This window comes from Eupeodes corollae, chromosome 1 (genome assembly GCF_945859685.1).
Source record: "Eupeodes corollae chromosome 1, idEupCoro1.1, whole genome shotgun sequence".
Classification (NCBI taxonomy): domain Eukaryota; kingdom Metazoa; phylum Arthropoda; class Insecta; order Diptera; family Syrphidae; genus Eupeodes; species Eupeodes corollae.
Genome location: NC_079147.1, coordinates 75,097,062 through 76,149,164, shown reverse-complemented (window position 1 = coordinate 76,149,164; position 1,052,103 = coordinate 75,097,062). Strand labels below are relative to the sequence as shown.

Genomic DNA, 1,052,103 nt, shown 5'->3' with positions numbered 1-1,052,103 from the left:
AATTGCTGCTAGGTGCTTTGGATTTCTCCAACGGTGGTAGAAATTTTCCACCCCTTCTTATATGGCTGTAATTTACGAAGCCTTCATTCGTCCAAAACTTTAATATATCTCGCATATTTGGGCAGATGCCCCTTAAACAAGTTTAAGTATTTTTGACAGGATCCAAAAAAGGACTTTGGAAATGATAGGCGATAGAACTATAACCGTAACAATTACGTCACTTGAACACCGCCGCAATGTTTCATGCCTTTCGTTGTTCTACCGATATTTTTATAAACAGTGTTCTCGAATTAGCTAGTTGCATTCCCCCTCAAAACTATTCAGCCATAATACTCGTACTTCTAGGAATGCGCATCAGTTTAACCTTGAGCTCAATTTCGGACGTACTGTCAAGTATAGAGATTCTTTTTTAACAGCACATAGAGAATGTGGAATGTTTTACCCTGTTTTTCCCATCATTTTAATATTCAAAACTTTTAGACCAATGTGCATCGGTATCTCCTCTTTAATCATTAGCTATTTTCCTAAAGCTCGCACTGTGTTTAAACTTTAAACATATTAAGCGTATTAATAACCCCTTGAGTGCCCGTTTATAAAAAATATTACTTAACTATTTTAGAATTACAAAGTATGATTTAAGGAGATTTTTTTGAGCTATCAGCCCATTCTGGAATATAAAGTTTGTCTAGAATGAGCACCAGCTTCATGCACTCAAAGACAGGCTCCCCCTAGAGTATTTTCCATTACACCTGAATTTTATCACGAATTTTCCCCATTTTCTGCAGCATACTGGTGGATTTATTAACCTACACTTAACCTTTCAAATAATCTCACAGAAAGTCTTTTGTAGTCAAATCCAGCAGACGTGAAGATCAATTAAAAACTGAATGTTTAGAAAATATGCGGTTACGTGACACACCGAGTTGCCCACAGCGCCTAATGTTGATCTTTTTCGACTCTTGACAACACTTGCTAAAATGCACTCCGTATTTATTTTGCACATTAAATTACGCTGATAAGCTCTTTGGCTTAAAATAAATCATTTTCTTACTTCAAGAAAAATATGTGTTTTTATCAGGTTCAAAATTATCTCGAACTACTTAAACTTTAATACCATTGTGCAAAGTATACATATATGTCAGCTAGTTCATAACTAGGGCCAAGTGACTCTCAACCATTCCTGTGTGCGAGTACTGTTGTCAGGATTAGAGGGGACCTACAGTTTAAAGCCGAATCCGAACAGCTAATTTGAGAAAGCACTTTCAATGGCAGGAATTACTCTTGAAAAATGTTTCAATTCCTCAAAAGAGGCAGTACTAGTGAAAAAATTAAGATGGCGCAGGTAGGAATCAAACCCAAGACCTCTGGCATGACAGTCCAACGCACTAACCATGTGCAGGTCTTTAAGAAATCAAAATAGCTTTGTTCCCAAGCGAAACTGACAATTGTCAACAATTTTAAATCACTGTTCCACACTACACAAATTTGGTAGTATTAGACAGAAGAGTGTGCTCACGAGAAAGTTAAATTATTTCTCCTCCTGACAGATTTTGACAGCTCAAGAATTTCTTTTTTTTTTGCGGAAATTGTTGGTATATCAAATGTCATATTGTAGTACGATGTGGTATAAAAAAAGAATTTCATCTCCAGTCTTCAAAATTTGACAGACTTATATTTTTTGTTCAAAAATCTTGGAAACAAACCTAATATCAGACATAAACAATGGCTGTCCAAATGATTTCCAAGTATCAAGTATAATGAAAACATAACTAATGGTTTTTTAAAATGTCTAGTTCAGGGGAGTCATTCCGTAATTTTCAAAACGATAATCGTCAAAACGGTTATCAATAACGATATCGTCAATAATTTGCTTCATGTAACTTTGTCACTATCGTTTCGTCTATCGTTTTCAGTACAATATAACTGAAATGTCAAAATGAACTCAACGAAAAATAATGCTTGTTCCATAACTTGAAAATGTTATTTAACTTGGTTTTTGTTTATGAGAAATTGTGAAAATTTGCAACAAATTGCTTTTTACCAAAATTAACAATTGTTTTGTTGTGTTTCTTGTTATTGTTACTGTTTTTTTTTGCCGCCGATGATGTTATTTAAGGCCTTTTTTGAAAAGCTTTGAACAAAACTATAATGGTTTAGATTATTTTACAATTGAGAAAGAAAACACAAAAATACTTACATATAGGTTGGAAGAAATATAGGGTCTGATTTATCTCATAATTGTCTCCATAACCATTTTCATTTTATTTGTTTCCGAGTTTTCATTTTCACTTTGTAATAAAACTCAATTACGCTGAAACATTTCAATTTGAATTTGCTTAGTTAGTACTTAAAAATCAATGACAGATGATACCTATTTAGTTATCGTGCAAACGCTATCGTTTTGGCGATATCATTTTGACGATTATCGTCTTACGTGAAGTGAGACTATCGTCAAAACGCTATCGTTTTGAAGAAGCAATAAAACGTTTCATCAAACAGTTCAAACCGATTTTTAAATTTGTGTACGTTTGTGTACTTGAGATCAGGCCGATTACTCGTCATAGATAGTTCTGTCATGGAACATGCCATTTTTAAGTACACTGTCGGCTGTCAGGTTTATTAGTGGCGCTGGTGATTTTCTCCCAGTCTCAACTCTAAAAGAATAAGTTCCTTGACAGATGATTAGATGTCGCCTCGGTCGTTAATTTCAATGATTCTGAATTCAAATCCAGAAGCATTTGGCAGGTTAGTTTGAACTTCAGACGATATAAAGGACTTTAAAGTAAGGCACATTACTATTATCGGATTGGAAAGTTAGTCAAGAACATCCGTTACAATCAAGTCAAGTCTTATTACTTCAAAATATTAGCTGACATTTGACATTAAATTGAAAGCTGAATTTTATTACTCTTTGATTTTTGTATTTCTGTACAATTCCATTTGACGTTTTGTGTAAAGGGGTTTCTTGTCGAATTGGAAGAGAAATTTGACAAGGAACAATACAAAATACAATAAGTAATGGACTTTTTAGCTTGCTTGTGGATTGTTTTATAGACAATGTTATTTATTGAGTTTTTGAAGGTAAAAGTTAGTGAAGAAAAAATCTGTTTTTAAAATTTATGACACTTAAAGAACTAATTAGTTGACTTGGTAAAAATGTACGTTAAAAGATTGCAGTTGACTGCAATTGAGGTTCCTTATGTTGTCTAAACCTGCCCATTTGCTCTTCAATCTTGAGGAAGAACTGTCATTTTGTGGAATTTAGAAATCCATTAATAATGACAGCTGAAAACATAACCGACTTTTGACAATTGATGACTTTTGTTCATAGATTAGCTCTTAAATTATGCCTTTAAACTTAAAACTTTGTTGTAGAGAATATGATTTTTCTTACATTCAATCAACGTGGTACTTTGTCTTAAAAACGATTTGACAATTTAATGTTTAATAACTCATGTAAAACCTCCTCACACCTTCCTCTAGCTTTCAAAACTTAAACGTCTAGCTGTCTCTCTCTCAAAGTTGACTCTTTCCATTATTTTAGATATTTATTTAAAAACAAAAACCTACATTATTAGCTACACTATTATGGGCTAGTAGTAATTCAAAAAGTTCTAGTTAAATATAATTAACTATAAATATGGCCGTGAATTTTAAACCATAAATGTAACACCATATTAAATTAAAACAAAATTAGTGTACCAAAAAATAAATTTAAAAACTTAGAGAAATAAGTACCAAAAGAATTTAAATAAAATAATACGTTTTAAGTATAAAAATATAGATTTAGCTAGATGTATTTTTGCTTTAATTTTAATTTAAAAAAAATTAAATTTAGTTTTGTTTTATTTCAAATAACAACAAAAACAGAAGTGAGATATAGCTTCCGTCCAATTCTATTTAAGTTTCTTCCTGGTTTTTCTGTTTGTAAATTTCTAAAAAACTAAACTAGATTTTTGAATTGTATTTGAATTTTAAATGGTTTTACAAAATATTGTGGGCATTAAATATTTTAGAGATTTAAGTTTTTAACTTATTTTAATGGACGCGAGGGGCTAGTTATAGCTGTCGCTGGAACGAATTGGGAAACATTTTTGAACGGATGTTTGACTTTTTATTAGAAATGAAAATAATAGATAGGAAATCACACAAAAAATATTTGTTGACAAACAAAAAGGTTTAATGTAATATTGATATTATTATATTTATTATTTTTCGATTAGAATGTATTTTCTATTTTCCGGACGTAAATTCATTTTAATAAACAGCTGAATCTTTCCACTGATTTGTGTTCCCATTTCAGACAATTCCAAAAATGATTAAATGATTAAATGATTAACAACCAAAATTCAATGATTGGTTTCAATGATGAAACACAAAATTTTGATTCAAGTTTTCAAAAAGAGTCAAGTTTGTTATGTCATTTTCAAGCTGATGAGATGTAGATTTGCTATATCAAAAAACTACATTAAATAAGGCGCCAGGTACAGCTATCATTGAAATTGATTCGGAAAAATTTTTGAATCGATATTTGACAGTATTGATTAAAAATGAAAATTATATGCTGATCGAACAAAGAATTTTTTTGAGAAAAAAAGGTGTAATTACGCATTTATTTTTCTCTGAAAATGTATTTTTCTATTTTCCGGACGGAAATTCATTTTCCTGAACAGCTGATAGTTTTATGTTCAAAAGGGAAACCAATCGTTCCACTGATTTGTGTTCCAATTTTACACAATTCCAATGACAGATTTCTGTCAGTAAAAATTTTACAGTGGATTTTAATCATGAAATTATTTTCAATGGCAGACATTTTCAATGATCGCTATAAACAAGCTGTCAAAATTCAATGAAACTAAAAATTTTGATTTAAGTTTTGAAAGAGAGTTAAGTTTGTTATGTCATTTTGAAGCTGAAGAGATGTAGATTTGTTATATCAAAAAATACATTAAATAAGGCTCCAGTTATATTTTTGAATCAATATTTGACAGTATTTCCCTTTGATTAAAATTGAAAATTATATACTGATCGATCGGAAACCACACAAAAATTCTTTTTTAAGAAAAAAAAGAGTAATTACACTTTTATTTTTCTCTAAAAATATATTTTTCTATTTTCCGGACGGAAATTCATTTTCCTGAACAGCGAGTCGTTCCAATTTAACACAATTCCAATGACAGATTTCTGTCAGTAAAAATTTATCGGTGACTTTCAATTAGGAAATTTTTGTCAGTGACAGACATTTTTAATGATAGCTATAAACAATCTGTCAAAAAAATTCCAATGTTTGTTTTTAATGATGAAAACCAAATATAGCTATAACTGGCGCCTAACCCAGAACGTTTATTTTTAATTTCTGAATTAAGGATACGTTTTTTTGAACAGCTAATTGTTAATTTTACATTTCGGAACAGAATCGTTCCTCTAAAAACGTTTAACTTTCTTTCTATCCCTTACTGTGAGTTTTACTTCCAATGATCAACTTTTACATCAAATGCTTGATTTTTATGTGGAAGCGTTTACTTCCAATTAGGACAGACATTTTCAATGAAATCTATAATCAACCTGTCAAAAAAAATTTCCAATGATTAGTTTCAATTATGAAAACCAATTTTTCCTGTAACTGGCCATATAGCTTAATTTTAATTTCTTAGTAATGAAATTGTTTTCAATGACTTGTTGATTTAAAATTTCGGAATAAAGCCATTCCATTGAAAGCGTTTCATTTTCTTTGAAGTCCTATCTGTCAGTTTGATTTATAAAGATCAACTCTTATCTTAAAAACTTGATTCCAATCAGGAAATTTGTGTTCAATAAAAGACATTTCTAAAGAAACCTATAATCAGCCTGCCAAAAAATATTCTAATGATTGGTTCCGATAATGAAAACCAATGACAGATATAACTAGACCCTAATGACGACGTTTCAAAACAATCGTTCCAATTCTACCTATTCCCTTTAACTATATTCTTAATCGAAATTAAATCAAGTTAACGTGTTCTTAAATGTTTATAAATTTCCCTAAACTTACACAAACCTTTTTATTTTTAGGAGTCTAAAATAACCCTCCGTATGCTTTTCAGCTTCAGATTAGGCTATTTGATAGCACATTTATAGCTCAAAATGTTTGCTTTGTATAGTTGTCTATATTACAAATCAAACTTCCATTTTCTTTGTTCTGTACATTTTTTAAAAATCTAAAATTATTAAATCAATTCTACCTATGTATCTATAAATCAAAACAAACTAAATTATTTTATTTTTTCTTATAAATAAAAGAACTTAAACATATTTTTTATTAACCCACCCTGAAAACATGAGCTTAAAACGGTTAAGTTCTTAAAAGTAAAACAAATAAGAACCTTTTTTTATTTAACAAACAAAAAGAAATTAATATAAAAATATTAAAATTAAAATATAAAGTTTAAAAAGTGCAAAATAAATGTCAATAAATTTAAATATTTATGTAATTTTGATCAGTAACATTGTAACATTATATACACCATTTATGACGTTAAAAATGAATCAATTTATAATTCAAAAAACAGAAGAAACACAAAAAAGTCGATGTTGTTTGAATTTTTCTTTTGTAAGCGGATATATTATTGAAATATTATATACAATAAATTTAAAAAAAAAAATCATTTGTTTAAATAAGCAGAACATTGTTACACTAAAGTGCTAACTCGCAAAAACAAAAATAAAATAACCAAAGAAAATAAACTTAAATGTTCCATAAATATTCGAATGTGATATATTTAAAATGAAAAATAAATAATGTGGGTAAAATAAATAAAACTTTCTTGTTTTATTATATTTGTGTTTTATATGTTAACAGGGCTTTATAAAATGGTATTAAAGTTGTCATCGAGAGACGAGTGAAGATGCTATAATTTTGCAAATGGCAGCGTGTGTCATTTTAACTTTGACAATTTTTATAAATGCTCATTTACAAGACATTACACTGAGTGACAAGCATCTTGCCTGAAAACGAAGTAGCTTGACAAGAAACAGTGATAAAAACTCATGTATGAAAAAATGGAGGATGAAACTGCATTTTTGATCTACTCTCTTCTTTTAGTGCAGATTTAGAAGTACAGGTGTAAGTTCATAATAAGTCTTTGAATGTGCATTGGGCGGGTTCAAAAAAAATATACGGAACTTCATTTGTAGTCAACTGCATTCCTTGAACGCAAAACAAGCTAGCTAGTTAATTTTTTTGATGCCACTTGACGGTATTTTACTTAGAGGAAGTACCAACATTTGTATTTATACAAAAATTCTGCAGGTTACAAGTACATCATAAAGTTTTAATTGTTTTGTTACGAAAAAGTTCGTATTCCTTTTCCAATATGGAAATGAACCGTTTACCACTAACTTTGAATAAAATAGCGCAATAAAAAAATAAATCTTACTTACTTTCTTAAGGTAGCGCTACAGTCAGGGGTGGACTTTAGCCTCAACCAACAAGCGTCTCCAGCCAGCTCGGTCCCTCTCCAGTTTCGCACGCCAAGTTGATTGAGAACCCACCTGGGTGCGCCACCTGAGTCGCGGTCTTCCTTTACTGCGCCGTTCTTTGGGATTGGATTCGCAGACCTTCAGGGCTGAAGCGTTGATGTCCATCTCCTTTACATGACCTAGCCATCTAAGCCGTTGGACTTTAATTCTGCAAACTAGATCAGTGTCGCTGTACAGCCCGTACAGTTCGTCGTTATATCTTCTCCTCCATTCTCCATCTATGCGTACGGGGCCAAAAATCACCCGAAGAATTTTTCTCTCGAAGCATCCTAAGACGCTCTCATCTTTCTTTGACAGGGTCCAGGCCTCAGCGCCATAAATGAGAACCGGGATGATGAGTGTCTTATAGATGGTGATTTAAGATGCTCGAGAGAGGATTTCACTTCTCAATTGTCTTCTAAGTCCAAAGAAGCAGCGATTTGCAAGAGTTTTTCTTCGTTTGATTTCAGCGCTAGTGTCGTTGTCTGTATTAATAGCGGTGCCTAGGTAGACAAAGTCCTTAACTACCTCAAAGTTATAGCTGTCCATGGTGACGTTTTGTCCAAGACGTCGTCGTTCAGTGTCCTTTTTGATGACAGCATATACTTGGTCTTGCCCTCATTGACCACTAAACCCATCTTCTTCGCTTCCGTCGCAATGCTCAAAAACGCTCAACTAGCATCACGCTTGGATCTTCCATTTAAGTCAATATCATCTGCGAATCCAAGTAATTGGATGGACCTTTGTGAAGATTGTGCCTCTAGTGTTGGCGGTTGAGTTTTGCACAATACTTTCCAGAACGATGTTGAAGAAGTCGCATGACAGTGCATCGCCTTGTCTAAAACCTTTTTTGCCATCAAATTAATCGGTAAGATCTGTTCCGACCTTGATAGAGCAGCGTGCATTCTCCATCGTCATTCTGCACAAACGGATAAGTTTGACTGGGATGCCAAAACTAGACATTGCTCGGTAGAGCTCTTCCCTATAGATGCTGTCATATGCGGCTTTAAAATCGATAAAAAGATGGTATCGATTTAAAGCTCCTGGGTTTTTTCCAAGATCTGCCGTAGTGTGAATATTTGGTCGATAGTGGACTTTCCTGGTCTGAAGCCACACTGATAAGGACCAACCAGGTTGTTGACGAATGGCTTCAGACGTTCACATAATACGGCGGAGAGGATCTTATGCGCCATGTTAAGGAGACCGATGCCTCTGTAGTTGGTGCAGTTTAGAGGGTCTCCTTTCTACTACGATGTTCCCCTGATCGTCTTTACAGGCTTCGGTTCGTGGCTGGTACTCTTGGGAGGTTTTTTTTCCTTTTGGTAAAATTTACGAACCTCATTTCTGTTGTGACATCCCTCTATCTCCTCGATCGCGCGCTTCTCATGCTCTCTTTTTTTCCATCTAAGAAGCCGGTGTTCCTCTCTCCTCTTCTGCTCGTTGAGGTCGCGAGCAGCTCTGGTCCTTTTATGCAGCGCCGTTTTGTAGGCCTCTTGTTTCGCTGCGTGCGCTTGCCGGAATTCTTCGTCAATCCAGGGGTTTAGCTGTGGTCGTGTGAAACCTAGCACTTCAGAGGCGGCATCTCTGATGGCTGCAAGGCAATGTTGCCACTGGTTTTCAATGCTTAATGCAGGCAGCATAGGACTCCTTAAGAGGTTATTAGAGACTCGATCGGAAAAAGACATGGCAGTCTCTTGCGATTTTAGCCATCTAACGTCGAATTTTCTCACAGTACTTCCTTGTTTTGGCTTAGATCGGGATATTGGCGAATTTAGCCTTGATGCGGATTGGCGTGATGCACTCGCTCACACTGATGAAACTCAAGACTTTTTGCCTGAGCCAAGTTCCAACAACAAATCCACACCCAAATAGACGCTGTCTTTCTTCTCGGTAGCAGTCGCCGTAGTAGATGTCGCAGTCTTTTAGTTTGCGTTTGCCCGGTCCATCCCATCGCACTTCTTGGATGGCTGTAATATCTGCCTTGCAGCAGTTTAGGGCTTCCGCTAATTGTTCGGCTGCACGTGGTCTGTTAAGGGACCTAACATTCCACGTACATATCCGAAGTTCGTTGTCCTTATTTCGTTTGCAAATAAATCACAGAGTTATAAAGTTCATCTTTCAGTTGAACGAAATAAAATTATAAGATGGCTTTTTGACACAACTGGACGCCACTTGATAGTAAGGACAAATTTTCTTGGATAACTTTCTAGTCAACTTTTTAAAAAAGTTGCCTTAATAGAGGATAATTTTTTGGCAGATGAGATACTATAAACTTGCATTACCTTTAAGTTCTTTTTGTTGGCTGTTTTTTCTTACATCTGGTCGATGAATTTGAATATAATTTCTGGGTTACAGTAATGAACCCTGGCAGAAAGCAGTTTCTCAAAACTACTATTACATAAATATATATTGGGTGGCGGAATAGTCCGTTGAGAACTAGGGCCTAGTGACATACAACTCTCAACCATTAATGTGTGCGAGTACTATTGTCTGGGATGGAGGGGACCTATAGTTTTATGCAAAATCCGAACAGCTAATTTTGAGAAAGCACTTTTCATGACAAGAGTTACTCTTGGAGAATTTGTCAATTCCTCGCACGAGGCAGTACCCGTGAAAATGACAGTCCATCGCACTGACCATCATACCACGGGTACTTCACTACTATTACCACAGATTTAAAAAAAATAAAATGTGTTAATAGCTGCATGAAAAATTAAGATGGTCGTTGACAGTTGAGAATATGGAACTGTGTTGACATTTCTGTTCATTTAAGGTTTGGCAAATTCACCATAAATCTTTTAACTGGAAAACGCTTTCAAAGTGTGGAAATTTGCTTTGAAAGTTATAAAGTTCATAGTTCATTTTTACGGAAAGATTATATATAGCGATCAAGCTCATTTCTGAAATATGTAGCGAACAAAATTCCTTAGCCGACTTGAGTCTACAAACCATCAACTCTTGATACATTCGAAGCCAATATTTAGAAATACATATGTGTTGGAAAAAATAGTGAACATTTTACTGATAAAACCAAACATCTATACATGCATAATAAATCGAGACTAATATAAAAAAATCTATATTAATATCATGGTAGTACCCGTAGCGTGATGGTTAGTGCGTTGGACTTCGTTCGAGTGACATAGCTCCACCAAACAACAGAAACCTGACAAATACAGAAATTGACCAACATTTACAACTGATGGAAGAAACAATAATACGGACGATGGAACGTACAATACCAAAGTACAAAGAACGGGATCAAATGGACGTATACAGAAACGCGCCTATTGACGCACTACGTAAGCACAAGAGTGGCTTACTGACAAGACTCAACAATTTGTACAGACGACTTACAGACCCACACGACTTGGAGGTTAGGACACTGAAGTCGTCAATTTTAAAATTTTGATCTGTTGATTAAGGAGAACTACAGGTTATCAATTAAAACGTGCTGGACCGCAAGATCCGGTCAGTTAATTCCAGTGACCCTAGTATGTTCCCCAGAACCAACAAGATATTCAGGAAAAAAACGATAGTGACCTTCCGTGTCTGAAACTCCAAAGAACTGAAGACGAAGAGAACAGGGACGTATTCAGGACAGAGCAAATAGATCCCGAAGAAGCCATCTTTGACGATGACTTTTTTATAATCGAAGATCCGAAGGAAAAAGTGGAGAAGGTGGGAGCTGCTTTCCAACAAGTGTACAAGGTGAATGTTAGCATTCGCCCCCAACCACGACCTAGAAACAGAACCCTAATTCATCACTTTTACCTTCGAAATGATATGACACAATGAAGATCTGAGAACCGTATTTTCATTCAGTTCCTTCCTTGGCAAATGCCATAATCACCGAGCAAAGTCCCTTGTTAGTGCCGAAAGGTTGAGCTTTAGCTCATGTTAAATTCAATAAAAAACAAAACGTCAGCAGGTGTCGTTGGTATATCCAAAGTTGTATACTAAGACATTTACCGATGGAGGCAATCGACATTTACACCACACTCTTCAACAATGCACTGACCGCTGTGGTTCATCCTCTCCCGAAAAAGGGAAAGGACAACTCCAACCCGTCAAATCTTCGGTCGATAAGTCTTCTTCCGAGCATCAGCAAAGATTTCGAAAAGATAATCAATAAGGCTCTGATTGACTGGACAGCAAAATAATTCCGGTTTGGGTTGATGGCGGGTCATGCTCATGACAAAATTCATACTGCGTCTCAACTCGTTTCTGATATCCAATGGAGTAAATCAAAACAACAATGCACAGGTGCTGTTCTGGTTGTTTAGGAAAAGGCCTTTGACACCGTATGGTTAGAGGGTCTTTACCTAAAACTGAGCAGGCTTGGCATAAACAAGCCATTTCTGCATATACTTTATGATATGCTTAACGGTAGAAAGTTTGTTGACAAAAGTGGCAATGTCACTTCTACCACAACATTCTCAATTAAAAATGGTCTTCAACAGGGAGTGGTAAATTCGCCGATTCTCTTCAGCATTAACACCAGCGATCTGATAGGTAGGCCCGAAAGGTTGAGGTTATTAGAATTCTCTTGCAGCGTGATTTCGACAAGATTCAGCGATATTGCGACGACTGGAAACTGAAAATAAATGTCCAGAAGTCGGGGACAATTCTGTTCCGGACCCCGTTGGCTAAGCCACGAGGGATACGTGCAAAAATTGGAGCAAGATGGTCATCGTTGATCTTCACGGGCAGCCATTAGCTTGCAAAAGTGTAGTGAAGTACCTCGGTATCTGGTTAGATCAGTATTTATATTTCGACAGACATATAAATGCTGCTCTGACCAGGGCCAGAGGAGCCTTCGGTCTGACGAAACGGCTGTTTTACAGCAATCGGCTTGACTCCAGAGTGAAGGTAATTTGTTATATGGCCCCTTCCCAGATGGAGAGGTTTCGGGTGTTCGAGCGGCAGTGTTTACGACGCTGTACCGGCTTATATCGAACAGCCCAATTTTCTTACTTGCATTACTATTCCAACAAGGTAATTTACAACGGGGATCGATTCAACAGATTTGACAATTACGTGATAAAACTTGTTCGGGGTCACATTACAAGAGCTATGTCTCCGCCCAACAATTTAATTTTCGGGGCGTTCTATCCGAACGACGAGTATTTAGAGAGTGCACGCTTGACCGGCTTTATTCCACCAGAGGCATTTCTCTTTTTAGACAGATGCGGTCTGATAGAGGATAAATTGGCAGTTCCGCTAATCTACCACGTCAGACAACGAACCGTGAATAGGCGACTCCTGTACAATCGGAACGTCATGGCACAAGGCGGAGCAGAGCTCCTTTGGTTCAGTAGGGCTGTGTAAGAACGGGACCGAACTGATAGGGTGAAGCAAGAAAAAAAAGGAATAAGAAAAAAGGACAACAAAATATGAAAACAAAAAATGTTAGATAGTTAGATTTGCTTCTGTGGTTGTTCCAGTTTTAAGTAGTTTATAGTTATAGTACTTTGAATTCTTTATATTGTAAAAACGAATTAAAACCTGAAAATTATCCCACGAATGTAAGAAAAATATTGCAGTTAGTTGAATGAACCTCACAATTAAAAGAAAATTTAAATAAATTTCCTGAAAAATGTGTAAAAAAACGTAAAAAAGTAACATGGTAAATAAATTTTAAAATAAAGAAGAAATGTAAGGCTTTTGTTACACGTACAGCATTGTGACAGACGAAGATGACATAATAAAGATTGACATGTTTACTATAATCTTGACATTCTGCTCTATACAATTCCCAATCGAACCACTTTTTTCCGGTCCCAAGGGTTATTTAATTGTTCAGGTTTTGGTTTTTGTTATAGTTTCTCAATTTTCCATCACAGGAAAAATGTTTTTAATTAAAATGTCAGGCGAATTGCATTTAATAAGAATTTAAACATTACGCGAGAATAAAACAATGTTCGTTTAAATAAGTACACCATAATTTAATTATGTGCCCTCGGGATAACATAGAAACAATTTTAAGCAACTTACCAACATCGTGAGTAAGAAAACCATTTCCTTTTCCATTTAAATTGACATCGAACTGTCAAAAATTTGATTTGAAGCGGCGACCGTTTTCACTATCGCTATTTATTTGGCGGCTTGTTTTGTTTAGTTTTATTTTTTGCAATTTTTATTGCAACAAAAAAAGCCATATTAATATTTGTAGTCAGCGAATAAATCATTAACCATGAGCACCCGACCGACAAGACGTGCGGCCGCAAAAGTTGCAACCATCGTTTTGTCAGATAGTGAAGCTGATACTCCAGTAAAACCTCGACGAGGAAGAGCCAAGAAGGTAGTTGATCCCGATACTAGTTTTGAAGTCAAAAAATCACCCGTAAAAGCTGTGTAAGTAAATAAACTAACCATATGGACATATTTTGTATAAATATTCCTAAACATTGACCTACAGAAAACGTCGTGGAAGACCTCCAAAGAAAACTGCAACAGTGGCAGATGTTTGTGATGAAGATGACGATGTCGATGAAAAGCCTCCAGTCAAAAGAGTCAAAAAAGAAGAAGTTATCGATGAGGATGAAACATCAACAAAAGTTGTGTAAGGAAATATAATTCCATTAACTGGCAAAATATGTTCTTAAATTGTGTATGATTTTTTGTTTTCTGTAGCAAACCTAGAGCTAAAAAGGCTGCTGCTCCTAAGAAACCAGCTGCTCCAAGAAAGCCACGACAAACGAAGGCTTCACTTAAAACTGAGACAGTGAAATGTGAAAATCAAGACCCAAATAGTGATGAAGCATTCAATGATTTCCCAGATGGACAATGTTTGTCTGTGAAAAAGAAGAGATACTCTGGAAGGCCATCCATGTACAATGCACTAAATTCTTCTTTTATGGGTAAGTTAATATCTTTATCTATATTTCAACGTTATATTAGTTGTTATTATACTATTTAAACCTTACTTACTTTCTATAATTTGTTTTTCTAAGTTTTAAACGAATCAAAATAAAAAAAACATGTATGCTCCATTGTTCCAAAGGTTGTTTCTGAGTTTGTGTAAAAAATTTAACTCACTCAACAACCACTGCCTTGGGCTGATCCAGTTGTATATCCGAAATATTCTAGGTATTCTTGTCTACTCCAAAGAAGCCATAAAGCTACTATAAAACGGTCAACGCGTTCACTCTCTGACGTAGGTTAGGTTGGTTTAGGTTAAGGTTGTTGTTGACGGGAAAACTAACACAGTTATATGAATAGTTGATCTGTTGTGGTATCACATGGATCTTTAGATCTGCCTTACCCAGTAAACCAGTTAGATCTAGCTATGAAGCTTTTAAGGCAGTAGATGTCGGAATTTGTTAGATCAATAGGATCATTGTAGTAAAAGTCTCCAAAGTGAAGTCTTTTTTTTTATAATAAACGGGCACTAAAGGGGTTATTCATACCCTTAACATGTATAAAGTTTAAACACAGTGCGAGCTTTAGGAAAATAGGCAAGGATTTAAGAGGAGATACCGATGCACACTGTTCTTAAAAGTTTTGAAAAAACACAAAATATAAATTTAAAACCCTACAAATGCATGCACGTTTTGATTTATAACATAATATTGATATGAAAAAACAATTTCCCTAAGAACATGTTTGTAGTTTTTAGCATTATCAATAACATAATCACTTGTTTTCCGATGTTTTATTAAAAAAAAATACAAACAGTGTCCGACCGAACATAACCACCCGTATTTTCTCATTTTAAAAAGTTTTATTGGATTTCAAAACAAAGCATTCAATACATTTCTGCATGCAGTTCCACCAGTTCTGCAGTTCGTTGTAGCACAACAACTGAATTTGGACGAAATTTTCAAACTTTGTCACTAAGTCAAGGAGTTCAACGATTATCGAAGGTGGGGCTTCAACACAAACGTGTGCTAAGGCATAAGCCGGAATATCTTGACATCATCGGCATGGTTAGGTTATGTTATAGTGGCCGTCCAAGATGGAAACTGACACTCTTAGGCCAGTTTAATACCTTCATAACCCAGAAGCATTCAAAGTCGTACAAATCTTTTCATGAAAATTATGATACTTATATTTCTTCTTATAAAGTCAAAACATAAAGTTAAATAATCTGAGAATAGTAATTCTCAAAAATGACGAAGGCCTCAGCGGCGACGTCAAAATCACCTAGATGCCTGATCAAACGAAAAACTGGAACGTTTATTTTTGTTTTAAAATGTATAGGAAAATGATGTTTCGGTCTTTAATGTTTAATATTTTCTGATGAAAATATTATTTAATGGTTTGAACTTAAACATCTTATTCTGAATTTTAATTTATTTAGCTACGATTGCGATTTTTTCTAATCATCAGCGTACACTTCAAGAGTTTTGTATGCCTTCAATATAATACATACTCAATAGGAATATAATGGAAGAAGGGATTAGTCAGAAAAGAGTCGGTGTACATTGATTTTGAATGTTTGAATATTGTAACGACATCTTGTCAGTTGGGCTCAAGGAAAAAATCATGTTAAGAACTTAGGCTTAAATTAAACTATAAAGGGTAGACCTGAAGATTAGAATAGATCAAAAAACTTACGCATTGATTTTGCAAGGTTTTTCTGATCTGCAGTTGTTTATTTCATCAAACAGAGTAAAACTATTACAGACTACTTTAACAAAATATAATAATTAATTTAAATATAAGTATATGTACAAAAATAAAAATAAATAATAATAGTAGCAATATATACAGCTGCGGTCAAAATAATAGCAGTAAGAAGGGAATACTGAAAAAATTGAACCTAATAAATACCTAATGATTTTCAATCGTTATAAATATTTACATTTATTAAGCCACATTAATTTTAATCCAGGTTATGACAAGAAAAGTTTGGATTTTATCAAATAAATAAAAATACAAAAAAAAATACCTTCAAGGTAAAGATTTGCTCCAGTCAAAAAAATAGCAGTATTCACAAAAATTAAGGAAATTAACAAAATGTTGATAAAAATTTCAAGAAAATTTATTAAAATTTTGTTGTAGACCCCTTATTGCTTATAACGGCCTCACATCGTCGCTTCATAGAATCAACCAAAGCCTGACATCTCTCCAATAGGATACTTTTCCATGCAGTCTCAACTGTTATCCAAAGCTGATTATTGTTGGTCGGTTTTGATGCTGCAACCATTTTTTTAGCATCTGCCCAAAGGTTCTCTATTGGGTTGAGATCAGGTGATTGGGGAGGGAAATCTAAAACAGAAATACTATTGACCCGAAACCACTCCTTAAATTTTTTGCTGGTGTGCTTAGGGTCATTGTCTTGTTGAAAGACCCATCTGATTGGCATTTCCTCCTCTGCGTAAGGCAGCATGGTTCCCTGAAAAATGTCAACGTAAACATGCTGATCCATCACGCCATTTATTCGGTATACACCGTGGTATGAGAAGGAACCCCATACCATAATGCTAGAGCCACCATGTTTAACGGTTTTACGCGTATACCTAGGCACGTATTCAGCATTTGGTGGGCGTCGCACATATTCACGAGAACCAGGGCTGCCATACAAAACGATTTTGCTTTCATCCGTCCATAAGATATTTCGCCAATCCTGAAGGGGCCTATGAACATGGCGCACCCATAGAATGAAAGTGACCTAACTCAAAAAATGCAACTTGTGGGAAATGACCAAAAAGTCTTCAACAAAGTGTAGTTGTGAGTAATTTTAATTGTATTTCCCATTGGGTCTTGGCAAACTGAATTCTTTTGGCAAAGTGTTTTTTTGTCAAAAGTGGAACTTTTCTGGGGCTTCTAGTTGAGATTATTTCTTCTTAAATTCTTCTAAATGTTTCTACACTTGCATTTAAATTTAATTCTTTTTTATCTCAGTAGCAGGCAAGTGGGGTAAGACTTTCGAGCATCTTACAATTCTCCTTACCGATTTCGGAGATAAAACTTTTTTCCTGCCGCGGGTTTCAGGTTTTTCTTTATAATTTTTTGCATTCGAAATCATTTTTGCCGAGATTTGAAGAGAGTTTTGGATTTCCGTATAAGTTTTTCCTTCAGAAAGAAGTTGGCGAATGATTCGGCGTTTCTCCGGATTGCAGTGTTTACTACGGCCCATACTGTAAGTGTATCTGAGTATAAATATGATAATACAATGAGGTATTGAAAGCTTAACTTGAAACTTGAGATAATTATAATTTATATGTGCACAGGATCAAAAAACAATATACAAATACCATAAGCTTGCTAAAACTGCTATTATTTTGACCGCAGGCATCTAGATGGATAAGATGGTACTTCCATATTCCAATTTAATCTATAGAAAGCATACCTAGTAAAACTTTTTTGTATTTTTTCTATTCTAGAATAATGAGTAATAAAATAGGGGTTCCAAACTATGCTGCAATATTCCAGTACCGATCTAACTAGTGCAATATATAATGATTTGAGAGTGTAGGGATAGGAAAAATCCCTAGAGTTTCTTCTGATAAACCCTAGCATCCCATTAGCTTTACTGACTATGTAATCAATATGCTTATTAAACGAAAGCTTTTCATCCAATATAACTCCGAAATCCTTTTTTGCCGTAACCCTATCTAAACTCGTATTGTTGATAGTATAATCAAATATGATAGGTGTTTTTTTCTATGGCATGTAAGGCCAGTTTTTGGATATCCTCTTGTAGATACAGACAGTCTATAGAAGATTTTATGAGCCGGAAAATCTTGATATCATCGGCATACATAAGATACTTCGAGTATTTAAAATTTACCGGAATGTCATTTATAAAAAGGATAAATAACAAAGGGCCAATATGACTTCCTTGCGGAACACCTGAAGTTACATCAATCCTTTTGGATTAAAACTTTTCCAATTTTACAAATTGAACCCGATTATTTAAATAGGAAGAAATTCATTTTATGAAATTAGAATGGAGACCTAGTTTTGAAAGCTTAAAAATTAGTATACTATGATTAACTCTATCAAAAAAGCTTTTGCAAAATCTGTGAAGATAATATCGGTCTGTAAACTATTTTCGAACCCGAAAAGTACAGATTCGCATAGCAATGAAAGGTTTGTAGCAGTAGATCTTCCAGAAACAAAACCATGTTGGTATTCGGATATTAAATCCTTAACAAAAAATATAATTTTTTACAGACAAGCATTTCGAATGCAGATAGGCCTATAATTGGTCACATTTTGCTTCGAGCCAAACTTAAATATTGGAGTTATATAATAGATCTTCCAAAAGTCCAAAAACTGGTCACATTTTAAAGACTGATTGAAAATCAAGCTAAGCGGTAATGCCAAAGAAATAGCGCAGTTGTTTTAGTGCAACAGGGGCTATATTATGTTGCCCAGCACTTTTATTTACATCAAGACTAGCTAGAGCTTCAAAAACATCAGAAACAGTTAAGTCTATACTTCCAATATCATTAGCATAAGATGGCGAAAAATCAGCCGGTTCACAAGGAGCAGTAGGCAAATAAACAGATTTAAAATAATCGGCAAATAAATCGCATATAACGTTCATATTACTAGATACACAATTGGAGTACTTATACAGGTTCGAATCCCTAAAGACTTTCTTTTTTTCCAGAAATGTTTCGAATCTTTTCTAATTTTTGACTCAGCAGAGAGAATAAAATTATTACAAAGAAAGCTATTGAGACATTCATATTCAAGGTGGCACTGGATGTATTTCTGCTTAAGGGCCGGATTATCTATTGTTGTTTTATAAGCTTTATATGCTTTATTTTTTCTATTTTTCAAATTAGATAATCTTCTGTTAAACCAGGGTGGGTTTGAATTGGGTTTAACTATTTTTTTTAGGAATATACATATCAAAAATATAATTTTTATATCTCGTCTGGACCCAGTTACTACGCCAGAAGATATAACTTCCCACTTAGTATCTACTAAGAGCATACCTTCCAGCTCATCTATCAGGTGTACTAAGATCAGTAAACCAAAAAGCTTTGTTTCCTATTTTAAATTAATAACGAATCCCACTTACTTTGATTCTATTTGCAAACCAAATATATGGCCCGCAGAGACTTTAGTCAATGAATTTACTCAAAGTCAAAAACAGGGTGTTTCTTTAAAAAACAGATCAAAAAACTTAACAGGCTTGCGATCTTCTACCAAAACGTAAGAGGACTTCGTAGCAAGACTACTGACATTTTTCGTAACTCCCAATCATTTCCACACGACGTATTCGTTTTGACAGAAACGTGGCTTAATTCAAGCTTTTCCGACACAGAACTTTTTAGCCAGGAGTTCGAAGTTTACAGAAACGATCGTCATGTTGGTAATGCAAAGGATTTAGGTGGAGGTGTTCTCATAGCGGTAAAAATACATATTTCTCTTCTGTATCTTTTCCATTTGTATTATCAATTAAACTTGTATGTGTAAAGATAATGGTACAGACTAAGACTTCTTTCATTTTAAACGTTTACATTCCTCCAAAAAGTTTGGAGTCTGTTTATAACGATCTCTCCTTGACATTAGACTATCTTATAAATTTGTCCAGCTCTGGTGATTTTAATTTACCACACATTGACTGGATTCCACCCGAAGACGAATCCTGCCATGAAACCTCTCCTTCGTCTTCACAATTGGAACTATCTTTTCTCGACATAGTCCTTCTTACTGGCTTACAGCAAACAAGTTGTATTAAAAACTCAAAAAATCGAATTCTCGATTTAGTCCAATAGAGCCAATTTCCAGCAGTTGTCTGAAGATTTACAGTTTCTGGAATTGCTGATACACTATCATTTTCTAACATTGACGAAGCAGTTTCAACTTTTTATAGGATCCTTTATTATTGTTTTGAAAAAAATGTACCGATAAAGAAATCAAGAAATACAAACTTTAGCCATCCTTGGTACACGAAAGAATTGCGTTTACTGCGTAACAAAAGAAATAAGGCATGGAAATCGTATCTCAAAACACTGTCTCCAGTCAACTTCTCTTTTTATGTTGAACTCTTTAACCAATTTAAATCTCTTTCTAATTTTGTATATGCTTGTTATGTTACTGATATGGGCACCTCTTTGAAAGAGAATCCTAAAAAATTTTGGAATTTTGTAAACTCAAAGAAAAAATCAGATGGCTTTCCAGTTAACTTCACTTACAAGAACCTTTCGTTAGATAAAACTTTTGATATCTGTAACGCTTTCGCAACGAATTTCCGTGAGTCATTTGTTAATAGCCCTCAAGAAGTTGATGAAGTATATTTTCATAATCTTCACCTGTGCTACAGAGTACTGTCCTTGATCTTTTATCTGCGTTAAATGATGACTGCTCAGCCGGTCCTGATGGTATTCCCCCGACAGTACTAAAAAAGTGTAGTAATGTTTTAGTTGAACCCCTTACGTTTTTATTCAAACTTTCCCTAAAAACAGGCAAATTTCCCAGTATATGGAAGAAGTCATTTCTTACACCAATTTTCAAGAAAGGTAACAAGTCGGATATAAGCAACTACAGGCCCATTGCAAAGCTTTCTTGCATTCCTAAAGTATTTGAAAAAGTTGTTTGTGAAAGCGTAGCATATTTTAGTAAAAATATCATTTGCGAACAGCAACATGGTTTTGTGAAAAAAAGATCAACCGTTACTAATCTCCTCACATTCTCAAACATATGTTCAAACGCTTTAGAACAAGGTTATGAAGTTGACTGTGTATACACTGACTTTTCTAAAGCTTTTGACCAACTAAGCCACGAAATTATTTTATTGAAACTTAAGGCTCTTGGTTTTCCACCATTTTTCTTAGCTTGGATTAAGTCATACCTTGAAAACAGATCCTACGAGGTAAAATTTAGAAATTGTCATTCTGAACCTTTCGTTGCTCAATCTGGTGTTCCCCAGGGAAGCCATCTTGGCCCTTTTCTGTTCATCCTGTCTATTAACGACGTATCGTCATGTCTACGCTCAAGTGAACTTCTTATTTTTGCTGACGATATGAAGATTTTCAAAATAATAAAGTCAAACCATGATCGTATTCTTTTACAAGCCGACATTGATAGTTTCACATTTTGGTGTGGGAAAAATAGCCTCTTACTCAACCCTTTAAAATGCCAGACTATAACTTTCACTAAAAAACTAATCAGTAACGTATTTGACTACTGTATATCACAGCAAAAACTCTGTCGTGTCTCCACATTTAAAGATTTAGGTGTACATTTCTGTTCCAACTTAGAGTTTACACATCACATCAATGTTATTGTTAATAAGGCAAGTTCTATGCTTGGTTTTATAAAACGCTGGGCAAAGGAGTTCAATGATCCCTATGTTACCCTTTCTTTGTATAATTGCCATGTTCGTCCTCATCTTGAATATGCTTCGCAGGTATGGACTCCCTATTACGAAATTCATAGAAAACATATTGAATCAATTCAACATAATTTCATTCGCTTTGCCCTAAAAGGTCTTCCTTGGAAGATCCCTATGATCTGCCTCCCTATGAACATCGTATTCTACTTCTTCAAATGCAATCTCTCCATCAAAGGCGTGTTAATAATGACTTAGTATTTTTTCATCAACTCATTAATAGTAAAATTGATGCATCTTATTTGCTATCTTGTGTACATTTGAATAACCGAGGCGGAACTCATCACTTGCGTACATTTGATTCTATACATATTGACTTGTGTAGAACTAACCATGGAAAGAATGAAGCTTTAAGTCGAATGAGCATTTTGTATAACTTAAACTGTTAATCGATAGATTTAAATTTAAATAATGTGGGATTAAAATCATTGTTTAGAACCAGTGCTCCACTATCGTAAACGTTCTCATTTTATTTTTTGTTGTGTAATAGTTAAATGTTAATTATGTTTTGTATTTTGTGCGTGTGTTAGGCTATATTTGTATTATTTTTTACTAACAACTAACACATGCACTTATGATGAGCCTCTGATCGTAGTTTGACGCTTGCTATAAGCTTACTACTTTCTGAAATTCTGAAGTGTAAAAAAAAAAGTTTCATGTAGATACATTGCAAATTTTTCAAAATTTCATGCAAATTTTTCGTGCAATTTTTTCCCATGATCAAGGCTTAAATTATTCAAGGTACTATCCCAAGCAATTGACAACAAAAAGTTATTGGTTGCAACAAAGTTTGCACGTTTATAATCAAAATGAAATTCTGGTACATCAATTTTATCTTTTATATAAGTTAAAAACTTACACTCTACAGTAAGGCATATATGGCGAATTGAGTTTTTTAAAGCAGGAAAATCGACATAAGCTTCGAACTCTTTATCCACAAAAATTAAGTCTAATATACGATTTAGATTAATGTAACTTAAACCATATTTTGATTTTAATTGCAGTATGTGCTCAATCCAAGAGCGATTGATACTTTCGACTGGAAAGAGATTCTGCTTAAAATGTGCAATAAAAAAGTATTGACAACATTTTTGAACTATTTGGAGTATGTCCACAATTCAACAAGATCTACACCTCTTTAGAAAGTCCAATTCAAAGTAAGATTTGGCATGATACCAGGCTGGTTAGGTTAACGAAAGGGTTAAAGTGGCAGTCCGGGATGGAGTAAGACGCACTTAGGCCAGTTTATTGGCCTATTGAGATACCCCTGGAATCTCTAGAGCTTTGATTATGTTGAAATTGTTTACATCGTTATAGAAGAATTAATGTGAAGAACTGTTTCCTCATTCATGGAGCTTCTGTAAAAGTCATTTGAGGCTGCGTCTAGCCGTGTGGCGTGCTTTCCTTCTTCAAGACTTCTTTTATCACTCAAAGTTCCGTATATAAGTGGACTGAACCATCTTCCAGGAATGCCCTATCCTCCCAGATAGATCGGGAAGGTATAGCACTCTGGAAGTTCCTGTCGAACTGCAGTTGTGGGATGGGGTGCTCTGCGTGCATTGGAATTGATTCTAAATACTTAAGAATTACGGAGTGGCCAGTGTTGTTGTTAATCCACTGCGATGAAGCTTTAAGGCGAACAGCAGACCTTACAGCTTTTTGCTTTCTAAGAATATCAAGAGGTGTTAGGTAAACCAGATGGAGTTGTGCGAAGCGATCCGTTTATACAAAGGCAACTTCTGGGCAAGAACGTTGGATTTTATTTAGTTTTTCGAGGTTTATAGCTTTTATTTACATCTGATTACCGATGTGTGTTTTCAATGCGTAATTCTGGGTTGTAAGCCAAATTTATTTATTTATTTGTCTTAAAAGTTACACACTCTATTTAGACCAATAATTATGATACATTACAAAAAATAACATACAAAACTTACATATAGCATTATAACAATTTTACTATTTTATGTTTCAAAACATTTCTATTAATATTAAAATCAATTGCAAAATCATATTCATTAAAATCCATACAAGCTCTTCTGAAAGAAGTGATAATAACAGTTACGCGGACGCAAGGTTCGAGATATTAGTACTAATAGCTTTTCTGCAAGAAAGCAGAGCTAAAGTAGCTTTTTTGACTCTTTCTTGTATATTGCGTTTTTTGTCTAAAATAAGACAGATATCCTTAGGCTCGTCTGAGAACTTTAATTGAATACCTTTAATATAGGGAGGGTTAACATATGGAATTTTGTATTTCCTCGAAAATAGGACTAATTCGGTTTTGTGTGGGTTAACACCCAGTCCACATTGGTCAGCCCAAAGTAAAGTTTGTCTGAGGCATTTTATAAGATTGCTTTTTGGGTGTTAATATGCTTCCCTGAAACTGCTAAAGCAACGTCATACGGATAACCAATCTCTCTGAAACCCTCCGCATCTAGACCAGTTAAGATTTCATCTACCACAAGGTACCAGAGAAGAGGAGATAGAACACCACCTTGCAATATCCCTTTACTAAGGAATTTTCCAGGGAAAGGGATGCCCAGTTTAGAGTTAGTTATTCTTCTAGTCAGCATTAAATGAATTAACTGCCGAAGCGTATATGTGATTGCAGATGAACCATTCATTAAAGAAGCAGGGGGCATTTATTTATAACAGAAAAGAGTCATAAACCACTAAGTTTATTTTAAAAAAAAAATGATACTTATGTTTTGTCCGACACTGTATGTGTTCTACATTTTATGCGTTGTTTTGATATTTGAATGTAGATATTTTAAGTACATTCATCACTTAAAGTCACGATATTAACAAAAAACAAAGAACATAGGAACATTGTTAAATTTAATCACACTATAAAAAAAGTTTAAAAATACATCGCTTCGAACTCGAAAAACTTGTTGTGCAATCACTAACTCGCAATATTGAGGAATTAACAAATTAATAATATTTCCCTTACTGTTCCCACGATCGTCAGTCGACAAAAGTAAATTTGTGTTTGAAATGGGAAACTTCTTTGAAAGATATCTTTTGGATACAGTGAAGCAAATCTTAATACCCACTAAGGTTGATCATAATTGTTAGTTTTTTAATTAAATAATCATACGTTTATAGTATTTAAATTTGCATAGTCATGTATTTAGGAACTTAAAAATCTATTACAGCTCGTCGTAAGGTTTGGGACATCTATGAGCTTTTGGCGGAAACGGAGAATATTGATACACTCTCGGCAAAGAATATAGTCTACCTCTTCGAGAATGACAATACAATTCCTTTTATTTGTCGTTACCGTCGGGATCTCATTAGCTCAAATATTACTCCGGAAAGATTGCGGGACATCAAAAATTCCTATACGGAAATTTTGGCATTGCGTAAAAAAGCCGAAACAATTGTTAACCAACTGGAAAAGGAGACTGAAATCAATGAAGAGGTCCGTACGGAGATGATGTGTGCCAAGAGCGCCGAAGAATTGGAGTTTTTGGTAAGTTCGAACTAAAGTTTAATTTACACACTTTCAACACATTATTTTGTTCGTTTAGTATGCACCTTATAAGCCTGCCAGCAAGGGGTCTTTGGCTGATCGGGCTAAAGCATTAGGTCTAGAAGAACATGCTGATCGTTTGCTCTTTGGAGACCTACCACCAGTTAACCTGGATATGATTGTGGACCATAAAATTCCTGACTTGGATAGTTATGATAAAGCTTGTGAAGGGATATGTAACATTATATCCCATAACTTCGCCAAACACACAGGAGTTCTTGAAGAATTGCGACGATTGTAAGGAATACAAAAATCCCATCCAAAAGTTGTCTACTATTTTTTGTTTTGTTTGTGTATTTCAGACAAAAAGTTCATAACATCACACTCAAATGCACTAAAGCCAAAGTGGCTGAGCCAAAAAATGATGACTCAAAGAATAAAGCAGCAGCTTTCACTTCGTCACATGGCAATCGTAATGACCAGTCAAAGTATGAATCGTACTTTAATTTTGAAAATGCTATTCGTTACATAAAACCCCATCAGGTTCTTGCTATAAACCGTGGTGAGAAGTCCAAGTTTTTGACAGTGAAAGTAAACATTCCGGAATATTTTAAAACTGACATTAAACGATTTATTCGTGAAATTTTCACCTGTGAGCAGAATTATCCTCTCAGAAATGAGGTTTTAGAAAAGGCTTTCGAAGAATGTTACACCAAAAAACGTAAATTAAATTTATTTTTTGTAACTTAAATTTTATGTTAACCAATTTTGTTTTCAGTTGTTCCTTTGGTTTCACGACAAATTCGAGCTGATCTAAGTGAATTAGCTAAGAAAGCATCTATTGATGTGTTTGCTAAGAATCTAAAGCAACTTCTTCTGATGTCACCGCTTAAAGGCGAACGAATATTGGGTGTTGATCCAGGGTTTACAAATGGCTGCAAATTGGCATTGATTTCGGAAACTGCTGATGTCCTAGAAACAGGAGTTGTCTATCCACACAGTAAAAGGAGTGACCCCGATCAGTGTGGAGTAACATTGGCAAAAATGCTTATACGAAATCGGTGAGTGTGAAATTAGATTTTTATTAAACTTGATATGAATTCAAAAAGCACCTCATTGTTTACTTTATTCTCTATTTATTGTGTTCTTTCTGTCTGTTATTTTTTTCCTCTATCCTCCTGTCTTGTATTAATGTCTTGTGTTGTTATCACCTTATATAGTCTTAGTCGCTCAAGGTGCTGTGTCTCTACTCTGTACATGTATGTGCTTAGTATGTAATGTAATGTAATGGTTCCTTTTTTATTATAAGCGCGTAATATTATAAATGTAGAATGAGAAATTTTATCTCGAATAGGGTGAAATCTATCAAACCTAAAGAGAACTCATGGTTTGATTCGAGCTGTAAAGAGGTTATTAGGTTCAGAGATGTAAGTTTCCGTTGTTATAAAGTCAACCCGACTGTGGAAAACCGGAATAAGTTAAAACAAGCTAGAAAGACCTGTAATGGTCATATTCGACGAAACAAATTTTTGTATGATCAGAAATTAAGACAAAAAATACTAAGGTAGTAAAAATTTCTGGTCATTTGTAAAAAACGTACAAAACACCACTTCATCCTCGGTTCCAACGCTCGTCCACAATGGCACTCCCTATGTAAGCTCGATTGATAAAGCCAATTTGCTTGCAGCACATTTTGCTGTTAATTCGACGCTACCGGATAGTGTCATGAGCCCTCCTGTTCTTGAGAGCGTAAATGATTCTATGGGACGAATCTTCTTTCGCACTCGTGCAGTCGAAAGAGCACTGAAAGACCTTGACATACACAAATCCGCTGGCCCGGATAGTATCCCCGCTATTGTTTTGAAGGGGTGTTCTTGAACGCTGGCAAAACCACTGCGTAAGCTTTTCCATCTGTCCTATTCTACAGGTCTCTTCCCGAGTGGATGGAAAACTGCATTTGTCCAGCCTGTCCCTAAAAAAGGCGAATCCTCCTCTCCCTCAAACTATCGTCCAATTGCACTTACGTCCCTTCTTTCTTAGGTCATGGAAACGCTGATTAATTTTCAGCTTAAGAAATATCTTAAAGAACGGAAGCTTCTTAATGACCGACAGTTTGGCTTTCGTAGCAATAGGTCCACTGGTAATCTCATGGTTCATCTCACCGAACAGTGCAACAAATCTTTACTTCGTTTTGAAGAAAGTAAGATTATGCACTTGATATTTCAAAAGCATTTGATAGAGTTTGGCACCAAGCTCTCTTATCGGAAATCTAACCGTTCAATACAAGTTGTATTGGATGGTTTCAAGTCTGAAATTCATAAAATAAATGCTGGTGTCCCCCAGGGCTCCCTTTTGTCTCCAACTGTCTTCCTTATATTCATAAACGATCTTTTGTCTGTCACATCTAATCCATTAAATTGTTTGGCCGACGACAGTACCCTCAGCTTTTCATATTCGTTTCTAGATTGACATCCTTGTCCTTCGGATGTGAAATTTCAACGGCAGCGTATGATAAGCTCATTAAATTCTGATCTTGACAGCATTGTCCAATGGGGAATCAAAAACCGTGTAGAATTTAATGCTTCGAAAACTCAATGCTGTCTCCTGTCGTTAAAGCGTAACGCACCCCCGATGCCACTATATATGAGTGGCACTTGCATCCAGGAAATCAATCAACTATCAGTACTTGGTATGTGTATTACAGATCACCTCTTATGGAATGATCACATATTCGATATCGCCAAAAATGCTGCCAGGTGCTTAGGATTTCTCCAACGATGCAAGAAATTTTTCACCCCTTCTGATTTGGCTATAATCTACAAAGCTTTTATCCGTCCAAAGCTACAATATAATTCGCATATCTGGGCAGGTGCCCCCAAGACAAGTTTAAATCTCTTGGATAGAATTCAAAAAAAGGGCTTTAAAAATGATAGGCGACAAACTATAATCGAAACATTTACATCGCTAGAACACCGTCGAATTTTTCATGCCTTTCGTTGTTTTATAGATATTTTACAAACAATGTTCTGTCGAATTAGCCAGTTGCATTCTACTCCTTAAACAATTCAGCCGTAATACTCGCACTTCTAGGAATGCTCATGAGCTCAATTTCGGACGTACTGTCAAGTATAGAGATTCTTTCTTAAATCACACATCGAGAATGTAGAATGCTTTGGCGAACTCTGTTTTTCCCTCCCATTTTGATGCTCAGAACTTTAAGACCAATGTGAACCGGTATCTCCTTTTAAATCCTTTCCTATTTTCCTAACGCTCGCACTGTGTTTAAATATAAACATATAAAGGGTACTAATAACCCCTTGAGTGATTGTGAATTAAAAAAAAAAAATATTGCAATGAATGGGAAAGACAGAGTGTTGCATCTCTGTACTACAGTACGACTTAAGTTGGGCTCGAGGGTATACGGTTGAACTGTTTAAGGAGAGAACTGCAGTTAGCTATTTCTCTAGAGCATAAACCGATGAGACAAGAAACTTTACAACGATGTTCAAGTGACGCGATTAATCAGCGTTTTCATAAGCTTGGGAAGAAACGTCGTTAGTGCAATCGATCGGTAATAAGAGAAGGATTTGACTTTTTGGAGATGAGCTGCACAAATGCTGTTCTCCTGCTGAACAAGAGTAGAACAGATGAAAAAGCTTCCCAGCGGTTTTACCAGCGTTGAAGAAAACCTCTTCAGAGCAATAGCGGGTATACTATCTGGACCAGCGGATTATTGTGAGTTAAGATCTCTTAGGACTCGCCACAGTACAAATGCGAAAAAAGATTGGTGTTATAGGTAATCACTAACTCGCTCAAGTACAGGCGGAGTAATAACACTGACTGATAGCGTTGAATTGGCGGCGAAATGCTTAGTAAAGAGTTAAGCTTTCTCTAAATAGCTAATTAATGGAGTGTCATTGACAACGAGGAAGAGGAAGATTTCGTCATGTTTTTTTATTGCCTTCAGGACATTGCAGTATTTCCTATTTTATTTTTGGTCATGCATAAATTTGGTCGAATGGACGTTATAGGCCTTCCTGCTTGAACTTTTTCTGGCTTTCATCAGTAGGGTTTACAGCTCGAATCAAACCATTAGTTTTCCTTAGTTCTTATAAAAATTCTCATTCCCAAGAGAATCAAACTTCTGATCATATTAGCGCTGGCGTCAACGTCATTATTGAGGAAGCATAGTGCTCAGTTAAAGATCCTGATATGATTATTAAGAACGTCCCAGATGGCTTTCTCGTATTGCTAAACGGTTCTCTTTAGAGCTCTTTCTTTAACTAGAATATGTGGCAATAGAAATTTGGAAATATAACACGATGGTCAGGTTCAGATGTAAGAAACAAGTCAATAGTGTTTTTTTCTTGACCTTCCACGTCCGATATTTGAGTGTGCTCATTGTACAGCTGACTTAGATCTAATTGATTTTGCCAGCACTTCCAGTATGATTTTGCGTCACATTGGTCTTCCTGCTCTCGATATTACTCGCGGCTTTTCCAGTTTGGGCAGCCTTGAAACATATACTGCAATTTATGACAAAGTATTTTCAGAGAAGAGTCGGAACATCTGCAGAGCTAGACTCATTAGGAGTCCGCGGGCAGCCTTTCATCTGGTTAATAGACTAGAAGCTTTAATATTGGCATTTTCCACTTTCTCAAATTTCTAGATCAGAGAAAGGTATTCGCAATCTGTCAAATTTGAGGACGCCTCCCTAAATCATCCTGATTTTTGTGTGAATACCGAATTATCCTGGGATGGCAAGTACGAGAAGACTTCTCACAGGTCGTGGAAAGTATTTTCCTAGTATCGCCATTCTTCTTTTTAATAGGCTTAGACATTCGCAGAGATAGTTAAAGTGTCTTCTTCCGTCTCCTCGTCTTCGCACCCTCTACACAAATCAGATAAGCTAATACCCATTCTGCCCATGTGGGTACCAAATGACTTGTGACCCCTAAGAAAACCTACTAAAGGTTAATTGAGTCCTGGCCAGCCGCAAAAGATATTTTATTTTTCCTTTGGAAATGTTGACAATATATTCTTGCCGCCCACCTATTGTTTGCGATTTCAAGGAAACTTTGAGGGATTCGTCCATTCACTTGATCAATTGGCTTATATATCGAGCCCTTTCGCCAATTTAAATCAAACGACTAATCAAAAGCTCACTGCTGGTCCTTGAAACAATTTTTACCCATAGTCAATATTGGAAATTATTAATTATGCTTAAGTTTAGACATGACAATATCCTTCAAGGATCTATGTGTTGCTACCAAATTTTAATAATTAAGTTGTCTTTTTTATTGAAAATTTCGCTTACGATAGAATGGCGGGAAGGGCACGATATCATATCAACAATATGGGTCGGATGAAGCATTGATCTTGTTTTGGTCAATTTTTCTACTCGCTCATTTCCGTCAATGTCACGGCGTCCTAGGACTCAGAGTAGGGCAACCTTGTTGACCTCGCTGAGCGTATGTAGCTTCATTCTGCAGCTTTAACTTTGTGACAATAGCAGATATGACCTTGATTGACATGTCGAATTTGTTAGTTTGCCAAATTTTTGAAACAGAGGTCTTTAAACGCTTTCAAAAATGCGCATATTTCTGCTTGAAGGACACTGGTGTGACTCGGGAGCTATTGATCTTTCTATAGGAGGATTGTATCTTAAGACACAAAAGACTACCCCTTCCTCCATTTTGGACCCGTCCTTAAAAACCGATACATGATTTGTTTTAATGGTTCTATAGGATTTTCTGTAAGGCTACTGGGTAAAAATATGTGGGACTTCAAATAGTTAGGTCAATGTCGATAGTATTTATTATGTTTCCGAAGAAACCCTTTTCCAGTTATTACACTGTGTTAGTGCGCTTTTGGCGCTAATTCTTTCAAGAATATATCATGATAGGATAGCTAGAGGAATGTATCTAAGGCTGCAGTTGGTGTAGTCCTCATGGCACTGGTAGTATGCTGTGAATGTTTGCCACATTTTTAAGATTATTGACCTTTTCAATAGATGGCCACCATACCAAACATGCGCATGTCAATGTGGGCACTACAATGGCAGTGTACATGCCCAGAATTGATTTGTGCTTTGGTCCCATCTGCTTCCATTAATTCAGCTGCAGTTAAAAAAGACAACTGAGGCTTACCCTTCCCTTTCTTTTATGTTTTCTTTAATCTATGATGGTATGATGGTAAAACTAGGTTGAACATAAAGAAGTCTTTTTACATGTTCATCTGATACATCATTCATTGACATATAGGCTGCTACGAAATTTATACGGTGTTTCGAAATCTTCCGCATGGATTATTGTCCGAAGAATGGCTTCGTTTCTAATTGAATTTCGACACGAATATGTCAATGAAGTTGCTATACATGAAGTTCAAGTCAAATTGTATACAAATAATTGGGACCATAAATTGCACTCATATATTTTATATTTCTTTATAATTCGTTAAATATTAACGTTAACAATTCTTAATATATACTTAAAAGCGTAAAATTTATTATAGATTTCAATTAATTGATTTAAGTGGCTATGGTGATGAAAATTGTCCGTTTATTATTCCAACAATAAAACAGAACTGAAGAAGGAATAGGATTTAAGACAACACTCATGTCAGAAAATACATATACTCTACTTAAAGGACAAGAATCATATAACAAAAACATATAACTAAAAACGATTGGAACTATTTTGCGTGTAAAACTCATGGTTTTACATTTGTCAACATTTAAAACAAGACAATTATTACTGCACGATTCCCTGAATAATATTAAGTCTTCTTACAAGTGAAGACAGTAGAGTTAATTTTTTTTTAAATTTTAATGTCATCAGCATATATTAGGACAGACGAATTTTGTATATTCAAAACCAAATCATTTATAAATAAAACAAATAGAATAGGACCAAGGTGACTACCCTGGGGGACACCAGAATTCACAACAAACGAACTTGAACACTCATTACTAAATTTAACACTATAACGTCTATCTTGCAATTATGAGGAGATCCAGTTTATGAAACTGTCCTTAAAACCTTGCTGTGATAGTTTTAAAAGTAATGTTTTATGACACAATTTATAAAAGGCCTTGCTGAAATCAGTAAAGATACAATCTACTTGTTCACGTTTTTCACAAACATCTAAACAAAAGGACGTAAATTTAAACAGATTAGTAACAGTTGAACGCTTTTTAAAAAAACCATGCTGTTTATCACAGACAATTGAACTACAGTAAAAAAAAAGACGCTACATACGATTGACCCAAATAGTTTAGGTATCACAGATAGTTTAGCAATAGGTCGGTAGTTCATTATTTCGTTTTTAGGACCTTTTTTGTGTACTGGTATTATGAAGGAGCTCTTCTAGATAAAAGGAAAAAGCGAGTTACTTAAAGACGTGTTGAAAAGAACACATAACGGGTGTGCTAAATACGCAGCACATTTCTTTAAAATTGATGATGGTACACCGTGCGTCGGGACCAGGACTAAATCATTCGTCAAGTTGTAGGATACTATTAAGGACATTAATTCACTTTTAACGAAATTGATAGAATTTAAGTGTGAGAAATTTATAACAGTGGTAGATGTGTTAGGAAAACTAATAGTATTATAACCTACAAAAGCATCTTTGAAGTAGTTTGCCAACATGTTCGCAATTTTTCTCGGCTCATTACTATTTGATGTCGAATCAGTCATTAAGTTAGGGTACCCACATGTTTTCATCTTACGATTAACGAATTTCCAAAAACTATCAGGATTATTTTTAAGGTTTAATTCAATTTTCCGAATCAATTTTATTTATTTATGTAACATCTACAAGCAGTCTTACAGCTAACAGATTATGATAAAAATAGATATTAATATATGTATATAACATTATTAAAAAGTAAATATAAATAAAAGACTAGCCTTAAAAGAATCTCTCGAAGAACTTAAATCAATTAATTGACAAACTTCATTGAACTGTTTTTAAGCCCTAGAAATTGGCTCATTACCACCAAAGCAGGTCCGATGGTATCGGACAAAAGGCAAATGCCTTAAGCGAAGTAATTTTGATGGTGCATAGATTGGTATTAAATAAAGTAAAGGAGGGCATCTAATATGATAGCCTAACACGTCCCTCACAAGCATTATATTTATAATGAATGTTTCGTCTCGATTCCAGGGACTTAATTCCTAGCAATAGGCATCTGGCTTTATAATCGGGGACAAAACTCCATTTCATTTTGAAAAATATGAATTTTGTGAAACGCCTTTGGAATTTCAAAAATCAACGCAATTTCGTTTAGTAAAACCAACAAGAGAATTCGCTCTACCAACTATATAGTCAACATGACATTTAAAAGAAAAAGTAAAATCAAGAATTATACCAAGATCTTTGATATTTTCTACACGGGAGTGTGTGTTAGACTCCATCAAGTATTTAAAGTCAATATGAGTGTTTGATTTAAAAAAAGAGATAACATTACATTTTCCATTCAACCACGCGATTTATATCGGACTGAACACGATAGCAGTCATCAACACTTTTTATCTCAAGAAATAATTCTAGATCATCGGCATATAGGAGACACTGGGAGTGATTTATGGCTAACGTAATGTCATTGATAAAAATATTAAAGGACCCAAATGACTGCCCTGGGGGACAGAAGAGCATTCTATAGACCTCGATAGGAAAATATCAATGACAACTTTTTGAGACCTACCTATGAGGTATGACGAAATCCAACTGAGAAACTTAGAGTGGAATCCAAATATCTCAAGCTTACGTGGTTAAACTTTCTATAATCATCATCAGTTCTTGTTTGATTGTACTTTATCCACGCTTTGATGTTTTTGTTTTTTAAGTTTTTAACCATGGTGGAACACTCAAGTTATTTTGAGTCTTTTTAAATGGAATCGTTTTGTAGAAACAGTCAAGAAGAGTTACATAAAAAATGTTACACAATTGATCATACATAATAAGTTGAAAAGGTTTTCAAATTTGAATTCTAGTTTGTTGTTACTACATAGCATATGAGGTGAAGCCATGTTAAAATTAAGTGCTATGTATAATGCAGGATGATGGGGATCTTTGTCCACAATTTTTACAGCAGAAGAAATCACAGCCGCTTCATAGCATAGGGTTTCGGCGAAAAATACAAGATCGAGTGTTTTTTTCCAAAACGGTTCTTCACACATGAAGACATACTAGCTGTTAATAAAAACTCATTTGAAGATGACGCGTTTATTAGAACGTAGAAGTTATCGTCATTAATTTGAATCCAATTGAGATTGGGTAAATTAAAATCACTAACAACCAATACTTCGTCTTCAGTCTCAAAAAAGTATATAAATACTTTCTATACAGTTGTTTAGTTTTTCATAAACCTCGTTCTTGGAGCTTGGAGGTATATATGCTGATACAATTAATAAATTTCCTGTTGCAATTTTAATTTTTAAACATAGTATTTCGATGTCTGGTGATCGAAAGTCGTCAATTAGGTAACTAGTGAGAGTATTGTTGATAGCGACAAGAATTCCGCCACCAATGGCGTTTGAATCGTCTGAGTTATTACGATAACGTCTAAAGACTCACGTCGAAATAAATGTATAGTTCATACTTGGGGATTCTGTATATTCACCATCGAACTAGTGCCATTAAAAGATTATGTGAATTTGACGAAATCAAAACAGAATTTTAATAAGGATCCTTAATTGTTGTTTTGAAAAAAATGTACCGATAAAGAAATCAAGAAATACAAACTTTAGCCATCCTTGGTACACGAAAGAATTGCGTTTACTGCGTAACAAAAGAAATAAGGCATGGAAAACGTATCTCAAAACTCTGTCTCCAGTCAACTTCTCTTTTTATGTTGAACTCTTTAACCAATTTAAATCTCTTTCTAATTATTTATATGCTTGTTATGTTACTGATATGGGCACCTCTTTGAAAGAGAATCCTAAAAAATTTTGGAATTTTGTAAACTCAAAGAAAAAATCAGATGGCTTTCCAGTTATCTTCAATTACAAGAACCTTTCGTTAGATAAAACTTTTGATATCTGTAACGCTTTCGCGACGAATTTCCGTGAGTCATTTGTTAATAGCCCTCAAGAAGTTGATGAAGTATATTTTCATAATAATCACACTTTTTCGCAAACTAGCTGTAGCCACATACCTGTACTACAGAGTACGGTCCTTGATCTTTTATCTACGTTGAATGATGACTGCTCAGCCGGTCCTGATGGTATTCCCCCGACAGTACTAAAAAAGTGTAGTAATGTTTTAGTTGAACCCCTTACGTTTTTATTCAAACTTTCCCTAAAAACAGGCAAATTTCCCAGTATATGGAAGAAGTCATTTCTTACACCAATTTTCAAGAAAGGTAACAAGTCGGATATAAGCAACTACAGGCCCATTGCAAAGCTTTCTTGCATTCCTAAAGTATTTGAAAAAGTTGTTTGTGAAAGCGTAGCATATTTTAGTAAAAATATCATTTGCGAACAGCAACATGGTTTTGTGAAAAAAAGATCAACCGTTACTAATCTCCTCACATTCTCAAACATATGTTCAAACGCTTTAGAACAAGGTTATGAAGTTGACTGTGTATACACTGACTTTTCTAAAGCTTTTGACCAACTAAGCCACGAAATTATTTTATTGAAACTTAAGGCTCTTGGTTTTCCACCATTTTTCTTAGCTTGGATTAAGTCATACCTTGAAAACAGATCCTACGAGGTAAAATTTAGAAATTGTCATTCTGAACCTTTCGTTGCTCAATCTGGTGTTCCCCAGGGAAGCCATCTTGGCCCTTTTCTGTTCATCCTGTCTATTAACGACGTATCGTCATGTCTACGCTCAAGTGAACTTCTTATTTTTGCTGACGATATGAAGATTTTCAAAATAATAAAGTCAAACCATGATCGTATTCTTTTACAAGCCGACATTGATAGTTTCACATTTTGGTGTGGGAAAAATAGCCTCTTACTCAACCCTTTAAAATGCCAGACTATAACTTTCACTAAAAAACTAATCAGTAACGTATTTGACTACTGTATATCACAGCAAAAACTCTGTCGTGTCTCCACATTTAAAGATTTAGGTGTACATTTCTGTTCCAACTTAGAGTTTACACATCACATCAATGTTATTGTTAATAAGGCAAGTTCTATGCTTGGTTTTATAAAACGCTGGGCAAAGGAGTTCAATGATCCCTATGTTACCCTTTCTTTGTATAATTGCCATGTTCGTCCTCATCTTGAATATGCTTCGCAGGTATGGACTCCCTATTACGAAATTCATAGAAAACATATTGAATCAATTCAACATAATTTCATTCGCTTTGCCCTAAAAGGTCTTCCTTGGAAGATCCCTATGATCTGCCTCCCTATGAACATCGTATTCTACTTCTTCAAATGCAATCTCTCCATCAAAGGCGTGTTAATAATGACTTAGTATTTTTTCATCAACTCATTAATAGTAAAATTGATGCATCTTATTTGCTATCTTGTGTACATTTGAATAACCGAGGCGGAACTCATCACTTGCGTACATTTGATTCTATACATATTGACTTGTGTAGAACTAACCATGGAAAGAATGAAGCTTTAAGTCGAATGAGCATTTTGTATAACTTAAACTGTTAATCGATAGATTTAAATTTAAATAATGTGGGATTAAAATCATTGTTTAGAACCAGTGCTCCACTATCGTAAACGTTCTCATTTTATTTTTTGTTGTGTAATAGTTAAATGTTAATTATGTTTTGTATTTTGTGCGTGTGTTAGGCTATATTTGTATTATTTTTTACTAACAACTAACACATGCACTTATGATGAGCCTCTGATCGTAGTTTGACGCTTGCTATAAGCTTACTACTTTCTGAAATTCTGAAGTGTTAAAAAAGTTTCACTCTGGAATCAGAATCGTTGTGGAAAACGCGTTTTGTTTGCTAAAAGGATGCTTTAGAAGATTGCTAAAGTTTAAGAAGCAGTTACGAACTTTACCGTGAGTGCCTGCTTTTTGTATAACATTTGCGTTTGTCACCAAGACTTGTATAATGATCGATAATATTGTTTATGAAAATTCTGGACCGGATATAGAAGTATTTAATTCTAATAGATGACATTTAATACCATTCGAGACCTTCCGGACTGGAGTGTTGGTCTCCATTCGCTCTACATGTCCCAGCCATCTAGATCGTTGGATTTTAATTCTATTATCTAGGTCAGTGTTGCTGTACAGTTTGTCGTTGTATCTTCTCCTCCACTCTCCATCTGTGCAGACGGGACCAAAAATTACCAGAAGAATTGTTCTCTCGAAGCATCCTAAGATACATCTTTTTTTGATAGGGTTCAGGCCTCAGCGCCATTAATGAAAACCGGGATGATGAGTGTCTTATAGATCGTGACTTTAGATGCTCGAGAGAGGACTTTACTTCTCAATTGCCTTCTAAGTCCAAGGAAGCAGCTATTTGCAAGTTATTCTTAGTTTTTGTAAGAGCTTAAGAGTTTTCATTTCGCCTCTTATTGCATTGACCGTAATCTTGGGATCAAAAAATCATTTATTGAAACAACCAAATACATTTATGTAATTCCTACCGAAATGGCTGGAAACACCATAACTTGATGAACATGTTCATAAGCTAATTTTTTATTTCGGGAATGTTGGAATTGGAATTCTTTACAGGCTAAATTGTTATTATATTTTGCAAGGGAAGTTTTTCTAATATTGTGTAGATTAGGAAAACAAAAATCAAATTAAATATTATCACTTTGCTTTTTTAGATGTAAAATAATTGCCCTAGGAAATGGAACTGCCTGTCGTGAAACAGAATTTTGGTTAACAAAACTTTTTGAAAAAGGTATTCTTGATCCAGAATACGTACGATACAGTATAGTTTCAGAACAAGGTGCATCCATTTACTCATGCAGTGAAGTTGCTAAAAAAGAGTTCCCTGATCTTGATATGAATGTTATAAGTGCAGGTAAATTTATTCTTAGCAGAATTTCCTTATTTCCAATTACATATATTTAATTCGATTTTCACCTTTTCAGTTTCTATTGCACGTCGTTTGAATGATCCCCTAAGTGAATATGTAAAAATTGAACCACGACACATTGGAGTTGGAATGTATCAACATGATATAAATGAGAAAATTCTTTCGGAATCGCTAAATGAAGTTGTATCGGAATGTGTGAGTTATGTCGGAGTTGACATCAATACAGCCAGTTTAAGTGTTTTGAAGTAAGTTGTTTAAAATTCATTAAATGATTTACTTATTTTTTTATTTTGAAGGCATATTGCTGGCTTAACAGAAAAACGTGCTGAGAAGATAATCCAACATCGTCTTGATAATGGACCTTTTCGAACCAGAAAGGATCTTCTTCAAGTTAAGACAGTGGGAGAAAAGACATTTGTGCAATGTGCTGGGTAATTTGAAAGCATCACAATTAAAATAAAAAGAAAACTCATAAAATTATTTTTCTTGTAGATTTATTCGCATTGAACCAAAAAGCTTGGGAGGTGAAGTGGATAATTTGTTAGACTGTACTTGGGTACATCCAGAAAGTTACTCAGTTGCAAAAAAGTAATTTAAACTTGTTTTTTCTTTTCTTTTTATTATTATTATTGTTATCGAGTTATTGCACTTTCTCAGCTGGACAAACTTATTTGGTTATTATTTTAGTTATTTATTGAGGTTTTCTTAGGTTGTGAGATATTAATCCTTCAGCGGATATCACAATTGGATAGATTTTAACCCTTTCCAGTTTTCATATTTCGTTATCATTTCTACTTCGGTTATGTGGATGTTAGTGGTCAATGGAACTGCGATGTCTATCACCAGGATATCTGGCCGATTGAAGTCAACTGTTCGGTCCATCAGCATCACCCGATTCTACTGCTGCTACTGGTTGATATTTGTAGAATGGTACTTTATTTTCTATCAGTCCATATTTTTTCGCCGGTTGTTGGTGGATGATTTTGGCTAACTGGTTGTGTCTAGCTGGGTACGTGGAGTTAGCTAGCACAGGGCACCCGGCTATTATGTGTCCAATAGTTTCACCCGGCTTACCGCATTTTTTGCATCTATCTGTCACTTCTACTCCGAGGCAGTGCTTTTCGTAGTTTCTGGTTTTTATTATTGTCTTGTATTGCAATTGCACATCCTTCAGTTTATAGGAATAGGAAGCCATCTGTAAGCCATTTTAGGGACCTGGTCTTGTCAATGTGCTCCTCACATAGTGCTTTCGGGAACTTCCTTTGGAGACTCTTGCCAAGGTACGCTTCTTGTTCGGTTTGGTCGGGCTCTAATATTATTTCCTCCACTGTGTTTTTCAGGTTGAGGGGCGTGAACTTATCATCTAGAGCGCAGTCTCTCGCTCGATAATATTTCTTCAGGTGTGGAAAGTAGTTTTTTTCTCATTTTTTGCGTTCTGCACATTTTAAAGATGTAGAGTATGGCTCTACCACCTTCCTTTCTTAAGAGGTATACTCAATTGACCGACGTGTTGTGATGTAGGCTTCGCAATTTGGTAAGTAGTCTTTTCGTCATCCTACCCAGTTTATGCAGGTCAGTATTCGACCATTTAAGGATGCCGAATGAGTAGCTTAGCGTACGTATTGCCCAAGAATTAATACTTTCCATCAAATTCCTAGCTGACAGCTTGGTGTTCAGTACTTTGGTCAGCTTTTTTTCTGATTTTTCTATAAATTCGGCCTTTAATTGGGTGTTGTCTATATGTATGTTTAGCGATATTCCAAGATACTTATAGCCGTCTTCGTTTTTCATCACTTTTACTCCTTGATATGGTCCTTCTAATGAGGCTGCAATGCCTTTGTAAATTTTCAGTAGGGCGCATTTTTCATGGCCCAAGGCCATGTTTATGTCTTCGCTAAATATTTTAGTGGTTTGTATGATAGATTGGGGTTTGTATCGGCTTTCAGCACATAATTTCAGGTCGTCCATGAAAAGAAGGTGCGAGATTTTTTGGTTTTCTGATGGAGTAAGTTTGTAGCCAAGGTTTGAGCCTTTAAGCATTGTTGATAGTGGGTTGAGCGCAATAAAGAACCACAGCGACGAAAAGGAATCACCCTGGAATGTTCCTCTGACTATATCGATGGTAGTAATTTCCCTCTTTCCTAGCCGCAGGTTTACCTCCCAGTTTTTCATTATCTCACCGAGAACACAATTCTTGGGCGTACTTTATATATCCGTAGTATTTGTAGCAACCATTCATGTGGGATTGAATCAAAAGCCTTTTTGTAGTCTTATTCATTATTTTATCATTTTAATCTTTATTCACTCATTAATTCATTACAGGGGTATGTGCATAAATACTAGGAAACAAAAAGTTAATAATATAGTTACGTTTTTTAGTTTCTTTTAATATTAGAATGTTTAAGTATAAGCCACAAAAGATCTTCCATCTTTTTCATGAATCCCGAATATCATCTTTCCAGTGTTAAAGTTGTCCTCTTACATTTTTCCTTCCTTCTAGTGGTAACCATTCCGTAGCGGCTTCATCCAATGGTCATCAGAAAGACGCATGATGTTACCAGCCCATTACCATTTAAGTTTTCGAATTATACATATATCGAACATCTTCAAAACTAATTTGCATTCTTAAGGATGTATGATTGATTGGTTGGTAGAAGCGAACATTTAAAACTACTCTTTACATTGCTCTTTGACACGATCTGAGCTTGGTTTCAGCATTTTTATAAATCTGCCATGTTTGGCATCCGTAGGTTAAAACTGTAAAACTGGAAACATTATTGAATCGAATATATATTTTCTTGTTTTGTATAAATAATAAATATTTAAATCAAGAAGATGATCGACATTCTAGAATTGTTTCCATTTAATATCGTCATTTTTCCTTTTTTGTGTATCACAATTATCTCATATTCTGTCCACTGGGTTGTGAATTCCTGTGTGACCAAAACGTGGTTGAAAATATCTGCCAACCAGTTAGACAAATAAAACTATCCGAGCTTCAGAATTTATCATTTTTCAAACTATGTATCGCTTTTTCGATTTTACTTTTAAGAAGTTTTGAAATACTTCATTATTTCTTTGTTGTTGAATATTACTGTATATTCGCTATCACATGATTGTTTTGAATATAAATAGCTGTAAAAGCTCGTACCTATTTCGTTGATGTTTTTCCTTTCATATTTTTTAAGTCCTGGATTGTGTTTTTAGCTTCGGTTCCCATCGATCACTGAAATCAAGCATCAGTGAGCGTGGTTAGTAGACAGATGGTGGACAGTCTCAAAACCTACCGCGTGCTGTTGTCATGTGTTCTTTCTATCTGTTGTTCTTTCTTTTCTGTCCTTCTGTCTTGTATTAATGTCTTGTGTTGTTATCACCTTACATAGTCTAGTCGCTCAAGGTGCTGTATTCTCTGCTCTGTACATTTATGTGCTGAGTAATGTGTAATGTAATCTTCTTGCCATTATTTTTCAAAGGAACTTTAGGTCATATTTTTCTTGTTCATTTAAGTTTGTCTTCTTTCTGAGTTGCTCTGGAAGTGTTATAAGATTCAGATTCAGTACGCTAATTTTTAAAGGTTTTTGACACGTCGCAGTTAGAATGTATCTATCTGCTGAGTCCTTGATAATTCTTTCCATTTTATTATACGCTATTTGTGTAGATTGGCCTGCTGATGATATAATATGGTATCGTTGTTTCGGATCAGTCTTATAGGTTTTTAGAGTCTCTATACAAACTGATTTGCTTATTGTTTTTTGTGTGGATTTGTAAAGCTGTATGGTTTTATGGTTAATTGTTCATTCAGAGCGTATTATTCGGCAGTCTAACTCAAACTCGAATTTATTTAAAAGTGAGAAATCTTTAAAGATAGATTTTGTATTGCAAAGAATAAAATATATTTCATTTTTGTCTTTTTGACCTGAAGAAATCCAGGAGCATTAATTTTGTGGCTTTTTCTTTAGTAGAGAATTTCCAACTGTTATTTTTTGTTGCCAAATGAATTGAATAAGTCGACTTCCTCTTTCATTAAGGCGAAGGTCTGATGTAAAATGTGCAATAGCTGACTTTATTATGTATTAGTTGGTGCGTATATTTGTATTATGTACATATGCCAGGCAGGGATCGAACCCAAGACCTCTTGCATGACAGTCCGTCGCACTTTTTTTTTTAATTCATTTTTATTAATTCATTCTTAAACCTATCTTAAAGCTAAACAAAAATTCATAAAACTAGCCTAAGTATCCATAACTTACAACTAAATAAATGATCCCACACGGACACTCTAAGTTAAACTATAACACTAAAAATCTAAGATCTAACACTAAGATCTATTTTACTTCATTTAAATTTTATTTATTTTTGTTTTTACTAGAAACTTTGAAAAAAACTAATATCCTTTTTTATTTTTACTTACAAACTACTTAAAATTAGGTCCTTAAATAAAACTTAAAACTAACTTAAACTATCTATTCTACCTATAAACTACTTGAAACTAGAAGAACCACAGCAGCAAATCTAACTATCTAACATTTTTGTTTTTCATATTTTGTTGTCCCTTTTTTTAATTTTTTTTATTCCATGGTTTTTTTTTTATTTTTTTTTTATTTTTTTTGTTTTTTTTTGTATTTTTTTTTTCTATTTCTTGCCACCATGCCTATTCTACTTAAAACTAAACCCTAACACTATTAAACAAGTATGTAAGCCGACCAAGTCTTTGAACCCCATCCCGACTACCCACTATCAAGTGCCGATTGAAGCCACCAAAACTGGTTCTCCTGATTTACCCTATCAGTTCGGTCCCGTTCTGATACAGCCCTACTGAACCGAAGGAGCTCTGCTCCGCCTTGTGCCATGACGTCCCGATTGTACAGGAGTCGCCTATTCACGGTTCGTCGTCTGACTTGGTAGATTAGCGAAACTGCCAATCTATCATGTATCAAACCGCATCTGTCTAAAAAGAGGAATGCCTCTGGTGGAATAAAGCCGCTCAAGCGTGCACTTTCAAAATACTCGTCGTTCGGATAGAACGCCCCGAAAATTAAATTGTTGGTCAAAGACATAGCTCTTGCAATGTGACCTCGGACGAGTTTTATCACGAAATTGTCAATTCTGTTGATTCGAGCCCCGTTATATAGGACCTCGTTGGAATAGTAATGCACATAAGAAGATGTTCGGTATAAGCCAGTGCAGCTTCGTAAACACTGCCGCTCGAACACCCGAAACTTCTCCATCTGGGAAGGGGCAACGTTGAACCACACAGGACAACCATAAACGATCATCGGCCGTATGAGGGCCATGTAGCAAATTACCTTCACTCTGGGGTCAAGCCGACTGCTAAAAAACAGCCGTTTCGTTAGAGTGAAGGCTCCTCTGGCTCTGGTCAGAGCAGCATTTATATGTCTGTCTAAATATAAATACTGATCTAACCAGATACCGAGGTACTTCACTACACTTTTGCTCGCTATTCGCCAATTCTTACACGTATCCCTCGTGGCCCTAGCCAACGGAGTCCGGAACAGAATTGTCTCCGACTTCTGGACATTTATTTTCAGTTTCCAGTCGTCGCAATATCGCTGAATCTTGTCGAAATTACGCTGCAAATCACCATTTTTAATTGAGAATGTTGTGGTAGAAGTTACATTGCCACTTTTGACAACAAACTTTCTACCGTTAAGCATATCATAAAGTATATACAACAATGGCTTGCTTATGCCAAGCCTGCTCAGTTTTAGGTAAAAACCCTCTAACCATACGGTGTCAAAGGCCTTTTCCAAATCAACCAGAACAGCACCTGTGCATTGTTGTTTTTATTTATTCCATTGGATATCGGAAACAAGTTTAGACGCAGCATGAATTGTGTCATGACCCGCCTTGAACGCGAACTGTTTATCCGGAATTATTTTGTTGTCCACTTAATCAGAGACCTATTAATGATTTTTTAGAAAACTTTGCTGATGCTCGGAAGAAGACTTATCGACCGAAGATTTGACGGGTTAGAGTTGTCCTTTCCCTTTTTCGGGAGAGGATGAACCATACCGGTCTTCCAATGCATTGGATAATATGCATTATTCAGTCCATTGTTAAAAAGTGTGGTGTAAATGTCAATTGCCTCCATTGGTAAATGTCTTAGTACAACGTTGGATATACCATCGACACCTGCTGACTTTTTGTTTTTTATTGAATTGAAGATAAGCTGAAGCTCAACCTTCGTCACTAACAAGGGACTTGGTCCCAAGTCCATTACAGTCCATCGCACTACCATCATGCCACGGGTAATACTACTTACCTCAGCTAAGCCAACTTTATCCCAATTTATCTTATCAAGGGCATTTTATAATTCTATAAGTTTTTCAGTTGATAGAAGAGTTCTAGTGTTAAGTGTTGCTATGTATAATCTGTTTTTCTTTTCAATTTCTTTTTATACTAAAAGTTGAATTTTCTTGTTTTTAGAATCATTACAAAATGTGGACTTCATTTGAAAAACATTGGCGAGTCGGAGTTTATTTTTAAAATAAAAAGTTATTCCAATTCACAGTCTCACGAATCTTTGGCCAAAGATTTTGGCATTCCAATCGAGAGAGTAATATTTAAAATTGTATTCTTATTGAATTTGGGGAAAATATAAAGTTTATTTGGTTTTTAGTTACAAGTCGTGCTGGAGGCACTTCAAAGGCAACTTTTCCAAGATTATCGATCGGATTTCGATAAGAAGCCACTTTTCAAACAGGGTATAACTAGAATGGAAGATCTGTTTATTGGAGAAATAGTCACAGGTAATGACTTTCTTTTCAAATTTGTTTTCTATTTTCTTTGTTTACTGAATACTTGATGATTGTTTGTTTCTTTTTTTTCCAGGAGCTGTTACTAACATCACACATTTTGGTGCTTTCGTTGATATTGGCATTGAATGTGATGGATTAATTCATACCAGTAAAATGAATGGAATTGTCTTGAATCTTGGAGATCGTGTGAATACGTCTGTTATTGATATTGACAAAGGAAGAAGGAGAATCGCATTGAGACTGGATGAATTGATTTAATTGGGTTTTTATTTTAGAGTACTGTTAATGCTATCGACATGTGCTGTGCTAATAATAAGATTTTAATTTAAGACAAATGAAGCGACTTTGATATGAACTAAATTAAAAATCAAAAACCTATTTCGTTTTGTGTATTTCTACCACAGTTAAAGAAGTTCTAAATCTTATGAAAAAATGGCTAAAGATGCTGGAAAAACAGAATTTTGATATTCATTATTTTAACCGTTTTGAATTCAGGTTATTGTTAACATTTCTAATTTTTTCAATATTTTAAATTATAAAATAATACAAATTTCAAAAACAAGCGTAGAGCAATAGTTATACAATTTTTGTTCTAATATATTTGTATTTGGAAAATCATGGTGTTAAATAACAAACATTTCTATTTTCTTTTATTCTGTAATTTATGTCCACCTTTCGGTAGAAGTCTGTTATGTTCCATGTAGAAACATTATTTATGTAAAAATGGCATGTATGGAATTTATATTTAAAGGTTTTCTTTTTGTATTTCTACAAAAATATTAAGTTTAGATTTTTATAGTCTATAGATTTTATGTATTAATTTAATAAGTTAAATAAAATGTGCTTATTTAAAAAGCAATGTTTTTATAATTTCATTTGGGCATAACTTTGCTAAGAATTGTTTCAGACCATCCTTAATAAAGTTTTGATTAGTTAAGCTTTACTCACAAATTAAAACGGGTCATATAGGCGAAGGTGCTTTTAACAACGTGGACACATCTAACACACTAACATCTCTAAACGTAGAGAGTTCGCTTGGGGAGTTAATTCATTTAATGCTGACTAGGAGAATAATTTACTCAAAACTGAGAAACTCAAGGTGGTGTTCTATCCCCTCTCCTTTGGAACCTAGTGGTGAATGAAATTCTAACTAGTCTGGATGCGGACGGTTTCAGGGTGATCGCCTATGCGGAAGACGTTGATATAGAAGTTACTGGAAACCATCTTAACACCTTAAAAGAACTCTTACAAAATGCCTTAGACAGACTCATACTGATCAGTGTGTAGTGGGTGTTAAGCCCACAAACCGATTTAGTATCATTTTCGAGGAGATACAAATTCCATTTGTCAACCCTCCAATATTAAAGAAATCCAATCAAAATTCTCGGACGATGTTAAATACCTGGGGTGGAATCGGCTAAGGTGATTTTTGATTGTCACCTTTGTGATCATAAAAAGTGATCAAACTAATTTTTGCGTCTGTGTAAGGTGATCACGAAATTTTGTTTAGAATTTGGTATCACTTTAAAAGAAATTCACTGACGTTTGTTAGAATTGCAGTGGTAGTATTCAAAAACCGATCTGAAGCTATCCGGATTATTATGTAATTATAAGTTTTGATGTACCAAGTAGCTACGATGATGTTCTGCCTGGACAATAGTCAGCATTTAACTATTCTCGTTAATCACTCTGTCTCCATACAAAGCTGTCTTGAGCACTCCCGCACACTATGTCTTTCTTTTCTATTGATATACATATGCTCATTTTCCGAAGGGCGGAGAATCATAATATGACTCCCATCAATGCAGCCGATTACTAGGAAACAAATAATAAAATAAAAAACAAGTAATAAAATTAGTTTATTTTTACTAAGAAACAAAATCATGGCTCCAGGAATTTGATATTTTCGTAGAAGAACATTTTTGTTGCTTCTGAAGCCCATTGATTAAATTTGATTGTAAGTGGGCACAATTTCCTCTCCATTTGTTTTAAGGTCAAAGAAATAACCTCACAAACAGTAGGTACTTTGGCCCATTGGAGCTGACCAGTCAGCGCTGGTGACTGTCACCTATCACAAATCACCTTACCCGATTCCACCCCAGTTCTTCACCTTCTGTGTACACGCCCTGACTCAAACACGCATTCGAATTCTTCTTTAACGATCTAAACGATATTAATCATATCAGCATAATCAGTCTCTCACGTTTCGTAAGGGACTAAAACTGGTTCCATTGAGCTTAGGAGGAAGTCTCAAGATTCATGTAGTATCATATGGACCATTAAACTGAAATAAGTTTGACCGATTCCATTATGAACAGCCACTTTAACCTAAACAAACCATAAATGCGAACGTTGAGTCAATTTAGCTTATATGGTTAGAGATTTTAATGTTACCTAATTAAAAATTATATGTCTTGAATAGAGGGACAAAATCACTTAACATATAGGCTACATGAGGTTGGGACTTGAACTATAAGTACAGAGGACTTCGAAATGAAATTTATTGTTTAAAATTATTATATGGTAACTTAAAGTAAGAGAAAGAAAGACTTAAGTGTTGCGTTAGAAATTACCTTTCGGAACGTTCAATTCAAGTAGTATTGGACGAGTTCAAATCTGAAATCCACAGAATAAACGTTGGTGTGCCCCAGGGCTCCGTTTTGTCTCCAACAATCTTTATTATTTTTTAAATTGATCTTTTGTCTGAAATTTCTAATCTACTAAATTGTTTCACTGATGACAGTACCCTCAGGTTTTTATATTCGTTTTTAGATTTTCAACCTTCTTGTTCTTCGGATGTGGACTACCAGCGGCAGCTTATGATAAGCTTATTAAATTTGTATCTTGGCAATAGAGAATCAAAAATCCCCAATGCCACTTCCTATGGGTGGTACTTACATCAAGGAGACTGAACAGCTTTCAGTTTTAGGTATGTGCATCACAAGCCACTTGTTGTGGAGTGATCACATATTTGGACATCGCCAAAAATGCTGCTCAGTGTTTAGATTTTATCCAACGATATAAGAATTCTGTACCCCTTCCGATCTTGGTACAATTAACAAAGCTTTTATTCGTCTTAAACTCGAGTAAAATTGTCATATTTGGCAGATGCCCTAATAACGTACTTAAATCTTCTCGATAGAATTGAAAAGAGAGCTTGAAAAATGAGAGAACTACTGAGACATTTGCTTCTCTTGAACACTGCCGTAAAGTTTCAGGCCTATCATTCGTTTATCGATAGTTTCACAATTAATTCTCTAGTGTATTCCTCCCCTCAAACAATTCATACGTAATACCTACACTTCTAGGAATGCTCATCAGTTCACCCTTGAGCCCAATTTCAGACGTACTGTATACTGTATAAGTATAAGAATTCTTTCTGCAGCCGCACTACACGAATGTGGAACGCTTTACTAGGCTCAATATTTTCCGCTTATAACAATGTGCAGCCTGACAACATTACTCGCACACAGGAATGGTTGAGAGTTGTAAGTCACTAGGCCCTAGTTCGCAAAGGTCTGTTGCGCCACCCAATTTTTTAAATTTTTTTTAACAATATGAATTGGTATTTCCTCTCCATCCAATCCTTTCCTCCCATCCTAATTGCTTGCACTGTGTCTAATCATTATAAGGTTTTTCATAACACCATTAACTTACTTAAGTCTCTTGGACAATATTTAAAGAAGAGCGTTCAAAGTGATTGGTAGATTGAGCCATTAGGAATGTTCATCAGTACACTCTCAAGTCCAAATTCAATCGTACTACAACTCCAGGGCCTGATTACGAGTTTCGCAGCGGATCGGTTTCAATTCGACCTTTCAAATTCGACTAGCGTCGTATTTCCTTATTAACGAATTCGCGGCGAAGCGAAAATAGTTCTTCCTATATTCCAGTGATTTGACACTTTTGGTTTGACTTTTTCTTCCTTATTTTAAATTCGACTTCGAATTCGTTAATTGGTCGAATTCAAAACGAAGAAGACGAAATTGAAAGCAATAATTGAAAAATAGGGAATTCGCTACCAAAACTATTTGCCACGAATCCAATAATCAGGTCCCAGAGATTCGTTCTTTTGCCGTACTACGCGAATTTGTAATGCTTACCCACATTTCTGCAACGACATCCCTCCCATTTCTTATGATCACAGAGTGTCTTGGGCATAAAAAGTGGACTCAAAACAGCGTGTGCTCATTATAATTAAAAGGAAACTTCAATTAAGGATATACAAGGTGTGCCATCTGGATGTATTATATTTCAACATTGAATAACTCATCCACTTTCCAGTCGATTTTCAGAAATGTTAATGGTTCTTTCACCATTTTTAGAAAGCAAGTTCTATTAAATTACCACCCCTATTTCGTATACAAATAGCAGCTGTTTTGAGGACTTTCTGTATAACTTAGGTCTGCATTTCGAACTGTTTAGCAACTTTTTCAGATATCGTGCATCGTTAGATCGGAAAAATGCGGAGGATACAACAAATCACCATTTTTTGGGACAGAACGCTCTTGAAAATAGAAGATTTTTACACTATTTTTCTCCATTTTTGTGACCATTTTTGTGGATTCTCCATCTTTGAAAAAATAAGGCGATAATGGTTCTTGGAGCACAGCAAGGCTTAAATATTAGGTATGGTGTTTGATGAATAACTTGTGCATTGTGTGTCCCAAAATTCGAAACTTTTCTTCATTAACTTCGTTGAAGAGAGTGAAATGGGTTTCGGTACTCATCAAGAATTTGGTCCAAGAAATAAGGCTCTATTGATATTGAACATGATCATGCGACATGAATGATCGTTTTCAATGTGAAGTGTGATGATTTTAGAGAGTTTTTTTAGTGTGTATCGCCTCATAGCTAAAATGGCATCAAATGACGTTTCAGTATTGTGTCCATCTGTCAAAATGCAAAAGCAGCTAAAAAATTAAAGTTGTATTTTATTTAATGTTGAAATAGGAAACATCCAGATGGCACACCCTGTATTTTGCAAGCATATGTATTTCATATCATCAGATAAAAACGTTTATATTTAAAACTACATAAGAAGAAACTTATCAATATGGTAAATGAAACAGAAAGTGGCAACTCCGGTCGCAGGTATAATTACTTTGCTCTACTTGCACACAAACAAGACTTGCAATATTTGAACAGGCTTACCATACCTGATTATTTATTCGAAATTTGGATATTTTTTTTAAATTCTCGAAAACAATTTTAGTTTGAGATTCCAATCATAATTGAGATTTAAATCCTACTATGGGGGTTTTTTGTATTAATACAAAATCTTTCGAATTAATTAGAAGTCGGATATTTGCTGTACTTCATTATAGAATAATTTTAAAGATTGTATTTCAAAAATGCTACAAACAATAATATGTTGCAGAAACTGCACATTACTCGTAATTTGAAATGACGAGTGAATAAATCCAACAGCCAAATACCTTAAATGTAATATTATTTAGTGTTTTTCTTTTTTATCTCTTAGCTGATCACCGAATTGTCAAAAAAATACAAAATGTGTGCCTTTTTTTTTGCTTATATACTCGTTTTTGGAAGCACAAAGTCTTTTCACCTGAACTAATCATAGAATTTGATCAATTTGCTCAGGATAAATGACCGATCAAATCACTACGAAAATAATAGTCCGTGGTTCAAATGTATGTATTTCACATAAGGTTTCCGAGGATAAAATAAATCAATTTATATGTGATCTGATCTGTCAAAAAAAAAATAATAAATTGATTTATTTTTTATTTAAGATCAAATCTGCAGTTCTGAATCTTACGGCCGATTTGTCCCTCTTTGCACTATTAATAACTATCAGCTGTCAGATAAAAGTTTTTCTTCAGCTTATTCTGATAATTAATTTAATACAAAAGGTTTGTCTTATTTTATTTCTATTTTAAAAGAATTTCAAGAGAATTCTATTTCAAAAGAAAATTGCCGAAAATCAGCATTTCTTACTTCATTCATACTTATTTCTTATTTCAAATAAACAAAACCTAAGAATTGCTGCAATATTCATATGGGTTTTCTGGTAATGAAGAATCATATACATAGAAAAGTTTCAAATATGTTTCGTTTTTCTTTGTCAAGTTCATAAAACCTTTAGCTAGAAATTTGACAGCTCTACCTGACTGGTTAACGCGTACAAAGAGTTACACTAATGCAATGATAAAAAAATAATAAAAAACAATTCCGATCGTGTTCCATGTGCCAAGGAAAAACATCAATTTTTCACGAAAATCGGAATTTACCCATGAAAAATCCCAATGATTACATATGTATATCTAAGGGTTTTGAATGAGCGCATTCATTAATGTAGCTATTGCTTGGTTTCAACAAATTTATGTTTTGCGTTGTTTTTTTAAATAAAAGTACATTTTTATTTCAATTAGGATTGTTATTCCCAGTTTTTTAGTGCTGAGTTAACTTCGAGTTAAACCCTGTATTGATGTGTTTGTTTTCCTGTAAATTTGACTTTTCCCGAGCTAGTATATATTTTCTGTCTTCAATTCTATTGACTTTTGGACTTCGCTGGGGTTATTTCAGACGAACACATGTCCCCCGGACTGCTCGCGATCTGCTTGAAGTTTTCCGGTTTACATCTTTGCACTTCGGACTTTGCAATGACGAAAATAAAAGGAAACCCTGTTGATAAACCGCTTCTACATATTCTTCCTGGCTAGGTCACCTTCGAATTCTTTGGCGAACCGACTTGTAGACTCGGGAACTTCATTTTCCATCTATGCATACGGGAACAAAAAACACCCGAAGAATTTTTCGCAGCTTTCTTTGACAAGGTTCAGGCTTGAGCGCCATACATGAGAACCAGGATGATGAGTGTCTTATAGATGATGATTTTAGATGCTCGAGAAAGGACTTTATTACTCATTTGTCATCTAAGTGCAAAGAAGCAGTATTTAGGAGAGTTATTCTTCATTTGGTAGACAAAGTCCTTAACTACCTCAAAGTTATAGCTCTCCATGGTGACGTTTTGTCCAAGACGTCGTTGTTCAATGTCCTTTTTTGATGACGCCATATACTAGGTCTTGCCCTCATTGACAACTAAACCCATCTTCTTTGCTTCCGTCGCAATGCTCAAAAACGCTCAACTTACATAACGTTTTGATCTTCCAATTATGTCAATATCATCTGCTAATCCAAGTAAGTGGATGGACCTTTGGAAGATTGTGTGTGTTGGCGGTTGAGTTTTTCACAATTATTTAAAGGACAATATTGAAGAAGTCGCATGGCAGTGCATCGCCTTGTTTAAAATCTTTTTTTGACATCAAATGCACCGTTGAGATCTTTTCCGACCTTGATAGAGCAGCGTGCATTCTCCATCGTCATTCTGCACAAACGGATAAGTTTGACAGGGGCATATTCATAGATTTTTGCTTAACTCTTGCTAAGTTGTTACTAACCAAGTTCAGAGTTAAGGCTAATTGTAAATAAAATCAAACCTTAGTTAAGGACTTAACCTTTGGTTTAACTATAAATAGAGAAAATGCTGTAAGTATGTAGTTATTATCACAGCCAAACCTCATATTTGATTTTGCTTTTTTGAAAAGCTGAAAAAGTAAATCATATCCAATAAATCGTGCGTGAACTTGCTGTCCAGAAAAATATTGATTGATACCACAATTAAAGAAGGTATAGATATTTTAGAGGAGTTTGAGTTATTTGGTAATCTGCAAAATATGCGAGCAAGAAAAAAAATCATTCTAGTAAGATCCTAAACAAATACATTAGGTGGCGCAACAATCCATGTAGAACCAGGGCCTAGTGACTTACAGCTCTGAACCATTCCTGTGTGCGAGTAATGCTGTCAGAGATGCAGCCGAGGCGATGTCCCGCAAAAGATCAATAATGAATCTGGCAGTTGTCTTATCAAATCTTGAATGTATTTGTTTTATTTTTTCAAGTTTATGCCGGGAAAACAAAAATGTTTACTTGTAGTGCCGATAAAACTCTGTATCGTTATATTTTAAAAATGGTTCAATTTTGTCTTTATATACTTTTTGCCACATCTTCCAAGACTATATCTTCTATCATTAAATCGTCCGAATCCATTTCGAAAATTAATTTAAATCAAATATTTTTGTTTTGTTTATGTTTGCAAATTTTACTAATGTCAATTCAATGCTGTCTTTTTCACAGAGAATGTAGTAGATATTGTAATAGGAAGCTAATTAGTAAAAGACGTGTTTATTTTGGTTATTAGTATACACGCAAATTAACTTGCTGTTAAAATTTAACTAAACAAAACCTAAACGTGTGTTTAGCGATTTATTACCCGTGTTTTTTGAAAAATCTATTCATAGTATATAGTAGGATTTTACACGAATAATAAAAACAATATCCATAGTATGAACAACACCGATAAAAGATTGAGTAGATCCTTACTATGGATGCGTTTTTGACATTCATACGAGTCTCGAATGGATCTTAAATGATTTCGTCCACAAATGTTGGTACGATTGATATTGCATTTGTATCTCTATGGCTGTGTTCGTTGAGTAGTTGTGCATTTGCAATCATGTCTTTTTTCCATTAGGGAAAACAAATCAATATATTACTGTTGATATTATTCAATTTTGTTAATGATAATGAACTAACTGTGCTTATTTTGCAAGAGAAAACAACATAAAAGATATTTATGTTTTTCTATGTTTCCAATAAAGGTTTATTTCAGTTTAGATTAAATAAATCTTCATGGTGTTTCCACCGCACAATAAGATTCAAAAATGATGACACTTGATGACACTTTCTAAAATGCAAATGGTGTTTCGGTGGTTCTTATGAAGTACAAGTGAGATAGTTTGATTCGTGTTAAACAATGAATAACGGATCAGTTCAGCACCATATAAAAATATGCTACCTACTCCATATCCATTTTTAATTTGATTAAAACAAAACTATATTTTTTGTACACAAACATGCAAATAAACAGACCATAATGCATTATCTGTAAAACCCACTCCTCCTCACATGTTTTTCTTCGCAAATTTTGACTCGACTCCGATCCCCGACGGGAGTCAAATCAAGCTCACTTAAACTTAATTAAGGTATATAATGAATTGAGGTGATCTTCAAGCTCGCTTAAACACCACATGTTAATGTAGTGATCTACGAACAAACCCCTTCCTTGAAGCAATTGTTAAATTTCCTTTTTTTTTATAGAATCTCAATTTCCAGATCTTTTCTTACCATTTCTTCTTGAAAATTGTTAGTTTTAGTTAGTTTTTTTGGTAAGTTAATTTTAACATTTGATTTTCATAAAACTTTCTTCTATTTGTTAATAAAACAAAATATTATTATTATTCTGACAGATCTTCTTTCAGTTGTACTAATTTTAAATGCAAAAATCTGGTAACTGCGCATCGTTTTGTTGGCAATTTCTGACAGTACTATATATGGAATACCAAATAAAACGCACTTATTATGGGTAAGGACCTATGTATTAAAGCTGTGTTTATTTAACCAATAAGCCTTAAAGTATACAGTTAGGGACTTAAGTCTTCATACATGCCCAACATAATGAGAATAAGGAACAAAGTAATACAGCAAAAGTATTCAAATACATTTAAATTATTTTACGAAAACAACATTTTTCATTATTCTTTTAAGATTATAAAAAAAAACAAAAAAACAAATTAAAAGATTGGACAAAAGTGTTCATACATAACAAAAGATTCCTAAACATTAAATAAAATACATAATTTTTGAATTCAATTCCTTTTACATTAGTACTTTGTTGGTCCACCGTTAGCATTAATCACTGCCTGTAGACGTCTTAGCATAGATTCAACAAGATTTTGGGTCGAATCGGGGGTAATTTCCGAACAGCACCTTTGTAAAGCTTCTTTTAACGTTTGTTTGTTGGTAACATCGATATGAGCAATTTTTCGTTTTAAAATATCCCAAACGTGCTCAATAAGATTTAGGTCTGGCGATTGTAGAGGGGTATGTTTAGGATCGTTGTCCTGTTGGAAAATCCAACTCTGTCCAAGACCCAACATATCCACTGATGGCTGCAAATTATGTTCTAATAGTTGTTTATAATAGTATCGATCCATAATACCATCAATAAACACTAGTCGGCTAACTCCAGATGCTGCTATTGCGCCCCAAGCCATTACGTTGCCACCACCATGTTTCACTGTTGGCACAATATTATTTGGCTCAAGAGCCGCATTTTTTTCCGCCAAACCTTTCCTCGTCCATCATTTCCAAACAAGTTTAAATAAAACTCTTTTCTTAAAATCAATTCCTTTATTTAAATGTGTTTTTGCAAATTCGAGGCGAAGTTTTCGATTCTTTTCAAATATCAAAGGTTTTTTGCGGGGAACCCAGCTTGCATACCCTTGCATTACGAGAATGCCCTTTATATAGTTTTCGGGTGAACCTTTTTATTCGTAGAATTTTCGATTCTTTCCGCCAATTTTGGCCCTGGAATTCTTGGATTTTTCGCTACTTCCCTTACAAAAATAAGTTAAGAATCAAGTAGACTACTTCTATTGCAAAAAACTAACGGTATTTTAAATGCAACCATTTCCAAATTATGAATAAAGCAGAAGAGAATGCAATGTATGAAAAATTTTTTCGAATTTACCGTTATTATAAAAGCATAATAAAATTTTTTGCTTGGTATACAGTAATTAAAATGGATTTGAATAGGTACTTTTGATGTAAAACTTTTTCCCTGTTTCTCTGTGATTAACAAATATATGAAATTTTGGGTATGTATGAAGAGTTAAGTCCCTAACTGTAGATCAAGAAATCAAGATTTTAGTAATTCTATATGAATACGCCCCCATTTATTTTAACAATTGATACAAATCGAAGCTGTTTCTGAGGGCTTTAGTTTTAACTTGTCCAATTTACGAAATGGTAACCCTGTTTTTAAAAAGAAACACAACACCACTGTACTTAAATTACTCACATATCCGTTCATAAGTAAATTTGTGTGTGAGTATTCTGTGGATGTGTGCATAATGATACTCCGATTCAGCGTTACCACTCTACTTCGATTGAAGTAGATCTACTTCTTTTTTTTTCAAAATATTGAATTCTACTTCATTTTTAACATCTGTGTTTTTACCTTCTTCAGTTTTAATAAAAATAGACTGAATGTACCGTACCCGTGGCATGATGGTTAGTACGTGGGACTGTCATGCCAGAGATCTTGGGTTGGATCCCTGCCTACACCATCTAAAGTCTTTTCACGTGTACTGCCTCTTGCGAGGAATTGACAAATTCTCCAAGAGTAACTCTTGTCATGAAATAGTACTTTCTCAAATTAGCCGTTCGGATTCCGCATATTAACTGTAGGTCCCCACTCTTCATTCCTGACAACATTACTTGCACACAGGAATGGTTGAGAGTTATAGGTCACTAGACCCTAGTTCCCAACGGACTGTCGCGCCACCCAATTTATTTATTTTTAGACTGAATGTACTCTTTTTTTTCTCTTTATCACTCTTGTATGTAGTCTCAAAATTTTCTAGAGAATATAAAAATCTTTTGAGTATTTGCATTTGCGGTAAGGTTCCGTTTTATTTAATGTATTCTAGTTTAACCCTAGTTTGCATTCGTAAAAAAAATTCCAATTCGAGAATTTAATCAAACATGATATTACGATGATACAGGTCGAAAAAAGTGGGCCCCCGATTTTTTCGGTTTGTCTTTTCTTTTTAAACTAAAAATAAAAAGAGTCCCAATACAAATTTGTACGGTCAAAAATCGATGATTCGATTTTTTTTTTCAAAAACAAACTGGAAGCTTTGTTTTAAATTCTAGCTAAAATTTGTGTTCTTATATTCGAATTTTTTCAAAAACAAACTGAGAGCTTTTTGAATATAAAAAAATTGTTTGGTATTGCTTTAGAATGTTACCCCAGATTCTACCGTTCATTTGTTTTCAAGTTTTCTCAAGAACAATTTTTCATTCTGCCAAAAATGTAATTGTTTTATTTTTCATTTAAAAACAATTATTGTTTTTTTCGAAAATTTGATATTTTGAAAATGTCATCATTTTTTTACAAAATTGAAATGCAAGACGTCTAAGGATAAGCTAAAACTATATACATACCAAAAATATTTTAACTGAAATGCAAAAACGATTTTCAAACACAAATTTAAAAAAATTAAGGTTTTCTTGAGAAATCAAATGGAAATTACATTTTTGAAAACAAACTTTTTTGCAGGTACTTTTTAATTCTTTAACTACAAGCAATAGTTTTAAACAGGCTTTTTGGATGCATGAGCTAGGTCATGCGAGCCAGTCGTACATTTTATTTTTGTCTGTTTTTTAATGTTATTTGTGTTAAGTTGTGCTCCAGTGTTATTTTGGATTTGATTTTTTGTTTCCAATATGAAACGATATTTTCAAGTTGTCCAAAAACAAAGATAAAAGGTTTGTGATATTTTGAAATTATATTAAGATTACAATAACTATTTCTTGTAGAACTTGTCCTTTGCAATCAAAACATCCTAAAGTCATTTCATTTGATCAACACCAGCCCAATCTTTGCGTTTTCGTTGCTAACAACCAAGAATTAATTTAAGAAATGTTACATTAACATATTGAATTATATGATATAAAGGCTTTAATAATTCTAGTTTTTTTTTTATTTTTTAAATGGAAATAATGTAATATCAAAATTTATGTACATAGAATACCATGAAAAAGTTAACTTTTAAAATCTACTTTCACTTTTTTTTTGGGATGTGGTAACGCTGATTTGATTCCGATGTAAAAGTCGATGCGCTAAAGATAAGCGTAAGCGGTTTCGGATAACATAAACAATAACAAATAACAATACCCTACCCGAGATATAGCCGACCGGCGCAGCGGGCGGCGGCCGGCGTTGGCGACGGCTAGCGTGGCGATAAAGTTAAAGTGACAACAACAACAAAAACTGCTTCAACAAACACTTTTTTTCAAATTTTATTTATTAACTGTGTGCACTTGAGATCGTACGGATTAGGTTTTGACTGGGAGTTGAGACTTGGAATGGGAATTGCTAAAAGTAAAATTAATTTTACAGTCGATTTATAAATTTATTTGTGATTTTAAAATCATTTCCATTTCCATTCGATGAGAGTTATGTGTTGTGACAGTGACAGTACATACCCAATACTTATCTTAATGATAAAACATTTAAATGATTAAAATAATATAATTTAATTGCTCTTTGTCGTGTTATTATTGCATTTTGTTTTTATTTTGCAATTTATTGTCAGTTATCATTGGCTCTGATGTTCAGTTAGTAGGTGTACTTATTTTTATTGTATACCTGAGTAACTAACTGCTAACTAGTGATCGAAGGCGGATAGACCTCAACTTCTAGGTGGGATTTTTTGAAAATGGGTTGCTGTGAAAGTTTACTATCGGATCCTGAATCGGAGGATGAATATGTTCCAGAACGAAGAATATCACAAAGGCCGATAGGTAAGTCAATTCTGTTTTATTGTTTATATCTAATTTATCGATATATGTACTATGTAGGTATATTATTATCATCGAACTAAGATAAAACCTATGCCTACCGTAGCCTATTTACTACTTACTCAAACTAACCTAACTTAGCTGGTTTTATATAATCTTGCAATTTTACCTAGCTTAGCTATTAAATATTGAAGAATAGATTATCGGAAGCAGGTACTTTAATTAAAAAATAACCTTTAAATTGGGAGTTGTTTTGAGCGGTTCTATTGACAACGAAACATATTTATTTACTTATAATACAGATAAGTAGTACCTACAGTGATGGAAAAAATAATAGCAACAATCTACAACAAAATGGGGGAGAGTACGATAACTCAGGCAACAAAGTTTAATGACGGATTTGTATAGAAGAGTTAAAAACGAGCATTTTTTACTATAGGGGGTTGGGGTTGGTATATCTCCCCCGTTTAAGCAGGAGGGGCAATTTAAAAATAAGAAGTGGCTGGGATGCAACCAGGGCCGTCTTTACCCTTTTGGGGGCCCTGGGCACTTTTCGAAAATGGGGCCCCTGTATGATTATATAAGAATGTTATGTTATGTAATAAAGGTATACAGAAAAAATCACATAGCTTTGAATTGATATTTATTATTTTTGTTTTTGAAATAGGTAAATACAATTTTTTTAATTCATTAACAAGATAATTAGTTATTGCAGCATTTAAAACATAAACATAAACAAAGTAAAAATAAAAACAAAAAATAAATATTTCATATAAAAATTCAAAATAAAATAAACAAAATTTAATGAAGGGGTCTTTTTCTTGATTTAAGAATAGCAAAATCATTGATTAAATCTCTAAAATCTATGCCTCTGAGGATGTCGCTTTCTTGACATCAGCGACAAACATGTCAATCTTTCTTGAATCATTGTAGCTCTGAGTTCGTTTTTGATTCTTTTTAATTTAGAGAAGGAACGTTCCACACTGCAATTGGTCAACATCTTATTCTTAGCGTAATTTTAACATTTGAAAATTCATATTCAATTTCATTAGTTTTTAAAAAAAATTAAAGCTCTACAATGTTGTCAGTTTTTTCATTTTCGTGTCAACTAATTTTAAAGTAGTCTTTTAATTACAGGCACTCAGCATGTAGTTCATCATCAAGTCTTCTGAATTCAGATTTTTTAATGGAAAAAAAAAGTCAAAACGTTGGCCAATCTTCGTATACGAACCTAGTCGTTGTTTAAAATGAACGATTAGTGTGTCGACAATGGGAAGAAGGTTTTCAATTTTAAATCTTTCTTTCCCAGTCAGAATTACTGACGGTCCAGAGCCGTCAAAAAAAGTATGGCGTGAGCTTCTGCACCTCATCCTTTCAGAAAGGTCCTGATATTCGGAATCCGGGGTTTTTGTCTGGCTGATGAATCAAAGTTATCAAAATTGTCCTTGAGTCCAATTATAAATTCATCTTTTGCACTCAGCAAATTTATTGCAACATCCAGAGTAATATTTTGGTGTTGAAGTAAAGTACTTGTTTTATTAATTCTTTGCAATACAGAGTTCCAAAGTTCTGTAAGTATGGTAAATTCAAGCTTGGACATTTTTTTGCAAAGACTAAATGCTTCCTCTCTGGCCTCTCGTGCCTGTCCTAAATCGTTCGCTTTAGACATCAAAGCTTCTTCAATTTCTTGATGACCATTATATAAGGCGCTTAGTGCATCCACCCACTCGATCGAAGAGAAGATACCGAAAAGAAGTTATACAATTTTTGAATAATGTTGAAGAATTTGGTTGCTTCCAAGACACACCCAGCCGCATGCACTCCTACCAAGTTTAATAAGAGCCTTGAATATGCTACAAAAGTGGCAAATTTACATTTTACTTTTATTCTTGCCGTCAGACCAGAAAACCTTCCTGACATATTTGCTGCGTTGTCGTAGCTTTGGCCTCTGAAATCTGTTATCAATCTGTTATCAAAATGTCATGATCCTCCAAAAACTTCAGTATGGTTTCCGCTAAATAATCAGATCTATGTTCGTTAATTGGAATAAAGTTCAAAAACCAACAGGCTCGTTTTACGTAGCGAATAATAAATGTTAGTTGATCAACATAAACGCTAATTGAAAAATATGTTGCCATTTTGACTTCTTTTACAATAATTTTCAAAACCTGTCTTCCCATGAGATGAATAACTTCATTGCAGATATTTGCTGAAAAACGCATGACCACTTCCTTGATTTCCAAATTTGCTTAAATGATTTGCGAGAAACCGGTCAAACTCGCTAAGCAACTCAATGCATCCCAAAATTATTCCAGTTATTGGGAGTTTCGAGGATGGAAATGGAAGCCCTCTCGAAGCTAAAAACTTTACAACAGCTACAATCCGAGTTGTTGCAGTTTCATGATTAGGGCCCTGCCCCTGGCTTTTTAATACATCTCCGGAACTTTTAGCAGATGTGGCAAGCAAAATTTCTTCAACTTGGGAAGATGACGACTTATTGTCACACAGCTCGCCCTTTTTAAATAAAAATAAATGTATAAATATTTCTGAAGAAACTGACTAATCAATGTGTGTTTGAACATTTTTTTTTTACGAATGAAGCTAAGATTGGACACTAGGCATCAAATCGAATTGAAATTTCTGTGTAAAAACTGGACAATGAATAAGTAAAAATTAAGAGATCGTCACTATACGTTGCTTTGTTTTATTAAGAGCAACTCTGTTCTGAATTTCAATACATACTAACATCATAAATTGGTGTATCATTCGAAATTCCTAAATCATAATAGAATAGCTAATTCCGAATTAAATAATAACCCCTATTGCGAGCTTCACTTTTTTGGATTTCCGAAAAAATACAAATTTTATATTTTTTTTTATTATTTTATAATTTGACATACTCGTATTTTCTGGACGGAAATCTATAAAAGTGATACTCACAATAAGTCTGAACACATGCGAATAAAATGATGTTTGTTAATTATAAACAAAAATGTTCCTTGTACTTTATTGCTGGAAAATTAAATGGAAAGTCTATTTGTCTAGAATATGCGAATACTATGGGAAATTGTAATAAATTCTATGGTCATCGGTAATGCCGAATTTTATTCATGAAATCATAATGTGAAACCATTTTTTGAGTATGTAAGCCCCCTTTTCAGTAAGTTGTGGATAAGTGTAGAGATTAATGTATTGGTTATTATTGATTACTTGCAGACATTTCTCCTGCCATTGAAGTGAAATACGATGTCGGTTTTGGTAATTTCTCAATTAATTCCTTTTGTTGTTTAGATTTCTTCCTTTTTTCGGATACACATACATATAATTTCGCAGGGAATGTAATTTAAATTGTTCAGAAAAGGTTGTTATTGAGCAAGGAAAGTACAAATTCTGATCATTCATTATGCATCTAAAATTGTATCGAAATATTTTTTTCTTGAAAATAGACCAATAGAGGTTAAGTAATGTTTCAGCAATTTTCGGGCCCCTGGTGATTGCGGGGCGCTGGGCCTGGGCCCAGTGGTAAAGAGAGGTCTGGATGCAACCCACATTGATAACTTCCCATCCCGTCTGTCGATTGGTCTTGCTTAAAAGTTTGTAGGTTCAATTGAATAGTTTGAAAATCTAGTTTTGTTAAATAGATTTTTAGTCGAAAACAAATTTTTACCAATTTTAGTAGGATTTTATAAATTTTTAGAAATTGGATGAAAATTTTGATATTTCTCGACGTTTCAAGGTCCCTAGAGTCGAAATAAAAGATTTTTGGAAAGATGTATGTGCGTGCGTGTGTACGTACGTTCGTACGTCCGTACGTCCGTACGTTCGCGAGGTTTTTTTCGTCGTCCATGGCTCAAGAACCAGAAGAGATATCGATTTCAAATAAATTTTGTTATACAGATAATAAGGCAGAAAGATGCAAAAAGGGCTCTCAAGAAAATTGCGTGGGTGGTTTTTTTTACCATTGCAGTTTAAAAAAAAGGTGAAAATTGTGGTTAACCCTAAATATCTTACGAACCAAAAACACTAGAGACTTGAATCAAATTTTATATAATATATTGTAACGTGATATCAAAGAAGTATATTTTTTGAAAAAAATCCAACTAATATTTGTCACCTCCAAAATTTTACGACTAAAATACGATTTCATCTCCAAAACAATTTTGTGCAACGAAGAATAATGTTTTTGACATCTGATAAAATTTTGAGAAAAATCGAATTGACAGTTTTTTTTATAAAAAATAAAAATCTAAAAAAAACATTAATCAAAGTTGGTAAAAATATTGTTGTTAACATTCAGTAAAATTTTGAGAAAAATCAAATTGACAGTTTTTTTTACTAAAAATTAAAAACCTAAACAAAATTTAACAAAAGTTGGTAAAAATTTACTTTCGACTCAAATAGCTTTTCAAAAATTAAAAATATTGGCTTCAAACTTATTTTATTTCACAGAAAATATTGTTTTCGATATTCACTAATTTTATTATAAAAATCCGACAGTCCGTTTTTTCATAGAAAAAGAATCTACAAAAAATAGTACGCAAATTTGGTAAAAATTAATACGAGTACATATAGACAAACTTTTTAGCAAGACAAATCGACAGACGGGATGAGAAGTTATTAGTGTGGGTCGCATCCCAGCCTCTTTTTAATTTTTGAAACGCTATTTGAGTAGAAAGTAAATTTTTACCAAATTTTAGTATTGTTTTTTTGTTAGTTTTTAATTTTTTGTAAAAAAAACTGTCAATTCGATTTTCTCAAAATTTTACCAAATGTTAAAAACGTTTTTTTCTGAATGTTGACAACAATATTTTATAAAAGATAAATGTATTTTAAAGCCAACTCCTCAAATTTTTGAAAAGATATTTAAGTCCAAAATCAATTGTTACCAACTTTTGTTAATTCTTTTTTTAGGTTTTTAATTGTTTGTAAAAAAAACAGTCAAGTCGATTTTTTTTCAAACATTTTCGGAATGTTGACAACAATATTTTTTTAAAACATAAAATTAGTTCAAAGCCAATATCTCAAATTTTTGAAAAGATATTTAAGTGTAAAATCAATTTTTACCAACTTTTGTTAATTCTTTTTTTTAGGTTTTTAATTTTTTGTAAAAAAAACTGTCAATTCGATTTTTCTCAAAATTTTACCAAATGTTAAAAAGGTTTTTTTTTCTGAATTTTGACAATAATATTTTATAAAAGATAAAAGTATTTTAAAGCCAATATCTCAAAGTTTTGAAAAGATATTTCAATGGAAAATCAATGTTTACCAAATTTTATTAATGTTCTTGTTTAGGTTTTTATTTTTTGTAAAAAAAACTGTCAATTAGATTTTTCTCAAATCTAAGTCCAAATCTTGAAAACAATATTTCTTATAAGTTAAAATTAGTTGGAAGATATAATCTCAACTTTTTGAAAAGACATTTGAATCGAAAATCAATTTTTACCAAGTTTTGTTAAATTTTCTTGCAAGTTTTTATTTTTTGTAAAAAAAACCTTTCAGTTCGATTTTTCTCAAAATTTTACTAAATGTTGAGAACAATATTTTTAAATTTTTAAAAGATGAAAGTAGTTTAAAGCTAATATCTCAAGGGTTTGAAAAGTTATTAGAGTCGAAGATCTATTTTTACTAACTTTTATTAATTTGATTTTGGGGTTTTTATTTGTTGTACAAAATTGTCAATTCGATTTTTTTAAAAATGTTTCCGAGTGTTGAAAACAATATTTCTTATAAGATAAAATAAGTTGGAAGCCAAAACCTCAATTTTTTAAAAGATATTTAAGTGTAAAATCAATTTTTACCAACTTTTGTTAATTATTTTTTTAGGTTTTTAATTTTTTGTAAAAAAACTGTCAATTCGATTCTTTTTCAAAAATTTACTGAATGTTGACAACAATATTTTTTAAAACATAAAATTAGTTCAAAGCCAATATCTCAATGTTTTGAAAGTATATTCGAGTCAAAAATCAATTTTTATCAACTTTTATTATTTTTTTATGTTTTTATTTGTTGTAGACAAAATACTTATTTGATTTTTCTCAAAATTTTTCCTAATGTTGAGAACATTATTTTTATAAGTAAAAATTAGTTAGTTAGTATTTTCTTGAGAGCCTTTTCTGCATCTTTCTGCCTTATTATCTGTATAACACAATTTTTTTGAAGTTGATATCTTTACTGGTTCTTTAGCTTTGGACAACGAAAAAAACGTCGCGAACGTACGAACGTACAGACGCATGCACAGACATCTTTCTAAAAATCTTTTATTTCGACTCGAGGGACCTTGAAACGTCGATAAATGTCAACATTTTCAATTTAACAAATCGGACCCATTACATTAACTTCCTATGGGAAGTTAATATACGTTCAAGGAAAAAAATAGTTAAAAAGTAACGGTAATACTTTCAAATAAGTATTGTACATTTTTTTAAAACCAAGACTTTTGCCTGTTAGCTTGTTTTTAAATCAAGTAAAAATTATGCATAAAAAGCGGTAACAAAGCTAAAAAAATGATTGTTCTTAGCTGTTCTTTAAAAATCCATTGTCGTACCAGTTATCGTACTCTTGCCAAAAACTGTCAAAGGTATTAAATGGCTACACTTAAACTTAAACAAAAGCAAAAAAGAGGGTGGCCCTTCTGTCGATTTTTCTTAAACTTATCAACAATATTTCCATATCTATCTTTGTTATCATAGTATTTGAAGTTGAAAACCATTTCTTATCAAATTGTTGTTGTTTTTCTGTAGGTTCTGTGAAAAAAGTTGTCAATTGAATTTTTCTAAAAAATACGCTAAGTATACACGATTGGAAGATTTTCCAATATTGATTGCAAAACGTTGGCCAGGTTCAGCGCTATTACACGTTAACTCGTGCCCCATGCCTCAAATTTGACAATTATTGTTTGTTTTGAAAGTTCCTTCTCGTTGGCTTTAATTTTTCGATAGTTTTTGAAGTTAACTAAAATTTATAAAACAAAGTAAATAGGATTTGGACGCGGAAGAAGAAAAGGCTGTTGTTATAAAATTGCTGGGTTTGTGTAAGAAAACAGCTTTGGAATGTGAAAAAGCAAAGCATAAGAGGCTCTGGGTTAAGACTTGGAGAAAAAAAAGAAGTGAAAATAGTTCGTTCAGCTTTATTACAAGGGGGCTTCGAACAAACGACAAAACTTCATTTTTAATTATTTGATAATATCTGAAGAAACATTTCAGCTGCTATTGGGCATGGTCAGTAGTGACATAACTAAAAGCAGCATTTCAATGAGGAACTTACTTACTCACTTCACACAAAGAACTTTTCTCTCGAACCGACCCAAGCTTCTTTCATCGGCTTTTGTCATAGTCCATGCTTCTGCACCGTATAGCAGGACGGGGATGATAAGGGTCTTATATAGCAACATCTCTCGAGAGAGGACTTTACCACTCAATTCTTTTTTAGTCCAAAGAAACAGCGGTTAGCAAAAGTTATTCTGCGTTTGATCTCAACGATGGTGTTGTTTTCTGCGTTTGCAGCGGAGCCTAGGTAGACGAAGTCCTTGACTACCTCAAAGTTACGTCTGTCGATGGTGAAGTTTTGACCAAGACGTCGGTGTTGTATGTCCTTTCTTGACGACAGCATGTACTTTGTTTTGCCCTCATTAACCGTTAAACCCATTTTTGCCGCCTCTGCCTCAATACTCACAAAAGCCCCATTGACATCACGCTGATTTCTACCTATTATGTAAATGTCATCAGCATATGCTAGTAATTGAAAAGACTTTTGAAAGATAGTGCCTCTAGTGTGGACGTGTGAGCTCTGCAGTATTCTTTCAAGTACGATGTTAAAAATTGCATGACAGTGCATTAACTTGTCTTAAACCTTTTTTGACGTCAAAAGGTTCTGTTAAGTTGTTTCCAACCTCTATGGAGCAGCGTGAATTCTCCAGTATCATCCTGCACAAACGGACGAGTTTGGCAGGGATGCCAAAACTAGACATGGCTTTATACAACTCGTCCTTGTATATGCTTCATATGCGGCCTTGAAATCGATGAAAAGATGGTGGGTGTCGATTTGGTGTTCTTTGTTTTTTTTTGCAGGATCTGCCTGTGGACTTTCCTGGTCTAAAACCACACTCATAAGGGCCTATCAGGTTGTTGACGATGGGCTTAAGACGTTCACATATTACGGCAGAGAAGATTTTCTAAGCGATGTTAAGTAGACTGATTCCTCTATAGTTGGTGAGTTTAGGTGGTCTCCTTTTTTCAAGATCGGGCAAACAATACTGAGGTTCCATTTATCGGACATGCTTTCTTCGGACCATATCTCACAGATAAGTTAGTGCATTCTCCTAACCAACTTATCTCCAGCTACTTTAAAGAGTTCGGCATTCAAGCCATCCGCTCCAGCGGCTTTATTAGACTTCAGCTTAGATTTGGCAATCTTTACTTCGTCTAGTCGAGAGGACGGGCTTTCGTCGTCTACGTTGAATGGATCATCCTGCCTGACAGCGGAATTCAGTTCGTCTTCGCCGTTATACAGTCTGCAGAAGTGGTTCTTCCATATCCTCAGCATTGACTGCGGTTCCACTATGATGTTTCCACTTTCGCTTTTGCAGCCTTCGTTTCTAGGTTTATGTACCTGTTAATTTCGAACTTCTTTCCTGCTTTTAAACCTCTCATCATCTTCGACCGCACGCTCATGCTCTCTCTTTTTACTTCTGAGAAGTCGTTGTTCCTCCCGCCTCTTCTGCTTATAGCGCCGATTTGCGTGTCTGTTGTTTAGCTGCATTTGACTGCTGATATTCCTGAGCAAACCAGGGATTCCTTAATGGTTTTTGTTTGAAACCCAGCACCTCAGAGGCGGCTTCTCTGATTGTATCTTGGCAATGTTGCCGCTGGTTTTCGATACATAGTGTTGGCGGCAGAGAACTTCGAGAGAGATTACTTGTAACCCGGTCGGAAAAGGATTTGGCGATCTCTGGCGATTGTAGCCGTTCGACGTTGTGCCTTTTCCCAGCACCTCCCTGTTTTGCCTTGGGTCTGGAAACTCGAAGTGCAACCTTGGCTACAACGAGATAGTGGTCCGAGTCAATGTTAGCTCCTCGGAAAGTTCGGACATTCATGATGGTGGAAGCGTGTCTAGTGTCGATCGCAATATGGTCAATCTGGTTGACGTTAGATTGATGTGGAGAACTCCAAGTTCCTTTGTGAATGTTGAGGTGTGGAATACGCGTACTGGCTACTATGACATTTTGCCCCGCAGCAAAGTCGATGAGCCTGAATACGTTGTGTTGTAGTGCAGGCTTTTTTCCCGATTATTCCACTAAAGATGTCTTCTCTTCCTAGCTTGGCATTAAAATCGGCCAGGACAATTTTAATATCGTGGCAAGGTCACTGCTCATATGTTTTGTCTAAGAGCTCGAAGAACATATGTTTGGTGTTGTCATCTTTCTCTTCTGTGGGGGCGTGCGCATATCAGGCTAATGTTGCCGAATTTAGCCTTGATGCTAAATTCTGAATTTTTTTAATAACTCTATTGTCCAGCTAGACATGGTCTAACTATTTGATTTGGTCGAGTCGCTACACATTAAAGTATTCCAAGATTCCAACAGTTTTGATTCAATAGGTATTAATTTTGATCTGTCCTTGTATAAAATATAATTTACCATAAATTTGATTTATTAATAATATTCTTTGATAATTTATAAATTTCAGTACAAGAACATGTCATCAGAAGACAAATAGGTAAGTTTCCTCAGATCTCTTGATTGATCCTTAATCACCCGTGTGAATATTTCAATTTTCCAGAACAACGTCCAGCAAGGCCAAGATCAAAATCAAGATCAAGATCAAGAGGTATGTTTATAACATTCAGTATTCAACCAGCTTTTCTGTAAAAATTAAATTTGAAATTCTTTCATTTTTAGAGAACCATCAGCGAAGAAGAGGACCACCTCCACAAAGACGTAAGTTTAGTTCACCTAGACCTGTCCTTCTAATTATTCTACGTATGCTTTATTTCAGAAAAACCACCCAGCTCAATACGAGGTACTCTTTCCTTTTAGCAGTTCGAGTTGATATTACTTAAATAGTTCGTTATTTTTTGGTAGACCCTGCCCCAGCAGCAATAAACCATGATTGGAGTTGGACCATCCATGATCGACTTGCAGAAGTGGAACACATTGATTCCATGTCCGCTAGAAATATAGTAAAACTTTTCGAAGATGAAAACACTATTCCATTTATTTGTCGCTACCGTCAAGATATGATAAATCGAAATATCACTCCTAATAAGTTGCGTGCCATAAAAACCTCCTATACAAATATCATCGAACTGAGAAAGAGAGCCGAAAATATTATCAGGGAATTGGATAAAGTTATCGAAGTTGATAATGACATCCGCACTCAGATATTGGGTGCTAGAACCTTCAAAGATCTCGAATATTTGGTAGATTAAAGATTACCATAAACTTGCAAAGCATTTATTGTTTTTTTTTTTTTTTTTTAATTTCAGAATTCTGTGTACAAACCTTCGAAATTAAACCCACGGTCGCTGGGCATCGATACACATGCTTATAGGCTGCTATTGGGGCAAAGTCCTTTAGTCCAGTTGCTTGAAATTGTCGACAATCGAAATCCCTACTTGGACACAACAAATAAGGTGGAAATTGGATTAACTCAAGTCATATCAGATCTTCTCAGCAAACACAGGGGCATCCTCGCTGAATTGGTGGAGCTGTAAGTTTTGTTGTATTCAAATCATTAACACAAATGATCATAAACTTAAAATGTTTTAGTCAGAAAGATCATCAGATTGTCCTCAAATGCAGTCAAGCAGTTAAATCAGACAACGAGGCCGCTGACGAGGAAAAAAAAGAAAGAGATCGTTTGAAACAATCGAAATATGAAACGTATTTCAAGTTTGAAAATGATATTCGATGCGTTAGACCGCATCAGATTTTGGCCATTAATCGTGGAGAAAAAATGAAGTTCCTAAACGTCCAAGTAATCTTGCCGGATAGTTTTAAGAATGCCATCAGAGGTTATATTTATGCTCAATTTATGATCGGCGGTATTAAATATCCTCTGAGAAATTTAATTTTCGATATGGCCTTTGAAAATTGTTACAATGAAAAACGTAAAAAGAAAAACAAAATTCTGAAAAAGAAAAGTTTAATTTTTGCCTATTTATAATTTTCTTTCAGTTGTTACATATGTCAGCAAGCAAGTGCGAGCTGATCTGACTGAAATGGGTAAAAAAGACGCTATCGAATGCTTCGCCAAGAATCTGAAGCAATTGCTTTTGAAACCACCGCTTAAGGGAGAGCGTATCTTGGGCATTGATCCTGGATTTAAAAACGGCTGTAAATTAGCGCTGATTTCAGAAACTTCTGATTTACTGGACACTGGAGTTATGTATCCGCACAATAATAAACCAGATGACGATGACAAATGGGGTATTAAACTAGCAAATTTGCTTGCTAAACACAGGTTAGCTAAGTTCTGATTCACAGCTTGGACATGCATTTCACTTTTAAATTCGAAACGAAACCGATATTGAAAAATTATGATAAAATTGTACGACGTTACGTCACGTAAGAATTAGCATCTTTTAAGACTGATTTAAAAAAAAGATCCTATTAGACGAACTTGATCTGTTGAGCACATATCATTGCCGAATTATGTCTTCTTGTTTTGCAAACAGTTGGGTACTTTCCCACAAAACTGTTTTGAAAGGTCTTGTAGGTGCTGTCTGTAGTTTATATGCATCAGTTCATTAACCTTATCATCAAGGAAATCAATTCTAGGCTATTATTATCTCGAAAGTAGTTTGTCTGTCTACTGTACACTGATCTATAGAGAGAATCTCCTTCGTATTCATTTCTGGTGTTTATACCTGTTTCGGATTCGAATACGTTTGTCTGTAATTTTTAAGTTTTAGTAAACAACGGTGTTAAATGAGTCTCTAGGTTTAACGTATAGTTCGGTGTGATTGAAAGTATTCTGAATGTGCGTTTTAAATAAAAGCGTAACTATACGTACTTAGGTCCTCAGAACTGTTAAATCCGTTAGGGGCATACTTGTTCTCGGTCGTCCAGCTCTTCTTCCTTCTTGTGTGAGCAAATTCCACTGCCGATTTTGCTTTGCCGATGCGGCAGATGAAGTCATGTTCGGTTCCACCTTCGATGGAAACAATGCTTCCAAGGTATTGAAAGCACTCCACCTTTTCCACCGGTTGTGAGAAAATATTTATTTGAGAAGATGGTCGGGTTCCCAGGCTGATCATTTTTATTTTGCCGGAATTAATTTTTAGCTCCACAACTTCTGCATCTCTCTCCACACTTGTTGTCATTTGATGGAGATCCATGATCCTATGAGAGAGTAAGCAAATATCGTCCGCGTAATCCAAGTGCTTTAAATAGGATGTCAGAGTCCATTGGATCCCTCCGCTACCTACCTCCGATTATCACCAACAAAAACAATATTGGAAACAGAATGGAAACGCTTCGAATATCAAAATCATCTGATCCTAACATTGTGCAGAATATGACACTTGGATGCATCATATGCTGCTTTAATAATAGCAATTCGTTTTTCTGGGATGACTCTCTTCCTCAAAGCTAACCAGATATACTCCCTGTTAAAGCTATCAAAGGACTTATCGAAGTCGATGAACAGCAGGTGTAGTGGTGATCGATATTCAACGCAATGTTCAAAAATTATCCGCAGGGTGTTAATATGATCCATACAGGAGGATCCAGCGCGGAATCCTGCTTGTTCTCATTTCGTGTGACAGGTGACCCCCTAATTGTTGACGGGTCGTGGGATCCTGTAGTCTGGCGATGTTGAATTTGGGGGCTCGTGTTGTTCCGTTGGATCTTCGAACTATAGCTGTACGTAATCTTAGGTTAGCTATCATTAAGAGGTTGTCACGGGCCCCTTATTGTTACTGCCAACCTTAGCATTGAGGTCTCCCATAACCAAAATTAAATCTCCGTTGTTGTAGGCGGAGCCTAGTTAACTATAAAAGCATTCTATCTTTTCATCAGATGCAAGCTCCGTCGGTGCGTAACACTGTATAATGGTGACGGGTCGTACTCTACTATGAAACCTAGGTTTGAAAAGCCTTTCCCCAAGGGGCTCCCACGAAATAAGGCTTCTGCTTGCCGTTTTTGTAAGGAGTAACCCAACTCCAGCTTCTCGAGCGTTTCCTGGGTCATGACCAGAGTAGAGCAGTACACTGTTACGTGTCGGGTACTTGCATTTGGCCGATCCTAACCATCGCTCTTCGCTTAACCATAAGATATCTAGCCTGTACCGCATAAATTCTCTCTCTAATTGGAGGAATCTGGCATTGTGCTGACCTTAACTTCCAGAAGCGTCCTCACATTCCAGAAACCAATCTTTGCCCGGGTACAATAGCCAAAAGTCGTCATCGAGTTATTAATTATCCGAGGCGTAAATTTTCCACGAGAAGGTAAAGAAAAAACTTTCGACATGGCAAGAAAGTTGCATTGCTGGCTTAAACCAAGTTTTAGCCAATCGCCAACTACCCGATCTGCCATGCTGCAGGCACCCCAACTTTACTCTAGACCTCCCCGAATTTGCACTCCGTAAAGCGTAACTGATTCTGAAACGGACCCGTAAACTTTAAACCTACTACTGTGACTAATATTAGATATTTGTTTGAGAAATTCATCTTCCAGGTTGAGTTTATTGCAGGTTTTGACATTCAAATGGAGTGCCTTATATTGTCTGAACCTGCCCAATGTTTTTCCATTTATAAATTACTTGTGAAGATCAATCCTAAGTCCTTATACTTGCCGACAACTTCAAGACTTTTGTTATTATAGTGCCATATACGTTTGATCATCAGTTACAGCGTTCCCGGGTTTGAGCTAGGATCACTATGATATCTACAAATAGAAGTGCTTTAATGGCGATTCTGAATATTTCAATTCTGACAGGCAGTATTTCAGTTCAATTATTAGTGCAGAAAAGGACTTAGAGAACATACTTGTAACACTCCCTTCTTAGTTTCGAACCATTTAGCAGAACTTCATCAGATCGATGCCCACGTTTCTTCTAGGAGGTTTTTTTATAACTTTTCCAAATTTATAAAACATTACTTTGCAATATAACTTGTACAAGAATGACTTTTTATCCACAGTATCAAAAGCTACTTTAAAAAAATTCAAACTTTTAAATTTTCCAAAAAAACAAAACTAAAAAGAAGCTGAGATTTTTGTTTAAGAAAATACGAATCAAAATTTATAAAGATTGTTAAAGAATACCCTTCCGAAAGTTGACATTCTAAAACTGGTCAGGACAGAACACTAAAATTTAAAATGAATCACAGTTTACCTTTCATGTTGCACGATAGTAAATATTTAATGATTACGTCAAATGGTAGGAGGTTGTTAACCTGCAGTGCCAGCACTAGCTTTTTCTTGAACCATCTTTAGTTTGTCGATGTTGTATTCTTGCACCACACAATTTATCCATAGGGCAAAATATGTCGTAAACGGCTGTGTACGTCCACAAAATCATCTTCGATTGAAGACCCCACTTTTAACCAAAGGTAAAAGGCATGCCTTCTTAAGCCGTTCTTTAATTCTAACTTCCAGTTTAGTTTTGCACTTCGAATGACTCTGCTGCTGCTTTGATAAGAAAATTATATTTAATTGATGGACTAATGGATCAACATCAATATGTTGGCATTTTGAAAAGAAAAAAATTCAAAAAGCGTCTAAAAACTTGGAATTTAAAACACTTATCATTTCTATCAAGAGAACGATTCTAAGCACTCATCTAAAATATTGAAGAAATGGTTAGGACACAACTGTCCAAGGGTGATTTAAACCCGGATTTAAGAATTTTTAGAATTTATGTGTAACCGAATGGGCTGTGTTTTGAACAATTAAAAATTATTATTTTTATTACATGCAAGTAAAACAATATCAAAATAAAAGTAAACAAAACAAACAAAAAAAAAAAAAACACCACCAACTAGGACAAGACCGACGACGACGACTCAACTGCTTCTGCAGTTGTTTATACTTATAACGAAATAGTACAGCAATGCTAACTCGCTCCCCCTCTACAGGGATAAGCTGAGTGACAAAACTTCTCCTTCTGGGCAGTAAGAGTTATGGCTGACATACGAATCACAATTGAGTGATTGTCAGCAAGTTCCCATAATGTGAGAATGTTTAGAGGGAATGTTGCGAAGGTGGGAAAACTCACCTCTGTTGCGTGACACAATTAGGATGCGATCGGTGTCATGACATATATGAATCCGACTCGCATCCAAAAGACGTTTGCAACAAGTGCGTAAAACACACCCACCAATGTTCACACCCACATAAAAAGATTAATAATTGCGTTATAACATTAATGTAATAATGCGTAATCTAGTGGGTGTGAAACGAGACAAAGGCTGGAAAATCCTGGTTAGGTAGTGTTAGTGAGATGGGTAGAGCTAGGGTTCTTGAGTAAATGCCGTCGGCAAGTACCTTCTTTTTTCAAATTATCCACCCTCGAATAAAGAAGCCCAGAAGAATTTGAAGAAGATACCGCCAAACGACCGTTCAAGGAACCTAGTTCGAGAATAATCTCAATTCTTTTTTTTGTTAAGATATAACCGCCAGCGCTGATTTTGGTCAAATCGAGATAGGATGTACATTCTTATAATATAAAACTTTAAAGAAAGATATATTTTTATATGTATATACATATATATATATATACGTCTACAAATTGGTTACTGAGGCCGTAAAAAAATTCTCTTTTCACGGCCTCAAATCTGTGTTTTTAAAGGAAACAGAAACAGGAAATTAACGTGCGGGAAATCCCTAAAAACCCCTGAAATCGTCTCGCCAATTAACCGAAAAACAAAGAAAAACCTAATAGTCATCATACATACATATATACAATTATAAAAGTGTTTTTTTTTACTTTTTTTAAATTCAATCTTAACTTCAATCTTTTTATTGTTCAATTTAAATTTTTTTTTGTACAGTGATAATTTAACAATTTTTTTTAGTTTAACATTAAAATTGAAAAAGTAATTTTGATAAAATAAAAAAGTGGTGTATATACATACCTACCTTATGCATATATATATATATTCGTATACATATATATATATAAGTGTAGATTTACCTTAGTGCGAATTATATTTCTTTTGGATGAAGTGGTAATATTTATATATTATTTCAAATAAAAATACAAAAAATAAGGCGTACTAAAGATCGCCACATCGAACCACGATTCATCGAGGGAGTGGCCACTACATCGATATTTTGGGGTGAGTGATATTTTTGGTTAACTAGTCGTATTGAGACAATTTTAAATATAAATACTGCCCAGTACATCCGTAGGATATAATAGTGCTAGCCTATAAATATATATACCCTACATTTTTTTTACTTCAGCTTTCAATTTTACCTAAATATTTTTACTTTCAAATTTTAATTATTTTAAAAAGTTAATTTAAATGTGAGAAATTTTTTTATATAAAAATGAAATTGTTAATAAAATTTGTCAGACATTAGATAAAAAAATATGAATCTCTAGATTTTTTAATTAAAAAGGGGAAGATGAGGTGATGAGGAAACCGAGGTAGAAGGGCGGAGGAAGAGGAACGTTGTTTTTAAAGGGGTTGTTTAGCGAGGAAACAACCAGGTAGGGTGGGTAAAGATTATCTCGCGCATCATTGACAGCTAGATGCTAAGCCTGGCATATTTTTTTGATAACGAGGAGGTCAAAGAATCCACTTCTGAGCTAGCGAGGGATATTTTGTGTGCCAGCAATGACCTCAACAGAGAATAAACTCGTTACAAAAATGGCGCCCAACGTGTCGGTTTCACTATCGGAAGATGGTGAGACTAACAATGTTTCGTTTTGATTTATGAGTCGAAAATTCATTTTTTTTGTCAAAACATTTTAAATTTTTTTATTTTTTTTATATAATTTTTACTTAACAAAATTTGATTTCAACATCTTTGTGAGTCCCGGTTACTAAGGTCAGTTACCCGGTACCGCGTTGCAACAAAGAGGTTGAAATTGGTTTAAAAGTATTTATTTGTACAAAGGAATCATAAAAGCCTAGTCTTTGGGCGTCTAAAGAAAAGATACCCAAATTGCAGGTGGATATGGTATACCCTTTTCTATACAACCACAAATTAAAGAGACCCCTTGATGCTAGCGGTGTCTTGGATGGTCCTTTAAACATTTCAAATTTTCAATTTTTAGTTTTCTGAGAATCTCCAGAGTCCTCATTGATGATGCTCGTCATGTAGTGTCCTGGAAACTTAGAAGACGATATATTAATCTTCATACAAAAAAAAAAAACAATAGCAAACACTAGTTTATTTTATTTTATTTATATACATACGCATATTTTTGTCGACTCAAATAACGTTCCTTTTCAATCCTCGGTAATTGTACCTCGTTTCCGGATTCATACCTCGTCTTCCCTTTTTGACTTTTATGAAAATTTACAACTCAAACTAATTTTTATTTGAGATACTAAGGATTTCAATACTCCGATTATTTTTTTTAAAAAACACGATTTTATGAAATACAGTTTAAATTAGATATTTATACGCTTTTTATTTTCTTTATAATTTTTTTATTGAATTATATTTTTTTTAACAGTTTGTTTTACAAACATTTTCTTTTATTTTATTAAAACGTTTTTTTTATTACATTTTTTTTAACCTAATTTTGAATTGCAGTTTTAAATTTGTATATATTATTTGATTTGGTTTTTTTTTGGTTTTGTTCTTCAAGCTTTGGTTTTTCAAGTTGGCAAATCCCCACGTTTTTTTTAGTGGTACAGAAAATAATTTTTTGTTTTCCTATCGAAATTTGTCTTTTGAAGCTTACGGATAGGTGATAGAAATTAGTAGGTTGGTTCACTCGAACCAAGTATGAGCAGGAGTCGCCGAGTTTCTATTTACGACGACATAGAGGTTATAAACGCTCACAACGAAGCAACATTTGAAGAATTTTTCCAAAGGTTTCGTAACACGGTAGATAGGTTTAACTTGAACCATTCTTTTAGTTTTTCAGAAGAATTAGAATCAGTTATTTCCAATTCAACATCCAACATGGCGGATCAGGAAGATCTCCAAGGTGTGGAAAATGACCCAAGCTATATAGTTGAGGGCGGTGATAGAGAGCCAGCAGATCGCGCTGAAAATGATGTTGGTCGAAAAGAAGATTTACTTACTAGAATAGAGAGAAGCATGGTTCAGAACCAAGTAAGGATTTTCCAGCAAATGGACATTTTTATGGGAAATGTGCTGCAAAAATTGGAAGATTTGCGTTTGCCTTCGCAACAAACAATCAACCCTCCTCAAGTCGAAAGACATAGCTCTTCCATGACCCAAGCTATACCACCAAGAAGCTCAAGTGCTTCCACTACGTTCAGTGCTTCAGGTCCATGTAGATTGGATCGTTGGAACATCAAATATGATGGTTCCGAAAATGTATCTGACTTTCTTTTGAAGATAGGAAGAATGCAGTCATGTTCATCTTATAGCGAAGAACAAATTGCAGCAAACTTCCATATTTTGCTTGACGGTAGGGCAAATAAGTGGTTTTGGCGTTTTGTGAAGAAAACTCCGAACGCGGACTTATCTTTAATAAAGGAAGCAATGAAAAAGGAATTCGGCAAATTGGAGTCAGAAATTGATATTTATATGAGACTCATGTGTCGAAAGCAGGGACCGAAAGAATCTTTTGATGATTTTTATGTTTCGGTTTCAAGCTTAAACGATCGTCTAAAAGAACCATTTAGCGATAAAAAGTTGATCGAAATCATTAGGGGTAATACAAAGGAGAAGCTAGGAGAGATTTTGTTGTCGGCTGAGGTGAAGAACTTAGAGCAGCTTCGACAAAAAGCTCGCGAGGCTGAACGATTTTTGAATAAAAGAGCCGTCGGTCATCGAAACGTTAGTGAGATCGCGGTCGAAAACGATACTTCCGATACAGAATTAGAAAAACATGAAGTCGCAGCCATGTATTCTACCAGAAAGCCAGTTTCAACCGCAAATTATATATGTTGGAATTGTGATCAGAAAGGACATGCCTATCACTTTTGCCCATCGGCAATCAGAAATTTATTTTGTTTCCTTTGTGGTGCTAAGGGTGTCACCACGGTTCAATGTGGTAAACATCAAGCGGGAAACTTTCCGAGGGACGAAACGAGGAGTGGGGAGGTTCGTTCCTCAAGGAATCTGACGAACCACTCTCAAAACTAAAAACTAAAAACCTAACGCATTCCTCCGATGAAGCTGATAACAGTTCAATCCCGATACGAATTTTAAAAAGGGAAAAGTCCAACGTTGATGTTGATCAGTTTCATCCGATAGAATCACACAATCTTAAGTCTCTGCACGAGCGAAAACTTAATTACGAAAAAGTTCGATCTCGAATTTTCGGCAATAACAATAGAAAAACCAGTTTAAGAATGCAAAAAGCTCGTTGTCGTTTTCGAAATCGAAAAAAGTTTCGAAAACAAATAATCGAAACGATAATATCTTCGGATACGGATGGTCGTATGTATGCCAATGTATTTTTGAATAATGAGTCAGTGTTTGGACTGCTTGATAGTGGAGCATCTATTTCAGTCTTAGGTGATGGGTGTTGGGAGTTAGTCCGAAAACTAGGGGTTGAAATACTACCCTACAAAAATATAGTACGTACGGCTGATGGTAAATCTCATGATATAGTTGGATATTGCGAGATAGACACAAAATATAATGGCATTTCGAAAAAAATTACATTTTATATCATACCAAATTTGACACAAAAAGTATATCTTGGCATGAATTTTTGGCGTATCTTCCAATTGTTACCTCAAATAAGTGAGTTAAAAATAGATTTTGATAAAGAAGAAGATTTTAAAGATGACACTGAATTATTGAAACTTTCATCTGAAGAGTCTTTTCAATTAGAAAGTGTTAAAAGACAGTTTCCAAATTTTGTTGTCCTTGGATTAGGGAAAACGGACCTCGGTTGTCACATCGTCGATACAGGAAACGCCACCCCGATAAAATCTAGGCATTACCCGTTATCTCCGGTTCGTCAAGGCGAGGTCTATAAAGAGTTAGATCGCATGTTGGAGCTGGGAGTTATAGAAGTCAGTAACTCTCCATGGAGTTGTCCCGTTGTGCTGGTGAGAAAACCAGGTAAAGTCCGTCTTTGTTTAGACTTCCGAAAAGTCAACTCGGTCACGGTTAAAGATGCGTATCCGTTGCCTCATGTTGAAGGTCTGTTAAGTCGGATAAAGGACACTCACTTTATCTCGGGGATAGACTTAAAGGACGCGTATTGGCAAATTCCTTTGCACGAAAAATCGCGAGAGAAAACAGCCTTCACTGTACCTGGTAGACCACTCTATCAGTTTAAGGTAATGCCATTCGGTTTGAGTAATGCTGGACAAACGCTGTGTAGAGTAATGGATCAAGTTATTCCTAGTCATCTTCGAGATAACGTGTTTGTCTATTTAGATGACTTACTGATTTGCACTTCGGATTTCGAGTCACATTTACGAATCCTTAAAGAAGTGGCAGCCTGCCTTCGTCGAGCAAATTTAACAATTAATCTCGAGAAAAGCAAATTCTGCATGAAGGAAATAAAATTCCTAGGTTTTATTGTAGGCCAGGGAAACCTGAAAACCAATCCTGATAAAATAGAAGCAATGGTTGATTTTCCGGTTCCAACCACCGTTAGGCAAGTAAGAAGGTTTTTAGGGATGACAGGTTGGTACAGGAGATTTATTCGTAACTATGCCGATGTAGCTGCTCCTTTAACCAACTGCCTTCAAAAGAAGACTAAATTCGAATTCACCCCCGAAGCACTCGAAGCTTTTGAGAGACTTAAATCAGCCCTTTCTTCAGCTCCAGTATTAGCTGAACCTAACTTTTCAAAACCTTTTGTCATTCAATGCGATGCTTCGTCTGAAGGAGTAGGCGGCGTTCTCTTTCAAGTAGATGAGAACGGTAATGAGAAGCCTATTGCATTTATGTCGAAGAAACTCAACAAATCGCAGAAAAATTATACGGTCACGGAACAAGAATGCCTCGCAGCCGTACTAAGCGTGCGAAAATTTCGGCCTTATGTCGACGGATTGCCCTTTACAATCATTACGGATCATTCGAGCCTTAAATGGCTCATGTCAATGAAGGAGCTATCAGGTAGACTAGCCAGATGGAGCCTAGAACTCCAAGGGTACGACTTCTCGATTGAACATCGAAAAGGATCCTTGAACGTAGTGCCAGATTGTCTATCGAGGATGAACATGGAGGAAATCGCGACAGGTGATATTGATGTAGATAATGCGATTTGTGGAGGTTCTTCGATAACGATATGCGATGATATCGATTTAAATTCGACTGAGTTTGATTCGGAACAATATACTCGCTTGAGAGAGAACATTGTCCAAAACCAAGCAAATCTCCCAGACCTTGTCGTTTCCGAAAAATATATTTACCGAAGAGTTAGATTTAGAACCGGAAGCGTAGACGAGGAAGATTCCCTTTGGCGCTTATGGCTTCCCGATAGTCTAACACAAAAGTGTATCGAAATGTGTCACAATACCAAACTAAGTTGCCATAGTGGCTTTGACAAGACGTACGTCCGCGTACGATCCAGATATTACTGGCCAAAAATGATTAACGACATTAAGACTTACGTGAAAAACTGTGAAATTTGTAAAATGGTTAAGGCGCCAAACAAAATTCTTCGCCCACCAATAGTCAACCAAACAAAAACAGAAAGGCCCATGCAACGACTCTACGTTGATTTCCTTGGCCCGTATCCGCGTACAAAGCGAGGAAACATTTACGTTTTCATTGTGGTTGACCATTTTACAAAGTTCATGTTTTTCAAAGCCTTACCAAAAGCTACGTCAAACCGTGTGATTCAATATCTTGAATCAGAGATTTTCCATACTTTCGGGACCCCTGAACAAATCCACTCCGACAACGGTCGTCAATTCGTGTCCAAAGATTTCAAAATCTTTTTGGATAACTACGGCGTTAAGCATGTACGAACGGCAGTATATTCGCCTCAAGCCAACATTTCGGAGCGGGTCAATCGCAGTTTTCTTAGCAAGTTGAGAATTTTAATTTCAAAGCAGCAAAATGACTGGGACCTTCATTTGTCCAGTATAGCATGTGCGTTGCGATCCGACATGCACGACTCGCTAAATTGTCAACCTTATTTCGCCATGTTTGGACAAAACATGGTAAACCACGGTTCAACTTATGCTTTACTAAGAAAACTAAACGCATTGCACGATCCCGAAATGTTGGTCAAACCGCGCACACTTAATTTGACACTCGCAAGACATATGTTGTCGGAGAATTTGGACAGGGCATACGTTAAGTCGAGAAACACTTATAATAAAAGATCTAAAAATGTCTCTTACCGTGAAGGTCAAGAGGTATTCCATAGGAACTTCGCCCAGAGTAATTTCGCTCAAGGAATCAATGCCAAATTGCTTCCGAAATTTTTAAAATCCCGTGTAAAAAAGGTGGTGGGCAACTGCAGGTATGAGCTAGAATCCCGATCTGGTAAAACTCTAGGCATTTTCCATGCCAAAGATATTCGTCAATAACCGGACAACTGAAGCGAAAAGAAAAAAAAAAAAAAGAACACAAAGTATCGTTTCAAAAAAATAAATACATTTTTTTTAACTTATCTGACGTCATCCTATTGTTTTGATAAGTGGGTTCGCGCCCCACGTTTAACACAGCAGCTGACACACAAAAAAGCTCTAACCTTTTAAAAAAATTAATCCGAACCAATTTGAAAATTAATTTGTAAAATTAATTAACTTTAACACAATTACTGAAGAAAATTCGAATTTTAAAACCCCGTCGGCAAAACAACACGCATCGCGATTAACAACAACATTTTTTTTGCCACGAATAGCAACATATGTTTCAGGTGAACGACCTCTGTTTTCTTTGATTTTAGCAATATGTTTATGTTTCCTTAATGTAGCGGATGTTTTTTTTGGGCATCTCACTCGCGGCTAGTATGGTTGTCTTCGTCGCACAATATTAAAAACAACCGACAAGCAAATTGCGAATTCCTGATTTGTTTACCGTTAACACTTTTTTTATTTTGTTCACACTATTTATTTATTTTGGATTTTTTTCCTTCACAAAGGCTTTTTATCACAAAAAACACTTAGAATAAAAAAAGCTTCGCCTAAGCCGAATTTATTCCGGCAATTTTGAATTTCACTTCAATCACTTGTCACAATGCACTACCCGGCCGCGCGAAAAAGAATGGTGGGTTCAGTTCGCATATCCCATATTAGTTTTATATGGAAAACGCGAAGCCCTGTAACCGAATGGGCTGTGTTTTGAACAATTAAAAATTATTATTTTTATTACATGCAAGTAAAACAATATCAAAATAAAAGTAAACAAAACAAACAAAAAAAAAAAAAACACCACCAACTAGGACAAGACCGACGACGACGACTCAACTGCTTCTGCAGTTGTTTATACTTATAACGAAATAGTACAGCAATGCTAACTCGCTCCCCCTCTACAGGGATAAGCTGAGTGACAAAACTTCTCCTTCTGGGCAGTAAGAGTTATGGCTGACATACGAATCACAATTGAGTGATTGTCAGCAAGTTCCCATAATGTGAGAATGTTTAGAGGGAATGTTGCGAAGGTGGGAAAACTCACCTCTGTTGCGTGACACAATTAGGATGCGATCGGTGTCATGACATATATGAATCCGACTCGCATCCAAAAGACGTTTGCAACAAGTGCGTAAAACACACCCACCAATGTTCACACCCACATAAAAAGATTAATAATTGCGTTATAACATTAATGTAATAATGCGTAATCTAGTGGGTGTGAAACGAGACAAAGGCTGGAAAATCCTGGTTAGGTAGTGTTAGTGAGATGGGTAGAGCTAGGGTTCTTGAGTAAATGCCGTCGGCAAGTACCTTCTTTTTTCAAATTATCCACCCTCGAATAAAGAAGCCCAGAAGAATTTGAAGAAGATACCGCCAAACGACCGTTCAAGGAACCTAGTTCGAGAATAATCTCAATTCTTTTTTTTGTTAAGATATAACCGCCAGCGCTGATTTTGGTCAAATCGAGATAGGATGTACATTCTTATAATATAAAACTTTAAAGAAAGATATATTTTTATATGTATATACATATATATATATATACGTCTACAAATTGGTTACTGAGGCCGTAAAAAAATTCTCTTTTCACGGCCTCAAATCTGTGTTTTTAAAGGAAACAGAAACAGGAAATTAACGTGCGGGAAATCCCTAAAAACCCCTGAAATCGTCTCGCCAATTAACCGAAAAACAAAGAAAAACCTAATAGTCATCATACATACATATATACAATTATAAAAGTGTTTTTTTTTACTTTTTTTAAATTCAATCTTAACTTCAATCTTTTTATTGTTCAATTTAAATTTTTTTTTGTACAGTGATAATTTAACAATTTTTTTTAGTTTAACATTAAAATTGAAAAAGTAATTTTGATAAAATAAAAAAGTGGTGTATATACATACCTACCTTATGCATATATATATATATTCGTATACATATATATATATAAGTGTAGATTTACCTTAGTGCGAATTATATTTCTTTTGGATGAAGTGGTAATATTTATATATTATTTCAAATAAAAATACAAAAAATAAGGCGTACTAAAGATCGCCACATCGAACCACGATTCATCGAGGGAGTGGCCACTACATCGATATTTTGGGGTGAGTGATATTTTTGGTTAACTAGTCGTATTGAGACAATTTTAAATATAAATACTGCCCAGTACATCCGTAGGATATAATAGTGCTAGCCTATAAATATATATACCCTACATTTTTTTTACTTCAGCTTTCAATTTTACCTAAATATTTTTACTTTCAAATTTTAATTATTTTAAAAAGTTAATTTAAATGTGAGAAATTTTTTTATATAAAAATGAAATTGTTAATAAAATTTGTCAGACATTAGATAAAAAAATATGAATCTCTAGATTTTTTAATTAAAAAGGGGAAGATGAGGTGATGAGGAAACCGAGGTAGAAGGGCGGAGGAAGAGGAACGTTGTTTTTAAAGGGGTTGTTTAGCGAGGAAACAACCAGGTAGGGTGGGTAAAGATTATCTCGCGCATCATTGACAGCTAGATGCTAAGCCTGGCATATTTTTTTGATAACGAGGAGGTCAAAGAATCCACTTCTGAGCTAGCGAGGGATATTTTGTGTGCCAGCAATGACCTCAACAGAGAATAAACTCGTTACATATGGCAAAAATTAGAAATTGAAATTCGAAAATAGGGTATTTGCAGTGAAACTGACAACAACACAAGTCCTGATTTTCCATCCCAAACCGACTCGAATCAGAAATAAGACTACATAGGTTTGCTAAAAAGTTTTGAAGTTTACCGGAACTCGTTTGAACTGATCCATTTTCATTGTGACTTTGAATTGTTGGCATTTTTTTTAAATTTTAAATGAATACATCTAAAGAGTTTTGAAAAAAAAAAATAGCGGACCAGTGACATTATTTTATTTTGTTTCCAACTCAATACCGTTGCAACAACTAGCGACCCTTCTTTCATTGAGAAGATCAAGTTGCTGAGTTTAACAATCTTACTCAGCATTCATGAATCCACTGGTCGGGATGGTATCCCCGCTATTATTCTGAAGAGGTGTTCTTTCACACTAGCAAAACGACTGCGTAAGCTTTTACATCTATCCCATTCTTCTGGGCTCGCTCACGTTCCTTTTTTCTAAGGTCATGAAAACGCTGATTAATTATCAGCTTAAGTAATATCTTGAGCAACGGAAGCTTCTTAATGACCGTCAATACGGCTTTCGTAGCAATAGGTCCACTGGTGATCTCATGGTTCATCTCACCGAACAGTGGAAAAAAACATTTACATCGTTTTAAAGAAAGTAAGATTATTTCACTCGATATTTTAAAGGCATTTGATAAAGTCTGGCATCTTGCTCTCTTATTGAAAATGCGTATTTTTGGTATTGACGAATCTTCTTCGTTGTATTAGATATTTTCTTTCGAACCGTTCAATACAAGTTATTTTAGACGGGTTTAAGTCTGAAACTCATCCCTTTTCTTCATTTTTATAAATGATCTCCTGTCTGCTACTTCTAATCAAATACATTGTTTCGCTGACGATAGCACTCTCAGCTTTTCATATTCGTTTCCAGACACACAACCCTCCCCTTCAGATGTGGAACTGCAACGGCAAAATATGTTAAGCTCATTAAATTCCGACCTACACAGCATTGTACAATGGGGAATAAAAAACCGTGTAGAATTTAATGCTTCGAAAACTAAATGCTGTCTTGTATCATTAAAGCCAGATAAACCGTCTTTGCCACTATCTATGAGGAGAACTTGCATCAACGAAATTAAAAATCTCGACATCCTCAGAAACCACCTTTTGTGGAGCGATCGCATACGCGATATGTCGCCAAAAATGCCGCAAGATGTTTGGCTTTTTTTTAAAAAGATGCAAGAAATGTTTCTCTCAGCCTGATCTGGCTACAATCTACAAAACCTGTATACGTCCGAAACTTAATATAACTCTCATCTCTGGACTGGTGCTCCAGCAACTTATTTAAACCGCTTGGGCAGTATTCAAAGAAAAGCTTTTAAAATGGTTGGGGACATTAACATTATCAACTTGATTACGTGACACTCACTAGCCAGTTGCATTCCTCCCCTTAAACAATAATACTCCCGTTTCTAGGAATGTCTGTAAGTTTACCCTTGAGCCCAACTTCGGCAGTACTATGAAGTACAGAAATTCATTTTTTAGCCGTACTACGCGAATGTGGAATGCCTTGCAATACAATTTTAAGAAATATTGATCATTATTTTATTTTTAGTTGCAAAACAATTGCCCTGGGAGATGGAACAGCTTGTCGAGAAACTGAACTCTGGCTTACAAATCTTTTCGATAAAGGCATTCTCGATCGCAAAAATATTTGGTACGATATCGTTTCCGAACAAGGAACATCAGTTTACTCTTGCAGTGATCTGGCTAAGAAAGAGTTTCCAAATCTCGATGTAAAACTTATCAGTGCTGGTAAGTAACTTACATAATGATCTATATTTTCAGTTAAAGCTTATTCATTTCTTATTCTCAAGTTTCCATTGCACGTCGATTGATTGATCCTTTAAGTGAATACGTTAAAGTTGAACCTCGTCATTTGGGTATTGGCATGTATCAAATGGACATAAATGAAAAACTCTTGTCAAAATCACTAAATGAAGTCGTCTCGGAATGTGTAAGTTTTGTGGGAGTTGATATTAATACGGCTAGTTTAAATGTTCTCAAGTAAGTCGTGTTTAAATAATTTACTTGAAATTTAAAAAGACATTAAAGTTTTTTTCTCATTGAAGATACATTGCTGGACTTGATCATAAAAAGGCAGAACAGATAGTTCAATATCGACAAAATATCGGACCTTTCCTTAACAGAAACGACTTACTTCGGGTCAAGACCATTGAAAAAGCAACATTTGTGCAATGCGCTGGGTATTTACAATTATATATTTCTATATTCTTTTAATCTTGTAACTTTTTTTTTTTTTGTAAATTAAAGTTTTATCCGAATTGATCCGAAAAGTGCTGGTGGCAAATTGCAAAATATGCTAGACTGTACCTGGGTTCATCCAGAAAGTTATACAGTTGCAATTGAGTAAGTTTTATTCTTTATTGTAGATAAAAATCAATCTTAAATTTATTTTATTTTTTGTCTTAGCATCATTCAACTATGCAACCTCGAATTGAGAGACATTGGGAATTCAGGTTTTATATCGGCTATAAAATCTTTTGTTAATTCCAACAAAATTGATGTTCTTGCTAATCATTTTGAAATTCCTGCCGAACGAGTAAGATTTTTGTATATTAATAAATAAAATAGATGGCGCCACAGCTCGTAGAGAGCCGGGGCATAGTGACTTATAAGTCTCAACCGTTCCTGTGTGCGAGTAATGTTAAAAATGGGGAGAACCTACAGTTTTGTTTTTATAACATTATAATTTGTCAATTCCCTGCAAGAGGCAGAACTCGTGACCAAAAAACGTTAGGGGAATGTAATAATTTAAAGCTTTCAGATTTGAAATAATCATTTGTAGAGTCAATGAGCATAGACAATTTGTTGAACTTACTTACTGTTTATTTGACTAAGAGGGCTGTTATTCCACTTAAAGTGGAAAAGTTCTAAGGCATATAGTTCTTCTTAAGCTAAGCTGGCTTAGATTGAAATTAATCGTCAAGGAATAGTTGGACATGAAATCGTACCATTCGATATACTAGCTAAAAAGCAGAACTCTAAATATTCTATGTGACCTAAAGAAGATGGAGTAGTACTCGTGACGTGATGGTTACTGCGTAAGACTGTCATGCCAGAAGTTTTGGTTCGATACCTGTCTGTTGCATTTTAAGTTATTTTGCATGGGTACTGCCTCTTGTGAGGTATTGACAAATCCTCCAAGAGTAATTCTTGTCATGAACATTGCTTTCTCAAATCAGCCTTCCCTGTCAACATTACTCGCTCACAGGAATAGTTGAGAACACAAAATCTTAAAAATCTACGTTGAATACTTTCTATTATATCAATCAAAGAATAGTACTTCGCTCATACAAAGCAAACGTATTCAAGAATCGGTCTGATAAAAGAAAAATACATAATTTTCGGGCAAATATTTTCACGAAACTACGAGGTGTGTTCAAAAAGTACCCGGAATTTTCGTTTTTTTTTTTTAAATGTTTATTTATTCGTTTACATCAATGTAGTCCCCTTCAAAGGAGTCCCCCGCAGATATTATACACTTATGCCAGCGTTTTTTTCCAATCTTCGAAGCACTCTTGATATGTCCTTGGGCATTCTTAGCGATTCGGCCTTTATTTCTTCGATCGAGGAAAAACACCGTCATATTATGGGTCTCTTCAACTTTTGAAATAGAAAAAAGTTGCACAGAGACATGTTTGATGAATATGGAGATTGGGGTCATTACTACGGTATTGTTTTTGGCCAACAAATTACGAACAAGCAACGACGAGTGAGCAGGTGCGTTATCGTGGTGCAAAAACCATGAATTGTTTTTCTATAAATCTGAGCGTTTTTTTTGGATTACTCCACGCAAACGTCGCATAACTTCAAGTTAATATCCCTTATTAACCGTACGACCTTGTGGTAAGATCTCTTGATGCACTATGGCATTAGAATTGAAGAAAACAGTAAGCAAACCCTTAACACTTGATCGAACTTGACGTGCTTTTTTCGTTGTTGACGTTGGATGCTTCCAGATGGTCGATTGTGCTTTAGTTTCGATATCATAACCGTACACCCATGTTTCATCACCAGTTATGACCCTTTCAAGCAAACTTGGATCGTCGTTGACATCAGTTAACAGCTCCTGAGCGATCTTCATGCGATTATATTTTTGGTCATACATTGTTTAAACAAGCAATAATTGCCGAGCTCATTAAAAGACGTCGAACCTTGGCAACTACCACAGACAAAGTCTTTTTGAACACACTTCGTAGGTGCACATGACCAAAAATTAAGGCAAAAAATACTACAATGTTCCAAAGGCAGTAAAGATTGTTGGTCATTTGTAAAAAATGAAGAATTGTTCCTTTTTCTCGGTTCCTAGGCTCGTTGTCAATGACACTCCATTTGTGAGCTCTTTACAGAAAGCTTATCTCTTTGCAAAGCAGTCTTGAATGTGGCAAGAGTCCTAAGAGAACTTAATACACATAAATCCGCTGGTCCGGATAGTATCCTAGCTATTGTTCTGAAGAGGTGCTCTTCAACGCTGGCAAAACTACTGCGTAAAATTTTTCATCTATCCGATTTCCAAAAAAAGCGAATCTTCCTCACTCTCTAATTACTGATCTATTGCACTTACGTCTCATCTTTCCAAAGTCATGGAAATGCTGATTATTTATTAACTTAGGAAATATCTCATCATTATTTAAAATGCGTGCTTTCGGTTTTCATGAATCCATGCTTTATTGGATTAGGAACTTCTTTCTGATCGGTTTGGATGGGTTCTAGTCTGAAAACAAAAAAATAAATGCTGGTGTGCCACAGGGCTCTGTTCTATCTCAAACACTCTTTCTTATTTTTATTTATGATCTCCTGTTTGCAACTTCTAGTCCCTCTTATTCGCATGTGGAACTGAAATGAAAAAATATAATAAGTTCATTACATTAAATTCCGACCTAAATAGCATTGTACAATGGGGAAAACCTCGTAAAATAGCTTCGAAAACCCAATGGTGTCTTGTGTCGTTATAGCGAGATATACCCCATTTGCCATTATTCATTGCATCAATGAGACTGAACATCTCGACATTCTTGGAATGTGTGTGAACAACCACCACCAGCAAGATGTTTATATTTCTCAAGGCGATGCAATTTTGTCCCCCTTCTGATCTATCTGTTATCAACAAAATTTACATACGTTTAAGCTTGAGTATAACTCCCATCGCTGGTCTGGTACTACTGCAACTTACTTAAACGCCTTGAATCATCATTTGTTCATTCGCGTCGCTTGAACCTTGTTGTTTCTTATCTCATCCTTTCTTACCGTTATTTTAATGGTTTATGCTCTAGAGAAATAGCCAGTTGCATTCCTCACCTTAAACAGTTCAACCGTAATACTCGCGCTTCTAGGAATGCTCATCAGTAAAGCCCAACTTCGGTCGTACTGTCAAGTACAAAGATTCGTTCTTTTGCCATACTGCGCGCATGTGGAATGTCTTACTATAATCTTTTTTCCCGGTCATTGCAATATTGAGTAATTCAAAACCATCACCTCCTTTCAAAACCTCTCTCCCTGTGTCTCTGCATAATAATTGTCTTAACATCCCCACTATTTCCCCATTACAAATTCATAAAATTAAAGCGTAAATTGGAAACAAGCTCTGGAATTCCGCAATATCTAAATATTATCTAATTAAAAAGGGTATAAAGATACATGCAACATTTTAGAAAAAACGAAAAAAATATGAAATGTTTGTTTTTATGGTTTTATTACGTTCTTTTACGCTACTCTTGAAAATTACCCCTATAACAAGGTTTGGAGTAGAATCATTATCCTACAAAATTTGGGCTAAGGTATCTGAATAGCTTCGATTAAAGTGTTCTTTTCTTCGAATTTTCTGCCGCCTTCATAAACCTTACGAGATAGCAATGACCAATGGTTTTTAATTGTATTTAAGTCCGGTGAATATGGAAGCCATGCCAAAAGTTCGACGTCTTCGAATTGAATCCAATTTCTAACAACCGTGGAAGTGTGGAGTCTTGTCTTGTTAGAAAATTGAAAGAAGAGGTCTAGAAATGACAGCTCAAGCAAACTTAAATAGTTTTTCCCATGGATTGTTGTGGACAAAAACTGCAAGTCAATTGTGTCATAGTAGGTAATAGCTTCCCATACTATTAAATCTGATGTTTAGCTATGATACGAGTATCTTGCCAAAAATAAGATCATCTTGTCTCAGATCATGGAAACAAAACCATCATTCACTGCTCTAAGCAATAGATGAATACAGATTTTAAAATTTACATTATAAACGGTGATTTTTTAAGAGCTTGAGAACTTTTTAAAAAAAAAAAAAACGCATAAAATTTGCAAAATCTCATCGATTCTTCATTTGAAACGTTAGATTGGTCCATGACATTTACTTTTTGAAGATAATTTCATTTAAATGTTGACCGCGGCTGCGTCTTAGGTGGTCCATTCGGAAAGTCCAATTTTGGGTAACTTTTTCGAGCATTTCGGCCGGAATAGCCCGAATTTCTTCGGAAATGTTGTCTTCCAAAGCTGGAATAGTTGCTGGCTTATTTGTGTAGACTTTAGACTTGACGTAGCCCCACAAAAAATAGTCTAAAGGCGTCAAATCGCATGATCTTGGTGGCCAACTTACCGGTCCATTCCTTGAGATGAATTGTTCTACGAAGTTTTCCCTCAAAATGGCCATAGAATCGCGAGCTGTGTGGCATGTAGCGCCATCTTGTTGAAACCACATGTCAACCAAGTTCAGTTCTTCCATTTTTGGCAACAAAAAGTTTGTTAGCATTGAACGATAGCGATCGCCATTCACAGTAACGTTGCGTCCAACAGCATCTTTGAAAAAATACGGTCCAATGATTCCACCAGCGTACAAACCACACCAAACAGTGCATTTTTCGGGATGCATGGGCAGTTCTTGAACGGCTTCTGGTTGCTCTTCACTCCAAATGCGGCAATTTTGCTTATTTACGTAGCCATTCAACCAGAAATGAGCCTCATCGCTGAACAAAATTTGTCGATAAAAAAATCGGATTTTCTGCCAACTTTTCTAGGGCCCATTCACTGAGTACCCGTGGCATGATGGTTAGTGCGTTGGACTGTCATGCAAGGGGTCTTGGGTTCAATCCCTGCCTGTGCCACCTTAATTTAAAAAAAAATAATTTTCGCGGGTACTGCCTCTTGCGAGGAATTGACAAATCCTTCAAGAGTAATTCTTGTCATGAAAAAGTGCTTTCTCAAACTAGCCTTTCGGATTCGGCATAAAAATTGTAGGTCCCCTCCATTCCTGACAACATTACTCGCACACAGGAATGGTTGAGAGTTGTAAGTCACTAGGCCCTGGTTCACAACGGACTGTTGCGCCACCCCATTTTTATTCACTGAAAATTCGACGTTGTGGCAGATCGTTCGGCTTCAGTTCTTGCACGAGCTGTATTTTATACGGTTTTACACCAAGATCTTTGCGTAAAATCTTCCATGTGGTCGAATAACACAAACCCAATTGCTGCGAACGGCGACGAATCGACATTTCACGGTCTTCAGCAACACTCTCAGAAACAGACGCAATATTCTCTTCTGTACGCATTCGTGTGGTTGGTTTAATGTCCAATAAAGTAAACTGAGTGCAAAATTTGGTCACAATCGCATTAATTGTTTGCTCACTTGGTCGATTATGTAGACCATAAATCGGACGTAAAGCGCGAAACACATTTCGAACCGAACACTGATTTTGGTAATAAAATTCAATGATTTGCAAGCGTTGCTCGTTAGTAAGTCTATTCATGATAAAATGTCAAAGCATACTGAGCATCTTTCTCTTTGACACCATGTCTGAAATCCCGCGTGATCTGTCAAATACTAATGCATGAAAATCCTAACCTCAAAAAAATCACCCTTTACAACAAAAATGTTTACAAAAATCAATAAAACATGGCGATTGCTGTCTGTCAGATTGACAATTGACCACAATGGCTTCGTTCAATCTCGTGTTGGATACGGTATCTTAGATAGGTGGATTTGTAGATACCTTCTTGAACGAGTAAGATAGCTGTATTGAGATAGCTGTCACTTTTAACAGAAACGAGGACTATTATGGAGTGACAATACCTAGATGTAGTTTGGAAGAATTTCGATCCCATTTCCGAATGAGCAGAAGTTGCTTTTGCGGTAAGAAAAGCTGAAATCAATTTTCAAGTTTCTTGAAATTCAACCATCTGTTGAATCAGCTGTTCTGTCAGATACCTACATACCCCAGAAATTCTTGGATAACTTTTTTGACACCCCAGCTATTTTTGATCAGCTGTTATTTTACACGTAAAACTTTAACAAAAACGTATCCGGATACCCTATCTGTTCGAGATGGAACGCAGCCAATGAATGTAGAAAGCCCTCGAAATAATTTCTTTTCGATATTAAACAAGGGATTTATAATTTTCAACAATATAAAGTTCATGATAAATTAAAAAAAAATATTTTAAAAAGTGAATAGAAACACAATCAGAAATGTTCGTTCATTAAAGCAGTTCTATATCTTAGAGCAATTTTGCAAAATTCATAAACTTTGACAAAATTCATTTCAATTAATATAATTTGATCTTCGGATAAGCAGTCTTTTTTGAATATATTCCTTCAGATTTCTCTAAGGATATGGCATTTTCCAAAGAAGTGGACAATATCCTCTCTTTCCGATAGGTTACACATATTACACTCTAGGGGCAAATCAGGTCCGTGTTGAATGTAACTCAAATATATTAGTTCACTATGTAGTCTGACCATCATAGAAATCACACGGACATACTGGTAAACTCTGTTAATCATGAGCTGCAGAGTTTCCGGAGAATGCGCAAACATGACAATATCGTCTGCGAACAGAAGTGCCTTAATCCGCATCCATGCTAAATCCACTCAGCCCGACAGGTAGTCTAAAAGGTCGTCTATTAATAGTGCAAACAATGTAGGGCTTAATGTATGTACAACCTTGTCTCACTCCCGATGAGGTTTCAAACCAGTTAGAGACTTCTTCACCTATCCATACAGCCGCTCTTTACATCGGTACTCAAGAACGTGACGAAACTTCAATGATAATTCAAGACTATATAGCTTATAGAATAGTGCACCTCGATCGATTGTATCAAATGTTGCTTTAAAATCGATACAAAAAACATACAGCTTTTTCTTTTCTTTCAAAAAATTCTTTGCCAATCTCCTAAATATAAAAATATTATCTATTGCTGAATATCCTGGTCAAAATCCAGTCTGGAGCTCCCTCAGCAAGTTTCCAGTCTCAATCCAACTAGCAAGAAGATTATGCATCATCGTTGTAAATAGCTTGTAAGATGCATTTAAAAAGGAGATCCCTCGGTAGTCAGCTGGATCGAATAACGATCCTTTCTTGTGGATTGGAAATATAATAGCATCTCGAAATTCATCTGGAAACAGTTCTCCCTCTAAAACTCTATTAAAAAGTTTTAAAAGGTGATCTTTGAGCATGATGGCTGAAACACATGGCTGAAACACAAACACGCTTCAGCTTCGGCTTCGCCTGACGTTTACAAGTTCAGCCATAGGAATTCAATGCATGCTATCACAATAGAGCTTCGACCTCACGTTTCGTTTGACAATCGTAAGGAAAAGAACGTAATGTAACGTAATGTGACTCCAAACGGAAGCTCTAGTTCAATTATCTAAGCATTTGCTTTGTCTGACAGCTCATCGGCTGTAAAAAAATGTCAACAAACAAAATATTTGCTCTTTGGAGGGATGAAATAATAGAAATGTCATTCAAAGCAACCTCGAAGCAGGCCTAACGTAACGCAGACGAAGCCGAAGCTGAAGCGTGTATGTGTTTCAATCAACAAACACGCTTCAGCTTCGGCTTCGCCTGACGTTTACAAGTTCAGCCATAGGAATTCAATGCATGCTATCACAATGAAGCTTCGACCTCACGTTTCGTTTGACAATAGTAAGGAAAAGAACGTATTGTAACGTAATGTGACTCTAAACGGAAGCTCTAGTTCAATTATGTGAACATTTGCTTTGCCTGACAGCTCATCAGCTGTAAAAAAATATCAACAAACAAAATATTTGCTATTTGGAGGGATGAAATAATAGAAATATCATTCAAACCAACCTCGAAGCAGGGCTAACGTAACGCAGACGAAGCCGAAGCTGAAGCGTGTATGTGTTTCGGCCATGACAGTCCCATACTTAAAAAAAAAAAAATCCACTGGAATATCATTCGATACGGCTGCTTTTCCATTTTTAATGGCTGAAACACAAATGCGCTTCAGGTTAGGCTTCGCCTGACGTTTACGAGTTCAGCCATAGGAATTCAATACATGCTATTCCAATGAAGCTTCGACCTTACGTTTCATTTGACAATCGTAAGGAAATAATGTAATATTACGTAATGTGACTCCAAACGGAAGCTCTAGTTCAAATTTGCTAAATATTTGCTATGTCTGACAGCTCAACTGCTGTAAAAACGTCAACAAACAAAATACATTTGCTTTTGGAGGGATTCCCATTGGTTATTATTAGGCTGTGTAAGCAACTTCCGCGATAAATTGAATTTTTTCGATTTCAAAGCTAATATTTTTTACTTCACGAAAAATAAAAACAAACTTTTGAGAAAAACAACAGCTGCTAATGACAGAAGGCCATTTTAGAAATGTCTTATTGGAAATGTCATTCAAAGCAACCTCAAAGTATGCCCATCGTAATGCGGACGAAGCCGAAGCTGAACCGTGTTTGTGTGTCAGCCATAAGCGTCTCGAGCGTTTCTTCCAACTCGATAAAAGTAAATGCACAGTCCAGAGAGTCGACCACGAATCGAGGTGGTTCGAATTGCCACTTTGTCGGCGATGTTTCAGGATTTAAAAAAATCCTTGAAATGAGAATGCAATACATTTGAATACAGTTTTGTGTGGATAGTAAAACGTTTTCCATTCAGCTCCCTAGACAGTTTCCAAAAGTCAGCTAAGTTTTAACAAGATGCTAATCGGACTGCTTGCTTTTTAACGTTTCAGCTCTTTAAACTTCTTATTGGCCTTTATATAAGAACCCTTAAGAAATCCTTGGATGGAGTTACGGAAAACCCTCAACCACTCAAAAGATAATTTCCGAGCTTTTTTACATTTTCGTCAAACCAGAGTTATTTTCTTATATTTCCTTTGTTTTGGCTAAGTCCTTGTTCACAATTCGTTCTAAGTAGGAATAGTCCTCAATTTTGAGCAATATTCTATGTTGCGAGATTAATCCGATGCTGCTTTTGTACTTGGCCCAAAAACAGTTCTTTTGTTTAGTTTTCTTCGTTAGATAGTTTCACTTTTTTGTATTATCCTTCGAAACATGGCTATGCTAGCTGATATTCCACTTTTAATCCTTGTTTTAGTCGCTAGTAGTGTGGAATAGACTAGCCGTAGAATTAACCGTTTTTTTTTTCGATGTTGTTGCTTTTGCCTTGTCTCCTTTTTGGTTTTTCCCATATTTTTGTGGATCAGCAAAGTAATTGCTTACAACTGTCTTACTTCTGTTAAGTCTCTTCGTTATTGCAAGCCCTGTGAGTTCCAAGTCCTTGAAAGCCTTTAAAACCTTTCCGAAACCCATGTGTGTTTCAAAACAGTTTCTTTTCACGTTCTCTTAAATATGCTATACAAATGTTTTTTTTTTTTAAATCGCACATGTAAAACCCTGCATTGAAATATTCGCAATGGCCTCATTCTAGTGAAGCACCTTTTTATACTCTTATAAGTAGTACATTGTTTGGTCTTTTGGAAAATTACAACGCTCGTTCCTAATTTGACCTTTAATTTTATGAATTTGTAACCGTGTCCGGGTACAAAACCTCAACCAGAAATAAGAAGCGAAAATCAATTCCGTGTGTATTACGTTTGCGTGTCTTACATTTGTCAATATTTAAAATAAAACGAGTTTTATCACCACCTTTTCTATGGATCGAGTTATTTATTCGATAAATGTTAACATCATCTGCATAGATTAGAAGTATAGAGTTATTTAAAACAGAAGGCAAATTATTAATAAATAAAACAAACAGCAATGGACCAAGGTGACTTCCTTGAGGTACACGAGAATTGTCTTTAAATTATCATTTCATTCACATAACGAAACGTTCGTTAAGTCCAATTTAACTTAATTTATAAATAAAAATTGTATGGCTTAATTTGTCAAATGCCCTGAAGAATAGAAGAACAAATAAAAGATATTATGTCACAATCAAAGGATTCAAATAATTTAGGAAAAGCAGATAATTTCCCTATAAGACGATGATTAAACTTTCCTTTAAAGTACGTGTCTTTATATTCATAATTTTTTGTTTTTTATAATTTTAGTTGAGAATTGTATTAAATGCACTTCAAAGGGAGCTACTTCAAGACTATAGACCGGATTTCGACAGAAAAGTTTTCATTCAGGAGATTACAAAACTTGATGATTTATTCGTTGGTCAAATTGTTACAGGTAAAGTGTGAAGTAATTTCGACATTTTTTAAATTTAACTCATGTTAATTTTTTATTTTAACAGGAGAAGTAAGGAATATTGTTTCTTATGGAGCTTTTGTAAATATCGGACTTGGTATAGATGCGCTTATACACAGAACCAAAATGAATAAAGCCAAATTGAACCTGGGTGATAGAGTATCCGCATCAGTTATTGATCTCGACTTAGACCGCCAACGTATATCGCTAAGACTAGACGAAGTGATTTAATTTTTGTTTCGTTGTTTTTTTGAAAATTTTAAGTTTTCATCTCTGTGAGAAACATAAACACTTAAATGTTATTTTAAAGTTTAAGCAAAATATTTTAAAACAATGTTGTTTTAAATTCGTCAAGGTATTTCCATTTTGTACCTACTATTAAATATTCTTCTACGAAAATCAGTTTTTTATTTAAATAAGACGACACATGAGAGGAACCTCACCCAACTTGGAGCGCGAAACTGGAGACATCTAGCTAGGGACCGAGCTAGATGGAGAAGTTTGTTGGGTGAGGCCCTAGTTCACACAGGACTGTAGCGCCACCTTAAGTAAGTAAGTACGTGAGAGGAACACGCTTTTCGCGCGTGAGAATATATCAGAAAAATGTCAATCTGCTTAGAATTGATTAGACTATTTAATTTATGCCTACAAATATTATAAACTTAATGATCTTCAGGAGACATGCTTTTTATGAGATTTTCCCAAGCCTTGTTTCTTTTGCTTCGAAACATTTTGGACTCTTTCGTATACCAACCATGGATGACAAAGTCTGGAATATTGGGATATTTTAAAGGGACCGATATCTTGGATGCACAATTCCAATACATTGTAAAAGTCTGAAAATGCATCGTAAAAGTACGTTATTTGAAATTAGTATATTCTCAATACCACAAGCAAATAGATGTTCAGAAAGCTGCTGAAAAGTCAATAGAATAAGTCATGTGAATTATTATTTTTTAGTAAACGACCGTCCAAGTCAAGAAAAGTGTCAAGTATGGGATGGTATTTATGTTTATTTGATATAGCAGTGTATGATTGAACTACTGCCTTACTTATACCGTCATATAAAAAAAATTAATTTAAAGAATTCTCAGTACTGCGCGGCGCTAAGATAAGATCGTGTAATAAAAGAAGCTCCTGTTGAGGCGAACTCAATGGTGCTTCTAAAGAAGTCTAGTCTGCTGATGTTAATGAGGACAAACTAAAAGGGTAAAGTCACCTAAAACGAGAATATGGCTATCCAAACCAGCGATGTCTAAGAGCAAGAGAAAGTTCAATAAAAACTAACGCTGAGCTTTTTGAAGCAATGTATGTATACGTGTAGGAATTAAAAGGCTTCTTTCTTATTGATTAAGGTTTATTATAAGTAATTTATTCAAACAGTTTTAATTTAATATTTTAATTTAGTAATAGAGATTGCAAAAACAACTTATTAACAGCAGATTTAAGTTGAACGGCTTAAGACAAAAACAGCAATAATTCCTCGTCTGACTACGGCTTTTTATATCATTCGTTTATGGTAAACGATTAAGATGATAATGATGATGTTCGATGACTGTCGATTATATGTTGATATGATGCAGTGAGTGAGATATCCTACATCCGGCCATCCTGTAGTTCTTTCGACTCGGGCGAATCACTTATTGAACCATCAACTTCTGTTCTCCATGGTTTCATGAATTCACTGCTTGTTGTTGTTTTGTTTGGACCCTGAGAAGATTGCGAGCATTTTTGAACAGTGTATCGATTGTTTCTTCTTTTGCTAACAACTTTATATGGCCCTAAAAAGAGAGAAGAAAGTTTTCGACCTGTTAAAAATTGGGTTCTTTTAATGGCAACAATGTCACCAAGTTCAACATTTTTAGCAGCTTTGCGTTTTTTATTGAACGTGGTCTGATCTTCAGCTTGAACTTGCTCTTTTTAAAGTCTTGCTTCCAGTCGAATCTTATCCCATTTTTCGTCCAAATTTCGTAAAAGTTCCTGCTTTATCATGTCATTCAGCTCCATGTCTTCTTTTTTTCTGATAGGAAAACCAAACAATACCTCGAATGGAGTCCGCTGCAAAGACCTCTGCATAGTGCTGTTGATTGACATCTGGACCTTGGGAACAAATTTAAACCATTTCTCCGGTGATTCAGCAGAAAGTCTTCTCAAAACATCGTTAATAACTCGGTTGGTTTTCTCAGCTTGTCCGTTACTCCTTGGCATTCCTGTGGTGATAAGAACATGCTTAATATTTTCTTCTTCACAAAACTCACGAAATGTTTCTGAGATAAAAGCACCACCACGATCAGTAATGATTCGGAGAGGATTTCCAAATAGCTGCTGCTGTCCCTGAAGACGTCGTACAACTTCTTCAGCATTTAAAGTATATTTAGAAAAACCATCCACAGCAGTTAAGATATATTTGTATTGTTTTTGTGTCACGTCAATGGGGCCTATGTGGTCTAGATGCAACGTGTCAAGTGGTAGATCGCCTTTATCAAGTTGCTCAATGTATCCTTCCTGTTTGCCTCCTTTGCGATTCACTAAAATACATTTAATGCAATTAAGAAGACCATTTTTAATTGAGAATGTTGTGGTAGAAGTTACATTGCCACTTTTGACAACAAACTTTCTACCGTTAAGCATATCATAAAGTATATGCAGCAATGGCTTGTTTATGCCAAGCTTGCTCAGTTTTAGGTAAAGACCCTCTAACCATACGGTGTCAAAGGCCTTTTCCAAATCAACCAGAACAGCACCTGTGCATTGTTGTTTTGATTTATTCCATTGGATATCAGAAACGAGTTTAGACGCAGCATGAATTGTGTCATGACCCGCCTTAAACCCGAACCGTTTATCCGGAATTATTTTGTTGTCCGCAGCCCACTTAGTCAGAGCCCTATTAATGATTTTTTCGAAAACTTTGCTGATGCTCGGAAGAAGACTTATCGACCGAAGATTTGACGGGTTGGAGTTGTCCTTTCCCTTTTTCGGGAGAGGATGAACCACAGCGGTCTTCCAATGCACTGGATAATATGAATTATTCAGTGCATTGTTGAAGAGTGTGGTGTAAATGTCAATTGCTTCCATCGGTAAATGTCTTAGTACAACGTTGGATATACCATCGACACCTGCTGACTTTTTGTTTTTTATTGAATTAAAGATGAGCTGAAGCTCAACCTTAGTCACTAACAAAGGACTTGGTCCCGTTTGCTCGGCGATTATGGCATTTGCCAAGGAATCGTCATTGAACCGCATGAAACCGCGGTTCTCAGATCGCCAATGTGTGATATCATTTCGAAGGTAAAAGTGATTAAGTAGGGCTCTGTTTTCCAGGTCGTGGTTGGGGCGAATGCTAACATTCACCTTGTACACTTGCTGGAAAGCAGCTCCCACCGCCTCCACTTTTTCCTTCGGATCTTCAATTATATAAAAGTCATCGTCAAAGATGGCTCCTTCTGGATCTATTTGCGCTGTCATGAGTACGTCTCTGTTTTCTTCGGTTCTTTGGAGTTTCAGACTCGGAAGGTCATTGTCGTTCTTTTTTCTGAATATCTTGTTGATTTTAGGGAACATACTAGGGTCGCTCGAATTAACTGACCGGATCTTGCGGTCCCAGTACTTGTTAATTGATAGCCTGTAGTTCTCCTTAATCAACAGATTGACATTTTTTATTGACGACTTCAGTGTCCTAACCTCCAAGTCGTGTGGGTCTGTAAGTCGTCTGTACAAATTTTTGAGTCTTGTCAGTAAGCCACTCTTGTGCTTTCGCAGTGCGTCAATTGTCGAGTTTCTGTAAGCGTCCATTTGGTCCCGTTCTCTGTACTTTGGGATTGTCCGTTCCATCGTTCGTTTTATTGTTTCGTCCATCTGTTGTAAATGTTGGTCAATTTCTGTATTTGTCAGGTTTCTGTTGTTTGGTGGGGCTATGTCACTCGAACGAAGTTCTCTCGCTAGGGCATTGGTAAAACTAGGCCACCGCATCTTACTGTAATTGTAAGAATGCGTTGGAACGTATTCCTCCAACTCCACGCGTTCGTTCGGAATCTGCATTACAGCCGCCAGTCCGCAGTGATCACTGTCGTACTCGACTGTCTGTAAGCAGTTTCGCGGGTGATTACCCACTTTGTCTGTAACTGTCAGTCTGGTGTCGTACAGCAAAAGGTCCAGAAAGGAGCCGCTTCTTGGATACGATGGCCTTTCAGTAGCCAGCAGGTCGACGCCATATTCAACGCTGTAAAGATTCATCAAATTAAAAAGATGATTACCTCTGGGATTACTATGTTGATTTTCCCAATCTTCATGTTTTGCGTTCAAATCACCGGCCAAGATGAAATAGTTTTCTTCCAAGCTCAGTTTCAGTTCCCTAAAAAGAATCTCGAGTTCTGAAGCAAAGTAAGTAACCTGCGGAGCTCCAGCCGCATAAGCCGCAATCATATACATCCGCTTCCCTTGAGTGAGAGAGATGCATACAACGCAAACTTCTAGCGTCTTGAGCTTTCGCAATTCATTGTTGTATATGACTTTATAATTAATACCTTTTCGTATAAAGAGAGCGACACCGCCCCCTTGAGTGGAGTCAGGCCGGTCTCTTCTTACGATATTGTAATTTTTATGAGTCAATTTGTGTTTGTGGTTTAGCTTAGTTTCGCTAGCCATAAACACATCGGGACTGTAATCTTTCAACAATTGGAACATATTGGCTCTTCGTTCAATCCTAATCAGTGAATTTACATTCACAGCTAGGACTTTTAGGCGCGTCTCCGGCAGCGCGCCCATTATGGTCTAAATTGCGCCACGCCAGGCAACAAAGAGTAGAGATGATCTACCCTTTTGCCTTGCTCCTTTATCTGACTTTGCAGTCCTGTTAGTTGACCTTGAATGCTCAACAACAAGGCTACAATGTCAGGCTGCACCTCTGGTGCCTTAGGCACAGTGGCCTTGGGGGCAACCGTTGGTGGAGCCTGTCTCGTATTCCCATTCCCTGACACCATTTGGGCGTAAGAGAATTTGGGATCCACGAATTTTTGTGTTGGAGCCTGTCGAACTGTTCGACTTTTTTCGGCTTTTTGACTGGCCTGTTTTTGCTTCATTTGTTGGACCTTAGGGCAACCCCTATAGTTAGCCGGGTGCCCTTGGTTTCCACAGAGGACACACTTGAGCAGGGTCAAATCCTCAACCCGCTCATTCCCCAGCTTACATTCTCCTACTTTGTGGGTTTCTCCGCACCTGACACAACGCAACTGCATATTCCAGTTGGCATTGGCATGGCCAAACCACTGGCAGTTAGTACATTGTAAAATGCCGTCGTGCCTTTTTAATGTATCCCAGCGTGCAGTTTGATAGTCGAGAGATGTGATTTTCTTCACACTATCGAAACTGCTTTGGGGCGATAATGTTACCAGGAACATTGGCAGCCTATAACCCTCTCGCCTGGACTTCACCGTAGTGAACGGCTTGACCCCGATAAAATCGAGATCGTCCGTGGCTTTTTGACGGAGCTCAGCTAAGAGCTCCTCTGGTTCCGTGCAGGAACTTATGCCCTTCAGAAGGACCGTCTGGAATTTTTCGCTCTTAGGCGTATAGCTGAAGAACTCAGCGGTGGCCTGTTTGAGCACTTCTTTAAGTAGTTTGTATTCGGCCAGTGAGAAGCACTGTACCGTATACCGCTTTTCTTTTTCATTTAGAATATTAATTAAAAATTTGCCCTTAGTGGCCGACTTACATACCTGTTTCAAGTCTTGCAGGTCAACCCGGTAGGTTCTAATTGGTGGCACCTTCTCCTTCTTGGGCTGTGGTTGTTGCTGCTTCTGCTGCTGTTGTTGCTGCTTCTGCTGCTGTTGTTTCTGCTGCTGCTGTTTCTGCTGCTGTTGTTGCTGCTGCATTGCTTTAGTTGAGGTCGATGGGCCCTCAACATTTGGGCCTGTCACTGCTGATGGCGGTTTTTTCTTTTGCTCCGCTCCTGTGTTTTTGGGAGCGGGCTTATGTTGTGGTTGTTTTTGCTGCTGTAGTTGTTGTTGCTGTTGTTTTTGCGCTGCCTCTTCCTTTCGGCGCGCCTCTTGTTTCAGTCTAAGTGCAGTGAGGAGGGGCTCGATTTCCTCCTTCAGCTTGTTGAGGCTTTGCTCGAACTGGCTGATGGCTGCCTATTTGGTTTGCAGGGCCTGTACCAGTTCGGTTTCATCCTGGAGGTCCGCCATTACCTCCAAAGCCTCCGTTGGCGGCGGGACTGGCTCTGGCTCCGATAGGATTAAATCCATATTCGGAGACCTGAAGAGCCCCTCTCCACCTTTGGATACATATTCAATTTTATCCGACTCGGCGTAGTCGGAAAACTCACTCTCGGTGGTAATTCCTCCTTTACCACTCTCCATTTCCTTCCGCATGTCCCGCCGCTTAGCAGAGTTGGCCCTCTCCACTTTGTTTGGGCTATGCTTCTTTATCTTTCTTTTTTTGTTGTTTGTGGCCTTCATCCCTTTTCTCCTTCTCCATCTCCTTTTCTTCCCAACAGATAAAATCAACAATTTCTCTGTTGTGAAAAAAAGCTATTAAATTTTTTGTTGACTCCGGTTGGGAATCGAACCCACGACCCTTGGATCTGCTTCCTGACGCCACTTCCACTGGACTATCGAATTGATGTTTTTCCTGGTGGCAAACTGCCAACTTTACTTATAACTTTACTTGCACTGTTTTACTTTAAAATAAATATAAATAAAAACACTTCTTCACTGCTTGGAAGTCAAAGAACGACTTCGTTAGTAAGTCTATTCATGATGAAATGACAAAGCATACTGAGAGATATATTATCCATCTTTTTACAGCATTTTTTGTTCGGATAGGCTGTTCTTGCGGCTATAATAATAAATTGGATGACATTTTTTGTCATCACCTTGCTGCAGCATTATCGCTCCGATTCCTACTTGACTTGCATCCGTGTGAACTTCTGTGATCCCATTTTGTTTGTAAATAGCTAACACAGGGTTTTTTATTAGAGAATCTTTCAGATCGTGAAAAGCTTTGCGCTGCTGGAAATAAAATTGAAATTTAACATCTTTTTTAGTTAAATCAGAAAGAGATTTAGCTATCATCGAGTAGTTTTTAATATACTTCCTGAAAAAATCACTAAATCCAAGAAATGGTTGCACATTCTTAGGCTCTGGAAAATTTTGTACAGCATTTATTTTGGCAGGTGATGGGCTTATTTTGCCATCCTCAACGCCGTGTCCCAAAAATTCCACCTTACACTGCGAAAATCTGCATTTTGACCAGTTTATTTGTAGGTTATATTCGGCGGCTGTGTCCAACACCATTCTCAGTTTTTCCAAATTTTCATCTTCAGTTGCTGCCCATATGATTTAATCATCTACATAGATGTCAACGATGCCTTTTCTTACCAAAGCGCTACAGATCGATTTAATAAAGCATATGAATGCTGCAGGAGAATTCGACATCCCATTCGGAGCAAAGTTGAACTCATGGAGGCCTTCATCTGTCACAAATGCAGTATATTTTTTGCTAATTTCTGCAACTGGGACGTGAAAATACCCATTTTCAGGTCCAGTGTTGTGTAGACCTTTGCTCCCTGTAAATTATCAATTATGTTTTCAGCTAGGATGAGGAAATCTAACTTTAATAGTTTTTGAATTTAATCGGCGATAATCAATAAAAATTCTTGGGCTGCCGTTTTTTTTGCTTACAATAACCACTGGGCTGCTAAAAGTTGAAGACGATGGCCTTATAATTCCGTCTTCAAGCCATTTTTCAACTTGCTCCTTCACCACTTTTTTTCACTAATCGGAAAGCGGCGGGGTTGGCAATAAACAGGTGTTTCATCTTCCAGCATTACAGTCATCTCAGTCGGACATTTTCTTTTCCCATTCGGCTTATAGTTTTCGACGAGGCGTTTAACATCAGCTGCATATTTGATTTGTGCATCAACTTCGGCATTCTCATTAATATCGATCTGCATAACGAAATGAAGTTCATCCTGCTTTGTAAAAAATCGCACCATTTTTATCAAAAATAACACTGGCTTTGGAATGACTACTCTATGCTGACATCATCAATAACTAACATACCATAGAAGCTTCCAATAGTTCTGACTTTTGCCGGTGCCAATCCAACAAGACCTATATGTGTTGTGGCCAAACAGGTCATCTTAAGCTTACGAAAAGCATCTTCTCGCATCAGTGATACTTGAGCACCAGTGTCTATTAACGCCTGAAATGACAAATTATTAAAAATCACGATTTAAGAATTTAATATTGAGATTGTATTTGCTGCTTTTGGTTGAATTTTGTTTGGGCATGTGGGTGCCATGTGTCCAGCTCCATTGCATGAAAAACATTTTGTTTCAGATTTAAAATCTTTTCGTTGGTGCTCCGTTGACCCACAATTGACAATTGAAACAACGATACGGACGATGATTAGGATTCTTTTTATTCGCTCCACCACTGCTTCGAAATTTGTCGGCTCCCACGTTTCTGCTGCTGATGTTGTTGCCACCAAAATTACCAACACCACTTGAATTACCAGCTTTGCAAACCCTCTTATATACCTCATACTGCTCCTTCAGCTGCGCTATAATTTTACAGTTGTACAACAACATTTTACCTTCGCCAGAACCTGGAAAGGGAACTTTCGTCAATCTCTGCAAGTTGACCCAGCTCCTGCATCTTGTAGACGTACTCACGAAAACGCTCACTCTTGTTCATCTTTCTGATCTTTTCGAACTCTGTGCACAGCTTTGCCTTAAAATCAGCATACGAAGAGCATTTGCACGTGCGAATGAAAATGCGTGCAGATCCAGAAAGTTGTTTTTTTGCAAAAACATATTTCTCTATGTCGGACCAATTCAAAAGATCAGCAAGTTCCTCAACTTCTGCTAGCCACGTTTTGAATGAAACGTTTTCTTAGCCACTGAAAGGAGATAACAAATTTTCGATGTCTTTTACTCCGAGACGACTCATTGATTCTCCAGCCTTATAACTCTGAAGCGCCATCATCTGTTCGCTCTTCTGCTCCAGATCTACTTGATTATTATTGCTCTCAAACTCGGATTTACTTTTCTCCTCCAACGCCTTATCAAGTGTATCAACCAACACTGCTTTTACACCTGTAATATCTAAGCCAAGACTTTCAAGTTTTTCTTTTAATTGATCGACAGTGAGATTTTTCGACATTATAGAAAAATTATTATTATTTTTTTTTGTTGAGCCCCCAAATATGTAGGAATAAAAAGGCTTCTTTCTTATTAATTAAGTAATTCATTCAAACAGTTTTAAATTTAATATTTTAATTAAGTAATAGAGATTGCAAAAACATCTTTTTAACAGCAGATTTAAGTTGAACGGCTTAAGACAAAAACAGCAATAATTTCTCGTCTGACTTTACGGCTTTTTATATCATTCGTTTATGGTAAACGATTAAGATGATAATGATGATGTTCGATGTCAGTCGATTATATGTTGAGTTGATGCAGTGAGTCAATAATGATATCCTACATACGTTTAAATATTAGGGAAGTTAGACAAAAATTATTTCTAACAGCTAATAAGACTTCGTCATCTACTATTAGCTTTTTAAGAGTACTTGGTAAAAAAATCCCATGTCTAAGGCCGTAGCGTTTCTGTGGAAACGAATATAAAGTATGAAAAAGCCTGAGAATTATTGGGTACTGATTCAAACTGTCTAGGTACGAACTGATTGTTCATGTTGACTGGAATAATTATTGCTAAACTCGATTCTGAAAATTGAGGTGTGGGTTCTTATGAACCTTAATGGCAATGGCAGCTATTTCTTACAGGTTTAAACTGGCTTGGAAATGGAGGACAATATCATGGGATCGCAGTTATGCACGGTGTATCTAAATCTACAGTTTGAAAATCGGTACATCGTGTTTGTGCGGCTATTGTTGATGCTTTTTTTGAAAATAGTGTCATAGGAATACTAAAGCATTTGTGAAAGGCTCTTTAATATTGCAGGTTAATACAATCTTCCTTAAAAACGTATGTATTTATGTATGTTTACGGATGTATCGATGGGACTCTAATTAAAATTGATTCATCTAATGAGTTTGAATCAGCGTATGTCGATAGACACGGTAACCACTCGATTAATTGTATGTTGGTTTGCGGTCCGATTATACATTTTATAACGCATAAGTTAATTGCCCGGGAAGTGTTCATGATGCGCGAGTACCTACTCGAAAGAAGTCCGTTGTATTCAACTTTTGAAAACGGTGTTCGGCCTTTTCCTCATTGCACTTTACTTGGGGATACGAGATACCCGTTAAAACATTGGCTGATGAAACCCGTCGCGAGAACCTCATCTTCAGTGATTGAAAGTTATATAGAGCGCACAAATCAACTCGAAGGATAATAGGGAATTCGACTGGTATTTTAACAAAATAAAATTTCCTTGTCTTAATCATTTGATAGTGCAACCACGAAGGGCAACTCCAATTATAAAGTGCTGCATAATGTTGACCAACATTTGGCAAAAAGATGACACAAATAACAACTTTGAAGTGTGAACAGAACATTGACAACTAGGATGGCCAAAACGCATTCAAATATTACTTAAACTATTTTTCCAAAAATTAAAAACAAAAAACTGCTTCAAAACATAATTTTTGTTTTATTTTCCGTTTTTTTATTTTATTATTCTTATTTATTTACAAATTATGAAATTCAATAATGTTTTCGTAATCACTTTCTGTATCCCTCCACCTCCACTCGTTACTCTTTTCGTTGTTCGTGAGTAGTTTTGTTGTGAAGTGGCTTCTTGATGAGTCCAATTCCTTTTCTTTTTTAACTAACTGCAGATTGTACATCTCTAACTCTAACCTTTTTTTTAGAGAGAAGATAATGCCTGTATCTTCAGTTTGTTGTAGAGTGCGCTTCTTTCCAAATAAAATTATAAATTTCAATTATTTTTTATAAAGGCAGCACGTTTTTTAAACATGACAAAGCAAATAACTATTGAACAACGTGAAATTGTCCTAATTAATCACAGGAATGAACTTTCTCGGATTAAAATTGTCAATATTCCAGACGGCACGGTCAAGACCATAATCCACCGTTTTGTTTTTGAAAACCGTGTAGAAAATAAGGGAAGAAAAGCTTCGAACAAAATATTTACTGCGTCAGATGACAGATACATAGTGCGCAAAGTGAAGCTAAACACCAAGTTATCGGCACCAGAACTGACTAGTGAGGTGGAAAACGAGCTCGGAAAGTTTTGCTCTCCCGAAACTATGAGCCCCATTTTGAGGAATAACGAGTTTAATGGAAGAGTTGCTTGAAAAAAGTCTTTCATTAACAAGAAAAACCGAGATAGTCGTTTAAGGTTCGCAAAAGAACAAATTAAAAAGGATGCTAGCTTTTGGGACCAAGGTATATCTGCGGACGAGTCAAAGTTCAACATTTTCAGATCCGATAGGCGATCTTATGTCTGGCGCAAACCAAATACAGAGCTCCAGGATAAAAATCTTAGAGCAAATGTGAAGCATGGAGGTGGACATGTCATGGTTTGGGCCTGCATGTCAGCAGTCGGATTTGGGAAGCTGGAGTTCATCGAGAATACAATGGATAAAATGGTGTACCTCAATATTCTCAAAAAAAAAAAAATTTAAATATCTACCTATCTACGACTCCCGTAATTTAGGAGGTGCTTTATTATCTCAACAGGTTGCTTAAAATTTGACATTCGGTTCAGCTATACCTCATCTATGTATTACAGCCAGCTAAGTACCCATGTCATCCTTAAATGGCAACAAGCTTGGATTGAGGGAAATTGCTTCCTGCAATATGGTATGTTATTGGCAGTATCTAAAATGAAAACACAGACCATAAAATAAATCAATTTTTGTTGTACATCTTTCACTGCAATTTGACTTCCTTTTTATTCAATGAAGTGAACTTATATATACTCTCTACATTATAAAGGTTTTTGGCCTGAAAAATATCAATTTATGTTGAATATCAAAACAATTACTCTTAAAATCCGAAACCCATTGTTTTGTTTTGCAAAATTGATTGTCATTTTTGACAGGTCACAAAAATTCCATAAGTTGTTATTCACCAATAGCGAACTTGAAAAAGTTCACCTCAAATAAAATTTTAGGTTGTTTTAGGCAAGACCGGTACCGGTCGGTTCTCTTGGTAAGTATATTTCTCTAATGGTCACGCGGTTGCTGGTCTTGGATACCTTCGACAGTAGGCGAATCCTTACCAATAATATCGATAATGATATTATCCAGATCCGTCAGTTTTGCACGAGCACACCCACCGGTTTTCCTACTGTTGTCAATCTTGGTCTGAAAACAATATTCACAAATTTTTAATAAATGCATGCTGTCTAACTTATTGCAAAATGCTAGACATGTGCATTCAAGAGGACACAAGCGTCCACAGGTTTTTCTCAAAACCCACCTCTGTCTATCAACTCCTACTCTCACCTCCACGTCGGAACATCGGGTGCCTAGTACCTCAACTGGGGATTGGGTCCCAACCCCAGTGGAAAGTTGTTGGGGGTAGCAAACGAGAGAGGGGGAGAGGTGTTTCCACTAAGGCACCTCTCCTTATCCAGACGGTGGCGTCTACAGTTCCAGTAAGGTTGAACTACTTAGTGAACACATTATAAGGCTTCTTCGACATATTCGAACCCCAGGCCTGTAAGAAGCGGTTTATCCGGCTCCTCATCCTTGGAGTTATACTTAGGATCTGGCCCTCCAGGTTGGGGGTTGTGCTGTCGGAGTGACTTCCTGGCCACGTAAAAAATACCTTTAGTTGCGAAGCACCAACAAGCCTCGGATACGGACGGATTCACTGTTACCGTCATCGAAGAAGTGCGATGGGATGGACCGGGCAAACGCAAACTAAAAGACTGCGATATATACTACGGCGACTGCTACCGAGAACAAAGACACCGTCTATTTAGGTGTGGATTTGTTGTTAGAACTAGACACAGGCAAAAAATCTTGAGTTTCAGCAGTGTGAGCGAGCGCATCACGACAATCCGCATCACGGCTTAATTCGCCAACATAAGCCTCATATGCGCGCATGCCCCAACAGAGGAGAAAGATGAAGACACCAAAGACATATTCTTCGAGCTCTTGGAAAAGACATATGAGCAGTGCCCTGGCTATGACATTAAAATTGTCTTAGGAGATTTTAATGCCAAGCTAGAAAGAGAAGACATTTTTGGTGGCATAATCGGGAGATACAGCCAGCACGACACTACCTCCGACAACGGATTCAGGCTGGTCGATTTCGCTGCGGGGCGAGACGTTCTGGTAGCTAGTACGCAGTTCACGCATCTTAATATTCACAAGGGGACATGGAAATCTCCTGATCAATCAACCGTCAACCAGATTGACGCACGACACTTCTCCAGTATCCAGGATATCCGAACATTCCGAGAGGCCAACATTGACTCGGACCACTACCTCGTTGTAGCCAAGGTACGGCTACGGATATCCCGATCCAAGCCAAAACAAGAAAGTACTGTGAGAAGATTCGACGCTAGACGGTTACAATCGCAAGAGACTGTCCTTTTGCGATCGAGTCTCTAATAACCTCTTAAGGAGTCCTATGCTGCCTGCATTTAGAATTGGAAACCAAACCAACATTGCCTTGCAGCCATCAGAGATACCGCCTCTGAAGTGCTAGGTTTCACACGGCCACAACAGCGAAACCCCTGGTTTGACGAAGAATGCCGGCAAGCGCACGCAGGGAAACAAGAGGCATACAAAACGGTGCTGCACAAAAGGACCAAAGCTGCTTGCGACCTCTACGAGCAGAAGAGAAGAGAGGAACATCGGCTTCTTAGATGGAAAAAAGACAGCATGAGAAGCGCGCGATCGAGGAGATAGAGGAATGTCATAACAGGAATGAGGTTCGTAAATTTTACCCGAAGGTAAATAAAAAATCCCAATGGTACAAGTCACGAACCGAAGCCTGTAAGGACGATCAGGGAAACATCGTAGTGTAACCGATGTCAATGTGGAGTATATGGAAGGACCACTTCTCCAAATTATATAACGACAAGGACGTACCGAATTCCGCTGTAAGCGAGATAGAACCACTCAACCTAGGCGACCAACGCAAATCAACAATTCCGCCTACCCTACGAAGTGAAGATAGCTATATCTAAACTTAAGTCAAACAAAGCTGCTGGAGCTGACGGCATCGCTGCCGAACTATTCAAAGCAGCAGGCGATTACTTGGTACGGAGCATGCACCAACTCATCTGCAAAATATGGTCGGAAGAAAGCATGCCCGATGAGTGGAATCTCATGTATATGTATCTGCCCGATACATAAGAAAGGAGACCCTCTAAACTGCGCCAACTACAGAGGCATCAGTCTCCTTAACATTGCGTATAAGATCCTCTCTACCGTATTATGTGAACGTCTGAAGCCATTCGTCAACAACCTGATTGGTCCTTATCAGTGTGGCTTCAGACCAGGAAAGTCCACTATCGGCCAAATATTCACACTACGGCAGATCTTGAAAAAAACCCATCGATTTTAAAGCCGCGTATGAAAGCATCCACAGGGAAGAGCTCTACAGAGCAATGTCTAGTTTTGGCATACCTGTCAAACTTATCAAGCTCGGAAAAGATCTCACCGATGCATTTGATGTCAAAAAAGGTTTTAGACAAGGCGATGCACTGTCATGCGACTTCTTCAACATCGTTCTGGAAAGAATTGGGCAAAACTCAACCGTCAACACTAGGGGCACAGTCTTCCAAAGGTCCATCCAATTACTCGGATACGCAGTTGATATTGACATAGTTGTAAGATCAAAGCGTGATGTCAGTGGAGCGTTTTTGAGCATTGCGACGGAAGCGAAGAAGATGGGTTTAGTGGTCAATGAGGGCAAGACCAAGTATATGCTGTCATCAAGAAAGGACACTGAACAACGACGTTTTGGACAAAACGTCACCATGGACAGCTATAACTTTAAGGTAGTTATGGACTTTGTCTACCTAGGCACCGCTATAAACTCAGACAACGACACCAGCGCTGAAATCAAATAAAGAATAACTTGCAAATCGCTGCTTCTTTGGACTTAAAAGGCAATTGAGAAGTGAAGTCCTCTCTCGAGCATCTTAAATCACCATATATAAGGCAAAGGCACTCATCATCCCGGTTGTCATTTATGGAGCTTAGGCCTGAACCCTGTCAAAGAAAGATGAGAGCGTCTTAGGATGCTTCAAGAGAAAAATTCTTCGGGTGATTTTTGATCCCGTACGCATAGATGGAGAATGGAGGAGAAGATTATAACGACGAACTGTACGGGCTGTACAGCGACACTGACCTAGTTAGCAGAATTAAAGTCCAACGGCTTAGATGGCTAGGTCATGTAGAGCGGATGGACATCAACGCTCCAGCCCAGAAGGTATTCGAATCCAATCCCGAGGGATGGCGCATTAAACATTTTGTTTTTTCGACTTTTTTCCAATATCCAACACAATGTGGTCGGCTTGCTATTGGGATAGGTAGAAAGACTTGTTCAAGGTGGCCAGGAACGGACTTTCACCTCGAGGTTACCATAATTTAAGCTAAAAGAACAAATCATTCGGCGTGTTTATAATGTTCTATAAAAGAATAAACAATTATTTTCAAAGTTCAACTTTATTTTTGTACGAAAAAAAATATCATTTTGGAATTCTTTATGATTGCTTCATTAGATTTTGCCATTAATTTATATGTCATTTTAGTTATTTGTTACACATTCATATTATTATACTAAATACATTTTTATTTTATTTATTAAAAAGGCATTAATTTGTATTTAATACATTAAACTTTTATAATATAAAAATTATGCATCTTTTAATATACATATATAATAATAACTATTTTATTAAAAAACACATTTATTTCTTCATTTTGTATATGAAGTTAAAATTAAGAATATACATTATTAATATATTTATATATATATACGATTAAAGATCATTTAGGAATAAATAACATAAAAAAATATTCTAACTATACTTATGTGAATACATATTACATTTAATATTTTATTATTTTTCATAATATACGAAAGTATATAATGGATTTTATTAATAATATCTATAATATAAATACTAATTCTGCATATTATCATAAATTTGAAAACATGAAGCAAAGAGCAATTTAGGTATGCATTTGACTTGATTTCGAATATTATGTTTTTTAAAGCATAAGAATAGCTCTTAAGAGAGATTAAACAAATAAAAAAAATTAAACATTTATAAACAATTTTGCATGATAAATCCAATGAATATTGATCAACAATAAAAATAATAATTAATACGATTAAACTCAAATAATAATCAGCTCTCCTTTCACGAATGCCAATTCAATCGTAATCGGGATTTTTCGGGATTCGTAAAAGCCTCCGAGAACGATGTAATAATTCGTGACAGGGCAGGGTTTAATAATTGATTTTGAAAAACGAAAACGAGAAAAATTGAACAGATATCCAAGTAATAACACATCCACACATACAGTTAAAGAACACTCACACAACACGCACACAATACAAACAAAGAGTGTTATACAAGGTCAGTTTTTGAACAACTAAGAGATGCGAAGACGTTTTTGAAGTTTTGAAGTTTTGCATTTTTGCGAGCGCATCGTCATTTATGTTTCTCGAATGAAACAAAAATTTGAAACGAACAAACATCGAAGTTTTTTTTGTTTTTTGGTGTTTTTTGAAATCCTGAAAGAAAAGAAAAGTTTTAAATTCCAAAATTTCAACTTATGTTTTGATATTTCATTGAATTCTTACCCAAAATAAATAAGTCGTAGTAAATATCCAATATCCATGGCCATTGGCAAAAAGAATCTTATTTCTTTTCCTTTTTCCTGCAAATAATAATAACAATAATTTTAAATTTAATTTATAAGAAAAGTATTGTTTTTGTTTTGGAATATTTAACAAAATATATATACAAAATTTCTACATACTCTTAAAGTAATATATCAAAACTTAAAATCAAATACTAGTTAAAAATAAAACAAAAAAAAAGATGCAAAATCAAAACTTAGGAAGCTTTAGAAATTATATACATTGTTTTTAGAAGCTTACCTTTACCATCTTTTTTGCTTGGCTAAATAATGTTAGTATTCTGTTTTTTGATTTTGAAAACTTACTCATACCTAAAATTTTTGAAGGGGGTCCTTAAAGTTCCAATTATATTAGTTGAGATGGTTTTAAATTTGTAGGATTAATTTTTGTTTTGGGGGAACGTAGTCTAATCACGGTCAATGGGCAATGGCGGTCATTGCATTTTTGCCCTAACTAACGCGAAGTTAGTTGCGATTTTGATTGCATATGATGGAGAAGAATAAGGTAAATATTTTGACGTTCGAAAAGTTCGAATTCATGGCAAACTGTGATTAAAAATCGAAAATAACGAAATTCACTACTGCTGATCTTATTATTAGCCGAACAAAAATCAGTGTACATTTGTTATTATTAAAGAAACAAACATTTTAAGTAGGTTCACTAATATTTAAAAAAAATATCAATGCATTTTTCTGAAAAAAATTTGTTTGTGGTGACAAATGATAGGTATTGGAAAATAACGGTCAAGTGACCGTCATTAAAATTATAAATTTATTTTCAATTTCTTTATTTCAGTATGACAAGAAATCGCAAAACAACGTCCAATAAGGCTCTTTGGACAGATAACGATTTAAAGAATGACATCAGGGCCCATTCAAATGGCCTAAAAATGAGAGTTGCGGCAAAAAAATACAAAATTCCCTTCTCCAGTCTGCAACAACGCATTAAAAATGGCATTTTAAAGCCACCTTCTATGGGAAGAAACCCAATTTTTACACAGCAACAAGAAAAAGAAATTGTTGACCAGGTTGTTCTTCTTGGCAAGCTGTTTTACGGCGTTAGCGCTTTGCAGCTCCAAAAACATGTTTACGATTAGCTGGAGTAGAATGGATTAAAAATTTTTTGGGTCGAAACCCAATAGTAGCTATTCGCAAGGCTAAATCAACAAGTCTGAATCGCGTTTCAGCATTCAACAAGGTTGAGGTTTCCCTCTTTTATCAACAGCTTGAAAACTTGATGGAAAAACACAAGTTCACGCCAAACAACATTTACAATGCGGACGAACTTGGATAACAACGGTTGTTGATCCGGGGAAAATCTTAGGCCAAAAAGGACAAAGAAGAGTGAGTGCTGTAACGAGTGGTGAACGAGGAAAAAATCTACCCGTGATGTGTGCCATGAGTGCTTCAGGAACATATGTTCCTCCAATGTTTATTTTCCCGAGAGCAAGAGTGTCTCCTCTTTTGGAGAAAGGTGGTCCACCTGGTGCTCTCTACACCATCTCCAAAAACGGTTGGATAACTGAAGATATTTTCAACTACTGGCTGAAGCACTTCCGCTCATGCGCTATACCCACCGAAGAAAACAATGTTCTCTTAATAGTTGATAACCACAGCAGCCATATATCACTTGTATCCTATAATTTTTGCAGGAATAACTTCATTGTCATGCTACCGATTCCTCCCCACAATTCTCATCGACTTCAGCCTCTTGACGTGTCATTTTATGGTCCTCTTAAGGCTGCTTACAGGCAGGAAGTAAATTTCTATATGAAATCATATGAAGTAGCATCCCTATTTAAAAATGTAACATGGTAAGGTGACCAACATAAATAAAGGAATTGCGGGGTTCCGAGCAACAGGAATCTATCCGTTAGTGTTCAAAGAAGATGAGTTTTTTGCTGATGATTTAACAACATCTGAACCAATAGATGTTAAAAATTATATTAAAGTGTCGTCAAATGCTTCAGAACCTCAAGTTAATACATCAGCATTAATTACAGATCCATTAGAGATTCCGTCAACGTCAAAATCTGCTTTCGTTGATTCATTAAACCTCTCGAACGGTACCTATTGTCTTTTTTTTCTTTTTCAGCTGAGACTCCTCAAACCGTTTCTTGGACACCATTCTCGTCCGTGGCTTCAACACCAAAAACTGATGCGGGTCATGTAGTTTCAATGCCTAGGCGTCTTAAACAGCATTCATCTGTTTTGACAGCAACACCAATGAAAGAAATTTTAATCGAAAAAGAGAAGAGAAGTAAAAATTTCGAAACAAAAGCCAATGCAACCGAAAAAAGAGAAAACGCATATCCGTCAAATATTTACAGAAAGCTCTGACGAAGAAAGTAGTGAGATAGGCCAAAATAAATGTTTGGTGTGTGCGAATTTTGGGCAAAATAACGAATTATGGTTTCGTTGCACTTTGTGTGGGAGGTGGGCCCACGCAGAATGCTCAGGGTGGGAGTCCGCAAAGGGATATAAATGTGACATGTGTGTATATAATATTTTCCCATAATTATATGTATTTTTATCTTTAATTAAAGTAAAAATTGAATTATTTTGTAGACAATAATTGTCTGACTGTGATTACCCGTAATTTCCCACTATTTTGGGCAATGACGGTCAGATTGGACTTTTTTAAAACTTCGCTTTTTATGAAAGTGTATGTCATTGATGATTTGTTCCTTCTGAGAAACTTAAAGAATTGAATAATTTATGTTTTTTGATCAAAATAAAAAAATTGTGCGACATTTTAACGGAGTTTTCATAATTTCTCCTTAAGTGACCGTCATTCGACCACCTTCCAAAAAATCTCTGGTGGAGGCTAAGTCGCAGCGGGCTAGGAAAATTTTCGCCAAAACATTCCACAATGTGGAAATCGTTGTTCCAGTGAACGAACCACAACAGTGGGTTATCGCAACATGATGAACAGCGTTCCAACATCAAGAAAATCTTCAGAGCATTGCACAAACGAGGCGAGTCCTCAAAGGAAGAAGCCAAAGTGATAGTCATGGAGAAATTACGGCCCATCATAACAGCTTCAGTGATCGCTTTAGATGAGTGTGATTTTGGTACGAATTTGGAACTAGGAATTCAGCTTTTTTGCTCTGGCCATAAGGACCTACACGAAGTCGTTCAGAATCTTCTCAACCCCCCCCATAAGTTGCTAAGTCAGCCACAATATATGAGAATTCTGAAGGCACATTTGGCCAACAGAAGCAATAAGCTCAGTATTTAGGATTGAATTTGTTGTTAAAGAAGAAGTAAATGTTTTAAATAGAATTCATTTTTAATGTAACAATTTTGTTTGTTGTTGATTCTATGATATATTTTCTAGACAATTGGCTTCTCCTTAGTGAATTGTTCGGACCGGTTGAAGTGAACTAAGAGGATAGCTGCAGCCAAGCAAGCTTGTACTTCTCGTTGGTTCATGTCGTAAGTCCATTCAACCCGTCCCCAGAACTTCAGTTGAAGCTCTTAATCTAGACGAGCTAGTGTTACGTTTAAATCAATTTGAATTGGTTATTTTATTTTTACAAATAATTTTGCGAAGAACAAAACTTTTTACTCAAAAATGTTGTCATCAATACAAAATCTTACAGCCGGTGTTAAACAAATTTAAATGTCAAATGAAAACGTGTAAATGTTAGGTGTGAACGATTTTCGGGTTTTCGAAAACATTTGGCCGAAAACCCGGTTTTCGGTTTGGTGTGAAAAGGCTATAAGTTTCAAATTTTGTATGAAGAATGATTACATGGATTGTGTGGTAACCAAACGTCATTGTCAATGTTATAATCATAGAGGGTTTTCAACTTCCACTATTTTTGTATTCCATGGGGCAAAATAAATTGATTTTTGATTTAAGATCAAATCCACAGATTTGCCCCTCTTTGTAATAATGCTTATACAATATTTAAAAAATGTTAAGTTTTAAATTTGATAGCTCCACCGCGCTCGTTAATACGTATCAAAAGTTGCACTAATACAAAGACGAGAATAAAAAAAAATAATTCCAATCGCGTTCCATGAGCCACGAAAAAAATCAATTTTTAAAATTAATCTCAATTCACATGTTGCATCATGTCTTCTGTTTACCTATGGTTTAATAAAACTACAAGAATTTTTGTTAAAGAAAACAATACATAAATTTTATCGAATAGTTCTGAAAAAAGTTAATCAACTAAAGTGATTGGTTTTTAATTGAATACATTTTTTGATTTTTGGCACCTTTAAATATAATATGAAATAATTTTTGTGAACGTAAAAAACAATACCTGTGTTTTGTTGGAAAATCTATCAATTGTATAGGAGGATTTTACACGAATAACAAAAACAATATCCGCAGTATAAATACTGCCGATAAAAGTTAAAGTAGAATCTTACTATGGATGGGTTTTTGACATTAATACGAGTCTCGAATGGATCTTATGTGATTTCGTTCTCAAATTTTGGTACGATATTTGTATCTGGATTGCTGTGTTCGTTGAGTAGTTGTGCATTTGGAATCATGTGTGTTTTCCATTGGGGAAAAAGTAAATCTATTACTGTTGATATTATTTAGTTTTGTTAATGAAAATTGACTACTGGGCTTTTTTTGCAAGAGAAAACTATAGAAAAAACAATTAAGTTTAGCTATGTTTCCACCGAAGGTTTATCTTAGTTTAGATTAAATTAATATTTTTGGTGTTTCCACCGAACAAGAAGATTTAAAAATAATTAAGTTTGACAGCACTTCCTTAAATGAAAATGGTGTTTCGATGTTTCTTATGAAGTGCAAGTGAGATAGTTTGATTTGTTTTAAATATAGAGAACAGCACCATATAAGATAATGCTACCTACTACATTTTTTTGATTTGGTTAAAACCTAATTATATTTGTTGTACACAAACATGCATATAAACAGACCAAAATGCATGATCTGTAAAACCAACTTCTCCCACAGGTTTTTCTTCACAAATTTTGACTTGACTACGATCCCCGACCGGAATCGAGTCGAATCAATCTCATTTCAACTCGATTCTGGTATATAAAGAATTGAGGCGAGCTTCAAGCTCGCTTCAACACCACATGTTAATGTAGTAGTTTACGAACAAACCCCCTTCTTGAAGTTTTTATTTTATGTCAAAGCTGCAATTGTTAAATGTACTTTTTATAGAATCTCAATTTCCAGATGTTTTTTTACCATTTCTTCCTGAAAATTGTCCATTTTATTAGTTTTAGTATTTTTTTTTATTATTAGTGACAATATGAGGAATTTATGGCCAAAGAAAAATACAGTTTCGTTTGACGAAACTGGGACCAATTTCATAAACATTGACAATTGCGGTGACATGTGACAATTTGTGAATAAAAAACTTGACAGTTGTTGAGATCTGTTCCATAAACAATTTGGCAAACTTTGAAAGGAAATTTTCTGGAATTTCCGAAAAACTTGTCCTGACAGTTCTTAAAAATTATAATTTACATATTTGTCAGTATTTCATTGGCAATTGCCACAGGAAACTCATTTACTGTCAAGTGTTGACAATGAAAAGACCGAAAATAACTAACGATATATTTTTAAGTGAAGTATAAAAATGCCCAAAATTGTCATGCCGAATTTGTCAGCATCAATTTTAAGAAATAAAGATTTATCATAAACGTGTGACAAATTTTCAGAATTGTCATTTAAGTAGTCTTAAAATTGAGTTTGAGTGTGAAAATAGATTTGTTCTAAAAATCATTTGCGCTCTTAATCTCAAAGTGTCTGACACAGTAAATTGTGACAGCTTTCAAAAAGGTATTATTGGCTGTGTTCAATCTCAGAAAGATAGGGTTTCCGGATACCTTTTTGTTAGTGTTTTACGTGTAAAATAACAACCGATCAAAAACAGCTGAGATGTCATAAAAGGAATCTAAGGGTACCCAAGAATTTCTGGGGTATGTAGATATCTGACAGAACAGCTGATTCAACACATGGTTGAATTTCAAGAAACTTGAAAATTGATTTCATCTTTTTGTATTTGTTGGTAAACAAAAAGATACAAAATGTTAGTTGAAGTTATATTTGAGGATGTTTTGTGCATAATAGAATAGTAAACATTTAATCGTATAGAATTCTAATTGAGCTAAGAGGAAATTTAACATAGATTAATAAAGATTAAGGTTATCTCTTATTTATTAAATTGTTACGCACCTATTAATTCATCATAGTCCGACGAATTAGTTGTTTCTCTGTTTGTAGCGAACAGTAGAAAATAACTTTTATTTTTTGACAGCTATCTCAATACAGCTATCCAACTCGTTTAACAAGGTATCTAAAAATCCACCTATCCAAGATAACCTATCCAACACGAGATTGAACGCAGCCATTGAAGTTTTAGAACCGAAGAACGTGGTTCTACGTAAGTTTTTTTTGTCGTGATTTTTGGCATTCTAGATTCTTCAATGCAGAAGTCCATTATTTTTTTCGATTCACTTCGGTATTATCAACTTTAAAATACGAATCGAATTATATTTCCAAAATCTCCAGATAATTGACAGCTGATTGCCAGGCACTTTTTGTTTTACATAAGGCGTTTTTCTTTTAAATCTCAGCCCAGAGCAGTGATCAGATCCTGAGAAAGCCGAGTTTACGAGTTCAGCCATAGGAATTCAATGCATGCCATCACAATAAAGCTTTGACCTCACGTTTCGTTTGACAATCGTAAGGAAAAGAACGTTATGTTACGTAATGTGACTCTAAAGCTAAACGGAAGCTCTAGTTCAAATTTTGCTGAACATTTTCTTTGTCTGGATAGCTTAACAGATGTAAAAAAAGAGAACAAACAAAATACATCTGCCATTGCAAAGATAGCCATTGATTAATAGAAAAAGTTAAAAGATAAGTTACTGAAATATACATAGAACAACTATATAATTTTTTCATAAACACGTTTTATACATATTAGTAGAACACAAAATGAGCTTCGAAAAACTCCTCATAGATTGAGCTCCCGGACCCACCAACGTCTCTTAGTCAGCGCTTCTTCTTGCTCCATGAGGAATAAGTTCAATTTTTTCGATTTCGAAATTCATATCTTTTACTGCTCTTTTGAGAAAAATTAACAGCTACTAATGACAGAAGTGACATTTTAGAAATGACATATTAAAAATGTCAGACGAAGCCGAAACTGAAGCGTGTTTGTGCTTCAGCCATTAGAGACTTTTTCAATTGAATGTATCATGTTGCCAAACGGCTCAAAACTGGAGTTCCTTACAATAAAAATTTCACTGTAAGGATTATCATTAATTATGTAAGTCTTATCTAGTCATATAAATAGTTAATTTCGTCCATAAGGTTTGGACCAGGATGAGAATAAAAGCCAAAGGGTAAGTTCAGACAACATAAGAGACTTAGTTTTCAGTCAACTGCATTCTTTGAACGCACATTTTGACCAAGGCAACTAGTTAGCTTTTCAAGTGTCAAACTTGGGACTTCACTTCACTAATCTCTACCTTGAGTTTATTGTAAAAAAAACTATACAAAACATTGTCTACAAAACACACATCGGGCAAGTTACAAGAAATATTACTTATTTCATTTCAACATTAAAAACAATTGGGCAGTAAATAAATGAGTAATAAAGTTGAACTTTCAGTTGAATGAAAAAAACATTATCAACTGTCATTATGACATAAGTAGACTTGACTTGATAGTCAATCATATGCTAGAATGATTGGCCTTACCATCTAGTCCCTTATGTCACCTGAACCTGCCCAAAGAAAAAGATAACAAAGACGGGTAGTTTAAAATAAGCCCTGTTGGAAATCTCCAGGGAAATTTTTTTTCCCTTCCGACTAGCTCAATTTGGACAACGGAAAAAATACACAATTGAGCAATGCGTTAAAGTTATGAAGGTTTATTATAAAAATGAGCGTTCAAATCAAAATGCATCTTGCAAAATCGTATAAAAGTTTAAGCAAACCGGGTCGGGTATTGTCAGAATGGTAGCCCAAAATGGCAACAGTGGATGATCAATTTTTGAAGAAAAACATCTTCGGTGATGAGGCACATTTTTACCTCAGTAGATTCGTCAATAAGCAGAGTTGCCCTATTTGGGCATAATAAACCAAGAGTGATTGTCGAAAAACCAATGCACTCACAAAAAGTAACTGGTGCCGTTTATGGGCTGCCGTATTTTTTCCAAAATGAAGCTATCGTAAGGTAAGAAAGACCTTTTTACGGCCCGAATGAAAGGTATGGATGTGGGCGATATGTGGTTTCAACAGGACGGTGCCACTTGCCACGCAGCTCTTTTTCGGGACAAATTCAATAGCCGTGTTCTCTCACGTGGTGGAGATATAAATTGGCGGCCACGATCATGTGAGTTGATATCGTTGGACTTCTTTCTTTGGGGTTAATTGAAAGATTGTTGCGATAGGTATAGGTCGACAAGCCACCAATAATTCAACTGCTAAAGAAAGAGATAATTCGGCACATTAAGGGCATAGAACTTCAATTATGCCTCAGCGTTATTGAAACTTGGACCATCGGAAGGGGATGTGCCGCCGAGGTCAGTGCGACAATTTGTTCCACACATAATTGAACCATACCAATATTATCATAATAAAAGAAAAGTACATTAATTTCCTAAATACATTGAGCGGTTTTTTGACTGCTATTCTAACTTGGCTCAAGAGGATGGAAAAACGACGTTTCATCTGGCCAAAAACTAGTTCAATTATTACTCTTTGTCTTTCCTGAGCATGGGTCGAATTGTAATTCCGCTCACGAGCATATCTTGGTTCGTCAAAAAGAGTAATTCCATATCCGCTATCACCAATGAGACAAACATCACCATCATATCGGCCCTGGCCATTGAGCGTCCACACTTTTAATTTTTTCATTAGCGTCACAAGTCATCTGAATGTTTATTGTTGTTTTTCCTTTTCTGTTCACATACTCGTCACCGAATTCCGAAGATTTCATAATATGCACATGCAATCTAGCACCAATGACAGTCGGAAAGCGGTCTTGGCCTGATCCATATCAACACCACTTTGGAATCCTGGATCACTAACGTATCTAAGAAAAATGTTCATCTTTTTCCGTGCAATTAATCCTCCACCCCTTGAATCAGTGTTTTCAAGAAGTAATAGTCCCTTAGATAGATCGGGACTTATATCACGCCGGTCTCTTTAACGTTTCACACCACGCAGGTTCATAAATGTAGCCATCTTTAGTGTACAAGTACGACTGCAAGTCTAGGGTTGGGTTGACTTGCGAACAGACGAATATTTACTTGCTACAGAAGTATATACTTGCGTTTATTCACACCAAAATCGGCATTTTTCTGGGTTTTACTAGGCTCTCAAGTATTTACTCGTGAGTAAGAGTAAATACTTGTTGTATTCACTTCAATTTTAGCGTTTACTTGTTATTTTGATAAGTTCAAGTATTTACTTGTCCTACTCGTTTTTATTCACACCGCTCATTGTGTTTTATTCAAAATCAACATCGGCCCTTTTTAGTATCGTTGGATTCCCTGGAAATTAATTTCCTTTGAACAAAAAGCCAATGCAAAGAGACTTTCAAATTTCCCTGGACATTTTTATCCCGATACCAATTACTTCCAAGGGAATTTTTGGAATATGTGTGTTATAACACTCAGACTTTCTGTATGCTGCGTGTTTCGCATATTTCCTTTTGAACACCTATCCCGTCAATCTCGCATTATTACACTCGGATGTTTTTCGGTTGCTTGTTTTTGACACTTAAGCCATATAAATCTGCAGGTCCTAGTGGTATAATTCCAGCTGAACTGCAAGAAAATGCAAGTGTTCTAATACCCATCCTAGAAAATATCTTCAAGGGATGCCTTAAATTGGCATACATCCCGATGTCTTGGAGACAAGTTAAAGTCGTGTTTATTCCAAAAGCTAGAAAATCCAGACACGTTAACCCTAAAGACCTTAGACCTATCAGCTAATCATCATTCCTTCTCAAAACTTTTGAACGTTTGATCGATATCTACTTAAGGGCAAGTATTGATAGGTCCCTCCTTTCATAGTCTGAACACGCCTACAACAAAGTGAAATCAGTTGAAACGGCTCTACACAGTATAGTACGTACAATCGAATATTCCCTCCATCATAAAGAGTACACCTTAGTTGGCTTCTTAGATATAGAAAGTGCATTTAACAATGTCGACACATCTGCAATTGCACGTGTATTCACATCCACTTAAATTCTCTGAACAAGCAAAATACGTGGGTCTCATTTTGAATAAGAAATTAAGTTGGAAACATAATATTCAAGATGGAATAAACAAGGCCTGAGAGCCCTGTTCTCCAGTAAAAAGGCCATTGGTAATAAATGGGGCCTACAGCCCCGCATTACACACTGGCTATATATCTCGGTCAGAAGGCCGATCCTTACTTATGGAGTAGCTGAATGGTGGACGGCGCTAGATAGAGTGACCAATCGCGATAAACTCAGCAAAGTCCAACGAACAGCCTGCCTGTGTATGGGAGGAGCACTTCGCTCTACCCCCTCCTTCTCACTTGATGTTCTGTTTCATATCTAATGCCGCTGGACATTTTCAGCAAGCAAACGGCCGCTTATACAGCCATACGGCTTCAAGCCTCCTCTCTGTGGATCAATAATGAAATTCACCACACCACTATTTTGAACTCGTTCAGAACTATTTATAAACAGTAATATTGACTACACCATACCCCATCCTCAGTTTAATAACTATAGCTTCAAAGTGACTATACCTCCCAGGTCTTCTTGAGAGAATTCATCATTATTGAATGATGATCCTATAAACTTTTATACAGATAGATAAAAAACAGAGGATGGAGTTGGTGGGGGCTTATACTCAGATAGACTAAACTTAAGTCTCTCCTTTCGTCTAAACGATCATTGTAGCGTGTTTCAAGCTGAAATTCTGGCTATAAAAGAAGTCCTATTCTGGATTAGAGAAAAAGTTATATCAACTATCTTATCGGAAAGCCATGCTGCGTTAAGGTCCCTAGGCTCTATCTCCACTAACTTAATAACTATAGCTTCAAAGTGACTATACCTCCCAGGTCTTCTTGAGAGAATTCATCATTATTGAATGATGATCCTATAAACTTTTATACAGATAGATAAAAAACAGAGGATGGAGTTGGTGGGGGCTTATACTCAGATAGACTAAACTTAAGTCTCTCCTTTCGTCTAAACGATCATTGTAGCGTGTTTCAAGCTGAAATTCTGGCTATAAAAGAAGTCCTATTCTGGATTAGAGAAAAAGTTATATCAACTATCTTATCGGAAAGCCATGCTGCGTTAAGGTCCCTAGGCTCTATCTCCACTAACTCACTAACAGCCCTAAATTGTCGATCATCTCTTACGGAGATGGCTACACAGTTCAATATTCACCTTTTCTGGGTGGCAGGCCATAGAGACATTAGAGGAAATTGCAAAGCTGACGAACTTGCAAATAGCGGAACAACTTTAATTCTGCTGGTTCACAACGCTGGCATGGGTATCCCCTTAGCTACATGTAAACTCATGCTAAAGGAAGATACCATAGAGAACACAAACTTCAGGTGGAATAACACCACCACCTGTTTAGCAACAAAACTAATTTGTCTTAACCTTAGCGCCAGGCGCTCAAAACAATTAATCTCTATGAGTAGATTGCACTTTAGCTAGGTGTCCTGACTGGGCACTGCTTAATAGGAAGGCATGCTATTCGACTTGGAGCCCCTGCAAATGATTTTTGTACGAGTTGCATGGACGAGGAGGAGGAGACAATCTCTCATCTTCCGTGCACATGCCCTGCCTTATCACAAAGACGTAGAATCCACATTGGAGACTCCAACATTAACGATACCAGCGATCTAAAAAATTCTGACATTATTTGTCTTCTACGCTTTATTCGGAGCTCCAATAGGTTCGACGAGTTAAGCTGATCAACCGATCCATGTGGTATCACAACAGACCACACTTTGGTCTAAGTGTGTTGGACTTCCCAACCAACAGCCACTTTAACCTAACCTAACATAACCTATTTCGCCTGCTTTCCCTTTCGCACTTTTTTGCGTCTTTCTAAAAACTTCTCAGTGTAAGAACACACTAGCATTTACACTCACATATGGTCAGATTCAGAGAATATAAGGGACTTCCTTTGCCGTCAACTGCATTCTTTGAACGTACCAGTTAGTTTTTCAAGTGTCATAAACTTCAAACTCGGAACTTTACTTCACTAACATCTACTTTCAGTTGATCGTGCAGAACTACCAAACACATTATTGTCTACAAAACACTCCTCAGCTAAGATTTAAGTCCATCACGACTTATATTTTGTATTGTAAGGATATATTACTTAATTCTTTTCCAATTTGACAGGGAACCCTTTTACATAAAACATCAAATCAAATTGTGCATAAATTAAATTAATCATAGAGTGTAAAGTTGAACTTTCAGTTGAATTAAAAAACTTGATCAACTGTCAATGTGACATTAGTAGACTTCACTTGATAGTCAGGGAGATTTTTCTTGTTTAACTTTCCAGTCAACTTTCCAACAAAATTGGCTTAATCGAAAGGTAATTTTTTGGCAGCTGGCCAATTAGATAGTACAAACTTGCTTAACTTTCAAGTCTTCTGAACGTGACCAATGATCAAGAATAGAGGGAAAACTTTAATGACAAAGACCCCACTGACTTTTGCAAGAAATATTTCAATTTAAATTTAAGGAGGATTTCGCCAGTAAAATTCCCTAATCTATTGTAAAATAATAATCTCGATGAAATTACCACAAGACAAGATCGCGTCAATTTTAAAATAAAAATACAAACAATTGTATTTCGACAAACTAAACAAACACAAGTCATGATTATTATTGTTTAATGCCAACTCTTCGTAATGTGTATATTTAAGAATTCAATATATTTAATGTAAATTTTACAATAAATGCAAAGTCATTTTCTTATTCTTTGTTTTAATTTTACTTTTCTAACTTTCCCATTATAATGTATAAGATAATTTTCTTTCGTTTTCATTTGTTTTATTTTGTTTTATTTTTATTTTGTTTATGTTTTCATGTGTTTTTTTTTAATTAATTTTATTTTGGTTTTGTTTAATAAATCTATTGTTTGATGATTTTAAACTTAATATTTAACGTTTTATTTTTGTTTTTTGTTTGTTTTACTTTTGGAAAATATATAGAAACATACGAATATTTGAATTATTGAAATTTTATTTATAAACTTTCAGAATTGTTTATTTATTTATTTTGTATTTTATAACTATTCTAACTATTTTTGTTTTTGATCTACTGTTAATTCTAATACTTCTTTCTTAATTGTACAGTTGTTTTTTTTAATTTTTGTTTATAATTTTAATTAAAAGAATTCATTGCAAGTATGTAGTAGTTTTTTTTTTGTTAATTTCTACATAAAGTTATTTTGTGTTTTCTAAAATTATTATTATTATTAATTATTTTTTTATTTATGCAGTAATTGCATAAAACTTTATATAGTGTGTTTTTTTCTCTTGAATAGTCTCTTAACATAAAACGCTTAGATTAGTAATTATGTTCTCTTTTCACAGCCCTAACTATATATTTATAATAAAAATCTATTTTATTATTTTTGTTTATTAATTTTTAATAATTCTTGATCACCTATCGGAACGAAAAACGAAAACTAAAAAAACTAAAAAAAAAAAAAAAATAAAAAGGTGTGCTTAATGTTAACGTTCATATTCTAGAAAATTTTACTTTTATTTATTGCTTATAAAAGATATAAGTTCCTATAATTTCTTCTGTTTTATTTTTATAGGTACCTATTTAGCAAGAAACCAAACAAATGTTTTAATTAAAATCCGTTTTACATTGCTACTTTTTTTTATATTATTATTATTATTATTATTTTTTTCTTTTGTTAAATTTGTAATTTTAATAACAGATTGATTATAGCGTGGGTTCGTTTTGAAAACTATTTTTTTTAATGTATAACTAGTTTTGTTTTTTAGTTTAACAATTTTTATTTAATTTTTATGTTCGCCTTAAAAAATAACATCGTTATTTTATATAATTATTATCAGTGCTATAATTATTTGTTTGTTTTTGAAATTGTATTATTTTTGCTTATGGTGAGTTTGGCAATATTTCAATTCGGTTTCCAGATATGATTGTAGTGTTTTCGGGGTTGTTTTGGGAATTTTGTAGAATTTGGAAGATGATGTATCTAGAATAGATTTGAGTTGGTGTTGTGGTATTTTTTTCTTTGGTTTTTGTTATTGGTAAAAAAGGTTTTATAGAATTTTAATTAGAATTTTTTGTTTACTTTTTTTTTTTCAATTTGCCGATGATAGCACGATTCAATGAATACTTTTGGGGACTGTTTGTAGGGCTCAAGACCCATCAAAGCTAAAAAAAATAAATAATTTCGAATATGAAATTAAAAAAATTAAACAATTAGCATTTTTTTTTAAGGAATTGGTTAGATAATGAAGTTTTGTATCTTTTCAAAATTTAGTTTATTTTTGAACATAAATGTAGATTAGATACATTCTAATACTTGGTTGCCCCAAAAGATTTATGCTTTTTTATTTTGATTCATTAATTTTAGCGTAAAGCATTCTTAAGCGACGGGTTTTAATATGGAAGTTTTGTACAATAAAAAAACAAATAAAAATATGTGATCTTTATCTAATTTTGCTGTATAGTAAGAAATTGTGAATTAAATTGAAATAAATTATAATTTATGTAGAAAAAACACATTTCACTCGGTTAAATATATAAATAAGTTGTGTGCAGAGAGATATGTGCTACTAAAGTTCCAGATTTTAAAGGTTCTTGATAATGCATTGTGCATTCACTAAAGAAACGTTTTTGAAGTATTTTTAAACAAATTGGAATGCATTTGAGACATTTTTCTGATATTGGGGCTTATCGTGAATCTCCCAGGAAATTTTATTTCCCTTGAAATTTGTTTTAATCGGGAATTTTCTTCCAACAAACTTCTATGCGAGAACAGTTCAAAGCCCTGGGACATTTTCCCGATAGCAAGTAATTACCGGCCCTATTTCATAAATATTGACAGGTGCGATAGGTGACAATTTGTAAATGACAAACCTGACAATTATATAAATTCGGTCCCATAAAAAAATTGACAACTTTGTAAAATTCCCTGACAATCTTACAAAGATGTCAAGATTTCGGATCATAAAAAAATTGTCATGACAATGAATTGTCAGGGATTTTCTTAAAAACTGCCACAAATTCCCCGACAAATTTGTAGTGACAATTTTTTTATGAAACAGAAAAAATGGTACAAATTACAATTTTGTCAGTATATAGTTGACAATTGTGACAGGCAGTTGAGTTTCGGTCGTAAGGTGACAATTTTATTTCAAGTGAAAGTGACGACGAACGCGAGGTACGCCACCCTCGAGTTTTTAGACAAAGCATAAACAATGATTTCGCTTCATTAAGTGATTATCAATTTAAGGAAAAATTTCGCGTCTACAAAACAACAGCAGAATATATTTTGTAAAAAATCGGTCATCACCTTCAGCATCCCACAATTTTTTTATGTACATGCATACACAATTTGTAAATAAATAATACTGTAGATCAATTCACTTTCTTATATACGTTAAAAAATATTGCCAAAATATGAAAGTGACACATTTGTCATTTGTCACGACGAAATTGTCATACCTTGACAACGACAAAATTGTCACGACAAAATTGTCATACCTTGACAACGACAAAATTGTCACGACAAAATTGTCGTTGTATTTAACTGACAATTATGTCACCTGTCAATACGTTATGCAATGAAAACTTTTCACATAAGTGTGACAAATTTGTAGAATTGTCACCTGTCAATGTTTATGAAATAGGGCCCAGGGAAACCTTTAAGCATTCAGACCTATTCTACTATTCATGGGGGGGAATTTTACTTGAATTTTCTCTAATTATTATGCTGCTTTCATTCGCAGTGAACCTGTGTATGTCGGTAACGTCGGTAATACTGCGCGGTATTCTTTTATTCACGTTAAAGCATTCATTCTATACATTTACAGATCCGCATATAAAATGCAACGAATTCTTCTTTTGATGGTTGGTTTGTTAATTTTTGTAAGCAAAATGTAAGTGAAAACTAATTTATTGCTAAATTAAGAATATTTATTTTATAAATAAAGGAATATTAACATTTTAAGGGGAAGGAAGACACTTTTTAACATTTCTCCGAAGCTCTCTGTTTGAGGATTCTCTTATTCCTCTGCCATTTCAAAAATTACACAAAATATTCTGTTTATGTGGATTGATTAAACTTAATTTTTGTATGAATCAAAACGATTTATCCAACATTCTTAAGATATTTACATGAACAGCTGTTTATTTGAATGTCAAATTGGTTTGGGATAATGTAGTTCACGCGATGAATAGCAGAATGCAACGGCAGTGTGAAAGGGAATCGAATATACGATCCACGTGAATAGCAGAATAGGCCTGATTATTTACGTTCCCAATGTCCCCATTTTTTCACCTTTTTAAACAATTTATATTTTCGTTTTTAGACAACCCATATCGGCTTTTTTGATTATATTTTTTAAATTTTCATCAAGTGGATCATAGAAAACCTTTTTCGTTTCATAAATTTTGATCCATTGGATGACATCCTTGTTGCTTCAAAATTTTCACTACATTTGTATACAATATATGGACAACTTCTTGTAAATTCTTGGGACCGAAAGAAAGTTTTCTATTCAAAATATGAAATAGAGAAATATTTCAAAAATGTTTACCGTTCAAGGTAAACACATCCGAACCATTTAAGAAATATTTCAGAAATGTTTCTCGTTTTCAAATTTGTTTTTTAATTTTTCAAAAGAATTTCTTTAATGTGGTGATAATTAATTTTTAAAAAGGGACTATCGTAATGTAAATTTCCCTCAGATTTTTTTTGATTGATGAAGTTTGAGAACGTCAATACTTTTGTAGTGGTTACTTGTAAAATATTGGAATAAGAAAAACTGTTCATAGATGTACCCTTCCCCTAAAAACATAATTTTGATATTACTTTCCTAATCTTCGAAGGTGAGGAACATTTTGTGGGAAATTGTCTTCACAATAGCCTCAAGTTTCTCACATCCAAATAAATTTTTCGATCAATTCATACAAACTAAAAGCTTTCGAACTTCTGCAAGTCCTGTAGAATACAGATTTTTTAGACTTTTACAATCGTAATCGGCAGATCTTGGAAAAAACTAAGGCGCTTCAAATCGATACCCACCATCTCTTTATCGATATTATAGCCGCGTAGGACAGCATCCATAGGGAAGAGCTCTACAGAGCAATGTCTAGTTTTGGCATCCTTGTCAAACTTATCCGTTTGTGCAGAATGCCGATGGAGAATGCACGCTGCTCTATCAAGGTCGGAAAAGATCTTAACTATGCATTTATTGTCAAAAAAGGTTTTAGACAAGGCGATGCACTGTCATGCGACTTCTTCAACATCGTTCTGGAAAGAATTGTGCAGAACTCAACTGTCAACACTTGAAGCAAAATCTTCCAAAGGTCCATCGGATACGCAGATGATATTGACATAATTGGAAGATAAAAGCGTGATGTCAGTGGATCGTTTTTGAGCATTCGGACGGAAGCGAAGAAAATGGGTTTAGTGGTCAATAAGGGCAAGAAAAAGTATATGCTGTCATCAAAAAAGGACATTGAACAACGACGTCTTGGACAAAACGTCATCATGGACAGCTATAACTTCGAGGTAGCTAAGGACTTTGTCTACCTAGGCACCACTATAAACTCAGACAACGACACCAGCGCTGAAGTCAAACGAAGAATAACTCTTGCAAATCGATGCTTCTTTGTACAATTGAGAAGTAAAATCCTTTCTGGAGCATCTAAAATCACCATCTATAAGGCACTCATCATCCCGGTTGTCATTTTTTGGCGCTGAGGCCTGAACCCTGAAAGAAAGATGAGAGCGTCTTAGGATGCTTCAAGAGAAAAATTCTTCGGGTGATTTTTGATCCCGTACGCATAGATGGAGAATAGAGGAGAAGATATAACAACGAACTGTACGGGCTGTACAGCGACACTGACCTAGTTAGCAGAATTAAAGTCCAACGGCTAAATTGGCTGGATCATGTAGAGCGAATGGACATCCAATCCAGTTGGACGGACGGCGCAGTAGAGGAAGACCGCGACTCAGGTGACGCACGCAGGTGGGTGAAGACCTTAACCAACTTGGCGTGTGAAACTGGAGGCAGATAGCTAGGGACCGAGCTGGCTAGAGACGCATGTTGGTTGAGCCCCAGGTCCACCCGGACTCTACCTTAAGTAAGTAAGTAAGTAATCAGAAAGTTTTACGAATCCTGAAACAAACTATTACTAATCTCTACTAATACAATTTTGTACTACGAACGGATTTCGTGATACGGTTTTTTTTTGGAAGGCTTTAAAGCTTCGGATTATGATGGAATTCGTGAAAGGCCTGATTGTCGCTCCTAAACATCAAGATTGTTGGGCAGGTTCAACTAATATAAGGGAATTCATTTGGGGGAAACTGCATTCTTTGAACTTACATTGTGAACAAGGCAACTTTTTAGTTTTTAAAGTGTAATAAATTTCAAACACGGATCTTTACTTAACAAACCTCTATACCTAGTCCATCTTGCCTAAAACTATTATTGTCTTTAAAACACAAGCTACAAGTCATTCAAGATTTGTATTTTAGGAGAAATATTACTTATTCCTTTTCCAATTTGACAAGAAGCCCTTTCACACAATACCTTCAATGGAATTGTGCAGAAAACAAACAAATCATAGAGTAATAAAGTTCAGCTTTGAGTTGAATGAAAAAACATGATCAACTGTCATTCTAACAGAGTTGTCTTGATACTTGGGTTTTTTTTTTACTAAAATTCCAGTGAGCTTCCCAATAAAGAGTCCTTAATTGAAGGTTATTTTTTGGCAGCTCATATATTTAGGAAACTGCATATTAGAAATGTCATTCAAAGCAACCTCGCAGCAGGCCCATCGTAACGCAGACGAAGCCGAAGCTGAAGAGTGTTTGTGTTTCAGCTATAAGTCCTTTATATGATCTGAACCTGCCCAATTTCCAGGTTTCCCACTAATAATTGCCAGATTGTAATACATGAATTAAGGGACACACTGTGTTAGCTGAGTCTTTCCTTTCTAAGACGCAAAAACGACGGACAATATAAAGCAAAGAACTGTTAGCTTTTTGGCAGAAATTGATCAAATTGATTTGTTGTTGATATTTTGTGTGTTATAAATTTGATTTCAACATTATTCTATTTTATTGGACTCTGAAATTTGCTAACTCACTAACGATTTTCCACAATTTAAAAAATAAAAGTATCCAACCGTAAATGCGTAGTGTATCGAACTTAATTATTCTCACTTACCATCCATTATTTATGAGTATCCAATGTAAATCTTAGCTTAAAATGTTTTCACTATAAACTGTACACCCTTTACTTTAATATATGTACCACTTTAATTTTATTAAGGTGATGACGCAATTGGAATCAGTTAACATTTATTTGACTTATGTTTAAATTTTTTAAATCTATTTAACGTAAGCATTATTTTTTTATATCAATAATGAGGCCCTCGTTGTGACTAAAGAATCAAACATTCAACTTGAAGCAAAAATTTATTGAAATCACTTAATTAGCGACTTCCAACTTTGTGGTTTTTTAAGTTGTTTAATTTAAACGTCAAAGTCCAACTTTCTAAAAACACCGCCAACCACTAGGATGAGACTACAAATCTTGGAATGTATTTTCGCTTTTGATAATATGTGGGTGAAGTTTTTTAACCGAAAACGTTTACACTGTAAACAGGAACGTATTTTTGATTTACACATTTATAAAATTAAAAAAACTGCTTACAATAGGGTATTTAAAAGTCAGGGTCACATGCCACATGCAAGATATTTAAATTTTATGGGTTTACAACAAAATGCTTCTAAAGTTGTCCCCGTTCATTATTGTGGAAAAACATTTCAAGTCGATTGTTCCATTGTAGGATATACACAGCTCCCCACACCTTTAGACCTGATGTACGGATATGATGTCTTTTGAAAATAACCTCATCCTTTTTCAGTTCACATAAATAAAAGTTATAGACATCGGGAGTTCGGGACCGTCGCGTCAGGTTAAACTTTGCTTCATCCGAAAAGACAACGCGTTATTATTCACTGCTCTAAGCAACATCCGAAGCTCTTTGTGTACTTGCACTACAACAGGTTCCTTTATTAATTTTCTTCTCTGGATTCTTTCACTTTTTTGTATTATAAGCAAGATATTTGTCAGGTTTAGACAACATATAAGGGACTTCATTTGCAGTCAACTGCATTCTTTGAACGAACATTTTGACAAGTAGTGTCATAAAATCCCAACTCGGAGCCTTACTTCACTAACCTCTATCTTCAGTTGGTCGTGCAAAACTACCAAAAACATTATTGTTTACGAAACTCTCTTTAGACAAGCTACAAGTTCATCACGATTTATAATGTGAATTGTAAACAAATATTACTTGTTCCCTTGTCAAGGAACCGTTTTACACAAAACATAAAATGGAATTGTAAAAAAATAAATAATTTACAGAGTAATAAAGTTTAGCTTTCAATCAAATGAAAAACATTATCAGCTGTTATTTTGACATAAATGGAATTGACTTGATAGTAAGGGAGATTTTTCTTAACTAACTTTCCAGTCAACTTTCCATTACAGTTGCCTTAATTGTAATGTAAATTTTTGGCAGCTGTCCAATGCCGACTGAACCTGCCCAATTGCGTACAACTGTCTTGCTTTTGTTAAGCTGCTGCACAAAAATATTCACAATGGCCTCATCCAAGCGAAGCAACTTTTTTACGCTTTTTTAGTAGTTCATTTTTGATCTTGAAAAATTCTAACGCTTTGGCATAAATTTGTATGTATGTAGGTACAAATTGTACAAATGTACCCAGGAATAGGGTAATAAAAGTTTCCGAGTAGAAAACTTCCACCAGGGTTCTAAATTCATAAACTTTGACAATTGCGACCGATCAAAGGTCAAAATTTGTTGATTTACTTGATAGCTGTCAAAATCTGTTCCATAAACAATCGAAATGAATTCCCAAGCGTTTTTCCACCTTTTTCAGAAATTTTGAATCGTTAATTGGCTAACAATTTAAAAAAACATTTAAAAACACTGTTGTTGATTTTAAAACTTTCAACACGAATTAACAAATTTTGACATATTATATATATCCAATTTAAGAAGGAACCCTTTTATACAAAGCATTAAAAGAAATTGTGAAGAAATAAATTATTTATAGACTAATAATGTTCAGCTTTCAATTGAATGAAAAAACATGATCAACTGTCATTTTTTGATAGTAGCCTTAAATGCCCAACTTTAATAGGCATAAGCTAGTATATGCGCTCATAAGTAAACGTACGAATACAAAGAATCTCAATACGAGTGAACATATTGGATTCTCGCTCCGTTTCGTTCAATTTTTCTCAGTTTCGTTAACTTAATCAAACTTAAGCAAGAGCAATCCCAGTCGCTCGGCGCATAAGTAAAATCTGACATGTAGATATGTACGTGAGCAAAATTGCATTATGGCTATGCAGTAATTTCGCAAACTTAAGTGAATTTTCGTTGGGTTTTTGACATAAGCTTATGCCTATTATAGTTGGGCCTTCAGTTTGACATAAGTAGAGTTGACTTGATTGTTAGGGAGATTTTTTTGACCAACTTTCCATTGCAGTTACCTTAGTTGTCATGACATTTTTTGGCAGCTGGCCAATTAGTTAATAGAAACTTGACTTACTTTCAAATCCTTTACGTCGCCTGAACTGGACCAATGACGAAATTGTCATGACATTGAAATTGAGCCCAGGGGTGGAATCGGCTAAGGTGATTTTTGATTGTCACCTTTGTGATCATAAAAAGTGATCAAACTAATTTTTGCGTCTGTGTAAGGTGATCACCAAATTTTGGTAAGAATTTGGTATCACTTTAAAAGAAATTCACTGACGTTTGTTACAATTTCAGTGGTTGTATTCAAAAACCGATCTGAAGCTATCCGGATAAGTTTTGTGTTGTTGTAAATCTATATATTATATATATATATTTTCTATTGAAATATATACATATGCTCATTTTCCGAGGAGCGGAGAATCGTAATATGACTCCCTTCAATGCAGCCGATTACTAGGAAACAAATAATAGAATAAAAAACAAGTAATAAAATTAGTTTATTTTTACTAAGATACAAAATCCTACCTCAAGGAATTTGATATTTTTCGTAGAAGAACATTTTTGTTGCTTCTGAAGCCGATTGATTAAATTTGATTGTAAGTTAGCACAATTTTCTCTATATTTGTTTTAAGGTCAAAGAAATAACCTCACAAACAGTACTTTGGCCCATTGGAGCTGACCAGTCAGCGCCAACTTGCCTTTGGCAGCCACCACCTCCAAGAAAATTTAAAGTCACGGTTAATCGACCGCATTTGTGCTGACAAATCCAGAAGCGGTAGGATATGTAAAAATGTTTCCTTATTCAATCGAAAGTTTTTTAAGAATCTATTTAATTCAGAATATTAATTATAATAAAAAAAAAACAAGTTATAATAAATAGGTATTTATATGTGAACAAATATACATATAGCACATGCATATGCGTACCTACTTTGGACTTGGAAGATGAAGAATGTTTATTTTATTGCGGAGGTTAATCTTCAAGAGCCGGACATTTCTATTATGAATCATATTTTCATTTTCAGCATTTTCAGAAGGTAAAATCAAAGGCACAAACACATTCATATTGAACCATACCAATAATCAATTTAATAGTCAGCTTAACGCTAAACGTCACTCTAAAATTTAGAGTAGAGAAACGCGCGTTTAACTTCGTGATTAAGTGTAAACGTCATGTTTGTGCTGTCATTCCGACAGGTAGCAAAAGAAATTTTTCGTTTTACTTTTATCTGTTTCAAATTTATTTTTGGCCGTGACCGTGACCGTGGGTTCATAAAAATGAACAAAATTAAAAAAAGGTAATTAAAATAAACAAATAGATTAATTTCTTTATTTAAATATATGTATATGTAAGTAACATTTCAATTTATTTCAGAGTAAATTGTTATGGCAACGAAGCGAAGTCGGTCCGTTAACTGGACACCAGCAATGAAGGAGTTGCTGGTTGAAGCAGTAAAGCCCTTTTCAATAACAGTGGAGAGTAAAATGAATGATGGAAAGACATTTCTGGACACCAGCAATGAAGGAGCTACTGGTCGAAGCAGCTAGACCACTTGCGGATATTATTGATTCCAAACTAAATGATGGCAAATCATTAAAAGCCAAAGCTATAGCCTGGCAAAATATTGGCAAAATATGAGGCGCGGACCAATTTGAGTCAATTTAATCGATCTCAGAGGGAGACCGGTGGTGGAAAACCTCCTATTGTATCGTCCGAATCCATTTCAAACTTAATTTTAATCAAATGTTTTTGTTTATGTTTGCAAATTTTTCTTATGTCATGTCAATTCAAGGCTGTCTTGTTGACAGAGAACGTAGTAGATATTGTAATAGAAGGCTAATTAGTAAAAGACGTGTTTATTTTGGTTATTAGTATACACGAAAATTAACTCGCTGTTAAAATTTAACTCAACGTTACCTAAACGTGTGTTTAGCGATTTATTATTGGTAAGGCCCATTGTCTTGAAATTTCAGCAACTAAAAATAAAAATCAATTTCCAATGAAAGTGACAACTAAAGAGCTGTCACCAGAAAAAGTCACTAAATCGTGATTGTCACTGGTGACTATCACCTTACACAGACCGAATTTGTTGATTGTGACTGTCACCTACCACAAATCACCTTACCCGATTCCACCCCAGGTTTAAAAAGAGAAAATCGTTAACAAAATATGTCGCCTCATTCTAGTGGTTGGCAATGTACGACATGAACTTATTGATGGTTGATACAATTTTGGGCTATTGAGATTTTGAAAAAATGGTGTTTTTTAATTGAATCAAATCTTGTGATTCTTTTATAAACCGGAAAAATTACTTTTATCTACTGCGCAAATATAATTTTGATTTTACAAATTAATGAATTAAAAATTTTTAAGTTTCCCCATTTCATTTCTTTCAGGTTACATTCAAAGCTTCTTAAATGGTATGTTAAAAACGTGTACTTATCTTTCGTTTTTCCAGTAAGTGCATTGAGGTATATGATGAAGCAAATTAGTTAAGGAAAATGTACTCAAAAGCCTTCACTTAAAAATTTAAAAACAAAAGAAGAATTGCAAATAAAAAGATAGAAAAGATGTGCAACTGATAAATAAATAAATAAAGACCAAGCTCTCAGATAAGACCGCCAGATTATATATATATTTAAATTGGTTAAACAAAAATAAAGCAACAGTTTTATATTGTTTTTAGGCCTTTTTTAAAAAGTTAATCACAATGAATCTATAGATTTTTTGATCATTCACATACGAGTAGTTGATGCAACAGAAAATCAAAAGAACTTTAGCAAAATTTAAACATTTCGGCTTAACAAATTAATTTTACCTTTTATTTTTTTTTCAATTTTCGCTTGAACACAAAAATTTGGCATGGCTTATTGTAAGTTATGTCCTAGATTTTTATTTTAGGTTAGGTTTAAGAGTCTTTGGCATCAGTTGTATTCCTCACAACATGCGCAAAACCATCTGGAAAATTTAGAAGTTTTTGTTTGTTTTTGATTTTGGGTGTTTGGTTGTTTTAGAAATATGAATCCAATTGAAGTTGACACGAACATAGGACACATAACTTTACAACACAAGAGCTTTTATACAAACAAAATGTTTCATAGACATTCTCCTTTTTTTAAATAACTTATTTTATGATGAAAACATAATTTTTTAAAAATGCATCTGATAATAATGGTGTGAAAACAAAAAACAATGAAAAACGATAGTTTCGAAAGTTAATGAACATTCATTCGGGACATTATAGGTGACATCCGATATGAAATCTAAGCTTTAGAGTTTATTTATCTCTTTTGTAAATAGCATTTAAGGAAGATATTTTCGTCTTGTTAAAGTTTTAAGTGTGATACAAGATTTGGGATGCGAGTGTAGATAATATTATCACATATTTTTGATATTCTTAAAAATGCAAATGAATAATTAATAAATAATGTTTAGGTTTTAAATTTGTTCATAGTCATTGATAAACATAACCTATTGCTCTCAAATTTGAATAAATGACATTCTAAAATTATACTTTCTGAAATTATAAAAATTATTTAACGCCCTCATTTTGAGGAGCGAAGTGAGCTTAAAAAATTGCAAATTCGATGACTTTGTATTATGACTTATGAGTATCGATTCGCTTAAATTAAATTCGCGAATTTATCGACCTTGGTTATCGCTTATTTTACCATTAACGAGTGTTCGCTAATTTAACGGCTCAACCCGTCAAATTCTATCGAATCAAAATATTCAGTAATAACCCAGAGTTTATATTATTGGCCGAGTTTTGCAGAAGAATTAAACACTTGGGCCTCCGTGAAAGAAAAGATTGACATAAGGTTTGTTGATAGAAGATTTTAGTTTCCATTATAGGAGTTTTTATTTGCCAATAGGTTTGGTTGGACTTAAATGTAAAACTCAAACAAGAAATTCCTCAAAATAAGAAAAAATACCACAGCTACTCGTGGAGGACCGTACTACCAGGTGTCTTTGTAGATATCCTTTGGAGCAAGCTGTAGACAGACTTCTTAGCCTGAGCCAGGAAGGTTAATCCACAAGGCAATTGCTTTGGCATACATTCAGACGCTTTACTTTCAACCGATGTTACGACTAATTCTGAAGAACTTCAACAAGAGATGAGTATCAAACTTAAGGCATGTGAACAGTTTGAAGGATCTTTTCAACTAAACTCATTGATTCCAAGTGCGACGAAGGGCAATCATGGCCAAGAATCATATGCACAACATAGTTCCTTGCCAAGTCGGAACAGATCAATAGGAATTAACAATTCCAATGCAAGGGAATCTGAACGATCATGTTGTTGCAAAAACAGACTGGGACCCAGGCAAATGGTTTAGATGTATCGTCATCCTTTCTTCCCTAATTCTGTCATACTCGTTATCTTCAAAAACAAATCAATGGTGCTTCACATTATCATTGTTTTTTTAATAAATAAATTAAAAGATAAAAACATAACCTGAAAAATTCAATACTAATTGAAAGTCATTATTTGACTTTTCAAAAGTTTTTTTTTTAATGAAATGTTGACTCCATTGATAAAAGCGAAAGGCTAAGCTCGCTAACGATAATACTATCGAATAAGAAATTTACTTTGACTTTCGAGCTTAAGTAAACGTTCACTTCGCTAGTCGTAATGACTGTCCTCATTAAAACCCTAGAACCCAGCGATTTCTCTAAACATACTACTTGATGCAGACGCTTATTTCTAAGTATAAAATCTAAAGTCTGTATGCGGAAACGAGTCTTTAAATTGAGTATTATTGGTGATAACATTGCCATTAAAAGTTTGTCATTTTAGGGACGAGTAATATGTAACTTTCTGTCGCAGTACAGTCTTCTTCCGAAGCTGTGCAGCAAGACGTAGGGGGTCCCAGTGCTATCATCACCCTCCCATCCTTGGATGTGGGCCCCTCTTCTGTCGCAGCACAGTCTTCTCCCAAAAACGTCAAAGGTTTATCCCTAATGGAGACCGATGACTCAATCGACAAAGCTCTTCCCAGTGAGGAAGAAGATAAACTATTAGGTTCCTCTTCGTCTGATCTGGATGAGCTGGATTTAACAGTGGTGGAGGTTCATCTGCCTATTTGTAGCCAAAATGCTGCAAATACTACAGATTAACCTCCAACACTCTAAAACGGCTTCGGCCTCCCTTCTTCTCCGCCTGAAAAAAATTGGAGAAGATGTCGTTCTCATCCAAGAACCTTGGATTGTGAAATCCCTGGTTCGAGGATTGAGAACTCCTGGCTACTACGTACTATATGTAACAGGAAAAGGTAACCCAAGGTCCTGCATAATAGTAAAACGTAATCTAAATGTATTTTTACTCCCTCATTTCAGTGATAAAGACGTCACCACAGCCAGTATGGTAATAGACAACCATACCTAATGGCTGGTATCAGCATATTTGGGCCACGACCACCAGGGTCCACTGCCTGGTACCATTCTTGAGAAGACGGTCGCTGAATCAACAAGACAGAAAACAAACCTAATTATCGGTTGTGATGCCAATGCGCACCATACTACATGGGTGAGTCTCTTTTTGATTATATTCTAACAAGTAATCTGGTAGTAAGTAATGTAGGTAGTGAACCAACCTTCGTCACAAAAAATCGACAAGAAGTTTTAGATATGACTCTTGTCTCGTTAATTCTCTCAAATAATATATTGAATTGGAGAGTATCAAAGGAGAACTCGTTCTCCGATCATAGATACATCCAATTCTCACTTATTGAAGGGACCCCAAAACCGATCCAATTCCGGAATTATAGGAAAACAGATTGGCCAAAATATAGGGCGACTCTGAAAAATCTGATTAAACCAGAACTTTCGGATCCGCCCTTGTGCGCTCTTGAACTCAAAAGGTCGATGAACTTACAGCGGCCCTCAATAAAGCCATGGAAACTGCCTGCCCCCTCACCACAGTGCGGGGAAAGAAGAAACCATATTGGTGGGCTGCTGAACTAGATATACTCAGGAGATGTTGTAGAAGGCTTTTCAATCGAGCAAAAAAGACTAGACATCCCCAAGATTGGGATTCTTATAAAGAATCCCTCAAAAAGTATAAACTAGAATTGAGAATAGCCAAAAGATCCTCATGGAGATCCTTCTGTAACTCAATAGAAGAATCCGCGGAGGCATCAAGGATAAGGAAGATTCTCTCCACAAATCCAACCATGCCTAGTTGTCTTAAAAACTCAGATGGTACATGGACTAACTCTTGCGAAGAAACGCTAAACCTGCTATTAGACACCCCCTTCCCAGATAGCTCCCAATCCGTTAATACAACATACAGTCCTGGGTCGGATATTAACTTAATTTTTCCTCAAGGTCTGGTTACAAAAGAAAAATTGACATGGGCTCTGAATAGTTTCAAACCTTACAAATCTCCAGGTCCAGATCAAATCATACCAGCTGAGCTACAATATACCATTGATATAACTTCGCCCATCATTGAGAAGATCTTTAAAAGTTGTATAAATCTGGTCTATATACCTCAGCGCTGGAGAGATGTAAAGGTAGTTTTCAACCCTAAGGACCTAAGACCTATTAGCCTATCATCTTTCATTCTCAAAACTCTGGAACGATTGATCGATATCCATATACGTAACAACATTAAGAAGAGACTATCAATGTCTCAGCATGCTTACTGCAAAGGGAAATCGGTAGAAACAGCCTTGCACACTCTGGTAAGAACTATCGAATACTCCCTAGAGAAAAAGGAATACACTATGGTGGCCTTCTTGGATATTGAGGGCGCTTTCAACAACGTTGACACATCCGCTATCACTTCTGCTATGACGACCTTAAACGTCGAATACTCAATCTGTGAGTTGATTAATCTAATGCTAAAAAGCAGGATCATCAACTCTAGTCTGGGAGATTTTTGCACAAAAAGGTCTGTCAGTAGAGGCACTCCGCAAGGTGGTGTTCTGTCCCCTCTCCTGTGGAACATAGTGGTTAACCAACTACTAATATCCCTTGAGAGGGATGGCTACAAAGTGGTTGCGTATGCCGATGATGTTGCTATCGCTGTCACAGGGGAACATCCTAATACACTGAGAGACCTCCTCCAAAATGCACTCAATATGCTCACTAGATAGGCTGATAACTGCGGACTTAGTATTAATCCTCAAAAAACAGACCTCGTCCTTTTCACACGGAAATACAAGATCCCAGTAATTGTAACTCCTTCAATAAAAGGTATATCACTAATTTTTACCAATGAAGCCAAATACCTTGGTCTGATATTGGACAAAAAATTAAGTTGGAAATCCAATATACAGGAAAGAGTTAAAAAAGCTACAGTAGCTCTTTTCCTTTGCAAGAAAGCTATAGGAAGCAAATGGGGTTTTCAACCTCGCATAACCTACTGGCTATACACATCGGTAATCCGACCAATACTTATGTACGGGGTTGCAGTATGGTGGACTGCACTGGAGAAAGTCACATACTGCGACATACTCAGCAGAGTTCAGCGCACAGCATGTCTCTGCATAAGCGGGGCATTGAGAACCACACCTCAGCAGCGTTAGACACTCTCCTCCATCTGACACCCCCCGACATCTTCAGTAAACAAGTGGCAGCGAGTACAGCGATAAGACTCGACGCCTCATCTCAATGGACCAACAACAATGTGGGACACTCCATCATTTTGAACCTCTTTGGTTCTATACCAAAGTACATAGACTACACTATACCTAAGCCCCTATTTGGAAAAAACTTCCAGGTATCCATTCCATCCAGAGATGAATGGGAAGACAAAAAACTCCTGGATAACAAAAGTATTCATTTTTATACAGATGGATCTAAGACAAATGAGGGAGTTGGTAGTGGTGTGTACTCAGAAAAGCTTAATCTAAGCATCTCATTCCGCCTCCCTAATCATTGTAGCGTCTTTCAAGCGGAAAGCGGCCCTCGATTGTCGATCGTCTCTTATGGAGATGGCGCAGCAATTTAACATTCACCTCTGTTGGGTGCCGGGCCACACAGACATCACAGGTAATTGTAGAGCCGATGAACTCGCTAAAAATGGAACCGTCAAACCTATTTCACCTGAAAGGGAGAAGATAGGTATACCGATAGCTACATGTAAACTTATGCTAAAAGAAACAGCTTTTGCGATAGCAAATTCTAGGTGGCACAACTTACCAACATGCGCAGCCACAAAACTCATATGGCCTTCACTGGACCTAAAGCGCTCTAAAGACTTGTTATCTCAAAGCAGACTTCATATTAGCTCCCTAATAGGTGTCCTTACAGGACACTGTCTTATAGGCAGACACGCAATACGACTAGGCGTAGCCTCAAATGACTTCTGTAGGAGCTGCATGGACGAAGAAGAAGAGGAAACAATCTCTCATCTCTTATGCACCTGCCCTGCTCTTTCACTCAGACGCAAACTTCATCTGGGGGACTACTCTTTTGATAATCCCAGCGAACTAGCTAAAAAGGATATTAAATATCTTCTTCGCTTTATAAAAAGCTCAAAATGGTTCTACTAGTTAGAAGTAATTCTCTAGATTCATGTGGTATCACAATGGGCCTTTCTCTTGGCCTAAGTGTGTGGATTATAAATCCGCAGCCACGTTAACCTAACCTAACCTAACCTGGTTTAGCAGAATATCGAATGTAGAATATTCATTTCGAAACTCAGCTTGAAATTCTTTAAGAATGTTATATTCTTGAAACTTATATGAGTATTGGGCCAATATTTGGAGATAATTGGTATACAAACAATTGGCGACTAATTTAGATCTGATGTGTAATTTCTAGTACGGCTCATATTATGATTTACACTGCATAACCAAGGGAATTAAGCAAGTGTGACTTTTGGAACTAAGTTGAAACTCGATTATACGGGATTCGATTAACCGGGACGCTCTATTAACCGTGATGAAAATATTTAACATAAAAACTCTACTATCCGTAAAGGAAAAAAAAACCTTTTTTTATCGACAATAACGAAATTTTTTTTATTTATACTCTATTATCCGTAATAAACTCTACTATCCGTAACATGAGAACAAGAACGAACAAGTTTTTTCACATCTAAAAACCAACGGCATTTTGCCGTTGAATTCATGGATTGAAAGCGATAGGGGAAAAGGAATCTGCTGACTAAGAAGCTGCTACGCTTTTTATTGAAATTGTATGAACTCATTCAAACAGAGAATTTAAGCAATGATCAATGAGGTGCTACGCTTCTTGCAGAGGAACTGTCTGAACTCATTCAAACAGAGAATTAAAGCAGTCAGCAAATTTATAATGCCGATGAAACCAACCTTTTTCGGAAATGTTTGCCAAAAAACACTTTGGCATGCAACGACGAGCGTTAAGTTGAAGGACATAAGAAATCGAAGGAACAACTCACTACTGGTTTGTTCTAATGCTTCAGGAACTCATAAATGCAAGTTGATGGTTACTGGCAAAAGCGCTCCCCCAAAAGCTTTTAAAAATGCTGGAGAAGTTCCAGTTATTAACAAAGCCAACCAGCCGGCTTGGGTAATCCAAAAATTGTTCCTTCATTGGTTAATAAAAACTTTGTCTTAGAAGTTAAAGATCACCGGCAAAAAATAATTTTGACAACAACTCCATTGCTCTTGGATAATCGTCCAGCCTAGTGAGGTACTTTCCACCAAACTGCACTTCTCTGATTCCGCCATTATCGCAAAGAGATTATTCGAAAGCTAGTAAGCTTAGAAAAAAGGAACATTTTATTAAAAATGCTTTATGGGGTGTTTCTAGGTCCTGGAAGAGGCAGAAGGTAAGTTTTATCGAAATTAAAAAAATTTAGTTTTTATATCATCGACATTTCTAAACTTCTTCAGAACAAGATGCCATTGACGAGATTCTGATGAATTCGGTGATGCAGAAATTTCAAAAATTCCAATGATGCGATTAAGACAAGTTTTAAACTTTTAAGTTTTTTAGAAGAATCGAATTGTCCTGGAATAACACAACAGGATATAATGTAAGTTCAACGCATTAACGTTAATTTACTCAAAGAAAAACAACGAGTAGAATCACAACGGCAAACAACAATACAACAATTTGTTTAACTTTTCTAAAAAAGTTTTTCTTGAAGTTCCTAATAATCAATCTTGTGATTTTGTAATGTATGTGCAAACAAAAATATGTACTGATTGAATCGTTAAGTTTTATGTTTGTTATTGTTTTCTTTTTTAATAAAAATAAAAAATTTAAATATCAATTTCTGTTTTATTTTATTTGAGAAAAAAAAAGTTATACTATCCGGGATTTTCGATTATCCGTGATCAGCTCGGTTTCGACCATCCCGGTAAATCGAGTTTCAACCAGAAACATAAAAATTGCTAGTCTACATATTGAGAATGATTTTTTGAAATTTGTTATTACACGACACAAGTGATTTCTGCCTTGAGTCTCAAAAGTTCATTTCACCTCTATTCGTACTGTGCACACAATGCATATAACATATTACTAAAAAATATGAATCTTTTCTAACAGACCTTACAAAATTGTTAAATAAATGTTTATGGTTTGTATGAACTTGTAGAAATCGTGTTCGTCATTTCATAACATTCCATATCCGCATTGCGAATGAAATGAAGTTTTTGATTGAATTGTTTATCCTGGTTTATTTTTATTTTGTTATAAACAATTATGACTCGAATATATACTAACAATAAGTATATTCTACGAAGGCAAATCTAAGAAATTCTATCTATTTGTTGTTGTATGTAATGTATGTATTTTATGTGTAATAATAATTACAGATCAAATTCAACAGTTTTGTGTTGACTTTGATCAATTTGAACAGTTTATATGTTTGTTGTTTTGTTTTTGTTTACGAAAACCCAATAATTCTAACTACAAAATGTATTAAAGTTATGAAAATACAAACATTCAGACCCATTCACCATAGTTTTATGAAAATTTACAAATATTATTGTTTTCTACTTTTAGTATTTTTAATACTACTATTTTTTTTGTTCATTTATTTATTATTTGTTTGTTTGTTTTAAGTTATCCTATAAGTTTCTACGGTTTTGTTTTGTTTTTGTTTTATTTTTCAAAAATTTTGTTCGAATATTTATGATTTTGAGAGTCTTCACAGTTATTGTGGTCTACAAGTACAAATTCAGAGGATTTCCATTTTCCAATTTGATCTTTTTTGAAATATAAATATATACAAAAGCAACAAATAAACATTTGTTTAATATTTATTTAAGCAATTAAAAATATATATAATATAATGAGTATGTTGAATGAATGTATTACAATGTGGAGAAAGAAAATGTGAATGAAAGATTTGTTGAAAGCATAGAAGAAGAACAACTTATTTGTACAATGTTTGATCGAGTTGGTAGTGAAATAAAAAGTAAGTAATTAATAAAAGTTTGTTTTTCTTTGTGAGTAAATTATTTACAAAAAATCAATGATGAATTATTTCTTTTATTATTAAATTTCAAATATAATACATTTATAAATATTTTTGTTTCTTTTTTAAATTAGAATGTGGTGAAAAAATATACCAGTTAGATGATTCGATATCTTTAATATTAACTTTTTTATAATTTTGTTTTTGTTTATAAACTAAATATAGTGAGTGTTTTTTTCTCTTTTAATTTCGTTAAACGAATTAAAAAAAGAAAACAGTCTATAGACAATTTAAAAAAATATGTACTTAGTATTTTTTGTTTAGGTATAGATTAATTTTAATTGTGGAAAAATTTAAAACTAGGATTATCGAATAGGGGCGCATAAAACTCGCTTTAGTATTGCTTTTTATTTGATGAGTACATTTAACAAAAAAGCGATGTATGTTTTTTTGAACAGAATTATGTATATATAAAGCTCTAAGTGAATAAATAAATATATATATGAAGTCTAAGCACGAGTATTGTTTAAATTAAACAATTAAAAATAACAAAATAAAAATCAACAAACAAAAAAAAAGAAAACAATAATTTTTTACAAATCTAAAGTATAAACAAAAAGATATTAAATTAAAATTAAAAATTACAAAATAACGAACGAACACAAGAGGAAGAGAAACAAAATTAAAAAGAGTGAAAGAATTGCCATTAAAACCCAAAAAATTAAGTGTGTACGAACAATAATTTCCCCCAAAACTACAAAATTTACACCACACAAGCTGAGAAAACTCCCATTACCCGTCAGCCAAGATCTTGCTGTGCGTCAGAGCGATAGATAGCAGCGCGATAACTATACCTGTTAGCAGTAGTTGTTTGTTGTTGTTGTGCAGATTGTTGCGATTGTTGTTGCTGTTGTGGCTGCTGCTGTTGTTGTTGGCCAGATGATTGAAGAATAATGCTATTTGAGGGCTGTGCTGGATTTCCGATTCCAGTGATAATGGTGCGATTACCATTGTTCCCACCGAAAATACCTTCAGGATCGTCGGGATTTATTAGGCAATTGTTTTGCAACTCCATTTGCTGGTCGGCAAGAAGTTTAGCATTGAGGATTGACACGTAGGTTTTGTAGCGACGTAGCTGTGAAGAAGAGAGAAATTTGTGTGTGAGCTTTAACTTTGTATATTAATAATTATATATTTTGAATTCAAAAATATTAAAAAGAGTGGTAAGGCATTCTACATAAGTAAGGCTGGTGACTAAATCTTTATAATTGATTCGAATGAAGTAGTTTGAATTTGTAGATGGTAAGAAGGAGACCAATATTACCTCCAGTACGTCCTATATTTAAGTGCAAATTTGATTTCTGTAAGGCAATTATTTAAAAATGGCAAAACATTACGTTTTGAAAAAGAATTTGGTGCAATTTGAAATGAACGAATGAAGCACATTTGTGAACACAATTTAATGAAATTAAAGAATACAGTCACTGGAGTAGATATATATAATAATTTTAAAGATTAAACTATGGACTACCCGAGAGCCAATCTTTGTCGTCTTGGCTTTTTTGGCTCTTCAAATCCTGTAGAAGCATCCATCTATCTTCATTGAAAAGGGTATTTGATAAACCTTTTACCGAACCTATTACCACATCTCTATTGACAAACTTTTCACATTCGTTCCCAAAAATAGCGCTTTGGGGTGAGACTTTCAATCAAACCATTAATGAAGCGTAGTTACGTTTGAGCCTTAGAACAACAGTTTTAGTTTGATATAATGATGTCGAATAAATTGTGGCACTTAATTTGTTAAAAACTTCTTCAACGTCTTTTTAATGCTTATTTCTCACGTTCCACAGTAAAAGCCATTCAACTATTAACTCCTACTCTACCCTCCCCGTGGTGAACATCGGGTGCCTAGTACCTCAACTAGAGATTAAGTTCCAACCCCAGTGGAAAGTTGTTAGGGGCAGCAAACGAGAGAGGGGGGAGAGTTGTTTCCACTAAGGCACCTCTCCTTATCCAGATCACAGCGGAGGAATTCCCGAGATGGAATCAATGGTGGCGTCTACAGTACAAACGAATTAAGGACAACGAACTTCGGATATGCACGTGGAATGTTAGGTCCCTTAACAGACCACATGCGGACGAAGAATGAGCGGAGGCCCTAGACTGCTATAAAGCAGACATCACCGCCATCCAGGAAATACGATGGGATGGGCCGGGCAAAAATAGGATGAAAAACTGCGATATTTACTATGGTGACTGCTACAAAAATACAAAATAAATACAAAAATACAAAGACTGCTACCGAGAAAACCAACAGTGCTAATTTGGATGCGGCTTTGTCATTGGAGCCAGACTTAGGCAAGAAGGTTTGAGCTATTATTGCATCAATTAGCGCTTCATGACCAACCGCATCAAGGCTAAATTCGGCAACATTAGCCTGATATGTTCGCACACCCCCACAGAAGAGAAAGAAGACAACCCCGAAGATATGTTCTTCGAGCTCTTAGACAAAACATGTGATGAAGTGGTGATTTTAATGCCAAGCTAAGAAGGGAAGATATCTTTGGTGGAATTATCGGGAAAAACAGCCTGAACGACAACGGATTCAGGCTCATAGATTTTGTTGCGGGGCAAAACGTCATGGTAGCCAGTACGCGTTTTCCACACCTCAACATCCACATAGGAACTTGGACTTCTTCAGATCAATCTACCGTCAACCAGATTGACCATATTGCGATCGACGCCACACACGCTTCCAGCATCATGGATGTACGAACTTTTCGAGGAGCTAACATCGACTCGGACCACTACTTCGTTGTACCCAAAGTAGCACTTCGGATATCCAGGCCCAAGGCAAAACAGGGTGGTGTTGGGAAAAGGTAAAACGTCGAACGCCAAATCCTTTTCCGACCGAGTTACAAGTAACCTCTCTCGAAGTTCTCTGCCGCCAACACAATGTATCGAAAACCAGTGGCAACATTGCCAAGATGCAATCAGAGAAGACGCCTCTGATGTGCTGGGCTTCAAGCATCCACCAACTAGAAACCCCTGGTTTGATGAGGAATGTCGGCAGGCAAATGCAGCCAAACAACAGGCACGCAAAGCGGCGCTGCATAAAAGGACGGGAACTGCTCATGAGATCTATATGACCAGAAGAGGCGAGAGGGACACCGACCTCTCAGAAGGAAAAATAAAGGGCATGAGAAGCGTGCGGTTGAAGATGTTGAGATGTTTAAAAGCATGAATGAAGTTCGAAAGATTTATGAACAGGTGAAACGAAATTCACAGGTACATAAACCTAGAACCGAAGGCTGCAAAGACAAAAGTGGAAACTTCATAGTGGAACCGCAGTCAATGCTGAGGATATGGAAGGACCACTTCTAGAGACTGTATAATGGCGACGACGAAGTGAATTCCGCTGTCAGGCAGGATGAACCATACAACATAGACGACGAAAGCCAACAATCCCATCCTCCTGACTTAGAGGAAGTAAAGATTGCCATATCTAATCTGAAGTCTAACAAAGCCGCTGGAGCGGATGGCTTGAATGCCGAGCTCCTTTAAAGCAGTTGGAGCATGCACCAACTTATCTGTAAGATATGGTCGAAAGATAGTATGACCCTCTAAACTACACCAACTATAGAGGAATCAGTCTACTTAACATCGCCTATAAAATCTTCCTGCCGTAATATGTGAACGTCTAAAGCCCATCGTCAACAACCTGATAGGTCCTTATCAGTGTGGTTTTAGACCAGGAAAATCCACCTTGGGTCGATCAAATATTCATATTACGACAGATCCTGGAAAAAACCCAAGAACACCAAATCGACACCCACAATCTTTTCATCGATTTCAAGGCCGCATATGACAGCATCTAGAGGGACGAGCTGTATAGAGCCATTTCTAGTTTTGGCATCAATGCCAAACTCGTCCGTTTTTGGGCAGGATGACCATGGGGAATTCACGCTGCTCCATAAAGGTTGGAAATAGCTTAACAGAACCTTTCGATATCAAAAAAGGTTTAAGACAAGGTGATGTGCTGTCATGCTATTTTTTAACATCGTGCTTGAAAGAATAGTGCACAGCTCCCACGTCAACACTAGAGGCACTATCTTTCAAAAGTCTGCCAATTACTAGCATATGCTGATGACATTCACATAATCGGAAGAATTTAGCGTGATGTCAATAGGGCTTTTGTGAGTATTGAGGCAGAGGCGGCAAAAATGGGTTCAACGGTTAATGAGGGCAAAACAAAGTACATGCTGTCGTCAAGAAAGGACATACAACACGAAAGTCTTGGTCAAAACGTCACAATCGACAGACGTAACTTTGAGGTAGTCTAGGACTTCGTCTACCTAGGCTCCGCTGTAAACGCAGAAAACAACACCAACGCTGAGATCAAACGCAGAATAACTCTTGCTAAGCGCTGTTTCTTTGACTAAGAAAGCGATTGAGTGGTAAAGTTCTCTCTCGGGGGATCAAAGTGTCGCTATATAAGACCCTCATCATCCCCGTCCTGCTATGCGGTGCAGAAGCATAGACTATGGCAAAAGCAGATGAAAGCACCTTGGGTCGTTTCGAGAGAAAAGTTCTTCGTGTGATCTACGGTCCCATATTCATCGAAGGGGAGTGGATGAGAAGATAGAACGACGAACTTTACGGACTGTACAGCGACGTAGACTTAGCCAGAAGGGTAAAAGTCCAACGACTAGGATGGCTGTGTCACGTAGAGCGCACGGAAACCAATGCTCCGGCCCGGAAAGTTTTCGAATCCACACCCACAGGACAGCGTAATAGAGGAAGACAGCGGATCAGGTGGCGCGCACAAGTGGAAAGTGACCTCACCCAACTTGGAGCGCGAAACTAGGGACCGAGCTAGATGGAGAAGTTTGTTGGGTGAGGCCCCTTCTTCACTGGGCCTTGCATTAGCAATAGTTAACAAAGTAGCGATTTATATGCCAGCATTATTCAAATGTGGTAGAATGGGTTGTACTGTACCATTTTTGGCGAGTACATCTGCTTTACAATGCATGTCTATATGGCCTGACACCAGGAAAAGATGAATATTAAACTGTTGTGCCACGCCCATTAGAGATGGTCGTCAGTTATGGACTGTTATAGAGTTTGTAGGGACAGAGTCCAGAGATTTGATAGCGGCCTGACTATATGAAAAAATATAGATTTCAGATGTTGATAGTACGTTGTCTTGACAAGACTTCTTTTATCGTCAAAAGTTCCGCCTGGAACACGCTGCAATCATTGGGAAAGTGGAATGAAAAACTTAATTTCAGTCGTTCCACCAATCCCATCGATTGTCTTTGATCCATCTGTGTTAAAATGGATTGACTCGTCTTTCAGAAATCCCTTTCCTCCCAGAAAGATCTGTAAGGTATAGAAATCTGGAAGTTTCCGTCGAGTTGCAGTTGGGAGATGGTGTAGTCTGTGTGCTCTGGAATTGGTTCTAAATACTAAAAATACAATACGCATCGATAATTGATGTTGAAGCTACAAAAGATATGATACAAGAAAATGTTATGTATATCTGATCGATCTCCTAAGTCATATAAAAAACACCAGACATGTTTAATTGTCAAGTTTAAAGATTTAATGGGGTGGCGCAACAGTCCGTTGTGAACCAGGGCCTAGTGACTTACAACTCTCAACCATTCCTTTGTGCGAGTACTATTGTCAGAAATGGAAGGGACCTACAATTTAAGGCCGAATCCGAACGGCAAATTTTGAGAAAGCACTTTTTCATGACAAGGATTACTCTTGAAGGATTTGTCAATTCCTCGCAAGAGGCAGCACCCGCGAAAATTATTTTTTTTTTTTTTAATTAAGGTGGCACAGGCAGGGATTGAATCCAAGACCCCTTTCATGACAGTCCAACGCACTAACCATCATGCCACGGGTACTACCAAGTTTAAGTTTAAGTTTAAGTTTAAAGATAACGACCCGAAAACTTTCGGAGATGATTTTCACGTTGTGAAGCACCTACGTGACAAAAAAAAATGGAGATTGAGTTTGATTCTTTTCATTTGGATCATACATGGAAGTTGGAGATGTCATGGTAAGTGATAAAGATGGTAAATAGAAAGCATTGAGTTTTCGACGCATCAAATTCTACAAGATTTTGTTTGTTATTTAATGAACAATTCTTATTAAAAATTATTCTTCTTATTAATTATTATTAAAAATGAGAAAGAGTGTCTTTTCTGGTTTTCAGAGTTGAAACCATTTAATACTTCTTGTATTGAACGGTCCTAAAGCAGTTAATAATCAAATAGCATCAATATCCTTAGAAGAAGTACAGTAAGTTTTTTGGGACAGAAATCATGTTGATAGTTTAACTTACCTCGTACTGCAAATAGTTTTCTTTTTCTTTGTAATTTTGTAATGGTAATCCTTTACTTGGTATCGGACCTTTCTTATGTTCGGCTACTGTATTTTCCAACTGAATCACTTGGTGCTCGTGCGATGTTAATTGTTCCTTCTATAACATAGAAAAATAATAAGATAAGAAAAAAACAACACAGACAAAAAGGGAGTGTTTAAAAATCTTACCATAAGTAACTTTGTATGTGTGCTCGGTAATAGAGGTCGTTGGAAACGCTTTTGACTGCCTACACCACCCTCCAGAGGTGGTGCTGAAAATGAGGCACAAACATAATTAATTGTCTCCACCCAGGATTGTAATTCCTTCGAATCACTCGTTTGGAAGAGATATTCAGCTTGATCGGCAGTTTGTAACCGAAAAACGTGTTGTTTCTTTGTATAGTCTGTAGCTTTGGTTGCTAGCGCATGATGAATACGGATTGCATTATGTAAATTATCGGACATCTAGAACATTTAAAATAAAAAAATTAAATTAGAGAATCAAAATAACAACAAGAATAATATTGGCAATAATGTTGTGAAAGATGTTTTAAATATAGAAGCTGTTCTAATTTTGACGTTACTGAAATCAAAATAAAAATCCAAATTCTCAGGGGAGGTTTCCAATCCAACTTTCACTTTTAACCTATGAACCGACGGTGGCAGAATACACCAAAGGCTCATAGATGGATACTGGTGTTGGACTAGACAGCTAATTTACACTGCCTAAATTCAGCAGTGTTTTCCAAGTTGAGGTCTTGGCAGTGAAGAAAGCTGTTAGACAAATTTCAATGATGGCAATACAACAATCCACTACATTGACAGCAACACGACAATAAAAGTAATTTCTGGCATCGATATCTGATCGGAGGTAAGGGAACAACTTAAGACTTACAAGACTTGTGTCACTGACCTGCGGTATGCTATTTAAGAAACAGGTTTCTCGGAAGACATTTCTTCAATGACCTGATTGAACTCTGTAGAAACTTGTTACACTAAATCCCAATTCTATAAAATGGCTTGAAAACTCCTAACAGCTATCTATCCAATCTACCAACAGGCAGGAAATCGCTTCCTTAACCAGAAATCCAATAAAGCTTGGTATAGGACGAGTATGTAAGTAAGTAATGAGTTCATTTATTTCTAATTATCTCATTTTTATGTGTTACGATACAATTACGGACAAAATGTGTACACTGCGGTGGTAACAGCGAAAGGAGTATGAGCAACCAATTTTTGCTGTCTCTGCTTTGTACATTATTACAACACTAACAAGCCAACATGATTTGCATACACTACAAGTGGCTTAAAAATCAAACCCACCAGGACCTGCAAGGTTTCATTGCTCCTACAGATCTAGGGAGGAGAATGGTCGACCTTGTGGGGGTACATGCTCAAGAAACTTGTGCATTAACTTCTCTTCATCCAAGTCAATAAACCGAATGACATCTACAAACATTTTCAGGCTACAGATCATATAAACTACAACCACGAGACCATCCACCTAATGCAGGCTAGTGAATTAATCCTCTCTATACTGAAAGAATATATTGAATCTAAGATAAAAGTACAAGAACCTGGGAGCATATCTTACAAACCACGTTAAATATAGAGCTAAACCCTCATCAAATCTGTTAAATATTGTAAATATATGTTCAAACCAGAGAATAGTTTTATAAGGTAAGCAAGGCAAGTTACACGATTGAACAGCACGTACAAATGATAAAACTTTATTATCAAATTGAGTGTTCTTTAACACCCATTTAACGGTAATTGCAGTGGCCTTTCACAGTCGACTCTTCAACGTTTGGTTGCCAAATTTGAGACGACCGGTTCAGTAAACAATCAGGTAACATCCGTTCGTTCAAGGAACGCAAGATCAGTCGAGAATATCACCGCGGTCCGTGAAAGTTCACACCAGAACCCGAGGCAGTCTATTCTTCACCGTGCACAAGAACACGTTTGATGTATATGGGACGACACCAACCCACACGAGGTTCGCCAGGTGATAATGTATCCTCAAAAAGTTGCAGTTTGGTGTGGATTTTGGGCTGGTGGCATAATTTGTTCGTTCTTGTTTGAAAACGACGTTAGAGATGCGGTCACCGTCAACAGCGATCGCTACATAACGATGATAACTAATTTTGTATGGCCCAAATTGTAACATATGGATTTAGCCGACAAATTGGACCATTTGGATCCGTTCCTCCGTAAGAAGCGGAGGCGGGCATTTGAATGATGTCACATTCCACATTTAATGGCATACATGTACCTTTTAATAACACAGCTTGTTATATTCCATTTCAACATCTACCCGCCCTTATTGAAAAACCCTTTATATAAAATAAAATAAAATAAAATAAAATAAAATAAAATAAAATAAAATAAAGAGAATATAGTCTAAATGACAATCTTGTGGAATCTCTTTGAACTTGTTTGATTCCCAATTATTGAAAAGGACAGAGTATAATCCATCCAAAAAAAAGATTGAAGCCATTTCACGAAATGTTCACAAAAACTCAGCTTTCTTAATTTAACACTCAAAACTCGATGTAAGAATTTGTCAAAAGCTTTAATTAAAATCAGTAAAAATACGGTCCAATTGTTTTTTGCTTTAGAATGAGTCAATTGAGTTTTAAGCTTGTTCTATTAAAAAAAAACGTCTCTTAGTAAAATTGTGCTGATATGGAACTATCATAGATTGAAAATAAAAACATAGTGATTCACAAATAATAGACTCAAGGAGTTCAGTTATAACAGATAATCTAGCAATAGGACTGCGATGTACACTACGGCGACTGCTACCGAGAACAAAGACAACGTCTTTTTGGGTGTAGTTTCAACAGTGTGAGCGAGCGCATCACGACAATCCCCATCAAGGCTTAATTCGCCAACATAAACCTAATAGGCGCGCATGCCCCAACAGAGGAGAAAGATGAAGACACCAAAGACATAGACAAGTTCTGGTAGCTAGTACGCAGTTCACACAACTTAATATCCACAAGGGGACATGGAAATCTCCTGATCAATCAACTGTCAACCAGATTGACCACATTGCAATCGACGCACGACACTTCTTCAGTATACAGGATGTCCGACCATTCCGAGGGGCCAACATTGGCTCGGAACACTACTTCGTTGTAGCTAAGGTACAGGAGATTCGATGTTAGATGGCTACAATCGCAAGAGACTGCCATGTCCTTTTGCGATCGAGTCTCTAATAACCTCTTTAAAAGTCCTATGCTGCCTGCATTAAGCATTGGAAACCCGTGGCAACATTGCCTTGCAGCCATCAAAGATACCGCCTCTGAAGTACTAGAAGTACTTTCACACAACCACCACAGCTAAACCCCTGGTTTGACCACCAATGCCGACAAGCGCACGCAGCAAAACAAGATGCATACAAAACAGCGCTGCACAGAAAGACCAGAGCTGCTCGCGAGCTCTACGAGCAGAAGAGGAGAGAGGAACACCGACTTCTTAGATGAAAAAAAGGAAGCATGAGAAGCTCGCGATCGAGGAGATAATGGGAACCAAAAGATTCAAAAAACCTTCCAAGGGCACCAGCCACGAACCGAAGCCTGTAAGGACGATCAGGGGAACATTGTAGTAGAACCGAAGTCTATCTTGAGAATATGGAAAGACTACTTCTCTAAATTATATAACGGCGATGACGAACCGACCTCGACGAAGTGGAGATAGCTATATCTAAACTGAAGTCAAAGAAAGCTGCTGGGGCTGACGGCTTCGCTGCCGAACTATTCAAAGCGGCAGGCGATGACTGCAAAATATGCTCGGAAGAAAACATGACCGATGAATGGAATCTAAGAATAGTTTGCTCGATACATAAAAAAGGAGACCCTTTTAATTGCACCAACTACAGAGGCACCAGTCTCCTTAACATTGCATACAAGATCCTCTCTGCCGTATTATGGGAACGTCTGAAGCCGTTCGTCAACAACTTATCAGTGTGGCTTTAGACCAGGAAAGTCCACTATCGACCAAATATTCACACTACGGCAGATCTTGGAAAAAACCCAGGAGCTTCAAATCCGATCGATACCCACCACTTACGACAGCATCCATAATGAAGAGCTCTACAAAGCAATGTCTAGTTTTGGCATCCCTGTCAATCTTATCCGTTTGTGCAGAATGACGATGGAGAATGCACCTTGCTCTAATGTAATTAAGATACTTTACTTAGAATAAAATAGTTGAAGCTTCAAGAAAAAATTCGTTTTGAAACCTTTTAACTAATAACTGAATTTTCCTTAATTCCATTTAAAAAATGAACGCCAATAATATTATTTAAATTCCTAAATAAGCTAAGGGCAATTCCATAACTAAAAATTGTATAAATAAATGGGTGAAAAACAACTTACTTGACTTTTTCGGAATCCGTGTTCATCCTTGTGTAAATATAATACTAAATCCCGCAGAGTACAATAAAACATTTTCCAGGAACGCTTTCCAAAGGGTGCTGTAAATAATTTATAACAATGTAAGTTAGTTAGTTATAAACACACATTCATGGTTTCATTTAATTTGATCATAAGAATGGTCAAATGGTGACCGATCTAGACTTTATTTTCAGAGTGAACTTACTTTTTTTGTAATTAGATTCATAACAGCATTTTCGCATCACATAACCTTTTTTATATTCGATTGCAGCCGATGGCTCTGGAATATCTAGGAATGGATTTTGTCCAATTTGACCGGCTCCCATATTATTGTCATTTCGTTGTTTTTGCTGGTCAGGAGATTCGTCGTCACTTTTTAAACGAAAATATAAATAATTTCTTGAAAAAGAAAAACTTAAACTCAAAACTTACAGTGCCCATTCAAGTGGTTGACTTTTAATAGCTTGATACAAGTACTTTAATACATCTTTAGGGAAATTTTCTCCATCATTTAACTCAGCTAAATTATCAACAAATTCTGCACAAGTCATTTTACGACTTATATTAGCTCCATGAAGATCTGTGTTAAGCAGCATTATTGCACATGTTAAAGTATGAACAGCATCTAAAACAATAACAATAACAAAATTAACTATTTGAGTACAATTTGTGTTCCAATTTCAATTTACCTTGTGAGTTGAAAGTTCCAGCATTACAGTCCAAAAATCTTTTCGAAAAATGAACTAAAACTCTTTCCCTTTCTTGTGTTTCACCAGAAAGCGAAAATTGCTGCAAGAATTCTCTCAAAGCTTGGTCTAAAGTCTTTTTCTCGAATGTAAAATACTTCAAGTATTCGTCTGCAACTGCCCGGCTAAAGTCATTACTATAAGATTTAAGCAAATTTTAAGTATCAATCAATATTTTTGTACACAATGCATTGAAGATGCTGCAGTTAAGACTTGTTTGTAGCTAGAGAGCATACAAAGAAGTCGTACTTTCTCTCAATTAAAAAAGATCAGCCAAAAATTAACAATAAACAATGAATATTCTTTATTGACCATGGCTTACCGTGGTTTGATTAAATTAAGGAAACAGTTCAGTAAATTGTAATAAAGAAGTCAGAAGAGTATGCAAAATGCAAATAAAAGAAAATTTGCTCTTCGAGCCCGTGTATAATCATTTAAAGGAAAAACATTTAAATAAATTTACTTACTTTTTACTTAAGTGCCGAGATACGTCGCTCTTCTTAAAGCCATCCAATGAATACAGTCTTTTAGCCAATCGAATTGCCGATGGCATATCAACAGCTTTAGGTGAATAATGATACGAGTGCAATGATTCGACATCACTGCCATCGTCCGATACAGGAGGCGATGATTCTTTCGAATCTTGATGTTGCAGCTGGTATTGTTGATTACCATTACCATTGCCATTACCATTGCCATTTCCATTACCATTGCTACTATTGCTATTATTAGCAGTAACAACTGTCGGTGGTTCTTCGGTCAGTGTGGCCAGTTCATCTTCAGAGTCTTTCAACTCCGAATATGCCGATCGTGGTGATGTGGAATTACTATCCAATCCACGAACTTGTATAACTAGTTTATGTTCATTTTGTTGCTGCAACTGCTGTTGTTGTTGTTGTTGCTGCTGCTGCTGTTGTTGTTGTTGTAGTTTTTGTTGGTCTCTCTTTCTTTGTACTGCTTCCGAAACGAGTATCGTGGAATCTGAATCACTTGGATCGCTCAGGACCATTCCACCGATTAGATCGCGTGAACTCAATAAGTTATCATCGTCCTGGTAGTCAGGTGAAGAGATATTCGATATCGCTTCGGAAACACTTTGATCTCCATTCACTGGACAGTGAAGGAAACCAAGATTTTGATTTGTCTGACCCGTACTATTGCCAGCCATGCCACTACTACTGCCCGCTGCACCGCCAATGGCGCCTTTTGACCCCGACGACGACATTACCGAACTGGAAACCGATGTCGGTGATGCCGGACTATCTGTGTGCTGAGGTGATGAGCTTATTGAACTAGAATGTGAATTTGGTGATGTCGTTGTGGCATAGTGCTGGGGATAATGGTGGTTAGGATGTTGTTGGTTTGTTGGCAGAGGAGCGTTATACGTCCAAACAATACGATCACGATTTGATGCCTAATATGGGTTAGAGAAGTATTTAGAAAAAAACAAAATAAAACTATTAACAATATTTCAAATTAAAAAAATGTTTCTTATATTTTTGATTGTCTGTTTAAAAGGTGTTTTGAAATAACTTAATTCTTTTTATAGATCACAGCCAATAACCTAAACACTTAATAATAGTTAATTTTAAGTTGTGCGAATCATTAACAATATTTTAGGTCATAGTAACAATTTCTAGAATATCAATAACATGCGACGCAATTCAGACTCCGAAACAAAATATTATAATTCCCACCCGTAACATTATAGAACTTCTTTTCTTTAGTTTTTTTTTTTAAATTCATAATATTTTCATGATCATATTAAATAAAACTATAAAAGTAACCATTTTCTTACTTTTTTCCTCCTCTTCAAAATAATATCTCTAGGACTGAGGACAGTGGGTGTCGGGTCAGCCTTCTTTTTTTGGGTTGGCTAAAAGAAGTTTTGAAAAAGAAACAAAACATCGCACGGAAAAAAAAGAAGAGCATAAAACCAAATTGAAGAAACAAAAATAATAATCATAACGAAACAAAATATTCAAAATTAGTATCAACGATCATTCAATAAATTGACATTCAATAAAAATTGGCATTTCAAAATTTTAATGTTTTTTATTTCTCTTGGAATGGTGCAATTTCTTGTGGAAGCCAAACACTAGCCGAACTAATAATGTTCATATTTACACAAAAATAACTGATTTACATAGCAGAATAATTCAACTCGATGATTTGGTATTTACAGTATTGAAATGGCATTTTGCAGATGCTGGCTCAAAACTAGGATAATTTGTTTGAACTAAGCGCAATTAAAGCTACAATGTGTTTGGTCTGCAATGCGATCCATTTGAAATTAAAGTAAAGTCTACGAAAAATAAAAACCGTCACTGGCAAGAATGAAAAACTAAAAAATTAACTTAAAACGGAGGTAGATACAGTTATGGCCAAAATAAAAAGACATCTTGTAAGAGGCTCAGAGGTTCACAAAATAAACTTTTAGTACACAAAACCTCTAAAAGTATAGAATTACTTTAAAAAAACACTGTCTAGAGAGACTGGTTTCCTTCGATAGTGATCGTTAAAAATTGATATAACGAGGCTTTTGATGAGCCATGCTCCAGGTGCCCCGAAAACGGCTACCACAGTTGATAAAGTAACAAAAATCCACGAACTCGTATTGGTAGACCACTGATTGAAGGTACGCAATATAGACAGTGGGCATCTGAAAAGACCGCGTGGGTCATGTCCTACATGAAATTTTGCGTTTGAAAAAGCTGTCGGCGAGATGGGTCCCGCGTTTGCTCACTCCAAACAACAACTGCAACCGTGAGAACAGTTTATAGCATTGTTTGACATTGTTCAAGCGCAATCCGAAGGAGTTTCTGCCATTTGTCATTTTGTGACCGGCGACGAAACATTGATAAACGGTATACGCAAGAAGTCAAGGAACGGTCGAAAAAATGTCGAAAGTGCTCTGAAGAGGGCGAAACTGTTATATCAGCCGGAAAGCTGATGGGCACTGTTTTCTGGAATTCAAAAGGTGTGATCTACATAGAATACTTGGAGAACGGCAGAACGTTTACAGAGCCATACTATGCGGAAAACATACTTTTAACCATTGCCGAACTTTTTTTTTTTTTTTTTTTTTTGTAATGAAGATGTTACAGAACAACATTCAAAAACAAATCGCTTTTGTCTCTAGGAAATCAATGTGTGGATACAAAAATTGATACTTTTTTCTTCTATTCTGCACAAAAGGCTTGTTATTAATTTTATAAGACTAAAAAATGGGAGAGTTATACTAAGGATCTGGCCCTCCAGGTTGGGGGTTGTGCCGTCGGGGTGACTTCCCGGCCACGTAAAAACATCATAGTTTCGAAGCAACAACAAGCCTCGTATACGGACGGATTCGCTGTTGACAACCCACGCAAACGAAATAAGGACAACGAACTTCGGATATGTACGTAGAATGTTAGGTCCTTTAACAGACCACGTGCAGCCGAACAATTAGCGGAAGCCCTAAACTGCTGCAAGGCAGATATTACAGCCATCCAAGAAGTGCGATGGGATGGACCGGGCAAACGCAAACTAAAAGACTGCGATATCTACTACGGCGACTGCTACCGAGAACAAAGACAGCGTCTATTTGGGTGTGGATTTGTTGTTGGAACTAGGCTCAGGCAAAAAGTCTTGAGTTTCAACAGTGTGAGCGAGCGCATCACGACAATCCGCATCAAGGCTAAATTCGCCAACATAAGCCTAATATGCGCGCATGCCCCAACAGAGGAGAAAGATGAAGACACCAAAGATATGTTCTTCGAGCTCTTGGACAAGACAAATGAGCAGTGCCCTGGCTATGACATTAAAATTGTCTTAGGAGATTTTAATGCCAAGCTAGGAAGAGAAGACATCTTTGGTGGCATAATCGGGAGATACAGCCTGCACGACACCACCTCCAACAACGGATTCAGGGTGGTCGATTTCGCTGCGGGGCGAGACGTTCTGGTAGCTAGTACGCAGTTCACGCATCTCAATATCCACAAGGGGACATGGAAATCTCCTGATCAATCAACCGTCAACCAGATTGACGCACGACACTTCTCCAGTATCCAGGATATCCGAACATTCCGAGAGGCCAACATTGACTCGGACCACTACCTCGTTGTAGCCAAGGTACGGCTACGGATATCCCGATCCAAGCCAAAACAAGGAAGTACTGTGAGAAAATTCGACGTTAGACGGCTACAATCGCAAGAGACTGCCATGTCCTTTTCCGATCGAGTCTCTAATAACCTCCTAAGGAGTCCTATGCTTCCTGCATTAAGCGTTGAAAACCAGTGGCAACATTGCCTTGCAGCCATCAGAGATGCCGCCTCTGAAGTGCTAGGTTTCACACGGAAACCACAGCGAAACCCCTGGTTTGACGACGAATGCCGGCAAGCTCACGCAGCGAAACAAGAGGCACACAAAACGGTGCTGCACAAAAGGACTAGAGCTGCTCGCGAGCTCTACGAGCAGAAGTGGAGAGAGGAACACCGGCTTCTTAGATGAAAAAAAAGAGAGCATGAGAAGCGCGCGATCGAGGAGATAGAGGGATGTCACAACAGGAATGAGGTTCGTAAATTTTACCAAAAGGTAAAAAAAACCTCCCAAGGGTACCAGCCACGAACCGAAGCCTGTAAAGACGATCAAGGGAACATCGTAGTAGAACCACAGTCGATGCTGAGAATATGGAAAGATCACTTCTCCAAATTATATAACGGCGATGAAGAACCGAATTCCGCTGTAAGGGGGATAGAACCACTCAACCTCGGCGACGCAGATCAACAATTCCGCCTACCCGACCTCGACGAAGTGAAGATAGCTATATCTAAACTGAAGTCAAACAAAGCTGCTGGAGCTGACGGCATCAACGCCGAACTATTCAAAGCAGCAGGCGATGACTTGGTAGGGAGCATGCACCAACTCATCTGCAAAATATGGTCGGAAGAAAGCATGCCCGATGAGTGGAATCTCAGCATAGTGTGCCCGATACATAAGAAAGGAGACCCTCTAAACTGCGCCAACTACAGAGGCTTCAGTCTCCTTAACATTGCGAATAAGATCCTCTCTGCCGTATTATGTGAACGTCTGAAGCCATTCGTCAACAACCTGATTGGTCCTTATCAGTGTGGCTTCAGACCAGGAAAGTCCACTATCGACCAAATATTCACACTACGGCAGATCTTGGAAAAAACCCAGGAGCTTCAAATCGATACCCACCATCTCTTATCGATTTTAAAGCCGCGTATGACAGCATCTATAGGGAAGAGCTCTACCGAGCAATGTCTAGTTTTGGCATCCCTGTCAAACTTATCCGTTTGTGCAGAATGACGATGGAGAATGCCCGCTGCTCTATCAAGGTCGGAAAAGATCTTACCGATGCATTTGATGTCAAAAAAGGTTTTAGACAAGGCGATGCACTGTCATGCGACATCGTTTTGGAAAGAATTGTGCAAAACTCAGCCGTCAACACTAGAGGCACAATCTTCCAAAGATCCATCCAATTACTCGGATACGCAGATGATATTGATATAATTGGAAGATCAAAGCGTGATGTCAGTGGAGCGTTTTTGAGCATTGCGACGGAAGCAAAGAAGATGGGTTTAGTGGTCAATGAGGGCAAGATCAAGTATATGCTGTCATCAAAAAAGGACACTGAACGACGACGTATTGGACAAAACGTCACCATGGACAGCTATAACTTTGAGTAACTTGTAGTTAAGGACTTTGTCTACCTAGGCACCGCTATTAACACAGACAACGACACCAGCACTGAAATCAAACGAAGAATAACTCTTGCAAATCGCTGCTTCTTTAGACTTAGAAGGCAATTGAGAAGTAAAGTCCTCTCTCGAGCATGTAAAATCACCATCTATAAGACACTCATCATCCCGGTTCTCATTTATGGCGCTGAGGCCTGGACCCTGTCAAAGAAAGATGAGAGCGTCTTAGGGTGCTTCGAGAGAAAAATTCTTCGGGTGATTTTTGGTTCCGTACGCATAGATGGAGAATGGAGGAGAATATATAACGACGAACTGTACGGGCTGTACAGCTACACTGACCTAGTTAGCAGAATTAAAGTCCAACGGCTTAGATGGCTAGGTCATGTAGAGCGGATGGACATCAACGCTCCAGCCCGGAAGGTCTTCGAATCCAATCCCGAGGGACGGCGCAGTAGAGGAAGACCGCGACTCAGGTGGCGCACCCAGGTGGGAGAGGACCTCAATCAACTTGGCGTGCGAAACTGGAGACAGCTAGCTATGGACCGAGCTGGCTGGAGACGCTTGTTGGTTGAGGCCCAGGTCCGCCCCGGACTGTAGCGCCACCTTAAGTAAGTAAGTAAGATTACTTCTTGGGAACCAAACGTATAATTTTTGTTATGGAAGGAATAATTTTAAAAATAGTCGTATATGTTCAAGTAGTAAAAATATATGCAACAGAAATGGTGGTGTTTAACAAAATAACGATCTCAAGAATACAGATATGTTAACGAACCTTAGATATCAAAGTAAGAAATGTATGTTTTTGAGTAGTATTCTAAATTACTAATCCAGATTCTCATCAAAAACCATTCTATTGAGCGCTAGGCCTTCTAAAGGGCTATAAAACATCGAGTATAACTTCGGCTGTGTCTCACGTAGCTTCGTCCTGTAGAAACCAAATGCTCAAAATGGTGCGATAACGATCGCCATTGACTGTAATGGCCATTCCTTGCTTTTTTTCGAAGAAAAATGACCCAATTATGCCTCTGGACCAAACAGTGACCCGTTTTGGGTGTATCGGCTTTTCAAAGTATGCGTTCGGGTTTTTTGTGCGCCAAATGCGACAATTTTTCTTGTTTACATACCCGTCAAGATCAAAATGAGCTTCATCTGGAAGGATGATTTTTTTTTGGCCAAATTGGCAAATTCGTTGTTCCCAGCCTTGTTCAAGCGTAAACACAACCGTATCAGTTCAGCGGAAGGATAAAACTAATTATCTGTCCAATCAGACATAAGCTAAGTGCTATCATTCACGAAATAGGCACTATGAAAGGTGAGCATTCTCTTACTAAGAAATGTATTACTCTCGAACACCGTCGCAATGTCTCATGCCTATAATTGTTTCATCGCTATTTTCACAAGCAATGCTCTAAAGAAATAGCCAGTTAAATTCCTCCTCTCAATCAATTCAATCGTAATACTCGGAGTTATGGAATTGCTCATCTATTTACCCTTGAGGATGTACTGTTAAGTGCTCGAATTCTTTCTTTAGCTACATGAATGAGGAATACTCAATATTTGCCACTCATTACAATTCGTAGACATTCAAAGCTTATCCTCCTTTCCTCTCTTCTCTTCCCTGCGTTTAATCATCATAAGGGTATTTATAAAAAAGCCTATAGCATTATCAATAAGCATAAGCCACCACAGATCTTTGGATAAAATATCACCTTAACAGTTATCTCTTCATAGCTCCAGTATCAGCTCAAATTCAGAAACAAAATTTCCTAAGTGAACACTTTCTTAAGATTGCCAAGGACTTCCACATTGAAGAAGCTTGACGAAAATTTGAAGATGATGTCTCGTCAAGTTTTAGAACAGAGGAACTTAAAGGCTGGATGATGCAGAAAAGCGTACTTAAAGGAGGAGAGAAACATTTATTAAAGATAGGGTTCAATATTTAAGAGACTGAAACTCTAATATTTGCGAAAGCAATTTTAAATAAATATTACTGTGTATTTTGAATACATGACCTTGAACTGTTGACCAACTAGTATGGGGCATTAGCCACAGTAATAGCATTTTTATAAACAAATATTATCTCAATCTAATATAGCTGAGGCGTAAAGAATTTTGTTTTGCTCTATAAGCTGCTACTTCCTGATACTAGGAAGTCGTTTAAAATTATGATTTGTTAAAAGCTTTGAGAAATTTGGTTACGACTTAAACAGCATGCTTGAATTTTGAATTGGTTTATAAATTAGATCAAACTTTAAACAGAGCTGTAGTTCGGCAGCTAAATTTTGCATTTGGAGCGCCTCTTAAGAGTTTACGTTGATTTATTAAAACATTTCTAAAGCACTTTTAACTAAAGTAATGCACTTGCTTACCTTTTGTGGAGGTTTTATATTGAGAAAAGTTAACAATTTCATTCCTTATAACTAAACAATTGTTTTCTTTCTGCCATAGTAATTATTTATACACGCAGTATGGACTTCTGCTTATGACGTAAAAAATAAAACTAATCTTAAACATTTATACGATAAATAAATTATTATGAATGAAAGCAACATAAGAAAAAATAAGAGAAGATAATTTGTGGTTTTTTGCAAAAAAATAAAATAGAATTTTCTAATTTATATACGAAAAAAAAAAACAAAAGATACATTTCACTTGTGTGGAAAAATCTATATAAATAAACTAAAAGATAAAAAGAACACAGGCAATAATAAAGATTTTATGTTTTCTTTACAAACAACAAGACTTTCTACAAGCACACAAATTCTATATGTCTATAATATTGTACATAATGTATCTATGTACATACATTTGTATATATACAAACAAAATCAAAAGTTTAAATAAAACAAATATTTATACTTCTAAAATGCGCGAGTGATATTTTGTGTGTGGAGTGTGTAAAGATGTGATTTGGCGTGTGATGTTTACAAACAACAACGGTTATAGGATCTTTTTGGATTTTTTAAAAATATATAAACATTATTCTCTTGTCGTCTTCGCTCAGTCGTTTGGTTTGAAGTTTAAGCTGCTACTGTTAGCGAGTAACAGTGCAACAAACAACCAACTTGCAAACTCTGGACGTCTGAGATGAGAGAACACACCCACGAACAACAATAAATTACCTGAGAATCTTCAGAATCCTGTCTAGTATCTAGCAGCGTGTTAAGAGAGCTATTTACATCCTCATCAATATCGATCGGTATAACAGCGGCAATACCTTCGCGCTGCACTTGTTGCAAGTGATCTTCTGACTTGCTGGTTCGGAAACCAGCTGAATCACACTTGCGCACAACACCGTTGTGATGATGTTGCCGTCGGATCACGGCTGCTTCGTTGATGCCACTCGGTTCTGGACTAGTTGGCACTGAGTTGGCAGTCTCTTTAACGTCCAACAGCGGCGTGGAGAGCGATATCGGTGACGTAGGCACCGAAAAACTTGTCTCGTCCGGTGAGCTGTTCGCTTCGCTTTTCACAGTTGTTGACGAGGAGGATGATGACGAGTTATGATGTTGCTGTTGTTGTTGCTGATGCTGTTGCTGCTGCTGCTGTTGGTAGTGTTGTCGATGATGCGCGTGATGATGATGGTGGTGGTGATGGTGATGCTGATGATGATATTGTGATGATGGCCCAGTATAGTCTCTGGCCGAGGAGCTATCAACCAAATCGATGGTTGCAGTTGCGGCTGTTTGCTGTATGCGAACTCGGTCAGAGTTCCTCTGCTGTTGCTGCTGTAAAAGTTTTTGTTTGAATGAGGAGGAGGACGATGTAACACCGGCACTTAAATCGTCATTAAAGTCACTGCCTAAGCACTGTTGTGTTTGTTGTACATCGCCTCCTCCTCGCTGGCTATCGCTAGCATAGGGAGCGGGGCTTATCTCGTAATTGAACTCGTCGAGGCTTTCTTCGTCCAGTTTGTCCTGTTCGTCAGGATCTATTTCTTCAGCTTCTTCTTCTTCCTCTTCGATGTCGTCGTCTTCGTCGCCGTTGTTATCGTCTTCTTCTTCGTCCCTATCTAACTCCTCGCATAGCAACAATGTGTCATTGGTTAGAGAGTCCTTGCGGAATTGTCTATCACTACTGTTATTACTACTATATGTGTTGTTAATACTATGGTCTTTTCGATTGTTAGTCTTATCTTTCTTTTTTATTAAATTCACTGAATCAGAGCTTTCTGAATGTGATGGCGAGGCCGAAGACGATGATGGTGTGGATTCTCCAGAGGCTCGTGGTGCTAAGGCCCCATTGGCGCGGGCTGCAGCACGATTCGGAGAATCACGTAAGCTATCCACCTATACAAACAAAAACGTATATAAATGATCCTCATAATATTGAAATGATAAAAAAAAACGTTTATACCTTTTTAGCGTGAGCTGGAATCAAATTACTACTCTGGGGTGTTCGTGATAGATTGAGGATTAAATCTCCGGTCATCATGTACGCCTCAAAGCGTGCCTTTGTTGTTGGCGGAGCAGATGTTGGCTCTCTTATTTGAAGTTGATCACAATCTTTTGTATTATTCGTACCGCCAGGTTCTGATTGTTGAGTATAGAAACTATTGGTGAGTTGAAAATTCCCACCACCATTGGCATTGGCTTTTGGAATTTGCGATGGCCTTGGCCTTTTATGTTGTGGCGAATGTTGGACATTCTTCGGTGCTGGACACTTTAAAGCTAAAGCAGTTGGAATGCGAGAAGGACGACATGGTGATTCGACAATTATTTTCGTCGTCGACGATGACGGACTTAATTGAGTTGGTCGACGTATTGACGATGTTAAAGGATCTGATTTACGTGATGTTTTAATATCGAAAATATTCGGAGATTCTCGTGGTGAATCGGAATTATAATGAAGATTCTTTGTGCTGGCTAATTGTTCTTTAATGCGAGCTTTTATTTTTGGATCTGCAAACAAGTTAAACCATATTATATGTATGATTTTTTAAAAGTTATTTAAATATTTATAATTGAAAAAAGTAACTCACCTCTTTTAAGTTCTAGGGTGACGAGATCGTCGGATAATCGCAGACATTTTAAAACTGTAATCAAATTGTAGTGAATATTAAAGGCAACTAAGAGCAAGTTATCTTACCCTCTTTTGTTGTGTATCGATGAACATCTGTTCCGTTTACTTTAACAATTATATCTCCTGCTTCAACCTAGAATTAAAAGTAAAATCCAATTAAAACATTTATTTGGAAAGTATATATTCTATTTTGCTTTTGTTTTAAAATTTGAATCAAGACGAAAAGAAGACCAAAAGAGAGTGAGGGGTTATTCAGCAGCTCTAAGTATTAGATAGTTTAGGAATAGTCGATTGGATTATGATGAATGATAAATGGTATTTTTCAAAGGTATAGAACTTTGGAATAAGACAGATACGATTTTTTTTAAATTTAAATGTAATTTACTTCATTCGAAATATCTTTTGGTTTTATAATTTAAATATGATTTCTGGCATATGATGGCTACTACTGACTCGGACGAAGTATAATTTGGAGCATTAATTTTTCTCCAAGTGGTCAATCGTTTCGGATTTATCGACGTTGATTAGCGACTTCACATATACCCACAGAAAATAGTCAAGGGGCGTTAAAACGTACGATCTAAATGGCCAATTTAAGGGTCCGTGAAGTATAACCATGCGGTTATCAAAAGTTTCCTAAAATAAATAATTTCGTATACGAACTGTGTGAAATATTGTTTCGCCTTGTTGAAACCACAGCTCCTGCACATCTTGGTTTTTTACTATATGAACGAAATAGTCAATAATCATCACTCTATAGCGGTCGACTTAACGACGACGCAATAAGTGGTTCTGTTGAGTCAATTTTTAAAATGCCAAACTAAAGACCATAGAGGATACAAATATGTCCTGCTAAATTTCAGTTAAAATGAAAAAAGATTATTGGTTAAAAATTCTATCATATACAATCCTCCATTTGTCAATGTTGTCCAGTTTATTGTTACATACAAATAAATAAGGAAAAAGACATGAAGGGAGTTTAAGAAATCGAAATATTGGATTCTTCTAATTTTATGGCAAATTAAAAGTTGGAAACGCAAGCCGCTCTAAAATTTCAAAAGTTATTAACAATTCAAGCCATTTAAAGTTGTGCAAGTAGAGTTTTATAAACTCCATTCGAATAACAAATTGGCGGAATCACTTGTTTTTCTTTTTTTTCAAACGAAAAACGGTTTAATTTCGATGGCCTTGATACGTTCAAATTTTATTCTAACGATTTGGAAGATCTTAACGTGATGTCAGTGGAGCGTTTTTGAGCATTGCGACGGAAGCGAAGAAGATGGGTTTAGTGGTCAATGAGGGCAAGACCAAGTATATGCTGTCATCAAAAAAGGACACTGAAGAACGACGTCTTGGACAAAACGTCACCATGGACAGCTATAACTTTGAGGTAGTTGAGGACTTTGTCAAACAACGACACCAGCGCCAGCGCTGAAATCAAACGAAGAATAACTCTTGCAAATCGCTGCTTCTTTGGACTTAGAAGGCAATTGAGAAGTAAAGTCCTCTCTCGAGCATTTGAAATCACCATCTATAAGACACTCATCATCCCGGTTCTCATTTATGGCGCTGAGTCCTGGACCCTGTCAAAGAAAGATGAGAGCGTCTTAGGACACTTCTAAAGAAAAATTCTTCGGGTGATTTTTGATCCCGTCTGAATAGATGGAAAATGGAGGAGATGATATAACGACGAACTGTACGGGCTGTACAGCTACACTGACCTAGTTAACAGAATTAGAGTCCCACTGCTTAGATGGCTAGGTCATGTAGAGCGAATGGACATCAACGCTCCAGCCCGGGGGACGGCTCAGGTGGCGCACTCAGGTGGGTGACCTCACCTCAACCAACTTAGAGTGCGAAACTGGAGAAGGCTAGCTAGGGACCGAGCTGGCTGGAGACGCATGTTGGTTGAAGCACAGGTCTGCCCCGGATTGTAGCGCCACTTTAAGTAAGTAAGTAAAATTTGAGAAAAGAAACATTTTTTAAATAGTTTCTTAAAGGTCTTATGGTTTGGAGGAGCAGTCAGCTATTGAACAGTTGAGCTTCAGGTTATGAAATCAAAAATGACTGTAGCCAAATTTCTAACTTTCCTTATGATTTTGGACCCACTGAGCGAGCATAGTAAGAAAATTCGTAGAGGATCAAAATGCGCTGTTGCTTTAATGGCCGCAGTACTCAACTGATCTATGTAAATATCATTGAAAATGTTTGGTGATGATTAGAGTTTAGATCCTTAATGTCTGAAACGAAGTTAGATAGGTTAGAGGTTAGACAGTAGGCATTTCAAAAGATCGCGCATGGGTCATATCCCGTACTACATTTTTGTATTCTTACTTGGAACAACAAATGCAATTGTGCGACCACTTCAGCAATATTTAACGCTGTTTTGCCGTCGCCGAAACATGGACCCACTAGTACACGCTAGAGTACAAGGAACTGTCGGAAAATGGACTGTACCCGGCAAACATGCTCCGAAGAAGGCGAAGTCTGTCACATTGACCGCAAAGGTGATGGTCACTATTTTCTAGGATTCATAAAATGTGATATACATACATTGACTACCTAGAGAAGGGCAAAACGATCACAAGACTGTACTATGCCGAATTGTTGAGCAAAGAAAAAAGTGCTCTTCCAGTATGCCTATGCACCGGCTCACACATTTTCCCTTGTCACAGCCAAATTGGGCAACAAACTGTGTTTACAAATACATTTTTAAAATGTTTGTTTTTTATTTAATAAGGTGAAAACAATTAATAGCTCACGGTTGGGCAGCTTCGACTCAATTTTCTTTAAATTTTTCGTAATTGAAAGGAAATGGTTTTAAGGAAACAACATTTTGGACAAATTCTCCGAAAAAGTACAAATGCCTTTTGAATGGGAAAAAGGACGGTTTTAACTCAAACAATTCAGGAAAAACTCGAAACGCAATTTTGCATTTAATACACAACTATTATAAGGCAGTACCCGTGGCATGATGATTAGAGCGTTGGGCTGACATGCCAGAGGTCTTGGGTTCGATCCCTGTCTATGCCATCTTAAGTCTTTTCACGGGCACTGGGTCTTGCGAGGAATTTAAAAAGTCACTAATCTTTAAAAACACAAATTTGAGGACTTCACTAACTTTTGGATATATTCGTGAAAGAACTGGCAGCTAAAAGCATCCTATGTCTATTACAGAGTAATAACTGGAAAAAGATTGCTTTCGATCATAGAAATGTAAAAATATTATCAACATTGGGCTAGAAACTCACAGATTATTTAAAGCCTTACATAGATTTTAACCTAGTTGTCCTTACAGAAATTCATACTAGATAATAACTGATGGAAAACAGGGTCATAATAACAAATCGTTTATGGGTTTTAAGTACCGAAGGGAACTACGTTTTTCCAAAGCGCGTAATATGGGTACTCTTAATTGGGTTTTACGGCACTGTGACATTGACGGAAATGAAAGAGCAAACAAATTGGCAAAGAAGGGATCAATAAACTAATAAACCAAGTAAATGGACTGATCCATCAAAGTTTTCTTGAAACCGCAAACAACAGTTTTGCAACTCTCTAGACTTGCAGGGTTGCTAGGAGTACATATATCCTCATCAGCTCATTTCATCTAAGCAGAGGGTTCGAAGAGAATGAGACTAGAGAGACTACTTACCATTTCTTGTACAATTGATGGTCAGGAATCTTGAGTGAGATATTTTCCGGTCGATCACCGATGGCGAGTACTCTAGTGTTCTTATTAATATAACTGATAAACAAACTTGTCATCTAAATGGTAATTTTTGGATATAGGAATGTAACGTGGTTTTGGCCAAGATAGTTTAATTTTAGACTTTTTAACGAGTTTTAAACCAAAGATTTAAGATAAAGATTATTGGATGAAATCAACGAGCATTATACATGAAAATAGATCCCCCTTTCTTTCAAAGATCACCACTGCCAGGGAACTACTTTAATTAATATCGATATTAATCTTAAATGACTGTAGCTTTATATGCGTGTACTGCAAATTAATCTTTCATCATAACCCACAGATAAACCAATTAATGTATTTTTTTATTAGCTGTGGAAATTATTGTATTTAATTAATTTATCAAAGATTATAACATAAATTGAATATTTATGTCATGCAACGCATGAGCATGACAATGGATTCATTAACCTTCCTCCCTCATATCATCAATGCCAACTTCCCTCCATGATGACAACGAAGAAGATGATAACCACATCTCCATATAAATATTGTATGACATGAACTTTTCCAACAACAACAACGACAAAACATACTCAGCAGAGTGTCAAGGCATCAGCGTCAGGGTGTTAATCAAATTAAATTCTTGGGGAAGGTTTTTATTTTTATTACCTTTGACTGTTTGCTCTTAATGTGTCTACGTTGTCAATATAATCTCATTTGAAAAAAGGAACACGTACTGCTCCTGCTTGAACATCACTAAAAACAAACAACAACAACAACAGCAACTGGAGAAGTGCTTGAGATTTTTTGGGAAATCGGATACTTACGTCTCGGTGTCTTCGTTGACGTCGTCGCACGTTTATAGTCTTTGATATTACTCGTATATTGAATTATTGTTATAATTCAATTGTTTGTTTTATTTTTCAATTTTGTTTTTCATTATTTTATTGCAATTGAAAGTAAACGTGAAATTGTTTAATTGCTATCTAGAGGTTATATCGACATCGTTATCCCTAAGAGAAATTGGCCACTAATTCGACAACGTTTCAGTTATCGATATGTGTGCAGTAAATAGTGATTGGCTTCAGGCTGTTCATGATTTTGAAGTATTATTAGCAACTTTTACGTTTTATTTACCAATTCTGGTGAATGCAAAACTTTTTCCATTAAACACAGAGCCCAAGCTTAGAAAAAATGCCAAGACTTAAATAGATACTTCAGGAGGGAGAAAGATGAAACCTTCACGTTGGGTCGCTGCCACTCCCAAGCCCCTCTGTAATTGACCAATTAGGAGAACAAATAAGCGAAGTTGTTAGATCATCTGCTTCCCGTATTAGTAGTCCCAAGCATTACGAATGTATGAGGCTCAGAAAAAAATCTTTCGCTTTCCTTAAGTTATTTAGAAGATTTAATTTAGACTATTTTAAGTCTGCATATCTGAAAGCTAACAAAATATACAAACAGGTCTGCGAGGCGAAAAAGTTAAATTACATACTAAATTTAGCGACCAACTTAAAAAGGTGTAAGGATTCAAAAAAAATGTCGATATAATGTACGGGAGTTGAAGGTAACAATCGTACGTCTTCAAGTGCATTACAAGCTGAAGTTCTGGCATCCCATTTCCGATCCTTGTTGACATTTCAAGATGACTTGCACTCGTTTTAGGGAATTGATTTCTTAAAAACTCATCTTTAGAATACAAGCAATATCTTCTTTCTTTTTTTAACAACTTGTACGATTCCGCTTGCGTTCTCTCGAGTTTTAATAAAATTGTTAAATTTTTCATATTTAAGAAAGGTGATGGTAACTTACTTGAGAATTACAGAGGTATTTCAATATTAGAGAAGTATTTGCTAGAATCCTATACAGAAGACTTATCAGTTGTGTAGAATCAAAGAATCGCTTAAGTATGTTTCAAGCTGGTTTTCGTGAGGGCTTTTCAACGGTTGACCATATTTTTGCTTTATCGATAGTTGCTAACAAATTTATCCAAAAGAAGAAGAAGATGTATGCTTACTTTACCGTCATAAAAGCTGAATTTGATACCATCAATCGACAAAGTTCTCATTTACAAAATGGCCTCATTTGGTATATCTAGAAAATTTCTAAATACCTACGAAAAATTTCAGACGACTGCAGGTGTTCCCCAAGGATGTATCCTCAGCCCAATCTTGTTTGCCCTTTACATTGATGATATTTCAGATAATTTACCCGGTGGAGTTTGTTTTTTTGATATTCGTATAAAAGTACTTCTTTACGCAGATGACTTGGTTATGCTAGCGGATAACCTATCTTCTCTTCATCTACAAATCCATAGGCTCCAAACGTACTGCAATATCTGGGACCTTAAAATAAACTCAGAGAAATCAAAGATAATGCAGTTTGATGCAAGGAATTGTAGAAGGTTGAGAGAGAAAGGTGGTTCCTTAACAACGAACCTATTGAAATAGTACAGGAATTCAAATATCTAGGAGTCTGGGATGTCTGCTAACGGTAGCTTCAATAAACATGCTCAGCGTAAGAGTAAAGAAGCTAAAGTAGCTCTCAACATAATGTGGCCAACTTTCTTCTAAAACTAGAAGACGAACTTAGGATCTAAACACCGAGCTGTCCAAGCAACCATTAACACTTGCTTTTCTTACGGTATTCAAGTTTTTGGTCACACCTATTTTGAAGAATTTGAGTTAATACAACGCCTCTTTTTCAAAAGATGATTTCGGTTACCTAGTTCGATCGTCAACAAGAGAAATGTATAGAAATCTAAGCCACTCTTTAAAATATACACTGCCAATCACTAGGATGAGGCCACATATTTTTCAACCGATTTTCGGTCCGATACCTGTTGGAATTTGTTTAACCCGGAAAATTTTACAACATGAGAGTATTCACATATTTTCTTAAAACAAAGTGATACAATTATAGGGTTAATTAGAAAAGACCGTTGGAATTCCCCTACATTAATGAATGAGCTACCTAAAAAGGATATAAAAAAGTGAGTCACTAGGATGAGGCCATTGCGAATATTTCGTTGTAGAAGTTCAGATCAGCAATTTTTTTTCAAAATTTGGGTAACAATATTTAAGAACGTTTTACAAATAACTATTTTTATAAAATTTTAACTACAAATGGGTTCCGGAAAGACGTTGACAGTAGCAGAAAGAGGAAAAATCGATGCTTTCAAGGAAATGGGACTCTCAAGCCGAGAAATAGCAAGGAAGCTGAACAGAAGTAAGACAGTTGTAAACAACTATCTTGCTGATCCTCAAAACTATGAAAAAAACCAAAAAGGACGCACAGCCCAAGCAACAAAATCCCGAGAAAGCGGTTAATTTTACGTATTGCTTCAAATTCTACTCAATCAGCTACTAAAATAAGGTCCAAAAGCGGAGTATCAGCCAGTATTTCGACAGTCCGAAGGATAATAAGAAAAGATGGTACTATCAACAGAAGAAAACTCAAAAAGAAACCAGTTCTAAAGCAAGTACACAAGGAGCTGCGAATGAACTTTGCAACAGAACATGTCTCTTGGAGCAGTCAATGGAAACGCGTCGTCTTTTCGGATGAAAAAAAGTTTAGCCTTGACGGCCCCGATGGTTACAACTTTTATTTCCATGATTTAAGAAAAGAGGAACTAGTTTTGGGAAGACATCACAGCCGTAAATCAGGTGTTATGGTGTGGGGAGCTATCACCTACTATGGCAAAATCGAATTGGAGTTTCTTTCTCTAACAATGAACGGAAACAGCTACAAATACTTGTTGGAACGCTCATTTCCGAAGATGAAAAATATTTTTGGACCTCTGCCTTGGATTTTCCAACAAGACAATGTCCCCATCCACACTTCTAGGGTTGTCAAAAGCTGGATTTTATCAGAAAACGTAGAGCTTTTGCCATGGCCATCCTATTCACCGGACTTGAACATAATCGAAAACGTATGGGCATGACTATCTCGAAAAGTTTATGGAGGCGGTAGACAATTTGAAGACAAGGACTCCTTAATTGAAGCTATCCGTGATGCCTGGTACGAGATTTCACTTGACTATTTAAAAAAACTTTATGATCCCATTCCAAACCGTCTAATAGAGGTCATATCGAAAAATGGGGGGCATACTCATTATTAATTGAGAAAAACTTAATAAATAAATGTTTGAAAACCAAAAACTGTAAACATTTCTTTCATTTTTTTTGATATTTTATAAGATTTTTCATGTGGCCTCATCCAAGTGACGCACTTTTTCATACTGTTTTTAAGTAGCTCTTTAATTAATGTAGGGAAATTCCAACTGTTTTTTCTATTTAACCCCTTAATTTTATTACTTTTTTTAAAGAAAATATCTACCTTATCAAATGTAGTAAATTTTTATTGGTACGAAATTTCCAGCAGGTATAAAGAACGAAAATCGGTTGAAAAATATGTGGCCTCATCCTAGTAATTGGCAGTGCACTAATGCGACAAATTATTTCAATAAAAGACTTTCTGCGAGAGCTATAGGAGCAAGCGTTGAAATATTGAACTTGTTATATATTTCGCATCAGTAGCATCTACGTATCCTTTGCAATTATTGCAACCGAAATGTGCGTGACGACATTTACCATTTCATAGCTATTTGTCCAATACTACAAGAAATTCGAAGGCTCTATTTTCAACATAGTGTCCTCTCTAGAGAACTAATGTTTGGTGTACTAAACGGATTCGATGGGTGGACAAATCTCTTCATGTTCTCTGACCATGCTTTAAATTATTGAAGAAGCTTTTCAACCTTTTAATTTTTTTTTTAAGGATTAATTTCGATCTTTAAGTGTCCGGAGGAAAAAGTCTTTGACAGTTTCATTCGATTTTAATTTTGAAGGGGAATAGCACCTTCTGTGAAACATTGGCAAAATAGTCTTCAACAGGGAGCGATGAATTCGCCGATTCCCTTCAGCATTTACACCAACGATCTGATTGGTAGTCCTACAAAGGCAATTGTGTACGCCGACAATCTAATTGCATACAGAACGGCCCGAAATGTTGAGGTTATTAGAATTCTCTTGCAGTGTGATTTCGACTAGATTTACCGATATTGCGGAACTGAATATAAATATACAGAAGTCGGAGACAATTCTGTTCTAGACTCCGTTGGCTAAGGCCACGAAGGGTACGCGCAAGAATTGGCGCACGACAGTCATCGTTGATCTTCACGGACAGCGATTTGAGAGCAAAAGTGTAGTAAAGTACCTCAGTATTTGGTTAGATCAGTATTTATATTTCGACAGACATATAAATGCTGCTCAGGGCTAGAAAAGCCTTCGCTCTGACGAAACGGCTGTTTTACAGCAGTCGGCTTGACCCCAAGGTCAAGAAGAGATCTCACCGAAGCATTTGTTGTCAAAAAAGGTTTTAGACAAGGCGATGCACTGTCATGCGACTTCTTCAACATTGTTCTGGAAAGAATTGTGCAAAAATTCAACCGTCAACAATAGAGGCACAATCTTCCAAAGGTCCATCCAATTACTCGGATACGCAGATAATATTGACATAATTGGAAAATCAAAGCGTAATGTCAGTGGAGCAATTGAAAAGTAAAGTCCTCTTTCGAGCATCTAAAATCACCATCTTTAAGACACTCATCATCCCCGTTCTCATTTATTGCTTTGAGGCCTGGGATTCCATATTATGCAAAAATATTCAAGTGAAGTTCTTACAAAGGATACAAAAAAAGTTTTTAAAGTACATATAAGGATCTTCAAATGACTTAGAACTTTTTGAAATAAATACCAACATGGCGTTAGCTTTTGAAATAACATTATCAATTTGGAGAAAAAAAATCATTTTTTGATTTGTATACCTCATTAAGAGCTGATTCTCAATTTTGTAATCAAAACACATCGGATCCTTTATTTTAGAAAACGTAACAATACTACACTATTTTACATTAAAATTTAAACCATTTATAAACCATTTATTTTATCAATATCCAATTGAATTTTACTAGCGTCTGATAAAGAACTTATAGAACTAAAAATCTTGAGATCAACAACATATAAAAGACATCTAGAACTTTTAATACAATTTGGTAAATCGTTTATAAATATAACAAAAAGGAGTGGACCAAGATGACTACCTTGTGGTACGCTGGACAAATTTTGTATTTCATTGGAAAGAACATCACCAATTTTAACATATTGTCTTCTTCCGACCAAATAGCTTCTGATCTATTTTAGGAGATTTAATTGGAAACCAAGCAATTCTAGTTTTTTGAAGAGAATATTATGTTGTACCCGATCAAACGCCTTTTAAAATTCAGTGTAGATATCATCCACTTGAGTACGATCTTCTAAACAACCAAGACAGTAATTTGTAAAAATTGCTAAACTTGTTGCAGTAGACCTACCACTCATAAACCATGGTGATGCTTTTTTTTAACGATTTAACAATTGCTTCCAATAATTTGGGAATCAGCTGGAGCTTAGCAATGGGTCTATAATTTTCCACAGATGATTTAGATCCAGATTTATGCAAAGGAGTTATCAAAGAATGTTTCCATGTATCTAAAAATACTCCTTGTTTCAAAGACAAATTAAAAATAAAGCAAAGTGGGGTTTTAAGGTTATATTTACAAAATTAAAGGTGGAATATTGTCCGGTGCAGCAGAGAAAATGTTATCAAGCGACGATAAAGCATATAATACATCAACTGTCGATAAAGAAAGGTCACCAACATCTAAACCCAAATTAAAAAAGTTCGATTGGAAAAATAAAGCAAAGTAATAACCAATATCTTCTAAATTTTCAGAAAAAATACCATTGTAAGAAATACTGGAAGGAATGCCAACTGATTTTCTTTTAGTATTTAGAAATGACCAAAAACACTTCGAATTAGTTTTTATTTATTCGTACTCTTTCCTAAATCTAATAAATTGTTCTCGAAAAGAATTCGAAATCTTAATCTTTTTACGAAGTTAAGCTACGACACTTTTTAACCTAGACAAACTTTTATTAAACCTAATTGGTCTTTTTGAATTTTTGATTTTGTTTAAAGGAACAAAATTAACAATAGCAACATCTAAAATGTTCCGAAACAGCAAAAACCATCTCTAAATTAGTGCAACTATAAATAATTTGCCAATTTACACTTTCAAAATATCTAAAAAATAAATAAAACAATTTGTAGCTTTAAAATAAATTTGATTTCAAAGCCTCTGGTTCCCGAGAGGTATAATATTGTATGGATAAATTGTAGGATTGATGTTACGGAAGTGGCTAGCTGAATAGGGATCTGTCAGAAAAAAAAGAGAACGCGCTTCATTTAACGCGCGCTTTTATGCCTTCCAAAGTCTCAACGAAAATTCCCTTTTGAATCCTGTAGTGGTCTTCTTTGCAATAAACAGGTGTCTCTTTCTATCTCAACTAATCGGCCGTTTTTCTTCATCTGACACTTCGCAGCAACGTTGTTTCCGATAAGTTCAGAAAAAAAAGATCTGTTTGTGTGGTTTATTTTTATGGTGGACTGAGTCATTTTCGCAACAATATAAATAGTTTTTCCAGTTAAAATACATAAATCTACACAAATACACATTTGCTTAATATGTTTGTCGTATTGATATAGTTTTTACTTTAAAAATATCAAAAGCTGATGACAGCTTCAAAAGTGACAGGCGCTTGAAAAACTGCTTGCGTCAATTGGACTATCTTTGGCCGAGAAGGTGCTTCACACTTACCAAAAGTAAATTAAGTCGGCGAACTGTGATTGCAAAATGTTCAAAACTTTTGTTATTATTTTTTATAATTTCAATGCGTTGCCTTCAAAAGAAGACAGCTTCAAAAGTGAATGCTACCCATACTTAACCCTAGAAAGATAATCTACGTCTGCGGGACGTATGGCGCGGGGAAAAATTGTTATATCTTTTCAATTATAAGCCGTATTACATTAGTTTTTTATATTTGCTCAGGACTAGGTCAGAGCTTGCATGGTACATCTTAAAATTCACGCTGAAAATGCATTAGGGCCAGTAATGACTATGTTATACGTCTGGGAGACGTATCATTATCTTTTATGAAACTTTTGTGCACTGAACAAAAGTATATGGGGAAAAAACTTTTTTTCTCAAAAATTGCTAAACTATTTTTTATAGTTAGCTTACCCCTCAATAACCAAATTTACCAAATATTAAGACTCATAGTCAACTCAAAGGTTTCTTTAAAAAATAAAGAATTTTGTTCGTTCTGTTTTCAAAGGTGGTTCAGATTTTTTATTAATTTTGCTCAAATTTTACTTCTTTTGTACTTAATTATTGATTCATTTTACTTAAAATAACCCAAATAAAATGAATTAAAATACAAAATAATGATGAAAAATCAATTGTCATCTTTAAACGCGCTTAATAAGTGCCATACGTCTCTAAGACGTATGATTATCTTTCACGCAATAAAAAATATGATTACTTTTCTAGGGTTAATAAAACCTATTATTGGAAAACCCAAGTATGAGGACTATAGATATGAATGAGTTAATGGTTGCGTTCAATCTCAGACAAAGGGTATCCTGATAATTTTTTGTTAGTGTTTTAAGTGTGAAAATCAGCATAAACAAAACAGCTGAGATGTCAAAAAAGCAATTCAAAATTACCCAAGAATTTTGGTATATGACAGAAAAGCACATCGTTGAATTTGAAGGAACTAGAAAATTGATTTTAAATTTTGCACCCATTTTTGTAAAAAAAAAAAAACCGGGGGATATTTAAATCATACCTTGAAAATTAAGTTTAGCAATAGTTCGGGACATCTAAAATCTACTTGTTAAATATCAAAAGATGATAGCTTCAAAAGTCACAGCTACACAAACCTAATAAAACCGATTTTTGGAAAACCTTTTACATTTAAAGCCCATGCATATTTAATGATAATCGTTTGAAAATTTCACTAACAATAACAAATGTCAAGATTGACGTTTAAGTAGGGGAATAAATGAGTGAATGGTTACGTTCAACCTCAGACAGAGGCCATCCGGATAAATTTTTGTTGTTTTTTACGTTAAAAAATAGCTGATCCAAAACAGCTTAGATGTCAAAAAAAGGAAACCAAACGTATCCGCGAATTTTTTGTATATGTGGGTATCTGACAGAACTTAAAAATAGGTTCAAAAATTGTATGGTTTTTGGTAAAAATCCGGTGAATTATAAATTTAGAAGTTTAAACTTTTGTTATACTACAGTTTTGGCCGTCCAAAATCTAAATGTTTGTTTGCTTTCTGTTGTTTTTTTTTTTGTAAGATTTCTCAATTCTGCTCTCGAACTCGTTTAATAAGGTATTAAAAAATTCACCTATCTAAGATACGCTATCCAACACGAGATTAAACGCAGCCAATACTTTTAATATTTAATAGATATGATTTCAAATCCAGAAACGTTTTGGTTTCAGAACTGTCATTTTTGATGACTTGATGATTGACAAACAAAGCGCTCTTATTTTTCTTAAGTTGAATTTAGGTGAAATTCAAAACGTCAATTCAAACTAATTTCAAATCGAGGAAGATTAACATTGAGGTTAGGTCAGTAATTTGACATTTATATCAAAACTAAAACAAAAATATTATTTATGCTAATCTTTTGAATATTATATTTTGTTTTATTTCTGTCAACTATTGCAAACCAACAAAAACAAAACCCCTCCTTGACTGCGACATTCAACTCCATCAAGTCTACATTGTCCTCGAGTGTCAATAGAAATCCCAAAATAGAAATTTATTGTTTGCCTTTCGCAGTCGATTTCCTGCTCCCCAAAAACTGATCCAAAAACACAAATACGCAAAACACACACCCTGTGGTGTACCGTGACCGTATAAATATAGCTACGAGTACGAGTATATCCTCTTTCACTCTCGAAAATATGCACATTCGACGAATCAATATATGTTTGTGCAGAAGACTAAATTCGTGCTCCATATATTGCCTGATGTGCCGGTGTTTTTGAGCGTTTGTCGTAGTCGTCGTCGTGGTCGTCGAAGGACGTCGTCATCGTCGTCGTTGTTGTCGTCGCCATGCAAATAACTTGAAAAAGAAAGAAAAATAAGCACAACAAAAAGAGTCGACCTAAACTGCCATGACAATGTTTTATTTATATATCAACTTCTGTACAAACATTTTATGCATCACAATGTTATTTGTAAGTGCAGTAGTTTTATTTTCATGACACATGAGAATGAGATATTTTTGCTGCGGTGCGGTGTCAACGCGTTGAAGCATCTGTTTGTGGCGCGTGCAGAACTAAGTTTAGGTATCTAGTTTATGTTTTGCACACTTAATAATAATAACAATTTATTAATGTCAGACTTAATTTGAACTAATAACACTCAAATGTAATGAGGTTTTCCATGGGTAAAATAAATCAATTTATTTTTGATCTAGATCTGTCAAAACACAAATTTCCTTATAAGGCAAAGACTTAAGGTTGGACAGGAATCATCTCCTATAAGAAACAAATAACAAAACTGAAACTTAATTATGACGTGTTTTATAGATTAATTCAGATTTAATGGGTAATGATAAATCTAGATCTAAAAAATTGATCTCCGATCAAAAAAAATCAAAACTGCCAACTTCAGAATGATGCCAAATACAGAATTTACAGTAGAACACATAATTGTTGGTATTATTTGTCTATTAGGAATATCTAGAGAATTTTAGATCATAGCTGGATACTTTTCTTGGTTCACGAAAGTGACAGTTCTGCGCTCAATTGTGTTTCATAATTACAGAGAGCTCTGAAAATAAACTGCTTGGAGATTCCCTTATTCAAAAAAACGTCACATTGTAATACCATAATAATTGAATAATGAAAATTGACTCATGTAAAATAAAAATGTAAATGTCCTATTATTTTTCGTTTCGAGCTGTCAAACAGAACCCGAACTATTCAACCAATGAGATCGCTCGTTGAAAATTTAACAAGCTTTTTTGTAAATTAGATCTCACTTGAGCTGTTAAATAACTTCGCAAATTAAAAGAATTTAAAATCAAGGGAAAAAATGGGGATTAAAGAAAACGCGTGTTGAATGTGCGGAACTATCGTGTGGAATGGTTTTATTACATTTCATTTTCTTTTCCTTTTTCTTCTTAATTTTAAATAAAATATGGCCGGATGGGCGGGAAGTTTGAAATTTATACCAATACAGTTTACAATTCATACAATTCAGTTCACAATAGTGAAATTTTTTTTAACTGATATAAATGTATTTAAATTTTAATTTAAATTCAATATTTAAGATTTAAAATTAATTTTATAAAGTTTCGTACTAACGAAACACTCGTTCTATCTCCCAATAGGATAGCTCGTTGTAGTTGATTTAAACAAAAATGAAATAACTCTTAAAGTTGAAGTCGAAAAGAACAGTCAATTTTCATTCTTTCGAAATATTCTTCCCTATTGTATATAAAATAAAGAAAATACTAAACTTTTGAGAGTATTAAAACATATTTTTTTTAAATGTAGTTTGACATTTAGGTAGTGTCTGAATACTTCTAAATTGACTTAAAAATTCAAGTTCAGAAGCAAAATTCTCTTCTCTTTAAAATAAGAACTGTCAGTTTTTCCTAGGCAGCATAATGACATTTAGGATCGCCTCTATCAATATTTTAGTCAAACAAAGAGTAGAAACCGAAAGTGGCATTTAATGTTATTGACATAGTATAAACATAATGACATTCTCGAGTAATATCATTATACTGAATTCTATAAAGTTTATTATTATATCAAAATCAGTCAAAATTAATTTTAAATGTCATTTTATACTTTCAACGGACGGGTTCAAGTAACAACACTTAAGTTGTCATATGCATTACAATATTATTACACATTGAATTAAATTGAACTTGAAATCGATCTCGATCAACTGGAAATATTCATGTTTCATTGGTATCTATATGTATGTATGTGCTTACCGTTGCATTATTGCATCTTTAAATAGCACTTAAATTCTATCTTTGACATTTGAAGTTCTTGGATCTCTCAACTCGCACAAGCAAACTATTTACACACCTGACATTAGAACTATTTTTTGTGTAAAAATAGATAATTTTGTGAGTGTATTTGATTTTAGATGTATTTAAATTGTTTATACTTGATAGATAAAAGGCATTTTCTTAAAATACCGAGAATTTTAATCTAAATAACGTGTGTGCGATGTGAGTGGGATTTAAATGCGAACCGGACAGATACGATGCGTTGATTTAATTAAGACCTTGTACTTGCACTTGATTTCGTGGCAAAATAAATTAAGAATCTTTATTTTATAGTTTGTGGCATTGATTTAAGCTTTAATTGAAATATCTTTAAGGGTATTGCATTTTTTATTTTCTTGACGTAGAAAGTTGATCTTGAGATTTGATTAGAAAAGCCAGTTTAAAAATAACACGTGTAGAACACTTTGATGTTTGAAATTGTTTGTTTTAAGAAATTCGAATTTTAATTTTTTTGGGATACCGAAAGTGACAAATGTTTTAAGATGGCACTACTGTCACTTACATCTGTGTCAAATTATATCAGATATTCTAATAGGGTGTTGACATATTTGAATTTATTCGTGAACGCACCGAACTGTCATTGTAAATATATTCATAATACACAAACGCGCAATTTCTGCAAATTATAAAAAATGTCAAATGGAGGTGGAGCATGACAAAAGTCAACTTAAAGAATTGGTGATATTTTATCGTCGACTGACAATCCAAGACCTTACTGGATTTCTTGGAATACCGGAGGGATCAAACACAACTATTTTGAGTGACCATAAAGAAAAAGAAAGAAAAGAACAACACAGAAAGCATATAAGGTAAAATGAAAATAAACTTCTGTATCAAAAACAAAGCTGTCAGTTTTGGCAGTTTGGGTGTGCAGTAAACGAACAGATCTTTTTAAGCGTAGGATTATCTTATGTTAAAATTAGTTCTTTAAAAACAAGTTTAAATTGTGCTTCTTCTCTTCTATTGTTGATGTTAAAGCCTTTATAGAGCAGCACAAACGGACGAGTTTGACAGGAATGCCAAAAATAGACATGACTCTATATACAGTTCACCCCTGTTGATGCTATAATCTGCAGCTTTAAAACTTATGAAAATATGGTGGGTGTAGATTTGATATTCTTGGTTTTTTTCCCAGGATCTGCCGTAATGTGAATATTTGATCGACTGCGGACTTTTTCTGGTCTAAAGCCACACTGATTTTGAACTATTAGATTATTGACGATGGGTTTTTGACGTTCACATCTTAAGGCAGAGAAGATTTTGTAAGCGATGTTAAGGAGACTGATTCCTCTAAAGTTGTTACAATTTAGAGGATGGTGCATGCTCTTAACCAAGTTTTCTCTAGCTGCTTTAAAAAGCTCGGATAACAAGCCGTCTGTTCCGCGGCTTTGTTAGACTTCAGCTAAGATATGACAATCTTAACTTCGTTTGAGTCGGGAAGACGCGTTATATAAAGGGTGATTTTTTTGAGGTTAGGATTTTCATGCATTAGTATTTGACAGATCACGCGGGATTTCAGACATGGTGTCAAAGAGAAAGATGCTCAGTATGCTTTGACATTTCATCATAAATAGACTTACTAACGAGCAACGCTTGCAAATCATTGAATTTTATTACCAAAATCAGTGTTCGGTTCGAAATATGTTTCGCGCTTTACGTCCGATTTATGGTCTACATAATCGAGGCTCATTTCTGGTTGAATGGCTACGTAAATAAGCAAAATAGCCGCATTTGGAGTGAAGAACAACCAGAAGCCGTTCAAGAACTGCCCATGCATCCCTAAAAATGCACTGTTTGGTGTGGTTTGTACGCTGGTGGAATCATTGGACCGTATTTTTTCGAAGATGCTGTTGGACGCAACGTTACGGTGAATGGCGATCGCTATCGTTCAATGCTAACAAACTTTTTGTTGCCAAAAATTGAAGAACTGAACTTGGTTGACATGTGGTTTCAACAAGATGGCGCTACATGCCACACAGCTCGCGATTCTATGGCCATTTTGAGGGAAAACTTCGGAGAACAATTCATCTCAAGGAATGTACCGGTAAGTTGGCCACCAAGATCATGCGATTTGACGCCTTTAGACTATTTTTTGTGGGGCTACGTCAAGTCTAAAGTCTACACAAATAAGCCAGCAACTATTCCAGCTTTGGAAGACAACATTTCCGAAGAAATTCGGGCTATTCCGGCCGAAATGCTCGAAAAAGTTACTCAAAATTGGACTTTCCGAATGGACCACCTAAGACGCAGCCGCGGTCAACATTTAAACGAAATTATCTTCAAAAAGTAAATGTCACGGACCAATCTAACGTTTCAAATAAAGAATCGATGAGATTTTGCAAATTTTATGCGTTTTTTTTTTTTTTAAAGTTCTCAAGCTCTTAAAAAATCACCGTTTAGTTGGCTTTCGACGTCTATATTGAATAGAACATCTGCCTGACAGCGGAACTGGGTTCGTCATCATCGTTCCACAGCCTGCAAAAGTGGTCCTTCCATATTCTTAACATTGAGTTAAGGATATGCTATGATGACCTTATGTCAGAGAGACCTTAAGTTCATCAACTTCTTTAGATTAATTGTATGATATAAAGACCTTATGTCAGAGGGATCTTCCATCATCTTCCCTAGATTGATTGCATGAAAACTTCGAAGATGAGAAAAAGAGATTATAGTAATTTCCGGTTGAAAAAAAGGACAGCCATGTGGATAAGAAGAAAAAATAGATCGCTGTACATCGACTTTAAGAAAATAAACTTATTTTAAGAAAAGTGATTTTGTATTTTGACAATTTATAATAATTGTTATTCGTCTATTTTTATGGGAGAAATTGAACTATTCATTTGACCACTGTAGAAGATCCTTGGGCGGAAATTGCCAAAAGCAAGATATTTTATGCATTAAGCCCAAATAACTGGTTTGCGAGCCACACACCTATTAAAGTTTCTATTAAAACAATTTGTCAAAACACTAATTCTTAGTTTTTCTTTAGATATATTTTTTTAAATTCTTGTGTTTATGGCTTATCTGAATTCCTACACTCATTTTACTTCTTTAATTTGCATTTCGCAAATATAATTTTAAATACTCTTACAATTTCACGCTCTGATAAATCCTACAATGAAACGATGTATTATGTGGCTTATAAGACTCAAAAACAATATACAAAATAAAAAACAAAGTCAAAATACGAAAAATAAAACAAAATCTCTACTAAACTAACAAAATAAAACATAAAGCACTTTCCTATTAACCGCCGTGAATTGAAACCCTTCAAGCAAATTACAAAAAAGCGTCCAATAAAATTTGACAGCAAAAAAATAAATGTCAATATACCTGACCTACGACAATAATTTCCCCCATGAGTTCGCAGTCCCATATCCACGGGCTCTTTTCATACTAACAACGTCAACTTTAACGTTCACGTAACGTAGAATTCATATCCCCATCTGCTCGGCTGTCACTTTTGAAGCATGTCAACCAAACCATACTCATGCTACACATAATCTCTTGCTCTTCGTACACTTCACTCTCGTCATCGTCCTCGTGTGCTTAATGCTTATATTTTCGCATAAGCAAATAAATATAAACAAACAAGGTAGGTATGTAAATGAGAATAACCTACCAACAAAACAGAAACAAAATAAAAAAAAACAACAAACAAACAACGGGAACGGCAACACACAAATAAATGACTTTTTGTTGAAGCGAAAAACAGAAACGAAAAAAAAAAACAACTCACAAAGGGAAACAAATCGAAACACAAAGAAGAGAGAAACAAAGTGGAAACACACATAAGAGCACAAATTGCATTTTGAATATTTAGATCGAAAACAATAATTCCGGTTGGCTGACCATCACCGCCGCGGCCGGCCGGGTCGGGCCGCATCACGCATTGCTGTCAAATTCAATCCCAAATCCAACTTTAATTCAACTCAACCCAACCCAACTCTTCACGCGTGACATATAATCTCATTTCCACTGTGAACAGAAAACAGCAGCCAATCTGACGTCTCGATCTACTTATGCTCCAGAAATACAAGAGGGGTAGATTATTCGGGTGGTAAAAATATTATGCGTCAATAAACAATAATTAACCTCCCATTCTTCAAATCGCTCTTCCACGCTCGCCCAATCCACCTCATTCCACCATCCGCCTGAAGAAGCTGATTGCCTTCGGCTTCAAGAGCCAGGCAGAGCCACCTGTTTGTCTAGTTCTTAATCATTTTGATGTTGTTGTTTTCTTTTAAGGAGCGGCTTGTTGGGGTGAGATAAGATTGTTCAGAATATAACTGTTGTGCAATAAAGGTGAATTGCAGATGATAATAGTCAATTGAAAACGAATTAGGGGTGGAATTCATTTTCCTTTTTCGTTTTCTGAATGAACAATCAAAAAAAAAGGAAATCAACCAAAACAGAATCTTAATTGAGGGAAGACAAGAATGAAAAACGAAAAGGAAAAAAAAGTATACGCCCTACTGAACGATTGAATGAGGGGGAATGACATTTACTCTTTTTTCAAACTTGAGTGTGGTGAATGCTGATGCAAGGGAAAGCGGTATAAACATTACTCAATGTAAATAAACAAAATACTTGAATATAGAACTTTATCGTGTAAATAAAAGTTGCTAAAATTAGAATTCTGCCGATAGCTTGATTATAAAAAAGAATGCATCAAGTACACGCGAGTAATTAGCAAAATAAGGTCTTGAAATGAAAGAAAGCTTCTTTTTTGTTTTTGTTGTTGTGATCGGGCTTGATGATAGGTTTAAGTGAAGAAGCAGCAGTCAAGTCAGTTTCGGTTACGCAAAGGGAATTTCATTCACAAAATTTATAATAAGCTTTTGAAACAAATAAAAATGGTGAAAAATAAATCGTCAAAAAAAAAGGGTGTATTTTTCTGGAAGTTTCAAAAATAGTACATGCAGAAAAAAATAAATTATAGATTTCTTGGTTTAGTGCCAAGTTATTGCTCTAGTTATTGTTAAAAGATAAAATGGAACGCAAAAACTGAAAGGATTGAAGAAATGAACTTAATATTACTTTCTATATTTCCGGTATTGTTCCCAAGGGTCGGGTTTTTTCCCCATTTTTCATCCATTTAAACATTGAAACTGTTTATGGTGTTGCAACAAATATGAGTCATCATGAAATGTTAATAAGAATACAGGGATAGAAGTTTAAATGGATGTTTGGAGTTGCTGGTTATGCTTAAGAATTGAAACAATAGAACCAAGGGCCAGCAATAATTATAAAAACGATAAATCAAACAATTCTTATAAGAATGATTAGACATTTATAGAAATGCGGTCATTACATTTTCATGAGTTTTTACTTGCGACATATAGGAACTATGTACAAACAGTGGTGGACAAGAATTTAACACACTTGTTAAAGAAAATAAAAACCATTTAATTTTCAATTTGTTTTCGTATTATGAAATAACAGTCGACTCCCTCTAAGTCGAACTCCCTCTAACTCGAATTGTTTCGTAAAATTTTTGCATTCCCCTCAATTTAACTTTTGAAGGACTTCATTGTTAGGGTTGTAGGTAATGCATTCTTCATGAGAATGAGTTTCTTATTTCTTACAAATGATAACCAACTTTTCAGATAAATTATGGCAAAAAGAAAATTGCATACATTAGATCTTGCCACAAAGATTCGCTTGATTGAAGAAATTGGGAAGGGACATCAAAAAAAAATTGCTGAAGATTTTGGCATTCCCAACACTACACTATCAACGATATGGGCTAAAAGAGAAAAATTAAGGATTCGGCATGGTTGTGCTAATATCAAGGGTCAGGTTAAGTGGCACAAAGTTTGTGAGTATGAAAGTGTTAACAAAGCTGTTTTCAAATGGTTCGAAAGTATGCGGGGCAATTCATTACCAGTTAGCGGTCCAATCTTAAAAAAACAAGCGCTGGAATATGCAGGCAGCTTAGGTTTTCCTAATTTCAAGGCAAGCGATGGTTGGCTGACAAGATTTAAAAGCAGACATAGTATCCTTGGGAAAGTTTTATCTGGTGAAAGTGCTTCTGTTGATAAGACTAAGGTCGATGAATGGAAAAAACACATCCCAGAGGTTGCTAGAGGATTCAAACCGGATGACATTTTGAATATTGATGAAACGGGATTGTTTTTTAAATGTCTGCCGACACGTACCTTGGCTCTTAAAGGAGAAAAATGTTTTGGAGGGAAACACAGTAAAGAAAGAGTGACATGCCTTGTGGGATCCAACATGACTGGATCGGAAAAGCTTAAGCTTTTAATAATCGGAAAGAGCAAAAATCCTCGCTGTTTTAATAAAATTAAATCATTGCCGGTTGATTATGTAGCCAACCAACGTTCTTGGATGACGGCAGATCTTTTTACCAATTGGCTTTAGCAGCTAGATGCAAAGTTTGGAAGATCAAAGCGCTAGGTGTTGTTTACCATCGATAACTGCCCGGCTCACCCAAACTTGAGTATTTTCCACCTAACATGACCTCAATAGTGCAATCGATGGACATGGGTATAATCCAAAATTTAAAAGTTCACTATAAACGCCGTATTTTAACCACCATCTTAAAGGTTTGGGAAACTAAAAAAGAGGCCTATAAAATAAATCTGCTTGATTGTGTACGCGAAGTTTCGAGGGCGTGGATACAGGATGTATCTCCGTTAACAATAGAGAATTTTTTCAAAAAAGCCGGCTTCAAGGACGATACATGGGATGATGAAGATGATGTTCCACTTAACCAACTCATATGTGTAACCGACGATGCAAATCAAATCGAGAGGATCTGGAAAAGGCTAACTGAAGCTGATTACAATATTGAAGGCTTGAATTGGAGGTATTATGTGGATGTCGATGACGTTATTGTGGCCACAGAAATACCTGAACGCGAATCAATTCTGGAATCAGTAATCATAAATCATGCTGCTGCTGCTAACGATGATGATAGTGGAGCTGAAGATGAAGAATTCGAAACAATAAATATTGAAGTGCCAGAAAAGAATGAAATCGATAATGCAATTGGAACATTGCAATCTGCGATTGAAATGACAGAAAATGTACCGGATGAGGTTCAACACTGCCTTTTTTAAAATAGAGTCATTTTTTAAACTAGTGAACACTCCAGCCACTTTGATGCATCAATCAAAAATTACAATTTTTTTAATCAATTTTGTTGAAACAGTTATGATTACTTGACAAAATATAAAAATGAACTAATGTGCCATAAAAGCTAGACTCTTCAGTTTATTTATTTTATCTATCTATTTATTTTTTGTTATCTTTTTTTATATTCAATAAATGCTTTTAAGCAAAAAAATATTCTCTCTAACTCGATTTTTTTAAAAACTCCCTCCAACTCGAACTAATTTTGACATCCCGTGAAAATTCGACTTAGAGGGAGTCGACTGTAGTTATATTTTATTTACACTACCGATCAAAAGTTTGAGACCACCTTCAATGGGTTGCTTTATTTGTACCTCGCTCTTGGGTTTATGAATGGATATAGGATTTTTTTACCTGCATTGTTAACTTGACCATTCATAAAAGGTGCAAGTGAAAAAACCCTAGATATTAATCCTTCTCTGTAAATTATGAGGAATTTTGTGAAAAAAGGTAAAAAAAACAGTACTGGGTTTTTGGCATCTATTTGGATTTCAAATAGTTTTTATTTTTTATGGCTTTTTACATTCAATTTATTTATATTTATTTATTGTCTGTGATCAAAGTGCGCATTATGGGAAAAGTTAAGGAATTAACTATTGAAACTCGATCTGCGATTATGACCCATGTGGCTTGATGATAGGTTTAAGTGAAGAAGCAGCTGTCAAGTCAGTTTCGGTTACGCAAAAGGAATTTCATTCACAAAATTTATAATAAGCTTTTGAAACAAATACAAATATATTTAAGAGTTGTGGAAAATATATTGTCAATAAAAAAGGGTGTATTTTTTCTGGAAGTTTAAAACATAGTACATGCAGAAATTAACTTATAGATTCCTTGGTTCCAAGTTATTGCTCTAGTTTTTGATACAATCGATTTCATTTAATATTACATATTTTCTATACACTTTCGCGAATCATCGTTGCCAAAGGCTAGGTTTTCTCTAGAGTTTTCATTCGTTTTAACATAGAAAATGTTAATAGTTATAGTTGCAAGGAATATGAGTCATCATCAAACTTTAATGAGAGTACATGGATAAGATTTGTAATTGATGTTTGATGTTGGTTCTCAAGGAAATAAAACAATTCAAGCTATGTCCAGCAGTAATTATAAGAAAGTTAAAGTAAACAATTCGAGTTTTCAAGGAACGACCATAGCTAGTGCTGAAACAGTGTAAAATTATTATCGGGGATGAATGCACTATGGCAAGACAGGCTATTTGGCGGCACTCTGTTACTCTTTTCAAGTAGTTCAACATACGCTGATGAGATCAACTTACTTACTTACTTACTTAAGGTGGCGTTACAGTCCGAAACGGACCTGGGCCTCAACAAACATGAGTCTCCAGCCAGCTCGGTCCCTAGCTAGCTGTCTCCAGTTTCGCACGACAAGTTAGTTGAGGTCCTCTCCCACCTGGGTGCGCCACCTGAGTCACGGTCTTCCCCTACTGCGTGTGGGACTTTAATTCTGTTAAATAACTCAGTGTAGCTGTACAGCCCTTTAAGTTCGTCGTTATATCTTCTCCTCCATTCTCCATCTATGCGTACGGGACCAAAAATCACCCGAAGAATTTTTCTCTCGAAATATTCTTAGACGGTCTCATCTTTCTTTGACAGGGTCCAGGCCTCATATATGAGAACCGGGATGATGAGTGTCTTATAGATGGTGATTTGAGATGCACGAGAGAGGACTTTACTTCTAAATTGATAAATTCTAAGTCCAAAGAAGCAGCGATTGGCAAGAGTTATTCCTCGTTTGATTTCAGCACTAATGTCGTTGTCTGTGTTAATAGCGGTGCCTAGGTAGACAAAGTCCTAAACTACATCAAAGTTATAGCTGTCCATGGTGACTTTTTGTGCAAGACGTCGTTGTTCAGTGTCCTTTTTTGATGACAGCGTATACTTGGTCTTGCCCTCATTGACATCTTCTTCGCTTCCGTCGCAACGCTCAAAAACGCTCCACTCACATCACGCTTTGATCTTCCAATTATATCAATATCATCTAAGTATTCGAGTAATTGGATGGATCTTTGGAAGATTGTGCCTCTAGTGTTGACGGTTGAGTTTTGCACAATTCTTTCCAGAACGATGTTGAAGAAGTCGCATGACAGTGCATCGCCTTGTCGAAAACCTTTTTTGACATCAAATGCATCGGTGAGATCTTTTCCGACCTTGATAGAGCAGCGTGCATTCTCCATCGTCATTCTGCACAAACGGATAAGTTTGACAGGGATGCCAAAACTAGACATTGCTCGGTAGAGCTCTTCGCTATAGATGCTGTCATACGCGGCTTTAAAATCGATAAAGAGATGGTGGGTATCGATTTGAAGCTCCTGGGTTCTTTCTAAGATCTGCCGTAGTGTGAATATTTGGTCGATAGAGGACTTTCCTGGTCTGAAGCCACACTGATAAGGACTTATCAGGTTGTTGACCTACGGCTTCAGACGTTCAAATAATACGGCAAAGAGGATCTTATACGCAATGTTAAAGAGACTGATGCCTCTGTAGTTGGCGCAGTTTAGTAGGTTTTTGAATAGTTCGGCAGCGATGCCGTCAGCTCCAGCAGCTTTGTTTGACTTCAGTTTAGATGTAGCTATCTTCACTTCGTTAAGGTCGGGTAGGCGGAATTGTTGATCTGCGTCGCCGAGGTTCAGTGGTTCTACCTTCCTTACAGCGGAATTCGGTTCTTCATTGACGTTATATAATTTGGAGAAGTGATCTTTCCATATTCTCAGCATCGACTGCGGTTCTACTACGATGTTTCCCTGATCGTCTTTACAGGCTTCGGTTCGTGGCTGGTACCCTTGGGAGGTTTTTTTTACCTTTTGGTAAAATTTACGAACCTCATTCCTGTTGTGACATCCCTCTATCTCCTCGATCGCGCGCTTCTCATGCTCTCTTTTTTTCCATCTAAGAAGCCGGTGTTCCTCTCTCCCCTTCTGCTCGTAGAGCTCGCGAGCAGCTCTAGTCCTTTTGTGCAGCGCCGTTTTGCATGCCTCTAAAACCGAGCACTTCAGAGGCGGCATCTCTGATGGCTGCAAGGCAATGTTGTCTATCTAGGCTCCGCTGTAAATGCAGAAAACTACACCAGTGCAGCGCTGAGATCAAACGCAGAATTACTCTTTTTAACCGCTGTTTCTTTGGACTAAGAAAGCAATTGAGTGGTAAAGTCCTCTCTCGAGGGACCAAAGTGTTGCTATATAAGACCCTTTTCATCCCCGTCCTGCTATACGGTGCAGAAGCATCGACTATGAAAGAAGCGGATGAAAGCACCTTGGGTCGATTCGAGATAAAAGTTCTTCGTGCGATCTACGGTCCCGTATGCATCCAAGGGGAGTGGAGGAGAAGATGGAACGACGAGCTGTACGGGCTGTACAGCGACGTAGACTTAGTCAGAAGGATAAAAGTCCAACGACTAGGATGGCTGGGTCACGTAGAGCGCATGGAAACCAATGCTCCGGCCCGGAAAGTCCTCGAATCCCCACCCACAGGACAGCGCAGTAAAGGAAGACTTCACCCTCAACTTGGACCGCGAAACTGGAGAAATCTAGTTAGGGACCGAGCTAGATGGAGAAGTCTGTTGGGTGAGGCCCTAGTTAACACAGGACTGTAGCGCCACCTTAAGTAAGTAAGTAAGGGTAAACACTTGCCATAAGTTCAGAATTACTCTGTAATGAATTACAAAAATCTTCCGTTAGTGTTACAGAGGCCTCAGCATCGGTTTTTAACTTCCAATCTTCTCCTTTTAATAGGAAAGTAGGTAGGAAGGTAGTCTGGTACCCAACTCACCAAACAAAAAAAGAAAATCTTAATGATAGGCTCAAAAGCAGGAAGCATAACGATAAGTGGTCTAAAAAAGAATATATCGAATACTATCTAAATTTAAGTGTTACCGGAGCACGGGTTACTTGCTCGAATGAGCTTTGAACAAGATAATTTACTGCGGTTAAAAATAGCTTAAAACACTTACCGTGATTTTAACTACCTCCACGCAAAAAAAATCATTTCAAAATATTGTTCCGTTGCGACGTGAAGAACGGACAAACAAACAAACAAACAAACAAACAAACAAACAAACAAACAAACAAGCAAACAAACAAACAAACAAACAAACAAACAAACAAACAAACAAACAAACAAACAAACAAACAAACAAACAAACAAACAAACAATCAAACTAACTGACTTTCCCATTTAAAATACTGGTGTAGATTAAATCTTAATTTTAGGAGTTTAAGCAGATCAACTGTCCTTAAGAATCTTCAACTTGACTTTGAGACAAGTGAAAAATGAGTGAAAAAAACTTCCTTAAGATGATCCCAAAATGTTCGACACTCAATGTTCGTCCTTCGAACCCAATCTTGATCTTAAGTTTGGGAAAATAGCCCACAAAATTATAATTCTTAATTAATTTGACACACCCTATACAACTCTACAGCTTTATAAAAATGACGATTTTTATATTAGTCTTTTAATTGCAGAGGGTAAATCTTTTCAAGTCACAACATTGCCTATAAGAGGTTTAAAAAAAGAAACCAAAAACTTTAGAAAAACGATAATGAAAATAAAAAATAGAAATTTTGTGGTATACTACAGGACTACATCAGGACACCACACCCCCGTTTGTGGTGGTTGTTAGGTTAGGTTAGGTATAAGGCTAGGCTAGGATAGGCCAGGCCGCCTTTATAATAGGATAATGTCAAAAGTGAATGTTATACATATTTAAAGGTATTCGATTTCTCTATATGTTCGAGTACATACTAATTAAATTTTTTCTCTTTAGAACTCCTGCTTACCGATTTGCTATTGCCGCTTCAGCTACTCCAACGTTTTCTATAATTCGAAGACTGATGTTTCAGTAAACTATTATTCCATTTATCTTCGAAATATCAAACTGCATTTATATCGACGAAAGGAGAGGAGAAAATCAATCAAGAAGCAATTTTTCTAAAGTACAAATATTTTATTTTATTTGTTGTTCGGAGTACAAAAACCACAATGTCCTTCATCTACAAGAAACATCTGCACAGGTTCACATATTTCTTCGTTTATTTCTTTTTTTTTTGTAAGGACAATTCAATTAATTTGCAACGACCACCCCCCCGCAGAGAAACACGACACGATAAAATATAAATAAATAAAATAAAACAACACTCCTCACTTAATTTTCAAATGTGTCTTCTGCTTCTTTTTCTTCTTCTTATATTTTTCTTCCTTCACTTCTGGTTTTTAAATGTTTTTTCCAATTTTCTTCTTTTATTTTATTTTATTTTATTTTATTTTTTAAATCGAATCGAAAACAGGAAGAAAAAGCAACATTTTCTTCATTTTCGCTGTTAGTGTTGTTGTTGTTGTTTTTATGTCCTCACTCTCTTTTCAATGAGGTTTTTCCTACACGTACGAGTTTTCTATTGATTTTTCAACATTTCCACGAACAACAAAAACACTATGGGAGGACATTTAGCAGGACACACAAAACCGTTGCAGAATCAAGACAATCCATTGGCGAAAAACGCCAAAAACTATCACCACATGAAATAAATTAAAAGGCGCTTCATTTTGTATGCATCCCACTTCTGACACTGTGTAGAAAATAAAGAAAAACTTAGTTTTTCCAAAAGAAAATAGAAACAAAAAATATGTGTATCGACAAATAATGACGGTACACGGTAAGTATTGGATTTTCTTCTAAACTTGGCACCACTCTTGCATTCCAACGCAAGTACCACCACCACCACCAACAACAACAACAATAACACTTTTTAATCCAAACACGAAAACAAAACTTATGTAATTTGGCCTGGATTTATAAAAACTTAAAAAACTCGTATTCACATTTGTTATCCCGCCGCCCGTTGCGCTCGTGTAAATCAATGGGGGACCATCAATTTTCTTTCAACTTGACAAACGCATCTCGCTCGAATGAAACCACCGATAATGCACCGACCGCAGGAAGTACCTACAACGCGTATGATGATGGGAAACCGCTTTCCGAGGAAAGAATTTTCTTTTTTTATCATCTGCTACCTCAGCAGCAGCACAGAACTTGTAAGAAAAAATAAGGAAAACTTTGATACACGACGATTTTCGGCTACGGTGTGCAACTAACTGTAACTGAGCGAAACCTTTTCATCTCACGGTTCACGGATGTATCTCTGTGAGCTGTGAGTTTGGTTGTTGCTTAAAACGCTCGTAGATAGAGAGATACATTTTAAAATAGAGGGCGGTACGGTCGGCGGCGACAAGGCGGGCAGTTATTTCGGGTTCAGGTTTATGTGGTTTGGTTAGTTTAGTTATAACCTTAATACCTATCTACATATACTTTATACTTTGGTTGGTGATTTTGTTGCAAACAGAAGCGACACGCGGCGGCGCCAACCGAAACCAACAACGTCAAGTGCGATAAGGAATTTACAAAACATTAATAGTTACGCTCTCCGATATAATATTATGTACATATGAGAGCGGGAGGAAGTGAAGTTTTTTCTCTTTTCACTCTATTTTACTCTCTTTTCCCTATTTTAGTAATGTTTTTGTTTTTGTTTTGGGAAAAAAGTGAGAGTACATGTGATTAAAGTATTTGTTGTAGTTGAGTTGAATGGTTGACAGTTGAGTTAAGCTTTTGTGCATTGTTTTTCTTTTTTGTTTTATGAGAAAGCTTATGTTGGTGCACTGCTCTCTCATTGCAATAATAATGATAACACTGAGAGATGACATTGCCAGATGTAAATAAGATAAATAGATTTGTTTGCATTCATTTAGGATAGAGGAAGGGACAACACAAGTTTGACGTTTGATAGTCTTTTTATGATTTGTGTTTATATTCGGACAAAATGAATTACTAATTTTTGAATTATGTGCAGTAGAGGAGACATGTACAATGTCGGCAAGAGGACAATACAATGTAACAGGTGCTTTAACATTGAAATATTTTTGGAATGGTGATTGACAGCTGCTTATTCTCATGTGTAAGCCCAGTTTTTGTTGAATTTAATTTAAATGATGTAAATACTGGTGATCCAATTTTTAATTATTATACAGATGTGGACATTGAAATAGACACAGAGACAGTTGCTAATAGTAAATCAAAATTAAAACAACAACATGCATTAGAAGTGATGTTCAAATGGTAGACATGTGCATTCAAGAGGACACAAGCGTCCACAGGTTTTTCTCAAAACCCACCTCTGTCTATCAACTCCTACTCTCACCTCCCCGCGGTGAACATCGGGTGCCTAGTACCTCAACTGGAGATTGGGTTCCAACCCCAGTGGAAAGTTGTTGGGGGCAGCAAACGAGAGAGGGGGGGAGAGGTGTTTCCACTAAGGCACCTCTCCTTATCCAGGCGGCAGCGGACGAATTCTCGAGATAGAATCAACGGTGGCGTCTACAGTTCCAGTAAGGTCGAACTACTTAGTGAACACCTTATAGGGCTTCTTCGACATATTCGGAGCCCAGGCCTATAAGGAGCGGTTCATCCGGCTCCCCTTCCTTGGAGTTATACTAAGGATCTGGCCCTCCAGGTTGGGGGTTGTGCCGTCGGGGTGACTTCCTGGCCACGTAAAAACATCATAGTTTCGAAGCAACAACAAGCCTCGGATACGGACGGATTCACTGTTGACAACCCACGCAAACGAAATAAGGACAACGAACTTCGGATATGTACGTGGAATGTTAGGTCCCTTAACAGACCACGTGCAGCCGAACAATTAGCGGAAGCCCTAAACTGCTGCAAGGCAGATATTACAGCCATCCAAGAAGTGCGATGGGATGGACCGGGCAAACGCAAACTAAAAGACTGCGATATCTACTACCGCGACTGCTACCGAGAACAAAGACAGCGTCTATTTGGGTGTGGATTTGTTGTTGGAACTAGGCTCAGGCAAAAAGTCTTGAGTTTCAACAGTGTGAGCGAGCGCATCACGACAATCCGCATCAAGGCTAAATTCGCCAACATAAGCCTAATATGCGCGCATGCCCCAACAGAGGAGAAAGATGAAGACACCAAAGATATGTTCTTCGAGCTCTTGGACAAGACATATGAGCAGTGCCCTGGCTATGACATTAAAATTGTCTTAGGAGATTTTAATGCCAAGCTAGGAAGAGAAGACATCTTTGGTGGCATAATCGGGAGATACAGCCTGCACGACACTACCTCCGACAACGGATTCAGGCTGGTCGATTTCGCTGCGGGGCGAGACGTTCTGGTAGCTAGTACGCAGTTCACGCATCTTAATATCCACAAGGGGACATGGAAATCTCCTGATCAATCAACCGTCAACCAGATTGACCACATTGCGATCGACGCACGACACTTCTCCAATATCCAGGCTATCCGAACATTCCGAGAGGCCAACATTGACTCGGACCACTACCTCGTTGTAGCCAAGGTACGGCTACGGATATCCCGATCCAAGCCAAAACAAGGAAGTACTGTGAGAAGATTCGACGTTAGACGGCTACAATCGCAAGAGACTGCCATGTCCTTTTCCGATCGAGTCTCTAATAACCTCCTAAGGAGTCCTATGCTTCCTGCATTAAGCATTGAAAACCAGTGGCAACATTGCCTTGCAGCCATCAGAGATGCCGCCTCTGAAGTGCTAGGTTTCACACGGCCACCACAGTGAAACCCCTGGTTTGACGACGAATGCCGGCAAGCTCACGCAGCGAAACAAGAGGCATACAAAACGGCGCTGCACAAAAGGACTAGAGCATGAGAAGCGCGCGATCGAGGAGATAGAGGGATGTCACAACAGGAATGAGGTTCGTAAATTTTACCAAAAGGTAAAAAAAACCTCCCAAGGGTACCAGCCACGAACCGAAGCCTGTAAAGACGATCAGGGGAACATCGTAGTAGAACCGCAGTTTTTATAATTATATAACGGCGATGACGAACCGAATTCAGCTGAAAGGGAGATAGAACCACTCAACCTCGGCGACGCAGATCAACAATTCCGCCTACCCGACCTTGACGAAGTGTAGATAGCTATATCTAAATTTAAGTCAAACAAAGCTGCTGGAGCTGACGGCATCACCGCCGAACTATTCAAAGACCTACTAAACTGCACCAACTACAGAGGCATCAGTCTCTTTAACATTGCGTATAAGATCCTCTTTGCCGTATTATTTGAACGTCTGAAGCCGTAGGTCAACAACCTGATTGGTCTTTATCAGTGTGGCTTCAGGCCAGGAAAGTCCATTATTGACCAAATATTCACACTACGGCAGATCTTGGAAAAAACCCAGGAGCTTCAAATCGATACCCACCATCTCTTTATTGATTTTAAAGCCGCGTATGACAGCATCTATAGGGAAGAGCTCTACCGAGCAATGTCTAGTTTTGGCATCCCTGTCAAACTTATCCATTTGTGCAGAATGACAATGGAGAATGCACGCTGCTCTATCAAGGTCGGAAAAGATCTTACCGATGCATTTGATGTCAAAAAAGGTTTTCGACAAGGCGATGCACTGTCATGCGACTTCTTCAACATCTTTCTGGAAACAATTGTGCAAAACTCAACCGTTAACACTAGGGGCACAATCTTCCAAAGATCCATCCAATTACTCGGATACGCAGATGATATTGACATAATTGGAAGATCAAAGCGTGATGTCAGTGGAGCATTGTTGAGCATTGCGAAGAAGATGGGTTTAGTGGTCAATGAAGGCAAGACCAAGTATATGCTGTCATCAAAAAAGGACACTGAACAACGACGTCTTCGACAAAATGTCACCATGGACAGCTATAACTTTGAGGTAGTTAAGGACTTTGTCTACCTAGGCACCAGCACTGAAATCAAACGAAGAATAACTCTTGCAAATCGCTGTTTCTTTGGACTTAGAAGGCAATTGAGAAGTAAAGTCCTCTCTCGAGCATGTAAAATCACCATCTATAAGACACTCATCATCCCGGTTCTCATTTATGGCGCTGAGTCCTGGACCCTGTTTAAGAAAGATGAGAGCGTCTTAGGATGCTTCGAGAGAAAAATTCTTCGGGCGATTTTTGGTCCCGTGCGCATAGATGGAGAATGGAGGAGAAGATATAACGACGAGCTGTACGGGCTGTACAGCGACACTGACCTAGTTAGCAGAACTAAAGTCCAACGGCTTAGATTGATGGGTCATGTAGAGCGGATGGACATCAACGCTCCAGCCCGGAAGGTCTTCGAATCCAATCCCGAGGGACGGCGCAGTAGAGGAAGACCGCGACTCAGGTGGCGCACCCAGGTGGGAGAGGACCTCAACCAACTCTGCGTGCGAAACTGGAGACAGCTAGCTAGGGACCGAGCTGGCTGGAGACGCTTGTTGGTTGAGGCCCAGGTCCGCCCCGGACTGTAGCGCCACCTTAAGTAAGTAAGTAAGCATTAGAAGTAGTTTTAACCGTTATCAAAAAAAAAGTTAGACTTTCTTATGGGGTTTTATTTTTCTTTTTTGGTTGCTGATTGTTTGGAGATAAATCGTTCCTTAGGTAAGACTGCGTTTTTGGAGGACACTAAAATAGAAACACATTGGAACACAGACCTTAACATTTAACTAACATCAAAAATATTAGTTTTTAATATTTTTTTTTTACTTTTATAAAACAATAAGTTTACTTTAGGAATCATTTTGATTGGACTGGGCGAAAAGGAGGCAAAAAATAGAGGAATGGATGGACGAAACAAAGATAAATTTGATGGGAATTGATGGCAGACAATCGGTTAAAAGGCTACCTTCGAAAGAATTAAATCCCAAATACATCCAGAAAACGGCCAAGAATGGTGGCGGCAGTATCATACTTTGGGGTTTGTTTTCTTGGTATGGCATTGGACTAAAACGTTTGGTTGAGGGTAAAATGGATCAAAATGAAGGATCCGATGCTGCCTTATGCGGACGAGAACATGCCTCTCAAATTTGTTTTACAGCAGGACAACTACCATAAGCACATATTCAAATCCGCTCAAAAGTGTTTTAAAGACCGAAAAAACAGCATATTGGAGTGGCCATCCCAATCGCCTGTCTTAAATCCCATAGGACATTTTGGGGAAGATTTAAATTGCGCGATTGGGAAACATTTAACATAAAATAAAGCCGAACTGTGAAGGATTGTTAACACACTGTAATTAAAGCTAAGGGCCAGGCTACCAGCATTATCAAAGCGGTACTCGTTCTCCGATCATAGATTCATCCAATTCACACTTATTGTAGAATCCCCAAAACCGATCCAATTCTGGAATTAGAGGAAAACAAATTGGCCAAAAGATAGGGCGACTCTGAAAAGTCTAATCTGCCCTTGTGCGCTCTTGAACTCGATCAAAAAGTCGACGAGCTTACAGCAGCCCTCAATAAAGCCATGGAAACTGCCTGCCCCCTCACTACAGTGCGGGGAAAGAAGAAACCATATTGGTTAGTTGCTGAACTAGAAATACTCAGGAAAGAATCGCGCAAAAAAGACTAGACATCCCCAAGACTATAAGGAGTCCCTCAAAAAGTAAAAACAAGAACTGGAATAGCTAAGAGATCCTCATGGAGTTCCTTCTGAAGCTCAATAGAAGAATCCTCGGATGCATCAAGGATAAGGAAGACTCTCTCGACAAATCCAACCATGCCTAGCTGTCTTAAAAACTCAGATGGTACATGGACTAACTTTTGCGAAGAAACGCTAAACTTGCTACTAGACACCCACTTCCCAGAAAGCTCCAAATCCGTTAGTACAACAGACCGTCCAGGGTCGGGTATTAACTTAACTTTTTCTCAAGGTCTTGTTACAAAAGAAAAATTGACATGGGCTCTAAATAGTTTCAAACCTTATAAATCTCCAGGTCCAGATCAAATCGTACCAGCTGAGCTACAATTTACCATTGATATAACTTCGCCCATCATTGAGATGATCTTCAAAATGTTGTCTAGATCTGGTCTATATACCTCAGCGATGCAGATAAGTAAAAGTAGTTTTCATCCAGAACTCAGAGAAGCTTAATCTAAGCAGTCTTCCAAGCGGAAAATTTTAACGATCAAAGAGGATCATTCCTGGTTAAGAGAAAACGTGATATCAACTCCTGATATCCGCATCTACTCTGACAGTCAGGCTGCTATCAAATCCATTGACGGTGTCTCAACCAAATCTCTAACGACCCTCGTTGTCGATCGTCTCTTATGGAGATGGCGCAGCAATTTAACATTCACCTCTATTGGGTGCCGGGCCACAGAGACATCACAGGAAATTGTAGAGCCGATGAACTCGCTATAAATGGAACCGTCATACCTATAAGCTTCTGCTAAAGAAACAGTTTTTGCGATAGCAAACTTTAGGTGGCACAATTTACCAACATGCGCAGCCACAAAACGCATATGGCCTTTACTGGACCTGAAGCGCTCTAAAGACTTGTTACCTCAAAGCAGACTTCCTATTAGCTCCTTAATAGGTGTCCTTACGGGACACTGTTTTATAGGCAGACACGCAATACGACTTGGTGTAGCCCTAAATGACTTTTGCAGGAGCTGTAAGGACGAAGAAGAAGAGGAAACAATCTCTCACCTTCTATGCACTTGCTCTGCTCTTTCACTAAGACGCAAACTTCATCTGGGAGACTACTCTTTTGATAATCACAGTGAACTAGCTAAAAAGTTTATCAAATATCTTCTTCGCTTCATAAAATGCTCAAAATGGTTCGACTAGTAAGAAGTAATTCTCTAGCTCTCATGTGGTATCACAATAGGCAATTTCTTTTAGCCTAAGTGTGTGGATAATGATTCCGCAGCCAATTTAACCTAACCTAACCTTAGAAAGTAATGCCGGTTTTCAACGACCAGAATCTCTCTCTGTGGTAGGATGGGCTGCACTGTACCGTTCCTGGCGAGTTCATCTGCCTTACATTTACCTGGAATGTCTCTATGGCCCGGCACCCAGCAAAGGTGACTATTAAACTGCTGTGCCATCTCCATTAGAGATGATCGACAGTTATGGACTGTTATAAAGTTTGTAGGAGTCCAGACATTTGATAACGGCTTGACTATCTGATAAAATACAGATATGAGATGTTGATATCACGTTTTCTTTAAACCAGGATAAGACATCTTTTATCGCCAAAAGTTCCGCCTGGAACACTCAATAATTATTGGGAAGGCGGAATGAGAGACTTAATTTCAGTCGTTCAGAGTAAACACCTCCACTAACCCCTTCTTTTAATTACGAAGTGGCTGATGTTGTTGTTAGTAAACTTTGATGAAGCTTTGAGTCGAATAGCAGAGCTTGCAGCTATTTGTTTGCTAAATATGTCAAGAGGTGTAAGGTAGAGCAAGGTGTCCAGTGCCGCAGATGGGGTCGTGCGAAGCGATCCGCTTATACATAGGCAGGCTGAACGTTGGACTTTATTTAACTTATCCCTGTTTATACGTTTCTCTAAAGCAGTCCACCATACTGCCACACCGTACGTTAAAATCGGTCTGATTACAGATGTGTATAGCCAATGCGTGATTCTGGGTTGTAAACCCCATTTATTACCAATAGCTTTTTTGCAAGAAAAGAGAGCTACTGTAGCTTTTTTGACTCTTTTCTGTACGTTGCGGTTACAATTTAGTTTTTTGTCTAAGACAAGACCCAGGTATTTAGCCTCGTCTGAGAATTTTAATTGGATTCCTTTAATATAGGGAGGGTTGACAAATGGAATTTTGTATCTCCTCGAAAATAGGACTAAATGGGTTTTGTGTGGGTTAACACCCAGTCCACACCGATCAGCCCAAAGTATTAGTCTGTCTAAGGCATTTTGTAAGAGTTCTTTTAAGGTGTTAAGATGCTTTTCTGACACTTCTAAAGCAACGTGTCGTCCGCATAGGCTATTACTCTAAAGCCCTCCGCATCCAGACTAGCTAGGATTTCATTCACCACTAGGTTTCAGAGGAGATTTAAAAGGTTTGAAGCTGTTGAGAGCCCATTGTAGCTTGTCCCTTGAGATCAGACCTCTTGGATATGCTGTATGGGACTTAACGTATATAACTGTTGCAAGTTTCGGTAAGAGGACTACCAGGAAAGTGAGTGTCCAATAGAAAGTTAAGCGATTCATTACTTGAATTTGTCCAGGAGCCGTTTGCATTATTCAAGCAGCTTGACATCGCTGGATTTGTTGAAAGAATTTTCCGTAACCTAGATGCTTCAGAAGTTTCTTCTATCGTGCCACAAAAGGATCGCCAACAAGATTGCTAAGATTTCCCTAGTGCATTTTTGTAAATTCTTAGGGATTCTTTGTAAGAGTCCTAATGAGAGGTTAGTCTTGTGGCTTTGAAAAGTTGTCTGCATTCTTTCCTGAGCGATTCAAGTTCTGAGGCCCACCATTGTGGTTTCCTCTTTCCTCTTATGTGTATAAGTGGGCAACCAATTTCCAGCGATCTGTTCATAGCTGAGGTGAGGTTATTAACATAGGCACATAATTGCTGGTAAAAATGCATAGGAAATTTCAAATTACGGCAGTGTGAATAAAGGTGTGAGAACTTCTGATTTTGTATTTTTTCTTTCTTTCAGACACTGACTGTTATTTCTCATTGACTACTTTCAGAAGTGTCCAGATCCCATTCCGATTTGGAAGATTAATAATGTCGTTTGTAGTCTGTCAATATTTTAGTGATTTATAATTTGTAAAAAAAATTAAGACTAATTTAAAAATGACAATTTTTTTCTAGGATGACGATGGTAACAGTTCTTATGTCGCTTTTCGTTTTTACTATGGAAATCGGAATTGCAATAAAAGAACCAACTTTTTCCTCTTATAAATATACAAAACTTTATTTTACAACTTAATTTAGGTAGGAGTTGTTTGTCGCTCCTGCACAAATGGACGGTCTCTTGTTGCTATATTCCTAGCACCTACTCGGGTGAAAAGCACGATCAAAAATGGACGAGAGAAAAGCGGAAATGTAAGATGTCTGCATGTTTCTATATCGTTTTCTTTAAGTATGAGCTTTAAGTATGAATGCTTATTAAGGTGCGCGTCCACTACAAATCTATGAAAAAAGTTTTGGTAATTTTAGATTAATATGATTGTTTTTTGTATTATAAGGAACCAAAGAACAAAGACAAAAATAAATCAATGAAGAAACTTAAGGAGGATATTTTATTTTTAAGTTTTTTTTTTTTAGGTTTTATAATGAGCGATTTTATTTTGAATAACCTGCTATTTGAGCAGCTGTCACTTTTGAAGCTGTCATCTTTTGACATATGACAATAAAAAAAACTGCGCCACTGACTAGACAAATTCTGCAAATTTTGCAACAACATGTTTAGCAGGAAAAGCTGTCTGACCGTGTTATCGTCGAAAAAATGATCACAGTCAGCCCACTAGACCTTAAGATTGAACACATTTAGCTTTGGGCCTTGGCGCCACATGAACAATAAAAGGACTGTTTTAAAATCAATTCAAGATGTTATTGAATTAGTCATGAAGAATTTTATCTTCTTTACAACGAGTAGACTTTCAATTAATATCAAAATTAAAGCTTTCTGTATACAATATATGACGTGACGTTTTTAAAAAAAGTTGTTCGTTAAATGTAACGCAATGTATTGACTGTCACTACTGAAAACGGAGGGCAATGAACTCGTTCAGCTCACATGGTCGGAGGTTGTATAGTCGAATATGACTAAAAGGATGAGATACACTTTTGATCTTTGCCTGGAACCGTTTGTCAACAACCTGATGTGCGGCCGAATATCTGTCGGTTTTAGGAACTTACAGCTAAGCTTATTTTATTTATAAGAATTTATGTTCGTTAGAATATTAATGTTTATACTTACTAAAGTTAAAGTGCAATTCGTCACTTCTGCAGTAAACTTCTTTTCTGTCAACACCTCAAATATTCAAAATTAGTTTCTTGTGTCAGCGACAGCTGTAAAAGACATTTACTATCAAAACTCTACACATACACACAAAACCATCGTCATGATGATGATGATGATGATGATGATGATGAGGATAGTGTTAAAAACAGACAAGTTCCTTTCAAAAAGTTTTCAATTTCTATTATGTATCCATGTCCCTTTTCAAAAATGAAAAAAAAAAAAAAACATAGAACCGATAAGAAAGTATAAATCATTCAGATTTAAACTAAACTTCATGCTTCACTCCACACCAACAATACTCTTAGTGGATTATGTATGTGGACTATGTATCTACAAACCTACATAAGAGTAGCTAAGATCTATGCATATGCAATATTTTGTACGTTCTTAATAGGACAAAAGATAAAATGCATGCATTGTATCCGTATATCGATTTTTCGTGGTTGAGTGGTGCATCGTAGTTGTAGCATCGTGTCGTGTTTCTTCCTCACGCCACCATTTGAGCCACCCACAAGACCAGGCTTGCCAAATTGGGCTATTTTTAGAAAATTGGTCTATGTTTTTCCAAATTTGCTAACAAAAAAATAAGTATGACAGCTAAATCATAATTGGGTTCATAGTAGCCCAAATTTGGTCTTGAGCGATATTTTTGTTCGTACAAATAAGTGACATAAACGCAGAACATTTTAAGACAGTCAAACAATGTACAAATATTATTATAATCGGTACCAAGGCTGGTTTTTAACTGAGTTATAAACCTTAACTTGTTAATATTGATTGATATTATTCTTAATGAAATTGGGCTATTTTGGGCTACAAACTATATGTTTGGTTATATAATAACTAATTCTGTATATTTTTCAAAATTGCTGACAAAAAAGTAATTGACAGTCAAATCACTATTGGGATAGTAGTAGCCCAAATTCACCGATAATTTTGCTCGTACATATAAATGATATAAACTGAAAATTTTTAGACGTAGTTAAACAATGTGCAAATATTATTACCATCAGGACCAATACTACTTTTTCACTGAGCTATAAAACTTAAGTTGTTAATATTGATACTTAATCTATTTTCATGAATAAAAAATGTAAATGTCATTTATAAAATATATTTCTTACTTTTAATAAAATTGGGCTATTTTGGGCTATTAACAAACATTTTAACAGAACTTAAGACTTTAACTATGTAAATATCAATACTTGATCTATCTATCTTAATGCATACAAATGTAAATTTTATTCAAAAAATAAAGTTGTTATTCTTAATGAAATTGGGCTATTTTGGGCTACAAACTATATGTTGGGTTATATATCTATTTCATTATAATTTTTCAAAATTGCTGACAAAAAACAAAGTGACAAGTCAAATCATAATTGGGCTTATAGTAGCCCAAATTTACCCATATTTTTGCTCGTACATATAAATGACATAAACTGAATATTTTTAAACGTAGTTCAACAATGTGCAAACATTATTATAATCGGGGCCAAGCCTACTTTTTAACTGAGCTATAAACCTTAACTTTCATCAATAAAAAATGTAAATTTCATATATAAAATACATTTCTTACTTTTAATGAAATTGAGCTATTTTGGGCTATTAATACACATTTTAACAGAACTTTAAACCTTTAATGTGGTAATATGAGTACTTCATCTACTTTCATGAATAAAACATTCAAATTTTGTTTAAAAAGGATATGTATTTGTTATTCTTAATGAAATTGCAATTTTGGGCTACAAACTATATGTTGGGTTATATATTACATATCTAAGTCCGTATATTTTTCAAAATTGCTGACAAAATAAATAAGTGACAGCCAAATCACGATTGGGATAGTAGTAGCCAAAAATCACCCATATTTTTGTTCGCACAAATAAGTGACATAAACAGAACATTTTAAGGCGCAGCTGAATAATGTGCAAATATTATTACCGTCAGGACCAAAGCTACTTTTTAACTGAGCTATAAACATTAACTTGTTAATATTGATACTTCATTTATTTTCCTTAATAAAAAATGTAAATGTCATTTATAAAATATATTTCATACTTTTAATAAAATTGGGCTATTTTTGGCTACAAACTATATATTGGATTATATCTAATTCATTATGATTTTTCAAAATTGCTGACAAAAAAATAAGTGACAGCCAAATCACAATTGGGATAATAGTAGCCCAAATTCACCGATATTTTTGCTCGTACATATAAATGGCATAAACTGAATATTTTTAGGCGTAGTTAAAAAATTTGAAAATATTTTTACCATCAGGACCAAGGCTTCTGTTTAACTGAGCTATAAACATTAACTTGTTAATATTGATACTTCATTTATTTTCCTTAATAAAAAATGTAAATTTCATTCATAAAATATATTTCTTACTCTTAATGAAATTGGGCTATTTTGGGCTATTAATACACTTTTTAACAGAATTATAAACCTTTGATGTGGTAATGTTAGTACTTCATCTATTTTCAGTAATAAAACATTTAAATTTTGTTTAAAAAGTATACTTGTTATTCTTAGTGAAATTGGGCTATTTTTGGCTACAAATACATATTTTATCAGAACTAAAAACTTTAACTATATAAATTTTAACACCTCATCTATGTATTTTAATGCATACCAATGTAAATTTTATTCAACAAAATAAAGTTGTTATTCTTAATGAAATTGGGTTATTTTGGGCTATTTTTGGCTATAAATACACATTTTAACAGAACTAAAATCTTTAACTATTAAAATTTTAATTCTTCATCTATGTATGTATTTTTATGCAAACTAATGTAAATTTAATTCCAAAAAATAAAGTTGTTATTCTTAATGAAATTGGGCTATTTTGGGCTACAAGCTATTTATTTGGGTTATGGATCTAATTCCGTATATGGCAACCTTGTTATCCACACATAAAGTCTTATACAGTGTGAATAGAATTTAGCTTGCATCAAAACACAAAAACTAGAAGAAGAAAAAAAACGAAAAACTTAAGGCCACTTAAAAGTCAATAACCAGGAAGCTTATTTTCCTATACCACCTCGAATATAAAAGTACACCTCATACATCATCGCACCCAGGAGGAATAACAAAAAGAAGATCCTTTTCCTTAAAGTGAAGTGATGAAGTCTTCTTTTTCTTCTTCCTTATTTTTATTTTTTTTTTAGCTTTGCATTCTTTTATTTAAATGATATTCTGCATCCATCACACTATCATAAACGGCGGCGGCAAATTTACATTTTATCTCAACAAGTAATCACTTGGAAGTATCCTGCTAGCCAAAACATGTGTGGCTATTTGTGAAATCATGTTTCCTGTATAGGAAACACACTGCCACACATAGTTTACACAACATAGTAGAGATAGTATCCGTACGAAATACTACAAGAAAGGTCCTTTTTTGTATCACTGTTTATTTACTACACATTTCACTTTTACAAAGGCAAGCTGTAAATTATTAAAATACTTGTAAGTAGTCCTTTTTCACAAAGTAAAACTATAACTTAGATTTTGTGGTCTTTGCTTTTCTGTTCAAATCAAGCCAAATTTGAAGGCAATACTTCTAGTTCTTAGCGAAAAATTTCAGGGATGGAGGGGACCTACAATTTATATGACAAATCCGAAACGCTCATTTGAGGAGCACTTTTCTTGACAATAGTTACTCTAGGAGGATTTGTCAATTACTAACAAGATATAGTTCCCGTCAAAAGACACTTTTATTTGGCACAGGCAGGGATGAAAACTAGAACTCTGGAATGACAGTACTGCCCACAACCCATGACAGAAAGGGTGCTATAACGTTTTCTTTAACGATAATAAATATCGTGTCTTCTTACATTAAACAAAATAAGTACAGTAGCAAAAAAGTTTGAGACCTACCAAAATTTAATCAATTCAAATGTCAAAATTATGTGACTTTTGTGTGAACTTTTGTATGTTCAATCCCAATGTTGTCCCATTTAGACATTATTTTCAATTTTATTTCACACACTTTGAATGTCAAACATCAATTTGTTCTCTCCGTTAGATCGGATGAGTTTGACATTATCAGTCAATAATCATTTGAAGTTTCGTATGACAAGAAGTTTTTTAAAGCACTATTCACATGAGCACGACCAACGACTAACGAATGATCGTCGATTTTGACATTTCTTTCACATGAGAGTTTTTAAATCGTCGCGAATGAAGTGTGGCTTTGACAACTGACCAAAACAAAAATAATTTTGTAGGTTAAGTATGCGCGATTTTTTTATTCGTTGCGTGTGTGGATAATGTGGAACACGAATAAAGTTTGACAGTTCGTAGTTGATACTATCGTTTTGCTAAGAATTTGTGTGGAAATATGTCTTCAAACGTATATAAACTCACATTTTGTAATTCATTCGTTGTTCGTTGGTCGCGCTAATGTGAATACTGCTTAACCATATTTATGGATTGGGTCTCTATTTGTCACAACACGATTAAAGATTGTATAACGAATTGTCATAAACGTAAACGAATGATGTGACATTTTAGTGAGTTGAGGAATCTTGTTGACATAAGGTGGCGCTGTAGTCCTATAAACAACGACCTCATGCAGTCCTCAGTTGTGCAAACCACCTTATCCGCCACCTTATGATTGGCTTTCTTCTACTGCACTATCCTTTTGGGTGGTTCGAAAAGATTCCGGATCGGATCGGATCGGTCTGTCGGTCTGTCTCAATGCTCAAAAACGCTCCTTTGGCATCGAGCTGAGTTTTTCTGATTTTGAGGCTATTTTCACATTTCATAAATTTATCTCTCAATTTTGTACATATTCTGCCTCACTTTCTGATCTTACGTAAACGTAAAAGGAAATACAATTATGAGACGTCAAAATCACCTCCGTCTGAAGGGTCAGAGTATTTGGAGGTAAAACATTTCTGTATCATCAGCAATTATGACAAATATATGGATCGAAAGAAAATGGATTGCATACCGGAGTGTCAAATACGTAAATACAAAACTTCTATTTTATTGACATTTTTTAGCATACCGGAGCGTTTCTTTTGACATTATCAGAGTTTCTTATTTATTTTTAATTGAAATATTTCTAAAAAATAATGGATTATTTAAATCTGTCCTGTAGTTTTTTAGTTAAACATAAACAACAATATTGTTGCGACACTTTAGTCACAACAAAGACCGGTTTGTGAACACAAAAAGAAACTACAAATTTGACAGTTCTTATGGTTAAGTTCAGAAAATTAAATCTTAGATTTTGAATATAGTTTTTGTTTGTCGATTGAATGTTGGTATGAACAGATTATAGCTCCCTCTTACACTTGGTTGGAGTAACTACTGGCATTAAGGGTGTGTACACATCCAACAACAATACTTGTCACAAAATTCCAGTAATTTTTTCGGTGAGCAAATGTCAGTTTCATCAAAGTAGGCAGTTTGGAGTTTTGTGCGACCAAATCCTATCTTTTTTGTGTGCACTAAGCGAACAGCTGATTTAGTGTCTACAGCGGATCCAATAAATAATACTAAGTTTTTAATATGTTTTGAGTTCGTTTTAACCCTTAGTTACATTGTATCTATGCAGGTAACATTTTTAAATGTTCAAACTGCGAAATCTCTACATTCTAAATTACTTAAGTCATTATGAATTACGATTCGCACAATCAGATTAAATGAAATTTTTAGAAAATTTCATCAAAGTCGGTAAAGTGGTGCAGTTTATAATTACCAATGTATGCCGCTAGATGGCCCACTTGATATGACCCTTACTTGTGACTTAGGGTGGGCCACATTTGTATGGCAACATTTCTTTTTCATAGTTTTCGATTCTAATAGTGGTAAAAAGTTGCGAAATGATGTTTCGAAAGAACACAAACAATTGTATTGAGTTCAGACAACTCCTTTTGCCTCCAATTCTTAATTAAAAAAGACATTGAGTAATACATTTCTAAAGTAAGGTAAATCTCTTTCTTAATTCATTTGTTTTATCACATTCTATTTATTAAAAGGAACTTTTAAATATTTGTTTTTAAATTGACATCAATTTACACAAAAGTCTGGAATCAATTTACGAGAAACAATCTTAGATTGTATAAATCCTTCACGTGCTTGTTTTGAATATAAAGTATCTGATGCTTCTGTGACGGTCTTAACTGCCCTCTCAACGGCCTGGTGTGTCATGGTAGACGCAAAAATTCAATTTGATTGTGTTCTTCCTGAGCAATGAAGTATTGAAGTTCATCGTTTGAAATATGTTTTAATATATGTGGTTCAAAAATATCCTTTTGCCAATCGATGAGGTCATAGTACACTTTTTCATCCAATTTTATATTTGGGACTTCAAAAACTCTTAACCGAGTAGGTTTTTCGGTGCAAGCTTTTAAAGTACGGCGCAGAGCCAATTCTCTGATATGTTTTCTTAGATCAGTTAACATTGCTAGCAATACATTTTCTGAATGGGCAAAGAATACATACAGACGAAGAATACGATTAGCTTTAGTGAGCCACCAAGAATGGGACATATTTCCGGGGGACTTATCAGCTATGTCATCGGGACAACTTTCGGTCAAAACTGCTGAAACGATCCTGAATAAATAAAGTTGGTCAGAGCTAAGGTTCTTCGTGTCAATTATCGGCAGCGATACTCCTGGAATGCTCTTAAATTTAACAATAGACATTTTTTCGCAATTTTCCAGATCCTTTCCAATCACTCCTGAAAATGTTCTTGGTCGCGAAAGTTACGCCATCAATATGGGCAAATAAATGACGGAATGGCAGCTCATTCATATGCAACATGCAAACTATCCATTGTAATGAGCTTTTTAATCTTTTTTCCAACAGGGGCATGATTCCTCCAAATTTCCCAACATTGACATTGGTACCATCACATCCAATAGCTACTAAATTTTCCAATGAAATTTTGTCTGTCAGGAAATACTTAAACAACTCTTGCTCAACACATTTAGCAGTACCTGATTTTGGAGCAATGTAACCTTAGTATTTTGACTCTGGTTCGCTCATTAGTGAAATATGTTCTTCGATCACTTGTTCGCGGTAATACTTTCCATTTCTTTTCCGGTTGACTAAAGTTTTGTCCTTTCGACCGTCGAAATATAAAGCACTGATCTCAGAAACAGATTCTTTATTTCGAACACTTACTCTTGCCTTTTTTCGCTCCCTTCTTAGTTTATTTTTATCAATAATGGGTAATTTAGATTCCTGTAGGATTACAGAAGCAATGGCAGCTGCCGCTCTGTCGCAGGTTTGAGATAACGCGGAGTCGTCAACTGTAAAAATATCTTCGCTATCTAAATCTTCACATGAATCCGATGGTGCTTCTGGTGGACTATTGTTATGAACAGAAGCAGAAATAACAAGTACATCTGTGTTCCCAATTATCATTTTCCTTGTGGTTCTTTGATCATTTAGAAAACTTCTTTATTTCAGTGGTACCTTTCTTAGTTTTGGACAGTTTCATTTCGAAAAATCAGAGCATTTACATGATGAAATGTCAAATAAAACTTTGCTAGCAGAAACAAATTCCTCTAGCTTCTTTTTTGGAATGTTGGGATGGAACTTAAGGAGTTTTTTACACTTACCATGATAAGATTTTATCATTTGTAATGATCTCGTAGTTGAAACAACCGGTAGTGATGCCTGTTTCCAAACAAATTCGATTTTTTCACAAACTATATCACTTATTTCCTTGAACGTTGGTTCCTGTTTATTAATTTTAAAATTGTACCTGTTCCATTCATAACATTTCATTACCTCTTCGTAAGTGGCCAGTAAATTATTCTTAAAATCACAAGCCTCGCCAAATATAGGACATTTGAAAACCTTTCTAGTACGGTCCATTACAACAGATTTAAATCAAAGAAATTTTTAAAGCAATCACAAAAACAACTATAAATTTAAACTTAGCTTAAATTTTGCGACTACACTGAAGATGAAGAACCTTAAAATGAATGCCATGTTACTGTGTTTTTTTGTTTGTTTGTTTTGAATAAAGTTCAAATAACGAAATGAACTCAACAGAAAGTCAAAGGCACTCATTTAATAATTAAAACAATTGAAAACTAAAAAAATCAATCATGGTAAATAAGTTGAAAACGTTAACACTTTGGGCCTTACCAATAATCAATTTTAGTGACGACTTAAATATTTAAGTGCACTCTAAATAATGAACCATACCAATAATCAATTTAATATGTAGTCAGCTTAACGCTGAACGTCACTCTAAATATTAAAGTAGCGAAACGCGTGTTTAACTTCGTGATTAAGGTTTAACGTCATGTTTGTGCTGTCATTCTGACAGTTGGCAGGAAAAGAAATGTTTCGTATGTTTCTTTTATATGCTGCAAATTTATTTTTGGCTGTGACCGTGAGCTCATAAAAATTAGCAAAACTAAAAAATGGTAATCAGAATAAACAAATAGATTAATTTCCTTTTATTTAAATATAAACAGTGATTTTTTAAGAGCCTGAGAACTTAAAAAAAATGCATAAAATTTGTAAAATCTCATCGATTCTTTATTTGAAACGTTAGATTGGTCCATGACATTTACTTTTTGAAGATAATTTCATTTAAATGTTGACCGCGGCTGCGTCTTAGGTGGTCCATTCGGAAAGTCCAATTTTGGGTAACTTTTTCGAGCATTTCGACCGGAATAGCCCGAATTTCTTCGGAAATGTTGTCTTCCAAAGCTGGAATAGTTGCTGGCTTATTTGTGTAGACTTTAGACTTGACTTAGCCCCACAAAAAATAGTCTAAAGGCGTCAAATCGCATGATCTTGGTGGCCAACTTACCGGTCCATTCCTTGAGATGAATTGTTCTCCGAAGTTTTCCCTCAAAATGGCCATAGAAGCGCGAGCTGTGTGGCATGTAGCGCCATCTTGTTGAAACCACATGTCAACCAAGTTCAGTTCTTCCATTTTTGGCAACAAAAAGTTTGCTAGCATTGAACGATAGCGATCGCCATTCACCGTAACGTTGCGTCCAACAGCATCTTTGAAAAAATAGGGTCCAATGATTAAACCAGCGTACAAACCACACCAAACAGTGCATTTTTCGGGATGCATGGGCAGTTCTTGAACGGCTTCTGGTTGCTCTTCACTCCAAATGCGGCAATTTTGCTTATTTACGTAGCCATTCAACCAGAAATGAGCCTCATCGCTGAACAAAATTTGTCGATAAAAAAGCGGATTTTCTGCCAACTTTTCTAGGGCCCATTCACTGAAAATTCAACGTTGTGGCAGATCGTTCGGCTTCAGTTCTTGCACGAGCTGTATTTTATACGGTTTTACACCAAGATCTTTGCGTAAAATCTTCCATGTGGTCGAATAACACAAACCCAATTGCTGCGAACGGCGACGAATCGACATTTCACGGTCTTCAGCAACACTCTCAGAAACAGACGCAATATTCTCTTCTGTACGCACTGTACGCATTCGTGTGGTTGGTTTAATGTCCAATAAAGTAAACTGAGTGCGAAACTTGGTCACAATCGCATTAATTGTTTGCTCACTTGGTCGATTATGTAGACCATAAATCGGACGTAAAGCGCGAAACACATTTCGAACCGAACACTGATTTTGGTAATAAAATTCAATGATTTGCAAGCGTTGCTCGTTAGTAAGTCTATTCATGATGAAATGTCAAAGCATACTGAGCATCTTTCTCTTTGACACCATGTCTGAAATCCCGCGTGATTTGTCAAATACTAATGCATGAAAATCCTAACCTCAAAAAAATCACCCTTTATAAGTAACATTTAAATTTATTTCAGAGTAAATTGTTATTCCAATGGCAATAAAGCGAAGTCGGGTCCATTAACTGGACACCAGCAATGAAGGAGTTGCTGGTTGAAGCAGTAAAGCCGTTTTCTATGACAGTGGAGAGTAAACTTAAGGATGGAAAAACACTCAAAGCTAAATTTGAAGCTTGACAGAGCATTCAGGAAATGTTAAATGCCACTGGCTATTGCCTTAGCCAAACAATTAAGAGAGCAATGAAATCGGCTAAAAACGCAAGCCAGGAGCAAAATAAGTTCAGTCGGTCTCAGAAAGAAACTGGTGAACACCCCTCAAAGAACATTGAAATATCTGCAATGTTGTCAGTGGACTTCCAATTAGATAATGCAGAATTTGATACCGATGCAATTCACTCATATGTCTGTTTGGCAACAAATGTAGTAGATAATGTAATAGAGCAGAATTTAGTTAAAGACGTGTTTAATTTGGTTATTGGTTAACACACAAATAAACTCGTCTCTAAAGTTTAACGTGGCGTTTATCTAAACGCTTGTTTAGGCAATAATTATTGGTAAGGCCCTTTAAAGATAAATTGGAGGGAGAGTCAACCCATATGGCCAATTTTTAGTGCTATTAGAACTCTCAATTCTCAAAAATAATTGTTTGATCCACCCTAGTATCTCACTTCCCCAAACATACAATCTTTCATAAGTTACCATCATTAGTATCAGTTACTCCAAAGGAAGATAATTATTAAATCCCAAATGATTTGCAAGTTCTTTAAAAATTACCATTGCATCTAACAACAATAACACTAATTAAACATGTTGTATCTGCAACAGAATGGAAAATTGAACCATGCTAACGAAATAATTCAAACTAATTAACAATAATGTTTTCTTCTTGCATAAAAACCCAAAACAACCAAAACAAATAAATAAACACACAAATTTTCGCTTGGATAAATTTAATTTCCGTTCATGCATAAAACCATAAAACACAATCCGACTTCTCTCTAAAATGCAACTTGCAATCCCAATGTAAGCTCTATACTTTACTCGTACTGAATTATTCATAATTTTAAATCAACACTTCAACATTTAGCAGCAGCAAGGTCAGTACTTTAACTATTTTAACATTAGAACATAAAAATGGAAGAAATAACTACTTAACACCATGTTGATCGCAAGACCATTAATAAATTAGCGAATTAGTTAATTGGTAGAAACAAGAAGTTGACTCTTTTTTTCCTAAACATTTGCAGCTTATTTCGTTACTTTTTAACATTTCTTGGTAAGGACGTTGGTGTTTTGTATGTGTTAATTTTGTGTTGGTTTATTTTATAATAATGAACAACTATAAAACATTTATAAAATTCACAAGAGCGCAGAATCTTAACTTAAATCAAATTGAGAGTAAAAATAAAAAAGGTTAAATATGAAACATAGGAGTTGCCAACTTCTGTAGTTACGAAGGTATCTCGATTTGACGTCTGTTATGCATAACCCCTAGATCCGTACTATAAGTAGAATCACAAGAATACATGTAATAGGTTAAGTATGTAATTATGTTAAGATCAGTCTGGTAAGTCATCTTATAAAATACACATCATCTTAGCTCATAATATAACGTCTTTTATTAAGCAAGTACTGTGAATGTACATGACAACGTCTTTTTTAGTTCTTTTATCAATTCAAAAAGGTGTTTTTTAGTCGAGGAAAAAATACCGAAAATATCCCAAAAACCCAAAATCCCGACAAAATTCATGAAAGGATATCGCAAAAAATATATAAATTAAATATTTTCTTTCGACGAGGTACGAGGACACAAGGGTTCAGAGGTTTTTCCCAAAACCCACCCCTGTCTATCAACACCTACTCTCACCTCCCCGAGGTGAACATCGGGTACCTCAACTGGAGATTGGGTTCTGACCCCAGTGGAAAGTTGTTGTGGACAGCAAACGAGAGAGGAGGGGCATCTCTCCTTATCCAGACGGCAGCGGACGAATTCTCGAGATGGAATCAACGGTGGCGTCTACGGTTCCAGTAAGGTTGAACTACTTAGTAAACACCTTAAAGGGCTTCTACAACTTATTAGGAGCCCATGCCTATAAGGAGCGGTTGGGGGTTGTGCCGTCGGGGTGACTTCCTAACCACGTAAAAAATACCGTAGTTGCGAAGCACCAACAAGCCTCTGATACGGACGGATTCACTGTTGACAACTCACGAAAACGAAATAAGGTCAACGAACTTCGAATCTGTACGTGAATGTTAGGTCCCTTAACAGACCACGTCGGCCGAACAATTAGCGGAAGCCCTAAACTGCTGCAAGGCAGATATTACCGCCATCCAAAAAGTGCGATGGGATGGACCGGGTAAACGCAAACTTCAAGACTGCGATGTATACTACGGCGAATGCTACCGAGAAAAAAGGCAGCGTCTATTTGGGTGTGGATTTGTTGTTGGAACTAGACTCAGGCAAAAAGTCTTGAGTTTCAACAGTGTGAGCGAGAGCATCACGACAATCCGCATCAAGGCTAAACTCGCCACCATATAGGAGAAAGATGAAGACACCAAAGACATATTCTTCGAGCTCTTCGAGAAGACTTATGAGCAGTGCCCTGCCTATGACATTCAAATTACCTTAGGAGATTTTAACGCCAAGCTAGGAAGAGAAGATATTTTTGGTGGGACAATCTGGATATAGAGCCTGCACGGCACCACCTATGACAACGGATTCAGGCTGATCGATTTCGCTGCGGGGCGAGATGTTCTGGTAGCTAGTACGCAGTTCACACATCTTGATATCCACAAGGGGACATGGAACACGGCCACAACAGCGAAACCCCTGGTTTGACGACGAATGCCGGCAAGCGCACGCAGCGAAACAAGAGGCATACAAAACGGCGCTGCACAAAAGCACCAGAGCTGCTCGCGACCTCTACGAGCAGAAGAGGAGAGAGGAACACCGGCTTCTTAGATGGAAAAAAGAGAGCATGAGAAGCGCGCGATCGAGGAGATAGAGGGATGTCACAACAGGAATGAGGTTCGTAAATTTTACCAAAAGGTAAAAAAAAACCTCCCAAGGGTACCAGCCACGAACCGAAGCCTGTAAAGACGATCAGGGGAGCATCGTAGTAGAACCGCAGTCGATTCTGAGAATATGGAAAGATCACTTTTCCAAATTATATAACGGCGATGACGAACCGTATTCCGCTGTAAGGGAGATAGAACCACTCAACATAGGCGACCTACGCAGTTTAACAATTCCGCCTACCCGACTTCGACGAAGTGAAGATAGCTATACCTAAACTGAAGTCAAACAGAGCTGCTGGAGCTAACGGCATCGCTGCCGAACTATTCAAAGAAGCAGGCGATGACTTGGTAGGGAGCATGCACCAACTCATCTGCAAAATATGGGCTGAAGAAAACATGACCGATGAGTGGATTCTCAGCATAGTTTGCTCTTATGATTACAGTAAGATGCGTTGGCGTCGTTTCACCAACGACCTTGAGAGAACTTCGTTGAAGTAAATTAGTCTCACCAAACAACAGAAACAGAAATTGACCAATATTTACAACAGATGGACAAAACAATAAAACGAACGATGGAACGCACAATACCAAAGTACAAAGAACGGGACCAAATGGACACTTACAGAAACGCGACTATTGATGCACTACGTAGATACAAGAGAGGCTTACTGATAAGACTCAAAAACTTGAATAGACCCACATGACTTGGAGGTTAGGACACTGAAGTCGTCAATAAAGAATGTCAATTTGTTGATTAAGGACAACAACAGGTTATCAATTAACAGGTACTGGGACCGCAAGATCCGGTCAGTTAATTCCAGTGACCCTAGTTAGTTCCCTAGAATCAACAAGATATTCAGGAAAAAAAAACGATAATGACCTTCCGTGGCTGAAATTCCAAAGAACTGAAGAGAACAGGGACGATACTCAGGACAAAGCAAATAGATCCAGAAGAAGCCATCTTTGACGATGACTTTTATATAATTGAAGATCCGAAAGAAAAAGTGGAGGCAGTGGGAGTTGCTTTCCAGCAAGTGTACAAGTTGAATGTTAGCATTCGCCCCAACCACGACCTGGAAAACAGAGCCCTACTTAATCACTTTTACCTTCGAAATGATATGATACAATGGCGATGTGAGAACCGCGGTTTCATGCGGATCAAGGACGATTCCTTGGCAAATGCCAGAAACGCCGAGCAAAAGGGACCAAGTCCCTTGTTAGTGACGAAGGTTGAGCTACAGCTCATATTCAACTAAGACATTAACCGATGGAGGCAATTGACATTTACACCACACTCTTTAATAATGCACTGAATAATGCATATTGTCCCGTGCATTGGAAGACCGCTGTGGTTCATCCTCTTCCCAAAAAAGGGAAAGGACAACTCCAACCCGTCAAATCTTCGGTCGATAAGTCTTCTTCCGAGCATCAGCAAAGTTTTCGAAAAGATCATCAATAGGGCTCTGACTAAGTGGGCTGCGGACAACAAAATAATTCCGGACAAACAGTTCGGGTTCAAGGCGGGTCATGACACAATTCATGCTGCGTCTAAACTCGTTTCTGATATCTAATGGAATAAATCAAAACAACAATGCACAGGTGCTGTTCTGGTTGATTTGGAAGGCCTTTGACACCGTATGGTTAAAGGGTATTTACCTAAAACTGAGCAGGCTTGGCATAAGAAAGCCATATACTTAATGATATGCTTAACGGTAGAAAGTTTATTGTCAAAAGTGGCAATGTAACTTCTACCACAACATTCTCAATTAAAAATGGTCTGCAACAGGGAGCGGTGAATTCACCGATTCTGTTCAGCATTAACATCAGCGATCTGATAGATAGTCTTACAAAGGCCGACGATCTAATTGCGTACAGAACGGCCCGAAAGGTTGAGGTTATTAGAATTCTCTTGCAGCGTGATTTCGACAAGATTCAGCGATATTGCGACGACTGGAAACTGAAAATAAATGTCCAGAAATCAGAGACAATTCTGTTCCGGACTCCGTTGTTTAGGGCCACGAGGGATACGTGCAAGAATTGGCGCAAGATAGTCATCGTTGACCTTCCGGGCAACCATTAGCGAGCAAAAGTGTAGTGAAGTACCTCGGTATCTGGTTAGATCAGTATTTATATTTCGACAGACATATAAATGCTGCTCTGACCAGTTCCAGAGGAGCCTTTGCTATGACGAAACGGCTTTTTTTTAGCAGTCAGCTTGACCCCAGATTGAAGGTAATTTGCTACATGGCCCTCATACGGCCAATGATCGTTTATGGTTATCCTGTGTTGTTCAACGTTGCCCCTTCCCAGATAGAGAAGTTTCGGGTGCTAACGACTCTGTACCGGCTTATATCGAACAGCCGAATCTTCTTATTTGCATTACTATTCCAACGAGGTCCTATACAACGGGTCTTGAATCAACAGAATTGAAAATTAAGTGATAAAACTCGTTGTTTGAGAGTGCACGCTTGAGCGGCTTCATTCCACCAGAGGCATTCCTCTTTTTAGACAAATGCGGTCTGATACAGGATAGATTGGCAGTTCCGTTTATCTACCACGTCAGATGAAGAACCGTGGATATGCGACTCCCATACAATCGGGACGTCATGGCACAAGGCGGAGCGGAGCTCCTTCGATTCAGTAGGGCTGTGTCCGAACGGGACCGAACTGAAGCAGGAGAACCAGTTTTGGTGGCTTCAATCGGCACTTGATAGTGGGTAGTCGGGATGGGGTTTTAGCCTTGGCCGGCTAACATACTTGTTTTATCCATTTATTCTTTCTTTTCGAAATAGATAGGTAAAGTTTAGTTACGTATAATTATTCCGGTAGAGGGCATCTGGTAAATTTAAATTTGATTTTAAAATAGCAATATGGCAACTCTGAAACTTCCCATTACAATGCGCAAAATATATAAAAAGTAATAAACTCTATTTTAAATATTTTTCTCTTTACTCTCATTCTTATTTACGCTCCTCATTATATTATTGTTCTTCTATGGTTATCTCCTTAAAAGCTCAACACATGCTCATTTTTCTCAAGAGCTATGATATGATATAAACAAAAACACAGAAATAAGTTAAAAAAAAAATAAAGTTTTCCAGATTATTTCTAATTCCAGTAGTGTTGTGTATTTTTGTAAACATGAGTGTTTTGAAAGAGTTACATTAAATTGCATTTAAAAAGTTCTGCTCCACAGGGAGCTGCATTTTTATGTTTGCATGAAGAATTCTTTAAGCACCTAACTGCGTTGAGGAATAACAAGAACCTTGTCCATCTCCAGTGCGATGCGATGGTTTATCTGGAGTAAAATATAAATGTATGCAAATGCATCATCATCATTTGGATTAAAAGAGTTTTAAATTGTATTTCCTATGTTTTTGTATGAGGGTTTATTGTTTGTCATGTAGACTAAACGGTCTTTGATTGCAATGCAATGAAGATGCACCTAGAAAATATCTGGTTTTCCAATAGAAACTTGATGACTTTTAATTTAGTTAGTTTGTGAACGCAACCCTTTCACTTTGGTCATCGAACTGTCATTGTCAATTTATTGATAAAACTTAAAAGTCATGAAAAAATACATGAAGGATCAACGTTTGCAAATTATTAATATTCTCTTCAGAAATTTAAAGTCCTAGTATACACTACCGGTCAAAATGTTGACACCACCTTCAAAGGGTTGCTTTATTTGTACCTGGCGCTTGGGTTTATTAATGAATATAGGATTTTTTTACCTGCATTGTTAACTTAGACCATTCATATCCAAAGGAGCAGTTCCAAGGACCATACAGCGTTACTCTAGTACCGGCAGTTTTAAGGATAAACCTTCTACCAGAGTGACATATTATAATATGAATTCATAAAAAAAACCGAAATTATTAAAATTTGTTTTGTTTATTATTTTATATAATTAAAAATCTTCTTCAATAATAGCTTTTCTATAACGCAGTGCTGTGATAACATAGTTGTAAAGTCCATACCATCCCTGGTCGCCGTTGAGTTAGCTGAGCATTTCTCCTTCTTCCAAGTTGCGTTTGTTAAAGTATCTCAACCGAATTTCAATCAGAACAGGACATATTGCAAAAAAATGAAATGTATCTTCACGCGCTTTTAAGTTACATAGACTACACAGTAAAGGCAGATCTGGTCGGTGGGGTACAAAGTTGAGACTGAGCAATTCTCCTCATGCTTTGAAAATAATATTTATTTTATTTAATGAGTTCTTATTTAGAAGGTACGTGTTCTGTTGAAGGTGAAGCTGGCTTCCGATGCATATCTCTCAAACAAGATGCTTCCAAACTTTTCGAGGATTTCATTGAACTTTCTCCTTAGCATTGACGGTCGTTCCCTTGAGGACATGTTCATGGTTGTACCACATGTTTCGGCGAGGTTAGTCCATTCTTCGAACATTGAACCTTTTCCTTGGATAGCTGCTCTTAGAACTTTTTTTGGTATCCGATTACCATCTATTTCAAATACCTTTACATTATAGTTAGAGTGTATGGCGAGGGTGTCCATAATCAAAGGTGGTGTACCTGTTTCTAGGTAAAACATGTTGTTTGGGGTAGTTTTTGGTAGTCGAAGTATTCTTTTCACAAAATATCTTATGAATTTTTCCACAGATTCAAAAGAGGAATATCCCCAAACTTGCGTTCCGTAGAGCAGGATTGACAGGGTTGTAGAGCGGAACAACTTTTGTTTAGCATTGTGCTCAACATACCTGTTTCTGAAGCACCTTTCCCATAACGAAGAGATTGCGCGCTTGGCCTCCGCCAATTTTCCCTCCAGATGTTGTCTCATATTCAGGGTTGAGGTTACCAAAACTCCTAGGTATTTGTACTCGCGCGCAATATCGATTGTGTGTCCGTAATATTTCCACTGCTCATTTCTTGAATATCTGCCACCCCCACCTCTGAAAATCATCATCTTCGATTTTTGCAAATTACCTTCCAGATTCCATCGATTGCAATATATCGCAAGCCTGTTTATCATCAGCTGCATGCCATCTACTGTTTCGGAGAATAGCACGATGTCATCTGCATACATAAGGGCTAAAACAGTCAATCCTTCTACAGTGATTCCACCTCTCGCTTTATCAGTAATATCATTTATGAAAATTATAAATAGGAGGGCGCTAAGAATACAGCCTTGCTTAAGACCAGTTACTGTTGCAAACTCCTCGGATATAGACTCGCCATCCCAAACTTAAGCTAAGTTGTTGTCGTACATCGCTCTTAGCACGTTTATAACTTTACTTGACACACCTGATACAGAGAGCTTGTAAAAGAGAGCTTGACGGTCGACAGAGTCAAAAGTTGCAAGGAAGTCTATAAAGAAAGCGTATAATTTCTTCTGCTGCATATTGCACCAAAGGACCATTTGTTGAGCGATTGAGAAGGCTGATGAAGTAGTCTCTAAGATCAGATGCCTGCAAACCCAGAGCGATAGTATTTATTTTTCCATTAAGATGCTTAACAGCTTTCCAAAACTCTGAAGATGAGCGGGTGTTATTTATTACGGCAATATTTAAATTTTTTAAAGGAAACTCTCTTGGCATAACATAATCGTTTGAAGTTCCTTTTCGCATCCGTATATAATTTTCTAAAAATCTGTAGGTTATGGGTTCTTAAAAGATTGAGGTAATTAAACGACAATTTCCTTGCTTTCATGCATTCAACATCAAACCATTTTTGTTTAATTAATGCTTTATTTTTTTGCGGATTGTTTTTCGGGTTTGCTTTCTTAATCATTTCTAGAAAGGTGTTTATATCAGCACGAATATCCAAATTTCCAAAGCGTCTCCAGTTCTTTGTTTAAGTTTGTTTGGTAAACGTTTAGGTTCCTATCGTTCCAAATCAGTTTTGGAACAAGGTTAAGCTGTCTTGTATTGACTGGAGATTGTGATGCTGTACACGAAAGTGCTATTTCAAGCGGCATATGATCTGAAAACGTTTCGACTCCTACTTCAAAATTACTTATGACATCATTCCATTTTCCAGATATGAAGCAATAGTCAATCACAGAACAACTAGTTCCTCTAATGAAGGTATACTTCCCTTTAGCGTCTCCTTCACAACTTCCATTTAGAACATAACAGTTGAATTCATCTGCAAGTTCCAAGATTTTCGATCCCTTGCTATCGCACAAAGCGTCTTTCGAATTACGGTTCAGGTTGAAAAATGGGTAATGTGAACTGATGTAGTTATTTTGTGATTGGCCAATCCTGGCATTGAAATCTCCAATAAGCATTATATTCGTCGAACCATTGTCTTGCCAGCTGTCACACAGTTTTTCAAAGTTCAATTTACAATTGAGGTAAACTGGAACTAAGTGCATTTTTTCGCCAACAGCTTCGGCATCCAACACCTATGACTTATTCGCCCTTTCAAACTTCATGTTTAAATTGACAAGAATTCTGCGATAACCATGACCAAAGATTGATGTTTTAACAGCATTATGCCATCTTAATTCATACTCAAAAAATAATTTCTTGAATCTATCTTCATCTCCTTCGAACAAATGAGTTTCAAAAAGAACAAAAATATCAAAAGATTTAACATACTTAAAAAAATTCTAATTTTATAATAATAATTCTAATTTTATTAATATAAATACTGGCATTCTGGTAGACTGGTGAATCTCATGCCTCTTGTGAACGAACAACGCTTGTGCTTCCACCCAAATTATCTTCTGACTGTTGTGGTGTCACCCTGTTGTCTATTCTGTCATTTACGTTGACGTTTCCATTGTTTGGCATGTTTGACGTGAAATACAGATCTTTTTTGTTTGGTAAAAGTTCATTCATTAAATTTTGTAAGAAGTTAATGTCTCCAAAAATGGATTTCAAAGTGCTAGTGCCATCATTTTCACCACACCTTAGGCACAAGGCGGAATCCCAGATTAAAATGTTCCCATCGATGACCAGTTTGAAATCCCTTACTGCAATTTTCCTATGTGTATGTTCAGCATGGAGCGCTCTTCTAATGCGAATTAGTTTAGCTAGTCGTTGGCGGACATTCGGAGGAAGATCTTTATGTATGCAGATGTTTTTCCCTTTCAGCTTCAGCTTCTCGAAACTTCATCTTTACAATTATAGTTGCGGTTTAAGCATTACGATTGTGTACACTGTATGCGGATTCGACACTTGTGCTATTAAGGAGCCCTGCACAGATGGATTTTGCAGTATCACAGACATCGGAGATGCCGTCGCCAGGTAGGTGCACCACCAAGTTCGATTTTGTTTTGATTTTCTAATTGAACCACTCGCTGAGTCATGTCTTCATGACGGAACTGCAAGTTAGCAAACTCAGCATGAAGGTGCTGCAGGTCAGCTTTTGTTGGAAGTCGCTTGAAGAGTTCATCGTTGTTTTCTCTAAGTATTAGTCTCATAATTGATTCGACTTTTTGGGCAGATGGTGATCCCATATCGTTAGCTTTTGCAGTGGAGTAACGTTTTTCACTTTGAGAATGCTTAGGAGAGATTTCTATTAGATTTCTTTTGCTCATTGGTTGAAGTGAGCTTTTCGTTTGCTATTTTACAGCTCAGGGTAACTTATATTAATACTTACTCAGCAAATTTTGATTTTTTCTCTGTGTTTTCAACTATTTTTTAAATGTATTTAAGCAATAATTGCACTTTATTTTCTATTTTAATAAATTTTCTAAACAGGAGCTCTTTGATTTTAACAACCTCACTTGACCGCCGATAAATGTCATCCCATATCATCACCATAAGCAAGCGTTCTAGGAAGAAAACAGCACCAAATCCAGGAAGAACCATTATCTGTATCAACGATACAACGTAGGCTAAGGCATGCTGGACTTTTTGGGCGCGTTGCAGTGCGGAAACCACTTCTACGACCCCAAAACAAGATCAATCGGTTGAATGGGCCAAAACCCATAATGATTGGACAGATAAAGACTTCAAATCGAAGAGTGGCGCAAGAAGCGCAGTGCTGAACAGAAGATGCTACCAGACTGTAAAGCATGGAGGCAGTTCAGTAATGGTGTAGGGATGTTTTTCCTTCGATAGAGTAGGGGATCTAACACGAGTGATCGGAAGAATGGATAAAGAAGTCTATAAAACGATATTGGAAGACCACGTTTTTGTATCTGGACTCCGATTAATCGGTGAAGGTTTTGTATTCCAGCAAGACAATGACCAGAAACAAACTTCAAAACTTTGCCGGGGACACCTAAAACAAAAGGAAGATGAGGAAATTCTAAAAGTAATGGTATGGCCACCGCAGTCTCCAGGCAGGGCTCGACAGAAATGCCCGGAATCACCACAAAACATCGGAATCTGCTCTTTAGGAAACTCTACAAAATTGCTGAAATAATATTCCACAAGAAAAATACAAAACCTTGTAAGAAGATTGACCAAAATTGTAAAAAAAATTATTGAGGGTTTATTGATGAAAACTCGATTTATAGCTTTTATTGTTTTTTTTTAAATAAATAATGTATGTTTAGTACAAAACTAGTTTATATTTTTCTATCATATCATTTACAACTAGACATGCTCTTCACTTTTTTCACGTATTAACTTTTTTTCTAAAACTTCAGTTTATGTGTTAAAACTCGATATTTCTCAAATTTCAGAGGTGGTCTCAAACTTTTGACCGGTAGTGTAGTTTAGTTTAGTGAAAAATATTAGTCTATATATTTGTTGAGTAAAATGAAGTGTCAAAACATTGTTGTTGTTTCAAACGTCTATATATATCAAACGATCCAATTCAATCAATTCATCGGCTTTCTCAAGAATGAGGCATAGCTTAAGGGCCTTGCACATGAGAACGAACAACGAATGGACGAACAAAATTTATTTTACACATTTCAAACAAAAACACACTTATGTTAGGATAGTATAATTTTCATTTTATTCTCTAAGGAGAATCATTTTGTAAAAACAATTTGGTAGTAACGAATTGCAGTTTGGTTGCTACGAACTGTCAAACTCTATTCGCGTTCCACATACCATCCACAGTGTAACGAATAAATTGTTCGCACTCAACTTAACCTCAAAATTATACCACACTTGTTTTGTTTGTTGAAAAGGGTAATTTTAAATTGACAGTGCGTCGCTGTCTGCGAATAGAAATACAGCTCATGTGAAAGAAATGTCAAAATATGCGAACATCCACAGTTCTCAGTTTGTAATTCGTAGCTCATGTGTAAGATGCTTTAGACCAAATTATGGCATATTTTGCGTCCATACCAGATCAAGTTGACTCAAGAATTGTACGTTCTCTGATTGGGTTCTTCACGTTAGTGACAATGGTAAGCACCATGATTATCTATTATTGTTGGAAATGTGTGACTGTCATCGAAAATTGGATTCAACGAATCCAACGCTGCAAATGGGCCCACGGTGGCCATTTAAAAAAAAAGGAAGATTCCATTCGTAATGTCATGTCTTGATTATATGTATGTCATATAATCCTTCAAGCCTATAATAAAGTTAACCGAATATCTGAAATGACTTGAGTTTTGTTTGAAAAGAAAATTTGACAAAGGGTCAGAAATTTGTAATGCTATGTTCCTGTCCTCTATATTTTCTATTTAGTTTGACACTTCATAGCTTGACAACAATTACTTAATAATAACAAATCCAGAAAGTACTCACAATTATTTCGGACAGATAAAATGTCAAATTTTCAAAATGTAATAATTACAAATCCAGAAAGTATTCACAACGATTACTGACAGATAAAATGTCAAAACTTAACAATTCTTATACAGCTCCTTTTATGGCAGTTTGCAAATATAACCATGGGTTGAAATGAGTTTGGATTAACTTTCCTGGAGGGCACAAAGTTCACACGAAAAAAAGATGGAAAACTTAAGTCCATTTGACAGATCGATTTGAAATTGTGTTTGCTTGGATATTTTCGTTAAAGTATTGATTTCAATAATATTTGTTTCTTCTGCTAAAATGTCAAATCGATTTAAAATCCAATGAAGTGTCAAAAAACCTGAGTCGAAAGTCTAACCCTAGTCCAATTCAAACTTTCAATCGCACATATAAACGGGGTAGTAGAAAATTCTTATCAATCACCGTTAAGGATGCCCTACAACAGTCAACGAACACATCCAACCTTAGTATTAAAAAAATAATGACAATTTATTTGTCATCTTAGAAACTTGCTAAGCTACTTTTATTTATTACAGGTTATAAAATTTTGTCATTTTAATAGCTTTTTCCTTGTTGTCTACAAAAAGGAACAACTAACACGTGCGCTAAACATATAACAACTTAATAGCAGTTGGCTGGCCGGTTAAATGAGTTTAATTAATGTCACTGTTATTTTAAAAATAAAATAAAACATTGTTACCATCATCATCATCACCGGCATCGTCTTAGACATCGTTTCTATCATCTTCAGAAACTTAAACGACATACTCTGCAATGCAATCAAAGATAATTTGTCGCAGCCGGCCGTCAGGCCGCTCTGTTTAGAGAGCGGGCTCCAGACAGCAGATGTAATGGGGGGGAGGCATAATCATTTGATTTGTGAATGTTTTTCTCAATTTTAATTTTTCATGTTTTTTGATGCGGAAATTTTCACTTTCAATGAACAAAATTATCACATGTCAGGGAAATGTACAATTTTATAAGAAAGAAAAAAAAGAAATAATTTGAAACGTCAAAGAAAATGACAGTTTAAAATTTCTTTTAATTTAAAGTGTAGTTTACATTGTTCAAAGGTAAAAAATATATAAAATAAATTAGCTGGCGCATCAGTCCATGGAGAACCAAGGCCTAGTGACTCACAACTCTCAACAATTCCTGTGTGCGAGCAATGTTGTCAGAGATGGAAGGGACCTACAGTTTATATGTCGAATAAAGCTAATTTGAGAAAGAGACTTTTTCATGACAAGAATTACTTTTGGAAGATTTGTCAATTCCGCGCAAGGAGCAGTACCCGTGAAAAAAGTTAGGTGGCAGAGGCAGAGATTGAACCCAAGACCCCTTGCATGACAGTCCAACGCACTAACCATCACGCTACGGGTTCAAAGGTACGGTTTGATTTTGACAGTGAAACATTTACATGAAATTTCCACTTTCCATTTTCATCAACCTAAGCTGTCAGCTGTCAAATTGTTGTTTTTTTTAGCTTTCCCTTAAATGTTTTTATGGAAGAGAATTAAAACATATTTATTTTCGACACTTAATAATTTTCGTATTTAAATTTACTTTTTATTCTTTGGAAGACTTGGTTAGACGAAATTGTAGAAGTTAGTTTCATCCTTAATTTCGTTACATTCTTTGGTTTCAACTTAATAGCTAAACCACAGTCACGAGTTTGGTCGTACCAACTTTGACATACTGAACAGAAACAATGAACTTTTATGAGACTATCTGAAATGTTACCTCAAGCTTTGGTCTCGCTTTAGATTAGCTCGACGCCCAAATAGATCTATTTTTTATTTTTTCACCACACCTTGACAGCTGACACCTGAAATGTCATTTCAATTTTGTTTGTTTTATTTCAGAATCTGTGTATTGCAGATGTTTAAATGGTAGACATTTGCATTCAAGAGGACACAAGCATCCACAGGTTTTTCTCAAAACCCACCTCTGTATATCAACTCCTATTCTCACCTCCCCGTGGTGAACATGGGGTGCCTAGTACCTCAAATGGAGATTGGGTTCCAACCCCAGTGGAAAGTTGTTGGGGGCAGCGAACAAGATAGGGGGAGAGGTGTTTCCACTAACGCACACCCCCTTATCCAGACCGCAGCGGAAGAATTCCCGACATGGAATCAGCGATAGCGTCTATAATTCCAGTAAGGTTGAACTACTTAGGCGTTCAACCTTATAGGGCTTCTACGACTTATTCGGAGCCCAGGCCTATTAGAAAAGGTTTATCCGGCTCCCCGTCCTTGGAGTTATACTGAGGATCCGGCCCTCCAGGTTGGAGCTGGTGCCGTCCGGGTGACTTCCTGGCCACGTAAAAGCTTTCATAGCTGCAAAGCACCAACAAGCCTCGGATACGAACGGATCTACTGTTGAAAACCCAAGCAAACGAATTAAGGACAACGAACTTCGGATATCCATGTGGAATGTTAGGTCCCTTAACAGACCACGAGCGGCTGAAGAATTAGCTTAGGCCCTAGACTGCTATAAAGCAGACATCATCGCCTTCCGGGAAATACGATGGGATAGGCCGGGCAAAAAGAGGATGAAAACTGCGATGTTTACTATGGTGACTGCTACCGAGAAAACCAACAGCGCTTATTTCGATGAGGCTTCGTCATTGGAGCCAGACTTAAGCAAGAAGTCTTGAGCTATAGGCGCATCAACGAGCGCCTCAGGACCATACGCTTCAAGCCTAAATTCGGCAACATTAGCCTGATATGCGCACACGCCAGAAGAGAAAGATGACAACACCAAAGATATGTTCTTCGAGCTCTTAGACAAAACATATGAGCAGTGCCCTAGCTACGATATTAAAATTGTCCTGGGCGATTTTAATGCCAAGTTAGGAAGGGAAGACATCTTTGGTGGAATAATCGGGAAGAACAGCCTGCACGAAAACATTCAGACTCATAGATTTTGTTGCGGGGCGAAACGTCTTGGTAGCCAGTACACGTTTTCCACACCTCATCATCCAAAAAGGAACTTGTTCTCAAGCTCAATCTACCGTCAGCCAGATTGACCATATTGCGATCGACGCTAGACACGCTTCCAGCATCATGGATGTCCAAACTTTCCGAATCGGACAACTACCTCGTTCTTGCCAAGGTAGCACTTCGGGTTTCCAGACCCAATGCAAAACAGGGAGATGCTGCGAGAAGAAACAACGTCCAACGGATACAATCGCCAGAGATCGCCAAATCCTTTTCCGACCGACTTACAAGTAACCTCTCTCGAAGTTATCTGCCGCCAACACAATATATCGAAAACCAGTGGCAACATTGCCAAGATGCAATCGGAAAAGTCGCCTCTTACGTGCTGGGTGTCAAGCAACCATCAACAAGGAACCCCTGGTTTGATGAGGAATGTCGGCAGGCAAATGCAGCCAAACAAAAAGCACGCAAAGCGGCGCTGCATAAAAGGACGAGATCTGCTCATGAGCTCTATGAGCAAAAGAGGCGAGAGGAACACCTACTTCTCAGAAGGAAAAAGAGAGGGCATGAGAAGCGTGCGGTCGTAGATGTTGAGAGGTTTAAAAGCAGGAATAAAGTTCGAAAGTTTTATGAACAGGTGCAACGCAATTCACAGGGACATAAACCTAGAACCGAAGAATACAAAGACGAAAGTGGAAACATCATAGTGGATTCGCAGTCAATATAACGGCGCCGACTAACCGAATTCCGCTGTCAGGCAGGATGATCCATTCAACATAGACGACGAAAGCCAACAATCCCGTCTTCACGACATAGACGAAGTAAAGATTGCCATATCTATCAGGACCAGGAAAGTCCACAGTCGATCAAATATTCACATTACGGCCGACCCTGAAAAAATCCAGGAACACCAAATTGACACCCACCATCTTTTCATCGATTTCAAGGCCACATATGACAGCATCTAGAGGGACGAGCTGTATAGAGCCATGTCTAGTTTTGGCATCCCTGCCAAACTCGTCCGTTTGTGCAGGATGACCATGGAGAATTCAATCTGCTCCATAAAGGTTGGAAATAGCTTAACAGAACCTTTCGATATCATCTTACTTGAAAGAATAGTGCAGAGCTCACACGTCAACACTAGAGGCACTATCTTTCAAAAGTCTGCCAATTACTGGCATATGCTGATGAAATTGACATAATCGGAAGAACTCAGCGTGATGTCAATGAGTTTTGAGGCAGAGGCGGCAGAATGGGTTTAATGGTTAATGAGGGCAAAACAAAGTTCATGCTGTCGTAAAGAAAGGACATACAACACCGATGTCTTGGTCAAAACGTCACCATCGACAGACGTAACTTTGAGGTAGTCAAGGACTTCGTCTTCCTAAGCTCCGCTGTACACGCAGAAAACAACACCAACGCTGAGATCGCAGAATAACTCTTGCTTACCGCTGTTTCTTTGATTAAGAAAGCAATTGAGTGGAAAAGTCCTCTCTCGAGGGACCAAACTTTTGCTTTATAAGACTCTTATCATCCCCGTCCTGCTATACGGTGCAGAAGCATGGACTATGACAGAAGCGGATGAAAGCACCTTGGGTCGCTTTGCGAGAAAAGTTCTTCGTGTGATCTACGGTCCCGTATGCATCGAAGGGGAGTGGAGGAGAAGATGGAACGACGAGCTGTACGGGCTGTACAGCGACGTAGACTTAGCCAGAAGGGTAAAAGTCCAAAGACTAAGATGGCTGTGTCACGTAGAGCGCACAGAAACCAATGCTCCGGCCCGGAAAGTTTTCGAATCCACACCCACAGGACAGCGCAGTAGATAAAGACCGTGGATCAGGTGGCGCGCACAAGTGGAAAGTGACCTCACCCAACTTGGAGCGCGAAACTGGAGACATCTAGCTAGGGACCGAGCTAGATGGAGAAGTTTGTTGGGTAAGGCTCTAGTTCGAAGAGGACTGTAGCGCCACCTTAAGTTAGTAAGTAATTAAGTAAGTGTATAGCAGCAGTGGAGATTTGAAGCTAGACTGCGTTCTTCAAATTCTTAGGTCGCGCATTATGACACCTTATATCATAATATATCGTAAAGTCGGTAAGAGGCCTGTCAAAACCCCTTTTTTTAAATGACTTTTGAAACGCAAATCGTTAACAGAAGGTTTCCATTTGTGGTTTTAAATTTTTGATTAATGTTAAGCTCTTTATTCGTTAATTTGCTGAACGCTTTCATTTGTTGTGAATTGCGAAACAACGTTTGACAGTTTGAAGTCACTTTAATAATTGAACAGTAGCGTTGTTCATTGAAATGTTGACATTTGATCTAAAGATGGTTCAATTATTAATTTGGATAGTAATATGATAAGTGAAAATAGGTTTTTCGCTCTGGCATTTTTAGTTACTGAAGGTTTGACTTTCAAGTATACATTTCGGCTGCCTTCTATAAGAGTTGATTTTAAATATATGGTAAGATTCTCGGGTAACATCTATTTTCGCTTTGTCGTTTCTTTCATTGATAGAAGCTTTGCTTTTTATAAAGGGTCCGCCAAACAACTTTTTTTTTAAATACAAAATCAGCATCTTCTCTCAGCGTTGTTTCCAGCGTTTTTTAAGCGTATACACAACCACATTCGTTCAGCGGAAGGATAAACTAATTATCTGTCAAATCAGACATGAGCTAAGTGTTACCATTCACGAAATTTCACAAGGTTCGTTTACAAATTTGTAAACCATCCTTTGGAATTATATTCGACATTCAATACACCTAGGGACAGTTCTGAAAACCACCTCAAAATATAACAATATTTTTAAAAAATACCTCAAACGCTGCCATTACATGACATACCGTGAATAATTTTGTAATGAAGGGACTCCTCAACCCTTAGAGCAAGAAATGACACACTTACCTAAAAGAAAAAGAAAGAAAATGATTTAAATTTAGTTTTAATTTATTTCAGTTTTAAGTAAAACTAAGAATGTATACAAATATGTGTTTTAAAAAACATTATTTTTTTTTTTACACTAAAACATTTTTGACCACATCATACTGGGGGGCTATCGTGAATAAAATTTCAGATAGAATTTTTCCCATCTTTGACAGTCGAGAATTTGAGTAATGTCAAAAATTTACATTTATCAAAAACGTATTTCTTGGATGACCTGAGCTGTCATATTAATGTCTTAGAATTTTTCTTACTACAAGGAAAAGTAAAAAATAATGGGAAATTCAAAGTTTCATCGATGGTTAAAAATCCTAGGGAAATGCTATTCACGATAACTTAACATTTCCCATTTTACTAGACTCAACTTGACTTTATAATGAAATTCAATTAAAATCAACAAAATCTTCACATTTTCCAATGATTTCCATAAATCTTAAAAAGAATCTTTAGTTTCTTTTTTATATTTCAGTAGAAAAAAAAAGAAAAGGTGAAAGCCATTTTATTTCTCTTAAAATGCATTTCGTTTTTAATTTAATTGCCTTTTTTAATTTATGTTAAACCAAATAAAAATGTCTACACGGCGAGTTGTGTGCTTAGAAAAGAAATATATGAAATAATAATTTATTTTTCCATGCGAATATAATTTAAATATACGAGTACACTGAACAATTTACAAGTACCCACATATCGTGTCGTCGGCATCGTCTTTTTATTGGTTGTTTAATACAGTGGACCAATGAAAAGACTAGTTTTTTAAATAAAGCTTTCCGAGTATTGACAAACCTTAATTTTAATTTTAATTAAATTTATACATGACTTTTAAACAAATATTTTTTATTGAAAGAAATAACTTTGAATCATTCCATTTGAATGTCAAGCTTCATTCACACGATGAGACACATACATTTTATGGTATGTATGCATTTTGATTTGATAGAGTGATTATTTGAAGTAAAGGCTAAAGAAAAGAAAACATCACCGATTAAAGTTGAGTTCACACCACATCCATTAACAAAATTTATTATTTATAACATGTGGGTGTTTTTGTGTTTTTTTTAATCGACTTCGGTTAGGCATGACTTTAGTTTCTGTTGGATTGAAATTTTATAAAAATAATTGAATATGAATGCAAGTTGTATATCCATTGTGTTGACTTGCATAAATAAACAATGCTGTGTAAATCTTTAACAAAGTTAATCATCTTTTATTGACAATCGACAATAAATTTAAAAAAATCGCTAAAGTTCATAACATTTTGCTGATTGGTTTCTTTATATTCAAAGGGAAAGAAAAGTCATGAAAAGTTAATCGAATAGTTAAGGTCTATTTACAAGAGAGCGAATAGGGTATATTTTTGTGACATATAAAGATATGAAATTGAAAAAGTTATGTAAAAAGAGTTAAAACATTTTGCAACAGGTTAAAGTGGATATTATATTATTTAAATATATACAACTACCGAAAATGACGTGATTCCAACTTGGTAACACTGGCATTCGATATTATTGAGAAATGACAGCTGTCAATTGTTCCAATGGAAACAAAAAAATAAAATATGTGAAGAATGTTATAAGAATACATTTACATAAGTTGGTATACACTATTGTTTTGGAAATAGAAATATTGGATTGATGATTTTTACGACAAATTCTGCACATTATGACAGTTAAGGTCCTTTAGAAAGTAAATTCCTGATGTAGATACATTTTGAAGGATAGGTCACTTTTACTTTCCCAATTTTCGCAGATTACAGTCCAATCATAATTAGACTTTAAATTTTCCAAATATAATTCTGGGTGATGATTTGTTTGTACAAATCAATGGATAAAGAAAATAAAATATATTTCTTCCATTTAAATATATCCTTACGCCATTTTACACTTTCGCACCACTAATATTTGAGCTATTTGGGCTACTATTTTGGACTATTTGTTACCCGTGTTTTGTAGGAAAATCTATCCATAGTATAGTAGGATTTTACACGAATAACAAAAACTTGGTTTTTTGACATTTATACGAGTCTCGAATGGATTTTATGTGATTTCGTTCTCAAATGATGGTACGATTGATATTGCATATGTATCTCGATGGGTGTGTTCGTAAATTAGTTGTGCATCTGGAATCATGTGTTTTCGATTGGGGAAAAAAATCAATCTGTTACTTTTGAAATTATTTAGTTTTGTTAATGAAAATGGACTAACTGGGCCTATTTTGAACGAGAAAATAATAGAAAAGATAATTAAGTTTTGCTATGTTTTCACCTAAGGTTTATCTCAGTTTATATAAAGAATTGAGTCGAGCTCGCTTCAACACCACATGTTAATGTAGTAGTCTACGAACAAATCCCCTCCCTGAAGCAATTGTTAAATGAACTTTCAATTTCCAGATGTTTTATTACCATTTCTTCTTGAAAATTGTCCATTTTATAAGATTTTGTCTTTCACAAAACTTTCTTATATTTGTGTTTATTTCATATTATTATTTTGACAGATCTTCTTTCAGTTGTACCAATTTTTAAATACAAAAATTGTTTACTCGTAATCGCTACTGAGGATCGTTTTGTTGGAAATTGTACTATATATATGGAATACCAAAAAAACGCACTTGTTATTAATTTTCAAATTGAATTCTTTTCTTCTTATAAGATCAAATAAATTATCCGTAATTTTGATAGAAATCAGAATAATCCAGATTGATATTTTGACGTTTATGTTATAAAAGCAATATGTGGGAAATGTTAAATTCCAGGCTACCAACAATCTTTTTTCGAATTGCTTTGATCTGCTTTAATTACTTATGATGAAAAGAAACTGACATGATTGAGACCTCATTCGTTAATTTATTGGATGATGCGAGTGACAAACGTCTAACGAATGAACACATATTCGTCCACTATGACATTTCGTTCACTTGGCTTAGTTTCATTCGTTTAGATAACGTTGAGGCGCACATTTTGGAAAACAATCCAGTCGTTTAATCGCTGAATCGTAGATCGTATGTGAAACGCAAATTAAGTTTGACAGTTCGTTACAATTGGAATGATATTCGCGACTACTACTTTTTTGTTTACAATTGTAATAGAATTCAGGTTTATATTTAAATTGCTTAAATTCACATGGATTCATTCATTCGTCTGTTTTGTACGTCGCTCTCATGTGAATAGTCCTTAAAAACATTTTCGAAAACAATAAAGTCGTTTAATTCGCTGAATCGTAGATCGTATGTGAAACGAAAATTAAGTTTGACAATTCGTTACAATTGAATTGCTATTCGCGACTACTACTTTTTTGTTTACAATTTAGGTTTATATTTAAATTGCTTAAAATCTCATGGATTCATTCGTTTGTCGTTTTTGTAGTTTGCTCTCATGTGAATAGTCATTCACATGGATTCATTCATTCGTCGGTTTTGTACGTCGCTCTCATGTGAATAGTCCTTAAGAACATTTTCAAAAACAATCAAGTCGTTTAATTCGCTGAATCGTAGATCGTATGTGAAACGTAAATTAAGTTTGACAGTTCGTTACAATTGGATTGCTATTCGCTACTACTACTTTTTTGTTTACAATTTAGGTGTATATTTAAATTGCTTAAAATCTCATGGATTCATTCGTTTGTCGGTTTTGCAGTTTGCTCTCATGTGAATAGTCCCTAAAAACATTTTCGAAAACAATCAAGTCGTTTAATTCGCTGAATCATAGATCGTATGTGAAACGCAAATTAAGTTTGACAGTTCGTTACAATTGGATTGCTATTCGCTAAAATCACATGGACTCATTTGTTTGTCGGTTTTGTAGTTTGTTTTCATGTGAATAGTCCTTAAAAACATTTTTGGAAACAATCAAGTCGTTTAATTGGCTGAATCGTAGATCGTATGTGAAACGCAAATTAAGTTTGACAGTTCGTTACAATTGGATTGCTATTCACGGCTACTACATTTTTGTTTACAATTTGAATAGAATGTAGGTTTATATTTAAATTGTTTAAAATCACATGGATTCATTCATTCGTCGGTTTTGTTGGTCGGTCTCATGTGAATAGTCCTTTTAAAACATTTTCGAAAACAATCAAGTCGATCCACTGTTTGATGTCTGCCTTCTTTCGCCACAAAAATGCACCGCCATTAGACTACACTTTGCAACGTCATCATTTGAAAAGGAAAAAAAGTGCTCGTTTATAATAGATACGAGCATAGATAGAAAATTATTATGCCAAATTATTTTCAAAGCTATTATTTACGACGTATAGTCGTTGAATTTTATTTATCGTATCGTGTCTTTTACTGTATACCTATACCGTTAACAACACGCCTGGCGGGCGGGCGTTCGTTCGTTCGTTCAGGGAGCCGCACAACACCATCAGCACGACCGGCTCTTTTTAGTCCCTGACTTTCGCACACTCCCACGATATTTTCAAAATAAATAAGAAACAAAACAACAACAAAATGAAAATGAAAATAAAAAACAACGCATGTCTGCCTGCAACAGCGCCACCACCAACAGCGGTAGCGGAAAAACAGCTCTCAAGTGTTTTGTGTACATACGTCGCGTCTTTTGTGTTTAGAAAATAGAAAGAGAAGAAGAACAACAGAAAAGAATAGAAAAGAAGAATCAGACAATTTAGAATGCATGTTAGTGGACTAGGGCAAGGTATTAATCATTAGGATACAGAATTATCCCACACTCGCACTCGCATGTCACTTTTTTTTCACATAATCCACATTGACAACCTTTTGGCTTTTCTCTGAGTTGCGTTCTTCACCGAGCGACGCTCCTCTTTTTAAAAACACGAATCACGAGCACGATGCTAAACGAACAGAGCTTTTTCTTCTGTCTATTTTGTTGTTATTGTTGTTGCTTCTATTACATTTTCATTTTCGCTTTCTTTCAGCAGCCAGGTTAACCTGTTTGTTAACCTGCGTTCGTTATGAAGAATTCAGCAATTGAAAATGAAATATATGCGAGACTTTTCCCATTTCGAGCGATAATTGCACAGCACAGCATCGTTTGTAAATTTAGACGAGACGATAAAAATGAAGATGGAGATGCAATGGGTCAAATTGATTAACAAGGTGAGTTACACATAATTAACTAATAATAAAATTTCTTTATATGTACATATGTACATAATATATGAAAAATAGAAAAGAGAATGTAAAAGATGAACTGAAAGATTTGAAATACTTGCATAGTCTAATTGATGAAAAATGAAAAATATGTGATGGAGTGGATAATAACCTTGTGGAATGTCTATAGAGTGTTTGTTGAAAAATAAAGGGATTGGCAAAATTACTAACAATTTTATATTTAATAGGCTGATGGGAAAGCTGAAGAAAGCAGAAACATTGTAGAATGTAACTTAACAATTTTGAAAATGGCACATAACAATTAAATTTCATTAGAAAAAACATTATTTTTATTCGGATCTGTCATAAGGTCGTTTTCAAATTCACCACTTCAATTGAGAAGTTACTTGGGGCCTCCATTGGACAGGACTATCGGCCTGTCATCAGATAATCCAATAGAGACCAACATCCAGTCCATGATCGGGTTATCGCAGTTTGGATTTTTCAAACCGATCAAAATCTATCAAATTTGACGTTTGTGTTGTACGTAGTGGTGAGCGTCCATTTTCCATAGTCTTTTTGAAATTAAAATTTCATTTCGCTTGAATTGTCGTTGAGTGCCTAAATTCATTAACTCAACGTTATCTTTACTAGGCACAAAACAGCTTCAAATTTGTCGACTGACATCCTACAAAAATTCTTATAGTCTGCACCGTCCTCCCATAGTAAGTTCTTGAGTATGTGCGCCTCCAAATCATGAATTTCAATTACTTCGAGAAATGGATTCACCCAAAACCAGTAACTACCGACCCTAAAGCCTAGTACATACTTGTGAACCATCTCGTGAACCCATACAAATTTCAGTTTTTGGTTCACTCGTGAACTTGCTTGTGAAGCAGAGTGGAGAACAAAGTGGAGAGTTTTCGTTCACGGGCAATTCACGTGCAAAATGTACGGGAACTGTTGGTGAAGCTTTGACATTTGGTTTGTTCATGTTCACAACGTGTACTCACAAGTGTGTACCAGTGAGCAATGTCAAAAGTTCACTTTCTCCACTGGCGAACGTTCACTTCACGAGGAAGTATGTACTAGGCTTAAAGATAAATCAACAAAAAAGCAAACAACTTATTAACCATTACTAATTTCAAATGTGACATTTGAAGTTGCTCATGACATAATAAGCCCAGTCAAAAAAAAAAACAATGGTTAGCGGAAGAGAAGCTGGATTGGATTTTACTCAAGGTTACTATTTCGCGATTAGATTTAAATTCGATTCAACTTATGGGATTTTCCTTGGGTAAAATAAATCAATTTATTTTTGATCTAAATCCGTCAAAACACAAACGTTCCTTGTTTTTACATTCCATAGGGCGAAGTAAATGGATTAATTTTTGATTGCATATCTGGATTTTTCGACAGATTTAGTCCTCTTTGCACTGATACTTCTAAAATATTCCAGCTGTCACCAAATTCAACAAAATATAAAAGCAATTTTAAACGAATTAGAGGATTCATCAATCAACTTCATATTTTTATTCTGAAAAAACACTTGAGGATTCTTTTTCAAAAGGAAAGCACTTACACGAACTTACATTAATACAATGACAACAAAAACAATGCCACAAAAAATCAATTTTTTACAGAACTTGAAATTAACTAATGGAAAACCCCAATAAATAAGCACCATTTAGACCAACCCATTTTAAAGTGAGTTGACCTTTTGCGATTCTTTCAAGCGTCAAAAATTACATCCCTTAGGCGGTGTTCATATTAGAACTTTTTTATTCGGTTTAATTTGGTGTATTTTTATTTTTATCTGGGTCCATAATAAAAATGTCATTTGCATTATTTTTGTGTTGTCTTTAACCATCAAGTTGGAAAGAGATAGAATATTACAACGTCAAAATGAGTCGGCTTTAAGTAGTTCAATGTATTTCTTTTAAGGATTTTGACAGATGCAAAATTTATTTACTCTTTGATTTTTTTTAAATAAAATTCAAAAAGTTGCATCGATTACAAATGATTAAGAAACACAGCTCATTTAACATTGACAAATGTCAGTTTTGACAAAGTTTAAAGAGATTCCACAACCTTGGATGTCAATATGTGAGCATTGAATTTGTTGATTGATGTTCTAATGGTAGACATGAGCATTCAAGAGGACACAAGCGTCCACAGGTTTTTCTCAAAACCCACCTCTGTCTGTGGTAAAATGGGGTGCCTAGGACCTCAACTGCAGATTGGGTTCCAACCCCAGTTGAAAGTTGTTGGGGCAGCAAACGAGGGAGGGGGGAGAGGTGTTTCCACTAAGGCACTTCTCCTTATCCAGACGGCAGCGGAGGAATTCCCGAGATGGAATCAACGGTGTCGTCTACAGTACAAACGAACTAAGGACAACGAATTTCGGATATGCACGTGGAATGTTAGGTCCCTTAACAGACCACATGCGGCCGAAGAATAAGCGGATGCCCAAGACTGCTATAAAGCAGACATCACCGTCATCCAGGAAATACGATGGGATGGGCTGGGCAAAAAGAGGATGAAAAACTGCGATATTTACTATGGTAACCACTACCACTAAAACCAACAGCACTTATTTGGATGCGGCTTTGTCATTGGAGCCAGACTTAGGCAAGAAGTCTTGAGCTATAGGTGTATCAATGAGCGCCTCATGACCAACCGCATCAAGGATGAATTCGGCAACATAAGCCTGATATGCGCGCACGCCCCAATGAAGAGAAAGATGAGAACACCAAAGATATGTTCTTTAAGCTTTTAGACAAAACATATAAGCAGTGCCCTAGTTACGATATTAAAATTGTCCTGGTCGATTTTAATGCCAAGCTAGGAAGGGAAGACATCTTTGGTGGAATAATCGGGAAAAACAGCCTGCACGACAACACTTCCGAAAACGGATTCAGGCTTATAGATTTTGCTGCGGGGTAAAACGTCATGGTAGCCAGTACGCGTTTTCCACACCTCAACATCCACAAAGGAACTTGGACTTCTCCAGATCAATCTACCGTCAACCATATTGACCGTATTGCGATCGACGCCAGACACGCTTCCAGCATCATGGATGTCCAAACTTCCCGAGGAGCTACCATCGACTCGGACTACTATCTCGTTGTTGCCAAGGTAGCAATTCGGATTTCCAGACCCAAGGCAAAACAGGGAGCTGCTGGGAGAAGATACAAAGTCGAACGGCTACAATCGCCAGAGATCGCCAAATCCTTTTCCGACCGAGTTACAAGTAACCTCTCTCCAAGTTCTCTGCCGCCAACACAATGTATCGATACTAGTAGCAACATTGCCAAGATGCAATCGGAGAAGCCTCCTCAGATGTGCTGGGTTTCAAGGCAACCACCAACAAGGAACCCCTATTTTCCCAGGAATATCGGCAGACAAATGCAACCAAACAACAGGCACGCAAAGCGGCGCTGCATGAAAGGACGAGAGCTGCTCATGAGCTCTATGAGCAGAAGAGGCGAGACGAACGCCGACTTCTCAGAAGGAAAAAGAGAGTGCATGAGAAGCGTGCGGTCGAAATTGTTGAGAGGTTTAAAAGCAGGAATGGAGTTCGAAAATTTTATGAACAGGTAAAACGAAATTCACAGGTACATAAACCTAGAACCGAAGGCTGCAAAGACGAAAGTGGAAACATCATAGTGGAACCGCAGTCAATGCTGAGGATATGGAAGGACCACTTCTGCAGATATAAGGGCGACGACGAACTGAATTCCACTGTCAGGCAGGATGATCCATTCAACATAGACGAAGTAAGCCAACAAATCCGTCCTCCCGACTTAGACGAAGTAAAGATTGACATATCTAAGCTGAAGTCTAATAAAGTCGCTGGAGCGGTTGGCTTGAATGCCGAGCTCTTTTAGGCAGCTGGAGATAAGCTGGTTAGGAAAATGCACCAACTTATCTGTAAGATATGGTCGAAAGAAAGCATGCCCGATAAATGGAAGCTCAGTATTGTTTGCCCGATCCTCACGGGACGAGGATTTATTCGAGAAAATATGCGTCAAGACAAGGTATAATGGTCATCTTCTGATGAGCCCAACCATTACATCGGGGCGAAACGCATATATGAACATCTATGCTGGTTTATTTTTATTTTCATTTTCATGATTTTAAATCATATTTATCCGTTTAGTATGTTTTCTTTTATAATTTTTGACAATTGATAAATGTCAAAGTTATTTAATTTTTAAATATTGAAATAAAAGAGGACGTATGCGTGGTTTGTGATTTATATCACAACGAAACTAACAAATCCAACGAATAAACATTTTGGAAACAATAATATCTTTGCTTTTAAGAGATTTTATAATATATGTTTTTTCAATAAAAGTTTTGGTTTTGGTATTAATACAAAATAAATAGTTCTCAGAGAAGTCAATGGATGTCGATTTCACTGTAAGGAAAAGTATGCCATTAACAATGTCACAATGACAACATTGAAATTGTGTTCGACCAATTCCCACATTTGCGGCTTTGTGTTCCCGATAACTTCACGATTCTGGCATCCAAACGTGTCTAAATAGTGACAGTTCGTGAAACTTAAACGGACCTATAAACTGGAATTCCAAACTGTGGACTAGACTATTCCAACCGCCGCGCTGTTCTTATAAGCTTAATTGTATAGATGTCATACAAATGTCATACAGTTTTAGAAAATTGCTGAGGTTAAAGTAGCCATTCCGTGACTTTAACTTAGCAAATTGTTAAGAAATATTAAGACCAAGTTTTTCAGTGCGAAATCATCCTAGTTTTAAAATCAAACACGAGTTAACTCCTAAAATAAGTTTTTCAGTCCATGATAATCTTGTAGTTAACTTTGAGTTCACCCTTAAAATTTGGTGAGTTAACTCTGGTTTAAATATACAGATGTTTTTGACAGATATCGAAATTGTAATACAAAAGTTATATTTGTTCTAAATACATATTAAGTCTCCGAACTGAGCTTTTAAAGTTTAACACTTTTAAGAAGAAACAGACTTATCAGATCGCACCCCATTTTAAAAAAATTGATTTGAAATCGTGTTATTTTGAATAATTTAAAAAATAACAGCTGGTGGCTGTCAACCAAAATGTCACATATATCGATTTCAATATATTTTTTTTTATTATATCGATAACTTTTCAGTTATACCAAACTATAATACAACTCTGGAGGTCAACATTAAACCTCTGTTGTTCGTGAGTTAACTCTTAATTTAGGATAAACTAGCTCTGGGTTTAAATCAGGCCTAAGAAGATAAAATAGTTTAAAATTAGGTAAATCATCTTCTAAGCTTAGTACATTGTTTCAACATTTCATTTGTTTGAACATTTCACTAAATCGTTTAAACTTTTGCGCCATATTAACAAATGTTAAAAAATGACAGCTTCAAAAGTGACAGCTGTCCAAATAGAGGACTATTCAAAATGAAAACTCTTATGAACGGACAAGCCTATATAAGCAAGAGAAACAAATTATTTATAATATTAGCTTCACAAATTAGGTAGTTGTTATTTTTGCCAAAATTGTTGGCATCTGAACCAATGTCCGCTGTCAGTCTAGCCGATTCCAATGCTGTACATTGGTGTGGTGGGCGGCATACTTCAAAAATATAGTTTCTTTCAAGTTGCACTTAACAATTAATCATTTAATTTTTCATGTTTGTTTTTAAATCTTCATTCTGATTAATTATAATATTCTTCAACAACTCTAATGCTCACCAGCTGTCATAAATAAATTAAAATAAAATAAAAACAAACAAAACTAAATTACGGAACTTGAAATGCAAGTTCTATCGAATACGAGTATTAGCTAGGTGGATGGATACTTGCCTATAATGTTTTCTTAATTCTATCAGTCTTATTTCCAGAAATGACGTTTTCAAATTTTAAAATTTTGTATAAAACATAAGAATGGATATGCATACTTATTTGTATTTGTTTAGTAAAACACACTTTTGTTCAAATCTCTTTTTTTTTTTTGTTTAAATAATCAACTGAATATAGATAAATAATACTATACACTTCGTATATTTTCGTTTATTTTGCAATAAAAGAAACATGACGTATTTTCTGACATAAAAAGTTTAAAAAAAAACAACAAATTTGTCATGATATCTATAAATCAAAAGAAATTTTATGGATATGATTTTTTGTTTGTTATACAATAATTCTATATCACAAAATAAACAAATTTACATACGAAGATATTAAATATTCTACATATTCATTTTGTACTTGATTTAAAATAGAAAAATAAAAAGAAACAAATTGCCAATAGGATTTCCTTTGCAAAAATCGAAAATTTTTATTTTGTTGTCGTGAATTTAAATTGAACTGATGGATATTCAAAAACGAAAATCGAAAAACAATGTCAATTCACAATGGAAGTTTGCCAATTTTTAAGTTTTTTTTTTCTTTTTTGTTGCATAATTTCATTTGAAAAAATAAATAAATATAATAAATATAGTATGCTTGATTAAAGGGAAGTCAATTATTGAGAATTAGAAACGAATTTGTATATTCGAATAGTCCTTGAATTGAAGGGTACGATGTAGAATCGTGCTTTCGGAATATCAAAAAAAAAAAAAAAATAAGTAAAACTGACTTTTAAATTCACAAAGGCATATTCAAATTCAGATTGACAGGCAATTGATTACTTTTTCTAATGATTTAAAACTAACATAAACATTATAAGAATGTGATTTTAGAGGTGAAATTAATGAATTTAAAACTATAAAGTAATCATGGATACATTATTTTTCTTTTTTTTGTCAGAGTAATAATGATGATGGCTATCCAAATTAACTTTTTGTCAAAATTCCACAAATTTATAAATGACAACAAAATAGGAAATGTTTAGAAGATAGGAATTTCTTTTGACACACAAAATGCTTATACAAACATATGTTCAGGGAAAGTTATGACCTTTCTTTTTGACATTTGTCACTTAAGAACTTATTCAAAAGAAATGGACTCAATTTAAATAACTTATGCATATGTATTTAGAACTGTCATGTGCCATCTCTTATATCGGTTGGTATGCAAATGGGTGCGTTCAATGTTAGGGAGATAGGGTAAGCGGATAACTTTTTGTTATTATTTTACGCGTAAAATAAAATCAAAACAGCTGGGCTAGCAATTTGAAGGAACCTAAATGGCTATCAGTTCAATTTTGTATGTTTTGTATCCAAATAAATTGTATTTTACAAAAATTCTAAACCAAGAAGTGTAAATGTTTGCGTTCTTTTTTTGAAGAGCTGTATGTTGTTTAAATTTGTTGACAGCTTTCTCAATTAATTTTTATAACATATCAAAATATTCATCGATCAAGGGAAACATAGCCAGCAATATGTAGTAACTTTGACATTTATCAAGCAATTTTTTTGACATGTCATGTTCTTGAAACTTTAAAGTCAGTGTGCAATTTGAATAATAAGTTGCATTTAGTAATACATTTTTGTCGAATTTAGCTTAGCATAGGGCAGTGAAGTGTCATTCACATGTCACCATTTATCAATGACAAAAACAGTCTGGAAGTGTGTCTAAGAAGGTGTATCGTTATTGTATTGTCTTGAGCTCATTTTAATCTCTGATTCTGATTTGTTTCAGTATATAGTGAGTGCAATTGTTGACTTTCATATCAACTGACATTGACTAATCAACCATATTTTATTTCTCTCGACTTGTTTGTAATGTTATTTGAAATGTGCTGACCAGCTTATCTCCAGCTGCCTAAAAGAGCTCGGCATTCAAGCTATCCGCTCCAGCGGTTTTATTAGACTTCAGCTTCGATATGGCAATCTTTACTTTGTCTAAGTCGGGAGGACGGGATTGTTGGCTTACGTCGTCTATGTTGAATGGATCATCCAGCCTGACAGTGGAATTCAGTTCGTCGTCGCCGTTATACCGCCGTTATATCTGCAGAAGTTGCCCTTCCATATCCTCAGCATTGACTGTGGTTCCACTATGATGTTTCCACTTTCGTCTTTGCAGCCTTAGGTTCCAGATTTATATACATGTGAATTTCGTTTCACGTGTTCATAAAACTTTCGAACTTCATTCCTGCTTTTAAACCTCTCAACATCTTCGACCACACGCTTCTCATGCCCTTTCTTTTTGCTTCTGAGAAGTCGGTGTTCCTCTCGCCTCTTCTGCTCAAAGAGCTCATGAGCTGCTCTGGTACTTTTATGCAGCGGCGCTTTGCGTGCCTGTTGTTTGGCTGCATTTGCCTGTCGACATTCCTTATCAAACCAGAGGTTCCTTGTTTGTAGCTGCTTGAAACCCAGCACATCAGAGGCGGCTTTTTTGAATGCATCTTGGCAATGTCGCCACTGGTTTTCGATACATTGTGTTGGCGGCAGAGAACGTCGATAGAGATTACTTGTAAGTCGGTCGGAAAAGGATTTGGCGATCTCTGGCAATTGTAGCCGTTCGACGTTGTATCTTCTCCCAGCAGCTCCCTGTTTTGCCTTGGGTCTGGAAACCGAATTGCTACCTTGGCAACAACGAGGTAGTAGTCCGAGTCGATGGTAGCTCCTCGGGAAGTTCGGACATCCATAATGCTGGAAGCGTGTCTGGCGTCCATCGCAATATGGTCAATCTGGTTGGCGGTAGATTGATCTGCAGAACTCCAAGTTCCTTTTGTGGATGTTGAGGTATGGAAAACGCGTACTGGCTACCACGACGTTTCACCCCGCAGCTAAATCTATGAGCCTGAACCTGTTGTCGGAAGTGTTGTCGTGCAGGCTGTTTTTGCCGATTATTCCACCAAAGATGTCTTCCCTTCATTAAAAACGCCCAGGACAATTTTAATATCGTAGCTAGGACACTGCTCATATGTTTTGTCTAAGAGCTCGAAGAATTTGTTGCCGAATTTAGCCTTGATGATGGTTATGAGGCGCTCATTGATACACCTATAGCTCAAGGCTTCTTGCCTAAGTCTATAAGTACTGTTGGTTTTCGTGGTAGCAGTCACCATAGTAAATAACGCAGTTTTTCATCCTCTTTTTGCCCGGCCCATCCCATCGTATTTCCCGAATGGCGGTGATGTCAGCTTTATAGCAGTCTAAGGCCTCCGCTAATTCTTCGGCCGCACGTGGTCTGTCAACAGTAAATCCGTCCGTATCCGAGGCTTGTTGGTGCTTCGGAACTATGAGGTTTTAACGTTTCCAGGAAGTCACCCCGACGCCACAACCCCCAAACTGGGAGCCAGATCCTTAGTATAACTCCAAGGACGGGGAGCCGGATTAAACCGCTCCTCATAGGCCTGGGCTCCTAATAAGTCGTAGAAACCCTTTAAGGTGTTCACTAAGTAGTTCAACCTTACTGGAACTGTAGACGCCACCGTTGATTTCATCTCAGGAATTCCTCCACTGCCGTCTGGATAAGGAGAGGTGCCTTAGTGGAAACACCTCAACCCCCCTCTCTCGTTTGCTGCCCCCAACAACTTTCCACTGCGGTTGGAACCCAGTCTCCAGATAAGGTACTAGGCACCCGATGTTCATGACGGGGAGGTGAGAGTAAGAGTTGATAGACAGAGGTGGGTTTTGAGAAAAACCTGTGGAGGCAGTGTGCTCTTTAATGCACATTTCCACCATTTGGCCCACTTCACAATACACAAATAAGTAACGTTGACTCTCATCCATACAACACAGTTGCATAGCTTAAAAACTACTTTTTAACAGCCTTCCTGATAACTCCTTGTTGGCTTTGGCACTATTTGTCAAATTGTTATTACGTCACTTTTTGTTTTGGCATGTTTAATTTGAAAATGTCTACCAATATCAGCGTTGGCAGCACTGATGCACTTACTACTTTTATCAAATTCATCATTTCTTTCACTTTCGATTTTGACAGAAAAGTGTAAATTGGCTGCGTTCAACTTTCTATTGGATAAGTGAATTTTTAGATACCATATTGAACGAGTTAATACCCAAATTGAGATTGCATTTCAAGAAATAAAAACAACCTTCAGATGATTTTAATAATTTACTGAAATTAAACCAAAAAACATACAAATTTAAAATCGATTTAACTATAACGTTGAATCAGCTGTTCTGTCAGATACCTTCATATACGAGACATTTTTGAGTACTTTTGGATTCCTTTTTTGATATTCCTGCTGTTTTGGATCAGTTGTTCTTTTGCACTTAAAACACTTATAAAATATATCTGATTAACCTATCCTTTTGAGATTGAAAGCCATTATGGTGTTAATCAACTGTCAAAGTTAGTAGCATTGAAATTCACTGGAATTAATTGTATTTAATCTAATACCACACCTTATTTTCTTAGTTTCACAACTAAATCCGAAATTAACGTCTTCTTTCATGTTATATGTCAAAATTTGTTGTTTATTTAATTTAACAAATGCCCACTGTAGCGCTACACGTGTTTCACGTCTCACGCGTTTCAATTGTGAATCATTTAATTTATCAATGTGCAATGTGTGATCCATGCAGAATAATAATAATAATTATTGTTATTAGTTCACATTTCAAGCAGAAAACATAATTCACAATTAAAACAATAAAATTCTTCAAAAGAAAAGATAAAGTAATCAGAAAAATTAGCTTGTTGATGATGGAAACAACTGAATCGACATGGTGAGGCAATCAAAAAATTTCATTTCATTTCTTTTATTCGTATCTTTGTAATTTTGTCTAATGGTGGCGCTTCTTCAATTCCAAACCAACAACATGTATTTTTGCTTTGTTTTTTTTTTTTTTATTTTTGCTAAAGCACGCAAAAAATTGAGTTTAAGAATAGTATAACGTCACGCTCACACGGTTAACAAGTGATAGTGACCCCATTTTTTTGAAAACGAAACCAACTTGTACTCGAGTCATGTTTGCAAAACAAACAAACAAAAATAAAAACTAAAATCAAGCACACAAGAAAATAAATAGATGGAAGACGATTATTCTTTTTTCGTATATGAAAAAGGAAACTGGAGGAGAAAAACAAAAAACTAAATAAAATGTATAAGATACTCGGATAACTAAGAGCAGATGACGCAATTTCTAAAATGGTTATCCTCGAAACTTGTTTGAATTTAGAAAAGACCTAATCAAAAATGTATGAACAGTTGTGGACACATAATTACGTCACAAAAAAGGAACAAAACATTTGTTTCCAATATCATCAACTTAGATTTCTTTTTTTAACGAAAACACATTTCTATCGAAAAATAATGCTCATTTTTCAATATGTATTTGGAAATGATTTCAAGAACTCCAAAACATTTTTAAAATTTAAATCTTGAACAACTTATTGTTAAGGTATATAAATATAAACCAGCATAGAAGTGTTCATATATGCTTTTCGCCCCGATGTAATGGTTGGGCTCATCAGAAGATGACCATGCTCTATGTAGCTCGGATTGTATGGAATCACGATTTATTCGGGAAAATATGCTACAAGACAAGGTGTAATGGTCATCTTTGCTGGTTTATATTTATGTTCGTGATTTTAAAACAGATTTATTAAAATAAACGGTGTTCAGGAAAAAACAATTCTATTGTTAAGGGTTAAACTATTTACTAGTTAGCGATTTGCTAAATATTAATTGAAATTCCCAATTGTTGACTTGACCATTCCATCCATTGTTCTTATAAGAATAATTGTAGAGATGTCATATGGACTTAGCAAATTGCTTAAAGTTAAAGTAGCCATTCCGTGATTTTAACTTTAACAAATTGCTGAGAGATAGTAAGTTGTTAAATTCGTTTAATGTTAAGTAAATAATCTTTTAACCTTAGTTAATTGCTAGAAATGGCTTTAACATTTTACTTAATCGTTTAAAATGTTGGGCCTTAGATTCTCTCAAGGTTAAGCCAGGAATGCATTTCATATCCACCTTTATTGCGACTATCTACTATCAATTAGATGAAGAATGTGAATTGATGAAATATTATGCCATTGTGAATAATTACAATTTTAATATATTGTAAATGGAAAACTTATGGTGTGTACACACCTAAGAAACATTTTTGGAAACGTTATTTAAAAAAAAATTCTGAAATATTTTCCTTTTGTTTAAAAACTTTTCGGAAACATTGCAGAGAAGTTTCTGATTTGTTTTTTTTTTCTTGTGGACGTTTTGAGAAACATTTCTGAAAAAATTTCTTGTTTTCATTTTTCCAATTAAGTGCCTGATGTAAATGCTTGGGAAGCAAATATAGTTCCCCATTCAGAAAAGGAAAGAGAGAAACATTGTTTAAACTTTTCAGAAGTGTTTTACTACCGTCCAGACCAAAGAAAATTTTTCAGAAATGTTTCTTGAATGTTTCTGATATGTTTCTTTCTTTCTTTCTTTCTTTCTTAACTGATGTTTATTTTACGTGCAAAGAAAATTATTTACAAAATCAATAAAATTAAAAACAAAATGAGTTCAACTGATTTTTTTATGACGAAATGAAAAATTAAATGATCCTGTTTTTGTGAAAATTGCTAGATTGCTGAAATCGCTGAAATAATGAAGATTATTCTATTTTGTTCTGTGTTATCTTCGGTTTAATTTTTCATTCATAGATCGATCTCTATGCAAGTTTTGTGAACTCTTCTCTCTAATAGTCCTATAAGTTCTGAAGATTGTTCTTCAGGAATTAGGTTTAAGTTAGCTTCAGCTTTAGCAACAAAACACTTTGGTGAATTTAACCTTCCCGTCCAATAATCAACATAACCTTAGTTTGTTGCCTACTACTTCGTGATTTATTTAAACAAAATAATTAATAATTTTATAAATTAATTGATTGAAAAAACACACAATATTTAAAAATATTTCCAATGTTCAACTAAAAATTGACAGTAAATTTCCAACTGAAAGAAAAATTGACAGTTAACCACAAAATTGTTGTTCACAATATCGATTATTTTAATTGACCAGATTATTGGTAATTGACAGTCAGAATGACATTTGATAAAATTGATTGAAATATATCAGTTTTAAAGGCGCCAGTTATAGCTATCATTCATTGAAATGGATCCGGAAAAATATTTGAATCGATATTTGACGGTGTTTCCGTTTGATTATAAATTAAAATTATATACTGATTCATTTTGCTTAACAGCTGATACTTTTATGTTCAAAAGTGAAACGAATCGTTCCACTGATTTGTGTTCCAATTTCACACAATTCCAATAAGAGATTTCTGTCAGTTTAAGTTTTTTTTTGTGGATTTCAGTCAGGAAATTTTGTTCAATGCCAGAAACTTTTAATGACAGCTATAAACGACCTGAGAAAATTCCAATATTTGTTTTCAATGATGAAAACCAATGATAAATATATATAAATGGAGCCTTAGTTCACCATCGCAATTAAAGGATTAATAGATAACAAAACTTTTGAGGATTTATAACGAGGTAAGCTACATTGAACCAGAAAAGTCACCATCAATTCAAATGCAGAAATATCGTCAAAAATCATAGGAAGGTGATTCAAGAATAAGAACCTAAATGAAATCTTTGCTAGACGATAACTCAAAGTGTCGAAAAAAAATATTAATCGAAGAAATCGTTTGAGGAAAAACATATTTACAAAAGCTTGTTATTTCGGAGTTTAATTGTTGAAGTAACGAATCTAAGTTCAAAGTGCTTAGAAGTTATGGAAGACCGTACGTCAGCTTTCTGAACTCAAACAAAGCACACCGTCGGCCATTATCAAAAATTACTGGACAAATTTGGACTACAATTTAAACGTCAGTTATGTCGGTGATTAAGCTTCAATATTTCAAAAGGCTAGAGAACCTAAGCAGTGCTCTCTATGTGCAGTGTCTTGCACAAAGTTTTCATTTAAGTCAGTAAGTAAGTTTTTACAATAAAGTATGGGGTATTAAAAAAATGACAATTGCGCCGCGAAAGCTATGAAAAATACAATCTCAAAATATTTGAACCATGAGAGAAACCGATGCACATTGGTTTTGAATGTCTGCACATTGTAATGAGTGGAAAATATTGAGTCTGGTAAAGCATTCCACATTCGCGTTGTGCGGATAAAGAACAAATCTCTGTATTTAACAGTACGTCCAAAATTGGGCTCAAGGGTAAACTGATGGGCATTCCTAGCAGTACGGGTATTACGATTGAATTGTTTGGGGGTGGAATGCAACTGGCTATTTCAATAGAGCATTGTTTATAAAAATAACGATAAAACAATATTAGGTATGAGAATTTGCGGCGGTGTTCAAGAGAAGCGAAGATCTCAGTGAGAGAACGATCATTTTTAGAGCTCTTTTTTCAATTCTAACCAGAAGACTCAAGTACTTTATTTTGGCACCAGCCCAAAATCAAAATATGAGAATTATACTCGAGTTTTAGACGAATAAAAGCTTTCAAAATTATAACCAGATCAGAAGGGGTAAAAACTTCTTGCATCATCGGAGAAAACATAAACACTAAGCAGCATTTTTGGCGTTGTCCAATACATATGTGATCACTCCACAACAATTGGTGTGTGATGCACATACCTAGGACTGATAGTTGTTCAGTAGCCTCGATGCAAACACCACTCATGGATAGCGGCATCGGGGGTGGGTTAAGTTTTTGCGACAGTAGACAGCATTGAGTTTTCAAAACATTAAATTCTACACGGTTTTTGATTCCCCATTGAACAATGCTGTCAAAATCAGAATTTTGAGCTTATAATACGCTGCCGTCCTCAGCCGAAGAACAAGGATGAGAATCTAAAAACGAAAATGAAAAGGGTTAAAAGTTTCAGACAAAAGATCATTTAAAAAAATAAGGAAGAATGTCGGAGACAAAACGGAGCCCTGGGGCACACCAGCGTTTATTTTGTGTAATCAGATTTGAACGTGTCCAATACAACTTGAATTGAACGGTCCGAAAGGTAATTTCTAACCCAACAAAGAAGAGATTCGTCAATACCAAAAGCACGCATTTTCGATAAGAGAGCTTGATGCCACACTCTATCAAATGACTTTGAAATATCAAGTGCAATAATTTTACTTTCTCCAAAACGATGTAAAGATTTGTTCAACTGTTCGGTAATGAAAAACCATGAGATCACCAGTGGATCTATTGCAACGAAGCTTCCGTTCTTCAAGATATTTCTTAAGCTGAAAATTGATCAGCGTTTCCATGAACTTGGAAAGAAGGGACAGGCTGGACGAATGCAGTTTTCCATCCACTCGGAAAGAGACCAGTAGAATAGGACAGATGAAAAAGCTTACGCAGTGGTTTTGCCAACGTTGAAGAAGACCTCTTCAGAACAATAGGGAGAATACTATGCGGGCCAGCGGATTTGTGTATGCCAAGCTCTTTCAGTACTCTTGCGACTGCACGTCGTCGTCGTCCGGGAATTAGTGATGGTTTTCGGACATTTCACTTCAAATGGTTACGTATAATACAGATCGACACGAAAATGACTGAGAAGTCCATATACCTGTGATGAGAACTCAAGATTATGGGGTATACCAAGGTTAGGTTAGGTTAGGTTATAGTGGCTGTCCAAGATGGAAACGGACACACTTAGGCCAGTTTGATGACCCATTGTGATACCACATGACTCTTGAGGCTTCCTCCTAAGCTCAATGGAACCAGCTTGAGTCCCTTACGAAACGTGAGAGGCTGATTATACCGATATGATTTAGATCGTTTAAATCGTTAAAGAAGAATTCTCCTAGTTAATTCTTGTGTTTTCGAGCTAGAGCAGGGCATGTGCAGAGAAGATGAAAAACCGTTTCTTCCTCTTCCTCGTCCATACAGCTTCTGCAAAAGTCATTTGAGAATACGCCTAGTCTCGTGGCGTGCTTTCCTATTAGACAGTGTCCGGTTATGACAAATGCGAGCTGCTTAGAGAGAGTAAGCACCTTGAACGTTTTAAATCCAGTGTTGGCCAGATGGTTTTTGTGACTTGACACGTGGTGATGTTGTTCCACCTGGTGCCTGCCCTCCTCAAAGCGTCTTACATTAGCAGCAGTTAACAAGTAGCGATTGGTATACCAGTACTTGCCAAACGTGGTAGGATGGGCTGTACTGTACCGTTCCTGGTGAGTTCATCTTCCTTACAGTTACCGGAATGTCTCTATGGCCCGGCATCCAGCAAAGGTGAATATTAAACAGTTGCGCCATCTCCATTAGAGATGATCGTTATGGACTGTTATAGAGTTTGTAGAGACAGATACGGATGCGGATATCAGATGTTAATATCACGTTTTCTTTGAGCCAAGACAAGACTTCTTTTATCGCCAAAAGTTCCGCCTGGAACACGCTACAATGATTGGAAAGGCGGAATGAGAGACTTAATTTCAGTCGTTCACACCTCCACCAACCCCTTCTTTTGTTTTTGACCCATCTGTGTAAAAAGAGGTATACCAAAGTGATACGAGTATATAAAGCGAGAGTAACATAAGAATTCTGAAAACCTATAGAACAACTTTTAACAAATTTTTAAATAAAGTTGGTTTTATTAAGAAATAAATACTAAATGAAATCAAGATTAGAATTAAAAAGAACTCCAAGATCTTTAAAACTATGAACGCAATGTGAAAAGTGAAGCGATATTTTGTAATCAATCAGGATTAGGAGTACGTTTTTTACAGAAAGTCATTGCCTGACATTTAATTGGATTAAAGTTTAGGCCATTCTTTTTGTACCAAATAACAAAACAATTAATATCCTCTTAAAATGTAATTGATCGCTTAGGAAATGTATGCTTCTGAAGATTTTCATATAATCCACATGGATTAAAATGATACTCCACGAGTATTACACAAACTGTAACATCAATGAAGGCAAAGTTAAAGAGTAAAGGTCCTAAATAACTACCCTAGGGAACTCCTGATTTGATAATTAAATGAATGGAGAAAGAAATTCTAAATTAAACTTGAAAAACCTTTTTGTCAATATGAAAAGAAATCCATTGAATTAAGGTAGAAACCCAATTGCCTTTAGCTTAAATGTGATAAAAGCTTTTGGATAATCAGTGTAAATACAGTCGATCTTCTGGCCGAGTTCTATTGTATTATACACTTTAAATGCAAGTAGATTAGTAACTGTCGAAAGTTTTCGCTTAAAATAATGTTTTTGATTACATATAATATCCTCGCAGTTGAAATTTAAAGTATCACAAAAAACTTGTTCAAAAGGCTTGGGAATACAGGACAGTTTAGAGATAAGTCTGTAATAACCAATATCAAGCATTATTACCTTTTTAAAGACTGGTGTAATAAATGACTTCTTCCATATGGTTGGTTGAGCTTAGAGATAGTGCTATAATAAAAAGAATTGAAGATGCTAAAACTGATAAACACTTTTTAAGATCACTGGAAGAATTCCATGTGGTCCAAAAGAATAATAATCTTCAAGTAAGACCAAGTAATGTAAGGTTGTGTCGCATTATAACATCACTAAAGGTAGTTTGGGGACAGTCTCGCAAGTATAGGAAGAAATCATAATCTATTTTTAGGGAAGTGTAAATAAACGATAGTTGTTAGCAAATCCGTTAGAAATTTCTGGAGTAAAAACTAAGTTATCTTTGTTGTGAGCAAAATTTACTAGATAAGAATCAGATTGATATCCAAAAGCTTTTGGGGTCAAGTTTAATAGTACTTTCTATATTTATAAGATATTCGGCATATAAATTATTTGGGAGAGATTAAAACTCTTGGAAGAGGGTAACATATACTTCACAATTCTCAGGGAACATTGTTTTTATGAGATTTGTTTATGTCTTGTTTCGAAGCATTTCAAGCTCTTTCGTATAAAGGTTGACAAAAGCTTGAATGTTTAGATCATGTTAGGAGGAACGATACCTTTTATGCAGGATTCAAATACATTGTAAAAGTATGAATCTGCAACATCAATTTTATTTAAAATTGGTATATTTTAAATACCATAAGCAGATAGACAGATAGTTCAGAAGGCTGCTGAAAACTACCTTCCTGAAAGTCCATAGAGTATGTACAGTCGTATGAAGTCATATTTTTTAGTGTTTGTATTTACTTCACTTTATGAAATCTTAACAAGATTCTTCATAAACCACGTTTTAATACTAAATTGTGTTTAAAATAAATTAATTATGAATAAGAAATAAAAAAATAAATTACAAAAATAGTTAACAATAATTGTATAATAAATGCTTAACTTTTATCTTAAAAAAATTATTTTAATTTCAGTGGCTTTATAACATGACCAGAACTGTATTGATCTATGTATTATTCCAGTAAATGAACATACTCCTACTCTTGCCTATACATACATACAGTGACGGACAAAACAATAAGACCAGTAGGGATGCCTTAACAATGAGCTCTCTCACTCTCTTTAAGATGAAGACCGTTATATTTTTTTTTTGAGTAAATCATCGTTGATAAACGGTACACTTTTGATTCAAGCAAAAATAGTAAAGAATAAATAGCTTATAATTGTGAAAAACCAAACAAACATAAAAAAACATTCATTAGAAGTGGACGAAACAATAAGACCAGGTGACTTCTGTTTAATGTATGTTGATTAAAATATTTTACAGAACAGCATTCTTGGAATAAAATTCTTTCAATTACAAAGAAAATTCACAAGAAGAAAGAAAAAAATGGGTCGCGGAGTACATTGCACTCAAACCATGAGGGAAATTATCCTCAAACTGGTGCAGGACGGAAAGTCGCAGTGGGAAGTGGCCAAAATAATTGGGAGATCTAAGACATTTGTATATAATGCACTACAGCCCCAAAAAACCAACGCAAAAACAGGCAGACCAAGGAAAACATCCCAAAAGCTTGATGCTCAAATAAAACGTTTATGTAAGAAGGACCCGTTTAAGTCTTCTGGGGATATTAAAAAGGAGCTAGACTTGCCTATCTGTGAAAGAACAGTTAGGAGACGGCTTGAGGAGCAGCATCTCTTTGGAAGAAGTCCTAGGGAAGTACCACTTCTTACCAGAAGACACCGACAGAATAGAATAAAATTCGCCAAAGACCATTTAAATTGGGTAGGCCCAGATAATGGACAAAAATGGCGAAACATTCTATGGTCCGACGAAACAAAGGTGAATTTAGTTGGATCAGACGGTAAGAGATTGGTACGACGTCCAAAAAATGCTGCACTTCAACATCAATATACAACGAAAAAGGTAAAGCACGGAGGTGCAAACATCATGGTGTGGGGATGTTTTTCGTGGTATGGGGTAGGTCCAATTTATCGTATAGAAAAAAAAATGGGCCAGCATTTATACACAAAAATATTGGAGGAGGTTATGCTTCCGTATGCAAGACACCCGAAGCATACATCTCGAAAAGCCAAAAGCTGGATAGCAGAGAAAATGGTCGATGTAGTGGCCTGGCCTTCTCAATCTCCAGATTTGAACCCTTTGGAAAACTTATGGGCCATTGTTAAAAAAGCACTCGCTGGAAAAAAATCAAAAAATAAGGAAGATTTGTGGAACAATTTTCAAAAAGCTTGGTATGCAATACCACAAACTACCTGCAGCTAACTTGTGGAGTCAATGCCGAAAAGAGTACAAGATGTGGTGTAAAACAAGGGTTATAGCAGCAAATACTAAAAACCAAGTGTAGAAAGTTTCGAAAACACAATCAAAATAATTTATTTAATAAATGGTCCTATTGTTTTGTCCATTCAAACATAACCTTTTTTTCTTTATTTTCTGTTTTAATAAGTAAGTAGACATTTTGGAAAAAATTAATTAATTAATTTACTCTCTAGACTTATAATAAATATCAAATTTAAAAAAAAATGTTGTTTGAAAACAGAACAAACTATGAACATTAAAAATGGTCCTATTGTTTTGTCCATCACTATAGTATTTCTATTTCCCTTTTTTTTGTTCCAAAAAAAAGAGAAGAATTAAAAATCTGTTTTCATTGGGATGTAAAATTTCGTTTTTATTGTATGTATTTGTAAATTTTACTAAATCGAATTCGAATCGAATCTTTTTTGTTTTTAGTTTTATTTTTGCAAATGGAAACTTTTAGCCTTAAACTACGCTTTAGAAAATTAAAATAGCAAAAGAAATAAATTTGCTATTTAAAGGACGTGCGATTTAGTTGAAATTTATACAGTTATTTACATATATACGAGTATTATGACGTTATAAGTTCGGTTGGAGGTTATTTGTGACTTTTGTGTGGGGAATAAATGGATTATAAGATTCTAGAGAAAAGTTATCGTTTGCCAAATAAGTTTTACTTATTATTATATTCTTAAGATTGAGAGTAGGTGTAAGTATTTTAATCAAGATATTGATATTTCTACATGTTATTGTAAATGTCAAACATTTAACATCTGTCATTATTGTGAATTTAAAAAAATTGCTGTGAAATTCACAACATTTTAAATTAGAATCAAAAGAAAAAATGTGCACGCTCATGGTTAACAATATCTGTCAAACTTACGCCATTAGACTCAATCTATTTATAAAGGAGTTTTTTTTATAAAATGTTTTGTTTTGAATAGCTTGCTTTTTGGGTAGCTGTCATCTTTTGACATTTGTCAAGTAAAAACTATTGCATTACCCAAAATTGGACGCGTTTTTGGAAATACTTACGACGTATGAATTTAAACTTTTATGGGATTTTCCATGGGTAAATTAAGATGTTCGTAAAAATTGATTTTTTCCGTGGTGCTTGGAACACGATTTGAACTGTTTTTTTTGTCATTATATTAGTGCAAAGAGGTGTAAATCTGTAAACAAAAATTAAAATATGCAGACTTGTTCTTTAATCAAAAAAAAATCAATTTATTTTGCCCCATGAAATACATAAACGGGAAATTTCTGTTTTGACAGATCTAGATCAAAATTAATTTGATTTATTTTACCCATGGAAAGCCACATTAGATTCTTATGAGAGCACTTTTGTAAATTTCCCTCAATTTATATCGGAATGTTTTGTCCTGAAACGACCTTTTCCTCTTAATGTTATGCTTGATAAAGAATCATTCAATTCGTGCTTTCAAGTTGGTACCGCTGTCATTAAAAGTGTCATAAAAGATTAGATAAAAGTGATCGAGATGGAATCAACGGTGGCGTCTACAGTTCCAGTAAGGTTGAACTACTTAGTGAACACCTTATAGGGCTTCTTCGACACATTCGGAGCCCAGGCCTGTAAGGAGCGGTTTATCCGGCTCTTCTTTCTTGGAGTTATACTAAGGATCTGGCCTCCAGGTTGGGGGTTGTGCCGTCGGCGTCACTTCCTGGCCACGTACAAAATACCTTAGTTACGAAGCTCCAACAAGCCTCGGATACGGACGGATTCACTGTTGACAACCCAGGCAAACGACCACGTGCAGCCGAACAACTAGCGGAAGCCCTAAACTGCTGCAAGGCAGATATTACAGCCATCCAAGAAGTGCGATGGGATGGACCGGGCAAACGCAAACTAAAAGACTGCGATATCTACTACGGCGACTGCTACCGAGAACAAAGACAGCGTCTATTTAGGTGTGGATTTGTTGTTGGAACTAGAATCAGGAAAAAAGTATTGAGTTTCAGCAGTGTGAGCGAGCGCATCACGACAGAAGGGGACATGGAAATCTCCTGATCAATCAACCGTCAACAAGATTGACCACATTGCGATCGACGCACGACACTTCTAGAGTATACAGGATGTCCGAATATTCCGAAGGGTCAACATTGACTCGGGCCACTACCTCGTTGTAGCCAAGGTACGGCTACGGATATCCCGGACCAAGCCAAAACAAGGAACTGTGAGAACTTTTGACGTAAGACGGCTACAATCGCAAGAGACTGCCATGTCCTTTCCCGATCGAGTCTCTAATAACCAGAAGAAGTCCTATGCTGCCTGCATTAAGCATGGAAAAACAGTGGCAACATTGCCTTGAAGCCATCAAAGATGACGCCTCTGAAGTGGTAGGTTTCACACGGCCACCACAGCTAAACTCCTGGTTTGACGACGAATGCCAGCAAGCGCACGAAGCGAAACAAGAGGCATACAAAACGGCGCTGTACAGAAGGACTAGAGCTGCTCTCGAGCTCTACGAGCAGAAGAGGAGAGAGAAACACCGGCTTCTTAGACGGAAAAGAAGAGATTATGAGAAGCGCGCGATCGAGGAGATAGAGGGATGTCACAACAGGAATGAGGTTCGTAAATTTTACCAAAAGGTAAAAAAAACCTCCCAAGGGTACCAGCCACGAGCCTGTAAAGACGATCAGGGAAACATTGTAGTAGAACCGCAGTCGATGCTGAGAATATGGAAAGATCACTTCTCCAAATTATATAACGTCAATGACGAACCGAATTCCGCTGTAAGGGAGATAGAACCACTCAACCTCGGCGACGCAGATCAACAATTCCGCCTACCCGACCTTAATGAAGTGAAGATAGCTATATCTAAACTTAAGTGAAACAAAGCTGCTGGAGCTGACGGCATCGCTGCCGAACTATTCAAAGCAGCAGGCGATAACTTGGTACGGAGCATGCACCAACTCATCTGCAAAATATGGTCGGAAGAAAGCATGACCGATGAGTGGCATCTCAGCATAATGTTTCCGATACATAAGAAAGGAGACCCTCTAAACTGTGCCAACTACAGAGGCATCAGTCTCCTTAACATTGCGTATAAGATCCTCTCTGCCGTATTATGTGAACGTCTGAAGCCATTCGTCAACAACCTGATTGGTCCTTATCAGTGTGGCTTCAGACCAGGAAAGTCCACTATCGACCAAATATTCACACTACGGCAGATCTTGGAAAAAACCCAGGAGATTCAAATCGATACCCACCATCTCTTTATCGATTTTAAAGCCGCTTTTGACAGCATCCATAGGACATAGCTCTACCGAGCAATGTCTAGCTTTGGCATCCCTGTCAAACTTATCCGTTTGTGCAGAATGTCGAGGGGGAATACAAGCTGCTCTATCAAGGTCGGAAAAGATCTCAACGATGCATTTGATGTCAAAAAAGGTTTTAGACAAGGCGATGCACTGTCATGCGACTTCTTCAACATCGTTCTTGTAAGAATTGAGCAAAACTCAACCGTCAACACTAGAGGCACAATCTTCCAAAGGTCCATCCAATTACTGGGATACTCAAATGATATTGACATACTTGGAAGATCAAAGCGGTCAATGAGGGCAAGACCAAGTATACGCTGTCATCAAAAAAGGACATTGAACAACGACGTCTTGGACATAACGTCACTATGAATAACTTTGAGAAATTTGTGGACTTTGTTTATGTAGGCACAGCTTTAAAGTCAGACAACTACACCAGCGCCGAAATCAATTGAGAAGTAAAGTCCTCTATCGCAGGTGGGTGAAGAACTCAACCAACTTGGCCTGCGAAACTGGAGACAGCTAACTAGGGACCGAGCTGGCTAGAGACGCATGTTCCTTGAGGCCCAGGTCCACCCCGGACTGTAGCGCCACTTTAAGTAAGTAAGTAAGTAAGTACAACTTGTTGTAAAGTTGCCTTGCCATTAAAAATTAAAAAGGCACAAACGTCAAAAAATTTGACATTCGGCGTCATCTACAACTGCGTAGTGTAAGTTGAATATTTTGACAGCTATTGCGACTTCAGTTGCTGCTTCGTCCATATTGTGTTTTTGCTGATTGCATCACAACTTCTTTTCCTTGAATAAATTTCTAGAAGAACTTGCGTTATTTAAAAGTTTAATCAAATGTTACTTTTATTTATTTGTACGGAAATATTTGTAATGTTTTCTTTGAAACTCTTCAACGTAACCTTGATTGATTGACTAATTGTCTGAATTCGGATAAAAATATTTCTATATTTAACTTGTTCATTTTATCACCTGAATCGGAACTGAATCGCACTTTAAATTAACAGCATTGAAATCTGAGTCACACACGTGTTGTGTGTTGGTTGTTCTTTAATTAATTCTTATCACAGTTAAATTTAAAATTGTTTTCGTAAGCATTTTTGAGAGTGCGTTTTAACAAACAAAAAGAAAACATAAAAGGTTTATCTTTAAAAAGTTTATTTTTATTTAATCTATTTATAAATATTTAATACTTAAGATAAAAGAAATTTCACCTTTTTTTTGTTGATAAAGTCTTCACCCTCACCTTGCAGTCAAACCAGATTTGGCTTCACAGAAGTTTAAAAAATTTTTGTTTAATTTTTGTTGATTTAAGCTTCATAGGTCAGAGTTTGACTATGGAAATGGTTTTCAAAACTTAATTTATGCTCTGAATGAGTGTGGTACAAGTTTATATTTATATTTCACTCATTTAAGTAGACTCTATTAAATAAATAAATTAGGTAGCGCAACAGTCCATAAAGAACCAGGGCCTAGTGACTTACAACTCCAACCAACAACTTAACCATTCCTGTGTGCGAGTAATGTTGTTACAGTTTATATGCCGAATCCGAACGGCAAATTTGAAAAAAAAAACACTTTTTCATGACAAGAATTACTCTTGGAGAATTTGTCAATTCCTCGCAAGAGGTAGTACCCGTGAAAAAAGTTAGGTGGCACAGGCAGGGATTGAACCCAAGACCCCTTGCATGACAGTCCAACGCACAAACCATCACGCTACGGGTACTACAGTAAATCGCATAGAGTCAAATCTGGAGGGCGTGCCGGCCATTGGAGATCGCCTCTGAGAGAGATGAGGCGGTCGGGGAAATGTTGTCGCAACAAATTCATTGGGTCTCGTGCTGTGTGTGCTGTGGCTCCATCTTGCTGAAACCACACGTTCCTAACGTTCATTTCTTCGAGTCTTGGAAGAAAAAATTCCTCGATCATGTTCCTGTAACGAGCTCCATTCATTTTAACTGCGCGTTCGTTTTCTTCAAAAAAATAAGGACCAATTATTCCCATTACCGATATCGCACACCAGACAGTAACTCGCTCACAATTAAGTGGCTTCTGGTGAAGCTCACGCGGATTTACACCTCACCAATAACACATTTTTTGCTTGTTGACGCAGCCAGAAATGTGGAAGTGAGCTTCGTCACTAAAAAAACCACCGCGTCTTCAGGCAGGTTGTCAATCAGCATTTCACATGCATTTTAAAGGGCAACAAAATCGCGTTCAGTTAATTCTTGCACAACAGCCAATTTATAGAGATGAAATTGAAGGTCTTTATGAAGAATTCGTCGAACAATGGTGTCAGAAATTCCCATAGCAGCTGCGTGTTTGCGAGCCGAACGCCGGGAAGAGCCCACAACTGACTGCCTCACTATTTCCATATTTTTCGGAGTTCTGATGGTCTGTTGAAGTCCATTTCTGGATTTAACGACACTTCCACACTCCCGAAATGAGTTAACCCACGACAGAATCGAATTACGGCCAGCAACGAGTCTGTGAGGAGAAATTTCAAAGCGATCGCGGAAGGAACGTTGCGTAGCAACAAGTGAGCGACTCAACTCAACTGCGAAGGCCCGCTGCTGTGTAGAAACAAATTTGGGAACTTCCCCCTTCAGATGCGCCCCCTCTTGCCCCTCTACCCGCCCAACTCACCGCGCGGGAATTTTTTCAAATAAGTAAGTTTCTTTGGCGCACCTTGTATTTGAAATAAATGGAAGAACTATAGCTGACAGTGACGCTGTATAATTTCCCGCGAAAACCGCTACAGCTATTCCTTTTCTAATCAAATTCTACCAAAATTGTTATAGTCATTTAGAAACGACTATTGTCAGAATTTGTTGATATGTCAAACTACTAATATCAAAATAAAAAAAGAATAATAATTGTTAATGTAATTGTCATATAAAATGTAAGTTTCTTTAACTTTGAAAATTAAACACTTTTGTTTATATTCGTTTCTTTACTTGAAGAATTCATAAGTTTTCAACATTCAAACCAATCATTGGACATTTTTTCGAGGTTATAGCGTTCATTGAAAATATCCTGGATGAAATTAAGCATTTTAGGTTAGAGTTGATAATTGGCGGAAAAACTGACAAATGGGAACACAAAGAAAATGGAACGTTGTCAGTTGATTGATTTGTTCACATTTTAAAAGTTTTTTTTTGGCGTGTTGTTTTCAAGAACAAATAAAATATTTATATTTTAATGCTATGGCCAAGCATTAAGCTTTATTATAGAGACAAGGGTTTGCCATTATTTAAATTAATTTTTAATTAGAGCAAACATGAAGTGACACCTGTCAAAAATACGAATTCCGAAAATGATTTTCAGATTGAAAACGAAGCGTCTTAAAAACTCTTGTCAAAATAAAAAAAACCCTTGAAAACTATTTCTACATTAAAAAAGTATTATCACCGTCAACTCGGAGGCTTATGGTCGGTCATATACATACTAAGCTACTTTTTTTGCCTGCCATTGAAGAATACGACTTGGAGAATATGTAATTTCAATAAGACGGTGCCACACAACTCTAGCAAATATTGCACATATTTTATATGTGTTTTATTAACGTTTAGTTTTGGAACCGCGAAATGAAAAACCCTGTAAATACTATATTTATAATTATAATAGGACAATAATCTTCATCTCATAATAAATTAATTTAGTTTGATCCTTTTTAATTTAAATTATTAAAATCAACGGTAGCTCCTTGTCGTAATTTAAAAACAAAAAGTTGTTTGCCCTTACTTCTCGCATAGAGTGTATTTACACCCAGAACACACTCACTTTTCTCCGATTTATTTAAGTGCCATGACGTCAGCCTTATTGACATTAACTGTTGTATCGGTCATTTACATTTATATAAATCTTACATCAGTATGACAAATGTAGTAAATTAATGACTGGTTGTTCATTGAGTAGGTCTAGGTACGTATTTTCGTATTCTTCATTTTAAATAAAAAGAAAAATTGAATAAACAATTAATGACATTTTCTTTTAAACAAAAGAATTATCAAAACAGTGTGCTAGGGGTATACAACGAAACGGAAGCAACAAAAGGTGTCAATGAATTTACAGTTGTTGGAGTTGGATAATAATAAAATAAATAGGAAGAAAATAAAAACAAGCATGCGTATTGCCTATTTATTATTACCTTCTTCATTATTGAAAACAAAACGATCGCAGCGCACTAGCTGTCATGTGTTCTTACGATGAGTACATAGACAAATATAAATTGTGTATATAAAACTTATAGTAAAATTATGCAATTGTGAATAAAATATCAAGCATTGATTATTATTAGATAATAATGACAATGAGGGATATTGGTAGAATTTATATGCGTGGCGAGATACGGCAACTTAAAACCAATTTAAATGGGACATAGTACGGTATGACATTGTGTTGTGTTGTGTTGAAGTTGTGAAGCTTTGTTTATATAACAGCGAAATTCAACAAATCTTATACATATATGTACATATATATGTACATATTTATTTAGAAAAACTCTTTTATTTTTTTGAAAACATCCTTAAGATTTCTTCTTCCCTGTCTTACGTTAAATTCATATCAAATGTCAAATTTAATCAAACACACCAGAGTCGGAACTGTCAAAATCATAAAAATTTAAGTGTTGACCCCAGATCGTAGAGATTTCGTATTTCCCTATCAACACATTTTTTTTCCTTTTGTCATTTGTCATCTGTCAAATGTGACACATTTTTATTATTTAGTGAAATATCAAGTAAAGGGTGGTCCGATAACAATTCACAATTTTAAAAATCATTCACACCTTAACGTCAAGTAGTTGGATCTACTTTAATTGACATTTGTTTGTGTTATTTTTTGACAAGTTCAACAATGAAAAGGTATACATTTCAGCGGTGCGTTTAAATTGACAATTAACATTGTACGTTATGGTGGGACCACAGTTTAAAAATACCAACTGCAGAATGTAACTAGTGACATTTAACATTTATCCAAAGCAGACAGAAAGCAATCGAAGATGATGGGTGTTAATTTAGTGTGGGAACTATGTGCGAGTTGATTTTTCACTTCCGTGGGTTTGTTTAATTTCCAATTTTGTGGTATGACTAATCCTGTCATGTATCAAAAGTAGTTAGATGTTTATCAATTTTCAACTCAACACATTCCAACACCACAAATCACAAAAATATCAGTCGTTGGAAAACCGTTGCTAACCAAGTTTAAAGCTATTGATATAAGGTGTTAATTCGTTGACAAACCGTCTTATACTAACTGGTAAAAAGAATAGAAGTGTTTATTAACCGGTGGAAAGTCTTTGATTATTATTAGTTGACCAATTGATTTAATTTCGGTCATAGTAAGCAGAAGCCAAAAAAGTTGTTTTATATACGCCCCTTAAACCTTAAAAACCATAATACTCGTGCATCCATTAAATCTCATAAGTATGCTATGGAGCCTCACTTCGGTCGTACTGTCAAGTTCAGAGATTCTTTTTTTTCGCCATATTACGTGAATTTTAAATGCTTTATTCAAAAATTAAAAACCAATGCGTTTAGATCTCTTTTCCTTCTCTAATGTTAGCATTGTGTTTTTCGGATACAAATTTTACTAAAATACTCATGAAGTCTGGCTCTTTACAAAGCTTGTCGCCAGCGAATTGAATTTAAAAAAAAAAAACGAATTAATTTGTATGGACATTTACAGTGGTGGACACGAATTTAGCACATTGAAAAGAGTACAAGTAATTTTCAACTTTCAATTCTTCATTACGTGCAAGTAACGGTACATTTTTATGTTGTTACTATGACTACCTTATATGGTAATAAAAATGTGTAAATGATTGAGAAGTAAAATACCGTTTTGCGAAAAATGAAGATTGTTTGTGATTTACGTTGTTTTTAGCTAGGCATACATTTTACCCGTTTTAATTTTTGTGTTTTTTTGTAAAAAGAAAATAATAATTTTTGAGATAGTTAAATATTCTTTTAATGATCTATTTCTATATTAAATAAAAATAAAAAAATTATTGTGCATGGCAAAAGAAAAATGGTGCTCAAAGGAAAAAAGAAGTCAGATCTTGAAAATAAAGTCAAAAGGGCTCCAGAAAGCTGGTTTATAATACCCTTCGTCATTTCAAAAAGTTTGGAGTGATTAAAAACGTTTAACAAAACCCCCGGGATTTGTTTAAGACCTCCAGTGCCATTCAACGAACTATGGAGTAAATTCAAGGACCATAAGACGCCGATTAACTGAAAACAATCTACGTGGGTGCGTTGCTCTGAGAAAACTGCTTGTATCAAAAAAAAATCTGAAATCTAGATTACAGTTTGCCAAAGCTCACCTAGACAAACCAATTAGTTTTTGGAAAAACGTGTTCTGGAGCGATGAATCCAAATTCTACCGGTTCGGATCGGATGGGAAAAAATATGTATGGCGTCCAAAAAACAGGGAATATGATCCAAGGTATACCATTTTTCATGGCACGGCATTGGCCCCATCATACAAATTGACACCAAAATGTACCAGAACGTGTACAGAGCTATCCTGTTGGATCATATGATACACAACGCAGAAGACAATTTGTCGTTATTATGGCGCTTCATGCACGACAACGACCCTAAACACACTTCAAAGCTAGTAAAGTGTGCCCTAGTGAATAAAATCGAAGTTTTGAAGTGGCCAGCGTCAATCACCCGATCTTAACCCGATCGAGAATTTGTGGAATGATGTTGAACATCACATTGATAGAAAAAAAACAACCAATTTAACACAATTGTGGCAGGAGATTCAAAATGCTTGGTATGCAATTCTAAAGTCACAATGTGACTCTGTAGTTGAAAGTTTGCCAAGAAAAATTGCTTGTGTACTGCAAAATAAAGGGTTCGCTACAAATAAAGGGTGATTTTTTTTAGGTTAGGATTTTCATGCATTAGTATTTGACAGATCACGCGGGATTTCAGACATGGTGTCAAAGAGAAAGATGCTCAGTATGCTTTGACATTTCATCATGAATAGACTTACTAACGAGCAACGCTTGCAAATCATTGAATTTTATTACCAAAATCAGTGTTCGGTTTGAAATGTGTTTCGCGCTTTACGTCCGATTTATGGTCTACATAATCGCCAAGTGAGCAAACAATTAATGCGATTGTGACCAAGTTTCGCACTCAGTTTACTTTATTGGACATTAAACCAACCACACGAATGCGTACAGTGCGTACAGAAGAGAATATTGCGTCTGTTTCTGAGAGTGTTGCTGAAGACCGTGAAATGTCGATTCGTCGCCGTTCGCAGCAATTGGATTTGTGTTATTCGACCACATGGAAGATTTTACGCAAATATCTTGGTGTAAAACCGTATAAAATACAGCTCGTGCAAGAACTGAACAGTGAATGGGCCCTAGAAAAGTTGGCAGAAAATCCGCTTTTTTATCGACAAATTTTGTTCAGCGATGAGGCTCATTTCTGGTTGAATGGCTACGTAATTAAGCAAAATTGCCGCATTTGGAGTGAAGAGCAACCAGAAGCCGTTCAAGAACTGCCCATGCATCCCGAAAAATGCACTGTTTGGTGTGGTTTGTACGCTGGTGGAATCATTGGACCGTATTTTTTCGAAGATGCTGTTGGACGCAACGTTACGGTGAATGGCGATCGCTATCGTTCAATGCTAACAAACTTTTTGTTGCCAAAAATGGAAGAACTGAACTTGATTGACATGTGGTTTCAACAAGATGGCGCTACATGCCACACAGCTCGCGATTCTATGGCCATTTTGAGGGAAAACTTCGGAGAACAATTCATCTCAAGGAATGGACCGGTAAGTTGGCCACCAAGATCATGCGATTTGACGCCTTTAGACTATTTTTTGTGGGGCTACGTCAAGTCTAAAGTCTACACAAATAAGCCAGCAACTGTTCCAGCTTTGGAAGACAACATTTCCGAAGAAATTCGGGCTATTCCGTCCGAAATGCTCGAAAAAGTTACCCAAAATTGGACTTTCCGAATGGACCACCTAAGACGCAGCCGCGGTCAACATTTAAATGAAATTTTCTTCAAAAAGTAAATGTCATGGACCAATCTAACGTTTCAAATAAAGAATCGATGAGATTTTGCAAATTTTATGCGTTTTTTTTTTTTTTTTAAGTTCTTAAGCTCTTAAAAAATCACCGTTTACTACTTAAAATTACTTAAAGCTACTTCAAAACTATAGAAGAGATACAGTAAGCTTTTTTTTTTAATTGTTATTTTTTTTGGTGCCTCCCTGAATGTCCTAACCTAATCCTTAAACCTATGTAAGCCGGCCAAGACCAAACGCATTAGACAACTTTAAACGTCACTCTCAATTTGAAGCCACCAAAAGTGGTTCTTCTGCCTCACCCTATCTCTTCGGTCCCTATCGGAAACAGTCCTACTGAACCGAAGCTTGGCTCCGTTCAGTGCCAGGACGTCTTGACTCTAAAGGAGTCGCCTATCAACAGTTTTACGGCTGACGTGGTAGATTAGCGGAACCGCCTCCCTATTCTGTATCAACTCTCGATTTTCTAAATATAGAGGAAAGCTTCGGGCGGAATGTTGCCACTTAAACGTACACTTTCGTAGTACTCATTGTTGGACGACATCGCTCTCGCAATGTGACCCCTACCAAGCTACAGCAAGAAATTATCTATTCTGTTTATGTTGGATCTGTTGTATAGATCATGGTTGGAATAGTAAAGTTTGTACTCCGACTCCGAGATATCTCCAGCTGCTTTAAAGAGCTCGGCATCTGCTCCAGCGGCTTTGTTAGACTTCAGCTTAGATATGGCAATCTTTACTTCGTCTAAGTTAAGAGGACGGGATTTTTGTTGTTGTTGCTTTCGTCGTCTGTTTCGAATGAAATTCGGTTCGTCGTCGCCGTTATACAGTCTGCAGATCCTCAGCATTGACTGCGGTTCCACTATGATATTTCCACTTTCGTCTTTACAGCCTTCGTTTCTAGGTAAAACTTTCGAACTTCATTCCTGCTTTTAAACCTCTCAACATCTTCGACCGCACACTTCTCATGCTCTCTCTGTTTAGTTCTGAGAAGTCGGTGTTCCTTCCGCCTCTTTTGATCTCTCTCTCTCTCGTTCTTTTATGCAACGCCGCTTTGCGTGCCTGTTGTTTGCCTGCCGACATTCCTCAGCAAACCAGGGGCTCCTTGTTGGTGGTTGCTTAAAACCCAGCATGTCAGAGGCGGCTTCTCTGATTGCATCTTGGCAGTGTTGACACTTGTTTTCGATACATCGTGTTGGCGGCAGAGAACTTCGAGAGAGGTTACTTGTAACTCGGTCGGAAAAGGATTTGGCGATCTCTGGCGATTGTAGCCGTCCGACGATGTACCTTCTCCCAGCAGCTCCCTGTTTTGCCTTGGGTCTGGAAACCCGAAGTGCTACCTTGGCTACAACGAGGTAGTGGTCAGAGTCGATGTTAACTCTTCGGAAAGTTCGGAAATCCATGATGCTGGAAGCGTGTCTGGCGTCGATCGCAATATTTTCAATCTGGTTAACGGTAGATTGATCTGCAGAACTCCAAGTTTCTTTGTGGATGTTAAGGCGTGGAAAACGCGTACTGGCTACCATGACGTTTCGCCCCGCAGCAAAATCTATGAGCCTGAATCCGTTGTCGGAAGTGTTGTCGTGCAGGCTGTTTTTCCCGATTATTCTACCAAAGATGTCTTCCCTTGCTAGCTTGGCATTAAAATCGCCCAGGACAATTTTAATATCGTAGCTAGGACACTGCTCATATGTTTTTCTAAAAGCTCCAAGAACATATTCTTGGTGTTGTCATCTTTCTGTTCTGAGGGGCGTTTTTGCCGAATTTACCCTTGATGTGGATAGTCATGAGGCGCTCGTTGATGCACCTATAGCTCAAGATTTCTTGCCTAAGTCAAATAAGCACTGTTGGTTTTCTCAATTATAAAACAATATCAAAAAAAGTTTAGAAAACTAAAGAAAAATTGTACTGTTTGATTTCCTAAACAATTTTTTTTTTTAATGAAAAATGTTGGAGGTTCTAGTTGAAAATTTTTGCACAGTACTGTATATCCGGTGGCTATTGTGCTTCTAGCCTCAAAAACAAACATTGCAGATCTTTCACAACATCCCTGATTTCTTATTTGATAGAATATAGTTGTTTGGTACATAGAAAGGGAAATTTTGGTTGGATAACACTGCACCAAGTAGGCTACAAAATTTAGGTTCCTATTACTTAACACAAAAATTCCATTCATATTGATGGAAACATCATACCTCATGACTTTTGTGGTCCTATATACTTGTACATATATTCATTTCTATTTTGTAGGTACTTTTCCTTTTATGATGATTGATTTCGAATTACTTTACCATAGACTTAGTTTTCAAGCCAACGAACAACACAACAACGACAAAGACGAGAAGCTACTTGTACGCCTAAGTAAGTGCCTCATATCGATCCATTTAAATCTCACTGCCCAGTTCTTGGACTTGAATTTCGCACTACAAAATCTATTACAAAATCCCAACTGAGCACTTGTGGGTGTACTACATCAAGTTTACATTTACAAAATCTAATCCAACAAAAATGTAGGTAGCTATACGAGCTCGACTATAATGTACAATAGATACACTACAGTCAGGGCCGGCTCAAGCCAAACTTGCGCCCTGTGCACGATAGTAGAAAGCGCCCCTATTTCATATTTTCATACAAGCATAAGCCTTTCCCACGTTACACAGGAGGTAAATTTGCAGTGCGTTATTTTTATTATTGAGGGTTCACAAGTTACCCTAAACCATAAACTAAAATGCAGCGATGAAATGAGCAGAGGTGAAAGGTTTAAACTTTGAAACTTACTCCTCTGGCCTTATATTTTGGAAATGCAGAAATGAGATCATCAAAATCTAAAGAATTTAATAATTCCTTTTCAATGGACATTATAGATAAGCCTACCAATCTCTCTTGAGTCATGTTGTCCTAAGATAATTTTTAATAATTTTAAGTTTGGAAAAACTACGTTCTTTTGAAGCTCCCGTGACCGGTATTGTATTAAGGATTTGGAGATAGCAATTACTAAATTTGGAGCAAAATCTTCAAGGTTTGGACTAAAAATAAAATTTAACATATCTAAACTTGCGATTTGTGGTGTAACAAGCGGGGATATTACGGTTATTTCTTGAAACAATGCTTCTCCATCTAAACCTTTAAAACTACCTAATGTTAAAACATTCTGCAAATTTAGGCATGAAACACGTACATTTCTATTTTTTAAACATTCTCTTATGTTACTTAAAAATGAAAACTTGATACTATACGTAGCAAGCTGTTCAAACCTTTCTGTAATTGGTTGAATGGCTTGATCAAGTATTTAGAAAAAAAAAACTACTTCAAATCTTGGTTTAGTGTCTAATATAGTTTCAAGACATTCATCAGCAGAAAGTCTTTATCTCCGTTGAGATCGCAATGATGAAGCTTCAGAAAACTTATTTAGTATTTCTAATGAGCACCGAGCAACACTTTAACCACTTAATTTAAGGAATGCGAACAACATGGAACACAAAATGAGCTTTAGTTCCAGGGTTCGAATTCGATTCTGAACATCCGCTTCTTTTCCTTTCATATTCGAACCATTATCATAATTTTGGCTTCTACAGTCACTTATTAAAATTCCATGTAATTGTCTAAAATCAACTGAGTTAGTCATATTCCAGTCTTATCCCTCTACCACCTCCCACGTTGTAATGACGAAAAAGCTAGACAGCGCTCTTCTCTCCGATGTTCCTTCTCACTCTAGGTAACCTAGCTGAATTGCTGTTACCGAATCCTAATCTTTTCCTTACATATCAGAATGATGTCTTAACATCAACTGACTCCTCAACCTATCTATTCTTCTCCAACCACCTCTTATTTTTATTGGGCTGGATCTAAGGTGTTAAACGATCCGTGCCGATGATCAGCGTTGCTGGGGGCCCAATTCAAAAATAGCCCAGTCTCTAACGGAGTATCCGGATACCTGGCGACCTCCGGATTAACTAGCCTTAACTCTCAAAAAGGCTATATAGACAAAGGCGGCAAGCTGCGAAAATCCTAAAGAACACCGGATCAAACCGCTCTCGTCGAATGGGCTAACAGCGTTCTTGCTGCAACAGGGACCAATAAAGACTCTACGTCTAAACGTGGAAGGTCTCTCGAGGGGGGCATACCGACACCAAAACGGCCTCGTGTGCACAACACCAGCACTCTCCTAAATCCCATCAGAAAATAAGCCAATTTCAGTGACGTCACGAAGGGCAAAGCATAGTTGCGGTCATTGACAGGAGCGACGATGATGGCACAATATCGGCTGATCGTTGGCAGCTGGTCAAGGTTAAGCTCTCGGGTGGCTTTTTAAGCATTTTGAGAGAGCTTCCAGGACCACTTCCTTCCATAAGCGGTGGGCATCAGGGTCATGTCAAACTCATGGTTTGTGGCGACCAGACCTCTTGTGACTTATAAAACTCGCTGTCAGCCGGTTAGGTGAAGTTTGGCCAGGTGCGAAGCTCGAGGTTGTCGCTAAGGAAGACATTCCTGGCAGACAGAGGATATCAATCGAACCTTCTGGTATCGAGGACATTCTCGAGATGATCAGAGGTTGTAACCCGTCCCTTCCGACGCAAAACTGGAAGATAGCCAAGCTAGAGGAAGTGAAGGGTCTTTATAGGAGTGCCAATGTGGTACTCAATAAAGAATCATTGGCTCCTCTAGCCTTGACCAATGGCTTTAATCATTAAATACTAATATATATAAAAAAGATGAGGTTAACGCGGATAGCGGTCCTCCAACAACAACCGAAGATGATCTCGCTGTTGGTGGGCCTTTGACTTCGTCTTCTCTCTTTACAGAGGGTGACGATGAACCCTTGCCCTCTCCAATCACGATTCCACCCTCTAAAAAAATCGTAGACAGTTCATCCATAATGGAGACAGAGGACGACCTAAACATGATCCTTCTAAGCGAGGACGAACTCTTGGGTTCATCCTCAGACTCAGAGGATCAGAACAAAACCGTGGTGGAGGTTGATCTGCCTAATTGTAGCCAAAATGCTGCAGTTAGAACAGATTAATCTCCAACACTCCATAAAGGCATCGGCCTCACTTCTTCTCCGTCTGGCAAGAAACGGGGAAGACATTGTCCTGATCCAAGAGCCATGGATTGTGGGATCTGTTGTTCTAGGACTCAGGGTACTACATACCGTGTATGACAGATAAAGGTGAACCTAGATCTTGGATACTAGTGAAACGTAGCATTAATGTATTTTTACTCCATTATTTCAGTGACAAAGATACCACCGTAGCTAGGCTGGAAACAACCAAAGGAAGTTTCTGGCTAGTGTCGGCGTATCTTGGCCATGACCACCTTTGCCCTCTCCCTGGAAAACCCCTTGAGAGTATCCTGATAATGCGCCCCCAGAATGTTGCGCCCTGTGCATTTGCACATTTTGCACATAAGCTTTGTCTGGCCCTGACTACAGTACAACCTTCAATAAATAGGTACAACACCTTCCTATTCCTACCTATATTTTATTTTGTTTGTAGATTATGTACATTTATTTATAACAAAAAGAATGCCAATGTTAAACAAAAATAAAACACATACTTTTCAACACTGAAATCGAAATGGATTATGGCAAAGTTAGTCATAAACAAAACGACGAATGTAATCGTAGTTGTGAGTGAGTACCTCTACCAAGAGTTGTTGCAATAATAAAACAAAAAATAATCTGTTAGCCCCCACAAAAAGTCTCCCTTTTCCATGATCCAAATATAGACGAAACCAACCCGACCTAACCACCATCGCAGCAGTTGTGATTTCATTAAATTGGTTTGTCATTTAATTTTTCTCTATTTCCCTTTTTTTTCAAAGCCAGAAGGTGAGATTATAGGAATATGCGCGATGCGCTATAAAAACCATAGCCAATCCATAATAATATAGGCCAGGGCCTGGTTACACTTAAATTAAATCAGCAATGGTTTTGGCACGGAAGGAGACATGTAGACGAATGTGTGTACATTCGAATAGTTGAATGTTGGGGCATGGGGCATGAGATGTGGTGTTTGTGCATTCCACGATTACCGCAAACACCATATCACCGCATCACATACTCATCGTCATCATAAAGGTACCTACATACATATAGAGGAATCATTATTTTATTTGTCCAATGTTTAGCCATAAATGTGCATTGTTTACCTCCTCTAAACTTATTTCAATAAAGCCTATTTTGATATGATTAAAAGGGGTTGAGTATGAATATGTACATTTTGTTTTGTGTCTATAATAAGTTTAGAATGTCAAAACATTGATGGTACGTGGTACGGTCAAAGCGGATAGGAAAGCCATTAAAAATCACATTGACTAAGTCGCGTCCGCCATAAGCTGCACGCCGCCAAGCTAAAGCGAACGAGCCAAAGCGTAGTTGTATCGTATCTCATTATAGTGAAAACAAAATGCAAACATACACATTAGGAAATGGATAAATTATTATAATTATTATTGTTATTGTTAAGACTTAACCCAGGTGGCACAGGCACAAACTATATTGTCACACACTTTTGTTAAGTTATTAAATAAAATCAAAACATTTCATTTCACACGAAGTGAATAATTTCCTATGGAAAAAAGGGGAGTTTTTGACACTTTTGACACCTATCGCAAAGGTATGAACTTTTCGAATATCGATTATGGCAGCTTCACATTTTCGCAAATAACAACAAACAAACAATAAAGCTGATTGTCAACAAATTCTTTAATCATTTTTTTAGAACATACTTACTTACATACAAACTTGAAAGTGAAATTAAAATTTTATAATCTCGTTTGATTGCCAGTATTGATAAAATAAAATTTCGAACTTTGTTGTTTCTTTACATCCAATAGATGGCACTGAATCAATTTTTTTTTTAATGCACACACTCAAGGGGATTTTACTACCCTTATTATGCAGAGGCACAGTGGGAGAGAGGGATTAAAAGGAGATGTCGGTGCACATCGGTAATGAATTCCTGAATATTGCAATGATTAGGAAAGACAGAGTGTGGTAAGGCATTCCACATTCGCGTAGTACGGCTAAAAAACGAATCTCTGTATTTGACTGTACGACCGAAGTTGGACTTGAAGGTATACTGATGAGCATTCCTAGAAGCGCGAGTATTACGGTTGAACTGTTTAAGGGGAGAAATGCAACTGGCTATTTCACTAGAGCATAAGCCGTTAAAATAACGGTAAAAGAAGGTCAGAAAAGAGACCTTACGACGATGTTCAAACGAAGTAAATGAACTTATGATGATATTATCATCTATTAATTTAAATGCTCTACGTTCAATACTATCCAAGAGGCTTAAGTAAGTAGTAGAAACACAAGCCCAGAGATGGGAGTTATATTCAAGCTTTGGAGGCATGTAAGTCTTGTAGATAACAGAAAAATCAGAAGGGGTAAAAAAAATATTGCATCTCCTAAGGAAACCCAAACACTTTGAGGCATTTTTGGCGACATCGCGTATGTGACCGTTCAACAAAAGGTGGTTGGTGATACACATACCGAGAATATCGATGCAAGTGCCATCTATGGATAATGGCAAGGAGGTATATCTCGCTTTAACGATACAAGTCAGCATTGGGTTTTCGAAGCATTAAATTCCACTCGGTTTTTTATTCCCCATTATACAAACCTGCTTAAGTCGGAATTTAACGAGCTTATCATATTTTGTCGTTGCAGTTCCACATCCCAAGAAGAAGCATGTGAGTCTAAAAACGAATATGAAAAGCTAAGAGTACTCTCGTCAGCAAATCAATGTATTGGATTAGATGTTGCTGACAGGAGATCATTAATAAAAATGAGAAACAGTGTTGGAGATTGAAGAGAGCCCTGGGGCACACCAGCATTTATTTTGTGGTTTTCAGAATTAAATCCATCCAATACAACTTGTATTGAACGATTGGAAAGGTAATTACTAATCCAATGAAGGAGGGATTCATCCAAACCGATAGCACGCATTTTTGATAGGAGAGTCTGATAACAAACCCTATTTAATGCTTTTGAAATACTAAGAAAATAATCTTACTTTTTCCAAAGCGATGTAAAGATTTGCTCCACTGTTCGGTGAGATGAACCATGAGATCACCAGTGGACCTATTGCTACCAAAGCCGTATTGTCGGTCATTAAGAAGCTTCCGTTCTTCAAGATATTTCTTAAGCTGAAAATTTATCAGTGTTTCCATGACCTTGGAAAGAAAGGACGTAAGTGCAATCGGTCGGTAATTAGAGGGTGAAGAAGATTCGCCTTTTTTGGGGATGGGCTGAACAAATGCATTTTCCATCCTCTCGGAACGAGACTTGAGGAGTAGGACAGATGAAAAAGCTTACGCAGTGGTTTGAAATTTAACATTGAAGAACACCTCTTCAGAACAATAGCGGGGATACCATCCCAACCAGCAGATTTATGTATGTTAAGATCTTTTAGGACTCTCGCCAACAGTAAGAGTGCGAAAAAAGATTGGTCCCATAGAATCACTAACTCGCTCAAGTACAGGCGGAGTCATAACACTCACTGGCAGCGTAGAATTGGCGGCGAACTGACTAGCAAAGAGATTAGCTTTCTCTAAAGAGCTGACAAAAGGAGTGTCATTAACAACAAGCGATGAAGAGGAAGAATTCCGTTATTTTTGGTCATGTAAAAATTTGGTCCGTCGAATATGGGCGTTGCATGCCTTCCTGGCTTGTTTGAACTTTTTCCGGCTTTCCTCAGTACGGTTGGCTTTATAGCAACGGAAACTTACCTCTTTGGCCCTAATAACCTCTTTACAGCTCACACCAAACCGTGCGTTTTCCTTGGGTCTGATACTTTTAACCCTGTTCGGTATAAAAGTTCTCATTCCCAGAATAATTAAACTTGTGATCATATCAGCGCTGGCGTCAACGTCACTATCGAGGAAGCATAGTGACCAGTTAAAGATCCTGAAGTAGTTATTGAGACCAAAAATACTCCATTACCAAGATCGGAATCTTTCGTACGTTTCACTCTCCCAAACCCGTTTGTTTACATTGTTGTATTTGTAATTTTGACAATTAGTCCATGAATAGATGTGAAAACAAACAACAAAAAAAACGATGCCGTGCGCTAGCGGCACTTTGCAAAGCAAAAACAAGATGGGGTGGTTAATATGTTTTTTTCAGGTTTTTCTTTTTACTTTTTTCGATGAAAAAGTCAGTTTTAAGCTTTAATTTTGCAGTCATTTTGTTGATAGCGAACCAATGTACATTTTTCTCTTGAAAAAAACATGTTCAACATCATTTTATTGTAATTAATTCACTAATTTAGAATAATCACTACGAAATTCTTTAAATTTCATAATTAACCTCGGATTATTGTATCAAAGTTGCGTTCGAAGAACCATCAAATTAAGGGTGCAAGCGCAATTTATTGATACTACTAAATTTTCGTTAATGAACGGCCCAAATATTTATTTTGCAATTAAAATCTGTATTAAATTAATTAATCGAAGTATGTAAATAGTTTTCTCCAGAATTTAAGTTTGGGACTATTTTTCAATTTCATTTTGATTAATAAATATTAAATTTAAAAAAAAAAGAGTTAAAAGCGAAAAATACCTTCTATCTATGCATAACATTCTTGATTGATGGAAGCGTACGTGTATTTGCTATCAAACAAAACTATATAACACATCAAAGGAACATCAATGTTTAAAAAAAAATAATCAGAAGGGTTATAGCGAACACGTTTAATAAATGCAAAGCGAATAAAATGCAAATTTTGACATTTATCACAAAATTAAAATGTCAAAAACCGTTCTGAATTCATTCACAACTCATTGAAAAGATCATGTATTCGACTTGAATGTTTATTCTTGACGTACAGAAGTTTTTTTTAGTAAATTCCCACAGTTTAACGCATAATATAATTTTCATTGGTTCCTTAAAAATATTTAATTACCAAAGTTCAAGTTTACTTATTATTGTTTGAAGGGAATGTTTAGTAAAAATGCTGCTTATAATGAAAAAAATAATGAGAATTAATGAATAAAATTAATTTGAAGTCAATGTCTTCTATTATTCCCGAGACATCGAAAACCAAACATCAATTTTTACCAATTTTCCGTACTTTGTTTTTGTATATTTTAATTTGTATGAAAAAAAACGGATTTTTATTTAAAAAAAATGTGTGTCGAATGTCGAAAACAATATTTTCTGTGAGAATAAATTAGTTTGAAGCCTATTTTTTAATTTTTCTAAAGATATTTGAGTTGAAAATAAATTGTTAACAAGTTTTAATAATGTTCTTTTTAGGTTTTTATTTTTTGTAAAAAATCTACCAATTCGATTTGTCTCAAAATTTTACTGAATATAGAAAAGAATATTCCTTACAAGATAAAATTAGTTTAAAGCCATAATCTAAATTTTTTGAAGATATTAAAATCGAAGACCAATTTTTACCAACTTTTAATAATTTTTGTTTAGGTTTTTATTTTTTTGTAAACAAAACTGTCAATTAAATTTTTCTCAAAATTTTACTGAATTTTGAAAACAATAAGAGCATTTCTTAAAGATAAAATTAGTTTGAAGCCATAAACTCAAATTTTTATAAAGATATTTGAGTCGAAAATCAATTTTTACCAACTTTGAGATATATCATTTAGAGGTTTAAAAAAAACAGAAAATTCGATTTTTCTCAAAATTTTACGAGATGTCAAAAACGGTATTAATCGTTCCACAAAATTATTTTGGAGATAAAATCATTTTGTATTCTTCTTACATATATTACGTTCTACTCTTTGGTATCACGTTGCAATATATTCAAAATCAAATGGGGTGGCGCAACAGTCCGTTGTGAACCAGGGCCTAGTGACTTACAACTCGCAACCATTCCTGTGTGCGAGTACTGTTGTCAGGAATGGAAGGGACCTACAATTTAAGGCCGAACCCGAACGGCTAGTTTGAGAAAGCACTTTTTCATGACAAGAAATACTCTTGAAGGATTTGTCAATTCCTCGCAAGAGACAGTATCCGCGAAAATTATTTTTTTAAATTAAGGTGGCACCGGCAGGGATTGAACCCAAGACCTCTTGCATGACAGTCCAACGCACTAACCATCATGCTACGGGTACTACAATATGCAATATAGTATATAAAATTTAATTAAACTCTTTTGCATTTTTTTTAGCCAAACTTTAGCCAAAATGTTCACCTTTTTTTAAACTAGCATTTTTAATATTATTGCATTTTAATAATTTCATTCCATTTGAGTGCTATGCACAGACAAAAACATCTTGTTTACTTCTTTAAGCGTTAAAATGATTGGTACTCAAGATATTTTAATAAACTTTTTTATAAAATTGAATCAGTGGCAGTAAAATGTTTGAGGAAAACAAACGAATGTTCTATTAAAATGGTGATACAGTCTAGTTATTAAATATTATAAAAAATCAAATATATATTAAAGCATACCTAATGTTTGACAATATGAAAAAAAATATATATATTTCATATCTTTATTTTATAAAATATAAAATAACATTGGAGTATAGAAATAGAGTTCCAAAAATTAAAGGAAATTCATAAAATACACAAAAATTGCAATGATTTTTCTTTAGCATTTTTGGTTATTATGCAGAATTATTCAAAAGACTTGCTTATGTCTGTTTTGTTGTTCTACAAAGTATTGAGTTACATTTTTAAGCATTTCTAATTATACTTAACCAGTTGCAGCTCATATTGCGTTCGCAAATAATTTAAGTAAACGAAATACAGTACTAATAAATCATTAAATATGTATTTGGTCAGTTTTATTTTAAATAATATACATTTACAACATTTATTTGGATTGAAATTAAAAAGCTATACAAATCTTCCAATTTAAGACCATGTCAGCACTTCAGATTCTGTTGGTTAGGATTGTTTAGTTTTTGAACGAGGCCATAAAACATTCAAAATAAAGCATTTAGATGTGCCTGCAGACTATAATGAAGCATTTTGATGGGCCGGAACACTAAATGTGAGAATGTGTTTGATTTTTGCATCATTTCACGCACACTTTCTCACATTTAATGTGTCCTTAGCTTGTAGGCAAACCGAAATGTCAGTCTGAGATTCCGATCTTGGTAATGGAGTATTTTTGATTGAGACCGTCCCAGTTGGCTTTCTCGTATTGCCAAACGGTTCTCTTAGGAGCTGTTTCTTTAACTGAACAGTTTTGACACAAGAAATTTGCTGATATAACACAATGGTCAGATGTGCCTAGAGGAGATAGATATAAAGAAATAGTGAACTTATCAAGTTGAGAGATAAGAAACAAGACAATATGTTAAAAAAATATCAGGAACGATTTGTATTAAATTTATTTCTGTTTTTCATTTTGTAAATTGAAACTGAATAAAATAAGAACCGAAGGAAAGGGGTTCGTTTGTAGAATCACGTTCAGCAGATGGCGCTATATTTGTTGACACTAACTTTTTGAAAAATAAGAAACAAATATTACACCTTATACAGTGGCTCACAGTTTGTTTGATACAGTGCTTTTGAATTCAAATATATATTAGAATTGCATAGAAGCAAAGAACGATACCAACAAATTTTCAACTGTACTTGAGAGAAAACGAAATGCACTTCAACAAAGAACTATAATTTATTTAAGAACATTGGTATTTAAAAACATATCAACCAAAAAACTAAAACAAAACATATTTAATCCACAAAGAAACTTCATTTAAAAATTACAAGTTTAGAGCTTCTTGTACCAGTTTAATATTTAGTATGATAACCCTTGGACTTTTTAACCGCTTGCAGTCTTTTGGGCACAGAATCTACTAACTTACGGATTTCTTCCGATGTTATTTTTCTAAGATTATTTTTTTCAGTTCGTTCTTGTTCGAAATCTTGTGTTTTCGAATATTGTTGTGGAATAATGCCCATAAGTTTTCGATGACATTAGAGTCAGGTGACTGTGTCGGTGGCGTAATCATGTGGGGGAAATTCCAAATCAGCCAGGTCTGAACAATTCCTGATTTGTGTTTCGGGTCGTTGTCCTGGTAAAAACGAAAATTCGAAGGAATTCGCATTTTTTTAGCACTTGGAACCAAATTTGTTTTCAAGATATCGAGGTACATATTTTTGTTCATAGTTCCCTGAATAAATTCTAAATTTCCGACACCAGCTGCAGACATACAAGCCCAAACCAAGACACTTCCTCCTCCATGCTTTTCTGTAGCTTTCAGGTTCTCCTTTTTGAGTTCAGTATTTGGCTTCCACAAGACATAGGACAACCCATCAGAGCCAAAAATGTTTAATTCGGACTCATCTGCAAAGATAACTGAATCCCAGACTGTTGTTTTTTTATCTCTTTTATTGAAATCATGCTCGCGAAGCACACGGCGGATAGTTTTAGCGCTACAAGATTTTCCCAATTCTTCATGAACTTCAGCAGCAAAAACAAATTTTGGGTTGGTTTTAATTTTTCCCACGACCGTTGATGGGCTAAGGTCAACACATTCGGCAATGTTGCGGATAGATTTTTCGCTTTTATAATGCTGAATAACCAATTCGCGGGCTTCAAAAGTTGTTCAACGAACCATTTTAATAAAAAGACTAAAATTGATACAACGTTTCAGAATATCAAACAAAAAATTGTGAAAAACTCTTTCAAATAACCATAGCATCAATAATAATAAGAAAACGAAAACCAATTTTGGGTAAATAAAAAGTGAAGGTAGGACAAGGTGTATCAATTAAGCTGTGAGGTGTTTTTTTGATCAGAAGCTACTTTTTGTAGTAAAAAGATTAAGTATGTAGAATATTTTAGTACCAATTTGAGTATGAATCTATAAGTCTACGTGAAATTTGTGTATGTGCTGTAATAAACTTTGGTAAATCATTGCTTTTCATTTTGTTCTAACAACTGTATCAAATAAGCTGTGAGCCACTGTATGTATTTCCATATAGTTAAACAACTAATTCCAGTCAGTTTAAGAAACAAAACTATATTTATACTTAGTTTAAGAATTATTTAAAAAAGATTACAATGATTGGCAATGAACTCAAAGATCAATTGTATGCTAAGCGACGTTAAAAACCAGACAACTTTAATTTTCTTATTGTTTCGTTAATACGAAACTTTATAAAATAAATTTTAAAACCTTAAATATTGAATTTACCCTTAAATTAAAATACATTTATATCAATTAAAAAATTGCACTATTGTGAACTGAACTGTATGAATTGTGAACTTTATTGGTATAAATTTCAAACTTCCCGCCCATCCGGCCATATTTTATTTAAAATTAAAAAGAAAATGGAAAAGAAAATGAAATAAAACCATTCCACACGATAGTTCCGCACACTCAACATGCATTTTCTTTAATCCGCATTTTGTAGCTTAAGTTTAAATTCTCTTTAATTTGTGAAATTATTTAACAGCTCAAGTAAGAGCTAATTTACAAAAAAGCTTGTACAATTTTCACTTATTTTTACCTTTTTTTATGGACTTATCAAAATACTTTTTTTCTTTTTATTCGGAAAGTCGCTCTAAAATTGTTTAGTACTTAACAAAGTTCTACCAATCCGTCCCAGACACAGGAAATGAGATGGCACAACGTGCAGCAACTACAAAGGTGTCACGTTGTTGAGTACCGCCTATACTCTCCTCTATCTTACAAAATCAAAATTGCTACTTACTCTTAAACTATCATCAGACAATATGAGAGTAGCTTCATCTCAGGCAAATCAACAACCCATCAGTTTTATATGCTTTGAAAGGCGATGGAAAAATGTAAAGAACTAATCATTCCAACTTACCATCTGTTTATATACTTTAAGGCAGCCTACGATAGACTAAAAGGTAGGCAATTTTAACTTGGCTTGTTATATTGATGGTGGTCAACCTACATAGTCGTCTCAATTTATTGGACTCTGGGGCATGTTGAAGTCTTGGTCTATGAAGAAGCAGACTCTCTAGCCTAAATGGAAACAACATCAGTCTTAGAGAAGGTAGAGCCCTACCATGTAAAAAAGAAGAAACAAGATTTAAAAAAAGTAGCCCTAAAAGATTCAAACTCTTGAAGAGCTTCTAAGTTCATAGCTGAGAACTACAACAAAAACGGTTTTCATTTCTCATTAGTTAAAGTAGGAATAATCTTAAATTAATAACACACTCTTCAATGGTCACTATAAGTAGAATAAACACCTTCACATCAAAGCCACATGAGCTTTCACATTAAACAAAAAAGGGCTTTTTTGCTATCTGATAACCACGATATCCGGTCTGTAGAGCGCGGCGTCTGATAGTTGATGTGTCAATGGGTAACCTAAGTTCTATTTTTGCTTCCCTGAATGATGTTGTGGGGTTTCTTCGCAAGAAGATGATGATTTGATGATTCTACAAATAGTAAGTAATGTTGTTTATTTCACTTTATCCATACATTAAATTGTTTCTTAATCAATACAATTTTTTCTAAAAACTTTCCTAGATTTATAATTATTTTTAAGGCATAAAATAAAATTAAGATACGTTTCAAATTCTAGTTGTTAAATTCATTTATGAGTTGTTGGCGATAATTCAATGCTATTTGTAAGTATTTGATGATGCAGTTCCAATCCTTTATTCCATTTAAGAAATCTATTATAGTGTTCATATCAAGTGAACCACTTCCTAATGTCTCTCGGCGAATACTTCTTAAAAATGGGCAAGTTCCCACAAAATGTGCAAGGGTCTCTTCTTCGTTTGAATTGCAGAGAGTACAGTGTGGATTTTCAGTTTCTGTCCTTCGTGTTCCATTAAGCATAATGAGCCGCGCTCTTCCTTTAAGTATCCAGCGAATTTTGGAAACATTCCAGTCATCCGAGACGTAAACTTCACCAGCAGTATAATCAAGCAAATGGTATGAGCTGTGTGTTCTCGTTTGTTGTGCTCTTTGCAGATACTCTAAGTGCTCGCGCTCGATTATTTTAACTGCTACGCCATCCACAACCAGCTTAAACAGAGTTTTGTTGGTCACGATCTCATCCAACTGTTCTACATCTTCCCGATTGAGTCTAGTTTCCCAACTCCTAAGCCAGAAAATCTTCTTTTCAATTATTAGCTTGGCTAAAAAATTTAGTAACCTGTTATTTGCGTAAGCACTGAGAACTCTACCCACATAGTACATATGACATCTCATCGTGAATTCAAAGACGGCAACTGGCATTCAAGGTTCAAGACATAGTTAGGCGTCTCACTTGGCAGACCCAGTACTTTTTTGTAGAAGTATCTTTGCATCTTTTCAACTTCATCATGTTGTAAGTCCCCCCATACTTGTGCTCCAAAACCGAGAAAAGCATTCGTAACCGCGTTGAAGATATCGATCTTAGAAATTAATTTGACATCTTTATTAGTGATAAACCTATTCCACGTTAAATTTAAGCTCTGTCTAGCTTGTTTAGATCGTCCTTTGAAGTGCTCCGTTAGCCTTATTCCGGAAGTTAGCCATATACCAAGGTACTTGTATTTGCTAACAACTTCAATGGTTGCTCCGTTGAGCTTCGAATTTTCTTGTTGGCTAAGTCTACCACCTCTCTTTCTAAATACCATTGCTTTCGATTTCTCCAGGTTTATAACAAGATTCCACCGTTGACAGTACTCTGCCGACTTATTTATCATGCCTTGTAGTATCTCTGGCTTATCATCTATTAGCACAATGTCATCCGCATACATTAGCAATCGAATTTGCATTCCATTCAGCGAAATACGCCCTCCTATGAACTCATGGATATCATTTATAATAGTGGACTCAGCAAGCACCCTTGTTGAACACCCATCATTGCTTCAAACCAGTCTGACAATTGTTCCCCATCCCATGCCGCAGCTGTTGCACAAATAGTTTTGGGAATGGAATATTTCTTTAAAATTTCGAAAAGAGAAATGGTTACTAGTTGCAAATGTTTTGCACAGCTGAAATCATTATTGTTTTTGTAAAAGCATTGCATTCGTAGCATTTGCCTGTGGATCAGTGCTTTAAGATTATGAACAGTAAGATGATACATAAACGGTGATTTTTTAAGAGCTTGAGAACTTTTTTTAAAAAAAAAACGCATAAAATTTGCAAAATCTCATCAATTCTTTATTTGAAACGTTAGATGTCCATGACATTTACTTTTTGAAGATAATTTCATTTAAATGTTGACCGCGGCTGCGTCTTAGGTGGTCCATTCGGAAAGTCCAATTTTGGGTAACTTTTTCGAGCATTTCGGCCGGAATATCCCGAATTTCTTCGGAAATGTTGTCTTCCAAAGCTGAAATAGTTGCTGGCTTATTTGTGTAGACTTTAGACTTGACGTAGCCCCACAAAAAATAGTCTAAAGGCGTCAAATCGCATGATCTTGGTGGCCAACTTACCGGTCCATTCCTTGAGATGAATTGTTCTCCGAAGTTTTCCCTCAAAATGGCCATAGAATCGCTAGCTGTGTGGCATGTAGCGCCATCTTGTTGAAACCACATGTCAACCAAGTTCAGTTCTTCCATTTTTGGCAACAAAAAGTTTGTTAGCATTGAACGATAGCGATCGCCATTCACCGTAACGTTGCGTCCAACAGCATCTTTGAAAAATACGGTCCAATGATTCCACCAGCGTACAAACCACACCAAACAGTGCATTTTTCGGGATGCATGGGCAGTTCTTGAACGGCTTCTGGTTGCTCTTCACTCCAAATGCGGCAATTTTGCTTATTTACGTAGCCATTCAACCAGAAATGAGCCTCATCGCTGAACAAAATTTGTCGATAAAAAAGCGGATTTTCTGCCAACTTTTCTAGGGCCCATTCACTGAAAATTCGACGTTGTGGCAGATCGTTCGGCTTCAGTTCTTGCACGAGCTGTATTTTATACGGTTTTACACCAAGATCTTTGCGCAAAATCTTCCATGTGGTCGAATAACACAAACCCCCAATTGCTGCGAACGGCGACGAATCGACATTTCACGGTCTTCAGCAACACTCTCAGAAACAGACGCAATATTCTCTTCTGTACGCACTGTACGCATTCGTGTGGTTGGTTTAATGTCCAATAAAGTAAACTGAGTGCGAAACTTGGTCACAATCGCATTAATTTTTTGCTCACTTGGTCGATTATGTAGACCATAAATCGGACGTAAAGCGCGAAACACATTTCGAACCGAACACTGATTTTGGTAATAAAATCCAATGATTTGCAAGCGTTGCTCGTTAGTAAGTCTATTTATGATGAAATGTCAAAGCATACTGAGCATCTTTCTCTTTGACACCATGTCTGAAATCCCGCGTGATCTGTCAAATACTAATGCATGAAAATCCTAACCTCAAAAAATCGAGACTACTTTTATATATACGAATGTTCGTTTTTTTTTGCTAGGTGGTGATAGTTGCTAATATTTTGTACAGTACTGTATATGTATGTAGGACATTATCAAATTGATATTTAGTTCCTCAAAGGATCTAATTCAAAGAACGTATTCTAGCAGGAAAAATCTAATCCAGTTCCTTAGCCAATCAAATTTTTTTATTTGGGCAAGTGCTTCAACAACCCACAAATTCAAAAGAGAACTCTCAAAATAATCCCGACTGTGAGCACCAGCGTCACATTCTAGTAACAAAAATCTATAATCAATTAACCAATTGTAATTGTACTCTTTCAATTCTTCTAAAAATTCACATCAGTTTACTCTTAGCCTAATTTCGGACGTACTGTTAAGATTCTTTCTTTAGCCGCAGTACACGAATATGGACTCCTATCTAACCAAATCACTCTTTCTCGAACTGTGTATAGTCAGTATAAGGGTATTTTAACCCCTTAAATATAGGCACAATATGAAAAATGACTTCAGGAATCTATGCTCTTTCATTGAATTTATTTGAACTCTTTAAATGTAAAAGGTTTGAAATTAAGGAGATTATATTGTCCTTATGAAATTAAGTCCAAAATAAGGGACCTTTGAGGAAAAACTCTTAGTTTTTCAGAAAGCCAAAAGATTTTAAAACTTGGCTCACATCAAAAGGATTCCAAACTTCAGCCGAACCCCCACTCATTTTTGATATGAGTATTTTGACCCTGAACCATATTATTTTCCTTTGCTATTGACCAACTTGTAACAGTATATCCAAAGAAATGGAACTTTAAGCCTTTTCTTTTCTTATGCACTTAATACCTATGGCATGTTCCATTCCTTTCGCCAGGTACCAACTTCAAGTTATTGCGTTACTAATTTAAATTAACCGTTTGGTTTCAAAAAGAAAACTATACCAGTTGATGAAGCATGAAAATAATAACGTTACTTTTTAATAAGTTTTATGCGCGTACAATTTAATCGCTTTCAGAAATAAAAATTGTTCTAAAGTTAACTTTTTTTATTTATTTTTTACTCTTGCCACATTAAACGTCAACGATGTTACGAGAATAAAAATCAACCCACTAATCATAAACTTGAGCTTTAATGAAAGTAATAAACAACTTTATTTACTCACTTAACAAAAACAACAACAACAACAACGATAGCAAAATTCTTCTTCCATACAAAACTTATGTAATCAAAAAGGAAGCTATTTACCTGAATAAACTTATTCAAGAAACATAAATTACATTGCCTTAGGCAAATAGGTCATGTTATACCAACGGAATGGAATAGATGTCAATGCTCCATCTACATTTAAAAATTATAACCAACCACACCCTTGTAATAGGGTTGAGGTCTATATGACGAGAGTCGTGCAAGGAAAAAAAGAATGCACCAACCAGAGCCGAGCCAACGTAAACAAAAATAATACCTTATGTAGATTGTACGTATGACTAAGCAAACGTTCTAAATTGAGTTCAGCTCAGTTCATTTTGTACAAGCTTGAATAATAAAAGGATTCATAAAGATAAAAGCAATCTATATTCCGTTCTTTTGTCTCGCTATCTTTTTGAAACAATATAAAAATATAAAATATCAAAAAAACAAAACCAAAACCAAAGAACAAAAGCTCTGGGAATAGTGTTGACCTTTCTAAATAAATTTGATTTAATGTAGGACCACACCCGTGCCGTCTGTCTGCCTTCTGTCTACCCTCCTTCTTCACCGATTCCACCCCCTTTAACCACCTTCATCCTCCTGAAGTTATATCATTAATCAAAACAATCAGATAATAAATTTTTGAAAAATGTCACTTACACTTTCCTTCTCCTTAGAGTTTACATTATTTACACCAACAGCACATGTTCCCTTTTTTGAAATTACAAAAATAAGGGTTTCATTTCGTTTGGAGTAGTGGCAAGAGCTGGAAGAGTTGGTGGACATATTGGATACAACGTCTGACAACCGGCGACACATAAGTTCCACCTTCCACACACCCCATTCATGACATGCAATTACGTCATCCCTGCAATGCTTCAATTTGTTTTTCTCTGTAGGGTTTTTTTTTAGTTGTTTTTGTTATGGGTTCGAAGTTCGTACCGTAGCTGTAGCTGTAGCTGAAGTTCTGTAGACATAGATATACACATGTAGACATAAAGAAACATAACGAAAAATGAGAAAATGTAAATAAAGACGACAATGAAACGAGGAATAAGTAAAAGAACAAAAGGATTCCAATTGAAACCACCCAACCAACCAACCAGCAGTAGGGAATTATTACTCTCTTATGAGAATATGAGGAGAATCAACTTATTGCACATTCCGCAAGGATAAGCAATTAATAAAACCCAGGACTCTCAACTAGGAGAATTAAAAAGAACAAAGAAAAAAGCTGTTACAAAAAAACACAAAAAAAACTAAAAAAGAAGAAACATCCGTTAGAAAAATAGACAGACAACGAGAGCGATTACAAGACTTTATAGACTAACTAGTTAAAACTGATACAATTCGTACTCATACGACGACGTATACTCTACCCTACCCTACACGACATAACCAAAAGAACACTCATCTCATCTTTCATCAACATGCTAGGTATGAACATAATGGAACAGTTGTTGTTGTTATTGTCATCTTCGTCGCGTCAGTCAATGTTGGCAAATCGAATTGGCAAAGAAGGCGATCAGATGAACATCGTAATCATCTTCTCATAATCAACTTGCTCGTAGAAGTCGTCAGCTTCGTCATTTGTTAGAGTACCGCTTCAAGCGCCTCGACTAGTGGACTGGACTGGACTTGGACTGGCCTGGCCACTTGAACAATTCTCTCTTAGAAGTAAGCCCCTCACACTCTTGGCCTTCAATGGAACAACAACAACTATGCACATGTACGTAGTACAATAAGCAACACGATACATCAACGAGTTTAAAGCACTTTCAGTTTAAGGAAAAAAAAAGTAAAGTGCCGTCCGTCTACGCCATCGAATAAGTGAAGAATACCAGCCATCCCATCCTACAGTGAGTGTGCTGGATAAACAAGTGAAGGAGGATGCAGAGCTGGAATATGATATCCTATCGAATATATTGTTTATTTTTTTTCTTTTGTTTCTAGTTTCTAGAGATAGGTACTTTCTTTCGACTAATAAACAACAAGTTCATATATATTTTCTTTCAGTGCAAATATAAAGTTGATTAAGGTGTGTCTATTAAGGGGCGTAGTAGTAGGTTCGAGAACTAAGATTGAAAGAACTTAGTCCTCTGTGCATATCAAAGGCTTCATTTAGTATGAGTCAGCTCAATGCGAATAAACTTGTCACTTTATATTATTCTGTTTACTTTAAAGTATTCTTTAGCAAAAAGCCATGAACTAAATTATTGGAAATTTAATGGATTAGTTTTTATATTTTTGAAAATTTTCAAAGAAATGCCAAAAGTAGTAAACCGATAAGATTAATAAGTTGGAATATAATGCAAGGTAAATTGTAAAACTTCATTAAAGGATTTTTCAGAGACCGATATTCCAATACTTCGTGTTCATAAAACTTTATGCCTAAACCATATCCAATAATTACAATACAATATAGGGAATTTTAAAAATTAAATAATTGGCCACTTATCTGGTGAACACCTAAAATGCCGCTGTCCATGAGTGGTACTTGCACCAATCAAACTAATCAGCTTTTAGTAACTTAAATGGATTTGATAGGATTCCTCCGCCGACGGTGAGGGCATGCGAAATAGCAGATCTGGTAGTTGGTGATTGCCTTAAACTTGGTTTAGGCCACCAATGCAACTTTCTTGCCATGTCGAAGTTCTTGCTTTACCTCCTAGTGGTGGCCCCCCCCGATGTTGATGGTTGGGATCGGGCAAATAAAAGTCACCGACACGTAACACTGTCCTCGAGAAGCTGGAGTTGGGTTACTCCTTACAAAAAAGGCAATCAGAAGACTAATTCCCTTGGCGAAACGCTTATCAAAGCCATGTTTTATAGTAGAGTACGACCAGTCACCATTATACAGTGTTACGCACCGACGCGACTGAGTTCGCATCTGATGAAGAGAAAGAATGCTTTAACAGTCAACTAGGATCCGCCTACAACAACACTCCACGAGGAGATATTATTTTAGTTATGGGAGACCTCAATGCTTTAGAAGCAGTCTCTTGGATGTCCGAAACAGAAGAGTCGCCGACATGAGACTTGCCCGGGAACACCACTTAATGATAGCTACCCTGATGTTGCGTACAGCTATAGTTCGAAGATCCGACGGAATAATACTAGCTCCCAAATCCAACATCGCCAGACTAAAGATTCGGAAAAGACTCAATCTCTTAAAGCTAATATAATCCAAAAATTTACTGACACCAAGGTCTTGGAAAATTGGAGTGACAGAATACGCTGCTGCGAAGTCAGCCGAGGCAGCAGGTGAATGCCGTTTGGTTCCATAAATAATGGGAATGTTTGCTCTTACTAATAAGACGAAATTAAATTTTGTTCATTTAATCTGAACTAGAACCCGCTGCATTAATCACATTAATACCTTGCGGATTGTTTTCGAATAGTTCGTCCAATATCGATCACCACTTCACCTGCTGCTCATAACAGCATCAACAGGGTATCGCTGATAAGCTCATCTCTTTTAATTAAAGCGACTTATGATGGGTCTTAATGTCACGTCTTTCACGGGGGTAGACTGTCAGAGGAGTTTTAAGTCCAAAGTGAAGTCAAACAGGGCAGACACCAGTGGTTTGCTACGGGCTTGTTAGGAAACGGATTAATAAAATGTAATCTAATATCTAGATTACGCAAACGATGTATGCCTGCTACCTTATAGGATAATAGATCTCCATCAAATAGCAAAAAGGCAGAAGAGAGAATCAAACATGCTTCTAGCAAACACTAAGATGTTCAGCCTCGTTATCAGGAAACTGCAGACTTTCAATAAAAGGATCCTATGAAATATCGTACGGATTTTCGGGCCCATTCAAATATCCAATGAAAAACTATTAGGGTTACGGCTCAGGAAGCCATGAACATATTTTTCCTTACATATCGATCAACGACTAAAGTAGTTTTAATATTTGCTGGTTGATTATGGACAAGTAAACTTCTACATACTGTGTCTTTATCAACAACTGCTTAAAAGGCTGAAATAATGGCTGGAAGGGGCTAAAGAAGCCATGTGGCTAAAATGCTCTTTAGAATAACTTACAGAACAGAGTCGGAAAGTGGCTTTGGCAAAATAAGGGTAGCAAAATTATTTGGTATGCGCTTACTATACAAAAAAAAAGCAGAACAACAAAAGAAAGAAAAGAATGTCCTTTTGGCCTTAAGCTAGGAGCCTTAAGGGTAAAAGCATAGATTAAAACTCATAATACTTTAATAAACAACCCTTAGAGAACCAGGTCCTATTGAGAGTAATATCAGGGATGAAAAAGAACTACAGTTTTTATGTCGAATACGAACGCTAACTCAGAAAAAAAGAGAAAACACTTTTTCATTATATAAATTACTCTTGGAGAATTCGTTAATTCCTAACAAGGTACCCGTAAAAAAGTTGGCATAAGCAAGGATTGATTCCAAGATCTTTCAAACGACAGTCATATGCACTATCACACCAAGGGTACAAATCCATAATACTTTTTTGCTTTAAAAATAGTTATTTTATAGGTCTCTTCGGAAAAACTCTTATTTCGTAGGAATTGTCCAGTTTATATTTCTAAGATTTCTGAGAGTCTTTTCTGACGGATTGACATGAAATATAAACAAAATTTTTGAATTGTGCGATTGATACTCGTATGTATTTCTTGAGAAATAAAATCATACAAACTCTGTTCTCAGATTGCTCAAAGCTAAAGTGAGAAATTTGTTTGTTTATATTTTTAAGAATACAGAAAATCCATGGATCGCAGAAATATAAACTGGCCAAATTAACAATAAGTACGCCAGAGAAAAAATTAATTCCATCAAATATTTGACTATTACAATAACTAAACTTGACGGTAAGATTAACTAAAATGGAAGTCAATTTGTTTTTTTTTTTTTTAATTGATACTTGGGTCTTTACAAATAAATAATAAACAAATAAATTCATTTACAAGGTTGAAGATAGGGATGGGGTATGTTCTAGGAAAAGTTGCACCTATTCGAGATACGATTAGAGCAATGAACACGGCATAGATGTCCGCCGGCCGTATGGATGTACATATCTACATAGTTTTGAAGATGAAAAGCAGTAGGTCAAACAATCACAAATAATATAAAATAGTACGTTCCTTAAAATACCTTAGATCAATAGGAGCAGCCGATAATAACCTAGAGCTAAATAGAATATGCTTACCCTAACTAGATTGATTGATTAGGGAGATATGATATCCTTAGCTTAAAGATTTGTTTGCACTCTCAATTGTAGTATGATTAAAATGTAAACACCTTTTTTTCATTCTCAAAATTGAAGGTTTAAGAAATTATTACAAAATAATTATTGGTTTGGAAAATATTTGAAAATATTAAAAAAAAAAAACTATTGGTTTTTTGTGGGATCCAATCACAAAGTATAGCTGTTTCAAATATATTAGGTATGGATTGGTTTACTCCATCTATGTTATTGTTCTTCGTCAACAAATACACTACGGGCCCTATTATGACTCGCGAGTCGCAAGAAAAATTTAATAAATGTGAGTATTTGGCATTACAGTTTGCGAATCGCCTAAAATGTCAAAAAATAGCGAATTGAAATCTCGCTCTATTACCAATAGCGAAAGTTCGCTTTTATCTGTCAGAATCTGTCGAACTGTAATTCTTCGTGACTTGAAGAAATTTACTGTTAAATTTGAAATCGGTGGTTGTTTGTTTGTTTTATTTTGTTTTGAGAATAATTTTGGAAAATAAAGTAAAATGAGTGGCACTGGAAGTGGAAAAACGTAATGAATGCTTAACAATTGCAAAAATAATAAAGAATTTTATTTTTATACCTAGCATAAAAAGAACCAACACCAACCAATTTTCAAAACTGGTTGAAATTATGGAGGCAAACCCCGAAATTGCGAAAGGTATAGGATCTTTCGAATCTTCAAAAAAAAAACCAAGCAGAATATTGGGATAGGTTTGCCATTGATCTCAACTCCCTAGGGCCTCCTTTACGCGAGGGGAAAGAGTGGCATAAGGTATGTTAACAAAAAAAAAATCAGAAAAGCATTTAATAATATTTTTCATAAATGTAGTTTTGGCTTGACTACAAACTAAAATTAAAAAAGAAAATCGCAGACAACAAGAAGGATGTAGTTGCAACTGGTGGAGGACCTTATGGGCAGCTTTCTCTATCTCCTTTGGAGCACGCAGTGGACGATCTACTCACCCTTCAAAAGGCTGTGAATCCTTCAGGAAATACGTTTGGAATACGTGCTCTTGGAACTGAAGTATTTCAACATCTTGAAGAATCAGAAGTAGGACGTCTACTAAACTTCTTCGTAATCTATACACCAATACTTTCTCCGCTCTTTCGTTTTCATCTTCATCTTCAAAAAATAAATCAACACTGCTTATCATATTTTGTTTTATTTATTTTGCTTTTTTCCAAATTGTAAACAATATTTCATCAACAATAACTTTCAGTATTTCACGTTTCACTGAGTCATGACGTTACATATTTCACTTTTTAAATTTGGTTGTATTGTTTTCAAAAGCGAACGTCGAAATTTGCCTTTTATAATACCACGACTTAGGCAATTCGCCAAATCGTTCGGCTCACGAGTCATAATAGGGCCCTACATAAAGTTCAAAACACTTTTAACAAGCCCTAAAAGACTTCATGATCGGGTTGGGTTAGGTTAAGGTAGTAGGCTAGTTTAATGACCAATTGTGATACCACATAAACTTGAGGCTTTTTTTAAGCTCAATTAAACAATGAAACCAGTTCGAGTCCTTTACGAAACGTAAAAGACTGATTATGTTGATGTATTCCACTTGAGGTTTGCCTTCTTCATAACTTCTTTCATTAGCAATAGTTTATTTGTAACGATGCCAGCATTAACCAAATGTTCTAGAATGGGTTATACTGTACCACTTCTGGCGAGTTTATTAGCCTTACAATTTCTTGGAGTGTCTCTATCACCCTGCACACCCAGCAAAGGTGAATTTTAAACTGTTGTGCCATCTCCATTAGAGCTGAATCGACAGTTATGAACTGTAATAGAGTTTGTAAAGACAGAGTCCAGAGATTTAACTATTTGAAAAAATACAGATGTTGATATCAGTTTTTCTTTGAGCCAGGGCAAAACTTCTTTTATCGCCTAAATGATAGACTTAATTTCAGCCGTTCAAAGTACACTCCTTCATTTGTTTTTGATCCATCTGTATAAAAGTGTATTGACTCGTCGTCCAGGAATGCCTTATTCTCCCAGAAAGGTCTGGAAGGTATAGAAATCTGAAAGTTTCTGTCGAATTGCAGTTGGGGATGGTGTGAATTGAGTCTAAATACTTAAGAATTACGGAGTTATTAAAGCTTGCAGCCATTTATTTTGCTAACCCCCAATTTCACAGTGAAGGTTTAAACTACAGTTCAGCTGTACCTTAAACTGAGTTCAATTTTTTTAGTGTAACTAATCCGGTTTCACAGTGAAATCTGAACTTCGGCTAAGTAGAAACTTCGTTCAATTAGATTTTATGATAAGTAGCTGTGACGTAATGTGTCCGGATCGTCACTTTTATGAAGTTTTTCAACTGTCTTCCCTTGTCTTCTCTTTGTCCCTCTGAGCTAAAGAACTCAAGAAAAACAACAAATATTTTGTTTTGTTTACGAACTCGAGAAACTGGGGAAAGTATATCAAGAGGTGTTAGGAAGATTAGCCGCAGATGAGGTCGTGCTTAGTGATCCGCTTTTACATAGGCAAGCTGAACGTTGGACTTAATTGAGTTTGTCGCGGTATCTCTTGAAGACCAGGCGGGAGTTTGGCGTCAAAGCCTGTTGCCGTATCTCCTTCGGCCAACACAGAGAAGGGAGTAGTGGCAATCCAAGGACTCTCCTCTGCTGTTTGTAGCAACGAGAGTGGTAAGGTAGCACTAATTCCAGTAGTGGCAGGTTGTGAAAAATGGCCCTACCACTACTAATGAGAGTACATCCAGAAATGGAAAGGGAAAACTCTCAAAATGCCTATATAGACGAAGGCGGCAAGCTACGAAAATACTAAAGGCCTCTGGTGTAGCATTGGGGGCTAAAAGGACACCGCAGAAAACCGCTCGCGTCGAATGGGATAACAATGTTCTTGCTGCAGCAAGAACCAATTAAGACTTTACGTCTAAACGCGAAAGGTCTCTTGAAGGGGCCATACCGACACCAAAATGGCCTCGTGTGCACAACACCAGCACTCCCCTCAATCCCATCAGGAAACGAGACAATTTCAGTGACGGCAAGAAGGTCAAAGTAGTGGTTGTGGTCATTGACAGGAGCGATGATGATGGCACAATATCGGCTGATCGTTGGCAATTGGTCAAAGCTAAGCTCTCGGGTGACTTTTTAAGCAATTTGAGAGAGCTTCCAGGACCACTTCCTTCCATAAGCGGTGGGCATCAGGGTCAAGTCAAACTCATGGTTTGTTGCGACCAGAGGTCTTGTGACTTATACAAGCTCGCTGTCAATCGGTTAGGTGAAGTTTGACCAGATGAGAAGCTCGAGGTTGTCGCTAAGGACCACATTCCTAGCAGACCTAGAGCCCGCATTTGGATTCCAATCGAACCTCCTGGTATCGAGGACATTTTCGAGATGGTCAAAGTTTGTAACCCATCCCTTCCGAAGAATACCTGGAAGATAGCCAAGCTAGAGGAAGTGAAGGGTCTTTATAGTAGTGCCAGTGTGTTACACAATAAAGAATCCTTGGCTCCTCTAGCCTTGACCAATGGCTTCATAAACTATGGCTTCGAATCCATTAAAATTCAAATTTATAAAAAAGATGAAGTTAACGCGGATAGCAGGACTCCTACAACAACCGAAGGTGAACTCGCGGTTGGTGGGCCTGGGACGTTGTCTTCTCTCCTAACAGAGGGTGACGATGCACACTTGCCGTCTCCAATCGCGAGAATGGCGACTGAGGACGACCTTAACATGATTCTTCTGAGCGAAGACGAACTCTTGGGTTCATCCTCAGACTCAAAGGATCAGAGCGAAACCCTGGTGGAGGTTGATCTGCCTAATTGAAGCCAAAATGCTGCAGTTAGTACAGATTAATCTCCAACACTCCATAAAGGCCTCGGGCTCACTTCTTCTCCGCCTGGAAAGAAACGCGGAAGACATTGTCCTGATCCAAGAGCCATGGATTGTGGGATCTGTTGTTCTAGGACTCAGGACTCCTGGGTACTACATACTGTGTGTGACACATAAAAGTAAACCTAGAACTTGCATAGGTACTAGTGAAACGTAGCATTAATGTATTTTCACTCCATCATTTCAGTGACAAAGATAAGACCGTAGCTAGGCTGGAAACAACCAAAGGAAGTTTCGGGCTAGTGTCAGTGTATCTTGGCCCTCTCCCTGGAAAAACCTTCGAGATAATCGTCGCTGAAGGGGATAGGCAAACGATCCGCCCAATTATTGGGAGCGATGTTAACGCTCATCACACGGTATGGAGAAGTACGAATATCAACGACAGAGGTGAGTCTCTTTTTGATTATATTCTTGGTACTAACCTCTTAGTAAGTAATGTTGGAAACACACCCTGCCACCACACCGAACAGCCCAAAGAACCTATAAGATTTTTTTGAAGAAAGGGTTAGAGAAGATACAAATTTACTAGCTCCCTCTTCTTCACTTCATTATTTCTACTATGCTAACAGTTTTCTCAAGCAGCTTCACCCATAGGTTCGAGAATATGTTAATTTCTTGTGTGCACTTCAAAAATCAAGGCTCGTGTATCAAAGCTTATGTCAAACAAAGCAAATTAAAACAAAAAACACTCTTTAAAAATCTGAATACCTAATGTTCATGTTAAAAACGACATGACACTAGCGTAAGTTCCAATACTGAAAACAAAAAAAAATAGGAGCCACATGTTATACAATAAACTTTGCGCCATCAAGTCGAAGTCATTTTCATTCTTCCCGTCTCCCGTCTCCAGTCCAGACAATCTTTTGACAACACACAGAAAAAACATCAACAAAAAAAAAAACAACAACAAAACCAACAACTAGTTATAGATACTTCTATTACCACTTGCTTTAGCTTTGATGATGATGATGCATAAGTCTGCTGCTGCTGCCGAACCGAACCGAACACTGGGCGTGGGCCAATCCGATAAAAAAATAATAAAACAAGAAATTGAAAGGGAACAAAAAAACAAAAACAAAAACGAGCCGAAAGAAAAATAACTGCTGGGCCTGGGCCTGCACCTTGCCGTTGCCGTTGCCTTGCAAGCGGCAGTTGTCTTGTCGGTCTAAAATGATAGTCAGGCAGCCAAAAACACTACAAACATAAAAACAACAACACTCGTTAATATCCTCCTCGCGGAGCTTGCAGTATTTTCCAAATATGTATGTTAGAATGTTGGAGAAAGAAGGGGGTTGGTGGGTTGTGTCGAGGTTCTCATTTTCATTGTTGTCGTTGAAGGCTTTTAATTATTTTTATATGTCATTAGCTTGTTAACACTGGCAATTAATCGGAGAAGGTGATAGTTGGCTTGGGGAGTCAAGCCTTCCTTCCCTCCTTTGCCTTCCATCCTAATTGAATTAAAACAATTCAATTTGTCAACAAATTTAAGTAAGGAGAAAATATTTTCTTTTTACTTTGGTTTTCAATTTGAAAAATCAGGAAAAAACTGCCTTGAGCAAGAAACGGAGATGAGAAGAAAAGTACAACTCCATCGTCATCATCATCGTCATAGCCATCGCCACTGCAAACGACACACGATGAAGTTGGAGATGGAGCTGGAACTAAAGACGGAACCGGAGACGGAGACAGACGACGACGACGACAAGAACGCTGAGTTAGTGGTGTAGTTGCGAAACGAAACACTATTTCTTTAGCTGAGATTGGTTGGCTCCATGGTGTGTCTGTGTCTCGTGTGTAAATGGCAAGTTATAAATACCAAATACCAAATCTGGAAAACAGGAACCCAACCGCAGAACCAGCACCAGCAGCCAGTTGGTTGGAAAGATGCAAGTTGCATTGCACTCCCACTGCACCACACTGCAGCTGCTGCTTCCCGTTCCCTGCCTGGGAGCGAGCAAATTCTCAAAAAGTTCGCAGTTTTAAATGAGAATTTTTACATATTTCTTTATGTTGTTGTTTACTTAAAATCAAAAAACGAGTATAAGATTTTATTTCTAAAAACAAACTTACCGCTCCACATTCAGCAGCTGGCGAATTCTCAACGATGTCATAGATTACATGTGGCGGTCCTGTGGTGCCTAAAAGTGAAAAACCGAATCCAGAGTTTTCGCTGCGCTTCAAAACCACCATTAATTCTTCAGCCATGTTGATGGTGATGGGCAATGGCTGGAGGAGGCGTTAATTAATGTGTGTTTTCTTTTCTTTTCTTTGCTTTTATTTAATTTAATTAAATTTAAATTTTTATATTAATTCCACTATGAACTTGTTTAAAATTAAAACACTTCGACAACGAGAACAAGAACGACGACGACGACAATGACGATGATGATGACGGACGATGGAAACGAAGACAGACTCACGGAGGAGCCACGAAAGATTTTTTTTATTTTTTCTTTTTGAAACAATCACTAGAGATTCTTGGGGAGGAGTAACGAGTAAGTATAAAGTAGAGAAGTAGGTTTTGTGAAGCGAAGCAAAGCGGGGCGGAAATGGTTCGAGAGACGGGGTTTTCGTTTAATTACTGTGGAAATGGAAATATATTTTATTTCTTTCGCGTTTTCGGTTGTTTTATTTTTGTTGTTTGTTTCCTTCAATTTCAATTAACTAAACTCTATGAAACAACTTATTTTTTAAAACAAATTTTAAACATCGATCGAGTTTTGCTGATGATGATTTGCATTTGCTTTTGCTTTAATGCTTTTACACTTTAGCTTTTAGCTAGCTAGCTGGCTGGCTGTCGTTGAAGTTGAAGTCGAGTCGCTGCGGTATTCGTATTCGTTTCGGGTTTTTTTTCTTTGTGGTTCTTTTTCGTTGGTTTTTCTTTTTCAAGTGTTGTTCTTTTTTTTTGTTTTTTTTTTATTATTAAAGTTCTCAAGGTGACTGTTTGGTGTCGCTGGAAATGCATAGATAGAGAGAAAATGGCTGGAGTGGAAAAGTGATACCAAGTGTAACATACAATTATTCCTTATTGGACCATATTCACACTACTCATTTTTACCGTACAGTCTATTTATTTATTTATTTATTTAATCCGTTAATTATCTAACGTTAATATAAACTTATAGCTATTTACATAATTTTTAATTTAAAATTTTAATTAATATAGAAATAAATAAATACTATAACAAATTAAAAAATCTTTCTTTAAATTGTTTACTTTTAACATTGTCATTAACAGATGAAATTAAATTATAAAATTAATTGAAGACTGAAATCAATTGATTTAAAGGGCTATTTATACCATAGTTAGTTCTGCTAAAGATCGGACATAAAGGTATCTGGTATCAAATCTACAACTGGAAATGATGAAGAGGCTTATTATTTTAAATAAATGCAAAATACGCTCAATATTCCTTTAAGCTTGCCATGCAGGACGGTGTATTTTTATGCATGACAGAGACGAAGCCCCTTTGATGTTCAAATATTGATCAACACACATTATACTTTATTGAACAATAATATAATTACAAAATTCAATAAATATTTATCAGAGAATTATATAACAGGGCCCGTTCGTTTGGAGAAAACTTAAGTTAAATATGTTTATTAGGTCTTGTAATAATTTCGTTCACAAATTTTATATTACTTGGTAATATATCAGTTAAAAGTTCATTGAGAGATTTGTTTGCTATGGATAAGGATGTTGAGTTGATATGCGGACATTGAAGGATAGATATGGGAAGTGTTCAAAGTTGAGCACTTTTTTTATATTATACCCGCACTCAAGGGGATATGAATACCCTTATCATGATTAATCACAGTGCGAGCAATTAAGAAGGGAGGATAGGATTAGAAATTTTGAATGTCTGCACATTGTGATGAGTGGGAAACGTTGAGTCTGGTAAAGTATTCCACATTCGTGTGGTGCGACTGAAGAAAGAATCTCTGTATTTTACAGTACGTCCGAAATTGGGCTCAAGGGTAAACTGATGAGCATTTCTAGAGGAACGGGTATTACGGTTGAATTATTTGAGGGAAGGAATGCAACTGGCTATTTCATTAGAGCATTGTTTATGAAAGTAGCGATAAAATAATGACAGGCATGAAACCTTACGACGGTGCTCGAGAGATACAAAAGTTTCAGTTGGACAATGGTCACCTATCATCTGTAGAGCTCTTTTTTGAATTCTGTCTAGGAGACTCAAGTAGGTTATAGGAGCACCTGCCCAGATATGGGAATTGTACTCGAGTTTCGGACGAACATATGCTTTATAGATTATAGCCAGATCAGGAGGAGTAAAAAACTTCTTGCACCTTCGAAGAAAACCTAAACACTTACCCTATTTTTGGCGATGTCAAATGCATATCATGCACTTTGAATTTGTTCGGTTAGTTTTATCATCCAAATTTAAATTCCAAAAGAACTAAAGCCTCTTGACTATTTCAAGCGTCATCAATGGTCAAAATGGTGGCAAGAAATGGCAACAGTGAATGATCAATTTTCAAGAAATAACAATAATTTGTTAAATAATTTGTGTTTTATTCAAAATCAACATCGGAACTTAAAATGTATCCACGCTTCACAATATAAAAATATTTTATTTCTATAAATAGGACATTTTAATATGTGGTTCAACTCTTAGAAAAATTTAGTAAGCGGGTGAACTAAAGTTGTAATGAAGGCTTTTATTGTTGTAGCTGCTCCTGGTAGATAAAAATGTGATTAAAAAACTATTTATATGTACATATGTATATTCCATCCCTCGTCCTTTATATGATACTCTGTTTTTGTATGAATTTATGCTCCTAAGTGCTCGTAAGCTCGTCCCTGTGTTGATAGTTATTAGCCTGTAGAAAAAAACTTAAGGCTATAGAAGGTAAAGAAGAAGAACAAATGCTACTTAGCTTTGGCCTCGGGGATTCCTGCAACTCCTAGGTTGGGGCATTTGGGTTAATTTCTTTTCCTTCTTTCTTTACTGTTGATGTTTTGGTCCGCACTCGTTCTCGTTTTTATCCTTTTTTTGGTTAAGTTGAATTAAAATAATCACCCGGAGGCATTTGCATACGAAAAAAAATCGAAACAAAATTGCTATCTGACGTCTGTCATTGCTGGTTGACAAGTAAGCGACGGTCCGAACCCAAACTATGTCTAATGCTAACTTAAAGAGGGAGTAACTCGCTCTATCTTAATACACAGCCGACGTCGGTAACAGGAATCGTAGGTATATACAAAATTAGAAGCCGTTGAACCCAACAGCAGACGGTAATTAATTTGCAAAAGATGGATATGAATATGTATCGGATGACGTGATGGATTAAGTATAGGATGAGGCGATGTACACTCGGTCCGTACAGTAGTGCCTCGGATGACTGTCACCAACTCAACGAGCAATAGTGAATGGCGATCAGTTCGGAGACATCGCCGTGGAAATACGGCTAAGTAAAAAAAAAGGGAATTCGTGTTAACATAAAGTAATTAATAAAAAGGAAGTTACATTTCAAAATTTAACTGTTAAATATTATTGATATTATTGTGTTAAGGAACTGTAAACTGCGCGGGTGAGTTTTCTCGCTATTAATTGTAAAATCATTTAGAAAAGTGTTTTTTTCCTTATCAAAAAAGGTTGAATTGTTTGAGGGAAGGAATAGAAGCGGGGAAAACAATTTCAACCGCGGGATATACCCAGAAAGCAGAATGAAGGAATTCCGGAAAAAAGGCTGTAAAATTACCCGGGATACCAAGTACCAAATATATGGACCCTGTGCAATGTGCAGGACACCGCTGATCGACTGGTATATACATACATATTAAATACACTCCCTTAGTAACTAGGATTTGTCGCCCTAAATTTTTTTTTGCTTTTTTGGTTTTACGAGTAAATTATTATTTCGTTTCAATCGTATTATTTATTTCTTGTATATATAAAGTTCTTTATTTAAATTTTCCTTACCTTATTGTTTTTTTATTACATTTAATAATTTAAAATTGTTCGTTATTTTTTTTTGTTATTCACCTTTACATATGTATATTTAATTATTTAATTTCTATTGCGTATTTTTTTTTGTAATTTTATTTTGTTTTTTTCGTACGTTTTGATCAGGGAAGAAGTCGCCGACGTCGCCAGTGCGAGGAGGGGTTCCTCTTACGCCCCTCGCGACGCAATACTTTGCATCCCCCCTTTTTATCCACCCAGAACGAGCTCTTTGTAGGCAGGAAATTAGGATCCGATTAGAACAAAAAAAAAACTCGTATTGGAAACGATTGTGATACGGGACGCAGGAGAAGCAAAGACTCGCCACGTGGCTCTGGCGATTAAAGCTCCCGTTGTTGTTGTTTTTTTTTGTGTCGAAGAAGTTTCAAATTTAGTGGGAATGTAATTCCACGGCAGTGAACTTTCCTGATTCCGCTTTTGGGGAATCCGAAAACCAGGCCAAGTGGATTCCAGGAAGGGTGGGCGCAAAGGCCACGCCGTGACGTGCTGCCGAGAAAAGTGAATGATGTGGTGGTAGTGCACACCTAGTTTCACAATATCCGGCATGATTTATGTTTTTGTGAAGAGGTGAGTTCTGGTTACGGTAGCACGACCCCCCAAAATCCGACAAGCTCAGCTATGCACCGAAAGCATGCCGCAGCTACCGTAACGGACATTCCTTCCCCGGCCCAATCCCTATCCTAGTTCCCATCCTAGATTTACCTCCCTCTCCCGAACCTATCCTGCCCATTCTTCCCCATTTGCCTCACGACAGCTGACCCAAACCTCGCTATGAAATGGCACACTACATCCATAACAATGGCTCCCGATAACTTCTCCTCTTTCTTCCACCCTACATCGATACATTTATAATAATGAAACGTTGAGCTGAGTGCCCACAAATACTTTTAATGTGTAAACACCGTTTTTAGTTTAATGTCACGAAAGATTTAGTTTGTTTTAATTTTAAATTCGAGATTTCTTCATGGCTTCTTAATGTTGAAAAAACTTTTCGTAAGTGTCAAAGGGAACATGCATCTGCATAAAAAAGAAAATCGTTGCATTCAGATCACATTATCTGGGTACTTGATCAACCCAATAAGTTAAGTAGTATTCACATGAGCGCGACCAACGAACGACGAATGAAATACAAAATGTTAGTTTATATACATTTAAAGACATATTTCCACACAAATTCTTAACAAAACTATAGCAATAAAGTATCTATTTGATTTATGATACATATTTTTACTTTTCAATATCATATATCAATAAATTTAAGAAAACAAATTTATTCGTCGCGAAAAAAATTTAAGTTGATACGAACTGTCAAACTTCATTCGCGTTCCACATTATCCACACTCGCAACGAATAAAATAATTGCTCGTACTTAACCTAAAATAATCATTCTTGTTTTGGTTTCGATGGTGAATGGTGTTCGGCTGTGGCTTCTTGAAAAAAATATGGATAAAAAGGTAAAGAAAATATGATTGATAATAAAATTCAAATGAGTATAATAAATATATAAAATAATTGCAGGAGTTTGATGAAAGGTTAATTTTAGAAGTGGAGGCCAATCCAGTGCTTTACAGTAAAGCCGACCCTTTCTATTCCGATAGAAATAAGAAGGAACAAATTTGGAAATACATTGGATATGTTTTGAATGCAGATGGTAATTAAAAAAAATATTGCAGGGAATATTTCATGCGCTAAAGTAAACATTTTTTATTTCAGTAACAACGTGCAAAGATAGATGGAAGAATTTGAGAGATACATTCTCGAAATATTATAAAAAAGAAAAAAATGTGCCGAGTGGGTCGCAGGCATATGCGAAGAAACCATGGCCGTATTTTGAAATAATGAAGTTTTTAGTTCCGAACATCGTAGTGCCAAGGTTATTTTAAAATAGCTTTTGTTGAACGTTTATAGTTAATGTTTGTGTGTCTTTATTAAAAAAAAATAAATAATTAATAAAAAATAAAAAAAAGACAACAAGATATGAAAGACAAAAATGTAAGATAGTTAGATTTGCTGATGTGGTTGTTCTAGTTTTAAGTAGTTTATAGGTAGAATAGGTAGTTTAATTTAGTTTTAAGTTTTATTTAAGGACCTTATTTTAAGTAGTTTGTAAGTAAAAATAAATAAAAAAGGATAATGATATTAGTTTTTGTTAAAATTTTCTAATAAATACAAAAATAAATGAAATGAAATTTAATTGAAGTTAAAATAGATCTTAGGGCCGAAAGGCATTAGTAGTTAGTGCTATAGTTTAACTTAGAGTGTCCGTATGGTACCATTAAGTTGTAATTTATGGATAATTAGGCTAGTTTTATGAATTTTTGTCTAGCTTTAAGATAGGTTTAAGATTGAACTAATAAAAATGAATAAAAAAAAAAAATTTGTGTGTCTTTGTTTTCTAGAACTATCGGGAATATGGCACGAGGAAAAGAAAACTCTTTCCAATTGCAGGATGATACCGAGGACTCATTACCTACGGTTTCGTGCTGGACTGCGGGAACACCATCACCACCAGCAAGAAAGAGAAAAAGGGAGTCTGATACCGAAAAGGTTTTGGCGGCATTGACTCAAATCAATGAGCCAGAGTCAACTCCGCTGAAGAAATTTTTTTTGTCACTCGCACAACGTGGACCCGGCGGAAGCAATCAAAACTCGAGGCGCAGACATTGAATGTCTTTCATCAAATTGAATTTGACGACGACTAAAATTTTGAATGTGATATATTTTACTTTTGCTTGTTTTTTTTTATTAGTTTTTAGTTTTATGAAATGTACATTTTTTGTTAGTGCAGGAAGCATATTTTTATTTCTGTTTATTTTTATTTCAAATTAGTCCTAAGGTTTATTTAAATTATTAGTATATTTTTTATTTATGTTTTGTAAATATAGAAGGGGCACAAGTTAATTAAATTAAAATTAATTCTATTTGGTAAAATGAATAACGTCTTTTAACTAATATTGTTTCAATAGACCATATCGTATTGAAAGCTAACACTTCCTTCCTCCAAGCACCAGTTAGCAAACTTTCCTCGAACATCATATCCTGAAGCCAGTGTTGTAAAATCGAATCTTCTGAATCTTGGATAGGATTTTCTTGTTCAAACATATTTCTATGGGTTTTTGTCTGAGAAAATTGTGGAATATGCAACAGCTTAGAATTATTCGATGACCTGATTCTTTGCAAACTTCCAACCGTTTCAGGAGAATTCTCCAAGTATGGTCCATGATGCCAAACGCATTTTCAACCACTCTCCTAGCTCTGGATAATCTGTAAAAGAAAAAGGTTATTCAAATAAATACATACTATTTACAACTGTAAATATTTAAGTATTGCCTATAGTTAAAAATTCTTTCCCTATGTGAGAGATTTCGGCCAGGAAAAGGTCTCAAGATTGTTGACTTCAGTGCAAAGCCTTCATCTCCAATGATAACATAGGGTAATTTTGTGGTTGTTCCAGGAAGAGGTGAATCCTCTGGAATATTTAGTTCTGTAGGATTATTAAGCCAAGCGTTGCCAAAAGGAATGCAACTGAAAATCCGCGTTACTGCCATAAGCTCCTATGTCAACCATTAAAAATCGATATTTTGCATCCACAACTGTCATCAGGTTGTACAAAAATGTTTTTTTTTATAATTGAAATAAAAACTTCCACTTTTCTTTGGAGCAAACGTCAAAGCATGTTTGCGTCTACAGCACATAGTCAATTCGGAAAGTTCCGGCACTCAAAAAATTCTAATGAAATTTGTTTCCAATCGTCTTTTGAAAGTGAACTGGGTATGGCGATTTCTAAGCAATTGGCGTTGATAGCCTCAAGGGTAGCATCTATTACTTTTTTACGATGGACACTCCCATTCGAAATCTGTAGGCAAGGTCGAAAAAGCTTGCACCAGTAGCTAAGAATCTGGAAAAATTATAATCTTTAACAAATTTGAAACAACTTTATATTGTACAAGGACAATAGCTCTTACCTCAAAGTATTACTAACTTTTCCTTGGCGCAAATAATGTAGTTTCTAAAACTAGTTAGTTTCGCAACCAAGTTGTTTTTAAAACAAAATAATGATAAACACAAAAAAAACGAAAATCAAACTTCATTCGCGACGAATTAAAAACTCTCATGTGAAAGAAATGTCAAAATCGACGAATATTCGTTCATTCGTTGGTCGTTGGTCGTGCTCATGTGAATAATGCTTTATTTGACACATTATAACTTCTAATATTTTTACAACCACAGTTCTTTTTAGATATTTATTTTTTAAATGCAAATAAAATGAAATGCATTGGCTTCTCAGGAACAACGTAGGGGCTTATCGAGTGTAAGATGCTAATATTTCGTTTGTTGATGTAGCCACAGAGACAAAATTTATTACTGAATTAGTTGTACCTTTTAAATTAATAATCCCAACTCCTTGAGCAGAATTCGCAATATGCTACAGGATATTATAACTTTGTTACAAAGGTCAAACAAATCACTATATTTTTCTGTTTTTATAGACTTAGGTCCCGTAAAACATTGAGTCAATTTTGGTAACTCATCTTTCCTTGATTGCCACCGAATTATTTGTACAGCTTTGAACTTTTCCAGATCCTTTGCATACTTAAAAAAGATGTTATATGTATCAGTTTTTCTATGTTGCTGCCAAGATATTTTTAGCCAATTAACATTGTTCCCTTCAGTATCAACCTTATGATTTTTAATAAAAGTTGAACTTACTGCTTTGAAGCTAAAGATATCCTTGCGTCCCATTTCTACCACTGTATCTAGTCATTGTTTTGATGACATCCTAACAACAGTGTACCATCCAACGGGGTCAAATATATTAATGGTTTTTGAACATCGTTCAATATGCATGCACGGAATTACACTCCATCATAGAGTGCACTAAAGGCAACAACGTTACAATCTCATCTATTTTTTTCAATATTTCTCACAAATGTTTCAGAAACGTTGAATGTAGCAATAAAAAAAAACCTTGACAAACTTGAATTTTCACACCATTTTTAACAAGGAAACACATCTTCGTGTTTGAACATCGTGAATGTTGAGCTAGAGTTCTAACTGATTTTTCTGGTTTTCGGTACCCAGAAAGTTGTATGCAAATAATGCATAGCCTCTTCATCAAATGAGCTTTATTTTAAGAAAAGTGGGATCAAATCAAATCAAATGGGATGGCGCAACAGTCCGTTGTGAACCAGGGCCTAGTGACTTACAACTCGCAACCATTCCTGTGTGCGAGTACTATTGTCAGGAATGGAAGGGACCTACAATTTAAGGCCGAATCTGAACGGCTAATTTTGAGAAAGCACTTTTTCATGACAAGAATTACTCTTGAAGGATTTGTCAATTCCTCTCAAGAGGCAGTACTCGCGAATTTTTTTTTTGACTGGCATACCCAGTCCAAAATCGTAAAAATGTATTTACGTTCTTGTGTCTCTAAGGCGACGAAATGAAGACTCACACTATCGGTTACAGGAGCCATTTACTTGCTAGATATAGACAGCTAGTAGCCAACTTGGCCTTCGTGTCATCTTTTTTTTAACTCTCGTAGCCCTTCTGTAGGTTAAGCAGAAATATGAAGTAACTTTTAAACTTGAATATGAATAGACTAGAAATCAATATATAGTATGTCAATTGATGCATATAATAATACTTCGCAAACAATAAACAAGTTTAGTTTTATTGACTTCGAAATTTGAATACTTCACAATTTTCTCTGTAAGTAAGTTTTAAGTCTTTAAATGGTTTGGCCGATGGCCGTCTAATGGACTGACATTTACATTTTAATTTTATGATTCCCTCTATGGTTTTCTCTTCATAAATTCTCTAAAGCATATCTTGCGGAATTCTTTCAGAATCGGACAAACTCTCAAAAAATGGAGTCTTCACGATCTCTTCTATTTCATAGATCACACAATTTGAGGAGTTTACCTCTGACTTTAAAGATTGTACTGATTTTGCGTTTGTTTTGATCCGCTAAGAAGTAAATCTTTTTTAAAAAAAGTGGTTAACTTTAGTGTAGTAAGTTCTATATAACGATGATTTCGCTTTCTCTGTTGCCGATTTTCATAAACAAATCATTAAATTTCCTTCGCAATTTCATACCACTTACCTACGCATGTTCCTCTAGAATAATGTGACTTAGCACAAGCCTCGGAGTACCTGGAACTTTTCCGCTGGATCGAACGACCACTTGTGATCCGAGTTTTAGTTGCGGTTTCTCGAAAAACTTTGTATTTATCATTAGGTGAAACGTCATTTCTCAAATAATAGATTTTCTAAGCGGAGGTGTCTATCGAGATTCAGGTTAGAGGTAATCAATACACCCAGATACTTGTACTCCTTAACTATTTCTAAGACTTTTTCATGAAAAGTCCATTTTTTCATTCTAGAGTATCTTCCTCCACCGATTCTAAATATCATTGTTTTAGACTTTGATAAAAATGTATATATACATACAAAAAGTTTATATTGAAATATGAACTGGACAATCTATCAGATTCCCTTTTTAAATATCGAACCAATATTTTTAGTAAAAATGTGCATGGAACTTAAGAAGAGAATCCAACATCAAAAACACACCTAACATTGTTCTTCCATAAATCGCTTGCGACCTCTATACTTCAGAACTTATAAAAAGATCATATGCAACCACCATTTCAACAACGATGCACCACAAAACAGAATGTCAAAATAAGAACATCCAAAAAATAAAACAGGCAAACCACCAATTTATAAAACCGAACCGAAAACAGTCATTAAAAAAGAGTTGTCTACTCTACTTTAGTAAAAAAAAAAGTAATAGAAAGAATTAAATAATCCAAGTCAGTCCAAGTTGATTGTTACAAACCTCACGAAAATGGTTCTCGCAAGTTTGGTCAAAGAAACAATTCCCAACTATTTGTCGAATCTGCCAATTCCCGACACAATTGGAGGATGGTTTAAACTCAGTAGTAAGTACCTAGTCCATAAATCAACCCAAAGAAAAAAGAAACTTGTTTTCTTTTTGTCATTCTGCTGCTGGGCAAACAGAAAAGGCCCTGCCTGAGGCAGGCGGCAAAGCAAGACCACGAGAGGCAACAGGACAGCAATCCGTTAGTCCATCGACCCCACGTTATGAGTTGGCTGAGATTTAATATAAAATTACCCAATCCAAATTATTTAAGCAAGAAGGTTTTTTTATTAAATTAACTCAGTCTTCGAATTTCACAACGTTTCTTTGCCTTCATTGGTTATGTTCTTATTTAACTCAATCCATTTCTAACCCTCCAGTTTTTCTTTGCCTTGTATTTATGTGAGAAGGAGAACTGAAAAGTAAACTTGCAATTGCCTATTATGCAACATGAACACCTCATTTTAAAACACTTGATCTAGTCCAGACATCGCATATATTTTATACAGAATGGTCTTGGTACTAGGTACATATAGTCTACCCCATGAGATTATGAAATTTATTTTAATAAAGTTTAGGCATTTGCTTTCACTAATGCTTTAAATTCATTGAAGGTTATTAAAGGAGAAGGTGAAATATTATTCGAGAATAAATGTTATACCTATAGCTGACTAGCTACTTAGCGAGTCTTAAGAAAACTGTTGACTCATGGCGAATTTATGTTTTAAATTCCTTTTTTAGCAATTACATGTTTTTAAGATTCCTATTATTAGGTTATAATTAAATATCGAATTAAGAGGGAAATGTTATTTCAAATCAATCATAAAAGTAAAAGAATGGTCGATAGATGATAAGTTATGTATGTATGTACTTTTTTTGATGTTTATTTAAATTAATAAACAAATCTAACCATCGCCTGGCTATTAAAAATAGGATTTTATCTCTACTACTATTCACTTGCATATCTGTGAGTTCTTTAATTTTGCGTTACATAAACTACTCAAAACAAAATAAGGCCCACAAAGTTTTTTGGCTTTCGTCTGAAAAAAAATTAATGTTTAAATTTTTGTTTTTGGTTATTTATGTTTCAGCTAAGTATTTTATAATACTGTACACACTTTTAACACGGACAAAAACTGAAAAAAAAAATTTCACCTCCAAAATTTTACGACTTAAATATGATTTCATCTCCAAAATAATTTTGTGCAGCGAAGAATAATATTTTTTACATCTGATAAAATTTTGAGAAAAATCGAATGACAGTTTTTTTTTATAAAAAATACAAATCTAAAAAAAACATTACTAAAAGTTGTTAAAAATTAAATATCGATTCAAATATCTTTTCAAAAACTTTAAATTTAGGCTTCAAACTTATTTTATTTTATAAGAAATATTGTTTTCAACATTCTGAAAAAAGTTGAGAAAAATCGAATTGACAGTTTTTTTACAAAAAATAAAAACCTAAAAAAAAAATGTATAAAAGTTGGTAAAAATTGATTTTCGACTCAAATATCTTTTCAAAACTTTGAGATATTAGCTTTAATTTACTTTTATCTTTCAAAAAATATTGTTGTCAACATTCAGTAAAATTTTGAAAAAAAATCGAATTGACAGTTTTTGTACAAAAAATTAAAAACCGAAAAAAAATTAACAAAAGTTGGTCAAAATTGATTTTCGATTCAAATATCTTTTCAAAAAATTTAGGCTTCAAACTAATTTTATCTTATAAGAAATATTGTTTTCAACATTTGATAAAATTTTGAAAAAATCGAATTGACAGTTTTTTTTTATAAAAAAATTAAAATCTAAAAAAAACATTACTCAAAGTTGGTAAAAATTGAATATCGATTCAAATATCTTTTCAAAAACTTGAAATTTAGGCTTCAAACTAATTTCATCTTATAAGAAATATTGTTTTCAACATTTGATAAAATTTTGAAAAAATCGAATTGACAGTTTTTTTTTATAAAAAAATTAAAATCTAAAAAAAACATTACTCAAAGTTGGTAAAAATTGAATATCGATTCAAATATCTTTTCAAAAACTTGAAATTTAGGCTTCAAACTAATTTCATCTTATAAGAAATATTGTTTTCAACATTTGATAAAATTTTGAAAAAATCTAATTGACAGTTTTTTTTACAAAAAATAAAACTCTAAAAAAAAAACAATACTAAAACTTTGTAAAAATTTACTTTTGACTCAAATAGCTTTTCAAAAATTAAAAATAGTTGTTTCAAACTTATTTTATTTCACAGAAAATATTGTTTTCGATATTCAGTAATTTTTATATAAAAATCCAACAGTCTGTTTTTTCATACAAAATAAAATCTACAAAAAATGGTACGCAAATTTGGTAAACATTGATACGAGTACATAAAGACAAACTTTTAAGCAAGACAAATCGACAGATGGGATGGGACGTTATCAGTGTGGGTCGCATCCCAGCCCCTTTTTTTTATGATTTCTGGTTTATTTCTTTTGCTTAGTAGCAAGTAGATCCTATTTGCACTGTATAAGCCTATCTGGAACGCTATCAATCAGATGCCTTACATTTTGTTCGGGTATAAGCTCCCAACAGGCTTTTAACTCGCTTATGAGCTCCTGGGCAGTGTTGACACTATGGTGGCTTTCTTTAATGCTTCTTTTTAACTGGTTCTATCAATGCTCGGTCGGATTGAGGTATGGGCTCTTTGTTGCCCATGTTAAAAGTGTAGTATTGGCGTCAGAAAGAGCTGCTTGCGTGTTACGGGTCATATGTGGGCTTGTATTGTCTTGAATAACAACAAACCCATCGCCAACTCTTTGTAAAGATGGGATCACAATAGGTCATATTACCAATTTAATGTAACTGGCAGCGGTAACGGTGCTATCATCCAGGATAATCAGCTCTGTTTTGCTTAGCAAACTTATTCCCGCCCATAAGATAATACTGAAGCTCTCAAATCGGTCACTTTCGTGAATGCACGGGTTGCTATAACATTCACCTGCCCTTTGATTTTGCATTCGTCTGTAAAGAGTAGACATTTCCAGTTGTCCAAGGTTCAATTTAATTTCGCACCGGCGCCGTACCTTGAACGCGCTGCACGCGATTGCGAATGGTGTGATCACTGACTTGAGTGCCAGTCGAATGCCGCAGTTGAGTTTGTAAAGCCCGGGCGGTTAGGGTACGCTTCCGACCGGCAGTTATTCGAATGTACTGGTCTTCTTGCTGAGTTGTGGCCGGAATTCTTCCTGATCCTAGTCTCTTTGCTACACTCACGGTTTCCTGGACGCGTTCCTATACGTTTCGGATAGCTCACCGTGGCACAACAATTCGATTTACAATAGCCCTTTAAGACGCACCTTGCTCCATCATATTTACCGCTCTAATTGTGTTTTCAGTATCCAAATGGCGTCTAAAACCGGGGGTTTTAATTACGTTTAATCACGACTGAGAAAACATATGCAATAATTTTTGCAGTGAATGTTTTTCGAGCGATCGGTTTTTTTTTGCCTATTGGTAAAATTGTTATTCAAAGCATCGAAACTTTCCAATAAAATGCTCGGTTTCGACAATTTTCACCAATTAAGTATTTTTTAGAGTAAATACAAAATAAATTTTAGGTGGGCCCTATTTTGTTTTGAGTAGTTTAATTAATTATATATAATCAAGCTTTGAATATTCCTTTTATTACAGATTGTATATTTCTTCTGAGCAAATTATATTTAGCGACAAATAAACAAGGGCTCAGATTCAAATCCCAGCCATTGCTTGATAATGACAATGAGTAAAATAATAGGCAATTATGATTTTGGGTGTTATCATACTTAACCCAAATACCTTATGAAATTTGTCTTAATTATTATGAATACAGTCAGTCTCAATCGTATTTGTACAGAACAGCGAAATTACTATAAAAATGAACTATAGTTATTTGGTTTTGGTAATATAAGTTTTAGATGCATTTTTATATTAGGAAAGTCATTTTCTTAACATTTGCGTACCAAAAATTCAATCTTGACCATTAACGAAAAAGTACTGACCAAATAAGAGTATTAAGTTAAAAAAACAACACTCACTCATATTCGTACAGCAGGCATTCTTTTATGAATAACTGTGTTTATAGGCAGTTGTATTTTTCACTTTAAAAAAAACTTAACTCAGAAGCATTATCAATACGTTTAGTGAGTTGTGTGCACGGTTTTGTTTATAAATTTTGAAAAATGGGAAGAAAATCTAAAGTAACAAGTCTTTAGCTACGAAATTTGATAATAACCCACCATAAAAAGGGAACATCATTTATATCATCATCGTTTATAAAAGAAGTAAACCGAATTCAAAACAGGCCAAGGAACCAGAATCGAAAAATTTTAAGCAATGCTGATGAAAAATATATAATTCGCGAAATAAAGAAAGATTCTAAGTTAAGTGCACCAAAGTTGGTTGAAGTTGTTAATTGTGACCTCAACAAGCAAGTGAGTCCTGAAATCGTTTCACGAGTAATAAGAAAAAGTGGCTACAATAAAAGGGTTGCTAGGAAAAAGCCCTGGATATCAGAACTGAACCGAAAGAAGCGATAAGCTTTCGCGAAAAAGTATAAAAACGAAACCGTTGAGTTTTGGAAACAGGTAATTTTTACGGATGAGAGTAAATTAAACGTGTTTGGATCGAATGGCCGTCAGAGAGTTTGAACAAAAACCAAGTACAAAGCTTGATCCAAAGAATTCCAAAGAATTTAGTACCTATAGTGAAACACGGTGGAGGTTCCGTGATGGTGTGGGGGTGTTTTCCGGCAGCAGGACTGGGTAACCTTGAAATTATTAATGATATAATGAATCAGGATGTGTATTAAAATCCTGAAAAAAAATCTTATGGAAAGTGTCATTCGACTCGACAACTTTTTATTCTACTATGACAATAATCCCCAACACAATGCCTTGAAAGCACGTACCTGGTGTTAATACAACTGCCCAAAAGTAATGCAAACACAACCACAATCACCAGACATAAATTCCATAGAGAATATGTGGGATCACTTGGACAAATGAATGAGAAAACTACAAATTACTAACAAAAGTGAGCTGGAACAAAAACTAAATCAAGAATGGCATGCAATCGAGGCGAAATACACCCAAAAGTCATAAAGAGCAAAGGATATGCCATAAGTTATTAAAAACATGCATCTTATTGTATTTTTTTTTAAATAACTATTAAATGAAGAGTTGTACGAATACGAATGTGTTGCTTGTATTCGAATAAATTGTGTTTTTGTTATTACCATACAAAAAAAATGTTTGTTATGTTTTTTAAGAAGCTATATGTTAACTAAACCAATTAAATTTAATTTTTTAATTCAAGTTACTTATTGCACTTTTTGGACTACAATTTATTTAAAAAGGCGAGGTGTACGAATATGACTGAGACTGACAGTATATTGAACTAAAATGATCTGAGATGTTGTTTGTAAATCTCCTACAAAATTTTTGATAACATCATCTATAATATAAAGTTTCTCTTATGTTAACATACACAAAATATTCCCAAGATTAAATGTAGTATCGCCCAGAAATTCAAAAACCAAATAAGAAATTAAATACAAAATTGTGTGACTGTTAATAGAGGGGAAGAGTAAGGTAACTAAGGCTCCTGACATTGATAGTGGTATTTAGTAGAGGGGTCAAAAGCATGCGTTTTTTCCGGTGGGAATGTGGGTCTATTTTGCCTGGTTTAGAGGCTCCGAGAAAAAGAACTCTCGCCAAGAAATATTCTCCCAAAGTAAAAATGAAGTAACTTCCCACATTCGAAAATTACTTTATTTTTTTACAAAAGTGAAAAAGAGAGGAAAATGTTAGGTTCTTGAATTTATAAAAATAGATGCATTTAAGTTCATAATTTCTGTAAACAAATTACAAATTAAGGTAAGCAAATAAGTTGTGAAGAAACTGCGGCATTCACAAATAACACGTTTCAGAATCTCTTTTCTCTTCAAATCTGAAGAGATTCAAACGTAGATAATAGATATAAAACGTTCATTAAGTTTTCCAAAAAGCCATTAGTTAAACAAAAGGATCACTTTTGCTGTTTTTGGGACATTTATATTATTGAAATTCGTGTTTAAATCTCAGATTTAGAGTATCCAAAGCAAATTCACTTCAAAAAGTAGATTTTTTAAAGATTTTAAAAGTTTTTTTATTCAACTGGAAAACAATTTTGAAGGAAATAAAATGCACTACTGGGTCGCTAGAACTTGTAAATGTCTTCCAAATATTTATTATATTTTAACATAAGTTTTTCGGGGGCGGGTCGAAATGCTGTGTTTTAAAATACTGTATGGTCAAAATTCTGTATGATACGGTACGATACTGTATGGTCATAATACTGTATGGTTAATATTCTGTATTTCAAAATACTGTACATTTAAAATACTGTGTCTCAAAATGCTGTATTGTCAAAATACTGTATCTCATAATACTTTATAATACTGGAAGTTTTGACAGATCAACTACTTTGGTGCAATTGCATAAACAATTGGATGAATTTGTGCTGCTTTATTAGAAAAAGGCTAAATATCATTTTAACCTTTTAACTTTCCAAATTTGGGGATATATTTCATATTTTTTATGGGGGTTATTTTTTGGGAGTTATTTCATTAAGCGTCGTTTAAGGCATTGGGGAAATTGACACAAAAAAATATATTAAAATAGTACATCGGGTAGTAGGTTCTTTAATCTTAAACCCCCAATTTCTGATTGAAACAAAAAACTAAAAATGTTAGCTTAGACACAGTTTTTTGGAATGTTTTTATAAATACCCAAACAAATTTACAAAAATTTAGTTAATCTAACTCATTGAAATGTAACTTATTTGAATAAGTAAATACAATTAAAATTTCTCTTTTTTATTTTTTGCAAAAATCATATGTAAAAAGGATTAAGGTCCTCTGGAACCACTGCTTATATAATATAACCTATACAAAAATTTGCGACAAAAAACACTTAAATTTAAACTATGGCCACATATCGTCCCGAACCAATAACTGGCCGGAATAATAACGATTGGATACTAAACATAAGCTTATTTTGTATACTTTAGTCAATCTTCTATACCAACAAATTCATTATTAATTTAAATAAAACATGAGAGCGCAATAAGTTTATCATTGCATGTTTTAATATACGGCCACTCTAAAAGACTTAAAAGCACGCTTTCAACATATCGTTGATATTGTCAATTTTCTGATTTTTTCTGTTGACGTACATATCTGTCAAACTCTGAATTGCCAAATTTTACCAAACGGTAAAATGCGTGCGAACTAAATTAGACATTTTAATTTGATATAAATATATTGTATCCAAATTTTAATATAAAAAATAATTGTAAAAGCGTCACTATTTTATTATGTACTATTAATAGCCATTGTTGAAAGTTTCTACATTTTGGAGTCTATTCAGTCCATTGAAAATGGCCAATCCTAGAATTCCAGTTTAATACTTTTGCAATAATTGTTTGCTGCAATAGCAATCTTTCCTGCAAAATAAGGCAAAAACTCAATTTTTTGGTTGTGTTGTACTTACATAATGTACGTTTATTCCATTTGTGAGAAATAAAAAATAAATAAATTAGGTGGCGCAACAATCCATAAAGTTCTAAGGCCTAGTGACTCTCAAGCATTCTTTTGTGCTTTTGTTGGGAATTTGTGGGAAATAGACAAACAAAAAGGCACAATAGTTCTTATTCAAACATAATTTTTAATTCACTTAGGATCCTAACTAGCGAATTACTTGAATTGGTACTAAATTGACTGATTAACTCAAGGCCTACAAATCATATTTATAGTTGCTGTAAATTAAAGTTAGCAGCATACTTAGAGCTCAAATTATCATCTCTTTTTAAATGAGGTAAATTGTAATTTTAAATAAATACGATCGAGATATAAAGTTGTCAAACTGACTTCGTGTTAATTATTCACTTCCCTAATATAATAAAGTTTTCAAAAAATATTAAAATACAATTTTTACTTTTAATCCAAAAAGATGCACCAAATATTATTTCCACCGAATAATCACCACCTCAACATCACCAAATTCAGAGTTCATACATCAAAAATGGTCTAGAACATTAATTCAAAACTCATAAACATTTAATATGGATTTTATTTAAAAACCCAACAAAAAAAATCAGATAGTCTGGACTATATCAGAAATTTAAAAAGCATTTTCAAATTTTAATAGCATCATTTTTATTTTTGATTTTGCAATAAAAAAAATTTTATAGCCAAAAAGTATCCCAAGCAAACACTAGACTATAGACTTATCAGCTTAAGTTTATCATGCTCTATGTTTTTCTCTTATCTATGAAAAAGGTCACTGAACCTTTTTAAATTTAATGATGGAAAATTATTAATAGTGTTTTATACGAAATAAATAAAAAAATTGCAGTTTATAATAATTAGATACTGCACATAAGAATATTAAATAAACAACATATGAGACGAACAAACGTGTTTATATGAAATAGAACAAGTCTTATCGTGACTATTGATCATTTTAAATATTTTTAAGAAATTTTAAAAGTCCATTTTTAGGTTCTCTAACTCAAGTACAGAGGAAAAAATGTTAAAAGCGTCTTTGTAGTTTCGAGATATACATTTTCTATTTTCATAATCATGTAGTTCTTAACGGTAAAAAACTGAAATTAAATGTCAAAAAACTTAAACAAACATAAATATTCAGCGTGTCCTAGAATGAATGTACTAAACTAAATACAGTGAAAGGTCAGGTCAAAAACGAACTGGGGCCTTACTATGTAACTCGATTCTACAATGAAATTGCTCGAATTCGAAAAATTGGTACTATGTATCTATTTGACTCCTTACGAACCAACGAGAATCGAATAGTTCTAGTAGTGCCAACAATATTCTTATGAACTTTCGATTAAACGAAGAACTACGTGGATAGAGTAGATAGCCCAAACCTGGATAGAGTTTCAACTTCTCAGGAATTTGATGCTCTGTCTGACTCCATACAAAGAATTGTCTCCCTGTATCCTCACACTGAAATCGTTATTACGGGCGATTTCAATGTTCACAATTCTTCGTGGCTTCGCCATTCGGGCCAGACAACGCCCGAAGGAATGTGTGCTGAGATTTTTGCTGAGTTTAACCATCTTACTCAGCTTGTCAATGAGCCTACTCGAATATCAGACGTTAATGGCCGAGCAGAAAATACCCTTGACTTGTTTCTCACTTCTGATCCTGATAAGTACACAATCAGTGTATTGACGCCTCTAGGCACATCGGACCATAGTGTTATATCTGCTAATTTCTCGTGTCAAACAAATCCAGTTAAAGAAAGAGCTCCAAAGAGAACCGTTTGGCAGTACGAGAAAGCCAACTGGGACGGTCTCAATAATTTTTTCAGGATCTTTAACTGGTCGCTATGCTTCCTCGGTAGCGACGTAGACTCCAGTGCAGATATGATATCTAGTATGATTCATTTGGGAATGGAAACGTTTATCCCGAATAGGGTTTAAAGTATTAAACCCAAGGTTAAATCATGGTTCGATTCGAGCTGCAAAGAGGTTACCAAGGAGAAAGAGGTGAGCTTCCGGTGTTTTAAAGCCAACCCAACTGAGGAAAACCGGAAAAAGTTTAAGCAAGCCAGGAAGGCCTGCAACGCCTATATTCGAAGGACCAAATTTTTACATGACCAAAAATTACGGCGAAAAAAACTGCAATGTCCCAAAGGCAGTAAGAATTTTTGGTCATTTGTAAAAAACATGAGGAATTCTTCCTCCTCCTCGGTTCCTACGCTTGTTGTCAATGACACTCCTTTAGTTAGCTCTATTGATAAAGCCAACTTATTTGCAAGGCAGTTCGCCGAAAATTCCACCTTACCAGATAGTGTCATGACTCCTCCAGTTCTTGAACGCGTAAATGATTCTATGGGACCAATCTTTTTTCGTACTCGAACTGTGGCGAGAGTTCTTAAAGATCTCAACATTCATAAATCCGCTGGCCCAGATGGTATCCCCGCTATTATTCTGAAGAGGTGTTCTTCCACGCTAGCAAAACCACTGCGTAAGCTTTTCCATCTATCCTATTCTTCTGGGCTCGTTCCGAGTAGTTGGAAAACTGCATTTGTTCAGCCAATTCCTAAAAAAGGCGAATCTTCTTCTCCCACAAATTACCGACCGCCGATAGCACTAACGTCCCTTCTTTCTAAGGTCATGGAAACGCTGATTAATTATCAGCTTAAGAAATATCTTGAGGAAGGGAAGCTTCTTAATGACCGGCAATACGGCTTTCGTAGCAATAGGCCCACTGGTGATCTCATGGTTCATCTCACCGAACAGTGGAACAGATCTTTACATCGTTTTGGAGAAAGTAAGATTATTGCACTTGATATTTCAAAGGCATTTGATAAAGTTTGGCATCTTGCTCTCTTATCGAAAATGCGTGCTTTCGGTATCGACGAATCTCTTCTTCGTTGGATTAGAAATTTTCTTTCGAACCGTTCAATACAAGTTGTTTTGGACGGATTCAAGTCTGAAACTCATAAAATAAACTTCCTCATTTTTATAAATGATCTCCTGTCTGCTACTTCTAATCCAATACATTGTTTCGCTGACGATAGCACTCTTAGCTTTCCATATTCGTTTCCAGACTCACAACCCTCCTCTTCGGATGTGGGACTGCAACGGCAAAATATGATTAGCTCATTAAATTCAGACCTACACAGCATTGTACAATGGGGAATAAAAAATCGTGTGGAATTTAATGCTTCGAAAACGCAATGCTGTCTTGCATCGTTAAAGCGAGATAAACCGTCTTTGCCACTATCTATGAGTGGCACTTGCATCAACGAAACAGAAAATCTTGACATCCTCGGAATGTGCATCAGCAACCACCTTTTGTGGAGCGATCACATACGCGATGTTGCCAAAAATGCCGCAAGATGTCTAGGTTTTTTGAGACGTTGCAAGAAATTTTTTTCTCCGTCTGATCATCCGTCTACAATCTACAAAACCTATATACGTCCGAAACTTGAATATAACTCTCATCTCTGGGCTGGTGCTCCAGTAACTTATTTAAGCCTCTTGGACAGTATTCAAAAAAGAGCTTTTAAAATCATTGGTGACATTAACATCATCAACTCGTTTACATCACTCGAACATCGACGCAAGGTTTCTTGCCTCACCTTTTTTACCGTTATTTTAACGGACTATGCTCTAGTGAAATAGCCAGTTGCATTCCTCCCCTTAAACAATTTAACCGTAATACCCGCGCTTCTAGGAATGCCCATTAGTTTACCCTTGAGCCCAACTTCGGACGTACTATGAAGTACAGAGATTCTTTTTTTAGCCGTACTACGCAAATGTGGAACGCCTTGCCACAACTGTTTTTGAGTAGTGTAAGCCTCTGTTTCTTTTTAAAACTTTTAAATTAGAATTTAAACGTTATACAAATCCTCAGTAAGACATTATTGTCAAAAAAAGCAAAACCAAAATTTACTCAATTCCTTCTTTCTCTATGGACTTTAACTCATATATTTTGGGAAGTTTAGCTATATAGATACCAGAAATTAAAATTTAACAATACATGTTATTGAATACGCGAGTCTAAAGGTCTTATTCTAAAAATAGGCTTAAACTATTAAGAAAGGTTTCATATAAATTGAAAATTAATTACACATTACAAAAGTGATTAAGGAGCTGAGTATTTTAACTTTTGTATGTTGAGTATTAAAATTGTTCTGGAGTTGCTTCAAAGCGTTTAGGACGTTTGGGAAGGACCGGACCTTAAACGTTGTAGCCACCGACCTATAGTGGCACGCACGCTTCATTTAACTCTATCTAAAGTATTTAAACATTTCTGTGGAAAGTCTTCTAGACACGTTCTCATATTCTGACCACAAAAAATAATCTTAAGGATTAAAATAAGGAGTCCCCGAGATCTAATCTTAAGCTTCTCTAAGACCTGCGATGTTAACCCTAAGGCACTTTTTATGTTGTTGCTATGTTTGTTGCACCAAAATCTTCTAGTCGAATCCATCTATCTTCATTGAAAAGGGTATCTCTTAAACCCTTAACCAAAACTTTTACCACTTTTCAAAGTTCGTTCCAAAATAGGCGAGTTGGGACACTTTGGAGTGAGACTTCCAATCGCACCTTTACAGGAGCGTTGTAATTGTTACGTTACCCTTAGAACAACAGTTTTAGTTTTATATAATTATGTCGCATAAATTGTATCGTTTTCTTTGTTAAAAACTCCTTTAACAGTTAAAATGGTTTTCATTGGAAAATAAGAACTATTTTATGTCTATTTCCCACTTGCCACTTTAAAAGCCTTTTGACTGCTTTCACAATAACTTTTTAGAGTCGAGGTATTAGCAAATTACCTGTAGAGCATCAACAGCCCTTTATGTGTAGATGCTCCCTATCCAACATTGGAATGGATCGGGTGAATATATCCAATTCCCTGGACATTAATGTTTTCTTCCGAAGGGTTTTTAGTGGTATTCTTTACCTTTGTTAGCATTAGTTGCGTCCATGGTAATTGAAATTGATGTTTTGAGCAACAAGGCCTTGAAGTTTTGTAACAGATTTTATGGCACCATTAAGTGCTGCTCTTTATAATGTTATGGTTTTGTCTATTGTTTCACATTTTTAACTTTTATTTTAAACTTTCTTTCAGTCAAAGATTGGATCTGCTTAGTGCCTCCAACAGCTCTGGTTGCTGGCATTGGATATATGTCTTATTTGGCGTTTTGTCCAGAAGCCATCAAAAAACGTTCATCCGGCATCATTAATCCATCAATCAAGAAACATGAAGCCAAAGTGGTTGAAATGATCGATGTTGAAGATATTGCCGATAAGGCTGCATTCTGTCGTTGTTGGAAATCAAAGAATGTAAGTTTTTTTTTTTCAAAAAACATAATTTATCTACAAAATTATGTTAATTTATTTATTTTGCTTTTTTATTACAGTGGCCATATTGTGATGGTAGCCACGGTGACCACAACAAAACTACTGGAGATAATGTTGGACCTGTTGTTATCAAGAGGGGAAAGTAAAAATCTTTATTACATAAGTTTAAAGTTATCTTGTTTTGCTCGGTGCAAATGGCTTGGGCTATGAATTCTTTTATAGTTCATAGATATTACGAATTACTTAATTCAAAAGCATTTTATTTAAATTAATTTTCTGTTAAACAATTCAAAAAAATCCAAACAAATCATATACATAAATAGTTATGGAGCTCTCTTAGAACAAAACAATATGGAAAGTGATATTTCAAGGGCTTCGATTGGTTAAGGTACATTTGTTTTTCTTTTCTGTTATTGGCATGATAGTACTACATACAAATATGAAAAAAGTGAATACAATAAATATAAATAAATTGGTTACAAACAAATCAAAGTTTGTTTAATATAATTTTGTTAAGTGCTGCTGATTTATTTACTTATCAGAACTTAATAGACGTTTGAATCATTTTGAAGTTTTGGAAGAAGTATGAGTAGGAAGGTAGAGAAGTTTTAAAATAGCCAAAAAGAAAACTAACCAAATCAAACGTTTATACTCACAAACAGGTAAGTTCGTAAAGAAACTTTGGTTCCTGTAGATAATTTTGTAATGTGCATTCAAATATAAATCTAGTGTAGGCCTTCACACAGTTATAGACCATTGGGAGTTAGACTCCGCTTGAATAAGCACAAACATTTTTTAAGTTATGTTGTCTATTATTTGAATGCCTTTTGCGGTGATTAATGATTTGATAATTCTTAATAGTGACTTATGGTGTTGAGAGCATTTTCGCCAACAAATAGACACATTGAAACTGGAAATAAAAGCATACGGAATAAAAATAAAGATAAGTTCCTTACATTTACCTATAAACAACATGGAATGGGAGTTTCGACTAAATGCGTTAACTTATTAGAAGTTAATACGCAGTCTGCAATGTGGACCTGAAATTAATTTTCAATATATTTTGATATACTGTTTGGAGTCAAGTAAGAATGCTTACTACCGTCGTTGCTTTTGGGGCTGCCTTTAAGTTATTTACACGAATCTTTACAAGGAGGACACTATCTGGACTAACTTAACATAAGGCCGTATTATCACTCGCGAGTCGAAAATTCGCCTTAAGTCGAATGTTTTGGCGAATTAACAGTTTGGTGGTATTATGTTGATATTAATTATTTTACCATTTTATTTGTTATACTTTGAATTTTGAAACAAAACAAATTAGTTACTTCTGAATATTTTTAGTCATATGAAAACTTTTCTTATTTCATTATAAAATATTTTATCGAACTGGAAACTTGAATTTGAATTTTTGTATCATAACTACAAACGGCGTTTTTCTGTTAAATAAATTTTTCTTAAATAAATGTACTCTGATTAAATAAATTCATCAGGATCGTATCTGTACCCTGAAGCTTACAGCGCACAGGACGCCGCTGATATACATGTATATAAACTACTTACGCTACTAACAATACCTACGTTACCAGGGTTTATATTAGCTAAGCACTTTAAAGCTAACATCTATACCGTAGGCTCCCGATACCTTTCCCTCTACCAATACCTCGTTATATAGGACTCGAATATATAAACTTTTAAACCATTCAACCTACATTACGGAAGTATTCGAACTGAGCAAAATTACTTGAATTTGTTTACTTACTTACTTACTTAAGGTGGCGCTACAGTCCTGTGTGAACTAGGGCCTCACCCAACAAACTTCTCCATCTAGCTCGGTCCCTAGCTAGATGTCTCCAGTTTCGCGCTCCAAGTTGGGTGAGGTCACCTTCCACTTGTGCGCGCCACCTGATCCGCGGCCTTCCTCTACTGCGCTGTCCTGTGGGTGCGGATTCGAAGACTTTCCGGGCCGGAGCATTGGTTTCCATGCGCTCTACGTGACCCAGCCATCTTAATCGTTGGACTTTTACTCTTCTTGCTAAGTCTACGTCGCTGTACAGCCCGTACAGTTCGTCGTTCCATCTTCTCCTCCACTCCCCTTCGATGCATACGGGACCGTAGATCACACGAAGAACTTTTCTCTCGAAGCGACCCAAGGTGCTTTCATCCGCTTTTGTCATGGTCCATGCTTCTGCACCGTATAGCAGGACGGGGATGATAAGGGTCTTATATAGCAACACTTTGGTCCCTCGAGAGAGGACATTACTACTCAATTGCTTTCTTAGTCCAAAGAAACAGCGGTTAGCAAGAGTTATTCTGCGTTTGATCTCAGCGCTGGTGTTGTTTTCTGCGTTTACAGCGGAGCCTAGGTAGACGAAGTCCTTGACTACCTCAAAGGTACGTCTGTCGATTGTGACGTTTTGTCCAAAACGTCGGTGTTGTATGTCCTTTCTAGACGACAGCATGTACTTTGTTTTGCCCTCATTAACCGTTAAACCCATTTTTGCCGCCTCTGCCTCAATACTCACAAAAGCCCCATTGACATCACGCTGAGTTCTTCCGATTATGTCAATGTCATCAGCATATGCCAGTAATTGGACAGACTTTTGAAAGATAGTGCCTCTAGTGTTGACGTGTGAGCTCTGCACTATTCTTTCAAGCACGATGTTAAAAAAATCGCATGACAGCGCATCACCTTGTCTAAAACCTTTTTTGACATCAAAAGGTTCTGTTAAGTTGTTTCCAACCTTTATGGAGCAGCGTGAATTCTCCATGGTCATCCTGCACAAACGGACGAGTTTGGCAGGGATGCCAAAACTAGACATGGCTCTATACAGCTCGTCCCTGTAGATGCTGTCATATGCGGCCTTGAAATCGATGAAAAGATGGTGGGTGTCGATTTGGTGCTCTTGAGTTTTTTCCAGGATCTGCCGTAATGTGAATATTTGATCAACTGTGGACTTTCCTGGTCTAAAACCACACTGATAAGGACCTATCAGGTTGTTGACGATGGGCTTTAGACGTTCACATATTATGGCAGAGAAGATTTTATAGGCGATGTTAAGTAGACTTATTCCTCTATAGTTGGTGCAGTTTAGAGGGTCTCCTTTTTTCAGGATCGGGCAAACAATACTGAGGTTCCATTCATCGGGCATGTTTTCTTCCGACCATATCTTACAGATAAGATGGTGCATGCTCCTAACCAACTTATCTCCAGCTGCTTTAAAGAGCTCGGCATTCAAGCCATCTGCTCCAGCGGCTTTATTAGACTTCAACTTAGATATGGCAATCTTTACTTCGTCTAAGTCGGGAGGACGGGATTGTTGGCTTTCGTCGTCTATATCGAATGGGTCATCCTGCCTGACAGCGGGATTCAGTTCTTCGTCGCCGTTATACAGTCTGCAGAAGTGGTCCTTCCATATCCTCAGCATTGACTGCGGTTCCACTATGATGTTTCCACTTTCGTCTTTGCAGCCTTCGGTTCTAGGTTTATGTACCTGTGAATTTCGTTTCACCTGTTCATAAAACTTTCGAACCTCATTCCTGCTTTTATACCTCTCAACATCTTCGACCGCACGCTTCTCATGCCCTCTCTTTTTCCTTCTGAAAAGTCGGCGTTCTTCTCGCCTCTTCTGCTCATAGAGCTCACGAGCAGCTCTCGTCCTTTTATGCAGCGCCGCTTTGCGTGCCTGTTGTTTGGCTGCATTTGCCTGCCGACATTCCTCATCAAACCAGGGGTTCCTTGTTGGTGGCTGTTTGAAACCCAGCACATCAGAGGCGGCTTCTCTGATTGCATCTTGGCAATGTTGCCACTGGTTTTCGATACCTTGTGTTGGCGGCAGAGAACTTCGAGAGAGGTTACTTGTCACTCGGTCGGAAAAGGATTTGGCGATCTCTGGCGATTGTAGCCGTTCGACGTTGTATCTTCTCCCAGCACCTCCCTGTTTTGCCTTGGGTCTGGAAATCCGAAGTGCTACCCTGGCTACAACGAGGTAGTGGTCCGAGTCGATGTTAGCTCCTCGGAAAGTTCGTACATCCATAATGCTGGAAGCGTGTCTGGCGTCGATCGCAATATGGTCAATCTGGTTGACGGTAGATTGATCTGGAGAAGTCCAAGTTCCTTTGTGGATGTTGAGGTGTGGAAAACGCGTACTGGCTACCATGACGTTTCGCCCCGCAGCAAAATCTATGAGCCTGAATCCATTATCGGAAGTGTTGTCGTGCAGGCTGTTTTTCCCGATTATTCCACCAAAGATGTCTTCCCTTTCTAGCTTGGCATTAAAATCGCCCAGGACTATTTTAATATCGTAGCTAGGGCACTGCTCATATGTTTTGTCTAAGAGCTCGAAGAACATATCTTTGGTGTTGTCGTCTTTCTCTTCTGTGGGGGCGTGCGCGCATATCAGGCTAATGTTGCCGAATTTAGCCTTGATGCGTATGGTCATGAGGCGCTCATTGATGCACCTATAGCTCAAGACTTCTTGCCTAAGTCTGGCTCCAATGACGAATCCGCATCCAAATAAGCGCTGTTGGTTTTCGTGGTAGCAGTCACCATAGTAAATATCGCAGTTTTTCATCCTCTTTTTGCCCGGCCCATCCCATCGTATTTCCTGGATGGCGGTGATATCTGCTTTATATCGTTCTAGGGCCTCCGCTAATTCTTCGGCCGCACGTGGTCTGTTAAGGGACCTAACATTCCACGTGCATATCCGAAGTTCGTTGTCCTTTATTCGTTTGCGTTGGTTGTCAACAGTAAATCCGTCCGTATCCGAGGCTTGTTGGTGCTTCGCAACTTTGAAAGCTTTTACGTGGCCAGGAAGTCACCCCGACGCACAACCTCCAACCTGGAGGGCCAGATCCTAAGTATAACTCCAAGGATGGGGAGCCGGATAAAACCGCTCCTTACAGGCCTGGGCTCCGAATAAGTCGAAGAAGCCCTATAAGGTGTTCACTAAGTAGTTCATCCTTACTGGAACTGTAGACGCCACCGTTGATTCCATCTCGGGAATTCCTCCGCTGCCGTCTGGATAAGGAGAGGTGCCTTAGTGGAAACACCTCTCCCCACCTCTCTCGTTTGCTGCCCCCAACAACTTTCCACTGGGGTTGGAACCCAATCTCCAGTTGAGGTACTAGGAATTTGTTTAAGGCAAGGAATAAGTTTGGATAGAATAAAACTTGATTATGTACTGCATGTAACTTGAGGGAAGAAGAGAACATTAATTGCTTCTTAGGCAGATGTCTAGGCTAAGAGTCTTTGTGAGAACCAGCTTAACATATAGATGAAGGCATCTGTACTTAATAAAGAGAACAGCTAGGGTTTTGATGACCTAAGCAATTGCATCACTGTAACGTAACCTTACCATACCCAAATAAACTAGTAAGAGAATTTAACCAATAAAAGTTTTCTTAAAAAAAGCATCATACAACTAAATTGAATTTTGTTGAAACTACCTGAAATTTAACTACTCGACGAACGACTCTTTACATTGTAAGTTTTGTAGTTTGAGCATATATAATATTTAAATTCAAAATTAAAAACTTGTAAATTTTCCAACTACTACTTCGAATAGTTGGTACTGGCGTCTTAATTAATAATGAGTTCATATATTCGGTCCAGCATAGAATCGTAAAGCATCTTCAGGTAGATCAGCAAAACTACCTTCTATGTCAATTTATTAGGTGCATTACGGGGTACTACCTTATCAAACTGACGACCAACCCATTCCCATATATTTTGAAAAAAGTACATTTATGTACAGTTAGTGTCATTAATATTCGGTTTTTATCATGCAATTTCTTTTTTCATATTTTCCACTTATAAACATTATTATAAATCTTAGTATTTGTTTATTTTATTTATGAATGAATATATTCTTTACAATTGATCAACAATTATCCGCCATTTACCATCCTCCGCTAAGATTATTAGATGTAAACGCATAAAGGCTGAATGTAAACGCTCCATTAATATTCGGTTTTTTGTTTCTCTGCTTGTTTTGACATTTCTTAATACTAACGGTCTGTTTTTTTTTTTAATGTAAAATTAAACCAAACTAGTCTGTAGGTTTTCTGCGTACATTTGTAAAGTAATTAGAAATCAAACATTATAGAATTATTTAATAAATAAAACATGGGTCGTAAAGGACAAAATTCGAGTCTTGAAACAAGAAAACTTGTGATTATTTAACACGAAAAAGGTGAAACTTACAAGAAAATTGCAGAGTTATTAAATATGAATCCAAACACTGTCGGGGATATAGTCCGGAGATACAAAAATGAAGGTAGAATCAAGCCAAAGAAGCAGTTGGGCCAACCAAAAGAAGAATGGCTTATAGTACGATAGATCAAAGCTAATCCTCGTTTACGTGCCCCAAAAATAGTTGAAGTCAGAATTTAATGCAAAAAGCAAATATCTGCATCAACCATTCGTCGTACCATCAAAGTATATGGCTACAGTGGTCGTGTTGCCCGAAAGAAGCCCTTCATTAATATGAGCAATAGGAAAATTCGAGTCAACTTCGCGAAGGAGCATAAAAACAAGGATGCAAGTTGGTGGGACGACGTTATTTTTGCCGACGAGAGTAAGTTTAATCTCTTTGGTTCAGGTTGAAGGTTATGGTTTGGCGGAAACCTAACGAAGAGCTAAAGGGCAAAAATTTAAAACCAACTGTCAAACATGGCGACGGGCACGTCATGGTTTGGGGTTGCATATCTGCAAAAGGCATGCGGAATCTTGTTTTCATCGATGGCATTATGAAAAAAACCAATATTTGAGAATTTTGAGAGAAAATTTTAGACAAAGTGCTGAGAGAATGGGTGATTTGCGCAGTTTCAAGTTTTACCAGGACAACGATCCGAAACATAAGGCTCATGTTGTTAGAGAGTGGCTACTCTATAACTGTCCAAAAGTTATCCAAACGCCTGCGCAATCCCCAGACTTAAACCCCATTGAAAATTTGTAGGATGAATTGGATCGTAGAGTTCGTGAAAATCCCGTTACTGTGAGACGACATCGTGATTATTCCGTTTGCAACCTAAGTGTCAAACATAGATCTCATTCCTTTTAAACCAAAATTTTAAACTATCTTCCTCTTTTACATCTATTCCTTCATTCTTACATTCCCAAAACTATGTCTGCCATCATTCCTAAAACTATGTCTGCCATCATTCCCAAAACTATGTCTGCCTCTGCCTTCATTCCCAATTAGTATCTGATAGAATAAAGTTCATTTTTAATACACAAAAGACAATTCTTTATCTTTTCATTAATTCATTTGTGAATAATAAGATTACAGTTACTTCAATAGGTGGACTTAAAATTCGACAACAAGAAGAATGGAGCAAGATTAGTGTTGAACATCTTTCCAAAATTATAAAAAACATGCCTCAAAGACTTCAAGGAGTCATATCCAATCAAGGTTATCTTATACAAAATATTAAATCATTTCTTAAAAAATGAATTTCTTAACGATGCATTTGTGTTTTTAGAAAAAACCGAATATTAATGAACTATGTTTTTTTAAAGTTTTGTTCCTTTTCTATTTTCTCTTTGTTTAGCTTTTAGTTTGGTATAACCAAAAATTATACCATTTAATAATAAATTCTTTTTTTACAAGCAAGAAATAGTTGTATACATATATTTTGTTTTTAAACACCAAGTCGAAGTAAAACAAAAAATTAACAAAAAACCGAATATTAATGGCAGTCACTGTATGTAAATATATTGACGCAATTCCATATTACGGTGGCTTATCCATTTTTAGACACTTCAGATGAAAATAATCAGCCCTATAGTTATTTCTTGGGAAAATATTTTCCTTCTCGGGAACACGTTCCTACTAAAGGCGAATTCCCACGAAATGTTTTCCTTTGGGAAAAAAATAATCAAATTATTTATATATTCGAAGTATTTGACAAATGCTTGAAATAAAATTCACAACAAAATTCAAATTAGTTTGAGTGTTTCAATAAATTAATACATAATTATTATACGGAATAAGCAGAGAATAATAAGACGAAGTTTAAGGGATCATTCAAACCCCTTAGAGCTGCCATAACAACTGTAAGTAGAAATATTTTACGAAATAATTATTATTAATATGCTATTGTTCAAACATTTATTAGATTTCCATTTCAAGGTTCTGCTTTTTGGTTTCGTCGCAGGTATTTTTCTGGTGGTCTTGAAGTTTGTCAATGGATCTGAAATTTTTTAAATTATTGTTATTGTAATGTTTTTGAACTTGTAGTTGTAGTTTTATTTTCGATTCCTAACTGTTTCTGTTCAACGTTTAGTTTTTGCTGGGTGAATAAGTTATTATTTATTTGTATTAGACTATTTTGACCAAATGATGTGTCCTTTAAAACTTCTGCAGGTTGATTGCCTGTTGATGAAAATGATCAATTTTGTTTCTTTTGCCCGCGTTCTTATCTTCTTTTGTTTTTCTTGTATAAAGTCTTATTTCTTGAGCAAGATTACAGTCCTGTGTGAACTAGAGCCTCCCCCAACAAACTTCTCCATCTAGTCGGTCCCTAGCTAGATGTCTCCAGTTTCGCGTTCTAAGTTGGGTGAGGTCACTTTGCACTTGTGCGCGCCACCTGATCCGCGGTCTTCCGCTACTGCGCTATCCTGTGGGCGTGGATTCAAAGACTTCCCGGAGCATTTGTTTCCATGCGCTCTACGTAGCCCAGCCATCTTAGTCATTGGACTTTTACCCTTCTGGCTAAATCTATGTCGCTGTACAGCCCGTACAGCTCGTCGTTCCATTTTCTCCTTCACTCCCCTTCTATGCACATAGGACCGTAGATCAAACGAAGAACTTTTCTCTCGAAACGAATCAAGGTGTTTTCAACCGCTTTTGTCATAGTCGATGCACCGCATAGCAGGACAGGGATGATGAGGGCTATAGCGACACTTAGCCCAAAGAAACAGCGGTTAGCAAGAGTTATTCTTCGTTTGATCTCAGCGCTGGTGTTGTTTTCTGCGTTTACAGCGGAGCCTAGGTAGACGAAGTCCTTGACTACCTCAAAGTTACATCTGTCGATGGGGACGTTTTGACCAAGACGTCGGTGTTGTATGTCCTTTCTTGACGACAGCATGTAGGTACTTTGTTTTGTCGTCATTAACCGTTAAACCGAATCTGCCTAAATACTCAAAAAAGCACCACACTCTGAGTTCTTCCGATTATGTCAATGTCATCAGCGCATGCTAGTAATTGGACAGACTTTTGAAAGATAGTGCCTCTAGTGTTGGCGCGTGAGCTGTGCACTATTCTTTCAAATACGATGCTAAAAAAATCGCATGATAGCGCATCACCCTGTCTAAAACATTTTTTGACATCGAAAGATTCTGATAAGTTGTTTCCAACCTTTACGGAGCAGCGTGGATTCTCCATGGTCATCGTGCACTAACGGACGAGTTTGACAGGGATGCTAAAACTAGAAATGGCTCTATACAACTCGTTCCTGTAGATGCTGTCATATGCAGCCTTGAAATCGATGAAAAGATGATGGGTGTCGATTCGGTGTTCTTGGGTTTGTCCAGGATCTGCCGTAAAGTGAATATTTGATCGACTGTGGACCCTCCTGATCTAAAACCACACTCATAAAAACCTATCAGGTTGTTGATGATGAGCTTTAGACGTTCACATATCACAGCAGAGAAGATTTTGTAAGCGATGTTGAGTAGACTGATTCATCTATACCTAGTTGGTGCAGATTAGGGGGTCTCCTGTGGCCAGATTATACCACATTTAAATTTCGTTCAATTTGGTCAGCTTCAACTCACCTTGTTTACCTTCATTCTCTTAATAAGTTAGAGGTTTCGATCAACTTACCTTTCTTTAGTTTGTTAAAATATTTAATTTTACTTGAAACACTTCAACTCATAATAATCTTTAGTGTCAATCACCTCAAAACATTCATAAATAATCAAGACTATGACCTTAGTGATATTCTGTTTAGGTTTGCAAAAATATAAAAAATTATATTTTTTATTAGAATTAAATAAACTATAAACGTTTGTTTTGTTAAATTAATTTTATTCAGACTAAATTTACCCATAATCATTTATGATTTCTCTTCCTCCTCTAATTTATCCTTAATTGTATTCTTTATCCAATCCATGTACGGAGGATTACCATCTTGAATAGGCAAACTTATAACTTCAGCTACACTATAGGGATGGTTGTCACGTATGAATTTAGTAAGTTCCTTAATTCGACTAGTTCTTGTTTTGACCATTAGCAAACACTCGTTGTCTTCTTGAACTTTACCTTCCCACATATAAATCGATATGACTTTCGGGATGATATTAACACAAGCTGCTAGGTTCGATTCCACCACTGAACGGGCAAGTTTACTAGCGGTTGCTTCATCTGGTGTTGTAATGTATGCCACTGAACTTGATCCTGGTATATATTCCGATGGCGTTGATGACATGGTTGACATTGTGTTACTTGTTGCTGCACAAGTGGACGATGCCGATGAAATGCTGGCTAGAGCAAGGCGCAATAAACAAATATATGATGTTCCAAGAATTGTTCGTATTGCAATCTTCATATCACATGAAGTTTATTGATTGATTGCCAACTTTAAGAAACAATACAAAAATGTATTAATAAATAAAATAATCACAACCAAAACAAGGTCAAAAGTTTAGAGATTAAATCGTTCCTCTTTTATGAACATTGAACCTACAAATTATGGTTAAAAGCTAAAATGATACTACTACATTTTTTTGTTGTACCTTAATTGTGTGCATAATCTAAACAAATTTACTTACATTTTTCTAACTGGCTTGAGAAATTTAATTTTATTTAAAATAAAATTATTAGACAAACCTTGTTGTGGTTGGAAATTTGGACATTTTTAATAATCTGTCAAAATCAGCCGGACCGGCAAAACAACAGCGATGTGCAATTTCCAAAATGCATGTGCGGCGGCATCGAAATCTAGTACAAATTAATGTTTTTGTTTATAATTTAAATTTCGTTAAGCCCCTTTCACATGGAAGTGTTTGACAAGCGAAAAAATTTCGAGGGCGAATTTTCATAAGTGAAGCATTTAAGAGTATAATGTAGATTTTAAATATGGAGGAGACGAAACAGCGTTAAATCATAAAATGTTGTCTTTTCTAGGCTTTGATGCCTACTTTTTTGTAAAATTTGTTTTCACTAATTACAACGCTTAAATCACGTTAATTTTAAATGAGAGGGATTAATTTAATGGATTGGTGCAAGGGGGGGCATTGGAGCCTTCTAAAACAACCTTCATTCCACACCACTTGGAAGTCAATGGGCATGTTCAGACAACATACGGGACTACATTTGCAGTCAAATGTAATCTTTGAAGGCAAAATTGGACCAAAGTAGCTAGTTAGCCTTTCTAGTGTCATAAATTTTAAAGTCAGAACTTTTCTTTAATAATAGTACAAAAACTACCAAAAGTACAAGTCCATTACGATTTCAAATTGGACAAGGAAACCTTTTACACAAACGCGTTAAAGGTCATCCAGATTAATCTGAAGCATTTTAAGTGTGCTTCAGATAATCTGAGAGTTTTTCTTAGGGAGGAAAACTTCGACAATGGCGTTATCCAAGAACCGTGGATAAACGGCCTCAAGGTGCGAGGCCTCCAAGACAACCAATACGACCTCTTTTATAAAAGCGCAGATCAAGACCAAGGTAATCCCAGAACTTGTATTTTAGCTAAGAAACTTTTAAAAGGTTTTTTATGTCCAAATTTTAGCACTCCCGATATGACAGTTGTCAGATTTGAAGATAAGAATACACAGGGTTCGCTGTTGGCCTCTTTTTACTCTGCCCATAATGCACCATCACCTCGGAGGAGGTGTGCAAAATCATAACCGAAGCTAACATTAAAAAGGCAAACCCTCTGATCGGAGGCGACGCAAATGCTCGGCATACCCTTTGGGGAAGTTCTGAGATCAACGAACCAGGTGAGTCACTTTTTGATTTTATTATTGAAAATAATATGACCATTTGTAACAGAGGCAATACTCCCACTTTCGTCTTTCCGAGCTTGGAAAATTATGATGGATGGGAGGATGTGCTTGATGTTACTTTAGTAAACAACCGTAATTTATTAGTGGAGAATTGGAGAGTTTCCCCTTTGAATTCGTTTTCGGATCACTAGTGGATTCTTTTTCAAATTAATTTCGAGTCGAAAAACCCTCCGCCTTATAGAAATCCCAAAAGAACTGACTGGACGAAATTCAGTCAAATTGCTAATTCCTAACTAAACAACTTACCGAATCTCACTGAATCGATAGGAGACTTTGAATCAAAGTCGAACACCTTTGAAACTTCTATAAGTAAAGCTTTAAGAGTCTCTTGCCCAGTTAAATATAGCCGTAAAACCCTTCCTTCTTGGTGGAATTAAGAACTGTTCAGTCTTAGGAAAATGACGAGGACAATTTTCAATATCTGCCACAAACATAAGTTTTACCAACCGTATAAAGACTCTCTTAAAATTTACAAGCAAGCCCTGTCATCAGCTAAAAGACAAGGCTGGAGAGAATACTGTCAATCAATCGAAGACATAAAGGACTCCGCAAGGCTCAGCAAAGTTTTATCGAAGGAACATTGTAATCCTTCATTTCTAAAAAAGCCTGATGGAACCTGGACAGCCTCTTCAGCCGAATCTCTTGAGCTACTGATGAAGACGCACTTTCCGGGTTGCGAGAGTGATAACCCCGAATCGCTTGAAACCACAGAGCTAAACGTTGCTCATGTGGAGCAAGTCAATTCCGTTATAAGTAGAGAAAATATTTTGGGGGGCATCAATACTTTTTCTCCATATAAATCCCCAGGCATGGATGGCATACTGCCAGTTATGCTTCAAAAGTTGCATGATGAGGGAGCTCCATGGCTGGAACAAATTTTCAAAGGATGGCTTCTCCTCAAACATGTGCCCATGTCGTGGAGACAGGTCAAAGTACTTTTTATCCCGAAAGTGGGTAAGCGAGGTCACGAATCCGCGAAGGATTTCAGACCAATAAGCTTAAGACTTCATTCGAGAATGGATTATTTTCATGCTCAGTGGTAGGAAGATTCGAGCCACTCTAGGCAATACAATCGCACGAACACCCAAGGTGGTGTCCTTTCGCCTCTTCTATGGCTTCTGGGCATGGATACAATTCTCGTTAAATTAGAGAGATGTGGAGTGAAGGCGGTAGCCTACGCGGATGATTTGGTGCTATTGGTGTCAGGAAAGTACACCTCTGTGATTAGTGAAATCACGGAGTCAGCTTTAAAGAAAGTTAGCAACTGGGCCACGAGTTGTGGACTAGGAGTTAACCAAAGTAAAACTGAACTGTTGCTCTTTACCACCAAAAATAAAGTACCGCCTTTCACGCTACCTCGACTCAACGGTCAAATTCTATCATTGTCTTCCAGTGCAAAATATTTGGGAGTTATACTCAACCCTAAACTAAACTGGAAACTAAATATTGAAGTACGGGTTAAGAAGGTCTGTGTTGCCTTCTAAGCCTGCAGCAAAACTTTCAGCAAAAAGTGGCGACTTCAGTCGAAGATAATTTTATGGACGTACACAGCCGTAGTACGTCCAATCTTAACATATAGATCGATTGTGTGGTGGCTTGCTCTTGCAAAGCCTATAATATTGATAAGCTAAAGAAGGTTCAGAGAACAGCTTGCGTGGGCACCGGACGCCTTAAACGTTATTTTGGATCTTCTACCAATCGACCTTTTTATTAAATACACAGTTATCTGCAGCGCTATTAGGCTGAAGGAATCAAATAGCTGGTTGTCAAAACCTTATGGTCACAGCAACACTACGAAATTGATTCCCTCAGATATTATCTCGGTAGACACTGACTACTGCACTCCTTCTTTGAGCCTTAGTAAGTTTTAAAGTTATTTTCCCATCCAGAGAAGATTGGGAGAATGACATCGTGTCGATAGGTTTCGAAACCATCTTTACTGACGGTTCAAAGATAAAATGCGGAGTTGGTTCTAGGATCTTTTCTGAGTCCCTAAATGTAGCCAAATCCTTTAGGCTTCCTGACTTTGCTAGCGTTTTCAGGCTGAACTGCTGGCAATAAGGGGGGCATGTAGGATACTTAAACAAAACCAAAACCGAAATGCGGCTATCTGTACAGACAGTCAGGCAGCTGTCAAAGCCATTAACTCGGCCATATCCTCATCTAAATTGGTCCAGCAATGTCGCGATGAGCTTACAAACCTGAATATTAACCTCGGTGTCACCCTGATCTGGGTTCCGGGCCATAGTGGTATCGTGGGAAATGAACGGGCTGAAGAGCTAGCCATGGCAAGGATCGGCCCTTCATAGCTCACTTGCGGAAATGGTTAACATTCCTCTTGGTGATATGAAGGGTAAAATATTTTCTATCTACCAAACTTAATCAAACCGAAGGTGGAGCAATTTACCCAATTGCATTATATCTAGGAAGATATGGCCCACCTATAACAAAACCCGTACAAACGATCTTCTATGCAGGCCAAGGTAAGACATAGCCAGGATTGTTGCGGTTTGTACCGGACATTGGTCTATTGGAGTTCATGCAGAGAAGTTGGGTATCTCTTACAACACCTTTTGCCGTAGCTGTAGTGACCAAAGAGAAAGTGAAACCATAATCCATTTCCTCTGCAAATGTCCTGTTTTGGCAAACACCAGAATGAAATGCTTTGGTAAAGCATTCTTTCACGAACTTGATGAGATATCTGAGACAAAGATTAGGGATCTAATCTTTTTTCTCAATGCGAAAAAATGGCGTTAACATAATCGCTGTGACGCTTCTCTATAAATCTATCCCTTTCAATCACAGGTCAATCGAGTTTTTGGTATCAAAACGGCGCACTACAGCGATAATTGGATCTCAGGCTAGGTTGCCTTGAGATCGCCATTTCTAGCTACCTACCCTTTTACACAAAACATGAAATGGAATTGTGCAGCAAATAAATAAATCATACAGTAATAAATTTAAACTTGCAGTTAAATAACAAAACATGATCATTGATCAACAGTTATTTTGACATAAGCAGACATGACTTAATTGTAAAGCAATTTTTTGGCAGCTGACCAATTAGATTATAGAAGCAAGTCCCAATCAGATACTTTCAAGTCCCCTATGTCACCTGAACCTGCCCTATTAGTGTACTGACAATTGACCAAAGATTTTTCCTCGATTTGTCGTTAAATGTAGTTTTCCTAAGACATTTATAATTTTGAAATCATAATAGTATGTGTTTATTTCTAAATCAAGTGGAAAAGTATCAAAAACATAATTCAAAATGTGAAATTCGTACTCAAATGAAATTTGTTCTTGCTTTGTCTATGTTTTTGATGTTCTTTTCTTGCGATCTGCTTACACTTCACCTTACACCTCTCGTACATTACTTTAAACGAATAAGCTCCCTTGGAGGCCCAAAAACATTTTTTTTAATAAGTTTCCTTTTTTTTTTAAACAATTGTTTTACAGCAAATTAAGTTCGTTTAATATGCAAATATTCTCGAAATGTAAACGAAATTTTTCATACACCCAACCTCACACCTACCTTAAAGTCCTATAGTGTCGGTAAGTAGGGAGTTTGCAAGGTGACAGTATGTCCCTTATACATTGAATGGATTAAAATAATTCAAGGTAATGTGTGCAGCCTCCTGATTTCTAAATTACATCAAGAAACCGTTGGTGTATAGAGTCATAGAATGCTGTGCGAAATTTGTGCCATGTACTTCCAGGCAAGCTACAATTCCATCCCAACTAGGATTTTGTATTTTAAAGCAACATTACATATTGACAAGGAACCCTTTTATACAAGTCATAGAGTAATGAAGTTCAGCTTTCATGTGAATGAAGAAATATGATCAACTGTCATATTAGACATTAGTGGACTTGACTTGATAGTTTGGAAGATTTTCCTTTGCTAACTTTCCAGTCAACTTTCCAATAAAGTTTCCTGAATTTGGCAGCTGGCAAATCAAAAAATAGAAACTTTACTTTTAAGTCCCTTATGTCGGCTGAACCTGTCAAATGATACTTCAAACAACTTGGTTTGACAGATATCAAATGCCAGTGCAATTAAAAACCATGAACTTTTTATGTAAGCTCTGAACATGATCTAAATGCGTTGAACCAAATTTTCTTTGCACAGTCACTATGCAACGTTTAAAAATGACACAAATTGCGATTTTGAATAAGAAGATAAAGAATGAAAACTAAAAAGTATGAAATTAAAGAATTTTGTATTTTTAAAAAATAAATATTGATTTTATATAATTAATAAACCTTTTTGTGTTGCCTTTTCAAAATTTAAGTACAAATAGAATTTCGTTTTTTAATATAAAAATAGGTATAAAATAATCTATGCTTAGTAATTAAATCCTCTGGCATTAGACTTTCTTTTCATAGGTCTTAAGCTTTTCTGATAGCTTCCGGAAGTTCTTCGAACGCCATTGGGCATTGATTTCGATTTGTTCAAGAGAGCGGCTAACTGATTGTGAAGCCTTAGTTAATAGAGCCTTATTTGCATCAGCAAATTCCTTCATTGCAAGGAATTCTCCATCTGTGCTCATTTGTGAAGCCACTGGTCCAAACAATCTTCCTAATCTGTTTGTCTCTGGATTGTAACTGTAATGAGACAATATTTTTCGTTTAGATCAAAATTTTAACGTAAAAGACCAATTTTTAAAATACTCACTAATTATAAATCATATCGATGTTTTTAATAAGGAAGTCCCTGGCCAAAGGAAAACCAATTTCTCCACGTGCCACCGAACCAAATGCAACATACGAATCTTGTTTCTTAATATCGGAATCCTCATTGAAGGCTGTTTGTAGGTATTTCTCCAAGATTTTCGGTTCTCGAGAACATCCCAGAGAAGAGAGGATGGTCTGTTTTTCGGAAGCAACATTCGAGTTCTTGTATCGTTGCCACAGGAATTCCCATTCTTCTTCTTTGCCATTACGAATTGATGTACAATAAACCACTGAACGGAGATCTAATGGAACTGGGTTGTTTTCATCTGGGTTCTCGGTACTTTGCCATTTGGCGAAGTAATCCTGGGCACGAGGAATACAGTCGTTAACTTCAAACTTGCAAGCCCATGCCGCAATCAGTACTTTGTGCTTGATAGCATCCAGACGATCCGAAGACACGTCTGTAGTGTTTAGGCCATTCAAATGTTCGTAAATAGGTTCGAGGATTTTTTGCATGTATTTCTGAAAATGTTTTGAACGTTAATTTTGATACATTTTGTTTATATTTTCAAACTTACCTTGAAATATTCGTACTCTGGACTTTGACGGAGGATTTTGTTGACCCCACTAAGATTGTCCATTGCTGATTTCCATGGAATGTAGTCTCGTTCTTGGGCCAAGTACTCAACCAATCTCATAGCTATATCGTAGTCCTGGTCACCTGCCCAAGCCAGGTCAAGAGCATCATCGATCATTTGAGCTCGGTTCATGGCGTGGATTTTTTCAAAATCAGGGCTCATCAGGGTCTCAATGAGCATATCCCAGTTCTTGGCATCATACTTGACACGATACAGTCCAGCAAGTTGAATATTGAAAATCACCCAGTCATCGGGTCCAGGCATATTCTCGATGGTCTTGGGAATGGGTGCCTTATCCTCGCACTCTAACCATTCCTTAGGAGTTTTTGTTTCGAAATCTAGCTCCGACTGTGATGTATAACTAAGAGGAACCCACCAACAATTCTCATAGCTACTGCGTAACGTTTGAGTGTCCAGAAGATACCGTGTCTGTGAAATCGCTGCTGTTCCATTTTCATAATTCCTCGTGACAGTAATCACTGGATATCCAGTTTGGAGTGTCCATGAGTCCATGATCTTTTTGATACTAAAATCTTCGGGGATTGTTTTAGTCTTGTGAGCACTGTCAGTCAGAGCTGCCCAAAGATTATCCTGCTCAGCGTTTCCATAGGAATGCTCCTTCAAATAGTTCGATATTCCCCTACGGAAGGTATCGTCACCCATAAATAGATGCATCATTCGGATAACACAGGATCCCTTTTCATAGGAAATCGAATCAAAGATCTGGTAGATTTCACTTGCATCTCCAATGGTTGTTGATACCGGGTGACTGCTCTTGAGAGCATCAATTTTGAAAATGTGCAAAGTATTATCGACAGACTCCTCCGTCAATGAAGACCACTCTGGGTGTAAATGTTCAACTCCCAAACTGGCTACGTATGTTGCAAATCCCTCATTCAGCCACAAATCAGTCCACCATCTCATTGTGACCAAATTTCCAAACCACTGATGGGCCAGTTCGTGAGAAATCACAGATGCTATACGATGCTTGCTGCTTGCCGATGAAACATTTTTCTCATAGAGCAAAGCTGTTTCGCGATATGTAACTAAGCCCCAGTTTTCCATAGCTCCGGAAGAGAAATCCGGAATGGCTATTTCATCGATTTTTGGCAATGGGAATTTTATGTCGAAAATATCCTCATAGTACTCAAGTACTCGTGGTCCAACTTCGGCAGCGTAGCTTACCTGAGATATAGCGTCTTTTCGAGCCCATGTTCTGAAAAGAACATCGTTCTTCAGGTTCACCATAGATTCCTCGTATTTGAAATCATTTATGGAATAGGCCACCAAATAGGTGGACATTGGAACTGATTCTTGGAATTTGCTCCACACCCAACCAGGGTGATTTTTCCTGTAAACAAAATAAGAAAAGGTTAAGTTTAATTTTTGGAAGAAAACTCAATTTTGCTACAAAGTGATTTAGCGGTGTAAGAAAAATGTGCCAAGATATTTAAATCCTCAATCTAGAATAAAAAGTTATTTTCAATGCTGAGGAATGGAATTGAGGTTTCATTTGGTATACAAAGTTAATTCAAAACATTCAATTGAAGTACGACATAGTATCATAGGTTTTGGAATGATTTCGACCACTATCTATGGGTGCCAAGTACGGCTGCGTTTTTTCTGACCCTTTAAAAAACTGAGATTTTCCAATAGAATCGTTTCGTTTTTTAATTTCTTAAGAACCAACTTTTTCAAAAATTCAGGTGTTCAAAATCACTGCCCATATTGACATTTCGCTTCAGAGATGAAAGAAGTCAAGGAAAGGAAGGAGAAAATCAAGCATGATAAGCAAGTGGTCGAAGACCTAAGGGCTTAAACCGAAAAAACCAAGACGTGTAAGATTTAAAGCGTCTTTTTCTTTAAGCTCAAAACATAGCAGACAATGGAGAACTTTACTGTCATAGTATTTAAGATTTTCCATTTGTCTCTTTCATACCACCAAAAAACTTAAATTCATCCACGCTCAGTTTTTTGATCTGCGAAAAAACGCCTTAATTACCTGAAAAAGAAATCTTAAGGATTTATTAACAAAAGGTTTCCGTTATTCATTTGACATTTGGCAAGTATTGACTATACGTCAATTCTATAATTGGAACGATAAACGCTGCAACAATAATCCGCAATTATTATTGAATTATTAAATTATTATTAAAATTCACAGCAAAAGTTGTGAACAATTAGCAGTCACAGTGCTAAAATTAAAGCATTTTCAGGTCGTCGTGAAACTGGTGGAAACATTTGAGCTATTGGGACATGTTAGTGAGGAATCCAATCCGTGTGCATCGATCAAGAACAACTAAATAAATTGTTGAGTTGACGAGAACAAAGTTTTTTGATTCCTTGTCAATCTTTGGAATTAGGCATTTTTTGATCTTAAGATTTTTAAAGTACTATTAAATGGTGAGTTCTGGCTATTACTTACTTACTTACTTAAGGTGGCGCTACAGTCTGGGGCGGACCTGGGCCTCAACCAACAAGCGTCTATAGCCAGCTCGGTCCCTAGCTAGCTGTCTCCAGTTTCGCACACCAAGTTGTTGGAGGTCCTCTCCCACCTGCGTTCGCCACCTGAGTCGCGGTCTTCCTCTACTGCGCCGTCCCTCGGGATTGGATTCGAAGACCTTCCGGGCTGGATCGTTGATGTCCATCCGCTCTACATGACCTAGCCATCTAAGCCGTTGGACTTTGATTCTGCTAACTAGGTCAGTGTCGCTGTACAGCCCGTACAGCTCGTCGTTATATCTTCTCCTCCATTCTCCATCTATGCTTACGGGACCAAAAATCGCCCGAAGAATTTTTCTCTCGAAGCATCCTAAGACGCTCTCATCTTTCTTTGACAGGGTCCAGGCCTCAGCGCCATAAATGAGAACCGGGATGATGAGTGTTTTATAGATGGTGATTTTAGATGCTCGAGAGAGGACTTTACTTCTCAATTGCCTTCTAAGTCCAAGGAAGCAGCGATTTGCAAGAGTTATTCTTCGTTTGATTTTAGCGCTGGTGTCGTTGTCTGCATTAATAGCGGTGCCTAGTTAGACAAAGTCCTTAACTACCTCAAAGTTATAGCTGTCCATGGTGACGTTTTGTCCAAGACGTCGTCGTTCAGTGACCTTTTTTGATGACAGCATATACTTGGTCTTGCCCTCATTGACCACTAAACCCATCTTCTTCGCTTCCGTCGCAATGCTCAAAAAACGCTATACTGACATCACGCTTTGATCTTCCAATTATGTCAATATCATCTGCGTATCCGAGTAATTGGATGGATCTTTGGAAGATTGTGCCTCTAGTGTTGACGGTTGAGTTTTGCACAATTCTTTCCAGAACGATGTTGAAGAAGTCGCATGACAGTGCTTCGCCTTGTCGAAAACCTTTTTTGACATCAAATGCATCGGTAAGATCTTTTCCGACCTTGATAGAGCAGCGTGCATTCTCCATCGTCATTCTGCACAAACGGATAAGTTTGACAGGGATGCCAAAACTAGACATTGCTCGGTAGAGCTCTTCGCTATAGATGCTGTCATACGCGGCTTTAAAATCGATAAAGAGATGGTGGGTATCGTTTTGAAGCTGCTGGGTTTTTTCCAAGATCTGCCGTAGTGTGAATATTTGGTCGATAGTGGACTTTCCTGGTCTGAAGCCACACTGATAAGGACCAATCAGGTTGTTGACGAATGGCTTCAGACGTTCACATTCAATACGGCAGAGAGGATCTTATACGCAATGGTAAAGAGACTGATGCCTCTGTAGTTGGCGCAGTTTAGAGAGTCTCCTTTCTTGTGTATCGGGCACACTATGCTGAGATTCCACTCATCGGGCATGCTTTCTTCCGACCATATTTTGCAGATGAGTTGGTGCATGCTCCGTACCAAGTCATCGCCTGCTGCTTTGAATAGTTCGGCAGCGATGCCGTCAGCTCCAGCAGCTTTGTTTGACTTAAGTTTAGATATAGCTATCTTCACTTCGTCAAGGTCGGGTAGGCGGAATTGTTGATCTGCGTCGCCGAGGTTGAGTGGTTCTATCTCCCTTACAGCGGAATTCGGTTCGTCATCGCCGTTAAATAATTTTTAGAAGTGATCTTTCCATATTCTCAGTATCGACTGCGCTTCTACTACGATGTTCCCCTGATCGTCTTTACCTTCCAAGGGTTCCAGCCACGAACCGAAGCTGTTACCCTTGGGAGGTTTTTTTTACCTTTTGGTAAAATTTACGAACCTCATTTCTGTTGTGATATCCCTCTATCTCCTCGATCGCGCGCTTCTCATGCTCTCTTTTTTCTGTCTAAGAAGCCGGTGTTCCTCTCTCCTCTTCTGCTCGTAGAGCACGCGAGCAGCTCTAATCCTTTTGTGCAGCGCCGTTTCGTATGCCTCTTGTTTCGCTGCGTGCGCTTCCCGGCATTCGTCGTCAAACCAGGGGTTTCGCTGTGGTGGCCGTGTGAAACCTAGCACTTCAGATGCGGCATCTCTGATGGCTGCAAGGCAATGTTGCCACTGGTTTTCAATGCTTAATGCAGGAAGCATAGGACTCCTTAAGAGGTTATTAGAGACTCGATCGGAAAAGGACATGGCAGATTGTAGCCGTCTAACGTCGAATCTTCTCACAGTTCTTCCTTGTTTTGGCTTGGATCGGGATATCCGTAGCCTTACCTTGACTACAACGAGGTAGTGGTCCGAGTCAATGTTGGCCTCTCGGAATGTTCGGATATCCTGGATACTGGAGAAGTGTCGTGCGTCGATCGCAATGTGGTCAATCTGATTGACGGTTGATTGATCAGGAGATTTCCATGTCCCCTTGTGGATATTGAGATGCGTGAACTGCGTACTAGCTACCAGAACGTCTCGCCCCGCAGCGAAATCGACCAGCCTGAATCCGTTGTCGGAGGTGGTGTCGTGCAGGCTGTATCTCCCGATTATGCCACCAAAGATGTCTTCTCTTCCTAGCTTGGCATTAAAATCTCCTAAGACAATTTTAATGTCATAGCTAGGGCACTGCTCATATGTCTTGTCCAAGAGCTCGAAGAATATGTCTTTGGTGTCTTCATCTTTCTCCTCTGTTGGGGCATGGGCGCATATTAGGCTTATGTTGGCCTTGATACGGATTGTCGTGATGCGCTCGCTCACACTGTTGAAACTCGAGACTTTTTGCCTGATTCTAGTTCCAACCACAAATCCACACCCAAATAGACGCTGTCTTTGTTCTCGCCAGCAGTCGCCGTAGTAGATGTCGCAGTCTTTTAGTTTGCGTCTGCCCGGTCCATCCCATCGCACTTCTTGGATGGCTGTAATATCTGCCTTGCAGCAGTTTAGGGCTTCCGCTAATTGTTCGGCTGCACACGTGGTCTGTTAAGGGACCTAACATCCCACGTACATATCCAAAGTTCGTTGTCCTTATTTTGTTTGCGTGGGTTGTCAACAGTGAATCCGTCCGTATCCGAGGCTTGTTGGTGCTTCGAAACTTAAGGTATTTTTTACGTGGCCAGGAAGTCACCCCGACGGCACAACCCCCAACCTGGAGGGGCAGATACTTAGTATAACTCCAAGGAAGGGGAGCCGTATAAACCGCTCCTTACAGGCCTGGGCTCCGAATATGTCGAAGAAGCCCTATAAGGTGTTCACTAGGTAGTTCAACCTTACTGGAACTGTAGACGCCACCGTTGATTCTATCTCGAGAATTCGTCGTGTTTCTTAGTGGAAACACCTCTCCCCCTCTCTCGTTTGCTGCCCCCAACAACTTTCCACTGGGGTTGGAACCCAATCTCCAGTTGAGGTACTAGGCACGCGATGTTCACCGCGGGGAGGTGAGAGTAGGAGTTGATAGACAGAGGTGGGTTTTGAGAAAAACCTGTGGACGCTTGTGTCCTCTTGAATGCACGTGTCTACCATTTGAACTTCGAGTTCTGGCTATTATTGAAATCAAATCGAAAAAGATTTAAATGGATTTTGAACGTTATGTTTTAATTTTAAATAAAAACTATGAATATAGTCATCGATTAGAAATCAGTTAGGATTTTTCTTGAGTACAAAAAGTTTAATTTTTTTTTATATCGCTATAGAAGACATGTCAAAGAAGTTTCAATAATGAAAACTAATAATAACTTTAACTAGTTCTTAACACAAGCACCCATAATTCGTCACCGAAATGTAGTTTTTTAACAATTTTAGAATTGTTTTCTTTAGAACCACATGAAAGATAAGATGTATGCTATTGCTCCACTATCACTTCAAAACCTTAAAGATGGAAGTTATCGAAGACATAAAGCTGCAAAATGATATGGACCATTTGGCTAATATTGTTTCAAATTTTGAATGTTATAACGTCCTCTTTACAATGAAAATAAAACGACTCCTGATTTCTCTGTTGTATAACATGTTTACGTGGACTCTATGCAAGCTTTAAACAAGTTTATAGCTTAAAATGTCTCTATTTAACTTCAACGTTACATAATAGTTTAAGTGCCACCAGGAAATTTATTTGAATAAAAAGCTTCTATTTGCCGGCAATAAACTTCTTTCAAAACCAGCAGATAAAATGTTTGAGCATGATAGGCTTTTCACACCAAAAACCCCGGTTTTGGATAAATTATCGGTTTTGGCCGAAATCCTTCATCGAAAACTCAAGTTTTCCCATACATTTTTGGTAAACCACAAGTTTTATATAAAAACTCTCGAAAACTATTAGCAATTCAAAGTTGAACTAAACGAACAAACCTTTCGAAACATTCAGCGCTCAAATTAATGTAAACAAAACAGCTGATGGCTGCTGTCAAAACAAATATTTTATTTTGAAATAAATTTGGTCGTGGTGAGTTATATTATACAATTACAAAATAAGAACTATTGCTTTTTTTTATTTACAGAATATGGAAGAGAAAAAAAGGAAAGTTTGTGGGAGCTTCGTGGCAACAAAAAAACGTCGAGAATAAAAGCCCGGGCGTATTTGCTGCACTGGCGGTTCTTTTATGATCCTCCAGAGTTTCAAACGCTCTTTGTTAAGCGAGGAACGAGGAAGACTTGCTCATAGTTCGTAATAACGTTTCCAATGGATGCGTCTTTAAACTCGTCGCCACAAATATTCTAGAGGCTTTCGCTTACTACCTGGAGAAAGACATTAAGTTAATAAGTTAATTTGTGGAGGAAATTAAGTATAAAATACAATTTTTTGGTAGAGACTAAGTTGCAGCGGGCTAGGAAAATTTGCACGATTTCCATAACGTGGAAATCGTTGTTTCAGTGAATAAAACCACATCATTGGTCTATAGCCTCTTGATGGACAGCGATGCCAACATCAAGAAAATCGTCACTGCTTTGGAGATGAAAGTTTTCACAGTCACCAAGTTTCATGACATACTATCGATAGACACGAAAGATACTGGAAAGAGCGTTCCAATACACGAACGCACAAGCACCCTAGAGAAGGCAATCAATGTAGTTGGTTATGTCTTTCGTTTCATAAACACCGTCAAAGCGAAAATTAAAGAGTCGAGAGAAGAGGAAAGAAAATATGGAAAGAGGCAAAGACGCTCATCACGTCATGCCAAAAGAACGAAAAGAAAGTTAATACAACTTACTTCTCCGGAGAAAGAGAGCGCGGTTATATACCTGCTGCGGAAAGAACAGGAAAGATATTTTGGGAAAGAAATTGCGGCCATTGGAAAGAAGAAGAATCTACACGAGAAGAGCAATATAGAGTCACTGAAGCCTATACTGGACGATAAAAATGTTCTTGGGGTTGGTGGACGACTGCAAAGAGCAGAGATGGAATATGGAAAGAGTCATCCAGCCATTGTGCCCACTGGTTCTAAGCTAGCATGGCTGATAATGGACAGTGCATACAGAGCAACAAGGCATGGGGCCGTTCAAGTCATGATGCAACACATCCGCGAAAGATTTTGGATTCCAAGATTGAGGAATGAACTGAGAATGTTTCTGCACAAGTGCTTAGTTTGCGTTCGATACAATCATCGATACGAAACTCAGCTGATGGCAGATTTGCCAAAGGAAAGAATAACTCCTGGAAAGGCGTTTCTACACTCAGGTGTAGATTACGCAGGACCGTTTCAAATCAAAATGCTGGACAGAACTGGTGGACAGATAACGAGACAGATATGCTGGGTCTCTATATTTGTTTGTCTCAAGACAAGAGCGATACACATCGATGTGGTGACGAGTCTCACATCAACTGCATTCATCGCATGCTACGAAAGATTCATAGCCAGGCGTGGAAGGTGCGAAAGAATTTATAGCGACAATGGCACTGCGTTCGTTGGAGCTGCGAAAGAACTACAAAAAGCGAAAGAAGTATGGCAAAGGAAAGAAACACTAGACTTTCTCGGTGCGAAAGGAACGGAATGGAGGCTCATGGCTCCAGCTGCGCCACATCAGGGTGGCATCTATGAGGCTGCAGTAAAATCCATGAAATTCCATTTGAAGAGAGTGGTCGGTGCGAAGGTATTAACTCACGAACAGTTGTCAACATTGCTTGCTGGAATAGAAGCAATCTTGAACTCCAGACCTTTGCAAGCGTTGAGTGACGACCCGAACGACATGCAGGCGTTAACGCCGGGACATTTTCTGATCGGAGAGCCATTAGTGCTTCCACTTCCATTTATAACTGGAGAGTTACCAAACACAAGTGGTGTTCGGTTATGGAAAGAACGAAAGACAATGCTTAACCACGAGTATCTAGTAACATTACTAGAACGAAAGAAATGGAGAAGAGAGAAGCACAATGTGAAGGAAGGTCAACTGTGCATCATCAAGAATGAGAATTTCCCGCCCTCGGCCTGGGCCATGGGAAGAATTGTGAAGACGATACCAGGGAGAGATAATCTTGTCCGGAACGTGGTGATACAGACTGCAACCAATCAGGTTACCAGGCCGGTGTAGAAGATTTGTATCTTACCAATAGAGGAATAGAACAATAGAAGAAAGGGTAGAAAACCGTAGGTTTTCGCCGGGACTGTATCGAACGAAGAGTCTATTAACTCTCGTTCGATGTTTTGTGAATCGAACAGAGCCTTGTGGACTTCAGTTCGATGTTTTCTACATTACATTCTTCTCTCCTTCTTTCTGGAGAGAAATATTAAGTTTTAGTCTTTGACTGAACGTGGAAAGAGCTGGTCGGAAAGAATAAAGGAAGTAACAGTGGTTTTTTGAGCTAATGTGTCGGTATTTATGCTTTTCATTTTTATTTCAGCGGTAAGATATTTGGTGCTTGTCTCTGGACTTGTGCTAAAACAATTTCTTTATGATACGAAATAATACAATTCTACAAAACTGTCAAATCGTTTATGGAATAGATTTTGACAATTTTCAAGTTGTAAATTAACAAATTGTCACCTGTCATAATTGTCAATGTTTATGAAACATTCATATATTTTAATTATACCTTTATGACTGAAACACAAACACGCTTCAGCTTCGGCTTTGCCTGACGTTTACGAGTTAAGCCACAGGATTTCCATGCATGCTATCACAATGAAGATTTGACTTCATATTTCGTTTGACAGTTGTGAGGAAAAGAACGTGGTGTGACTTCAAACGGAAGCTCTATTTCAAATTTGCTGAACATTTGATTTGTCTGACAGCTCAACAGCTGTTAAGAAAAAATCAACAAACAAAATACATTTGCTTTTTGAGGCATTGCCATTGGTTATCATAGACTATGTAGTCTACTTCCGCGATAAATTAAATTTTTTTCGATTTCAAAACTCATATTTTTTACTGCACAAAAATTCAAAACAAACTTTTGAGAAAAATATCTGCTGCTAATGACAGAAATGTCATTTTAGAAATAACGTATTGGAAATGTCATTCAAAGCAACCTCGAAACAGGCCCATCGTAACGCAGACGAAGCCGAAGCGTGTTTGTGTTTCAGCCATTATAAAGTTAAAGGCTTTGGTGTCAAAGAGAGTGACTGCTAATGAGAAAAGCTATTAAAGCTTAAAATTCAATGTCTTACTTAAAGGATTCAAATTGCAGATGTTTGACAAATCATTTACTTCTCGATCGATTTTCTCGAAAGAACTTTTAAAAAATCAAGACCTGGTTCCAAACTTTAAATAAATTCGTCAAACGTTGGTTTTTCTGTAGCATATCGAAAGTAAGGCTTCTCTTGTGCAACTTACAAATGTGCACTTTAAAATGACTGAGGATAAACTTAGTATAGTTTAACCTGCATGGAAACAGTATTGTCCAAAAACCCCGCGATAGTGTAATAAAGACCGATCTTTTTTAAAAACCTTCGTTTCTTGCCTTTGTTAGTTTCCGACCACAGCGCCATCTTTTCCATAGTTTAAAGTAAGATTAAAATTCAAAGCATCAGTACACATGAACTATTGACAGTTTTTGTAATTGAAATGGTATGATTGACACTTACCACCTAACGAAATCTAATTTAAATAAAATTATAATGTTAACTTACATTTCCGCAGTTTCATTCAATGGCATATTACTAATGGCAGAGTATTTCTCTTCATGACCTAAACTAATTGAAAAATTAGCTTTCATTTCTGGCTCATCGAAGCATGGAAACGCCAACCGAGCTGAAGTCGGTTCAAATTGTGTAATTGATAGCCATCTGCAAACAAAAACACAAATAAAATTATAAAATAAAACCTGATGCTGATTCCAGTGAAAATGTCACCAACCTCTTTTCATTTGTGGCTTTGTCAATATAGCTACTCCTATAGTAACCATGGAGGTTTTTGTTTAAAATAGCACTAAATGGCATCACTATCATGTACTTGTTGCCCTTGGTCAGGGGCTCACACAAGTTCATTATGTAGTATTCCTGTTTGGTATTCACTTCGACGTCCTTAATGCAGTTTACGTTATTGCCATCTCTCGAGATCAGAATCCGACTCTGGTTTATGGTGAGGTTGCTTGCGTGCAAAGTTATGTTGGTTGTGTCCTCGAGGACGTTGAAGGTAATGGCAGATATTCCTTCGAATCGTAAATCTTCTGGGTTCTCCAGATGAGTAATGATCTCCAAGGTGTAGTGTTCTGGTCGAATGGATTCAGGCAATTTGTAGTGATTGTAAGTTGATCCTAGTACAACTTGTACTAGACAGGCTAAAGCTATAAACTTAGCCATGTTTTGCTTTTATCTATAGGAATGAATACAAAAAAAAGAACAATCAATTCACGGTCTGTTTAGTTTTTGATTAAAAAATTAATCTATGTTGACATTAAGAAAATGAAATAAAATCTTTAAGCAAAATACAAATTTGCTCAGTTCAAAGTTTTTGTTTCTATTTTTAAATTTGTATGCACGGCTTGTATTTTACTTTTTACTATGAACAATTTTCAACAACGTCTTTGATTTTTACATATATGATAAAGTGTTAATGTATGTTGACTTTTTGCATGCAAGACACGCTTTAAGGCCAAGATATGTTTTTGTTTTGAAAAGACACATTCATTATAATTTGAAGCCATTGACTTTATAGGTTTTATAAATAACAATCTGTCTGTTTGTTGTATGCTAAAGTCGTTATAGGAAAATAACTAAAAGGTCATTAATGCATTAAATTTTACAACTTATTTTTAGACAAGGTATATCAGTAGAAAAGTTGTATTTGACTTATCGGGCTTATAGTCGTACATGGTAATAGACTGAAGGTAAGACTATAATATGTTATAATTGTCGAATCAGAAGTTTAGAAGTCATATAGGGTAAAATAAATCAATTTATTTTTGATCTAGATCTGTCAAAACACAAACATTTGCCCTGTTTTTGCATTTTATGGGGTAAAGTACATAAGTTGATTAATTTTTGATATAAGATAAAATCTGTGAAGTCTAGATTTTTTCGTCAGTTTTACCCCTTCTTGCACCAATATTAATACAATTTTGACAGCTTACCGCACTCGTTAAAATGTACATAAAGTTCCACTCAAGGGCGGATCCAGACTTTTCATCAGGGGGGGGGGGGTGTCACACACTTAGATGAGTTTTTACTCTGCACTTGAAAATGTTCTTTAATGTTTTGTAAAGGAGGCTAACAAAATTTAAATGACATAATGTGTACGAGAATATTAACCTAACCAATTGACAATTTTAGTTATCAAATTATTTGAGAACACTGTTGTCCAGCAAGGTATGGTCTAACTATTTAATTTGGATGACTCCCTACATATGAAAGCATTCCTAGATTACAAAAGTTTTCTTAATATGCCATATTAAAGAGCTAAAACACAATAGTTTAGGTTGTTTTTGCTGTAATTCACGAAGAAATGTAAGAAATTATTTTGAAACGAAGATTTATTTCAAAAAATAAAATATACTTTTCTTGTATCCATTTCTATTTATGCTAAGAACGCTAAGAAAATTCAAAAATCCAGAAAATGAGAGCGGATCTGATATGAAGAAATGTCGGGCTTTTTTCGACGAAGTTTTTTCGAACTCAATTTTCAGGAGTCTATAATTACTATCGCTATCAGTCTGCTTATTCGTCGATCTTATAGGAGTCAACAAAACTTTAGTTCTTGAATATAAGGAAATAGGTGCTTTTAGTTACATAACTTCTCTAAAAAATTAAATTAAAACAATTTAAGGTAAAAAATTAATTTGGGATAAAACGTTTGTGTGGCACTCACAAATTACACGTTTCAGAATCTTTTTTCACTTCAAATCTGAAGAGATTTAAAGCTTGTATAACAATAGATAGGACCCGTTTATTATGTTTTTCAATTAGCCATTAGTTTAACAAAAGTGTCACTTTTGCTGTTTTGGGACATTTATATTATTGAAATTCGTATTTAAATATTAATTCTAGAGCATCCAAAGCAAATTTACTTGAAAAGTATGTATCGAACGAAGAGTTTATTAACTCTCGTTCGATGTTTTGTGAATCGAACAGAGCCTTGTGGACTTCTGTTCGATGTTTTCTACATTATCTTTCCTTCTTTCTGGAGAAAATATTATAAAGTCTTTAGTCTTTGACTGAATGTGAAAAGGGAAAGAATAAAAAGGTCACAGTGGTTTTTGAGCGAACGCTTTTTTCCACTTTAAAAAAGTTGTCTTGTGTCGGTCATTTTTATTTCTATTTTTTCAGCGCGGTAAGATTTTGGTACTTGTCTCTGGACTTGTGCTGAAACAAAGTAGATTCATTAAATTTTTTAAGATCATTTGTACTCAACAGAAAACCAATTTTGAAATAAATAAAATGCACGACTGGGTCGCTAGAAATTAATAATTTTTAATAATTCTGTTTAAAAATATTTCCTGTATTTTAAGATTTAAAAATGTACCTGCAAAATATGTTTTTCTCAAAAATTTAAATACCATTTTATTTGTCAAAAAATCTAGATAAACTCTTATTTTTTTTTTGAAAATCATTTTAAATTTGAAATTTTGTCTTAAAAATATTTTTGGTAAGCACTAAATAAAGAGCTTATAAATATATGTACATTTTACATTTAAATTTCGTCAACGATTGTTGACCTCTTTCTTAGATATCAAGTTTTGTAAACAAATTTAATGAAAAAATGCCTTACGCTAATCAGCTGAAAACCTTAATTTCAATCAACACAATTGTTTGGACTGTATGAGCCAGGAAAGACAGACATACGGACGGAATCGGGGTACCCACTTTTTTCGACTTCTCTACTGTCGTAATGTCATATTTGATTAAAAGCTCTAGTTCGAAATTGTTTACTAATGCAAAACATACCATATAGTTCCTATATGTCGCAAGTAAAAATCACTTCAATGTTCACTATTTTGTGTAAGTCAAACAATTTAAAAATAAAATTGAAGGCTTGTTTAAGGAATATAAAGGCAACTTAATATCAAATTGATGATCTTTTATTCAAGGTTTCTTCTTAAAACCTGAAAATTTGCTCTTACAAACAATTTTCATGAAAAAAAGAGGCTGGGATGCGACCCACACTGATAACTTCCCATCCCGTCTGTCGATTTGTCTTGCTTAAAAGTTTGTCTATATGTACTAGTATCAATTTTACCAAATTTGCGTACTATTTTTTATAGATTTTATTTTTTATTAATTTTCTAAAATTACTGAATATCGAAAACAATATTTTCTGTAAAATAAAATAAGTTTGAAGCCAATATTTTTAATTTTTGAAAAGCTATTTGAGTTGAAAGTAAATTTTTACCAAGTTTTAGTATTGTTTTTTTTAGAGTTTTATTTTTTGTAAGGAACCGTCAATTCGATTTTCTTCAAAATTCTACTGAATGTTGAAAACAATATTTCTTATAAGATAAAATTAGTTTGAAGCCAATATTTTATAGTTTTGAAAAGATATTTGAGTCGAAAATCAATTTTTACCAACTTTTGTTAATTTTTGTTCGGTTTTTAATTTTTAATAAAAAAACTGTCAATTTGATTTTGTTCAAAATTTTACTGAATATTGACAACAATATTTTTTGAAAGATAATAGTAAATTTAAGCCAATATTTCAAAGTTTTAAAAAGATATTTGAGTCGAAAATCAATTTTTACCAACTTTTATTAATTTTTTTAGGTTTTTATTTTTTGTAAAAAAAACTGTCAATTTGATTTTCTTCAAAAGTTTACTGAATGTTGAAGACAATATTTCTTATAAGATAAAATAAGTTCTAAGCCTAAATTTCAAGTTTTTGAAAAGATATTTGAATCGATATTTAATTTTTACGAACTTTGAGTAATGTTTTTTTTTGATTTTTATTTTTTATAAAAAAAACTGTGAATTCGATTTTTCTCAAAATTTTATCAGATTTCAAAAACATTATTCTCCGTTGCTCAAAATTGTTTTGGAGATGAAATCATATGTTAGTCGTTAAATTTAGGAGGTGACAAATTTTTTTTTCAGTTTTTTTGATTTATAAAAAAAACCGTTAGATAGTTTTTTACAAAAAATATATTTCTTTGAGATCACGTTACAGTTTATTATATAAAATTAAATTCAAGTCTCTAGCCTTTTTGGTTCGTAAGATATTTAGGGTTAACCAAAATTTTCACCTTTTTTTTAAACTGCTATGGTAAAAAAACCACCCACGCAATTTTCTTGAGAGCCCTTTCTGCATCATTCTGCTTTATTATCTGTATAACAAAATTTATTTAAAGTCGATATCTCTTCTGGTTCTTGAGCTATGGACGACGAAAAAAACGTCACGAACGTACGAACGTACGTACACACGCACGCACAGACATCTTTCTAAAAATCTTTTATTTCGACTCTAGGGACCTTGAAACGTCGAGAAATGTCAAAATTTTCAATTTGACAAATCGGAACCATTACAAAAACTTCCTATGGGAAGTTAATAATTTAAAGCATTACTAAAGTTTTTTTCAAATTCTAAATTGAGTGAAAACAAAACTTTTAGTCGTTTTAGACAGCAAACCACTTTCTGGTGAATATCGTTAAATTACTTATAAATTCGTAGATGAAATCTTTACTTATGCATACAACATAACTGTATAAGCTTTATGGCCCATATGACCCCCCCTGGATCGCCAGTTGGTCAAAAGTTGATAAATTATGCTGAATGTCCGATTCATATTATGTTCTTGGTCTAGTCCTCAGTTAAAAGTAGTACTTTTAGAAACAAAGTTTAAGGAACTAAAATACAAATGTTGTTTTGATATACAAAAAATTAATAATTTATAATATAATGGGGGTCATATCCATTAACGCAATACGATTAGTTTTGAATTGAAGGGAATTCCTACGAAAAAGCAAACAAATTATCTCCCATAGGGGGTCAAGACCCCTACGACCCCCCTCCCCTGGATCCGCCATTAGTTCCACTGTGTTCCATGGGCTATGGAAAAAAAATCAATTTTGAAGGAAATCTAAATTTAAACATGGAAACCCCATTTAAAAAACCAGTGAAGAACAGACATTTGAGCGTCAAATACAGAATCTGGTGATAGGCGGTGTGGTGTCGGCGGTAGGGAGAATCAAATGTCAATTTTGACATTTCTTTAATAGTGAAAGTTTCAAAAATGGCATAAATACTAGCATGTTACCAAAAGACCTTTTATAAACTATACGACTAGTACTTTTGGCATGAACAAGTAGTTCAAGATTGTATTTCCTACCAATTTAACAGATGACTCGTACATATCTGTGGCCCCGAGGCAGAACCGCTAAAGTCTGTTTTTAACATTTTTCAGGAGAGCAGTTTGAAGTTTTAAGAAAAAGTTCGCAATTACAAATTGACGTAGAAAATTATTGGACCGTCTGACAGTATTTAAACTAGCATGGATTTAAAGGTATTATACCATTCTTTTGATCCAAAATTTTAAAACAAATCTAACATTAAAATTAAAAGCGTGGGAAGCAAAAGAAGCAGTTCAGTTTTTTTGCCTCGGGAGAAATGTTCATACAAAGTAAAATGAATTTTTAATTTGCCAAAGTCGACTTAAGTTGTTTTTCCCTAATTTAATGAAACATTTTGCTCCGCGTAACTCGACTTTAGTTGTTATTCCATAATTATATTGAGTGAGATATGGCAACAAAATTTTGAGATAAGATTTTTACACGCTTGAAATCAAAGATACAATCTTGTTTTTGTATGAGGAAAGACACCAATTTATTAAAAAATATCTTACACAATATTGAATAATAAAAATAACTTTTACATCAAGATAAAACCATTGAAAAATATAAAATTAACAAAACAAAAAACAACAAAAAAGGTAAAATTCACACTTCGCAATTTTTTTAATTATTAAAAAAAAGTATCAATATGTATTTAACGTTTTATTAACGTACTAAAATTTAATTGAAAATCTTTACAAATATTGAGTTTTTCAAATAATAGCAATAGTAATAGTATGGAATAAGGTGAATATTGAAAAATGGCTTTAATTTTCATCATCTTCACTTTCTAAATCAGGATGTGTCTGTAGTGCACTTGAAGTTGTGCTAAGACTTCGGTAAAACTCATGAAATTCGGGATTAATATATTGCATCAATTCCATAAGATCCTTCTTTTTTCGGCAGATATATTTGGTACATCTTCAATAATTTTAAGGTCGCTTATTGAAAAAGTAGAAGATCCTCTTTTTGCCAATGATAATATTTTGAATGATTCTTCTGGATTCAAACCGGTTTTTTAAAATATTTTTTTTACTGTCAATGGTGTATCGAATCCACCTCACGGTGTTCTAAACAAATTTGTCTCCTTCTAAATTAGATCGTTTCCAATTAAAATTGGTTTTTGAGATTTCACAAAAATTGAAAAATTCAGACATTTTCCTTGTCTTTGTTGCTAGCTGTTGCCAAATATTGGTCTACAAGTGTAATAGTTAAATACTAAGAAATAGTAACTTTTGAATAAAAAAAAGAGGCTGGGATGCAACCCACACTGATAACTTCCCATCCCGTCTGTCGATTTGTCTTGCTTAAAAGTTTGTCTATATGTACTAGTATCAATTTTACCAAATTTGCGTACTATTTTTTATAGATTTTATTTTTTATGAAAACCGGACTGTTGGATTTTTATATAAAAATTACTGAATATCGAAAACAATATTTTCTGTGAAATAAAATAAGTTTGAAGATAATATTTTTAATTTTTGAAAAGCTATTTGAGCCGAAAGGAAATTTTTACCAAGTTTTAGTATTGATTTTTTTTATAGTTTTATTTTCTGTAAAAAAACTGTCAATTCGAATTTTTTAAAAATTTTACCAAATGTTGAAAACAATATTTCTTATATGATACAATTAGTTTGAAGCCAATATTTAAAATTTTTAAAGAGATATTCGAGTCGAAAATCAATTTTTACCAACTTATACATTTTTTTTAGGTTTTTATTTTTTGCAAAAAAACTGTCAATTCGATTTTTCTCAAAATTTTGTCAGATGTCAAAAACATTATTCTTCGTAGCACAAAATTGTTTTAGAGATGAAATCATATTTCAGTCGTAAAATATTGCAGGTGACAAATTTTCTTTTTTCAGTTTTATTGATTTATAAAAAAAACCGTTATATTGATTTTTTTTCAAAAAATATACCCATTTGGTATCACGTTACAATATATTATATAAAATTTAATTCAAGTCTCTAGCGTTTTTGGTTCGTAAGATATTTAGGGTTAACCAACATTTTCACCTTTCTTTCAAACTGCGATGGTAAAAAAAAACCACCCACGCAATTATGTTGAGAGCCCTTTCTGCATCTTTCTGCCTTATTATCTATATAACAAAATTTATTTGAAGTCGATATCTGTTCTGGTTCTTGAGCTATGGAGGACGAAAAAAACGTCGCGAACAAGGACGAGGACGTACGGACGTACAAACGTACGTACACACGCACGCACAGACATCTTTCTAAAAACCCTTTATTTCGACTCTAGGGACCTTGAAACGTCGAGAGATGTCAAAATTTTCAATTTGACAAATCGGACCCATTACAATAACTTCCTATGAGAAGTTAATAAATTACTTTTGTTCAATGGAATGCACAAAAAGGGGAACTTATGTTTAGCAAGATCTTGATCATAAATATATTGATTTATTTTACCCATAGAAAACCTTATTGGCAAATAATAAGGTTTGTTCGTTTAGCTCTCAACTCCCCACAAATTTGACTGTCATAACTCACGTAAGTTTTGAAGTTTTTCTTTAACTATTACATTTTCTCCCTGAAATTATTACAAACTCTCATATCGTCTTTTTACCATCGAATAAATTCTTTAAATCAAAAACCAAGTGCATTTGATTGTGTTCTAAATTTTCTAATCAAGGGTATAAAAAAGTCTAAAATTAGATTTGGTACTCTACAGTTCTTTTTGATATGCAAATCACGGGCATTGTTTTATCTACCCACAACTTTGTTCAGTCTTTATGTTATGCATTCACCCGGATAATTGTACAATTATCTATGTTTAAGTGTGCAATGAATATTGTGTCAAAATATCGGCTATTTAATGTGTTGACCTGAATTCAATTGGCATTTTAACAATCTGTAAACTTTTTATTGCTTCAATCGTAATTTTCACGTACACTTTACTTTTCTTTATGCGACAATAGCCAAATCTAACAGCAATATTCTGCTATTCACGTGGATCCTTTATTCGATTCACCTATTCAATTCACTTTCACACTGCCTTTGCATTCTGCTATCCATCAGGTAAACTACATTATCCCAAACCAATTTGACACTTAAATAAACAGCTGTTGTGATTCATACAAAAATTAAGTTTTATCAATCCACCTAAACAAAATAATTTGTATAATTTTTGGAATTTTGGAAATAAGCAGTATTGGACTCTTTATTCCAATTGGAGGCAGAGGAATAATAGAATCCTCAAACAGAGAGCTTCTAAGAAATGTTAAAAAGTGTCTTCCTTCCCCTTAAAATGTTAATATTCTTTTATTTATAAAACAGATATGCTAAATTTAGCAATAAATTAGTTTTCACTTAGATTTTTCTTACAAAAAATTAACAAACCAGAAATCACAAGAAAAATCCGCTGCATTTTATATGTGGATCTGAATTGTATAGAATGAATGCTTTTACGTGAATAGAAGAATACCGCACACTATTACCGACATTCACTTCGAATGAATAGCAGAATAATGATTAGTGAAAATTGAAGTAAAATTCCCCCCGATGAATAGTAAAATAGGCCTGTAAATTATTTATAGTAAAATCAAGAATTGCAATAATGGCATTTTTGGTTTCTAAATTCAGAAGAAGAAATACCTTTAAACAATCTGTTCTCAAGTTAAATTGTTTGTTGTTAGAGTTAACTAATACATGATTAAATGATATTTCAATATTGGCAGATTTAAACAATTAAACCAATTTTCTATCAACCATGTTAATACCCATTTTTATCTGTCAAAAGTGACAGAAAAAATTATCAGTCAATCGTCGGCTAATTTTCTATCAACAAATTGACCGATTTCTTCCATTCGTTTGTAAAAAAGATTAGACGCATAAGCAAATTTTACAAGATAGTCGTTATTGCCTGCTTCATAGCTGTTTCACTTTTTGAATATTTTATAATTTTGTTTGATGTTTTTGCACGACCTGTTGTTTCATATTCTTTGTTTTCCAAAGAGTCTATTTTTATTGTTTTCAACCGTGTAAACAGACAATTATTAAGTGGTAGATAAGAAATTGTCCGCAATAGCCGGCCAACTTTTTACCAAAAAAATGCATAATATTCGGATAAAATAAACCAACCAAACTGACAGTTTTCACTTGATATAAAACTAGCAATCGCAATCTAATTCGATGCTATTGGAAGGCTTTTGACAGTTCAGCCAATATTGGAAGATCTTCCAATTGGCTGCGTTCAATCTCAGACAGATAAGGTATCCGGATACCATTTTGTTTGTGTAAAATAACAGCTGATCAAAAACAGCTGATATGTCAAAAAATGAATCTAAAGGTATCCTAGAATTTCTGATGTATGTAGGTATCTGACAGAACAGCTGATTCAACACATGGTTGAATTTCAAGAAACTTGAAAATTGATTTCAGCTTTTTGTATTTGTTGGTAAACTTAGAATAGTTTTCTGTTAAACGTAAATCGTATAAAGCAGGATATTTTGCAAGTAAATTAATAATCGTATAGAATTCCAATTGAGCTAAGAGGAAATTTAACATCGATTGCGTTTAAGGTTATCTCTAATTTATTAAATTGTTACGCACCTATTAATTCATCATCGTCCGACTAATCAGTTGAATTATCCATTAAAAGTTTTATCTTACAACAATTTTTGACTTCGAACCTTAAATGTTTCTCTGCTTTTTGTGAACAGCTGGAAGTTGTTTTTATTTTTTGACAGCTATTGAACTCGTTCAACAAGGTACATATCTAAAAATTCACCTATCCAAGATACCATTGTGTATACTCAGCTTTAGATTTGGTTTATTTAACAAGTGACATTTGTGGAAGATCAATCAAAAATGTCATAAAATATTGAAAAATACATCCATGATCCCAACAGTGTTTTGGATTCTATTTTATTTCGTCCGATTGTCTGTACGTCAGATTCGTGATTTTGTCTATAATGTTAACTATTTCCAATGAATTATGTAAAAAAATTAATCCATTACGGTTATTGAACTTAGAAGCATTTAATTTGGTTTTTGTTTCTAATTCATGCAAAAACAAAATAATATGAAATTAATATGATAATTTCAGGTGAGAATTTATAATAATTTTATCAAAAATTCAATCCCAATACAAATCCACATAAGCACGTCAACAGTCAAATTTGCATTTAAAGAGTCTACAAATTTATAAATATTAACAAGGAATTCTTTCTTTCTTCTCTTACTCTGATCTTCATAAGGTGGTAAGATTAGATTATCAGACCAAGAAATGTAAATTGTAAAGCTTTGATTCTCTGAATATAGAGAATAGAATTTAATAACATTTCCTTGAATTAGAAGATGTTGTAACATAACGTTTTATACATCCAGGAGATAGGTTGACCCTTTTCAATAAAATGAGCTCCTTGGTTATAACATATTGAATATTATTTAATTGTTTACGGATTAACGTTGTGGATTCATATTTAAAACTAATAAGTTCAATGAGTCAAGAACACGTTGAAGATAGAATCAATGTGAGCTGAAATAATCTTTATTGTTTTTATTTAATCTGCGCAATAAGAGACATTTTAATTCTTGATAAATTAAAATCGTCATTAGTTTTTAGGACCAAAAGGAAAGGACCAAGGTTGCTCCCTTGAGGAACTGTCAAACTTTTCTTTTAAGGCACACACTCAAGGAGATATTATTTCTTTTATTATGCAGAGTCACAGTGTGAACGTTAAAAAAGGCAAAGATGATTTGAAAGGAGGTGTCGGTGCACATTGGGTTTGAATTCATGAATATTGCAATGACTGAATAATGGCTGAATCACAAATACGCTTCAGCTTCTGCTTCGTCTGCGTTATGGTGGGCCTGCTTCGAGGATACTTTGAATGACATTTATATTATTTCATAACTCAAAAGAGCAAATATTTTGTGTGTTGAAATTTTTACAGCTGTTGAACTGTCAGTACAAAGAAAATGTTCAGATAATTGAACTAGAGCTTCCGTTTGGAGTCACATTACGTTACATTACGTTCTTTTCCTTACGATTGTCAAACGAAACGTGAGGTCGAAATTCCATTGTGATACCATGCAATGAATTCCTGTGGCTGAACTCGTAAACGTCAGGTGAAGCCGAAGCTGAAGCGTGTTTGTGATTCAGGCATAAGGCATTCCAATTCGCGTAGTAAGACTAAAGAACAAATATCTGTTCTTGAAAGTACGGACGTAGTTAGTAGTAATGAGCTTTCCTAGGAGCGAGAATATTATTTATGTTTTAAGGGAGAGGAATAAAGCTGGCTGTTTCTAGAGCACCGTCCAAATCTTTAAGACGCTCTTCAAGCGACGAATGTAAATGAACCTATGATTTAAATGAACCTATGATGATTTATCGCTAATCAATTAAAGTGCTCTACTTCAATAATGTCCAAGAGGCTTAAGTAAGTTATAGAAGCACCAGCCCAGTGATGAGAGTTATAATTAAGTTTTGGACGTATATATGTAAGCCTTGTAGACAACAGCCAAATCAAAGGGAGAGAAAAACTTGTATTGCCTTTGAAAACCCAAGAAACATGATATCGCGTAGGTGATCTTTCCACAAAAGGGGAATGGTGATTGATGATACATATACCGAGAGTATAGAGATGTTCAGTCTCATTGGTGCTAGGACCATTAATGGATAATGGTAAGGGGGTACATTTATATCGGTTTAACGTTACAACACAGCAATGGGTTTTCAAAGCATTAAATTTAAAATCTCTATTACTTCTTGAACATCCAATCTATTTCTGCCAGACACGTCGAGTCGAATTTCTTGTAAAATTGGACATGATCCTAGAAGTGAGCAATATTTTCTTTTTCGTGTGTGTTTCGTGTCGTACGTGTTATATCTTGCAATCAAAATCAAACGCTTCACCCACAGAATCCGTTTATCCACGATTGTACGAAATTCAGCTTATTTGTAACTAAATACCTCAAAACTTATTTTTACCAGCCTTGACGCATCCATTTGAAGTATTTTGACAACATAATCAAAATGGGTCCTAATTGTTTCGATAAACATCGGTGAAATTGCAGTTTCAATATGCAGCATGCTGTTCGGCGTAGTTGAAGGAAGAGCAAAAATTCGTTTTAAAAAGAACCGGAGTAGTTTTTCGACATGCTCATACTCCTTATGGCCCCACACTTAGGCGCAGTACATTATAATAGACTTTGATACGACTTGAAATAATTTATATTTGTCGGAGTGGTGAATAGTTTTATTTGCAATACATTTTTTCCACGATGTGCATATGGCTGCCTTTGCCTCCTGGAGTTTTGCTTTCACTTGTTTTTATACACACAGGTTCCTCGATATTATCATCCCAAATACTTGATTTCTTTCATGACACTGACTTCTTCTCCTTTGTATTTCCACTCCTCGTTTCTAGCATATCTCCCCCTACCTTTTCTAAAAATCATATTTTTTTTGTTGAAATTGACTGCTAAATTCCAAGTATTACAGTATTCTTCCAAGCTAGAGATCATATCTTAGAGTTGATCAGGAGACTCGGATAATATGACGATGCCATCCGCATACAGTAAAACTGGAATGCTCTACTTAGCAAATTTCACTCCTGTTCCAAGGGACTCGACAATATCATCTATAAAAAGTTTGAATAGAAGGGTACATTCTTGCTTTAGACCCATTGAAGACCTGAATTCTTCAGATAGGGTTTCATAGTCCCAAACAGAAATAGCATCTTTTTCATACAACGCTTTCAAAATAAAAATAATTTTGGAATAGATACCATAATTGGCAAGCTTCTCTTTCAAAGCTGTCGAAGGCTGCTCTAAAGTCCACGAAGAAGGCATAGAGTTTTTTCCCACGATGAAGGTAAGTTTCAGCAATATTTAAAAGAACAAAAACCTGGTCCGTTGTAGAGTAGCAAGACGAAACCCTGCTTGAAATTCACTAAGCTTTGAATTAACATGTACCCAGGTGGTCAGTCTTCGGAATATAAAAAAAAAAAAAAAATTGGGTGGCGCGACAGTCCGTTGAGAACCAAGGCCTAGTGACTTACAACTCTCAACCATTCCTGTGTGCGAGTAATGTTGTCAGGAATGGAGGGGACCTACAGTTTATATGCCGACTCCGAACGGCTAATTTTGAGAAAGCACTTTTTCATGACAATAGTTACTCTTGGAGAATTTGTCAATTCCTCGCAAGAGGCAGTACCCGTGAAAAGACTTTAGATGGCATAGGCAGGGATCGAACCCAAGACCTCTACCATGACAGTCCAACGCACTAACCATCATGCCACGGGTACCACAATATATAATACTGACGAATAATTTCATGGACGCGTTTAAAAACGATATTCCGCGGTAGTTTTCTTCAAAGGATGGGTCTCCTTTTTTAAAAAGCAGAAAAATGATTGAGGACAGGAAATTCGCAGGAATAGAACAAGACCTAAAAATTCCATTGTAATACCAAGCTCGGATATAAAACTGGGAGAGGCATACTTCCTATGGGATTGAAGAAAACGAATATGAAAAGCTAAGAGTACTATCGTCAGCTAAACAGTGTTTTGGATAAGAGCGAGTAATAAAAGAATCATTAATTTAAAACCTGAAAAGGGTGGTAAACAAAGTTATTGAAGATTAATAATTCAGCGACTGGTCTTATCAGAAGCTTTACTTCAATCTGTGATTATCAAGGAAAAAAAATTATCACATCGAAAATTGTACGAGAACAAAGTGATTTCATCTTCCAAACAATTGTGTCCAACGAAAAATAATGTTTTTTTGACAATTGACAATTTTTTTTATAAAAAATAAAAACCAATTGAATTTCGAATCAAATATCTTTTCAAAAACTTAAGATTATGGCTTCAAACTAATTTTAACTTATAAGAATTATTGTTTTCAATATTCGGTAAAGTTTTGAGAAAAATCGAATTGACAGCTTTTTTACAAAAAATAAAAACTTAAAAGAAAATTTAACAAAAGTTGGTAAAAATTGATGTTCGACTCAAATATCTTTTCAAAACTTTGAAATATTGTTTTTAAACTACATTTATCTTTTAAAAAATATTGTTGTCAATATTCTGTAAAATTTTGAGAACAATCTAATTGACAGTTTTCTTACCAAAAATAAAAACCTAACAAAAAAACAATACTAAAACTTGGTAAATGTATTTACGACTCAAATAGCTTTTCAAAAATTAAAAATATTGTCTTCAAACTTTTTTTTTATTTTACAGAAAATAATGTTTTCGATATTCAGTAGTTTTTTTTTATAAAAATCCAACAGTCGGGTAGTGAGGCCGATCTTGGCGTTTCAGATCTAGGCGAGACATTACTGGAAGAATCCCAGGAGATAGGCTGGGAATTCAATTTTTTTTGACAGCTGACAGAACTCTCCACAAATATTTTTCCGCTGTGGTTTTCGTTTTCATTTAGCTCTGCACGTGGAGACCGTCGAAAAAATTCGTTTCACTTCAGCTGCGTACTAGGCTTGAAAAAAAAATGAAAAAAGAGCCTAACGCGAATCTGCTCAGAACCTTAACTTACAAGTTTGAACTCAATCGACCCAATGGTTTAGGCTGTAGGAGCGTGGACAGACAGACAAAACCAACCGGACGGAATCGCGGGACCCACTTTTTTCGACTTCTCTACCATCGTAATATCATGTTTGATTAAAATCTCGAGTTCGAAATTTTGCACGAATGCAAAACTTGCCATATAGCTCCTATATGTCGCAAGTAAAAACATTATCACGTTATTAAGGATCATTACTGTTCCAAAGGTAAGCAAATATCTATCCAATAACTTGCCTAATTTCCCTAATTTTCCGCCCATAAATTCTGCGACATTGGAATTAACTGACTATTTCTTGGCTAGATCTTCTCTTAAAATATTCTCTTAGATAAAAAGAGAAAAGAAAGAAGAGAATGGAGGAGTATAAGAAAAGAGAAGACTAAAAGTATGCGTAAAGGTAGAAGGTCTATTAGTTCGCACTAAGATAAAATTAACCTTGATCAATTTTTGATTGATCTTAACATATACAAAATTCCTTTCGACCCAGATTTTGTGTTGGTTTTCGGTGTGTCATAAAATTGCTTAACGTGCAGTAATTAAAATATTCCGACATTTTATGAATACTCTAATCATACTAATATTATAAATGCGAATGTAAGTTTGTTTGTTACGCTTTCACGCAAAAACTACTAAACCGATCACCATGAAACTTTGCACATACACTCTTAAAGGTATTAGAAGTAACATAGGATACTTTTTATTAAAACAAATAAAAAAATTAACAAAAATAAGAAAATTGTTTGTCAAAATATCGTCAAATTTAGCTACTTCAACGCCATCTAGCATCATAGTAATGAAGTTTCAACCCTAAATACTGTAATACCAACCCACTGTATTACCGACGGTGACTACAATATCTAATTCAATTGAATATAGTTTCAACTGTTTCTATTTTTTCTATATTTACCGTACATATTACGAATTTTGAATGCTTTTGTCTGCGCATGTTGTTGCATCATGTTAGAGGTCCAATTAGCTTTACAGAACTTAAAATTGTCAATGGTGAGGAATGTCAAACCAACCGAGAAGCATGTGAAGCTCGTCGACTGTTAGAAAATGACAATCATTGGGATGAAACTATGGAGGAAGCTGTACAATGCCGTTCGCCAGATAAAATCAGGGAACTTTACGCTACGCTTTTATCTTCTTGCGGTCTTTCTAACCCTCAAACTCTTTGGAATAAGTACAAAGAATACATGCCTGAAGATATTTTACATCAACTGCAGCAAGTACACACAGACATTACTTTCAATGAACATGTCTACAATAAAACGCTAATTATAATCGAAAACAATGTTTTTACGATATACTTACTTACTTAAGGTGGCGCTACAGTCCGGGGCGGACCTGGGCCTCAACCAACAAGAGTCTCCAGCCAGCTCAGTTCCTAGCTAGCTGTCTCCAGTTTCGCACGTCAAGTTGGTTGAGGTGCTCTCCCACCTGCGTGCGCCACCTGAGTCGCGGTCTTCCTCTACTGCGCCGTCCCTCGGGATTGGATTCGAAGACCTTCCGGGCTGGAGCGTTGATGTCCATCCGCTCTACGTGACCTAGCCATCTAAGCCGTTGGACTTTAATTCTGCTAACAAGGTCAGTGTCGCTGTACAGCCCGTACAGTTCGTCGTTAAATCTTCTCCTCCATTCTCCATCTATTCGTACGGGACCAAAAATCACCCGAAGAATTTTTCTCTCGAAGCATCCTAAGACGCTCTCATCTTTCTTTGACAGGGTCCAGGCCTCAGCGCCATAAATGAGAACCGGGATGATGAGTGTCTTATAGATGGTGATTTTAGATGCTCGAGAGAGGAGTTTACTTCTCAATCGCCTTAAAACCTTTTTTTACATCAAATGCATCGGTAAGATCTTTTCCGACCTTGACAGAGCAGCGTGCATTCTACATCGTCATTCTGCTCAAACGGATAAGTTTGACAGGGATGCCAAAACTAGACATTGTTCTGTAGAGCTCTTCCCCATGGATGCTGTCTTGCTCGGCTTTAAAATCGATAAAGAGGTGGTGGGTATCGATTTGAAGCTCCTGGGTTTTGTCCAAGATCTGCCGTAGTGTGAATATTTGGTCGATAGTGCACTTTCCTGGTCTGAAGCCACACTGATAAGGACCAATCAGGTTGTTGACGAATGGCTTCAGACACTCACATAATACGGCAGAGAGGATCTTATACGCAATGTTAAGGAGACTGATGCCTCTGTAGTTGGCGCAGTTAAGAGGGTCTCCTTTCTTATGTATCGGGTACACTATGCTGAGATTCCACTCATCGGGCATGCTTTCTTCCGACCATATTTTGCAGATGAGGTGGTGCATGCTCCGTACCAGGTCATCGCCTGCTGTTTTGAATAGTTCGGCAGCGATGCTGTCAGCTCCAGCAGCTTTGTTTGACTTAAGTTTTGGATATTGGAATTGTTGATCTGCGTCACCGAGGTTAAGTGGTTCTATCTCCCTTACAGCTGGTAAGTGGTACCCGTGGCATGATGGTTAGTGCGTTGGACTGTCATGCTAGAGGTCTTGGGTTCGATCCCTGCCTATGCCATCTAAAGCCTTTTCACGGGTACTGCCTCTTGCGAGGAATTGACAAATCCTTCAAGAGTAATTCTTTCCATGAAAAAGTGCTTTCTCAAAACTAGCCGTTCGGATTCGGCCCAAAATTGTAGGTCCCTTCCATTCCTGACAATAGTACTCGCACACAGGAATGGTTGAGAGTTGTAAGTCACTAGGCCCTGGTTCACAACGGACTGTTGCGCCACCCCATTTGATTTGATTTTGATCTCAGCCAAGCAATAAAATTTAGTTATTATATTGACTTATTTCTATTATTATACCCTTAGCCTTTATCTTTCATACTTATTTAATTTCTCCACTGCGGGCGAAGCCGCGGGTAAAAAGCTAGTATCTAATAAAAACAAAACAACTAAACTCATTACATTTGCATGAGAATAGTAAAAACAAATGTTTATAAAGAAAACTTAAAAAGTTATTGATGGCTGCAAAATTCTGTGGATAACCTATCAAACGAGCATTAAACCGAAGCCACTTATTAAGTTGCACTGCTATAATAAAATAGTTAAAAGTTTAGTAATAGGTTTATTATCTATGGATAGACTTGTTTGAGATCATGTAATGAATGAAACTTTATTATTTAAAGAAAAAACGTGAAGGCAAGGCTTTACCAAAACAATGAAACATGTGCCTATAGCCTATTGCCTATAGCCTATACTGGCAACTTGTATATGAATAAGAAATGGAAAAACTACCTGCAATGATTTATCAAGTTTTCATCTAAAAATTTATCAATTACATTGTAAGTATCATTACAGCAAATTGATAGATTAAAAAAGTAATCGCATGATCAAAAGTTAATTGCTGAATGTATACAATTCATGTGCCTTCATCTCAACGTGTGGTTTTGTTCAAATAAATAATTTCATTACCCGTGTTTTGTTGGAAAATCTTTTCATAGTATGAATAATACCGATAAAAGTAAGAGTAGAATCTTTCTACGGATGGGGTTTTGACATTTATACGAGTCTCGAATAGATCTTATGTGATTTCGTTCTCAAATGTTGGTACGATTGGTATTACATTTGTATCTCGATGGCTGTGTTCGTTGAGTAGTTGTGTATTTGGAATCATGTGTTTTCCATTGGGGACAACAATCAATGTGTTTCAGTTGATATTATTTAGTTTTGTTAATGAACATGGACTAACTGGGCTTATTTTGTAAGAGAACACAATAGAAAAGATAGTAAAGTTTTGCTATGTTACCACCAAAGGTTTATCTCAGTTTAGATTAAATAAATCCTTTTGGTGTTTCCACCAAACAATAAGATTCAAAAATGATTAAGTTTGACAGCTCATGTTTTTGACGTGTTAAGTGCAAGTGAGATAGTTTGATTCGTGTTAAGCTATGAAAAACTGATTAGTTCAGCACCATATAAGAATATGATATCTACTCCATGTACATTTTTTTTTTGTAATTTTTATTATTTATTTTTTGTGCACTAACAAGCAAATAAAAGACCTAAATCCATTTTCTATTAAACCAACTCCTCCACACAGGTTTTTCTGCTCAAATTTTGACTCGACTCCGATCTCCGACGGGAATCAAGTCAAATAAAGTTAATTTCAACTCGATTCAGGTATATAAATAATTGAGGCGATCTTCAAGCTCGCTTCAACATGTTAATGTAGTACTCTAGGAACAACCCCCTTCTTAAAGTCTTTATTATATGTCAAATTGTTTGGTTAAAACTTTGAAATCTCAATTCCAGAAATTTTTTTACCATTTCTTTTTGAAAATTGTACATTTTATTAGTTTTAGCTATTTTTTTGCTAAGTTACTTCTAAAATTTGATTTTCACAAAACTTTCTTCTATTTGTGTGTTTTTTTAAAATTATTATTCTGACAGAATCGTAGTACCCGTGGCATGATGGTTAGTGCGTTGGACTTAGTCGATCTTTGACTTCCAAAGCGATAGCAAGTGTTTTCAAGTGGTTAATAGTTAATTTTAAATTAAAAAGTGCATTTGTAGGGTTTTCCTTTTAAGAAGGCAGTAAGCCACATTTTCAACAACTAATCGGTAGCCTAGTAAAGGTTGCGTCCGAACGAACACGTCAAATCTTCGGTCGATAACTTTTCTTCCGAGCATCAGCAAAGTTTTCGAAAAAATCATTAATAGGGCTCTGACTAAGTGGGCTGCGGACAACAAAATAATTCCGGATAAACAGTTCGGGTTCAAGGCGGCTCATGACACAATTCATGCTGCGTCTAAACTCGTTTCTGATATCCAATGGAATAAATCAAAACAACAATGCACAGGTGCTGTTCTGGTTGATTTGGAAAAGGCCTTTGACACCGTATGGTTAGAGGGTCTTTACCTAAAATTGAGCAGGCTTGGCATAAGCAAGCCATTGTTGTAAAGGGTAATTTTTTTTGAGGTAAGGATTTCCATGCATTAGTATTTGACAGATCACGCGGGATTTCAGACATGGTGTCAAAGAGAAAGATGCTCAGTATGCTTTGACATTTCATCATGAATAGACTTACTAACGAGCAACGCTTGCAAATCATTGCATTTTATTACCAAAGAAAAGTTGGCAGAAAATCCGCTTTTTTATCGACAAATTTTGTTCAGCGATGAGGCTCATTTCTGGTTGAATGGCTACGTAAATAAGCAAAATTGCCGCATTTGGAGTGAAGAGCAACCAGAAGCCGTTCAAGAACTGCCCATTCATCCCGAAAAATGCAATGCATTGGACCGTATTTTTTCAAAGATGCTGTTGGACGCAACGTTACCGTGAATGGCGATCGCTATCGTTCAATGCTAACAAACTTTTTGTTGCCAAAAATGGAAGAACTGAACTTGGTTGACATGTGGTTTCAACAAGATGGCGCTACATGCCACACAGCTCGCGATTCTATGGCCATTTTGAGAGAAAACTTCGGAGAACAATTCATCTCAAGGAATGGACCGGTAAGTTGGCCACCAAGATCATGCGATTTGACGCCTTTAGACTATTTTTTGTGGGGCTACGTGAAGTCTAAAGTCTACACAAATAAGCCAGCAACTATTCCAGCTTTGGAAGACAACATTTCCGAAGAAATTCGGGCTATTCCGGCCGAAATGCTCGAAAAAGTTACCCAAAATTGGACTTTCCGAATGGACCACCTAAGACGCAGCCGCGGTATACATTTAAATGAAATTATCTTCAAAAAGTAAATGTCATGTCTTAATATCCTAAAAGAACTCTTACAAAATTCCTTGGACAGACTAATACTCTGGGCTGATCGGTGTGGACTCGGTGTTAACCCACACAAAACCGATCTGGTCTTATTTTCGAGGAGATACAAAATTCCATTTGTCAACACTCCTTACATTAAAGGAATCCAATTAAAATTCTCAGACGAGGCCAAATACCTAGGTCTTGTCTTAGACAAAAAACTAAATTGGAAACGCAACGTACAGGAAAGAGTCAAAAAAGCTACTGTAGCTCTCTTTTCTTGCAAAAAAGCTATTGGTAATAAATGGGGTTTACAACCCAGAATCACGCCTTGGCTATACACATCGGTAATCAGACCGATTTTAGCGTACGGTGTGGCAGTATGGTGGACTGCTTTAGAGAAAGGTATAAACAGGGATAAGTTAAATAAAGTTCAACGTTCAGCCTGCCTATGTATAAGCGGATCGCTTCGCACGACCCCGTCTGCGGCACTGGACACCCTGCTCTACCTTACACCTCTTGACATATTTAGTAAACAAATAGCTGCAAGCTCTGCTATTCGCCTCAATGCTTCGTCGCAGTGGACTAACAACAACATTGGCCACTCCGTAATTCTAAGGTACTTAGAATCAATTCCAAAGCACACAGACTACACCATCCCCCAACTACAATTCGACAGAAACTTCCAGATTTCTATACCTACCAGATCTTTTTGGGAGGATAGGACACTCTTGGAGGATGAGTCAATCCATTTTTACACAGATGGCTCAAAAACCAAAGAAGGGGTTGGTGGTGGTGTGTACTCTGAACGACTGAAATAAAGTCTCTCATTCCGCCTTCCCAATCATTGTAGCGTGTTCCAGGCGGAACTTTTGGCGATTAAGGAAGTCTTGTCTTGGCTCAAAGAAAACGTGATATCAACTTCTGATATCCGTATTTTCTCCGACAGCCAGGCCGCTATCAAATCTCTGGACTCATCTCTACAAACTCTATAACAGTCCATAACTGTCGATCATCTCTAATGGAGATGGCGCAACAGTTTAATATTCACCTTTGCTGGGTGCCGGGCCATAGAGACATTCCAGGTAACTGTAAGGCAGATGAACTCGCCAGGAACGGTACAGTACAACGCATCCTACCACGTTTGGCAAGTACTGGCATACCAATCGCTACTTGTAAACTGCTACTAATGCAAGACGCTGTGAGGAGGGCAAGCACCAGGTAGACCAACATCACCACGTGTCAAGCCACAAAAAATATCTGGCCAACACTGGATTTAAAACGTTCAAGATGCTTGCTCTCTCTAAGCAGATCGCATATAAGCTCGATAATAGGTGTCATAACCGGACACTGTCTAATAGAAAAGCACGCCACGAGACTAGGCGTATTCTCAAATGACTTTTGCAGAAGCTGTATGGTCGAGGAAGAGGAAGAAACGGTTCTTCATCTTCTCTGCACATGCCCTTCTCTAGCTCGAAAACGCAAGAATTACCTAGGAGAATTCTTCTTTAACGATCTAAATCATATCAGTATAATCAGCCTCTCACGTTTCGTAAGGGACTCTAGCTGGTTCCATTGAGCTTAGGAGGAAGCCTCAAGATTCATGTGGTATCACAATGGGCCATTAAACTGGCCTAAGTGTGTCCGTTCCATCTTGGACAGCCACTATAGCCTAACCTAAATGTCATGGACCAATCTAACGTTTCAAATAAAGAATTGATGAGATTTTGCAAATTTTATGCGTTTTTAAAAAAAAAAAAGTTCTCAAGCTCTTAAAAAATCACCGTTTAAATACTCGTACTTTATGATATGCTTAACGGTAGAAAGTTTGTTGTCAAAAGTGGCAATGTAACTTCTACCACAACATTCTCAATTAAAAATGGTCTTCAACAGGGAGCGGTGAATTCGCCGATTCTCTTCAGCATTTACACCAGCGATCTGATAGGTAGTCTTACAAAGGCAATTGCGTACGCCGACGATCTAATTGCGTACAGAACGGCTCGAAAGGTTGAGGTTATTTGAATTCTCTTGCAGCGTGATTTTGACAAGATTCAGCGATATTGCGACGACTGGAAACTGAAACTTATCCAGAAGTCGGAGACAATTCTGTTCCGGACTCCGTTGGCTAGGGTCACGAGGGATACGTGTAAGAATTGGGGCAAGATGGTCATCGTTGATCTTCACGGGCAGCCATTAGCGAGCAAAAGTGTAGTGAAGTACCTTGGTATCTGGTTAGATCAGTATTTATATTTCGACAGACATATATGTAAATGCTGCTCTGACCAGGGCCAGAGGAGCTTTTGCTCTGACGAAACGGCTGTTTTTTAGCAGTCGGCTTGACCCCAGAGTGAAGGTAATTTGCTACATGGCCCTCATACGGCCAATGATCGTTTATGGTTGTCCTGTGTGGTTTAACGTTGCTCCTTCCCAGATGGAGAAGTTTCGGGTGTTCGAGCGGCAGTGTTTACAACGCTGTACCGGCTTATATCAAACAGCCGAGTCTTCTTATGTGCATTATTTTTCCAACGAGGTCCTATGCAACGGGGCTCGAATCAACAGAATTGACAATTTCGTGATAAAACTCCTTCGAGGTCATATTGCAAGAGCTATGTCTTCGACCAACAATTTAATTTTCGGGGCGTTCTATCCAAACGACAAGTATTTTGAAAGTGCACGCTTGCGCGGCTTTATTCCACCAGAGGCATTCCTCTTTTTAGACAAATGCGGTCTGATACAGGAAAGATTGGCAGTTCCGTTTATCTACCACGTCAGACGAAGAACCGTGGATAGGCGACTCCCGTACAGTCGGGACGTCATGGCACAAGGCGGAGCGGAGCTCCTTCGGTTCAGTAGGGCTGTGTCCGAACGGGACCGAACTGATAGGGTGAAGCAGGAGAACCAGTTTTGGTGGCTTCAATCGGCACATGATAGTGTGTAGTCAGGTTGGGGTTTAAGCCTTGGCCGGCTTACATACTTGTTTTATAGTTTTAGGGTTTAGTTTTAAGTAGAATAGGCATGGTGGCACAAAAAAAATTTTAAAAAAACATGGAATTTAAAAATCAAACAAAATTAAAAAAAAAAACACACAAAAAAGACAGTAAAATATAAAAACAAAAAAAGTTAGATTTGCTGCTGTGGTTGTTCTAGTTTTAAGTAGTTTATAGGTAGAATAGGAAGTTTAAGTTAGTTTTAAGTTTTATTTAAGGACCTTATTTTAAGTAGTTTTTAAGTAAAAATAAAAAAGGATATTGATATTAGTTTTTTTTTTTTAATTTTCTAATAAATACAAAATAAATAAAATTTAAATGAAGTAAAATAGATCTTAGGGCCGAAAGGCATTAGTTTTAAGTGTTATAGATTAACTTAGAGTGTCCGTATGGGACCATTAAGTTAGTTGTAAGTTATGGATAATTAGTGTAGTTTTATGAATTTTTGTCTAGCTTTAAAATAGGTTTAAGATTGAATAAATAAAAATGAATTTGAAAAAAAGAAAAAAAAAAAGGCCGTTGGACTGTCATGCAAGGGGTCATGGGTTCAATCCCTGCCTGTGCCACCTTAATTTAAAAAAAAATAATTTGCGCGGGTACTGCCTCTTGCGAGGAATTGACAAATCCTTCAAGAGTAAATCTTGTCATGAAAAAGTGCTTCTCAAATTAGCCGTTAGATTCGGCCTTAAATTGTAGGTCCCTTCCATTCCTGAAAACAGTACTCGCACACAGGAATGGTTGAGAGTTGTAAGTCACTAGGCCCTGGTTCACAACGGGCTGTTGCGCTACCCAATTTAATTTTTAATTCTGACAGATCTTTTTTCAGTTGTACCAATTTTCAAATACCATAATCTGGCGACTACGGATCGTTGTGTTGGCAATTTATCACTGTACTATGCATGGAATACCAAAAAACGCACTTATTGATGTCAAAAAGAATTTAAGTTAGAATTATATCTAAGAATAAAAGTTTAAAAAGCTGATTTGTATGTTGATATTATGTTTAGTTCAGGCACTCTGTTACGAAGTATTATTTACCATTGGCCGGGATCTTACAACATATTAATAATAATTGAAAAAAAGTATTTTATTTAAATGCAAAAATGTATAAAACTGACATCTTAAAGTTCTAGACAGATAAAACTACGTTGGATTATTTTTATTAATATTCACTGCAGATCATGAGTTTTCATTTTTATGTTATATTAGATTTTATGTCAGAGAGTAGTAGTGGGTTGGGTACCCTAGCCCCAAAGAAAAATTCCCAAAACCAAATCCCCAAATCTAAAATCTCTGAAACCAAAATGCTCAAAACCAAAATCCCCAAATCCAGAATTCCCAAAATAAAAATCCTTAAGCACAGATTCACCATATTTTGAGTATATCTAAGAAATTATTTGACTATATCTAAGAAATTTAACAAACGTTGGTAAAAATAGATTTTCGACTCAAATATCTTTTCAAAATTTTTAAATATTGGCTTCAAACTAATTTTATCTTATAAGAAATATTGTTTTCAACATTCGATAAAATTTTGAAAAAAATCGAATTGACAATTTTATTACAAAAATAAAACTCTAAAAAAAAAAACAATACTAAAACTTGGTAAAAATTTACTTTCGACTCAAATAGCTTTTCAAAACTATAAAATATTGGCTTCAAACTTATTTAATTTCACAGAAAATATTGTTTTCGATATTCAGTAATTTTTATATAAAAATCCAACAGTCCGTTTTTAATACAAGAAATAGTACGCAAATTTGGTAAAAATTGATACGAGTACATATGGACAAACTTTTAAGCAAGACAAATCGACAGAAGGGATGGAAAGTTATCAGTATGGGTCGCATCCCAGCCTTTTTTCAGTTTTTTTGATTTAAAAAAAAAAACGTTGATTGGATTTTTTCCGAAAGTATACTGGTTTAGTATCACGTTACAATATATAATATAAAATTTAATTCAAGTCTCTAGCATCATTGGTTCGTGAGATAATTAGGGTTTACCAAAATGTTCATCTTTTTTTTAAACTGCTATAGTAAAAAAAAACCACAGATGCAATTTTCTTGAAAGCCCTTTCTGCATCTTTCTGCCTTATTATCTGTATAACAAAATTTATTTGAAATCGATATCTCTTCTGGTTCTTGAGCTATGGACGACGAAAAAACGTCAAGACAGTACGTACACACGCACGCACAGACATCTTTCTAAAAATCTTTTATTTCATCTCTAGGGACCTTGAAACGTCGAGAAATGTCAAAATTTTCAATTCGACAAATCGGACCCATTACAATAATTTTCTATGGGAAGTTAAAAATACTAAAACTTTGCAACAATATTTTGCATACAGTTAAATGAATTTAGTTCTATTTTCTGATTTTTTTCCGACTTTTTTAGTTGAAAACTAATTTTTATTACAAGCAGCATTTGAAAGTTTTTGTTTCTTATAAAAATACAAATTGGATTCATCTAAGAACATTATCTTAAGTTAAAAACAAAACTTTGCATAAAATGAAATAATTTTTAAATCAAAACATTCATTCATTTTTAAAATATTCGAATCGAATATCAGTTCTTACCAATTTTGTGTACACATTTTTGTAGATTCTTATTTTTAAAAACAATATTTTGTATAAGATTAAATAAGTTTGAAGACATTATCATTATTTTGTACCAGATATTCAAGTCGAAAATCAATTTTTACCAATTTTTAGTAGACATTTTTTTAGCTTTATGTTTTTATGTAAAAATAAACGTTTCTTTGATTTTTTCTTAAAAGTTTAAGATTTCGTTGTCCTGAAGATAACATCATTTCCTTATTCAGGGTTTCAAATATTTTTGTTCAGTTTTCTGTATTTATAATATAAACCGTTAATTGATTAAATCGAAAATGCATGCTTTTGATATAGAAGAATCCCTTCTTCGTTGGGTTAAAAATTACCTTTCGGACCGTTCAATTCAAGTAGTGTTGGACGGGTTCAAATTTGATATTCACAAAATAAACGCTGGTGTGCCCCAGGGCCCCGTTTTGTCTCCGACGCTCTTCCTTATTTTTATAAATGATCTTTTGTCTGAAACTTCTAACCCACTAAATTGTTACGCTGATGACAGTACCCTCAGCTTTTCATATTCGTTTTTAGATTCTCATCCTTGTCCTTCGGATGTGGAACCTCAACGGCAGCGTATAATAAGCTCATTAAATTCTGATCTCGACAGCATTGTACAATGGGGAATCAAAAACCGTGTAGAATTTAATGCTTCAAAAACTCAATGCTGTCTCCTGTCGTTAAAGCGTAACCCACTATCCATGAGCGGCGCTTGCATCCAGGAAACTAATCAACTTTCAGAACTCGGTATGAATATCACAGATCACCTCTTATGGAATGATCACATATTCGATATTGCAAAAAATGCTGCTAGGTGCTTAGGATTTCTCCGACGGTGCAAGAAGTTTTTCACCTCTTCTGATCTGGCTGTAATTTATAAAGCCTTCATTCGTCCAAAATTTGAATATAGCTCTATATATTTGAGCAGGTGCCCCTAAAACAAGTTTAAGTATCTTGGACAGGATCCAAAAAAGAGCTTTGAAATTGATAGGCGATAGAACTATAACCGTTTGAGCTCAAAGATGTAGCCAATACATCTACGGGATTTCGAAATCACCGGAATATTAACTGGGAGCGTTATAGGGAAGTACTAGCACAACTGCTTAATCACAACCTTCTTAAAAGCTCCTCGAGTAAAGATGAACTAGACCTTTCTGTAAATCATCTCACCCAAGCCTTAAATGAATCATTGAGATCTTCATGCCCTGTAACCATTTTAAAGGGTAAAAAGAAACCTCATTGGTGGCGTAAAGAACTAGAACCATTCAGAAAGAGCTGTCGCAAACTCTTCAACAGATCTAAGTACACTAGATCTCCTTCAGAAACCTTGGAAAGATTAATTGAAATTTACCTTAGACATAATTTAAAACCATGTCTCATTTCCACAGCTCAACATGCTTACTCTAAGGGAAAATCAGTAGAATCAGCTCTTCACTTGCTGGTACGTACTATTGAACATTCCCTCGAATACAAAGAATATAACCTGGTAGCGTACCTAGATATTGAAGGAGCTATCAACAACGTCAGTTACCAGGCGATCACAACAGCAATGATTAAGCTGAAATTAGAGAAGTCACTCATAGATCTTATAAGTCTTATGCTCAAAAGCAGGACAATAATTTCTAACGTGAGAAGTTTTCTTACCACCCGATCGGTGAATCGAGGCACTCCCCAAGGTAGAGTCCTTTCGCCTCTTTTATGGAATATGGTAGTAAACGACATACTTACAGCATTTGAAGCAGAGGGTTTTAAGGGGATTGCCTATGCTGACGACGTTGCGATATCCGTATCTGGGAAGCACCTCCAAGTTCTCTCGGAACTCCTACAAAATGCCCTAAACAGGCTAACTAAATTAATGATATTTTCGAGAAGATATAAAATTCCTCAGATTAGCCCACCCAAGATTAGAGGAATACCATTAAGCTTTTCCGATCAAGCTAAATATTTGGGCTTCATTTTAGACAAAAAACTAAATTGGAAAGCAAATATTGATGAAAGAGTCAAAAAGTCTACTGTAGCGCTTTTTACTTGTAAAAAGGCCATAGGATCAAAATGGGGCTTCTCCCCAAAAATAACCCACTGGCTATACACTTCGGTAATCAGGCCGATACTCATTTATGGAGCCGTCGTATGGTGGACCGCACTGGACAAGATAGTAAATCTAAATAAGCTCATCAAAGTCCAGCGGTCAGCAGGTATGTGCATCACACGAGCACTTCGCTCAACACCAACCGCAGCACTGGAAGTGCTTTCAAATCTAACACCACTTGACATCTTCTCTAAAAAGGTGGCTGCCAACTCATGTGTAAGGCTTAGAGCCACCTCTCAATGGACCAGTAACAATACTGGACATACTACTATTCTAGACAATTTCAGATCTATCCCAGATCGCTTAGACTATACCACCCCAAAAATGGTACTCGGTAAAAGCTTCCATGTGTCCATCCCTTCAAGATCCTCCTGGGAAGAAGAGAGACCCCTGGAAGACGATACGGTACACTTCTATACTGACGGTTCAAAGACCGATCACGGAGTTGGAAGTGGTATCTTTTCAGAACAACTGAATCTCAGTCTATCCTATAGACTTCCCCATCAATGCAGTGTATTCCAGGCCGAAGCAATGGCGATTAAGATTAGATTAGATTAGACAAAAACATAACATAACAAGTATTGACTTAAAACGGTCAAAAAGCTTGATATCACTGAGCAGACAAAGTATAAGCTCTACAATTGGAGTAAAAACGGGACACTGTCTCATAGGAAGACATGCTCTGAGGCTAGGGGTCTACACTATACAAATGACTTCTGTAGAAGCTGCATAAACGAGGAGGAAGAGGAAACAGTCCAACACCTTCTATGTACATGTCCAGCACTCTCCATTAGAAGGAATAACTTTCTCGGTAATCTCTTCTTCGATAACACCAGTGAACTGGCAACGATTGACACAAAACGTCTCTCTAACTTTATTAAAAGTACGAAATGGTTTGTTTAAGTCCATTACTCTCCCATGAGTAACCTCATTTGTGGTTTCACAATGGACCCTTGAGGTCTACGTGCGTCAATGACATCTGGACAACCACTCCAACCTAACCTAACTTAACTATAACCGAAACAATTACGTCACTTGAACACCGCCGTAATGTTTCATGCCTTTCGTTGTTCTACCGATATTTTTATAAACAGTGTTCTATCGAATTAGCCAGTTGCATCCCCCTCCTAAAACAATTCAGCCGTAATACTCGTTTTTCTAGGAATGCACATTAGTTTAACCTTGAGCCCAATTTCGGACGTCACGAATGCGGAATGCTTTACCAAGCTCTGTTTTTCCTTTCATTTTGATATTCAAAACTTTAAGACCAATGTGCATCGGCATCTCCTGTTTAATCCTTCCCTGTTTTCCTAAAGCTCGCACTGTGTTTGAACTTTAAACATGTTAAGGGTATTAGTAACCCCTTGAGTGCCCGTTTATTATAAAAAAAGAGGCTGGGATGCGACCCACACATATAACTTCCCATCCCGTCTGTCTATTTGTCTTGCTTAAAAATTTGTCTATATGTACTCGTATCAATTTTTACCAAATTTGAGTACTATTTTTTGTAGATTTTATTTTTTATGAAAAAACGGACTGTTGGATTTTTATAAACGGTGATTTTTTAAGAGCTTGAGAACTTTAAAAAAAAAAAAAAACGCATAAAATTTGCAAAATCTCATCGATTCTTTATTTAAAACGTTAGATTGGTCCATGACATTTACTTTTTGAAGATAATTTCATTTAAATGTTGACCGCGGAATAGCCCGAATTTCTTCGGAAATGGAAATTCCAAAGCTGGAATAGTTGCTGGCTTATTTGTGTAGACTTTAGACTTGACGTAGCCCCACAAAAAATAGTCTAAAGGCGTCAAATCGCATGATCTTGGTGGCCAACTTACCGGTCCATTCCTTGAGATGAATTGTTCTCCGAAGTTTTCCCTCAAAATGGCCATAGAATCGCGAGCTGTGTGGCATGTAGCGCCATCTTGTTGAAACCACATGTCAACCAAGTTCAGTTCTTCCATTTTTGGCAACAAAAAGTTTGTTACGATAGCGATCGCCATTCACCGTAACGTTGCGTCCAACAGCATCTTTGAAAAAATACGGTCCAATGATTCCACCAGCGTACAAACCACACCAAACAGTGCATTTTTCGGGATGCATGGGCAGTTCTTGAACGGCTTCTGGTTGCTCTTCACTCCAAATGCGGCAATTTTGCTTATTTACGTAGACATTCAACCAGAAATGAGCCTCATCGCTGAACAAAATTTGTCGATAAAAAGCGGATTTTCTGCCAACTTTTCTAGGGCCCATTCACTGAAAATTCGACGTTGTGGCAGATCGTTCGGCTTCAGTTCTTGCACGAGCTGTATTTTATACGGTTTTACACCAAGATCTTTGCGTAAAATCTTCCATGTGGTCGAATAACACAAACCCAATTGCTGCGAACGGCGACGAATCGACATTTCACGGTCTTCAGCAACACTCTCAGAAATAGACGCAATATTCTCTTCTGTACGCACTGTACGCATTCGTGTGGTTGGTTTAATGTCCAATAAAGTAAACTGAGTGCGAAACTTGGTCACAATCGCATTAATTGTTTGCTCACTTGGTCGATTATGTAGACCATAAATCGGACGTAAAGCGCGAAACACATTTCGAACCGAACACTGATTTTGGTAATAAAATTCAATAATTTGCAAGCGTTGCTCGTTAGTAAGTCTATTCATGATGAAATGTCAAAGCATACTGAGCATCTTTCTCTTTGACATCATGTCTGAAATCCCGCGTGATCTGTCAAATACTAATGCATGAAAATCCTAACCTCAAAAAAATCACCCTTTATAAAAATTACTGAATATTGAAAACAATATTTTCTGTGAAATAAAATAAGTTTGAAGACAATATTTTTAATTTTTGAAAAGCTATTTGAGCCGAAAGTAAATTTTTACCAAGTTTTAGTATTGTTTTTTTTTAGAGTTTTATTTTTTGTTAAAAAAAACTGTCAATTCGATTTTTAAAAATTTTACCAAATGTTGAAAACAATATTTCTTATGAGATAAAATTACTTTGAAGCCAATATTTAAAATTTTTGAAAAGATATTTGAGTCGAAAATCAATTTTTACCAACTTTTATAATTTTTTTTTTATGTTTTTATTTTTTGTAAAAAAACTGTCGATTCGATTTTTCTCAACATTTTTCAAAATGTTAAAAACAATATTTCTTATAAGATAAAATAAGCTTGAAGCCGAAATTTCAAGTTTTTGAAAAGATATTTGAATCGATATTCAATTTTTACGAACATTGAGTAATGTTTTTTTTAGATTTTTATTTTTTATAAAAAAAACTGTCAATTAGATTTTTCTCAAAATTTTATCAGATGTCAAAACCATTATTCTTCGTTGCACAAAATTGTTTTAGAGATGAAATCATATTTCAATCGTAAAATTTTGGAGGTGACAAATTTTTTTTTCAGTTTTATTGATTTAAAAAAAAACCGTTATATTGATTTTTTTCAAAAAATATACCTGTTTGGTATCATGTTACAATATATTATATAAAATTTAATTCAAGTCTCTAGCGTTTTTGGTTCGTAAGATATTTAGAGTTAACTAAAATTTTCACCTTTTTTTCAAACTGCTATGGTAAAAAAGCACCTACGCAATTTTGTTGAGAGCCTTTTCTGCATCTTTCTGCCTTATTATCTGTGTAGAAAAATTTATTTGAAGTCGATATCTCTCCTGGTTCTTGAGCTATGGAGGACGAAAAAAACGTCGCGAACGTACGGACGTACAAACGTACGTACACACGCATGCACAAACATCTTTCTAAAAATCTTTTATTTCGACTCTAGGGACCTTGAAACGTCGAGAAATGTCAAAATTTTCAATTCGACAAATTGGACCGATTACAATATTTTCTAAAGTTAAAAAGTTATTATTTTCCACTAACTTTAATACAAAATATTTGTAATTATTTTTTAACGAAAAAGAATTACAAATCAAAAAACTCTAGAAAACCAAAATTTTATTTGAATCTCACTTAATTTAAAGTTAAACCAATTATACACACGAGTATATGTAAAGTACTAAGCCGCCTTATTGAAAAACATTACAGAAAAATATCGTAAGGTTTAGCAATAAGTTTAATTCAAACCTCAAACGCAACTCTTTTATCAACACGAAGGTGGGTGGAAATTAGAACGCGTTATTTTGTTTATGCATTTTATGAAATTGTCTCCATCGTAGGTTTAAATTGTTTTTATTTTTTTTTTATTTTAAATAAAAAAAAGATTAAATTAAGTATGTAAATCCCCAATCAAAACAAAAACTTTATGTAATTCAATTTTCTTATCGAAGTAGATTAAAAAAAATCAATCTTAAACTGAAATGACATCCATTATAATTAAGTTAAGCAAAAATCGTCAATAAAAACAGAAATACGTAGAAACACATTAATCAATTCGCGCATTAATTAAAAAGCGATATGTTTATATCCTCCCCCTCTATACATTGACGAACCTTGTAAGTTGTAAACATCTAAGCTTAGTGTAAAAATAATAATGTATCTACTTTAACTATAAGTCGATAGTTGAATAGACAAGAATTTAAATGACACAGATTTTTGTTTTCATAGAAATGAACTCAATTAAAAACAAAACAAGTTTTTGCGAAAAAAAATAAGTTTTTTTGTTTTGTTTATAATTTATATAAATTGAATTTCACCAACCTTTTAATTAATTGACACTTTTTATGCTCCTAGAAAATTGATTTCACTTTGAATTCGAATAAAAAAAAGACGGAGGCGTTGAAGTTAACGCTTTTATGATGAGTCTATAGAAATAGAGACTCCACACGCGACCCAGAAGACGACGACTACGACGACGATGACTACGACCGATGTAATGCGACTGCCGGCAGTGGCAGGCAAGAAGTATCTAGTTCTTGAAATACAACAGCTGCCTATATTTATTAGGATAGGCGAGTAGGACCATGGTAACTATGGTTACTAGTTTCATGAAGCTGGAACTGTTGCTGTTTCTGTTTTTGTTTCTGTTGATGATGGCTTATGCTGGGCTTGACGTTGAAATGGTTGAGAGTGCATAAACCGAGTTGAGTTGACTACCCCCACCACCTGTTGTTGAATACGCACAACGTGTAATTTGTTGCTATTTTGTTTTTGTTTTTGTATGGTAAACGGTGATTTTTTAAGAGCTTGAGAACTTTAAAAAAAAACGCATAAAATTTGCAAAATCTCATCGATTCTTTATTTGAAACGTTAGATTGGTCCATGACATTTACTTTTTGTAGATAATTTCATTTAAATGTTGACCGCGGCTGTGTCTTAGGTGGTTCATTCGGAAAGTCCAATTTCGGGTAACTTTTTCGAGCATTTCGGCCGGAATAGCCCGAATTTCTTCGGAAATGTTGTCTTCCAAAGCTGGAATAGTTGCTGGCTTATTTGTGTAGACTTTAGACTTGACGTAGCCCCACAAAAAATAGTCTAAAGGCGTCAAATCGCATGATCTTGGTGGCCAACTTACCGGTCCATTCCTTGAGATGAATTGTTCTCCGAAGTTTTCCCTCAAAATGGCCATAGAATCGCGAGCTGTGTGGCATGTAGCGCCATCTTGTTGAAACCACATGATAACCAAGTTCAGTTCTTCCATTTTTGGCAACAAAAAGTTTGTTAGCATTGAACGATAGCGGTCGCCATTCACCGTAAAGCCTAGTACATACTTGTGAACCATCTCGTGAACCCATACAAATTTCAGTTTTTGGTTCACCCGTGAACTTGCTCGTGAAGCTGAGTGGAGAACAAAGTGGAGAGTTTTCGTTCACGGGCAATTCACGTGCAAAATGTACGGGAACTGTTGGTGAAGCTTTGACATTTGGTTTGTTCATGTTCACAACGTGTACTCACAAGTGTGTACCAGTGAGCAATGTCAAAAGTTCACTTTCTCCACTGGCGAACGTTCACTTCACGAGGAAGTATGTACTAGGCTTAACGTTGCACTGTACGCATTCGTGTGGTTGGTTTAATGTCCAATAAAGTAAACTGAGTGCGAAACTTGGTCACAATCGCATTAATTGTTTGCTCACTTGGTCGATTATGTAGACCATAAATCGGACGTAAAGCGCGAAACACATTTCGAACCGAACACTGATTTTGGTAATAAAATTCAATGATTTGCAAGCGTTGCTCGTTAGTAAGTCTATTCATGATGAAATGTCAAAGCATACTGAGCATCTTTCTCTTTGACACCATGTCTGAAATCCCGCGTGATCTGTCAAATACTAATGCATGAAAATCCTAACCTCAAAAAAATCACCCTTTAGGTATTTGTTGGATATCAAGTCCGAGACCGATACTGATACCGACCCTCAATCCTCATTCAGCAAAAACCCCCTTCTAGCACTCAGCATGATTGTGACTTGTGAGTTGCTTCGATGCATATTGATTAGGAAGCGACACTACCCGAGCCGAAGAAGTGTAGGTCCAGAGAGAGGTTATGTTTGAGGAAGGCGTAAGGACGGCACTCGTACGTATAGATCAAAATTAGCAGAACTGTTGATAGCATTTTGATGGTGATTACTATTAACAGTCTATAAACCCAGCATGGTTTTGAAATATGATAAAGAGTGGAGTCATACATCCTGAGGGCAGGCGAGGGGGGATTTATCTGACTGGAGAAAAAGAAAGAGCTAGCATTTATCTTAAACTCGCATAATTTATCTGCAAATTACTATTGACATTCTTCTTCTTCTTCTTTTTAATAGTAGGTTTATCTTTCAAGGTTTGTTTTGTAGTTCTTTTTATTTAATTTTAGTGTAATTTAATAAGAAAGTGTGTGGTGTGTTGTGTGGATACTTTAATGGAATCGAATTGATTTTTGAAATATAGATGTTGGTTTATGTGGATGATGTGTTGATTTATTTTTAAGTTAAAGTTCAACGAAAGTATCTATTAATCAAAATATTAAATTATTTTAGCTTTAGGATATGTTGTTCAACTTTTTAAGTGAAAGCTAAACATCATCGCAAAAAATGGTGTTTTCGTATCTACATATGTATGTTCATATTTGATTGATTGGGCTTTATCTCAGCTTCGCAATTATTAGAGTTGGTTAACACTAGAATAAATTTGAAATGTAGAATTAACTTAAAACCATGCAGAGTACACATGTGAAGGTCCAACAAAATGTACTAAATGGTGTTAACTTAACAAATTTATCAAATTAACTTAGTTTTAAATCATACCAGATTCTTAAAGCCAATTCCTGGCCCTCAGGACGTATGACAAACTTCTTCAATCGATTTGAAAGTAAATCTAATCACTATCGGTATGTTTTTAAATTTCCATAGGAAGTTATTGTAACGGGTCCGTACGTCCGTACGTCCATACGTTCGCGAAGTTTTTTTCGTCGTCCAAAGCTCAAGAACCGGAAGAGATATCAATTTCAAATAAATTTTGTTATACAGAAATAATGCAGAAAGATGCAGAAAGGGCTCTCAAGAAAATTGCGTGGGTGGTTTTTTTACCATAGCAGTTTGAAAAAAAGGTGAAACCTAAATATCTTACGAACCAAAAACGCTAGAGACTTGAATTAAATTTTATATAATATATTGTAACGTGATATCAAAGAAGTATATTTTTTGAAAAAAATCCATTTATCGTTTTTTTTATAAATCACAAAAACTGAAAAAAAAATGTGTCACCTCCAAAATTTTACGATTAAAATATTATTTCATCTCCAAAACAATTTTGTGCAACGAAGAATAATGTTTTTGACATCTGATAAAATTTTGAGAAAAATCGAATTGACAGTTTTTTTTATAAAAAATAAAAATCTAAAAGAAAACATTACTCAAAGTTGGTAAAAATTGAATATCGATTCAAATATCTTTTCAAAAACTTCAAATTTCGGCTTGAAACTTATTTTATCTTATAAGAAATATTGTTTTCAACATTTTGACAAATTTTGAGAAGAATCGAATTGACAGTTTTTTTTACAAAAAATAAAAACCTAAAAAAAATGTATAAAAGTTGGTAAAAATTGATTTTCGACTCAAATATCTTTTCAAAAATTTAAAATATTGTCTTCAATTTAATTTTATCTTATAAGAAATATTGTTTTCAATATTCGATAAAATTTTTAGAAAAATCGAATTGACAGTTTTTTTACAAAAAAAAAAAATAAAAAAAAAAATACTAAAACTAAAAATTTAGTTTCGACTCAAATAGCTTTTCAATAATTTTAAATATTGGCTTCAAACTAATTTTATCTTATTAGAAATATTGTTTTCAACATTTGGTAAATGTTTTAAAAAACTCCAATTGACAGTTTTTTTTACAAAAAATAAAACTCATTAAAAAAAAACAATACTAAAACTTGGTAAAAATTTACTTTCGGCTCTAATAGCTTTTCAAAAATTAAAAATATTGGCTTCAAACTTATTTTATTTCACAGAAAATATAGTTTTCGATATTCAGTACGAGCATGTAAGGATTGAGGATCAAACAAATGTACTCAAGGGCGGATCCAGACTTTTAATCAGGTTGAGGGGGTGTTCACACGCTTAACGAATTTTTACTCACTCCTTAAAAATGTTCTTTAATGTTACGTAAAGGAGGCTAACAAAATTGAGATAACATAATGTGTATCTTAACCTTAAATGTACACATTTCAAGGGCTTAATTGTTAACTTTAGTTATTGAATTTATTTAGAACGCTGGTGTCCAGCAAGGCATAGTCTAACTATTTAATTTGGTCTACACATGAAAGAATTCAAAGATTCCAACAGTTTTCTAAATATGCTATATTTAAGAACAAAAAACAATAGCTTAGAGGGTTTTGTTGTTTTCACGCATAAATGTAAAAAATTGTTTAAAAACTTAGCTTTTTCGAAAAGAATATAATTTCTTTTTTATTGCCATTTCTATTAATGCAAAAAACGCTAAAAAATTTCAAAAACCCAGACAATGATAAAGAATTGATGATATCAAGAATTTTCTGGTTTTTTGTTTAAGTAGTTTTTTCGGACTCAATTTTCGGGAGTCTATTATAACTTAAAAACTATTTGTATTTTGTATTTATTACATATTATTTAGCCTTGTACAGTAAGATACAATATCTTTTAAGGTAGTACAAGCCTCAGTTTTAGAATTGGTTTACATGAAATGAGTGAATACTAAATTTTAAACAAGATGACTTGAAAAACAAAATTTATATTAACAAAACTACTTTATACCATTAAATTAATGAAAAAAATATGATCCATGGACTTTATTATAAAACCTTATAAAACACCTTTAAAGTAAAAACAAAAAACAAAAGTTAAAATCATCGCAATGCCGCAAAATACTGCCTAAGTCTTATTCTAAACCGTGTAGTGCAGCCTATCATCCTTATAGTTTGAGGTAGGGAATTCCACAACTGAACTGCGTGAACGAAAAATTGACGGTTTGAAACAAGATAGGAGTAGCGTATAGGTATCAGATCGCTGCTTCGATTAGAGCGTGGAAAAAGGATTCTGTTGTAAAGGTTTCCATGATATTGTGGAGCATTATTAAGGTCCTAAACGAGAAAAGATTATCAAGAGAAAAACCATATATTGATTTTGCATATGAGGTTATATGAACATATTTCCGTAGCCCAAAAATATATCTTGTTACACTATTATAGACAACATTAAGTTTCCTTTTGTGCTTGGAATCACAATTACTAAATAGTTCACACCCAAATAATAAAAGTGGAATAAGCAGTGACTTAGCAAGTATCTTCCTTGTTTTTATTGGAGTGATTCTCTGGGTGGTCCATAACATACGTAAGCCTCCGTAAACTCTACCTGTGATGAGTTTTATATGATTTGTCCAAGTGAGTGTCGTATTGAATACTACTCCAAGATTCTTGGCTGAGTCAACAAACTGAATAGGGTTATCATTGAGTAATATTGGAGACTGTAGGGTCTTTTGAAATGTCTAAGCATTTTGACATAGTAGGATTTAAACAAAGTCCGTTTGATCGCGACCAGAGCAATATCTTATTAAGATCTTTGTTTATCTCCCAAATACCATTTTCAACCAACCCCAGTGGACAACTGTACCTAAGCTGTACATCGTCGGCATACATATGTATGGATGAGTTAAAGCTAAGAGACTGGAGCTCATTAACATACATGGTCAAAAGTAATGGGCCCAAAATAGACCCTTGGGGAACACCTCGTGTTAGCGGAAGAAAATTTGAAGTTTGGTTGTTAGCAACTACTGCTTGGTGTCTAGAACTAAGATATGAGAAAATGAGTCTCACTGATGATGACGTAAATTGAAACTCATCCCTAAATTTGATGGCTAAATTACGGTGGTTAACAGTGTCAAAGGCTTTTGAGAAAAGACACAAAATTCTTATCTATACTTTCTCTAATTTCCTCTACCACATTTATAAGGGCAGTAGTGCAACTGTGTTTGGGACGGAAACCGGATTGATTGGGACATAGCATGTCGTTACGTTTTAGATATTGAGCATTTGCGTGTTCATAATTTTTTCAAAAACTTTCGATAAATATGGCAATATGGCTATTGGCCGATACTCATTTCGGGTTTTTGGAATAGGAACAATTTATAACACGTTTCCAGACGGTAGGAAAAACCCCAGTCATGATAATAGTGTTGAAAAGATGTGTTATGTATCTCAATGTAATCGGTAGAGTTGCCTTGATGGATAAACAGGTTTTTAGAACGACTTCATCATCAATTGCAGAGAAGCTAAAGCCCCTTGTAGAGCTGATGTCGGTTTCTAAATGTCCAGAAAAGTCTGCGCTATCATTAAACTCAAATGATGATAGTCATGTGAAATTGGTATTCAACTCATCACAATCAATGATAGTAGAAACATTGTTAATGTGCTTACCAACACCAATTTCTTTTAAATTTTTCCAAAGTCTATGACCGGCTAATGAAGGGTTGAGTCGAGGAGCATAGAAACGTCTCTTAGCTTCCCTAATCTCAAGAACAACTTTATTTCTTAAGTCAGTGTAGACCTTATGAAGTTCGTCAATAAAAGAAACTTGGTCGTCGACAGACTCCATAAAGAAAACTCGAGACTATTCAACCGATCTTAAGTCATTTTCTAGTTGGTTATAATTAATGCTTCTAAAGTCTCTAAAGCAATAACTGCTGCTTGAAGCAAGAGGTTCGCACTGGTAAGTGAAGTGTAATAAGTCATGGTGTGAAAAACAGGATGCAGAAAGTTGGTTAAAGTGAAGAACTTTGCTCAATTCACTAACAGAAAAAGAGGCTGGGATGCGACCCACACTGATAACTTCCCATCCCGTCTGTCGATTTGTCTTGCTTTAAAGTTTTTCTATATGTACTCGTATCAATTTTTACCAAATTTGCGTACTATTTTTGTACATTTTATTTTTTATGAAAAAACAGACAGCTGGATTTTTATATATGTACAAATTACTGAATATCAGAAACAATATTTTCTGTGAAATAAAAAAAGTTTGAAGACAATATTTTTAATTTTTGAAAAGCTTTTTGAGTAGTAAGTAAATTTTTACTAAGTTTTAGTATTATTTTTTTTTTAGAGTTTTATATTTTGTAAAAAACTGTCAATTTGAATTTATAAAAAAATTTTACCAAATGTTGAAAACAATATTTCTTATAAGATAAAATTAGTTTGAAGCCAATATATAAAATTTTTGAAGAGATATTTGAGTCGAACATCAATTTTTACTAACTTTTATACATTTTTTTTTTTGGTTTTTATTTTTTGTAAAAAAACTGTTAATTCGATTTTGCTCAAAACTTGTTCTAATGTTGAAAACAACATTTTTTATAAGAAAAAATTAATTACAAGCAATTAGCTCAAAGTTTTTAAAAGATATTTGAGTCGAAAATAATTTTTTACCAACTTTTGTTAATTTTTTTTCGGTTTTTATTTTTTTATAAAAAAACTGTCAGTTCGATTTTTTTCAAACTTTAACTGAATCTTGACAACAAGATTTTTTGAAAGATAAAAGTAAATTAAAGCCAATATCTTCAACTTTTGAAAAGATATTTGAGTCGAAAATCAATTTTTACCAACTTTTATACATTTTTTTTTTTCTCAACATTTTTCAAAATGTTAAAAACAATATTTCTTATAAGATAAAATAAGATTGAACCCCAAATTTCTAGTTTTTGAAAAGATATTTGAATCGATATTCAATTTTTACCAACTTTGAGTAATGTTTTTTTTAGATTTTTATTTTTTATAAAAAAAACTGTCAATTCGATTTTTCTCAAAATTTTATCAGATGTCAAAACCATTATTCTTCGTTGCACAAAATTGTTTTAGAGATGAAATCATATTTCAGTCGTAAAATTTTAGAGGTGACAAAATTTTTTTCAGTTTTTTTGATTTATAAAAAAACCGTTATATTGATTTTTTTGCAAAAAATATGCATGTTTGGTATCACGCTACAATTTATTATATAAAATTTAATTCATGTCTTTAGCGTTTTTGGTTCGTAAGATATTTAGGGTTAACCAAAATTTTCACCTTTTTTTCAAACTGCTATGGTAAAAAAACCACCCACGAAATTTTCTTGAGAGCCCTTTCTGCATCTTTCTGCCTTATTATCTGTATAACAAAATTTATTTGAAATCGATATCTCTTCTGGTTCTTGTGTAATGCACTCGAGGCTCCTTGAAACGTCGAGAAATGTCAAAATTTTCAATTTGACAAATCGGACCCATTGCAATAACTTTCTATGGGAAGTTAAATAGTTTGTAGCGTACATAAATTGAAACCTTGGATGTTAGAAGAATAAGTTGCACTCTAAATGTAGAAAACAACCTAATAATCTTTGTCTTTGCAGAAAAAATATTCAGAGTTATCAAAAGAAGTTGCTGCTCAGTGCTCAGGCAAACCTTGTGTAAAGAACACTACTATTGTCAAAAATTTGAAATAGCTAAAGGCGATCTCAAAAAAGAGGGGGACATAATTTTTTCCAGCAATGTTTATGCTGGCTTCATAACCTTAAGCGAAAGTTTCTGTTACAGACATTGTTTTATGGCATTGTTAAATGGATCTCGACACAGCTTTTTATGTAAGCCTATCGATTCTTTTGAGCTTTATAAAATTATTAATTCCCTAGATAGCTCAAATTCTGCAAACCAAAACAGTTTATCTAACAATTTTTTAAAAAGTATCGCTTTTAATGTCGCTGATGTATTGGCCCATATATTTAATAATTGATATTATAGTGGGATTTTTCCAAACAGCTTAAATATATTTGAGGTTATACCAATTTTTAAGAAAGGTGATTCTAAAAATCTTAATAATTATAATCCAATATCTCTCCTTCCTGTTTTTTCTTAACTTTTTGAAAAAATGATGAAATTCAAAATTGTATCGTATTTGGATAAAATTAACTTTTTTAGTAGAAACCAGTTTGGATTGAGATCGGGCAGATCAACGAAAGACGCACTTCTTCAATTTTGCAGCCAGATCTATACCAGTCTTAACAGTCGCAAATTCACAGCTGCTATCTATATTGATAGCAGCATTTGATACTGTGGATTATGATCTGTTGCTAATTTAACTTGAAAAACTTTGGTTTAGAGGATTCATTATCAAATGGTTTTGTTCATATTTTTAGGGTAGAAGACAAAGAGTTAAAATAAGAGATTCGTTCAGTGGAACTTTAGATATAACTATTGGCGTTCCCCAAGGTTCGGTTCTAGGTCCCATTTTATTCTTAATATATATATAAATTCTATCTTCTACCTCGACTTGAAGGGTTCTGTAACAGGTTTCGGTGATGTTATTGGTTGAACATATTCGCTAATTTGAATTATGATTTAGAGGTTCTTAGGCATTGGTTCGGTATTCAAAAGCTTGTCATAAGTGATAAAACTAAGCTTATGTTCTTTAATGAATCTTATTTTTTGTAAAAAGTTTGGAGTTAACAAAAATGTATGCACTCTATCCAACAGTGACCTGAGTTTCAATGTAAGTCTTAACTGCTCTTCTAAATGCTTTACAATCGAACATATATCTGAGTATAAGTATCTCGGTTTATTGATTGATAATAAAATAAATTGGATTGCTCATACTTCAAAATTGAAAAACGCATACAAAATGCAATTAACTCAAGAATTAAAGCCTTCTGACATTTCAAGCGTCATCAATGTTAAGAATGGTGGAAAAGTGTTCTGGCGATTGCCGGGGTCTTGGCCGCCATTTGGTCGATATTATTTGACTTGCTTACTTAAGGTGGCGCTACAGTCCGGGGCGGATCTGGGCCTTAACCAACAAGCGTCTCCAGCTAGCTCGGTCCCTAGCTAGCTGTCTCCATTTTAGCACGCTAAGTTGGTTGAGGTCCTCTCCCACCTGGGTGCACCACCTGATTCGCGGTCTTCCTCTACTGCGCCGTCACTCGGGATTGGATTAGAAGATCTTTCGGGCTAGAGCGTTGATGTACATCCGCTCTACATGACCTAGCCATCTAAGCCGTTGGACTTTAATTCTGCTAACTAGGTCAGTGTCGCTGTACAGTTCGTACAGTTCGTCGTTATATCTTCTCCTCTGTTCTCCATCTATGCGTACGGGACCAAAAATCACCCGAAGAATTTTTCTCTCGAAGCATCCTAAGACGCTCTTATCTTTCTTTGACAGGGTCCAGGCCTCAGCGCCATAAATGAGAACCGGGATGATGAGTGTCTTATAGATGGTGATTTTAGATGCTCGAGAGAGGACTTTACTTCTCAATTGCCTTCTAAGTCCAAAGAAGCAGCGATTTGCAAGAGTTATTCTTCGTTTCATTTCAGCGCTGGTGTCGTTGTCTGAGTTAATAGCGGTGCCTAGGTAGACAAAGTCCTTAACTATCTCAAAGTTATAGCTGTCCTTGGTAAGGTTTTGTCCAAGACGTCTTCGTTCAGTGTCCTTTTTTGATGACGGCATATACTTGGTCTTGCCCTCATTGACCAACCCATCTTCTTCGCTTCCGTCACAATGCTCAAAAACGCTCCACTGACATCACGCTTTGATCTTCCAATTATGTCAATATCATCTGCGTATCCGAGTAATTGGATGGATCTTTGGAAGATTGTGCCTCTAGTGTTGACGGTTGAGTTTTGCACAATTCTTTACAGAACAATGTTGAAGAAGTCGCATGACAGTACATCGCCTTGTCTAAAACCTTTTTTGACATCAAATACATCGGTGAGATCTTTTCCGACCTTGATAGAGCAGCGTGCATTCTCCATCGTCATTCTGCACAAACGGATAAGTTTGACAGGGATTCCAAGACTAGACATTGCTCGGTAGAGCTCTTCTCTATAGATTCTGTCATACGCGGCTTTAAAATCGATAAAGAGATGGTGGGTATCGATTTGAAGCTCCTGGGTTTTTTCCAAGATCTGTGAGTATTTGATTATGGTGGACTTTCCTGGTCTGAAGCCACACTAATAAGGACCAATCAGGTTGTTGACGAATGGCTTCAGACGTTCACATAATACGGCAGAGAGGATCTTATACGCAATGTTAAGGAGACTGATGCCTCTGTAGTTGTCGCAGTTTAGAGGCTCTCCTTTCTTATGTATCGGGCACACTATGCTGAGATTCCACTCATCGGGCATGCTTTCTTCCAACCATATTTTGCAGATGAGTTGGTGCATGCTCCTTACCAGGTCATCGCCTGCTGCTTTGAATAGTTCGGCAGCGATGCCGTCAGCTCCAGCAGCTTTGTTTGACTTAAGTTTAGATATAGCTATCATCACTTCGTCAAGGTCGGGTAGGCGGAATTGTTGATCTGCGTCGCCGAGGTTGAGTGGTTCTATCTCCTTTACAGCGGAATTCGGTTCGTCATCGCCGTTATATAATTTGGAGAAGTGATCTTTCCATATTCTCAGCATCGACTGCGGTTCTACTACGATGTTCCCCTGATCGTCTTTACAGGCTTCGGTTCGTGGCTGGTACTCTTGGGAGGTTTTTTTTTACCTTTTGGTATAATTTACGAACCTCATTTCTGTTGTGACATCCCTCTATCTCCTCGACCGCGCGCTTCTCATGCTCTCTTTTTTTCCATCTAAAAAGCCGGTGTTCCTCTCTCCTCTTCTGCTCGTAGAGCTCGCGAGCAGCTCTAGTCCTTTTGTGCAGCGCCGTTTTGTATGCCTCTTGTTTCGCTGCGTGAGCTTGCCGGCATTCGTCGTCAAACCAGGGGTTTCGCTGTGGTGGCCGTGTGAAACCTAGCACTTCAGAGGCAGCATCTCTGATGGTTGCAAAGCAATGTTGCCACTGGTTTTCAATGCTTAATGCAGGAAGCATAGGACTCCTTAGGGTGTTATTAGAGACTCGATCGGAAAAACATGGCAGTCTCTTGCGATTGTAGCCGTCTAACGTCGAATCTTCTCACAGTACTTCCTTGTTTTGGCTTGGATCGGAATATCTGTAGCCGTTTACCTTGGCTACAACGAGGTAGTGGTCCGAGTCAATGTTGGCCTCTCGGAATGTTCGGATATCCTGGATACTGGAGAAGTGTCGTGCGTCGATCGCAATGTGGTCAATCTGGTTGACGGTTGATTGATCAGGAGATTTCCATGTCCCCTTGTGGATATTAAGATGCGTCAACTGCGTACTAGCTAATAGAACGTCTCGCCCCGCAGCGAAATCGACCAGCCTGAATCCGTTGTCGGAGGTGGTGTCGTGCAGGCTGTACCTCCCGATTATGCTACCAAAGATGTCTTCTCTTCCTAGCTTGGCATTAAAATCTCCTAAGACAAATTTAATGTCATAGCCAGAGCACTGCTCATATGTCTTGTCCAAGAGCTCGAAGAATATGTCTTTCGTGTCTTCATCTTTCTCCTCTGTTGGGGCATGCGCGCATATTAGGCTTATGTTGGCGAATTTAGCCTTGATACGCTCGCTCACACTGTTAAAACTCAAGACTTTTTGCCTGCGTCTAGTTCCAACAACAAATCCACACCCAAACAGACGCTGTCTTTGTTCTCGGTAGCAGTCGCCGTAGTATATATCGCAGTCTTTTAGTTTGCATTTGCCCAGTCCATCCAATCGCACTTCTTGGATGGCGCTAATATCTGCCTTGCCGCAGTTTACGGCTTCCGCTAATTGTTCGGCTGCACGTGGTCTGTTAAGGGACCTAACATTCCACGTACAGATCCGAAGTTCGTTGTCCTTATTTCGTTTGCGTGGGTTGTCAACAGTGAATCCGTCCGTATCCGAGGCTTGTTGGTGCTTCGCAACTAAAGGTATTTTTTACGTGGCCAGAAATTCAACCCGACGGCACAACCCCCAACTTGGAGGGCCAGATCCTTAGTATAACTCCAAGGAAGGGGAGCCGAATAAACTGATCCTTACAGGCCTTGGCTCCAAATATGTCGAAGAAGCCACATAAGGTGTTCACTAAGTAGTTCAACCTTATTGGAACTGTAGACGCCACGCCTAAGTGGAAACACTTCTCCCCCCCCCCCTCTCTCGTTTGCTGCCCCCAACAACTTTCCACTGGGGTTGGAACCCAATCTCCAGTTGAGGTACTAGGCACCCGATGTTCACCGCGGGGAGGTGAGAGTAGGAGTTGATAGACAGAGGTGGGTTTTGAGAAAAACCTGTGGACGCTTGTGTCCTCTTGAATGCACATATCTACCATTTGAACATCCGATATTATTTTACTTACATAATTAAACCATATTAATATTATGATAATAAAAAAGAAGTAACAATAATTTTCTAAATGATTTCTGTTTATTCAAAATCAATGTCGGCCTTTAAAATGTAACCACCCTCTATAAATGCTTTTTTTAATGTGAATATCCCACATATTTTTTACTATATTACTCTTTTAATACACTTAACTTTATTTGACACAGTATAATATTTTATAAAAACAAAATTATTTGAACTAATGACAAACTTACAATAAATAAACTTCTTAATTGGTAAAAGTTACATAAAAATGCACTTCAAATAATCTTCCTATAATTATGATAGAAATAATCCCCTCACATAATTTTATGATTGAATTAAAGATTGTAAGTCAACTATGACAAAAGAAAAACATAGGCCTACATTTTTACGTATGTTAATTTAATTATAATGTTTCAAAGCACCATCTAAATTATTATAAACAAAATTACCATCTTGTGATCATTTACATCATCATAATCATTTACCAAAAGTTTTAACATTGCACAATATGAAATATTTACATCAACCATAAGACAAACTAATCTTCTATTGCTTTCTTTCAACATTAAAAATAAGATACAAATCAATATCGAAACCAAACCCGAACTTGATAGTTTAGTTTTGTTGTTTAGATTTGAGCAGTCTTTTTCTATTAAGTTTTAATCCTATTAACACGCATGATTCATGAAGTTTATAAAATAGGTGTAAGAAAACTTATTTAGGGGAGTTGAGATGACATACTTTTATTTGTTAAAGCTTAATACCAACATATTTTGGACTTAAAGAAATGAAAAAAATTGACTTCGTCACTGTTACCTAAAAAAAACTTTGAATTAATTACACACAAATTGTAAATCAATACGTCAAATTAAGGTCACAGCCAAGTTTAATGTGTTTTATTAATTAAATGTATCAATAAACTGTTTCAATTAAAGGCCGTTGTGATGTTAATTGAACTCAAACCCATATATCCTTTTCGATGTGCCTTAATTCGATAAATTATCGAGTTCAAATGGTGCCGTGAATTTTACACTCAAGATCTCCAGACATTCGGGCCAGTCAACACCAGAAGGAGTGTGTGCTGAGATCTTCGCTGAGTTAAACCACCTAACTCAGCTGGTCAACGAGCCCACTCGAATATCGGACGTGGTAGGTCGAGCAGAAAACACTCTTGACTTGTTTCTTACCTCTGACCCTGGTAAGTACACTATTAGTGTCCTATCTCCTCTAGGCATATCTGACCATTGTGTCATATCAGCAAATTTCTCGTGTAAAAACTCTCCAGTTAAAGAAAGAGCTCCTAAGAGAACCGTTTGGCAATACGAGAAAGCCAACTGGGACGGTCTCAATAATTACTTCAGGATCTTTAACTGGTCACTATGCTTCCTCGATAGTGACGTTGACGCCAGCGCTGATATGATCACAAGTTTGATTCTCCTGGGAATGAGAACTTTTATCCCGAATAGGGTTAAAAGCATCAGACCTAAGGAAAACGCATGGTTCGATGCGAGCTGTAAAGAGGTTATTAGGGTTAAGAAGGTAAGTTTCCGTTGTTTTAAAGCCAATCCAACTGAGGAAAACCGGAATAAGTTCAAGCAAGCCAGGAAGGCCTGCAACGCCCATATTCGACGGACCAAATTTTTACATGACCAAAAATTACGGCAAAAAATACTGCAATGTCCCAAAGGCAGTAAAAATTTTTGGTCATTTGTAAAAAATATGAGGAATTCTTCCTCTTCCTCGGTTCCTACGCTCGTTGTGAATGACACTCCATTTGTTAGCTCCTTAGAGAAAGCAAATCTCTTTGCTAGGCAGTTCGCCGCCAATTCAACTCTGCCAGTGAGTGTTATGACTCCGCCTGTACTTGAGCGAGTTAATGATTCTATGGGGCAAATCTTTTTTCGCACTCGTACCGTAGCGAGGGTCCTAAAAGATCTTAACATACACAAATCTGCTGGTCCGGATGGTATCCCCGCTATTGTTCTGAAGAGGTGTTCTTCATCGCTGGCAAAACCACTGCGTAAGCTTTTTCATCTGTCCTACTCCTCAGGTCTCGTTCCGAGTGGATGGAAAACCGCATTTGTCCAGCCTATTTCCAAAAAAGGCGAATCTTCCTCACCGTCTAATTATCGACCGATTGCACTTACGTCCCTTCTTTCCAAGGTCATGGAAACGCTGATTAATTATCAGCTCAAGAAATATCTTGAAGAACGGAAGCTTCTTAATGACCGACAGTATGGCTTTCGTAGCAATAGGTCCACTGGTGATCTCATGGTTCATCTCACCGAACAGTGGAACAAATCTTTACATAGCTTTGGAGAAAGTAAGATTATTGCACTAGATATTTCAAAAGCATTTGATAGGGTTTGGCATCAGGCTCTCTTATCGAAAATGCGTGCTTTCGGTTTGCACGAATCCCTCCTTCATTGGATTAGTAATTACCTTTCGAATCGTTCAATACAAGTTGTATTGGATGGATTCAAGTCTGAAAACCACAAAATAAATGCTGGTGTGCCCCAGGGCTCTGTTCTATCTCCAACACTCTTTCTCATTTTTATTAATGATCTCCTGTCTGCAACATCTAATCCAATACATTGTTTCGCTGACGATAGTACTCTTAGCTTTTCATATTCGTTTTCAGATTCACACCCCTCTTCTTCGGATATGGAACTGCAACGACAAATTATGATAAGCTCATTAAATTCCGACCTAAACAGCATTGTACAATGGGGAAAAAGAAACCGCGTGGAATTTAATGCTTCGAAAACGCAATGCTGTCTTGTATCGTTAAAGCGAAATATACCCCCGCTGCCATTATCCATAAATGGCACTTGCATCGAGGAAACTGAACATCTCGATATTCTCGGTATGTGTATCACCAACCACCTTTTGTGGAACGAAAATGCCGCAAGATGTTTGGGTTTTCTAAGGCGATGCAAGAAGTTTTTCTCCCCCTCTGATCTGGCTGTTATTTACAAGTCTTATATACGTCCAAAGCTTGAGTATAACTCCCATATCTGGGCTGGTGCTCCTGCAACTTACTTAAGCCTCTTGGACAGTATTGAACGTAGAGCATTTAGACTGATTGGTGATATTACCATCACAAGATCATTTACGTCACTTGAACATCGTCGAAATGTTTCTTGTCTCACCCTGTTTTACCGTTATTTTAATGGTTTATGCTCTAGAGAAATAGCCAGCTGCATTCCTCCCCTTAAACAGTTCAACCGTAATACTCGCGCTTCTAGGAATGCTCATCAATATACTCTCGAGCCCATCTTCGGTCGTACTGTCAAGTATAGAGGTTCGTTCTTTAGCCGTACTATGCGAATGTGGAATGCCTTGCCACACTCTGTCTTTCCCAGCTATTGCAATATTCAGGTATTCAAAACCAATGTGCACCGACATCTCCTTTCAACCCCTCTCTCCCTTTCCTAGTGCTCACACTGTGTCTACATAATAAGGGTAATATATCCCCTTGAGTGTGCGCTTATTATAAAAAAAAAAAAAAAAAAAAAAGGACGACTAAAATTAAGTCTATCATTCCGACTTCCTAATCATTGTAGGGTGTTCCAGGAAAAAACTATAGGCGATAAAAGAAGTCTTATCCTAACTTAAAGAAAATGTGATATCAACATCTGATATCCTTATTTTCTTAGATAGTCAGGCCGCTATAAAATCTCTTAACTCTGTCTCAACAAACTCTATATAGTCCATAACTATCGATCATCTCTAATGAAGATGGGACAAAAGTTTAATATTCACATTTGCTGGGTGCCTGGACCGGTTATGACCAGGGCCGTCTTTACCCTTTTTTTGGCCCTGGGCACTTTTCGAAAATGGGGCCCCTTTATGATTATATAAAAATGTTATGTAATAAACGTATACAGAAAAAATCACATAGCTTTGAATTGATATTTATTCTTTTTGTTTTTGAAATAAATACATTTTTTTTAATTCATTAAAAAGATAATTAGTTATTGCAGTATTTAAAACATAAACATAAACAAAGTACAAATAAAAACAAAAAATAAATATTTCATATAAAAATTCAAAATAAAATAAACAAAATTTAATGAAGGGGTCTTTTTCTTGATTTGAAAATAGCAAAATCATTGATTACATCTCTAAAATCTATGCCTCTGAGGATGTCGCTTTCTTGACATCAGCGACAAACATGTCAATCTATTTTGGATCATTGTCGCTCAGAGTTCGTTTTTGATTCTTTTTTATTTAGAGAAGGAACGTTCCACACTGCAATTGGTCAACATCATACTTAAGGAAATTCTTAGTGTAATTTCAACATTTGAAAATTCATATTCAATTTCATTAGTTTTTAAAAAATTATAAAGCTCTACAATGTTGTCAGTTTTTTCATTTTCGTGTCAACTAATTTTCAAGTAGTCTTTTAAATACAGGCATTCAGCATGTAGTTCATCTCCGTTAACATCTTCGGTTTAAAATTTAACAAAAAATTTGCAGTTTTCTTTAAGTCTTCTGAATTCAGATTTTTCAAAACGTTGGTCAATCTTCGTCTGTTTCAAATGAACGCTTAGTGTGTCGACAATGGGAAGAAGGGTTTCAATTTTAAATATTTCTTTCGCAGTCAGAATTACTGAGGGTCCAGAGCCGTCAAAAAAAGTATGGCGTGAGCTTCTGCACCTCATCCTTTCAGAAAGGTCCTTATATTCGAAATCCGGGTTTTTTGTCTGGCTGATGAATCAAAGTAATAAAAATTGTCCCTGAGCCCAATTATAGATTCATCTATTGCACTCAGCAAATTTATTGCAACATCCAGGGTAATATTTCGGTTTTGAAGTACTTTACTTATTATTTGTTAATTCTTTGCAATACAGAGTTCCAAAGTTCTGTATGTATGGTAAATTCAAGTTTGAACATTTTTTTGCAAAGACTTAATGCTTCCTCTCTGGTCTCTCGTGCCTGTCCTAAATCGTTCGCTATAGACGTCAAAGCTTCTTCAATTTCTTGATGACCTTTATATGAGGCGCTTAGTGCATCAGCTCGCACCGACCATCTTGTTTAAGAAAGACTTTTTAAAACTTTTTTTGGACCTAAATAAGCAGTCAACACACTCCATCGATGAGAAGATACCGAAAAGAAGTTTTACAATTTTTTAAATCAAAACATTTTTTTGCTTCTAAGACACACCCAGCCACATGCAATGAGTGCCCTGCATATGCTACAAAAGTGGCAAATTTACATTTTACTTTTATTCTTGCCTGCAGACCAGAAAACCTTCCTGACATATTTGCCGCGTTGTCGTAGCTTTGGCCTCTGAAATCTGTTATCAAAATGTCATGATCCTCCAAAAACTTCAGTATGGTTTCCGCTAAATAATAATCTGATCTATATTCGTTAATTGGAATAAAGTCCAAAAACCAACAGGCTCGTTTTACGTAGCGAATATTAAATGTTAATTGATCAACATTAACGCTAATTAAAAAATATTTTGCCATTTTGACTTCTTTTACAATAATTTTCAAAACCTGTCTTCCCATAAGATGAATAAATTCATTACAGATATTTGACCACTTCCTGGATTTCCAAATTTGCTTAAATGATCTGCGAGAAACCGGTCAAACTCGCTAAGCAACTCAACGCATCCCAAACAATTCCCGTTATTGGGAGATCCGAGGATCTCATTATCACCGCGAAATAGAAGCCCTCTCGAAGCAAAAACCTTACAACAGCTACAATCCGAGTTGTTGCAGTTTCATGATTCGGGTCCTGCCCCTGGCTTTTTGATCCACCTCCGGAATTTTTAGAAGATGTGGCAGATGAAATTTCTTCAACTTGGGAAGATGACGACTTATTTTCATGCAGCTCGGCCTTTTTAAATAAAAATAAATGTATAAATATTTCTGAAGAAACTGACTAATGAAATAAAAATGTATGTTTGAACATTTTCAATTTCTTTTTACGAATGAAGCGAAATTTGGACATTAGACATCAAGTGAATTGAAATGTCTGTGTAAAAACTTGATTTTGAAAATAAACAATGAATAAGTAAAAATTAGGAGATCATAACTATACGTTGCTTTGTTTTATTAAGAGCCGTTCTGTTCCGAATTTCCATACAAACTTATGTCATAAATTCATAAATCTTAATAGAATAGCTAATTCCGAATTAAATAATAACCCCTATTGCGAGCTTCACTTTTTTGGACTTCCGAGAAAATAAAAACTTTATATGTAATTTGACATATTTTCTGGACGGAAATCTATAAAATTGAAACTCACAATAAGTCTGAACACATACGATTAAAATGATGTTTGTTAATCATAAACAAAAATGTTCCTTGTATTATAATTTCACATTGTAGCTGCATTAATTGAGATTATTTTATGTTTTTGTCCACAGTCCGTTAAATCAACTGCACTTTATTGCTGGAAAATTAAATGGAAAGTCTATTTGTCTATTTCGCATGAAATCATAATGTGAAACAATTTTTTGACTATGTAAGCCCCCTTTTCAGTAAGGTGTAGACAAGTGTAGGGATTAAAGTATTACTTGCAGACGTTTCTCCTGCAATTGAAGTGAAATACGACGTCAGTTTTGGTAATTTTTTCAATTAATTCTTTCTGTTGTTTAGATTTCTTCCTTTTCTCGGATGCACATACATATAATTTTTCAGGGAATGTGATTTAAATTGTTCAGCAATGGTTGTTTTTCAGCAAGGGAGGTACGAATTCTGATCGTTCATTATGCATCTCAAATTGTATCGAAATATTTTTTATTCTTGAAAATAAACCAATAGAGGTTAAGTAATGTTTCAGCAATGTGGGGGCCCCTGGTGATTGCGGGGCCCTGGGCCCAGTGGTAAAGAGGGATCTGGTTATGACACCGATTGTCTAATAGAAAAGCATGATACGCGGCTAGGCGTATTCTCAAATGAAAAACTCTTTCCTCCTCTTACCAGAAGCTGTATGGATGAGGAAGAGGAGAAAAGAGTTTTTCACCTTCTCTGTACATGCCCTGCTTGCCTCAAAAACGCAAGAATTACGATTTCTATAACGATCTAAACAATCTCAATCATATTAACATAATCAGCGTGTCACGTTTCGTAAACTGGTTTCCTTTAGCTTACCTTGAGAACTGGCCTAAGTTAACTTAGTTACATTTAAGTTTATCTTCCAGGTTGAATAAACATACATAGATATATGCTCAAGTAATATTTTTACAAATACTCAAATCGATAGGATTCGAGATTTTTTATTGACTAAATTTTGAATCAAAGTCAGTAGGACTTGTTTAAGGAGCACTGCTTACAAAATAGAACTTATATTTTTAAGTTTAATAATTTACCAATTAAATAAGTTGGCATAAAAAACATTTACTTACTTACTTAAGGTGGCGCTACAGTCCTGTGTAAACTAGGGCCTCACCCTCCAAACTTCTCCATCTAGCTCGGTCCCTAGCTAGATGTCTCCAGTTTCGCGCTCCAAATTGGGTGAGGTCACCTTCCACTTGTGCGCGCCACCTGATCCGCGGTCGTCCTCTACTGCGCTGTCCTGTGGGTGCGGATTCGAAGACTTTCCAGGCCGGAGCATTGGTTTCCATGCGCTCTACGTGACCCAGCTATCTTAGTCGTTGGACTTTTACCCTTCTGGCTAAGTCTACCTCGCTGTACAGCTCGTCGTTCCATCTTCTCCTCCACTCCCCTTCCATGCATACGGGACCGTAGATCACACGAAGAACTTTTCTCTCGAAGCGAATCACGGTGCTTTCATCCGCTTTTGTCATGGTCCATGCTTCTGCACCGTATAGCAGGACGGGGATAATAAGGGTTTTATATAGCAACACTTTGGTCCCTCGAGAGAGGACTTTAGCACTCAATTGCTTTCTTAGCCCAAAGAAACAGCGGTTAGCAACAGTTATTCTGCGTTTGATCTCAGCGTTGGTGTTGTTTTCTGCGTTTACAGCGGAGCCTAGGTAGACGAAGTCCTTGAATAGCTCAAAGTTACGTCTGTCGATTGTGACGTTTTGACCAAGACTTCGGTGTTCACGCTGAGTTCTTCCGATTATGTCAATGTCATCAGCATAATTGGATAGACTTTTGAAAGATAGTGCCTCTAGTGTTGACGTTTGAGCTCTGCACTATTCTTTCAAGCACGATGTTAAAAAAACATTTAATTAACCGAAAAAACTTGTTCTGTTAAATTTTTGTTTCCAAAATCGTTAGAGAGTTTTTTTTTAATTAATTTTTCATGTACAAATTTTTTTTAATTTTAGTTTGGAAATATTTTAAGTATGTATGTAGTTTTTTTTAGAATTTATTAATTTACGTTTTACATTTAATTTTTGTTCAAAATTATTGACTCGTTATTAAGAAATCGAACTTAAAAAAAATATTTCTTTAAAAATCCAAAAAGGAAAATTTGACATTTCTGGTCATCAAATTATTATTGAAATCATTAGTACTTGAGAAAACAAAAAAATTGAAAGAAAACTGGGGTGCCAGTACGTAATCGAGGTTTTTCGATCGTCGATTAACTCGAAACAGATTATTTTTGACAGCACGTAATTTGGACGTAAAATGGAACTCGTCTCCATTGTAACTTTTACTTAAAAAAATCATTGTGAACTATTAAATGAAATATCAAATGAGTTTTCTTTGAAATTATGTATTTCAGTATAGTTTCAATTTTAAGTTTTTTGTCGATATGTTTTTCTTTGATTCCGAGAGCGAAAGTGTAGGCGAAGAAGTTACGTGTGCTAAAATCAAAAAAGCTTTGTGCAGCAGTTTAGAGTTTGTTAGGAATGTTTTCACACGATACTCATCTCTTTAGATCTTCCAGAAGACAGAAGAATAACATCAGTTAAACCAGTTCTACAGCTTTTTGCAACATTAAATCTCCTAGCCAGTGGGAGTTACCAAACCAATGTTTGGAAAAAATGTGTTGCTAAGTATGGCACAGACAACAGTTTCCAAGTTCTTTCGCGGAAAGTTGAGTCTCCTGCAAAATAAGTTTTGTCCGCAATGGATTCAATTTGAAAGCTCTAAATTTGGAGACAGCAAGGAGTATTATTCCGAACATTCCGAAAGGCCAACATTGACTCGGACCACTACCTAGTTGTAGCCAAGGTACGGCTACGGATATCCCGATCCAAGCCAAAACAAGGAAGTACTGTGAGAAGATTCGACGTTAGACGGCTACAATCGCAAGAGACTGCCATGTCCTTTTCCGATCGAGTCTCTAATAACCTCTTAAGGAGTCCTATGCTTCCTGCATTAAGCATTGAAAACCAATGGCAACATTGCCTTGCAGCCATCAGAGATGCGGCCTCTGAAGTGCTGGGTTTCACACGGCCACCACAACGAAATCCCTGGTTTGACGACGAATGCCGGGAAGCGAACGCAGCGAAACAAGAGGCATACAAAACGGCACTGCACAAAAGGACTAGAGCTGCTCGCGAGCTCTACGAGCAGAAGAGGAGAGAATAACACCGGCTTCTTAGACAGAAAAAAGAGAGCATGAGAAGCGCGCGATCGAGGAGATAGAGGGATGTCACAACAGGAATGAGGTTCGTAAATTTTACCAAAAGGTAAAAAAAACCTCCCAAGGGTACCAGCCACGAACCGAAGCCTGTAAAGACGATCAGGGGAACATCGTAGTAGAACCGCAGTCGATGCTGAGAAAATGGAAAGATCACTTCTCCAAATTATATAACGGCGATGACGAACCGAATTCCGCTGTAAAGGAGATAGAACCACTCAACCTCGGCAACGCAGATCAACAATTCCGCCTACCCGACCTTGACGAAGTGAAGATAGCTATATCTAAACTTAAGTCAAACAAAGCTGCTGGAGCTGACGGCATCGCTGCCGAACTATTCAAAGCAGCAGGCGATGACTTGGTACGGAGCATGCACCAACTCATCTGCAAAATATGGTCGGAAGAAAGCATGCCCGATGAGTGGATTCTCAGCATAGTATGCCCGATACGTAAGAAAGGAGATACTCTAAATTACGCCAACTACAGAGGCATCAGGCTCCTTAACATTGCGTATAAGATCCTCTCTGCCGTATTATGTGAACGTCTGAAGCCATTCGTCAACAACCTGATTGGTCCTTATCAGTGTGGCTTCAGACCTGGAAAGTCCACTATCGACCAAATATTCACCCTACAGCAGATCTTGGAAAAAAACCAGGAGCTTAAAATCGATACCCACTATCTCTTTATCGATTTTAAAGCCGCGTATGACAGCATCTATAGGGAAGAGCTCTACCGAGCAATGTCTAGTTTTGGCATCCCTGTCAAACTTATCCATTTGTGCATAATGACGATGGAGAATGCGCACTGCTCTATCAAGGTGGGAAAAGATCTTACCGATGCATTTGATGTCAAAAAAGGTTTAAGACAAGGCGATGCACTGTCATGCGACTTCTTCAAGATCGTTCTGGAAAAAATTGTGCAAAACTCAACCGTCAACACTAGAGACACAATCTTCCAAAGATCCATCCAATTACTCGGATACGCATATGATATGGACATAATTGGAAGATCAAAGCGTGATGTCAGTGGAGCGTTTTTGAGCATTGTGACGGAAGCGAAGAAGATGGGTTGGTCAATGAGGGCAAGACCAAGTATATGCCGTCATCAAAAAAGGACACTGAACGAAGACGTCTTGGACAAAACCTTACCAAGGACAGCTATAACTTTGAGATAGTTAAGGACTTTGTCTACCTAGGCACCGCTATTAATGCAGACAACGACACCAGCGCTGAAATCAAACGAAGAATAACTCTTGCAAATCGCTGCTTCTTTGGACTTAGAAGGCAATTGAGAAGTAAAGTCCTCTCTCGAGCATGTAAAATCACCATCTATAAGACACTCATCATCCCAGTTCTCATTTATGGCGCTGAGGCCTGGACCCTGTCAAGGAAAGATGAGAGCGTCTTAGGATGCTTCGAGAGAAAAATTCTTCGGGTGATTTTTGGTCCCGTACGCATAGATGGAGAATGGAGGAGAAGATATAACGACGAACTGTACGGGCTGTACAGCGACACTGACCTAGTTAGCAGAATCAAAGTCCAACGGCTTAGATGGCTAGGTCATGTAGAGCGGATGGACATCAACACTCCAGCCCGGAATTTCTTCGAATCCAATCCCAAAGGACGGCGTAGTAGAGGAAGACCGCGACTCAGGTGGCGCACGCAGTTGGTAGAGGACCTCAACCAACTTGGCGTGCGAAACTGGAGACAGCTAGCCAGGGACCGAGCTGGCTGGAGACGCTTTTTGGTTGAGGCCCAGGTCCGCCCCGGACTGTAGCGCCACCTTAAGTAAGTAAGTAAGTAAGGAGTATTATTATAGGAAATTTAAACTACCGGGAATAGCGTTGATTATACTCATATTTTTCCTCCCTTGGGCAGTTTAAAGAATTCCCCTCGCTAAATCAACGTGAGAGCTCATAAAATTGGTCAAAATCTCACTCTGTTTTTTATTTATTGACATATTATTTTGTTTTTCCATTCCCATACAAAAATCACTGCCGACGATAACTAATTTCCGTCCAATGAAAACTTTTGTTTCAAAGGCTATACTGTTATTTTTACTCTTAAGAAAATTAAAAAACGGGTAACCCGAATCGGCTCAAAACCTTTATTTCCAAATTTAAAGCCAATGGACCCAACTCTTTGGGCTGTATGAACCAGGACAGACAGACGAACGGAATTGGGTGACCCACTGTTCTCGACTTCTTTACCATTTTATTGTCATATTTGGTTTAAATCTTGAGTTAAAATGTTTGTACAATTGCAAAACATGGCATATAGTTGAATATATATATATATATATAAATTACGTATACGCCCAAGTCACCCAAGTTGTTTTTCGTCGTTTTTTTTCAAAGCAATTGATAATATTTTCGATAGTTGTATTGATAAGGACTGTTTTGAAAAGTTATAATACTCAATGAAAGATGAAGGTAATCGCTGAGTTCGAGTCGGGAGAAATTGTTGCAGGTACATCCTACATTCTAGAGACGGAATTGAATTCTCAGAAACAGGAAAGAAAAAAGGCAATGCTGTCCCTAAGAATTAGAATTCTATCAAAAAGCAGGCTCCATAGAGTAAGGGTATTAAATGATAAGATGAGAATCAACGGCAAGTGGTTTGCAGAACAAAAACTTTGAATTAGTATGTGGTCAACAACTTCTACTCTGAACGTCGAACTTGTCGAGTTGTAGAAGTTGTAACGGAGTATCCGGATACCTGGCGACCTCCGGATTAACTAGCCTTATCTGTACATGCGAATCTCTGTGCAGATGGACCTTTTTTCTTCGCGTCTTGTGGGACCAAAAATGAACAAAACAAACAACAAAAACAAAAATAAAAACACATATGCGATCGGTATCTCTTCAGGACCGGGTGGCAGAAGGGAGTAGTGGCTAACCATGGACCCTCCTCTGCTGTTGGTAGCAACGAGAATAAAAAGGTAGCGATACCTAATTTCAGTAGTTGCAGGGTTGTGAAAAATGGCGAGAATACTTCCAGAAATGGAAAACTCTAAAAAGGCCTTTATAGACAAAGGCGGGCGAGCGGCGAAAACATAAAGGTCTCTAGTGCATCATCGGGGGCTGGTCAAAGTGTGCAACCCGTCCCTTCCGACGCATAACTGGAAAATAGCCAAGCTAGAGGAAGTGAAGGGTCTTTATAGGAGCGCCATTGTGGTACTCAATAAAGAATCCTTGGCTCCTCTAGCCCTAAACGAGGGCTCCATAAACTATGGCTTCGAATCCATTAAAATTCGAATTTATAAAAAAGATGAGGTTAACGCGGAAAGCGGACCTCCAAAAACTACCGAAGGTGATCTCGCGGTTGCTGGCCTGGGACGTCGTCTTCTCTCCTAACAGAGGGTGACGATGCACCCTTGTCCTCTCCAATCGCGACTGCACCCTTTACAAAAGTCGTAGACAGTCCATCCTTAATAGAGACTGAGGACGACCTTAACATGATCCTTCTGAGTGAGGACGAACTCTTGGGTTCATCCTCAGAATCAGGAGATCAGAACAAAACCGTGGTGGAGGTTGATCTGCCTAATTGTAGCGAAAATGCTGCAGTTAGTACAGATTAATCTCCAACACTCCATTAAGGCCTCGGCCTCACTTCTTCTCCGTCTGGCGAGTAACGGGGAAGACATTGTTCTGATCCAAGAACCATGGATTGAAGGATCCGTTGTTCGAGGACTCTACTACACACTTTGTGTGACAGATAAAGGTGAACCTAGATCTTGCATACTAGTGAAACGTAGCATTAATGTATTTTTACTCCATCGTTTCAGTGACAAAGATACCACCAAAGCTAGACTGGAAACAACCAAAGGAAGTTTCTGGCTGGTATCGGCGTATCTTGGGCATGACCACCTTGGCCCTCTCCCTGGAAAAACCTTGGAGAAAGTCGTCGTTGAAGCGGAAAGGCAAAGGATCCGCCTAATTATTGGGAGCGATGCTAACGCTCATCATACCGTATGGGGCAGTACGAATATCAACGACAGAGGTGAGTCTCTTTTTGATTATATTCTTGGTACTAACCTCTTAGTACGAGTAAGTAATGTCGGTAATGAACCAACCTTCATAACTAAAACTCGACAAGAAGTCTTAGATAGTAAACACCATATGATCTTGGAATGGAAAGTATCCAAAGAACACTCGTTCTCTGATCATAGATATATCCAGTTCAGTATAAATGTGGATGATAACCCGAGTCCATTGACTTTTCGAAACTATCGGAAAACTGACTGAGCTTCGTACAGGAACTCATTACAAAGTTTACTAGAACCTGGACTATCTAGTTCTTCCTCTAATTCTAACGAACTTGACAACAAAGTCAATGACCTTACCTCAGCTATGAACAGATCGCTAGAAATTGCTCATAAGAGGAAAGAGGAAACTACAATGGTGGGCCTCAGAGCTTGACTCGCTCATTAAGGAATGCAGGAAACTTTTCAACCGAGCAAAAGCTGCAAGACTAGCCTCTCATTGGGACTCCTACAAAGAATCCCTAAGCATCTACAAGAAGGCACTAAGGAAATCCAAGCGATCTTCTTGGCGATCCTTCTGTGGCATGATAGAAGAAACTTCTGAAGCCTCTAGGTTACGGAAAATTCTTTCAACTAATCCAGCTATGCCAAGCTGCTTGAAAAATACAGACGGCTCCTGGACAAATTCAAGTAATGAATCGCTGAACTTACTATTGGACACTCACTTTCCTGGTAGTTCTCTTACCGAAACTTGCAACAGTTTAATACGTTCAAGTTCAAATACAACATATCCACAAGGTCTGATCACAAAGGATAAGCTACAATGGGCTCTCAACAGCTTCAAACCATTTAAAGCTGCAGGACCAAATGGTATAATACCAGTCGAATTACAAAAGGCTTCTGATATAATTGCACCAATCCTTGAGGCAATTTTTACCAGCTGTCTTTACCTGGTCCATTTTCCCTCGGCATGGAGCGAAGTTAAAGTTGTTTTTATACCTAAAGCAGGTAAATGCTCCCAAGTCAATCCTAAAGATCTACGACCTATAAGTCTATCATCATTCCTTCTTAAGACCCTGGAAAGATTGATTGATATCCATTTAAGGGCACGTATCGATACAAGACTTCTGTCTTCGTCTCAACATGCATACTGTAAAGGTTAATATGTAGAACGTTACACACTTTAGTACTCACCATCGAATATTTCCTCCATCATAAAGAGTTCACTATGGTTGTTTTCCTTGACATCGAAGGTGCCTTTAACAACGTGGACACATCTGAAATCACATCTGCACTGACATCTCTAAATGTAGAGAGTTCGCTTCGGGAGTTGCTTAATGCTTACTAGCAGAATAATAAGCTCAAAACTGGGCAACTCTTCTAGCAGACGATTCGTTAGTAGAGGGACACCACAAGGTGGTGTTCTATCTCCTCTTTTAACGTACGGTGTGGCAGTATGGTGGACTGCTTTAGAGAAAGGTATAAACACCTTGCCTTGCTCTACCTTACTCCTCTTAACGTTTTCGTATTTAGCAAAAAAATAGCTGCAAGCTCTGCTATTCGCCTCAATGCTTCGTCGCAGTGGAATAACAACAACATTGGCCACTCCGTAATTCTAAGGTACTTAGAATCAATTCCAAAGCACACAGACTACACCATCCCCCAACTACAATTCGACAGAAACTTCCAGATTTCTATACCTACCAGATCTTTTTGGGACGATAGGACATTCTTGGGGGATGAGTCAACCCATTTTTACACAGATGGCTCAAAAACCAAAGAAGGGGTTGGTGGAGGTGTGTACTCTGAACGACTGAAATTAAGTCTCTCATTCCGCCTTCACAATCATTGTAGCGTGTTCCAGGCGGAACTTTTGGCGATTAAGAAAGTCTTGTCTTGGCTCAAAGAAAACGTGATATCAACATCTGATATCCGTATTTTCTCCGACAGCCAGGCCGCTATCAAGTCTCTGGACTCTGTCTCTATAAAACTCTATAACAGTCCATAACTGTCGATCATCTCTAATGGAGATGGCGCAACAGTTTAATATTCACCTTTGCTGGGTGGCGACCATAGAGACATTCCAGGTAACTGTAAGGCAGATGAACTCGCCAGGAACGGTTCAGTACAGCCCATCCTACCACGTTTGGCAAGTACTGGCATACCAATCGCTACTTGTAAACTGCTGCTAATGCAAGACGCTGCGAGGAGGGCATGCGCCAGGTGGAACAACATCTCCACGTGTCAAGCCACAAAAAACATCTGGCCAACACTGGATTTAAAACGTTCAAGGTGCTTGCTCTCTCTAAGCAGATCGGATATAAGCTCGATAATAGGTGTCATAACCGGATACTGTCTAATAGGAAAGCACGCCACGAGACTAGGCGTATTCTCAAATGACTTTGCTGTATGGACGAGGAAGAGGAAGAAACGGTTCTTCATCTTCCCTGCACATGCCCTGCTCTAGCTCGAAAACGCAAGAATTACCTAGGAGAATTCTTCTTTAACGATCTAAACGATCTAAATCATATCAGTATAATCAGCCTATCACGTTTCGTAAGGGACTCTAACTGGTTCCATTGAGCTTAGGAGGAAGCCTCAAGATTCATGTGGTATCACAATGGGCCATTAAACTGGCCTAAGTGTGTCCGTTTCCATCTTGGACAGCCACTATAACCTAACCTAACCTAACCTATGTGGTCAACAAAGAGGGGAAGGCATTCTTAAAGCCCTGTACAACGGTGAAGCAGATTCAATTACTTGCGCTTTTTATGAGTTTTTAGAACAAACTTCAAGTAATAATGAAAAAAACTAAGCAAAGTCTGTTGGCGTTAATTAAATAAATGCACTAACTTAGATTTAAGAAAAAATAATAATAACATACAAGATTGAGCAGTTCCACAAATACTTTCAGAAAGAGTTCTACACATATTGGAAAGCTGGTTCGCGAAACAGTAGTTTTGAAAGAGCGATTGAAGGATGTCTCTATGGAGTAAAAAGAATTTTTACACTTTAGAATTTCAGAAAGTAGTAAGCTTATAGCAAGCGTCCAACTACGATCAGAGGTCATCATAAGAGCATGTGTTAGTTGTTAGTAAAAAATAATACAAATATAGCCTAACACACGTAGTAGAATACGATGTTCATAGGGAGGCAGATCATAAGGATCATCCCAAGGAAGACCCTTTAGGGCAAAGCGAATGAAATTATGTTGAATTGATTAAATACGTTTTCTATGAATTTCGTAATAGGGAGCCCAAACCTGCGAAGCATATTCAAGATGAGGACGAACATGGCAATTATACAAAGAAAGAGTAACATAGGTATCATTGAACTCCTTTGTCCAGCGTTTTATAAAACCAAGCATAGAACTTGCCTCATTAACAATAGAAACAATGTGATGTGTAAAGTCTAAGTTGGAACAGAAATGTACACCTAAATCTTTAAATGTGGAGACACGATAGAGTTTTTGCTTTGATATACAGTAGTCAAATACGTTACTGATTAGTTTTATAGTGAAAGTTATCATCTGGCATTTTAAAGGGTTGAGTGAAAGGCTATTTTTCCCACACCAAAATGTGAAACTATCAATGTCGGCTTGTAAAAGAATACGAACATGGATGGACTTTATTATTTTGAAAATCTTCATATCGTCAGCAAAAATGAGAAGTTCACTTGAGCGTAGACATGACGATACATCGTTAATAGACAGGATGAACAGAAAAGGGCCAAGATGGCTTTCCTGGGGAATACCAGATTGAGCAAAAAAAGGTTCAGAATGACAATTTCTAAATTTTACCTCGTAGGATCTGTTTTTAAGGTATGACTTAATCCAAGCTCAGAAAAATGGTGGAAACCAAGAGCTTTAAGTTTAAATAAAATAATTCAGTGTCTTAGTTGGTCAAAAGCTTTAGAAAAGTCAGTCAACTTCATAACCTTCTTCTAAAGCGTTTGAACATATGTTTGAGAATGTGAGGAGATTAGTAACGGTTGATCTTTTTTTCACAAAACAATGTTGCTATTCGCAAATGATATTTTTACTGAAATATGCTACGCTTTCACAAACAACTTGTTCAAATACTTTAGGAATGCAAGAAAGCTTTGCAAAGGGCCTGTAGTTGCTTATATCCGACTTGTTATCTTTCTTGAGAATTGGTGTTAGAAATGACTTCTTCCATATACTGGGAAATTTGCCTGTTTTTAGAGAAAGTTTGAATAAAAACGTAAGGGGTTCAACTAAAGCATTACTACACTTTTTTAATACTATCGGGGGAATACCCTCAGGACCGGCTGAGCAGTCATTATTCAACGCAGATAAAATATCAAGGACCGTACTCTGTAGCACAGGTATGTGACTACAGCTAGTTTACGAAAAATTTGAAGATTTTGAAAATATATTTCATCAACTTCTTAAGGGCTATTAATAATGACTCATGGAAATTCGTTGCGAAAGCGTTACAGATATCAAAAGTTTTATCTAACGAAAGGTTCTTCTAAGTGAAGTTAACTGGAAAGCCATCCGATTTTTTCTTTGAGTTTACAAAATTCCAAATTTTTTTAGGATTCTCTTTCAAAGAGGTGCCCATATCAATAACATAACAAGCATATAAAAAATTAGAAAGAGATTTAAATTCTTTAAAGAGTTCAACATAAAAAGAGAAGTTGACTGGAGACAGAGTTTTTAGATACGTTTTCCATGCCTTATTTCTTTTGTTACGCAGGTGGAGAGTGGAATCCGGCATTAATACAACAACCTTGAGTGGAGAGTATAAAAATAATCACGAAGAGACATTAAATCAGTTTTTCATGCAGGGCTAGACAAAATCATTCAAAAGGAAAAGAGTTTCTGGAGATACCAAAATTGCAGTGGAATGATGGGAAAAAGACTGAGTACCAATATAATCTTAGTTTTAATTTGCAAAATCTTATACTTCAGAAGGAAAAAATTATGAGTGCGAAACAGCCAGGAAAAATGTTATAAAATACTCAATATTTTTCAGAAGATGGAAAACCACGAAGCGAAAGAGAACTATCTACGAGCTCAAAAAGAATATAAGACTATTTGCAAAAGGAGTAAGTCCACATAGAACAATCAGCTTGACCAGAAAATAAGCAGTGTAAAAGACAGTAAAGAGTGGTGGAAGTTGGCAAAGGAAATACGTAACCAACATCATCAAATTTTCTTTCAAATTTCCGCTCGTGAGTTTAGAACATATTATAGTTCACTTCTTAACACCAATCAAACGGCAAATCAAATTTATCCAGAGGACGGAGCGGCGCGGCGTCGGCTAACAGCTAGGAAAGGTTTACCGCGGTCCGGGTCGGTTCTCGGTTGTGGCAACGATGAAGAAGCAATCTTTGTTCGTTCTTAAAATATTTAAGTCCCAAAACAATGTTTGCAAATTTTTAATTGTACTTTTTTTTAAAGTTTTTATTCTTGTAAAAAAAAACTAGTAACTTTTATGATTGGTGGATAGGTGGTGAAACTGTTTATACAAAACATTTTGTCTTGTTTTCCAGTAATAAAAAAATGAATTAAATTAGTAAATTAAGAGGACACAAGCATCCACAGGTTTTTCTCAAAACCAACCTCTGTCTATCAACTCCTACTCTCACCTCCCCGCGGTGAACATCGGGTGCCTAGTACCTCAACTGGAGATTGGGTTCCAACTGCAGTGGAAAGTTGTTGGTGGCAGCAAACGAGAGATGTGGGGAGAGGTGTTTTCACTAAGGCACCTCTCGTCGGCAGCGGACGAATTCTCGAGATGGAATCAACGGTGGTGTCTACAGTTCCAGTAAGGTTGAACTACTTAGTGAACACCTTATAGGGCTTCTTCGACATATTCAGAGCCCAGGCCTGTAAGGAGCGGTTTGTGTGGCTCCCCTTCCTTGGAGTTATACTAAGCATCCTCCAGGTTGGGGGTTGTGCCGTCGGAGTGACTTCCTGGCCGTAAAAGCTGTCATAGTTGCGAAGCACCAACAAGATTCGGATACGGACGGATTTACTGTTGCCAACTTCGGATATGCACGCGGAATGTTGGGTCCCTTAACAGACCACGTGCGGACGAAGAATTAGCGGGGGCCCTAGACCGCTATAAAGCAGATATCACTGCCATCCAAGAAATACGATGGGATGGGCCGGGCAAAAAGAGGATGAAAAACTGCGATATGAGCAGTGCCCTAGCTACGATATTAAAATAGTCCTGGGCGATTTTAATGCCAAGCTAGGAAGGGAAGACATCTTTGGTGGAATAATCGGGAAGAACAGCCTGAACGACAACACTTCCGACAGTATATTCAGGCTCATAGATTTTGCTGCGGGGCGAAACGTCATGGTAGCCAGTACGCGTTTTCCACACCTCAACATCCACAAAGGAACTTGGACTTCTCCAGATCAATCTACCGTCAACCAGATTGACCATATTACAATCGACGCCAGACACGCTTCCAGCATTATGGATGTACGAACTTTCCGAGGAGCTAACATCGACTCGGACCACTACCTCGTTGTAGCCAAGGTAGCACTTCAGATTTCCAGACCCAAGGCAAAACAGGGAGGTGCTGGGAGAAGGTACAACGTCGAACGGCTACAATCGCCAGAGATCGCCAAATCCTTTTCCGACCGAGTTACAAGTAACCTCTCTCGAAGTTATCTGCCGCCAACACAATATATCGAAAACCAGTAGCAACATTGCCAAGATGAGCTCTATGAGCAGAAGAGACGAGAGGAACGCCGACTTCTCAGAAGAAAAAAGAGAGGGCATGAGAAGCATGCGGTCGAAGATGTTGAGAGGCTTAAAAGCAGGGATGAAGTTCAAAAGTTTAATGAACAGGTGAAACGAAATTTACAGGAACATAAACCTAGAACCGAACACTGCAAAGACGAAAGTGGAAACATCATAGTGGAACCGCAGTCAATGCTGAGGATATGGAAGGACCACTTCTGCAGACTGTATAACGGCGACGAAGAACTGAATTCCGCTGTCAGGCAGGATGATCCATAGCCAACAATCCCGTCCTCCCGACTTAGATTGCCATATCTAAGTTGAAGTCTAATAAAGCCGCTGGAGCAGATGGCTTGAATGCCGAGCTCTTTAAAGCAGCTGGAGATAAGTTGGTTAGGATCATGCACCAACTTATCTGTAAGATATGGTCGGAAGAAAGCATGCCCGATGAATGGAACCTCAGTATTGTTTGCCCGATCCTGAAAAAAGGAGACCCTCTAAACTGCAACAACTATAGAGGAATCAGTCTACTTAACATAGCCTATAAAATCTTCTCTGCCGTAATATGTGAACGTCTAAAGCCCATCGTCTACAACCTGATAGGTATTTATCCGTGTGGTTTTAGACCAGGAAAGTCCACAGTTGATCAAATATTCACATTACCGCAGATCCTGGAAAAAACTCAAGAACACCAAATCGACGCCCACCATCTTTTCATCGATTTCAAGGCCGCATATGACAGCATCTACAGGGACGAGCTGTATAGAGCCATGTCTAGTTTTGGCATCCCTGAAAAACTCGTCCGTTTGTGCAGGATGACCATGGAGAATTCACGCTGCTCCATAAAGGTTGGAAACAACTTAACAGAACCTTTTGATGTCAAAAAAGGTTTTAGACAAGGTGATGCGCTGTCATGCGATTTTTTTAACACCGTGCTTGAAAGAATAGTGCAGAGCTCACACGTCAACACTAGAGGCACTATCTTTCACAAGTCTGTCCAATTACTGGCATATGCTGATGACATTGACATAATCGGAAGAACTCAGCGTGATGTCAATGGGGCTTTTGTGAGTATTGAGGCAGAGGCGGCAAAAATGGGTTTAACGGTTAATGAGGGCAAAACAAAGTACATGCTGTCGTCTAGAAAGGACATACAACACCGACGTCTTGGTCAAAACGTCACCATCGACAGACGTAACTTTGAGGTAGTCAAGGACTTCGTCTACCTAGGCTCTGCTGTAAACGCAGAAAACAACACCAGCGCTGAGATCAAACGCAGAATAACTCTTGCTAACCGCTGTTTCTTTGGACTAAGAAAGCAATTGAGTGGTAAAGTCCTCTCTCGAGGGACCAAAGTGTTGCTATATAAGACCCTTATCATCCCCTTCCTGCTATATGGTGCAGAAGCATGGACCATGACAAAAGCGGATGAAAGCACCTTGGGTCGTTTCGAGAGAAAAGTTCTTCGTTTGATCTACGGTCCCGTATGCATCGAAGGGGAGTGGAGGTGAAGATGGAACGACGAGCTGTACGGGCTGTGCAGTGACGTAGACTAAGCCAGAAGGGTAAAAGTACAACGACCAAGATGGCTGGGTCACGTAGAGCGCATGGAAACCAATGCTCCGGCCTGGAAAGTCTTTGAATCCGCACCCACAGGACAGCGCAGTAGAGGACGACCGCAAATCAAGTGGCGCGCACAAGGTAGGTGACCTCACCCAACTTGGAGCGCGAAACTGGAGACATCTAGCTAGGGACCGAGCTAGATGGAGAAGTTTGTTGGGTGAGGACTGTACACAGGACTGTAGCGCCACCTTAAGTAAGTAAGTAAGTAAGTAAATTAAAACATTACAGTATTTAATAAATTATAAAAATAAATAACAATTCGAGCAACAAAATGTTAAGTAAGCACATCTTTAAAACAGTAGGGAAGATTTTTGGATTGCCTTGACAGTAAAAATAACAACGAAAATCCTGTCTTTTTTTAACTGTGTAAAGCCAGTCATAATATTTATAATAAATTTCTATATAAAAACATATCTCCCGAAGTTTTTGATCAATTGAAAATTGTCATACCCACCTTTTTACACTTAAAGTAAAAAGAGCTTAAAGAGCTTAACAGTCTTCAATAGTTAAACCGAAAGAAAAAAATAACACTTGCAAATATTTGTGTTAATGAATAAACATGATTATTTTTATTTCTGTAATTAAATAATTTATATTTTTTATATATATATATATGTAGTTATAAATAAATAATTATTTCTCATTCTCGTTCTTCATTTTTATATGATACTAAATTACAATTTTCATGGAAGTTAACTCACAAACAACTCACAAGCATTCTATTTTTTTTTTTTTCAATTTTATTTTTCTCATTAAATGTTTAATAATCTCATTCATAATTTTATTGATAAATATTTTTTCTTTTCTTTCTTATTTAAATGAATATTCATTCATATTTATATAGATACTTGTACATAAATAATATTAAAGTTATTTATGATGATTTAAATTTAAGAACTTGGTTCATTGATAAATTCTTAAAGTATTTGCTTTTTTCTTTTATTTATACTTTTTTTATTTTATAATTATATATTTTATGTTTATATATAGTTTAATATTAGTTATATATTATTTAATCCTTTTTTATAAATCAAGAATTTTTAAAACAAATCAATTACATTTATTTCAGTTTTAATATTTTGGTACACATTTACACTTTGCTTTTCAAATTTAAATATCTTCATACATTTTTAGCGTTAAAGAGTGATTAAAATGTACTCATTTGTTTATGAATTTAATTAAAGTTTAAACAAATTTAAATGTGAATTGTGCGAAAAAATGTAATTTTTATTCTAAGCATATCGAAAGGCTTCGATATATGTACTTTACATTTTGTAATGTTTTATGAGGCGAATTATGTTCATTGTGATTGGAAAATAAAAATATTTAAATATTATTTTAACATTTATCATTTAATGAAGTTTAATGTTTGGTTTAATGTTTGTTTTTGTGTTAGGTATAGACTTTACAATTTTATTTCATCTGATTCAAGGCATTAATTGTTGCTATTGGATTTTTATTTGAGTTTTTTATGAGATAAATAAAAATCAAGTTTGAAACAGTATAGAACACAGTTTACAAGATCAATTTGAATATTTACATTTTTATATTAAGGTTCTATTCTGGATAAGCATATCTATGTATAAGGGCTTAATGGAACTAGAAAACTCAGAATCTTATAAGCAGCTTTTGAATATTCAAAAGGAGACCTCGCCCATAATGCACTTTAGTGAATTCAATAATGTACACATACCTACATACATCTTTTTGTTTATACATAAAGGGTGATTTTTGATTTGAGGTTAGGATTTTCATGCATTAGTATTTGACAGATCACGCGGGATTCAGACATGTTGTCAAAGAGAAAGATGCTCAGTATGCTTTGACATTTCATCATGAATAGACTTACTAACGAGCAACGCTTGCAAATCATTGAATTATTATTATATTATTATTATTACCAAAATCAGTGTTCGGTTCGAAATGTGTTTCGCGCTTTACGTCCGATTTATGGTCTACAAAATCGACCAAGTGAGCAAACAATTAATGCGATTGTGACCAAGTTTCGCACTCAGTTTACTTTATTGGACATTAAACCAACCACACGAATGCGTACAGTGCGTACAGAAGAGAATATTGCGTCTGTTTCTGAGAGTGTTGCTGAAGACCGTGAAATGTCGATTCGTCACCGTTCGCAGCAATTGGGTTTGTGTTATTCGACCACATGGAAGATTTTACGCAGAGATCTTGGTGTAAAACCGTATAAAATACAGCTCGTGCAAGAACTGAAGCCGAACGATCTGCCACAACGTCGAATTTTCAGTGAATGGGCCCTAGAAAAGTTGACAGAAAATCCGCTTTTTTATGGACAAATTTTCAAAATTTTCAATTTGACAAATCGGACCCATTACTATAACTTCCTATGGGAAGTTATTTGTATTGCCAGCCCATTACAAATAATTGTCCTACTAGTCTTACACAAAAGCTTATAATTTCCTGAAAAATATTGCTAGAAACATCATTTTTAGACATACATACAACAAAGGACTGACGTTTAAAATTTGTCGTTTTAAGTGTGATTTTTTAGCTGATATCTTTTTGGCAACGTTGACGGACGTTTCGTGTTTTGTTTCACTGTCAAACACCTTTGGTCTATAATTTAACCATGAATAGTCTTACAAACCAGGGTTGTTCCTGATGTACAAACTTGGATTTTTTGAGAATCACATTCGCGGATGCGGATGCGTATGCGGATACGGATTTTAGAATGTATTACATAAAAAAATTGTAAGTCCGTAAATAAAGGAAAATTGTATTAATTATCTTTGCGTTTAATAATTAAATTTAAAAATGGGTGAGTTATATTTAATAAAAAGCAAGATTGCAGCCTTTTCAGACTGTTATCTGTTTCTTAGTTGTTCACTGGGAACACTGGCTTTTTGAAGTGATAAATACCTCAGTGCAACTTTGGAGAGCCTTTTAAAGTCTGTTTGATGGACCTTTCCACCAATCAAGTGCATTATTATCCAATTCTAATCTTTTTTTTATTTCGGTAACATGCTAACTCCCTTCGGAGAAGTGCTTCGTGACTAGAGTTAACAGATTCTCCTTCACCTTTGTCTACAGTTGATAAATCTAGCATCATTTCCATATCGCTTCTGAAGCAAGCCTTTGTTTTATGTTTAATAAAAAATAATATACTAAAGGTGAAAGGGTCGTTTTTATTGATGTATGCCGTGCTATTCCTATTTATCGAATTTAAAAAAAAAAGTGTCAAAAAACATCCGCATCCGCAACAAACTCCGCATCATTTTATACGGATGCTGATGTTGGAATTATTGCGAATAATCCGCAATTGCGGATGCGGATGCGGATGCGAATATTCGCAACATCGCTATTGCAAACGAATAACAATTGCAAATTATTGAATTTTATTATCAAAATGCGTTAGGTTAGGTTAACGTGGCTGCCGATTTAGAATCCACACACTTAGGCCAAGAGAAAGGCCCGTTGTGATACCACATGAATTTAGAGAATTACTTCTAACTAGTCGAACCATTTTGAGCTTTTTATAAAGCGAAGAAGATATTTGATATCTTTTTTAGCTAGTTCACTGGGATTATCAAAAGAGTAGTCTCCCAGATGAAGTTTGCGTCTGAGTGAACGATCAGGGCAAGTGCATAGGAGATTAGAGATTGTTTCCTCTTCTTCTTCGTCCATGCAGCTCCTACAGAAGTCATTTGAGGCTACGCCAAGTCGTATTGCGTGTCTGCCTATAAGATAGTGTCCCGTAAGGACACCTATTAGGGATCTAATATGAAGTCTGCTTTGAGATAACAAGTCTTTAGAGCGCTTTAGGTCCAGTGAAGGCCATATGAGTTTTGTGGCTGCACATGTTGGTAAGCTGTGCCACCTAGAATTTGCTATCGCAAAAGCTTTTTCTTTTAGCATAAGTTTACATGCAGCTATCGGTATACCTACATATCTTCTCCCTTTCAGGTGAAATAGGTATGACGGTTCCATTTTTAGCGAGTTCATCGGCTCTACAATTACCTGTGATGTCTCTGTGGCCCGGCACAAAACAGAGGTGAATGTTAACTTGCTGCGCCATCTCCATTAGAGACGATCGACAATCGAGGGTAGTTAAAGATTTGGTCGAGACACCGTCAAGGGATTTGATAGCAGCTTGACTGTCAGAAAAGATGCGAGAAGATATCAGAAGTTGATATCACGTTTTCTCTTAGCCAGGAGAGAACCTCTTTGATCACTAAAATTTTCGATTGAAAGACGCTACAATGATTAGGGAGGCGGAATGAGATGCTTATAGATTAAGCTTTTCTGAGTACACACCACTTCCAACTCCCTCATTTGTCTTGGATCCATCTGTATAAAAATGAATACTTTTGTTATCCAGGAGTTTTTTGTCTTCCCATTTATCTCTGGATGGAATGGATACCTGGAAGTTTTTTCCAAATAGGGGTTTAGGTATAGTGTAGTCTATGTACTTTGGTATAGAACCAAAGAGGTTCAAAATGATGGAGTGCCCCACATTGTTGTTGGTCCATTGAGATGAGGCGTCGAGTCTTATCGCTGTACTCGCTGCCACTTGTTAACTGAAGATGTCGAGGGGTGTCAAATGGAGGAGAGTGTCTAACGCTGCTGAGGGTGTGGTTCTCAATGCCCCGCTTATGCAGAAACATGCAACAACAACAAAAAAAAAAAACAACATGAAACATCGACCAAGTCTATCTATATCTAAACTTAAGTCAAACAAACCTGCTAGAGCTGACAGTATCGCCGCCGAAATATTCAAAGCAGCAGGCGATGACCGATGAGTGGAATCTTAGTATAGTGTGCCCGAAACGTAAAAAAGGAGAGCCTCTAAACTGCGCCAACTACAGAGGCATCAGTCTCCTTAACATTGCATATAAGATTCTCTCTGCATATTATATGAACGTCTGAAGCCGTTCGTTAACAACCTGATAGGTCCTTATCAGTCTGGCTTCAGACCAGGAAAGTCAACTATCGACCATATATTCACACTACGGCATCTCTTTATCGATTTTAAAGCCGCTTAGGACAGCATTAATAAGGAAGAGCTATACAGAGCAATGTCTAGTTTTAGCATCCCTGTCAAACTTATCCGTTTGTGCTGAATGACGATATAGAATGCACGCTGCTCTATCAAGGTCGGAAAAGATCTCACCGATGCATTTAATGTCAAAAAAGGTAAAACTCAACTGTCAACACTTGAGGCACAATCTTCCAAAGGTCCATTCAATTACTCATATACGCAGATGATATTGACATAATTGGAAGGCAAAAGCGTGATGTCAGTGGAACGTTTTTGAGCATTGCGACAGAAGTGAAAAAGATGGGCTTAGTGGTCAATGAGGGCAAGACCAAGTATATGCTGTCATCAAAAAAGGACACTGAACAACGACGTCTTGGACAAAACGTCACCATGGCCATACTAACTTTAAGGTAGTAAAGGACTTTGTCTACCTAGGCAATGCTATTAACACAGACAACGACACCAGGGCTGAATTCAAACGAAGAATAACTCTTGCTAATCGCTGCTTCTTTCGACTTAGAAGGCAATTGAGAAGTAAAGTCCTCTCTCGAGCATCTAAAATCACCATCTATAAGACACTCATCATCCCGGTTCTCATTTATGGCGCTGAGGCCTGGACCCTGTCAAAGAAAGATGAGAGCGTCTTAGGATGCTTCGAGAGAAAAATTCTTCGGGTAATTTTTGGTCCCGTATGCATAGATGAAGAATGGAGGAGAAGATATAACGACGAACTGTACAGCGACACTGACCTAGTTAGCAGAATTAAAGTTCAACGGCTTAGATGGCTAGGTCATGTAGAGCGAATGGACATCAACGCTTCAGCCCGGAAGAGGAAGACCACCACTGGCGACTACTAGCTAGGAACCAAGCTGGCTAGAGACGCATGTTGGTTGATCCCAGGGCCACCCGGACTGTAGCCCCACTTTAAGTAAGTAAGTAAGTTACACCTGGAATATCACCATATAATCTTCGATTGAAGATTGGTTCACCTATTATTCTCCTGCTAAATTTAAATCCACCTCAATTATACAACGGTACCCGTTTGGTCATCAAAAAGATCACCGGAAATATTTTCGAAGCAACCATTTTAACCGGAAATATTAAAGGAAAAGTGGGCCTGTTGCCATGCATTCCAATGATAACCTCAGATTCTACCATATTATTCAGAAAGTTATAGCGCTAAATTAAATTGAAATTAAAAGTATTTATAATTTAAAATAATGATTATTATTGTTGGAAGATTAAATTTTAAACTTTCCTCCCTACGAACCTCATTAATAAGTTTAACTGTCACATGTTATTTACTAATAACTTTGTATTTTACTAATTTGTTACAAACTTCAATAAAAGTAATATCTACATTTACAATTCAATTCTTTTGTTTTGATTTTTGATTAATTGTGTTCAAAGTTCTTTCCCTTTTAATCCCAAACCAGTAAATTCATATACCAGCTTTAAAGTTTCTGTCTTCGGTCATAAATAATAACTTCATTGTAATAAGGGGTAATGGTCGTAGAAAATCAGTGCTGAAGGTCGCCATGTTTTTTACCAAATGGCATCTATGTAAAAAATCATGATGGTGCCCATGTTTGATGTTTTCCTACCGTTGTCCTTAAATAGTTTACAACAATGTAATGTGACAAAAAACCTAAGCCACAGTAACACGTGGCTGGGTCATCTAGTTATGTTATAAGATGATGTTCAAGTTCTACTACTTCTATACATTTTCTTGGAGAAAATTGGAAATCGTGGGAGCCACTGTGCATGTATTTTTTTACCAACAGAAAAATTAATTTTATAATTGTTTTAAAAATTCGCCTGATTAAATATTCTTAAATATTTAAAACATACATATGACAGAGAGAATGCTTTCTTCTATTTGAAATGTGTTAAATTTTCAATATTATTTGTGTTCTTTCCATTTTTGTCTCGTAAGTTTAATGTATTTACTTTTTTTTACATTATTTGTTTTTGTTTTCAAAATTTTGTTATTTATGGATTAAATTTAAATAAGGACATTTTTACATAAGGTCTTGATGCATATATATTTGTGTATTATTATATTTTCTGCTTTTAGTCTATACAATAAAATATTAATCATATTATTTTATATTTGTTTTTACTGTACAAATGGAAGTTCCTTGTATAGTTTTCCAGAGGCCACAAATGTTTCTTTTTTCTTCAAGTGGAAAACATTGCCAATGAGTTTGCATTTAATGAAAATGTTAAAATAAATTGTATTTTTTTAATAAAAAAAAAACAACATCTGTATTTATTTACATAACCTATGTTTTGTTTTTTTTTTGGGAACCTATTTATGTGTGTTTTAATAAATTATCTATTATAATTTTATGTTATTTTATGAATGTAAGCACTTTTTAATTATTTGTTCTTTTTTTCATCACTAACGCATAAGACGTATACATTGCTTTAATTTTTCTAATTATCAAACAAAAATTTCATTTTTTGAATATTGATCATAAAGATCAAAAATATAATCTTAAATATTCATATGTTTAACGTCGGCTATTAACAACACAAAATAAAAATTGTTAAAATGCACAAACAGCTCAAACAAGCCCAATCGATACACTATTTAGCTGCGCATACACTAATTTGCTCATTTTTTCGATACGTGAATCTTAAATATTCATATGTTTAACGTCGGCTATTAACAACACAAAATAAAAATTGTTTAAATGCACAAACAGCTCAAACAAGCCTAATCGATAAACTATTTAGCTGCGCATACACTAATTTTTCGATAAGTGAATGGGTGGCCTAAGGTTCTTGATTAATTGTCAAAAATTAAAGGAAGAAACAGAATTTATTACAGGAAAAAAATGTATGTAGTTCTTACAACCATGGCAAATAAAAACAAAATGTTCCTGTTGGCGGTTATCGTGAACAAAATGTCCCTATGAACTTTTTCAATCGGCTTAAAGCTAATACTTTTGTAGGTTCAGACGACAGGAACTTAACAAGTGTGGCAAGTTTCTAGTATCCGATTGGTTAGCTGTCAAAAAATTATGTTCCAATCAAGGCAAATTTATTGGAAAGTTCACTGGAAAGTACGTCTCCTAACTATCAATTCAAGTCTACTGCTGTCAAAATGACGGATGATCATGTCTTTTCATTCAACTGAAAGCTAAACTTTATTACTTTATGATTTATTTATTTTCTGTATAACTTTATTTAATGTTTTCTGTAAAAGGGATCCTTGTAAAATTGGAAAAACAATAAATAATATGTCTTTACAATACAAAATACAAATCGTGATGGACTTGAAGCGCGTTTGAGGAGTGTTTTATATATAATCAATAATATTTTGGTAGTTTTGGTAAAGTTCTGAATTTTAAATTCATGACTGTTGAAAAACTAACTAGTTCCCTTCGTCAAAATTTACGTTCAAAGAATGAAGTTGATTGCAAATGAAGTCACTTATGTTGCCTGAACCTCTCTGGTAGCGCGAACGAGTGTTGACAAAGTTTTTTGTGAGAATAGAATTTTCTAGTGATCGATGGTGATAATCAACCTCCTCTATTGGGGCCAAAAGTGCCTCCAGATAAACGATCATTTTACGCGAAAATTAATCGTTCGTCCAGTTTATTAAGTGAAAAGCATAAAAAATCATAGGAACAGTTACCAACTAGTGGATTTCAGACGAGGACGCGCACTACTCCGGTTGCTCCAAAATCAAAATTCACTAGGCCCAGTGCAGTAAATAGAAACAAAATCCATCCTTTGCCGTTAAATAACTGTGCCATAATTGGGCACGCGCATAGTATTCCAACCATTGCAGGACAAATTAACACTTAACTAGTAAATGAAAATGTTCTTGAGAATTTACTCGAGGCCGACAAGAAAATGTTTTCGGCAGTTATTGCCAGAAAAAGACGTCAACACGCACCAATGCAGGAGCCAAAAAGATGGCAAGAGTAGTACTGAGCACCAACAACCGATTCCATCTTCTGGCTAAAAAGGATTAGGAAATGATTCCACCAAAAAACAGGGTTCCCAATCCAAGTTCCACAAGCGGCAGCAATATTATAAAAGCCTCAACTACGAAAAATGCAACAACGGCAGCAGCAACAAGATGTCGAGTTTCATAGCATTTTCATTAAAAAATTCAAAGATCTCGGTATAGATGCCTACTCTTTCATCCCTACACAATTAAAAAAATATAACACTATTTTAAAAGGTATTTCCAGCGTTTTTTCCCCTACGGAAAACAAAAAGGAATTACTAGCGCTAGACAACTCATTGAGGGTGACTGTAAAAACTTTTGAGACCAAATGGTCTAAATTAAATGACATACCTCTTGACTTATTTCTCTGTACAACGGAGTATAGGGGAAGCTTTATAAAACTTAAACAGTTCAAAACTCTGCTTAGACATAGGATCACTTGAGATTCAATTAAAAACTCCGATACAAAACAGTGTTATCGTTGCCAAAGATTTGGCCATATTCTTGCTCATAGAGCATGACCTTGGACCATGCGAACTCAGTCAAAAAACAGAAACATCTGCCGCATCTTGCGTCAACTGTCAATTAGAGGGCCACCCTGCGAGCTACAAAGGGTACCCAAACAGAGTTGCTTCTCTTAAGAAAAAAATAGGATGCCTTGGTGAAAGCTAAGGCTAAAAAACAATCTTTGGTCCTTTTGTGAACTTCACTAACAGCCATCAGGAAAATACTGTATCTTTTGCAGACGATGTAAGGGGTCACAAGAAATCTCCTAACCGACAAGAAATTCCCGCTTTCCATCCCGAACTTCAAAGAATGATATCTCGGATTTCATGACGAATCCAATAGACTTTTCAGCTTGCCGATCACCAGCTTTATTGCTAAAATCAGGGACTTCTGGCCTAATTATAAAAAAATTGATGATTCACAAAAACCAGGAACGCTCTACCACTTAAATGATATGACTGCTTAACACATACCCGAAGTAACACTAATACATTGAAAAATAAATACAAAATTCAAATCGTTTTCCATGCGCCACAAAAAAAATCAATCTTTGAAGGAAATCTGAATTTACCCATGGAAAATGGCTTAACCCCAAAACTTAAGTGTTTGAACCAAGCTTTTCAAAGCTATATGTTTCAATTATTGAAACGAAATGCATACTCAATTAATTCGCTAAATTAATCAAAAAAGTAGAATTTGTACAATGTTAAGCAAATTATTTACCAACTATTATTTTATTCCCAATTTAATTTGTATAAATTTCAATCATTTTTTAAATTTTATCATATAATGCCTTAATCTAATGGTTTAAAGCTATGTGTCCATGCAATAGAACCAAGCTTTCCAACGAAATTAAATGTTTGGCAATAGGTAGACCAAAATGCTTATTACCGTCTAAAGCTAGGTTCTGTGTTTCACTTGAACTCGAGATGAGTCGAAAACGAAAAATACTATTGACTTATAGAATTCTATGGCTGATAAAAGCTACAAAGGGTTTTAACTCGAATAATTGGAGAAGTTCTTTAAATCGATTTCCAAAACCAATCTAGACTGAAGAAATGGACTTATGTATACTAAAATTAAAGCATATTTTAGGCCTGGAAAAGCTGACGACAATTAACAGAGGTAAGGACTTAATTCTTACTGTTAGATATTATGACAAAATTTCGCTCCCATCGACTATATGTATTTGGAAGTTTCATTAACTATAATTATCCACTGATTCTGTTAAGGTGTTTCCGTAAACTTAGATCTGCTTAACATACGTTCAAAAACTCAGGTTTTGGAATCGAACAAACATAGATAAATTGCGGAAGATATGTTCGTCATATTTATAAAAACGTTGGACAGATTGTGCGGAGACATGTTATAATTTTTTGATATATTTCTTGTTTGAAATTAAATTTAACTATTTTTTTTTTTGAATGCGGGACGAAATGTAACAAAAATTAAACTTTTTTTTCGTTGTTAAAGACGGTATTCTTTAAAATTAGGAAAGTTGAACAATTTCCAAAATTATTCATTGATGAACAAAATCTCATTCGTCGTCCATTTCAAAATTTTGTCTGACCTTTCTAACCGTTTAGTGACTACGTAACAAAAATCTTAACCAAGCCTTCCCATGTGTTGTAGAATAAGGGTGTTTATTAATGCAACAGATAAGAAAGACCCTGACATGAAGGCTAAGGCCACACAAAAACTGAGTTCTGAATAGCTACTAATAAGTTCAAGGGCTACTTCCGATTTTAAATACTCACGATAACCCCCATTAAAAGCAAAATATAGAATTTCCCTTTATGTTATAGACTGCCCCACAACTGATTAGCGCCCCTCTAAGACTTCTAAGTCGTTTTAAAGATACGACTTCGAATAATTCGATTATTGTTAGAAAAGATAAAACAAATAAAGAAATCGAGGAAAAAGGACCAGGTAAGCTTACTGATAAAGTTATTCAGGAAATCTTTAATAAAGGTTTTGAAAGTAATGTCAGTTATGGGATGCCCTATAACCGCGAAGCCCATACTTATGTTGAGAAACTTATTGAAAAGCGAATCTCACGTTCTGAGCGGCCGGCGCGTTAGTGATGCCGTTAAACAAGCCAGAATTGATTCTAGTCCTGAACAATCTGCTTTGAAAGAGTTTCAAGAAGAAGAGGAAGGATATAGTTGATATTTACATAGTTAAGAGGACGTGGAACTTTAAACGAGTTTTTCTCAAAACTGTGTTTTTCAAACTTTCCCCCTTCTCAAAAATGGCTTGACCGAATGACTTGAAATTTGATGGGTTGGATTCGGCACATGTAAACGCATGGAATGACCTATCAACAAGCAAAAATTCCAAAACGCAAAATTAACTTTCATAATCTTCAAAAGGAAGAGCATACTTTAGATCGCCTGTACAGCCGTGCTAGTGATGTCATGGTATGCGAAGATATTAACTACTATGGCACTATAGAATTTCCATTTCTTATTTACTCGTCGTATGAATGCCAGATCATGCAATGGTGTTTTAAAAGAAGCTTTCCCTGGCAATCAAAGATATTTTTAGGCTCTTGGCATGGAAATTTCAGCAGGATAAGACTCTTATCCAAAACTCTTAGCTAGTAAAATCTTGGATTGAGCTTTAAAAGCGCCCTCATTAACATGGCCGCCTACTCGCCCGACATCAACAAAATAGAAAATGTTTGGGATGTTTCGCACGCAAGGTATATGAGTCTGAAACGCGATATCAAACTGAATCGCAGCCATATAAAAAAATGATGTGACTCCTTACCCAACAGGATGTAAAGGGTCCGCCAAATAACTTTTTTTTTTAAAATGCTATAAGAAATGTTGTTAATGCCCGCATCCTCCATTTTTGAGCAAAAATTAGTTCAACATGGCCCGATAACGATCGCCATTGACTGTAACGGCCACTCCTTACTCATTTTCGAAGAAAAATGGCCAATTACGCCTCTGGACTAAAACCCGTACCAAACAGTGACTCGTTTTGAGTGTATCGGCTTTTTAATGTATGAGTGCTGGTTTTCTGTGCCTCAAATGCGTCAATTTTGTTTTTTACATACCCGCTAAAGGTTGTCACAACAGGAATGAGGTGCGTAAATTTTACCAAAAGGTAAAAAAAATCTTCCAAGGGTACCAGCCAGGAACCGAAGCCTGTAAAGACGATCAGGGAAACATCGTAGTAGAACCGCAGAATGGAAAGACCACTTCTCCAAATTATATAACGGTGATGACAAACCGCATTGGGCTTCAAGGGAGATAGAACCACTCAACCTAGGCGACGCAGATCAACAATTCCACCTACTCGACCAAGTGAAGATAGCTATATCTAAACTGAAGCCAAAGCAAATCAGCTGAAGCTGACGGTATCGCTGCCGAACTCATCTGCAAAATATGGTCGGAAGAAAGCATGGCCGATGAGTGGAATCTCAGCATAGTTTTCCCGATACATAAGAAAGGAGAGCCCCTAAATTGCGGCAACTACAGAGGCATCAGTCTCCTTAAAATTGCATATAATATCCTCTCTGCCGTATAATGTAAACGTCTGCAGCCGTTCGTCAACAACCTGATAGGTCCTTATTAGCGTGGCTTCAGGCCAGGAAAGTCCACCATTGACCAAATACTTAGATCTTAAAAAAAAAACAGGAACTTAAAATCGATATCCACCATCTCTTTATCGATTTTAAAGCCGCGCAAGAAAGCATCCATGGGGAAGAGCTCTACAGAGCAATGTCTAGTTTTGTTTAAACCTATCAAACTTATCCGTTTGTGCAGACACTGGAGAATTCACGCTGCTCTATTAAGTTCGGAAAAGATCTCACCGATGCATTTAATGTCAAAAAAGGTTTTGACAAGACGACGCCCTGTCATGCGACTTCTTCAACATCGTTCTGGAAAGAATTGTGCAAAACTAACAGTCAACACTAGAGACACAATCTTCCAAAGGTCCATCCAATTATTCGGATACGCAGATGATATTGACATAATTGGAAGATCAGTGGAGCGTTTTTGAGCATTTTGACGGGAGCGAAGAAGATGGGTTTAGTGGTCAATGAGGGCAAGACCAAGTATATGCTGTCATCAAAAAAGGACATTGAACAACGGCGTCTTGAACAAAACGTCACTATGGCCAAGTAAGTAAGTACATACCCGCCAGGATCCAAATGAGCTTCACCTGAAAAGATGATTTTTTTGGCAAAATCGGCATCTTCTCTAAGCGTTGTTCAAGCGAATACACAACCATATTCGTTCAGCGGAAGCATACAACTAATATTTGTGAAATCAGACATGAGCTAAGTGTTACCATTCACGAAATAAGCACTAGTCTAGTGGTGGAACAACACATTATTCCTTCTTTTATCATTAAATGCATGGAATTAAAATACAACAAATATTTAGTGGTGTTCTCTGCCTATTTTCTTATTGGCTGATATTAACATCCAAAGACAAATAGCATCGTGAAGCTAATCGGTTATCGGGCAATGTATATGGCAATATTTTTCAATTCACTAGAACCGAAAAGTGTTCCTTTTTTATACCTTCTAAAACACTATAAGAACAAATATCACTAAAATATGAAAAAAAAAAATAACAAGGCGCAGCAAAGTCAACTAAAAGAATAAATAATAAAAACCAAAAACAAAAACGCATAGGTATACATTGTAAACGACGTTAAAATATAATATATTTAAGCAAAAAAGATGTTAACTATAACTTACAACTAATCGAATTATTGTTATACTGATTTTTAATTTTTGCAGTTTGTTAAAGATTATAAAATAAAAAGAGATAGTTTATATTTTGTTTGTTTGCTTGTTTTGTTTTTCTAATAATATATAATAATAATAATAATTATGTTTAAACATTACTTAATGAAAACTTACAATCGAAATGATATGTTAAACAAAAAAGTCTTCTAATGATTACATCAACAATTTACACAGAACAGAAAATAAGTCAGATTCAGTTAAAAAATTAAAACAAAACAAAAATCACTCACAGATCACAAAATAATTAAGTTCTGTGCACACCAAAATTATAACAGGCTCACTCATAATAAATCTATAAATCGAATGATTCTGTCTAAGACAAAATTCAAAAAAAAAAAACACAATATAATAAGATAATCTCAATGAATATGCATCGAATATTGGTAAAGCTTGTGAATAATAATAATTATTTTATAATTAAAAACTGGTCAACAATGATGGTTATTATTATATTATTATTAAATAGTTCCAGTGAACTCTCGACTCCTTCGCACTCACATACCACAATCGCTGGCCACTGACTGTTTTTGCAGATCGAAGCGTGCATAGAAGAGCAAGTAGGGTGTGATGGTGATTTTTCTAATTGGAGACAGCAGCTCCTCGAACTCACGTTGTGTCATTGCCTTGATCTTATCATCGTCACACATATACCAAATCGGTTCGGCATTACTGGAGGAATTTGATTTAGACCTGCCGGTGCTTCCATGGCCCAGCATGTAGCTGTAGCTGCTGTTGTTGTGGGCTCCATTTGTCTGGGGTTGGTTGCTGCTTTCATCGACTAGATCAGACCAGCCGCCATTTCTGGTCGGTCCATTGCTGTAGCTGTTCGAGGAGGAGGAGTAGCTTGAACTGCGGCTGTTGTTAGTTCGCAATCTTGAGGCACAGCAATCGACACTGTGGCAAGTAGTGTTCATGCTCAGCTTCTCTATGCCATTGGTTATAGACTTGCTCGTTTGGCCATTGAGATTTTTCGTATTGCTTTTAGACATATCGCCGCTGCTTGATGCCTTGTTGCGTCCGAACTTGATTTTTTTGATAAGACCAGTGCTCGTCGATAGGGAAGACGATGAGGAAGGTGGTGGCCGGGGAGGAGCAGCTGCCGAACTCGAACTATTTGGGGAACCATTGCAAGTTTGATGACGACGTTTGTCCTTCGGGCAATTAATGTAGTCACTTGCCCAGTCCAAGGAGCACGTGTAGGCGATATAATGGCCAACCGACATAGTCGCGCCGACATGAGTGATCACACTGTACAACTTGTAAGAGTGCAGTTTGTTATTCGAGTCCCTCTGTTCACACTTGGCGCAGAAGCACTGCATTGTGAAGGGCGTTGGTATAAAGCTGTTTATCTTCTCCATTCCACCAGAAAATCGACTTAGTTGGATGACCAGCAATCGGGGCAGGACCTCGTATGATATTGAACGAATTGCTTCCGTGTAACCAGTGCATTGCTCACAGCGATATTTATTCTTTTCACGGAAGTACTCGCGGGTAATACAAGAATTCTAATATTTAAAGAAGAAAACAATAAATTATGAATGTTTTTGTTGGGTAAAGAAAATTTAAAACCTCTCTCACCTGAATAAAAGAATTGGAAGTATCAGTGTAGCCCGATATCGGCACAGGTACAGCAATATCGATCATAGTCTCCTTCTGCTCGGTAACTGTTTCACAACTTAAGCACTTCGTTGTCGACACAGTCATGCCTTCAAAGTCCTCCGTAAAGAAATCCAAACCGAGTTTTTTTATCTTCTCAGCTAATCGCTCTTTATCCTTAATTGGCATCACTTCATCATCTCCGGAGGGAGACGCATTCTTCGAATCTATTTTATCACTTCCAGAATTTCCAAACACACTGCCTGAATTTATAGCCACACCATCACCAAACGATTGGGTGTATAGTTGTGGTAATTGCTGTTGTTGTTGTTGTACGTTATCTTTGAGAGGTGACTGTAGTCGTTGGTTTTTAGCATTTTTGGCTTCATCTTTTCGTTTGGGTTTTCTTGTGAAAAAAGATGTTTTTATGATGTTTGTTGCATTTTTACTAGAAGATGTACTATTACTGCTGCTATTGTTGTTATTGTTGTTGTTATTATTGTTGATAACACTGCTTGAATGATTTATGTGATTTTGTTCTGGAGGAGAGTCCGTTATATGTTCGGGAAGACTAACGCAACTACAAGAAAAAGTTACATATATTAGTTTTGGAAAATTATTAAAAGTTGTTTTGTATTTAAATAAGAGAATGTGGGTTTTAATAGTTTGAAGATTCAAGAAAAGAATTAAGATTGATTTTTATCACCAATGAAAACAAATTATATGTAGATCAAAATCTAATTCTAAAGTATAAGTATATATTGGTTGGCAACACTGATCTGAAAGAAATTGGTTCATTGTTAGTATCGCTAATACAAATATTCAAATTTGAATATATCTCCTTATAGTATCTCTTTGAGTCAGTCACCGACTAGCTCTCGCACAGGTTACATCGTTCTACCGATAGTGTTTGACTTTTCTTTTGAGTGATCCCGTTACCCATTAACTTCTTAAAATCAATAAATCAATAACAAGTTCAATCAAACTAAAATACTATGGCCTCTGGGCCACGTGGGCCTTCGGGCAATCGTTTTAGAGATCTGGAAGATCTGGATACAGATCCGCCTCCTTACATAAAAAATAAAAAAAGGAAAAAAAACAATAATCTCACTCCTTTACCATTGAATATGTTTTCAACACAATCCCCTCCCGACGACCCTAAATTTATTGTCATTTCATCGACTGATGAAAATAAACCTCTCAACTCATTTAGCGTATTTCTGCTTAAAAAAGCAATTGATGGAATAAGTTCTTACTATGACCAAATAACCCAACTCCGAGACGGAAGTATTCTCGTTCTATGCAGGTCAAAGAAAATTGCAGATCTATTCCTATCCAAGAAATCACTTTCGAATTTATGCCCAATCTCTGTGTCACTACACAATCCACTTAACGCCTCAAAAGGCACAGTACATGCTCCATATTTAAACAACGTTCCCGAAAGAGAAATACTTGAAGAAATGAAGTCACAAGGTGTAACAGAAGTTTTTAAATTTAAGAAAACCGAAAATGGAACCCAAAAGGCAACTGGCTTAGTCTTATTCACCTTCGACCTTTTCCGACCACCTTCAACTCTCAACATCGGATGGTATAATGTTCAAGTTAGGGAATACTTCCCTAACCCTATGCGTTGCCAGAATTGCCAACTTTTAGGACACACAGCCAAAAGATGTAGAAGTGACGCGACATGTGTTAATTGTAACCTCCCGACGCACAAACCTGATGACTGTATACGTACATCATGTGCTAACTGCAGTGAAAATCACCCGGCCTCCTCTAAGATATGTCAGAAATACCAACAAGCTAAAGAAACGCTTAAAATCAAAACTATTCACAAATGCAGCATGGCCGAAGCCAGGCAACACTTCCCATTTAACCATTCCAATGTCACCTCGAATATTCCTGGTGACACTCTTAATCAAAACAACAATAAAACACAATCACCAATATCAGTTTTCACACATTCATTAATAAAAAACAACTCATATTTTATTAAACCATCTGATTCTGATAATCATGACCTCGATCAATAAAAATAATAATTTCTCCTCAACCAACCCCGCTGATCCAGGAACGAACATTCCGAGTTCCTCTCGGAACTCGATTGTTCAGATCCCTAAGCCGAATAAAGATCCCTCTGTTATTTCAGGATACCGTCCTATTTCGCTCCTTCCCTGTACAGGGAAAGTCTTAGAAAAAATAATTTCCAGGCGATTGTTCTGGTTCCTTGAAAAAAATAAATGTATTGATTACCGCCAAGTGGCTTTTAAAAAAGAGCGTGGAACTATCGACGCACTTCTTCACCTAGATGAAATCATCACGTCTAGCCTGTCAACAAAAAATCACGTCTCAATCCTTCTGATTGATTTCGACAAAGCCTTTGACAGAATCGGCATCCACGTAATTATGAAACAATCAATAAAATGGAGAGTTGGGCCCAAAATGCTGAATTATATTAAATCATTCTTAAGCAATTGATATTTCCGAATTAAGGCGAATGGTACCTATTCGTCTACTCATAATTTGAAAAATGGCATTCCACAAGGATCGCCTTTATCAGTCGTCCTTTTTATAATTGCATTTAATGAAATCAGCTCCATAGTTGACAGTCACAGCACTGTAGGTCACACACTATATGCCGACGACTTGATTGTTTACTGAAAGTGCAAAGACTTAACGTCCCTAGCTTCAAAATTCACAAATATTCTTCAAAGCCTTTCAGAATGGGGGCAATACTCAGGTTCAAAAATTTCAATACAAAAATGTGAGCTTCTCCATATCTGTAAAAAATATAGTTGTAGTAAAAATATCTCAATACAATTAGATAATTTTAATATAATTAATGTTAACTTTGCTAAAATACTTGGTATCATTTTTGATTCTAATTTTACCTTTAAGAAACACTGTACAAATTTAAAAAAGAGCCTTACTACTAGAGTTAATTTGATAAAATATCTTTCCTCTAATTTTACCTTTAAGAAACACTGTACAAATTTAAAAAAGAGCCTTACTACTAGAGTTAATTTGATAAAATATCTTTCCTCTAAAAACAGCTATTCCAATGTAAATACTATAATTAATGTAATAAGATCTGTTATTTTGTCGAAGATCGACTATGGCTTAGCGATTTATGGTAAATGTTCGAAGTCATCCACCCAACTTATCACAACACCGTATCACGCAGCCATCAGGAGCGGTATGAGGGCTTTTCGTACAACTCCGATTCGGAACCTCTTGACAGATGCGGGTTTACCACAGCTTATTGAAAGAATCGAATATCTTACTACGGCTACGATACAAAAAATAAACTGCTCCAGAAGGTCACCTATTCACAACGATGCCAAAAAAATTATAAAACGAAAGAAAACCCCAAGACTTAAATCAACGTTAAACTCCGCTTTAACATCTGCAAAAGAACTTGACATACCTATTGCCAATGTAAACTCAACCACCTATCCGCCCTGGAACTTACCAAAAGAGTCTATTCTCACCAACCTTAGCAAATACACCATAACATCAACCAGTAAAGATGCTTTTAAAGCCATGTTTTTTGACATGGCAGAGAGCCACAAGAAACAAGGATGGCACTTATTGTTTACTGATACCTCAAAAACACAAGACGGTACATCATTTGATGTTATCGCAGAAAACTCAACAACCATCTGCAAAGGCATACTTCCAATTTTCACGGCGATATTCACAGCTGAAGCTTTTGCCATTCTTAGGGCAATTGAAAAATCCGAGGACAAAAAGACTATCATATTTACAGACAGTCTATCCTTTGTAAATGCCATCAACAACATTAATAATAATAGTGAAATTATCGAATCCATCCGCGATAAACTCATCTCGAGAAGTGGAAAACTAAAAATTGCATGGATCCCAGGGCACCAAGGTATCAATGGCAACGAAGTTGCAGATGCTGTAGCTAAATCTGCTCTAAATGAACCACTAACTACATTCTATGCCTACAATAAAAGAGACTTAAGAAACCATCTACTTAAGACATGGAAATACAAAAGGAAAACTAACTGGTTGAATTATCACCACACCTACACCAAATTTAACCCTAATGCTGAAAAAGCCAACTACCCCAAAAACATATCAAATAATAAGATTAAAATATACATACGATTGCGAATGGGTCACACTGACCAGACACATAAACACCTCATCACTAACGAGACCCCCCCGCTCTGCCACTTCTGCGACGAAAATCGAACGCTCACCATAAGTCATCTATTATCATGTTCTCAAATAAATTTAAAAAGTCAAACTCTAGTTCACAACAAATTATCCGATCTTTTGACAGAAACCACATATAGTAATGTTAATAATGTATATAAAGTAATGTCAGCACTTAAATTAGAAAAACTTTTATAAAATTTGTTACTAGCTGAAAGCCCTAGCAGCTCCAGCTTTATAGTTTAAGATATTATTAACAATGTAATTTATTTTATTGTTAATAAAGTTATAATAATAATAATAATAACTCTTTGAGTACTGCGTTCCCAAAGACATTCGCCAATCTCGCCACAAAGGACAGTGTACAAAAATTAAATATTAAATAAAAACAAAATGCACATTTGTTTCTAAAAGTTCAGCATTTTTAGACCATGTGAAAGGTATTAGAGGAGAAAATTGAACTTTAAAACCGAGAAATTCAAGGAAAAAAAAAAACATAATTCCACAATCCCGACCGCTAACGTTGGCCTCAAGAAAAGATCCAAGCAGCTAATATGAAAGAAAATTGATTGAAAAGAATTCAGTTATAAAGTTTAAAATTAACACATGCTCCAACAAAAACGCTTTAAATATTTTATGGAACTCTGAATTTAAAATAACAGTCATCTTCTTAATTCAAAAGAATGAAGCTTTGGACTAGAGCAGCGGTTCACTTTTTGCGTGAAAAATTTCACGCAGAGCACTTCGTTGCGCATATGCCATTTTTGCAGTTACATGTATCACGCAGTCCCTGAAGTGATACACTTGAATCATTTATTTTCTTAAATATATCTGACAGATAATCCAATTTCAATAACCAACGCTCATTACACAACATGTCCCCCAAAACAGAGTTGTGTTCAATGAAGAAGGTTATAAATTCAGCTCTCATTTCGAAAAGCCGCGTCAGGATTTTTTCCGTAGACTACCCATGTCATCATACAATACTTTAAAAAGCTTGTATTCTTTGCAGTGATTTAAGAAAGTTAATTATTTTCACGCTTTCGTCCATTCGTTGCGAAGGCATGACGGTGTAGAACGCAATAGCTACTGGTGCATCCTTTAACAATTTGCTTTATTCTTGCGACGGCACCGGACGTTATTCCAGTCATGGCCTTGGCACCGTCCGTGCATACATCCACGCAGTTAACCCACGGTATGTCATTTGCAATACAAAAAAAAATGTCAATCAAATTGAAAATGTCAGCACCAGTTGTAGTAGTTGGCAACGGCGGCTTGCAGAAGAACAGATTTTTTTGAAAGGATTGCAGATATTGGTAGCGCACAAATACTATTAAAATAGCCAACCCTGAAACATCCGTTGATTCATCCATTTGTATTTATTTGTATTTATTTATTATCATTAAGCATTTTAAAACATAGAGTCTTATTTTTAATACTTATTATGTTCAGATTTAAATTTTATCAAATTAAAAGAGGAATCAAATTAGTATGCTAAATTTACAATTTGCTTGAAGTTAAGAGAAAATTTGTTTTTAGATAAATGGTCATGATGAAAAATTAAATAACATACATTTTTAAATTCTAAGACAAAGTGATTTTTATTTTGGAAACATTTTCAGCATTTGTATAAGTTCTTTAAAGAGTTCTCAAAACGAGTGCTGCTGTGTATCCCTCTCAGGTTAGCAGGCAAGGAGTTCCATAGGGCAACAGCGTGTACAAAGAACTGTTGTTTTGAATTTCTGAATTTGAAGGAAGGGACAATTAGAACATTACTTCTTTGTGATACTGGGAACCTAAGCCTTTCGTATAGATATTCAGGAGATCTAGTAGGAATAAGTCTAAAAAGAAATGTCAAAGTTTGATAGTTTATGTAGTTGTTGAAGGTCATGTTGAAAACACTACTTGCTTGCATCGAAACATGATCGAACCGTCGCAAGTCATAAATAAAGCCAACAACATTATTAAACGCGACTTGAAGTTTTCGTTTATTAGCGCTGTCAAGGGCACAGAAAATGGGACTGCCATAGAAAAGTATTGGTAGGACAAGAGATTTTGCTATAGTCATTTTTGTTGAAACTGGAAGACAACTGGCAGATATATATAAAACCCGCAAAGCAGCATATATTCGACCAACGGCACAAGTCAAGTGATCGTCCCATGTAAGTTTCTGGTTAAAAACAATCCCAAGATTCTTAACTGTTCTAACGTAGCTTAACGTTTTCCCCTCAAGTTCAATACTAGGGAAATAAGAAGTATCTATTGCAGTGTTACTGATGACGATTGCCTGACATTTCTTAGGGTTAAGTTTAAGATGATTCTCCCTGGACCACTGGTTTATACACATCAAATCTTCATTTATTCTGGCAGTTGCGTCTTCAACCATGCCGATTTTGTAGCTCAAATGAATTGAACGTCGTCAGCATACATATGAATTTTGCAATGCCTGAGTACAGATGGAAGGTCATTATTGAAAAGTGTGAATAAGAGTGGTCCCAAAATCGATCCCTGGGGAACAACATTAGGGGTAGGGAGAAAATGCGACAGTCTAGAGTTAGCAAAAACAGCCTGAGTTCGATGGCTTAGATACTGTGCTATGAGGTTTAAGGCTGAGTTTTCAAAGAAGAAGAAAGAATTCAGTTTTTTCAGAAGAATTGTATGTGAAACAGTGTCGAACGCCTTAGAGAAATCAAGGAGAACCAGAATTGTGACTTTATTATTATCGATTTGTTGTCGTATGTCGTCGCTTATCTTAAGAAGCGCAGTCGTACAGCTGTGTCTAAAGCCAGCGTCGGTGTAATTAAATTCCGTGTTTCCAAGAATGCTGTTATCTGCTGACTAACGATCTTTTCGAACGCTTTTGAAATGAATAGTAGGATAGAAATTGGTCGGTATTCTTTTTATTGCGAATTTGACTTTTTAAGAATTGGCAATATTTTTGAAGCTTTCCATAGTGCCGGGTAACAGAACTTTGTTAATATTGAATTAAAGATATGTGTCAAGAAAGGAGATATAAAAGTAAGAATAATTTTTAAAAACTTAGGATGCATATTGTCTAGTCCAATAGCGTCCGATTTTATGTCTTTTACGGCCTTAAATACCTCAACTTCAAAAACTCTTTTAAAACTGAAACTTGAAAGAAGCTCATTACTTCTTTCAAAGTTTGTGTTAAACGCAACACCATTATTTGTGTCAGAAACAAAACTTACGAACTGTTTGTTTAGTTCATTTACATCACAGTCATCCTCAGCAATCTTTTGTTTCGTCGTAATACCAAGAGATTTTATGTTATTCCACAGTTTTTTGGAAGAAACATTGTTAAATCTCGACGCAAAAAATCTTCGCTTGGAATTTCTGATTTGAATATTCACTGCATTTCTTAACGTTTTGTACTGCATGAACAACATTGGTAACTTGAACCTTTTCCAACGTTTGTAATCTATATTTCTTTTCAGAATAAGTTTAACTAGTGTACCATCCTATTTCAGGGTTTTTGATTCGCACGTTTTTAATTGGCACAAAGGTGTCACAAAGGTTATTAATTTTGTTAGTAAAGAAATAAACTTGCTCATCTACGTCTGAGATGTAATATATATTTTCTAAATTAGAGTTATATATACTTGTTACCAATGATTGCATATCGATTGCATTGAAATTCCTAAATGAAATGCTTTCTGTTTCTGAGGTCGGAATAAAATCCAGCTAAAAAAAGTATACCACATAAAGCTAAATTAGCAACATTAAAACAAGAAGAAGTTAAAGGTATAAATATTCTTAATCCTCCTATTAAACGTAAATCTTGTGAATTATTTATATTATGAATAATAGCTCCTGCACATATAAATAATAAAGCTTTAAATAAAGCATGAGTTAAAAGATGAAAAAAAGCTAATTTATAATAACCTATTGATAAAATTATTATTATTAATCCTAACTGTTGATAAAGTAAAGTTGATAAGTTGATAAAGGAATAATTTTTTTTAAATCAAACTCAAAATTAGCTCCTAAACCAGATATAAATATTGTTAATAACCCATTGATAAAATTATTATTATTAATCCTAACTGTCTTAAAGTTGATAAAGCAATAATTTTTTTTAAATCAAACTCAAAATTGGCTCCTAAACCAGATATAAATATTGTTAATTAATAATGTTATAAAAAACGATAATTAAGTCATGCTTGGAAAATCCGGGAACATCAAGCTGCCCATAGAAGTTCACAAGATGTGGTTGATTGACCAGGAATGTATCAAGTAGAGTGGGGCTAGACGAAGTAAAATGCGTGGGTTGATCAGTGTTAACTGGAAAAAGGTTGATGGATAATAGATTTTCGTTGAAATTTTTGGTCCTACTGTTATGTTTATCGAATAGATCAATATTTACGTCTCCTGCAATAATTATGTGGTTAAAGTTAGGTGTTACTTCCTCTAGAATGTCTGTAATGACGTTTGTGTCTGTTATGTTAGGAGTTTTGTAGATAACACCAATCAGACATTTATTGGATGCACAAGTGACTTCTATAAATAGGTATTGCAATCCACTGTTATTGTCTGTACTCCTTATTAACTTGCTTTTGAAACATTTTTTTTATGAAAATAGCAACTCCCCCTCCCCTAGAAACAGTACGATCAGATCTGAAAACTTTAAAGTTACCGGTGCTCAATAAGCAGCTATCAACTTGTTCGGTCAACCATGTTTCAGATACGCAAATGACGTCCATTTTGGAATCATTGAAAGTACTTTTAAATTCATCCAAGTGTTTGAGCAGACTTTGAGCATTTATGTGACATACAGATAATCCATCGTATCTGTTTCGAAAAACTTTGAGCATAGTCCCTGTTTTGTTGAAATTTGTATTGCTGCTAACCTGTGGAACCCCTCTACCTCTAGCTTGACTCATAGGTCATGTTATATATAAAACACCACCTGAGAAGAACGAAACAGCGTAATGAAGAACTTTGTTTCATAAAGAAAGATGCCGGAAAAAGAAATTTCAATTTTTTGGGTAGAAAAAATGCTAAATAGATTTCCAAAAATAAAAATCGACTAGAAACAATTAAACAGTTAAAAAGAAGAAAATATTTAAAAGATATTAAAAAAGTGAAATAGAATTAGTTAAATGAAATATATAAAAAGAAAAAATACTAAAATTTGTTTGTGACTTATTCGTAGTAGCTTTCACATTCTCCGCTAAGTCTCCAATTCGTCTTGATATTGTGTTATTTGACAAAGGAACGGTGTCAAAAAATTTGTTGGCCTTTTAACCCGACAAACATTCAGCAATGAACACATGACTTTGTTAAGTTTTCAGCAATGGTATGTTCTTAACCAGTTTGTGCTATTCGGAAACTTAACAAGTAGGATGCCATCAACACATTTTCGTTCACTGCTTTTGTGTGATAAGTAATAATGGTTTGAGATTTAGTAAGTTTAGAATATTTTCTTTTGAAGAAATCAGTCAGTTTGCTTTTGCAATCTGGAGGAATCCCTGCAACGTAACGTTTGATTTTTGCTGTAAAACATTGCACTTTTCGATAACGCTTTGCCGAAAATTAGGCATTGAGGTTTGTTGCCACTTGTCCCAGAAAATTAAAAATTCAAATATGATTCGTGGTACATCCTTTTAACTGATATTTTTTCTGTAGCATTGAATTGGCACTAGTAGGTACTAGACAAACTATAAAACTCAAAACCTTCAGAAATCTCTAACGCCGCCGCCGATGTCTCTATTGCGTCATTTTTCTTCGAACTAAAATAAGTATTTGGAAAACCGAAATTGAACAAACAAAGTTAAATCATAAAAATCATTTTGTGCGGTTAAATGCTTAAAAAGCAGAAGTAGTTAACCAGGGATTACTATTTACGTAAATTATGATTTTTTTTTGGACATACACGTCAGTTGGAGATTCTTCGGCAGCTAAGGGGGTGTTTTTGCGGAGCATTCACTTGCTTTTTTGAATGATCCAGACCTAAGCCAGCGATTCATTCGAAAATTTAATGCATACAAACAAAATAAATTAAAACTCACGCACTAACTTCACCGTACTACGTTTAAAAGTTTGCGTGAATTGAAAATAACTGTTTCTATTTCAAACAGCACTCTCACCAGTCTTCGTGGCATTGTATGTAAATTTATTAATTTATCAATTATCAAAATTACAAGATCAGAAGCTTAAAATTAACTAGTTACTAGTCCGTCTTGGAATTTTTTACTTTTTCAAATATTTCCAATGAGCACTTGGATATTGTTTGCGCACACTTTTTGAAACCCGGGACTAGAGGAATCTCATTTTTGTAATGCCCTGTCGAAAGCCTTGCCTATTGATTGGAATCGAGGGTTGACGGCAAAAATATTTTCACTGAATTCCAAGCTGGCTTAAGGAAAAACTATTCAACCGTTGACCACATTTTCAACCTCACCTCAATTGTCAAAGCTTATTAGCTAGAAATAAGAAAGTTTTTGCAAAATAGAATTGGGTAAATCATTCCACATTCTCGATGTTTGGTTAAAAGAAAATCTCCATCCTTGACAGTACGTTCGAAAATGAGCTTATTGGTAAACTGATGAGCATTCCTAGAAGTCCGAGTGTTACGTTACGAATTTTGAATTGGATAATTCAATGTTCAAATGGTAGACATGTGCATTCAAGAGGACACAAGCGCCCACAGGTTTTTCTCAAAACCCACCTCTGTCTATCAACTCCTACTCTCACCTCCCCGCGGTGAACATCGGGTGCCTAGTACCTCAACTGAAGGTTGGGTTCTAACCCCAGTGGAAAGTTGTTGGGGCAGCAAGTGAGAGATGGGGGAGTGTTTCTACTAAGGCACCTCTCCTTACCCAGACGGCGGCGGACAAATTCTCGAGATGGAATGAACTACAGTTCCAGTAAGGTTGAACTACTTAGTGAACACCTTATAGGGCTTCTTCGACTTATTCAGAGCCCAGGCCTATAAGGAGCGGTTTTATCCGGCTCCCCATCCATGGAGTTATACATAGGATTCGGCCCTCTAGGTTGGGGGTTGTGCCGTCTTGGTGACTTCCTGGCCACGTAAAAACATCGTAGTTCCGAAGCACCAACAAGCCTCGGATACGGACGGATTTACTGGTGACAACCTACGCAAACGAATTAAGGACAACGAACTTCGGATATGCACGTGGAATTTTAGGTCCCTTAACAGACCACGTGCAGCCGAAGAATTAGCGGATTCCCTACGCAAACGAATTAAGGACAACGAACTTCGGATATGCACGTGGAATTTTAGGTCCCTTAACAGACCACGTGCAGCCGAAGAATTAGCGGATTAGACTGCTATAAAGCAGGCATCACCGCCACACAGGTAATACGATGGGATGGGCCGGGCAAAAAGAGGATGAAGATGTCATTGGAGCCAGACTTAGACAAGAAGTCTTGAGCTATAGGTGCATCAACGAGCGCCTTATGACCATCCGCATCAAGGCTAAATTCGGCAACATTAGCCTGATAGGCGTGCATGCCCCACAGAAGAGAAAGATGACAACACAAAAGATATGTTCTTCGAGCTCTCAGACAAAACATATGAGCGGTGTCCTAGCTACGATATTAAAATTGTCCTGGACGATTTTAATGCCAAGCTAGGAAGGGAAGACATCTTTGGTGGAATAATCGGGAAAAACAGCCTGCACGACAACACTTCCGACAACGGATTCAGGCTCATAGATTTTGCTGCGTGGCGAAACGTCGTGGTAGGCAGTACGCTTTTTCCACACCTTAACATCCACAAAGGAACTTGGACTTCTCCAGATCAATCTACCGTCAACCAGATTGACCATATTGCGATCCACGCCAGACACGCTTTCTGCATCATGGATGTCCGAACTTTCCGAGGAGCTAACATCGACTCGGACCACTACCCCTTTGTAGCCAAGGTAGCACTTCGGGTTGCCAGACCCAAGGCAAAACAGGGAGATGGTGAGAGAAGGTACAACGTCGAACGACTTACCGACTTACAAGTAACCTCTATTGACGTTCTCTGCCACCAACACAATGCATCGAGAACTAATGGAAACATTGCCAAGATGCAATCAGAGAAGCCGAATCTGATGTGCTGGGTTTCAAGAAACTACTATCAACGAACCCCTAGGTTGATGAGGAATGTCGGCAGGCAAATGCAACCAAACAACAGTCACGCAAAGCGGCGCTGTATAAAAGGACGAGAGCTGCTCATGAGCTTTATGACCAGAAGAGGCGAGAGGAACACCGACTTCTCAGAAGAAAAAGAGAGGGCATGAGAAAAATGCGGTCGAAGATGTTGAGATTTTTAAATACAGGAATGAAGTTCGAAAGTTTTATGAACAGTTGAGATAAGTTGGTTAGGAAGAAAGCATGCCCGATAAATGGAACCTTGGTATTCTTTTCCCGATTTTGAAAAAAGGAGACCCTCTAAACTGCACCAACTATGAGGAATCAGTCTACTTAACATCGCCTATAAAATCTATGCCATAATATATGAACGTGTTAAGTCTATCGTCAACAACCTGATAGGTTTTTATCAGTGTGGTTTTAGAGCAGGAAAGTCAACATTTGATCAAATATTCACATTATGGCAGATCCTGGACAAATCCAAATCCACACCCACCATCATTTCATCGATTTCAAGGCTGCATATGACAGCATCTACAGGGTCGAGCTGTATAGACCCATGTCTAGTTTTGGCATACCTGCCAAACTTGTCCGTTTGTGCTGGATGACCATGGATAATTCACGCTGCTCCATAAATGTGATGCGCTGTCATGCGATTTTTTTAACATCGTACTTGAAAGAATAGTGAAGAGCTCACACGTCCACACTAGAGGCACTATCTTTCAAAAGTCTGTCCAATTACTAGCATAGTAATTGTAATGACATAATCGGAAGAAGAATTTAGCGCGATGTCAATGGAGCTTTTGTGAGTAGTGAAGCAGCGGAGGCAAAAATGGGTTTAACGATTAATGAGGGCAAAACAAAGTACATGCTGTCGTCAAAAAAGGACCTACAACACCGACGTCTTGGTCAAAAAGTCACCATCGACAGACGTAACTATGACGTAGTCAAGGACTTCGTCTTCCTAGGCTCCGATGTTAACGCAGAAAACAACACCAGCGCTGAGGTCCAAAGCAGAATAACTCTTGCTAACCGCTGTTTCTTTGGGCTAAGAAAGTAATTGAGTAGCCAAGTCCTCTTTAGCTGTATAATACCCTCATCATCCCCGTCCTGATATACGGTGCAGAATATGGACTATGACGAAAGCGGATGAAAGCACCTTGGGTCATTTCGAGAGAAAAGTTCTTCCTTTGATCTACGGTCTCGTATGCTTCGAAGGGGAGAGGAGGAGAAGATAGAACGACGAGCTGTACAGCGACGTAGATTTAGCCAGAAGGGTAAAAGTCCAACGACTAAGTTGGCTGGGTCACGTAGAGCGCATGGAAACCAATGCTCCGCCCCGGAAAGTCTTCGAATCCACACCCACAGGACAGCGCAGTAGAAAAAGACTAAGGATCAGGTGGCGCGCACAAGTGGAAAGAGACCTCACCCTACTTGGATCGCGAAACTGGAGACATCTAGCTAGGGACCGAGCTAGATGGAGAAGTTTGTTGGGTAAGGCCCTAGTTCACACAGGACTGAAGCGGCACTTTGCGTAAGTAAGTAAGTAAAGGGTTTTGAAGACCTTTATTAAAGACACAGTGTAAGCATTAGAAAAGAGAGAAGGGTTGGAAAGGTGGTGTCGATTTACATTGATTTGGAATTCTTGGACATTGCAATCACAGGGAAAGATAGCGCCTGGCAATGCTTCCGAATTCGCGTAGAAGGGCTAAACAATTGTATATCCGTATTTCATAGTGCAGCCGAACTTGAACTCATGGGTAAATAGATGGGCATTCCTAAAAAAGCGAGTATTACGGTTAAGTTGTTTAAGGGCATGAATACAACTAGCTGTTTCACTAGAGCATATACCGTTAATACAACGTTAAAAAAAGGGTAAGACAAAAACTTTACGAAGATGTTTGATTGACGTAATCGAGTTGATGGTGTTTATGTCACTTATCATTCAAAAAGCTTTAAATACTGTCCAAGAGGCCTAAGTAAGCACTAGTCCAGAAATGGAAGTTATATTCAAGTTATGGAGCCAGATCGGTAATACACTGATTTCATGTTTATTAGGATCTGAGGTAAGAAAAAAGTCTATAGTATTGGCAGATTGGCCTGCAACGTCAGAATTTCGAGTTGGCTCATCGACAAGCTAAGTTAATAGATTTAACTAAGCAAAGACTTTAACACACCTTCCTTTGGATGATGTCTGGCCAGAAAAGCGAAGTCAAGAAGAATTGTGTTCATTAATGACGGTTTCAGTGTGAGGATAATGGGCAATATGTTTGGAAGATATGCTTGTTTAAATTCTTTATGTTAGAGCAGAAACTGAGCTGAAGGTGGTAGGCAACATAACTTCTTATATATAAGTCTAAATCCTCGTGGGGAAAGAATAATGGCACTAAGATATACCCATTTAGATAAAATTCAAAATGATCGGAATCTTAACCTATCTAACCTAAGCTTAGATTGGGACAAACGTTGGACGATAAATGAATTTAAAAAATAAAATAAAATAAAATAATAATCATCTTACCCATTTATTATCACATCTGGACAATCGGATATTGATTTAATCAACGTCTGGCACGTCTCTCGTATACTATCTAAAACACACATTAAAAACTCATGGGCATCCTGCTGTTGGTTGCCCTCGAATATTGCACTGACTTCTTGGATTGCGTGCAGAAATTTATCAGCATGGAATGGTTCAGTCGTTTCTGAGATCTCATTATGATGCAGACTCTTGTACAGATCATGTAGCTTCTCAGTGGCCACTTGTTGGCTAGATTTTTGCGTTTCACATTGCCCGTAATTCTCAAGCGAAGCTAAATCTTTGCTACTCCAACTGCGGGCATTTTCCATATGCATTCCACTTATATTTCTGCCCAATGAAGAGCTCTTTGCTCGATTTTTGCCAATATTCTGTTGTATATTGGCCAAATCAACCACCAAATGATGGAGATTGTGTAAGAAGAGAGGAGCAAATCGTAACGTATACACCACCGAATTCAAATAACAAGTATTACCAATGTTACATAACGAAGCCATCGATGGAGCATGAAGGATTGCATTGCTGCCACCATTCGCACCCGAGGATAGGGTCGCGGAAGACGAATAATAATTGTTTGCGTTGGTAAGGACATTATTGTCGTCATTGTGTCCAGCCGAGGAGTTTCTGGACGAGAGATACCCATTTGTGATGGGTCTATCGTCCGATGATGTATATTGTCTGTCATACATCGACATAGTGCGAAGTTTCTTCGGTTTGACTGCTTCACTGCTTGTCGAAGAGAGTGTTGTATCTGCAGGTCTTTTTACACCACTTACACTTCCTCCTCCTCCTCCTAATCCTCCAGCTAAAGGATTAAATGAAAGCGAAAGTTTTGATGCTGTTCTTGTGATTTTTGTTTCAATTGTATTTCTTATTGAGGATTTTTCAGATTTTTCAGAATGGTCATTTGAGCATGCACCAGGCACAAGACAATTCTCTTTGATGGTGTCGCTACTGCTATTGCCACCATATGTTTTTTTCCGTCTAAAAAACGATGGGATTTTATTCAGTGTCCGTAAGGCATATCGTTCTGCGGATGTTTTTGAAGTCGACAAGAGGGACGATGATGCAGTTTCTGTGACAATACTTATATCATCAATCAGCGTCGTCTGGGCATTATTTTCACTGGTTTCTTGGAATTTGTTCTTTTGATTTGTATTATTGCTTAGAGTTAGAATGTTTTTGCATTTAAATGTCGTTACTGTTTTTTTGGGTAGTTGTTTTTGTGATGCTTGCGTCACTGTTGAATGTTTTAGAGAAAGCAAAGCTTTCCGTTGTTTAAAGTCGCTCGAGATCAATTGAGTGTTTTGTTTTGGTTCTGTTTGTTGGGTTTTTAAATTTAACGAACTTGTGATGAGTTGCTCTGTGGGAAGGTGTTCCTCCTCATCCTTTGGTTTTGGTACAGTTATTGACATTTTTTGGGAACCTGTAATCACAAAAAAGATATTATATTAGTTCATACGATAAATGCAAAATAAATTAGGGAAATATAAGGTTTAAATAAATACAAATATAAATTCAATTCATTTTCGGCTAGATTAGGTTGAGGTTCGGGTGAAGTGTCTTTCAGGGATGGAATAAGACTCACTTGGGCCATTTTTTTCCCTACTAAGCTACCCCATGAACCTAGAGATTTTCGTCCACATTGCCCCAGGTTTCTTAAAAAGTCCGGACAAAAGCTAGACTCTGCAAATACTCATGTCCCAGGATGTGAAAGTACTACAACGCGTTAACTGAACATCACAGCGCAAAAAAAGTCTCAAACACAGTTGATTATATAATAGATTACATCATGTCAAAGCGATTGACTTCTTCTAAGCATACAAGTTTCTAGGCTTTAATGGAATCATTCCAATGATAATCCAATGCTCTGAAGACACAATTGTTCGAATTCTTGAAAATATAGTTAGGGGATGACTGAACATAACCTTTATTCCTAATAGCTGGAAATAAGTCAATGTTATCTTCATTTTGAAAGGAGGTAAGCCCTCTCACACTGAACCCAAAGATTTCAGGCCTATGAGCCTATCTTACTTAAAGACTCATTAAGACTAATAGGAACGTATATTCCACAAAAAATAAATGATACGGCTCTTTCACAGGTCCAACATGCTTACCCAAAAGGCAAATCTGTTGGTACAGCACTTCACAAAGTGATCTAAATTAAAAATTTAATTCACTTCAAAGAGTTCTCCTTAGGTACATTCTTAGACAAAGGAAGGGCTTTTAACGATCCACCTAGAAATTGGAGAGCTACGTTTACTCAACAAAGAGGAAGGGTAACGTAGGGCCCTAGGGCACTTTGACATTGACAGGGACACACAAATTGGCCGAAAGCGGAAAATATATGTGAAAATTGACCACAGTTTTCCCTAAATTGCAAACAGCAGAATGACGGTCCTTGAAGCTTGATGGATTTATAGGATTCTATGGGCGAACATTTTCAAAGAAAAACAAGAAATCTTTTTTTCAAGCTATTCTTATGAGTCACAACTAATTGCGTATCCACATGATCATAAAGGGTATTAGCTCATCTGCTCTATGTAAAGTCTGTGATGACGCAGAGAAGAAAAGGAATACCTTTCACTATCCTTGCGAATACTTAATTCCAGCCATTCGACGTCTTGCATTTCCCAGCTAACAACATTCTGGCAAAAATCAGGATGGTGATATTCCAACCTTCCAACAACTTACCCAATCCTTAAGATTTATTGCGGAGCACAATGGATCCCCATAGAGATGCAAAGTGACATTTTGTTCGGCTATTAAAGAAACCTACCTGTATAAGCCTAATGAAACCTATTGACACTCCTCTTGAAGCTTAAAAGACTTTCCCCAGATCGTTAAGGTCACTATAAAAAATCCTAGGTTCTGTACAAATCATTTAAGAACATGTCAAGTCAAGGAGATCATATTAGTCAGTGTTCAGTAAAGACACCAATTAACGAGCTTATATTGTAATCTGCATAAATATATCAAAAATTTGGATATGACACACATTGAATAGATATTAAACTGTTGTACCATTCCCATAAACGATGATCGAAAGTTATGGAGTATTTGAGAGTTTAATGAGATAGATATTAGTAGCTGATACCACGTTTTCTTTTAGCCAGGATAGGCTTCTTTTATCGCCAAAAATTTAGTCTAGAACGCCTTGCAATTAAAAAGAGGCTTTGTTCTGAGTACAAGCTTCCACTAACTGTTTTATTAGTTTTTAAGACACCCTCTACGTTTAAAGTTGTCAGTGCAGAAGTGTCCACGTTGTTAAAAGCAGCTTCTATATGAAAGAAAGAAACCATACAGGCCTATTCTGCTATTCATCGGGGGAATTTTACTTGAATTTTCACAAATGATTATTCTGATATTCATTCGAAGTGAATCTGTGTATGTCGGTAACATCGGTAATACTGCGCGGTATTCTTCTATTTCTCTTCTATTCATCCGCATATAAAATGCAGCGGATTTTTCCACACAAATTATTCTGTTAAGGTGCATTGATTAAACTTAATTTGTGTATGAATCAAAACAATGTATCCAACATTCCCAAGATTTTTACATGAATAGCTGCTTATTTGAATGTCAAACTGGTTTGGGATAATGTAGTTCACCCGATGGATAGCAGAATGCAAAGGCAGTGCGAAAGGGAATCGAATAGGTTAATCCAATATACGATCCACGTGAACAGCAGAATAGGGCTGATAGTGTACTCTTTATGATGGAAGGAGTAATTGATGTTGCGTAATAGCCGATGGCACCGATATGTCTTCACAGTGGGCATTTTTAGACGTAGACATAAGCCTAGTATAAATTTATATCAACTTATCTTTCCAGGGTTTTAAGAAATAATAAAGATAGATAGTAAGATCTGCAATCTTTGTGTTGATAGGAATATGAAGAGAATATATTACACGATTTATTTGTGAGGTTCTTGTTTTAAATCAATAGGTTTCGCTACTAACAGAAATTCTTATACATCAACTTTTTTAAAAAGTGTTTACATGTATCCCGAACGTGATTCAAAATCATCCATTGAGCATTGAGTGTCTAGGTCTATTCGAGAGATGACTTTTTAAGCCCTTTTATCTTCAATCATGCTATTTAACCCACCTCTCTATTTTTCTTGCACTGTAAAATTGTTTTTCTGGAAAAATCTTAGTCTTTGGTGTCTTAACACTAGTCAAATGCTTATAAAATGGAAGCAGCCTTCTTTTGCTTTCATTTTGCATAGGATATAGAATTGTTGGAAATTTCTCAGTTCAGGAGCTCACATCTGGATTGGAATATTAACGATATTTCTTTATAGCTGAGTGTGTTTTCAAAATAATTATTGTTTAAAAGGTTATGATTTAGTTGTGAGTAAATTATTCTGCTTTCAGACTGCTCAGCCTCTGCTTCTAATTTTTCTCGAAAAAGTCTTCGTGTTTTTTAATTATCTTGTAGAGCTGCTCATTTAGTTGAGCCAAGTTATTAAAATCAAATTGGATAACATCTCTTTACAGCTATCGCCAATATTTTGCCATTTTGCAACCCACCAATCCTTATTCTGCTTTTCATAAAGGAGCATTTTCTTCGTCAAACGAGCATCTAAATGTGAAGCAATTTGATAAATGTAGTCGGCCTGCATCTTAAGGATGTTGGTAAACAGTTTTGCAACCCCCGTTTTTAAATAAATTGCGTAGCAAATTGGCAGATTAAAAAGTTTTTTTTTGTGCCGTGTAACAAAGAGATGTTTTAACAACACATTCGAATATTTTGTATTTAACTGACAGCAATACAATTTGGATTGGTCAGCGAGGTTTTCGAAGACTTTGTCTTTTCAATTAGGTGATTTTTGAAGTTCATCGTTTTTTTCAACTTCACATTTTAGTTTGAGAAAATATTCCTTCATATTTCCATATTCAGCAAGCTTTGAGAAGACTTCGCCTTTTCAATTAGGTGATTTTTGAAATCCATCGTTTTGTTCAACTTTACTCCTACAAAATTGCGCGTAGTATTTGACGCATCTTGCCGAACATCGTCACAAATATCCTTGAATGGAATACTTATGGTCGGTCCTACGATACAGGACTAACTTGTTATAATTTTGCTTCGCTTTAGACTTTATCGATATGCTCTAACAGCCGACATTGTCAAGATGTATGTATGTATGCAGTTTATCTTATGGAGAGAAGATGCACACACTCCTATTAAAACATACCAGCTCAACACCATAACATATGCTACGTCATCAGCACCGTTTTTTGGCAATTCGTTGTCTCAAATCAAGAGCATTTAAGTCTAGGAGCTTCTGTTGTAAAGTCTGATTTTTACGAGGACGATATTTTGACTGGAGCAGACGACTTAGATACTCTAACCCAAAAACAAAACGAAGTAGTTTCCATTTTGGATTCAGCTGTATTAGAGCTTTCAAAATGGAATAGCAATCATTTTTCCTTAATCGAGGAAACAAAACAAAAAGAAATAATATTAACTGAATCCAATCTCACTAGCACGTTAGGTATAGCTTGGAATCCTGTGGCAGATGAATTCAGTTTTTCTTACAAGCCGAATCGATCGTATACAAAATACACTAAGAGATCCATTTTATCTCTTTCTTCGTCCCTTTTCGATCCAATGGGTTTGCTCAGCCCCATCATTATTTGAGCTAAGATCCTGCTACAACAGCTTTGGATTGATAAAGTTGACTGGGATGCATCAATTCCACAAAACATAGACATTGAGTGGCGTCAATTTATGATCGATCTTCACTCTATTCAAAATCTCTCAGTTCCTCGATTCGTGTTTGCAGAAAATAAAACAAGCTACCAAATACATGGCTTCGCCGACGCTTCTATGAAGGCATATGGTTGCTGTATATATCTAAGAAGTATAGATACTTTCGAGTCAGTAGAAGTGAAGCTTTTAGTCGCCAAATCTAGAGTTGCGCCAGCTAAGAAGAAACAACTTCCGCGCTTAGAGCTTTGTGCAGCACATCTTTTATCCAAACTCTGGTTACAAATTCAAAGAGTGATCGACAAAAACTTCTCGGAAGCATTCTTTTGGACTGATTCTGCAATTGGTTTGCACTGGATATCCACACACTCATCAAGACTCAACACATTTGTTGGAAATAGGGTAGCAGAAATTTAGGAGACAACCAAGCAGGTGGTTTGGAAACATGTACCAATAGCCCATAATCCTGCAGATGTCGTTTCCCGACGATTCTCCGTAGAAGAGCTACAAAACTCGATTTGGTTTAAGGGTCCAGCATTTTTGTTTGAACGGGAGGAAAATTGGCCATCCACGGTAGATATCTGTCCTTCTCCAGAGGACCTTTTGTTGCAAAAACGAAAAACAGCTTTAAATTGTCAACAACCTGACAATAATTATTATTTGGAAACAATAGAGAGAGTGAGTTCGTATACAAAGCTCATCAGAATCTTTGCGTTTGTTGCATGGTACCTTAATTTGCGTGTATGGAGAATCCCGTTTCCTAGTGAATTTCTGACAGCCAATGAACTGGAATATTCACTACAAATCATCGTTAACGTGATTCAAATGAAATACTTTGCTAAGGAAATTGAAGCTATACAATCAAACGCACCACTTAAAGGATTCATAAATTCTCTAAGTCCCTTTGTCGAGGATAAGAATGGGCTTCTTTTGTTGAAAGTGGGTGGGCGATTGAAGCATGCAAACATGCCTGAGGAAAGTAAGCATCCGTTGTTACTGCCCAAAGATTGCATCTTTAGCAAGACACTAGTCGAACATCTTCATTATTCGAACTACCATGCTGGTCCAAAAGCTCTTGTCGCATTGACCAGACAAAGATTTTGGGTAATAAATATTCGAGAGGTAGCACGAAGGGTAGTAAGAAAGTGTCCCCATTGTGCAAGGTATAGGCCAAAACTTTATGAGCAGGTTATGGGAAACTTGCCTGCCGAAAGATTGACACCATCACGTCCATTTGTTTGTTGTGGGGTGGACTTTTGTGGTCCGATATACACCTATTATAAAATTCGAGGCAAGTTCCGTATAAGACTTATTTTGCAGTTTTTGTCTGCTTCTCGTCGAAGGCAGTTCACTTGGAAGCTGTGTCAGACCTTTCAGCTGATGCTTTTATAGGAGCATTGAAAAGGATGATAGGTCGTAGAGGTCTCTAAAGAGACATTCACTGTGACAATGCGACAGTCAAAACTGAAGGAATTACGCGATATGTTGTTCAAAAACTCTAACCAGTAAAACATTGTTAATTTTTGTTCTAATTCCACCATACATTTCCATTTTATACCCCCCAGGGCACCCCACTTCGGTGGAATTTGGGTTGGGTTAAAGTTGCAAAGGGCCACCTCTATCGCAGCCTAGGAAGTGCCAAGCTATCATTCGAAGAACTGTCAACTGCGCTGGTGGAGATAGAGGCAATAATGAACTCCAGGCCAATAACTCCGATGTCCACAGATCCCAACGTCGAAGCCTTAACGCCAGCTCATCTGCTTATTGGGTCATCACTAAAAGCAGTTCCTAAGCCAATTGAAGACGTCTCTGACATCAGCTATCTACAACGATGGCGGGAATAAATGCCGTCAAAACTCACTTTAGGAAGCAATGGTCATCAGAGTACATCCAAGAACTCCATGGACGTGCAAAGTGGGCATCGTCCAGACCAAACATCACACTTGGTAGCCTCGTCATTATTCACGAGGACAACCTACCTCCTCAAAAGTGGTTCTCGGGGAGAGTCACGAAAATCATCGAAGGTCCAGATGGTCGAGTCAGAGTCGCCGATATAAAAACGTCAAGAGGAGAATTCAGCCGATCCATTCGCAAACTCGCAGCGATTCCATCTTGAAATGAAGTCCTTTCAAAGGAGGCGGAATGTTGAAGCAGAAAATAACATTACTGATCATCATAAAATTTTATTTTTAAAACTTGTAAATAATTCTTAAATATTGGATTTAAATTTCAATTCTTTTTATATTTATAAATTCGCCTTAAAAGTTTAACTGGAAATGTAACGTAATCTCTCTGTCGAAATTACATACATTTTTGTATAAATACCTTCTAACGAAATAAAATCTTTTGGACTCCTATTGTACAAACCTTAGGGGAAATCGTTGTATTTTTTTCTTAAACAAAATCTCGTCGTTTCATTTCGCTCGCTTTGATGGTCTTTATTCGAAAGCCATTCAAAGTCCTCGTTGTTTTTTCGCTACCGTTAATAATTCGATCAACGCATCAACCAGGATCTACCTATCCTTTCGATAAAGGGTTTAATAGAGATCTCCGGGTTGACGGTCAAGTCTTTTGATCGTTCAGCAATCTTTAGTAATTTCAAGTCGATGGCCATTGAAGAACCAACCTTCTCTAACCAAACTGTGAAAAGATCTTGTGAATACCATGATTTTGGATTTTTCAATTGCAAGTCCCCATGTGTTGCAGTATATTGACAACCGATTTATCATAAGCTGCAAATTTTGTGGTGACTCTAAGAGGATCACTAGATCATTTGCATACAGTAGGACGTTGATTGTAGTGCCAACTATCCGAATCCCACCAGGAAGACAGGAAAACACTCAGAGGGCATCCTTGTTTAACACCAGCATTAGTATCAAACCATTTTGAAAACGTCGATCCACCCTAAACCGCTTCTTCTGTATACATATTTCTTAATACATTTAAAAGTTTTGAGGAGATCTAGAGTTAAGAGAGTTTCTGTTCACAAGATCGAAAGCTGCCTTAAAATCGACAAAAAAAAGAGTAAATTTTTTTATTTCTGGATTGAAATGTTTTGACAATTGAGGTTAAAAAAAATCTGATCCACAGTAAACTAGTTTTTCCTGAAACTCACTTGGAAGTCAGTTAAAAAGCTGTTATATCAACACACTTTTCTATTCTGTTCAATAAAACACCGCAAAATATTTTGGCCATAACGTTCATAAATGATATTCCCCGATAATTTTCGACGATGTTTGGATTACCTTTCTTGAGAATAGAGAAAATGACAAATTTTTTAAACGAAGAGGAAATAAAGCCGGTTGAAAGAATGTTGTGGAAAAGCTGCTTTAGCTTATCAATGAAAGCTGGTGTTGCATTTTTGAATTGTTCATATGGAATTCCGTCTTCACCTGGTGCTTCTCCAGCTTTTGCTTTTTGAAGTACGATTTTTATTTCATTTACGTCTATTTAACAGTCCAAAGTTTCCTCAATATCCAGTGGTTCTGCATAAGCAAAGGAAAAATCAGATTGATTTGAGAGCACGTTTTTGAAGTGGTATGAAAGATGATCTGCAGACATTTTGTACCAATTGCATCCATTTATTTCTTTGGCTAAATTCCAAAAATGTTTCTAATTACTGGTTAGGTTAGGTTGGAGTGGCTGTCCAGATGTCATTGACATACGTGGACCTCAAGGGTCCATTGTGATACCACTAATGAGGTTACTCATGGGAGAGTAATGAATTTAAACAAACCATTTTGTACTTTAAATAAAGTTAGAGAGACGTTTTGTGTCAATCGTTGCCAGTTCACTGGTGTTATCGAAGAAGGGATTACCGAGAAAGTAATTCCTTCTAATGGTGAGTGCTGGACATGTACATAGAAGGTGTTGCACTGTTTCCTCTTCCTCCTAGTCCATGCAGCTTCTACAGAAGTCATTTGTGTAGACCCCTAGCCTAAGAGCATGTCTTCCTATGAGCCAGTGTCCTGTTACTACTCCAATTGTAAAGCTTATACTTTGTCTGCTCAGCAATATCAAGCCTTTTGACCATTTTAAGTCTATGCTTGGCCATATTTGCTTGGTTGCTAGGCAGGTGGTACACTGTGACCATCTAGCATTTGTTGTTCCTAGAGCATATTGCTTGAGAAGATATTTGCATGTAGCAAGTGGTGTTCCTATTTTATGTTTTTGTCTAACATTAGGCAGAAGTGTTCCGTTTTTGGCGAGCTCATCGGCTTTGCAATTTCCCGGAATGTCTCTGTGGCCCGGCACCCAAATGAGGTGAATGTTAAACTGTTCCGTCATCTCATTCAGAGATGATCGACAATCGTGAACTGTTTGAGAGAGATTTAAGAGCGGCTTGGCTGTCTGAGAAGATTCGTATATCCTTACGAGATATAACGTTTTCTTTGAGCCAGGATAGTGCTTCTTTAATCGCCATTGCTTCGGCCTGCAATACACTGCATTGATGGGGAAGTCTATAGGATAGACTGAGATTCAGTTGTTCTGAATAGGTACCACTTCCAACTCCGTGATCGGTCTTTGAACCGTCAGTATAGAAGTGTACCGCATCGTCTTCCAGGGGTCCCTCTTCTTCCCAGGAGGATCTTGAAGGGATGGACACATGGAATCTTTTACCAAATACCATTTTTGGGGTGGTATAGTCTAATCGATCTGGGATAGATCTGAAATTGTCTAGAATAGTTGTATGTCCAGTATTGTTACTGGTCCATTGAGAGGTGGCTCTAAGCCTGACACATGAGTTGGCAGCCACCTTTTTAGAGAAGATGTCAAGTGGTGTTAGGTTTAAAAGCACTTCCAGTGCTGCGGTTGGTGTTGTGCGAAGTTCTCCTGTGATGCACATACCTGCTGACCGCTGGACTTTAATGAGTTTATTTAGATTTACCATCTTATCCAGTGCGGTCCACCATACGACGGCTCCATAAATGAGTATCGGCCTGATTACCGAAGTGTATAGCCAGTGGGTTATTTTTGGGGAGAAGCCCCATTTTGATCCTATGGCCTTTTTACAAGTAAAAAGCGCTACAGTAGCCTTTTTGACTCTTTCATCAATATTTGCCTTCCAATTTAGTTTTTTGTCTAAAATGAGGCCCAAATATTTAGCTTGGTCGGAAAAGCTTAATGGTATTCCTTTAATCTTGGGTGGGCTAATCTGAGGAATTTTATATCTTCTCGAGAAGAGTATTAATTCTGTTTTGTGTGGGTTGACGTCCAATCCACATTGATTAGCCCATTTAGTTAGCCTGTTTAGGGCATTTTGTAGGAGTTCCGAGAGAACTTGGAGGTGCTTCCCAGATACGGATATCGCAACGTCGTCAGCATAGGCAATCACCTTAAAACCCTCTGCTTCCAATGCTGTAAGTATGTCGTTTACTACTATATTCCATAAAAGAGGCGAAAGGACTCCACCTTGGGGAGTGCCTCGATTCACCGATCTGGTGGTAATAAAACTTCTCATGTTAGAAATTATTGTCCTACTTTTGAGCATGAGACTTATAAGATCTATGAGTGACTTCTCTAATTTCAGCTTATCCATTGCTGTTGTGATCGCCTGGTAACTGACGTTGTTGAAAGCTCCTTCAATATCTAGGAACGCTACCAGGTTATATTCTTTGTATTCGAGGGAATGTTCAATAGTACGTACCAGCGAGTGAAGTGCTGATTCTACTGATTTTCCCTTAGAGTAAGCATGTTGAGCTGTGGAAATGAGACATGGTTTTAAATTATGTCCGATTTAAATTTCAATCAATCTTTCCAAGGTTTTAAGAAGGAAGGATGATAGGCTGATTGGTCGTAGATCTTTACTGGATTACTTAACAGACTTAAAGATTTTGCTTGAACATTTTCAAATTTAGCTTTTTTTGTACGACATAATTGCTTGTACTTGGAGTTTGATTCAACGTGCCATTTTCTCAGTTCCTCAGTTTTTTTTTTCAAAATAAACTACTATTTTACTTTTCTTTTATTCATTCAAATGTTAAGGCCACATTTCAATTTAATCTTTTCTGAAGTAAGTTTCCATTCAAGTTAAATTAATAAATAAATTGAAAAGAACTTCTATTGTCGACTTTTACCCACTATATGTGTATGTAGGTAGGCACACTCTCTGACCTAGAAGACTCCTAAGATGCTTGTTGCTTGCGAACTTATTACGATTGCATTTTATTGAATGAAGAGAACAAAATTAAACATCGACACATTCATGAAGACACATGAATAGAAGAATCGCAAATCAATAAAAAGAAAAAAAATAGAAACGTCGAATGGAAAACAAACAAATACTATAAAATAAGAGATGAAATAAGGACTTTAAATGTCTATTTTGTAGGATTTTAAATCTCATTTGAAAATTTAATTTGTATACATCTATGTACAGCGCTGCACTTAATTATTGGCATAGCACGCTTTTTTAACTTTGAAGCAACATTTTAAGCCTTGTAAACACGCTATTTTTTAAATTTGTATTGGTTTGGTATATGCATAAGTATATGTATATACTATTAAACGCAGTTAGTTTAATTTAAAATCAGTTGTCCTGATTTAAAGAAACAAAATAATGAATAACAAAACATCTAATTCTTCCAGCACAAAAATGTTGGCACCATATATTAAATCTTTAAACAGAGTAATTTACATAAATATAAGTTAGTATTAGAACTTGGTAGGCAGGCCCTTTTGCTTTATAACAGCTTTCAAACGCCTTAGCATAGAATGCCCCAAATTGTTGGTCGTTTCTTCTCGAATGTTTTGCCATTCCTCTATTAATGCTAGTTTGAGTTGAGCTTTATTAGATATCACAAGCTTTTTTACGCGTCTCTCCAAGTCTTTCCATAAATACTCAATTGGATTAAGATTCGGAGATTGTGGTGGGTGTGGAACCAAATGATACTATACGCACGTCGTATGAGCCGTATGTTTCTAGTCATTGCCGTGCTGAAACGTGAACGAGCCTGTAAGTTCAACTTTGCAGCACTTTTTTCAGGTGTTCTTTCAAAATGTACTTTTTTGTCCATAATTCCGTCAATAAAAACAAGCTCACGAACGCCGGCAGCAGACATGCACCCTCATACCATCACTCCTTCACAGCCGTGTTCTTTTGTAGGTGCCAAGTTATTTTTTTGGAGTGCTGTATTTGGTTTTCTACAGATTTTTGTATGACCATCACAACGGAAAACGTTTAACTTAATCTGGACAGAAAAGAGTACATCGTTTTGCTTACTTCCGTACTCAAAGAAATATTCCAAACGTCTTTTCTGGCTAACTGGCGAAATCATTGGCTTACCTGGCAGCATTTTTTGCGATGTCGAATATGTGATCATTCCATAAGAGGTGATCTGTGATATTCATACCGAGTACTGAAAGTTGATTAGTTTCCTGGATGCAAGTGCTGCTCATGGATAGCGGCATCGGAGGTGGGTTACGCTTTAACGACAGACGACAGCATTGAGTTTTCGATGCATTAAATTCTACACGGTTTTTGATTCCCAATTGGACAACGCTGTCAAGATCAGAATTTAATGAGCTTATCATACGCTGTCGTTTAAATTCCACATCCGAAGGACAAGGTTGTGAATCTAGAAACGAATATGAAAAGCTGAGGGTACTATCGTCGGCGAAACAGTTTAATGGATTAGAAGTGACAGACAAAAGATCGTTTATGAATATAAGGAAGAGATTCGGAAACAAAACGAAGCCCTGGGGTACACCAGCATTTATTTTATGAATTTCAGACTTGAAACCATCCAATACAACTTGTATTGAACGGTTAGAAAGGTAATTTCTAATCCAACGAAGAAGATAATCATCGATACCAAAAGCACGAATTTTCGATAAGAGAGCTTGGTGCCAAACTCTATCAAATGCTTTTGAAATATCAAGTGCAATAATCTTACTTTCTCCAAAACGATGTAAAGATTTGTTCCACTGTTCGGTGAGATGAACCATGAGATCACCAGTGGACCTATTGCTACGAAAACCATACTGACGGTCATTAAGAAGCTTCCGTTCTTCAAGATATTTCTTAAGCTGAAAATTAATCAGTGTTTCCATGACCTTAGAAAGAAGAGGCGTAAGTGCAATTGGACGATAGTTTGAGGGAGAGGAGGATTCGCCTTTTTTAGGGACAGGCTGGACAAACGCAGTTTTCCATCCACTCGGGAAGAGACCTGTAGAATAGGACAGATGGAAAAGCTTACGCAGTGGTTTTGCCAGCGTTGAAGAACACCTCTTCAGAACAATAGGGGGAATACTATCCGGGCCAGTGGATTTGTGTATGTCAAGGTCTTTCAGTACTCTTTCGACGGCACGAGTGCGAAAGAAGATTCGTCCCATAGAATCATTTACGCTCTCAAGAACAGGAGGACTCATGACACTATCCCCTAGCGTCGAATTAACAGCAAAATGTGCTGCAAGCAAATTGGCTTTATCAATCGAGCTTACATGTGCTATAACATCTGTACTAACATCTCTAAACGTAGAGTTCGCTTAGGGAGTAAGTTATAAAATGCTTACCAGCAGAATAATTAATTCAAACCGAGGGAACTCAGCTGACAGAAGAGTGTGGGGACACGCCCCATCTATAAAACCTGTTAGCCAATGAAATGCTGACTAGTCTGTTGCTATATTTAGATTTATATCACAGTGATCTTGGAGGAATGTCCGTTACGGTAGCTGAGGAATGCTTGCGGTGCACAGCTGAGCTCTTCAGATGTCGGGGGGTCTTGTTACCGTAAGCAGGACTCACCTCTTTACAAAAACATAAATCATGCCGGATATTTTGAAAAAAAAAAAATAGGTGTGCACTACCATCACTTCATTCACTTTTCTCGGCTGATGACGTCACGGCCTGGCCTTTGCTCCCAGCCTACCTCATTAAAAATGGCGCCAACGTGGGGCCTGGAGTTTTGTAACTTCGACATAGAGCATCGAAAAGGATCTCTAAATGTCGTTCCGGACACACTCTCTCGTGCACAGGCAGATACTCTGGAATAAGATCTAATTGCACCTCTCATCGATCTAGACTCCAAAGAATTCAAATTAAAAGAATATATAGATCTCTAAGAAACCTGTCGGAAGCACCCTGAATCACTTCCGGCCTTAAAAATAGAAGATAACTTCGTGTATAAGCGAACGATTCCTCTAACATTAGAGATACCTCCGTCCGAACACTCTAACAGAAGATCTGATCAAGAAGGCCCATGATCCACCACATTTCGGTCATGGTGGAGTAGCAAAACCTTTAGGCCGCATAAGACAACATTTTTACTGTCCAAATATTTCCGTTCAGGTTCGCCAGTATGTTGCAAAATGCTATGTTTGTAAAATGTCTAAAACGTCAAACTAAGTGTCCCGAGCACCTATCTGTCCCAGCTTTTTTATCAGAACGTCCTTTTCAAAAACTCTATGTTGATTTTTTAGGTCCGTATCCTAGATCCAAAAATAGTAACACCTGTGTTTTTGTTTTCGTTGATCATGTGTAAAAATTTTTATTTCTTAAAGCCCTACGAGTCGCGAAAACGGATAGCATTTTTAATACTTTCGGAGTTACGCAAGTCCTTCATTCAGACAATGGTCAGCAATTAATTTCCAAGGAATTCAAGAACTCTTTAAGGCAATTCGGTGTACGGCGCTTCAAGACAGCCAACTACGCGCCACAATCCAATGCTTCAGAACGAGTCAATAGGACTTAACTGGCAGCAATAAGGTCATACCTAAAAGAAGACCAACGTGACGGGGATGCCCACCTTCATGAGATAGTAGCGGCATTGCGTAGCTCAGTTCACACTTCTATAGGTGTTTCAGCTTATTTTGAGTTATTCGGAGTCAATATGTTGACCCATGCCAGCGGCTACGACTTGGCACGAAGACTTAACGTCCTTGAAGATGGTGAGATCGCAACTCCCTAGACATAACCGGTTACAACTTCTTCGTACCAAACTCAAAGAGTCGATCCAATAAGCAAATGAAAATAGTGCAAAAGTGTACAATACGCGTACTCGAAAAATTCAGTCTTGCCCGCTCAAGGGGTCTACAAACGAAACTTTATTTTAAAAGCCGCATAGAAAAGGATATCCGCGAAGTTGTGTCCTAAATACTTTAAATGCAGAATAGTACAAATTGGAAAACTTAGCAGGGAAAGCCATTGGAATCTTCCATGCCAAAGATTTAAAGCAATAATGAAATTAATCTGAAACTGTGAGACCGTAAGTATTCTGAAGCGAGGATTACAACTCTGGACAACTACCTACTACTTTTGGCTAAGAAGCTAGAAGGTAACTCATTCAACCACCCGAACCAACTTATTAAAAGGATGACAACCCAAGAGCGACTGCTAGAGCGTAGGTACCACAGCGTTATAGACATTATGGATGAAGACATAATACAAATCAGCAACGAAGATTCTCTCGCATTCTACACTGATCCTGGGTCATCCAAACGACGACGTGGTTAACTCCTTCATGTGAACAAAACATTTGTAGTTTTTATTTTTGGTTGTAAAAAAAGGAGTCAAGTGATTTTAAGGTCGCGAGCTCTACGAGCAGAAGAAGAAAGAGGAACACCGACTTCTAAGATGGAAAAAAAGAGCACGAGAAGCACGCGATTGAGGAGATAGAGGGATGTCACATCAGGAATGAGGTAAATTTTACCAAAAGTTAAAAAAAACTCCCAAGGGTACCAGCCACGAAGCCTGGCAAAAATCCTTGTTTCAAACCACCCCACAGTGGTTCCGCCCCATAGGCCAAAACCTCAAGTCGTAAAAGTATTTTTTTTTAATGCAGTTATTATCTATGATAACGGGGCAACTAAGTGGGACTAAATTTTTTTTTCTAAAATTAGTTGTTGACAGTCAGGCACGTGGCAAAGTTGAGTGTTTTTCGCAATTTAAATAAAAACGTTCATTTGAAAATCGGACATTGCATTTTAGCTATTTTGTGTGTGTTTTTAAGGTTTTTTTCTGAAAAAAAGTGGTAAACATAAAAGAACAATGTATAAATATGATTATTACATATATATATTTTTTTTTACATGCTATTATTTTATTATAACTGCTGTTGAAAGAAATTAATTTTAGTGATTTTTAAAATTTTGTGTTTTTTTGATAAGCCAGAACTTTTAGGGCACCCATTTGCACTCAATAATTTTAGTGGATTAACGTAGGCTTATCTTCCCTGTTTAAGGATATATACGGTTTGTTTTGCGGAAATTTGTGGAAATATTAAAATTTTGACTCTAAGTGAAACCATATTTTCCTTTTTTTTCTAAGTGAAACCATATTTTCCTTTTTTTGGTAGATTCAAGTAATATGATCAAACGCATTGATATTTTTCATTTGTGGCGGAAGGCGAAGAAAGGTCGCAATGCTGGAAAAATTGATGAGACATGGGTACTTTTTAAGGAAAAATATAACATTGAAAGCTTAGATGCACGAAAAAAGATTGTTTTGCTATGCAAGCTCTTCCTAAAAAAATGGAATTTATGTTCTCGAAGAGATGATGCCTTTCTATCAACATATAGTGCTTGGCTTGAAGAAGACTTCGGGCCTTACCAAGAAGAAGAAGAAGAATTAATTTTTTCACCAGATAATCTAGGAGGTAGGCCAAAGAAGTCATTTTCAGATAGCTCTTCTCGAACTAAGCGGAGACGAATTGCCACAATTGCTGCAATAGATGAAGACATTGCTTGTGCTTTGAAGCATTGGCAATCAACAGACAGCCTTAAAGCCAAGCAATTGAATTCAAACGATGCTTTGAAAATTTTGGTTGAGGCAAAGTTAACAAAACACCAGTACCAAGTCATTAGGAACTTGGTAAACGAAAAGACCGAAGTTGACATTTTTCCAAGCTATGCTAAGGTTATAAAAGCGAAAAAAGATTGTTACCCGGAGCCTGAAAAAATATCAATATCCGATACTTCGGCTGAAGTTTCCCTTCAAGGTCTTCTAAACCATACAGCCCAAAGAATCGTAGAATCCCAAAAAGAAGTTTTTGAAAATTTGGAGATTGATTTAGGTAATACCATCAAATAAAAATCTTTTGCCAACAAAGCTCTCTGTTTCATTGTAAGACTTGTCCTTTCTGTGATGTCTGTAGGTATGGTAATTGTGTATCGTATTCGTTTTAAAGTCGATAACCTTAATAATTTCAGTGTGACTTAAAATAATACATTTTTGATTTAGGTAATCTTACCCTTATTGGAAAATGGGGGTTTGATGGTAGCAGTGGACAAGGAGAATATAAACAGCAAATTTCTGAAGGAGTCAGTGATGCCGACATGTTTATTACTTCATATGTTCCAATCCAACTATTTTCACAAAAAAGTTCTGACTCTGAAAACCAAATTTTATGGCAAAATCCTCGTCCAGGATCGACTCGATACTGTCGCCCAATACAGTTTCAGTTCAAAAAAGAAACGGCAGAGTTGAGTAGAGCTGAGCAGAGCTACATTGAGAACCAGATTAATGATTTATCTGAAACATTAGTTAAAATAAATGACCATACTTTAAACATTAAACATGTCCTCAAGTTAACAATGGTTGACGGAAAGGTGTGCAACGCTTTGACACACACTGCTTCGCAACAGGTGTGCTACATTTGTGGAGCAAAGCCAACAAATATGAACGATATTCAAGGATCCTTACAAAAAAGTATTAACGAAGACTCTTTGGATTTTGGCATATCTCCACTGCATGCGTGGATAAGGTTTTTCGAATTCTTCATTCATCTAGCGTACCGACTAGATTTCAAAAAATGGCGCACTGGAAATAGTGAGAAACCTCTTCTTGCTGCACAAAAAAAAAAGAATTCAAGAAGAATTCAAAAAAACTGGACTGATAGTTGATAAACCAAAACAAGGAGGTGGAAATTCAAATGACGGGAATACTGCGCGTAGATTTTTTGCTAATCCTACTGTATCTTCCCAAATAACGGGTGTAAAAAAATCAATAATCGAAAGATGTGCAGTCATTTTAAAAACTTTGGCTAGTTGTTTTTCAATAAATCCGGACGTTTTCGAAAAGTATGCCCAAGATACTGCACGTGAAATTGTAGAAGAATATCCGTGATATCCACTGCCAGCTTCGGTACATAAAGTTCTCATTCATGGAGGACAAATTGTAAAACATGCATTTTGCCTATAGGCCAATTAACGGAAGAGGCAGCAGAGGCAAAAAACAAGGATGTCAAATTTTTCAGGTCCCACAATACACGAAAAACGTCTAGAGTCTTAACAAATACCGATTTGTTTAATAGATTGCTTTTAACGTCAGATCCGTTGCTTTCTAACGAAAGAAATTTAAAAAAAACTGAAAAATCAAAATTACCCACAGATGTTTTAAATGTATTGCAATAAACTTTGATTAAATTTGATAAAAATAAAAAATAAAGATTTTTAGTAGTGTTTTTCTTTTATTTTCAATCATTCTAAATGCAAATTTGAGTTTTTTTTTCTACACTTCAGATTCTATGTTGTAGAGAGTATGAAACAATATCAATAACTTCTTTTTCTGATAATTTTTTTCTTTACCTAATTCTTAATTAATATGTATAAAACTAATCTTAATCTGTGTGCCAAGTTTTATCAAAATTCGTTCAATAATACAGATTTCATTGAAAAAACTTCAAATATAAAAACCCAGAAAATTTTGAAAAATGTCAATAACTTTTTTTTTATCATGTTTTCTTAACCAAATTTTCAGCAAATATGTAAAAATACAATTTCAACATCTGTACCAAATTTCATTCAAATCCGTTTAGTAGTTCAGATTTTATAGGGTTTTGACCACCTCTCCCATACAAACGGAACCACTGTGCACCCCAGTGGGTGCCGGGCGGTAATGATCACCACACTTGTCTTGTACGTTTTCAAGATGGAGATCAGCTAAGGTCAGGTTGAATTGCTGAAGTTTCCTACTCCTTAATAGTAGCAAGCTTTAGCAATGCAATTTGACCATAGATACGGGGTCCCTAATTTCAGTGGTGGTGTGAGCGTCTTACATAATCCGTATCGAAGAATGAAAGGCTGGGGGGCAAACCAGTCGCTAACGAGCTCATTCAGATGCCTTGGCAGGGTCCGTCTTATCTTCTGCCTTACCCCGGTATATCGTCTCTGCCGGGGCTGACCTCTTTTTTCCGACCTACTCGTGGGACCAAAATACAATAAATTTAAACAAAATGGACGAAATAGACAAGACGAACGCAGAACCCTCCACAGACTTGGAGGATGAACTCTTGGCTTCCAGCTAGGAGACTTTGAAGGGGAGCTCATTTAGCGCTGGTAGTTCCATCACTTGTGAGCAACCCAAAACCACAGAAAGTATAGGCAGTGCTATTCATAGCACTCCTATACTTCCTAAACCGTATACAAAACCGAAACACTCGAGTAGCAGTGCAACTCGGGGAACCAAAAAACAATCAGAAGGCGCTCTTCTCAGAAACCGCTTCAAATCGGCCACTCACATTCTTGCCAAGATTGCCAAAAATGAAGAGACCGGAGTGATTCATTAGAGGGACGCCCAAGATAAAATAAAGTACCAGAAGGTTGTTGATGAATACAACAATCTTCTGGCCAGCCGAGAAAAGGCCGTTAAGCGAAACAGATCTCAGTTAGAGATCTGCACGTCTCAGAAAAAGAGCAAGCTTGACGACCGGACAAAGCCAGTGAAAGCACCATCTTCTAGAGCAGCGCAACTGCGTACTCTTAGTGAGGTTGTCAGGGATGACCTTCACGTAGCAGTTGTGGATGAGCTCTCCACAAACAGCAAAGGTCTGCTGAACGTGTGGAACTCTATCGAGGGCAAGCTTTCTGAGATGGTGTTTTCATACACTATAACAAACAGTGAGGGCCCCTACTCTAGTTTTGACTCTGTCGAGATGCTTAGGGGGCATAGGGTAATTAAGTGTGCGGACAGGTTTTCTAGGGATTTCCTTAGGGAAAGCATTGCTAAGGTTAGCAATGACTGGGAGGGCTTAAAGCTCAAGCTTATCCCAGCTAAGGACATCCCTAGACAACCGAAGGCTCGCATTTGGTTGCGTTCATGAGCATAAAGCCAAGCGGACAGGACCTGATCCACGGTCTCCGGAGGCAAAATCCGCTGGTCCCCATGCACGATTGGGCTTTAGTTAAAGCAGAAGAACCGCAGAAGACCAGCGCCTCCTTCTGAGGATTAGCGAGCAGAGTCTAGGGGCTCTCAAAAAGGCCGAATACAAACTCAGTTTTGGCAAAATTAAAATTCTGCAGAGTCAGGGAACAGACACCGACAAAGCTGATGACAACGTCGAGAATGACGATGTTATAAGCGGAGTCGAGATCCCCAGCGAGTTGGCGGGCCCAACTTTAAGGCTAAAAATAATTAAAAAACGCGCTGAAGGTCATCCAGATTAATCTGAAGCACTCTAAGTGCGCTTTAGATAATCTGAGAGTTTTCCTTAGAGAGGGAAACTTCGACGTTGGCGTTATCCAAGAACCGTGGATAAACGGCCTCAAGGTGCGAGGCCTCCAAGACAACCAATACGACATCTTTTATAAAACCGCAGATCAAGACTAAGGTAATCCCAGAACTTGTATTTTAGCTAAGAAACATTTAAAAGATTTTTATGTACAAATTTTAGCACTCCCGATCTGACAGTTGTCAGATTTGAAGACAAGAATACACAGGGTTTGCTGATGGCCTCTTTTTACTCTGCCCATAATGCACCATCACCTCCGGAAGAGGTGTGCAAAATCATAACCGAAGCGAACATCAAAAAGGCAAACCTTCTAATCGGAGGCGACGCAAATGCTCGGCATACCCTTTGGGGAAGTTCTGTGATCAATGATCGAGGTGAGTCACTTTTTGATTTTATTATTGAAAATAATATGACCATTTGTAACAGAGGCAATACTCCCACTTTCGTCTTTCCGAGCTCGGAAAATTATGATGGATGAGAGGATGTGCTTGATGTTACTTTAGTAAACAATCGCAATTTATTAGTGGAGAATTGGAGAGTTTTTGAATTTGTTTTCGGATCACAAGTGGATTCTTTTTCAAATTAATTTCGAGTCGAAAAACCCTCCGCCTTACAGAAATCCCAAAATAACTGACTGGACGAAATTCAGTCAAATTGCGAATCTCACTGAGTCGATAGGAGACCTTGAATCAACTGTGAAAACCTTTGAAACTTCTATAAATAAAGCTTTTAGAGTCTCTTGCCCATTTAAATATAGCCGTGAAACCCTTCCTTCGTGGTGGAATGAAGAACTGTCGAGTCTTAGGAAAATGACGAGGACAATTTTCAATATCTACCACAAACATAAGTTTTACCAACCGTATAAAGTCTCTCTTAAAATTTACAAGCAAGCCCTGTCATCAGCCAAAAGACAAGGCTGGAGAGAATACTGTCAATCAATCGAAGACATAAAGGACTCCGCAAGGCTCAGCAAAGTTTTATCGAAGGAACATTGTAATCCTTCATTTCTAAAAAAGCCTGATGGAACCTGGACAGCCTCTCCAGCCGAATCTCTTGAGCTACTGATGAAGACGCACTTTCCGAGTTGCGAGAGTGATAACCCCGAATCGCTTGAAACCACAGAGCTATCAATACTTTTTCTCCATATAAATCCCCAGGCATGGATGGCATAATGCCAGTTATGCTTTAAAAGTTGCATGATGTGGCAGCTCCATGGCTGGAATAAATTTTCAAAGGATGTCTCCTTCTCAAACATGTGCCCATGTCGTGGAGACAGGTCAAAGTAGGTTTTATCCCAAAAGTGGGTAGGCGAGGTCACGAATCCGCGAAGGATTGCAGACCAATAAGCTTAACATCTTTTGTGCTTAAAACCTTGATTACCATATTAGAGAAATCCTAGTTGGACGACCTCTCGAAAGCTCTCAGCATGCCCTCCATGAAGTATTGCGTACTGTAGAACAAACAATCCATTATAAAGAATTTACTCTTGCCACCTTCTTAGACATTGAAGGTGCTTTTAACAACGTCCTTACAGAATCCATAAAAGAATCGCTCGTTAAGTTCGGTGTAGAAGACTTCATTCGAGAATGGATTATTTCCATGCTCAGTGGTAGGAAGATTCGAGCCACTCTAGGCAATACAATCGCAACAAAACACGTGAGTAGGGGAACACCCCAGGGTGGTGTTCTTTCGCCTCTTCTACGGGTCTTCTATGCAGGCCAAGGCAAGACATAGCCAGGATTGTTGCGGTTTGTACCGGACATTGGCCTATAGGAGTTCATGAAGAGAAGTTGGGTATCTCCTACAACACCTTTTGCCGTAGCTGTAGGGACCAAAGAGAAAGTGAAACCATAATCCATTTCCTCTGCAAATGTCCTGCTTTGGCAAACACCATTCTTTCAAGAACTCGATGAGCTATCTGAGACAAAGATTAGGGACCTAATCTTTTTTCTCAATGCGACAAAATGGCTCTTACATAATCGCTATGAAGCTTCTCTATCAATCTATCCCTTTCAATCAAAGGTCAAACAAGTTTTAGTATCAAAACGGCGCTCTACAGAGCTAATTGGATCTCAGGCTAGGTTGCCTTGAGATCGCCATTTCTATCTACCTACCTACCTACCAGCCACGAACCGAAGCCTGTAAAGACGATCAGGGGAACATCGTAGTAGAACCGCAGTCTATGTTGAGAATATTGAAAGACCACTTTTATAAATTATATAACAACCTGATAGGTCCTTATCAGTGTGGCTTCAAACCAGGAAAGTCCACTATCGACCAAATATTTACACTACGGAGAATCATGGAAAAAAACCAGGAACTTCAAATCGATACCAACCATCTCTTTATCGATTTTAAAGCCGCGTATAAAGAGCAATGTCTAGTTTTGGCATCCCTGTCAAACTTATCCATTTGTGCAGAATGACGATTGAGAATTCATGCTGCTCTGTCAAGGTCGGAAAAGATCTCACCTATGCATTTGATGTCAAAAAAGTTTTTAGACAGGACGATGCACTGTCATGCGACTTCTTCAAAATCGTCCTGAAAAGAATTGTGCAAAACTCAACCATCAACACCACAGGCACAATCTTCCAAAAGGTCCATCCAATTACTCGAACACGCGGATGATATTGACATATTTGAAAGATCAAAGGGTGTTGCCAGTAGAGCATTGTGATGGAAGCGAAGAAGATGGGTTTAGTGGTCAATAAGGGCAAGACCAAGCATATGCCGTCATCAAAAAAGGACATTGAAGAACGTTTACCTAGGCTCCGCTGTAAACGCAGAAAACAACATCACTGAGATCAAACGAAGAATAACTAACCGCTGTTTCTTTGGGCTAAGAAAGCAATGGAGTGGCAAAGTGTCGCTATATAAGACCCTCATCATCCCGGTCCTCTATCTGAATCTCAAAACATGCGTGTTTAAATAGGAATGAGACACAAAGGATTAAAATCAATGCAAACCAAAACAAATGAATCATTTTAATGAAAAGATGTTCTTAATTTTGAAATGGCATCAACAGTGATGTAATGTAATGTACTCGACATTTAATTCTCAAATTAAAAACTTTAAATTCCTGATAAAACAATAAAACGAAGGCATATTTCATCCTTCTCAAAATTAATCAATAAAACAACTCGAACTTACTCTGTAAGAGAATTCTACATCTACGTTAGACCCCACTGACTGTTCCAAATTACACATTTACTACTCCAGTCCATTCCATTCATCATCCCTTACATACCTATTGGAATTTCAAAATCTTTAATGCAACAGAAGTTTGAGAGGGTAGGTTTAAAATATAGAAGCCTTCATACATAACATTCATAAAAGATTTCACAACTTATAGCCACTTGATCTAGAGCCGTAAAATTGCAAAATAAAATACTCAAAGAGATTATACGATGGAACGAAGGTAGATGCATCATTTTTTAAATCCATCACACTATTTACATAAATGATAACATCGAATCGATTGCAATAAAAATAATAATGAAATAATGCAACATAAGCACGAATCGAATCGACTCAAGTCGTCGAATGTGGCAAAACAAATTAAGCCCTTCATAAAACCCCACAACCAAAAATACCCAACACCAAAAATCTCAACCACAAAGCTCAGAAAAAAAAAAACAAGAAAACAAATATTCAAATAGTCGTAGGTCGTATGAAGTGGAAGTGAAGACAGTCAGGTAGGTATATGGACAAAAATAACAATAAAAACAAGAAGAAGACACCGAAGACCTTGTGCGATCAATTGAATTATCCAAATAAAAATCAAAGCAAAGCTTGGTGCTTAATTTGCCTGTTTTTTAATCATAGGTTGGTATCGTACAACAAAACAGCCAATGATAAATGTTACGGTATCTATACAAAAATGTATAATGTAGAATCCGAAGAGTTAGGTTGGTGACGGAGTGGGGTGGGGTGGTTTGGTGAGCTGGGATGGCATAGCATAAGATAGAAGGTAAAAATTAACACGAAGCAGGTTGAGGGAGGCCCAGACGTAGACGGTGACGGAGACAACAACGACTCGAGTACGACGATTGCAATCACCACCAGACAAGACAAGACGATAGTTCATTAGAAATGTCGCACAAATAGCAAAATAGCAAAATAGCAAGAACCAAGAGAAGGAGAAGGATAAAAAAAGAAGAAAAAATAAAACTATAAATACGGAGAATAAAAAATAAAACAGTTAAACTTTCTTTTATTGATGATGGTTCTTCTTGGTATTTTGGTTCATTTACAAAAACTCACATTATCTGTTCCAAATTCATTATTAATTCCAGAAGTGGTAATCCAAAATTGATGTGGAAGCAGGAAAAAATCAAAATGAAGAATTTTGTCCACTTTTCTTCTTTTTATTGTATTCCTCTTCTTCACTACGTCTCCCAATACGATGTCTTGATTTTAATTTGAAGTTTTCTTCTTTTTTTCTTTTTAAACACTAAAATTACAAACACTTTAGGGGGAACACTTTTATTATTTGCAATTGAATTATGAAGATTTTTGTGTTGAATTTTTGATAACGATTGAGAAATATTTCAATTATTTAGAATTGGATTTCTTTACAACCGGTCGGGAAAAAATTCTACGGACTTGGACTACCATTTTTTCCTTGACTTGACGAGATTTTCATTTTTATTTTTCGTTTGAAAGCGCAGATGACAAATGACAGCAGATTTATACTAGGGTGTGTGTGTGTTTTCGTTTTGTTTTTTTTTTTATATTTTGGATGTGCTCAGATTTTTTTGAATGCGCAACCGGTAGGAAGATTTGCTCAAATTTTACAAACTGTATTGCCGACGGAGTGATAACCAAACGGTTTGATGGAAGGTATGCACTTTAGTATATATGTCGCTTGAGTGCGGTACTAGCCTTAGTCAAAAAATTTGAATTATCGCTTTATTTGATGTGAAGAATTTGAGTTAAGTTGTATTCTACGCTTGCATGTGTCATGCCCATGTTCTTACGTGCACCTGCTGATTGTCAGTTAACATTTTATGTAAACATGGCATACAGCTAGGTTTGACAGTATTCGAAATGAATTGAAGTTGATTTAAACTTTGCATATATATATTTGAATAGTGAATCATAAAGAAGAACGTTCGGCATGACATCTTTTAATGGACTTCCTAAAGCAGTATTCACATAAATGCGACCAACGAATGACGAATGAATTACAAAAAGTGAGTTTATATACGTTGGAAGACGTATTTTCACACCTATTCTTAACAAAACGATAGCAATATAGTTGCTTGAAAAATACAGACTGGACAAATTCAAGATACAAGACTTCTGTCTTCGTCTCAACATGCCTACTGTAAAGGTAAATCGGTGGAAACAGCGTTACACACTTTAGTACGCACCATCGAACAATCTCTCCATCAAAAAGAGTTCACTATGGTTGCTTTCCTTGACATCGAAGGTGCCTTTAACAACGTGGACACATCTGCAATCACATTTACACTAACATCTCTAAATGTAGGGAGTTCGCTTCGGGAGTTTATTCATTAAATGTTTACTAGCAGAATAATTAACTCAAAACTGGGCAACTCTTCTAGCAGACGATTCGTTAGTACATGGACACAGCAAGGTGGTGTTCTATACCCTCTCCTCTGAAACCTAGTGGTGAATGAAATCCTAACTAGTCTGGATGCGGAGGGTTTCAGAGTGATAGCCTATGCGGACAACGTTGCTATTGCAGTTTCAGGAAAGCATCTTAACATCCTAAAAGAACTCTTACAAAATGCCTTGGACAGACCAATACTTTGGGCTGATCGGTGTGGACTGGGTGTTAACCCACACAAAACCGATCTGGTTTTATTTTCGAGGAGATACAAAATTCCATTTGTCAACCCCCCCTTATATTAAAGGAATCCAACGTACAGGAAAGAGTCAAAAAAGCTACTGTAGCTCTCTTTTCTTTCAAAAAAGCTATTGGTAATAAATGGGGTTTACAACCCAGAATCACGCATTGGCTTTACACATCGGTAATCAGACCGATTTCAACGTACGGTGTGGCAGTATGGTGGACTGCTTTAGAGAAAGGTATAAACAGGGATAAGTTAAATAAAGTCCAACGTTCAACCTGCCTATGTATAAGCGGATCGCTTGGCACGACCCCGTCTGCAGCACTGGACACCTTGCTCTACCTTACACCTCTTGACATATTTAGCAAACAAATAGCTGCAAGCTCTGCTATTCACCTCAATGCTTCGTCGCAGTGGACCAACAACAACATTGGCAACTCCGTAATTCTAAGGTACCTAGAATCAATTCCAAAGCACACAGACTACACCATCCCTCAACTACAATTCGACAGGAATTTCCAGATTTTTATACCTACCAGATCTTTTTGGGAGGATAGGACATTCTTGGAGGATGAGTCAATCCACTTTTACACATATGGCTCAAAAACCAAAGAAGGGGTTGGTGGTGGTGTGTACTCTGAACGACTGAAATTAAGTCTCTCATTCCGCCTTCCCAATCATTGTAGCGTGTTCCAGGCGGAACTTTTGGCGTTTAAGAAAGTCTTGTCTTGGCTCAAAGAAAACGATATCAACATCTGATATCCGTATTTTCTCCGACAGCCAGGCCGCTATCAAATCTCTGGGCTCTGCCTCTACAAACTCTATAACAGTCCATAACTGTCGATCATCTCTAATGGAGATGGCGCAACAGTTTAATATTCACCTTTGCTGGGTGCCGGGCCAACTGTAAGGCAGATGAACTTGCCAGGAACGGTACAGTACAGCCCATCCTACCACATTTGGCAAGTACTAGCATACCAATCGCTGCGAGGAGGGCAGGCACCATGTGGAACAACATCTCCACATGTCAAGCCACAAAAAACATCTGGCCAACACTGGATATAAAACGTTCAAGGTGCTTGCTCTCTCTAAGCAGATCGCATATAAGCTCGATAATAGGTGTCATAACCGGACACTGTCTAATAGGAAAGCACGCCACGAGACTAGGCGTATTCTTAAATGACTTTTGCAGAAGCTGTATGGACGAGGAAGAAACGGTTCTTCATCTTCTCTGCACATGCCCTGCTCTAGCTCGAAAACGCAAGAATTACCTAGGAGAATTCTTCTTAAATCATATCAGTATAATCAGCCTCTCACGTTTCGTAAGGGACTCTAGCTGGTTCCATTGAGCTTAGGAGGAAGCCTCAAGATTCATGTGGTATCACAATGGGCCATTAAACTGGCCTAAGTGTGTCCGTTTTCATCTTGGACAGCCAATATAACCTAACCCAACCTAACCTATGATGCATACTTTTACTTTTAATATCAGATATTAATAAATTTAAGAAAACAAATTTGTTTGGATGTGGCTCCTTGAAAATCTTTTTCTTGTTTTGTTTATTAACAAGGACACCAGTAACTTTTAAACAAATATAGCTTCGACCGCATTTTCTCAATCGATTGTTTTCAAAACAAAAAACAAAACAATGATAAACACAGAAAATAAAAACAAGTGTCAAAGTCAAACTTCATTCGCGACATATTAAAAACGCTCAAAATTCGTTGGTACTTGGTCGTACTCATGTGAATAGTGCTTAAATAGTTAGTTCCACATGTGGAATGTAATGTGCTTGGCGAGCATTCCAATATAAAATTATAAATTTCTAGATAATTTAAAAACAGAAGATAGAGAAAAATGTATACAAATTTAGTGAAAGTTCGAGGAAGACAATGAAAAGACATTTTTGTTATAATTTATTATTTATATTCTGTATAATGTGGTTTTTGATTGGCAGGGAATGAAGAAAATTAAAAAAATAGAAACAAGACAAAAAAGAATCAGAGTACAAACTTTTTGTGGTTCCCAATTTAAATGAATAAGGTTTACCTACCATTTCCGAATCATATACAAATCAAGCAAATATTTTTAAATAATGCGAACATTTTTGTTTAGTTTTCTTCAGAAAATTAAAAATGACAAGATTTTAAGATATATTTTGGCTCAACTTTCCATTACCGCAGCACGAATTTCGACTCGCGGTTTTTTTTATTCGATAGATATGTGCAAATAAATAATAACTATAGCAATTTTAGAGCGAGGAAACATTTATTTCTATTTTTAATTAATTTTTAAAGTTCACTTTTTTCCATACAAAACACTCAAAAATGGTTGATTTTGACATTTCTTCCCTGTTTTTTGTTCAGTGTTGCCATACTTGTTTTTTTTTCTTGGTAATTTCTTTTATTTTAGTGCTCAAATGGAAAAGTACTTTGCATATACCCAAACTCGCACCCACCCCAAATCCTATAGTGACCCCAAGCAGGGGGGTTGCAGGGGGGCAGCATGCCCCCCCTTACATACCTAGCTCTTAGTACGCCGTGCTATCAATTTAAAAAAAACTTGTTTTAGGCTCAAAAAATGCAATACAAAAAAGTAGGGTTAAGTCCGAAAAAGAAAATATTTTTTTTTATGACTTAAAGTTGTTTCCTCGCCCTAATATTTAAAACATGTTCTATTGAGAACCCTACCTAACTGTAAAAAAAAATCAGAAGGAAATTCGTGCTGCGGTAATGGAAAGTCGCCCCTATCTTTTTGTTTACTTAGAAATCAAAAAATTAATTAATTTTAATTTCAAGTTTGAAGTGTATTTATTCAATGTTATGGCTTTTGAGTTTAATTCCATTAAAAAGCTTTTGAAATTTTAATACACATAAGAATTTGATTTCATTTCATTTTGTTTGTAGGTATGTGAAAAATAAAATTTTATTTCAATTCACGTTCACATTGAAACACTAAAAAGTATTAGTATATGGTAAGAACATCATTAGTTTGAGAGAACTTAAGCTTTTTGCTAGGATGGCATTTCATTTAACTTGATAATTAAATTAATTAAAAATACCTGAAAAACATACAAATCCATTTCAAAAAAGGTGTGTTAACAATAATATTTCTTTCAATTAACATATTCTTTCATAAAAGTGCCATTTTAGCAGCTCAAACAAACATTGAAATTCATGTGAAAATAAATAGTATAAGTATAATAAAAAAATTAAAAAAAAGGCTGGGCTGCGACCCACACTGATAACTTCTCATCCCGTCTGTCTATTTGTTTTGCTTAAAAGATTTTAATAGTACGTTTCCACCAAAAAATAATCCGAGATTTAAGGCAAATGATTTAAAATAAATCATGAGGTGTTTCCACCAAAGAAAAGGAGATTAATTTGACGTTGTCATAACAACCAATCGTAATTAGTTTTATTTTATTCTTGTACCTATGTATTTATTATTTTTGTATACTTACATTTTATTTCGTTTTTGATTTCTTTCGTTTTCGTTTTTGAGTTGTTTATTGTTTATTGTCGGTTCAACAGTTATTCTCCGAAACAAAAGTTTGTTTGATTTGACAAACTAATGTTTCCAAGTAGATTTCAATGAGTTTTATTTGAAATCTTCATTTGAGGAGATTAAAATTTCTATTGTAAATCTGTGAGATTTCAAGGAGATTTGTGACAAATCTAGCTAAATCTCGGTTTAGTGCCCGGTGGAAACGTAGTATAAGATTCGTGTTTTGTTAATAAGTTGTCAGTTGAATTATTCTTAAAAAATTTTAAAATTCAAATCATGAAATAGTTTGATTTCAAAATCTATTTCTATTAACAAGATTTTTAGTCGACAATCAATTTTTACAAATATAAGTAGCATTTTTTAAAAGGTTTCATTTGTCTTAAGTACTATTTTTTGTAGATTTTAATTTTTTTATGAAAAAAATGACTGTTGGATTTGTATAACAAAATGACTGCATTTTTAAAACAATATTTTCTGTGAGATAAAATTAGTTTGGAGCTAATATCCTTAATTTTTGAAAAGATATTTGAGTCGAAAATGAATTTGTATCAAGTGTTTTGTTATGTTTTTATTTTTTGTAAAAAAAAAAACTGTCAATTCGATTTTTATCAATATATTATCAGATATCAAAAACGTTATTATTCGTTACATACAATTATTTTGGAGATAAAACCAATTTTTGTTCATAACATATTCGAGGTGACAATTACTTTTGTTTAGTTTTTTTATTTATACAAAAAAACAGTAATTGGATTTTTTCCAAAAATATAATTGTTTGGTATCACGTTACAATATGTACAATAACGCTAACGTTATTTGTTCTCGAAATATTTTAAAATAAACACAGAAACACACAAACATCTCTCTAAAAATCTTTTATTTAGACTCTAAGGACCTTGAAACGTAAAAGTCAAAATTTTCAATTTGACAAATAAGACCGATTACAATAACTTTCTATGATAAGATAATTAAATAAATCCTAAACTAATTTTGTATACTTTCTCGGTTTGGTAAATTATTTTAAGAAATTATTTCCTAGAAACTACCTTACCTTTTTACGTACGCATCAACCTGCCAACCTAAATAGATCCTATTGTACTTTTACATGTACCTATTTTAATTCTGGACTTATCTGCTTTCAAAAGAATAAGTATAGAAAAATATGTTTGCAAATAGTTATACATGCATACATTTTAAATTTTTTTCAATTTGAACACATAATTGTTACGCACTGCAAAATATTAAAGAAAAACTCTGAAGCTACCATTAGAACTTCAACGTAAACTCACTAACTCTTTGACATAAAAATGACATAATTTTTAGACCTTAAATTTAAAACTACCCAAAAACTATGTTACATGCTTATATTGTACGAATTTAAAATATTCTTTCCCGCCCTAATATGAACAAAATAAAAATAACGTTGGTTCAAATAAAAATTGTTTTGTCAAATCGTATCATAGTCAACGTTTTGAGTATACATGCTGTGAACATTGAAGGTGCGTTGACACATAAAGTTTAGATTTTGTTGTGAAGTCAGAGAGTCAACGCGTTGACTCTTTAAGTTGGCCGAGTAATTGTAGCTTGAAGCATGGCTTAACTGCAATCACAAAACGACTTAAGTTTCTACAATTCTGCTCCTACCTATCAACCTACCCTCCTTAATAAATTGTCTATACATACCTTACCTACCCAACCCCTCACTTTTGAGTTTAAAAAATACAAGTTTTAAAAAATACATATGTACATCGACTGTATTTGCTATGGAAATATTTAAAATATGGCAACAAAGCATTGTATTAAAACTTAAATTTGAAAACATTGCTTTTAAATTTTCAGATTTCACAAGAATATAAAATCCAAAAGCAAATGAATACAATTTTTGGACCAAAAATCTAAAACACGTTCAATAAAATCTATTGCAACTACTGAGTTTTGTTTATGTTCGAATAATTTATTTGTCAGTAAACAGCTAATTCAGCTAACTCCCTCACACATCTTAATATTTATGAGAACAAAAACAATACACTCATCTCATTCCCACTTTTCATTTCAATATTTTATATTTCCAGTCGCTCTTTGGTTTTACACTTAATTTGCATACAGGCAGCGCCCCCATGGCTCCGATTCCGTAATACAATTTTGTGTTTCATGATAGTACTATTCGGTGGTGCAAAATCATATCGTGGTGCCCGCTGGATGAACTAACTGCGAACGTTGGATCTTTTGGATTCAAAGCTGTGACACCTGAGTCACCTTCTCAGGAAGTTGTAGCAAAAGGTCAAAATTTGCTCTCTGAATATATGCAAAATTCAAAACACAAATTGAAGTTCTGAAATTAAATTTCAATTCGAATTTTATCAAATTCGATTTAATTTTTTCGAACATAAAACGAAATGAATTTCCGAGATCTAAATTTCGATTTTTGTGACTTTAAAGTGATTTGAACAGTAGCAGTTTCATTTAACGAAAAAAAACTTAAACTTTTTTAGGTAGGGAATGCATTTGATCGGTAAGAAGTTGCTGCTTTTACTTTGTATTTGAGGGAACGGACAAAGTATTTAAAATCATTTTGCAGCACGCCAAAAATCTTCTCCATAACATAACGCCTAAGACAATATCCTTTCAAAAACTTTCAAGACACATTCAAAAACTATTCTTCGATACAAGAGAGTCTTTCGAAACCAATATTTATTAATAAATCTGCAGTTAACTGCCATATGCATTTAGACAATGACTGTATACTGATTTGTCAGATGCTTTATTTTCATTTGAAGTGTTTGCGATAAGTATTCTAATTTATAAAACCGATCGAATGACAGAACCAAGATAACCATTGACATACTAGATACATCGACATACATCCAGTAAAAGGTTTAAAGTGGATTTAATTAGGTACAAAATGTGTTCCCCATTGACTTACCAGATATGGACTGCTAGTATAGCCAACTTCGCATAGGTGTCTTCCATTCCTTAACCCTAGTATAGGGGTAGGCCTTCTGTAGGTTCAACCTTTGTATATAAAATCTATAGTGTTATCATGGAGCAGGGATTTTTTACGTTGTCCATAGCCATAATTTATGTCGAAAATTCTTTATACAAAATGTGAAGTACAATAACTGCACGAGTTAATGTCGCCGTAGACGCGCTCTAAGTTCTACCCCCTATAATCTCGCTATAAAAATATGTACTGTAGATTTTGTATGCAAATTTTTCAACGGAAATATGAAGAAAATGTTGAACTTGAATAATAATAGAAATAAATGCTTCTTGAATCAAGGAAACAAGAGATGCCGCAAAAATAATTATTTTTTGCACCAAACATGCAAAAGTTCAAGCATAGCTTAAAAGGTGGAATTACTTTTGACATCACGCTGAGTTCTTCCGATTATGTCTATGTCATCAGCATATGCTAGTAATTAGACAGACTTTTGAAAGATAGTGCCTCTAGTGTGGACGTCTGAGCTCTGCACTATTCTTTCAAGTACGATGTTAAAAAAAATCGCATGACAGCGCATCACCTTGTCTAAAACCTTTTTTGACATCGAAAGGTTCTGTTAAGTTGTTTCCAACCTTTATGGAGCAGCGTGAATTCTTCATAATCTTCCTGCACAAGCTGACGAGTTTGGCAGGGATGCTAGAACTAGACATGGCTCGATACAGCTCGTCCCTGTAGATGCTGTCATATGCGGCCTTGAAATCAATGAAAAGATGGTGGGTGTCTATTTGGTTTTCTGGGGTTCTTTCCAGAATTTGCCGTAATATGAATATTTGATCGACTGTGGACTTTCCTGGTTAAAACCACATTGATAAGGATATTTTTCTTACAAATTCATTTCTGTATAAAGCTTGCTCGTATCAACATACAGGATTATTCATTAATTGGTCTCGAAAGTAAAATTAAATGAAATACACACACAGTGATACATTTTTAGATCAAAATTTTATATTATTACTTTGGATTTTGTCATAAAATGTCAATTAAGCTCAACTTTCCTTTCAGCAAAACGATTTTCTATTCAATAGATGTGTAAGTGAATAATATTGATTGCAATTTTCGAGTGAAAAAACACTTATTTTAAATCAAATTTCAAACTTTTACGCAAACAGGTTTGATTTGATATTTGTTAGATTATTCCTGGGAATTTATTCATGTTGTTTGGTTTGTTACCACATAATTTCGTCCAATAAATTCCAATTGCTGCGAAATCGATCAATTCGGATCAATAGCAACACTTGCATTTTCAAAATCAAAATCAAATGGGGTGGCGCAACAGTCCGTTGTGAACCAGGGCCTAGTGACTTACAACTCTCAACCATTCCTGTGTGCGAGTACTGTTGTCAGGAATGGAAGGACCTACAATTTAAGGCCGAATCCGAACGGCTAGTTTTTGAGAAAGCACTTTTTCATGACAAGGATTACTCTTGAAGGATTTGTCAATTCCTCGCAAGAGGCAGTACCCGCGAAAATTATTTTTTTTTTTAAATTAAGGTGGCACAGGCAGGGATCGAACCCAAGACTCCTTGCATGACAGTCCAACGCACTAACCATCATGCCACGGGTACTACTTGCATTTTACAGAATCAATATTTTTGACAGTAACTCATCAATATTTTGACAGTAACGCTTCCACTTTGTTTTTAATTATTCACAATTTTACCGATTGCTTGATGACCATGATCATCGTGTAATGCTCGAAAATAGTTAAGCTTAAATCACAGCTTTTGCAGTAGTCTGAAAAATTTAAAACATTTTGTTCTATATTGAACGATATGTAACATAAATGCAAAAATTCAACTAGCATTATGCCACTTCAAATTAAAACTAAGTTTGGCAGGTGTCAAAAGCCAATAGTATTAAATTTATACTATAGTCATGTAGATTATATAAGCCTAAACTAAGAATGAGATCAGATTCGAAATGATGTTTTAATATTTGTATCATTTTTTTAAAATGCCAGGATTGAAATTTCTTTTTGTGCCGGTATTCGTCGAATTCTATATTCAACGTATTTGGCTTACCCTGGGAGAGCATGAAGTATAGTTACCATCAGTGATTTACTTATCCAGATTCCAGCAGTGACCAGAGCAGATACTTCTTTGACAAGGATTAGTATAGGTAGTAGCAAACTCACTCTGGTTATATGCAACTATATTTAAAAAATTTGTTAAACAATGGACTTCCACCTGTAGCGTTGAAGTTCCTTTTAAATATTAAAGCTCTAGTTCTAACTGAAGAACAATGTTAATGGCAACAGAGTTGCCCGACAGGCAACTTCCGTAGACACTAATTAAAATTCTCTAATTTTTAATTTAAAATAATACATTCATAGCGGTATTAAGTCTTCCAAAAAAGCTTATAAAAATGGCACTTCCCTTTGTTATGGGTTATGTCATTGACCTACAAGATATGTACTACTAGTAGCCAACTTCGCCATGGTGTCATCTATTCCTTAAAGGAACTACTAGAGGCCCTTCTGTAGGTTGAGCGGAAATATGGAGAACATTTTTAACTTGATTTTTGTGTTCTGTTTATTTTATCTAACTTTTTAATAGTGATAGTGCAGCAAAGAAACAACAGATGGCGTATTAAATTAGTGTTTTGCGCTAAACAAACAAAGAGAGGAATCATTTTTAAGGAGGGTTTTGTATGAGAATTATTATCGACTAGCTGTCCATACCTAGTATGTCAATGACTTAAGAACTACTTGTGTAGATTTAGTTTAGGTTAGTTTAAGTTTATGTTTAATGACAAATATTTACATTTTCAATAAGTTATGTTTGTTTACATAATTGATTTTTTGTTTTGATTTAGTTAAATGTCAAAATTAAATTAGTGTCTTTTGTTGTATTTTACTTTGTTCTTTTATTTAATTAACAAATTCATTGATCTTACAACTTAATACCTTTTCCTGATTTTTTCCATAAAGTTAGTGACAAAGTTGCTAAATGTAAACTCTACTTCAACTACACACTTCAAACACATCCCAAATTACTGCGCTCAAATCGCAGTCACCCGGTATTTACTTTTTTTTGAACGTCATCGACACATCAGGTCCATGTGAACACACTCTCTGTCAAATTTCTTTCTCTCCGGCAAACGGCAACGATGGCGACAGGAGTGAGTAAAAAATCTAAAATTTAATTTTCAATTATCTAAGCCATCCGCATAGTTTTTTAAAAAATATTTATTTAATCCCCAAGTTAAATTATTGAACTAACTGATTTTAATATTTTCTCCACCAGACACTTTATACTTATCCAGATAACTTCCGTGCTTACAAAGCACTCATCGCCGCTCAGTATTCTGGGGCTAAAGTGAAAGTGGCCGAAGGTTTTGTTTTTGGCGAGACAAATAAAACTTCGGATTTCCTTAAGAAGTTCCCAACTGGCAAGGTAAGAATTTTGTTTGTTTAATTTTTAAGAAATAAAGTTTTTTAAAAAAAAATGTAACCGGTGCAAGATTTGCATTTTGCATACGTCATCTGAGACGGAGTGGAGTGTGGGGGGAAATTTAACTCCCTCCCTTCTCTTTACTACCGGCTTCTTCTCATCAATCCCAATTCTAAACCCAAACATTCATCACATTCCAGGTCCCTGCTTTTGAAACATCCGATGGCAAGGTCTTGAGCGAAAGCAATGCCATTGCTTACTTCCTGGCCAACCAACAATTGCGTGGCTCCAACGAATACCTCCAGGCCCTAGTCCAACAGTGGATCAACTTTGCTGACAATGAAATCGTTCCAGCCTCGTGCGCATGGGTGTTCCCTCTTTTGGGCATCATGCCAATGGCCAAAAACAGCACTGCCAAGGACGACGTTGCCGCCGCCTTGACTGTCCTCAACAACAAGCTGCTCGAGTCCACCTTCTTGGTGGGTGAGCGCATCACCTTGGCTGATATCGTTGTGTTCACCAGTTTGCTGCACTTGTACCAATACGTGTTGGAGCCATCCCTACGTGCTCCCTATGTCAACCTAAACAGATGGTTCAACACCATCCTCAATCAGCCACAGGTCCAAGCCGTTCTCAAGGGATTCGTCCTTTGCGAGAAGACCCTGGCATACGACCCCAAAAAATACGCCGAATTCTTGGGCAAATCTGGTGCTGGTGCATCCGGTGCTAAGGCCGAAAAGAAGAAGGAAGAGAAGAAACCACAGGAGAAGAAGTCCACCCCCAAGAAGGAGGAGGAGGCCGCAGAGTTAGACCTCGCTGACGAAGCCCTCGCCATGGAACCCAAGTCCAAGGATCCCTTCGATTCCATGCCCAAGGGAACCTTCAACTTCGATGACTTCAAGCGCGTCTACTCCAACGAAGAAGAAGCCAAGTCCATTCCATACTTCTTTGAGAAGTTCGATGCCGAGAACTACTCCATCTGGTTCGGCGAATACAAATACAATGATGAACTCGCCAAGGTCTTCATGAGCTGCAACCTCATCACTGGAATGTTCCAGCGTTTGGATAAGATGCGTAAGCAGGCCTTCGCCTCAGTGTGCCTCTTCGGTGAGGACAACAACAGTACCATCTCCGGTGTGTGGGTATGGCGCGGCCAGGAACTGGCTTTCCCCCTCTCTCCCGACTGGCAAATCGATTACGATTGCTACAACTGGAAGAAACTCGATGCCAAGTCTGACGAAACCAAGAAATTGGTAACACAGTACTTCTCATGGACTGGCACAGATAAGGATGGACGCAAGTTCAACCAAGGCAAGATCTTCAAATAAGCAAAATGCCATTTACAAAATAAAATACTTAGTGCTGTCCCAAACATGTTAAAGTCGTGACGTCAGCGACAGCGCCAGCGTCCTAACCAGCAACAACAACAACACACAACTCGTAATTTATAATCAATCTTTTTTTAAAAATGCTGTTTTATTGTTTTTGGTTGTAATGCCTTGTAATATGATAAATGATACAAAATAACAAAATAAGAAACATACAATCCAACACTCAAAAATCAAAGAAACAAACGTGTTTTTTTTATGTTTGCTTGTTGTGGGTGGAGGGAAGAGACACGTGTGGGAATGTGGTTGGTATTTGGGGGTTGGATCTTGGCCAACAATGTGGCCATTGCTCGTCATCGCTAGATTCAAGGGTACCTATTGGGTGTTCATCTTGTTATTGATTGTCTTTCTTTTGTTTAGATTCCCATAAACTAATTGGTGGCCATGAATCATGATGGCTTATGTTGTTCTTGTTTGTTTATTTGACTTGAAAGGAATTTTTAATTTGTTTAATCACCTGCTGCATCTGGACATCATTGATAAATGAAGGTTGCCGAAATACTCTTAAGCATTTTTCGAGCATCATTTTGTAGGAAAGTTGCTATCAGAAAACTCGCAAATATTAAAGTTTTATTTTTATAAACTCTTTCAAATATTTATGCATCTTTATATTGTGCGCGCTCTGAAATTGATATAATAAAATACATCACGTATCTTTCCCACCTGAGTACTTTTTGAACTGAATTGAAAGTATTTATTTAACGTAGATATGCCTTTTATAATTTACAATAAGAAATCTAAAGATATTTACAATGGCATAGGTATTTAAATATTTTATTCAACATAGTTAATAGTTAAAGCGCTTTGAATATGAAAGACTTAACCCTAGACCCGTGTACTATAAAATTTCTACTTATCGTGCACTTGGGGACTGTGTGCCCAAGTGTAATTTTCATACAAAATGTGAGACAGTTGTGCTGAAAAGCCGATTTTAATTTAAAAAAAAAACTAATTAATTGATAGTTTATTGAAAAATGAATTGAAATATATAATACAAATGGAATGAATAAGCATGATAATTAATATTTTACAAGTTGTTTTGATAAATTTAATTGATAAATGTGATAAACATATGTTACAAATGAACAGAATAATGAATAAGAATAATAATAATGTGTGTAATTGAAATGTGTATAATTAAGTTGGACTGTGTGTTCTAGAAGGTAGAAAAGTGCCTTCATCTTCGACACCATGGCCATTTTTAGCCACATAGCATTTTTCGCACACTCTTACATAGTGCTTTGTGCATGTAGCTGTATAGCATAAATCGCAAACTGCTGTAGTCTTGTTATCTTTTTTTATAACTTTACAAACTTCGCAGCGTTGTTTTAGAGTATTTGGTCTGGATGTGGGTAACATAGTTACTGTTTGAATCTCGTAACCTATGAGTTTCATGGCTGTCTTCACTTTTGTTTGAAGCGTTGTTTTGGCGATTCGATTTTGTAAATGCTTGTCCGCAAGCTCTAAGGCTAGTTCTTTCAAAAACCTTTTTCTCTTATCGGATCTTTTCTTGCTTACATACCATGTGGGTTGACAAATGTCAAACAACCTGTAAGCAGCAACACCGCACAGTCCAACAGATTATAGAATACCGTTACCGGCCAACGGTTAGTTTTTCGCTTACAGGTGTATACGGTCACCATTCGGTCCAAAGTATCAACCCCGCCCTTTGTTGAGTTGTAATCTATGATGACTTCTGGTTTTTGTGTTGCTTCATCTATTTTGTCCTCATGATGAGTTGTAGAAAGCATAAGTACATTTTTTTTTGTGTTGCTTGCATAACTACATAATTGAATGCACTGAGAGTAACAAAAAATTGAAGAAAATTTGTCCCTGGTCCTTTTGAAATCCTTATCGGCTGGTGTAAAGACCTTAGGTAGTTGCGGCTTATTGCTTTTTATTGTGCCGACTGTTGTTGTTTTTCTTGTCATCAAGTTCAAGGCTAATGGTACAGAGGTGAAATAATTATCCGTCGTTATGTTATAACCCTTGTCCATATACTTTTCCGCTAGTCGCATCACTAGTTGATGAGATATTCCCTCAGATCGATTTTCAACGGGTTGTTGGCCAACATATATTTCTCCTTGGAGAGGGTAGTTGGTTTTAGCATCCACAATCCAAAATATTTTTACTCCATATTTCCCAGGCTTATTGGGCATGTACATTTTGAATGGGCATCTTCCCCTTGTGCCAACGAGTTGTTCATCGATGGTAAGCTCTTTCGAAGGTTGATAACAACTAATGAGGTTACTTTGAAACAAATTCCACACATGCCTAAACGCAGCTAGCTTATCACTTTGGAGTCGAAAAGTTCGGGATCTTCCGTCATCGAATCGAATGAATCTGGGGGGTCATTCCGTAAAACGATAATCGTTCGACGATATCGTTTCGACGATAGTCTCACTTCACGTAAGACGATAATCGTCAAAGTGATATCGTCCAAACGATAGCGTTTGCACGATAGCTAAGTAGGTATCGTCTGCTATTAATTTACATTGACAAGTAAGCAAATTGAAGCAAAAAAGTTTGGGTGTAGTTTAGTTTTGTTACAAAATGAAAATAAAAACTCAAAAAAATACAATGAATTCGGTTACGCATTTTTATATATGTACAAAACATTAGTAATCTCTCTTAATTGTTGTTAAATAAATAAAACACTTGTAGTTTTGGAATTGCAAAAGAGGACTTTATAATGATATTATAAACAATAAATTTACCAGACGGTTGTCGTTCTACATACATAATGTACATTATATGCATTCAATATTCAAATTTGTTATAAATTTTGAAACTTTGGGGCGTAGGAACATTGGTATATTCGACAGGCAACAATTTTTGTATCGCTCTTGCACAAAGCAGTAATGCAAATTAGTTTTGGAAACATTAAATATTTTTGAAGCCAAGTTATGTTCCCTGTGGATAAAATGACGTCTTCACTTCCTTCCCTTTGACCAAATTGGGTTTATTATTGCAGCTGATTTACAAAAATATAAGACATTGAACAAACATTTTCACATTATTGTTTTATCTTCGGCAGCAACAAATGAAAACACAAAAAGTGACAATAACAACAAACATCACAAAATAATTGGTATGTTTATTAAAAATACGTTTTTTGCAAATTTTCAAAATTTCCCATAGAGAAAAACCAAGTTTAATAACATTTTCAAGCTATTGAACAAGCATTATCTTTCGTTGAGTTCATTTTGACATTTGGAATATACTCAACGAACTTATACTGAAAACGATTGAACGAGACGATAGTGATAAAGTTACGTGAACCAAATTATTGACGATATCGTTAATGATAATCGTTTTGACGATTATCGTTTCGGAAATTACGGAATGACACCCCTGCTTATTTGCTCAAACCTCTCTAAGGACATAACTGCACGGTAAAAGGCCATATTACTCTCATGGAAAAGATCCTTTGCCTCTACACCATAAGCTTTTTCAGCTCCAGCGTACAGCAGTATGGCAATGTAGGCAAAGATCTCATCCAAAAATACTCCATTACCAAGATCGGAATCTCAGACTGACATTTCGGTTTGCCTACAAGCTAAGTACACACTAAATGTGAGAAAGTGTGCGTGAAATGATGCAAAAACCAAACACATTCTCACATTTAGTGTTCCGGCCCATCAAAATGCTTCATTATAGTCTGCAGGCACATCTAAATGCTTTATTTAGAATATTTTATGGCCTCGTTCAAAAACTAAACAATGCTAATCAACAGAATCTGAAGTGCTGACATGGTTTTAAATTGGAAGATTTGTATAGCTTTTTAATTCCAATCCAAGTAAATGTTGTTAATGGATATGAAATAAGATTGACCAAATACATATTTAATGATTTATTAGTGCTGGTTTTTATTTACTTAAATTATTTGCGAACGCAATATGAGCTGCAACTGGTTAAGTATAATTGGAAATGGACAAAAGTGTAACACAATACTTTGTAAGACGACAAAACAGACAATTTTTTCAGGTGTAGTTGGCTTAGAACATTTTTTTGGTATGACGTTAGAAGTTCAGGTGGAAACAATAGGCGGATGCCTCAAAATTTCTTTGTACAGACAATGCTACTTGTGAAGTTCCATTGCCAACAATTAGCTAGTTTAGATTCCTCAATTAAATTATTATTTTCATCATTTAAGCAGTTCGATAATTTAACGACCAAATTTAAGTTTTGTTTGTTGCAGGAATATTTCTGAAAATTTCTTTTTGAGGGACTATGTTATAGTTAGAATTTTGTTTGTAGTTAGATATTGGATTACAAATTTGAGGGAACCATGTTTTAAAAATAAGTTGCTTTGTGTAAAGCATTTTTAAGGAAAAAATAGGCAATATGGTTAAACACAATACCAACTAAATGAGTGCAATAAATACCTTAAATATTATTATATTAAATACCTTAAATATTATTGGCTTTCTCAAAAATATTTTTCTAAGCTAACCTCTGCTTTATATTTGAAAACTATTGTTTATGTATACTTTCTTCTATGTTCTGCATTTTATAGAAAGTAATCTTCAATAATATTTATTATATTAAGAAAAACAAAAACATATACGTAAAAATCAGTAATTTGTTTTCATTATTAGCAGAGTTTTTATTAAACATACCCTTCAAACAATAATAAGTAAACTTGAACTTTGGTAACTTAACATTTTTAAGATATGAATGAAAATCGTATTTTGCGTTAAACTGTGGGAATTCACTAAAAGAAAGTTCTGTACGTCAACAATAAACATTCATGTCGATTACATGATCTATTGAATTCAGATCGATTTTTTGACGTTTTCGTTTTGTAATAAACGTCAAAATTTGCATTTTATTTGCTATGCATTTATTCAACAAGTTCGTTATAATCGTTCTGATTTTTTTTTTTAATATTGGTGTTCCTTTGAAGCATATTTTTTTTTTATAGCAAATACATGTATGCTTCCATCAATCAAGATTGTTATGGATGAGGTATTTTTCGATTATAACAATTTTTTTAAATTTAATATTTATTAATCAAAATGGAATTGAAAAATAGTTGCAAGCTTTAATCATCAAAAACAAACTATAAATATACTTGGATTAATTAAATTGATACAGATTTTAATTACTTGCAAAAAAATTTGAATTAAATAAATTGCGCTCGCACCCTTAACTTGATGGTTCTTCGAACGCATTTTTGATACAATAATCCGAAGTTAGTTATGAAATGTAAACAATTTCGTAGTTATTGCTGTAAATGAGTGAATAAATTATATTTAACTGGTGTTGAACATGCTTTTTTCAAGAACAAATTTACATTGGTTCGCTATCAACAAAATGAATGGAAAACTAAAGCTTAAAAATGAGTTTTTCATCGAAAAAAGTAAAAAGAAAAATCTGAAAACAAACTTATTAACCACCCCATTTTGTGTTTGCTTTGCAAAGTGCCGCTAGCCCACGGCATCGTTTTTTTTTGTTTGTTCTCACATCTATTCATGGACTAATTGTCAAAATTACAAATACAACAATGTAAACAAACGGGTTTGGGAGAGGGAAACGTACGAAAGATTCCGATCTTGGTAAATGGAGTATTTTTGATCTCATCTTCAGTTGTATCATACCACCGACGCATTACCTTAGGTTCGTTTGATAATCGATTTTCTTCATACACTCTTTTTGCTTTTCTATTTGTTTCCAAGACTATGTTTTCCACAATGGCTGGAGTCACCAATGACTTGAAACAATCAGCTTTAGAAGAAAATGTCTTCGAACATGTACCACTCAGTGCCCAGTACACGGGTCTAGGGTTAAGCGACATTTTGAAACATTTGAGTTAACAGCATTTAAAGTTTATAGTCTACAAATTTTCTTATAAAAATATTGTATTTTAAAGTAATAAAACTCAGGGAAGTATAGTTTAGGTATTAATTTTTATTCATCGCAAATATTTTTTGAGATTTTTACATTTTTTTGTGCATAACACCTTCATCCAGGAACTTTTTTGTATTTAATTGATTTTTTATTAAAAGAGTGTTAAGTGACATTTTGAAAGGCTGCAATGTATTTATTTTTTTGTTTTTTCTCTTTACCTTCTCGAGGACCTGCTGAAATTGCATGAGTATAAAACCATTGATGTTCTAGAGGAACAAATTTCATCTGTTCTTGTAAGTTTTGAGTTTTTTTCTGCAAAAAGTTGTTTCCATTATTCGGTGTCTTTTGGCATTAAAACTTGATTTTTATCAGACCATTTGCTACTTTTGGGTATGAAGACCATACTAAAAGAAACATTTTCTTCATAGCAAAAAGGTAGGAACCATACTCCTCTACTTGAAACCTTTGATCGAGTCAATAAATTGGACCTTGTCATAAGCGGAGTTTTTATAAACATGCTACTCCTGAGTTTTTGAAATATCTGTTAGAACTTTTCAATAGAATATTCATTAGTGTCTGAAAGTTTTCGTCTGTCTCGAATTACAGCCATTTTTTATGGACGGAGAAAAGCTATTCTAGTGCCAATTAAGAAAAAAAGTTCTTGCAATCAAGTTGAAAATTTCAGACCAATTTCCCTTCTTTCGAATCTCGTCAAAATACTTGAAGGATCAATTTTTAAACAAAAAGAAGTTCATTGTGAAGTTAATAATATCATACCTACCTTACACTCAATTCGGCTTTAAAAAATATCATTCTTCTGAACATGCCATCATGTGTCTTGAAAATATTATACATACTTGAAAATATGAGAAATAAGGAATGCACGGTAATGTGTTCCCTATACCTTAAAAGGGCATTTGATTCGGTTTGGTGCCGACGGTTTAATCTTTAAAATGATCACTCGGAACTTTTCATAAAATTGAAATAATTGACAGTTTTCTAACCAATAGATATTTTAAAGTCAAAATAGGTTCATCTTTTTTCGATCTGACACATATTTGCACGGGAATTCCACAAGGATCCTTCTTGGGCCCCTATCTATATAATAGCTTTACGCATAATATATATATCTTTATCAGGTACATCCAAGTCCATAAAATACGCAGATGACACTTTAATTTTTGCTGCTCATGAAAGGCCACATACCGCACTAAACTATTTTAACTACTGGGGTATCCACAATAAACTTCCAAAAGTCTGAGTTTATTTTCTTTAGAAATGCATCGCCACGAGGCCACCATATCATGGTCAGGGAGAGTTACCTTTATTATTAACTCAATCCCTCTCAAAAAACTGTTGAATTATCTGGGTATAAACCTTAACGAAAATTTAAGAATGAATCCTAATTCTCGTCTTTCGCTAAATGGAGCAAAAGCGGCAGCAACCCAGTTAAAATATTTATTAAGATCAGCATTTGTTGAGAAAAAATGAAAATCCTCATGTTAAAATCTCTAATTGGACTAGCGATTTCATATGGATTCTTGACATTATAATGAGGTGGAGAGGAAGAGAGAGGAAAAGGAAGAAGGAAGGAGGAAAAGGTATCGGGAGCCATTGGTATAGGAGTAGGGAACCATTTGCATTGAGGTAGGACACCCTCTACTGACGTTGGGTGTTATCTCATAACGAGGTTGGGTGCTAGTTTTCGTTAGGCAAATGGGAGAGGTATGGGTAGGATCGGGTCGTTCGAAGAAGGTAACTCTGGAATGGGGAACTAGGATGGGGATTGGGTGGAGGAAGGACTGTCCGTTACGGTAGCTGCGGCATGCTTGCGGTGCACAGCTGAGCTCGTCGGATGTTGGGGGGGTCTTGCTACCGTAACCGGGACTCACCTCTTTATAAAAACATAAATCATGCCGGATATTTTATATTAATTGTGTACTACCACCACTTCGTTCACTTTTCTCGGCGGCCGCTGATGACGTCACGGCCTGGCCTTTACCCACCCTTCCTGGAATCCACTCGGCCTGGTTTCTAACTACAAAAGTAGTTGAAATTTCCCCTCCGACTTAGTGTACAAAATTCGGCTACAAAGTTAGTGGAGAATAATTTTGACGTTTCACAATCAGATGCTCGGTAAACCGAACGAATTCAAAATTTAATAAATACTTATAAATCAATAAAATTGTGTCTTAAATTTGATTTTATTGAATTTAAAAACAAGAAAGATAAGTTAAAGTTAAATCAAAAATGTTTCTTATTTTATATATTTGCATTTGTCAATAATTTGACAGTTCCAGATTGACTAGCTTTGTAGTGTAGTTTTGCATTCACAAAGCTAGCTGAATTTTGACTACGTAGCCACTAGCTTTGTGAATGCCACCATTTTTACACTTAATCAGAGGGGAAATTTCAACTACTTTTGTAGTTAGGTTTAGCCAATCAGAATCCCTTGAATACGTAGCGACTAGCTTTCTGAATGCTACCAATGCTCTAGTGAAATAGCCGGTTGCATTTCTCCTCCTAAAAAACTCAACCGTAATACCCGTACTGCTAGGAATGCCCATCAGTTTATCGTTGAGTCCAATTTTCGGACGTACTGTTAAGGACAGGGATTCCTTCTTTAGTCGTACTACATGAATGTGGAATGCTTTACCAGGTTCAATATTTCCCACTCATTTCAATGTGCAGACATTCTAAACCAATGTGCATCGGTTTCTCTTTTCTTATCTTACCTCCTTTCCGAATTGCTCGCACTGTATCTGAACATTATAAGGGTATTCATAACCCCCCTTTAGTGAGCGCACAATATACAAAAAAAGAGGCTGGTATGCGACTCACACTGATAACTTCCCATCCCGTCTGTCGATTTGTCTTGCTTAAAAGTTTTGTGGTTTTCGTGTTGGGTTGAAAAAGTTATTTTTATAAATTATTCTTAAAAAATTTAAAATTACCAACAATATTTTTCACAAAAGGAAATAGTTTAGTTTGAAAATCTAGTTTCGTTAAATAGATTTTTAGTCGAAAACAAGTTTTTACCAATTTTAGTAGCATTTCTTCCATTTTTACAAATTGGATGAATGAAATTAATTTGAGAGCTATCAAGATCCGAATATAAATTTTTACCAAATTTTTTTTAGATTTTATTTTTTTATGAAAAAAAACTTACTGTTGGATTTTTATAAAAAAAAAACTACTGAATATCGAAAACAATATTTTCTGTGAAATAAAAAAAGTTCGAAGACAATATTTTTAATTTTTGAAAAGCTATTCGATTCAAAAGTTTATGTTTACCAAGTTTTAGTATTGTTTTTTTTTAAGCTTTTTATTTTTTGTAAAAATAACTGTCGATTCGATTTTTCTCAAAACTTTACCGAATATTGAAAACAATATTTTTTGAAAGATGAAATAAGTTTGAAGCCATTATCACAAGTTCTTGAAAAGATATTTTTAGGTTTTTATTTTTTATAAAAAAAGTGCCAATTTGATTTTTCTCAAAAATTTTACCAGATGTTGAAAACGTTATTTTTCGTTGCACAAAATTATTTTCGAGATGAAATCATTTTTTATTTGTAAAATTTTCGAGGTGACAATTTTTTTCAGTTTTTTTGATTTATAAAAAAACCGTTAATTGGATTTTTTCCAAAAATATGTTGGTTTGGTGTTACGTTACAATATATTATATAAAATTTAATTCAAGCCTCTAGCCTTATTGATTCGTGAGATATTTACGGTTAACCAACATTTTCACCTTTTTTTTAAACTGCTATCTAAAAATCTTTTTTTTTTCGACTCTAGGGACCTTGAAAGGTAGAGAAATGTCAAAATATTAAATTTGACAAATCGGACCCATTACAATACCTTCCTATGGGGAGGTCTCTTATTTGAGGACCCTTGCTTTTCAGCTGCTCAGCTATGGTACTCCATTGGGTATGTTTTTTTATTTTTGTTTGTCCATTTGCTTCAAAAAATTGTTCTTGTTTTATTTATCGTAAAACAAAGAATTAATAAATTCCATTTAATAATAATTCAAAAACAACAAACAACAAAGTGACAAAAAAAAGAACAGCAGTCTATGTTGAGATATGGAAAGACCACTTCTCCAAATTATATAACAGCCATGAAGGACCTAATTCCACTATAAGGGATATAGAACCACTCTAACCTAGGTGATGCAGATTAACAATTCCGCCTTCCTGACCTCGACGAAGTGAAGATAGCTATATCTAAACTGAAGTCAAACAAAGCTGCTGGAGCTGACGGCATCGCTGTCGAACTATTCAAAGCAGCAGGCGATGACTTGGTAGGGAGCATGTACCAACTCATCTGCAAAATATGGTCGGAAGAAAGCATGCCCGATGAGTGGAATATCAGCATAGTGTGCCCGATACATAAGAAAGGAGACCTCTAAACTGAGCCAACTACAGAGACATCAGTCTCCTTAACATTGCGTATAAGATCCTCTCTGCCGTATTATGTGAACGTCTGAAGCCATTCGTCAACAACCTGATTGGTCCTTATCAGTGTGGCTTTAGACCAGGAAAGTCCACTATCGACCAAATATTCACATTACGGCAGATCTTGGAAAAAACCAGGAACTTCAAAAGGATATCTATATAGGAAGAGCTCTACCGAGCAATGTCTAGTTTTGGCATCCCTATCAAACTTATCCGTTTGTGTAGAATGACGATGGAGAATGAACGCTGCTCTATTAAGGTTGGAAAAGATCTCACCGATGCATTTGATGTCAAAAAAGGTTTTAGACAAGGCGATGCACTGTCATGCGACTTCTTCAACATCGTTCTGGAAAGAATTGTGCAAAACTCAACCGCCAACACTAGAGGCACAATCTTCCAAAGGTCCATTCAATTACTCGGATACGCAGATGATATTGACATAATTGGAAGATCAAAGCGTGATGTCAGTGGAGCGTTTTTGAGCATTGCGACGGAAGCGAAGAAGATGGGTTTAGTAGTCAATGAGGGCAAGACCAAGTATATGCTGTCATCAAAAAAGGACACTGAACGACGACGTCTTGGACAAAACGTCACCATGGACAGCTATAATTTTCAGGCACCAATATTAACACAGACAACGACACCAGCGCTGAAATAAAACGAAGAATAACTCTTGCAAATCGCTGCTTCTTTGGACTTAGAAGGCAATTGAGAAGTAAATTCCTCTCTCGAGCTCATCATCCCGGTTCTCATTTATGGTGCTGAGGCCTGGCCCTGTCAAAGAAAGATGAGAGCTTCTTAGGTTGCTTCGAGATAAAAATTCTTCGGGTGATTTTTGGTCCAGTACGCATAGATGGAGGAGAAGATATAACGACGAACAGAATTAAAGTCCAACGGCTTAGATGGCTAGGTCATGTAGAGCGAATGGACATCAACGCTCCAGTCCGGAAAGTCTTCGAATACAATCCCGAGGGAAGGCGCAGTAGAGAAAGACCACGACTCAGATGGCGCACTCAGGTGGGTGAAGAACTCAACCAACTTGGCGTGCGAAACTGGAGACACCTAGCTAGGGAGCGAGCTGGCTGGAAGCGCATGTTGGTTGAGGCCCAGGTCCGTCCGCACTGTAGCGCCACCTTAAATAAGTAAGTAAGCACAAGAACACGTAAGTCTAAAACCAACTGACTTACAACTCTAATCCTTTTTTTTGAAATCTTGGAATTTTGTTGGTTAAATTATAAAATCTTATGCTCCAAATACAAAGACACTATAATACAAAATAAATAGAATTCTGAATATTTAGGTTTTCGAAAAACATGTTTTCTTTCAATTAAAAATTCAAACAAACTTATTTTATTTAAAGTCTTAACAACTTTTTTCATAATAAATAAATTAAAACAAAGAACTATGAACTTTTCAATTCAAAATTTAAAAAAAACTCCATATTTATATTATTCTACTTTTGTTGCTCACCGAGAAATTGTTGAAGCAGTCCTGAATCAATTGGAATTTGCAATTGTTCAGAGCCATCTAGTGTCCGTTTGCTCTTTACCAATTTGTGATCTAAAAATTCAGTTAATTGCGCCCTCAAGGCAAGATCTGAACTAACCAAAAACGCCTCTCTGCAACTCCAATAGAGATCCTTAAAAGGCATTCCTAAAGAAAGACAAACAAAATGTATGAAGACACTCGTTAAATAGATTTAAAAAAAAAAACTGTACCTTGATAATTGGGATTAGATTTATTCTTAAGTTGATACTTGACGACGATCATGTAGATTCCTCGGGCATTCTGTGTCAACGATGAGAACACACTGCGCATGGAAGACAAAGCCAGTTCGCCGGAATTCTGAACGAGCAAGGAGTTCTCGAAGGCAGTTTCGTCGGTGTAGGGCAGCATTGTGGTCACGTCCCACCACGAGAAGTTGTAGTTACTCAGCTTTGTATGATTCCATACTAAAAAAAGATCAAGAGAAGAGAGAGAAGATATTCTTTGAGAGGATTCAAAAGCGAGAAAACAAATCAATCCTACATAGAGGTGTGTTGATGTGATCAATTGAAGCCAAGAGATGAATATTCGGCACCGTAGCCAAACGGGAGAGTATCTCCTGGGCTTTGGAATTCCTCAACATGGTTCCATCGATATTGTGAACAATCAGGTACAAATGCGTCTCCGGTATGAGGCTGAATTCCTCTTCGATTATGTCGACCGCCTCGTGTGGGTTGGCAGGACTTGTACCCACATCCAGAATCTCGTTGGTGATGCTTTCAAGGATGTCTTTGATTGTGAGACTGGGAAAGAACCCATTGACAACCAGAACCGTTTGGTTGGGCAGAACTTCTCGATGGAAACGCTGCAAGAGATTCCTTTTGGACCCCAGGCCATAGAGCAGAATGTTGAAGCCCTCATTTAAAATGTACATCCATTTGGAGAAGTACGTCTTGTACTCGTCCATGATGCCAGATATTGCTTTCTCGTGCTCCTTGGAAATGGTCATGCTGGCCAGGAGGCTGAAGAGTTTATCAGCCGGGAGACGGGGATTCTTCAGGCGATCCAATGTGTGATCGGATGTGTGGATTTTGTTGCTGGAATGGGTCGTGAAGTAGCCATCGCTTTCGGGCACGTAGTCGGCGTTTGCCTTGCGAGCTGCCGTCCGGCGTACTCGAGAGACTGAAGGTGTTTTTGGGAGGACTGGGACGATGATGGGACGACGACCTTTCTTCGGTTCGTCATCCTCTTCCTCGTCGTCTTGAGGTTGACTTTCGTCGTCGTCCATTTCGGCGGAGGACGAAGACGACGAGCTGTCTGCCGATGGCTGAAAGTCACTGTCTTCCCCAGAGAAGTCCGAATTGGAGCTGTCTTCGAGAAGTTTGGCGATTTCTGGAAATTGCTTAAATCAAAGTAACTCAAAAAGGGAAAATGATTTCAATGCTTCACTTACGGGTTTTGACTTTATTTCTAACATGTCTTGGTGTTTTGGCTTCCAGGGTTGATTTGATCTTCTTATCTGGGGTTTTGGTGGCTGTTCTGGGGGTTTTTGGTGTCTTGGGCGTCTTGGGAGTAGCTGCTGCGGCCAGAGCCATGCCATCGCGCTTCTTTGGAGTATTGAAACCATAAATTCGCTTGCCCTCAACATCCAAATCATCCTCGAAGAATTGGGTCTCCTTTTCGGCTTGGTAATTGGTTTGACTTGGCATCGCATCATCTTCGTCGTCATCCGAATCACTGAAAACATACGATCGGTTCTTCTCGACGACCTCCCGATTCAGATTTTGCTTGCGCTTCTCTCCTCCCGGCGTGTCTAAGGCGAATTCTTTTTCGTTGTAGCGCTTCGATGGACTTATTTTTCTTGCAGATTTTCTTGTGGTTGGTGTGGCTGGTTGTTGATCCTGATCGGTTTCCTCTTCGGTGTTGGTGCTCAGGTTCTCGATTGATTCGAGGCGTTTGTGTCGCAATTGTTTTTTACTTGGCGTCTTGTACGTATCCGACGACATCCCTTGTTTTCGGGCAGATTTTTTGGGGGTGTCACACATGATGTGGCTTGAGTTCTTAAAATGATTTCAATATAAATTTCAAATACAAAACAATTTAAAAAAAGAAAAAACAAAACAAATTTTAAACAAAAGCCGCTCTATTTGGAGCGTTTTAAATTAAATTGACATATTGGACTGTCACTTTTTCGCGGTAAACAAAGATTTTATTTCTCAATGTTGTTTAAACTGGGGTGATTTTTGTAATAGAAATCATAAATTTAAGTCCTTAACAGAATGAGTAACGGTTGTTGGTCGAATTTAAAAGGTGCGCTAGCATCCGCTTTGCAGAATCGTATTTATAAGTTCATGATCGTGTTTTGTTTTACTAATTATATTTTTTAAATGGGTTTTAATTTATTTCTGTCTTGAAATCGGAATAAGCTATCTATTGTTGTAAAATTTCACCTTAAAATCCTAATGATTTCACTGAGTTTGTCAGATATTTTACTTGTTACATGAAATTAGTGAGATAAAGAATGCGTTTTATAATAAATAAACCATATGGGTTTTCTTTTATGCGTAATAAAAAAACAATGTGGAATTCTAGTTGACATAAAAGAGACAGAAAATGTTTGAAAATTAAACAAACATAAGAAAAAATGAGAAACCTGATAGTAGTACAAGTAGCACTACACATCTCGCGAGGAATGGACAAGTTCTTCAAGAGTAATTCTTGTCATGAAAAGTGATTTCTTATTATTAATTACCTTGATATTATATTCAAAATTTAAATTGAATTTTATTTTGTTTGGTATGATATGGAAGTGGGACCAAAAGTTGTTCACGTCAGTTTTCAAACAAAAAGACATCCCATATTGAAAAATTAAGGACTGTTCTGTGTTCCGGTTGTTTGGTGAGTTGTTTATAGTGTTCTCTATTCTCTCTCTCTGGTTTATTTACATTACTATTCACACGTTCAATTTTTCTAAGAAACGTAATTAAGTTAAATTTAAAATAGTTACAATTTAAAAAACCATCAAGTTGACCAACTTTATAGACCTAAAAAGCCTTATAGACCTTAAAATTAATTAGGATTTTCAGTAAGTAAGGTCAAGCCAACCAACCAAGGTTTGTATATTTTTAGCTTACTATGTAAGTAATAACTATCTATTTCAGTCTATCTTAGACAGTTATTTAAGGAAACAAATATTTCATTTTTATTTCCTTTTTTATTATTTCTACTGCTGCCAACTTCAAAACAGAAAAGTTGCCACAAAAAAATGGACTCCTGAAGCGCTTGTGAATTTGTGCCGGATGTAAACGGCAGTTACATTTTACGTTCAATTATTTATGGCAAGTGGCCTGTTGGAACTACATATTGTCCACATCTATATCTTCCAGTTCGGAGAGTACAAAGTCCGATACATCTCACGATAACGAATACCATTCATAAGTAACTGCGTAACCGGCCTCATTTAAAAAAAAATATGGCCCGATGATGTTGCCAGCCCATAATAAATAAATAAATTCAAATTTGTGTGGGTGCATTGGTTTTTCAACAATCACCCTTGGATAATCATTCGACCAATTTAAGCAATTACGCTAATTGACGAATCCACTATGGTGAGAGTGTGTTTCATTACTAAAGACGATTTTTTCGAAAATTTCTTGCCACCATTCTGACCATTGACGTCGTTTTGACGAGTGTGAGAGGTGCAATTGTTGGACACGACGAAGAATTGAGGTGTTTTCACATCTCTTACACACCTGGTACGCTCCAATTTTTCCTATTGGACGCACATTAAGACGATAAAATGGAAAAAATCACGATACTTATTTTTATTTGAACGCCAATTTGTATAATGAGCATACAAATTTTAAACGCGTCGATTTTTGTCTATCCGTTTATCACCGCAAGGTGTAGTTCTATCCCCTTTCCTCTGGAACCTAGTGGTGAATGAAATCCTAACTAGTCTTGCGGACGACGTTGCTATAGCAGTTTCAGGAAAGCATCTTAATATCCTAAAAGAACTCTTACAAAATGCCTCAGACAGACTAATACTTTGGGCTGATCGGTGTGGACTGGGTGTTAACCCACACAAAACCGATCTGGTCTTATTTTCGAGGAGATACAAAATTCCATTTGTCAACCATCCTTATATTAAAGGAATCCAATTAACGGGACGGGGCTAAATACCTAGGTCTTGTCTTAGACAAAAAACTAAAGAGTCAAAAAAGCTACAGTAGCTCTCTTTTCTTGCAAAAAAGCTATTGGTAATAAATGGGGTTTACAGCCCAGAATCACGCATTGGCTATACTCATCGGTAATCAGACCGATTTTAACGTACGGTGTGGTAGTATGGTGGACTGCTTTAGAGAAAGGTATAAACAGGGACAAGTTAAACAAAGTCCAACGTTCAGCCTGCCTATGTATAAGCGGATCGCTTCGCACGACCCCGTCTGCAGCACTGGACACTTTGCTCTACCTTACACCTCTCGACATATTTAGCAAACAAATAGCTGCAAGCTCTGTTATTCGCCTCAATGCTTCGTCGCAGTGGACTAACAACAACATTGGCCACTCCGTAATTCTAAGGTACTTGGAATCAATTCCAAAGCTCATAGACTACACCATCCCGCAACTACAATTCTACAGAAACTTCCAGATTTCCATACCTACCAGATCTTTTTGGGAGGATAGGACATTCTTGGAGGATGAGTCAATCCATTTTTACACAGATGGCTCAAAAACCAAAGAAGGAGTTGGTGGTGGTGTGTACTCTGAACGACTGAAATTAAGTCTCTCATTCCGCTTTCCCAATCATTGTAGCGTGTTCCAGGCGGAACTTTTGGCGATTAAGGAAGTCTTATCTTGGCTCAAAGAAAACGCGATATCAACATCTGATATCCGTATTTTCTCGGACAGCCAGGCCGCTATCAAATCTCTGGACTCTGTCTCTACAAACTCTATAACAGTCCATAACTGTCGATCATCTCTAATGGAGATGGCGCAATAGTTTAATATTCACCTTTGCTGGGTGCCGGGCCATAGAGACATTCCCGGTAACTGTAAGGCGGATGAACTCGCCAGGAACGGTAGAGTACAGCCCATCCTACCACGTTTGGCAAGTACTGGCATACCAATCGCTACTTGTAAACTATTGCTAATGCAAGACCCTGCGAGGAGGGCAGGCACCAGGTGGAACAACATCTCCACGTGTCAAGCCACAAAAACGTCTGGCCAACACTGTATATAAAACGTTCAAGGACACTGTTTAATAGGAAAGCACGCCACGAGACTAGGCGTATTCTCAAATGACTTTTGCAGAAGCTGTATGGACGAGGAAGAGGAAGAAACGGTTCTTCAGCTTCTCTGCACATGCCCTGCTCTAGCTGGAAAACGCAAGAATTACCTAGGAGAATTCTTTTTTAACGATCTAAATCATATCGGTATAATCAGCCTCTCACGTTTCGAAAGTGACTTAAGCTGGTTCCATTGAGCTTAGGAGGAAGCCTCAAGATTCATTTGGTATCACAATGGGCAATTAAACTGGCCTAAGTGTGTCCGTTTCCATTTTGGACAGCCACTATAACCTAACCTAACCTAAACTAAACTTCATAAAATGGACGGTTTGCATAATTATTTATACATATATGTTTATGAATTTTATTAAATAGAATTGAATATCTTTGATGCTTGAAAAAGATAAGAAGTTAATTAACATTTAACCCCAATCAAGTGGTCAATGAAAACGTAGTATTATCAAATGGGCATTTATCACACCAAACCAAATCAAACGCAGCTAAAAAAATTTCCCACCGAAATACTCAAACAGAACCACAACTAATGTCGACTGTCATAAAATTTCCTTCACTCGCTCCATCGCTGTCAGTTTTTCATATTTCATCTGCTGAACGAGAGAGAAATATATATCTTTGAAAAGTTTTTTTAATTCTCGATTATGTTTGTTTAGTTTTCTGAATTTTCCAATCGTATTATTGTAATTTTCCAATTGCAATTGAAAATCTCAAAGCTCAAAAACTAACTTAATCTCTGTGAATTGCAATTCGAAGACTTTTTACCACCGAAAAGTTCTTCATTCGGTAAAGAAAAATCCATTTCTATCTCAGTTTTGTCGTAATTTTGATTTTCGGTCGGTGCGCCACCATCTTTGTGACCCGTCTGTCTGTAATACGCATTGCGGTGCATTCTCATTTTATTTCACACAAAAATAAAACGTATTTGCTTTTGGGAAAAAGTGACTGGTCTGTGCAATTGACGAAGCAAATCTTCGTGTAATTTTTAATAAAAATTCTCTCACTTTTTACTCTCATTAATTTGTCCTTAAAATTGTCGTTTTCGCCGTCGTCGGAAGGTGGAAAAAATACAAAAGAAAATAATTGTGAAGCAAAACTTTAAAACTCCCATTTTGGCAAAGTTCAAATAAAACAAAAACATTATATAGTTATCTCGTTTCAACACATCTTTAACCTGCCATTACACCATTGAGGATTATATTGTGCTCTCGCTCGGCCTGCATAATCGGAGTCGGTCGTCGTCGTCGACGAAGAAGAAGACACAAGAGGCGGCATAAGGTCAGTAAAAGTTGGAAAATATGCCTTGGAAAATTTTCTCTTCTTCAAATTGATCTCGTTTTAAATAAATTTGTTTTTGTCTAAGTTTGCCTCTGCTTGCAACTTGCAAATCCAGTTCAATATGGGGAAAATCGAATTTGTGTTTTTCCCAATTTTTCAGATCTTTTAAACTTTTCCCCTTTGTTTGTGCTGCTCTCGTAGTGTTATTTTGTTGAAAAAATCAAAAATTCAATTCGATAAAACGATAATAATAAATTTGTGGTGCTGCGGTTCAATGGTTTGGTTGGTTAGTGACAAGGTCACTCGAAAGTAGTTTCTGTTTCTGATAAGCAGCACCCCCGGCGTTTAATAACAACAATCAACACGATCTCTGGCAGTGCGCTGCAGCGGTAGGTACTTTTATTTTATATTCTTGTTCGTTACCCCCCTTCCCAGTTCATTAAAATGAAATGAAAATGTTATAAATATAAATGTATATATTTTTCTCTTTGAATTTTCTTGATTTTCACACGTTAATGGAAGACAGACAAGAAGTCGAGATAATCTGCAGCAAGTTATTGATTTTTCTAGGAATTGTTGGTGTTTGGGGTGTAATAGGAAAGTCTCATGGAGTTTGAGTGTGTCTAGGGGGGGATAGAAAAGAAACTATTAATCGGACTTGTGCATTAAGAGGAAAGTATTGCAAGTAGGCTCATTTTGTAGTTTGAATGCAATACAATTCATTTCTTATCTTCATAAGTTGGGACATTTTAAGATAACAAAAGAATACATCTTCTTTCGATGAAAGGAGATATTAAGCAATTAAATCTATTCTATGCAAATATATAACTACTTAAGCTTAAGATAACGTTTTCTTAATTGTAAACAAATCAAGAAGGGTTGTACAGCACCCTATTTTATGGAGAAAATATTGGTTTGAGGGTTTAAAGAAGCATTCATTTAAACAAGAAAGCAAAGACTGTCATGAATGAACGGAAAACGTAAAATTCATAAATATGTATAAACCAATGAATATTGTTGGAAAAAACGTACTTGTCATTTAAGGGGTAACACTTTTGATTCGAAGTTATTAAAGCAAGATAAATCATATTAAGCAATACTTTGTATTATGATTGTTGAAGATGAATGGAAGTTTTCTTATCAATATACCTATTAGTACAGACAATGACCAATTAGGAGAACAAATAAGCGATTGTTAGATCATCTGCTTCCCGTATTAGTAGACACAAGCAGCTGCAACCCAGGAATACCTAAAAGGTTTGATTCCGAATGTATGAGGCTAAAAAAAAAAACCTTTTTTATGTTATTTAGAAGATTCAATTTAGACCACTTTAAGTCTGCATATCTGGAAGCTAAATTAGGTTATGTTAAAGTGGCTGCGGATTCAGAATCCACACGCTTAGGCTAAAAGAAAAGGACCATTGTGATACCACATGAATCTAGAGAATTACTTTTTACTAGTCGAACCATTTTGAGCTTTTTATAAAGCGTCGAAAATATTTAATATCATTATTAGCTAGTTCATTGGGATTATCAAAAAGGTAGTTTCTCAGTAGAAGTCTGCGCCTTAGTGAAAGAGCAGGGCAAATGCAGAGAAGGTGAGACATTGTTTCCTCTTCTTCCTCGTCCATACAGCTCATGCATAAGTCATTTGAGGCTACACCAAGTCGTATTGCGTGTCTGCCTATAACACAGTGTCCCGTAAAGACACCTATTAGGAGCTAATATGAAGTCTGCTTTAAGATAACAATTCTTTAGAGTGCTTCAGGTCCAGTGAGGCCATATGAGTTTTGTGGCTGCTCATGTTAGTAAATTGTGACACCTAAGGTTTGTTATCGCAAAAGCTGTTTCATTTAGCAGAATTTTACATGTAGCTATCGGTATCTTCTCCCTTTCAGGTGAAATAGGTTTGGCGGTTCCATGTGATGTCTCTGTGGCGCTGCACCCAACAGAGGTGAATGTTAAATTATTGAGACAGTCGAGGGCCGTTTGAGATTTGGTTGAGACACCGTCAAGAGATTTAATAGCAGCCTTTCAGAGAAGATGCGGATATCAGAAGTTGATATCACGTTTTCTCTTAGCCAGGAAATGACCTCTTTGGTCGCTAAAATGTCCGCTTGGAATGATTAGAGAGGCGGAATGAGATGCTTAGATCAAGCTTTTCTGAGTACACACCACTACAAACTCCCTCATTTGTTTTGGATCCATCTGTATAAAAATGAATGGTTTTTTCATCCAGGAGTTTTTTGTATTCCCATTTATCTCTAGATGGAATGGATACCTGGAAGTTTTTTCCAAATAGGGGATGGAGTGCCCACATTATTGTTGGACCATTGAGATAAGGCGTTGAGTCTTATAGCTGTACTCGCTGCCACTTGTTTGCTGAAGATGTCGAGGGATCCAGATGGACGAGAGCGTCTAACGCCGCTGAGGATGTGGTTCTCAATGCCCCGCTTATGCAGAGACATGCAGTGCGTTGGACCCTGCTGAGTTTGTCGTAGTATGTGACTTTCTCCAGTGCAGTCCACCATACTGCAACCCCGAACATAAGTTTTGGTCGGATGACCGATGTGTATAGCCAATAGGTTATGCGAGGTTGAAAACCCTATTTGCTTCCTATGGCTTTCTTGTACAGGAAAAGAGCTACTGTAGCTTTTTTAACTCTTTCCTGAATATTAGGTTTCCAACTTAATTTTTTGTCCAATATTAGACCAAGATATTTTGCTTCATTGGTAAAAATTAGTGGTACACCTTTTATTGAAGGAGGTACAATTACTGGTATCGTGTATTTCCGTGTAAAAAGGACGAGGTCTGTTTTTTGAAGATTAATACTAAGTCCGAAGTGATCAGCCCATCTAGTGAGAATATTAAGTGCGTTTTGGAGGAGGTCTCTCAGTGTATTAGGATGTTTTCCTATGACGGTGAGAGCAACATCATCGGTATACGCAACCACTCTGTAGCCTTCCCTCTCAAGGGATATTAGCAGTTCGTTAACCACTATCTTTCACAGGACAGGGGACAGAACACCACCTTGCGAAGTGCGTCTACCGACAGACCTTTTCGTACGAAAATCCTCCATCTTAGAGTTAATGATCGTGCTTTTTAGCATTAGATTAATCAACTCATAGAGTGAGTATTCGACGTTTAGGGTTGTCTTAGCAGAAGTGATAGCGGATGTGTCAACGTTGTTGAAAGCGCCCTCAATATCCAGGATAGTATATTCCTTTTGCTCTAGGGAGTATTCGATAGTCCTTACCAGAGTGTGCAAGACTGTTTCTAACGATTTCCCTTTGCAGTAAGCATGCTTAGACATCGATAGTCTCCTATCAATGCTATTACGTATATGAATATCGATCAATCGTTCCAGAGTTTTGAGAATGAAAGATGATAGGCTAATAGATCTTAGATCTTTAGGGTTGGCATGCGAGCATTTGCCCGCCTTGGGAATGAAAACTACCTTTACTTCTCTCCATCGCTGAGGTATATAGACCAGATCTAGACAACTTTTCAAGATCATCTCAATGATGGGCAAAGTTATATCCATGGTATCCATGGTAAGTTGTAGCTCAACTGGTATGATTTGATCTGGAAGCTAACAAAATATACAAACAGGTCTGCGAGGCTAAAAAGTTAAATTACACACTAAATTTAGCGACCAACTTCGAAAGGTGTAAGGATTCAAAATATTGTTGGTTGGGTGGACACAATCGTATCTCTTCAAGTGTATTACAAGCTGAAGTTTTGGAATCCCATTTCTGATCCTTGTTGACATGTCAAGATGACTTGCACTCGTTTCATTATGCTTGCCCAGTCACAGCTGATGATTTGTTTGATTCTGTAATAGTCCTTGATGAACTGGAATTTGCTCTTTTTAAAACCGAAGAAGAAAATTCCAAAACCCTTTGCGATAAGTGAAGCGATTAAAAAAAAAACACAACGAACGTTGGATTTTTAAATTAAATTTTTATTTTTTGGGAAACCGTGGGATTGAAGATCTCTAGCCCTGGACTAAAACGCAAAATGTTTTCAAAATAAAAGTAAACAAAATTCAAAGAATTGAAATAATAAAGAAAAGCAAACAATAAAAGAAAATGGACGCGTATATTTATATATATTCAAACAACTCCTCCTCCACCTGAGTCACCAGTATACTTCACACCCCACTTCCCTACACGTTCGGTGCATTTCTGTTGAATGACAATTTGTTCAACAGAAGTGTCAACCCAATTGGAACCCTAACTGATATATCACTGACTGAAGGATTACTGTATGTTTCAAACTGGTTTTCGTGAGGGCTTTTCAACGGTTGACCATATTTTTGCTTTACCGAGTATTGCTAACAAATGTATCCAAAAGAAAAAGAAGATGTATGTATCTACGAAAAATTTGTAAAAGTAAAGAAGCTAAAGAAGCTAAATTAGCTATCAACATAATGCGGCCAACTTTCTTCTCAAACAAAAACATAGACTTAGGATCTAAATATCGAGTTTTCCAAATAACCATTCACACTTGCCTGTCTTACGGTATTCAAGTTTTTGGACACACCTGTTTTGAAGAATTTGAGTTGATACAACGCCTCTTTTCGGTTACCTAATTCGACTCCAACCTATGAAATTAAAAATAAATAAATTGGGTGGCGCAACAGTCCGTTGAGAACTAGGGCCTAGTGACTTACAACTCTCAAACATTCCTGTGTGCTAGTAATGTTGTCAGGAATGGAGTGGACCTACAGTTTATATGCCGAATCCGAACGGCTAATTTGAGAAAGCACTTTTTCATGACAAGAGTTACTCTTGGAGAATTTGTCAATTCCTCGCAAGAGGCAGTACCCGTGAAAAGACTTTAGATGGCACAGGCAGGGATCGAACCCAAGACGTCTGGCATGACAGTCCAACGCACTAACCATCATGCCACGGGTACTACCTATGAAATTGATTTATGTTAAAAATTTGAAAGTGCATGCAGGTTTTCTAACAAGAGTGATAAGTAAACCAAGTTCAAATCTTCACACATCTATCATGAAGATTCATTTGCGAATGGAAGCATTGCCATTAAAGGAATGGACTCAACTTGCCCGCTTCCATAATGTTTCTTTTGAACTGAATGAGTTTAACATGATAACTGGCAAGATATCTTTTCGGATGGTATCGCAAAAGTTGATGAAAACATATATCTTCAACATCTAAATAGAGCATTATCATTGTCTAACTTAAAAAAGAGTATAAATAGGTCTCATTATTCTTTTTCAATGATTGCCTAGTTGTATATGTACCCAACGGTGTTGACTATTAGCTTCTAACACATCATAACTCCTTTACTAATATAATTACCATGATATTTTTGTTCGGGGCGTCCTTTAACAAGAATGGATCTATATCCATTGAAATTCGAGGCCGTTGCCATCCAGTTTCAAGCAAAAAATGGTCTTCCTTTCTGTTGCCTAAAATAGATTGTCTCCTTGTTACTAACTTACTTACTTTATTTAGGTCCTCAGACCTGTTAAGTCCGTTGGGAACCCCTTAAGGGGCATATGGCCTCTACTCCGCCTACACACCATCGTGTGCGGTTTCCGGAGATGTGTTTCAGCTCCCTCCAACTCTTGCCTAGTGACGCTGATTCCTCCTCGACTGTCCTGCGCCATGTGCTTCTTGGTCGTCCAGCTCTTCTTCCGTCTTTTGTGAGCAGATACCACTGCATTGCTTGGCCTGCAATGGAGTCGTTAACTATTCGAAGCGTATTTCCAATCTATTGCCACTTACGCCTTCATATAATAGACTCTACAGGTTCCTGACCTGTCCTTCTAAGAAGGACTTGATTGGATATTTGGTTTGGCCAGAAAATCCTTAGGATGTTGCGAAGACATCTATTCACGAAGTTTTGAAACTGCTTCCATAAAGAAGCACAAATTCGACACTTGCGTGAAACAGTTGTAGCTTTGTTCTTAAGATGATAGAGTTATTCCTCCAAATTTTTGACAGCATACCGAACGCCCCTTTTGCTTTGCCGATGCTTCAGATGACGTCTTGTTCGGTTCCGCCTTTGATGGAAACGATACTTCCAAGGTATTGGAAGCTCTCCTCTTTATCCAACGGTTGCTAGGAAATATTCATTTAAAAGGATGGTCGGATTCCGAGGCTGATCGTTTTTGTTTTGCCAGTATTAATTGTCAGCCTCACAACTTCTGCTACTCTCTCCACACTTGTTGTCATTTGATGGAGATCCATGATCCTATGAGAGAGTAAGCAAACTTCGTCCGCGAAATCCAAGTGCTTTAAATAGGATGTCAAGTCCTCCGGTACTTGACAAAGCTTCGCGCAGTACATCGCTTCTTTTATAAGCGGATGAAGCAGTTCGCTTGATAACGTTTAAGCTGCTAGTAAAAGCTCTGCGGGAATTTCATCAAGTCCTACCGCCTTGTTGTTCTTAAGTACTTTAATTGCGGCAACGATCTCATCAGGCGCTTCAGAAGGCATCGGCTGCACGTTGTTTGCAAACACTCGGTTTAAAATCGAGGAAAAGTTTTCTTTCCACCTTCTGACTTGCTAATCCACCGAGCTTATTTTAGTACCGTCTACTTCTTTTACCAGGTGTTGCTTTGAGCTGTGTGCACTGGTCAGCTCTTTGGTTATTATGTAAACGGTCCTGCTGTCGCACCTTTTTGCAGCATCTTCTGCTTCTTGCGCCAATGCGTTGATGTAACTACGCTTGTCACGGCGCACACTGCGGTGTACCTCCCCTTCCTCTTGTGCAGCAGTTATTCGCGCTGTTTGCGTTCGTTGATTCTTGCCTAAGATTCTTCTGAAAGCCAGGTGTTGTTGCTTCCTTATTTCTGATTGACTATTTTATCAGCACCTGAAATAGAAACATTTTCTACAGTATTCCAATGGTGTTCGGTGTCGTCATGTATTGTGCTGCTGATTGTTCTCATTTCGTTAGACAGGTGGTCCCTGAATTTTTTCGGGTCGTCGGATCCTTTAGTCTAGCGATGTTGAATTTGGTGTTATTCCGTTGGATCTTCAAACTGTAGCTGTACGCAATATAAGGGTAGCTATCATTAAGTGCTGGTCACGGGCAAGTCCCATATCGGCGCCTCTTTTATTAAGTACATCCAAGAGACTGCTTCTAAAGCGTCGACTAATCGCAAAGTGGTCAATTTGGTTGGCGCTTGCCTATCCGTCGACACCCAGCTAATTTTATGACAGACTTTGTGTTCAAACATAGCGCCACCTTGCTTACCCTTCCTGCAAATTTAAAAATCAAAGCAAGAAGTGGTTAAAAAAAATACAACTGTCGTATTACATTACATTATTCATCAATATTACAATTTTTATTCGAATTTAACTGTAAAATTAAGTGAAAAGTTTTATTTTCTTCATTCTTTGATTTTGAACAGATTAAAAATAGAATTCATAATACCTACTTATAGTCCTGATTTAAGTTATTTGTTAGTTTTTGCAAGTATAAAGCCAAAAAGAATCGAAACATGTTTGCAATTCCTTTGAAATAGCACACTGTCCGGTTGGATTATTCAGACGATTGTCTGTGGCAATTTTGCCCAAACTGACAGCAAATACTTGTATGAGCATTAAACCTACAAGAGTTATGCACTAGTTAACAAACCAGCAATCAACGCCCGCCCGAATTAACAAAAAAAAAACTAAAAAAAGAACTGATACAGTTTAAAAAGCCAAACAGCAGACATTAAGCCATAGCGGCACCTTGCCCCACCATGGAAACGAAAGCGCGCAAATTTCTGAATCCAAAATATATATTTTTTATTTGTTTTGTTGTTTGTTTGATTGTAGATTTCGCCTTTGGATTATGTAAGCAAAAGTCATGTAGCATGAACCATAAATTGTGCCACCACACACATAGGCGGCCTCAAATTGTACTCATATAAAACAACAATGATTGTACCAACCAACCTATCTCGATGCAACAATATTATGTACTTAAAGTATACTCTTGTAGTCTACATAAATGAAATCAGATTTATTGCAATGGAAAAGTGATCAACTGGGTGAGTCTGGCAGATAACCGATGATGAAGTGGGTGGTGTTGTAACTTTCTGAGATAAACTAGTTAAAAAGTGTTTTACCTCATTCGAAAGGGTTTTTTCTTAGGTAATATGTACTACTCAAATTGTTAAATCATCAGTTTAAATAAATGAAGGAAACAAGGGTGAGGCTTTGATTGTTTAAATACTTAAGAAAGCACAATATTGAACAATAACATTTGTAGTTAATTTCAGATTAAAAACATAATTTTCATGAACTAAAACATTAGTTTTTGTTGTCGTTTGCTATCAATGGGTACATGAAGGTCTTTTTGTTGCCACTTATGTTCTCATACTTACTTTACTTTAGTTGGCGCTACAGCGCATTGTGTGCCTGGGCCTCAAGTAATAACTTTCGCCAGCTTACTCGATCTCTAGCTCCAGTTTCGAATACCAAGATGACGAGCGTCGGCCTCAACTTGATTACTCCGCCGGAGATGAAGCGTGCCTCTCTTTCTTGTTCCCTCAGGCTTGGCGTTGAATACCTTACGAGTTGGAGCTTCGATGTTCATTCGCCCGACATGCCCTAGCCATCTTAAACATTGTACAAGCAGTTTATGACCAGTGGCAAGTCGCTGTACAGCTCGTATAACTCCTGATTAAATCTTCTTCGCCAGATGTTACTTTGCCTGTCGACACAAACCGGACCATAGATGGTACGCAGAACCTTCCTCTCGAAGATACCAAGAGATCCTTCATCCGCCTGGGAGAGGGTCCATGCTTCTGCACCATACAGCAAGACTGGGATGATTAAAGTTTTGTACAGTGCCTCTTTGGTACTTCGCGATAGAGCCTTATTCCTCAATTGCTTACTTAGGCCAAAGAAACAGCGACTAGCAAGGGTAATTCTGCGTTTGAACTCCGCGCTGATGTCATTTGCTGAATAAGTAGCAGTGCCCAGATAAACAAATTCGTTTACCACCTCGAAGTTATACCTGCCAATTGTCACGTTTTGACCAAGTCTATGGTGTGACTCTATTTGACGACAGTAAATACTTTGTTTTGTCCTCGTTAATGTCAAGACCAGTTCTCTTCGCCTCAGACTCGATATTAAAGAGGGTACCCGTCACCGCTCGTTTGGTTCTTCTATTAATGTCGATGTCATCTGCATATCCAAGATATTGTGTGGATTTTTAAAAACATGATGCCACTTGTACTGGCGTTGGTGTTCTGCACCACTCTTTCAAGAACAATATGGAAGCAGCTACATGATAGCGCATCGCCTTGTCGAAGTCCTCAGGGGGTTTTGAAGGTTTCGGTCGAGTCTCTTCCAATTTTGACGCAGCAACGAGCATTTTCCAGCGTCATCCTGATAAGTCGTATCAGTTTGGTAGGGATACCAAAACTCAACATGGTTCGTTCCTGTCTGTCATAAGCTGATTTAAAATCGATGAAAAGATGGTGGGTTTCTATGTTATGTTCTTGGGTCTTTTCCAGGATTTGGCTTACAGTGAAAATTTGGTCGATGGTAGATTGTCCAGGCCTGAAACCACACTGGTAAGGGCCAATTAGTGGTGCGTTAGTAAATGGCTTCAAGCGTTCACATAATACGCTGCACAAGATCTTGTACGCTAATGCCTTTGTAGGTGGCGCAGAGAAGACGTTCACCTTTTTTATGGATCGGGCAGATGGTGCTTAAGTTCCACTCGTCGGGCATGCTTTCTTCCGACCAAATTTCAGTAACTAGCTGGTGCATGCTCCTTACCAGATGTTATGTTCTCATAGTCAATTATTATTATCATCCGTTGAAAAGTGACACATTTGGGGACCGATTCATTCCAATATACTGCAAAATCTATCTACTTGGTGGTTCACATAGGGATCAAAACCAAAAAGACTATAACCAGTAGTTTATTCTAAGATAATTAATTACATTGGTAAATTGGACTTTGATGATAGTGTAATTAAAGCTTGCAATGTCTTTGGAATGCTTTATCTAATATGAAACTCATTGAAAATATCCCTTCGACCAAGTTGGACCAAGTTGGAGTTTCAAATTTTTGGTTTGAAATTGTATTTATATAAAACGGGAATAGGTGCTTAGTTGTTGAGCGCTTCCTCTCAATCTTTAGTAGGTGACACGTTTACATCTATAGACCTTTCCATTAAATGCTGATCGATTTTAAAAATGAATAAAATAAGTTTTATACGAGATGTCTCTAGTTTTTTATCTTAATTTGAGAGCTGTTTGCTGTCAAAAACAACTCAAATTTTTATTTTCACTCAATTTTGAATTTGCAAAAAACTTTAGTCATGTTTTAAATTATTTTAATAAATTTTGTTTGTAAGAAAAAGATCAAATAATATTAAGAAGAAACCTTGAATAAGAAATCGTCAATTTAAAAATATTCGATTTTTTGAAACTTTCTCCAAATTTTATATTCTTAGTTTGGCTTTTTTCTAAAAAACATATTTTGGTATTACTCCAAAAGTTTACACTTATAAAACACTTAGTTTTTGAAGGTTTCTCAAGAAATAATGGACCGATTTCAATAATCTTCTTTTACTGTGCAAGTTCTTGTCGATGATCAAAAATAACATATTTTTTTTGATTTTTTAGAATATATTAATTTTGTTTACAAAACTCGATAACGAAATTTAAATGTAAAATGCTTACCAAAAATATTTTTAAGACAAAATTTAAAATGATTTTCGAAAAAAAATAAGTTATTAATTATTTTTTTTTGAGAAATAAAATACCATTTACATTTTTTTAAAAAAAGGGTTGTTTATCAGGTAAGTTTTTGAATTAAATAAATTAATTTAAAATATAATATAGGAAATATTTTTAAACAGGCATTTTGGAAGACATTAGCAGGTTTTAGCGACCCAAACGTCCATTTTATTTCTTTCAAAATTTGTGTTAATACAAAAGATCTTAAGAAATTTAGTTAATCTACTTTTGAAGTGAATTTGCTTTGGATGCTCTGGAACTGAGATAAAAACACGAATTTCAATACTATAAATGTTCCAACAACAGTAAAAGTGATACTTCTGTTTAACTAATGGCTAATTGAAAAACATAATAAACGTTTCATGTTTATTGATATAAAAGCTTTGAATCTATTTCGATTTGAAGTGAAAAGAGATTCCAAAACGTGTAATTTTTGAGTGCCACACAGACGTTTCTTCCCAACTTATTTGTTTACCTTTATTTGTTTTAATTTAATTTTTTAGAGAAATAATGTACTTAAAGGCACCAATATAGTGCAAGAATCCTTCAAGAATCAAGCATTTTTCTCTCTATACAATTTTTAAGATTTGTTGACTCCTTTAAGGTAAAAATACTGGTAATAGTAACCAGACTGATAGCGATAGCAATAATGGACTCCCGAAAATTGAGTCCTAAAAAACTATGTTTTCCACTGTTTATTATCAACTGTGTAAAAGTGGTCAAGTGAGTTCCAGAGAGGCAGAGAGAGCATTGAGGACGATATTCGCTCCGGCGCCCGGCTACTGCTTGTAGGGGAGAAAGTATTAAAGAAGTCGAAAAACTTGTTCTTGAGGATGCCCGAATAAAGGTGAAAATGATGGCAGAGATCACCAAGCTTTCAACTGGTACCATTCACCCCATTCTTCATGACCATCTTAACCTTTCAAAGGTCAGTGGAAGGTGGGTGCCCCAAATGCTCACAGCGCCTCAGAAAAAAAGTGAGAATCGCAGGCTGTAGAGAGCTTTTGGAGATGTGTAGTGAGAAAGCGGACGGTGTTATGGATCGAATTGTTACTAGGGAAGAAACAGCTTCACCTCTATGACCCTGAAAGCAAACAAGAGTCCATGCAGTGGCATAAAAAGAAATTAAAAAGAAAAGACGGGGTAAACTCGCAGCAGGTGTGTTGCTTCTTCATGACAACGCTCCTGTTCACACGGTGCAAGTTTCCAAGGCTGTTGAGCGAGATTGTGTTTTCGAAGAAATCCAACATCCACCCTATAGTCCAGACCTTGTTCCTAGTGATTATTTCCTGTTTCCGGATTTGAAAAAATATCTTCGTGGAAAAAGATTTTCGGATGATGAAGAACTCAAGTCGGCAATAAATGGGTATTTTGCAGGGAAAGAGGAAACTTATTTTTTTTGAGGGTTTAAAAAAGCTTATATCAAGATGTAACAAATGCATTGATGTTAGAGGATTTTATATTGAAAAATAAAAACAATTTAAATTAAATTCGCATTTTCCTTCATATCGATACCGAAAATATATTGAACGCCCCTCCTACCTTGCTGGACAACAGTGTTCTAAAATAATTTGATTACTAAAGTTGCCACTTTAGCAATTAAAATCTGTTAATGCAAGGTTAAGATACACATTATGTTATTTAAAGAACATTTTTAAGCGGTGAGTAAAAACTCATCTAAGTGTGTGAATCGCCCCGATTTAAAGTCTGGATCCGCCCTTGCATTATGTGTACAGTTTTCGATGAATGGCGCATAAATCAAGCTGAATTTGACCGATGGTGTCGCTTATGCTGTTTTTGAGGGCCACGGCCCACGACTTAAGAAAACCCCACACGCAAAAGTCTTAAGGTGTCAAATCGCACGATCAGTGTCCCAGTCATCTAAATCAGCCCACAAGAAGTTGGTGATCATCGACCTATAGCAATCGGCATTGACGTTGAGTTAATTTATTGACCAATTTGTGTAATTATTGTGATTAGTGAAAATATAGTTTTCCTTCTACTTTTTTGGTCGCTGTAGTTTTTGCAATGAAACAATTAAGTTACATTGACGTTGATAACCTGGCCGGAACCGACCGAGGACGTTTTCAGCCCAAAATCCAACAAAACAGTAACTTTGTTTGGATGCGTTGGTACCTAGTGAATTTCGCGTGGATTGGTTTTGTCTCAAATTCGGTAATCTTGCCTATTCATGTACATACTTATCAAAAAATGGGCCTCATCGCCCAAAATTGGGATCAACTTCTAAATGCACTTATTGCTCGACACTGCAACTGGCCATGAAGATTTGTCTATAGTGATTGATTAGGAGAAGATATTTTAACAGAAAGTAAAAAAAAAGAATATGATATGAAGCCGCCCATTATTATTACTGTTATTAATAAATGATAAAGGAAATATGTATGCGTTGGATCAGTGTACAATATCGTCAAAGGTCTAATGTGTGGGCACTCCGGATAAACCAAATCCAAAAAAGTTGTTCGTTTTCGCAGCATTTAACTATTGTCGACTGCTTCTGTGTCATAACTGGACATGTGGTAACTGTACCAATGGTGGGACATAGAACTGTCAATTCGAGGTGGTATTCCTCCTCTGGAATACTGTTTTCCGTAAGACTTCTATCTTCAACGCGGGAAAAATGTTAGAGTGCCTTTAGTTGAACATCCAAGCCTTAGATCTATAAGTGAATGGTATTTGTCTTCTATCTATTTTATTATCGGCCTCTACTTTTAGCACAAGGTAGTTAAATAAAATAAGACCACTCAAAAATCTGTATAAGAATTTCGACTTTCGCCTTTAATTTATAGCATTGAAACCTATGATTGTAAAAGACAGCTGTGTTTTAGGTGACATTTCTTATTTATGTTATAATCTTTTTGCAATTCTGTTAAATTTTTCCTTATACGTATACTAGACATCGCCCAAATGCTGTCCATCTCGAACTTTGTAGAGAGTGTTTTAAATTCCGCGGAAAAATTCTTACATCGTTTAGTCGTTGTCGTCCATTCGGTTTCTTAGGTATGATGTTCTGTTAGTAGGACATTTTTTTTTCCTGAGAAGAGGCAACTATCCCTTATTCCAAACCTTAAAGGACTAACCTCACCATATTATTTAGGCTGAAGGAACCTACGGTGGTAGTTTTGATAACACTTTCGTTAGTCCGTGATACATATGTACAGGGTTTCATTCATCTATCCGCTTGAAAGTTGACTTCCTTAAATATTATGACGAACCATTAAGAGGAACCTTAGTATCCATCAACAAGAATTGAATTCATTCATTCATTCATTTTGTTGGTGGAGCGGTTTAAATGTCTCTAGTTGCCACCTAAACTAAAGTAAAATCTTACTTACTTACTAAAGGTGGCGCTGCAATCCGGGGCGGATTTGGGCCCCCACTAACATGCGTCTTCAGCCAGCTCGGTCGCTAGCTAGCTGTCTCCAGTTTCGCACGCCAAGTTGGTTGAGGTCTTCACCCACCTGCGTGCTCCACTTGAGCCGCGGTATTCCTCTACTGTGGCGTTCCTTTGGGATTTGATTCGAAGACCTTCCGGACTGGAGCGTTTATGTCCATTCGCTCTACATGTCCTAGCCATCTAAGTCGTTGGAATTTACATTACAGTACAGTTCGGTACCAAAAATCACCCGAAGAATTTTCCTCTCAGCATTATAGATAGTGATTTTAGATGCTCGAGAGAGGACTTTACTACTTAATTGTCTTCTTAGTCCAAAGAAGCAGCGATTTGCAAGAGTTATTTTTCGTTTCATTAATTAACGAACCTCATTCCTGCTGTGACATCCCTCTATCTCCTCGATCGCGCGCTTCTCATGCTCTCTTTTTTTCCATCTAAGAAGCCGGTGTTCCTCTTCTGCTCGTAGAGCTCGCGAGCAGCTCTGGTCCTTCTGTGCAGTGCCGTTTTGTATGCATCTTGTTTCGCTGAGTGCGCTTGCCTTAGTAGTCAAACCAGGGGTTTCGCTGTTGTGGCCGTATAAAACCTAGGACTTCAGAGGCGGTATCTCTGATGGCTGCAAAGCAATGTTGCCACTGGTTTTCAAGATTTAATGGAGGCAGCACTGGTCTCCTTAAGAGGTCGGAAAAGGACATGGCAGTCACTTGCGATGGTAGCCGTCTAACGTCGAACCTTCGTTAGTACCCGTGGCATGGTTAGTGCTTTGGACTGTCATGCAAGGAGTCTTGGGTTCAATTCCTGCCTGTGCCATCTTAATTTAAAAAAAAATTATTTTCGCGAGTACTGCCTCTTGCGAGGAATTGACAAATCCTTCAAGAGTAATTCTTGTCGTGAAAAAGTGCTTTCTCAAACTAGCCGTTCGGATTCGGCCTAAAATTGTAGGTCCCTTCCATTCTTGACAACAGTACTCGCAAAGGAATGGTTGAGAGTTATAAGTCACTAGGCCCTGGTTCACAACGGACTCTTGCGCCACCCAATTTTTATTTTACTAACGTCGAACTTTATCACAATACTTCCTTGTTTTGGCTTGGACCGGAATATCCCTAACCGTACCTGTATACTGGAGAAGTGTCGTGCGTCAATGGTCAATCTGGTTGACGATTGATCGGTCAGGAGATTTCCATGTCCCCTTGTGGATATTAAGATGCGTGAACTGTGTACTAGCTACCAGAACGTCTCGCCCGCAGCGAAATCAATCAGCCTGAATCCGTTGTCGGAGGTGGTGTTTCCGATTTTGCCTCTAAAGATGTCTTCTCTTCCTAGCTTGGCGTTAAAATCTCCTAAGATAATTTTAATGTCATAGCCAGGACACTGCTCATAAGTCTTGCCTAAGAGTTTGAAGAATATGTCTTCTTCATCTTCCTTCTCTGTTGGGGCATGCGCGCATATTAGGCTTATGTTGGTGAATTTAGACTTGATGCGGATTGTCGTGATGCGCGATCACACTATTGAAACTCAAGACTTTTTGCTGAGTCTTGTTCCAACAACAAATCCAAACCCAAATAGACGCTGTCTTTGTTCGCGGCAGCAGTCGCCGTAGTATAAATCTCAGTCTTTTGGTTCTTCTTGGATGGAGGTAATATCTGTCTTGCAGCAGTTATTGCTCGGATTCACGTGTCCTGTTAAGCGATCTAACATTCCACGTACAGATGCGAAGTTCGTTGTCCTTATTTCGTTTGCTTGGGTTGTCAACAGTAAATCCGTCCGTATCCGAGGCTTGTTGGTGCTTTGCAACTGATGTATTTTTTAAGTGGTCAGGAAGTCACCCCAACGGCGCAACCCGCAACGTGGAGGGCCAGATTCTTAGTATAATCCCAAGAACAGGGAGACAGATAAACCGCTCCTTATAGTCCTGGGCTCCGAATAAGTCGTAGAAGTCCTAAAAGGTGTCCACTAAGTAGTTCAACCTTACTGCAAGTGTAGACGCCACAATTGATTCCATCTCGAGAATTCGTCTGCTGCCCCCTATCTCGTTTGCTGCCCCCAACAACTTTCCACTGGGGTTGGAACCCAATCTCCAGTTGAGGTACTAGGCACCCGATGTTCAATGGGGGGAGATGAGAGTAGGAGTTGATAGACAGAGGTGGGTTCTGAGAAAAACCTGTGTCCTCTTGAATGCACATGTCTACCATTTGAACATCAAAAAAAGAAAAATCATCTTTCTCAAAAAATTGGCTTACAATTCATATGAAGGGTCTCATGCATAATTCCTCATAAACTTTAGCAATTACTTCAATTTTTAAAAAAGCATAATCTTCCATTATCAACAAATATTGTTTTAAAATTCAGTCAAACATAAAATAAGTACAGTATTTGCTTTCGAAAATCGATATCTACTCTATACCACCGATTACCGATTAACATTTCAAAACCACAGGTACTGTCTCTCTTTTAACATTCACACCAAAAAAAAAAAAAGAGCTTCGACATTTAATAAACACCATTCCGCCGCAGTAGGAGGTATTTTGAAAATAAAAAAATAAAAAACAAAAATAACAAAATTAAAGGTAAAAAGTGGTTTTTGCGAAATTCTTTGTATATTTACCGTTGACCTGGAAAAATCAACTACAACAATACTCTACTCACCGACCAAACCGACCGTCCCGTCCAACCGACCAACCTACCAACCGACCGACTGGCAGACCGCTTGCACTTTGTATTCTGCGCAATGTGTGCTCATTACCAAACGATGTATGTTAAATGCCAATACGAATCAATTGTGTGGTGGGTTTAAGTTTGCCACCAAATAACCGACTTGACTCTGTGATCTGGACCGCCATCATATTTAGCCAGTACCACCATCAGTCCAGTATAGTATAGGGTCTAGTATAAAAGCAATCAATTCACCTGGCCAGAATTCTGTGGCTGGCGTTTTTTTTTCTTATTTTTTAATATTCGCGCTACAATCTAACGAATTGTATGTTGGTCGCTGAAAAAAACAAAAACTATACGCAAACCATTTGTTTTAATGTTAATGTTTTTTTAGTTTTTTTTTTTTGATTTTTGAAATTATTTTAGTGACAAATTGAACACAATGCTTTAGCTGCGTTGCATTTTATTTATGAAGGAAAACAGAACGCGATAGGAGTCAAGAATTTTATATGGACATTGACATACTCGTGGTACAATGCAAGTTTAGTTATTTGGTTTTTTCGACTTTTAGATTTAGTATGTGTCAACGGAACACCACAGAACATAACAAGACGACCGAGCTAAATCAGTCTGTGGAAAAAGCCGTCATCGTTGGTTGGGTTGGTTTGGTTTGGTTTGGATTGGGCTGGCTTGAAGTGTGAGTGGTCGTTTGAGTTATGATTTTATGACATTTTGTCCAAATTGCCAAAGAGTTATTATTACTATTGGTTATGGGCAAACGAACAAAATGGAACTATGTACGCACGAAGCAGCCGGCGGCAAAGGCATCAGCATCGTTATAACCTTGTTCAAATTTATTTCATAATACAAAAACTAGGCTTGTTGGAGAGAATTAGCCATACTTGTATTTTGAATGAGTTCACAATTTTTTGAGTTAAGTTGAGTTTTCCAGTTCAGTTAATAAGTCGTTGATTTATTGTTCGTTTTCCATATTTGCTAACGTGTTTTTTTGGGTTTTCGTTTGTTGATTGTGGTGTTTAACGAGGGATCTAGTATTTATGAACTGATATTTGGTTTGCTTGTCACGTTCTAGGAGAAAAATGTTAAAGAAAAAGATTAATGGCCTTTTTTCGATGTATCTTCATTTGAGAGCATGACATAGAAGTAATTTTCTTTAACTGAAAATTAAAATAAACGATATTTTTGATATTTATAATACGAGGGTTGAATAACAATATAAACCAATAATATATATTATTTTAAAAGGTTTTATTGTTTTTCAAAATTTTCTGCAAGACAATCAATTAATTCTTCTATGAGTTTCCACTTATCACTCACTTTTGGGTAAATGGATACACGTCAATAAACAAAACTGCCGTACTTTAAACAATAATTGAATATTAGGTATTATGGGTTGAAAACGATGCTGGCCAGACAGTAAGGTTCTGTCTATGGTGACCGCTATAGAGCCATAATTACTGACTTTTTCGTTCATCAATTGAAGGTATGGTTTCAACAAGACGGTACGTCGCACAGTGGTTCGGTTTGTATGGGAGAGCGGAAACAAGTCTGTAAAATCTGAACGGTTCAACGGATTTAAATAAAATTTGGCATACATGTTAAGATTAGTCTTATACATATTTGGTCAAAATTTGGTTGAAAAAAAAAAATTATAAATAAAGTTATTGACATTTTTCTAAAATTTGAGGGTTTTTGATTTTTGTATGGGAGAGCGGAAAATTTTTTGTAAAATCTGAACTATTAAACGAATTTTAATGAAATTTTTAAATCATTTTAAGATTAGTCTTATACATGCTTGGTCAAAATTTGGTCAAGAAAAAATTATTAGAAAAAAAGTTATTGCCATTTTTCTAAAATTTGAGGCTTTTGATGTTATATTTAAATAAAAGTTTTTTTTTTAGTAAAATCTTAACTTTTTATTTTGAACAAAATATTATTACTAACTATGTATATTATAAAATTAAATAAATAAATAGATAAATACATACAAAAAATAAATAAAAAACAATTATGAAGTAGTAATTTTATGACGCTAAAATGAGATTTTTAGCGTCTGCGCTGATTGGAAGTATTTTCTTTTTTGCCTGTGGCCTTAAACCTGTTATTATTGGATCTGAGGATATGAGTATATGATGCATCACATCTTCATTCGTCGCAATTCGGCTGCATTTTCTCGAATGAAACCTGCGGTAGGCTTTATAATCCTTATTTCGGCATTCTTGGGCTTAATCGGAGAGCGATCCAACAGGAAATGCACAGCTTTTAATTATTTCTTCTCCATGGATCAAAATCTTATGTACGGTTGCTGGCATATTGTACCATTTATATTTCTCAACAAACAGGTCAGCAGTTTCCCACATGTAAGCTGCGCTTTTTTTTAAATCTAATTTTTCATTCGACGTTATTACTTCAAGGACAACAGCAAACCGCCGAATTAGGGATTCACTAACTCCAGTGATTTCTGAAGTCATGGTTGGATTTGCAAAAAATCTTCTGGAGGTGTTGCCGTCATTACTTGTCCCCGTACCTTGTTTTACAAGATCGACAATGATGCCCAGTTTTTCACGAAACTCCTGCTGAATTTTATTCTTCTGAGCATCTCTAATATGGCGGGTCTCATTGTTGGTTCTCCATGCTTTAAATGGCAAATTGTAGGCAACATGGAGGATACACTCCATAAATTTTATCCGAGCGTGAAGAGGAGACATTCCCATTTTCAAAGCTTCCCTGTTTACAGCTTTGGTTCTTATATTTGTCAATTTATTCATTCCAGAAGTTGTAGTTCCACATATGAAACAGAAAGAAGCTGCAGGAGTTTCTGTTATAGATTGAGCTGTCTTCCCGTCCAGCATTGTGAACATGAGTTCGTGTTTGATTGTAAACTGACGTTCGCCTATTTGAATTATCGTCTGAGTTAAATTACTGATTTCCGTATCTATTCTTTGTTTCTCGTTTCGTATGATTTCTGCAGTTTCTTTAACAAAAGAAAATTGGATGGCTCTGCAGTATCTTGTAGAGGATGGTCGATCGTTGTTCCACACAATAATATCCCTGTTATCCTCCATAGCCATTTGCATTGGTACCAAAGATGTCATAAACATATTAGCGTCCGAAGTTTCTTCATTGTCAAATGTTTGACTGTATTGTGGTTGTCCAGAGGCACCATCACATCCCCATTTAGTGTACAATGTTAAAGACTGTCCTTCAATTCTGGTTATCTCCTCTGATGTCTTTCCTTCTAATAACCTTGTTGCAGTGTGGTCTAACAATTTTTGTAGTGGCACACTTGCTGAGCTTTCCGTAATGCTTAAATCTAAAGGATAGCACTTTTTTTTTGCTTCCAGTAATTTAATATAAGGTGGAAAAACATCATGTCCTTCATCTTTTAGGGCATGTCTTAATACTTCATATTGGCGTTTCGACAATTCTGCTTGTATAAATAATGCAAGAGCCTTATCCGGATCAAATTGTGAGCAGGAAAAGCTCTCTGATGGTGCTGCATAGTTTATCTCTTCTTGAGGAAATATATTTCTAATTTCGTCCCTCTTATACCTTTTAGCTCGATCACAGCATTCGTCAAAACTCTTTCGTGGTCTTCCCATATTAGTTGACGTTTCGGGCAATACACTTTGGGTTGGTTCTACTTCGAAAACTCCTTCGAGCCAATGACTGTTTTTTCTATGAACTGCGTTCCATAAACTTAAAAAATGAGACATAAAACGTTTCTTTAATTCTGACAGCAAAGTTTCTATTTGTTCAGAAATTAAGTTGAGGGTTTTCCTTTCAAAATACAGTACGTTCTCGATTAACGCAACTCTCGATTCGCGCAACTCCTCGATTTTCGCAACAGCTCAATTTTTATCATTATTGACGCGGTAATCGCAACTCATCAAAAAAAATTGACTCGATAAGTGCAACTTTTGTTTTTATATGCATATCCCACAGGTTCTTTACTATTTTTGTTTTTGTCTGTTGCGTTACATTTTGTCTCGGTGCAATAAGAAAGATTGTTTCTAATGCTGATTGTGTACCAGGAAGGAGGATCATATTAAAAGGTGGCGAATACCCTAAATGGAAAAGGCTTTGTGCAAGTGGTTCCTAAATCAAAGAAAGCAAAATGTGCCAATTTCCACCGAGGTCCTGAAAACAAAAGCGTGCTCATTGATGCGAGCAATGGTTGGATAACAAATTTTAAGAAAAGACACGGAATTCGCCTGTTGAAAATTTGTGAAGAAAAACTTTCAAACAAACCGCAGCTTGTAGATGCATTCTTGATTGAATTTAAGGAAAAAGTCAGAGAGCTCGATTTGACTCCCAATCAAATTTATAACGCCGATGAGTCTGGGTTATTCTATTGACTTATGCCCATCAAAACCCTTGTAACTTTTAAGGAATCGACAGATCCTGGCCGAAAGACAAGCAAAGAAAGAATCAAGTTTCTCGCCTGCACGAACGCATCCAGTTTACACAAAGTGAAGCTATTCGACATCGGTAAATCTGTAAACCCAAGATCATTTAAAAAATTTGACCACATGCCCGTTGTATACAAGGCATCTCGAATTGAGCCTAACAAAATATTTACTCGGTTATTGCAACAACCTCGGTCATAGCAACCACCCTTGTTTTAATTAGTTGCAATAATCGAGAACGTACTGTATGGTAAAAGATTTTGAACATCATGACCATCACTAATAAGTTCACTACAAAAAACCGAAGAAGGAATTTCGATTGAATCAATTTTAATGTATTGAATTCACTATATGTATATGTTTGTTATTATATTTCACTTCTTGGTTGATCAAAGAGTAAACATTTTTTTAAACACCTTGCACAAATGCTTAATAACTCAATACTGATTTATTTTTTTCATTAATCCTTTATATATGTATATGTATAGATTTAAGTAAGAGATTTAATTTTAATTAGCCAGGTAATAAAAATTACGCAATCCACAATAAAAACAAAGCAATAAAACTTAAAAAAACAACACCTTTATATTTCTACCTTTCCCAATTTTAGCGAAAAATAAAAAAAAAGGACTCTCCTTAATCCTTTTTTTTATTTTGTATTAAGCTCTATCATATAATTTAAGATATCATAAAAAAATATTGTTTTCGCGTGTTTTTTTTCAAGAAAATTGAGTTCAAAGTTGAAAAATTTTCCAGGCAGAAATAAATGGTTTCGCAAAAATCGAAATTCTCAGATCTGGGTCAATGTATTAATTTTGTTTTATTTTTAAAATAAATTCTCACATTTTTTGGTAAGCATCAACAATAAGACGGGGATCTTGAAATCCAATTCAGGGAAACATTTTTGAGCATAACTTCCACATCTTCACGCATCTGCAGCTGATTTTTCCCGTGTTTTTTGGTATCTTTTGGCGCTTTTTTAAATCAAAAAGTTAAAAAAACGCATTTTTTTCCTAGTACTAAAGCTTCAGACTACTTATAGAAGGTATCTTTTATAAATATGTAATCAATATTTTTAGTTTTTTTTTAGATATTCAAAAATAGACCAATTAAATGATTTAAGAAGCTAGAAAATTTATTTAAAAGAACTTCGGAAAAAACATCTCAAAATTTGTTGAAAATACGGTTCGATGTTTGAGTAAAATTATTTTTCGACTTTGAGGGCTTGTTAATCAGAATGCCTTTAAATCATACGCTCGAGTTATCTAAGAGTACTTAAAAATAAAGGTTAAAAGGATAAATATGACTTTTTAAAAACTTTTTTTTGCTCTCGCACCACTGTGCGGCGCTGTGGCGCAGTATGTTTTACAGTTCGTGCCACAATTTATTAATTATAGAAAATATTTGGTAACGGCATAGCTTCAAGCTACGGACCTGTGAATTGATTTCCAGGATTGTGCGTTTTGAAGCCGATTAAATATGTTGGTTAAGGCCAGATTTGTCGATGAAGACAAAATGGGTGATTAATAAAACAATTTGGAATACATTTCAAAAATATTAAATTCCGTGATACTGATTTTAAAATCTTAGAAGTAAGATTTCTTCCGGTTAAGAACGAGGAACTAGTTAGATTTTTTCCATTCATTTCTTGCTTAAGTTTGGTATTCGTAAAACTAATAGGGAAGTATTGTTTTAATATTGTTTTTTTTTTTTTGTTTCCTGATGTTTGTAGGAATAATTTTAAACTGTTCATGTATCTAGGATCTGTCTACTAAAATCGTTGTTCAGTTAAAACACGCCATCAACAATGCAAAATGATATCAGCAAAATAGACGCAATTTCTACGGGACCAATCGTTTTCATGAAATTTTATATGACAAATTCTAATATTTGCGTCTGTACGTTTTGGAAATCTTCACGATTTAGATCTTGAAGGTATGAAAGAGATTTTGAACCACTTGCATAGACTTCATATTTCACATGAGCCCAAAGAAAAAGAAATTACAAGATCTCAACAAGCAATTTAATCCAATTCTTAGAGAAATAACACGGTCTGGATCTGGACACCTGAAAAACTGTGATTGTTTCGTTGCTTTTGTCGCACGTAGTTATTTGTTATGATATAGTTTGGTAGCAAAGCTGCTAAAGTTAAAAATATGCGATGTTTTGACTTAAATCACCTCACGACTTATAGCATTTTATGATTCAGAGTTTGAATCGATCCGATTTGTTGAATTGAAAATTTTGACATTTCTCGAAGTTTCAAGATGTCTCTGTGTGCGTGCATACGTACTTTCCTATGTCCGTACGTTCGGGAAGTTTTTTTTGCCGTCCATAGCTCAAGAACCATTGCAGATATCGACTTCAAATACATTTTGTTTTACAGATATTAATGCAGAAAGATTCAGAAAGGACTCTCAAAAGAATTGAGTGGGTGGTTTTTTACCATAGCAATTTAAAAAAAGGTGAACAGTTTGGTTAATTTAAAATATCTCACGAACCAATAACTTTAGCGATTAGAATTCAGTTTTGTTTGTAACGTAAATAAAACAAGTACATTTTTAAAAGAAAAAATCCAATTTACGGCTTTTTTTAAAATCAAAAAATGATTTTATATCCAAATTGCAACGAACAATAATTTTTTTGACTTCTGGTCATATTTTGAATAAAAATCGAATAGACAATTTTTTATAAAAAACTAAAAATAAAACATTACTAAAAATTGATAAAAATTGATTTTTCGACTCAAATATCTTTACCAAAATTAAAAATATCGGCTCCAAACTAATTTTATCTCACAAAAATTATTGTTTTCCACATTCTGTAATATTTTTTTATAAAAATCCAACAGTCAGTTGGATTTAAATTCTACAAAAAATAGTAAGCAAGACAAATCGACAGACGGGATCCCAGCCTCTTTTTTTAAATTTAAATGGAAGCTTTCTTCAAAATATTCCATATAATTTTTCCCATCTCCGAGAAAAAGTACGAAACTCGAGACATCTAGCTAGGGACCAAACTGGCAGAAGACGCATGTTAGTTGAGGCTCAGGTCAGGCCTGACTCTTCAAGAGTTGGAAAAGTCAATAATGTTGACTAAATATCCTCAAAGGGGTATGCTCATTTTCGGACCGGAGTGTACACCAATGAATTTGGTATCAAATCAAAGGTTGTTCTAAGCTGGATATATCTGCAAAAATATTTTGTCGATAACTCATGGGAGATCCGAGATATTTGAGATTGAAGTTCGAAATGTCCAACCATTAAAAATCAGCACTTTTTCGACATAAATGCTAATATCTTTGGATATAGAAAAGCTAGGAAAATCAAAAAGGTATTAAAATAAAGGTATCAAAAATATCTTTCAAATAAAACTAAAATTACATTTCTATGATTTATATATTTTGAGTTTTTTTTAATCAAACTTTTGAATAACAGCATTTTTTAGGCAAACTTTTGTACAATAATATCTTTTAAAATTGAATGATGATATTAATTTTTGTTGGCATCAATAAGTGGCTTTGTTCACAACCTTTATTTTCATATATAATTTTTTAGGGTTTTTTCAACAATTTATTTATTTTGCCAATAATAATTCAAAAATATGCTCCCAAATACAAAAAAAATCTTATACCTGACACTAAAATAAAAATAATTCTTATAGTAATAGTGGAAAAATTAAAACAAAAAATAAATAATTCTTATTAAAGTGGTGGAAATATTAGAATAAAAAAAGAAGTTGTTATCACAATATCGACAAAACAAAACTAAATTAATTCAAAGAAAAATAATAATTATAAACTAAATAATAATTCAAAGAAAAATAAATAATTTTAATGGCAATGGGTTTGGCAAAACATAATTCTTATCTGAATCATATGTCACTAAAAGGTTGTTTAAAAATTGAGAAGGGGTCTTAAATAACTCTCATATCTTGCCCAACTTAAAAACCATATTATGGTCATAACATGAGCGCAGCATCCAACCGTTCTTCGACCTACTAGGCAATTGCAATAATATTGTTCAATCGCTTCTCTGCCCTGTTGATTATTATTATATAAAATGTAAACACAATATACTCTCCGGCTTATATGCCTGCTCTGAATCCTACCACGTAATAATTAAGCATATCTTGTAGAGGGTAAACCTTCTGGGAGACTGCTGGTTGGTTCCATGTTTATTTCTATAAGATATGAGCCATCATTTCGGGTATGCTCCCCGTATAAGATCGCGCTTGTTTCAATTGATAGGTTCCACAATTAAACAAAATAAGTTCATTATAACTTAAGCGTGGAAAAGAAACATTATTTGTGTTTATATCTATCTTACTAAAATGAATTATATATAAAAATAAAGGTTGTGAACTAAGCTACTTATTGGTGCTTAAAAAAAATAAATATCATCATTGAATTTTAAAAGATATTATTGTACAAAATTTAATATTATTTTAATCGAATTGAATTATTTTGATAACACCCATATAATTCCCCATTCAATTCGTTTAACCCACGCCCAGCTGAGCTAGTCGGTGAGCTGCACAGGTGTTGCAGTTTTTGTTGTAGTGTGTTCTTTAGTCTATTATTCTCTTTGGTTTGTCTTCGTTCGATTGTGACAGCTGGGTCATAATCGAAAATATCTTCCGCGGTGACGCCGGTTGCACATTTTTAATTATTTTGTTTATTTATTAAATTTTAATAACAATTGGATTTGCAATATCCAGTCTTGTGAGTGAAAGGAAAGAACAACAAAAATAAAAAATAAAAAAAAAATACTACAACAAATGCTGTTATTCAAAGGTTTGATTAAAAGTAACTCAAAATATATAAATCATAGAAATGTAATTTTAGTTTCATTTGAAAGATATTTTTGACACCTTTATTTTAATATCTTTTTGATTTTCCTAGCTTTTCTATATCCAAAGATATCAGCATTTATGTCGAAAAAGTGCTGATTTTCAATGGTTGGACATTTCGAACTTCAATCTCAAATATCTCGGATCTCCCATGAGTTATCGACAAAATATTTTTGCAGATATATCCAGCTTAGAACAACCTTTGATTTGATACCAAATTCATTGGTGTTCACTCCGGGCCGGATGTCCCTTATAAAATGAGCAATCCCCTTTGTGTATATTGTAAAAGTTATAAATATATGTACAGTCAGTCTCAGTCATATTCGTACACCTCACCTTTTTAAATAAATTGTAGCCTAAAAAGTTCAATAATGACTTGAATTGAAAAATTAAATTTATTTGGTTTAATGAACATATTGTAACTTCTTAAAAAACATAAGAAACAAATTTTTGTTTATGGTAATAACAACAATAAAATTTATTTAACAGTTCATGTCGAATACAAGCAACACATTCGTATTCGTACAACTTCTCATTTTATAGTTTTTTTTTTTTAAATAATAATAACATGTATTTTTTAATAATTTATGGCATATCCTTTGCTCCTTATGACTTCATTAAGCCTTTTTTGCATTGATCCAACCAACTTCTGGGTGTATTCCGCCTCGATTGCATGCCATTCTTCAATAAGTTTTTGTTCCAGGTCTCTTTTGCAAGTAATTTGCAATTTTCTTACTTTTTTGTCTAAGTGATCCCACAGATTCTCTATGGGATTTAAGTCTGGTGATTGTGGTGGTGTTTCCATTACTTTTGGGCAGTTGTATAAACACCAGGTACGCGTTTTCAAGGCAGTGTGTTTGGGGTCACAATCAACAATTTCCACCAACTTTCGTGCACTTAACTTGGGATCTTTTCTTATTTCTCGGATTATATATTTTTCATCAGCATTGCTTAAAATTTTTCGATTTTGGTTCCTTGGCTTGTTTTCTATTCAGTTTTCTTCTTTATATCGTTTTATTATGTACTGAATAGTTGAACGGCTTTTATTAACGATTGCACCTATTTCCGCGTATGATTTTCCCTTTTTATGGTGGGTAATTACCAAATTCCGTAGCTCAACACTTGTTTCTTTAGATTTCCTTCCCATTTTTCAAAATTTATAAACAAAACCGTGCACACAAATCACTAAACGTATTGACAATGCTTCTGCGTTAAGTTTTTTTTTTCAAGTGAAAAACACAAGTGCCAAAAAACACAGTTATTCATAAAAGGATGCATGTTGTACGAATATGAGTGAGAGTGTTTTTTTTAACTTGATACTGTTATTTGGTCACAGCTTTTTCGTTAACATGAGTTGCTTAGTATAACAATAAATCTAAAAATTATATTACCCAAACCAAATAACTTTAAGTCACACTTACAGTAATTCCGCTGTTCTGTACGAATACGATTGAGACTGACTGTACGTGAATTTTCAAATTTAATTCGTTGGAAAAACTTCTCCATATAGTTCAGTGCCTAGCTAGATGTCCAGAGTTGCGCTGTCCAAGTTTGGTGAAGTCATTTTCCACTTGTGCACGCTACCTGATCCGCGCTCTGAGCCCTACATAAACCTGTCATCTTAGTCGTTTGACTTCTATCTTTCTGACTTAGGGAAGTTCATTAATGTAAAAATGCAGCAGTCATGCAAGATTTGCGTTTATAAATGTAAATACACTGCATTACTGCAGTCGGTAACTCAAATAAACAGTCTGACAGCTGAAATGCGATCAAACCTGCAGTCCAGTGATGGGACTTGGAAAAATCAAGGTCGTGGTGAATAGCCCAAAAAAATGGTGGTAAAAAAACAAAACAGAATTCTCTGGGGGATGAAAATGTTCCTGTTGCCTAAAATGTCTCTTGCAGCTAAAATGTTGAGTTCAGTTGTGTTCAATTTGTTTCTTTTTATCTTTATTGATAGTATTGAGTTGTGAAAATTAACGTTCAGCTGCTGAGCTACTATGTGGTAAAAAACAAAGTTGTAACATGTACAATGAAAGGTTTTCGAAAATTAGATCTCCCATACCGTCTTTCAAATTTTTAAGAAAAATCCGCTGTTGTACAATGTCATTATTCTTGAAACTTTCTATTATTTTAAACTCGCCTATGACTTTTCTCCACTCAACATTGAGCAGATCAATACTTGCAGCGTCTACCAGAAAATATGACTGTTGGAATTATTCCAGCAATTCCTTTTTTTCTGATCTAAATATTTAAATACATTAACTTTATCATTACAAAAAGTAGATCGTTGTTGAATTTGTACACATAACTCAACAGAATATCTGCACATAACTTTCCCTAGTTCCATGAATTAATTTTAATCAATTTCATTTTCTAGTATATATTCTTCAAAATGTAAACCAAAATACATTTGAGAGTATGGCAAATAGTTTTCAGTATTTTTAAAATCCGTATTTATGTCAATATTTTTTTTCCCCGTTTTATGGAATTTTTCATTATGTTCAACTTAATTAGATTTCATACATTCGACTAAGAGGTGGGTTTGTGTCGTCTCAGATTGAAATATTTTGTTCAAGCCGTTAATTTTTTTTAAATTTAAGGCAATAAAATTAAAAAATATATTATTTTGTATTTAAAAAAAAATTGAAAATACTGGTAGCCTAGAATTAGGCTCTTCAAATGAACTTAAAATGAAAAAAATCAAATAAGGGATTCTACCGCTATATATATCATTTCTAAAGAAAGCCACCGGTTTTGAAAAACTTTTAAAATTTGATGTTCATCCACACCAAGTGCCTTCTGAAAGTTTATGAAATCTTTTTGTTTTTTCATCTATGACAGAAGTAAAAATATAATGTTACTCGACGACTCGGATTCGGCCTAAAATTGTAGGTCCCTTCCATTCCTGACAACAGTACTCGCACACAGGAATGGTTGAGAGTTGTAAGTCATTAGGCCCTGGTTCACAACGGACTGTTGCGCCACCCCATTTGATTTAAAAAAATTACTAAAAAACCAAAACCCTTGTAACTCAAAGAACAAACTTAATTATTTCTGCCATAATTTTATATAGGCTTCTACTTTTATGACATTAATGAACTGGTTTTTATAAATGTATATTTGCCGCATTCTTGCAGTAGTTTTTCTGTTCATAAATGCATTGCATGAATTTGTCGGCATAGCTTGTGCAACTAGTTGCATTTTTGAACTCACCCTAAGTCTACGTCGCTATACAGCCCGTACAGCTCGTCGTTCCACACACCTTCGATTCATACGGAACCTTAGATTACGTGAAGAACTTTTCGAATGTGATTTATCTATTTTTTTTATAGTCCATGCTTCTGCACCGTATAGCAGGACGGGGATGATAAGGGTCTTATATAGCGGTACTTTGGTTGCTCGAGAAAGGGCTTTATTACTCAATTTCTTTCTAAGCCCAATGAAACATCAAGAATAATTCTTCAGTCGATCTCGGAGCTGCATTCATAGCGGAGCCCAGGCAGACAAAATACTTAACTAGCTCAAAGGCCTTATGTTGGTTTAGTTGTTTCCAAGCATTATGGATAAGCGTGAAGTCTCTATGGTCATTCTGCACAAACGGTCGAGTTTGGCAGGTATGCCAAAACTAGACATGGCTCGAACTATATAGAGCCCTATAGATACGTTCATATGCGGCCTTGAAATCAATGAAAAAATCATTTGTCGATTTGAGGTTCTTGTTTTTTTTTCGCGGAATTTGTCGAAATGTGAAATTGATTCACTGTGAACTTTCCTGGTCTAAAGCCACACTGATAACGATCTATCAGGTTGTTGACGATGGGCTTTAGACGTTTACGTATTACGGCAAAGAAGATTTTGTAAGCGATTCCTCTATAGTTGTTTTAATTTAGAGGTGCTTTTTTTCAGTATCGGGCAAACAATACTGAGGTTTCATTCCTCGAGCATGGTTTCCGGTTTCCTGCGACAGATAAGTTGGTGTATGCTCCTAACCAGATTACCTCAAGCTGCTTTGAAAAGCTTGCCATTCAAGCCATCTGCTCTAATCCTTATTTCGTCTAAGTCGAGAAGACGAAATTGTTGGCTTTCGTCGTCTATATTGATTGGATTCGGTTCATTGTCGTCGTTATACAGTCTGCCAAAGTAGTCCTTCCATAGCCATAAATGAATCTGAGCGAATTGAGGGTTGACTCAGCTCTGACGATAATAATTTTTTAGTATGCAGCTACAAATGGTAGCGTTGTATACTTCGAAAATTAAAACCGACCGGGCGGCGGCGTCTACAGCACTTCATTAGGTTCAGCGAGGCTTCGTGCAATAGATTTTTAGGTGAAAGAATCCAAGACTTATTTCGATTTTTAAAATATTTATTAATATTGTTATTTGACATATCCTTTTAAATTCCCTCGTTATAAAATTGATAGATGGCGTGGATACATAAATATAAACCACTCACCTTGAAAGAAATGTCTTTTTGACCTCAATTATAAATAAAAGTCCTTAATTTAAAACATAACATCATTATAGAGACTTCGTTATTCTCTCTGACATGACCCAATATTGTCAAGGGTCATCATTTTAGTAAACACTTTTTTGTGTTGTTGCTCCTTCCTTCTCTTCATTATCTGTACTATGCTAATAGCTCATGTTTATTAAATAAACCTCCCCTACAGCTGACCCTTTAAAGCTTGTTACAATTCAAGTCCGCTCAGCTCAACAAATGTACAAACATATATCTTTTCCACTTCGTATATTTGTAGAAAAAAAGCCTTCAAGAGTAAAAGATGTGTTAAAAATCTTAACCGCTTTTGTATACTCGTATATCCCTTAGAATGTTCCACATTAATTCATACTTAAAATTGCCTAATGTGGCAGTGAGTGACGCGCCAAACGACAAACGCCAAACGGCAAAAAACCGTAAAAGTAAAACTTCCTAAGCTTAAACTAACCCAGTTTCCAGGGTCCTCTAACCGAACCGAATATAGAAACCAACCGACTACGAAGGCTCGGCCTTACTTCTTTCAATTCTTTTCACAAGTTTGCTGATTTGATATTATGTTTTTTGGGGCTGCCACTCTGCCAGTGCATAAATATAAAGTTGACTCAATCCAACCGCACATGATAGAGAGAGAAGTATATAGGTCAGTAGATTGTTGTAGTTTACTATATTATGATGTTTGATGTTCCAACAACAATTCCAACAACAACACTTAGCGTGTGGGTGAAGATATAGTACCTTCATAATCTAGGATCTTCCATCCCTCACTCTTACTGTTTCAGACGCCCGTCGCGCCGCGCCGCGCTGCCACCGCTGGCATGATTCCCACAAATGCATCCATCCAAAGGAGTTTATTTTTCGGCTTCGAATCACACTTCGACCCAGTTTAGTTTTTTCTCACGCCGCGCCGATTAACGCTCTCATTTATGCTGCTTCAACAGTAGCAGCATCAGGACCAAGAGTTGCAGTAGCAGCATATAAAAGAAATACAAATTCTATCAAAAAAAAACAAGTAACATGTAAACTAAAACACTTTGGAAGTGTATTTATGTATCTAGGAGTCGCCTTTTCATGACGACGACGACTACGAACGTCGAAGAGGATGATGGCACGGTGGCGGCGCGCGGCGGCAATGACTGCCTTTGCCACTTTTTCCTTGTGTCCCAAGAGTTTGTCCCACATTACGGTGTATGAGGTGGCGATGAGGTGGTGGAACAAGTCTTACACTCCAGAGCCAGATCCAAAGCCGGAGGCAGAGGAATAGGCAGCTACCTTCAGCTTCAATGTATCAGCATCAGCGCTGCTCCGCGAATGTAATTGCACACTGAATCTAATGGTTCTCGTTCTGTTTTAAGACTAGCTAAATGTAGCGCCCTCATTTTACCCTCATCTGGTACTCGGATTGGGACATCCTCTTTTGCTTCTTCTACTTCGGTCTAGAAATTCAGTTTCTGTTTCTGTTTCTGCTGATGTTGGTTCTGATGATGTTGATGTTGATGATGATGCACATATAGTGCGGTTATGGTGCTGAAGAACATGCTCCCTCAGCGGCAGTATCTAAGAGTATGTATCCTCTATCTTGTGTGCCAAATGAACCTCATAAAATCACTTTGCATTTCATAATTTCTTTCTTTTTTTTTTGTTTTTTTGTTGTTGTTTGTTCTTGTCTGTTGTTGTTGTACCTGTTTGGAATTTCTAGAATTCGAAATCGAGGGCGTTCGCGTATTACACTATAACAACTAGTCCTCTTAAAAATTGTTTTCTTAACATATTTTTTGTTTGTATTATTATTATTTTCTTTTTATTACTCGGAAAATTGCTTTTTATTTTCGAAACAAGCGTGAATTGCATTTTCAAATAAACAAAATTCAGGTTAGTGTTACAAGAACTAGAACCCTCTCATCATCATCGTCGTCGTCGTCGTCATCGTCGGTCTTATCCCATCACTACCCTTCGGCCCCTATCCCATCCCGATCCCAACATTTTATTCAATGTTTTGAATGAGCAATAAATAAAAAGCAAAAACGATACTCGGCTAAAAAAAAAAGAAGAAAATACTCGTGGAGCATTTAAAAAGGCTGAAAGTTTAAATTTTGTTGTGTTTTGTTTTCTTTGGCTTTTAGAAGGTGGTTTGTTTTTGAAGAGAGAGGTGGTTTATTGACGTTGATTTTATTGGCTTTTACATTCTGAAAGTTTTTAATTAGTTTTTATTTTGTTTTCATTTAGTATTTTGTTATTTTTTTTTTCGTCGGCTTTTTGGATTCTGAATCAGAACACAAGGATTTTAGAAGAAATGGGTGGGCTCTTAACCTGTTGACCGATATTTAGGAATAATCTTGTATTCTCCTTTAAAGAAGTCTCCAAAGTTAATAAAACGATTTACAATAAACTTTTCCAAAAGTGCAGGATATTCTTCAAGTATTTATTGTCTGTTAACTATGAGAATATCTCTGAGAGTCACTTTGGGCTAGGTATTATGATTTCTTCAAAGCTAGTGAAAGGATACATACAGTGGCTCCCAGCCAAAATCTTTTCTTCAAAAGACACTTGGCAGTATTCGACACCAAGTAGTGTGGGACCACTAAAACCACCTTTTCATCAGGACCAATCTTGAAGGATCGACTACAGATTTTTCATTCTTAACTTTGAACAATCACTTTGGGGGAAGTTTAAACTTTTTCATGTTTTTTTAGACCATAAGGTCATGAGGCTTGGTTCTTCTTAATCTCCGAACATGGTTTCTTATATTCAAGACGGACTCTATTTCGGAATTAGAATGACTTTGCAGTCTTTGGTTGTGCGATTCAGGGTATTTTTTAACAACTTCTGTAACCATTTCTATTTGTAAGTCACTATGTAGAGCTGTATTTCTTATGTAACAAGGTGCATTAACTATTCCACAAAGGACTTTGTTTTGGAATTTTTGGATGATTTCGGTATTTGTTTTCTTTGTACAGCTCCATAATTGGATTCCATAGGTCCAAACAGGCTTTAGTTACTTGTTACCAAGTAACCATTACATTTTTCTATATTTCAAGTTTAGTTCTTCTCTTTTCTTTTTTAAGTGCTCTTTCCACTTTAGCTTTGCATCCAAAGTCATTCCAAGGCATTTGGCCTTATTGGCGTAAGGTTCAGCTTGATTATTAATAAATATTGGAATATTGATTATCTTTTTATTTGTAAAGTTTATATGTGAAGATTTTGTTTCATTGAGTTTGATACGCCATTTTTCGGTCCAAGCTTTCACTGCGTCGACGCCATTTTGTAGTTTTACTGCTGCCTTAAAGACACATTTGTATATAAATATCGATATTTTCTAGATCTAAAAAGATTTTATATGTTGTATAAGACCGTTTGCATTCCATGTAGCGATTTTAAGTGTTCTGTCTATCATTGTTTTTTAAGAGCGACTTTTTCGCTTAGCTGTTTGATATTTAAATTCTGTTTATCAATTCTTTGAAGAATAAGTGGTAGCATTTCTTTTATGGAAGTCGCTTTATTCTTCCGCACATTTTTAACAATCTGAAAATAGGCTTTATTTTCATCGCTCTTACTTTGAACAGTCTTTTTAGGCGGTTCCTTCTTAGTATTGTTTTCAGTAGTTAAATCGGTATTTACTGTGTTTCTGGGTTTGTCTCTAGCAGATGTATTTTAGCTTCTGAACTCTTGGAATTTGTTGGCAACTGGTCAGCTTGCCGGGTGATTACCCTGGCAGTTCAAACATTTTGCTCTCTGATCTTTGCTCATAGGACAATTTTTATTTGCATGTTTTCCTTCGCACTTTAAACAAGCAAACTCTCGGTTGCAGTATTTTTGAGTATGAACAAAAGCTTGGCAACGTTTTCACTGCGGATGAACTTTAGATTTTCGGAGTGGTTCGATTTTAACAGATATGCCCAAGATTGATCTTACTTTATAAATCTCCTCGAGACTTTGTTTATTGTTAAAAGTAAGCATTAATAAAGGTAGTAACCTCTTACTTGTCATCGATTCTCCAGAGGAGTTTTTAATTGTCTCATTTTTAAAAAGATTGACTGCATCAATCTAGTCTAATTATGGCAATGAACAAAACCATTGCCATAATTTTTTTTAATTAGTGTTCGTACCATAAATAGTTCAGTTACTTCTATCCATAGTTTATATTCAGCCGCCCCACAGGGTACAGACGCTGACCAGTGTGCCGCACAATATGTGTCAGACGTTCTTGGCTTTAATCGTGAGCTGGTGCATTCAGAGCGATATTTCTAGACTTTTGCTCCTAGTTCCTGAAAAGATAACTGAGGTGACTCAGCTCATGGATACAATGGATCTAACGCTCGTAGTTAGTTGGGTATCCAGCGGCCACCGCGAGAAGGTGACGATGCGATTTTGCCAGACAAAATCATGACTCAATTTCTTAACAAAAAAATTTAAATAAATAGGGAACCACTTCGAATTAAAAAGAAAACCATGCATTATGTTATTTATTAAGTTTATTCAATTGGTGGTTTTAACTAAAAATAAAGAGTTTATACAATTTTAATAGCTAATAGCCAGTTATAATTAATTATTTTTGTTTAGAAAAAATGTCTCAGCTAAAATGATGCAATGTGTTAAGTTCCTTACAAAAATCTGTTTTAACAGTGGAAAAAAATCGAAACATTTTCTTAGTATTTCTTCGGATATCCTTTTTGCTTAAGCATCGACTCTAGTCTCTTTGGCATTGATTTTACAAGCTTTGAGGTGTATTCCGACGATATGGTGCCCCATTCTTCCAAAAGTAGGTTTTTTAATTTTGGATGGCATTTAGGTCTGGCGACTGGGCAGGTGGTTGCCCAATTCCAGACTTGTGTTTAGGGTCGTTATCTTGATATAGTCGAAAACTATCCTTGATGTTGAGTTTTTCAGCACTTTGCAACAAGTTTTGCTTCAAAATATCTAGATACATGTTTTTGTCCATATTACCTTCGATAAAAACCAGGTTTCCTACGCCAGCAGAAGACATTAAGCCCCACGCCCCACGCCATAACATACATAGCTGCCTCCAAACATACCCCTTACCATCCGATCCGTGAAGATTAAATTTACATTCAACAGTAAATATTACGGTGTTCCAAAAAATTTCTTCCATATTATGATGCTCACGAGCAAATTTGATTCTTTCTATTTTGTCTTCACTTGCTGATGAAGGGCTTTTTTCGGGCACTCCGTCCATTAAAATCGGCATCCCTTAAGATCTGGCTTAATGTCGCCGCACTTTTTATGTAAATATTTGTCTGCTTCTTTTGCTAATTTTGGCAATCACTATCGGAAAATATTTTATTTGGAGCTTCTTTTGCCTTACTAACCCCTCGATTTTCACGGACATAACGTTCAACTATATGTTGCACTGTCGAAGAACTAATTTTTACCATTTCTGCAAGTTTTCGTTGGCTTTTTCCATCTTTGAAACGTTTAATTATTACTTCGCGGGTTTCAATACTCGTATGGCGTCCCATTTCGAAAACACAAATTCTTAATATTTATTTCCATTGAAACACGAATGAAATTGAAAAGGAGCTGCTATTTCAATTTCGTTATACAACAAAGTCAATACAGTATTCATTTTACCGTTAAAACTGAGTGCATCATTTTAGCTGAGACATTGTTTCTAAACAAAAGAATTATATGACTAAAGCTATTAATAATTTATAAATTCTTCATTTTTTGTTAAAACCATCATTGGAATAAACCTAATAAATAATATAACGTATGTTTTTTTTTTTCATTTTCAAGCGGTTCCGTTTTTATTTAAGTTTTTCAGGAAAGAAATTGAGTTCATAATTTTGGCTGGGAGCCACTGTATTCCTGGATGAAATCAGTCTTTTCCCTCGATTGAAAACTGTTATGGTTCTTATTTTCTTTCTTAGATATCGACATTTCAAGTTATCCAAAAAAATTACTCAAACTAAATCGAAAAAAGAGGTGTCGATTTTTACATTTGTTTTCAACATGACGGCGCTAGGTACCACACAGCCGAAGCTACACTCGATGTTTTGCGCCCTGTTTAAAAAAAAGTTATTTTTCGGACCCTATAAATATGTAAACATCCTTTAAATATGATTTATTGATGATGTTCTTCGTGAATTTTCCTTCCTTCTAAAATTTTGGAAACTGTACTTAAGACAATGTAAATTGAATTTCCCTTGGCTATTTAGTTTTTTTTTCTGGAAGTTCCCCAAAGTGAACGGATACATTTTTGTATTTATCAAGTCATGTTTCAAATCAAGGGAAAATGGCTTAGTTGTCACCATTTGGAGACGAAGCTGACCATATCAAAACTCTTGAGGTCAATTCAAAAACTCAGCTATCATTTGAAGTATAATAATAAAAGTTACATGTTTTGAAATTTACGATAATGTGAAGACAACCTAAAAAAAATTTAATAAAAGTTTAAGCCTCACTGATTTCCGAAGACTCGTAGTCAATAGAAAATTGTGCTTTTGCAATTTCAAATTTTTCTGATGATATGTATTAATGAATCTGCGGGCGCTCGCAACAATTACTTCCGCGTATTTCTCCTCTTATCTCTATTTTAGAAGAGGTTTCAATTTCGTACTCTAACATAATCCTAAGTGGTGATTTCAATTGCAATATCTTAGAGGAAAATAACGTGTATGACCAATTTCTGACGCTTAATCTATTTTCTGTAAACACATCTGAGCCTACACATTTCCCTAATAATGGTAATCCTTCTTTGTTGTATCTATTTTTAGTATGTGATCGAAATAAAGTTATTCACTACGATCAACTATCTGCTCCAGGTTTTTCAAAACACGATCTTATTTTCTTAGTTTATGATTTCCACGTTGAAAGACATAGGCAAAACCATACCATCGAATACAGGGATTTCCATAATTTGAACTACGCCGCCTTGGAACAAAATCTTAATACTATTAGTTGGAACTCTTTGTTAGATATATCTTCGCCCTTTATGCAGGTTGAATTTTGTACTGAAAAAATTAATGAACTTTATTATAGTCATGTGCCCCTAAGAACTAAAACTTTCAGTCCAAATAGCAAACCGTGGATAACGAGAAGTATTCTCTCTCTCATTAAAAAAAGAGATTTATTCTTCAAACGCTGGAAATTATTTCGCATTGACAGTTTTTATGTAAATTATTCCAAACTGCGGAACAAAATTGTTAGGGAGATACGCAAGGCCAAAGCTCAGACATATTCAACACGTTTCAATGCCGTATTGGGAAGCAAAGAGATTTGGAAGAATCTGAAAAACATAGGAATTGGTAAATTCGATAACAAATCTACAGATTTGCTTGACATAAATGCCCTAAACTTATCTTTCATCTCAAGCACGACAGGCACCTCGCATTTTCCAGACCGGGTTAATTCATCGGAGAATAATTTATCAAATGCTAGGCCTAATACACCCCTTTTCGACTTCTCTCCCATTACCCCGGAGGATGTAGTTGAGGCCCTTCTATCGATAAAATCTAACGCTGTAGGACTCGATATGATGCACCCTAAGTTTTTAAAAATTGTTCTCCCTACCTTGCTACCATTCATCACACTCATTTTTAACTCCATTTTAAGAACACGTGAGTTTCCTTCTCTATGGAAAAAAGCAAAGGTTATTCCTATAGCAAAAAATTCCAAAGGAGATGAGTTTAGACCTATATCTATATTGCCTTTCTTGTCGAAAGTTTTTGAGAGAATACTTCAAAAGCAAATAAATGAGTTTCGAACACGGTTTGACTTATTGACCTCAAGTCAATAAAGTCAAGACCTTGTTAAGTGTTTCTGAGGATATTAGAAAAGCAGTTGATACGGACAACGTTACTTTCCTAATTCTTCTCGATTTTTCTAAGGCCTTCGATATGGTAAATCACAACATTCTTTGCCTTAAGCTCTCAAATTATTTCAATTTTTCCTCCTCTGCAGTCGATCTATTGTTTTCTTATTTAACAGAACGTGAACAGACGGTTGAACATAATCAACAAAAATCGATCTTCTTACCTGTTGCGAATGGTGTTCCACAAGGATCAATACTAGGCGCCTTGTTCTTTTCAATGTATGTGAACGAGTTTCCTAGTATTGTAAAAAATTGTTCCATTCGCATGTATGCCGACGACACTCAGCTGTACCTAAGTTGTCCCTTAGGGATGATTGAACACTACGTTGCATGTATTAATGAAGATTTAAAAAGAATCGATCAATGGTCACTAGAAAATTGCTTGCTACTTAACCCGATAAAATCGAAATGCATCGTCATCGCTAAGAATAAGATGGGTGTGTCATGTTTTCTTCAAGTTGCTCTCAAAGAAAATGCCATCATGTATGTCGACAAAGCTGTAAACCTCGGTGTTTTGTTCAATATGACCCTGACTTGGGAGGACCATATCGATAGAACTGTGGGTAAGTGTTATAGTGTCCTTCGTATGCTTTGGCCATCTCAATATTTAATTCCAATAAAAATCAGAGTTCAGATAAGATTCCTAAACTCAAATCGTTCCGCTGAAGTTTTGGTCCCGCGTTTTTGTTGTGCTGCATCTGAACGCCAGTTTTTTGTAAACTCCTCACGAATGTGGAATTCGTTACCACGTGAAATAAGAAGTTTAAATTGCGCAAAGAAATTAAAAAATGAATTAAAACTGTACCTTAGCAATTAATTACAATTAAAACAATTAATAACACATTTTTTAAATTTATCTTTTTATAAAATTGTATAAGTACCTATTCTTACTCGTATTAATATTTTTGTTATTATTATTCTCTTTTTTTCTTTTTGTAATTTGATGTTTTAACATTTTAACTTATATTTATTGTGATACAAAATGCCGTAGCTGCTGTACACTTTAAAGCTATATTATAAATAAGAATTTATGTTCTTACAATATTAGCTAATCATGATTAATAAAATACTAAATACTAAATACAAATGTATTTTCCATTTGTATTTAAAACTTCATCCTTAAAAGTTAAAATTACGTAGCAATAAAACCGCGCCGAGCATTCACACTGCCATGCCACCGCCTTAGATACACTTCTTAAATGTTGGAGCAATATACTACGCAATTTTCACAAAAAAAGAGACATCAATAATGTGGACAATTATAGGGGCGTATCGTTTATGAATGTCATCTCAAAAGTGTTTTGTGGTGTACTTGCTAACAGGCTTGAGACATGGGTCGAAACCAATAATATCCTGACCCAATTCCAAGCTGGTTTCAGAGCAAAATTTTCCACCATCTACCATATATTTGTGCTGACTTCCATCGTTAGAGCTTTCCAAGCACGGAGTAAGAAAGTTTATGAATTTTTCGTTGACTTTAAGTCTGCTTTTGACCTGGTGAATAGGTATGCACTTTTCTCCAAACATTCCCAGCTAGGTATACCTAAGCTATTCATCCGAATTGTAAAGGAAATGTATTCCGAATAAAAGCAGCTGTCTGGTTCAACGTACTCGGTTTGAAACGGACTCTGGTGTAAAACAAGGATTTGCACTTCTTGTTAATGATGTAGAAGCTCATCTACCTGAAGGTCTCCACATTGCTGCCTTGAAAGTAAGTGTTCTTTTATATGCTGATGACCTGATATTACTTTCTGGGTTTCCTGAAAATCTCTAATCAATGATAAATCGCCTAGGTGATTATTGCGGTAAATGGGGACTTACCATTAATGTAGATAAATCAAAAATAATGGTATTCTCGAGATCTGCACGTAACCACACTGCATACAATTGGCACTTAAATGGAAACCCTCTACAGATTACTAATGAATTCAAGTACCTGGGAGTGGTTTTTAATAAAACAATAGATTTTAAAAATCACGTTAATATCAAAGCCAAGACTTCACAAAGTTTGTTAAATCTAGCCTTTAGGAACATATTTTCAAACCAGCGAATAGTATTATCTGCGAATTACAAGATATTTGATGCTGATAAAAAAAAGTTCCCTTCGAGATGCTGCCCAAGTATGGGGAATCAACGAATACGAGGAGATAGAAAAGTTTCACAGATGTTTTTTGAAGAAACTTTAATTTACAACTAAAAACACCTAATTATGCCTTGTATCCAGAAACAGGACTTTCAAAAATATTTACTAGCACGCTTAAATTACAAGAATACTATATTTCAAAGGTTTTATCCCATCATGATGACCGACTAACAAAATGAATTGCACTTTATGAGATAAGAAACGAGGACTGGTGGATGTCGATATGAAAAACTCTGGGATCAAATTTAAATCATGCTAAAGAGGTTTTCTACAAAATCATACAAAGCTATGAAAATTTGGAACGGGATGCTCTTATGCAGCAAGCTCGAAAATCACAAAGCAGAATTCTTTACTCACAACTGACCCCGAATCTTATGGAATCAAACTACTTTAATGATTCGCTGAATTACAGTCTTATATCCTTAATATTTAAAACAAGATGTTAAGTCATACAACGGCAGTTTTAATTAGTTTTGCACGCTATGTAATTTGAAAGCAAAAGAAGATTGCTTCCATTTCATGAGTATTTGCCTTGTTTTGTGTGCCTACAGAAATGCACCCTTTGAAAAAAAAACCTCTGACGCTACAAGAAACAGTAGAAGTGTTAAACAATTTTGAATAGAAGGAACTCTATTCCTTTTTGAATACCATTTATACATATAGAATGTTAATTGAAACCGAATTTGTTTAAATTTATTTAATTTTATCTTTTAACTTTTGTTCATCATTGTACCTAGAAAGTTATTTATTTTGATTTGCTAACTTAGCTGACGGCAATTCCATAGCTGCAAAATTCATAACAATTATAAACAATGTACCAAAAGCAAAACGAAACAAATTGAATTATTATATTAAATCATATTATATTATATTATTACTCCGATTTTACGAACACCGGTCCAAGTATTCCTTCGCCCATTCCACTCGTTTTTCAACGTGTTTTGCACTCAACATTGTGGTTTTTGCAAAGTACTGCGATATTTCAGTTTATTGGCAAGCAAGTGCCTGCGAATCGTACCGTAAGATATGTCAACACCTTTCGCTTTCAATTTCACAGCAGCTTCACGTAAAGTGAAAGTTTGATCTTTCGAGAACAATGCGAGAATCTTTTTTCGTCTTTTTTTGAGACTGCCTGCACTTCCGCGATCAGGAAAATCATCAACGTTACCGACCTTTTTATAGCGATTCATCCACTTGCTAACTAACTGCTTCGATTTTCCCTTATATTTCGCAGAAGCAGTTTGCGTTAATTTGGGTCTTTTTTCTTGCAAACAGAAAAATTGCCTCAAAGCGAGAGGCGTAAACGGCACTCATTTCGAAAAACCACTCAATTAAAGACTAAATTTGACAGACAGCTGACTTTTAATAACAGTGGCTACGCTCTTATGTAACAGACTGTAACATATTCTTTGTGGACGATTTCACGACTACCAAAAAGCGTTATAACTATCGATAGCACCCTCGACTTGTTTATGCGAGCTTTTTTCGAGCGGGGATCATGTGGAGACAACCATTGTAAGCTCAAGTATTTGCTTTACGGGTCGGATTGGAAAATCCAGCTCTCATCGCCTCTAATAACTCGATCTAAAAGCTAGATCGATGATTAATATATAAATGGAGAGGGGAAGGGCAAGGGAATTTCAAGGTCGCAGGTTTAAAATCAGTCTCATTATTTGTAACGCAAAAGACCGCGTTTATGTTAATAATTCGTCAACTCTAGATGCATTAAAAACAATATTACTCAAGTTATCGCATGCTGCGTGTATCGGAAAACACATTTTTAAACCTATGAATGAATAAATAAACCCATAGCTCCAGATACAACTTTTTAACTCGAATATTTTCTTTCCATTCGTTGAACCATTATTTCTCTACGGGGGAGGAGATTTTTGATATAGTTTGTTTAAGTTCTTAAAACCAATTTGTAAATTATAACTAAAAAAAACTCAAAGCTCACCGAAGTCATGAAAATAAATCGCGGAAAAAACTCCCCTTAAGTAGAATAAAAAGTAAGGATTTGCTGAAAGAATCAACTATTAAACGAGGTAGCAAAATAAAAACAACACAAAAGGAAAACGAATAAACCAAATACGACTCTTCCTGAAACCTTTAAAAATGAAACAGAGGTTTAAAGACGCCAGACTACTTGGACTAGTGTTTATAAAATTCGTTCTTCGTTCTTCGACAGAAAGCTGAGAACATTAGAATTGTCTTAAAAAGAATACGAGACTTAGCGAAAGTTGATTTCCACAGAGCTACGAGAAATGACGAATTTAAATTCAAGGTATTGGGCCCAGCATCGTGGCACAAATAATAATTTCTAATTATTTTAAATATTTCAAAAGTATAATCTGCAAATCTTATGATGGACTTGAAAGCGAATGTTTCTCTTTTAAATGGAGGAAATTATATTTTCTGGAAGACGAAAATTCAAGCCGTCCTTATAAGAGATAAACTTTGGGATGTTGTTAGCAAAACGAAACCAGCAGAAATCCATGACGAATGGACGAAAAAGAATAATAAAGCGAAAGCTTATTAAACGTTGAACGTAGAGGATGGTCAATTGATGCACATTGCCCATCTAGAAGATGCGTTTAGTATTTGAGAAGTTTTCTCTAAGAAATACGAGAGGTCAACTTTTGGAAGTAGCCTCTACTTAAGAAGAAAATTATATGGCATTCAATATACTAGTGGTAAGATGAGTGATGAGTGACCATATAGATGCTTTTCTTAAGGTTGTAGGTTTGTTGAGAGCTTCTGAAAAACCTTTAGAGGAAGATGAAGTTGTTGCAGTTTTGTTAGTGAGTCTACCAGAATCTTACTCTGGGCTTGTTATTGCACTCGAAGGTCGAGATGAGGCAGACTGGTAAGATGTTAGACGAATATCAAAGACGTTTTGAAAGCAATGATGACAAAAATGAAAATGAAGTTGCTATGTGGTCTAACCAAAGAAGAAATCAAAAGTCTACAAAACCGAAGAAGACGGATGTAAAAGAAGCAAGAACGTGCTTTTATTGAAACAAAATAGGACATGTTAAAGCGGACTGCTACAAATACAAGTCAACTTTGCATAAAGGGAAGCATGCCAAGTAATCTCTTGCATCAACATCACTTCTTTGATTCGATTCAAAATGATAACACAAAAATATATCTTGCTAATGGCGCTTCAGTGATGTCTTCAGGAATGGTATGTGGATGGTCAAATTGCCTCCTAATGGCAATAACCAGAAGATATTTCTCAAAGAAGTCTTATTTGTTCCTGACCTTGATGGGGGATTGCTTTCGGTGCAACGAATAGCAAATCAAGGTCATAGAGTCATTTTCTAACAAAATGTTTGTCAAATCTACAATGGATCCCGAATGATTGCTGTAGCAAAGCGAAATTACAGTCTTTACAAGCTGGAAACTGAACATTCTATTGAACTGTCCTGTAAAGCTGACAATTCATTGTGTATTCATCAGTGGCATCGTCGACTTGGACATAGAGATCCAGTAGCTATCGAGAGACTTGTGAAGGAAGATCTTGCAACTGGCATTCATTTGAGGAAGTGTACTGAGAAGATCATTTGAGAACATTGCATCAAAGGCAAGCTGGCACACTATAAGTTTCCTGTGAGACAAAATAGAGAAAAGCAATCATTACAGTTGATACGTTCTGATCTGTGTGCTCCTATGCAGACATCAACTCCAAGAAGTAACCGATATTTTTTAACACTGATTGTCGATTTTTCTGTTTACACAGTGATGCATTTGCTAAAATCGAAAGATGAAGTAGCTAGTGCTATAAAGGGTTATGTCGCAGCTATGTTCAACAAGTTTGGTAGAAAACCTTGCATTCTGCCATTTAACAATGGAAAGGAATACGTATCTAAAGACTTGGAAGAATTTCTGAAGAGGGAAGGAATAAATCATCAGTACGCGGTTCCATACACACCAAAGCAAAACGGTGTAGCAGAATGCAAGAACCGAACCCCAACTGAAGCAGCGAAGTGTATGTTACTTGATGCAAATCTGTTTGTCTGTTGTTGGATACGATCTCAACTCAAAAGGATATCTTATACTTGATCCAAAATTTAATATAGTTTGCATAACCAGATCTTTTGAAAAATATCAAAAATGAACCCAAGAATCAGAAACCCACAAAAAGCCAAGAATCCAGAACTGTGCACAATTATGAAACGGAAGATACTTCTCCGAAAGAAAATTCATAATATGTTTCAATAAGACTGGGAAGAGACGAAAGCATCTCATTTAATGACTCGCTTGTCATTGAAGAGGCGCAAGTATTTGAAGAATATGAGCCCCTCGTTATAGAAGAGTCAGTAGCCCAAGGCAGTGAAGACATTTAAGATGAAACAGAAAATCAAAAAATTAGAATTTCAAAGCGTTCAAAAAAAGGTATTCCACCAATACGTCTGTCGTACAAAGCCCTGGTTAGTACCTCGAAAGAACCAGAATCCTGGGATGAAGTATTGCGTTTACCACTTGCCAAGAAGCGCAAATGGACTGAAGCTGCACAAGAGGAAATCAAGTCTATGAACGAGCTTAAAGTTTGGACACTTACAGATCTGCCGCCTGGAAGAAGAACAGTAAGTTGTAAATGGGTATTTAAAACCAAACTAAATGTAGACGGAAGCATTAGTACTCATAAAGCCCGACTTGTTGCAAAATGATTTCCTCAAAAATTCGGTGAAGATTACGATGAGACCTTTGCGACAGTGGTTAAACACGAAACTATAAGAACTCTTCTAGTGGTTACACAATTGAGACGTTTGCATGTGCGGCATTTTGATGTGAAAAATGCTTACTTGAATGAAACACTGAGCGATGAAATTTTCATAGACCAATAGGATTCAAAATGTTGGGTCATGAGGAAAAGGTGCTTAGACTTAATAAAAGCATAAATGGTCTCAACTAATCAGCCCGGGAATGTAACAAGAGAGCAACAGAGATCTTACTTGGAATGAAATTCAAGGCATCGACAGCAGATGCGTGACTGTTTTTAAGGAAAGAAAGCAACGGCCAAACAACATTCATGTTGATTTATGTTGATGACATTCTGCTGGCTGGATTTTCTGAAGAACTTATAAACAGCGAAACATTATCTCGGTATAAAGATTCGACCGGGAAAAAGATGGATCGTTCAAACTAAGCCAAAAGTCAAAAATTAAACAACTGATAAAAACCTACAAACTTGAAGATTCAAAAGGAACTTTAACACCAATTGAAACAGGTTTTTTGAGTCCAAGTGAAGAAACAAGTCCGAAGTTACCAAATAATAACTTATACCGCAAAGCTATTGGCTCATTACTTTATATTGCAACCGTTTCAAGACCAGATGTATCATTAGCTTAGCTTTTGAGCAGAAGAATAGAATCTCCAACTGAAAGTGACTGGAAAGCTGTAAAAAGGGTTATGCGATACCTGGCGACAACTGTTGACTAATCTTTAAGACTTCAAACAAAAGAAGACAAAACTTTGGTGTGCTATGTAGATGCTGACTGGACTGGCAATTTAAAGGATGGAAAATCAACCAGTGGGTAAGTATTCCAATTCGCAGGAAGTAGCATAGCTTGGCCAAGTCGTAAACTGACATCAGTAGCTATGTCTTCAACTGAAGCGGAGTATGTAGCGGCATCACATGTAAGTCGAGAACTAATTTGGCTACGAAGACTCTTGACAGAAATGGAGGTAGATATTAATCAGCCCACAATTATCTCTGAAGATAATCAAGGATGCATTCGCCTAATTGAATCCCACAAGTGTGGAACTCGAACAAAACATATTGAAATTTTCCACCATCATATAAGAGACCTAAGAGAGAAGAACTAAGATACTGTCCATCAAATGAAATGAGAGCTGATATTTTGACGAAACCACTTTCAAAAGATGTTTTCCTTAACTTTACGAATCTTTTAGGAATTCGAAAGGATGATCAATCGAAACTAACTGGAGCGAGAAGGGGTGTTGAAACTGCGCTCTCAGACTGTTCAATACTTTGAATTAATTTATTTTTTGTTTTTATATATTATTTCAAGTAAATTTTCGTTAAATGTTTTTATGAAAATTAAATTAATATTATTAAACCATAATCATCGTTACTAGAAAGAAGTCCTTGTTTTTATTTCTAAAGGAAATATATATTGAAGAGGATACTTTCAATAAAAAGCTTCAGCGTTCGGATAGAATAATAGAAATATAAAAACTCTTTCAATTTAAATTTATTTTAAAATACATAAAATCATTGGTTTTTAAACCATCAACAAACTACCCGACAAATATTTACAATTCTTCTCATTGAAAACAAAAATAAGTTTTCTTTTGCTACTTAATATTCCAATAAACATCATCCTAGCTCAACCACATCAGACTCCAAACAATGACACAATAACATCATATTCAAAATCTCCAACAAGTCTACATATCTAAATCCCAGCGGCACTGTACGAACCCTAAACTTATTCAGAGGTCATCGTTCTATCATATTCAGTCAAATAATAAAATAAAATCTCTCAAGTCAACAATATTTAATTCCTTTAAAATAAACCAACAATTCTACATCTTCTACAATACACAGGAATGAAAAAGAAATCGATTTACCAAAGATGTCTGTCTGGGATGAAATTTTCAATTCAAGTAGGTACCTCTATAAATTTGCAAAGAAAAAAGAAAGTAAAATAAAATTTTAAATCTCAATTCCTTTCAGAAAAATAAAAAGGAGGTTATACTTTGCCAAAATACATAGAATCCTTTTCTTCTCGACTCGAGGATGCAATTATATTTTCAAATAAATCGATTTGATGATAGAAGAAGAAGAAGAAAAACGAAAAAGAGAATTATACACCAAAAGAAGAACGAACCGCTCCTCTGACATCCTGGATCGTCGTCCTCGCATTAATTTATTATATAAAGAACCAGCTGACCTGACCCCTTTTTTGGCAGAGGATATAGAACCACTTCGGAAGGATTATTAAAACTTAATTATCCCAGGACAAATTAAACTTATCGTTGGCGTTTTAATTCTCGTTGTAGTTGTCGACGTTTGCATTTGCATATAAAAGCTTTCATCCCATCATCATCATTATCCTTCGTTCAAGGATTTTATGTACGTACTGTACATGGATATTGATAGATCCAACCTCAACACGATTAATCATATCACATATCCATCAGCAATGGATTCACTATCGATTTCTATTTACTCATAAATATTTTCTACACATTTAATGCCCGTACATACATAGAAATAGGAATGGGGAGCTATTGCCGCGGCCTATATCCATCAGGAAACTGAAACTGACATTATCTTGTGTCCCAAGCGATTGCACGAAACCATTTACTTACCGCTGCCTCACTGCTTCGCATCCGTCTCTCTTACGCTTAACGCTCTAAGCCCTTCTCCGTCGGCCGCCATCACCATCGCCACCCAAAACAGAAAACAGTTTACAAAAACTTATAAATAATAGATTCCGAGTGAGTGTGTACAAAACACGAACGAATGTCGAATAGCCTCGACCTGAAGTCCCTTACCATTTAGCCTCCGCATGTTCACAAAACAACAACAAAAGGTATCCTTGAATGGTGTACAACATCTATATACATTATGCCCTACACATGTGTGCTCGTCCTGTACACTTTTAAGCTTCTATAGCTATGCTGGCTGATGCTTTGAGCCCTCATACTAGGAATGCCAAAAAAAGGTACAAAACAAAAAACCTTCTCAATCTCTGTGTCCTGCCATTGCCATCGGAGTCCTCATCTCTACGTAGTCATCGTCATCGTCATAGTCGTTCTTCGTCCTACACACAAAAAGTTTTTCGTGTGCAAACTTTTGCTTTTAGGATACCATTTTTGTAAGGTTAAAGCTGCTGATGGTGGGACGAAGCCGAAACGAGCGAGGGCGAGTGAAAATGTGGGTATCACTGGTGGTGGAGGTGGTGGTGGTGTTGGATTCTGTAAGTTGTATCCTTGTGCTAGCTTCAAGCTCTCGAAAATCGAGTTTACTCTTGGTAAAAATTACACTTTTTTACTTTATATTCTTTTTCTGATATCCCACTGACGACGACGACGACTACGACGACCGACCAACAACAAAGTATGTAGATAGAAGGTATAACAACGACCGTTCGTCTTCCTTTAGAGCCAAAAGGCAACTTATTGTGTGTATACACAAGGATTTCAAGTTGTTCTTGGGTTGGGTTGGGATTCGTTGTTGGTCGTTGGACAGTGATGCTCTCAACTCTAACAACACGATGACTGTAGCGCTCCTTTAGAAAATAACTCTACGTGCGGTAGAGAAAAAAAAAAGGTGCCGGGGTTTAACCGCCCCAGGAGGCTCGATTTATAAAATGTCATTTTCCATGAAACAAATTGCCATGTTGTAGATACATATATACATACATATATATTGATATGGTATATAAACGAATGAACGACCAAAGGAACTATACACAAGCTGATGCTGTGAAGTTCGAAGTGCTACAGGAATGGGAAGGGAATTGCGTATGGTATAGCTACGAACCTACCTACCTATCCAAAATAAAAAAAAAAGAGGAACCTTGGGAAGGATATTCGCATGATATTGGTTGTTCTGATGGAAAAACAAGACAGGAGAAGGAAGGAGGAAAGAAGGAGCATTTCGCATCAGTTTAGCACAGCTCGAAATGACTAAATGATGATTTGGGAGGGCTATAGGAGGAGAGGCGAGAGAGAGGATGATATGATGGTGATGGAACGTGTTGGAAAAAGTTTTTTTTTCTTTTTGGTTAGGGAATTCTTTAACGGAACTTAAAAAACAATGGTGATGGTGCGCACATTTCTGTGATGGCGGATCATTAATTGAAAAATATGCGCTCCCTATAATATCTACTATACGTTTGTCGTTAAGCAACAGAGTGGGGGGCATTGTTCCAAAATGAACACATGCAGATGGCGATAGCGCGAATGACATGACGAACGCAGCACGGCGCGCGTGGAGCAATGGGTTAACGTTTGATTATTATTATTATTATTGTGGATATCCTTGCTTGAAGCTTATACCTTGCCTATCTCCTTACCTAACAACTAACCAACCAACTCAAAAAAGGATTAAAAGTTGTTGGATTTTGGCTTATTAATATTTTAAGAGGAACCCTTTTGCTATAATGAGCTACCGAAGCGACGCGACGCTACGCACGGTGATAGGAAAGATGATATATTATTTATTTGAAGTCAAGAGAGGGTGAATTTTGTGCAGTTTTACATTTTGCTATTTTGACGTCGAAAACGTCATTTGTTTGCAAATAAGGGATGATTATTGTTTACTCATTACACCGCGAACAAGAGATTTATTATTTTTTTTATCTTACTTTGTTGACGTGGTCCTTTGTGTTTTGTACCACGGTCGTAGGTAGATACAAACCTAAATGATTTGAATAATTAGCTAGCTTTTGTATTGAAGTGAAGTGTAGATTTCATATCATATGAGACAATGAGAGTGGCATATTTTAGTACTTATAGCCGCGCTTATCAAGGGTTTGATTTGAAATGAAATAATTCAAAAGCGAAGCGGAAATACATACAAATACTAATCCTCCCTTAGGAAGGAGCATAGGTTTTTGTTGATGGACAGTGGAAATTGAAAATTCTTTTACTTTTTTTGGTATTTTTATGTTTTTGTGTTTTTTTATTTTAAAACCAGCCAACAACTCGAAAACGTTGAAGCTTAATGTAGGTTGGAAGGATGCTGTAATTATGAGTGTAGCAAAAAAAGTTCTTGAATTATTTTAAATTATCATTATAGGGTTTACTTTTTTCACTCTCGTTTTGTTGGTTTGGAAAAAGAATTATTAGGATATTTTTGTTTCATTAGTGTTTCAGGTTAATTAATCGTTGGCAGTAAATTAAGTGCATTGTGTGTCTAAAGGGAATTCGCAGTACGTATACTCTTGAAAAAAAAAATGGTACTTATTTCCCATGCTTTAAGTCATTTTTGTTGTTTCCATGCTTAAGGGTCTTATAAATAACTTTTTATCAATCATTAAGAAGGTTTTTTTTTTGCGAAAAGGTCTGCATTTAAAGGGAACCTTAATCTCTTTACTGGTCAATGTCAGTTCAGTGTCATTGGTTAAGAAAAAAACAGGTTCCTAAATGTTGAGTATTATTTTTTAAAATATGAACATTTAAAAGTGTAATCTTAAGTAATTGATTATGAAATTGCAGAAAGAGTAAATTCAGTCAAAAAATTTGTCCAAGGGTGGTTTTGTTCACTCAATTGTTTGCTATTTTCAACTTTTTAACTTAATTTTATTCGTTCAAAGTTAAAGTTTTCAGCTCAGGGGCCTGATTATGGGATTGGCGGTGAATCGTTTTGCTGGCTAGTTTGCCATTTTTCAGTTATTGCTTTCGCTTTTGCCTTCGCCTTTTTCGTTTTGAATCCGACCATTTAACGAATTTGAAGGCGAAATTTGAAATGTCATAATGTTTGTTGGCGAGTTGAAATCCGACAGCTTTTTTTTGGCGGATTCACAGGCGAAAGAGTCTTAATTATTATTCAAGGTTCGATTTCCTAGATTCTTTCTTGATTGTAGTTATAATAAAATGTGAGTTAGCTTTATTTTAATTTTCTTATAATTTATCGACAAACTACAATAAAATAAAAAAATTTATAATTCATTCAAGGAACGATAAGAAAAAGCAAACAAATCGCCATCGATTTTTGGCTCTCGTCGAGTTTATTGCTGTTCTTATCCTTGAATTCCTCATTGATCTTCGAAAGTCTAAATAGTTTGATAAACCTATTAATTGATTCCTTTTGTAATTGATTTAAACTAAAATAAAAATACTTACTCAGTTAAGAGGAGAAGATTTGCTTCTTAGTAGTCTAGTCTAGTCTAGTCGTAATCTTGAGGATTCGTGGGATTCCCGAAATTCCTGCCTTTCAGAATATATGTATATTGTATAAACACTATAATTGATTCTATTTTTAATGATTTTGTTTATTGAATAAATCACCGCAAATTTCAAAAATTCAATCAAAACAAAGCAAAATTTGTGGAAATATGTTAAATCAAAAGTGTCAAAGCACTGGAATGTAGGAAGAAAAAGTCAAACCAAAAGTGTCAAATCACTGGAATATAGGAATAACTATTTTCGTTTCGCCGCGAATTCGTAAGAAGTTAAGAGAGAAAACTATCAAATCTATTTTTAAGATCGAAAAAGGATTCAATAATGTGCAGCTGTCAGAAATAACTTTAAACCTTTATTTTTCATTGGTTTTACTTCAAAACAAGTTTTTTTACTGTAGCTTTAGTTTTAAAATCGTTTTGAGTTTTATGTTTTCTAGAAATATGCTTTAGACACACTGAAAACATGTAAGTCTTCCTCGAAAATCCAGTATCCTTTCTCGCGAAAGTGCGTGATAACTCGTCAATAGTAGAACGCCAAAAAACAATTTGGATCATCCACAGTTATTTGAAATTCGTGATTATTTTTTTATGCAGCATATAACTTCGTGTTCTAAACGATCATGTCAAAGACTTCCGTATCAAATATTTGTTCAAATATACTGGCCAGTGTTTGATCCTTCAGCTCATTTTTTGAAAAATCTGTTCGGGTCTGTACATTATTTGTTGTTGAGGTAGAGGCATAGCATCGTACGAACTGTCGCATTTGAGCCACCGCGGGTCCAAGGCCTCGACAATTCTATACCTCGCCAATAGTTCGTCATCACTGCTATCACATTCTTCTTCTAATTCATCATTATTTGATAGATAGATAATATAATTTTATTTTCATTAAAAAATTTAACAAAAACATTATTAATTATGACAATAACTTGTTTTTAATTCGTCTATAAAGTTTTAAAAAAATCAGTTAATTAAATTAAAGCAAAGCTTAGCAAGTTTTAACAAAATTCGTTTATTATTAATTTACGATATTTAAGCGAGTCTTTTAAAAAATTGTAGAGTTTTGAGTAGCAAGATCCATTTTAAATGTTTAGAAATGTTGGCCGATCTAAAGTTACATTTCCAAGATATTTTTGTCGGTATCCTCACACACCAATGAAGTGGTAAGTATTTTCTGTCGCATCCTGTTTACATAGAGTGCATAGGCCAAGAGAGTCGTTGCGAAAAGCTTTAGCATTTAAGTTCAAAAGACCGCACCTTGCTTTGAAGATAAAGCTGATCATGTCACAGACATCATTATCTTCAAAGTAATTCGGGACTTCCGCATAAAAAAATATTGCAATATTCGTCGTGAAACTTTGACTGAATTGTCCCAATACTTTTTTACTAACTTTGTCAGCAGCAATTTGTGCATTTGATTCCATTCTAAAACTGGAGTTTCGGGACTGAAATCAATCTCCATCTCTTGGAAAAGGCCTGACCATTCCTGGTCCCAATAAATATTTTTCTCGATGACTGCTTCAGAGAGGATACGTGGTAAGCGGTTAGGTTGCATTAACATCACTCTACGTACTTTACTACTCTCCTTGTTCTTTACAAATTTCGACCGACTTGATTGAGTTTTTCGATGATGTAAGTCTTTTTGTTAAGTGATATGACCAGGACATGTTGTAAGAGAAGTAAACGCCAAGATATTTGTACTGATTAGTTATCTTTATCTCACTATTGTTTAAATACCATTTTTCAGCTGCTGCTCTTCTACCTCCATTCCTAAAAATTACAATTTCAGACTTTTATAAGTTGACAGCAAGGTTCCAATTGTTGCAATATCTTAAGCTATCGATGATTGATTGTAGGGTACCAGGTCTGTCAGAAAGAAGAACTATGTCGTCCGCATATTAAAAAATATATATTTGCATACCATTCGCAGTGAGACCAGTTGGAAGTACTAAGTGTAGATCGTTTAGGAATAGTATAAATAGAAGGGCACTCAGTACGCATTCTTGTTTGACTCCTTTGGATGTCTGGGAGAAGCTAGACGTACTAGTTCCATCCCAGACTGTAGCAGTCGTATCTTTGTACAATAAACGTGTAATAGACGCCAGTTTTGTAGAGACGTCTATCTTTGATTATTTGTAAAATAAAGCTTCTCTGTTAATGTTGTCGAACGCTGCTGACAAATCTACTAAGAAAGCGTAAGCTTTTTCTTCTGGCTCAGCTGAAGTTGGATGATACAAGAAAGGTTGTGATTTGGTCAACTGTACTATATTGTTTTCTGTCGAGTATGTTGTTCTCTTGAATCCAGAGAGTGAGTCTCCTAAGCAGAATTGTTGTAAATATTTTGTAAAGCGTGTCCAGAGAGGAGAGCCCACGATAGTTGGAAGCGATACTGGCATCAGTATAGAGGACAATTATTATTGACTTTCTGAAGGAAGAAGGTATATTTCCTGTTTCAAAGTTATGTCTTAGTAAAGTGTGTATCTCTTCAACAAATGAAATGCGTGCGTTTTTGTAGAACTCATTCGGAATACCATCTATACCGGGTGCTTTGTTTTCTTTTGTTGTTTCTATTGCTGAGGACACTTTAGATTGTTCTATTTGACTATCAAGCATTGGAATATGACAACTTTCGAAAACTTGTATAGGTAACATAATACTTGACAAAACTGAATTCAGTGTGCCATTGAAGTGTCCCATGAACTCGTTTGCATTCCAATATTCGTTGAATTTCCACGTATTTCTTTTGCGATTCTCCACCATTCTTTTACCGAATTCACAGATGCAAGTTGTCGAGAGATTTTTTATAAATATTCATACTGTTTGGATTTACAGAGAGCCTTATTTTTTTGTTTGCTGTGGCATAATTTTTTCTACTAGCTTCCAGGTTATATTTCTTAAATACTCTCAGTGCTCTCCAGAATTCTTTTCTATCAATGTGACACTGTAAATCATACTTAGGTTTCTTCCTTTCGAATTTCATAACCTCATTGTTAGATCGTCTATTGGCTTCGTACACACACTTTTTTATTGTGATCTTCACGTTTAGCTTCTTTATGTAATCTGGATGTTTTCTTTCTACCAACTTCAGCCTTGGAAGTAACTGCATTGTCAAATTACTAGAAATGTAGTCATAGTATGTCTTACAGCCTACAAATAAAATCTTCAATTATTCCTACCGAATTGTAAGATGAACATCAATAGTCAATGACTGATGATCCTCTACTCGATACGAATGTGAATTCTCCACTTGTATCTGTTCTATTAGTCTTTTGGATATTTAAGTAAACGATGTTGTCTCTTTCAAGTTGTGTCTTCAAGTGTCTTTATTAGAGCAATTTATGTAATTTCACAAAAACTGTTATACGTTAAATATTTAGTATATAATTGTAGAATTAAGTAAAACAATAGATAATATAAAAGTTTAAGAAGGTGTAGACCTACACTTACTTTTTTAACTTAATACAACATCTCTCTTCACAAATCAATAATCAAAAATAAAAACAATAATTCAAAGTTCAAGATATTTTCGTTAATTCATATTAAAAATTAGTATGATGTTTTTATATATACTTATAGAATAGAAAATTTTATTAGAAATTTGAAAGTTTAATTTTAATTATATTTGAACACTACTTAGAGACTTAACTTTCTAAATTTGCAAAAGTTAACTTAATATATTTAGGTGCGGCTACGAGTGTTGTGAACCTTACGATCATAAGATGGAACTACAAATTCTCTTTGGGGTGTTATTGTATTATGAAATCTTTTTCTAATGTGAACTTTGTTCCGTCTATATCTTCCCCCTTCATTTAATTTTACCATATATGACCTTGGTTCCTGACATTTATAAAGAATTTTACCGGGATACCATTTTTTGTCAGGTTTTTGCATCCATACAGATTCATTTGATGAAAAGTCTCTCTTTATATATGAAGTTTTGTTAAAATGGTTTTGTATTTCATTTTTCGATTTTTGGATGGAATCTTCAACGTTAGTGGGAATTTCCGGTGCAAGTAATTTGTCGTGAATGGGAACCTTAGTACGTACTCGTCTATTAAACAAAAGTTGAGCTGGGGAATATTGCATTCCAGATAACGGGGTATTTCTATATTCAAGGAGTGCTATATTAATATCTGTTTTCGAAGCCTGACTTTTTCTCAACAAATTTTTAGCAATCCCAACAAATTTTTCGGCAAGTCCATTAGACTTTGGATAATAGGGACTGCTAAATGTAAGTTTTATCCCATTTTCTCTAGCAAATAAAAGGCATGCAGCACAGTTAAAAGGAGAATTATCTGCTATTATCTCTTGAGGTATTCCATGAGTTGAAAATATGTTTTTCAAATTTTTGATTATTTCCAAACTAGACTTATTTTTAAGTTCAATTATTTCCAACCATTTAGAATAATAATCAACTAATACCAGATATGGATGATTCGCAAAATCAAGAATATCCATTCCTAATTTTAAAAAAGGCAGTTTAGGAATTACATGCTGAATTATAGGCTCTTTCCTTTCTGAACTTCTATGTTTTTGACAAATTGAACAGTTATTTACTAAATTTTCTATGTCTTTGTTTAATGTGAGCCAAAAAACAAGTGATTGAGCTCTTTTACTAGTTTTGTTAATACCTAAATGATCTTCATGCAAAATATCTAAATACTCTTTTTGTAATGATAATGGAACAACTATTTTGTCATTTAAAAATATAATATCTTCTTCTAAAAATAAATCGTTTCGTACTTCGTAAAATTTTTTTAAACTTGTATCTATTTTATTAATACTAGTGGGCCATTTATTTTTTAAAATTGTTTTCAATTTTGCCAAGACCTTATCGTTTTCTGTTTCAAATTTTAATTGTTCTTTTCGATAATCACTTATATTTAACGAATGAATAACTTCATTGAAATCTTCTTCTTCATTATTCATTTCGGTTTTTAGATATGATCGCGACAATAAATCTGCTATATGTAAAAATTTACCTGGAACATATACCACGTTTAAATTATATTTAATTAATTTTAATTTCATGCGTTGTAATCTAGTGCAGTATATTTTATCTAATTCCTTTTTACAAATATTTACCAGCGGCTTATGATCTGTCTGAACTGTTATTGGTCTTCCGTATATATAATGGTGAAATTTATTGCATGCAAATGTTATAGCCAGTAGCTCTTTTTCTATCTGAGCATACCCGACTTCAGATGAGCTTAGTGACCGAGATGCAAAACTTAGGGGCGCTCCAGATTGCATTAGGCAACATCCTATCCCGCTTTTTGACGCGTCGCACTGGAGAACTATTGGCTTAAGGCTATCAAACATTTTAAGTATTGGAGCGTGGGAGATTATTTGTTTTATTTTGTTTAAGGTGTTAGTGTGACTATCCAACCATACAAAAACATTATTGTTTTTTAATAACTCGCGCAAGGACTCAGAAATTTGAGCTAGGTTAGGTATAAAACTACGAACGTAGTTAATCATGCCTAAAATACTCTGTAGCTCTTTTTTGTTTGATGGATTTTCCAAATTTAAAATTGCCTTGACTCTATCCGGATCTGGAGCAATTCCTAACTCTGAAAATATGTGACCAATGTATTTTACACTTTTCATTTTATATTGAAATTTGTTTTCATTAAATTTAACTCCTATCTCTCGAGCTTTTTTAAAGACTAAGTTTAAATTTATATCGTGCTCTCTCTCATCTTTTCCGAAAACAATCAAATCATCAATATAAACAAATGTTCCAGGTAGTGTACTAAAATTTTGATAGGTATATTTTTGAAAGATTTCTGGTGCTACACTAATACCAAAAGGGAGTCGGGTGAATTTAAAAAATCCGAAAGGAGAACTGAATGTGCAATATTCACTTGAGATTTCATCTAACTCAACCTGCCAAAATCCGTGTTTTAAGTCCAATACTGAGAAAAACTTCATCCCGCAGAGTTTATCTCTAATTTCTTCGAATTTTGGAATCAAAAATTTTTCAGGTTTAAGAGCCTTATTTAAATCTCTCGGGTCCAAACACACTCGGATTTGTTTATTTGATTTCTCAACGATAATCAGATTACTTACCCACCCTTTTGGGCTATGTACTTTTTTAATAATTCCAGTTGATTCCAGTTCATTGAGAGCTTTTTTAACCGGTTCAATAAGAGTGGCTGGCAGGCGTCGTGGTGGCTTAACTGATGGGGAAACTGTGTTATCAATTTGCAGGTGACATTTTATGGGAAATTTTCCTATTCCTGTGAAAATATCTCTGTTTTGTTCAAGTACTCTAGGCTTTGGATCCTGAATAGTATTGACATTAGCACGTTTAATTAAACCTAATTTCTCGCATGCAATAATACCTAATATAGGAACTGTATTTTTGTCTACTATAAAAAACTCTTGATCTAAACTTTTGTTACTTGTCGAACATGTTAAAACAATGCTGTATTTTGGACGAATAAGTTCTCCTCCGAACGCTTCTAAGGTTCTCAAGCACGGTCTAACTTGTTTATTAGTTTCTAAACGAGTAAAATACGAGGTTGGCAGAACATTTACTTCTGCACCCGTATCAAGCTTAAACGAAATCGGAGTTGACTCTACGGTGATAGATTCCATCCAACAATTTTGTTTTCTTGTACTTATATCATATATAAAAAAATTCGTTTCATTTTCATCTGGATTGTCAATGCAATCCATCTGGTCATTTTCATTACTATTTTGTATAGATAATTCATTTACCTTTTTTGTTCTGCACGCATATGCAAAATGATTTTTTAAATTACATTTTAAACATACTTTTCCAAAAGCTGGACATTTATTTGGGGGATGCTGCTTGTGGCAACGTTCACAACACTCGTACCCTTTGGTATATTGATCCTGCTTAGAAGGAAAATTATAATTAGAAATTTGATTTGGATTATGCTTCTGATTTTTTGTTTCAAATTTATTTTTATAAGAACTATTAAATTTATTAAAATTGCTACTTGGTCCTTTCTTAATAATGTTGATTGATGAGCTCCCCGACTGTTCCTTAGCCTCGTGTTCTTTTGTGTTCTGGACGACTTCTAGCCTGGATTTGTCTATATCAAACAAGCGACATTTTTTTATAGTGTCCTCTAGAGATATATTTCCCACAGCTAATAATTTTTCTTGGCATGACTTTGAACGGATTCCAAAAATGATTCTATCTCTGATTACTTTATTCAATTCATCTTCATGAAACTCGCATGTGCTGGCCAAACGCTTCACATCAGTTAGAAAGTGATCGAACGTTTCTTCTTCTTTTTGGGTTCTGTTATATAGTTTGAACCGCTCATACACCTCGTCTTTTTTAGGGTTACAGTATAATTCGAACTCTTTCAAAATAGATTCGAGTCTTTTCACTTTCTCGTCAGGAAAGGTATAGAAGACATCGACGGCATCATCTCCAATTAGGTTAAGTAAAATTGCAATTTTCACAGTTTCAGGTTTTTTGTCACTCTCAGACGCGCACATGTATATTTCAAACCTTTGTTGAAATTTTTTAAAATTCTCGGAAAGATTTCCATCCATTACCAGATGGCTCGGAACTTTAAAATCCATTTTTCTATTTTGTTGACTTGATTTAAAATTAAATTTTTCAAGAACTTGTGTCGATAGTTTCACAATTTTACTGATTTCATTTGTTTTTTCTGATTCACTTTCCAAATAACTTGACTCTTCTGAATCGGAACTATTTTCAGTTTCACTTTGTTCACTTTTTTTAACTTTTTGTTTAGTTTGACTTAATTTCTTTTTTAGTAATTGTCCTCTTGTCTTAGGCATAATTATTTTAATTTAATTCGGCTGCGCCATGTTCTATTAGTCTTTTGGATATTTAAGTAAACGATGTTGTCTCTTTCAAGTTGTGTCTTCAAGTGTCTTTATTAGAGCAATTTATGTAATTTCACAAAAACTGTTATACGTTAAATATTTAGTATATAATTGTAGAATTAAGTAAAACAATAGATAATATAAAAGTTTAAGAAGGTGTAGACCTACACTTACTTTTTTAACTTAATACAACAGTATCACCAAAGCTTCTCCCATTAAGAAAAAACGCACCAATATCTTCCAGAAAGTCAAGAAATGCATTTCAGTTTCTGCCAGTTGTAGAATATTTTGAACTTCTAGAATCAGTGACTTACTGCTGTGGTACTGCTCCAATATCTACTGAACCCCTCAATCCTGTTCTGACATTAAGATCCCCCATCAATATGAAATTACTCAGCTCAAATTCTTCAATTTTATTATTATTATTTCGGGACTGTAATACCTTAATACGTTTCCAGAGATATCTGATGGAGGAATATCTTCCAAAACATTGTCTTCGTCGCCGTCCTTATTGTCCGTAAGAACGCTTGGTTCTGGGGGGATGGCTAATACTTCGTAGGTTACTTTCTGGTTATCTTCTTCATTGAAAATGTTTGCAATTGCTGCTTCCAGTCGCCGATACTCACTTACAACTTGGAATGGTCGCTTAGCCATTGTACTTACCTCAAAAAAATCTGCAAAATATTATGCGTGTTGTATTATTAATTAGCCCATTGCACAGTGGCTCCAGTTGTATGCAGAGGCGGTCATAGATTAATAGAATCTGAACCACCGCGACGATTTCAATGAAGTTTTCAGGGTCGATAAACAAGAAATCATCAGGCAAAATATCCGCCCACTAACACAGCCACTTTTTCAAATCTTGCTAAATTCACTTTGACTACTATTTGCTATCCACATTTATTCTAATCAAACACTAAAAATTACGTGTTTTTATAAACACTAGTTTTCTAGAAAATTTAAAATTACCACTTCTTTTTTACTTTTTATTCAGAGAATTTTTTTTATTTTTATTTGTTGTTTTAAAGGTAATAATAATGAACTTATCTGTTTTGTTTGAAACATGTATACACATTTTTGCAAGAAAATAATACAAACAAGTTTTTACTAGGAACCACTTTTAGATATTTTCTTAATTTTTATTTTCATAATATTACATAGCAAAATATTTTTTATAACAAAACAAAAAGAAGACCACCCTTTTTTTTAAATAGTTACTTAAATAAAACAATTTTTTTAAGTTAACATTAAGATAATCATAAAAAGTATTTCAAAGAAACAAAAATAACTAAATTCAAAGGATTAACACTTGTAAGGCAAATTATTCTTTTAAGTTTAAAAAAGGATAAGTTCCTTATGTTTAAAGTAAAATAAATAAATTCTAAGAAACTGCAACATACCTAGCTAGCTAAAATTTTTAGTAATGACGTATGAGTGTGTATTAAAAAATTTAATAAGCAGTATGATAGATAAGTTTATTGGAAACTTAATAAATCATTCATTTCTTTTGGCAGTTCAGAATTTTTCTTTCTAGGTAACTTCCTGAGACTTGATATAAATGGATCAGAATTAAGAAGAAGTTTATTCAAAAGATCCGTGTTGGTGACCAGCAGAGAATGTTTTCTGGTGTTTTCGCGTCTGAATTGCTTCACTAGCTTATTGCAAGATTCAGCAGCCTCTTCAGATAGCTCACCAATAGATAATAAAGCATAATCAATGACTTCAGAGCCCATGTACTAATACTTTATGTATTGATGGAGGCAAGTTGTACCAAGGATAAGATTCAATAAGCATTTTCGCGGTGTCTAATGCGTATACCTTAAATTTTTACGAGTTTATTTTGTAACCAGACGTTAGGCACTGCAGCAGGTAATTACATCTATCAATTAAGTCTTTATTTATTCCCGTGACTTCAGCTGAAATGGTAGAGTTATGAAAAAATGTACGTGCAGTATTGCCGTCGTTGGATGGGCCACTTCCTTCACTTCGTGGTTTATCAACAATTAATCCTAATCGTTCCCTAAGCTGCTTTTGAATAAATGTTTTTCTTTCAGATAGTTGAGCTTAATCCTCGGCCAAACGACATTGCCATTTATTAAATGGAGTTCTGTACGAAATCATAATAAAATATTCGAAAAATTGATGCATGGAGGGGTGATAACTCAAACTCAAACTTACTCGGGTCTACCAATTTCGTTAAACATTGTTTTACTTTATTCATCTCTTTTGGTGTTGCACCACATATAAAACACCTCATCGTAGACCAGTCACTTAAGGCAGAACAAACATTACCATTAACCATTGTTAATTGTAAGGAATTAGCAATTTTTATTTCTCGGTTATCAACACTAACTAAGGACGGATTCAGCTTGCTAATTTTTTGTTTGAAATAAGCTTCTTCTTGAACATAAAGCTCTTTTGTTTCTTTTGCAAACTGAAAACGAATTGGTCTGTAAAACCTAGTGGAGGAAGGGCGGGGATTTTTCCAAATAACTATTTCTGTGTCAGGAGAGCTTGACTCACAAATAAGTTGAAGAGGAACATAGGGTGTGACAAATAAACTTTCATCGGAAGTTGTTGGATCTGAAAATGTTTATATTCACTATGCACTGTAAACCAATCGAATCCCCATTTTCCTATTAAAACTAGCTCGCTACCAGACTTTGTAATATTATCTAAAATAGATTTTTGAGATTCAACAATTCTTGTGGAAGTGTGGTCTAACAAAGATTGTAAATTAATTTCCGCCGAAGATTCCGTTACAGAAATTTCTGATAGATAACATCGTTTTTTGGCTTTCAAAACTTTCTCAGAGGAAGGCAATACATTGGGAAGTTTTGAGTGAATAAAATCTTTCAGTAATAAATATTGAGGTTTTGTTAGTTTTGCCTCGTTTATCAAAGATACTCGTGCGTGTTAAAATCCAAAGAAGAATTGAATTGATCAGCTTTCTCAAGTAAAGAACTCACAGCGGAATCATCCAATTCAGATAATATTGATAACCTGCGACGTTTTGACTTTTCCCCGCAGTCTTCGAACTTCTTTCCGAACAGCTTTCGCTTCATAGATGGTTGATCTGCACTTGCCTGCTTTCTAAGAGTCCATACCTCGGTTATGCTTAACCAGTCGCTGTATTTTTCGTATAGTCTTGTTTTCGACCGAGTTACTTGCTTTCGATATATGTTAAACCGCTTGCACAGTGAAAAAATCCGATTTTGAAAGTGATCAATTTGAATGTTTTCAGCGTCCGGTAAGGACAACGTAAAGGCTTCATACACCTTACGTTTCCTCTCAGCCTCATTTTTAACATTGTTTAAAGACAGCCACATATCCAGAACCCCCAGACGTTTAAAAGAATATTTCAGACAAGTACCTTTCAAACAAACAAACAAAATATTTGAATTATGTTGCAGTTAGAAGGAAAATACAGAGTCAATCGCAGCCCATCGCAGCTAGACCAAGGGCGGATCCAGACATTTCATCAGGGGGGGGTCACACACTTAGATGAGTTTTTACTCACCGCTTAAAAATGTTCTTTAATGTTTTTTTTTTTGATGTAGTTTTTTTCGAAATCAATTTCCGGGAGTCTCTTATTACTCTCGTTATCAGTCTGCTTACTTTTATTTTGATCTTATTGAAGCTTAAAAAAACTTAAAAATCGTAGAGACAAAAAGGTTTGATTCTTGAATTCAAGGAAAAAGCTGCATTTAAGTACATAATTTTTCTAAAAAAATAGATTAAAACAAAGTTAAGTAAGTAAACAAATAAGTTGGGAAGAAAAGTTTTGTAGTACTCACAAATAAAACGTTTCAAATCAATAGATATGAAACAATTATTTAACAAAAGTGTCACTTGATTTTTTTTTGGACATTTATATTGTTGAAATTCGTGTTTGAATCTCAGTTCTAGAGCTTGCAAAGCAAATTCACTTTAAAAGTAGATTTATTTAATTTTTAAAATCTTTTGGATTCAACAGAAAACCAATTTTGAAAGAAATGACACGCACGACTGGGTCGTTAGAACTTGATAATTTCTTCCAAAAAGTCTGTTTACAAATATTTCTTATATTTTAAGATTTAAAAATGTACCTGCAAAATAAGTTTTTTTTCAAAAATTTAAATGCCATTTTATTTGACAAAAAATCTAGATTAACCTATTTTTTTTTCGAAAATCATTTTAAATTTTGTCTCAAAAATATTTTTGGTATCAGCACTAAGTAAAGAGCTTATAAATATATGAACATTTTACATTAAAATTTTGTCAAAAATTGTTGTCCCCTTTCTGAAATATCGAGTTTTGTAAACAAAATTTGTATTTTATTAAAAATAAAAAAAAATATACTTTTGATCATAAAAAATCATCATCAATTTGATCATTGACAACGCTTAAACAAACGAAAAGAAAACTGTATAAATAAGGTCGTAAATGGGTTAAAGAATATTTGAAAATTGTAGGTCTTTCATAACCATGTCTTCAATTTAGTGTGCTTATTGTTTTAGTGGGTATCATTATTCTGGTTTGTTTCGTAATTGGTAATGTGGCCCAGACTTTCTGACAAGGTTTGGCTGCTAGTGTTGAAATACTCATATTTTCGATTGTGTCCTTTGAGTTAACTAAAAAGTATTGTAAGTGAGCTTAAATCATCAAAGATTTCAACAAAAATTTAACAATCAAAGTAAAATAATAACCATTTTTTATTAACGTTTGGATTTAGCTTAACTTTTTTAATGAAAAGTCCGTTTTGGAAGAAGGCTTAATTGCCGGTTTTTGATTATTTATGGTTTTCTAAAAATCCTTACAACCCTGATTTTTAAACTAAGTTGAAAATTAGAATGAAGCAATGTAAGTTCAGTTCCAAGTAGAAAGTTCATTTACTCCATCATTTACATTTAGGCTTACCTCAGATATGTTTTTTTTTCTTTAAACTTTAATAACGATTTCAAACTTATTTCTCAATTAATAAAACAGAGACCTTTTCTTCTTTTGCAGACAGAAAGTGTGCATCAATTCTCAAATAATTGTCTATTTCTCTTTAAGGACATCCTACCTACGAGTTATGCACGAGTCTTACATTAACATTCAGTAGAAGCACTTTATTTAAGAAAGACAATTTATAGAGATGTCCTTTTATTTTCCCACCCATTAAAGTAGGTAGGTATGTATGTACTCCAGATCCAGAGTTAACCGCACTGAAAATGTTGGTCCCTATAAAAGTTGCATATGCTCGTATGTTTGTATATCTTTAGAGCTGGAAATATTAGAGGAGAGGATACTACACCAGCAGTTCCATATAACACAATTCATAGAGGTTTTTGGAAAAAGGCTCAAGTCGAGCAGAGCCGAGTCGAGTCGAGGCGAACATAACGAGGGTTTGAATGAAATTTATAAAAATGTTGTTCTTACGACATTCTTCCAGAATACTCTTTAGATTTTCAAATATATTTCGAGAGGATATGGGAGTTGTATGTTTTGTACATATCTCAAGACTGTTCGTTCGTTCTATATTTCACCCCATCCGTTGCGGGATAAATAACACGTTTCTCCATAGTCGTTGTTCTAAGTTCGTCGCTTGATGTTCCTGATGTTCAATGCTCGTCCTCGTGCCAAACCAGTTCCTCCATAATTTTTTTTTTTGGCAAGAATCGTTTCTATGGAAGGTCTTCCCTTGAGCATAAGCAACCCCAATACCACCACCGCCAATGCTTACCGACTGTTACGTCAAACTTTTACCACATAGGACAGAAAGAAGGAAGGAAGACAAATCCTTAGCATCGACTGAGTATAGGTAAAGCAACGCAAGGCAGGGTATAGCAAAGGCAAAGCATTTACCATGGTTGATGGTTTGGATGTGGATGGTGGTGTCATCAACGAATGAACCAATTTCTAATTCCCGTTTTATTGTGCGCCCCGTATACCTCTATAATTTTGTATATCCTTTGCTTTGCTCCTTTCCACTTTTACGTAGGGTTGGTAGATACTTGTGTAGAACAGACCTAGAAAACGAGTGCTTTTTCTTATTTCTATAGGTTGGTTTTTTTCCTCCCTTCGCCTTCGCCTCTGCCTCTGTCTGTGCCATCTGTGGAGAAGCAATTTTCATGTTGGTGTCGTTGGTTTGAGTTAGTTCGGTTCAGCCCGGTTCCGTAAAACCTCCGCATCAGATTTAGTATAGAAATATAGCTGAGAGTCGTTGTTGTATAGTCTCGTACTAGAGAAGGGAGAACCTTTCTTTCATTTTATATTATTGCTTGCTTCAAGCCCAAGGAGGTAGGTTAGGTAGATAGGTATAACGTATTACGTTGTTAGGTCTGTAAATGTAAATAATCATATCACACGGATGATGGTGGGGAAAATAACTGAACTCAACTATATTCCAGAATCATGGCAGAAGATTCATTTTAATAAAAGGAGATGTGTAGAAACGAACGAGTATAGGTATAGAATCTCCGTTCTTCAGATCAGATGGGTTCCCGAAAAATGGAAGGAGTATCAAGAAGTGAAGGATGCGGGCTGTCTGCTATCCTATATATGCCTTTTGGCTTTTGTAAGTTTTTTTTTCTTAGCTAAAAGAGAGATGCTTAACATTTATAGGAGGGCGCAAAATATGGAAGATCCAAAATGACAGGACACATTTGAGAACCCTCTTTTTGGGTATTATTATAATATTGTTGTGTATGGCATTTATAATGTTCTTTTAAAGATTAATAAACATACCTACATAATAGTAGTCTGTGCTACAAGGCAAGGGAGATGATAAAATGAATTGGTCGATTATGCTAAAGTTTTTGTATCTTTATTAATTTGAGATTGTTACAAAAAGAACTAAAATTATTTAATTTAAAATAATTGCAAGGACAATTTTAGAACACTCTACTTAACCTACTTCAATTAAATGAACACCAACCTGCAGATGAAATTTAATGAGGAGTCTCCTAATTTTATTTAGAATATTTTGTAAAGGTTTTTTTTCGGGGTTTCGAACGTAGTTTAGTGAGAATAGGTAGAATGGAGGTACCTATTCTCACTAAACTAAATCAAATAAAGGATACAAAAGACCATTTAAGGTTTTTTACTTAATGCCTTGGCAGAAGCACTAATATTAGTTTCCAAGAAATTCAAAGCTTCATGACTTAAATCTAATTTTTTTTTTAAATAAGCTCACACCTTCTTATAAACGGTGATTTTTTAAGAGCTTGAGAACTTTTTTTTAAAAAAAAACGCATAAAATTTGCAAAATCTCATCGATTCTTTATTTGAAACGTTAGATTGGTCCATGACATTTACTTTTTGAAGATAATTTCATTTAAATGTTGACCGCGGCTGCGTCTTAGGTGGTCCATTCGGAAAGTCCAATTTTGGGTAACTTTTTCGAGCATTTCGGCCGGAATAGCCCGAATTTCTTCGGAAATGTTGTCTTCCAAAGCTGGAATAGTTGCTGGCTTATTTGTGTAGACTTTAGACTTGACGTAGCCCCACAAGAAATAGTCTAAAGGCGTCAAATCGCATGATCTTGGTGGCCAACTTACCGGTCCATTCCTTGAGATGAATTGTTCTCCGAAGTTTTCCCTGAAAATGGCCATAGAATCGCGAGCTGTGTGGCATGTAGCGCCATCTTGTTGAAACCACATGTCAACCAAGTTCAGTTCTTCCATTTTTGGCAACAAAAAGTTTGTTAGCATTGAACGATAGCGATCGCCATTCACCGTAACGTTGCGTCCAATAGCATCTTTGAAAAAATACGGTCCAATGATTCCACCAGCGTACAAACCACACTAAACAGTGCATTTTTCAGGATGCATGGGCAGTTCTTGAACGGCTTCTGGTTGCTCTTCACTCCAAATGCGGCAATTTTGCTTATTTACGTAGCCATTCAACTAGAAATGAGCCTCATCGCTGAACAAAATTTGTCGATAAAAAAGCGGATTTTCTGCCAACTTTTCTACACTGATTTTGGTAATAAAATTCAATGATTTGCAAGCGTTGCTCGTTAGTAAGTCTATTGATGATGAAATGTCAAAGCATACTGAGCATCTTTCTCTTTGACACCATGTCTGAAATCCCGCGTGATCTGTCAAATACTAATGCATGAAAATCCTAACCTCAAAAAAATCACCCTTTATAAGGACACAGTGTGAGCACTAGAAAAGGGAGAGAGGGGTTGAAGGGAGTTGTCGGTGCACATTGATTTTGAACTTCTGAATATTGCAATGGCCGAGAAAGACAGAGTGTGGCAAGGCATTCCACATTCGCGTTGTACGGCTAAAGAACGAATTTCTGTACTTGACAGTACGACCGAAGTTGGGCTCGAGGGTATACAGGTGAATGATGAGCATTCCTAGACGCGCAAGTATTACGGTTGAACTGTTAAAGGAGAAGAATGCAGCTGGCTATTTCTCTAGACCATAAACCATTAAAATAACGGTAAAAGAGGGTGAAACAAGAAACTTTACGACGATGTTCGAGCGACGTTAATGATCGTATAATGGTATTATCACTAATAAATCTCTACGTTCAATACTGTCCAAGAGGCTTAAGTAAGTTACAGGAGCAGCAGCCCAGATATGGGAGTTTGCTCAAGCCTTGGGCGTTTATAAGTCTTGTAGATAATAGCCAGATAAGAGGGGGAAAAAACGTCTTGCATCGCCTCAGAAAACCCAAACATTTCGATGCATTTTTGGCGACATCGCGTATGTGATCGTTCCACAAAAGGTGGTTGGTGATACACATACCGAGAATATCGAGATGTTCAGTCTTCTCGATGTAAGTGCCATCTATGGCAAGTGGGGTATATCTCGCTTTAACGATACAAGACAGTATTGGGTTTTCGAAGCATTAAATTCCACGCGGTTTTTTACTACCCATTTAACAATGCTGTTTGGGTCGGAATTTAATGAGCTTATCATATTTTGTCGTTGCAGTTCCACATCCGAAGAAGAGGAATGTGATTCTGAAAACCAATATGAAAAACTAAGAGTACTATCGTCAGTGAAACTATGTATTGGATTAGAAGTTGTAGGCATTAGATCAGTAATAAAAATGAGAAAGAGGATTGGAGATAGAACAGAGCCTTGGGGCACACCAGCATTTATTTTGTAGTTTGCAGACCTGGACACATCCAATACAACTTGTATTGAACGATTCGAAAGATAATTACTAATCCAATTAAGAAGGGATTCATGAAAGCCGAAAACACGCATTTTCGATAAGAGAGCCTGAAATATCAAAGCATTGTCGATCATTAAGAAGCTTCCGATCTTCGGGAATTTCTTGAGCTGATAATTAATCAGCGATTCCATGGCCTTGAAAAGCAGAGACGTAAGTGCAATCGGTTGGTAATTAAAGGGTGAAGAATATTCGCCTTTTTTTGGGATAGACTGGACAAATGCGGTTTTCCATCTACTAGTAACGAGACCTCAGGACTAGGACAGATGAAAAAGCTTACGCAGTGGTTTTTCCAGCGTTAAAGAACACCTCTTCAGAACAGTAAAGGGTATACCATCCGGACCAGTGGATATATGTATGTTAAGATCTTTTAGAACTCTCGCTACAACTACGAGTGCGAAAAAAGATTTGCCCCATAGAATCACTAACACGCTCGATAACAGGTGGAGTCATAATACTCACTGGCAGCGTTGAATTTATATTATTATATCCTGTTTCCCTTATGGGTTCTCTGATTTTGTTGTGAATTCAAATGTGGAAAGCAAAAAGAATCGGACAAGCGAATGTGCTAACCTTTTTATGTTTAGCAGCTATATCGAGGACTTCTCTATTTTTCAATCTCGTGTTGGATAGGGTATCTTGGATGGGTGGATTTTTAAATACCTCGTTGAACGAGTTGGATAGCTGTATTGAGATAGCTGTCAAAAAATTAAAACAACTTGCAGCTGTTCACAAAAAGCAACGAAACATTTAAGCTTTGAAGTCAAAATTGTTGTAAGATAAAACATTTAATGGATAATTCAAATTATGATGAATTGATATGTGCGTAACAATTTCATAAATAAGAGTTACTTTAATATGTGATCTACATGTGTCAAATTTCCTCTTTTGGAATTCTATACGATTAATAATTTATTTGCGAAATCTCCGGTTTTAAATGATTTCCTTTGAACAGAAAACTATTCTAACAGAAACGAGGACTGTTTCAGCACAAGTCCAGAGACAAGTACCAAAATCTTACCGCGGCGAAAAAATAGAAATAAAAATGACCGACACAAGACAACTTTTTTAAAGTGGAAAAAAGCGTTCGCTCAAAAACCACTGTGACCTTTTTATTCTTTCCCTTTTCACATTCAGTCAAAGACTAAAGACTTTATAATATTTTCTCCAGAAAGAAGGAAAGATAATGTAGAAAACATCGAACAGAAGTCCACAAGGCTCTGTTCGATTCACAAAACATCGAACGAGTGTTAATAAACTCTTCGTTCGATACAAGGACTATTATGAAGTGACAATGCCTAGATATAGTTTGGAAGAATTTCGATCTCATTTCCGAAAGAGCAGAAGTTGCTTTGCCGTAAGATTTTGGGTTGGTTTGTTCACAGTAGATAAAGTTTTAGCTTAATGTTTGGGAACGCAAGAACTTTTGTTGCATTATATATCTGTTTGGTTATCCAACGCTTCTTTAAAAACCATTCAAGGGCCACTATCAACTAGAATAGCCAATAAAATGTGAACAAACTAGTCTTGATATCTAAAATGAATTGCTTATTAACGATTTCAAATTATTTGGATGTCTTGCACAAAGTGCTGCAAAATAAAATAACTTTTAACTTGGAGAAAAAACTGTTGTTTTTTCTTTGGATCTTGAGAAACTAAGAAAGTTTCTTATCAGCTGGAGACAGGTTCAATTTAGCTAAGAGCTCTGCTCATTGTGCATTCAGCGAAATTCTCCAAGTGGTATGTTAATTGCTCGAAGAGTATATTAAATGGCCAACTGTTGAACATTACAACAATATTTCCTCAAATTCAACAATGTGTTAAGTCAGCTTGTCTGTCAGATACCTACATACCCCAGAAATTATTGGATGACATCAGCTGTTTTTGATCAGCTGTTATTTTACACTTAAAACACTAACAAAAAGGTATCCGGATACCCTATCTGTCTGAGATTGAAATCAAACAACATTTTCAAATCATTAAAAGCTACTAGAATGTGGTGAAAAAAGCCATGCGACTATGTTACTGATATTGGCCGGTGTGATTGTCAGTTTTGACTGACTTAACTTTTTCTATTCTCATTTTATTCAAAATGTCGACTATCAGTATTTAAAAAAAAAATTGACTCGACCAACAAAAGTGTCAGGGAATAAAAAGAGATAATTTTTGTATCAGTTTTGACTGACAAACAATCAGTCACATTTGTAGTCATCAAACATAACACTCAGGATTGGTAAACTTAATTTACGAATAAAAATTAGAAAATGGACAGCAACTATCTTATTAGAATAAGTGCAGAAATCTTTATTAATTATTTCGTCTTAATTGTCAATCATGATCGATAATAAAATGACAACTTCTAATGAGATACAAAAATTATGATACGCGAATTATTTTGGAAACAAGTTGCCTATGTTACATTTATAAAATATTTGATCGTATGTCTTACTCATTATAAAGTCACATCTTGCTTGAAATCCTGTGTGTGAGTGGGAGGGGGAGTACAGAAAAACGTAACGGTGCGTTACAAGGGGAGGAGGGGGGTCAAAAATCTTCAAAAATTTCGTTACGTAATACTTGAACGCTCCCTATTATCCCTGCTATTGTTCTGAAGAGGTGTTATTGAACGCTGAATTGGTCCTAAACCTTATAGGTTTAGTTCTTAGTAGATGGAAAACAGTATTTCACGATTTCACATACGTCCCTTAACGCTGATTAATTATCAGCTCAAGAAGATCGAAAGCTTCTTAATGACCGGCATTAAATCTTTCGCAGCAAATGGTCCACTGGTGATATCATGGTTCATCTCAGAAAATCTTTACATCGCTTTAGAAAAAGTAAGATTATTGCTCTTTTCAAAGCTGATATGTTTTGACATTTTACGAACAAAAACTACGTCATTATTACACGTTCTTCAATATTGCATTGACATTTTTTAATTGGCTTCTTAATTGGGGCTGCCAAAAACCTGTACAAACCCTGTTTTAACTAACCATAAACTGTCAGCTGTCAGATGAATATCTTTTTTGAAGGTAGCCAAAATTTTAATACAACACAAATGGCGGCAAATTAATTTTGTGCGTTTACTTTGGGACACCCTTTAATTCACCCTAAATGTACACACCTTTTTGTACATGGTGTAAATATGGTACATTAGGTATTTGTTGTCATAATTCCGGAATGTTGCCCTGACAGCAAATATCGTAGCTATGGGTATAACACTATTGCATGCACAGATGGTGATGGTCACAAAAACAACAAAAAAAAAAAAACCCAACATCATTTAGGAATTGCATTTTTGAATTGGGGTGCTCCATCCCATAAAAAGGAGGAAACAAAAACGAAAAAAAAGGTAAACCCGAACTACGAAGGAAGCTCACAGCACAGCACATCTACTCGTATATTGGTTTTTGTTGGATGACGTTGTCGTATGCAGCGTATACCCTACCCTACTCTACCCTATACTAGCAATTTCCAGAACGCGAAACGAATTGCTGCTCCCTGGCACAATAGAGACATGGAACAAACGTTTCGCGTAGTCATCGCTGTGCATTGCATAGCATAGTGTATGTTCAAAGAATAGCATTTGCTGATGGAAAAAGAAGCTGGAGTGGCTGTCCGCACAGTGTTATCCCCTTTTTCTATACCTCTGCCATCGTATACACATTTGAAAAATGCCCTCTTTTCGGGTTTACTCTTATCCTTGGGGAGATTTCATCTTCTTCCCTCTCATTCATTCATAATGAAAATTCTCCTCATCATCCGAAGGGTTTGCATGTTGGTTAAAAAGACTGCTATATAGATGGTTAGGTTATACCTCTTCAATTCTATAATACCGCCACAAGTTGGGAACGACGTCGACAACGACAACGCTGATGGTTAGGATTCCACGATATAGCAGCATCAGCTTACACGGAGTCGAGTCGAGTAGAGTCGGTCCCCTAAATTACTACTAACAATTCGGCTACATTTTCATCGTTTATACCTTATAGTTGCTCGTTGCAGCGGACAAGGTTTTGATTATTTTTTCGTCCTTAATACCTTCGGATTGGTATGTAATTTCCTTTCAAAGGAAAATCCATTTTTATTCTTTGTACTCGTTCTGTTTGTTTGCTTGCTTGGTTGGTTGCTGGGCTTGCTTAAATTACGAAGGGTGGTGGTGGTAATGACGATGGTGATGGTGGTCCTGCCCTGCCCTGTTTTGCCCTATTCTGATCTGAGTTCTATAGCTGTTGTTGGTTGGTGCGATGCTTAAGAGATCCTGGCCTGATGGATAAAGTAATACATACCGTACCGTACCTTCTTCCTTTTCTCTACACTTTTCTGCAGGAAGTTCTGAATTGTGAACCTTATACATAAAATACAAAGCCATCCGTAAACAGATATACAACAGAAAAGAAAAGAACTTGTTTAATGTTATTCAATTTATCCTCAAGTGATTTTCTTCTTTTATTTTGTTGGTTAGGTTTTCTATGTGTAACGTTTACGGATGTAAAGAACTTTTCAAATAGAAAGTTGCGATATTTACAAAACGCGTTACATTGGAGAGATTTTCTTACACAATATACCTGCGGTATTTTTAGATAGTTTTGCGGTTTATTTTTATTTTATTTTGGGGAGAAAATAAAAATAAAAACATCAAACGAGACAAATGAATAACCTTGAAATAAATGCATTATTGTTGATGCTTTGAATTTAATAAAATAAAAGGATACAGCGCCAGCAGCGATGAAAAAAGGAATTAAAATCTAGTTATACGAATGACGGGATTGTAAGCATGATGTATATTATTTTAATTGTTGAGTTATTATTGAAATAAATATGTAACATCCTAGAGCGAGGAGATTCACATTATTCTGATACTAGGACAAGAATAAGACCATTGATATTCGAAACAACCGAATCAGGTATCAGGATGTTTAAATTTACGAACAATTTCTTATTTTAACTTTCCTATCATGCTGCCAGAATTTTTTCAACACTATCCGGAAGGTCAGTCATGAATATTCGAAGTGTTTGGGTATTTAAATGTTTTGAAAATATATTAGCATTATTCTGCTAAAAGCCTAATTTACATATGTTCTGGCTTTATCCATGATTTCGTTGACATTCAAAACATCTCCTTTTTTTAAGTTTGGCTAAACTACGACGCATGTTGGTTAGAACGTTTGACTGTCATGGCAAAGGTCTTGGGTTCTATCCCCGTCTGTCCCATCTAATTTTTTTTTCACGGGTAATGCCTCTTACGAGGAATTGACAAATCCTCCAAGAGTAATTCTTGCCATGAAAAGTGCTTTCTCAAATTAGCCGTTCGGGTTCGGCTTAAAACTGTAGGTCCTTCCATTCCTGATACCATTACTCGCTCACAGGAGTGGTTGAGATACACAGATAAAGAAAACGTCAAAAAAAAACTGAAAGAACATGTTATCTTGGGTTTGGTACCGAGCTTTGAAGATGTTTTAATTTCATGTTTTTACATACTTTAACCGTTTGAATAAAACTATACAAAAATTAAGTTTTAAACGTATTTTATCATTAATATTATTTAAACAAATCACATAAAAACAAAATAAGCAAGAAGTAATTTTTAATTAATGACATAACCTTAGAATTTAAACTTATTGTTGTGTCCAAAATTTGGCATTTCTGCACGAGATTTCAACTTGTTTTTAATAAAGCCATCTCCAGAAGTAGGGTCAGAGACATTCTGTGATGCCTCTGATACCAGCTAAACACATCTTTCCACAGATTGGGTGTGACAGGGAAAGTCAACAATTTCCAAGCTCTTATCTTTTGCCATGATGTGAAGGTCTTGAAATGAAATATGTCGAAGAACCGGGGATGATGTTACCTGACATTCGTTCTACAAAATAGTTTCGGTATAATCTTTAGCAGAGAAGTTGATCTTTGGTGGTTTATATATCCTGCGTTTGTTGATATTTTCAGCTTCTCTAGCTTTTTTTATTCTTAGCAATGCCAGCTACCGATTGTGGTCCCTTTCATCAAACAACATACTGATAAGCAGGTTTTATAGATGTGCAAAATAAGCATTTCTTTCTATAACAGAATTCACAACACATCTCAAATTTTCGGGTAGATATCGAGAGTACATAATTAATTGGAAAATATGTTTGGCTCCATCCTTAAAAGACCCCTGTCGCTTGGTTTGATTGAGCGTATATATTTACGACGTAGTTGACAAGACGAAGATCACTAACATAAAGTCTCAGTATGCGTTTAGCTGAAGTAAGCCATCTCGAGTGCGCCATTTTTCCGGATTGACGGTTTGCCAGCTCAGGAGAACAGAAACCAGTTGATACAGCTTGACAATTTGACATATCTGATAAAGAAATTTTTTTCGGGAAAGTCAGGCATATTACCAGCCACTGCACAAAAGCTCACGGTGGTTTTACTTTCGCAATCAGCTAATTGTTTCCCAATAGGTCCAGAATATTCTCTAGGACCCGAAGTGCAATAATCTAATGTCAAGAATAAATGACGAAGAGGTAACTCATTGACGTGAAGCATGCAAATACACAATTGCAGCGGTCTCTTCAAGAACTCCTCTAAATATTGAATGACGCCTCCCTTCCAACCAGTGTTAGTTGCAGTTCCGTCACATCCAATGCAAAGCACGTCATCTAAATTCCAACCTTGACTCTCTAAAAAGGTTGTGATGGAAGTAAAAATCCCTTTTGCGGTGCCACGACCTGGCGTTGTGTGTCCCAAGTTAATTTATCCGGGTTCTGCCAAAATTAAGATGTGTTCTTCAAAAATTTCTTTACGGTAATAACGCGCCCCTATTCATCAGGGACTTGTTGTTTCTTTCATAAATGTAAATGCTTTTTATAGCAATACCTCCAATATCTTCTAAAGCTTCATTACGTCATTTCGATGCAGCTTGGTGGATCTTATTTTTGTCTAAAGGAAGAGTTGAATCTTTGGAAGAAACCCCACCGACATCAGCCAAAACAGCAGAAGGGTCAGTAGCAGCAGATCGCATCGATAAACCGTCGATAAATCGTATCGCACCAACTCTTCATTGCAGTTTCCTGAGACAATATGCGTTTCCTGCGTAGACCATTTTTTTGCTTCCGATTTTTTTTTTGGTCACCGATTGGGGGTATTTTTAGCTTAAAACCTTATAAATTTGAAACCGCTGGAAAAGTATTGTTGCATGCAAATCAAAACGTCAAATATGTTCTAAACTTAATAAGATAATATTTTATAGTAAATAGTAGTTCAGGAATCGAAATTAAGGAAGGGAAAAAAAGCATAAAAATATCAATTTGTCAAAACTTTGAGGGTCGGTACAACCCCCTAGACAAATTTTAATATTTTTTATTAAATATAATAATTAGATAAAATAATATATTTTTGTTGCGAAAAATTCGTGATGGAACATGGAATGGAATTAATGAAAACAAATTAAAAGAATTTATTCTGTTATCAATAAAATCTTTAATGTACAAAACACTTCGGACTTGTCTCCGACATTTAAGCGTTTTTAAGGCAATAAGAACGCACGATGATTTATAATCTGGTAAAGACCCAACCCAGTTAAGTTTTCCAAGTGCATAACGAGTGAATCTTTTGTGAACTCTTTCGAATCTTAAAATTTTATTTTCATAAAAAGGAGATCAGACAATACAAACAAATTCTAAAACAGGTAGAACTATAGACATAAATAAGGTCTTCAAAGTATAGGCATCCTTAAAATCTTTGGAGTTCCGCTTCAAGAAACCTAAAAGTGAATTACCTTTAGATACAATGTAATCAACATCAGATCTAAAGTCATTCTTTGAATCAAAAATCACCCCAAGATCATTACCCTCAGAAGACTAACATCATAGAATTTATATTCAAAGTCAATAAGGGATGAAAACTTAGATACACTAAAAATTTTACGTTTCGAGTAATTCAGCTGAAGATGATTGTTTAGATCCTACTGCATTAATAAGCCATCTTAAAGTGAAGGTGTTGCTATGAAAACTTTCACATCATCGGCATACATCAGCAGTTACAAAATTTAAGAACAGAAGGTAAATCATTTATAAAGATTATAAAAAGAAGTGGGCCCAAATGACTGCCTTGTGGAAGGCCCTACACCACGTCTATAAGATTTGAAACACAATAATCTATTTTAACAGCTTGTTTTCTATCAGAAACGTATCCACTGTAAAAATGAAGCATTCAATCCAAACATCTAAAGCTTTTGTAGGAGAAGACCATGAGACCAAAGTTTTTTTTTTTTTAAATAAAAAATAATAAAAGTTGGTAAAAATTGATTTTCGACTCAAAAATCTTTTTAAAAATTTGAGATTATGGCTTTTAACTAACTTAGTCTTAGAAAGATTGTTTTCAACATCCGGTAAAATTTTAAGAAAAATCGAATTGACAGTTTTTATATTACAAAAAGACTAAAAACCTAAATAAAATTTAACAAAAGTTGGTAAGAATGGATTTTCGACTCAAATATCTTTTCAAAAATTAAAAATATTGGTTTCAAACTAATTTTATCTCAAATTCAGATAAAACAGTGAGTTTTTTTATAAAAAATTTAAATCTACAAAAAATATTACGCAAAATTGGTAAAAATTGATGTTCGGTTCTCGATATCTCGTGGATAATAGAAGAGAGAGACTTCTAATTAATTTCATTCATTCAATTTTTATTTGTTTATACAAGAAATAAAAACTTTTAAGGAAACTAAAATTGGTAAAAATAGGTTAACGTCTAAAAATCTCGTTAACGTCTGGTATCGAAGAGTTTTCGACTGTGATATCTTTTATTGGGCTAACTCTGTTATCCAAAGATTTGCTTAAATACGGCAACCTACACGCCTTCATGCGCCTTCATATTCGAACTCAAGAAGTCAAAGGCTTTCGAATGCGAACAATCTCAAGTGGTTTCCTAAAAATACAAAATGCCAAAATAAACGAATTTTCGCCGACATCTGCCAGGAAAATGCGGCCACGTAGACTTCTATTATGTACATATTCACAATCAGGGAGTAGAAGGCTTCCGGATGAGGCCAATTTCAAATTGTTTTCCAAAAGTCTAAAAACGTTTTCGGTGACCTCTGCAGTCCAATTTCGTCCTTCGAAACCACATGGGTCATTTACATCAAGTTGCAATGCACTTGAAGTGGTTTCCCTCCCTATTTTAATGTTCAAACAGGGTGTACTTTTGATGCACTTTTCCTCAAAAACGAGGCAAACACGTGCCGGAGACAAACGTTTGTTTTATCACCGCTACTAAGACTACTTACAATTTTAATTTCAACTGGTTTCCTTTCAATTCAAAAATTAGCTCTCAGCTCTTAGGCTGCATGTTTTATTCTTATTTTAAAAATAGGTAAAGAACTTTTTTATTTTTATTTTCCGCAAAGTTTAAAAATATGATTTACTAGTAAGGTCTGAAAGTTGAAACTCTACTGCTATCCAAAAACATGTAAACTCTAAACACGAACCCACATATAGCTTCGAATAGGTTTCTGAAACAAAGAACAGAAATTCAAAAATTGCTGACAAGTCTTAACAGACCTGTCATAATCGTTATCTTCGTGTATCCTCTTATCTTTCGCTACCGCCAGGCGTCGCGTCGTGCGTGATCATCTGAGTAAAACTTTACACACATAAGCTTGAACTCAAATAGTAAATTTTTTTTAACCGAATGTGAATTTGAAAGTATCAAAGTTTAACAACTTTTAAACATATTTAAATGATACCTTAACCTCGTTAGCAACAAGGGTAATAATAAATAAAAGGGTAATAAATAAAAGAAGATGAGAATAGGCTTTTCCTTCGGAGATATAAGTGTAACCTTACTGAGTTCCTTAAAGGACAGTTTATATTTGTTCGTAACAGAATCGAATAAAAAAAAAATACACCTAATAAAAGTAAATTACCATTTGGTTCCAAAGAGCTATCTAATTATCTGTATGTCAAGATCATGCAATCCATAAGATATACATACATAATTATTGTGCCAGAGAGGTAAAACTGTTTTTATTTTTTTTTTCAGATCAATTAAATCAACTGCGAGTCCTGAATGGAAAGTTTTTAATACTCACACTACCTCCTGTTTGTAAATACTTTGTCCATATTTTCAACTTTTATTTATATATTGGTGAACTTCAAAACACTTGAGTGCTATAATATTTCAGAATTCAGTTAACTTAACTTTAACTTCTCCATCTCTAGTACATCCCTTGCTGACAGTGTCCAGCGTAAAAAAACCCGAGTTGGTATTTCCAATCTGCTTATATTACAAATATGGGGATACCTCAGGGGTCCGTCTTGGGTCCTTTGATATTTTTGCTGTTTTTATAATTGACCTCCCTTACGTCACATTTTCAACGGATAAGTTCATTTGTATGCTGACGATTTAGTTCTTTAATTGCTTTGTTCAATTTGTCGGAGGGAGTACTGTTTAGCTAAGCTATGTTTAATAAGGACTTCACAGTAGCACTACAGCAGTATTGCCAAAAATCCGTTCGTAAATGTAAACAAACAGCTCTGAGTGAACGTGGCAATTCTTTTGTTAATAAAAATAAAACGATTTGCGATAAAGTTGGCATTTGTTTTTATAATTGATGCTGAAATCGCACAAAAATAGCAGACGAGAAAATGTGAATATCCTATTAAGCATTCAAAACTATCTATTAAGTTTAGTTGATTATCTTTCGAATCTGATCATTTAATAAACTGTTTTCTTAGGTTAAATAACAATCTCGTTGTTTGAACAAAGTGCTTGGAAGTTTATATTTCAACAAAAGAGCAATTCTTGCAATTTCCAAAATATCAAACAGCTTCATATGTATTTTTGGTTGTTCGCAATTCGAGTTTTATCAAAATTACTTAAGTTCGTTACAATCCGAATGTTGGAAGTTTTGTGAAATTTTGTGAGAAACAGTAATGAATACAAAAAAACTTACTCGAAATGTAGACCAAGTCATCCGAAAACGTTTTTGAAAAGAGTATGCCTTAACATAGTTCAATATTCTAAAACGATTCCCTTCTTCTTCGTCTTATTATTTCTTCTCATTTTCTTATTCGTTCCGATTTTCTTATTTCGTCCAATTTTCTTATTTCTTCTAATTTTCCTCCACTGTTTATAAAAACATTGCCTAATTTGTATTTGTGATATTTGTTTCCAAAATTTTTTTGTCAGAAATTTGTTTCCAATTTTTTTTAGTAAAATCGAAAAAACCTTTTGTTTTTCATTATTCAAACAAAAGGAATGTTAAGATTTTTAAGCCTGTATAAGAGTGAAGCTAAACCGAATTTATTTTGATAAACATGAAACACTGACCCAATTTTTAGATTATTTTTAAATCAATTATTTATATTTTCAAAAATTACTAAAATGTTTCTACTGTTTTTTAAATTATTCAAAAACAATATCTAATCCAATGTTTATTTTTCTTTCTAGGTAATTCAATCATCAACTTCATGCACATTTTCTACTTAAGCCAAGGTAAGATTCGTATAACTAATCTCTGTGGAAAAGACGAAGTATTTATGAGTAGAAAAAAAATCGAAAATCTAGTTCTGCTCTGTTGATTCGAAAACCAGCAATCATATTCACTTCGTCTTTCACTAAGAAAATACGCAAATACTTTATTTTTACTAGAGAGGAGGATTGCTTGAAGTTTAGTTGCTTCAACAACATCGATAATCCGAAGATGATTGCATTTAACAATTAGTTAACTCCAAGCATCTTCTTTAGGATTTTTAAGTTTACTTTTTAACCATAAAATTAATTTTAATTTTCTAAGCCTGTAATTAAATATTCTTACTAACATTATAAACGCAAAAGTAGCTCTGCATGTTTCGAAATCACGCTAAAACTTCAAAACAGATTTAAAAGAAATTTCGTAGAAAAATGTCTGGAGCGTTCGAAATGAAAATGGATACCTTTTCATCTGAAAAAAGGTCTGTAAGAAGTTGAAATTGTGGAAACTTGAAACTTAATTTTAAGGGTTTTGATTAGATAATAATATGTATGACATTGAAAGTCGGTAAAAAAAATTACCGTAAAGAGGGTAAAAATAGGGACTTAAAGGTTTTGAATGATAAATCAAATAAAGCTTACAACTTTCGGTTTCGATTCCCCGTATTCCAATAATTTCGATTTATTTGGCATTTTAGTTTAGAAGACTGCAGATTCCCTTCAGAGTAGCGTTTGTAATCTTGCTTACTTACTTAAAGTGGCGCTACAGTAAGGGCGGACCTGACCTCAACAAACATGCGTCTCAAGCCAGCTCGGTCCCTAGCTAGCTGTCTCCAGTTTCGAATGACTCATTTGGTTGAGGTCTTCACCCACCTAAGTGCGCCACCTGAGTTGCGGTCTTCTTCCACTGCGTCGTCCCTCGCGATTGGATTCGAAGACCTTTCGGGCTGGAGCGTTGATGTCCATTCGCTTTACATGACAAAGCCATTAAATCCCTTGGACTTTAATTCTGCTAACTAGGACAGCCCGTAGAATTCGTCGTTATATCTTCTCCTCCATTCTCCATCTATCCGTACGGACCAAATTACCCGAAGAATTTTTCTCTTGAAGCATCCTAAGACGTTCTCATCTTTTTTTGACATGGCCTCAGCGCTAAATATGAGAACCGGGATGATGAGTGTCTTATAGATGGTGATTTTAGGTGCTCGAGAGAGGACCTTACTGCTCAATTGCCTTCTAACTCCAAAGAAGCAGCAATTTGCAATGGCAATTTTGTTTTGATTTCTGCGCTGGTGTCGTTGCCTGTGTTGATAGCGGTGCTATCAATAGAAGTTATAGCTGTCCATGGTGAGTTTTTGTCGAAGACGTCGTTGTTCAATGTCCTTTTATGATGACAGCAAATACTTGGTTTTGCCCTCATTGACAACTAAACCCATCTTCTTCGCTTCCGTCGCAATGATCAAAAACGCTCCACTGACATCACGCTTTGATCTTCCAATTATGTCAATATCATCTGCGTATCCGAGTAATTGAATAGACCTTTGGAAGATTGTGCCTCTAGTGTTGACGGTTGAGTTTTGCACAATTATTTCCAGAACGATATTGAAAAAGTCGCATGACAGTGCATCGCCTTGTCTAAAACCTTTTTTGACATCAAATGCATCGGTGAGATCTTTTCTGACCTGATCCTGATTATTACACAAATGGTTAAGTTCCATTCCACATTGGGAAAGAAATTCACACCAACTTGTTTCGGTTCGTATTACATTAAGCTCTGCTATCTTCGGAAGCCTATTATTGCTCATCTTTATAACTCTCAAGAGGTAATCGACTTGTATTTTTAGGGTTCATATGAACATAGGTGATAATCCTGATTCCAACATAATAACATAGTTAGGTTTATTTGATGGCAGTCTAGAAATTCGCTTAATAAAGTATCGGAGAAGTTTCTCAACTGTTTCGTAATGTTTCGTTCCCCAAGTTTGTGCCGCGTAAAACATGACAGACTCAGCTACCGCTTCAAGTATCTTGAACTTGTTCCTATGTGAAATACTTTTGTTAGAAAAACATCTATTCCAAGTTGAACTAATTGCACCTTTAGCCTTAACTAGTTTCTCTCTTAGATGAATTTCCGTGCTCAAATTTATCGTTAAGTGAACTTAAAGGTATTTGAATTCCGTGACAACTCTAATGACCTCCCCATTTTTCTTTCGCCGAATTGCGACCTCCTCCTTGTTTAAAAATCAAAATGTTAGACCTATTATCGAACTCCAAAGCTGACAATATTGTAATGATTCATGTGATGCTGCCAAAAGAAAATGTCGTCTATAAACAGCAATGCTTTTATTGTTTATCCACCTGGTAAGAGGTCTGTAAGATCTTCAATAAACAAGGCGAACAGACTCGGACTCAATGTACAGCCCTGTCTGACTTCCGATTGTATCTTAAACCCTCTCGACAATTCTTCTCCATTCCATACGTTAGCAATTGTATTTGCATATAGATTCTGAATAACTCTTCCGAACTTCCATGACATTCGGTTACTATACAGCTTGTAGTTAAGCGCATGTCTATCGATCATATCAAATGCAGATTTAAGGTCAACGAAAAACGTACATACTCGTAGCTTCTTGTCCTTATTCAGGAATGTTTCTGCGATACTTTAAGGGTAAAAATGTGGTCAACCCGTCCTAAAGCCTGCTTGAAACTCCTTTAAGAGCCTCTTGTCTTCTATCCATTTATTGAAACGTTTTTGCAAAACCACTGTGAATATTTTATATGAAAGGATATTCCTCTGTAATTAGACACCTCGGCCAAGCTACCTTTCTTATGAATCGGGAAAATGATGGACTCCTTGAATTCTAGTGGTATGTTTCCTGTTTCCATGTTATAAATAGTTGTCTGCTGTTCCTTACTTATAAAATTCTGCTGGTATGTCATTCGGTCCGCATGCTTTCCCATCTTTAAGTTCCATTACAGCTGAAATCACTTCTTGGTGTCTTATTGCAGCATCAAGAGTTTCATTTTTAAAACCCGGAGTAGCGTATTGAAAAACAAGTTTGCCTTCTGTCGGATTCAACAAACTCTGAAAGTGATCTGCCAGCTGATCAGAACCTATACCAAAAAGGATTGAAAACTTTTTTCCGTTCAGCTGCTTTGACAGGTTCCAAAAATTCTTTCCGCTTTTACAAGACGCTAATCTCTTGGATTCAGCTTCGAAGAATGCTGCCTTCTTTAGTTTACATATTGCCTTTGATGAATCCACTTGGATTATGGGAGATCTTTACGTCAGAACATTAATCAAAGGAACAGTTGATTCACGGATATCACAGCTTATCACTGAAGTGAGAATTTCAAAAGGTACTGTGAGTGACAGCAACAGAAGTATGTTTTGTGAGCTCTTAGAAGACATCGGTGCATTTATCCTTAACGGGAGAGGCTTTGGCGATAAAACTGGAGAGTTTACTGCTGCCCTTCATACAGTGCATTGGAAATGATTAAAAGTTTTCAATTGAAAGTAAAATCTTTTCGGAACACATGCCGCTAGTTTTAGGTCTTAAAGCTTTTGAAGAAATGCAAAGTTCCCCCAGTTCATTGTTGCTTCCAAGGCTTAAATGGTTTACCAATAGAATTGATAAAGTTGCTGTGCAAAAACTCTTGCCTTTAGATAGTGTTGAAACACGATGCAACTCCTTAAAAGAGTGTATCGATGAAGCATACGGGAACCCTATTAATACAGCAAAAAAATTGGTGGAAACTGGCCAAAGAGATACCCGGTAATCCTGCGAATACCGGAACCCAAATTACAGCTTTTGAATTCTTGTCATTTTTCGAAAAATCCCTTACTTAATTCAGCAGTGGAGAATATTCCTGTGAAACGAATCTAGTTGAAATACCTGAACTTTTGAAGATTGCGATTGAAGCTTAAAAAAAAAACAAAGCTCCCGATATAGTTTTTCCATGTAAGTTTTTTTTTTATTGGGGAGGTTCATACTTTGCTGAAAAGAATCTACGAAACTGAAACAATACCAACATCCTTCAAAAATCTAATTATCTTTCCGGTCTTCAAAAAGGTGACGCTAGTCTTGTATCTAACTATCGTGAGCTTTCATTTTTAGATACCCTCTACAAATTATTCACCTCAGTTCTCCTAAACCGCCTCACGACTTGGATTAAAAACAACAATGTACTCAATGAAAAGATTATAGTACCATTGATTAAATTTTCAATCTTTCATGCCTTATTCCGCTGCAACTAAGCCAGAAGAAGAAACTTAATGCTTGGTTAGTAGACTTAAAAGCTGCGATCGACACTATTAACAGAGAAGACGAAAATGGGTAAAATTATCGAACTATTATACCAAGACCTAGTTGCCGCCGTATGGGATGGAAGCAGCACCCCTAATTTCTTTGGAACGAGCAAAGACGTTAAACAAGGTTGCGTTCTGAGAGCTCTGCTACTTGTCTTGTTCTTAAATGACCTACATTCTGAACTCCTCATCGGAATACATGTGGAAAGAATCGGTATAAATGTTTTTTTGTATGCTGATGATATTGTAATTTTGGCTGAGAGTCCAGCTTTACTTCAAACAATTGTAAACAAGTTTAGCAGCTATTGCGATAAATGGAACCTTGAAGTTAATCTTGAGAAATCTGAAATTGTTATTTTGAGGAATGGATGCCGAAGACCATTTAGTAAAAAATGGAATTTCAATCGTGTAGAAGTAAAAATAACAAACCAGTAAAAATATCTTGGCGTCGTCTTTACATATAATATGTCTTGGTCTGAACATCTGACAAAGAGGCTTGCAACATCAAAAAATGCAATCAATCCAACCTGATCTAGGTTCCTGAAAAATGAGTTAGTGCTACATTCGGCAAAGTTTAAAGTCCGTGATTCAGCTTCAAAGGTTTTTCGTCAAAAGATGTTTCAACGTACCAGATAATACACCAAACTACGTTATAAACATCGAAACAGGTCTTCCAAAAGCGTTTCTTACTACCCTTGAAATACATTTGAAATATTTCCGAAAAGTTTTCAGTCTACCCAGCTCTAGATTACCAAGCATACTTTCATCCGCAGTATTTCGCAAATATTTATTGGGCACGGGAATGGTCACGCCTCTTCTGAATGCTATAGGGCATTTCAGCATGACACTCTTGGCTTATGCACAATGTGTAATCTTGATGCAGCTGAGAACACCTACCACTTCGTCAGCATCTGTCCTATTTTCAATTCATACCGGAGATTATTTCTAGAAGCTGAAACAATAAATCGCCCCGATTTTTTTCAAATACTGAATGGCAAATGTTATTTAAATCTATACAAGTTCTTAAAATATGCTCTTAACTATCGCAACTTCATTACTTAATTCTCGTGCCTTTCTACAGCCTACATCAACTACAGTTGAATACGACTCCTTGATTATTTTATTTAGCTTGGATGGATCACAATTTCTTTGTCTCAGCAGTGAGATATCAAGCCTTGTTTTCAATTATGAAAATTAATGAAAGCTATAACTGACACTTAAATAAGATATTAATGGCTGAAACACAAACACGCTTCAGCTTCGGCTTCGCTTGACGTTTACAAGTTCAGCGATATGAATTCAATGCATGCTATCACAATGGAGCTTCGACCTCACGTTTCGTTTGACAATCGTAAAGAAAAGAACGTAATGTAACGTAAAGCGACTCCAAACGGAAGCTCTAGTTCAATTATATGAACATTTGCTTTGTCTGACAGCTCATCAGTTGTAAAAAAATGTCAACAAACAAAATATTTGCTCTTTGGAGGGATGAAATAATAGAAATATCATTCAAAGCCACCTCGAAGTAGGCCCACGGCAACGCAGACGAACCCGAAGCTGAAGCGTGTTTGTGATTCAGCCATAAAGTTCTTACATTCTGACAACTTTGTTACGATCTGAGCGCTCTCGCGTATAAACCGAGCTACTTGAACCCTAAGCAATTTAAAGTAACAAACCTAAGAACCGTTTTATGCCACACAGTTGATACAAATTTCGCACACCCTAAAAGATACAAAAGTTCCCTGATTCAGTCTTATAAAATGTCATAATTTGCTTTATTTAATATCTAATCGGAAAATAACGCAAGAGTAGATAATTTCTACTTCTACTATTTACTAACCTTTTGAATATTAAAAAAAGAAAATGTTTACGGAAACGTCATAAAGACACAAAACTGTTTTACCTTTTTTTTTTACTGTTATTACGTCATAATGTTCACATTTATGCAATTGACGTTTTGTTTTTTTATTTTCCGGTAAAAAAAAGAAAGAAAACAAAAACTCAAAAAATCCTTTGCATTCACATTTGTAAGTGTTTTCAATTCTACTTTGTGACATTTTCTTTTCATAATATTCTCTCAAGTATTTCCAATGATAAAATTCCAAGAAATTATCTAACAATTTACGGTGGTGTCAACTTTTCAAATACACCAGTACCACCAACATACGCCCTTTTAACGGTATACCTACATAACACATAAAAGAAGAAGAAAATAAGACAAAAATAAAATAAACCCAAGAACTTCACTTCATTTCAGTTCAGTTAAGTTCATAGTACTCTTTCCTACCTATAGTACATTTCAAAAGAACTTTATAAAACAAATCTCTGTCCTTTTTCTTTTTTGCTTATTTTATTTTGTCTAAGTTTCCCTCTTCGTTTTCATGCAGAAATGACAGTTGGTTTGGTTTAGCTCCTCGCAGTCGTATATATCGTACGTAAGTAGCTTAGCTGTCAGAAACTAAGTTGAATCCTTCTGACACAAACGGGGGAAAATCACTGAAACACAACGAACGATGACTACGACTACGACTACGACCACGACGACCCCTTTTGTCATAAGAATGTCAAAAACTTCATAGAACGTCAAATGCATGTAATGATAATAATATAGTCTATGAAGTCGTCTGCTGCTATTGAGCTCAGCGCCACCCTTTTACAATGGTATCGTCGGCTGATGGTCACTATATACCTTCTATTACTCAACCCATTGTATGTTTTCTTTCCAAAAATTGTAAAGTTCCCATTGTTTGTGATGGGCAAATGCAACATACTTGATTTTATACAAGTCACTCAGACTCAGTGCCACGAGATTTATTAAGGGGATGAATTATTCTGAAAATGATACGTTAATTGATTTATGTATTCCAATCGTCGCTGTTGTTGCAAACTTATAGGGTGACCATATTCATAAAAAAGAATCGAAAGTGACAGCCTATTGAAGCGTGTCTTTTTATCTGTTATGGGAAGTAGGTGATTTCCATCCCTTTAAAAGTTCACTACTTCTTCGGGTAAAAGTATTTTATATCTTTGGCTATTTCTAAGAGTTTCCTGCTTATAGAAACTTTTTGCACTTGCGTGCTTTTACGAATTAGTTTTCTCTATGAGGTGTCAAAACAAACTCGCTGCTTCTATGAACTCAATCTTCCTATAAGCTAACTCTTTCAATGAGCAACCAGTTTATCAACTAGCTCCTCTGTATCACTGCTTTTATTAGCTCGCTTTTTGTAGAAACTCGTTGCTTGTAGAAACTCGCTGCTTCTGATAGCTCACTCTTTCTATTCGTTCCTTAAACGGGCAACAAGTATATCTACTATCTCGGTACTTCAACGAACTAACTGCTTCTACGAGTTCGTTGCTTCTACTAACTCGCTAATATTACTAACTTGTTGTTTCTGCTTCCAATTTTTACGAAATGCGCTACTTCTTCAAGCTCAAACTTCCCCCTTTCTTCAATTACAACCAACGTGTTTATCAATTCGCTCGCTACTTCAACGAACTCACTTCTTCTATAACCTTGCTGCTCAAGTCCTGGATACTCAATGATTCTGCAAGCACACTTTTTCTGCTTGCTCCTTTAACGACCAAAAAATGTATCAATTAGCTCGCTACATTAACGAATTCACTGCTTCTACGATTTCGTTGCTTCTACCAATTCGTAACCGAGCTTGTTGTTTCTGCTTCAATATTTTATTAACAAGATCGCTACTTCAACGAACGTACTGCTTCTAAAAGTTTGCTGCTTCTACTGATTTGTTGTTTCTGCTTCCAGTTTTTACGAAATGCGCGGTTCTGCAAGCTCACACTTTTTGCTTTCTTCAATAACAAAGCAACGTGTTTATCAATTCGCTCGCTACTTTAACGAACTCACTGCTTCTACAAGCTTGATGCTCAAGTTGATTAACGAACTCACTTGTAGTTTTGCTTCTACGAGCTCGAGGGTCTTGAAAACTCACTGATTCTGCAAACACATTTTTTTTCTGCTTGGTTTTCTAACGAGCAACGAGTTTATCAATTAAGCATCTTGTACATGAGCTACGAACTGCGAACTATGGATGTTCGCATATTTTGATTTTTCTTTCACATGAGCTTTATTTCTATTCACAGACAGCGACAAGTTTTTAATTTTGATTCCATATTTTCTCAGCCATGACTTTTACACACAAAAAACAAGAGTGTTATAATTTTGAGGTTAAGTTGCGCGCGAACAGTGTGGATGATATGTCGTATGAAAATAGAGTTTGACAGTTCGTAGCAACCACACTGCAATTTGTTACTACCAACCTGTTTTTACACAATTTTCTTGTTTAAGAGAACAAAATGCAAATTTATTTATCGTAACATAAGTGTCAGTTGGTTTCTTATAATTAAAATGTGTTTTTGTTTGAAAATGACTTTTTAAAATGTATAAAATCACGTTGTTCCGTTGTTCTCGCTCATGTGCAAGGCCCTTTAGCCTGATACTTCAACGAACTCACTGCTTCTACGACCTCGTGACATCTACTTACTCTCGGCTTATACTTGTTGTTTATGCTTCCCTCTTTTACGAGAAAATTCCTTCTGGTAACTCTCTCTGTCTGCTTGCACCTATAACGAACATCGAATATATCAACGAGGTGGCTACTGCCAGTAACTCGCTGTTTGTAAGAACATATTGCTATGAGGTTGCTGCTTCTCCGAACCTTGTACTCCGCTTATGTTACAAGGTTGATGCTTCTATACATTTCTGTTTTAATTGCTGTTTCTGTATTCTTCACTAGTTCACGTTGCTCGTTGTTTGAACGAGCTTGCTGGTTATAAGAACTAACTTTTGCTATATGAAACGATTTTATGAGTTCGCTGTTTTTAAGTGTTTGCTGGTTCGATGAAGACGCTGATCCTAGCAACTTGCTAACTTGCTAATTTTAAAAGCTAGTTTTTTCTGCTTCAATCCTTACTACTGCTCTTAACAAGCAATGAGTTTATCAATTAGCTCGCTGTTTCATTGAGCTCTCTGCTTCTACGAGCTCACTACCTCTCCCTACTCGCTGATTTTACGAGCTTGCTGTTTACGCTTCCCGCTTTTACGAATAAATTGCTTCTGCTAGCTCACTATTTCTGCTTGCACCTATAACGAGCAACTATTTTATCAACGAGCTTGTTACTGCCAGTAATTCGCTGTTTATAGAAATTTATTGCTTTTAAGAATTCCCTTTTTCTAAGAGCTTGCTGTTTCTACGAACTCGCTAATGTTATTAGATTGATGGTATGAATTCCTGTTTTATTCCTTGTTTCTTTCTTCTTCACTGCTTCAAGTTGCTCGTTGTTTCAACGAGCTTGTTGGTTATATAAACTATCTTTTTCTTTGGGAAACGTTTCTATGAGTGGTCTGTTTTTACGATTCTATGATTGGTCTTTTTTAACGAGCTTTCTGGTTCTTTGAAGTCGCTGCTCCTACAAACTCGCTAATCTTATAAGTTTGTTGTTTTTACTTCCAGCTTGTACAAGTTTCTGCAAGCATACTCCTTCTGCTTGCTTCTATAACGGGCAACGATTTTATCAACGAGCCTGCTACTGCCAGGAACTCGCTGCTTATAAGAACTTATTGCTTCTAAAAATTCTCTTTTCTATGAGCCTGCTGCTTCTACGAACTCGATACTGTTACTAGATGGATGGTATGAATTCCTGTTTTACTCGTTGTTTCTTTCTTCTTCACTGCTTCAAGTTGCTCGTTGTTTTAACGACTTGTTAGTTATACAAACTAGCTTTTTCTATGGGAGACGATTTCTATGGCAAACGATTCTATGAGTTGGCTGTTTTTACGAGCTTCCTGGTTCTTTGAAATCGCTGCTTCTACCAACTAGCTAATCTTATGAGTTCATTTTTTTTCAGCTTTTCCAGCGGCAAGTTTACTCTTTCTGCTGGCTCCTATAACGGGTAACGATTTTATCATCGAGCTTGCTACTGCCTGTAACTAGTTGCTTCTAAGAATTCCCTTCTTCTAAGAGCGCGCTGCTTCTACGAATTCGTTAATGATAGTAGATTGATGCTTCTAAAAATTCCTGTTTTATGCTCGTTATTTCTACGAGCTCGCTGGTTATACCAAAACGCTTCCTCTATACGAGACGATTCTATAAACTCGCTGCTACTACCAGTTTGCTGGTTCTCTGAATTCGCTGCTTCTATGAATTCGTTGCTTCTTCTACCTTATTGGTTCATGGAAATAAACATATGGTCACACCAGAATTCATACGTGAGAAGGGAGTGCGAAACTGAATAATGATTCAAACAAAAATCGTAATCATCGTTATTATATTTAGGGTCAATAAATAATGACGATGATTAAAATGAAAACTACTCAATTAGTTAATTACTTTAACCCACTTTATTGGAGTTTTTAGAGAGTTGGATGAACTGGTTGTAGGTAGAGGTACAAATCAAGCATGCATATAGAAATGTCAAAATTGTACATAGAAGCTCAAGTGGCACACGAGCCTCCTGCAAGCTCACAAATCCAATTCCTAAAGATAAACAAACCAAAAACAGAAACTTCACCACGAAACAAGACTTGTGCAAAAAAAAGAAGGAAAAACTAAAAAAATATTGAAAATAAAATTACAGGCAAAAAAACGTATTGCAAAATAAAAAAGAGGCAGACGAAAAATATTAAAAGCAATCTGACAGCAAACGAAAAAGGAGGCTGACATACAGACAGATAAACCCGAACGTCATTCAGTTTAGTTCAGTGCAGTTTTCAGTTGAGTCGTTCGCAAAATACGCGTGCGTTTGCCATGCTTCTGTTGGTTACACATATGTACACTCTAAAGTATACATAGGCAATAATATGTACTGTACGTTTATACCTATGACGCCAACGTGTATCTTACGGATTCATTGAACATATTACTGCGACTACGGCTGCAACTGCGACTGCGACTGGCCGACTTGAGTCAGACAATAATTCGAGGAGTGAGGTGTAAAAGGTATGAATGTAGTCATCATGCATATAGGGGATATTGGCACGGCGGCGAATGGCGGCGGCGACAGCGAATGTGGATGGTGATAGACAACCAGATAGATAGATAGATACACCTTCGGTTTCATTGTTATATATGAACTACACACAAAAAGTGCTAATAATTCTAGGCTACATTTTTCCTAGCGTTTGAATACTTCATATCGTTGTATGTAGAAGCGAACATCAGACTTGCATACGAAATTCTTGAACTATGTTCTTTGCATCGCTTGCGATTGCAATATATTTATTTCTCATCTCTTCGAGACTGTTGTTAATTGTTGTTTCGAGAGAGGATTGAGATGATATTAAAATATATAAATCTGATTTGACAGATACGAGTTTAAGCACAGCCTTAAAGTAGCTCATTAATAAAAACTAGCTCAGTTTTTGGTCTAATAATAAAATAATGCAATAAAAACATTTCGAGAGTGGATTGAGATGATATTACAATATATAAATCTGATTTGACAGATACGAGTTCAAGCACAGCCTTAAAGTAGCTCATTTATAAAAAGTAGCTCAGTTTTTGGGCTAATAATAAAAAAAAATCCAATAAGAACATTTCGAGAGTGGATTGAGACGATATTACAATATATAAATCTGATTTGACAGATGCGAGTTCAAGCACAGCCTTATAGTAGCTCAGTTTTTGGGCTAATAATAAAAAAATGCAATTAGAACATTTCGAGAGTGGATTGAGATGATATTAAAATATATAAATCTGATTTGACAGATACGAGTTTAAGCACAGCCTTAAAGTAGCTCATTAAGAAAAAGTAGCTCAGTTTTTGGGCTAATAATAAAAAAATGCAATAAGAACATTTCGAGAGTTGATTGAGATGATATTACAATATATAAATCTGATTTGACAAATACGAGTTCAAGCACAGCCTTAAAGTAGCTCATTTATAAAAAGTTGCTCAGTTTTGGGCTAATTATAAAAAAATGCAATACATATATTGTTGAAATTGGGCTTTCTTATAATATATAAACTTATCAATACAATTTGGTATTATTTGTGAAAATTAGAAAAATTATGTATGGTCATCCATTTCGTGGTTTGACGTTTGAAGTCGCGCTGACATTTGATATCTGTCATTTGAAGTGTCATAATAAAGTTGATGTTTTATATTTACGATAATTGATTGCTGAGCGACCCAGCAATCGATCAACACTTGCTTCAAAAGTGATGATTCTAATGAAGCCATCTTTTGCGCGATGATTTCGGTCAGTAAAATTGTTCAGAAATTTTTAGAGAGTGATATCTGATAACAGATATCGTAAGGCCTGAGCATGATTGTAATGCACGCTTAGACGAAAATATTACAGCTATATAGTAAAAGTGTACGTTGGCCCTAAGCCCTAAGCCGTGAGGCGCAAATCGTTAAATATCTCTTCACGCAATTTTAAAGCTGACCATAGAAAGCACACTTGTGTGCACACCAGTGTACTGACACTCCCAGGTGTGACATTTCGCCACACACGACACACCAAATCGTAAACACATTAATTGTGAAATAGATCTCAAAGAAGAAGGATCAGAATGAGTGACGTTAAAGCTTGAAGCTTTTATTTAAACAACTTGCGACGCAAGGCACTCAACAACTATTCAGATGCAATTGAATAGTGCGCGGGCATTCCCATATACATCACACACCGATCAAGACATCGACACCCAAAAATTAAAAACTTTTCATTTTACTCGCTCCGTGTCTAACACCGAAAATCAGTGTCTCCTCCAGCCCACACACAGCACATATTACTGCACACCGGCACAAGTGTGGTGTCTATGGGCCGCTTTATGTTACCGAAGAGTTCTCATTTTAACTTTTTCCAATCTTTGAATCTATCTTCTCGATTTTTCTGTTAGTCATCGGTAAATAGGACTTCTGTCATTTTGAGTAAACGGGCCTCACTCCAGTGCCTGTCTCGTGATAGAAGTTACAAGTGGATAAGAATTTTACAAGTTTTCCAATAGAGTTCTTAGTTGGAGATCTTACTCGGTGAGGATATCGTAAGGATTTTACGGAGATATGTATTTGCTTCTTACATGTGCGGTAAGTCTTCATGTACCTAACCCATAAAGTTCTGCGGACTCTACTTTAGAGCGAATCAGTTGCAGCTTGGCATTGTAACAACTTTTTTACTATCAACCTGAACATGAGACATTAAAACATAACACCCGCCGATGCTGGTGCCGAGGATATAAGTGGAAAGCTGTGACTTTTCACGCAAGATTTCATTTATGAAGGTGAAATTTCAACACGCGTAGGTCTTCAACCTTTACTGAGTTTATGTTCCAATCTTGTGTACACCTAGAAAAAAGAATTTCCGACAAAAGTTAATTCCTCAAGTATAGGACCGCCTCGTAGTACCCGTGGCATGATGGTAAGTGCGTTGGACTGTTATGCCAAATGTCTTGGGTTTGATCTCTGCCTATGCCATCTAAAGTTTTTTCACCGGTACTGCCTCTTACCAGAAATTGACAAATTCTCCAAGAGTAATTCTTGTCATGAAAAGTGCTTTCTCAAATTTTCCGTTCGGATTCGGCTTAAAGCTGTAATTCCCTTCTCATCTCAAACAACAGTACTCGCACACGGGAATGGTTAAGAGTTGTAAGTCATTAGGCCTAGTTATCAACGGACTATTTCGCCACCCAATTTATTTATTTTTTACAGTCCCGAAATACCGAAGCAAAAATTGAATTTCGCCCTGTTTATTCCGCCATCCATTTCTTCTAAGTGTATTACGGACAGGGCTTAGGCCGACCGATTTCTTTCTTGTTTGTTGCTAGGGACAGGGAACGCAATCCTATCTGATTATTCTAAGGTTATTGTCTAAGAGAACCTCTGACAAGCCTAGCATCGTGTCTAGTTGAAACTCAGCCTAAATTTGTTCTCTTCAGTTTCCAGAATGCTAATTATCCGGTCTAGAAACAAAATATTGTGAAAGAAAAAATGTTGTCAACGATTTAAAGATGTTTTAGGAAGAAATATCGGGTTTTTCAATAAGAGCACTTCAAAAGTTTTTGAAATAAAACAAAAACCGTTTTGGATATCAATGAAATTCTTTATTCCTGTGAAAGTACGTTCAATTCATTAGGTATGGAACTCGATTTCTTTTGCATGACATCTACGGGCAAGCTTGCAGAAGTCCAGACGCTAAACCCAATTTTCGACGATTTTCATCGGCTGATACTGCTGCAATTTCAAATTCGTTCATCAATCGTCGTTAGCTTGTTGGCATAGACCACAGATTTGACGTAGCCCCGAGCCTCATCGCTGAAGGTGATTGTTCGATACTTACTTACTTAAGTCCTTAGACCTGTTAAGTCCGTTGGAAATCCCCTAAGGGGCATAGTGCCTCTGCTACGCCTACGCGCCATAGTGTACGGTTTCCGGAGATGTGTTTCAGCTCCTCCCACTCTTGCCCAATGACGCCGATTCAGCCTCGATTGTCCTGCGCCAAGTGCTTCTCGGTCGTCCAGCTCTTCTTCCTTCTTGTGTGAGCGGATTCCACTGCATTGCCTGGCCTGCAATGCACTAGTTTCCTTTTCGAAGCGTATCTCCAATCCATTGCCACTTACACCTTCGTATAATAGAGTCTATAGGTTCCTGACCTGTCCTTCTATGAAGGACCTCATTTGATATACGGTTTGGCCAGAAAATTCTTAGGATGTTACGAAGACATCACGAAGGTCGGCAGTTTTCTTGTAATGGCCGAAGGTACCTTCCATGTACTGCACAGATGAAGCACAGATTCGACATTTGCGCGAAACAGTCGTAGCTTTGTTCTTAAGCTGATAAAGTTTTTCCTCCAAATTTTTGACAGTCGATGCGGCAGATGACGTCTTGTTCGGTTCCGCCTACGATGGAAACGATACTTCCAAGGTATTGAAAGCTCTCCACTCTTTCCACCGGTTGCAAAATAATATTTATTTGAGAGGATTGTCGGGTTCCGAGGCTGATCATTTTTGTTTTGACGGAAAAAATTTTCAGCCTCTCAACTTCTGCTTCTTTCTCCACACTTACAGTCATTTGATGGAGATCCAGGATCCTATGAGACAGTAAACAAACATCATTTGCGTAATCGAAGTGCTTTAAATAGGACGTCAAAGTCCATTGGATCCCTCCGCTACCTGACAGAGCTTAGCGCTGTACATCGCTTATCACCAACCAAAACAATATTGGCGACAGAATACAGCCCTGTGTGACTCCGCTTCGGATTTCAAAATCATTGACAACCTACCATCGTGCAGAACGTGACACTTGATTTTTAGTTGAAAATCTTTCAAGTTGTTGCTCAGACCAATTCACGAACATTCAATTCACTACGTTTCTGATGGTCAACTGGGTTCCGTTCTGGCGTCAATTTAATCTTGTAAGGATGTTCGCAATATTCGCAACAACCACGTCACAGAGATGCCCATGACCACCGCTTGAGAACGCTGTGTGAGAGACACATTTGGGCTCTCTGCAACTGAAGCCTCAGCGGCAGCAATATTCTTGACAATACAGCCACTTCTTTCTTTCACTGGTACGGTATCATTTTGTATTGTTCCTGTGGATTCAAATTTTTCCACTAGACGCTCAATTGTTGATCTGCTAGCACGATTATGACGACCGCATAAATTGGGCGTAGCGCTCTTAACGTTGCGGCCACTGACTCCGAATTTCGGTGGCTCGTATATCTTTCCATCATAAAAAGTCAAACCTTATTGAAGAGAAATGTCAAAAGAGCGGCAAGAAATAAGGCTCTACTTTTGTAGCGTCCCTGTTGAAAAAACCTGTTCATATTCCATCGAATTCCTCGTGCTTGTTCGGTAATTGCTGCATGAAGGACATCACCAATAACCAGAAGGAATAACAAAATACCAGTATTCCTTATGATTTGAATTATTTTGTCCATGTTTCGGCGTTGGAAGGAATTGAACAATACACGAATTCTGGCGAATAAAGATCATGAGAAAAAGTGGTCACACATTCGCATTCTTCAAGGCGACCATTTTGAATTGACCATTTCATACAAATTGTATTTAGATATTTGTTTTTTTTAGCTTTACTTTCTAAAACGAAAAATGACTGTTATATTGGAAAAACCTCTAAATCGTCTGTAAACATTTATTATAAATTTTTCATTTCTTCATTATAATTTTCGGATTTTTGCATTATCCATTTAAATAAACTACACCATTTAAAAGTCCATCTATTGATCGTTGTTTAATTGGATCGAATTGGCAAAATGTTGCAATAAATATGTCAGCATTTGCCAAACCACAAACTTCTACCAATCGACCAATTTTTGCTATGTCAGCATTACCTGAAATTAACTACACTGCTGTTAATGTGGCATACCTCCACACAGCACATAAGAGTTGTCAATATTCATGCCAACTTATTGCAAGTCAGTTAGCCAACTGTAGCATCAACCATCAACGGCCCGGCCATGCCATCAATGACCAGACTTAAAGTTGTCTTACCAAATTTGGCAAAAGGGTGCTGCATTCAAAGAAAACTACTGCCAAGATACTGAAAGCTTTTTTTTTCTTTAACTTTGTTTTGCTGCAGGAAATAGAAACTAGTACTTTTTAAGTATACTTACCTCAAACCAGCATCAGTGTCTCTAAAAATTGGTTAAGAGCTGTAGCAGCAGCAGAAGCATCAGAAGCATAAAACTTGTGTTTGTTGTTGTTTTTGTTGTAAAAGGATCAAGTTGAGTTGATGTTGATGCTTAGATATATAACTATATGTAGTTTAGTTGGATGGAGAACGCGTTTCTTATGGCCTCATTATGTGCTCTCGTTATTTTCAACATCATCATCATGTTGTTGGTAATTTAGTTATGTTTGTACTCTTATGTTGTTTATTCTTCGATGCAATCTTATTGCTGATGGGTAGGATTGTTGCCAGAGCAGTGATGTTATTGCCAGACAATTATATCTTTGTTTTTAACAAAATTACCACAATTTTTGTTTACCAATACAGGATCATAAAAGTCTTAGGGCCGTATTGACCGTTCAAGTATAACAAAATTTAAATTTGACGTTTTTCGTTGTTTTCTTTGTAAAATCAAATAAAAATAAGTTATTGCACTCCTTTCTTTTCCTTGATTTTAATTAAACGTTGATCCCTTTAGTTTTTTGAATCTTCACTTAACACTTAACATACACTACCGGTCAAAAGTTTGAGACCACCTCTGAAATTTGAGAAATATCGAGTTTTAACCCCTAAACTGAAGTTTTAGGAAAAAATTTAATACGTGAAAAAAGTGAAGAGCATGTCTTTATGTAAATTATAGAAAAAAATAAACATAAATTATTTATTTAAAAAACCAATAAAAGTTCTAAATTGAGTTTTCATCAAAAAACCCTCCTTTAAATTCAATATTTTTTTACAATTCTGGGCAATCTTCTTACAAGGTTTTGTATTTTTTCTTGTGGAACATTATTTCAGCAATTTTGTAGAGTTTCCCAAAGAGCTGATTTTGATGTTATGTGGTGATTCCGGACATTTCCGTCAAGAGCTCAATGAGGTTAATATCTGGAGACTGCGGTGGCCATACCATTACTTTTACAATTTCCTCATCTTCTTTTTGTTTCAGGTATCGCCGGCAAAGTTTTGAAGTGTGTTTCGGGTCATTGTCTTGCTGGAATATAAAACCTTCACCGATTAATCGGAGTCCAGTTACCAAAACTGGGTCTTCCAATATCGTTTTATAGACTTCCTTATCAATTCTTCCGATCACTCGTGTTAGATCTCCTACTCCATCGAAGGAAAAACATCCCCACTCCATTACTGATCCGCCTCCGTGCTTTATAGTTGGGACCAAACAGTCTGGTAGAATCTTCACGTCAGCACTGCGCCTGACGTACACTCTGCGATTTGAGCCAAATATCTCAAACTTGGACTCATCGCTCCATAAGACTCCGTTGAAGTCTTCATCTGTCCAATCCTTATGGGTTTTGACCCATTCCAACCGTTTGATCTTGTTTTGGGGACGTAGAAGTGGTTTCCGCACTGCAACGCGCCCAAAAAGTCCAGCATGCCTTAGCCTTCGTTGTATCGTTGATAGGTACAGATAATGGTTCTTCCCGGATTACATTGATCTCGGCGCGTATTTCTGGTGCTGTTTTCTTCCTAGAACGCATGCTTATGGTGATGATATGCAGATCTCCGGTTTTCGTCGTAACTCTAGGTCGTCCTGACCTCGGTTTATCCTTAAAACCGCCGGTACTAGAGTAACGCTGTATGGTCCTGTGAACTGCTCCTTTGGATATCTTCAGTTTTGTGGCGATTTCTCTTTGCGAATAGTCTTCTTCAATAAGGGTCATAATCGCAGACCGAGTTTCAATAGTTAATTCCTTAACTTTTCCCATAATGCGCACTTTGTTTACTGGAGAAGATCACAGTCTCAAATAAATTTAAATTTGATCAAACCGAGCATTATATACAAAATTCTGAACATGTAGGTATTCAAATTTTACATTTTTTACCCTGTAATATTAAAGTCATAAAAAATAAAAACTATAGGAAATCCAAATAGATGCCAAAAACCCAATACCGTTTTTTTTTACCTTTTTTAACAAAATTCCTCATAATTTACAGAAAAGGATTAATAACTGGTGTTTTAACTTGCACCTTTTATGAATGGTCTAAGTTAACAATGCAGGTAAAAAAATCCTATATTCATTCATAAACCCAAGCGCGAGGTACAAATAAAGCAATCCTTTGAAGGTGGTCTCAAACTTTTGACCGGTAGTGTAGTAAGCTTAGTTCTCATTTAAAAAATTCCAAAAAGCATACATTGAAGCTTAAACTAATTTATTAGTATTTTTTACATATTGTATTTTTCGACAAGTGAAATAACAAATTCAAAATAACAGCTAACAGTATATCAAGACCTGCCTTTTTTTTTTGTTGTATATAAAAATTATAAAAGTCGTATCATTTTTTGTTTATTAATTTTTTTTAAAGTGCTTTAAAACAACACTTGTAAGAAATGTGCTGAAAATCCTTTCCGCACATCTTAATATTGTTATTTGAAAAAAAAACCTTAACTTCAAAAAAAAAAAAAAAAAATCAATTAGACAAATCGGAGCTATTAGAATTACTTTAATTTGCAAGTGAATTAATAAAAAGTACGTATACGCCTAAGTGAACATTTTTGCAACAAAATTCAAATGTTGCAACCTTAAAAATTTTTATAACTCAAGAACTTCAGAATTAGATAGGTTAACAAATAAGAAAATTGTATATATTTTTTAGAATAATTTTAAAAAAGAGGGAGTGTAACGATATTTTGAGTAAGACAGAAAACAACTTAAGAAAGATGAAAATTCCTAAAATAATTCCAAAACATTTTGGAAACTTGAATCTTTTCGGCCCATTGAGGCTAATAAACGCCTTGATCTTGGCGAACTGCTTGTGGTGGCACGTGTTGGGCAGGTTCCTTTTTTTTTTGCTAGATATCACTTTCTATAGATCTGGGTATGGTCAAACCGGGTTTTGAGCCCATCTTGCGCAGAGTCTTAGCAACTTCTTATCGAAAATCTGCGAATGCCATGAAAGCCTTGTGAGGAAGATTTTTATCTTTGCTCACCCTTTTGTAGAGCAGCCATGAGGAGTTGGCCATCGTAAGGTCCAAGTAGTGATAAAACAGTCGCATCTGCCAAAGTTTGCTCCTTAGTCGTATCTTGTAAATACCCATAATACTGTCGATAAGGACAAAGACACCTATGTGTTTGTTATACTCGCTCACTACATTGGGTCGCGGGATGTGGATATATCTCGAGATCTTTTTATCATAACTGCGTAGCTCAGATATGGGATCTTGCCCAGAGGATGTGGAAGTCAATTTAACTAGCTTATTAAAAAACTGCGTTAAAGCGAAATTGTGTTTCAAATCATTTTAGTGCAATCAATTGATTTCAATGATTTGAGACTTCATGGATTTTGTACATTTACTAGAAGTCTTTGCACTTACTTGAAGTCCTTGTCTTTCCATTCTTTTGAAGTCCTTGCATTCACTTGAACTCAACACCAAACTGCACTTAGTTAGATTTTAAAGTTCAAATTGTCAAGACAGCATCGTTCTAAAAAATTAAAATTTAATTATTTTTTTTTAAATTTAAATAAATACATATTTACAGTTTCTAATGGAAAATATAAAGAACAACAAAAGCAAGTTTCAAAAAAATACATATATTTTTTAGTCTTACGAAAATATTGCTAGTATTTGACCCTTTTTTAAATAATTTCAGAACATCTTCTAGGCCTGGAGTCGATTAAATTGCTTATAATGCTGTTTAAGATACTTTCCCAAGCCAATTTAATTTTATCAAACAGATCGTTTCTATTTTTACAATTAATCCTTACGTCGATCCACAATTTCCCATAGATTTTCTAAGGGGCTGAGATCTGGAGAGTGTGCTGGCCATTGTAACACAACAATCCGATTTCTTGAAACCACGTCTTTAACCGTATTTGACGTGTAGTTTAGGTCGTTGTCCTACCGAAATATCCATTTTAAGAGGCAGCTGATCCTCACCGTGTGGCACCATTACATTTTGTAAAATGTCAGGGTTCATAAAGCGATCAATTGTACCTTCTATTCGGTGAATCGGTCTCAGTCCATGCCCTGAAAATCATTTCTACGTAGAACATAGATTTAGTGATTCTTTGGCTGGTCTGCAAACACAACAGAAACCATCGGAATTCTTCATATTTAATTTGGACTCTTCCGAAAAGAGTACGTTCCTTCATTTTCTAACGGTCCAGTTGATGTGGACATGAGCAAATTTCAATCCCGCCATCTTTTTTTATTGGTTGAAATAAGGATGTTACAGCTTAAATAGATTTAAGTCCATCATCAACATCTCGTCTTCGAATTGTTCTCGGGCTTACGTTCAGGTCGAGTTGGGTTCGCATTCCTCTCGATGATATAAAGGGTCTTTTTTAATTGAAGTTATTCTCTCGTTGTTGTTTTTCCTGGTCTGCCACCTCGATGAACCGTTTGGAATGACTTTTTGAATTTATATAAATATGATTTTGGAATGGAATACTTTTTCCACTTTTCCATTCTTTTATATTTTTTGCTTTTATTTCGTTAGAGTATTTGTTTCCGGACATTTTACAAAAGTTAGCTAAGAACACTGATTGACTTTCCCGTGAACTGAATAACACCAAATAAAAATATTGAACTGCACTCGTCTGCCGACACCTTTAATATGAGCAATAGATTTTGTGGTTAACGGACTAACTTTTCTCTATTAAATACAAAAAAGAGAGATAGCAATAAAAAGTTGCTTTCGTTTTGACTAACAAATAATTGGGTTAACTGTCCTACTTACCTATATATACATGTCATAATTAAATGTACCGTTATGAAAACTTTATTCTCTTGTGGTCTATTTAGAAGTAAATACATAATGTATTAAATTTTGGAAAAAATCAACATGATTTGTTTAAGTTTTTGAATGATATAAAGATGGAGGTAATTTTAGTTGCGAATTTTTTGGCCTTTATATTTTTCTTTGAAATTTTCTCCTATTTTTAAAAAAATCGCAATTTTGAAAAATTGTTAAGTTGTCTGAATGATGAAACATCGGTGCTTTTATCGATTTGGGTTTTTCGCAATTTCTTAGAAAAACTTTTTTTTTCAAAAATCAAGAACAATCTTCTTCTATAAAATTTTAATGTAAAATATTTTATCTATTTCTTTGTTTTTATTTTCAAATTCTGGCAACATCACAATTTCAAGTCGGCCACATAATTGAAAAGTTGTCTTTTCCTTAACCATCAAATTCTTGTTGTTATTTTTATTTTGTGTATTGCCTTTGCGTTAATCTTTCAGAACAAAAACAAAATATACTCGTATCATGTGCTTTTTTGTTCTCTCTTTCTTCATATCTTTATATTCTTTCTACTTCTGCTGCTGGAAGGAAGAAAAATTAAAACAAAACCAAAGAAAAAAATTCATGAACATGAAGAACACCAAGAACCAAGTCAAAGCATAAAACGAAAAAAAAGCTCTTCAGTCGTCAGCTGCTGTGCGAAGAGAGTAGTGGTTCGCTTTAAACGCTTAGTTTTCTCGTGTTACTAAGCTATCAAAGCGCGACCTTAATCAAACAACAATAAAAAATAAATAAAAACAAATAATAAAAGTACCTACGTGAATTTTTCTTAAATTCAGTTTTATTCTGTTAATCATGTAAATTAATTTCTTGTAAATCAAAATAATTTCCAAAATCGATTTCGATTTGATTGTGAACAAAAAGAAAAATCAAAAAATAATATCGGTGGGTGCAAAAGAAGACGTGAGGTGATGTTTCAGGGGGGTTTCTAGAGTATCTTTCAGTTTGTTTGAGGTCAAACACATTTTCTGTCAACTTCAACACACACATTCTAAACAACGAGTGTAAATATCTAGATGTGTGTATGTGTGTTGTGTTTCTATACAGTGATGTGATGTTATGTGAGAGAGTATAAGTGAGAAAAAGTCGACCATGCAAAACAGAAAAAAGCTTTTATAGCAGAGAGTGAGAAATAATAGTAAAATGAGGCAGCCAAGCACATGTGCCGTTTAATTCCCCCTACCTGCATACAAATACAGTGGTGGTCATAAAATTAAGCAACAAAATTGAAAAAAAAAACATTTGTTTACAAATATTTTGATCAGATTTATTTTCTTTAAAGACCATTAATAACTTTTATTTAATTAAACAATCACATATCAATCAAAGAAGAATGTTCAGTTTATATGTTATCGAATTGTTTGCAGTTATTTATGATACGGTCGTGATTCAAGTTGACAAATAACAAAGCAATTTAATTGAATTCAGCTTATTTGATTACACTGGTGGACAAGGTTTTCTTTCGACTACAAAACACTCTGATCATGTTAGGTTTTGAAATATAAAAATTAAAAGTTTTTTTGATAAAGTAGTTTTTTTGTCAATAAAATTCGTGAGGTTTTCCAATTCTATAGTCCATATCTTCAATAATTAGTTTAACCTTTTGATTCCTAGTGGTTTCTTAGTGAAACCAAAAAGTTTATATTTGTTCGATATATTCGCAACGATTTTATGGAAAAATCAAATGAATTTTAAAAACTTCAATTTACACCCCTTGGGAACAAAGGCTTAAAGTATATCGTACATTATTTCAAAAAATCAGCATACATTTTAGGATTTAACCTGCCTTACATAATTCTTCAAGGAACTCTTGACTATTTATGCTAAAATGACTCTTAACAGAAAAAGACAAAACGCTTTGAAAGTAATATTTGTTTTTGAAACATCAAGTTTTTGAAACCTGTTGAAGAGCTATAAAAACGGTATGTAAAAGGTTTTTTTCTTTTTTAAAAGTTAAGAAAATAGTTAAATAGTACCCGTGGCGTGATGGTTAATCCGTACGACTGCTAATTTCGAGATCTTGTGTTCAATCCCTGTCTGTGCCACGGACAATTTCATTGAAGAGTATTTCTTGTCATAAAAAGTGTTTTATAAAATTTGTCGTTCGGATTCGACATAAAACTGTAGGTTCTCTCCATCCTTAAAATGATTTCTAAACAGAAAATGGTTGCGAGTCATTTCAAGGAGTAAGTTACTAGGCTCTAGTTCTCAACGGACTGTTTTATATAAAAATGTACTCCCAAAAGGTTATTTTTTTTTCAAAGCCATAAAACCATTTACTACAAAGTTTCTCAAGACTTCATCTAGAAGATTCATAACTAAAGATTATTGCCAGAAACTAAGTAAGATATTAAAAAGATTTGAACGAACATCTAGAAGATAAAGATATGTAATTTATTGTTAAGAACTATGCTGTGCCTCGGAAAACACCGTTTTTGGTTGTCTTAAACATTCCTAAAGATGCATATTTTGAAAAATTGATGTGATTCAAAAATGTATAAGGCTAGATTCGAATTTAAGATATCTTAATCCTTTAAAAAAATGTTGTTGTAAGTTGGACAGCAAGACATTTATTTCGAAGGCCATCGCCATTCAAAAATTTTTTAATTGGCTGCTTGTTTATTTTTTATAATATTTTAACTGAACAAAGTAATTACTCACTTAAGACGGCGCTTCAGTCCGGGACAGACCTGCTCTTCAATTAACTTGCGACTTTAGCCAGCTGTGTCCATAGGTAGCTGTTTCCAAGTTAGTTGAGGTCCTCTGCCACCTACCTGCGTGCGCCACCTAAATCGTGATCTTGCTCTACTGAACCGTCCATCGGAACTATATTCGAAGACCTTCCGGGCTGGAGCGTTGATGTTCATTCGCTCTACATGAACCAGCTATCTAAGTCGGTGAACTTTAATTCTTTTAACCAAGTCAGTGTCGCTGTACAGCCATCATATCTTTTCATTGCATCTTCTCCTCCACTCTCTATTTATGCAGATGGGACCAAAACTCACCTGAAAAAATTTTCTTCCGAAGATCCTTAGACGGTCTTATCTTTCTTTGACAGGGTCATAAATGAGTGTAAATCAAACGCGTTATTTATGGTTTGATTTTTTTTATAAATTACTTAATAAATATTTAATACAAAAAAGAGTGCTATGCTCGTTGAGGTTAAAAGAAGAAGAGGCTGCTTCTCATTTGCCGCCTAACACGCGTTGGTGGATAGTTGACGTTTTGACATTTAAGATAGTTGCTTGGGATCTGCTCCCATTACAATAAGAACCGTGATGATGGGCGTACTTTAGGTGGTGAGTTTAGATGCTCGAGAGGAGACTTTACAACTCACTCACCTTCTAAGTCCAAAGACTAACTACCTCAAAGTTATAGCTGTCCAAGGTGACGTTTTGTCTAAGATGTCCTCGTTCATAGTTCTTTTTTAATGACAGCATATATTTGGTATTGCCCTCATTGACCACTAAACTCATCTTCTCCGCTTCCATCGCAATGCTCAAAAACGCTCCACTGACATCACGCTTTGATCTTCCAATTATGTCAAAACCATCAGCGTATCCAAGTAATTAGTTGGACCTTTAAAAGATAGTACTTCTAGTGCTGAGTTTTGCACAGTTCTTTCCTTTTTCTTCTTTCCGTCTTGTCTAAAACTTTATTTGACAACGAATCGGTGATATCTTTTCCGACCTTTATATAAAAGCATGAATTTTTTATCTCATACTGTACAAACGAACAAGTTTGACAGAAATGCCAATACTAGACACTGCTCTGTAAAGCTCTGCTCTTCCCTTCAGATATGTTCATACGCGGCTTTCAAATAGAAAAAAAAAAACAAATAATATTTCACTTAGATTATCAAAAATAAAACCCCAACTCTATCTGTTACAGAAAAATCATTTGGCAATGCTACCAAAAACTCCAAAATGTTTTCTTTAAGTAATCCTATTCCTAGTTTTTTTGCAAGGTAAAGTAAGAATCGATCATCGTATACGATAAAGAATAAGAGTCTAAATGGACTCTTTACTAGAAGTGTCAAAATTAAAAACCCTAACAAAAGACATACTTTTGAAGCGAAAACACCTTCATAAAATTACATGTTTTTGGAACTTGATCGTCTGAAGTAACGAATCTGAGTTCAACGTGGTCGGCGTCAGTTGCCCTTGACTAAAGTATGTACGAAATTTACCAATTTCTTCTAACCTGTTAAGAACCTCCAAAAGAAATCAGTGATAACAAAAATGACATTTAAACGTCAATTTTGTCGACGATTTACCGTTATCTTCAAAAAAATTATGACTTATAGTCAAATCTAAATTTGTTTTCAATTCTTTAAACGTTTTGGAATGGCCTGCTGAAAGTCATGACTAAAACCCCATAGACAAGCCTTTCACGTTAAGAAAAAAGGTCTTAAGTCAAAAAATGTATTTTAGGCTTTTGATTTCGTGTAACGGACTTTTTGTGTCTCTTAATACTAACAACTGGAGTCTAGAACAACTGTTAAATACCATACTTACTTAGTCTTTAGACAATATAAGGCACAAAAATTCATGTTTATTTTGATATTAATGCCTTTTGTACATTGAGTCTGTGTGACCAGTTTCTGACCCAAATCCTTTTTACCTAAAACGTCAAAGAATTGGAAATATGGCATATCTTGAAATTGAAATACAATGATTCACTCCAACCAGAGGAAACTTTTGCCCCGGGTAATGCCTTTTTTGAAGAATTAACAAATCATTCAACAGTGATTCTTGTCATGAAAAGTGATTTATCAAATTTGTCGCTCGGATTCGGCATAAAACTGTAGGGTCCTTACATCCTTAAAATGACTCCCACACAGAAATGCTTGCGAATCATATCAAGGAGTAAGTAACTAGGCTATAGTTCTTAAAAGACTGTTGCGCCACCTAATTTATTTTATTTACAAAATGTACTCCCAAAACGTATTTGACTTGAAAGTTTCTCAAAACTTTATATAGTCAAAAAAGGATTCTTAACTAAAGATTATTTCCAGAAACTAAGTAAGATACTAAAATGATTTGAACGAACATCTAGAAGATAAAGATATGTAATTTATTGTTAAGTACCTCGAAAACATCGGTTTTGATTGGCTTAAACATTCTTAGATTCATATTTTCAAAAATTGATGTGGTTCAAAAATATTTAAGGCGGGATTCAAATTTAAGATAGCTTAATCCTTTATAAAAGAAATTGTTTTGTAAGTTGGACAGCAACAAATCTTAATTTCAAAGACCATTGGATCTCAAAATATACAGCAGAAGTCGATTCAGTGTTAAAAATATGTACGAAAGTTTTATGACAAAAAGGATTTCCAAGGAAGCATTTGCTCCAAAAACTGTAAAACGTGATTTAAAAACGTAGTAAATAAATGTCATATCAAAGATCTTTATTATACTAGTAAATGGTTTTAATATGTGTCCTCTTAAATTCATCTAAAATCTGAACAAATTTCTTTAAAAACTACGGTTTAATATAATTAAATAAATAAATAAAAACAAAATAAATTATTATAATAAATTATATGTAAAAATATATAAACTATAAATAGCACCAAATTAAATTACCTGATAAATCTAAGTATTCAAAATATAACAATTTTCCAATCAATATTCAATTTTGAATGGCTTAATTATATGACCACGACTGTAAATGAACGTGCAAATACATTCAAAAGTTTAATCCAAGGCGCCCTCTACACTACATGAAAACTAAAAAACCCTGTAACGTATCTGTGTAACTGCGTGTGTAAATAGAGAGCGAGATAATCCCCTAAAGTAATTTACATTGCGAGGTTATGTTGTGTTGCGTTACGTTGTTTTATTTTTCTTTTAAACGCGAGCGAGGCAAATATCGAAATATCCCAAGTCTCATTGTTGTTGTAGTTTGACGTACGAAACTACTAAAGCAACAAGAACAAGAAGAACAAAGTGTAAACTGTGTGTGAAGTGAAGAGATATGAGATACAGGAAGAACCTTGTGGATGGCTATTGAATTCTCTGTATAGAGAGAAGCTTGTTTTTCTTTCTATTTCTCTGTTGTGACTTTTTGTAGTGTAGTTCCACTCTAACTTTGTATATTTGCAATTTTTTATCTCTTTCTTTCTGATATGACAACGACGACGATGAGTTAGTTAGTTCTTCATATCCCCGCACATTGTTTATTAATTTATAAATATTTTTCTATGAATGAAGGGCATTCAATTTGTATTTTATTTTAGTCTTGAATCTTGATGTTCAAATCACGTAGATGTACATACATATAAATTATATGAGTACAAGTACGAATAGAGTACATACGAGTATGTAGAAAATGATTGATGACCCAGAGTTCAAAGGCAAAGGAATGAGTAAAAGTTGTTTTTGTGATTCTGAAGTGAACCTTCGAGTGAAATTGATAGGAGATCTTAATTAAAAAAATGGAACTCTGTATCTCAATCTATAACTGGACTAGATATTGTATATTTTCCGGTGTACTTTATAGTCTGTTAGGTATTTGCAAGTTCTTTAAAATTATGACTGAAAATCAGAAATGAAGTCTTTTTTAAATTTCCGGTTTGTGTTATTCAAACTGCCATACCGACCTAAAATCCTCTTCTTTTTGATTCGATTCTGATTCAATGGCGGCAGCTATACATTTTTCTTCTAGGTTTTAGTGGCAAATAGAAAATTCGACATTGTCCATTACGGTAAGGAGGGATTGTTTTAAAAAGAAGGCCTTAACAGTAGGGTATTGTCAATTGTGCTGCTACCAAGATGCTGAGAAAATGGTCTACCTTGGAAATGATTGTTTAATATTATTAATTAGAAGTAAACTATTTCTGGGAAAAAGTATATTTTGTTTTTCATTGAAAGACCTTGCAAAAAATGGTTCATAGACGCTCGCTGGAGGGGGGGGGTTGTTTGTTGTAGTAGGTTGAAATAAATCCAATTGGAGTACAAACCATCGAATTTAAAAGAAAAATAAGTAGAAAATAATCTCATATGTCATAAGTCCCAAGTTCAAATTAAATTTTAAGACACAATTACCGGATTTTGAAAACTTTCTAACTCCTAACACAAAGCCCTCACCACATGGACACCTACGCATACGTAGTTTTGTTTTAATATTTCATACTTCGAACGAGGATATTGCCTTAACGTATATCTGGTTTAGCAAGTGCAGTAGGTCCTCACAGTGAACTATGTTGAGTTTTTAATTCTGTTTTAAGCCAGGTTACAAACGGATCAAAAACGGAGGATGGGGTTGGTGGAGGCGTATATTCAGATAGACTAAACTTAACTCCTTTCGTCTACCTGATCATTGCAGCGTGTTTCAAGCTCAAATCCTGGCTTAGAGAAAACGTTATATCAAGCCAAGCTGCGTTAAAATCCCTAGACACTGTCTCCACTAACTCACTAACAGCCCTAAATTGTCGATCATCTCTTACGGAGATGGCTACACAGTTCGACAATCACCTTTTCTGGGTGCCGGGCCATAGAGACATTCCAGAAAATTGCAAATCTGACGAACTTGCATAAAGTGGAACAACTTCACCTCTGCTGACTCACAATGCTAGCATAGGTATCCCCTTAGCTACATGTAAACTCATGCTAAAGCAAGATAACCATAGAGAAAACAAACTTTAGGTGGAATAACACCACCACCTGTTTAGCGACAAAACTAATTTGGGCTAATCTTAGCACCAGGCGCTCAAAACAATTAATCTCTCTGAGTAGATTGCACATTAGCTACGTTATAGGTGTCCTGACTGGGTACTGCTTAATAGGAAGGCATGCTATTCGACTTGGGCCCCTGCAAATGATTTTTGTAGGAGTGGCATGGACGAGGAGGAGGAGGAGACAATCTCTCATCTTCTGTGCACATGCCCTGCCTTATCACAAAGACGTAGAATCCACGTTGGAGACTACCACTTCAACGATACCAGCGATCTAAAAAGTTCTGACATTATTTGTCTCCTACGCTTTATTCGGAGCTCCAGTTGGTTCGACGAGTTAAGCTTATCAACTGATCCATGGACCATACTTTGGTCTAAGTGTGTTGAACTTCCCTACCAACATCCACTTTAACCTAACCTTTAAGCCAGGTCTAATATTACAGATATTGTAATTTAGAGCAATTTTAAGACTCTGTGAATAGCTTTTTTTAATGATGATGTGTAGATTTAAGCGTCCCATAACAGCCATTTTGTTTTTTGTGACATCTGTCAAATCTTTTGTTCATGATTTAATAACTTATGTCAAATCATTATGCCAAATTTTACGACTATTAGGTAACGTTTTTGTTTGCTAAACTTTGCTTGTATCTGAATTGCTGTTCTGATTAGCAAATATACCGGATACGGATTTTTTTTTTTTAGATTTAGATTGGTTTTATTATTTTTTCAATGATTAAATTCCTAATTTACAAAAACATAAAAGCATGGCATTTTGCCGTCTGCCTAGTTGACAAAACATGAAAATTTCACATAATATGAAAATTTGTTTTTGAGCAATAATTCGTATGTATTTTTGCAAAATATATTTATAAAAAAAAAAAAATTAGTTTATCTTAGAAGCTTTCATTTATGATTTTGTTTCTGTAGAGAAGAGCTAGCCTGCAGTATTTGTATAATTTTTGTATATCCATATTGTTAAGCAGTTGTATAATTTGGCTTTGTGTCAACATGTCACTTCCGAATACATCCCTTCTGATTTCTCTTAAGATCGGACATTTACCCATAAAGTGAAAATTATCTTCTCTTTCACCTAAGTTGCACAAAGAGCACACAATGGGTAAATCATCTCTATGAGGTATGTAGTTCAGTGGCATAAGTTCGCTCCGCAGTTTTACCATCATTGAAATCTCGGCTGTACTATTGTCATCCCTAAAATAATTTTTCTCCTCCAGGTTATGATTCAATTGGCTATATAGTTGTCTGTAGATAGATCCTGTTGCCTCATTTATATATTTATCACGATGTTTTAAGTCCACTGCAGCAATGAGTTGATAAAGCGAAGTTTCTAATTCTTCACTGCACAGGTTTAAGACTATCCCACATTCTGAAGCAAGTTCCAACCAATCAGCGCACCAACTTGTCTTTGTCCTTATGACTTCAAGAGCTACTATTTTAGGTAGTCGATTATCATCCATCTTCAAGACTTTCGTGACATAATCCACTTGCATTTTTAATGTTCGAATGAACAATGGCGAGATTCCTGTTTCTAACATGATAACGTAGTTAGGTGTGCTACGCGGAAGCTGGAAGATTCTTTTGCAGTAGTATCGTAGAAGATTTTCCACCGTATCGTACTGCCTTGTACCCCATGTCTGAGCTGCGTAGAAAAGGATTGATGCTGATATCGCTTCAAATAATTTGAATTTACTGCTGTGTGCTATACTTTTGTTATGAAAGCATCTATTCCATGTAGCACTGATTGCACATTTTGCCTTCATTAATTTTTCCTTCAGATGTTTTTCCATACTCAGGTTTTGCGTGAAAATAACTCCTAGATATTTGAATTCCGTTACAACCTCTATATTTTCTCCATTATAATGCCATTTTTCGTTTGCACATTTGCGGCCTCTTCCACTCTTGAATATTAAAATCTTGGATTTGTCAAGGTTAACTATCAGATTCCAAACCCGACAGTATTCGAATAATCGGTTAATCATCAACTGCAATGATTCAGAAGAGGCTGCCAACAGAACAATATCGTCTGCAAACATCAATAGTTTTATTATCATCCCCGCGTACTCTACTCCACATGGCAGAATGTCAACCAGATCATCAATGAACAATGCGAACATACTTGGGCTCAATGTACAACCTTGCCTGACTCCCGATTGTGTTTTGAATTCTTCCGAAAGCGCTTCACCATTCCATACTTTACTTGTTGTATCGTCGTAGAGATTCTGTATGACTCTTCCAAACTTGCATGACATACCTTTACTATATAGCTTATAAAATAGAGCCTTTCTATCGATCATATCGAAAGCAGCTCTAAAATCGACGAAGAAGGCATATAGCTTCTTTTTCTTGCGAAGGAATGTTTCAGCCATACATCTAAGGGTAAAAATATGATCGATCGTTGAATATCCACTTCTAAATCCTGCCTGGTACTCCTGCAGTAGTTTGTCGCTATCAATCCATTCGTTGAATCGTTTCTGTAGTATTAGTGTAAATATCTTGTATGAAGCATTTAGGAACGATATACCTCTGTAATTAGCTGGTTCAGCCATGTTTCCTTTCTTGTGAATCGGAAAAATAATCGATTCTTTGAATTCATTTGGTATAGTCCCGGTTTCCATGATATTGTTAAATATGAAAGTTAGCCTTGTGAGTAGTTCTGGTGTCCCATACTTATAAAATTCAGCTGATATGCCATTCGAACCTGCAGCTTTTCCATCTTTAAGCTTCGTTACAGCTGATATTACTTCTTGGTAACTAATTGTAGCATCAAGAACACCACATTCATAGGCTGGTATAGCGTATTCCACCGAAGGTGTCTCATGTACTGGATTCAACAATTTCTCAAAGTGAGCTGCCAGAAGGTTTGGACTCAAGTTCGTTTGGATTGAAAACCGTTTGCCATTCAGCTGTCTTGCCAAGTTCCAAAAATCTTTTGAGTTTTTGCATAGCGCTAATCGTCTTGATTCAGCTTCGTAGAAAACAGCCTTTTTTTTATTACATATTTCTTTGTACGCCTTATTAGCCATCAAATACTGGTGTCTGAAATAGTCCTCATTTGAGGTCCTATACGCTCTTAACCAGCCAAACGATAATTTTCTGTATTTTTTACAGTCGGCATCATACCATGGTGCCGAAGAGTTTCGCTGAGTGTTGGTGTTAACTGTGTAGTAAGATGCTTTGATTATCTCTTCTATCTGAGGTAAATCGTAAGTTCTTTGGCATATCAGTGCATTATTTAATCTCAATTGATACTCTGACTTGTGTTTCGATTTCCATTTTATTTTCGGTAAGGTATTCATAATTCTCGATTCCTTTGCTTCTCTGGTATTAAGTTTAAATTTTACGGCGATTGGAAAGTGGTCAGAGTAAGGTACATTATGGATTTCCAAATCAACAATCAGTTCATTCCATTCACTACCTACCAAACTATAATCAATCACCGAGCTACCTTGTCCTCCAACAAAAGTAAATTCTCCGTTCGTATCCGATAAGCTAGTTCCATTTTGAATTCTTAAACCGTATGTATCGCATAGTTCAATAAGCTTCAGTCCTCTTGCATTAACAATAATGTCCTTCGAATTTCGTTCAATTCCCAGGATCTCATTTTCATTTCCCGCTTGTCTTCCTTTCCTCGCATTCATATCACCCACCACCAGCAAGTTAGATGTTTTACCTCGAGTTATTACACCTTCTAGTTGTTCAAAATCTGTATTCCATTGATTGCAGTTGATATAAGTCGGCAGGATTCGGAAACATTTTTCTTTGTAAAACAGTTCAACAAAAATAACGCCTTCGTACACTTTAAATTCGCAACACATATTTTTAAGATTTTTTTTAAATCCGAAGAAGCAACCTCCACTAGCTCTTCCCCTTGATTGTGTTCTAACAGCTGGAACTAATTTAAATTCAAAATTCCTAAATTTACTTTCAAAATTCGTAAAATTATTTTCCATAATAAATGTCTCATATAAAAAAACAAAATCAAATTGATTAACAAATTCATAAAAATCTACAAACAAAGTCTTATTGGTTAATCCTGCAACATTATAAGAAAGTATTGTATAATTAAAAGATTCTAAACAATTTTCATTTTTTCTAATTTTAATTAAACTATTTTTATGGCAGACGGCATTACAATCAAACATGTCTCGTGTGAACACCACTTGAAGTTTGAGAAGCTCTGGTGTTGTCTTCTGTTGACTTCTCATTATTCCAGTCTTCCAGCGTTGTCAGATCAAATGTGTCACCAACCAGCTGTTTAAGTGTAAACAAACCATCTTCTGCGTCCGAAATTATTTTGCCACTTTTATCGAAAAAAAATTTGTTTTCATTAATCAAAAGGGTTTCTCCTTTAATTTGGCACTTAATGCCCCTATTATTTAAAGTGATGTTTCTTCTCAGATTGTTTAATCTTTTTCTTCGTTCTCTCGCCGCTGCTGGATAGTCCTTGTGAATTGTTGTGCCGGTGTTTTGTAGCTTATTCTTTGCTCGAAGAATCCGAAAAACATCTTCTCTGTTCGCCATTTCAACAATTACATTTGTCGCTGATCTTCCGATTTGTTTTGCTGTAGTTATTTTATCCGAGTTGTTTGTTTGCAATAAATCAAGACAGATTTCTTTCGCTTTCTCTACTGCGTTTTGGCTATTAGTAGGGTGCAAATGAACGACAACATTCTTTTCGTTTGATTTTTTTTCAAGCAACTCCACTTGTTTCTCCAACAAAACACATCGGGACTCCATTTTGTTCAGTTGAGTCTTTAGTTCAGCGTTGCTTTGTTTCAATATAGAAATTTCAGCACTTATTCCTTCAATGTCGGATTTAGTCGCTACGTCTTTCATCTTTATATCCAACAAATTACCCAAAGAATTTTGCAGCATTTTGTCTAATTCGCTGATCGCCATATTGCCAACTGGGTTTATGTTTACCTTTGAATTAGATGCTTTAGGCGGTGTCATTTCCATATAAGTTCTTTTTGCTGGATTTTGGTCTTTCACAGTTGGAGATCGCGATAAGGGCATTTTTTTTTGTTTTATTTTTAACAAAACTCACCAGTAGTTTTTTTGTTTTTTTATTTTGTGTTGAAATTTTATTTTAATTTATAATAAAAACTGTATTTTTAAACTAAAATATTTTTCTTTTTTATTTAAATAAAATATTCTTTTTACGGAGCTTTAATTTTCACAAACTTTCACTTATTAGCCAGAGTTGCCAACCCTACCGGATACGGAAAAATTCTAATCTACAGGAGTTTTACCAGATAAAGCATTCTCAAAAAATAGTGATTAGTGCGGATTTTGGGCCTGCAGCTTCATTGGTCGGTACATTTTTGAAATAGTGAGTGCTACATAACCAATTACTTTTAACGCAAATTGAAACACGATATTGGATTATAGTAGGACGGCAAGAGAGGTGCCAAACAGCGGTCACCATTTTTGACGTTGGGCATAGGCGATTTGAGGGTTAAGTTACGTATATCTCTCAGGAGAGAAGGTCATGTGAAGTTTTCCTTTGTAATTTCTTTAGGTCCCAGGTCTATGCTGAGGCCATCCCTCAAATTCAGCTGGGAACTGAAAAGTCATTTGAACTATTCGGAGCCGTGCAACTCACTCTGAGAATCCGAGAGGGGCAATTCAACGATGTCATAATCCAGATTTCTTAATGGCACATATGAAACAAAGAATTTGATTAATACCTCACATCCTCTACTCGACTTAATTTTAAAATCCTTTAGTTCAAACGTAGTCGTTTCACAATTCTGAAGTACTTGTTCACTAAAATACTCTCATTGGCACCAAAAGTATCGGAGATCGCACGAAAAGTCCCCAACTATGGTCATAAATTCTAATATCTCACTAAAAAAACTTTAGAGGAACGACATAAAAATGTGGTGATTCGACATTGAGCTATCCTTAGTGAAAACTTTGCTTATGTACTTTAGCTGTTTGATAATTTCACAGCATTTGAAAGTTTGTGCTTCTCCGGCTTGCGAGTTATTGTAACTCATTAGCTTAAGAGGTATTGTACCGTACTTCTTACTTAAGTAATCAGACCATTAGTGAAAATAGGGTCTAATCCATATAAAACCTTGTGCAGTTTCCGGCGATGTGTTTAAGTTCCTCTAGTTCTTCCCAAATCTTCCAGTTTTTTTTACGTTCAAAGAGGTATTTAAGCATCTTTGCTACGAGCTATTTGTTTTGTAACAATTTTAATTAAAAATATGGACAAAATACCTTATTTTTTTTGCAGATAGATTCTACGTCGATAAAAAAGGGTTAAAAAGCTTGGACGGATAGTTCAATAGGTATTTAGTATAAGAGACCCATGGCTAACAGTTCAAATTTAATCTTGAATTTTGCCACAAAGCATTTCTTTCGTTACGTTCTGGCCTCGGAGGTATTACAATTTTTCGCCTTAGGAATTCCGAGGTATTTGCGTTGACAATACCTTACATTGAAAGGAAGGACGAATATTTCTTTTTTGTAGAAAGGTTTCTTCATGCTCATTGAAAAAGGTAGGATAAAGGGTGATGTTTTAAAAGCTATAGGAAAGTTTAAAATAAAAAAAAAAAACTTGAATCGATAGCACGGTCCATATAATTTATTATTTATAGATTATTTTATGCAAATGTTGACCTTGACTGCGCCTCAAATGGTCCATCCGCTTAGTCAAATTTCGGCCTACTGTTTCCAACATTTCGCCGGGCTTCTCACGAATAAATACTTCAATGTTGTCTTCCAATGCGTCAATTGAAGTGGTCTTGTCTGTATAGACATGAGCTGTAACCCCACAAAAAAAAAAACAGTCTAAAGGCCTTAAATCGCACGAACTAGGCGGCCAATTGACCGGTTCCGAACGTGAAATAAAATGTTCACCGAACTCGTCTCTCTATAACTCCATTGTTGCGTGTGCTGTGAGGCATGTGGCACTGTCTTTTTGAAACCACATGTCATGCAAGTCAAGCTCTTGCATTTTGGGCAAAACAAGTTACGTTGCGATTCGCATCATCTTTGAAGAATGATGCCACCAGCCCATAAACTGCACCAAACTGTGACATTGGTATATCTTGAAATGCTTCGAGATGATATTCATTCCAAAATCGACAATTCTGCTTATTTACGTACCCATTAAGACAAAAATGAGCTTCCTCGCTGAACACAATTAAGCGCGCGATGAACTTTCGTAACAAAGCACGCATATAATTCAATGATTTGCAAGCGTTCGTTTGTCAGACGTTTCATGGCTAAATTATAGACCAAACTGAAGATGTTTGACAGTGAAACAAAACACGAAACGTGCGTCAGCTGTTTTAACCAGTTGTGCCAAAAAGATAATAGCTAAAAAATCACCCTTTATAAGGAGCCAAATCGGGTCTTTCAAATACAAAAAAGAGAATTTTGTAATATCTTTAAAACATCCTCCTTACTTTCATTTCAATATCTACCCAATTTTATTGTAAAACCCTTTAATTAAAACTTAATCGGGCCACAATTCTGAAATATAAATATTTTCAATGAAATACCGCCATTGGGCTTCCAGAAGCACTTTGGAGTTTAGAGGTTTTACGAACAAACCATGGTGTAAATTGTAATACCTCGCTAAGAATACATAAAACTCCTTAATAAAAACATCGTTTATGTTCTTCGGCTTTTTTTTATTAACCTCATTGCTCCTGAAAGTTTGTGCTTCTCAGACATGCGCGTTTTTGAAATTTCTTAGCTCACGAGATATTTTAAAGTATTTACTTATTTAAATCTCCAGACCTACAAAATCCATAAGTATTCCCTAGCGGGACATAGAGCCTCATTCTTATGAAATTGAGTGCAGTCTCCTTCCAGCTCTTTCAAAAGCTCGGCAATATTTTAACGTTCAAGGAGGTATTCATGCATCTGTGCTACGAGATATTTATTTTGACACAATTTTAATTGAAAATGTGAACAAACTAACCCTTTTTGTAGATAGATTCTACGTCGACAAACAAGGCTTGAAAATCTTAGACAGATAGTTCAAGAGGTATTCCATATATCCACTCAATGCGTTCAGTTTTCTATTCAAAAATTATTATTGCAAAAATAAAGGTTACTTCCCAAGAATTTTAATTGAAAATGTTGACAAACTAACTCTTTTTGTAGATAGATTTTACTTCGACAAAAAAGGCTTGAAAATCTTGGATATATAGTTCCAGAGGTATTTAATATATCCACCCATTGCGTTCAGTTTTCTATCCAAAATTATTATTGAAAAAATGAATGTAACTACCCTACAATCTTAATTGAAAATTTGGACACACTTACCCTTTTTGTAGATAAATTCTACATCGACGAAAAAGGCTTAAAAATCTGGCCATATAGTTCAAGAGGTATTTAATAAATCCACTCATTGCGTTCAGTTTTCTATTCAATATTATTATTGAAAAAAATATTCTACCTTACAATTGTCACAAAGTATTTATCTCGTTGAGTTATGGCGTCGGAGGTATTAATACATTCTGACTATTCTGAGGTATTTGCTTTGTCCATAATGTATATATTGTTGAAAAGAAGGATGCATATTTCTTTCCACAGGTTTTTATGGGCACATAGAAAAATTTAATATACATAAGTCTATTTGTGATATAAGAGGAATTTAAAATTAGAATAAGAAGATATTGCAAATATCTTTCTTAACGTAGACTAGAATATATATTTTAGCAGATAGGATCATTTAAAAAACTCATCTAAGTCATTTTACTACACAAGACGAATTTAAAATTATTAACTATGAAGGTATTGGAGATATTTTCCTTAACGTGGCTTTAGATAAGGAGATATTGCAGCAGACACATTTCCTGCTGTTGGAGAGATATTAATTTACGTTGAAAAGAATTTCATTTGAAAATAGAACATTGGGTTTTGAAATACATACTAAACGAGCTCAAATCCGAAAATGTTGTATTTAATTCATCTTCAAAATCAATTTTTTAAAGAAGAACTTCCTTAAACCTCAATTAGTCGTTGTGTTCTTTCCACAATAAAAAGGATAAGGAGAAAAACGAAAAGAAAATTTTTTATATCATCAATAATTTTGTTTCCACTTCGCTTAATTGCACCACGACGACGACGACTTAGGGAAAATTCATTTCTTTTGTGAATTTCCTTGAAATCTTTTCGCATGAAGTCGCATTCTTCCATCACCTCGAGTTCTATCATTGAATGTGAGTTCGTATGTTATGGAGGTATATGTATATATATCTTTATACCTTACCTATCCATTCAGTTAAATAAAATCAAGTTTTTCTTCCTTCTTTCGCAGAATCGCAGAAAAAGCTTTTTTTGTTCTTCTTTTTTTTTGTGAAATAAAAAAAGAAAATAAAAGATATTAAACCTTGCTCGTTTGAGAAATGAAAATTGTTGAAATAAGGTTCTCTCTCTGAGGTACACAACACAGATAGCAGCATGTAGCTTGATATTTTCCATATCCATTAGTCTTGTGTACCTGAAAGGCGGATAAAAGGTGAACACGTTTTAAAAACAGAGAAACATAAAATATATATACAAAAAAAGAACAAACATACATAACACACACTATAAGACTCTCATACTCATAGTTCGAAAAAAAGGTGGACTTGGATGCTCAAGGATTTCGCCTTTAAGAGGCGTATTTCCTACATACATACATACAGAGTAGAGGGTATATTATGACACCTTGACCTCACGACCCTGTGTTTGTTTTTTTGTTTTGTGTTGCTGGCATAGTACAACATTTTTAGTATTGAATCCTTTTTTTTTTTCAAATACCTCCTTATACAATATATCCCTGAAGGACAGTACATCATTCTAGAGGCGAGGGAATTCAACATCCATTTCGTATTTCGAATTAAAAGAAAATCTTCTTCTTGTATCTTATATCTCACATCCATAATTCTTATTTTTGTATTTTTATAGATTTCCTACTTTGCGGAGAAATATATTCATTTTTTGAAAAAAGAAAAAAGAAAACTTAGCTTTGTTTTTCATTTTTTGAAATAAATTGGAAAATAAAAAAATCAATCAAATGACGTCAGAAATAAATCAACTCATTTCACAATTGAAATGTTTTTGTACTCAAAGAAAAAATAATCAAATGCAAAAGTTCAGATGAATATCTCAATTCTTTGGTAAAACAATAAATAGTTATAAATTAGTGAAAAATAAAAATAAATAATACAAATTACAACAAACAAACAAAAAGAAGCGTGTAATTAATTAATCAATTCTTTATCATTCCATCGTGTTGGTATTAAATTTAAAACAAAATTAAAAGTTTCGTGGAATAAGGACGTGAGTCGCCGCCATCTTTCTTATCGTCGTCGCGTCTCGTCGGTACCTAGAAATATCAAATCCTTTGTAATTTAATCTTAAATTTGACTAAAAATCTCTGTAAAGGATTTTTAAGCGAGATAAATTCGTTTTCTTTTGTTTTTCTATAAAATTTTCCGTTTTTCTTTCGTTCGTTTTGCTTTTTCGTCATATAGTGGAAATAAGAAAATTTGTCAAAGTGGATACCTTATCGTTACCCGTGGGAGGACTTTCTCATGTTAGAATGGCATTAGCAAGGTAAGACTTTTTGCTATTAAATAACTAAGACTTAAGGAATTGTTGACACTAAAAAATATTTAAGTATTGATGTAAAAGTTATCCAAAATAGAGTCAAACTTACGCTCGGAATTCGGTTTTTTATTATTTGATGTCTGTGGTATAAGGTTTGATCACTGTGTCTTCTTAGAAACTTACTGTGGCCCTCAGGCTTACAAAGTCCGTCGATGTTCCTTAATTGGTCAGAGGGCCTCAATTACTCCATTGCACTTCCTTCCTTTAGCTCTTTCCAAATATCGACAAATCTTTCTCGACTGGGCTTCTTGTGTTCCCGGTACCTTCTGCCTTCTTAAATGAGTTGATTTAACTTCGTTGCCTATCCTTGTGATGCAGTCATTACTTGTTCGAAACATGTGTCCAATTTAATGCCACTTGCATTGTCTTTAATAGTGTCAATGAGCTATTTACCACCAATACAGAACTTCGTTGAAAATACAAGTGGCTGAGAAACACTTTTCGTAGACTAACTTACTCACTTAAGGTGGCGCTACAGTCCTGTGGGAACTAGGGCTTTACCCAACAAACTTGTATATCTAGCTCGGTCCCTAGCTAAATGTCTCCAGTTTCTCGCTCCAAGTGACCCAGCCATGTCAGTCTCTGGCTCCCTTCTGGCTAAGGCTACGTCGCTGTACAGGTCGTCGATCCATCTTCTCCTCCACTTCCCTTCGATGCATACAGGACCGTAGATCAAACGAAGAACTTTTCTCTCAAGGTGCTTTCAGCCGCTTTTGTCATAGTCCATGCTTCTGCACCGTATAGCAGGACGGGGATGATTAGGGTCTTATATAGCGATAGTCGACACTTTAATCCTTCAATTGCTTTCTTAGTCCAAAGAAACAGCGGTTAGCAAGAGTTATTCTTCGTTTGATCACAGCGTTGGAGTTGTTTTCTGCAGCGGAGCCTAGGTTGACGAAATCCTTAACTACCACAAAGTTTCCCTCATTATGCATATGCTAGTAATTGGACAGACTTTTGAAAGATAGTGCATCTAGTGTTGACGTGTGAGCTCTGCACTATTCTTTCAAGCACGATGTTAAAAAAATCACATGACAGCGCATCACCTTGTCTTAAACCTTTTTTGACATCGAAAGATTCTGTTAAGCTGTTTCCAACCTTAATGGAGCAGCGTGAATGGTCATCCTGCACAGACGGACGAGTTCGGCAGGGATGCCAAAATTAGACATGGCTCTATACAGGCCGTCCCTGTAGAAGCTGTCATATGCGGCATTGAAATCGATAGGTGTCTATCTGAAGTTCCTGGGTTTTTCCAAGATCTGCCGTAGTGTGAATATTTGGTGGATAGTGGACTTTCCTGGTCTGAAGCCACACTGATAGTTGCTGCAGTTTATATGGTCTACTTTTTTCAGTATCGGGCAAACAATACTGAGGTTCTATTCATCGGGCATGCTTTTTATCGATCATATCTTACAGATAAGTTGGTGCATGCTCCCAACCAAATTGTCTTCAGCTGCTTTAAAGAGCTCGGCATTGAAGCCATCTGCTCCAGCTGCTTTGTTAGACTTCAGCTTAAATATGGCAGTCTTTACTTCGTCTAAGTCGGGAAGACTTAATTGTTGGCTTTCGTCGTCTATGTTGAATGAATCATCGTCGTTGCCGTTACACAGTCTGTAGAAGTGGTCCCTCCATATCCTCAGCATTGACTGCGGTTCCACTATGATGTTTCCACTTTCGTCTTTGCGGCCTTCGGTTCTAGGTTTATGGACTTGTGAATTCCGATTTACCTGTTCATAAAACTTTCGAACTTTATTTCTGCTTTTGATCCTCTCAACATCTTCCAACGCACGCTTCTCATACTCTTTCCTTTTTCTTCTGAGAAGTAGGTGTTTCTCTAGCATCTTCTGCTCATAGAGCTCAAGAGCAGCGCCGCCTGTTGTTTTGCTGCATTTGCCTGCCGACATTCCTCATCAAACTAGGGTTTCCTTGTTGGTGGTGCTTGAAACCCAGCACGTCAGAGCCGGTCTTGTCAATGGCTATGGTTTTCGATACATTGTGGCAGAGAACTTCGAGAGAGGTTACTTGTAACTCGGTCGGAAAAGGATTTGGCGATCTCTGGCGATTGTAGCCGTTCGACGTTGTACCTTCTCCCAGCACCTCCCTGTTTTGCCTTGGGTCTGGAAACCCGAGGTGCTACCTTGGCTACAACGAGGTAGTGGTCCGAGTCGATGTAAGCTCCTCGGAAAGTTGTTCGAACATCCGTAATGCTTGAAGTGTGTCTAGCGTCGATCGCAATATGGTCAATCTGGTTGACGGTAGATTGATCTGGAGACTCCAAGTTCCTTTGGGATGTTGAGGTGTGGAAAACGCGTACTGGCTACCATGACTTTTCGCCCCGCAGAAAAATCTATGAGCCTGAATCCGTTGTCGGAAGTTTTGTTGTTGAGGCTGTTTTTCCCGATTATTCCACCAAAGATGTCTTCCCTTCCTAGCTTGGCATTTAAATCGCCCGGGACAATATTCATATCGTAGCTAGGACACTGCTCATATGTTTTGTCTAATAGCTCGAAGAACATATCTTTGGTGTTGTCATCCTTCTCTTCTGTGGGGGCGTGCGCGCATATCAGTCTAATGTTGCCAGTTTAGCTTTGATGCGGATGGTCATGAGGAGCTCGTTGATGCACCTATAGCTCAAGACTTCTTGCCTAAGTATCAAAATACTTTTGTAGCGATGAATAAAGGCTAAGTCTGGCTCCAATGACAAAGCCTTATCCAAATAAGCGCTGTGGGTTTTCTCGGTAGCAGTCACCATAGTAAATGTCGCAGTTTTTCATTATCTTTTTGCCCGACCCATCCCATCGTATTTATTGGATGGCGGCGATGTCTACTTTATAGTAGTCTTGGGCCTCCGCTTATTCTTCGGCCGCACGTAGTCTGTTAAGGGACCTAAAATTTCACGTGCATATCCGAAGTTCGTTGTCCTTCATTCGGCTGCGTGAGTTGTCAACAGTAAATCCGTCCGTATCGGAGGCTTGTTGGTGCTTCTTTGCTATGAAAGCTTTACGTGGCCAGGAAGTCACCCCAACGACATTCTTAAGTTTAGGATTGTAGCCAAATTTGCGTAGCTTATTCTTAGGAAGAACCTTTAAACAAAATTCTAAACTAAACTGAAAACTCAACGTAACTTAAGCGCATCTCCCAAAATAAAGAAAATGTCAGAAGATATTGCAATGTAAAACAATAGCACTCCGGTGAAGAAGATCAATGCCACAACGACGACAGCGAGTGCCGACGAAATGACATCGCGGGACTACTGCTTCGATTCCTATGCCCATTTCGGTATTCACGAGGAGATTCTCAAGGATGAGGTGCGGACCATAACGTATCGCAATTCCGTGTACTACAATAATCATTTGTTCCGTGGAAAGGTGGTGCTTGATGTTTGCCGCGAAAGCTGGAGCTGCTAAAGTGATTGCTGTTGATAACTCAAATATTGTGGAGCTGCTCATCAAGTTGTGATTGATAATAATCTTACAGATGTGGTCAAAGTGGTTAAGGGCAAAATCGAAGAAATCGAACTGCCCGATGGCATTGAAAAAGTTGACATCATAATCTCCGAGTGGATGGGTTATTGTCTGTTTTATGAGTCCATGTTGAAATCTGAAGGTATGATGTTTCCCGACCGCGGTACACTTTACATTACCGCCATCGAAGATCGTCAGTACAAAGATGAGAAGATCAACTGGTAGGACGATGTCTACGGTTTTGATATGAGTTGTATTCGAAAAGTTGCAGTCACCGAACCACTTGTGGATGTTGTTGATCCTAAACAAGTAGTGTCTACATCTTATATGGTTAAGGAAGTTGATCTATACACAGTAAGATCTAATTATCAAACGCAATGACTTCGTACAGACATTGGTTACGTATTTTAATATTGAGTTTACAAAATGCCACAAGCACCTGGGATTCAGTACATTCCCCGAAGCAACATAGACACACTACGATAGATGTTATCAATGCAGGAGGATCCAGTGTGGAGGCCTGCCTCTTTAGTATCAATTGTTCCAAAACAATCTTTGCTATTTTGGAAGACTGCAGGTCGGTTTTACAGTTCAATCAATCACTTTGCCAATTATTTTTCAGTTTCTCTTTCAAATTTGAAATCAGCAGTATGATATTCTCAGCAATGGGTTCACTGGTAATCGCATGATCAAATCTAAGGATCGTTTTGGAGAAAGTAAGATTGTTGCACTTCATAGAGTTTGGCATGAAGTTTTCTTTAAGGAAAATTTTAAATTATCCTTCGTACCGTTCAATTAAAGTCGTGTTTGACGGGTTCAAATCTGATATCCACAAAGTAAAAGTTGGTGTGCCCTAGGGCTCCGTTTTGTCTCCGATACTCTTTCTTATTTTTATAAACTTCTAACCAACTTAATAGTTTTGCTGTTTACATTGCCCTCTGATTATCATATTATTTGTTTTTAGATTCTTATTCATGTTCTTCGGATGTGGACTACCAACGGCAACGTATGATAAGCTCTTTTCTTGACAGCAATGGGACTTGAAAAACCGTGTAGATTTTAATGCTTCCAAAACTTAAAGCTATCTTCTGTACCAAAAGCATAACCCTTCCCCAATAACACTATCTATGGGTGTTACTTCGAGTATAAATCCCTTATTTGGGCTGTAGCACAATAAAGTCATTGAGTCTTTTAGATAGAATCGAAAAGAGAGCTCTAGAAATGATAGCCAATTGTTCTATTAGTGATACTTTTGCTAATTTTAAACAACTCCGCAAAATCTTGTTCCTGTCATGGTTGTGATTTTCAGTAATAGTCAGTTCCATTCCTCCTCTCAATGCTCATCACCAGGGTTAGGATTTTGTTGACCTAAAAATACTAGGAAAATAAACAAAACTACATTTAATCATAGTACCATTCCAAGTTTTTAAAAGTTCTCAGGTAGCAATCTTCTTCTGGGCTGTGAAGAAGCTAAAAGATCTCTCAGCAGCAGAAACGAGTGAAAACCGTCTAAAACTTTAAACATTATACAATTTAATGTTTCCTGGAAGTCGACTGAAAACCAGAAATTTACTTTAATGTACGCCAGCTGAGCTTGCAGTTCTTCATCTTCATCTTCATCTTCATCTTTGAGAGCGCTGAAGATTTTTTTGATCCGAGCAAAAAATAGTCCGTATAATGCTGCTGCCTCTAACCAAGTACCCCAGCAAGTTAAAATCGTCCATTGCAACAGTCCATTGAGAGCTATTACCTAGTGAATTACAACTCTCAACCTTTCCTGTGTGCAAGTACTGTTTGTCAGGGATACAAAAATACGACTTCATTTTAGTTTCAAACAAACCTACAGGTTGAGGAGGCAGCGCCAATTCATGTTCCATATCCTTAAAAATAGCAATCCGAGATGTAGTCTTCAGAAATACTTTTTTCAAGTTCGACAAGAAGGCCTCAATTTTTGAGCATACTGTGAATGCTTTCACAAACTCTGCTTACATCTTTAGCGACGCAAGCTACGTGAACCATTTTTGAGTATAACCCTTGCAGAGTCTTGCTAGTCTTCTTCATTTGCGGTGAAGGGTCTGTTACGAACAACAAAACCTTTTCTCTCTTAAGCTCATCGGGCCTCAACAATCGCATCCAATCGTCAAAAAGGTGGGATTTTAACTAAAGATTCTCAACGGTATGCGAAAATATTTGCATTTCTTTCAGTGCCAATTATTAGATATTTCAGAAAAAGGCAACAATGACGAAGAAGAAAAGCAACTATGGTATAAAAAGGCAAAAAAGGCTAAATAAAATACATATATTTGCAAATGTCAGGGCTCAAAACATGTTTGTTGAAAGTCGATTTCATCTTCGATTTAACCAAAAAGGGCAAAGTTAGTAAAAACCTATCCCTGGTCATCACATTTCATATGAGCACTGTTCGGATATACTGTTAAGTAAAAGATTCCTTCTTAAGCCGCACTACACGAATGTAAAACAAATATATGCCTTTTTGACGATCAAATCAGTTATAGGTTTAATTTGTGTATATTTTCAACATTAAACCCGAAACACATTGCAGATGGTTTTCAAATGTTTTTAACTTCCCATAGGAAGTTATTGTAATGGGTCCGATTTGTCAAATTGAAAATTTTGACATTTCTCGACGTTTCAAGGTCCCTAGAGTCGAAATAAAAGATTTTTAGAAAGATGTCTGTGCGTGCGTGTGTACGTACGTCCGTACGTTCGCAACGTTTTTTTCGTCGTCCATAGCTCAAGAACCAGAAGAGATATCGACTTCAAATAAATTTTGTTATATAGATAATAAGGCAGAAAGATGCAGAAAGGGCTCTCAAGAAAATTGCGTGGGTGGTTTTTTTACCATAGCAGTTTAAAAAAAAGGTGAAAATTTTGGTTAACCCTAAATATCTTACGAACCAAAAACGCTAGAGACTTGAATTAAATTGTATATAATAAACTGTAACGTGATCTCAAAGAAATATATTTTTTGAAAAAAATCTATCTAACGTTTTTTTTCTAAATCAAAAAAAACTGAAAAAAAAAATTTGTCACCTCCTAAATTTAACGACTAACATATGATTTCATCTCCAAAACAATTTTGAGCAACGGAGAATAATGTTTTTGAAATCTGATAAACTTTTGAGAAAAATCGAATTGACAGTTTTTTTTATAAAAAATAAAAATCTAATAAAAACATTACTCAAAGTTCGTAAAAATTAAATATCGATTCAAATATCTTTTCAAAAACTTAAAATTTAGGCTTCAAGCTTATTTTATCTTATAAGAAATATTGTTTTCAACATTCAGTAAAATTTTGAGGAAAATCGAATTGACAGTTTTTTTACAAAAAATAAAAACCTAAAAAAAAAATGAATAAAAGTTGGTAAAAATTGATTTTCGACCCAAATATCTTTTCAAAACTTTGAGATATTGACTTTAATTTACTTTTATCTGTTAAAAAATATTGTTGTCAACATTCAGTAAAATTTTGAACAAAATCGAATTGACAGTTTTTTTATAAAAAATTAAAAACCGAACAGAAATTAACAAAAGTTGGTACAAATTGAATATGGATTCAAATATCTTTTCAAAAACTTGAAAGTTAGACTTCAAACTTATTTTATCTTATAAAAATATTGTTTCAAGCATTCTGAAAGATGTTTAGAAAAATCGAATTGACAGTTTTTTTTACAAAAAATAAAAACCTTAAAAAAAAATTTATAAAAGTTGTTAAAAATTGATTTTCGACTCAAATATCTTTTAAAAAATTGTAGATATTGGCTTTTAACTACTTTTATCTTTCAAAAAATATTGTTGTTAACATTTAGTAAAATTTTGAAAAAAATCGAATTCATAGTTTTTGTACAAAAAATTAAATACTTAAAAAAAAATTTAACAAAAGTTGGTAAAAATTTATTTTCGACTCAAATATCGTTTCAAAACTATAAAATATTGGCTTCAAACTAATTTTATCTTATAGAAAATATTGTTTTCAACATTCGATAGAATTTTGAAGAAAATCGAATTGACGGTTTTTTTACAAAAAATAAAACTCTAAAAAAAACAATACTTATACCAATTTTTACCAAAACAAAACTTGGTAAAAATTTACTTTCGACTCAAATAGCTTTTCAAAAATTAAAAATATTGGCTTCAAACTTATTTTATTTTACAGAAAATATTGTTTTCGATATTCAGAATCCAACAGTCCGTTTTTTCATAAAAAATAAAATCTATAAAAAATAGTACGCAAATTTGGTAAAATTGATACTAGTACATATAGACAAACTTTTAAGCAATACAAATCGACAGACGGGATGGGAAGTTATCAGTGTGGGTCGCATCCCAGCCTCTTTTTTTATTTTGTCCTTGGGTGCTCTGTAGACTGTGGTTTGCATACAGAGCTTGAGTCTTCATTATCTGGGTTGAAAGGACTGTTTCTCGGTTCTGTTTCCAAGGGCTGAATTGTGGTTGAAGAAACATTTTCAGGAATTCGTTCAGTAAAACTTGTTGGTTGATTTTGTCCTTGGGTTTTTCACAGAAGATGAGCCAAAATCCACTGATCTCGATTCTTGTCCACTGTTTTACTTTATTGGGAAAAAAACTGTACAATTAAAGCTTTGACGTATGAATTTCATTGACTTTCAAAAAATTCGATTTTTGGTCATGCACGGGTGTTTCATACATCCTGTTTTTTGAGAGGATTTGAAGCACTGACCGTTGAGTCTTAGGTTACTGAAAAAAATTATTACTTCGATTTGAAGGAAAACTGATTCATAGCTTTTAATACCTAGATCAATAAAGGTTAATAAAGTATTCAATGAAAAAGGTAATGGATCCTTTATCCCCTTCAAATTTAAGGTAAAGGACATTTGAATACCCAACCAATCCATTAAATGTCCCTTCACTTAATCTCTGCCTGGTAAGCTCTCTGTTGTATAGAACTGACACTAAGTCCTTAATTTTAGTGGCCATTTTACATTGTATTATAAATTTTAAAAACAAATCTACTTGTATTCAGTCTCCAGACCCATTTAAGAACAAAAACAACAGTTCTACGATTAAAATATAATTAAAGTAACTTAGTATTCTGGTACTCGTCCAGAAAAAGAACAAAAGAAAAGCATCAATAAAAAAATGTATTTAGTATAACTTTTCTTCCACTGCACTGAGCCTCGTCTAAGTACTTAAATAAACTTTTTTCTTTCTTCCTTATTTTTTTCTTTTCTTTTTTCAAATCCGTTTTGCTCTTGCCTCCTTAAATATCATTTTAAAGAGATATTTTTATTGTATTTTGTTTGTGTTCTTTTTAAAAGTATCACCATTGGGATACATTTAAAGATGCTCCAACTCATTAAATATTCACACTCCTGCAAATAACTGTCTCTTGCCAACATTAATGCCAAAGTAAAGGAAAAGAAAAGAATCTATACAATCTCAAGGATTCATCCTTCTACAAGGACACAATGCAAACGTCTCCTCCTGCTTCTTTGCTCACTCGCTCACTCATTATGCTCATTGAAGTAGAATAAGTTTTTGAAATTCTTCTTCAAAGTATAGATGTGGTTGAGTACACAAATAATTGCTTAAAAACTTTTAATTGTTTAGAAAACGAGGCTAACCAAAAGAAAAGTATAGAAAGTATTGTAAAGAGGAGACAGTCGTTGCTCTTCAGTTAAGACAAGAATGAGTTCCTTAGAGTTCTCTAGTTTTACCTTCAGTTGAAACTTAAGGATTACTTTGTGTTTAGAGACGTTTAAAATTATATTGGTTCGTTCTTCGTATCATGTCCTTACAAAACCAACGCGCTACCACAATCATTATACCACACAATGTGGCAATATTGAACCAAGGATAAAGTTAGAGAAAGCTATCACATTTCAATCAGCGTCAAAGTTGATTTTGAAAATGAGAAATCGAAATAAAATAAGACAAATCTAGTCCTGGAAAGCAGAGCGAGCAGTGAGCTTAAAGTCTAACCCTTAAGATGCTTGAGTTTGCTTTTGAGGGTTTTTTAAATCTTTATTGTGGGATTTTCTGCACAAGATTTTCTATTTCCTAAAACCTAATGCAATAAAATCCAAGTCTTTAAAGTCGACAAAGAAAAATTACTTTTTTAACTTAAAAAAAAAATAAGTATACGCCACAGTGCGCCTTTTTTTATTAATTGATGCTTGGCGTTGCTTATTGTTCATGAAAGCCAAAGATGATTGAAACCAAATGCTTTTTGTTTTCATACTTCTCATTATTCCATATCTTGTATGGATCAAAATGAAATAAAGCGCCGGAGAATAATTCTACTTGCTAGGAATGTCTTAGCGGCAACCTCGAGCTTCGCACCTGGCCAAACTTCACCTAACCGGCTGACAGCAAGCTTGTTAAAGTCACAAGACCTCTGATCGCCTCAAACCATGAGTTTGACATGAGCCCGATGCCAACCCCCATCGCTTATAGAAGGAAGTGGTCCTAGAAGCTCTCTCAAAATGCTTAAAAAGCCACCCGAGAGCTTTTCCTTGCCCAGCTGCCAACGATCAGCCGATATTCGGCCATCATCATCGCTCCTGTCAATGACCGACACCACGACTTTGCCCTTCGTGACGTCACTGAAACTGGTTGGTTTCCTGATGGATTTGAGGGGAGTGCTGATGTTGTGCACACGAGGCAGTTTTGGTGTCGGTATGGCCCCTCAAGAGACCTTTCGCGTTTAGACGTGGAGTCTTTACTGGTCATTGTGTCCTTTTAGCCTCCAATGATGCACCAAAGACCTTTAGGTTTAGGTTTTTCGAAAGTTTTCCCTTTCCATTTCTGGATGTACTCTCAGTAGTAGTGGTAGGGCTATTCCTCACAACCCTGCCACTACTGAAATAAGGTACCGTTACCTTCATATTCCCGATGCTACGAACAGCAGAGTAGGGTCCATGGTAAGCCACTACTCACTTCTCTGTGTTGGCCGCAGGAGATACGACAACAGGCTTTGATGCCAAGCTGCCGCCTGGTCTTGAAGAGATACAGGTCTCATCATTGGTTTTTGGCTGCGAAGAAAGAAAGGTCTGTCTGTACAGAGATTCGCATTATACAGATAAGGCTAGTTAATCCGGAGGTCACCATGTATCCGGATATTCCGTTAGAGACAGAGCTATTTTTAAATTGGGCCCCAGCCAAGCTGATCATCGGCACGGGTCGTTTAACACCGTAGATCCAGAGAAAAGATATCGTAAGGAGTCAGTTGATGTTAAGAACTTCATTCTGGTGTGTAAGGAAATGATTAGGACCGGTAACCATCAATTGAGCTAGGTTATCTAGAGTGGTATGGAGCACCGGAAAGAAGAGCACTGTCTAGCTTTTTCGCCATTACAACGTGAGAGGTGGGATGGGAGTTGGTGACATAAGCGTTTGCTTGTATGACTTGTTTATAAAGGGAGGGGTGATAATTTTGGAAAGCTAGAGGTATAAGAACGTCCTTTAGTTTCAGGACTCACATGGAGAGAATTCTCGAGAATCATTGACCTTACTCAGCGTCTAAAACTCGACAAGTTCAACGTTTAAAGTAGAAGTAAGTTGTCAAGAAATAGTAAACTTTTATTTTAATAAAGGGTTTTCCAATAGAGACGGGTTTAATTTTGACAGCTCGTGGCGGCCATATTGTTTCTTTTACTGTCTGTCAAGTCTCATGGCTCAGTGAGCAATCAGTCAATACCCCTACGTCAACAGAACGCAATTACTACCGAAAATATCGCCGCAGTTCGTCAAAGTGTGCAACAAAATCCGAATCCGTCAATTCCGCACCTCTTACAAGAACGTAGCTCTTCGCAGACTACAATAATTTGGTATTTGCGGCCATGCACCCATAGGAAATCCAAGTGACCCAGGACCTGAAACCAAACCACAATACGCGGCTTGGTTTGTTCGGTACTTAAATAATTTTGGAGCAGTTGGAAGTTGATCCCAATTTCGGTCGAAAAAATATCTTTATCTTTTAGATAAAAGGGTAGGTGAATAAGTAAAATTGGAGGATTTGGGATAGTAACAATTTTCAAAATAGAGTTATTGTGGATTTTAAGTAGGATGCGTCATCGGTACATACATCTTCGAAAATGATCTTGGCCAGGCCGTCACCGTCTGCGGCGATATATGGACACCGAAGACAGTCAACAGGAAGGTGGTACGTGCCATTCAGCTCAAGACAAAATAAATATTCTGAGCGAGCGGTTTCATGATGAAACAACGTGAATTGGCTGAAGACTTTTTTTGTCGGGCTTTCTTAAGTCGCAGGTCTATGCAAACTAGCCGCACACCGCGGCCTTAAAGACAAAAACATAAGCATTGTCCAAATTCAGCTTGAATTATTCGCCAAATTTTGAAACATTTTTGTTGAAATGGATATCCTGTTAATTAGAAAACCACTTGCTCCCTTTAATGCACTCTCCTAACTTTTTCTTGTTGCCCCTGGCGTACCTCAAGGTAGCCACTTAGGTACTCTACTTTTATCCTCACCATTAACAATATGAAATTGATAACTCAATTATCCCATAAATCAATTTACATTAATGACACAACAGGCGATTGAAGACCATTACGTCAATTCCTTATTCAACAGACTTCGTTACTTTCTCAGCCTTATCTAAAAAAAAAACTGCTTGGATCTTAATTTAAACAAATTTCATCCTTATCATTTTTTACCTTTTTCTGAAAACATCACTCTGTCAGAACTTACTCCATAATCAAGCCATTTCCTATGTTGAGGTTATTCTTGACCTTGGGTTCTTATATGAGACCGAGAGCTCAATTAACCATTTATACGATATAATACTTAAGACGAATTTAGCACTTGGCTTTGTATAACGTTGGTCAATATTATTTTCCAACCATTGTGTTACCAAATCTCTCTGCATCACTTTATAAAATATTTAAATAGTGCAGAGCTTTCAAAGACTTTTCCTTTAAGTTGTTGGTCGGGACTTTCCCTTTCATGTACATGCATCCTACATATCAAGACCTGCTTCAATTAATAATTCTTAAGATTTTGGAAGAAAGAAGACAGATATCTGACATTTTGTTAGCTCTCATAACTCATACTCCTATTAAACCTCCTTCTACTAGAACTACGACCTCAAAGAAAAGTTCCAAAAATAGTATAACAAAATATCTCCCAATTGCCAAACTGTCGTATATACTAAAACTATGTGAAAACGTCTTGAACAAGTCTTTCAATTCTCCTAGGGAACATTGTTGTCAGAAATGTAGGCCTGTAACTACTAACCTAGTGACATTTGTGTTTGTTAAGCTATCGGCGCTTGTAAAAAGAAACAAAGTTGATGTTATCTCCATAAGTTTTAGCAAAGCTTTTGAAAAAATATCCCATAGACATAAATACTCTTTAATCTTTCTATTTTAGGATTTTAACCGATTTTGTTGAAATGGATATTTTCTTCCTTAGAAAAGGGCTTGTGCAATGTTCACTTTAGAGGCACACTCCTAACCTTTTCTTGCTACCTATGGCGTACCCCACGGTTGGTAGTTAGGTCCTCTCCTTTTTATCCTCAACATTACCTAAATTGAAATGATTACAAAAAATTGCCATGTGACACTACGCTTACGACACCAAATTTGTACGTAAATGCAGGAGTCTTTCTTTATTCAGTAAAAAAATGCTTAGACCTTAATATAAACAAATATTAGTCAAGAAAGGGAGTTAAAACTTTACTCCGTCAAAACTTTCTCCACAATAATCAACTTATGCTCTTGAGTGACCGAAAACTCAATTTCCTGACCCATATTAAGGATATAATACTTCAGTTGAACTCAGAACTCGGCTTATTTTGTAAACCTCACGTTAGCAGATCTCTATACATACATCACATTTGCCATCTCCTTGCTGAATACACCTCTCAAGTATGGTCCCTTTATCGGGGCATAAATATTTAAAGAATTGAGGACTTTCATAGACGTTTCCTTTGATTTAACGTTCAAGGCCTTCCCTGCGATGATCCGTGATCCTTCCTCCATATCAAGACCGCCTTCAATTAATAATTCTCAAAACTTTGGAGGAACGTTAACAAATATCTGACATCTTGTGGGGTGTTGTACCATTAAATTCAAATCAATTCAAAATTTTGCTAAGCATTCATTCAAAACGGTGCCATCTCTTCAATTCTAAAAGCCAGTTTCCTAATTTATTTAATCTACAAGCTCAACAATCGGGGCATAAATACAAATTAACGATAAAAGTTTAGGACACTATATATGGTAACATAAAATATCTCGAAAATTTAAGAGATTTCAGATCCAAAAGATTACGTCAAGCTTGAGAATCTGGACCGAAATTCCAACGCATTTTCCAAAACACATATTTTGTGAAACGATTTTGAACTTTCTTAATTCTATCCGAAAACGTTTTTTGGAAAGGATTAACTTGGAATCAAAGGAGACAAAAACAACTAAATCCTTTTCAGTAGCAGTTCTCTGAAGAGGAATACGATCAAGAGAAAACGCAAACTCATAAGTTTTGAGTTTCCTAGTGACAGAGATATCGCTTCTCGTTCTGAGTCTCCGGCGGCGAGGTTGGTGCATATTCCGCTGAAAAGCAACAACAATCCCTCGACGTCAAAGGGAGCCAAAAAAAAAGTAGAGTCTGACGTTGGTGATCTTAATGATAAAGGTGTAGATAATGATGATATTGGTAATTCTAATGGTGCCGCAGCTGTTGCGGTGTCTGTTAGTGTAAAAAATGCTGTTGGTGCTGATACTGTTAATGCTCTTGATCTGAATGATTCGAATGTCGTTGCCGTGGGCCTTAAAACAGTTTATGGCAAAAATATACCGATGAAATCCATGTAGGTAATGTGGTTCATTATAAACGGTGATTTTTTAAGAGCTTAAGAACTTTTAAAAAAAAAAAAAACGCATGAAATTTGCAAAATCTCATCGATTCTTTATTTGATACGTTAGATTGGTCCATGACATTTACTTTTTGAAGATAATTTCATTTAAATATTGACCGCGGCTGCGTCTTAGGTGGTCCATTCGGAAAGTCCAATTTTGGGTAACTTTTTCGAGCATTTCGGCCGGAATAGCCCGAATTTCTTCGGAAATGTTGTCTTCCAAAGCTGGAATAGTTTCTGGCTTATTTGTGTAGACTTTAGACTTGACGTAGCCCCACAAAAAATAGTCTAAAGGCGTCAAATCGCATGATCTTGGTGGCCAACTTACCGGTCCATTCCTTGAGATGAATTGTTCTCCGAAGTTTTCCCTCAAAATGGCCATAGAATCGCGAGCTGTGTGGCATGTAGCGTCATCTTGTTGAAACCACATGACAACCAAGTTCAGTTGTTCCATTTTGGCAACAAAAAGTTTGTTAGCATTGAACGATAGCGATCGTCATTCATCGTAACGTTGCGTCCAACAGCATCTTTGAAAAAATACGGTCCAATGATTCCACCAGCGTACAAACCACACCAAACAGTGCATTTTTCGGGATGCATGGGCAGTTCTTGAACGGCTTCTGGTTGCTCTTCACTCCAAATGCGGCAATTTTGCTTATTTACGTAGCCATTCAACCAGAAATGAGCCTCATCGCTGAACAAAATTTGTCGATAAAAAAGCGGATTTTCTGCCAACTTTCCTAGGGCCCATTCACTGAAAATTCGACGTTGTGGCAGATCGTTCGGCTTCAGTTCTTGCACGAGCTGTATTTTATACGGTTTTACACCAAGATCTTTGCGTAAAATCTTTCATGTGGTCGAATAACACAAACCCAATTGCTGCGAACGGCGACGAATCGACATTTCACGGTCTTCAGCAACACTCTCAGAAACAGACGCAATATTCTCTTCTGTACGCACTGTACGCATTCGTGTGGTTGGTTTAATGTCCAATAAATTAAACTGAGTGCGAAACTTGGTCACAATCGCATTAATTGTTTGCTCACTTGGTCGATTATGTAGACCATAAATCGGACGTAAAGCGCGAAACACATTTCGAACCGAACACTGATTTTGGTAATAAAATTCAATGATTTGCAAGCGTTGCTCGTTAGTAAGTAGTCTATTCATGATGAAATGTCAAAGCATGACACCATGTCTGAAATCCCGCGTGATCTGTCAAATACTAATGCATGAAAATCCTAACCTCAAAAAAATCACCCTTTACAAGCAACCCACAAGCTAATAAGGTAATTGTTGGTACAAAATCACAATGTAATGAACTTAAAAATAGCCAGAAATATTAAATTGTTCCACATTGAAAGTTTTAACCCCACTACAACCACCGAATTGACTCTAATGATATTCCTTGCTATAAACTAGTAAAACTACAAGACACGGATCAAAATCTGAAATTTATTTTAACAAAATCTGTGTTGATCCTTTTTGGCCAAATGGAGTCAAAATTCGCCCCTTCTTGTTATTAATAAAAATATTGCTTTCAGAAATACCGAAGCTTCAAATATTTCTTCAATACTCAAATTCTTTGTAAATTTCTTCCAATCAGTATACTCAACTCCTAGTACAAATAATCTTCCCTGTATGCTCAATATACCAAGTAAGGTTGATATTGGTGCATTACAGTTAAGTAGTTATAATAATTTCTTTCAGGACTTACATTACTTAAATCAAAATTCAGAGTCGCTGGTATACCCGCTATATTTCTCAAATATTGTGCCTCATCACTTTGCTATCCTCTGCTTTGTATTTTAAATAAGTCCCTATCATAGAGAATTTTTCTTGATACATGGAAAATATCTTACCTTATGCCAATTCACAAATCTGGTTCCAAGAACTTAGTAGAGAATTGTAGAGGTTCGAGAGTTTAGTAAAAAAATAAAATTGAATTTTTAACGAAAGAATCCATATCTGAATGGCAACACGGATTTATATCTGGGCGATCCACCACTACAAATATGGCTCTTTTTTCAACATACGTAATTAATTCTATTGAGGCATTTAGTCAGGTAGATGCTGTATACACAGATTTTAGCAAAGCCTTTGATTCTGTTAGCCATCACACACTGCTACGTAAACTTGAGATATTTGGATTCCACTCTAAGTTTCTCAGTTGGATTTCGTCATACCTCATAGGTAGGTCTCAAAAAGTTGTCATTGATAACTCCCTATCGAGGTCTATAGAATGTACTTCTGGTGTCCCGCAGGGCAGTCATTTGGGTCCTCTTCTTTTTAATATTTTTATCAATGACATAACGTTAGCCATAAATCACTCCCAGTGTCTCCTATATGCCGATGATCTAAAATTATTTCTTGAGATAAAAAGTGTTGATGACTGCTATCGTATTCAGTGCGAGTAATGCTGTAAGAGATGGATAACTTAACTGGAATTAAAAAGTGCTTTACCGCAAGACTTCAACAAACCCATAATAATTTTCAATTGCATGTCATTATTAAGTGCATTTTCTCAAATACAATTGCAAGTAATTAAAATAATGAATGAATGCAAAAAAATGTCAATTACTAATTACTTGTAATTGGAACTAAAGTTGAAACTAATTACGATAAGTAATCGTTATTTCCCAGCTCTTAAATCGTCTTCCCTCTTAACGAAATCGCATACAACTCCTTTGTACCGCACATTTTTTTAAATTTCTCCATTTTTCCTAAACCACTATTGTCCTACATAATCCAGTAAAAAAGAGCATCCATATAAATATTTCATCTTTTCAAATTACCAGGTAACCACATACTTAATTAAATCAAATCCCAAAAAGGTCAAATGGAATTCCTTAAATCCCCAAATATTTTAAGATAAGTTCTTAAATCATTAAATTTTCGCCTCACTCATTGTTAAACTCAAAGGTGAACCATGACATTCTCAAAAAAGAAAAACAGAAAACAGGAAAAACATTTTTCCCCATAAAAATGAAAAATAAAAGAAAAACTTTAGCCAAAACGATTTATTGCGAGGATATCCTTGTGTGTTCATCAAAAAAAAAATCGTTAAGGTATTTTTGACAGCAAATGTAATCAACTAATCTCTTTTTCGAATACACACGTGTATGTCCTTAAAGTCCCACCATCCACCTCTTACCATATGATGATCATAAGTTGGTGTGTGTTTTTTCTGTGTGAGTTAGTTTTAACGCATATGTGTATAAAACAGAAAATCGAAAAGCTTTTCGAAATTCTCTCAAAATTCAAAACGAAAGCTTATTCTCATCACACATTCACACTGCGCTCTCAATTTTACAACCGAAAACCGAACTTATTGTAACAGAATCTAAAAAAGTAATAAAGTCTGTGTATGACGTTTGATGAGATGACATTTCTATACTACGAGTAAAACTGACATTTACACCTGCCACTACTTCCCACACAGAAGACTAGAGTATACATCTACAGTTGCGGCCAACAAAAAAAAGCACCACAGAATTTTTTCAAATTTTTATTCAGGTGAAATACGTAATTTATTTATTTATATGTTAAATTAATTTTCTTTTAAGCCTTCAAATAAATATAACGAAATTGATTTAAACTTTAATTCATATTATTAGATGTGTCATAAATCCTAGGCGTTTTAAAAATTTGTCAGTCAAAAAATACCACCGTAGCACATCTCATAGAGTGAAAACTACACATTTGTTAATTATTCTTTTTCAGTTTGTTAAATTTGTGGATTAAATTAAATATTTGTTTGCGAATCCTTTATCATCTAAAAAACAGCTGTGGACGGTTCCTTTGCATACAGTTTATAACGTGTTGACATTTAACAACAGGAATCGATCCAAAAGTTCCTATTTTGTATCGCTTCTTCACTTGCATCGAGGCGGCATGCACTTCGGTCGGTCTAAGGATCTCACTGGTCGGCTTTTTTTGTCCATTCCATAAACAAACTAATACTTTTTTTAAAGATCGAGTTTTCCTGAATTCAAATCACGCCCTAAAATTTTTCCTTATATCCGGTTTTTAAAATATGAACCAGACACGATATTTTTAGCCAAGGTAAAACACAACATAAAACAACTTTTGTCATAGTAAAATGCAAATTTTTTGAGATATTTCAAAAACTTAAATCTTGAGCATTAAGTCCAATCAAAACATTTATGAATGGTACTCGACTTCGTTCACATGACCACAGCGAGCACGTTTGCAAAAAATTGTTAGACATTCAATTAATCGGCCAGACATTTCGGCCGAAACGGTCGCTAGTACGTGTTCAATGTTGGCTTTAAGCTCTTCTAGCGTCACTTGTCGAATTGTTACCATGACTTAAAGTAGTCGCAGAGAAAATAATCGAAAGAAAATAGCTCGAACGTGGCGGCAATCGACTGTCCTATTTCTTGACATACTCGTAACATGCTCATGGAACTTAATTTTCAATACATCATTTGTAAGGTGGGCTGTGTGGCTTGTTGTACCATACTGTTAAAACCACATGTCGCCTAATTCTATAAATTCCAATTGGGTAAAATGTATTCGGTAATATTGGCGCTATAGAGCTGGTCTTTCACGGTAACGTGACGATCGTTTTTGACGAGGCAGTAGTGATTTATGAAGAAAATTGTTGACGGTGACAGGTGTTTCATCGTCGTTTTCGAAGAAGTAAGGTACAATTACACCTCCGCTCCGGACCAAAGAGCGCACCAAACAGTGACTTTTGTGGATGTAATGGCCTCTCTTTTATTACTTGAGGATTCTCAGAACTCCAAATACGACAGTTTATAGTTTATTAACATACTCATCGAGTGAGCAATGCGCTTCGTCGCTAACGAAAATTTTGATAGAAAAATCGCTGTTCACCGCGCCTGTTGTTCAAGCACCCATTCGACGTGTCTAGGACGTTGTGAATAACCACCTGGCTTCAGTTTTTGTGTGAGCTGTACTATTTATGGATATTGTGCCGTAAGACAGTCCTAATTCCTAAGATCGACGAGGAATCGTCGTATTCGGGACTTCGGCATCACTTAAAGCAGTGATATTGGTACGAGCGGAACAATGATGCATAGGCCTTACAATATTTGTAACCAATCCAGTCTCTTCAAATTTCTTTACAATTTTGCCAATTTTGCTTGAGTAGTTAAAGTACGATATGTGGCTGTGGTAGAATCAACACTTTTGTAGAAGGTGTTAACAATTTGACAGATATCGAATTCCAGTGCCTTTGCATACAGCGCGCTTCCATACTAATTCAAACCTGCCCATATAATTTTTCTAGTACATAGGTTTTTTCCAATAAGCACTCAACTTTTTTTAAAGACTAAACGCAAATTATTTGAGATATTTAAAAAAACCTTAATATCAGCTTCAGTTATCAATTGAACTCGACTCACAGCTATCACCCCTGTGGCCGATTTGTTAGACCAAATTTTCGATGATTCGGCCAAGCATTTCGGCCTCTATTTCGCGCTCTTCCAACTTCACTTAGAATAAACGAAGCCCTAAAAAATAAATAGCCTAGAGAAGTTACATCGCACGAACTAGGCAGCCTATCGACTCGTCTATTTCTTGACATAACACGTTGATCAAACTTACTCCTCAATACATCGCATCGGTTGTTAGATGTGTCGTGTCCAGTCAATATCTTACCAAAACTAAACGGTTACATTGATGTTATAACGCTGGCCGTTGACAGTAACGTGACGGTTGTTATCGTCGACTAAGAAATATGGCCTTTTAACGCCGGTGCCATGCAAACTCCATCAAACTGTTATTATTTGTTATGATGAAGTACTGATTCATAAAGCAAATGTGAAGTTTTATTGATCCAAATAAAGAGCTTAGTAACTTAATATAACTGCGATAAAATCCATCATCTCGTCGCAATTTGTCCGCAGTCCATTTTAAGTATGTACGTACGTCTTTAAATGGTCCACCGGCTTCAGTTCTATGTAAACCAATATACCTACGCAAACAACTTCAGAATGTGTTCTAAGCGATGTCCAATTCTTGAGGACGCCGCCGTGGAATAGATCAATTTAGATCTTTTGCTACGTACGAATATACAGACTCTGAATTTCGGTAGAAAATTTTCATAATTTCCAGGTTTTGCTTTATTATCAAATGCAGCTCTCATATTATCGTTGGGTTTTTTTTGAGTCCGATTCCTCATCCGCAGATGTAATAACGTTCAAAATTGTTTCGTCTGAAGGAGTCTCCATTTGAACAACATTTGCATCCACTGCAATATAATCATCCAATGTAAGAAAATAATTATTACTTGGTAAAACTCTGCTAAAGTTGCTGTTGTTCTTGATTATTTATGATCTTATTGTTGACAATGGAACTGCGTTTTCTTCGGACCAATTATCAAAAGTACCAAAACCCAGCTTTAACATCGAAACACCAAGCCTTATAAACATCTGTAATGGCATCCAAAAGATTTGATTTGTTTTCTTTATCCATGTCTTGTCTCTGATCCATACCTTAAAGAGTTCTCTGTAAGAATCGGTGAGGATAGTAAACTTTTAAAATTTTGAATCACTCCTTGATCCATTGGTTGGAGTACTGATGTTGTATTCGGTGGGATAAATCGTATGGGATATTTCTTAAGGGGAAGGGGAACAAAATGAAATTTGTGGTTATTGTCGTAACTTAAAGACCTTATGACGTATGTCCACGAATATCTTTCACAACATAATTTTGCTTACCACAAAATATTCATCAAAAAAAAAAAAAACATTTGAATCGTTAAAAATTTTTTCGAATTACACTTGGGTGTAATTTTTTGAACTCAACTGTATTTGTAGACAGTTCTCCTAATTCCCATTGGCTCACACAAAACAAGACACACACACACAAACAAAATAATAAAACAAAACTGACAACACGAGGCATTAAAAATAATCATGTTAAATATGAATTACGTGCATTAATTTGCATTAATTAACGATAGGGGGCAGCACCATAGCATATTTAAACTCTACACTCGTGGGTGTCCTATAATAATTTTAAATGCATTATGATAAATCGTTTTTTTTTTTTTTCGTTCGTTGTTCGTTGTAAGTTTTATTCAAGGTTAACGGTGTAATTTTGTTCGCTATATTTTACTGTAGATTGCCGCTTCAGAAATCTAGGTAATTAGTTGGTTGTACTTGGAGTTTAAATACGATGATGATGATGAAGATGGAGAGAGCACCCACAAAGCTTTATGTCATATAAAGTAGTTCCAATGTCAAATCAAACAAAAGATTGTACTATACAGCTGTACTTTACCTATGTACATATTTTTATATACCTCCTTACAGTTGGGTAGGTAATCTAAAAGGTACACTTTATATAATAGACTCCTTGTGTAACCTTAGTTGAGGGACAGCGCTGGGAACTCGGCGTTGGGCGGCCGGCGGCGGGTGGCCTATAGAGTGTGCGTGCTGTGCGATGCGGTAGGAAGGCGGCGGGCTATACTGTATATCTACAATGCCGATCTAATTAATATGGGTCAGAAAATGTATATAATTTGTTGTTGTTGTGCGTGTTTTAGATTTATAAGGTCAACAATAAGCAATAGTCATAAATTATTTGCATTTCGATTTATTTAATGGTTTTATTTTCATACTTGTAACCAAATAGTTAAACAACAATAAAATTGATACAATGTGTGCTCTCAACCTTAAAATGAATATAAAGATTAAAATAGAATGTTTTATTTTGATGTTCTTTTTTTACATTTTTCAAAAAACAATAAATTAGATGAGAAGATTAATATCTATTGTAAATATGTCGGGTTTTTAAGGGCATTTGGGACGAAAATAAAAAAATGTTTGGGTGGCGCAAAAGTTCGTTGGAAAGTAGGTCCTAGTGACTTACCACTCTCAACCATTCCTACGTGCGAGTACTAAAGAGTTTTAAGCCGAATCCGAACGGCTTGACAAGAATAACTTGTAGAATTTGTCAATTCCTCGCAAGAGGCAGTACGCGTGAAAAAAACTTAGATGGCATAGGCAGGGATCAAACCCAAGACAGTCCAACTATAAAACAAGTATGTAGCCGGCCAAGGCTTAAAACCCCATCCCGACTACCTACTATGAAAGATTGAAGCCACGAAACGTGGTTCTCCTGCTTCACCTATCAGTTCGGTCCGGTTCGGATACAGCCCTACAAAACTGAAGGAGCACTGCTCCGCTTTGTGCCATGACGTCCCGATTGTACAGGAGTCGCTTATCCACGGTTCGTCGTCTGAAGTGGTAGCTTAGCGGAACTGTATCAGACCGCATCTGTCTAAAAAGAGGAATTCCTCTGGTGGAATGAAGCCGCTCACGCGTGCACTCTTAAAATACTCGTCGTTCCGATAGAACGCCCCGAAAATTAAACTGTTGGTCGAAGACATAGCTCTTGCAATGTAACCTCAAACGAGTGTTCTCACGAAACTGTCAATTCTTTTGATTCGAGCCCCGTTGTATAGGACCTCGTTGGAATAGTAATGCACGTAAGAAGATTCGGCTGTTCGATATAAGCCGGTACAGCGTCGTTAACACTGCCGCTTGAACACGCGAAACTTCTCCGTCTGGCCCACGCGGAACCACACAGGACTACCATAAACGATCATCGGCATCGATGATATTCGTGAATTCTGAATTTTGTAGGCTCTCAAGAACCTAAAGCCCGTCATTAATATTTTCAGCTCTCAAGAATATTCTCGAGCAGTCCGAACAGTTGAGAAGTAAAAGTGTTAGTATTTATACTTATATTCAGGCCACTTCAAATGGTAGACATGTGAATTCAAGAGGACACAAGCGTCCACAGGTTTTTCTCAAAACCAACCTCTGTCTATCAACTCCTACTCTCACCTCCCCGCGGTGAACACCGGGTGCCTTGTACCTCAACTGGAGATTGGGTTCCAATCCCAGTGGAAAGTTGTTGCGGGCAGCAAACGAGAGAGGTGGGGATAAGTGTTTCCACTAAGGCACCTCTCCTTATCCAGACAGCATCAGACGAATTCCCGAGATGGAATCAACGGTGGCGTCTACAGTTCCAGTAAGGTTGAACTACTTAGTGAACACCTTATAGGGCTTCTTCGACTTATTCGGAGACCAGGCCTGTAATAAGCGGTTTTATAGGGCTCCCCATCCTTGGAGTTATACTTAGGATCTGGCCCTCCAGGTTGGGGGTTGTGCGTCGGGGTGGTTTCCTGGCCACGTAAAAGCTTTCATAGTTGCGAAGCACCAACAAGCCTCGGATAGGGACGAATTTACTGTTTACAACCAACGCAAACGAATAAAGGACAACGAACTTCGGATATGCACGTGGAATGTTAGGTCTCTTAACAAACCACGTGCGGCAAAAAAGAGGATGAAAAACTGCGACATTTACTATGGTGACTGCTACCACGAAAACCAACAGCGCTTATTTGCATGCGGCTTCGTCATTCTAGCCAGACTTAGGCAAGAAGTCTTGAGCTATACATGCATCAATGAGTGCCTCTTGACCATCCGCACCAAGGCTAAATTCGGCACCATTAGCTTGATATGCGCGCACGCCCACACAGAAGAGAAAGACGACAACACCAAAGATATTTTCTTCGAGCTCCTAGACAAACCATATAGGCAGTGCCCTAGCTACGATATTAAAATAGTCCTGGGCCATTTTAATGCCAAGCTAGAAAGGGAAGACATCTTTGGTGGAATAATCGAGAAAAGCGGCCTGCACGACAACAACACTTCCGACCACGAATTCAGGCTCATAGATTTTACTGCGGGCGAAACGTCATGGTAGCCAGTACGCGTTTTCTACACCTCAACATCCACAAAGGAACTTGAACTTCTCCAGATCAATCTACCGTCAACCATATCGACCATATTGCGATAGACGCCAGACACGCTTCCAGCATCATGGAAGTACGAACTTTCCGAGGAGCTAACATTGACTCGGACCACTACCTCGTTGTACCCAAAGGAGCACTTCAGGTTTCCAGATCCAAGGCAAAACAGGGAGGTGCTTGAAGAAGGTATAATCGCAAGAGATCGCCAAATACTTTTCCAACCAACAAGATACAAGTAACCTCTTTCGAAGTTCTCTGCCCCCAACACAATGTATCGAAAACCAGTGGCAACATTGCCAAGATGTAATCAGAGAAGCCGCCTCTGATGTGCTGGGTTTCAAGCAGCCACCAACAAGGAACCCCTGGTTTGATGAGGAATTTCGGCAGGCAAATGCTGCCAAACAACAGGCACGCAAAGCGGCGCTGCATAAAAGGTCGAGAGCTGCTCATGAGCTCTATAAGCAGAAGAGCCGAGAGAAACGCTGACTTCTCAGAAGGAAAAAGAGAGGGCATGAGAAGCGTGCGGTCGAAGATGTTGAGAGGTTTAAAAGCAGGAATGAGGTTCGAAAGTTTTATGAACAGCTGAAACGAAATTCACAGGTACATAAACCTAGAACCGATGGCTGCTAAGACGAAAGTGGAAACATCATAGTGGAACCGCAGTCAATGCTGAGGATATGGAAGGAACACTTCTGCAGACTGTATAACGGCGACGAAGAACTGAATTCCGCTGTCAGGCAGGATGATCCATTCAACATAGACGACGAAAGCCAACAATCCCGTCCTTCCGACTTAGGCGAAGTAAAGATTGCCATATCTAAGTTGAAGTCTAATAAAGCCGCTGGAGCGGATGGCTTGAATGCCGAGCTCTTTAAAGCAGCTGGAGATAAGTTGGTTAGGAGAATGCACCAACTTATCTGTAAAATATGGTCGGAAGAAAGCATACCCGATGAATGGAACCTGAGTATTGTTTGCCCGATCCTGAAAAAAGGAGACCCTCTAAACTGCACCAATTATAGAGGAATCAGTCTACTTAACATCGCCTATAAAATCTGCCGTAATATGTGAACGTCTAAAGACCATCGTCAACAACCTGATTGGTCCTTATCAGTGTGGTTTTAGACCAGGAAAGTCCACAGTTAATCAAATATTCACATTACGGCAGATCCTGGAAAAAACCCAAGAACACCAAATCGACACCCACCATCTTTTCATCGATTTCAAGGCCGCATATGACAGCATCTACAGGGACGAGCTGTATAGAGCCATGTCTAGTTTTGGCATCCCTGCCAAACTCGTCCGTTTGTGCAGGATGACCAAGAAAAATTCACGCTGCTCCATAAAGGTTGGAAACAACTTAACAGAAACTTTCGATGGCAAAAAAGGTTTTAGACAAGGTGATGCGCTGTCATACGATTTTTTTAACATCGTGCTTGAAAGAATAGTGCAGAGCTCACACGTCAACACTAGAGGCACTATCTTTCAAAAGCCTGTCCAATTACTGGCATATGCTGATGACATTGACATAATCGGAAGAACTCAGCGTGATGTCAATGGGGCTTTTGTGAGTATTGAGGCAGAGGTGGCAAAAATGGGTTTAACGGTCAAGAAAGGACAGACAACACCGACAAACGTAACTTTGAGGTAGTCAAGGACTTCGTCTACCTAGGCTCCGCTGTAAACGCAGAAAATAACACCAGCGCTGAGATCAAACGCAGAATAACTCTTGCTAATCGCTGTTTCTTTGGACTAAGAAAGCAATTGAGTGGTAATGTCCTCTCTCGAGGGACCTATATAAGACCCTTATCATCCCCGTCCTGCTATACGGTGCAGAAGCATGGACTATGACAAAAGCGGATGAAAGCACCTTGGGTCGCTTCGAGAGAAAAGTTCTTCGTGTGATCTACGTTCCCGTATGCATCGAAGGGGAGTGGAGGAGAAGATGGAACGACGAGCTGTGCGGGCTGTACAGCTACGTAGACTTAGCCAGAAGGGTAAAAGTCCAACGACTAAGATGGATGGGTCACGTAGAGCGCATGGACACCAATGCTCTGGCCCGGAAAGTCTTATAATCCACACCCAGAGGACAGAACAGTAGAGTAGAAGAGTAGAAGACCGCGGATCAGGTGGCGCGCAGAAGTGGAAGGTGATTTCACCCAACTTGGAGCGCGAAACTGGAGACATCTAGCTAGGGACCGAGCTAGATGGAGATGTTTGTTGGGTGTGGCCATAGTTCACACAGCACTGTAGCGCCACCTTAAGTAAGTAAGTAATTCAGGCCACTTCATTATTCAATCTGCTCAAATAGTTTGAAGCCCCAAATTTGAGCTCAGTAAAACGTAAATTCTTATTCCTTCACGGACAACAACAATGTTCGACTTATTTAAGTTGATTTTCAAACCCCAAGGGGTACAATAATTGAAAAAAACAATCAATCATGCGTAGCAAATTGGCTTAGCAATTAGAGTTGCTCTCACAAGACAAGATTCCGCCATAAAAACACCTCCTGGGCAAAATTGTTCATTTTTTTGTCTTTGCATTTTAAAATATGGGAGATTTATTTACTGGACCTTGTATACCCAAAACAGTCAAATGACTGAATGGTTTTTTCAAACTAAAATATATCTACGATAAAACTTATATTTTTACGTTTTATTTATTTAATTTCTATTACATAAAATTTCGATGTTTGAAATCTGAATCTAATGTTTTCCTTTTTTCGTTTCAGGTATGTTTCTAGAGGATTAAAATATTCTTTGTTCTAAAAAACAGGTAATGGTCCTAAAATCAAATCTTGAATATGATTTTAGCAAAATGACTTGTCACATTATTCTACGTACTTAAGAAACTAGCGCAGAATGTTAAGCAACCTATTTTTAGAGCTTGTCATTTTAGTTGTTTGCAATTTTTAAATGTTTTTCAATTTACTGTGTTTTACAATATTCCAAAAAGTTTATTCTTTTGTTTAAATTGACAGTTCTCAAAAAAAAAAAAACAAAAAGACCTAACTGTGGGAAACAAACCTAAATATGTGAAACAAAACAAACAAACCTAAATGTAGGAAACGGACCTATCAATTTGAAATGTCAGAAACTCATACGTGCGTCGAAATGATGTTTTAAATTAAAGCAGCCATTTTGTGATTTTAACTTAAGATCTCACCATCTTTGTAAATTGTCGTTGGTCTTTCATGGAATTAAGTGAAAGAAGCTCATAATCCAATTCAATCTGACCTAAATAGAAAACTGAAAACTGTAATCCGACAAAAATCCAATCTCTGTCATTATACTATCAATGTCAGACTAATTACGAGTAAAATAAAATAAAATAAAAAGTATTCAAATAAAAAAGCAATAAAACAATGATTCCTATAATCTGCATAAATAGTTCAAGCAAACGATTTCGACTACGATGTCAAATGTACACCGATCAAACTGATGAATATACAAAAATACACTAAAATTGGTGTAATTAATTGGAAAATATTTAGGAGTGCCAACTGTCAATGATGCAGAGGCCACTGCTATTGCTGTTGCTGCTAGTTGCTACTACAGCGCTGTTGTGCTGTTGTTGCTGTTGCTGCTGCTTGAGCATAAGACAATAAACACAATGTTAAACATGGGCCTGCATCTGGGTCAAAATCAAGCCACTTCCACCACCATCACCATCACTATAACAACAAATTTGCTTACCGCACCTAAAATCAACCAAGCCAGAGGTTACAAGACAACAACAAAAAAATAAGAGCCATATTTTATTGTAGTCTTTTTTTTTAGTGAAGTGTCAAACTATCTAGCGTTTGATTGGTGAATGGTCAAATGAGTGATGTGTGAACCCTTTTATTCGACGCTTGAGTGTCATTTGCAATTTTCCAGACTTTCGCATCGTATGAAGGTGATATCAGAGTTTTGTTTAAAACAAAAAAAAATTGGTTGATGTGATGTCACAAGTCACATAAGTACTCAAGACTGCACATGTGTAGCACCTCAATCTAAAGCTACAATGACACTACGACGACGACGACCAACGCTTACTTCAAATCGAAATGAGGTAACCTCATTTCCAGAAGGTCAGGCTATAAAACCAACCAAAAAAAAAAAGAAACAAGACAAAAGGTTGGTTTCACTTTGACTCGAGTATAGGCCTCTCCGGTTTGATGGTGAAAACGCCGCCGCTGCCGCACAGCAACACAAACGATATACATAGGTACGCACCTTTCAAGAGGAAGTTACAAAAATGTTAAACAAATTATGATTTAATGGCATTGTCTTGTATTGTAATTTTTCAAAAAAAAACCTATTGCCACACAATCTAAACAAGCGCGGCATGACACACACAATTCACAATTCAATATTAATTAAAAGTGTGAAAAGCCCTTAAAACAAAAAGTGGAACGAATTACTAAACATTTCGATTCCAACATGTTAATAGATCTCTCCTTGAGATTGGCGCCCGCAATGAGCACTGTTAAAAACATCAATTTATATGTATTAAGTTCAAAGGTTGATTATATGATTATGCGGTCTGTCACTGTAACACTGTGAAAACTTCAAATGTCATCCTAATGTCAAATGAATACGCACTTTCCTCTCTGACACTAGACTGACAACTCACGCATGACGTAGACGTTACGTTACAAAGAGATTAACAATAAACGGAAAATAGAAACTACTGTTATTTTTTTTTTTTTGTAAGACCTACCGTTTTGGAGAGATCATCTTCATTATGTCTACATACATAGTTCATAACAGTGCGTGAAAGCTCATTGACAGATTTCACTATAATGGCGGCGGTCGGCGTGGCATTTGTGCGCCTTCGTTACGCACTCCTAAATTCAGCCTACTTTTTGGCTGTCAGATTTCGAAAAGAAACAAAAAAAAAAACACAAAAAATTATGTACAAACCAAATACAAAATTTATAACGAAACATTTCAACTTTTACTTAAGTTCGAGTGCGATGCGTGAGGAAAGTGCCGCACATTATTACGGTTTTGGTTGGTTGGTTCGTATTTTTGTATGTTTTGTATTTTTACACACACTGCGGTCCATTAAGTTAGGCACACTTTTTCACTTAAATACATTATTATTGCCTTAAGTCAATATTGTATTAGAGTGTTTAATTGAGCATCAAATTATTGTATTCGTAGACTTGTTAACCTTTGAAGCTTATAACGTTTAACTTAAAACTTACAAATTGATTTCACGGTAATTGATTTGACAACAATCGGAATGTAGTCTTACCTTAAGCACATGTTGTGTGTGCCTGTGCATATTCATTTTCATATGCACAATTTGGTTATGCCTGAATGCTTCCATTGGAAGTGTTTAGAGTGTGTGGTATGTTGCTGTGTGGTTTTTAATGTCAAAATTCGATTTTAAAAATGTAAATTTGTGGGTTTTTACCTACAGTTTTCAATTTAAGTCTTAGGGCAGCTTTATTGACAACAGCAAGTTTATTTTCTGTGATAAATGCACACATTTGGCAGTCGTTTCTCTTTTTTAAGTTTAACATCTTTGATCAATGCAAAATGTAAAATAGTTTTCGATTCTATTTATTAAGTGTCTGAGAGTTTATTGATTTATTCCATAAATGCAAGCAGGTTTATTACGTTGACTTTGTAGAAGAAATTCTTTAAAAAAAAGTCGATTTTAACAATTTCTAAATGTATCAATTATAGCTATCAGTAGTTTCCATCAGTGGAAACAATCATAGGATTTTTTTTGACAGGTCAGTTAAAGTTTCTGTCATCAAAACAAACACATATCCTGATTGGAATCGAGAATTTGAGGTTAGTTTTGATCATTTAAAGTACAACTGACAGATGGAATACAAGCAAAATGAAACACTTTCAGTGGAACAATTCAGCTCCGAAATGTTAATTTAATTGAAAATACATTGATTCTACGTTGAATTGGCGTTAATGTCAAATTTTAAGAAAAGTCAAAGTGCTTAAAACTTATTATGACAGGTCACTGAGAATTTCTGTCTGTCTGAAACAAAATTTCCTAATTGAATTCAAGGATTTAAGGTTAGAGTTGATCAATAAAAGTAAAACTGACAGATGACAATACAAACAATATAAAACACTTTCAGTGGAACAATTCAGTTCCGAAATGTTAATTTAACTGCAAATACATTGATCCTATGTTGACGTTAATGTCAACAAATTTTCCTGATTGAATTCAAGAATTTAAGGTTAGAGTTGTTGATTATTAAAAGTAAATCTAGCAGATGAAAAAACAAATAATATGAAACATTTTCAGTGGAACAATTCAGCTCCGAAATGTTAATTTAATTGAAAATACATTGATTCTACGTTGAATTGGCATTAATGTCAAATTTTAAGAAAAGTCAAAGTGCTTAAAACTTATTATGACAGGTCACTGAGAATTTCTGTCTGTCTGAAACAAAATTTCCTAATTGAATTCAAGGATTTAAGGTTAGAGTTGATCAATAAAAGTAAAACTGACAGATGACAATACAAACAATATAAAACACTTTCAGTGGAACAATTCAGTTCCGAAATGTTAATTTAACTGCAAATACATTGATCCTATGTTGACGTTAATGTCAACAAATTTTCCTGATTGAATTCAAGAATTTAAGGTTAGAGTTGTTGATTATTAAAAGTAAATCTAGCAGATGAAAAAACAAACAATATGAAACACTTTCAGTGGAACAATTCAATTCCGAAATGTTAATTTAACTGCAAATACATTGATTCTATGTTAAATTGGCGTCAAATGTCAAATTTTAAGAAAAGTCAAAGTACTTAAAACTTATTATGACAGGTCACTGAGAATTTCTGTCTGTCTGAAACAGATTTTCCTGATTGAATTCAAGAATTTAAGGTTAGAGTTGATCAATAAAAGTAAATCTGACAGATGACAATACAAAAAATATGAAACATTTTCAGTGGAACAATTCAGCTCCGAAATGTTAATTTAACTGCAAATACATTGATCCTATGTTGACGTTAATGTCACATTTAAAGAAAAGTTAAAGAACTTAAAAACCTATTATGACAGTTCAAAATATTTGTAATTGTAATTATGATGTCTTCAGAAATTCATTGTAAAATCTGAATTGATACAATGTTAATTCTAAAATGGGTCTATCTAATTGAATGGTAGTGTTTATGTAAAAAGTAACGTAACGCTCTGACATTTTAGTTCACGCAACCAAAAAATAAAGCAACAAAAAACATACTGGAACTTGGATTTAAAACAAAAATATGTGACCTAAATGTTGTTCTTTTTGTTTTTGTTTTTCTTGTCTTGTAGTTGTTGTTGTTTTTATTGTATTTTGGTTGCTTGAGGGCTCTTCTTCATTGAATACACATGTATCTATAGATTTTATTTTGATTTATATTGACCAGATAATATAACAATTTAAGTACCTATACAATATATTGAAGTGTCTTGATTTGTTTTTGTAACGTCTTGAGGAGGAAAGTTTACATTTGGCAATGGATACATTACACGCAATACATATATGAAGACTATGACAATGGAGGTGTTTTGTAAGTTGTAAACTTTGCCTTGTGTGTTTTCACTATACTTTGAAAAGTTGAGTCAATTCAACTTATTTGTATTCAGTTTGATTATGGTTTAGGTTTTTAGGGACTTATAACTTGCATAATCGAACCCTTTTTGAAAGGCTTGAAATCGGATTTGTTGAAACTTGAAAGAGTTGACAGAAAATTACCTGTGATCTTTATTTCAAATTAAGAGTTAGTTTATTATTAGGTAATGCTTTTCCAGATTTGTAGTTTTGATAGAATTCTGCAATTCGTTGTATTTAAAAAAAAAGTGTAGGACTTAGATTACTTCCTTGTGGAACGCCATCATCATATGTTTATTTTAAAACTGAGTTTTTTCCTTTATCTCTTAACAGTTATGGATTCTTAAATGTTGAAAAATTCACAATATTTTTAACATAAAGTAAAAATAACGTTTTGACGTAATAACGTAATGACATTTTTGCACATCAGATACTTCCTCTTGCAAAGAATTTATTTATTAATTTCTTCGGCCATAAGTACAAACTACTTTCTTAGACATATTTCCCTAATGATAAAAATAATAATAAAAAAAGAGTAACTATAATATTGATAATTTTTAAAGAATACATAGAAATGTATATGCTGGTAAGGACAGGGTCCAATGAAGTTTCATAAGAGAATACTTCGAAACCTTTTTTAAATCCTTTCTATTCTATTGGAAGCGTTTTTTTTAGTAGGGAGAACAAATTACACAACAATATTCCAGAACTGGTCGAACAAGCCTGATAAAAAGAGACTTAATTGTATAAGAACATTTAAACTCGCTAGAATTTCTAAACAGAAAGCCAACCATAGAATTACCTCTTGACACGATGTAATCAAGGCACCATTTAGATAGTTGTTTTAAATCATTTTAGAGCCATTTACAGTCAGGGGTTGAATTTATGAGTCTCTATATCTTCACGTCCTCTGGGAAAATCAAACATTGTGAATCCAAAATAAATTTCGGTAAGTCGTTTACGAAAAGTAAAAACAATAGAGGACCCAGGTGACTACCTTGGGGAACTCCGGAGTAATTTGAAATTGGCACTGATTTCATGGAACCGATTTTTATAATTTGAATTCTATTTAACAGATAACTCTTAATCCAGTCAAACATCTAAGAATGAAAACCTAGCGATTTGAGTTTATTCAATAATAATTCATGGCTTTACCTATGAAATGCCTTTGAAAAGTCAGTATAAACGAAATCCACTTAGCTTCTTTTTTCAATTGCGTTTATACAAAAATTTGTAAACAACGTAAGCTTTGTAGCAGTGGACTTTCCACTAACAAATCCATGTTGAAAGGGTGAGATATGGCTGTTAACTGCATCATTCATTTTAGTTTTTACCAAAGATTCAAAAACTTTAGGGATGAATTGACGTTTTGCTATTGGCCTGTAGTTTTCAATTGATTGTTTTGACCCCTGATTTATGAATGGGTGTAATGTTTGAACTCTTCCAAACATCAAGAAAAACACCGTTGCTAAGCGTTAAATTTAAATTTTTTTGAAGTGGTTTTGATAAGCTAAATCTGCCGTTTTTTAAAAATATTGCAGGTTTGTTATCAGTAGCATGGTTTATATACAATTGGTCACAATAATCTCCACTAATTCTTATTCTTGTTAAATTTTGACAGTGTTATCCCAACTTAAAATTCTTAGGTGGTAGGACAGAAAATAACACTTGACCGTTACCGAATGTTGACATTTATTTATTAATTTTCAATTAGATTAAGTTAAATATTTTTTATTAAGACTCTTTTTAAGGTTCATAGTTTACTTGCGGACCGCAAATAAAGCTTAAGCTTGAAATACGTTATTCAATATTGAAACTAGTTTTTAAATTGAGTGTCGCCTTTGTAGCCTAAACTTTTTTTGAAAATATGATTAGTCCATGTGGACAACACACAGGATCTCATTCTTTTTACGATGCGCACAAATGAGAATGTGGCTGCTGTAGCCGAGAGTTTGAGACTGATTTCATGAACATCTAGTCGCCATATCATCTTAACAGCTCAATATTTCATGATCTAGCTTTAACAGATTTTTGCACAAAGATCTCTGATTTTTCGGAAAAACTATTTTGTTATAGCTTCATCGTTTCGACTTTTCGGCAACTAGAAATAGACAACGATCTTGGATGGAAGGGCATATGCTCTAATTTTGGCTACCATTACGTTAACAACAACATTGTCGTACCTAGGGCTCGGAAAATCCGCAAATTATTGTTGAGAAGTCAATGGTTCTACATTATAAGACCATTTGACTTCGAAAATAAGAATGGGAACGACAATTCGTTTTGACATATCTTTTTGTTTTACATTCGAAAATAATTCGGCTAACGGTTTTGTAATATATATTAAACTGAAGAACAATACTTTTTCACCTCGGACCTCAAAGAATAATAATATTACCTTCAAAATAATTGTTAACTTAAAATATAACGTTCTTGACAATTGGTAAAATTTTAAGACCAATTTAAGTGACAGTTGAGTTCAGAAAACCAATAATACTTAAAGCTTTAAAAATGAATTGTCTACTCGAATAATTTAAGATATTTTTTTCTCTAAATTTTATTTTCTAAAAAAATATGCAGTTATTAACATTTAGTAAGATTTTTAGTACAATCCAATCGCCATTTTTTTTATAAAAAAAAATAATACCACACAAAGTTGCAAACAAGCTTATGTTAGACTCAAAGATCTCTAGAATAAATGAAGGTTTTTATTTATAAGAAATACAAATTTTCAAAAAATACTTCTGAAATCGGTAAAAATGAGTGTTCGACTAAAAATCTCGAGAAAGAAAACAGAAAAGTATCGTTGTTAACTTTACGTTATTTTTTTTAGAAAAAATCCATTTGAAAAATTTGTTTTTTTTTTACAAAACACGAAAACCCACAAAAATAAAAAAATTCAAAAAATCAAGTATTATGCGAAGAAAGCACGATATTGACATTAAACGTTTTTAATCATATACAAAAAATTTTATTATTGATATTTTGTTAATCATTTAAAAATATCAATAGACGGGAAGGATTGGCAAGTTATCAGTGTGGGTCACATCGAGTCTCCTTTTTCAATTGCAACTCCGAACACATTTTTAATGCAAAAATTTGAGTACGTATTCTTTTGATGATGTCTGTCGCCGTGTCAGTTAGACAACGTATAGGTCGAAGTGTCAAAAGTATCGCTGTTAGGTTGTATTTTGCGTAAAGATCCACAGTAAAATGGTTTTAATGTTCTTCATCTAAATCCGTCTGCAAAATTTAAGTATCATATCAGGATTTTTGAGAAATTGCTTTTTCAGTTTTTCAAAAAAATCCGTAATAATTTTCTAAATCTCTAATTCCTTTCTTCAATATTCAATAGAATAATGAATTTTAACTATTTCATTTAATATTCAAAAAACTTTCATAAGTTTTTACGGTTTTCAACAAAAAAAGGCAACACGGTTTGAAAGAATGCTTTGTTCTTGTAACAACCAATTCAATTATATTAAGGCTTTAAATACAAAAATTAAAAAAAAAACATGAACAAGTATTGTAAAGTTTACAAATATTAGCAAATATTTAAAATTGAATATTGTATTCAAAATCAGCACAATTAACACCATATATATTTTCAAAAACATGTTTTAAATACATGGTGTTCTCAAAACTGCACAAAGAGTCGAACTTGTCACTATTAAGAGTTTCCAGGAACTAGGGAAGATGCTTCGTCGACATTCGAAATAATTCTTAATCCTTCAAAAAAGTGGTATCCGAAAAAATCCGTAATTTTCTCGACCAGTGTTTTTTTAGTAATAATGGATTGAAAAAATTAAATGTTGGCTATTCTTATTACAAACTACGCGGACGGGAAATATCTCTTGCAATATAGAAATATTCGCTCGAGTTGTGTGGCATGTGGCACCGATCCATCTGGTTGAAACCACATATTTTCCAAGTCGTATTCTTCAATAGGAGGCAATAAAAGTCGGTTATCATATGACCATAACCTTTTAAATTGACGTGACAGTAGTTCGATCGTCGTTTTCGAAGGAGAAGGTCCAATCACACCTTCGAACCAAAGAGTGCATCAAACAGTGACTTTTTGTGGATGTAATGACCTTTCTTCAATTACTTGAGGATTCTCAGGACCTCAAATACAACAATTTGTTGTATGAAAAAATGTGCTTAGTCGCTGAAGAAAATTTCGTACGAGAAATCGCATTCCACCGCCTGTTGTTCTGTTCAAGCACCCAATCGACGTATCTATGACGTTGTGAATGGTCAGCTGGCCTCAGTTGTTGTGTGAACTGGGCTTTATATCGATGTTGGTGTAGATCCAATTGCAAAATACCCCATAATGTGCCTTAAGACAGTAATAGTTCCTGAGAACGAGGGTGAATTTTCACATTCCGAGCAAAACGATGATGCACATGCCTTCCAATATATATAACCAATCCAGTCTTTTCAAATCTCTTCACAATTTTTCCAATTGTTTGAGCAGTTGGACGACTATGTTAACACCACTGAAAAGGTCATCTTGCAAAAGATCATCAAGTGGAAGATTGATAATTTTTCAATTCGTCAGCAAATAGTAAATTTTCAGAAAATTAAACACAGTCGGGAAGGCCGTCTATAAAAAGAAAAAAAAACAAACGTGGCCCGATATGGTTTCCTTGTGGAACCCCGGAAAAGTTATAAATTCTTTTTGATGTTTAACATTCAATTTTCACAAACTGTGTATGATCTGTTTAATATTGATCTAACCATTTCAATATTTGAGAATTTAAACCAAGGTGTTCTAGTTTTTTTTAAAAACACTTTGAAAAGTCGGTGTATTTATATGACATCAACTTGCTTATCCCGTTCAATACCTTTCGTACAAAAGTTTGAAACAAGGGACAATTTAGTTGTAGTTGATCGTTGACTCACAAACCCGTGTTGATTGTCTAAAATCCCTTGCTTTATATTTTCATAAATCCTTTTTTTGACGATGGCTTCAAAATTTTTTGGAATAGTTTGAAGCTTTGAAATCGGTCTGTAGTTAAAACATCCTGCTTCGAGCCTGTTTTATGAATGGGTGTAATGACTGAAGTTTTCCAAGTATCTTAGAACTGGCTAAGACTAAGCGATAAATTAAGAAATTTAAATTTAAATCAATAACATAGGAGGACAAAGACGAAAGTTCTTCCAAAGCTTCTCCTCCCGTTAATTCAATTTGACCTAAACATATTATTGGCTGGTGGTTAGGACAAAGTTTGAATTTGAGTTTTCAAATACAAAATTCGACTAAAAAATATCTGTTTCATCGCATGAAATTTTATCTTCAAACCCTAATGTTGAGGGGAAAATCATAAGATTTGCTTTTACCATTCAAAAATGTCCAAAAAGCTTTCGAGTTAGATTTGTTTTTTTAATTTCTAGACCCCACATATACTGGTTAGGTTATGCACAAACTCTTTAAGAATTCTTTCCTTTGGTTTATAACCTGCTCACGGTAAACTGAAGTGGATTAATATTTTTTTTAAGTTTTTAGTAGTTGGTAAATTTTTACCAAGTTTTAGTATTGTTTTTTTTGTTAGGTTTTTATTTTTTATACAAAAAAGATTGAAATTCGATTTTTCTAAAAATTTGACGGAATGTTGAAAACAATATTTTTAAAAAGATAAAAGTAGTTTAAAGCCAATATCCAAAGTTTTAAAAAGATATTTGAGTCGGAAATCAATTTTTACCAATTTTTACCAATTTTTACCAACTTTTACTATTTTTTTTGTTTAGGTTTTTATTTTTTGTAAAAAAAAAACTGACAATTCAACTTTTCTCAAAATTTTTCGGAATGTGAAAAACAATATTTCTTATAAGTTAAAATTAGTTGGAAATCATTATCTTAAATTTTTGAAAAGATTTTTGAGTAGAAAATCAATTTTTACCAACTTTTATTAATTTTTTTGTTTAGCTTTTTATTTTTTGTAAAAAAAACTTACAATTCAATTTTTCTTAAAATTTTACTGAATGTTGAAAACAATATTTTTTGAAGATTAAAGTAGTTTAAAGCCAATATCTCAAAGTTTTGAAAACATATTTGAGTCGAAAATCAATTTTTAAAACCTTTTATTAATTTTTTTGTTTAAGTTTTCATTTTTTGTGAAAAAACTATCAATTCAATTTTTCTCAAAATTTTTCGGAATGTTGAAAGCAATATTTCTTATAAGTTAAAATTAGTTGGAAGCCAATATCTCAAAGTTTTGAAAAGATATTTGAGTCGAAAATCAATTTTTACCAACTTTTGTTACAATTTTGTTTAAGTTTTTATTTTTTGTAAAAAAAACTGTCAGTTCCATTTTTTTCAGAATGTGACTGAATGTTGAAAACAATATTTTTTGAAAAATAAAAGTAGTTTAAAGCCAATATCTCAAAGTTTTGAAAAGATATTTGAGTCGGAAATCAATTTTTACACACGTTTAATAATTTTTTTTATTTTTTTTTTTTAAACTGACAATTCAATTTTTTTTAAAATTTTGCCAGATTTTAAAAACTTTATTTTTCGTTGCAGAAAATTGTTTTGGAGATGAAATAATTTTGTCTTCGTAAAACTTTCAAGGTGACAATTTGTTTTTCAGTTTTTTTTGGTTTATAAAAAAACGATAATTTGATTTTTTTTAAATATATTGATTTAGTATCACGTTACAATATGTTATATAAAATTTAATTGAAGTCTCTAGCGTTTTTGGTTCGTAAGATATTTAGGGTTAACCAAAAGTTTCACTTTTTTTTTAAACTGCTACGGTTACAAAACCAGCCACGCAATTTTCTTGAGAGACCTTTAAGCAAAATTTATTTGAAGTCGATATCTCGTCTGGTTCTTGAGCTATGGACAGCGCGAACGTACGCACGCAGAGACATCTTTCTAAAAATCTTTTATTTTCGACATTGAAACGTCTCGAAATGTAAAATTTTTCAATTTGACAAATCGGACCCATTACAAAATTCCTATGGGAAGTTAAAAATTGGTTTAAGTTTTACAAATGTCGAACTCCAGCCTTATACTTTTGAAACCGCAATATTATGAGTGGTAGTAGTGAACTGGGATTCAAACTCAAGCCATCAAAACCCTACAACCAAGTTAAACTTGATCGCCAGTTACAGAACCTTGTCCTGGTCGGCAATTGAAAATGTATCTTCCGGATTACCAACACACAATGCCACTTGTTTATTCCAATTACTATTATCACACTACCTGATAGTCAAGCTTGGCATTCAAAGCCACATTACATTTCAAAGCTAACCCATCAATCATGAGCTCATTATTACCATTACACGCATGCAATCTGTAAATGCCTTATTACAATAAAGATCTCGCAGCACTCTTTCTCACTTGAAAGCTATTTAAAAACACAAAACAAAAACAATCTTCAAATTATACTTGAGTTCTTGAGTTTTTAACCATGTACCAAAACAGTAATGAACAAATAAATTACATTTGACCAATAAACCTACTTGTTGGCCTACTAATTAACAAAAATGGCTGACGAGTTGTATTTTAACTTCTCAATCTACCAGACTCACCTCACCTATAAACAAAAATAAAAACAAGGAAAACATTCAAATCACAACACTTATGCTATAGGTACATCCAAAAGCCCCTAACTTCTGAAACAGTTTATAAGTATCGCTACAAGTACGTACCTATACCAACCTTATATATTTTATTGCTATAAAGACTATACACAGAAGTCTAGATCTAGATATGTAGGTATAAAGAGGTAGATAGATAGATTATTATGTAGGTACCTAAGTTTGTAATTACAACCAACCAACAAATGCAGGTTTTTAGGTCAAGGTCTTCTCTCTGGCACTCATAAATTGAGCATAAATGTTTAACAAAAAAAAAATATAAAAACGATTACCTACCTACAATTTGAAACGCGCGTCGAAAAAGCAAGCACAAGCACATTTTTTGTTGTTGCTGGTCCTCTCTCTCTTTCGTGCTCTCAATTCTTTCGCTTTGCCTCCTCTTCTATTATTAATAAACATTATTTTTGTGCATACAGTTAATAAAACAATTACAATGCAAAAGCCCCGCGAAAGATCTTGATCTCAATATAAACGACCAACAATCATTTATCGTGCCCTAATTATTTTTTCTTTCTATTTTAATATTTCATTCTCTTGTGTCATTATTATTCTCATTTCATATTACGATCATTTCAAAAAGAGAACAATACAAAAGCACAGTTTTTAGGGGGTGTGTTCAAAGTTATACACACACAAACAGTTTGTTTTGTATTGTTTCTTTTTGTTATTGAGTTTTATCAGTTCGTGCGTTTTTTAAAAGCTTTGAATAAATCAAAAGAAAGACACAAATTGAAACCAAAACAAAGCAAAATTTACGAAGGAAATGATATCGAACTCAAACGATGATCGATCGGAAAGCTCACTGTAAAAGAGAGGAAAATAGAGAGAATGAGAAAAAGAGAGTATGATAAAAATAATAACAAAAGAGAAGAACATGATTTTAAGCACGTTTGACATTTGATGTTTTCTGTTTTGTGCTACTTTTTTGCGTGGTGTCGTTTTTGTGTCTTATTTATCGGAATTTCTCTTTCCCCTGATTTATCCTCCTACTCCTATATTCTTATATAGGATATCATGACATGTTGGTAACTCTGTTTTACTGTTTGTATTCGGTTAGTTGAAACATGTTTTCTTGCTCTTTACATAAGGAAACAGCTGAAAAAGCATGTGGTTTTGGGCTTAAATTGTTGTGGCATGCGGCCGTGCGTCGGGGGTGGCGGCGCGGGTAAGAGTTGCATTATATCTTTTGCGGTTTCACATCTTTCTCTATAGAAGAGAGCTTGTTGATAAAACGTGACGTTTGAAGTTTCACATCAGAGAGAGAGAGAGTGCGGTGAGTTGGTTTGGTACATATTGTTTTTGTGGTGTAAAAAGAGAATGCGGGAAAAGTGGGATTGATTTACAGTGGTGTACCACAAACATGATGTTTTATTTTTTTTTTTTAATACTTTTTCTTGTTGCAATTTTTTTATTAAATTTTGCAAACTTTTTTAAGAAATAAAAATGAGGGATTGTTACAACGACTTTTTGGTTTCTTCATGGATTTTGATTCTGAAAACTTTGTGCAAAAGGTAGGTAGACAGTTACAAGGAATACAACGTTGTTAAGTCATTGGTTTACGTTTCTTTGGAAATATGTTCATGTATGTAACTTCCTACGCGCAATTTCTCTTATTTTAGGAAGTATTGGTAATCTAGTTGATTAAGTTAAAATGATATCATCTTTTTGGGATCTTCTTGATTTTATACATTTCTTACTTTTTTACATTTATTTTGGAGAAATGTTGTGCAAGTTTAATTATTCCAATTCGAAATGGAAATCTTTTTTAAAGAGTTTAAAGTAGATTCTTAAAAAAATGCAGTAGCTTCGTTTGTATGTTCTTTTAGAGGATTTTCTAATAGGAGGTTTTTGATTAACGACGTATCCGCATGGATTTTTATTAATTTAATTTAAAAAATTACTGAATTTTGTTAAACTTACGGCGAATTACTTGACAAAGTTATAGCCTCAAGGTTAGGTTAGGTTAAAGTGGCAGTCCATGATGGCGTAGGATACACTTAGCTTGAGTCCCTTACGAAACGTGAGAGGCTGATTATACCGATATGATTTAGATCGTTAAAGAAGAACTCTCCTAGAGCAGGGCATGTGCAGAGAAGATGAAGAACCGTTTCTTCCTCTTTCTCGTCCATACAGCTTCTGCAAAAGTCATTTGAGAATACGCCTAGTCTCGTGGCGTGCTTTCCTATTAAAAAGTGTCCGGTTATGACACCTATTATTGAGCTTATATGCGATCTGCTTAGAGAGAGCAAGCACCTTAAACGTTTTAAATCGAGTTGGCCAGATGTGTTTTGTGACTTGACACGTGGTGATGTTGTTCCACCTGGTGCCTACCCTCCTCGCAGCGTCTTGCATTAGCAACAGTTTACAAGTAGCGATTGGTATGCCAGTACTTGCCAAACGTGGTAGGATGGGCTGTACTGTACCGTTCCTGGCGAGTTCATCTGCCTTACAGTTACCTGGAATGTCTGTATGGTCCGGCACCCAGCAAAGGTGAATATTAAACTGTTGCGCCATCTCCATTAGAGATGATCGACAGTTATGGACTGTTATAGAGTTTGTAGAGACAGAGTCCAGATATTTGATAGCGGCCTGGCTATCAGAGAAAATACGGATATCAGATGTTGATATCACGTTTTCTTTGAGCCAAGACAAGATTTCTTTTATCGCCAAAAGTTCCGCCTGGAACACGCTACAATGATTGGGAAGACGGAATGAGAGACTTAATTTCAGTCGTTCAGAGTACACACCACCACCAACTTCTTCTTTGGTTTTTGAGCCATCTGTGTAAAAATGGATTGACTCATTCCTGTACGTTGCGTTTCCAATTTGGTTTTTTGTCTAAGACAAGACCTAGGTATTTGGCCTCGTCTGAGAATTTTAATTGGATTCCTTTAATATAAGGAGGGTTGACAAATGGAATTTTGTATCTCCTCGAAAATAGGACCAGATCGGTTTTGTGTGGCTTAACACCCAGTCCACACCGATCAGCCCAAAGTATTAGTCTGTCCAAGGCATTTTGTAAGAGTTCTTTAAGGATATTAAGATGCTTTCTGCTATAGCAACGTCGTCCGCATAGGCTTTCACTCTGAAACCCTCCGCATCCAGACTAGTTAGGATTTCATTCACCACTAGGTTCCAGAGGAGAGGGGTGTCCCTCTACTAACGAATCGTCTACTAGAAGAGTTGCCGAGTTTTGAGTTAATTTTTCTGCTAGTAAGCATTAAATGAATTCACTCCCGGAGCGAACTCTTCATTTAGAGATGTTAGTGCAGATGTGCCCACGTTGTTAAAGGCACCTTCGATGTCGAGGAAAGCAACCATAGTGAACTCTTTATGATGGAGGGAATATTCGACGGTGCGTACTAAAGTGTGTAACGCTGTTTCCACAAATTTACCTTTTCAGTAAAGTCTTGTATCGATACGTGCCCTTAAAAGGATATCAATGAATCTTTCCAAGGTCTTAAGAAGGAATGATGATAGACTTATAGGTCGTAGATCTTAAGGATTGACTTGGGAGCATTTACCTGCTTTAGGTATAAAAACAACTTTAACTTCTCTCCATGCCGAGGGAACATGGACCAGGTAAAGACAGCTGGTAAAAATTGCCTCAAGGATTGGTGCAATTATATCAGAAGCCTTTTGTAATTCGACTGGTATTATACCATCTGGTCCTGCAGCTTTAAATGGTTTGAAGCTGTTGAGAGCCCATTGTAGCTTATCCCTTGTGATCAGACCTTGTGGATGTGTTGTATTTGAACTTGAACGTATATAATTGTTGCAAGTTTCGGTAAGAGAACTACCAGGAAAGTGGGTGTCCAATTGTAAGTTCAGCGATTTATTACTTGAATTTGTCCAGGAGCCGTCTGCATTTTTCAAGCAGCTTGGCATAGCTTAACTAGTTGAAGGATCGCCAAGAAGATCGCTTGGATTTCTCTAGTGCCTTCTTGTAGATTCTTAGGGATTCTTTGTAAGAGTCCCAATGAGATGCTAGTCTCGCGGATTTGGCCCTGTTGAAAATTTTCCTGCATTCTTTCCTGAGCGAGTCAAGCTCTGAGGCCCACCATTGTGGTTTCCTCTTTCCTCTTATGTGTATAAGTGAACAAGCAATTTCTAGCGATTTGTTCATAGCTGATTTAAGGTCATTGACTTTGTTGCCAAGTTCATTAGCGTTAGAGGAAGGACTAGATAGTCCAGGTTCTAGTAAACTCTGAAATGAGTTCCTTTTTCAACAATAATTTTTGGAATCTCTGATTTCTAAATGTGACATTTCTAGCCACGAGGTGAAACTAAATTTTTTTACTTTGATAAATTTCAAGGACTCAATCAGCGAATGACTTCTTATGTTAATTGAACCTAAAATAAATAAAGTTACAAGTACGGCATCGGTTTATTAAATGTGTAATTCTAAAGATTGTCGAAAAACCAACAAACTCTGTTTTCGTCAATACTACGGTCTTTAGCAGCAATGGAAGAAGTTGCTTCTCACCAACTTTAGTTTTTCAAACTGTGATTACCAAATATTTACCATTTTCGTAGTGAATTTAATGAATTTACTACGCTGTTGAAGAGTGTATTGTTTTTATTTTTAGTAATGGTTTAGTTGTCACTTGTCAAATGTCAAAAAACGACATCTTCAAAGTTGACAGATGCCCAAATAGTGGGCTATTCAAAATGAAATCACTTATTGGAAAACCTTTATAAATTATTTTGGGGGACCATTTAAAAGATAATCCGCTTATCCTGGAAAATGAAATATAAAGTGACCACCGGAATAGAATAATATTCTTCTCTTCTGTGGAACCCCTATCATCTGCCTAATTATAAATCTTGGCTGATGATGACAATAAGTCGTAAAACAATTTGTCTTAAGATTAAAAGGAATTCTTTCTTTCTAATAAAAGCAACCAATACAAGAATGTCTCATAGAATATGGACATTAAACTCGTCCCACAATCTCCCATCTATGATTGTTCAAAAGGTGTTCGTCTCCATCAACCATCAACCATCATCATAAATCAGATTCCTTGAACTACTTGGATTGATTTCTATTCATCCTTTTGTATAAAACAAAACAACACACAAAAAAAAAGAAGACAAATGTTTATGAATGTCCATGTCCACGTCCAGGTCCAGATCCAGGTCCACTCAAATGATTGATAGGCATTCTCCATCATTGTTCTCATTTAAATCGAAGTGTAAACCAATTTGAAGCATCAAACCATCACATTTCTTTAAAAGGTATACACATTCATGTGTCTTCTCAATAACAAACCTCGGAATTATGTACTGATTCATATCATTTAAATGGCGACGCGACCGAGACCGCGATGCTTTGATATCAAATCCATAAGGGCATCACACACAAATCACATTACCTGCTTGATTAATTACCTGCAACATAAGTAAACGGACGGACAAAAGAAAAAGTAGAAAATAGATATTAATGGAAGAAGGTTCAAAGGAATCATGTAATAAAATATGAGACGTTTACGAAAAATAAAAAGAATCAATTTTAAAGTTGAAATCTCCCGCTGCCGTAGCCGTGCTCCAAACCATCCCTAATCACAGTCTGGACGCGTAAGGAGATGAAGACACGTATACATCATCCACACACATCACGTTTGCTTTTGATGCATCGTCTTTAACTTCTTCGTCTTCTTGTTCTTGTTCTGACAATGACGATGAAGATGACGATGACGAAGACGACCACCTAACCATTTAGGATAAGATATAATGGTCACTTAGGGAGATATTATGGAATTAAAAATAATAAACCTTTAAAAGGATCATCAACCGAACAGTGAGAGCAGCAAGTATAAGACCACCATTAGATGGAAGCCACACTCCTGGATGATAGAATATTCAGACAGGGTTAATAGATATTAATTGTAAGCAATAAACAGAAGCATGTTTTTCGGGAAGCTGGAGGATTAGTTGAGAACAACTTTAAAGGAGTTACAAATAGTTAGGAGATAAGTTGAAGAAGGGAAATTATATAGTTTTAGAGAGGGTTTGAATGCCAAGGCCAAAGAAGAAGCTAAGATGGGTGACTAATTGACTTTCAAGCTGCTCGTAATACGTTGATAAGTATATTAGAGTTTGAGGGAGGTTTTACAAGTTGAATAAGTATGGTCTTTAGTTTTCAAGAATTTCCAAGAGAAATTACACTAATCGAAACATTAAACCTAAGCTCTTAGATGTCTATAAGACAAAGCTTAGAGGTTAGCGGATTTTTTGCTTTAATAAGCGAACTTGGTCAAATAGAAAGTTTGGAGACATTAGACCAATTTAAGCGTGCCTGATTAGAGCTATTCACACGCAAGTCATGCTAGGATTCTCCGAGGAACCTTAATTTTCAGAAACTGTCCTTTTAACTTCCCAATGAAAGTTATTGTAATCGGCCCGATTTGTCGAATTGAAAATGTTGACATTTCTGCACGTTTCAAGGCCTCTAGAGTGAAAATAAAAGATATTTAGAAAATTTACTAAAAGTTGGTCAAAATTGATGAAAAACACGAGAAGTTATTAGGGCCAAAGAAGTAAGTTTCCATTGCTTTAAAGCCAACCTTACTGAGGAATGCCGGAAAAAGTTTAAACAAGCCTGCCATGCCCATATTCGTCGGATCAAATTTTTTCATGAATAAAAATTACGGCAAAAAATACTGCAATGTCCGAAAGGCAGTAAACATTTTTGGTCATTTGTAAAAAGCATGAAGAATTCTTCCTGTTCATCGGCTCCTACGCTCGTTGTCAATGACACTCCTTTTGTTAGCTCTTTAAAGAAAACTAATCTCTTTGCTAGGCAGTTCGCCGTCAATTCTACGCTGCCAGTGAGTGTTATGACTCCGTCTGTACTTGAGCGAGTAAGTGAATCTAGGGGACCAATATTTTTTCCCATTCTACTGTGGCAAGCGACCTTCGAGATCTAAACACACATAAATCCGCTGATCCGGATGGTATCCCCGATATTGTTGAAGTGGTTTTCTTCAACGCTAGTAAAACAGGTCTCAGGTCTTGTTCTGAGAGGATGGAAAACCGCATTTGTCCAGCCTATTCCCATAAAAGGTGAATCTTCCTTACCCTCTAATTACCGATCTATTGCACTTACGTCCCTTCTTTCCAAGGTCATGGAAACGCTGATTAATTATCAACTCAAGAAATATTTTGAAGATCAAAGCTTCTTAATGACCGTCAGTACCGCTTCCGTAGCATAAGGTCCACTGGTTCATCTCATCTCGAACAGTGGAGCAAATCTTTACATCGTTTTGGAGAAAGTAAGATTATTACACTTCATATTTCAAAAGCATTTGATAGGGTTTGGAATCAGACTCTTGTATCAAAAATGTGTGCTTTCGGTTTTCATGAATCCCTCCTTCATTGAATTAGTAATCACCTTTAGGATCGTTCGATACAAGTAGTATTGGATGGATTCAAGTCTGAAGTCCATAAAATAAATGCTGATGTGCCCCAGGGCTCTTTTCTATCTCCAATACTCTTTCTCATTTTTATTAATGATCTCCTGTTTGCAACTTCTAATCCAATACATTGTTTCGCTGACGACTATCGTCAGCTCTTAGCTTTTTATATTCGTTTTCAAACTCACGACAAAATATGATAAGCTCATTAAATTCCGACTTAAACAGCATTGTTCAATGGGGATGCTGTCTTGTATCGTTAAAGCGAGATATACCCCCCTTGCCATTATCCCTGGAAGGCACTTACATTGAGGAGACTGAACATCTCGATATTCTCGGTATGTTCCACCTCTTGTGGAACGATCACATACGCGATGTCGCCAAAAATGCCGCAAGGTGTTTGAGTTTCCTTAGTCGATGCAAGAAATGTTTCACACCTTCTGATCTGGCTATTATCTACAAGGCTTATATACGTCCAAAGCTTGAGTATAACTCCTATATCTGGGCTAGTGCTCCTGCAACTTACTTAAGCCTCTTGGATAGTATTGAACGTAGAGCATTTAAATTGATAAATGATAATATCATCATAAGTTCATTTACTTCGCTTGAACATCTTCGTAAGGTTTCTTGTCTCACCCTCTTTTACCGTTATTTTAACGGTTTATGCTCTAGTGAAATAGCCAGTTGTATTCCTCCCCTTAAACAGTTCAACCGTGATACTCGCGCTTCTAGAAAAGCTCATCAGTAAGCCCTCGAGTCCAACTTCGATCGTTCTGTCAAATACAGAGATTCGTTCTTTAGCCATACTACGCGAATGTGGAATGCATTACTAAACTCTGTCTTTCCCATTCCCTTCCAAACTCTATCTCCTTTTCCTATTACTTTCACTGTTTTTCTGCATAATAAGGGTAGTAATATACTCTTCACGGGTCATTTTTGAATAAACGAGTTCTTTAACGAAATTGTTAGGCTTGGCACTATTCCGTCCACAAAAGTGGTTGGCTTCCCAGTAGCGCATTCTTTCACTTCAATTTTGCAAGACCTTGTTGATCCTTTCCGGATGAAGCCCACGGATTGCTTGGATGATATTGACCATTAGAGTTTTTATCTTTTCCGGTTTATTTGCATAACATCGATCCTTCTCAGTTTCCCAAAAAAAAATCCAGGAACATTAAATTGGAGTCAAACAACATTTTCTCTGTAACGCCCTCTGTTAGCCGAAACGTTTAAAGACCCAACAATTTCACTGCTCTACATTCCGCTTAAGAACTTCAGATTTAAGAACGTTTTGAATTTCTTTAAGATGAGAATGCGATTAATAATTTTGTCTAATTCAAGCTTCTCTAAGCCCCAAAGTGCAAAACGTTACCGAAGTAGATGGTTGTACGCCTTCAACCTTCAAAGCCGGAGGCAATTGGAATTCTGCTAAGGTTACAGCTAGTTGAGATAGATGACTTTTTTTTTTTGGGGAATTGAGTTTTATACTCTCGGCTTCAGCAACCACATTCTCGGATACAGTACCTTAAAAGTGACCATGAGTATTGCTCGTTGTTAGACCAGAGTGTCACGAACTTTAAACTTTTCAAAATCGTATTATTTAGGATGCTGGAAATAAGTTTTCAATACTTGAAATCGTTTTTCGGAGCTAAAGCAATGACTTTGTGTCAAGATTTCGAGCAGAAAACTGCCAAATCAAATACAAATTAGGATGCGCAATGAAGTCGTTGAGGGCCAAGGCTTAGCGAATTACAACTCTAAAACATTCCTTTGCTCTAGTTATTTCAGTTTGTATGCCGAATTCGAACGGGTATTTTTTAGAAAATTCCATTCGAAAGTCAATTATCTGAAGGTTTTCACAGTTTTTGATCTTTCGAACGTAAGTTCTGTGAAATGAGTCCTCTGATTCCATTTTTTACTGAGCCTGGTCTTGCCGATCTTCAGAATGAACCGCAGACTATCATAATTATAACGAAGACCTCTAGATGGCTCGAAATAATAAAAATGCATTACAGAAAAGATTTAACATTAGATTTTAAATGCTGAAATCAAATAGAAATATTTGGGGTAATTTGTGCAGTGATCTCACCGAAGTCCTACCATTTGACTCCTTAAGGCCAAACGAACGGTGTCGTTTAGCAGACACTTCATCACTAATTTCTTCTTATTAGAAAATTATCAAATGAAAAACCGGAAATCTTAGGTCTATCCCCACGGTTTTATCTAATGAACTCTATTGACATTTCAAGCATTCAGCTTGTCAAGTCTTCTATCTTTCCACTTAGGCAATACCAGGAAAAGACTCGTGAATTTGTTTTTGACTTCATGGAAACATAAGTTAGTCCTATTTATCGTTGGGAAATGTCCATGAGAATGGTCAGAGTACAAATTCCAGGAAAACTGTCTGAACTAGATGTCCACAGAGCTCAATTTCATTTGGTAATCATGATGTCTAGATACCTGTTCAAAATCCTTGAGTATAAATATCTGTAAGTTGGTTCCCTGAATAGTCCCTTTTGCTTTCATGAAACGAAATCAATTTCACTATGTTTTCATTATTTTGAAATGAAATCACTTTTCCTGCTCTGACGTTTTTCCATTTTACCTTCTTTCTGCCTTTTCGTCTCTCACCATCAACCATCATCATCAGCTTCAGCAGTAAAATCTAGATAAATTTCAATTGCATTTTCCATTTTCTCTATTTGCCCATCAACCAAAGATTCATGCTTATTTATGCTGAATGATGGGAATGTTGGTTGGCGCGGCGGTGGTATGAGGGGGGTGTATAAACTGCAAAATTACAAACGAAAAGATATACCTGCGTTGACAGTAGCAGCAGAGCCATGTCGTTGTCGTTGAGAGTGGGCAGTCAAATAAGGTGGCGGCGGCCGCGGTGATGGCAATGACGATGATGACGACTGAACCGAACCCAACGTGAAGCAACAAACGCGACAACGAGCAAGACCGACTGACAAAATGACAACGTTCCAAGAGATAGTTGCTTTGCCACATTCATAGATAGGTATAATGCAACTAACCTATCGATCACATCAAAACCAAGGCGCTATACACAGTGGGGCACAAGGCTTTTTACCGTGAGTAAACTTTCCGTGATTTTTAAACTCATGATTTTTTGAGTGCTGAAGGCTTTCACAGCTTTTCCGTAACAAAAGACTTTAAACCTTGATAAATACTCTTTAGACTTCCTACTCAACACTCTAGCAAGTATTAAAGAGATAGTCCCCTCATAAGGTCTCAAAAAGTCGCCATTTTTTTTTCTTACTAGATTAGACAACTATCTTGAATAGTGTGTGTAAAGTTTTAGCTCGAAATTTAAAGTATTTGGGAGAGACACCGAACGGCGCCTGTTGGCTACGCAAGATAAAAAGATGAATGATGATAGAGATTACAATAGGCCTGTTAGAACTTATCGGTATTTTTGGAACTTTTTGTATTTCAGAATCGTTTACCTTGTTTTTATAAACCTCTTTGAGGGTTTTTGTGGGTTTTTCTGTCAGAGAATGCGTGTTTTTTGAGACCAATACAACGTCTTCCAAGCGAACATTTTAGATCAAAGAGGTTATCTCTTAGCTAAGATAAAACGTGATATCAACTTCTGATATCCGCATCTTCTCTGACAGTCAGGCTGCTATTAAATCTCTTGACGGTGTCTCAACCAAATCTCAGAGGGCCTCGATAGTCGATCGTCTCTTATGGAGATGGCGCAGCAATTTAACATTCACCTCTGTTGGGTGCAGGGCCACAGAGGCATCATAGGAAATTGTAGAGCCGATGAACTCGCTAAAAATGGAACCGTCATACTTATTTCACCTGAAAGGAAAAAGATAGGGATACCGAAAGCTACATGTAAACTTCTGTTAAAAGAACCAGCTTTTGCGATAACAAACTCTAGGGGGCATATGGCCTTCACTGGACTTAAAGCGCTCTAAAGACTTGTTTATCTCAAAGCAGACTTCATATAAGCTCCTTAATAGGTGTCCTTACGGGACATTATCTTATAGGCAGACACGCAATACGACTTGGTGTAGCCTCAAGTGACATCTGTAGGAGCTGTATGGACGAGGAAGAAGAGGTAACAATCTCTCACCTTCTCTGCGCATGCCCTGTTCTTCCACTAAGACGCAAAATTCATCTGGGAGACTACAGTGAACTAGCTAAAAAGGATATTAAATATCTTCTTCGCTTTATAAAAAGCTCAAAATGGTTCAACTAGTAAGAAGTAATTCTCTAAATTCATGTGGTATCAAAATGGGCCTCTTCTTTTGGCCTAAGTGTTTGGATTCTGAATCCGCAACCACTTTAACCTAACCTAACCTAATTTTCAACTTTCGAAACTTACAAGTGAGTCAAGTTTTTACACTTTCCGGGAAAGATAACTAAAAAAGTTCTGAACCTTTTTTTCATTAATCAAAGTTTTTCGGTTGGGGTTTAAGTTCAAACCTAGGTTTACTGCCTTTTTACAAAGGCTTCATATTGTGATAAATCGACTAGACTTTCAAGAGTTACCATTAAAAATTAAAAGAATTACGTATACAACTCGACATAAAACACGTGTGCCGCCATCCTCACGCTAAGATAGGAAGCTTTTAAGATCACACTTATGGTTTAGAAGTTCAAAGCTTCTACGGCTTTTTTCCTTTACAAAAGACTTAAAATCGGCAGTTAAAAATCTTTCTGTCTCTCATCTTATCACAATAGAATTGTTTGACTTGAGGGGATTGGTTCTTGGGACTGTTAAGCTTAGGGTTTTAGTTTAAACCTAGTTATGCCGCCATTTTGTAAAAGGTTTCATTTTGTAAAAAATCGTCTAGTCTTTGAAGAGTGTCAATTGCCATTAAGAATTAGAAGAATTACGTATACAGTTCAACATAAAACACTAGTGCTCCCATCTTCACGTTAAGGTCGAAAGCTTTTAAGATCATAATCGTTAGTTCCTTGTTTCACAAAGGTTTGTACTTTTAGCCCGATTTGATCTTAGAATTGTTGTTTCTTTTCAATTTTTAACATCATTCTGCCCCACTGTGAGTGCGTTCGTATAGTCTACGTCTCGGCCATCGTCGTCGCATCGTTTGTAGAGCTTTCGGCACTGGCGGTGGAGCCTAGTGGTGGCGCTAGTGTTTCTTTGGAGCAACTGAGATGCAAGCAGGAAGAGAAAGTGAAGGCAGTTAGTTGTTATACAGCTCACAGACAGGCACTTATTGTTGTTGTGTTTCGCCATTATTGTTTCTTTTCTCGCTTTGCTGCTGTTGTTCGCCGCAAAAAAAAAACTAAGCCTTTTCAATTTTCACATAGTAAAAGTAAATTATTGTTATATGAATAGGGAAAAGTCCGATACCTATGACTCTCCTCGCTTGAAACTTAAGGCCATTTGCCCATAGCTCACTTTTGAAGGTACGAGTATATCTAGTAGCATGCAATTTCTAAATTACAGCATGCTGCATATATTTATACCTGGTTTTCTATGAAACTTCTCTGTGGAACATATGAGTGTGTTTGGACCTGTCAACTATGGAAGATTAGTTTTTGCAACCAAAGTTTATCTATTTGACAGCAGGTTTCAAATTTAAGTGAGATAGCTGTTAGTTGGCACATGAAAAAATTATTTAAAGCGTTTTACTGTAAAAGCCAAAAAATTCTTAAATTTAATTGGAGACATTATAATTTTTTTAAGCAATAATGTTTTTGACAGTAGTACGCGGGGCATGATGGTTAGTGCGTTGAACTGTCATGCCAGAGGTCTTGGGTTCGATCCCTGCCTATGCCATCTAAAAAGTCTTTTCACGGGTACTGCTCCTTGCGAGGAATTGACAAATTCTCCAAGAGTAAAGCCTCAACTATAATAGACTAAACCGAGCTTAAGCCAGCTTAAGGGAACGAACCAATACGCAGCCTTATATGTCACTAACCATAATAGACGTTCTACTCAGTTTCGTTAAATTTCGTTTGACATTTGTTTAAGTTACTTGAATCCACTATGGTTACTTTTTGTTTTGACAATAATTTTTGATAATTTTTCGTTCGGTTTTGACATAAGCTTACTTTCAGTTAAGTCTATTATAGTTGGGGCTCAACTCATTAAAAAGTGCTTTCTCAAATTAGCAGTTCGGATTCGGCATATAAAGTCGTAGGCCGTACGTTCGTACGTCCGTACGTTCGCGACGTTTTTTTCGTCGTTCATAGCTCAAGACCCAGAAGAGATATCGATTTCAAATAAATTTTGTTATACACATAATTAAGCAGAAAGATGCAGAAATGGCTCTAAAAAAAAATTGCGTGGCTGGTTTTTTTTACCATAACAGTTTGAAAAAAAGGTGCAAATTTTGGTTAACCCTAAGTATCTTACGAACCAAAAACGCTAGAGACTTGAATGAAATTTTATATAATATATTGTAATGTGATATCAAAGAAGTATATTTTTTGAAAAAAATCCAATCAACGGTTTTTTTTTATAAATCAAAAAAATTGAAAAAAAAATTTGTCACCCCCAAAACTTTTACGACTAAAATATGATTTCATCTCCAAAACAATTTTGAGCAACGAAAAATGGTGTTTTTGACATCTGATAAAATTTGGAGAAAAATCGAATTGACATTTTTGTTTTTATTAAAAATAAAAATCTAAAAAAAAATATTACTCAAAATTGGTAAAAATTGAATATCGATTCAAATATCTTTTCAAAAACTTGAAATTTAGGCTTCAAACTTATTTTATCTTATAAGAAATATTGTTTTCAACATTCTGAAAAATGTTGATAAAAATCGAATTGACAATTTTTTTTACAAAAAATCAAACTCTAAAAAAAAACAATACTAAAACTTGGTAAAAATTTACTTTCGACTAAAATAGCTTTTCAAATATTACAAATATTGTTTTCGATGTTCAGTAATTTTTATATAAAAATCCAACAGTCCGTTTTTTCATAAAAAATAAAATCTACAAAAAATAGTGCGCGCAATAGTCAAACTTTTAAGCAAGGGAAATTGACATACTTGATGGGAAGTTATCAGTGTGGGTCGCATCAAACAATTAATTTTTCGCCTCCAAGATCGTACGATTTAACACCGCTTGACTATTTTTTGTGGGCTATGTGTAGTCGCTTGTCTTCACAGATAAGTCCGTGACGAATGAAGCCTTGAAAGAAAATATGCGTTGCTTTATTTCTGACAGACGGCCCCAATTTTTGCAAGAAGTGGCCGAAAATGTGGCCTCTCGGCAAGAATTTACCCGAGTCAGCCGTGGCGGCTACTTGCTCGAATTCATTTTTAAAACATAATGGCTAACTTTTATCTTTTATTTATAAAGCGGCCATAATATTTAATTACTTACTTACTTACTTACTTAAGGTGGCGCTACAGTCCTGTGTGAACTAGGGCCTCACCCAACAAATTTCTCCATCTAGCTTGGTCCCTAGGTAGATGTCTCCAGTTTCGCGCTCCAAGTTGGGTGAGGTCACCTTCCACTTGTGCGCGCCACCTGATCCGCGGTCTTCCTCTACTGCGCTGTCCTGTGGGTGTGGATTCGAAGACTTTCCGGGCCAGAGCATTGTTTTCCATGCGCTCTACGTGACCCAGCCATCTTAGTCGTTGGACTTTTACCCTTCTGGCTAAGTCTACGTCGCTGTACAGCCCGTACAGCTCGTTGTTCCATCTTCTCCTCCACTCCCCTTCGATGCATACGGGACCGTAGATCACACGAAGAACTTTCCTCTCGAAACGACCCAAGGTGCTTTCATCCGTTTTTTTCATAGTCTATGCTTCTGCACGACGGGGATGATAAGGGTCTTATAAAGCAACATTTTGGTCCCTTGAGAGAGGACTTTACCACTCAATTGCTTTCTTAGTCCAAAGAAACAGCGGTTAGCAAGAGTTATTCTGCGTTTGATCTCAGCGCTGGTGTTGTTTTTTGCGTTTACAGCGAAGCCTAGGTAGACGAAGTCCTTGACTACCTCAAAATCACGTCTGTCGATGGTGACGTTTTGACCAAGACGTCGGTTTTGTAACTCCTTTCTTGACGACAGCATGTACTTTGTTTTGCCCTCATTAACCGTTAAACCTATTTTTGCCGCCTTTGCCTCAATACTCACAAAACACCTTATTGACATCACGCTGAGTTCTTCGGATTATGTCAATGTCATCAGCATGTGCCAGTAATTGGACAAACTTTTGAAAGATAGTGCCTCTAGTGTTGACGTGTGAGCTCTGCACTATTCTTTCAAGCACTTTCAAGAAGATTTTGTAAGCGATGTTAAGAACACTAATTCCTCTATAGTTGGTAAAGTTTAGAGGACCCCTTTTTTTCAGGATCGGGCAAAAAATATTGAGGTTCCATTCATCGGGCATGCTTTCTTCTGACCACATTTTACAGATAAGTTGGTGCATGCTCCTAACCAACTTATCACCAGCTTTAAAGAGTTCGGCATTCAAGCCATCCGCTCCAGCTGCTTTATTAGACTTCAGCTTCGATATGGCAATCTTTACTTCGTCTGAGTCGGGAGGACGGGGTTGTTGGCTTTCGTCGTCTATGTTGAATGGATCATCCTGCCTGACAGCGGAATTCAGTTCGTCGTCGCCGTTATACAGTCTGCAGAAGTGGTCCTTTCATATCCTCAGCATTGACTGCGGTTCCAATATGATGGATTCCACTTTCGTCTTTGCTGCCTTCGGTTCTAGGTTTATCCTACCTGTGAATTTCGTTTCACCTGTTTATAAAACTTTCGAACTTCATTCCTGCTTTTAAACCTCTCAACATCTTCGACCGCACGCTTCTCATGCCCTCTCTTTTTCCTTCTGAGAAGTCGGCGTTCATCTCGCCTCTTCGCTTTGCGTGCCTGTTGTTTAGCTGCATTTGCCTGCCGACATTCCTTATCAAACCAGGGGTTCCTTGTTGGTGGCCGTTTGAAACCCAGCTCATCAGAGGCGGCTTCTCTAATTGCATCTTGGCAATGTTGCCACTGGTTTTCGATATTGTGTTGGTGGCAGAGAACTTCGAGGGAGGTTACTTGTAACTCGGTCGGAAAAGGATTTAGCGATCTCTTTCGATTGTAGCAGTTCGACGATGTATCTTCTCCCAGCAACTCCCTGTTTTTACTTGGGTCTGGAAACCCGAAGTGCTACCTTGAATGTTGAGGTGTGAAAAACGCGTACCATGACGTTTCGCCCCGCAGAAAAATCTATGAGCCTGAATCCGTTGTCGGAAGTGTTGTCGTGCAGGCTGTTCTTCCCGATTATTCCACCAAAGATGTCTTCCCTTCCTAGCTTGGCATTAAAATCGCCCAGGACTATTTTAATATCGTAGCTAGGGCACTGCTCATATGTTTTGTCTAGGAACTCGAAGAACATATCTTCGGTGTTGTCATCCTTCTCATCTGTGGGGGCGTGCGCGCATATCAGGCTAATGTTGCCGAATTTAGCCTTGATGCGTATGGTCATAAGGCGCTCATTAATGCACCTATAGCTCAAGACTTCTTGCCTAAGTCTGACTCCAATGACGAAGCCGCATCCAAATAAGCGCTGTTGGTTTTCCTGGTAGCAGTCACCATAGTAAATATCGCAGTTTTTCATCCTCTTTTTTGCCGCACGTGGTTTGTTAAGAGACCTAACATGCCACGTACATATCCGAAGTTCTTTGTCCTTTATTCGTTTGTGTTGGTTGTCAACAGTAAATCCGTCCGTATCCGAGGATTGTTGGTGCTGTTTATTCCTTATCTCCTCCTTTTACAAAGAATCAGTTATGGTGGCTCGAATACTTACTGTGTAACGACGGCCGGCGTTAAGTCGCACGAACGACGGTGCCAGTTAACAGGACCACTTCTGGAAATAAAGTTTTTGATTTTGCAATAAATTGAAGATTGTTTTCGCTCTATATAATGGAGCTTTACTTATTGACCAAGCCCTTTTACCAGAAATCAGCCCTATCACTAAACATCATAAAAGGGCCAAATTGGTCTGTAAAACTGTATTTGTTTTTCAAAGTAAAATTCCTCAATTCTGAAACGTTGATAGAAAAAACCGTCAAAAATTCCTTAAAATATTGTAATAGTCAACACAATGTGACATTCTGAACTGTCAAACCATAACGAATCCACATCAATCATCGAAGCTTCTCATGCTCCTAAAAACAACCACTTTATAAAAGAGTTAGTCGAATTGTTATTCAATTATAGCCAAACCTCAAAGCAGAGATGTTTTCCCACAGCATCATTAGCCGCGTTTTATTATCACCGTGATCTGATCCGGATCAGATCATGATAATAAAACAGCATTGGTTCATCATATTTTTTATTATTTAAAGTTTGGTAGCTGTGTCAAATTCGTTCTTTCAAAAGTGACATTTCGAAGCAAAACAAATATAAACAAATACCCAAAATGGAAGCTGCTGTGGTTGATCGAAGTATTCATTTTAATTTTTATTTCTTTTCTCTATTAAAAACTTTTATAATTTGCAGTTTTTATTTGAAAGCGATGAAAGCGAAGAATCAAACAATTCAATTTTATCCCTATTGAATCTTATCGATGATGATTCAATTTGCAGTTGTAGCTCCACAACTTCTGAAAATATGCAAATCACAAAAATCAAAAAATGTTGAAAATACTTTTACATGTGGAATTTTTTGAAATCATTCTTTAAATTGAAAATGGTTGTAAGAAACACTTAGGTGACATAAATTAGAACTCAGAACCGTCTGAACCATCTCAATGAAGAGAGTAGTTTTGAAATGACGGTGGGTTGTATGTAACACTTTTAAGAATTTTGTATGATTTTCTCTCGAAATTCTTGGAAGTGTTATATACAAACCACTGTCATTTCAAAACTACTCTCTTCATTGAGATGGTTCAGACGGTTCTGAGTTCTAATTTATGTCACCTAAGTGTTTCTTACAACCATTTTCAATTAAAAGAATGATTTCAAAAAATTTCCATGTAAAAGTATTTTCAACATTTTTTTCTGCTGCAGCTTTCTCCATTTTATTTATGTTTTTTGACATTTAAAGCAGGGTTGCCCATAGAACATTTTGCTCAATGATTTTTTTTTGTTCCTTTTTTTTGGGGAAAATAATACCCATAAATTATGTCAAATATACATTTTTTGGACTTAATTATTTGAATTTCACCAATTAATTAGTTTTGTTAAAATATCTAATTATTTCATGGATTATATACCAAATAAATAAATATAAAGCTTCTCGCTTTTTATTTAAAAAAAATATTTTATTTTAGTCAAATTGAAATGTTTATATGGCAATACAGGTTTTATTTAATTTTTTGCAATGATACAAACATTTACATGTGAAATCACAATGATAGAGCGCTCCTTGTTGTGAAAAAAAGAATTAAATTTTGGATCTCAAATTGAGATCCAAACACAAAGCAGGATCTTGTGTTGTTGTTGTAATGCATGTAAATCCAAGATCCGGATCAGATCATGGTGATAATAAAACGCGGCTATTGTATAGAATAATCGAGTTAGCAATATATCCAAATTTCTAAAATTCCCTACAGATTTGATTAAGAAAATTAAAGTAGTCTCAAAAGCAACCCTTTAACAAAACATCCCCAATTTGAAGTGAAGTGCAAATATATAAAAACATTCTACAAGTTCAAAAAATCTAATTAAACTAAAACGTCTGTCTATCTTTCCACACTGAAGTTTGACAGTTCATAGTCTAAAAATTGACCCCTTCAAAAAAAAAACATTGCAATACACGAACCTAATACATTATATTTCACTTGCGATGATGTGTTTTTGCCCTTAATTTATTTACTCATTTCCTCTTGTGAACTCAATTTCCTTGATACTTTTTTTTTCAACACTGTTTCAAAGCTATGTTATCGTTCCCATCATATTTTGAAATCCACAATAAAAAATAAAAAAAAAACCAAAACGAAGTGAAATCCATTGCGGTTTCCTTAATTGAAAATTTCAATATACGAGTTACCATCAGGCGGCGCGGCGGTCGATGTGTTGTGTGCCTTTCACATCCGGTGAAATATTACTCTTGATTACCCCAAGTCCTTGTGTTTTTTTTTTTTATTGTGTTCTCCCCTGTGTGTTTCACATAGAAAATGTTGCTTGAAAAAGAAAAAAACCCTTTGAACTCACCCGGGATAAGACTGACGAAAAATTGCAAAACTTAAAAAAAATATATCACAGTGTAATCGGCACTTAAGCCATTGCACTGCCACGTCACCACCACAGTGAAGAAGACAAAGATATGTGAGAAGGAAAAGAGAGACAAAGAAGAAAATAAAAAAAATAGTAATTGTCACGGTTTCTTGCACTGTACGTATATTCTGTTGGACGACTGATTTGTGGAGTCCTCCTCATCATCGACCGTCCGTCCATCCGTCGTCGTCGTGTATGGTGATGGTTGGTTTATCGGTGCGTAACCTCCATAAAACTGGAAGAACCTTCTTCTTCTACAAGCATTGACAACAAAATCGACAACGTCAACGAGAACGACGACTACGACGACGACGACGTCGATGACTCCAAAGACCGACATGCATACAGTGGATCCTCTTTAATCCAATGCTCCATACCTACCGCTACCAATCCATCCAGAATTGCGGTGCGGCGACGACATCCTATCAATTTCGTTCCGTTGTGCATCGCATGGCAGTAAGTACTCATGTTGGCCTTTTGTTCGCGTTAATGACTCTCGAAAGGAGTGCACCAGCCCATCATCAGCCATGGCATATCCACAGCTCGACAATGACGTCGACCTGGCCTCCTCACTCAGCTCCTCCGCGTGGTAATAATAATGGCCACAAATAATTCTTTTTATTTTTATTTTGTTTGTTAAATCAAAAAAAAAATGCAAAAAGGTCTTGAGAGAAAGGAAATTTCAAAAATTGCATCTACTATACGTAGGTTGGTAGTTTTTTAAAGTGAGGATGTGGTTTCGTTCGCGCTATACGACGACGAGTGAGTTCAGTATCTTCCCTCCTCGTTTGTCATTGAATTTATAAAAGTTTCTTTGGGGAGTTATTCAACAACATTGTTGTAAAATGACAGCGCGTTCTTTGTTCTGATTCCCTAACTGACTGGCTTCTTCCTGTTAAAGGCTGTGTTGTTTTTGTTGTTGTTATTTGTACGTCTTAAATTGTCTTGTTAAGTCGAATTATCTTCTTTTGTGTTTTGGTTTTCCGTCATGGTTTTGAGCTTAAGATTACCGAAGTTGCCAAATTATCAACGATTGTTGATGGAAATAGTGTCAAGGAAATTTTGAAAAGCAAAAGGAATTCTTTTATGATATTAAATACATTTCAACGAAAGTCTTAAATAGAGTTAATGAATAAAAAAGGATTGAGAACTTCTCTTTAACTAAATTCAGCTTTCCTCATTGAAAAACCTCTGCCAAGTTAGAAAATTTCAAAGTATTGTCAACACCAAAGAAACATTTCAGAAACTTCTCGAAAACATTAAGATCTTAAGGTGTGTCCACACCAAAGAAACATTTCAGTAAACATTGTTTTAAAATCGTTTCTGAAATGTTTTCTATTTGTTTCAATAACATTTCAGAGTTTTTGCAGAAACATTTCGGAAATGTTTTTGAAATTAAGTGTTTCCCACTTTTATTTCTATTGTTAGAAATTTTGGAAACATTTCAGAATTATTTCTCTGTTTTGGAAACGGCTTTTCAAAAAATGTTTCTTTGATTGAGTTGATTTATTGACCAATTTGTGTAATTATTGTGACAAGTGTAATTTTAGTTTTCCGTCGGCTTCTTTGGTCTAGACGCACCTTTAAATATTTATCAAAATGTTTATTTTGGTCTAAATGCACTCGAAACATTTCTGACAATTTTTCTGTTTTCCTCTTTAAATGTTTAACTTTCTTGATCAACATTTTAAAAATACTGTCAAAAATCCGAAGGTTTTCATAAAATTTCCGAAACTATAAGTTGTGAAAAAGATGAGTTAGAAATAAACTGAATACATAAATAAAAAAGAATAACAATCTTATTTCTTTTGGCCATTTTACATTTTAAAGCGTTGACCATTCTATGAGATCCTTTCGAAGTCGTTCAGTTGCTGGAGTATCTACTTAAAGAAATTGACATTTACAAATCTGCTTACCCAGATAGTACCCCCGATATTGTTCTAAAGTGTTCTTCTGGAAAACCCACTGCGTAAGCCTTTCCATCTGTCCTAGTCTACGGGTCTTTTTCCGAATGGATGGAAAACAGCATTTGTCCACCATGTACCTTCAAAATGGTTAATCCACCTTCCCCTCGTATGACACTCTGATAAATGACACCCTGATTAATTTTCAGTTTAAGGAATGTCTTGAAGAAAGAAAGCTTCTAAATGACCGGCAGTATTGCTTTCGTAGCAATGGTCCACTGGTGATCTTGTGGTTTTTCTCACCGAATAGTGAAACAAGTCCTTGCATCGTTTTGGAGAAAGTAAGAAGATTATTCCTATTAGATCTTCCTGGGAGGATAGGGCATTCCTTCAATCCATTTTTATACAGATGGTTCAAAAACAAATTAAGAGGTTGGTGGAGGTGGGTACTCTGAACGACTGAAATTAAGTCTCTCATTACGCCTTTCCAATTATTGTAGCGTCTTCCAGGCGGAACTTTTGGCGATAAAAGAAGTCATGTCCTGGCTTAAATAACACGTGATATAAACATCTGATATCCGTATTTTTTTAGATAGTCAGGCTGCTATAAAATCTCTGGACTGTGCAAGCTCTTTAACAGTCCATAACTGTCGATCATCTCCAATGGAGATGGCACAACAGTTTAATATACAGCTTTGCTGGGTGCCGGGCCATAGAGATATTCCATTTAACTGTAACGCAGATGAACTCGCCAGGAACGGTACAGTGCAGTCCATCCTACCCATTTGGCTCATACTGGCATACCAATCGCTACTTGTAAACTGTTGCTAATGCAAGACGCTGTGAGGAGGGCAAGCACCAGGTGAAACAACATCACCACGTGTCAGGTCACAAAAAACATCTGGCCAACACTAGATTTTAAACGTTCAAGGTGCCTGCTTTCTCTAAGCAGATCGCATATGAGCTCGATAATAGGTGTCATAACCGGGCACTGCCTAATAGGACAGCATGTCAAGTCCCTAGGCGTATTCTCAAATGGCTTTTGCAGAAGCCGTTTGGACGAGGAAAAGGAGGAAACAGTTCTTCACCTTCTCTGTACATTCCCTGCGCTAGCCTAAAAACTTTAGAATTACCTAGAAGATTTCTTCTAAAACTATCTAAACGATCTCAATCATATCTACATAATCAGTCTTTCATGTTTCGTAAGGGACCCAAACTGGTTTCATTGATCTTAGCAGGAAGCCTCAAGATTCATGTGGTATCAGAATGGGCCATTAAATTGGCCTAAGTGTGTCCTATTCCATCACGGACAGCCACTTTAACTACTTGATATTTCAAAGGCATTTGATAGAGTTTGGCATCAAGCTCTCTAATCGAAAATACGTGCATTTGATATTGACGAATTTTTTCCATATTGGGTTAGAAATTACCTTTGTGACCGTTCAAAATAAGAAGTATTGGGTGGGTTCAAATTTGATATTCCCAAAATAAACTCTGGTGAGCCTCAGGGTGCCGTTTTGTCACCGACACTCTTCGTTATTTTTATAAATGATTGTACTGTCTGAAAATTCTAACCCAATAAATTGTTTCGTTGATAAAATTACCATCAGCTTTTCGTGTTCATTTTTGGATTCTGATCTTTGTCTTTCAGATGTGGACTACTAACGGTAACGTGTGATAATCTCATTAAATTATTATTTTGACTGCATTTTTCAATGGAGAACCGTGTAGAATTTAATATGTGTCTTCTGAGTTAAAAGCGTAGCCTTTCTCCAATACCACTTTCCATGGATCGAGGATACTCAACAACTTTCAAGACAGTAGGAAATTTAAAGCTGTTTTTAAGCTGTACACTACCGATCGAAATCACCTTATTCAATTAGGATCGACACGATCCCTTGGGCATATCTTATTTTTGGATTGTTAAAACTGCAATTCGAAAATAATGAATTCAAGCCACTTGAGCGCTCATTTGTGTTATACGTTGGTTCCAAAGGTGTTTTTCATCTTTAGAATATTAAATTCTTGAACGGCTTCTAACTATCTGACTAACCATCTAATCAACTACGATTTTTAGTGTTATAAACGGTTTGTCTTATAGTTCCTAACTGCTAAGGGCTATTTAACCGAATCTTTTCGGCCGATCAACGACTCTTAACCTGATTATCAAGGGTGATAAATCGGCTTTTTACAAACCTTAAAAGTCTTTTACAGGCTTTGTTAAGAACCCTTACCCAGCTTATCAATGATTTTTAACTGGCCGATTAGAGTTTCTCAAATGGATTAGTGTTCGCTTTTCAACTGCTCTTGGCAAAGGATTTTTACCGGTTTATCTGTGCTTAACCAGCTTTTTGAGGTTTCTTAACCGACTTAACAGCGGCTTTAATTTAAGCAGTTATGTACATCATTTTACTAGAACCGAAATCCTTTACCATTGATATTTTGAGCATAAGTGACATTCCATTTTACATCCTTGTTTAAGTTTGAATATTTCGCTTCTTCTGTATCTTCTCCATTTGAATTATCAATTGAACTGGTTTGAGTAAAGATTTTAAACGTTTATATTCCTCCAAAAAGTTTAGAGTCTGTTTATAGCGAACTCTCCTGAGCATTAGAATTTGTTATCAGTTTGTCCTGCGCTGACACCAATATTTTACTTCTAGGTGATTTTAATTTACCACACATTGACTGGATTCCATGGGAAGCCTTGAAGTCTCTCTCTCTTCACAATAAATTCCCTCTTACTGACTTACAGCAAAAAGCTGTATTAAAAACTCAAAAAATCGAATTCTCGATTTAGTATTTTCTTCTGACGCTATTAGCACTCCTGTTCTAGAATCTTGATTAGGAATTACTTGGACATTTTTCATCATGACTTAAGTAATAACCTTACTGAACACAGTAATTCCTTTGATTGCTTATATAATTTTGACTTCAGAAGAGCTAATTTCCAGTTGTTGTCTGAAGATGTGACCATTTCTGGAATTGCTGATACTTTAGCATATTGTAATATTGACGAAGAAGTTTAAATTTTTATAAAATCCTTAATATTATTGTTATAAACTTTAGCCACCCTAGGTACACGAAAGAATTGCATTTACTGCGTAACAAAAGGAATAAGGCATGGAAAACTTTTCTCAAAACTCTGTCTCCAATCAACTTCTCTGTTTATGTTGAATTCTTTAATGAATTTAAGTCTCTTTCCAATTTTTTCTACGCTTGTTATATTACTGATGTGGGCATCTCTTTGAAAGAAAATACTAAACAGTTTTAGAAACTTGTAAACTTAAAGAAAAAATCAGAAGGCTTTCCAGTTAACGTCACTTACAAGAACCTTTCGTTAGATAAAACTGTTGATATCTGTAACGTTTTCGCAGCAAATTTCCACTAGTCATTTGTTAATAGCCCTGAAGAAGTTGACGAAGTATATTTTCAAAATCTTACTCCTTTTCGCAAACTAGCTGTAGTCACATCTTTTATCCGCGTTAAATGATGACTGCTCTGCCGGTCCCAAAGGTATTCCCCCGATAGTATTAAAAAAGTGTAGTAATGCTTTAGTTGAACCCCTTATTCGAATTTTCTCTAAAAACACACAAATTTCCCAGTATATGGAAGAAGTCATTTCTAACACCAATTTTCAAGAAAGGTAACAAGTCGGATATAGCAACTACAGGCCCATTTATTATGCTCTACTCTTTTATTCAAATGACATACGCGATTCACCTTTTTCTTATGACGAAGCAAACCAAGTTTTGAAAAATCTTAAAGAGCAGAAGTCACTAGGTCCAAATGGGATTCCCATTGAACTTTTTAAATACGGTACAAATGAACTAAAGGAACAAATTACAACTGCTTTTAATAATATACTGGATACGGGAATTATACCACCACAGTTTAAAGAAGCAATAATATTCCCCATACAAAAAAAGGAAATATAGCCGTGTCAGCTAATTAAAGAGGAATATCGCTTCTTAGTGCATCCTATAAGATATTTACAAAAGTCTTGAATAATAGAATGGCAGATTGGATTGAGAGTCAAAAACTTATTCATGAAAATCAAGCTGGTTTCTGTAATGGTTACTCAACTGTAGACAACATTTTTGTGCTTCAGAACATTGCTGGCACATTCCTAGAACAAAAAAAGAAATTGTTTGCCTTCTTCATTGATTTCAAGGCAGTCTTTGATAACATCGATCGAAGAGCTCTACAATACTGGAATCAGTAATAAGTTTGGAAGGGTACTCGAAAACATGTATGAAGAAAACCAAACAGTGGTATGGTGTGGAACTGAGACTTCGGACTAGTTCGCAACAAATATAGGAGTATGACAAGGCTGTTCCTTAAGTCCTTACCTGTTTTCGTTGTTTATCAATGACATCACAGACTTTCTACCAGGAGGAATAGAGTTTGCCAGGGTGTTATTTAAAGCACTTCTTTTTGCAGACGAGGACGTGGTATTATGTACCTTGGAAAACCAAAAGTGATGATTTTCAAAAAAGAAGGCGGTAGATTATGTAGCAATGGCATTTCATGGAGAACCAATTGAAGTTGTAAAAAACTACAAATACCTTGGTATGACGATTACCAGTAATCTCAACATGAAGTTACATCTAAAGGATAAACTTGTAAAAAGCAAAAAGTGTATTATGTGCTGCATGGAAAAGATGTTTTTCAAATAAATTCCTTGACCATACCGTTAAATACAAAGTTTTCGTTAGAGTAGTGGAATCGGTGATGCTGTATGCTGCACAATCTTGGGGACACAGGCAACATGAAACCGTAGAGAAACTCCTGAGATATTAAACAAATTTTTGGACTACCAAATACAACATCCAATTATATGCTGATAATCGAACCAGGCCTTTCACCATTATTTGTTAAAACTTTGAAGCTCCACGTAGATTACATACTGAAAGTTCTTGAGATGCCAGACGAAAGACTTCCCAAAATTGTTGCCATGAAAGCTATTCAAAGAAGAAATATATGGTTTAGTAAACTTGAGGAGCTTGAGAGTTACTGTGGGATGGATTTCAATTATTTAAGGATATCCAACGGAAGTCAACCAAAAGATATGCTCTATGAACTCATTTCCAAAATGGACGAACAATATAGGCTAAATTGTATAAATATGGCTACATCTACCGTTCGTTGTACAGCATCCTGAACCACAATTTGTGTGAAAAAAATTAATTCAGCAACCAAAATAGCCAAGAACTAATATCTGCCATCTTTAAAATGAGCGAGAAGATGTAGTCCATTTTATTGGTAGATCTCCTGTTCTCAAGGAAACTCGTAGATTGTATCTAGGCACCATTCCATGAACTGCTCCCATAGTATTAAGATTATTGTACATTGTTTTGCATTATGAAGCTTACAAATATTTGTTATTTCGGTGCAACTAAAAGCTTGTAATTTGGTCTTAACTATTAGGTTTTTTAGCGTCCAGTTTTTTGAAGAGATTTGCTCGGGGCTTGTTTTCGGAAATCTGAGTCTTTATATGCTTCAAAATCTTCGTCTACCTAAAATTTCTGATAGAAGTGAAATTAGCAATTCATTTTTCTAGAGAAATGACAGATGTCATATAGTAGCCATTTTGTAATTTATAACCTATGTAAAACCTTAGATGTTCAAATTAGAAATCAGAATTAGCCTTTTTAAAGGCTTAGTTAAATGCTTAAAGTAGTTTATTACAGCGCTGTTAAAAGTATGCATATGTTGACAATCTTAAAAAAATGTCTTTTTTATATTTTTACCAAAAACAGCTCATACAAAAATAAACCCGGAGTAAACCCAACTATCTTGTTACTTCTATCTTCAATTATATTACACATTTTTTTTTCTTAGAATTAGACATCACAAAAATTTTTTAAACTATTCAAAAATCGACATAAATTCCAATTTGATTGATTGTCGGGTTTTTTTCCCATATCCCAAAATAATGTATATATAAATTTTTTCTATCATTCACCCAGAATGTGGTACTCATTGTATCTTTTTTTTTTAAATGTCACTTTCTGTGCATGAAATATAAAAAAAAAGAGGATGTGTTAAATTAAGTGTTATATATTCTAAAGATCTCTTCACACCACATCCGTTGGCGGCTCAGTTAAGTAGGTATATCTATAAATTCCGTCAAGCTTAATGAATCTTTTAGGGTCAATCTACTAAATTTAAAGAAACTCCAAACAAAAGACTTAAACAAGAATTATGTACCCAAACAACATTGACATTACATTACTTACAGTGGTGGTAAAAAAATAGCAAAGAAAAATTTTTAAATCTTTTTTAAGACTTCAAATAAAATTACATAAAATATAAATTTGAAATTTATATAATTTCGTAAGGTATATCAAATTTTCAAGGAATTTTGAAAATTTTGGCAGATTAAAAAACAAACCACCGTACCTACTCAAATAACATCTTACAAAAGGGAATTTTAATTAATTTAAAATAATGTTGGATATTTATTTTTCAATTTTTTAATTTTCGATTCATATCAATATTTGGAAGCTTGTCCTCAACATCTAAAAGTATTCAAGCCGTTGATATCTAATATGAGGAATCGATTGTCAGCAGCTTTATGGTAGCCCAGAGTTCTTTATCCTTACTTGACACTTCCGTTATTACCTGAGCTCAAAAATTTCACTGGTTTTCCGTTGAGAATTAGGGCGTAATGACTTACAGCTCTCAACCATTCCTGCGTGATAGTACTGTTGTCAGAGAGGAAGGAGATCTACACTTTAAGGCCGAATACGAACGGCTAATTTGAGAAAGCACTATTCTTGACAAGAATTACTCTTGGAGGAATTGTAGATTCCTCGCAAGAGGCAGTAGCCGTTAAAAAAAACTTTAGATGCCACGAGCAGAGATCGAACCCAAGACTCTTTGGCATCACGGTAATAATCACTAATGGCTGAATCACAAACATGCTTGAGTTTAGCTGCGTTACGGTGGGCCTGCTTCGAGGTTGCTTTGAATGACATTTCTTTTATTACATCCCTCCAAAGAGCAAATATTTTGTTTGTTAACAGCTGTTGAGCTGTCAGACAAAGCAAATGTTCAAAAAATTGAACTAGAGCTTCCGTTTGGAGTCACATTACGTTACATTACGTTACGATTGTCAAACAAAACGTGAGGTCGAAGCTCCATTGTGATAGCATGCATTGAATTCCTATGGGTGAACTCGTAAACGTCAGGCGAAGCCGAAGCTGAGCGTGTTTGTGATTCAGCCATAACCATCACGCCACGGGCACTATTGGTCTGTATCGTCAAGTCTATTTGTCTGTCTCACAATCATAATAAGTCTTCTATTACATTATATTTATGTCTTTTTTGAAAATTTTAAAGGTAACCAAAACGGAGTTTTTTATCGGCTCAAACACAAGATAGTCCGTAACAATAAATTGGAGGATAATTGTGCAAAGTACAAATCTTTGTTTTCCAGAGACAGTTCAAATTGTTTCAGTATCTTTCTTGAGTTTCTGGAAATTCTCATTACAGAGTCCGTTAATTTGTAACCTTCAGACCGTTGTCACATCTGTCAAAGTAGCATCAGCTGTTTTGAAATTTGCTAACTGACAGATCTTAGTATTGGTTACAAATCTTTTTACATTTTCAAAACTGATCATTTTGAAAATTAAAAAACACAGGAATTTACTTTAAGAACCGTTCGTACGACAATTTAAGCCATCGGTTGGCTACCAGAAAGCAGCACCCGTCACAAATAAAGGTTTGGAACGCTGTGACTGCGGAGAGGAGCACTCCAATTGTTTTAATAGAAGCTGGCTACAAAATAGATGCGAAATATGTTTATAGGCAAAATATTTTTGGGGCTGCTTTGAGGCCGCATGTAGACAAACTTTTCAGCAAGACTCTGCATAAAGCACGAGTGAAAATCAACGTTCCAAACTTCATTTCGACCACCAATTCACCTGGCGGGAATCGTTTAGATTATTTTCCCTGGGCTGTTCTGTAAAGCAAGGTCTGAACTAAAAGCATATTATCCTTAAAACGCTGAAAGAGCCTTTGTCCGTCATTGAGCTTCAACACCGGCAATTACGTTCGAGCAAATTGAGGCCGTCTCAAAGAAATATTTTAGATAAAATTTAAGCATTTTGGGCAGAAGTGAATGGACTCTAAATGTTTCTATATACTTTTTTGAAATAAATAAAAATCGTTTTCCAAACCGAATTTATGGAATTTTAAATATGTTAAACTTCGAGTGCCGTACCCTGTAGTTTTTCGTTTTCAAAAACTTTGATTTAAATGTATTCATGGTCTTACGTTTTGGGCTTAATTTTAAGTGCTGATTTCAAATCCGAACTTTGATTTTAACTATATGCTTAAATTTTAAAACTGCCCGTTTTTAACATATTTTTATATTTTTTTAATTTATTTAAAAAAATTGATTCACTACAAACACCAAAAGTTTCTTTCAACCCGTTAAGTCTTATTTTGTCAAGGACCGTTTAAGCAGGTCCTTCGTATGAGTTTTATGATATTAAGATAGGAGTTATAGATTTAGAAAACTATCACAAATTTGTTTTGAAAAGAATTAAGATAAACTCAAAAACCTTTATATATGTTTTTTTACGTGTTATAAAAAGTAATATCTTCAAGAACCTGACGTAATAGGGTAGTTTTAGAGTTGCATTTGAAATAAGTCTAAAACCAAAGCCATTTTCAAAGAACAATTTGGTTTTCAGAAACAAAATATTGTCGACTATTTTAATTTTTGAAGTGTGGTTTGGGTTTGAGTTCGGAATTGGTGGGCATCCACCATACAACAGAGTTCTACTTATGTCTCTCCACAAAATATTAATCCAAAAAAATATATTTTGATCGTTAAAAATATTTGAAGTTACACGTTAGTGATCCATGTTTTTTGACCGCAACTGTATGTATTTAAAGAACGAGGACAAAATTTCTGTCGCCCATAAAAAGAATATGAAGAAGAAGAAAAGAATCACAGATGGATTCTTCTTACTATTTACTTTTTTTCCCTCTTTTTGTATATTTACACGCCTGTAACAAGATATTAAGATACAAAGATATTTCTCTACTTAAGAAAACAAGATCTTCGCACACAAAACTCCGCATCATCAAGCAAAACCGTCCTCATCCTCATCTTGATCCAAGATCCAACGACATTGTAGTTGTATCTCTGATGTTCTGCTGTTGTATCCATGACTGAAGAGGGTCATCGCGATTGATTTATTCAGAGTAAGAGGCCAACGCAAAGACACCATAAAAGAAGACGCTTCAAGCCGGCTCCAATGACGAAGACGACGCGACGAGGAAGATCATGATGATGTGGTGATGATGATCATCATCATCTCGTGTAAACATGACCATGTTATATTTTTATTTTTGGATTATTAAAGTTGAGTTGGAGCGATCAGAAAAATAAAGGCGAGATTTGAGATGAGGAAACGCCACAAATACCACACCACACCACAGCCAACGATCTGATTCCAACGATCACACCAGCTAGCTCAGAGCTCATCTCAGACCTCAGACAGACCACAAGAATTGATACAACGTCCGATGTGATCTTGATAAGGGAAAAAATGGAAAAGAGGAAATATGTGATGCTGCGACTTTGAGTTGAAAACTGAAGTGAAGATGGAGAAGGCTTGTTCTTCATCTTCATCTTGATCGGTCGGTCACCACCAACCATAAGCACTATAAACACTCTGCCGGAATACTAATGGCTGTGCGTGTGGATTGTGGGCCTGTGCAGTTTGCAGTGTGCATGATGCATGGGGGCTGGGAACTCAGGGCTTACGACTTACGATGATGGCTGCGACTGAAAGTGTATATTTAATAAACGTAATCATCAAGGATTTGCTCCATAAACTGCTGGTACTTACTCTTTTATTCTTCTTCTGCATTTTGCTGTTCTTCTTTGGGAAATCAAGCGGGTCGCCCTCCAAAGTAACTCCTCATCGTTTCAAGATAAATGCAACCAAGTATGATTGAAAGTCGTAAAAAAAAGAAACCACAGAAGGAGTTTTCAAGTGACTTATGGAAACGTTTAAGTGGATTTTATTATTACTCGCTTTACAATTTAGTATCTTTTTTTCATTTTGTTTCATTATTTAAATTGTTTTCTGTGGTTAAATTGAGACCAAACTATAAAAACATACTTTGGAGACTTATATGGAGTCATTTAAATTGTTCTTTGTTTAGAGAGGTTTAAAAAAAAAACCTTTAAAAAATGCGTTTCTTAATATGGACTGATCTTAAATACACAGCTGCTTATACATTGTTTAACATTTTTGCTACGGAATTTCTAGGGTAGGAAAATAATTCTGTTTTTCCATGATCTTAGGATAGGCTTAATTCTAGAATATAGAACGGAATTGGTTAATTCTAGAAACCAATGGTTGCGATTTATTTAGGAATAAACTTTGGAAAGAACTAAAAAGCAAAACCAGGGTGTTTTTTAAGGTTCTAGTCTACGTCACGTGAATTCCTATTTTAAAACAAAATTTCGCGATAAATCTTTGTAAGTCCTAAGCAACTTTTGAAGGTATTCAGACTAAAATGAATCTGTTTAAAGTAACCTTACCCTTCTTATTTGTTTTTTGACGCAATAGTACACTATTTTATTCAAATTTTGTAAACCCTTATTGACGGTTTCTTGCTGTAGTCAGCCTATTGATATCGCCAAGACGTGATGATAGTACGATTTGGAAATACGGTGCGCAAGATAGGCTTTGAAGTATGACGCGTCAGTCTGCATGAACTTTAGATTCTCGAAATCCCTGTCTTCAAATATAAAATAAAATACGTTAAGATGGCTCTGTGACGTTAACTGTGGACTGATACCTTTTCCGAAGTAAAATGGAGATACATATTTAGTAACTACTTAACAATCCTCTACTGAGTGTCAACCAATCAATGTAAGTCCATTGAGATTTTTCAAGCTTCGATTGTGGGTTTTCCAAGCCCTGGTTGTGGTTTGCCAAGCCCCGACGGATGTTTTTTCCAGGAGTACTGCCTCTTGGGAGGAATCAGCAAATTCGCTAAGAGCGATTTTTGTTTCGAAAAGTGCTTTCTCAAATAAACCGTTGGGATTTGGCAATAAATTGTAGGTCCTCTCCATCCCTGACATTGCTCGCAAACAAAAGTGGTTGAGAGTTACTAGGTCCTAGTTCTTCACGAGTCGTAGAGCCACTACTTTTGTAGTAATGGCAGTCACTGAAATAAAAAAGCACACAAACTTCAAGACATAAAGCTGCTGTTAAACAAAAACGAACTAGATCTTGTAAGCAAATACTCTGAAAACTTTGTCCAGAATTCTTCTAAGTCTGTTGCGTAAAATGTTGTTGTAATGAGATCGATTGTAAGTTATAACTTACGTATGTTTTCAGGGCTGTTACATCTTTGAAGGCCCTCTTACGTGGCAAAGGACCTCCACTATTAAGTGCCATCGTGTACGATTTTTGGAAATATATCTCAGCTCTCTCAAACTCTTCCAAACCGCTCATCGCCAATACATTCTAGTCACTTGGCTCGCAATGCACCCGTCGCCTTTAGGAAGCTTTTGGCGAATTCTCTACCACTTTTTTCTTCGTATCATACAGTTTATAGGATACTGACCTAATCTGGTATGGAGCTCCAATGATGGTCTTGAGGCAAAAATATCCTTAAAGTGTCTTGAAGACATTATAAACTCACAATTTCCGCTTTCATGTGAAAGTGTTGCATCCAAAGCACTTATTTGACATTTGAGAGAAACAGTCAAAGCTTTTTCTTTATGCTAAAAGATTTATTTCTTCATATTTCGGAGAGTTTTTCGAAACCAGCCTTTGATTTTCACTGATACACTGCTATTCATGTCTAGTGCAGTTCCGCAATCCGTTGAGAAAATACTCCCATGGTATTGGAAACCTTCTATCAACTCTGCCGGTTTTTCAAAAATACTGGCATTTTTTTATGAGGAAGTTAGAAGAACTGATCCTTTTATTTCTTGCTGAATTGATCGTAAGCCCCACGATTTATGCTTCTCCTTTCAACCGTCTTGTAATTTGATAGAGACCCATTTCTAGGACGCAAATTCCGAGAACATACGTTTTAAACTGAGACAATAAAAATGAACAATGTACGTTAGAGTTAAGCACATCGTAAGCAAAGAGTACTGAATACAATTTTCTTCTAGATACTAAAGGTTTTAAGCCAATTAAGGCACATCTGGTCTCATAAGGTGGCATATTTGAAAAATTATAAAACTTTCGTAAAGCAAATTTTGTAAATCTCTTCTAAACCTTTTCAATCCTTAAAATACTTGATTGTGTAAAGAGATTCCATATCATGCTACAATATTCAAGTAAAGGTCTTACAAGGGGTACAAAAAGAGTTTACCAAGTAAAAGGATGTTCGAATGATTTAGAAGTTCTTGAAATAAATCCCAACATTGCGTTAGCTTTTGAAATAACATAATCAATTTGGAGAGAAAAATTCATATTCGAATCAAAAATCACACCAAGATCCTTTTGATTTGTTAACCTCATTTAGAGCTGATTCTCAATTTTGTAACCAAAACATATGGGATCCTTTATTTTAGGAAACGTAACAATATAAAACACCACTTGGTGATATTATTAATATCCAATTGAATTTTACTAGCACCAGATAAAGAACTTACAGAACTAAAAATCTTGAGATCATCAGCATATAAAAGACATCTAGAACTTTTAATACAATTCGGTAAATCATTTATAAATAAAATGAAAAGGTGTGGACCAAGATGACTAACTTGTGGTACACCAGAAAAAATTTGTATTTCTGTGGAAAGAACATCACCAACTTTAACATATTGTCTTTGTCCAACCAAATAGCTTCTGATCCATTTTAGGAGATTCGAGTGAAAGCCAAGCAGTTCAAGTTTTTTCAAGAGAACGTTATGTTGTACCCGATCAAACGCCTTGAAAAAATTGGTGAAGATTACATCCACTTGAGTACGATTTTCTAAACAACCAAGACAGAAATTTGTAAGAATTGCTAAATTTGTTGCTTTAAAGTTTAATTTTAACAATTGCTTCAAATAATTTGGGGATTACATGAAGCTTAATTTTCCACAGATGCCTTAGATCCAGATTTATGCAAAGTATCAGAGAATGTTTCCATGTATGTTAAAATACTCCTTGTTTCAAGGACAAATTAAAAATAAGGCAAAGTAGGGTTTTGAGGTTATATTTACAAAATCTCAAAACTAAAGGTGGAATATTGTCCGGTGCAGCGGAAAAACTGTTATTAAACGACGATAAAGCATTTAATACATCAACTGTCGATAAAAAATGTCACTAACATTAATGTTAGAATTGAAAGTAAGTGTTTCAATATAACCTTAACCCAAATCAAAAAAGTTCGATTGGAAAAATAAAGCAAAGTTATTACAAATATCTTCTAAAATTTCAGAAACAATACCATTGTAAAAAATACTGGAAGAAATGCCAATTGATTTTCTTTTAGTATTTAGAAATGACCAAAAACACTTCGAACTAGTTTTTATTTTTGACTCAAGAGACCAAATATATTTTGTATATAGAAATCTTCTTAAGAATTCGTACTTGTTCCTAGATCTAATAAATTGTTCACTAAAAGAATCCGAAATCTTAATCTTTTTACGAAGTTAAGCTACGACATTTTTTAACCTAGACAAACTTTACATAGCATCATCTAAAATGATCCGAAACAAAGCAAAAACCATCTCTAAATTAGTGCAATTATAAATAATTTGCCAATTTACGCTTTCAAAATATCGGTTCATGGAAATAAAATCAATATTTTTAAAATCATATTCATGAGCTATATTATTGGAACAAAACTGTGATTCAATTGAAACAGAAAAAGTAATTAGTGGTAATATTGCAGACTCCATGGAATTCCTCCATTGCTATTTCACAAATTTACGTGCAGAACGTCACTTTTCACCAATATTAACAGTATTAGTGAAAGTATACAACCTTGCTTAAACCCACTCTGTTTACCTTCCTTTCTTCAAAACATTATATTGATTCCATCATATGTTGCAATGACGACGGCTATACCAGCCACATTCTTGTCTTTACGCACCTTAGAAAGACTTGGACCATGAGTATCTTTTCAAAGCAAACATTGCTTAGGCTACACAATACTCGCTTTTGAAATAAGTTTTCAATACTTCTTAACGTTTTTCATTCACTCCATGCAATCAGCTGACGTTTAACATTCTGACAAATACCGAGCGGAAAACAACTGTCAGTGTCAAATTAACTTCAGATTTAAAAAGAGACAACTAGACGCTTCTTCCTGTACATATGTACAGTGAAAACGTTTATTGTCCTCCTTTTTTATTGTACAAAATAAACGTTGTTCATTGTCACTAATTTCGATCAGCTGGACAGTATTCTAACAAACACAACTGTCAGTGTCAAATCAATTTAAAATTTAAAAAGAGGCAACTAGATGCTTCTTTCTGTACATATGTACGTTTTAAAAAAACCTTTATTGTCCTTCTTTTTTATTTTACAAAATGAACGTTATTCATTGTCACTTATTTCGATTAGCTGAGCAGTATTCTGACAAATACAACTGTCAGTGTCAAATTAACTTAAGATTTAAAAAAGAAACAACTAGATGATACATCCTGTACACACGTTTTGAAAACATCTATTGTACTTCTTTTTTATTGTACAAAATAAACGTTGTTCATTGTCACTAATTTCGATCAGCTGGACAGTATTCCGACAAATACAACTGTCAGTGTCAAATTAAATTAAGATTTAAAAAGAGACAACTAGATACTTCTTCCTGTACATATGAACGTTTTGAAAACATCTATTGTCCTCCTTTTTTATTTTACAAAATAAAAGATGTTCATTGTCACTAATTTCGATCAGCTGGACAATATTCTGACAAATACAACTGTCAGTGTCAAATTGACTTAAGATTTAATAAGAAACAACTAGATGTACATACGTTTTGAAAACATCTACTGTCCTTCTTTTTTATTGCAAAAAATAAACGTTGTTCATTGTCACTAATTTCTATCAGCTGGACAGTATTCCGACAAATACAACTGTCAGTGTCAAATTAAATTAAGATTTAAAAAGAGACAACTAGATACTTCTTCCTGTACATATGAACGTTTTGAAAACATCTATTGTCCTCCTTTTTTATTTTACAAAATAAAAGATGTTCATTGTCACTAATTTCGATCAGCTGGACAATATTCTGACAAATACAACTGTCAGTGTCAAATTGACTTAAGATTTAATAAGAAACAACTAGATGTACATACGTTTTGAAAACATCTACTGTCCTTCTTTTTTATTGCAAAAAATAAACGTTGTTCATTGTCACTAATTTCTATCAGCTGGACAGGGTTCTGACAAATACAACTGTCAGTGTCAAATTAACTTAAAATTTAAAAAGAGACAACTAGATGCTTCTTCCTGTACATATGTACGTTTTGAAAACATCTATTGTCCTGCTCTTTTATTTTATAAAATATGTTTCAAACGATTAAAGCTAAAATACTGATACAAATTTAAAGTTCCTCAAATTTTCACTCTTCTTTTTGGGCTTTCTTCAAAAGGTTTTTTTAAGCATTACAATAAATATATTTTGACTTTCTTTCTTTAAAGAAATTAATTAAACATCATTTATTTGAGTTAAATACTTGAAAGTCAATTTTTATTGTCTTACGCCCAAAACTCAATTTTGTATTTATTGACTTATTTTTTGGTCCAGTTTTCGAAGCTAATAAGGCTTTGAATATTCACTTACAGATATGTTAAACTTTAGGTCTGTTAACTGATTTAATAATAATTACCAAAAACTCTTTGTTACGCATTTTTTTAGAAAGGAATGTTCAACTTCTTCATTGTGTGATTGATAAATGATCCAAAAAATAAGTAACCTTTCTTTTATAATCGTATTTATGTTTTCTTCTGATTAATAAATTAAATTACATTTACTTTAACAATTTCAAGTGTTTTCTTTTTTTCTTTTATTATTTTCAAAAAAAAAATCCATAAATTCGTCAATGTTAAAATGTATTTTTCTTTTCTTTCTGTTTTCAGGTAATTAATCAAGTTTCACTTTTATTCATTTCAAATTGAATAAATCCACTGAACGTCATCATCATAGAATCTTCAATTTTTAATCTTTTAACCAAAATACAGCAACAACAGAAAGAGGTTTGTGAAAGATTTCTATTATTTTAATATAAAAATTGTCGATAAATCAATCATTCAGTTGAGATAAACGGGTAGACAAATTTTTTGACTGAAACTGTACCAATCATTTCTACCGAAATTGGAAAAAGAAAGAAATTAAATGACTAACAAAACGTTACTGTAATTTAATTTATTTTTATAATTCATGGAATGAGTGTAGATTGGGTGTTATAGGCCTTATTCCTTTCTCTCTTAACATTTGTACCTTCTCAAATAAGTTCTGTTTTGTGAAGCTTCACAGCAACAATACTTAAAAAGAGTTCCAATTAATTCGGTTCAGCTATTGATAACTTTTTCTTTGTTAATTTTATTTTTATAAAAACCCTTGAGTTCTTGAAATCAATTCTTAATAAAGAATAAGACTTTGCAGCTCTAACCACAACTTGTACATTGAAACTATAAAAATCAAGAAAAAATGACAGGGAAATCATCGCTCGCTGAACGCAGACATTTCCCTGGTTATAGCCTTCAACAATAACAACAGAGAATTATGACTTGAAACCTTGATATTAACTTTAATTGGACCAAGTATTTAAAATTAAATACATTCATAACGTAGATTTGAATGCTTTAAACATTAAACATTAACCTTGGACGAATAAGTAACAATCTTTCAAACCGCTAAATGAAAGGCTGTGTTCAGTGCGGTTATGACAATAACCTAGAGACAAAAAAGTCCATAGGTATATCACTTTTTTTTTATCAAATGAAATACAAAATATTGAATACTAGAGATGGAAATAGACTTTCTCAGGACCTTAAATGAAATTTTATTATTTGGGAGTTATTGTAAGTTCTCAAAATATTAAGAAGTCTGCGAACTATGGCGGGATCTCGTTTCTTAATGCATCATACGAAATGTTTACAACAACTTTGAATGATCTTCTAAAGGAATGGATACTTTGTGAATTGGAGGATTTTAGGCTAGCTTCAGAAGTGGTTTTTCAACAATCGATATCATTTTTGTCCTGCAAAGTATTGCTAACAACTTTATAGAAGAAAATAAAGGAACTATACGTCCGTTTTGTCGATTTCTGCTGCCTTCAATACAGTTGACCAAGATGCTCTGTTCTTCAAGCTGTGCAATGTTGGAATGACTATCAAGTTCGGAAAAGTACTTTGAAAAAATACTTTTAATTGTAAAAAATTAGAGTAAAAGTCGAAACCTCTTTGACTTATTTTTCTAATGACCTAATAGAGCTTCTATTTGATGGAATCGAAGTTGTTCGAACCCTCATAAAAGCACTTTTATTTTCCGCTGAATATGTCGTTCTATTTGTATACTCACCCAAACCCTATGCAGATGTTAACAAACCGTCAGGAAATGTACTGCAAGGAATGTAATTTGAGGGTTAAGCTTGATAAATCAAATAAAAGTTATGATTTTTTGTAAAGATTGCAGACGAAATGAGAAATCGTTCGATAACGTGGAACTTATTGAAATAGTTAAATCTTGGAAGTATTTAAGAGTTATAATCTGTTTCTATCTGTTGTTCTTCTTCTTAAGTTTTGTTCGTCCAAAAGGCGAATTTGCAATGTAATACTCCGATTACACAAAAACATGAGAAACAGTAGAAAAACTCCTGAAGTATTTTATAGAAGGATGCTTCCATTAACTTAAAACCACACCTAACTATATGAATCCAATGGAGACAGAAATGCATTTTGTTTTTACAAGAAACTTCTGGCTTCTTACTTTAGTTGGCGCTACAGTCCGGGCGGACCTGGGCCTCAACCAACATGCGTCTCCAGCTGGCTCGGTCCCTAGCTAGCTGTCTCCAGTTTCGTACGCCAAGTTGGTTGAGGTCCTCTCCCACCTGGGTGCGCCACCTGATTCGCGGTCTTCCTCTACTGCGCCGTCCCTTGGGATTGGATTCGAAGATCTTCCGGGCTGGAGCGTTGATGTCCATCCGCTCTACATGACCTAGCCATCTAAGTTGTTGGACTTTAATTCTGCTAACTAGGTCAGTGTCGCTGTACAGCCCGTACAGTTCGTCGTTATATCTTCTCCTCCATTCTCCATCTATGCGTACGGGACCAAACATCACCCGAAGAATTTTTCTCTCGAAGCATCCTAAGACACTCTCATCATTCTTTGACAGGGTCCAGGCCTCAGCGCCATACATGAGAACCGGGATGATGGGTGTTTTATAGATGGTGATTTTAGATGCTCTAAAAAGGACTTCACTACTCAATCGCCTTCTAAGTCCAAAGAAACATCGATTTGCAAGAGTTATTCTTCGTTTGATTTTAGCGCTGGTGTCGTTGTCTGTGTTAATAGCGGTGCCTGGGTAGACAAAGTCCTTAACTACCTCAAATATATAGCTGTCCATGGTGAGGTTTTGTCCAGGACGTCATTGTTCAGTGTCCTTTTTTGATGACAGAATATACTTGGTCTTGTCCTCATTGACCACTACACCCATGTTCTTCGCTTCCATCGCAACGCTCAAAAACGCTCCACTAACATCACGCTTTGATCTACCAATTATGGCAATATCATCTGCGTATCCGTGTAATTAGATGGACCTTTGGAAGATTGTGCCTCTAGTGTTGGGGGTTGAGTTTTGCACAATTCGTTCCAGAACGATGTTGAAGAAGTCGCATGACAGTGCATCGCCTTGTCTAAAACTTTTTTGACATCAAATGCACCGGTGAGATCTTTTCCAACCTTGATAGAGCAGCTTGGATTCTCCATTGTCATTCTGCACAAACGAAGAAGTTTGACAGGGATGCCAAAACTAGACATTGTTCTGTAGAGCTCTTCCCTATGGCTGCTGAGATAGCCGGTTTTAAAATCGATAAACGGGTGGTGGGTAACGATTTGAAGCTCCTGGGTTTTTTCCAAAATCTGCCGTAGTGTGAATATTTGGTCGATAGTGGACTTCCCTGGTCTGAAGCCACACTGATAAGGACCTATCAGGTTGTTGACGAACGGCTTCAGAAGTTCACGTAATGCGGTAGGGAGGATCTTATATGCAATCTTAAGGAGACTGATGCCCCTGTAGTTATTACAATTTTGAGGGTCTCCTTTCTTATGTATCGGGCAAACTGTGCTGAGATTCCACTCATGGAGCATGCTTTCTTCCGACCATATTTTGCTGATGAGTTGGTGCATGCTCCCTACCAAGTCATCGCCTGCTGCTTTTGAATAGTTCGGCAGCGATTCCGTCAGCTCCAGCAGCTTTGTTTAACTTCAGTTTAGATAGAGCTATCTTCACTTCGTCGAGGTTGGGTAGGCGGAATGGTTGTTCTGCGTCGCCTAGGTTGAGTGGCTCTATCTCCCTTACAGCGGAATTCGGATCGTCAGCGCCGCTATATAATTTGGAGAAGTGGTCTTTCCATATTCTCAACATAGACTGCGGTTCACCTACGATGTTCCCCTGATCGTCCTTATAGGCTTCGGTTCGTGGCTGGTACCCATGGGAGGTTTTTTTACCTTTTGGTTAAATTTACGAAGAACCTCATTCCTGTTGTGACATCCCTCTATCTCCTCGATCGCGCGCTTCCATCTAAGAAGTCGGTATTTCTCTCTCCTCTTCTGCTCGTAGAGCTCGCTAGCAGCACTGGTCCTTCTGTGCAGCGCCATTTTGTATGCCTCTTGTTTCGTTGCGTGCGCTTACCGGCAGTCGTCTTCAAACCAGGGGTTTCGCTGTTGTGGCCGTGTGAAACCTAGAACTTTAAAGGCGTCATCTCTGTTGGCTGCAAGGAAATGTTGCCACTGGTTTTCAATGTTAAATGCAGGCAGTATAGGACTTCTTATTATTAGAGACTCGATCGGAAAAGGACATGGCAGTCTCTTGCGATTGTAGCCGTCTAACGTAGAATCTTCTCACAGTACTTCCTTGTTTTGGCTTGGATCGGGATATCCGTAGCCGTACCTTGGCTACAACGAGGTAGTGGTCCGAGTCAATGTTGGTCCCTGTGAAATTTTGGACAACCTGTATACTGGAGAAGTATCGTGCGTTAATCGCAATGTGGTCAATCTCGTTGACAGTTGATTGATCAGGAGATTTCCATGTCCCCTTGTGGATACTAAAATGTGTGAACTGCGTAGTAGCTACCAGAACGTCTCGCCCCGCAGCGAAATCGATCAGCCTGAATCCGTTGTATTCCCTTCCTAGCTTGGCACAAGTCTACATTTTTCAAAATAGCTTTAATTGTGGCTATTTTCATAAAATGAATGATACTATCCCACAGGGTTCCGTTTTGTCTCCACTTCTCTTTCTCATATTTATCAAACAATCTGTTGTGTTGGCTAAACTGTTTTGCTGCTGATAGTCTTCCTATTAGCTTCTAAAATCACTGTCCCATGATTTTCAAAACTATAACAGCAGCGTATAATAAGCTTACTTAGTTCAAATTTTCGAGGAGTTGAAAATGATGTTGGTATGTTCAAAAAACTATGCAAAAATATGCAAAAACATACTCTCAATTGTTTAAGTCTGGAATCTACTTCCAAAGGCCATATTTTAATATTTTATCATAGTGCACACAAATTTGACTTTTGTTAAAGCTAGAGTTTGACTGTTATCTGTTGTCATTGAGGGCCGCGGTTTATTTGCATTGACCCAAAACCTAACAATGTTCCACAATAAAAAGTCTAAAGTGCTCAAATCAACTTCTAACTGCTCGAAAATCCAAGTAGCGTAAACACGACAACGCTGCGTTTGGTATCAGCTTTTGGGTTAGTTGGAGTTTGTTCGAATTCTGCTGCTGCAACTTTGACGAAAAGCGGTTCGGCAGATCTAGCGCTTCGTTTACATACGGGTATTGGCTGAATGTGCACTGAAGTAGTGGCGTCGAATTTGATCAGCAAACGTTGAACTCGACCAATTTGATAACAAAGTCTTATAATTTGCAGGTGTTGCTCGACGATGTAACTTGCCTTAAGTGACTAATAAGAGAAAATATTTTGTTTGACAGAAAGTAAACAAAACAATATGACCACGACGATCCCTCAAATTCATTCCGTTCCTTAAATAGTAGATAAACTCTTAAAATTGGAATTTTTTTGACAGGTCGTTTATAGCTATCATTAAAATTTTCCTGATGGAAATCCACCGAACAATTTTTACTGCTAGAAATCTGTCATTGGAATTGTGTGAAATTGGAACACAATTCAGTGAAACGATTCGTTTCATTTTTAAACATAAAAGTATCAGCTGTTCAGGAAAATGAATTTCCGTCCGGAAAATGGAAAAATACATTTTTTGAGAATAATACTTTTATCTCAACAAAAATTCTTTGTGTGATTCCCGATCGACCGGGATATAATTTTTATTCCTAATCAAAGCGAAAAACCGTCAAATATCGATTTGAATTTTGTCCGGATCGATTTCAATGATTGGTATAACTGGCGCCTTAGAACCTTCCCTAATTTTTGTTTTGGTCGTATACTTTGAATTATTTATCAGAGAGGATAAATAACCTCTTCAGAAGTCAAGCCAACTCTAGAACGTCTATTTCATTTCGTTATTCCAAATATCAATCAATTTAGAAGGAATTCGGAACTATGTATATTTAAAATCAAAAACCAAGCTTTCAAACGTTGTTTGATGTTTCTGTTTCTGAGAAGTGGGGCATCTTCCTAGACAAATTGTCTCGATGGATTTCATTTCCACTATTATTGAATTTTCTCTCTCGAAAGATTCATTGCTGCTGGTAGAAAGAAATCTAAGGAAATAATTGGCAAAAAGCTTCTGAATATTACTTTCGTGTGTTCCACAAAAAAAAAAAAACAAATAAGACTCTCATCAGTAATTCATGCTTCGTACAGGTTACTTGATATCTGATACTTCCAGAAATAATATTTTCTGTGGAATTAAAGTGAAAGAATTTTTGCCATTAAAAATTTACGCATGTTAAAAATTTTCATCTTTACATTGCCACTTAATTTTTTTTCCAGAATCGTAGAAAAATAGGACATTTCAAGCTTAATTCGTTAGGAAAGATGTACCAAAATAATTCTTCTATCCTGATAAAAATATTAAATATGAATCTTTTGTACATTCTTAAACGAGGGTTAAACTTTTGAAGTAATTTTATTTTTCATTTCAATAGTAAATTACTCTGAAGGATTAAGCAGCTTTATATTCTTAATTTTTCTTTCAATATAAAATCAAACCTTCATAGCCTTTAAAAAATAATAATAACAAAAGAAATATCAATCTTCTTTGACAAAAAAAAGCAATATTATGCCTCTATTGTTGGTCCGTTTCGTTAAGCTTCATTTTTAAGGCATTTTTAATTAACTTTTCCATTTTAGCATAATTCCTCAAAAGTATAAGCCTTCCTGATGTGGCACCAAGCATATCCACCCACCTCCTCCATAAATAACTTCTTCGACAGGAGGAGGATTATACATCCACCAAAACCAAACTACCAAAACTGAAGACTGAATTGATGTGTATCATTTATAGTATGTTCCCTAGACAATGCAGTATGGTAAAATATCCTTAACATCCCCATCACCTCCGGGATTGTTACACTATCTTTATAAGTTAAGCTTGGGGGAATAACACAAGAACTTCACCCTTCCTATCCATACGCAAAACTGTATTAAATATATTTGGATGAATATTCTAAAGGCTTTTATTTAAGGCCTTCAAACGCTGCTGCTGGAAGGTTGCTAGATAAATAAATGTTTGCATCACACAAAACCCCCACCGATAAAGGACACACTTTATTACAAAAAAAACAACAACATTTTTACGTATATAATATAAATAAATAAAAATAAATAAACCAAAAACTTAACCCCCCGCTTAGCCCTTGTAACTCTTAAGCTTATGTATGTAAGGTAGGTAGATATAGGCATAGCCTTCTTTTATGGTTGTTCATGACGTTCCCAAACATCCCTTCAACAATTTTGTGTTTCTATATGCAGAGAGTGAATCAACAATTTGTCAACCTTGAGTCGTTTCAAGGATCCCAAGTTTGACAAAAGTACATATATATATGTATGTATATAAAGTGCGGTAGCCTTGCATATCAACCAACAACAAAAACAACAACAACAAACAACTACAACAAACACTCCCTTTCTCTAAAAACCAAGGGGAAATGAGGTGACTTAAGGACTATGAGTTTTCCATTAATTTTGAATAATACCATAAACATTATTCACACGAAGGATTTCACCATGAAAATTGAGTTCCTTTTGTACAATGTACAACCTATACATTTACACAAAGGAGCGAGCAGTGCGGCGTGAATTAGGATTTTCTTATTTGTTTTTGTTTTGTGTTTATTTGTGTTTGCATAAGTTTTGACAGGGTTGGTAAAACATTTAAAAAGTAGTACTCAATTGTTTTTACTGATGAAAAGTCATTTGTCTGTTTTTTACTAAGACTGTATTTTATTAAATTCAGCGTTAATTTGTTGTACAAAATTTCAAAATTGTCGTCAGCCTTAAAGAAAGGCGTTATCTAAAAAAGATTAAAAGCAATAATTTATTTATACACAATTTAGCAAAGGCACATTTAACATTCACAAAAGCTTCATTGATAATTTGGTTACGATATTTTAGTGTGGTTTTTACGAAACTACATGAAAAGTGTTTTTCTTTTGACGTTTTGGTGACATCTGTCAAATCTTTTGTTTATCATTCAATTGTTTATGCCAAATCCTCATGGCCAGTTACACGATTGAACAGCAGTTGAAATGATAAAACTTTATTATCAAAATAAGTGCTCGAGACTTAATCCTATACACCCGTACAAGATCCAGCTGACCCAGAATCTCAAAGTTCAATACTATATACAACGCCGTTTGTTCGCTGATTGGGTTTCGAATCGTTTGGGAGAGGACTCCAATTTTGGCTGAAAAATCATCTTTAGTAAAAAAAAAAACAAAAATTAGGTGTCGCAACAGTCCATGAACACCAAGGTCTAGTAACTTACAATTCTCAACCATTCTTGTGTGCGAGCATTGTTGTCAGAGATGAGAGGGACCTACAGTTTATGTGCCGAATCCGAAGGGCCAATTTGAGCAAGAACTTTTCATGACAAGAATTACTCTTAAAGGATTTGTCAACTCCTCGCAAGAGGCAGTACCCGTGAGAAGTTAGGTGGCACAGGCAGGGATTGAACTCAAGACCCCTTGCATGGCAGTCCAATGAACTAACCCATCACGCTTCGGGTACTACAATCATCTTTAGTGACGAGGCGAATTTTTGGATGAATGGTTGTATATGGGACCACACAAACCCACGAGAGGTTTACCAGGTGATAATGTATCCTCAAGAAGTTGACGTTTGGTGTGGATTTTGGGCCGGCTGCGGCGGCGTAATTGGTCCGTACATTTTTTAAAACGACGTTAGTGAGGCGGTCAACGTCAACAGCGAGCGACAAATAACGATGATAACTAATTTCTCATGGTCCAAATTGAACCATATGAGGTTCCAGCAGGACGGAGCTACGTGCCACATAGCAAACACAACGATTGACATTTTGCATGAACGATTTGAGGTTAAGGTTATCTCTTGCAAGGGTGATGTGAATTGGCCACCAAGGTCATGCGTCTTGAAGTCGCAGGTCTATGCAAATAAACCACAATCGACCGATGCCCTAAATGTGAACATACACCGCCATCGATCAAATTCAGCCTGATCTATGCGGAAGAAGTCATTGAAAATTGGACCACTCGGATTCGTGCCACCGTAAGAAGCTGAGATGGGCATTTGAATGATGTCATATTCCACACTTAATAACATACAAAAAATAATTTTATTAATACCTTACACACAGCTTGAATAACCCTTTATAATACTTCCAATTGCTACCGTTTCGAATATCAAGTCCTTCGTTTAAGGTGAGCATACTTCTTTCCCAGTGCGCTCGTCGAACTGTTCTGGGGCAGGTTCCTATAATAAATAAATTGGGTGGCGCGACAGTCCGTTGAGAACCAAGGCCTAGTGACTTACAACTCTCAACCATTCCTGTGTGCGAGTAATGTTGTCAGGAATGGAGGGGACCTACAGTTTATATGCCGACTCCGAACGGCTAATTTTGAGAAAGCACTTTTTCATGACAATAGTTACTCTTGGAGAATTTGTCAATTCCTCGCAAAAGGCAGTACCCGTGAAAAGACTTTAGATGGCATAGGCAGGGATCGAACCCAAGACTTCTAGCATGACAGTCCAACGCACTAACCATCATGCCACGGGTACCACGAGGGCAGGTTCCTAGCGAGTAAAATATATTTTCCGGTTCTCTAAGGTTGCAAAGAGTACACATTGAGTTGTCATTAGAACCATACAGTCAACAGTTTAAACGAAGTAGTTCAACTCGGGGTTTGAAAGTCGTCGTAGAGATTGTGTCTACCAGTATCATCGTTAAAGTACATAGGTGCTGAAGCCAAGGTTGTGTTAAAAAAGTTTGTAAGTGATTCGTGCCTGACTACGTTTGGCCAACTCTTTCTTAGTTATTAATGAAAACCTTTTTCCCAAAGCTCTAAACTTCTCTCTACCAGTTAAACGTTCTGGAGCATCCGCAAAACAAGATCATCATAATCGTCAGGTCCTCTAACCCCGTACTGGGCATAGGGCGTCAACAAAACGTCTCCATCCTTCTCGATCTGCAGCTTGATACCTTAACTGTGGCCACGTCTTTCTCTGGGAGTTAGCTTCCGATAGCACTGTAGATTTCCATGTTTTTCTTGGTCTTCCTACCCGCCGTGACCCCTGATGATTCCATTCAAAGGACTGCTTCGAAATATCATCGTTTGGTTTCCTCAGTGTGTGACCAATCCATTGCCATTTGCGTTTTCTGATGTCGATGTCCAAGCGCAAGTAAGATCATTCCGCTAAAAATGTGGGAGTAGTTGCTTCGCAATGATGTTGAGTAACCAGTGGTTTTAATATGACATTACTTTTTAAATGTAGGTTTGGCGTAGTTTCAGCGAATAGAATCCAAACCTAGGGTTATTTTCTAGGAGTCTTGAAATTTTCCTGATAAAGTACCGTAATGTCGCCGCTTCAAAGATTTTCTATTAGGCACTTGGGGACAAATGTTTTTTATGTTACCCAAGAACTTCTTTCCAATTGCAATTAATGGCTTTTTTCGACTTATTTTCCTTACAGATGCTTTTTAAAGAAAAGCTTGGGTGTAAGTAGTACTCCAAGGTACTTCTACTCCTTAACCAGTTTTAATTCCGTATTTTCCCAGTTTAATATTTCCTCCCTGGCATATGTGCCTATTTCATTTCGGTATATTGTGGTTTTAGATGAAGTAGTATTAACCGTTAGGCTCCAAAGTAGACAGTAATCCTGCAGTCTATTGATACTCAACAGCATCATTTTCTGTGTTCTGTGCATACATCAAAGTTGTGATGCAAAAGCCAGCAAAGCTGAATCATCTTGGAAGAACAGAGAAACTATCTTCAAAAACCAGTGAAAATAGTAGCGGAATTAACAGACAGCCTTGTTTGGCTCCATATGTCGATTGAAACCAAGCAGAACCATAATTTCTCTTAGTTTGCAGTCATACTATTTTCGTATAGACATCTTACTATTTTCAGCATTTTGTTGACTTTCCAAGACAGCTCAATTTATATAAATGTGCTTTTTCGTCGATCGAGTAAAACGCTGCCTTGATCTCCACAACAAAACTTTCTTACTTTCTCTAGGTATGGTTTACATGTTTTTGAACAAATGTTATCAACCGTTGAGCAATCTTTCCTGAAAATAGTAACGTGTTTTAAAAAGTTCAAGTTACCAAATGGGCATACAAAAATCTTTAACTAACAATATTGATAGAAACACAATTTTTCGAGCAAAATTTTGACAGGTTACCCAACAAACACGTTCAATTGTTAAATGTCATTATATTTATGGCCACTGCGTATTAGGCTTGAAGTGCTACAATTTCTAAAAATACATAGTTTAATTCTCCTTGTACTTTGATTCATTTTCAAGAAAGCCTTGTCTTGACAAATCTACGTTTGGCAGTAAGTGTCAAAAGCCATTAAAAAATTGATTTTTTTTAAAGAATATTGAAAGTACTTTTGAAATGGGGAAGTAATAAAAAGTTGGAATTTAAGCAGTTATAAAAGTTCCAAGAACCCGGTGTAAACAAATAAATCAGGTGGCGCAACAGGCCGATGAGAACTAGTGACTTACAACTCTCAACCATTCCTGTGTACGAGTAATGTTGCCACGGATGAAGGGGACCTACAGTTTAGAGCCGAATCCGAACGGCTAATTGGAGAAAGCACTTTTCATGACAAGAATTGCTCCTGAAGAATTTTTCAATTCCTCGCAAGAGGCAGTACCCGTGAAAAAAAAAACTTTGGATGTAACAGACAGGGAATGAACCCAAGACCTCTGGGATGACAGTCCAACGCACTTACCATTACGCCACGGGTACATTGGACCCAGTATTGGTACTTAAAATGTTCATGTTCAAGAACGCTAGAAATTTTCTAGACCTAGCCTCTTAAATGCTGAGATTGCGCGTTTTAATTTTATTCATTAGGTTTATATGGCACCTCTTTGTCAGCAGCTGTGGTCTGTAACTCCAGGTTTTATAGGTTTTACGGAGTTATGCCCATAACAAATTGAGGTCTTACTTTCGCAATAGAAAAATGGTTGAAAAGTGATATTCGGCCCACACTCAAAGCGGAAAATATTCGAATTTTTAACAATTAGGAATTTTTCTTCGATATTTTTTAACATTTGTGATTAAGTAAAATTTTTGACAACAAAGTGGAATTTTTTCCGATTTCTTCTAACAAAAACTATTCTTCGAGGAACAAGTAAACACATTTTATTAAAGTAAATAGTTCAGCTTCATTTCGTTCGGAGTGAAAAGTTGTTCCCAACGCTTACTTGCTCCGAAGTTAATCTTCTATTTGAAGTATTTGACATTGCAAATAATAGTACTACCCAAATGCTTTACCTTCTGGAGTCCTTTTTGAAAAATGTCAGATTTCTCTGAAATCAAGGGAGCCAGACATTCGAACCTTTACGTGTTCAAATTTAAGAATAAGTAAGTACTCAAATAAATAATGTTGTTTTCTAACATTTTTTCCGAAACTTTATTAGAATATGTTAATTTGATCAGCGAAAAATTTGTATCGGAGGAAATCGGAACAACAATTCAATTAGCTGTCAAAAATTTCACAAAAATTCAATTGATCGAACTTCAATGCAATTCGTAAGGATGCGTTAAAAATATGAAAGACAAATTTCGAACATTAGTTTGCAAGAATTCTTCAGAGCAAAACTCCTCCGAATCGAGATAAACACAATGGAAACAGACTTCGAATGAAATTCAGTCTTATTACGATTTTTTACTATCAATTGATGCAAGAAATTGATATTTTTCGGCTTTTTAAAATGCCGTTTATCTACATTTCAATAAACTTTTAAATATTCGCGTATACATTTTTATTTTTTCATAAAAATCTTAAGTATGAGTTAACTTTTAACATTTTTAGCTATGATTTTTACCAACTATCAATTGATATTGATGAAATCGCTAATAGTGTTTTTCCTTTGATAATTCTGTGGTTTTCTCAGCCTGCATTAAAATAGACCTTTTATAAGTTGTAATTCTATAAAATGGAAGGACATAATTTGTGGATTACCTAAATCTGTCACAAACAATAATGAACCATGTTCGTAATTTTTCCACAATTCTACATATCAGTCACATTTAACGAAACCGTTCGTTGCCACAACGCATTCAACTCTCTTTTTCTCCATGAACTTTCGGTACTATTAACGGCATCGTAGAATCCCTCCATCAAACTCCATTTAATGGGCGTTTCAATGCCTTTCAGCAATTCTCCCTTAAGCTGTTCATTTTCAATAAAATACTAATCTAATCCTAGTTCACATCCCTGCTCAAAAATCTAGATTCTTCGACCCTGAGGACACCATTATCCTAGCTTTAGGCCCCGAATAACATTTAGATATTTTGTTATATGCGAACATTGATTCTGATATTATATTTAGGCTCACAAAAACCATAATGGATAAAGAAGAGAGTAATATGCGAGTTCCCTGCTAAAATGTTGATGTCCTTAGGGGGTGGCTATAGTTGGAAGCACCATTATATAGTTCCATATTACAACATGCTATATTTTTTGGGAAGGTCCTTTCGTTTATCTTTCTAATATAAAACAAATGGATTTTTCATATATAGGTAAAGATAGATATGTTATGAAGGTAGATATAGTAGATCTATATAATTTTTTGAAGCCAAAGGACACCCACGTTCAGTGTACAGGCCCAGGCAGCAGCTTAGGAACCTTTTTCGATTCCAGCATGCTATCAGGTATAATGTAGTATGTAGTCGACGACTAAGGGTATGTTGTAGATAGATACGTTGTTTTTGAGTTCCTAAAAAGGGAATGAAGTCAAGGGAAAAGCCCAACATCATACCATACTATAATAAATGAAATGAGAACACCGTCATCGCTCGACGTAGTCGTAGTCGACTAGGACGAAACGACGACGACGATGACGAAGGACAACAAGAGAACGGAAAAGGTAAAATTGGGGGCGTACCAAAACATACAAGAAAAAATATAAATACTCACACAAGCACACAAACTTATACCTTCAAAATTTTTTAGAGTTCCCTTGAACCAACTGTTGTGGCATGTATTGGATACGCGCGTAGTAACAAGCCAAGTTGTTGACCCAAAATCACAAATTAAAAAGGAATACCCTCTCTTATGCTCCAAGGTTGCCATATATCTTGAACTAGCTCAATAGCCCAATTTAAAAATATTTATAGGACCAAATTTGAATTGAGAAAGTAACCCAAAACCGGAAAAAAATAAGCAGCCCAAAGTCAGAAAATCAGAAGCATTAACTTGCAGCCAAAAAAAGTAGAAAAAGTTGGCCGAATAATATCCCAATAAAAAAGTAGCCCAAAATCAGAGCTGAAAAAGAAGCATAAACTCGTGCGGAAAAAGTAGCGCAAAATCAGTAGCCTAAAAGAAGAGCCAAAAAATTGACTCAAATTTGAGCGAAAAAAGTTGCCCAAATTTGGAGTCGAAGAAGTAGCCCAAGTCCCAGTTTCAAATGAAGAATAATTTGAAAAATGTTAATATCAAAGCCAAACGATTGTACAAATTCAGATCTAATATGGTAGTATAATTCGGAGTCGAAAAAGTAGCCCGAAGTCGAAAAAGTACGTCAAATTATAGCCTAATTTTAAAACAAAAAATAAGAAAAATAGACCAAAATTGAAGTGGAAATAGTAGTTTAAGTATTGGCCCAATTTCAAAATAGAAAATAATTTGATAACTGTTGAAATCGGAGCCAAAAAAGTAGCCCAAAATAAATGAGGAACAAGCAGCATAAGTTCAGAGCCGAAAAAGTAGCCCAAAATCACTATCCTTAACTTAGAGCCAAAAAAGTAGCCTTAAATCGAAGTCAAAAAAGTAGCGCAAATCGGATTCCAGTTTCAAAATGAAAATTAAGTTCATAAACGTATCGAAGCCAAAATAGTAGCCCTAAATCAGAGTTGAAAAAGTACCCCAAAATCGGAGTCGAAAAAGTAGCCCAAGTAATAGACCAATTTCAAAACAAAATATAATTTGATAGTTATTGGTATCGAAGCCAAAAAGTAGCCAAAAATCAAACCTGAAAAGTAGCTAATCTCGGAGCCGAAAAGTTGCCCAAAATCAGTAGCCTAAACTTAGAAGCGTAAAAGTAGCCCAATATTCAAGTGGAAAAATGCTGGCCAAATTTGGAGTCGAAAAAGTAGCCTAAGTCATAGCTCACTTTCAAAATAAAGAATAATTTAATAAATGTTTATATAGCAAAGCCAAAAACTTGTACAATTTCAGAGCCGAAAAAGTAGCCCAAAATCGAAGTCAAAAAGTAGTCAAAATTATAGCTCAATTTTAAAACAAAAAATAAGAAAACTAGATCAAAATTGAAGCGAAAAAAGTAGCCCAATAGCCCAATTTTAAAATAGAAAATAATTTGATAATTGTTGATATCGAAGCCAAAAAAGTAGCCCAAAATCAGAGCTAAAAAAGTAGCTCAAAAGCTAGGTTGAAAAAGAGGTCCAAATTATTGCCCAATTTCCAAAAAAAAGTAAGAAGATATTCGGCTACTTTTAGCCCAATTATTATTGAACTGTCTTACCAAATTTGTTGCTGTCAATTTAGAAAAAAAATTAGCCCAGTTTCTGATAAATAGCTCAATCTGGCAAGCCTGTCATGTATACGACATGGGAATTTGAAAATAAAATGAAAAGGACAAAGCCCATCACATAAATAGAGAGAAGCAAACTAGGTAAGAGGCAACTACTTCGACGACGACGAACGAGGACTATGACGACTACGACGATACAAATGAGGATGAGGACGAGCGTGAGGACGACAAACGTGGAGAACTCCAAGCGAGGACGTGTGTCGTCGAGTTGGTATACGATGCGATGGAGAACTTGGGACTGAAAATGGATACGCTTCCGTTAATTACGTACTTTTATAAGTTTCACACAGAAGTGCAGATTTACTGAGAGTTTCCTGGCTTGTTTTTTTTTTTTATTTTTTAGGCAGGATGTGTATCCTGCGAGAGAACATTCCTTCGATATGTTTTGAAATTTGGGTCCTGTTTTTTAATTAAGGCCATCGTCGTCGAGAGATACCATCAGCCATAGTAATTTCTGGTTCAGAGGTGTGTCATCTTTTTCCCACACACACAGCATGAGCTGGAGGACGAAGGGATGTTCTAAAACAAAATGCGTGTAATGGATATCCTTGCTGTTGTCGTACGCATAAATCAGCAAACAATTTAGCAGAAAAAGGATTTTCATTAAGCTGAAGCTGATGTTGTTGGTGTTTTGGGTTTTTCGTTACCGCTAAACGATAGGCCTAAATATCTATTCTTTTTTTTTACTTTTTAATTAAAAAATGTGTTATCAGGCTAAGGAGATGATTTTGTCGTCGAGTGCGGATGACGACCGAAAAAGAAATGAGGCTATAAGGATGACGACAATCCTTGGTTGCTGTGAGGAATGGTATAGAATATGATGATAATTCAGGTGATAGTGATGGGTCTGGCCATAAAAGAAATGACTGATGACGATATAATTATTCGGGAGCAAAAGGGTTTTTATAATAAGAGGCAGCTTTGATAAAGGTAGAATTATTATTATGAGGAAGACGCGACGAAGGCGAACGGGGAGATAAATTTAAATAACAAAAGATTTAGTTCTTTGAAAGAGTAAGTGGGAAAAGTTTTAGGATAAAGCGGAAAAACCGATTTAATGGTATTTTTATGAGCTTTCTGCTTACCTGTGTTTACTCTGTAAAAAGTTTTGTATAGAGGAAAGGAAAGGAAGGTCCACACGCAAGCAGTTTTGAAAAGCAGGAAGAAAAATCTGGACAATCCGCTAATGAAGGAAACATTCTAGAAGCATGCAAACTGTTGTCTACAAAATTCTTTAACATTCCATTCTCAAAAAAGGATTAAAGGGTTAGCTTAATCTCCAGGAAGTAGTACCCGTGGAATGATGGTTATTGCTGTGAACTGTCATGTCAGAAGTCTTGGGTTCGATCCCTGCCTATGTCATCTAAAGTTTTTTTTCACGGGTACTTTCACTTGCGAGGCATTGACAAATCCTTTAAGAGTAATTCTTGTCATGAAAAAGTGCTTTTCCAAATTAGCCGTTCGGATTCAGCCTAAAAATTGTAGGTCCCTTTCATCCCTGACAGCAGTACTCGCACACAGGAATGGATGAGAGTTGTAAGTCCCTGGTTCACAACGGACTGTTGCGTCACCCAATTTAATTTAACTTATTTTTTAAAAATTATTTGGACTTTTTAATAATATTTGCAATTCTTCAAGGGCAACCCAATGCAAATTGTTTTTAACTTATGTATAAGGGACTATATTGACATTAATGTTTGTTGTGCTTGATCTCAAAGCTTTTTACAAAGTTTAATTTCCGTTTTTTAGATATTTTCCCCTTTTCTTTATATTTTACTAAAAACCCCGCTCTTAAGAATTTTATCATTGCTTTCAATTAAATGCTAACAATTCTAATAAAAGTGGGTGGACCACACGCCTCCTGAGCCAGAAATGTCATATTTTTAACTTCCCATAGGAAGTTATTGTAATGGGTCCGATTTGTCAAATTGAAAATTTTGACATTTCTCGACTTTTCAAGGTCCCTAGAGTGGAAATAAAAGATTTTTAGAAAGATGTCTGTGCGTGCGTCTGTACGTACGCTCGTGCGTCCGTACGTTCGCGACGTTTTTTTCGTCCTCCATAGCTCAAGAACCAGAAGAGATATCGACTTCAAATAAATTTTGTTATACAGATAATAAGGCAGAAGGATGCAGAAAGGGCTGTCAAGAAAATTGCGTGGGTGGTTTTTTTACCATAGCAGTTTGAAAAAAAAGGTAAAAATTTTGGTTAACCCTAAATATCTTTCGAAACAAAAACGCTAGAGACTTGAATTAAATTTTATATAATATATTGTAACGTGATACCAAACAGGTATATTTTTTGAAAAAAATCAATATAACGGTTTTTTTTTATAAATCAATAAAACTGAAAAAATTTGTCATCTCTAAAATTAAAGACTGAAATATGATTTCATCTCTAAAACAATTTTGTGCAACGGAGAATAATGTTTTTGACATGTGATAAAATTTTGAGAAAAATCTAATGGACAATTTTTTTATAATAAATAAAAATCTAAAAAAAACATTACTTAAAGTTGGTAAAAATTGAATATGGATTCAAATATCTTTTCAAAAGCTTGAAATTTAGGCTTCAAGATTATTTGATCTTATAAGAAATATTGTTTTCAACATTTTGAAAAATTTTGAGAAAAATCGAATTGACAGTTTTTTTTACAAAAAATAAAAACCTAAACAAAAAAAAATAACAAAAGTTGGTAAAAATTGATTTTCGCCTCAAATATCTTTTCAAAACTTTGAGATATTGGCTTTAATTTACTTTTAGCTTTCAAAAAATCTTGTTGTCAACTTCCAGTTAAAGTATGAAAAAAAATCGAATTGATAGTTTTTTTTTACAAAAATTAAAAACCGAAAAAAAATTAACAAAATTTGGTAAAAAATGATTTTCGACTCAAATATCATTTCAAAATTTTGAGATAATAGCTTCTAACTAATTTTTTCTTATAAGAAATAATGTTTTCAGCATTTAAACAAATTTTGAGAAAAATCGAATTGACAGTTTTTTTACAAAAAATAAAAACCTAAACAGAAAAATGTATAAAAGTTGATAAAAATTGATTTTCGACTCAAATATCTTTTCAAAAATTTTAAATATTGGCTTGAAACTTATTTTATTTTATAAGAAATATTGTTGTTAACATTCTATAAAATTTTGAAAAAAATCGAATTGACAGTTCTTTTACAAAATATAAAACTCTAAAAAAAAACAATACTAAAACTTAGTAAAAATTTACTTATGACTCAAATAGCTTTTCAAAAATTAAAAATATTGTCTTCAAACTTTTTTTATTTCACAGAATATATTGTTTTCAATATTCCGTAATTTGTATATAAAAATCCAACAGTCCGTTTTTCCATATCGCACCATTTTAAGATTCTACGATATCGAGAAGTGTTTCATCATTTCGATGACAGTAAACTTGTCACCCAGTTCCTTGTCATTTAAGGAACCGAATTTCGGTAAAGACGTTGCTTGTTTGTGAGCTTTACAAAAAAGTAAAGTTTACTGAATATAACGACAATTAAAAGGCGATGACAAGTGGAAGGGCGCGTTCAATATTGTCAAGTCAGTATATTTCCTAAAGAGGACTTGATCTGTCAAAAGACTTTTCAGCTACTGTTTATTATGCTAAACCACATTCAACACACAAACAAAATACAGAACTTTTCTTTTGGTTCATTTTTTAATTTCTCAATTATCATTTTTTTTCAATTGACAGCTGGTTTGACGTGCAAATGTGACGTTTGTGACAGAAAACGCATTTGAGAAATGTGTCTCTTTTAAAAAACTTCAGAAGGATCTGTCTTAAAATTGATACTTGATGATTAAAGGCGAAAGTTAAATGCTCAAATGCCAAAAACCTTAAGCTTTCATAAAAATGGAATGCTTATCTGTCAATATCAGCACAGCACCACAGTGCAACCTATTATAAATGAATAATAATAATATACTTTCCACCGTTTCATTGCAACATTGTCATTTCAATTGAAAAAAACCTTGGAAACCTTTTCCATTTTGTTTTTGTAAGTTACAAAATGTGTGCGATATTCAATTTTCAAGGTTTAATAATTTTCCTCATTATATAAACGACGGACGACTACCGACGATGAACGGGTGCAACACGCAAAATCAATTTATTGAGTTTCCCTTCAAAACCCAAGTGACGGTCGGTGGTAGGAAGGTAGGTAGGTAAAGTGGTGATGGCGATATGGTGATGGTAACTGTAGCTGTAGAGGCCTTGAGAAATTGATTGTCATTCATTTATATGGAATTGCTGTGTTACAAAATATAGGCGTTAATCCTCGCTGTAGGTACGTTCAATCATATAAGGAACTATCAGCTTTCAAAAAATATTTGAAGGGCGTGTTTTATTTTTGGTTTCACATGCGTGTAAATCGGTTCTCATTTTGATGTCCATCGCACTTTTACAGTGTTTCATTTAAATGATGACCTACCGCTTACATGAGTCTGTAATTGAAACAGGAAACCAAACATTTCAAATATGTATGGAAGGTGCACCATGTTCTTCTTTTCCAGCTACAACTTAACAGGTGTTAGAATTGACATTTATTTAGGATTTTATTTGATTTTAATTTTTTTTCTCCACAAAAAGAAACGAGGAAAAGGAGACCTACCGCAGCCCATTTTTCTGTATATTTCAAATTCATCTGTCGGATTCGGTTTAATCTACTACCTACCGCAAGTTATCACATATCCAACCATCCATATGAACCTAACCACAAAGAATAATATGTTTTACCCCACACTACAAGTCGCTTGCTTAGGTGCAATCGAATATTGTTTTTGTTAGTTGCAGCCAAATCCGATTTCCCAAAAAAAAACCTATCCGCAGCTGTTTTATTTATTTTTAAGGTGGTAGACTTGTCTAGCTGTCAGATAATAAAACAAAAACAAAGAAAAACTGAATTTTATTTAGAGTTGTTTTTACGTATAAGTAATTTACAAACCAAAGTAAATTGCTAAAAATGGAAGATTCACTAGAAAATATGGTAAGAAAAAAATAAAGAAAATAGAATGGTTTTGCTTTCGGATAAGTTTTTAACATATTGGGGTATGTTCGTAGATTTAGTCTGTCGTCGTTCATAAAATTGAAGTTCTTTTAGGTGCTTCATTTATATGCAGGGTCGAAAGATCGAAATCAAAATTCGTTTGTGAAGCGTGGAAGACTTTTGAAGTTTAATTTTGACAATAGAGGTACTTATGGAGCCGCGTTAACTGTCAAAATTTGTATAAATAACCTTTACTTAACTTTATTTGATTACAACAGCAATTTTTGTCAAAAAGTGGTGAATTTACAAAACTTTCTAGCGCCATTTGTTTTTTAAAAAATCACAAAAATTGTTTTTTTTTTTTTTAAATCAAAAATTAAGCTTTCTGCATCATTGTTTTTAATTTTGTGGTCAGAAAAACTTAAAAATATTTAACTTATTTCTAATTTCTAATTTGAGATTTTTGGGTATTTCTAGTTCTAGAATCTAGTTTTGTAATTGTTTACGAAATCTCTTCATATAAACTTAACTTTCTTAAAACAAAACAATAACAAATGTTTAGACAAATGTCAAACAGAGAAGTGGGTTTCAAAGTGCGTGTGCTTGTACCTACATGTGTGTGAATTTTGATTTTTATAGAGATTAAGATTTTTGAATCTCGAATCCATTTTTTTTAAATCTCAAGAGAAATTTATCTACTTTTTCCTCACTTCACCAGCTCTTTAAGCTGTCAAATTCTCAAATTAAACTCAACTCTAAAGGCATGACTACAACAAGCACTTTTTGCATAATGTCAAAAAGTGAACATTTTCAAACTTATTTTGTGACAGTTTTTCCTCCCCAAAATCAAAAGTAATGATGCAGCTTATTTTTTTAATGTCAAAAACAATTTGTACAGTTTTTTTTCCAATTCAAATGGCGCTACAAAAAAAAAATGTACTTTTTGCAAAAAGAGGCTGTTGTAGTTGTGCCTTAAATCTCGCAAATAGAAAACGACATTACAGAAGAAAAATATTTAACAACATTTCAATATTAATTCAAAAAAAGAGGCTGGAATGCGACTCACACTGATAACTTCCCATCCCGTCTGTCGATTTGTCTTGCTTAAAAGATTGTACTCATATCAATTTCTATTTTTTGTGAAAAAACGAACTGTTGGATTTTTATATAAAAATTACTGAATATCGAAAACAATATTTTCTGTGAAATAAAATAAATTTGAAGGCAATATTTTTAATTTTTGAAATTTTTAATTTAATTTTTAATTTTTGAAATGCTATTTGAGTAGAAAGTTAATTTTTACTAAGTTTTAGTATTGTTTTTTTTTTAGTTTTATTTTTTGTAAAAAAACTGTCTACTCGATTTTTTTCAAAATTTTATCGAATGTTGAAATAAATATTTCTTATAAGATAAAATTAGTTTGAAGCCAATATTTAAAATTTTTGAAGAGATATTTGAGTTGAAAATCAATTTTTACCAACTTTTATACATTTTTTTTAGGTTTTTATTTTTTGTAAAAAAATGTTAATTCGATTTTTCTCAAAATTTGTCCTAATGTTGAAAACAATATTTCTTATAAGAAACAAATAGTTAGAAGCTATTACCTCAAAGTTTTTAAGAGATATTTGAGCCGAAAATCATTTTTTACCAACTTTTGTTAATTTTTTTTTCGTTTTTTTAATTTTTTGAACAAAAACAGTCAATTCGATTTTTTTTCAAACTTTAACTTAATGTTGACAACAAGATTTTTTGAAAGATAAAAGTAAATTAAAGCCAATATCTCAAATTTTTGAAAAGATATTTGAGTCGAAAATCAATTTTTACCAACTTTTATTCATTTTTTTTAGGTTTTTATTTTTTGTAAAAAAACTGTCAATTCTATTTTTCTCAAAATTTTTCAGAATGTTGAAAACAATATTTCTTATAAGATAAAATAAGTTTGAAGCCTAAATTTCATGTTTTTGAAAAGATATTTGAATCGATATTCAATTTTTACCAACTTTGAGTAATGTTTTTTTTTTTAGATTTTTATTTTGTCAATTTGAAATTTTACAAAATTGTATCAGATTTCAAAAACATTATTTTTCGTTGCACAAAATTGTTCTGGAGATGAAACCATATTTTTGTCGTAAAATTTTGGAGGTGACAAATTTTCTTGAGAGCCCTTTCTGCATCTTTCTGCCTTATTATCTGTATAACAAAATTTATTTGAAATCGATATCTCTACTGGTCCTTGAGCTATGGACGACGAAAAAAACGTTACGAACGTACGTACACACGTGCGCACAGACATCTTTTGAAAAATCTTTTATTTTGACTCTAAGGACCTTGAAACGTCGAGAAATGTCAAAATTTTCAATTTGACAAATCGGACCCATTACAATAACTTCCTATGGGATGTTAATAAACTTAAATAAAAGAACGCACTTAAAATGCGTTTCACTCTTCGAACAAAGTCTTCGAGACTCTTTGAGTTATCCGATTATCCGAGTTAACAACTTAAGAAATTCTATTGGCTGAATCACAACCCCGCTTCAGCTTCGGCTTCGTCAGCGTTAAGGTGGGCCTGCTACGAGGTTGCTTTGAATGACATTTCTATTATTTCATCCCTCCAAAGAGCGAATATTTTGTTTGTTAACATTTTTTTACAGCTGTTGAGCTGTCAGATAAAGCAAATGTTTAGATAATTCAACTAGAGCTTCCGTTTGGAGTCACGTTACTTTACATTACGTCCTTTTCCTTACGATTGTCAAACGAAAAGTGAGGTCGATTCTCTATTGTGATAGCATGCATTGAATTCCTATGGCTGAACTCGTAAACGTCAGGTGAAGCCCAAGCTGAAGCGTGTTTGCAATTCAGCCACATTTTTCTCCCATCGAGTATCGATTTTGTATCCGCAGCCAGATTCAAGTTTAAGGCTTATCCACAGCTGGGTGTTGTATTTGTAATACATGGAAACGCCTATTGTTTCTCGAATTTAAAAAAATTGTTGTTTTTGATGTGACTCTAATCCAGTGAACTTTAGTGTACCTTTATACCTACCGCACTCGATTGGTTTTCAACTTCAAACATCAATCCATTATCTTTCAATTCATCTGGAGTTGGTTGTTTCTCTTTTGTTTGGAATTAACGAACGAAGGAAGGACATTCGACAAATTATTCATACAAATATTTGACAAGAATTCTTCAAAAAAGGTGTTTCGGTTCTTTTTTTTTCGCTCGTTCCCATTGTTTGAATGTGACTTAAGAATTTTTGACAGCGAATTGTAAGAGACACCGAGGGAGAAAGAGAGAGAAAGAAAAAATAAAGGTTTTTATTTGATTTGACGTTTGATATTACTTGTGCACATTGAGTTAAAGTTGAGATTTTAGGTAGAAATTTAGTTGGGTTATTTGCAGTTTTTAGACCTACCTACCTCAGAAAAGACCTCACACAAACTTATAGGCTTGGAAGGTACACCTTTTAGCAGAACAACTTGGGTGATTCTGTTTTTGTTTTTTGTTTTTGTTTCTATGAAAGAAAAAGACGTATTCAAACAAAAGGTTAATTAATGTGAGAGATGACAGGAACCGTCAAAATATTTTGGTTGTAGGTCATCAAAACTGAGCAATCGTATTTAAAGGTGTTTTTTTCTTTTTGAAAACTTTGAATTAGGTATGTTGACCTAGTTTTGACCTGGATAAGGTTTTTTTTTCTTAATTCTTTCCTTTGTTCCATCATCATGGAGTCTTGCTGAGTGTGTGGTTAAGGTTTTGAAAGATAAACTATAATGATAGTAAAATATGTGATGAAGGTAAATTTGAGTGTGTGGGAAAGGTTAAAATCGGTTGTTGTAGCAGAAGCAATAAGAAATTAAATAAATTTGGTGGCGTGACAGTTCGAGGAGAACTTTATGACCTAGTGACATCGTCATATTGGGCGTGTTCCATTTAACATTGAAATTTTCACTATTCTATGTGTCAAGTGTTAATTTTTATTATTTTGATCTGTCAAAGAGACAATTTGATGTTTTTTGTGTTCGATTGGTGAAAATAAATTGATTTGTTTTTTGATTTTAAATCAAAATTTGGAAAATTTTAACTTTAAAAAGATTTACTCTTCCTCGTAAGAGAACACAGTGGTGTAATGTTTGTTTTCTTCTTCCATTAAAAATTAATTTAATTTTAATAGAAAATTAAAAGAATTTTGTTGTAGGTTTGACAGCTCAGGGGCGCTATGCCACTATAGGCCAAAAACAAATATTTCCATATTGTTCCATTTGTCATGAACAAAAATAATTAATTTTGATTGAAATTAAAATTTTTTTTTTAAATGAGAAACTTAAGGTGGATTTTAAGTTGGGACTACTGTCACTCAAGTTTGTAATAACACTTTAATCAATTATTTTACTGATAGCCTCTTAAGACCGTGATAAACTCCATGAACAAATCCAGAGGTTAAGAAAATATCTGGAGAAAGCACTCAGTCAAAAGTTCACGGAGATTGTAAATCTGAGAGGATATTTTTCCGTTAGCACTTTTTACCTTCAAAAGAGTTTTCAAATAAAGACTTGACAACATTTTTTTAAAGTAAAACGCTAACCATTTGATATATTTCAAAAACTTTATTAAAGTTTTTACGGCCACTGTTAAACGTTCGCTATTTCGCTTTAAATGATGGCTCCGAGTTCTTCCAACATCGCGTTGTTAACATAAACCAATAATCGTTTGCAAGGTGTGCTGAGTTGCTTGGCATCATTTTGTTAAAACCAAATTTCTTCCAAGTCTTTATCTTTACAATAACGTTGCGAATGTTATTGCTGAGGAACGAATTTGCATCATCAACGCCGCTGGCATGAAATCGGCACCAAACAGTTTTTTCTTGGATGTTGTTCTGACACTGAATTTTTCATCTTGGAGCATATTCTCCAAAAACCTAGTCGGAGAACGTTAGGCGCTTCAAATGGTCCAATAGTTGATTCAGCTTGATCTCGTATGAATGTAGACCAAGATCTTTATGCAAAATACGTCATAATGATATCTGAGAAACGTCCAATTCTTGAGAATGCCTCAAAGATAGAATTGACTAATATGTATCGCTTGATACGGACGCCTGAACGGCAGCTATTTCTACCAACCCGTTCTACCAACCCGTTGCCTTTTTACTTACTTACTTACTTGGGTCCTCAGGAGTGCTCAGTCCGTTGTGAATCCCTTAAGGGACATAGGGCCTCCACTACGCCTACGTGCCATCGTGTACGGTTTCCGAAGAATTGTTTCAGCTCCCTCCAACTTTTGCTTAGTGACGCTGATTCTGCCTGGACTGTCCTGCGCCATGTGTTTCTCCGTCGTCCAGCTCTTCTTCCTTCTTGTGTAAGCGGATTCCACTGCATTGCTTGGCCTGCAACTCAGTCGTCACCTTCTCGAATTACCATTTACGCCTTCGTATTATAAGGTCTATAGGTTCCTGGCCTGTCCTTCTATGAAAGACCTCATTTGATATACGTTTTGGCCAGAAAATTCTTAGAATGTTATGAAGACATTTAATCACGAAGGTTTGCAGGTTTTTTGTTATGGCTGAAGTAACCTTCCAAGTGCTGCACCCATAAAGAAGCACAGATTCGACATTCGTAGCTTTGTTCTTAAGCTGATAGAGTTATTCCTCCATATTTTCGACAACATACTGACTTCTTGTTCGGTTCCGCCTTCGATGGAGACGATACTTCCAAGTTATTGAAAGCTCTTCACTTTTTCCTAAGGTTGCAAGGAAATATTTATTTGAGAGGATGGTCGGGTTCTGAAGCTGATCATTTTTGTATTTTTGTTTTGTCGGAATTAATTGTCAGCCCCACAACTTTTTCTTCTCTCTCCACACTCATTGTCATTTGATAGAGACCCATGATCATATGAGAAAGTAAGCAAACATCGTCCAAGTGCTTTAAATAGGATGTCTAAGTCCATTGGATCCCTTCGCTACCTGACAGAGCTGCACGAAGAACATCGCGTATCACCAACAAAAACCCTGTGTGACTCCGCTACGGATTTCAAAATCATCAGACAACCTACTATCGTGCAGAACGTGACACTTGGATCCAGCATTGTCTTAATGATCTTATGGTCTATCTCACCTTACAGTGGATAATCATTACATCGTTTTGGAGAAGGTAAGATTATGCCACTCGATTTTTTAAAGACAGAGTTTGTCACCGAGGTTTCTTATCGAAAATGCGTGCATTCGTTATTAACGAATCTCTTCCTTGTTGTGTAAGAAATTTCTTTTCAAGTGGTATTGAACAGGTTCACATCTGATATTCACAACATAAACGCTGGTGTGCCCCAGGGCTCCGTTTTATCTCCGACACTTTTCCATATTTTTATAAATGATCTTTTATCTAAAATTTCTAAACTGCTTAATTCTTTCGCTGTACTGTAAGTACCTTCAGCTTGTCATAATCGTTTTAAGTTCTTATCCTTCGAGTGCGTAACCCTATCGTAATGTCACTTTCCATGGGTGGTACTTGCATGGAGAAAAATCAACAACCTTCAGTTCTAGGTATGTGTTTAACAAACAATCTATTGTGGAGTGATGACTGATTGCACAAATGACATTGCCAAAAATGCTTCTAAGTGTTTTTTCTCATGTATGAGCTATTGACTATGAGACTTGAGTCTTTTAGATAGAACAAAAAAAGCTCTAGAAATGGTAGGCCATTTCCTTCTCTTGAACATCACAGCAAGGTCGCATGCCTATCATTGTTTTATCGATACTTTCATAAGCAATGCTCTAGAGAAATAGGCAGTTGCATTCCTCCCCTCCATCAAATTGATACCAATACTTCTAGGAATGCTAAACAGTTTGCTCTTGAGCCCAGCTTCGAACCTACTGTTAAGTACAGGGATTCCTTCTTTAGCCGCACTACACGAATGCAAAATCCTTTACCAGGCTCAAAAGTTTCCAATCATTACAATGTGCAGACATTCAAAACCAATGTGCATCGGTATCTCCTTTCTAAACCTATTATCCTCTCCTGATTAATCGAACTGTTTTCATTATTATAAGGGTATTCAGAACCCCTTAAATGTGCAAAATATAAAAAAAACGAAATTGTAGAGTAGCGTCTTCGAATTTCGGTAGAAAACTATTACATTTGCAGAAGTTGCCTGTTTGTGTAAATTGACAATGACAGTTCGATGAAATAGTAAACGGGTGCGTTCACAAAATAAATTCAAAGTTGTCAAGTTCCTATTGGAAACACTGATATTTCGATCTTGACTTTTTAAAAAATAGTTAGGAATTTAGTAATTTATTTATTATCATTTAGTTCTTAACAATTGAAGACAATATTTGGAATATATACGCTAACTGACTTTTTGAAAGACTGAAAGAATCCATATCCCGAGTTACAACTGTAACATATTTCCTATATGTAAAACTTTAATTTACAGCCCATTACATCTAATTGCTTATTTGACCTTAAACATTGCTCCCCCCATTAACAAACTCCCAAATCAATTATAAACGTTCAAACAGTGGAGACGTACCTAAGTTGCTATAATTATAATATCTCCACAAATGCATCAACACCAACCGATACGAAATATCTATTATTTCCCCGTTCAAAAGTGTTTCTGTAGGTATTTGATGTTGTGTTACTTTTGGTTTGTTTTTCAAATTCTCATATTTCATCGTGATGAAGTTCAAACAAAATAATATTCTAAAATAAACTTCTAGAACTTCCTCATTGCTGTTTGTTATTGTTATCATTGGTTTTGCGTTATGAATAATTAAACAAAAGTAAACTGCTTTACACTGGCTGGCTGGGCTGTGTTGGTCGGATCAAAACGCTTATTAGCATAACAAACTTATGAAGCTTAACACTGGCAATAAGCTATTTGTAGATATAACCATATCATATATCAAACACCTTATACTCTTAGTATTCTATAACTCGCTTATGTGAGATGCCCTTCTGTATCTAATTAAACTTGTTAGAAGTGCGAGTATAGATACTATGTTATTAAGTAGACAAAACGATTAGTTATGCAAAACTTGTTGGGGCTATCTAAACATAGAGAGAGAGTGAGTTTCAAGTCGGTACTTAAATGATAATTTTCCTTTATTCATAATGTCTATAGTTCTATAGGTCTACGCTTGAATGGGTTTATTATTTTCTAATGAAAGAAATTAAATAATTTTCTTTGATAGTTTGACATTAATGCCAGCTTTTGGATTTATAGTCACGGTCAAAGCGTCAAAATTGATTTCACCCTCTTCAACAGCTTCTAGATTGTAGTTTCGAAGAATATTTATCACGGCTACTTTAACAATAAGTTTTCCCATTTGTTGAGCTGTAGAAAAGGTATCAAAAGTTAAGACTGTCTATCGATTGAAGATGAACTGTGGAACTTACCAATACAATGCCTTGGACCCTCACCAAAAGGCATGTAAGCCTTAGTGTCGTTGTTCTGGTTCGATTCGAGAAATCTTTCTGGATCGAACTTTAGTGGATCGGGAAAGTATTTGGCATCTCGGTGAAGTCCCAGAACTGAAATTACAATGGGGGTTCCTTTTTCGATAATCTTATTAGTTCCTGGAATTGGGTAGTCTTGGGTACATTGTCGATTTAAGAGCGGAAGAGCGGGATACTTTCGAAGAGTTTCTGTAAAGAAATTATTTTCAAACTTATTTCCCTCAAATTAAGTTTCTAAAAAGTGGATAAAATTTCCCTCGAAATTTTCCCAAATAGTATCCGAAATTTCCCAAGAAGTCAATTTAAAATTAAGTTTCCAGAAAGTGAATAAAATTTACCTCGATATCTTTCCCAAATCATATTTAAAGTTCCCTAGAAATCCATAAAACAAAAACTATTTTTCTAGAAGGTTTTGACATTTCTTAATTTTTGAAAATGGAAAAAATCCCAAGGGAAATTTACCTCTTTCTTGTTTTTTAACTCCCTCCGTCCTTACCCATAAAACACATATCCAAATATTTCATATTCTGCATTCCTTCGTATGTCAATTTGCCTCTTTCCAAATTATTCTCAATATCCATTTCGAGTTTTTCCCTAATTTCAGGATTTTTGGCCAATTCAAAAATTGCATATGCCGCTGCTGTTGCTGATGTTTCATACCCAGCGAGATAAAATAAAAATGCTGAACTGGCAATACTTTCAATTGACATTGATTTTGAGTTGTCATCTTCTAAATTTTTTAAATTTTTGTTAAAATTTCTTTTTATTTAAAAAAAAAAACAACACTTACTTTTAGAAGTATCGATTTTCCAATAATTTTCATCTTCATTCACTTCGCCAGTATTTCGGAGTTGTATTAACATTTGCATAATATCTCGACGAATGACATTGTTATTCTCACGATGTTCAACAGTTTGACGTACGATATCTGTCATAAATTCAGCATGATCATGTTTGAATCCGAAGTAGATAAATAATTTTTCGAATCTAGAAATTTGAAGAGAAATAGAGGGATTTTAAATGACATCTGTCATCTGTCAACATTCAATCAAAAATTTAACACTTACTGAGGACACAACATCTGAGCAGCATTCCTGATTGAAAAAATCATCGATGGAAATCGATAGCTCTCGGTTATTTTGTGGAATGCATTGTTTGGATCCTTGAAGCTGTCAATATCCAATCCAAAGACTACTGATCCTATAACTTCTGTTACGAACCTAGAAAACAAACCCTTCATCTCCACCACCACAATTTCTTCATTATTCTGACGACCAAAACTTTCATCCAAATGTTCAACCATTCTTAGAGCTATGCTCTTTATTGTTGGAAACATAGCTCTTAGTTTGACAGGTGTAAAAAACGGTGCCAATTTTCCACGCAACGCCTTCCACTTATGACCTGGCAACGAAAAGAGATTTGCCGAAAACGGATCTTTCACCTCGTCAACATAAACACCACGATCATGAAAGCTATTAAAATTATTCACTAATATATCACGAGCTAGTTCAGCATCTCGAATCACTAAAGCTGGACGAAACATCAAGTAAATACCAATGAATTTATCTGCCGTTGCATTTTTATAAACGTCATAAATTGACATTCCGAAAGAACGTTTCCCTTTTCGAAAGGAATTTAGACAACCAAAGGGTATGTTGGGATTGTAGTAGGGAAATCCTTTACGTTGCCAATAAGTGTAGATGTGTCTTGTTAAATAAGCGATCAAAGTTGTTAAACCGACCGAAAAAAGTATTAGGAACATTTTGACAGAACAGTCTTCAATTTACTGATGAGACTGTTTTTCCATTTTTTCGTCAGAGGGTTTTTATGCAAATATATTAAGTGAAGAGAAAATTAGACGGAGGGTAATTTAATCAGTTAAATCAATTATCTGATTTCTCGATATCTCTCAGCAACAGTAAAAACACAATAGCTGCTATTTTAATGACACAAGGAGAGTCTTATTATAGATTGGAGCGTCACTTGAAGTTAGTGGTGTAATATGACAATTCTATGAAGGTATTACTCTCACTGCAGGTGATAATGCAAAATTCTTATCCGATATTATTTAGAAAAGTCAATTATTGATTCTAACAGTTCCCATAAAAATGGAAAAATATTAGTTTCCTGTTATTAAGTTTTTCCAACGTTAATGCCACTTGAAAGATAACAACCTTGATAACCAAAATATTGCGTGGGGTGAAAGTGTTTTCAATAAACAATATTGAACCATTTCCTCCAAATGATAGAAGGCCACAAAAAAGGTGTCCTAAATGACAAATCAAAAGTTTACTCCTACCTAATCACTTATGCCTAGAGTCAGTACTGAAAGTATATTAATAACAGATCTTAACTAAATCATATCAATAGATTTAATGGCTTCAAATTCTATGAACATTTATCGGTTATTTGATTGAAAATGAAGCTTATTTTAATTTCTATCGTTTATTCGTGTAATAAAGATTATGAACAGTGACAGTGTAACAAGTGATAGTGGTTTAGTAATTGCTACGAAGAGACATAAATCCACATCACATTGTCATAGTTCCATTTCTAATTTAGGGTCCATACATTTTCTATTTTACTAAGAAGAAAATTGGTTCTAATTTTTTAGAAGAAAAGTTCATTTAAAAATTGTATGGAATTATTTCCCAACTGTGATTGATCAAATTATTTAGAAGTGTTTCTTTCAAAGAGTTATTAAACTAACTCACCAAGAGTAACAAAATCAAATTTGTCTTAAATTCGAAATGATAAATAGTTAATGGATTGAAAATAGGGGGGTTTTCAATACTTAATTACTTAAGGTGCCGCTACAGTCCTGTGTGAACTAGGGTCTCACTCAACAAACTTCTCCATCTAGCTCGCTCATTAGCTAGATGTCTCCAAGTTGGGTGAGGTCATTTTCCACTTGTGCTCGCCACCTGATCCGCGGTCTTCCTCTACTGCGCTATCCTGTGGGTATGGATTCCAAGACTTTCCGGGCTGGAGCATTGGTTTCCTTGCGCTCCTTGCTAGTCGTTGGACTTTTACCTTCTGGCTAAGTCTACGTCGCTGTACAGTCCGTTCCATCTTCTCCTCCACTCCCCTTCGATGCATACGAGACGGTAGATCACACGAAGAACTTTTCTCTCGAAGCGACCCAAGGTGCTTTCATCCGCTTTTGCCATAGTCCATACTTCTGCATCGTATAGCAGGACGGGGATGATAAGGGTCTTATATAGCAACACTTTGGTCCCTTAGAGAGAGGACCTTACCACTCAATTGCTTTCTTAGTCCAAAGAAACAGGGTTAGCAAGAGTTATTCTGCGTTCGATCTCAGCGCTGGTGTTGTTTTCTGCGTTTACAGCGGAACCTAGGTGATGTTTTGACCAAGACATCGGTGTTGTAAGTCCTTTCTTGACGACATCATGTACTTTGTTATGCCCTCATTAACTGTTAAACCCATTTTTGCCGACTCTGCCTCAATACTCACATAAGCCCCATTGACATCACGCTGAGTTCTTCCGATAATGTCAATGTCATCAGCATATGCTAGTAATTGGACAGACTTTTGAAAGATAGTGCCTCTAGTTTTGACGTGTGAGCTCTGCACTATTCTTTCAAGCACGATGTAAAAAAAATCGCATGACAAAGAATCACCTTGTCTAAAACCGTTTTTTGACATGCAAAGGTTCTGTTAAGTTGTTTCCAACCTTTATGGAGCAGCTTGAATTCTCCATGGTAATCCTGCACAAACGGACGAGTTTGGCAGGGACGCCAAAACTAGACACGGCTCTATACAGCTCGTCCCTGTAGATGCTGTCATATGAGGCCTTGAAATCGACGAAAAGATGGTGGGTGTCGATTTGATGTTCTTGGGTTTTTCCAGGATCTGTCGTAATGTGCTTATTTGATCGACTGTGGACTTACATGGCACTATAGACCTTCACTTATTATGGCAGAGAAGATTTTAAAAGAGGTGTTAAGTAGACTGATGGCTCTATAGTTTTGCAGTTTAGATGGTCTCCTTTTTTGAGAATCAAGCAAACTATACTATAGGTTCCATTCATCGGGCATGCCTTCTTCCGACCATATTTTACAGATAAGTAGGTGCATGCTCCTAACCAACTTGTCTCAAGCTGCTTTAAAGAGCTCGGCATTGAAGCCATCCGTTACAGCGGCTTTATTAGAATTCAGCTTAGATATGGAAATCTTTACTTCGTCTAAGTCGGGAGGACGGGATTGTTGGCTTTCGTCGTCTATGTTGAATGGTCTGCCTGACAGCGGAATTCGGTTCGTCGTCGCCGTTATACAGTCTGCAGAAGTGGTCCTTCCATATCCTCAGCATTGACTGCGTTTCCACTACGATTTTTCCACTTTCGTATTTGCAGCCTTTGGTTCTAGGTTTATGTACCTGTGAATTTCGTTTCTTTTGTTCATAAATCTTTCCAACTTTATTCGTGCTTTAAAACCTCTCAACATTGTCACCAGACCGCTTCTTATACCCTCTCTTTTTCCTTCTGAGAAGTCGGCGTTCCTCTCGCCTCTTCCGCTCATAGAGCTCATGAGGAGCTCTTGTCCTTTTATGCAGCGCCGCTTTGCGTCCCTGTTGTTGGGCTGCATTTGCCGACATTCCTCATCAAACCAGGTGTTCCTTGATGGTGGCTTCTTGAAACCCAGGCCGACAGATGCGGCTTTTCTGATTGCAATTTGGCAATGTTGCCACTGGTTTTTGATACATTGTGTTGGCGGCAGAGAACTTCGAGAGAGGTTACTTGTAACTCGGTCGGAAAAGGATTTGGCGATCTCTGGCGATTGTAGCCGTTCGACGTTGTACCTTCTCCCAGCACCTTTTGTTTTGCCTTGGGTCTGGAAACCCGAAGTGCTACCTTGGCTAGAACGAGGTAGTGGTCTGAGTCGATGTTAGCTCCTCGGAAAGTTCGGACATCCATGATGCTGGAAGCGTGTCTGAGGCTTGTTGTTGCTTCGCAACTATGATGTTTTTACATGGTCAGGAAGTCCTTAGTATAAGTTTAGCTTAGTTTAAGCTACGTTTACAGCCTTTGTCCTTTTTCCGAAATTATCCATATTCTATCTCTCCACTTTATGACTGTAAGTCCAATTCGTCACTTTTCGAGTAATGGTTCTCAAAAACTTCAAAAATTCCGTACGAATAATACGGTCATGAAATCCAATCCTTTCACCGTAACAGTTGCACTAGCTTTATATTCGAAAAAGTAAGGTCTAATCACACCGCCAATTCAAAATCCCCACCAATAAAAGACACGTTAAGGATGGAGGGCTTTTCAAATACGACATTCCTGCTTATTAACGTAGTCTCCGAGTTAAATATGGGCCTCATCCATATAACATTGTTTCATAGAAAAACCCAATCGTTGAAGATACGACATTGCTGCTGATCAATTATGTGAACTGAACTGTGAAAGCCTTAAGCCCCGGTGCATTCCCGTGTTTCAATATTCAAAAATATCTTGAGTAGTGCGTTGACGCTGTGGCATTACGCGTCATTCTTGCGGACAAAAAATCTAGCAGGTTTCTACTATATCACTTAGTCACTTCGAATCTGATTGACATTGACAATGACATTTTTTCTTCTGAAGACAAAGCTTTCAGGTACAAGATAATTTGTTCTAAGAACCTCCATTGCTGCGTGAACATTGAACTACTGCGACATCGCAGCGTCACCATGCCATAAAAATGACAGAAGTGTTCACAAAGGCTTAAAGCTAATAAGTGTCAATGTAAAATATGGTGTCATTTTTGAAATACCTTAACAATACTTCGGTCTCGGTTCAGCAGCAATATTGCAAGTTGTTTTCAAGCGACGCACATGGTTTCTTAACTTCACATCACTGACTTGTCCCAACAGCTTAAATTTGTCCATCCGTTTCCTATTGCTGTTTGGAAACTGTCAAAAAACTGTCACCGTAAAATCTTTACCATTTTTTAAAGTCTAAAGTTCCATTTTTAGAAAGATCATAGGTTTTACTTGTCAAATTTCAAAAATGACAGTTTTCAAAGTGTCAAATGTCAAAAGATGACAGCTTTAAAACTGTCAACTAGGGCATTGGAAAACCTTTTACTTCTTGATTTTTATTTCAATAGCTTGCATTCGTGGAAATAGTTTCGTTCATTTATACTTCTCGAGTTATGTCAATGGATTCCCTTCTCTGCTAAATGTACTCAATATTTCATTTGACAGTTCCTGTTTACACGAGTATACATATCTCAAACAACTTTCGAAGTTATTGATACCCATACATACTTTGAATTTATGAAATATGTACTCGTTACAATCGCATGGGAAAATATTGTCTTACATGAACATACAACAAAATTTAAGATAACATCGTGCGTATCATGTAAATCGTTATTTAGGTTACGAAATTTAAATATTCCTTCATACAGTTTTGAAAAAAAAAATAAAAGAAAAGAACAGATAAGTTCAAAATAAGGAAAACAACAACCCACAATCGATTTACACAAGTTACACAAACAGCTCGATTTCTCTGGTCGTCCCTTGGGTGTACTTTGGGTTTTGGAAAAAGGCGACGACGACGACCCCGAATGAAACAATGATGACGATGACGACGCACGTTACGAAATTATGCGACCGATGACAACGACGTCGATGTCGTCGTCGTCGTCGTCGTCGACTTCAACAACGACGTAATTTAAATTTGCTTTCAGAATTTCATAATTTTGTTGACTTATCTACGTAAATTATGGTTTCTTATCAAATATTTATGAAAATTGTTATTTTACTACGCATTTAAATGTTAAATCAGGACAATGTAAGATTGTAATTTTGAAAATGTTTATTTTTTAAATGAAAGTAATAATGGACTTAACACAACTTATAAGAATAAAGGGGTGGATAATGTAAGTAAGTTTGCTTTGAACAGCGAAATGTCAAGGCAAAACTTGAGTTCAATAAATTACTTTCAAAATTTTTAGCATTCCCATGAGTAAATCCTATTAAATAAATCACCTATTAACTTATCCTTTCAAAAGTGTCACAATATCAATTTAAGGTAAGCTTGATAGAATATTTGACATTTGTTTATTTTGATTACCATATTTTCCATAATTTTTGTTCTTAACAAAATCAGCTGAACCGTAATTGCTTTATTTATACAAAACCCTGTCCCCCCTCAAGCTTTGAAACAAATTTATGAAGCCTCAATATTGTCAGTTACTGTCAATTTAAGATCGAATGATCTTATGTTTCTGCAAGAGTAAATTGTGCTCAGCTCTGAAATAGATAAAAATATGCTGAACGAAAAATTTATTAGTTCTTCTGTTGAAACCTCAAGTTCTTCAAATTCTCATTACCATGAAGTTGCTGGGCCTGCGTCTATAGAACCAATTACCATCTCTGGTTTCGGTTTTTCCAACGTCGACTCTGCCGGTGTTGTTGAATCAATTCTCTCAATTAAATTAAAAGCCTTTGACATTGACGATATACATCCATCATTTCTCAAAACTGTACTGCCTATTCTTCTATCATACTTAACCCACTGTCACTGTCCTATGCAATGGAAGCTGGCAAAAATCTTACCTATACCAAAAAATACCAAAGGGATAGAGTTCACGCCAATTGCTACTTTATCCTTTTTGTCTAAAGTCTTTCAAAGACTCATTCTTAATGCCAACAATCTAATTACTCCTATGCAATCTCGTTTCCGGAAGAAACATAGTTATTGAAGACTTAACGATGTCAATGGATAAAAATCATGTGTCATGTATAGTCCTCTTAGATTTTTCGAAAGCTTTCGATTCAGTTGACCACAAATTATTACGCAGTATATAAACTTATTTACGAATTTTATTTTTCTTCTGCGGCAGCAAACCTTATTTTTTTCATACCGTACAGGTAGATCACAAGCTGTGGAAATAAATGGGTCGCTATCAAATTTCCTACCGAATTTAAATGGTGTTCCGCAAGGCTCCATTCTTGGTCCATTGTTGTTTTTAATGTACATTAATTCAATTCCAAACTGAATGAAATTTTGTTCCTTAGCTTTGTTCGCCGATGATGTGCAGCTTTACTCAAATTGTCCCCTCGGTTTAATTGAACACTACATTGAATGCTTAAATGAGGATCTTGAAAGGATTCAGAATTGGTCCACAGCAAATAGGCTTCAACTAAATCCTTTAAAGAATAATGTATAGTTATTTCCCTCCATTCCTGACAACATTACTCGCACACAGGAATCGTTGAGAGTTATAAGTCACTAGGACCTAGTTCTCAACGGACTGTTGCGCCACCCAATTTATTTTTTTATAGTTATGTCCCGAACACCTCTTGATCTGTCTTACTTTCCTCGTATTGTCATGAACCATACCCCGATAAAATTTGTTAAGACGGCTAAAAATTTAGGACGGTTAAAAATTTAGGTCCATAAGCCCTACCATAGGTGATAAGACTTATGGAGCCCTGCTTCCATTGTTTGCGGCCTACCATTATACTCCCATAAAAACGCGTCTTTTACTGGCCAAAACCTTAATAATACTAATTCTTATCTATGGATGCCACATTTTTTCTTCTTGTAGTTACCAAAGTAAACGAAAACTTACAGTCGCATTCAACAATACTGCCCGCTATATTTTTGGATTTCGAAGATATGTTCACATCTCAGAAATTTCAAAACATATTCTAAACATGTCATTTGAAAACATACTCAATTTTCGAACATTGTCCTTGCTTTCTGATATCCTACTTTCATCTGTCAGATCATTACAACTTATCAGCCCATGTTACTCTTCTCTTAATCTGAACGTCAATTTTATGTTAATACCATTCGGCTTTGGAATGCCTTGCCAATATCAATAAGGGAGATTCGTGATGCTGTCAAGGCAAAACTCGAAATCAAAAAATACTTGTCATGATTGTAATTTTATACATATATGTAATTAGTTAAAATGAAATGAACAACAAATGAATCATTTGACTTAAATTTGTAAATAAAATGAACTTACATACAAAATTATCAAGGGGTCAAACAAATTTTAAATAATTGATCCATACGTTAATTTGAATGGAGTTCCACAAGGAAACATCTTAGCACCAGTTCTGTTTAACAAGTAGTTTTTCTTCATATTCAACCTTAAAACCATTGGCGCAAGAAACAGAAGATGCTGCAAACAGGTGCGACAGCAGGACCGTTTACAGAATAACCAAACAGCTGACCGGTTCACACAGCTCAAAGCAACACCTGGCGAAAGAAGTAGAAAGTACTTTGATAAGTTCGGTGGATGAGCAAGTCAGAAGGTAAAAAAAAACACTTTTCCTCGGTTTTAAGCCGAGTGTTTGCAAATATTGGTTTCCGTTGGTGATAAGCGATGTACTGCGCGCAGCTTTGTCAGGTAGCGGAGGGATCCAATGGACTTTGACATCGTATTTAAAGCACATGGATTACGAGGATGATGTTTGCTTACTCTCTTATGACATCAAGTGTAAAGAGAGATGCAGAAGTTGCGAGCCTCGGAATTCGACCATCTTTTCAAATAAATATTTCCTCGCAACCGATGGAAAAGATGAAGAGCTTTCAGTAGCTTGGAAGTATCGTCTCCATCGAAGGCGGAACCGAACAAGACGTCATCTGCCGCAGCGGCGTTGGATAACTCTTATCAGCTTAAGGACAAAGCTGTGACTGTTTCGCACAAATGTCGAATCTGGGCTTCTTTATGGGTGCAGCACTTGGAAGGTTACTTCAGCCATTACAAGAAAGCTACAAACCTTCGTGAATAGATGTCTGTATATCAAATGAGGTCCTTTAAAGAAGGACAAGCCAGGAACCTATCCACTCTATAATACGAAGGCGTAAGTGGCAATGGATTGAACATACGCTTCGAAAAGGTAAGGACTTCATTGCAGGCCAAGCAATCCAGTGGAATCCGTTTACACAAGATGGAAGAAGAGCTAGACAACCGAGAAACACATGGCGCAAGAAATTCGGGCGGAATCAGCGTCACTAGGCAAAAGTTGGAGGAAGCTGAAACTCATTTCCGGAAACCGCACACGATGGCGCGTAGGCTTAGTAGAGGCCCTATGCCCCTTAAGGGTTTGGCAACGGACTTAACAGGTGTGAGTACATAAGTAAGTAAGTATTGTTCAACCGGCAAGCAAGTTTCGAAATGACCGCACTTCCAAAAAATGAAGAACTTAAAAAAAAAAATTACTTGGAAATGTTGTGCACATTGTTTCTAAACGCAGTTTTTTCTTAGTCTCTATTTTGACAGGTCTAATCTGTTATGTGTCAACTGTGAGCTGTCATATAAACAATTCAGTTATGCGACAGCGTTCTTCGACAAATTGTCCCATCATATCATCTCGCTTACACTTGATGGTTAAAAGAGATACGCAAGTTATTATAGATATACAAAACGTCAAAATAAGGCATCTCAAAAGTGTCCAATGGCTGTCATTTTGACATATACGCAATAGCTACAAATAAAATCCAGTCAAATTGATGGCTTTTCTTAAAACTGTTGCTAAACAAATAAATTACAGCAATATTAATATTTATTACATTTGCAAATTTCTCAAGCCCATTTCACACAAAATTTTGACTTTTCCAAAATTTGTTACTAATTTGTCCATGTTTCTTTTCTTTTCAGGTATGTTTCAAATATGAGAACCAATATTGTTTTAGACAAGGTAATTTTCAAAAGACCACAAAAGTTGTTAAGAACTTTCACAGTAGAAGACATGAAACTGAAATTTTGAAAAACGTTAAAATTTTTAACAAATACAAAGTTTTCAATAAATTTTTTAAAGCTTCCTAAAAATTCTATAAGACTTATTTTAAAGTCCTTATTTCTTTGATGAATTTCTGACAGTTACTCTAAGTAAGTTACAAACGCAAAATAAAGATAACGAGTTTATTTACAACGAAATAGATTACTATTAAATTCTTATAATACTATTAATTTTTATTAAAAAACACTTTCCACATCAATATTACAAAATAAAACAATAAAAAATTAAAGATAACTAACAATAAATTCATAAAATTATTTTTATAGTGGCTGTTTCCTCTTCCGTAATTTAATATTAGCTCCTCCTTTTGGTGCAATAGTAACTGCGAAATTATCAACCTCAATTTCTCCCTCCTGAGCTGCTGCTATTTCATAGCTCATAAGTACTTTAGCCAAAGCAACTTTTACATTAACCGTTCCCATTCTTTGAGCTAAAATTAGATATTTTTATTTATTTTTGTGTTTACTTATAAAAAAATATTGTTTAATAAAAAATTCTTACCAATACAATGTCGAGGTCCTTCACCAAATGGCATATAAGCTATTGGATTGTAATTTTTGGTTTCTTCTAAAAATCTTTCCGGATCGTATTTCATAGGATCCGGGAAGTATTTGGGATCTCTGTGAATGCCAAATAGGGAAATTACAATAGGTGTTCCTTTCTTTATAACTTTGTCCGAATCAGGAACTTTGAAATCAATTGTACATTCACGATTGAGAATCGGCAGAGCTGGATACTTTCGAATTGTTTCTATGTATAGAAAGTTCAATTATTCGAAACAATTCGTATGACAAATATAATAGAATTAACTCACCCTTAACACACAAGTCGAGATAAGTCATATCCTTGATACTCTCATAAGTAATCTTTCCCTCGTGCTTATCCAGAGCTTGTTTAATATCTTTTTGAACTTTAGCCAAAATCTCAGGGTATTTAGCCAATTCGAATATGGTAAAGGCAGCTGTTCCAGCCGTTGTATCAAAACCAGCAACATAAAATAAGAAAGCCTGTCCAGCGATGCAATCAATTGACATTGATTTCAAATTTTCTTTAAAAAAAAAAAAGAAAAAAAACAATTTTTTGAACTATATCCATTCAAAATGTGTGAGTTATTAGTTTCTTACCTGCAATAGATTGACCTTTCCAAACGTCATCATCTAAATTAATTTTTCCAGTATTTCGAAGTTCGATTAACATTTGCATCATATCCTTGCGATGGACGTTATTTTTTTCACGATATTCAACCGTTTGACGAACCATGTCTTTCATAAAATCTGCAACCGGATCTGGCAATCCTAGACGAACGAATAGTTTTTGAAGGCTGTAAGAAAAATTAAATTTAAAAAATTAGGACAATTAAAATAAAACACTTCAATACAAGTTCGAAAACTACTTAATTCTTTAAAAATCTTCAAGATAACAAATAATTTAAAAACATAAGGAACAACTTAATAAACTTTTTTGTTACAGTTCGAAAGATTGCAATCTTTTGAGAATGCAATCACATAGAATCATTCATTGAATTCAACGTAAAGATTGCATTCATTGATTTCAACTAAAAAATTGGTACCTCAAATTTTGCAATTACCAATAATTTACTATAATCATTTTTAGTCGAATCAATTGAATGCAATCAATTTAGACTTCAAGCATTCTTTGCATTCATATGAAGTCTGAACATTCAAACATTTAAATACAAATTTTAAAATTGTGTATTGTAATTTAACTTAATGGAAAGAATTTAAAAGAATGCAAAGACTTTAAAAAAACGCAAAGACTTCAAATCAGTACAGAACTTCAAAAGAATTTAAAGACTTGAAAACAATGCAAAGACTTCAAAACAATGGAAAGACTTCCAGAGAATGGAGGGACTATAAAAGAATGCAAAAACTTTAAAAGATTGCTAAGTTTTCAAAAGAATGCAAAGACTTCAAAAGAATACAAACATTTTAAAAGAATGCAGAGACTTCCAAAGAATAGAAAGACTTCAAAGAATGCAAAGACTTCGAGTGAATGCAAAGTCTGTGAAAGAATGCATTCTCAAAAGAAGGAAAGACTTTAAAACAATGCAAATACTTCAAAAAATGGAAAGACTTTAAAAGAATGCAAATACTTCCAAAGAGTAGAAAGACTTCAAAGAATGCAAAGACTTCAAGTAAATGCAAAGACTTTCAAACGCTACAAAAACTTCAAAATAATTTAAAGACTTCCAAAGAATGCAAAGACTTAAAGTGAATGCAAAGACTTTAAAACGCTAAAAAAACTTCAAAAGAATTTTAAGAATTGAAAACAATTCAAAGACTTCTAAAGAATGCATAGACTTCAAAAGAATACAAAGATTTCAAAAGAATGCAAAGACTTCCAAAGAATGCAAAGACTTCAAAAGAATGCAAAGACTTCAAAAGAATGCAATGACTTCAAAAGAATGCAAAGACTTTCAAAGAATGGAAAGACTTCCAAAGAATGGAGAGACTTCAAAAGAATGCAAAGACTTCAAAAGAATAGAAAGACTTCCAAAGAATGGAGAAACTATAAAATAATGCAAAAACTTTAAACTTTAGGCTTTAAAAGAATGCAAAGACTTCAAAAAAATGCAAGTTCTTAGAAGGATTGAAAGACTGCTAAGTCTTCAAAAGAATGGAAAGACTTCAAAAGAATACAAACATTTTAAAAGAATGCAGAGACTTCCAAAGAATAGAAAGACTGCAAGATCAAGTGAATGCAAAGTCTGTAAAAGAATGCATTCTCAAAAGAATAGAAGGACTTCAAAAGAATGCAAAGACTTTAAAAGGACGCAAAGACTTTAAGTGTATGCAAAGACTTCAAAAGAATGGAAAGACTTCCTAAGAATGTAAGGACTATAAAAGAATGTAAAAACTTAAAAAGAAAAGAATGCAAAGGCTTCAAAAAATTACAAAGATTTCAAAAGAATGCAAAGACTTCCAAAGAATAGAAAGACTTCAAAGAATGCGAAGACTTCAAGTGAATTGAAAGTCTGTAAAAAAATACAATGACTTCAAAAGAATGCAAATACATTCAAAGAATTTAAAGAATGCAATGACTTCAAGTGTATGCAAAGACTTCAAAACACTACAAAAACTTCAAAAGAATGGAAAAACTTGAAAACAATGCAAAGACTTCAAAAGAATGGGATGACTTCCAATGAATAGAGTGACTATAAAAGAATGCAAAAACTTTAAAAGAATTCTAAGGCTTCAAAAGAATGCACAGACTTCAAAATAGTACAAATATTTCAAAAGTATGCAAAGACTTTCAAAGAACGGAAATGCCTCAAAAGAATGCAAGTACTTTAAAAAAATGCAAAGACTTCCAAAGAATAGAAAGACTTCAAAGAATGCAAAGACTTTAAGTGAATGCAAAATCTGTAAAAGAATGCAAAGACTTTAAAAGGAAGACTTCAAGTCAATGCAATGACTTCAAAACCAAACAAAGACTTTAAGAGAATTTAAAGACTTGTAAACAACGCAAAGACTTCAAAAAAATGGAAAGACTTCCAAGGAATGGAGAGACTATAAAAGAATGCAAAAACTTTACAAGAATGCTAAGGCTTCAAAAGAATGCAAAGACTTTCAAAGAATGGAAAGACTTCAAAAGAACACAAAGATTTCAAAAGAATGCAAAGACTTTCAAAGAATAGAAAGACTTCAAAAGAATGCAAAGACTTCAAAAGAATGCAAATTCTTTCAAAGAATAGAAAGACTTCAAAGAATGCAAAGACTTCAAGTGAATGCAAGGACTTCCAAAGAATAGAAAGACTTCAAAGAATACAAAGACTTCAAAAAATGCAAAGACTTCAAGTGAATGCAAAGTCTGTAAAAGAATACATTCTTGAAAGAATGGAGAGACTTGAAACAATGCAAAGACTTCAAAAGAATGGAAAGACTTTAAAAGAAACCAAAACTTCAAATCAATGCAGTGTTTAAAAGAATGAAAAGACTTCAAGTGAATGCAAAGACTTCAAAAAAATGCAAAGACTTCAAAAAAATGCAAAGACTTCAAAAGCATGCAAAGACTTTAAAAGAATGCTTAAACTGTCAGATGATTGCAATCGTCAAGTGATCGGAAAAGAAGTGTCAAATGATTAAAGATGTCAAAATTTTAAATCCCAATCTTTTCGGCAAATCATTTCTGATTTCAATGCATTCCCAAAAGATTGCATTCTTGTACAAGCCTGCCAACCGTATTTCGTTTAAAAAAATTGTTTTATAGTTCAGAATTCAATCATGTAAATGTGAATTGCTCTTCGTGTCAAAGTGACATCATGAAATTGTACTGATGTTTGGGGAAACGATCACTTTAAAAAATAACTGAACAAAGTAATTTATTTTGAAATCATGATCAACTCCCATTTCGTCAAAAACTAATAACAACAATTTTTAAGGTGGCGATCACTGTTGTTAAATTTACACGATCACATCTTCCACAAGCCGAAACTATTAAAAAAAGCGACTGTGATACAAACTGTCAAAGGCAAAGCAATCTTCAATGACAATCAAAAAGTATTTGTCAAAATAAAGCAATATCCGGTGGCGATAAAATATATGGCGCCATTAAGTCTTGATCGACACCGACGATCACTTTGATTATCAGTATCAATCAATTTCTAATCAAAATCAATCAAATTACGGTTTTTATGATTTTCTTGATAACAAAATGTTTAAAAATAGGAAAATTTTAAAAAACATTGTTATCGAAAGATTTCTTTAAGTCGATCAACGATGTCGATAACGAAGATAAATTTAAAAAAAAGTGTTATCGACCGCCGCGACCGGATGTTCTGCTTTATTTTATTATTTGTTTATGTTTTACCGGCTAACCTTTATCTGGTATGTTTCAAAGTCTTCAATTGAGTGCCATATACAATTTTAATTGATAAAATTGAAGATTCTGTTATCTCTTTTTTCTAAATCACTTGAGTACTTTTGTTGACACTCAAGTCACAGAAAATCTAGATTGTAAAATTTGCAAGTCACTTCTTAATTATTCAAAACAAAATATTCATAACTTAGTAAACAAATTAAGTATCTATAAATACCGCCATCTGTCAAACATGCCAAAGATACGTACCCTCAAGGCATATTAAATAGCTCTTCATGACGTTGAGGCTATTTTGATATGCGTCTTGTGTATCGAAATGATCTCACTTCCCAATAAATTAAAACAAAAATATTAAAATACTCACGCTGGAAACAAAAACGCTGATGTTCCTCTAACAACACTGAAAAATGTCGGCTTGCTAAATTGATCGCTTGTTTTCCTCAACGGATTATTAGGATTCGTGAAACTGTTCACTTCAATTCCAAAGATCGCTGATCCAATGATATCGATTGCATATCTGTAGACAGTGAAATTATTGATACAAATGCTGACATCTTTTATCAAGAAAGTCTTTCATACCTTGAAAAGAACTCCTTCATTTCCATAACAACCTCACCTTCCTCTGGAATGGTTTTGTCCAAATACTTCATCATCTCATTGCCAACATCGTCGACAATACTAAATATCGACTTCAGCTTGCCCGATGTAAAAGATGGTGCCAATTTGGTGCGTAGACTTCTCCAACGTTCACCGGGCAAATTAAACAGATTACCCGAATAGGGATCGTTCTTTTCGTCACAATAAATCCCACGATCATGGAAGCTGCTGAAGTCTTGAACCAATATTTGTCGCGCCAATTCAGCGTCACGCACTAAAATTGCCGGTCGAAAAAACAAATAGATTCCAAGAAATCTTTTCGAGCTATTAAGATAGACATCGTTGATGGCCATTCCAAATGATTTTTGACGTTTGACAACCGATTCCATTGCTCCGAAAGGAAATCCACTGGCGGTATCGTAGGGGAAGCCTTGACGTTGCCAATATGTATAAACATGGTGGATATAATAGGCTAAAGCACCAAGAACTCCTAAAAGTATCAGGAGGAACATTTTACTAAACGATCTTACTTGACTTGAGGTTCGCGTTGAACTGAATGTTCTCTAAGTTCAGAACACAAAACACAAGAGTGATTAATGTGTTTATAGATTTAACGGACAGTCAGCGTGAGCTTCTCGCATTGGTGTGACCATTCTTTGTTAAAAAAAATAAATATTTAAATTGATAATTTATTTTTGTCTTTCTTATTTACTTAACACAATGGTGAAGCTGGACCCTGTTTTATTGATTTTATACGAATTACAAAAACAATATCTGCAGTATGAATACTACCGATAAAAGTTAAAGAAGAATCTTACTACGGATGGGTTTTTGACATTTATACGAATCTCGAATGGATCTTATGTGATTTCGTTCTCAAATGTACTTACGATTGATATTGCATTTGTATCTCGATGGCTGTGTTCGTTGAGTAGATGTGCATTTAGAATCATGTGTTTTCCATTGGCGAAAAAAAAAACAATCTGTTATTGTTGATATTATTTAGTTTTGTTAATGAAAATGAACTAACTGGGCTTATTTTGCAGGAATAGAAAAGATACTTATGTTTTGCTTTGTTTCCACTAAAGGATTATCTCAGTTAAGATTAAATAAATTTTTGTTGGATTAATGATTAAGTTTGACAGCACTTTCTTTTTTGCAAATGGTGTTTCGATGTTTCTTATGAAGTATAAGTGAGATAGTTTGATTCATGTTAAACACTGAAAACTGATGCGCTATCTACTCCATGTGCAATTTTTTTTAATTTGATTAAAACAAAACCATATTTTTTGTACAGAAACATGCAAATAAACAAAAAAACAGACAATTATCTGTCAAACCAAATCCTCCAAACATGGTTTTTCTACACAAATTTTGAATCGATTCTAATCCCCGACTGGAATCGAGTAAACCAAGCTCATTTCAATTTGATTCGGTTTTATAAAGAATTGAGACAAGCTTCAAGCTCGCTTCAGTACCATATGTTAATGTAGTAGTCTACGAACAAACCCCCTTTTTAAAGTTTTTATTTTATGTCAAAGCTGCAATTGTTAAATGAACTTTTTTTTTATAGAATCTCAATTTTCAGATGTTTTCTTACCATTTCTTCTTGAAAATTGTCCATTTTTATGAGTTTCAGTTCGTTTTTTTTTAACTTTTGATTTTCACAAAACTTTCTTCTATTTGTGTGTTTTTTTATTATTATTATTCTGACAGATCTTCTTTTAGTTGTACCAATTTTTAAATACAAAAAGAGGCTGGGATGTGACCCACACTGATAACTTCCCACCCCGTCTGTCGATTTGTCTTGCTTAAAAGTTTGTCGATACGTGCTCGTATCAGTTTTTACCAAATTTGCGTACTATTTTTTGTAGATTTTATTGTTATATGAAAAAATTACTGAATATCGAAAACAATAAAAATAAATAAAAGAAGTTTCAAGCCAATATTTGTAATTTTTTCAAAGCTATTTGAGTCGAAAGTAAATTTGTAGCAATTTTTAATATTGTTTTTTCTAGAGTTTTATTTTTTGTAAAAAAATTGTCAATTCGATTTTTTTCAAAATTTTATCTTATATTGAAAACAATATTTCTTATAAGATAAAATTAGTTTGAATCCAAAATTCCAAACTTTTGAAAAGATATTTGAGTCGAAAATCAATTTATACCAACTTTTGTTAATTTTTTTTCGGTTTTTAATTTTTTGTAAAGAAACTGTCAATTCGATTTTTTTTTTCAAAATTTGACTGAATGTTGACAGCAATATTTTTTGAAAGATAAGAGTAGTTTAAAGCCAATATCTGAATGTTTTGAAAAGATATTTGAGTCGAAAATCAATTTTTACCAACATTGAGTAATTTTTTTTTTAAGATTTTTTTAAACTGTCAATTGGATTTTTTTTCAAAATTTTATCAGATGTCAAAAACATTATTCTTCGTTGCACAAAATTGTTTTGGAGATGAAATCATATTTTAGTCGAAAAATTTTGGAGGTGATTTTTTCAAAAAGTATATTTCTTTGATATCACGTTACACTTTATTATATCAATTTTAATTCAAGTCTGTAGCGTTTTTGGTTCGTAAGATATTTAGGGTTAACCAAAATTTTCACCTTTTTTTTAAACTGCTATCGTAAAAAAACCACGCACGCAATTTTCATGAGAGCCCTTTCTGCATCTTTCTGCCTTAATATCTGTATAACAAAATTTATTTTAAGTCTTTATCTCTTCTTGTTCTTGGGCTATGGAGGACGAAAAAAACGTCGCGAACGTACGGACGTACAAACGACATCTTTCTAAAAATCTTTTATTTCGACTCTAGGATCCTTGAAACGCCGAGAAATGTTAAAATTTTCAATGTGACAAATCGGACCCATTACAATAACTTCCTATGGGAAGTTAAAAATCTATCTACTGCCGATGGGTTTTCTTGAAAATTGTCTACTATACTTTTTATAGAATGCCTAAAAAACACGTTTAATTACAATACAAGTGGTTGTAGTGTTTACCATTCCATTCTTAGTTGTTTCGTGCCAAATGTCAAATGTTGACAGCTGACTATTCAAATTGAAACTTTGCATTAAAAATCGGTGTTTAGTGACTTACCAGGAAATGCTTTAATATTCAGAGTTAATTTGAAACTTTGCATTAAAAATCGGTTTTTAGTGACTTACCAGGGAATGCTTTAATATTCAGAGATAATTTGTAAATTCATAAATGAAATTACATTTCCTAAAATAGGTCGAAAATTTTGAAATTCATGTTTGTAAAAAAACATATTCTATAACCATTTTATAGAAAATCATATAATCTACAAGTTTTAAAGTGTTAAGCATTAATATTCAGGTTGCGTTTATTTTTAAAAAAATCATTTAAGTTTATAAAAGAACTTTGAAATGGTCACACCATATTTTTATACAATCAGTTAAGTCTATTATCGAGACGCAGTTGTTAAACTTGGTGATGAAATAGGGAGTGTTGCTTTAAAACAAATGTTTTCAAGTCGTCATTAACATATGTCTATGGATGTATAAGATTTAAATAATAACCTTCTCAATATTATTTGTTTAAAACTTAATCTTAAATATTGACAATATATTTTGTTGTTGTCTTTGATTGATCTTGTACGTTAAAACCTATGATATGTACCTCCTAAGAGCTTAGGTTAAGTATTTAAAATGTTATCAAAAAGTTCAATAACGACAAACCTTTTAAATAATTGTCTTTCAATTTTTATTAAGTAAGGTTCTAAAAAGAACCAACAAATTAAACCTTAACTGGAAGTAAAGAGACAAAGAATAAGAGATTAGCTATATTTTGTTTAAAGAAAGAGAAAAATAACGTTTGTTTGATTTTGTGTTAACATTATCTTGGTATAGATATGGACTCACTTTTGTGATTACAGTGGGGTTTTATAGATTATTTTGCAACCAAAAAACGAAATATGTAAACATTTAGATTCGTAATACAAAAAGTCTTTTAATTTGTTGGTCAGAATTTTTTAAATATTTTGTTTTCGATTTTATTTTAAGTGAAAGCGAAATGAAAAAAAAGAGGCTGGGATGCGACCCACACTTCCCATCCCATAACTTCTCATCCTGTCTATCGATTTTTCTTGCTTAAAAGCTTTGTAGGTTTTCGTGTTTTGTTAAAAAGGTCGTCACTTGAATTATTCTTAAAAAAAATAAAAAGTAATAACAATATTTTGCATATGATGAAATAGTTAGAATTCAAAATCTATTTTTGCTAACCAAATTTCTTAGTCGTTACTAATTTTTACCAATTTTAGTACCATTTCTTAAAAGTTTTTATTTCTTATATAAACAAATACAAAATTAGATGAATGCAATTAATTTGAAGTCAAAACCTTTTATTGTTCACAAGATATCGAGAGTCGAACATCAATTTTTACCAAATATTCGTGCTGTTTTTTGTATATTTTATTTGTTTATGAAAAAAAGGACTGTTGGATTTTTATCAAAAACTAACTGAATGTCCAAAACAATATTTTATGTGAGATAAAATAAGTTTTAAACCAATATTTTCAATTTTTGAAAAGCTGTTTGAGTCGAAAGCACATTTTTAGCAAGTTTTAGTATTTTTTTTTGTTAAAAAATTGTCAAATTTGAAGCCAACATCTTAAAGTTTTAAAAAGATATTGAAGTGGAAAATCAATTTTTACAAACTTTTTTGAATTTTGTTTCGATTTTTCTCAAAATTTTTCCGAATGTTGCAAACAATATTTCTTATAAGCTTAAATTAGTTGGAAGTCATAATCTAAAATTTTTAAAAAGATTTTTAGTCGAAAATTAATTTTAACAACTTTTGTTAAATTTTGTTTGGATTTTAATTTTTTGTAACAAAGCTGTCAATTCGATTTTTCAAAAAATTGTATCGAATGTTCAAAACAATATTTCTCATAAGATAAAATTCGATTTAAGCCAAAATCTAAAAGTTTTGAAATGATATTTAAGTCGAAAATCACTTTTTACCAACTTTTATTAATTCTTATGTTGAGGTTTTTAATCCTTTGTAAAAAAAAAAACAATTCGATTTTTTTCAAAATGTTACTCAATGTTGACAACAATATTTGAAAAAAAAAATTAAATCAGTTAAACGCCAATGTCTTGAAGGTTTGAAAAGTTATTTGAGTTGAAAAACAAATTTTATTAAATTTTGTTTAGTTTTTTATTTTTTTGTAAAAAAAAAAAACAGTTAATTTGGTTTTTCTCAAAATTTTACCGAATGTTGCAAACAATATTTCTTATAAGATAAAATAAGTTGGAAGTCATAATTCCTAATTTTAGAAAAAATATTTTAGTTGAAATTCAACTTTTAACAACTTTTGTTAAATTTTCTTTTAATTGTTATTGTTTGTAAAAAAAACTGTCAATTAATTTTTTTTCAAAATTTGACAATAATATTTTTTAAAAGGTAAAAGTAGGTTAAAGCCAATATCTTTAGTTTTTGAATCGATATTTGAGTCGAAAATCAATTTTTACCAACTTTTATTAATTTTTTTTGTTTAGGTTTTTATTTTTTATAACAAAATTGACAATTTAATTTTTCTAAAAAATTTACCAGATGTTAAAAACGTTATTTTTTGTTGCACAAAATTGTTTTGGAGATGAAATCATTTTTTATTCGTAAAATTTTCGAAACCCTTTCTGCATTTTTCTGCGTCATTAACTGTATAACAATATTCATTAACTTCCCATAGAAAATTTTGACATTTCTCGACGTTTCAAGGTCCCTACGTCCGCACGTTTTTTTCGTCATCCATAGCTCAAGAACCAGAAGAGATATCGACTTCAAATACATTTTGTTATACAGATAAGGCAGAAAGACCCAGAAAGTTTTCTCAAGAAAATTGAGTGAATGGTTTTTTTACCATAGCAGTTTAAAAAAAAAGGTGAACATTTTTGTTAACTCCAAATATCTTACGAACCAAAAACACTAGAGACTTGAATAAAATTTTATATTATATATTGTAACGTGATATCAAAGAAGTAGTATAATAATAATATAATATATATAGTATAATCCATCTAACGATTTTTTTATAAATCAAAAACACTGAAAAAAAAAATTTCTCACCTCCAAAATTTTACGACTAAAATATGATTTCATCTCCAAAACAATTTTGTGCAACGAAAAATAATGTTTTTGACATCTGATAAAATTTTGAGAAAAATAGAATTGACAGTTTTTTTACAAAAAATAAAAACTTAAAAAAAATTAATAAAAGTTGGTAAAAATTGATTTTCAATTCAAATATCTTTTCAAAACTTTGAAATATTTGCTTTAATTGACTTTTATCTTTCAAAAAATTTTGTTGTCAACATTCAGTAAAATTTTTAATAAAATCGAACTGACAGTTTTTTTTACAAAAAATTAAAAACCGACAAAAAAAAATTACAAAAGATGGTAAAAAATGATTTTCGACTTAAATATCTTTTCAAAAATTTCAGATAATAGCTTCTTACTAATTTTTATTTATAAGAAATATAGTTTTCAACATTAAGACAAATTTTGAGAAAATCAAATTGACAGTTTTTTTTACAAAAAATAAAAACCTAAAAAAAATTTATAAAAGTTGGTAAAAACTGATTTTCGACTCAAATAACTTTTCAAATATTGTAGATATTGGCTTTAAACTGCTTTTATTTTTTAAAAATTATTGTTGTTAACATTCAGTAAAATTTTGAAAAAAATCGAATGGACAAATTTTGTACAAAAAATTATAAACCTAAAAAAAATTTAACAAAAGTTGGTAAAAATTGATTTTCGACTCAAATATCTTTTCAAAAATTTGAAATATTGGCATCTAACTAATTTTATCTTATTAGAAAAATTGTTTTCAACATTAGACAAAATTTTGAAAAAAGATCTAATTGATAGTTTTTTTTTACAAAAAAAAAAAACAAAACAATACTAAAACTTGGTAAAAATTAACTTTCTACTCAAATAGCTTTTCAAAAATTAAAAGTATTGGCTTCAAGCTTCTTTATTTAACAGAAAATATTGTTTTCGATATACAGTAATTTTTATATAAAAATCCAATAGTTCGTTTTTTTCATAAAAAATAAAATCTACAAAAAATAGTACGCAAATTTGATAAAAATTGATACGAGTACATATAGACAAACTTTTAAGCAAGACAAATCGACAGTCGGGATGGAAAGTTATCAGTGTGGGTCGCATCCCAGCCTCTTTTTTAAACTGCTATGGTAAAAAACCACCCACGCAATTTTCTTGAGAGCCCTTTCTCCATCTTTCTGCCTTATTATCTGTATAACAAATTTTATTTGAAGTCGATATCTCTTCTGGTTCTTGAGCTATGGACAACGAAAAACCGTCGCGACACACGTACGCACATACGTCTTTTTAAAAATCTTTTATTTCGACTCTAGGGACCTTGAAACGTCGAGAAATGTCAAAATTTTCAATTTTACAAATCGGACCCATTACAATAACTTCCTATGGGAAGTTAATAATCTTAGTTTTCAGACCAAATAAAATTTACTGTGTCCCAAGAGAATCCTTCTCATTAGTTTGTTTCTAACGTCAGAAGAACTGTCATTTCAATTTGTTTTCCTTCTTATTCGTTGAGTCGGTTGTACATTTTTAATTGAAATTTGACATTTCATTGCATTTAGAAAATTTTAAATTTTTAAGGAACCTATGTTTAGAGCTTAAAATTTTATTAAGTAGCAATTTTCTCAATATTAAGCAATTTACTAATGGCTGAAACACAAACTCGTTTCAGCTTGAGCTTCGGCTTCGCCTGACGGTTACGAGTTCAGCCTTAGGAATTCCATGCACGCTATGACAATGAAGCTTCAATCTCACGTTTCATTTGACAATCGTATAAGGAAATAACGTAATGTTACGTAAATTGACTTCAAACGGAAGCTGTAGTTCAAATTTGCTGAACATTTGCTTTGTCTGACAGCTCAACAGCTGCAAAAAATGTCAACAATCTTAATATTTCCTCTTTGGAGCGATGAAATATTAGAAATGTCATTCAAGGCAACCTCTAAGCAGGCCCACCGTAACGCAGACGTAGCCGAAGCTGAAGCGTGTTTGTGATTCAGCCATAAGCGACTCTAAAACTTTACACTTCTTTCTTCGTTTTGCTAACTTGAACATTCCTAATTCTCTTTTAAAGCTGGCATCCGAACTTGTCTAAATAGTGACAGTTCGTGAAAGTAAACAGCTAACAAGCTTAAACGGACCTATTAATTGAAATTCCCAATGGTAGACTGGATCATTCCATCCATTGTTCTTATATGATTAATTATACAGAATATCATATGGATTTGTCAAATTGCTGAAAGTTAAGGTAGCCATTACGTAATTTTAACTTTAGCAAATTGTTAAGAGATATTAAGAAGATAAATTTGTTTTAAATTAGGTAAATCATTTTTTAAACTTAGTAAAGTGCTAAAAATGACTTTAATGTCTTGTGTGCCAAGAATATCAGCTTCTTAGGTACTTTGGGAATGACAAATGTCAAAAAAGGTTCGTTTGTAAAATATTTAAGCATAAATTTCAATCAGCACTTGATGACCTTCAGCAGCTTTTTTTTCAATAAAATAAAATAAGTGCTTTGGGAATGACAAATGTCAAAAAAGGTTCGTTTGTAAACTATTTTAGGTGAATTCACATGTGTTAAGTAAAACTGTTGCTTATCATAATATATTGAAATTTAATAAGCGACTCCAAGATTTTAAACTTTTTTTTTGCGTTTAAAACTGTTCGTCGATAATATCAGATTTTAAGGTACTTTGAGAATGACAAATGTCAAAAAAGGTTCGTTGAATTGACATGTGTTTAGCGAAATAGTTTGTTTTTTAACCTATAACTCAAATTTGTTTTATTAAAAACCGATTAAAAATTAAGTTTTAATAAATATAATTCACTTGCAATTTGAAGTGTTTGTAAAACTTGTTAAAAGCGTAATAAGTAAATATTTACTGCTACTCTTTCCCAGAATTTCAATTAAAATGACTTTGCATGTTTTTTCAAGTATTTCAAAAATAAATATTGTGATAATATTTCAATATACGGATTATTTAGAACAAAATTTAAAATACCTATTATTAAATTGTTATCACTTTTTGCTTATTTTGTTTGTTAATTCCTGTGCTAAAAATGTGTTGCACGTGTTTCATCATCGTCAAATTAATATTGATAAGAGCACTTAGCAATTTTTAATAATATATTTATAAATAACTTTTTTAAAGAGTAGTTGTTTACAAGTTGTGAAAATTAGTTTTACTTTCAGTGGGGTTTATAGGAAAGTTGTAAATAAAACTCGAACTATTTTAGAACGCACGGAATATGGTAAGGTTGTGTTCAAAAATGAGAAAGTAATAAATGTTATGTCATTTAAAATGTCAGAAACTCAAAAGTCATATCGATTTAAAAAAATATTTAGGGAGATAGCAAGATGCTTGCAATCAGGAAAATAGTTTTTTAAACTTAGAAAAAAAAAATTAGGTGGCGCAACAGTCCGTTGGGAACTTAGGCCTAGTGACTTACAACTCTCAACAATTCCTCTGTGCGAGTACTGTTGTCAGGGATGGAAGGGACCTACAGTTTTAAGCCGAATCCGAACGGCCAATTTAAGAAAGCACTATTCATGGCAAGAATTACTCTTGGAGGATTTCTCAGTTCCTCGCAAGAGGCAGTAGCCGTGTAAAAAGTTAGGTGGCACTACGGGCAGGAATTGACAGTCCAACGCACGAACCATCTCGCTACGGGTACTACAGTTTTTAAAACTTAGTAACTTAAATTACAAATTTTCTTTTTAATGTTGATCTTTAAAACAGTGATTTATATCCTTAAAGATGAGCAAGGGCTTGGAGTCTTACTGAACTTACTCTATCAAGAAATTGCATTCTAAATCATTACTCGTTTGTTTAAACGGCGTTATTAGCCATTGGAGTAATTTCATTACCTTCATCACCAAGAAGTATTGTTGATGAAATATTATTTCTATGACTAAATAAGAAAGAGTTTTTCAATAAAGTGGAGGCATGAACGGATTCTGGCAAGCTAACTTCAAGACTTGTGAACTTTTCTTCGACATTGCATGAAGTTTAAAGCTTAATGGAGTAGTATTCTTTTCGATTAATTTACTGCTCAAGATGGCTCGAAGGTTTTATGAGTGCAATCTAGGGCACCAATCGTACAAGGGAACTTCTTGTATTTCTTCCATAGAATGTGGGGATACTATCCAATATATTTGAATTTTAGCAGAAACTTGCTGCATCACTTTAGACACTATTGATTGATGAACTCCAATGTCCTCCTCGCCGACTCCAATTTGGAATTCAGGGTCTCTTACGTATTAGCCAAAAGATTCCTATTTTTTCTTGATTAGTTAAGGTACCATTGCGTGTTTCTAAGCTCGGACCCAACAATTCTTCCATCAATAACCTCACAATTTCTTCACTAAAACGATACGACTCAAGAAAATATTCCTCAATTTGACACTTTATAAATTCTTTGTCTAACTAATTTACAAGAAACTCGACCATATTTACGGTTTTTTGCGAACTGAGTCCGAGAAATACCATGCTTAATGATTTGTGAAATCGATCTTATATCAAGTCTTCTCTCATCTTTTTACATATAAAGATGAACTCTATCTCGTGGAGAGATTTTATTGCTATATCGATTCATCCCTCTAAGATTAAACTTACACTCTGAGATCTACCTCAGACAGAAAATATTTCTTTGAATGCAACCTTAATAAAGTTCTAAAAAAAGCGAATAAAGTGTCTGATATTAACTTTTTGCATATGACCCAATGACAGTTCATGAAAAAGGCAAAGCAAACAAATCTAATTTTCGGAATTAACTTTAATTTAAAATGTCAGAAACTCAGAAGCTTGATACTTAAAATCAGCAAAATTATTTCGTTTACTTAGTTACTAACTAAAATAATATTTTACTTAATTCGTTGTGACAGCTTTTTAAGTATCAGTGGTCGAATTCGATTATTTTGACTGTCATTTATCAACAATCACCTAAGCAGACTCCACCCCTGTTATCAGTTGAAAGTTGAAAAATATTGAAATTCAGTCTTTTAAAACTGCATTTATGAAGAAATCAGGCAATTTTAAATTTAAGTGTAAAAAAATTATATTTAGCCCAATAAATGGATATCAATTTTTCCAAAAAAGAACAACAAAAAAATATTGTTCTTCGGGCAACTCTGCTTTAAACTTCAAACGATACGAGTTCCAAAGACATTGTTATTTTATTCTGATGATTTGGGGGCGTATTTTTGTCTGTTGAAGAATTGGAACTACTCGTATCATCTAGTAGTGTGTACAAATTTGACAAGAGTGATTCATCGATATCATCGCTTTCAAATAAGAACTACAAATATGAAAGTTTTTTATAAAAAGACAAAAAAATAAAAATAAATACTTACATCAACCACAGCAGCTTCTATTTTGGGGTTTTGTTTGTTTTTTGCTTTTGCTTTATTTTGAAATGTCACTTTCGAAGTATGAATTTGACATAGCTATCAATCTTTAAATAATAAAAAATATGATGATCCAAAGCTATTTTATTATCATGTACTGATTCGGATCAGATCATAGTGATAATAAAACGTGGCTATTGTTAACATCATCCGTGTTTACAATACAATATTTTAAGTATGAATACTAGCGATAAAAGTTAAAGTAGAATCTTACTACTGATGAGTTTTTGACATTTATACCAGTCTCGAATGGATTTTATGTGATTTCGTTCCCAAATGTTGGTATAATTAATTGATTGCATTCGTATCCCGATGGCTGTGTTCGTTGAGTAGTTGTGCATTTGGAGTCATGTGTTTTCCATTGGGGAAAAAATCAATCTGTTACTGTTGATATTGTTTAGTTTTATTAATGGATTAATTGGGCTTATTTTGCAAGAATTAATGATTAAGTTTGACAGCACATTCTAAAATGCAAATGGTGTTTCGATGTTTCTTAATAAGTGCAAGTGAGAAAGTTTGATTCGTGTTAAACAATGAAGAACTGAATAGTTCAGCGCCACATAAGAATATGCCACCTGCTTCATTTTTTTATACACAAATATGCAAATAAACAGACCATAATGCATTATCTGTAAAACCAATTCCTCCACACAGGTTTTACTTCACAAATTTTGAATCGACTCCCCGACCGGAATCAAGTCAAATCAAGCTCATTTCAACTCGATTTAGTTATGAAAAGAATTGAGACGAGCTTCAAGCTCGCTTCATCACCACATGTTAATGTAGTAGTCTACGAACAAACCCCCTTCTTGGAGTTTTTATTTTATGTCAAAGCTGCAATTGTTAAACTTTGTTTTATAGAATCTCAATTTCCAGATGTTTTCTTACCATTTCTTCTTAAAAATTGTCCATTTTATTAGTTTTATTTATTTATTTTTTTTTGCTGAAGTTAATTTTAACTTTTGATTTTCACAAAACTTTCTTTTATTTGTGTTTTTTTTACATTATTATTCTGACAAATCTTTCTTCAGTAGTACCAACTTCTAAATACAAAAGTCTGGGTACTGCTGATGCGTTTTCGTATGATTTTTTTACTATACTATTTATAGAATGCCAAAAAACACGGGTTTATGACTAAAAGAAGTCAATCTTAAAGCTTGCCTTCAGAAAACATTTTTAATAATAACAGAAATCGTATTTTAAAAATAAGTGTTTCAAAAATATGATATGTTACGGATGTGACACGTTTATTTAAGTAAAATTTCAGGCTTAATTTAAGTTTTAGACTGTTCACATTAATTTGCAATGCATTTCTGTTATTTTGTGACACAAACAAAATTTTGAGATTTTGACTTTTAATTCTAAAAATTGTTTATCTATCAAGTAAAAACTTTAAAACTAAATATTTCTTGCATGTAATTTAATAGTATCTGGTAAATTATATCCCAACAAAGTATTTTAAAAATCACTGCTTCCAGAAAATTTCGGTATCATTTTTTTTTCGAGTTCTTTATTATTGCATAGTCGGGCAGGGCGGTGTCTAAAGAGTACGTCGTCTGCTATAATATTTCCCCAAATTCATTGATTTTAATTTGTTATTCACCACTTTAGCAGACGGTGCGTTATCATGTTGTAGGATAATTTGTCCATGTCTCGGTTCCATTCCGACCGTTTTTCCATGAACTCATGATTCAAATCAATAATTTGTGGTCGTTAACGATCAGTATTCACCTGACAACCAGGTTTTAATAACTCGAAGTTCACCACAACACAATGATACCACCAAACTCAGAACATTGTCTTACGACCAAAGCGATCTATGCTTGGAGTCGATATGCCGGTGGCCACGAAACCCTGGTTCACATGTTCTAATCACTTGAGAATGTGCCCCATAAGTTTCAATCAATAACCGATGATCTTTAGCAGCTTTTTGCATTTGATAGATTAAAATAGCAACGAATTCCTAAAATGCGATTACTTGCAACAAAACTTGACACATTCCCTGAGGTAAAGAACCTTGACGCTATTATTTTGGCAAAGTTTAACTTGTTAATTTTTGAAGGTTAAACTCAAAAGAAAAATATGGCATAGGTGCTAAATCATAGAAATGTATACAAATCACTATTCAGAAAACCGACAAATTCAACCAACAACTCTGGATTATAACAGAAACAGTGTTGGCCCTAGTACACTTCCTTGTGGTACATCAGATTCAATTTTCTTAAGTTCCACGTAAATTTGATCGTACCATACTCCAAAGAGTCAGTTCTTTCAGTATTTTGTAGGTTGGGAAGGCCACTGTGCACCTTGTACTCAAGTTCAACTTTTAAAACCCTTTCAAAGACTTGAACAACATCTAAGAAAAGAACATAGAACTTGTTCCATCGTGAAATGTTTTTATTCCAAATCCAAACTGATAGCCTTGAAACAGTCTGTAAGATGATATTTTTGTTGGTTGCTTGGTTTACCTTGTCCAAGAATAACAAAGACTTCTGCATCTGCATTTTTCATGAGTTATGTTAATTGGGTGACACTACCTTACCTACGAGACCAAATTTTAACATTATGGCTATGGCACATTTTTGTCTTAAACAATTCCAAACGTCTGGCACCAAGTTCGTCCTTTGTCTTCCTTTATCCCTTTTCGAAAAACAGAAAAGGATCCCTGGTTTATAATTTTCCCAAAACAAATTAACTTACACCGTATTTTTAATAGGATTTAGTAGAATAGGTTGGTATGTTACTTCGGTCCCTTTTTGTATTTTAGGTCAAATCGTGCAGTCAATTCTCCTGATGATAACCATCAAAGAATTAGTATCGTCCTTAATGATTGTGTCCTCATATTCATTCTGACCGCCAGCACTCGCTCCTACTCCCGCTCCCGTCCCTCCCACCGACCAGCTACCAACTGAAACCCAACAAAGTAGGACATTGGAAGGTTGTGTATAGTAATTAAAAGTAAAAGCATTCCCTTCTTATAACATACTGCTGGATGGATATGGTATTATAGATACTTATTTATGTGTACCCTCATTATAGAAGACCTGGCGTCGTAGTCATCGTCGTCGACGTTCTCGTTGTTGTCGCTCACCGCTCGACGCTAGTTCGTCGTTCGCTAACTTAGTCGCAGCAGGTAAAGCAGGTTGGTTCGAAGGTATACCTGTGCACTGTGCAATGCCTGATGTCGATGAGTATTGTCCCTGAGTGACACCAAATAAAAACGAAAATGACAGAAAATAGGTAAAATAAAACATTTCAAGTAAATTAAGGCCATCATCGATTTGGAGTATGATATATGTGGAACATTACCTTCGTTCGTCGCTCGTTCCTTGCTTTATGGATACCTTGCATAGCCTAGAATCCGAAAGAGCAGCAGTAGTAGTAACACACTCTTATGTGCTCCAGCTCATGCTCCTTCTCCTGCTCCCTCATCCTCATGGTCTATGCGCAGGTATATATGTACATATGTTCTGCGTCCAAAAGGGAATTTTTACTTTTATGTAGGTCTATGTGTACTCAAAGCGATATGATGATGACACGCTTGTATGCACACAGCCATATCTTACGACGCCTGCCGTCTTCACCGCCACCGCCGCGGCAGATAAGGTTTTGATATCAAAAATATAGGTATGTAACCTACCGACTACATACCCTATCATCAATTACAATTGTGGGTGACCTGAATGTTAGCATACGCTGCTGGCACAGTGGCACCTCTTAAAGGAGATAGCAACACCACATTTATTATCCCATGCATGTAGTTTCTGGGTTTTCCTATGATACGAAGGTATATAATATGTCATGGGAAAACGCACGCACGCCCAAGTGGAAAAAATGAGGTATAAATTCGGAAAGAGAAGTTAAAAGGGACAGTCGTCGTCATCGTCGTATTCGTCGACGACAAATCGACAACCATGAAGACGGAGTCGATATTGTTTCTTTTTGTCGTTGTTGTTGCCAAGTGATATCCACTTTTCCAATATAGCTTCGAGTCTATAAATTTTTATTGAGGACATCAGGCATTTTTTTTTGTTATTATAATTTGTTGAAAGCAGCCTTGGCACAGCCAGAGCCACAGCTCTATCGAAGTGCGAGGGAGGGACGTATGCTATTAAAAATTAATTTTGATGGCAGTCCAACACCTTGGTGAGAAGGGATAACATATGCCATTAAATAATTTTACCACCGAAATGAACCTTCATAAGTTCCATGCAAAATGGGCCATATGGAAATAGTTTATTAGCCGATTTGACACACAGTTAATGTATTGCTGGTTTTTCCTCCATCGTGGATTTTAGCAATTTTTCTGCTGTTTCGCAACATTCATTAAGGTCTTCTTTTAATCGCTTAAATTATCTAACTAACTTTCTGGGAAAGATCAAAATGCTAAAGCAATATGCGTCTTTAAGCCAAATCAGTCCGAAGTAAGCTTTCGCCAGTTTTGCTTCCCAAAACTCTTTCGGATCTCCTTGGTAAATTTGTAGGTTTCCTTAGTGTGAATGGTTTTAAGGAATCTCTTTTCCTTAAAATCATGTTCAATGTTTGTGTTTTAATTGGCGAGAACAAATGTTTTTGTAGAAATCAACTTTAGAAAAAACCATCGGAAACATGTGCTATTTAGTACCGTTGGCTTAGGTAAACTTGAAATTTAATCTAACTATTTTAATTTCGCTGGCTTCAGCTTAATCGAATTATTGACCAAAATTTCTTTGGATTAATGGTGCAGCATGCATGAGATCAGAAGTCAGTTCGTTGATACATTCAGAAATGTTGTTTTTTTTTTCAATTTGATTTCTTTACTATAATCGAGTATTAAGCGCTTTCTTAGGCCAGTATGACTTTGGCAGAGCTTCCCACACTTTATATTGTTACTTTGTCTGATTCAATTACAATGTGCCTTAAAAATTTGTCATTTCAAAGAATTTTCTTTCCTGCAGATTGGTAAAATAGTTTTATCGACAAGACCAAATGAGATAGTGGAACCCAAATAAAATCAAAACTATCGCAAACTGGAGTTTATCATTGCCGTTTATCGTCATTTCGCTGAGTTCGTTAAAAGATTCTAACATATTTCTCTTTCTTAATATGCACTTCTAGTTTTTACCTAAAAATTGACTACTGTCAAAAAGATCAAAGATCTTAATTAACAAGGAACCCAGTCCCACTCATTTACTTTACGTCCATTTTTGACAAAGGACATCAATTGCAGAGCTGCCAATAATTTTAATCTATCTAATTTTAATAAAAAACACTGATAAATTGGTAAATATTGTCATAAAACCAAATCAGCTAGAAAATATCCACTAAAATCAAAACCATCGAGAACAATGGCTTTTAAGTATCGTTGGCTTAGCTAAATAAAAGTTCTAGTTTTACTATCTTTATTTCGCTGGTATCACATAAACAGTATTATCGACCGAAATCGCCTTGGATTAATGGTACAAAAGGTATGATAGCAGAAGTCAGTTCGTTGATACATTCAAAAAAAGGTTTTTCTTTCAATTTTTTATCCTTTCAAGAAATTTGAACAAAATTTATTACTTTTTTTTTCTTTAGTGCTTTGGCAGAGCTCCCAACACTTGGCATAGTTTCATACTAACAAAATATGCTAAGAAATTGTATGTTCTTTTAGAGAATCTCCTTTCCTGAAGTATGGTCGGTTTTATCGGCAGAGCCAAATGAGCTAGTAGAAATGGAATATAATGGAAACTACCAGAAACAAGAGCTTGTCAGTACGATTAGTTTAGTAGAAAGTAAGTTAAAATCTTGCTATCGTAATTTCGCTGAGTTCAGGTAAACAGAATTATCGTTCAAAATCGTTTTACTATTAGGGTACAACGTTCATGAAACTAAAAGTCAGTTCGTTGATACATAAAAAAATTAATTTTTTGTGCCTTAATCTTTTTCCTTACGGAATTTTGACGTGCACTTCTAGTGGAATAAAACTTTACCACCGGAAAAGATCAAAGTTCTTTACTTTCAAGAATCCTCTTCTAGTCAACCCAGTCCTTAGCAAGCAATGTGCATTTCACGTCCATTTTCGGCAAAGAAAATGACTGTGAAGAGCTTAATGCACTTGATATTGTAGATCTGTCTGATTCTAATACAAATCATTGAAAAAGATACAAATTGTCAAGACCCTGGAAGATATCAAATGAAATCATAACCATTCAAAACAAGGGCTTACCAGTACCGTTAGTTTGGCTAAAGGTAAGTCAAAACTTTGCTATCGTCATTTCGTTGAGTTTATGTAAAAATAATTACTAACAAAAACCGTCTAAGCTTAAAGGTAGCACATGCATAAGAGCAAAAGTGAGTTCGTTGATGAATTAAAAAATTAGTTTTTTGTGCCTTAATCTTTTTCCTTACGGAATTTTGACGTGCACTTCTAGTATAATAAAACTTTACCACCGGAAAAGATCAAAGTTTTTTACAATCAACAAACTTCTCCCAGTCAACTTAGTCCTTAACAAGCAATTTGCATATTACGTCTAATTTTGGCAAAGGATATGAGTGGCAGAGCTTAAAGCACTTGATATTGTAGATCTGTCTGATTCTATTACAAAGCGTTGAAAAAGGGGATACAAATTGTCAAGACCCTGGAAAATATCGAATCATTCGAAACAAGGGCTTACCAGTACCGTTAGTTCGACTTAAGTTAAGTCAAAACTTTGCCATGGTCATTTCGTTGAGTTTATATAAACAGAATTATCAGCAAAAATCGTCTAAGCTTAAAGGTACAACATGCATAAGCGCTAAAGTCAGTTCGTTAATAAATTCAAAAACAATTTTTTAATGTCTTTTATCGCTTTTTTACGGAATCTCAACCTAAAATCAACCAGCGCCAAGAAAGTTTGAAATTCTTAACTAACAGCAATAAGCATCTTCTAGCTAGCTCGGTCCTTAGTAAGTTATTTTCTTTTTACTCCCATTTTTGGCAAAAGACGTTTCATTAGCAGAGCTCTCAACACTTGTCATTGTGGATCTCAATACCAAATCGACTTGGAAGATAGCAACTAAAGTCAATTCCATCGAAACAAGGGGCTGTCGGTACTTGTACTTTGGCTGAAATTAAGTTAAATTATTGCTATCTTCCTTTCGTTGAGTTAAGGTAAAAAGGATTATAGTCCAAAGCCGTCTTAGTTGAATGGTACAAAATGCATGAGAGCAGAAATCAGTTCGTTGATGAATTTAAGAATTAAAATTAAATTAAATGGGGTGGCGCAACAGTCCGTTGTGAACCAGGGCCTAGTGACTTACAACTCTCAACCATTCCTGTGTGCGAGTACTGTCAGGAATGGAAGGGACCTACAATTTAAGGCCGAATCCGAACGGCTAGTTTGAGAAAGCACTTTTTCATGACAAGAATTACTCTTGAAGGATTTGTCAATTCCTCGCAAGAGGCAGTACCCGCGAAAATTCTTTTTTTTTTTTTTTATATTATGGTGGCACAGGCAGGGATTGAAATTAAGAATAGTTGTTTTATTTTCTGATGCTGTTTTACTAACTAACATCACGTTGACTTAATCATCTCTATCTTTCGTTTTGACCTTGGGGTCTTATAGACTTCTCCTAAGGCAATTTATATTGCAAGAATCCTATAGAAAACTTGCTCAATTCACCTTGTGAACTCTTGAAGATAGCTTGCTAAGAACATTGAATGAAGACCATTTCCACATACCTCATCTTATTACAGTTGCATCTCTCGTTCTACATTTCACCATTTGACTGCTGTGTAAATAAATAATTAACTATGCCGAAAATGTTGACCGAGTTTCTTCTCCGTATTGTTCTGTAAAGTAAGATAAACTCGTTGTTTTTAATAATAAATCGTTTCCTGCCACAAGTCATTGAATTCCTTAAGAACAAATCAACTAGTCATGGCTTCCAAGAATTGTTGACTGGGTTATGTATATTTGATTTCCATATCAATTTTGTCCTTCTAAACACAATTTCCATCATCACAACACTTTGCCATAAGCCCTTTTCTTGAATAACTATTATTAAAATTATAATCATTACGCCTCTAGTGGTGAGAGGGTATACTAGAGTACGAGTACGATGTGGTGATGGCTGGTATTTAGAGTGCTTTTGGGATCAGGGTTTTCATTTCCATGTCATAATATTCTTTGTTTCTATAAACAACAAAGTATATTATCATCATCTCCTGCTCCTCCCCCAACCTCTCTCAACCTCCTTACTCCATTGTGTATGCAAACAAAATTAAAAAGGAAAAAATACACGATAGCCTAAGGCATATGTCAGTTATATGGATTAGTGGATATTTATGTCAAATTATATTGAGTTAACCTCATTAAGGCCATCAACGAAGGGGGTTGTGGCTCCAAACCCTACCCAACCAAACCAAACCAACATCCTCCACCTACTTTAACCTATCTACCCCCGACCCACACCCTCCAGTATAATGGAGTCATTGAAACTCATTCGCATGCATGAATAGATAAATCCATATGCAAAGAGTCATTTATTAGCTATGTCGTGTATGCCAGAAAATTGGGACACGTATTTATGGATGTGTATGTTCTGTTCACTTTATATGTTATCAGGACGACTGGATGTGAAAAAAAGTACAAATAATAAAAGGAGCACCAAACAACCAACCAACGATGGCGATAATGACGATAATGGAGTCGACAAAGGCAACATACAAAAAACGTACAAATCATTCTGTGAACCAAGCACTTAATTGAAATTACATTAATGGAGGTGTTAAACAAGTGAGGAAGGAAGGGGGGTACAAGAGCGAAAATGATAAGCATGAAAAAATGATTATTCAATTAGAGTACAGTCAGCAACAGAAATACTAGTTGAGGACTATATTTGAAGAACAGGTACATTTTAGGAATGAGCTCCTATCATACTCGTTTCCTAAGACCGCATGCCTCCCAACCTTTGTATATTTTCATAACAACTCGAACGTCGAGTAAATAATCCCTTGAAGCTTTGTGTTGATTTTCTTCGTCCACAACTTTTATATGTTTTCCGACTGGGACAGAAAGCAATTTGTCCAAATTTGTTTAGTGGTTTTATATTCAAGTCATCCCAGACTGCTTTTAAAAGTTCAGCTTGTAAGTCTTGTGTGTCAGAAGACTTTTTTGGTACTTTTTGTTTCGATATCTCTGGTCGCACTTTATGTTAGTCAATTGGGCACAAAATGTGATCATTTGAGCGAGAATTGAATCAAGTGTTTCGCTAAATAGTAGAATGTTGAAATTCTTTTGCGTTTCAACCAATAAGAAGTTTCAATTTGACATTTAAAAAAAACGGAAATTTTCATGAAAAATCAATAAGTGTTTCTTTTATTGGAAAGTGAAAGGTATGATATTAACAGTGGAAACAGATATTAGATAAATGGATCGCAAGGCTACGGTTTTAGGCCCCTGTTCTTCGAATATGTACATTTGCAGCGATTACTTCACGAATTTCATTTTTAAGACCTAGAATCTATTGTGGTGTTAAATCACAAGATCTCTCCAATCCTTCTCCAATTGTAGTATCCTCTTCTGGAAATTACACGCTCAGGAAACTTTTATTGTAAAGTTGTCATAGAAAGTCTATTGTAACACAATCCATTGTAGCATTTGGCCCACTTTAGTTTTTCAATAAATGTAATCCAATAAAATTGTCTTATACTGAGAGCCATAATTTTTAAGCATCTGATTTACAATAATCATGTCAAGGACCCACTTAGCAGAGATACGAGATTGCTGATGATCGACCGGCTTGAGTTTTCATGTAAACTGATTTACTGTTTTTTACAGGCCTTAAGATCTATTGTTGCAAATTTTCCCACCACTTGATGACCCGACTGAAGAAGCGAATTAAATTCCTTTTTTTTAATTATTTTAAATTAAACAAAATCAAAATTGCACAAACAAAAAGAAAAGGACTTTGAATATAATAAAACTGATAAAGGAAATCACTCTAAGAAAAAAAATTCTTCAAGCGATTTTCGATCGTCTTTTAGCTTTTGGGGCAATCCAAAAATCCGGCTTCTTGCCCTCAGGCAATCCTCTCTGATCTTATGCGTGGTGAACGCTGTCTCGGTCCCGCAACTTTCTCCATACATAAGATTGGGGTGTGCGACCTAGAAGCCAGGTATCTTTCCTCGCACGCGATCTCTGTAAAGAGGTGATGCGATCACCCAGTAGCTCAGTGAATAAGTTCAGCTCTTCACCTTCGAACCCATTCCAGCCAAGACTTTATGGAAAGTTGTGTGGAATTCCTCGCATTACCGAGTACCTACCTACACGCGCTCGATTTCCGTTGAAGAAAAACGTGTTGAAAAAAGTCGGTAGCCAAGCCTAAAATTAAAATGAAAGTTATTAAAATAGTTTTGGAGTGATTTTCTATCGTAAATATTTTATGATGGGCCCTCGGCCATGCTAAGTTAAGTTTGAGTGACATTCCTACACGCATTGTCGGGCATGGGTATCGTATCGTCTTCATGCCTTTGACGAGTGAACCAACCGTCGCACAGTTCGTTGGTGTGAAATCCTTTCACACACTTCGGTAAAACCTGTTAAATTTCCTTTCTCAAAATACAAGAAGAGCAGGTTACTGGCTGATGGCCAGGTTTCTACTACACTCTTTCAGAATTTTGGGGCCTCATTAAGAATTCGTTAGGTTAGCAAAAAAGGAAATAAAACTTGTCGTGGTAAAATTTACCGAAATGGACAATTCCTCCAAGCGTAATTTTTGTCATGAAAATTGTTTTCTTAAGTTAGTTGTTCGGCATTTCCATCCCTGAAATGACTCGGACACAAGAATGGTTAAGAGTTGTAAGTCACTGGGCCCTGGTTATCTACGGGCTGTTGCGTAACCTATAATTTTTATGCAAAATACGGTGCAATTTCGTTTCTGAAATACTTAATTACAAAGATCAAAGAGGTTAAGTCAACCTTAGCCTTACTTCTGCTAGCTGAGAAGGTGCCTCACCACGACCTAAGTTTTGAGAATTTTTACTGCAAAAATATGTTCTAACAAATAACCATCAATTTTATCCATGTTTAGCAATGGCTAATTTTTCCTTGCTAAATGTCAAAAGATGACAGATTGAAAAGTGACAGCTGGCTTAATAGTAAATTATTCAAAATGGAACCTTATTTGTTTTATAAATATAAAATTCTAAGGAAAATCTTGAAGAAAAACACTTACTCTGTAACTGCTAGAGCGGTTTTGGCATACGAGTATAATTTGATTGGTAAACACAATTTCTCAAGAAATCATAATCCTAGAAGTGAGTTTATTTAATAAATGCACACACTTTACCTACTCAAAGCTTATTTCATGAAAACGCAATTACCAGTCCGATCAAGTGTGACGTACCCATCAAAAGAGCACACTTCAAGAACTCACTATTTTATGTGATGTCTTAAAATATGACATAAAAGCTCACAAGTTACTACGAGTACAACATACATAAATCAAATCATATGTGGACATGAAAGCCATATCATAAAGTATCTGAAAGATACTTCATATTTCAAAATGCTTTATAATAATAATAAAAATAATCACGATAATGATGAAGATGACGATGATGATCATCATCTTTATAGTCATTGCAATGCAACCTTGAGGTATATTTTCAAGGTGCTCACGCTCACGTCAAACGAAGACGACACAGACCAAACGAGTATAGGTAGCAGCAGCCAAAGTCAAACAGTAGAAGCGAAGAAGTAGAAGCAGCAGATAACAAAGCATTTGTCAAGTGAAATGGATTGTCGATTCTTCTTTATACAGGGTGTAGCAAAAGTTTCTTCCTAATTTGAAAAAAATCATTATAAAAATAAAACATAAAACATGATATTGCTTTCTTTGATGCATAGAATTAGACGCTTATTAAAACTTTTTTTTAGGATCGCGTTTGTATATAAAATCGCTTAGGGCAATGAAAGATGACAATTTATATGAGATGAAATAACATTATTCGGGTTAAATATACGTCAAGACAAGGTGTAATGGTCATCTTCTGATGAGCCCAACCATTATATCGGGACGAAACGCATATATGAACACTTTTATGCTGGTTTAAATTTATATTCGTGATTTTAAATCATATTTATTAAAATAAACAGTGTTCAGGAAAAAAACAATTCGACTTTTAACAGTCAAATATGTCATCTTCAATCCTTTTATGTTTCCGATCGACACTAAGCTGCTGCTATCCAAATAGCCCACTTAGTACTTCAAGATAGTTTCCTTCTTGGCCCAATTGCAAAGTTTATGCCCAACAATAGATTTAATGCAACAAAAGATTTTAAAATCATACGCAAACATTAAACAGAGTAATAAAAACAGGAATAGAAGGGGCCCTAAGTGACTGCCTTGAGGTGCACCATAACCATAGGTAAGTAGGTAGGTAGAAATGGCGATCTTAAGGCAACCTAGCCTGAGATCCAATTAGCTGTTTTGATACCAATAACTCGTTTGAAAGGGAAAGTTTTATAGAGAAGCTTCATAGCGATTATGTTAGAGCCATTTTGTCGCATTGAGAAAAAAGATTAGGTCTCTAATCTTTGTCTCAGATAGCTCATCGAGTTCTTGAAAGAATGCTTTTCCAAAGCATTTCATTCTGGTGTTTGCCAAAGCAGGACATTTGGAGAGGAAATGGATTATGGTTTCAGTTTCTCTTTGGTCACTACAACTACGGCAAAAGGTGTTGTAAGAGATACCCAACTTCTCTGCATGAACTCCTATAGGCTAATGCCCGGTACAAACCGCAACAATCCTGGCTATGTCTATGATAATATTCAGGGTCGTAAGCTCATCGCGACATTGCTGGACCAATTTAAATGAGGATGTGGCCGAGTTAATGGCTTTGATAGCCGCATTTCGGTTTTGGTTTGGTCTTTGTTTCAGTATCTTACATGCCTCCCTTATTGCCAGCAGTTCTGCTTGAAAAACGCTAGCAAAGTCAGGATGCCTAAAGGATTTAGCTACATTTAGGGACCCAAAAGAGATCCCAGAACCAACTCCGCACTCCATCTTTGAGCCGTCAGTAAAGATGGTTGTGTCGAAACCTATCGACACGATGTCAAATCAAATAGTTTCCAGTTTAGTTTAGGGTCGAGTATAACTCCCAAATATTTTGCACTGGAAGACAATGATAGGATTTGACTGTTGAGTCAAGGTAGCGTGAAGGGCGGTACTTTAGTTTTGGTGGTAAAAAGCAACAGTTCAGTTTTACTTTGCTTAACTCCTAGTCCACAAGTCGTGGCCCAGCTGCTAACTTTCTTCAAAGCCGACTCCGTGATTTCACTAATCACAGAGGTGTACTTTCCTGACAACAATAGCACCAAATCATTCGCATAGGCTACCGCCTTCACTCCACATCTCTCTAATTAAACGAGAATTGTATCCATGACCAGAAGCCATAGAAGAGGCGAAAGGACACCTGGGGTGGTAAACTTTAGAGTAAATGGCCTGGAAAGACCAACAGTATAGTTTCGCAAAACAATTGTTGGAATATCATCAGTTTCCGGTTGATTATCAACCTTGAGATCACTTAAGGCTGATTGAACATCATTGCAACTGTTAAATTAACCTTCCAAATTGATACAAAAATTATGGGGAATTACGCCACTAATGCCACAATTTCTTCAACAAGGAGCTTGCCTTGATCTTCCTAAAGTTGGAGGAAGGCCTAGAACTGCGTCAACTGAAGTGAATTTGGAAAAAATTCTCGCAAGTGTTACGAAAAGTTCAGAAACATCGACAGGAATGTGCTCTTATCAATTCCATTGCTAAAAGTTCTAAGAACCGAATTATAGCAGTTTTTATACCTCTATGTCTTCACTCCACATCTCTCTAATTTAACTAGAATTGTATCCATGACCAGAAGCCATAGAAGAGGCGAAAGGACACCACCCTGGGGTGGTAAACTTTAGAGTAAATGGCCTGGAAAGACCAACAGCATAGTTTCGCAAAACAATTGTTGGAATATCATCAGTTTCCGGTTGATTATCAACCTTGAGATCACTTAAGGATGACTGAACATCATTGCAACTGTTAAATTAACCTTCCAAATTGATACAAAATTATAAGGAATTACGCCACTAATGCCACAATTTTTTCAACAAGGAGCTTCCCTTGATCTTCCTAAAGTTGGAAGAAGGCCTAGAACTGCGTCAACTGAAGTGAATTTGGAACAAATTCTCGCAAGTGTTACGAAAAGTTCAGAAACATCGACAGGAATGTGCTCTGGTCAATTCCATTGCTAAAAGTTCTAAGAACCGAATTAAAGCAGTTTTTATACAAAACCCAATTTGGGTAAGAATTAAAGCCTAGAGAACCACAGGAAGGTTTTTTTTTGTGCAGTTCACTTACATGAAAAATGGCAACAGTCGGTCATTTTTTTGAAGCCATTGTTTGCTGATAGTCTAGATAATCTCGTAGTACTAAAGGGTTTTTGTTGGCGGGTAGATGTTGTGTGTAGATGTCTTGATGTGTGCTGTGTGGCACGTAGCGCTGTCCTGTTGAACCTTAAATATCTTCTAGGCCCATGTGCTTCAATGTAGGCCTTAAGAAATTAGTTATCATCGTTATTTAGTGCTCGCTGTTGACGGTGACTGGTGTACCTCACGTGGGTTCGTGACGTCTTAGGCCTCGGCCACGCAGTAAGCGGCTGAGCGGCTAAGCGGCTGAGCGGCAAGCGGCTGAGCGGCAACTCTAAGCGACGTATGGCCATGCACTAAGCGGCTGAGCGGCTAAGCGGCAATTCTTGCGACGTATGGCCAGGCACTGAGCGACTGTTTTTGAGCGATTAGTATTAGTAGTTAAAATGCCGTTGTCAAGAACAGTTCGCCGTATTTTACTGTCGGAAAATCGTTTGTTTGTGTACAAATTACTTAAACGTATGCTAAAAAGAAGACGATTTGGTGTTCATCCAATTAACCAATTAAGATCGGAGTTTGGAGAATTTAATCATTTATTTTTAAATCTACGAAAATTTCCAGATAGATTCTGGCAATATCTACGTATGTCTATCGAATCTTTTGATTTGCTGCTTGAAAAAGTGCGTCCTAGATTAATAAAACAAAGAATTGCTATTGCTCCAGAGCAGAGATTAGTTTTAACTTTAAGGTATGTATATTTTTTATTTCAACTTTGTTTATTGGTTTTAAGTTTTTCCAAAATAATCTTTTGGATGTCTCCCCTTACTTCCAGTTTTTCCAATAATGGAATTTTTTTCATAAACGGCAATAAACTTTTAAAAAATTGTAAATCGTCGCAGTCTTCCTCCTTTTCCATTTCTGTTTTTAACAACTTAAGCCTTTCCCTTTCCAAATTTAAAAATTCGGAATCCACATCCATGGCTGAGCTCTTCCTTTTTTTTTGGCTAATGTGGCGGATGGGCGTGGGCTATCGTGTTGTGTTTTTAGTACTTCTTCTTCATCGCCCAGCAAATCACCCAATACAGCAGTGAGGTTAAGGTCATCAGCAGCATCCACAGGTCCCGACAAATTTCCCTCAGTTGGATCCGGCACAATGGTATCTTTAATGAATGCCATGGATTCGAAGAATGGCCATTTTATTTTAATGGAAGTTGCTTCAGATCCAGATAATGGTCTTGGTATTTTTTGGAGGTTTTTACGATACGTGTCTTTAACGTTCTTCCACTTGTTTTTTGCGTCCACTCCTAAAAAAAAACGATATTTTTTATATTATTTTTTATTATATAATATTTTCAGGTTTCTTGCTACTGGCCATTCTTTTAGGGATTTGGCATTTGCTTTTCGTATGGGCAGAAGCACAGTCAGTGCAATCGTTTCGGAGACTTCTGTTATTATATGGAAAGAACTTGTTAATGAATATATTATGCCTGCTCCAACATCAGATCATCTTAAAACAGTGATCAACGATTACTATACGCGATGGAAGTTCCCTAACTGTTTTGGCAGTATTGATGGCAAACATTGTCAAATTAAATGTCCAGCAAGCTCTGGATCACATTATTTCAATTATATGCATTATTTCTCCATTGTTCTGCAAGCTGTAGCTGATGCTGACAAAAAGTTTCTCACAATAGAAGTTGGTGGAAGAGGAAAACAAAGTGATGGCGGAACTTTTGCAGGTTCCAAATTATTTACGTTGCTTGAAACTGAGAAGTTCAATGTGCCTCCTCCACAAGCACTGCCCGAATCAAATATTGTACTACCGAATTTTTTGATAGGTGATGAAGCTTATCCTTTGAAACCTTATTTGTTAAGACCGTACCCACGGAGGGATTTAAATGCACGAAATGAACATTTTAACGATCGACTTTCAACGGCAAGAAAATGTATAGAATGTGCATTTGGAATAATGGGGTCAAAATGGCGTTTTTTGCAAAAAAAACATTGAAACGAAACCGAGAACGGCGATAAATTTGATAAAATGTGCTTGCATACTGCACAATTTTGTGAGAGAGTGCGATGGAGACAGTGATTTGGATTATATACAAGTAACATCAGCAATGCCAAACGACGCAGTACGAACAAGCAATGCAGCAGCAGCAGGTTACCGTTTTAATAGAAGTACCCATACAGCTCTGGATGTTCGAAGTAAAATAACGGAGTATTTTTTTGATTTTGCACACTAAACCACAGGCGTTAACTTGCTTTGCACTAAACTATGTATCACATAAACTTTAAATAAAAACTTACCACTTAAACCACAAATTTCACCAACTTCCTTCCATAATTTGTCAGTAATATTTTTATTTTTAAAATTGGCATTTCTATGTTGCCATAAATCTGTTCGAGATTGCACACATGAAATTAACAACTCAATGTTTACTTTCGCCATCTTAACTTCTTGCCGCTCAGAACATTACTGAAAATTAAAACAGGTTTGGTTGCTGATCGGCGCCGCTTAGCATTAAAACAGGTTTGGTTGCTGATCGGCGCCGCTTAGCATTAAAACAGGTTTGGTTGCTGAGCGGCGCCGCTTAGCCGCTCAGAATTTTATTTCGCCGCTCGCTCATTGCGTGGCCGCTTCTATGTGATTTCATATGTTTTATATTTTTTTTTTCCGCTCAGCCGCTCAGCCGCTCAGCCGCTTACTGCGTGGCCGCGGCCTTAGTCAGCGAATAAACAGCGTTGTCTATGGTCATGAACTTTGAGCTCCTGGGTTAGTTGGAACTTGTACGGGTGTAGGCCCAAGTCCCGACGTAGAATTCGCAGAGTTAAAGTCTGCGAAAGTAGTACCCGTAGCGTGATTGTTATTGCGCTGAACTGTCATGCAAGGGGTCTTGGGTTCAATCCCTGCCTGTGCCACCTAACTTTTTTCACTGGTACTACCTCTTGCGAAAAATTGGCAAATTCCCCAAGAGTAATTCTTGTCATGAAAAGTGCTTTCTCAAATTAGCAGCTCGTAATTCTTGTGCACGCCGAGGAATAGACTGCATCAGGTTCTGCTGTACACTTTTACAGACCGCGGGGAATCTTGCGTTCCTCGAACGTACGGATTTTGGCTGATTGTTAACTGTGAAGGGCCACCACGTCAATCGTAAAATGGACCCTTTGCGTTTACAAGCACTCATTTTGATAATAAAGTCTTATCATTTGAACGTGACGTTCAATCGTGTAACTCTCCATAATGATTTGGCAAAAACAACTGAATAATAAAGAAAAGATTTGACAGATGTCACCAAAACAAAATGGCCGCTAAGGGGCGCCAAAATCTACCCTCGTAAATTGAAAACCCTTTAAATGAAATTAATAGCGAACAAATAATTTCCAAAAAATTAAGAATTTAACTGCCCTCCACGTTCTCCGGATTTTACTACAACAGATTTGTTTTTGTGGAGTTTCCCAGTAGCTGAAGAAGAACATTCCTGCTGAAATACAAACTCTTAGCCATATTTATCCCGAAAAATCTCCATAAAACATTCATTGTGATTCAAAAATTCATAATTATTAATACAAATTTAAATCTATAAAAGTTCTTTAAGTTAGGAATTTACTTATGACTCACCCTGTAAAAGTGGAACCTCCTATCTATTTTAACACATCATACTTCTACCTGCTTATGTTTTATAATACACATAGTTTACGTAGTTTATGTATCTTTAAGCTGCTATAGCTTAAGAATAACGATGAAGCTTGGATTTTCCTCATCTTTAAGGAAAAAAATACAATAATTCCGTGTTTACACTCACTTAAGCTGAGTCGAACGCCTTCAGCTATCAACGAGCTGCGTCATGTAAACTCTCATTTAATAATTTTTCTATCATATATCTTCCTCTTTTTTTCGTTGTTGTTGAGTTATTAGCTGTAGTTTTGTTGTCCCGCTTAGTGAGGAGGAAATAAGATTTAACTAATGAGATTATTACAGTAGGAAAATTTGTAATTTGTTAAAGCGAAAAAACAAGAGAGGTTGAGATGAGGATGATGATGAGGAGGAAAGAGACTGCGTGTGTACGAACTGAACAAGGCTCTTTTTCTTGTTAGGATTTTCCCGGCAATTAACTTGACTTGAAGGACATTTTTCTTTTATTTTTCTCCGCTTACATAAAAAAAACTACACTAAGACTAAACTAAACTCTCCTTGAACTGTTTTTTGTTTTTAGGTAAAGCAAGCTCCTATTTTGTGCGGTGTACGGGGGCAGAGTCAATTAGGATAATTTGGTGAATAAAATATATTTGTTTTTCTCCTTTTCCTTTGCTCATGTACGAGAAAGTACATTATATGCCTATTTGTGTGTAAAAAGGAAACGATTCTTCTCTTTGTTTTTTTTTGGGACAAGGATCATTGCAGCACCAGTGTGATAGAGAGAGAAGCATGATTCGACAGAAAGAATAGATTCAGTTCAAGGGCGTCGCACCTTTATTTAAACTTTCGGCATTTGGGGGCAAACGTTACGTTATTGACGAAAAAAAAAACAAAACAAAAAAGAACAGAAAAACAATTAATGACAGAACAAATACAAATTTGTATTCCGATATGTGTCTGTCCAAGTTCGTCGGTTGGTTGGTTGGTTGGATCGGCTGACAGGTACTGTGCGGGAGGCACACGCGATGGAATATATAAATACGCGCGTGCTGTTCATCATTTTTGAAAAAGGTATCTTCAATAAAATGTTAAGAACTTACCTTGAACGTGACTGTTGACCCAGGCCAGGCGTTCTTCTAAATTATACTCGTTATAATGTTGTTCTTTTTTTCGTTTACCTTCAAAATTTGAAGAAAAAAAAATATAGAAAGAAAATAATACGATTTATTGACTTTTTTGAAATTCTATTAACTGTCTTTTTTATGACAAAGTGCAGTAAGATTTTGACAGATTATATACTCGTATAATAGATGAGAGCAGAATTTAGAAAAATGATGGGTAATTCATTAGAAATTGAAGGGCAGGGTTGATTTTTTCGGGTTTCGAGACGTATAAATCAAACTCTTTTCAAAATTTAATATATGCCCAAGTTTATTTAGGGTTTGTAGGAGATATCTGATCCTGTGTAGAAATTTAGTAGGACCTTTAAGAGAACAGTCTTTTCAAGATTATGAGAAGACAGCATAGGGAAAAGTTTGCTTTTAGTTGAAAATAAAACCGAATATGAGACTCTTTACTTCGTTTTGAAGAAAAGTAAGATTTTTGTGCTTGATATTTCAAAGCATTTGATAAGGTTTGGCATCACTTCAATCTACAGTACTGTGCAAAACATTCGCTACTAGAACCTCCAACATTTTTTCATTAAAAAAATTGTTTAGAAAATCAAACAGCAAAACTATTTCTGTAGTTATCTAAACTTTTTTGATATTACGTTATAATTGTTTGAAAAAAATGAATACTCTTTATTAAACAAAAAATAAATAACAAAATACTTTTATAGTTTGAAAATTGCTGTGCAAAACATTTGCAACTTAATCTTCACAACTAAATTTCAAACTATTTTCTTACTTCAAGGCAAGGAAATGTCAATATTTAATTGCGTACCCTTTAATTTTTAAAACGGCTGTATATCTTCTGGGCATATAAATTTATTAATAAACGTTTTTGGAATGTCAGTCCACTGCCTCTGAATTCTAGCGAATAGGTCACTTTTGTGCTTAAAATTTTGCTCCCAATTGGGATTAGGCTCTCCATGATAAAACTTCAATCTTTTTTTTCTGTAATCCACTTTGTGGAAAACTTCGAATTGTGTTTCGGATCATTGTCGTGTTGGAACGTTCATTTTCCAATGGGTATAAGGCGGCCGGCATGGTGTAACAAGGGACGTCTACATAGTCTTCCGACCTCATTATGTCCTTCACTTGTCGAATTGTCCCGATTCTTCGGCCAGAGAAGCAGCCCACGACCAAAATTGAACCAACTCCATGTTTGACCGTCTCTTTAGTGTATTTTTGATTTAGCCTCTCACCTCTTGGCCTCCTGGCATATTGTTTTCCACCCAATTCGTGCATATTGAACTTTGATTCTTAAGAAAACAAGACCGTTTCCCATTGTTGGGAACTCCAATTGAGAAGAGTTTTTGCAAACGCCAATATAGCTTTCACATTTTTTTTAAATGAATGGCTCTTTTGCTATCCAAAACCACGCAATCCGGCCTGCAGTGCGTGACGTCTTATAGTTGATTGGTCAATGGGTAACCTTAGTACAATTTTTGCTTCCCTGGATGATGCCGTGGAGTTTCTTCGGAAGAAATTTGTTGTTTTTCAATAATCTTCTGCTGTGGTGCTTCGAGACCTTTCTCCTCTATGATAGCATAACGCATGATTCTACATATACTTGATTCGTGAATGGGATATTTCTTTGAAATTTCTTTTTGTGATGCCTTTTTTTTTGGAATCACTCAAAATTCTCGATTTTACATCCGGTGAATATTTATTTCCCGCCGTTTTTAAAAGAAAACCTTTTTTTTTTCAATTTAAAAAGAATTTTTAAAAAAATCTTAAAATAAATCAGATTAACAGTTATCAAAATGAAACGAAAATATAAATGGCCACTAGTTTTGAACAATAAGATGACACATAAAAGTCAATTGGTCTAAGACTTCCAGGAGAAAGATAAAGATTGGAATTTGGATACATTTAAAAAGACCAATGAGTTAAGAGGCTTAAGATCACTTTGAGGTAAAAGACAATTGATTTGTGTTTCCGGTCGACACTTGCTGCTCCTATCCAAATAACCCACTGCACATTTCAAGGTCGTTTCCCTCTTGGCCTAATTGCTAAAGTGAAACATTATTGATGAGTAAGAATTTGTCCAGCAATAAATTTAATGCAACAGAAAATTTCGAAATCATACTCAAACATTAAAAAAAAAAAAATATTGCTCATAAAAGTTGATTTACATGACACATTAACAACAGGAAAAGATGCAGTCCAAAGTGACTGCCTAACATTCATTCATTTTAACAATGCATTTCATTTTGTTTAACATCAGTTTGAAAACCATTTTCAAGATTTCTAGAGATGTAGTTACAATAAATTGCTAGGTTAGTCGTAGTGGATCTTCCAGTTATAAATTCATGTTGATATGGTGTGATATTATTTATTTCAAATACTACGGCACTGATGTCACAATTTCATCAACAAGGAGCTTTAGTTTATCTTCTTAGAAGTTAGTTAGAGTTGGAAGAAGACCTCGCACTACCCCCAACTAAAGTGAATGTGGAATGCATTCTTGCAAGTGTTACAAAGAGTTCAGGAACATCGACACGAAGAAGCTCTTGTCAATTGGGTGTTCTCCGCCAAAAGTTTTAAGAACCAATTTACAACAATACAAATAATTTGATTGGAACAACTTTTATATATACGAATATTGGTTTTTTATTGTAGACTGTGACAGTTGCAAAAGTTTTGCCCAGTACTGTATGTACAATGTATATAAGTAGTATTGGATGGGTTCAAGTCTGATGACCACAAAATAAATGCTGGTGTGCCTCAGGGCTCTATTTTATCTCCAACACACTTCCTTATTTTTATTAATGTTCTCTTGTCTGCAACTTCTAATCCAATAAATTGTTACGCTGACGACAGAACTCTTAGTTTTTCAATATTTGTGTTAAGGCTCACATTACTCTTCTTCGGATTTAGAACTGCAACGACAAACTATTTTAATGACCTACACAACATTATATTATATAGTAGGAAATACAAAATGGAGTCCAGTTTAATGCTTCGAGAATGTAATGTTGTCTTGTATAGTTGATGTGAGATTCACCGTACTTGCCTTTATCCCTCGATTCAATCAAAATTATGATTGCTTGTTTATTAAGTCAAGTCAAAAGCCAAGTATGGTCTCCCTTTCATGAAAGCCATTAACTCAGAATTGAAAATGTTTAAAGACATTTCTTCGATTTGCCTTACGTGGCCTTTCCTGGTATGATACATCCAACTTGCCTCCTTATGACGCAAAACCGCTGATATATTACTTGCTCACCAAATGTAAACGGGCAATATTGATTCTCCGCCACTCCTGAGTGATATTCATCTTAACACCAACTCTCGAAATCTCTGTCTCCCTTTTGTTGATCCCTCATCACCGCGCTAATTACGGACATTTTGAACCAATTTCCAGAATTCTTCGATTTTCATACAGGAACCTACGGCAAAAGCTCTAAAAAGAATTTTTCCACAAATCGTTGGAAATTTACATAGAGACAAACTGATCTAGGTCTGGGTCCATAGTCGAATTTCGTGTGGTTTAAATAACATGTCATCAAGGATGTATTAAAGCTTGGTCTATATGACTTAAGGCATAAGGTACCTAATGTTAAGGTACCTAATGTTAGTGATTAAGCCTTTTTTTGAGTTGAATGCCCTACAATCATCGTGTGATTGCTTACTCGGGATTGTATAGAACTCTTAAAGTGGCGAAACATCGATTTTTTAATGGTCAATCCAAACGGCAAAACCAAACAATCTGGTTGAAGACAAAGACACTTCTTCTCTGGAATCATAGAAATTTCAAATCCAATTTCTAAAACTGACAAAAAAGGCACAATTTTCAGTTAAGAAACGAAGCTTGTAATAAAGATTTTTAAACACCTGGCTAAAGCTATCACAGCTGCCAAACGACATAATCAGCTCTATCGGAAATTCCGTGAGTAATATTTCTCCCACGGAATTTTGCTATTCTCGAGAATACATTGCTCCTATGGGGAAATCTTCGCGGAATGCTTTTCCCTGAGGAAAACATGTGGTCTTATTAACGAAATACTAAGACGAAAGAAAACAAATTACGGAGAAACATTAGAAACAAATTTTAAAATACTATCAATGGAACTGTCTGGGTTTTTCCCTTCTCAGACAGAAGAAATAATCCGTTGGACTGTCATGCAAGGGGTCTTGGGTTCAATCCCTGCCTGTGCCACCTAACTTTTTTCACGGGTACTACCTCTTGCGAGGAATTCACATAACGTCTTAGAGTAATTCTTGTCATGAAAAAGTGCTTTCTCAAATTAGCCGTTCGGATTCGGCATCTCTGACAACATTCCTACTCGCACACAGATATGGTTGAGAGTTGTAAGTCACTAGGCCCTGGTTCTTCATGGACTGTTGCGCCACCTAATTTATTTATTTATTTTTAACTAATGTCACTGAGATTGAAAACATTTTAGATACACTTGGAGAATCTCCAAGATCTGATGGATGTCTTTGCTCCTATTCTATGCAAATCAATTAATTTGAGTATAATTCAATCAAAAATTTCATCTACGTTAAAAACAGCAGTTGTAAGGCCGATTTACAAAGGAGGAGCAAAGGACCAACTGAACAACTAAAGGACTATATCAATTCTTTCAGTTATTGAAAAATGTTTGGAAGGTGTGATTGCCAACATAAAAGGTTTTGTTGACAAACATGCATTGATTCATAGAAGTCAGTACGGTTTTCAGAAGGGTAAAAATACAGGAAAGTTACTTGGTGAGTTTGCCAATTGTGTCAACGAAAGTTCAGATAAGAGACAGTAATCTGGACTTCAGTAAGGCGTTTGACACATTAAATCACTCAAATCTTATTGAAGCTTTAAGAAGAATTGGAATTCGTGGCTCTATGGCAGATTGGCTGACAGCATATCTCTAAAACAGAACATTTTGTGTTAAAATCGAAGATGCTGTGAGTGAGAAAAATGTGATGGGATATGGAGTTCCGCAAGGATCTCAACTGGGTCCAATTTTGTTTGTCTAACGAAATGCTACGACACTTCAAACAGAGTATTCCCTTCATTTTTGCTGATGATACGGCTATTGTCGTTCGCAATAGTAGGTACTCTTGATACGGCAACAAAGATAATTGAAGAAGAATACAACATTGCAGTTAGATGGTGTCACGACAACGCCTTGGTAATAAATGCATCAACAACAAAAATGATGCATATCAGAAGTCCACAGTTTAAACCGACAAGACGAAAGATTTATTTACAGAAAACTAAATAATATCAACAGTGACAGATTGATTTTTTTCTCGCCAAAGAAAAACACTTGATTCCTGATGCACACCTACTCAACGAACACAGCCCCCGAAATACAAATGCAATATCAATCGTACCAACATTTGAGAACGAAACCACATAAGATCCATTCGAGACTCGTATAAATGTCAAAAACCCATCCCTTGTAAGATTCTACTGTAACTTTTATGGCTAGTATTCATACTGTGGATATTGTTTTTGTTATTCGTGTAAAATCCTACTATACTATGGATAGATTTTCCAACAAAACACGCGTATTGTAACGGAATATTCCACGAGAAAGAGAAGAACATTTCCCATAAGAAAATAGTTCACGATAGGTAAATATTTCTCGCTTAATTCTTTCCTAATCTCGAAATTAGTTCACGGTAGCTATTTTTCGAATAAGGGAAACATTTTCTTGGGAAATGTGATTCACGATAGCCCTGAATAACTAGAACTGGAAGAAGTGTTCTTTAAAAATCGCAAAAATGGAGAGCCTCAACTTTATAAACTTAATGGTAGAAAGTCATTTGAAGCAATCTCGATGCCTGCCTTTCCCAAAGAGTATCTTTCCAGTTCTTTTCAAACTACAATCCCTCTTTTACATCGCTTCCCAGTACCTTCGGTTCTCAATAGATAGCTCTGTCAAAATTTATTACCACTTCCTAATGTGTGTTCTATTCCAGAAAAAAACAAATCAACTCTTTTTCAGAAATTAATAATCCTAATTCCAATTAGAAGTCTTATAAACAACAGTTGTGTCTTCTATTGACTGCCACACACGACCACGATGACGACTGTCTGATCTGCCATGGCTTCCCGCCGCCACCGGCTCCGTCTTAGTCAAATAGTATCTTCGAATAGGCATACCTACCATACAGTTATTTATATGCCTCCCTATATTCCTCCATCGCGTCGGTCTTACGAGATTCGCCCATGATGATGATGATGGCAAACATTGAATCCTTTCTCACAATTTTTAAAGATGTTTACTTATCTTAAGGAATTCTATGGAAGAACCAACATACTTGTTCCTTTATAGACATGAGTTGGAGTACGTATACTTTAAGCTATAAGAATATTAGCCATTCGTTTTAGATGCGTTTTGGTCTTCGTCTTGGTTTTGGTTTTCGTTTTGGTCTTGGTCTATTGACAGACCGCAAAAATAAAAAGATAAGTTTCATCATATCGGTGTATCTGAGAATATGGTGGTGTTTTGGTTTTCCATCATCAACACTGTGGTGCTCTCCGATGCGGTGGTGGTGGCGCAAGGTGAAAGATAAACCAAACCAAGGAATTCTTTCAAAGAAAATCGGAATCATGACGAACCACCATCATCATCATCGTCTTCAGTCGCAGTCTTCCGTCGTCGTCGTGGTCGTAGTTGCCGCCACCAAAAGGAACATTGATGTCGCCTTGGGTGGTCGGTAACGTCATCGTTGTCAGATAGTTATAGACCGCCGGCCGTCACATCACCATCAGTCTTCGTTTCGTTCACCCTGCAGGTCCCTGCCCGATCAGTCTCAATGTCGGTGGCAGTGGCAGCAAGACAACGGCAACCAAATCGAATTGAAATTGAAACTGGAGACTAAATATCGAAAAGGAGAAAAGGAAGAGAACCTTTTCCTTTTTGTTGTTCGTCTTGTGTATTTGCTTTCTTACCACCTACCAGGATATTAAACACTGTTTCGATGTTTCGACATATTTTTGTCTTATTGTTGTCTGTCGTTTTGGTTGGGTTGTAAATTTGTCCAGCAGCGATATGTGCTGCTTCTTGGATGCACCCATTTCCTCTTCTTTATCTTTGGCTATGGGCTATGGCCATGGCCACACATATGATCATCATCATGATGAAGTGCTGTATGGAGCGTGAAGCCTGATTCTTACGACTCCTATAGCTACTTGCTGTTTGTATGGTGTTTTCCAAAATGTACTTGTTTTGCTCTTTGATGATGATGATGAGGGTTTATCGTCTTCGTCGTCGTAGTCGTCGTTTGCTTGGTAGTTGAATTTTTATTTAGTTTTTTCAATTTTCAATATTGGCTCATAAAGTTCCCAAGTGAAGCCTATAGGGCGTAGATAGTGCAGTAGATTGAGGCGACATAATAATATTAAATGCAGAAATGCTGGCGACAACGACAAAGGCTACAACGACGACTACGACGACGATGCATGGAGGTTGATGATGAGCAGAGTAGAGCATTATTATATAAAAGGGGAGAATGCTGGTTGTGATAATGACGATGACGACGACGATGAGGAGAGGATATGGTGCTCTTTGTATAAACATAATATCTTGGTCTGTCCTATGGGCTTGTTTTCCCTTTTTGAAAATTAATTAAATTAGCGATTCAGGCCATTGCGTTCCGGGCACAATTGCTTAAAGAGCAAAAACAAACAAAATTGAGAAAAAAACGGAAGACTAATATGTAATCAAACTATCATAGACGACAATTTTGCCTTCGGAGTTGCATTTTTCCTCGATAAGTCGAAGTTATGTTATTGCTATGTATGTCCTTATATTTGCTGTAATGGTTTAAATTAATTAAGAATTTATAGATGCAACAATAATAAAATGCCTGCATATCGTTTTAGGTATTATTGGTTATAGAATTCTAGACAAAGAAATAAAATACAAACACTGGTTGACAAAATACCAACTGTCAGCGATCAATAGTTTGATAAGTCGGTAAGGCAGTTCAAGAATGTTACATTCGTAGCACTTTTAGAAAGTGACTGATATTTCGATCGAATTTGGAAGTATGTATTTATGTTGAACGAAATATTAAGAAAAATAAACTCACTAAGTTGCCTTTCAAACAAGTTATGAAGATGAGAAATGGCTAAACGCCAAATATACAAACGTCAAGGATACATTACTTCTAACGTTTTCAATCAAATATTGGATGAAGCATAGTATAGTTTGTTGACGTCCAAAAATCAAAATCGTCTTAAAAAACACAACAAGCACCTGTTTGAAAATATGGATTGAATATAGGAACTTCAGAAGCTTTCCTTATAAATGTAAAATTTCAATGTTCTTTAATTGAAGCGTTGAGAAGACGTAGGGGTTAAGTGACATTTCTGGAACGTTAGTATATGCTTAGTGCATATACTGCGTATCAGCATTTCTTTACGACCTTCAGCAGTTATGTTTTCGGTAAAAGATGGTTTAACGAAACAACTTTTTTAAATTAGTGGAAGAAGGCGTTAAAATCAATCAAACTCCTTTTAGCAAACAAGAAATAAAAGCTACAAATATATTGTTTGCTTGATGAAGTTAAATGCATACTTGCACCGTTCTTTCGATTTACAAGACTAATGTAAGAAAATTGACACATGATAATGAAATACCAAATGTAACTTTTGGAAGCTATTTCCCTTGATCATTGCTCCGTAGAAAACAAAGATCCCGAACTTCTTGTCAGCTAATCGCATTTAACATTTTAAATACTCATTTTAAATTGTCCTTCCGCCTTCCTGGAATCGGTACATGTAGCACCTTTGTCGCTGGCAAAAAATCAACTAAACGTCGTATAAGCTACAAGACTACGTTCGAAGGTCAGCAAATTGAGCGAAAAAAGTTTTGATCTGATTCAAAAACTGCTTCGTGATACTTTTGGTTTCCAACAAATTCTGCCCTTGCAAAACCTGTAAGGAGCAGGTTATAGCTATCAGTAAAAATTGAAACATTAACGATTTGAAATATTTTACTGATGGGCGTTTATGTGTCGCAATCAATAAATTTACGTTATTAAAATAGAGGAATTAGAATAGCAGGAGCTTCTTACTTCCTTTTTGCTGTTGATTTCATCTATAATTTTTTTTACTTATATTATCGAAACAGGAAAAAATTGTTTAGTAAACATTAAATTTCTTTATTAAAATGTATTTGGGAAATAAATTTAGCTTCAAATGCATTGTTTCCTATTGAAACCACTTGAAATTAGAGTTCGTCTTATTGCATTTATCTTTTGCTGAAAGTATAGTTCCAACATTGTCTAAAATTCAAAACAAAAATTTTACTGAAAGCTATAATCTGTCCCTAACAACATCAAATGCATCCTATATATGTCACTTCTTAGGATGTTGAAATGAGTTTTAAGATGGAGTAGACTGAACCCATAGCAAACAGAAGAACCACTGAGTTGTTGAGCACTTTTTTCACAATTTTTCAGCTGTTCAAATTTGTCCATTTTTTTGCTGTGGGATTTCTGAAGCATAGAATAGAAATTACGGGAGCAAGAACATATCTTCACTGCTGAACAATATAGGCATTTAATAAGAAGTACCACCAAAGAAAGATAGTTTTCGTCACAAAGAAAATGGATATGAATTTACAAAATATAGGCCCCATGCTTTTAAGGAATGCTTCAATCTAGAACCTTCATTTTCAAAGGTATTTATATCAAAGTCAAAAACAATTCCCGACAAACCTTAACTACCAACTTAAAACTGAAATATCAAAAATTTTAAGTATCAAATGCAGATCAATCCCCAGGAACATATCTACTTTCATAATAAAGAAATTTCAAATTCTCGGGGAAAAATTAATAAGGAAACTTTCGTTTTGCTTACCAATTAAAATGATTTTATTTGGATTTAGAAGTGTTAAGTACAATTTATGTTAGAATACGTTTAAAAATTAGTACTGAACTATTTAAATGAATCGAAGTTTATATTTTAATAAAGTCAGTTTTGTGTTTTATTTATAAATAATAGCCTTAGTTCTTAACCAAAAGAAAGTTATCATCGCCTAACTTTGAAGCCTTGTATTTCGAAACTTTTAATTTGTCACTTAACTCCTTCTTTCTCTCAAATCTTCAGTTAAATATGCTTGTGGTAGGTTATGGAATATTTCTCAGCTAAAATTAAAGGAACTTGCAAGAGGTTTAAAATAACTCTAGGCAACAGCCTAGTCAGCTACAAAGTATTGGCTACTTTCGATGACCGAAATGAAACAATAATCAGTGCGATAAGTTGAAACAAAGAGAACTACATTTATACTTGAATGCTTCATTATTGTTTCTGCTCCCAGTTTTTTTTGAACTCAATTCTACAAATTGGTATTCTAAGCATTTTTAAAAAGAGTATACACTATGCTGATAAAATAAATAAAACTTATGTGTAAATCGATGAGAGTCCTTACTCTCTAGTGTTTTGATTGCGGTACTGTAGTCACTCGGTATGAATTATGACGATTTTGTATGACTTGGACATTCAGCTCTATGGCTGGCTGTCAAATCATTAAAAAGGGACTTTTTATGAAGCCCGTCATTAAGCTTTAAAAAATCTGTAAAATAACAAAATTACCTTTGCTAGGTCTACCCTATGAAACCTTTCAAAATCGGGTTGGAATCTCAATTGACAATTTTAGCAGTAGCTCAATTTAAGGGTTTCCAATAAGAACTTCCATATTTAAATGAACTGCTTTTTAGGCAGCTGTGCAGTTTAAAAAAGTCATCTTTTGTTATTGGAAAGTGAAAACTTCGTCATTATTTAAAAGAGAACTTTATATTCTTCAACGCATTGACATTTTTTTAAATTAACGGTACACATTTTTTGAGAAGTGTAAGTCAATTAACTCCTCTCCTCCTTCTTACTTGATTGCACTTACTCTCTTTTTTCCTCTGTTAAAAACTAAAATATCCTACGTCAAAATCTCGCCTTTAAATATTTTTATCACAACAGGTTTTAAAATACGCCCCTTTATAAATACCAAAAACGGTGTTTTTAAGCCTTATTCAAAATTCAAAATATGTCTTGACAATGAATTATTTTGTGTTGATTTTGAAAAAAAAAATTCATAGTTTTAAAAAAGAAGGTTTGTAGTTTTTAGTACTGATTTCGAATCCAAACTTAAATTTTAAATATTTAGGGGAGAGAGGGGTAAGATGGGGTACTTAACGTTTCAGTCTCAATAAAACGTAACATTTGTATGTCTTAATTTTTTCTAGTTTGGAACATAAATTAAATAATTAAATAGAAAATTGACAAAAAGTAGACAAGGTCAGATCTGCCCATCATGCCTCCACCGACGGGTCAGATTGGGTACCCTGAGGGGCAAGATGGGGTTGACAAAAATCGAATTTATTTTTGCTGACAAAATTCGGAAGTAAACGTTGCATCTTCATCATCTATACCATCACAAGTACAGTGAGCCCATTTGCTGCACGCAGAACAGGCAGCCCACCCTTTATTCGACTTCAAATAAAAACCATTTTTTTTTTTTTTTTTTTTTAAATTCATTTTTATTAATTCATTCTTAAACCTATCTTAAAGCTAGACGAAAATTCATAAAACTAGCCTACTTATCCATAACTTACAACTAACTTAATGGTCCCATACGGACACTCTAAGCTAAACTATAACACTTAATACTAATGCCTTTCGGCCCTTAGATCTATTTTACTTCAATTTAAATTTTATTTATTTTTGTATTTATTAGAAAAGTTTGAGAAAAAAAACTAATATCAATATCCTTTTTTACTTTTGCTTACAAACTACTTAAAATAAGGTCCTTAAATAAAACTTAAAACTAACTTAAACTACCTATTCTACCTATAAACTACTTAAAACTAGAACAACCACAGCAGCAAATCTAACTATCTAACATTTTTGTTTTTCATATTTCGTTGTCTATTTTTTTGTATTTTTTTTTAATCCATGTTTTTTTTTTTATTTTAATGTTTTTTTTTTTTAAATTTTTTTTTTGTATTTTTTTTTTTCTATTTATTTTCGTGCCACCATGCCTATTCTACTTAAAACTAAACCCTAATACTATTAAACAAGTATGTAAGCCGGCCAAGGCTTAAAACCCCATCCCGACTACCCACTATCAAGTGCCGATTGAAGCCACCAAAACTGGTTCTCCTGCTTCACCCTATCAGTTCGGTCCCGTTCGGACACAGCCCTACTGAACCGAAGGAGCTCTGCTCCACCTTGTGCCATGACGTCCCGATTGTACAGGAGTCGCCTATCCACGGTTCTTCGTCTGACGTGGTAGATTAACGGAACTGCCAATCTATCCTGTATCAGACCGCATTTGTCTAAAAAGAGGAATGCCTCTGGTGGAATGAAGCCGCTCAAGCGTGCACTTTCAAAATACTCGTCGTTCGGATAGAACGCCCCGAAAATTAAATTGTTGGTCGAAGACATAGCTCTTGCCATGTGACCTCGAACGAGTTTTATCACGAAATTGTCAATTCTGTTGATTCGAGCCCCGTTGTATAGGACCGCGTTGGAATAGTAATGCACATAAGAAGATTCGGCTGTTCGATATAAGCCGGTACAGCGTCGTAAACACTGCCACTCGAACACCCGAAACTTCTCCATCTGGGAAGGGGCAACGTTGAACCACACAGGACAACCATAAACGATCATTGGCCGTATGAGGGCCATGTAGCAAATTACCTTCACTCTGGGGTCAAGCCGACTGCTAAAAAACAGCCGTTTCGTCAGAGCAAAGGCTCCTCTGGCCCTGGTCAGAGCAGCATTTATATGTCTGTCGAAATATAAATACTGATCTAACCAGATACCGAGGTACTTCACTACACTTTTGCTCGCTAATGGCTGCCCATGAAGATCAACGATGACCATCTTGCGCCAATTCTTGCACGTATCCCTCGTGGCCCTAGCTAACGGAGTCCGGAACAGAATTGTCTCCGACTTCTGGACATTTATTTTCAGTTTCCAGTCGTCGCAATATCGCTGAATCTTGTCGAAATCACGCTGCAAGAGAATTCTAATGACCTCAACCTTTCGGGCCGTTCTGTACGCAATTGCCTTTGTAAGACTACCTATCAGATCGCTGGTGTAAATGCTGAAGAGAATCGGCGAATTCACCGCTCCCTGTTGAAGACCATTTTTAATTGAGAATGTTGTGGTAGAAGTTACATTGCTACTTTTGACAACAAACTTTCTACCGTTAAGCATATCATAAAGTATATACAACAATGGCTTGCTTATGCCAAGCCTGCTCAGTTTTAGGTAAAGACCCTCTAACCATACGGTGTCAAAATAAAAAAAAAAAAAAAAAAAAAAAAACCATTACAAAACAAACATGGTGTATTTTCAACATCACTATCCCTGCTCTATGTTGATTTGACATATTTAGATCCTGTTTTCTTTTTGGCCACTTTTTTTTATTTGCCGCAGATTTTTTGTTTTATTTTTGTTAGTTCTCCACCTGCTTTTTTTGAATGGCGATGAAGTCATAATTGCGGTTTTCAATCGTTTTCTAAGAACGCGAGAAGTTTTGCTTGTTGCTGGAAAGGGCGTTATTTACTGGTTACCGTTAAAGATTTTTTTTTTGAAGAACTTGGTGTCTTGTTTATTCCAGTGTCATTTAACCAACTAGAAGAACTAGGCAGAAACGATCCTGATTGGTCAAACGGTTCCAGATATAAAACGGGTACCCGTCTTACCCCCTCTCCCCTACTTATGTCTTAAAAATATCCGTTCCTAACATTATTTTTATGTTTTTTTTTTTAAATATATTTTAAAAACTTGATATAATAGAATTCTTAAGACAACAGATAAGATACCAGAATAAATTTACTTTCAACCGGTTTGCTTTTTTCTGTTGAAAACCGTTAAAGCATTCAGATTTTTGCAAGAAAGGTAAAAACTAATAACTTATTAAGATTTTTCGAATATTATATGAAATAATGTATTTGAATTGAATATTGAGAAGAGGGATTATAAATTTGGAGAATCATCATCATCATTTATTGAAAAAAATCTAATTCTTCAATTTAGACAGCCTCAAAAAACTTATACACATGTTTTTTCGAATTAAAAAAAAGTAATATCTCAAAAACCTGACGTGATACATTAATTTTGAAGTCGGGTTTGATTTAAGCCCACCAAAACCTATTGGCAAAGTGTAATTTTATTACTAGTAGTAAAATTTGTCGACCAGGTTTATCAGCTTAAAACTATCTTCAAAAAAAAAGCTACTTAATGACTGGAAGTTGGTGAAAGCCGTTAGTCCAAGCCTTTAATCTTTTTTGAATATTGTGGCCAAGCAAAAATCTCTAATCGAAAATGTATGCTTTTAGCATCGAAGAAACTCTTTTTCGCTTGACAAGAAAGAACTAAAAAACAATAGCTGGTGTTCCTCAGGGCTCTGTTTTGACTCCGACACTCTTCCTTATACATCTAAATGATTTAATTTTGTCTTCAACTTCTTATTCGTTGTAGTGTTTTGCTGACGAAAGTATTAACTCTGGGTTCAATATTAATTTTGAGATTTGAACCCTTGTTTATTAGACGTACAATTTCGAAGTTTCTCAAATTTGTTCGGTTAAAATTTAACGCTTCAAGAACTCAATACTATTTCTGTCCTAACCAATTCTTCAAATCTCGGTGTCTAAAAGCACCAACATTCTCAATATTTGAAATGTTCATCACATTAAATGACGTATTGTGGTATTATTAGGGTCCATTACACGATTGCGACAATTTTGACAATTAACGAAATCATCAAAATGAAAATCGGCTTAATTTTAATAATAATAAAAATGCGTTGTTCTTTTGCATTCCATTCCACTTTTACTAATACTGAACTGTCAGCTGTCAGATTAGTATATTTTTGCGTTGGCAGCTCTGCTATTAATAAAATGGCGCAAAATCTTAATTTAGACTGGGACAACTTTTATTAATACAAAAAAGTAGATTAAATTGTTTCTAAAATGATCTTGAAATATTGATTATTTAAATATCAATCATAAATATTCTAAAATATGTTTTTTCATTTCTTTTCAGGTAACTTTGGATTATTTAATACTTTTGCATTAACAATACAAAATTATTATTTTGAAAAATTAAAGTAAGTTTTAACTAATTTCACATTAATTTACAATTAAAAGTGTCAACTGTCTAGTTGAGATTTATCATTATGATCATAAAAGGGCCTTTCGTTTAAACAAGTAGCAAAATAGGTACGAGACTTCTGTATGTACAACATTATCATTTTTAATGACCTTTGTACGTTTTTTGTTTTTGGTTCAAAACGTTCATTGGTCAAATGTAAGTTTATTCAAACAAGTCCCATCACTGCCATCTGCCTTGAAGCTATATATTTTGTATAATAAAAACAAGTCAAGTCTTTTATGAAAATCTAGACTAGACTAGACTGACCATGTGAATTACAAAAAAAGAAAAAAAGTGCAATGCAAAATTCAATAAAGTAACTTGAAACAATAAAAATAAAATATATAATAATTGTCTAAACCATGAATTGGCACGAATATGAACTTCAACTTTATATAATGACACGAACAGGTATCGCTCTAAAGTACGTTGTAATTTGTGCTGTTTTTCTATTAAAAAAAAAAACGAACATATAATAAAATTTAATACCTGACATTAAAATGTTAAAATTTGTTTCGAGTCAGGGATATAACATCATTGTTTTTAGAATTGTGTTTTTGAACGATTATTTGATGTTTTGTCATTCAAATTATAAATTTTTAAATACGTAATACGAACTTGTAAGCAAGTGTTTAGTTTTTATTTTTTAGCGGAAGAGAAAAAAAAAATGTTTCTAAGGGAATTTGTTGTTTCGATCTTTCGTGTTTCTGACACGTTATGGCCTTCAAAACTAGCAGCTAACTAGCTAGAAGTTTAATATTAAAAACTAGAGTATGATCACCACAAGATAAAGGTCCAACTAAAAAACGGTCACTCTATAAAATTTTGCACTCATCTCATGTTAATAAATTAAATTTCATTAACATTGAAAAACCTGCACGACTACTTTTGTGGAACTTTTTCTTTTTCATGAAATCTTGCAGAACCGAACTTCACGAATTCTATCGTTAAGCTTTTGATTCGTTTACTGCCATTGAAAAGACACTGTTGAGAAATCTTTCTTGCTAGCATTTCTCGCGGCAATGAATTCCAAATTCTTACTGAGTTGACAAAGAACTGACGTTCAGATGTTAGACAATGAAAACACGGAATTACTAGAGCACGACATCTGTTAGAGTTGAAAAAGGTTAATTCAGTGTAAAGATCCTCAGGTTGGCGGGTTAGAAGTATGTCAGAAAACAAGGTTATTGTGCGGAATTTTATAAAATTCTCAAACCATATCCCAAGAAGTTGGGATGTATACTGCGAAACTCTATCATAACGTCGCAACCCGTGAATATATCATATTGCTCTGTTAAATGCAACCATTAATTTCCTTTTACTCTCGAAGACTAACTTACAAAATATTTCACAGCCGTAAGTAAGCAGCGTTTTCACTAGCAGAATTCTAATTGTTAAAGGAATAAAGTTCTGTGTTGACCAAAGCATGCGTAGGACACCATATGATTTCCCAATTGTGTCCAGGTAAGCCTGCGGTTAAAAACTGCACCTAAATTTTTAGCTGAGTCGACATAAGCAATGGGACAATTATTCAAAAGGATTGCTGGAAAGTAAGACACATCAATTTTGTTTTTTGAAACCACGAGACACTTTGATTTCTTTGGGTTAAGAAGTAAGCAGTTATTAACCGACAAACGCTCAACCAAGCTTAAGTCCTCATTTATACAATTTGCAGAGTGTTCAATACGTCCCAATGGGCAGCTCAAATAGAGTTGGGTGTCATCAGCATACAGGCGTATTGAACATTGTCTTACAATTGAAGGAAGTTCGTTAACATAAATTGAAAACAACTACGGGTCAAGAATCGAACCTTGTGGAACACCCCTAACGACAGGTAAGAAGTTGGAAAGAAATCTGTTAACCTCTACTACTTGCATTCCATCGGCAAGGTATGAAAATAAGAGCCTAAATGAGTATCATGTGATTTACCATGTCAAACGGTTTTGAGAAATCGAGAACTATTAAAAATGTGACATTATCCTAAACTAAAGCTTTCCTTTTATCTTCCGAGACACTTAACAAAGCTGTAATGCAGCTGTTTTTCTTTCGAAAGCCTGATTGCTTGGGGGTAAATAGACTGAACAGATTAAGAAACTCATTCATTTGTTTTTTGAATAATTTTCTCAAAAACTTTTGATCAAAATGGCAATATTGAGATTGGCCTAAATTCGTCTCCTTTTGAAGTTTTTGGGAATGGGTAAAACTTTTGCCCTTTTCTATTGTGTTGGGAATTCATTTTGTATCAAGATGGAATAAAAATATGGGTAATAACGGGCAAGAGCGTTGGTAAAAACTTTTTCAAAATGAAGGGTGCTTATTATTAAGCATTGGACTTATAGAAAGGAGTGCTTCAACAACATCCTCCGCAGTTATTTCAGAAAACATAAATGAATTTGGGTTTGAGGTATACGATGAAAAAATCTCTTCAAAATATTGTAGGGGATCTAACGATTGGTGGTTGATAGCGTTGATGTCTATGTCTTCAGCCTTCCACAAGATACTTTTCCAACACAGATAAACAATAATTACAAAATTGTTTTGGCTACTTCCTCTGTGTGCCTCTGTCAACCTTATATCATCCGAAAGTATTGAATGCTACCAACATATTCCAAAAATGTCAATCTTATCCGAAGCTAGACCCTATCGACGATTTTTAGAGTAATTTGAAGCAAACGACTTCTGTACAACGAATTATCTCGAAATACAGTTTATAAAACAAAATAGAAGATATTTTTTAGACACCACATCTTTTCAAATGTATTTTGACGCGATAAACTCGAATCTTTCAGTTTTTGAAAATATAACACTGATATGTCCAACCCTAATGGTTCTGCTAAGTTTTCGCATAATTTTCGTTATCAAATGACGTTCCTTGTGATCTAAACTTCCCCTTTCCATAGACTCGTAACAAACCGATTGAATCTTATTTACTTTTCTTTAGTTGGCGCTACAGCGCATTGTGCTCTTGGGCCTCAAGTAATAACTTTCGCCAGCTTACTCGATCTCTTCCTTCCTCCAGTTTCGAATACCAAGTTGATGTGCGTGGGCCTTAACTTGATCACTCCACCGGAGATGAGGCCTGCCTCTGTTTCTTGTTTCCTCTGACTTGGCGTTGAATACCTTACGGGCTGGAGCTTCGATGTTTATTCGCTCGACATGACCTAGCCATCTTAAGCGTTAAATACGCAGTTTTTTGCCCAGTGGTAAGTCGCTGTACAGCTCGTATAAAAAAATAAATTGGGTGGAGCAACAGTCCGTTGGGAACTAGGGCCTAGTGACTTACAACTCTCACCCATTCCTGTGTGCGAGTAATGTTGTCAGGAATGGAGGGGACCTACAGTTTATATGCCGAATCCGAACGGCTTATTTGAGAAAGCACTTTTTCATGACAAGAGTTACTCTTGAAGAATTTGACAATTCCTCGCAAGAGGCAGTACCCAAGAAAAACTTTAGATGGCATAGGCATGGATCGAACCCAAGACCTCTGGCATGACAGTCCAACGCACTAACCATCATGCCACGGTTACAGCTCGTACAGCTCATGATTATATCTTCTCCGCCAGATGTTACTTTGCCTGTCGGACAGAACCTTCCTCTCGAAGATACCAAGAGATCCTTCATCCGTGAGAGGACCCTCAACTGCTTGCTTAGGTCAAAGAAACAGCGATTAGCGAGGGTAATTCTACGCTTGATCTCCTCGCTGAATTCATTTGCAGAACTAACAGCAGTGCCCAGATATACAAATTCGTTTACCACCTCGATGTTATACCTGTCAATTGTCACGTTTTGACCAAGTCAAGACCCATTTTCTTCGCTTCAGACTCGATATTAGAGAAAGCACTCATCACTGCTCGTTTGGTTCTTCCCATAATGTCGATGTCATCTGCATATCCACGATATTGTGTGGATTTTGGAAAGATGGTGTCACTTGTATTGGCGTTGGTGTTGGGCACCACTCTTTCAAGAACAATATTGAAGCAGCTACATGACAGCGCATCGAATAGTCGAAGTCCTCTGGTGGTTTCAAAGGTTTCCGACTATTGAATCTTACAAGCACTAAAAATGTACCAAATGTCCTAAGTTTACTTATTTTTGTTGACTGGGCTTAGTTGACTTGCAGAAAGAGTAAAAGTTAGCAATTTTCAATACAATTTGCTCAGCAATCAAAGTAAATTTAGACTAAATAAAAATGCTTGAAATGTAGATGGCGTGGAATGGTTGGTACTGACATCTGTTCTGGAATGCTTAATTTTTTACTTAGAGATTTTATGTCATGCATAGAATCTCAAATTTTGATTAATTGAAAATAATGGATCGAGGCACTCCCCAAGGTGGAGTCCTTTCGCCTCTTTTATGGAACATGGTAGTAAACGACCTACTTACATCATTGGAAGCAGAGGGTTTCAAGGTGATTGCCTATGCTGACGACGCACGTTGCAATATCCGTATCTGGGAAGCACCCCCAAGTTCTCTTGGAACTCCTACAAAATGCCCTAAACAGGCTAACTAAATGGGCTAAGCAATGTGGATTGGACATCAACCCACACAAAACAGAATTAACCCCCTTTTAGAGAAGATATAAAATTGCTCAGATTAGCACACCCAAGATTAGAGGAATACCATTAGGCTTATCCGACCAAGCTTAATATTTGGGCTCATTTTAGACAAAAAACTAAATTTGAAGGCAAATATTGATGAAAGAGTAAAAAAGGCTACTGTAGCGCTTTTTACTTGTAAAAGGGCCAAAGAATCAAAATGGGGCTTCTCCCCAAAAATAACCCACTGGCTATACACTTCGGTGTCGTATGGTGGACCGCACTGGACAAGATGGTAAATCTAAATAAGCTCATCAAAGTCCAGCGGTCAGCAGGTATGTGCATCACAGGAGCATTTCGCTCAACACCAACCGCAGCACTGGAAGTGCTTTTAAACCTAACACCACTTGACATCTTCTCTAAAAAGGTGTCTGCCAACTCATGTGTAAGGCTTAGAGCCACCTCTCAATGGACCAGTAACAATACTGGACATACTCAGTTTCAGATCTATCCCAGATCGCTTAGATTATACCACCCCAAAAATGGTATTCGGTAAAAGCTTCCATGTGTCCATCCCTTCAAGATTCTCCTGGGAAGAAGAGAGAGCCCGGGAAGACGATGCGGTACACTTCTATACTGACGGTTCAAAGAGCGATCACGGAGTTGAAAGTGGTATTTTTTCGGAACAACTGAATCTCAGTCTATCCTATAGACTTCCCAATAAATGTAGTGTATTCCAGGCAGAAGTAATGGCAATTAAAGAAGCACTATCCTGGCTCAAAGAAAACGTTATATCTTGTATTGTAAGGATATACGAATCTTCTCAGACAGCCAAGCCGCTCTTAAATCTCTTGCGTCTGTCTCCACACACTCTCTAACAGTCCACGTTTTTCGATCATCTCTAAATGAGATGACGGAACAGTTTAACATTCACCTCATTTGGGCGCCGGGCCATAGAGACATTCCGGGAAATTGCAAAGCCGATGAGCTCACCAAAAACGGAACACTTCTGCCTCATGTTAGACAAAAACATAGCATAGGAACACCACTTGCTATATGCAAATATCTTCTCAAGCAATATGCTCTAGAAACAATAAATGATAGATGGTCACAGAGTACCATCTGCCTAGCAACCAAGCAAATATGGCCAAGTATTGACTTAAAACGGTCAAAAGGCTTGATATCACTGAGCAGGCAAAGTATAAGCTCTACAACTGGAGTAATAACGGGACACTGCCTCATAGGAAGACATGCTCTGAGGCTAGGGGTCTACACAAATGACTTCTGTAGTAGCTGCATGGACGAGGACGAAGAGGAAACGGTCCAACACCTTCTATGTACATGTCCAGCACTCTCCATTAGAAGGAATAACTTTCTCGGTAATCCCTTCTTCGATAACACCAGTGAACTGGCAACGATTGACACAAAACGTCTCTCTAACTTTATTAAAAGTACAAAATGGTTTGTTAAAGTTCATTACTCTCCCATGAGTAACCTCATTAGTGGTGTCACAATGGACCCTTGAGGTCTACGTGCGTCATTGACATCTGGACAGCCGCTCCAACCTAACCTTACTAAGTGGCCCTTAGTTTTCCATACAACACGGCTACTGATAGGTCCTAAAAAGTGGGTTAAAGAACTAACTTCTTCAATCTTTCAGCTTTTATACGTTTGTAGCTTTCAAATTGGAATCGTTTGTGCCTTTTGACAAAAATCAAAATTAATTTTGAACGAGTTTTAAAATGTATCAGTAGATCACTGAAAAAAGTGACAGAAGTCTTATGACACTGCTGTCACTTTTGCTCTCCGATAGATTCAAAAAAAAGAAACACCCTCTTCTTGATGCATCTCATTTCTAAAATGCAAATAACTTTTGCTAATTAAAGTTCAAGACGATAATTTCATTTAAATGTAATCATATGCCACAAGTTAAGCTCCTCACTCTCTTCAAATGGAATTTGTTTTACTTAATCTGTGACTACCATAAATTATAATGACGTGTAGTTGGTTCATATTATTCACAATAGAAAGTTAAACTTTCAATTCGAATTCATTTGACTATCTTTCCGAGTGAAGGTACGAGCATATAGTATAGGAAGGTACCTATTGTGAGGTGTGGGGAGTATTTTTTTACATACCATTCCAACCAAACCAACAACTATAACAAACTAATAGATCAAGGAACTTATAAAATGATTAATGTGATGAAAAGTCGTGCTCATGCTTAGCTGTTGAATACTGAAAATGAAAACAACTCCCACCTACCTTCAAAACTAAACATCAAGACCGCAAATTCAGCTTAAATGGGGTTTCATATTATTTGAACAAATTGTGAATGCATGAAAACCCCCCAAAAAAAAACTAAAATAAAACGAGACTTTATCAATTTGACTAAAATTTTTAACCCAGGGATAAACAAAAACAACAAACAAGGCGAAAAGACTCATTAAACTCGTAGTTACTTACTTTTAAAAGCGGTAACCAGTCATTCCGGTCGAATGAATAAGTTATGCATGGTGGCGCCTTTTTGTAAACCCATAACATACCCTATAACCAAACCATATTGGCTTCGACTTGAGGTTCTATATGTTTAGTATAATGTGGACGACTGACCGACACGAGTTTATCTCTTTTTGCAAATCTTAACGAATAGCCCAAATTAAAAGATTCAAATTTTTCGGTTCTGTCGGAAATTTTTACCTGATATCACTCAAATGTTTAAATCATTTTATTTTTTGCTTTTTGGTTAAAGTGAGGCGAAAAATTACAGAAATGCATGACTGATTTTTATAGTAACCTAACCTAGAAAAATAACAACTCACAACTGGTGTTTGAAATTATATATCGTGCCAAGTAATAAATTAAAAGTCACTGGCCAAATAGTCATTTAACGTTAGTAAGTAGTTCTTGTTAAATACATTTTAAATTCTATTGTGGTCTAACGTTTAAACTATAATGACGTATGAGTTGAGCTTAAGCTTCTGTTTTTTTTTGTGGGTTTGACATAAAATTGTAGGTCTCCCCGATTTGAAGATTAAAAACTAGGCTCTGATATTTCTCTAATTGCTATGTGTCACTTATGCCAGTGCTTTCAAATATTGAGAAGCTAATATTACAAAGTCCAACATTTGACATAAAAGGTGAATAAAATATAAGCTTTTTCTAATAAAATTACTTTGTTTTAAAAGTACTATAGTTTTTTTTTAAGAGCAAACTTTCTAATACATTTTTAATTCGAGGCTGTTTCGGCTTGTATTGCTGTAGCGTCACTCCAATTTTCTAAGACCTATTGGATTTTTAGAAAAGAAGCTGTCAAATTCTTAGATGATATTGGCTCTAATTGTATAAATACTTTCTAGATTGTTGACATAACATCGTTCCTTTACGATTCCCTCAAATGAAAAGTTCAAAACGGTCGAATTGACTGCTGAAGGAGCGAACTGTCATCACCAAGATGGCATCGATTTTGTTTGTTGACGTTTATTTTCATGTCATTTATTATTAATTCCGAATCTTTTTTTTCTGTTTTGATACCAAAAACTCGTTTGACCTGTGATAGAAAGAAGGAAAGATTTATAGAGAAGCTTCATAGCGATTATGTTAGAGCCATTTTATCGCATTGAAAAAAAGTTTAGGTCTCTAATCTTTGTCTCAGATAGCTCATCAAGTTCTTAAAAAAATGCTTTTCCAAAGTATTTCATTCTAGTGTTTTCCAAAGCAGGACATTTGCAGAGGAAATGGATTATAGTTTCACTTTCTCTTTGGTCACTACAGCTACGGCAAAAGGTGTTGTAAGAGATACCCAACTTCTCTGCTTGAACTCCTATAGGCCCATGTCCGGTACAAACCGCAACAATCCTGGCTATGTCTATGTTAATATTCAGGGTCGCAAGCTCATCGCGACATTGCTGGACCAATTTAGATGAGGATGTGGCCGAGTAAATGGCTTTGACAGCTGCCTCACTGTTTGTAAAGATAGTCGCATTTCGGTTTTGGTTTGGGCCTTGTTTAAGTATCTTACATGCCTCCCTTATTGCCAGCAGTTCAGCCTGAAAAACGCTAGTAAAGTCAACAAGCCTAAAGAATTTGGCTACATTTAGGGACTCAGAAAAGATCCCAGAACCAACTCCGCACTCCATCTTTGAGCCGTCAGTAAAGATGGTTGTGTCGAAACCTATCGACACGATGTCATCATCCCAATCTTCTCTGGATGGGAAAATATCCTTAAAACCCTTACTAAGGCTCAAAGTAGGAGTGCAGTAGTCAGTGTCTACCGAGATAATATCTGAGGGAATCAATTTCGTTGTGTTGCTGTGACCATAAGGTTTTGACAACCAGCTTGTTAATTCCTTCAGCCTAATAGCGCTGCAGGAAACTATGTATTTAATAAAAACTTTAATAACTTTTTGCCGAAAATTTTGCTACAGGCGTAGAAGGCAAAACAAGCCTTCTTAACCCGTTCTTCAATATTTAGTTTCCAGTTTAGTTTAGGGTCGAGTATAACTGCAAAATATTTTACACTGGAAGACAATGATAGGATTTGACCATTGAGTCGAGGTAGCGTGAAGGGCGGTACTTTAGTTTTGGTGGTAAAGAGCAACAGTTCGGTTTTACTTTGGTTAACTCCTAGTCCAAAACTCGTGGCCCAGCAGCTAACTTTCTTCAAAGCTGACTACTTGATTTCACTAATCACAGAGGTATACTTTCCTGACACCAATAGCACACAATCATCCGCATAGGGTACCGCCTTCATTCCCCATCTCTCTAATTTAACGAGAATTGTATCCATGACGAGAAGCCATAGAAGAGGCGAAAGGACACCACCCTGGGGTGTTCCCCTACTCACGTGTTTTGTTGCGATTGTATTGCCTAGAGTGGCTCGAATCTTCCTACCACTGAGCATGGAAATAATCCATTCTCGAATGAAGTCTTTTACACCGAGCTTAAATAGCGATTCTTCTATGGATTTTGTAAGGACGTTGTTAAAAGCACCTTCTATGTCTAGGAAGGTGGCAAGAGTAAATTCTTTATAATGGATTGTTTGTTCTACAGTACGCACTACCTCATGGAGGGCAGTATCCGTAGCCTTTAAGATAAGTATGCTGAGAGCTTTCGAGAGGTGTTCCAGCTAGGATTTCTCTAATATGGTAATCAAGAATGTGCTCCAATGTTTTAAGCACAAAAGATGTTAAGCTTATTGGTCTGAAATCCTTCGCGGATTCGTGACCTCGCCTATCCACTTTCAGGATAAAGACTACCTTGACCTGTCTGCACGACATGGGCACATGTTTGAGAAGGAGACATCCTTTGAAAATTTGTTACAGCCATGGAGCTTTTGAAGCATAACTGTCAGTACGCCATCCATGCCTGGGGATTTATATGGATAACAAGTATTGATTGCCCATAAAATATTTTCTCTGGTTATAACAGAATTGACTTGCTGAAATACTAGTTTTGGGATTACCTTGGTTTTGATGTGCGGTTTTATAAAAGAGGTCGTATTGGAGGCCTCGCACCATGACGCCGTTTATCCACGGTTCTTGGATAACGCCAATATCGAAATTTTCCTCCCTAAGGAAAACTCTCAGATTATCTGAAGCACACTTAGAGTGCTTCAGATTAATCTGGATGACAGAGCTGGGGCCCGGCAACTCGTTGGGGACCCCGACTCCGCCAACAACATCGTCAACCTCAACGCTGTCATAAGCTTTGTCGGTGTCTGTTCCCCGAATCTGCAGAATTTGAATTTTGGCATTAATTATGCCCCTAGACTTTCCTCGCTAATCCTTAGAAGGTAAGATGCGCTGGTCTACTCCGGTTCTTCTGCCTTAAGTACAGCCCAATCGTGCATGAGGACCAGCGGATTTTGCCTCTGCAGACCGCGGATCAGATCCTGTTCGCTTGGCTTTATGCTCATTATCGTCAACCAAATGCGAGCCTTCGGTTGTCTAGGGATATCCTTAGCTGGGATAAGCTTGAGCGCATCACTTGTCTAAAACCTTTATTGACATCGAAAGGTTCTGTTAAGTTGTTTCCAACCTTTATGGAGCAGCTTGAATTCTCCATGGTCATCCTGCACGAACGGACGAGTTTGACAAGGAATCCAAAACTAGACATGGCTCTTGTAAACTCGTCTCTGTAGATTCTGTCATATGCGGCCTATAGAACGAAGAAAAGATGGTGGGTGTCGATTTGGTGTTCTTGGGTTTTTTTTCCAGGATCCGCCGTAATGTGAATATTTGATCGACTGTGGACTTTCCTGGTCTTAAACCACGATTGGTTTTAGACCTTCACTTATTACAGCAGCGAAGATTTTGTAAGCAATGTTAAGTATACTGATGCCTCTATAGTTGGGGCAGTTTAGTTGGTCTACTTTTTTTCAGAATCGGGCAAACAATACTGAGGTTCCATTCATCAGACAGGCTTTCTTCCGCCCATATCTTACAGATAAGTTGGTGCATACACCTAATCCAATTATCTCCAGCCGTTTAAAAAAGCTTGTCTTTCAAGCCATCTGCTGCAACGACTTCGTTAGACTTCATTTTAGATATGGCAATCTTTACTTTGTCTAAGTCGGGAAGACGGGATTGTTGGCTTTCGTTGTCTATGTTGAATAGATCATCCCGCCTGACAGCGGAATTCGGTTCGTCTTCGACGGTATACAGTCTGCAGAAGTGGTCCTCCAATAGCCTCATCATTGTAAATTAGCTTCCTTATTACTTTCAGGGAGGTCATTTAGAAATATTGTAAAAAGCATATGACCCAATATAGATCCCTGAGGAACTCCACTAAATATACTTTTGAACTTTGATCTAGAAGCTTTTTTCAAAAATACTTCCCTATAAAAACGATTGTACCACACTAGGAGAACTATCTGTTTTAAGTTTTGGAGCATATCTTCAATGGCCATGGGTTTGAGAAAAGTCTTACAAGGTTAAAAAAAGTTACTAAGTCATTACAGATAGAAGTTCAAATATCATCTAAAACTTTTGTCAAGGTAGATAGTCAACTATGTTTGGGCCCTCACCCAGGCTTTTGTAGGTTATAAGATTACTTGTATTTAAGAAACAGGAAATTTTAAAGTGAAGAAGTTTTTCCAAGACTCTTGAAAAATATGACAACATTGAAATAAGTCTATAAGACAGGTGCAGAAAATTTTGGTACACGGCAGAGTTTTGAGAACTGCAATAACCGAGAGAAATCTTGACATCAAAATGACCGAATTGTACCATATGAAGTTGTTGCAATCAGTCCGATTTGTCGAATCGAAAATTTGGACATTTTTCGACGTTTCATGGTTCCTTATTAGAGCACAATTCTCTTGAATGACTATTTGTTTATCTTTACAATTTACCCAAACAAAATATCTGTCCACCTTCAGTTCAAAAGTTATTTAACTTTTTATTTTTATAGCATCTAATTGTCGTTTTGTTTGCTATAATTCACTCATTGCTTAAAACATCAATTTGTCTGCATTTGTTTTATGCAATAAAAATTTATTTTATTACCAAAACAAATCAAATGTTTGTATTTTTATACTTATACAAATATTATTTAAAGGAATTTTTCATAAAAAAAACAAACAAAATAAAATATAAATTAAAAAAGAAACTAGCACCAAATTTTTTATTAGGTATCATTCAACTTTTTGTTAAAAAATAAAGTGATTGACAATTTGCTGACTAATTTGAATGATAATTTTTCAAGGTCTTCAGAGTCAGTGTATTGTATACTGACACTTTTTTGAACATTCGCTGAAAAAAGAAATGACAATAAAAAAAACCACCATTGAAATTTGACCGAAAAAGCTAAGCCAAACAATGTCCGATGATGTGCTGAATTCAAGGACATGAGACTTTGAGTAATATAAGACTTTTTTTTTATAATTCTTCGAAATGATATAAATTTTAATATGAATACATTACGACATATCAAACATTTTTAAGTTGTGAATTCTTTTGAAATTTGATTATACACTTTTGAGAAAACAAAATAAAATTTAAAGAAAAAAAGAAATATTTAAAATATCAGTAAAGGTGTAAGCAAAAGGCCATAAACATGTGATTGGGGTGTGCCATTTTTGGAAATGTGAAGTTTGATTTATTTTATGACACACATTCATTTTGATTGACATATTCAATGTTTGTTCTTGAGTGTCTCAGGCATAAATGCGGCAACAAATTTTCAAAACTTTAATACGTGCAACTTGGTTTGGAGGATTGTTCTGCCTTCACAACGTCTTTGAATTAAAATTTTTGTTCAGGTAAATTTGATAATATTTCATATTTTTTAGATACGAATATTCTTAGAAATACTCGTACACTTAGCTAAAAACGCTGCGCGCCGGTAAATCGATAATGTCGAATCATTAACATCACTGCATTTGCCGCCGCAAAGATTTTCTACTGAGCGTCCATTACCATGATGCACATAAACACGCTTCCTATCTTTTCAATTTGCTCACAATTTTATAGATTGCTTCCGTGTTTTACACTTAAATTGACAGTTCAATTTAAAAAGTGTCAAATGCCAGCGCTACCAACTTAAATCCATGAAATAAATAACACTTTTGTTTTTGTATCAATAGGTTTAATTGAAGTATTGGTGTATTGATGTGTATTGTTCAAAAAACTTTAAAATTTTATCCCGAAAGCGTCTTGAACGATACGGCCACGTATTGACGTATTAGATATCTAATTTGACGTGCGTGCAATCAATTTTAAAATTTGATTCATCTTTCCATCATGAAATTTCGAACGGTCTGAAATACTGGATGTGGAGTGTTTTATAATAATTGCTCAAGCGGATCACGTTGCTATATTAATCTTTAGGCGAGCAACTTAATACCCTAAAGAAACTCTTCAACACATTTCAAATAATATTATTGGTGTGTTCAAAAAGTAACCGGTATTTTCGATTCGGTTTTTATTTCTTCAATCGAGGAAAAACACCGTCCTTAACTTTTGAAAGAGGAAAAGATTACACGGAGCCATATCTGGTCAATATGGAGGTTGGGGCATGACTACGGTATTGGTTACGAAGAAGCAACGACGGGTGAGTACATTGTTTTTCCATAAATCTGAGCGTTTTTTTTCTGATTGCTTCAAAAACGTAGCATAACTTCAAGATAATACTGCTTATTAACCGCACGACCTTGTGGTAAGAACTCATGATGCACTATGCCATTATAATCGAAGGAAACAGTAAGCAAAACCTTCACATTTGATCGAACTTGACGTGCTTTGTTCGTTCTTGGTGAAGATGGGTGCTTCCAGGTGGACGATTGCGCTTTGGTTTCGGCTTTATAACCCTACAACCATGTTTCATCATCATTGGAACATCGTTGACGTCATTTAACACCTCCTGAGCGATGTTCATGCGATTGTTTTTTGGTCAAAATTCAGCAGTTTCACCATCATTCTTTAGGGGCATGTATAGATACCAACACAATAAAAAAAAAACTGACCCGCAAAATTTAAAAACTCCGGGAATGTTTTAAACACACCTCGTACAATGCGCTGATCTATGTGGATTAGGTGTCAACTCTCCAGGAAATATACAATTCCTAATATTCAGCTTTCCTAAGCTTTTTAAAAGATATAAAAGTTTTTAGATGTAGCTAAATTTCTTGGTCAGAAAAACATAAATTCTAATCGTAATTAACAAGAAAGAATCAAGAAGCTACCGTGGTTCCTTCTTCTTACAAAATCGGTGATAAATGGGGCTTGCAAACCTGAATTACGCATTGGCTTACACACCAGTTATCAGACTTTTTCTAATTTACGGTGTAGTAGTATGGTACACAGCATTTGACTCAATCTCTCTTATTTATAATCAATTCCAAGGCACGCAGACTACACCATCCCCTAACTGCAGTTCGATAGAACTTCCAAGCACTGAATAATAGAAAAGCATGCCATGCAGAAGCTGTTTAGAGGAAGAAACAGGGCCCTGATTATGAGGTTCGCGGTGTATAGTTTTCAATTCGACCTTTCAAATTCGTCTCGCGTCGTATTTCCTTATGAACGAATTCGTGGGGAAAGCGAAAATAATTCTTCCCATATTCCATTGACTTGATACTTTTGGTTTGACTTTTTCTTTCCATATTCCAGTGACTTGACACTTTTGGTTTGACAACTTTCCACAAATGTTGTTTTGTTTTGATTGAATTTGTGAAATTTTCGGTGATTTATTCAATAAAAAATATTAAACTTAAAAAATAAACGGTGTTTTTTTAAGAGCTTGAGAACTTTAAAAAAAAAAAAAACGCATACAATTTGCAAATCTCATCGATTCTTTATTTGAAACGTTAGATTGGTCCATGACATTTACTTTTTGAAGATAATTTCATTTAAATGTTGACCGCAGCTGCGTCTTAGGTGGTCCATTCGGAAAGTCCAATTTTGAGTAACTTTTTCGAGCATTTCGGCCGGAATAGCCCGAATTTCTTCGGAATAGTTGCTGGCTTATTTGTGTAGACTTTAGACTTGACGTAGCCCCACAAAAAATAGTCTAAAGGCGTCAAATCGCATGATCTTGGTGGCCAACTTACCGGTTCATTCCTTGAGATGAATTGTTCTCCGAAGTTTTCCCTCAAAATGGCCATAGAATCGCGAGCTGTGTGGCATGTAGCGCCATCTTGTTGAAACCACATGTCAACCAAATTCAGTTCTTCCATTTTTGGCAACAAAAAGTTTGTTAGCATTGAACGATAGCGATCGCCATTCACCGTAACGTTGCGTTCAACAGCATCTTTGAAAAAATACGGTCCAATGATTCCACCAGCGTACAAACCACACCAAACATTGCATTTTTCGGGATGCATGGGCAGTTCTTGAACGGCTTCTGGTTGCTCTTCACTCCAAATGCGGCAATTTTGCTTATTTACGTAGCCATTCAACCAGAAATGAGCCTCATCGCTGAACAAAATTTGTCGATAAAAAAGCGGATTTTCTGCCAACTTTTCTAGGGCCCATTCACTGAAAATTCGACGTTGTGGCAGATCGTTCGGCTTCAGTTCTTGCACGAGCTGTATTTTATACGGTTTTACACCAAGATCTTTGCGTAAAATCTTCCATGTGGTCGAATAACACAAACCCGTACGCATTCGTGTGGTTGGTTTAATGTCCAATAAAGTAAACTGAGTGCGAAACTTGGTCACAATCGCATTAATTGTTTGCTCACTTGGTCGATTATGTAGACCATAAATCGGACGTAAAGCGCGAAACACATTTCGAACCGAACACTGATTTTGGTAATAAAATTCAATGATTTGCAAGCGTTGCTCGTTAGTAAGTCTATTCATGATGAAATGTCAAAGCATACTGAGCATCTTTCTCTTTGACACCATGTCTGAAATTCCGCGTGATCTGTCAAATACTAATGCATGAAAATCCTAACCTCAAAAAAATCACCCTTTACAATCAATTTTGGTGTATATTTAATCTGAAAGGCAGGTATTTGAGAAATCCTAAGAAACCTCTAAATTGCGGGTGTCCAGGAGATAATAACCAACACTTTCGAATCCGCCAAAAAAAAGCTATCGGATTTCAACTCGCCAACAAACATTATGACATTATAAATTCGCCTTCCAATTCGTTAATTGGTCGAATTCAAAACGAAGAAGGCGACAACGGAAGGAATAATTGAAAAATGGCAAACCGTCTAGCAAAACGATTCGCAGCGAATTCCATAATCAGGCCTCAGTTCTTTACCTTCTCTGCACCTGTCCTGCTCTAGTTTAAAAACGTATAAGACATATAACCTCGGAGAATTCTTCTTTAACGATCTCAAACGCAATAACATATTTAGTCTTTCACGTTCAATAAACTCCAATTGGTTTCATTGAGCTGCTTAGAAAGCCTCAATATTCTTGTGGTATTACAATAGGCTTACAACCACTTCAACCTAACCTTACTTACCAGCATCAATACAACCTTACACAAAATGCCGCCATTTGGTTCAATTGTGTGGGTGGATGCTAAATGATAGTTTGACAGCTGACAGTTGAGAATTTGAACACACTCAAGCACTACTTCGAAAATTTATCAAATTGGTTTACAGTCCAAAATTTGCAGAATTTTGTAATTGTTTATGTGTCGTACTCTTTATGTACCCTCTTTAACACCTCCTTAAAAAGTTCGTTTTTTCTAATTATCAGAAAAAGCTCATTTAAAATTCTAGTCCAGAAGAAATTTTATAAAAATAAAACTATGAATTAACGACCTATCTGTGATGCCGAAGTGGTTTTAGTCAATCGTATGTCCTTTCTTAATTATGCATGGTTTTGTTAAAAAAAAGACGTTACTAATTTATTTAATGTTACGTCCTTTTGTTTTATTGTCGAGAAACGTGAAGAAGTAGATTATTCACGTTCCTCAATAGAGGAATTTCTATGCTAAACACCTTAAGGAAGATTTTTACGTCAATTCTTTATGACAGACTTACCAAATGGATCGAGGACAGAAATCTACTTCGCATGTTTCAAGTGGGATTCCGTCCGGTCTTCTCAATAATGGATTATGTATTCGCGCTTACCAGTATTGCCAAGAAGTCGATTGAAAAAAAAGAAGAAATTATACAGCTGTTTCGTAGACTTCGAAGCAGCTTTTGACAAGGTCAACAGACAGGCTTTGATATACAAGCTTTCAACTTTTGTTGATGTACTTTAATTTTCTTGTCTCATCTTGTGCAGGGGTATGGAGTGAGTCCGATCTTTCTAACTGGTTTGAAACAACGGCAGGTGTTCCCCAAGGCTGTATTTTAAGTCCAATTTTATTTGCTTTATATATTGATGACATTTGTGATATACTACCTGGAGGAATACTTTTTGCTGACATCCAAGTGAAAATCCTGCTTTATGCTGACGACTTAGTCTTACTCGCTGACAACCCCTTCACCCTCCAGTTGCAAATCAACAAACTAGATTCCTTTTGCGAGAAGTGGGGTTTACTCATCAATATAAGTAAAACAAAAGTTATGATTTTTGAAGCACATCAAAGAAGTAGGCGTTCCAAATAAAGCTGGTCTCTTAATAATGTAGCCATTGAAGTTGTAAAAGATTTTAAGTACTTAGGAGTTGTAATTACGCATAACCTAAATTTGTCGAAACCCGCAGAAAAAAAGTAGTGATGCTAAACTGGCTTTGAGCGTAATGTGGCCCAAGTTCTTCGCTAACCAGGAAATCGATCTGGTGTCAAAATACCGCGTCTTCCAGACAACCGTAAACACATGTTCTACGGTGTGCAGGTGTTTGGATATTCATTCTTCGGGTCATTTGAAAAAATGGAAAGATATTTTTTTTAAGCGCGTATTCAGATTGCCAAACTACGCCATCTATGTCGAATCTGGTATAACTCCTCTATTCACTCAAAATCTTAAAGCCAACTATGAACATCTTATTAGAAGAAGTGGAAGAAATCTTCACAAATCTATTTTGATAAGATTATTACAAACCAATACCTCCCCATTTAAGGATCGGAATGAGATGGCCTATCACATGAAGTTAATCTATCTTTAACGGAGTCAAATGTTGACGGCCAAAATAGATGAGAAAACTTATAGCCAGGCAGAGCGGCTACAACAATATCAAGGAATGATAGGTAGGTAGAAATGGCGATCTCAAGGCAACCTAGCCTGAGATCCAATAAGCGCTGTAGTGCGCCGTTTTCATACCAAAAACTCGTTTGACCTTTGATTGAAAGGGATAGATTTATAGAGAAGCTTCATAGCGATTATGTAAGAGCCATTTTGTCGCATTGAGAAAAAAGATTAGGTCTCTAATCTTTGTCTCAGATATTATTACTTTATCGGTTTACTTTCTCTTTGGTCACTACTGCAAAAGTTGTTGTAAGAGATACCCAACTTCTCTGCATGAACTCCTATAGGCCAATGTCCGGTACAAACCGTAACAATCCTGGCTACGCCTTGCCTTGGCCTGCATAGAAGATCGTTTGTACGGGTTTTATTATAGGTGGGCCATATCTTCCTAAATAAAATGCAGTTGGGTAAATTGCTCCACCTTCGGTTGAATTCAGTTTGGTAGCACCAAGAGGAATGTTAACTATTTCAGCAAGTGAGCTATGAATTGCCGATCCTTGCCTGGCTAGCTCGTCAGCCCGTTCATTTCATCAATAGCGCTGCAGAAAACTATGTATTTAATAAAAAGGTCGATTGGTAGAAGATCCAAAATAACGTTTAAGGCGTCCGTTAGGCAAATACGCATGGCCCTGTGGTGCTCACGCAAGCTGTTCTCTGAACCTTTTTTAGCTTATTAATATTATAGGCTTTGCTAAGAGCAGGCCACCACACATTCGACCCATATGTTAAGATTAGACGTACTGCGGCTGTGTACATCCATAAAATCATCTTCGACTGAAGTCCCCACTTTTTGCCGAAAGTTTTACTGCAGGCATAGAAGGAAACACAGGCCTTCTTAACCCGTACTGCAATATTTAGTTTCCAGTTTAGTTTAGGGTCGAGTATAACTCCCAAATATTTTGCACTGGAAGACAATGATAGGATTTGACCGTTGAGTCGAGGTAGCGTGATGGTCGGTACGTTAGTTTTGGTGGTAAAGAGCAACAGTTCAGTTTTACTTTGGTTAACTCCTAGTCCACAACTCGTGGCCCAGCTGCTAACTTTCTTCAAAGCTGACTCCGTGATTTCACTAATCACAGAGGTGTACTATCCTGACACCAATAACACCAAATTATCCACATAACCTACCGCCTTCACTCCACATCTCTCTAATCAAACGAGAATTGTATCCATGACCAGAAGCCATAGAGGAGGCGAAAGGACACCACCCTGGGGTGTTCCCCTACTCACGTGTTTTGTTGCGATTGTATTGCCTAGAGTGGCTCGAATCTTCCTACCACTGAGCATGGAAGTAATTCATTCTCGAATGAAGTCTTCTACACCGAACTTAACGTGCGATTCTTCTATTTATTCTGTAAGGACGTTGCTTAAGGGTAAACTGATGAGAATTCCTAGAAGTGCTACTGGTAGAACTACATTAAGTAAGCTGTCCAACGTGTAACCATGATACGCCAGAAAGTTCCAATTACTTCTGATTATATGTTAGATTTTTATTCCTTAAGTACCTTTAAGGACTTGTATGTAGTTTAAGTCTTGAAACTTGGATTTAATAAGCATATTAACTTCTTTGTCAAAAAAGCAAATAGTGCCATTGGCTTTATGAAGAGATTTGATCCCTTATCTTTATGTTCATAGGTTCTTATTCGTTTGGACTATAGTCTAAGCCAATCGAGTAAACGACTTCAAAAAAAACACAATTTTTAGCAGATTGAAGTTTGGTGATCATAACTTTCTTAATCAATTAATTGAAATATTCAATGAATGTTATTTTCTTGAATATTCACCAAATGACAATTTCACGACTTCCAAATTCAAAACGATGTTAAATAATAGTTAAGATTTAAATAAGATATTAAGTAGTGTTTGAACAATAATTCGTAAGCATTTTTAACGTTACCAGAATTGAATAGGAATAAATATGAATCAAAGTTGGAAATGTTTTTCAATTCTACCCAACTTTCTTTTAATTGTTGGTCTTTCATTGTCAAACTATCATTTAACGTTAACTCGTTGATCTCTAGTAAGGTGATAAATAATCCTTAACTGACAGCTGTCAATTTTGTTTTGTTTTTTAAGGGTTACCAACACTTCAGATTAGTAGACAAATTAGTCCAAATTTCAAACCTTGGATAGAATAACATTCACAAGTTTTATTAGATTTATTTTCTCTCTAGTACATTTATGGAAAATCACCTAAACTACTTAATTTTCCTTTTTTTTCATTTCACCACAGTCGTAATCATAATTGATCTTCACAATCTTCCCATCCCATATGTGGTGGCATCATCAAAACCATAATTCCATTTTAATAGTTCATTAATTTGAATTCTCTCAACATGGTCATACCAATAATATACCTACTTGTCCATAACATCCTACCCAACTAGACGACGAACTACGAACGACCGCGACGCGACGCAACGCTACGATGATGGCCAGCATGTCTGAAATCATGCTCTAACTATAATATTATTCCCTCATTTCCGCATTTAACACCCACCTTAGACTATACACGCCAAGCGTAAGCATTCAGCAAACAAACCAAAAACAAAAAACCTCAATGAACACAAATTGAATGCATTCACCTTCGAGTAAAACGAAAACGAAAGTCAATCTCTGGCTTGAAATGTCATATTTTCTTTGGACTTGTTGTATACTATGGTGGTGTAAGTCTATAGTTGAATTTATTAACACATCCCATAGATAGGCGCTGGCGCTGGTGTAGCTTTTTTTACGAGTATTGCTGTTGCAGCACAACTCTTTTTTTTTTTGACAGACTGACAGCTCGACACGAGTCTTTCTCTCTTGTTTCTGCCCGTTCGCAACTTTCTTATCAAATCTTAAACCAAAACCAAACCAAAAGAAAAAAAAAGAAACGACCAGCAGTGGGAGGAGAGATTTTCTCCTGAGAGTTTGAAGCTTATATTTTAGTTTTTAGCCTTATTTGGTATAACCTCATCATCAAAGTCGATTCCGGGGCTGGCGCTGTTCAAGTTGCTGTTGCTTTTGCCGGTAGGCAAATGAATTGTCTCGAATTAGAGTCAAAAGTGAGATCGTGACTGAATGGAGATTTATACCAAAAACCAAAATAAAACTTTCTGTCAGACACACGCAGCAGCAGCAGTGAAAAAAAGAAAGAAAGAAAAAGAAGAAGAAGAAAACCAAACTCAAGAGTGACGTACATGTCATGTTTGCCAAGACCCAAGAGACGCTTTTCTGTGATGCATAGGTACACGTTAGTCGTTCGTAATCTAATCCTATATCCATTTCCAAATTCCATTCATCATCAATTCATGAAGCCGTAGCGTGAGTGTTGTTTTTCTTTTTTCTATTTCACTAGGAATCTCCCGCCTAATGGTTTTATGGTGAGGTGAAAAGCTTACTCACCGAAACAATTTAATCAACGAGACTGTGGAACGAGATAATGATAAAAAACCAAAATACGTCAAAAAAAAAGAAGAGTGAAACTCATTCAATCACTTAGTTCACTTTTTCTAGACTTGGAAGGTTTGGAGAAAAAAATGATGATCTTTTGGACAAAGTTTGAACTAACAATTTCTTAAACAAAATAGAAGAGATTTTAAATGGAAAGCCGATCGATGGTTTCACAGTTTGACATTACATGGATTTAGAAACTTTGTATATTTCGCCCATGATAGACAAAAACTATTTTCTTTTTTTGTTTTGCATTTCTTTGTTCAGTTTCAGAAAGACTGGTGTCGTAATAGGATATGTTTTATAACAATGCAATGAGAGAAAGGTAACTGAAATTTGAATAAACATAAAAGACGGAAGTGTTTCTTGTTTGTGTTTTGTTGACTTTGAAAATTATACAAAGCAACGCAAAGTAAAGGGTTTCTAGTTAACAAAAAATCATAATTTGAAAGCTAAGACACTTATGTCAACTGTCAGAAAACAAACTGTTAAAGTTTGACGTGTTTGCTAAGTTTTAAATAAGTTAGGACCATGAAAATTGAGTGAAATGGGGTTGGGGTTAAAATGCCAAATGTTTTTTAAAACTTAAACAAAAAGTCTTAACTGACATTATTATGTAACTTTGTTAGGAAGTAGATTAATTATTTTTAAACTTGTGTTTAGGAGAAATAGGGTTAATGAAAAATGCAAGGTTTATATTGTCAAATAGGTATGGAAATATACGAGTATGGGTTTCCAATAGAGGCAGGTTGATTTTGACAGCTCGTGGCGGCCATATTGTTTCTTTTCCTATATGTCAAAACGTTCTCTTTTAATCAGTCACTAAAGACAGATCATTGGTGATTGAAGTTTATTATTAATATGCAGTTGGAAATTGATCCCAATTTTTGTCGAAAAGTGATCTTTATCGATGAGGCCTATTTTTTGATTATGGGTACGTGAATAAGAGAAAATCCCGAATTTGGGAACACGCCAATTCACGTGAGATTCACGAGGTGCCAATGCATCCAAAAAGAGTTACTGTGTTTGGTGTGGATTTTGGCTGGAAGCGTCATAGGTCCGTACTTCTTTGACAATGATGCTGGTCAGATCATCACCGTCAACGGCGATCGCTTTCGGTCGCTGATCACCAACTTCTTGTTGGCTGAATTAAATGATATGGACACCGAAGACATATAATTTCAACAAGATAGCGTACATGCCACACAGTTGAATATACAATCGATATTTTGCTCGTTTTTATGGCATGGTTATTTAGCACCGAGACAATGAGTTTCTGGTGGAACTTTCTCAAGTCACAGGTACAACATATAATAAAGCTTAATCCGCCTGGGCATACCTTGTATAAGGTTTGTTACGATGGTATCGTCGGAATTTGTCCATTCCTCCACTAGGGCAGATCTCAGCCCATTGAGTGTTTCTGGAAGGGTGGGTCGCCTCCTTATCATTTTTCTCAAACGTGTTCGATGGGATTCATATCCGGACTCATCGCAGGCCAAGCCATTACATCGATATCCACTTCTTGGAAGTAGTCGGTAACGCACCTAGCTACGTGTGGTCTAGCATTGTCCTGCATTAGCACGAAATTGTCTATAATAAATGGTGCTAATGGAACCACATATTCCTCCAGAATGTTGTTAATGTAGTAACTGGAGTTTACCGATCCTTCTACGATGCGCTGCTCGGTTTTCAGTGCACGGAAATTCCCGCCCACACCATGACGAGACCTCCCCTGAAATTTTCGCGCTGGGCAACCGTTTCCGAAAAGTATCTTTCACCTGATCCTCTCCACACTCTGCTACGTCCATCTGGTGAGCGCAGACAAAACCTGGACTCATCAGTGAAAAGAACTCTACCCCAGACGGTCTCAGTCCTATCTAGGTAAAGTTGAACAATTCCATCCGATGTCGCTTGTGCTGTAACGTGAGACCTGGTACAAGAGCAGGTCTTCTTGCTCTCAGGCACTCTCCACTAATCGCCTCCTCACCGTTTGAGCATTCACAGCTCTCCCCCTAACGGATCGAAGTCTGTGAGACAACACAACCGCTGTTTGGTGAAGACCTCGAAGGCTTTGAAGCACCAAATATCGATCATCTCTTGCAGATGTTGGTCTGGGGCGACCTGAGCCTCTCCGCCGGTTACAGGAGTTGGTTTCCCTGTACCTTTGAATGGCTCTTCTTACCGTCGTCTCCGGTTTTCCGATCATAACAGCAGCATACCGCGCAGTTCGTCCATCCTCAACTAAAGCCAGCGCCTTCGTGACTTCTTCTGCCAATATTTGCATTTTTTTCACAAAAATCACTAAAAATCTGATAAAGATCAAATTCAAATAAACCCATTACAATAAACTAATTAAAACATTTTTTGGATCACGAAGCCAAAACTTTTATAACCCGCGTCTATTATACAAAAAATTATGAAGTTGCGGCTTTCCTCAATATAATGCACTTTATGTACTAATGTGATAAGGACAATCGAAAAACAGTGTAGAAATCAGAAAATAAATTCTGATGTGCCTCAGGGCTCTGTATTGTCTCCTTTTCTTTTTCTCACATAACAATCATCATAATTCTTAGCCTATGTTATGTTTGCATATCCAATAAGAGTTTTTTTGTTAGCAAATGTCACTTTTAAAGCTTGTAATTGTTTACATGTGTCAAGAAAAAAGTATTCAGGCTTCAAAAAACCATTGAAATTTTTAATATTTTATACAAAAGTATTGAACAGTTTTGCAGACCGAGTTTGCAAAACTGTAGAAGTTTTCAGTTGTTTTTAAAGCTTCAGTTTTAAAGTTCAGTTAAAATATCAATCTCTACCAACGCGATCGTAACCTTGCTGATTGGATTATCCGAATCGAAATGATCCAATCTTCATCGAAAAATCATCTTCAGCAAGAAGGCCATTTAGCCTCGGAGACTACATTAATATTCAGAATTGTTAATGCTTGGAGCACAATAGTTAAAAAGCCGTGTCTCTGTTTGGCGCGGTTTTCGGACTTTTGGTGTAATGTGACATAACTTTTATCGAAGTGATTTAACACCTTTAGACTTGGTAACACATAAAATATAAATTATTGTTTCAAAACCTTAAAAATCAGGAGTTGTATCAAATCTAGAACATCGTAGATGATTTCTTAAAAAAGGACTTAGAATCCTAGTTAAAGGTATTATTGGTTTTCATCATTGACATTTTTTTCGACATTTAAAAAATTTCAAACCGAGTAAAAGAGTCAAAATTGTTGTTTTTGGTATGAAAATAAAGTTGATATGTTGTTCATTTGTTCTCCTAAAACGTAGAACTTTTTTTCTAGTTATTTTTTAACTTTTAAATGATGAAATCGTTTTCAATAAACAAAGGTGATTGTTGATTTCACATTCCGTAATAACGTCATTCCACTGAAAGCGACGCATTTTCCTTGCATTTCCACCTGTCAGTTTTTCTTTCAATGATAAACTCTAGCCTTAAATGCTTAATTCCAAGCAGGACATATTTATTCAATGACAGCCATTTTCAATTAAAGCTATAACCAACCCACTTACTTGCTTTCTTAAAGTAGCGCTACAGTCCGGCCGGACCTGGGCCTTAACCAACATGCGTCTTTAGCCAGCTCGGTCCCTAGCTAGCTGTCTCCAGTTTCGCACACCAAGTTGGTTGAGCTCTTAACCCACCTGAGTCGCGGTTTTCTTCTACTGCGCCGTCCCTCGGGATTGGATTTGAAGACCTTCCGGTCTGGAGCGTTGATGTCCATTCGCTCTACATGACCTAGCCATCTAAGTCTTTGGACTTTAATTCTGTTAACTAAGTCAGTGTCGCTGTACAGTGTAAAGCCCGTACAGTTCGTCGTTATATCTTCTCCTCCATTCTCCATCTACGCATACGGGACCAAAAATCACCCCCAAATTTTTCCCTCGAAGCATCCTAACACGTTCTCGTCTTTCTTTGACAGGGTCCAGGCCTCAGCACCATAAATGAGAACCGGGATGATGAGTCATGAGTGTCTTTTAGATGGTGATTTTAGATGCTCGAAAGAGGACTTTACTTTTCAATTGCCTTGTAAATCCAAAGAAGCAGCGATTTGCAAGAGTTATTCTTCGTTGTCTGTGTTAATAGCGGTGCCTCGGTATATAAAGTCCTCAATTCCCTCAAAATTATAGCTGCCCATAGTGAAGTTTTGTTCAAAACGTCGTTGTTCAATGTTCTCTTTTGATAACATCATATACTTGGTCTTGCCCCCATTGACCACTAAACCCATCTTCTTCGCTTCCGTCGCAATGCTCAAAAACGCTCCACTGACATCACGCTTTGATCTTCCAATCATGTCAATTTCATCTGCGTATCCAGTAGTACTCGTGGCATGATGGTAAATGCGTTGGACTGTCATGCCAGAGGTCTTGGGTTTGATCTCTGCCTATGCCACCTAAAGTTTTATTCACGGGTACTGCCTCTTGCGAGGAATTGACAAAATCTCCAAGAGTAATTCTTGTCATGAAAAGTGCTTTCTCAATATTGCCGTTAAGATTCGGCTTAAAACTGTAGGTCCCTTCCATCCCTGACAACAGTACTCGCACACAGGAATGGTTGAGAGTTGTCAGTCACTAGGCCCTAGTTTCCAAACGGACTGTTGCGCCACCCAATTTTTTTTTTATCATCTGCGTACCCGAGTAATTGGGTAGACCTTAGACCCTTAGAAGATTGTGCCTCTAGTGTTGACGATTGAGTTTTGCACAATTCTTTCCAGAACGATATTGAAGAAGTCGCATAACAGTGCATAGCCTTGTCTTAAACTATTTTTGACATCAAATGCATCGGTGAGATCTTTTGCGTCATTCTGCAAAAACGGATAAGTTTGACAGGGATGCCAAAACTAGACATTGCTCTGTAGAGCTCTTGAATGTTCAAATGCTAGACATGTGCATTCAAGAGGACACAAGCGTCCACAGGTTTTTCTCAAAACCCACCTCTGTCCATCAACTACTACTCACACCTCCCCGCGTTGAACGTCGGTTGCCTAGTACCTCAACTGGAGATTGGGTTCTAACCCCATTGAAAAGTTGTTGGCGCAGCAAACGAGAGAGAGGGGAGAGGTTTTTCCACTGAGGAACCTTTCCTTATCCAGACGGCAGCGGACGAGTTCTCGAGATGGAATCAACGGTGGCGACTACAGTTCCAAGAATGTTGAGCTACTTAGTGAACACCTTATAGAGCTTCTACGACATATTCGGAGCCAAGGCCTTTAAGGTTGATCCGGCTCCCCGTCCTTGGGGAGCTTTCAATGATGAAAACCAATGATAGCTTTAACTGACACCTTTGTTTTATTTTATCAGAGAAAAATTCCAAGTCTTTCAACTACCATTGCCGAAAAAATAACTTTGAGCTAAAATGACTAAAGAACGTCTTACCCAGCATCATTCATACGTCATTAAATCTTTTTATTTTCAAACATACGTAAAAAAAAAGTCCCCCACATATTATCGTACCCTTAAAGTGCTTCCATATTTTTACAATTCTTCTACATTATTTCCGATCAATTGGTAAAACAAAACTCTTTGAAGTCACTCTATTTTTTTTGTATTTGGAAGATAACAATATTTTAAAAAGACCCTACCTTTGAAAAGTTGCAATGCCTTTTGAAGTTTTACGTCTACATTCAAAATTAATTACAAAACTTTAAAAAACCAATCAATAACCACTTTCGGCAAACGACTTTATAAAACTGTCATATTTTGTCCACTTCAAAAAACCAATCGTCAACAAATTTTCTCACATTTTTTTCTTTCACTATAAAAATATTTACCCAACAAGTGCTGTGTACTTTTATACCGGTTACCAATTATAATTATAGTTTAATTAAAATTATTGACAACAACAAATTGCATCAATACATCAATACATGTATCAATAATATTATGCAATATCTTCAAATGCACGTGTATCTTTTTTCCTTATAAATAAATACACGAAAAAAGTGCATATTAATTAAAGTGAAAAACACACTATCAGATTGCAAAACTAACAAAAGAAAATGCAGAAAGAAAAAGTAGTGAAAATGCTGCTCAAAGAGAAAAGCTTAATAAAACTGTCTACATTCATACTTACAGTTCATTCGTTCATCGAATCAAGAGTCTGTCTTATCTTTCTGCCATATCGATCACTTTATTAAGGTGAAAACACGCATTCACATTACATTAATAAATTCATAGTAACTGTCACTGCTGGCCACGCGCCTCCTCCATATCGTCACCAGCATAGCCCCCTTCCCATCGCACCGTCCGTCAACTTGTGTAGAGAGTGCGAGTTTTCACTTTCTATAAAAATTTTAATGAAATTATACGCATTGTTACAATTTCCTTCTTATATCTTGCCTAACTTAGAGGAATGGACCATTTCCTTATTTTTTCATAAGTCAAGGTTTTGAGAAATAATAAATCACTTTGGATAACCTAGATCCGTTTTTTTAGATGTCGAAATGTTAAACGGTCCCAAAATCTTGATTTATCTTCAATCCCCTTAAACAGTGCGCAAGATTTTTAAATTATTTCCAAAAAATCTATATTCGGTACCCTGTGGCGTATGCGTAACATTTTTTTGCAATTTTTTGTTTTCACCAACACAAAAATATATAAAATACTTTGCAGACACCTACGCTTCAAACAAAACAAAATAAAATAAAAGACTTTAAAAATAAAAACTTTAAATATTCACATTCAGTTCAGTTTCGCTCTGTTTGTGTCGTAAATCACACAAAAGGCAACAAATAATCAAAAAAAAAAAATAATACAGAAACACACAATTCTGCTCGAATGGAAATGCTATAAAAGAAAACTTTCCCTTCGAAAGCGCCGTCGCTGTTTTATTCAAAAATTGAAGAAAAAAAAAATCAACCATTACCAACCAAAAGGATGTGCACATGAAGCAAACCCAAAAAAAGAGAAGGTCAGTCTCGGTCTCAGCAGCACCAGCAGCGCCAGGGCCAGCGGCAGCAGCACCATCACCATTACCATCACTACCATCGCCAGCAGTCACATCCACTCTCCTCTCACTCTTTGTTTGTGCATTGTTACCATTTTCATTGAAGACAATAAATAATCCAGCCCACATGATGACAGCTGGCAATGGCTATGATATTGGAAAGTGCTCGAAGTGCTCTATAGGTTGAATTTTAGTGCTCGATTTAAGGGCTATCTGTTCGAGGCCATAAAAGAGAGCTAATCGCGTTAAATACCCGCTCTATTCTTAACCTAAAAAAACACTAAGCGATCAATCAAATCAAAAGGGCCCCACTTTAGACATGTGTTTTGTTGTATGTACTCGTACATACATATATGCAATTAACAGCCCAAAAAGAGACACTCTTCAACACAGGACTGTTGTTATAAGCAAGGATTGCCAGATTGGGCTATTTGGGCTATTTTGCAGAAATTAGACATTTTTTTTTTCTTAAACTGCTGACAAAAAAATTAGTTTGACAGCCAAATAATAATAGCGGTAAAAATAGAACAAATCTTACCTTGGGCTATATTCTTGTCCACTCAAATAAATAATAATGAAAACAACTGCCTTTTTACAGCTAAACACCTTATTGATTATTCATCAATTTTTAAAAACAAAAATGTATATTGTATTTAACGGAACTGGGCTACTTTTTTTCGGCTCGAGCTAATCGCTCTATTCTCAACTAAAAACACTAAGTCAACAATTAAATCAAAATGCCCAACTTCAAAAAGTTATGTTGTAGCCAGACTTTGAAGATTTGGCTATTTTGTCGGCAATGGGGCTAGTTTGCAGAAATTATCCATTTTTATCCAAATTTGTTGACAAAAAAATGAGCTTGACAGCCAATTATAATTGCGCTAAAAAATAGCCCAAATCTTATATTGGGCTATATTCTTGCTCGCTCAAATAAATGATAATGAAAACAACTGTCTTGTAACTGCTAAAAAACCTTAATTGAGGTAATATTTATTCTTTGTCTATTTTTATGAAGATAAAATGTATGTAACGAAACTGGGCTACTTTTTTCGGCTGCTCTATTCTCGACTTAAAACACTGCGCGATCAATCAAATTAAAAGACCTAATATCTTGGATGTGTTTCGTGTTATGTTATTGCATGCTTTGCAATAAACAACCCACCCAGGTAGTCAGCCTTGCCAGATTGGGTTATTAATCGGAAATTGGGCTACCTTTGTCATAATATTGCTGTAAATAGCCCAAATGAAATCTTGTTCCATGTTTTTCTTTTTATGATATAAATAGAACTGTGTTAATGTTGATAACTCATTTATTTTAATGACAGCAAAATTATATATTTTAGTTTTCAAAATTGAGCTACTAATTAGGCTACTTTTTTAGCTCTGAGTAAATGGCGTTAAATACCTACTCTATTCTCAACTTAAAACACTATGGAACCGATCTTATTTATGGGTCTAACTTTTGTGCCCAAAAGAGACTCCTTTCCACAGAGGCCTGTTATTGTAAATAAGGATTGCCAGATTGGTCTAACGCTAACTAACTGGGCTACTTTTTTCGGCTCCGCGCGATTCGCTCTATTCTCAACTAAAAACACTAAGCCAACAATGAAATCAAAATACCCAACTTCAGACATGTGTTTATGTTATGTGTATGCAATTAACAACCCGAAAAGGCCTGTTGTAGCCAGGCTTGTCAGATTGCGCTATTTATCGAAAATTGATCTATCTCTTTATAATTGCTGTTTAAATAGCCCAAATCTAATCTTAGGTCATATTTTTCTTTTTATAAATGTCTTAATGTTGATTACGCACATCTTTGTATGACAAACAAAAATGGATATTTTATTTTCCAAAACTGGGCTACTTTTTCGGCTCCGGTCTAATCGCGTTAAATACCTACTCTATTTTTAACTTAAATAAACACTGCGAACATTCTTATTAAAGGGTCCAACTTTTGTGTTACAAATATGGAATTACCAGACTAAAAAGAGACAACAGATTGGACTATTAATCGAACAAAATAGGCATTTACATAATTGTGCTATAAATAGCCCAAATTTATCAGGGGCAAAATTTCCCTCCCATAAATAAATAATAATGCCCACAACTGCCTTTTAGCAGCTATTAACGTTAACTTTGTTGATATCAAAACCTTATCTACTTTTGTGTAAAAAGAAATTATATATAATTTAACAAAATTGAGCTAATTATTGATCTACTTTTTCGACTCCGGTCTAATCGACTTAAATACCTTTTCTTTTCTCAACTAAAAATACTATGCAATTAAACTAATTAAATGTTCCAACTTTTATGTTATGCATATGCAAATAATTGTCCAAAAAGAGATAACGACCCAAAGAGGCCTATTGTAGCCAGGCTTGTCAGATTGAGCTATTTATCATTTTTACTATATTTATCGTTAGTTGTTTTAATATTTACATATATTTCTTCCATTTTAATAAAAAGAAACATTTATATTTTATTTTTAAAAACTGGGCTATTATTTGAGCTACTTTTCGGTTGGATTCGATTTTGCGCTACAAATATTTCTAAAGTGAGCTAGTTCATGACATGGCAACCCTGAATATAGTTGGACAATGGACAATGACAAGTCTCGTGTGTAGCCGATATCAAAAGCCTTCAAAAACCGACGACGACGGCAACTACCAAAGCTTAAACAATCACTCGCTTTCCCTAAAAAAAAATACATAGTTCTTTTTCATGTTGTGTCTTTATTTTATTTGAGTTGCACAACAGATAAAGAGAAGTTTTGTCTGTTTTGTGTTATTGTTGTTGGACTTATTTTAGTTTTGAGAAGCGTAAAGCGTAACGCTAAATTTTCCCTTTTCGGTGTGAGAATTGTAAACATTACAAACAAAAATTAAGACAACAAAAAATTACACAAAAATTGAATTGAGGGCTGCTTTACCATCTGCCTGACCCTGTTACGAATTGAAATTGCCTTTCCATCATCATCTTCGGTTTTTTAGAATTGTATCGAAGCAGCAGCCACGCCACAAAGCACTTTCAGCTTCGAGGCTCCTTTTCTCACCAAAGCAAAGCAAATCGTATCAGACTGTATAGAGTGTGAATTAACGTTTTTAATGATGTAATCACCACTTAACATGCAATTACAACAACGAGCTATCGATATGATACAAAATGTCTGCTGTTTTATTTTTATTCGAATGTTTTGTTTGTTCTTACAACATCGAGAAAGATAAGATTGTGAACGGTAAATTAATTTAGAGAAAAGATTGAAATGAATAGATTTTTTTTTTATTTTAATGAACAAAATTTTATATGAACATTTTCTGAGTTTTGATTTTATGGCGAAATTTCAAAGCGTTTCATATCGTAGCTATTTTTACTCCTGTCAATTTGTATTTGATCTCAATTGATTGTACGCCAAAAACTTGAGGCAATCCAGAAAGTAATTGGGTCCGTACATTCTCGGTATTTCATTTCGAAATGATACACGAAAAATATCGTCTATCTTTATAGAACAAGATAAACACTTTGGTGGAATGAATGTAGCAGTAATGAATTCAGTAGAAATGATGTTCACCTACCCAATAGATCAAACCATATGGCTATTATGCCGGTTTAAACATGGGTTTCCAATGCTTTGAAAGTTGCTGGCTTGCGGGATAAACTAATAGCTCAAAATAGCCCAATTTAAAAATCCGGAATCTGTCACCAAATTGATATTGCCATAAATTGATGGTAAGCCAAATGTCTTGCTGATTAATTTTTGGAAACAAAAACTTGCTAGAACTTTCCATTCTTTGCACCGGCAGCTTATTCCCTAAATAAATTAAAACAAGAGCACATAGTTCCGCCAGCGTGTAAACTGCATACAATCGCTCGTGGAGAACCAGCACCTAGGGACTTACAGCTCTTAACACTTCTTGTGTGCTAATTGTCATTAATTGAGGTGACCAACAGTTGTAATGCTTTACTTACAGGAGTTGAACCCAAAATATTTGGTATGACAGTCCTACCATAACGCTTACCATAACGCCATGGATTTAATAGGTTTATGAACTTGGCGAACAAGTATAATGTTTTCAAAGTAAAATCCCACTTATTTTATCTGGCCCTAAACGGTTAATTGGGAATTGTCAAAGCTCATTGAACAGAAATGTCAACAAAGTTTGACATTTTAACTGTCAAACCATAGACAACAACTATCAAAACTTCTATCGCATTCTGTAACTCTAATTTTCCAAGACATGGATTTCTTGAATTATATTGGTCCTAATTGCTTAATCGTTTCCGCATTTTTGGCATCAAATCGGTTCTTTACGGTTTCATACAGAAAAGTCCAAGAGGCAGCCAATTGCCATCGTCAAGACGGCTAATAACTTTAGTGCGCAAATAAATGCCATCTTGCATAAAGTGGTGCTCGGCCAAATCCGTCGGTGACCTAAACGTTGCTCCCAGGCTTATTTTCAAAGAAAAATGTTCCAATAAGACCACCACTCCAAAATCCGCATCAAAATGTCAGGCTCTGAGACAATTTCCCTTATTTCTTTTCGTGTTCTTGTTGGCTCAATATTATATCATCTTTTTCTATACTGAATACTGATTACCAACTCTTCAAAGACCCTTTGTTTTTCTTTTCTACAATTTTTTTGTTGACAAATAAATATCAATATGGGTAACCTTAATGTCACCCTCTATTTAAGCAAACTGCCTGTTTCATATCAAATTATCTCTTCCCTGAAAACCTTCTTCAATAAACAAACAAACAAACAAATATGATATTGGTTTATTTTATATCATATTTTTCCCCCAAATAATTGATCTCACTCGTGTACTATCCCCCTTTACCATCAAGAATCTTAATTTAAAAAAAAAATTGATGGTGACACGAGAAAACTAACAACTAAAAGAGGTCATCACTCCTTGATTGTTCGTTCATTGGGGTTTCTTCTTGTTGACAATCGATTGACAGAAAAAAAATAATAATAAGCCAATCTATTTCTTTAAGTATATAATATTTTCATTGGTTAAGTAAAAGTCGGTCAAATCATCTGAATTATTATAACAACTTTTATCTGCAATACAAATCACTCATCAAAATGGTAATGGGATCAATTACACAAACTTTATGAAGTATGTTAGTTACAGTTTCTGTGAAAAGAAGTGCTCTTTCAACAATTCTTCGCTTCTATCTTAACTGAAATAGTGATTCTGGAAAACATTAAAATCCACTCAAAGTCACTGAATTTTCCTCTGAAAGCAAATTTTCAGCAAACTCACGACGTTGTCTGTGGTTTTCTTAATGTACTTCCCACATTAGTGCATTTTTGTTAGTGTGTAGACTCAAGTCCCGACGTCAAAATTGCTTTTATTTGGTGTCTAATAAGGGTCTTGTCTTTGTGCACTGTCTTAAGCAAACTCCTCCATTACGAAGTAACGAATACATGACATTGGCCTTAGTTATTTTCCACCAGCTTCCAGTTCCATGAAATTTTAAACAGAGGTACCCACAGTTCCCGACGAAAACTTAAAGCTTATTTGATGTCTGCTAGAGGTCAAGTTTTTATGCACTGTAAGTCAGCTCCTCAAGTACGAAGCCAACGAACACATTACATTGCCTGTAGGTATTTACCAACAGCTTCCAGGTCTATGAAATTTTAAACAAAGGTACCCACAATTCCTTACGTAAATTTAAAGCTTAGTTGATGTGTTCGAGAGCTAAAGATTTTGTGAGCTGTAAGTCAACTCCTCAATTACGAAGCCAACTAACACATTACATTGCCTGTAGTTATTTACCACCAGCTTCCCGGTCTATGAAATTTTAAACAAAGGTCCCCACAATTCCCGACGCAAATTTAAAGCTTAGTTGATGTCTGCGAGAGATCAAGTTTTTATGCACTGTAAGTCAACACCTCAAGTAAGAAGTCCAACGAACACATGATATACTCTGTAGTTATTTACCATCAGCTTCCAGTTCAATGAAATTTTAAACAGACATTGCCACGATTCCCGACGCAAATTTAAAGCTTATTTGATATCTGTGAGAGGTCAAATTTCTATGCGCTGTAAGTCAGCTCCTCAATTACGAAGCCAACGAACACATTACATTGCCTGTAGTTATTTACCATCATCTTCCAGGTCTATACAATTTTTAACAGAGATAACCACAATTCCTGACGCAAATTTAAAGCTCATTTGATGTTTGCAAGAGGGCAAACTTTTATGCACTGTAAGTGAACACTTCAAGTAAGAAGTCCAACGAACACACGACATTGCCTGTAGTTATTTACCAACAGCTTCCAGGTCTATGAAATTTTTAACAGAGATAACCACAATTCCCGACGCAAATTTAAAGCTTAGTTGATGTCTGCGAGACATCAAGTTTTTATGCACTGTAAGTCAACACTTCAAGTAAAAAGTCCAACGAACACATGACAATGCCTGTAGTTATTTACCATCAGCTTCTTGTTTTATCTATATATGTAGTTCAATATTAAAAGACTAGTTTAAGTATACTGGGTATAGAAGAAAGGTCTTTATTCGATGAAGGTCTAAATCTTACTAACTATAATGACAATAGGTATATACTTAACTAGGTTATATACAGGTTTATATATAGCATCATAGTATAAGTATAAGTATACAACATCTCCCTTTTTAACAATAATAATACTAATTATAACTATTAAATTTAAGTATAACGGTTTTTTAGATAAAAGTTTAAATTATTCAAAATTATTTAATAATATTCAAAAGCAAAATAATGTATTAATTTAAAACTACAAATTGAGTATCTCTTACACATGTATTTTTATGTATGGTTGTAACTAAGTTTATCAGGTGGTATTACCTTCCTTCCAAAACGAGTCTTGTATTCTTTTGTTAAAAATTCGTTATTATTTGATTCCGGGTTATTTTTATAACTTGATTGAATGTCATTTTCAGTTGAACCAGGCTTTTCAATATTAGGCGTATTCGAATTCGGATCTATGTTCAAAATATGTTGGCGATTTCGACGACTTACAGTTCCGTCTTCACCTTTAACAATAAAAGATCGTGGTTCTTGACATAACTCCACTACCCTTCCTGGAATCCAAACAGATGTCGGATTCTTCTTATAATAAATGTTTTCACCCGGTTCAATTGGTTTCAAGTCTCGAGCATTTTTATTGTAGTATCTTTGTGTTTTTTGAGTTTTTTCTTGAACTAACTGTTTATATTTGTTGACATTAACTAAAGTTGGTTTTAAAATGTTTGTGGACACAGGAATTTTTGTTCTTAATTTTCTTGACATAAGCAGTTCAGACGGAGAAGGTAAAGTGCCTTTAGAAGTTGTTCTGTAATGAAGAAGAGCGACATATGGATCGGTATTAGAATCTTTGCATTTATTTAAAAGTTTTTTAATTGTTTGAATTGATCTTTCGGCTAGGCCGTTTGAACGTGGTAAGTAAGGTGACGATGTCTTATGATCAATATTCCACTCTTCACAAAATTTATTAAACTCTTTGGAGTTGTAAGGTGGACCATTATCGGAAATCATAATAGCTGGCACACCATGTCGTGCAAATATCGACTTCAATTTAGTAATTACAAACTTACTGGAATTTCCGTTATTAAGAAGTTCAATTTCGATATATTTTGAAAAATAATCGACTGCCAATAGATAAAGTTTTTTGTCAAATTCAAAAATATCAGTTCCAATTTTATACCAAGGAATATTAATAATTTCATGTGGGAATAGAGTTTCTTTTTGATTTGAGTTTCTATAGCGCATACAACTTTCGCAATTTGTTACGACATTTGAAATGTCATTCTTTATACAAGGCCAAAACACTATAGATTTGGCAAGACTTTTGCAGCGCTGAATACCCATATGACCCTCATGTATGAGTTTTAAAATATCTGGTCGAAGCGAAGTGGGTATTACTATTTGATTATTTTTAAATATAACATCGTCTATGACATGTAAATCATCTTTGATACTAAAATATGGCATTGCCATTTTTTCTATAGACTTTTTGTTTGAAGGCCACCCTGACTGAATATATATTTTGATTTTGGAAAGGATTGGATCATTTAAAGTTTCATCCCGAATTTGTTTCAATTTTGAAGAAGACACAGAAAGATTTCTGATCAAAAGATCACAATGCAGAGATAAATCTTTATCGAAATCTGTCAATGTACTTTCAGGTAAAGCTGCTCTGGAAAGAGTGTCCGCCGTGAACATCTCCTTTCCAGGCTTGAAAACGACGGTCAGATCATATGCTTGTAATCTCAACATAAATCTTTGGAGCCTTGCCGGAACTTTATGCAAAGGTTTATTAAAAAGTGGCACAAGTGGCTTGTGATCCGTTTCAACGATCACATTCCTGCCGAAGACATATTGGTGAAACTTGACACAACCAAACAAAATAGCAAAAAGCTCTTTTTCAATTTGAGCGTAATTTTGCTGACTGGCGGTTAAAGTGGCGGAAGCGAAAGCAATTGGACTGTTGTTATGGTATATGACAGCACCTACTGCACCTTTAGATGCATCGACTGAAAGAGTAAGAGGTTTATTTGGGTCGTAAAATGTAAGTATAGGTGCATTCGAAATGATTTCTTTCAATTTAAGAAATTCTTTTTCGTGTACATCGGTCCAATGCCACTGAATTTCTTTTTTTAAAAGCTGACGAAGATTAGAATTTTGAAAAGATAAATGTTTTACAAATGAACCTAAATAATTAACCATTCCCAGAAATCGTTGCAAATCTGCGACAGATTTTGGTCGTGGCATATTGCAAATCGCTTTGATTTTAGAATCATCCGGTTTGATTCCATCTTTATTAAAAATATGACCTATAAATTTTAATTCATTTAAACAAATTTTTGATTTTGACTTGTTAAATTTCAGACCTATTGATCGCGCTCGCTCTAATACTCTATTTAAAATTTCGTTATGTTTATTCAAAGTGTCCGCAAAAATTAAGAAATCATCAATAAATATCATCACACCCTCTATATCAGAAAAACTTTTGACCATTTGAGCATGAAAAATTTCGGGTGCGCATTTTATGCCGTATGGCATTCTTAAAAATCTATATCTCCCGAACGGAGTTATAAAAGTGCATGCCTTCGATGATTCCTCATCAAGTGGAATAATCCAAAAACCGGAATTGGCGTCAAGCGACGTAAAATATTTTGCTCCACTCAGTTTAGCTTTGAAATCATCTAAGCTGGGGAACTGGAAATGCGACCGAAGAATCGCCTTGTTAAGATTTCTAGGATCGAGACATAACCTTAATTTTCCGTTAGGTTTCTTAACAAGAACAATTGAACTAACCCAATCAGTTGGCTCATCGACCCTGACTATGACATTCAATTTCGTCATTCTTAAAAGCTCTTCTTTAAGGGAATCTAATAAACTAAATGGAATTTTTCGCGGACAGTCTATCACTGGAATTACGGCTGGATTGATTTGTAAATGACACTCATTTTTTAGTAAACCTAACCCTTGAAACACATCACTGAATTTAGAAAATATTTTAGAATAAATAGAATCATTACTTAATTTAGAAATATAATCTTTTGAATCAAAATTAGTATTACAAGAATTTAAATTTTTAATTTCATCTACCTTTTTGATTAAATTAAGTTTAATAGACGACTGAAGACCAATAATAGCTTGACACTTTAAATTCAGCACGTAAAAAAGAATTTTGTAGTGATGACCTCTGTGTTGACAATTTAAGTTGCAATACCCAATGACTGGAAGAACTTCTCTGCTGAATGTCATGATTTTTGTGGATGACTTCATTACTTTAACTCCACTGCAAATTTTTTCGAACATTTGCTTTGAAATTATATTTGCTTGTGCACCTGTGTCTATTTGACATTGCACAGATGTACCGTTGATGTGAATAGGCACTATCCATCGATCTACTTGCTCTGATGACGACGAAACTGCATAAGCTTGTTGTATGTGCACCATCCCAATAAATAACTGGGCTGTGTCTTCCGAAAGCTCATCATAATCAGAAGAGACGTCGACATTTCTTATGTATGCTTTTTTGTTTTTGCACATTTTAGCGAAATGGTTCATTCTTTTACAGTTGTTGCACCTCACTCCCAGAGCTGGGCATTTACTTCTATGTATTTCTCCGCACTTGTAGCAGCGCTTTTCATGTGCCGATGATGAACTCTTTTGTTTATTGTTATATACTTGATGGCTTGGTACATATGATGACGATCGGCTGTTGTGTGAAGAGTGTATATTATTTTTGTTGGAGAGCGACGAAGACGAATTATTATTGTGATGGTGATTTTGTGACTTTGACGTTGAACGGTGAATAGCGGCGATAACGTTGTTGCTGTTGTTGCTACTTGCTAGCTGCAACTGTTGAGCTTGCCCTTTTGTTGCTTCCATCGTTTTTGCAATGTCGATGGCTCTGTCGAATTTTATGCCACCTTCATTTAATAATCTTTCTTTGATGCTTGAAAAATTATTATTTAACCCACATACGAAAATATCACGGAGTAAATCCTCCCTTAGATCTTTAAAATCACATGTCAGACTCAGATTTTTTAAGACTGTGATATATTCGTCGATTGACTCACCATCTTTTTGTGACCTTGTGAAGAATTTATGACGCTCCATGACGATGTTGACTTTGGGAAGAAAGTAGGCTTCCAGTTTCTCAATTAATTTGTCATACTTCACGACGACTAGGTTCTCGTTGAAGGAATTGAAGATTTCCAAAGAATCTGGCCCCATGTAGTGAAGTAGTAGTGCGACTTTTCGTTTATCGCCTTGGTCCTCCAGATTAGATGCTCGAAGAAAAATTTTAAATTGGTTTAGCCAATTCTTCCACGTGGATGGTAGATTCGTTGATTTAAGGTTGAGTGGTGAAATGGATGCCGTAATATTATTCACAATTGCATACATATTTGCGGTTGGTTTTGGCGGGTCGGTCATTTTTATTTTTTTTTTTAATTTTATGTTACAGATCGACAAAGAAAATACATTATCTAATTGAATTAATTATTAACACACCTGACACCATGTTTTATCTATATATGTAGTTCAATATTAAAAGACTAGTTTAAGTATACTGGGTATAGAAGAAAGGTCTTTATTCGATGAAGGTCTAAATCTTACTAACTATAATGACAATAGGTATATACTTAACTAGGTTATATACAGGTTTATATATAGCATCATAGTATAAGTATAAGTATACAACACTTCTAAGTCAATGAAATTTTAAACAGAGGTACCCACAATTCCCGACGCAAACTTAAAGCTTAGTTGATGTCTGCGAGAGGTCAAATTTGTATGCACTCTAAGTCTACTCTTCAAGTACGAAATCCAACTAACACATTATATAGCCATTGTTTGGGTTCCTTCAACTTTCTAGGTCGAAGGGATTTCAAACGTATGATAGCACGAATTTAGCGATTGTTCGGTGTCTGCAAAAGATCAAAATTTCTTAAATCCAAATGTTCCAGGATGAAGTGTGCGAACTTACAACTTTGTTTGTTTGTACAAATGCAGTCCTATATTCCAATATGAATTTAAGACTAACTTGAAACGAGTAGTTTTTGGGCCATGCAAACAAACTTTTCGGAGACCCAAGTCAACGAACACCTGAAATTGCTTTAAGTTGTGATCCTTAAGCTCCTAACTTCTGTACAAGCGTGAGCCTAAACTTCGACACAAAATGAACAGTTTTTGATGACTGCGACATGTCAAGTTCATATGCGCTCAAATAAAACTCCTTCAAAACGAATACAGCGAACTGAAGGCACTGTCTACAGGTGCTTTTCTAAGTTGTGTTTCTTTAGCTCCTTACTTCTGTACAAGCGTGTGCCTAAACTTCGACACAAAATTAACAGTTTTTGATGACTGCGACATGTCAAGTTGTAATGCGCTTAAATCAAGCTTCTTCCGAATGAATTCAGCGAACTGAAGGCACAGTCTACAGGTGTTTTTCTACTGGTTCTAAGTACGTTTAATTCAATCGATATTCAGTCCCATATGACGACACAAAATTAAGGCCCCTTTGGGGTCTTTAAAAGGCTGAGTTTTATTGCGCTGTAAACAATTTTCTGTCAGAACTATCTCAACGAACAAATGTCACTGCCTATTGTTGTCTTCCTTCCAGTCTTGGGTCTGCTAGATTTTGCATACGTGAGAGCCCAAATTCCGACACAAAATAAACGGTTATTTGATGTCTGTGAAAGGGCAAGTTCTCGTGTGCGAAAATCAAGCTTCTTCAGAGGATTGCCTATGGTTGTTGTACTTTAGCTACGAAACTGATGATAGGCAAACTTCTTTCGCAACCAAGGCAGCAAACACATGACATTTATATTTATTTATAATGGTATTCTTCCAGTTACTGGGTCTATAAAATTTTGTATACGCGTTGGTCTTAACTCCGATGCAAAATTATAGGTTTCAAGGTCAGAATGGAAATGGGATTTTGTACAGATTAAGGCCAGAGTTCCAACACAAGATGTATTTGAATTCTTTTGAGATAATTATCCACCACTTTTCAACGGTATCTCAGCCATAACTTGACGAACGTTGGTTTTAAAGCGCTCAAGAGTTAAAGGTTTATCTGCATAAACCCGGTTTTTCGCTAAGCCCCACAAAAAAAGGCCTGCGGGATCAAATCGCTGGTTTTCAGTTGATATCACAATGACGAGAAATTAAGCGACCAGGAAATGTCTCTTGCAATAAAGCCATATTCGATCGAGCTGTGTGGCATGTGTCACACCGTCTTCTAGAAACCAAGTCGTATTCTTTCATAGAAGGCAAAGTGGGTTCATCGTCTTTTCGAAGGAGTAAGGTCCAATCACACCTCCGGACCAAAGAGCGCACCAAACAAGACTTTTTGTGGATGTAATGTCCTCTCTCCAATTCCTTGAGAAAAAGACAGTCCTAATTCCTGAGACCGGCAAAGAATCGACACATTCGCGTCATCGGCAACACTTTCACTTACAGAAGCAAAAACGATGATGCACAGGCCTTAGAATATCTGCAACCAATCCAGTCTTTTGAAAGTTCTTCACAATTTTGCCAATTGCTTGCGTATTTGAACGATTATGTAAATCCTAATCTCCTCTTAAAGCACGATATTGTAGGTCTTGTCAATTTCTGTACGTTGTTCGATAGTTAAGCGATCCATTGTCGTAAATGTCAGAATTGGTGCAAAAACTTAGTTTGACAGATGCCAAATTCCAGCTATATACTTTTAAAACCGCAGAATGGATAACCAGTTATAATTTTGAAAGCTTCAGTAGCAATTCGTTACTCTAAAAAAAATCTAAATTTCTTATTTAGCCCAAATTTCTTTCAATTTCTAAAAACCACAGTAACTCTAAAAGTTCCAGGAAGTTAAAGAAGATTATATTTACAAAAACTTTTACTTGACAAAATTTATATTAAAGTTCCTCCTTCCGCAATAACTATCACACACTTGAATAAATCTATTCCACTCTGCCATCTAAGCATCAATTCCAACCTGTCACTCTCACAATCCAGCAATAATGTCATTATCTGACAGCTGTCACAATCATCATAGGTGTCAATAATTATTATTATTGCCACTTAACTCTTCCGCCGCCGCCGTCACTTATATTATTCATAATTATTGCCTCTCACCAAACACTCAAGAAAAAGCTCAACAACTGTCATATTGTGATTGTGCCATCTGCCATTACGTTAATCACAATCACAATCATCATCGTTTCAGCCATCAAATTGAGAATAATTTGGAAACCGGGTTACCCTTTTTTTTTCTTGTGTTATCTAAAGACAAATAAAATAAACATTTTTGTGGTAATTTTGATAATTTCTCTTATAAAAGCGTCGAGAAATCAAAAAGCAACAAAAGCTACAAAAAAAATTGCAAACGTCTGCCTGCCAATCTTCACCAGACGTATCTTCACATAACATCCGTGCCGGTTTCTTTTTGGTTTCATATTTTTCTACACTCTGCATGACCGACACACGGCATCATCTTTTTTTTTTTTGTTGTTGTCTGATTTCGTAAACTTTTTCAACTCATTGCACGCTTTACGTCTCGGTCCGCATCTATATCATCGTTGACGCCGCCACCGCCGCCGCCGCCGAAAATTTGGACAAGAAGAAGCCAAAGAAATATAATATATCCGTAAATAATAAAACAAAGAAAAGTATGTTAACCTAAAAAACATTTTCGTCTGGTGGCGGCGGCGGCGGCGGTGGACCCGATTGGCTTTTATTTTTCATTTTTGGTAGGCTCGCTCTACTGGGACTGTCGGTCGGCTTTAGCTTCAGCTGCAGCTTTAGCTTTGACTTCGACTTCAGACTCAATTCAGACGCCACCACCGCACCGCCATCTACCATCCATCCAGTCCCATGTAGGAAGGTTTATTGCAACAACTCTCTTGTTGCGAGTCTCATTTCTGAAACATTTTGTTTGTATTTCATTTCAAAGCTTACCTAAGAGGAGAAATCGAAAAAGAGTTAAGCAAAACTTTACTAAAAATAAAAAGACCTAAAACTAAAAACCTAAATTATGACACACAGACGAGCGACGACGGACGCTAGACTAACACAAGCGGCGATGCGGCGCGCTGTGCGGAATGCCTGTCACAGACAGAGCGTGGAAGAAATTTGAAATTTCCTTCTCAAGCGTCTGTGATTCATTCTTTGGATTACGCGAAGCCTTTCCTCCACCTCCACCTCCTTAGCGTGTGATAGTTGCTCTGAATTTTATGCAAATTTCAAATTAAAGCAAAAATCTAAAACCTATAAATTCGGACGAATTGTGAACGGACCAATAATGACGTTTAAAATTCATTTTATGGGGGCAACACAAGACACAAACGCGATGTACCTAAATTATTGTTTTAGTTTTTGTTGCTAAGTTTCTGTTTCATTTTGTTTGGACCCAAAAAATGTGGGACAACGACGACGACGCGGTAGCGGCGCATCGGCTTCGGCAGCATTAATTTATACAACAAAAAGTATTAATTGGGTTAGAGACGAACGACGACGACGATGAAAACGACGATGGCGACGACGACGGGTGGCGGGGCGCGGCAGTGATGAGAAATAAAATTTCATTTGCGGCCGATTATAATTCTGTTTAATTTTTGTTTGTTTTGTTCATTTTGTCGGTTTTCTTAAAACGACACAAAAATGAGGGTCACCGATGAGCATGAGCTAGCGCTGCTATGGTGAACATAGCTGAGCTGTACTGAATTCGTTTTGTTTGGGTTTTTCTTTTTTTTTGTAACTTATGGACGACAAGGCACTAGAGACTTTCCCGGTTACATAAAAGTTGGATGAGTTGTTTTTACAATAAATAAACCACATAATATTTAGCTGACATGAATTAGTTACCCAGAAGAATTGAATACAAAATATATGTATATGAGGATGAGTGGGGAGGTGAAGTTGTTGGAACCACACACCGGGTGGATGAAAATGACGTATGGTTGTCAAAAGTGAAGATGACAGACGTTGTAAAGACCAAACAAATGATGTCATAGTGACAGAAGAAATCTATAACTCTATAATTTCTTGATTGATATTTTGTCGCATTTTGAATCAATGAATCTATTATTTAGTTTGATCAAAGGGGTTTTTTGAGGTGTGAATTACTTCCATCAGACTCACAAGAGGCCCTTGGTAAATGTTTGAGGCTTTGACTTCGTCTTCTCAATGGCTGAAACACAAACACGCTTCAGCTTTTTCTTCGTTTGCATTACGATGGGCCTGCTTCGAGGTTGCTTTGAATGACATTTATAATGTGACATTTCTAAATTGACACTTCTGTCATAAGCAGCTGTTATTTTTGTCCAAAAGTTTGTTTTGGTTTCTCGTCCAGCAAAAGATAAGTATTTGGAAATCGGAAAAAATTAATTTATCGCGGAAGTAGCTTCCACAGCCTATCGTGGGTATGTTCAGAACAAGAAAAAGGCGTAGACTGAGAGACGTCGTTGATTGGTCCAGGAGCTCAATCTACGGAGTAAAGTTATTCTGTGTTCTTGTTCACTTTTTCACAGCTGTTGAGCTGTCAGACAAAGCAAATGTTCAGCAAATTGGAACTAGAGCTTCCGTTAAGAGTTACATTACGTTATTTTCCTTACGATTGTCAAACGAAACGTGAGGTCAAAGCTTCATGGCTGAAACACAAACACGCTTCAGCTTCGGCTTCAACTGCGTTACGTTGGGCCTGCTTCGAGGTTGCTTTAAATGAAACTTCCAATATGACATTTCTAAAATGGCACTTCTGTCATCACCAGCTGTTATTTTTTTCCCAAAATAAAAAAGGAATAGTTTTGAAATCGTAAAAATTAAATTTATCGTGGAAGTAGCTTACACAGGCTATAATAACCGGTGGGAATCCCTCCGAAAGCAAATATATTTTGTTTGTTCACTTTTTCACAGCTGTCAGACAAGGCAAATATTCAGCAAATTTGAACTAGAGTCACATTACGTTTTTTTCCTTACGATTGTCAAACGAAACGTGAGGTAAAAGTTTCATTGTGATAGCATGCATTAAATTCCTTATACTGAACTCGTCAGTTCAGGCGAAGCCGAAGCTTAAGCGTGTTTGTGTTTCAGCCATAAGGGTTTTCCAATGAGATTTCGTTCGTTTTGAATAGTCTGATATTTTGGTAGGTGTTAAATTTTAAGCTGTTATTTTTGACATTTTGCAACTATTTTGTTACTCGAAATGGAACGATACACGTTTAAAAACGAATTCAAATGGCGACAATTTTACAGCTACAGCTATAGCCAAAATAATAGAAACACTCCTTAATATTTTGTAATATTGAGTGTAGTTCTATTACTGTCAAATATTAAAAAATATGAGTATAATATTTTATGAATTAAGAGTGTCGTTAATCTATTCTATAAACATTTGTTTGAAAACTTGAAGTAGTATGCGAAATTTCGCTGGCTTCGCAACAAGCTGATCATAAAGGTAGCAACACTTAATAAATTAAAAACCAAAACAAAACATTTTGATTGACTAATATGTTTTGTAAAGGGTGATTTTTTAAAAGCTAGAAGAAAGTTACAAAAAAACACATACAATTCAGAAAAATGCATGAAATTTTTATTTGAATCGATAGTACGGTCCATATAATTTAATGTTTGAAGATTATTTCATGCAAATGTTTACCTTGACTGTGCCTCAATGTCCAATTTACTGCTCCGCTTAGTCCAATTTTGGCATAATCTTTCCAACATTTCGGCCGATATCTCACGAATAAATGCTTCTATGTTGTCTTTCAATGCGTCAATTGAAGCGGGCTTCTCTTAATAGACATGAGCTTTAAAATAGCCCCACAAAAAATAGTCTAAAGGCGTTTAATAGCATGATCTAGGAGACCAATTGACCGGTCCCGAACGTGAGAGAAAATGTTTACCAAACTCGCCTCTCAACAAGTCCATTGCTGCGCGTGCTCTATGTGGCATGTGGCACCGTCTTCTTGAAACCGCTTGTCATGCAAGTCTAGCTCTTGCATTTTGGGTAAAAAATTACGTACCCATTGAGCCAAAAATGAGCTTCGTCGCTGAACACAATTTTTCGGTAAAAAAAGTGGGTCTTCGGCCAACTTTCCAAAAGCTTATTCACAAAAAAATTGTACGTTGCAGTAGGTTGTTCGGCTTTAATTCTTGCGCCAGTTGTATTTTGAAAAGCATTACACCTAAATCCTTCCGCAAAATCTTTCAAGTTGTTGAGTAACAGAGGCCCAATTGATGGCCATCATTAGCACTGGCCGAAACAGGTGCGATATTTTCTTCAGTTCGGACTCTACGTAAGCGTTTTGGTGGTTTTATGTCCAACAATGTAAATTTTGTGCGAAATTTAGTCACAATAGCCCGAATACCCGCTTCAGTGAGACGATTAAACTGACCATAAAATGGAAGAAGCGCGCGATAAACTTTCTAAACAGAGCACGCATTTTGATAATAAAATTCAATAATTTGAATCCGTTGTTAGTTTGTAAGACGATAAATTATTGACCAAACTGAATATGTTTGACAGTGAAACAAAACACGAAATTTGCTTCAGCTTTTTAAACCAGTATTTCCACATCTCATGTAGTACCCGTAGCATGATGGTTAGTGCGTTGGACTGTCATGCAAGGGGTCTGGGTTCAATCCCTGCCTGTGCCACCTTAATTTAAAAAAAATTTTCGCGGGTACTGCCCCTTGCGAGGAATTGACAAATCCTTCAAGAGTAATTCTTGTCATGAAAAAGTGCTTTCTCAAAAACTAGCCGTTCGGATTCGGCCCAAAATTGTAGGTCCCTTCCATTCCTGACAACAGTACTCGCACACAGGAATGGTTGAGAGTTGTTAGTCACTAGGCCCTGGTTCACAACGGACTGTTGCGCCACCCCATTTGATTTGATTTGATTTCCACATCTCATACAATTTCGCATTACGAACGGATTTCATGATACAGTTTTTCGGGATTCGTAAAAATTTCCGATTACGATGGAATTCATGATAGGGCTGAATAGCTTAAAAATCTCCATCATCATTGAAAAGCTTTAATTTTTTAACACTGCCTTTATTCGATTTGGCACCGAGTCTAACTTTTAGTACTTTTCTTGTGGAATAATATACCTCACTTTTTAGACCATTCTCCATAAATCATCTTTGTTAAAAGGTTTATTCTTACTAACCTTAATCTTCAGCTTGTTTCACAGGTTCTCAATATGATTAAGATGTTGTGATTAACAAGATCACCCTATACGGTCAATTTGCTCGTTGAAACCAGAGCTTTGTTGACTTTGTCATATGCTTGGGGTCGATGTTTTTGCTCCAAACCACATTCCTTCGATGTATTTGGCCTGAGTCGTGTAAGTGCCCATCCTTAAAGATCGTGCGTAAAGATCAGTATCTTGCAAGATACGACGAACAGTTCAAGAACTGACTGGCTTCCCTATTTCTCGCTGCAGATCTTTAGAGGACATAAACGGATTCGTTTTAGCTTTTCTCAACAACGTAGATTAGAACCTTGCAGTCTGCTTTTTTTTTCAATTTTTTTTGGAATGTAAAGCATTTCAAGCCATTTTGCAGAGTGTTCATTATGGCTTCTGCGACGACTATTATAGATACACCACTGTTATGTAGAGCTAAAATGTGCAGGCAACGGCCTAGTCACTGATAAAGCTTCGGTACCCATCAATCACCGAAATCAAGCATCAACGAGCGTGGTTAGTAGACAGATGGGGCACCGTCTCGAAACCTACCGCGTGCTGTCTTGTGTTATTATCACCTTATGTTGAGTCTAGTCGCTCAAGGTGCTGTGTTGTCTACTCATTTTACATTTATGTGCTGAGTAGAATGAAATGTAAATGTAATGTAAAATGTGCAATGCAGTGCTTCACACTTTCAATTGCATTGTGCCTAAAAAATTCCTAAAATTTCGAAATTATTTGAAGCTATAAAACATTTGTAAGATTTTTTTTCGAATAAGGCAATTTACAAGCGACATAACATTTATTATTTTTGACTTCCCATAAGAAGTTATTGTAATGGATCCGATTTGTCGAATTGAAAATGTTGACATTTCTCGACGTTTCAAGGTTCCAAGAGTCAAAATAAAAGATTTTTGGGAAGATGTCTGTGCGTGCGTGTATCGTACGTCCATACGTTCTCAACGTTTTTTTCGTCGTCCATAGATAAAGAACCAGAAAAGTTTCGACTTCAAATAAGTTTTGTTGTACAGATAAAAATGCAGTAAGATGCAGAAAAGGCTACCATAGCAGTTCAAAAAAATGTGAACATTTTGGTTAACCCTAAATACCTCACGAACCAATGACGCTAGAGACTTCAACTGGGACGGTCTCAATAATTACTTCAGGATCTTTAACTGGTCACTATGTTTCCTCGATAGTGACGTTGACGCCAGCGCTGATATGATCACAAGTTTGATTCTCCTGGGAATGAGAACTTTTATCCCGAATAGGGTTAAAAGCATCAGACCTAAGGAAAACGCATGGTTTGATGCGAGCTGTAAAGAGGTTATTAGGGTCAAGAAGGTAAGTTTCCGTTGTTTTAAAGCCAATCCAACTGAGGAAAACCGGAATAAGTTCAAGCAAGCCAGGAAGGCCTGCAACGCACATATTCGACGGACCAAATTTTTACATGACCAAAAATTACGGCAAAAAATTCTGCAATGTCCCAAAGGCAGTAAAAATTTTTGGTCATTTGTAAAAAATATGAGGAATTCTTCCTCTTCCTCGGTTCCTACGCTCGTTGTGAATGACACTCCATTTGTTAGCTCTTTAGAGAAAGCAAATTTCCTTGTTAGGCAGTTCGCCGCCAATTCAACGCTGCCAGTGAGTGTTATGACTCCGCCTGTACTTGAGCGAGTTAATGATTCTATGGGGCAAATCTTTTTTCGCACTCGTACTGTAGCGAGAGTCCTAAAAGATCTTAACATACACAAATCTGCTGGTCCGGATGGTATCCCCGCTATTGTTCTGAAGAGGTGTTCTTCATCGCTGGCAAAACCACTGCGTAAGCTTTTTCATCTGTCCTACTCCTCAGGTCTCGTTCCGAGCGGATTAAAAACCGCATTTGTCCAGCCTATTCCCAAAAAAGGCGAATCTTCCTCACCGTCTAATTATCGACCGATTGCACTTACGTCCCTTCTTTCCAAGGTCATGGAAACGCTGATTAACTATCAGCTCAAGAAATATCTTGAAGAACGGAAGCTTCTTAATGACCGACAGTATGGCTTTCGTAGCAATAGGTCTACTGGTGATCTCATGGTTCATCTCACCGAACAGTGGAACAAATCTTTACATAGTTTTGGAGAAAGTAAGATTATTGCACTTGATATTTCAAAAGCATTTGATAGGGTTTGGCATCAGGCTCTCTTATCGAAAATGCGTGCTTTCGGTTTGCATGAATCCCTCCTTCATTGGATTAGTAATTACCTTTCGAATCGTTCAATACAAGTTGTATTGGATGGATTCAAGTCTGAAAACCACAAAATAAATGCTGGTGTGCTGGTTTCTCCCCCTCTGATCTGGCTGTTATTTACAAGACTTATATACGTCCAAAGCTTGAGTATAACTCCCATATCTGGGCTGGTGCTCCTGCAACTTACTTAAGCCTCTTGGACAGTATTGAACGTAGAGCATTTAGACTGATTGGTGATATTACCATCATAAGATCATTTACGTCACTTGAACATCGTCGAAATGTTTCTTGTCTCACCCTCTTTTACCGTTATTTTAATGGTTTATGCTCTAGAGAAATAGCCAGCTGCATTCCTCCCCTTAAACAGTTCAACCGTAATACTCGCGCTTCTAGGAATGCTCATCAATATACCCTCGAGCCCATCTTCGGTCGTACTGTCAAGTATAGAGATTCGTTCTTTAGCCGTACTATGCGAATGTGTAATGCCTTACCTCACTCTGTCTTTCCCAGCTATTGCAATATTCAGGAATTCAAAACCAATGTGCACCGACATCTCCTTTCAAACCCTCTCTCCCTTTCCTAGTGCTCACACTGTGTATTCATAATAAGGGTAATATATCCCTTTGAGTGTGCGCTTATTATAAAAAAAAAAAAAATTAAGTTGTATATTATATATTAATATTGATACCAAATAAGTATGTTTTGGAGAATAAACGGTTTATTTATAAATCAAAAAAAAATGTTTACCTCCAAAATTTTACGAATAAAATATGATTTCATCTCCAAAACAATTTTGTGCAACGAAAAATAAAGTTTTTAACATCTGGTAAAATTTTGAGAAAAATCATTGACAAAAAATAAAAACCTAAACAAGAAAATTTATAAAAGTTGGTAAAAATTGATTTTCGACTCAAATATCTTTTCAAGACCTTGAGATTATGGCTTCAACCTTATTTCATCTTATAAGAATTATTGTTTTGAACATTCAGTAAAATTTTGAAAAAAATCTAATTGACATTTTTTTTGTCAAAAACTTAAAAACAAACAATACTAAAGCTTGGTAAAAATTTACTTTCGAATCAATTAGTTTTTCAAAAATTGAAAATATTGTCTTCAAACTTTTTTTATTTCACAGAAAATATTGTTTTCGATAGTTCAGTAGTACAGTTGGCTTTTTCAAAAAAAAAATAAAATCTACAATTCTTGATATCTCTCAAATTATTTTCTTTCATCCAATTTGTAAAAATTTAAGAAATCCTACTAAAATTGGTAAAAATTTGTTTTCGACTAAAAATCTATTTAACAAAACTAGATTTTCAAATTAAATTATTTCCTTATATGAAAAATATTGTTGTTAATTCTAAAATTTTTAAAAATAATTCAAATGACAACTTTTTTAACCCAACACGAAAACCTACAAACTTATAAGCAAGACAAATCGACAGACGGGATGGGAAGTTATCAGTGTGGTTCGCATCCCAGCCTCATTTTAGAAATGGAAAGACACACAGTTTAACAACGAATTAATGAATGAATTAAGTTTTGGGGTAATTGCACTGCGACTTGAAAGATCTAGTGTGTCCTTTTCTAGAACTGGATGAGACTCTAACCTTACAGTTCTTCCTTCAAGAAACTTAAGTACTTGGGTTGCTATTAAAGACGGAACGTTTTTGCTTGTATGTACTTGGTATTGTCCCAAGTATTTCCTCCTATGGGGTATGATTACAACGAATCTAAATTTTTAAAAATTTCTTTAAAGATGGTCAAATTTTTACATTTACATTTCGCATAAGTTAACGTTTTTTCGGTCGTCGTGAAGCACTTTCTTGACCAGAAATAGTAAAATATGTGGAAATATTTGTAGCTGGAGTGATAAATTAGTAATATAAAGAATTGAAAAAAGAACAACTTAGAATTTTGCTAAGTTCCTGTTTGCCATTCCACAATCGTCATAACATATTAATTTACATAATTAGTTTGGTTTAAAGTCTCTTAAAGTTCATACAAGAACTCAAGCCAATCGAACACCAGAAACGTCATAACTTCGCTCATCGCATTTGCTCATCGAAGAATCCAAAGGCGATTGTTAAAATCTTCTCCATCCATCCTCAAGATCTCTGTTTGTTGCGGTTATATAACTGGATGTATGTCAAAAATGAAGCTGACGCTGGTACACCTGGATTAAGTATGGGTTCGAAATACAAACGGTTTTCAAAATTGAAACCACAAATCTAAAAAAGCATTATAATAGGATTTTGTTTGAGATCATTTATGTTCAAGAGCTCTAAGGACGTCTGCCCCAATGCATTTAAGAGTGATCAAGATTAAATTATTTCAGATATTCAGTAGTTTTCCTTTATAAGCGGAATTAATTCTTCTAATATCATACTGATGTACCTAAGGGCTCTGTGTTGTCACCTATGCTTTTTCCCATATAACAGAACCTCCAAATAAGTCATATTTTGTAAAACACTTTTCGGTTGTTGAACTCTCTTCTCGGACGTCTAAGCGGAACTGCTAGAAACATAGCTTTTTGGATAAGCTTAAGAAGGGGAGAATCGAAACCAAATAAGAATTTTGCAGCTGTAGTACGTGGTCTTGAATGGTATGTTGATTCCTCGCCGATCTTTGGGATAAGGCATTTCACTAAGGATATTACACGTTTTTGGTATAAAAACTTGATAGTTAACTTAAAATTTTAAAATTCAGCTCATATCTTTACTGATTGGATCCTTAAAAACAATCGAACTCTTCATCTAACAATCATCTTAAGTTATAAAAACCATTTTTAACTTGGAGAATACTATAACAACCAGAATTGGAGCATTTGGTGCTGCGAAAATTGAGAAGCCTGTTTGGTGTGGTTTTTGAACTGGTCATGTGATTTAAAATGGTTTAACACGTTAAGGCATCTTTTGATTTCTCATCAGAAATGCTGGACTTTAGTGCAAAGATACTTACAGAAGTTGTCATCGTATGGCACTTTGCGCATCTTGCTAGTAGAACCGTGTTAGGCTTATCCGTTGACTTGTGTTTTGATAATATGTTGTCCCATTTTTCGACTAAGTCTCAGTAGTTACTGAAAGTTCCTAAAACTAAAAAGACATTCAGGAGATTTTGGTGCCATTTGTATGCCAAAAACACTATGTAAGCATAAGGAAAGAAGATGATAGGAAGAGAAAGGAGTGTGGTAAAGCATTCAACATTCGGTTAGTTCGGCTAAAGAATGAATCTCTTCACATGACAGTGCAACCAAAGTTTGACTTCAGAGTAAGTATACTGATTAAAATTCCTTAAGGTTCGAAAATAATAGTTGAATTGCTTACAGCTTTTGAACTTATTAACAGTTAAAAAAATAAGACAAAAGACATAAGAACGTTGTTCTAGTAACGAACTCAAATGAATCAACGTTTTTACTGTGTCGCCAAGAATATTGAGCGTTTCTCTATGAATTCTGTCCAAGTGTGCTTACTTAACTAAGTTACTGAAGTTCCAGTTTAGTGATGGGAGAATGCTCATTAGTTTACATCATCCATCCACTTTCCCTCTCATACAACCTAAACTTGCAAAGCAAGTTTTAGTAGTAAGTATACTTAAGAACTTTGTTCCATACTAATTAGTTATTGTCATTTACATTTCAAGCCAATAAACTATTTCCTTGTATGTAGTATAGATCACCATAAAGACGTAAAACATTAAAAATAAATAAATGAACATAATAAACTAATAAATCTATATACATCGATCAAAAGATACATTTGTATACCAACAACAACAAGTTGATTGATTAATTTGTAAAAATGCAATTTGCTACTTCAACTTTTATTCAAAATCGATTTTCGATGTCGTTGTAAGATTTTATAGATACTTTAAGTAATTATTTATAAATTATGTAAATATATACATCATAGATTGATAAATAGATACATCTACAATCTAACCTATAACTATGTTGTTTTACACATAAAATTTCTTTGTTTTTTAAAGTTGCTTTTTTACATTTTCATTAAATGTGATTTTTGTTGTTTTTTTTTTTTCATTTCAGGTGGGTGACATAATTTTCTGTATATCTCTAAAGAAACTCTAAATGATTTAAGACGAGAAATCAGTTTTGTGAGTAGGAGGAAAAAGGTATATCATATTGTTTTCTGTTTTTTTTTGTCGGGCTTGAGATGATGCTGATGTAAGATGCAGCGCAGTAAGTCACAGCATGCAACTCAACTATAATGCATATTGTTTTTTATCATCATCATAAGTTTCAGTACCTAGACTGAAAATTGAATAGTTTCATAATAATTTTTGTTTTCAAGATTTGAAGTTTCGATAGGGAAGAGAAAATTTCGTGACATCTTCACTTTTTTTTCTTTACTTGAGCGATGAAGATATGACTTAAGACCTAAGTTATGGAAGTGTGAAAAGTTATGCATAGCCATTTTTTAGCTACTAAACTGTGCGATCAAAAAATCCGTAAGGTAAGAAACGTAATAGTCTAAAAAATCCACTGTTCCTGATAACTTACAGTCTTGAGAAACATAGTACATTTACTATTACTTTAGTAACAATCAGACGTCACTTTTATGTTTACAGTCTTAGATTGAATCTGTCACTTACTTACAGTCTCTGATAACAGATTCCAATGTATCAGAAACTGATGACAAAGTGTATCTAAATTACAGATGAAGTGTAAATTACTTAGCAAATTAAAGAATTATTCTAACAGATGTCATAAAATAACATTTAAAGTTAGATAACTGCGTATTTACCGTCTGAGATTGTAAAAGTTTCTAATTTACTGTCTAAGATTATTTTAAGTCACTTACTTATTGTCCAAAACTTAGTTAACTCTGTGCAGAGTTCTATAAATTACTTTTTTGATGAATTGTAGTATAGTAAAATAAATATCTTCACTGGATTACACATTAACAGATGTCATAAAATAACATTTTATGTACATTTACCGTCTAAAAGGTTATAAAAGTTTCTTATTTAAGGTCTCAGATTATTTTACTTTCTTACTTAGGTGCTCAGCAGACTTCACTAATGTCAATGATTTACAGTCTGAGATAAAATTAAGACATAGTCCGAGATAATCAAACTTGATAAACTAGAAGTCCAAGGTGATTCTGTTAGAAAATTTCTTTGTCGGTCTCACACAATAAAATCACTGATGTGAAGTCTTACTTCAATTATTTACAGTATCAAATTGAAATTGTTAGCAACTTTTTCTTATTACAGACTAAAAAGTAAGATGTCAATTACTTACAGTATAAAGAAGTATAATCGAATAAGAAACATGAAGAGATGTAGTTAATATCTACTTCAAAACCTCAACCGCCAGTAAAAAGCACTAGAAATTACAGTCTCTATAGATTCACCTTACTTTACTACAGTCTGATTTAATAACAGTCTTATTTCCAAACTGTTTTATAAAAGTCATTAACTAATGGTTTTGAAATAGCAAGAGTTCACTTTTCTACTATCCTTTACTGTATAGCCTTTAAAATAAAGTTCTAAAAAGTAACCGTCCCTAATTTACTGAGATAGCAATTTTCTCTTAGTTCGTGTTTTCGAATTAAACATGAAGATATTAAGTTACAGAGTGAACTGTCACAGGATTATTGTTTACAGTATAAGTTATAGATTTAAGGAAAATTTAAATTACAGTTTAATAATAGCTTATGGATCTAAAAAATACATCTTTGTGTTATTTCTTAAAGGTTAAATTATTACATTTTAATTTACAGTATGAAGTCTTAAAAAGAAACCGTCCTCAATTTACTGAGACAACAATTTTCCCTTAATTTTTGTCTTTTATGGTAGCAGCTCTTAAAATAACACTTGAAGACATTTAGCTACAGTGAACTGTCACAGTTTTTTTGTTTACAGTATTGGTATTATATTTAAAGAAAATTATTTCTCATGACGGTATTAATTTAAATTACAGTTTAACATAGCAAACTTACTTAACTTACAGTTTGAACTAGAATTCTTCCCTTAAAAGCTCATGGATCTAAACATCTGACCTTATAAATACAGGTTTATGTCACTTCCTAAAGGTTAAGGTATTACATTTAAATTTACAGTATGAAGTTTATGAAGTCTTAAAAAGTAACCGTCCTTAATTTACTGAGACAACAATTTTTCCTTAATTTTTGTTTTTTATGGTAGCTCTTAAAATATCACTTGAAAACTTAAAGTTACAGTGAACTGTAACGCAGGGTTCTTGTTTACAGTATTAGTAATATATTTAATAAAAATTGCCCCTCATTACAGTATTAATGTAAATTACAGATTGATATAGCAAACTTATTTAAACAGCTTGATGTAAATTAACTTCCTAAATAGCTCATGGATCTGAAACATTAGACCTTAAAAATAAATGTTGTTGTAACTTCTTAAAGGTTGAGGTATTACATTTTTGTTTACAGTATGAAGTTTATGGAGTCTTAAAAAGTAACCGTCTTCAATTTACTGAGACAACAATTATCCCTTATTTGGTAGCTCTTAAAATAACACTTGAAGGCTTTTAGTTACAGTTAATTGTCACAGGTTTCTTGTTTACAGTATTAGTAATATATTTAAAGGAAATTGTCCATAATGTAAATTACAGTTTCATATAGCAAACTTAGCTACATTACAGTATAAGGTAAATTTACTCCCTAAACAGCTTATGGATCTGAACCATCAGACCTTAAAAATACTATATGTTGATGGCACTTCTTAAAGTTTGAGCTGTCAGATTTTAAGTTACAGTATGAAGTATCAAAAAGCGCTTAATTACAGATTGGTAAATTGTTCAAAGTCAAAGAAATTTTGTAACTTTTAATTTTGATCACAGCTATTAGCTGTCCTCAATAAATTACAGACTAAAGTGATTGAATTTCCTTTTTTACAGTTTAGATATTAATTTACAGTGTAAGGTAGTGAATAGTTAGTAACTCTTGTTTGAGACTACTAACCTTAATTTTATCCTGAAATATCAAACATAATAAAATAAATTCTAAAATTACAGTCAGATATAATTTACCGACTTTATTACTGGACAGAATGACAGGTATACTGCTTTTTTATAAGTTTGTAATCTGAGGTAAAAAATGACTTTTATTTACCGCTTGACCTATCGAAATTTCGTTTTTTACTGATTTTGTTAACAAATGTCACTAAATTACAGTGAAAGGTGAAAAAGACTATCACCGAATTTCAAATTCCTTAAAAGATTGTTGTATAGCTATGACTTTCCCTCTTTGTAATTATTGGAAAATTTGTATTTCCATGAATCAACCTGAAATAAAAATTCAAGTTCATGTGACTTCTCGTTTATGTACACTCCAGAAATTGTTATCTAAGTGCATTTTTATGACATTTGAGAAAAGTTTGTGACATTAAACATGATACTTCCTCATGTGTCGATGTTTCCAAAGGTATCTGAAACTTTTCACAAAACTCTATACGTGAGTATCTGTGAGTGCTCAAAACTATCTAAAATAATTTCAACTTCACCAAGTGATAAAAGCAATTTGTCACGCATCTGCAATTTGCTGCTGCTTTTGATGTAGCTCAGCCGAAGATGATGCCGCTGCCTCCCAAAAGACCCATCAAGCTCCTATATGAGCTCCCTTGCACCTTTTAGGAATTGATGCATTGTTCTGTTTGTTTTGGTTTTTGTAGTTGTAGTTAAAAGTTAAAAGAAAAATATCATATTATGTTTTCATGTTTGCATTAATTTTCGAATGCAAACAATTTACTTTCACTTAATATAAAATGATTACAACCAGCAGCAGCGGCAGTAGGATTGGTTGTAAATGTAACATTTCACTTCGAATTTTAGTTTTTTTTTTTTTTTTAAGTTTTAGTTTTGAGAAAATGAAAGCCAGGCCGGTTAGATAATAATCAACATCATGCGTTCGTCGTCGTCAACGTCGGTCGATCTGAATGGGAAACAAACGATTTGACACCATACTAATTGTGTGTTGATGATTGTTTGGTTGGTTTTTCGAAAGATAATAAAATTCAAGTTATATGGGATTGCAAAATTGTTTAAATAGGAAAGTATAGTTTTTTGCACAATGAGTACTTTTGTGCGAAAAGAAAATGAATTTTGATGATGTTCAAATACTATACCAACCTAATGTCTAGGTTCATAACGATTGACTTTCGAACTTTCATAATCTTATAAAACACTTTTACCGGTATGAACTATAGGTACCATTATCAACTTAAGTTGTAAACTGTAACTGAATCTTTACAGAGTGGTTCAAAGTTTTATCTTAGAGCTGACTTTTATTTCAGTGAAATGCCAGAAGAGAGCCATTTAAGGCCTATACTTTTTATTCACCAAAAAAACTGAAGTTCCTTTCTGGTTACTGTGAAGCCAAACATGTTTTTGAGTAAAGAACTCATCGTAAATAATTTCAACTAAAATTGGAAATCGCTTATGAATTTTTAATAAGTATGGGAAGAATTTGAAAATATCTCAATGTTAGGTTTTTTGACCTTCTTTCAAATTAATGTTTTCATCTTAGAACCATACCCTTGAAATGCCGTAAAATAAATCAAATTTACATTAAATTCACACATAATTAATTTTTTGACATGATGTTTTTCCATGAAGTCTTTTTGCAAATAGTTGTTTGTTGCTTCATAGATCTAGTTTAATAGTTGGAAACACTTTGACCTCAATGAAAAAGATTTAATTCTGATTTGATTGGCGTTTAGCTTAATAGTAAATCTAAGGTTGATTTCAGTACTAAAGTTCTACATACTTGACAATTGGAAAACGTTATTAAGAATTTATTTGTAAAATATACTTTTCAGCTTAGAACTTAACCATCGGCAAAATGGCCCTTCCACTGCCATAAGTATTAATATCTTTCAAAGAAAACTTTCCTATGTTCATTTCGCTGATATCAGCTTACAAAAAATAAACATATACATCGCTTAAGTTGAAAGGCCTAAATTTTTTGAGAAGAAAAGTCAGTTCGTTGAAAAATTGAGAAACATGTTTTCTTAAAGGATTAAATTTGTCCATGCATTTTGAATTGATTTTAGGACTTTAACCCATAGATTGCTTAGATGATTAAGGCGTTAAATACTTTATTCTTTTCTGGATTGTTGAAATATCCAATAGAGACTAGTCGCAGCTCCGAGGCCACCAATTGATAGCGCCAAAACGATTTGAGAACTTTGTTGTGAGTGGTATTGCGCTCGTGTCTCCAATGTTAGTTTAAACAAATGTCAGTTAACAGGGTTCTGTATGGTTCACCATTGACGAAATATTCCTTCCAGCTTCATTTGTGAGGAGTCAAAATCTGCAGCAAATTGTGCCTATCTGTGGGTGCAATGGCTTATCGACAGTTAAGTGGTAGTCTTCCGAGCTCCGAATGTGGGAATTAAAGTTACCAAAATCGGTCTAAAATCCAATTCAAACTGCTGTAAGATCTGAATTTCAAAGCTGTAAAGGAACAGATGCTCGGGCGCTTTTAAATTCTGAGTCGGTTGTATCTTTTTATAACCCTTTGATGACTGGTAGTCACATCGTAAAATCACGTATGCAAACTATTTTGTATTGTACTCCAGTAGTATAGGAATTTACTAAGATATATAAATGATTTGAATCCATTTATAAAAGATAATTTAATAATTCGGTCATCATAGAGCTAAGCGAATCAAATTCCAGGCTTGTGCGTGAAATTTTGATTTGTGGATGGTGATCTTTTGTTCGTTTGACAACATGCATAATGAGTATTGTCCACCAACATAAGAGTCTTACAAGCTTTTTGTTCATACTTGCTTCAACAACTTCCTTTCAAACAACACACTGTTTTAGCTACACAGAACTAACTTAAGAAAGAACAAGTTGTGGAGCTAAAAAATGTCCTAATCCGAGAAGTTGACAACTGTCAGTGTAAAAATAACTTCTGATTTGAAAAGAAACCGCTAGATGGCCTCTTCTTAATTCCTTATTTTCTATAAACAACAAAAATCTCTATAGCCAAAGCCTACAAGTTTCAAAAATTAGTGGTCTTACATCCCTCAAAAAGTCTCAAAAAAACGCCTTTTTGCTTATTCGATAAGGGAACTGTTCAACGTTATGTGTGTTGAGTTTTAGCTTAAAATTTGGAAGTACTCGTATTTCGGGAGAGACATGAATATTCGGAGCCTGGGGTCGGTCGGGCAAGATACAAGAATGGCTCGAGATAACGATTACGATGGCTCTGTTAAGACTTATGAGCATTTTTCGAAGCTTTTTGCATTTCAAAATCGCTGTTCTTTGTTTTAGAAATCTGTTCAAAGGTTTGTTTAGGGTTTTCAATAAGAGCATAACAAAAGTTTTTTTTTTTAAATAAAACAAAAACGGTTTTGGATAGTACGAGTACGTTCGATGCCATTAAGAATGGAACTGAACTCAATTTTCGAAGGTCTTCAAGAATAAATCGGCCGATACTGCTGCAGTTTTAAGTTCGATATTCGTACGAAGTTCATCAATCGTCGCTGGCTTGTTAGCATAGAACATAGACTTGACGTAACCCCACAGGAAAAAGTCCAACGGCGTCAAATTGAACGACCGAGGCGTCCAAACGACTGGACCATTTCGTGAGTTAACACGTTCCCCAAACTTGGATTCCAATAAATTGCTTGTGACATTTGCTGTGTGGCTTGTGGCGCCACCCGTCCTGGTGGAACTACATGTTCTTCAAGTCCATACCATCCAATTGGGACCAAAAATACTTGGTTATCATTAAATGGTAGCGATCCCGATTCACAGAAACGTGCCGGTCCAATAACGCCGCCGGCCCATAAACCATACCGAACCGTAATTTTTTCGGGATGCAATGATAACTCATGGAGTACGTGTAGATTGCTGCCTGACCAATACCGCATATTTTGTTTATTGACGAAGCCATTCAGTCAGAAATGAGCCTCATCGCTGAAGATGATTTTTCGATGAACATCCGTATCATTTTCAAGTTGTTGATCAGTCCAATTCACAAAACATACGATGCTTCTGGTGGCCAAGCGGTTTCAGTTCCTCCGTCAATTTAAACTTGTAAAGATGTAGGCAAAGATCATTTCTCGAAAAAAATGGACGTAACGCTCTTAACGTTGAGGCCACTGACTCCGATTTCGGTGGTAAATTTTGTATAATTTCGAATCGTTGTTGGCTCGTCTATCTTTCCATAATGAAATGGCAAACCTTACTGAAGAGAAATGTCAAAAGAGCGACAAGAAAAATGGCGTCGTTTTCTGTCCCAACAATCTACTTTTGTAGCGTTCCTGTTGAAAAACCCTGTACATTCGTGTTCCTATGACAGAGTATACATTTTTTCGGAAACCAGTAGTGTTTTAACTTTAAGAGCTTACTTGTGTGTCAAGTTTTTACACTTTGCGGCAAAGATAAGACTAGCCTCTCACTGGGAATCTAACAAAGAATCCCTAAGAATCTACAAGAAGGCATTAAGGAAATCCAAGCGATCTTCTTGGCGATCTTTCTGTGGTACGATAGAAGAAACTTCCGAAGCCTCTAGGTTAAGGAAAATTCTTTCAACTAGTCAAGCTATGCCAAGCTGCTTAAAAAATGCAGACGGCTCCTGGACAAGTTCAAGTAATAAATCGCTGAACTTACTATTGGACACTCACTTTCCTGGTAGTTATCTTACCGAAACTTGCAATAATTATTTACGTTCAAGTTCAAATACAACATATCCACAAGGTCTGATCACTAGGGATAAGCTACAATGGGCTCTCAACAGCTTCAAACCATTTAAATCTGCAGGACCAGATGAAATAATACCAGCCGAGTTACAAAAGACTTCTGATATAATTGCACCAATCCTTGAGGCAATTTTTACCAGCTGTCTTTACCTGGTCCATGTTCCCTCGGCATGGAGAGAAGTTAAAGTTGTTTTCATACCTAAAGCAGGTAAATGCTCCCAAGTCAATCCTTAAGATCTACGACCTATAAGTCTATCATCATTCCTTCTTAAGACCTTGGAAAGATTGATTGATATCCATTTAAGGGAAAGTATTGATAGAAGACTTCTGTCTTCGTCTCAACATGCCTACTGTAAAGGTAAATCGGTGGAAACAGCGTTACACACTTTAGTACGCACTATCGAATATTCCCTCCATCATAAAGAGTTCACTATGGTTGCTTTCCTTGCTGAGTGCCGGGCCATACAGATATTCCAGGTAACTGTAAGGCAGATGAACTCGCCAGGAACGGTACAGTACATTCCATCCTACCACGTTTGGCAAGTACTGGCATACCAATCGCTACTTGTAAATTGCTGCTAATGCAAAACGTCGCTGTGAGGAGGGAAGGCACCAGGTGGAACAACATCACCACGTGTCAAGTCACAAAAAACATCTGGCCAACATTGGATAATGAAACTGTCTAATAGGAAAACACGCTACGAGACTAGGCATGACTTTTGCAGAAGCTTTATCGACGAGGAAGAAACGGTTCTTCATCTTCTCTGCACATGCCCTGCTCTAGCTCAAAAACGCAAGAATTACCTAGGAGAATTCTTCTTTAACGATCTAAACGATCTATATCATATCGGTATAATCAGCCTCTCACGTTTCGTAAGGGACTCAAGCTGGTTCCGTTGAGCTTAGGAGGAAGCCTCAAGATTCATGTGGTATCACAATGGGCCATTAAGCTGGCCTAAGTGTGACTAACAAATATCTTAAAATTCGTATGTCTCCGATGCTTCGTTGGGGGCTCTTGAGGGGGCTATCTCCTTAAGGAAGTGAGTCTAGAGCAACCAATATTGTTCATTTCATTAGAAATTAGAGATCAATGTAAAACATATTTCAGAGAAAACCATTGCACATAAAACGTAAAAATTTCTTTCAAAGGCAACTCAATCCCCAATTCCACATTTCTAACTTTCCAAAAAGTAATTGTATTTTATTTCTCCATAAACTTCACTTTTGCCCTTTCAAATTTGATACAGATCAAAGAAGATCCTCCTCATCCAATCACTTTTTGTATAATTATCTTACACCTACAAAAATATCGGTGAAACAAATTAGCTTCATGTATCGTAGCCTATACCACCCAATTTGAATCTTGAACGATATCTAAAATTGCTATTTGAATTATATACTTTCTTTCTTTCTTTCAACCTTTATGTCTAAATTAATCCCAATTAATCTCTTTCTCTCCCAAAAATTAAAAAAAATAATAAAACTAACAAATTTAGAAATTATACAAAACTACAATAACGAGTGTTGTATCTAAGTATCTTCTTCTTTTGTATTTTGTTGTTATTAAAAAGAAACTATCTGCACAATCTCTCTTTTTTTTGCTTTGTATCTTGTATCTATTTATGCAACAAAGAGAAAATTTGTATCTGATTTCAAAGTGGTTCGCACTATTTTTTCAAGATTTCACTTGACCTTGATGATTAATGGAAGACCTTAATGACCAAAAAGACGAATCATTTTATGTAACTGACTGTTGCAAAGCATATCGACTCCCAAAATGGCTTCCAAAAAGAAACAAAAAAACTGACCACAAAATTGAAAAATAATCTCACTTCCTCGTGTTAACCGATGCACTTCGAATTTCAAAATTATCAAGAAAAAGTGAATGGTCATAGCAGCAGGCAAAGGTGCATAATAACAGTTTGCGTGGCTATGAGTAGACTGTTTTAGGATGGATTGCCCTGCCAGCTTCTTGTTTGCCCTGCAAGTAAACTGAGCTCTACACTACCGGCTGCTGCTGGCCATTTCTGCTACTGCTGGTGCATAACGTCGATATTGGAGAAGTGGTCTGGTATGATTGGTATTTTTCTTTTTCACTGAACTGCAACTCTATAGAGATCGATGACGGTGAAAGAAAACAAACAGTCCGAGTCCGTTGAGAGGAGTTATTTTAGAAAGTCAATCGAATGGCCTCCGGAGAATGGCGGCAACACCGACCGACAACTTACCCGAGAGCCTAGTTATATTACCTTTAGACGAGGCGTTGGTCACGCAATACAAAATTAGTTTCCCTCAAAAAACCACACAAAACATAAACTTATCGAATATTATAGCTTGTTAAGTGTTGTTTTGTTTTTTCTTTCGTTAAGAAATTCGCTTAATTCAGGTAATCATATCGAAATAAAAGAAAACCATAGTCCGACTAAGACGACGACGACGCAACCATCATCACCATCGCATCGCATCGGTGGGAGATCAAAGCTCTTTAAATGGAGACCAAACAAGAAAAAAACTACTCATCGAACACAGCCCACTTGGTTAACCACGACGAGAGACGTTAGCCCCAAAGCCATCATCCACTTCTTCATATTGATAAATTATTAGTTCTGCTGCATGCCACACACGCTCTCTCTTTCTTACAAATCTTTATAATTCTTCACCTCTGTTGGATTTCTGTTGTGTTGTGTTTTTTTTTCTTACCATGTGGTAAGTTTGTTGAAAGATACACGAAGAAGCAAGCATGGGAAGAAAATTCACAATCAGAATCAAAACAAAAACCGAAAAAGATACAAAATCCAGTAACTATAAAATAAAATTGTGAACTCTAAGCATGGCGCCTAATACATATAAGCTCCCCCGTCCCGAAATACTCCGATCAACAACTCCCTCTCTCTCTCTTTAAGCATTCTATATATTTCTCTCCTTTTCTCTCTTCACCTCTCTTCTTTACCACTCACCATCACCAGTCACCACTCTGCCATTTGGTGTGTGTTTCTTTTTATGCATTGCATTGGATTCGAGAGTTTTTAAGGGTTATGCAATAAGCTTGTTGTAAGCAAGTCTGCCAGCAGCAGCGCGTGGGGCGCTAGGAGGTTCCTCGATATGGTTATAGACGCATATGGTACTTTTATTTCGTGTTTAGTGTGCTAGAAAGTATCTTTTTGTATATTTGGTTCGTTTGAGTATTTACAGTTGTGGTCAAAAACATTAAACCTGATATATTTAGCATGAATGTTTTGTGGACAGATGAAAGCAAAATTGTGTCGTAGAACTTGTCCCAATTCCGAACGAATTTAACTTCAAATAAAAATCCAAATTTATTAAACGTGGAGGAGCTAGTACAAGGATTTGGATCTGTTTTTAAAATAACGATGAAGGAAATGTTAACGTTTAGAGAATGGAATGATGCCTAAGGCATCTTAAAGGATGCTATTAAAGTGATTCTTCCAACAGGAAAACGACTTGAAAGTTTACCAAGAACCTAGCCAAGGAATAACCTAGCCAGTCGCCAGACTTTAACTCGATTGAAAATCGCTTGATGCAAGCCAAGACACGATAAAAAACACGGGTCTTTTGTTAAAAAGATTCTGGGAATCGAGCAACCAGTTGTAAGATGTCAACGGGGTGAAAGCTCTATTCAGGCGCTGTCCGGTTTTTATAGAAAAAAAGAAGCTGGGATACAACCAACACTGACAACTTCCCATTGGTGCCCGCTAAAAGTAAATTTATTCCCATTTAAGAAATTTAAAGAGAATCTACAATTTCATTTAAGTATTTTTGGTAGAGCTTTAAGTTTTCTAAGAAACACTGACTTGAAATGTTTATAAATATTAACAGCAAAATTTAAATGGGATTAATCTTTTTTATCAAGATATTCGAGTCGTGCTATTAGTTTAAGCTTGTATTTATTGTATGAAATTTTTCTAAAAACCTTACCAATTGTTTATAAGATTAAATTAGTTAGCAGTAATTATCTTTAATTTTTGCCAAGATATTTGAGTAAACAATTAATTCTTACCAAATTAACATGGATTCTTGTTACGGTGGCACGGATCCGAGTTTTTCAACTTTCAATAACTCTTCCGCATAGATTCGGCTAAAATTTGAGCGATAGCCTGTGTTATTTTCCCTTTAGATCATCGGTTTTCCGATTGTAAGTACAGCAGCGCTCCATTAGGAGGAGCATAGGGCAGCAACAAGATCCTTCCACCTATCCCGATTCACTGCAACTGATCTCAGCTGTGGCCACGAAGCAATACCCTGAGACCGAGTCTCCTTCAAAACTAATGACTTTCAAGTTGTCTTTGGTCTTCCAACGCGTCTATTACATTGGGGATTCCATTGGACCGATTGTTTTGCTATATTGTTGCCGGTTTCCTCAGTTCATGGCCTATGAACCATTTCCGTTGCATGATTTATAGGTCTAGTTTTTTCTGTCCGGTCCTATTCCACAGCTCACCGTGAGAAATGGTTTGCGGCCACCAGATCTTCAGAATAGATCGCAGACAATGGTTAACGAAAGCTTGTAGTTTGCTTGATGTTGGCAGAGCATTTCCATTTTTCAGAAGTATATAACAGCACCGATTAGACGTTGGATTCGACGAGTTTCATCTTGGTGCGTAGCAATATTTTGCTAGAGTTCCACACAGGAGAAAGGATTCCAAATGCACTACGGGCTTTGTTTATTCTACAGTTAACATCCAGTTCCCTTCCGCCATCGAGAGCTATAGAACTTCCCAGATAATTAAACTGCTCGACCTCCTCTATGGTCCACTGCCTTAGAATAAATTGTGTGCTTTGGCCCGTGTTCATTGATTTGGTCTTATTTGTGTTCTTATCCTTAAGCCAGCCACCTCTCCATTCAATTGCAGCGAATAACACATCTGATTTAAGCATGCCGTGTTGTTTGCCATGAGATATATATATCGTCAGCATAATCTATGTGTGGCACGTAGCGCCGTTCTAATTGAACCACATGTCGTCTGGGTCCATATGGTTTAATTTGGGCCATAAAAATGTATTATAATCGTTATGTAGCGCTGGCGCTGGCTGTTGACGGTGACCGCCTCAATAACGTAGTTTTCAGAAAAGTACGGACCAATTACGCTGCAGCCGGCCCAAAATCCACACCAAACGGTAACTTTTTGAGGATGCATTATCACCTGCCATTCATCTAAAAGTGCATCTCGTCACTAAAGATGATTCTTCGACTAAAATTGGGGTGCTCTTCCAAATGATTCGAAACAGAGTTGTCTATGGTGATGAACTTTGAGCTCCTTGGCCAGTTGGATCTTGAAGGGGTGTAGGCCATAGTTCGGTCGCAAAATTCGCCAAGTTGAAGTCTGGGATTAGCCGAGTTCTTGTGCACCGTGAGGAATAAACTGTCTCTGGTTCTGCTGTACACCTTCACGGACCGCGGCGATGGTCTTCGCAGATCTTCTGTTTCTGGAACGTACATGTGTTGGCTGATTGTTTACTGAACCGTTCGTCTTAAATTTGGGCACCAAATGTTAAAGAGTCGACTGTGAAAAAATACACATGTTAAGTTTTTTTAAGGTTATCTAAATTCGTGATGGTTTTCTAATCCCTATCTTAATATTTATTTAAAATATTGACAAGATCTCACAAAATTCTTCGTAATTTTTTAGAGTTCACAGTTTTTAACAGAAAGAGAAAAATGTACTGGAAAGTTATGAAGAGTGCTATCACATCCAGTTTTGAAGTTGGGATTCGAAATTAGTATTCAAAATTAACTCCAAAACAATGAAATCGTTGAATTATAAGTTTCTTAAAACTTTATGTAGAGTCAAATGGAGATCTATAACTTATAAGAGTTTGCAGAAAATGCTTCAAATACTTAAATGATTTCAGCTGAATCTAAATGACAAAGATTTATAATTTGTTAAATCATCAAACAATTTTATGTTATCTTAAAGTTCTGACATCGATGAAAAAAGTGCTTAGTTCTGATTCGAAGGGTCTCTCTAAATGTAAAGTTAAATTTAAGTTGACTTCAGTGACAATTAATGGACATTCTTGAACATTGGTGAAAAATACACAAGCTTTCTTTGTGAAAGATGATTTTCTAAGAGTAGACAAGTGTAAATCATTATCAAAAAGGCTCTGACAAAGCCATAAGAATCCATGAACCTAAAAACTTACTTTCCTATTTAAATTTCGCTGATATCAGCTTTACAGAAATATATGTCTACACCATGTTAGTTGCTTAATTTAATTTTATGAAGCAAACAAATCAGTTCGTTGAAAAATTCAGACACTTTTTTTCTAAAAATTTCTTTTCAAAATGCAATTAAATGCACAAAAAGAGATTTAATATGTCGTTTTTGGTTGCTTTGACATTTTAAAAACCTGTCCTTATTTTATAAAAATTGACAGGTGACAATCTACAAATCTGTAACACTTGTCTGACAAATCCGTACTTCATAAAATATTGATTGATGACAATTTTTTTAGAAAAATACAGTGATAAATATGTCATGACAATTCTGTCATTAGCGTTGTATAAGCTTGAAATACGGTTTAATCGAAAAACGATAAAATATGGAACAAAACTTTTGTATTTGGTTTCAATTTTCATCGTTTCTCGAACAACTTTTTCAATATTAGTAGTTACAGAGCACTGAGTCTTTGAAACTTGCATCGGCGAAGTTTATTATTTAAGATCTTTTCACTGTCAACACTGTTAAGTAAATACTGACAAATTTATTTAAATTGTAATTTTACTATTTTTTAAGTTTAAATTTTTTTAAAGCCGTCAATTCGATTTTTCTAATTAGTTTAGCAAATGTTAACAACAATATTTTTATAAAATTAATTTAGTTTGAAGTTAATATCTTTAATTTTGGCCATGGTATTGGTTAAACCTTTGTTCAGGTCACGTTTTTGAGATATTGCTTTTTATAATTCGAAAAATGTACATGAGACTATCGAAATTCGTGGTGGTTTTCCAATCCTTGTTTTTAATCTCTATTAAAATATTTACAATATTCATAAAATGGTCGAAAATTCTTCACAAGTTGTTAGATTTCATCTGTCTTCTAAAAATCTTAAGGAAGCGCTTAATTTTTCATGCTTAAACGGTTTTTAACAAAAACAAAACGTTCAAACAAGTTTTTGAAGTTTGGATTCGAATCCGAGAATGTGAATTTCCAAACACTTGGAAAAATACTAAAACGATTTAAGGAGCATCTGGAAGACAAAGATTTATACTTTGAGAAATCACTTTAAATTGTTAAGATGAATGTTGTGTTTTACCTTAAAAGTTTTGACATCTATGAAAGAAGTGTTTAATTCGGATTTGATGAGCCTCTCTTAATGTAAAGTTTTTTTTTCTAAAACATCGAAAACCACTGGATCGACTTTTATTTATAAAACAAACAAAAATAAAACACAAAAAAATGCAACTGGGAAACTTTGTTTTCCTCCATTTGCAAGTATATTTTTTTAAGGAAAGAAATCAATCAAATTCCAACTCCTTAGTTCCCGGCAGAGAAGTACTTATTCCTGGGATTTCTTTGGATCGGCAACAATTCACTTGCTTACTATTCTTCCAGTTGGCTGGACAAACTTCACCATGCTCATCAGTGAATTGGAAAGCCTGTACCCGAAGGGTTTCATCCACGCTGCGGCCTACAGGCAAGTCATTTACGGTAATTTGACGCAAGTTTTGCTTTCCATCGATGATTCATAATCCACGGAAGGAAACACCGCTTTCTTCATCCAATACACCAAAGTTACGTGCAACCTTCATTGACTTGTCCAATTGACCAAGTTCGCCCTATTTGCGTGGTGTGTTGATCCACGCCAAATGGGTTAAGTGTGAATCTGTCGAGCAGCCAATGGCCTTACAGAATTCCTTTGCACGGTCTGAGAAGGTGATAATCTCAGTGGGACATACAAAGGTGAAATCCATTGGTTCAAAGAAATCTCCTTGAACTGTCCATTGACAACAGCAGTTCCGGAAAATATAGTGGGCTGGCTTCTGGAGTTGCGGCATCTCGATGGTAACGGATAAATTAACTGGAATTAATTTTTTTGGTTAAATTTTTTTAATTGCATACAACGACAGCGAAGCGTGTACTTTCCTCAAATGCTGGGAACAGTTGATTTCAGTACCAGCAATCGACGAACAATTCAGAGATTTTCTAAAAGTAGATAAGCTAATACTAGCTTGAACCTAAATCACCAGCAACAAGGCTTTACCAATGCCATAAGAATCAATTACCTTTAAAAAAAATGTTCCTATCTTGAATTCGCTAATTTCAGCATTTTGGAATTATATGTCTCAAGCTTCTAAGTTGTATGGTTTAATTGTTTTGAGTGAAGAAATCAGTTCGTTGAAAAATTCGGACACTTTTTTTTATAAGAATTTCACTTAAAAATTCACTTAAATGAAGAAAGAAGATTTAATATGACTTTATAATATATTTTATGGTTAAGAACTGTGTTGTGTCTTATCTTAGCTCTCAAAAACTGCGTTTTTTCGTGTCTTAGACATTTTAAAAACCTGGTCCATAGTTAATAAAAATTGACAGGTGACAGAAAAAGAAGACTTACAAAACAACATTACAAATCAAGTCTTTCCCTTCATAAAGTTGATAATTTTCAATGGAGCTATTTTTTCGACCGCAGCTGTAGATAGGTATCAAAATCGAGGTATGAAATAAATTGGTATTCGATTAAGCACTTGATTGTTGTTTTTTTTTTTTGGATTTTTGTATCAAATTTGATTCTGAATTGAATGTAGACTAGAGTCTACGAGTGACGTTCGTCCAGAAGTACAAAATTTAAAAATATCTAAAAAAAATGTCTAAAAACTAATTTCACGGAAACTCGTTCACATTGCAGTGCATAACTCTACTACTGTACCGTAGGTAAGGTAGTTCGTATATAAATTACTATATATCGAGTTGAGAAAAAGTGATATCGATTCGATTAAGTTTTGTGCTCAATTCGTTTTTAATTGATGACGAGGTCTCCATAGAAATTTATAATTGTTATCGTTTTATTTTTGTATTTCTATCTTGTATGATTAAATACCTCTCATTCGTATACCTATCTAGAGACTCGTAACTTTTGTGATGGAGTAGGGTGAAATGTTACACAGCTGTATTCGTATTCGTATTTGTATTTTTATTTTTTTACCTTCAGTTTCGGAAATGCATGAGGTTAAGTCTCACGATTATGAGGCGACACGCTTTTTGACTTTCATTGAGAAAGACGGAAGTATAATTTGTTTGCAACACAAAGTTTGTTCGTTTGTATGTTTGTATGTATGTCGGTTGGGTTTCTAATTTTTGTGTTTGAATAATTAATTTTTGTAGGTAGGTAAGGTAAGGTAGGGTGTATATGTATATCACGATAAGTATAGCCAGTTGTAGGGAGAATTTGAAATCGATATTATATAATAATACAGATATTTTTGGATTTAGATTTAGTATACTTACGAGTAGTTATAGAAAAGTATCTATGTATAAAGTTTTGATGGTGATGATTTATAAATGAAGTCATGCTTATAATAAAATTCGAGAGAAAAATGGGGTCAAACTTAAATTATAATAGGCATAAAGTAGAGCAACAGTTTTTTGGAGGACAAGTTCTATAGTACTATAGTAGCTTGAATATTTTTGTATTTTATGCAAAAAACGAGGTTTCCGTGATTTTTGTGGTAGCATTTAAGAAAGATGTTTACTGTTCCAGGAAGAGATTCAAAACTAACTTTGATTCATATAAATAATACATCCAAAAGTAGAACTTAATTACTATTTTTATATTTTATAAAGAACTCTTAATTAGTCGAGAAATAACTTTAAAGTCAAATAATAATGATGCCTTTATTTTGTCATCTTTGACATTATATTTACCTTTTCATAGCTCTTAAGGTCTTAAGCCACTCTACAGAAAACTTCAAAAGTCTTCCTCATTTGACATAAGAATTTCAATTTCGATCTTTCGACTCTGCATATAAATGTGCCACCTATAAGAAATTCAATTATGAACCACGAATGACCAAATCTACGAACATACCCCAATATGTCAAAAACTTATCCGAAAGCAAAACCAAATAACAAAACAAACTTTGAACCACTTTCTAAAATCTACAATAATTTTTAAAAGAATTAATATTATTTTCTTTATTTCTCTATTGAATCTTCCAGTTTGAGCAATTTACTTTATTTTGTAAAAACCAAGCAAAAATAATCTTTTTTTTATTAATTATCTGACAGCTAGCTTTCACTTCAGAAACAACAAAAATTACAGTTTCATTTTATGTATGCTAATCAAAAAAAATCAAATGGGGTGGCGCAACAGTCCATTGTGAACCAGGGCCTAGTGACTTACAACTCTCAACCATTCCTGTATGCGAGTACTGTTGTCAGGAATGGAAGGGACCTACAATTTTAGGCCGAATCCGAACGGCTAGTTTGAGAAAGCACTTTTTCATGACAAGAATTACTCTTGAAGGATTTGTCAATTCCTCGCAAGAGGCAGTACCCGCGAAAATTATTTTTTTTTTTAAATTGAGGTGACACATGCAGGGATTGAACCCAAGACCCCTTGCATGACAGTCCAACGCACTTTTTTTTTTTTTTTTTAAATTCATTTTTATTAATTTATTCTTAAACCTATCTTAAAGCTAGACAAAAATTCATAAAACTAGCCTAATTATCCATAACTTACAACTAACTTAATGGTCCCATACGGACACTCTAAGCTAAACTATAACACTTAATACTAATGCCTTTCGGCCCTAAGATCTATTTTACTTCAATTTAAATTTTATTTATTTTTGTATTTATTAGAAAAGTTTGAAAAAAAAAACTAATATCAATATCCTTTTTTTACTTTTGCTTAAAAACTACTTAAAATAAGGTCCTTAAATAAAACTTAAAACTAACTTAAACTACCTATTCTACCTATAAACTACTTAAAACTAGAACAACCACAGCAGCAAATCTAACGTGTTTTGTTTTTATATTTTACTGTCTTTTTTGTATGTTTTTTTTTTTTTTTTTTTTTTTTATTCCATGTTTTTTTTTCCTTTGATTTTTTTTGTTTTTTTTTCTTTTTAATGTTCTTTTTTTTATTTTTTTTTTGTATTTTTTGTATTTTTTTTCTATTTCTTTTCGTGCCACCATGCCTATTCTACTTAAAACTAAACCCTAATACTATTAAACAAGTATGTAAGCCGGCCAAGGCTTAAAACCCCATCCCGACTACCCACTATCAAGTGCCGATTGAAGCCACCAAAACTGGTTCTTCTGCTTCACCCTATCAGTTCGGTCCCGTTCGGACACAGCCCTACTGAACCGAGGGAGCTCTGCTCCACCTTGTGCCATGACGTCCCGATTGTGCAGGAGTCGCCTATCCACGGTTCTTCGTCTGACGTGGTAGATTAACGGAACTGCCAATCTATCCTGTATCAGACCGCATTTGTCTAAAAAGAGGAATGCCTCTGGTGGAATGAACCCGCTCAAGCGTGCACTTTCAAAATACTCTTCGTTCGGATAGAACGCCCCGAAAATTAAATTGTTGGTCGAAGACATAGCTCTTGCAATGTGACCTCGAACGAGTTTTATCACGAAATTGTCAATTCTGTTGATTCGAGCCCCGTTTTCTAGGACCTCGTTGGAATAGTAATGCACATAAGAAGATTCGGCTGTTCGATATAAGCCGGTACAGCGTCGTAAACACTGCCGCTCGAACACCCGAAACTTCTCCATCTGGGAAGGGGCAACGCCGAACCACACAGGACAACCATAAACGATCATTGGCCGTATGAGGGCCATGTAGGCAGTCCAACGCACTAGCCATCATGCCACGGGTACGTATGCTAATAATTTAAACAAAAAAAAGAAGTATCTTAAAGTTCAATAGATCTATTTTTTTGGTCACACTGGGAAACCAAATTTGTCAAATAAGGCCTGACACAATATGTTAAGGCCTTAGCCTTAGCGTAAAATTTGTATGAAATTATCAGGAGCTGTGGGTATGGTAGCGGTCCATTCAAAAATTAAAATTACCGCAAAAACGCTGCGGATCTGAAAAAAATAATAATCTAAATTGTAAAATAAAATTCCATTCGTGGAATATCCGTCTATTCTGTAGTATTACTGAAAAAATCCTAAAAAATCTATTTTTTCGGTCTCTAGAGTGGCCTGAGGCCTTAAATACTGGCGTGACGAATTTTATCAAGAACAATCTTACTTTTTTGACAAGAAGACCTGAGTCTTCCCCATACATTCTATTCTTTCTACTTAGACCATTTTCGAGGAATTGACATACATAAGAGTTACTTTCTTCACGAATGTGGTTTTCAATCTAGCAAAACTTTTTTGGAGTTGGTCTTTTTTGGCAGCTGTCACTTAGTTTATGCTTAGTCTTATGCAAATTTATAACCAAACCATCGTGTTTATAAAAAAGCGATATTCTTGACCATAACATTAACATTAAAAATGCTGCTAAGTATTTATGATTTCTCCGACGTCGATGCCAGAAGTTTTTTACCCCTTCTAATCTGGCTATAATTTATAAAGCCTATATTCGTCCAAAACTTAAGTACAATATCCATATTTGGGCAGGTTGTCCTATAAACTACTTGAGTCTCTTGGACAGAATTAAAAAGAGAGTTCTAAAAATTATAGGTGACCGTTGTCTAGCTGAAACTTTTGCATCTTTCGAATACCGTTCGTCGTAAGGTTTCATGTCTCTCATTATTTTATCGCTACTTTCATAAGCAATGCTCTAATAAGATAGCCAGTTTCACTCCTCCCCTCAAATCAGTTTACCCTTGAGCCCAATTTGGTCGTACTGTAAAGTACAGAGATTCTTTTTTTAACCGGACTAAACGAATGTGGAATGCTTTACCAGAAAGTTCGTATGCAGAGACTTTTTGTGAAGTTCCACAAGGCTGTATATTGAGTCCGCTGATGTTCGCTCTTTTTATCAATGATATTGAAAATAAATTACCGGGAGGCGTCAACTATGGCGATTAATTTTTGAAAATTTTGTTCCATGTTGATAACCTAGTGGTGTTCTCTGATAACCCAGTCAAATTGCAGCTTCAGATTAATAAACTTAAACAATATTGCCCATCGTGGGATCCCAAAATCAACATTTCTAAATATAAAATTATGATTTTTAAACCTCAAAACCGTTCACACATTAGAAAATACCACTATTGAAGTTGTCAGCGAGTATAAATATCTTGGTTTTACTATCCCTCATAATTCGAACATCAAAAATCATATTAAAGCTATAAACTCGATGTGGTCACATTTTCTTTCAAGAAGCTTCGTGGACCCTACATAGAAATTTAAGGTTTATGAGGCTACCGTGAACAGCTGCTTTTGTTATGTGAATCAAGTTTATGGATACCAACCTGAGGATATGTAAGTTATTCAAAGATACTTTTTCATAAGAATCTTTTGGCTGCCGCCTAATTACGCTCTTTATGTTGAGTCCGGGTTTCCACAAATAAATGTTATAAATTTAAAGGCCATTATCTTATTAAAGTTACGCCTGATAGTAATCTGCACAATCAAACCTGCTTATATCACTCCAGTGCCAGAAATAGAAGTTTTGTTTTAGCTAAACTAAAAGCCCCAATTTTCCATAACTTGAACCTCTTAGAGTTCGGTTTTTTCCGTTTTAACTAAACTTAAAGTCCTCAAGGTCCTCAAATGTTCTTAACAGTTACTGATATATATAATATCTAAATAAATAGTATTCCTGAAAAAATCCCTAAAAAAAGTTTTTTTTCTTCTCTAGAGTGGGCTAAGGCCTTAAATACAACATGGCCTAAGTCATACATTCTGTTCCTAAAACTAAGACCATTTTCCAAGCATTAACATAGATAACGGCTGTCGTTTTAGAGGTGTGGTTTTCAATTTAGCAATAGTTTTTTTGGAGTTGGTCTTTTTGACAGATGTCACTTAATTCATGTTCAGTTTGGTTTGAACTTAATTCTGAAAAAACGTTTACAACTTGTGTCAATTTATAACAAACTCTTATCTTTATAAAAAATCTGAATTCTTGTCCATAACATAAGATTATATGCGTTTTATTTCTTAATCATCATCACGTTTTGAAAAACACCCTTTTTATCGAAATTATTTTCAGTTCAAAAACGTCAAACTTTTTAACTAACATCAATTGAAGTGGACTAAAAACCATAGATTTCCCCCAAAAATGTTAACTTTTACGGTTCAATTGTTGTATCGAAGAAAGCTCTGTTAAGACTTATTAGCATTTTTTGAAACTTTTCATTCAGGAACGCTTTCTTTTTGCTTTAGAAATCTGTTCGAAGATATAAGTGGGGTCGTGTGTCACAGTGTACATGTTTTTGGATACCCGTAGTAGTTCAACTTTCAGAACTTACTAGTGAGCCATATTTTTACACTTTTCTGAAAAGATAACTTAAAAAGTTCCTAACCGATTTTCTTAAACCAACGGTTTTTTATTCATTTTGAAAAAAAAAAATCGATTTTTGCTACATTTTTGCATCAACAAAAAATTCAAAAATAAAAAGCAACAATAATGTTTGCTTTGAGCTGCTATAGTTCCCGCAATTATATTCCGACCTTGTCAATACTCTTCCGCAAAGCGTGATAAAGTTTAAAATATGACTTAAACGTAGTTATCTAGATACCTGAAATACAATTACATTTTCCATTCTATAAAACTACAGTGGAACTTCCAAAAGTCGAACTCTCAAAATGAAAAAAAAAAAAATCGTGTTATAGAAACTTCGATTTAAAGAAATGAGAAAAAAGTTAGTTTATTTTTTTTATTTTATTTAATGGAATAAGATTTAAGAAAAACAAAATAGTTTGTGCTTAAAAAAAATCAGTAATCATTCGTTGTCGTTTTTTTTTCATAGCATTTTAATTTATAAAAAATTTCAGTCTCGTTTATAACGTTGAAAAAAAACGATCTGGCGTGTTGTTTTCAGTGAAAGAGCATCACGTATTGTTTCCAAGACTTCATGGACCTTAGCTTGTTTCGGCTGCGCAGTTAAGCCTTTACATGGATCTGTCATGTTTGGTGGAAAAAAAACAAGTTTAATAGACTTTAAGTTTAAGTTTTTGGGCACTTCAGTTGTCAACAAAAAGAAGGATTTTTCGTTTTTGATTAAAAAATACCTTCCTCCACTCCTTAACCCAATCTTCAAAAAAAATCAGTTACCATCTACGACTTTTTACTCCTTGTAAACATTGTTGCTTATTGATTTTGCCCATCAAAAGAATTTTAAGTTTTTCTTTTCCACTCATTTTTGTTGTAATCATACATGTTACCCGCTCTTTACTATGTTTACCACCGTGACATTTCTCACCCTTAAAAGCCAATGTTTTATTTGTAAGGCTTTTTAAAAAAGTCCAGTTTCGTCAGCATTGAAGATGTCATCATCAACTGTAACCTTCGATTAGTTTTGGCAGAACCCTATGTTTCCAATGCTCGCAGTCTTCTTGATTAATTGAGGCACTCTCTCCAGATAGTGTTTTTTGAACTATGCCATTTCTAATTGAAACTCTCTATTAAGGTGTTGTCACGTCGAACCTACCTATAATTGTCCCTGAAATCGGGAGGTTTTCATTCCTGGCTTCCGTAAACCATTTGGAGACAGCCTTGTCTACACGATTATATTTTAGACTTTTTTTTCTGACGTTTTAGGATTTTTTTTTCTCTGTTCTTCAATGTGGTGGAAGGTGTACTTTGCGGTAACCCATATTTTATGGCTACAATTTTCTCTCGCTGACAACTTAAAAAACTAAACAAAACTAGGAACTTTTGCGCTAAAAAACTAGTTAACCCTTTTATAACCGAATTTCAAATGAAAAACATGCAAACTCTGAATAGCCATCCCTCTTCTACAAACAAAACTACAGAAACTTACCATAGTAGACTCAAGTATTTTTTCAAAAAATTGAAACAGAAGTGTGTTTCCCAAATAACAGCAAAGAATTTAGAATGTATCTACTGAAGAGACGTCTAAAATAATTAAAGTAAAAAAGAAAGAGGTTAATAAAAATATGAATTCCCCAATAGAAGAAAAAGTAAGAGTTAAAGAAACTATTTGGCATCAAACAGAATCTAAAAAGTTCAATTTATATAGAAATTCGACTTACAGAAGTTCAAATTATGAGGGCAAATTTCATGAAAATTAGGTTGAAAACCCAAAGTTCTCAAAAAAAAAAATTGAGTTATAGAAAAATTCAACTTAAGAAAGTTCGAGTTTAGGAAGTTCGACTGTACTTTAAATTTTTAATTTTTTCGATATTTTCCAAAATGCGAAATGTTTTCATTTCCCATGCTGATTTTAAACTGTTTTAAAATACTCGAAATACATTTTAACATTGACGCTAGCATAACTCCAAACGAGCAACTTAGTCCCTTTTTTTAAATAAAGTATCAAAACAAAAAATTTCAAATCTACGTCTGATCAAATTACATTTGTTCGAAAACATTTTCTCAAACAAAAAATCTAATAAGGCCCAATTAAATAAAACAAAATATTTATAATATTTGACATTGAAAAAATGATATAAATTAAAAACATAATGCCTGAGTTCATTCAACCTTTTTATTTAAAGATCCTTGAAATTAAATCATTTTTATTTTAACACAATTTTTATCAACACACGCGCAACATAAATAATTATATTTTAGAATATTCAAAAAAAAACACCAAACTTAGCCTTGTGCATATACAAAAACAATTCTTAAAAAATATTGCGGAAAGAATATTACGTAGTAAGCTTATTTTCTGTTTGTTTCATACAAATAAATACAAATATTAGTTTTCTAACCTCCAAACATCTGATGAACTCTCATGAACCTCCCTACAAACTTTTATAAAAACCAATAGGAACCCCAGAAGTCAAGTCAAGTCAAATTCAATAAAACATTAAAATAGGGCTTATCAAAGAATCGAAAAAAGTCATCAATCTTTTTATCTTTAATATTTAGTTACTTTTTCGTGTTTTTATCAGTTTACAAAACCTCTCACCCCCCTAAAGAGCCTCTTTTAGCTCGAATATGTTATGTGTACCTTTTTACTAGTAAGTTCAAATAAAATCGATGATCTAACTCTCATCGTTTTATCGATAAAACATTTTTTATACATTTATAGGTATTCATTTATTATTAATAAAGTGTGACTTCCTTGATAATATAGTATGTAGGTAGAATTAAATAATTCCAAGGTCTATTCAAGCCCATCAAGCCCCTAACAGACCTCCTCCTACCAAACCTCCCATCCTCCCTCAATCCAACCCCAAGTTGCGGTATACAATTTTCATTATGTCAGCTTTGATTAATTCGTTTGCTCTCCGCACAATTGTCCCGCCATCTATCGCCATAGAGTTTTCTGTGACCTTCCAGTTCTGTTCTGTTCTGTTCTCCCCTGCTCATTAGAACGAACACAAACAGAACTTCTCTCTTAACCCCCTTAGCCCCTCCTCCTTCTCCCAAGAGCTAAAAACAATAAGTAAAAATATCTATAATAGGTATCCATGAAGCTCAGCACAATGCTAGGTTTGAGTTAAGTTGAGTTGAATTTGGATTTGGCGTTCTTCTTCGATCTGGATCTTGGTTTAGATTTGGCTTTGCTGTCCAAAAAAGTATATCTGACAGTTGGAATAGCCAATTTAAGATTGTGTATGTCATTTACGGGACCGCACTGTTTTGTTCGGTGTGTCGTGTGTGTAGCTTTCTGCGCTTTAATAAAAAACGGTTTTACCACTCGCAATCTACAGTTCAAGCTTTAGCTCCAGCCATTCATCTTAATCTAAGTTAAGCAGATGTCAAGCGTGGAAATGAGGTTTTTTATCATCACTTATTTTCGCCTTCACTGTTTTTGGTTTTGTGTTAAGAACGAATGAAACAACAACAAAAAGTAAAATATCTAGTACACACACAACACAAGACGACACACATCCAAAACCTGGAGGCTGTGAAATAGTTTCAAAACTTCAAAGTATAAGTGAGAAAGAATCTGGTTTTAGGTTAGATTCTTGTGTGGTTCTCTTTTTGTATTTCATTTGTTTTTGTTTTTAGAAAATCTTTTATTTTTTTTTTTGAAAATGTCAAAAGCAGATTGCTCCTCTACTGTATTGTGTATGGATGGACAACGACGACGACGAGTAGTGTATGATCTGGGTGTGTGTATTTGTGTGTGATGGTTTTGTAAATGTTTCATTGTGTTTATGGAGAGATTTGCGGATTTTCTATTTTTCTATATATATGCGTGTTCTTTTTTAAAGAGAGAGTATATAGCAAAGTAGAGTAGAGTAGAGTTTTCTCTCCTTATGATTACTATTTTTTGTTTAAGAGGGTGCTTCGTTGTAAGTTGAACATTTTTCATGGGCACAAGTGTTTCCTCTTCCAACAACAACATGATACACACACATGCATACCATAGTCATAGTTTTGTATAGGGTTGTGTAGTCCTAGAACACCAGAGGACACACGGCACAGAAGCACACTGCACGACCGACAGTCATGTCATGACAAAAGTTTAATTTCCTCCCATTTGCTCGCTGCTCTCACTGCAAAGGGTTCTTTTCTTATTCTTTCCTTCTTTTTTTTTGGTTAAGGACCACCGAAGGACCTACATACATAAATCACTTAAGGACCATTTTTATACTTTTGGGTTTTTTGAATTGGGTTGGGGTTGTGTTGGGTTCGTTCATTTTCCTGTGCGAAATTTTCCCTTCAACTTTTGTTGTTGTTGTTCGTGATGCTCTTGTGTGTGATTAAAAGGATAATTTTTGAGGGGGGAAGGGGGGTTTATGTTCACGCAGAAATATGGAGGGAAAAATAGGGATACAGCCTTTTATTGTCGGTTCGTTCTTCTGGATGCTGAATGAAGCTTGATGATGATGGTTGGGAATGTATTTTTGGTGTTCTTTCCCATTTTTATGGATTTACTTTGGCTTGTCCTTGTGTTTCGGAAGAGAAGGGATAAATTGACATGGGAACAAAAAGGATATACCTAGGATCTCGATATAAGGAGTGTGATAAGCAAGGAGAAGGATACAAAAGTTGAAAATAGAAGAAATGGGAAGGACTTAATGTTGATAGGTTTTTTGTGTGTGTTGTTTTCTTCTATTGAAGCATCGAGGGTGGCATTTCTATTCTTCTTTTCTTTTCTTTCTTCGTTTTATCTTCTCTTTACTAGAATTATCTGTGTGTCATTTTGATACAAAAAAAATAAGGATATAAAGAAGCGGCAATTAGGTTAACCCGAGAGAGAGAATTGAATAGAGACACCTGCAGTGTACATTATAAATGTTTATCTACCTAAGAAGGATTTTTATATTTTGTGCGGATTAATTTGACACTATTGTGACAGGAGAACGGTACTTATAGCAAAACACAATCTTCTGCTGCAACCAGCTACCACATGTTTTGTATTTCAACAAAAGGATTTTTCTTTTTTAATTTTTCATATTGTTGAAAATGCTACACAATGTCAAAATATAAGATTCTGTCAAAGTCAGGATAATAATTTAGCTAAGCAACAATCTTTTCGAAAAAATTAAAGTGAAATAAAATAAGAATAATGTGTAGATTGTCATTGAAATTGAAGGAGGAGAAATCGATGGCATGCTCAAGCTCAAAGATGTCTACAAGAGTAGGTATATAAAGGTTATTCTTGTTTATGTCACCCTTGGACTACTTGACAGAGAGAGTGTGTGTATAGTTTAGGGAAATAGGAAGAAGGTTAGAGCAGAGCATTATATTTTTATATGAGGATTTTTAACACAGGGTCATATCCGTAAAGTAATGAGTTTGACCCACAATATAAAAATACATATAGAGTGGAGCGTCGAATGTCTGTTTGACTTTTGCAATTTAATAGTTTAGTCTTGAAGATGGAAATTTGTAATAGAATTTTACAGTCATCACAGAACCTCGAGAACTTTCTTCAAGGTTTTAAATTTGGAGTGGAAAGGTTTCGGAGAATGTGGACTTTTAGTTTAGTTAAAACGAAAAAAGGCGAACTGTAAGAGGTTCAACTTATGAAATCCGTTCAAAACACGTAAACATTCTTCCGACGAAAAGAAGCTTTTACGGATTTCTTGTAAAATAGGACAAGTTGCTAAAAACTGGTAAACATTTTCGTTTTGGTTTGAGTTGCAGAGTTGACAAATTGCATCTATGTCAGTTCTATGTGGCATGTATTTGAGCTCAAGAGTTTCAGTCCGTATTTTGAAAATCAATTTTGAACCTCTCAACATCTTCGACCACACGCTTCTCATGCCCTCTCTTTTTCCATCTGAGAAGTCGGTGCTCCTCTCGTCTCTTCTGCTTCTAGAGCTCATGAGTAGCTCTCGTCCTATTATCCAGCGCCGCTTTGCGTGCCTGTTGTTTGGCTGCATTTGCCTGCCGACATTCCTCATCAAACCAAAGGTTCCTTGTTGGTGGTTTCTTGAAACCCAGCACATCAGAGGCGGCTTCTCTGATTGCATCTTGGCAATGTTGCCAGTGGTTTTCGATACATTGTGTTGGTGGCAGAGAACTTCGAGAGAGGTTACTTGTAACTCGGTCGGAAAAGGATTTGGCGATCTCTTCAGATTGTAGCCGTTCGACGTTGTGCCTTCTCCCAGCACCACCCTGTTTTGCCTTGGATCTGGAAACCCGAAGTGCTACCTTGGCTACAACGAGGTAGTGGTCCGAGTCGATGTTAGCTCTTCGGAAAGTTCGGACATCAATAATGCGTGTCTGGCGTCGATCGCAATATGGTGAATCCGGTTGACGGTAGATTGATGTGGATATCTCCAAGTTCCTCTGTTCACGGAAGCCTCAAAAAACTTAAATTTTGATGTAGGGTCCAGGAGCTTCTTGAAAGAAAATGTGACCACGTCGAGTTTATAGCTTTAATATGATTTTTGATGTTCAAATTATGAGGGATAGTAAAACCAAGATATTTATACTCGCTGACAACTTCAATAGCCTCTATTAATGTCGGAACGGTTTTGAGGTTTAAAAATCATAATTTTAGATTTAGAAATTTTGATTTTGAGATCCCATTAATCGCACTATTTTTTTAAGTTTATTAATCTGAAGCTGCAAAGTCACTGGGTTATCAGAGAACACCACCAGGTGATCAGCATAGAGCAAAATCTTCAAAGATAAATCGCCATAGTTGACGCCTCCCGGTAATTTCTTTTCAATATCATTGATAAAAAAAAGCGAACATTAGCGGACTCAATACACAGCTTTGTGGAACACTTATTTCGGTTTTAAAGGATTTTGCATAGAAATACCATTTATAAATCCGAATAGATTTGGTTGGAAGACCAATAACTTCTAGCTTATATAAAAGTGTTGATGGTATCAAAAGCAGCTTTGAAGTCGACGAAAAAAATGCATAGGGGCTTCTTTTTGTCGATAAAACGCCTGGCCTGATATCGACTAATCAAATTATAACTTTCAATCCAATTCACAAGCCTAACGTACAACATTTGTGCAGACCGTTTTCTTAGTGAACTCAGAACTGAAATGCCTCTATAATTTCCTGGTGAACTCGGATTACCCTTTCTAAATATAGGAAATATTGTATTGTAGCCAAACGAAAGTAGCTCGGAAATTTCTCGTCTGTAAACCTTTTTTTTAATAACCTCAACACACGCTCGAGAAATTTAGGAGTGAAATGGAGTGGATAGGAATGCCATCCAAAACCTGCTGATTTGTTATATTTTATGCTGCTTAGAGATGCTCAGATGGTCTAGCTCATCGATTGAAACATTTTGCAGGGCAAAGCTGATGGAATTCTGGTCAGAATCTGGCAGTAGTAAACCTTCAAAGTATGTGGCCAGGTCGTCAACACTATTACTTAGAGACGATACTTTGATGCGACCTTCCAAAATCCGTACATTGTACCAGAATGACTTTGAGTCCTTACAGTCTACAAGTTTCCCAGCCGCTTTGATTAAATACAATTGCTTTTTTTAGGACAGCAACAAGATCCTTCCACCTATCCCGAATCACCGCAACTGATCTCAACTGTGGCCACGACTTAATACCTTGAGACCGAGCCTCCTTCAAACAAAGTTGTCTTTGGTCTTCCAACGCGTCTCTTACATTGGGGATTCCATTGGACCGATTATTTTGCCATATAGATGTTGGTTTCGAAGAGTTTCAACTTGGTGCGTAGCGATATTTTGCTAGAGTTCCACTCATGGGAAAGCATTCCATCGTTCCGCCATCGAGAGCTATAAAACTTCCCAGATAATTAAACTGCTTTACTTTGGTCTCCATTCAATTGCAGCGAATGACACATCTGATTTAAGCCTGTCGTGTTGTTTGCCATGATACATTTATCGTCAGCATAATCTATGCGGCTAAGCTTGCCAAACAGACTCCATTGGATACCGTGGTGACAAGACATCTCCTTGTCTCACTCCTCGACGGACATCGAAGGAGTCGGAAACTGGCCATTGTGCAACACAAAACACCTAGCGTTGTTGTACGATTCTTTAATAACAGCGACAATTTTCTCAGGGATTCCTCGGGCAATAAGCGATCTCCAGATGCATTCAGAAATTGACCCGATCAAATTGTCGACGCACGATCGACCACTGCGAAACCCCGCTTGGTGCCTATTGAAGGTAGACTCGATCCTGGACTTTATCCTTTCGGGAATAATAGTTGTCATTAACTTCGGAAAAACTGACAGAACTGTGAAACCGCTCCAGCTATTACAGTTTTTGAGGCTTAATTTCTTTGGTAACTTTACAATAACTCCATCCTTCCAGTCCCTTGGGTAAGTTTCACACTCCCAGACAGCCTGCACGTGTTTAAGCAAAATACGGGAAGCTGCCTCAGTGTCTGCTTTTAGGAATTCTGCGGGAATACCATCAAGTCCAGCGGATTTGTTTTTCTTTAGAAGATGTATCGCATTACTTATCTCTGCACTTGTTGGGAGACTGATGTTAATACCCCTAGAAGATCTGCGCATGTTGTTCAATTGTGGATTCAATTCTGCATTTTGGTCATCATTTAGCAGCGCACAAAAGTGCTCCTTCCATCTTTGGAGCTGATCTTCTATCGTCACTAAAAGGTTGCCGTTCAAATCTAACACGGGATGGTTAGTGTTAGTGCTACTAGGCTGTCCGACAGTGTCCTTAGTAATTTTATACAGATCCCTTGTGTTACCTCTTCCTGCAGCATATTCAGAATTTTCCGCAAGTTTGTCCACCATTGCCCTCTTGTCACGTCTCACTCGTGAAAAAAATGCTCTATAGTCGTTTCGTAGCATCAATTTCCGGTGAACATCACTTTCTTAATTGATTCTAATTTTAAGTGTTCTTCGATATGTGATTTTGTCCCAGGTGTCTTGGGATATCCAGGAACCTCTAGCTCTTGTATGTCTGGGTATAGTTTCAGTTCTAGCTTCCATGTAAGCCCTCTTAGTTAGGCCCTCGTACATCAAGCACCTTGAATTTAAAAACATATCAGGAAGATCGTTTATAAACAACAAAAAAAGAAGAGGACCAAGATGGCTTCCTTGCAGGACACCCGTTATTTATACGAACTTACTGAATACGATCCCTTAAGTATGAATTTTGTCATTTGAAAAAGTTTGCGTGAAAACCTACTTTATTTTTCTTCATAATTAAAGCATCATGATTGACTCTGTCGAAAGCTTTAGAAAAGTCAGTACAGACAACATCATACTGACAACCTTTCTCCACAAGTGCAATCAAGACTAAATTACTAAAAATAGTGAGATTAGTTGCAGTTGATCTACCAGCTACAAAACCATTATGGTATGGTGAAATCATTGTCTAAGAGAAGGAGTTAGTTTAGGAGTTATAGACTAACTTTTAAAAACATTATTATTGGCTTCAAATACAGTCACAAAGTGCAACTCGACTCCAATCGTATACCTGATGTGCTTGCAGCGGTTGATTCTTTGGTCCCAATTTTCGATGGCTCGACCACTAGAGGCTTTAAATCGCACAATTTGAGATAACACGTTCTCCAAACTTACTCTTCAACAAATCAATTGTTAAGTATGCTGTGTGGCTTTTGGCACTATCCTGTTGAAACCACATGTTGCCAACTTATATTTTCCACTTCGAACCAAAATTAATCCCTTATCATCAAAATAAGAGACATCGTCGTATGAACCTCATTAAACAGTTATTTTTTGTGGATGAAGTGGTGATTCATGAACCAAATGTGAATTTTCACGAACCCAAAGAGCCAAAAATGAGATTCGCGACTAAGGTCTCCTTACGCAAAGTACGCCATGTGGTCTGAGCCATGCCCAATTCTTAAAAACGTCTTGGAATTAACGGCAGCGAACTTTCTGACACTTCGACCAACCGGTTTTTTCACTGACACGGCAAACTACACAACAAATATGTGGAATCCAATTTTACGAACCTAGTTATGAACTGTCTACTAGGGCGAAAATTACAGCCAACACTTTTAATTTAAGCTCTTAAGGCTGTTGTCATCGAGTCCGAATTTTGGTAAAAATTGTTTATAACTTGCTTATGTTGGTCGTTCGTGTACTTCATCAGAATACAATTTTAGAGTTTACTGAATAAATTGACAATGACAGTTCGATGTAAAGTGAAAGGGTGCGTTCAGAAATAAAACTTTTAAGGCTGTCAAGTCTGTAAGAAAACTTGATTTCTGATAACAGTGTGTTTACACCTAAGTGTACCAAAGTTTTTAATTGTTCTTTGACCTTCTACTTGTTAAATTATCAATGCCAATATTTTAAGCTTTATGTAATATAATTTGTCAGTCTCCGTTCAAGTACAAAAATAAACTTACCAAGCAAGCACATCAATAACATATATCGGGTTTTTCAATAAGAGATACAAGTTTTTTTTTTAATAAAACAAAAACCGGTTTTGGATATCATTGAAATTCTTTATTCCTGTGAAGGTAGGTTCGGTGCCATTATGTATGGTACTCGATTTGTTTTCCATGGGCACACTTGCAGAGGTCCAGAAGCTGAACGACGCGAAGGTTTTCAAGCATAAAACGGCCGATACTGCGCAATTTAACGTTCCATATTCGTACGAAGTTCATCAATAGCTTACTGGCATAGACCATAGACTTGACGTAGGCCCACAGAAAATAGTCTAAAGGTGTTAAATCGCACGACCAAACCGGCCAAGCGACTGGACCATTTCGTGAGATAACACGTTCTCCAAACTTGGTTTCCAATAAATTGATTCGCTGTGGCTTGTGGCGCGCAGTCTCCTGTTAAACCCACATTTCCTCCAAGTCCATACCATCCAATTGGGGCTAAAAAAAACTTGGCTATCATTGAACGGTAGCGATCCGCATTCACAGTAACGTGCCGGTCTTGATCATCACGAAAGAAGTACGGCCATCGCGAAGGTCCATAAACCACACCAAACCGTAATTTTTTCGGGATGCAATGATAACTCATGGAGTACGTGTGGATTACTGCCTGACCAATACCGCATATTTTTTGTTTGTTGACTATGACATTCAGCCAGAAATTATCCCCATCGCTGAAGATGATTTTTGAATATTTTTTAGGTTGTTTATCAGTCCAATTCACAAACACACGATGCTTCTGATTGTCAAGCGGCTTCAGTTCCTGCGTCAATTTAATCTTGTAAGGATGAAGGCCAAAATCTTTTCCAAAAATTAGCCACAACGACGTCACAAAGATTCCCAAAGCTTGAGAACGACTTGTGAGAGACACATTTAGACTTACTTCAACTGAAGCCTCAGCGGCAGCAATATGTTGATCTGCTAGGACGATTATGACGACCACAAATTGAACACATCGCTCTTAACGTTAAGGCCACTGACTCCGAATTTCGGTAGTAAATTTTGGTTCATCTATCTTTCCATAATGAAATGGCAAACCTTACTTAAGAAAAATGTCAAAAGAGCGGCAATAAATATGGCGTCGCTTCTATTTTACCTTGATACCATTAAGCACCCTCAATACACCACACGCATTAGCTTAGCGCTGATTACATCAACAGCAAGTCCAGGCTTACCATATTGGCCTTTTTTTTTTAATTTTCGTTTCTAAAATTTGACAGCTCAACAAAATGCCGAAATTAAATCTAACTTTGACATTGTCTGTTACCAATACTATTTCGTTATCCAATTCTTAACTTTGTCTGTAGGCAATGTTTAAAAAAAAATCAATGTCAGTATGACAGACTAATCATAATTGGGCTAAATAAATAGCCCAAATATAATCTTATGCTATTTTATCGGCAAGAAATATGGCGTCGTTGGCTGTCCCTGTCGCTCTACTTCTGTAGCGTTCATGTTGAAAAACCCAGTATTTCAACTTCAAAGCTGCAATCCCCAATTCCTTTTCGGTAATTCTCGCTAGTGTTTAGGGATCTAATTAAAATCATCTTCAACTAAGTATTTAAAAAATATCTGTTCGTAGAGTTTCCAACTTGTAGGGCCCTTAGATTCCCATCACATCCAGACATTCAGTAGCCCGTCTTGCTACTAAATAATTAATAGTGTCGCTTTATGTTTGAGAAAATTTAAAACCGAAACCTAATTCCAACAGAAAAACATGTTAATTTAGAAATCCAAAAGTCTAATTTTAATAGAAATTTTGCCATTTTAAACAAAACCTTGGCTAAAAAGTTTTTCCCAACACACCCAATAACAAAACAAGACAAATTTAGTGTTACAAAACTTACATAGTAGCTACTTTCAAGCATGCATAACCTAAATAAATAGGCCTCTTGGGTGTTTAAACAAAACAATTATGTATATCAATTCGTAATTTTGAATACTTTTGAGGTTAATTATAAAATAAATATCATCCCACAAAAATATTCATAAACTAAAACTACAACAAAAAGTTAAAAAAAAAAGTGACCCCAACTTTAGATACCACCCAGCCAGATGCCAGAAGCCAGAAGCTAAAGCCACACCACACCATAACTTAACTTTTATTATGTAAAGTAATTTTCATTTCAAATAGAAACTCTCAATAGATATCACCCATCAAAAATGGGGTTAACCTAAAGTATATGTACCTTCATCACATATGCAGAAGTAGATATTTAGCTTTGAGCTCAACCTAAGTAGGTACAAAAGTAACAAACTTATACCTCTACCTTCCTACCTACACCCATTATTTTGTTGTATATCCAACCATTTATACAAATAACCCCACTGTGCCACACTATGCTGCCTCTTTTCATAGATACATTTGTTTTTTTTTTTTCTTCACAAAGTATTAAGTACCTTCAAATATTTAAATTGTGAAATTCCCTTCAATCTATCTTCTTCCGTTTTATCACACTCAAATTAACACCAAACAATTAAATATGAAAATTTCCCCCTTTTGTTGTTGAGAAAATATATATGAAGAAAAAAACGAGTAAAATAATCAACCAAAGAAGAAGAACGAATTAATAGTATAACAAAATATTCTTTTTTGTTGTTTTTTTAATATATTATCTCGCTATAGGGAAAGATACATTCACTCTTATGTGAAAAAGGGGAAAACTTTTTTACACTTTCTTTAGAGAAATCATCATAATATCTCTCGGTCTGGGTGCTCGTTGGTGAAGGTGAAGCAAAAGCACCCAGAAGCAGCAGCAGCAGCAGTGAAGTCGAAGTGACAATGGCAAAAGCAACGGAACGGACGCTCTCTCCCTATGTCGAAATCTCGAAATCGAAGTCGATGTCTTTTCCTGACTCGACTCTCTCTCTTCAACTAAGCTTATATTAATAATTTTCTCTGATGCCCCCAACCGAACCGAACCCAACACTCACTGACAAATGTAGCCCTATCCATCCATCGACTTATAACAACAAGACGGCCAACCAACGAAAAAAGAAAACAAAACCCTCTCGCAATGAAACAAATTTCAACACCGCAGTCTCTAGTCGAATTGTCGACACATGCGATTTCTTTTTTGTTTTTGTTTCGCTTATTTCTTTTCTATTTTACCTTGATATCATTAAGTACCCTCAATACACCACACGCATTAGCTTAGCGCTGGTTACATCAACAGCAAGTCCAGGCTTACCATCTATATTGGGCTATTAACCGGAAATTGGGCTATTTTTAATGTTTGTTTTTTAAATTTGACAGCAATTTTTTAGTATGACAGTTGTAATTATAATTGAGACCAGATGAAATCCAACTTTGGCATTGTCTGTCAGCAATACTATTTCATTATCCAATTATAAACTTTGTCTGTAAGCAATGTTTCGAAAAATATAACAGATTAAATATATAGTATGACAGATCAATCATAATTGGGCTAAATAAATAGCCCAAATTTAATCTTGGGTGATTTTATTGCTTGGTTTGAAATGTTCCGTTGTGCAATTTTTGTTAAATTTGTCTGTTTAAGAAAAGCGATGCTATGAAAACGAATAATTCAGAATTAGAGACTATCCATAAAAGTTAAATTATAACTGGGCTAAAAATAGCTCAATTTGGTGTATTTTTTTAAACCACTTTGCTTACTTTGCTTATCAAAAATGCTACGAGAAACATTAATTATGTTTGTATGATAATTTAATCTTAATTGGCTTATTTCGTTATAAATTTGTAAACTTTGACTGTCAGGAATGCCCTGAAAAAAAAACGATCTAAGGAGCAAGAGCAATCAATATTGGGCTAAATAAGTAGCTCAAATTTAATCTTGGGCAATTTTTTTGCTTAAGTTGAAATGTTTCGGTACACAATTTTTATAAACTTTGCCTGTTAAAAAACGGAAAGTTGTAAAAAGCAATCACTTCAGTATTACAGACTGTCCATAGAAGTTAAATTATAACTGGGCTAAAAATAGCTCAATTTGTCGTATTTTTTAAACCTGCCTATAAGAAATGCTACTAGAAAAATCAATTTTTGGTATGACAGTTCAATCTTAATTGGCTTATTTCGTTATACAATTGTTAACTTTGCCTGTCAGCAGTGCCTTAAAAAAAAAAGAAGTATAACAGATCCATCATAATTAGGCTAAATAAATAGCCCAAATTGTAATGTTATCTATCACTTGATTTGGCATATTTAGTTACACAATAATTATTTTAAATTTAACTATCCAAAAGAAAAGCTACGAAAAACGTCAATTTGATTATTGCAGACTGTTTTTGAAAGTCCAGCAAGAACTGGACTAAAAATAGCTCAAATCTTATCTTGTTCAAGTTTTCGATAGATTTGGCGTGTTTTTTTTTAAAACTACACTCTTAACTTTGCCTTTCAGCAATGATACCAAAAATAGAAAAATTTTAAAGTTCAAACTGTAATATTCGGCTAAATTAAAAACCCAAATAAAATCTAACTTTGACATTGTCTGTTAGCATTACTATTTCATTGTCCAATTCTTAACTTTGTCTGTCAGCAATGCTACGATAGACAACGGTTTAAGTATGTTAGTATTACATCCTGTCATTTAAAGTTTAATCATAAATGAGCTAAAAATAGCTCAAGTCCAATGTGCAATTTTTGTTATGACAGTTCGAATCCTAATTAGGCTTAAGCAAATAGCCAAAATCTTATCCAATTTTAACTTCGTCTGTGATCAATACTACGAAAAGCAACAATTATTTAAGCATGACAGTTCATTTATATAGGCTATTTTGTTATACAGTTGTTAACTTTGTCTGTCAGCAATATCTCAAAAAAAATTTAAAAAAATAAATATGCTAGATCAATCATAAATAAATAGCCCAAACAATGCTACGAAAAACAGCAATTTTAGTATTGTTACCTGTTTTTGAAAGTTAAATCATAACTGGGCTAAATATAGCTCAAATCTAAATTTGTACAATTTTTCGATCGATTTGACGTATTTTGTTTTAAACTACGTACTTTGTTAACTACGAAAAATAACAACTTTTAGTTTGACAGTTCAAATAATAATTGGGCTAAATAAATAGCCCAAATCTAATCTTGGGTGTCTAGATTTCTGTATAGACTTATTATTAACTTTGCCTGTCTGAAAAGCAATAACTTATTTTAAACGACAGTTCAATTTTAAATAAGGTATTTTGTTATACAGCTGTTAATTTTGACTGTTAGCAATGCCCCGACAAAAAAAAACAATCTTAAAACAAGAGATCAATCATATTTGGGCTAAATAAATAGCCCAAATCTAATAATGGGCAATTTTTTCGATTGATTTGACATATTTCGTTATACAATTATATTGTTAACTTTGTCTGTCCAAATCCATTCCTAAGGAAAACAGCAATTTAATTATTGCAGACTGTTTTTGAAAGTCCAACCATAACTGGGCTACAAATAGCTCAAATCTAATCTTATACAATTTTTCGATAGATTTGTCGTATTTTTTTTAAACTTCGGTGTTAACTTTGCCTGTCAGCAATGATACCAAAAATGGAACGGTTTGACAGTTTAAAATATAATTGGATTAAATAAATAGTTAAACTTTAACTTTTGTCTGTCAGCAATGGTACGAAAAACAACGATTTAAGTATGGTAGACCAAACATAAATTGGGTAAAATAAATAGCTCAAATATTTTTTCGTCGTGTTTGGTATATTTGATTATCCCATTATTGTTAACTTTGTGTGTCCAAAGCAATGCTAATAAAAGCAATAATTTTAGTAATTCAGACTGTCATTGAAAGTTTAACTGGGCTAAAAATAGCTCAAATCTAATCTTGTGCACATTTTTTTGTTCTATTTGGCGTATTTTGTTAAATCCTTTGTTAACTTTGAACTGTCAGCAATTCTGTACGAAAAACGCAATGTTTGGTATGACAGCTCAAATGGGCTAACAAAAACAGCACAAATCTAAGCCAAGACAATTTTTTCGCTGGATTTGGCATATTTCCTTTTATGATTCTTGTTAACTGCCTGTCCTCCGAACACAATAATGCTACGAAAAGCAATAATTTCAGTATGACAGTCATAATGATTTTAATCATAACTGGGCTAAGAATACCTTAAATACAATTTTGAGCAATTTTCTAGTTTAATTTGACATATTTCTTTATTACAAATATTTAGCTTCTCATGAAATGCCAGAAACAAAAATATGCTTCATAAACTTTTTCAGACTAATTTAAATAATGAATAAATAAACAAACAAAACAAAAAAGGAAACGAGGATAACAAAAACGATTATTTTGACGAGGATGTCATATTTGTAGACGAATTTTTAGCTGAATACGTTTAAAATCATAATATTGCTATACTCTACTTCGTGTTGTATGAAAAGAGATGTTTTTTAAGTGAAATTAAATTGTGATTGTTTTGAAAGTTTTTAGAAATTTTGAATTGATATTAGGCTACTTATGGGCTACTTTTTATCATCTCTAAGTTTTGTATGAATAAAAAATATTTTTTTTTAAATAAAAGTAAACTGTGATTGTTTTGAAAGTTTTACTAATTTGGAATTGATTTTGGGCTACTTTTGTAACTAATACGATTTTTTGTCTACAAATGAAGAATTTGTATGGATTTGAATGATGAAAAGGGTAATTGACATTTTTTTCGTTTTTGCTTTGTTACATTTTTTGTCTATAAATAAAAACTTTAAAGTCTCTTCCTTTTAAAACTGTTATTTTTCTTTTTTTATGTTTATTAACATTTTTTTAAATTTAAATACAAAAAAGTTGGAAATGTTGCAAATGTCACTTACCAACTATCCAAACGCTTTAAATATTTTTTTTAATTGTGATCTTTTACAAGTTTAGGACATGGCAACCCTAATCAACACCAAAGTAAAGTATCTCACTCTCTTTTTTGTCTCTCTTGAAATAATCATAGCAGCGCATGTTTCACCAATACCATATGCAACAAACACACACAACCATCATATTCACTCACTTACTCACTCACTCACTATAAGTGAGTATAATATAAACTTTTCAACCTTCCCTTGTAAATGAAATATAATTGAAATAAAAACAATTTAGTGAGAGGTTATGTTATGCAGTATACACTATATGAGTGTATGCTCTACTCACCAATACCTCGACAAACTTACGTAAAAATAGAAATCCACACACAAATACATTTACAATATTTTATTTTTTCACGGGGCCGAGGCGAAAAAATTTCAATTTCGAAAAATTCACTAACTAAAGTAATTCAGTTGTTAAGCAACGTTCGTTCAGCGCGCATCGTTTTTTCGTTCGTCGTGTGTTTTTTATTTTTGATTTTAAATCAAAAATATACTATTCAAGACCCCCGAAACGGCTACAGCTACAGCGGCGTGCACAACCTTCCTCCCAATAAGACCAAGTACCTACATAAATATAGTTTGAAAAATTAAAATCAACAAATTGAAAAATAAGCAAAATCTCGCAATAGATAGATAAAAAGAAAAATAATTTTTTTTGTCCACTCGTTTTGTCATCCTCATGCCCTTACACAAAAATTGGATATAGATACAAAAGTTGGGTTTTTGTTCTGATTTCTATTTGATTTCCGGGTTTTTTGGTATTTTTTTCTTTTTGTTAAATTTCGGAACCTAAACGATACCTACACACCAAATAAAAAAGTGTACATACTCCCTCGAAGGAAGAAAAAGTGTCAAGTGGATAAGAAAAAATTTTAAAAAAAATTGTTTTTAACAGAAAAAATATTTTAAAAAATATGCAAGTGTTTAAAAGTGCCTTGAATTGTTAAAGATACAAAACCAAAAGAAAGAAAAAGATATTTCTCCAAATTTCTGTATTTATTTGTTGTGTTATAAATTTTGAGAGAAAAATAAAGTAAAAATAAGTAAAAGAATTGAAATGTTCCATCCTTATGTGAAAATTAAAAAGAAAATTGCAAGTAGCTCACAACTCCTTCAACAACAATTACAACAACATCAACAACAACAACAGCAGCAGCAGCAATCTTCTCCTCATAGATGTTGTTGTTGCAGTACAACTTCTAACAGTACTAATAATAGTAGTACCAGTAATAACATTCTTGGTGGTAATACCAGTTTTACAACAACATCATCAACGTCGGCAGCAGCCGCAGTTTTGGGTGCAGTTGCAAATGCAACAGTTAATAGTATTAACTGCAGCAGCAGTAACAGCCAACAATTGCAACATAATCTAAGTTCACCTGCATCTGCATCTATTTCTGCATCTATACCGCCGCCGCCGTCAACACCACCGTCATCGTCTTCGTCGTCATCAACGTCGTCGTCGCGGTCACCATCTGCATCAGTACAGCAGCCTACGCAACAGCAACTACAACAACATCATCAACATCATCAGCAGCAACACCTCTCACAGCTGCTGCAACAAAACAACGTTCCTCCACCTGCTCCAGCTTCAGCTTCAGCTGCAGCTCTAGCTTTAACCTCGTCTCCTCCCACACACCACCAACACCATCATAATCAACATAATCACCATCACCAGCAACATCATAGACAATCATCACCAAATTTACCATATTGCCCAATCGATCGACATTTGGGTCACCTAAATTTTGGTAGCAGTTCATCATCAAGCAACAATACCAACAGCAATAGCAATAGCAATAATACCCGCAGTCACACGCCAACACCTGGTGGCAACCACAGAAATATAATACACAGTAGTAGCTCCTCTTCTTCGTCTTCAGCTTCAGCTTCTTCGTCTTCTTCTTCTTCTGCAACAGCAGCATCATCATCATCATCATCACCTTCTTCTGCTGCAGCAGCAGCTAGCAGTAGTTGTAATAGTACAAATAATACCGTTGCAGCAAGTACGAGCGGTAATAGCACGTTGAATAGAATTAGCCACACTATCCAGCAGCACCTGCAACAACACCACCAACAACACCAGCAGCAGCTACAGCAACAGCAGCAACAACAAGTGCATCAATCCAATAATCCAGCGCATCATCATTCTTCTTCTTCTACTTCATCATCATCGTCCTCGTCCTCGTCGTCTTCTTCAAATCAACATCATCATCACCATAGCAGTAGCAGTAACAGTAACAATACCAGCAATAGCAATCACCATCACCACCCCCACCACCACCATCATCACCACCAGCATCAGCAGCAGCAACAACAAAATACCAGCAATAATCAACAGCAGCAACAATCTCCTATGTGCCTAGTATTATTAGTTAAATGCCCCAATTCAAAGGAATTTTGTACAGCAGCGAATTTCTGTGATAAAAGGTAATAATATCACATTTATTATCAATCACTCCTTTTTAAGTCTTACTTTAATTCAAAAAAAAATGTGTCATAAGTGTTGACACTTTTATAAACAAAAACAAAAAATAATAATTATCTCCAAAAGAAAAATCGACCAAAAAAGACGAAAAAACCAAAAACGAACAGAACCTACAATATTCAATCAAATTTAATTAATTAACGAGGTTGACCTCAAAAGATACACATTTCTCAGATAGATACGCGATACTCTTTTTTTCTTTTATTTAATAAGGTTTGATTCTTTTTTTTTTTGTTATTTATTTTTGGTGGTGAATTATTATAGACTTCAATGTAAAAGATTGTGGATAGGGAAGAAAGAGGGAGTTGCTGCTCTCCACAACATTTTGACCCAATTTTTTTTTTTTTGGATCAGTTTTTGTGTTAAATCGTGTACAACAATTTTTTTTTTGATTGCCTTTGTGTGTTTCATTGTTTCGTTTAACCTTAAAATTGACGAAAAGAAGAAGAAGACGAAAAAATTATCGTAGTTGGTGATAGCGTCAAAATTTTAAAATATTTTTCACTTCATATCAGAGAAGAAAAAGAATTTAGGTCAATTTCATAAAAGAAACCCAAACCACCAATCGGCAGCAAGACGCACGATGACGAAAATGAGAGGGCTTCAAATTAAGTGGCATATAAAAAGTTATTTTGCAAAAATTTTCTTGCAAACGATTGCTTTTGATGGATGTATAATGAAAGGGTCCTCTTTTTGACAGTGATTCTAGGGGTTGTAAATTTCATATTTCCTTTTCTCATTCTTTTTTGTTTGTTGGTGGAAAAAAACTCGTTCCAACCCCAATTAGTATTCAAAACTTTAAATTTCAAACTTCTTATTTTGAAATTATGTCGAAGTCTTGTACTGAAGTAATACTTCTTAGAATTTTTCAATCCGTTAGGTATGTTGAATTCATTTCCCCTATCAAGTTTTAGAAATTCACCATTTGACACATAATTTTCATCCTTCAAATAATTTACTAAGTTAATTATTCGATAAATAATAAATAAATGATTTATGACACCGAAAAAGGAAAAACACTGGTTTCAATAATTTTTTAAAATTCTTAGTTAAGGATGTCTTAGACCCAAAATTGCATTTCAGGTTTTTGATTTGTTTAATACTAACAACTTCGAGTCTAAAACGAAAGCTTCTTGAATTCTAAGAATTTTTCAATTCTTTAGGTATTTTGAATTCAGTTTTCAGTCAAGTTTTGACATTTGACATATAATTTTCATCCTTCCAATAATTTTCTAAAATATTATAAATATTCTATGACATCGAAAAAGTGACAACACTGGTGGACAAAATTAGGTTTAGGGAGCACACACAAAAAAACAATACTTTTTAAAAAGCATTATGGCTGAAACACAAGCACGCTTCAGCTGACGTTTACAAGTTCAGCCATATTAATTCAATGCATGCTATTCACAATGAAGTTTCGACTTCACGTTTCATTTGACAATCGTAAGGAAAAACCGTAATGTTACGTAATGTGATTCAAAACGTAACTCTAGTTCAAATTTGCTGAACATTTGCTTCGTCTGACAGCTCCACAGCTGTAAAAAAGTCAATATACAAAATACATTTTTTTTTTGGAGCGATTCTCATTTTTTCGATTTCAAAACTTAATTTTTTTTTATTTTGAAAAAAAATAACAGCTGCTAATGACAGAAGTGCCATTTAAGAAATGTCATATTGGAAGCGTCATTCAAAGCAACCTCCAAGAAGGGCCAACGTAACGCAAACGAATCGTGTTTGTGTTTCAGCCATTAAGATATTCTAAGTTCAAATCTCACCTTTAAATTCTTGAGACATTTTAGTCTTAGTTTCAAAATTGCATTTTAAGTTTTTGATTTGGTGGAACTACCTTCGTTGCTATCTTTTGTTTAATACTAACAACTTGAGTCTAGAACGAAAGCTTAATATTGTAATAATGTAGCAGTTTCTGACATAAGTTCGTTAACGGCAAAAAATTTTGTCTATCGCATTAGGTTTTTAAAATACCCGTGTTTTTTGGCATTCTATAAATAGTATTGGAGAAAATTTCCAAGAAAACTTTATTTATTTATTGGTAGAACCAATTTATTGGTACAACTGGAAGAAGGCCTGTCAGAATAATAATAAAAAAAAAACACACAATTAGAAGAAAGTTTTGTGAAAGCCAAAAGTTAAAATTAATAACTAATAAAATTATAATTGAGATTCTTTAAAAAAAGTTCATTGAACAATTGCAGATTTGACATAAAATAAAAACTTCAAGAAGAGGGTTTGTTCGTAGACTACTACATTAACATGTAGTGTTGAAGCGAGCTTGAAGCTCGCTTTATTTCTTTATATACCTGAATCGAGTTGAAATGAGCTTGATTCGACCTGATTTTTCGGTCGGGGATCGGAGTAGAGTCAAAATTTGTGAAGAAAAACCTGTGTGGAGGGGTTGGTTTTATAGATAATGCATTATAGTCTGTTTATTTGCATGTTTGTGTTCAAAAAATGTAGTTTTTTAATGAAATTAAAAACAAATTTCACATGGAGTATGTAGCTTATTCTTAAATGTCGCTGAACTATTCAGTTCTTCATTTTTTCACACGAATCAAATTATCTCACTTGCACTTCATAAAAAACACCGAAACACCATTTGCATTTTAGAAAGTGCTGTCAAACTTAATCATTTTTAAATTTTCTTGTGCGGTGGAAACACCAAAAGTATTTATTTAATCTAAATTGAGATAAACCTTTGGTGTGAACATATCAAAACTTAATTATCTTTTGTATTGTTTCTCTTGCAAAATAAGCCCAGTTAGTCCATTTGCATTAACAAAACCAAATAATATTAACAGTAAGAGATTGGTTTTTTGATGATTTTAAATGCACAACTACTCAACGAACACAGCCATCGAGAGATACAAATACAATCAATCAATCATACAAACATTTGAGAATGAAATCACATAAGATCCATTCGAGACTCGTATAAATGTCAAAAACCCCCCATGAGCAAATTTTGTATTTAATACTTTCATAGTTTAAAAAAAATACGTTTAAGAGTTAATGTTTAATGCTGATTTCGATTTCGAACCTTAATTTAAAGTATTTGCTCGAGTTTAAAGAAACAAAACGTTTTCAATATAATTTTTGAATGTTTTAATATATATTTTATAAATTGGCTCAAAAATCCGTAAATAGGCGTTTTTTTCGAATTTTCAAAAGTATTTTCTTAAAAACCTTACGTAAAACATTAATTTTGAAAGTTAAATTTGAATTAAGGTCACCAAAACCTATTTGATAAGTGCAATGTTATTGCCAGTAAAGCAAACCTTGTCTATTAGTGTAATAGAAGCGGTCCTAGTAGGCAACCTTGTTGCACTGCACCTTTTGTTTGAAAACAAACAGATTTCCAATTTTTTGTAAACATTTTAATTTTTTTCCGTTCGCAATTGAATTGAAATTATCTGCAAAATTATACCAATATATAAATAAAAAGAAAATTAAATTATTTACTTGAAATCATTCGAACAAATAATTTAAATTTCAAGTTAGAAAATATTTGAATGAGTTTTCTTTGAATTTAACATTTATTAAGTTAAAAATGCTTACAAAGAATGCCTCGCCAAGTTTTTTTTTTATGTCGCTGAACACATCCATTGAAAAATTGACACAAGTTAAATTTTATATTTGTACCCCAATTTTAACCTCACAAGAAGATTTTAATAAAGAAAGATTATTTTGATCTTAATCTTTTAAGTTTATTCTTATACCTCGCTGGACACACCCTTATCAGAGAAAATTTAAATACAAATTTTTGATCTAATATTTTTGCAAAGTATTCACGTTTTTGATTTATTTTTAAAATTAAGAAACTAAGTTCCGATGTATAATTCTTTGAAAATTGTGATTTATATTTATTGGTCCAAAGTTTTTAAGCTGGATGCATTCATTAATTGCTGCTGTATGCATTCATCCTTTGACATGTGCTACAATTTGCATTTTGAATGACACTGTCAAAGTTGTAATGTTTTGCTGAAGTAGATATTTAAATATACAAATGCTGTTTATCTTTTTAATTTTAGAGGAGGGAGAGGGGAGAAGTTTTTATAATATTTCATTTGACAGTTTGTTAGGGTTTAAAAAAATAATTTAGTTTTCATTGAAGTATTAAATGTTTCCAATAATCTTCATCTTTTATACTTTCTTTAAGTAAATTAAAAGAAAAATATTATTAAGACAATTAAAACTCCCGACGACGCGACGTGGGGTCTGATGTGTGGGTTTTAAACTGGTACTTGTGTGACACTTTAATTTCTAAAATGTCACTTTAGACTAAGGTATACGTTTTTGGCTTGTGGAAAATGTCTACTGTCAGATTTGTTTAATAGAAATAATAAATTTCAGCTTGTTACGTATGTGACACCATCGAGTTGTTCCCATAAATTCAAGCTCTGTATAACTTTTTGTTTAAAAATCACAACAACATACATATTTCAGTACTTTACCGAAAATAATTTGTAGGTTTAAATAGTTGTAAATAGTTGTAACGTATTTGACACATTAACTATTTTTTGATCTATGTTTTTTTCTACAAAATAATCAAAAAACACTTCAAAAACTTGTTGTTTCTTAAAATACCGTAAAATATACAATAGTAAACATCCGGCTTTAAATCTCCAACAAATTATTTTCAAAGTTTCAAACTTATATCCCAATTTAAATTCAGGTACTATTTCCGCAATCAATTGAAGAAAGAATTTTTAACCGACTTCCTTTTATTTGATTCATCATCATAAGTACTATTTTCAGAATTTTCCTCTTTTATTCTTTTGATTTTCAAAATTAAAACAACACAAAATTACGAACAAATTTAAAACGTAAAATATAAATGATTTTTGAATTTCATTCATTCATACATAAAATATCGTTTTTTTTTCTTTCTTTGAATTGGAAAAAAGAATTAGTATAATTCACACGTCAAAGAGACCACACTCTCAAAAATTCAAAAAAAAAATTGATTTTGTTTATTCTAAAAGAATTGGGTTATTTTTTTCAAACGTACCTATAATTTATTTTTATTTTTATAGAAAACTAGAATTTGTAGAATTCAAACAAAACAATTATTTTAAAAACACTTTTGAAAACTGTTCTAGATTTAATATCGAACACGAATAAACAAAAAAGAAATATCTGTCAAGAGTTGGCAATTTAATTTTCGTATAGTTTTATAAACAATTTAATTTTAATTTCACTCTATTTTTTGTTTTGGCTTCGATAAAAATCTATTGAATGCTACAATTTGACGAAGAAAACTTCTCCAATTCTTGTCTAATCTTTAAACTTTTAAGTTTTTTTTACGCATCCAAAGTTTTTCAGCTGGATGCATTCATCCCTTGCTGCTAGATGCAATCATCCACTGAAAAATCATTTTATTTGCACATTTGACACAATTGAAATATTTGATCAAAATGATCTAATATTTTTGTCATATATTCACTTTTTTGATTTATTTTTGAAATCTAGAAACTAAGAATAAGTTTCCATGCATAATTCTTAAAAGAAAAAATGCGATTTATAATTTGTGATCCAAAATGTTTCATCTGGATGCATTCATCGTTTGCTGCTGGATGCATTCAAAATTTGTTGCTGGATGCAACATCCTTTGACATTTGCTACAATTTGCATTTTGAGTGTCGCTGTCAAAGTTATAATCTTCATCTAAAAATTTTGTTTTTCTTTTTAATTTTGGATGAGACAGAGTGGAGAAGTTTTTATAATAATTCATTTGACATATTGTTGGGCTTTTAAAAAATTTAAAAATAGTGTAGTTTTTATGAAAGTATTAAATCTTTCCAATAGTCTTCATCATTTATACTTTCTGTAAGTAAACTTAAAGAAAATTACTACGAAGGCAACCATTAAAATATTAGACCTAAGTTCTAATTTCTAACAAATTAAGCTTCTTATTATCTCGCTGTCATTTTACTGAATTTTTAATTTTTAAAATGGCTACCTGAACTTTTAGTAACTTTCAGTACTTTTGCAGTTTCTGACATTTAAAATTGACACGAGTACATCCGTTTGACAGATTTAGGTTTGTTTGCTTTGTTCTTCTTTCACGAACTGTCACTTCTAAGATGCACCAATTTGAAAAAAAGAAATGGATTTTCCGTTTCACTTATTAGGAGAGGATTAACATATAAGAAAAAGCAGTTAATTACTTAAGGGACAACAATGAATAAAAAAAATTTAGTTTAAGAAAATAAGTGAAGAACTTTTTTAGATATCTCTTCCGCAAAGTTTAAAAACATGCATACAACATATTTATATAGTTTCCAAAAGGTTTCTAAAACAAAGTACCTACAGTGATTCTGAAATGCAAAAAGTTTAAAAAACTGCAGATAGTCCAAACAGACCTATCGTAATAATATCCTCTTATCTGGCACGGCCGCCAGGCACCGTTCGCCCGGAAGTGACTCATTGAATATCCTAGTCTCTTCCGAAATAATTCTTATTCCGAGCCAAAACTTTACACAATCGATTAACCAAAGAATAGACGGTTTTTTGAGACTTTGATGGGCTTGTCCCCTTAATAATTTGACAGTTCATTTATGCAACATGTAGGCTGTTTCAATAGTGATTGTTGTTGTTAATAGCAAAAACAAAAACAAAAGAATATAAAACGGGCCATCTAGTGGTTTCTTTTCAAATCATAAGTTATTTTGACACTGACAGCTGTCATCTACTCGAAATCTTTTGAGAGGACAGTCCTCTTAATTGCAAAATAATGAATCTTGCCCTTAACAACAAATTGGTACAAAAAATATTACTTGACATCTTCTCCAAAACTAATATTAACTAAGAAAATCGGTTTGACACTTGAAATATCTAAAATTAAAAATGGCGGATGAAATAAATAAACAAATTAAGAGTTGTCATATCATTGTCCCCTACCTTATTAGGCTGACTTAATGGACGAATTCAATCCCAAAAATTCCCTAATACTTCAGATGTTATTTTTAAGCTCAAATTACACCACAAAATAATCCCAAAAATGAACTTATCTTTTAATGAAAACATTTATTAAATTATTGTTGGATTTGTCCCATCTCAAATTTCTCCCCAATGTGTGGTAAAAAATCTCCACAAACAAAACCAAAAACTCCAAAATCATTAAGATACTGTAATGTTTCTTAACCATAAAACTTAATGCCCTTTTTTGTACATCAACACATCTCCTACGAAGCTGTTAAACAAAATGTATATATTGTAGTATTTTAAAATTGCTGTCTATTTCCAATTCAAACCACTTAGAAATTTATTATAAACATTGCTCTCTCCAAATTCCATATCATGAAATTGTTTATATCAATTTGACGTTACAACAGTTCTCCCTCAACCCTCACTTAAATGTTTACATAGGCCTTGCTTTAAGATAACTTCAAAAACTTAAAAAAATGATCTTTAAAAAACATCTAGATCCCCCTTTAGAAAAATAAATCTATGCTGATAAAGAAAAAAATTCTAAAACTCTTTCAATATCGGTGATAAAAAATCAAATTTTATGACGTCTCATAAACAATCACCAAATAACGATCGATCGATGAAAAGGATAAACAATTTTTAAAATTTTAGATCAATAAATGTCATTCTCTTGAATTTATCTACAAATTTATTTATCTACGTGAGTTATAACAAACAATTTAAATCTTTAAATAGTTTTTATCTAACCACAATCATCATCATCATCATCAACATCTTAGTCATTATCATAATTATAAAATCTCACCACATATCAAACATGTTTGATGTTGCAATCGAACAAACGTGAATATCAACTCAAAAACTCTCTACTCTTTCTTTTTCTTATATTGAGTGTAAAATTTATTGCATTACAATTAAAGGGAGTACGAAAATGAATACACTCGTTTTCTCTCCCCCATCATCGATCAAATATAAAATAGAGAAATGACAAAAGAAAAAAGAAAGGTGAAAATTTACTTCAAAAACCTTGGTATAGGAAAACAACAAAGAGAAAGATATTGCACTTACCACAGAGACAAAAGAAAATATGTAAATGATTCCCCTCCTCTCTCTCTCATCTGCCACCAATCACCATCATCACATAAACAGAAGCTAAACGGTGATAGTCAATTTTTTGAAATTCAAATTTCCCTCCTCCCAAAATTGGTTGGAATTGTTTCTGTTTCTTTTTCTTTGTTGTGTAATAACTCTCTCCGTATTTGCCTTTCATTTTGGATTTTCTCTCTTTCTTTTTTGTTTTTGTTGTTGTTTTATTTGATTTGATGTTCCTTTTTCTTTTTGAAATGTGTTCTTTTTCTTTTGTTGGTGTTCAATGTTCACATTACGATACGATACGATTACGAAGTGAAGCGGTCTTTCTTTTTTCTTCTTTTTGTGTGTTTTCTTTTCTTTTTGTTTGGTGTTATTGGTTTTTGGTGAATTTTAAGTGAATTTCTTTCTTGGTTGCTTTGGTGGAGAAATGCATGCAGCCACCAGCAGCAGCAGTAGGAAAGCGCACATGGCACATTTTGATGTGAGAAGATCATTTAACGATCATCATCATCTTTTGATAGCACTTTCATTATTTTTATTGTTATAGGTAAGTGAAGCGTTTGTTGTTGTTTTTTCTTTTCTTTATTTAGAGATATACAAAATATCTTGTGTGGATTTTCACTAAAGAGAGTGGGTGGTTTTGGTGATGGGGAATTTAGCTTTCATTTAATTTTTTTTTTTTTTGAGATTTCACACGCCAAAAATTTAATGAGGGGAAATTAAATCGATCAGAGATCAAGAGATTTTTTTTTTAATGTGTTTTGCATTTAAACTTGAAATATGGAAAAGAGAAATTTTAATAAAGTTATTCTTCTCCCAGTGTAATGTAAATAAAATCATGATTTAATTAGATTTTAATTTGTGTTCTTGGGAAAATATAAAATCGTATGGTTCCCTAATGCATTTAATCGGTCACAAGTGAAATTGATGAATGAAATCATCAGGCTTTGATTATTTGAAATACATGCAGTCTTAAAAGTAAAAACGAACTTAACGAAGGTAAACACTTTTCTACTTGAATATTATTTTAAAATTACATTGAATTTGTCAGTTTTTGCGTATTAGGGAGACAAAGCCGAAGACAGAATTGTATTATTCTAAACTTAACGAAAGTTAATAATTCACGTTTATGATTATTTAACGAAAGTTAGGTCAATGCATGAATAGTCTTGAACACTTACTTAAGTCTAAGTAAATACAGAATCGTCAGTTACTGTCAGCAATGATAACAGTCACTCTACAGAGTTTCGTTAAGTTTTGTTTATTTCTCGTTTATTTAAACAAGACTAATTAAAAAGGACTATGGGAAAATTAGTTTCTTGATGGTTAGTTTGGACTGTTATACCAGACATCTTTGGTTCAAACCCTGCCTGTGCCATCTAATGTGTTTTTAACGGGTACTTTCACTTTCGGGGAGTTGACAAATCCTCCAAGAGTAATTCTAGTCATGAAAAGTGCTTTCTCAAATAATACGTTCATATTCGGCTTAAGACTGTAGGTCCCCTCCATCCTTGACAACATTACTCGCACACAGGAATGGTTGAGAGTTGTAAGTCACTAAGTCCTCTTGGCCTAATTTTGTATTGAATGAAATGGCATTGAACTTATATACAGAAGTATTTAATTCGATTAAATAACAAGAAACACTTAAGATTGACATTTTTTCCAACCATAACTTTTCGTTCAGTTTGAAAAGAAACTTAAGTTCAGTGAAATCTACTTTCATTCTTTTAGGTTATTGATTTTTGTATAGTTTCGTTCACTTTTGTTTTGGAAATGTGAAATCAATAACAAAAACTTTTCGTTCAGTTTGAACATCAAATCAAGTTTTGTTAATCTACTTTGATTGATAACTTCTCAATAATGATACCAAAACAAACGACTACTTTCGTATTTTGAGATTATTGCATCTCGCCTAGATTCGTTCACTTTTATTTTGGAAATAAATTGTTATTGATCAGAAATCATCATTATGCACTGCAACATATCCTTTTTTACATTTTTTTGAGGAGGGGAAGGGGTAGGTACCGAATTTTTGTAGCTTTTTGAAATTTTCTTTAAATATTATTTTGCCATATGTCACAACTTAACGAATGAACTTTCAATTTGTCTCATATTTAATATTTTTACAGTATTCCTATTGCACTAAAGTACATTTCTTTCTATAATATTTAATAAATGAAAATTACGTGTCAAAAGTAAGAACTGAACGAAAAAATCCTGTCTGCAACAAATACTTCAAAAATATTTGTTTCATTTGCAGGAACGTCAAATTTTGAGAATCATCATGTAAGGAAACGCTCCACCATTTTCTATTCCATAAAATGTCATTGACAACTAAAAAAAAATGACGTTGGGGGGGAAATCAATTTTGGTTGCTTTTTAAAATGTTATTTTGATATATGTCACAACTTAACGAAGGAACTTTCTATTTGTCTCATTAATATATTTACATTATTCATTTTGCATAAAAGTACCTTTATTTTCATAATATGTAATAAATTAAAATTAAATTTCAAACAGTAAGAACTTGACGAACAAATCCTGTCAGCAACAAATACTTGAAAAATATTTGGTTCATTTCCAGGAACTTAGAATTTTGAGAATTATCATGTAAGGAAACGCTCCACTATTTTTATTCCACAACATATCTCTGACAACTAAACAAAATTGACGTTGGGGGGGAAACGAATTGTCACAGCTTCTTAACGAAGGAACTTTCAATTTTTCACATCTTAAATATATTTACATTATTCCTTTTACACAAAGTACCTTTGTTTCAATAATATTTAATTAATGAAAATTAAGTGCCAAAAAGTAAAAACTTAACGAAGAACTCCTGTCAGCAAAAAATACTTGAGAAATATTTGTTTAATTTCCAGGAACTTCAAATTTTGACTGATCTCATATTAGAAAATTTTGTATTCCACATAATGTCATCGACACTTAACAAATTTGACGAAGGTGTCTGTCATAAAAATAGAAGCTCTCTTTAAATGCAAATGACAGTTCACGTTTTATGTGTCATGTAATCGATTTAAAGAGTCTGAGGACGGAAGTAAATGGAAGTTGTTGGACTTTTCTACGAATTCACCTTCTTTTTTATTTCAATTTCTTTGTAATTATTTATAAAAGTTAAGTCACTTTCTTTTAATGAATGAAAGCTTCTTTTTTTTGTTGATTATTTCCTCTCACATTTTTTCTTCACTAAAGAAGATTAAAGTGTTTTCTTTTATTGAAAAGAAAACACAAATGGTGTACCTTCATACATCATATACACTACATAATGTAGTCTTTATTTTTGGTAGCTTTCGATAATGTAGATATAGTACTTTCTATATTTATTATCACCTACCACCATAAAATTAAATAAGAGGAAAAGAAGACCAAAAGACTGCCATTAAAGTGGTGTAATTTGAGAAAAGACCAATTTTAAGAGGAGTCACTAAGTAGCATTCGAAAAGGTGAACGAAAATTAACTTTCCCACGAATGTAAAAAGACATCAGACTTATACGAATACGACAAAGACTAAAGACGATTATGTAAGCTAACTGATGATATTTTTTTGAGAGTTTATGTAAATAGTTGGTATGGGATATGTTCAACGAGGCTAACCGAATCCAGTGATTAATTGAAATCCATTAAATAAGATTTGCGATTGGTTTTTTTTATTGATTTTACTTAAAAGCAAAAATTCGAAGAAAAAAAATTGAAAAAAAGTGTAAAGTGTAAACATACATTTAATATTTCATGGATTTTGCATTGCGCAGAAATATAAAAATAAGTAGCTCATAAATATAGAAGCTCAAATGTAAACCATCATGCAAATATATTTGAACAAGTGAAATGACATTTTAGGTTAAGTTAATGTATGTCATCATTTGTGCAAATATTTTTTGTGTTCTATTTTTCTTTTTTCGAAATTGAAATGTTAATCAATTTTTGAATTTAAAAAAAAAAAACAATAAATAATTATTAAACAATCAAAGCTGTGTTCTAAATAGATTTTGTTTGACAGTTTATAACGGCACGAGTAATGTCAGTGTGACACAAACTGATCCAATATCTTCTACAGGTGTGGATTGTTCATGCTTGGATAACGTTATTCAAACAATCACAAGTTTTGTTACAATTTTTTAAAAACCTTTTTATAAAATTATACAGGGTTATCCATTTTTGCGGTTTCAAAAGTATGACATTTCTTTTTCTTTATAAAGTTTCACATTAAACACTACATTATTTAAATGACACCATGCGAATGATGTAAAACTTTTTGACACATATTGGTCGGTATCTCAAACATAACTTGATGAATGTTATTTTTAAGTCCAAGTCGTCTTTTTCAATAGCAGGCAAAAAAAGTCGGTGACAGTCGAATTGACAGTGACATTCGTTCCATCGTCCAGTCTCTACAAATTTCTCTACAATTTGCTAATTGCTTGCTTAGTTGGACGATTATTTAAACCTTAATGTCTTCATAAAACACAATAAGTAGCTGTAGCAGAATAACAATTTGTATGCGTTGTTCGATAGTTAAGCGATTTATTTTCGTAAATGTCAGACTTTGAACTGACAAAAAATTGGTTTAACCAATTAGTTTGACAGATGTCGAATTCCAGCTCTATACTTTTGAAATCGTAAAATGGATAACCCGTTATTTCATATTTGGCCTCATGTTAAAATTGGTTTCGAATTTGTATAACAGTTTTAAAAACCTTGAAGTTGTATTTTTTGTCTCTGAAGTTTTAAATGTCAATTATTTGAATGTCACTCTAATTTATAACAGTTTATTAAAGCAAAGTAATTTAAATTTGGTCTCCTGTGTCCAGGATTCTCCGAAACTCAGAGTCAAAGCTGTGTTGTTTTGTTTTTCACATAATCGTATAAATAAAATTTAATAACAAAGGAGAAGTGTCAATCTGACTTTATAGAGCCAAAGTCATCCCTGTGGAATACAGCGGCGTTCCAAAAAAGTTTTGCCTGACGTATAACAATTTATGACAGTCAGAAGGATGTGAACGTGGCCAGACACAAAGCCGTGATTAGCAACTATTATATTATCACAACCATTAGAAATTATGTTGAAAAAAATCGATTTTGCTCAAAATAAATTGTTTGTATAACAGTTTTTGACAGTACTAGTGCTGCGAATGCATATCCAATTGACATATGCAATCCTCAATAAATTCAGGTCTACTTAGAGAACATATAGAAACGAAAAAATGAAAAAAAAACTGTGCTACGTCTAGAACATAATTATAACAGTTTATACCACACCGATTGATTTTAGTGCAGGATTTCCACATTCTGTTATAATATGGGCTACTTAGAGCACATATGTTAAATAATTGGTCAACACGATTTCAATCTAAATAGAACACAAATCATTTAAGATTGACATTTTGGTGAAAATCTAGCTTGTCACCATTATTTTGGTAACTATTGAACTGTCACTTTTTGGTTTGTATTCATAAAACATTGCAATCCTGCTTCAATTCACCACCATTTGGTGAAAATCTTGTGTGTCACCATTATTTTGGTAAATATTGAACTGTCACTTTTTAGTTTGTATTCATAAAAGATTGCAATCCTGCTCCAATTTACCACATTTTGGTAAAAATCTAGTTTATCACCATTATTTTGGTAACTATTGAACTGTCATTTTTTAGTTTGTATTCATAAAAGAAAATTTATCACCTCAAAGTTGACTATAGGACATTTAATAAAAAAAAAAAACATAGACCAGATATATAATTATTACTAAAACGTGAACATGAACATATAATTAATATTTTTTGTAGACCTTACAGCAAATAATATACACGTTTGAATTATCTCTAGAAACGCGCCATAGCACTTCATTAGAACTTTATATCAAAATACCACGTTTTCATTAATATAACCGTCCTTGACTCTTAGTTTAACTATAAAATATATAAACTTCGTACAAAGAACATACAAAAAAATAACAAAAATAATTAAATATAAAAACACGCAACACCACAAGTCTACAACACGTGCCATATTTTGTTGGGCTTGAAGGACAAAACCCCAAACTATAGTTTTTTTAGTTTAGATAAACAGTTTCTGAAAACATTTTCCTATATCACTCTCGATTCTCTAAACAAATAGACTTAAGTAGATTTAAGATTGTTTTGTTGTAAGTTTAGAAAAAACATAAAAGTAACGTAACGTAACAAAAAAAAAAAAAAACATCGATAAACTTTGTAACACAACAGAATGTAAAAACGTAAAAAGATAGATACTTTAGATCTAAGGTTAAACTTTCATTCAAAGTTGCACAACACACGTTCGAGTGATTTTTCAACTTTTGTTTATGGTTTTTTTTTTAATTTTTTATTTTATGTGAAACTTTGCACATCGTAAACTAAAAGTAAATAAAATAAAAGAAAAATTACTTTGATAACAAAATCTATTGTTGAGTAGGTACATGATGCTTAGTCATATTCATATTCATATAGTTTTTATTTTTTATTATTGCTAAAGTACATTTTGTTTAGTGCAGCAACTTGATATTTATAAACTTTTTTATTTCTTTAGCTTTGTTTGCAAAGAAAAAAAAAACTTAATTTGATATGACCTTCACTTTATGAATGTTTTTTTTTGTTATTTTCATTTGAAACAACTACAAAAAGAAGAGAAAACAAAACAGATTCAGTTGTTTTTTTAATGACTTTTGAGAATCTTGACTCATTCAAGGTTGGTCAGAGCTAAAATTTATTAATATACACATGTGAAGTGTTCTGGGGGGATTTCCGTCAAAGTAGAATATATTTTTTTTTTGGAAAAAATTAAATTAATATTTTATTTAAAATTAATTTAAATTTTATTTTAATTTACTGATTTAATTAAGTTCACAAAGTTCTAGCTTTATTTACATAAGATATGCATAGAACTTGATCCATAGTTAATTTTCTTATATTTTTATTAATTACTTTACCCTCGGGGATTTAATGCCCTGTTTTTGTAAATGACAGTTGACAGAACAAAATTAGTCTATGTATAACTATTTATAACAGTCTGCCATCCCACTCATTCCTAGAAAAATTTAAATTCTTGCATTATTTATTATGAATAGTTTAAAACACAATCACTATAAGTTTCTAGTTAAACGAAGAACATATACGAGACAAGTATCTCAGTTGATTTGACAGTTCTCGTTTTTTGACAATTTCTCTTTCAAATGTACATAATTAAATTCGCAAAGTTCTAGCTTCATTTATATAAAACATGCATAAGACTCGATCCATAGTTAATTTTCTTCTATTTTTATTAATTACTTTAGCCTCAGGGATTCAATGCACTGTTTTTTTATATGACGGTTGACAGATTGAAACTAGTCTATGTATAACAGTCTTCTATCCCACTAGAAAAATTCAAATTCCTGCATTATTTATTATGAATATTTTAAAACAAAATCACTAAAAGTTTCCAGTTAAACGGAAAACATATACAAGACAAGTATGGCAGTTGATCTGACAGTTCTCGTTTTTTGACAATTTCTCTTGCAAATGTATGTATAACAGTCTTCTATCCCACTCATGCCTAGAAAAATTAAAATTCCTGCATTATTTATTATGAATAGCTTAAAACAAAATTACTAAAATTTTCCGTTCAAAGCAGAACATAAACAAGTCAAGTATGGAAATTGATTTGACAGTTCTCGTTTTTTTGACAATTTCTATTTCAAATGTATAACAGTTTATAACAGTCTTCTATCCCACTCATTTCTAGACAAATTAAAATGACTGCATTTTTTATTATGAATTTTTTGAAACAAAATCACTAAAAGTATGACACTCAATTTGACAGTTCTTGTTTGTTTGACAGTTTCACTCTCAAGTGTGTTTTTAGAGATTTACTTTTTTTCTTCAGAGGTTAAAAATACTTTTAATCAAATTTTATTAATTTAAGAGGAGCACAAAACTGTCAAAAAGTATAAAAAAAACCTTTTGACAGACAAAAACTAACAATATGAACTATTTTTGACATCCACACCAGTGAAATGTTAAGTTTGATTAAGACCTCCCATCAAAAGAAAAAATCAATTATTATAATAATAAAATTGATTTTTGTTCATTCTCTTTTTGCCGGAAGTAACTTGATATTATATTAAAACTAGCCTATGTATAACAGTTTATAAAAGTGTTCTAATCCACTCATGTCTAGAAAAGAATATTAACAAAATCACTAAAAATTATAACGTGTGCGTTTCTAGTTCAACAAAGAATGCAATCAAGTGATATTTAAAAGAGCAATATTATGACAGTCGATTTGACAGTTCTGGTTCTATGACAGTTCCTCTTTGAAATGTGTTTTCAGAGATTTTTTTTTTCTTATGAGGGCTAAATATAAATTCTTTCAATCAAATTTTATTTATTAGTTTAAGAGGAGCACAAAACTGTCAAAGAGTATAATAAACCTTTTGACAGACAGAAACTAACTATTTTTGACTTCCACACCAGTGAAATGTTAAGTTTGATTAAAACCTCCCATTAAAAGAAAAATTCAAATTGATTTATCTTCATTTTCTTTTCGTCGGAAGTAACTTCATATTATATTAAAACTAGCATATGTATAACAGTTTATAAAAGTCACTCATGCCTAGAAATGAATATAAAAAAAAAACATTAAAAATTATAACTTGTGAATTTCTAGTTCAACAAAGAATGCAATCAAAACATTTTTAAAAGGGCAACATAATGACAGTCGATTTGACAGTTCTCGTTCTCTGACAGTTCCTCTTTGAAATGTGTTTTTAGAGATTTTTTTTTTCTTATGAGGGCTAAATATGAATTCTTTCAAACAAATTTTATTTATTATTTTAAAAGGAGCACAAAACTGTCAAAGAGTATAAAAAACCTTTTGACAGACAGAAACTAACGAGATGAACTATTTTTGACTTCCAAACCAGTGAAATGTTAAGTTTGATTAAAACTTCCCATTAAAAGAAAAAATCAATTATAAAAATAATATTGATTTATGTATAAGTAAAACATAGATCTCCCACGGTCGCTCGCTCGGTCGGTAGGGTAGTTCATACTCTTTTTGTCGGAAGTACTTTGATATTTAAAACCAAAGTATGTACTCGTTCTTCCTACCTATCTATATACCTATTCCAACAGTCATAAGTGAAAAGGATAGATACAGCAAGAAGAGAAAAAAAACACCCACTCATTCAACAAAAATTTCTTCTCAAATTCCTAAGGTAAAATCGCCTTCGTTTACACCTCACCCCTCACCCTTCAATCATCATCATCATCATCAGTACCAGCATCCTTCTTTTGTGAAGTGCAGTGCAGTAAAAAGACTTCAACGCGACTAAAAAAAAATAACACAGACTGCGATTTTCAATTTTATCATTGACAGATGACGGGCTTCATCTCTTTCTGTCAAATGAAATCCAGAAGCAAAAGTAGATGCATAAACCACCTCTATGATGACAATCAATTTATGGCTATATGATACTTCTTGAAAACTGCAACCAAATTAAATTGTATTAAATCAGGTCAATAGTTCTTTATATTCAAAAGAATTCATAAGAAACCAAAAAAAAAGGCAAAATAGAGGAGATTAAAGAATTTTCCTTAATCTCAACTCTATGGTGGAGGTAAGATTGACGTTGGACGTGGAGGTGATTTGATTTTTCTTCTTTTTATTTTGTATTTACGAATTTAATCCGCATCCTGTGCAATTCGATACATATTTTTGTTTTCTATTTTTTCACCAAAAATCCAATTTTCAAGGATCTACGAAATTTTATGGATTTTGTCGTCCTTTCTTCAGTTCTTATTGTGTCTCTTTTGGTGTTGTTATTGTTGTTAGTCTAGCTCCAGGTAGAAGAATCAATAAATCGGATATTGTTTTGTTGTAAGGTATATAAGTTAAATCTCTACACCCGCTTCCTTTAGTCAAACAACATTCGCTATGGATTTGGTTTGGTTCTTCCCTTGTCCGAGGAAAAAATATGTCCCATTGTTATTTTGCACCTTTTCGTTCCGTAAATCGTAACTGTATGTTTTTTGATGATGGCTGTGCCTCGAGGTTAAAAATTCCTCTCTCCCTTTACCTACTCATAAGGATGATAATGGGTGATCTATTGTTTTCAACAACTGACTCTTGCTATCCTTCTTTTTCCTATTTCACGGATCAATCCTGTTTCCTGCTCATCCTAATATCACAACTATTTAAGATTGTACCTATTTTCTTTTGCGTTTCAGTCAAATAGAAACAATTTTTGTTTGTGTTGTTTCCTTAGGGAAAATCCAAACCAGACGAGCAACTGAAGAAAATGATGCATTAGTCAGAATCGAAGAGTTAAAGAGTGGTGATCATCATCATCATCATCGACCGGGTTGACATTTCTTCTTAATTCATCTTTGAATAATTAATCTCGGCATAATACTCACCACGATCGCACTCCCCAACCCAACAAAGCCCATAGCAGCGAAACTTAAATAATGACAGCAGCTGTCACTTGTTAATCATCATCTGAAGAGAGCTTATTTTTGTTTCTTCTATTTGTTTTGTGCCGTATAATGTTGTGTTATGTTTGGCACGTGGGTTGCTGTATTTTATTAAAAGCAGAAAACACAGAACCAAGTTAAAAAAGAAAAACAAAGTGCTGTTAAATAATACTGATACTAACATAAATGTGATAATAAATATAGTATATACATACATATATTATAAAGTGTGCCAATGTTTGAATGTGTTCCGTTTGAATTTTTCTAAGAGTTTTGTTAATTGTTTTTGTTGTTTTATAATAAATTATTAAAAGTTTATGGTGTGAGCAATATTAGTAGTGTTACGTTTAGTTGTCAATGCTGATGACAGTGAATTTATTTTCTCAGTATATATTTTAATAATAATAGGTTAAGGAAATTCTTCTTCTTATTTCTATTTTTTTTTTTAAACAAATTTGTTATACTCAAAAATTTTATTAAATTTATATATATATTTTTTTATCTGTTAATATTTATTTATTTATACAAACAATTTATACTAAATGTCGCATGCTAAATTAATTCAAATTGAATTTGATCGCAATATAATGGATTTATTTTATGAACGACTTGAAAGGTAAGAAGAATATGACATTATGGTTTAATTATCTTATTTTATGGTTCTTTTTATAATTTTTAAGCTTCAGAAGCAACCTTTTTTTTATGATATTTGTGTCTGAGAAGTTCAGAATGGCGCTTACGTCTTTGTTTTTTTATTTCTTGATTTTAAACAACAAATTGAGTGCAATGGACTCCCGTTAAGACAATTTCACCAATTTACCAAAATGTCCTTTATGCAATTCTTCATCTGTCAAATTGAACAAAATAATTGCTTTTGGTTTTAAGGATCATACATTTACACAATCTACATAATTTCAATAATGAAACAAAGACATTTTTTAAAATAGACTAAATTCTATTTTTGACAGTTGGAGAGTTTGTGTGGAAAATTAAGATTTTACTTTAAATTTTTGTATAAGTGGCTTTTATGGAAACTGCCAAAACCTTCAATTAACTTCAAGTGTCTTATGTCAATAACACTTTTATCAAATAATCCAATGTTAAATTAAAATAAAGTCACTTTTTTAGTGTCATTTTTATTAATATTAATTCGTTGTGATTTTAATTAAATCACGTAAAGAATTGATAATCACGAAATTTGTTTTTTTTTTTTTTATTTGTTGCAAAATCCCAACGTTTAACATTGAGATAAACACAAAGAATGTAAAATAAGTATTGACTCGTGTGCATTTTATGCATTTTCTGTGAATGTGACAGTTTCATGAAATTGAATCTTTTGAAAAAAAACACACTTTTTTAATTTATATTTTTGTAGATGATTACAGTTTGTGATACAAGAGCGCATATACGCTAATTTTCATCTCTTCTAGCCTTTGTTTGTAGATTAAACAATATTGGGTTCGTTTATTTTCTTAAACTACTAAAAATATACTTCACTTCATCAGAAACCAAACTGTCATATTATTTCATGTGAGGGGGAAACGTTCCCCGTTCTATAATTTTATTTGCACCTGAAATCACCACAAAATAATTGACAATAACTTGTCAATTTTAAAGGTTTGTAAATTCTTTACAAACTGTCCTGAATAGGGTGTGTTCGTGTGCTGAACAATTTCGGCAAACGTCATAATTCATAATACTCTTATACTTTTTGTGAACAAGCAAGAACAAAACAACTATCTGTCAAAGCACTACCAGTTGTCCTTGTTATTTTCTGTCAAACATAATATTTCTATTGTGTCTAGTTCTTAAATTTACCTGGTTATGTTTAAATTAGTATGCAAATCACAATTTGATAATAATAGTGTACTAATTACTTAAAAATCTTGTTTGCAAATTCAAAACTCGTATAAGATATTAAATGAAAAACCGGCTGACAGCTTCTAATTTTTTTTGACAGATTTATTCCTTAACAATACCGCACCTCATGGTCATTCATATATATCTTATATACAAAATGAGAAACATCACTTAAATACGATTTATCAGTAGCAGGAAATAAGTTTGAATATCATGAAGTGTAATCACATCATGGGTATGAATTGTCATTCACAATAATAAAATATAGAAATCTACTACATTATCATTGTGATTTATCAATAATGATAATCTTAATTGCGTGTGATTTAGTAAATGAAGTACTGAAATTTATTTCATCGACCTTGATGTTAAATTTTTTATGTTTTCTTTCATAATTCCTTAGAACTTGTTTTGTTCTTTGAGAAAAAAAAAACAAAAACTAAATTTTTCTAATATGTCATCATAATTTTTGACACGTCAAAATTCTATTCTCCAAATTATATCATATACGACCTCTAACAAAGTATTTAAATGTATAGTATCTACAAATACATAAGTATTGAGTGTTTTCTGTTGCCTTTTAATTTCCTGTCATAGTCGCATGTCAAAAAAGATGGCCTTGCTAACGACCGACGACATGACAGTTGGAAAGAGATAGAAAAATTTTGGTTAAGCATGAAGTTTTTTTTTCGTATTTTTGAAGGACATCAACGATGACATTCGGTTAATTGATTAGATTCTCTCTTTATGTTCTGTCATTGTTCAAGTGTATCGATTCTTTCATGTGAAACGATTGGATGATGTTAGTTTTTGTTATAACTAAATAAAAGTTCTAGAAAAGAATGACTGCAGAGTCGACGACAAAAATCAGGTCCAACTATTTAATGAAATACTTTTTCTTTTTTGTCATTTTCAAAATGTATCTGACTAAGCTTAAAATGGTATTTTTTGTGTGTTGTATCTTATATACATTGTAGGTCAACTTGATTTAAGTCTATTTTATGACTACACGTACATTTTTCTAGAATTTATCTACACCCGGAGATGATGTTATTCAATTAGGAAGGGAATTCATTCAATGACTTACGATTAATAGAAAAGAACACGAGATATTCTAATAAATATTCTTTGCTATGAAGTCATGCTGACAAAATAATAAAAAGAAAAAAGAAATAGAAATTAATTTCCTATATGTGTGTACAATATACATAACTCGTGTTTAAGTCATGGTTGATCTACTTTTATAGGCATTTATGAGCAACAGAAATGTGGGCGTGAATTAGTATCAATAAAAGATAGGCGCATAGATCATTGATTAATCAATGAGATAGAAATTATTTCCCAGAACAACAAAAATGACAAAATTAATTAATTTTGGTGTCAAGATTGGAGAATTATGTTCAACTGTCATTTTGACAACTGGGATGTTCTCACTTTTTGGGACAATAATAATATTTGCAAAGAAAATGCATTTCCCTAAAACAACTTTTAATAGAAATGTCAACTAAGTCTCATTTAAACCATCAAAGATTATATATGACAGCTTTCTGACAAGTGTAGAATTTCAGCCAATCTTAACACTGAGTTCTGTTTAGTTGACTAATTTATACCAAGATTGATTTTCTACATTAGTTCTGTTTGCTGTTTTTTTTTGCAAAACTAAGTTATTTTCAATAGTGTCAAATGTAGTTTCCTTTTGACAGTTGGTTTATAAAAGACGATGAAGTGCATTAGGATTGTTTTCTCCATTGTCATTTTAAGTGTTAAATTGTTTGAAAGTTGCATGTATGTATGTATATGAAATGTTTAATGCACACTTTTGACAGTTTAATTGTTTTTGTTCAACTGTCATTTTGACAACTGGTTTTTGTTTTGCCAATTTAGTAGACTTCAAAGCGTTGGATTTGAAGAAAAGTTCTCGTGTTTTGAAAATGCCTTTTGCGAAAGCAACCTTCAATAAAAATGTGAAATAAGTCTAATTTTAACTATCAAAGATGATATATGACAGCTTTCTGACAAGTGTAGGATGTCAGCCAATCTGAACACTGAACTCTGTTTAGTTGAATAATTTATACCAGAATTAATTTTCTACATTAGTTCTGTTTGTTTTTTTTTTTTGTAGAAAAAAACAATTAAATTATTTTTAATAGTGTCAAAAGTAGTTTCCTTTTGACAGTTGGTTTGTAAAAAACTTTGAAGTACATTAGGATAGTTTTCTTCATTGTCATTTTAAGTGTTAAATTGTTTCAAAGTTGTATCTATGTGTATGAAATGTATAATGCACACTTTGACAGTTTAATTGTTTTTGTTCAGCTGTCATTTTGACAACTGGTTTTTGTGTTGCCAATTCAATAGACTTCAAAACGTTGGAATTGAAGAAAAATTCTCACGTCTTAGGACAATAATAATATTTGCAAAGAAAATGCCTTTTGCGAAAGCAACCTTTAATAAAAATGTGAAATAAGTCTAATTTTAACTATCAAAGATGACATATGACAGCATAATAATAATTTACACCAGAATTAATTTTCTACATTAGTTCTGTTTGTTTTTTTTTTTGTTGAAAAAACAATTAAATTATTTTTAGTAGTGTCAAAAGTAGTTTCCCTTTGACAGTTGGTTTGTAAAAAAACATTAGGATTGTTTTCTCCATTAACATTCTTAGTGTTGAATTGTACCAATTGGAGTTTCCTTTTGATCGTGTCAAATTTAGTTTCCATTTGACAGTTGGTTTATAAAAAACTTTGAAGTTAATGAGGATTGTTTTCTCCATTGTCATTTTAAGTGTTAAGTTGTGTCAAATGTAGTTTCCTTTTGATTGTGTCAAATGTAGTTTCCTTTTGACAGTTGGTTTGTAAAAAACTTTGAAATACATTACGATTGTTTTCTCCATTGACATTCTAAGTGTTGAATTGTGTCAAATGTAGTTACCTTTTGACAGTTGGTTTACAAAAAACGTTGAAGTATATTAGGATTGTTTTCTCCATTGACATTCTAAGTGTTGAAATGTGTCAATTGGAGTTTCCTTTTGATAGTGTTAAATGTAGTTTCCTTTTGACAGTTGGTTTGAAAAAAACTTTGAAGTACATTAGGATTGTTTTCTCCATTGACATTCTAAGTGTTGAATTGTGTCAAATGTAGTTTCCTTTTGACAGTTGGATTTGTAAAAATCTTTGAAGTACATTAGAATTGTTTTCTCCATTGATATTCTAAGTATTGAATTGTGTCAAATGTATTTTCCTTTTGATTGTGTCAAATGTAGTTTTCTTTTGACAGTTGGTTTATAAAATAACAATCCTAATATGTATATTAGGATTGTTGTCTCCATTGTCATTTTAAGTGTTAAATTGTTTCAAAATTTTATCTTTTTAAATGAAATGTGTAATGCACACTTTTGACAGTTTAATTGTTTTTTATTCGTTTAACGTCCTTGGTCTATCCTTTCAATGGCTATCAATTGGTTTTAAGAAGAACAAAAATACTATTTTAATTCAATACAAAGCAATGAAGCAGATGTTTCTCTTCTCTTTTATTCGTTGTCCACTTCTTTATCCCTCTTATTTCATCCACATTTTATCTGTAACCCATGTAATGTGTTTGTTATATCTTTTGGGCCAATATTAAGAACGCGATAAACGGATAAGACAATCATACGTGGTATATTCTATTATATATAAAAAACATGTGTTAATGTACATAAATATATACAAGGACAGGACAGGATAAAGTGGTCGAAGAATAAGATATAAGAAAAAGAAGATGACGAAGAAGGTAAACTTCTTTACTTTACGTTTACACGAAAGACTATACAACGACTTAATGGCAAAATATGAACCCTGAAAAAATGTATGAAATGTGTACAATACATGAGTAAGTGTGCTCCTCTCTAGCTAGTTCCTTCGTTTTCTTTTTGTTTATTATTTCAGGCTTGCCAGATTGAGCTATTTATCGGAAAGTGAGCTATTTATAGTAAACAATTTAATATGGCAGCCCAAAAACAGTTTTGCTATAAAAAGCCCAAATCTTGGGAAACATTTTTTCTTCACACAGATAAATGATATATAGAGAATATTTTTCCTAAATTGATAATCATAAGTTTATGCGTCAAAAACGTTTGTCAGAAAAAAACAACCTTAATTTGGGCTACTTTTTCGAATCCAATTTTGAGCTACAAATGTTTTTAAATTGGGCTATTGAGCTAGTTTATGACATGGCAACCCTATAACCGTTTAATCTTGGCCTCTTTGTGTAGAGTATCCTCGTGCTACTTTATGAGAAATATATTTTCTTTTCTTTTATGTATATTCAGTGCACTGAACATCCTTCCTGGGGGATATTTTTTTTCTGTTTTGCGCTACTGCTGGTCTGTAGTTGAGATGTGTTATTATTTTGTGGATACCTCTTATATTGATCATCTTAGTTATGTGTAGCGTATGTACTTGTTGACAAAAGGCCATTTTTTTAAATAATAAAACAAAAAACCTAAAGGTATGTACCTACCTAGTTACATATTTACAACCACAGGATAAATAAAGGTGCACTTTTGTAGAATTTACAATAAAAAAAAAGTACATTGAAGGACCGAACGTCCGAACACTCAACTGAACTGAGTGCCAAGCCAGTGCGAGTGTCGCTTCTTCGTTTAATGTTTATTCATTGATTTTTTTTGTTTGTGAGTTCAACTCGTTTATATGAGCTGTTTATTGTTTAACCTTCTCTACCTGCTTGACACGACTTCTTCCAATAAACTTACTTTAATGTCCTTAGACTTTACATGAAGCACTTAAAGTATTAAAAACTGTTATTAGAAAAGTACATAGTTGAATTTTTGCATTGTTTTTTTTTTATTAATTTTTAATTTTAAAGCGTTGTTCTAACATCTGTTGCTTTATTTCCCTTTAAACTGCAATTTTAACTCCAAAGTTAGTAGAAAATGGAACTAAAAAAGAAGTAAACGAACAGACCTATAATTTGGGAGGTATATACGTTTTTTGAAATCACAAAATGTCCAATTATACAAACGACACCTTAAGGCCTTGTTCAGATGGATAGTGTTTGTCTCTTATACCAAACAGAGCAGTTGTAGTCACGTTAACATTAAACTGATCACATTTTTTCTGTTCAAAAAGAACACACATGTAAAACGACGACAAAGTCGCTTAGTCTGAACGCATCAAACAATACTTCGTTTTTCATTTTGTGATCAAAAAATATTTATTGAAAACATGACAGATGTCAAATGGATGTTAAGGCTGTCAAAATACAACCGACTGAGAAGTCGCCATATTGCTTTATCCATAAATAGAGAAATTTTGATTATAATGTGATATATTATAAAATTATCTTACGCAAAAACAGCCTTCGGGAAATAAGTGTTAAAAACAGAACGGATATTCACCTCGTTAGTGTCAAAAACAAAGGCTTCAAATTTCCTTATCCAAAAACAGAGAAATATAACTTAGGTTATATGTACATATATTTTTAAATTGTCTTACTCAAAAACAGCTCTTGCGAAGCTAGTGTCAAAAACAAAACGGATACTTACCTCAATAGTGTCAAAAACAAAGTCAGCATGAAGATTATAACTTGGTTAACAATAAAACTTAAATTTAATTCATATAAAAGATGGTTCGTCGATGTATCAATGATTGCATATATTAGGAATTTAAAATAATAATTGTGTTGTGTAACCCATCCTCAACTATATCTTTTCTGAGGGGTCAGATAGATTGTTTGACTTCGAATTGGGGAAAATACATTTTTATAAAAATTTACATCTATTTTTATTTTGTATATTATTTCAATCGTCATTTATTTATATCATTATTTTTTTTTATCGTATCTTTTTAGATTGCCAAACGAATGCCAGGCAGGCCAAACTGCTAGAGTAACATCTAACCTGCACGCATCAAGTAGTACAATGGCGGTTAGTCGTGTACCGTCGCCGCCTTTAGCGGAAGTTAATACACCAGTTGCTGAAAATTGGTGTTACACTCAGGTGAGTTTCTTTTTATTTTTTTTTTGTAACCATCATCAGTGTCCTTTTTTTTTATGAAGATATATGCAGTGTATTAAGTTTCTCATTCCCACACACTAAAAATGTCACGGGTCAACAAAAAATTACAAACAAAAAGAGACAAAAGAGCACGTATAACTTTTGCCAGCGGAAACTGTCATATGATATTCTTTCGGGGACATTTACCTAGATGTTTATTTTTTTTTTGTTTTTTGTTTCTGGTTGAGATAAAGTTAAATTTAATTAAATTACATGAAGCCTTTTATCGTTCAATGAACTTTAACTTGAATATGAACTTGAATTTTTTCATCATGATGACATTTCATTTTAATAAAATGTCAAAATTTTGACAGTTGTTGTTGTTTTGAAGGTTTTTCCTTATGACAAACTATTTATGACTAAGATCTCATATCTGAATCATGTTGCTTTTTGTCCAAGGCTAAAATATTATTTCAACCATAAGTCCAACGCCCTATTCTATCTATTTTAAGTTTTGTTAAAGGTCATATCATTTAAGTATTAATTTACGGTCGTTCACCTTGAAAAGAAGAGAACTATAATAATTTACAACAACTCTTCCATAGAGTAATTAAATTAACTTATTTAATAGGTGGCTATCTAAAAAGCTGTCAAATTTAAAAGTCAAATAAATAAATCTTAGTATAGGCAGGTACAACAAAACTATCAAATCAACCAAAAACCGACCACCCACTCTCTCATCGCTGACCTGGCTCTTCAACTTCATCTTCTTCTTTTGTTTTGTTCTTTTTTGTTTTATTAATTCTTTTCCAAAGTTGTGTTTCCAGTTTATTTTGAATTTGTTCTTTCAATTAGATTTAAATTCCCACAAACTATTTCAAAAAGTAGTTATAAATAAATTGATTTTTATTGTTTTCGATTGGCACGTGTTCTGATTATGTACTTAAACATGGTTCAAGGTGCCTTAATCTTTTAGTACACTCATTTTAGTTTAAATTTTTAAATAGCCTTCAATATTTGTATAGGTGCTTATGTTTATTACATTCCTCTTATCATATTTCTATGAAATTTTCTAAATTTTATTTGCTTTTTACATAAACTAATCAGAAAAACTAAATAATCTAAAAGTGTACTAAATGTGTACTAAACGTTTATATTCCCCTCAAATTCTAGTCAATTAAAAACGTAAATCAATTTTCAAAAGAGGGAGAAAACAAGGAACTTAAAGTATAGTGTATATAGAAAAGAAGCAAAACTATACAAACAAGAGAGGGGAAAAAAAAAAATAAAACCATTTGGCATTGGCTGCAAGAACCCTGAGAATGTACGCACTTGACTTTGGCTAGTTCCGAGTATAGTTCAATGGATTTTCTTCTTATTCTGTTTTTGTTGTTTTTTTTTTTTATTTATTTAGTTCTCCACTTTATCTTCTCTTTTAGTTCTGTTTCTTTGTGAATTGATTGTTATTTTGTATCAATTAGAGTCTATCTGAAGTCTTTATACGTTTAGGATGATGAATCAGTAAATATTGGAAGAGATTAAAAATACTTTTTCTAATCTGTTTAGTACAAAAATAGATCGAAAAGAAGAGAGGAAAAAGAAGACAACACAAGACGAGACGGAAAGAAGACAAACTTCAAAGTATTGTGAATGCATAAATTATCTGTCAGATTTTTGTTTTTATTATACGTCATAAAGTTCACGTCAATGTGATCAATGACTGCGGCAATTCGTCGCGGTCATACTTCTTATAATCCCAAGTTCAATCACAACGATGATGACTACTACCAGCATCCGACAACGCGACTCGACGTGAACGGCCGGTGACTGCTCATAAATTTGGGCTGTTTTAATGGACATCCGCGCTGCGGTCGCGGTCGTTGCACTTTATGCCGTTCGATGCCGCTGTCTGTCGGTCGTCGCCGCCGCACCTCATTTGTGTTGATATTTAATGTGATTCTTTATTCATCATTTTATAAATTAACCACCTTAAAGACAAAAACCTGACGGTTAATGTCCCTTGCATTTTGACATATTGTTTTGTGTTGAAAATATGCAAAGCACAAGTGTGGTGAGTTCATTGAGAGAGAGCAATAACCAGTAGCAGCACTGGTAATACCTACTTGCAACACACAGACATTCGAGTTGTTGTGTTTTGGTTAGCTGGTGGCAGTGGTGCGTCAGTGACTGTGAACATACCTTTAGGTTTATATCCTAAGATACCTATTCAAATTAGCATGTAAAAGAAATTAAATCAAGTGCAGGCATTGATCTTATTTTTCTTGTTCCAGAAGAACACGCATGAAAAACGACGACAAAGTCGCTTCGTCTGAACGCATCGAACAATACTTTGTTTTTTATTTTGTTATCAAAAAATATTTATTGAAAACATGACATATGTCAAATGGGTTCTAAGGCTGTCAAAACACAACTAACTGACAAGTCGCCAAAGTGCCCTATCCATAAATAGAGTGAAATTATCTTACGCAAAAACAGCCTATGGGAAATAAGTGTTAAAAACAGGACGGATATTCACCTCATTAGTGTCAAAGTTACGAAGGCGTCATATTTCCTTATCCAAAATCAGAGAAATATCACTTAGGATATATATTTTTGAATTGTCTCACTCGAAAACAGCAAGTTGACAAGTTTACATTTATATCATAAGATACGTATTCATATAAGCATGTAAAAGAAATGGTATTAAGTGCAGGCAATAAGAATTTGAGGGCTCTCATAGAGTGAATTACTGACATGGGAGGAGCTCGGGAAACTTTTGTTTTTATTATTTAATAATTTTGTATTTTTATGTATTAAAATACGGCAGAAACTCAGTGGATGAAATGCATACGCTTATAGTTATACATTAAAAAGGTGATGTCTCTATCAAACGTCAAAAGTGGTGAATATCTATACATTCAATTTTATTGTTTTTACACCAACAGTTCGTGTCAAAATTTCATACACATATCTTAGAACCCTTAATAAGAATATGTATTGTCACGTTATCCGTTTTGTATGACATTAAGTTTGACGTTTATAGAAAAAGTTGACTACTTTTTTGGTGAATACGTATACTTTAATATTGTTCCTCTTCAAATTTTGTACACATATTTCAGAATCCTAAGTATACTGCCAATTTAGTGGTTTTCTTATGACTGTCTGACATTTAGTTTGACGTTTATAAAAATCTCTCCAAATTTGTGTCTGTCAAAAATTGGAGACAATCCAATTTTGTTTCAATATTCAACAACAAAACCAAGATGTTTAAAATTTGAATTTGACAACACTATAATATTCTTAAAGAACTGAGTAAAATTGACAGCTGACAGATAATTTGATCTTTCAGTATAATCTTATACTATCACCCCAAAATGTCTAACCACTGTTTTTTTTTTTTTTGTTGGGGGGGGGGATGAGAATAATGTGATGATGCTATAACGAGCTTAATGCTGCCTAAATCACCGTACAGTTTATACACTCCCATAATAAAATTAAAGAAATTTCGTTGCCTTGTGTATTCTGAATTTAGTAGGCCACCCATAATGCAGACCATAAATCATTCCCCAGCATTGACACATTACAGTGCATCAAATCAAGATATTGGATTGTCTCCAAAAAATAAAATCTATTTATTTCTAAATTACATTATTTTATACACAAAGCACGGCTACAGCATTCCCCAATACAAATGCCAGCAGCAACAGCAGCCATTTCTAAAATCTATTGCGCATGCAACCAAACTTCCTGCTATACTCTTATATAGTGTCATATACCGAACGCACCACTCCACTCCACTTGCCACTATAAGAAATCCCACAATATACGAGTAACAAGATTGGGGTGAGACATTCAAGAATCCAAGAGAAGGCGGCAAAGGCATTGGATTATGGGGCATCACTGCTTGAATACTTGCCGACTTGTCGTTCTTCTTCTTCTCACTTCTCACCTTACCGAAAACATCTTCAGAAATCCGATTTCGAATGCAAAAAGCGTTTATGAGAATCCCTATATAACCAAAACCAAAACCCGAAACTCCCAAGGTACATATATTGATATTCTATACACCACCGAACCAAATCCAAAGAATGATGAAAAGAAAAGACATCCAGCGTTTGAAGAGGACGAGCCAAGTTGGCGAAGAGTTTGGAGTAGCTATATACATTTTACTGTGCTCCATCATTGCCGACAAGGGATATAATGTGTGTACATATAGAGCGATGTGTAATATATATCTCCTCTAATGGTGTCCATAATAGGCTTCTCTGCGCGACGACGAGAAGTGAGCGACCAGCGACCGGCGACCGAAGAGGGCCAACGACTACGACGACGACGATGATGATGACGCTTCTCATGGCCCTAACTTAAAGCCACCAGAAGCCAGAACCAGAGCCGCAGGCTGCACAGCTAAAGTCTTACTATACTTTGGTCAAACCTCAAGCCGGGCAGGGCCACCGTCCATCCGCTGTAAATGCTCTGCCACTGGGATGAGGACATTGAACTGAACGTGTTAGTTAGACTCTCTGAACGCTTAAAGGGATCATCGAACCATATCCACAGAGTTTGACAGAGAGAAAAAGAGGGAATGCGATAGGAAGGGAAGATTGGGTAGGGAAAAACCTAAAAAAGAAGAACATTCAAATAAGTTAGCAGAGCGAGCGATTCGAGGAAACCAATAGCAACAGAATAAAAAGAAATAAAACCAAGAAAAAGAAGAAGAAATATTATTATTCCCCAATTGCGGATGGTCGTGCGCAGGGTTAGCAAATCTCATCCTTTCCACCCGAATACAAATACCAACTTTTAGAATATAGTATATAAAGTCCCCCAAGTCCCGAAGACGCCTTTTTCTAATGAAATATATGTGATCCCACATAGATACCATTTGCTGACCATCTTTTCTATAGCTAAGCTAGAACTCAGAACTGAAAACTGGACTGGTTGACCAACGAGCAAACGAACGAACCAACTATCCAACCAACCAACCGTCCGTCTCAGGGACATATTTATGTCCATTTTGCGAGTGTGTTTCTTTTGCCCACGTTCCAATGATTCCATATTCCAAATGAAATGGTGAGCCATCCCAACCCATCAAAACCCTCCCATCGGTAAGACGAAATTGTTCAGGAATTACATTAGAAAAATGGCTATCATTCTCGATCTTGATGTCGTGCACGCAGCGAATTTGCCATAAATGGGAATAACCTGTGTTAGGTTTTACAAATTAGATTGGAAAAGATACAAGTACGAGTACGAGAGAGCATCAAACAGCAAAATAGAAAACTATGAAGATGAAGATTCTTTAGAAATTCATCGGCAAGCTTGTTGGACTCTTAAACAGGTCAGCAAAGAATCTATATAATACAGCTCTGGAAAATGGTTTGAATATTACAGTTGCTCCAAATCTACTTAAATCTTCGTTGAGTGTATTTGGCTATTGTTTGTTTAAATAAATCATTGCTCTGTATCTTCAGTTTCTTCAGTCTGAAGAAGCTCAAGAATTCTAAACTCAATAACCTTTTTGGCTTTTTCTTTTGTTGTTTAACTTTTTTAAATACATTTTTACAGTACACTCTTTAATATTGGAGGTCTCTTCACTTTTCACTTAGTGAAGATTCTTCTATGCTTCGTTTCCTATGAATGTTCTGATTCTTTTTTCTTCTTCTTGTTCGGAGGAGGTCGGAAAGTTTGCTTTTATTTTCTATCTCGCTTTTTTGTATTTTTCCTGAGATCAGAGATTTTGCATTAGAAAATTGCATTTGGGTTCATGTGTGTCGTCGATCTGTCAGTGGGTCGGTCTTTCGATCGGTCTTCCCCGTCAAACATCATCACTTCGTGAGATCTTCTAAGATTTGTCTCATTGATTTTGTTTCCAGTTTCCCGGAATTCAAGTATATCCAGTTTCACTAATGGAATTTTTTTGCAGCTTGAGTGAGATAAAATAGATGAAAGCTATTTTTAAATGCAAAATTGAAGATGCATAGATTTCCGGTCTAATTGAAGATATGTTTTGCATTTATTTGAAAGTGAGGTGAAATTTATTTCCTAGAAGCATTAAAATGTGTGTATTTGTTTTTGTTTATTAGAGAATTGGCAATACTGTTTTGTAGTGACAGCAAATTTGACAGCTGTCGTTTTTGACAGATTATTAGAAAGATCAAAGCTATTTTCATTTCCGGTATAATTGAAGTATTGTTTTGCATTTCAAAGTGAGATGATCAACATATTCAGTGCATATGTCTCTTCTAATAAAGAATTGACGTTTCTTATGACGGCAAATTTGACAGCTATCATTTGTGACAGATTGTTTGTGATAGCAAGTTTATTTTTGAATATGTTGTTGATACGTTCTGCAAACTTAAATTCAATAAAGAAAAGACAAGGACCCTAGTTGCTTCCCTGAGGATCTCCATTTTTTTCAAAGAGTTTATTTAGAGTGTGCCTGACAGTTAAGCCTTGTAAAATCTACCTAACAGATACAAATAAATGTAAGTTATTTAAAGAATCTGACAGTGTGTAGTGACAGCAAATTTGACAGCTGTCATTTTTGAAGATTATTTGAAAGATAAAAGCTATTTTTGAAAATATAATGTCATTTCCGGTATAATTGAAGACGTGTTTTGCATTTCAAAGTGAGATTATCAACATATGCGGTGAATCTGTCTCTTCTAATAGAGAACTGACGTTTCTTATGGCAACAAATTTGTGTCATATCAAGTTTAAATTTGAAACTGTTGTTAATACGTTCTGCAAGCTTTAATTCAACAAAAAAAAAGCAAGGACCATAGTCGCTTCCCTGAGGAACTCTATTTTTTAAGGGTTTGTTTAGAGTGTCCCTGACAGTCAAGCCTTGTAAAATCTTCCTAACAGATACAAAAAATGTAAGTTATAAACAATCTGTATTGATTTGAATTAGCATAAGTTTTACGAATAGGAAATTACAGATTTGTCATAAACCAAGATCAATACAAATTTTGATCTTGAACCTTTTCCAAATGTTTTTTTGATCAATCCAAACATAAATCCAAAAATAAAACTCAAGGCAAGTTAATTGACACTTGGTGTGATTATATTTTGTATTTGTATTTGATTCAATCACTCCAAGCTAAATATTTTAATTGACTTGTGTTATTCACTCTCAATTTGATTTACAAAATCAAATGATGATAGTTTGCAGAAGTATTTATTTTCTTTTTGTTTTCTGTTTGTTGTTTGGCAGATAAGGTGCCGTCATATCTTCTGATTCATTGTGAATTTCATTATCATTTTGCGCATCAGTGTATTTATTTTGTGAGTAAGTTACAAACTTACAAATAGATTCATTTAACATTTTTCTTTGAGGTATTTTATTATATTTTAAAGTAATTTTTTTTCAAAATTGACAGATACAAATGAAAGGTAAACGACATTTTGACATAAGCAAAATAATCATTGAGAAAAGTCACAGAAATGATGTTTGGTGAAATTAAAGGAATTCTTTGACATTATGGTAAAATTCACCACACCATCAACAACTAAAGTAAATTGTTTCAATATTGACAATTGACAGATATAAATAAAAGGTAAACGACATTTTGACATGAGCAAAATGACAGAAGAGACAGAAATTATATTTTCTGATATAAAAGCAATACTTTGACATTTTGGTAAAATTTAACACACCATCAACGACTTAAGTAAATTCTTTCAATATTGACAACTGACAGATACAAATAAAAGGTAAACTACGTTTTGAAATGAGCAAAATGGCAGAAGTTGTCTTTTGCACAAATTGAAAAAAAAATTCTTTGATATTATGGTAAAATTCACCAAACTATCGACAATTCAAGTAAATTCTTTCAATATTGTCAACTGAAAGAAACAAATAAAAAGTAAACGACATTTTGACATAAGCAAAACAATCACTGAAAAAAATGACAAAAATGATGTTTGCTAAAATTAAAGAAATTGTTTGACATTATGGTAAAATTCACCACACCATCAACAATTGAAGTAAATTCTTTCAATATTTACAAATGACAGATACAAATAAAAGGTAAACGATATTTTGACGTAAGCAAAATAATCATGGAGAGAAGTGACAGAAATGATGTTTGCTAAAATTAAAGAAATTGTTTGACATTATGTTAAAATTCACCACACCATCAACAACTAAAGTAAATTCTTTCAATATTGACAATTGACAGTTATAAATAAAAGGTAAACGACAGAAGTGGCAGAAGTTATGTTTGCACAAATTAAAGAAATTCTTTCATATTATGGTAAAATTCACCACACCATCGACAACTCAAGTAAATTCTTTCAATATTGACAATTAACAGATACAAATAAAAAGTAAACGACATTTTGACATAAGCAGAATGACAGAAGTGACAGAAATGATGTTTGCTGAAATTAAAGGAATACTTTGATACATATTATGGTAAAATTCACCACACCATCAACAACTCTTTTTTTTAATATCCACTTATATTTTAGTGTTGTAATTATAATGAACTTATTAAAAAAGCAACTTAGTTATAAACTAGAATGTAGAGTATAATTTTGTCATTCTTAACTTATACTCACCACACTTTTCTTAAAAAAAATAAGTATTTCATGTTAGATCCAAAGAATAAATGTAACAGTTTAAACTTTCCTACTTAAATTCAACTTAAGTCTATCAAATTTGGCACCTAAATGTTTTTAAATGAGTTCTCCAAACACTGACGTTTACATATAGAAAGTTACCTTAAAAAATATCTTACCACATCTTATTTCGAAAATCCACCACTAATAAAATGCAATTCATTCACCATGAAGCACATAACACTGTGCTTCTGTCATAAAATCAAGAATTCATGTGACTGCTGTCTAATCTTTCACAGACAATCTCAATTAAATAACTTGACACATAACTGTCAAATGATAAAATTTTGAAAAGCAAAGGAATTTTTTATTATAAAATTAAATTATGTAACCATCATAATGAACATAGTATAACATCAACTTCGGTGATACTTTATTATGGTTAACACGACATTGACATTTGAAATTAAAATAAATTTCTGACCTTTTAGGGTGTGAGTCGAACAGTTCATTATGAACTGTCAAGGTCGGCCTCGTCGCCAGACATCAAAATCACCTTGCCACTTTGCTTTTTCTCGCTCTCAAACAAAAATATAACATAGTTTATAAGCTCTCAAGTATCTTCAATCTATAAGATGCCTATATCTATACCTTTCTCAAGGATAGACGCATTTTTAGTTTAGTAACCTTCCTTTGGATTGAAAATATATGTATTCAGCAAATAAAAACACACCCCCTCGACAGACATTATAGAGGTTATGTCCGTCGGTCGTCGTCGTCGTCCGTAGTCCGTCGTAGTCGTCTTCGTTTGCGTTTTCGTCGCCAACAACAATCGCTTTCGTCTTCGTCATCATCATCTTCATCGTTATTGTATAAGCGTATAGTCGTCGTCGTCGTCTTCGAAGTAGTTGTTGCCGTTGTTGTTGAGAACATCAAACATCACCATAACCATTATCATGTCTCAAACGTTCAGGGCAGTTCAATAAACGCGTATTCCAAGGTGAAATTCTAAAATGTCTTCTGCTTCTTTCGTCTTCGTATTCTATATTTCAGAACAGCAACAAAATGAAATTAAATAAAACAAAACATCATATTATAAGGAGAAGAAGCTAGCCATACTTTTAGCAAGTCTAAATGCTTTGCTTAGCAGCAACCATCCCAGTAGAAGAGGAATCTTTCTCCTTCCCAACTTCAACGACGATGATGACGACGACTAAGTCGCGTATACGGTCGCTTCGTCGTCGGTCAACACCAGAATCAGAGTCGGAACGTTAAAGAGGTGGCGAGCAGAGTAATTGAGTTTAACGTACGACTCCGTTGCGTGGCAATGGCAGTATAGAATCAAACCATATCACCAGAACGCAATAGTATAATCCAAGAGGCATTAGTAGCTGATGAGATAGGGATGAGCAGCAACAGGAGCAGTTTATACCATCCCAGCTAACCACTGACCAAAGAACCGACAACGACTTCGACGGAGACGACGACGACATATTAGCGAGAACATACAAACCAGCATGTCTGGTGTAGAAGTACACTGGAGGAGCTGGATTGCCACTGCCTACCTTCCAGCTCCTTTATCATCGTCATGCGTTCGGTGGCCTTTTCAGCCAGCCATAAGTACATACTCGCACATATTAATAAAACCAAACAGTCAACGGACTAACCATCTTCGCAGTCAACTAACAAACAACGTTTTGGCCTTGTTCACATCATCCAATAACTTCAAGTTCAATTCCCTTTGAAATAATAATAAAAAAAAGACAAATAACATAAAATAAAAAGAACACAAAATTTTTTACTTTATTTTTATTCTCACATCCCATCTGAACTGGTCTGGCCCCCTCTCAATTTGTGTTTCCAATGTGTAAACAAAAATTCCCCCAAAAAAAATAAAATATAAAATATTTTATAACAAATTGTTGCTATTTCAAAGTCGAAGTTTATCGCTGTATCTGGTCATTTACCTACGATGATCAAATAATGACAGGCCATGCCAGATCCAGAGTAGGTTAGGTACCTTACCTACTTATAACTTACTGCCTACCCACTGACGCGCCACAAGCCACAGTCTATTTGACTAAAATGTTGTTTTTTTTTTTTTTTTATTTTTGGGGAATTTTATATTTTTGTTTGGCCATTGAACTTAGGAGCACAGAGGGTACAATGACACATAAAGTTACGCTCACACTGCGGAGTGAATATGTTGTCATGCTGTTCGAACAATGTTCAAATCATCCAAAAGAATATTTACCACACATAATTATGATTTAACAAGATAAGGGCTTTAAGTTTTTTGTTGTTTTTGTGTGAAATGTCAAAATTGGATATTTCAAAAAAGTTGAGATTTTATCATATTTTGTTATGACCAAAAGTGTTTTTGTCGATTTTGATGATGTTTTTCGTCTGAGAGATGAAAGAAATGCCAATTTACACATAAGAAGCTTATGTTTATTTATAAAACTGAAACAAAAATAGCAAACAAATTTCATGATGTCTTGAAATCGAATTTTGTAAACAAAAATAAAAATAAAAAGAAAAGAACCGTTTGACAAAATTGATAAATTACTAAAAATTACATTTTCCTTTGGTCAATTATTATATTTCTAGGGCTTTTTGAGTGCAAAAACAACATTCCAAGAGAATTTTAATAGATGTTCGGAGTTATTTGTTCTACTCCTTATGGGGTTGAACTCATTATTCGTTAAATTAAAAAAAAAACGAAAAGGAAATGTCAAAAATCAAAAGGAAATCAACTTTTCGGAGTATTAGCTTTTGTAACATTTTTAATGATATGCTTTATGCACTGGTTATGCGGAGTGGTATTTTCCATTCGTGTAATTAATTATTATTGTTTTGAATTTATTATTTGCAAAATCAAAACATTAGTTGAACATGTCAAAAATAAAACAAAATCCTTTTTTCGGAGTATTAGATTTTGTTACATTTTTAATGACATGCTCTATACAGCTTTTTTGTATCATTTTAAAATCAAATTTGTGTAAATAAACACACAAAAGCGAAATTAAAATTCGCCTTTTTTTGACGTTTTCCATACTTCGAAGACTTTAAAGCGTAAAAAAGATACTTCTATTAATTATTCGGAGTGATATTTACTACTTCTGGATTTATTCATTATTGCAAATTCAAAAAAATAAGTGAAAAACCTGTCAAAAATTCAATATCCATTTTTCGGAGTAAAAACAAACATACAAAAGCTATATGCAAAATTCACGTCGTTTCCACGTTTTCCATGCTTCCAAGACTTAAAGCGCAAAAAAGATACTTCCATTGATTATTAGGAGTGATATTATATACTCCTGAATTTATTCATTATTGAAAAATCAAAAAAAAAAGTTTAAACCTGTCAAAAATCCACTACCGATTTTTCGGAGTATAAACAAATTCGCTTCGTTTTCATGTTTTCCATACTTCAAAGACTTAAAGCGCAAAAAAGTTGCTTCCATTCATTATTCGGATTATTATTTTCTACTCCTGAATTCATTTATTTTTGCAAAATCAAAAGAAAAGTTTAAAACTTGTCAAAAGACAATATCCATTTTTCGGATTAAAAGCTTTTGCTATGCTTTATAAATAGTTGTATCCCTAATACATTTCATTTAAACTTTAAGGACTATGAACACTCCGAATACTGTCCGAATAAACTGTCAAGTGTAATTACTTTATTTTTCATAATGAATGTCAACCGAAATTCTCAATTCAACAAAAACTCATTGAATACTCTGAATGCATTCGTTGACAGAATAAACAACCCATTAAATTTCTTGCATTCAACAAACGATGTACACAATGCATTTAAAGGTATATTAGTTGTCATTGAAAGTTAGATGAAAAATCAAGACAAAAAAGGGTAAAATCTGTCAAAAATCCGCTATCCATTTTTCGGAGTAAAAACTTTTGATTTATAAATAGGTTCATCTCTAATGCATTTCATTTAAACTTTATAAAATATGCTAAAGATTATGAATATTCCGAGTACTGTCCGAATAAACTGCCAAGTGTAATTACTTTATTTTCCATGAAGTATGTCAACCGAAATTCACATTAAAAATATAACAAAAAATCGTTCAACACTCTGAATGCAGTCGTTGGTAGTATACACAACCTATTAAATTTATTGCATTCAACAAACGATATACGCACGTACGCATTGCATTAAAAGGTATATTAGCTGTCACACAAGATTAGATCCATTTTTCGGAGTAAAAGCTAATGCATTTCATTTAAACTTTATAAAATATGCTAAAGATTGTGAATACTCCAAATGCTAATTGCTAATCTGTCAACTGTAATTACTTTATTTTTCATGAAGAATGTCAAACCAAAATTAACATAAAAGATCATCAAAAACTAATTGAATTCTCTGAATGCATTCGTTGGCAGTAAACACAAACCATTAAATATCTTGCATTCAACAACGATATACATACTCGTATGCACGCAATGCATTTAAAGGTATATCATCATCTGTCATACAAAGTTTGATGATGTTTGTTTGTGACATTTAATAAGAATATTTTGGCGAAAAACTTGATTTCCTATAAACGTACGATTACATCTGAAATTCAGTACTAAATTCAATGGCTAATCGTCTTTTGACATTTCTAAAAACGCAAAGAAACGTCAATATAAAGCCAATTATACGTTAAATCAATAGTTGGCAAATAAATTTGAAATCCAAAAGTATTTTACTATTAAATATCAATTTATTATCAAATTATCAAACATATGTAATTATTGAATTAAATTGCCAGGTAGACGACAAACCACAAATATTTTATGGGTTAAACACAAGTTATTCAATCAAAAGGTTTAATTTCACCAAGTGTCATATAACTTAAAGGTATCTTAATACTGAGACTGATTTTCATTAAAATAAAATAACAGGTATCTTAATACTGAGACTGCTTTCCATGAAAACAAAATTTTAGTTTGACTGACAGTTCTATTAAATGTAATGCAAAAATGAATGCATTCAGCGAAATTATGTTATCTAAATGAATATTATAATAGGCTTTAGAATTCACCGTAAATTTATTTAAATATTAAAGTTTAAAAATGTATACATTTTCTTAGATTTATAAATTAAAACATGCTTTATTTTTATATTTTTGCTTTGTTAACGGTTAAATTTGCATGTGCGCACGTCTTTTTAAGTTTATTTTGTTTTGACATATGAGCTGTCAACAGAATGAACACTAGATGCATATGTAGAACAAGTTTTTACATATTTCTTTTATATATTATATTTTCAAATTATGTTTTTAGGAAAACTGTTTACTTTTTGCCTTAGACGTTGAATATGAAGTCTAAAATAAGTTTTCCTGATGTGGAAATGTTGCTTTTTTATATTTTTCTTTTAAGTTTAAAAATTAAAAATGCAGTAAATGGTAAAAATACAAACAATTTCAAAATTATTATAAGAAAATTTATATTTACAAGAATTTTCAAACCTTCCGAAATTTAATTCAGGGTATCTTGTACTCACCGAATTCTATTACTTTTTCGGAACTATTCTATTGTGAAACGACCTTAACGTCAACCTTTAGCTCTTTAGCCCCCTTTCACACTAGGATATTATTCACTTTAAATTTCATTTATACAAATATATATTGTCAAGGAGTTCTTAAAGTTTTGTAATTTAGGGCAACAACCAACAAAGATACGTACGAGTACAATTCCAAAAGCTATTAAGTTTCAAAACGAATCGATATAGAAATGTCACTAATGTGACCTTAAAAGCAATGTCAGATGTCAATTAATCACCTAAGCTCTAAATGTATTTTTTTTTAAATCAATTTAAATGAGGACGAGAACATCAATAGCTGACCTTTTTTCAAGTTTATTTTTTACTATAATTATTGCCATATAGCACATTTCAATTATGTAACACACAAAAAAATGCTCCATAATGTGAATAGTATGATGAATTATTTGATCTCGCTCTTGACAATCATATTAAAAATAATTTCTAAACTAATATCTCAATTTAATTTGTATAAATATGGCATTGAATTCAATATTATCTTTCTACATTATGAAATATAATATTTCATAGGTTATAGTAAAAAAATTCTTTAATCATGTTTTCAATTAAATTCCATAACTTGTTCATAGATGGGGCCTTAATCGGTTAAAAAAAAAAACATATAACATTTTTATGAGTGGCAGCTAATTGAGAGGAGAAAAATTCATAACCATTTCCTTACATGGGCGTTATAGCAACTTCGTCATCATATTCATATTCAAAGCCATAATTATGGTTAAACATTCTAATAACCTATTTTGACCTAATTAGGTAGTCATTGGATGAGAACTATCTATCAATAATGTACACAAAAGCCTTGGATACAGATCAATCTTCTGCTTCTGCTTCTGCTGCTGTAAAGAGAAACGCTTGAAATACAATTTCTCCTTCATTCAAATCAATTTGAATAAAATTACTTCACTCGTTTTTTTATTTTGTTGCTTCTTTTGATATGAAAATCGAATAATGTGCCAAACGTTAAGCTGCTGAAGCTTGGGTCACTCTGGCAACAACATTTTGTGGCATCGGTATAACTAAACTGCTGCCACAGCCACACAAGGCGGTTGATTTATTGAATTACTCTTCTTTTTATTTTTGTTGTTGTTGTTTTATCCCCCCAATGAATCATTCCCTCTCGACCATGGATCCACGATGCTGATGATGATGGCGAAGAAAGTACGGAAGTGGATGTTCCTTTTATTTTATTTTGTGTTGGCAAAGTTTGGTTATGGTTGGATTCGAATGAGTCGCCGAGTGTGTCGTCACGACGATGTGGGCGGTGGTGGCGACGACGACCTGATGAGTCTTAAGAAGGGCACCGTATCGACGATAGGTCCACCCTTTCTAAATGTACAAACTATACGAAACTGTATAAAGTAGTAGCCCCTCATGTCTTAGCATCAATGAGTTCATCTGCATAATATTCATTCGACCGACCGACGACGCGTCGACGAATGATGTATCCAAAAGATACAAATGTATCTTTTTATAACAAGATTTAATAAAAATAAAAGAAAACAATAATTTTTATAGTCGCGCACGATTATATGAATTTACTTGTTTAAAAAATATCTCTTTTTGAGACTTGGAAGTTTATAAGGAAGAGAAATGCATACGAAGAGACATTCACACAATAAAGAAAAACCAACTTCATTGTTTGCGTTTGTCTTTGCCTTTGCCTCAAAACTTGCGACTTGTGACTTGAGAGTTTTTAGATTGTTGTTGTTGGTGTATATTTGAAACTTTTTTCAAAGGCGGTGTATCTTATGTCGTAATAGTTTAAAGTTAAACTTAATAGTATAACTTTCCTATATAACACAAAGCCTACAACAGCTTTATGCGGTTTTGTTTTATTGAGTTAGATGAAACAAACGCGACTCGACGACAACAACGATAGCCACTCTCTATAGAGATAGAAGAAAGTGGAAAGTATCTATCCATAGTTTGGATGAAAATTAATTGAAGGAGAAAATACGGATTTTTAAATGCAACATTTTCACCATCATATCATTATCATTATTGTATTGATATTGGACTTTAGAGAGTGGAGACTTTTTTTTCTCTTTATTTAATTTGATATTGAATTTTGATTGTTTTCTTTGTTTTGTTTAATTTACAAAGTTGCTGGAATGTGATACTTCGATGGGAGATTATTTGAAAGTTTATCATAAGGAAGTAGCTCTCATTTTTTCATTTGTACTATGGCGCTGTAATACATACATAAAAGCATACACTTAAGTTTCCACGAACCGTTAAAAAAAAAAACAAACAGCCTAGAGACTCCAGAGTTACATTTTGACAATTTTGGCGTGTTTGGATTTTTGTTTTCATTTGACATCTGATATTTATTTTTTTGACTTACAGTGCTGTCTGGATAGCGTGAACTAATTATTGCACAGACTGTCCATGCAAACCAGGTTGTTCACACTATCCAATATTTTACCCTTCAAGAAAAACACACTTTGACAACAGTTTCTGTATACTTTAATTGAAGTTTTATTTTACAAATAAATTATGAAACCAATCTTTGAAAATATCGGTAGTCATCCATGCATTCTTGGAGCTACGGTAATCAACAGGAATGTCAAAATTTTTGAAGCAACGAGTTTTTTTGGATTTTCCAATGATCATCGGCTTAATTTTGTGAAGACCAGTAGCGTTAGTGCATGCTAAGAATGTAATTCTGGCTTTTTCAACTTTTCTACCTGGAGCAGTTTTTCCTCCTCTAGCCACATACGTTTTTTCAGGCAACAACTTCCAAAACAAACCCTAATCATCAGCGTTATAAATTTGGTTCTGAGATAGCTGAAGCTCATGGATAGTCTTCGCAAAATTATTTTTGAATGGTGCAACTGCGCTGTGATCTCCACAGATTTTAAGAAGCCGAACACCAAAACGTGATTTGAATCCATCTAGCCAACCAGAACTAGCATTGAAGCCTACTTCCTCTTCTAGTTTTTCGTGCAACAATTTGGCCTTTTCTTTTAGCATCTCACCACCAACTGGTAGATTCTTTTGACGTTGCTTCAAGAACCATTTATAAAGCATCCGTTCCATGCGAGGGTACTCACCCTGTTTTGAAGTTTTTCTTTTTAGGGAGCTGATTTGGCTAGTGGCCACCACTTTAAGGAGCTTATCCTTATTTTTTTTTATGGCCGAAATTGTAGATTTTGCGACAGAATATTCCCGGGATAAAATGGATGGGGCTACACCTCTTTCAAGTTTCGCGATAATATCACCTTTTTCTTTCAACGACAAGAACTTTGGTTTTTTTGTTAACATTGTTGCACGTTAAATAAACTTGATAGACGAAAAACAAAATTCAAAGAAAAGAAGCATACAAACAGAAGCTAGTTTCACGTATTCAAAAGTGAATCGTTTTTTTATAGCAACGGAGTATGCGATGCAAAAATGTGTTTGTACGTGTGAGTAAAAGTACGATTTCTTAAATAAAGGGAAATCCCCTAAATAGGAGCATAAATAAGTTGTTCATGCTATCGAGGTTTTTGTTGTTCACGCTATAGAGTGCGCTGTATAAAACAATTGGTGTTCATGCGAGCCAGGTGTTCACGCAGTCCAGTGTTCACGCTACCCAGACAGTACTGTATTGAGTTTTGACTTTTCAATTAAATATCTTTGTTCGTTCAGCAATTTGCAAAAACACTCAAATACAGAACAACTTTAGATTTTGACGTGTTTGGATTTTTTTTTTAATTTGACATCTGATATTTATTTTTTTGACGTATTGAGTTTTGACGTTTCAATTACATATCTTTGTTCGTTTAGCAATTTGCAAAAACTCTCAAATACAAAAGATCCAACTTTAGATGTTTTTTTGATTGGTAACAGTGTGTTGATTTTTGTTTTCATTTGACATCTAAAAATTGTATTTTTGACGTGTTGAGTTTTGACGTTTCAATTATATTTTTCCGTTCAGCAATTTGCAAGGTACCCGTGATGATTAGTACGTTGGACTTTCATGATAGAGGTCTTGGGTTCAATCCTCAGGTGCTGCCTCTTGCAAGGAATTGACAAATTCTCCAAGAGTAATTATTGTCATAAAATGTCATTTCTCAAATTATCCGTTCGAAAGCGTTAGAAGCGTTAGATGGCGCTGTCGCATATAAAAAGATCACAAACTTAAGTTACAGACTTTGAGTCTTGAGAATTTTGACAATTTTGCCGGGATTTTTATTTTAATTTGACATCTGATAATTATTTTTTTGACGCATTGAGTTTTGTCTTTTTAAATTATCTTTTTTCGTTCATCAATTTGCAAAAACACCTCCAATACAGAAGAACAGACTTTAAGTATTAAGAATAAGATCTTTAAATTGTTGGCGTGTTTAATAACTACGTTTGGATTTTTGGTCTCGTTTGACATCTCATAATTGTTTTTGTTTATTTTACCGTATTAAGTTTTGACGTTTGAATAGTCTTTTCGTTCAGAAATTTTAAAAAACGCTCCAAAATACAGAAGATTTAGTTCATTCATGTTTTTTTATTTTGACGTATTGAGTTTTGACGTTTCAATTATCTTTGCAATCAGCAAGTTGCAAAAACACTCTAAAATCCAGAAGATTTAATTTAATTATTTAATCAGCACAAACGCTGCACGAAAGTTATAGATGGCGCTGTCGAAAATAAAAAGAGCATAAACGCTTAAGCAGTATTCACATGAGCGCGACAAACGAACGCGCGCCGAATGAATTACAAAATGTGAATTTATATACGTTTGAAGACATATTTCCACACAAATTCTTAACAAAACGATAGCAACATAGTTTCTATTTGATTTATGAAGCAAACTTTTACTTTTCAATATCATATATTAATAAATTTAAGAAAACAAATTTATTCGTCGCAAAAAAAATTTTAGTTGATACGAACTGTCAAACTTTATTCTCGTTCCACTTTATCCACACTCGCAACGAATAAAATAATAACGCGTACTTAACCTAAAATAATTATTCTTGTTTATTCATTCGCGACGAATTAAAAAACTCTCATGTGAAAGAAATGTCAAAATCGACGAATGTTCGTTCATTCGTTGGTCGTTGGTCGTGCTCATGTGAATAGTGCTTTAAAAAAAACAACCTCTGACGACCATGTTCTGCACTTCACTTATTGTGAATACACTTTGCGAAAGGGAATTTAGGTGTTCCACAATTCGTTATTGTGAATTAGATTTTCGAACATGCAAATGGATGTTCTGTTCCATTTTTTGAACGCATTCAAATCACATTTTTTGTTTCTGTGAACTGTCTGTCAAATAATACGATTGGAATTAGTTTGTTCGTTCGCTTGCATGAAATGGATGGAGGATCATCCGATTATAGCGAGAGGCTCCTCAAGCGGAGACGAAGCCCACTCCGAATCATTGTGTGCCAATCTGTCCAATTCCTTAAAATAAAAGTCTTTTTAAATCTTGCTCTTCTGTTTCAGTCATCTGTAGTTTTATCCACTTGTTACACAAAAATAAATATAATGCATTTCTGAAGTTTCGGTTTTACGTTGCAGATACTTGTGAAATGTCACATTTAAACGTCATCTATTTTAACACGTAGTGCTTTTTTTTGTTGTTAAAAATGGCAAAAACAATGGAAACGTCAAATTAAATGACGTTTTACAACATTCCTTAGTTAGTTTGTGGGTAATGTAGTTTTGAATTAAAAATTAAATTTTCAAACTGTCATTCTTAATGCCAATAGGATACATTCTCAATTATCCAGATCCAGATCTCTTATCGTAAAGGGACAGTAAATTATGTGTCACAAGAATCTTTAATTTCAAAGACCTATCAAATCCTTTTAAATAACTGTCACATTTAAACGTCATATATTTTATCATGTACTGCTTTTTTGTATTAAGAATGGCGAAAACAACGGAAATGTCAAATTAAATGAAGTCTTACAACATTGATTAGTTAGTTTGTGGGTAATGTAGTTTTGAATTAACAATTAAATTTTCAAACTGTCATTCTTAATGCCAATAGGATACATTCTCAATTATCCAGATCCAGATCTCTTATCGTAAAGGGACAGTAAATTATGTGTCACAAGAATCTTTAATTTCAAAGACCTATCAAATCCTTTTAAATAACTGTCACATTTAAACGTCATATATTTTATCATGTACTGCTTTTTTGTATTAAGAATGGCGAAAACAACGGAAATGTCAAATTAAATGAAGTCTTACAACATTGATTAGTTAGTTTGTGGGTAATGTAGTTTTGAATTAACAATTAAATTTTCAAACTGTCATTCTTAATGCCAATAGGATACATTCCCAATTATCCAGATCCAGATCTCTTATCGTAAAGGGACAGTAAATTATGTGTCACAAGAATCTATAATTTCAAAGACCTGTCAAAGCTTTTTGAATAACTGTCATTCGAAGCTAAAATTGACATAAAACTCAAAAGAAAATTTTGTTGAGTGCTTTTTTATAAATAGTTAGAAATTATTAAGGGATTACTCCTTTTCGTCAGCAATAAAGAAAAAATTAAGTTTAAAAATAAACTCAAGTCTTGCGTACACACAATAAAAAGCTTTTATAAAATCTCCAATTTCAATTAAAAGAAAAAACAACAGGAAGGTAAAATAAAAAAACATGAAAGTAAAATGAAAAAAAATCTATAGCTCTACGCATAAATTACTTATTTTTTCATTGAAACGACCTACCAACTGACGACGACGCGACGAAGTGAAGGGACAGCCTTCATTTGATCCAAGTACATATCTTAAGTACCTAGACATCCTTGATTTATAAATATTTTGTTTCTTTGTTTTTTTTTTTTTTTTTTGTATTTCATTGGAGATTTCTTCAAGGTATCCTCAAGTTGGTTTTGCAATAAACTATATAGTGTTGGTATCGGTAAGGTAGGGCACTTATTTGAGAGAAAACAGATGCATGCTACGTATGTATGTATTTGTACGTACAGTTCCGGTCAAAAAAGTAGGACTGAAATGTATTTCAAAATATTTTTAACGATAAAAATGTTTGTAATATAAGCTGTCATTTTCATTTCATTTGAGAAATTAAATTTGAAACCTATTTTTACAATTCGATCTCTCTTTTCGTTTGACAATCGTAAGAAAATAACGTAATGTTACGTAATGTGACTATAAACGGAAGCTTGCTGAACATTTGCTTTGTCTGACAGCTCAACAGCTGTAAAAAATGTCAACAAACTAAATATTTGCTCTTAGGACGGATGAAATAATAGAAAAGCAACCTCGAAGCACCGTAACGCAGACGAAGCCGAAGCTAAAGCGTGTTTGTGATTCAGCCATTAAACTCTAATTGATTTCATAAGGGTAACTCGTAGTTCCAAAGTTGATGATGTTTTTCGGTTCTATTTCTTTGACTGCAGCTGTATATGCACTTAAAGGAAAAGTTTCTTTATTTTTAACTCATTTAAAGGCTACACGGTGTTTTTTTTTTTACTTTTTTGTATAAATTGAAAGCAATAAGTAATGAAAAAATTGAAATATTCAATTCAGTAGTGGAACAATGGATATCGAGATGGACATGGATATGGACGGATATGTATCTAGATACATATAAATAACAATAAATTGAAGTAGCCACCATGTGTGTTGGTTTTGATATGAAACAAATTATAATATCGCGTGCGAAGGATATCCATAATATAATTTATCTCTTTGTGTTTTCAATAAAAAAAAACTTAAAAAAAAAGATAATAATAATTGGGGGCCCTTTATGCATGTTTTTGATATTGCAGCGGTTTTATATTCCATTCTTGTTATTATTACTTTTTTTTTGGTTAAGAGTAAAAGTTAAAACCTTGTATAAGCACTTGTTCAATTAATGGAAATTGGTATTTTGGACTTGGACAACAGAAACAGCAGCAGGTGTGAGATTGCTGATCAGATCAGCATCAGAAACAACAAATTGATAACATAAGGTGCATATTTTTTGTTTTGTTGTTGTTGTTTTTTTTTTGCAACAGGTAATAAACTAATTTTCACTTTGTAATTGAATTTTATAAGTGCCGTTACATTTAAGAGTGGATTACATAAAACAAAAATTCGAAAAAGGAATTCAAATTGTAATAAATTACAGGTTTGTCTTACTTTACTTTCGGAAGTAATTCCTGGTTAAACTGTCCTAATTTTGAACATGTAATAATCTTCTTGAAGTTTAAATGGATTAAAATTGGCAGGCTTAAATTAAAACCTTAAAATTTCCAATTCATTTAACAACATACGTTTTTATAATAAGCGACTCATAAGTACACATTACCAATTTCTAACAGACCTTTTATTTCAAAATTTCAATTACGAAATTCTCCCGAAATTCAGTGACAGCTATGCATAAACAAACGCATTTTATCTTTTTTTCAATTAACTGTCAAAATATGAAAAACAAAAACAGAGCAAGCTTGTTTATGATTAACTTAGTGAACGTCGAAATCTGACATAAAGGGAAGGAAATCAAATGGTTTTGTATTTCTTTAACTCATAAATAGAAATTTTTACCGTCGCTAAATCGATTGTCAAACTCAAGATTTGGAAGTTCTCCCAAATGTCAGTGACGACTATGCACAAACAAATCCAATTCACCTTTTTTCAAGGAACTGTCAAAATATGAAAAGACAGAGCAAATTTGTTTATAAGGAACTTCGAGAATGTCGACATCTGACATAAAAGGAAGGACATCAAATGATTTTGTATTTGCTTAACTCATAAATAGAAATTTTTACCGTCGCTAAATAGATTGTCAAAATCAAGATTCCAATTTGGAAGTTCTCCCAAATGTCAGTGACGCTTAGCAGATGCACAAAACAAATCCAATTCACCTTTTTTTCAAGGAACTGTCAAAATATGAAAAGACATAGCAGACTTGTTTATGAGGAACTTCGTGAACGTCGACATCTGACATAAAGCGAAGGACATCAAATGATTTTGTATTTGCTTAACTCATGCCTAGAAATGTCTACCGTTGCTAAATAGACCGTTAAAATCAAGATTTTAATTTGGAAGTTCTCCCAAATGTCAGTGACGGCTATGCACAAACAAATCCAATTCACCTTTTTTCAAGGAACTGTCAAAATATGAAAAGACATAGCAAGCTTGTTTATGAGGAACTTTGTGAATATTGACATCTGACATAAAGGGAATGAAATCAAATATTTTTTTATTTCGTTAACTCATAAATAGAAATTTGTATCGTCGTCGCTAAATAGCCCGTCAAAATCAAGATTCTAATTTGGAAGCTCTCCCAAATGTCAGTGACGATTATGCACAAACAAATTCAATTCGTGAACTTCGACATCTGACACAAAGGGAAGGATATCAAATGATTTTGTATTTGTTAACTCATTCCTAGAAATGTTTACCGTTGCTAAATATACCGTCAAAATCAAGATTCCAAATTAAAAGTCCTCCCAAAGTCACAAACAAATTAAATTCACCTTTTTTTAAGGAACTGTCAAAATATGAAAAGACAAAGAATGCTTACCTAAGGGAACTGTATAAACGTCTCTTACATGGTTTCCATTTGGATGTTCTCATAACAAACAAGTTAATTTTTTCTTCTACCAACTGTCAAAGTTTGAAAAGACAAAGAAAAGACATCACGAACTTTACAAACGTCAAAAACTGAACTCATATTATATATGTTGTTAAAGGGAAGTTTTTGCTTGTAATAGATTAAACTCCATTCCTGACAACATTACTAGCTGACATGAATGGTTAAGAGTCGTAGTCACTAAGCCCTAGTTCTGAACGGACTTTTGCGGCACTTAATTTATTCATTTTATAGGTTAAACTATTTATGTAGCTTTAAAATGTCATTAAATCCATACAAATTCATCGTGTGAATTTCTTATTTCGGAGTGAATTCTTTGCTCTTCTGATTCTTGACAAGTTAATAAGTGTATCAATAAAATTTCATACAAAACCTGTTTGTTTTCTTAATAAAATGTTCTGTCAAACTTAAAACTGAAGTAAAACCTAAGCTTGGGAAATGTCAGATTCAACAAAGTAATTGTGTTGACGTTTGTTAATGTATTTCCTATTCAATACAAAATCCACTTACATTTTCACATACAAATGATAATTTATCTCATTTATAATTCAGGATAACTTTCAAATCAAATTAAATATATCGAAATAATGTGAAATATCCATCAGTCAAACGATTTTGTTTTTCTTTTGACATTTTTAACCGATTGAAAACAAAAAGAAAAAAAAATCCAAATAAACAAAAGTCCAGAAAACTTGAAAAGGCTAAAAATAAAAGCAACCCAAAGCAACAGCACGGGAGAGAGAGAAAACAAAGTGAAAGTCTCCTTTTAATGCTGGCAAATACGGTTACTTACTTTCGGGCGTATATTTCACCATTTTCCCTTTTTTTTTTGTGTTTTTTGTTTAGCTTCATTTTATTTGTATCACTCACGCTTTATACACCAACTTTGAAGTCATGTATAAATGAGCATGAGCGCTTTATTGCAGTTAATCTAAAAAAAAAAACGAAAAATAAAACTGTCAAAAGGATTGCAAAACTATTTTGAAAGCCTTGTTAAGTTGTACCGAGAAACCAAACCACCACACCATCACCAGCGCCACCAACGACGACAACAACTCGAACGACAACAGCGCCAACGACGACAGCGCCAACAACAACGATAAACGAGCTTGAGAGTTAACATTTGTACATTTAACATGAGTATTGCCTTTATGTCTCTAATTTCCTAAGCAAAGGCTTGATATTTTAGGCTCCATATTGTAAGCTACATACATATTGTACCACCACCTTCCTACTACCACCATATCAGCAATAATCGCAGCGGCACCGATTTATTGCGTAAAACCTCCATGGATCATAGACAGGCTCAGCTCAGCTCATTTCAAATTATAAAATGTTAAGAAATATACCTTCCTTCCATAAAGTCTTGACTAGAGATTAACACAAAAACAACAACAAAAACAACTACAACATTAGCAGCATCAACCAGCTTTAGCATCAGCATAGAAATGTTGCTACACTCCTCCATCCATTTAAGCGTCAGTTTTTGTGTCTTTTAAATTATGTAATAATGTTGCTCGCTTCATAAATGTTTACAGTCTGGCAGGAGGGGGTGTTGCGGGGGGGGGTTTGCTTAAGGGAACCAAACCAAACAAAAAATGAAAGCAAACGTGCTCGGTTGTAACGTCGTAAGATACAAAATCGTATCTTTTTCTTATTTGTTGTAATTGAAATCTTTTTTGGTTCATTATTTTGTGTTTTTGTTTTTTTACCTTTGCCCGCGCAACTTTATTTTAATCACCCTTCACTTGTATAAACAAAAAAAAAACATAGAATTTATTACCTCTATGTGTTATCTAAGAGATACATATTTTGAAATTCGAAAATTTCTCTTTATCCGCGAGATATTGTAGCTCGTTTCTTCGTAGGTATAATTGGAAATGTTTATAATGGCCTCCAAGCCGCGCTGCGCTGTGCCAGGCCGCCATCCACAAAAAGTATAAACAAATTAGTATAGAAACAAATTCAGTTAGTTGAGAGTTTCAGATCAATAGGCATGAAGTGAAACTATATTTATAAAACAATAAAACAGCAAACAATTATTCAAAGTGAAACGAAACGAAGGGAGAGTTTTATTGTTTCTTTTTTTTAATTTTTTTCTTTCTGCATAAATGTTGATGCAAGTTAAATGAATATATTTATTTTTATTTGGCATACCTTAGCATCTTATAAATATTTTGTGTAATTAACAAACTTTTGTTTATCCAACTCATGAATCAATCAAGATGATGCTGATGTATTGAGTAATTGAATTTTTTTTTGGTTACTGTTAGAAAAATCAGGTGGGCACTACAGGGCATTTTGACAGTTTGAAATATTGACATTAGAGTACATTTTAAAATCTATTGAGAAAACACCTTTGCTATAACCCAAGTCTTCCTTAAAAAAGTCATCAAACAGATCTTAACACCAATGGAATCTGTTTGATGTCAAATTAACTGTCACTTTTTTTTAAACATCTTCTAACTTCACATCCATTGAAAGGAACTATAAAATTAAGTCGATATTAAAAACAAAATGAAACGCCAATAAAATCTGCAAGATGTCAAATGAAGTGTCACTTTTTTAAACACCTTTTAACTCCGCCTCCATAGGAACGCTAGTTGTTTAAAATATTGGCATTAAAATAAATTTTAAAATCTATTGAAAAAAACTTTTACTTTAACCTAAGTCTTCCATAAAAAGTCATCAAACAGATCTTAAAACCACTGGAATCTGTTAGATGTCAAATTAAGTGTCACTTTTTTTAAACACCTTCTAACTTTACCTCCATAGAAAAGAAACATAAAATTAAGTCGATATTAAAAACGAAATGAAACACCAATGGAATCTGTAAGATATCAAATTAAGTGTCACCTTTTTAAACACCTTTTAACTCCGCCTCATAGGAACGCTAATTGTTTGAAATATTGACATTAGAGTACATTTTAAAATCTATTGAAAAAAACACCTTTACTTTAACCGAAGTCTTCCTTAAAATGTAATGAAACAGATCTTAACACCATTAGAATCAGTTAAATGTCAAATTAAGTGCCACTTTTTTTTTAAACATAATTTCACCTCGATAGAAAAGAATCATTAAAAACGAAATGAAACACTTCCGCATTACTCATTATTGCAGGAATCATCTGACTTTAATCATATAACTCAATCTGAGAGCTCTTCAGCACTTTCTAAAAGATAAACTTTCATTTCGAAGTACTAAAGGGCTATAAAACGCAAGTCCTATTAAAAATACAGAGTCCTAAGCAAACCATGTTGTAAATGTCTCAAACATTCAGATAAAATTTTGACAATTCAAATGACAGCTGAGTTTGACAAGTGTCAAATGGTAGCGCTAGCAATTTACAATGGCTACGTTCAATCTCGTGTTGGAAAGGATATCCATTCCTTGAAATTCAAAAATGTGTTGAACCAGCTGTTCTGTCAGATACCTACATACCCTATCTGTCTGAGATTGAACGCAGCCAATGGGCAGATTCAGACAACTTGAGAGACCTCATTTGCAGTCAACTCCATTCTTTTTCCGTTTATTTAGACCAAGTGTCATAAACTTCAAATTCGGAACTTTACTTCACTTACCTCTACCTTCAGTTGATCGCGCGAAAACTAACAAAAACATATTTGTCTACAAAACACTTCTTAGGAAAGTTCAAGTCCATCTGGACTTATAATTTGTCTTTTAAAGAAATATTACTTTTTTTCAATTTGACAAGGAACCCTTTTACATAAAACATTAAATGAAATTTCGTTGGAAATATTTTAATCACAAAGTAATAAAGTTTTGCTTTCAGTTAAATAAAAAATTTGTGGTTAGGTAAATTTTTCTTGTTGTAACTTTAAAAAAAAGTTGCCTTCCAATTAAGGATTGAATCACAAAGTAATTAAGTTCAGCCTTCAGTGAAATGAAAAATTATGATTAGCCGTCATTTTGACACAAGTGGAATTGACTGTGTGTTTAGGGAATTTTTTTATTGACGTAACTTTCCGTAAAAATTGCCTTACAATTAAAGAAGGCAATTTTTTGGCCGCTGGCCAATCAAACACTGGATACTTGTCTTACTTATAAGTCCCTGTACACATCGGAACCTGCCTTATGTCAAACATTTAACTAATATTATGACACTTCAAATGACGGATGAGTTTGACAAGCGTCAAATAACAGTCAAATAAAACACAAACCGAATGACCCTTTATGTACTTGATACACGTTAATTTGTATCTTTAATAACTTAATATTGATCAATCCCAATTTCTCTTTAGTGAAAGTCAGACATAGAATCTAGCTTAAGAGCTTTTTCTTATACTCGTATATCTTCATACAAATTAACCTTTAATAAAATAAATTTTAAATTGAAAAATAATTTATTTTTAACGAACATACATTTTTTTTTATTAATGATTTCAGGTGAAAGTGGTTAAATTCAGCTATATGTGGACTATAAATAATTTTAGTTTTTGCCGTGAAGAAATGGGCGAAGTCCTTAAATCATCCACATTCTCCGCGGGTGCTAATGACAAATTAAAATGGTAACTTTTAATTTTGATTTTAATTTTATTTCAAATTAATTAAATGTATATTTATTTTTTTTCAAAAGGTGTTTACGAGTTAATCCAAAAGGTTTAGATGAAGAAAGCAAAGATTACTTATCCCTATATCTACTATTAGTATCGTGTAATAAATCAGAAGTAAGAGCCAAATTTAAATTTTCTATATTAAATGCTAAACGAGAAGAAACCAAAGCAATGGAATCACAGAGGTAAATTTAATTTTATAATTTGTCTTTATATTTATATTTGAACATTTTAAAGTTCTCCAGCTACTACGCACTGATATTAATTTGTGAGACTTTCAACCTTCCTAAGCCAATTATTTCATTGTACAATAAAAAAAGTTTCTTTTTAAAAATGATTCTATATTCCAGTCCAATTAAAGTGTCAGGTTTTATTTTAAACATAATTTTAATCGTTCCTTTCCTCCTTAATTTTTAAGCCTCTTGAACAGTAAAACATAAATTTCCTCTAAAGAATTTTCAGGGAAATTTAATTTTCCCCGGGATATTTTTTGTCGCCTTAATGGCTGAATCACAAACACGCTTCAGCTTCGGCTGTTCTGCCATAGGAATTAAATGCATGTAATCACAATGGAGCTTCGACCTTACGTTCCGTTTGACAATAGTAAGGAAAAGTACGTAATGTAACGTAATATGACTCCAAACGGAAGCTCTAATTCAATTATCTAAACATCTGCTTTGTCTGACAGCTCAACAGCTGTAAAAAAAAATGTCAACAAACAATATATTTGCTCTTTGGAGGGATGAAATAATAGAAATGTCATTTAATGCAACCTCGAAGCAGTGCCAACGTATCGCAGTTGAAGCGGAAGCTGAAGCGTGTTTGTGATTCAGCCATAACTTTTTTCTAAGCACAAATGCAATGCGCCTTGACCAAATTGTCATCTAATACTAACAACATTTAAGAATTGTCTTGAATGGTTTCTTGTCCGAAGGAAATTTTTAATTTACGAAAATGCGTGCTTTCTATGTCGTTTTGTCTTATCTTTCTCAAATTGAACATTTTATTTCAAGCAGTTCCATAAATGTCTAACTTTCTATTAAAATATAAATACTGGTGTGCCCCAGGGCTCAGTCTTGTGGCCGGCTTTCTTCCTCATTTCTATAGATTAACTCCTGTTTTGTATTGTTAAAATAAGATATAACCCCTTGCCACCATTTATTAGTGAACACCTTAACATCCTCAGTATGTGCATGACCAACCATCTCTTGAAGCATGATCACATAAGGATTTCGCACTTCTTAATCCCTTCCTTATTGTATTCAACATTTTATTTAAAGTAGTTCAATAAAAATGTCTAATTTTGTATTAAATTATAAATACTGGTGTGCCACAGGGCTCCGTCTTTTTCGCCAGCTTTTTTTCTCATTTTTATAAATGATTTCCTGTCTTGTATTGTTAAAATGAGATATACCCTCTTGCCACCATTTATTAGTGGACTTGGGTCAATGTAACTGAACATTTCGACATCTTCGGTATGTGCATCACCATCTTGTGACACGATCACATACGGATCTCGTCAAAAATTTAGTTTAATTTTTGGTTCTTACGAGCTTAAGTACAAATTTGTTCGCCAGTTACATTCCTCTACTTAATCAATTTTACCGAAATATTCGCTCTTATAAAAATGCCCATCCGTTTACCCTTGAGCCCAACTTGGGCCTTTCGAACAGATTCGTTCTTTAGGCGCACAAAGCGAATGTGGAATGCCTTATCACTCTCCATCTTTTCTTGTCAAAGCCAATGTACACAGACAAAACCTTCTTTCCACCACGTTTATATTTTCCTAATCCGCTTCCCACTAGCTGAATATCCCAGTCATCGAACTCACTTTATTGTATATAGCTCTTTTCTTGTACCTCCTAAGTTAGTGAGATTTTCTGAAAATGTTGCCCAAATTCCCGACGACAAATTGGGATAGGTTTTATTTCTGTACTAAGTCGATTTTTCCTGCACTGGCAGTGCGAAATGTGAGCATGCTAGTTTGAGTTCCCAATACATATAATAAATCAGTGTTCGTCTTAAACAATCAATTTTATAGCCCCCAGCATAATTTCTATAATCAACTCAAAATCTTTCTTCTTAAAATAAACTCCTTCCTCCAGACTTTATTTTCCCTTCATATATTTACATACATAAGTCTCTTTGACCTTACAAACACAAATTCCAACAAAAAATATTGTCAAACATCCCTGACCGGGAATACAATTTTGTTGTTTCTTGCAAGGGCCTTACTCACTTCGTGAATTCTCTTATATAAAAAGCTAACAGAATTAAGCATCAAGTTTATATGAATAAAATCAATATTAAAAACACTATACCCAGACTAGCACTCTCTTATTTCAAGGACACACTACTCATCTGAATGTCGTTCCGATACAAAACTTATACAAAAAATCCGACCTGCTATGAAACTATTCATATAAGTAGAGTACCATATTTCCAAATCGATTTTAATAAGAACAACATATGCTTACCTACCCTCTATGAATTCCAAGGAAATTTATTCAAAATCGTAAACCTGAGCTGTGCTGAGTTGAGCTGAGCTGAACTGAGCATTTCCAACGAGAAGGAAAGAAAGATTCTTGAATAATTTTTGAATTTATTATTCCGTTTAGAGGCTGTCAGTCAATGTAACCAGTCACAGTCATAGTCACATATATAGATACGTGTGTAAATTCAGTAGCGAAAAAGTAACTTCAGGTCTTATTTCAATGCAAATTATATCATCAGCGAGTGGCTGCCTTAGCGCTGCTTTTAGCTTTCCCTAAATGCATAAAATCTATACCTGCCTATAGACAGACAAAGAGAGGTGTGCTAAAGCTGGAGGACTGGATTTTACATAATAATCTTTCATTTTTTGATTTGCCATTTTTAAAATATTTTTTTTTCTTTTATTTACAGAGCTTACCGTTTCGTACAAGGCAAAGATTGGGGCTTCAAAAAATTCATCCGACGAGATTTTCTGTTGGACGAAGCGAACGGTCTCCTGCCAGAGGATAAATTAACTATATTTTGTGAAGTTAGCGTTGTAGCTGATAGTGTTAATATCTCTGGTCAAAGTAATATCGTACAATTCAAAGTTCCCGAATGTAAACTCTCTGAGGATTTGGGTAATCTTTTTGATAATGAGAAATTCAGTGATGTCACACTGGCGGTAGGTGGACGTGAATTTCAAGCGCATAAAGCAATCTTAGCGGGTAATTAAAAAATAAAAAATTTAAATTGAACTTAAAAAAGTGTTAATAAATTTTGTGTGTTTCTTTTTCATGTTAACTTGTTCCTAGCTCGAAGTGATGTATTTGCTGCGATGTTTGAACATGAAATGGAGGAGCGTAAATTAAATCGAGTAGCCATAACAGATGTTGATCATGAGGTACTAAAAGAAATGCTACGCTTCATCTATACAGGGAAGGCTCCCAATTTGGAAAAAATGGCCGATGATCTCTTAGCTGCTGCTGATAAGGTAAAGCAAATATTTCAATTATGTTTCATATGTTATTTTTCCAAGTGTCATGAATTTCAAAATCAAAACTCTACTTCACAAACCTCTACATTAAGTTCATAGTACAAGAACTACCAAACACATCATTGTCTACAAAACACTCCCCAGACAAACTACAAGTCCATTACGATTTGTCTTTTATATTGTAGAGAAATATTACTTATTTCATTTTTGAATTGTCAAGGAGCCCTTTTACAGAAAACATTAAATGGAATTGTGCAGAAAAAGCTCAGCTTTCACTTGAATGAAAAAACATGATCAGTTGTCATTTTGAAATAAGTTCACTTGACTTGATAGTTAGGGAGATTTTTCTTGACTTACTTTCCAGACAACTTTCCTATAAAGTTGCTTAATTGGAAGCCATTTTTTTTGTCAACTTCTGAAATGTGCGTCCGAAGATATATTATTAATAAAAAGAGCAAACAGAAGAGCACTGAGTAGACATCCTTGCTTTACTCCAGTAAGTGATTTAAATGGTTTTGAATATGTTTTGCCATCCAAGACTGCAATTTCAGTGTCTGTGTACAAACAACAGATTATTTGATGAATTTTTTTGACATTACAAGTTGGGAAAGTTTAGAAAATAAAGCATTTCGATTCACCATATCAAATGCAGCTTTAAAATCGGAAAACAATGTGTATACTTTTTTGTTTCTGGCTTGAAATGGTTTTACTATTGATGTTAAAGTAAATATGTGGTCAGCCGTCGAACAGTTCTTTCTTGTAGTTTAATAAATCGAAGAGACCAAGTGTAAGAAGACCATTATACTTGGTTTGCACTTCAACGATGGCAGCTACACCTTATTTTATAGAATTGTTGCCAACTTAATTTTAAATATAAAAATAACCGCAGCCAACTTCATGTAAAAGAACGAAGACGAAGGCATTCAAAAATTGGAGAAGTCAATGGCCATTGACTCCATTAATATATATTTGTATAACAAAAAAAACTAAATTATAAAGATAAAAAATAAAATTTGAAATCAAATAAACTTGTTATACAAATAAACTTGTTATATTACATTCTAAAGCCTGCTTGACCCTCTGTTAGAATGTTGTCTACTTCCACCCAATTTTCTAGCCTGTTAATCAGAACGCCACAACATATCTTCGCAATGACATTCATGAAGGATGTGCCTCGGTAGTTTTCAACTGCATTTGGATCACCTTTCTTATGGATTGGAAAAATTATCGATTTCTTAAAAGAAGACGGCACATCAGCATTATCGAAAATCTCATTAAAAAGTGTATGTAGATGGTTATAAAAAGTAGGGGTTGAATTTTTAAAATATTCGTAGGGTATCCCATCTTCATCTGAAGCTTTTCCGTCCTTGGCTCTTTCGATAAAGAGTTGTATTTCATTGACTGTTATAACTAAGTCCAAAATATCATCTCAAACGAGCGGTTGTGCGTATGAGAAAGTAGTTTGTTGAGTTGATTTGAAGAAGAGTTTTCAAATACTCTGCAGAGACACTTAGCCTATAAAGTTGTTTGAACCGTTAATTTCTTTTGCCATTTTTGTGTTTTTGACTTGATTGATTGATTGGACTTGCATGAATTCAAAATTGGTTTTCTTACTGAAGCAGATTTTCTTCTTTTTCGCTTGTAGAATAGAATAGAAATTACTTTATTTATATATAAAATTGAGTTATACAATAAATGATTACAAGTCTTTTAAGACCTACTTTTAAAACCGATGAATTCTGATAGCAAAAACAAACCAAACAAATTATGACTTCCTTTAAAAGACGTTAATGACCAGCCTTGATAATAATTTTTACACATCCTCACATTCATTGTAGCTCCACACTTGCGAGGAGTAAAGCATAATAGATTTTGCCACAACTTGAAACAGTTTATATTATGCTGAGTGGTAGATGGATTTTTTTTTTGCAATGCAATTTTTTCAGGAAACACAGAGGGCAGCCTTCGCCTCTGAAGTTTCAACTTGATATTTTTTTCATACTTGTTATGGTCCACCAGGGTATGTCACTTCCTTAACAACTTGAACTTCCTGATCGTGGTACTTACATTTTTCATAACTAGCGTATTTTCCGTGTCCTTTTCTGAAGATCATTATGTTAGATTTCCTAAGGTTGACTGATAAATTCCATGTATCGCAGTATTTTCCAAGTCTGACGATCATTTCTTGGAGTTGGTCTGGATATTCCGATAAAAGTACGATATCTTCAGCATACAATAAGCCCGGATATTGAAAGTGTGGTGACTACGCTTGTATTATAGTCTAGCTTTTTTTTAAGCACAATGTTATTTTTTGTTTGATTCTACGTACCATAGTTTTAAGTTCTCGTTATTAGATGAGCGAAACAAGGTAAGGAGTGAAAGCGATAGATTTCGAGTCGTTTCACACTCCTTATCAAACCAGATTTGCTTGTTTTTTTTCGAGTATTAAGCAGGTTAGATTGATGTGGATATGTATATAATATAATATTTGATATCAAGTCTTTCATTTTCTTTTTAACAGCTTTGCATAGATTTCACAACTTGTTGACATCTAACAACATTAATCAATTCCCACCAGCTGACATTAATAAAACTCTTGATGTTTTTGGTCAATTTTTTGAATCTGTTTACTCAACTTCACAAGGAAACTTGGATTTTCTTCCAGATATTACCCCTAAAGTAGATATTGATTCAATACACTTAGAATTATCTGAAGTATTAAACGGTCTTCAGAATCTTAAACCCAATCACATTCCTGGTGCCGATGGCATTCTTGCTCTTGTCTTAAAAAAAATGCTTTCCATTGCAAATTATATTCAACTTATCTTTATCGTCCGGAATATTTTTGGACGAATGGAAATCTTCTTTTCTGATCCCAATTTATAAGTCTGGTTCGAAAAATAATGTTGAAAATTATAGAGACATTTGTAAGCTGTCCACAATTCCTAAATTGCTCGAAAGTTTAGTAAAGACCAAACTGTATTTTTTCGTAAAAGAACATGTAAGTGATGCCTAGCATGGGTTTATATCAGGTCACTAATCTCACATGTTTTTCCTCTTTCGTTATTAATTGTATAGAAAGTCAAAATCAAGCAGACGCTATCTACACGGATTTTATTAAGGCATTTGACTCTGTATGCCACAACATACTGCTTCGTAAGCTTCATATCTTTGGGATTCACTCTATAATCTCCTTCAATGGACTTCATCTTTTTTAACTGATAGGTTACAAAAAGTAAAACCTGACAATCAAACCTCGAGATCTATTAAATGTAGCTCAGGAGTTCCCCAGGGCAGTCATCTTGGCCCACTTTTATTTTTATAATCTTTATCGATGATATTATTTGCAAGAACATACAATTCAGTCAATGTCTCATATATTCTGATGATTTTATATTATTTTTAAAAGTAAATTTCATTTATGATTGCTTTAATCTCTAAATAGACCTCGATCATTTATCGAACTTGTGTTTCGTTAACTGTCTTAAACGTAATGTCAAGAAATGCTTCGCTATCTCTGTCTCTAGGAAACTTCAACTTATGAGTTTGCGTATTCTCTTGATCGTATCCCTCTTCAGAGAACTGCTACAGTAAAGGATTTGGGTATCTCCTTTGATTCCACGTTTACATTTGTTCCGTACAAGGATGCTATTGTCGCAAAAGCCAACTCTATGATTGGTTTCATTAAAAGAAACTCAACTGACTTTTCGAATCCCTATACACTTACATATCTATATAACTCATTAGTTAGATCATTACTTGAGTATGCTGATGTCATATGGAATCCTTTCCAACAAAAATTTTCAGATAAAATTCAGAAAGTTCCGAATCGTCCAAATTCTCAAGCTCCACGTAATCTTCAGGTTCTGAAATCTCTCAAATCTCGAAAAACTATTCAGGATTTAATATTTATGCGACATATTTTATGTTACCACATAAAGTGTCCTTACCTTCTACCTTCTTTTTCAAAATAAGCATAGGACAAATGTTGGAATAAATGAACCAGTTTCAAGGTCAATTAGGGAGTTTAACGAAGTAATAGTTATATTGACATAGCATGGCCAAGAAACAAATTCAAAATTGATATTTTTGTTTGTATAAACCTTTGTATTTATTCTTTTTTCAATCTGTTGAGTCTGTAGCTCGTAGATTGAACAAATAAATAAATAAGTTCACAATTTGAAGGCCTTCTAACATATCCCCATTCCACGAACCTCTTCAACCGTTTTTTTTTCATTCGTCATATTTCTAGTTGAACTTCAGTACTTTTTTTGACCGTAACTGTATCTAAATTATTTCGATTCCATTTCAAAAAAGGTTACCGGGACCGAATATCTGTAATCTTTTTCTCAGTAACCAAATTAATAATATAATTAAATTCTTTTCTAATCTTCTCCTGTTTCTCTCTTTGAAAAAACGTTGACTAATTTTATTTTTCTTCTTTCAGTACGCATTAGAAAAATTAAAAGTGATGTGTGAGGAAGCGCTGTGTGTTAATCTGTCTGTTGAAACAGCAGCCGAAACCTTAATTTTAGCGGATCTCCATAGTGCGGATCAATTGAAAGCACAAACGATAGATTTTATCAATACGTAAGTTAAAATAATATAATTTTAATTATTAAAAATTCTAATTATATTTTTTATTATATATATTTTTATAGTCATGCCACAGATGTTATGGAAACAAACGGATGGCAGAATATGATAACAACACATTCGCATTTAATAGCTGAGGCATTTCGAGCGCTCGCCACACAACAAATCCCACCAATTGGACCACCAAGGAAACGCGTCAAAATGAGCTGAAAGATAAGATCATTGTCATATAAGCAAAAACAACAACAGCAGCAACAACAATTAAACCCTAAAACCCAACCAATACATTTAATATTTCTAAAACATCAATCATTAAGAACTAATTCAACAGAAGCAACTAAAACCAGATCAAATAAATCGACAGTTAATATGCCATTTTCTCCAAATAATAAAACATCTACAAAAACAACAACAACAACAACACAAGATACTGATTGGACATCAAATACAATAAAAACAATACTTGGCCAACAACAACATAAGAAAAAACATAAAAGTTCTTCTTCGAAAACCAGAGACAACCACAAAAAACGTTATCAATCGTTAGCAGCAATTTCCAAAATTGAAACCAGAAAACAATCATCCACATTATTAATATCAAAAACAAAAACACCACAAACTACATTAACATCAACTCTAAATCCAAATCCAACTCCAATTCCAACACCAATACCAATAATCAAGAAGAAAGGCTCTGTTCCCATAGTTGGTCCATTAAATTGTCAGGATCCAAAGAACACGCATGCCACAAAGTGGTTGAAAAACCTCAAAAGACATGCCAAAAAATGGAACAAAGAACCACCATCCTATAATAATATTAATAATAATAATAATAAATTATTCGATGATAAATCAAAGGGTGTGAATAAAAAGAACCCAAGCAAAATTATGATCCCAGAAGTGAACCTGGAATTATTGTAGGATAGGACAAACTGTGGAGAGCCAGAAAGCACAAAGTGGTCGATTTTCTCTCAGTTTCTTAAACAAAAATCATATAAATAGACAACAATAAATTATTTTTATCAATTTTTGTTTTCGTATTTTAAATAAAGAACAACTTCATTATGAAAAATAATTAAACAACTACTACTATCAATCATATAAACAAATTATGTTCTTTAATTTATATAGAATTTCAATTTTAATTTAAACAAAAAAAAAAACAAAAAGGAACAATTGTACAAAAGAATCAAAAATAGAAAGAAAAAACTTACTTTTTTTGTTTTAAAGAAACTCATTTACAATAAAATAAATACAAGTTTTATTTTGTTAACCACTGATTGGCGGCTGTGTGTTGTTATTGAAAATTTGTATTAATTTTTCGTTTTTTTTTCATAATTCAAATTGTGGACACAAATTGTTTTTTCTTTTTAAATTAATTTTTCCCTTTATCTCAGGACATTTTCAACACTCCCACACAATAAATAAACACACTTTTAATGAGTATGAACACACAATGAAGTTTAATTTTAACAAACAAAAAGAAAATATGTTGTTTTTTTTCAAACACCAAACTATCACCACAACCACCACCAATAATAATTAAAAACCTACTAAAACAAAAAAAAAAACATACAAAACTTTTATTGTTGATAAATTTCATATTTAATTATAATTATTATTTTTTTTTTCTTAATTTTAGTTATGTAACTATAATTCGTGTAAATGTATTATTTGTAATTTGTATTTATAAAGGAAAAGAAAAGCAAACAAAAATTAATTCAAGTGTGACGAAGAATAAAATAAAATTAAATTAAAAAACAAAACAAAAAAAAACTTACATGGTAACTAAAAAATAAACAACAAAATAATGAATATAATAAACAAAAAATAAAAGTAGACAGTCATCACTTGCAAAACAAACCACCATATTAGTTGTAAAAAAGAAGTAAAAGTAAAAGTAAAGTAAAAATGAATGAAACATGCAAAATGGAAGAAAAGAAAAATCACTATAAATATTACATGTTCAAAAACGGATTCGTTTTAATGTTTTATGTTTTTAAGGAAAAAAATAAATAATAATACATAAAATAATAAATAAAAAAAAATATGCTTATAAAACAATTTCAAAAAAATGCATTAAAGAGCATTTTTTGGAATAGTAATTGCAAAATTTGTTGTTTTTATTTGTTCGAATTCAATTGGAGATCGTTTTGGATTTATATATTTTGTAAAGGATTAACTGCCAAGGCAAAGGAATAGGGATAATTATGATTTTCGAGTCGCAGGACAAATTTGATGAATGTGACTGTTTGCGAATCACAGAAAATCGGCTGATTGGATCTTGCTCTATTGTTGTTAGCATTAGTTAGGTTTCATCTGTAAGAATCAGGGGTGGAATCGCGTAAAGCGATAGTTGATTGTCACTGTTTTGATAGTCAATTTTGATTATCAACCTTTCTTTGTTCTGTGTAAAGTGATCGCTAAAACTTTACTATTTACTGGCAGCACTTACCCAAGTTTGGGAAACTGTGTATAAATTGCAACAGGGATAAATGTCATTTCGATTAGCTATTTCGTTTATTGTGTCGAATTTCGAATTTGCAAAGTATTGTTTCTGCGAAAATGTAAGTATACCTCTAACTATACTTAACACTAAACATACCATAACGGGTCAAATGACCCATTTTAAACTTTTGCATTGAAAATGCACGTATAATTTTATTGCGTTTGCACATTTGACTTCATGACTTTTTCTATGTAATTAATGTACAGTTATAAAAATATTTTTGTTTTGTTTTGTTTTGTTTATTCTGAGTAATCCTTGTTGTATATACCGATATCTACCACAACAAGAATTTTTTGTTTTATGAGATTATCTAGTCATATTTGTAGTCAGTAAGTTGCACATTTTTCCAAAGACTGTTGCGTAAAGTAGTTCAACGAAAATAGCTCAGAATAATTTCAAGAAAATATCAAAATTTAGATTGAAAATAGCTTTTTAGTGTAAGAAAAAGTGGCAAAAATTGAAAGTCTTGGTAAGTATATAGCTTATATTTTATTTTGATAGCTATAGAAATACAGATAATTTTTTACCCAGAAAAATGTCGAAGCAAACAAGACAGTACAAGTTCTTAGAACATATAAATAATATTGAATTTTCTGAAAATGAAGATATATTGGTTGCAAATAAAAATGAGTTTGATTCTACAGATACTGACGATGAAGAGGAAAATATTGTGAATGTATGTAGTGGCCGAAAAAGAATAAGATTACTCCCAAGTTCGGAAGAAAGTGAAGTACAAATAAATGAACAAAATGTTGCGAATGATGGATCTGTTTGGCAACGAATGCAAGTAGGTGGCACACCTGGAAGAGCAACACTTCATAACATTTTCAGGCAAGAAGTAGGCCCAACAGGATATGCAAAACGCCATATAATGAAAGGTAAAGTTAGTACTGCATTTTCATTGATAATTGACCACCGTATTATGAACCATATAAGAACATGCACAATAGAAGAAGCAAAGAGAGTGTTAGGTTCCGATTGGAGTTTATCTAAAAAAAATTAGATGCATTTATTGCAATTTTATATGCTCGAGCTGCATATGGAGCAAATAATTTGAATATTTCGTTTTTGTGGAATAACTTATGGGGGCCTAAATTTTTTTCTGAAACTATGAGCAGAAATAATTTTACCGAAATTCTTAGATTTAATCGTTTTGATAAAAAAAAGTCAGCGGAGTCAACGTTTGAACACAGATAAATTCGCTATGGTATCTGCAATTTGGAATATTTTCATTGAGAACAGCCAAAACTGTTACAAACCGGGTGAAAATATTACTTTAGACGAACAGCTATTTCCGACTAAAGTACGATGTCGATTCACGCAATACATGCCTAACAAGCCGGATAAATTTGGAATCAAATTTTGGTTAGCATCGGACGTTGATAGCAAATACGTCATAAATGCACTTCCATATCTTGGAAAAGATGAATATAGGCCCTCTTCAGTACCACTCTCTGAATATGTTGTACTCAAACTCATTGAGCTATTTACGGGTTGCGGAAGAACTGTGACCACAGACAACTTCTTCACAAGCAAATCCCTAGCAACACAACTCCTAGCCAAAAAAACTACGTTAGTTGGAACTATTTGGTCAAATAAAAGAGAATTACCACTAATTGCGAAGAAAAAGAAAGATGATATGGAACGATTTTCATCGAAAATTTTTACAACAGATAATAGTACTCTTACAATCTATAAAAGTAAGCCAACAAAAAAAGTACTTTTACTTAGTTCTAAACATAAATTCGTAAAAGTAGAAAACAATAATAAACGTTTACCTGAAACTGTTTCATATTACAATAAAACCAAATTTGGTGTGGACATGACCGATCAAATGGCGAGAAAATTTGCTACAAAATCTAAGTCTTGCAGATGGCCTCTCCAAGTTTTTTTCAATATCCTTGATTTAGCTGGCATAAATGCCTGGATTTTGTACAAGCAAACGACAGGAGAAAATATCTCGAGACAAGATTTTTTACTCAAGCTAGCAGAAGTCTTGGTATGATTAGTGTTAATACTAGTTATAAATTAATAAAAATAGTTGTTATATTTTTCAAAACAAAAAATATTCCTTTGTTGAATCTAAGGGTTCAATTTTAATGAAAAGTGGGCATAGAACCGACTGCACAGTCGTTGATAAACACCCCCAAGAAGATTTAAAGTTGCAGCCAGTTGAAGGATAGGAGCAACCGCAAACATACACAAACGTTTCTTTGGTCAATCGAACATTTTTCAAGAATCTGAAATAAATAATTTGTATACACGCATAATGTTGTAAATAACTTATTTATAAATATTCATAGAAAGTTACATAGTAACATTAGGTTAGGAAGTTCCAAGTTGCTTTATTCCTTAAGTTGATTCTCAGCAATTAAACTTTTTTATAGTTATTTCTCGTTCTGGTGCTCTAATAGTACATTTGCATTGAAGTATACATTACTGTTCACTTATTTTTATTTTAACTTTCATATATGTTCATTTTTTCACTAAATTTTAAATTTAAAGTGGAGCTGAAGTTCACACAAATTATCTTTCTCACAAAAAAATTAATCAAAATATATGAAAGTGACACCTAAATAGCTGGGGGGTTATTATGAAAAACGAAACTCGTTCAAAATAACGCTTATTCGTTAAATTGCGATTAGAAAAAACGATTGTAGTGGTACTAAATCGTCAAATTGCGATTAAGAAAAACGAGAATCGTAAAAATGACGATACTCGTATTTTTATTTACGAGTGCCTTCAGCTCTCGTTCAGCTTTAGTTTTGGGGGTAGATGTCAAATGTCATTTATTTTTTTTTTGTTTGGTTGGTTTTTGTTTTGTTAAGTGCGCAAAAAGATGTAAGTAAATAATAAATAAAATTGTCAAAAACATACAAATAAGTTATTTCTAACCTTCTAGGCCTACAACTAATGCTAAGCAGTTGGATTTGCTGGTAGCTTTTTTGGAAATCAATCCAAACATAGCAAAAAATTACTTGCCGACGAGCCAAGCCAAAGCTAAATCCAAAATTCTTATACGCATTTCCTCTTCTTCGTTAGTTTGAGATTCATCTTCGCTTTCAAGGAAATAGTCGCAGTGAAAAAACATTTTATAGAATTTATGCAAATTACATTTATTTTTGAAACTTCCTCGACTTTATTTATATTTTGACGTTTGTTAATAGGAGTGAAGTTAGTTGCTCCTTTAAAAAATTATCATTTTTCGTTTTTGCCTGGCAACTTTTTTTGCTTTCTATTTTCGTATCTTATAATCGCTCTTCACCATGACTTTCGTTTCTTCGAGTTTCGTTTTTTCTGCCGTTCGTTTCGTAATTCATAATAAGGGCCCTGTCACCAACAAACCATAGTACAAAAAGTGATAGTCAATTTGATAATCACCTTACGTGGAGCAAAATCATCAATTTTTATGGTCAACAATCAACAATCACCTTACGCGTTTCCACCCCAGCTACACTGTAATTCTTTGTGGTTTTGAACAAAATAGCTGGTTTCAAAGTTGTGGGCTAGCTTTTTTGTTTAAAGAGTTTTCAGAAAAATAAGAAACACAAAGTTAACATAAACTAGTTACACAAATTTATCAAACAAAATATAATTGAAGCGTTGAGAAGAAGAAGAGATTATTAGTGATATTTTTGGATTCTTATGTTTCTTGCAAAAAATGTATTTTGGATCTTCTACCAATCGACCTTTTTATTAAATACATACAGCCCAATTCTTAATATTCCCGGGGAAAACAATTCCCCGGGAGACTTGATCTCCCGAGATTAAAATTCTCCTATTCCGAATTCCCCGGGAGACATTTTTTCCCTCCAAATTCGGGAACGAAAATTTTGTGTGTTCGAAACAGCTGTTCCGAAGTATTTGACACAAGAATGTACATACACACTATCCCATAAGTAAGTATACACCAAGAAATAAAATATTAAACCTGTAAGACCAATAAACAGGAGATACTTAAGTAAAAAATAAGGCACATATTTCTTAGAGAATTTTATTTTCTATTAAAAAAAAAAGAAAAATTAGGACTTATGTTCTTAAAACGATAAAGATATGCACTAACAACTCAAACCCTGCTTAAATTTTCATAACAAAACTTAGTATACACTTTTAAAAATTAACAAAAAAAATCAAAAAATATTGAGAACTAGTATCTTGTTGGATAGCCTTTTGCTTTAATGACTGCTCTGATTCTGAACGGCATCGAAGAAACAAGTTTTTGAGTGACATTTGGGCCTATTTTTGCCCATTCTTCTTGAATGACCTTTCTAAGCTCAGATTTGTTTTTGATGTTATGTTTTCGAATTTGGCGCTCAAGGTGATCCCACAAATGCTCGATCACATTCAAATCCGGTGACTGCGGTGGTGTTTTGAGTTGCCTGGGTACATTATAAAGAAGCCATTCCCTGACAATATGTGAAGTATGGTTGGGGTCATTATCTTGTTGGAAGAGGAATGACCCCTCACAGCTCAGGTTCTGGGCACTCTGGTGGAGATTGTTTCTCAAAATGTCGAGGTAACCATAACGATCCATCGTGTTCTCGATAAATACCAAATTGCCTACTCCAGATGCTGCCATGCATCCCCAAACCATAACCGATCCACCACCATGCTTTACAGTTCCAGTCATGTGCAAAGGATCTAAAGCTGTATTTGGTTTTCGCCACACTTTTTCGCGCCCGTCTGACCCATGAATGTTGAATTTACTCTCATCCGAGAATATAACAGTATTCCAAAAAGGGATTTCACTTTGGATATGACTTTTAGCAAACTCAATCCGCTTTTTGCGATTGACTTTGCTGATAAATGGTTTTTTTCTTATAGAATTAGAGCTTAACCCGCCCTCATGTAAGATACGGCGTATGGTTTGGGGATTGCATGACTTAACTATCTGCTCCTCCATCTGAGCCTGCAGTTTTGGAGCGCTTATTTTCGGATTTTTTTTTACTCTGCGAATTATAAGCCGTTTCTCATGCACCGTAAAAGTTCGTGGCCGGCACTGCGAGCCATATTTTCAAGAGTACCATATTTTTCATACTTCTCTAATATTTTTTGAAAAGTTACAGGGCTTCTGTTAATAAGTGTAGCTACTTTACGGATTGATTTCCCTTCGGTGGAGTGCTTAATTATTAAGTTTTTTAAGTCCATCGAGAGTTCTTTCCCACGTGGTGCCATTACTAGTTTATAGAGATGATAATCCTCATTTAAATGACTTAACTTAAGATTTTTTTCACTTACCTATTAAGTTAAATATAAAAGTGTAATCAAAAACACAAACTTAGCGAGAAAAACTTAAAATCGGTGCTAAATCTCTGAACAAAAACTTTTTGTGTACTTACTTTTGTAACATGATTTTGGTGCACATGGTTGAAAGTAATGAGATAACAAAGAAAGAAAAACAAATTGTGCCGTTATTTTACTATCAAGCAATAGTATGAATGATAAGGATGACTTGTCAGGTGCAATGGAAAGTAATTCATTTTAAATCAACTGTATTTTTAGGTTTGACATACCACTAGTTAGGGTGTATACTAACTTTTGTGACTGTGTGTAGGTGTACAAAAGTTTCAGAAAAGGAAAACAAACATTTTGAAAATAATATTTATGCATTAATAAATGCATATATGTATAAGTAAATTAAATTAAAAAATGTTCAGTATTGCAGCAAGAAACTTGTTTCAAGAGGAGTTAAAAGAACATCAAAGCCCAAGGGTGGTTGTTAGAAGATCCTTGAGGGACAGTTCGAACCCTCTGGGGTTGCCTCAATGGTTGTAAGTAGGTACTTGTAAATTTACAAAGATATTCTAAATTTGTTTTTCTAGTTTCATTAAACAACTTGATTCTTAGGTTTCAAAAGTATTATAGAGTTAACAAGGTATTTGCTGGATATTCTCTCTAGGTCCTGTGATCCAGCTAAAAAAAGTTTTGCGATTCCACCAATAACAAAATTGAGTGCTTGTTTGCGTTTCTTCGCTGAAGGAGGATACCAAACGGGCGGGGGTGGGAAAAGACTACAATGTTGGACTGGCCCAACCAAGTTTTAGCAAAGTGCTTGCCGAAGTCATAAACGTTTTGAAGGAGCAACTATGTCCAGAATGGATAAAAGTATGCCAAACGGCCGCAGAAAAAAGAAGAGTTGCGCTGGCCTTCTCCTCAAAACATAACTTTCCTGGCATTTTAGGGTGCGTTGATGGAATGTTTAAATGTTTATTTTTTCCATTCTGTTTATGTTTTTCTTGGTGGTCCACACGAATTTCCACCATTTGCCAAAAGAATGCCACTTCCTCCTTTGTTTTCTTGTGGAAGCCACACTCAATATCGCGTTGAGCCTCCATCAAATTTAAAAGCATTTCAAGCTGACTCTTGTTTGTCGTTTTTGACCTTAACATATTTGAAATGTTATCAATTATTATTGCAAAAAAAAGAAAAACTTACATTTTATTTTGTAACTCTCCAGCTCAATTGTCGGGAACAAACTCGCTCCAAATGAATTCGTATTTTCCCTTTTTTCGACATTTAGAATAGCTACTTTTTTTCCCGGAGTAGCTATTTTTTCCCATATTCGAACTTGTTTAGAATAAGAGAAATTGAAAAGGGAACAAAATCCCCGGGAATTTTTTATTTAGAATGAGAGAGTAGGGAAAAGGGAAATATTTCCCCGGGAATTGCCATTTAAAATTGGGCTGATAGTTTCCTGCAGCGCTATTAAGCTAGCATCACACTACCAGTGAATTCACTGACCACTGACAGGCAGTGACGTCACAAAAACTGACGTGATTTTAACGCCAGTGAAGCAATTGCTTGTCAGTGGTCAGTTGAGCAAAAAAGGTTATCACACTTACTGACAGGCCCGTGCCAGTGTGTCCCAAAACTCACTGACACCTGATGCTAGTCAGTGAATTTTTTTCCGAGTCGATCAGTGAACTGACGCCTTAAAAACTGACTATCACACTACACTGACACATGATTCACTGGCACATAACACTGGCAAGTGGCGTCAGTGAAATTTACATGAAATTGGGTCAGTGAGCAGTTTTGCTATCACACTATACTGGCAGCACTGAATATCAACAGCCAGTGGCTGTCAGTTTCTTGTTTTTGTTTATATTATGTAGTCAGTGGTCTTGTGTGGACGCATAAATAAATTAAATCAAAAAAAAAATAATATCTGTGAACACTGTGGCTGCGTTAAGAATGTTGGAAGAAGAATTGTTCGAGATGGCAGAAACTGCAACGATGGTTTATTTGGCGGGGTGTGTGTTGGAAAGCATCAGCGACGATGATGACGACAGGAGAAAGCGTCGACCGCGTAGTGTTTGGCAGAAGAAATGGTTGAAGCGCAGGGAAAAGGAAGGGTTTTGTGCCAAGCTGCTCATGGAATTACGGGAAGAAGAGCCGGATCTATATCGGAATGTAATGCGCATGTCGAGCGAACAATTCGATTATTTGCTCAATTTAGTGAAGCCACATATTGCAAAAGCCGATACAAAATTCCGGCAAAGCATTTCAGCGGAAGCACGACTCGCACTCACTCTGCGTTACTTGGCCACCGGCGAGAGTTTTAATTCCCTGCGACTGCTTTTCCGCATAGCGCAACCAACTATTTCTGCCATTATTCCAGAAGTCCTCGACTCCATTTACAAGATTCTTGTCGGTGATTTTTTTAAGGTTTGTTTCAATAATGATTTGTCAATAATTTGGCGACTGGCGATACAAATTGATGAATAATAACTTTCCTTGTCGTTTAAATAGAAGCCTTTTCCAAAAAATGAAGTCGAGTGGGAGGCGGTGGCAAAGCAGTTCTGGGACAAATGGCAGTTTCCTCATTGTATTGGTGCTGTGGACGGAAAGCATGTGGTTATAAACGCACCACCTAACGCTGGAAGTCTTTATTACAACTACAAAGGTACGCCCGGTGCATTCATTAAAAGATAGATTGAGAATGCTTATTATTTTTTTTTTGATCTATAGGCACGCATAGCATTGTGTTGATGGGAGTAGCGGATGCGGAGTACAAATTTTTGTACGTTGACGTCGGTCGAAACGGACGCTTTTCTGATGGTGGTGTTTTCACCCGCTGCTCATTCAGCCAAGGCCTAAATAGGAGTGAGCTGCATTTGCCCCCACCAAAACCATTGCCTTTCAGAGAAATGCCAGTGCCCTATGTCCTCGTCGCGGACGATGCCTTCGCCATGCAACCAAACATAATGAAGCCTTACGCAAACCGAGGTTTAACGATGACCCAACGTGTTTTCAACTATCGTTTATCTCGCGCACGTCGCATCATTGAAAACGTGTTTGGTATCATGTCGGCGCGCTTTCGCGTCCTTCGGCATCCTATTCTCTTGGATCCCGAAAAAGCAAAGCAAGTGATTCTAGCGTGTGCGGTGCTTCATAATTTTTTGATGACGGTGAACAAGCCAACATACGCACCAGCATCTGCATTCGATCAATACGATGCTGAAGACAACCTTTTGAGACCGGCTGATTGGCGTGCTGAAGCACCAACCGCATCGATGCATGCACTGCAACCGATTGGAGGGTCATCAGACAACGCGAAAAAGATACAAGAGGAATTGATGCATTATTTCACAGGGGAAGGAGAATTCAATTGGCAATACTCTCGCGTCTAATTTATTAAGTTTTAAAAAGTTTAGAAAATTTAAAACAATTTTATTAAAGTTTGTTTGTTTTATTAAAAAAATAAGTATTGTTTTCCATGGTTTTTTGTAGGAAGTTAATTTATTTAAAGATTATTTTGGTGGTGGCGATTCTTCAATAAGTTCTTCAACTTCCATATCATCCAAGTCAGTCCACGTACCATCCAAGAAAATAGTCTCTGTACGCATTTGGACCGTTTTTGCCGATTCAATTTTTGGCTCCTGAGAAACAAAAAACGAAAGTTTAAATTAGTTGAAATGTATTACTGAAAGAAAAGTACCAATGGCAGTTTCTCCACATTTCGTGGTGGAAGCGGCAACCCCAAGGACCGGGACGGTTTTGGCCGAATGACACGGGATACGGTAGATGGAGACAGAGCAGCTGGCGAAGTTGATGACTCCGGAATGTTGCTGTCGACGTCAACTATGACAAAACTTTGTGAATCTGAAGCTCGAAAGGACTGCAAGCAGCTATACATCGTCTGCGTTATTTCCATCTCCATTTGTTCCGCTTGCTCCGGCCTTAGCATTCGCAAACGGCCCGCAATAAGGTCACCGAAAACACAAAAATGGTCCTTGCGTATGATGGTTTCAGAGCGGTCTTCCAATTTGTTCAGCAAATTTAGGGCCGAATCTTTAATCATTGCAGAACGTGAAGGTGTAGGCGATGGCATAACGGATGTTTTTGATGTTGCTCGCTTGCGATGTTGAAAGATATTTGTCGGAGTCCGGGGAGGTGCATCTCTATTGTCGTCTGTCGCCTGCGTTGCTGCCGCTTGACCCAAATCGTTCAAAAAGGTTTGATCGGTCATAGGATTATCCTGCAATTCAAATTAACTTAATAATATATGTTAGCAAATTAAACTGGAATTACCAATTCCAACGTGGAGATGGACTGCGATGACTGCTGCACATCGGCCGATTCTAAAAACATCAATTCCGAATAATGGGGGTATTTAGCTGTAGCGGTTCCGTCTATAGCACCTTGTCCAGATTTTTTGGTGCGTTGCTTGTTCAAAAAAGCTTTAAAATTGCTTCGTAGATTATTCCACTTTATTTTTGCTTCTTCGATCTTGATCGTGTCGATGTTTAATTCCTTCACGACTTCCCCCCACAAATCACTTTTTATATTTGCGCATTTATAGTCTTGGTGGGTGCAGTTCCAAAGCGGTGGTCGCTTTTCCACATGCTCTATTAGAAACGTCTCCTGCTCAAATATCCACTTATGGTTCATAGCCCTCTCACGCTTAGCCCGCTTCTTGGCTTTAATGGATGCTTCGGAATCAGCCATGTTATTGCCTCCACTCATTTTATATAAATAAAACCTCCTGCAGAAAACATACAAATTTCAAAAAAACCTGCCAGTTCACTGACAGGATTTCAACACTGACAGCACATGAAATTACATGGGTTGTCAGTGATGGGACACTGTCAGTGTACTGACGCTCTTGTCAAAAAAGTCTGCCAGTTGTCCCATGTGTCAGTGACTACTTATCACACTTGCCATTTTTCGTGTCAGTTACTGACGCAATTTCGGCTTGTCAGTGAACACGTCAGTGCACTGACATACTTCACTGACGTCCCAAAACTGGCTATCACACTACGCGCAACCACACTGACGACTTTGTGACGTAATTTTTACGTCACAGCCTGTCAGTTGTCAGTGAATTCACTGGTAGTGTGATGCTAGCTTTAGGCTGAAGGAATCAAACAGCTGGGGTGGAATCGGCTAAGGTGATTGTTGACTATCAATTTTTTGATAGTCAAATTGACTATCAGTTTCATTCCGTCTGTGTAAGATGATTCAACTCAATTCAATTCGATTGAACAATTTCAGATTCAAATTGTCAAAATTCGTTGTTGCCTTGGTGAAATTCTAAATTGATTCTTATAAAATATCTAAATAAAAGTTTCAAATTGACTGATTTTGAATAAAATTCTTACTTTTCTTGCTTTTTTCGAATGTTGTAAGCTTTGTCGGTCACAGGAATGTGTTTTTTAAAAGAAACAAAGTGATCTAAGAAAATTTTCCAGTCGTTTGTGTAAGCGTCTGGTAGCTCTATTCGGAATAAACAAATTTGTTTGAAAACGACTATCACATTTTTTTGTGATAGCTCTTTAGGTATCAATTTGACAATCACCTTATGTAGATCAAATTCGATCATTTTGATTGTCATTTATCAACAATCACCTTAGCGGATTCCAACCCTGGTTGTCAAAACCTTATGGTCACAGCAACACAACGAAATTGATTCCCTCAGATATTATCTGGGTAGACACTGACTACTGCACTCCTACTTTGAGCCTTAGCTCTGTATAGAGCCATGTCTAGTTTTGGCATCCCTGCCAAACTCGTCCGTTTGTGCAGGATGACCATGGAGAATTCACGCTGCTCCATAAAGGTTGGAAACAACTTAACAGAACCTTTCGACGTCAAAAAAGGTTTTAGACAAGGTGATGCGCTGTCATGTGATTTTTTTAACATCGTGCTTGAAAGAATAGTGCAAAGCTCACGCGTCAACACTAGAGACACTATCTTTCAAAAGTCTGTCCAATTACTGGTATATGCTGATGACATTGCCATAATCGAAAGGACTCAACGTGATGTCAATGGGGCTTTTGTGAGTATTGAGGCAGAGGCGGCAAAAATGGGTTTAACGGTTAATGAGGGCAAAACAAAGTACATGCTGTCGTCAAGGATAGACACACAACATCAACGTCTTGGTCAAAACGTCACCATCGACAGACGTACCTTTGAGGTAGTCAAGGACTGCGTCTACCTAGGCTCCCCTATTAACGCAGAAAACAACACCAGCGCTAGGATCAAATGCAGAATAACTCTTGTACCGCTGTTTCTTTGGACTAGAAAGCAATTGAGTGGTAAAGTCCTCTCTCAAGGGACCAAAGTGTCGCTATATAAGACCCTTGGACTATGACTAAAGCGGATGAAAGCACCTTGGGTCGTTTCGAGAGAAAAGTTCTTGGCGTGATCTACGGTCCCGTATACATCGAAGGGGAGTGGAGGAGAAGATAGAACGACGAGCTGTACAGCGACATACACTAAGCCAGAAATGTAAAAGTTCAACGACTAAGATGGCTGGGTCCCGTAGAGCACATGGAAACAAATGCTCCGGCACGGAAAGTCTTCGAATCAACACCCACAGGACAGTGCAGTAGAGGAAGACCGCGAATAAGGTGGCATGCACAAGTGAAAAGTGACCTCACCCAAATGAGCTGGGGACTGAGCTAGATGGAAAAGTTTGTTGTGTGAGGCCCTAGTTCACGTAGGACTGAAGCACCACCTTAAGTAAGTAACTAAGGTTCTGATTGATAGATCCAAAAATATAATATTCCGATTAATTACAAACACAAAAGTATTGAAATTTCAAAATAAATAAAATATCTTAGTACTCATCAATGTTTAAAATAAACGAGTTGACAAGATTCCATAAATTTGTGTTGTTTTAAAAGGCTTTCATTCTTAAGTTAGAGAAATAATATTAAAGATATTTTTAATAGCATAAATAGTGAGTAAGGTTTATTTCTAACAAAACAAGTAACACTAACAAGTCTTGATTTAAATTTATTTCGAATCTAAAGTGAGCCTTTTAAAACTGTTGTTCAACAACCTCAGTACGCAGACGTCTTGCTAAAGTCTTACGCAGCTGCATCGAAGCCGAATTCTTCTCTGAGTTACCAGCACCGCTCAACAAAAGCTCTTCTGAATCACCATCTAGAATTTTTTGTGCGACTTGAGCAGATGACGGCCGATCACTTTTTTCAGCTGAATCGTTCAATTGTTTGGCGCGAGTCTTCTTCTTAATAGCAATTATTTTATCCCTTTGTTCTCGGAGATATTGTTGTCGACTTTGAATATCTTCTGGATCAATCTTAATCGTATACAACAACAAGAATACAAACTTTTAAAAAGAAGGCATTTTAAAAATGTAAATCAGTTAAAAACCTTTTGATGTTCAAAAAATATATTGAGTCTTTCGAATTTATCAGCGACTTCTGGTTCATCGGGTGTGAGTGCCGCCTCTGGTGTATCGAAATCCTTTTCAACTGATTTAGCTATGATTTCCTCAGCTTCCGGAAATTCTTCAAAAGATCCTCTAAATTTAATTCAAATTATGTATTTTAATTCGGGCTTGTTTAGGTGCAGACAAAATTTAAATATTACTCTTTTAATGCTTCTTCTTGGGTGTCATCCTTCTCCGAGGACATGGATTGCTGCCTTCTTTCTATCAGGTCTAATGCCTGCAATTGAATCTCCACATTACGTTGGGTCATCATTCGGATGAACATTTTGATATCATTTGCTGCCCAAATCTTAACAAAAACAAAATAATAGCTCATTTTCTAAATTTCCTCTTTTGGAAAACAAAGGCCTTTACCTGCTGAAACAGTCCCTGATGAAAATTAAACGAACCTTCGCCCTTCTGGGTGCGACCTTCTAAGCAAGCCATTTCGAATTGTTCCGGAGTAATCTGCATTTCCTCCATAAAACTGCCCAACATAAAATCCACCAGATTCTTGTATTCATCGTGGATTTTTGTGTACTCGGGATTTGTTTCGTTTGGTTGAATATTCGGATCAAAAACTCAAGGAAAGAAATTAATTCCACAAAAGTTATTTGAAATATTTTAAAAAACTATTTTATTATTTAACTTACTCAATGATTTCTCTTCTATAAAGGTCTGCAATGGAGCATTCCAAACAGGGCCATGTAGAAAACATACCAAGGAATCAAACACCCAGGAGTTATCTTCAGCCATTCTTGTAGGTTCAAAAATTATTCCTAACTGAGTTCTTATAGAGTTGACGAAATGTTTTTCGTATTGGCCAGTTGCATGGTTTTCATTGTCAAGGAAACCTATTCGAATTAAAGTGCTTCACAGGGTCGCAAGAAATAGCTCAAAAAGGCTGATGCTGATTTAAAAAATGCTATCGGTTAACTTTAAGACAGTTTTTGAACAAATGCGATTATACTGAATTTAAGTTCAGATTCGGTTTTATATAGAAAAATGTATTATGCGCTATTGGAAGATTTATCTTTGAAAAATTTATAGAAAATGTGAAAGGTCTTATTTAAGTAAAAGTTACAAACATAAGTAGACTACGTCGGATCCATCGGATCGGATAGGAGCTAAAGACCAGATATCGCTCTGAACAAGCAACTCTAACGATTTCAGTCATGCGCAGGCCTCACAAGCCAGCCATGAAAGGAAATTTTAAAGTTTGATGAAAATACAAGTAAATGACAATCTCCCCCCCGCCAACGAAATCAAAGCTGATGTGACAGCCCAGGAGATGGGATGGAATGGGCTAGGCAGTAGGAGGATTGAAGGCTGTGATTTCTACTATGGGAAGTGTCTACTCGATGGGAGGAAGCACTTATTTGAATGTGGTTTTGCTGTCAGAGGGAATCTAAAGCGAAGAGTTTTAAGCTTTCGGGAAGTAAGCGAAAGAGTGACGACAATCCGCATTAAGGCTAAATTCCACCACCAACGCGCATGCCCCGACGAAAGTGAAGGATGATAATAACAAAGAAGAATTCTACGAGCTCCTAGCCAAAAACTATGATATAATTCTCCTGGGAGATTTTAACACCAAAATTGCTGAAGAAGGCATCTTTGGTAGGTAAATCGGAAGGCATAGCCTACACGACATCACATCTGGAAACGGTATCAGGCTTATCAACTTCCTAGACGCACCAGTTTCCCGCGCCAAGCTATCCACAAAGGTACTTGGCGGTCCCCCGATGACGAACATGCAAATAAATCGATCATGTTGCTATTGACGGAAGACACTCTTTTAGCATACTTGGCATTCGTACGTACAGATCAGCCAACATAGATTCCGACCATTACCTAGTTGGTGCTAAACTGCGCACACGAATATCCATTGAAACTCTTAGGCGAACAACAACCTCAAGGAGAAGATTCAATGTTGGAAAACTTCAGCAGGAGGATACCACCAATGCCTTTGCCAACCGAGTATCCCTAGAGCATGCGAGAAGCCCTAGACCCACTGGCAGCTTCGCAAACAATCCATCAGGAGTGCTGCAGAAGAGGTGCATTGGATTCTCTCAGCCGCCACCAAGGAACCCCTGGTTTGACGCCGAACGTGCTCAGTCAAACAAAGCCAGGATGAAGGCATACAGATTGCGGCAGCAAAGGAGGACACGATCTTCCCGCCAGCTCTTCGTCGACAAGAGAAGGGATGAGAACCGCTTGCTCAGAAGAAAGTAAAAAGCCCATGAGCAGCGTGAAGTCGAGGAGATCCAGGGATGTTTTAACAAGAAACAGGGCGGGGCTTTTATAGAAGATTCAAAAAGAAAACAAAAGAATTCACTAGCCGCCCTGGAGCCAGCAAAGATAAGGAGGGGAGAGATCATTTCAACCAGCTGCGGCATTAGAATTTTCTTGACAAGTCATTTATAGCTATCATTAAAAGTTTCTGTCATTGAAAAAAAATTCCTGATTAAAATACACCGAAAAACTTTTACTGACAGAAATCTGTGATTGGAAACTGTACCACAAATCAGTGGAACAATTCGTTTCCCTTTTGAACATAAAAGTATCAGCTGTTCCGGAAAATAGAAAAATACATTTTTAAAGAAAAACTCAGAAGCAGTCAATGCTAAAAATTGATGAATTCAACGATTCAGCCAGCGAGCAGCCACGTCAAATCCATTTGGTTGACGATCTAGAGTTCCACCCACCCGACCAGAGTGAGATCAAACTAGCCATCACCAGACTGAAGTCGAACAAAGCGGCCGGTGATAACGGTCTGCAGGCGGAGCTTTTTAAGTACGTTGGAGCAGATCTGGTAAGAAGCATGCACCAGCTAGTTACTAAAATTTGATCGAAAGAAAACATGCCCGACGAGTGGAATTTAAGCACCATCTGCCCGATCCGTAAAAAAGGTGGCAGCCTTCTCTGCGTCAACTACAGAGGCATTAGCCTTTTAAACATCGCGTGCAAGATCTTGTCTATCGTATTATGTGAAGCCATTTACTCACGAATTAATTGCCCCTCACCAGTGTGGCTTCAGGCATGGAAAATCTACCTTCGACCAAATTTTCACTCTAAGCCAAGTCCTGGAAAAGACCCAATAACAATGAAAATGTAGACAGGAAGGAATTATACCTTGCTATGTTGAGACTAATACGATTTATCAGGATGACGCTGGAAAATGCTCGTTGCTGCGTCAAAATTGGAAGAGACTCGACCAAAACCTTCGAAACCACCAGAGGACTTCGACAACAAGGTGATGTGCTGTCATGTAGCTGCTTCAATATTGTTTTTTAAAGAGTGGTGCGCAACACCAACGCCAATACAAGTGGCACCATCTTTTAAAAATCCACGCAATATCTTGGATATGCAGATGACATCGACATCGACATTATGGGAAGAACCAAACGAGAAGTGACCGGGTGCTTTCTCTAATGTCGAGTCTGATGCGAAGAAAATGTACCCTCTCCCAGGCGGATGAAGTGTTGGTAGCTTCGAGAGGAAGGTTCTGCGTACGATCTATGGTCCGGTTTGTGTGGACAGGCAAAGTAGCATCTGGCGGAGAAGATTTAATCAGGAGTTATACGAGCTGTACAGCGACTTGCCACTGGTCAAAAAACTGAGTGTACAACGCTTAAGATGGCTAGACCATGTCGAGCGAATGAGCATCGAAGCTCCAGCCCGTAAGGTATTCAACGCCTAGTCTGAGGGAACAAGAAGCAGAGGCAGTGATCCGGTCGAGTGATCAAATTAAGGCCGACGCACGTCTACTTGGTATTCGAAACTGTAGGCAGCAAGCTAGAGATCGAGTAAGCTGGCAAAAGTTATTACTTGAGGCCCATGAGCACAATGCGCTGTAGCGCCAACTAAAGTAAAGTAAGTAAGTAGACTACAAAAGAAGTTCTAATGGTGTCAATCTAGGTTCTTACAACCAATTTATTTGATTTTTAGTTACGATACACTCGTATTAGATTTTTCCCAAAAACCCATAACTTACCCTTATGGTATCTAAATTCATACAAAAACTGTAAGGGTTCAACAAAATGTCATGTATTAATGTAATAATAGTAAAGTCGATACGATAGTCAAAAAAGATTTATGAAATCCTGACTTGCCAATTTAATTACAAAGGGTATTAAATCAAAATCATGATTTTTCCCAAGAGATTATAAATTGGTGTAATAGAAAGTTATGAAATCTGTTAGGTAGTTTTATTAATTAAAAATGACTTGAAATAAAAATAAAATAAATACAATTTTAATATGCGTGATATTTTGATTTGTGGTAAGGAAATTAATCTTTTAACATGACCTTTAAAAAAGTAGTTAAGCTCAACTTCCATAATCGTTAGCCTGCCGAAACGGATTTTTAATTCTAAATATATTTAAAGCGTTTAATTATTTAATCAGTATAGATGTTCTGACTGTTGTGAGATCTGAAACGACTTCCAAGTGAATAGCCTTAGTTGCTAAGCAGATAAAAATTGCAAAGTAACCTTTAAGATTTTTTGCAACGCGCACTTTCCAGGACTTGATCTCGATTGGACCTGCATAGTCAACGCCGATATGACTAAATGGTCGAGACCTACGTACTCAAGCTGCAGCCAAATTTCCCATTAACTGCTGCATTTTGGATGCCTTTCGCTTTTTCGTATTTGCCCAAACCAGTATCGTTGTCGAATGTAGCTTATCATTTGTTGGATACCGCCATGAAATGTGTTCTTATGAGTATCTCGGACAACCAAACTCGTAAATTGATGGTTGAGATTCGTAGGGAAGCAGAGAGTTCTCCAAACGTCCCCCCTAGCGTAGGACACCTTTAGCATCGATGAACACGTTTAACGGACGTAAGGCTTTTGGTGTTTTATTTTCACGAATTAGTTGAATTTCGGTTTCAAACATATCCTTTTGTGCTACTTTGGCAATGAATAGGAGGGCAATTTCCAACTCTTTTGGTTTAAGTGATCCTGTATTAGGTACCAACTTGGGTCGACATTTTGTTATGAAACGATAACAGGTGGCGATAATTCTGAAAATCTTGAGAAGACTCGAAAAGTTTTAGATTGTTTGTAATATGCTATCACCTTTTACCGCATACATACCTACTAAATGCTTTTATTGTACCTTGTTCATCTACAACGTCTATTTCGGTGGGTTGATCTAGAAGATCGAATACCCATTTTTTCGCAGAAGCTCTGGACCGTTCCAATACGACGTAAGTGACTTCAGTTCCGATGGATATGCATCCATGGACGTCAGATCGGCTGGGTTATGAAGCGTTCCGACATGTCCCTAGCAATCGATCCCCACTAACCGCTGGATTTTAGACACAAGGTTGGATACGAATGTGGTCCATTTGGCGGAAGTGGCACGTATCCAGGCCAGTGCAATTCTGGAATCTATCGCAAGCAATATTTTCTTCAGTATCTTGCTTCTGAAAAGGGATCTCTTATATCTCCCAAAATATTCAAACTGCGAACTCAGATCTGTAATTTGAAATAAAGCTTATTGTTTCCACCTGAACTTCTAAAGTCGCCAAAAAAATGTTTTAATCAAACTACAGCTGAACAAATTGTCTGTTTTGTTGTTTTACAAAGTATTGAGTTACACTTTTGTCCATTTCCAATTATATTTAATTTAAGTAAACAAAAAACAGCACTAATAAATCATTTAATATGTTTTTGGCCAATTTAATTTTATGTATTAACAACATTTATTTGGATTGAAATTAAAAAGCTATACAAATCATCGTTTTTAAACGAATGCCAAAATGAAGCATTTAGATGCACCTGAGGACCAAAATGAAGCATTTTGATGAACCGGAACACTAAATGTGAGAATGTGTTTGGTTTTTGCATCATTTCACGCACACTTTCTCACATTAAGTGTGCAGTTAGCTTGTAGGCAAACCGAAATGTCGGTCTGAGATTCTGATCTTGGTATTTGAGTATTTTGGGTATTTTTGGGTATGTTTTGTGCTACAGGTTCATCACCATTTTCTGAACGTCTTATTTCAGGAAGGAGTATTTCGGCGCAAACTTCACTACCGAGCAGTAAATCTATGGGTGCAGGCTTATAGAGATGAGGATCAGCTAAAGAAAGGCCTTTCAAATGTTTCCAAATGCCAGGTACCACTCGATGGGTCGGGAGATGGCCAGTCCACGGCTGGATGGCAGTCTCGAACGTTGAGTGGCGTAAGGCAGATCTAACTTCGACGGAGTATTGCGCAGTGCCGTTGTTGACCAACCCTAACCCGGATACATCAACATTTGTACACCTTCTTTCTAATTTGAAAAGTTGTGCTGCTGCTTCAGTGATGAAAGACCTTTCTGATCTTGTATCGATCAGAGCACGTAGAAGACGTAACTTACCATTGCTGTTGTATGTGTGTGTTGCTTTAGTTTCATGTTGCTGCTTGTCATGTAGCAGATAATGGTGTCTTTGTTGACAAAAATAACACGATGTGAAATTATAGCACGTTGCAACAAGATGCCCGTAGGACAAAACAATTTTCACATATCCTTAGTTTGGAAACAATTTCTTGTCGACATTTAACATCCATGTTGAGTAATTGTTGGCACCTTCTCAATGTATGTTTGCCTTAACTGCACAGCTTACAAGTCAATTGCTCCACGGTGTTGCTCTTGTCTGCTTTTTTGGATGGCTGTTTGACGACCTGATTTGCATTTTGTCTTAGCTGTTTGTAAGCGTGGCCTTGTTTTTAAATATGGCTCCTCTTTAGTCCGGAATGAACATTCGAGTATATTTATACGAAATATAATAACAATTGATATTGACAAGTATCTACTGTTGATTTCTATAATACTTTATTGTATTATTTGCTTTGCTTTCATCACCTGAAATTAAATTGAATAAGAATTTTACTATGCATGATATTGGTGGAATGCGTTCAATGGTAAGGGTTTTGTGTAACCAAAAGGAAGGGCTAAGGGTGTGTCATCTAAATGCACAAAGCCTATTGCCTAAGATTGATGAGTTTCGAGATGTTTTTGAGGGTTCTGGTGTCGAGGTAGTTTGTGTCTCAGAAACTTGGCTATCTGAAAGCATAAATGATAATATGTGCTCATTGAAAGGCTATCAAAAGCCGTTTAGATATGACAGAGCTAACCGCGGAGGGGGTGTTGCAATATTTGTTCGTTGTGACATACAATGTAAACTCCGTTGCAGCTCAGAACAAGGAAGTGAAATTGAATATCTGTTTATAGAAATTGCAGGCGCTCAAAGTAAAATTCTGGTTGGGTCGGTTTATAGACCAAACAATAATATAAATTTTCTGCCGCTTATGACATTACTCGAAGTTCTGACTCTATCATGTCCTGATATATTAATATGTGGCGACTTTAATAGTAATTTGCTAACCCAAAACGATCTGCTGGATAGCTTACGCACCTTCAGTTTACACCCCGTTAACTCTATCCTACCTACTCATTTTTCTAATACAAGTTCTACTCTTTTAGACCTATTCTGGGTGAGTGATTTAAGAAAGGTTATACATTACGATCAATTATCTGCCCCAGCCTTTTCTAGACATGATTTAATCTACTTAGCTTATGACTTTGACTTACAGGTCGTTACTCAAAGTTTCCAATTCAGGGATTTTCGAAATATTGATATTGAAGCGTTAGAGGTAAATGCTAGAAACATAAATTGGGATACCATCTTTAACCTGCCCTCGTCAGATCTTCAAGTCGATTTTCTCAACAAAAATGTTAAGAGGTTATATGATAACTTTGTTCAGGTACGATCAAAAGTCGAAGAAGCGGCAAATCAACCTTGGTTAACGTTGTATATCCGTTCCCTTATGATAAAGCGCGATCTTGCATATAAGGTTTGGGTACGATATCGACTATTAGAACTAAGGCGCACTTACTGCTCGCTACGTAACAAGGTGGTAACCGAAATAAGAAATGCCAAAAGGCGTAGTTTTTCAAATTACCTAAGCCATTCACAAGGAGGTCGAAAATTATGGGCAAGTCTGCGAAACTTTGGTTTATGCAAGAGTAAATTGTGCCTCAGCTCTGAAATAGATAAAAATATGCTGAACGAAAGATTTGTTAGTTCTTCTGTTGAAACCTCAAGTGCTTCAAATTCTCATTACCATGAAGTTGCTGGGCCTGCGTCAATAGAACCAATTGCCATCTCTGGTTTCGGTTTTTCCTCCGTCGAATCTGCCGATGTTGTTGAATCAATTCTCTCAATTAAATCAAAAGCCGTTGGCATTGACGATATACATCCATCATTTCTCAAAATTTTACTGCCTATTCTTCTACCATACTTAACCCATATTTTTAACTTCATCATCATGTCTGGTCACTATCCTATGCAATGGAAGCTAGCAAAAATCTTACCTATACCAAAGAATTCAAAAGGGATAGAGTTCAGGCCAATTGCTATTTTGTCCTTTTTGTCTAAAGTCTTTGAAAGACTCATTCAAAATCAATTAAATAATTTTCTTAATGCCAACAATCTAATTACTCCTATGCAATCTGGTTTCCGGAAGAAACATAGTTGTATCACTGCCCTAATCAATGTTATTGAAGACTTGAGGATGTCAATGGATAAAGATCATGTGTCATTTTTAGTCCTCTTAGACTTTTCGAAAGCTTTCGATTCAGTTGACCACACATTATTACGCAGTAAACTTATTAATGAATTTAATTTTTCTTCTGCGGCAGCAAACTTAATTTTTTCATACCTTACAGGTAGATCACAAGCTGTGGAAATAAATGGATCGCTATCAAATTTCCTTCCGAATTTAAATGGTGTTCCGCAAGGCTCCATTCTTGGTCCATTGTTGTTTTCAATGTACATTAATTCAATTCCAAACTCAATGAAATTTTGTTCCTTAGCTTTGTACGCCGATGATGTGCAGCTTTACTTAAATTGTCCTCTCGGTTTAATTGAACACTACATTGAATGCTTAAATGAGGATCTTGAAAGGATTCAGAATTGGTCCACAGCAAATAGGCTTCAACTTAATCCTTTAAAGACTAAATGTATAGTTATTTCCCGAACACCTCTTGATCTGTCTTACTTTCCTCGTATTGTCATGAACCATATCCCGATAGAATTCGTTGAGACGGCCAAAAATTTATGAATAATATTTAATCGTTTTTTAACATGGGACAACCACATTAACACCATAGTTGGTAAGACTTATGGAGCCCTGCGTCCATTGTTTGCGGCCCAGCATTATACTCCCATAAAAACGCGTCTTTTACTTGCCAAAACCTTAATAATACCAATTCTTACTTATGGATGCGAAATTTTTTCTTCTTGTAGTTACCAAAGTAAACGAAAACTTACAGTTGCATTCAACAATACTGCCCGCTATATTTTTGGACTTCGAAGATATGATCACATCTCAGAAATTTCAAATCATATTCTAAACATGTCATTTGAAAACATGCTCAATTTTCGGACATTGACCTTGCTTGCTGATATCCTACTTTCACAGACACCTCGCTATCTCTTCGACAGAATACGACGAACTTCATCTGTCAGATCATTACAACTTATCAACCCACGTTACTCTTCTCTTACTTCTGAACGTCAATTTTATGTTAATAGCATTCGGCTTTGGAATGCCTTGCCAAGATCAATAAGGGAAATACGTGATGCTGTCAAGGCAAAACTCGAAATCAAAAAATATTTGTCAAGATCGTAATTTTATACATACACATATCTAATTAGTTGAAATGAGAAGAACAACAAATGAATCATTTAACTCAAATTTGTAAATATGTATGTACATACATATATGTATATAAATTTGTGTACTATTTTATAACGATTAAAAACTATTGTTTCAATTAAAATTTAATACTTTCAATTCAAATTTAATACTTTTGTAAAAAGCCCTCTGCAATGTAGTACCTTTTATATATAGTTTCATATTTTTGTTTAATACTACACTTATCACTAGCTTATAAGATATCTTATCTTAATGTGTATAAGTTTTCGAAATTGAAATAAATAAATAAATAAATAAATGCTGTTTCATTCTCCAGTTGATCGATAACTTCAAGAGTTCGAAAACGGATCTCCGAAAATTGGGAAAATTCCTTAAATGTAAGCAAATCTTTTCTATTAGGTACCTAAATTTTCTTCCCAAATTACTGCAATGTCCCAAAGGCAGTAAGAATTGATGGTCCTTTGTAAAAAACATGAGGAATTCTCCTTTTAATCGGTTCCTACGCAATGGCACTCCTTTAGTTAGTTATATTGATAAAACTAACTTGTTAACAATTCAGTTTGCCGAAAATTCCAAAATACCAGATAGTGTCATAGCTATCCCAGCTCTTGAACGCATAAATGATTCTATTGGACCATCTATTTTCGTTATTGTACCTTGGCGAGAGTTCTTAATGATCTCAACATTCGCAAATCCGCTGGTCCGCATGGTATCCCCGCTATTATTCTGATGAGGTGTTTTTCCTAGCTAGCAAAACCACTGCGTAAGCTTTTCCATCTATCATTTTCGTCTGGGCTCGTTTCGAGTAGTTGGAAAACTGCATTTGTTCAGCCAATCTCAAAAAAGACGAATCTTGTTTCCCCGCAAATTAGCGACCGATAGCAATAAGGTCCCTTCATACGACTTTCGCAGCAATAGGTGATCTCATAGTTTATCTCACCGAACAGTGGAACAAATCTTTACATCGTTTCGGAGAAAGGAAGATTATTACACATGATACTTCAAAGGTATTTGATAAAGCCCTCATGCATTCTTATCGCAAATGCGTGCTTCTGGTATTAACGAATCTCTTCTTTGTTGGATTAGGTATTTTCTTTCCAAACGTTCAATTCAAGTTGTATTGGACGGATTCAAGTCTGAAACCCATTAAATAAATGCTGATGCGCCCCAGTGCTCCATTTTGTCCCCAACCTTTTTCCTCATTTTTATAAATTATCTCCTGTCTGTTAGCTACTTCTAATCCAATACATTGTTTCGCTGACGATAGCACTCCTAGCTTTTCCTATTCATTTCCAGACTCACAACCCACCTCTCCGGATGTGGAATTGCAACGGCTAAATATGATAAGCTCATTAATTTCCGATCTACTCAGCATTGTACAATGGGGAATAAAAAACAAAAACCGCATGGAATTTAATGCTTCGATAACCCAATGCTGTCTTTTATCGTTAAAGCGAGATATACCCTCTTTGACACTATCCATGGGTGGCACTTTGCATCAACGAAACTGAAAATCTTGGAATCATCATCATCAGCAACCACCTTTTGTGGAGCAATCACAAGCCAAAAATGTCGCAAGATGTCTAGGTTTTTTGAGAAGATGCAAGAAATTTGTCTCTCCGTCTGATCAGGCTACAATCTACAAAACCTATATACGAGTACGTCCGAAACTTGAATATAACTCTTATCTCTGGACTGGTTCTCCAGTATCTTATTTAAGCCTCTTGGACAGTATTCTCAATTAGGATTACGATATAACTTGATTACGTCACTCGAACATCGTCGAAATGTTTCTTGTCTTACCCTTTTCAACCATTATTTTAACTATTCTTCAGTCAAATAGCAAGTTGCATTCATCCCCTTAAACAATTTAACTGTAATACCCGCGCTTCAGGGAATGCCCATCAGTTTATCCTTGAGCCCAACTTCGGCCGTACTATGAAGTACAGAGATTCATTTTTTAGCCGTACTTCGTGAATGTGGAATGCCTTGCTATCCTTCCCTATCGTTGCAATGTTCATTGATTCAAAATCAACAACAACTCTCTCCATTTGAGCCGACACGGCGTCATCCAGTTGCGCCCTCCATGGCTTCTGGCATCCTGTCTATGCTATCTCTACAGCGTAAGCATGGTCTGCTACGCTTACGCCTACTTTAAAAGTACTGTAAAAGACTTTCCGAGCTGGTTCCTCTTCGGTCAAACGATCTAGGTGTCCAGCCCACCGGAGTCTACAAAGCTTAATTTTCGTTCACAATAACATCTTCGAGTTAGATTGCTCGATCTGGGTGAAGAAATCGTGTGCACTTGTATAGCTTATTTGGTTCTCCCGATTATTTCGATAAGGTCTTAGTAAGCCAGTATCTGGCTGGACCTGATGACGATGGTCCCTCCTTTTGACGAGCCAGAGTCACGGATTGCTTTCTCCAACGTTAGGTTAAAGAGGAGACAGACCAAACCACCGCTTTGTCGGAGTCTATTGTAGCTATCTGGCTATTTAAACTTGGGTTGTTAAATTGCTCATGGTCAACCAAAATAGTCGTGCCGTTCTTCTGGCACTAAAGATGATTTTTCGGCCAAAAATTGGATCATCTTCCAAGCAATTCGAAACCCAGTCCGCGAACAAACGGCGTTGTCTATGGTCATGAACTTTGAGCTCCTAGGTCAGTTGGATCTTGTACGGGCGCAGCGTCAAGTCCCGATGCAAACATCTCCAAGTTGAATTCTGCGAAAGGCCAAGTTCTTGTGAACAGTGAGGAATAGACTGCCTTGGGTTCTGCTGTACACTTTCACAGACCGCGGTGATGTTCTCGGCCGATCTTGCGTTCCTTGAACGAATTGGTGTTGGTTGATTGTTTATTGAACCGGACGTCTCAAATTTGGCCACCAAACGGTAAAGAGTCGACTGTGAAGGGCCACCACGTCTACCGCAAAATGGGCACAATGCGCGCAGCAACACTCATTTTGATAATAAAGTTTTATCATTTGAACGTGCTGTTCAATCGTGTAAGTTGCAATGATGATTTGGCATAAACAACTGAAAAATAAACAAAAGATTTGACAGATGTCATCAAAACAAGAGTTCCACCACGCCACGCTGCGTCAAAATCTACCCGCGTCATTTGGAAATACCTTTACATAGGTTCATTGTCAAATTTCAAAAAGAAATAGCCTGAATATTTCACAAGTGAACAAAATTTCACTTCGAATAAAAAATAAGATTTCAAACAGCCTTAAAAAAAAATAAAAATAGATTTAAACTTTAAGTGGAAGGAAAACTCGCATAAAGGTACATTTATTGAAAGTTAAATTTTTTGTATTTTCTGTGTGAATAATAAAGATTCCGAAAGATTTTTTCGAACGAAAGATTGGTTGTATTCTTGTTTACCGAATCTTAGAATAAATATTTCCTTAGTGTTTTGTTGTCGTAGAAAATCGGCAGCTAAATTGTCAATAAACAAAATCGTACTTTGCTTGAAGTTATTTTCGATCAAAAAGTGAAATAATCTTAATTTCTGCAAAACTATGTAAAGATTTTATCCATTGCTAAGGTTAGTATACACCAATGTTGGCAGTTGTCAAAAGTGACAGAAAAAATTTAGTAGTCAATCGTTGGCAAATTTTCTATCAAAAAGTTGGCCGTCTTCTTGCCGTCTTCAACAGATTTTCTACCTACAAATTGTGTTATAGATAGTTTTTCAATTGGCGGGGGTAGGTTCTGGCGCTCCATTGCGGCCATTTTGCTTTGATGACATCTGTCATATCTTTTGTTTATTATTCAGTACACGATTGAAAAACTCGTTAAAATTATAAAAGTTTATTATCAAATGAGTTTTCGTTAACGCAAAAGTTGTTCGCATTTCGCCTATTTTATGGTAGACGTGTTCGCCCTTGACAGTGACACTTTTGGTTTGACAGCTTTCCACAAATTTTGTTTTGTTTTGATTGAATTTGTGAAAGTTGTGTTGATTTATTCAATAAACAATATTAAATTTAAAATACGTAATCAATTATTTAGTATATTTTTTCTGAAAGGGAGAAAATTGAGGAATCCTAAAGATTACGTGAATTGTGGATTAATTATAAGAAAATTCAAATATTTCTAACTCACATTTTTATATAATTACAATCAAGAAAGAATCCACGAAATCGAATGAATAATAATAAACACTTTCGCCTGTGAATCCGCCAAAAAAAGCTGTCGGATTTCAACTCGCCAACAAATATTATGACATTTCGAATTCGCCTTCGAATTCGTTAATTTGGCGAATTCAAGATTAAGAAGCCGACAGCGAAAACAATAATTGAAAAATGGCAAACTCGCTAACGAAACGATTCGCCGCGAATCCCATAATCAGGCCGCAGAGCTCAAAGTTCATGACCATGAAAACGCCGTTTCTTCGCTTATGTTGACTGGGCTTCGAATCGTTTGGAAGAGGTCCCCAATTTTGACCGAAAAATCATCTTTAGTGACGAGACGCACTTTTGTATGAATGGCTGTGTTAACAAGCGAAATTGCCGTATATGGGACTACGCCAACCCAACCGTGGTTCACCAGTTGATAATGCATTCTCAAAAAGTTACCGGGTGTTTGGTGTGGATTTTAAGCCGGCGTCGTAATTGGTCCGTACTTTTCTTTAAAACGACACACGTTAGTGAGGCACTCACCGTCAACAGCAAGCACTACATAACGATGACAACTAATTTCTTAAGTAGTATTCACATGAGCGCGACCAACGAACGACGAATGAATTACAAAATGTGAGTTTATATACGTTTGAAGACATATTTCCACACAAATTCTTAACAAACCGATATCAATGCATTTTCTATTTGATTTATGATACATACTATTACTTGTCCATATCATATATTAATAAATTTAAGAAAACAAATTTATTCGTGGCGAAAAAAATTGTAGTTGATACGAACTGTCAAACTTTATTCGCGTTCCACGTTTTCCAACGCAACGAATAAAATAATCGCTGAATGGTGTTGGTGAATGGTGTTTGGCTGTGGCTTCTTGTCAAACTTCATTCGCGACGAATTAAAACTCTCATGTGAAAGAAATGTCAAAATCGACGAATATTCGTTAATTCGTTGGTCGTTGGTCGTGCTCATGTGAATAGTGCTTTATGGCCCAAATTTAACCATATCAACCTAGACGTCATGTGGTAAAAGCAGGATAGCGCGGTGCGGAGGCGATACGTGCCACACATTGTGTCACCGTAAAAAGCCGAGGCGGGCATTTGACTGATGTCATATTCCACAGTTAATGGCATACTTGCATGCGACTTTTAAATAAACAAATTATTTTGTTAACACCTCACACACAGCTTGTTTTATTGCATTAGATACCTTTGGAAGACTTTTGACAGGTCGGGCAAATATTGGGAGATCTTCCAAAAGTGTATAAGTAGCTTTAAGCGAGATGAAACATGAGATCAGTAGTATTGCTAGAAAACCATTCGGTGATTTCATTATGATACGATATTTGTCAAGATTTTGAACGGAAACAGCTGTCAGTGTCAAAATATATTATGGTTTAACTAGGTCTACTATCATCCTCCATAGAAATTGATGATTTTATATTTCATAATATGTTTGTCCGAACAACTAAAGGTAAAAGCTAGAGATATAAAGTTTCAGAATGTTTTAAATTAAAAAAAGATGTGTCAAAAAAACTAAATTGTCTTTTAAAAGATAATGTTTTTATTTTCAAATTTTGTTATTGTGACTTAAACAGTCGTACAGATAGATAGCAATGGCCAAAGATCCAAATTTTAATCAGAAACTGATATTTCAGCTAAAGTGGGTCAACCATCATCACTCTTAACACATATCGCTGTTTTTGATGTGAGATAAACTTTTAACAGCACTTAACTACAAACAGAAAATAGACAACAATGATTTTTTGCAACACCCTGTATGTTATTTATTAAATGACTTTTAAATTGTTCTAAAACTTAAACGATAAACGATAGACTTTCGTCAAAACAGATCAAAAAAGAGGTAAATACCAGCTTTCATGCTCTATAAACAATTCATCAATCATTATACAAAAATAATTGTATTGGAAATTGAGCAATCAGCGTCGGGTTAAGTGATAAATTCCAACTTTTCAGCCATCTCTTTGGACGTCTCTCATCAAAACACAAGCTCTTATCAAGTGATAAGAAGTAAATAAACTGATAAAAACTTCCCAAACTGATTACAGCAGTTTTTGTAGATATCTACTTCTTCGTGCTGTTTTGTTGTTAGGTAGCTAATTGTTTCTTTCGAAAATGTTTTCAACGTAGACTAAAGCTTAACAGATTTGCGTCTTCTAATATATTTCAATCCGTTTGAATTCTATGTATAAAATTGATTTCTGTGAATTTCCCGACTTTCTAATATTGCAAGAGATATTTTAAAAAATAGTTATATCTCCAAATATAAAGAAGTGAAATCCGTAACTTGGTGAAAATGGCGTTAGAATTGTGTTCTCAAGACAGTCATTGTGATGATGATAAAATTTGTATAAATGGATCTTGTGTTTGCCATCCGATTTATTTTAATAACAATGGAAGCTGTTTAATGTGTCCAGGTACAAGCGAAATATTTAAGTTATCTAAATTCTAAGTTAATTGTTGAAATTTTGAAAGAAGTGACAAAGTGTTAAATAAAATAAAGTTTATATAAATAACCATGACTAAGGGAAAACCATAATCAATACTAAAATAGCAAGAAACACAAAAGTTTATTTTGTCCTTTTATGACTCTTGAATGTTAACATTTAAAAATAATTAAAGAAATATTGTTTCATTAATAATTTTGCATTAAACGAACGAACCATATGTGGAAAAATTAATTCAAAGTTATTATAAACTGGCATAATATAACGAGCTTAAGATAATATTTACAAACATATAAGAATGGCAATAAGGTTTATCTAACTCATAAACAAATAATCACAATCAGTTAACAGAGTTTTACTATGCCTAAAAGTTGCAAATAAACCGCTAAACAGTGATTATTCAACGCAATCAATAGAATGTACTTTTAATGAACTTCAACTGAGTGTCAATAATTTTACGTTGCAATTTCACTTCAAGGGATTATTATTGTTATTATTATTTTGAGTGTTTTTATTGAGTAAGGCAATTTAAAGTGTTTTTGTTTTATAACGTCGTCGTGTAGGTTGTAGTTATATTACTGCCCATAGAATACAAAATTTTGTGCACCGAAATTTTGTATAAGGTGGTTTTACGTTGGACTGGCTGGCATTTGACACCTGTCATACTCAGTTGTCATTTAAAGTGTCATACGATTAGTTGTATGTTTGCTATTTAAGATACTCACTGCGTTCCACCACAGACAGATAGACTATTTGGATGAATTTGTGTTAGTCTTTTAAGTGTAAAAGAGCAACTGTAAAAAAAAATGTAAAAAAGGTTTTCAAGAATCACTGGTATATGTTGGTATCTGACAGAACAACTAATTCATGATATGGTTGAATTTGAAGGAAACCGAAAATACATAAATCCGCTGGTCCGGATGGTATCCCCTATTGTTCTGAAGAGGTGTTCTTCAACGCTGGCAAAACCACTGCGTAAGCTTTTTCATCTGTCCCACTCCTCAGGTCTAGTTCCGAGCGGACGGAAAATCCCATTTGTCCATCCTATCCCCCAAAAAGTCTAATCTTCCTTACCCTCTAATTATCGACCCATTGCAATTACGTCCCTTTTTTTAAAGCTCATAATTACGCTAAATAATTATCAGCTCAAGAAAATACGGCTTTCGCAGCAATAGGCCACTGGTGATCTCATGTTTCACCTCACCGAACAGTAAGTGGGTTTTTTTGGTAATCCATATAAAGTACAGTGAGAAATTGCCAACAAAACCAGCCGCAGTAGCCAGATTTTTGTATTTAAAAATTGGTACCACTGAAAGAAGATCTGCCAGAATAATAATAAACAAACACACAAATAGAATAAAGTTTTGTGAAAATCAAATGTTAAAATTAACTTCAGCAATAAAAAACAACTAAAACTAATAAAATGAAACAATTTTCAAGAAGAAATGTTAAGAAAACATCTGAAAATTGAGATTCTATAAAAAAAAAGTTAATTTAACAATAGATTCAAGGAGGGGGTTTGTTCGTAGACTGCTACAATAACAAATAGTGTTGAAGCGAGCGTGAAACTCGCCTCAATTCCTTATATACCTGAACCGAGTTAAAATGGGCTTGATTCGCCTTGATTCCGGCCGGGGATCGGAGTCAATTCAAAATTTGCGAAGAAAAACCAGTGTGGAGAAGTTGGCCTTACAGATGAAGCGTTATGGTCTGTTTATTTGTATGTTTGTGTACAAAAATATAGTTTTGCTTTAATCAAATTAAAAAGAAAATTGCACTTGAAGTAGGTAGCATATTCTTATATTGTGCTGAACTTATAATGAGGTGGGGAAGGAAGAGAGAGGAAAAGGAAGAAGAAAGGAGGAATCGGGAGACATTGGTATCCGAGTAGGGTGCCCTTTGCATTGAAGTAGGACACCCTCTACTGACGTTGGGTGTTATCTCATAACGAGGTTGGGTGCTAGTTGTCGTTAGAAAAAAATGGGAGAGGTATGGGTAGGATCGGGTCGGTCGAAGAAGGTAACTCTAAAATTGGGAACTAGGATAGGGATTGGGTGGAAGAAGGAATGTCCGTTACGGTAGCTGCGGCATGCTTGCGGTGCACAGCTGAGCTCGTCGGATGTTGGGGGGGTCTTGCTACCGTAACCCGGACTCACCTCTTTATAAAAACATAAATCATGCCGGAAGTAGTACCCGTGGCATGATGGTTAGTGCGTTGGACTGTCATGCAAGGGGTCTTGGGTTCAATCCCTGCCTGTGCCACCTTAATTTAAAAAAAGAGGCTGGGATGCGACCCACACTGATAACTTCCCATCCCGTCTGTCGATTTGTCTTGCTTAAAAGTTTGTTTATATGTACTAGTATCAATTTTATCAAATTTGCGTACTATTTTTTATAGATTTTATTTTTTATGAAAAAACGGACTGTTGGATTTTTATATAAAAATTACTAAATATTGAAAACAATATTTTCTGTGAAATAAAATAAGTTTGAAGCCAATATTTTTAATTTTTGAAAAGCTATTTGAGTCGAAAGTAAATTTTTACCAAGTTTTAGTATTGTTTTTTTTAGAGTTTTATTTTTTGAAAAAAAAAAATTGTCAATTCGATTTTCTTCAAAATTCTATCGAATGTTGAAAACAATATTTTCTATAAGATCAAATTAGTTTGAAGCCAATATTTTATAGTTTTGAAAAAGATATTTGAGTCGAAAATCAATTTTTACCAACTTTTTTAAATTTTTGTTTAGGTATTTAATTTTTTGTACAAAAACTATCAATTCGATTTTTTTCAAAATTTTACTAAATGTTAACAACAATATTTTTTGAAAGATAAAAGTAAATTAAAGCCAATATTTACAATTTTTGAAAAGATATTGGAGTCGAAAATCAATTTTTACCAAATTTTATTTTTTTTTAAAGTTTTTATTTTTTGTAAAAAAACTGTCAATTTGATTTTTCTCAACATCTTTCAGAATGCTTAAAATAATATTTTTTATAAGATAAAATAAGTTTGAAGTCTAACTTTCAAGTTTTTGAAAAGATATTTGAATTCATATTCAATGTTTACCAACTTTTGTTAATTTTTGTTCGGTTTTTAATTTTTTATAAAAAAACTGTCAATTCAAATTTTTTCAAAATTTTATAGAATGTTGACAACAATATTTTTTGAAAGATAAAAGTAAATTAAAGCCAATATTTTAAAGTTTTGAAAAGATATTTGAGTCGAAAATCAATTTTTACCAACTTTTATTAATTTTTTTTAGGTTTATATTTTTTGTAAAAAAACTGTCAATTAGATTTTTCTCAAAATTTTATTAAATGTTGAAAGCAATATTTCTTATAAGATAAAAAAAAGCTTGAAGCCTAAATTTCAAATTTTTGAAAAGATATTTAAATCGATATTCAATTTTTCGAACTTTGAGTAATGTTTTTTTTAGATTTTTATTTTTTATAAAAAAAAACTGTCAATTCGATTTTTCTCAAAATTTTATCAGATTTCAAAAACATTATTCTCCGTTGCTCAAAATTGTTTTGGAGATGAAATTATATATGTATATGTAGGTCGTTAAATTTAGGAGGTGACAAATTTTTTTTTTCAGTTTTTTTGATTTGGAAAAAAAACCGTTAGACAGATTTTTTTCAAAAAATATATTTCTTTGAGATCACATTACAGTTTATTATATAAAATTTAATACAAGTCTCTAGCGTTTTTGGTTCGTAAGATATTTAGGGTTAACCAAAATTTTCACCTTTTTTTTAAACTGCTATTGTAAAAAAACCACCCACGCAATTTTCTTGAGAGCCCTTTCTGCATCTTTCTGCCTTTTTATCTGTATAACAAAATTTATTTGAAGTCGATATCTCTTCTGGTTCTTGAGCTATGGACGACGAAAAAAACGTCGCGAACGTACGGACGTACGGACGTACAGACGTACGAACGTACGTACACACGCACGCACAGACATCTTTCTAAAAATCTTTTATTTCGACTCTAGGGACCTTGAAACGTCGAGAAATGTCAAAATTTTCAATTTGACAAATCGGACCCATTACAATAACTTCCTATGGGAAGTTAAAAAAATTAATTTTCGCGGGTACTGCCTCTTGCGAGGAATTGACGATTCCTTCAAGAGTAATTCTTGTCATGAAAAAGTGCTTTCTCAAATTAGCCGTTCGGATTCGGCCTTAAATTGTAGGTCCCTTCCATTCCTGACAACAGTACTCGCACACAGGAATGGTTGAGAGTTGTAAGTCACTAGGCCCTGGTTCACAACGGACTGTTGCGCCACCCCATTTGATTTGAAATCATGCCGGATATTTTAAATTAACCACTTCATTCACTTTTCTCGGCGGCCGCTGATGACGTCACGGCCTGGCCTTTACCCACCCTTCCTGGAATCCACTCGGCCTGGTTTTCGGATTCCCCAAAAGCGGAACCAGGAAAGTTCGCTGCCGTGGAACTACTTTTACCTTTTACTTTTACTACCCATACCGCACCCCCCGGGAAATAACCTCCTATTCCATTTTTAAATTTGGATCCCAACCAAAAAGAAAACGCACTTGGTTGATAGCATCGTATTTACAAAGAATCTTAACTTTTTATTAACTTAAATTCCTAATTGCAGCAATAATATGTAAAATCAAGACCAAAAAGTAAAGAACAAAACACTTAGGGAAATCTCTTCCTTCCCCACCTCATTATAAACTATTCAGTTTTTTATTGTTTAACACAAATTAAACTATCTCACATGCACTTCATAAGAAACATCGAAATACCATATGCATTCTAGAAAGTGCTGTCAAACTTAATCACTTTTAAATCTTCTTGTGCGGTGGAAACACCATGAAGATTTATTTAATCTAAACTGGGATAAACCTTTGGTGGAAACATAGCAAAACATAAATATCTTTTCTATAGCAAAATAACTAAATAATATCAAAAGTAATAGATTGATTTTTTTCCAAAATGGAAAACACACATGATGCACAACTACTCAACGAACACAGCCATCGAGATAAGAATGCAATATCAATCGTACCAACACTTCCATCGAGACTCGTATACATGTCAAAAACCCATCAGTAGTAAGATTCTACTCTAACTTTTATCGGTGTACTCTGGATAATGTTTTTGTTATTCGTGTAAAATTCTACTATACTATGGAGCAAATCCTTACATCGTTTTGGAGAATGTAAGATTATTGCACTTGATATTTCAAAAGCAATTGATAGGGTTTGTCATAAGGCTCTCTTATCGAAATGCGTGTTTTCGATTTGTATGAAGCCTACTTGATTAAATAATCAATTACCTTTGTAATCATTCAATATAAGTAGTTTTGGATGGGTAGAAGTCTGAAAACCACAAAATTAAGTATGATGTGCCCCAGGGCTCTGTTCTGTCTCCAATACTCTTTCTCATTTTTATTAATGATGTCCTGTCTGCAATTTGTAGTCCAAAACATTGTTTCGCTGACGATAGTACTCTGATTCGTTTTCAGAATCACATCGATCTTCTCCGGATGTGGAACTGCAACGACAAAATATGATAAGCTCATTAAATTCCGACCTGAAGAGCATTGTACAATGGGGAATGAAAAACCGAGTATAATTTAATGCAAACTCAATTCTGTCTTGTATCGTTAAAGCGAGATATACCTTACTTACTTACTTACTTAAGGTGGCGCTACAGTCCGGGGCGGACCTGGGCCTCAACCAACAAGCGTCTCCAGCCAGCTCGGTCCCTAGCTAGCTGTCTCCAGTTTCGCACGCCAAGTTGGTTGAGGTCCTCTCCCACCTGGGTGCGCCACCTGAGTCGCGGTCTTCCTCTACTGCGCCGTCCCTCAGGATTGGATTCGAAGACCTTCCGGGCTGGAGCGTTGATGTCCATCCGCTCTACATGACCTAGCCATCTAAGCCGTTGGACTTTGATTCTGCTAACTAGGTCAGTGTCGCTGTACAGCCCGTACAGCTCGTCGTTATATCTTCTCCTCCATTCTCCATCTATGCGTACGGGACCAAAATTCGCCCGAAGAATTTTTCTCTCGAAGCATCCTAAGACGCTTTCATCTTTCTTTGACAGGGTCCAGGCCTCAGCGCCATAAATGAGAACCGGGATGATGAGTGTCTTATAGATAGTGATTTTACACGCTCGAAAAAGGACTTTACTTCTCAATTGCCTTCTAAGTCCAAAGAAGCAGCGATTTGCAAGAGTTATTCTTCGTTTGATTTCAGCGCTGGTGTCGTTGTCTGCATTAATAGCGGTGCCTAGGTAGACAAAGTCCTTAACTACCTCAAAGTTATAGCTGTCCATGGTGACGTTTTGTCCAAGACGTCGTCGTTCAGTGTCCTTTTTTGATGACAGCATATACTTGGTCTTGCCCTCATTGACCACTAAACCCATCTTCTTCGCTTCCTTCGCAATGCTCAAAAACGCTCCACTGACATCACGCTTTGATCTTCCAATTATGTCAATATCATCTGCGTATCCGAGTAATTGGATGGATCTTTGGAAGATTGTGCCTCTAGTGTTTACGGTTGAGTTTTGCACAATTCTTTCCAGAACGATGTTGAAGAAGTCGCATGACAGTGCATCGCCTTGTCTAAAACCTTTTTTGACATCAAATGCATCGGTAAGATCTTTTCAGACCTTGATAGAGCAGCGTGCATTCTCCATCGTCATTCTGCACAAACGGATAAGTTTGACAGGGATGCCAAAACTAGACATTGCTCGGTAGAGCTCTTCCCTATAGATGCTGTCATACGCGGCTTTAAAATCGATAAAGAGATGGTGGGTATCGATTTGAAGCTCCTGGGTTTTTTCCAAGATCTGCCGTAGTGTGAATATTTGGTCGATAGTGGACTTTCCTGGTCTGAAGCCACACTGATAAGGACCAATCAGGTTGTTGACGAATGGCTTCAGACGTTCACATAATACGGCTGAGAGGATCTTATACGCAATGTTAAGGAGACTGATGCCTCTGTAGTTGGCGCAGTTTAGAGGGTCTCCTTTCTTATGTATCGGGCACACTATGCTGAGATTCCACTCATCGGGCATGCTTTCTTCCGACCAAATTTTGCAGATGAGTTGGTGCATGCTCCCTACCAAGTCATCGCCTGCTGCTTTGAATAGTTCGGCGGTGATGCCGTCAGCTCCAGCAGCTTTGTTTGACTTAAGTTTAGATATAGCTATCTTCACTTCGTCAAGGTCGGGTAGGTGGAATTGTTGATCTGCGTCGCCGAGGTTGAGTGGTTCTATCTCCCTTACAGGACAGGAGTTCGGTTCGTCATCGCCGTTATATAATTTGGAGAAGTGATCTTTCCATATTCTCAGCATCGACTGTGGTTCTACTACGATGTTCCCTTGATCGTCTTTACAGGCTTCGGTTCGTGGCTGGTACCCTTGGGAGGTTTTTTTTACCTTTTGGTAAAATTTACGAACCTCATTCCTGTTGTGACATCCCTCTATCTCCTCGATCGCGCGCTTCTCATGCTCTCTTTTTTTCCGTCTAAGAAGCCGGTGTTCCTCTCTCCTCTTCTGCTCGTAGAGCTCGCGAGCAGCTCTAGTCCTTTTGTGCAGCGCCGTTTTGTATGCCTCTTGTTTCGCTGCGTGCGCTTGCCGGCATTCGTCGTCAAACCAGGGGTTTCGCTGTGGTGGCCGTGTGAAACCTAGCACTTCAGAGGCGGCATCTCTGATGGCTGCAAGGCAATGTTGCCACTGGTTTTCAATGCTTAATGCAGGAAGCATAGGACTCCTTAGGAGGTTACTAGAGACTCGATCGGAAAAGGACATGGCAGTCTCTTGCGATTGTAGCCGTCTAACGTCGAATCTTCTCACAGTACCTCCTTGTTTTGGCTTGGATCGGGATATCCGTAGCCGTACCTTGGCTACAACGAGGTAGTGGTCCGAGTCAATGTTGGCCTCTCGGAATGTTCGGATATCCTGGATACTGGAGAAGTGTCGTGCGTCGATCGCAATGTGGTCAATCTGGTTGACGGTTGATTGATCAGGAGATTTCCATGTCCCCTTGTGGATATTAAGATGCGTGAACTGCGTACTAGCTACCAGAACGTCTCGCCCCGCAGCGAAATCGACCAGCCTGAATCCGTTGTCGGAGGTAGTGTCGTGCAGGCTGTATCTCCCGATTATGCCACCAAAGATGTCTTCTCTTCCTAGCTTGGCATTAAAATCTCCTAAGACAATTTTAATGTCATAGCCAGGGCACTGCTCATATGTCTTGTCCAAGAGCTCGAAGAACATATCTTTGGTGTCTTCATCTTTCTCCTCTGTTGGGGCATGCGCGCATATTAGGCTTATGTTGGCGAATTTAGCCTTGATGCGGATTGTCGTGATGCGCTCGCTCACACTGTTGAAACTCAAGACTTTTTGCCTGAGCCTAGTTCCAACAACAAATCCACACCCAAATAGACGCTGTCTTTGTTCTCGGTAGCAGTCGCCGTAGTAGATATCGCAGTCTTTTAGTTTGCGTTTACCCGGTCCATCCCATCGCACTTCTTGGATAGCTGTAATATCTGCCTTGCAGCAGTTTAGGGCTTCCGCTAATTGTTCGGCTGCACGTGGTCTGTTAAGGGACCTAACATTCCACGTACATATCCGAAGTTCGTTGTCCTTATTTCGTTTGCGTGGGTTGTCAACAGTGAATCCGTCCGTATCCGAGGCTTGTTGTTGCTTCGAAACTATGATGTTTTTACGTGGCCGGGAAGTCACCCCGACGGCACAACCCCCAACCTGGAGGGCCAGATCCTTAGTATAACTCCAAGGAAGGGGAGCCGGATGAACCGCTCCTTATAGGCCTGGGCTCCGAATATGTCGAAGAAGCCCTATAAGGTGTTCACTAAGTAGTTCGACCTTACTGGAACTGTAGACGCCACCGTTGATTCTATCTCGAGAATTCCACCGTTGATTCTATCTCGAGATATACCACCCTTGCCATTATTCATGGGTGGCACTTGCATCGAGGAAACTGAACATCTCAATATTCTCAGTATGAGTAAAACCAATCACCTCTTGTGGAACGCGATGTCGCCAAAAATGCTGCAAGAGTTTGGGTGTACTAAGGCGTTGCAAGAAGTTTTTCTCTCCTTCTAACCTCGATATTATCTTCAATCCTTATATACGTTAAAAAGCCCATATCTGGGCTGATGCTCCTACAAATTATTTAAGCGTCTTTGGCAGTATTGAACTTAGAGCTTTAAGATTGATTGGTGATACCAATCCACACTTTGTCTTTCCCAAACATTCAGAGATGGAGGAAACCTACAGTTTTAAGTTGATTCCGAAGTGCTAATTTGAGAAAGCACTTTTTATGACAAGAATTACTCGAAAAAATAATTACTAACATACCTAAGGTGGCGATAACGTCCTGTATGAACTAGGGCCTCACCCAACAAACTTCTCCATCTAGCTCGGTCCCTAGCAAGTTGCGTGAGGTCACTTTTCACTTGAACGTGCCACTTCATGCACGGTCTTCCTCAAATACGGTGTACTTTAGGATTGGATTCGAAGAATTTTCGGGCCAGAGCATTGCTCCATGTGCTCTAAGCGACCCATTCATCTCAGTTGCTCAACTTTCGTTCTTCTAGCTTAACTACCTCAAAGTTACGTTTATCGATGGTGTTGTTTTGACCGAGACGTCGTGTCGTTGTTGTAGGCCCTTTCTCAATGACGACTTGTACTTTGTTTTACCGTCATTAACCGCTTAACCCATTTTCCGCCCCTGTTTTAATAATCAACCAAAACCCCATTGACATTAGGCTTAGTTCTTCCGATTGTGCCAATGTGCAGGTTCAGACAACTTAAGTGACTTCATTTGCAGTCAACTTATTTCTTTGCACGTACGTTTTGACCAAGGCAGCTTGTTAGTTTTTCAAGTGTCATCAGTTTTAAATTCAGAATTTTACTTCATAAACCTTTACCTTCAGTTCATAGACCAAAAAATTGTGGTCTACAAAACACTCCTTTCGTTAAAGCAACAAGTCCATCATGATTTGTATTTCGTATTGTAGGTAAGGTAAGGTTAGGTTAAAGTAGCTGTTGGTTGGGAAGTCCAACACACTTGGATCAGTTGATCAGCTCAACTCGTCGAACCAATTGGAGCTCCGAATGAAGCGTAGGAGACAAATAATGTAAGAATTTTTTAGATCGTTGGTATCGTTGAAGTAGTAGTCTCCAAGGTGGATTCTACGTCTTTGTGATATGGCAGGGCATTGCACAGAAGATGAGAGATTGTCTCCTCCTCCTCCACGTCCATGCAACTCCTACAAAAATCGTTTGCAGGGTCTCCAATTCGAATAGAATGTCTTCCTATTAAGCAGTGCCCAGGCAGGACACCTATAACGTAGCTAATGGGCAATCTACTCAGAGAGATTAATTGTTTTGAGCACCTGGCGCTAAGATCAGGTCAAATTAGTTTTGTCGCTAAGCAGGTGGTGGTGTTATTCTACCTGAAGTTTGTTTTCTCTATGGTATCTTGCTTTAGCATGAGTTTACATGCAGCTAAGGGGATACCTATGCTAGCATTGTGAGCCAGCAGAGGTTGTTCCGCTTTTTGCAAGTTCGTCAGCTTTGCAATTTTCTGGAATGACTCTATGGCCCGGCACCCAGAGAAGTTGAATGTTGAACTATGTAGCCATCTCCGTAAGAGATGATCGACAATTTAGGGCTGTTAGTGAGTTAGTGAAGACAGAGAATCATCGTTCAAAAATGATGTATTCTCCCAAGAAGACCTGGGAGGTATAGTCACTTTGAAGCTATAGTTGTTAAACTGAGGATGGGGTATGGTGTAGTCAATATTACTGTTTATAGTTCTGAGCGAGTTCAAAATAGTGGTGTGGCCAATTCCATTATTGATCCACAGAGAGGAGGTTTGAAGCCGTATGGCTGTATTAGCAGCCGTTAGCTTGCTGAAAATGTCCAGCGGTATTAGATGGAACAGAACATCAAGTGAGGCCGAGGGTGTAGAACGAAGTGCTCCTCCCTCCCATGTGTCGACACTGTTAAATGCACCTTTTATATCTAAGAAGTCAACTAAGGTGTACTCTTTATGATGGAGGGAATATGCGATTGTACGTACTATACTGTGTAGAGCCGTTTCAACTGATTTCTCTTTGTTGTAGGCGTGTTGAGCCTTTGAAAGGAGAGACTTATCAATACTTGCCCTTAAGTAGATATCGATCAAACGTTCTAAAGTTTTGAGAAGGAATGATGATAAGCTGATAGGTCTTAGGTCTTTAGGGTTAACGTGGCTGGATTTTCCAGCTTTTGGAATAAAATCGACTTTAACTTGTCTCCACAACATTGGGATGTATGCCAATTTCCGGCATCCCTTGAAGATGTTTTCTAGGATGGGTATTAGACAACTTGCATTATCTTGCAGTTCAGCTGGAATTATACCATCCGAACCTGCAGATTTATATGGCTTAAAGCTGTTAATAGCCCATTTGAGTTTTTCCCTAGTGACTAGACCTTGAGGGGATATAGATATATTGTTTTGTCACAACTTTTTGGTACAATGTAATTAATAATATTAAAGTTACCAGGAAAGTGAACGTCTAGTAGCAAGTTGAGCGATTCTTCGCATGAATTGGTCCAGAGGCCAGAGGCGTTTTTCAAGCATCTTTGAATGATTGGATTTTTGGAGAGGATTTTGCGCAACCTGGATGCTTTAGAGCAATCTTCCACATTGCTACACACGTTTCTCCAGGACGATCGTTTGGTTTTCCTCAACTCTTTTTTATATATCTTCAGTGATTCTTTATATGAATCCCATTCAGGCATGTCCCTAGAAGCTTTCGCTCTGTTAAAGAGTTTTCTACATTCTTTTCGAAGTGGTTCTAGCCCTGAGTTCCACCAGTGTGGTTTATTTTTACCTCTTACTTGTATAAGAGGACATTCAGTACCTAGAACTATGTTTAGGGCTAATGTAAGAAAATACAAAAAGTATTAAATGGAGTCTTGCAAAAAATAAATAAATCATAGAGTAATAAAGTTCAGCTTTCAGTTAAATGAAAAGACATGATAACTATCATTTTGACAGAAGTACACTTCACTTGATAGTTAGGGAGATTTTTCTTGACTAACATTCTAATCAACTTTTCATTAAAGTTGCCTTAATTACTTACTTACTTACTTAAGGTGGCACTACAGTCCGGGGCGGACCTGGGCCTCAACCAACAAGCGTCTCCAGCCAGCTCGGTCCCTAGCTAGCTGTCTCCAGTTTCGCACGCCAAGTTGGTTGAGGTCCTCTCCCACCTGGGTGCGACACCTGAGTCGCGGTCTTCCTCTACTGCGCCGTCCCTCGGGATTGGATTCGAAGACCTTCCGGGCTGGAGCGTTGATGTCCATCCGCTCTACATGACCTAGCCATCTAAGCCGTTGGACTTTGATTCTGCTAACTAGGTCAGTGTCGCTGTACAGCCCGTACAACTCGTCGTTATATCTTCTCCTCCATTCTCCATCTATGCGTACGGGACCAAAAATCGCCCGAAGAATTTTTCTCTCGAAGCATCCTAAGACGCTCTCATCTCTCTTTGACAGGGTCCAGGCCTCAGTGCCATAAATGAGAACCGGGATGATGAGTGTCTTATAGATGGTGATTTTACATGCTCGAGAGAGGACTTTACTTCTCAATTGCCTTCTAAGTCCAAAGAAGCAGCGATTTGCAAGAGTTATTCTTCGTTTGATTTCAGCGCTGGTGTCGTTGTCTGCATTAATAGCGGTGCCTAGGTAGACAAATTCCTTAACTACCTCAAAGTTATAGCTGTCCATGGTGACGTTTTGTCCAAGACGTCGTCGTTCAGTGTCCTTTTTTGATGACAGCATATACTTGTAGTACCCGTAGCATGATGGTTAGTGCGTTGGACTGTCATGCAAGAGGTCTTGGGTTCAATCCCTGCCTGTGCCACCTTAATTTAAAAAAAATAATTTTCGCGAGGAATTGACAAATCCTTCAAGAGTAATTCTTGTCATGAAAAAGTGCTTTCTCAAACTAGCCGTTCGGATTCGGCCTTAAATTGTAGGTCCCTTCTATTCCTGACAACAGTACTCGCACACAGGAATGGTTGAGAGTTGTAAGTCACTAGGCCCTGATTCACAACGGACTGTTGCGCCACCCCATTTGATTTGATATACTTGGTCTTGCCCTCATTGACCACTAAACCCATCTTCTTCGCTTCCGTCGCAATGCTCAAAAACGCTCCACTGACATCACGCTTTGATCTTCCAATTATGTCAATATCATCTGCATATCCGAGTAATTGGATGGATCTTTGGAAGATTGTACCTCTAGTGTTGACGATTGAGTTTTGCACAATTCTTTCCAGAACGATGTGGAAGAAGTCGCATGACAGTGCATCGCCTTGTCTAAAACCTTTTTTGACATCAAATGCATCGGTAAGATATTTTCCGACCTTGATAGAGCAGCGTGCATTCTCCATCGTCATTCTGCACAAACGGATAAGTTTGACAGGGATGCCAAAACAAGTAATTGCTCGGTAGAGCTCTTCCCTATAGATGCTGTCCAAGTCATCGCCTGCTGCTTTGAATAGTTCGGCGGTGATGCCGTCAGCTCCAGCAGCTTTGTTTGACTTAAGTTTAGATATAGCTATCTTAACTTCGTCAAGGTCGGGTAGGCGGAATTGTTGATCTGCGTCGCCGAGGTTGAGTGGTTCTATCTCCCTTACAGCGGAATTCGGTTCGTCATCGCCGTTATATAATTTGGAGAAGTGATCTTTCCATATTCTCAGCATCGACTGTGGTTCTACTACGATGTTCCCTTGATCGTCTTTACAGGCTTCGGTTCGTGGCTGGTAACCTTGGGAGGTTTTTTTTACCTTTTGGTAAAATTTCCGAACCTCATTCCTGTTGTGACATCCCTCTATCTCCTCGATCGCGCGCTTCTCATGCTCTCTTTTTTTCCGTCTAAGAAGCTGGTGTTCCTCTCTCCTCTTCTGCTCGTAGAGCTCGCGAGCAGCTCTAGTCCTTTTGTGCAGCGCCGTTTTGTATGCCTCTTGTTTCGCTGCGTGAGCTTGCCGGCATTCATCGTCAAACCAGGGGTTTCGCTGTGGTGGCCGTGTGAAACCTAGCACTTCAGAGGCGGAATCTCTGATGGCTGCAAGGCAAGGTTGCCACTGGTTTTCAATGCTTAATGCAGGAAGCATAGGACTCCTTAGGAGGTTATTAGAGACTCGATCGGAAACGGACATGGCAGTCTCTTGCGATTGTAGCCGTCTAACTTCGAAACTTCTCTAAGTACTTCCTTGTTTTGGCTTGGATCGGGATATCCGTAGCAGTACCTTGGCTACAACGAGGTAGTGGTCCGAGTCAATGTTGGCCTCTCGAAATGTTCGGATATCCTGGATACTGGAGAAGTGTCGTGCGTCGATCGCAATGTGGTCAATCTGGTTGACGGTTGATTGATCAGGAGATTTCCATGTCCCCTTGTGGATATTAAGATGCGTGAACTGCGTACTAGCTACCAGAACGTCTCGCCCCGCAGCGAAATCGACCAGCCTGAATACGTTGTCGGAGGTAGTGTCGTGCAGGCTGTATCTCCCGATTATGCCACCAAAGATGTCTTCTCTTCCTAGCTTGGCATTAAAATCTCCTAAGACAATTTTAATGTCATAGCCAGGGCACTGCTCATATGTTTTGTCCAAGAGCTCGAAGAACATATCTTTGGTGTCTTCATCTTTCTCCTCTGTTGGGGCATGCGCGCATATAAGGCTTATGTTGGCGAATTTAGCCTTGATGCGGATTGTCGTGATGCGCTCGCTCACACTGTTGAAACTCAAGACTTTTTGCCTGAGCCTAGTTCCAACAACAAATCCACACCCAAATAGACGCTGTCTTTGTTCTCGGTAGCAGTCGCCGTAGTAGATATCGCAGTCTTTTAGTTTGCGTTTACCCGGTCCATCCCATCGCACTTCTTGGATGGCTGTAATATCTGCCTTGCAGCAGTTTAGAGCTTCCGCTAATTGTTCGGCTGCACGTGGTCTGTTAAGGGACCTAACATTCCACGTACATATCCGAAGTTCGTTGTCCTTATTTCGTTTGCGTGGGTTGTCAACAGTGGATCCGTCCGTATCCGAGGCTTGTTGTTGCTTCGAAACTATGATGTTTTTACGTGGCCAGGAAGTCACCCCGACGGCACAACCCCCAACCTGGAGGGCCAGATCCTTAGTATAACTCCAAGGAAGGGGAGCCGGATGAACCGCTCCTTATAGGCCTGGGCTCCGAATATGTCGAAGGAGCCCTATAAGGTGTTCACTAAGTAGTTCAACCTTACTGGAACTGTAGACGCCACCGTTGATTCTATCTCGAGAATTCGTCCGCTGCCGCCTGGATAAGGAGAGGTGCCTTAGTGGAAACACCTCTCCCCCCCTCTCTCGTTTGCTGCCCCCAACAACTTTCCACTGGGGTTGGAACCCAATCTCCAGTTGAGGTACTAGGCACCCGATGTTCACCGCGGGGAGGTGAGAGTAGGAGTTGATAGACAGAGGTGGGTTTTGAGAAAAACCTGTGGACGCTTGTGTCCTCTTGAATGCACATGTCTACCATTTGAACAGTTGCCTTAATTGGAAGGTTATTTTTTGGCAGCTGGCCAATCAGATATTAGAAACTTGCCTCATTTTTAAGTAGGTTATTCGTCTGAACATGAGCAATGGGTAGGTTTAGACAACATAAGGGACTTCATTTTCAGTCAAAACTTCATTCGTTCAACATTAATTTTGACCAAGTCAACTATTTAATTTTTCAAGTGTCATGAGTTTCAAATTTATAACTTTACTTCAAAAACCTCTTCTTAAAGTTTATAGTACAAAAACAACCATAAACATTCTTCTCTACAAAACACTGATCAGGAAGCTACAAGCCTATCACGGTTTGTATTTTGTAATGAAAAGAAATATTACTTATTTCTTTTCCAAACTAACAAGGAACCCTTTTACATTGAATGAAGCTGTGTAAAAAATGAATAAATCATGGAGTACCTAATAAAGTTTAGCTTTTAGTTGAATTAAAAAACATCATAAATTGTCATTCTGACATAAGTTCACTTCACTTAATAGTTAGGGAGATTTTTCTTGACTAACTTAATTAGAAAGTTTTTGTCAGATTTGGCAGATTGGCAAATCAGATGCTTGAAACTTGCCTTATTTTAAAGTCGCTTATGTCGTCTGAACCTGCCCAATGTCATCAGCATATATGAGTGATTGAATTAACTTTTGAAAAATAAGTTCTCTGGTGTTGACGTGGGAGCTGTGCATTATTCTTTCAAGGATTATGTTGAAGAAATTTACATGACAGCGCATTACCTTGTCTAAACCTTTTTTGACATTAAAATACTCGGTTAAATATTTTTCCAAACTTTACGGAGCAGCGTGAATTCTTAAAGGTCATCCTGCAAAAATGGACGAGTTTGATAGGGGTGCCAAAACTAGACATGACTCCATACAGCTCGTCTCTGTAGATGCTGTCATATTCGGTCTTAAAATCGATGAATAGATGATGGGTGTCGATTTGATGTTCTTGGGGTTTTCCCAGGATCCAGCGTATTGTGAATATTTAACAGACTGTGGACTTTCCTCGTCTAAAACGACACTCATAAGGACCTATTAGGTTGTTGACAAACTGCCACAGCCGTTCACATAATACAGCAGAAAGCATCTTATACACCATGTTCAAAAACTGCTGGGCTGCGTGGATTGTACTAATATTTTTCCTCCCCTGGGCAGTTTTAAGAACTCCCCTCGCTAAATCAACGTGAAAACTCATAAAATTGGTCGAAATCTCAGTCTGTTTTTTATTTATTGACATATTATTTCGTTTTTGCATTTTTCTAGCACAAAAATCACTCCCGACGATAACTAATTTCTGTCGAGTGTAAGCTTTTGTTTCAAACGTCAATTTGAAGTTTGTGTGCTGCCAAAACTAGCGAAACAATCGAGGACACTCCATTGAACCAAATGTGTGCTGCCAATGCTCGATTGTATCGACTAAACTCGCTTGTATTAAGTCACGTGCTCAAAAGCCTCATGGGCAGCTATCATCCTTCAAACCAAACTAACTTCCAATTGTGCCGAGAAATGACTTCCATATAAGGAATTAGTTATTTTCCTTAATGCTTACTGATCTTTTAAATTAAAAACAGACTTTATGTTTGTGCATGTTCCAAGTTTCATTATAATTCAGGAATTCAAGAAATATCTTTCCTACTTTAAAAAATATCAAACTTATTTGAATTTTATTGTTTTAATTTTTGTTTCAAGAATTCCAAGAATCATGCAGTTTTGAAAAATGCTGTTTCCGAAGTAGTCTTGGATGCATTCGAGACATTTGTAGGTGTTTAAATGGAGCGGACACAGTAACCTGTACTTATAATGGGTAACAGTTTTGCCCTTAAATTATTGTGTTACATGTTGCACTTTTTAAATAAATTTTATTTATTTTACTTAAAGGCCAGGCTTCCCAATGTACGTCTCAGCATCACAGATAGCTCTCTCAGCTGCCTTAATAATGGGAATGGCAGCCTTGACGATGGTTGTTTATAGACTTTGTACAAAGCCAAGATATTTAAGGTAAATATTTAGATTTTATTATTTAAAATTTAAAATTTTGTATTAATAATTTCTAGTGCCCGACAAAGAGCTCTAGCATCCCAAATGGGATTTAATATCGAAAATGAAAACCTTAGCTATGCAACCTATTTACGAGCCTCCCTAACATCTATGCAAATAAGAGTCTTAACACGTTTGCGTGATAGACCACCAACTTATGACAATCGACCAGCTCCGATAGCTCTGCCAGATGCACCGCCACCTTATGAAGGAACTTCGGAGGTTTTATATTTATTATCAGACTTAAAGCTGAAATTTATAAATAAAATGTCATGTATTTAATTTTAGGGAATTGCATTACCGCCGCCTTATATTGAAGTTGTCGTCAGTTCCACTGGTTACGCGAATTCAACATTCATCAATACTGAGCCTGAAGGTCAACAGCAAACCAATCGAAGCGCAGTTTGTCCAAATTGTGATACAAGCCAACAGAGGAGGATTGAGATTAATAATGCTAACTGTGATAAAGAAAACAAAACAGATTCTTCAACAAATGACAAAATTGAAAGTCGTGAAGAAAATCAAATAAACATTTAGCTAGTATTAATTTTATTTTATTGTTATAGCTTATGTACATACAAAAAATACATTTTCAAACCCAAAAATATCCGTCAAAAATTGATTGTGTTTCTCAAATAAAAGCTACGTGGTCAGAAAGCTGTTAAAATAAATTAACAACTTTGGATACAAATTCCATTAAATGTGATAAGTCGATCTAAAGTGTGTTTTTGATAATCAGAATGATCCTAGACTTAGTAAACATAGCGTCAAATCATTCTTCATCACGAATTGAATTGATAGGGTATCTTACTTACTTAATTAAGGTACCGCTACAGTCAGGGGGCTCAACCAACATGCGTCCCCAGCCAGTTCGGTCCCTAGCTAGCTGTCTCCAGTTTCGCACACCAGTTGGTTGAGATCTTCACCCGCCTGGGTGCGCTACCTGATTCGCGGTCTTACTCTACCGCGCCGTACCTGGGGATTGGATTCGAAGACCTTCTGGGCTGGAGCGTTGATATCCATTCACTCTACATGACCTAGCCATCTAAGTCGTTGGACTTTAATTTTGTTAACTAGGTCAGTGTCACCGTACAGCCAGGCCTCACCGCCATAATTGAGAACCGGTATGATCAGTGTTTTATAGATGGTGGTTTTAGATGCTCGAGAGAGGACTTTACTTCTCAATTGCCTTCTAAGTCCAAAGAAGCAGCGATTTGCAAGAGTTATTCTTCGTTTGATTTCAGCGCTGCTGACGTTGTCTGTATTAATAGCGGTGCCTAGGTAGACAAAGTCCTTAACTACCTCAAAGTTATAGCTGTCCATGGTGAAGTTTAGTCCAAGACGTCGTTGTTCAATGTTCTTTTTTTGATGACAGCATATACCTACTTGGTCTTGCCCTCATTGACCACTAAACCCATCTTCATCGCTTCCGTTGCAATGCTCAAAAACGCACCACTGACATCACGATCTTTCAATTATGTCAATCTCATCTGCTTATCCGAGTAATTTGATGGACCTTTGGAAGATTGTGCCTCTAGTTTTGACGGTTGAGTTTTGTACAATTTTTTTCCAAAACGATATTAAAGAAGTCGCTGACAGTGCATCGTCTTGTCTAAAACCTTTTTTGACATCAAATGCATCGATGAGATCTTTTCCGACCTTGATAGAGCAGCGTGCATTCTCCATCGTCATTCTGCACAAACGGATTAGTTTGACAGGGATGCCAAAACTAGACATTGCTCGGTCGAGCTCTTCCCTATAGATGCTGTCATACGCGGCTTTAAAATCGATAGAGAAATGGTGGGTATCGATTTGAAGCTCCTGGGTTTTTTCCAAGATCTGCCGTAGTGTGAATATTTGGCCGATAGTGGACTTTCCTGGCCTGAAGCCACACTGATAAGGACCAATCAGGTTGTTGACGAATGGCTTCAGACCTTCACATAATACGGCAGAGAGGATCTTATACGCAATGTTAAGGAGACTGATGCCTCTGTAGTTGGCGCAGTTTAGAGGGTCTCCTTTCTTATGTATCGGGCACACTATGCTGAGATTCCACTCATCGGGCATGCTTTTTTCGACCTTATTTTGCAGATGAGTTGGTGCATTCTCCCTATCAAGTCATCGCCTGCTGGTTTGAATAGTTCGGCAGCGATGCCGTCAGACCCAGCAGCTTTGTTTGACTTCAGTATAGATATAGCTATCTTCACTTCGTCGAGGTCGGGTGGGCGGAATTGTTGATCTGCGTCTTTGCCTAGGTTGAGTGGTTCTATGTCCCTTATAGTGGAATTCGGTTCGTCATCGCCGTTATATAGTTTGGAAAAGTGGTGTTTCCATATTCTCAACGTAGACTGCGATTGTATACTACGATGTTCCATTGATCGTCCTTACGGGCTTCGCTTCGTGGCTGGTACCCTTTGGAGGTTTTTTTTGGTAAAATTCACGAAACTCATTCCTGCTGTGACATCTCTGCTCTCTTTTTTTCCATCTAAGAAAGTGGTGTGCCTCTGTCCTCGTAGAGCTCGTGAACAGCTCTGGTCCCTTTTTGCAGCGCCGTTTTATATGCCTCTTGTTTCGCTGTGTGCGCTTGCCGGCAATCGTCGTCAAACCAGGGGTATTGCTGTTGGGGCCGTGTGAAACCTAGCACTTTAGAGGCGCAAAGGACTCCTTAAGAGGTTAGTAGAGACTCGATCGAAAAGGGCATGGCAGTCTCTTGCGATTGTAGCCGTCTAACGTCGAAACTTTTCACAGTACTTACTTGTTTTGGCTCGGGTCGAGATATCCGTAGCCATCCCTTGGCTACAACGAGGTAGTGGTTCTAGTCAATGTTGCCCTCTCGGAATGTTCGGACATCTTGTTTACTGGAGAAGTGTCGTGCGTTGCAATGTGGTCAATCTGGTTGACAGTTAATTGGTCATTAGATTTTCATGTCGCCTTGTCGATATCAAGATGTTTCCATTGCGTACTAGATAGCAGAACGTCTCGCTCCGCTGCGAAATCGATCAGCCTGAATCCATTGTCGGAGGTGGTGTCGTGCAGGAAAGATGTCTTCTAATAGCAGGAATGATGACTTCTAGTCCCAGCTTGGCGTTAAGATCTCCTAAGACAATTTTAATGACATAGCCAGGGCACTGCTCATATGTCTTGTCCAAGAGCTCGAAGAATATGTCTTGGGTGTCTTCATCTTTCTCCTCTGTTGAGGCATACGCGCAAATTAGGATTATGTTGGCGAATTCAGCCTTGATGCACTTGCTCACACGGTTGAAACTCAAGTATAGTTTCAACAACAAATCCACACCCAAATACACGCTCATTGTTTCAAGTATCAGTCGCCGTAGTACACATCGCAGTTTTTCAGTTTGCGTTTGCCCGGTCCATCCTATCGCGACTACTGGAACTGTGGACGCCACCGATGATTCCATCTCAAGAACTCCCCCGCTGCCGTCTGGATAAGGAGAGGTGCCTTAGTGGAAACACCACCCCCCTCTCTCGTTTGCTGCTCCAATAACTTTCCTTAATTAGAACCCAATTTCTAGTTGAGGTACTAGGCACCAGATGTTCACCGCGGGGAGGTGAGAGTAGGAGTTGATAGACAGAGGTATGGGGTATCTATATTACAAAAAAATTAGTCTTATTCCAATTCCTTTTCTCATTTCGTATCACCCCGCTCCGAGGTAAATGCGGGTAATAGTAATCGTTCGGATACACAGATCAGAGAAATCTCCGAAACATTTTGATGGACGATGAATGTCAGGCTTGTGCGATGCATGCCTTCAAAAGTAAATAGGCTAATAATGCACATTATTCCATGCAAAGCTTCACGGAGTATATACACAATTTTCTCCGACAGCAAAATAACAAAAAGAAAGAAATTCAAGACAATTCAAAGGCAATTCGAGAATCAAATATTCTGTATAAATTGTAAAAACGTCTCGACCTAATGTTGATGCTGAATAAAGTTTTTGAATTAAAAAAAATAGTGCAATAAAACTTCTTTTTTGCTTTGAACTGCATTAGAATGGTACTCTGGTAAAATTTTTAATTGATGCAAATACTTCAATATTTACATATTTTCCAAATCGGTTTTGTTATAGTCTGCTCTGCACAGTATAGCAGGACGGGGATGATGAGGGTCTTATATAGCCCTCTAGAGAGGGCTTTTCTACTCAATTGCTTTAGTCCAAAGAAACAGCGGTTACCAAGTCTGGTGTTGTTTTCTGCCTTGATAGCGGAGCCTAGGTAGACGAAGTCCTTTACTACCCCAAAGTTATGTCTGTCAATGGTGACGTTTTGACAGAGACGTCACGTCGGTGTTGTAGGCTCTTTCTAAATGAGACAGCTTGTTTTACCATCATTAACCGCTAAACCCGCCTCGGCCTCAATACTCACAAAAGCCCCATTGACATTACGCTGAGTTCTTCAGAATATGTCAATTTCATCAGCATATTCTAGTAATTGGACAGACTTTCGAAAGGTGTTGCCTCTTATGTTAACGTGGGTGCTCTGAACTATTCTTTCAAAGACGATGTTAAATAAATCGCATGACAGCGCATAAACTTGTCTTAAGCCGTTTTTGGAATCAAAAGGTTCTGTTAAGTTCTTTCTAACCTTTATGGAGCAGCGTGAATTCCCCATGGTCATCCTGCACAAACGAACAAGTTTGACAGGGATGCCAAAACTAGACATGGCTCACCCACCTCGTCTCTTTAGATTCTGTCATATGCGTCCTTGAAATCGCTGAAAAGATGATGGGTGTTGATTTTATGTTCTTGGGTTTTTTTCTAGGACCTGCCGTAGTGTAAATATTTAATCGACTGTGGACTTTTCTGGCCTAAAACCACACTGATAAGCGTCTTTGAGGTTATTGACGATGGTTTTAGACATTCACCTATTACGGCAAGGATTTTGTAAGCGATTTTAAGTAGACTGCTGCCTCTATAGTTGGTGCAATTTGGAAGATCTACTTTTTTTGGTTGTTTAACACTTCTAGTTTAATGACGAGATCTTCCAATTTGAAAGCTTGCTCGGAAACTCAATAAATATTTGACTAATGAAGTAAATATTGTAGTAATCGTGGCATGATGGTTAGTGCGTTGAACTGTAATGCAAGAAGGGGTCTTGGGTTCAATCCCTGCCTGTGCCACATTAATTTAAAAACATTCATTTTCGCGGGTACTGCCTCTTGCGAGGAATTGAAAAATCCTTCAAGAGTAATTCTTGTCATGAAAAAGTGCTTTCTCAAATTAGCCGTTCGGATTCTGCTTAAAATTGTAGGTCCCTTCCATTCCTGACAACAGTACTCGCACACAGGAATGGTTAAGAGTTGTAAGTCACTAAGCCCTGGTTCCCAACGGACTGTTGCGCCACCCAATTTATTATTTATTTAATGAAGTAAATAACAAATGTTGTTTAAGTGCTGAAATAGCACAATACAAAAAATTAAAATTGTTACTGTTCCGTCATCTTTATTCAGCTCTACCATGAATTCCATTTTAATTGGAAATTTTCACGAATCCCAAAAAACTGTATCATGAAATCCATACGTAATGCAAAATTGTGTGAGATTTTCCACTACGAACAGATTTCTTGATATAGTTTTTCGGGATTCGTAAAAATGTCCCATTGCGATGGAATTCATGATAGGGCTGAATATGTTTTCCTTTTAAACAGGAAATGTAATTATCCCCACACAAAAATGAAAGTAGCTGTTTCGAAAAAAAAAAAAACAAAACTAAACTAAAGAAAATGCCATAATCCTTGAAAATTTAAATGTATTTTTTTTTTAATTTTGTGTGTATGTTACAAATAGTGGTGGAAATATATATATATAGCAATTTGGAAAAGTTTAAACATAATAGGACTTTTTCTTTTTTTTAGGAGACAGTTAAGACATATAATTATATAAATTAAAATTCTTAAAAAATCGTGTTCTTGGGGGAAAAAGAAATATATAAAAATAAACACTGGAATTTTTAAATAATGGATACCATCCAACAAAAAAAAATAAAAATTACGTTGTTTGATGACGGGTTTTGTTGCATTTCACTGCTCACTTTTTTTTTATTTCGGGTTTTCCTCTTAGTTTGAAAAACGCAATTAACTACGATTGTATTTAGATTTTAAAAGTTCTCTTCTTTTAATATTAATTTCTATATTTATATATATATATTTATACTTTTATATAAACTAATGTGCTCTATAAATAAGGTTTTTTATTAAAAAAGAAATCATAATAAAAAAATTAAAAACTGAGTGGCAGAACGCTGTTGGTATAAACAGAACGCTGCAATGGTTTTCTTTTCTTTTTTTGTTTTGTTTGTTCTTTTTTTTATTAAATTAATTTCTCTGTTTTTAGATTTTTAAACTTTTATTTATTTTTTTTTGTTTTATTATTTTCTTTTTATTTTTACTATAATAGATCTGTATAACTACTACAAATACTCTCTTCTTCTTCTGCGTGTTGTGTATTTATGTGGGGGAGGGGGGAGTGTGAGTTTTGTTGTGTTGTGTTGGTTTGGTTGGATGAGACTTTGTTTTGTTGTAAAACTCAAACATCCACTTGAAGATATTAATTAAACACTTATGACGGTGATATAGTCTCACTGAAGATTTTCGTTTTTTCATTTGTTTTGTTTATTTTTCTCTTAAAATGTCCAGTATTTCTAATTCGCAAGATGATGATGTTGATAATTATTGTTATACTGCTATGCCAGGCGAGGCTTCTTTTGATCAGGCATGTCTTCATCTTCATCGTCGTACTCTTCATTGGAATCACTTTCGTAATCAACAAGACCCTGTAACAAAATAATGAAAATATTATAACTGATTCACAAAACTTAATAATAAATAAAACTTTTTTATTATTGAAAAATAACTACAATTTTTACCAAACACATTATTATTCACATTATCGTGCCAAAAGTTGCAAGCTAATATATTAAAAGAATCTTTATCACGTAGGGCGATTCTGAAGACGTCACAAGCATGAACCGTATATTATAGCAGGTATTGTGACATAAATATAAACGGAGAGGAACTGGCTTGGAGTTCTTTGTGGTGCCTTAAGGGGAGATAGCATGTATTCAGCCCTATCATGAATTCCATCGTAATCGGAAATGTTCACGAATCCCGAAAAACTGTATCATGAAATCCGTTCGTAATGCAAAATTATATGAGATTTTCCACTACGAACGGATTTCATGATACAGTTTTTCGGGATTCGTAAAATTTTCCGATTACGATGGAATTCATGATAAAGCTGATTAACTCGTCTTGACTTAAACATTACATTGTTGCTGCTAGGTGCTTAGAATTTCTTCGACGCAAGGTGCGAGAAATGTTTGACCCCTTCTAGATTTGGTTGTAATTAACAAAGCATTCATTCGTCCAAAACTTAAATAAAAGTAGGTGTCCCCGAAACCAAGGTTAAGGTTTTTGGATAAAATACCAAACAGAGCTCTAAAAGTTATAGACAATAGAACTATAACCGACATTTACACCACTGGAAAACAACCGTATATTATTATGCCATTTTTTGTATTACTGATAATTTTACAATTATTGTGAATAATGAATTAGCCAGTATCATGCCCCACAAAAAAAATTTGCCATAATACCCGCACTTCCAGGAATGCCCATCAGTTTCCCTTGAGTTCAATTTCGGACAAACTATCAATCGCACATCCAGAATGTGTAATGCTTTAGCCAACTCTGTATTAACCTTTAAACTTTAGACATGTAAATGATATGAATTTGACTGCCTAAAATTTCCAAGTGAGCTTATCCCAAATTTATCATATACCTCAAATTTTCAGGATCAAGAACTTTCGCAGCCGATCGCCTTTTATAAAGTTAACAGATCATCTTTTAATATCAGGTCAAAAAACAACTTTTTGTATGCCATTTTTGTGTTTTTGAAAGGGTGCTTCAAAAAATAACTCTGTGACTCGATTCGTATGAACCAAAGAGTAAAACTTGTTTCAAAGCTAATAGCTTTAAATTTGAGTCAAATGATATTGTAGAAATTTGTATCAAGAGTTTTGGCAAAATCAATGTACATCGTGTCAACTTCATATCTATTCTCAGGTCTTCAATGTTTCGGAAACGAATTCTATAAGGTTTGAAGTTGTTGATCTACCTTTAAGAATGTCGTGTTAAACAGGTGGAAATATTGACTTACTGTGAAAAGAGATTGAGTCATAAACTAAACTTTCGAAGAGTTTCGAAATAGAGGTTAATTAAGCTAACGGTCTATACTTTTGGAATTACATTTTTGGGACCTTTTTCAAGAATTGGGAAAATAGATGAATATAAAATGTAAAGACCAGTGAAAAAAGGAGACCCTCTAAACTGCACCAACTATAGAGGAATCAGTCTACTTAACATCACTTACAAAACCTTCTCTGTCGTAATATGTGAACGTCTAAATACCATACCTGATAGGTCCTTATCAGTGTGTTTTTAGATCAGGAAAAAACCTAAGAACACCAAATCGACATTCACCATCTTTTCATCGATTTCATGCCCGCATATGAAAGCATCTAAAGTTACGAGCTGTATAAAGCCATTTCTAGTTTTGGCATTCCTGCCAAACTCTTACGTCTGTTCAGGATGACCATGGAGAATTCACGCTGCTCCAAAAAGGTTGGAAACAACTTAACAGAACCTTTCGATGTCAAAAAAAGTTTTAGACAAGGTGATACGCTGTCATGCGATTTTTTTTAATATCGTACTTGAAAGAAAAGAATAGTGCAGAGCTCACACGTCAACACAAGAGGCACTATCTTTCAAAAGTCTGTCCAATACTAGAACTCAGCGTGATATCAATGGGGTTTTTGTGAGTATTGAGGCAGAACCCTCAAAAATGGGTTTAACGGTTAATGAGGGCAAAACAAAGTACATGCTGTCGTCCAGAAAGGACCTACAACACCGACGTCTTGGTCAAAATGTCACCATCGACAGACGTAACTTTGAGGTAGTCAAGGACTTCGTCTACCTAGGCTCCGCTGTAAACGCGGTCCTCTCCTGAAGGACCAAAGGGTCGCTATATAAGACCCTTATCATCCCCGTCCTGCTATACGGCGAGTGTAGGAGAAGATGGAACGACGAGCTGTACGGGTTGTACAGCGACGTAGACTAAGCCAGAAGGGTAAAATTTAAAGGACTAAAGCATCTTGCACATGAGCTACGAACTGAGAACTGTGGATGTTCGCATATTTTGACTTTTCTTTCACATGAGCTTTATTTCTATTCGCAGACAGCGACGAATTGTCAATTTATAATTACCCTTTTTAACAGACAAAACAAGAGTGGTATAATTTTGAGGTTAAATTGAGCGCGAACAATTTATGGCTGAAACACAAACACGCTTCGGCTTCGCCTGACGTTTACGAGTTCAGCCAAAGGAATTCAATGCATGCTATCACAATGGAGCTTCGACCTCACGTTTCTTTTGACAATCGTAAGGAAAAGAGCGTAATGTAACGTTATGTGACTCCCAAACGAAAGCTCTAGTTCAATTATGGCTGAAACACATACACGCTTCAGCTTCGGCTTCGTCTGCGTTACGTTAGGCCTGCTTCGAGGTTGCTTTGAATGACATTTCTATTATTTCATCTCTCCAAAGAGCAAATATTTTGTTTGTTGACATTTTTTTTACAGATGATGAGCTGTCAGACAAAGCAAATGTTCAGATAATTTAACTAGAGCTTCCGTCTGGAGTCACATTACGTTACATTACGTTCTTTTCCTTACGATTGTCAAACGAAACGTAAGGTGGAAGCTCCATTGTGATAGCATGCATGGAATTCCTATGGCTGAACTTGTAAACGTCAGGCGAAGCCGAAGCTGAAGCGTGTTTGTGTTTCAGCCATTATCTGAATATTTGCTTTGTCTGACAGTTCAACAGCTGTTTAAAAATGTGAACGAACAAAATATTTGCTCTTTGGAGGGATGAAATAATAGAAATGTCATTCAAAGCAACCTTGAAGCAAGGCCACCGTAACGCAGACGAAGCCGAAGCTGAAGCGTGTTTGTAATTCAACCATTATTCGTTGCAGTGTGGATGGTATGTGGAACGCGAATAGAGTATGACAATTCGTAGCAAACACACTACAATTCGTTACTACCAAATTGTTTTTACAGAAATGTCTTATTGTAGAGAAGAAAATGCAAATTTTATTATCCTAACATAAGTGTGAATTGGTTTCTTATAATTAAAATGTGTTTTTGTTTGAAATTGACTTTTTGAAACACGTAAAATCACGTTTGTTCGCTCTCACGTGCAAGGCTCTTAAGATGGCTGGGTCACGTAGACCGCATAGAAACCAATGGTCGGGCCCGGAAAGTCTTCGAATCCACACCCCCAGGACAGAGCAGTAGAGGAAGACCGCGAATCAGGTGGCGCGTACAAGTGGAGAGTGACTTGGGACCGAGCTAGATGCAGAAGTTTTTTGGGCGAGGCCCTAGTTCACACAGGACTGTAAAGCCACCTTAAGTAAGTAAGATCAGTGAAAGCTTTGGATGTAAAATGCACACATTTTATTTATTTAATTAAATTTATGACTCAAACCAACGAAGATTGAGGTCAATTATTTAAATAACTAAAGAAGCTTTTAACAGGTATAAACGGGCTGTTCCTATATGATTGAGAAAAGAAGATACCAAAGAAGATTGATTTTGTTGTAGGGTCTGAAGATGTGGAGTTGAAGAATAAAAAGCTGGGATAAAATCCGTCTGATCTAATTTTTAAATGGATAAAATCAAATAGCATTTTGAGAGGGACAAGAGATCGTTTTCAACTTTAATAAGATAATAGTTATAAAGAAGTTCGCTTAATAAAGATTATGTGTTAATGTAAATAGAGTAATCAGAAAGAGATTTTGATGATAAGTAGATTTTTCAAAGTTTGTTACGTCTGTTCCTCAATTTGCCTGTTCATTGTATACCAAAATAAAGAGTATGTGAAGTTTTTCTTAGGAGAGAATGGGACAGACTGATTAACACTACAAGAAAGTAGGGCTTTTATGGCTACATCGATGTGATAATTCATCGGTATTAGGTCAAAATCGATTTGGTTTTAGAGCTCGTTCAATTTCAAACTTCACGTACGAGCCATCGGTTTCTTCTAAGCTGCAATGTTTTAATAGGAGAAACAAATTGTTAATGGGGGTAAAGGCGATTGGGTGTTAATGGAAGAGGAAAACTACAAAATTATGGGCCTCAGAACAAAATATTAAGTTCAGAATTGTTGTACTTTATTAAATTGGAAAATACCACAGTCTGAAAGACAATCAGATAACAACACTTCAATTTCGAAGGATATTGTGAAGGGAATGAAGTATGACTCATCATCACAAGCAGTGTGAGTTATGTTAGGTAGATTAAATTCACCCATACATATTTAAAACTGAATAATTTGGGAAGTTTTTAAAAGAAAGAAGTTTTTAAACTGAACAAATCTAGCAGCAAAGAATAAAGACTTATATTTTAATAAGGTAAACTTTATTGCGATGCATTAAAAGTCAATTAAAATTGGTATTTCTATTAAATAAATATAAAGATTACTGCGGAACTCAGCTGTAGAGTTTATGGGAGAAATTACTTTTAGTTATTGCAAATACAACGTTACACTGGTATGTATTATCTAATCTAAGACCTTTTAATAATCCTAACCATGAGAGAAATGCAGAAATGTTTAGGAAGGATAATAGCACAGATAATAAATATACAGATGTCTCACCCTTATGGCGAGAAATGATATATGAAACTGAAATCAACCAAAAAAAGAGCTTTTTCAAAAAGTTCAACACATTCACTAAATGAATACCCGAAAGCTATGTTGCTCGTCTTCTCTCCTAGGAATGAAAACTAAGGCAAAGAAAAATCTGAAATCTTTTTGTACGTTCTTTTCCTCTCATAATCCTAATGCACAGTTACACATAATACACCAAGATCATTCTTCACAAATGAAAACAAAACTGTTGTATTTTGATTTTTTGTGGTGTGGTGTGGCTGGTGGTGATGCGTTGAAAATAGGTGCAGGAGAGTTGATCGCTTGTTGACGACGAGAAAAAAAATATTTACAGTTGTCTTTGGAAATAGAAACAAAGCTAGGACAAGGTTGTCTTTATAGCTCGAGTTCTTATAATGTAAATGCTAGTTGCGTGCATTCATGTGGATTTTTTTTATAAATTCTTCTTTTTCTTCAATTTTGTAAAATCTCCACCAATAAATTTTTCTGTTTTATATGTTTTTAAACGTAATGAAGTGTTGTTGACTGGTGTCAATTGCATGATTAGGTACCTACATATGTCCAATGTACATGTATGTACCTCATTGTACATAATGTGTCAACAATTAAAATAATATTTGTTTTCTAGTTTAAAAAGAACTGATCTTATTTTTTTTATTCAAAATGGACAAGTAGATTTTGTACAGCAAAAAATAAAATATGTACTGTTTTCGAATAAGGGTCTTCCTGTAGATTTGTATTGTCTGATTTGTATGTTTCCTTGACATAACTGTATAAAAAAAACGTGTTCCTTTTTGATTATTGTAATGGGTCCGATTTGTCGAATTGAAAATGTTGACATTTCTCGACGTTTTAAGGTCCATATAGTGGAAATAAAAGCATTTTGGGAAAATGTCTGTGCGTGTGTACCTACGTTCGTAAGTTCGCGACTTTTTTTTGCTGTCCATAGCTCAAGAACCAGAAGAGATATCGACTGCAAATTTTGTTATACAGATAATACTGTAGAAAGATGCAATTGAGTGGGTGGTTTTTTTTTACAAAAGCAGTTAAAACAAAAGGCGAACATTTTGGTTAACCCTAAATATCTCACGAACCAATAACGATAAAGACTTCAATTAAATTGTATAGGTATTATATATTGTAACGTCTATATAAGGAAGATGGATGGGGCAAGTGTAATCCTGGTTGATCTCTGAGAAAGTTGAAACTGCAGGACGAACGTTTGCGATAAAATAAGTTTCGCAAAAGTCTTGGTGTTTTGATTTGTACCTTCCATTAAATCGATTTCTCTTTCGAGAGAATTCTTTTCATCAGACCAAAGCCTTTTTTTACTCTTTTTAAGTCGACTAATTTTCTGTAATATGTTTATTTTAGATTTTTGATTTGTCATATTTTTGTATTTCTCCAGAAAAGAACCGTTATTTCGTTTTTAAGTTTTCTCTAGAACTAATGAACCGATTTTTTTTTCTGCACAAGCCATTATACTTTCTTAATAATATTTAATGATCAACAAATTCATTACTTTTTATATTTAAACAGACTCTTTGGATAAATGAGCAGGTTCGTGCGATCCAATCGTGCATTTCAATTGTTTTGCTTTTCGTCCAGTTTTTTCAAAGTTTTTTTTTTCAAGTATCTTAGTCTTGAGATTCTTGAATCAGACTGTGATGCAACCCAACCTTATAATCTACCATTATTGTCTGTCAGATATTAAAAAAAGGCTCGGATGCGGCCCACACTGATTACTTCCCATACCGTTAGTTTATTTATTTTTACAAATTTTAAAATAACCAACAATATTTAATATAAGGAAATAGTTTAGTTTGAAAATCTAGTTTTGTTAAATAGATTTTTAGTCAAAAACAAATTTTTGTCAATTTTAGTAGCATATCTTAAATTTTTACAAATTGGATGAATGAAATTAATTTGAGAGATATCAAGAAACGAACACCATTTTTACCAAATCTGCATACTATTTCTTGCAGATTTTTTTTACTGACTGTTAGATTTAAATAAAAAAAACTGCTAATTATCAAAAACAATATTTTCTGTGAAATAAGAAAGAGTTGAAGACAATATTTTTAATTTTGAAAAGCTATTTGAGTCGAAAGTAAATTTTTACGAAGTTTTAAAATTGTTTTTTGTTAGGTTTTAACATTTTTTTTAAATTTTCAGTTCTATTTTTCTCAAAATTGTATTGAGTCAAAAATCAAATTTTACCAAATTTTATTAATTTTCTTGTTTAGGTTTTTATTTTTTGTAAAAAAAAACTGTCAATTTGATTTCTCTAAAAAATTTTCAGAATGTTGAAAACAATATTTCTTATAAATTAAAATTGGTTGGAAACCATGATCTCAAATTTTTGAAAAGATATTTGAGTCGAAAATCAATTTTACCAACTTTTATTGAGTTGTTTTTTAATTTTTTATTTTTTGTAAGAAAAACTGTCAATTCGATTTTTCTCAAAATTTTACTGAATGATGAAAACAATATTTTTTTAAATTAAAAAGTAGTTTAAAGCAAATATCTAAAAGTTTTGAAAAGATATTTGAGTCGAAATTCAATTTTTAAAAACTTTGAGTAGTGTTTTCTCAGGTTTTTATTTTTTATAAAAAAAAATGTCAATTAGATTTTTTTCAAAATTTTACCAGATGTTAAAAACTTTATTTTTCGTTGCACAAAATTGGTTTGGAGATAAAATAATTTTGTATTCGTAAAATTTTCGAGGTAACATTGTTTAGTTTTTTTTTGATTTATAAAAAACCTTTACTTGGATTTTTTCAAAAAATATATTTTTATCTGTATATCAAAATTTATTTGAAGTCGATATCTCTTCTGATTTTGAGCTATGGACGACGAGAAAAACGTCGCGAAGGTACGATCATACGATCGTACGAACGTAAAACACAGAAACCAAATCATCTGCACATTCACTTGCCCACACAATATTTTCATATAGCAATGCACAAGCAACTTCTTCTATTCTCCTTACCTGACACCTAACAATCGACATTCACAAAAAAATAAACAAAAAAAAGATCCAACATTATCACCCCTTTCTTCTTTTACGCATCAAAACGCGCATAAAAAAAAGAAATACATTTGTTTGCAACGGACTAAACTTTGTTTTTGTATTCGTTGGCAAACAAAATAACAAATGAGAAGAGAAAAGTTTCTAAAACGAAAAAAAATAGCAAGGCAAAAAGAGCTTTCTCAGCTTTATTTTTAAAAGCTCTTGTCTGTTAAGGCTTGTCTGTTAAGAGAAAAAAATGTTTCATTTTTTCCTGCTGGGATGAGACATCTGTATAAATTTATTATCTGTGATAATAGCTTTTAAAATCGGAAAGAGATTTATGAGATACTCGTTTCCATGGTATAAAAGATGCGAATGAAGAGAGATCATTGGCTTAATTAACAAAAAAAATAAGATAAGAAGGATAAAGGCGCACACTGCTTAAACCTCTTTCGTCTCTAAAGCGAGCCATTACATGTTTGTTTTCGATAGATGATTTAGCGAAAAGTAATACAAGAGGATTAAGAGGGAAAATCGAAAGAGAATATTTAAAGATTTCTGTTTACTTGCATCTTATGAGTTCGTTTTTCAAACAATTATGGGCTCAGAAATTTTAAATTAGTTTAGGGGTGAAAGTTATGTGGCGCCTTGGACTATTTCCTCAAGAATATGGAACTTACCACCAGTATGTTATGAGTATGAGTATTAGTCATCGGAATACGTTTAGTTAAAACAATCAACTAATGCGTCTTAAAGAGAGATTGTACCCAACTAACATTAGTAGATTTCCGTGTTTTCCTAGGCAAAAAACAAGAGTAGTCTAGTAATGGGCTTTAGGATATTTCAATTTAAAAGAATCTTATTGATCCCTTAGTATTTTAAATTGCACAAAACATTCCCGTACCCCATAAAAACTCTAATAATAATACTTTTTATCATTAAACTTACCTTTTTAATAACATTGTCTGAAGGGTTCGCAGTTGTTGTTAACGCTAGAGCAGTTTCTTTTTCAACAGCATCAGCCTCTCCATTGGCAGTTACCGCAGACAATACTGCTGCCGCACCAACACTCAATATACCATCACAATTTGTACTGTTTACAGTAGTACTAGCAGCTATAGCGGCAACAACAGCTGATACAGCGTCCGCAGCCGCTCTATTGGTGGTGGAAGTTGTATTACCAGTCGTTATGATGGTGGAAATATTTGATGGCCCATCAATAATATCTGATTTACTACTTGCATGTGATATTTTCAGTGAAGAAGCTGAAGATGTTTCCTCTTCTTCGGATGATGAAGAAGATGACGATGATGATGGGTCAAGATGCGTATTTTGTGAAGCAACTACTTCGCTGGAATTTGTAATGATCGTTGTTGTTTTATCTTTAATATCCTGCGAATGGGGTTCCTTTTGCTTTTGCTGGGGTTGTTGTTGATGTTTTTGTTGTGACAATGATTCGGACGAGGACGAAGAAGACGACGAAGAAGAATTCGAGGACGACGACGAGAGAGACAGCTCTTGCTGTTGATGCGAAATCACTAACGCTGCAGCATTCTGTTGATTGGACTGTTGTTGCGTGCTAGTAAGCGTCACTTGCTGCTGTTGGAAATTATGCAAAGGGTGCTGTTGCATTGTTAGGGCGGTATTATGACCCTGTGGCGGTGAGTTTGATGAGTGCGGAGGCGAAGACGATGCTGTCGACGAACCACTGCTGCTGCTGCTTCCACTCACACTTCCAGGTGACAACGAAGTGGAGGATGTGTTTAAACTGCTGCTGCTGCTGTTTGTCATTGAGTGAATTGCAGTTGACGAATTGTTCGGCGACTTATTCTGCTGCGCAGATTGAGGACCGTTCTTTTCAACTGGTTTACCTACAAACAGTGATGAACTAACTGAATTGGTTATTTTGTATTCATTTAATACTCACTCTTCATAACATTGTAAGAATCAAGCTCCTCGGCAAAATCTTCTTCTTCATTAAACCACATCTCTTCGTCTTCATCTAGCTGCCTTTGATCACGACGGTATCGGCCACTTCTGATTATTGGTAGAGTGCTATTTTTTTTTTAAAACATTAAAATAATGTAAATTTTATAAACTCTATGAAACTTACTTGTCAATAGCCAACTTGTCGCGATCCTTTATTCGGTCTTGGTATTGATCGTATCGGGTCTTCAGATACTTAAACGTTTGTACATATTCGATTTCATCAAATATTTTACTGAAATTCTCAACAAAATATACGCAAAGGGATTTTATGTCCTCGAGTTTAATATACTCAAATAATTCTAATATAGCCGATTCGAGTAGATTATATCTGCCATTATTTCTAATGAATGCGTCAACAACTGGTGCAAATAAGTTACCCTTAACAATATGTCTGGAAGAATACAAGCAAATAATTAATTATTAAAAAGGATAGATTTTGTAAATTTGTTATTAAGAACCTAGGAGAATGCATTTTGGGATCTCTAAAGGCTAAACATGGTGAAAATAACTAAAAAATGAACACTACTTAAAGAATAGAACATCTGTTTTGTTATCATCGTTTCAAAATCGCCACACGTTCTACGTTATTTGTGATCATGCACAAAATTGGTGTTCCTATCTTGTTTGAACTTTTTCAGGTTTTCCTTAGTAGTGTCGGCTGTTATAAAGCTTGAATCCCCGACCCTAATAACCTTTTTGCAAACATTGAGTTTTCTTTGGGTTAAATAGATTTTTGTCTCAATTCAAGACACAATTCGTCACCCTAAAATTGGGTTGCCGTAAACGCCAAAATCACTTTTTGGACTTGGTATGCAGTTTTATGTTTTCGGGTAGCTCTTTCCAAATATTCTATCCGCTTTGATTTGACGTAAATGCCAAAGTTTAGCGTTCACGTCAAATTTTCCATACAATTTACGCAAACTTTTCATTAAGAATTGTTTTGACGTACGTCCTACTTTTGGGCTTTACAGCTAAAAAAAAACACCTACAAGCAGTAAAATTGCTGAGTTTAATAGACATAAAGATGATTAAGTATTCATAAAGAGCCAATGAGGCCTCAACAGAAATAACTTAGAGCCAAAAAATTGAATAATTAGTTTTAGCCTCCAAAGTGTTTTATCGCTTCCCAAATGAAATAGGTCCTATTTTTATTACACTCGAAAACTTAGTGTATTTAACTTAACTGCAACAGTTTGTCCCTCGGTCAAAAAACCAAAAACAACATACTACGCCATTTGCAGTGGTCGTTCTGATGACGATATAGCCAGTGCTCTAATAAAAATACTGCATCAAGTCTTGAATAAATATTTGACTACACCAGTCACCCAACTTGAAAGTCATATTTCAAAAATGTTCAGTTCCAGGACTCTCACTTATACAAGAGGTTGACACTGTTCATAGTGCAATAGAAAAGCATCTAAAGAATATTGAGATACATAGTCCATTGGCACTTGAAAGGCAACTTAAGAACATACGCTATGAGAAGGTGACTCTAAAATTAATTCAGATAACACTGTGCAAGTCACTTAAATTTTTCAGCTATTTTTTTAAATACGAAAATCCACACTTTTTTTTACCTATCTTTTAAAACAAATGCTAGAGACGTTAATTATAAATCGATTGTAATAATTAAAAAACCTATTGATACTAATTTGGGAACACAGAAGAACTTATATTATCAAAATCTTAATACAATTCACAAAACGAAAAATATATCAAACGGAAAAATTATATAAAAAGTTAGTATCCTTTTATATCATCAGAGGATTCAAAATATTTTGAAGTTCTTTTTAAAAAATTGAAATCAAAATTCTTCAATTATTTTAAAATGTATACAGTGTTTGGAGTCAATTTATGGAGTTATTAAGGGGTCTATTATGTAGGACACTAAGAACAAAGTTGAGTTGAACCTGGCAATCGGTATTAGCTAACACAACTAGTTGACTGTCACAAGTCAAGCACGAGTCAACGAGTAGTCAACTAAAAAATGGTTGACTTTTTAAGTGTTTTCGTATTATGTAAGCCAGTTAGTTTTGATTGTTGTCAAAATTCAACAACTGATATTTACCGGTTGTGTAGTGAATTTGTGTGTACAAAAAAATAACAGTACGCATCAACAGTGAATTGAAAAGTATTTTTTAAGAAAATGGAGCAAAAAATGTAAGTTTTACAAATAATAATATAAACATTTGTAAGAAAATAATTTGTTTAGATTAAAAATCTCTAAACCTGCCCAATTCGAGAGGTTGATTGAGGTTCTGCAGCAAAACCAGAGCTGGCCAGAGGCAAGGGACAATTCGGTCCCACAAAAAGAACCCAAGACGAACAATGGGAAAATATAGCTGTTCAACTGAATAGCATTGGACCACCATCAAGAACAGCGAAACAATGGAAAAGGGTAAGTTTAACTGAATGAAAAAGCCATCATTTTTTTACAAAGTATATACGCATATACAGGTATGGATCCATTACTGCATATAAGTTTAACCACACTGGAAGAGAGCGCGGTTGGATTGATTCAACTGCAAAAATCAGCGAATCCAACAGGAACCGCATTTGGACTGAACGCTTTGGGATCCTCATCCTCATCCTCACTACCTCATGATAACTTTTCACCACTTAAAGAGGAAAACGTCTCAGCATCCACATCATTGTCCAGGAAAGCTAAGAAGAGAAAGCCATTGCATTGAGGAAGAAAGAATTGGGTATCTTAAAACTCAGACAGAAAACCATACCCAAATGATGAAGCTGTTAAAGAACATAGAAAATACAAACTATAAAAACTAGCAAATAAACAAAAGATGGAATTGAAGAAAAAATCTATCGAGCTTAAAAAGAAAAAATGTGGAGAAACTTCGGAGCTCCAAGCTTTGAATGTGCAGATCAAAAAACAGGAAAATCGAGATCCTGCAACTTTAAACAACCTTCTCAAAATAGCTTTTTTTAAAGAATAATATTCTGTGAATTTTTTTCCTATTAATAAAAATAAATTTTTGAACACTACGTAGAAAACTACTTTAAAAAAACATGTGGAATATATCTATATTTATTTTTTTCAAAAATACTGCCTTTTATTGAAATATGAAAAATTTCTTCACTTTAAATAGACATTTTTTTTTTAAATTTATTATTGAAATGCCGTATGTGTCCATTTGTTGACGTACCAACGTGTATGAATAGAAGAAAATTTTGTTTGGATTGGCGTATACGGCAGTCATTTTTTAAGAAATTTTAAATAATTTAAAAACTAAATGTGTTTTAGAATATCTTATAACATTTTCTGAATAATGATTTCCATATGAATATCTTGTCAAAAAATGAAACAATCCCAGCGGTTTGTTTTCATGCACTTGACTTCCAAACCTTTAAATGTGATTTCCCAATAATAATTTCACTATCATTATCATCTCCGGAGTCTATATTATTATAAAGAAAGGATTGAGACCGTCCTAAAAGGTTGGGTTATTGTTTGACTAAGAAAGCGAAGCCAAGTAGAATTTTGATTCTCCCGCAATGACGATTTCAATAATGATAATAGCTTATAATTTTTTGAATGGAGTCGGACAGAGCATTAAATGAGTTAGAAGTTGAATTTCAGTTCAGATAACTTCGTTTACTTGTGAGTTTTCAAATCCCCATTTGCGGTAACATTATTTAGTACATCACGAATGAATGTGTCCATTGTTACTAAAGAAAATGGCGCACAATTTTCATTGATTTAATAAAATGTTAAAGCTATTTTAGCAATTTACTAAGCTTCAAAAATGATTTACCTAATTTTAAAGGATTTTAAATTCTTAATATCTCTTAACACAGTTAAAATCACGTAATGGTTACTTTAAATTTTGACAATTGGCTACATCCATATGAAATCTGTACAGTTACTCTTATAAGAACAGTGGATAGAATAGTCCAGTCAACAATTCAGAATTCCAATTAATAGGTCCGTTTTTGCCTATTTCATTTGTTTATTTTTACGAACTATCACTTTTTAAACATGTTTGGATGCTCGTTTTTTAATAAAATCCAATAAGCAATTTACTAGTATGAAAAGGAAAGAAACGTTTTAAATTGTGGGCTCTCTTAGTAAATTGCTAAATATTTAACAAATTGTTATTTTAAACAAAAATTAAATAAATAAATTAGGTGGCGCAACAGTCCATTGAAAGCTATGACCGATTGACCATTTCTGTGCGTCTCAACCACTGCTGTGCGTGAGTACTGTTGTCAGGGATGAAGGGGACCTACAGTTTTAGGCAGAATTCAAACGGCTAATTTGAGAAAGAACTTTTAATGACAAGCATTACTCTTGAAGAATTTGTCAATTCCTCGCAAGAGGCAGTACCCGTGACAAAAAAAAAATTAGATGGCATAAGCAGGTATTGAACCCAAGACCTCTGGCATGACAACGCACTAACATCATGGGACGGGTTATATCAATACTCAACCCTTAGCGAACACGTCTCATACTGGCCACATTGTGGCCACATGAAGTTACTCATTACCCCCCGATGAAAAGCCAGATTGAACAAGACTTGTTTTAATTGGTTAATTTATAGTCGACTGAAAGAAAAAGAATATTTGAATTGAACAATGGTTACCAAGCAAAGGAAACTAACGCTCAAAGCGGCGGCAAGCATTTTTTTTTTGGCTAACTATGTAACGAAGTCACCTCTCAAACCTGCCCGCCACCATCAGATGTCATTTGTTGTATTAGTTTAAAAGGTTAAGACCTATAATTCCACTTCTTTAAGCCTAGTGTAATCCTAATTAGCCGGTAATGGTAAAGCCAATAATAAGTCAGTAGAGATTAAGTAAATTTAAGTCAACTTGAAATTTTTGATAAGAATCTGTTCAATCACTACTGACTTAAGTGTTTAATTGTTGAAAATCCTCGTATCTTGTAGTTTTTTGCGGAAGAATGTCAATGATTTATTAGATTCCAAAAAAGGATTAAAATAATTTTATTGCATTGTATTGCGAATTCTTTAAAATCGTTTTGGGAAGCATTATACAAAACTCACTCGTCAATGCTATAGGCACAATCTTCAAAATGTTTCTCCAATTAAATTCAATTCAGACAACACCAGCGTTGAAATAAAATGAAGAATAACTCTTGCAAATAGGATTTTCTTTGGACTTACGACAGAAATTGAGAACTAAAGCCACCCCTCGAACAATTAAAGCGAACCACTTAAAATCTCACTCGGTGCTGAGACATTTAATTTATCAAAAGAAAAATTCTATTGGTAGTGTGCCGTCTCGACTCAAGAAATGGAGAGTGGATGAGTGGCTGTACTACCTGTACAAGTTACTCAAGTGACGAACGCAAGTGGAGAGGGTTTGAACCAACTGAGATTACAAAACTTGATACAACTAGTTAGAGACGAAGCTGATTGGAAACGTATGTATATTGGTTAAGGTCTAGGTACGTCCTGGGCTATAAGTAAGGATTGTTACGGAATAACTTGTTCATGTATGGCCAGCCTAATAATGTAAATTCTTTTTTATTTTTCAATTTCTCAAAGAATAACTAAAATAACGAAGAATGTTTATCCCACCACAAAAGCTCCTATGCTTCGTATTGTAGAATTTAATATTTTCAATAAGAAGTTCCTAAGATCTAAAAATCTAGAGTAAATATTGTTTTTATAAAAGAGATGATGTTTTTCCATTTCTAACATGAATGCCGAAGGCTTACCTCGCTTATACAGGTTTTTTTTTTTAACTAGGACGAGCCAACGAGTCGAAATTATTAAAATTTACTACCGAAATTCGGAGTCAGTGGCCTTAACGTTAAGAGCGCTACGTCCAATTTATGGTCGTCATAATCGTCCTGGCAGATCAACAATTGAGCGTCTAGTGAACAAATTTGAATCCACAGACATAGTACAAAATTTTAACTTGCCTATTGAGACAAAGAAGTGCCCTAATTGTCGATAATATTGCTGCCGCTGAGGCTTCAGTTGCAGAAAGCCCAAATGTGTCTCTCACACATCGTTCTCAAGCGTTGGGCATCTCTATCACTTCGTTGTGGGGAGTTTTGCGCAAAGATCTTGAACTAAAGCCGCTTGAGCACCAGAAGCCTCGTATGTTCGTAAAATTGGGCTGAGCAACAACTTAAAAATGATTCGGATTTTCATCGAAAAATCATCTTAAGCGATGAGACTCATTCTTCTGGCTGAATGACTTCGTCACTAAACAAAATACGTGGTATTGGTCAGGCAGCAATCCACACTAGACTAGACTATTTCCTGTGGGGCTACGTCAAGTCTATGGTCTGTGCCAACAAGCCAGTGACGATAGATGAACTTCGTACGAATATATACGAACGTAAAATAATGCTTGAAAACCGACGTAAATTGGGTTCAGCGTCAGCAAGCGTGCCCGTGGTGGCCATGCAAAACAAATTGAGTTCCATACAGGAATATAGAATTTCATTGATGTCCGAAACCGTTTTTTTTTTTATTAAATAAATATTTTGTACCACTCTTATTGAAGAACCCGAAAATTTATCAACAAGCAGGCGATTTTTTTCGTTTTCTTAAGATTTCAAAATATCCAATGAGGTGAGGCGCTTGCGTTCGATCATTTTTTCTAAACTAAACTAACATATAAGTCGTGGTGTAGTGCGTAGAATATTTAACCTTCCAACATAAAAGCATTCTTCCAACAATTGTGTTTCTAGAGTCAGAAAAGAGCTTACAGTTCCCAAACTCTTGGACACCCAGTCTAAAGTTAAAAAACTAGCACCCAATTAAAAAAAATTACTTAAAAATAAATTGAATAAAAATATGTCTTAACTATGAAAGTATAACTTAATATTACAAATTAAACTTACCTATTATAAAACTCGTCTTTAAGTGCAATTATTTTTCTTAAAAGTCTAAGGGCGCCAAGAACGAGGAACGTATGTGTGCTTTTCATAAGCACTAGTATTCTCTTGAGGAGATCTTTTTGTATTATAAAATTCTTTATGTGATACGTGTGATGTTCTACACAAAATGATAGAATGTCCAAAACCAGACCCAACAATTGCGCCGTTTGATAATCTTCGTTCTGTGGTCTATCACCAATGGTATTCATTAAAAGTGGAGCTATAAAGACAATAATTAATAAAACTTCTTCTGTTTTTGTTGAAACAAATGTAAATTATGAATTTTTACCAATTAACGTTTGAATACTATGCTTGTAAAAGAAATTTAGGAAGTCCCCCTTCTCGGTGAGCATGTTCTCTGGTTCTAGGAGAATTTTTATCACACCCATTAATTGCACCGCTCCACCCAATTCTGGCTCGGAATCAGTCAACATTTGTTCAATAGCTATATTAAGTAGCATTCGTCCCTAATAAATATACAAAACAACAAATATAAAAAAGATGTTCAGAATTAAAAAGAAAAAGGTTATCATCTTACCCCGTCAGTCCTGCTCACCTGCTGCAATGTATAATTGCGTACAACCAATGGCGAAAACTCAACAATTGCAGTTAGAATATCAATAGAAGCTGATTTTGTCTTCTGATCGGCCATTATCAAGGTTATTTCTAGAGCCTGGAGAATTCCCAAGCACGTCAAGGTTTTGTAGAACGAATCTTTACCTTGTGGTTGCAAATTTTGAGCATAGTTGCAAAATTCTTTCAAAAAGAGTACAATGTCACGACGTTTCGCCTCCGTTGTATTTGGATCGGTGAGCAGAGTAAACATATCGACCAGAAAACGCTCGTCCTCCTGTATCAGTGTGACAATTTCGACTTTATTGAAGAATATAAAACTGGAGAGCGTATTCAGCATGTTATCTTCGACAAAAACCGAAGGCGTTGGCAATATGATATCCTGAATGTATTGCACTCGGAACGTTTGATGGATTTTTGCCAGCAGATCTTGGTTTCGGATTGGGATGGCTTCACGAAATTTTGCCAATTGTTTTAAGTATTGGCGATGTTTTTTCGGTTGCGTAAGATTGGGATCGTATTCCAAGCAGCCAACTACATCGAATATTGTGTCCTCTGCAAACATTATTTCAAAAAGTGCATTCTTGTTCAGCAGAAAGATGTTCTTGAAGATCTCGAAGAGATGATGGAGACCTTCCATGTTCTCTAGATCTTCGCATACGTGAAAAAGATTTAGCAATTTCTTGATATAATTTTCAGATTGCAGGGCCGTTGAGAGCTTCTCTTTGCGCAGGGGTGTGGTTAAACAATTTTGTATTGTTTCTGCGATGTCCTCGAGTCGACCTAGTTCGCAGGGTGGTAACTCAATTGGTGGTGCTGTATCGGACATATCCTCAAAGCGCTCATCTTCAGACTCTTCGACTATGTCTTGGGTAATCTCAACCGATGGGTCTTTACCTTGCACCTTAAATGAAATAAAATAAAATATTTTAAAAATATTCAAGTACATATAAGAAAATGTTAAATTATGACTAAAAATAAAAAAATCTTTTCAAATACTCAAACAAACGAATTCGATTGCTTTTTCAATCTATGTTTTGTTGAGAAATCAGGAAATAAAATATTCAAAAAGCATCTTTTTCACATTGCGTTAAAAAAGTTCTTCATTTTTAAGCATAAATATTCTTAAACTTTTTTGATACTAAGCGCTTTTTATGGAACGTTGAAAGTCTTGTCTTCATGAAATCAAACAGAGATCATTTTATTGAAATCATTTTTGCGAATCTCGAAGTGGATGATTAAGACAAGAATAAATTGAAGGCTCGTTCCACATTACACGGTTTTAACCGTATGGCAAAAAACCGGACAGCATAAACCGGATTAATGACTAATTACACATTATACGGTTTTAACCATACGGTAAAACACGATATATGCAGGGTTCCTGTGCTAATCGAACTCTGCCGCACGAATAAAATCGTATTATGTGAAAACATGTATTTCGTCACGTACGCCACTAAGCTTACCGCGCCGTCCGGCTGCCGTATACTATATGTATATATAGTGGCAGTAGACGGTTACTACACGGCGGGGCGCCGGCATTTTGCCGTGACCGTATAATATGAAAGCGTATATGCTCTTCTTCGCGCCTCTAACAAAATGTCGCCGTCCGGTATTTCGCCGTATGGTAAAAACCGTGTAGTGTGAAACGAGCCTTAAAGCTCAAGTACGCTTTTTTTTGTGAAGAACCACTCTTTAGCATTGTTAAATCTTTGTGTAAGAAATTTAATCATGGACGCATTTCGCTTAACGCTATATTCGCTATGACTTTGGAATGAGTGATTTGCAAAATATGATAATGCAGATGGGGGCTAACTCACTTGTATGATTAGCATTAAAAGATATTCCTTTCATAAACACTTTTTTTTTCAAAAAGGATGTTTATGTTGGATCTCACCTAATACAACTTGCTCAAAAAAGAGTAGTCTGTGGAATTGTACAGTACAACCCATTCTACCACGTTTGGCAAATGATGGCATACCAATCGCTACTTGTAAACTATTGCTAATGCAGGACGCGATGAAGAAGGCAAACACCAGGTGGAACTACATCGCCACGTGTCACGTCACAAAAAACACATTTGGCGAACACTAGATTTAAAATGACAAGGTGCTTGCTATCTCCAAGCAGATCGCATATAAATTCGATAATAGGTGTTATAACACCTTCTAATAGGAAAGCACTATGTAATAGGCTAGTCGTATTCTCAAATGACTTTTGCAGAAGCTGTATGGACAAGGCAGAGGAGGAAACAGTTCTTCACCTTCTCTGTACATGCCCTGCACTAGCTCAAAAACGCAAGAATTACCTAGGAGAATTCATCTATAACGATCTAAATCATATTAGCATAATCAGCCTCTTACGTTTCGTAAAGGACTCAAACTGGTTTCATTGAGCTCAAAAAGAAGCCTCGAGATTCATGCAGTATCACGTAAGGGATAAATCATAAGTCTTTGCCCATGAAACCGAAACATCGAATTTTTCTTAAGTCATGGATGAACCTGTTGATGCCAGCCAAAGTCGTGTTTTAGAGGTTTAGCACGGGGAATAGAACGAAAACTTTAAGGATTGGTGAAAAATTATATTGCCTTGGAGAATAATGACTTACAACTCTCCTGTGTGCGAGTACTGTTCGTCAGGGATAAAGGGGACCTACAACTTTTATGCCTGAACCTAAAGGCAAATTTGATAAAGCACTTTTCATGAAGAGAATAACTCTTAGAGGATCTGTCAAATCCGTAAAATTAAACTTTAGGCACAGGCAGAGATTGAGACCACGAACTCTCGCAAGACATTCCTACTCACTAAACATCACGCCACGGGTACTACAACGTGATACTTTATTGTGTTTTAATTGGTAAGCTGGACATAATAAGAACCCACTCCGTGTTTATGATCTTTAATTTTAGGCTGGGAAAGTTAAGGTCCAAATAATGAATTCATGAAAAGAATATGATTATGATGAGTAGAGTGTTTAAAGTTACCGGAAATACTCCTATTGGCTTTTTATCTAGACTTATTTAAAGAGGATTAGAATATGGGAGTTGAAAGATTAGTCATACTGTAGTATCTGTTTTAGAAAGTTTCTAAGAAAAGTTAAAGCACTTTTTAAGATGTAATGATTTACAACAAATATATAATTATCAAAAATCCTTCGAGATACTTTTAAGTTAATGGATAAAAAACTAATGAGGGGGTTGGTGGAGCCTCTGAACTCTGAACGACTAAAATTAAGTGTCTAATTCCGCCTTCCCAATCACTGTGGTGTGTTTCAGGCAGAACTTATGGCGATAAAAAAAGTCTTGTCCTGGCTTAAGAAAACGTGATATTAAAATCTGATATCCGAATTTTCTCAGACAGTCAGGTTGCCATAAAATCTTTGGACTCTATGACAGTCCAAAACTGTCGATCATCTCTAATGGAAAAGACACAGAAGTATAACAGTCACCTTTGCTGGGTGCTAGCATAGAGAAAAACTAGAAAATTGTAAAGCGGATGAATTCAACCACGTTTGGCTAACGGTTGGATACCAATCGCTATGTCTAAGCTTTTGCTAAGACAAGACTCTATTAAGAAAACCAATACGAAGTGGAATAACATAACCATCTAACCTATTCTCAATTTAAAGCTCTCAAGGTGCAAGTGGGAAAAAGAGGGATATTAACTATTTTATGGGCCATTTCTTTCACCTCAATTCCGATTGCTAAATGCAAAATTTCGTGGCATGATGGTTAGTGCGATGGACTGTCATGCGAGAGGCCTTGGGTTCGATCCCTGTCCTTGACATCTAAAGATTTTTTCACGGGTACTGGCTCTTGCGATTAATTGACAAATTCTCCAAGAGTAATTCTGCAAAATTCCTCATAGTTTTAAACTTTTCCTACAGGCATTGCGACTGAAGCGGAGAAGATGGGTTTAGTGGTCTGTCGCTTCTTCCAGCGAGCGACGAATCTCATTTTTAGCTCAATGGGTACATAAATAAGCAGAATTGTCGATTTTGGAGTGAATAACTGTGAATGGTAAGCGCTACATAGAGATGATATCCAACCTTTTTTTGTCCAAAATGCAAGAGCTTGACTTGCATAACATGTGGTTTCAACAATACGCTACAATTTATGAGCAACAATGGACTTATTGAGAGGCGAGTTCGGTGAATGGTAAGCGTTACATAGAGATGATATCCAACCTTTTTTTGCCCAAAATGCAAGAGCTTGACTTGCATACCATGTGGTTTCAACAATATGCCACAATGCATGAGCAACAATGGACTTATTGAGAGGCGACTGCGGTGAACATTTTATTTCACGTTCTGGGACTATTAAATTGGCCGCCTAGATCGTGAGATTTAACGACTTAACACTATTTTTTGTAGGGCTATGTTAAAGCTTATGTCTATAAAGACAAGCCCGCTTCAATTGACGTATTGGATACCGGCCGAAATGTTGGAAACAGTATGCCAAAATTGGACTAAGCGGATGGACCAGTCAAGGTCAACATTTGAATGAAATAATCTTCAAACATTAAATTATGTGAACCGTACTATCGATTCAAATTAAGATTTCATGCTTTTTGAATTGTATGTGTTTTTTTTTTTAGAAACTTTTCTATAGCTTTTAAAAAATCACCCTTTACTTTGAGTTACTTTGAGATAGATAAGGAAGTTATCCACCTAGACAGCACCAGGTAGACGACGACACCAGCGCTTAAATCAAATGGAGAATAACTCTTCTCTTGCAAATCGCTGCTTCTTTGGACTTAGAAGGCAATTAAGTAGTAACATCCTCTCTCATCCTTGTTCTCATATATGGCGCTGAGGCTTGGACCTTGTCAAGGATGCTTCGAGAAAAAAATTCTTGGGGTGATTTTTGTTCCTGTCTGTATAGATGAAGTGTGGATGAGAATATACAAGGACGAATTGTACGAAGTGATCAGCGAAACTGATCTAGTCCAAAGAATAAAAGACCAACTAATGTGTCATGTAGAGCAATGGACATCAACGTTCCAAGCCGAAAGGTCTTTGAATCCAGTCCTGAGGGACGACGCAGTAGAGGAAGACCCTAAATAAGGTAGTACTCGCATGTGGGAGAGGAACTCACCCAACTTGGCATGCAAAAGGGACTGAGTTGGCTAGATATGTATGTTGGTTGAAGACCAGGTTCATCCCAGACTATAACGCCACGATAACATTACAAGTGTTTTTGAACCCACACTCGCAAATGTGTAAATAGATTGTTACTACACATACACATGTGCAAGGGTAGAAGAAGAAGAATTACTTTAATATGGGCTTTGCCTGAACCAATCTCTTTAACGTCCTTCAAAAAAGAAAGTGGAGTAGTATAAGTAAGGCATTACTATCGTTTTCTTCCCACTCTATCCATTTTCTTAATCATACAAAAATATTTAAAAGGTACACAATCAAACTTGAAATAAAATCAAAGACACAGTTTTATAAAAAAAAAGCTTTTCAAAATACTATTCTAAGGATTTACAAACAAAACATTTTTTTTTCTCTCAAATTTACTTTGAACAAAGCCATTTAATGTAATTTTAAATTTATTAATTCAAAATTTATTAATTCAAAATTAAAACTTACCTGGCAAATTTTCTCCCAAATCTCATCGCAACCGACTTTCTCTTGGAAGCTTAATGCCAAATCGAAGTTATCTCCCTCAGACCATACAATAAGTGTGTCCTGTTGCTTTTGATAGGCAGTATCTGGTTGGATTTTACTTTCTAAAAGTAACGAACCATCGGATTCAGCCCGAACTAGCAATGAGATGCCTTAAATAATTAAAATAAATTAATTTTGTTTTATGTATGTAAAAATAATAAGAAAATAAGGTTTATACTTTTTTGTTTATATTAATTTACCTTTTAGCCTATCAACATAATTGGATGAAACATGACCTGTCCCACGATCATCCCATTGCCTTTCAGCATTTAGAGCATATAGTTTAACACGTCGGCGGGTGTCTGTTGTCATTCTGTTAATTGGTTTGTTGGTTTTTGTAGAAGTTTTCTTTGAACGTTTCCCCGTGTTTACGAATTTTAATTTACACTATTCCAAATAGAACTTTATTACAAAAATTTGTTTTGTTTGTTTGTTTTTTTTGTGTGTGCAAATTTTATCTGAACCACACAGAAAGTAGCGAAACAGCACTTTTTTTGCTAATTAATTATTATGATAAAATGTCCTTGGATAGTTTATTTTTTACTTACTTAATACACAATTATTTATATATTATGATGATTAAACATAGATGGATATTTTTATATTTTGTTTATAATAAGCATTTTGATACTTTGTATCTACAATCTGAAATGAAAAAATAAACAAACAATTCGTTAGTATGTTAATCAATAGCATAGGTATGATCATTTTAATTAAATAATAAATAATTTGCAGTTTATAGGATTCGAAAATCAGTTATCTTGAATTATTACTGAAAACGTAATTTCTTAGAAGAATAGCTTAGGCATTAGAAGATTTTAGGTAGCTAGTTACATTTTGTATTTTGCGAATGAATAAATATATTAATGGGATACTGTTGCACATCAGGACCTAAGATAGTAGATGGGAATGACCAATTTACAATATGCCCTCCAAATTGGAATATTTGAGGAACTTAATTATTTTGGGTAATTAAAGATAGGATTATTTGTTTGTAATTTTCAAGTATCTATGTACATCTCTGGTAACTGGAGTTTCCTCATACTTATTACAAAACCTACAATAAGAATTGTTCTCGAACCTAAGAACATTGATGTGTTTGCTAAACATGAAGTGAATAGTGAGGATATTATTCCTTCAATGAGAGATACATAGAATAAATAAAGTAGTTTTACCCAAGTAGTAGTTTAGCATATCTGTGTAGTTTCTACTAAAGCATTTGCATTACTCCTTTTCAAATTTGAATGTTCTTTATTTAATTTGCTTTGACCCTGTTAAAAGGGTCGTTAATTCCCTTCTTGCTTAGAAATTTGCTTACTCATTGAACTGGACTCCGACATACCTCGGTACCCAATGAAGTGCGACATTATTGTACTTGTCTAACTCGTTCAGTCTACTCACACATTCCCATAACTTTTTTGAGCTTATTAAATAAAAGCTTAGCGCTTTAAATGCATCATTAACGTTCAGAGATAGAAATATTCACAGGGAATTTAGAGTTTATAATAAAGGATCTTTAAGTGGACTTGATCTTTTCGCGACTTTCGCGATTGTTGTTATATACATATTACCGGCAACAGGAAAATATTTTGTATAGGAGAAAGCTGAAAAACCAACAAACTTAAACCAGTAGTATGTGGATCTTATGATCTGACCTCTTCGTTAAAAGATTTGGAACTCTTTAAGGAGTGTTTGCGACAAATAATGTCTAAATTTGTTAGATCACAAATATGTTTTTAGCAGAAGTCTCTTAGTTGAAGTCTTATTGTTTGTGATAGCTCAGAAGCAACGTTGTGACAAAATGCACAATTGGACCATTTTGTGCATGTCACTATAAGTTGAAATTACCATACAAATAATAAATATATAAGGTGTCCTAATCCATTGAGAACTAGGGCCATAACCATAAACTGTGTGCGAGTAATGTTTTCAGGAATGGTGGGACCTACAGTTTTAAGCCGAATCCGAAAGGCTTATTCGAGAAAGCACTTTTCATGACTAGAATTACTCTTGGAGATTTGTTAATTCCTATCAAGAGGCAGTGCCCGTGAAAAAAAAAACTTTAGACCTTTGACATGACAGTGGAAGCACTAGCAATCTCGCCACGGGTACTACGGCCATCCAAATGGTACTTGCAAATTTTTTGTCTTAGGAAAAAAGTTCTGTATAGAAAGTGTCTCTTCTTCATCATTGGCAAGAACTTCAAGTCTAAATGCAATCTTGGCTTCTAACCAGTGTTTAGTTAAGGTACCTACAAAAGAGGTAACAAGCGAAATAAATTGGTTTAAAAGCTTAGTATTTAGCTTACACCATGTCTACTTTTTTGTAAGACAGGTGTTGATGTTAGACAACTAATAGTTTGCTTTCTCTAAGGTTGCTTGCTTTTGCACGTGTTTACGTGTAGCTAAGGATATAGCAATATTAAATTAATTTAGCAACGGGGATGAAATCGTTATACTAGTGGTTTCCTGAAATGTCTCTAAGGGCCGTCAAACTATATAAGGTGTTAAACTATTAAGCCTTATAAAGTAGGGCTGATCTGTAATATGGGGTTGTTAATAAAATGGTGGAAACAGTGGTTTTACAAGTGTGGCTTGACTTCACTCTCTAAAAAGATACATATCTGCAATCGTTGGAAATTGAGGACTTTAACAACGTTGACACCTCCGCTATCACTTCTGCTATGACGACCCTAACCGTCGAATAATCACTCTGTGAGTTGATGAATCTAATGCTAAAAAGCAGGATCATCAACTCTAAGATGAGGTATTTTTGTACGAAAAGGTCTGTCGGTAGAGGCACTCCGCAAGGTGGTGTTCTGTCCCCTCTCCTGTGGAACATAGTTGTTAACGAACACTAATATCCCTTGAGAGGGAAGGCTACAGAGTGGTTGCGTATGCCGATGATGTAGCTATCGTCGTCACAGGAGATGGGCTGATCACTGCGGACTTAGTATTAATCCTCAAAAAAACAGACCTCGTCCTTTTCACACGGAAATACAAGATCCCAGTAATTGTACCTCCTTCAATAAAAGGTATACCACTAATTTTTACCAATGAAGCCGCATATCTTGGACTGATATTGGACAAAAAATTAAGTTGGAAATCTAATATACAGGAAAGAGTTAGAAAAGCTACAGCAGCTCTTTTCCTTTGCAAGAAAGCGATAGGAAGCAAATGGGGTTTTCAACCTCGCATAACCTATTGGCTATACACATCGGTCATCCGACCAATACTTATGTACGGAGTTTCAGTATGGTGGACTGCACTGGAGAAAGTCACATACTACAACAAACTCAGCAGAGTCCAACGCACTACATGTCTCTGCATAAGCGGAACATTGAGGACCACACCCTTAACAGCGTAAGACACTGTCCTCCATCTGACACACCTCGACATCTTCAGCAAACGAGTGGCAGCGAGTACAGCTATAAGACTCAACGCCTCATCTCAATGGACCAACAATAATGTGGGGCACTCCATCATTTTGAACCTCTTCGGTTCTATACCAGAGTACATACAATATACTATTCCAAAACCCAAATTTGGAAAAAACTTCTAGGTATCCATTCCATCCAGAGATGAATGGTAAGACAAAAAAACTCCTAGATGACAAAAGCATTCATATCTCTTAAATATCTTGACGATTGTCGATCGTCTCTTATGGAGATGGTGCAGCAATTTAACATTCACTTTTGTTGGGCGCCGGGCCACAGAGACATCACTCGCTAAAAATGGAACCGTCATACCTATTTCACCTGAAAGGGAGAAGATAGGTAAACCGTTAGCTGCATGTAAACTTCTGCTAAAAGAAATAGTTCTTACGATAACAAACTCTAGGTGGCACAATTTACCAACGTGCGCAGCCACAAAACTCATTTGGCCTTCCTAAAGCGCTCTAAAGACTTGTTATCTCAAAGCAGTCTTCATATTAGCTTCTTAATAGGTGGCCTTACTGTCTTACAGGCAGACACGCAATACGACTTGGTGTAGCCTCAAATGACTTCTGCAGGAGCTGTATGGATGGGAAAGAAGAGGAAACAATCTCTCGCCTTCTCTGCACTTGCCCTGCTCTTTTACTAAGAAGCAGACTTCATCTGGGAGACTACCTTTTTGATAATCCCAGTGAACTAGCTAATAAGGATATCAATATCTTCTTCGCTTTATAAAAAGCTCAAAATGGTCCGAGCAGGTAACAGATTATATTTTGCATGAGATTAAATTAAAGAACAGAAGATTCAAGAATGGGTTGCCTGGGCTCAACATAAGTTGCCTTTGTAGGAGCTATGAGTTTAAAAGAATATCTTTCTTTCTTTCATAAAATCAAAGAAAAAAAGGATGGTATGTAATATTTTAAGGAAGGCCTACTACTGAAACGTGAAGTGTTTTTTGGATATGTTCTTTCATAAGTTCCAAAACAACCTTCGGTGCTATTATTTCAACTGCAGGTAAAACGAAAATACCTTTCCAGTTTTCACACTTCATTTGGTTTTACTTTTTTTTGGAAGCTTAATGTCATTTCTTCTAATCTTCAGGTAAGATACACAGACTGTTTCTATGGGTGATCCCCTCAATGTGTGTTTAGCGCTATTTTTAGCAATTCTCCGGGAAAACCGCAAATCACTTACTGCTTGTGAGTAAATTTGTATCATCTTACAAATCTCTTGTTTATTTGGGTGATTTGTTACGAAATCAGGAATTTTTGCAAAGAAATCTTAAAATGTTCTCAATATTTATAAAAAGAATTCAATCCAAATTCCTGAATTGAACCTAAACGTCGATCATGAAACAATAATGGAGCTAAATGAATTGGATCTGGCAACGGCCTAGTCACTGATAAAGCTTCGGCTCCCATCGATTACCGAAATCAAACATTAGTTAGCGTGGTTTGCAGACAGATGGAGGACCGTCTCGAAGTCATGTGTTCTTTCTGTCTGCTCTTTCTCTTCTGTCATTCTGTCTTGTATTAATGTCTTGTGTTTTTATCACCATCAACATAGTCTAGTCCAAGGGTCGCGAAATTGCGGATAGCGGTCCCCATTTTTAGCGGACCCGGGAGAACACAGTAACTTACACTAAAGACTACTTCCAATATAAATAACTTTCGTGGCCCCAAAAAGATTGACGCGAGCTGTACGTAATTTAATAATAATGTATCTCCCACAGTATCTTTGTTGACGTCAATTCGAAAACGGCCGGGAGAAACTTTTGTTGAGGAGATATTGGCTCTTTTGCCGCTCTTAGGAAGAACCCGAGGAGAAGACATGATTAAAGATGTGATGGATTATTTTGAAAAAGATGAGTTACATCTGAAGAAGCTCTTATCGGTAACTACTGAGGTGCGCTAGCAATGTTTGGGAATCAAAAAGGACTAGGTTACCTGTTGAGAAGCAATAAGAGGTGTAATGAAAATTTAATTTGCTATTACTGTATTATTCAAACTGTGCTTTGCTGCAAACTCAATCATAATTGTGAGCGTTAATTATGCAAGAAGTGATGAAAAAAGTAAATTTTCTTAGTGCTTAATCATAATTGCAACATCGTGAATTGAAATGGTTTCTTGAAGAAGTAGATGCACAATATGACGATCTACTGTTGCAGATAGTTAAGTTAAGGCTGCTCTTTAGAAAGATTCTTCAGCATTTTAGAACACTTGAAGACATACATATCTTTTTAACAGTGATCAGACTTCAGCGAACGATTACTGTCATTGCTTTCTTAACAGATACTTTTAAACATATCAATGACCTGAACCTTAAACTTCAAGGCAAGGGAAAGCAGGTATGCGAGCTCATGTCAGATGTCAGAAGTTTTTCTCGAAAACGTAATCTCTTTATTAATGATCTTGGAAATTAATGCTTACACTTCCCCAATTTAAATAAAATAATCAGCAGTGACAACGAGACTGACGTCGGCCAATTCAACACGTTCATTACGGATTTTAAATCGGAATTTCAAAAAAGGTTCGCAGATTTTAAGCAGCAGCATTTACTCTCTGCATCCTGATGGTGAATAGAGCAATGAAGATGCAATTGTTTTCGGAAGTGATAAAGCTACTCTGCAGATGGAAATGATCGATTACCAAGAAAACACAGTTTTAAAACACACACAATCGGAAGTTTCCAGTGAAAAGTTCTGGAAAAAATTTTTGTGTGGTAATAAATATTCAGAATTACAAAAATTAGCTTTGAAACTTCTTACTTTGTTTGGATCGATATATATTTGTGAAGCAGCATTTTCGAAGATGAAGTTCATTAAAAATAAATTTCGATCCCAACTTACTACTGAACATCTCCAGGATTTAATGTCAATAGCTTACACCAGTTTTACTCCAAACTTCAGACAGATAATTCGCAACTAAAAATGTTATTTTTCGCATTGATACCTATGTAACAAAATACATTTGTTATTTCCTTAAGTTAATTATTGTTTAATAAATATTTGTCTTTATAAATACAATTTGCGGACCACGATGGTCATTTCATTTCTTAAAACGGACTCCGAGCGAATCTAATTGGAGACCACTGGTCTAGTCGCTCAAGGTGCTGTGTTCTCTACTCTGTACATTTATGTGCTGAGTAGTGTGTAATGTAATTGACATAATTGGAAGATCAAAGGGTGTCAGAAGATGGGTTTAGTGGTCAATGAGGGCAAGACCAAGTATATGCTGTCATCAAAAAAGGCACCTAGGCACCGCTATTAATGCAGACAACGACACCAGCGCTGAAATCAAACGAAGAATAACTCTTGCAAATCACTGCTTCTTTGGACTTAGAAGGTAATCGAGAAGTAAAGTACTCTCTCGAGCATGTAAAATCACTATCTATAAGACACTCATCATCCCGGTTCTCATCTATGGCGCTGAGACCTGGACCATGTCAAAGAAAGATGAGAGCGTCTTAGGATGCTTCGAGAGAAAAATTCTTCGGAAGACCGCGACTCAGGTGGCGCACCCAGGTGTTAGAGGACCTCAACCAACATGGCGTGCGAAACTGGACCGAGCTGGCTGGAGACGCTTGTTGGTTGAGGCCCAGGTCCGCCCCGGACTGTAGCGCTACCTTAAGTAAGTAAGTAAGTGCGTAATGTATTGTAAAATGAAATAGAATACATGTCAAATGGTCCATTTAATAAATTGTTAAGATAACCTAGGTTTGTATTATAACAAGACTCCCAGCTGTACCTTAATTTAACTCTTCCAATTGTTTACGTACCTACTTTCAAATGAATTAGATTTTCACTGATCTAATTATTATTCTTTTAAGTTACAAATTTGGTTAAACTAATGCAAGAAAGCCTTTGTAATCGCTTAAGGCTCTCATTATCACCCGCAAATCACACCAAAACAAAAACTTGGCCGAGCGTAAAATTCTTGCATATGTAGCTTTTTACGCTAATACACCAAACTTTTACTCCAAGTTTTTTTTTTTTTGAATATTTTACTTGTTGCATTCCAAATCAAATCGCCATTATTATAAAAGGAAACAACTTTTTTAGGGTAGTTTTATTGTGTCGAATATCTTAAAATAATGTACCATGTGCTTCGATTGTTGTATACACAAAAAATGAATCTTCACAACAGAATACAACTTTTTACCACCCTTTCTACCGCCATATTTGAAATGGACTCTACGAAAAACCAACCCTTGCTTAGAGGGTAGAGATTTGCATGCAAAAAGCATGGCCACTTGAATTTATTATTTCAACTAAACAAAATAATTGTGATAGGTATATTATGTAAAACGCGTATCAGACTCCAACCTTGACGATTCGATTATAACATAACTAAAGATAAAGGTACCTATATTCTGTTTTATATTTTTGAGCAAGTTCTTATCACCAGAATAAGGTGAAACCCGTTTAAAAAACAAAATTATATCAATGAATATTGTAAACTCACTTAATTCATAAGACATAGTAATAGTGAAAAATGTACATACACATAATAATGTTAATTTATTTTGTTGTTTTCTTTGATGTGATTTAAAAAAGCACGTGTCTTTTTTATTAAATTTAATATCAAGGAAAAACAGACAACAAGAAAAAGAAACATATAAATTTGTTTGTATAATGCAAATAAGTAAAATGAAAAGAGTCCCTTTGAGCTTTAAGACCGATAACATAACAAGTGGTCGTTGTCGTATCGTAGCCGTAAGCTAGTTTAAATTGTCTTTCTAGTAAAAAAACGTCATCGTCAAGCTCTTCTCTTGCGTTTTGTTTTTCATTGTTTATTTTTCCAATAAAAGAATTTCAAGCCAATAATATAATATATTTTTATCTCTCGTCCAAATCGAATGACAAAACATTCAACAAAAGATAATGAGTGTAGAATGACTAAAACAATTAATGAAACAAAATTCACCGGCGGCCTAGCAGCAGTGGTGCGATGGGTTAGTGGTGGTGTTGGTGGGGTGGCTGGGTTAAGAGAGGGGTTGTTCATCGTCATCGTCATGGTTTAGTAGTTACCGAAAGGGAGGAAAATAATTTCATGTTTGCATTAAATACAAAAAATAATATCATCAACAAAAACAACAACAACAACCATTACAATAACAAAAACAACAACACAAAATTCTCAATGGATACCTAAAAATATATTTGCCTATGGTTGACTCATTATACAGTACTGTATTCTTCTCTTTCACTCGATGAATGAAAAGCTGTATTTGTTTTGATTTCATTTTAGTAATTATAGAATTTTCACGCATAGAATTCAAGAACCAACAAATTGAAAAAAAAACAGACAGCCTATAAAAATTATAAAAGTCGGTCGTGCATGGGAGGAGGAAGGTAATGAAAATTATCGTATTTAATATGCATCGCCAAAATTAATTTATAGGCTAGAAAACTAGTTAACAACAAGTGTATTTAGATGGAGGCAAAGTTTTAGACGAGGCATATTCAATTTAATGTAGGTACTTAGTAGATAGGCATGATAATGTGTATAAGAGAAACTGTCGTCACTATGAATCTTAAATTCGTCATTGTTAATGATGAGTGTCTTTTTTGTATAGAAATAAACTTAAACAAATAGAACTTTAACAATCAAACGCTAAAACATTCACTTGGACAAATAGCATCCAGATTATTATGTTCGATATGTGTCTAATCAATCTTAACACCCCTTCTTCAAACGTCCTTTAGAGAATAGAATTCAAAATTGTACAACTTCAATAACAAATCAATAACTGTTTATATTTTTGAAAGAATAGGTTGAAAGGCTGTTTCTTGGCGTAAAATCCTTGTTCTTTTACAATTATGAAACGTTCGCACACTCTCTAAAAGAAGTGACTAATCTTTAAAGGGTGTATTTTAAAAATAGAGTGATTTTTAAGAATGTCGACGATTTTGATTTTCCTGAACATTCAATGAGTAAAAATGCGTCTGTTTATAAGAATTAGACAAAAAACCTCTTAAGGAGTTAACACTTTCAGAGTGCATAAGTGTCTATTACTATTTTATTCGATGAGCTTTAAATGTCTCTGTTCAAAGTCATGCAGGTTTTTACGTTACTTTTAAAAACATTGGGCGGTGTGAATAAAAACGAACAAATAAATACTTGAACATATCAAAATATCAAGTAAACGCCGAAATTGAAATGAATAAAACAAGTATTAACTCTTACTCTCGAGTAAATACTTGAGAGGCTAGTAAAACCCGGAAAAATACTAATTTTGGTGTGAACAAACGCAAGTAAATACTTCTGTAGCAAGTAAATATTCGTCTATTCGTAAGTCAACCCGACTTCAGACTTGCAACAGTTTGCAAGTAGCGATTGGTATGCCAGTATGAGCCAAACTTGGTAGGATGGGCTGCACTGTACCGTTACTGGCGAGTTCATCTGCCTTACAGTTACCTGGAATTTCTCTAAAGCCCGGCACCCAGCAAAGGTGAATATTAAACTGTTGTGCCATCTCCATTAGAAATGATCGACCGTTATGGACTGTTATAGAGTTTGTAGAGACAGAGTGCAGAGATTTGATAGCGGCCTGGCTATCTTAGAAAATACGGATATCAGATGTTGATATCACGTTTTCTTTAAACCAGGACAAGACTTCCTTTATAGAAAAAAGTTCCACCTGGAACACCTGGAATTTTCTTTCGAATTGCGGTTGGGTGATGGTGTAGTCTGTGTTTGTTAGTCCACTGCGACGAAGCTTTGAGGCGAATAGCAGAGCTTGCAGCTATTTGTTTGCTAAATATATCAAGAGGTGTTAGGTAGAGCAAGGTGCCCAGTGCCGCAGACGGGGTCGTGCAAAGTGATCCGCTTATACATAGGCAAGCTGAACGTTGGACTTTATTTAGCTTATCCCTCTTTATACCTTTCTCCAAAGCAGTCCACCATACTGCCAGACCGTACATTAAAATTGGTCTGATTACCAATCTTCGGTCTGTATAGCCCATACGTGAATCTTGTTTTTTAAATCCTATTGCAGTCGTACATATACACGAAAGATGGCTGCATTTATGAACCAGCGCGGTGTGGAACTTTATAGAGACCGGCGTGATATAAGTCCCGATCTATCTAAGCGAAAACGTCGATTTTCTCACTTCGCACTTTCTTGATGCACTGATGTAAGGGGTGGAGGATTAACTGCACGGAAAAAGATGGACACTTTTCTGAGATACGTTAGTGATCCAGGATTCCAAAGATTGACTGTCATTAATGCTATAAACAGAAGAAGTCACATCAGGAAATGATGCGTAGTCTGTGTGGCGCTACAAGTATTTACTTGCCTTTTTTGTGTATTCAGTTGTCTCGCGAGTACATACTTGCTAGTATACCCTCGGGTTGACGAGTACACGGTCACAAGTAACATCGACGCTTTATTCACATCGGTTTACTTGGAGTTTAAATACTCGTTACACTTTACTTGTAAGTAAATACTAGTCGTACTCGTTTTTATTCACACTGCCCATTGTAACGTAAAATCTCAGTTTACAAAAACGACCTCAAGGACATTTCACCACTTATTTTTAAAGTTACTTATTCTGTATGGCAAATTATTGAAGACTGGGTCATGCAGAACAATTGTAATTCATTGCTATAACATGTTCAGAGATTTGGTAGTTTAATGGGGTCATCCCATGTAATGGGTTCAAAAAATCGGGTTCACAAATTGCTAGTTTAATATGTCTAGAATTGTAGTTAAGGGATTTTTCAAAATTCAAAGTTGTTTTAAAGATACGACTTCGGGCTTTTAAAAAAAATTAAACAACTGATAAAGTAATCCAGGAAATCTTTAATAAATGTTTTTGAAGGTAATTTGAAAGAAATATCGTTTATGGGATGTCCTATAGGCCGCGAAGCCCATACTTATGTTGAGAAACGTGATGAAATCTCACGTTCTGAGCGGCGCGTAAGTGATGCCGTTAAACAAGCTAGAATTGATTCAAGAATAATCAATCTGCTTTGAAAGAGTTTCAAGAAAAAGGAGAAGGAATACTCTATGGACCAGGCATCTTCGATTGAAAGGTAAGTTAATATTTTCATAGTTAAGAGGACTTGAATCTTTAAACGGGTTTTTCTCAAAATTGTGTTTTTCAAACTTTCCTCCATCGTACCACAAAAACGGCTTAACCGAATGACTTGAAATTTGATGGGTTGGATTCAGCATGGAATGAACTATCGAGAAGCAAAAATTGCAAAAATTTCGATGTTTGTATAGCAAAAAACAGGGAAAAAACGCAAAATTCGCGACTTTTTTTTAAATGAATCGCAAAAGTCCAATTTTTGGTATATTCATTTGATAATAGTTCATTCCATCGATTCAAGCTCACAGATTAAAGCGCCGTTTACTTTTTTGTTAAACCAATCAGCCGGAATTGTTGAGGAAGTGAGAGCTTCTGCTTTATGACCAGTGTCCACTTTGTTATTTAATTCAGTACCATTCTCGACAGTAGGCTTAGATATAATGTAACCAGGGAACGCCTGAAAAACAAGAATTTTCTGAAAATGATGATGGTTTCTATTTTTGAGACTCCTTTTTGTTTCACTATGAATACCTGACCCTAGTCCATAATTGTCGATCATCTCTAATGGAATGGCGAAACAGTTGAATATTCACCTTTGCTGGGTGCCGGGCCATAGAGACATTTGAAGTAACTGAAAGGGAGATGAACGGTATAGTGCAGCCCATCCTACCATGTTTGGCAAATATTGTCATACCAATCGCTACTTTTGAACTGTTGCTAATGCAAGACGCTATGAAGAAGGTAAACACCATGTGGAACAACATCACCACGTGTCAGGTCACAAAAAAACATCTGCCCAACACTATATTTAAAACGTTCAAGGTGCTTGCTATCTCTAAGCAGATCGCATATAAGCTCGAAAATAGGTGTCATAACCTGATACTGTCTAATAGGAAAGCAAGCCACACGACTAGGCGTATTCTCAAATGACTTTTGCAGAAGCTGTATGGAAGAGAAAGAGGAGGAAACAATTCTTCATCTTCTCTACATGCCCTGCTCTGGCTCAAAAACGCAAGAATTACCTAGGAGAATTCTTCTTAAACGATCTAAATCACATCAGCATAATCAGCCTCTCACGTTTCGTAAGGGACTTAAACTGGTTCCATTAATATTACGAGGAAGCCTCAAGATTCATGTGGTATCACAATGAGCCATTAAACTGGCCTAAGTGTGTCCGTTTCCATCTTGGACAGCCACTTTAACCTAACCTAACCTAATACCTGACCCACATAATCTAGTGGACCAAAAAATAACAAATTCTAAGCGAAGAATTCTCAAAATTTCCAAATGTTTGCATAACCAAATTAGTACTTTGCTAGTTGACCACGATTTTATAAAGTTGATTGCTGCCTATTCTTTAAACTTTAAACTAATATTAGGCTTCTAATTTGTGCAATAGAGTAGCAAGGTTCTTTCAATCGGGCGCAAAAATCGTTTGAATGCTTGAACTAGATTTTTACAATTTTCAATTTTAACATCTATTCGTGTTTTAGGGGGCTAAGATCTTTGACTTTAAGATGACCGAGTGAGAACGTCTATTTGTTCTTCCGAACTATTTGGTTCACTTTCATATATGAATATCCATTTAACGTGTGTGAACTCAAAGGAATATGGTTCCATGATATTCTCCATAAGATCCTGGAAAAATCACACCAGACTATAAAACTTCCTCTTACTCTTACTCTTTTCTAAAACAGTACGTTTTTGTTTAGATGCTTTTTAGAAAATGTTATGCCATCTCTGACATTTGTTTCAACATCATCGTTGTATCGAAGAAATTTATTCATCATTAAGCAAAGCATCCATCTAATGAGTCTTCTTGACACTCTCTAACATAACTCCTCGTTTATTTCAGTCATAATGAGTGACACGACTCATTGTGTCCCTTATATTCATAAATGATCTTATGCCTGCCAATTCTAATCCATTAAACTTCGTCGCCGACGACAGTTCCCTCAGCTTCTCATACTCGTTTCGAGATTCACATCCTTGTCCTTTGGATGTGGAACTTAAACGGCAGCGTATGATAAGCTCTTTAAATTCTGATCTTGACAGCATTGTCCAATGGGGAGTCAGAAGCCGTGTAGAATTTAATGCTTCGAAAACTCCATGCTGTCTCCTGTCGTTAAAGCGTTACACACCCCCGCTGCCACTATCTATGGCACTTGCATCCAGAAAACTAATCAACTGTCAGTCTTCGGTATGTGGATCACAGATCACCTTTTATGGAATGATCATATATTTGATATTGCCAAAGATGCTGACAGGTGCTTGGGATTTCTTCGACGGTCGAAGAAATTTGTCACCCCTTCTGATCTGGCTATAATATCTAAAGCCTTCATCCGTCCAAAGCTTGAATATAATTTGCATATCTTTAAATCTCTTGGATAGAATACGAAAAAGGACTTTAAAAATGATATGCGATAGAACTATAATCGAAAAATTTACATCGCTAGAACACCGCCGAAATGTTTCATGCCTTTCGTTGTTTTATCGATATTTTTACAAACAATGTTCTGTCGAATTAGCCAGTCGCATTCCACCCCTTAAAAGATTCAGCCGTTTAAATCACACATCGAGAATGTGGAATGCTTTAGCCAACTCTGTTTTTCCCTCCCATTTTGATGTTCAGAACTTTAAGACCAATGTGCACCGGTATATTCTCTTAAATACTTCCCTATTTTCCTAATGCTCGCACTGTACCTACGAGGTCAGTTCAAAAAGTACCCGGAATTTTGAAATTTCACGGGTCTGGAGAGTTCGAAGGTCAATTATTTGTTTATTGTGTTTATATACATGCCCCTAAAGTATGATGCAATTTACAGCTAAATTCACTGTTTACTTTGTCCGTGGGAGTGGCTTAGGTTCGACGTGTTTTTATAAGCTCGGCAATTTTTGCTTGTTTAAAAAATGGAAGAATTGAAGAGTCAAATAATTTGTATTAAATTTTGCGTTTTAAATTAAATAAATTGTAACAAAGTGTGTGAAATGTAACAAAAAGCCTATGGTGAGTCGGCCATAAAAAAAACAAGTGTTTACGAGTGGTATAAGCGATTCTAGGATGGCCGCGAACAGGTTGAAGATGACAAATGCTCCGATCGACCCAGCACGTCAAAAATCGATGAAAATGTGAAAAAATGGATGGTTATGAAAGATCGCCCAAACATAATTAGAGAAATTGCTGATAACATTTTTTCAAATGTTTTGGACATGAAACGAGGGGCAGCAAAATTAATTCTAAAACTGCTGAATTTCGACCAAAAAAAAACAATTAAATGAGCATCGGTCAGGAGATGTTAAATGACGTCAACGACGATCCAAGTTTGCTTGACTTAACTGGTTATGATGTCGAAACCAAAGCACAATCGTCCAACTGGAAGCATCCAACGTCACCAAAAGCACCCCAACTTCGATCAAATGTGAAGGTTTTGCTTACTATTTTCTTCGATTATAATGGCATAGTGCATCAAGAGTTCTTACTACAAGGTCGTACAGTTAATAAGGAATATTACCTTCAAGTGATGCGACGTTAGCGTGAAGCAATCCGAAAAAAAACGCTCGGATTTATGGAAAGGCAATTCATGGCTTTTGCATCACGATAACGCACCTACTTACTCGTCGTTGCTTGTTTGTAATTTTCTGGCCAAAAACTATACCGTAGTCATACCCCAACCTCCATATTCACCAGATATGGCTCCGTGTGACTTTTTCCAAAGTTGAAGAGACCCTTTTTTCCTCGACCGTTTTTCCTCGATTGAAGAAATAAAGGCCGAATCGCTGAGAATTCTCAAGGCCATATCGAAAACTGAATATCAAGAGTGCTTCGAAGATTGAAAAAAAAACGCTGGCATAACTATATTATATCTGAATTACTCTTGAAGGATTTGTCAATTCCTCGCAAGAGGCAGTACTAGTTAGTACCAGTACTTGGGATTAAACCTCTGGCATGGCAGTCCTATATACTACCTATCCCGCCACGGGAACTTCAATTTTACTTTAAGCTTTTGGCTTTTTGGGACGGTTTTCACTAATTGTGAAGATCGGAATAATACTCTTTTTTCCAGAGTGCAATTGGAAATAGTAGTAAACCTAGACATTATATACTAAAAGAAAATAGAAAATCCAAGCATTTTACTCAACGGACATTTCATGATTTCTCTAAATAGGTTGCTGTGCTTTTTCTTTGTCCATAGCTGTATGTTTACATCGGATCGAAAAGGCAATGAGCCTAAACTACAATACTTATTTCGTAGTAGTTCCTTTTGCTACGTAGTAGTTCCTTTTGCTACCGCTATAATTTACTACAGTTTGGGGCAGCTTTGTGTGCCCCAAAGTTCAAACACTAATCAAAATAAGCACTCCTAAAAAAAACGAGTTCGATATCGTATAAAACGTGTTTTAAATCAAAACAATACTGATTGAGTATGAGTGTAATTTTTTTTATCTAAGCACTATCAAGATTTTAAAAAAGTAAACAAAAAATTTGACCCGACTCCAAGCAGGTAAAAACTTTTCTTTTGATCTTTGTTCAACTGGAAATCAATCTAAGGTAAGCAAAGGCTTTCTTATCTACTGGCAATTCCTTGACAATAAAACCTGGCAAAAGTCGGTATTGGGGTAGATAATAATATTTTGTATTAAGTGTGGCGGCATGCGTAACAACAATCCACATACACGTTCAAACATGCAAAACGAGCAATGCAACAAACACCCTTTTTCTTTCGGTCATCCTTGACAACTGGTAATTATTCTCATATCCCCAAAACCAACCAAAAGCAAAAGCACACCTTTACACCAAAATTATATTTGAGATTCACCAAAAACAAAAAAAAGTTAGAATATCGCAAAAAGAAACAACTTTGACTTTAAATATAGGTAGGTACACAATGTACCTTCATGGCGCTCCAATAATCTTTCTAATGGGACAGAAAACGACACGAAAAAAAACAGCAAATGTATAACAAAAGACAAAATAGAACATGTAGGTAAAAAAGGATGCAGCATACACACTCTGGCTATGCTGCTACTCCACCAACACCACAACCACACGGAGCATGACCCTGCGTCAATTCGTTTTCATACGAATACCAAATACGAAATACAAAATACAAAATACGAGGGAGTCAGAGTAATAATGACGAAATGTACAAAGTGACGGTGATATGTTGATGACGACAAAGAGTGGGTCGCAGTCGGGTTGGATTTTGGATTTGGATATTTTTGTGAGCAAAAAAAACGAAATGTCTCAAAATTAAACTTCGATGATAACACCCCCAAGGAATTAAAATAACATTTTAGCAAAAATTAAAGGGAAATTTGATTTTTCAATTAGGAATTTTTCAATTAAACCCGAGACTGCGGCGGACCAATGCAAAAAGACAAAAGAGAAAATGGTGATTCGATCCGCCGCCACCACCACCGCTGATACTTAAGCTTTAGGGACAGGCCAGGGGAAACACCATCATCATACACACAATCCATCCACCAACAAACTCGTCCGTCGTTGTCGCCGTCGTCGTAAGATGAGCGAAAATAAAAAATCGGCAAAACCAAAACCGAAACAGAAGTGTAAATCCAACGAAATAAATTACAGAAAAATCAAAATGAAAAGAAGGCTACGCGAGCTCTGCGGTCATTGTTGATCATGATGAAGGCAAAATACTTGGCGACTCCGGCAGCCACCATAAACCAGCCATCAGCAGCCAACAACCAGCCGCTAGCAGCATAACATTGGGGCTAAGAGGGCTATTAACTTGCTTCTTTTACTGCTGCTGGCGCTTATGGCGATGGAGATGGCGATGGCAATAGCCATGGAGAATCCCGACAAAATGCACCACTCAAAATCTCATTCGAATCGGAATATGATTTTTTTTAATTTTTAAATTAAATTTATATATTTTTGTCACCAATAAATTACATAAATTAATTAATAACATTAAGAAGCAAAATTTACCTCAGCACATTCTTCTAATGTTTTCAATCAAAAAGAAAAATAATCGTTCGCACTATTTTCTGTACAATTTTTTTTTTTTTAATATTTTCTTTTTCTAATATTTTCGCTCGCTGGGAAATTACGGAAAAACGAAAAACCGAAGCAGAAAAAAAAGAAGAAAAATATATCTTTTTTCCTTCTTTTTCTTTTATATTTTCTCGTTTATATATATAATTCGGCTGCTCTGGCTCTCGCTCGGCTACTCACACGCACGGTAGGTATATATTATGCCCCTCGAACTCGAAACTCGGAAAGGAAGTTTTCTTTTCGGGATAAAAGTTTTGTTATTTTAGCACAAATTACACAAGTTTGGAGCACTATTTTTACAAAATGTTCGTTAAGGTATATTTATGAGTTGTTTGATTAATTTTTTAAGCAAATTTAAGAAACTTAATTATGGTTTTTTGCAAATTAAATTGACATACTCATGTAGAATGGCCACAACATATCACCGCCATATTGGAAAATATTTTTAATAACGCGAAGTTGCGAAGCATCAACGAGACGGGTTGGAAAAAATCCAATTTGAAATTGTAATAGATTTTTGGTGAAAAACAAAAAAAATAACATCGCAAGGAGTGCTGAAGTATTTGAATGGAATAATTCAGATGGGTTTGTTTTTGTGTAACTCGGCAAATGAAAACGTTCACCGTCAAATTGAGTATAAATAAATAAATAGGTTTGTTTCACAACTGTAACTATTTTTTGACAATGAAAAAAGGAAACACTTTATATTAAAATGTTTTCCATCATTAGACTAAAAGCAATGTATAGGTTTTATGGGGCGACTTTCCATTACCGCAGCATGGATTTCCTTCTGATTTTTTACAGTTACGTAGGGGTCTCAATAGAACATGTTTTAAATATTAAGGCGAGCAAACACCTTTAAGTCATAGAAAAATTATTTTCTTTTTCGGACTCAACTCGACATTTTTTGTATTTCATTTTTTGAACCCAAAACAAGTTTTTTTTGAATTGATACCACGGTGTACTAACAGCATGCTGCCCCCTTACAACCCCCATGCTTGGGATAATTTTAGGATTTGGGGTGGATAAGAGTTTGGGTATATGCAAAGTACTTTTTGAAAGAAG

At 35.6% G+C, this 1,052,103-nt stretch overlaps 20 protein-coding genes, 1 long non-coding RNA gene and 2 pseudogenes across 32 annotated transcripts; 8 read left to right on the top strand and 15 right to left on the bottom strand.

Annotated features, from left to right (window-relative positions):
• The first annotated feature begins 13,583 nt into the window (after window positions 1–13,583).
• On the top strand, window positions 13,584–45,894 carry LOC129941270 (S1 RNA-binding domain-containing protein 1). Of its 2 annotated transcripts, XM_056049857.1 has the most exons (14): window positions 13,584–13,854; window positions 13,919–14,062; window positions 14,134–14,360; window positions 24,955–25,271; window positions 25,330–25,568; window positions 25,634–25,992; window positions 26,050–26,332; window positions 38,042–38,241; window positions 38,312–38,501; window positions 38,553–38,687; window positions 38,749–38,844; window positions 44,704–44,833; window positions 44,897–45,026; window positions 45,109–45,894. In XM_056049857.1, the coding sequence occupies exons 1-14, from the start codon at window positions 13,694–13,696 to the stop codon at window positions 45,291–45,293; spliced, it is 2,796 nt and encodes a 931-aa protein (XP_055905832.1). In that variant the 5' UTR covers window positions 13,584–13,693; the 3' UTR covers window positions 45,294–45,894. The 2 variants fall into 2 exon arrangements, with proteins under 2 accessions (XP_055905832.1, XP_055905833.1); XM_056049858.1 differs by lacking the exons at window positions 13,584–13,854; window positions 13,919–14,062; window positions 14,134–14,360 and adding an exon at window positions 24,743–24,869.
• Window positions 45,895–57,909: 12,015 nt separating this feature from the next.
• LOC129938536 (S1 RNA-binding domain-containing protein 1-like) lies at window positions 57,910–96,704 on the top strand. 3 transcript variants are annotated; one of them, XM_056046162.1, is made up of 17 exons: window positions 57,910–58,068; window positions 58,283–58,490; window positions 68,171–68,200; window positions 68,264–68,311; window positions 68,383–68,421; window positions 68,480–68,503; window positions 68,566–68,903; window positions 68,970–69,193; window positions 69,253–69,593; window positions 69,661–69,946; window positions 85,390–85,589; window positions 85,652–85,841; window positions 85,907–86,041; window positions 86,109–86,204; window positions 86,268–86,397; window positions 96,161–96,287; window positions 96,352–96,704. In XM_056046162.1, exons 2-17 carry the CDS (start codon window positions 58,406–58,408, stop codon window positions 96,534–96,536), a joined length of 2,478 nt encoding a protein of 825 aa, XP_055902137.1. In that variant the 5' UTR covers window positions 57,910–58,068; window positions 58,283–58,405; the 3' UTR covers window positions 96,537–96,704. The 3 variants fall into 3 exon arrangements, with proteins under 3 accessions (XP_055902137.1, XP_055902138.1, XP_055902136.1); XM_056046163.1 differs by having other exon boundaries at window positions 57,910–58,490; window positions 68,264–68,304; window positions 68,382–68,421; XM_056046161.1 differs by having other exon boundaries at window positions 57,910–58,490.
• A 15,583-nt stretch (window positions 96,705–112,287) lies between these two features.
• On the bottom strand, window positions 112,288–302,801 carry LOC129940948 (PH and SEC7 domain-containing protein). 5 transcript variants are annotated; one of them, XM_056049478.1, is made up of 16 exons: window positions 302,000–302,801; window positions 168,589–168,655; window positions 168,482–168,535; window positions 167,857–168,401; window positions 166,623–167,789; window positions 159,594–159,671; window positions 158,263–159,209; window positions 157,739–157,932; window positions 157,482–157,674; window positions 157,255–157,421; window positions 157,032–157,129; window positions 152,839–153,114; window positions 152,630–152,767; window positions 147,126–147,406; window positions 113,078–113,154; window positions 112,288–113,008 (listed from the first exon to the last, which is right to left on the bottom strand). In XM_056049478.1, exons 1-15 carry the CDS (start codon window positions 302,132–302,134, stop codon window positions 113,136–113,138), a joined length of 4,359 nt encoding a protein of 1,452 aa, XP_055905453.1. In that variant the 5' UTR covers window positions 302,135–302,801; the 3' UTR covers window positions 112,288–113,008; window positions 113,078–113,135. The 5 variants fall into 5 exon arrangements, with proteins under 5 accessions (XP_055905453.1, XP_055905451.1, XP_055905454.1 ...); XM_056049476.1 differs by lacking the exon at window positions 112,288–113,008 and adding an exon at window positions 137,728–137,867 and having other exon boundaries at window positions 113,087–113,154; XM_056049479.1 differs by lacking the exons at window positions 112,288–113,008; window positions 113,078–113,154 and adding an exon at window positions 126,811–127,525.
• On the bottom strand, window positions 291,198–292,998 carry LOC129940950 (uncharacterized). Its single transcript, XR_008780793.1, has 2 exons — window positions 291,493–292,998; window positions 291,198–291,432 (listed from the first exon to the last, which is right to left on the bottom strand). It is a non-coding gene; the product is annotated as an uncharacterized LOC129940950 (long non-coding RNA).
• A 9,836-nt stretch (window positions 302,802–312,637) lies between the features above and the next one.
• LOC129942287 (CDGSH iron-sulfur domain-containing protein 2 homolog) lies at window positions 312,638–326,209 on the top strand. Its single transcript, XM_056051155.1, has 3 exons — window positions 312,638–312,869; window positions 325,485–325,699; window positions 325,777–326,209. The coding sequence occupies exons 1-3, from the start codon at window positions 312,776–312,778 to the stop codon at window positions 325,861–325,863; spliced, it is 396 nt and encodes a 131-aa protein (XP_055907130.1). The 5' UTR covers window positions 312,638–312,775; the 3' UTR covers window positions 325,864–326,209.
• A 9,521-nt stretch (window positions 326,210–335,730) lies between these two features.
• LOC129939717 (protein CutA homolog) lies at window positions 335,731–336,633 on the bottom strand. The gene is made up of 2 exons (XM_056047833.1): window positions 336,495–336,633; window positions 335,731–336,301 (listed from the first exon to the last, which is right to left on the bottom strand). Exon 2 carries the CDS (start codon window positions 336,269–336,271, stop codon window positions 335,780–335,782), a length of 492 nt encoding a protein of 163 aa, XP_055903808.1. The 5' UTR covers window positions 336,272–336,301; window positions 336,495–336,633; the 3' UTR covers window positions 335,731–335,779.
• A 5,309-nt stretch (window positions 336,634–341,942) lies between these two features.
• LOC129938346 (aminopeptidase N-like) lies at window positions 341,943–386,932 on the bottom strand. Its single transcript, XM_056045835.1, has 6 exons — window positions 386,721–386,932; window positions 353,698–354,156; window positions 353,472–353,627; window positions 342,992–344,402; window positions 342,415–342,935; window positions 341,943–342,344 (listed from the first exon to the last, which is right to left on the bottom strand). The coding sequence occupies exons 2-6, from the start codon at window positions 354,141–354,143 to the stop codon at window positions 342,107–342,109; spliced, it is 2,772 nt and encodes a 923-aa protein (XP_055901810.1). The 5' UTR covers window positions 354,144–354,156; window positions 386,721–386,932; the 3' UTR covers window positions 341,943–342,106.
• Window positions 386,933–435,681: 48,749 nt separating this feature from the next.
• Window positions 435,682–478,089, bottom strand: LOC129954250 (ubiquitin carboxyl-terminal hydrolase 1). The gene is made up of 4 exons (XM_056068032.1): window positions 477,663–478,089; window positions 452,221–453,664; window positions 437,376–437,973; window positions 435,682–437,302 (listed from the first exon to the last, which is right to left on the bottom strand). Exons 2-4 carry the CDS (start codon window positions 453,651–453,653, stop codon window positions 436,292–436,294), a joined length of 3,042 nt encoding a protein of 1,013 aa, XP_055924007.1. The 5' UTR covers window positions 453,654–453,664; window positions 477,663–478,089; the 3' UTR covers window positions 435,682–436,291.
• Window positions 478,090–488,685: 10,596 nt separating this feature from the next.
• On the top strand, window positions 488,686–490,690 carry LOC129939361 (elongation factor 1-gamma). The gene is made up of 3 exons (XM_056047346.1): window positions 488,686–488,844; window positions 488,970–489,119; window positions 489,317–490,690. The coding sequence occupies exons 1-3, from the start codon at window positions 488,833–488,835 to the stop codon at window positions 490,442–490,444; spliced, it is 1,290 nt and encodes a 429-aa protein (XP_055903321.1). The 5' UTR covers window positions 488,686–488,832; the 3' UTR covers window positions 490,445–490,690.
• Window positions 490,691–502,228: 11,538 nt separating this feature from the next.
• On the bottom strand, window positions 502,229–504,460 carry LOC129938801 (origin recognition complex subunit 2). Its single transcript, XM_056046567.1, has 4 exons — window positions 503,753–504,460; window positions 502,843–503,691; window positions 502,533–502,766; window positions 502,229–502,467 (listed from the first exon to the last, which is right to left on the bottom strand). Exons 1-4 carry the CDS (start codon window positions 504,342–504,344, stop codon window positions 502,268–502,270), a joined length of 1,875 nt encoding a protein of 624 aa, XP_055902542.1. The 5' UTR covers window positions 504,345–504,460; the 3' UTR covers window positions 502,229–502,267.
• A 3,751-nt stretch (window positions 504,461–508,211) lies between these two features.
• LOC129953797 (protein roadkill) lies at window positions 508,212–956,301 on the top strand. Of its 5 annotated transcripts, none has more exons than XM_056067260.1 (9): window positions 611,118–611,364; window positions 628,094–628,744; window positions 918,070–918,217; window positions 946,294–946,415; window positions 946,484–946,645; window positions 949,365–949,660; window positions 949,748–949,926; window positions 954,377–954,519; window positions 954,591–956,301. In XM_056067260.1, the coding sequence occupies exons 2-9, from the start codon at window positions 628,731–628,733 to the stop codon at window positions 954,733–954,735; spliced, it is 1,209 nt and encodes a 402-aa protein (XP_055923235.1). In that variant the 5' UTR covers window positions 611,118–611,364; window positions 628,094–628,730; the 3' UTR covers window positions 954,736–956,301. The 5 variants fall into 5 exon arrangements, with proteins under 5 accessions (XP_055923237.1, XP_055923238.1, XP_055923235.1 ...); XM_056067261.1 differs by having other exon boundaries at window positions 611,118–611,387; XM_056067262.1 differs by lacking the exons at window positions 611,118–611,364; window positions 628,094–628,744 and adding an exon at window positions 508,212–508,880.
• On the bottom strand, window positions 607,002–607,517 carry LOC129953804 (uncharacterized). The gene has a single exon (XM_056067268.1). It carries the CDS (start codon window positions 607,441–607,443, stop codon window positions 607,021–607,023), a length of 423 nt encoding a protein of 140 aa, XP_055923243.1. The 5' UTR covers window positions 607,444–607,517; the 3' UTR covers window positions 607,002–607,020.
• LOC129953802 (protein arginine N-methyltransferase 1-A-like) lies at window positions 631,934–632,734 on the top strand (annotated as a pseudogene).
• On the bottom strand, window positions 733,992–736,292 carry LOC129953799 (probable cytochrome P450 6d5). The gene is made up of 5 exons (XM_056067264.1): window positions 735,567–736,292; window positions 735,290–735,486; window positions 734,996–735,229; window positions 734,440–734,688; window positions 733,992–734,377 (listed from the first exon to the last, which is right to left on the bottom strand). Exons 1-5 carry the CDS (start codon window positions 736,259–736,261, stop codon window positions 734,214–734,216), a joined length of 1,539 nt encoding a protein of 512 aa, XP_055923239.1. The 5' UTR covers window positions 736,262–736,292; the 3' UTR covers window positions 733,992–734,213.
• LOC129953800 (probable cytochrome P450 6d4) lies at window positions 745,415–751,265 on the bottom strand. Its single transcript, XM_056067265.1, has 6 exons — window positions 750,686–751,265; window positions 750,471–750,623; window positions 746,392–746,588; window positions 746,082–746,315; window positions 745,769–746,017; window positions 745,415–745,697 (listed from the first exon to the last, which is right to left on the bottom strand). Exons 1-6 carry the CDS (start codon window positions 751,213–751,215, stop codon window positions 745,528–745,530), a joined length of 1,533 nt encoding a protein of 510 aa, XP_055923240.1. The 5' UTR covers window positions 751,216–751,265; the 3' UTR covers window positions 745,415–745,527.
• Window positions 777,295–825,151, bottom strand: LOC129940997 (uncharacterized). The gene is made up of 3 exons (XM_056049534.1): window positions 824,972–825,151; window positions 778,874–779,030; window positions 777,295–777,867 (listed from the first exon to the last, which is right to left on the bottom strand). Exons 1-3 carry the CDS (start codon window positions 825,149–825,151, stop codon window positions 777,518–777,520), a joined length of 687 nt encoding a protein of 228 aa, XP_055905509.1. The 3' UTR covers window positions 777,295–777,517.
• On the bottom strand, window positions 831,516–836,204 carry LOC129953801 (uncharacterized). Its single transcript, XM_056067267.1, has 2 exons — window positions 834,627–836,204; window positions 831,516–832,347 (listed from the first exon to the last, which is right to left on the bottom strand). Exons 1-2 carry the CDS (start codon window positions 835,962–835,964, stop codon window positions 832,336–832,338), a joined length of 1,350 nt encoding a protein of 449 aa, XP_055923242.1. The 5' UTR covers window positions 835,965–836,204; the 3' UTR covers window positions 831,516–832,335.
• Window positions 865,172–865,670, bottom strand: LOC129953803 (peroxiredoxin 1-like; annotated as a pseudogene).
• Window positions 956,302–964,051: 7,750 nt separating the features above from the next.
• On the top strand, window positions 964,052–965,667 carry LOC129940470 (uncharacterized). Its single transcript, XM_056048819.1, has 3 exons — window positions 964,052–964,702; window positions 964,787–964,940; window positions 965,006–965,667. The coding sequence occupies exons 1-3, from the start codon at window positions 964,229–964,231 to the stop codon at window positions 965,665–965,667; spliced, it is 1,290 nt and encodes a 429-aa protein (XP_055904794.1). The 5' UTR covers window positions 964,052–964,228.
• Window positions 965,668–965,774: 107 nt separating this feature from the next.
• Window positions 965,775–967,381, bottom strand: LOC129941983 (uncharacterized). Its single transcript, XM_056050773.1, has 3 exons — window positions 966,569–967,381; window positions 965,976–966,515; window positions 965,775–965,916 (listed from the first exon to the last, which is right to left on the bottom strand). Exons 1-3 carry the CDS (start codon window positions 967,001–967,003, stop codon window positions 965,788–965,790), a joined length of 1,104 nt encoding a protein of 367 aa, XP_055906748.1. The 5' UTR covers window positions 967,004–967,381; the 3' UTR covers window positions 965,775–965,787.
• Window positions 967,382–969,189: 1,808 nt separating this feature from the next.
• Window positions 969,190–970,526, bottom strand: LOC129939800 (cilia- and flagella-associated protein 36). Its single transcript, XM_056047955.1, has 5 exons — window positions 970,370–970,526; window positions 970,092–970,297; window positions 969,878–970,026; window positions 969,659–969,809; window positions 969,190–969,584 (listed from the first exon to the last, which is right to left on the bottom strand). The coding sequence occupies exons 1-5, from the start codon at window positions 970,470–970,472 to the stop codon at window positions 969,303–969,305; spliced, it is 891 nt and encodes a 296-aa protein (XP_055903930.1). The 5' UTR covers window positions 970,473–970,526; the 3' UTR covers window positions 969,190–969,302.
• A 15,117-nt stretch (window positions 970,527–985,643) lies between these two features.
• LOC129943333 (uncharacterized) lies at window positions 985,644–1,004,216 on the top strand. The gene is made up of 5 exons (XM_056052682.1): window positions 985,644–986,011; window positions 1,003,326–1,003,440; window positions 1,003,515–1,003,634; window positions 1,003,691–1,003,895; window positions 1,003,962–1,004,216. Exons 1-5 carry the CDS (start codon window positions 985,891–985,893, stop codon window positions 1,004,208–1,004,210), a joined length of 810 nt encoding a protein of 269 aa, XP_055908657.1. The 5' UTR covers window positions 985,644–985,890; the 3' UTR covers window positions 1,004,211–1,004,216.
• A 5,208-nt stretch (window positions 1,004,217–1,009,424) lies between these two features.
• Window positions 1,009,425–1,051,516, bottom strand: LOC129954163 (serine/threonine-protein phosphatase 4 regulatory subunit 3). The gene is made up of 10 exons (XM_056067887.1): window positions 1,050,973–1,051,516; window positions 1,033,749–1,034,193; window positions 1,033,471–1,033,658; window positions 1,027,840–1,028,778; window positions 1,027,591–1,027,768; window positions 1,027,266–1,027,521; window positions 1,020,549–1,020,815; window positions 1,020,363–1,020,490; window positions 1,019,384–1,020,306; window positions 1,009,425–1,010,464 (listed from the first exon to the last, which is right to left on the bottom strand). The coding sequence occupies exons 2-10, from the start codon at window positions 1,033,858–1,033,860 to the stop codon at window positions 1,010,375–1,010,377; spliced, it is 3,081 nt and encodes a 1,026-aa protein (XP_055923862.1). The 5' UTR covers window positions 1,033,861–1,034,193; window positions 1,050,973–1,051,516; the 3' UTR covers window positions 1,009,425–1,010,374.
• Between the last annotated feature and the right edge of the window lie 587 nt (window positions 1,051,517–1,052,103).

What these genes read in the sequence shown, in the direction of transcription:
- LOC129939717 (XM_056047833.1), bottom strand. Translation starts at nt 336,271, where the DNA reads ATGAAGATTGCAATACGAACAATTCTTGGAACATCATATATTTGTTTA.
- LOC129939800 (XM_056047955.1), bottom strand. Translation starts at nt 970,472, where the DNA reads ATGGCTGAAGATAACTCCTGGGTGTTTGATTCCTTGGTATGTTTTCTA. An exon ending in TATAGAAGAGAAATCATTGA is followed by an intron (nt 970,298 to 970,369) that starts GTAAGTTAAATA and finishes TCTTTCCTTGAG; the next exon opens with TTTTTGATCCGAATATTCAA. An exon ending in CAAGAAGAAGCATTAAAAGA is followed by an intron (nt 969,810 to 969,877) that starts GTAATATTTAAA and finishes AATTAAATTTAG; the next exon opens with AGGATCTTTTGAAGAATTTC.
- LOC129953797 (XM_056067259.1), top strand. Translation starts at nt 890,398, where the DNA reads ATGTTCCATCCTTATGTGAAAATTAAAAAGAAAATTGCAAGTAGCTCA. An exon ending in GCGAATTTCTGTGATAAAAG is followed by an intron (nt 891,771 to 918,069) that starts GTAATAATATCA and finishes GTATCTTTTTAG; the next exon opens with ATTGCCAAACGAATGCCAGG. An exon ending in AAAGCAATGGAATCACAGAG is followed by an intron (nt 946,646 to 949,364) that starts GTAAATTTAATT and finishes TTTTATTTACAG; the next exon opens with AGCTTACCGTTTCGTACAAG.
- LOC129943333 (XM_056052682.1), top strand. Translation starts at nt 985,891, where the DNA reads ATGGCGTTAGAATTGTGTTCTCAAGACAGTCATTGTGATGATGATAAA. An exon ending in AAGCTGTTTAATGTGTCCAG is followed by an intron (nt 986,012 to 1,003,325) that starts GTACAAGCGAAA and finishes TTTTGTTTCAAG; the next exon opens with AATTCCAAGAATCATGCAGT. An exon ending in GTAACCTGTACTTATAATGG is followed by an intron (nt 1,003,441 to 1,003,514) that starts GTAACAGTTTTG and finishes TTTTACTTAAAG; the next exon opens with GCCAGGCTTCCCAATGTACG.
- LOC129938801 (XM_056046567.1), bottom strand. Translation starts at nt 504,344, where the DNA reads ATGTGTGACACCCCCAAAAAATCTGCCCGAAAACAAGGGATGTCGTCG. An exon ending in TCACATCAACACACCTCTAT is followed by an intron (nt 502,767 to 502,842) that starts GTAGGATTGATT and finishes ATCTTTTTTTAG; the next exon opens with TATGGAATCATACAAAGCTG. An exon ending in ATCTAATCCCAATTATCAAG is followed by an intron (nt 502,468 to 502,532) that starts GTACAGTTTTTT and finishes GTCTTTCTTTAG; the next exon opens with GAATGCCTTTTAAGGATCTC.
- LOC129954163 (XM_056067887.1), bottom strand. Translation starts at nt 1,033,860, where the DNA reads ATGACAACAGACACCCGCCGACGTGTTAAACTATATGCTCTAAATGCT. An exon ending in AAAGACGAGTTTTATAATAG is followed by an intron (nt 1,020,816 to 1,027,265) that starts GTAAGTTTAATT and finishes GTATTCTTCCAG; the next exon opens with ACATATTGTTAAGGGTAACT. An exon ending in CAGACAATGTTATTAAAAAG is followed by an intron (nt 1,010,465 to 1,019,383) that starts GTAAGTTTAATG and finishes ATTTTGTTACAG; the next exon opens with GGTCTTGTTGATTACGAAAG.
- LOC129940997 (XM_056049534.1), bottom strand. Translation starts at nt 825,151, where the DNA reads ATGTGGGCTGGATTATTTATTGTCTTCAATGAAAATGGTAACAATGCA. An exon ending in CTGACCTTCTCTTTTTTTGG is followed by an intron (nt 779,031 to 824,971) that starts GTTTGCTTCATG and finishes TAATGTTCTGAG; the next exon opens with CGGCAAGAAGTTAAGATGGC. An exon ending in TGAAATTTGTGGTTTAAGTG is followed by an intron (nt 777,868 to 778,873) that starts GTAAGTTTTTAT and finishes GTTTTTTTTTAG; the next exon opens with GAGTGGACGCAAAAAACAAG.
- LOC129940470 (XM_056048819.1), top strand. Translation starts at nt 964,229, where the DNA reads ATGTTGGAAGAAGAATTGTTCGAGATGGCAGAAACTGCAACGATGGTT. An exon ending in TTGTCGGTGATTTTTTTAAG is followed by an intron (nt 964,703 to 964,786) that starts GTTTGTTTCAAT and finishes TCGTTTAAATAG; the next exon opens with AAGCCTTTTCCAAAAAATGA. An exon ending in TCTTTATTACAACTACAAAG is followed by an intron (nt 964,941 to 965,005) that starts GTACGCCCGGTG and finishes TTTGATCTATAG; the next exon opens with GCACGCATAGCATTGTGTTG.
- LOC129941270 (XM_056049857.1), top strand. Translation starts at nt 13,694, where the DNA reads ATGAGCACCCGACCGACAAGACGTGCGGCCGCAAAAGTTGCAACCATC. An exon ending in AAATCACCCGTAAAAGCTGT is followed by an intron (nt 13,855 to 13,918) that starts GTAAGTAAATAA and finishes ATTGACCTACAG; the next exon opens with AAAACGTCGTGGAAGACCTC. An exon ending in TTGGCATTCCAATCGAGAGA is followed by an intron (nt 44,834 to 44,896) that starts GTAATATTTAAA and finishes TTTGGTTTTTAG; the next exon opens with TTACAAGTCGTGCTGGAGGC.
- LOC129942287 (XM_056051155.1), top strand. Translation starts at nt 312,776, where the DNA reads ATGGTTCTCGCAAGTTTGGTCAAAGAAACAATTCCCAACTATTTGTCG. An exon ending in AGGATGGTTTAAACTCAGTA is followed by an intron (nt 312,870 to 325,484) that starts GTAAGTACCTAG and finishes ACTTTCTTTCAG; the next exon opens with TCAAAGATTGGATCTGCTTA. An exon ending in GTTGTTGGAAATCAAAGAAT is followed by an intron (nt 325,700 to 325,776) that starts GTAAGTTTTTTT and finishes TTTTTATTACAG; the next exon opens with TGGCCATATTGTGATGGTAG.
- LOC129953799 (XM_056067264.1), bottom strand. Translation starts at nt 736,261, where the DNA reads ATGTTCCTAATACTTTTTTCGGTCGGTTTAACAACTTTGATCGCTTAT. An exon ending in TTTGGATATGTGTTTTATGG is followed by an intron (nt 734,689 to 734,995) that starts GTAAGGACGGAG and finishes ATTTCTTTACAG; the next exon opens with AAACTCTTCGAAAGTATCCC. An exon ending in GGGTCCAAGGCATTGTATTG is followed by an intron (nt 734,378 to 734,439) that starts GTAAGTTCCACA and finishes CCTTTTCTACAG; the next exon opens with CTCAACAAATGGGAAAACTT.
- LOC129941983 (XM_056050773.1), bottom strand. Translation starts at nt 967,003, where the DNA reads ATGAGTGGAGGCAATAACATGGCTGATTCCGAAGCATCCATTAAAGCC. An exon ending in CCATCTCCACGTTGGAATTG is followed by an intron (nt 966,516 to 966,568) that starts GTAATTCCAGTT and finishes TTTGAATTGCAG; the next exon opens with GATAATCCTATGACCGATCA. An exon ending in ATGTGGAGAAACTGCCATTG is followed by an intron (nt 965,917 to 965,975) that starts GTACTTTTCTTT and finishes TTTGTTTCTCAG; the next exon opens with GAGCCAAAAATTGAATCGGC.
- LOC129953800 (XM_056067265.1), bottom strand. Translation starts at nt 751,215, where the DNA reads ATGTTCCTCCTGATACTTTTAGGAGTTCTTGGTGCTTTAGCCTATTAT. An exon ending in ATGAAGGAGTTCTTTTCAAG is followed by an intron (nt 750,624 to 750,685) that starts GTATGAAAGACT and finishes CACTGTCTACAG; the next exon opens with ATATGCAATCGATATCATTG. An exon ending in TCTCGACTTGTGTGTTAAGG is followed by an intron (nt 746,018 to 746,081) that starts GTGAGTTAATTC and finishes TTCTATACATAG; the next exon opens with AAACAATTCGAAAGTATCCA.
- LOC129939361 (XM_056047346.1), top strand. An exon ending in AGAAGTTCCCAACTGGCAAG is followed by an intron (nt 489,120 to 489,316) that starts GTAAGAATTTTG and finishes ATCACATTCCAG; the next exon opens with GTCCCTGCTTTTGAAACATC.
- LOC129954250 (XM_056068032.1), bottom strand. Translation starts at nt 453,653, where the DNA reads ATGTCAATAACTGTACCAAAACCAAAGGATGAGGAGGAACACCTTCCC. An exon ending in CCAGATGTGATAATAAATGG is followed by an intron (nt 437,974 to 452,220) that starts GTAAGATGATTA and finishes TTTTTCTTGTAG; the next exon opens with TTGCGTTAGTCTTCCCGAAC. An exon ending in CTTCCAATTCTTTTATTCAG is followed by an intron (nt 437,303 to 437,375) that starts GTGAGAGAGGTT and finishes TTTAAATATTAG; the next exon opens with AATTCTTGTATTACCCGCGA.
- LOC129953804 (XM_056067268.1), bottom strand. Translation starts at nt 607,443, where the DNA reads ATGGGAAAAGTTAAGGAATTAACTATTGAAACTCGGTCTGCGATTATG.
- LOC129940948 (XM_056049475.1), bottom strand. Translation starts at nt 302,134, where the DNA reads ATGGCTGAAGAATTAATGGTGGTTTTGAAGCGCAGCGAAAACTCTGGA. An exon ending in CACATACAAAGTTACTTATG is followed by an intron (nt 152,768 to 152,838) that starts GTAAGATTTTTA and finishes TCTATGTTATAG; the next exon opens with AAGGAACAATTAACATCGCA. An exon ending in AAAACTATTTGCAGTACGAG is followed by an intron (nt 147,407 to 152,629) that starts GTAAGTTAAACT and finishes TCTTCTTCACAG; the next exon opens with CTACGTCGCTACAAAACCTA.
- LOC129938536 (XM_056046162.1), top strand. Translation starts at nt 58,406, where the DNA reads ATGGGTTGCTGTGAAAGTTTACTATCGGATCCTGAATCGGAGGATGAA. An exon ending in AATATCACAAAGGCCGATAG is followed by an intron (nt 58,491 to 68,170) that starts GTAAGTCAATTC and finishes TATAAATTTCAG; the next exon opens with TACAAGAACATGTCATCAGA. An exon ending in CGTTGGTCAAATTGTTACAG is followed by an intron (nt 96,288 to 96,351) that starts GTAAAGTGTGAA and finishes TTATTTTAACAG; the next exon opens with GAGAAGTAAGGAATATTGTT.
- LOC129938346 (XM_056045835.1), bottom strand. Translation starts at nt 354,143, where the DNA reads ATGGCTAAGTTTATAGCTTTAGCCTGTCTAGTACAAGTTGTACTAGGA. An exon ending in AAAGCCACAAATGAAAAGAG is followed by an intron (nt 353,628 to 353,697) that starts GTTGGTGACATT and finishes TTTTGTTTGCAG; the next exon opens with ATGGCTATCAATTACACAAT. An exon ending in CAGAGTACGAATATTTCAAG is followed by an intron (nt 342,936 to 342,991) that starts GTAAGTTTGAAA and finishes AAACATTTTCAG; the next exon opens with AAATACATGCAAAAAATCCT.
- LOC129953801 (XM_056067267.1), bottom strand. Translation starts at nt 835,964, where the DNA reads ATGACCGACCCGCCAAAACCAACCGCAAATATGTATGCAATTGTGAAT.